The sequence below is a fragment of the Sus scrofa genome, chromosome X (assembly GCF_054392235.1).
Source record: "Sus scrofa isolate SSC_HxYL_T2T_F1_AM1 chromosome X, Sscrofa_HxYL_maternal_Yorkshire_Landrace_v2.0, whole genome shotgun sequence".
Lineage (NCBI taxonomy): Eukaryota > Metazoa > Chordata > Mammalia > Artiodactyla > Suidae > Sus > Sus scrofa.
In genome coordinates this window covers 101,538,254-102,648,083 of record NC_139401.1, presented here as the reverse complement: position 1 = coordinate 102,648,083, position 1,109,830 = coordinate 101,538,254, and the positions used below count along the sequence as shown (strand labels likewise).

Sequence of the window (1,109,830 nt, the reverse complement as noted above, 5' to 3'; positions counted from 1 at the left end):
TCCTTTAATCACTAGGCCACTGGACAACTCCTAAGTTGGTCTCTTTAGAAAAGGTAGTCAGATCAGGTTATCTTTCTTCTCAGGCTAGGAAACTTTCTGGAATTCTCTGGGATGGAATTTGTGAAAGTGATATAAGTGTTTATGTCATGGTATTGGCAGGAAATGGATGGCAGACTCAAGGAACTTAGCTAGATGGGATTAATGAAGGGACTATGGTGGTGTGGGTAGAATTCAGGGAATATACAGTGATGGTGAGGCATACAGAGACTATGAGTGGTGGGGAGCTATTATCTTCCCCAAAGACTGAAGGAGCAAGGGGAAGAAATCATGTTACTGGAACCCAGCAAGAACTGCAATGGTGCAACAGGGGCTGCCTAATAGGAGCTGTGTCTTTAGGTATCACACAGTGAACTCTACTTAAATGCATTGCAGATGGGAGGGAGACAGGCACATAAAATCTTTATCTTCCTCTTTTCCCACCCTTTGATCTCCTACCAGTGGCCATAAACCAGACCCCAGCAAGAGGCTAGCTGGCAAAAAAAGACTGTCGCCAGTTCCTTGGGTCAGCCTCCTTTGGCACAGGGTATAACAGAGAAAGGCAGAGAATGGACCTTGGGGGTGTGAGTGGCAAGTGGAAAAAAACAGCTCAGTGAGTTTTCTTATCTCCTGATGCTCTCATTCCCTTACACATTGCTTCCCAGGAAGTCAATGCTTTGCTGCCCTCTGTGGCCCAGATACCTTTAACACACTGTACTGTACTCACACCCTAGAGAGGAGACTGAGCAGCAAGGGGTTAATTCAAAAGAACCATTTGAAACGACTGTCACCTTGTATAAGGTATGAGTTAGTGGGAATGTTTTCTTTCCTTTACCAAGGAAAGGGGATAGGATTTAAAAGGGATTTTTTTCCTGTGAAGAAACCAGGCCCGCAGGGGCTTATATTCAAAGAGGGATCCAGCTCCTTGTTCAATTTGAATTTAAATTCCTCCCTGCCTATGTCTGGTTTCTTTCCTGCCAAGCCTTGTTTTTGCGTAGATGTCTGACTACTCTGTCCCCCACCCCCACCCCACCATGGCCTAGAGCAGACTCTTGGAAGCTAAGCCTGCCTGCCCTGGCTGCTGTTAAGCAGGGAGGAAGATGAGCCCGGGGGTCTGGGTCAGGCTCAGGGTTCAGGTGAAGGCTTGGAGGAGCGAAGTGAGGAGCTCAGGGACAGAGTGTTTTGCCCTACGCCTCGCTGGCTGGCATTCTCCCTGCCTGTGCACACAGATGAATGCCTAACCATGGGTCCTTTCTGACCCTTGGAACCACTAAGATCTTGTGTGTAGAGAGGGGTAAGAGGTGGGAGGATGTTCACATGGGCGAGCTCAAAACCAACAGAATATTTCTTGGGTCTACTTAGTAGGACATTCCTTTAGGAAAGAATGTAAGATGGAAGCAGCTGCCCAATTGACATGCCTCTATGTCTGTAGAGAGATGATTTCTCCACCTTGGGTGGCCCTTGGTATATCACAGATGTCAAGTCACTCAGGTCTGTCTTAAGTGATGCCTTCTCCATAAGGTCACCCTGCATTATCCCTCCTCCCAGGGCAGTGGCTGTCTCCACTGACTTCCAGATGCTGGTGACTTCCAGGCAGAGTTCCTGTAGGCAGAAACATGTGCTGTGAACCAAAATGGATGGGCTCTGGCCTCTGGGAAAGGGAGCTCTGGCTTCTGCAAGAGTAGGTGCTGATACGAGATTAGGGTTGGATGAGAAGCCCTGGGAGGATGAGGGGATGAGGAAGATGCTGGCAGGCAGAGGCTCTACAAACTGTCCAACAAGTTGCACTAAGAGGGAGGTCTGGCCTCTTCAAAGTGTGATAAGGACACTTCCTTCAAGTGGACATTCATTCTTGGTGGAAATACTAATGTGGAGAAGCTTCAGGATTGTATTCAGTCCCAAGGCAGCTTGATGGTGAGAAAAGATGGAAATTGAAAGAAAACCAGTATTGAATGCCTCTTGTAAAAGATGGAAGGCAACACACTTGGTGGCTTGGGGAGAAAGGGGTGCTATTTCTAGAGCTCGTGATCAATCTCCAACCAGACCTAGTAAAGCTTTTTCAGCAGATAGAAGGCAGGACCCTTACAAGAAGTGCTCTCTGCCCTGTGTCCTTGGTTTAGAAGCATTTTCTGAGCTGGATGGGGGCTGAAGTTGAAGGGTATGTATTACTGGCCTCACTTTCAGATAGAGAGAGAAGTACTTTTGGCTTCAATTTTCATTTCATCTACTTATGAGATTAGACCCTCCCAGTGTTGATCTCTTCTCTAAATGCATCGAACCCCCACTGAGTCCTCAAAGCTAACAGCAAACAAAGAGTTGCTATGTGTGCACACAAATGATTTAGCTTTTCATTATACAGAGCTATTGATATGCCAGGAGGCAGAAGTAGGGGGAGACAAAATGCTTGGTTTTGACTGCAGCACTGTCTCCTGCTTCTTCCTCCCTGTCCAGAAAAGAAGATCCAGAGAACAGTCCTTGGGTGAGGAGGGCATCAAGGCCAACTGGCATCCATGAGGGCAGCCCGAGATGTCAGCTCCCTTTCCTGTAGTGCCCCTACTTCCAGAAGAGGTAGTGGCAACTACAGAGAGGAAACAAAGCGGGTAGAAAGAGAAAGGGGAATAAAGAGGGATGGATGACAAGGTCAATATGGGAATCATTCCAGAGACACACTGCCTCCTCCCATGTGGCCTATTAGAATCTCATTTGGGAGAACTTTGCATTTTTTTCTGAGATATCTCTTTGTATAATCTGAGCTGAAATACTGCCCCCCCCTCCCCAGCCCCATGCCAGACAACAAGGTAAAGTGAAGACAGTTCAGGTTTTGGAGTCAGATAGATTGAGGTTTGAATCCCAATCCCAAACAGTTCTGAGCTGAATGTAACACCAGATCCTTAACCCACTGAGCAAGGCCAGGGATCGAACCTGCGTCCTCACGGATACTAGTCAGGTTCGTTAACGCTGAGCTGCAACAGAAACTCCTAGAAAACTTTCTAAGACAGCATCTCCTATCTGCTGTTAGCCTCCATACTCTGCAGGAGCTATAGAAGGCATTTATTATCCGATGGCCCCATACTTTTCAGTTTGCGCTGATTACCCTAACACAGTAATTTTGAATCCTGGATACCATTAGAATGCTCTGAGAAGTATTTAAAAAATTTTATGCTTATATCCTACCCCAGTCCCACTGAGTCAGAATCTCTGGGGGCCCCTGGACCGTAGTATCCCATCTTATTTAAAAAATTTTATGCTTATATCCTACCCCAGTCCCACCGAGTCAGAATCTCTGGGGGCCCCTGGACCGTAGTATCCCATCTTCATTTTTTTTTTTTGTCTTTTTGCTATTTCTTGGGCCATTCCTGTGGCATATGGAGGTTCCCAGGCTAGGGGTCCAATCGGAGCTGTAGCCACCAGCCTACACCAGAGCCACAGCAACGCGGGATCCGAGCCGCGTCTGCGACCTACACCACAGCTCACGTCAACGCCGGATCGTTAACCCACTGAGCAAGGGCAGGGACGGAACCCGCAACCTCATGGTTCCTAGTCGGATTCGTTAACCACTGCGCCACGATGGGAACTCCCCATCTTCATTTTTGATATAATCTGCTGACCTCCTCGTCATCTCTGCATTTATTGAAGACTTCAGGACCTGGGTCACTTTCTTTTCTCTATTCCTATTTCTGTCATCATTTTAGCACCTTTAACATCCACAAGAACCACTCTGCCACCTTCTTGACCTCTAAATTCTTTGACTTCCTTAACATCCAATGATATTTTTCTTCCATCCAAGCTCTGCTGCTCCCAGTCTTGGTATTGGCAATAAATGTGCCATCACCAAAATCCAGATTTCAAGCCTCCCATTCCTGGCCTTCACTTCTTATCCTTTCAGCTCGTGTTCTTTAATGTCCCTACTCCATTAGCTCTTTGATTCCATCCTAATTACCTAATCTAGAGCCCATTGTTCATCAATGTAGTCACCTCGAATAAATGTTCCCATCTTTTGCCCCCTCCTCACTTGTAATATATTTGACAAAATCTTAATCTTGCCTGGTTCCAACCAATGACAAAGAAAAACAATAACTGTTCTTGCCTTTTCTTTATCTATACCCACTCCATTGACGAGTTCATCCAATCTCATGGCTTTAAATACTATCTATATCCTTGCTACACAAAATGTGGGCTATAATCCAAAAGCATGGCAGTACATTAGAGATTTAGAATCTTGGGTCCCACCCCAGACCTACTGAATCTGCAGTTTAGCAAGATCCCCAGGTGATTCATATTCATTAAAATTTGAAAAGCATTGATCTATGCCAGTGGATCGCAGCTCTAATTGCAAATTGGAATCAGCTGGAGACTTAAAACTCTGCTAATACCTAGATCTACTTTCAGGGTCTCCTGAAGCTTGTGTTGGCCTGCTAATAGGCAGGGCCAGGGCCCAACTGGTCTGAGAGGGTCTGGCCTACTGGTAAGCAAGTTGGGTGCCCAGGCTGCAGGATTGAGGTTTTCCTACACCTGGTATTTGCTCTCTGGTGGATGAGGCTGGTCCAAAGGCTAGAGCAGCCTTCCTGGAGGGCAGGGCCAGTGCCAAGGGGAGTCTGGGGCTAGTGCCTGCTGACTGGTGGGTGGAGCTGGATCCTGGGCCCTCTGGTGGGCAGGACCACGTCCAGAGGCAGCTGTGGGCTCAGGGGTCCTTAAGGCAACTTGTCTGCTGCTGGGTGGGGCAGTGTCCCTGCCCAATTAGTTGGTTGGCCTGAGGCATCCCAGCACTGGCGCCTATGGGCTGTTGGTCCTGGAAGAGGTGGGCCCTGGGCTAATAAGCTAGAGGGAGGAGCCTCAGTATCCCTATGGTAGAAGGCACTCCCAATAATGACTGCTCCCAGTGTCTATGTGCCCAGGATGAGCTGCAGTTACCTCCTGCCTCTCCGGGAAGCTCTCCAAGACCAGCAGGTAAGTCTGACCCAGGCTCCTATCAAATTACTGATTTTGCCCTGGGTCCCAGAGTCTGTGAAATTTTTGTGTGCACCCTTTAAGAGTAAAGTCACTATTTCCCCCAGTATAATGCCACATTTCTGTCTCAGCTTCCTTGCCCCTGTCCCCAAATGTAAAGCCCTTTTTGGCTAAACTCTATATACTTCATCTCTCTTTTCTAGGTCAGACATGCTCTCATTATTTATACAAAATTCTGACCCAGTAGCATTCCAGAATCCTGAACCAAACTCTAAACTCTTTGGACTACAACTTGGGGAAAAGGACTTTTTCATTGTTATACAAGCTTTCCTCCTTTCTCTGACACTATACTTCCCAACAAATCTCTAAGCTCTTTCACAGTTCTGCTTTCTTAGCCAGGACCGGCACATCTCCACAACATACTTTTAGGCTGGAGTCAGCAGTAGTGTAGAACATTAACTCATTAACAGCAAAATTGCCTTTCCTTACTTTAGACTCTTGCCAGACTAAGATTGTTTTCAATTAGCAAATATGAAGAGAGATTTTTTCTTTTTTCTTTTTGCACAGCAATTATTTTTACAGGGTAGTAGGGAACTCAAAAGAATCCATGTAAATATACATGGTATATGTATGTATGATAGGTAATAAAGCATAACCCAGAGGGTGTAGATATCTATGAGGGTCATTCTCAGTAATATTATTGTTTCCTGGTCGCTTTTAGAAAGAAAAAGGCTAGAGTCCTATATACATTAAATTCCAAGGACTATTAGCGTTTGCATGACTGGTCTACTACCATTCAAACATAACCATTTTTCGGGAGTTCCCACTGTGGCTCAGCAGTAATGAACCCAACTAGTATCCATGAGGATGTGGGTTTGAACCCTGGACTCTCTCAGTGGGTTAAGGATTGCTTTGAGCTGTGGTGTAGGTTGAAGACAAGGCTCGGATCTGCCACTGCTGTGCCTGTGGCATAGTCTGGCAGCTGCAGCTCTGATTCGACCCCTAGCCTGGGAACTTCCATATGCCATGGGAGTGGCCCTAAAAAGACAAAATTCTGCAAACTTAATCATTTTTCTTTTCCATCTCTACTGGGTTCTGAAAAATACCACACATATCTTTACTTGTGTAAGTCACAGCAATGTGTGGGCAGTAGCCCTCTAGCCAAACTGATTCCCTGCTATACCCCCTGTTGTACCATAACTGTAACATATCCTGCTTTCAGGTCTTCACTTGCAATCTTCTCTTTGAGTTTGTATCAGACTATCAAATGTGACAATAGCCAGAAACCCATTTTCGTTTTTTTTTTTTTTTTTTTGTCTTTTTTTAGGGCCGCACCAGTGGCATGTGGAGGTTCCCAGGCTAGGGGTCTAATCAGAGCTGTAGCCATTGGCCTACACCACAGCCACAGCAATGCGGATCCAAGACGCATCTGTGACCTACACCACAGCTCACGGCAATGCCAGCTCCTTAACTGACATCCTCATGAATACTAGTTGGGTTTGTTAACCACTGTGGTACAACGGGAACTCCACCATTTCATTTCTAAATGATAGATCATGAGCATTTAGCTGAACTAAAGTGCTTTAAAAATCAGCAACACAAAGAGATTTGGGGTTTGGGGGAGCTCATGAAATATAAATGGCCACCACGCACTGCAACACACCGTTGAGCGCTCTTGTAAAACCAATGACAACAACAATGAAACAATCTTTTCTTCTGGCCAACCTTAAGGGAGAATGTGTTCTCAAGGTAGTGTTCTACCACAACTGTAAATTCACTCCTTTGTGGTTTAAACTCAAGGACTATGCTAGTATCCGAAATGATGGGAACAGTAGGATCTGTTATATTTCTAGAATCATGACAGAAAAAGGAGGAGGTGTTGGAGAAAATTCTGACTATTGCTAGATCCTGGAAGTGTATTGATTTATGGACTCAGGTTTGTAAACCTGTGAATAATGAAGAGGAGGGGAAAAGAGTATAAGTGGGTACACACACATATACGTGTTTCTTTTTATTACTTGTTGTAGGAATCATTCTAAAAATACATCCAGTTTGAACCTCCTAATATAACAAGCTATCATTCCTGGGATTAAATTGTTATATAGCACAGCTGACCTTTAGATGGGGCGATTAGCCCGCTGGGCTTAATCTACTCACACAAGCCCATATAAGCAGAAAACTTTTTCCAGCTGGGGCAGACAGAAAAGGCAGAAGGGGAAGCTGGAGAGATTTGAGGCAGGAGAAGGATGTGAAATGCTGTTGCCAGCTTGAATATGAAGGGGGCCACCTAAGAAAACATGCAGGAGGCCTCTGGGAGCCCAGTGGCCCCTGGCTGACAGTCAGCACGGAGATAGGGACCAAGGTCTTATAATTGCAAAGGATTAATTCTGCCACAACCCACACAAGCTTGGAAGAGAGCTCCGGGCTTCCAGATGAGAATGCAGCTCAGCTGACAACTTGTAATACCCTGAGCAGAAATTCCTGTCACACCACGCTGCACTTCTGACCTACGGAACTGTGAACTAATAAATGGGTATTATTTTAAGCCACAAGGTTTATGGTAATTTGTTAGGCAGCAATAAAAACTAATATACTACTGAATTAATTTTGTCCCGTGATCATGGAGCTCTTGAAGGTGTGGATCATGTCATCTTTATGTAAAACTCCCACTGTAACCTAATGTGAAGTAGAGTAAGTACTCCAAAACTGTGAACTGGTAACAAATCAGCTCCCTGGGCCAGGTGCAGTTGCTCAGTGTGCCTACTGAACTTTGAGTGTCATTGAGTTGCTTCTCTGGTTCACTGTTACTCTTCAGCAAAAGGCTCGAAAACAAGGTCCAGCCAGCCAAGGCGTTTAGCTTAGGTTCTCTCTTCCCCTACAACCCAAAGGAAGGGTCCCTCAGGCACACACGAGTTTTTAATAGCAATGTTGTGTGGTCTTAAATAAGCCAGGCTGGGCTCCCTCTGGGATAGTGGAGATGATATGGGATAAAAATAAACCACCAGGCACTTTGCTGCCCTCATTCTTGGGTTGATGAGGAACCAGGTGATGAAGTTACAGTTTTAACATAATCATGAGAATGGAAAAGGGCTCACTCCTCTTTCAGTTCTCATTAGGGTCTTGGTCCAGACAAAGGCTATATTTACAAATGCTTTGCAAAATATAGTCTCTTTTCTGTTCTTGGCAGCAGGGCAGCTGGGCAGAATGGCACTGTAATGTTGGCTTGGCTTTCCCTTCCACTTCCATTCCTTTCTTGTCTTCCTCCTTCCATCCTTTCCCTGCCTCCTACTCTTAATTTCATTTTTTTGCTATTGAGCTGTTTTGTTGGAAGAGTGAGAGCTCCAGAGCAGCAACAGCAGGAAAAAAAAAACAAAAAAAAAACAAAAAAAACCTTCAGCCTCTCAGAGTGAGATAAATGCCCTTTATTCTTATTTGAGTTTCTCACTGCCTAGAGTGTAAGGGTAGAAAATAGAACTGTCTAACAGAAGCAGAGAGCAAGACCTTTTCCATGGTGTTTGGAAAAGATTAAAAAAGGGAGCAGAAATAAGGATGTGGTGACCCTGTTCCTGTCCCTCGGTAGTCACTCAGTCAACATTTCTGGATGGCTCTGACATTTACTGTCATTTCATGTCATGTCATTAAATGGGGCATGATGTGGTTTTAGTACATGTGCCCCCTGTGTGCTCAGGCATTAGCTACCTGTTCTTGGGCTCCAAAAGAAACATGAGATTTCCCTGTTCTTTTGGAGTTCCCATCGTGGCTCAGCAGAAACGAATCTGACTAACATCCATGAGGACGCAGGTTTGATCCCTGGCCTTGCTCAGTGGGTTAAGGATCCAACATTGCCATGAGCTGTGGTGTGGGTCGCAGATGTGGCTGGGAGGTGGCAGGCACCTGCAGTTCCAATTCGACCCCTAGCCTGGGAACCTCTGTATGTTGCGGGTGCGGCCCTAAAAAGACACGCACACAAAAACAAAGGAAAAGAAACAGGAGATTTGAGCTATGCCTTTAAGGAACTAACAGGTTTTCTGGGGGAACATAGAACTCATATATGAAAAATACATGTGAAAGACAGACGCCACAGGCCAGGCAGAAGAACTGGGGACAGGATGTTTTGGGGCTGGAGAAGAGTGGAAGAGATGTGATTTGTGGAAGCAGCAGTGATGGTTCTTGCGGAGGAAGGACTTTGTGGCATGGGGTTGGGAAGAAATGTTGAAAAGTATCTTCATAGATGCAGGGTGACTGGGGATAAACATGCTTTGTACCCAGTTGTCACAGAGTTTTCATGTTGTTATGGAGTGAACTGTGTCTGCTCCCAATTCATATGTTGAAGCCCTAACTCCCAGTGTGTCTCTGTCTGGAACTAGAGACTTTAGCAAGCTAGAGCTCCAGTGGCACAATGGGTTAGCGTGCAGTACTTATATAGAGACTTTAGAGAGATAACTAAGGATAAATAAGGTCATGGGGTGGGGCCCTAATCAAATAGGACTAGTGTCCTTATAAAAAAGAGGAAGAGACACCAAGAAGCATGTACAAAAGAATAGGCCATGTGAGAACAGAGTGAGAAAGTGTCCATCTGCAAGCCAAAGGGAAGGGCCTCAGGAAAAAATCAATCTTGCTGATACCTTAATCTTGACTTCTAGACTCCATAAAAATGAGAAAATCAATTTCTATTGTTTAAGCCACCCAAGCTGTGGTATTTTGTTGTGGTAGCCTGAGCTGATGAATATGCATGTGAAGGAAGATTATTTTCAAGCCCTGATTCTCAGTGCTGGATGACAGTTGCTCTAAGTCATTTATTCTCATGGTCAAAGTGGGTTAAAGTGGGTTAACAGTGATGGGTATGTACACTTGAGGATACAGGCAGATTCTGGCATGACTCTCCGCTAGGTGGCCTTTTGTAGGTCATGTTACTTATCTGGGCCATTTTCGTCTCTTCAGTGAATTAGGAAATTAATAAGGGTAAGTTGCTATAATTGAATGGATATAAAATTCAAGGTGAGGATCATAACAACTTTGGTATTTTTTTTTTTATTTTCCCACTGTACAGCAAGGGGATCAAGTTATCCTTACAAGTATACATTTTTTTCCCCACCCTTTGTTCTGCTGCAACATGAGTATCTAGACAAAGTTCTCAATGCTATTCAGCAGGATCTCCTTGTAAATCTATGCTAAGTTGTGTCTGATAAGCCCAAGCTCCCGATCCCTCCCACTCCCTCCCCCTCCCATCAGGCAGCCACAAGTCTTTTCTCCAAGTCCATGATTTTCTTTTCTGAGGAGATGTTCATTTGTGCTGGATATTAGATTCCAGTTATAAGTGATATCATATGGTATTTGTCTTTGTCTTTCTGGCTTGGTATGTTTTTCATGATATTCATGCTCTACTGCTTTGTTCCCTCCTCTTAGAATCCCTGGTTTTGATATCACATGTCACTGAAGGTCAATAAGACCTGCAGTCTTACATACCCACACATCCCTAATTCTTGTTATTGATAAGTCTTCTACTCCTAAAAGGACCTGTATCTTCTGGCTTTTGGCTGGTAGAATCAAGTACTTAATCCATCCTATGGTACTACCATTAGGTGCTAAGGTGACAGGAAAATGCCTTTTCTGTGGTGAAAGTTGAGGGAAACCATGAGAATAGTGAGTCAGGACCTTGGGAACTCTCAGCTCTCAGATTGTTTGGTAAGTGGGATTCAGATTAGGAATCACCAATGCTTTCACCTCCTGCTTTATGCTCACTCTTAGAAAAGGTGCTCTCAGCTCTGGAAGAAGTGGTATGGAGTAGTGTGACTTCTCCTGGTCAGAGATGAACCCCCATCTTTAGCAACCTTGGCTTCTCACTAACCAGACACAGCTGTAGTTGTCATTCAGACCCCCTAAACACCAGTCTATTTGTAAAGACCAGGGCCCTGGGTACCAGAAGTTTGAGCTTCTTGTTCTCTTCTGCCATGAGCCTAATTATCTCTCCCACCCTGTTGGAACCTCCACTACTCAAACACACACACCTCCCATTTGGCCTGGGGAGGTCTAAAATCTCCTGAAGCCTGTACTAGAAATCCTGAGTACAGCTGAGTAAGTGGCAGAATGATTGAACATCTTTTCCTTCAGCTTAGATGAGCCTCTAACCTGGGAAGGAGATTTATTTCTGTTGTCAATGTTATTTCAGGACTCAGGAACTAGTCGTCTACCTGGCTCTTCAGCCAATCATAGGCAGTGGTAAAGAGGAGGCTGGGAAGCGACAAAGTCCACTGGGGATACTGCAGGTTATTTTGAGCTTATATTATTCTTAGCCAGCAGCCTGGGGCGTTGGTGTCTGCACATGATTCAGTTTTGCCTGGTGGTGGTGGCAGCAGGACACTTTGCTTCAGGTGCCTGGCATGCAGTATTACAGGAATGAATTATAGGAAAAACAGTTTCCTGATGCCAACTCAGTCTCCCAGTAGACCTTGAGGGTCAGGAGGAAGATTTCATGTAGACATCCTGCAATGTGAGCAGACGCAGAAATGCCAGTGCCCACAGGGGAGCCTGATGCTTTAAACAGAAAATAACTAGCTTGGCACCATAAGATGTCTGGCCTGATTCTGAGATGCAAGAAGCTAAGGCCCCCATCATTCTGATGTGGCAAGAATGGCAAGGAACCGGGCAGTGGGAGAAGGGCTGGTGAAATGCACTAGGGAAAGAATACACTACTCTTTTTGTGTTTCTCCCTCTGAGAGAACAGAGATGGACAGCCATCATCTATGCCTTCTTAGTACCTCAAACACTAGGTGATAAGTTAATCTGGTTCCCAGAAAGTCCTTCCCCATTGGCTCTATATTTCCAAATTCTTGGTGTGTATAATTCCTTAAAAATTCCAACCCTTTTCCAGTTGCACATAGGAATGCTTAGCACAGTGCTGGCCATATTGGCATTCATTCAATAAGTGTTAAATTAATGGATGGTCTATATCAGTAGGTTTTGTACTTAAAAAAATGGAACCTTTTTTTTCAAATATGATCTTAGTTTGAAACTCAATACATAGAATGGATAAAAGGAGAACCTCACTATGATACTGGCACTGGTGGGAGGGAGGCAGAGCTATGCTTCTGTCTTCCCTTCACTATTTACTATAGGAAAGAGTTAAGAATGCTAAGATTCCTGCAGCAAGGATTCATTAAGTATCTATGGCTTGCCCAGCCTCATACATATTCTGGAAGATCTAAAAAGAATAGGAAGTTTTATAATGGGTAGGGCAGATTTTAAGATGGATAATAAAGATATACATGAAAGGAGTTCCCATCGTGGCGCAGTGGTTAACGAATCCGACTAGAAACCATGAGGTTGCGGGTTCGATCCCTGGCCTTGCTCAGTGGGTTAAGGATCCTACGTTGCGTGAGCTGTGGTGTAGGTTGCAGACATGGCTTGGATCTGGCGTTGCTGTGGCTCTGGCGCAGGCCGGTGGCTGCGGCTCCAATTAGACCCCTAGCCTAGGAATCTCCATATGCCGCGGGAGTGGCCCTAGAAAAGGCAAAAAGACCAAAAAAAAAAAAAAAAAAAAGATATACATGAAAGATATATGAGAGAACTAGAGAACCATAAGGAAGGAAAATATCACAAGGGACTATATTTTACAGAAAAGGTTGGCTTTAACCTAGACCTTGAAGGAAATGCAAGATTTCAGTTTATTCAAAGAAAGGAAAGTGTTCCAGATTGAAGCTACAGATTGAAGGCATAGAAGTGGGAATGAGTATAGCAGTGACCCAAGGATGGAGGAAAGGGGCTGGTGGTGGAGCAGTGTGACTAGATAAGCAGAACAAGTCTGTGTGTGTGTGTGTGTGTGTTTTGGGGGGGTGGTTATCTGGTGAGAGGGGTAGGATTTACTAGACCATAAGGTGGAGTCAGATGATGGTGGTCTTGAAAAGCTGCCAGCGGAATTCAGGAGGTGGTAGGTTCTTGGGAAGCCACTAGAGGTTTTTAAGTATGCGAATAGCCTAGGGAGAAATTTCTCTAATAGTGACCTAGAGAACACATTCATGGAAGAAATGAGAGTCCATAAGTTCATATAAAAAGTTACCGCATCAACCCAGGTCAGAAGCATGTTTCTCTTCTTTTCTACCTGTGACTTAGTCTCTGAGCTGGGTTGGACCAACTGATTTAGGAAATGACTGTGCTCCATTGCAGGCTGTATGGCCTGCTAAACTGTTAGCAATTTTTAAAGCAAACAATATCCTTATTCTACAGTAACACCAGTCATCTGACTTTTCAGCTTGTTCAGTGTGTTTCTGATAAAGAGAAGAGCTCAGGGAAGTCACCTTCTAATGGTACTGTCATTGAGTACTGTCTTGAATGAACACGAGTCGTCTGCTTTGAAGAATTAACTTAATGTCACATCATGTTTGGTGGCACTCAGATTGCACATGCAGTAAGGATTTGTTTTAAAGTTTCTGAAGAAAATTACACTACAATTGGGTTACAAGGATCCTGGGAGCATTTACTAGAGTTACATGTTCTAGATAATAAATCTAAGCAGTGAGCTGGATTTGCCTTGAGGAGTGTGATAAAATCTGGCATTACTGCATTTATTCCATTTTGCCTCTCCAGGTAGACTATGCCAATTTTCAACATGACCATGACTCAGATACCCCCATGAGGAGTTCAATTTTATGAGTCCCCTCTATTGGGTACTAGGATAAAGAAGTGGGAGTGGTAGCAAGTAAAAAAGTCACAAGGCTTAGGCAAAGGAAGTTCATGGAGAAGAACATATTAGGATAAGCAAATATGACCAGATAATAACTCTCCCTGGAACTTGGAAATGTGATGACTATTATTATTATGAGTGAATATGACTTTATGAGAGAAACAAGAAAGAATAAAGAAACATACTGAATAGGAGAAGATATTTGAAAATCATATTTGATGAGGGGTTAATATCCAAAATATATAAAGAACTTGTACAAATCAACATCAACAAAAACCAACCAATTGAAAAATGGACTGAGAACTTGAATAAACATTTTTCCAAAGAGGATAAGTAGATAGCCAATAGGCACATGAAAAGATACTCAATATCACTAATTAATTATCATGGAAATGCAAATCAAAACCACAATGAGATATCACCTCACCCCTGTCAAAATGGTTATTATCAAAAAGAAAAGGAATAAAAAATGTTGGAGAGGTTGTGGGAAAAGGGGAAACTTGTGCACTGTTGGTGGGAATGTAAATTGCTCAAGCCACTGTGGAAAACAGTATGGATATTTCTCAAAAAATTAAGAATATAACTACCACATGACCCAGATATTCTACTTCTGGGTATTTACACAAAGAACACAAAAACAATAATTTGAAAAAATATGTAGCCTATGCTCATTACAGCATTATTCACAATAGCCAGTGTATGGAAACAACATAAGTGTCCAATGATGTATGAATGAATAAAGATGTGGTGTAATATACATAATGAAATACTACTCAGTTATAAAAAAATGAATTCCTGCCATTTTTGACAACATGGATGGATCTTGAAGGTATTATGCTAAGTGAAATGAGTCAGATGGAGAATGACAAATACTGTATGATTTCACTCATGTGGAATCTAAAACAAAAGGAATGAACAAATAAAACAAAAATTCATAGAGAAGAGATTAGTGTTTACCAGAGAAGAAGGGGGTTGGGGGTAAGAGAAATTGAGGTAGTGGGTCAACAATATGGTGATAGATGGTAACTAGACTTGTGGTGGTGATCACTTAGTAGTGTATACAGATGTCAAATTATAATGCTGTTACCTGCAACTTATATAGTTAAAAAAAGAAGTGGAAGAAACCAAGTATAGGAGGTTAGGGCCGGTCCATGTGCCATTTATTGAGAGGTGTTTAATGATAAACTTAAAATTGCTAATTCTACAGATTCAATGAATTTTTATAAGTGAACCATTATAGGGACTAAAGAATCACCAGTAAATAGAAATGCCTGTCCTCATGAAGTTTATATTCTAGTGTGGGACAGGAGCAGGTAAGAAACAAAATAAACAGACTCTTTTCCTAAGTGAGTTCATCCAGCTCCTTTGTTTTATTTACCATCTGTATTCTGACTTCTAAATTTACATATCTAGCCCTGCTCTCTCCTTGGGACTCCAGATTCATTTAGCAGATTGCCAATTCAATGTCTCCCTTTAGGTCTTCTGGGCCTCTCAAGTAGAACATGACCTAAATAGAACTCTTCTTGATACTTTCTCCGCAAATCTGTTACTCCAACAGCATACTCCATCTCAATAAATGGCCTCACAATTCTTACAATTGCTCAGACCAAGACCTAAGAATCTTTTTTTTTTTTTTTTTTTTTTTTTGCCATTCCTGGGCCAGGGATTAGGTCTGAGCCACAGTTGTGACCTATGCTGCAGCCTGGAAACACCAGATCCTTAACCCACTGTGCAAGGTCAGTGATCGAACCTGCATCCCAGCGCTCCAGAGATGCCACTGATACCTCTGTGCCACAGTGGGAACTCCTTGAGTCATTCTTGATTGCTGTATTTTCATCACCCTCCAATCCGTTGGCAAATTTCTAAGTCCTACCATGAAAATCCATGCTGAATCTGACCATCTCTCATCACTTCCATGATTATTGCCCAAAGCTAAGCTGTTATTTTCTATCACTAGAATAACTGCAAGTGACTACTAAGTAGTCACTCTGTGTCCACTTTTATCTTCACCTAATTAATTTTCCACACAATAGTCAAAATGATCCTGCATACTAATATTTACATCAGATCACTCTGGCACCTAAAAACTAATGACTTCTCATGAACCTAAAGTAAATAAAAATTCTTTTTCAAGACCACCAACAAAATCTGATACAAAGTCTGGTACCCTAGTCGCCTTTCTTTTTTTAAATATTGAAGTATAGTTGATTTACAATATTGTGAATTATAGTTGATTTATAATACAGGTCTATAGCAATAAATAAATATTTCAGATTATTTCCTATTATAGGTTGTTATAAGATATTGGATGTAGTAATTATTTGATGCTTATCTATTTTCTGTATAGTAGTTTGTATCTGTTAATCTCATATTCCTAATTTATCCCTCCCCCCATTCCCTTTCCCCTTTGGTAATCATAAGTTTGTTTTCTATGTCAGGGTCTGTTTCTGTTTTGTATATAGATTAATTTGTATTATTTTTTAGATTACACATATAAGTGATATAATATTTGTCTTTTTCTGTGTGACTGACTTCACACATACTGTTCTCTAGATTCATCCATGTTGCTATAAATGGCAATATTTCATTTTTATGACTAATATTCCATTGTATAATATATACCGCATCTTTTTTTTTTCTTTTTACAACTGTACCTACAGCATATGGAAGTTCCCAGGCCAGAGGATGAATCAGAACTGCAGCTGTGGCCTATGCCATAGCCATGGCAATATTCAGTATTTAACCCACTCACTGAGTTGAGGCCAGGGATCAAACCTGCATCCTCACAGACACAACATTGGGTCCTTAACCCACTGAGCCACAACAAGAACTCCATGTCTTCTTAATCCAATTGTCTATTGATAGATATTTAGGTTCCTTCAAGACACGATGCTTCCATGTCTTGGCTGTTGTAAATACTGCTGCTATGAACATCTGGGTATGTGCATCTTTTCAAGTAGATTTTTCATCTTTTCTGGATATATGCTCAGGAGTGGTATATCTGAATCATATGGTATCTCAATTTTTAGTTTTTTTTTGAAGGAAACCCTTGACTGTTTTCCACAGTGACTACACCAATTGACATTCCTACCAACAGTATAAGATGGTCTCTTTTTCTCCATACCCTCTCCAGTGTTTATTATTTGCAGACCTTTTGATGATGGCCATTCTGACTGGTGTGAGATGATACCTCATTGTGGTTATGATTTGCATTTCTCCAGTAATTAGTGATGTTGAACATGTTTTCATGTGCCTACTGGCCATCTCTATGTCTTCTTTGGAGAAATGTCTATTTAGGTCATCTGTACATATTTTTATTGGGTTGGGTTTATTTTTGATATTTTTATGAGCTGTTTGTATATTTTGGATATTAACCCCTTGTCAGATGCATTGTTTGCAAATGTTTTCTTCCATTCCATATGTTGTCTTTTTGCTTTGTTGATGATGAAAAACTAAGTTTGGTTAGGTCCCAATTGTTTATATTTGCTTTTATTTCTTTTGCCTTGGGACACTGATGTAAGAAAATACTGCTATGATTTACATCCCAAAATTTTTGCCTGTGTTCTTTTCTAAGAGTTTTATGGTATCATGTCTTATATTTCAGGCTTTAAACCAATTTGAGTTTATTTTTATATTTGGTGTGAGGGAATGTTCTAATTTCATGATTTACATGTAGCTGTCCAATATACTACTTGCCGATGAGACTGTCTTTTCTTCACTGTATATTCTTGCCTCATTTGCTGTAGATTGACTAGGTGTGTAGGTTTTTTTCCCTGGGTTCTCTATTCTGTTCCATTTGATCTATATGTCTATATCTGTGCCAACAACATGCAATTCCTATTACTATAGCTTTGTTGTATAGTTTGAAATCTGGGAGGGGGATACTTCCAGGTTTGTTCTTTTCTTTCAAGATTGCTTTGGCAATTCTTGGTCTTTTGTAGTTCCATATGAGTTTTGGATTATTTGTTTTGGTTCTAATTACAATGTAATGGGTATTTTAATAGGGATGACATTAACTCTATAGATTTCTTTGGGTAATATGACCATTTTAACAATATTCATTATTCCAATCCAAGAGTATGAGCTTTTTTCATTTCTTTGAGTCAGCTTCAGTTTTCTTTATCTGTTTTTTATAGGTTTAAGCATATAGGCCTTTCACTTCCTTGGTTAAGTTTATTCCTAGGTATTTTTTGTTTCACTTTTTTCTTTTTTTGGCTGCACCCACAGCACATGGAGTTTCCCAGGCCAGGGGCCAATTTCAAGCCACAGCTACAACTTACACCACAGCTGCAGCAATGCCAGATGCTTAGCCCACTGGCCTGGAACAGGGACCAAACTTACACTGCCACAGAGACAACACCAGGTCCTTAACCTGATGCACAGTGAGAACTTCTTGACTCAACTTTAAATGGGATGTTTTTTACTTTAACTTTCTGATATTTTAAAAATTATTTTATTGAAGTATAGTTGATATACCATATTGTATTAGTTTCAGGTGTACAACATAGTAATTTTTTTCATTTTTAAAAATTTTATTGTAGTTGATTTACAATGTTGTGATAATTTCTTCTGTACAGCAAAGTGATTCAGCTATACATATACACACAGCTATTCTTTTTCAGATTCTTTCCCCATATATTATCACACAATTTTGGTTGGAGTTTCCGTGATATTTCATTGCTAGTGTAAATAAATGCAACAGATTTTTTTATATTAACCTTGTATCATGCCATCTTGCTGAATTCATTTATTCTAATAATTTTTCTGTGGAGATTTTAGGGTTCTCTATATGGAGTCATCTGCAAATTGTGGCAGTTTAATGTCTTCTCTTCCAATTTGGATACCTTTCTTTTTCTTGTATGATTGCTGTGGCTAGGACTTCCAGTACTGTGTTGAATAGAAGTGATGGGAGTGGGCATCCTTGTCTTGTTCCTGAAAGGCTTTCAGCTTTTCACCATTGAGTATTATTTTGGCTATGGGTTTGTTGTAAATGGATTTTATTATGTTGAAATATATTCCTTCTATAGCCACTTTGGTGAGAGTTTTTTTTATCATAAATGGATATTGAATTTTGTCAAATGCTTTTTCTACATATTTTGAGATGACCCTGTGGTTTGTCTTTATTTTGTTAATGTGGTGTATCACATCTATTTGATTTCTTTGTATTGAAATATACTCATGACCCTGGAATAAATCCAACTTGATCGTGGTGTATCATTCTTTTTATATATTGTTGAATTTGGTTTGCTAATTTTTGTTGAGGGTTTTTGTGTCTATATTCATCAAAGATATTGGCTTGTAATTTATTTTTGTAGTGTCTTTTTTCTGGTGTAGATATCAAGGTGATGGTGGCTTTATAGAGTTAACTTGGCAGTGTTCTCTCCTCTTAAATCTTTTAGAATATTTTGAGAAGGATAGGTATAAGTTCTGTTTTGTGTGTTAGGTAAAATTCCCTAGTGAATCTGTCTGGTCCTGGACTTTTGTTTGTAGGGAGTCTTTTTTTTTTTTTTTTAATTTGTATTTATTTATTTATTTATTTATTTATTTGGTCTTTTTTTTGTCTTTGTTGTTGTTGTTGTTGCTATTTCTTGGGCCGCTCCCGCGGCATATGGAGGTTCCCAGGCTAGGGGTTGAATCGGAGCTGTAGCCACCGGCCTACGCCAGAGCCACAGCAACGCGGGATCCGAGCCGCGTCTGCAACCTACACCACAGTTCACGGCAACGCCGGATCGTTAACCCACTGAGCAAGGGCGGGGACCGAACCCGCAACCTCATGGTTCCTAGTCGGATTCGTTAACCACTGCGCCACGACGGGAACTCCGGGAGTCTTTTTTTAATTACAGATTTTATTTGACTTTTGATGACTGATCTGCTAAAATTACCTATTTATTCTTGACTCAATTTTGGCAGGATGTATGTTTCTAGAAACTTGTCTGTTTCTTCTAGGTCACCCAATTTGTTGGCATATAAATGTTCATAGTATTCTCTTGTGATTTATTTTTGTATTTCTGTGATATCAGTTATTTTCTTTCCTCTTTCATTTCTTATTTATTTGGGTCCTCTCTTTTTTCTTAGCCTGGCTGGAGGTTTGTCTATTTGTTTATTTTTTCAAAAAAATAAATATTGGTTTCATTGATCTTTCTATTGCTTTCTGATCTCTGTTTTATTTATTTCCTCTATGATCTTTATTATTTCTTTCCTTCTGCTGAGTTTATGGGGTTTTTTTAATTTAAAAAATTTTTTTATTTTTATTTTTTCAATATCACTGATAACTGGAATCGAACATACAGTACAAATGAACCTTTCCACAGAAAAGAAAATCATGGATTTGGAGAACAGACTTGTGGTTTGCCTAGGGGGAGGGGAGGTAGTGGGATGGATTGGGAGCTTGGGGTTAATGGATGCACACTATTGCTTTTGGAGTGGATTAGCAATGAGATCCTGTTGTTAAGCATTGAGAACTATGTCTAGTCACTTACGGCAGAGCATGACAATGAGAGAAAAAAGAATGTAAGCATGTATGTGTAACTGGGTCACTATACTGTACAGTAGGAAAAAAAATTGACTTCATGTTTTGTTTGTCCTTCTTGATTCCTTTTGGTGATAGGTTAGGTTGTTTGAGATTTAAACTTTTTTTGTGAAAGGTCTGTATTGCTATGAACTTCCCTCTTAGAAATGTTTTTGATGCATCCCATAGATTTTATAAGGTTGTATGTCTTTGCCATTTGTCTTAAGGTATTTTCTGATTTCTTCTTTGATTTTGTCGTTTCCCATTGCTTTCTTCATAGGATATTGATTAGTCTCCATGTGTTCTTTTCCTGTTTTTATTTCTGTGTTTGATTTCTAGTTTCATACTGTTGTTGTTAGAAAAGATGCTTGAAATAATCTACCCTCTTAAATTTGTTGGGGCTTGTTTTGTGACACAGTATATGGTCTATCCTAGAGAACATTCCATGTACACTTGAAAAGAATGTGTAGGAGTTCCCGTCGTGGCGCAGTGGTTAACGAATCCGACTAGGAACCATGAGGTTGCGGGTTCGGTCCCTGCCCTTGCTCAGTGGGTTAATGATCCAGCGTTGCCGTGAGCTGTGGTGTAGGTTGCAGACACGGCTCGGATCCCGCGTTGCTGTGGCTCTGGCGTAGGCTGGTGGCTACAGCTCCAATTCGACCCCTAGCCTGGGAACCTCCATATGCCGCGGGAGCGGCCCAAGAAATAGCAACAACAACAACAACAAAAGACAAAAAAAAAAAAAAAAAAGAAAGAAAAGAATGTGTAATCTGTTTTTTGTTGTTTTTTGGATATAGTGTCCTGCAGATGTAAATTAAATACAACTGGTCTGTTGTGTCATTTAGGACCTCTATTGCTTTATTGATTTTCTGTTTGGAGGATCTGTCCATTGCTATCAGTAAGGTGTTAAAATCTCCTACTATTTTTTTATTCCTGTCAGTTTCCTCCTTTATGTCCATTAATATTTGTTTTATATATTTAGATGCTCTTATGTTAGGTGTGTATGTTAACAAATGTAATATCCTTTTCTTGTATTGATCCCCCTTTTGTTATATAATGTCTTTTGTCTTTTATATGGACTTTATTTTAAAGTCCACTTGGTCTGATATGACTGTTTCTATCCCTGCTTTCTTGTAATTTCCACTTGCATGAAATATATTTTTCCAAACCCTCACTTTCAATCTCTGTGTGTCTTTGACCCTCAAGTGAGCTCTTGTAAGGCAGCATATTACAGGTTCTTGTTTGTTTTTTTTTTTAAATCACATCTGCTTGTGTAATTTGATCAGAGCATTTAGTCCATTGATGTTTAAAGTAGTTTTTGATAGGAATGTATTAGGATAGTATTTTGGGTAGATTTTCTTTGTTCCTTTCTTCTTTTTGTTTTTCCTTTTGTGGTTTGATGATTTTCTTTTGTAGCAAGCTGAGTTCCTTTCTTTTTGGTTTTCGTGAATCTATTGTGTCTTTTTGGTTTTTGGTTACCATGGAGTTCAAGTATGTTGATCCATAAGTATATCTATTTCCTTTAAACTGTTAGTCACTGAAATTCAAACATATTTAAAAGATTTTTAACGCTTCCCTCTCCTACATTTTGTGATTTTAATGTCCTATTTTACAACTTCATTCTTAATTGTTTTACTGTTTATTTTAGCTATAATAGCTTTTACAATTTTTAATTGTTTTTTAGTTTACGTACTGGCTTATTTAAGTGGCCTTCAATCCTTTTACTTATTTGCCTTTCCTATTGTGATTTTCCCTTTCCTATAGATTGTTGCTACCTTTCTATTTAAAGAGGACCCTTTATTGTTTCTTTAAGGGTGTGTTTAGTATTTATGAGTTCTTTTAGTTTTTGTCTAAGAAATTCTTTCTCCTTGTATTCTAAATGATAATCTTGCTGGGTAGAATATCATAGGTTGCATGTTTTTCCCTTTCAGGAATTTGATTATGCCACTCCCTTCTGGCCTGCAAAGTTTCTATAGAGGAATCAGCTGATAGCCTTTGGAGGGTTTTCTTGCAACTGACTCCACTTTTCTCTTGCATTCCTTAGAATCCTCTGTTTTAATTTTAACTTTTGCCATTTTAATTATGAAAGGTCTTCATGTGTGTCAGTTTGAATTCATCTTGTTTGGGACCCTCTGTGCTTCTTATACATGGATTATTTCCTTCTTTAGTTTTGTGATATTTTCAGCCATAATTTATTCAAATGCCACTTATTTGTTCTTGTATGTTATCTAGTATACTATTCATTTCTTCTAGATTGGTTTTTATCTCAGCAATTGAGTTGTCTAATTTTGATTAGGTCATCTTTTATCGTTTCCTTTCCTTCTTAGAGTGATCTGCATTTCTTTTTATAACTTTCTTAATTCCTTTCATATTTTTATTACCTCCTTTTTGAATTTGGATTCTAGTATACTGGTGAGGCCTGTTTTATTATTTGTTCTTTCGGGGGGTGGGGTTCTTCTGTTCTTTTAATTAGGAGTAGTTCTGCTTTTTTATTTTACTTAACTCTCCCTTACTTAACTCTCCCTGTCTCTGAATTTAGAAGAAATGGTTATCTACTGTGGTCTTAAAAGGGTATTTTTATGTGCGAGCATCTCTGTGTAGACTGTGTGAATCCAGTATTTTTGGTGCAAGGGCTGGTTTTGGTGTGGGTCCCAGCTTTGGTGTGGGTGCCAGCTTTGTCTTTCTTCAGAGTGTTCTGTCTGTATCCTCTTGTTAGGGGTTATGTTTGGTGTTGCAGTGTCCGGAGCCTGTGCTAGATGTTGGGTGGGGCCTCCTCTTTGCTTTGTGGCTGTCACAGGCCTGTCAGGGGCAGGGTCTGCTCCTCAGTTGTTGGAGTAAAATCTCTGAAGGTCATATTTTATCAGTCCCCATTACCCTCAAGTGCATGCTTTTCCCCAAAAGAGTTGACTGCTGAAGCAAGTGAAGCCTATGTGGTCACAGCAAAACTATTCACCACCCAAGAAGGCATCCATACTTCTACCAAGAAACAGCCCAAAGTCATATATCTTTCTCTGTCATTCATCCAAGACCTAGTGCGAGGTTGTGGTGTGGAGTGGGCTGATGTTGATGGATGGAGTACTGGCCTTAGGTATCAAGGTGTTTGTGCTGCTGCCTGGGACTTGGATGGCCTCTAGGCAGACTTCTCACAAGATTTGTCTGCCCCATATCCAGCTCCAAGCTGCAGTATAGGGTGAGCAGAGCCAAAGCTTTCCTGCCAAAAAATGAACCAGTATGTACTCTTCCCCAGGGGCTGTCTGCCTGGATGTATGTTTCTGTGGCACCACCAATGCATATGCCAAAATCCGCTACAACTAGACCTGTCCTTGCCATGCACTGGTTGACAGTGAACTGCATAGCCAGATCCACCTCCACCATGTGCAGGCTGACAAAAAGGGTTTTCTGGTTCTGCCCAGACCAAACTCCAGGTCCTCCATGCTGTTTCCATATAGCTAGATTAGTCCTCTTCTAGGGCCTGTCTGCCCAAGATTCAGTATTTAGCAGCTCTGCATATGTGTAGCCCTGCCTGGTGTGTACTTTGGACTGGGAGGTGTGGGGAGGTGGTAGCCAGTGCTGGGCTCTGTTTCCTGATTTTTAGCAAGCCAGCATGTGTACACTCCTCTTGAGTAGATGCTAAGCTTTTCTAGCCCCTCTGTCTGTTCCAGCATATTTCTTGGGAGTCAAGAGGGCTCCCCAGTGTGTGGGTCAGCCCATGTGGACTTTTTGCCCTTTGTATGTATGTTCCAGAGTTGCTGGTCCCATCAGGATGATTTTTTCCCCCATCCTACTTGGTTACATGGAGATCATTCATGCAGCTTTGATTGTATATGAATTCTTCTGTCAGTTTCTAGTTGATTTTCTATAAGAATTGTTCCATATGTAGATGTATTTTTGATGTGTTTTTGGGAAGAGGTAAGCTCCACATCCTCCTACTCCTCCATTTTGATTCCCCTCTCATTCTACTCCACACTGGTCTCCTTTCTATTGAATGAATTAACCAAGCCCTTTCCCTCCTGCCCTTTGACATTTCTCTTCCCTCTGTCTGCTGTACTCTTTCTCCAGCTTTTCACATGGCTTGTTCCTTTCTATCTTTCCAGCTGACCACCTCAGAGTGAATTTCCCTGATAATTTAAAATAAACCCAACTCTATTTTTCTCTGTCATGGCACCTGATTTGTTTCCTTCATCATACTTACCACATGTGTGAGTATATGTGCGTGTATGTATTGTTTGTGTTTCTGTCTCACCCATCAGGCTAAAAACTTCATAAATGTAAGGGTAATAGCCATCTAGTGTCCAGCTCAATAACAATGCTTTGAATAAACAAGTAGTTAGAGAAGGATTTGGGGACATAGGCATCATGAAGTTCTGAAAAAACTAAAGCTATGAATGTTCTGGGCTGTAGATCTTTACAATAAGAACTGTCAGGGTTAGGTGCAAACTTTTAGGGATAGAGTCAGAGCCAGAGATTATCATGGCCAGGGTGCATGATGTGGAGGTCAGAAGAGTAGTTGTATCTATACAAGTTCAATAAGAATATACTGACAAACAAATACTAACAAATTAAAGGGCAGCATGAAGGTAGCGCTCTGATAACCTATGCCCAGGGAATGCAAAATTTTGTTTCATCAGAAGTAGAATATTACTTAGAAGAAATAAATACTTTGGCATCAGACAGACATGGGATTGAACACTAGCTCGACCATTTATAAACTGGGTGAGTTTGGGCAATTTATTTAGTGTATCTAAGCATAATTTTTCTCATCTATAAAATGGATATGATAGGACAACTATTGCATAGAGTTATTGTAAGAACTAATGAGTTGAAAATGTAGAACAGAACCTAGCACATAATACAAACTAGCAATGAACAAAAATAAGAAAAAGAAGAAATGAGCTCTCATTATATAATCCTCAAATTCTCTATCATTGCTTTGGCCTGGGATCTCAGGAAGGTGATCATGATTACCTCGGCATAATTGCGTGGGTAACAATCTCAAGGTCATGATCATAGTTCCATGACCATACCAAAAACCAGTCAATTAATCAGGAAAAAATAGAATCATTCAAGCTAATTATATATTCCAGACCCCAGACCAACAATGGCTTACTAGTTTAGCAATTCCATGCTACCTGTATCCATGTAGGTCACTATAGACTAACTCCTCCTTGTAATTTGAGGTGGAGGTGTATTGATGTAGCATGGAGTCACAGATGGCCAGGAAACCAGGAAAGACTTCAATATGGCTTCCTTCAAAGAATGCTATAAATACAATATAATACAAGAGAAGTCACTTAGCTCCTGAATGAGGGCATAAATTCTGAGAAGTAATCATACCTGTAGTTGTACTTTTTTAATTACTTAATTTTATTACATTTATAGGTGTACAACAATCATCACAATCAAATTTTACAGCATAATTGTTCTTGATGCACAAAATAGAAGCAGTGGTAAATTATCAATCCTAAAATTAGAAAGGAATATTTTCTATGAATATTTGTAGTTCATTATTGACTTTTGAGGCTCATTATACAAGAGCTAAAATATGGAATTTTATGATTACTTTGTATAATTATGTATAGATGGAGAAAACCAAACTCCCTTTAAAGTCAGTGGGAGATATGCATAAAGAATGAGAGCTAAAATTGGCCCCTATGTATTTTTCAATTTTTCTGGATGTAGAATTCATATTTTAAAATGACAAAAGACTCATCTTGTTTTCAACTTGAGTATAAAGCACAATAACAATAATTTATTTACATAGTTATGTTCTTCTGGGAGCTCACAGCATTTTGCAGCTGTTCCCTTATTTTCGTAAAGGAAGGGGTAAGGTTTTAATCTCTGCTTTTTTCCAGCTATGGAAATTGAGTCACAGAGTGGCCAAGTCATTTAATAGTGATAGCACAATAGGTTGTTGATACTTTTAAATTGAGATTAACAATAATGCCTTTCCCATCTCATATTGTTGCTACAAGGGCATGCATAGGCTCTTTCTTGAGTGATTTCAAACCATCTTTACCTTCGACCTCCTACCACAGCCACTCCTGCATTATTTCCTCAAAGACTTCCAATCTGGCACTTCTATGTTGGACCCACTGCTGCTGTTTATTGCTCCCTACTCTGTGATTTTGAGGACATCCTAAGATTGAATGTTCTTGGGACCACCCTTGACCAATAGAAGCTAGAGCTTTTAGAAAAAAGTTTTCCACATTTTCCCCTGGGCTGGTTATTCTGAGATGCAATCTGTTAGTTTCCTCAGCTTCCCAACTATCCACAGAGATACCCAAGTCAAGAACGTATTGTCTTTCTCTCTTTTCTTGTTTCACTTCCCCACCTCTCTCTATCCTTCGAATTGCTTCTCTAATATCCCACCTGCACAAAAGCCTTTCCCTCAGTCTCTGCTTTCAGTGTAACTGTGGCCAGAGTGACATGAAATGGTAATATATATGAGAGAACTTGAAAACACCAAGATGCTGTGTAATATAATTATTACTATGACTTTTATAATGGTAGTAATATTTGTACCAATTATAACCATTATAACTAATTTTCAATTTGAAGCTATTGAAGTATTGAAGCAAAAATTGTCAGATCTTTGTTAAACCCTGGAATCACTGTAAATCAGCAGTATATCTTTGTCTAGAGGAACACAAATACTTCCCAAGGGATATTCAGGCAAAAAAGGAACAGAGTCAATTTTCAACATCATCCTAACTTCCATATAAATAATTCCTAAAATTGATCTGCCTAAGAATGTCCCTGAAGTTAAGGTGTCCTACCAGTTTTCTTTCTCACCTGTCCTTTCAAATTTGTCCTTCTACTACACACAAAAAAAGCAGAACATTCATCTGGAATCTTAACAATGATATAACTCATCCTCTGACTATTGTTTAAAAACAATAGCAACACCTTCCTGAGAAATAGTTCTGTGAGAGACAAGCAAAGAGAGAACTGGTATGAAGTAACTTTTGTGGGCTTCTTACTTCTTGATGGTACTATAGCTTTTCTTCTATGTGCTGTTAATTTCTACATATAGATTAAAAAATGCCATCATAAAAGCACATCTACCTACATCATACCTACATCATAAAAGAACATCTACCTATGTGCAAGAATAGGCCAAATGTTTCTAAAATACTTTCTAGAATGTGATGCCCAGAATTTTAGGAAACCAGATTCATTTAATTAGGGAAAAAATCTTTCTCCTCAGCTTATATGTTTTTCTAATTATGTCAAATACTTATAAGCAATCCTTTTCAACAAATTTAAATTACTAATCTATCTATATGTAAAATTCTCAAGTGTCTTTCTACCTAAATTTTTAAGGTACGTCTAGCAGATTTAGGGTACAAAACTAAAATACATCATAGAAAATGTGTATGTGTTTGTAGCCCAAAAGACAAATCTTAAAATACACAACTTCCAGTTTTTAAATTTATTTTTGACTTCTTATTTTGAAATAATGTTAGGTATTCCTTTTGTAATTAACTCCTATCTTGAGAGAGATACTTTGAGACTATGTGAATGTCCACAACCTCCTTAAACTTTTGCCCACTATTTTTAGCATCTATTGGTAGATGCTGTCTACCACAGTTAATATAGTGGCGTTTTAATGCTGATTTTTCTATTTCCCATGTTCCTTCTACATATATTACCTGAAATTCTTTTGTAAGGTATAGCTATCCCTTTTCCACTTATTTATTCATTTATTTATTAAATTCTGTATTATATCAATATGGGCTTATGGATATTTCTTATATTCGGTAGGATATAATCCTGTCCTATTATTTATTTTGTTTCTCAAATTGTTCCAGCTTGGGCTATTGGGATTTCCAGCAACTGGGAAAGAAATCCCTTTGCATATTAGATGGTTTTAATTATTTACTTTCAGCAAAATTAAAGGACTGGTCAAATTATCAGTTGCTTGATCATTAAAAGTAATGTTGATGATGGAACACTGTGAAACTTTTTAGTTTTTTTTACTTTACAATTTTTATTCAATTTTAAAGGTTACTTTTTTTCCCTTTTTTATTACTCAAATGAATTTATCACATCTGTAGTTGTATAATGATCATAACAATCTGATTTTCAGTTATTACAAAATATTGGCTATATTCCCTGTGTTCTACAACACATCCTTGAGCCTATCTTACACCCAATAGTTTGTACCTGCACTCCTTCACCCATATATTGCCCCTTCTCCTGCCCCCCCCCATGGTAACCACTAGTTGAACATGGTCAAAATTTTTACACACAATACAGAAGACTTTCAAACAATTAAGTGACATTGTAATAAGAAAACTTTCATTCCCATATGCCTATCATGTGGCCCTGCAGTTCCAGTCTTCAGTATTTATTCAAGAGAAATGAGCACATATGTTTATCCAAAGACTTGTGGCAAATGTTCATAGCTGTTCTATTCAGGACTCAAATGTGGAAACAATCCAAATATCCATGAATAATAGAATAGATAATGAAATTGTCATCTGTTCATAAGATAGAATACAATACTTTTTTTAAATTACAAAATGCTGATAGACCACAAAACATTGATGAATGCCAAAAACATTCTATTAAGTGAAAGAAGTCACACATTATACACTGATTCCATTTATATGAAATTCAAGAACATGTTGAATTCAATTTAGAGTGATATAATAAGAGCCATCTTAAGGGTAGTATTGTTTGGGAAAGGGCACAAGGGGAACTTCCTGTGTGCTGTGAATGTCTTATGTCTTGATCAGGGTGGGGGTTACATGAGTGCACACATTTGTCACAACTCATCTGAGGATCTATCCATTTTTTGGTATGTAAATTATGCCTCAAAAATAACAGAATGTATAAAATATCAACTGCAAAAACAAGAAAGTGGGTAAAAGATATAGGCAAGTTACCCAAAAGCAGTTGTATGTCATCAAAATGCCTATGAAAAAAAATCTACTAGTAATCAGATATGCAGAATAAAACACAAAACTACACACTACTTTTAACCCCAAACTGGTAACTTTGTTAGGAGGATAATGGAGGAATGCAAAGAAACTAACTCCCTGTCTCTCTCTTGGTGAGACTTATTACAATATCCCAAATAATACTTAAGGTAATAAGTACTTATTTGTACTTGGGATGAGCACTGTAATAAGTAATAATGGAATAGATAATGAAATTGTTTTGACCTAAGCATTAAGAGCTGTGATTGGGTCACAATTCTTGAATCCATCTACAACAAAAGACAGTGTGAGTTTTCTAAATCCAAACTTTTATTGGGCCTTTGACAGTGGGGTGGCTTCCATGTGTAGATTATACAGCTTTCCTGAAGATACCTGTACTGCCTTGGAGAGTAGGAAGACTACATGTGGACACCCAAGCCTTTTTGATAAAAGCTGGGTGGTGCAAGGTATAGCAGAAAGCCGAATTGGTTGGCCCCTAGGCTGCTAAATTTTGTTTGCTTAAAAATAGTGTACTGGTTTTAATTGAGGACAACACCTAAAGATTCAAGAATTTGGGAGTTCCCGTGGTGGCTCAATGGTTAACAAATCCAACTAGGAACCATAAGGTTGTGGGTTCGATCCCTGGCCTTGCTCAGTGGGTTAAGGATCCAGCATTGCCGTGAGCTGTGGTGTAGGTCGCAGATGTGGCTCAGATCTGGTGTTGCTGTGGCTCTGGCATACAGCTCCAATTGGACCCTTAGCCTGGGAACCTCCATATGCCGCAGGAGTGGCCCTAGAAAAGACAAAAAAAAAATATTCAAGAATTTCACAGGAAAATCATTCACATCTATCTAGATCATCTGGAGCTGTACAGCAGGAGACCCCACCCCCCTGCCCTGCACCTCCACTCCCAGTCAATGTGTTCTTCAGTTTGCCATAGTCCTCATAGCTTCCTTTTGTGCTCTGACACGGAGGCTCAGTAGCAGGTTTTCTGATGTCAGGCCTGTATTACTTGTTTATGTTACTCATCTTGTCCGTATACTTAATGGAATCTGTTACCTGATGTAAAGTACCATGGAAAAAGGACAACAGACTCTATTAAGGACTACCATTTACTAATAATATACATGAATGAATGGATGAATGGATGAATGAGAGAGAGAAGAATAAAAAAATAAAGTCCTCAGATGGACAGCTTTGCTTATTCTTCTCTTTAGTACCTTGAGTTTACCAATGTCTTCCTATACAACTTTACATAGAACAAATATGCAGAACTATATTTAGAAAATTTAACAAGCTGAAAGAGGTCCCTTTCCAATTCATTGTTATTCTTTGGTATCAGGGAATGGGAATATATTGTGACTTGGGGTTTTGGATAAGGTTTTCATGTAACATAGGGGAACTGTGGATGCCCATGACAGGGGAGGCGTGAATGCAATCTTTTTTAGATGAGATTGGGCTCATTCAGGGTGGTATGGCCATTGAGTGTTTTTTTTTTTGTTGTTGTTGTTTTTTTTTTTTTTTTTTTTTTTTTGTATTTTCTAGGGCCGCACCTGAGGCATATGGAGGTTTCCCAGGCTAGGGATTGAATCGGAGCTGTAGCCGCCGGCCTACACCACAGCCACAGCAACGCCGGATCCGAGCCGCGTCTGCAACCTACACCACAGCTCATGGCAACACCATATCCTTAACCCACTGAGCGAGGCCAGGGATCAAACCTGAAACCTCATGGTTCCTAGTGGAATTCGTAACCACTGCGCCATGACGGGAACTCCGGCCATAGAGTGTTTTTTAAAACGTCCATGGATTTTACTCTTGGGACTCACTGTCAAAGGATTTCATGCCTTTCTTGACCCAGTTAAAGATTGCTCACCTCCTCTGTCAGTAGTATGGCTGAGCTACCTCCCTTCTTAAAAGTGGAGCAGAGGTTCATTAGTTCAGTGCCCCTAAGGTACACAGATGGCCTGTTAAAGCCAAAATAGCTAGCCCCATCCCCAGAGCTTATATTCAGTAAGTCTGGGGTGGAGTCCAAGAATTTATATTTCTAACAAGTTCCCAAGCCATGCTGATGCAGCTGGTCAGGGAACCACACTTTGAGAATCCCTGGTGAAATCCTTCACCTCTGGTGAAGAGAGAGAACTCCTGGAACTCTGTATTAATGATTTATGCTCAGGAGGATTAGACATAAATGATAACCCAATAGATTTAATTGCATGTTCTTGATCCATGCTTCCTGTTACTAATTACTCTGATATTTTTTCTGTGACTAGTTCAGGAATTGAAAGTATTTAATTATGGCCTTTTTTTGGAGATATAAAAGTAATCAGTGGAGAACTGACTCAGTTGAACTTGAGATCTAAATCCTTCATTTCTCCCTGGGGTATCACTCCAGTAGGCAGCCATAAACACTCTTTGCCCTGTTGTTTTGTGGTTTTGTTGTTGAAACTTGTTGTTCTCATGATAGATCAGGAAGTACTGGGCTTGCATGGCATTGAAAGAGACCCCTGTTAAATAGCGAAATCAGGCATGCTCTAAAACTAGAATAGGCACACTGGGAATGTGACAAAAGGGATACTTTCTCTCCTTGAGAATTTAAAGGTAGGCTCTTCATGTTCCAAGCCTCTCCTCTAAGGCATGCTGTCTATCTCTGTCTCCTATCATTACTGCAGCCAACCATTCCAAAGGAACATATTGCTCTGTGTGTGTTCATGCAGAATCTGTATGGAATTTTAATTTACATAAATGTTGTTCTGAATTCCACTCAACTGTAATATTTTATGATTCATCTATGTTGACAGGTACACCTCTAACTTTATCAGGCTTCAAAATCATCAGGGGAAGTTGTTAAAATAGAGATTGCTGGGTTCTGCTACAAGAGATTCTTGTTCAGAAGGTTTTAGGTGATGCTTAGGAATCTGCATTTAAATGAATTTATTGGGGTATAATTTATAATACCGTGAAATCCACCTGTTTTATATATTGAATTTAAGGATTTTTAGTACATTTGTAGAGTTATATAATCATTGCACACAATCCAGTTAGAAATGTGCATTTTAAGAAGCTCCCCAGGGGCTTTTGATGCAGCAGGTCCTCTGAGTGAACTTTCAACATGGTAGAGATTAAGAATGGGTTTTCTGAGATTCCAACAGCTCTGTCACTTCCTGCTAGACCTTTTTCATGGCCCACCCTCTCTCATGCCCTTACCTGCCTCACTCCTCATGGCCCTTCATGCTTTCTTTTTATGTGACATGAGCTGTAGTCATGGCTCCCATTTTCATTTATCCTTGCTCCTGCCCCTCTCACACAAGCCAATATTTCCCTGTTTTTTGATCCCATCAAATGCCTATGCTAGCACAGGTAGCTGCCTACTCTCCCATTCCCATGGATCTTAGACCTCACTTTAAAAAATATTCTTTAAAAATAGGTAAATATCATATGGGTTTCATGTCGTAATAAGGCAGATTGATCAGCTACTAAAAAAAATTGTGTGGCTTAGCTGGTGAAGAAGATGTTTGTTCATGTAAGGTAAATAAGACTGACCCAAAGGAAGCCTTGACCAGAATCATTGCTGAGCATAGAGGCCAGCCATGGGTCCCGATCAGTACCCAACTGCTCTCAGGGATAAGAGAGCAGTAGGGTCAATAATTAGGATCTTGCAACTTCATAGGTAAAATGATACTTGTCAAGAGGGAAGAAACAGTACCTCAAGTTCTCCCTGGAGCCTGAATAGGAAACAAAACCCAAACATCACTTCTTTTGGCATTGAAATATATACGAAACATTACTCAGAGATATGTCATGCTCTGGGTCTATATGCAGAACCCAAATTCTACATGGCTATAAAATGTCAACCTAATAAACTATTGAAAATTATCTAGAGTTTTTCACTCAAGTAAAAATATTTATTGAGCAAGTATGATGCCCCAGGCACATTAGTTTCTGGGTCATTGGTGCACATAATTAAATTCACCAGTGAAGATGCAACAACAACAAAAATGCAGATATTCTGACCTTGGCCTTGAAGCTCTGATTCAGTAGGTTTGAGGTGAGACTGTAGGCATTGCTGAGGAGGAACAGTGTTGAAAATCATGACTATTGTGTTTTTTCAATGTCAAAACAGAAATGCTCATTGCTATTCACAGCTAATAAATACTAAGCTCACATTTGCTTAATAACCTAGGATGTCAATTTTTATACCTCTTTCTCTAAGATCCCTGTGATGGCATGACCACCAATTTTACTTCCTAGAAGTAGTTGCTGTATGATTAGAATTCAGTATTCTGACAAATATGAGGCCTCAGAGGCTCCCTGTAGGTTACATTGTTTTTTATTAAATTTTTTTTTTGGTTCTGTTGTTTGGGTTGTTGTGGCTACTCTGGTGCAATATCTCAATACAAAATTAAGAGCACCAGTATTTTTCAAAAAGATGATACAGATGCATTGTATGGTAGGCAGAATTCTGAGATGTCTCCTGTTATGAATGGAATTATGTTTCTCTAAAATTCATATGTTGAAGTTCCTCAACATACTGAGAATAAAACAATATTTGGAGATAAGTCCTTAAAGTGGTGATTAGATTAAAAATCATGACATTAGAGGGGGCCCTAATCCCATATGACTGGTGTCCTTATTAGAAGGGGAAGAAACACCAGGGATGGGTGCACACAGATTAAAGTCTATGTGAAAAGAAACCAAGAGGTCAGCCATGTGCACGCCAAGGAGAGAGGTCTCAGAGGACACTAAACCTGATGAAATCTTAATCTTCAATTTATAGCCTCCAGAACTGTGAGAAAATAAAATTTATGCTGTTTGAGACACCCATCTATGGTATTTTGTTATGCCAGCCCTAGAAAACTAATATAGCTCTCAATATTTCTATCCCCAGGTATAAAATACCTCCCAAATTATTCAGTCAAACAGAAATCTAGATATCACCATGATTTTGCAGATAAAATTAAAATCCTAAATCAGTTATCTTTAAGAAAGATTATTGGAGTTCCTTGGTGGCCTAGAAGTTAAGGATCTGGTTTTGTCACGGCTGTGGCTTGGGTCACTGTTGTGATGCAGGTTCAAGCTCTGGCCTGAAAACTTCTGCATGCCATGGGCATGGTAAAAAAAAAAATATATATATATATATGTTATTCTCGGTGAGCCTAACCTAATCAAGCGACCCCCTTAAAATGGACTGGGGTCTTCCTGGAAAAAGATAATTCAAGAGGAATTCAGCATGAGGGAGGTTCTCTGTTGCTGGAGCAGGTTATGTGGCCAGGAATGTGGGTGGCCTATAGCAGTTAAGAGCAGCCTCCAACTGACAGTCAGCAAGCAAATGGGAACCCCAGTCCTACAACCAGAAGAAATAAAATTCTGGCACAATCACACAAATTTGGAAGAGGACTGTGAGCTCCAGATGAGAAAGTAACCCAGCTAACACCTCGATTTTGCTTTTGGGAGACCTTGAGTAGAGAACTCAATCATAATATGCCTGGACTTTTGATCTACAGAAATGTGGGCTAATAAATGGATATTATTTTAAGCTTCTCAGTGTGTAATAACTTGTTATGCAGCAATAGAAAATAATTTTTTTTTAGAAAACAGTGTTTCTGAAACTCAATTATTTATCAGAATCTGCCTGGAAGGTGATATTTTTGGGCTCCACTCCAAAGAGTTTGATACAGTATGCCTGGCATGGGTCCCAGAAATCAGCCTATTCACCTGATACCTGGTTTTAACTTGCTTTCATTGGAGACGTGGGCTTGCTTGAGAGGACATTTTGAATTGTCACTTGCTATAGAGGTAGGTGGCCAAATGAGACAATGGGCAACATGAGTGTGAGTCCAGAGGCAGTGGCTTTAGCAAGAGTTAGCATGAAAGTTGGTCCTGAATCCAAGGTCTCTTACTTTACGTTTTACCAAAAGTCTACTTGGCTAAGTCAATGAACCAGCATTCCAACTCTGTCATCCAAGCTTTGACTGCCCTTTATTAGAGCTACCATGATAATAAGGCATGGTTCTATTAATTCTACACTTTCTCATCATTTTAACCTACAGATGATTTTCCCACTCTTTTCAGCTTTGTATGAACATTGTGTCTAGCTCAGGAATCAAAGGGCTAAGAATTGCAAGACACAGCTGGCCCTACTAACTTTATGCTAATTATTGGACCCATTAGAATCAAACACGTGTCTTAAGTATAATGGGGAAACAATGCAGTACAATTGGGAAAAGTACAGGTGTAGAAAACAGGAATCTCATTTCTGCCATTTATTATCTTCAGGAAAAAGAAACATGTTTGGCCTCAGTGTTCTCATCTTGTAAAAGGATCTAGTAGTACCCACTGTACCCACCTTATGAAATTCTTTTCAGTATCAATAGAGATAATCGGGAGTTCCCATTGTGGCTCAGCAATAGCGAAGCCAACTAGTATCCACAAGGATGCAGGTTCAATCCTTGGCCCCACTCAGTGGATTAAAGATCCGGCATTGCTGTGAGCTGTGGTGTAGGTCACAGACGCAACTGAGATCTGGCATTGCTGTGGCTGTGGTGTAGGCAGGCAGCAGCAGCAGCTCTGATTTGACCCCTAGCCTGGGAACCTCCATATGCTGCAGGTTCAACCCTAAAAATAAAAAAATTTAGAGATAATGGATGACAAAATCTACTGAAAATTATGAGCTATAAAATGCAAGGTATTTATCTTTAATGTAATGGACTTGATAGAATGACCATATAATTTATTCTCTAAATCAGGATAAATTTTGAAGTGAAACAATGAAGTTATTACTCTAAAACAGGCATAAAATGGTACTCTCATAGGCAGGTCCGGAATGTAAGCACTCTTACATTGACTTTTATTGCATTCCATCTATCCTTCCTACCTCTTCACTTGGCTCTTCTCCGTCACCTTCATTCTAAACCGCTCTGCTTTATCTTCTAGTGCAGGCATCCTGATTAGGGAGAGCAAGAAAATATATGTGTACAATTGTGTGTGTGTTCTTTGAAATATCTGACCTAGAAAAAAGTTGGGCCATGAATAAACATGTTGCTATTACCACCTAAAGATTCCCATATAAATAGCTGCAATGCTCAGCTTCATCTGATGATTGATTACTCAAATGGGCTCTTTGTTTCCTCCTCTCTAATACTACAGGGTTTTTTTGGGTTTTTTTGGGGGGGCGGGGTTGCCTCATACATGTTGATAAGTATAGTGCAAAGCACAACCACCAGGGCTGGTCTGGCCATCTTCCTCAGCTGAGCAACCAGAGATGATTGCCTGGGGCACATCTTGGTGGGTACTCAGTGGAGAAGCTGAGAAGTGGCCCGTTTTGATTCTTGCACAGAATAAGCAGGTGGCTGGATTTGCTCAGGTTCTTGACTTATAGGGTAAACTTGTCCTTTGCTTGATGGGGTTTATCTCAAAATTTCTGTACAGAACACAGGAAGGAGCTCACTTCTTGTTTGGAGATTGAAAAAGCTAACTTTCAAATAGGTGAGAAACGATAAAGCCAAAGGACAAGTAAGTAGCTGATGGAGTTTCTCCACTCTCCATTTTTCCTCATAATAGGAGCCATATACAGAAAGGCTTAGTGAGCATAATGAGGAAAATGTATTGGTAAAAGTTAAATAAGCTTTACAGCATCATTAATTTGATACATATTTAATGGTGAACAGTTATTATGCCACATATATATGGCCATTCACAGAAGTAAACACAAACATAATTGGAATTGCTTTTAGACAGTGAAACAAGTATTTCTGAGGTCAGCTATGGACATCTGTCTCTTATTTTCCTTTTTTAAAAAAGCCCAGACCATTTTGGTTTGGGTCCCATATTATGGCATTCCTAGGCTAGTATAACAACCACTTAGCTAGTCTACTTGACTCAGTTGTCCCCACCTTCCATGGTACCTAAATCCTAATGCACTTTTACTCAAAGACTGTGAATAGCTTCCCTTTGTCTTCTAAAACCTGACCCAAACTGATTTTTTTTCTGCCTGATCTCTTGTTATACCCCTATTGACACCCTTTCCTCTAGCCATACAGACAGATCATTATCTCACTAGCATATTTTTATTTTATACCAAATTTTGCATAGTGTATTTGTGCCTCCACCTTGAATGCCAAAGCACAGATACAAAACCCTACCTATAAAGTAGAAAGAATTCAGGAGATAGTAGGTCTGGACATTAGTTGTAGCACCGCCATTAACTTACTACATGACTGTAAGCAAGACAATTCATTTCTCTGTGCTTCATTCATCTTTATAGATCTCTAAGTTTCTTTCCAATTTGAAAATTTAGAGAAAGAAAGAAAAGAAATTAGAGACAAGAGAGAAAAGAAAGTAAGAAAAGAAAATCATTGGGTAAAAAAATATCCTACCTGTTTTCAAGGTCTAATTCAAGTACCATCCCAACCCAAAACTCATGACTTACAATGGGCTCTCCTGGTTCTGAGCTTCCATAGTGCTTCCTTGTCCTCATGATTTCAAGATGCCTGCTTTAGTTCTAGTCCCACCTACCCTGTCAAAGGAAGGAGAGATTAGTCTTTGTTTCAGTATTTCCAGTAAGTCCTGATATTTGTTCTGATTGTACCAACCACTGAATCAGTAATTGTGGTCATGGGAACGTGAAACACCGCTTGACTTTAGACCTGGTCACATATTTCATCCTCTAAGGCTAGTGTGAGCTAAAGCTGGGAAGGGAAATATCAGGACCATTGCCAGAAGAAGGGCAAATGAACCTTAGAGAAGTAAATCTCTACAATATTGTCACATTATATTTGTTCCACACTGCATTGTATAGTGGTTACTTATGTGTGTGGCTTATAATCTCATTTATTCACTGAATACATATTTTTGAGCCACTATTATATTCCAGGGATAGCACTGTTCATCAACAAGACTCTGTGCCTACCCTCATAATATTTACATTATGGTGGAGAAAACAAGAGAATAAATAAAACAGTTGTCATTGTAACAAGTTTTCTGAAGAAAACAAACACGATGCTGAGAAAAAGAATAAAGGGGAGAATTCCTTTAGGTAGAATGTTCAGAGATGGTCTTTCTGAACTGATGATAATGAAGAGGAGTCATGTAGGGAAAGATTGGAGTTAATGACTTTCCAGGCAAAAGAAAGAGAAAATACAAAGGCACAATAAAAAGAATAAACTTGTGTGCTGAGTGCATGGAAAGAAGATGGTAGTGTCTGGTGTACAATGAGAAGAGTAGTCCAAAATGAGTTGGGAAAAGAGGCCAGGTAATGCAAAGCCTTAGTGACCATGGGAAGTCCACTTGTCTACATACCTCTTGAAGGCAAGATGCTGTCTCCTTTTTGATGAGATTAACAGTAATTTTTTTTTTGTTAAAGTACAGTTGATTTACAATGTTCTGTCAATTTCTGCTGTACAGCAAAGTGACCCAGTCATACATAAATATACATTCTTTTTCTCATATCATCTTCCACCATGTTCTATCCCAAGTGATAGGATAGTGTTCCCTGTGCTGTACAATAAAACCTCATTGTTTATCCATTGTAAATGTAATAGTTTACAGCTACTAACTCCAAACTCCCAGTCCATCCCACTCCTTCCCCCTCCCCCTTGGTATTTCTGTAACTCACAGCTCCCACCCCACCTTTTTCTAAGTTTTTGGTATGTATAAGTGCTTCTTAAATGTTTACTGCAAAATGCAGTGAATATTGTCTGGGATTTTTTTCTGTGTTGTGTGGTTTGAAGTAGAGATGTTTATTTCTTATTATCCTCAAACAAGAAAGGCTTCCAGTCATTTATCTTGGCTACTGTCTAGAAAGAAGCTACTTTCCAGTCTACTCCTCTATCATGACCTTGGTTCTTTCAAAGATCTCTCCAGTGAAGATACTCAGTTTTGTAGCTAAAACCAGCCTCTGTACACTGGCACCACTTAAGTCTTAGAGACAGAGTTTTGGGTGAAGCAGGAAGAACAGATTTATAACTTTTCCAGGAAAAGGAGGGTATGGCAGGCTAACACCCTCAAAACTGTGTCCTCCCTTGAGAGGGGATAGCAAGGGGTTTTATAGATTTAACTCAGAAAAAAACAGGGATATTGATAAGGGTTAGGGTGCCTTCATCCTTCTCCCTCCATAGATCATTTTAAAGTCATCAAGGCTGGAGTCAGGTGGTCCAGTGACAGTTTCTGGTAGTCTTTGGGGTTATTGCACCTTGACCTTCTCTCTGTAGTGAAGGTTGCTCATAAAAGGAAGGGGGTTTTAGGGAATGTTTCAAAGGAAAACACCAGGTGTGATATAACTCTAACTAGAAAGTCATCATTAGTAAAATAGGGCAATTAAGCAAGGAAGAAATCATTTGTGAAAAGCCAGTTAGAGTAAATTTGTGGGCCAAGGCAGGACATAACATCATGGAGACTGTTTTAACCAGTTTAGCTGTAACACTATTTCCTGTTAACTCTTGAGTCAGCCTTTTGACACCTAGAGTAGGCCTGAGAGGCTAAAGGAAAATCTTTTATTTCCAAACAAGACTGAGGAACTTGTACAGGGTTCAGTTTCTTGGGGATTCTCTTTTGCTCTTGGTCTGAGGGTAAGATTTTAATTATAAAAGTCTTTGATAAAGGCAAAGTATCTTTGGCCTTTTGGTGTTAAGAAGTAGCCAGGGATACAATCAGATAAGAAATAATGTGATAATTTTTAAAATATCAGGGGAAGAATTTAAGTCAGAACATAAACTAGTGAGTAGGTTAGGGGACCTTGGGAAAACATGCTTGAGCAAATTCCCATTAGCTGGAATAACAAGGGTGGCATAAGTCTCTTTGTGCCTGTCCCTGTGAAAAGTGCACTAAATGCAGGTAAGATTCCAGAAATTATTCAGAAAAGGTAAAATTGTTCTCTCCTCAGGGAAGTTCAGCTCTGGTTAGGACACTTGGAAACAGTCATGGCAGCATGGCTCTTAGTTGGTGCCTAGGTGGAATTAGGAAATTGAATTCCATAATTTCTCAGGTACAACCTAACTCATGTTGTCTTCTATAACACTGTAGCTTTAACCGTCTTTTGCGTCACTGGCTAGGGGTATTTTCTAGTTCTTGTTTGGTGAAAAACACTGGATTTCCCCTTAGCCTGGAAATTAGATGCTGACACATTTCTCCATGTTGTCATTTACATAGGTCATTTCAAAAAGAAGCTCTTGTTTTAAAATTCAGGAGTCTCCCCAATTTACAAAGACCTTCACCTGAATTGCAATCTGTTACCTAAGCTCCCAAATTAGGAATTCAAAAATGTGGTATTTGTAGTTTGCAGGTCTGGGGGTATGTAGGTGTGAGGGAAAGGAGAAAGCTGGTATGAGGGAGTTCATAGAAGAAGGGTTTCTATCCTCTAGCCCCTACTATCACCTACATGTTCCTGAGAACATGGTGGTAGAGGTTCCTTCTGAATATTTCCTCTAATCATCAAATATTCATTGAGTGCCTACTATGGGGTATTCATCTGTAAAGACAGAGGGATTATCGGTAGAGGGAAACATTTTATCTACTGAGAGAGAAAAATATTGATGTCAAGCTCTTATTGTAGCTAAATAAAAAAATGACACCCAATTGGATTCTAGTTGAAAGGTTCCTGTTTGTGAAGTATGTTTGAAAAAGCATACTCTCAGCAGGTCAGTCTGGAGCTACTGTGAACCATATTTACCATGCATTCACCCAGCTAGATGTGGGGAATACACTGGAATGTTTCAGAAGGATTGCCAGTATAAATGGGCTTCCATACCAAACTTGACTCTAAAGGATTTTACCAAATGTGCATGTAATCATGGATTGATAGTTACTAAAGACCCAGATGAAGCCAGGAGGATAAAGCTCTATCCAAAGCTCTGGAAATAGAGTTCTCCCAAGGTTTGCAGTGTATCTGAGTGGTGACTGTAGTAAAAATGGACATGACCCTACCCAGCCACAGGATGGTGGCTGCTGAGCTATATTATCTTGTTCATTCATCCCACATTCATTGATCACCTGTTATATGCCAAGCACTGGGCTAGGTACTACAGATGCAGAGATGAATAAGACATGCTACCTTTGCAGACCTTGGATGCAAATTCTCCCAGATGCACTTGGGATAAATGGACACTTAAACACATCAGTGCAATGTAATACATCAAAGGTTCATAGTACGGTGGCAATAGGAATGGGGAAAAGTCATAAAGAAGAGATGTAAGGAAAACTGACAACATATGGTGGCAATTTGGCTCTGTGAGGAAAGAAAGGAGTCCAGTTTTGTTTTATTCACCACAGTACTTCTATCATTTTTTTAGGAATGGTGTTGGACTCTTCTGTAATTCATAATTCATAATTCATTCATTTGTCCATCTGTCCTGTTCTGTGCCAAACACTATGAAAGGTATGAACGAGTTAAGGATAAATAAAAAACAGTCTCTGCCTTTGAAGAATTCACAATATAATAAGAAAGAAAAACTAGTGAACAGATATTTAGACAGATTATTGAGGCAGTACTGTGGATAACAGACTACAGGAAGACCTTTGGAGATGATTGCAACAAATGAAATATGCTAATATCCTAAACTGAGGCAGTAACATTAAGAATGAGTGTAAGGGAAAGTTAAACAAGATACTTATATAATTGATGCAATGTTGCACATGATTGGAGTGAGGTTAGGGGATGATGAGAAGGGAAAATAAAAATCGAGGTTGAATGAACTCTAGGTTTCTAGCTTGGGTGAGGATACTGTCATTAATATAGAGAGAAAATTCAAAAGGAAAAACATATCTGGGGCAAGAGTTAGGAGAGAATATCAAGATAATTACAGAGCTGTTGAGTTTGATGTTTCTGTGGAATGGCTAGGCACAGATGTCCACCAAGCTTTTAGATATTTGATTCTTATTTTAAGAGAAATACATCTGAGATAGGGATAAAGATATAGGAATCTTTAGCCTACTTGTAATAGTTGAAGTTGTTGGAGTGAATGAGATCACTCAAGAAGATTATGTAGCCGGAGAAGAAAACCTGAGGAAATGGCAATACATAAATGCTGAGGGAAAGGGAGACACAGTAGAGGACACTAAGAAAATCTCCATATTCAATTCGCAAGATGTGGTATATGTACACGATGGAATACTACTCATCCATAAAAAAGAATGACATAATGCCATTTGCAGCAACATGGATGGAACTAGAGAATCTCATACTGAGTGAAATGAGCCAGAAAGACAAAGACAAATACCATATGATATCACTTATAACTGGAATCTAATATCCAGCACAAATGAACATCTCCTCAGAAAAGAAAATCATGGACTTGGAGAAAAGACTTGTGGTTGCCTGATGGGAGGGGGAGGGAGTGGGAGGGATCGGGAGCTTGGGCTTATCAGACACAACCTAGAATAGATATACAAGGAGATCCTGCTGAATAGCATTGAGAACTTTGTCTAGATACTCATGTTGCAACAGAAGAAAGGGTGGGGGAAAAATGTAATTGTAATGTATACATGTAAGGATAACCTGACCCCCTTGCTGTACAGTGGGAAAATAAAAAAAAAAAATCTCTATATTCAATACTCTTCTCAAAATGCTCTTTCACTCTGGAAAAACATAGGGTAGTAGCTAGTGGGAACCAGCGATTCTCTTAAAAAACCTGGGAATTCCACACTGCTATTAATGTATAATTAGTTCATGTCTCTGTGTATACTCTAGTACTTCAGTCCTACTTCATAGGTCTACCATTGATTGACTGATTCCCAGTATGTATGAATATTGTGGGGGGACTCCATTTCTGAGAATTGTTCTGATTGAAGGGTATTTTTTTTTTTTTCTGCCACAAAAGTTAGTTTCCTCCAGAAAATAAATCCTGAAAGTGAGATGATGAGAAGAGAAAACTATGACTGTAGTGGAAGAGGGATGGGGGTGGGTGAAAGGTGGGAGCCATCTGGATGTCTGAAAAAAAAAAAAATTCAATCATCCAAAGTCTGGATTACATAGGTTTTAGTTGCAAAACCTCTAGTGAACATGTAAACAATCAGACGTGATATAATCATTTCATGCATTAACATCCTCTCTCTGAATAATTGGTATCTCTTTAGCACACTTGGGCCTTACCCAAGTCAAATTTTTCTATTGGAATTTCAGAAGAATGTCATTGTGTTCAGATCCCGTTCTTCGTCAGAAGGTACTGTTGATGGAGATAAATCACTTGAGTGTAATTGTTTTAACTTATCAAGGTATAATGTGTACACAGTAAAATGCACAATCCTTAAGTGTCAGTTCAATGGGTTTTGACAATTGTATGTACCAAGGTCAGAGCAAGTTTATCACCTGCTCCCATTTCCCCTAGGTATCTTTGTGCAGGGCTTCCAGGACTATCCTCCACTGATTAGCTTCCCACTGATTCAAGTCTTTGTCTCAATTCTCCAAAATGGAGAGGTCAGGTTGTGCCTGCTCCTTGACCCATCCTCTCCTGGTCTACATGCCTGGATTACCTAATCTTGATGGGCTCAGTGGTGAGTCTTGTCCCACTGCAGCCTCTTCATTCTGCCCACAGCAACCAGAATGGTTTTTTAAGAAATTATATATGTGTCTTGTCTAATACTTCCATCATCATGCTTCTGTATAAAATAGATAACCCCTCCTTTTTCTCTTTCACAGCACCCTGGCTCTTTTCTTCATAGCATTTAACACCACCTATAATTATATTGTTTATCTTCGTATCTCTAACACCTAGCACAGTGGCTATCACACGGGAGTCTTTAAATAATTATTTGTTGACTGAACACATTAATTCAATAATTATTTCATTAACAAGTTGATCTGGATACGTCAACTCTTGCTCTCCTCCTATCCTGTATCAACCCTGCAGTCCGAGTAGTCTTTGAAAAATGTATAGTTTATCCTATTATTTTTCCTGTCAAAAACGCTTCAATGGTTTTATGGTTGAACAAACTTCAGAAACATTAATTAATGTTCTTGCTTTAGTCAGGATAGACTGTTGCTCTGTGGTAATAAATTAACCCTGAACTGTCAATGGTGACCTCTTTATTGATTAGTATGCATTTCCGGTGTAGATGTGGGAAAAGAGAAGGGGGCCTGTGTCACACCACGCAGTCATTCAGGGAGCCAGGAGGCTGGAGGTATCATCTTATAGTTGAACCATCTACAATACAAATTCATTATATTCAGTCATTTCATCTGTTTGTTCTCACAGATTGTTTCTCTACTACTAGCCTTTAGTAACCCTGAGAGAACTAAGCCCTAAAGCAATGGTTGAATACAGAATCCATTAACTTCTCTGCATCTATAATAGTATTTGTTATGCATCATTTTTGGGAGAATCAAAAAAATAGACCAATCTTTTTTCTGTGATCTGTGGTTCAGATGAGGAACATTGGTTAAGAAAAGCTGCAAGTTGAGGAGCATTCCTGGCACATAATATGTGGTGGATCTATGTTTTTGCCTTTTTAATTTAAAGGCACCTGTAAATGTTAGCTCTAGAAGAGATCTCGTAGCTCATCTAATCTAACAGTTCTTAACCATGGATATGCAACAGAATCACTTGAAGAAATTCTTAAAAAGTTAGATAGATGATTGGATTCGGAAGATGTGGTATATATACACAATGGAATACTACTCAGCCATAAAAAAGGATGACATAATGCCATTTGCAGCAACATGGATGGAACTAGAGAATCTCATACTGAGTGAAATGAGCCAGAAAGACAAAGGCAAATACCATATGATATCACTTATAACTGGAATCTAATATCCAGCACAAATGAACATCTCCTCAGAAAAGAAAATCATGGACTTGGAGAAGAGACTTGTGGCTGCCTGATGGGAGGGGGAGGGAGTGGGAGGGATCGGGAGCTTGGGCTTATCAGACACAACCTAGAATAGATTTACAAGGAGATCCTGCTGAATAGCATTGAGAACTATGTCTAGATACTCATGTCTCAACAGAAGAAAGGGTGGGGGAAAAAACTGTAACTGCAATGTATACATCTAAGGATAACCTGACCCCCTTTCTGTACAGTGGGAAAATAAAAAAAAAATATGTAATCAGTATAGAACAAAAAGGTAATACTCATAACAGGAACAATTTATTAAATCTAAAGTATTAGAACTTAAAAAAAAAAGTTAGATTCTTAAACTCTGTTTCTGGAGATTCTGATTTCATACATGGGAGTGGAAAAGGAAATGTGTATTTTTTAAAATTTAAAAAATTTTTTTATTACAGTAGAGTTGATCTACAATGTTCCTTCAATTTGGAAATGTGTATTTTTAAACAACACCCTCAGGTGATTTTGATGCAGCCATTTAATTAATGTTTTGGCTGAAGGGCAGACATTTAAGTATCACATTTCATTTTCACATCCTGGTAGCCTTTGTCCCTTAAATGCAGAACACAATCAGAGGAAGAAGTCAGTTAGTTAGCTGTGTTTTTTTTCCTTAATGTGCACTCTTTCCCTTTTGTCTTAAAAACAATTCCTACTGGGATTAAATTGAGTCATAACGAGGTTTGGTCTTCAGCTCTAATATTCTGGGAGATTTTACATTTAAATCAGAGTTTTACTTCCAAGTAAAGACAAGTGACAGGGAAATTGCTTTTAGGAATTAAACCATCCTTTCAAAAAGATGGGAGTAAAAGCAAGGATAAAGTTGCTGTGCTAGAAAACACTGTATTATGATTGTTTTCAATCTCAGATGGACCAAGAGTCCTGGAAAACTTACACAGAGGCCCTTCAGAAGTCTACTAAGACAACTTCTGCCTGCACTGGTCTCTGTAATCTGACAAAATCAGCTGTAAAGTTCTAGGGTTTTGAGACTACATTCTTTGGCCTAACACTGGTCTCTTATTTATGGTTACGTCTTTCAAAACACATCAAGTTCAGGACCTTAGCTGTGCTCTGAAGCTTCCTGAGCTATTTGGCTGAATAATGGAGCATAACCTATAATTGTTTAGGGGCTGCACACAGGGCTTAGAAAGCATGCTGGGGTAGATATCTGCCAGCTCAGTGGAGAGTTTAAGTGTTTGGCTCACTTTCCCAAACTTCATTCCACTCCATTTCACCAGTAGTTAGGGGAGAAGGTCTTTTCCTTGTTATTGGAAATCAAACATGAATTTCTAACACAGTTGCAATGTGCAATTGCTTCCACCAGTCCCAGAGTACCACAGTTAAGATAAGTTCTACATGTGTTTGTTGCAATCTTTTTCCTTCATGGTTTTTAGGACTGAAGACATATGTGTTCTTATAGTACGTTTATAAAGCACATTGTCTACAGTTCATAGACCAACATTTCCCACACTATATTCTGATGCACACTAGTTCCTCAAGATGCTCTGAGAAAAGTGGGTTCCATCATAAAATAAAATTGGTTAGGCTACATATTTTAAAACTTATCTTGCCTATTTACTTTGCATAGAATTTTACTTAAGGCTCTGAGAAGTCCTACAGTTATTAAACCTATTTAACTTTGTTAAACCCATCATATCCTTATCATATAATCATGGCATCTTTTCTTTAAAGAATATCTTATGATACACTGCCGATCACCATTTGCAAAATGCTTTCAAAGACTGAGACAGGAGTTCCCGTCGTGGCTCAATGGTTAACGAATTCGACAAGGACCCATGAGGTTGAGGGTTTGATCCCTGGCCTTGCTCAGTGGGTTAAGGATCTGGCGTTGTCATGAACTGTGGTATAGGTTGCAGACGAGCCTCGGATCCTGCGTTGCTGTGGCTCTGGCATAGGCCGGCGGCTATAGCTCCGATTAGACCCTTAGCCTGGGAACCTCCATATGCATCGGTTCAGGAACTTCTGGATGTCACCCAATGCAACACCAAACCTTCATTTAGGGCTTATTTTTATTGTATACATGTTTAACTATTTCTGCCATTCCTTAGGTCAGTAAGGAAAAGCAAACTTTTTATTATTGAAAGTGCCAGTATAGTTGTACAGGAATGAACACTGACATTTTTGTAAAACTTTCCTTTCAAGTTATTGCTAAAACAGCATGGAATTTTATTTTATTTTATTTGCTTTGCTTTGCTCTGTCTTTTGTCTTTTTAGGGCTGCACCCATGACGTGTGGAGATTTGTAGGCTAGGGGTCTAATTGGAGCTGTTGCTTCAGGCCTATACCACAGCCACAGCAATGCTGGATCCAAGCCGTGTCTGTGACCTACACCACAGCTCATGGCAACGTCAGATCTTTAACCCACTGAGCAAGGCCAGGGATCGAACCCTCAATCTCATGGTTCCTAGTCGGATTCGTTTCCGCTGAGCCATGACAGGAACTCCCTGGAATTATTTAATTTAACTTATTTATTTATTTATCTGTCTATTGTCTTTTTTTGAGAGTCGCACCTGTGGCACATGGAGGTTCCCAGGCTAGGGATCTAACTGGAGCTGTTGCTGCAGGCCTACAACACAGCCACAGCAACACCAGATCCCAGCTGCCTCTGTGACTTACACCATAGCTAATGGCAACTCTGGATCCTTAACCCACTGAGCAAGGCCAGGGATCAAACCCTCAACCTCATGGTTCCTAGTCAGATTCATTTCCACTGCACCACGATGGGAACTCCAGGAATAATTTTAAGGTAGTGGACTAGGAATCCAAAGAACTAACTTCTCTACCAACTCTGCCACTAACTAGCTATGTGCCATTATACCAGTTGATTAACTTTCCTATGTATTACTTTTTTCATCCATGCAGTTGGAATAACAATGCTTGTCTTAACCACCTCATAGAGTTGTGGTGAGGATCAAACAACCAAACATATTGGATAATTATTTCCTGGCATTGTGGAAGGACACAAATGACAGTGGGGGCAAGGCTACTAAGATGAGATGTAGGACCAAGAGAGAACTATCATTGTTATCGGGATCTGTGCTGATGTGTGTAAAGTACAAAGACATTGTTGCTCGAGAGAGACTTGAAGTCAAAAACAAGGATGCAGAAATGAATCATTTCAAGCTCAAGTTTTGAAAATCCCTTTCACCCTCCCCCTCTTTTGATCAGAATATCAGGACTGAGGGTAGCTAGAGCACGGGTAATAGAAGCATATGGATGATATCTTAGCTCTGATTTTCATCCTGTCTCACATCACCGCACAACACTTGTCGCAAAAAACAATGAAGCAGGCTCAACGACTATTTGTAGGTGACCCTTCTGCTCACCTTCCTCCTCAGGTTAATATTCCCCTTTCACCTTCCAGATGATTTCCTCTTCCCCTATCCCACCTAAGTCATCATTGTTCAAAGGGAGACTTGAAAAGGAGGTCACAGCAGAGAGTTCTGTCCCACCAGGCCTCTGGTAAAGATGTCTGGGGTGAATGGACCATGAGAGTGACCGAGGGTGTCAGTTCTTTTGGGCATCTGGCCTCTGGCCCTTAGTTAAAACTTCCTTCTCTGAGTCCTTGATTCTGCTGCTATTATGTGTCTTTGATAATAACAGGACAAGGGGCTTTTCTAGGATACTGTTTCTCAAATATTTCCTTCCCCTGCTGCCATGTGGTAATCAACACTATGATCTAATGTTTGCTGCCACTTTTATTATCAAAATGTTATAGTGACCATTTCCTCTTTTCCCTTTTGGAGCATGAGCTCAGAGGCTCCTTTTCCTGTTGTATTAGCTATCCATTGCTGCATGACAAATTATCCCAAATGTTAGCAGCTTACAGCATCACACATTTATTACCTCATAGAATCTGTAGGTCAGGAATATGTGAATGGCCTAACTTGGTTTTCTGGCTCAGAGTCTCTTAAAAGTCAGCAAACAAGGTGATGACCAAAGCCAAAGTCACCTCCAGGTTCTACTGGGACGAGATGTACTTCCAAGTTTACTCAGTGGTTGTAGGCAGGATTCAGCCCCTTGAGAGCTATTGGACTGAGGGCCTCAGTTCACCACTAGCTATTGCCCAGAGGATTCTCTCTCTTCCTTGCCACATGGGCCTCTCCATAGACCAGCTCATAATATGGAAGCTGACTTCATCAATGTGAGCAAGTGAAAGACAGGGAAGGAGATGGAGTGTGTAAACACGATGGAAGCTACTTTTATGACCTAATCTCAGAAGTAACATACCCTATTTTCTGTCATTTTCTATTAATTAGAAACAAATCACTAGACCCAGCCCACAAACTAGGGGACTGCACTATACAAAGGAAGGGAATTCTACAGGAGTATGAATACTGGAAGGTATCTCATTGGAGAGAGGTGGGGAATCTTACAAGGCTGCCTACCACAAGTGTCCTTGTGTATTAAGTATATGGAAAATTCTGGGATGTGGGCTCCTCTTCCTAGAACATCCCAATCCAGGGTAGTTTCTACTCATTGTCACTAATACTTCTAGTTTTTTCAACCAGCAATTTCCTCTTTAGGTCAATAATACAACAGTTCAATTCATCCCATCCCCAGATGTCCTAGGTCCTTAAATCTAGCAAGATTTTTTATCCTTCTCTCCACAACTTTTATTTTCCAGACTTCAATTCCCTCGCAGGATTTTTTATCCCCACTTTTGATCAGTTTCTCTCTGAGAATGTCCTAGTCCCTTTACTTTTCTTGCCACCTTTTAGTACTTCATCCCTGTATACCCTCTGCCTGTTCTTTGAAATAAGCCAGATTTCTGTTATTATTGTTTAACAATCAAAGAACATTGGATCTAAAGTTTCCTTCGTAACTTCTAATCCTTTTTTCTTTACTAAAGAGAAAACACCATCCATCAGTCATCTCGCTGAGGAGTTTTATGTCATTCATTCCAATTTCCTGTAATAGAGGTAGATACACTTTCTATTCTTTAATCATAACAGACTTTCTGTTCCACCAGGCAGTGAAAAACAGTCTCCAAAGGGAAACAAGCCCATTTGGCATGAGATAAGCTTAGCTTTGTCTTTAATGGAGCCAAATGAAATCTGTTTCTACAGGAGAGGGACCGTCTCCAGCTTTCTGCAGGATTGGTTTTCTATTCCTCATAAAGCAGGCAATCAACTAATATTTGTTAAGTATCTATAATGGGCCCAACACTATACTAGGTGCTTAGAGTATCCAGAGGAGAAACATAAGACTTGGGGATTGCCATAAACAACCTGATGTCTGTGGTTCCCCTCAGGTAGGTCTCATTTGCATTGAGATCAGACACATGACATGAATTTCAACAATATTGTGGAGACCTGTGGAACTGTGCCTTAGCATGGATGGAATGTCATAGGCAGAGGGAAAAAGGAGGGGAAAATAGCTTGAAAATATATGTGGAACTTAGCAAGGGGTGAGATGATATTTTCCTTTTCATTGTGGTTATCTTCAAGAATGGCTTTCCATTTAAAAAAATCTTCTCACTGGTAGGCCCCAGGAAAAGCTTGAGTTTTCTTGTGATTCTTACTGGGCAAGATCACTTTCAGCTCATATGCTGGCCAAACTGCAGTTTTCCCATTTTTCTGCTCTTTTACTTCTGTTTCCTCTAGTCTACAACTGCTTTTGTCTGCTTTGGGATTAACTGCTGATACTTGGTCCAGATTGAAGGTTGTCCTATAATTTCTTTTCTGTTGTTCATTGGTATATATTCCACTGGTACTTTTGTTTTTATAATTATTTATATAGTACTTACTGTAAACCAGGCCTTGTGCTAAGTGCTATAAGTAAATAACAGAGATGAACAAGACATAGCCCCTACCCCCAGGAGTTCATAGTCCAGTGGAATATGGGGACAGCTAAGAGACAACCAATGACTCTCAATCAAGGCAAACTGTTATACTTGGAATGGATGGGCAATAGGGTCCTACTCCACAGCACAGGGAACTGCGTGTGACTGGGTCACTTTGCTGTACAACAGAAATCGAAGAAACATTGTAAAGCAACTATACTTTAATAAAAAAATTAAAAAGAAAAAATCCAAATAAATTCAGGCTGAATGTACGTGCGCGCGCGTGTGCGCACACACACACACACACACACACACACACAAGACAAATTGGCCAGTGCCTTTGGGAATGCTAAAGCATAATACTATGAGGAATATGACTTCTGATTTCCTCAGTTGGGCATAAGGTTTTTCTTTTACCCTCTTCATTTTGTATACCTCAATTATGCCACTGGTTTTGAAATATAAGGCGTGTGTGTGTATGTGTGTGTATTTTCCCTGGATGGCTATTGTGTGGTGTCTGTTGTCTCCTACCAGCAGCTGATTCATCTCTGTAATGGCTGGAATGCCATTTCATAATAAGCTGAAGCTACGCATTCTAGTTTATTCTCAGTCAAAGGGCTTTGATGGTGCTGGGGGCCGGGGAGTGGGAGGAAGCTAAGACAAAGCTGTTTTTCATGGCCAGGGAGCATCCCTTTGACACTCCACTCGGGCTTTGTGGGAAGAAATAGCAAAGAACCTGAGTTGTTGGCACCAGTGTTCAGTCAGGCCTTGCCATGAAAAGGCATTCCTTTCATCTTTGCAGAACTGAGGAGAATTCATCTCATCAGAATAAGTAGTTTCTTAATCCATCCGAAAGTAGACTCTTCTGTGCTGACATTTGGGTCATAATGAAAATGTGATAAGATAGTAGACAGGAGGTAGAGTCTGGCTGTGCTGGGAAGATAACAGCCCCATGCCATGGCTGCTGTGTGGTTCTGGAAAACAAGACCTGTCAATACAGCACACATTTGACATGACGGAAGGAGGGGGTACTTTCAGAGTATATTCCTTTCAGGAAAACTGACATGGCTCTCTACCCAGTCTCCTCAAACTAGTGAGCGTCATTGTACATTAGTGCTTCCTAAGACCTTGGCAATAGCCATGATGAAAGGAAATAGCCACAAGGGTGTAGGAATTATAAAGTTGCTCTCCATCTGTACAAACAGAAGGAGGAGCCTATAGGGCAGGGCTGGGAAAAGACCAGCTGCGTTGTAGTGAAGAAACCCATTATCTGCTGAATCAAGGTAGAGATAAACAAGAGACAACAGGCACATTTATAATGCCCTGCCTTTCTGTTCTGTCTGCAATTTGAAACTCTGTGAAAATGGCTCCAAATAATGAGGGTGAGGGGGATTAGAATAAGCCACAGCAAAATATGCCATTTTGGCATAAAGATTACTTTGAGCAAGGGGCAGTTAAGAAGCAGCAAACACAGGAAGAGCTCTTTGCCCTCCCCCATTTGCCTAAAATAAGGACATAAAGTGTCCCTTTATGAAGGAGTATTTACTCCCCTCTTCCATACTAAGAGAACAGCTCTTATCACCAGAGATAGAAAGTCAGCATGGAGATGGGTCTGCAGAAAAAAAATGACTAAAATATCCCTTATCTTCCATTAGTTTCTTCCATGAACATACCTTCCCATAATTTCCCATGCCCAGAAGCCCAAGTCCTTTTCCTTTGTCTTTTTACTTCACAATTTGCAGGCCCCAGGTACAGAATCTAAAAGAGTAGAAGAAAAGGGCAGGAAATGCTATTGGATATACATTAGATGCTTTTTAAAAAAGTCATTCGGAGTTCCCATTGTGGTTTGGCAGAAACAAATCTGACTTGTATCCATGGGGATGTGGGTTCGATCCCTGGCCTTGGTCAGTGGGTCAGAGATCCAGCATTGCCGTGAGCTGTGGTGTAGGTCGTAGATATGTCTCAGATCTCTTGTTGCTGTGGCTGTGGTGTAGGCTGGGAGCTGTAGCTCTGATTCCACCCCTAGCTTGGGAATTTCCATAGGCAGAAGGTGTGGCCCTAGCAAAGCAAAAGATAAAAATAAAAAAAAAATTTAAAAAGTCATTCACCTCTGACTTCCCATATATTGCAAACATTTGCTCTAGGAAAAAAATCAGAACTTGGGGCCAATTTAAAGAGTTCTGGTTGGTGGAGTTCCCGTCGTGGCTCAGTGGTTAACAAATCTGACTAGGAACCATGAGGTTGCAGGTTCAGTCCCTGGCCTCGCTCAGCAGGTTAAGGATCTGGCGTTGTTGTGAGCTATGGTGTAGGTTGCAGACACGGCTCGGATCCCGTGTTGCTGTGGCTCTGGCGTAGGCCAGCAGCTACAGGTCTGATTTGACCCCTAGCCTGGGAACCTCCATATGCTGTGGGTGCAGCCCTTAAAAAAAAAAAAAAAGGACAAAAAAGACAAAAAAATAGGGTACATTGGAATTAAGTGCAATCTGCCACACAAAATACAGGATGCCCAGTTAAATTCAAATTTCAGATAAACAAGTAACTTTTAGTATAAACACATTGTTTGCAATATATGGGACATATTTGTAGTAAAAAATGATTTGTTGTTTAACTGAACTTCAAATTTAAGTGAACTTTTTGCATTTTTATTTTCTAGATCTGGTGATCTAACTTGGAGACTTTGTTAAAATGTAGATTTCTGAATCCAACTCCCAGAATTCTAAGTTGACATGTCTGTGGTAGAGAATTTTTTTTTTTTTTTTTTTGCTTTTTAGGGCCACACTCAAGGCATACAGAAGTTCCCAGGCTAGGGGTCGAATCGGAGCTGCAGCTTCCGGCCTACACCACAGCCACAGCAATGTGGGATCCGAGCCTCATCTGCAACCTACAGCACAGCTCACAGCAATGTCAGATCCCTGACCCACTGAGCAAGGCCAGGGACCGAACCTGCATCTCTCATGGATACTAGTCAGATTTGTTTCCATTGTGCCACAACAGGAACTCCCTGGGGTAGAGAATTTTTAAGAGGTACATTGAGAAAGGTGGCTAAAGGATAGGCTTTGTGAAATCCTAGCCGATACTACAGATCTGTTTTGCAGTCCCTGTTCCCTGGTAGTTCTGGATCCTGGAGTCTTTTCCCAGGACCTAGTTCTATATTTCAGTTCTGTATGCTCCAATTCCAGATAGCACAAGTGCCCATCATTTTTATGTCTATGCAAGGAAGTAAATCATTACAGAAACATTTCTTAAGGTACATGGCTCCAAGGAGAAGAGAGGAATGGTGAGAGTGATTCAAAATACTCTTTTTTTGTCTTTTGTCCTTTTTTTTTTTTTTTTTTTTTTAGGGCTGTGCCCACGGCATATGGAGGTTCCCAGGCTAGGGGTCTAATCAGAGCTGTTGCTGCCAGCCTACGCCAGAGCCACAGCAATGCTAGATCCAAATCTTGTCTGTGACCTACACCACAGCTCACAGCAATGCCGGATCCTTAACCCACTTAGTGAGGCCAGGGATCAAACCTGCAACCTCATGGTTCCTAGTTGGATTCATTTCCGCTGCGCCATGATGAGAACTCCCCTCAAAATACTCTTAATGTCAAATAATAATTATAAAAACAGTAACAACCATATATATCATTTATATAGCACCTACTATGTGCCAGACACTGTTTTAAGTGCTTTTACATATGTTAATTTCTTTAATCCCCAAAACAATCCAATAAGTACTATAATTATCCCCATTTTCAGAAGAAGAAACTGAAATACAGTGATGTTAAGTGATACACCCAAGATCACACAGCAAATAAGTGGCAGAAACAGGCAGATTGAGCTATTTGCAGTCACCTTAGATACAATCCTTGGAGGGAAGGGTCTAATGATGGCCCTGAAGAAAATTGTAAAGTCGGCAGTGTGTTTTCCTTACCACCCCCGCACCTCTCCACCATCTTGCCATCATTTTTTCTATATCCTCCAGTTTCCTCTTTGTGTCAAAAAACCTAACTCAGCTCTCCATTTTCCCCAAACCTCACTCAAATAACCCAGCACATAGTTTTTTAACAAGGCCCTTTTTGCTTTGAAAACTATTGCAATAAAAACTGCCTTCCTGAGCAAGAGATCTGAAGGTGGGGGAGAGGGAGTGACAGAAAGATACAGAGAGAAAGAGGGAGGGATGTGTCTGTGTTCAGGGCAGGGTGAGAGGTAGTACCCAAGTAAAACTTTCCAGGTAAATTCAGACAGCTTTAAGGAAAACTGATGATCAGCTATTACTGTCAGAGTGAAGTATATCTGACTGTTCTTGTAAGGAATAAACAGGATGCTTGTTCCCCTTAAAAAGGCAGACATAAATGTGCCTATTGACTGTAGAATCAAGCCGTGGTGCTATTAAATTGAACTGTATGCATCTTTTCTCTGGTTCCTGGAAACAGCCCCTGACTCAGAGAAAAACCTCCCCTGTTAGCTGCAGATCTCGGAATGGAATACTTCCTGTGTCCTAATTAATACCTCAGTTCTGCTGAGTATAATTGGCCTAGAATCTAGTGTTGTGCTCAGTGTCTCTTGGGCTGGTTGCACAATAAGGATTCAACCAAAGCTACAGAAGAATTGTCAGCAACAAGCTGAGAGCCTAGGAAATGAAGCTATTCATGAAAGGCAGGAGAGCAGTAGAGTACTTTTGGAAGAGACAGAAAAATTAATTTGGTGAAGCTAGGCAGGATTTTTTTGTCTCTTTCCATAAGAAAGAGTGTTAGAAAAGATTCATTCATGTATTCATCTACTTATTCAGCCATTCATTCAACAAATATTTAATATGGGTCTGCTCTGTGTCAAGCGCTATTTAAGGAACTACTGATACAAACACGAAAAGGAAAAATGTCTAGCTTTTATGGGGGCTTACATTCTAGTGAAGAAAGATCTAGTACTCCATCCTGTGGTTTGGAGCCAGTAAAATGGATCAAGACTATGGCCTATTGATCCATTGGGGTCACCACAAGCAATGAGCCTAGGGTCATTAGCAGCTGCAAGTCAAAACTAGGATGCTGAGCCAACTCTCACTATTTGGATGTCCTTCTCCTTCATTGCTTCTGGATCAAAATCTGCTTGTCCCTCAAGGTCTCCTTCTATTTGACTGCCTCTATAAAGCCTTCTGTAATGACAGCAGCCCACAATGAAGTCTCCCTCCCCTGCTTTCCAAGTCTGTGCTCTTGAACTTGATCACGCAAGGTCTCATTTCCTAGACATTATTTTTTTAATGGCCACACCTGCAGCATACGGACATTCCTAGGCGAGGGATCAAATCCCAGCCACAGCTGCTACCTACACCACAGCTGCAGCAATGCCAGATACCTAACCCACTACACTGGACCAGGCATCGAATCCATGCCTCCACAGTGACATGAGCCACTGCAGTAGCATTCTTAACCCACTGTGCCATAGCAGAAAATCCCCTAGCCATTTTTCCTGTCTGTTCTTACCTTGCTGGTGGTAGGGATAGGTTGAGGGGGTTGCACCTGATAAAAGAAAGACTGAATCTGATTATTCTCTACAGGGGTCCAGGTTCTGCAATATCTTCCTCTGTTAACTCCCCTGCAGATGCTAGCCCTATCCCAAGGATCAAATATGAGAGTGCAACAGTACTAAGGGAGTCATGAAGGCAATTCGCTTTTCCAAAGGACCCAGAAATTCCCTTTCCAATCTTGTTTCCTTTATGTCCAAATGGGAAATGCCAATCTACGCTGTCCTGGGAGCTGGAGTATATAGGAGTGGAAGCGATGCATATCAGTCAGGGTTCTTAGTTGTAAAGAAATAAAATCTAAACCTGACTAGTTTTGGCAGAAAACAAATTGAGGCTTGTTAGAAGCTTATACAATCTCTGAGAATGCCAGAGAACCAACTTGGAGGTGAGGGAGTCAAAAATAACACTCAAAAATCACAAGGCAAAAGTGGAGATGCCAGTGACATTGCTGCTGGGCACAAATACCACAGCTTGAGCTGTGAGAAAGCAAGAGGCTAGAGCCTGACACAAGGGAGGTGACCTGATGCTATCACTGAGGCCTCAGTGTTGCTAGGAGCTGGTCAGCCACTCACAGCTAGGTCTTGGTGTTCTCCTGTTAGACATAAGCAATTTCACAGAACTGTAGCATCAGGCAGGGTCACCCTGTGGTGGTGATGGATTAAGACACAGATTTAAACACTACCCAAATTACAAAAATGACCAGACATCCCCCAACCCTGGCCAATAGGAATTACTGTTGATTCTTTATCAACTGTAGCTTTAGCTTTGGGTTGGCAGTCCTTCCCCCTAGGTAAGATTTATTAAGATACCCAATCATGGAATTACCACTGGTTGCTAATACTATCCAATCCAGAACACAACACCTCTTCCTCAACCCCTCCCCACCAAATCACCTAACACAAATCCAAATCCTAAGTCCTAATACCCCAAAGGGTATGCATTTTACCCTTGCAGCAATGAGTGATAAACCCAACTTGTTAAACTGCAAGATGTGTTCCTAGTGGTCTTTATCTGGAGGACATTGACAACTGCCAATATCATTTACTGCGGGTAAAAGACACTACCCCTAGACCCTTTGAAACTTCTGGCTCTAAAAATTAAATGGAGCTGCCCCTGCCTTGGCCTGAATGCATCCCATATAATATCTGTTCCTCTGCATCACTAGTGTCCAATTCCTGGTCTGAGTAGGTACACGTCACTGAAAGAGCATAGGTCACATGCCTATACTCAAGCACTAAGGGGCCTTGGAAAGCAAATGTCTGGTTTCTTTGAGGAGTCTGGGACTTCTCAGGTCAGGACTTTCCAAACTGTAGGAAGCATGTTCAAAAGTGCTGACCAGTTGTAGCAGACACTGTAAATTTTCCATCTAGAACCCCAGGGATAACTTTTGGTGGTCTGCTTTGCACATCCCTCAGCTGCTGTGGGTGCTGCTGTTAAAAGTTCACATTTTTAATCTCTTTACGACTGCCATTGGGCAATTGAAATCACTTCATCTAGGAGTTATGGCTGTCTCTCAAGGCCGACCATAGCCAATGAATGATTGAGGTGATAGTACAAAGCCCCATCACTTTTGTCACAAGGTAGAATGGACTCTTTTAGAGCCATTTATATATACCCAGATGTACCTATGGGATCAGGGTAATGCTAGATCTCTGCCTGGCTTCTTCCCCTTCCTCGCTAGTTTCCCTCACAATTTATTTTTTCTTTTTGGCTGTGCCTGCAGCATGCGGAAGTTCCCAGACCAAGGATTGAACCTGCACCACAGAAGTGACAATGCTGGTTCCTTAACCTATTGCACCACAAGGGAACTCTGCCCCCACAAATTTTTCCTGAAAAACATTCTCTTAAAAAATTACTTGCACAGGAACCCCTTCTGAGGAACCAATCCTAAGATAATGTCTAATGTCCACAATTTTGTCCAACCAATATCAACCTATATCCTTTTTCATATAAAATCTTCACAATCACAAAGGCCTCCATATAATAGAGTGCAACTATTCCTGATATAAATAAAAATGTGTAAAAGAGTGGTATTTCAAATTCTGATTGGTTATTATACCCAGAACTCCATCCAGGGTCTTTGGGTGATGTGCATTTGTCATCTGGTTCCCTCACGATTCTATCTTGATATTCTATAAACTGGAGACTGTGTAAAGTGAACCACTGTATATAAAATAGTAGAATGGGGAGAGGAAATGAAATATGAAACAGCAAGGAAGAAACTATGGATAGATATTACGGTCTTCTTTCTGAAATTTTCTTGTGCTACTCAGTCTATATTTCTTTTTCCCTTTAATCAGCATCTAAGCTGATAAAGGTTCTTTACCTCAGGCATGACCTAAAACCTTCATTCCTGAGGTATCATGGCTTTTGGTGGTCCTGCCTGTATGTGGTTGTCCAGGTCTTCTCTTCTAGCTTTATCATTGGGATGGTAGCAGAAGGAAGTGACTTGAAGGATCTTCTGTGTCCCAAATATGGTCCTCCCCACCTTTACTCTACAGTGGCAACCCTATGTCACCATCTAGCTCTGAAAGTCCCATCTTGGGTATTGTTCTGGTAGCATCAACTACCCAAAATAGCCAGATTGCTGGCTCCTCTTCTAAGTAACAGACTTGCTGTTGTGTGTCTGTACAGAAGAAGCATGTCTTGTCTATGGCCATATCACTCTGAATGCACCTGATCTCAGAAGAAGAATAAATTCCTCGAGTACTGAAACCTCTAAACCAGCTGAACCATACAATTTTGTGTGCAGGTTAGTAGAAGTCATAGCGGGGAGAGCCACTCCTGCTTCCACCACTTGGTTCCTAGATTACAGGCTCTAACAGAAACAGCACTGTCTATTGGCCACTGATTCAGAACACATGCCATATCCTATAAGATAACATCTCCAGTTTGTGTATCTTGAGCCCCAGAGACCCTGTAATTGAGTGTTTAATAGACCATTGCACTGCTCTGGCACAATAACTGCTCCTGGATTATGATGTCTGTGGTAAGATCAGTGAGTCTTGTGAGTATTGGTCCATCACCTTCATTCTTGCTCTGTAAAATGGGTTTCTTGTGAGGGATACAATGACGGTGAAAAGGACATTCATTCACTCTATGCGTGGCAGTGCTGGCAGAAGCATTGCTGGCTAGAAAAGCAAATCCATGTCAAAGTATTATTTCCAGAAAGGACAAATGGCTTTCTCTTCCATAATGGAGGGCATCCAAAGTTACTGACCTGCTACCAGGTCTCTCAGCAGAATGGGGCCCAAGTGGGGGCTTAACACGGGCCTCCACTGTCGGCAATTTGGGGACCCAGCAGATACAGTAGCCAAATCAGCCTTGGTGAGGGGGAACCATGTGAATGATGCCAGGCATAACCTCTCTCTCTGCTGTCATAAAGCTCACCACTTGAGGTGTGAGCTCATTAAGTATGCACTTAGGGGATGGGGAAAAGAGGCTGACTGACATCCATGATTGAGACGTGTTCACTTGATTACTGATTTTCTAGAGTTGGTGGCACTTTGGTAAACAATCATATAGGACATAAATACTCTCATGAAGTGGAACCAATATTGGTCCTGTAAAGTTGAGATGATGTCAAGGGGTCAGGTAGCACAAAACAGTAAAGGAGCAACCTCCAAGTCAATCTTAAAATATGGTTCTGATATCTATACTCAACCCCCTGAAAATGGTTGAGTGGTGATTAAGGTCTGACACCTGATGGAGGACATCAGAGTTCTGAAGAGAGGCACGCTCTGAGAGGAGTTTCATTAACAAGAGAAATAGAAGGAGCTTAGGACCTAGAATCTGAAATCCTGAATCAGACTTTCAGCTCTGTTTCTTAAGCTATATGACCATGGGAAACACTTTGCCTCTCTTGGATTAAACTTCCTTGTCTATAAAACAGAGCTAATAATAGTTTCTTTGACAACTTCTTGGAATTTTCAGGTCTAAAGTGAGATAATGCATTTGGAAGCACCTAATAAACTATGACGTGCTATACAAATACAAAGTGAATTTTCGCCATAAAGGAAGGATTTCCATGAATTCTGCTTAACTTGGAGGAGAAAGAAAAAGGGCCAGGCCAGATACTATGACTTCTGTGGAGCATGGGTCAGGCTGATAATGATCCATAATTGCTATTCTGATTGGCCCCTAACTCCAATAAGCCTGTAGAGTTGGCAGAGGTACCATAATCTGGAAGAGTCCATCTGAGAGAAGTCTTTTTTTCTTTTTCATGCTTTTTAGGGCTGCACTCGCAGCATATGGAGGTTTCCAGGCTAGGAGTTGAATTGGAGCTACAGCTGCCTTCCTATGCCACAGCCACAGCAACAAGGTATCCAAGCTGCATCTGCAACCTACACCACAGCTCACAGCGATGCTGAATCCTAAACCCACTGAGCAAGGCCAGGGATTGAACCTGCATCTGCATAGATACTAGTCAGATTCTTTTCTGCTGAGCCATGACAGAAACTGCCTGAGAGAAGTCTTGAAGTCTATTTCCAGCTTTGTTTTTTGACTCTATCTCAGTAAACAGAGAAACCAACATGCATGCACATGTTTTAGATTATTAACTGCTCTGGTGAGTGGCTGTGAAAACCATGGGAACAGATAATGAGGAAGCTACAGAGTTTTTATTGGTTTGAGAGCCAAAGTAATTCCTTTTTTTTTTTAATGTGATCTTCTGAAACAAACCCCCTTCCTTCCTGCTTGAATCTTGGAATTTTTCTCCTGAGTACAGAATGAGAAGGGTAAATGATGAGTCGGCTTCCCTGGATTCAGTAGATGATCAATTTAGATAATCCACAAAATTAGTCCACTTTGAGGCTGTGTGTGTGCATGTATGTGTATGCTTGTAAGTAAGCCACACTCTGTGCACCCTCCCCCAAACAAAAACACACTGCTATACCCTTGTAGTATAACTCCAATTGTTAGATGAGAAAGCAGAAGACTCCAGGGAACAGTAGAAATAAATGATCCTTTAAAAGAAGGGAAGCTTGATTGGAGCTGCATAGACTATGGATGGGCGTGAGGAACAAAAATACCTTTGGCTAAGACTCTAGGGTTTGCTATTATGCTGGAGTTATAGGTGATTTTTCTAATTATGCAATGCTGCATTCTACACAACTACAAAATGTGAGGGGAAAACACTTGTTTTGGCACTTTATTGAGTGCTTCTGACATGCCTTTCTCAAGGTCTTGGCTCCCCAGCAGCTTACAGTGGGAGCAGCAGGTGACACTGTCACACATCTCAGATAACAAGGGGCAAAGCTGTAGGGGATATGGAGCCAAAGCCCTCTATGTTCCTAATATCAGCATCAGCTTTCTGATTCTTCGCTCCTTCTTTCCAAAAGAAAGGTCACATATTTATCAAGTGGAAGAGCCAGGATTCACACACAGGCTGTCTAGTTCCAGAACCTGAATTTAGATGATGACAGAGTCTCTGTTTGCTGGGATTGGTGACACTGTGGATTGGCAGCCTCCTTCATTTTGTAAATCTTTACCCAGGCTTAGTAAAAAGACTACAGTTTATTTTCCTGAAATAGACCACCCTCTATCATACTACCCCCCCCACCAATTCCTTCCCATCCCCTATACCTGAATCCTGAAGTGTTTCCATCACTTTTTAAACTTCTCTTGAAATTACATTTAAGAGAACCAGAAACATGGACATCCAGCTAAGGGTCAGTGGAGTCCAGACCTGCAGATTTTGTGTGCAGAAGATTGAATTCTCATTACATTCTTTCTGCTTCTGTGCCCTGCACACTGGAGAATCATGAAGCACAGGTCTGTGAAGCAAGCCAAAGAGCTCCTGGGGATTTGGTCATTAATTGTCAGGGCTGGAAGCTTTAATATCGCTCTCTGTAGAGCAATGAGGATGATGAGACACCAAGTTATTTTATTTTTTATGCATGTATTTTTTATTTTTAGCTTTAAAAAAATTATTGGAATTTGGTTGACTTACAATATTGTTTTAGTTTCATGTGTACAGTAAAGCCAATTTATATATATGTGTGTGTGTGTGTATATATATATATATATATTCTAAGATTCTTTCCCCATATAGGCTGTCACAGAGTATTGAGTTAATTTCCCCATGCTATACAGTAGGTTCTTGTTACTTATCAATTTTTTATATAGTAGTATAATATGCAAATCCCAACCTTCCAATTTATCCCTTCCCCCAACATTTCCCCTTCAGTAACATTTCCCCTTCAGTTTGTGCTCAAAGTCTGTGAGTCTGATTCTGTTTTGTGAATAAGTTTTTTTGTATGATTTAAAATTAAATTCCAGGAGTTCCCGTCGTGGCTCAACGGTTAATGAATCTGACTAGCATCCATGAGGACACAGGTTCGATCCCTGGCCTAGCTCAGTGGGTTAAGGACTTGGCGTTGCTGTGAGCTGTGGTGTAGGTCACAGATGCGGCTCAGATCCTGTGTTGCTGTGGCTGTGGCATAGGCCGGCAGCTATAGCTCCAAATTGACCCCTAGCCTGGGAACCTCCATATGCTGCAGGTGCGGCCCTAAAAAGCAAAATAAATAAATAAATAAAATAAAATTAGATTCCAGGTATTAGTGATCTCATATTTGTTTTTATCTGACATATTTCACTTAGTGTGGTAATCTCTCAGTGCATTCGTGTTGCTGCAAATGGCGTTATTTCGTTCTTTTTAATGGCTAATATTCCATTGTATATATGTACCACAACTTCTTTATACATTCATCTGTAGATGAAGATTTAGGGTGCTTCCATGTCTTGGCTATTATAAATAGTGATGCAAGGAATATTAGGGTGCATGTATCTTTTTGAATTATGGTTTTCTCCCAACATATGCCTAAGAGTGGGACTGCTGGATCATATGGTAGTTCCATATTTAGTTTTTTTAAGGAAACTCCATACTGTTCTCCATAGGGGTTGCACCAATTTACATTCCCACCAACAGCGTAGGAGGCTTTCCTTTTCTCCAATCAGCTTCAGCAGTTATTGTTTGTAGACTTTTTATGATGGCCATTCTGAATGGTATAAGGTGATACTTCATTATAGTTTTGATTTACATGTCTCTAATAATTAGTGGTATTGAGCATATTTTCATGTGTCTTTTGGCCATCTGTCTGTCGTCTTTGGAGAAATGTCTATATCTTCTGACCATTTTTTGATTGCTTTTTTTTGTATATATAAAGCTATATATGAGGCTTGTATATTTGGGAGATCAATCCCTTGTCTATTGCTTTGTTTGCAAAGATTTTCTCCCATTCTATAGGTTGTATTTTTTTAAGGTTTCCTTTGCTGTGTAAATCTTTTAATTAGGTTCCATTTGCTTATTTTTATTTTCATTATCCTAGGAGGTGGATCCAAAGAGATATTGCTGCGATTATGTCAAAGAATGTTTCACCTGTATTTTCCTCTAAGAGTTTTATAGTATCCAACCTTACCTTTAGGTCTTTAATCCTTTTTGAGTTTATTTATGTGTGTGGTGTTTGAGAATGTTCAAATTTCATTCTTTTACATGTAGCTGTCCAGTTTTCGCAGCACCACTTATTGAAGAGACTATCTTTTCTCCACTGAATGTTCTTGTCTCCTAGATTAATTGACCATATGTGCATGAGTTTGTTTCTGAGCTTTCTATCCTGTTCCACCTATCTGTATTTCTGTTTTTGTGTGAATACCATATTGTTTTGATGACTGTAGCTTCGTAGTACAGTCTGAAGTCAGGGAGCCTGATTTCTCCAGCTCCACATTTCTTTCTCAAGTTTGCTTTGGCTATTCAGGGTCTTTTTTGTTTCCATACAAATTTAATTTTTTTTATTCTAGTTCTGTGAAAAATACAATTGGCAATTTTAGGATTGCACTAATCTGTAGATTGCCTTGGTTGTTTAGTCATTTTGACAATGGTGATTCTTTCAATCCAAGAGCATGGTATTTCTTTCCAACTATTTGTGTCATCTTTGATTTCTTTCATCAGCATCTTACAGTTTTCAGAATACAGGTCGTTTGTCTCTTTAGGTAGGTTTATTCCTAGGTATTTTATTCTCTTCAATATGATGGTAAATGGAATTATTTCATTAATTTATCTTTCTAATATTTCATTGTTAGTGTATAGGAAAAGAAGATACTTCTGTGTATTAATTTTGTATCCTGCAAATTCATTAATGAGCTCTAGTAATTTTCTTAGAAGACCTTTAGGATTTTCTATGCATAGCATCATGTCATCTGAAAATGGTGAAGTTTATTTATTTTCCCATTTGCATTACTTTTATTTCTTTTTCTTCTCTGATTTCCATGCCCAGGACTTCTAAAACCATGTTGAATAAAAGTGGTGAGAGTGGCCATCCTTGTCTTTTGCCTGATCTTAGTGGAAATTCTTTCAGTTTTTCACCATTGAGACTGATGTTAGCTGTGGGTTTGTCATATATGGCTTTTATTATGTTGAGGTAGGTTCCCTTTATGCCCACTTTCTGGAGAGTTTTTAGCATGAATCAGTATTGAATTTTGTCAAAAGCTTTTTTTGCATCTATTGACATGATCACATGGTTTTTATTCTTTAGTTTGTTAATGTGTTGTATCACATTGATTTGTGTATATTGAAGAAGTCATCCATCCCTGGGATAAATCTAACTTGATCATGATGTATGATCTTTTTAATATATAGTTGGATTTGATTTGCTAATATTTTGTTGAGGATTTTTGTGTCTATATTCACCAACAATGTTAGTCTGTAATTTTCTTTTTTTGTGGTATCTTTGTCTGGTTTTGGTATCAGGATGATGGTGGCCTCATAGAATGAGCATGGGAATATTCCTCCCTCTGCACTTTTTGGGAAAAGTTTTATAAGGATGGGGGGTGGGTGTTTGCTCTTCTTTCAATGTTCAATAGAATTTGCCGGTGACACTATCTGGTCCTGGACTTTTGTTTGTTGAAAGTTTTTAAATCAGTTTTTCAATTTCAATACTTGTAATTGATCTATATATATTTTTTGTTTCTTCCTGCTTCAGTCTTGGAAGGTTGTATCTTTCTAAGAATATGTCTATTTCTTCTAGATTGTCCATTTTATTGGCATATTGTTGCTTGTAGTAGTCTCTTATGATCCTTTGTATTTCTGTGATGTCAGTTGTAATTTCTTCCTTTTCATTTCTAATTTTATTGATTTGAGCCTTCTCCTTTTTTTTCTCAAAGAGTCTTACTAACAGTCTATCAATTTTGTTGACCTTTTCAAAGAACCAGCTTTTAGTTTCCTTGATCTTTTCTATTGTTTTCTTCATCTCTATTTATTTCTGCTCTGATCTTTATAATTTCTGTCCTTCTACTCACTTTGGGTTTTGTTCTTTCTTTAGTTACTTTAGGTATAAGGTTAGGGTGTTTATTTGTGATTTTTCTTGTTTACTGAGGTGAGATTTTATTGCTATAAAGTTCCCTCTTAGAACTGCTTTTGCTGCATCCCATAGGTTTTGGATTATTGTATCTTTGTTGTCATTTGTCTCTAGGTATTTTTTTATTTCAGAACAAAGAGAGGCAAATAATAATATTTAATCTCAATAATACCACCTAGTATTTCATGGAGCACTAAACATGTGGCAGATATTTTCTAAGTACTTAAAAATATTAACACCTTTTTTATGGCCACATCCATGGCATATGGAAGTTCTTGGGCCAGGGATTGAATCCAAACCACAACTGTGACCTATGTCACAGCTGTGGCAGTGCCAGATCCTTTTAACCCATTGTGTCAGACCAGGGATCAAACCTGTGCCTCTGGAGAAATGCAAGCCACTGTAGTCAGGTTCTTAACCCACTGCACCACAGTGGGAACTCCCAGTATTAATGCTTCTAATCTCCCCAATGATTATATTGAGTTTGTACCAGCTTTACCTCAGTTTTAAAGATAAGGAAACTGAGGTACAGAGCAGTTGGGGAGCTTTCTCTTAGTCATAGAAAGTGAGTGAAAGCATTTGTATTTCAACCCAAGTGGTGTGGAACCATTGTTACCTAGTGCTCTATTCTGCCACCATTTTAGTGAATTCGTTGGAGTAGCCTTCATAAATGGTGTGGGACTATCTTCTGGCTCTAACGTCTACACTATAACAAGGCTCAAAGGATGGTGTAGGTTTGGAAGATCATGGAATATATTGCAGTTTTAAAATTACGCAATTATATTAATTATAATTAGCTCTCTTTTCATTGAGCACCTATTTGACAGTTTTCTTTTGCAATGAAATGGATCATTTGCATGATCAAAATCATATGGATATAGTGTGATATAATAAGAGGAACATGGGCTTTGGAGTCAGACAAACCTGGGACTGAGGCCTGCATCAGTCTGTACTAGCTCTGTGACTGTGGCTTAGCTTCTTAACCTCTCTGAAATAAATACAACATCACATTGCTTTTAACCAGCTCTCATTCATGGCACACTTCATAGGGGCTGTGAGCTTTTCCTTCATTACCTCATTTAATCCTCATGGCAACCCCATGAACTAGGAATTACTATCCTCATTTTACAGATGAAGAAGCAGTCCTATGTCAAATTATTAAGTAGTAAATATTCCAGTCCTGGGTTGTGATATGCTCCGCAACTGAAACTAATGCTGACTAGGCTATGATTTTAGCTAGATGGCCCAAGTTAAAACTCATTTTAAATGTGCAGAACATTGAAAAAAATATTCTTAGTTGGCCCCCAATACTTTGCCATTTATTGCAATTTTACACAAATTAAGAGATCAAGAACATTATTTTTATTAAAGGTTCTAAGTATTTAATATTAAATAAACTTATCATTTATTAATTGATAAGAATAAACAGGCAATAAGGGAAGAAGTGTAGTAAAAAGTGACCAGCTCTGCCAGATATTAAAACATGTATTACAAGGCGACAAGAGTTAAAACGTGGTATGTTAAGAGAATAAGCAAATCAATGGTAACAAAAATACGTAGCACTCAAATAGGTCCTTGTATAAAAATTACTAGATATATGATCAAAGAGGCATACTATAGATATTCAACAACTGTTTACTGAGTGAATGAAGCATTGCCAATTAGTGAGGAATGAAACGCTTATATGAAAACTTCCTTTTATGTGCTAAGCATCTTTGCACATATCGCCCATAAATTTTACAACAGCCCTGTGAAGTAGATGTCATTTTCATTGTGTGGATTGATAAACAGAAGCCAAGAGAGATCAAGAGGGTAGGCCAAATTCACACAGCCCATGAGTGACAAACCAGGACATGGACCCAAATTTATCCAACCCCACAGCCCATTTTTATCCTATTATATCACACTGTTTTGATATGATTGCAACTATACACAAAATCCACTGCACAGCAAAAGCAAGCTTTAGGGAGGGCCATAGCAAATAGTAATAGTGCTTGTGTAAGGGAGATTGCCTTATGGACTTTAATTTTGGCCTTTTTTCTATTATCTGTGTATATAATTAAAAACCCCTGTTGTATACAAAATAATAATGAGAGGGTGGGTAGAGAGGGTGGGAGGGAGCTATGGGAGGGATAGAGGGAGAGGGATAGAGGGAAAGAGAGAGAGGGAGAAAGGTAGAAAGGCTAAAAGCAAGGTGACAGAATGTTTTCCATACACATAAGGAAATTGCTCAAGGACTAGAGCCATACTTCATTAACCTAATAAGTTAACCTCGATTGTTGGAATCTCAACCTTAGGATAACAGAGCTTGAATTATGCTTAATTTTTGCAGAAAGAAATCTAGTGGGTTGTTAAGGGAGCCTAACCTCACTTGCCTGGGCCAGTTTGCCCTCTGCCTAGGCTAGAGTCTCAGGATTTTTCTTAGAGGCTGAAAGATGATGATGTCTACCACAGCTAGTAGCAGGGGCATCTGGGAGTTAGTGAAGCTATATTTTTCAATTATACTATCAAAAACAAATTTAATACTGCCCCTTGGCCATAATTCCTCAGAAGGGATACTGAAATATAGTTTATCCTATACACACACTTTAAAAAAAAAACAGCCCAACATTCAAATAGCCTCATTGTTCATGGTGGAAAAGTAGTCTAGTTGAAATGGCTGGTAATTTTCAGTATAAAGACTAATAGTGGGATGGATGGGGAGTTTGGGTTGGTGGATTCAAACTGTAACATTTGGAATAGATGGGCAATGGGCTCCTACTCTAGAGCACAGGGAAGTGCTTGTGATTGGATCACTTTGCTGTACAACAAAAATTGAAGAAACATTGTAAATCAACTATACTTTAAAAAAAGGGCTAAAACTTTCTTCAAAGTAAGTCATCTTAATATCATCATTAGTAACAGCAGCATCAATGTTTATTAAGTAGGTATTATGTGCCAGGACTTGTACTAATTGATTTACATGTTATTCAAGCCTTACAATAAATCTTATAAACTAGGTACTGTTATTATCATCCTCATTGTATAAAGGTGGAAATTGAAAGACTAAGGAACTTGCCAAGGGTTCACGACCTCTTCGTTAGCGTAGCAAAATTCCTACTTCTACCTTGAACACTGATAAAGGTTATTACCTAACTGCATCTGAATTAAACTTAGAAGAAGGATTTCCCTCCTCTTCACAGGTCTAAACCTATAGTATTGCATTTTGTCTGCAAAGAAATGTAGCGAAAGGCACAAGGATTTAAGATTTATGCTATGGAGTATTAGCTGGTCCTTCTTGTCTGATCCATGTCTGAATTGATAATACCTGCACACTTCCTGCCTGACTCTTGGAGAGATTTTTTCACAGATGGTTCTCTGCATATATCATGGTCTGTTGCATCTGTTGAAAAGATGAACCATCAATCATGATCGCTGCCCTTGAGATGCCTACCATCTAGACAAATGGTAATGTTGTGTATGGGTAGCATAACTGCCTGCATGGTTAAAAAATGTGAAAACGGCACACAGATGTAATCCTAAATCCTTTGCAGCAAAGAAAGAACAGTTTGTAAATGTTGAAAGCTTTGGGAGAATGAGTGTGAAAGGGGTTTATCTGCTTGGAAAGTACACAAGATTTTGCACTAACTTTTTTTTTTTTTTTTTTTTTTGTCTTTTTTTTTTGCTATTTCTTTGGGCCGCTCCCGTGGCACATGGAGGTTCCCAGGCTAGGGGTCTAATCGGAGCTGTAGCCACTGGCCCACGCCAGAGCCACAGCAACGCAGGATCCGAGCCGCGTCTGCAACCTACACCACAGCTCACGGCAACGCCAGATCGTTAACCCACTGAGCAAGGGCAGGGACCTAACCCGCAACCTCATGGTTCCTAGTCGGATTCGTTAACCACTGCGCCACGACGGGAACTCCTGCACTAACTTTTGACTGCATGCAGGAGCAATTTGAAAGGATGGAGTGAACATGGTGCATAAAATATGAGAGAAAATCTTGATATTGGGAATGTTGAGAGAAGGCTTGAAAGAAGAAATGGAAAGCCTGAATATGGGAGTATTCAGGGGAGAAAACTTATAGCTCTGAATTTGCTGGGTAAGCAAGAACCTGTGTTGATGTAAGAGAGAAGGCAGATAGAAAGAGAGAAAGAGTTAAAGTTCTCTTACTCAGGCTGGGAGGTAAATATGGATGTTGGATGTTTTAGAGTACAAGGAAATTTATGTGGCTCTCTGGACTGAACTGATCAGCTCTATTATTGCTTCTGAATTCTTCTTGCAGGTAAAGGCCAACTTCTTATACTGAAAATAACAAGCATTTATTGTCTACTTTTCATGTGCCATAATCTGGCTAAGCCCTTACATGTTTTATCTCATGTCATCCTCAAAACCACTCCACAAAGAACAATCCCTAACAGATGGGATCTTTAAAGCCTGTGGAGATTAAGTGACAAGTCCAAGTTCACACAGATTGTAAGTGGCTGAGCTCAGGGCTGTTTAACTCCAAAGCACACATGCTTTCCCAGAATCTCCATCTTGGGCAGTATACCAATCTTTCCATCCTTTGTAATATGGAACAGGGATCAAGAAACTACTATGGCTGGCAGGCTGACTAGTAGCTCTTTGATAAGTCTTCTTGGAAAGGACATATATAATCATTTATATTTCCACCTGCCTCTATTCAAACCCATTCATAATCCGAAGTAATAGTGTCATTCGCCTCTCTCCACTATTAAGCTTCTTACTAGGCTGATTCATAGGAAATAATACTGATTGATTTTTGCCCATCATTTCTCTTGGTGGATGAAGATCTGTGCAATAAATCAGTCAACACACAGAAAATAGGAATAAGGAGGGAGATAAGGAGGTCTTCTAGCTATCAAGGTTCTGCTAGGAAGTTAACACATGAATTTATCCCTTTAGCTACAGGAAAATATTAACATAGATCTAGAAAATTTAGGGTATCACTTCATTCCAGGTAACTTTAATAACATGGGATAAGACAATCGATTTTTCTTCTAAGAAACAAGGGGTTTTTAAATTTTATTTTTATTTTTTTATGATTTTTATTTTTCCATTATAGTTAGTTTACAGTGTTCTGTCAATTTCTGCTGTACAGCAAAGTGACCCAGTAACACACACACACACACACACACATACATGTATACACATTATTTTTCTCATATTATCCTCCATCATGCTCCATCATAAGTGACCAGATATAGTTCCCAGTGCTATACAGAAGGATCTCATTGCTTATCCATTCTAAAGGCAATAGTCTGCATCTATTAACCCCAGACTCCCAGTCTATCCCACTCCCTCCCCCTCAGCAACCACAAGTCTTTTCTCCAAGTCCATGAGTTTCTTTGCTGTGGAAAGGTTCATTTGTGCCCTATATTAGATTCTAGATATAAGTGATATCATATGGTTTTTTAATAAATATTTTTATAGGAATCTTTACTACAGTCAGAATTCCTAGGATTTCACATGCCTCAGATCCCTTATATGTTGTTTAATTGTGATGAAAACATAACATAAAATTAACCATCTTAACCATGTTAAGTGTACATTTCTGTAGTGTTAAGAATATTCACATTGTTGTGCATCAGATCTTCAGAATTTTTCATCTTGCAAAACTGAAATTCTATATGCACTAAACAATAATTCCCTATTTCCTCCTCACCCAGCTCCTAGTAATCGTCATTCTACTTTATGTCTCTATATATTTGACTAGTTAAGATACTTCCTATAAGTGGAACCATACAGTTTTTGTCTTTTTGTGACTGGTTTATGTCAGTTAGCATAATATATATTTATTATTATTATAATTATTATTTTGTCTTTTCTTTCTAGGGCTGCACCCACAGCATATGGAGGTTCCCAGGCTAGGGGTCGAATCGGAGCTACAGCTGCCGGCCTACACCACAGCCACAGCAACGCAGGATCTGAGCCACATCTGCAACATTCACCACAGCTCACAGCAACGTCAGATCCTTAACCCCCTGAGCGAGGACAGGGATCGTACCTGTGACCTTATGGTTCCTAGTCAGATTCATTTCCGCTGCGCCATGACAGGAACTCCTTATCATTATTTTTAAGCATAATATTTTCAAGGTCCATTTGGATCCTGTTTAAAAATCTCTTGAAGGCCCTCCCTGCATAAGTGGGCATCTGGACTTTTTTTTCATTGTACTTAAATACACATAAAATTTAACATAATGTACAATCACCACTACTATCTACTTCATCACCCCAGAATAAAACCCCATGCCCATTAAGCAGTCAGTCTCCATTCCTCCCTCATTCCAACTCCTGACAACCACTACTCAGCTTTCTGTCTCTATGGATTTAACGACACAGCATATTTTGTAGAAACAGAATCATATAATATGTGGCCTCTGAGGTGTGGCTTCTTTCACTTAGCATATTGTTTCCAAGTTTTAGCCATATTGTAGCATGTGTCAAAATTTCCTCTTTTTACAGCTAATTCCACTGTATGTATACATCACATTTTATTATCAGTTGATGGATGTTTGTGTTGTTTCCACCCTTTGGCTATTGTAAATAGTATTGTGAACATTTGTGTACAAGTTTGAACACCTTTTTTCAGTTCTTCATGGTATATATCTGACAGTGATGACATTTTATTAAGGAGTATTTTTCCTGAATGTCTTGCCTGGAAGCTGCATAGCTTTCTACATCCTTTCACTTTCAGGACAGTTACTACTATGTCCCCAATGGGATATTTTGGCACATGCTATTAAGAAGGTAATACGGGAGTTCCCGTCGTGGCGCAGTGGTTAACGAATCCGACTAGGAACCATGAGGTCGCGGGTTCGGTCCCTGCCCTTGCTCAGTGGGTTAAGGATCTGGTGGTGCCATGAGCTGTGGTGTAGGTCGCAGACGCGGCTCGGATCCCGCGTTGCTGTGGCTCTGGCGTAGGCCGGTGGCTACAGCTCCGATTCAACCCCTAGCCTGGGAACCTCCATATGCCGCGGGAGCGGCCCAAGAAATAGCAACAACAACAACAACAGACAAAAAGACAAAAGACAAAAAAAAAAAAAAAGAGAAGGTAATACTACAAGCCAATTTAGAGCAATACCAAAACAATGGTAATTAATACCCACCACCTTGTAAATACTATTCTAGTCTTACCAATGCCATGAATCCTCCTCCCATAGTACCAACATACACCCCACACATTCTTATCTCTAAGCATACTGTATCATATTTTTACTTAAATATATCATATGTAGATGCCTAGATTCTCAAACTAGAAGCCAATCACTTACTTCCATGGACAGAACCAATTCTCATCTCTCTTATGTCTTCAGATGCACATAGACTAGTTAGTATCTTGCTCAAAATATTGGGTATGAACATGAGTTTTTATCCCAATTTCATGACTCACCAGCTGTGTGACCCTGAACAAGTTTTTGCCTAACTCATCTGGGTCTTGGTTTTCTCTTTCATAAACTGAGGATAATAGTAGCATCTATATCATTGGGGTTTAGTGAGGACAAATGACTTAATGCATATGCTAAGTCCTTTAGAATAATGCCTGGGACATGGTAAGTGCTCAGAAAATATTAGGTATTATTACTAGTAGTAGTAATATTTAGGGCCAGGTAGAACTGGGTTCAAATCTCAGCTCTGTCAATGATTAAAACTGTGTATGGCTCCCACTTGCGTGCTCTGTTTTTGCATGCTTGTTGTTTACAGTACCCACATCTACACACGGATGCGGGCTTCTGTGTTATGTCTCTGTGACAGAGACGGGTTAATTTTTACCACAAACTATCATCTGTATTCTCTCCTTTGGGGCCCTATAAGACTGCATTGAAGTTAGGTAGGGCCGTGTGACTGAATTCTGGCCAATGGAATGTGGATGGAAGGGGTGCGCGTGATTTCCAGATTTGGCCCATAAAACCTCCCTTGAAGTCTTTCTCACATTCTTCTCCCTTCATCTCCTATCCATTCAGGTGTAAAATTCATTTCCAAGCTAGGAACTAAAAAAAAAAGATCCATCTAAGCAGGGCTAGGATGATCATTAAACAGGTGAGGTACCTAGGGCTCACACTTTAGGGAGGTACTCACTCCCAGCATTGTGTAAGTGCAAGGTCAGCACCTAAGAGTGATACTTCCCTAAACTTGGCACCCTAGGTGCCTCCCTTGCCTCACCTTAATCTTGATCCTGCATCCTAGTGTCCCTAGCAGTGATGTCACTCTATATTCTAACCCACTTCCTAATGCTGATTCTAAGTTGGGCACTTTCTTGAAAACTAATTTAGCCATTAATTCACTGTTACCAGAAGCAAGTTAATTGACTTCTCTGGGCCTCAATTTCCTCTTCTAAAAAAAGATGAGTCCCTGGCATATAGTGCACAATAAGTGTTGTAATTGATACTATTATTATTCTCAAAATTGCTGAGGAAAATGAGTGAATTCCTTTGCTAAGATATTCAATAATTTCCTGCTCCCACGACTGCGTCCCTCCAGTTCTTCTGGTCATCTCTTGGCATCCGTGTGTGCTAGGACACATATGCCCAAGGATTCCTTAAATAGGAGAGCTATGGCAACAAGCCCAAAGAAACTTCATTTGGAAACCCAAGTGATTTTCAGAACTAACCCTTATTTGCTAAGCAGACAAAAGGAGCCCACATGTACTCCCTCTCCACCAGCTGCTTTCCTTTGCTGAGCTGGCTGACCTTTCCTGACCTCTTCATAAATATGGTCTGCCATGATTTCTTTGGGGAATTCATTTACCCTTTGCTTTGGCTCACTGGCTGTCTCTATCTCAGGGACATCTGTTAAATGGCCACATTTGGTCCTGGAATGGACTCCAGAGCCAACATTGTGGGGCTGGTGATGAAGCAAACTTAGGGAGCTCTACCAGTTTAGCACTTTCCACCCACAACATGGCCCCAACACACACCCCTACATACAATGCTTTGTGTGCCTATCGCCAAAATATGCCTCCCTGAGGACTCCAGTAGAGGGACTTCCTAGACTGTTCTAACCCTCCTACCTCATTTAGTAGTCTAAGGGATTGGGCTCCCATTCATTTTAGGTTTGAGTGAGAGAAACTGGGGACTGGGAGGAGGAAAGGAAATGTAGAGGAGAGAGATGATCTGCAACTAAAAAGTAATGTTAATTACGAGAGAAAAAAAAAAAGACAAGAGTGGGAAGGGAAGGGAAAAGTAGAAACACTGTGATGCCAGAGGATGTGAAACCCCAGGTAGAAAGGCATGGGGTACACTACAGTGGATGAAAACAGAAATAGAAAAGGAAAAAGGAAAGAAAAAGCAAGGGAAAAATAGGAAAGCAAAACTTCAGGACACAAGAGGTAGGTAAAACATAAATAGAGATGTGAGAAGAAAAAACTTGGAGAAGTATTAGAGGGAGAATGAGAAGGTGACAACCCAGGAGCCACTGGGGGTGGTATGGGGAGTGGTGTCAGGGCTTGTGCCTCAAAGAGCTCTGGCAAGGCCAGGTAGTGCCAGAGGAGAAAGGCCAACCCTGCTGTGGCAAGCCTTAGGGAAGCCCAGTAGATTGTGGACCCGCTCTAAGTGGCATAGCTAAGGCTATACTGACCCACCTGGGACCATTTCTGGAGTGTTCTCGGATATCTTAGAGGCCCCATCACAAGCTCGCTGCAGCTTTACCTTACTTGCTGTCACTTATGGGTACTGGTTCAATTGAGGAAATAGGAAAAGTAACTGCCCTTGGCCAATGTCCTTTGCTTCAGAGTCCTAGATATTGGCTCTGCTCTCAGGACAATAATGAATGAAAGAAGGGAACTATGAAGGAAGTTAATAGGCATCAGAGAAGTCTGTTTCTGTTTTGTATATAGATTCATTTGTATTATTTTTTAGACTCCACATATAAGTGTCATCATATTTGTCTTTCTATGACTTAACTCAGTATGATATTCTCTGGGTCCATCCATATTGCTGCAAATGGCAATATTTTATTCTTTTTTATGGCTGAATAATATCCCTTTGTGTGTGTGTTCGTGTGTTTGTGAGTATGATACATCTTCTTAAGACAATCATCTGTTGATGGCCACTTGAGTTGTTACAGTATCTTGGCTATCGTAAATAGTGCTGCTATGAACATTGGGGTGCATATGTCTTTTTGAATTAGAGTTTTTATTTTTTCTGGATATATGCCCACGAGTGGGATAGCTGGATTGCATGGTAGCTCTATTTTTAGTTTTTAAAGGAACCTCCATAGTTTTTAAGGGAACTGTTTTACACAGTGGCTGCATCAATTTACATTCCCCCCAACAGTGTAGAAGGATTCCTTTTTCTCCACACCCTCTCCAGTATTTATTATTTGCAGACTTTTTGATGATGGCCATTCTGACCAATGTGGTGTGATAGCTATTGCAGTTTGACTTGCATTTCTCTAATAATTAGTGATGTTGAACATCTTTTTATGTGCCTGTTGGCCATTCGAATGTCTTCTTTGGTAAAATGTCTATTTAGGTTTTCTGCCTATTTTGGGGGGATTGTTTTTTATGTTGAGTTGTATGAGCTGTTTGTGTATTTTGGATATTAATCCCTAGTCAGCCACATTCTTTTCAAATATTTTTTTTCCATTCCATAGTTTGTCTTTTCATTTTGTTAATAGTTTCCTTTTCTGTGCAAAAGCTTTTAAGTTTGATTAGGCCCCATTTGTTTATTATTACTTTTATTTCTTTTGCCTTAGGAGACTGGTCTAAGAAAATATTGCTATGATTTATGTCTGAGAATGTTTTACTTATGCTCTCTTCTAGGTAACATAGATTATGGTGTCATGTCTTATAGCTGTCTTGTATTCTGTGTTTATTGTTTCTATGATTTTCATTTTCATAGAAAGAGTGAGAGAGAGAACAAGCATGGGCATGCGTGAGCTGTGTGACCTAAGGCAAGTTTTTCAATATCTTTAGGATCCGGTTTCCTCTTCCATAAAGTGATAGTAATAATAATACCTAAATCAGAAGGTTGTTGTGAGAAATCAGTGTCTCAATGCATAGAGAGCACCTAGAAAAGCACTTGGCATATGATTACGGGTGGTGGTGGTAGCAGCAGCAGCAGCAATAACCTGCTGTTGCTTAGACTGCCTTTTTCTTCCTTTGCTAGCTCATGTGCAACCTCCTCCAGGAATACTAACTCTATTTTCCTCAGTTGAAACCAGTTATTTTCTTCACATTCTCATGGTACCTATTCACACATTCATTCTGGCCCATGTTCTGTGCTAGTACCATCAATAAGTCTTTCCCCCCTTAAAGCATTGATTCTAATATTATCAGCACATTAAAATCGTCTGGGATCTTTTTTAAAGAGTCCTAATCTAACCCCTATGCCAGAGCAATTGAATGAGAATTTCCAGAGGTGAGACTCGGATAGCAGCATTTTTTTAAAGCTCTCCAGATGATTCCACCCTGTAGCCAAGGTTAAGTCCCATGACTTAGGGCAGGAGTTGGCAAACTGTGGCCCAAAGGTCAAATCCACATCACTGCCTGTTTCTGTAAATAAAGTTGTATTGGTCTATTTGTTCATGTATTATCTATAGCTAGTTTCGTACTACAATAGGAGAATTGAGTAGTTGCAACAGAGACAACATGGCCCTCAAGGCCCTCAAAGCCTAAATCAGTTAATGTCTGGATCATTGCAGAAAAAGTTTATTGATCCCTGCCTTAGAAAATTATCTCACTAGTATAGGGACTATGTCTTATTCATCTCTACTTTGTCTACCTATGCCTAGCAAAGTGCCTTGCCTATAGTTGCTTAATAAGTAGTTGTCCAAGCAACGGAGAGAAATAAGGGGGCAGGTCCTGCCTGCCAATTCAAGCCTGAACTTTATTTTTCTGGTAGCGTTGACATCTGCCTGTGCAGTCATCCCTCAGTATCAGCAGGGGATTGGTTCCAGGAGCCCCTGCATATATCAGAACCAAAGACACTCAAGGGCCATATCTGGTGCTCCACCTCCATGGTTCCACATTTACAGATTTCAACATGATGTAGTACTGGACATATTTATTGAAGAAAATCCACATATAAGTTTATCTGTGCATTTCAAACCTCTGTTGTTCAAAGGTCAACTGTATTTTGAAGTAGGCGAATTCCAGTCTCCTTTGTTGGTTTGGAGAAGATGACTGGAGAAAGCACTAGGAACAGGAAGTTAGGGAAGCTCACTTGCCTTGCTCTTTGCATGGATTCTCAGAGCATGGTGCTGGCTTCCTCGCCACTGCCATCCAGCCTCCTTCAGTTTTAGGATCTCTAATTGGCTTCAATCTCTCCCAAGTCCCTCCAGTTTGAGAAACACTTGAATTGGCTGACTTTTGGAGATCTCTTACAGATATGCCTTGTGGGCTGTCCTGTGGTTTAATTATGTCACAGTGGTGAAAAGTTGAGGCTTCAGAGTCAGGGTATAAAAAAAAGCCAGGTATGAATCTCGGCTGTGGAACACTGATCTCACTGCCTACTGGTTCTGAGCTTCTGTTTCTGCAACTGTAAAATGGGCATAGTTGTATATACCTCAAAGGGTTTTTAGAGTAATTGAGTTAATGCCTGTAAAACACTAAGTATATCACTGGGCAAATAAGCACTCAGTTAAAGGTAGCTATTTCCATTTCCATCACTGAACAGAGGTCTCATAGATCCTGCCATGTTCTAAGCCCTTTATAGGCAAGGGCCATATATTAGCCAGTTTTGCATTCCTGCCATGCCTTGTACATAGTAGGCTCTCAGTGTGCATCAATTGTTTGAGTTGTATTCTAACTATCACCCCCAAATAAAGCTTATGGCAATGATGTCAAGCTCATCCCTACCTCACACTCTCCACTGCCTGCATCCCTAGGCATCTGTGTATTAATCAAGGCCATATATCAAAAATAGGCACTGACTTATGTGGTAATTTGACCAGCCTTGGGCCATCAAAATTAATTTATCTATATTCTCCAAATGAACAGTAACTTTATTAAAATTCCCACCTATAAAAAATACACAGCACGTTATTTTTCCCTGATGAAAGGAACTGCCATTAGGGTGGTATTTTCAAAATACTTGTCTCAACAAGTCCTAATTTTTAACATAGTGTTGAGATTCAAAACTTGAGGATGTGTAAAAGGCCAGACTCTCAGTATTTGACAGGAAAGAAATAAATTAAAAAGCCTTTTAAAGCTGGCAACCATTTTTCCTGCTTCGATGCCGAATTGAGCTCAGGGACTGCTATGTTAGCCTGGGAATAATGTACTGTGTTTGGGAAATGTAATTATTTGTATTAATAAAATGCCACTGAACAGAGTCTCCTAAGCCAGCATGTCTGGACTTGGCCACTTCCACTGATTTATTTAACACTGTCCTCAGGAGGATAAATGGGCTAGACACCTCAGCCTGTGAGAGATTGCTGTGGGGCAGTGTCAAAACCCTGTCAGTTCAACAGCAAAACACATAAGATCTTGGGTCCTCATTAAAGGTCAGGCCTCTGGGTACTCAAGGCCAACAGCAAAACCCATGGAGGAAGAGGGGAGTTGACTTTTCCTACTCTGCCTCCTCTTTCTGCACCCTTTTTTGTCTGACTACCACCCCAATCCTGCATCGGGTGGTACATTTCTTGACACTCAGTCTAAATTAATGGCAACTCTTAATGGGGGCCCTTCCCAGGGGGGATTTGCATTTATATAGCGGTCACTGGATTCAAAATAAAAGAATGACAGGCTAGTAGTAAATAAACCTAAAGAGGTGCATGCCAAGACGCATCTTAGTCAAACTTTTGGAAACTAAAGACAGAAAAAAAATATTGAAAGAAATAAGAGGGAAATAATATCTTGCCTAGAGTGGAAAAACATAATTCAAATTACAGTGGATTTTTCATCAGAAACCATGGGGGACAGAAGGAAGTGGTGCAAGATTGTTAGAGTGTCAAAAGAAAGAATTGTCAACCATAAAGCCCACATCCAGAAAAAATAGCCCTTAGGAATTAAGGGACAATCAAGATATTCTTTTTTTTCTCTATGAGTGAGTTATTTTATTCATTTATTTTGGTTTTGAATTTTTAATTTTTCAAAAAAATTATTCTATTGAAGCATAGTCAATTTACAATGTTGTATTAGTTTCTGGTGTACATAAAAGTGAGTTATACATATATACATACATGTGTTCTTTTTCATATTATTTTATGATTTACTATAGGATTTTTTTAAAAAAATCTTTAAACTTTTAAAATAATTCGATGGATTTTAATATATTTATAGTTGTACAACCATCATCACAACCTAATTTTAGAACATTTCCATTCGAAACACCCAGTCCATCCCTCCCCCTGACCTGTCCCCTTTGGTAACCATAAGTTTTTCCAAGTCTGTTTCTGTTCTGAAAATAAGTTCATTTGTATCCTTTTTTTAAGATCCCACATATAAGTGATATCATATGATGTTTGTCCCTCTCTGACTAAATTCACTTAGTATGATAATTTCTAGGTCCATCCATGTTGCTGCAAATGCCATTATTTCATTATTACTCAACCATTAAAAAATAAAATTAAAAAAGAATGAAGTGATTTATTACAGGATATTGAATATAGTTCCCTGTGCTGTAAAGTAGGACCTTGTTGTTTATCTATTGTATATGTAATAGTTTGCATCTGTTAACCTCAAACCCCCAATCCATCCCTTCACCATCGCCCCCACCCCCAGGCAACCACAAGTCTGTTCTTTATGTCTGTGAGTCTGTTTCTGTTTTGTAGATAAGTTCATTTGTGTCTACCATATTTTAGATTCTGCATGTAGGTGATATCATATGGTATTTTTCTCTGACTTACTTCACTCAGTATGATAATCTCTAGGTCCATCCATGTTGCTGCAAATGGCATTATTTCATTCTTTTTTATGGCTGAGTCTGTGTGTGTATGTATACATATATATATATACACACATACATACACACTCATATATATACATACCACAGCTTATTTATCCGTTCATCTGTGGATGGACATTTAGGTTGTTTCCATGTCTTGACTATTGTAAATAGTGCTGCTATGAACATAGGGATGCATGTATTTTTTCGAATTATAGCTTTGTCCATATATACGCTCAGGAGTGGGATCATAGGATCATATGGCCACCAATCAAGACATTCTTCGATGAGGCAAACTAAGAACACTCATTGCCAGCAGACGTACCTTAAAAGATGGCTAAAAAAATTCTTGGAGGAGAAAGGAGATGATAAAAGACTCTTAGGCCACCGAGAAGAAAAAGTTCACAGCGCTTTCAACAGTAAAAAATGCCCTTGAGGATGACAGGGAGACAAGACAAAGCTGGCAAAAGTTTAAAAATTGGTGAATCTAGTTAAAGGGTTGTAGTAGTTTGAATGGACACCCCCCAAAAATATGTCCAAGTCCTAACTCCTAATACCTGTGAATGTTACCTTATTTTGAAAATAGTCTTCACAGATATAGTTAGGTCAAGGATCTCAAGATGATAATCATACTGGATTTAGCGTAGGCCCTAAACCCAATGATCAGTATCCTTATAAAGAGAGAAGACATGGGGGTACAAAGTATAATGCCCTATAAAGATGGAGGCAGACATTGGAGTTACCTCAAGCTAAGGAAGAATCACCAGGAGCCACTTGAAAGAATCTTCATAGAGGGTTCTCGGCCTAGCTGACACCTTGACTTCAGATTTTTAGCTTTTATTTTATTTTATTTTATTTTTTTTGTCTTTTTATCATTTTCTTGGGCTGCTCTCGCGGCATATGGAGTTCCCAGGCTAGGGGTCGAATCAGAGCTGTAGCCACCGGCCTGCACCAGAGCCACAGCAACGTGGGATCCGAGCCGCGTCTGCAACCTACACCACAGCTCACGGCAACGCCGGATCATTAACCCACTGAGCAAGGGCAGGGATCGAACCCGCAACCTTATGGTTCCTAGTCGGATTCGTTAACCACTGCGCCACGACAGGAACTCCAGATTTTTAGCTTTTAAAACTATGAGAGAATAAACTTGTGTTGTTTCAAGCCACCAAGTTTGTGATAATTTTTTGTAGCAGGCCCAGATAGTACGCATTTTGATAAAGGACCACCAATGAAGTATATGTAGACTACCAAAAACATCCTATGAAAGCCACTACAAAGTCCTAAGGTTTCATCATATAGATGAGACTAATTTAAGGCAAGAAACAAGAACTAGGGATAAATGAGTCTTTTGAAAGGAGACATATAAACAGTGAGATGCCTCAAGGGCTGGTTTGATTTAATGTTTTTAATATGTTTTAGATCAGGGGTCAGGAAACTTTCTGTAAAGGAACAGATAGTTAATATTTTTAGCTGCATGGGCCATGCATATCCTAGCATTAAAGTACCCATGGACAACATATAAATGAGTGGGTATGCCTAAGTTCTAATAAAATTTTATTTTTAAAAACAGGCAGTAGACTGGATTTGGCACACAGGTGGTAGTATGTTGAATTTGATTGTAGATGGATAGTAATGTACTATGTAGGAGTATGGGCTCTGCTGTTAGAGAAGTCTCTAGATTTGAGTCTTGCCGTTTACTTACTAGCTCTGTGTTCATGCATATTTTACTTAATTACTCTAAGCCTCAATTTCCTCATCTGCCTAATTAGGGATAATAATAATAATAATAATCTAATAACAGATGTCTAAGAGCATTGTTGTACAAGTTAAGAGAAAAGGCACATAAAGGACAATGCCTGACATATAGTATGTGGTCAGTACATGGTAGCTATTGTTATTATTAAAGCCAATGGGGAAAAACTACAGGAAAAACTTGTGGGAGAGGAAGATGAGCTTCAGTGTTGTTTTAAGGATATCCATTTATTAAAATATTCCAACTACATTTTTAGGGTAGAGGGATTTGGGTCATCAATTCCAACTCAGGAAAGAGAATAGTGACCTTCAGGGAAGGGTCTTTAATGACTCTTTCCTCAAGATACCAATGAATCCCCAAAAGGCCAAACATTACTGGATATATTTTTTTAAAAGTTTTAGTAACAAAAATGTTATTTTGTTCAAATTTATTGTGTCCACACCTGGAATTCTGGGTAAGTTGGGAATAATTATTTTTCACTAAAGACAGTGGCGATGGAGAAAGTTTGGAAAGGGTGTGCTGAAGAGATTACTGGCCTAGATGGGTGAGGGCTCGCATACAAGATTAAGACTTTCAGCCTGGAATGTTAATCTGAGAAGGAGAGGTAGGGTGGTGGTCAAGAACATGGTCTTTTTCTGTCAGAGAGACAGACCAGGAGATGAATGCTGGCTCCATAACTTATTAGCTTGAGTCCGTGGACAAATCACTTAAACCATATGAGTTTACTTATTTTTATCTAGTAATGCTATTGTGAGAATTATGCACATAAATCAGTCCTCCTTGGTACACAGTAAGCCCACAGTGACTATTATTATTATTGGCAGCCTCTAAAATCATGCGTGATGTGATCAGCATCAAGACAGACTATTTCATGTCCTATAACAATTGAATGGGGAGGGGGATGCCTTTAAATTATACATAGGTGAAGCTAATGTAAATAAGCAGCAGTTTGATTTAAGTGGAAGCTAGTAAGCCAGTGGTCTTCACTGTCCCCATGGAGTGTTACAGACTGAAAACATGGTTAATAAAAGACACATACACGATTGACTCATCATGGGTCACTAAGGAGCATGACGTTTGATAGCTGTTGCTAACCTCATGGTTAATGTAAAAGAGAACAGGGCTATTTTCCCACAAATGCCCCTTAGATTCAGACTGTTGGACTGGAAATTCCCTGAGGTTGATTTGGTGAGGATGGTACTCAAATTTAAATGGCTAACTAACTGGCTGTCAGAATTAATCACAAACTATTGTTTTAATCTTTATATTGCTATGGCAATGGCAGGTAACAACCATCAGAACTTCAAAGTCCTTGCTGTCACTTGGCATTGTGCAAACTCTGTAAACATCATTGAGCTATTATTCAAAAAGACTCAATAGCTTGAAATGACAAGCTAGAGAAATATGAAGGCTTTCTGATAGCCAAAAACTTTGTTAGAATCCTAAATCAATAAACAAGAGCCTACCCAGTCAGATCAAGCAGACACAGTGTATTTAGATTTGTCAAGGAATTTTCTACAACTGCTAGAAATACAAATGGAGTATCAAAGTCCTGGAAGGCACTGATTTGCTATGTGTTTCTTTTATAGACTGCTGTCTATGACATGTATTTCAACATGGCTATGTGGACACCAGTTCTGGGCTAAGTGGCTTGAGAGGTGTTTGTGGGTTCATTTAGGCTGATCAGGAGGGGTGTGACTTAGAGTGTTTCCCTCTTCTATCAGAGATCAAGCAGCTCTGGCATTACCAAGATAATGGTTTCAAATCCTAGCCCTGCCACTTAGCAGCTGTGTGAGCTGTGTGAATTTAGGGTAGGTAAGTTAACTGCTCCAAACCTTCATTTTATGATCTTTAAATTGAATTAATAAAATTTGTCTGAGAAATGTGTGGTAAGCATTAAATGACAGACATGGATATTCTATTCCTTAGCAATGTAAAATTAAATGAGTATCATTAACAAAGCACTGAGCATAGTTCCTAGCATAGAGTAACATATTAGTTCCCTTTCTCTAGATGCACACAAAGCCAGATTTTATGCCTAAAGGGATGAGTCTTCTATACATAGGGAAAACTGAAATTCAACATGGTATTTCATTGTAAAAGTAAATGGGGTTGGTGGAATACAATCACAATTGGCTTATCACTGATCTGGATATAAAAGAGAACCAGTGCCATGTAAAGTATGTACTAGAAATCAATGAACAGGAAGCAGCTTCAAATATGCTGCAGACTCAAACCAATACCAGAAAGTAATACCAATAATTTAGTGCATGAATGCTCAAAGTTATAGGTGCAGTCAATGACTGGAAAGTAGTCTGGATATCAGATTGTTCTACTGATTCTGCTAAATGGTGTAACTCACTTCCAGGACTTTGGTTTGTAAAATGTGGGCAATGACTCTTCATTGTAAAATGAAGGTGACATTGAAGATCTATGACACTATATTCCCTTGAATGTTTTTCCATTTTCCTGGCCAAGTGAGACCTGAAGCTTCTTCATAGGGAGGCAATAAATCATGTCCACCAGTGTAGAAGGCTCCACAGATATAACACAAGCTTCCAGAGCTCTCCCAAGGGGCATGAAGTGTTAGATTTTGCAAAGATGCTGGCATACCTTAAATGATCTAATTTGTTTCAGAGATGACTATTATAGTCATAGGTAAGATGGTGCTGGGGGGAAAAGATCTTTTTTTGGATCCAAAAAAAAGGCTGATATTTGTTTTAACCATCATAGAGGCAACGGTGGTAACAATATGGGTCTCATGTGTTGCCATCTAGACAGAATGGAGGTGGTGAGAATCAGATCATACACTCCTTTTTCTAAAGGTGCCTATCAGGGGCTCATATCTACCATCACGTGTTATGTCTTCATCCATAGCAGTATATTCTTTTTTTTTTTTTTGGTCTTTTTGTCTTTTGGGCTGCACCCATGGCACATGGAGGTTCCCAGGCTAGGGGTCCAAATGGAGCTGTAGCCACTGGCCTACGCCAGAGCCACAGCAATGCAGGATCCGAGCTGTGTCTGCGACCTACACCACAGCTCATGGCAACACCGGATCCTTAACCCACTGAGCGAAGCCAGGGATCAAATCTCCGTTCTCATGGATGCTAGTCAGGTTCATTAACCACGGAGCCACGATGGGAACTCCATGGCAGTATATTCTGATGGTTAGACTGAACTATGCAGTGTTGTAAGAAGCAATTACTTACGCCAGGTACCATGGTGCTGGGTGTGAGTGAAAGCGCAGGGAGTGAAAACCCATGGGGATTTAGAAATGTTATGATGGTTGTAGACAAATAAGAGAGAGAAAGAGGGATAGTGTTGAGGCAAGTCTCCCACGGAGGACAATCTTTAATGGTCTCACTGTGGTTCATGCTATGATGCTGACTTTGCATGGTGAGAATCTTGTTTCCAGTGTACTCAGAAATGATCAGGAGCTAGAGGAGTGAGGCTATTAAAACCACAAAAATTTATGTATAAGCCAAACACCAATTGATTTATTTATAACGATAATTAACTGCCAAGTAGGCTAGGACACTTCATGTCAGCTGGTTAGCAAATTTTCTCCCCATAACAAAGTTTATATGGGAAAATAATTAAAACAGATTACCTCTTAGAGCATAGAGTAAGAGCAAGGGGAGTTAGGTGGCAATCTTAATGGCCAATAACACAAATTTGGGTTTTGGCCTGGTGCCTCCACCCCACCGCAGCTAAACCGGCTGAATTGTCTGATGGTCAACATACCCTTTCTGACTCTAGAGATATTACTGACACTCTATGGTTCTTTAACTGCACCCCCTTTTTAGAGTACATGAACACCATTCCTTCTTCAAACTTATAAAATGATTAGATTGTCTCTTATTTGGCGGCATCAATCATGCAGCAGATCTGGCCGCCAAAACCACAATGTTGATTGGACCCAGGGATTCTCCAAGCTTTTGAAATAGCAGGCTACATCATTGAGTAAGGTACATCTCATTTGTTCTCTGTAGATTTTAATTCATTTCACTCTCAGAGAAATTCACCAAGATAGAAGTTCTGGGGACTCATCCAGGTAACTCTCTTTATGCTAAGTAATTAACTCATCCTAATTGAAGTGGATGATGTCACTATAACAAAATTTTGAAGTGGTAAACAAAGTGGTTGCTAGCCAGTAGGCAGTAAAGTATTATCCCAGCATCCTATTCATATGCTCGATCTGGCTTTTGGATTGTATCACACAGAGCACAAGAGGTCCTTCATTGAGAATTTATCAACAAGAGGCTTCTAGAAGAGGTGAGCTGAAGTTCATAGCTCAGGATTAATTATCTGTCCTGAGAGGCTACGAAATCTGAAGATTTCTTGAGGAAGAAGGTAATGTTGCTGCAGAGGTAACATTCTCTGGGTAAAATAAAGTGCCATATCTTTACACGTAAAAGGTACATATACATAGAGTACACAATGATAGGAGTCCCCTTCATGGCTCAGCAGTTAACAAACCCAACTAGGATCCATGACGATGTGGGTTTGATACCTCGACTCGCTCAGTGGGTTAAGGATCCAGTGTTTCCATGAGCTGTCCATAGGCCAGCAGCTGTAGCTCCTATTCGACCCCTAGCCTGGGAACTTCCATATGCCATGGGCAAAAAAAAAAAAAAAAAAAAAAAAAAGTGGTCCTAAGATAAAGACATGCTGGTGATTAAGCCAACTGCTCCTGTCAACATTCCAGGACCATACTGGGGTCAGTAAGGAAGTGACTGGGGGCCACTGGGTTAGTCCTTTATTACAGAATTGGTGCTGCTAGATCAGGATACCTGCAAGTAATACCAAAGTCACTTGAAGTTCAAACAGAGCTACCAGTTAGAGGATCTTATACAAACCCAGTACACTAGTGGGAATTTCTTGTTACAACTCGAATATGTGCATTCAGGTCTCCTTGTTATGAGAGCATATAGATTAAGGTGGATATGTAGCAAGCTGTTGATAAAGGAGACTCCTTGTGAATAAAATAAAAAATTGGCATAGTGGCAAGTTAGGCATTGATGGGTGAAAAGATCTGTTAGTGCTACAGGATGAGCCTAGTAAATAAGGTCCTAGCTGAGTTTAGGTACTATCAAAGTTAGCATAATTCTCCAGGAATAAGGCCAAACTACAGAGGCACTTCATGTTCTGAAGGGCTTTGATGGCTGCTAGGACATATGGAATTACTTATTTTACTTTAGGAGATCCATTATGGGGACATTTATCAACACCAAGAAGCAGGGAGCAAAGAACTGGTAATTACCAGAAAACATTACCAATTACCACTGAATATCCTTAATGTTTTAGGGATTTGTACCTTTTCAGCATAGCACTACTTTTGTTCAGAAAGTAGTCTGTCAGTAATTGCTCTTCAAGATTCTCAAACAAATGAGGGTCCCCAGACATGATTTATAAAGGTAGAGCTTGAAGTTCCTGTCATGGCTCAGTGGAAATGAATCTGACTAGCATCCATGAGGACGCAGATTCCACCCCTGGCCTCGTTCAGTGGGTTAAGGATCCAGCATTGTCGTGAGCTGTGGTGGAGGTCGCAGACGTGGCTCAGATCTGGTGTTGCTGTGACTGTGGCATAGACCAGCAGCTACAGCTGCAATTGGGCCCCTAGCCTGGGAACCTCCATATGCCGCAGGTGCAGCCCTAAAAAAAAAGAGTGGGGTGGGGTGGGGCTTAACGTCAATGGGCAGTGATCCTAGATGGTGACTATGCTAAAGTCACTAGAGTCAGAAACTACTGAAGCGCCTGATTCTCAGTCTTCAGAGGAGATTTATTTAGCCAGGTCCCCTGTCTAAGGCAGCAAGGACATTCTTAAGACACATTAATTATGCTGAGATATACTCCCCAACTTTCCCTAAATACTTGTCAGAGGTCATTATCCTAGAGCATTTTTACTTGGCCATAAGACTTGATAGAACATGAAGTAGGTTGTTGGAGAAAAGGGTAGTAAGTGAGGGCTTGGCTAAAAACCTGTACCTGCTTAAAGGGCTAACTCTCAAAGATGTGGACCAAAAGTTACAAGCCAAGTGCTCAAAAGGCCATACCATCTAGTGTGTCAATAGCCAAGAGATCCAAGCAGACGTCTTCAGATGATAACAAAATATGCAGCTGTATGAAAAGATGGCAGAGCTGTGTTTCCATGAAGGTTGGTGTGTATTAAGCTGGACTCTAGTTAATAGGTGGGACAGGATTCATCCTCTGGTCTGAAAATATTGGTAGGATATGGAAACACAATTGGGACTTCAGCCAAGAGTCCTAAACCAACAGGGAATTAGGAGACAGGCCAACTAGAATGAGTGAAAGTCTTGGGCCCAAATATAGGCACAGAAGACCTGGGCCAACAAAGTCAACCCAGGTATCTATCACCCACTGGTGGCAACGGAGATCCCAAAGTATTGCCAGAGTGGTTTCCATTGGGTGAGACTGGGCAGAGTTTTGCCTTCAGGCTTTCAGTGCTCTTGGAAAATTAGTCCCAACTGCAGAAAGTTCCTGAGGACTGTTTTCATCATTGTTGGATCAGGTTTGGTGATGGGTCACCAAAATGATCAAGATCTGGTTGTTTAAATTCTCAGAAGCATGTGAGTTCATGACTATAAAATGGTATCATAGTTCCCCATCTGTATTTTAAATGTTAATGCAGGATATAAATCAGTAAGGTGGAGGTGACATCCCTGGGCTCCTCTTACTGTTGAGATGAGTTATTTGTCCTTGTTGGGGCTCGAGAACGTTTGGCAAGGCAATCTTTTGTGAAATGACCAGACTGGCTGCAGTAGAGGCAAGAGTGTGTTTCTTGCTGGCGAGCTCGTTTGGCTGGAGTGAGAGGTGGCTGGCCTCCTCGCAGCTGTACAGGGTCTTCCTTAGGTGGTGGACCTGTGGTGCTGGAGAGAGTTTGGTGGTGGATCAGGGAAGCCAACACTGGGATCTGGGCCTCTGACTGTAGGAGCTCTGGCCTGTTACTACGTTTCTTGTCCACCTGAATACATTGAGTGATAAGGTCTGGGAGGTTGTCCATCATATCTGTGCCACTTACTTCAGCGTGAATGGGATCAGCAAATCCCTCTTGGAAGTGACAACTCTGATTGGTTTCATTATATCTCAGATTCTGAGCAAGGAGCTGGAAAGTTGTAGTATCCTGCTGGGAGAATTTGTCCCCTTTGTCAACCTTAGTCACCAGGGACTTCATTTCCTGTTTTGTGAGCTCACCAAATGACTGCTGGAACTCAAGAACAAAGTTCTCATGTTGCTTCAACAGAGCACTCTGGTCAGGCCCAGATATGACCCCACAGCTTTCCATCTGCTGAGATAGGTGGTCAAAAATGAACTTGACATGAGCATTATCTTCAGGATTGGGGATCTTCAAAGTTGTCAGGTAGGTAGTCATCTGAGCAAGAAACTCTGAGATATTGGTGGGGTCACCATGAAATTGGGAAAGATGCTCAAGTGAGCAGGGTACAGGCATCATTGGTGGGGTTAGGGCAGACATGACTTGGCCCCTTAGAGCAGGGTTCTCCTCAGTCACATGCTGCATTTGTGGCTGCAGAATCAGATTCTCTGCCTGAAGGGAAGAATGCTCTACCTGTAAGGTAGGTGGTGAGTCTATATAATTCTCCATTGGATCTTCTGGAATCAAGTTGGACTAAGCAGAATTGAGTACCAGTACCAGAGACCAACAGGCAGACAGTAGTTTAGCTCTATGATCAGAGATGCAGTGTCATGAGCAAGTAGCCAAAGGTGTTGGCTATAAAGAAGTCACAAGGGTATGCTGAGAACCAAGTGAAAGAAATGCAAAAAACTGCTGTCCACTACTCAATGTTGCCTCTTCTTCATGGAGAGAGCCAGTGTTCTGCACAGTCAGAAAAAATAAATTACCTTAGGACATACAGAAGATATGGGATGTGGAATTAAGATAAATAAAAAAAATACAGTATATTTCTCTCCCTGCTCCCCTTCTTGGTAATATAGGGACAATTTGCCTTCAGACAAAGCCTTTGGTTCTAAAGTATCTTTATCAGAGAATCAAAGAATTTTACCATCCGAAGTGATCTTAAAAATCACCTAAGCCAAATTTATAATTTCACAGATAAGCAAAGACCCAGATAAATAAAAATATTTGCCCAAGGTCACATAACTAGTTAATATAAGAGCTGGCATGTTCATCAGAACTGCTGTCTGAAACAGCACCTCTTCCAGGACTACATATGTGTTCATTTGCTTACATTACTTCGGCATGATGATGGTTCTTGGCCCTTGCTACTCAAAACCAACAGCTTTAGCATCACCAGCCAGGTTGTTGGAAATGGATATTCTCAGACCTACTGAATCAGTATTCCACTTTACAAGATTCTCCAGGTAATTGCATACTGAAGTTTGAGAAGTGCTGTTCTAGAGAGTACTTAGCCAAAATTGGAATACTCACAAGTTGGACTTGACCCTCAGTGCTCCAATCATAGCCTGCAGTGCTGTGGGGATCCAATTACTGTGGTGGTAGTTAGTCTATTTTTTTTCTAGCTTTCTAGTCCATGTCTGAGGTCATATTTGGTTGTCGTGGAGATGATTAAGACATCACAAGCAAGATGAAGAGATGAGGATCTAGCAAACAAGAACAGAATATTTTTAAAAGTATAAAGATCAAAACATTCAGCAGTCTTCTTGGCATTGATAAACAAGGATAAGGCAACCAGAAAAAGTTGAAAAAAAAAAAAACCAAACATAATGTGTATTGGTTGAACTATTCTGCAATGTAATTCTCTCATTGTTCTTTCCTTGTGCAATATAACATGTAAATGCATTTAAACTGACCAACAGTGGGCAAAAAAAAAAAAATGCGTATCATTGAATGCATGATTTTATTCCTTAGATTTTATTTGATGGTACTTCCTCTGTAGACCTATGGAAGATATTATTAGAAGAATGAAATAGTATAAGATTAGGGGCTAGAAACTTACCCAAGCATTATCAGTTGGATGACTTCGAATAACTCATTTTCTTCTCAATTTCCTCTTTTATCTAATGAGGGTGACTATTTTATCTACTTCAAAGGGTTCTTGTGAGTACCAACAAGACAATAGATAGGTACTCTGAGTGACAACAACAAATGAGAGACTTGCTTCTAAAATTGTTTGGGTGCAGCTGAACAATGCCAATGATGAGGCTCTACCCTTATCACATAACACTAAAGTAGGGAGGTACTGTCACACCACCATTCATTCTTCCTTTCCACATATCACCCATCTAGTCTCCTATTTACCTTTTGGACATCTTTCACTTTCCAGGTACCCATCCATGAATTTATTCCTGCCAACCCAGCTAGGTGTCAACTGATAGCTAAGATGTTAATTAATTATTGAGGACTAATGAATGGCCTTTCTCAAGGCATTCATTTTTTCCCTCAAACTTTAATGTGTATAAGAATTAGTTTGGTCCCAGCCTCCAGAAGTTCTGATTCAGTAAATCTGGAGTGGATGCCAGGAAGCTATATACATTTTCAAGCTGGCCAATAGATTTCTGATGCTCGTGGCCTTTGTGAGAAATGCCGTCCATACAAACAGCATGGAATAAAGCCATATTAGTAGCATCTCAGAGAAGTAGGGATGGCGAAAGAACATATGTGGAGGTTGGCCTTTAAATGACATAGGAGAGGTAGTAGCCTGTTCTAGCTCCATAAAGAGCCCACACTGTCCTTCACAACTGTTCGTCTCTCCCAGGTAGTAGAGTACAAGAGTTTAGCATGTAGGTTAGACTGACCTAGGTCCAAATCTTGGCTTGGCCAAAAGTACTGTCACTCTGGCCGAGTTATTTAACCTCTCTGGGAATCAGTCCAAAACTTTCAAATGGAAATTATTTTAATATGCCTCATGGTGTCACAAGGATTGAGATGAAAAGAGATTAGCATAGCTTCATGTGGATGATAAATGCTCCATAAATGTTAGCTATCATTATTCTAGGTCCACAGTCTGTTATCTATGTTTTAGAATTTAAATTATTTTCAGATTTTAGAAAGGTAACACAGAGTATGTACTGTTTTATTACATAATACTCCCAGTAGTGTCTGGGAAGGCATCCCATAATTAAGCCATTAACATTTCTGCAGGAAAAAATGTCTGAATATTCATACCAAAAGAGATAAAGACCAAGTTCATGTCAGTTCAGGTCAGGTTTTGCTGCCAAGTGAGTTTTGGCAGCAAATTAATGAAAAAAAGTTTCTGTTATTCAGAGCTTTTTGATTTCAGAATTAAAGATAAGGGATTATGGACATCTACCAAACTTTTTTGGGGGGTGCAATTATAACTTTTCCTTCTCTGTACCTCCTTTCTGCCCTTTTACTCTACTCCCAGAAGTTCCAGTATATCTGTATAGATCTCCTGTTTCTTTACAGAATTATGTATTCAAGGTGGCAGATCATTTAATTTTTCTAATTAGGTAGCACTGGTGAAACACTTGCTAAAATTATAAACATTAACCCAAATGTAAGTCATACAATGACACTGTAGTCAATGGCAATTGCTTAATCCCACAAGGAAAATCTACCTTGCCTTATCATTTTAGAAATTGCTCTCTTTTCAGAGGTCAATAGCTTTCTATTGGATTGTCCCAGCAGATCCTGGGGCAGAGCTGCCAGTCTAGAGGATTTCCAGACCACAGTCTTGGGGAGATGAAGCAGAGACAGAGCTTGTGCCTCAAATGCATAGGCTTGAGGGATAGGACTAGTGAGCTTAGACCAGATCTGACACAAAATGACATATGCTTAATGTTTTTCTTTATCCCTCTGAGTTTCAACTACAAAAACAACAGAAATAGGTTCAGTAAACTACTGCAGGCCATTTTATATTTGTGTTCCATTTGGCTCAAAGCCATGGTTAAGAGTTTCCCAAAATGTAAAACTACTCCACTCTGGAGCACCCTAAATTCCCATCTGGAGAAGAGTCTGCAGTACCCTGCTGCTTATAAGAGAGTTTTGTGACTTTACACTGCCTTATTTTTAAGGTATTCTACATAACCCATTGGAGGAGAAGCTTTGACCTAGGGTCACGCAACTATCTAGAGCAGTTGCATTCTTGCTCTTGAGCTCCAGATCTTCCAAGGGATACTGTGGCCACAGAAGCTGAACTGAAACATAACTCTCATTTGGTGACAACAGGGGCACACTGTTTAGACTTTGAAGATTTGGGTGTGACGCTAGCTCTGCCACTGTCTATACTGACAGCCTTGGGAAAGTCACTTCCTCTCTCAGGGTCAGTTCTTGTGTCTGTATAATGAAGGGATTGGGGGGATTGGGTTTCTCAAAGTTTATTAAGAAATTCTAATTTAGGAGTGTTAGCAGGAGACCTAGGAATCTGAATTTTTATAGGCCCCTCTAATGATTCTGTGGTAAGAGATCTTGAGATTCTACCTTGGGAATATTGGGAGGCTGCCCCCCTCCCCCTTCAAAAAATCCTACATTTGTCAGAGGTCATCAAATTTATGGATACATCAGAATCCCAAAGAATTTTAACACACAGATTCTTGGGCCTCACCCCTACACAGTGTGATTCAGTGGAACTGGGATGAGACCAGATAATCTGCATTTTAATTAAGCTCTGTAGATGATGCTGATGCAGAAATTTCCCAACAACACTTAAAAAAAAAAAAAACCTCTATGCTGAATAGTTTCAAAAGGCCCTTTTAGTTTTGGCACAATCCACATTTTTAAAAGAAAAGATTTGACTCCAAAAGTGGTCCCTGGAGTGTGTGATATGGGGATTGCTTGAGACTGCATGGTTACCTCTAAACTGTGGTCTAGTGCAGACCTGATTCAGGCATGTGACATGGAGCTGGCTTGGAGGCAAGAGGGAGGGTAGCAATGGAGTTGACCCTGCTCTCAGGACTGTGTGGTTCCTGAAGGGACTTATGCGCTGCTCTGCCCTACCCTGCCTATGAGTGAGGTGGAAAAGCCATCCTTGTAGCCCCATATCAGAACTAGAGCAACCCAGCTGGGATCAATTTGGCCATTGCTATAACTAAGACCTCATACTTTCCTTTAAGCTTCAACCTGCCCTCTGGCTCAGCTGGACCCATGTCCTAGCTGCTTATGAAGTTCAGTGCATCATGAACACTCTCTATGAATATTCCCTGTCAGTTTCCAAGTTTTGCTTTCTAATGTGCATCACTCTATGAAGGAGTCACCCTTGCTCCATAAGCCTTCCTGTTCCATGGGCCTATTTAACATTCCTCCTTAGGTCGTGTTTCCCAGTCTCCTCCTCCACCTACCTTCTCCCCTTTGCCTACTGTCTCTGCCGGCAGCCACATCACACATCTGAATGATTCTGCTCAGTCACCAGCCAGAATCATGGCTGATATCATCCCATCAATACACAGCACATTTGCACTATTCTTTTCTCTGAGTCCAACAAATAAGAAAGCCTTGAAGGAATGGAGTGAGTTTTTCCAGGCGGGCAAGGATCTGGACGCTGGATGGAAGGCAAAGTGATCTGCCATCAGGTAGACATCATATCATTAGGGTTGAACGTACAGCATTACATGGAGTTAAGGAAATACCCCCAAAAGACAGACTCTGTTGCTTCTTTGCTGTACTTAGCAATTTGATCCAGGCCCTGAGGGGTAACAACATTATATGGGTGGTGAAAGGAAAGCAAGACTTCTGGTAAGTCATTGACCAAGATACAGCAGGCCTCGTTTACCAATTTGAGGATTTAGCTTGGTTCCTCTGGCCATTCCCAATGCCACCATCATTTCAAACCGTATATGCTGTTTCAAGTAAACAATTAGAGGAAGAATGGAAAAATACTGATCTGCAGATCTCAAATAGTCGTAAAATTAGCCCTTTAAATTTGAAGTGAAAGGTCTTCTTCTGCATTCATGCTCCCTGCTGCCTCTTTCATCTTTAATTCATTAAGTGCAATTCACTTAGTGCTGAATACCACTTGCAACTGATGAGCTTACAGAACTTAGCCCACTTAAATTTTTTTTTTTTTTTTTTTTGCTTTGCCAGGTCCCTGTGTTGTGTGAGCAACCTGAAGCCCTGCTCAAGGTAGAGAAAACTTAATATAAGCAACTCAGTACATATCATGTTTTTCTATTATATGAAGTCTTCTAAAACCACAGATTAAAGAAAAGTTCCAGCCATGAGCTGTGGTGTAGGTTGCAGATGCGGCTCGGATCTCGCATTGCTGTGGCTCTGGCATAGGCTGGTGGCTACAGCTCCAATTAGACCCCTAGACTGGGAACCTCCATATGCCACGGGAACAGCCCTAGAAAAGACAAAAAAAAAAAAAAAAAAAAAGAAAAGTTCCAAATTTAGAGATGAAGAATTTAGGGCTCAGGAAGTGGGAAATTATTCAGGTTATGTTATGACTCTCTTTGCTAAGTTTGAATCCCAAACCCTTTCCAGTTAGCCTTTCTTTCCTCTCCCAGCCTTGACTATGACTGAATAAGCAATGCAGGGATTGCAGAGTATGGTGAAGAAGCAAACTTTTAATGTCATTCAATAATTGGTAACATCCCACACATATGCAGAGCATTTTATTTGATCTACATCTTCTCTTACTGTCTCATTTATCATTTTGATAAATGAAGTAGGGAAAGCATGTATTCAACACCCCCACCAACAGATAAAGAAAGAGTTGTCTAAGGACATACAACTATTCAGTATTAGATCTGGGACTAAAATCCTCAAAATTTTGCCCCTAACGTTATGTCCTGAAAGTAGTTTGAAACTGGAAAAATCATGGGTTTGAGAGTTAGACAGAATTTTGATTAAATCCCAATCTGAGGAGTTCCTGTCATGGCTCAGTGGTTAACAAATCTGACTAGGAACCATGAGGTTGCGGGTTTGATCCCTGGCCTTGCTCAGTGGGTCGAGGATCCGGCGTTGCCGTGAGCTGTGGTGTAGGACACAGACGCAGCTTGGATCCCGAGTTGCTGTGGCTGTGGAATAGGCCAGCAGCTACAGCTCTGATTAGAACCCTAGCGTGGGAACCTCCATATACCACAGTGCAGCCCTAAAAAAAAAAAAAAATCCCAATCTGAATTCAAAACCAAAGCTGTGAAGCCTTGGGCAAGTTACCTCTCTGAGCATTAGTTTTCACCTCTGTAAAATCTGTATTGCAAAGTAGCTGTGATGAGATACTATATGCAAAGTTTCTGGCATCCAGCAGACATCAATGCTAGAAGCCACTGATAGCGTCATATTTTCTGCAGACACTGGAAGGTGATTCTTGGTTTGGAACAAGTGGCTTAAACTGAGCCACTGAGTACAACCTGTCTTAGTTTCTCCTTTGCAACATTCTTATCACTTATAATTATTACATGCCTGTTTTCCCTACTAGACCATGAACCAATCAAGAGTCACCCAATTTTATTTCTGTATCCCTAGAGCCTAGCATACTTCTTTACACATAGAGGTGTTCAATAATTCTTTGTTGAATTTATAATGTCTGCCCATGGCAGACATAGTTAGAATTAGATAGTAGCAAAGGTGGTCTTACTGTTTCCCATTCCCTATTTATCTTTTTTGTTATTCTTCCCTGAAGTGAGTGAAAAAACTCTGGCCTTGCTCCTGTGTATATCAGCATGTTTTGGCATTGCAGATGCCTGAGTTAACCAGATAGAAATATAAACAAAGAATTGTGGCAGTAAGACTAATGGTCATGAGTCGGATGTCCTAGAACTGGACTTATGGTGATCTTAACCAGAGCAGGGAACACCCTCGAAGACCCCTAAGAATGCACTATGTTTGGAAGAATGGGCCATTTAGTTTGTGGATACTCTCCTCTTAGAAGAGTTTCAAATATGCCCAAGCTTATATATGTGTATGTGTGTGTGGATGTATATATACACATACATACCAGATTTCGGAAGCAAATGAGTGCAAAATAATCCCAACAGGAATTGTTTAAAGATATGGTATTTTCAACCTCCCTTAAGTGAAGACAGAAGAATTACTTACCTCTCACATGTTGTGCCTTGAGCTTCAGAATTGAAGTGATTCTGGAGGAGAGGGGACGGGAAAAGACCAAATGGGAAAGGGTGGGATTCTCTAGAATCTCAAGTTGCAGTAGCAAACTTAGTTCTGTATTAGTGCTGGAGTGCTCCATTTTCACTGGCTGGAATTCTCCAACACCCTGACACTGAGACAGATACTAGATATGAGGTGGAAGAACTTTTTCTTCTGCCAGTTGAGATCTGAGTAAACTCAGGTAAGTTAATATCTTTGAGTTTTTTTTTTTTTTTTTTGGATTTTTAGGGCTGCACCTATGGTGTATAGAAGTTCCCAGGCTAGAGGTGGAATCAGAGCTGTAGCTGCCAGCCTACACCACAGCCACAGCAATGTGGGATCCAAGCTGCATCTGTGACCTACACCACAGCTCATGTCAATGTTATATCTTTAACCCACTGAGCGAGGCTGGGGATCAAACCTGCATCCTCATGGATGCTAGTCAGGTTCATTACTGCTGAGCCACAATGGGAACTCCTTGAGCTTCATTTTTTTAATTCATAAAAACAGAGCTACTAATATCCACCACAGAGGGTTATTCGTTTATTCATGTACTAAATCTTGGCTGAATGTCCTTTATATGTCAGGCACTGGGAATTGGAAAATAGTAGTAAGCCCTTATGGAACACAGGAATTCTAGAATTAATGAATTAATGAAGTAATGTATGCAAACTGCTTGTTTTAGTATCTGACTCATAACGATCACTTAATCCATGAAAGCTATTATTTTAATAACTAAGACATAAGGATAATGTGGTTAAGATCCCAGGTCTGAAGTCAGATCTGGGTCGTAGTTCTATCAGTATATTAGCTCCACATATTAGTCATGAGAACTTGGGCACTTAAAAAAAAAATTAAATACCTCAATATCCTTCCCTATAAAATAACTAATAATGATCATGACTGTTTAATGAGCTTGGGAAGATTAATTAAGAATGAATGTATAATTCCAAGAAAGTCTTTTCCCTCTAAGGGCTAATGACTCAGGACTGACAGAGGTTTAGTTGGGTCAAAACTAAAAGAACTTTCAAAAGAAGAAGCCACAGTAAGTTGGTAGGAAGGGCACTTTCATGATATAATCAAATACCATACCTACCAGGTGGGTGACCCACAAACTGGAAAATAATTATATCACAGAGGTTCTCCCACAGGAATGAGAGTTCTGAGCCCAATGTCAGGCTCCTAAGCCTGAGATCCTGGCATCAAGAGGATGAGCCTCCAAAACATTTGGCCTTGAAGGCCAGGGGGGCTTGAGTGCAAGAGCTCCACAGGACTGGGGAAAGAGACCCCACTCTTGGAGGAAACACAAAGTTGCACATGCACTTGGACCCAGGGCAAAGCAGAGACTCCATAGGATCCTGGGCTAGACCTATCTCTGTGTCTTGGTGGTCTACCTTGAGAAGTTGTATCTCACTGTGGGGGCAAGGACACTGGTGACAGAGGCTCCAGGTAATAATCATCAGTGAGAGCTCTTCTGGAAATCGCCGTTTTGTTACTGAGAACTGGCCCCATCCAACAGCTTGCAGGGTCTAGTGCTGGGATGCCTCATGCCAAACAACCAACAGGGTGGGAACAGAGCCCCATCTATCAGCAGACAGTCTGCCAAAAGGAATTCTAAGCCCAGAGATACCTCTAAACACACCCCCTGATATGGCCCTGCCCACCAGGAGGAGACCCAGCTCCACCCATCAGTAGGCAGGCACCAGTCCCTCTCACTAGAAAACCTGTACAAGCTGCTGGACCAACCTCACCCACCAGGGAGCAAAAACTATAAGCAAGAGGAACTACAATCCTAATGTCTGCAGAACAGAAACCAAAACACAGAAAGCAAGACAAAGTGAGATGCAAAGAAATATGTTCCATTGTAGGAACAAGAATTCAGAGTAATGATAGTAAGGATGTTCCAAGATCTCTGAAAAAGAATGGAGACACAGACTGATATAAGAATTGTTTAACAAAGAACAAGAAGATTTAAAGAACAAACAGAGATGAACAATACAATAGCTGAAATGAAAAGTAAACGAGAAGGAATCAATCTCAAGGACAGATTATATGCTGGGCCACAAAGAAAGTCTCAGTAGGGAGTTCCCGTCATGGCGCAGTGGTTAACGAATCCGACTAGGAACCATGAGGTTGCGGGTTCGGTCCCTGCCCTTGCTCAGTGGGTTAACGATCCGGCGTTGCCGTGAGCTGTGGTGTAGGTTGCAGACGCGGCTCGGATCCCGTGTTGCTGTGGCTCTGGCGTAGGCCGGCGGCTACAGCTCCGATTCAGCCCCTAGCCTGGGAACCTCCATATGCCGTGGGAGCGGCCCAAGAAATGGCAACAACAACAACAAAAGACAAAAGACAAAAAAAAAAAAAAGAAAGTCTCAGTAAACATAAGAAAATTGAAATCATATCAAACATCATTTCTGACTACTATGAGATTAGAAATCAACTATAAGAAAAAAACGTAAAAAGCACAAACACATGGAGGCGAAATAATATTATACTAAACAACCAATAGATTACTGAAGAAATCAAAGAGGAAATCAAAAAATCCCTAGAGTGAAATGAAAACAAAAACATCAAGAAAAAAGAACATGTATATGTAACTGGGTCACCATGTCATATGGTAGAAAATTGAAAGAACACTGCAAACCAGCTATAATGGAAAAAAATAAAAATCATTATATATATAAAAAATTTAATAAAAAAACATTGGGATGCAAAAACATCCTTTGAGATGCAGCAAAAGCAGTTCTAAGAAGGAATTTTATAGCAATACAATCTTACCTCAGAAAACAAGAAAAATATCAAAAAAAACAACATAACCTTACAGCTAAAGCAACTATAGAAAGAAGAAAAAAAAAAAAAAAACAAACCCCAAAGTAAGTAGAAGGAAAGAAAACAAAGATCAGAGCAGAAATAAATAAAATAGAGACAAAGGAAAACAATAGAGAAGATCAATGAAACTACAAGCTGGTTCTTTGAAAAGGTCAACAAAGTTGATAAACCTTTAGCAAGACTTATCAAGAAAAAAAGGGAGAGGGCTCAAATCGATAAAATTTGAAATGAAAAAAGAAAAGTTACATCTGTCATCACAGAAATACAAAGGATCATAAGAGACTACTATAGGTAACTATATGTCAATAAAATGGGCAACCTGGAAGAAAAGGATAAATTCTTAGAAAGGTAAAACCTTCCAAAAGTGCACCAGGAAGAAATAGAAAATATAAATAGACTAATTATAAGTACTAAAATTGAAACTCTGATTTTAAAAATTCCAACAAACAAATGTCCAGGACCAGATGGCTTTATGGGTGAATGTTATCAAATACTTAGAGTTAACACCCATCCTTCTATAACAATTGGAAAAAAAAATGCAGAGGTAGGAATACTCTCATGCTATGAGGCCACCATCACCCTGATACCAAAGACACCACAAAAAAATTACAGACTAATATCACTGATGAACATAGATGCAAAAATTCTCATCACACTACTAGCAAACTGAATCCATTAATACATTAAAAGGATCATACACCATGATCAAGTAGGATTTACCTCAGTGATGCAAGGATTCTTCAATAAGTGGAAATCAATGTGATAGACCATATAAACAAACTGAAGGATAAAAACCACATGATCACATCAAGAGATGCAGAAAAAAGCTTTTGACAAAATTCAACACCCATTCATGATAAAAACTCTCCAGAAAGCAGAGAGGGAAACTGCCTCATCATAATAAAAGGCATATATGACAAACCCACAAATAACATCATACTCAGTGGTGAAAAGGTGAAAGCATTTCTGCTAAGATTAGAATGACAAGGATTTCCACTCTCATCACCTTTATTCAACATAGTTTTGGAAGTTCTAGCCATGGAAATCAGATAAGAAAAAGAAATAAAAGGAACTCAAATTGGAAAAAAAAAAGAAGTAAAATGTCTCTCTTTGCAGATGACATGATACTATTGCTAGAAAATCCTAAAGTTATTACTAGAAAACTATTAGATCTCATCAATGAATTCAGTAAAGTGGTAGGATACACTAGCAATGAAAGATCAGAAAGAGAAATTAAGGAAAAAAATCCCATTTAACATTACATCAGAAATAATAAAATACCTAGGAATAAACTTAATTAAGGAGGGAAAAGGCTTTACTTTGAAATCTATAACATTTTGATGAAAGAAATCACAGATGACAAAAACAGATGGAATGATACACTATGGTCTTAGATTGGAATAATCAATATTGTCAGAAATGACTATACTATCAAAGGTAAGCTACAGATTCAGTGTATTCTCTATTAAATTACCAATGGCATTTTTCACAGACTAGAACAAAAATTTTAAATTTGTATAGGAGTTCCCATCATAGCTCAATAGTAATGAAACTCTGACTAGTATCCATGAGGATGAAGGTTTGATCCCTGGCCTCACTCAGTAGGTTAAGGATCCAGTGTTGCCATGAGCTGTGGCATACGTCACAGACATCGCTCAGATCTGGCATTGCTGTGGCTGTGGTATAGGCCAGCAGATACAGTTCTGATTTGACTCCTAGCCTAGGAGTTTGCATATGCTCTGGGTGCAGCCCTAAAAAGACAAAAAAAAAAAAGTGGTATCAAAATACAAAAGACCCCAAAATAGCCAATGCAATCCTGAGAAAGAAAAACAGAGCTGGAGTTATCAGGATCCCTGACTTCAGACTATATTCGAAAACTACAGTAATCAAAAGAGTATGGTATTGGCACAGAAACCGAAATATAGATCATTGGAACAGGATAGAAAGCCCAGAAATAAACCCACACATATATGGTCAACCAATCTTTGACAAGGGAGGCAAGAATATACAATGGAGAAAAGATAGTCTCTTCAGTAAGTGGTGCTGGGAAAAATGACAGCTACATATAAAAGAATGAAATTAGAACACCCTCTAACACCATACACAAAAATAAACTCCAAATGGATTAAAGACCTAAATATAAAACCAGATACTATAAAACTTGTAGAGGAAAACATGGGCAGAACACTCTTTGACATGACGTACATTGCAGCAGTATCTTTTTGGATTCACCTCCTAGAGTAATAACAATAAAAAACAAAAATAAACAAGTGGCACCTATTTAAAATTAAAAGCTTCTGCACAACAAAGGAACTCATAAAAAAACACAAAAATACAGCCCACAGAATGGGGGGAAATCTTTACAAATGACAACACCAACAAAGGATTAATCTCTAAAATATACAAATAGCTCCTGCAGCTCAATAACAAAAAAACAAACAACCCAATCAAACACTAGGCAGAAAATCTAAATAGATATTTCTCCAAAGACAGACAGGCAGCCAAACAGCACATGAAAAAATGCTCAGCATCACTGATGATTAGAGAAATGCAAATCAAAACTACAATGAGGAATCACTTCACACCATTCAGAATGGCCATCATCAAAAAGTCTACAGTCTGACTAGGAACCATGAGGTTGTGGGTTCAATCCCTGACCTTGCTCAGTGGGTTAAGGATCTGGCGTTGCAATGAGCTGTGGTATAGGTCGCAGACATGGCTTGGATCCTGTGTTGCTGTGGCTGCAGCTGCAGTGTAGGCCGGTGGCTACAGCTCCGATTAAACCCCTAGCCTGGGAACCTCTATATGCCGTGGGTGCAGCCCTAAAAAAGACACACACACACACAAAAAGAGTCTACAAACAATAAATGCCAGAGAGGGTACAGATAAAAGGGAACCTTCCTACACTGTTGGTGGGAATGTAAATCGGTACAGCCACTATGGAGAACAGTATGGAGGTTCCTCAAATAACTAAAAATATAACTACCATATAATGCAGCAATCCACTCCTGGGCATATACAGGAGAAAACCATAATTTGAAAAGATACATGCATCCCAGCATTTATTACAGCACTATTTACAATAGCCAAGACATGGAAGCAACCTAAATGTCCATTGACAGAGGAATGGATAAAGAAGACATGGTAAATATACACAATGGAATACTACTCAGCCATAAAAAAGACCAAAATAATGCCATTCGCAGCAACATGGATGGACCTAGAGATTACCATATTAAGTCAGACTAAGAAAGACAAATACCATATGATATCACTTATATGTGGAACTTAAAACAACAATGATACAAATGAACTTATTTACACAACATAAACTCATGGACTTCAAATACAAACTTAGCATGAAAGGGAAAAGCTGGGGGGTAGGGAAAATTAGGAGATTGGATTAATATATACATACTACTATATATAAAATAGATAACCAACACAAGGACCTACTACATAGCACAGGGAACTCAGTATTCTGTAATAACCTATATGCAGAAAGAATCTGAAAAAGAATGGATATATATATGTGTGAATATATATATATTCATATATATATATATCTGAATCACATTACTGTACACCTGAAACTAACATTACATTGTAAATAAACTAAACTCCTATATAAAATAAAAATTAAAAAAACTAAGTGAAAAGTAAATGGAAGAACTACTGTTAGAAGGGCCGATAACTATGATGACATTCTAAGTACAAATAAGGCAAGGAAATGGAAGTACCTTATAGATGACAAGCAAAACAGCTCCCTTCTTCATATCCATCACAGGTAAGAAAATTCTGTCATTGTCTTTATGGCCTTTGCTTATAACAGACTAAAAATCCCCTTTTGCAAAGCCCTCCTCTCTTGAGCCTCAGATTTCAGTAAGGTCAGGTCTACCTTTCCATCATTTCTCATTGTATCATAATTCCTATAAGAGCTCTTTCCATCTACTTGTGTATCTATGTTCTTGGTGACATCTGTATTGAGGATCCTGCTGCCATTGGCACCTAGAATTCCCAAAGAGTAATTGGGGATGCAAAGGGATGAACAGTAATATGATTCTGCAGAAAGCCGGCCTCTGACTTTTAAATAATCCGAAAGTATATGGGGGTTACACTTCATACACAATAAATAATAATCTCTAGTGGTAGAATTTCAGGCAAAGCAACAGCCAGTAAGATATCTGGGCTAGAATTTCTTACCTGATACCACTCACATTAAACATAACACCTAAATCATCATCTATCTAGTCTACCTACTGGCTAATAATGTAGCCCTTGAAGGAAGGCAAAGAGAAAGAAAGCAGAGCTTCCAAATGTGATTTTTCAAAGCAGGGCAACAAATGAGGACTAACAAACTCCTCCTCAGCTTGGTTTTCACATCCACATAGACCTGACTATCAGAAATTGTCCATCTGCCAACTCTTTTTTTGTATCCAACACCCTCTAGCACTGATATGGTACTGTATGTTTTTTAGAATACTGCTTACATCGACTGTCAGCTATTTTTTACATATACCCATCAGGATGATGTATCTTTTATTCATCTTCACACTTTTAAGTGTCTGTCAGACTGTCAAGTTTTCCTGTCTTCTATAAGAATGTGTCATCATAAAGGAAACTGGTTGTGACCTGCCATCAGGGCTCAGGGATTCAGTCTGCAAGAAGACCCTGAAGAGCATTGCCAGAGTAAAATGTTCCCAAGCCACATGATCTCCTACTTCATAAAAAATAAACCAAAAAAGAAATAGGATGTAACTGTATCAAAGCAATATTAATTTAGATCTGGAAAGGAACTTGTATACATGAGTGAACAAAATATGGAAACAGCATCCTCAGAGATGGCTAAAGCACCAGCCAGGAAATGGATTTGGTTGACCTGTAGTGACTGCAGTGCACTGGCCTCAAGTGTATTTGTCACAAATAGTGGCAGATGTATTGAGAACGCTTGTTTTTTTTTTCCTCTTCCTTCCACCCTTTTTTCTACCCAGATGGCTTTTAATCATTCTCATATGCAAATATTGTTTATAACTGTATTGGTCTATTGGAAGTTTCCAGCATATGGCTAGTGTCGCCTTGAAACATGAAGTCCCCTGTTCTGGGTCATTTCAGGAAGATTAATTGAGACCCAGAGAGCAAGAATGATTGACTCTCAGTGATTCTAGAAGAAATGAGAGGCACTCTTAACTCTATCACTTCCAACCCCAAACCCCAAAGAGGACTGAAAGCCCAAATATCAACAGTGGTGGAAACAATCATTTTGATTAACTCAGTCAAGTTTAGCCATCATTGCAGAGGATAAAGGAATGCTGAAAAGTGAGGCCATTAACCTCACTATGGACATAGTGTTTTGGCAGAAAGACTGCACTTCAGATCCTGATACTCCTTACCTTTGATTTGCTGATGTAGGTAGGGGTTGAATAAATTTAAAGTCCTCATGACCCTACCAGTTTTGGCACAAAAACCAGTGTGAGTTGAGGCCTACTGCTAAAGTCTATAAGGAGATGGAGCTATGAGGAACTGGAAAAAGCTGACAGGTTTACTGCCCTGGTTCTGGGCTGTATATGGACATTGGCTCCCTCAGAATTCATCCATTTAAAGTTTAGTAGCTTCCATGATCTCCCAAGCAACTGAACTCTGCTCCTTTCTGTACCTATACTTTAACACTCCCTCTCACAGTTTGTACCACTTAAAGGGTGAGTGGTGTGAAACACAAGTTCTCTGTTCTGTTAACTGGACGGCTCCTCTGGCTTCATCAGCAGATTAGTTAGGAAGGAACTTTTGCTCAAAGTTCCGAGTAGTTAGTAATGACAACCATTTAATGAGGAGTTAAAAAATCTATTTATTGAACTCCTGGGAATTCTCTAGCATCCAGAGTAATAACCCAAAGTCAGCCTGTGTTCGTAAAGATGAGTAGAAGCTCTATCAAGCCAAAAATCTTCCTTGAAAAATGAAAAAAACCCCAGGTATTCAATTGCTGCAGACCCAGGCCTTTTTGTACCAGCTTACACAATATGCACTGAACCCGCCCTCAACAATAATGTTAAAAGAAACCAAACATCTAATATATATGGTTTCCAAAGAAAGGTAGCACATAACCGCCACCACCACAACTACCTCTTGCAGAGTATTTGTTTGAGGCTGGACACTCCATACCCCTTACATCATTAACTTCTCTTTTTTCTTTCTTTTTTTCTTTTTTTTTTTTTTTTTTTTTTTGATGGCCACACCTGCAGCATATGGAAGTTCTCAGGCCAGGGATTGAACCTGCATCTCTGCATAATCCGAGCCACTGCAATTAGATTCTTAACCCACTGCACCACAGCAGGAACTCTGGTAATTTCATTTAACCAGGAACATAAGCTAATAAAGCACTCTTAGCCTCATTTTACTGATGAAGAAACTGAACCTGAAAGAGTAGGTGACTTGCCCAAGACCCCACAGTGAATAAGGGGTAGAGCCAAGATGCAAACACAAGTCTGCTTGACACAAAGCCTATATTATTAACTAATTATGCTGAACTGCCTGGTAGAGATGACCTGGTAACAAGTATGTATGCTTGAGTTGAGTGAAGCATCAATTTCTTAATTGGTGGAAATACTTGAGTTCCTAAATTGTTACCTCTACGTCCCTCCATCCATTGTCTACCATTCCATTGTTTCCTAGTAATTTCCCCAGGGCAAAGATGTAGAAAACTGCTATGGCGGAGATAAGAAAGTAGGCAGAAGCCATAGTGTAACATAAATTTGGAGGATATTTTGTGGAATTTATTCATCTCCATGTGTTATAATTAATATGAGAAAGAAACTGATTGTTCCTGTTTTATAGATGGCAAATCCAAAGGATAGAGTATCCACTATGGGGCTCAAATACCCTCAACAAGCAGTCCAATGTTTCTTATTTACGAGGCTACTCTGTGACTGCCATTGGGGCTCCTGTGTGTTCCCTTCTCCTAAGTGGTGAAAAAATGGCCCGTGCAGAAGAATTAATGTCTGTGGCCTGTTTTGTACCTAGCACCCTAAAGGGACAGACTGAAAGTTATGCTGAACAACAGAGCTTAAGTTGTACTTCTTGCATCTGGGGTGCTAGAGAAGCCAGTGGAAATTTACTCTGGAAGTTCCACGATGAAAAATTCTTTATCCTTTCACAAGTGGAGGAAAAGTGATTTATCAGGGACTGCCAAAGAATTATCTGGTTGTTCCACATCTCTCATTGATTTCTATAAATGTACATATAGAACAGAACAACAAATCATATTTGCTTTCAGAAACACTGTTCTGTGTTCATGAGGAGGCTGGTAATTTTATGAGACCTATTGATTTTTCTTAAAATAACATGATTTACTTTTGAACACCCATGCTCACAGCTGAGGAGATGAGAGCCTGGCACTTTCAATTATCAGGAAAAATTTTTTTTCCATTGTGCGGTGGAGATTAAGGTTTTTTCAAATATCCTATTCTATCCCACCTTCATATTTCCTCATCAAACATCCCTAGCAAATCAACTTTGATACAGAGGAAATAAAGCAAAGTTCATTTAGAAGAAGGTGTTTATAATAAAATAACGTAAAAAATTTGAACATGATCATCTGATAGCTATCCTCCATAAAGAGGTAAAAGAAAGTATGTATGTTTGGATTTAATAAATAATTGAATTATCAAATTTTTAAGGCAAAAAGTCTTAAAAAGAAAATTTTAAACTCTTTGTTTATGTTTTGTCAATAATTCTCAAGATAAAATCCCTTGGCTCATTTTGGATTCTTTCTAGCCTCCTCCTCACACTGAGTTTTCCTTCAGCCTCCTCTCTGGCACCTCCTGAACCTTCTGCTTCCTTCCACCTCCATTACTCCTACCAAAAATTAGCTAGAATCCAAGGGAAGACAATTACCAAAGATGTGTCATGAGGGCATGGGGTTTTGTTAGCAATCAGCTCTTTCAAAATTGCTTCCTTTACAAAATATATTTTCCTGAAATGAAAAAATGCTCACAAAAGAATGTAATCCTATTTCATAAAACTCTTAAGGAGATAAAAGTAACAAGACAAAAGTTGTACCATAAATTACAATCACACAGAGTCTCCAAGCACATGTGACTGTTTCCTGAGAAAAAAGCAAATGGATACCTAGCTGATATTCAATCTGAATATATTTTGAAGAAGAACTCAAATATGTGCAAGGGATTATGAATATATTGGGATGCTTAGGAGTGGTGGTGGTGGGTGAGTATTGGTGTGGCTTTACCTAGGGATTCACTAAGATGATGCAGGAGATTCATGATGGATCTGGAAGGCCCAGAAGACAATAATTCTGTACCTAAAATTCTTAGCTTTACTTCTGGTTTCTAGTTTAGTATATAAAGAGCTTAGAACAACAACAAAAAAGCTGAATAAACAATAACTCTTCTTAGGTCTGACAAAGAAGTAAGGTCACATGGCAAACAACTGCCCCTTGAATTGGAGAGCTACATGTGGAATTAAGAGAATTATAATTTACCAGAGCAGAAACTCCAAGTAGAAACCTCCATGGGAACCAGTGCTGGGAAGAAAAACCTTAGCTATAATGAATGACAAATTTCTGGAGGCTCAATGTGGACAACTCAGTGGGGCCCAATGATAGGGGCAATAACTTTTTTTTAAGTTTTACTTCCAGGAGTTCAACTGGGTTTTTATAGTGAATATTAGAGAGAGAAAAAAAAATCCTTCATACTTCCAGGAAGAGGGAACCATTATGAAATATGTCAGAACATTCCATTCTTCTTAATAAGGCCTACCCTCAGGAGAAACTGTTTTACCAGAGCCTAACCTGTTGGAGTTTTCTCAGAGCTTATCCAGCCAGGAGGATTGAAACAACCAATGCCAACTCCCTCTAGTCTTCCACATGGGGGAAGGAAAATACGCAACTCTAGCTCCCTCTCACCACACCAATACTCACCCATCACCAACACTACTAAGCATCCAAAAAACAAAACTGAGAAGCACTGGTGAATTTCACAATCCAGAAACATAGGTTTTCAAAAGACTGAAACCTAACCATAGGACTATGGAATTCTCCCTCTCTCCCCACAGTTCACCACTATATTACTAAAAGCCTATTCACTGCAGTTCTTTTTACACAGCACATTATATCTGCCCTTCAACAAAAAAACTCAAGGCATGCTAAAAAGGCAAAAAACATAATTTGTATGTCTTTTTTGGTGAAATGTCTATTTAGGTCTTCTGCCCATTTTTTGATTGGGTTTGCTTTTTTGTTGTTGTTTGTATATTTTGGAGATTAAACCTTTGTTGGTTGCAAAGATTTTCTCTCATGCTATGGGTTGTCTTTTTATTTTATTAATGGTTTCCTTTGCTGTGCAGAAGCTTTTGAGTTTAATTAGATCCCATTGGTTTATTTGTGTCTTTATTGTCATTATTCTAGGAGGTGGATCAGACAAGATGTTGCTGTGATTTATGTCAAAGAGCATTCTGCCTATGTTTTCCTCTAGGAGTTGTATAGTATCTGGCCTTACTTTTAGGTCTTTAATCCGTTTTGAGTTTATTTTTGTGTCTGGTGTTAGAGAATATTCTAATTTCATTCTCTTACATGCAGTTGTCCAGTTTTCCCAGCACAACTTACTGAAGAGACTATCTTTCCTCCACTGTATGTTCTTGCCTCCTTTGCCATAGATTGACCATAGGTGTTTGAGTTTATTTCTGGGCTTTCTATCCTGTTCCACTGATTTACATTTCTGTTTTTGTGCCAGTACCATATTGTTTTGATGACTGTAGCTTTGTAATAAGAGTCTGAAGTTAGGGAGCCTGATTCCTCGAGTTCCATTTTTCTTTTCAATATAGCTTTAGCTATTCAGGGTCTTTCGTTTTTCATACAAATTTTAAAATATTTTTTTCTAGTCCTGTAAAGAATGTCCTTGGTAATTTTATAGGGATTACATTGAATCTGTAGATTGACTTGGGTAATACAGTCATTTTGACAATATTGATCCTTCCAATCCAAGAGCTTGGTATATCTTTCTATCTGTGTTATCTTTGATTTCTTTTTTTTTTTTTTTGGTCTTTTTGCTATTTCTTGGGCCGCTCTCGTGGCACATGGAGGTTCCCAGGCTAGGGGTCAAATTGGAGCTGTAGCCACTGGCCTATGCCAGAGCCACAGCAATGCAGGATCCGAGCCGTGTCCGCAACCCACACCACAGCTCACGGCAACGCCGGATCCTTAACCCACTGAGCAAGGGCAGGGACCGAACCCACAACCTCATGGTTCCTAGTCGGATTCGTCAACCACTGCGCCATGACAGGAACTCCTATCTTTGATTTCTTTCATCAGTATCTTATAATTTTTAGAGTACAGGTCTTTAATCTCCTTAGGTAGGTTTATTTCTAGTTATTTTATTCTTTTTGATGCAATGGTCAATGGGATGGTTTCCCTAATTTCTCTTTCTGATCTTTCATTGTTAGTGTATAGAAATGCAGTCGACTTTTTGTGTATTAATTTTGTATCCTGTGACTTTACCAAATTCATTGATGAGCTCTAACAGTTTTCTGGTAGTGTCTTTAGGATTTCTAGGTATAGCATCATGTCATTTGCAAACAGTGAGTTTTACTTCTTTTCCAATTTGGATTCCTTTTAATTGTTTTTCTTCTCTGATTGCCATGGCTAGGACTTCCAAAGCTATGTTGAATAACATTGGTGAGAGTTGACATTCTTGTCTTATTCCTGTTCTTAGCAGAAATGCTTTCAGTTTTTCACCATTGAGAATGACATTAGCTGTAGGTTTGTCATAAACAGCCTTTATTATGTTGAGATAGTTCCCCTCTATGCCTGCTCCCTGAAGAGTTTTTATCAAGAATGGGTGTTGAATTTTGTCAGAAGTTTTTCTCCATTTGTTCGGATGATCATATGGTTTTTATTTTTCAGTTTGTTGATGTGGTGTATCACACTGATAGATTTGCAGATATTGGAGAATCCTTGCATCCCTGGATTGATCAATCCTACTTGATCATGGTGTATGTTCTTTTTAATATATATTTTGATGTGGTTTGCCAATATTTTGTTAAGGATTTTTTCATCTATGTTTATCAGTGATATTCGCCTGTAATTTTCTTTTTGTGTGGTATATTTGTCTGGTTTTGGCATCAGGGTGATGGTGGGTTCACACAATGAGCTTAGGAGTGTTCCTTCCTCTGCAGTTTTTTGGAAGAGTTTCAGAAGAAGAGGTGTTAATTCTTCTCTAAATGTTTGATAGGATTCAGCTGCGAAGCCATCAAGTTCTGGACTTTTGTTTTTTGGAAGTTTGTAAATCCAATTTTCAGTTTCAGTGCTTGTGATTGGTCTATTCATATTTTCTATTTCCTCCTGGTTCAATCTTGGAAAGTTGTACCTTTGTAAGAATCTGTCCATTTCTTCTAGGTTGTCCATTTTATTGACATACAGTTGCTCATAGTAGTCTCTTATGATCCTTTGTATTCCTGTGGTGTCAGTTGTAAATTCTTCTTTTTCATTTCTAATTTTATTGATTTCAACCCTCTCCCTTTTTTTTCTTGATGAGTCTGGCTGAAGGTTTACCAATTTTGTTGATCTTTTCAAGAACCAACTTTTGGTTTCATTGATCTTCTCCATTGTCTTTGTCTCTATGTTATTAATTTCTGCTCTAGTCTTTATAATTTGTCTGTTCTTACTTCACTAGATGCTTAAGGTTTAAGGTTAGGTTGTTTATTTGAGGTTTTTTCTTCTTTCCTGAGATAAGATTGTATTGCTATAAACTTCCCTCTCAGAACTGGTTTTGCTGTGTCCCATAGGTTTTAGATTGTTGTATCTTCATTGTCATTTGTCTCTAAGTACCTTTTGATTTTCTCTTTTATGTCTTCAATGATCCATTGGTTTAGTATATATTGTAAGCTTCCAGGAGTTTGTGGGGTTTGCTGTTTTTTTTTTTTTTCTTGTAGTTGATTTCTAGTCTGATAGCATTGTGGCCAGAGAAAATGCTTGAAGTAATTTCAATTTTTTAAAATTTATCAAGGATTGATGTGTGGCCCAAGATGTGATCTATCCTGGAGAATGTTCTATGTGCACTTGAGAAGAAAGTATATTCTGCTGCTTTGGGGTGAAAAGTTCTATAGAAATCAGTTAAGTGTATTTTGTCTAGTGTATCGTTTAAGGCCTGTGTTTCCTTATTGATTTGCTTCTTGGATGATCTGTCCATTGCTGTAAGTGGGGTGTTAAAGTCCCCCACTATTATTCTGTTACTGTTGATTTCCCCTTTTATGGCTGTTAATAGTTGCCTTGTATATTGCAGTGCTCCTATGTTGGGTGCATATATATTTACAATTGTTATATCTTCTTGGATTTACCCTTTAGTCATTATGCCATGTTCTTCTTTGTCTCTTGTGACTTTATTTTAAAATATATTTTGTCTGATATGAGTATCACTACTCCTGTTTTTCTATAATTTCCATTTGCATGTCATATTTTCTTCTGTCCCTTCACTTTAAGTCTGTATGTGTCCTTAGATCTGAAGTGGGTCTCTTGTAAACAGTATATATATGGGTCTTGTTTTTGTATTCATTCAGCCAGTCTATGTCTTTTAGTTGGATCATTTAATCCATATACATTCAACATAATTATGGATAAATATGTACTTATTGTCATTTTCTTTTTTGGATTGTTATTTTGGGTCTTTTTTTTTCCCTTCCCTTCTTTTATTGTCTTCTCATGTGATTTGCTAACTATCTTTCATGTTGTGTTTGGCTTGCCTTTTCTTTTTTATGTCTGTTCATTTTGTGTGTGTGTGTCCACTATAGTTATTTGATTTGTTATTCCCATTACATTTTGATATAGCCATCTATATGTGTTCAGAATTGTTTTTGCTTGCTGGACTCTTAATTTCAAATTAATTTTCAATGTTCTGAATTTGATCTCTCCTCTTCTCATTCTTAATATCATATTTATCATCCTGTGGGTTTTAACAAATGTATAATGACATGTACCCACCTTTAGAGTATCATAAATAATGGTTTTACCACGCTAAAAATACACTGAACTCTGCTTATCATCTTTCCCTTCCCCAGCCCCTAACAATCACTAATCTCTTTACTGTCTTCATAGTTTTGTCTTTTCCTTATGGTTGGAGTCATACAATATGTAGCCTTTTCAGAATAGCTTTTTTCATTTAGTAATATGCATTTGTTTCATCCATATCTTTGGCTTGATGGCTCATTTCTTTTTAGTACTGAATGATAGTCCATTGTCTGAGTGTATCACAGCTTATTTATCTATTCACCTACTGAATACATCTTGGTTGCTTTTAAGTTTTGGCAGTTATTTTGGATAATAGTGCATCAGATTTGTGTTTTTCAGATTGTTTTCCCAGTCTAGGCTTGTATTCTCATTCTTTTAACATTGTCATTCACAGTAGCCAAGAAATGGAAACAACCCAATTGTCCATTGACAAATGAATGGGTAAAGATGATGTGGTATGTATATATATAATATATATATATATAATATATATAATACAATGGAATATTATTCAGCCATAAAAGGACAACATAATGCCAATTGCAGCAACATGGAGAGAAGTAGACGTTCTTATGCTAAGTGAAGTAAGTCAGAAAAAGAAAGATAAATACCATATGATATCACTTCCATTTGGAGTCTAAAATATGACATGGATGATCTATCTACAAAACAAACAGATCAAGAACATAGAGGGCAGATTTAGGGGGACAGATGGGGAGTTTGCGGTTGGTAGATTCAGTCTTTTACATTTGGAATGGATAGGTGATGGGGTCCTGCTGTACAGCACAGGGAACTGTGTCTAGTCTCTTGGGTTAGAACATGATGGAAAATGAAAAAAATGTGTGTAGGTGGCTGGGTCACGTTGCTGTACAGCTGAAATTAAAGAAACATTGTAAATATACTACACGTTAATAAACAATTAAAAAATATATAGAATGTATAATACCTGATGCAAAGTATGGACTTTGGGTGATAATGATGTATCAATGTATGTTCATCAATTTTAATGATATAAATACCAAATATGCCAGTCTGGTTTAGATGTTGTGTGTTGGGGGAGATAGAATATGGGAAATCTTTTTATGTTTCATTTAATTTTGCTGAGAACCTAAAGCTGCTCTAAAAATAGTTTATTAATTAAAATTCAGTTAAAAAAATTCTCAGCTTTATTATTTTGGCTACTTGCCCCATACAGGGGGAAGAAAAGAAAACCAAGGCCATTGAAAAGCCCTTTCCAAGGCAGGCATGATGACATTAATGCTTTTAGTCTGCTGCTCATATCAGGCTGATTTATTAAATTGTTACCCTGCTTGCTTCAGATTGGGTACAACCCTAGCAAAGCTGTGCACATGGAAGATCCATGTCCTGGGCATTGACCCAAAAGGGTCATTAACCACAACCCCTAGGTGTAGAAGTTGCCAAAAGATTTTTCAACCTCCTCTGTGTGGTAATCAACCTTTGTGTTTACAATGAGTGTTTTGCAGTGCCTGTTAACTTTTCTGTAACTCAAAGTCCAGAAGATTGAAAGGAGCTAGACCAAAGAGAACTTTTAATGGAAATAAAATCAAGCTCTCCAAAGATATTAACAAAGTTCATGTATCAGCTGCCTTGTAAATAATATATTAAAGATTTTTCATCAACACCCTCTATAGCATGTCCCAGGATTACTATAACTATCTTTGAGCTAATTTATGTATTTTAATTTATATTAAATCTAGAAGTATCAAGTCCCAACTGGCAAGAGCTCTCCTTTTGGATTTACATGGCTGATTCTCACTAATCCATGAGGGGACTTTGCAAAATCATCCTAGAGATTGTGTGCATGAACTAAAGACAGCTTTCACCAATGGGTACTGAGCATCCAGATTTAGAAAAGAAACCTGGGCAGAGAGAGAAAAGATAGGAAAGTCTAAGCCAAGTATGTAAAGGCCTGGTTCTGAGTTTGAGGACATTAGGTAAGGGGAGTATTAGATAAGCTTAGCCTGAGAGCCCGAGCAGGATCTCAATTAATGAATGTACTAGTTTGAATCAAAGAGAGATCTGAATCCAGAGAAGATAAGCCATGTACTGTATTTTTAAAACTTTGTATTCCTTCATTCATAGAAAGATAATTTTAAAAAGCATGTAAAGAAGCCTGTGATATCCCTGTGGAGCCCTTGGAAACTGAATATTACAGTTTGAAAACCAGTGGACTGGATGAAAAAGGCACTTTTGGAAGGTGGTGTTGACTAGTAGATTCTAAGAAATTCTGCTTCCTTTCAAATATTGACCACTAGTTTGAGCTAAGGACTTGGGCCAGTTAGTAATTTGCTTTGCTTTCATAAGTCTCTCCTTTACATCTTTTGACCAAGTCATGACCAAGCCAGAAACAGGGCTGTGTCAAGCATTTGCAATTTTTGAATAAGCATGAACCCATGCAAAAAGATCACATTAATAAGGCAATTTTACAGGAGAAGAGTCAAGCCACTCAGACTATTAGGATGGGTTGAAAACAGATCCTTTTTTTTTTTTTTTTATTTTCCCACTGTACAGCAAGGGGGTCAGGTTATCCTTACATGTATACATTACAATTAGTTTTCCCTCCACCCTTTCTTCTGTTGCAACATGAGTATCTAGACAAAGTTCTCAATGCTATTCAGCAGGATCTCCTTGTAAATCTATTCTAAATTGTGTCTGATAAGCCCAAGCTCCCAATCCCTCCCACTCCCTCCCCCTCCCATCAGGCAGCCACAAGTCTCTTCTCCAAGTCCATGATTTTCTTTTCTGAGGAGATGTTCATTTGTGCTGGATATTAGATTCCAGTTATAAGTGATATCATATGGTATTTGTCTTTGTCTTTCTGGCTCATTTCACTCAGGATGAGATTCTCTAGTTCCATCCATGTTGCTGCAAATGGCATTATGTCATCCTTTTTATGGCTGAGTAGTATTCCATTGTGTATATATACCACCTCTTCCGAATCCAATCATCTGTCGATGGACATTTGGATTGTTTCCATGTCCTGGCTATTGTGACTAGTGCTGCAATGAACATGCGGGTGCATGTGTCTCTTTTAAGTAGTTTTGTCCGGATAGATGCCCAAGAGTGGGATTGCTGGGTCATATGGAAGTTCTATGTATAGGTTTCTAAGGTATCTCCAAACTGTTCTCCATAGTGGCTGTACCAGTTTACATTCCCACCAGCAGTGCAGGAGGGTTCCCTTTTCTCCACAGCCCCTCCAGCACTTGTTATTTGTGGATTTATTAATGATGGCCATTCTGACTGGTGTGAGGTGATATCTCATGGTAGTTTTGATTTGCATTTCTCTTATAATCAGGGATGTTGAGCATTTTTTCATGTGTTTGTTGGCCATCTGTATATCTTCTTTGGAGAAATGTCTATTCAGGTCTTTTGCCCATTTTTCCATTGATTGATTGGTTTTTTTGCTGTTGGGTTGTATAAGTTGCTTATATATTCTAGAGATTAAGCCCTTGGCAGTTGCATCATTTGAAACTATTTTCACCCATTCTGTAAGTTGTCTTTTTTTTTCTTTTTGGTTTCCTTTGCTGTGCAAAAGCTTTTCATCTTGATGAGGTCCCATGGGTTTATTTTTGCTCTTATTTCTATTGCTTTGGGAGACTGATCTGAGAAAGTATTCATGATGTTGATGTCAGAGAGTGTTCTGCCTATGTTTTCTTCTAGGAGTTTGATGGTGTCCTGTCATAAATCTAAGTCTTTCAGCCATTTGGAGTTTATTTTTGTGCATGGTGTGAGGGTGTGTTCTAGTTTCATTGCTTTGCATGCAGCTGTCCAGGTTTCCCAGCAATGCTTGCTGAATAGACTTTCTTTTTCCCATTTTATGTTCTTGCCTCCCTTGTCAAAGATTAATTGACCATAGGTGTCAGGGTTTATTTCTGGGTTCTCTATTCTGTTCCATTGGTCTGTCTGTCTGTTTTGGTACCAGTACCACACTGTTTTGATGACTGTGGCTTTGTAGTATTTCTTGAAGTCTGGGAGAGTTATGCCTCCTGCTTGGTTTTTGTTTCTCAGGATTGCTTTGGCGATTCTGGGTCTTTTGTGGTTCCATATAAATGTTTGGATTGTTTGTTCTAGTTCTGTGAAAAATGTCATGGGTAATTGGATAGGGATTGCATTGAATCTGTAGATTGCTTTGGGTAGTATGGCCATTTTTACAATATTGATTTTCCCAATCCAGGAACATGGAATATCTTTCCATTTCTTTACATCTTCTTTGATTTCTTTGATTAAAGTTTTATAGTTCTCGGCATATAGGTCCTTTACCTCCTTGGTCAGGTGTATTCCGAGGTATTTGATTTTGTGAGGTGCAATTTTAAAAGGTATCGTATTTTTGTATTCCTTTTCTAATGTTTCATTGCTGGTATACAGAAATGCGACTGACTTCTGAATGTTAATCTTATATCCTGCTACTTTGCTGAATTGATTAATCAGTTCAAGGAGTTTTGGGGTTGAGTCCTTAGGGTTTTCTATGTATAGTATCATGTCATCTGCATACAGTGACAGTTTGATCTCTTCTCTTCCTATATGGATGCCTTTGATTTCTTTTGTTTGTCTAATTGCTGTGGCTAAGACTTCCAAAACTATGTTGAAGAGCAGTGGTGAGAGTGGGCATCCCTGTCTTGTTCCAGATTTGAGTGAGAAGGCTTTCAGTTTTTCCCCATTGAGGATTATATTTGCTGTGGGTTTATCATAAATGGCTTTGATTATATTCAGGAATGTTCCCTGTATACCCACTTTGGCGATCATGAATGGATGTTGGACTTTGTCTAATGCTTTTTCTGCGTCTATTGAGATGATCATATGATTTTTGACTTTTCTTTTGTTAATGTGGTGTATGATGCTGATTGATTTGTGTATGTTGAACCATCCTTGTGAACCTGGGATGAACCCAACCTGGTCATGGTGTATAATTTTTTTGGTATGTTGTTGGATTCGGTTGGCTAAGATTTTGTTGAGAATTTTTGCATCTATATTCATCAATGATATTGGGCATAGTTGAAAACAGATCCTTTAAGAAAGAGTTCTGGGTAATTACCTTAAAACGGCCCCTTTACCTCTAGGTAAAGATCTCACTGCAACGAGCCTACAAGTTTGTGCTCTATGAATCCCATACTGAACAACTCTAGTTTACTTTGCATATTGTGTTTTTTAATTTCTTATTTGGGCTTTTTAAAAAGTATTATTCTTATTATAGGGACCTGTGTTTTCTATAACGTTCTCTTCAGTTTCACACAAAGACCTAACCCCTCTCTGTGTATCATGATCATATGGAAAAAATACTTCCAGAGTGTAAAGCTGTTCCTTTGGATCCAATATGTCATTAAAACTGGATTAGTTTTTGTTAGCCAAGATATCATTCATTATTCTGGTTATTGTATTGTGTGTTGGCTAAGGTTTTTCTCTTCAAAAAATGTTTTCTAGATATGAGGCCAGAAAGAATCTTCCTAATCAGGTCTGTCTAGTTCCTCTCTTGCAGGTTTTGTTGACTCAGTCTTTTTGATAAAGAGACTTCTTCAAGCAGTTCCTAGCTATTTTCATTTGCGCAAATAAGTGTACTTAATCCTCAACTATTTAATCTATAAAATGGGAGTAATGACCATACCTCTTCCACAGGATTGTTGAAGGGATTAAATAAGAGAGTGTACGGAAAGCAGTTAGAATTATCTTTATTTTTAGTAGTTGTTCTATACATGTTAATTTTTGCTATTCCATTTCCTGGGAATAATTTTACCCTAATTAGTTTATACGACAGCTAAACACCTAAGTTCTATTTCTATTTAGGTTTTCTATATTGAAAGAAAGCATGTAGAAGAGCACTTCATAAATAAGAAAGCATTATAAAAATTCTACCAGTAATAACATTTTGGTATTATCAGTGCATTTGATAAAATTGGTTATGAGATCTATGTATTTAATGTTTTGCTGGGTCTAAAACTGCTTATTTATTGTATGTATTAACTTCTTTACATAGTTCCCTCAATTAAGTGAAATTCAGTCACTACTTACCAAGAGTTCCCAATGCTTTCCTCTTCCCACTGGTAACCACTAGTTCTCTGTGTTTGTGATTCTGCTTCTTTTTTGTTTTATTGGTTTGTTGTAATTTTTAGGTTCTACATATAAATGAAATGATACAGTATTTGTCTTTCTCTGTCTGACTGACTTATCTCACTTAGCATAATGACCTCCAAGTCTACCCATGTTGCTGCAAATGGCAAAATTTCATTCTTTTTTATGGCTAAATAGTATATATATATCTTCTTTATCCATTCATCTGTTGATGATGGACATTTAGGTTGCTTCTTATGTTGCCAATTGTAAATAATTCTCCTATGAACATATGGTGCGTGTATCTTTAATAATAACTACTTTTAATTTTAGCACATCCTATGTGCCGGAAAATGTGCCACATACTTTATGTAATCTCATTTTCTCCTCCTAAGGGCTGCTTAAGATCAGTATTGTTTTCATCCCATTTTATAATTAGCTGAGAATATAAGTGGCAGAGCCAGGATATTAGTCAGGTCTGTTTGATGCCATAGCCCATGCCCTTAACCACTCTGCAACACTACCTAACATACATTTTTCCCCTTTTGGCAGGACACCTCTCCCCTCCTGTCATGTTCCATGAATACTCCCACCTTATTCACTCTCTCCCAGCTCCCTCCTTTGACTCTTTAATATGAAAATATCTCTTTATTGGCATAACAAAATGAGTTAGAAGGAGTTGCTGGTGATTACTTCCCTACTCCACCAATTTCAACTGGAGGAAAATGTTGGGGAACATTAGAGATCAGCTTGTCCCTTAGGCCTTAGTACTCCCAGACCCTACCTGAGCTGAATGTGCTTGCCCTTGATTCATCAAGGTGACCTACCAACTGCTTCACTGGCAAAATGCTCCTGCTTATCCTACATCCACTGGATGACGTAACTGAAGTTATCTGGATAGCCCTGTATATAAGGGGAGATATAATAGTGTTGATCAATTTCTAAACCTTTCTTAGGATTTTATGGAAATTCATAAAGAACATCAGAAGATAAAATATCACAGCCACCTACCAGCTCTCCTAATGACAGCTTAGCTCTTCCCAGAGAAGAAATTTCCCATTTCTGAGTGTGAATGTAATTTTCTCTGCTTTGGAGCCCTACCCTGTAATCTAGGGAAGCTGACATTTTCCATTCTGTAATAGGGTGAAGACACTGGTTTGATGATTTTCTTTTGCCAGAAGCTCTTTTTCTTTCACAGCATATGGTAGCCTGGGCTACATCTGTTCTGAATGCCGAGAGCTTCACCATCCTCTGGAGAGTCTTTACAAAGACAATGGGTCTAGAACTATAAAACCATCCCCAAGCTCCTCCCATTATAAGAATCTCAATACTCTTAGACTTTCTCTGTGAATATACTTGTCACTTGATCGGGGTCACTGATTTATATACTTGAATAAACATACCTTATATGTAATTTTGTACCATTCCAAGTAGCTTTATGCTTCCTTTCTTTGTTGGTCTAAAAGATAAGCAGGGCAAATACCATTGTCCTTCAATATATGATGAAACTAAAGCATAGAAACATTTATAATTCTTTAAAGAATTCCAATTTGGAGTGGAGGCACAATCAGAATTCAGGTCTTCCTACTCTCAGCATTGTGGAAATTCTGTTACATCATATTGCCTGAAAAAGTCACAAACACCTCCCTAGACATTGCAGTATTAGTACGATTTTTTTTTTTTCTGTATTACTTAAGAGCCTCTGAAGCTCCTAGAGTTCTGGCTAATGTCCTATAGCCACCTAGAATCAACTGGATATTTGGAGAGGCCACAGGAAGAGCTGCTCCAGGGTTCAGGGTACTGGCTGGATACACAACGTAAGAGTTATTATTAGGTTAAGTGTTGTTAGGTTTCTTCTGTAGCCAACGATACCTTTATCCATTGCTTGCCATGTACCAGACAGAGTGCTATGTACTTTACAGGGATTACCTCATCTACTCCTCCTAAGAACCCCATGAGGTAGGTAGTAATTTTAATCCTTATTTTTCCATGCTCTTAATCATTAGAGCCTGCTGACACCCCAATATTACAATATTAGAGACTTCCTAAGACTTCGGTGACAAAGACTAGTATTGAGAAATTGATTCATTTGTGTTTTCCTCCTTAACTTTCGTCTGATTTCTATTTTTTAAACAGCTTTATTGATATCTAAGTCATACCATATTATTCAGCCATTTAGAGTATACAATTCAATGTTGCTGTTTTAATATATTCACAAAGTTGTCCCACTATCAATTTTAGAATACTTCCATCACCTCCAAAATAAATGATCTCTCAATTTGGGTGGTTTTATTTCATTATTATTATTATTAGCCATGCCTTTAGTATGTGGGAAGTTCTTAGGCCAAGGATCAAACCCATGCCGCAGCAGCAACCCAAGGGGCTGCACTGACAATGCAGCATCTGAAGCAACTGAGCCAAACGGGAACTCGATATTTTATTTTATTATTTTATTTTCTTTTTATTGAAGAGTTGGATGTGGCCTCATTCCAAATCTTACTCTGGACAAAGATCTAGAGCAGGGGTTTTAAACTCAAAAGCTTCAGGAACCAAGCAGACAACATAAAAAAGTGACCCAGCACCAACACTGGAGGCAGGACCTTGGTAAATCAGAAGGAGCCTGCCTTCTAAAAGGGAGCAGCTGCATCTGAGCCATGATGATGTGAACTCAACTGCGTTTCAAATATAAGCCAGAAATACAGAATTTTATATAAAATTCTCTGATTTTTTTTTTGCACAATAGCAACTGAAATTAAAAAAAAAAAAAAAAAAAAGGAGTTCCTGTCATGGCTCAGTGGTTAACAAATACAACTAGGAACCATGAGGTTGTGGGTTCAATCCCTGGCCTTGCTCAGTGGGTTAAGGATCCAGTGTTGCCATGAGCTGTGGTGTAGGTTGCAGACGCGGCTCAGATCCTGCGTTGCTGTGGTTCTGGTGTAGGCCGGCGGCTACAGCTCTGATTAGACCCCTAGCCTGGGAACCTCCATATGCTGCGGGAGCGGCCCTAGAAAAGGCACAATGACAAAAAACAAAAACAAAAACAAAACTAGGGAGTTCTCATCGTGATGCAGCAGAAACAAATCCATCTAGTATATATGAGGATGTGGGTTTGATCCCTGGCCTCGCTCAGTGGGTCGGGGATCTGACATTGGCCTTGAGCTGTGGTGTATGTCACGGACGTGGCTCAGATCTGGTGTTGCTGTGGTTGTGGTGTAGGCTGGCAGCTGTAGCTCCGATTTTGACCTCTGACCCTTCCATATGCCGCAAGTGTGGCCCTAAAAAAGAAAAAAAAAAAAAAAGCCCCAGAAAGCAAAAAACAAAACTATATAGGAAAAACAGTATCTGTGGGCCAGATTCAAATCCTGGGTTACTGGTGTGTGACCTCTGCATGTGAGAAACAAGGATATTCTCTAGTTTTGGTTTTCTTGACACCAACCTCTCCTACTGCGTACTGATGTATCAAACTGGAATTAGAGTTCTCTGGCCTTAGGGCTTTTACTTGGGTATGGCTTTGCCCTGTTGTAAGGATATGGACTCGATAGCTTCTTGGAGTGCCATAAAAATAACCCTTCCTTTATAAGAGTCCTTTGTAGATCTGTGCTCAACTCTCTGAAAAGAGACATACATGGTATATCCCTTGTGATTTTCAAGAGAGACTCCAAGAGATTTATCATTTTGGGGATCCTAAAGTGATGCCCAGACTCCAGATGTGCCTAGGAATGATTCTGAAGCAAAGTGCTTGTAGCTCCTGCAGCCTCTGATTGTGTCCCTAGCATCAGGACAATGTAATTTGTTACAGATATATGACCTCTCCTTGTGGATTGCACCATCAACCAGGTGCTATTGCCTGCCTTTCACCATCAGGGTTAATTCTAGGGGATGCACTTATGTAAATACCTGTCTTAAAGGTTGTGTTAAGAATTGGAAATAATGTGAGCCTAATTCCTAGGATAGTTTGTGGCCTTTGACAGGTAATCATTACAAAACACAAGTACCTGATTATGTTCCTGTCAAGGTTTGAGAGGAAACAGGGATTTCTGATGAGAGGAGAAAAAATGGCAGCTCTTGGACAGCCTGCACTGACAATAGGAGAAATGCAAAGTTTCTGAGATGCTGATGCCCATGCGAAGAAATAAGTACACAGGTATGGTTCTGCCTCAACCTGGGCCTCACCTGGCCCCTATATCCCTTTTTCCTAGTGCACACAAGAACACATGGCTCCAAATAGAAAACTAGCTAGTTTTATGGATGTTTATGTTTCTAAGCCCACCAGGTGGAAAGAATATTAGCCTGGCACTGAACTCAGCCCAGCCATTACATCCATCCTCCTAGCAAGTCTTATACAAATGCTATTCCTGCAGGTACATACCCCACAGGCATCAGCTCTGCAGTAATAAAAACTGTAATTTTAAACAATAACATGGTACCTTCTTATCCACTATGTTCAATGCTGAATTGATTGAAATAAGATAGGTAGAAAGGTGCTATGGGTTAATTTTTGTCCCCCCCAAGAGAAGAGTTGAAGTCCTAAGCCTTGGTACCTATGAACAAAATCTTATTTGGAAATAGGATCTTTGCAAATGTAATAAATTTAAAATGAGGTCATACTGGAGTATGGTGGGCCTTTAATCCACTATGACTGGTGTCCTTGTAAGAAAAGGAGAAAAGACACAAAGAGACATGCACAGATGGAAGACAGTCATGTGACTGTGAAACCAAGGACCACTGGTAACAACCAGAAGCTAGGGGAGAGGGCTTGGCACTGCCAACACCTTGACTTTGGATTTCCAGCCTCCAGGACTGTTAAAGAGTAAATTTCTACTGTTTTAAGGCATGTAGTTTGTGTTACCTTGTTACAACAGTCCTAGGAATCTAATACAGGAAGTACTGGGAACCATGCCCTTGAAAATCAGACAAATCAGTGATCAAATTCTGACTCTGCCATTTTCTAACTGTGGGTTTGGGCAGAATAATTTAACAAAACCTCTGTTTACTCACCAATAAAAAAGAATAATGCAACCTCATAGGGTTATTATGAAAATTAAATGAAATATTTAAAGTTGAAAGGGCATATCACTTAAGAGTAATTGTTTTCCATCATTATAAATACACATTTCTGGGAGCCCCATTGTGGCTCAGTGGGTTATGAACTCAACTAGTATCCATAAGGATGCAAGTTTGATCCCTGGCCTCGCTCAGTGGGTTAAGGATCCCGTGTTGCTGTGACTGTGGTGTAGGCCAGCAACTGCAGCTCTGATTTGACCCCTAGCCTGGGAACTTCTATATGCCACAGGTACAGCACTAAAAAGCTGTATACACACACACACACACATATTTCTGGAAATCAATTTGGTATAAAAGTACATAAAAGTTTCACATGTGAATACCCTACAATCCACTAATTTCTAAGGTATATACACCATAGTCATTTCTAATGTATATACCTACTCCTAAGTATAATATATCCAACAGAAATGTATACATTAAAGTGTTCATAGAAGCAACACTCATGACCAAATAAATAAATAAATAAATAAAGTCACATGCCATTAACAGTAAAGCAAATAAGTGAATTGTGGTATATTCATGCAATTAAATACTATATAGCAAATAAAAATCAAAAGCTCTATATCTATAAATATTACAAATATTTGAATGAAGGAAGTCCCCAGAATAACTACGTAAGCTATGATTCCAAACATATATAAAAATTTTAAATCTGGCAAAACAGCACTATAGATTGTTAGAAGTCTTGATAGTGCTTACTGTTGGGAGGAACTAGTGATTAAATGAGGTACAAGGGGGATTCCGAGGTGCTGGTAACATTCAGTTTCTAGATATGGTAGTTGGTTATATATGTGTGTTCACTTTGTGTTCAATTATGATTGACCCACGTAATAGATTAGGTGATCAAGAGTTTTATATCCAGTCCTTCAACAGGGAATTTTTACTTTTTAAAAACAACTATCATAGGCTGTTAGTTAGATAGGTGTAAACTCTTACTTTGTGCCTCCGTTTTTGTTTTTAATTTTAAGGAAAGTAAGTTGCCTAAGAAACGTGTCTCCCCAGGTCAACTTGTATTCAAATCAAAACTAGAAGAAAATTAAAGTGGAATGAATTAGGATTGGGCTACATACTATTTAGACTTGAAAAAAAGTAGAATATTCAGTCATCTAGGAGACAGCAATCATCCTAGCTTGCATAGAATAATCAGTAAATAGTGCTAGAATAAATGGCTAGCCATTTGGAAAAGAAATGCAAGTAGATCACTATTTTACTTCTTACACCAGAATAAAGTCCAGATAGACCAAAGAGGCTAAATATAAAAGCAGTAGAAGAGAACATGGAGGAATTTTAAAAAATAGTTTTGGGAGTTGTAGCTCAGCAGGTTAAGACCCCAACTAGTATCCATGAGGATGTGGGTTCAATCCCTGGCCTTGCCCTAGGTTGCAGACGCAGCTTGGATCTGGCATTGCTGTGGCTGTAGTACAGGCTGGCAGCTGCAGCTCCAATTCAGCCCTTGGCCCCAGAACTTCCATATGACACAGACATGGCCCTAAAAAGAAAAAAAAGAGTTTTGGAATGTAGAAGACCTCTCTAAGAAAGACTCTTTAAGGCAAAATAGTGATAAATTTGACTATAAATCATTTAAAATTTCTTCATGGAAAAATTAATACTATGAGAAAAATCCATAGACAAAGTAAAATCTGAGGGGAAAAAAGTTTTGAAAATATGGTGAAGGACAGATTATCTTAATAGATAAAGAGCTTTTACAAATCCAAAGAAAATACTACCCCCCAATTTCTAAAAATGGGAACAAGAAATGAGTGAGAAATTTACAGAAAAGTACAAATGACACATGAAGAAAAGCTAAACTTATATAGAATTTTATCATAGGCCATGTATGTTCTAAGTGATTTATACATTTGAGTCTCACAGCAACACTATAAAGTAGGAACTGACATGATTCTCCCAGCCAAGGAAATTGAGAACAGAGGTTAAGTGACCTGCCTAAGGTCATACAGTTGATAAATAATACTGCTGGAGCTTGAACTTATATTTCATTGTATATGACTTTTAACTGTTTGATTTTTTTTGCCATGTATATGCACATATCATTTTTCAATTAAAAATAATGCCAATAACAAAAATTATATGGATTATTCAATATGAGCTAATGATTGTGTCCAGATTCAGATTTAACTAATATATATTAGGACATACTATGAATGAGGTTTAATTCTAAGCACTATCATAAACATCTCTTCTATGAGCTGACGGAGTAAACTGGAAATGCAGAGACTCGATAAAGTATTTTTTTTCTGTCTTTTGTTCAACAACTATAGGAGAAAGCCTACACTTAACTTTCTTATTTGCTATTACATTGCAGAAGAGTAGGTGATATAGTTCTTTGTTGTTGATACAACTCCCTATTACATTATTTTTTCTTAATAAATTATAACATCTACCATTTATTAACTTCCTACTATGTGTCAAATACTGCAATTTATGATTCCTCTTTAATACCAATGACTTTATAAGGTGGACACTCTCATAACCTTTACTTGTAGAAGAGAAATCTAAGCCTCAGAGAAATTAAGTAATTTATTCAAGGTCACGGCCCAAGTACTTCTGTTTATAAACCCCTGTTAATAACTACTATATGATTTTACCTTCCTAATTTTAGGGAAAAGGAAATGACAGGTGCCATTTAATGGGAGTTTACTATCTTTGAATAGTACTAAACACTTTACATGAATTATTGCATTTAAGGTTCAAAATAACCCCATGAGGTAGCATAACAACTATTGTTATTCCTTTTTAGAGATGATAAACTAACTGAAGCAGAGGAGGTAAGTGAAATGTCTTAAGTTATTCAGCTAATAACTTAAATAGTCAGAGTTTGAGCAGGGTTATATGTATGGCTTAATAGCATGTATTATTTAGTCCTAATCATACAGCCTGATATAGTGGCTGAGTGAATTTAAAAAATAAATAAAAACAAAAAAACAGGACCAAACTATGCTTCCTACAAGGGACTCAATTCAGCTTCAAGAACACACACAGACTCAAAATAAAGGGATAGAAAAAAGGTATTCTACACAAATGGAAACTAAAAAAGAACAAGGGCAGCTATATTTACATCAGACAAAATAGAATTAAGTCCAAAACTTTAACAAGAGAAAAAGAAGGTCATTATATAATGATAAAGGGGTAAATTCACCAAGAAGGCATAACAATTATAAATATATATGCAACCAACATTGGAGAGGCTAAATATAATATGCAAATAATATCAGATCTGCAGGAACAAATAGACAATAATACAATAATAGTAGGGTATTTAAAAACCCATCTTTCAACAATAGGAATATCATATAAACAGAAAATCATTAAGAAAACACTGGATCTAAACATATTTAAACCAAATAGATCCAACAAAGGTATAGAGAACATTCCATCCAAAAGTAGCAGAATGCACATTCTTCTCCAAGAGTGCCTCTGAAACAGTCTCCAAGATAGATCATATGTTTGGTTACAAAACAAATCTTGGTAAACTTAAAAAGACTGAAATTATACTAAGTATCTTTTCAACTACAGTGTTATGAAACTAGAAATCAGTAACAGGAAGAAAACTTGAAAATTCACAATTACATGGAAATTAACACGCTCCTTAACAACCAAGAAATCAAAAAAGAAATCAAAAGATAAAGTTTTAAAATATATTGCAACAAATAAAAATGGAAGTACAACAAACTAAAACTTATGGGTTAAAGAAAAAACAGTGCTAAGGAGGAAGTTTAAGTGATAAACACCTATACTGAAAAAAAAAGATCCCAAACAAATAACCTAATTTTAAGCCTCAAGGAACCAAGAAAAATATAAGCCCAAAGTTAGGAGAAAGAAAGAGATAACTAACATCAGGCAGAAATAAATGAAATAGATAATAGAAAAACAATAGAAAATATCAATAAAACTAATACTTAGTTTTTTGAGAAGATAAAATTGAAAAGCCTTTAGCTAGACTTATCAATAAAAAAGAAGACTCAAATATTAAAAATTGTGAATGAAAAAGACATTACAACTGATAACCATAGAAATGCAAAGGATCATGAAAGATTACTATGAACAAATATATGCCAACAAATTAAGCAGTTTACAAGAAAGGGATATTCCTAGAAATATAAAACTTATGAAGTATGAATCATGAAGAAATAGAAAATCTGAACAAACCAATAACAAGGAGATTAAATCAGTAATCAAAAACCTCCCAACAAACATGTGGATCAAATGCTTCACAAGCAAATTCTATCAATCATTTAAAGAATTAATGTCAAATCTTTTGAAATTCTTCCAAAAAATTGATGTAGGGAAAATACTCTCAAATCTATTTTATGAGTTCAGCATTACCCTTATCGTTAATGATAAGGTTATTAAAAGAAAATAAAACTACAGGCCAATATCTGTAATAAATATAGATGCAAAAAATTATGAACAAGATGCCCACGAACCATATTTAACAGCACATTAAAAGGATCATGCACTATGATCGAGTGGAATTTACCCCTAGGATGCAAGGATGGATCAACCTATGCAAATCAATTAATGTGATACACCACATTAATGGAATAAAAGACAAAAATCATATGATCATCTCAATAGATGCTGAATAGGCATTTGATAAAATTCAGCATGCTTTCATGATAAAACTCGCAACAAATTTGATAAAGAAGGAACACATCTCGACATGATAAAGGCCATATATGACAATCCATGGCCGAAACCATACTCAAAAATAAAAGGTTGAAAGATTTTCCTCTAAAATAGGTAATAAGACAAGGGTGCTGCACTCACTTAATCCCATAAAGCACAGTAGTGGAAGCCCTAGCCACAGCAACTAGGCAAGTAAATAAATAAAAGGCATCCAAGTCAGAAAAGAGGAAATAAAATGATCTGTTTGCTGATAACATGATTTTGTATATAAAATGTCCTAAATAGTCCACTAAAAAAAAAAAAAAACAGTTAGACCTAATTAGCAAATTCAGTAAGGTTTCAGGATATAACAGCAATATACAAAATCGGTTGCATTTGTATACACTAATAATGAACTATTTAAAGAAAAAGCAATCCCATTTTACCATAGCATCAAAAATAATAAAATGCTTAGGAATAAATTTAACAAAAGAAATGAAACATCTATACATCAAAACCATAGACATTCATAAAAGAAAGGAGACACAAATGAAGTGAAAAGTGTGTTCACTAATCAGAAGAGCTGATATTGTTAAAATGTTCATCTTACCCAGAGCTATGTATAGGTTCAATATAATCAATATCAGAACTCCAGTAGTATTTTTCACAGAAGTGCAAAAAAAAAAAAAATCCTAAAGTTTATATAACCACAAGACCCTGAACAACTAAAGCAATCCCAACAAAGAACAAAGCTGAAGCCATCAAACTTCTCTGATTTCAAATTATATTACAAAGCTATAGTAATCAATACAGTGTATTACTAGCATAAAAACAGACATATAGACTAATGGAACAGAATCAAAATACACAAATTAACACATGCAGATGTGGTCAACTAACATTCAATGAGGGAGCCAAGAACATACAATGGGGAAGAGACAGTCTCTTTAATAAATGGTGTTGGGAAAAACTGGATATTTGCATACAAAATAATTAAATTGGACTCCATTTTATACCACTCATAAAACTCTACTTAAAATGGATGAAGGACTTAAATATAAGACCTGATATCATACAACTCCAAAAAGAAAACACAGGGAAAAATTCCTTTATAGGAGTTCCCTTCATGGATCAGGGGTTAATGAATCCGACTAGGAATCATGAGGTTGCGGGTTCGATCCCTGGCCTTGCCCAGTGGGTTAAGGATCTGGCTTTGCCATGAGCTGTGGTGTAGGTCGCAGACATGGCTCGGATCCTGCGTTGCTGTGGTTGTGGCATAGGCTGGCAGCTACAGCTCTGATTAGACCCCTAGCCTGCGAGCCTCCTTATACCACAGGAGTGGCCCTAGAAAAGGCAAAAAGACAAAAAAAATTCTTTTATATTAGTCCTGGCAGTGAATTTTTGGATATGACATCAAAAGCACAAGGAACAAAAGCAAAAATCAACAAGTGGGACTATATCAAACTAAAAAGTTTCTGCACAGCAAAAGAAACAAAGCAATGAAAAGGCAAATTAAGGAATGGAAGAAAATATTTGCAATTCCTATAACTGATAAGTGGTTAATACAAAAATAGAAAATCATACAGCTCAATAGCAAAACAAAAAATAATCAAATTTTAAAATGTACAAAGGATCTGAATAGATTTTTTTTTCCCAATGAAGATATTCAAATGGCCAACAGTTAACATGAAAAGGTGCTCCACATCACTAATCATCTGGGAAAGGTAAATCAAAATCACCTCACACTTGTTAGAATGGGTATTATCAAAAAGACAAGAGCTAAAAAGTGCTGGAAAGGATATGGAGAAAAGGGAACTTTGGTAGGAATGTAGATGATACAGTCACTTTGAAAAACAGTATGGAGGTTCTTCAAAAAATTAAAAATAGAACTATCATATTGATCCAGCAATCACACTTCTGAGTATATATACAAAGAAGATGAAATTACCATCTTTAAGCAACATCTGCACTCCCATGTTCATTACAGCATTAATCACAATTGTCTAAGACATGAAATCGACCTAGGGAGTTCTCTTGTGGTGCAGTGGGTTGGGGATCTGGCATTGTCACTGTAGCGGCTCTGGCAGCTGCTGTGGCACCGGTTCGATCCCCAGCCTGGGAATTTCCATATGCTGTGGCTGCAGTCAACAACAACAACAAAATAAAAGAAAGAAAATAATCTAAGTGTTCACTGGCAGATGAATGGATTTTTAAAAATGTGGTATATATACGCAATGAAATAATCTTCAGCCAGAAAACAGAAGGAAATTTCTGCCATTTACAACATGAACGGACCTTCAGGGCATTATGCTAAGAGAACTAAGTCAGAGAAAGGCAAATACTGTATGATCTCACTTATATGTGAAACTTAAAAACATAAAATTCATAGAAACAGAGACAAGACTGGTAGTCATCAGGGGCTGAGGGTGGGTATGGGGATATGTTGGTCAAAGCATACACACTTCCAAGTTCCTGGGATCTAATATAAAGCATGGTAACTATAATTAACAATACTGTATGTATACTTGAAAGTTGCTATGAGAGTAGACCTTAAATGTTCTCCCCATAACAATAATAAAATGGTAATTAAGAGGTAAAGAATGTGTTAACTAATTTTATTTTGCTAAGCATTTACAATATATGCATGTATCCAATCATCACATCATATACCTTAAACTTACACAATATTATTACATCTCAGTAAGTTGGAGAAAAATCATACAGTCTATATTGTTCAAGAAGAGGCCATTTCAAACCAAACAGTATTTTCAACATCAAGATCTTTCTCAGCCCTATGCTTTGGACCTATAGGGAACAGAAGAGAAGGATAAAATATGGACCTGTAATGTGGCAGGATCATCTCTCCACAACAAGGCAACATTAAACAGTGTGAACTGTATGTTTGACAGGACTGCAGGGAAGACAGGTAAGTGAGACCTGGAGTGATCACCAGTAGCTTTATAGAAGAGGTTACTTTCAAGTAGGAATGGAATTTGGTAGGTGGAAGAGAAAGGGAAAATAAAGCATTATGAATGGTAAGAACAAAGGCTGAAACGCAGGATTGGAAGAGGGTTTATGGCTGACATCCTCCCTAAACTGGGGGAATTATTTTCATCAATCCACAAAAGAGATTCTAGAAAGGCACAAGCTCACCCCAGCATTTTGCCCCTAGCCAAAGAGTGATGCAATCTATTCTTATCCTAGAGCAGTGGAGCAGAGAATTGTGTGAAAGGAATTTTTTGAAGAGAATGAGAAAGCTGGATCACATTCTAGCCCTGTCTAAGTCAGTTTGTCTTGTGGTGGATTCCTGGTGCATCCGGTAAACCCGCCTCTGATCTAATTACTGTAACCCAATCCAAAGCCATCGTGTGTGGAGTTCTGGATTATTCACTTCTTCAAGCATATACAAATATATGACCCCTCCCCTTTACTGCTATTCACATTAACACTTGAGTGAACTAGAAGGTTGATGTTCATATCAAGTGATATAGATAAAAGTATTTCATAAACCATAATGCCACATAGGAAGTGTACTGTTAATAAGTGACAAGGCTCCAAAAATGTTTGGATGTAAATCTTCATACTCTCGGAGCTTTTAGTGGGAAAAAAAGTCATGCTGGCTATCTCTTGAAAACGTAATGAAAGTAAAGTGATATTAGATAAAATGTTGGTGTGCTGACACAAAGGCAAACAGTAACAGCTCACATATGCATGGTATTTTTGCTGTTTTTTCAAAGCACCTTCTCATTCATTATCTCACTTGATCCACAAAACAACCTTATGAGCTAAGGAGGTATTAACCTCTGAAAGTATCACTTTCTTCTCTTTAAAAATGGTGATTAGCAACTCGCCTGAAGGAACACATTGTATGCGTAGCAGTCACAGATCTAAAACTTGGGAATCTAGACTCCTAAATCCAGCATATTGAATTAGAATTTCTGGGAGTTTTGCACTAACTTTCTGTTACTGATATAACAAATTATTACAACCCAGACTTAACACAAATTTATTATCCTACAGTTCTGGAGGTCAGAGGTGTGAAATGAGTCTCCATGGGCTAAAAACAAGGTGTCAGCAGGGCTATGTTCCTTCTGGAGGCTCTAGGGGAGAATCTGGTTCCTTGCCTTTTCCAGTTTAGGGAGGCTGCCTGCATTCCTGAGCTTATGGCCCCTTCCTCCATCACCAAAGCCAGTTCATAATTCTCATCTCTGATTCTGTCATCACATCTTCTTCTCTGATTCTGAGTCTCTTGCCTCCTTCTTTTACTTAAAAAGACCTTTGTTATGGCCCACCTGGATAATCTCCATCTCAAAGTTTTAACTTAATCATACCTGCAAAGCCCCTTTTGCCATATAAGGTAACACATTTACAAATTCTGCTGATTAGGATGTGGCCATCTTTGGGAGGGGGTGTATTATTCTGCCTACCACAGGTAAGTCCCAAGAATCTGCATTTTAAAATTCTCCAGGTTATTCTAATGTAGGAAAACAACAGTAGACCAGTGGTCTTTGAACTTCATGGATTGGTAAGTGTCCATATCTGAAAACAAATTTAGTACTAATTATATATAGATATAGAAAATATAGATACAATCTCTATCATATAAATAATCCATCTATCTACCTATCTATCTACAGAGAGAGAAGTGAAAAAGGATGAGCTAAAAAAATCAACAGAAGTTGTTTTAAAACTTTCTTTCCATATCCCAACTTATTATTTTATGTAGTCCTTGGGTTGGCCTTGACTTCGGAGAACGGTACTATAGACCAGGGTCAGAAAAATTTTGTGGAGTTCCCGTCATGGCGCAGCGGTTAACAAATCCGACTAGGAACCATAAGGTTACGGGTTCGATCCCTGGCCTTGCTCAGTGGGTTAGGGATCCGGCGTTGCTGTGAGCTGTGGTGTAGGTTGCAGACGTGGCTCGGATCCAGTGTTGCTGTGGCCCTGGCGTAGGCTGGCGGCTACAGCTCCTATTAGACCCCTAGCCTGGGAACCTCCATATGCTGGGAGAGAGAAAAAAAGAAAAAGAAAACTTTTTGTGTGAAGAGCTATATTTTATTATATATAGTCTTTATTACAAATACTTCGGTCTGCCATTGTACCGTAAAAGTAAATGAATGGGTACGGCTGCCATAAAAAAAACTTTATTTACAAAAATAAGCAGTAGGCTGGTTTTGCCTGCAGATCATAGTTTGCCATAGGCTATTAGCTATGCTATTCTTCTGTGTCTATACTTTTTTGCCCAGAGAATTCATTTCTATTATGACGCTTTACTATAGCGGGGGATGGAGTTACAGGGTGGGGACATAGTTTCCCAAGGCCATATCCACAAACATGACTATGAGTCTTAGGAAGTGGCAATTGAGACTTGGAATTGTAGTCCAACCCCTGATCTGAGCCCTCTGCCCATCCACCTTGTTTCCCCTTCCTGACATATCTCTTCCTGCTACAGCCTCTCCCAGAGGTTTGAATGCAAAGCCAGACATACCTAAAAGCTGGCTTAACTCTAGGAGTTATTTCTTGAGTTTGCGCTGAGGAAAAATAATGCTTTTCCATCCAAAGCTACTTATTGTTTCCTGTAGGTACACATGTAATTACAGAAGACAAGAGTCATCAGAGATGAAAGGACTGATCGAGTGTATAGTCACCATCTTTAGAACTTAGGAAAGCATTTCGTATTAGTGAGAATTAGTGAGAAGCTGTTCTCTCATTTTTAATTGAAGGCTTTGTTTGGAATGGCTTCACACCGAAGCAGGAGAAATTTAGTGCAGGCTTTGATACTGAGCAGGTACAATAGTAGCCTCTCTGGTGAGATTGGATCCTTTATGTTACTTTGGCCTGTTGGGATCCAGAGACTCTTGCCTTCAGAGTGGAATATAATCAAATCTCAGAGTCAAAGAAATTTTAGAATTCATCAAGATACTTTCTTCCCTGTTAGAGAGATCCCTTTGTCATCAGCCTTAATAGAAGTCTTTCATTATCTCTTGTAATGAAAGACTAAATATTTCGTTGAATAGCCCATACCACTCTTCTTGGAAGATTTCTTTTTGCTTACATTGAGCCAAAATATGCCTCCTATAACTTCCCTACTCTCTGCCTGTTGGCCCTGGTTGTTTCTCATGGAGCCTTTTCTTCAAGGTTAAAAAACCAAAAGTCTTTAAAAGATATATTCTCTCTTTCTTATTTTATTTCCTCCAGTGTAAAGATTCTATTTCTTCAGTCATTCCCAATCTGAAATGGTTTCCAGTGCTTTTCCAACCCTGGCTGTGTCCACATTTGTTATGTATTTGGTATGTTTTATTACAGATGAAATCAAATTACCAATAGGTGAATTTTTTTTTTTTTTTTTTTGCTTTTCAGGGCCATACCTGCGGTATATGGAGGTTTCCAGGCTAGGGGTCCAGTGAGAGATACAGCTGCCAAACTACCCACAGCCACAGCAACATCAGATCTAAGCCACGTCTGCAACCTACACCACAGCTCACAGCAACACCAGATCCTTAACCTGCTGAGCGAGGCCAGGGATTGAACCTGCAACCTCATGGTTCCTAGTCGGATTTGTTTCTGTTGTGCCACCATGGGAACTCCAATAGGTGATACTTTATGAATGTTACTATGTATCAGATATAGTGCTAAGCCGTATATATGCATTATTTGATTTAATCTTCTAGTCTTTCCATAAGAGAGGTGCTATTATTATCTAACTTTATACACGAAGAAAATGAGGCACGGAAGAAACGTGAATTACCTAAGGTCACACAGCTGGTAAATGTTAGAGCTTGGATGTGAACCAAGTTTGATTCCAAAGCCCATGCTCCACATTATTAATCTACATATACTGCAGTCAACAAGGAGTTTTACTCAGCTATGTACCATAGTTAGCCATATTAAGCTTGGAGGCAACTTAATACACAAAAAACAATGAAAGAAATCCAGAACTTTGTTCTACTGAACACTTTGCAAGCCAGTTCTTCCCCATCCTTTACTTGAGTAAATTATTTTGATGTAATTGTTCAACTTTATACTTGTCCTTGTTAAGCTTCATTTTATTAGTTCTGAACAATAAGTTTCACCTCTTATATTAGCACATTAGCTATTCCTTCTTTGTCACTTCCAGATTTGCCAAAATTTCTCAATGTCATCAAAGACATTTCTTAAAAATATTGGCAACAACAGGGCCCAGTAGATCTACAGTGGAAATGGCATGGAGCAGACATCAGGAGTGTTTGATTTTAGGACAGCACTTACCAGTTGGGGCCCATGTCCTCACAATTTAAACTCTCTGTGCCTGGTTTTGATTTTTCAAACAGTGGTAATATTCTTGGTCCTATTTATTTAATAGAATAATTGAGAGTATTAGATAAGAATGTATGTGATGATGTACTGTAAAGGATAAACAGCCATACAAATTAAAAGTGTGTGTTGTTGGGGGTGGGGGGGGGTTGAACGGAGGAGACTGTGATATTATCACATGCTTCTTGGCTGTTGCAAACAAAAATTTCACTCTCCTTTTAAATTTGGTAAAAGAACAACAGCAGTACAACTGTGATGAAAAATGGTAACTGACATTCACCCTCAATACTATAGGAAGTCAAGTGGGGGGGGTGCAGTAAACTGAAGAATCAATGCCCTACATAAAGAATCAACCAGCAATAGAAGGCATGATAATAAATGGCAATTACTTTTGGTCTCAGTGCCAGGGAGGCAAGGAGAAGAGGGAATGATAGGAGTGGTAAAATGGAAAGCCTGGCCTATAAGAGGGTGTCACTCTTTCACCCCTCTGGATGATCCTTAGTGGAAATAATGGCCTCTTGGTTCCTGATATTATGATTCTTTTAGAGAATCTGGAAATTTGGATATTTGTGTGAGATCCCTTGATTTTCAAATGCTGGTCAGCAAATTCAGTTGAACAAAAACCAATTTCTGAAAAGGAAAAATGTAAACTAAACACTGTGCTGGTCAAATAGAAATAATTATAAGCTGGATTGACCCTTGGGCTATTTGTGACCTCTGAATCAAGTTACATTTAACACATTTTTGGTTTTTACCCATCAAAAGAGATGGAACAAACAAACAAATAAGAGCCGGGGGGTGGGAGGTGGGGAAAGTAAGCATTGGTTTAGGAGGTGAGAAGAGAAAATATTTCTCAGAATCTAAGAATAGACAGAGCATCAAGGAAAATACCTATATCAGAAGTAGTATATCCAAGAAAGTAGTCGCAAATACATCAAGCATCACCCCTGAATGGTGCTTGAGAGATTGTATAGTTCGACCTCTTAATTTAACAGATGGCACACCTAAAACATATAGGTTAAGTGGGTTGCTTAAAGTCAAACAGCCAGTTAGTGCTATTTAGTCTCATGTTTCTCAGTGCAGTCCTCTTTCTACTAAACCATGCTTTCTCTGGAGGGTCAGTTCAGTGAACCTGTTAATAAACCAACCTTGGGAAAATAAATGTCTCCCAGAAATTCTACTGACATGTCTTTGCTTGTTTATATCCATGTAGATGGCTATGAAATACATGAATTTTTTTGTCTTATTGGGGCTGCACCTGCAGCATATGGAGGTTGCCAGACCATGAGTCGAATTGGAGCTATAGCCACTGGCCTACACTACAGCCATAGCAACATGAGATCTGAGCCGCGTCTGTGACTTACGCCACAGCTCATGGCAACGCCAGATCCCTAACCCACTGATTGAGGCCAGGGATCAAACCTGCATCCTAATAGATGCTAGTCAGATTTGTTTCCTCTGAGCCACGACAGAAACTCCCCAAAATACGTGATTTTGACTGAAACTTTGTGGCTCCCGTGCAAAAGAGACAGCTATATGGATTGTAGTGTATTTAATAAAGACAACTTGGAGGGGCAAGTAAATGAAAAAAAAAATCTACAAGACCAAAATTCTGAGCATTCAATTTTGGCAGAGAAAAGGATGATGGTTATAAACGGGGGAGGGGATGCATTTATTCCAAACCTATCTATATAAAACCAAAACTGAGTTGCTTCTACTTCACTACTTCAGAAGCTCCAGAATGAGTTCTGAGTTGAACAGGGCAAAGTGTGATTTCAAAAATCTTAAAATACTGTTCATGTCGCATACTGAGTTACTCAAAACAAATTCAAGACGTTTGCTTCTGTGAAATGCTTTCACAGCTCCCTGCTTCCTCTCCTTTATTTAGCACACTTTCATTTCCAAGAAAGCTTGCTGACAAAATTTTTTTTATCCACTCTTCCTTAAAGCTATCTCATTCTTCAGATCCTGACCATTATCTGATTGCTTATCCTAGAGGTACAATGATATAGTGATATCATGCCTCTCTCTTTTTTTGTTGTTGCTAATATTGGATACTTATTCTTTTTTTGGCCACACCCATGGCATATAGAATTTTCCAGGGACAGGGATTGAACCCGTGCCACAGCAGCAACTGGAACCACTGAAGTGACAGTGCAGGATCCTTAACCTGCAGTACCACCTGGGAACTCCTGGATATTTATTCTTAAGCCATCAAGGTCTAGAGTTTTGAGCTTTTCTCTCCCTCTCTGTCACAATGATTCACTCACAGATTTCCCAACAAAGAGCTGCCAAGTTCACTAAAGAATGGATGATGTGATGCAAGCATAGCTCCTGCCATCAAGACAGATCTGCATTCCAAAATCTCAGCGCAAACTCACTAATCAAGAACTTGCTTTTGAAAACTTAGAAATGGACAGTGGTCAGAAGGCATATACAAATGTCAGCATTTCATGAATAAACATGAATACAAACTATCTTAGGATAGTTTTCCACACACTGTTATACATACAGAACTTTTACACACACACGCACACACACACACATACAATGAAAATTCGGACAGGAGATAAGATAAACCTCAGTTGAATAACTTAATCAATCACTTCTTGATAAATACCATATGTTTGGAAGAAACCATACCAAGAGAAGAAGCTATGGTTTCTGTTTCTGAAGACCTTAAATTCTATATGAGGAGGCAAAAGATTACCGGGCATGAAATAATCAGATATTTAGCAATTAGACTATGAGGTATACTGAGGAAGTACAAAAGGAGCTTATAAGGTGAAGAGATCAGTGTGTTCTGAAGCAGTAGGCAAAGGCTTCATGGAGAAAGAGAGGCTTGACCTGGGCCTTGAGGGATAGTTAGGACTTAAATGGGTGGAAAAGAGGATACATTAAGCTAGGAGAACAGTAGGCATAGCAACAGGAACAGGAGGATGGAATATAGAGAAGAGATCATCCAGAATGAGGCTGAGAGTTCCATGTAGGTGAGTAGCAGGACATAAGAGTGCATAAAAAAGAATAAGTACCTCCAAAATCAGGCAGAAGATTATACTTAATGTCTCAGGCAAAAGAGTTATTGCAAGTTCTTACATAAAGTTACGAGTTCATAAGAGTATTTAAGGTATAGTACTTTTGGCTGCAGTGTCCAGCAGGGTTAGATGGAAGAAAGCAAGCTTCTTAGGAGGCTATGGTATTAATGAAGCTGGGAAGTGAAGGAAATTAGCTTTCAGAAAAGGAGGATAATGGAAATTTAACAGTTTTGAACAGAATTACCTAGAATAAAAGAATATTAAAACTAGAAAAAAATACTTTAGAAATCATCTAATCAAGTTTCTTCAGTTTATACATGGGAAAATTAAAGCTAAGAAAGTATAAGTGATTTCTCTAAGGTTACCTAGTCAGGTAGTGGTAAAGTATAGACTAGAATCCAGGCCCTTTGACATCTTAACAGGTGCACTTTATAAAACACCAAGCTTCTGAATTTTAAGTGAGAGCAAGATTTATAAGTGGTATTCCCTCTGGATAGCAGCAAGTATGATACAGACATTCAAGTAAATAAAACTTACGATGTTATCAGAAGAAATCCTACATGAACCCACAATGACAGATGAGTTCTGAGAGGGAGAATGTAAAGACAAGAACAGAGATATTCAAATTAAGGTGTGGGAGTTCCCATTGTGGCTCAGCGGGTTAAGAATTTGGCTAGTATCAATGAGGATACAGGTTTGATCTCTGGCCTCACTCAGTGGGTTAAGGGTCCGGTGTTGCTGTGAGCTGTGGTTTAGGTAACAGATATGGCTTGGATCTGGCATTGTTGTGGCTGTAGCATAGGCTCACAGCTGTAGCTCTGATTCAGCCCCTAGCCTGGGAACTTCCACATGCGTGGGTGCAGGCCTAAAAAGAAAAGAAAAAAAATTAAGGGGTGAGTGGAATGAGAGTGTGTACATGGGAGGGTAATCAAGAGGAAGTCGTGTCATAGGAGCCAAGATAAAGCAGATTTTTAAAAATAAAGAATAGGAAACTTTCACTTTAGGAAATGAAATAAAAGGGACTGAATTTACTCTTCTGACTGAAACAACTAAAGATATGTACAAAACATATGAAATAATCCTCAAGATATTAGACATCAGGGAATTAAATGCAGTGATCCCTGAGAGATGGAGGACAAACATGGGGAGCTCTATGATCACTCCAGTTTATTGCCTTTGTAGTATTTCCAAGTTCAATACAAGGAGAAAGAACCTAGTCAAAGTTTGAGTTTCCTTGATTTGAACAAAACTAGGGATCTGGGGATATCAAGGCAGCTTGGGTTTGCAGGATAGAGTAAAAAAGAAGAGACCTACACACAAAGAGAACCATGCAGATCTACAGATAGTCTCCTCAAGTATTCAGCTAAGTACTGATCAACATATGTGTGTGCTAAACCATCTGAAATAATTAGACATAAGAGTGCTCAGTTCTCAAACAGGCTGAGAATAGTGTCTGCTGCCACTAGTCAGAATGCAAAAAACTCAAGATTCACAGATCATTGAGTAGAATACACAGAAAAGTCTTAACTCAATAATGGAAATAATTAACCCTGGACCAAGCACTGCTGCAATCTCAACCACCAAATCAAAAACAAATCCAAAGGGATTATTCTGTTTCCAAAGTACATGTCCCAGAACAAAGCTCAGGAATATTTATAGGAATATAAAATTATCTAGTACCCCACAAAGTAAAATTCACAATGTTTGTCATCCAAATAAAAATTGCCAGGCATGCAAAGCAGAAGGTAAGTATAATTATTAAGAAGGGGAAGATTAATTAACAAAAATCAACACAGAAAGAATAGAAAATAGATGGAGGAATTAGTGGACAAGGATATTTAAAATGAACATAATTACATTTAATATGTTCAAAAATTAGGTGAAACATGTCAGAAAAATGGAATATAAGAAAGAACAAAATAAAGTTCTAGATATGAAAACTACACTAAGATTTTTAAAAACACGCTGGGTCAATGGAGGAGTAGACCTTACAAAAGAAGAATAAACTTGAATACATAGCAATAGAAATGATCAAACACACAACACAAATATAAAAAAAATACTGTGATAAAATAGAACACTAGAGAGAGCTATGGGACATCAACAACTGGTTTGATATAAGTATAATTGGGGTTCCTAAAGGAGAAGAGAAAGGGAATACACAGAAAATATATTTGAAGAAATCCTGGCCAATGTTTTTCAATGTTTGAAGAAAACCATAAGCCCACAGATCTAAGAAGCTCAAGCACTCTTAAATACAATAAATATGTAGATAATTCATATAGAGTTAACCTTCTTGAAACAAGTGATAAAAAAATCTTACAAGAAAAAAAAAAAGGACACATGACCTACAGAGGATCAAAGATAAGAACGACAGGAGACAGCTCCTCAAAACAAAAAGAACACAGTAGAGAAATATCTTTTTAGTATTAGAAGGAAAAAACTATCCACAGCAAATATAATACTCAATGGGGAAAAACTGAAAGCCTTCTCACTCAAATCTGGAACAAGACAGGGATGCCCACTCTCACCACTGCTCTTCAACATAGTTTTGGAAGTCCTAGCCACAGCAATTAGACAAACAAAAGAAATAAAAGGCATCCATATAGGAAGAGAAGAGATCAAACTGTCACTGTATGCAGACGACATGATACTATACATAGAAAACCCTAAGGACTCAACCCCAAAACTCCTTGAACTGATGAAGAAATTCAGCAAAGTAGCAGGCTATAAGATTAACATTCAGAAGTCAGTCGCATTTTTGTATACCAGCAATGAAATATTAGAAAAGGAATACAAAAATACGATACCTTTTAAAATTGCACCTCACAAAATCAAATACCTGGGAATACACCTGACCAAGGAGGTAAAGGACCTATATGCCGAGAACTATAAAACTTTAATCAAAGAAATCAAAGAAGATGTAAAGAAATGGAAAGATATTCCATGTTCCTGGATTGGGAAAATCAATATTGTAAAAATGGCCATACTACCCAAAGCAATCTACAGATTCAATGCAATCCCTATCCAATTACCCATGACATTTTTCACAGAACTAGAACAAACAATCCAAACATTTATATGGAACAACAAAAGACCCAGAATCGCCAAAGCAATCCTGAGAAACAAAAACCAAGCAGGAGGCATAACTCTCCCAGACTTCAAGAAATACTACAAAGCCACAGTCATCAAAACAGTGTGGTACTGGTATCAAAACAGACAGACAGACCAATGGAACAGAAGAGAGAACCCGGAAATAAACCCTGACACCTATGGTCAATTAATCTTTGACAAGGGAGGCAAGAACATCAAATGGGAAAAGGAAAGTCTATTCAGCAAGCATGGCTGGGAAACCTGGACAGCTGCATGCAAAGCAATGAAACTAGAACACACCCTCACACCATGCACAAAAATAAACTCAAAATGGCTGAAAGACTTAGATTTATGACAGGACACCATCAAATTCCTAGAAGAAAACATAGGCAGAACACTCTCTGACATCAACATCATGAATATTTTCTCAGGGCAGTCTCCCAAAGCAATAGAAACTAGAGCAAAAATAAACCCATGGGACCTCATCAAACTGAAAAGCTTTTGCACAGCAAAGGAAACCAAAAAGAAAACAAAAAGACAACTTTCAGAATGGGAGAAAATAGTTTCAAATGATACAACCGACAAGGGCTTAATCTCTAGAATATATAAACAACTTATACAACCCAACAGCAAAAAAGCCAATCAATCAATGGAAAAATGGGCAAAAGACCTGAATAGACTGTTCTCCAAAGAAGATATACAGATGGCCAACAAACACATGAAAAAATGCTCAACATCGCTGATTATAAGAGAAATGCAAATCAAAACTACCATGAGATACCACCTCACACCAGTCAGAATGGCCATCATTAATAAATCCACAAATAACAAGTGCTGGAGGGGCTGTGGAGCAAAGGGAACCCTCCTGCACTGTTGGTGGGAATGTAAACTGGTATAGCCACTATGGAGAACAGTTTGGAGATACCTTAGAAACCTATACATAGAACTTCCATATGACCCAGCAATCCCACTCTTAGGCATCTATCCAGACAAAGCTCTACTTAAAAGAGACCCATGCACCCGCATGTTCATTGCAGCACTAGTCACAATAGTCAGGACATGAAAACAACCCAAATGTCCATCGACAGATGATTGGATTCGGAAGAGGTGGTATATATACACAATGGAATACTACTCAGCCATAAAAAAGAATGACATAATGCCATTTGCAGCAACATGGATGGAACTAGAGAATCTCATCCTGAGTGAAATGAGCCAGAAAGACAAAGACAAATACCATATGATATCACATATAACTGGAATCTAATATCCAGCACAAATGAACATCTCCTCAGAAAAGAAAATCATGGACTCGGAGAAAAGACTTGGCGGCTGCTTGATGGGAGGGGGAGGGAGTGGGTGGGATCGGGAGCTTGGGCTTATCAGACACAACTTAGAATAGATATACAAGGAGATCCTGCTGAATAGCATTGAGAACTTTGTCTAGATACTCATGTTGCAACAGAACAAAGGGTGGGGGGAAAAATGTAATTGTATTGTATACATGTAAGGATAACCTGACCCCCTTGCTGTACAGTGGGAAAATAAAAATATTAAAATAAAATAAAATAAAAAAAGAAGGAAAAAACTGTCAAACTAGAATATTCAATAAGATTTCACCTTACATCTATCAGAATGGCTATCATCAAAAAGACCACAAATAATAAATATTAGCCAGGATGTGGAAAAAAGGCAACTCTAGTATGCTGTTGGTAGGAATGTAAACTGGTGCAGCCACTATGGAAAACGGTATGGAGGTTCCTAAAAAAATCTAAAACTAGAACTACCATATGACCCAAAATTTCTACTACTGAGTATATAGCCAAAGAAAATAAAAAGACTAATTTGAAAGGATAAATGTACCTCCATGTTCATATCAGCCTTATGTACAACAGCAAAGATGGAAGCAACCTAACTGTCCATCAACAAATGAATAAAGATGATATATGTATATCATATACCATAAATACACACATACAAAATGGAATATTAGTCATAAAAAATAATGAAATCATGCCATTTACAACACGGATGGACCTAGAGGGTATTATTCTTACTGAAAATATGTAAGACAGAGAAAGATAAGCATTGTCATCACTTATATATGGAACCTAAAAAATAAAATAAACAAATGAATATAATAACACAGAATAGACTCACAGGTATAGAGAACAAACTAGAGGTTAGCTGTGGGAAGAAGGATGGGGGAGGGGCAAGATAGGAGTAGGGGATTAAGAAGTACAAACTACTGTGCATAAAATAAATACTTAGTAGTTTGGGATTAATATACACACACTACTATATATAAAAATAGATAACCAACAAAGGCCTATGTATAGCAAAGCGAACTGTGCTTAATATTTTATAATAACCTGTAATGGAAAGGAATTTTTAAAAATAGATATATATGTATATATAATTGAATCATATGTATCTACAGCTGAAACTAATACAACATTGTAAATCTACTATACTTCAAGAAAAAATAAAATAAGCTGCAAGGGTGTATTGCAGAGCACAGGGAATATAGCCAATATTTTATAACTTTAAATGGAATATAATCTATAAAATATTGAATCATTATCTTGTACACCTGAAACTAATACAATATTGTAAATGAACTATACTTTTAAAAAAGACTGTGGGGTATTGTTAGAGGTTTAGACACAGAGATTAAATGAACACAATAGAGCATCTAGAAATATATGGTCGATCAATTTTTGACAAAATTTCAAAGGCAATTTAATGGAGAATAGATGGTTTTTGCAACAAATATTACTGAAACCACTGAATTCAAATCCTACAAAGTATGATTGCAAAAATATATATAATACACTTTTACAAATACTTTGAACCTTATAATCAACCCAAATAGATCTTAGGCCTAAATGTAAATCCTAAGCTATGAAAAAATTCTAAAAGTAAACAGACGATAAAATCCTTGGGATCATGTGTTGACAAAGATTTCTTTTTTTTTTTGTCCTTTTGCCTTTTCTAGGGCCACTCCCAAGGCATATGGGAGTTCCCAGGCTAGGAGTCTAATAGGAGCTGTAGCCGCTGGCCTACACCACAGCCACAGCAATGTGGGATCCAAGCTGCATCTTCGACCTACACCACAGCTCACGGCAACGCAAGATCCTTAACCCACTGAGCAAGGCCAGGGATCGAACCCACAACCTCATAGTTCCTAGTCGTATTCGTTAACCACTGAGCCATGACGGGAACTCCAGATTTCTTAAATATAACACCAAGTGCATGATTCTAAACAAGTGTTTAAACAATAAATTACACTTCATCAAAAATAAAATGTCTGCTCTGTGAAAGTCACCTTAAGAAATAAAGAGTTCTCCTGTGACACAGAGAGTTAAGGATCTGGCATTGTCACTGCAGCATGCAGCATGTATCGCTGCTGTGCCATGGATCCAACCCCCGGCCTGGGAACTTCCACATAGTGGGTTCCCCCCCGCCCCCCCAAAAAAAGAAAAGATGACATAGAGAAAAAAATCTGTAAATGCCTATCTGCATATCTGACAAAGCATTTTTGTTTCTAGAATAAAGAATTACCAAAACTCAGTAATAAGAAAATAAACAACACATAATACCAAATAAAAAACTGGTAAAATATTTGAACAGATACTTCACCAAATAAGATATATGAATGGTTGGAGTTCCTGTTGTAGCCCAGCAGTTAGCGAACCTGACTAGCATCCATAAGGATGCAGGTTCGATCCCTGACCTCACTCAGTGGGTTAAGGATCCAGTGTTGCTGTGAGCTGTGGTGTAGGTCGCAGACACGACTAGGATCCCGCTTTGCTATGGCTCTGGCATAGGCCGGTGGCTACATTTCCAATTGAAACCCTAGCCTGGGAACCTCCACATACTGCTAGTGTGGCCCTAAAAGACAAAAGGACCAAAATATATATATATATATATATATATATATATATATATATATATATATGAATGGCAGCTAAGCACATGAATAGACAATCATGTCATTAGGTCTGTAATGAGATACTACTATATCTTTAGAATGGCTAAAATAAAAAATACCAAAAATACCACTGCTGACAAAGATGCAGAACAACTAGAACTCTCGTCAGAACACTGATGGTTGGAATGCAAACTGTTTCAGTCACACTGGGTATTTCTTATAAAGTTTAGCATGCCTCTATCATAGGTCACAGCAATCTTAGATTATGGTAGAGTAATGAGACGTTCTAATAGATTAACTGGGTATCAAACATATTTTTCCCCACCTTCATTGTGTAACAGAAAGTCTGTCTCCTCCTCATGATCCAGGGTAAATTATCCTTGTCAAGATGGTGACTCCTTTCCTTGCCTACTTATTTATTAGAAGAAAAAGCCTGACAAACCTGAAGGGTACAGGGACTTTTGCTGTGTCCCGTAGTGGAAACAGTCCCTCTCTGAAAGCTAGGACCTCTAAACTTGCAGAGCCCAGATTTGTAGGGATAGGAAGTATACGTTTTCCAAATAGTAAGCAGAGGGACGCCATACTTTTTCCCTTGTTTCCCAGATACATATAATCTACCTAAGGACACAACATCATATAGTGTCCATTGATTTAAGGTGCACACTATATCATGAACAATGAGACTCCATTCTCATAGGCTCTCATCTTCAATCTGATGCTTTAGTTTCACTTTTTAAAAGTTGTCCTATTGCTCTATCATGCCAGCAACTTCTGGGTAATGTGGAGGTGATAGGACTAGCAGATTCCATGGTTGTGTGCCTGCTGCTGTACCTCCTTTGCTGTAAAGTATGTTTCTTGGTCTGATACAATGCCATGTGGGATCACATGTCATTGGATCAAATATTCAGTAACGCTCAGATAGTGGTAATGCCTGAGACTCTGACACAGAGTGTGTGTCAGTTTGGGTCAATATGAATGACTGCCCTTCCAAGGTGTATAGAGTCTCATGTAATCAAATTGCAACAAAGAGGTTGGCTGGTCTCTTTGAGGGATGGTGCTATTTGGAGATTTAGCTTCAGTCTCTGTTGCTGACAGGTTGGACTTTTGGCAGGGGCAGCAGTCTCTGTTGCTGACAGGTTGGAATTTTGGCAGGGGCAGGAGCAATACCAGCTTCGGTGAGTGGGACTTCATTCTATTTGGCACATACATAGCTTCCATCTCTGCCACCTTGGATATTCTATTTGTTTCCATTATGCCAACACTGGAGTTGTCAGTGACAGAGGCTAGGCAATGCAGACTGGCCAAATAATTCTATATACTTAGTTGTTAGTGCCTCTTCCATGGCAGATGATTCTCATGGGTTTTAAAGCATGTTTTGAAATTTTTCTCACCTGGTACCTACTCCTATAGGTTTATCCACACTTCCCTACGTCTATCATGCCTCGACCCTCTTGTCCTTGACATTTCCATCTTTCACTATCATAAGTTCTTAAATAATCTCAACTTAGGCAAATTCTTTTTTCATACAAAGTAAGTGGTCATTTGGTCTACCATCCAAAAATCTGCCCATTAAGCGAATTGGCCCTCAAATCTCTCTTTCAGATAGAGTGGGTGACTCTTGTGTGTTTAGGATTAGTGTCTTTCCAAGTGAGGCTGTAGTACACTAGAAGTCCATATTTGGCTTTGCACCTACATACTGAAATGATCAATTTGTGAACCAAGCTTGGTCTTTTTCCTTGTTTATCAGGCAGTCATAAAGGATACTACTACCACTGTTAGCACCACTATCACCAATGTGGCTGTCAGTGTGAGCTGAGGGAAAGGTGCAGATACAACAGTGATGGATGACATGGATATTTGGTCCATCTACTCATGTAGCTTACTTGTACCATTTGGCCCAGCTTACAATCAATCCCAGATGTATTACTTCATCTTACAATAAATTGCTGCCACGTTCATTATTATAACCCAGTCCAGAATCTCTTAGAGCCCAGCTCATGATGGACAGTCACTTGATGTTCCATGGTGAGACACTCTACTATGGTTCAACAGAATGTCACAGACTGATTTTCAAATGGCATGTAATTTTCCAGTGAAAGTGGTGTGGTTTTTCTCCAGAAGACATTGATATATACTGTGATTCTCCTATTGAAATTTGTGATAAACTCCACATAGCACATTTTCCCATCCCTGATACCTTGAATACCATAAAGTTTGTTGACTCATATGACCGAAGCAACAGGGCTACTTGTTTTATTTTTTATTTTTTAATTTTTTTTTGTCTTTTTGCCTTTTCTAGGGCCACACCTGCGGCACATGGGGGTTCCCAGGCTAGGGGTCTAATCTGAGCTGTAGCTGCCGGCCTATGCCACAGCAATGCAGGATCCGAGCCACGTCTGTGACCTACACCACAGCTCATGGCAATGCTGGATCCTTAACCCACTGAGCAAGGCCAGGGATGGAACCCGCAACCTCATGTTCCTAGGCGGATTCATTAACCACAACAGGGTTACTTGTATGGTCTTTTCCTGCTCAGGGTTCTACTCAAATATACTGAAGCAGTATTCTAAAATGTGGGATATATTAACTGTAGAATCTCTACCAGGTATTGTCTCTCTTCTTAGTGACAAGAAATATGATGAAATAAGTTATTCTTTATTTTGAAGGGGTTACCATGGCATACTGTAGACCACTCTCAAATCTTTAATAATGTAATAGGCCTCTGAATCTTTCATAGGTTTTATATTCATTTCTTTATTTTTATCTTTAGGGCCACATCCATGGCATATAGAAGTTCCCAGGCTAGGGGTTGAATCAGAGCTACAGCTGCTGGCCTACACCACAGCAACAATGGATCCAAGCCACGTCTGGAACCTACACCACAGTCCACAGCAATGCCGGATCCTTAACCCACTGAGTAAGGCCAGGGATCAAACCTGCATCCTCATGGATACTAGTCAGGTTCATTTCCACTGAGCTAAAATGAGAACTCCTGAATATTTTGTAGGTTTTATATCCTACTTTCTGGTGCTCATGTTGCTTACTACGGCCTTCAAATTACCTGCCACTTATTTTTCATCTTTGTTGATTCACACGACATCATTGACATAGTGTACCAATGTGATGCTATGTAGAATGTTCAGAAAATTCAGAATTCTTGGAATTATATTAAAGAGAATGGGTGAATTAATAGTACTGGTAGAAATAATATAAATGTAAGCTGTTATTTGCCCTAAGTAAATGCGAACTGCTTCTGATCCTCTTTCTTGATAGGGATGAAAAAGAATTCATTCACAAGATCAGTTACTACGTATCAAGTACCTAAGGCCTTATTAATCAGCTCTAGCAAAGATGCAAATTCTGGTGCAGCAGCTGCTATTGAGGCTTATTATTTGCTTGAACCCACTGCCACCCAGGAGTAAATGTCTGATTTTTCTAAAAACCAAATGGAGATATGATAGGGACCATTACCCTTAAGGTCTTTAAGGAGAGCACTAATCAATGCCATTTCACTTGGGTTGTAATTTTTTTTTAATCACTATCTTGGCCTGGAGTTTGGTGGAAGGGAGTTTTAGAGGCTTCCACTGGGCCTTCCCCTATTATGATAATTCTTGTCCTACAGGCCAGAGAACTAGAACAGGTTCCCGACAACCACCAAGTATATACATTCCAATCAGACATGTGAGTACTTGTGAAATAACTGCTGGCTTGAACTGTGGATCCTTTGTAAATTGATCTTGAGTTAAAACTCCATTTATCACCTGGCTCCCATATTTCCCCACTCAGATAAGGGGTGTTCAGTGATGGTTCCAATTCTTAAATATTAATGTTGACTCACACCCAAAAGCTATTGAAATATTTGGGTATTCTCCTTTCCCCAGTATACTGTTATGTGAGCAAATTACCTTACGTATTTTTTAGGGCAAATATTTCTTAGAATCAAAAAGGACTCAAAACTTTAACAATAAAAGAAATGATTAATTGGCCTAATTCATATTAGGAAAATATAATATTATATGCATCAAAAATGAACATTAAACTAATCAGCAATAAAAAGGAACAAACTACTGATACAACATCAGTGAATCTCAAAAACATTGTGTTGAGGGGAAAAAAGAAAACAAAATGTACTAAACAGTTCTTTTGGTAAAAAAACTCTATAAAAGATAAATCCAATGTATAGTGACTGGAAGTAGACAAATGATTGACTGGAATTAGGGGTAGGAGATGGGAGTAGAATGGCAAGAGGGAGAATATAACTTTTTAGAGTGATAGAAATGTTCTCTACCTTGATTGTGGTGATGTTTCCATTTGTCAGACTTACTGAACAATACATTTAAAACATGTACATTTGATTATATGTATTTTTTGTCTGTGCCCATGGCATGCAGAAGTTCCTAGGCCAGGGATTGAACCCGTGCCACAGCAGCAACTTGAGCCACAGCGCTGAAAACACCAGACCCTTAACCCACTAGGCCATCAGGGAACTCCTATTGTATGTATTATGTTATATTTGTTTATGTATATTATATTTCAGAAAATTTGTTTTTTAAAAAGGCACTATTAAGAGAGCAAAGAAGAAGCCCCAAAGTAAGAGACAATGTCTGAAACATATATGACTATAAGAGCTCATTTCCATGATGTATAAAACAGTCCCACAAATCAAAAAGGGCAAAAGAAATAAAATAGTTCAAATAAAAATACGCTCAACAGATAAATTCAATTAAACCACAATGAGTTACCATGATATGCCTTAAGAATGCCCAGAACAACAAGAATAAATGGTGATATCAGGTTTTGGCTAAAACTCCCATACACTGCTGATGGGATTCTAAATTGATAAAACACTTTGAAAGACTGGCAGTGTGTACTAAAGTTGAACATATACATGCATGACTCAACAATTCTATTTCTAGGTATATACCCAATAGAAGGTGTACACGAATACATCAAAGATATGTGTAGGAATGTTCATAGTAGCATTATTGGAGAATTCCACTTATGCTTGGAATGTAGAAAGCCACAAGACAAAGTTGCTCCCACCCTGACAGTGCAGAGAAGATGGATAATCTACAAAATAATGGTTTTGAGCCTGCCAGAGAGCTGAGGTATCAAAGCCACCAAATAAATATTCCAAAATGTGACAAGTGTCTCTAAGGGGAGATGCGACACAGAATTTTTCCACCTTTTGCAGAGCACAAGAGAAAAAATGGCCACCATACAAAAAGATGAAATCAGCTAGGATTTTATCAAATCCATGGGTTTTTTTGCTGTTATTTTTTGAATTTATTTTTTATTTCATATTAGAATATAGTTGATTTATAATGTTGTATGAATTTCAGGGGTACAGCAAAGTGATTCAGTTATACATATACCAATTCTTTTTGAGATTTTTTTTTCCCATGTAGGTTCCTAAAGGCAAGTATGGACAACAATCAGTTTGGACACAAGAAGAACTCACACTGACTGACAAGCTCACATCTATGGTAGTCTCCAGGTGTTTCTAAAGAAGACTAGAGTCAAGGCAGGGGATTGAAAAAGTCCCCCCATTCCACCCCTTGGTGGTGCAGTATGTGATTAGCTGCTGCTTGGCAGGTAGGCAAGATGCCCAGTTACTCCCCAGCATCCATGTTTCCTACAAAATGAAGGTCAAGATGTTGGTAGAAGGACAACAAACCCTTAAAGCTCAAGCAAAAATCCGTTGATTCTAGGACAGTAGAAGAAGAAATCCCTGTCTGTCTCTAGGGGAGGAGTAGAGAATCGTCTTACTCTCATAACATAAGAGTAGTAGCACTGTTTTTAATAGCTCCAAACTAGAAACAGTAGAAATGTTGACTGTCCTTCAACAGTTGAAACAATGAATACATTTTGTTGTATTCATTTAATAGAATATTATATAGCAATGTAAATAAATGGATACTGCCACACTAAATGACACAGATAAATATTTCAAATATAATGTTGAATAAAAGAAACCAGGCAAAATAGAATACATGCTATATAATTCAACTTAAAAAGTTTTGTTTTTTTTTTAAAGACAAATCTATGTTGTTAGAAGTAGGAAGAGTGGTTACCTATATGGAAAAAGAATGAGATCGTGATTGGCTTTCTGTACTGCTGAAAATGTTTTTAATTTTTGACTGGTTACACGGGTCTATTCACATTATGGTAACTTACAAAGATGTACATTTACTGTTGCACACTTTTCTGTATATATTTTATGAATCAACAAAAGCAATTTATTTATAAAAATAAAAACATTAGCATATATGTAACTCCTTCACTTAAAGGCACCTTATCTATGGAATTAGACCAAAGTAGAGAATAAAAAACTCATAAAATTTGAAAGAGTACATGTTTTTTCCCATAGGCTGTGAATTAAGAACTAAATATTTAATGTTAAATTTCAATTTCTAACACAGATGGTTTCAAAGTGCCTTTAAATGGTGTGACAGATGAATAGAGAGATGGATATTTGAGAATTATTATACATAGATAGGTCAAAAATTTTGTTTCATGGTTGAAAACAATTTGACAGAAATAGAACATATCTGAGATGAAGAAATTAACCCTAATGAAATGAACCTGATATTCTAAAGTTCGAGTCATTACATACTAGATTGTACATTTGGGGAACATTTTGTCCTACTTCTATATATAAGTAGATCTTATGCTTTTAAGACTTCAGTTTAATGTACTTTGTGGAAATTAACAGCAAGAAGAAGATAGGTTTTGGCTAATAGTAAATGCAGAACTTACAAATGGTATTTCTTACCAAGGCTCTCTGTTTACACTACTCTCACTGGACCCTCTGTCCAGAATATTGCAATCTTTAACAAAAGTCAGAGGATGGAACAGATCATAGTAATGGGAGATGGATGAGGGGTATGCCTTTCTTTTGTAGAGCAGAAGAATGACTTTGAAAGAAGAGGTACAAAAGGAGAACGAGCATGCCGCTCCAACTATACATCTATTTTAGGAAAAAGCACTTATGAGAATTAAGAATTTAGCAACTGATTTTATTAAAGTTGTATGTGTGTGTGTGTCACCTAGGAAGTCCTCATGTACCCCTAAGGGTATATACATCCCAGTATGAAAATTGTTATCTTAGACAGTATGTATACCCCGGTACCAAGAGCCTTGATGTGTGAATGACACTGTCACCAGAGCCATAGAACTTATAAATCAAGTTTGATTCACTCTGATTACAATGTGAAATATACCCAAATGGTTTCAAGGGAATAAGGACCAATGCTGGATGCAGTCCTGTCTGAGAGACAGAGCAGGGAACATGGTGACCTTTCAGTAACACCTCACCCCAGTATTTGCTGCCTCTCATTTTCTTGCTCCTCCTTTATAAGTCAATGTTTCCATCTCTATATCTGCACCCCAAGAGGAATTAAGATGAGTCCCCTCAAAGGAAGAGAAGTGTCCTTTGAAATGATGATAAATACTGAACATCGTTGGGAGTGGAGTTCCTACCTAAATTAACACCTACCAAATGAACTTTTCAGCCATAAACAATAAGCTGAAGATGCGTGGAGCAAGGCAAATGCTTGATTTTCTCAGAATTCAGGGACAATAGTGCCTTCCCTTCCTTTGCAAAAAGCAAACTGACAGGTGGCAGCTTGCATTTCAAACTGCTTTTCAAAATATTTGCATATGAATTATACAGAGGAAAAAAGTCTCCTCACCCTGGTAAGAATGGATTCTTATTCAGCTACGATTAATAATCATTATATTAGCCTGGAGGAAATGTTAAATATTTATAACCAAATAACCTCTTAAAGGTTCAAACATCACATGGAAGATTTAGCTATTGTTTCTGTGAGAGGAACGCACGATGGGACATAGTATAGAGAGCTAAGGTTCTAACGTTCCAAGTCTCTTTGTGGAAGCTGCCACGGGCAGGATGGCTGCTGTAATATTCACTCAACAAAAAGTAAGCAGAGTTACCCTAGGGTCAAATGACCAAAGGTTCATTAATGCTTGATCTTGATTCTTTTGTCTGTCTATACACCCTTCCTTGATAATCTCATCAAGTCTCATGGCTTTCATATCTTCATCTTACACATCTCTCCAAACTCCATGATATAACTAAGTGCCTTCTTGACATCTTTACTTAAATGTTTAATACATATCTCAAACTCACTAGCCCCAAATGGAATCTCAGAGTTCCCATTGTGGATCCAAGCTTAAGAACCTGACATAGTGTCTGTGAAGATGCGGGTTTGATCCCTAGCCTTGCTCAGTGAGTTAAGAATACAACATTGCCTCAAGCTGTGGTGTAAATGGCAGATGCGTCTCGGATCCGGTGTTGCTGTGCCTGTGGTGTAGGCTGGCAGCTGCAGTTCTGATTCCACCCCTAGCCTGCGAACTTCCATATGCTGCAGGTGGGGCCTTAAAAGAAAAAAAAAAAAAGGAATCTCAACTTATGCACAGTGTCCCTCATTGTAGTTGCTGGAAACTCCATACTTCCTATTGCTCAGGCTCAAAACCTTGGAGTCATCCTGGTGTCCCCTCTTCTCTTACAGCTACATCCAACCTGTCAGGAAGCCCTGTTGGTTCTACCTTCAAAATATATCCAGAATCTACCCATTCCTTACCTTGCTGGTTTTGACCACTATCATTACTTGCCTCTGATCACTGTAATAGACCCCTAGGTGGCCTTTTAGCTTCTAGATAAAAGTATTAAAGCCTAAGCCACTGTCTTAGTCTATTTGGGCTTCTGTGACAAAAGTACCATAGATTAGGTGGCTTATAAACAACAGAAATGTATTTCTCACAGTTCTGGACTCTAGGAAGTCCAAAATAAAGGTTCCAGCAAATCCAGTGTCTTGTGAGGGGCTACTTCCTGGTTCATAGAGGCTGACTTTTCACTGCATCTTCACATGGTGAAAGGGGTTGGGGAGCCTTCTGGGAGTCTTTTATAAGGTCACTAATTCCATTCATGAGGGCTGCACCCTCATGATCTAAGCACCTTCCAAAGGCTCCACTTCCTAACATCACATGGAGGATTAGGTTTCTATATATGAATTTTTTTCTTTTTTTGGAGGAAGGAGACACATATTCAGTCTATAGCAGTCAGATTTGAAAACAGCTAGGCACCTTGAACAGTGTTGCCACATGGTGGTGACTTGCTAAGTATCTACTAATAAAAGGTAGATTTGTCTTTCTCTTTTGTCCCTTTCAAGGAACTGAGAGGTTCCTCTTTGCCACCCAAAATGTAGACACTTTATTCACTCAACAAGCATTTCCCTCTCTCTCTTTCTCTCTTTTTTTAGGGCCACACCTGTGGCATATAGAAGTTATCAGGCTAGGGGTCAAATTGGAGTTGCAGCTGCCAACCTACACCAGAGCCACAACAACCCCAGATCTGAGCCACGTCTGTGACTGATACTGCAGCTTATGCAACTCTGGATCCTTAACTCACTGAGCGAGGCCAGGGACCATATCCACAACCTCACAAAGACAACATCAGGTCTTTAACCTGCTGAACCATGATGGGAACTCCATATATATCTATTTTTTGATGCTTACTATATGCTGTGAAGGCCTGAAATAAGGATCCTACTGCCTAGATGACTGTGGAACACTCTGAGTGAGAGCTCCATAACCTTACAGATGGCCTGAGTTTTATTCACTTTCCATGAGAAAGTCCTTAAGAGTGGGAGGCACATCTTCGGGAAGGGTGTTTCTTAATACAGAATGGAAAGGAGCACCTGCTATTAAAATTTAAGCTATACCCCAAAGCCAAAAGCTAATAAAATACCTTGGCTTGGAATAGACACTCTGAGGGGCTCTGTCTGTGACCCCATACACAGTGCTAAAGTATACACACAGGGCTTCTGATGTCAAGGGTAATTCCAGGAGATATGCAGCTCAGGCAGGAGCTACCACAGCCCTATCATTTCTTTCCTGTTCCTTTGCCCTACAGTGTAAATAGGCACATCACATTTTAGAAAAAGAACACAGACAGGAGACACTCTAGGTCTCTGGAATACCAGAATAAGTTTTCAGATACCCTCTAAGTGCCACCTGTACATATACTATAAATACCTGCAGCACGTGAATCACCCCAATACTCTTGAAAATTGGCTTAGGTTACTGCAATCACACACACAAAAGTTTGTTATTATCAGTCATATAATTCTAGTAATGCCTCATGTACCCATCTGTTCCATAGAAGAGAGTCTTCTAGGTCACTAAAGGTGATCCCTTAAAGTGTCAAAGTATACATAACCACTCTAACTTGTAAACTCATAGGCTTTGGCTAGACCTCTGAGGTTATTTAATCCAAATCCTTTATATTCACTAGCTTAGGGTTTTGCCATCTTGGCACTACTGGCATTTTTGGCCAAATAATTCTTAGTTGAAAGGAAAGGGCCCTCTGTGCACTGTAGGATCTTTAGCAGCATCTCTAGACTTTACCGACTCAATGCCAGTACACCTCTCCCCACCGAAAGTGACAGCTGAAATGTCTCCAGACATTGCCAAATGTATCCCGGGTGAGGGATAAACTCTCCCCAATTGAGAACCAACAATCTAGTCTAAATTCCTCCTTTTAAAAATGAGGAAGCTGAATTTGACTTCAAAGCTAGTAGGTAGCTATGTAGGGACTACTACAGAAAATGGCACTGCCACCATCTACCTGTTGCCCATGCGAAAAATTTGGATATTATCCTTGACTCTCTCTCTCACAATGCCCTACCAATACCATTTCTAAGTCTCCTTCAAATCTATCTTCTCTCCATTGATATGGGCACCATCTTAGACCAGGCTTCCGTTTTCTTTCACCCGGATCATTAAAGCAGCCCCCTCCCCCAATCGTATTACCCATTTCTGGTTTGCTCCCTCCAATCTAATATCCACACTATAGCCAGAGTAAACATTTAAAATTTTTTTTACTTAATGCACATTACTCAGTAACTTAAAACTCTTCCGTGGCTTCCCATTGTCTTTGTGAAAAGGGTCAAACATCCTCACTTATTATCTGGTACTTGCCCATATTTCCCTTCCCACTAAACCACTAGTATTTCCACAAACATGTCATAGTCTCTTTCATTTTCAGTCTACCATATATGATGTTGCCTCTGCACAGAACTATTCATCTCTACTTCTTTTTGGTTTGGCTAACTTCTTAACTTAAATTCATATCCTCCAGCAAACTTTCTCCTGAGGTTAAGTGTACCTCCCTGTGGTCTCTTAGCACCTTGTTAATGCCCTTCTCACCCTGCATATTCATCACCTGTTCCCCTGTCAGTCTCCCCACTAGAATGTAATCTTCAAGGTGGCATTGGCTATGTCTTGTTCACCCTTCTAACCCCGGTTCCTGGTACATGGCAGAGTGCTTAATTCATACTTCATGAATGAATCAATGGAAGAAATGATATTTTTCAATTTCAGTGTTTTTTTATTACAACATGCTAGCTTCCTTAAAAATCACACACAAATAGAGGTCTATGCTTATTTAAAGTGAGAAGATACCTAACATAATTTGTTCTTTTTTCCTTCCTGATGACTTAGTGACATCATTCAGCACAGTATGGTGCTTTCATGTAATGATGCCTTTAGGGACTGTGAAGACAGGTATCACTATTCTCCTTGGCATTCCAAGGTCCTCAACAATTGAAGTTTTCCGTTCTTGGCTCTTTTTTAGTTATCAGTTTCCACTCGTGTGTCATTTCTTACAGCTGTCAGCCTGACTGACACTAAAAAACCTAGCAATAGGAATGTGGGAGTCCTATGCTCTGTTCCCTTTCTATTTTGCTGCTTCTAATCTACTGTAGACAGAGAAAGAAAATGTCCAATTCTGCTAGAACTGTATACAGAGTGAAACTATATTGGCATCGGGTGAGAATGAAGGATTTTTCTTCCTGTATAGAGAATATGAGTGTTAGGGCATGTGGCAGGTGTTTTGACAATCAGTCACCCTTTGTACATCTTCCTTGCTTCTTCACTGTGATGTAGGCAGGACAAGTGGCCTGACGGGCAACTGTCTAATCATCTCCATTCCCCTCAGAGCTGGGAGCGCATACCCTATTTGTTGGAGGCAGAATAGGTTTCCTAGGATTCCATTTCAGGGCTGGCCAAAGCTTCCTTTGACCAGACTTCCAGCCTTGCCATTGGATACTTCAGACCCTCAACCAAGGAAGAAAGACTTATTTTTATTCTGCCCCTATCAAGTAGATATGGAAAAAAATTATCAGTACTATTTGTGAATGTTGCAAATTCAAACAGATTTGAAATTTGCACAAATTTATGGAGTATAGATACAAAAAAAAAAGGAGGGTTGCCTTCAAAAGAATGATTTGGCAGGCAGGAGCGCATGAAGAATGTGTGTCAGACAGCTTGGGAAGGCAGCCTGGCATATTGATGAAATAAGCCACTGAATAAACAGATACTTAACTCTGGAGAGCAGAACGGTTGTCCGGATGGAGAAGCTTAATTACTTGAGTGCACATCCCACTGTAAACTCCAGGATCACACCTCATCTTCTCCCCAGAGGCAGCCACCTGCCAATACATGTACCCGAGTGTGTGATCTGCGTTCCATGTCAGGTCTCTAGATCATGATGATGATGGTGGTGGTAATTATTACCTTAACTTTTCTGAACATTTTACTGTTCAGAATACTGCCCTACCCATTATTTCTTTTTCAAGAGGAAACCAAGACCCAGCAGAAATAAGTGACTTACTCAAGATCCCACAGCCAGGGCAGAGCAGAGCTGAACCAAGACTCATGTCTGCTGATGCTCATCGCTTTCTATTCAATTACATCACCTCAATGGTTATAACTTATTTAAATAAGATTATTTAATGGCCAAATGAAAGAAGCCTTTCTGGCTCCTCCAGAAAGTTGAAAATGCCTGTGGGTTACTTCCAGTCACAGCTGAGGGTGGAATCTAAGTTTCCAGGAAGATATCAGAAGCAAAGGAAAGAAGGAGGGTCTTTACTTCAGTAGGCGCCCTGCATCAGAGGAGACAGAAGCATCTTTTTCTTTTTTTTTTTTTTTGGTATTTCTTGGGCCGCTGCTGCGGCATATGGAGGTTCCCAGGCTAGGAGTCGAATCGGAGCTATAGCCACCGGCCTACGCCAGAGCCACAGCAACGTGGGATCCAAGCCACGTCTGCAACCTACACCACAGCTCACGGCAACGCCTGATCGTCAACCCACGGAGCAAGGGCAGGGACCAAACCCGCAACCTCATGGTTCCTAGTCGGATTCATCAACCACTGCGCCACGACAGGAACTCCCCCAGAAGCATCTTGAACAACAAGAGAAGCTTAACCAGGAGTTACAGACTAGAATCAGAAGAATCTTCTGGCTAGAATAAGCAGGGAAGAAGGACCTTAACTTGAGTTTAAAGATAGTCAAAATTGAGAGGAAAGAGTGAGTCCTTTTCCCACGCTGGAGGAAGCTGGGCCTATTGCCTATCCAGTTGTAGTCTGTACCTTCCTAATAGCCTTACACTTAGGCAGGTAGTCAGGCATGTCAGAGAGAGCATAGTGGTGAAAGGTAGATCTAGGCCAAAAATTATGGGCATTCAAGTCAAAAGGGACATCAGAGGTCAAATTGCCTTATTTGTGGGTCAAACAGATCACTGATATCAATATTAAGTCTTTCTACCTTGAGTCGGGTGACCTTCCCAGGGAGTCAATAAACATTTCATATTAATTTGAACAGTTATCAAAAAGCATTTCAGGGAGTTCCCGTCGAGGCGCAGTGGTTAACGAATCCGACTAGGAACCATGAGGTTGTGGGTTCGGTCCCTGCCCTTGTTCCGTGGGTTAACGATCCGGCGTTGCCGTGAGCTGTGGTGTAGGTTGCAGACGCGGCTTGGATCCCGCGTTGCTGTGGCTCTGGTGTAGGCCGGTGGCTACAGCTCCGATTTGACCCCTAGCCTGGGAACCTCCCTGTGCCGCGGGAGCGGCCCAAAGAAATAGCAAAAAAGACAAAAAAAAAAAAAAAAAAGCATTTCACATTGGTGGTTTGAAGACCTTAAGCCATCCTGGCTAAACCCCTACATAACTGTCTTCTAACTGACAGAAATAAGTTGGGAGGGTCCAACGCCAGTATATTGGCCTGGGAAGGCTGATATGAAATGAATGACTTCCTACCAGTCTTAAAATAAAGCATAAATCAGTTAACGTGGCTCTTTCATGATCTGACCCCAGCCTATTTCTTCAACCTAATTGCTTATCTCCCTCCACCTGCACTCTGTGTTCCAATAATACTACTAGTCTCAGTTCTTTGAAATACAAACCTCTCTTGGGAGTTCCCACTGTGGTTCAGCGGAAATGAATCTGAGTAGCACCCATGAGGATATAGGTTTGCCCTGGCCTCACTTAGTGGGTTAAAGATCCAGCATTGCTGTGAGCTGTGGTGTAGGTCACAGATGTGGCTCGGATCTGGCGTTGCTGTGGCTGTGGCATAGGCCAGTGACCACAGCTCTGATTCAACCCCCTAGCCTGGGAACCTCCATATGGCCCCAGTGTGGCCCTAAAGACAAAAAAGAAAAAAATACAAACCTCTCTTTTGTTTTTGGACTTGTGTGTGTGTGTGCTTGTTTTTCTACCTGGAAGTCTCTTCCCACCTCCACCATGTCCCTTGGCATACAGCTACTGATCCTTCAGGCATCAACTTAAAAGCATTTTCCTCTGAGAAGCTTTCCATGACTAGAAACCCAAGACTAGATTCTGCGCCTCCTCCATGTTCCTTTACACAATGACCTACCCACCACCTTATATTCCATACATGGATTGTAATTCCAGGTAACCTTTATCAGATTGGAACCTCCATGAGGCTCTCTGTCACTGATATATACCTAGCACAGGGCATGACATACAGCAAAATATGTAATAATTTTTTAGCTGAACTAATATCAACAATAATTTAGTCTCAGAAAATGTGTCATGTCCTAAAGCATTCATGGCAGTGGGATACTAGTCCATGCCAGTTAATCATCTAGACTTTATCTAAGCCAGTTCGTTCTCTTTTCCCTACCTGCTGGGTGTTTTATTATTTATATTTCTTTTTTTTTTTACTATTTCACTATTTTATTTTATTTATTTATTTTTGTCTTTTTGCCATTTCTTGGGCCGCTCCCGCAGCATATGGAGGTTCCCAGGCTAGGGGTCGAATCGGAGCTGCAGCCACAGGCCTATGCCAGAGCCACAGCAACGGGGATCCAAGCCGCGTCTGCAACCTACACCACAGCTCAGGGCAACGCTGGATCCTTAACCCATTGAGCAAGGCCAGGGATCGAACCTACAACCTCATGGTTCCTAGTCAGATTTGTTAACCACTGAGCCACGACAGGAACTCCTATTATTTATATTTCTTTTTCATGCTCTTGCCTCTCTATTTATATCACTTTCTATTCTTTACTGCTTCCCAACCTCTGGTCCCAGAGCTGTCTATTGATGCCACTGTTGTTCCTCCTGCCTTCCCCCACAATGACCCATGCTCTGAGATGGATCTTTACCCCTTGTACTCACACCACCATTGGCTCTCATCAAAAAAAGATCTATCTTCTGTCCCCAGATCTCAGACAGATTTATATCCAGATATTACACTGAAATGCAGTTCAAAGTTATAAAGCCATGACAAAGATGCTGATGTCCACCCCAACAACTGTTCTAAGTTTTAGGATTTCTAAAGTGATTATATATAAAGTGTCCACTTCTGAAGCCCCAATGCCATATTCCAGAGAAATAAATCTGTGATATTGGAATTTTGGTTGGGCCTCATGTTTGTGAATGGATGCTGGTGGGAGTGGTGGGTGTGTTGAAGAGGGGGTGCCATCCAAACTACGCAAAGACCGAAGCAATGGTCAACATGGTCTCACTGTGATTACAGTTTGGGGCTGGGAAAACCATGAAAGAGAAAATCCAAGGCAACCACATTTACTTCTTTGGGAGGAGCTTAGAACCGCTGCTAAAATTAGCTTTACAACTATTGGGTAAAGTGCATTTCCATTACCCATGTTCTTCCTGTTCCATTCAACTCAACAAGTTTTAGTGAGTGCCTGCTGGCACGCAATGTCCATGGTACTGAGGGAGTTAATCTAGTATTTCTAAAACAACAAATATTCGTAGTTCTTTAATGGCTAACTGAAGCAAAGCCCCTCAGTAGTCAGAAATGATTTTGCTCCCATCTCTCCTCAAGTACCTCCTCCCAAAATATCCCTCATCAGTGCCTCTGGCTCTCCATCTAGCTGCGTATCTCACTGTGGTCATCTCCTGAATGTCCTGCTTATGGGTCAGTCCTCGAACTGCTGAACAGTTTGTGTTTAATATGGAGAGTGCGTCATATTTATGTCAATGGTGCTGAAGGTTAATGGTGCTTCAGATAATGAGCTTTACTTTAAAAAAATACAGTAGCAAAAAAACAGGGGCATTTGAAATGAAAGGGCATTTCACAAAGAGCAAATGAACAGGGAGCAGGTATCTATTTTTGCAGTTAAATTGTGATTCAACTTCTATCTTTTGTTTATCTTCTGAATGATTATACTTAGGATGCAAATATCAGACGTTTGCTCCTGATTGGTCCTCCTCTGGCATAAGTGTGAGTATAGGGCTTCCTGCAACTGGAAGGTCAACTGGAAAACTGCTGTGGACACCTGGAGTTGACACCATAAGAAGCAGGGAGTTTATCTCACAGGTGACCCCACCATGTCCCAATTCATTCCCCTCTTGCCCTTGATTTAAAAGCGGTTGTCTTCTTGGGACTAATTTCAATGCATATAGCACCTTACCCTGGAGACCCTCCAAGTATTTAATAGGAAGAAATAATGATGTATTTCTTGGTTTCCCCTGCAGATAGGAAGGGTCACAGAATTTTGCAAAGCTGGTTCATTTCCAAGTCATGCTGGCATCAACTGGGCCTTTGCTGCCAATATGCAAGCCTTTCATTGTTTGCATTGACTTCTAAGTGTTCCCATCACAAAGTCTGGTCCAGTGGTGATCTCTCCTGAGATCTCAGAACTCACATCTCCCCCACCGTCACCCTTTCCCAAATAGACAACACTTCTCCTTCCTTGGGGAGAGAAAAATGGGAACTGAGGTTTGAGATAAAAGAAGGGAGGAATGATGGATGGCAGAGTATGCTTTGTGCTCTTGTCACGCCGCTTTGGGAGAGATACAGCTCAGGACTTGGGAAGATATGTCTGCGTGTTTGAGACAAGAGATTTGAGATGTAATAGGATGGCTGACCACCCTGATTTGCCTGAGACAAAGTTGTTTCCATGGACATGAACTTCCAGTGCTAAAGCCAGGATAGTCCCAGGAAAACCAGGATGTTTGGTTATCCTCTTAGATGTGGGTAAGAGGCTGAGAGAGCCTATTGTGGAGGGTACTATAAAAGCAACCTGGTCTTCCTGGACCCTTAGGCTATGTGTATTATAGTAAAGCTTATCCAAACCTTTCCTTAGCAGAAGCTTCCCTTGTCCCTCTCTGTGATCTCATTTCTTACCACCCTCCCCTTTGCTCATTCTGCTGCAACCACACCGACCTTCTTTCTGTTTCTCACACACCTCAAACTTAGCCCCTTCTGGGGACATCCTCTCTGCCTGAAAACAATCTTTCTCCAGATCTCCACATGGCTCATTCCTTCTCATCTTTCAGGCTTTGACTCAATTTTCACATCATCACTAAAAATTGCTCTCTACTCTGCCCAGGCTCTTGTAGGTTATCCCCTTTTATCTTCTTCTTAATGTTTAGCACTTCTGCATATAAGGTTGTTAATCGGTTCATTTATCTATTGTATGTCTCCACCACTAAATGAAGGCTCTATGATGGCAGGAACCATGGCCTTTCTTGTTCACTTTTCTATCACCATCATCCAGAAGAGCATCGAGAGCTCAATGTCTATCTCCTGAGTGAATGAACGAATCCAAGTGTTCGTGTATTGCAAGAACCACATCTCCAGTGGGGACATTACAGAAGTAAGATAGCATAGCTCTTACTGCATGGTCATGTATGAGTAAATTCTTGGAGGGACAGTTACACAAAGGGGGTCTGAATACATATGCATCTTCCAAACAGTCTCTGAATCTTTGATAGTAGGTATGGAGGATAAAAAAAAGAAGTCTATAGTTATTTGGGAGTGGCATATATTATTAGCAGATGATGGCTGTCAAAGCTAGAAAACAGAGAAAGAAAGAGAATTTAGCTTCCTTGGAGTGAAATGTTTCGGCGAAAAAGCTATAGCTTCTATTAGAATTAGTAGTTTCCATGAAGGAATGTAAATTTATCAGAATTAAAGATAGAACCCCCTGATACCAGAAATTTCAATTAACCAAAATGAGAATATAATTAAAGGAGAGAGAGCTCAAGAGAGGGAAATCAGGGATTCGATGGGAGTCTGAAGCACATGCATGAGGCCAAAACTCTCACCATGGAAGATATTCCATGAGGCTCCCCACATTTAGCAGAGGATCCTCTCCCCTGGATGGAGAAGGTAGAGCATAAAGGTTGGATTACAAGGTGGGGGAAGGAGGAAGCCAGTCATTGTGAAGTTGCTTAGAGAAAACTCTTGGAGTTGCCTCTAAAGAGGGCGCTATCCAATTGGAATAATAACACAGCCCAGAATATTCAGTAAAAAGAATATAAAGCAAAGTATAAAGTTGAAACCAACAAGTAAACTGTAAAACTTAGCCATCCCCATGGGTAAGATGGGAGCGGGGGACAGTAAGAGAGAAAGAAGCAGGGAATGGCTAAAAATAGAGACCCCAGAGATGAGAAGAGGAACGGGGAGACTGTTAATGGATCTTCTAAAGCTATAAACTGAACTGGTTGCTAATTGCGTGTGTGTGTGTGTGTGTGTGTGTGTGTGTGTGTGTGTGTGTGTGTGTACCAGGTCTTATTTTTTTCCAACTGAAACAGCAACTTTATCTGGGGGAAAAATTTTTGTCCCTAGAAAAAGACATAGCTATGCAATTGGGAAATAAGCTCTCAGGCAAATTTTGGAGTGAGTTTTTATCTCAAATTATATACGTGTATGTGTTTAAGTGTTGGTTAAGTGTCAGGAATATTTTCTGCCTTTTTTATGTGCTCAATAATTCAAAGTTAATTTGATTTAAAACAACTAAAGGTTTTCTTTCTCTCTCTTTTTTGTTTCTCCTCTGGAATACAGAAAGTACTCTGCCTCCCGAGGCCATAAATAACTCCAGGGACATTGGAATAAGACATACTATTATGAATTGGGTTTCGTAACTATCTTAAATGACTCATCATGCCTATCAGATTTAATGAAATGCTTCTTCTCCATTTTTTTTTATAAGCATAGAGTAGGAAAAATGCCACCAAATTACCAAGAGAGGAATGGAATGAGGAAACTCACTTACCATAATATTCTTGTGAATAAAAGACCAAAGACAAGTGTTGAAAGGAATTTAGGGAAGTCAGAGATATATATATATATATATATATATATATATATATATATATATATATAGTAATATAGTGTGAGGATGGAGGAAGGAAGACAAAAAGTTCAAAGACCTGTCAAATGAATATTTAAAAAAAAAGAGTCAAAGTAAAAACTTAAAATCGGGTATTTTATGCTCTGAAAGGTTTCTTCTTAGAACTATTCTGATCTAGGTCCTTTAGTAAAAACAAAACAAAACAAAAAAACCCCACAAAAACAATGGTTGACTGGAGTCTGTGTTGCTGTAGGGTTTCTAAAGTTTCTTCTTTGTGTTCCACAATCTTATACTTTAAACCCAAAAGAACATGCCTTTTGTGTGAATCCTTATACTGTGGATTTGGGTCTTGATACTGGGTCTATAAATGAAATTTAGCACTAGAAACCTGAGGCAGAGAAGAATACCGGGTCTGAAACTTAAGAACACCTTGTGTTAACAACCCACAACTGGATTAAAATGGGCATGGAAGTGGATAGGTTGAAGTCAGTATTGAACAAATTAAAAAAATAAAGATATTTCATAACAGAACTATATTTGCAAAAGGATTAACGGTGAGTAAGGAATGGGAAATATGAAAGAAGAGGGAATGAAATTTAGAGAGTGAGGTTTAGACAGAAGAGGCTTAATGTATACAACTGAAGTGAAAAAGGGCTAAAACGGGATACTTACATAACAAATATTTCTCTCTCTTGAAATTGCTATTATGATTATTCTGCATTAAGTGTGCGTAAGAGCCTCTGGGCTTTTTCATGTTCCTGTAAGAACTTCACTCTGATTTAGTAAATTACTGCTCCCATTTGAAAAATTGTAGCTTTCAAACTGTGCCTTAGTTCTGGTCAAGGCGAGCACACATTGCCTGCATCAGGAAACTATGCAATGTTATAGCATGTAGCAAAGTAGCTCCAGAGAACCCAAAAACATGCTTCATTATAGAGACTGGATTTCAAAGCCTGTCACACTGGCCAGCCAGTGTTAGTCAAGAGAGAACTGTCAGAAGACTTCCTTATTCTTCTTTAGTCCCAATCAATTGGAAGATGAAAGAAAAGGAGTATAAAAGCCATTAAGAACAGAAAATAGAGATTACCACCCTACTTCCCCCTCCCCGCCACTTCCTAACTGTAGATCCTTGAGCTAAGGAGAGGGAGAACACAGGAAATTTAAATTTTATTTTACATTGGCTAGATTTTTATTAACTAAACAACTCTTAATGTTCAAAATGAAGTTGTCCATATAGCTGAAAGTGCCTGAAAAGCTATATTATATACTCTTCCCAGGGGTCGTTGTGGGGCAAGAAAAGGAGTCTCAATAGCGTAATTTAAGATAATAAGGAGTAAAGAAATAAAGCTATTTCCTGTTCAGACTTCTTCAAGTCCTGGTAATTGTTAATTAATAAGCTGCTTATAGAATTGAATTATCTTCATAGAAAAATAAGTTATTTCTAATATTTAACCAAAAGGTATATTTTTTTTAGGTTTGAGATATTATAGACCTACTAGTTTCATTAGCTAAAGATAGGCATTTGTTTCATCTCCAGTTGCCATATTCCATTCTTCCAGCAGTGATGCACTGATTGCCCTTTGATGAATTCACTCCTACCTGACTTTCAGTTAATATAGCTTAGATAGTGTTGATTCTACCCCTAAAACCAGAGGTGGGCACTGATTGGTCTAAACAAATGAGTAAATCTAATCCTTTTGGCCAAAGTGATTCATTTAAAGATGAGTACTTAATTCATGACAATTATGGAGAATGAATAGGACTAGCACAGAAACTACTGGAAGAAATTCTGTCTTCCCACTATGTAGTACAAGGAGAGTGAGAAGTCTGCAATTGTAGCAGTCATTTTGCTACCGTGAGGCAGGAGAGGTTAGAACTGCCAAATATCTGCCAAGTAGAATATGAGGATGAATCCAGTACTATAGAAATCAGAGTAGAAAACTGTAAGGACTCTGTCAGTGACATTGCTTGAGCTATTCAATTAAACTTTGTTTACCTCTGGAATTTTAAGTTATATGAGTCCCCTACACATATTCCCTTTATTATGTAAATTACTTAGAGTTGAGATTTGGCCATTTAAAACATTAAGAGTTCTAATGGATACATTAATTTTGTCTTCATTTCTACAAAATAGGCCAGATGGCTTTGACCATGTTATATGTGCCATGTATGAGTGATCAGCTGATTATTCAGAGATGTATCCTAGAACTGGATGCAAGTGAGTTTGGATGAGTCTATGGAAACCCATTTCTGTAACTACAAAGAAAAATTTAAAACACAAGGCCTTTGTTCAAGACATATGAATGCTATTGATAGTATAACCAAAAATCTAATTACTTTCTATTATTTTGGAGCCCTGGACATAAGGATCAGTTCATGTTTAAATGCATGTCTAAGAGTCTTCCTGGTGATTGCTGTCTAAGCATCTGAAGTTAAGTTGTATGTCAGTGTTTGAAAGGTCCTTAGTAAGCTTGTCTAGTACAATCACTTTAATTTGTACATGGGTAAACTGAAGTCCAGAGAGAAAATGATTATCCCACAGAGTTAACAGCTAAACACCACACCCTGATTATATCAGTCTTGTTACATCAACTTAAACCTCAGTGTTATTTCTATAGCCACATATAAGCTCCTTGCATATATAAATTGTTTACTAGGAAATTTGCCATCCATGCAACATACTTGACATTTTAACCTATGTGCTGCCCTTGAAGCTAGGTGGCTACTGATTTGAGCAGAGTACAGATGAGGTTAGGTTTCAATCCTATATGTGCCAATGAGGTAGGCATCAGTTATTTTTACTTGCCCAACATCTTTATTTTTTTCTGACTAAAGTGTCTATCTCTTTCTTTTGACTTAATAACCCCTCTCAAGTCCAGAAATGGTCAAATGACATGGGATTAGCCAATAAATGACAATATCCTACTCAGTATTCTGTGATAATCTATGTGGGAAAAGAATCAGAGAGAATGGATATGTGTACATCTATGACAGGGCCACTTTGTTGTACAGCAGAAATGATTACAACCTTGTAAATTAACTACACTTCAATAAAAACTTTAAAATGAGGAAAACATCCTCCTGGCCACAGTGATTGGCTTAGAAGTGAGTGGATATTCAAACTAGTTGAGTTAGAAAGGTTTGGGACATTTGCAGAAATTATTCGAGATGAGGAGCTTATTGTTTTGTTTGGTTTTGCTGAAGTTATGCTAGTAGAATGTAAATTTAGAGATGCTGAAGCTCTTCTTTATCACTTTGTTGGGAATAGCTTTCAGCACAAGGATAGTAGAGCTGAGAGATGAAGAGATTTCTAAAGATGTCATTTGAATTCTCTGCTCTAGTCAGAAAACTAGGAAAAACTTTTAGATATGTAACCTTATGGATCCCCCTTTCTTGATTAAACTAGTTTGAACTGTGCTTTCTGTGACCAAAAAGCCCTGAATAATGCAGACATTATTATTATTATTATTATCTTTCTCACATCCACAGATGGCACATATAGTAAATATGGGGTCACCTAGCCAAAGCCTCCTTCTTTGAAACTGTCTTAGTCCCTGGTAAAAGGTCAAGTTTTAGGACTGGGGTGAACACCTGACCCAGGAGTTATCAATTCATAAGTGATACTGAGACAATCATTTGGACACAGTGACTGAATTAGCTAAGGTCATCTTGAGTTGGGCCAGAGTTGCTGCAATGTAAAACAAAGTACCTTACAAGCCATAGTTATAGGAAAACGCAGAAGCCATGAATCAATAGAGAAAGCTAATCTGTTAAGAGAAAACAGCAGAATAGAACAATTATATACAAAGAGGAGACCATTTAGCACAAAGAAAAAAAAAAAGGAAGATAGAGCATCCTGATGATTTTCCACAAATGACATGATGTTTCCTTCAAGCCACTCCTTCCAGAACCTAGCCCCACATGTACCCTTCTAATAAAATGTCCCTTTGTGATTTAAACTAGCCTGAGTGGGCTTCTATTCTACACAACCAACTGCCCCCCCCCTTTTGCCTTTTTGTCCTTTTAGGGCTGCATATGGAGGTTCCCAGGCTAGGGGTCAAATCAAAGCTGTACCTGCCAGCCTACACCAGAGCCACAGCAACGCCACGCCAGATCCTTAACCCACTAAGCAAGGCCAGGGATCGAACCCGCAAACTCATGGTTCCTAATCGGATTTGTTTCTGCTGCGCCACGATGGGAACTCCAACCAACTGGCCCTTTCAACCACAGATCCCAACACTCTGCCAAAGGATGAGGGAAAGTTCACTATAGACATACCTGGACTAGAGGAATTATAGCTATAAGCAGAAGTCGATGGTTTGGTCTGAAGCATGAATTTTGAACATAAAGAAGACCGTCTGCTAGTCCTCAATTCCCTGCCTCTCAATTTAAAACCTAAAATCTGTGGACTGGCTTCCTTGTGCGTGGAGTTAGGGAAGATCTCCCCCACAAGTGTTTATAACAATGTTTAAATTATCATCTCAATGACTCTCTGTGTACACATCAATGAACACTCTGCATATCAATAAATGAACTCTGTGTGTATTCAGAAGTCTACTGTGGTAACAGCACCATTGAGATCCAGTTCTCATTTGATGGGCACATTCCCAGCCAGTTTTAAAAGGCTTAGGGGATTATGTTGGAGATTTAAGAGAGAATAGATGATTCTCTTTGTCCTGCATGAGGTAAATTTAAACAATCTGAAAATGAATGCCCTAATACGTGGTATTACTCTGGTCTTGTTCTATTCTCAGCTGTACAGAATATAAGCAGACCAAAATGCTCTGGGAAGAGAAAAATACCCAGAGATACCTGGCAGGATGGGATGAAGTCTTTGGCAAAGCAGGCAGTCACCTTCTATGGAATTCAGGTTCCCTAACTCATTCAAGGTCATCCTCCAGTCTGCCCCGCAAGCAACTACCATACTGGGGTAGAATAATTCCACCCAAGTGCAGAAAAAACCTAAATATAATGGGGTTCTGGCCACATCTTGCCCACTGTCTCTTTTAAATTATTTTCTCAAGTGAGAGGTTGTTTGGTAATAATGAGAGGGTTTAGTGTTAAAAAACAAAATTCAACTGAGTACATTTTAAAGTTGTTATTGGTTTTATTCAATTATTCATGAATTGGGAAGTATCCCATCTAGCAGACAGAAAGGACCTCCAAAGAGCTGTGCAAAATGAAAGACTTTTACAGGCAGAAGGGGACAGGACAAGGGAGTTACACTAGCAAAGAGCTGATTATTTGTGGCAAGGTCACCTTGGTTTAGGGGACAGCAGGGATCTATTAGGTAGATTTCCTTGCTAGCACTTACTAGGTAATTCCAGATTGACTGGTTTAAGATCCATTCCATTCCTAGGGGAGGCTGAAGCCGTAATTGAGTTAGGTATTAAGTCTCAGTTGGTGATGTGGGACTTAGCACAAGTGACTCCATTTTGGGCCTGTTGTCTCTCTATTTTTTTAAATTATTTTATTTATGTATTTGGTTTTTTTTGGCTGTGCCTGAGCATGCACAAGTTCCCAGGCCAGGGATGGAACCCAAGCTGTAGCAGTAACCTGAGCCACAGCAGTGACAACTCTGAGTCCTTAATAGCTAGATCACCAAAGAACCCCCTGTTGTCTCTTTGAATCTTGGTGTATACAGGATTCCCCAGAAGCTCAGAGCTCAGTTCTTAGAGAAATAGCAAGGATCTTAAAAGGGCAAGGATCTGAAAAGGGTGACTTGGGTTGGCATAAAAGAAAGATCTTTTTCTTTGACTTGAGAACTTCATCAATTTCTTCTCTCTCTTTCTCTGTCCCTAACTCAAAATGAGAGAAAATGAGAGAGAGAGAGAGAGAAGGAGAGAAAGTATAGATATCCTATATACTGGTGATATTATTTTCTAGCCTGTAAATTTAATCATTTGGGTGCAGAGTTGTCTTTCCCTCTTCACCACTCCTTCCTCCCTCCTTTCCTTTTGTTGTCTCCCTCCTTTGAGCATCTCTTCCTTTGCTTTGAGGAGGATGCTTTTTCTTGTATCATTAAAATGAGCTTGTTTTCACTAAAAATGCCTACTTTAGCAAGGTTATGTAAGGAATTAATAATAATTCAAAGTGCTTTTAAAACAACTTAGAAGCAGAGAAGGCGGAAGTGAATATTTCCCCCTCATTTTCAGAAAAATAAAACCCAACTTGATTTCCTCTTGTGAAGTCTTAGTTGTTTCCTCCTAGCTGAAGAAAAGGAACAAACTGGTTCTCAGAGACACAATAGCAAAAGCCGTAGCACCAAGGAACATTTACATGAAATCATGCATGTGACGCGTTAGCACAGTTCCTGGCACATTGCGAGGACTTGTTGATGTAAAAGTAATCAGTTGATCTGAGAAAGGAATGGAAAATTTTCCTTTTGCCAAATTTGAGGATTATAACCTGGAAGAGCATCTCAGAAAACTCTGATAACTGCTCTGCCCATTAGAAGTCAAGACACAAATATAAGTTTTCTGAGACAGAGAGCTATACATTAAATGACATACTCTTGACAGTTTACACAATCCATATTTCACCATCATTGTAGCCCCTTACAAGATCAAGAAGGAATATTATCTTTTAAGAAGTTGTCCTGTTGGTGCTAGGAGGATGTTGTTCTTTATGCTTGAGCAGGTATTTCTGCCAATGGGGGAGTTTTGGTCACTGCATAATGCAGGTACACAATGCACAATGTGGGGAGAGAGGAGGCTAAAGAGCAGAAAAAAATTATATTTAATTTTTCTTATCTTGCTCTAAAATATGAATTTTATTTCACAGGACTCAGTAAGTGTTCATTATTTGTATTATTGTTATTATTAATATTATTGCTAGTCTGAAGTGTTCAAATCATAATTCTGGACAAGATACCCTTGAAAACTCGTCAGCTCAAAGAGGCTGTAGTACAGAATCTCAGGCCCTCTTAACTAGTTAAAGTGCTTTCTCATTTATTATCTCACTTCTGTTCTGACACAAGTTTGGATTTGTAACCGGAAGTTTAAAACAAAAGAAAGTTTTCTAGCTAGAACAGTTACCAAAGTAAAATGCTATTGTAGTCTAGTCATCAATTACCAGTGCAGAAAGAAAATGCAGAGAAATGGAGGTTTCCCTCTTTAAAAGCACTAAACAGCTTCATTTGCAATGTTGAAAGAGACACAAGGATTTTCACTTTTACTAGTGAATAAAGACAACTCTAATTACCAAACAAAAACTGAATAATAAGCAAATATAGAAACCAACTTTATAAGGCCCTATTTCTATTTTAATAAACACTCACATGGCACTAATCACATGTCAGGCATATAAACATTTTACAAATATTAATCCATTTATCTTCAAAACCACTCACTAGGTTAGGAACCATTATGTGGCCATTGCCATTTTACTGGTGAGAAACTCAAGGCAAAACCACAAAGCCACCAGGTAGTGAAGTCTGGATTCAAACCTAAGCAACTTGGCTCCAGTATAAGCTCCAGACCTTAATGCTATGCTGCCTCCCCCATGGGATTGCATCCTCTTGAGAGGCTAGGGGCCAGCACTTTCTCAAGTAACTCCCCTCTCAGTGCCACCTTCTCAGCATCTGTAGACTTCTAGAAAGAAACCTTCAGGTAGCAAACAATGTATTCTCTAGTCTATTACCCTATCTAGGAGATTAAACTCCTGGCCCAAGAGAGGCATGGAACAATTCCACAGTTGCCCAGGGTGCTGCAAAGGTAGTAGGCAGTACCATAGAAACAACTCTAAGGCACTTCTTCTGTCCCTCTAACTAACGATTTTTTTTTGTGTGTGTGTGTCTTTTTGGGGCCGCACCTGCAGCATATGGAGGTTTCCAGGCTAGGGGTTGAATCAGAGCTATAGCTGCCAACCTACACCACGGCCACAGCAATACAGATCTGAGCCGTGTCTGTGACCTACACAACAACTCATGGCAATGCCAGATCCTTAGCCCACTGAGCGAGGCCAGGGATCGAACCTGCAACCTCATGGTTCCTAGTTGGATTCGTTTCCACTGTGCCACAATGGGAACTCCATAAATTTTTTTTAAGTCACTTGTCTTCTCTTCCCTGGACATCTACTCCACGAGACACCAAGCCTGTCCTTGATTACCCAATTACTTTCTTTGTTTGAATTAAACAAAAGAAAATAAAGAGCTCTTTATTTTTAAAGACTTCAAGCTCCATTTTTAACAGGGTAGGACAGCTCATTATGTATCCTAAAGCAGAAAGAGGGCATCCCTATGAAGTCAGAGAGCAGCTAGAGTGATGTCAGACACACAGAACCAATAAAGTCACACATCTTCTCTAGAGAAGCAATACTCCAAGTTGATATTAGAACCCATTATACATCCTTTGCAGTTCATTGTATGTAAATGTTTAAACTGAATGTAATTTCTTGAAAAAATTAGTGTAGTATTTAAGCACATGGACTCTGGAGCCTGGCTTCCTGTGTTCAAATCTAATGCCTTCAATTAATCAATGTTGCTCAGCTGTTACCTTGAGCCAGTCACCCAACCACCTTATGCCTCGGTCTCCTCATTTCTAAAAATGGGGATAATAATAGTACTTACTAATAGGATTGTTGTGAGGATTAAACAAGTAAATACATTTAAAGTTGTTATAAAAGTGTCTGGCAGTAATAAGCATTATACGTATTAGATATTAATAATGATAGCATTGAAAAATAACACAGGGAGTTCTTATCTGCCCTTCTATTCCCAAACTCTCCACCATATTATTTATTCAGGACACTAACTATACTTCTAATTGCCTTTAACCACTTGATCCTTGGTTTCTGTCCTTGATGAAACAGGAAAAAAAATGCAAAAGCTCACACAGTCAGATTTTGGCACATGCGCAGACAGGATTTTGCCATATGGGACTTTAAGACACAGTCTCTAGGAACAGAGTACATTCAAATTCTGGGTCTGCCTGAAGAGTGGAAAAATACCACTTTCTAATGGCAACACTCCAGTCATGGTAGGTTTACTTTACTATCAAGAAAGAGAAAGTTAGATGGTCTGTTCTTTTTCTGTGTCTTTTTGGTTGCCTGTTTCTTTGTTGATTTTTGCTTTTTGACTTGTGGAAAAAAGAGAAAAAGAGACTAAAGAAAAGCAGAGACTACCTTACCGATCTGGAACACTAAAACCACCGTCTAAAGTCATCCCTTTAAGTAATTTTAACAATCAAAGCGTGATGATTATTTTACTCATCAAGGACCAAGGGAAAGAAGTTCTAAAGAAATTGATCAGGAGTCAACCTAACAAAATCCTAGCACCTGAACTAATTGTAGAACCATGTCCAATCAGAAATAGAGAATTTTAATAAAAACATAAGACCTGGACTTGAAAAAAGGTTAATCTCAACCAGTTAGAGACATACCAAAGTGTTCCTAGGTATCAGTTATTTACACCTGCTCTGTAAGACTGTATTTAGAATGCAAGTAAATTACATATTCATGAAAAAGTAAAGGTCTCAAAACATTTCCTGGTTCCTATCTGTATATCATACAAAATATTTGGTTTATAATTTAGTTCATGAGACCATATGAATCAAGGAGCATGCTGTAAAATTTCCCCCAACTACAGAGGAATAGTTAGGGGAGAAAAGAATCTTAATAAACTCAAAAGTATAAAATCATGATAAATATTATAGCCACAGTTTGCATTTGAGGAAATGGTTTGGAGGTTGGCTAAGGAGCTGTCCAATAGTCTCACAACTGGTTATCAGCAAAGCTAAGAGTTAGATCAGCCCTGTGACCCCACCACTCCATTTGGTTGAAAACATCTCAATGGAGGTCAGATTCTATGGCTTTTTATTTGTTAGGTAATAAGCCACTCAGTTACATAGCACAGAATTTTACTTTCATTCCTGCCTAAATAGTCCAATTTGCCCTAGATATAATTTCCAGTCAAAGGAATAGAAGGTCTCAGAGTTTCCATTCTGCATCTAACCTCAGCTAGAAATTTGCATAGGATTGTGTCTTAACTGTATCTAGGTCTATCAGGACTTTGTGGTCTGCTTTTCTCCAAGCTCAGACCTTGGAACAATTAGGGAATGGGTGAAGTTTGACTTCCACACTCTTTTTGTACAACTTCTCTAATCCCTGTCTAGTCAAACCTTTCTTATATTTTCAAGGTTCAGTTCAAGTTGTATCTTCCAGGTGAAGGGTTCCTTGACCATTCTGGAAAGAAGTAGTCTTTCACCCCTACCGGTGCCTACAGCATACAGTATCTTTGCCAACCTTTTAACATTTACCATATACCTTGATGATGGTGGTTGTGGTAGTGGCTAAAACGTGTTGAGTGCTTCTTTGTACTAAAATCTTTTCATGAATTTGCTCACTCCTAAATGACACCCTATGATATAGGTTCTAGTTATCTGTGTTTGAAGATAAAAAGAAACAGGCTCAGAATTTTAAGGTAACTTGCATATGGTCACACAGCTAGTAAATGGCAGAGCCACAATTCAAACAAGTTTTCTCCCCCTGCCTCCAGCTTCCAGGCTTTTGATCGCTTTCTCAAAGTGCAGTCCAAAGACAACAGGCATCAAAATAACCTAAACACAGGTTGCTAGGTTCTACCTTAAATCTTCTGAGGGATCATTTCTGAGAAGGAAGTCTGGGAACCTGAATGTTTTCTAGCCCCCTGGAGGTTCAGATGCCCAATGAAATTTGTGAGAACTACTGCACTAAAAACCCTACTGGTAGCAAATCCCTTGAGTTTATACAGGTTTTCATGCTCACCAAGCTCCTTAATATCCATTATTTTTTACCAGCTATTTCCTATATGTGGCCCCTAATATGGGTTTATGTCTTGTGTCTCCTGACTGTAGTTTAAAAGACATGGTTTCACTCTGCATGATCTGCTCACTGCATATCAGTATTTTGTACCCATTCATAGTTTTCAGTAAGCCTGCTCTTCCACTGTGATTGCCAAATGGTCCCTGCTGCTTCACAGAAGTTATCAATCTATGTTTCATACTAAAAGGGGTATTTTCACCCCCTGAATCCCTCCACAGTAACCAGGAAGAGTGGTTCAAATTTCAAGCACTCTTATGTCATGCCCATTCCACTAAAAAGAGGGCATCACAATGGTGTGACCTTTCTGTCTTCACAGGAAAAAGGGCATTTGAGTCCATTGCTAAGATTTCCTTTCATTTCCTGGATGACCTTCCCACATCATTGGCTCCTTGCTGCCATCTCCCAGGGAGAAATGTGCTTATAGAAAAAGATGACGATAGTAGTGGCCTGATATATGCTGGGCCACCCAAGGAATACCCTGTGAGATTACAGATAGGAGGACTATGCCTTTGGCCACAGTGATCCAACATTGAAATGATAGCTAGTTTGAACTCTTTTGTTAGAAAATTTTGTTTAAAATATTTTTTCAAGTACAAAAATTTAAAATAGGGAGTATTGTGTCTCAGTGGGTTAAGAACTTGACATATCAGAGTTTCCATTGCAGCTCAATGGAAACAAATCTGACTAGCATCTATGAGGATTCAGGTTCAATCCCTGGCCTTGATCAGTGATCCAACATTGCCATGAGCTGTGGCACAGGTCACAGATGCGGCTCAGATCTGGCATTGCTGTGGCTGTGGCATAGGCCAGTGGCTACAGCTCCAATTCAACCCCTAGCCTGGGAACCTCTGTATGCCATGGGTGCTGCCCTTAAAAGACAAAAAAAAAAACAAAAAAACAAAACTTGACATAGTATCTGTAAGGATGCAGGTTCGATCCTTGGACTTGCTCAATGGGTTAAAAATCCGGCATTGCTGCAAGCTGCAGTGTAGGTCATAGATGTGGCTTGGATCTGGTGTTGCTGTGACTGTGATGTAGGCCTATGGGTGCAGTTCCAATTTGAACTGTGGCCAGGGAACTTTCATATGCCACAGATGCAGCCGTAGAAAGAAAAAAGAATTCTCATTATCAATTACTTGAAAATAGAGAAAAAAAACCAGAAATATGTAATGGTTATTCTTTCAAATAAAACGAGTGTCAACATTTTTATTTACAGTCTTTCAGTCTTTTTTATGCAAGTGTGTGTGTGTGTGTGTGTGAGAGAGAGAGAGAGAGAGAGAGCGAGAGAGACATGAATTTTTTTACAAAATGGAATGATGCTATATACAAGGTTTTACATTGTGGCTTTCATAATATCAAGAATATATTATGAACATTTTTCCTATTTCATCAAATATCCTTAATATAAAATATGTTGGAAAACTTTATAAAGCAGTTAAATTATCATCTTGCTTTTCAAAAAAGTCTAATGACTTCCATGCCTAGGTCAAGGATTGTTGAAAAATAACACAAAGAAGAATTAGGACTAGGGGGTCAAGTTGGACTTCTGGGCCTGTGGCTAACAGTCTGACTAGAGGCCCACTGGGGACTAGGTCCACACATCAAAGTAAATCCTAAGGATGGAAGCTGGGAATAGTATCCAGGGGATCAGAAGAAACAGAAAGAGCATGTGCAAAGTTCCAAATTACAGTATGTGGGTTGACAGGGATGATCAGAGAGATTCAGATTAGTTGGAGGGCCAGCATAGATAAGAGTCAGTCAGAGATGCCCAAAAGGCTAAATATAAGCAGGAGAGCAGCATAGGGCCCGAGTGTACAAAGATAGGTCTGGGTTGGGGATTCAAGAAAGAGATGAACAAAGAGTTGAGGGACAGAGAGGAACTGAGCAGAGGAACTCAGGAGCTGGGTCGGAAGCAGATCAACACAAGAGTGTAACAACCAGGCCTTGGAGAGGGGCCATCTGTCTGGATAGTAGCAGTCTTGGTGAGGGCAAATAAGAGTGTAGTAAGAACTCAACACAGTCCAGGGTGTCCTTAGAGCTGTAACACTGACTGACATAGAAGCTCAACTTGTTGATTGAGGGTGAGAGGATTCTGGTAATCACCAGGACCATCAGCAGTCATTAATCAGCAATGGACAGAAGAGAAGGGTAGGAGGCTGGGCTGAGAATTCAAGATACTTTTGCATGGTTACTTAAAAATTACAAAAATGGAAATTTCAATTTTTGTGATCAAAAAGTCATCAAAGAGTGCTTTTGTACAGTTCAAGTCATATAAATCCTTGGTATAAGAGGTGGGTGTTGGGGGGAGGGGAGATGGGGTTGGTGGAGTGGTGGAATGTGGATTAATTGAGTTTGGTTGTGTAGATGACAACGAAGGGTGGTTCTACCGTTGAAAATTAAAAAAAAAAAAAACTTTCAAGGCTGGCATATAGTAGATGCTCAGTAAATATTAGTTTAATTAATTTAAAAACTGTTAAGGCCAGCACTGGGCTAGTCACAGTGGAACATACAAAAGAACATGTGCCACCGTCCTCTAAAAGAGGTTTTTTTTGGGGGGGGAGGGGAGAAAAACGAAACAGAGGGGAAAAGATTCTCATTTTCCTAGTACTTAGGATTAGATTGCCATAGTCAGTAAGCCAGTAGGAGTTCAAGGAAGGAAAACTATACATCAGTACTGGCTAGAGGAGCTAAAAAAGTTTCCAGGTAGAAGGAAAAATTAAAAATAGAAAGGAAAAAAAAAAAAAAAAAAAAAAAAAAGGGAGTTCCCGTCGTGGCGCAGTGGTTAACGAATCCGACTAGGAACCATGAGGTTGTGAGTTCGGTCCCTGCCCTTGCTCACTGGGTTAACGATCCGGCGTTGCCATGAGCTGTGGTATAGGTTGCAGACGTGGCTCGGATCCCGCATTGCTGTGGCTCTGGTGTAGGCCGGTGGCTACAGCTCCGATTCGATCCCTAGCCTGGGAACCTCCATATGCCTCAGGAGCGGTCCAAGAAATAGCAAAAAGACAAAAAAAAAAAAAAAAAAAAAAAAAAAGTGAAAGGATATGGTACAAAACATAAGAAACAAGGTACCTCTCATCACCAAGTTTCCTACCATTTGTGACCACACTTTCCAAACTAGTACTCCTCAGCCTAGATTACAATGACAATCAGTTCATCCATCCCAAAGAGTGTTCTATATATAATACACTAGTCCTGAGACGCTTCATTTTAAAAGATTCTCATGGTCAAGTGGGAAGTACTACAATTTCTTCTTGGAGATTCACAATACATGTGAGCATAATAAATTCTCTGAAGAGCCCTGCAACAAAGAAACCAGTTCTGGACTTCCCATCGTGGCTCAGGGGAAATGAACCTGTATTCATGATGCAGGTTTGATCCCTGGCCTTGCTGAGTGGGTTAAGGATCCAGCATTGCCCTGAGCTGTGGTATAGGTCGCAGATGCAGCTTGGATCTGGTGTTGCTGTGGGTATGGTGTAGGCTGGTGACTATTGTTCTGATTTGACTCCTAGCCTGGGAACCTCCATATGTCAAGGGTTCGGCCCTAAAAAGACAAAAAAAAAAAAAAAAGATCAGTTCTAACTTTGTTGAAGTCAGTATTTCTTAAAGCAGTTTGGTTACGGAAACTTTTGTTTCAATAAATGCTTGTGAACATTCTATGGTGCAGTGTGCCACAGAAAGTAACACTTTAACATCTTAATCAAAATATTTAAAAACAAGGGATGATAACAAAACAGGGTAAGGGTATTAAGAGTTATGCACCAATTGCTGTCATTAAAGAGGGGAAGGGAGAAGAAATGGGCACCAAGCATTTTATTTTATCTGGCCACACCCACATCTGCAGCATTCAGAAGTTCCCAGCCCAGGGATTGAACCCATGCCACAGCAGTGACAACCAGATTCTTAACCACCAGGCCAGCAAGGAACTCCCACATTTAAAAGATGGTTTATCTACGGATGATTTGGAAGACACTATTCTAAGCCACTACTCATTTCTAATCCCTTTAGCCCTAGCTAAGATGCATGACATTTGAGTTTGTTAGGTCAGATGAACAAATAACCATTACAGCTGCAGGCTGAAAATAGGCAGACATGAAAGTACATTTTTTTTTTTATTGGACCTGCTGATGTTAAAGTTTTCGCTCTCTCTTTCTGGTAACTGTGCTTTTTTTGTGGGATTAGTTCTGAGTGTGTATGAGTCCTGGTTATTAAGGATTGGGGTATGTCATTGGTCTTAGAAAAGAAAGAAATTCTTGGAGTTCCTGCTGTGGCACAATGGGATCCGGGGCATCTCTGGAGAACTGGGATACAGGTTGGCTCCCTAGCCTGGGATAGTGGGTTAAGGATCCAGCATTGCTATAGCTGCAGCTCAGATTCCATCCTTGGCCCGGGCAGCCAAAAAACAAAAGAGAAACATTTCTATTTTTCATTTTTTTTTGTCTTTTTTTTGGGCAATCTACTTGCGTTATCTCATAGAATTCTATTTGTTTTTGTTTTTTGTCTTGTCTTTGGGCCCCACCCACGGCATATGGAGGTCCCCAGCTAGGTGTCAAATCAGAGCTGTACCTGCCTGCCTACGCCACAGCCACAGCAACACCAGATCCAAGCCGCGTCTGCAACCTACACCAAGCTCACAGCAACGACGGATCCCTAACCCACGGAGTGAGGCCAGGGATTGAATCTGTGTCTTCACGGATGCTAGTCAGATTAGTTTCTGCTGAGCCATGATGTGAACTCCAAAAAAACAGACATTTCTGTAGTTTCTCTTGCTTCCTAGAAGGGTATCTTTGACTGTAGCAGATGAGGAAATCATGTTCAGAGATGGGGAATGTTCTGGAGGAATTCTTTCCCTGGAGATGTGTACATAGAAGTTAGTAGTCATTTGACATGATTGTCAAGAGGTAGAGATGGGTCTTTATGACTTATAAGGGCTCTTCCAAACCTAATTAACAGTGTAGGATTAGGTAGATGGTTTTTAAATTCTCTTTGTACTAAGAATCTTCTATGGAGTTTTTTTGAAAATGCCAATGGCTAGGCTTCACTCTTCACTAAAATCACAATCTGTGGACAAGGGCTCTGGGCGTCTTATTGTTTAAAGGCCCCAAAATGATGCTAAAATGCACCTAGGATGAGAACAGCTGGATTAGATGTTTCTAAGCCTTCATTAAAAGTTGCTGATTCTGGAGTTCCTGTCGTGGCGCAGCAGAAATGAATCTGACTAGGAACCATGAGGTTGCAGGTCCAATCCCTGGTCTTGCTCAGTGGGTTAAGGATCCAGCATTTCTGTGGCTGTGGGTCAGCAGCTGTAGCTCCAATTAGACCCCTAGCTTGGGAATCCCCATATGTCATGGGTGCAGCCCTAAAAAGCAAAAAAAAAAAAAAAAAAAAAAAAAAAGTTGCTGATTCTAGTAGGGTAGATCTTATGATTCCATTATTCTTTGCTGAATTTACATTCAATAGAGTAGGTGTCTGCCGATGTGGGAGGATTAGAGGGGTACAGGGAAGGTAGATTTATCCCTCTTGAGTCTCCAGATTCCCTTCTGGCTAACCAGTGTGCTAGAAAATTTTCCTATTAGAGATGTGTTCTTTTATATTAGGCCTCCAGAGTCCCCTCTTAAAATGCAAATACCCTCTGGAGAAGGAGTACATTAAAGCTATTATTAGTCACTGGCATCATGTCATTTAATGGATCAGCTTGTCACCTAACAAGGCCAGGAGGGAGTAGGGAGGGTACAGGAAGAGAAACATTACTTACTCAGAGATTGTGCCAAAAAGTGTATCAAAGGTTTACTGTCTTCCTTCCTTGTACTCCTCCATTGCTCTCCCTTTTCAGTTTAAAGATTACTCATCTGACCCTCTACATTTGCAGCCTGTGATTTTTTTGCAGTCTAGTCATTTTATCCATTTTGTCCCTGTTGATGATAGCATATTTGGTATCTTATAAGGAACTGGTATAAGGGAGCTATTTTTTAAATGTTAACAATTCCTTCCAGTCTTCTCTTCCTATAAACATTGCAGTCAGAATAGCAAATAATGCTGGTTGGGCCCATACAGGCCACCAAATTACCCAATTAGCAAGATGATTGTTATCAGCCAATTTTCTGAAATCAGCCTGGTGAATTTAAGCCAAAACAAAAAGCATTGCAATTTCATCCTCCAGCCCCACTCACAAAAGGACCAGCAATTTGAGAGACTTGACCAAACTGATCAGAAAAATGTCGACACTTTTGTCAAACTTTTGCTTGACCACTAACTAAAGCACTGGGTAGGGATTTGATATTTTAACTTCTCCATGGGCAGTTTTAGGTTTCCAGGGGCTATAGGCTGGATAGAGGTGATAAATAAACTCCTTTTATTGCCAGAGTCTACTGTGTCACCCCATTCTCCTACCCCTATCAGCTACTTGGCTGTCATTGGAAAACTGCATGTTTTTTGGGGCACACAATTACAACGCAATGACAGTATCTCATTCTGCTCTCTAAATACCTCCATCTGCCCACATCCAGTATTTAAAAAATTCAGTGTGTTCTTGATTTCAATTCATATAACACAATGCTCAATTAGTACCATTTAAAAGGCTCTTATTTGCTCCTTTACTAATATCCTAAAGGTTTTTTGTCCCCCTCAATATTGCATTACTATTCCCCTGAGTCTGTTTCAAAGGTGCTTTAGCTTCTCAGCTCTTTTATCCACCTTCTCTAGCTAATTTTTGGTACTTGATAATCACTCAACATATTGATTCATTTGGTTTGTAGTTATCTCTTCATAATTTTCACTGGATTCATAATACAGTTTAGTAAAAATTTTAGTTAAACTGCTGATATGGCATCTGTTTAAGTGATTGAGTTATTGGTTGCTTTGGTTGCTTTTATTCATTCAATCCCTTTAGTATGTGTGTAGGTACATGTTCTCTGAAGGTTAGGACTATGTTCATGGACAGAAAGCAAAAGGGAGAAGCAATCTGGATAATACAGGTAAAAATATTTTATCCATAATTATTTGGCTCTTTCAGACTGCTAAAGATTGATTTTTACCTAAATAATCTGGACAACTATACCTATTTAATAATTTTCATATGTGTATATATATATATATATATGAAAACACACACACACACACAATTTTTGATTCTTACTATTACAAACCTAGCCCAAGCTAAGGGCCTGAAATACTGCAAGTTTCATTTAACCAGTCTCTTTACCTGTAGTTCAGAGATGGGCAAACTATGGCCCACAGGCCAAATCCATCCTGCCGTGTCTGTAAATAGTTTTATTCACACACAGCCACACTTATTTGTTTACATATTAACTAATGCTGATTTCTGACTACAATGGTAGAGTTGAATAGCTGCAACAGAGACCATATGATCTGAAATATACACTTCCTGGCTGTTCAGAAAACACATTTGCTGGCCCCTGCTTTCTTCCTTATTGATCCTATACATCACTGTCACATTCTTTTTTCTAAGATACCAATTTCATCATGTCACTCTCTTGCCCACAAATCTTGAATGCACAATTGATATTCAGCTTATATGCACTGTTGAGGCCTTAACTCTTCTCATTGTTAGGGTCCATACCATGCTGATTGTTAAATATTTTGAAAATCACCTTTGCTTAAATGGTTCTTATTTTGATGATATGCAATCAAGCTCCTTAGCCTAGAATTCAAGGCCCGTTTCAATTTTCTTTCTTAAGTGTGCCCTGTATGAATATTTTTTTTTTATCTAGAACATACCTGATTCATCCTTATTTGTCTTTTCCTTTAAATTACCCCCTTCATTAGATTGCCCTAAACCTGCCTTTCTCTGTTTATAAATATGAAGATTATTTGTCCACATTTACCTGAGACAATTCCAGTTTACATGTATTGTCCAGGTATAACATTTAAAGGTTGAGAGTAAAGGCTTTTACTCTCAAACTGTTCTGGTTTGCACAACAAATTATATAGTTACCCTAGCTATAAAATTATACTGTTTCTTCAAGGATGACTTCAAACACTATTGCTCCCATGAAGCCTTTGATGTCTTCAACCCATGAGCTCTTTCCCTCTTTCAAGATCTCTTAGTATCTAGAACACTCATGTGTTACTTACAGTTTGGAGTCTTATACTAGATATAGTTTTACTTTTGTAATATTTACCCTCAATTCTAATATAAGCTTTTAAGATAAGAGCCATGCCATTTTTTTTGTCCTATTACACACATATTTATGGAATGCTTTCTATGTATCCACAGGTGGGAACTTCTTCTAGGGAAATGTGGGGATTGAATCCCATTTACGCATTTGACAGGCATTTGTTGAGCAGTCTACTCTGTTCCTATCACTGGGGCTGTATAGATAAACCAGCCCTGCCCCAAAGAGTCAGGAAGATAAGGTAAATACACAACCCCACAGCTGATGGGAAAGTCAGTGATAAGCCATGTGGTACAGCAGAAAATCTCACTGCTTATTTCCAGAGGAGGCAAATCAGAGAGAGCTTCCTGGAGGAAGGGACAGCTGGGCACTGATTCAGATTTTTTGTGCACCCCCCCCACCTCCACCAGCATTTTATCCCTTTGCCTCATCGTGGTTGTTCAGCCACCTGGTGGTTATGTTATATATTTTGGACCTGTTCAGCTCCTAGACTGTCTCTCATATATATAAACTGGTTTATATTTATGTGTTGATTTATAGAAAATTATCTATAATCATGACATGGGAAATACCTTGGAAGAAAAAGCTAAGGTTCTTGTTCTTTTATTGTTATTTCCCCCAACACAATTTTTTCCCCACTGTACAGCATGGGGACCCAGTTACACATACATGTATACGTAATTTTTTCTCCCATTGTCATGCTGTTGTAAGTATCTAGACATAAAATGATAATAGTATAGACAATCCTATTAGCCCTTCCTTGACATTACCAGAATCACTCTATTGACAAATCTTTAATTTTAAAATGATGTTGAGGCTTACTCATTCAGCTATAGTGGCTGGACAGTTTTCATCCTCAGAGGAATACTATATAAAGGACATTAACAATGAGAACTGAGGGATTGAGGTTTCTATTCTTGGCTCCATCACAGTAACTTAAACCCTTCAGGTCTCAGTTTTCTCATTTGCCAAATAAATAAGATTGGACTAGATGACTTCTAAGAGCTAACATTCTATTATATTCAAAAAATTAATTAATAAAATTAACATGATTTTTACAATGTGAATTAGGATAAGCTAAATAATATATTTCATAGAACATCTGAATTCATCTTCAGTTATCACCATAAATTGACTTTATGTTAGCCATGTTTAGTTTAATTACTTCAAATTGTGTTCCTGAGACAGAGAAAATTTCATTTAGAGTGTATGTAGCTGTGGTATAATAAAACACATATGCTCTGATAATGAACTGATGTGCTTAATTAATTAGAAGAAGGAGATTCTGTAAACAGGGGAAACTGAATATGTAGAACCTTACCCCTCAGTTCCTAACTACAAGCTATTTGCTTCTTCTGAGCAAAATAGGTACTGTATGGGTATTGAGCAAAATGAGTACCATGGGTAGCTGGGTATTAACAAGAACTTGTTAGGTTCTAGTGAGAAAACTCCATACAGGACTTTCTCTCTCCCCTGAATATGGTATAAGTGTATGAAGACCAGCATCATGGATCCTTGAGGTGATCACTGTAACCTGCTTGATCTTGACTTTTGCAGAGCTATGAATCCTTGTGGAGAGAGTTGATACTGGTCTTACATGAGATTGGCAGGTCACCCTGCCTCCTAAAAATCCAAGAAGAAACTGAAGAAATGATCCAAATCCTTTCTGAGTCTAAGAGAATATGAGAAAGATAAGAGAGCAAAGAGAAATCTTCCAAGTGCTTCTGTAGGCACTTGTGTATTCTCTACCTACTTCTCTATTCCTGACGTACAGGGGTAGAGAGCATTTCGCATTCACGGGGCAGGACTACTGACACATAGGACGTGCTGCCTACAAGAATCCCCAAAAAATGACAGTGGAAAGTAACAACCTCATCTCAGGGTACCCAGCAGCTAGAGAGAGGAAGATCAAGCGGAACAAAGCTGAATATATGCTCAGTGAAATAGAGTTGCTGGAAGGGACAGATGAAAACTTAAATAAAAAATAAGAGCACTGAAGGATGTTTAAGTGCAGTACAGAAAACATTTTCTGGAATAAAAAGAATAATTTTCCATCTATCCAGTTCTATAAATAGACTGCAATAGAAGATGGTCCCTATTAAGAGATGAACTGGTATACATACATTAGGATAGATAGCCTGGGAATGTTAACAATGTTTAATAAAGAGTCAATAGAAATTGACATAACATTGTAAATCAACTATAATAAAACATTTTTTTACAAAGACTCAACCTAAAAGGGACAGGCTCTTAGAGAAATTCTGTAAGTGTAGAGCAAGGGCTGGCAAACTACAGCCCACACATTAAATCTGACCTTCCACCTATTTTTGTATGGCCTGTGAGCTAAGAATGTTTTTCACATTCTTAAATTTTGGAAGAATATCAAAAGAAGAATATTTTATGACATATGAAAATTATAGGAATTAAGTTTTAGTATCCATAAATAAGGTTTAATTGGAACAGAGCCATACCCATTCGTTTATGTATTATATCTGATTTACATGAAAAGCAGAGCTAGAGAGCTGCAATAAAGACAACAAGGCCTTCCAAGACTAACAGGTTTGCTATCTTGCCGTTTACAGAAAGTTTGCCAATGCCTGGTCTAGCGGAGTGCTATCGAATAGAACTTCTTCTGATGATAGAAATGTTTCATATATGTGCTGTTCCATATAGTAGACACTAGCCACACGTGGCTATTGAGCACTTCATATATGGCTAGAACAGCTGAGTTACTGAATTTTTATTTGATTTACTATTATGTTAAATTTAAATAGTTAGATGCAGCTGGTGGCTAGTGGCTACTATATTGCACAACACAAGTTTAGAACAAAAATCACTAAATAATTTAAGCAAAATCTAGGCATTACGGTGGTAGGGGTAGTAGAGATAAAATGAAAAAGCAGAACTGGTAATCAGGATATCAAAGTGGATGTAAGGTTTAATGAATAAAACAGAATAAGAGGGACATTAAAGTAATGCTAAAAATCACATGTATATACAAAACTACATAAAACAAAAACTATTATAAATAAAAGGAAAACTTTATAAAATAAAATTATAGTTGGAGATCATATATACTTTTTTTAGAGTGATCTAGTAAACAAAAAAATAATATAGAGGAATAGAAGAAAAGAATCAAACTTGATGGACCAACTATATATAGGAACCTACATTCCTCAAACAGAGGAAATACATTCTTTGTTCTGTCCATGGAACATTAACAAAATTAATCAGGTACATGGCCACAAGGAAAACCATAAAACAATGAAAAAAGTATTTTGCTGGTTGAATCTTTGGACATAATCCAAAAATATTAGAGATAAAAAAATGGATATAAAAATCTTAATGACTTTGAAACTAAATTAAGAAACATTCCTAGATAACCCTTGGATCAAAGATGACATAAAAGGAAATTATAAAATATCTAGAAGTCATGAAAAGGAGAACACTTAATACTAAATTCTATAAGACATTTAAAACTGTAGTCAGAGAAAAATATGTAGCATTAAATAGCTTCATAAAGAAGATAAAGAAATTTGCTTATGTTTATGGCAACGTTACCTACAATAGCCAAGATATGGAAACAACATAAGTGCCAACCAACAAATGAATGGATAAAGAAGATGTAAATTTTATATATACACATACTTACAATGGTATATTATTTAGCCGTGAGAAAGAAAGAAATCCTATCATTTGTGACAACATAGATGGACCCTGAGGGTGTTATGCTAAGTGAAATAAACCAGATAGAGAAAGAAAAATACTGCATTGTATCACTTAGATGTAGAATCTTAAAAAAAAAAAAAGTCAAACTCATAGAAACAGAGTAGAAAAGTGGTTGCCAGGGACAAAGGTAGGGACAACTCAATAATAAAAAGACAACAGAATTAAAAATGGTCAAAGGATTTGAATAGATATTTATCCAGAGAAGATATAGAAACGGCCAAAAAACACATGAAAAGATGCTAAACATCATTTGTCAAATCAAAATCACAATGAGATACCTACCACTTCACCAGCACTAGGTACGCTTGTTAAAAAGACAGACAATAACAAGTGTTGACAAAGATGTAAAGAAACTGGAACCCTTATAAAACACTGCTGGTGGGTAGTAATATATGCCCCGCTGCTTTTGAAAATAGTTTTGCAATTCTTTTTTTAAAAATTAAAAAAAAGATTTAGCTACACCCATGGCATGCGGAAGTTCCGGGGCCAGGGATTAAACCTGTGCCACAGCTATAAGCAGAGCCACAGCAGTTTCAATGCCAGATCCTTAACCTGTTGAGCCACCAGAGAATTAGCAGTTTTGCAATTCTTTGAAACATTACCACATGACCCAACAATTCTACTTCTAGGTATATGCTCAAGAGAATTGAAAACATTTGCAGAAAAATTGTATATTAACAAAATCTATGCAATGGAATACTAATTCAGCCATAAAAAGGAGTGAAGTACTGATATAGGCTATAATATCGATGAAGTTTGAAAATATTTTATAAATACAGTTAATAAGGATTTTATGATACACAGATTATATCTTACTAAAACATTAATAATAACAATAATACAATCAAAATTTTGTGAGAAATCTAGCATCTTACAGGTTATAATCTAGAGACTACATGAGAAATCTGGAAAGCTAAAATCTTTAGAGCGAAAGATCATTTAAAATTAAAAAACTTTTATGTAGTAAAATATAAACAAAAATACCATAAACTAAAATGTGTAACTGATGAAAGACATAAGATCACTATCCATAAACAGAATTCTTTTAAATTGGAAGAAAAATGACATATAACTCAATAGAAAAATGGGCAAAATAATGAATGATCACCTCATAGAAGAGTAAGGACAAAAAAAAGTTTACCACTAGTCAGGGAAATGCAAAATAAAGTGCAAATGAGGTAATACTTTAAATCCATCATATGGGAGGTCAATGATACAATAATAATATAGTATTGCTGCTGGAAATGTGAAGTGTTACAAATATTTTGGAAAGCAATCTGGAAACATCTATTGAAATACAACATTAGTTTACTCCTTAACTCAGCAGTCCCATTCCTTATAGCATATTCCGCTGTAATAAAAGCATATGTAAAAGCATGTTTAGTGCAGCATTATTCATACTGATGAAACAAAAACAAATCAGAGGAGTTCCCATTGTGGCTAAGTGGGTTAAGAGGCTGACTAGTATCCATGAGGATGTGGGTTTGATCACTGGCCTCACTCAGTGCATTAAGGATCCAGTGTTGCCACAAGCTGCAGCATAGGTCACAGATGTGTCTCAGATCCTATATTGCTATGGCTGTGGCATAGGCTGGCACCTGCAGCACCAATGCAACCCCTAGCCTGGGAACATCTATATGCCACAGGTGAGGGCCTAAAAAGAAAATAAATAAATAAACCAACCAAAACCAAAACCCAATTAAAATAACAACAGAAAAAAAATTAAAGAATGCCCCCTAATATAGGGCAGGCTAAATAAGTTATCACATATCCATTCCATAGAAAATTATAGGGAAATTAAAACTAATGCTATCCCAGATGACTAGGAGAGTGTTCCAAAAAGTATCCTTGATTTAGAAAGGTAAGATGCAAAGAAGTGTGTACAATATCATCCCATTAAATAATGACTAAGTCCTATATGTGTGTGTGTATATGTATGAGCACGAGAAAATATGAAATGATATATCCTAAGGGTAACATGAGTTACCTGATGGAAAGGAAAAAAGAAGAAAAGGCAAAGCTAAGCAAAAAGGGAAAAATACACTTGCAGGTTTTGATCACATCTACATAAAATTAGATATTGCATTTATATGCATAACATAAAATTAGATAAAGACATTCACAAATCAAAAGTTAATTTTGAGAATCAAATTGGGCAATAAGAAAATCTTTGTTTTCAATATTTGTCAGTAAAAATATAACTAAAATGTTGAAATATACCCTTCTGTCTTAGCAAGCATTCAGTGTGTGAGGGGTATAGCCGCAGATGCTGGTTAAAAGTTTGGGTGCTATAATCAGTCTCCCTGGGTTGAAAATCAAGCACTGCTACTCTTGTGCTATGTGATCATAATTAAGTTACTTGTCCTTTCTGTGCCTAACCTATAAAACAAAGAAGATGAAAATACTCACCTCATATAATTGTTTTGAGGAGTGAGTCAGATATCACATATAAATTGCTAAGAAAATAGTGCCAAACTTGTAGTGAGCCCTCAATACATCAGCTATCATTATCTGTAGAGTCTTATTTTCTGATATTTGATAGGAGAACTAGATTAAGAGACTAGGAATCAGGAGACTTGACTGCTACCTTGGACAAATCACCTATTCACCACAGCTGGCTTAAGGGTCAACTGAGAAAGCTGATGTGAATGTGCTTTGCTTTGTGAATGGAAAAGATCATAAAAATTTAAAAAGTTCTACAAGACTAGAAGACTCCAGTAGTAGGAAATGGGAATACATATATAATCACTCTAAAAAACCTCCTACAACAAAAAACTGAAAACAGCTTAATTTGAGTGAAGTCATTAGTGAAAATGTTATGTCCTTTTTTTTACTTTGATGTATGACATTGAAATTGGTTGAGGAAGAATGATTTTGATTAGGTGGGATTATAAGCACATTAAGAAGCTTCATATAGAACTCACCTAGCAAATTTAGACTTATTAGTCACTGTAAATGCCACAAAGCTATTAGATGGAAAAAGCTACCCTTTCAAGATCTTTTGATTTCAGATTACTAGGCAGTCCCTTGGAATCTTGCATATGCCCATAAAATTAAGGGTTGGAAGAAATATTATAGTCTAAGCTGAGGAAAAAACATCATTGGATTAAATAGTTATTGATAACTTAATGACACATTTTCTGATTGTGGCTGGGAGTCTTTATTCATTTAAATAATTTTTTAAAGTTCAATTTTATTGAAGCATATGCTTAGCAAGGGAGTGTATAGGAAAGAGGATGTGTGGGATTTAGACTCAAAAGACCTGGGGTCACTCCCAATTCTGACTTATTACCTACATGTTTGACTTCAAGCAACTTACTAATGTCTCATCCTATGAGTTTCCTCATCCCCAAATGGGCCTAATAGTATCTTCTAGAATTAGTGGAGAATTAAATGAGGCATATATATATAGGTAGTTAGCCCAATACCTTTCTCTTTGTAGGCATTCAGTAAATATTAGTTTCCTTTAATATTTTAAGATAAATGCTATAATGGAGGCAAGAGGTTGAGAAGAAAGAGATAAGGGCAAAGGACACTAATCATATTTATTTGTTTCATTATACAAAACATATATATTTGTTGCATTTATTTGTTTCATTATTATGGAAGCTTCTAGTCCATAACCCCAGAAAATACCATCCAGCAAATGGTAATCCTGCTACATAGAGAGAGAAAAAAATAGCTCCTTGAAACTAGGTCTTAACGGACACAAAACTTTGAACCTGGACAATGAGGTGGATTTTTGTTTTGATAGCAGCCTCAGTCTTCTTCTAGTGTTTACCATATCTATTAACCATTATCTTTCCTGGGCTGCACTCATGCCATTTACTACCCACCATCTTTTAGAAACAATGGTAAACTCTCTACTATGCAATTAAGTATTTGCAGTAAGTATTTGGGGATGTTTAAGACAAGTACTTGTGAGAAGATTGGATTTTCATTTGATACTAGTTCAGGAGATGGGTAGGAAAACTGGAATTTAAGACAACTGTGTTAATGTGAGCTTGATGGCATAAACTGAAGCTTACATTTAATAAGTTTATTAGCTATAGAGTCAAAAAGATAATTACCTTGAACATTAATTCCATTTATAATCTAACAACTTTTGGTGGCTTCTACTCTAATCACCTATTTCTTTTTCTCTACCTTCATCATTTAATCACTCCTGCTCTTTATCTTTCTAAGATACCATCTTGTTCCCCCAGAAAGAGGACTCCTTAATGTTTTCTCTAAAGTTTTGCTGTAAAACCTATCTATTGCCATGGAGAATATTCTACACGTGAAGGAAAGGGCACGGTGTATAGCTACATCAGTATGTCCATTACCCTGTCTATGCTATTGAAATTTTGAATGTTCTTTCAATTGAAGAGGAAGAAAAGTAAAAGAAAAAGCAAGTGAGAGAGGGAAGAAGGAAATCCATTATCTGACCGAACAGTAGGTACTTGATCATGTATGAAGAAGGCAGAGGACCAGAATTTACGAAGTGTAGGACCTTCACTATTCTTCACTATTTATGGGGCCAGAAGAGGCATTCAAATATTAGGTATCCTTACAGATGTGATAAATTTATTTGAGTAATAAAAAAAATATTAGGTATCCTTAAAATAAACTTTTAGACTGTGAAGATTGGATCTGGCTGCAAAACTTGACTTTTAGATCTTCGCCCTCACAACAAAAGCCCTACACATAGGTCCCGGATGTGCCTAGCTCAGTCAGTCCAAGCCTGCAGTAGCTCTTTCCTGAGCTCCCATGTAGGAAATTTCATTGTTGGTCCACAGTGCTGACCTTCGGAAGAACCAAGAAGTCTAGAATCTTCTCTCCCTCTCCTCTCATTTTTTGCTCTTTGGATGATTATAAGTATATTAAGTTCATTCAGTTCCCTATTTATAGGTTGTTATGAAATTTGGCTGTCACTAATCAATAACCCAGGGCTTGAAAGTTTCTGAAAGAGAAGTATCTTTTGTAGATATTAAAAGGTGAGCTTTTTATAACAAGTAATTAAGGTAACATTGTCTGAAATGAGTGGGGGGGGGAATGTTGAGATCCCATCATCTATAATGAGTACACCATGTAATTCAAGTGTCTTACTTAGAAAAGCTGGTAAATGAGAAGCCATATAAAGAATAAGTAGAAACTAGAGAATAGGTATTTCAGTAAGGAAAAAATAGCTCTTAACAAAAGTGATTTGACATTATTATTACTAATATTATATAACAACCCAATCATACATATTTTTGTTTCACTCATCAAAATGATGATGGCATAATGAACATAGGTACATGTAATCTCCTTCAACCGTGAAAATTATTTGTTCATTCATTCAACAAATACTGAACACCTACTCTGTGCCAGGGATTGTGCTAGATGGCTGGAAGTACATGTTAAACAAAATAGAAACTGTACAAATCTGATGATGATAAATGTGAAGAAAAACAAAGACAGATAGGAGATAGGAAGTGACAGGGACTTCTATGCTGGATCAGGTGCTCTTTCAGAGAGAGGAAGAGCAAGTTCTGAGACTCTGAGATACAGGATTGAGAAAGACTGTGCTAGGTTCTGGTATACATGGCAGAAAGCAACCTGGGGGACAGGGGCAAAGTGAAACTCAAGTCCAAAGTTGCTTGTAGAAGCATTGGTGGTAGTGTTTTGCTTGCCATACACAGGTGCTCAATAAAAATTTGTAAGGTAAGTGCTGCTTGCAATTACAAAGAGCACCAATGGTTAGCTGATTCAGGTACAAGAGTTTTGCCCTTTTGCAACTTATGTCCTTGTTGAAGTATTATTCACAAATAAAGCTGTGGAGTTCCTGTCGGAGCTCAGTGGTTGGTGAACCCGACTAGCATCCATGAGGATGTCTGTTTGATTCCTGGCCTCATTCAGTGGGTTAAGGATCCGGTGTCGCTGTGAGCTGTGGTGTAGGCTGCAGACTTGCCTCAGATCCAGCATTGCTGTGGCTGTGGTGTAGGCCAGTGGCTGCAGCTCCGATTCCACCCCTAGCCTGAGAATCTCCATGCGCCACTGGTGTAGCCCTAAAAGATAAAAAGGCAAACAAACAAACAAATAAAGCTGTTAGAAATTATTTAAGACCATGAAAATAGAATAAAACTTCAGAAAGAGCACAAGCTTAGGAGTCAGATGAATCTGAGTTTGAGAATCAACTGTCCTACTTAGCAGCCATGTGATCTTTACCAAGTTATTTAACCTCTGTGCCTGAGCCTCCTCATCTATGTGATGGATATGAAAATGATTTTCTCAGTTATAGGCATTTTTTCTTTTTCATATTCTTTTTCATTGTAGATTATTACAAGATATTGAATATAGTTCCCTGTGCTATACAGAAGGTCCTTGTTTATCTATTTTACATATAGTAGTGTGGATCTGTTCATGCCAAACTTCTAATTTAGCCCTCTCCCCCAAACCTGTCATCTCCTTTGATAACTGCTAAGTTTGCTGTATACCTGAAACTAACATAACACTGTAAATCAACTATACTTCATTTTTTTAAATGGCTATAAAAAATTATTTTCTCAGGTATTTGTGAAGATGAGAATAGATGGCATATGGGAAACGCTGAGCCACCTGTCTGACATCTGACACATACTTAATAAATAGTAGCTCCTCCCCATTCCTTACATATGCCTGCTGCTTTAAAACTAGATAAACAAATTTACCTGACACCACCACATTTGATTCATACAACAGTCCTGGGGGCAGGATTACAGTGAGTGTCATAGACTGTGAACACAACATATTCTCAGAAAGGGAGAGCCCATGGTCAAGTTAACTGGATGAAGGCTGATTTGTCTTCTCTGCAGTCATTCAACATCAAGAAAGCAACAGTTTGCTTGGTTTATGTCCTGTGTACCAGGCAAGGAATCTACATCCATCTTTTTTGGAAAGGGATAAGAGGGGTATTAATGAAGTCATTGATAATGACCTTTCTGGAATTTTTAAGAGATTTTTGACTATGCCACACCAACTAGGCTGAGCCATTAGAACTTGCTGATATTTAACTGGTTTTTACCCACGAGAAGTACAATTTCACATGGTTCAACCTAATACTTCATTACTGTGTTTTAAGAGCCTATTAAGTTTTTTTGGTTTATTTTCCTTCCTAAAGGATCAATCAGAGAAAGCTTGGAAATTACTTGTTCCTTCTCACCCCCTCGCAAAATAGGGGCACAAATAGCATTTATTTTGTGCCAGGAATGATGAGTACCGTGTGATTGTTGGACTATAATGTCATATTATTAGCCCCCTTTGCATTTCATATTTACAGCAGCATGTGGCTGAGCTCAAGCCTGTCTTTTCATCTTCCCCTTGTTCTGATTGAGGGCAGCCAAGTTTGATAGGTCTGCAATTTGGGCAAATGCTGTGCAGGAGACTAAAGAACAGCAGGAACAAATTGGTGTCTTTCTGTTCACATACTAGCGAGAGAGTGTAAAGGAGCAGTTTACTTCCCTGGTTGGGAGAAGTGGGAGGGAAAGAGGTGGACTGTTAGTAGAGAGCAAATTGCCACTACACAGAAAAATGAACTGAATGGATTTTTTTTTTTTTTTAGTTGAGGGAGCATTTAATTCCAAAGGGGTAATGTAAGGTTTGATGGTTCAAGATGACATCATCTGAATCACAAAATGTTAGACCTTGAAGGGGGTCTGTGAGATTATCTAGTAAAATTTTCCTTTATAAAGGAGCAAATGGAGATCCAGAGAAGGAAAGCAACTTTCCCAAGATAGCGCAACTGGTAACTTACCCCCCTAAAGGATAGTTGCCTAACCCAGGGAGCAGATCCAGGTGTGTGAGGGGAACTTGAAACAAAAGGATTAACTTGATCCTTCTTGATTTTTGGTGTGGCAACTTTATGATGGGTCGGTCATTTAATACAAACCTGAATCATTCATAATTGGAAACATGCAAATTAGAATAATCACTGGACTATCACTACACACCATTCAGGCTGACAAAAACCAGAAATTTGGATGCTGCTAAGGGTTGGATAGAATGAGGAAAAAGAAGAACAAACTCTCCTCCGCTGCTGGTGGGAGTCAAAGCTGGTGCAGCCATTCGGGAGCACGATCTAGCACAAGTTAGTCTAAAGAAGAAAATGCATGTTCTATGGGCCAGCAGTTCTCTTCTTGGTATATACACCAAATACGTTTTCATATGGGTCCATATGGGGACATGTACAAAGATCTTCCCTGCATCTCTGCCCAGGGAGGTAGGGAGTAGGCACGTATCTGAGTGTCCATCTCTGGGAAAGCAGACAGGTAAAATGTGGTGGATACACACATTGGAGTGCAATGCCTCAGTGAGTAGGGTCAGGTTAGATGTACACAAAGAGTACAGATGGCTCTTACACAATGCTGAGAAATAAAAATGTAAGAACTGAAAGAAGATTTATAATCAATCCTCTTTGCATAAATTAAAATGCATGCACATAAACAATACACTCTGGAATACTTCAAATCAAGAGACACCCCAAAACACAGGAGCCCGGTTGCCTATGTTGGGGGAAGGAGATAGGAAGGGGAGTAGGAGGCTAAAGGGGAATAAAAGTACAGTGAAATAAATAAAGAGATAAGAGTGCCAGATTCACATAACATTTTAAAAGAAATAGTAGATTTCAAATAAATGTTCTATGTAAGACTGGCCTTGGACTCTGTCCCCAGTCTTGTAGCATGTGGTGGGGGCTGGGGGGCAGTTGCTGGTTCTGCCCTTAGGGTACTTTGGTGGAAGAATCTGAGAGGCCCTGAACCGCTCAGGGTAACTAACCATGGGCTTCATTTATGGGTCAAACTGCTCCACCTTGGCTCCTTTGCTAAGAACCTTCTCTTCAGCACTCTCTGAAGAGATATCTAAGTCAAAGAAGCCTGCTGGACCTACTTTGTACTTTTTGCAACTCCTACTCAATTGGTTCCTGAAGGAAGAGCTCTCTGCCTTGATCGCTTCTGCTCCCACCCCTGCCCCAACTTTTGGAGCTTTCTCACCTCAGCAGAAGGAAGGCTTCTTTTGCTTTCCTGCTGGCTTCTCCCAGGAGGGTTTGTTGTAAAGGGCTGCTGCTCCATATTTACTTTCCAGGCAACAGGCAAACATTTATTATAGCCAATGAGAGTCCACGATTATTTTACAACTTCCACGTTTCACAATAAAAAGAAATGTTCTTAAAGCTGCAGTGCCCAGAATCTTGGGGGCATGGAATGAAGAGTCTGCAGGAAGGTACAAGGAAAATAGAAGAAACAAGGAGTCCTCTCCTTCAAGATCACCCTAAGGAGCTTGGTCAGAAATGGAGTATGCATGGAATAGGAGAAAAACTTGGGAAGGCCTGAAAATTTGTAGGGGAGTGTGAGAAAAACTGGGCTGGTGAAACAGGTTTCTCAGTAATAATGTCTTATGTCTATAAAGAGCACATTGATGAGGAAAACAAAAGAACAATTTGTGAGGCGCCACTGAAAGAGCAGAGGTGGAAGTAATATAAAGGTTTAAACTAAGTATTATTTAAGTGTTTTCATATTTAAAATCTGTCCAGTTGCCAAAACTCATAAAATTTAAAGCTCATAAAATTTCCCACATACATGGCCTATCAATTTCTCACTAACACAATAATCTCCAAAGTCCTTAATATACCCTTCACCTACATCACCTTCCTCATCACTACTTTGTCCCTTCTATCCACTTCATAGGTGTCAGCATCTCTGTTGTTCCCCAGTCTTTATCCTAACCTCCAACAAAACAGTAGCGGGAGATGATTCAACCATAACCAAAAAGTCCCTATTACTAGGACTCCACGTGGTGTTAAGGATTTGTCTGTAACTTCAGGAAAATTAGCACTGGGAACTGTTTGATCAGTTTTATTTTCTCTATTTCGAAACTTCCCAGTGAGGTGTTGGAAAGTGGGTTTTAGCACCAGTAAGACCTGGATTCAAGGCTCTACCATGGAGTAACAATTTATCTAATCTCTTCAAATCACAGTTTTTTTTACACTAGCCAGTGTTTGCATTCGTATGACTGGAGAATTGAATGCAGTCTGTAAAATGATGATGAATTTCTTTCTCACAGAATTGTTATCAGATAAGCAATATGTAGATAAGCTACTCGTATAATGTGAGCTTTACTTACAGTGCTTGGTGTGTGGAAGGCATTCAAAATTTGCCCACTTTCCTTTGGATGTCTTTTTCTAAATTCCATGCTGAGGGAGTGTGGCACAGCGGATTAAGGATCCCGTATTGTCTCTGCAGCAGCCGGGCTCACTGCTGAGGCAGGGGCTTGCTCCCAACCCACTGCAGTGGGTTAAGGATCCGGCATTGCGGCAGATGTGGCTTGGATTCGACCCCTGGCCCAGGAACTTCCATGTGCCACAGATGTGGCTAAAAATAAATAAATAAATAAATAAATAAATTCCTTGTAAGAATATTCACCTAGTCAGCCTCTCTGCCTTTTCTGTTTGGTATTCTCAAATTTCCCATTGGCATTCATCTTTTGGCGGGGGCGGGAGAATGACAACAAAGACAAATTCAGCAGAGTGTTTGTTCCTGAAATGGCAGCAGGGTCACACAGGGACTTCAAATGTATTGTTAATGTTTAACTTCTCACACTAGGTGGTGGATACACAAATGATTGTTACTGCGGCATCCATCTTTATGACTTTGTCATTCAGATGACCTTTGCTAGTTTCTATGTATCTTAATCAATCTCCTCTTCCTCCAGTTCTTGCCAGACTTATGCCATCTGCACGCTCTGTGACTAGGTTTGGCCTTTATATCACCATACCTATTTTCAGTCTACTCCTCTGAAACTAGATATGCATTTCTATTGGGGGAGGCTTTGAGAGAAAGAGAAAGTGGGGGTGATGGGATGGAGTAGGAGAGTTACACAGGTAGTTGTAGAAATCCTGATAAGGGACCAAAGATAAAGAGGGAAAGCTAGGGGACTTTGGGGAATCGCTGTAAGTTAATAATTGCCCAAGAGGGCCATCAGACCTAGGGAGGCTTGCTGGACTAGTGGAGGTGCGAGATACGCCTCAGGGCATTGAGTGGGGGATGGGGTGAGGCCTGCATTCAGGTTCAGACCAAGGGCAGGAATTTAAGGAACACCCTTCTGCTGACTTGACTAAGCACCAGGACAGTCCTAGTCTGACCTTATAGGGTCATATACTCTCTTACCTGATACCAAGGAGGAGCTACTACTAAAGCGGAAAAGGCTGTCTTTTCCCGCCCCTATTTCCCTTGAGTTATAAAACTGGAGCCCACCTAATCCTTAGGGCAGAGCCTCCTTGTCTGCCCGCTTGCATCTCTTGCAAGTGTCTTATTTTAATACATTTATCTCTTGCCTATCACTTTGTCTCTTGCTGAATTCCTTCTGTACTGAGGTACAAAGAACCTGAACCACAGTAAGTCCAGACACCGGGTAAGTGATTCTAATTTAAAAACCGTGGGTTCAAGACCCAATCTGGGTTTAGGCTGGGTTTGAGTCCTGGCATGTGGGTTCAAGTTCCAGCTTGGTTCTGGCCGGGTTCAAGTCATAAGTGCTGCCAGTATCAGGGCTGTGGTAGAGGAACTATATGGACAACTTTTCTTTATTCCTCTTGTCACTTTGGAGTCATACAGCTCTGGGATCAAGCCCCACCTCATGGCTTATAAAGTAAGTGACATTAGGCAACACACTTCATTTCCATAAGTCTCAGTTTTCTCATTTGCAGAATGGAGACAACTGCTACCTCACAGGCTCAATGTGTATGGTGAGAAGCACCAAGTTAGAGGTTTCTGAACTTTTCACCACTCAAAGCCCATCTTATGATCTTCCCCAATCACAACTGGGTTTTTGAGATTTTATTTTTTACTAAAATATATACAACTGTTCTTTTCTAAAAAACAGAAATAGCCACTAATCAGAAGAGACCCAAAGGTTGGTGTTACATCTGTGAATTGCTAAAGCCCTCTCCCAATGAAGTACTTTTTAGTCTAAGGAACCATATCTTAAGTAGTAAGTGTAAAATTTCAATTGAGTTTAACTGTTCCAAATCTTTTTTTAAATTTTTTTTTCATTTTTTTTTCTTTTTAGGGCCTCCCCTCAGCATATGGAGGTTCCCAGGTTAGGGGTCAAATCTGAGCAGTAGCCACTGGCCTATGCCACAGCTACAGCAACTCCAGATCTGAGCCACATCTGTGACCTACACCATAGCTCATGGCAACGCCAGATCCTTAACCCATTGAGCGAGGCCAGGGATCGAAACTGAGTCCTCACAGATGCTAGTCAGATTTGTTTCTGCTGAGCCACAACAGGAACTCCCAATTGCTCCAAATCTAGAAGCCAATAAATAAGTGTTTGCAATCTACCGTCCAATCTACACACACCCCCTCACCCATCCCACATGAATTCACACTCCCTGGAAGTGTCAGGATATTAAGCACATCTTCTTAGTTCCTGCTCTCCCTCTCTTAAAGTTCTGGAGGCCAGGGATCAACCCTGAGCCATAGCAGTGAAGAAGCCGAGCACTTAACCTACCAGGGAACTCCAATAGCTCTCCTTTTTGATGTAGATACTAGGTAAGTGCAACTACAAAATTAAGAGCTGGTCTAGGAAAGAGGGGTGGGGAGGAAAGATATGTCTCCTTGGGCTCCATTTGTAAGAAAAGTTTAGGGAGAGAGAGCCAAAGAGAAATGGGACCTGAAGGCAGCTGTGGTGTGTGAAAAATATTGAGAGTAGAGGAAATGGCAAAGGGGATTCTGAAGAACTCTTTCTCTTCCTTATGAATGTATTTTGTCTTTGGCACTTTAGAAAGAGCTTGCTATAAAGATTTTAACTGCACTTGGATTAGTTTGGATGTGGGTCTTGTTTTCCTTTGATTGTAACACTGTCACAGATGGAACAATGACACAACTGGGCTTTATTCAAATGAAACAGCAAGACCTCAAAACAAGTCAAATTGTTTTCTAAACCTAGTGCTTCATTCCTTAAGGGAAAGGAAATAGCCTTTAACTGGGAAATCTTTCCAAAGTTCTCCCAGGAGTCCTGAGGTATTTTCTCCAAAATATATTAACTTCTTTAATAGCTGGAAGTCAAGCTCTGCTCCTTATTTGGCAGAATCTGTATCATTTCCAATCTGAATCTCAGATTTTTAATGACAAGCTGTCATTTATTGAATACTTACTCTGTTAGCACTTTACAGATACCATCTCATTTAGTTCTTATAATAACTCTCTTACATGGAATTACTGTTCCTTTTTTTATAGATAAAGAAACAGATCAAGACAGATGAAGTGACTTTTCCAAAGTCACCCCGCAGAACCATAATTCAAACCCAAATCTATCCAATGCCATGACCTGTGCTTTCAATGACAACACTATGCTGTCTGGAAAGAGGCTAATGGGTTACGTATCCCAAGAATATAAACATTTTATTTTATTTTATTGTCTTTTAGGGCCACACCCATGGCATATGGAGGTTCCCAGGCTAGGGATCAAATCAGAGCTATAGCTGTCAGCCTACACCACAGCCACAGCAACATGGGATCCAAGCTGCATCTGTGACCTACACTACAGCTCACGGCAATGCCAGATACTTAACCCACTGAGCGAGGCCAGGGATTGAACCTGAGTCCTCATGGATGCTAGTCAGATTCATTTCCATTGAGTCACAATGGGGAACTCCCTAAACATTTTAATTACATACCTAAGGAATGGCTCTGTTAGCAGCAGAGATATTTTTGAGTAGGGGACTATTTGTAGTAGAAACCTTGGGCAAGTCTTTTCTTCTCTGAGCCTAAGTTTCCTCAACTCTAAAATCAGAATACTGGAGTTCCCATCATGGCACAGCGGAAATGAACCTGACTAGCCTCCATGAGGATGCTCAGATCTGGCATGGCTGTGGCGCAGGCCAGCAGCCGTAGTTCTGATTGGACCCCTAGCCTGGGAACCTCCATATGCCAAGGTGTTGAGGCCCTAAAAAAAAAAAGCAAAATAAATAAATAAAATTAGAATACATAAGATTGTTTCTAAGCTTAAATACGGAAAGAAGTAGAACACTACAAGTGCTCATCAAATGGTGGCTGTCGTTGCTCTTGTCAATATTACCCCCAAGATAATGAATGGATTTTTATGAAAGAAATAATTCACTCAAGTGAACTTAAGTAGCCTTGGTTGTGGACAGGATACCATATGGCTAGCATCAATTAAAGTTAGTGAATGAAATTAACAAGAAATTGTGGCTTAGCTTGAGAAAGTCAAACTCTCTGAGGTGAGCATAAGGCCTAGGGGCACGGGGCTACCTCAGGGAAAGTGTCTGTGAACATAGAGAAAAAGGGTAAAGGGATGGAAAAAAAGTCAATGTGAAAACTAGGCAGATCAAGGAAGTAGCATGAATTAGGAGGCAGGCCAGAGCATGTACAAGGAAGATTTTTAAAGCAGAGTTCAAGAAATCCTAAAACACACTAATGGCTGGAGGATACCATTTAAGTTCCATTTAATTCTGACTTACAGGGTGTAAAGGAAGGAATGTGGACTCATTGGCTATTGCTTTCTGAATCTGAGGCCGGGATGGGGGTGAAGAAAAAAGTCTGTGACCTTGGCCATGTGCACTCTATACAGAGTTTAAATAAAAGAGTATTGCGTCAGGAATATTTTCCAATACCATCTCATTCTCAGCCCCAGAAACCTAACTTGTTGGGATTGTTTCCCCTAGGATTCTTCTGAGGACGATCTTAGAAGCACAGCTGATGGCCTATGAAATTATCAAGGAATTAGATTGGAAAGAGGTCCCCAGAAGGCCAGTCCGCTCCCTAACAACCTGAAACTGGGGAAGAAAATGATCGAGAGCCCCAGCTTCTCAGCTCTTCCCCTGCTCTCTCAGTGCTCTCCTGTTCTCAGCCTTATCACATCCACTTCTACTCACAGTCACCAAAATTTCCTCTGAGATATTTCATTCACATCCAGGTATGATCTACTCCTAAGAGTTTCACAGGGCTTAAGGCTTCTTCAGGGTACAACTCCAAGTGGAACCATTCATACTGATGCAGCTTATGCAACCTTGACAGTTCTTAAACTTCACCTCAAGCACCCCTAGACAGAGGAGAAGGAAATAATATCCCACAGGACATCACAGGTATAGCCAAAAGTGATTTGTTGCAAGACTGGAATTATTTTGCTGTCTCCTGGTTATTGTCAAACAAAAGAAAAAGACATCAATTTTACAGTCAAGTCTACCAGATATTGCTATGGACTAAACTGTGACTCCCAATTCATAAGTTGAAGCCCTAACTCCCAATGTGGTGGTATTTGGACAATGGGTTGGATAAGTTCATGAGGGTGGGGCCCTCATGATGGGATTAGTGTCCTTTTAAGAGAGCTTGCTTCCCATCTCTGCCATGTGAGGACACAGAGAGAAGGTGGCCATCTGTGAGCCTGGAAGAGTCCTCAATGGGGAGCCAAACTGGCCAGCACATTGATCTTGGACTTCTCAGCTTCCATAGATGTAAGAAAGAAAGTTCTGTTGCTTAAGCCACTTGGTCTATGGTATTTCATTATGGCAGACCAAGTTCAACAATATAGAAACTAATGCTTGCTTCAATAAACACTGGTTTAAATAATCTAAAGTTATTTAGCTTCCTTTTCCTCAAATCTTGGAGTAAAAATTGACACGCCAGGAAGATGTGCCTATTTAGCCTATTGCTTTGAGTGGCCCCTGCTTCTGAGGCCAACCTGAGTAGCACAGGCAGGGAAGGCTCTCATGCCCAAACTTTGCATCCTCTGGGAGTGTTTGCATTTCAACAGGAAGTAACGTCCTTATTTGAAAGGTACTGAGAAATAGAAGGAAGTTTTATTTTTGGTTTATTAGAATCATCCTAACCTGGATTTCCCATCATGGCTCAGTGGAAACGAATCTGACTAGTATCCATGAGGATGCAGGTTAGATCCCTGGCCTCGCTCAGTGGGTTAAGGATCTAGCATTGCCATGAGCTGTGGTGTAGGTCGCAGATGTGGCTCAGATTTGGCATTGCTGTGGCTGTGGCACAGGCTGGTGGCTACAGCTCTGATTCAACCGCTTGCCTAGGAACCTCATATGCCACAGGTGTGGCTCTGAAAGGACAAAGAAAAAAGTAATTATCCTAAACCCCTGCTTTTCCATACTATGTAAAGTGACTTACTCCATCTAGAGTTTGGGCCATATTGGCTCTATGTTGTCCCTGATAAGAACAGCATAGGCTAGCATACTGAATGATTGTCCAGGACAAGCAATCAATACACAATAGCTGCCCAAATCCACCTAGACAGCCATCATTTATTAAACCTCTGCCATCTGCTGAACAATAGGCCAGGTACTGAAAATATGGGCAGAATTCTAACAAAGTCTTAAATGCAGAAATCTGACTAGGAAGGTGTGTCTGGTATCTAGGAGAAAAAGATGCTCTTTTTCCCCTAAGCCCAAACTATCCTTAAATTTCCTACTTACTAGCCCTTTTGCCATATGGAGAACTGAAATTGCTACTTGATGCTAAGTACTGAGAAAAAGTTAGAGCCCTTCCCAAAACAGGTCATTCTTCACAGCACCAAGTTCTGTATATTGTTAGCCATGTATTTTCCTTTAATATTTGCATTCGTTAGGGTATTAGGATGATTGAGCCCAGAAATAAGAAGATCATTTTCTTTAAAAGCTACTAAGTCTCATCCCGGCTTTGGCTCAGAGTGGCAGGTGATTTACTTCACTGTATTTGCTTGATGCCTAAAGTATCACACTCATCTTCTCCTAGTTGAATAGAAAATCTGAGGCTCGTTAGAGGCCTCTAACTCGGCTTATTCCATTCTAGTTCTGGTGCTTTAGCAAAAAACACCCAGAAAATGGTGTGATTTTTAAGTCGAAATTATATTTTAGAAGCCCCCACATATCTCAGGCACTCTTAAAACCTACTTTTGCTTGTAGCTATTAGCACTAGGGAAGACCTTCCAATTGGAGCAGAGACTGTGTGATCCCTTGCAAGTCCCTTAAGTCAGTTGAGCTTCAGTTTTCTCATCTATCAAATGGGCTCAATAAAAATGGTGCTGCCCAACTTGCAAGGATAACATGACAGCAAATGAGTCCATCCTGTGAGCGAGTGGTGACGAGGAAGAAGAGAAGCCAGTAAGATAATGGTGAGGGCAGATGCCAGGCCATTCTTGCTGAGAGAGAAAAAAATATTAAAGAGCAAAAGAAAGAATATCAGGGCAAGATTAAGAAAATTTAGCAGGACTCAAAGTTTGAATTAACCAAGCTAGGCACAGTGAGCATCATATGTGAAGGTAAACTCTGGAGGCAACTAGGAAAATGTGCTAAATTTGTATGAGATGAGTAGAAGGAAGGAATGGAGAAAAGATGAGAGAGGGTCTTTTTTTTATTAAAGTATAGTGGATTTACAGTGTTGTGCCAATTTCTGCTGTACAGCATAGTGACCCAGTCATACACACACACACACACACACACACACACACACACATTCTTTTTCTCATACTATATTCCATCACGTTCTAGCCCAAGAGATAATACATAGTTTCCTGTACTATACAGTAGGACCTTGTTGTTTATCCATTCTAAATGTAATAGTTTGCATCCACGAACCCCAAACGCCTAATCCATCCCACTCCCTCCCCCTTGGCAACCGCAAGCCTGTTCTCTATGTCTGTCTGTTTCTGTTTTGCATATAGGTTCATTTTCACCATATTTTAGATTCCACATACAAGTAATCTCATATAGTATTTGTCTTTCACTTTCTGATTTACTTCACTTATTATGATAATCTATAGTTGCATCCATGTTGCTGCAAATGGCATTCTTTAATTCTATTGTATGGCCGGGTAGTATTCCACTGTGTATATGTACCACATCTTAATCTGTTCATCTGTTGATGGACATTTAGGTTGTTTCCACGTCTTGGCTATTGTGAATAGGGCTGCAATGCACATAGGGGCATCATGTATTTCTTGAATTATAGTTCTGTCCAGATACTTTTTAAAAAACCTGAAGAATCTTATCATGTGTACCTTGTATAGGAAAGTAACATCCAACCATAAGTGATCGCTATGGTTATTTGACTGCCACATGGGGATCCTGGTTATTGACATAGTGTTTGTGAGGTAATATAGACTACTAGAGAAGGACACGAGCATAAGTTTTGGTATTAGAAAGACCTGGGTATGAGTCCTTCTCCACCATTTGCTGATTGGTTGACCTTGGACAAGTTAACCACTCTGAACTTGAGTGACTTCCACTGTCAAATGGACACAATAAGAGTGCCTGCCCATAGGACCATAAGAATTAAATGGGATGCTGCTTGTAAATGGTGGCAACAGAGCCCTACACATAAAAAATGATCAATAAATGTTAGCAACTGCTATTGTTATATTTTTCAGTGATAGAAGTAGGATTTTAAATGGAGGAATTAGGATGGAAAGATCTGGAGCACTGGAAACTACTGAGGATGGCAGGTTGATGGGCTGAGTGTCAGCATGAAGGGACAGAGAGGGACAAGGGTCCTGAAAGGAGGATAGGAAGTGCCTCATCTTCCAGGGTTTAGCTCTTGGCCAGTCATGCGTACAGGCAGCACAGGAATAAGCTTCCTGATGTGGCCATAGCAGAAGCCCTTCCCCTTTGCTCCCACCAGCCTCCCAGAGAATAGAATTTTCAAAAGGTGGCAGAGCGTGACAAAAGCTGTGCGGGGGACCCTGGTCTCTGCTGCATCCGATGCTTCTACATACAACCAGCACATGACAGAGAACGTCTGCCAAGCCCATGGCTCACTCAGCCTGGGCAAGGGGCTCTGTTTCCTTCCTTCCATCCCTCCCCTCTCCATAACTGATTCCTTTCCAGAGCACCTATTTTATCCAATTAAAAGAGAAGCATGCTCATCAAGAGCTCTGGAGTCAGCCTGACTAGGTTTGAAAGCTGACTCCTCCAGTCACCAATGTGACCTTGGGCAGGTCAGGGAAATTCTCCAAGCCTTGACTGTCTTACTTGTAAAATGGGGATAATTCGAACTGACCTTCCTTCTAGGACTATTGTGAGGCTTAGTGAGATGCTGCTCATTAAGTTCTCCTGGAGCCCTGCCTGTATCTGGATTCTAGATAAGTGATCGCTATGGTTATTTGACTGCCACATGTTGTTCTCTTGTGATTATGGTATCTCCCGTGCCAGGTAAGTATCACACGTTGTCCTCTTGACCAGCATACCAAGGCTTACTCCCAGGATGTAAATGGCATCAGAACAAATGTGCTTTAATTTCGAATACTGATTATGTAGAGAAATGCTGGTGTTTGGGGAGGGGGGCCAAGGTATGGAAATGGACACACAAATGCCTACTCACAATCAGCTGCCACCAACAAACGTCAGTCCCCACCTCCCTACAAGTGACATTTGGCAAGGGGTTTTTAAGAAGGTTTTGAGGGCAAATATCTCCTCTGCAGCTCCCACCTCACCTCACTCCAAGCCACCTCAACTAAGAGCAGCAATCCCATCAGACAAATCACAGAATTTCAGATCAGGAAGGGGAGAGCCACTCCAGGTCATCTAAGGAACCCTCCTCTGAGGCCCAGAGAGGCCAAGTGGCTTGCTCAAGGTCCCATGGCAAATCCACGGCTGAGCTGGCAGTAGACACCAAACCTCCTAATTCTTGTGCAGCCTCCCAAGGGAGGCAGCACATGACAAACTCTGAAAATTGCACAATGTCCCTCTGAGAGTACAGCACTGGCTGTACAACGGCATATATTATACAGGGAAGAACAATTGTGCTTCTCCTCTCCCTGCTGAGCTGTGTTTGGCAAGTTGTTGGTACTGAAAAAGGTGTAGCTGTAATTCACTATGGTGACCCCCCATCCCCCTCCAGGAACAGGCCGTGTGTTCAGCCATTTGCTTGCATGTAGATTACTTATGTTATCAGGAATCTGCATATTCACCCAGCCCAGATCTCAGAGCTCCTGACAGCTCCTGAGGGGCAGAAGCGGAGTATTTTTCTTTCACCTTTTGACACAGCCCGGGGCATTGTTTCAATGCAAAGGGGACTGTTGAAATGCTTTCAGTGATGGGCAAATCTCTTCATGATATGTCAATAAATGTGAATGGGAAGAAAGGAGAGATAGGGAAGGAGAGATGAAAGAGTGGCGGTGGGAGGAGAGAAGCACAAAGTAAGAGGGGCAGGACAGAGGAGGAGGACGATGGTGGGGTCAGGAAGTTTATTAGTATTGTACCTCCTTCTACAATATGTAAAAGTGTCTCTCAAAACATGTCCTGTGGCATAGTGTTTGGTGGGCTGCCACACAGAAAAGATTTCTGTGAGCCAGAAAAATAAGTGTGGGAAAATTCTGGTATGCAGAGTAATCAAGTTTCTTTACTATAGGACTATTTGGAGTCTTTTATACGGTGACTTCATCCCTAGGAGATACTGAGTCTAAGAAGTGTTCCCCCGACTTCTTAGACTAGAAAACATGACCTTGAGCTTTTGACCAGGAACACGCCATTTTAAAACATTTTTTTTTTTGGTCATGCCCACTACATGTGAAAGTTCCCAGGCCAGGGATCAAATCTACACCACGGCAGTGACCTGAGCCACAGTAGTGAATATGCTGGATCCTTAACCACTGCGCCTCAGGAGAATTCCTTTTTTTCTTTTTTTTCTTTTTTGTTTTTTTTCTGAAAACATGACAAAAATTTATTATAATTGATTGACAATGTTCTGTCAATTTCTGCTGTACAGTAAAGTGACCCAGTTATTCAGATATATATACGTTCTTTTTCTCGTATTATCTTCCATCATGTTCCATCACAAGTGACTGGATATAGTTCCCTGTGCTATACAACAGGACCTCATTGCTTATCCAATCCAAATTCAATAGTTGAAAACATTTTTAATCAGGAGTTCCCTGGTGGTCTAATGGTTAAGGATCTGGTGTTGTCACTGCTGTGGCTTGGGGTAACATTTTTAATTGGTAATAAAATTAGACTTCCATTCTATAACTATCCATTTGGGCACTTATCAATACCTGCCCAAACAACTATGTGCCTTTGCAATACCCTAGGGGACAACACGCTTAGCACACACACACACACACACACCGCAGGCAGTAGCTTGGTGCCTTGGAAAAGGTCATCTAGGCCACCTTTTCATGTGAAGTTTCCTTTCTCGATGCGAATATGCTTGGCTCTGAGGATCACTATCTTCCTGGCTTGGCCTCAATGTCACAAAAAAATGTGACTGGGTTGGACATTTTATCCGTAGGCAGCCTTCCTTGGACATCAGCCGGAGCAAAGTCAAAAAGTTTCTCGTCTTTTACCTTGAGGTCTAGGGCCCAACCCCAACCACATGACCACATGACTCAAATACAGAAGAGCAAGAGAGCAACATTAGCTTCTGCAAAGATTGGAAATATAATGCTGGGGTCAATAGTTGGTAGAAGTTAGTAGGTGGCAATTTTTAGTTCACAAGCACTAGATAGTGGGTGGAAGTAATGTCATAGCAGTGGTTCTATTAAAATATAAAATATTAGGCACCACTGCATATTAAAATATAAAATATTACTGAGACCATGTTATATAGTGAATTATCATAATGTAGAACCCTATATTCCATTATTTTGAATGGGAAAATAATAATATTTTCCTAGTTCAACCAAAAGCTCCAAATTTTCCTAATTATTGCTAAAACTCTCTCAAACAACTACATACATCAATCTACAAAGTATTTATTAATAATATAAACCACTGAACATGTCAATATCTAATTATTTAACACAAAGCAACTCATCAATAGGTATTCTATGTTTGGTGTACAATAATTCACAAGCTCAGAAACAAATTATATTTCCTTCCTAAACTGCAGCGAACATATACTGTAATATAAATAAATAAGGAAATAATAAGTTAGAGAGTCTCAAGATGTGGTCCACATGGACCTTGGTTGATAGTGCCCCCAGGCACTTGTAATAAGAAAATACTAGGACTCATGAAAAGCTAAACTCTTAGGGAAAGTGTGAGGGAGATGATAGTGATGATATTCAATGATTTTAATTGGTTGGAACTCAAGATGCTATCCTATCCAGAGAAGGGTACATTCTATGTCTCTGGATGGGACTCCCATGCAACTCAAATGCTTTCATCTGAGAACTTTCAATTTGAATAATGACTTGGGATAAACATTTTTTTGGCCCTGCCTGCAGCATGTGGAAGTTCCTAGGCCAATGAATGAATCCGCACTACAGTAGTGACTCCATCCACAGCAGTGACAAATGCCAGATCCTTAACCTCTAGGCCACCACGTAACTCCAGGGATAAGCATTTCTAAGTGGTTATAGTGGATATCTAGATAGTGAGACTTGGGACGGTGAGGGATACCTGTATAGCAGTACTGGCAGTTCGCATTCACTGAAAACTTTACATTAGAGCAAGGTCCCCATTTGCCTCATTCACTGATGTATTCCCAGTGCCTAAGCACAAAGCTCAGCACATCATTAGTGCTCAATAAACATTTGTTCAGTGAATGAACTGAGCATACACTGAGCACCAGGCACTAAGCAATCTACCTGTGTTATCTCATAGAATTCTTTTTTTTTTTTCTTGGCTTTTTAGGGCCGCCCCCATGGCATATGTATATTCCCAGGCTAGGGGGTCAAATCGGAGCTGTAGCCGCTGGCCTACGCCACAGCTATAGCCATGCCAGATCAGAGGTGCACCTCTGATCTACACCACAGCTCATGTCCTTAACCCACTGAGTGAGGCCAGAGATCGAACCTGTGTCCTCATGGATACTAGTCAGATTCGTTTCCTCTGACCCATGACAGGAACTCCTCTCAGAATTCTAATACTGACATCCTTATGCGGTAGGTAGTGTCATTACTCCCATTTTTTAGATGAGGAAACTGAGCCCTAGAATTCAAGAGGAACTTAAGCAACATGACACAGTGCATGTGTCAGAGCCAGAAACTTGTACCTCTGACTTCCTGGGCCCAAGGTCAATGTTTTTTAACCACTATCCCATATATGATTTTGTTCTCTCACTTAGAAATTCAGATACCTGTTTGGGTTCTATAGGCTATAGAATCTTCCGACACCTGATATCAGAGACCTTGGGAAAAAGACAGCTACTTCTAAGAATTATGAATCACCTGTACATTATTTCATTACTACTATTAAGTCAAATTTTTAAATACTGTGACATATATTGTTTCCTTTGTTAGAATTAATAATAATTACAGCTACCATATGTTAGGTCTTTACTATGTGCCATTCAGCACTGTGCTATGTAGTACTATATCTGTTATTTCCTTAATCTTTACAGTAACCTGATGAGGTAGGTACTATTATAATTCCCATTTTATAGACAAGGAAACCAGGGGTTGAAAAAGTAACTTCCCTACACAAATACCCAGTAAATTACAGAGCTGAAATTTGAACTCACATGTGTCAGATTATAAAACAAAAGATCTTAGTCACTTACCACACCTCTTTGGTGACCAGTAGACAAATCAGCTGATTTGACAAAACAGCAGACCTTACTGCTACTGCCTTATTAACTATTGTCAGGGCCTGAAAGACTCTAACCATCCTCCTTTTGGCCTTTGAAAATCCTACTGTTCTTCCAGTTTCCACTGGGAAGCCTTCCCTGAATGCTATTCTTCAAGGATCGATTCCTCTGCTTGGTCCTCCTCAGCACTCCATATGTGAGCCTCAAAGACTCGTCAATTCGCACATCTCCACACTGTGTAGCTGTCTTCCCTGCTTTTGCTGGTTGGACTGGGAGCTCACATAGTGCAAGATCCAGGTTCATTGTGAAGAAGAACAGAATATATCACCTGAAACGTGCCTCTTTGGCTTGAACTGATTATATTTAGGAAAGAGCAGGCACAGGAAAAGCTTTGAAAATGAAGTAGAAGTTACCCTTTCTAGGAGACATTTATATATTTTAAATAAAGTATAGTTGACTTACCATGTCGTGTTAGTTTTAGGCATATAGCACAGCAATTTGGAGACACACACTCTCATATACATATATATATATATATATATGTTTTTTTTTCAGAATCTTTCACCTTATAGGTTATTGCAAAATATCAAGTAGTTTCCTGTGCTATACAGTAGGTCCTTATTGTTTATTTTATATGTAGTAGTGTGTATGTTAATTCCAAACTCATAATTTACCCGTCCCCCCTTTCCCTTTGGTAACCACAAGTTTGTTTCTGTCTGTGAGTCTCTCTCTGTTTTAGAAATAAGTTCATTTGTATCATTTTTCCAGATTCCACATATAAGTGATATCATATGATATTTGTCTTTGTCTGACTTCTTTCACTTAGTATGATAATTTCTAAGTCCATCCATGTTGCTACAAATGCTATTATTTCATTCTTTTTTATGGTTGAGTAATATTCCATTGTATATGTCATTTATAAAGGATATCTCCCTCTCTGCACCAGGAAGAGGAGGATGACCAAATCTCTAGAAATTCTTATCCATAAAGAAGGCAATGACAGCTGGAGACACTATTTAAAGAGATGGTTTAGGCCATTTTGGAGAGTTTCTCAGTTTTTCCTGGGTTTCTCCCATATATACAGGAAGTATACATGTTATTAAACTGTGGTTTGTTTTTCTATTAATATCTTTTGTTACAGGAGGGATCTCAGCCAAGAACCTAGAAGGTCCTTGGAGGCCCTGCCTGGCTGGACGCTCAGTATGAGAAGTGGGCTGCTGATGACGATATGTGCAGCTCTGCATCTGCATCCCACCCCATCTGCAACACATCTGCAACACATCTTCCCAGAACAGTAGAGGGAAAATTTTTCTTCCTCCTACAGCTGGTTCTGGCTGCCTATTTCCTCACTATAAGTAGGGTGCCATGAGCATAGTAGGGACAGGAGAGTGCGGCTTCCATACCACAGAGTGCATGTGAATTCATTTTAAAATAATTAACCTTTACTGCATTATTTCTCTTATTACTAACACAATATACATTTACTTTGGAGAACGTAGAAAATATACATAAGCAAGATGGATAGAAAGACTTAAAACTCTATTAATTCAACCACCTAGAGAGAACCTTTGTTAACAGTTTAACCGTTTGGTGCACATCCTTTCATACTTGTTTCATGCATGCCTGCTCCTTTTTTTTTTTTTTTTAACCCATCAGGACTCAACTACTTAAACGAATTTGTAAACTGTTTTTCCTGTTAAAAAAAAATCAAACTATGTCTAGATACTCATGTTGCAACAGAAGAAAGGGTGGGGGAAAAAACTGTAACTGCAATGTATACATCTAAGGATAACCTGACCCCCTTGCTGTACAGTGGGAAAAAAAAAATCATAGGGAACACTTTGCTATAGCTTTGACTGTACTTTTATATCATTTTTATTTTTTTAATTTTTTAATGATTTTTAATTTTTCCATCATAGCTAGTTTACAGTGTTCTGTCAATTTTCTACTGTACGGCAAGGTGACCCAGTCGCACATACCTATATACATTCTTTTTCTCACATTATCATGCTCCATCATAAGTGACTAGATATAGTTCCCAGTGCTAGACAGCAGGATCTCATTGCTTATCATTCAAAAGGCAATAGTTTTCCTCTATTAACCCCAGTTTCCCAGTCCATCCCACTCCCTTTCCCTCCCCCTTGGCAACCACAAGCCTGTTCTCCAAGTCCATGAGTTTCTTTTCTGTAGAAAAGTTCATTTGTGCCCTATACTAGATTCCAGATATAATTGATATCATATGGTATTTGTCTTTCTCTTTCTGACTTACTTCACTTAGTATGAGAGTCTCTACTTTCATCCATGTTGCTGCGAATGGCATTATTTTGTTCTTTTTATGGCTGAGTAGTATTCCATTGTATATATGTACACCACATCTTCTTAATCCATTCATCTGTCAATGGACATTCAGGTTGTTTCCATGTCTTGACTATTGTGAATAGTGTTGCAATGACCATGTGGGTGCATGTGTCTTTTTCAAGGAAAGTTTTGTCTGGATATATGCCCAAGAATGGGATTGCTGGCTCACAGACTATACCATAATATAGCACACACCAGAGCTGATTTAATAAAGTCCTTAATATGAAAATTTAAATTGTTTCAAATTCTTTGCTTTTCAGATACACCTGAAGCAACCTAAATACTATCACTAGAGGAGCAATTAAAGTATGGTACAACTATTCAATGTAATATTATGCAGCTGTTTTAAAGCTTGATGTGGAATGCTAAGTGATAATATGGAGTGATTACCAAGATATGTTATTAAGTGAAAAGAGAAAAGTGCAAAATTATACTTTTAAAATGGCCTGTATATATTATAGATAGCTAACTTTATGTGCAAAGATTTTCCTCAAAGGATATACAGATGGAAAAAATATAAAATTTGCTCAACATCAGTAATCATCAGAGAAATGCAAAGCAAAACCATTACGACGTATCGCTTCACACTTATCAGAATGGCTATTATCAAAAAGATCACAATTAATGAATATTGGCGAGGATGTGGAGAAAAGGGAACCCCTGTACACTGTTGGTGGGAATGTAAATTGGTGCAAGCACTATGGAAAAAAGTATGGAGCTTCCTCAAAAAAACTAAAAATAGAACTACCATGGAGTTCCCGTCGTGGCTCAGTGGTTAAAGAATCCAGCTAGGAACCATGAAGTTGTGGGTTCAATCCCTGGCCTTGTTCAGTGGGTTAAGGATCCGGCGTTGCCATGAGCTGTGGTGTAGGTCGCGGACGCATCTCGTATCCCTAGTTGCTGTGGCTCAGGTGTAGGCCGGTGGCTACAGCTCTGATTAGACCCCTAGCCTGGGAATCTCCATATGCCAAAGGAGTGGCCCTAGAAAAGGCAAAAAAAGGACAAAAAAAAAATAGAACTACCATATGATCGAGCAATTCCAGTCCCAGTTGCATATTCAAAGAAAATGAAAATATAAAAGCTCGAAAAGATATATGCACCTAAATGTTCATAGCTGCATTAATTACAATAGCTAAGATGTGGAAGCAACCTAAGTGCCCACTGACAGAGGAATGGATAAAAAAGATACGGTACACATATACAATGGAACATTACTCAGCCATAGAAAAGAATGACTTTTTGCCATTTTGCAACAACGTAGGTAGAACTGGAGGGTATCATGTTTAGGGAAAGATGTCAGAGAATAGTATCACTGTACACTATCACTTGTATGTGGAATCTAAAAAATAAAACAAACAAAAATATATAGCATAACAGAAACAGACTCACAGATATAGAGAACAAACTAGTGGTTACCAGTGGGGAGAGGGAAGGGAGAGGGGCAAGATGGGGGGGTAGGGAATTAAGAGATACAAACTACTACATATAAAATCAATAAGGTACAAAGATATATGGTACAGCACAGGGAATAACCTTAAATGGAGTATAATCTATAAAAATTTTGAATTAGTATGTTGTACACCTGCAAGTAATTAATAGTGTAAATCAACTATACCTCAATTAAAAAATACAAAACTATCAGCAATGGTTTTACCTGGGGAGGTGTGGGACTAGAAGTGGGCAGGAAGAGCTTTTCTTTTTATTTTATATCCTTCAAAAGGACTATATATTTTTTCTTGGGTGATGCATATCCATATACAGAGTACGTGATGAAAAACTGACTCAATAAGTATTTATATATGTTGATGATGGATGATTTTTTCAGTGTGCTGGGAAAGGGAAAGGCAGGGACAAGTTATATTGGCACTGAGTGCCTGAGGAGTTTACTGGAGGACACACCATCAGGAAGAGTCAACATGTCCCATGGGAAGGCCGAGGAGGTCCTCTACCCTACTGCAGTAGCTGAAGCAGCTTCCACAAAGCCATGCATTACTGCACACACCAGAGCCCAAGGGAAAGTGAGGCTTCCAATTCCTGCTCTGAAGCAGTACTTTCTCAGCTGTGTTGCCTGAAGCCCTCAGAGTCCGCTGAGAGGGATGCCAAGATTCCAGGGCCTCACTGCCGTTTCACTTAAAGCAGATTGATTTTTGAAAACAATTTAAATAGTAGTAAAATACACATGTTCTAAAATGTATTTACCATCTTAAACATTTTAACGCATGCAGTTCAATGGTTTTAAGAAAGCAGATTCAGGAGTTCCCGTCATGGCGCAGTGGTTAACAAATCCGACTAGGAACCATGAGGTTGCGGGTTCGGTCCCTGCCCTTGCTCAGTGGGTTAACGATCCGGTGTTGCCGTGAGCTGTGGTGTAGGTCGCAGACCCGGCTCGGATCCCGCGTTGCTGTGGCTCTGGTGTAGGCCGGTGGTTACAGCTCCGATTGGACCCCTAGCCTGGGAATCTCCATATGCCGCAGGAGCGGCCCAAGAAATAGCAAAAAGACAAAAAAAAAAAAAAAAAAGAAAGCAGATTCACTTTTAACCTGATTCACATATGGTGGCTCCATGGTTAAAAGACATTGGATAATGAATGCTCTAAGCATAGTACTTCTTGATTTTTCCAGGACACAGCATAGGTGAAAAACGACAATGTTTATACGGCACGTCAAAGTGGAATGACAAGTTTACTCATGGCTAGAGGCAAAACCTGACCACGGACTCTGGCTACTTCATCATCTACCAGACGACCTGGAAGGATCAAGAGTTCAGTACAACTGTAAGTCACTCAGGGCACATAAGTGCATCTCGACTTACCAGTTAGCGTCACGCAAAGGACTGAGAGAACCAACTCACCAAATTCAGAATGAAATTTAAAGGCCAGTGTTGAATGGCCTTTGCCAAGAGCAGCCTGCCAAGAGGAAAAGGACACAAAGGGTCTTGGGAACTAACTGGCTCCAAGATAGCTGAGCCCATTTACATGACTCAGTCAGAATAGAGTGCCAGGGGCATCAGTCAATTTTACAGAGCATTGGTTAACCTAGCAAGTCAGCTCAAATAAAGGTCAAAGAGCTTCCTCTCTCACTGGTTCCATGCACCTGAGCAAAAGTGAAAGGTCACCTTGCTTCTGGGATCTAGCACAGAAATGTGTCCACAAAGAACCTCAATCTCCCAGAAGAGAGTTCTACACTTAGTCACTGGGGCCACAATGGCTGGACTCATCCAAGTCAGGCCAAGTCTGGGGTCAGGAACACTAAACCAACCATTAAGCAGAGGAGAAATTATTAAGATCCAGACCATACATCCTTCTGTCTCAACAACGGCTAAAGCTCCTGGGATCTAAAGAATATAGGGAGACGCTGCAGAAAGAAAACCCAAGACTAGGAATCTAAGGCCTGTGTTTTGGCAGTAGAAATTCATAGCTATACCCACAGTTTCTCTTTTCATAATAACTAACATTTATGAGCATTTACTATACGCTACACAGTTTATGTGATTTATTTCATTTGATCCTCACACAGAGGTTTAAATCAGTTAATCCATATAAAGAAGTGATGACAATGTTTAGCATATAATAGGCACTCAATACATCTGAAATCTAAATCTAAAACAAGTGCTCTGAGGTGGATATATTATCTGTGCTTAATGTTTAGGACAACTCACACCCAGAGAGATAAGATAACTTGCCTAAGGTCAAGTCAAAAGTAAATGGCAAATCTAGGATGCAGACATTCTCATTCTAAACTACTACACTATGTTATCCCACCTACTCAACCAGCCAACCACCAACCAACCAACCTGTTTCTAGATACCTACTCAATCTCAGGTACTCTGGATAAAGACTTAGGCCCAGGCCTAATCCTAAAGAAATCCTAAGTTAATATAGCTGTTCTCATCCAGGTCTCCATTGTGAGGAGAGCCAGTTACACCTAGAGCTTCCCTGATAGGAGTAGCCCAGAACCCACAGCCTATCTTTTCTATATCATCCAGGTTGAGTAGGCCCATGAGGAATCTAGGGTAAATGAACATATGTGTCACAATTTTTAAAGTTGGTATTCACTGGCTAATCATTGCATAGCACAGTGAACTCTACCCATTAGTCTGTAGTCTGTGATAGTCTATATGGGAAAAGAATCTGAAAGAGAAAGGATGTGTGTACATATATAACTGATCCCTTTGGTGTACAGCAGAAATGATCAAAACCTTATAAATCAACTCGACTTCAATAAAACTTTAAAACAATGAAGAAATAAGTTGGTATCCACTATCTTGTGGGGAGACAGACCTAAAACCCAGGAATTGCAATATGACCTCCATACCATGCTGGAAGTACACACAGGAGGGAAGCATTAATTCCACTTAGGGCTGAGAAAAGATAGAAAGTGGGGATAGATAGCATGGAGAGCATTACCTTCTCTTCTAGAATCTTACAGTAGGTGAGATAGAGCTCACTGGAACACAGAAAAAGGCAGTCAGCCATGGAAAGGGGACATAATTGGTCTTCCCATTTCTCTTAACTCTTATCTTTTAGACCTAAGAAAAACAACTTAGGGAGAAAAAAGGCCAAGAGAGAGATGGCAATGAAAAGGGATTCTCAAGAGAGAAAAACAGAACAGAAGGAAAATAAGAGACAGAGGCAGGATACCCTGAAATCATACTGAGAGTTGGTGAAAGGGGGGTTCTGGGAGGAGGTCACAGTATCTCTATGACTTTGGAGGAGGAAGTGAAGGGCAGAGGGTAGTAAAGCTAAAGGGGACATATTGATTCTGCCATAACTCCTAAGATGCACCCAGGAATTCTAGAATGGAACCACTGTTTGGGTTGAGTCTCAAAAGATCCGTAGGAATTAGCCAGGTAAAGTGGGGTGGGGGAAGGGGACAATAGCATGAACTAAGACACTAAGACCACCCAGGGAATAATGGGGTTGGTGAAGTTCAGGTCTTTTGTGTGGCCAGAGTTCTAGGGTTCATGCAGAAGTGATAAAAGATAAATCTGGCTAGAGAAGAAGGCCCAAGGACAAGAGATAAAGGGTCTTATGTACCTTACAGTTGACCCTGGCTTCTCTGGAGGGAAACCACGGTTGATCCTTCTACCTTTCTGTAGTGTGGTAAAGGACACGCAAAGTGATGGTCGGAGTTCATTTCAGCATAGAGGACTATATTCCAGCTATATATTCAGTAGTTCCACCGCATAAAATACAACTGATTATTGTCACTTATCTGATTTTGGAAGTGGGACATTTGTGTACAATCTTGATGTACTTCAATATAAAAACATGCTATACACTTTGCACGGTAATTCCAATGGAGAAAAAGAAATGCAAACTTAATGAGCTGTACTCAGAGTGTTGAATGAAGTTGGCATTATAGATGATGAGGGCAGAAATAGAAATAGACCGCTTGAGCGCACTTCTTTTCTGGGATCCCTCCCATTAGCTACAGCTAAAAATGATTGGTCATAACATCCCAGAAGCTTAAGGTACTGAATTTGGCTGTGAGGCTTAGAGTAAACAGAAGAGCAACAGGAGAAGGGAAGACGGCCCTGGTATGTGCCATTCGCATAGCCCATGTGTGGATTGTTCCTGCAGCCCCCTGATTTGCATTGGCAAGCAGGATCCTGCAGTGAGAACTAGTGATGCACTTGGTTTGGCTCTTTGGGTTTATTTTGTTTTGTTTTTGGTTTGGTTTGGTTTTGGCCATGCCTATGGCATGAGGAAATTCCCGAGCCAGGGATCAAACCTGTGCCACGGCAATGACAACACTGAATCCTTAACTGCTAAGCCACCAGAGAACTCCAGTTTTGCCCTTTGTGGATGAAGGCTTACTGGAATCACTTGAGCGCAACAAGTGAAGAGAAGCGAAGCAGCAGAATTTCTTCATTTAAAGAGGGCATGAAGAAAGGAAGTTTGTGCAAAATACCAAAAAGCACATTGTCCTGGAAGCCAGGGAGAAAGGGAGATGGAGAAGACAATATCAAATGGAGAGCAGAAGGTCTCAGAGTCAGGGACTATGAGAAGTTAGATGAAAGTACACATCAAGTCTTGCCTGGAGAGGTTTAATTCAAAGTCTCTTTGAGACCAAAAACTATTTTTGATGCACTTAGAAGTAATAAAAAGTCATATTCACAAAGCAAGTAGCTCTTATGTTCTTTCCATAAAACCTTCTAAAGTGAAGCATAAAAACATACTGAAACTCATGGACATACTATGATTCTAAAACTCTTAACTTTAGGGGGCAACCCTTGGAAAGTTAAATTATAAAAAAGCATATTTATAGCAATATCTAATTACAGTAGACAAACCAAGGCCTGCTCAGAGATTGGTCTTTCCTGTCCTTGGGCTGGTACACTGATGGGTATATTACAATGTATACAGAGCAGTAAAAGAGGCCATCTATTATTCAGTAGTCAGATTAGGTATTGAGCTTGCTAATTGCTAATGAAATGAACTTCCTAGGATGTCAGCCATGTAAAAAACACCAGAGATGTTACAAAGAACAGGCTGTCTTCCCCAAAGACTAAGGCTGAATCCAAGTACTGGGGTTAAAAGTTGTGTGAGGAGTTCCTGTCATGGCGCAGCAGAATCAAATCCAACTAGGAACCATGAGGTTGCAGGTTTGATCCCTGGCCTCACTCAGTGGGTTAAGGATCCAGCGTTGCCATGAGTTGTGGTATAGGTCGCAGACGTGGCTCGAATCCTGCATTGCTGTGGCTGTGGGGTAGGCCGGCAACAACAGCTCCAATTCAACCCCTAGCCTGGGAACCTCCATATGCCGCAGGTGCAGCCCTAAAAAGACAAAAAAAAAAAAAAAAAAGAAAAGTGGTGTGAGATGTCAAACAGTGTAGCAGATACAGAGAAGTTCTGAGGGACAAATAGTTATTATTTGCGAGCAGACCTAAGACGCACTACCTTCATTGACCAAAGTTCTGCCTGTGTTGTCGGTCCCAAGGCTGCTTAGGCTTACCAACTCAGTGATTAGTGTAAGATTTACCTAGACCAGAATTTGTAAGATCAGTGTATATCCCGTAATTATCTACAAAATATGAGCATACAAGTATTTCTCTGGAGAGAATAAAAATAGCTTTCATCTGATTTTCAAAGTGCTCAAAGACCCCCAGAAAAGAATAATCACTTCTAGAAAAGTTTGATTTCTAAGAAACAGTCTCCATAAGTTTTCCTGAGTATCAGCACTTGCTATTTTATACCTGCCAATCAGTTCGAGACACTAGCCAATCAAGTAACATGTCTGCAAACCTACTTTAGAATATGAAAACCCTCCAAACTGCTCAAACTGGTAGAGTTAGGGAATTGGGCCAAGTCTCAATTTTGTTTGCTGTCTAATATTCTGGACAACCACCAACTTCACTGTGGGTACTATGTCCATGTCCCCGAACTGGGAGACTATTTTGTAAACAGTGTAACTTTAGCAACAGTTTAGTGAACATGAAATATTATATTGTATATATACATATGTAGTATATATACATATATAATACAATAGCTATTATATTTTTAGCTAAAATTAATCTTAACCAAGAACCATCTCAACTCCCTTTTTTCTGTCCCAAGATTGACATAATTCCACCTGACACCCTGCTGTTCAGGTGAATGCATGGAAACTATTATCCACTTATTGATTATCAAAGTTATCAACAGATAATCTTCAAGTAATGTCAGCAGAAACATCATAGCATTCCAAAAATCTCACTGGAAGTATATGATTCATTTAAAAAACTGAACGGATTATAGATACTGTGTTCTACATAGAGTTGGCAGCTAAAGGGCAAGAATAACTCAAAAGCAAAGAATGGGGGAAGATGTGTCTATAATATGGGATGCAGGCTTTCAGGATTGGGTATATGTCTATAGATGGGGCACTTAATAGAGGCCCTCCCTGACTCAGCCAGCCACAGCTCAGCCATCTTGCCTACACGGAAAATAATGACCGTTCCCGGTATTACCTTTGAGTTACAGAGAACGAGTCATAAGAAGAAAAAAATCAAAGAGTGGCTGGAGATCCAGAGAGGCTTGTCCTTTGATTCTCTACAGGCTGCCTGTTTTGCCATTAGCAATTCTGAGGATGGAAGCTTTCAAAGCACAGTAGGAAGGGCAAAGGTGCCCTCTTTACCCAGTAGATATGTTCTTGGGAAGTGAGGTGTAATTTGAAGACTGAAAGTTGGTCAAGGAACACTTGGTTTCATAAAAAGAACGTTTCAATTTTCTAGTATGGCCCTTACTAAAAAACATACACACACACACGGAGGCAAACACATATATAACATAACATATATTTATGTATTTTTCTTTATTTAGGCCAGTTCATGGTCACATTAAAAAAAAAATCCTGAGGTGCAATAAGGTTTTGAGTTTAGCAAGCCAGCATTTTCTAAAATTTTCAGTTCCTGGAGTTTTTGTTGTTGTTGTTGTTATTTAATTGATTTTGTAAACTAGATCCTACATTAAATGCCTATTTAAAGAAAACCTCAGGGCAGCGAATCCTCTTTTGACAATTGTAATGCTAAAAACTCCAATTTCATGGTACTGCATAGTCGGCTTTTTTTGGGGGGGGGCTGCCTATTTTTGTTTATTTCTTTTAAGACCACCTCCTTGCAATTTCCAGAGAGAAAATACAAAACAAGAAACAGACTTGGTTCCAAGTACATAAACAGTGTGATGGAATTGAAAGCATTACTGACAACATTGTTACAGAGGAATGTCAGCTTACTCCAGGGTACTTCAGTATTCCTGACGAATAAAAGGGATTTCTCTTTCCCTCCTACCGGGACATTGGGGGGGGGGGGGGCAGGAGTCACTGTTCCTGCTCTTTGACGTGTTTTCTATGTAGTAGATACAGAGCCTGGAAATCATGCTGACAGTTGGAGTAGGCCATTCCCAATCCCATTCCAGAACCCAAGGCCAGTGGCCACATTCGTCTTTTAAAGAAGGAAGTGAGAAAACAGGTCCTAATCCCAAACCAGTACCTATCTTCACGACCTCATCTTCCAAGCACCGGTCCCACTTCCTACTGGTCCCACTTCCTACTGAGATCTGAATCCGACATGTTCCCCACCTGCAGCTCCAGCTTTCTGGTAGGTCGGGTGCCGTGCTCAGATGTATATTCAGCTTTTAGCTTATCAGGTGCTCTTGGGAATTGAAGCACAAGGGTACTCAGCGTGGGGAACAGGATTCAGAGGCCCTTGCTTTGCTAGTCATCTCTAGTAGCACTGTCAGTTCTCCTAATTTGGGGAGAGGGGGTTACAGGGAGATACCTAACCACAGTTAGTTCATTTTAAGTAGCAAAGAACAGGGAAAAAAAAGAAAAGGACAAATAAAGGTCTTCTATCTTCTATCTCCTTTCTTGGCCAAGAAAATAATTCCGGTCTGGGCTCCCGGCTGGCTCCCAGCTCTGGAGGGGGGACATGGGGGTGGCGGTGAGAGCATCAGAAGTGGCAAACCTATTTGGATGTTTTCAGAGGCTTGAACCAAGGCAAAAGACATGGAGAATATAGAAAATGCACATTCACTCCAGAGGTTATTGACAAGATTAATTGCCTCATAACTGCTTTAATAAAATGACTTCAAGCATATTGCAACTATAATTATCCATAAAATCCTAATGAATTCAATTTCTCCAGAAATCACCATGCTGCAACTAGTGAGTGTAGGAGAAGTAGGGGGAGGAGGCAATTCAGCTCTTAGGGAGGGAAAGAGATGGGGAGATAGTTGATGGGACTAGATGGTATCTAATTAGGTCAAGTACACAGGGGCGAATGGTGTTTATTCTGGCTTTTGCCTTGTGATGTTTCATACTGATCTATGGATCCCATTTTTAGATGCCCATGTTTCTGTCGCAAACAATCTCAAGTAGCACCCTTTCCCTTTCCTCTCACCACCCCATCACTGTGTGCATGTGTGCACGTGCTCACACATGTGGATATGTACACACAGATCTATATTCATGAAATACTCATCCGGGTCAAACTGGTCCTGGTCAAACTGACAGGTAGGAAATGCTGGTCTGTGCTGGGCTCCACATTTTCTGCATCCTGCTAACTATTTGGGTAACTTATCCCACCCCCGGGGCCTTCATGCTGCCTTTGGGCTACACGGGGCTCTTTTCTAATCCCCTTCTCCACGCAAGGACCTGGTGGACTTGGTCCTGCCTCTCTTTTTCTTACACAAAATGTCTCTATCTTGGATCCTGCTCCCACAAAACTGTGCTGTCCCCTAGCTGTCTTACTGTACATGTAATGACAAAGGGATGCAGTTTAGACTAGAAGCCAGAACAACCCTATACCATTGAATGACCATGTACTTTAGGGGGCAAAGCACTTGATGTCTCTAAACCTCGGTTTCTCTTAATCTCAGTCTCTTTCTCTGAAACAAACAAACAAAAAGCTCAGTTATGAAACTTGCACTATCCACTTCAGAAGAGGATACAATGAGATGTAGGAAAAAAAAAAGAGACATTTACAGAATCTCTTAACTATTTCCATAGCTACTATATCATTTATTTCCTAAAACAACAACTCTATGCTAAATATCAAATTCTTATACTCACATTATAAACAAAGAAATTGAGAATTAGCAAATGTCAGCTCACCAGAGTTCCCGTCATGGCACAGCAGAAATGAATCCAACTAGTAACCATGAGGTTGCAGGTTTGATCCCTAGCCTTGCTCAGTGGGTTAAGGATCCGGTGTTGCCATGAGCTGTGCTGTAGGTCACAGACACAGCTCGGATCCTACGTTGCTATGGCTGTGGTGTAGGCTGGAAGCTACAGCTCTGATTAGACCCTTAGCTTGGGAACCTCCATATGCCATGGGTGTGGCCCTAAAAAGCAACAAACAAACAAAAACACAGGCAAAAAAACAAGAAAATGTCAGCTCTATGCCCAATGTTATCCAGCTACCACGTGACAGCAGTGGTGTATAGGTCCACAGGCCCCATTAGTGCTCCTTCTACTACACAGGACTGATCTGTACAAAGGGAAATGGGTGATATTCAGGAAAAGTATTAATGCAGCTGTCCTTATCTTATTACTGTGTTATCAGCTTGTATCATGATTCCTTAAGATGACCTTCTTCGGTTGGGACAGTCTTATTGGGCATCACCTCTCTGCATGCCATGCCTTGGCTCATTTTTCTGTGTGAAAATTTTATTTTATTTTATTTTATTGCTTTTTAGGGCCACACCTGCGGCATATGGAAGTTCCTAGGCCAAGGGTCTGATCAGAACTTCAGCTGCCAGCAGCCACAGCAACCCAGCAGCCAAGCTGCATCTGTGACCTACCCCACAGCTCATGGCAACACTGGATCCTTACCCCACTAAGCATGGCCAGGGATCAAACCCACATTCTCATGGATACTAGTTGTATTCATTACCACTATGCCACAACGGGAACTCCTCTATGTGAAAATTTTAAATCATCAGATTCTGCCTCTTTCATGAAGCTGTCCCTCATTATTTCACCCTGATTCAACAGCTTCCTTCTTTGAAGAGTGACAAACCTTCACATCTCTACCAAGAAATACAGCCCTTGTTTAGGAATAGTCTCAAGTCATTCTGTAGTTACTCATTACAATTAATAATAGCTACCAGTTTTTTAGTCTTGATTGTCTCCCAAGACAATAATTTCAAAAGTCAAAGTTTTTGTGGAGTCTACAACTCCACAATATTACTTTGACCTACTTCCCGCTCTCTAGCCTACTGCTCCTTGACATATACACATAGGCCATATATGGTCTTATGGTCTTTGTGTTGTCTGCATGTTCATGCTTACTTCCTTCACAGCATTGTGATTAAGCCTACAGCCACTAGGATCAGGCTGTTTGATTTCACAAGTCAGCTCTCACTTACCAGCTATGTACCGTGGGTAAGCTACCTATTCTCTCGGCCCCTCAAGCTTTCTCATTTATAAAATAGGGATAATAATATTATCTAACTGACCTACCTCATAGAATTCTGGTAAAGATTAAAGGAATGTGTGTGCTCCCCCCACCCCATCCCACATAAACACACACGCACATATTGCCTTGGAATCCACACTGAACACATACACACAGAGAACTTAGAATTGTATAATCACAGAGTAAGTGTTCAGCAAATAATAGCCATCCTTTTTTTGCCTGCTCACTATGTGCTAGGCTTGTAACAACGTACATTATCTTATTTAATACGCACAATGACACTGCGACATACACTGTTATTAGCCCCATTTCACAGGTGAGTAAAATAAGACTCAGGAAGGTTCAAACATGTTTCCAAAATCATGTAAAACAAAGTGATAGATCCAGGATTCAAATCCAGACTGATCTTGCTCCAAGTCAATGTTCTTTCCATTAAACAGTGCTTATTCAAGTTTTATTATTATTATTATATATGCCTTGCCTTCCCAATAGGACTATGAACATCCAAGGGCAGCATCTGCATCTTATAATATTTATAGATAGATCCCCTTGTCTCTCCACTGTAATCCCCAATTTTTGTTTGCCATGAAGTTGGCTTTTAATAAACATTCACTGACTTGGAAAACATTTTTTGAGACAAGTCCAGAAACTATAATCCCTCAGCCACAGTGTATTGCTTCTCTTTGTGTAGAATTCATGAAAAGTGTTTCCTGCCTAGGACTTATCATTACCTACCAAACCAGTCTGTAAGTTTCTTATACCTCTCTCCCTTTGCACTTATCAGGCTGGATAATCCCTACTTCACGAGATGAAATGAGGGGATGCTAGAGACTTGAAGGCTTTTGCACATTCAGGTTGAAGTTCCATTTATTCATTCAGCAAATCATATGGAGCACCAACTATGTGCCAGCTTCCTTTCTAGGTACCAGGGCTACAGACAAAACTGTCCAGACCAGAAATATTCACTAACATGAGAATCATCTTACCTGTGGAAGGATAATGCTTCCCACCCCTTTGAAGTTAGGGCATGGCCATTTGTTTTGTTTTGTTTTCTTTTCTTTTTAGGGCCACTCTTGCAGCATATGGAGGTTCCCAGGCTAGGGGTCAAATTAGAGCTACATCTGCTGGCCACAGCCATGGGGGATCCAATCTGTGTCTGTGACCTACACCACAGCTTACCACAATACCAGATCCTTAACCCACTGAGCAAGGCCAGGGATCGAACCCACATCCTCATGGATATTAGTTGGATTCCTTTCTGCTGCATCACAACAGGAACTCCCAGGGCCTGCCATTTGACTTGTTTAGGTCAATGTAATGAAACACATGTCACTTCTGGGCCATAGCTTTGACAATGCATGCTTGGTTACCTGCAATTTTCCCTCTATAGCAATGAGCAATAGTACTACAGATGGTGACTATTCCATTAGTCTGGGTACCAGAATAAAGATGACAAGAGCCCCAACCAATCCATAAGGGGAATGAAAAATAAACTTCTGTCAATTCAAGCCACTGTCATTTTTCAGGTTATTTCTTACTGCAGAGTCATCTAGGATACCATGATTGATACAGAGTAAAAGGAAGAAAATAAAGAAAACAGCATCCCAGTTTCCTTTGCAGCAGTTGCAATGGATTGACTAATAGCTGTCTAATTGACAAATGCTGTTTAGAAGGATGAATATGAACATAGCTGAGGGGGGAAAATGCTATAAATCGGTCATGGCTATGGCAGTATCCTCACCAAAGCAGTCAGCACCTTCCTTATAGAGTGTTAATGAAAATAAACACCAGTACAATGAAACTGTATACATATATCTGCATGGAGCTGGTAAACATATAAACCAGGAGAGCTAAGCTTTAACACTTTTCTCACTAGCGATATGGTAAATAATTTCTTAGCTTGTATTATTTCTTTTGGTTGTTTTCTATAAAAGTGGACTTCTAACGTTCTCCCTTGTAAACTGTTCACAGTACATTCTCTAAGGTAAGCATCTTTGGTTTGTACAAGTCATCACAATTCCATAATGGGCTGCAGTGGCCATGAGAATGAGTCTTACATACCCCTTAACTATAATGAGCATATCTGACCAAGGGCTCCAGCTGCTGCACTCTGAAATCCATCACAGCATTTTCTCCTAAATCACACTCCCTGCAGGTGACTCCCAACTAAATACAGCAGAGAAATGAAGGAAGCCCCAGGCCTGGAAGACAAGGGCTTTTCTGATGGTGGACTCCCCCTTGGGCCTCATCAAACCTTCTTTAGACTGCTCCAAAGTCTAGGACACATCACTGGACTTTCCTTCCCTCTCTCCTTCACTCATGGGCCGACCACTTAAATTGTGGTCTGACAGCTCTCTGAGCCTTTACTGGCTCTCCATTTTCTTTTACAGGTGTCTCCACTAATAAAATCTGTGAACATTAAATTCCATCTTGGTATCTCTTTTTCAGAGGACCTTGATAACCATATGGTCCAATTTGTTGATATCCCTTAAGATGTCACACTTGGAGCCTAGACCTGAAATCAGGAAATCATATTTGCTTATACCACACCTATCCGTCGAATGGAATGTCTTTACTAGTATACCGACCCCTTGAGAGAAGGGAATGCGAATTGATGTTGAGTGCACAATGCCCAGCCCAGTGCTTCGTACAGAGTAGGTAGTCAATGTACTTTTGTCAAATCAATAAGTCAATGAATGCACCATAGTGCTTGTCAATTCTACTTCTCAAAATCCTATAATTCTCAAAGGGGATTTAGAGACCATTCAGTCCATGTGGAAACAAATCTCTTTTATATCCAGTACTTGGAAGTCTCTTGTTTGCTGAATATAGAAAATGAGATGCTATTACTCTTAGGCTCATTCCAGGATTTAAAAATATCTTGGTCAAGATGTCTTTTTCTCATGTCTAATCTCATTCTTTGTCAGTGCCCTAAATCACTTGTATAAGATGGTCAGCATTCTCTTTATAATAACTTTTTATGTTCATATTCATTCACTCAGTTATGCTTTCATCAAATATTGAGTACATTGTACAAATCAAATACTGGGCTAGGCACTAGAGATACAAAGAGAAGTAAGATTTGGTACCATGCTGTACAGTAGAAAAAAAAACTGTATTGGGAAAATAATTTAAAAATTAAAAAATAAAAATAAAAAAAACCCCAAAAACAAATTAAGGGTATATCTGCACTGGAATTTTCCTGGCATATCTTTCTGCACTTGTAGAAAAAGTACCTGGCCTATATCACATAGGGAAGTTCGTATTTAAGATTTTAAGTCTGGGAAAGATCCAGATCCCAGTTAAAAAAAAAAAAAAGATTTGGTACCAGCACTGTCCTCAGCTTTCAGCCTAGGGAGATAAACATTAAATAAATAATCAAATGAATAAATATGTACCCACATCTCATGATAAGGACCATGAAGGAAAATAATAAGGAACTGTGGGAGCATGAATCAGGGTTAACATAATTTAGGTTGAGGGAGGAGCCAGACAAGGTTATTCCATGTAGTGATATTTAATCTCGGATGCTATTTCGTCAATTCATTTCCTTGAGAAATAATCTGTATTAAAATACCTATTTTATTTCATCTCACATGCCTCTCTTTCCGCCAGAAATGCTCTTCTGACAGTTATTCTCCAGTCTTTACCCAAGGAGAAGAAATAGACTCTAGCAATGGATTATAGGTAGGGGTGATGTAAAAAAAACAAGAGTGAAGAATGACTCGTAGGTTTCTGGATTGCAGACTAGCTGGTGGTGGTGTCATTCCTTTAGATATATAAATCCATTGGCTTTACCTACAAAACACATAGTGCATCTAAACACATCATAGTATGGCCATCACTATCACTCGAGTCCACCTATCATCTTCTCTCCCTTGGACTTCGCAATAGCATCCTGACAAGTCGCTCCGCCTCTACTTGTGTCCCCTGTGGTCTACTCTAATCACAACAACCAGAGAGCTTTCTAATATCTAAATCAAATTATACTACTTCTCTCTGAAAAACCTTATAATGGCTTTTTTTTCCCACACTTGGAACAAAAATCAAATTCTCCTTATCATGGCCTACAAGCAGATAAATGACCTGGCTCCTGGCTATTTCTCTGACCTCATTTCCTAAAACTTTTTTTTTCCACTTACTACTCTCCAGCCATTATGCTTTTCCTTAAACACATCAAGCAGATTCCCACCTCAGGGCGTTTGCGCTTCTGTTGCCACTATGTGAAATGTTCCCCCCAGATATTTGAACGACATATTACTTATTTTCTGTTCAGGCTTTCCTTAATTACTGTCTTCTCAGACAAAGCTTCTTTAACCTGCTTAGTCTAGGAGTTCCCATTGTGGCACAGTGGAAAGGAATCCAACTAGTAACAATGAGGTTGTGGGTTCGATCCCTGGCCTTGCTCAGTGGGTTAAGGATCCATCATTGCCGTGAGCTGTGGTATAGGCACAGATATGGCTTGGACCTGCATTGCTGTGGCTATGGCATAGGCTGGCAGCTGCAGCTCTGATTCTACCCCTAGCCTGAGAACTTCCATATGCAGTGGATGAGGCCCTAAAAAGACAAAACACACACACAAAATCTGCTTAGTCTACTATGCTTCAGTATATGTATATATATATATATACTGAATATGTGTATATATATATATATATATATATTCAGTATATACATATATTCAGTATTCTATATAAGTATACCCAATAAGTATACCCAGTATATATATATATGTATATATATATATATACTGAATATGTGTATATATATATATATATTCAGTATATACATATATTCAGTATTCTATATAAGTATACCCAATATTTATTATTAACTTATTTGGTTTTTATTATTACCCTCTACCAATAAATGTAAACTCTGGAAGTCAGAAACCTATTTACTGCTCTATCTCTAGTACCTAAACTTGCATTTGCTACCTACTAGGTAGGAGTAGTGGTAGGAGAAGACAGTGAGTTTCATCTGGATGTTAGTTTGGAGATGAATTGGGGATATCCAAGCTGGGATGTCCAGTAGGCAGTTAGTTACACAGTGGACTTTGGAGATCAGATCAAGTTGGAGAGAGATATTTGAGGGATGTAAGCATAGAGATGGTATTTAAAGCCATGAGACTGGATGAGGATGAGAAAAACTGGAAAGGGGTATAGAGTGAAAAGAGGAGAGGACCCAGGAATGGGCCATGGCAATCAACAATAGTAAAGGCCAGTATGATAAACATAATTCTTCCTTATTTTTTTTTCCTTCAGCCTCTCTCAATTATCCCTTGTCTTTTAAATTTCCAACAGGTTTATCCTGATTTCACAAGATGCTGGGTTAAAAAGAGGCTAATACTCCTACTTATACAAAATAAAATCCTCTCTCAGGAGTATTTTTCTGGCTCTTCTAAGGGATGAGCCATATTTAGGAAGGATCTATCCACTGAAAATATGTTTATTATGATTCATGATCTAGAGTTTCTTAAGAAATCTATTGACAACTGTTACTAAAATCGCATTAATATTAAAACTCAGGCATATGTTACTATAACTACTAGATCATCCTTGGCTTTCATTTAGTTCACTTGCTGTGCTTGTCCCTGCTTCCTTTTAACGACAGCACAGTTAAAACACTTTAGGAGAAGCTGAACCAATTCTCATTCTTCAGTGCAGGAACCCAGCTGGAGGCCAGTCCAAAGACACAAGCTCCCCAAAATGGATTTTCGGATTTGATAAGCAAATACATTCTGATCACCTTGCAAGCACACTGAGACATTGTTTTTTAGAGGAATTGGAGCATCAATATTGGTCATTTAGCTTGTTTGGCTTAGATTGCAGGAGAAATGAAAAGTCAGGAGTCTTCAACTCTGTTGGATGCTTTGAGAAAATGTCCTTTAAATTATTCAGGGTCCATTTGTCTCCATCTAAGAGTGTACAAAGTGTCAGACTAATTTTCAACAGTTAAGAATTAAGGTTCTGGAGTGGCTCTGTGATCAGAGTGGGCAACTGAAACATGTTAAATTGATGATGCCTGGGACAATATGCCTCCTTTGTGTCAGAGGCACAATGAGCTGTCAGGAATTAAGCAGTGTGAGGAATCATGAGGCCTGGATGCCAGGTGCTTGTGAGTCATGCCCTACAGGAAAGAAGGAAGGGGGCACCTTCTCATTAAATGATGATTACAGCCTGACCCAGACAAAGATTCTTTTGGGCCACACAGAACCACCCAAGGCCATGGAATTGTACTTCAGCTTTTCATAGTTTAAAGAACCTGGCCCTGGCCCATTGACCCCTAATTTAGTATGCGCGGAGGACAGAAGGTTTTTAGAATGGTTATAACCACCTGAGGTTTTGGAATGAGAAGGCTTAGAGAGAATGCAAAAACAATATTCTCTTGCCTTTGGGTTCTGCTTTTTCATGACCCATAGTATGTTGCAGTTGATAAAACCAAGACTCAGAGAGGACTAAGGAACTCACCCATAGTCATACAACCACAACCAGCAAGTGAAAAAACCTGGAATTTGAATCCAAGTAATATTTTTCACATATATCACCTAGGCACTTTTCAAATTTAAAAATAATTTTTTTTGAAGACAAACACTTCTTCCAAAATTTTACCCAAAAGCCATATACATATGTATATATATACAGAGAGAGAGAGAGACAGAGACAGAGACAGAGAGAGATGATCTCATTAAAAGTGAAGGGTGTCTGGAGCTCTATGAACTAGGCCTCAAAATCCTGCCCCTAACCCCCACAGCAGCCACCTTTTGAATCCAGAGATATCACTATGAACCTAGGAGTTTCAAATATATAGAAAACAAAACAAAACCAAATGTGGAATTGTTTCATTTGAGGATTTGTTCACCGTCTTAAGGTATGTACTAGTCTGATAGAGTATTAAGATTAGAAATGATGGCCAAGTTCTATGGCTTTCACAAGGCAGGATGATGAAAGAGTTGTCAGAGCAGGGTTGGCATAACAAGAAAAGAAATTGCATTCCAGGACAAAAATCCAGTAGGAGAAAGGCACAGAGAAGGCACATACTCACAAAACAACTTATTAATTAGATGTAAAGCAAAGGAAACATGTTATTTACTCAATTTGGAGACAGTTGTGGTCTGGAGGGGCCTACCACTGAGTAGAGCCTATGTAATCTAAAAGGGCAGTAGGCTTGCTCTAGGAGCTTTGTGTCTTGTTAACAGTTATATTCTTACCTATGCAAGAAGCTTCTGATCTGCTGGGAATACTACATCCCTGAGGGTGAGTTTAAGTCTCCTCTGTAGGATGAAGGTTCCATTCCAACTCAAAATGGGCTATCTGCTGATATTCTTTTTCTTTTTTTAATTTTTATGGCCACACCTGCACATATGGAAGTTCCTGGGCTAAGTGTTGAAGTGGAGCTGCAGCTGCAGGTCTATGCCACAACCTCAGCAACCAGCAACACAAAATCTGAACCGTATCCATGACCTATGCTGCAACTGGCGGCAACACCGGATCCTTAACTCACTGAGCGAGGCCAGGGATAAAACCCACATCCTCATGGATACTAGTCAGGTTCTTAACCCACCAAGTCACAATGGGAACTCTCCCATGGGTATTCTTTGTTTCCCCTTCATCAGTCTTTTTCTCTAAGAGTTCTAAATCCCTCTGACATAGAGATCAGGGTTCTAGAAGACAGAATCATTAACCCACTGCATGATAGTAGACATAAATTCTCTTACTATATCCATTTGACAATCGATGTCCAAAAAAGGTGAAAGACTTGTTCAATGTAACAACAAACACTAGAATTAAAATCTCAGTGAAAGAATAGATACTTGAATTAAAATCTCCTTATTCTTAAGTACTCATTACCTAAGGAAACACTGCCTCAAAACAATTTCCATTTTGTTCATACATGGTAAAAATATACTTAAGCATTTTAGAAGCCAAAATAGGTTATATGAAAATCCTTTATACACTGTTCTTTTGAATGAAGTCCATGAGCCAGAATCTTTTATCAAAGTATGAATTTCAACCTGAACCAAGTACTTAATTTTCCAAACTCTAGTATAGTTTCCTGAGCCATGACCCAAACAAAATGATTATTTATTTCTTTTCATTTTTTTATAAAAGTAACACATGCGCTTATTATAATAAGTCAAATAATTCTACAAAGTTTGTTAGGGCAAACAACAGTCCCTATTCCTCTTCCCTCACTCCATTTTTCCTTCCCATTAGGAAACTACTTCAAATATTTTCATTGATTCTTTTGCTGCATATCTCAATACCTCTCAATTTCCATGCTTGTAGTGTCGGTTCATGAATTTTCCATTTTAGGTGTATCTATTGATATGCCTGTTTGGAAGATGAAGATTTGGTACTCTTTCCTACCAACATCAGCATTCCCCAGATTTCCAAATTCCCAATATAATTATATTCAGTTTAGATCAGTGTTTACATTATTATAACAATATAGTAATAATTTACTATTTTTATTTCTAGAACCCGGAATTAATAATTGCATGGTTTTTCTAAGTTAAAAATATTTTTTTCCTCAGGTTTTTGAAAGCACGGCTCTAATTATCTTCTGGTTTCCTATTTTACTGTTAGAAAGTCCAAAATCATTCTTGATATTTTGTTACTGATTTTACCGCATCCCCCAAACTTGTAGAATCTTCTCTCTGTCCCTAGTAGTCTGAAATTTCATAATAATATGCCTTGCTGTGGCTCATTTTCATTGTCGGTGCTGAGCACTAATTGGGCCCTTTACATATAGAAATTCATAGACTTCAGTATAGATTTTTTTTCTTATATTATTTCATTGATGATTCCTTATTGCACATATTCTCTACTTGTCACACCTCTTTCTGCATTTTCTGTTATTTAGATGTTGGGCCTTCTTTATTGGGCCATTAATTGTCTTAACTTTTCTTTCTTATTTTCTACCTTCTGTCTTTTTACTCTCTGTGGGATTTCCATACTTTATCTTCCATCCCTTTCACTCATTTTTTTTCATTTTTGCTATTATGTTTCTAATCATTAATTTTCAAAGTTGTCTGTGTGTGTGTATGTGTATGTTTGCTCTGAATCATTTTTATATCATCATCCTGCTTTCATTTAATTAATTCAATACAAACTGTAACTCTCTGATAATACCTACAGTAGTATTTTCTGAGGAGATTTTATTCCCCCTGTATAGTCTATGTTCCTTCCATGTTGTCTTTAACTATTTCTTTGTTGCGATCTCAATCTTTCAAGTTAAAGTCTTTCATTAAATTTTTGTAATGTTGGCTCTCTGCTCATTTATTGGAAGACTAAAGGATACAAGTGAACATATTTTCATAAAAGAAACAGACTCAGACTTTGAAAAACTTATGGTTACCAAAGGCGACAGGTGTGTGGGGAAGGATGGCTAGGGGTTTGGGACTGGCATATTCACACTGAGGTATATGGACTGATTGGCCAATGGGGACCTGCTGTATAATACAGAGGATTCTACCAAATATTCTGTGATAATCTATGTGGGAAAAGAATCTGAAAAAGAATGAATGTGTGTACATACATAACTGAATCCCTTTGTTTTACAGCAGATAATATCATTACATTGTAAATCAACTATACATCAATAAAACTTTAAAAAAATGGAAAAAAAGGAAAATTCTGAGAATGGAATTGTTTACTGGGAGCTTCACTATAGGCAGTATGGTCATATATTATGGTATTACTAGGATACTCCCAGGTTATTATGCCTGTTGCCTCAGCATAACCATTAATAAAGCCTCCTTGACAAGAATATACAATGAATAAAAGGCAGGCTCTTCAGCAAATGGTATCAGAAAAGCTGGAGAGGAGTTCCCGTCGTGGCGCAGTGGTTAGCGAATCCGACTAGGAACCATGAGGTTGCAGGTTCGGTCCCTGCCTTTGCTCAGTGGGTTAACGATCCGGCGTTGCCATGAGCTGTGGTGTAGGTTGCAGACACGGCTCGGATCCCGCGTTGCTGTGGCTCTGGTGTAGGCCGGTGGCTACAGCTCCTATTCAACCCCTAGCCTGGGAACCTCCATATGCCGCGGGAGTGGCCCAAGAAATAGCAACAACAACAACAACAACAACAACAACAACAACAAAAAAAAGACAAAAGACAAAAAAAAAAAAAGAAAAGAAAAAAAAGAAAAGCTGGAGAGCCACATGTAAAAATCAATACAGTTAGAACACTCCCTCATATCACATACAAAAACAAGATCAAAATGGCTTAAAGACTTAAATATGACATGACAGCATAAAACTCATAGAAGAGAACATAGGCAAAACATTCTCTGACAAAACTTGTATCAATGTTTTCTTAGGTCAGTCTCCCAAGGCAAATAAATAAAAGCAAAAATAAACAAATTAGACCTAATCAAAGTTACAAGCTTTTGCATAGCAAAGGAAATCATCAACAAAATGAAAAGACAACCTACAGACTAGGATAAAATATTTGCAAATGATGCAACTTACAAGAGCTTAATTACCAAAATATAAGAACAGCTCATACAATGAAACACAATAAAAAAAAAATAATCCAATCCAAAAAATGAGCAGAAGACTGAAACAGACATTTATCCAAAGAAGATATACAGATAGTGAACAGGCATATGAAAAGATTCTCAACATTGCTAATTATTAGAGAAATGCAAATCAAAACTACAATGAGGTACCACCTTATACCAGCCAGAATGGCCATCATCAAAAAGTCTGCAAACAATAAATGCTGGAGAGGGTACAGAGAAAATGGAATCCTCCTACACTGTTCGTAGGAATGTAATAGGTACAACCACTACGGAAAATAGTATGGAGATTCCTGAGGAAACTAAATATAGAACTACCATATGATTCAGCAATCCCACTCCTGGGCATATATACAGATAGAACTATAACTTAAAAAGATACATACACCCTTATGTTCATAACGGCACTATTCACAATAGCCAAGACATGGAAACAACCTTCCATCTACAGATGAATGGCTTAAGAAGATGTGTTACATATATAAAATGGAATACTACTCAGCCATAAAAAAGAATGAAATAATGCCATTTGAGGCAACATGGATGGACCACTTAGGATTAGCATATTAAGTGGAGTAAGAAAGATAAAGACAAATACTCTATATAAATTATATGTGGAATCTAAAATGGGGCACAAATGAACCTATCTGCAAAACAGAAACAGACTCACAGACATAGAGAACAGACTTGTAGTTGCCAAGGGGGAGGCAGATGGGAGGGGCAAAGGGAGGGATGGATTGGGAGTCTGGTATTAGCATATGCAAAGTATTATATAGAGAATGGATAAATAATAAGGTCATGCTGTATAGCATAGAAAACTATATTCAATATCATATAATAAGCCATGATGGAAATGAATATTAAAAAGAAAGTATGGGAGTTCCCGTAGTGGCTCAGTGGTTAATGAATCTGACTAGGAACCATGAGGTTGCAGGTTCGATCCCTGGCCTTGTTCAGTGGGTTAAGGATCCAGCGTTGCTGTGAGCTGTGGTGTAGGCCGGAGGCTACAGCTCTGATTAGACCCCTAGCCTGGGAACCTCCATATGCCGCAGAAGCGGCCCTAGAAATGCCAAAAAGACAAAAAAAAAAAAAAAAAGGTATGATATATATATATATATATATATAAAACTGAATCACTTTACTATATACCAGAAACTAAAACATTGTAAATCAACCATACTTCAATAAAAAAATATTAAAAAAATAAAGCCTCTTCTTACTCTGAAAAATATTCTATTTTGTATTATAAAATATTTGGTCATCCTAAACACAGGGTGGTCTGCCTGGGTCATTTGCTAGGAAACTAGATGTCAGTATCTTTAAATTTTTCCTCTTTGGCTAGTCAAATTTCCCAGGGAATCTTCTTTTATTTTCCTGCCTAGAGGTGAAGGTCTGCCTGCCAACATTTGACAAACTGCCAAAATAAAATGTTGAAAAAATTAAAAACATGACTCTCATACAAACCTAGGGTCAAGCAGATTCAAAGAACATTTTGAGGAACCAGGCATTACTTACAGCATTTAAAGAAGGAATTTCAGAATAGGATTGCTAGGTTAGATATGCAACTGGTTAACATCCAACAAGGCAATAAAAACCATAATTTTGAAGCTATCTTTTCTTCTGGACAAAAATTATTTATACCTCTTCTGGGTAAAATCTGCAAGTTAACATATAACTTCACAGGGTCTGAGCCCTTAATATAAATAGCAAAGTCAAATATAGGTATACTATGTCCCTAGATAATTAAAACATCATTAGGTGGGCTTGTTAAACTATGTTCCACACAACATCAAAAGAACATGCTGTGTGCTTTTACCCTTATTTCCAACTTTTGGATAATTTTTCTGAACAGACATAGAGGGAGGAAAAGCCTGGGGTTTCAGCATTCAGGATTCATTTCACATAATCCCATGTTACTTAGGATATTCAAGCTGTCAGCTGTTCATGGTATCCCACAGTCCAGAGACCAAATGTTTTACCATCTCTAGAGAAAAATATCTCTAGTTTTCTGCTGAGGGAGACGAGGGGCACTGACCTAGGAATGTGGAGTTGAGGGAATGGGTCTACGGATTCGTCTCTTAAACAGCTTTCTATCAATCCTTCTTTAAATAGTTTCTACTTTTTGCCCAGTTCCAGAGGTATGTGGTGCCTCCAACTGTCATCCTTGTGATGACTCTGCAGAGTAAACCGAGTTGACTCTCAGATTTCTGCATTGCCAATCTGGAATTCATATTTCTAAGATTTGCTAATTCAGTTAACCTTAATCCACTTATTTTCCAAAATATGATTGTCTTCCTTCTATTTCTCTGTGAGCTTTATGCCTCTAAAAAAATAATTCTTTTATTATAATTTAGAGGCATTTCAGGAGGTTTGATAAACTCTCCAATGTCAGTATCTTTGGGTCTTTCTTCCTAAACGGGTAATATTTCCCAGTGAATATGATTCTAATCTCCTGTCTGCAGGCTAAAGCTCTGACTGCTAACATTCTAAGAATTGAGTAGGGAAAGAAGGCAGGTGGTTTCTGACTTCAGTATGCATAATTCACTCAGTTCCCCTGGTTTTGCTACAGCACCCTCACCCTTGCCCTTGTCTAAGTTACACCAGAAGCTCTCACTGGGCCCAAGAAATGGAACGAAATTAAATGTATGTGTTCAATCCACCAGTAGCTTGACACCCAAAGTCTGTTTATTTATTTCCTTTTTATTGAAAACTATAGGGATGATTATAAATAAGAAAATTCAAGTGCTCTAATTGTTGACTTAGGACAAAACCAAATGACTATATTGTGACCTGAACATTTTATTAATTTCCTCGCCGCAAAATATGCAAAACTAAGGCTGTGTTAAGTATGTATACAAACCATAGTATAGTGCCTAGAACTCAATGAGTGTCAACTATTTGCGAGTGGTACCTGAAAATAACTAGTCTAATAAGCAAATTTTAGTGAACTGATTTAGCTGTACCATCAGTGCCATGTCTTGTGTATTAAGACATCCATCTATTTTCCTTTGCTTTTCACAGAACATCTTAACTTAATAAATTATTAACTTAATAAATTATTAACTTATCAAGTGTCTTAATTCAGTCTGTGAGCCCTTCTGCTCTGTGACCTCTAGGATAGCCTGCCTACTAGTATCCTTGGAGATGACCATTGCATCGAGGTAATCTTCCACTCTGAGAGGTTCTGAGGTCAAATTAATTTGTAAGTGTTGGATAAGACCAAGTTAAAAGATTTCATTACTTCAAAAGTATCTAGAGCTTTTAATAGATTAGTGTGGAGTATGGCTTTCTAAGGAGGAGTTATACTATGCTCTATTTCCGAAACTTTTTGACAAGGTAACCCTTTTTTTTTTAATTCCCCCAGGAGCATTTCATGAAACTAATGTTCCACAGACCATACTTTGGAAAAGGTTTCATTAAGAAAATAGGTACTGCCATCTTGGTGCCTTTTCAACATCAATCTCTTGTTCATATTTCCTTTCACTTCTGCCCCTGAACAAAACGATTGGATTTGCTGACACATTTTAGCAAAGAATATGGTCGAGGCTGTCAAAAGGTTGACTGGTTTGAATAAATGTCCTCTTCCTCTAAATTGAAAGCCAAATGTAGGGGAAAGAAAATCCATGGAGACTAATGAATGAAGACCTCAGAGACCTTCAGAAAGATGGCCAGAAAAAGCAAAAGCGGCTGGTGAGTCGGGCTCAAAAATGAACTACTGAGGCTCCCAATATCTCCCCAGAGGGAATAACAACCAAATGAACTGAGTGCTTACTCTCTTTTTTTTTTTTTCCAAACTTCGATCATTTCATTTCTCCTTCCAACAATCCTGTGAGTGTGGTATTAGTTTTCTCCTTATTTTACCAGTGTTATGGATGCACAGAAAACTCAAGTAATGTACACAAACTCACATGGTTAGCAAATTTCAAAGCTTGCATTTGAACCCCAATTTGGATGCCTCTATGGGTGGTCCTTTTAAACACCACGTTGAATTCTCTCACTGAAGAATCTATTCAAAGAGTCTATCCTGACAATTCCAGGGCAAGGACCACAATTCACTTTAAGGCTAGTCCAAGGCTGGTCTAACTGGCTCACTCCCATTTTTAACCACAACACATCTTTCTCTGGGGGAAGCCCCAGAACTTTACTCAGCTCTGTGGCTGGTTCCCATATGTGAATTTGGTGACTTTATAATTTTTCCTACCTAGCTCTCAGACAGTGATTACATTGGGAAAAAAAAAAAAAACAGAAAAACAAGGTCAAACCAACATGTTAGTAGCAAATAATGGCCCAATGAAGCAGTATAAAGTGATGCATAACATGCAGATGCTGATGCCAAAATACTCAGGTTTGAATCCTGGCTCTGTGATTTATCAGCTGTTTGATTTTCATAAATTCCTTAATTTCTCTATGCCTCAGTTTTCTCATCTATGGAATGGGAATAAACATAGGCTTTCTCACAAGATTGTTGTAAAGATTAAATGAGTTAATATATGTGAAGTACTTAGGGTCTGGCTCATGATACATGCTGTATTAGTTTTAGTTATGATTGTTATTCCACTCTTGGTGCTATTATAATTTGTTTATGAGAAAGTTACAGAGCTAAAGAAATGAATCTCAAAAAGTAGAAGTTCAGATTGCAAGTACTCTAAAAGAAAGCAGAAAAACAGAAATTATAAGTAAAGACCATGTGGAAAGGGAAACCCTAAGAACTGCCAAGTGGCTAAGACTCTAGAATCTTTCCTTCCTGTTTGTGCCCCTTGCCCCTTGAGTCCTACTCTGCAGCCGTGGATGTGACTGACTTATGAGATTTTCCCAATTCTACCCGCCTCCGCTCTTTTGCATTCTTAACCTTGTTCCCTGTTTGATTCTTAATATCGTATTCATTTGGCATAATTGGCTTTTTTCTCAGTCAGGAGGTTGGCTCTTCACTTTACAACTACTCCGTATTGGCTTTTTGCCCTCTGAAGTAAAAGTTTGCGCTATTGCTATTTTAAAATACTGCCCGAGTTGTCTAATTAAGCACCACAAATCTGAAGTGTACAGAGCGTGGACTCAGAGCAGACCACTTACTTCTAAAGGGGATGTAACTTTCTACAGAAAATAGCAAGGAATCCCCCTCTAGCCTTGCAAATTCAATGAACCTCATGTCAAATTTGCCTTCCCTTCCAGACCAGTTGCTCTCCTTTCCCACTGGCCCCTGGTATAGCACATCTGAAATGCTCCTGCAAAAAGCAAGCCTTGCTATGGGGCAGTGATTAAGAGGCTTAGAGGGCTTTAGAGTCAGATAGACCTAGGTTTGAGTTATGTGCTAGCAGTGTAGCCTTACACCCATTATGAACTAGAATTCATCTGAGCCTCAATTTCCTTTTCTGTGAAATGGGGATAATAATATCTACCTCCTCATAGGGCATCTGAGGATTAAATGAGATAAAGCATGTAAAACCTCTAGCATAGTGCTTGGCACATAATTACTATTATGCTAACATTTATTAAGGTGTGCTCTGTGGAACTTCTAGCACATTTTACATGTATTTACTTATTTAGCACTCCTAATTCTATGCCATAGTTATTATTATCCTCATTTTGCAGATGAGACTATTTGGGCATGGAAAGTTTAAGTTACTTGCACAAGGTCACAGAGCAGAAATATTGTTCAAGTCGAGGCAGCTTAGCTCCAAAAGTCACGCTCTTATCTTGACCACCTTAATCTTCCACCTTCCATGCTCTATGCACTCAAAACTCTCAGCACCACTTTCAACAAACGATGGCACTGAGTGAATGCTACATGCCAGAGACTCTGGTGCTGAAAGCTTTGCATGCATGGTGTTAAAAGTGCTAAACTCCTTGAGGTACAAAGGTTTGTTTCCATTCTCTTGATGAAGAAACTGGGGCTCAGAGAGGTGAAAAAACTTACTTAAAGTGACCCAGGCAGGAAGTGACAGAATCAGATTCCAATCCCAGATCAATGTGACTTTAAAAACTTGTGCTCAAAGAAAAAAAAAAAAAAAAACTTGTGCTCCTTGGCACTCACCTTCCTGAAATCCCTTTTCTCATGTGATAGAAGGAAAAGTGTTCCTGTTTTTAAGGTTATTATACAGTTTGTTGTAACCAGATGGTGATTGTCCATAGATGTTGAAAATGGTTTCATTAAATGGAAGGATTCTTTTGTCATGAGATTTCACCAGGGTATAGAAATGCCAGAATGGCACACTCGGGTCTGGGGAGTGTCATACCTAATGCCTTCAATTGCGAATATTAATTTTAGGCTCTAAATGGCTACATGGATCCTGGAAGACAAAAGTCCATAATACCTTATGCTTACTTGTTTCAGCTTAAAGAGGAGACTTTTCAAAGACTATATGGTGTGTGAAATAGACATGTCATACCGATTAAGTGACCAAAGAAGGAATTGACCCATTCTTCTACTCAAAAGTCCTATAGAATTCAAATCAATACATTCAGGTTGACATTCAAGAGCCTTCACACTAACAGCCCAACTAACCTCCCCAAGGTGAAACCTAGATTCCAATCAAACCTTTCTATTTACTGCCACCAAGTGCACCTTTGCAATTCCTGCATCCAGATCTGCGCCTATTGCTTTCCCCTGGTCCACAGCCGTCCTTCCAGGCCCAGCTTAACATCAATGGCCCAGATGAACCCCAACTCATGATGACCCCTTTGCTTCTAAATTTACAACTCAAGAGTCAATTTCTATTGTGTTAGACACGATCATTCATTCAGGGCCAGTGTACTAAAAGAACTATTTAACTCATGAATTTTTGAATTTCTTGACTTCTTTCAAGAACATTTCTGCATCACCGTGATTTGTAAATTGTTTTATGATTGAAAATCTTGCCCCCTCCCAAATATCATAGACTTCTCTATGATATGTCATAGACATATGTGGGCAGGAAACACCTGTGTCTTCAATTCTTTTTTAATTTTTTTGGCTGCACCCACAGCACACAAAAATTCTGAGGTTAGGGATCAAACCTGCGCCACAGCAGTGACCCGAGCCACTGCAGTGACAGTGCTTGATCCTTAACCCACTGCATCACAAGACAACTCCTCAATTCTTTTTTTTTTTAAATGCTCATAGCTTCTACCTTAATTCTAGGTACACAAGAGGTTTTTACCAAATGCTTAATAAGTGAGAGAAGCAGAGTAGTGTTATGTGCAAACATCTAAAAAGCACAGTCAAAAGCAATTAATTGTATAGATGAGTAGTCACAGAACAAAGTAAATTAAGCATTTGGCTTGGGGCAATTTGGTCTATACCAATTCCTGCCAAACCTTCAAACTGTTCAAACTTTCAAGGATTTGTTTTCTTATCTTGCTCCTTTCAAAAGATTGATCTCAAAACAGCTCAGGCTTCTGATAATTTTTTAGTCATTTTTAATCTCATGCTCTGTCTTCGATATGAATCACTCAATGCTCCCACTTTATCTCTAAATGCCCTGTTTGTTCTTAATCCCATCAGAGAATATCAAGTTAGTTCCCATTGTGCAGTTCTTATCTCTTTTCTGCAAACCCTAACTGATATGGACTGTGGTTGTTCCAGTCTGGGTTTGGCTCTTTCCAGGACCAAATCCTTCACAGCAGTTCCACAGCTTAAAGTGGGTGCCTCATTGATTCTTGACTGTACTTTACCCCTGAGGAACTCTAAGCACTGATAGGCACAGCTAGCCTCTGCATCAGTTAGCTCCATGTTACTGAAGGGTCTTTTTTAAAAGCTCAATGCCCTTCAAATGCTCCTGCTTTACAGCCTGAGATACAGCAAAGATGTAGCATTTCACATTACTCACTTTTCTAGGTTAAGGCTCCAGAGAGCCCCATTCCCTTTGGATATGGCCTCTTGCCTCCAAGCAGAACTCCTTTTCCCTTCCAGGCACCAAACATCATCTTGCCATCTCCTAATTGCCAATCCATTTCCCCTTCAATGAATGGCATAGACCTGTCTGCTAGCTGTCTGGATAAGAAGCAAAGACAGGAAAAAAAAATGTAGTAATAGCCTATTTCAGTTACAGCAATTGGAACCATTGCCCAAACTCTAATTCTTGCCAGACTCTCTTCTTCCTATCCAAATTCACGTGTTCTATGTCTTCTTCCCTAGGAATCCTGCTGGATATTGTCATAAAAATTATCTGTGCAAAGGCACTAATGATTAAAATTATCTTAAAGTACTAGTTCCTGATTATTTTTTGTTTTATGGCTGCACCTGCAGCATATGGAAATTCCCAGACCAGAATTAAATTTGAGCTGCATATGCAACCTACACCACAGAAGTGGCAATTCCAGATCCTTTAACCCACTGAACTGGGCCAGGGATAAGACCCGTGCCTCTACAGTTATCTGAGCAGATTCTTAACCCATTGCATCAAAGCAGGAAGTCCACTCCTACTTACATTAATCAAAATGGTTATTTTTGGAGTTCCTGTCCAGGCTCAGCAGAAACGAATCTGACTAGTATCATGAGGACTCAGGTTCAATCCCTGGCTTTGCTCAGTGGTTTAAGGATCTGGAGTTGCCATGAGCTGTGGTATAGGTCGCAGATGTGGCTCGGATCTGGTGTTGCTGTGGCTGTGGCATAGGCCTGTGGCTACAGCTCCAATTTGACCCCTAGCCTGGGAATCTCCATATGCCTCTGGTGCAGCTGTTAAAAAAAAATAAATAAAATAAAAGACAAAAAGGTCATTTTTTTCCCCAATAAAATTGAAAAAAAAGAACTCCAGATATGTAACTACCCTTTTAAACTAGTAAATCGTTTATAATTTTGCAGTGTTGGAGAAGGTTTGGTTCATCATTGGTAATTTAAAAAAAAATCATTCAAACCAGTCATGGCACCTTAGCAGATTCCAAAGTGCCTAGCAAACAGTTTGATTCTTTCACCTTCCAACTGGTAGATGTGATCCCAATGGATATGCTTACATTTTCTCATCTTAAAGGTGCACTTTCCCAACAAAGTTCTTCCAGAGTGTCAGAAAAAGGGGACTCAACTAGAGCAAAAGAGGGAAGAGAGTGGGTCCTCTTTAAGGATGATGCCAGTAATTTGATTTGAATGATGTTATAAATGATCCCACCTAGCATTCTAATTATCTTTCTCCATAATTAATCCTGCTCATGCCACAAAGCTAAGAACAATTATGTTTTTCCCTGGAGGAACACCATGCTTCAAGATTACTGCAATATGTGGCTAGAAGCGAATTGGATGATAAGAGGAAGAGAAAAGTGAGCTCTGGAGTTCAAATGATTATAAATGATGCTTAAATGATTGGTTCAGTGCACTTGGTTTGAAAATAAATTGTCTTGCAGCTTGGAATTAAAGTAAGGCAACTAAGTGAAAAATCACAGGAGCAAATTTTATGTCTATATCTAGAAGACAGTCTCTCAAGGCAAAGATACTAGGGGTGAAACCCTGATCCTAAAATTTTTATTGAGCTTGGTTGAATCTGTTTTTTCAATTGAAAAAGAGGCATAAATATACCTACCCTATAGAGTTATCAAGTATCAGTGAGTATTAAATTGTACAATGGATATAACAAGTCTGGTACATAGGGGAGGTATTTAATAAGTATCAATTATCCTCCTTTTTCCCTGATATGAAGTGTGTGTTTGGAGCAAAAGACTTGGAAACTTGGGCCATTAGAGCAAGGGGAAATTGAGAGTTCATCTTGTTTAAATACATCATTTTTACAGATGAGAAAACAGAAATTCAGAAAATTTTAGTGTGTTTTATTGGGTTGTATTAAAAATTAGGAATGGGGTTACAAATTTCTACCTTCATATTCTAAGAGGAAGTCTATAATCTATTCTATATTCCCATTTGCAATCCAGATCAGGAACATGGAAAAGAGGTACTCTTCACCAATCTTTTCTTAGATTTTCTACTTAAGCCAGATTTATAGCTTAAATGGATAATTATCCATCTGTAGCCCACAACTTCCATAGCTATTTGCTGGGTGAATTTCCTAAATAGCTCTCAGAATTACTTAGGGCAGGGTTATAGTCAAGTGGATACAATGAGGTGTCAGAATTCCAGAAACAAGAAATGGAACTGACAGAACCTGAAACTCTGCCTTCAAGTAGCAGAAGGTAGTGAGAGAAAGATGTCTGAGGTTTGGAGCTTAAATGACTGGGAAAATGATGATGCTACTAACAGACATTTGGAAGTCAAGAACAGGAGTGTATTCATAGAGGAGACAGAGAAGATGAATTCATTTTTGAACATGTTGTTTTCGAGGGGGCCAATGGAACATTCAAGCAGTAATGACTGGGAGGTAGAGTTATAGCTAGTCTTTTTGGAGCTTTTGTGGGACTATTTAACAAGGTGATCTCCCAAGGTAGACAGTTCTGAGTACAAGACTTGGTCAGTGCACAGTTAGGACCATCATGGGAAAAAAAGCACCTATTTATTCAGTCTAATGCAGCCTGGTACAGGACTTGGTAAGCAGAGCACCAGTGAGATTATGACCCCCACTTCCTCTAGAACCATTTGCAATTGTTCTGCCAGTAGCCAGCTAAAGATGTGGGTCTGGAGGTCAGGGGAAATATCTGGGCTGGATATAGAGATTTGGGAGTCCTGACTTTATAGGTTAGAGTTAAAACTGCTCAAAGAGAGTATATAAAAAGAGAAATATGAATGGCCTTATGGGCTTGGGTGTTTGAAAGTTTCAGAAGATTATTTATAATTCACTAATTGTTTTGGTTTTCTCATTCATGGACAGAACAATCCACGTAGATACATGGGGAAAATCCTTCCAGGCAGAAATAACAACAAGGAACAAGACTAGTAAGCAAGAATATGACTGGCATTTTCTAGAAAGATCCAGAATACTATGTGGCTAGAGCAAAGTACATTAAAGGGGAGAGTGGTTGGAGACAAGAGTATGTAAGGGATGGGAATCACTGCTATATTAGGGTATTACGGGCCATTGTAAGAACTTTGCTTTTCCTTTAAGTGAAAATGGGAACCATTGGAGGACTTTGAATGAAGGAGTGACATGATTTGACTTAGGTTTCAAAAGGTTCACTTGTAATTCTGTGTGAAAAATAAAATGTAGGGGTATAGCAGAAGCAGGGAATCTAGTTGGAGGAGGTTTCTGTAATGATCCAGACTTGAAATCATGTTGCCTGGACCAGAATGGTAATGGAAATGGTGAGAAGTGGTTGAACTCTGAATATATTTTGAAAGTAATGACAACAGGGTCTCCTCTAGTATTGGATGTAGAGGTAGAACAAGAGAGTGATGGAATTCAAGGATGGAGTTGACATTGACTGAGGTGGGGAAAGACTATGGAAGAAACAGATTTGGACGTGAAGATCAGGAATTCTGTTTTGGAAGTCTGAGTTTTCAAGTTAGAGAAGAGGTATGGGCTGGGGATATCAACTTGGGGATCGTCAATTTATACCTGGTATTTAAAGCCATGAACCTGGATGAGATTGCCAAGAAAGTGAGTAGAGATAGAAAACCTAGTTACAACAGAGATTAGAGAAAACCGAGAGGAAGAACAATCAGTAAAGGAGACTGAGAAGGAGCAGCCAGTGAGATAGGAGGAGAACTAGAGAGTGCCAAGTCCTGGAAGTCAAGTAAAGAAAGTATTTCAAGGAACTAGAGAAAGAAGAATAAACAAAAAAACCAAAGTTAGTAGGAGGAAAGAAATCATAAAGATCAGATCATAAATAAACGAAATAGAGACTTAAAAATACAAAAAAAAATCAATGAAACAAAAAGCTGGTTCTTCAAAAAGATAACAAAAAATAAGCAAAATTGATAAATATTTAGCCAAACTCATCAAGAAAAAAAGGGAGAGGGCCCAAATCAGTAAAATCAGAAATGAAAAAGAAGTTATAATTGACACCACAGAAATACAAAGGATAAGAGACTACTATGAGTAACTACATGCCAATAACATGGAAAACTTAGAAGAAATGGACAAATTCTAATACATGTACAATCTTCCAAGACTGAACCAAAAAGAAATAGAAAATATGAACAGACCAATCACAAGTACTGAAATTGAATCAGTAATTTAAAAACTCCCAATAAACAATAGTCCAGGATCAGATGGCTTCATAGGTGAATTCTACCAAACATTTAGAGAAGAGTTAACACTTACTTACTCTTTTGAAACTATCCTGAAAAATTGCAGAGGAAGAACTGCAGAGGAACACTTCCAAATTCATTCTTTGAGACCACCATCACCCTGATAGCAAAACCAGACAAAGAGGGGAGTTCCTGTTGTGGCTCAGAAATAACAAACCCATCTAGGATCCATGAGGATATGGGTTTGATCCCTGGCCTCAGGTGAGTTAAGGATCCGGTGTTGCAGTGAACTGTGGTGTAGGCTGGCAGCTATAGCTCCGATTTGACCCTTAGCCTGGGAACTTCCATATGCTGCAGGTGTGGCCCTAAAAAGCCAAAAAAAAAAAAAAAAAAAAAAGACAAAGATACAACAAAAAATATTATAGGCCAGTATCACTGATGAACATAGATGCAAAAATCTTCAGCAAAATACAAGAAAACCAAATCCAACAATACATTAAAAGGATCATACACCATGATCCCTTTATCCCAGGGATGCAAGGATTTTTCAATATCTGCAAATCAATTACTGTGATATACAACACTAACAAGTTGAAGATTAAAAACCATATGATCATCTCGATAGATACTTTTTGATTCAATTCAATATCTGTTTATGATAAAAACATTCAGAAAGTAGGCATAGAGGGAACATATCTCAATGTAACAAATGGTGAGAAGTTGAAAGCATTTCTTCTAAGATCAGAGACAAGACAAGGACGCCCACTCTTGTCACTTATATTCAACATAGTATTCAAAATCCTAGCCACAGCAGTCAGACAAGAAAAATAAATAAAAAGAATCCAAATTTGAAAGAAGTAAAACTGTCAGCGTTTACAGATGATATGGTACCATACATACAAAATCCTAAAAGCACCACCAGACTACTAGAGTTCATCAAAGAATTCAGTAAATTTGTAGGATACAAAATTAATATACAGAAATCTCTTGCATTTCTATATACTAAAATGAACCATCAGAAAGAGAAATTAAGGAAACAATTTCATTTACCATCACATCAAAAAGAAAAAAATACCTAGAAATAAAACCACCTAAGGAAGTAAAAGACCTGTACTCTGAAAACTATAGGACACTGATGAAAGAAATTAGCAATTAAAAAAGCTAATATCGGAGTTCCCGTCGTGGCGCAGTGGTTAACGAATCCGAATAGGAACCATGAGGTTGCGGGTTCGGTCCCTGCCCTCGCTCAGTGGGTTAACGATCTGGCGTTGCCGTGGGCTGTGGTGTAGGTCGCAGACCCGGCTCAGATCCCGCGTTGCTGTGGCTCTGGCGTAGGCCGGTGGCTACAGCTCCGATTCAACCCCTAGCCTGGGAACCTCCATATGCCGTGGGAGCGGCCCAAGAAATAGCAACAACAACAACAAAAAGACAAAAGACAAAAAAAAAAAAGCTAATATCTAAAATAATTCCTTTTTTGGGGGGGGGGTACTTCTTTTTAGGGCCACACCTGCAGCATAGAGAAGTTCCCAGGCTAGTGGTTAAATTGAACTGTAGCTGCCAGCCTACACCACAACCACAGCAACATGGGATCCAAGCCATGTCTGCAACCTACACCACAACTCACAGCAATGCCTTATGCTTAACCCACTGAGTGAGGCCAGAGATTGAACCCTCATCGTCATGGATCCTCGTTGGGTTCATTACCACTGAGCCACGATGGGAACTCCCTAAAACAATTAGTGAGATGGAATAACAGAGCTATAGGAATCACATTCCCAGACTTCAGCCTATGCTACAAAACTACAATAATGAAAACAGTATGGTACTGGCACAAAACAGACACATAGATCAATGGAACAGAATAAAGAGCCTGGAGAGCCCAAAAATAAATTCATGTACTTATGGCCAATTCATCTATGACAAAGGAGGCAATAATATGTAATGGAGAAAAGAAAGTTTCTTCAATAAGTGGTGCTGGGAAATCCAGACAGCTACATGTAAAAGAATGAAATTAGAATATTTTCCAACATTATACACAAAAATAAACTCAAAGCGGATAAAAGACCTAAATGTAAGGCTGCAAATCATAAAATTCTTCTAGGAAAACACAGGCAGAACACTTGTTGACATACACCGTAGCAATATTTTCTTAGATAAGTCTCCCAAGGCAAAATAAATAAAAGCAAACTACTATAATCAAAAGGGACTTGATAAAACTTAAAAAAGTTTTACACAGTGGAGAAAACAATTGGCAAAACATAAAGACAACCTACTGAGTGGGAGAAAATATTTGCAAGTGATATGACCCATCAGGGGCTAATATCTAAAATATATAAACATTGCATACAAATTAATATCAAAAAGAAAACCTGATTTAAAAATGGGCAGAGGATATGAATTGACATTTTTCCAAAGAGGACATTCAGATGGCCAATAAGCACATGAAAAGATACTCAACATTACTAATTATTAGGGAAATGCAAATCAAAACCAAAATGAGATCTCACATCACATTAGTCAAAATAGCTATTATAAAGAACACAAATAACAAATGTTGGTGGGGATGTGGTGAAAAGGGAACACTTGTACACTATTGGTGGGAATGTAAATTGGTGCAGCCACTGTGGAAAACAGTATGGAGCTTCCTCAAAAACCTAAAAATAGAACCATCACATAACCCAGCAATTCTACTCCTGGGTACATATCAAATAAACATTAATTCAAAAAGACACATGTACTGCAATGTTCATAGCAGCATTACTTAAAAATTTATGAGAAAATGGGAGCAACATAAATGTCCACCAACAAATGAGTGAATAAAGAAGATGTGGTGCGCGCGTGCACACACACACACACACACATACGCACACGCACAATGGAATATTACTACTCAGCCACAAAAAGAATGAAATGCTGCCATTTGAAATAGCATGCATGGACTTGGAGAGTATTATGCTAAGTGAGCTAAGTCGGACAAAGACAAATACTTTATAATAGAACTCATATGTGGAGTCTAAAAAATACAACAAACAAATGTATATAGCAAAACAGAAACAGACTCACAGATGTAGAGAACTAGTGGTTAAGAGTGGGAAAGGGAAGTGGGGGCAAAATAGGGGTAGGAGAGTAAGAGGTATAAACTATTAGGTATAAAATAAGCTATAAGGATATATTATACAACACAAGGAATATAGCCAATACTTTATGATAACCTTTAAAAATCATGAATCACTATCTTGTACACTTATAACATATAATACTGTATATTACCTATACTTCAATAAAAATACATACATTAAAAAATAAATACATCAACTATGCTTCAATTAAAAAAATAAAGCATTTCAGGAAGTATGTTTATTGTATTAATTGCTGCTGATATGTCCAGCAAGGTAAGGAATAAGAACTATCATTTATCTAACAAAGTAGAGGATTGGTGACTTTTACAAATAACAATTTTGGTGGAGTGATGGAGGCAAAAGCCTGTTTGGAGTGAGCTCTAAAGAGAATCTGGGACATTGAAAAACAGCAATTTTTTGAGGAGTTTTGCTAAATAGGTGAGCTGAGAAATGAGGCCATAGATATAGAAGCAGGTGGAGTCCAGAGGAGGTTTTTTTTTTTTTCCTTTTTAAGATTTGAGCAGTAACAGTATGTCTATACAGTAGTAGGAATGAACCAGTAGAGAGTGAAAGCAACTAATGCAAAAGATCAAGGGGAGAAGTGCTGGAGCAATAGCCTTGAGGCACTTAGAGGTGTTGGGATGTAGTGCAGAAATGGAGGAGTTGGTCTTAGGGGCAGCGATGGTTCTCCAATATTAACAGAGAAAAGAAAGAATATGGGCATATTCACAGGTAGGTAGGTCATTGTGGGAGTCTCGGAGTTCTCTTCTGACTGCTTCATGAAGGTCAGCTGTTGTGAGGGCGCTTGAGGAAAGAAACAAACACCGGAGATTTGAGGAAGAAGGAAAAACATAAACAGTGAGAGAGCGAATGAAGCAAGGAAATGTTTAAGAGTGGCAGTTAGCACCAAGGGCTCAGCTGAGATGAACAGTTGTGAATATGAAGTGGAATCTTAACACAAAGCTTCATCTGTATTCCAGCCAGCTCTCTAGCCTGCATCCTTCTTCCTTTCTCCTTAATCTCTCAAGAGAGGGGCCTGGATTGTATCCTCAAATCCGAACCATTTCCCTTTCTGCCTCTTAAATTAATCTCTTCCGAATAGCTCAAGCTGAAGTAGAAGCAGCAGGTATGAAGTGGGAAGTTCGATTTTGGAGAGGATGAATTTGCGGCACCCATAGGACATCCAAGTGGTTTCCGCTCTAGAGCTTGGGTCAGAGCCCTGGGCTTGCAGGTGCAGATTTGGGAAGTTGTACTCAAGGACAAGAGAATGGATGATGTCATGCAAGGGAAGAAGGAGGATAAAGGAAGGGGAGAGGGTTCAGAGTAGAGCTGTGGGGCCCGACCACATTTCGAGAGCAGGCAGGGGCAAGGGGAGGAAGATTTACTAGGGAAGTGAACAGAGGACAAGCTTCCTGCCTTTCACCTGAATGCTGTTAGCCAGGCAATGTTTGAAGAAACACAAGTAGAACCCCACCATATTTCATCTGTTTCTCATCCTGCCATGAGCTGGTAGCTGCCTCACTACTTTGCAAATTCTCCTCTCCGTGAGGATTTCAAGGACAGAGGGTTCCACATGCAGTACCAGCTTGCATCACAGATGTTGGTTAAAGAGGAGAAAAACAAATTAAAGGCCCCATATGTCCAGGTTACAGAGGGACTCTCCCTTCTTGTCTTCTTCTGAGTCAAGGTCTGGTCCTGGGAATTAATATCCCTTTACATATGTGGGCTTTTCACTTTGCAAAGAGCTTTCATGATTGTCATCCAAACTGGATCCTTAGAGAATCTCCGTGAAGCAGGCAGAGCAAAACTTATGATGGACCTCCAATCCACAGGTAAGGATGCCAAGTAAGCAGGGCGATTGGCATGGGGTCATCTGGCTGGATGGAGGCAGGGCTGCATCCAGGATGCTGTTCCTCGGCCACCTGGCCAGGTGCTCTGACCCCAGTAGCATGCCATCAAAAGGGCTGCTACTGGGCGGTTCCAGATGCTACTCTTTGGTCTTGAGAACCTGTGAGCAGTGGCTAGAGGAATTTCCTCAGCAATTGTTGGAAGCTAGGACCTCAGAAACTGAGCCCAGACTAAGGGGTTATTTAGGGCCTGCTGTGCGCCCATCAGGGAGCATCTGGTAGCCTCAAACTGGGGTCCAGCAGAGCCCCTATTCTCAAAGAAATGACAATCCAAATGCAGAGACTAAGCTTAGACACCAAGTCCAAAGGCAATCCCAAAGGCTTCCCTTTCTTCCACTAATCAGTCTGTTACCAGGGACCGTGATGCAGAGACCTCTTTTCTCCTGCCTCAGCCCAGGGGCTGATGTGTAGTGAGGGCTAAGGATGAAGAATGGGAAGATGGGGGAAGAAAGGAAAAACTAGAGCTCCCGCTAGAGGTCAAGCACAGTGTAGAGTATATACGTTATATATATGTCATCTAATATATATGTTGTCTATACTATATATTCATATACACACACAAACACATGCATACATAATCACTTTCCATGGATTAACTCATCTATTTAACTGGCTCTCATCCATGTAAAGAGCATAAAACAGTATCTGGCACTTAGGAAATATTGGATAAATGTTACCTCTTCTTCCTCTTCCTCATTATTATCTTCAGGCATATTTCAAAGTTTTAGGACCTGTAGTGTGTATAGAGCTGTTTATAGAGGAAGATAGGAAGGCTCCAAGCATGAATATGACCTACCTCAATAACCAAGTTGGGACCTGGAGCTAAAGAAATAGCTAAGCTTTGCTTGGTGATAGTGCATCACTCTATCCACTAGCTTAATATCCTAAACTGTTAGTGTTGCTGAATTTCCAAATACATAGTAGTTGTAATAGTAGTAGTTATTATTTTCCCCCATACTTTCGCCTGGACATGACCCCATAGTTTTAGCCAGACACCTGATAGTCACAAATCTTACTCTACCACCTCACCCATCACCATCTCCAGGTGCTCGGGCTTCTTGCGTCATTGAGAAAATCAAGGCCATCAGGGGAGACTTTACTATCCAGCAACCACCCGCACTGCTGACTCCTTTCTTCTAGTTCCAAAGAGTGAGCTGTCACTCTTCCTGCCTGAGGCCAACCCATCCACTCGGTTCTTCTGGCTTCCTCTTCTTAGAGACATTGCTGTTTAAGGCATCCCTTCCCTCTCTTTATCCTCAACCTCACTTTCTCCTGCTGATTCTTTTTCCAAAGCATAGGAACATGCTCAAGGGTCTCCCACACTAAACAAAATTTAAAACACTCCTTAATTGTTAAGGATCTGGTGTTGTTATTGTCCTGGCTCTCATTAGAGTTGTGGCAGAGGGTCTATCTCCCCAGCCCAGGAACTTCGACATGCCGTGGGGCACGGGAAAAAAAAAAAAAAATACTCCTTAACTTGCAATCCCTTCCAGCTGACATTTTCTTATTCTCCTTTCCTTCCCAGCTAAGTTCTTTGAAAGGACAGCCTACACCTACCATTTCAAAATATCTCTGATCTGTCATTAATACCTTCCTGCAAATGGTCTTCATTTCTCATAATTCCACCAAAAGTGCTCTCCCTAAAGGCACCAATGCTTAGTAATTCCAAATTCAATGGATACACTTATATCATTTTCTTAAATGGATCTCTCTGTTCTCTTTGATGTTATTGCCTACTCATTAAACTTCTCTTTTTTTGACTTCTTTGAAATTCTATCCCCATTTCTCTCCTTTTCTGGTCTCCTAATCTGGAATCTCTTTCTCCATCCAAACCTCAAATATTGTTGCACTCCAAGTTTTCACTTTACACCTCCCTGGGTTGTCATCTCTGAACCCAAGGCCTCAGAGCCCTATGCTTCTCTCTACCACTGCATCAGCCCCATTTTCCTTTTCATCTGCAGTCTTCTTGAAAGCAGAATCCATGCCCTGTTCATTCTTGTATCCTCAGTGCTTTGCACAGCACCTGATATGTTATGGACATTCCATTCATATTTATTTCATAAATGAATTAAAGGTAAGGTTTGACCTTAGTTGTACCTTATCAAATTGTAAGTCTCCAGGGATCAGTTGCCAGGGTTACAATTTATACCTTCGATCAGGTAACCATTCAATATTCTGGATGAGGTTATATAAGCCCATAAGCCTGTCCATGCCCCAAAGCAGAGTTGCTTATCTAAAAGTAGATGTTCCTGGGGTTCTTTGTGCTTCTAAGACCCAAATCTGAAAAAGCTTTCTCATACTGTGCTTAGATTCAGTACAATGTAAGATTATGTATATGGATAGCCGAATTGAGCTGAGAAAGATAGGAGAGGCCTTATGTATATATGCTTATTTCCTTCAAGCTTGCGGAGAGTCATTTGGCTGGATATATAAAGCTAGGGACACTGATGACAGGATTTAAGAAGGATAGTGATTGTGTTAATTTGGCTATTAGTGTATTCAAGTTTGACATTAAGGAAATTTGCCTTTATTTATTTATTTTTTTAATTTTTTTAATTTTTTTTCTCTTTTTGCCATTTCTTGGGCCGCTCCTGCGGCATATGGAGGTTCCCAGGCTAGGGGTCTAATCGGAGCTGTAGCCACCGGCCTACGCCAGAGCCACAGCAATGCGGGATCCGAGCCGCGTCTGCAACCTACACCACAGCTCACGGCAACACCGGATCATTAACCCACTGAGCAAGGGCAGGGACCGAACCCGCAACCTCATGGTTCCTAGTCAGATTCATTAACCACTGCGCCACGACGGGAACTCCGAAATTTGCCTTTAGAAGACCAAACTTTCCCTTTCAGAACCCCTATCAACACCCTGTGGTAACACTTTCCCAGTATTTAATGTTAGGGTTAGGGTTAGGGTTAGGGTTTTCTCCAAAAAGACATTAAGATATTCCCCTTCTCCAGACATTCAAGGCCTTCCTCATATTAAAAGTTAGCCAGTCAACACCAAGCTTTTCCTTTTGAATTAATTGCACATTATTGCAATCTTTTTTTCCTGGGGCTGATTTCTCAATTGCAGAATAAAAGGCCTCTATGATCCAACAGAAAAGGATTCCAAAGGGCACTGGGCCCTGCTTGGAACCCCAAGATCACAAAACATGTACCAGTCTTAAAAGCTATACTTGCTTTCAAGACCCAGATCTGTTTCCTTTAAGGGGCTTCTATGAATTTAAATGTGATCCAAATGAAAATACCAACAGGAATTTTTTTGAGTTAGATATGAAGATATTAAGTTTATGTGAAAAAAAAAACAGGTAAGAATAACCAGAAAAGTATTGAAAAAATAATATAGGAATTCCTGTTGTGACACAGTGAGTTAAGAATCCAAGGAGTTCCCGTTATGGCTCAGTGGTTAACGAATCCGACTAGGAGCCATGAGGTTGAGGGTTCGATCCCTGGCCTTGCTCAGTGGGTTAAGGATCCGGTATTGCCATGAGCTGTGGTGTAGGTTGCAGACGCAATTCGGATCCTATGTTGCTGTGGCTGTGGTGTAGGCCAGCAGCTATAGCTCCGATTAGACCCCTGGCCTGGGAACCTCCATGTGCCACAGGAGTGGCCCTAGAAAAGACAAAAATACAAAAAAAAAAAAAAAAGAAAGAAAAAACCAACGTTAATGTCCGTGAGGATGAGTGTTTGATCCCTGGCTTCCCTCAGTGGGTTAAGGATCCGGCATTGCCACAAACTACAGCGCAGGCTGCAGATGCATCTGGGATCTGGCAACTTCTATGTGCCACAGGGGCGGCCATAAAAAGAAAATATATATATTTCAGCAACAATCCAGGCCTGGCTAAATAGGAAAACAAACTCGGCAATGTAACAGAACGAAGTGTCCAGAAAGAGCACCTATACACCTAGGAGTTTTACACTGTATAGATTGTACTTAAAACCTATCAGCAAATGAATTATTCAATAACTGGTGTTTTTATTTTTTGTCTTTTGTCTTTTTGGGGCCGCACCCACAGCATGTGGAGGTTCCCAGACTAGGGGTCTAATCAGAGCTGTAGCTGCCGGCCTACACCACAACTACAGCAATGCCAGATCTGAGCTGCATCTGCAACCTACACCACAGCTCATGGTAATGCCAGATCCTTAACCCACTGAGCAAGGCCTGGGATCAAACCCGCAACCTCATAGTTCCTAGTCAGATTCGTTTCCACTGCGCCATGTGGGAACTCCATAACTGGTGTTATTGAATCAATAACTGATTGATAACTCATGTTGTCAATTGTTATTAAATTGGCTTTCCCTAACATTTCAGATAGTTAAATATTTAAATATAAAAAAATAATTAATAAATGAAAATATGCAGAGTATTTATAAAATAATCTAATATTGAGGAAGGCCTTTCTAAGGAATATGCAAAAACTAGGAGTCATGCAGGAAAAGACATATTTGAATACAGAAAAATCTTAAATTTCTGATAGCAAAAAAACTATCCTAAACATCAAAAGAAAAATGAGATCACATTTACGACATAAGGCAAAAACCTAATTCCATTCATATATAAAGAGTTCTAAGCAGTCTGTCAGAAAACACAAATAACTCCATTAAAAATGGACAAATAACACAGACATGCAGTTCACAGAAATAGTTTCAAGTGGCTTTAAAAGATATGAATGCTTAACTTCACCCGTAATTAAATGTGTAGCATACCTTAGTTTTCAGAGCAGTTTTAGGATCACAGCAAAATCAAGGGTACAGAAAGTTCCCATATACTCCCTTCCTCCCCATACCTAGAGCCTCCCCTACTGCTGACATCCTCCATCAGAGGAACACATTTGTTATAGTCAATGAGACTACACTGGGGCCTCAATAATCACTCAAAATCCATAGTTTACATCAGGGGTCAATCCTCCTGTTGTACAATCTGTGAGCTTGTTAAAATGTATAATAACATGTATCCATCATTATAGTATCATAGAAGGTATTTTCACTGCCTTAAAAAGCCTCTCTGCTCCCCTGTACATCCTTCCTCCCCATACTTCCCCCCTCCCCCCCCACCAACCCCTGGTACCCACTGATCTTTTTACTGTCTCCAAAGCTTGGCTTTTTTCATTATACATTATGCCTTTGCATCATACAGATGTTTAAAGACATGTACCCACCATTGCAATTAAACACATTTTTAAGTGAAAATATTTTTAACTATCAAAAGAGACGACTATGAAGAGCTTCATGCTAATAAAATTAAACTTGGGAAAATTCCCTTCAAACCGACCCATAGACAGAAAACCTGACAAGCCCTACCTTTGTTGTTTAAAACTTGAATAAATTGTTAAAAATCCACCCCTTCAACCAAATTTCACAAAAACAAACTTTCAAAGAACATATAATCTCTCATTTACATAAACATTCCAGAAAAACTATTCAATTTTCTAATGAGCCTAGTTTAGCTTTGACATCAAAAGCAGAGGAGAATGAAAATGAACAATTATAAGCCAAACTGAATTATGAACATAGACACATAAACATAATAAACAAACTACATAAAATATTACAAAACAATCCATCCATGTATTATATCATGACCAAGTGTGGTACATCTGAAGACTACAAGAATGGTTTAGCATTCAAGAAAAAAAGGTATTTAATGCCTTTTAATGTTAAAATATCAAACAGAAAAATAATTTGATGTGATGAAGGAAAAGCTTTGGATAAAAATCAACACCCATTCGGCATAAAAACTCTCAGAAAATTGAAAATAAAAATTAATTTCCTCCAAGGCAAAAGGATGGAGATGAAAAGATCAGTGGTTGCCAGTGGGGGGTGGGGTGGGGATGAATAGGCAGAGCACAGAGCATTTTAAAGGCAGTGAAAATGCTCTGTATGATACTATAATGATAGATATATGTCACTATGCATTTGTCCAAACCCATAGAATGTGCAACATCAAGAGTGAATCCTCAAGTCAACTACAGACTTTGGGTGATTATGCCATGTCAATGTAAGCCCATCCTTCATAACAAAATGTACCATTTTGATGACTAACATTGATAATGGGAGGGGCTATACATGTGTGGGGGCAGGGGGTATATCTCTGTATCTTCCTCTCAATTTTGCTTTTAAATTTAAAACTGCTCTAGAAAAATAAAGTCTTTAAAAAAAGTTAATTTGGGAGTTCCCGTCGTGGCGCAGTGGTTAACGAATCCGACTAGGAACCATGAGGTTGCGGGTTCGGTCCCTGCCCTTGCTCAGTGGGTTAATGATCCGGCGTTGCCGTGAGCTGTGGTGTAGGTTGCAGACGCGGCTCGGATCCCGCGTTGCTGTGGCTCTAGCGTAGGCCGGTGGCTACAGCTCCGATTCAACCCCTAGCCTGGGAACCTCCATATGCTGCGGGAGCGGCCCAAGAAATAGCAACAACAACAACAACAACAACAACAACAACAAAAAAACAAAAACAAAAAAAAGTTAATTTGCTCAGCTTGATAAAGGTTAACTATTGGAAAATGTGTAACAACTATAATTGGTGATACCTTTGAAATAGTTGCCTTAAAAAGAATGCCTGCTACCACTGTTTTAATGTAATATTATCTTGGGAGACCTGGCCAGTACAACTATGCAAGGGAAAAAAACCCAATATGTCAGTATAGGGAAATGAAAAATAAATCTGGCATTATCTGGAGATAATATGATTGTCTACACAGAAAACTCAAGAAAAAGCTACAAGATTTTAAAACTAAATTATTGCTGGGTATACAATTAATGTACAAAGATTATGCTTTTATATATCAGCAATAAATAATTGGAAAGTAAAATAACAAGTGTAGATACTATTTACAATAGAAAAAGAGTATCATAAGAATTAATAAATCTGCCAACAGAAGTGTAAGACTTTTATGGCAAAAATGATAAAATATTATTAAAAGCATAACAAATACATAAGTAGATGGAGAACTGTCAGTGTTCCTGTGCGATATTCCTGGATGGCAAAATCAATACCTCAAAGATTATAAGTTCCTCCAAGTTAATCTATAAATCCAAAACATATTTCCAACAAAATTTTTCTTTCCAAGGCTTGTCCTAAAAATTTGCATTAAAGAATAAAAGTCCAAGAACAGTCAGGATAATACTTAATGATGATGATGATGATAATTGGAGGATTTACCTGATCAAGATTTATTATAAATTAGGGTTTTGTGCAGTAGTCTCCCTTTCTCTGTGGGACATATGTTCCAAAGCCCTCAGTGAATGCAGGAAAGTGCAGAAAATACCAAACTCTATGTACAGTGTTTTTTCCTATACATACATTAAAGTTTATTTATAAATTAGGAATTGCAAGAGATTAACAATAACAACATAATAAAATAGAACAATTATACCAAAAAAAGCTATATTTTTTTTGCTTTTCAGGGCCGCAGCTGTGTCTATGACCTACAACATGGGATCAGAGCCACTTCTGCAACCTACACCACAGCTCACATTAACGCCAGATCCCTGACCCACGGAGCGAGGCCAGGGATCGAACCCACATCCTCATAGTTACTAGTTGGATTAGTTTCCACTGAGCCACAATGGCAACTCCAAAAAAAAAAGCTATAATTTTTAAAGTGTAGTGTTGGTATAAGGATAGACTAATCAAATGTAACAAAAAAACCCAGAAACAGATTCACTTTACATATCTGGCTTTCTCTGTGAATAGATTCTACTATAAATCAATTAAGACAAAAATGGGATAAACTATTCAATAAATTTTATTGGGCAATTAGCTATCTATATGGAAAAAAGACAAAATAGATTCCGACTTCACCCTGCTGATTTAAATATGAAAAGCAAAACTTTAAAACTTTCACAAGGAAACAGGGGATAAGAGCTTTGATAGTAGGGTAGAGAAAATGTTTTAAATAAAACACACTGAAGGCACAGATTATAAATGAATAATTTGATGAATCTGACTACATTAAGATTGTATTATAAAAATTGGAGTTCCTGTCGTGGTGCAGTGGTTAACAAATCCGACCAAGAACCATGAGGTTGCGGGTTCGATCCCTGGCCTTGCTCAGTGGGTTAAGGATCCGGCGTTGCTGTGAGTTGTGGTGTAGGTTACAGACGCGGCTCAGATCCCACATTGCTGTGGCTCTGGCGTAGGCTGGCAGCTACAGCTCCGATTAGACCCCTAGCCTGGGAACCTCCACATGCCATGGGTGTGGCCCTAGAAAAGGGAGGGGAAAAAAAAAAGATTGTATTATAAAAATTGTGTTATAAATTTCTATATGACTAAAAAACACCATAAACCAAATGAAGCAGCTAAGTACAGATTGAGAAAAGATGTTTGTGATGCATATAGCCAACAAAGTTTTTTTTAATGCAATATATATCCTATAAATTAATGAAGAAAGAGAAGGCAAACTACCCAACAGAAAAATGATTAAAAGCTATGTACAGGTGCTTCATAGAAGAAACCTAGATGGTTAATAAACATAGACAAACATACTTGAGCTCACTAATACTCAGGCAGTTGCAAGTTAGGATCATGAAGGGCCATTTTGTACCCATCAGAATAGCAAAAAGGAATAAATTTAACTAACGTTGAGAGAGGTGGCACTAGAGTGAGCTAAGTGAAGCACTCTCTCCTCAGGCATAAAATGTAAGGGAGCACCAAAATCTCATCAGTCAAGATAAACACAATTTTGATGCAATAGTCTCACAACTCAAAATTTATGCCTCCCCCAAAATCATGATAAACAAAGAATCAAACTTTCAAGCAAAGACAGAATCTCACCGTGTGCCCACATGACTCATCTTATTTGCCTTAACTCTATCCCTGGTCTGTGGATCAAAGGACTGGTGCGGATTTGGGGAAATTGGATCTTTTATGCATTTCTGGTAAAAATATAAAAATTTGTACAACTAATTTGGAGAGTCATTTAATAATACTGAAGATGCCATATCTTAAACCACAATAATTCCAGTCCTGAGATTCTGTCCTAAAGAAACTCTCACACTAGAGCACGAGTATATAAGAGTGTGCGTTGCAGCAGTCTTATAGCAAAAAAGGAGACAATCATTGACAAAGATTCTGTTCTTGACCAAACTCTATCCAGGCTCCTCTGAGCGCTTTCTTGACTAGACCTCAACCTTGGTCTGTAAACACCTGAAGAAAACATTAACATTGTTTCTAACAGCTCAAAGCCACATCCCTACTAGTATCCATGAGGACAAGGGTTCCACCACTGGCCTCACTCAGCAGATTAAGGATTGGGCGCTGCTGTGAGCTGTGGTGTAGGTAGCAGATGCAGCTTGGATCCTGCATGGCTGTGGCTGTGGCTGTGGATGGAAGCTGCAGCTCCAATTCAACCCCTAGCCTGGGAACTTCCATATGCCACAGGTGCAGCCCCAAAAAAGAGCCAAAAAAAAAAAAAAAGAGAGAGAAGCACCTGCATGAGGAAACTCAAGTCTGCCATAAGGTCGAGCCAGTTTGTTCCAGCCAACATCTGAGGATAGGGCCCCTGTCTCTCAGTCTCTGCGGAAGGATAGGAACTGAACTTCAAATAAGGGCCAGTTAGCAAATCCAGATAGGTTTCACGTGGACCAAGATCTTTTTCCCACTTTTTGTAGTTTTTCACTTTCCTGACTCTATTCACATCCCTGCATTCTCTCATTCTTCCTTTGAATCTCTCACTCACCTCTGTACAAATAGAAGTTGAGTTCAGTTCATGCTGTGATATTATATTAATAAAGTCTGCCTTTACCACTTTAATTTGTGACCAGCTTTGTTAATCTTGGACATCTTCTGTCTCAGAGGAGGGGAATGGATAATTAAACTGTGGTTTCTTTGTATAATGAAATACTACATAATAGCTAAAATGAATGAACTAGATCTACATCTATCTACATAAATCTCAAACATAATTTTGAATAAATAAAAATTGTATAAAACTCAAAAATAATTTTGAACTAAAAAAGCAAGTTGTAAAAAGACAAAAAGATGGCTCAGAGTATTCTGACTAAAGACTGGTCAAGGAGAGAATCTTTGTCAAGAGGTAGGTTGTAATAGATAATCTCTATGGTTCTTTCCAAATCTATGGTCATTGAAATGTAATATATTAGAGCCAAGACCTGCATCATACATCTATGAATACTTCAAGAGAAAGGGAGCCTAGGATAAAATGAGCTCTACCTTTGTGCATCACCCACAGGCCCCTGATACCAGCCCATTTGGCCTTTTTGGTTTTGGTATATTAAATTCCAAGTAGAATCTAGGAAGCAAAGCATAAAGATGGCTTTGATTTCTAGAGTGTTCCTGGATGGCCTCCCACCATGAAATTCTTAGGGAACAGCCCCATGCATTTTTAATTGCATCTGCTTCTTTCTATTTATATGGCCAAGGCATGTCAGCGACTTGAAAGAGAGACTGGAAATGAGCTCAAGGGAATGGTGAAAGCAACTTGCAATAGACTCATCTCTTCCCCAAGAGCCATTTCTTTGACATCAATCAGAGAAGGTACCAAAGGCCCTTCCTATGACAAACAGCACAGAAGCACCCAGCTAGGATGATGTGCTCACCTAGCACAGGGACCTGTGTTTTGCACCTTAGGAGACAGGAGCCGAATCAGCAGCAGAAAAGAGAGAAAGGCTTCCCATCGAAAGCCTCAGAATGGCTCAAGACCTTTTCTTATCTATTGCTCCACACCAGCCATAGAGTAATTTCACCAGTGGAGTCAATCATTTAAGCTGAAGCATTAACTCCAGAAGCTTATATTTAAAATAAGGCATGGGAAGGGTACCCTGTTGGCCTTCAAGAACCAGCTGTATGACTTTGGTTGAGGTAAATTCCATCCCTGGGCTCCAGGATCACCAAGGTAAAAATGAGGGGTTTAGTTCAAGTCCCTGATTTTCTATATTTCTGATTTTCTATATTTCTATATTTCTTCAGCTCAGAATGGTACTCATTATCAGCTAGTAAGTGCTACCTAATCAGCGAGGTTCAGAATAGACGAATTGTGATAAGAGGAACAGGGAGAGGGAAATGTACAAGGCAGGAGGCACTGCCTGGGGCCAAGTCTGGTAGGAGCAACAGAGCCAGAGGGAAAGTTAGGATACCCACAGTTGTTGGAGCACAGAGTATACTAAATGACAAAATGTCTTCATAAATTTTCAGTGCTCAGGCCCAGTTCTCCATTTTCACTCACAGACCCATGCATACACACATTCTCTCTCATAGTCCCTCTTTCTCTCACATACACTCTGTCTCTCCAAAGACAGTAGGTCACAATAGATTCTACCTTTTATTTCAATAAGCAACCTGGCATTGGAGGTTATAAAACATCACTTCCCAAGTTCATGTTATCATAGCAGTACTTGTTAAGAGATTGAGTTTAGAGGAAAAAAAATGAGCTCATAGCTTAGGGTAAGGGTTTTTCTAATTGCTTCGTTTTACTTAATAATGTGACTTCTAATAAGACAACAGAAACCACTGGGGCCAGGTAAGAAGGTATGAAGCAGTTGACTTTAAACTCAGTTTATTTTAGGTCAATTTCATTGCACCTGGAGATGCTGTTTATTTATCTTTTCCAACAAAGAGGGCAGCAGCTGATAGTATGGGATAAGTTCCACTGAAATCACCTCCCAGAGCTTAGATGGCAGAGAGCTCAGAGATTGTTCTTTCTCTCTGGGTGCCCTTTGGTTTAAATTCACTTTCCATGCTTTGGTGTATCTCAGTTTCATAAGGTTCAAAGACACCTTTTTTTATTTTAAAATGCTTACAACTTCACCAAGTCCTTTGAAATTGAAGTGCACCTATTTTTCTCTTAGGCATCAGGACAATTTTTTTTTAAATAAAGCTGTATATCTGCTTTAAATTGAAAAGCTATTTCATCCTGGCTTATCATCACCAGGTATTTGAGGATAGGGACTAGGAGTTATTACTGTAAATCTTTTATAAGTGGAGTGCCAGCCTGCAAGGTCAATATGGAATCATTTCTAATCCTTTATCTTCAATTCTTTTTTTTTTTTTTTTGTCTTTTTGCTATTTCTTGGGCCGCTCCTGCGGCATATGGAGGTTCCCAGGCTAGGGGTCTAATCGGCGCTGTTGCCACTGGCCTACGCCAGAGCCACAGCAACGCGGGATCCGAGCCGCGTCTGCAACCTACACCTCAGCTCAGGGCAACGCCGGATCATTAACCCACTGAGCAAGGGCAGGGACCGAACCCGCAACCTCATGGTTCCTAGTTGGATTCGTTAACCACGACAGGAACTCCTATCTTCAATTCTAATACATACACCCCCCCACACATTATATATTGTCTAAGTGTGAGAAATAGTCAAAACTAATCTGATATATAACTTGAGTGTATCAAGACTTTATTTACTCTAAACACTATGAACATTGAAAAATCCCCTTAGTAATCCAGTTTTCAAATGGCCTAATATGCAGTGTTATGTTTTGTAGGATTTGAATAGGGCTCACGCAACAAACAACATTTTTCATCTTTCTACAGATGGCCACTGGAGGAAGGAAGAAGAGGAGGACGAAAGGAAAGTAAGGAATGAACAGAGAGGGGAGGAGGCAAGAACAGAAAAGACAGTAAGAGTTTGATGTTGATCAAAGCACCAAGAAACAAAGATCTAATACACTGGCTTTTTTAAAGAAAATAATACAATCTTTTGTACTTTAACAGTAATTAAAAATTGAAAAGAATTTAATTTCTATTTAAAGTTTATCAGTGAACAAAGTTTAGAACACTTCTAAAACATTTCCTTTTTCTTATTTTAAGGAGCATCTGTAGCTTAAAGTAGTCTTTTTAAGGATTAAATGGGTTGTTATATGTAAAGCACTTAAAACAGTGTCAAGTACTTATAGTAAATACATAAAACATGTAGCTACTATCATCATCATCATCATCATAGTCAACATTACAGCCATCATTATCTTGGCAAAAATGTAAGGACAGAGATCTTGCATGGAAAACCATTCCTCTCTCTCTTTCTGTATTTTTTTAAATATATCCACAAAATACTTTAAATGTCATGTTTATGTTCCCAACTTCATACATAAATGGGATCATCTCCTAAAATCTGGCCTACGGGCTAAATCAAATTATGCTACACATCTGATTTTGCCCCTCTGAGGGCTGAATGCTCCCCACGCCTTAAAACAACCAGACATTTTGAAGAGCAATTATAGTTTTCATCTGTGATTTTTGTTTTGCCACATAGATATAACAGTGTTTCTGGTTAGTCTTCTTTCTCCTAAGAAATTCACCATACAGAGGGCAAATTATCAATTATTATAATAATCAAATAACTCCAATGAAGACTTCATTGGCATGTGGAACTACTCTAGACACTGTACACACAATACGGCAATGCAATCTCTGCCCTGTGAGCACTTAGAGAAGTGGCATGCCCAGACATAAGTGATATACAGTCTGGGTCTTCTTGTTGGCCAGTCTGTTGGCCAGTCAATTCAGTCAGAAGAGCTGATTATAATCCTTCAGAGTTAAAGCTATAGACAACACTGAATGAATCAACAACCACGCAACTTTGTTGCCAATCTCATTTTTAAGTCTATACATGGGTCTTTGTGATTATATGGAAGAAGATGGTTGTGAGTTTAAGCAGAAGAGAATTATTTCTTCTTCCTACAAGAACAGTGAAAGGACATTCCTCTGTTATCCCCAAAAGGGTCACTTGTGGGAAAATTGGACTCATTATATGTGAAGCCAGGGGCGAGCAATGGGAATTCTGGTATTCTATTAATGTTAACAGAACCAATAGTGTGTGTGTGTGTGTGGGGTGGGTGTGGGTGTGTGGAGAGAGAGAGAGAGAGACTGATTGACTGACTGGCTGACTGACTGATTATAAGAAATTTGTTCATACCATTATGGAAGCTGAGAAATCTAGGGCTGGGAAAGCCAGGTGTGAAGACAGGAGGACCAACGTTTAGCTTGATGACAAATGAGGCAGAAAGTATTCTTTCTTACTTAAACAACCTACATTGGGAAGGACAGTCTGCTTTACTCAGTTTCCCAGTTCAAATGTTCTTCTCATCCAAAACACCTTCATAGACAATCAGAAACAATGGGCACCCCAGGGGCTAGTCAAGTTGACACAAAAATTATTTGTCACTGGATCGAAGGATTGATCAAGATGGCCAGATGAAAGAGTAAACTGCTCACATGCTCACATACTCACCTCCATTCCCATCTCATCAAATATTTATTTACTGGCATCAGTATAACTCAAGGTTTGCCAGCTATCAGCATTTTCTGTTTCCCCCAGCAGGTTTCCGTAAAAAGATTATTCAAGGTTAAGAGGGTGAAAAGCCTGTTTCCTTAACCCACTCCTCACCTCACTCTGACTGGCTGCATTGAAAGCTACTGAATATCCCAACTTCATTTCTCTTCCTAGCCACTTGATAATGCTGGGTTCTTATTAAGTCCTGAAAGACAGATAGCATTTCAGCCTAGAAGGGATGCTCCCAGGACTTTAAAAATAAGCCTGTGCCAGCAATAGGCTATCAGGCAGGATAAAGTGAGACTGCCTTTATCTCATTTTCCAGTACCATTCTATTGCTTCCTTTACAGCTAACCTAGGTTCTTATTTATGACTCCATCTCTGATGTTAACTCTACATAGCTGAAAATACACTCCTGACCTGCAAGTGATAGCTTTGAAGAGCAGATAAAATAAAGTACCCAATAAGCACTCATTGGTGGTTGGCCTTTAAACTCTCTGCTTGATTTGGATCTGGCTTTGACTACACCATAATCCATTGTTAACTCGGCATCACCCTCCATACTGAAAGAATTGACTACCATGGGATGGTTATCCCTCTACAGCAGAGAAGCTTTATGGAAATATATTGCAGACCCTGGTTCCACCTTTTCTCCTTTTTCCCTTTCCAAATGCCAGGATTTCTTCTCCAAAAAGCCTGGCTCCTCTAGGAGCTCTAAGAATGCTAGGATGTATGAGACACTGTGTTCAAAATAGGCACTCTCCTAACAGATGGTACAGAATGGTGAGTTGAAGGGAGAATGCCATTGTTAGGCAACATTTCAAACAACAAAAATAAGTTGTGGGGGCTTGGGGAGGAAATTGTGTTTTGGTTCAAAGCAGCAAATTACCTGGATGGCTTACAGTATCTGACAATCTAAGAATATCAAATCATCCACTGAAAATCTGGCTACCTAAGCTGCTTTTCCCAACTGCACATTATTTGCTCAACAAATTTTCTGCTCGCAAGTCTCTGAGGAAATTTCGAAATGCTCTTTTCACCACTAAAGAAAAATAGATGTATTTTTAAAGTGACTACGGAAAGGATCTACAGAATGAAATACCAAATCTCCCTGAAACTTGCAAGTTTCTCTTGGAAATACAGTTATCTGCATCAAACAATGTCTTCTACTCATATTGATTAAGCATGATAACCTAGATAAATCACTGCCAACTATAGAATAAAGCAAATATATACTCTTTCATCTAAAATCCCAAAGGTTTAAAGACGCTTAACCCTTTGTAATAAATATGACAAAGAATATTGGCCAAATCTGTTTCCATGCAATGGAATTGGTCACAAATGAAAGATGTGAGAGGCCCAGTTCTTCAAGACCTTCTTTCACGGCTGGAGGGAACTGGTTTGTCCTGTTCTCTAGGGCACCAAATCAAGTCAAGGCCAACAGAGTCCTAAAGTGTTACTGTTATGGTCAAACCATAATAATCACTGGTCATCAAGCAGATTCCAAGTTGTCTTCTGATACAGAACCACCTTATCTTCGACAGTGAAATGGCAGTGGACATGGGCTTTGGCATCAGACCTGGGTTTAAATTCTGGTTTGGCCATTTACTAGCTCTGGGACACTGAGCAAATTATTTAACCTTTTTGAATTTCATGTCTCTCATATAAAAGATAATATTTATCTTCAAAGGATTGTTTTGAAGAGCAAAGAAAATAAATCACTCAATGAGCCTGGAACACTGTTATGTGTCCAACAACTGATAACTTAAAAAATGAGGGGGCATGCTACAACATGGATGAAACTTGAAAACATAATGTTAAATGAAAGAAGCCAATAACAAAGGATCATATGTTATATGATTACATTTGTGTGAAATTACCAAAATAGGCAAATCTATAGAGACAAAAACTCAGTTGGTAGTTACCTAGGGCTAGTGATGGGAAGGAGGGAAATAGGAAATGACTATTAATGGGTACAGGTTTCTTTTTGAGGTGATGAAAATCTCAGTCTTTTAAATGCTATACTTAGACAATTTATATTTAAAGTAATCATTCATACGTAGGGCTTATGTCTTCTATTGTATTATTCATTTTCTATTTGTTTGTTCTATTTCTCATCCCTCTTTTCCCATTCCAGGCCTTTTTGGGGTCACTTGAACATTTATCAGAATTCCATTTTGATTTATACCTAATGTATTTGAATTTTCTAATTTATAACATATTTGTGTAGGTTTTTTAGTGGTTGTTCTAACATTACAGTATATATGCTGAATATATCAGAGTCTACTTGTACCAGTGCTTTGCCATTTTAACTGAAGTGCAGAAACTTTATATACATTAAGTCCCTTTATTCTCCCCACTTATCATTTTAATATTAAAATATTAATATCTGAGGTATCTTCTTTACATATGTTGAGCACAACGATCAGATAATATTATAAACTTTGCTTCAACCATCGAACAATTAAAAACCTGATGATGAGATATGTCTATTATATTTACCCCTATTTTAACCCATTTCTTGTTTTATTCCTTTCTAGAGTTCCAATCTTCTTTTATTATCATTTTATTTCTGTTTAGAAAACTTCCTTTAGCCATTCTTTAACAGTAGGTATGCTGGATATGTGTATACGTACAACTGTGCCACTTTGCTGTATACCTGAAACTAATAAAACTTTGTTAAGTCAACTACACTCCAATTAAATTTATGTTTTAAAAAAAAGAATAGGAATGCTTGTAACAAATTCTTAGTTTTTCTTACTTTGAGACTGTTTTACTTTCCCTTTTATTCCAGAAGGGTATTTTTGCTGCTTATAGAATTTGGTGTTGACAGTTTCTTCAGTGCAACTTCCTTCTGGCTTCCATGGCTTCAGATGCTGAATCTGCTGACATTGGTCCACTACAGGTAATTTGCTGTTTCTTTCCAGACCTCTTTCAAGATGTTTTTCTGGTCTTCACTTGTCAGAATTCTGATTATCATGAAAATGGAATGGGTTTCTTTGGGTTTATCCTGTTTGTGATTCACTTAGCTTCTTAAATCTATAGATTTATGTCTTTTGCCAAATTTGTGAAGTTTTTAGCCACTATGTCTTCAAATATTTATTCAGTCCTCACTATTTTTCCCATTTCCAGAACTCTGAAATCACAAATGTTTAATCTTTTGTTATTGTTTGTTGTCCCTAAAGCTCTACTTATTATTTTGTCAGCCTGCCTTCTCTTTATTGTTCAGATTAGATAATTTCCATTGATCTGCCTTCAAGTTCACTGATTCTTTCCTCTGTCATCTGTAATCTACTATTGAGCCTGTGAAGGAAGTTTTTATTTTTAATTTCAGTTATTATATTTTTCAGTTCTATTATATTCCTTTGATTCTTTATATTTTTCTATTTCTTTACTGAGATATTTAATTTTTTATTTGTTTTAAAAGTGTTATTGCTCAACCAGGCATTTTTATGATTGCAGACTTTGAAAAACTTATGGTTACCAAAGGGGACAGGTTTGGGGGGAGGGAGGGATGAACTGGGGGTTTGGGATTGGCATATGTACACAGAGGTATATGGAATGATTGGCCAAAGAAAACCTTCTCTATAGCACAGAGAACTCTACCCAATACTCTGTGATAAATTATGTGGAGAAAGAATGTGAAAGGGAATGGATGTATGTACATGCATAACTGAATCTCTGTTGTACAGCAGAAATTATCACAACCCTGTAAATCAACTACACCTCAATAAAACTTAAAAAAAAAAACAAGAAAAGTGGGCAAAAGATGTGAACACAATTCTCAGAATAAAACCTGCAAATGTCTCTAAAACATATGAAAAAATGCTCAACCTTGCTCACAGCATGAAAAATGAAAATTAAAACTATACCGAGTAGTTAAATGATAAATAAATGAACCCTTGGAATGTAGTATACAGCATTGGGATGATATTTAATAATACTATTTTGTACATTTGAAATCTGCTAAGAGAGTAGACCTTTAATATTCTCATCACAAGAAAAAAATTGTAACTTTGTGAGGCTATGGATGTTAACTAGAAATATTGTGGCAATTGTTTTGCAATATGTACAAACTGTTGTGTGCTGAAACCAATATAATGTTATGTGTCAGTTACGTTTCACGTTTCATTATTTAGTGTAAAAATTTTAACGTCAGATAAATTCAAAATCTGAGTCATCTCATTGTTGAGGTCTGTTACATTTTCTTATTCAGGTTTCGGTTTTCCTGATTCTTGGGATAACAAGTCATTTTCTTTTTTTTTTTTTTTTTTTTTTTTTTTAAATTTTATTTTTTTATTTTCCCACTGTACAGCAAGGGGGTCAGGTTATCCTTACATGTATACATTACAATTACAGTTTTTCCCCCACCATTTCTTCTGTTGCAACATGAGTATCTAGACATAGTTCTCAATGCTATTCAGCGGGATCTCCTTGTAAATCTATTCTAGGTTGTGACTGATAAGCCCAAGCTCCCGATCCCTCCCACTCCCTCCCCCTCCCATCAGGCAACCACAAGTCTCTTCTCCAAGTCCATGATTTTCTTTTCTGAGGAGATGTTCATTTGTGCTGGATATTAGATTCCAGTTATAAGTGATATCATATGGTATTTGTCTTTGTCTTTCTGGCTCATTTCACTCAGTATGAGATTCTCTAGTTCCATCCATGTTGCTGCAAATGGCATGATGTCATCCTTTTTTATGGCTGAGTAGTATTCCATCGTGTATATATACCACATCTTCCGAATCCAATCCTCTGTCGATGGACATTTGGATTGTTTCCATGTCCTGGCTATTGTGAATAGTGCTGCAATGAACATGCGGGTGCATGTGTCTCTTTTAAGTAGAGCTTTGTCCGGATAGATGCCCAGGAGTGGGATTGCAGGGTCATATGGAAGGTCTATGTATAGATTTCTAAGGTATCTCCAAACTGTTCTCCATAGTGGCTGTACCAGTTTACATTCCCACCAACAGTGCAGGAGGGTTCCCTTTTCTCCACAGCCCCTCCAGCACTTGTTATTTGTGGATTTATTAATGATAGCCATTCTGACTGGTGTGAGGTGGTATCTCATGGTAGTTTTGATTTGCATTTCTCTTATAATCAGCGATGTGGAGCATTTTTTCATGTGTTTGTTGGCCATCTGTATATCTTCCTTGGAGAAATGTCTATTCAGGTCTTTTGCCCATTTTTCCATTGATTGATTGGTTTTTTTGCTGTTGAGTTGTATAAGTTGCTTATATATTCTAGAGATTAAGCCCTTGTCAGTTGCATCATTTGAAACTATTTTCTCCCATTCTGTAAGTTGTCTTTTTGTTTTCTTTTGGGTTTCCTTTGCTGTGCAAAAGCTTTTCAGTTTGATGAGGTCCCATGGGTTTATTTTTGCTCTAATTTCTATTGCTTTGGGAGACGGACCTGAGAAAATAGTCATGATGTTGATGTCAGAGAGTGTTTTGCCTATGTTTTCTTCTAGGAGTTTGATGGTGTCCTGTCGTATATTTAAGTCTTTCAGCCATTTGGAGTTTATTTTTGTGCATGGTGTGAGGGTGTGTTCTAGTTTCATTGCTTTGCATGCAGCTGTCCAGGTTTCCCAGCAATGCTTGCTGAATAGACTTTCTTTTTCCCATTTTATGTTCTTGCCTCCCTTGTCAAAGATTAATTGACCATAGGTGTCAGGGTTAATTTCCGGATTCTCTATTCTGTTCCATTGGTCTGTCTGTCTGTTTTGATACCAGTACCACACTGTTTTGATGACTGTGGCTTTGTAGTATTTCTTGAAGTCTGGGAGAGTTATGCCTCCTGCTTGGTTTTTGTTTCTCAGGATTGCTTTGGCGATTCTGGGTCTTTTGTTGTTCCATATAAATGTTTGGATTGTTTGTTCTAGTTCTGTGAAAAATGTCATGGGTAATTTGATAGGGATTGCATTGAATCTGTAGATTGCTTTGGGTAGGATGGCCATTTTCACAATATTGATTTTTCCAATCCAGGAACATGGAATATCTTTCCATTTCTTTACATCTTCTTTGGTTTCTTTGATTAAGGTTTTATAGTTCTCGGCATATAGGTCCTTTACCTCTTTGGTCAGGTGTATTCCGAGGTATTTGATTTTGTGTGGTACAATTTTAAAAGGTATCGTATTTTTGTATTCCTTTTCTAATGTTTCATTGCTGGTATACAGAAATGCAACTGACTTCTGAATGTTAATCTTATATCCTGCCACTTTGCTGAATTTATTAATCAGTTCAAGGAGTTTTGGGGTTGAGTCCTTAGGGTTTTCTAGGTATAGAATCATGTCATCTGCATACAGTGACAGTTTGATCTCTTCTCTTCCTATATGGATGCCTTTGATTTCTTTTGTTTGTCTAATTGCTGTGGCTAAGACTTCCAAAACGATGTTGAAGAGCAGTGGTGAGAGTGGGCATCCCTGTCTTGTTCCAGATTTGAGTGAGAAGGCTTTCAGTTTTTCCCCATTGAGGATTATATTTGCTGTGGGTTTATCATAAATGGCTTTGATTATATTCAGGAATGTTCCCTCTATACCCACTTTGGCGAGGGTCTTGATCATGAATGGATGTTGAACTTTGTCAAATGCTTTTTCTGCATCTATTGAGATGATCATATGATTTTTGACTTTTTTTTTGTTAATGTGGTGTATGATGTTGATTGATTTGCGTATGTTGAACCATCCTTGTGAACCTGGGATGAACCCAACCTGGTCATGGTGTATAATTTTTTTGATATGTTGTTGGATTCGGTTGGCTAAGATTTTGTTGAGAATTTTTGCATCTATATTCATCAATGATATTGGGCGATAGTTTTCTTTTTTGGTGGTATCTCTGCCTGGTTTTGGAATGAGGGTGATGGTGGCCTCATAGAATGTCTTTGGGAGTATTCCTTCTTCTTCAACCTTTTGAAAGAGTTTAAGGAGGATGGGCACCAATTCCTCTTTATATGTTTGATAGAATTCACCTGTGAAGCCATCTGGTCCTGGACTTTTATTTGTAGGGAGTGATTTTATGACCTCTTCAATTTCATTTCTAGTGATCGGTCTGTTCAGTTGGTCTGTTTCTGCTTGATTCAGTTTTGGCAGGCTGTAAGATTCTAGAAAATTGTCCATTTCTTCCAGATTGTCAAACTTATTGCCATATAGTTGTTCATAGTATTCTCTTATGGTTTTTTGTATTTCTGCTGTATCCGTTGTGATTTCTCCTTTTTCATTTATAATTTTGGTGATTTGGGTTCTTTCTCTCCTCTTTTTAGTGAGTCTGGCCAGGGGTTTATCAATTTTGTTCACCTTTTCAAAGAACCAGCTCTTGGTTTTATTAATTTTCTCTATGGTTTTTTGAGTCTCTATTTTATTGATTTCTTCTTTGATCTTTATAATTTCCTTCCTTCTGCTGACTTTAGGACTTTTTGTTCTTCTTTTTCTAATTCGTTTAGGTGGAAGGTTAAGTTGTCAATTTGGGATCTTTCTTCTTTTTTGAGAAAGGCCTGTATTGCTATAAATTTCCCTCTGAGCACTGCTTTCGCAGCATCCCATAGATTTTGAGAGGTTGTGTCTTCATTATCATTTGTTTCAAGGTAGTTTTTAATTTCCTTCTTGATTTCCTCATTGACCCATTGGTTTTTTAGTAGCATGTTGTTTAGTCTCCATGGAGTAGGTTTTTTCTCTTTGCTTTTCCCATGGTTGATTTCTAATTTCATGGCATTGTGGTCAGAGAAGATACTTGAGATAATTTCTATGCTCCTAAATTTATTGAGATTCGCTTTGTGTCCCAATATGTGGTCGATTCTTGAGAATGTTCCATGAGCATTTGAGAAGAATGTGTATTCTGCTTTTTTTGGATGTAGTGTCCTGAAGATATCAATTAAGTCTAACTTTTCTATTGTTTCCTTTAGGATCTCTGTTGCTTTATTGGTTTTCTGTCTGGAGGATCTGTCCATTGATGTGAGGGGGGTATTTAGGTCTCCTACTATGATTGTATTCTCATCAATATCTCCCTTTATGTCTGTTAATATTTGTTGTATGTATCTGGGTGCTCCTATGTTTGGGGCATATATGTTGATGATAGTAACATCCTCTCCTTGGATGGATCCCTTAATCATTAAATAGTGTCCTTCTTTGTCTTTCTTTATGTCTTTTGTTTTAAAGTCTATTTTGTCTGATATGAGCGTTGCAACTCCTGCTTTTCTGTCATGTCTATTGGCATGAAATACTTTTCCCCAGCCTTTCACTTTCAATCTATAGGTATCTTTTGTCCTAAGGTGAGTTTCTTGTAGGCAGCATATTGAAGGTTTTTGCCTTTTTATCCACTCAGCCACTCTGTGTCTTTTGATTGGGGCATTCAGTCCATTGACATTTAAGGTGATAATTGATAGATGATTATTTATTGCCATTTGATCCTCGTGTTCCAGTTGATTCTATGGTTCTCCATTCTTCTTTTTTTTTTTTTTTTTTTTTTTTTGGTTGGATGGTCTCCTGTTATTATCAGCTTGAGTGTATTTTTTTTTTTCATTTTTTGCAAATGCATTATTTGGTTTTGGCTTGTGGTTGCCCTGTTTTTTAAGTATGCTAACTCCTTCCCATAATTGTGTGTTTTAGCCTGATGGTCCTGTAAGTTCAAACACTTCATTATTATATTAAAATTAAGAAGAGAGACATACATACAAACAAAAAGGATTATTTACCTCCTAACATCCCTTGCCCACATTTTATGGTTTTGATGACTCTTTTATTTTTTTCTTTTTAATTTTATTTTGTTTGAAGCATGTTCATGATTAAATCTGTATGCTGGCTTATTTGAGTGACTGCTCTCTGATTACGGTTTCCTCAGTCCTAGTTCTTCCTCTTCTTCTTCTTCTTTTTTTTTTTTTTTCTTTTCTTTTTTCTTCCCTTTCCTTCCTTTCTTTTTGGTTTAGAGAAGCCCTTTCAATATTTCCTTGAACCTGGGTTTTGTGTTGCTGTATTCTTTAAGTTTTTGTTTGTTGGGAAAAATTTTTATTTCCCCTTCTATTTTAAATGATATTCTTGCTGGATAAAGTATTCTAGGTTGCATATTTTTTCCTTTTAGCACTTTAAATATCTCTTGCCATTCCCTCCTGGCCTGTAGTGTTTCTGTAGAGAAATCAGCTGATATTCTTATGGGGGTTCCCTTGTAGGTAACATTCTGTTTTTCTCTTGCTGCCTTTAGGATCCTCTCTTTATCACTAACTTTTGCCATTTTTATTATGATGTGTCTTGGTGTGGGTCTGTTTGGGTTCAGTTTGTTTGGGGCCCTCTGTGCTTCTTGTATCTTGAACCCAGTATCCTTTAGATTTGGGAAGTTTCCAGCGATAATTTCTTCAAATATATTTTCCATTCCCTTATCTTTTTCTACTCCTTCTGGAATTCCTATTATGCGTAGATTGGCCCGCTTTATATTATCCCATAGGTCTCTTATATTGCTTTCCAGTTTTTTGATTCGGTTTTCTGTCTGTTGACCAGATTGAGTGATTTCCATTATTCTATCTTCCACATCACTGATTCGTTCTTCTGAATTATTCATTCTGGTTTTTACTGCCCCTAGTTCAGTTTGCATCTCTGCAAATGAATGTTCTAGTTTTTCTTGGCTCCTCCTTATATTTTCTAGCTCCTTTCTGAGGGTATCTGCATTACTGTTCATATCTTCTCTTAATTCCTTCAGTATTTTCAGTATTTCTCTTTTGAATTCTAGGTCTGTCAGACTGCCGAGATCTGTTTCATTGTTGACTGTTTTAGGTGAGTTCTCCTGTTGGTTTGACTGGGGGTGGTTTCTCAGCTTCTTCATCTTGCTTGTTGTCTTCTTTCTCCTGAGGGAGTTGTACTCTCCGTTATCGGGTAGTGTTTGCCTTGTCACTGCCGTGGAATATTTCCTGAGGGCTGTCGTTGTTGGTCAATCTTTTTTGAGGCAGTGTGGCTTTTCTGGAGTGTTGATGGAACTAACAGTGTTTCTTTGAAGCAAAGGAGGACTTCCTGAGGGCAGACAGGACTGGGAGGTCCACCCCACGATGGTAGCAGATTTCACTTGGTTCTCAGCACCCCCTGGGGTCTTGGGCAGGTAGCAGGGCCCTTGGAGACTCAAGAGGCTCCTCCCCAGGGCAGCCCGACTCAGAAAGACCGTCTGAGATCTTTTCCCGACTCGGCCAGGCTTGTTGCAGCTTTTCTGGGCTGCAGGGGGTCCTGCCTGGAGCTGGCAGTCCTATGCAGCTGGTCCACTAGGTCTCAGCACCCCTTGGGGTCTTGGGCGGGTAGCAGGGCCCTTGGAGACTCAAGAGGCTCCTCCCCAGGGCAGCCCGACTCAGAAAGACCGTCTGAGATCTTTTCCCAAGTCGGCCAGGCTTGTTGCAGCTTTTCTGGGCTGCAGGGGGTCCTGCCTGGAGCTGGCAGTCCTATGCAGCTGGTCCACTAGGTCTCAGCACCCCTTGGGGTCTTGGGCGGGTAGCAGGGCCCTTGGAGACTCAAGAGGCTCCTCCCCAGGGCAGCCCGACTCAGAAAGACCGTCTGAGATCTTTTCCCAAGTCGGCCAGGCTTGTTGCAGCTTTTCTGGGCTGCAGGGGGTCCTGCCTGGAGCTGGCAGTCCTATGCAGCTGGTCCACTAGGTCTCAGCACCCCTTGGGGTCTTGGGCGGGTAGCAGGGCCCTTGGAGACTCAAGAGGCTCCTCCCCAGGGCAGCCCGACTCAGAAAGACCGTCTGAGATCTTTTCCCAAGTCGGCCAGGCTTGTTGCAGCTTTTCTGGGCTGCAGGGGGTCCTGCCTGGAGCTGGCAGTCCTATGCAGCTGGTCCACTAGGTCTCAGCACCCCTTGGGGTCTTGGGCGGGTAGCAGGGCCCTTGGAGACTCAAGAGGCTCCTCCCCAGGGCAGCCCGACTCAGAAAGACCGTCGGAGATCTTTTCCTAAGTCGGCCAGGCTTGTTGCAGCTTTTCTGGGCTGCAGGGGGTCCTGCCTGGAGCTGGCAGTCCTATGCAGCTGGTCCACTAGGTCTTAGCACCCCCTGGGGTCTTGGGCGGGTAGCAAGGCCCTTGGAGACCCAAGAGGCTCCTCCCCGGGGGAGCCCGTCTCAGAAAAACCGTCGGAGAATTAGGTCGATCTATTCACGGCCTGGCTAGGCTTGTTCTAGCTTTTCTGGGCTGCAGGCCTTTTCTAGGGGGCTGGTGGTGTTTGGTGCTGCTCTGTGGAAGTGTAGCCCCTCCAAAGGGCAAGCAGGCCTGTGCAGGGAGAGCCCCTGCGGTGGTAGGCTTCAGGCAATTGTTGAGGCCAGCCCTCCTGGATGGCAGGCAGCCCCAGGTTCCGCGAGAGCGTAGGGGGTGGCGGGGGTGGGGGGAGGGAATGCACTGGGAAGCACAGCTTTCTGCTAGCTAGCGGGCCTGTAAGCTTGCTGTGGCGTGGGGGGTATTCTATGGGGACCCACCCCTTCTTCTCTCCCCTCCCCATCTCGGGCGCAGACCAGGCTCTTCTCCCAGGTTCCCTCTGAGGCGGCTTTCCACTTCCCCGCCCCTAGAGTATTGCTCCCTTCCTCTGCGACAGCTTTGTTTTCTAGTCTCCCAGGCAGTCTCTGCCCGTCAAATGGTTTAGAGACCTCCCAAGCAGTTTCCGCTCTTCCCCGCCCCCCTAGCCCGGGGACTAATCTCTGGAGCCGAGGTCTCGGTGCCCAGCCCCCACCCAGGCGTCCCCCGGCCCTTTCTTGGGGACTAACCTTTGGAGGCGAGGTCTCGGTGCCCAGCCCCCACCCAGGCGTCCCCCGGCCCCCTCTCGGGGACCAACCTTCAGAGGCGAGGTCTCGGTGCCCAGCCCCCACCCAGGCGTCCCCCGGCCCTTTCCCGGGGACTAACCTCTGGAGCCGAGGATTCGGTGCCCAGCCCCCACCCAGGCGTCTCAATTTTTGGTGACTGTGCCCGTAGTTCAGATGGTCCGTTGGGTTCTTGATCCGTTTTTCCGTACTCCGACTTACTGCTACACTCTTCTCTGCATCTGGGGATTCCTCCGGTTCATTTGATCTTTCGCCCGGTAGGAGACTTTCCAGGGTGCAGGATCTCTTTCTCCTCCGCAGTTCCCTTTCGGGAGCGCCCGTCCCGCTCGGATTCACCTTCTCTCACTCTCCTCTTTTCTCCCGTTCTGCCCAATAATGTCACGAATTTCTTGCCGTTATTGGAGTTTAGGTTCCTCTGCCAGCGATTGGTTGTTGTTCTGTGCGAGTCATTTCTTCTGTAGATGTGCTTTTTTTGTTGTGTTTGTGGGAGAGGGCGAGCGTGTCCCCCTACTCCTCCGCCATCTTGTCCTCTCCTCATCAACAAGTCATTTTCAATTGTATTCTCAAAATTTGGGGCATCATGTTATGAGTCTCTGGATCCTACTTAACTTTTTTTTACAGCAGGCAGTCACTATGTTTAATCATAATGTGCAGCATGGGTGGAAGTGGACGTTCAGCTTCTGCCTTGGCCTGTTAATACCACCTCAGCAAAAATGGAGGATAAATCACACTGCCCCATTGCAGATGGTAGGGTGGAAGTCCAGTTCCCTTCTTCATGTCACTGATACCCTCTCAGTGAATATGGGGCACTAACTCACACTGAAAGCAGAATGTTCATTTGCCCTGCTGTATGCTCTGCCCTTTAGTCTCATTGCTGCTGAGTGGGGATGGAAACTCAGTTCCCTGCTGGTCTCCCTTTTGGGCCCTGCTCACATGGGAGTGGGGGGGGGTCAGTGCCCACCCTAGTGCCTACCCTACTATCCCCACCTTTCTCTTCTTCATCCTACCTTGTTGATGTTGTGCAGTGGAAGTCTACCTCCTCACTGGGCCCCACTAATACTCAGAGCAAGGACTCTAAGTATCAGAGCTTCTGTCAAGGCAGGGGGTGGATGGAACATCAGACCCTACTGCTCAAAACTTCCAACACCACCCCAGGGAGGGAATCAGAATATCACCTACTTCCATAGAGCAGGAGGTAATAGGGTGAAGAAGTAAGAGAGTGGAAGTTCAGCTCCCTACTCAGCCTATCAACACCACCTGGGTGAGGTACTCAAGAGTACTACCTTCTGTTTTCAATAGGTAGAGACAGTATGGAAGATCAGCTTCCCAGTGGGGGGATTGGCGTACAGTCACCTATTTCTGGAGGGTGAGATAGAAATGATACAGTTTTTCCATTGGTGTTTAGTTGCAGTAGGGCAGGTATTGCCAAAAGAGTTTCTTATTGTTAGGTCACTCTTTTCACTCTGCTTTGCCTAGGAGTAACAGGCTTTTATTGGAGCTTTTTTGGCTATACTTATTGATTCTAGGTTGGAGGCTAGTAGAGTATCCTGTCTGGGAATAAATGGGAGGTAAAAAAGAAAGCCCAGCAGAATTACTGCTGTGTTGTTCCTCAAATCCAGAGGTCTCTAAGGCAGTCTGGGTTCTCATTTCAGCTTTTTAAATACTTCTTGTTTGTTTGATGTGTTAAAACCATGTTTTTTTATCTGTAAGAGGGAGAACATGGGAGGAATGAGCCTTCTTCGTCTTGTCTGCAAAAAGAAAGACATTCCAGTGCTCTTTCTAATAGCAGTAAGAGTGAATTAAGGAAGAAAATAGAAGGAAATAAGACAAAATACTAATGGTTAATTATAGGACCAAGGTGGGGGATATGGGTGTTATTTTTCTTTGCACTTTTTGCATTTTCAATATGCCTCAATGGAAGGCAAATGCACATTTACTTTATTGTAGGAGCCATGTTAGGGAAATAGGAATTTCTCTGAAGTGGTCATTATGTAGTCTGTAGTGGACCACCTTCCTAACTCTAGAAAAGCATGACATACACCTCTAATAGATCATGGCTTTTAGCCTTTCTCATGGCCCAAGCTCACTGAGACCAACTCAGCATCATGTGACTTTCAGAACAAACTGCTCCACATTCATTCAAATAATGTTAAGTGCCTCCCTTTATGCTAAGTGCTGAGCATATACTGGTGACTAAGACACAGCAAGTGTTTAGTAATATATTACACAGGAGCTATAATAGAAATAGATTATATACCTCTATAGAAATATATAACACTGTTATAGCAATGCTCAGACTAATTTTCCCTTAGATTTTTATAAGATATAATAATTGAGTTTTAAAGACTTGGAATGAGGAAAAATCTGTTTTCCTTCCCTTACCTTGTACTTAAACTAGTATAATGTAGAAGCTAATCTCTAGATAATTTGCCAGTTAGCAAACAGTAGCCATCCATCCCGCTGCTGGCTACAATTATTCCCCTGTGAACTTGCCCTTTGGATGCCCTTTGGAAGACAAGGGAGATAAAGTTGAAGGTCACTACCTTGATCATCATGGAATTTCCAGGGCAAAAGTTTAACCCTGTGAATTATATGAGTTGAATATTTATGTGCTAAAGTATTCTATGCCCATAGTCTGTGCTACTTCCTCAATGAACCACACGAGTGTTCCTTCCCTGATTCTAATGTGATTTTTATGAGCAAGGTTGCCCTCTTTGATGTTCCTGAAATAAAACCATCTTGGCAGCTGACCTCACACTACAGAATTTTAGTCCCGATCAAGAGAAGGGGATACTGTCCTGAAATCTGGGATTATTATCTAGAGACTGCTTAATTCTGAGCCTCTTTGGTTCCCTTCTGGAGGATCTAGGGGAGAATCTCTTTCCTGATTCTTCCACCTTCTAGGGGATGCCCACTTCTTTTGGATCATTATCCTCTTCCATTTCAAAGCCAGCAATGTCATCACTCCAACCTCTGCTTCTGTCATTATATCGCCTTCTTCTGCCTTTGATCCTCTCTCTCTCTCTCTGCTGAGCCTGTGGCATGTGGAAGTTCCCAGGCCAAGGATCAAACCCACCACAGCAGTGACCTGGGCCACTGTAGTGACAACAGTGGATCTTTAAGTGCTCCATGACAAGGAAACTCCTGGCTCTCCCTTCAAAGAACACTTGTAATGATATTGGCCCAACCCAGATAATCCAGGATAATCTCTCCATTTCAAGATCCTTAATTTATTCACATGTGTACATCCCCTTTTGTCATGCAGGGTAACATATTTAAGGATTCCAGGGATTAAGATGTGAATATCTTTGGCTGGGGTGGGGCATTCATTCTGATTTGCTTTTTTATCCATCTCATGGTCTGGATGAGATGGATAAAGTACTAACCCTGGTATTGACCTTGGTTTGAGCCTGGACAGTGTGAATTTCTCTATCTTGTGTTTATTCTAAAAGGATAATATATATAAGCATGTACCTGGGAGAGAAGGAGCAGGCAGTATACTATAAAGAGGGGGAAGGAAGGATATTTAATCCTCACAGTAAACTTATAAGGTAGATACTATTATCCACATTTTACAAATGAGGAAATAATCTCATGGAGGTATCTCACCTATTTAGATCACACAGGGAGTGGCAAACCATAGTTGAGAGAATGCCATTGTGACACTGGTTTCCCTGAACCAATTCATCGAAATTGGGCAAAAATAGGTGAACTTCTAGGTTCATTCAAACCATTCTCTTCCCTTCCATGGCACTTGGGCCAGCTTTGCAGTCTAAGCTATTTCACACTTTCTTCTCTTCTCTTCATCTCCTTACCACGCCGCCTCCAAAGCAATAGCTTTCTCCATTGCCAAAAACATTTGGTACAGCCTGGGATGCGTGACTCTATATGAGTACTATTTCCACAAACATTTATAGCTCTAAAATGGATCATTTCCTCAGTCTTACTCATGAGTAGACTCTCAGGAGCTGAGATTTCCCAATGTGCTCCTGCTCATATTTCCCAGATTTAAACAGCCAAGGACAGAGTGGGAGCAAGTCGGAATTCTCACCTTGGGAATGGCTCCTTCCTTGATACATTAAGAAAGCTGGTCTGTTGACCTTCTGGGAAGGGTGCCAGGCCCAACTTTTCAGTGAGACCTTGGCTAGAGCTGATAGAATCCTGAATTGGCTTGGCATTTTTATTGGATACAACTAATATTTATACCTTTGCTAAAGTCACAACTAAAAAGGTATTGCCCACTAATTTGAGAAGAAATATTTTAGAGCTCTGGGATTCAATTCTACAACAGGCTGTATGGCCAAACCCTGTCCTCACAAAAGACACAGTCAAGTGCACAATATGCATTTAAGGCAGACAACAGTCCTGACAGTGAAGCCAATTACAGGGGTTGCTTTGAGTCAACAGCAGTTGGGAAGAACTAAGTCACTCTGGGAACTTAGCAGAGGTATCCTCGAACTTCAGACCTAGATACTGAAATCCACTTTCCTTTATTGAGTAGGCTGCAGGCTCAGGTTTGACTCACATTTGACATGTAGTTATATCACTTGTTGCTAAGAAGACTATATTCTGGCCTAGGGTAGCTATTTGTCATCTGTCCTGGGCCGAGTCCACTGACAGAACTTGGCTGAGGAGGGGCAAGTGGTTGTTTTTAAAGAAGCCCAAACTGAACATATATTCATTCCAGTTTGGTACCATCTGTGGCAAATAATTCTATAAGCTGATCTTGATAATATTCCTCAGTTTTGCTGCCAGAAACAACTTGGAGTAGAAAAGGGGAAGGGAAGGTAACTGGATCCTGAAAACAGGCAAGTCTGAATTATAAGCTCCAAAAGTAGAAGCCCTGAACACATCTAAGAAGCCAAGCTTACCCTCCCATTTGGTAGTACCAACCGAACTCAAGGCCAGGGTGAATATAACTAGTCACCAGACCAGAATCATAAAACTCTACTGAGTACTACCCCCTTTTTTGCTCCATTAAGCATAAAGTTATCATAATGAAATTGTTTGAGAGAGAGAAGTCAAGGTATCCAAGCTTTTGTTTTACTGGGGGGAGTGATGTTGATTCTAGCTGCCTGATGTAGAGATTCAAAATTAGATTTTCTGAAAGTACAAAAAGGAGCCCATCAACCTGGCTTCTCTCCAGCAAATCATTCGCTCTGGCAATTGTGGAGGAAAAGGAGGAGTGAGTACAGGTGAGTGGGTGGGTGGGATTCAAGGATGACTCATGGCTTGTAGCCCTTGCCCCAAGTACAGCCTGTGGAAATCACAAACCCTGGCAAGTTGACCACTAGTTCTGGAACTGACCTTAACCATGGAGATAGCACTCCTATATTTAGATCAAAACCCCAGGGGCTCCCAGTCCCTAGAACATGTGGTGACACTGAAGTGGAGGATCCCAGGAAAACCAACTGCTACATGAACCCAGGTTAGGTTTTCAGAGTTACTGGTTTCTCTTTTCCATGGCTATGTCCTACTTGTACAGGGCTGTTGACCTAACAGAAAGAACAAAGGAATAAGTATATATAACACGACACCGTGGCCCTTAAGTTCTGAAAGATAAAGAATTTATTGGTTAACAAACTAACCACTTACTATTTGTTGCAGAAAGTTTTTGTCTTGCCAAATAGTGCCAAAACAATGAGGGCCATGGAATTGGTACTTGTTACGTGTCTACTATGTGACAGGGTACTGTGTTGGCTGCTTTACCTATGGTGTCTTACTTAATCCTCACCACCTATCTGTGAGGAGAGCATTTTTTGTGTTTTAGGTGGGGAAAAAACACTACCGCTCAGAAAGATTAGGTGAATTGCTCAAAGTCATGCAGCAAAGTTTTAAATGACTCCAAAGTCAAAATCAATGAATCACTATGACTATTGAGAAAAATGCACCCGCATGTTCATTGCAGCACTATTCACAATAGCCAGGACATGGAAACAATCCAAATGTCCATCGACAGAGGATTGGATTCGGAAGATGTGGTATATATACACGATGGAATACTACTCAGCCATTAAAAAGGATGACATCATGCCATTTGCAGCAACATGGATGGAACTAGAGAATCTCATACTGAGTGAAATGAGCCAGAAAGACAAAGACAAATACCATATGACATCACTTATAACTGGAATCTAATATCCAGCACAAATGAACATCTCCTCAGAAAAGAAAATCAATCATGGACTTGGAGAAGAGACTTGTGGTTGCCTGATGGGAGGGGGAGGGAGTGGGAGGGATCGGGAGCTTGGGCTTATCAGTCACAACGTAGAATAGATTTACAAGGAGATCCCGCTGAATAGCATTGAGAACTATGTCTAGATACTCATGTTGCAACAGAAGAAATGGTGGGGGGAAAAACTGTAATTGTAATGTATACATGTAAGGATAACCTGACCCCCTTGCTGTACAGTGGGAAAATAAAATAAAATTTAATATAAAAAAAAAAAAAAAAAAAAAAAAAAAAAATGTGGCTTTGGGCCCTTTAGAATGGTACTCTAACCAACTCAGGTAAGAAGCTTGAAATAAATTTATCAAGCACAAAAAAAAAAAAAAAAAAAAAAAAAAAAAAAAAAAAAAAATATTCCGATAAATAAAATCAAAGTTCTAGAGTGACAACAGAGAGATTTTGGAGGTCCAGCAACAGTCTTTTTGCTGCTATTCCTTCTGTAAGAAACAGCTGACTCCCTATGAAGCTTCTAAGAGCTCAGTCATGCCCAGACTGAGAGTCAAAGATCCTCTCTGCCTCAAAGGCTATATAGTAGAGCTCAGCTCCAAAATCAGTTGACTCTGGGCAACAGCCTTGTGTTTCAGCTTCTTCTGAGCTCTCTCCAGCATGACAAAGCCATAGCCCAAAAGACATGTTCAACTCAGTTATAAGCACAGAATAAATCCACTAACCAATTTGAAGGAGATGGACGTTGTGGGCTGTTTTCTTGAGTTTCCTTTTGCCACATGTTCTGCTATGCTTACTGTGACTTTTCTGTAAACTGACACTCTGTTGGCAGGTACATGGTTGGTGAGTGACTGAGATGACCAGTGAGAGGAAGGAGTAAAACCTGTACTCCCCTCCCTGCCCACCAAGATGCATGAATGTTTTTTGAATCAAAATGGGTGATTCAATCCTACTTCACTATTACTATTTCTTGGTCCCAAAGAAGCTGAGGATTATATGACTGGCTGAGCATCCTTCCTACTGCCTTATGAGTAGCAGTGGTGATGGCTGTAATAACACCCACAACTCCCTCTCCTGGGAATCAGGTCCAAAATAAGGTAAGGATTTTAGCCCTTAGCTCAGTTCCTCTCAGGGAGTAGGGAAAGTGGGGATGAGTGTGGGGGGCTAAGCCATTGGGAAGGGTCTTAGTCTATTAAAATCTGTAACCTGGATGGAAAGGCAAGAAAATCCCAGCTAATGACTCAAGAAACAAAGGAAAGGAGGAATTTTCTGTCAAATTCAGGAAGGCCCACTCCATTGTCCTCTGCTTTAACCAAATGAGCAAGTTGAAAAACTAAAGAGTCAATAGTAAGTGGCTGGAAATCACCTTGAGCCTGTGCTGAGATTATTCAGCATGAGATCCCAGGGATACACCTGTAGAATAAGAGTTGAATTTCATTTCTAAATATGTCTAAAGGCAACTGGTAGGTTCATTTGGATCAGTTAATCACCAAAAATCAAACAAATTCAGGTGGTACCTACATGATGCAAAAACAAATAAAAACGAGTCTAATTACTCAAAAAAATTTAATAGAAATGAAGACATTTGAAGTCTTTGCTGTCTATTATTTTCTTTTATCCTCACAATATCCCTGTAAGATAGACAGAAGAGTAACTCAAATTGGATTTTTTGATGGAAAAACTGAGGCTCAAGGAGATCTAACTTGCACACTATCACCCAGGGAGATGATGGTAGGGCTCAGACTAGGACCCAAATTTCCTGACTTCTGTGAAGATACTGGACGTGACCCTTTGCTGGGTGCATTTGTGCTACTACCTGCCTTAGCTGGCATTTCTGGGCTTAATCTCCTATTCCTGAATCTAAGTTACCTATTTTCTGCTCCTTGTAATATTGCTGGTATTCCATTTGCTCCACCTGAATTACAACACCCGCCAATTCCAAGTTGATCTCCTGGGCTTCTAGTTCTAGTTTTCCCTGTCTTGTTGCCACTGATATGTCTTCTTGACCTGTTTACCCCCATGTAGTCATTAGAGATTGCTTTCGAGGAGGCAATGGAACATAAAAGTTAAGTGCATGTGCTTTTATTTTTAAAATTTATTTATTTTATTATTATTATTATTATTATTTTTGCTTTTCAGGGCCACACCTGCAGCATGTGGAGGTTCCCAGGCTAGGAGTCAAATCGGAGCTGTAGCCACCGGCCTGTACCAGAGCCACAGCAACGTCAAATCCAAGCCACATCTGTAACCTACACCACAGGTCATGGCAACACCAGATCCTTAACCCACTGAATGAGGCCAGGGATCGATCCTGCAACCTCATGGTTACTAGTTAGATTTGTTTCCGCTGTGCCACAATGGGAACTCCCTGCATGTGCTTGTAAGGCTGACTACCAAGGCTTAAATCTTGGCTCTACCACTAATTCCCCAAGACCTCAGGCAAGTCACATAACCCCTCTCAGTCTCCTCATCTGTAAAATGGGAATAATAACAATACTTAAAGGCTTTTCGTACGTATCACTTGAGATAAGGCAAAGATCTTAACACAGTAATATACATGATACAGAATAAAAGCTTTGACTCTTGAATCAGAGAAAATTAGGTTTAAGTTTTATTTCTGCCACTTGTGACCATGAACAAGTTGCTTAACCTTTCTGTGAGATCGGTTTGCTCATCTGTAAAATGGGAATAATAATAGTATCTATCTACATAGAGTAACTGGGAGGATTTAAGAGAAAATACATCTAAAACATCGAGTTCATATTCGGTCCTCAGTAAACGGAAATTATTGTAATTACTTATATTTTCAGCCTCACTATCTGGCATGGTGCCTGATACATAATAGACACTCAGTAAATATTTATGGAGTGGAAATGAACAGCAACAGGAGGGACAAAACAAGCAAACCCTTGAGAGACTGAATGAGAGTGGACAAGATAACGAGTTGAGCTGAATGAGGATTAATGATGCTGAATCCTGGTGGAGGTACTTTTTCCCCGAGAGGAGACCTTTTTTGGCATAAATGTCAAGCTTCACTCATGTCATAGAGGGTTTGGGTGTCTGGTATTTTGTCTTTATTAAGAAGTCAATGAGGGAAGACTGGGTGTGGTTTCTTGGTTTTAGTAAATTGATCTGAAATTTTCTTCTGAGATAGCTCCCGACTAATCAGATCTTGTAGAGACAAAATGACAATTACATGGAGGAAAAAACCCATGTCCCTCACAGACTTCACTGTGTTACAACTAAAATGAAAATAGTTCCTTTGAACTTGTGGGTCAGAAGTCAAACCACAGCCAATCGTGATCCTGGGCACTTGTCCTCACCAGCTACCACTCTCCTCCACTAGGCCTCTTTCAAGAAAGGTGGTGTGGGATCTCCTGTCGTGGCGCAGTGGTTAACGAATCCGACTAGGAACCATGAGGTTGCGGGTTCGGTCCCTGCCCTTGCTCAGTGGGTTAAGGATCCGGCGTTGCCGTGAGCTGTGGTGTAGGTTGCAGACGAGGCTCGGATCCCGCGTTGCTGTGGCTCTGGTGTAGGCCGGTGGCTACAGCTCCAATTCGACCCCTAGCCTGGGAACCTCCATATGCCACGGGAGCGACCCAAGAAATAGCAAAAAAAAAAAAAAAAAAAAAAAAGAAAGGTGGTGTGGACAGACTTCCCTCAGCGTTATTCAAATCCTTATTTCCGACTCAGTGAGATCCCCCAGGATCCCTGCATCCACAGGTAGGGAGAGTGAGCAGTGAAAAAGGCTGTGGAAATGCATCTCTGCCACCCTCCAGTCCCAGAGCTGTCAGCAAGTGCACACAAGTATGTCTAACTGTTGTCATAGCATTATCTGCTGTTTCTCAGCGCGGGCCAACAGCAAGTGAAGTCACTCGCTGCTTGGCAATTCAGGGAGCTACTCTAAGCCTGGGACAGAGAATCAGCCTGAGGCAAGACGGCAAAATCTGGCAAGTTTGTCTCCTGAGCCACAGAACTCCCATGTCTGAGTGGCCAAGTTGAATTTCGAAATGACTCCAATATTCTCCCTCCTCTCACCAAACTATTAACCCCTCTCACATTAACCCCTCTGTTAACCCCTGCCCAGTTCTGATAGCAAATCAGCCCATCCTGGTCACAAATTAATTAATTTATTTATTTATTATTTTGTCTTTTCAGGGCCACACCTGCGGCATATAGAAGTTCCCAGGCTAGGGGTCGAATTGAAGCTGCAGCTGCCGGCCTGTACCACAGTCACAGCAACACTGGATCTGAGCCACATCTGTAACCTATACCACAGCTTGTGGCAAACGCCTGGTCCTTAACCCACTAGGCGAGGCCAGGGATCAAACCCATACCCTCATGGATACTAGTTGGGTTCTTAACCCACTGAGCCACAATGGAAGTCCACTGCCCACACACTTGTCTGACTCTCACTCAGCATTACTGAATGACCAAGCTGAGAAACTGATTTCTACATAGGTATCAAGAGTAATAGTGGCCCCACTCATGACTATCACGCTTTGAAAGCAGCCTTCAATGATGCCTTTAGTTTAAAGAAGAGCATTTCAGAAAGTCTTCAGACAGTACAGAGTTTTGTAGCATTGGACATTCTCCAGCCCCCCAGCCTGGCGGCAATCATCTTATAGGATCCAGGACTAGACTTGTGAACTCCAGACATATCTGTTCTCTCCTGCCTGTAGGCCAAGACTGAGTTGATAGATTGGTATTGCCTGTTTCTTTGACAACCACTTCATCACTTCATCAGCCCGGTGAGCCTGGCTGCCACTCAAGCAGACTGCAGTGCATGGAGAGTGAGTTTTGATGCACTGGTACAATAGCATGTGGGCCTCATCTCAACCCAGCTCTATCCCTCCTGACTTACTCATAACCCTGAAAGTGAGACGGGAGGGGACAAGTGGATATCAGCAAGCCAGTCATTTACAGCTTAGGAGAGTACAGATGACTAAGGACATAGCTCCCGTATGGGTTGGCAGCCCTGACCAAAAGCTCAGGGTGAGGCTGAGAGTCACTACAGACAATTTCAAATGCTGCTCTTTTTGCCCGGTGAGTCAGTCGGGGATTGATATTGCCAGTTGATAAAGAGAAAGCTACAGTGTAGGCTGTGCCTTTGATATCAAATAATTGAAGAAGCAAAGTCAGGAGTAGCATTTGCTGGTATAGGGCAAATGCATGAATAATAATAGTCACAATTTATAAGAGCTCCCCATGAATTATTACCAATATTTACAATGATCCTGCATCATTGTACATCATTTTTTCCCATTTTACATCTATGGAAACTGAGGCTTAGAGAAGTGAGTAAAATTGACTTTTTTTTTTTTTTGGAAGTTCCCAGGCCAAGGATTGAAAACCTGTGCCACAGAAGTGACCTGAGCCACTGCAATGACAATGCCAGATCCTTAACTTGCTGCACCACAAGAGAACTCCTTGCTTTGATTTTTTTGAGGAGGGGGGTGGTGAGAGGTGACTAATACTGGAGCTAGGGTTTGAGTACATGTATGTCTGGCTCCACAGCGCTCTTGTCCTTATGGTCCATCGCTACTCTGTTTAATCAGAGTGGATCTGCTGAAAGAGCATGCTTCTACTAAAGACGTCTCTCCATTACCCATCCCATAGCAATGGAGGGAACACATCTGTTGGGAGTGCGGAAATTATACAGGAAAGGCTTAAGGAAGAGGATGCAGCTGAGCTTGGCCATGAGGATGGGTGGGATTTTCAGAGACAGAGCTGGAGGGAAAGAATATTCCTGTAAACTGGTTATGCTGTGCACAAAGGCATAGAAAATGGATGGATTAAAGGCATGGATATTGGAGTGAGAAAGAGCTGGGTTTAAATAAGCTCTGCCATGTACTAGCTCCATTTAATACCCTTCACCTTCCTATGTTACTGCCAACTTCCTACTTACACCCTCTCTCACATTCACCCATCCAATGTGCAGGTGCCAGCTTGCACTGGCTTGTAAGAACCAATCGTGCACATCTTCCCAACTCAGAGTTCAGTGACCTCACATATCTATCTGGAAATACATCATGGTGGGAATATTTACACCATGGAAATTGGCAAATGCTATAAATCAGATTTTTTTTTCTTTTAGAGAGATGGTTGCTAAACATTAACCAGCACACCACTGCATAAACTCTCTAGGGGTGGAGCCAGGGTATCTGCATTTTTTTCAAAAGTTCCACATTAATTCTGCAGCCTGGCCATTCACAAAGCTCCTTGGGGTAATGCATCTCCAACTTAGGTATGTATCAGAATCACTGAAGCAGGGGGCTTGCTATTATGTGTGCTAATGTGTGCTATTACAGGATTTCCTTCCTAAAATTCTAATTCAGTGGGTCACGAATGAAGCTCAGGAATCCATACTTTTACAAGATCTCCCACTCCCCACGATTCTGTTGGAGGAGAGGTGATCGAGAGTATTTTGTTTCATGTCAAGTTTACAGGCACTGCATGCAATAGAGAAAGAGCAAAATGCAAGCTCTCAGCCTGTGCCAGTCACAGACATCTGAGAAATGAAGAGAATAGCCCAAATTTCTCACCAGGTTTTCTTTCTTTCTTTCTTTTTTTTTTTTTTTTTTTTTTAACCATTGAGAAAGCAATTGATTAAGCAGCTGGATAGAAAACTATCATCATAATGAAGGTGGCAAAAAAAGCTCAAGAACAAAATGCACAAAGTAAAAGAGAGCTTACCACTTAGGCACAGGTATTTCTCTCAACCATCTCTGCCCCCAAATCATGCACTATGTACATACATTCTCTATCCGAGAAAATTTACCGGAAAACAAGAGTTTAGGAGAGACCAAATCTCATCTTGGAAAAGAGATGAGACTTGGAGGTTAGAAAGGAGAAGAACGCCAAAAAGGCAGAGAGAGATAGTAGGTAAGCAGGCAGGTTCTGGAATCAAACTCCCTGGGTTTTAAATCTCTGCCCCGCCACCAATTCATGGTGTGACCTCAAGTTATTTACTAATTCTTTGCCACACATTGGTTATCTGTCGAATAAGGCTACTGTTAGCCTTCTGGGATTTTCATGAAGATGACATGAATTGATATTTATAAAGTGCTTAGAACACTGCCTGGCACATAAGACACACGGTATGTATCTTAAACAAACCAATGGCCAGTCAGAAAGGAACACATTCCTGAGGACTATGAGCCAGACATTGTTTTCCTGGCTGAAGCAGAATCTGCCCACCCGTTTAATGAAAATACAATGGGTGAGAAGTGCAACGTTGATCCCCTCCACTAAACTCTCACCTGCCTGGGGATGGAAACCACTGGGATTGTTTTACACAAGCAGTGTGAGAGCTTGCGTGGTGTTGAGGAGACCTATGAGTGAGTGAGAAACACAAACATCTCTGCTGTGGATGGCTAAACTATTTCTTTTTCTAAAAGAATCTGGAAGATATGTAGTTATTTTCATTATTCATCATATTAAAAAATACAGTTCTCCAAACTCATTTGGCATTACCTAAAACACAAAGTTGCATGATTTCACTTTGTGGGTCATGAGTCTACTGGCATAACTATTATTATTATTATTTTTAGGGCCATGGGTGTGGCATATGGAAGTTCCCAGGCTAAGGAACTAGGGGTCGAATCGAAACTGCAGCTGCAGGTCACAGCCACAGCCACAGCCTCAGCAATGCAAGATCAAAGGCATGTCTGTGACCCATATTGCAGCTCACGCAACGCCAGATCCTTAACCCACTAAGCGAGGCCAGGGATCGAACGCACATCCTCATGGTTCCTAGTAGGGTGCATTACCACTGAGCCACTGAATGTGATTCTTAGACTGTTTGTCCCTGACTGCCCACCAGTCCCAGTCTATCCCTATTCCAGCTGTAACAAGAGAGACCAGTTCTGGACTCCACAATTTCTGCACATGTGGAGAATCAGTTGAGGGCCAAGGAGAGCAGATAGCTCATCAACAGATATTCAAAACTGAGACCTAAAAGAAAAATAAAGGAAAAGGAACAATCTCACTGGGGAAGACCAAAGAGTGATTTGATTGTGGTTTCTAGGAACTGTAAGGCATTGCTACATGAATAGATAGTATTATAAATCTGCATTAGAGAAAAATGAGCAATAAGTTACGCAGACAGTAACTTAGATCATATGTAAAGAACCTCCTGAGGGAAAAGGGTAATGGACTCTGCTGTGGATTGTTGGGTAGGACGGAGAAGGGCTGAAGGACCTCGCTCAGTTTTTAGCTGGGTCTGTTGGAACAGTCCCAACACAGTGCCTCCTGGAAGAAGGAAAATGAACTCAATGTTCTCTCAAGATCTCTTCCTATGAGTATAATAACTAGAAATGTCTATGGGAATATCCTGAAGGTAGCACAGATGTTCCTAGGGCCATGAAGCTGCAGAACTGGGGGCTACGGCCTCCTTATTGACACAGATGACGCAGAAGATGCTGTCTCACAGGGGAGGCAAAGAAAGCAAGCACCTTAGCCCAGCCCCAGCTTATCCCTTTGTCTTTTAACTATCTGTCTCATTTAAGAGAGTCAGGTCCAAGTTAGATTAGATTACAGCGAGGAAATAGGATTCTTTTAAGTAGATAATATAAAACATGTCTAAGGAAACTCAATGATAATTGCATTATCTCTGGCACGCTGTCAGGGAATTATCTGTATTGTATTAGGTGGTAGAAGGATGCCAAAAAGCTATTTAAAATGCAAACTCAGTTGTGCTAGTCAATCAGTCATTGGTTACAAATGAATTAAAAGTTGGAAGATTTTATATTCATAATTCCAGTCGCCCTCCTTTACCAACAGTGACGAGAGCTGAATACAATTAACAAGTGACAGTTTGAACAGGAAGAAAAAAAATTCTTGTGCCGATAATCTCATCTCCTGACCCTTCTTCCTCTTTCTCCCACCCTGTTCAGGCTGTTTGCAAAATGTCAGCCAAAGGAGCAGTGTTCAGCATCCCGTGCATGCTTCAGTCACTGCTGAGAATTGTCAATAATTCTGTTTTCATGACACATTAACACTTGTATCATAATATGTTCAGTCTGGACTAAATGAGGGTGAAAACATTGGTAATGATTTCCCTCCCCCAATCCTCACTTCTTTTACTGGTGACTAGCTGGAAAGCCCAAGACAGTTGTCGGCAGCACACCAGGGCCAGGGGACCTTCTTGTCAATTACATGGCATCAGCCCCATTCAGCATTCCTTTGACTGGATTCTAATGAATGACAGGAACATCTTGACTATTAAAGATGAGACAAAACAAAAACAAAAACACTGGCTGTGGCTATTAAAGCTGGTCCTATTTCTGCAGTCCGAGCTGACCTCCCAGACTTTAGAATGTATTTTTCATCCCCAGTTGTAAGAGAACCCACTGTAAATGGCTGGGGTGGGAGGAGAGATGAGGAATTTTTGGAGAGATGGTAAAAATAATATTTTTTTTGTCTCCAAGACAACACAGGGAGAGTATTGTCTTCCCATCATTTTTTTTTTTCTGGTCATGACTACAGATCTCATAGGTCTGATGAGCCTCCACATCTTCAAGAAAAAGAATATTAAGTCCTTGACTCTTTAGGATACTATACAGTTGCCACAGTGATATCTTAGAACTCACCCTCCATTCTGGGAAATGAGCTCTTTCCTTTAACATTTATCTTGTAAAGAGTAAGTGAATGAGGAACACAGAATGAACACAAGCTCAAGATGTTTTATTGTTTTCCACTCATTGTTTCTGTTGTGTGGAACACAATGGAAGCAAGAAGAGCAAGTCTCTATTTTCAACAAAAGCTCAGAATTTCACAGGAAATGACCATCTAAACAATAAAAGCAATTGACCAACCCCAGAGGAGTCCCATTCAGCCCAAGAGATGCCATAACAAGAAAGTTAAAACTTTGTTTGTGATAGTCCACCGCTCCTTCCTTTGGTAATGCCCCAAATCTCCTTTGCACAACAACTTCCCACTCACAGTTCATGTGGCTGACTTCACAGAAAAGCAGATGACCTGGTCCTGGCCTATAAGAGTGAACCTCAAGATATTAACTGAAATTATTGGAAAAGAGCATTTTCCTGCTAGGACTGCTAAACTAGGAGGATGTAAGTCTAGAGCTGTCAGCATGCATCTTGGCTGAGAATAACATCAACCTAGAGAAAAGGAGAAACAAGAGATAGAAACAGATGCCTCATGACCCAGCTACAATACTTGGATGCAGGCAGGCCTTTCTGGACTGTTTAGTTACTTGAGTCAATTTTTCTTCCCAAACCACTTTTAGTTATTTTTTTTAATCTCACACACAACTGAAAAAAGGCCTAATTCATATACAATCAAACATTGACATCTGTTATTTGGGGAGCACCTTGGAGTCCTTGGGAATCCAATTAATTGAGTGATTAGTGGCTTTACTGTTGAGTGTCACTATTCCCTCAATTGTGCCATTGTATGAACTTGACTAGAGTCCTTTTTTAAAAAAAATTATACAGCAAGCCCACAAGAACAAATATCTGTTGAAGATCCTGCTGTGGCTCAGCATTAACAAACACAACTAGTATCCATGAGGATGCAGGTTTGATCCCTGGCCGGGCTCAGTGGGTTAAGGATCTGGCATTGGAATGAGCTGTAGTGTAGGTCACAGATGCGGCTCAGATCCTGCATTGCTGTGGCTATGGTGTAGGCCAGCAGCTACAGCTCCAATTCGACCCCTAGCCTGGGAACCTCCATATGCCGTGGTGGGCCCTAAAAAGACAAAAAAGAAAAAAAAAAAAGAACAAAGTGTCTTTCTACTCAGTAAATACAATCTAGACTAGAAAAACAACTTGACCTTATTCTTAGTCTAAGAAGTCACTATTTTATAGGATTATTTAAAAATCCGATTATGTTCTATGAAAGGGGGGGCAGAGTCTCTTTGAAGAGAAATACTGGTGTCAAGAGCCAGGTTATAAATCTGCTATGAGAAGTTCTTAATGAGTAAACATAACTGATTATATAGAGAGGGAATTACTGATTTGACACTGCAGGTGGAGGTAGGAATAGGAATATTGGAGTAATTTAGATTTAAGGAAGTGGGGAAACAACCAGAGAGGGAGAAGGTAGGGTAAAGGCTAAGGAACAGGGAGTTCCCGTCGTGGTGCAGTGGTTAGCGAATCCGACTAGGAACCATGAGGTTGCGGGTTCGGTCCCTGGCCTTGCTCAGTGGGTTAATGATCCGGCGTTGCCGTGAGCTGTGGTGTAGGTTGCAGAAGCAGCTCGGATCCTGCGTTGCTGTGGCTCTGGTGTAGGCTGGCGGCTACAGCTCCGATTCGACCCCTAGCCTGGGAACCTCCATATGCCGCGAGAGCGACCCAAAGAAATAGCAAAAAGACAAAAAAAAAAAAAAAAAAAAAGGCTAAGGAACAGAGGGAGTGAAGGTGTGGAGGAATAAGGACTTTTTTCTTCCTAAGCAATCCTTAGGATAAGTTACCAATAGTCTAACCAGAGCATAAGGGCAGAGATCATATACCATATTACACAAAAATTTGCATATGATCTGTTGTGATTCACTAATATTTCAAGGCAAAAATATACACTCAGGATGATATATGATCATTAATAATGATGGCTATAAATATATTTTTAATAGTCTTGTCAATAATTTTGATTTCTTCTGCTTTTGGAAAACTGTTTTTCTAAACTAACTAGATCACTGCTGTTTTTACCTGATAATTCAATAGCTGATGAATAGCTCATACCACAAAATAGGACAGGTGCCAACTCTGCCATCTTATTGTTGTTCATTTGTGCTTATATGATAAGTATGATCGTCAATCCATGGTTGCTTTGAAGAAATATTTATTAAGCCACATATTCATTTTGTGAGAGTTTATTTAATTAAAATCAGATAATATGACTCATAAATTCACTGATTTGGAATACATAAACTGCAACGTATTGCCTGTTCTGAAGGCAGGTAAAGTTTCTAGTTGTGAAATTCTTACCCTTCCCTCAGGATACCTTGTAAATGTTACATGGCATGAGAGCCTCTAACACAGATTAAATAAGGGTACAAATGTCAATCTGAATCTCAAATATAAGTACACTCTATTTCCTTTCAAATATTGAAATTTAAGATAACACCGGTAGTTAAAAATTTTCTTCCAACATGCCATTTTGGAGACCACCATGCTAGAACCCTCTTAACACAAAACAAAGACACACATCATCATAAAAGGCCTAGGTCATGTTTCATTTATTATCCACTGGATGGGTCTTATGCAGTATCAGAAGCTACCCTCCCTGCATCTTAGGGCCAAAATCACCCTTTAGTCTTTGTGACTCCCAAGATAAATTTGAAAAAGCAGACTGATTTTCTTTTCTTATTTGTTGATAAAGAACTTAAAATGCAAATGCTAGTAGAAGCTAATTAAATTTCAGACACTCTCAACCATTGTCAACCCTGACCATGGCAATTTCCAAGCGTTCGGGTCTTCATACCATAGCTGACAGCCAAGCAGCACTAATGTCTAAACAAGTAGTAGCTACTTAAATTGCAGGTAGACTATCTAATCAAAAACCAATAGCCCTGAGGACTTTTTATTACAAACCAAGAACTAGAAAGTGCTAATCATACCACACCCAGAGTTGGGTAGGAGAGTGTGCTGAGGTCTTAAATGGCTTAAATTACTTGATCTTCATCTGAAGGGTGCTGAATTGGGTGCAGAGGGAATACCAGTTGCCAGAAGAAAACTGGGAAAAGAGTAAAGGACGGTGAAAAACTGGGCAAGAAGTAAAGAACAACAACATTTCCAGAGAGATACCCTATGCAGTGAGGCCCTCAGGCAGCTTGATCATGGATTGGCTCTTAGGCTTCACAATGTGGTCCTGGGACAACTACCTCCTTCTTTGCCCAGAGGGAGAAATAAGAAATGGAGCTTGTCTTTGGTACCAGCTAGCAACACATAGCCTGTTTAGTTGGCACCTTGGTAGATGCCTGATGCAGACAAGCATTACAGAGAGAGGGAAACTGAGACACTGAGAGGTTAGTTCATCTCAGCCAAGAAAGAGACACAGAGTCAGAGATTGTATCCCTTGCTCACATAGAGTTTGTTGTTCAGTTTTATCCCTACTTTGTTAAGTATCATTGATGAACTCCTGGGCAAATTATATCATTGGTAATACTGGGTTTTAGAACCCACCCACCCCCATATCCTTTTAGTTTCTCTTGCCCTTTTTTTCATATTCTTGATTCCTCCTACATTTAACCAGATGTTGTTTTCAAAAAGCTAGTTTGGGTTGGCTGTCAATGAACTCTCAATAAGAACTGTTGATTAATTGATGAATTGTCTAGTAGTGGCTTACAGTATTCCTTTTCACAGAGATTTTTTTTCCAGTTTTGCAAGGCATTCCTAAAGATTAGAAAGTCTCCCATAGACAAGGAAACTAAATCTTAAATGAAATTTCAGATGCCATGATAGAGAATGAAGGAAATATTTAAGGTAGGGGACTCAACAATTTTTAATCATACCACCTAGATTCCTTTAAGGCCAACTCTGTGTTAAGCAGAGAAATTAGATATTTATTGTGTTTATAGTATTGGCAGGAAAGAATGTGGGCAGAAAATAATACTGGCATGGTCTTTTCCCTTCAGCCAACATTTGGTTGGTTGTTATGTGCATTATCACATTTAATACTCAAAACAATCATATGTGGCCTGTGCTGTTATGACCTCCCCCACTAATAGATGAGTAAATTAAAATGTGATGAGGTTAAGGAATTAGATGAAAGCATATAGATAGTAAAGGGCAGAGCTGACATTGAATCCCAGGTGGTCTCTAGAGTTGGTATTCTTAAAACTACATTCTACTGACTATTGAGAATTAGAAATGAAAAAGAGTAAATGTTGTTTTGGGGTTTTTTTCGGTCTTTTTTTTTTTTTGTCCTTTTTTTAGGGCCACACCTGCAGCATATGGAGGTTCTCAGGCTAGGGGTCTAATCAGAGCTGTAGCCCCCGGCCTACCCCACAGCCACAGCCACACCAGATCTGAGCCACATCTGCAACCTACACCACAGCTCACGGCAACGCCGGATCCTTAACCCACTGAGCAAGGCCAGGGATTGAATCCGTAACCTCATGGTTCCTAGTTGGATTCGTTTCCGCTGCGCCACGGTAGGAATTCCAAAGAGTCGATGTTGTTGACATCAAGCAACTTATCATGGAAAAGGCAGGGTCCTTCTTGGGTCTGTGAAGTAATATGGTCACTATATCCATGGACCGAGGGCATCCTATATCTTCCTAAGAACATTCAGGACATTGCCTATATTGCCTCTGTGTCAGACCCCAGAGGACAGGAGGGATCTGCAGTGTTAGTGCACGCAATGCCCAGCTTCCCTGGGATCACAAGCCATGAGAATTTTGTATCAATTCTCCTCTCTCACCCTATCTCGTTCTCTAATCTCCTTTCACCTGTGGTAGCATTGACCCGTGCTGACCTCTGGCCAAAGAATGTCAATTTTTTTAATGCTTTGCAAAAAATCGATTGATTTTTTTTGCTCATAAAGTTCTGCAAGATCCACGTTGTCAAGAATGGATCATTAACTCTTCACAAATCTAGTGAAAGTCTGCTAGATTAAATTCCTCATTAAGGCGTTCCCATCGTGGCTCAGTGGTTAACACACCCGACGAGTAACATGAGGTCGTGGGTTTGCTCCCTGCCCTTGCTCAGTGGGTTAAGGATCTGGCGGTGCCATGAGCTGTGGTGTAGGTTGCAGACGCGGCTCGGATCCCGTGTTGCTGTGGCTCTGGTGTAGGCCGGTGGCTACAGCTCCGATTAGATCCCTAGCCTGGGAACCTCCATGTGCTGTGGGAGCAGCCCTAAAAAAGGCAAAAAGACCAAAAACAAAAAACAAAAAACAAAAAAAAGAAAGAAAAAACTTCTCATTAAGTATGCAGAGGCCAAAGACTGGAATAAGCAAAAAGATGCCCTCGATTTATGGGTAGATGTTAATGGCTGTTCCATTGCCACTTGGGGGCATGGACCAATTTCTCATCCTACAGATGCTAGAGAGGATTTCATATTCCCTTTGTACTAAAATAAACATACTTGAAAAATTCTGTCCCAAAGCCCTCTAAGCCAATCATACTTCCCATCTTTACAAGTCCATTAAAAATAGAGGCCATCTGTCATTTTAGCAAAGCTCTTCATGGAGAAGCAAAAGTAGGGGAAATGGAGAATACAGACCTCAAATTTAACTCAGACTTTTCAGACAGGTTTCATATAAGCTCTACAACCAGAACTTATAGACCAAATAAGTAATGGGCTAAGGCAGGCAAAATATTCCTCCGATGCCCAGGTACTAACACTAAAAACTGTTCCTTTAGCGATAGATTCATTATTGGGGGTTTAAGGTTATAGTTATTTATACGGTGATTATAAAGCCATGATGTTCTAAAGCATTCATGGAAATGACTCTTGATGCTTAACTGCAGTGTTTAATATGGTGGAATATTTGATTTTGGTAAGTGCAAAAAAGCCTTCTATTCCAAACTTTCACTCAGCTCACCAATCTCCTTTACAATGTCCCTGACAGATAGGGCTCTAAGAGATGACTGGAAACTCTCGATTTTCCAAAGCAGCCCTCTTTGAGTACTTTAAATTGAGTCCAGATTGACTTCCCTAGAACCTCTACTCTTTAGCTTTAGAGCTGTCCCCTAGACCCTCAATCTGGAATTAAAGCAAATAACACTCATTCTCCCTAGCCCCCGACACAAAGGAAAACAAGGTTGACAGACGTGATTTTTATGTGTCGGCAACTAATTTAAAAGCCTCCAAAACTACTCAGTGGAGAGAAATTGGAAGCTTTATACATCACTGGTAGGGGTGTAAAATGGTACAGCCACTGTGGAAAACTGCAGGGCAATTCCTCAAATAATTTGGCATAGAATTACCATATGAGCCAGCAATTTCACCTCTGAGTGTACACCCAAAAGAATCTAATAGACAAAATGTGGAAACAACCAAAATGTCCATCAACAGATGAGTGGATAAACAAAATATGATATATCCATACAATGGAATATTAATCAGCCTTAAAAAAAAAAAAAAAGGAAATTCTGGAGCTCCTGTCGGGCTCAGTGATTAATGAACCCGACTAGCATCCATGAGGATGCAGGTTCAATCCCTGGCCTCACTCATTGGGTTAAGCTTTTGGCGTTGCTGTGAGCTGTGATGTAGGTCATAGACACAGCTCAGATCTGGTGTTGTGGCTGTGGTGTACGCCAGCAGTTACAGCTCTGATTGGACTCCTAGCCTGGGAACCTCCAAATGCCACCAGTGAGGCCCTAAAAAGACAAAAAAACAAAAAAAAAAATAGGAAAGAAATTCTAACACATGCTACACCATAGATGAACTTTGAAAACATCAAGCTAATGAACTATACCAGACGCAACAAAAGGACAAATATTTTATTCTATCACTTATATGAGATACCTAGAGTAATCAAATTTATAGATACAGAAAGCAGAATGGTGGTTACCAGGGGCTGTAGGGAGCGGGGAATGAGGGATTATATTTTTTTTGTCTTTTTTTTTTTTTTTAACCACACAGGTGGAACATGGAGGTTCCCAGGCTAGGGGTGGAACCAGAGCTATAGCTGCAGGCCTACACCACAGCCACAGCAATGCTGGATCCTTAACCCACTGAGCAAGGCCAGGGATGGAACCAATATCCTCATGGATACTATTCGTGTTCGTCAACCGCTGAGCCACGATGGGAACTCTATTTTTTTTTTTCCTTTTTTTGACTGCACCCACAGCATATGGAAGTCCCCAGGCTAGGGATCAAATCAGAGCTGCAGTTGCCAGCCTACACCACAGCCACAGCAACTCCAGATCCAAGCCACATCTGCAACCTACACTACAACTTATGACAACATTGGATTCTTAATCTACTGAGCCAGGCCAGGGATCAAACCCATGTCCTCACAGAGACAATATTGGATCCTTAGGGTCCTTAACCTAATGAGCCATAATGGGAACTCCAGGGAATTATTTCTTTAATGGGTACAGAGTTTCAGTTTTCAAAGACGAGAAATTTCTAGAGATGAATGGCGGTAATGGTTGCCCAACAATGTGAATATCCTAATGTTACTAAAGTGTAAACTTAATAAATGTTTAAAATGGTAAACTTTATCTTATGTATGTTTTACCACTTTAAAAAAATGGTGAAATCTGGACAAAATATGGAGCTTAATTAGTAGTAAAAAAAAAATTCTCAGTGATATAAATAAAACATGCTTACATCGCCAAGAAATGGACTCAAGTGTTTTAACTGTGGTCTGTCCAGCACCAAGGAAAATAGACTTTATCACCTCCCTTGATCTAGATCCAAGATTTTAATAAGCACAGACTTATACTAATCACATGACACTTTCTTAATGTTTACACCATGGCTCAGTGGTTAACGAAACTAACTAGTATCCATGAGAATGCGGGTTCAATCCCTGGCCTCGCTTAGTAGGTTAAGGATCTGGCATTGCCGTGAACTGTGGTGTAGGTCACAGATGTGGCTCAGATCCTGTGTTGTTGTGGCTGTGGAGTAGGCTGGCAGCTACGGCTCCAATTAGACCCCTAGCTTGGGAACCTCCATATGCCATGAGTGCAGCCCTAAAAAGAAAAAAGACAAAAAAAAAATGCTTACACTATGAAAGGAATTGCTCCAAGCACCATTCATTTACCAACTCATTTAATCCTCCCTACAATCCTGTGAAGTAATTGCTATTAGTCTTACTTTACCAAGGAAAAACCTGAATCATGTCAACAGCATTATGTGGATTCTAAACCATTTAATACATAGTAAGATTGCAGTCCACTACAAATTTCCAGATTTTTTTTTCCTTTCCATGTAGTTCTGCCCAGTCAGTTCTCTCCCGTTGCCATGATTATTTTGTCTTCTATTTTACTGGCTATTCCTTCCAATTTGGAATAAAGACATAGCAGTGAGCTGATCAAGTTTTCCTAAAGAACAAACATACTCACACAGCTAATACATCCCTTCTGGGGTCATTTGGCACCTAAAGCCAACATTGGGGGTAGGATGGGGTTAGCCCATTTAAACCAACATTGTAAGCCAGTTTAGTCATTCATACATCACTGTAATTAAATGCAGCAGCTCCTATGCAAATAGGTTTCAGTAGGGAGAGATAATTTTAGTTGAACTTGGAAAGGAAAACACTCACTGATCAAATGAGGGACGCTGAAAGGTGAGTAGGGAAAACACTGAACACTGAGTATCTCACTAGTTATTCTGCCTCAGACCTGCCCCCACCCCCACAGACCTTTGCCAATATGTTTGCAGTTCAACTTTGCCACTAGCAACCCTCAGAACCTCAGCTGAGTCCTCTCCAAGTGCTAGCTTATCAGATTATGGAGACAGTGCTCAAACACCAGCTTGGGTGTCTGGAAAGAAGACCAAAACAGCAAGAGATCAGGAAATTACTTTAGGAAAAGAATGGCCAAAGGACCTGGGATGTTAGTTTAGAGAAGGTTTAGTGTCATTAGGCCTTGTTGATCATAGAATAGCAGTAGCAATGGTTGTACTCAATGCCAATAATTGACCTAAGCATTATCTATGCATTACTTCTTTTTTTTTAGGGCTGCATGTGTGGCATATGGAAGTTCCCAGACTGGGGGTCGAATCAGAGCTGCAACTGTCAGCCTATGCCACAGCCACAGCCATGCAGGATCTGAGCTGCAGCTGCAACCTACACCACAGCTCATGGCAACGCCAGGTCCTTAACCCACTGAGCAAGGCCAGGGATCAAACCCGCATCCTCGTGGATACCAGTTGGGTTTGTTACTGCTGAGCCACAAGGGGAACTCCTACATTATCTCTTCTAATTTTCACCAAAACCCTATAAAAAAGGAATTATTGTTATCCCTAGTTGAAAAGTGAGATCATTTTAGATTAAGAGAAGGTAAGTTTTCACAGTGAGTAGGTGGTAGACTTTATCACAATACCTCATTAACTTCATGATATACTTCCCTTTACCCCATCACCAAATTTTGTTTCTTCCACAGTAATTCTTACAGTTAGTATTTTTGTTGTTGTTGTTCGTTCCCTAGCTAGACAATAAACTTGAAATGGACAAGAACCGTATTTAGTATTCTTCCACATTATATCCCCACTGGGGAGCATGGTGCCTGCCTATTACTTAGCACTCAACAAACAGTTATGGCAGGGACGGAAGCAAAGAAGGAGGAAACTAAAACCCAGGTAGATTTAACTCCAGAGCCTGTGCTCTTAAATTCTAAATTACACTGCTGAATTGTTGTAGGCTGCCAGCACCACATTTTGGCCAATACTCTGGTTGAGTCATCTGCAAAGTTTACAGCAAACCCAGATCCATGTGCTGTACCAAAGCAGCCAAATCAACAGCAGGCACAGCTCCTAAGACAGTCTATTAAATGCTGTCTTACTCTGCTTGCCACTCTCATGGTCCAATTCCAGGCAGCACTGTTCTAACTGGGATACACATTCTAACAAAGCACCCTGCCACGTCGGGCTGACCTGGGTCATGGTTTGCACGAACAGGTCCACAATTTTCTTGAGAAGCGAATATACCCATGCACTTTTCCTGTATTGCAGTAGCCTCGGTACAAGAATCATCTACTTCACCCTCTGTCCCCCTGTTTTAATTAGTCCTCTTTCTAAGTTCCTCCGTGGCTTTGCTATGAAAAACCGTTAAAATTAAAAGAACGTTTTCCTGATTAAATCCCCTCCCTGCACTTCCAAACCTTCGGTTGTCTATTTATGACTGTGAGCTTCATTTTACCAAGTTCTATTTCTAGGCCACTAATATCATCTCATGCAGAGAGAAAGATGTATTCAGCATTCCACGTGGTGTCATTTTCTGAAAGGGGTGAAGTCTCGTCTCCAATGCCTTCCTATTTTTTTCTTGTTTTAACAGAGTTTTAGAATACATAAACCAACTGTTTTGAAGAAATAACTCCCTTATGCCCTTATCATTCCTATTACCGGATTCTAATGGTAAAAAGTGAATGCATATCCGGTGATATAGTGAAGACAGTTCTCAAGGAAAAATAACTCTCCTCTGGGAAAACTTGCTGTTCCTTAGGACTTGGTGAAATCCAAGATAAAATGTAAAAAAAAAAAAAATGTTTTTCTCAAGTTCTCACAGGAGCTGAAAAAAAAATCTAAGACCTCCTTGTTTTCCTCCTGGACTCACCTGAAAATAACTGAGATGTCAGCAAATGCAAATCAACTGTCTAGGCGACTGGTTTGTGTGGCTCTCTTTGTGGAATCCCGACTGGTTTAGGCCTCAGTTGAATCTGGGAAGAGAGGATACAGTGATTTTAGATCTGTAGGAAAGCAGTCAACATGAATTTTTGACGGGATATATTGAAAATGCAGGAATGTACAAGAAACTAAAATATGATCTCTGTAGCTATCTTCAATGTTCTTGTTATCGCGGAACTAACGCATACAGAATCTGTCATAACTGCATGTTTGTAACACAGTCTAAGTTATATTCTGTAGCTTAGACATAATACAAGCAATAGTTAAATAAGCACTTAATATACGTCAGGCACTTTGCCTTGCGTTTTCCTGTATTCAATTATTCAATCTCCAGAACAACTATACAACACAGGTACTATTACCATTCTCATTTTATACATGGGGAAGCTGAGGCACAGAGAAGTAAATAACCTGCCCTATGATGACAGAGCTCCTAATTGACAGAGCTGAGATTACAACACAGGTCTGTCTTTCACTCCTTTAGCCACTATCCTATAGTGCCTCTTCGATAAGACAAAGAGTAAAGGTTTAAGAGGGCTTGGTGGAAAAAAAATAGCATGAAATGATCATGATGGAGCTGTTTGTACAGTAAAAAATTAAATAAAAGTAAAAACAGGAGTTCCCATTGTGGCTCAGCAGAAATGAATCTGACTAGTATCCATTAGGACTCAGGTTTGATCCCTGGCCTCGCTCAGTGGGTTAACAATCCAGCATTGCCGTGAGCTGTGGTGTAGGCCACAGACACAGCTTGGATCTGGCGATGCTGTGGCTGTGGCATAGGCCAGAGACTATTGCTCCAATTTGACCCCAGCCTGGGAATCTCTATATGCCATATGTGTGGCCCTAAAAAGACAAAAATAAATAAATAAACAAACAAACAACTCTAAGAATCTACTTATTCTAAGCCAATTTGGAAAGAAAACTGAAAATTATCCTAACATCTAGGAAAAGGCCTTTGAAAAAAGTAAAGCAGTTAACAAAATAAGAACTTGCAGGACAGGCAAGTCCAGAGAGAAGCAGTTGGGGCTCAGGTAATGGGGAGTAACTGCTAACGAGTGTGGGGTTTCTTTTCAGGGAGATGAAAATGTTCTGGAATTAGACAGTGGTGATGATTGCACAACTCTGTGAATATACTAAGTTCACTGACCTGTATGCTTTAAAAGGGCAAATTTTATGGTGTGTGAACAATATCTCAATAAAGCTGTTATTTAAAAAAAAAACAAGTTAGATTAGAATGCAGTCAGAAGGTTTAAGAGCATGATGGAAAAAAGTTACTTCAGAAATAGACATTTTAAAAGGCTGGAATTTCAAGGTCATTTGTGATCTACTTCTCTGGAGACAGCAGAGGCCCTATTCCCAACCTTGCCAGGATCCCTAGGCTACTTGCCACATTACAGTGCCTCCTTCTGGGCATGTGTGTATGGTGGTAGGAGTGGTTGGGGAAAGGGTACACAATACATTGAATCGTCTTTCTTTAGGTGTATTTTGGTAAATGGGTTGATCCTATTTCTAACCCAGTCCTGTTGGGTTTGAACAGGGTTGGGTTAGAGAGTTGATTGGTATACCAATCTGAAAGGTTATGTTTTCATCACTAGGAACCAAAGAAAAGTGTCCTGTGAACTGCTAACAGAAGGATTTGGGACCTAGATAAATCACAATACAGTCCTCCTTCTGTCATATCAAATTGGGGCTTGGCTACATATCATACATGGAAGGTTCTCGAAAGAGGCTAAAAAAATAGCTCTTTCTCCCCAGAACTTGCAGAGGCAGTTGGACTATGCTCCTTAGGTCAGTTTCTGGCCTAAAATAGGATAGAGCATCTACGGTTGTGTCTTCTTTGGTTGTGTCTCCACATACACACCTGGCGTCTCTGATCATTTAACCTGGTTTTAAGCAGCTTAAAAGGTTTCCTTGTCTAGTAAGACAGATATTGAAACTGACTTTTTCCCTTAATTAAAATGACAGCTTAATTGGGCCATATGTCGATGATAGCTATATTGACTTTCTTAGTCTCTCCTAATGGCTCTTGCTATTGGATATCATCCTAGTTCCTGGAAATAATCTTAGTGAAGAGTGTAACAATCTTACTTTTTGAATCAATCGTCAAAAGAATAGATAAACTCTTGCCAAGTCACCAATTAGTCACTTAGTCACAGAACTACTCACTCTTATAGGACATGGTCCTGCAGGTGGAACAGTATTTGGGTTTGATTAATCATGATGAGGACTCTCAAATCAAGCATGTCTCCTGAACTGGCCACTCCCATGAGGTCCTATTTCCCAACACTATAGAAGTCGTAATTTGTAACAGCACCAATGATTTATAAAGAAACAAGAGAAACATGAACATCTTCTCTACTCAAAAAAACTCAGTGACCTTCTCAGCTGAACTCCTCTTCAACTAATAGCAGTTTAGAAACACCCATTCATCTCAAGGGTAATTTCCTCTGGCATTGCACTAGGTGCTTTGATTTAATCTTTGACTTTGGTGCCACAAGTCCCTGTTCTTAGAAAACTAACAATGCCCTGGGCTAATATCTGTTTAAACAGGACATATTCTTAGGCCATGAACTTAATGGGGTCAATGTATGTAGGGCTTTTGATTTCCATAACTACTTCTAAATATACTTAGCATATCTACATAAGCTAGAGGAGTAGGGCTAACTCTTGGAATCCTGCATTGCATTCTATCAAGTTTCTAAATCAATGGTTCAATCCCTGTTTTAGAGCCCCAGGATTCCTTGGTGGGTAATAGGGGCCTCTAGAGAAGCTTCAAGAGGCAAGACTGACAGGCTCAGTATCCCAAATTATCCCCTGCTTAACTAAGCAATTCCATTTTTTTTTCTTTTTAGGGCTGCCCCTGCAGCCTATGAAGGTTCCCAGGCTAGGGGTCAAATCAGAGCCACATCAACATGGAATCTGAGCCGCATCCGCAACCTACAACACAGCTCATGGCAATGCCGGATCCTTAACCCACTAAGCTGGGCCAGGGTCCAAACATACATTCTCATGAATGCCAGTCAGATTTGTTTCTGCTGAGCCACAACAGGAACTCCAAGAAATTCCATTTTTATCTGTTTGATTTATTGGGGTTCCACAGAAGATTTCATTTGAAAAAAGTGATGTCACTGGAAAATTAATATATATATGTATTAATTTTATAAGCCATTACTGCAATCGATCCTGATATGATTGACTGTGAACATGAATGTAGTCTTCGAGTAGTGAAATTGGAATTCAAGAAAAGCTTCTTGTTCAAAACTAAGTGGTTAAGTTCACCATTCATTATAACACATTCATTTTTGAAGCAAATTTCAGCCTAAGGCACAAAGTACTTTCAGATAGTCATAAGTACAAAGATAAAAAATAAAACAGGGTAAGGGGATAGCAGAATGGTAGATGAAGGAACTGTATTAGATAGGATGAGGGTCAGGGAAGACCTCCAGGAAGTGACTTTTAGGATATGGTGATTTGGAGAGAAAAATGATTCAGCTGGAACTTAGTGAATCAGTGCATTATATGTAGAAATATGTCTCAAGTTGATATCAGAGAGGTAGTTCAAGTTGAGATCAGAGAGGTAGTTCATGCAGCTACAAAAAGTTTAAGCATGGGTCGACTAACATTTGCAAAAGATTAGTCCTGAGGGTGGTTGTGCAAGAGGGCAAGAAACAAATAGGGAAAAGCGTTAAAGAATCTATTATAGTAGTTCAGCTGAATGATTATGGTGACTAACTAGATTGCTAACTGGGTAGAATAAGAAATATATATATTTCCTAAATTAGAAATGGAACCTGATGATATGTCGAAATTGCTACAATCTCATGATAAGACTTCAATAGATGAGGAGTTGCCTGAGATGGAATCTACATATATATATATATATGTACCTTTCAGAGGTAAAGTTTAGAGCATGTGATGATGAACTGGAAGTGAGTTATCAGAGAAAAGGAGAAATTAAGGATGATTCTTGTGTTTTTAGGGTTAGACATTTTGGTGAATTGCAACACCATTAAGTGAGATGAAAAATACTATGTAATCAAAAGATAGGTTTGACCAGGGCAGAGGAGGGGTCTAGGGGAAAGAATCAATTGAATTATGTTTTGAGCGTATTATGCTTGCTCTCTATATATTGGACACCCAAGAGATACCAAGAAGCCAATTGAAGATACGTGTCTGAACTATGAGGGAGTTATAAGTTTGGGAGTCATCAACACAGGGACTATATAAAAGCCATAAAACTAAATGAGATAACCTACTTAATGAATATAGGAAAGAGAGGGTAGGACACAATTAAATGATGAAGAACCCCGAATTTTAGAAGACAGAGAAAGGGGAGCCATCCAAGCAACAGAAAAAGCACTCTGTTAGGTAGGAGAAAAACCAGGAGAGTGTGGTGTCATGAGAGTCATGACGAAAGAGGGTTTCTAAAAGGAAGGTGTGCTTACCTGTGTCAAAAGGGATAGAGTAAGATAAAGACAGAGAAGTAATGGTGCAATTTCAGGCTTTGGCCCATGAATAGAAAGAATTGAAGAGGAGCAAGTCATTGCAGTTTTCCCTCTTTATCCAAAATACTGTCACTTGGGCTAGCTGTCTACTTTGTAGAGGTATAAGAACAGCTGTGAGCCGTGATAGCATAAAAGAACTAGAGAGGAAGTTATCAAGAGAAACCACTGTAAACAAACATTTTCTTCCCAATTGTTGCTTAAACTGTTGCTGGGAATGTGATCTGGTCCAGTAAAATTTAATAGATCAAGTATTTGATTTGGCGGAAGGGGGATGGGGTGAGTAAAGGCAATAACATGACCATAGATGTGCCTAGAGAAAGATACACTTTCTCTACTACCCCAGGAGAATACCAAGAGTCAATAAAGAGCGATTGAAACCATGCACAGGGAAACTGTCAACATTCACCCTGTGCAAACAACATTGAAATCATTTCAGCAGAAAGATGCATAGGTAATTGAAAACCACTCTCTATATTTAAGAAGATATCCTACAAGTCCCAGTCACATGCAACATAAAAGTGCAAGGTGACACAGCAAGTGCTGATATAGAAGCTACAGCAAGTTACTAGAAAATCTAGCTAAGGAAATGTATAAAGATGTCTACACCAAACAACAGGTTATCAATATAGACGAAGCAGCCTAATATTGGAGAAGGATGCCATCTAAGACTTTCATAGCTAGAGAGAAGAAGTCAATGCCTGGCTTCCAATTTTCAAAGGACAGGCTAATGCAGCCGGGGACTTAAAAGTTGAGAAGTCAATAGTTATTTACCATGCTGAAAATCCTAGGGTGCTTAAAAAATATGCTAAATCTACTCTGCCTGTGCTGTAAAATTGGAACAACAAAGCCTGGATGACAGTATATCTGTTTATAATATGGTTTATCAAATATTTTAAGCCCACTGTTGGGAACTGCTGCTCAGAAAGATTCTTTTCAAAATACTGATGCTTATTGACAATGCCCCTGGTCACCCAAGAGTTTTTCATGGAGGTGTACAATGAGATTAATGTTGTTTTCATTCCTGCTAACACAACATCCACTCTGCAACCCACGGATCAAGGAGTCATTTCGACTTTCAAGTTTTATTATTCGAGAACTGCATTTCACATGGCTATAGCTGCCATAGATAGTTATTCCTCTGACAGATCTGGGCAAAATAAATTGAAACTTTCTGAAAAGGATTCAGCATTCTAGATGCCATTAAGAACTTTGGTGATTCATGGAAAGAGGTCAAAATGTCAACATCAACAGGAGTTTGGAAGAAGCTGATTCCAACCCTCATGAATGACTTTGAGGGATTCAAGACTTCTGTGGAGGAAGTCACCATAGATGTGGTGGAAATAACAAATGAATTCAAATTAGAAATGGAACCTGATGATATGTTGAAATTGCTGCAATATCATGATAAAACTTCAATAGATGAGGAGTTGCCTGAGATGGAATCTAATTCTGGAGAAGGTGCTGAGAAGACAACTGAAATGACAGTAAAGGGTTTAGATTATTACTTAAACTTGTTGATAAAGCCGCAGCAGTGTTTGAGAGGACTGACTCTAATTTTGAAAGAAGTTTTATGTGGGTAAAATGCTATCAAACAGCATTGCACGACACAGAGAAATTCTTCATGAAAAGAAGTCAAGCAATGTGGCCAAATTCATTGCTGTCCTGTTTTAAGAAATTGCCACAGCCAACCCAATCGTTAGCAACTACCACCCCGATCAGTTAGCAGGCAAGACACTCCACCAGCAAAAAGACTCTTGAAGGCTCAGAAGATGGCTAGCATTTTTAGCAATAAATTATTTTAAAATTAAGGTATGTACATTGTTTTTTTAGACAATGTTATTGCACACACAATGGACTATAGTGTAAACATAACTTTTCTATGCACTGGGAAACCACAAAGTTATTTGACTTGCTTTATTTTGATATTTGCTCAATTGTGGTGATCTAGAATCAAACCTGCAGTATCTCTAAGATATGTCCATATTCAGCATCATTAACAGTAAGAGAGAAGCAAATTAAAACCACAATGTATATTACTACACATATATTAGAAATGCTAAAATGAAGTGGCGTTCTCATTGTGGTGCAGCAGTAACCAGTCTGACTACTATCTGTGAGGATGCGGGTTCAATCGCTGGCCTTGCTCAGTGGGTTAAGGATCCAGTGATCCTGTGAGCTGTGGTGTAGGTCACAGATGTAGCTCAGATCTGGCATTGCTGTGGCTGTGGTGTAGGCTGGCGGCAGCAGCTCCAATTTGACCCCTAGCCTGGGAACTTCCATACACCACAGGTGCAGCCATAAAAAGAAAAAAAAAAGTGACAACACCAAATACTGGAGAGTATGCAGAGGAATCAGATCATTCATATATTGTCACTAGGAATTTAAATGGTATAGCCACTCTGGAAAAAAGTTTGTCAATTTCTTATAAAACTAAACATGCGACTATCATATGACACAGCAGTTGCACACTTGAGCATTTATTCCAGAGCACTAATACTTCATGTGTACACAAAAACATGTACACAGTTATCAATAGCAGCTTTATTTGCAGTTGCCAAAAACTGAATTCAACCCAGAGGTGCTTGAACAGTAAATGATTAAATGATTAAAATACATCATATTACATCCACACCATGGAAAGCTACTCAGTGGTCAAAAGGAACAAACCATTACTAGGAGCAATGACTTGGATGAGTTCTGGGAAATGATTCTGAGTGGGGAAAAAAAGCCAATCACAAAAGGTTAGCATACTGTATGATTCCATTTCTCTAACTTTTAAAAATGACAAAATCACAGAAATGAAGAATAGATTTGTGGAGTTCCCGTCGTGGCGCAGTGGTTAACGAATCCAACTAGGAACCATGGGATTGCGGGTTCGATCCCTGCCCTTGCTCAGTGGGTTGACGATCCAGTGTTGCCGTGAGCTGTGGTGTAGGTTGCAGACGCACCTCGGATCCTGTGTTGCTATGGCTCTGGCGTGGGCTGATGGCTACAGCTCCGATTAGACCCCTAGCCTGGGAACCTCCATATGCCGCTGGAACGGCCCAAGAAATGCCAAAAAGACAAAAAAAAAAAAAAAAAAAGAATATATTTGTGATTGCCCGTGATTAAGGATAGGTTTGGGGGATGCTGTAAGGAGGTGAGTTTGGTTATAAAAGGGCAACAGAGTAACCCTTGTGGTTACTGAAATGTTCTGTATCTTGGCTGCAGTTGTGGTAACACAAATCTGCTCAGGTGATAACATATAAGTAAGCACACACAGACACACACACACAACAATTAAAATTGGGGAGATCTGAATGCAATAATAGGGTTGTATCAATATTAATTTCCAGGTGTGGTATCTTCTGTAGTTATACAAAATGTCATCACTCGAAGAACCTAGGTAAAGCATACTTAGGATATCTCTGTGTTATTTCATACAACTGTAGGTAACAAAACTACCTTAAAATAAAATGTTTTAAAAGTCAGTGCACATTTTAAAAAGCAAATAGATAATGCAAAATCAATGTCTTAAAATAAATGCATTTCTCACACAGAAGGAGGCTCTCCCGCAGCCTCTTGTTTCAACCTAATTTGATTTTTTTCAGAGGCTCTTTTTCTCTGTATTACTCAACTGTGTTCCTGATGCGTTAGGTGCTTTTCAGTCTCCTCTCCTTTCTGTGTATTCCTTGTATTTCTCTGGTCCTTGACATGTTTCAAGTGCACCATAACTGCTGATGAAAGGCACTTATTCTCTTAAAGATGCTTTGGGGATGCAGGTGAGTGGAGAATTCCTTTTGAGGAATCTAAGACTGTATACAAGTGATTTATACAATAAAGTAAAAATAGTACAATGGTGTAACAAGGAGGGGGTGAGACTCAAATAATAATAATTGAAGTGAGCCCTCCTCATTATGCCTTTCCCTTCCCTTGCTTTGTGCACTCTCTCTATTCCACCACCCTTGATTCTCCATGCTGGTCCTGACAAATGCAGAAGGTTACCTTTAAGTTGGGCAGTTTGTTGGGGGATTAGACATCAGGCTTTCAAAGGGAGCATGTGTTCCAACCACCAGAGACAAACAGAATGACTGCAGACTCATAAATGGTGTTCCTACTCCACTTCCGGTTTGTTGGCTTCTGACTCAGAATCACCCCCATACCCCAACTTGAGTCCTCAAATTAGTCCCACTCAGGTCTGGATGCAGTTAAGAACTGAGTCCAATATCCGAGCTTGCCCTTCCCTCTAATTCCTAATTCATTAACTGGATTCTGAGGTCTATCTTTTGACTTCTGCCCTTTCTGACTCCTTTGTATTTTGGTACCAGCAGCTCATGTTGGCTTAACTCATCGCATAGTTAAAGAGTTGAATGCCCAGTCCCTGGAGTTTGATTGCTGATGTTTGAATTATTAACTCCCCGCCTTGAATAGCAAATACACTCGTCTAGTTTTAAGTTTCACCTGTAAAATAGGTATAACAACTGTTCTTACTTCTAGGTTGTGGTGAGGATTCAATGAGTTATGTAAAACACTTAGAATAGTGGCTGGCACATAGTAAACTAAACAATACATAGAAAGTCATTACTAAGGTGTCTGCCACTAGTAAATGCTCCATATATTTTTAACTATTAAAACTATTACTATACTACTCATCTTATAAGAAAGGAAATTTTTTTAAAAATCTGAGGAAAGATGATCTGAAGTAGAACTTTTCTATGCAATGTGATTAGCAGCACCTTTTAGGAAATACATAGCATTTATTTTTAAATGAACAAATTTGGGGTATAAAATTTGATGAGCCTAAGGGCTCTTCTGGGAAGTTAGATTCATCCAAATGGCCTTATGAGAAATGACCTACACAGTAGTCAGTCTCCTGAGAAGCCTAACAATTTTAACTAGATATTCCTTTCTCAATTCTGACCTAATGATGTTATTTACTACTTTTTCATGCTGTAAAAAGTCTCCAAGAAATAGAAATGCAGAAAGGGGAGCTAAAAGTAGCCTCCCCTATCCACCATTCCATCCATTCTCCCTCAAGGAGCTGAAAGGAAGACAAGATGTACACATAGCTGGTCTCTTAGCACTCTATTAAGCACTTAGATGCACCTGTCTGCTTCTTTGATTTTATCTCATACCCACACTGCCCTTAGCTCACTAAACTCCCCCATGAACAGTTTTCTTTCCTTTACACAGTAAAGCTCTTTGCTGTCTCAGGGCCTTTGTATCTATTTTTCCTTCTGCTGGTCATGTTTTACCCACTTCTGCCCCTCACTGCTCCCACCTAGATTCAACACAGAGCCCTACCTAGACCTTTAGCTTTGAGGTTATACCTAGTTATACACTCCATGGTACTCCACAGTTATCCATAGTAACACTGCACAGCTTTAATCATCTGCTTTACCTCTGACACAAATGCTTATATATCCTGAGGACCTTGTTACATAGTCAGTATTCCAAAAATGTTGGGGAGTTCCTGCTGTGGTGAAATGGGATCGGTAGCATCTGCAGTGCCAGGATGCAGGTTCAATCCCCAGCCCAGCACAGTGGCCTGGCATAGGTCGCAACTGCAGCCCAGATCTGATCGCTAGCCTGGGAATTCCATATGCCACAGGGTGGCCAAAAATGGAAAAAAAAAAAAACATGTTGGTTGGATGGATGGTTGGATAGATGGAAGAATGGAAGGAGAAATGGATGAATGAATGAATGGATAAGTTCGTGGATGAATGGATATCATAGATAGGTTACATAAAAAAATGTAAACATTCATAGAACTACTGAATAATAGAGCACAAAAGAACCTGAATGACCTTTTAGTGCAATCCTCATCTTCCATAAATCTAGACACTCAGCCCAGACAAAAAGGATCATGGCCGGATTAAGATCTCTAGTTAGTGGCCAGAATCTAGGTCTCTCAAATCCAAGTTATTCATTTACTCATACAATGTGTGGAAAGTCATTACTAATGTGTCTGCCACGAGTAAATACTCCATAAATTTTTAACTATTACAACTACTACTATTCTACTCTTATAAGAAAGGGAATTTTTTAAAAATCTGAGGAAAGATGATCTGAAGTAGAACTTTTCTGTGCAATGTGATTTGTGTAACTGGGTCACCTTGCTGTACAGTAGAAAATTGACAGAATACGGTAAACCAGCTATAATGGAAAAAACAAAAATCATTATAAATGGAAAAATTGTTAATTCTTAATTAATTAACAATTAAAAATAGTTCAACAATGATCTATTGAGAGCCAGTATATGGTAGACACAAACGTAGGCTCCAGAGATACATTAGTAAACAAATCAGACAAAAATTCCTACCATCTTGGAGGTTATATATTAGCTGGGAGAGAGAGAGACAATAAATAAGGTTAGTAAGTAAATTATGTGTTAGTAGCATATTCATATCTGTTCCTGAGATACACACCAAGCTTATTCTTGATTCATTTGCTATTATTTAAGATTTTTTAAAAGAAAGCATAACCAAGGTTCTTTCCTTCTGCCCCATTTATCCACATTTACAAACATATGTATATTTTTTGTCCTTTGTCTTTTTAAGGCCACACCCTTGGCATATGGAGGTTCCCAGGCTAGGGATCGAAATGGAGCTACAGCTGGCAGCCTACACCAGAGCCACAGCAACGCCAGTTCCAAGCTGCATCTGTGATCTATACCACAGCTCACAGCAATGCTGGATCCTTAACCCTCTGAGCGAGGCCAGGGATCGAACCTGCATCCTCATGGATACTAGTCGGGTTCATTAACCACTGAGCCATGATGGGAACTCCACAAATATTTTCTTCAGAGCATGTTCCCCTCCCTGTGGGCCATCACAACTCTAGATCTCTTTAGTACTCCATTTTCTGACAAGCCACAATTTTTTTTTTTTTGGCTGAGTCCTAATCCCCCACCAGATACTCAACATCAGACCCTCAGATAACGTCCTCTCCTCTGAAATTCTCCTCTTCTGCTTCTCTGTACCATGGAAGAGCAGTCAGGGGTTAGCTATTTGTGAGGCTGTGGAGAGAAATCATAAAAGTGACATTTACAGAAACTAATTTGGGACTTCTGCTTCTAGGAATATGTGGCAGACATACTTCTCCCTATTTTTCCCACTAAGGACAACTAAAGTCCTGAAAATTACATAAAAAACAAACAGAAGGAGTTCCCATCATGGTGCAGTGGTTAACAAATCCAACTAGGAACCATGAGTTTGTGGGTTCGAACCCAGGCCTTTCTCAGTGGTTAAGTATCCGGTTTTGTGGTGAGCTGTGGTGTAGGTCACAGTCGCGGCTCAGATCCCACGTTGCTGTGGCTCTGGTGTAGGCCGGTGGCCACAGCTCCAATTAGACCCCTAGCCTGGGAACCTCCATATGCCACAGAAGCAGCCCTAGAAAAGGCACAAACAAACAAAAAACAGAAGAAGATCCTGAAGGATCAAGAGCAAAAAGCACACCAGCTAGGGACTTCAGGACCCAGGAAACAATGCGGAGGTGAGGTTCCTGTGCTTTTGTTTTGCATCTCATAACTTGGACTTGTAGCTGAAGAAGCTGATAACCTAGTCACGTCAATAGGTATAGACAAAAAGGCCTCAGCAAAAGCCTGTCCTCTCTAGCCAGAGGATTAGTAAACAAGAAGCCTAACAAGAGAGAAAACTTTAAAACAATACTGAAATACAATACTGCAAGCCTGCTGTACTCTACCCATATACCACAGGGGAAAAAAATGCAGCCCTGTCCCCATCAGTAAAACCAGAGTGGACAGCTTTGAATTCCATACTCACAAAGTTGTAATGAGGCAGCCTAACCTCCATGCTAGGCTAGGGCTAGATAAGGTCAAGCAAGAAGATTTTGTCACTGTATGACCAAGAACGAGCTTACCCTTCTACAATGTCAGTGGAAGCCAGGCAGGGAACCTGGATTTCCACTTCCCCCAGTATTAATAGGGACCCAGCCCTGCTCCCACTCCAACTAAAAACTGCAGAAAACACATTCATTCCAAGTATCCATGTACACAGACCACATCCTGAGTTATAAAACAAACCTCAATAAGGATAAAACAATTGAAATCACACATAGTGTATTCTCAGATCACAAGGTGAGAAATCAGTAACAGAAGGATAAAAGGTAAATACCTAAGCATCTTGGTAAAAAAAGAATAACAAATTTATAAATAATCCATAGCTGAAAGAACATGTCCCAAAGAAAAAAATTTAAAAATACGTGAAAATGAATTAAAAAGAAAAAAAAATTGTAGGACACAGCTAAAGCTATGCTGGGATAAAATTTTATAGCAATAATGGAAACATAAGAAAAGAGGAAAGCCTCAGAGTTCGCTTTGTGGCTTAGTAGTTAATGAACATGACTAGGATCTATGAGGATGTGGGTTCGATCCCTGGCCTCGCTCAGTGGGTTAAGGATTTGGTGTTGCCATGAGCTGTGGTGTAGGTAGCACATGTGGCTTAGATCTCATGTTACTGTGGGTGCAGCGCTAAAATAGGAAAAAAAAAAAAAAAAGGAAAGCCTCAAAGCAATAATATAAGCAATCACCTCAAAAGCTGAAAAAATAAAAGAGCAAAATAAATCCCAAGTAAGTAGAAGGAATGACATCATAAAAATAAGAACAGAGATCAATAAAATTAAAAACAGAGAAACAATAGATAAAAATCGATAAAACAAAGAACTAATTCTTTGGAGAAAAATAATCAGTGAAATTGACCACCTAAAAACCTGAGGAGGAAAAAGAGAGAGACATCACAAATTACCACAGCAGATGAAAACAAGGTTTATCACTATAGACAGTGCAGATATTACCAGGATAACAAGGGAATGCTATGAAAAACTATAGATATGTAAATTTGAGAACTTAGGTGAAATGCACCAGTTCCTCAAAAAATAAAATCTACTATAATTTAATCAATATGAAATAGATAATATGGACACATACAGACCTATTAAAGAGAATGAATTTGTAATTTTAAAAGTGCCAAAAAAGAAACCTTCAAGCCCAGATGGAGAATTTTCCCCATTTAAAGAATTTACACCAATTTTTTACACACTCTCTCCCAGGAAATACAAGAGGAAATAATACTTCTCAATTCATTTTATGAAGTTAGTATTAACCTGATACCAAACCCAAAGACAGCACAAAAAAGAGAATATTTCATACCAATATTCCTCATGAACATAGACACAATAATCCTTCACAACATATTAGCAATTGGAATTCAGCAATACATGAATTATAAATGATGACTCAGTAGGGTTTATTCCAGGGATTCAAAACTGATTCAATATTCAAAAATCATTCAATATAATCCACAACATTAGCAGGATAATGAAATCAGATAATCATATCAATGATTCAGAAAAGGCATTTGAAAAAATTCAACACTTGTTCACAACAAAAATCTCTCAGAAAAATAGGAATAGAAAGGAACTCCCTCAATTTGAAAAAGGGAATCTATAAAACACTTACAGTTAAAGTATAACAGTGAAAGACTGAAAGTTTTATTTCCAAGACTGAGAACAAGCCAAGGATTTATGCTCACACTAACTTTTAAAACATTTTTTAATTGAAATATAGTTAATATACAATGTTGTATTAGTTTTATATGTGATTCAGGCATATGTGTGTGTGTGTCACATATACTTTTTTTCTTTTTCAGATTCTTTTCCATTTTAGATTATTACAAGATATTGAATATGGTTCCCTGTGCTATACATTAGGTCATTAGGTCCTTGTTTATTATCTATAAAGTATATAGTAATGTATATGTTAATCCCAAACTCCTAATTTATTTCTCTCTCATCCCTGCTATCACCTTTGGTATCCATAAGTTTGTTTTCTATGTCTGAGCGTCTATTTCTGTTTTGTAAATAAGTTCATTTGTACCATTTTTCTAGATTCCATATGTATGGACCTAGAAATTATCATATTAAGTGAAGTAAGTCAGACAAAACAAATATCATATGATATCACTTACATATGCTCACACTACTTCTTTTATTCAACACAGTTCTAGAAGTTCTAGCCAGTGCAAAATAGCCAAAAAAAGTAAATAAAAGGCATACAAATGGCTAAGAAAGAAATACAACTGTCCTTACTTACAAATGACAAGACTGTCCATGTAGAAAATCCCAAGGAACCTTCAAAATCTATAAAGGATTGTCTAGCACTAGTAAGTGAGTTCAGCAAGACTGCAGGATATGGGATAAGTGTTTCTTTATACTGGAGATGAAATGCAGATGATAAATTAAAAATTTGTGCCATTTCCATCGTTGCTCAGTGGATTAAGAAACTGACTAGTATCCATGAGGATGTGGGTTCAATCCCTGGCCTCACTCAGTGTGTTAAGGATCCGGCATTGCCACAAGATGAAGCATAGTTCACAGATGAGGCTGAGATCTGGTGTTGCTGTGGTTGTGGCATAGGCCAGCAGCTGCACTACTGATTTGATCACTAGCCTGGGAACTTCCATATGCCACAGGTGCAGCCCTAAAAAGAAAAATATAAAAAGTTTTACAAAATAAAAGCACAATTTATGCAAAATATGAATTACTTAGGTTTAATCTAACAAACCATGTGCAAGACTTCTATGTTGAAAATTATATAACTGATGAAGGAAGTCCAACAACATCAAAATAAGTAGAGAGATATATACCACATTTATGGATTGGAAGAACAATAGCTTGGCTTAGTAAAAAGATAGCAGTTCTTCCCAATTTGACATAGGGGTTTAATATCTATCAAACTCTTAACAAAGCGTCAGCAAGACATCTTATAGATATGGACAGATTATTCAAAATTTTTATGGACAGGCAAAGGAACTAGAGTAGCTAAAGCAATTTTAAAAATCAAAAGCAAAGTTATAAGAATCAGAGAAAAGTGGTAGTAATTGGTCTATCTGATATCAATAATTACTACATAGCTTTAATAAAGACATCATTGTATTAGCAGAGAGTTACACATAAATCAATGGAACATAATAATGAATCCAGAAATAGACCCCAAATATGCCCAAATGTTTTTTTTTTTTTTTTTTACAAAAAGCAGAAGAATTCAGTGGAGGAAAAATAGCTTTTGCAGCAAATGGTGGTGGAAAAATGATAGGCAAAAAACAACTTGACTTAAATCTTATACACAGCTTACATCAAAAAAAAAAAGAAAGAAAATCACAAAAATGGATCACTGATTTCAATATAAAATCTAAAATGATATAGAAAAAAAAGAAACTTCAGGATTTCAGAGTAGGCAGAAAGTTATTAGACTTAATAATAAAAGCATAAAAGGAAATATCTTAATATGAACCCATCAAAATTAAAACTTCTGCTCTGTTAAAGACTGTTAAGAGAATGAAAAGACAAGCTACACATGGAGATAAAATACTTGAAACATACATATCTGATAAAGGACTAGTATCTAGAATATATAAAGAAACCCCAAAATTCAATAGTAAAAAGTAAAGAAACAAGACAATTAGAACATGGACAAATGATATGAAGACATACTTCACCGAAGAAGATATACAGATGGCAATTAAGCTTATAAAGCAATCAATCATAAATTTATGTCGATGAGGACATAAATGTTTAAAGATGTAATTTGTGACGGTACCAGCATGACAGAGGGGGGAACAAAGCTATGGAGAAACAAAAATTTGTATACTATTGAAATTAACTTGGTATTAATCTGAAATAGATTGTTACCACTAAAGTGTTAATGGTTGTTCCCAAGTCGACCACTAAGAAAATAACACAAAAATATGCAGCAATAGAAATGACAAAGAATGAAAACGGTACATGAGACAATATCTACTAAACACAAAGAAGTCAGTATTGGAGGAAGTGAAGAATAAAAAACACATAATATACATAGAAAACAAAGAGCAAAATATCAGACATAAATCTACTGTATCAATAATTACATTAAATATAAATCAAGCCAGAACCATCTAATTGGTGATGGATAGCCTATTTAAAAAATGTTGCTGGGACTGCCAGACATCCACATAAAAAGAAAGATACGATTTATAAAAATTAACTCAAAGTGGGTCAATGCCTAAATATAAGAGCTAAAACCACAAAATAATTAGAAGAAAATGTAGGTATAAATATTTGTGATCTTGCATAGCTATGGTTTCTTAGATATGACATCAAAGCATAAGTAATCAAAGAAAAAATAAACTGTACTTCATAAAAATTTAACTTTTGTGTTTCAGATAACACTATAAAGAAAGTTTAAAAAAATGGAAAGAATGGGAGAAGATATTTGCAAATCATGTACCTTAATAAAGGCCTGCCATCTAGAATACATAAAGTACACACATTATGTACTTTAAGTTTACACACATTAAAAAGAGAACTTAATTTAAAAAATGGGCAAAGGATTTGAATAGATATTTCCTCTAATAATATAAACAAATGGCTATACATAAAAATATGCTCAACGTTATTAGTCATTACAGAAATGCAAATCAAACCGCAATGAGATGCCACTGCAAAAATCACCAGGCACACTATAATCTAAAAGATGGACAATAACAAATCTTGGTGAGGATGTAGAAAAATTAGAACCCTCGTACATTATTGGGAGGGGAATGTAAAATGTTGCAACCATTATGGAAAACAGTTGTTGCTCACAAAATTAAACATGAAATTATCATGAGACTCATCAACTTCACTCCTAAGTAAATACCGAAAAGAAGTAAACATAGGTATTCAAACACATGCAGGTACATGAATGTTCATAGTGGGACTAATCACAATAGCCAAGAGATAAAAACAACCCAAATATCCATCAAATAATGGACAGATAAACAAAATGTGGAGTATTACTTAACCATGAAAATAAATGAACTAGTGATGCATGCCACTACATGGATGAACTTTGAAAATGTTATGCTAAATGAAAGAAGTCAGACACAAAAGGCACATATTGTATGATTCCATTTACATGAAACATTAAAAATAGATTAACTCATAAAAGGACTAGGGGCTAAGATCAAGATGGTAGAGTAGGAGGACATGGAGCTCACCTTCCCCCCAAACATATTAAAAATACATCTACATGTGGAGTAAAGCTCATGGACAACTAACTGGAAACTGGCCAAAGAACTCCTATACAACCAAAATTGCAAGGAAGATCTCCATGTAACAAGGTATGATGGGGAAAAAAAAAAGGTTTGGGTCAAGATTTGCATCTCTGGAAGGGATCTGTAAGAAAGAGAATGTCTCCATGGGTAGACCCTTGCGCTGGGGAGTAAACAAGTTGAAACAATCTGGGAATCCTAGTCCAGGGGTCCTGTGCAGAAGAAACAAGCCCTCCTGCCTTCTGGGAAATCTATTAGATGCATAACAGGGATAGAGAACCTAGACTCTTCTTGCAAGGAGTATGCATGTGCTGGCTTGCCAACAATCAGGGTTGAGGGAGCCATACACTGGGGGTTACCCACGTGGCAAACACCCTGGCCCTGTTCACACCACACCACAGCCTGGCATGAGACCTGGACCAATATAGCTCTAGGAAGACTCAGTTTAGTGATGCAGACAAATCAGTGTATCCAGAGTTTGATCCAGGTAGAGCTGTGACAGCCCCTGTCAGTGAACATAGAGGGTTTTAGAGCCACAGTGGCCATTGTCAGCATTCACATGGGGCAGGGATACAAGAACACACCTTGGCTAAGCGCTGAATCTCAAGCAGTTAGGCACTAGGAGAGGATTCAATCTAGCCACTGCAGACATAATACAGAGGGCCTGAGGCATTATCTGAGTTGGGCTACAAGAGCCCATGGTCAGTTAGCACATAGGGCAGCAGTTAGGGCAACTGTGGCCACCGTCAGCATTCTCAGGAGTAAGCAGCAGGACATATCCCAGCAAGAACACCCCAGTTATGCCCACATCACACCACAGCTTAGCATAGATCTGGGGCAGACAGGTCTCGGAAGAAGCCTTCCTCAGAGGCAACCCAGGTTCCAAGCAGCATCACAGCCAGCCCAATTCCTGTAGCCACAAAACACTGACCCTCAGCCCCAGCATACTCCACACCACAGCTTTTCACTGGATATGGGATGAAAATAACAGGGAAAGGGATGTAACCTTGGACTGATTCTGAGAGGAACCTAGGCAGGTAGCCTGTAACTACACAGACCTTCAATGTATGAGCAATCACCCCCTTTGGGGCAGGGCATACATTCAAGAGGCTCAGAGCCTGATTAAATCCAACCCTCAGGGATTTTACTCCAGTAACTGGGGAGAAAACTCTGCCCTGACAGGGCCATGACATGCATGGAAAGGAAGACTTGCCTCACACACTACACAGGCTTTAAATCCCCTAACATCAATCACACCCCCTATCAAGGGGCTAATGGCCAGCACACCCTGAGGAAAGGCATGGCAGGTGTCAATACCAAAACCAGCTCCACACCAAAAGCACAGGACACACACAGTCTACAAAGGGATCCGCCAACATAAAAACACACTTCTAAGACCACAGTAGATAACTGTTCCTCCTAAATTCATAGAGATGGAGAAAGTTAAGTGAACTGAAAAGAAGACCTATTCTCAGTTAAAGTACAAGAGAAATCTCCTGAAAGAACAAATAATGAAACAGAGCTTACCAGTGTACTAGAACCTGAGTTCAAAAAGGTGGTAATAAAAATGCCAACTAAATTAAGAAAGATTATCCATAGAAATGCATATAACTGTAACAAGGAACTAGAAACTATAAAGATGAAGCAACCAAAATTGATGATTCAAATGCTGACATAAAAACAAACCTAGAAGCAATGAATAGCTAACTAAATGACGCAGAATGAATAAGTGATCCAGAAGACAGAATAACAGAAATGACTCAATCATAACAGCAGATAGAAAAATGAAAAAAAAAAAACAATTAGGAGTTCTCATTGTGGCTCAGCAGGTTAAGAACCTGACTAGCATCCATGAGGATGTGGGATCAATCCCTGGCCTCACTCAGTGAGTTAAGGATCTGGTATTTCCGAGAGCTGTGGCGTAGATCACAGACATGGCTTGGACCTGGCGTTGCTGTGGCTGTAGTGTAGGCTGGTAGCTGTAGCTCTGATTCATCCCCTAGCCCAGGAACTTCTATGTACCATAGGTATGGCCCTAAAAAGAAAAAAATTAAAGCAACATAATTATGGCATAATAGAAAAAGTGCTAAGCTATCCATAATAGGGGTCCATAAGAAGAAGAGAGAGAAGGGGATCAAAACTATATTTGAAAAAATCATGGCAGAAAACTCCCTAATTCTAAAGAATAAAACAGATATACAGGTGCAGGAATCACAATGGCTCCCAAACAAGATGGACCAAAACAGAACCACAAGAAGATATAGGATAATTAAATGGAAAAAGTTAAAGAGAGCATTCTAAAGGCAGCAAGAGAAAAACAGAGTCAGTTACAAGTGAACCTCTATACAGATATCAGCTCATTTATCTGCAGAAACTTGGTAGGCTTAACATGAGTGGCATGATAAATTCAAAGCCCTGAAAGGGAAAAACTTAAAAGCTAGGATACCCTTCCTGGCAAGATTATCATTTAGAATAGAAGGCGAGATTAAAGAATTTCTCAGACAAGCAAAAAATAAAAGAATTCAGCAATACTAAACCTACTTTAAAATAAATATTGACAGATCTTCTCTAGATTAAAAAAAGAAACAAGAATCTACAGGAAAGAATTTCAGATGCAGCTTGGATCCCAATTTGCTGTGCCTGTGGCATAGGCTGGCAGCTGTAGCTCCAATTTGATCCCTAGCCTGGGAACCTCCCTATGCTGCAGGTATGGCCCTAAAAAGACCAAAAAAAAAGTGCTTTATAAAAATAAATTAATTAATTAAAATAAAATCATGTTAGTAAAATACCTAGGAATAGACTTAACCAAGGAAGTGAAAGACCTGTATGCTGATAACTATAGAACATTGATAAAGGAGGTGTTTCCTGGTGGCCTAGTAGTTAAGGATTCAGCATGGTCACTGCTGTGGGTCATGTTCAATCCCTAGCCTGGGAACTTCTGTATGCTGTGATCATGGCCAAAAAAAAAAAAAAAAAAAGATGATTGAAAGAAATAGAAAGAAGATACCCTGCATTCTTAGACTGGAAGAATTAATATTGTTAAAATGCCCATACTACCCAAAGCAATCTACAGATTTAATGCAATCCCTATCAAATTACCTAAGACATTTTTCAAAGAACTATACCAAATAATTCTAAAATTTATATGGAACCACAAAAAAAAAAAAAAACCAGAATTTCTAGAGCAATCCTGAGGCGGGTGGTGGGAGGTAGAAAAAGACCTCAGACTGTACTACAAAGCTACAGTAATCAAAACAGCATGGTACTGGCACAAAAATAGACACACAGATAAATGGAACAGATTAGAATCCAGAAATAAACTCCACACATCTATGGTCAGTTAATCTATGTCACAGGAAGCTAAAATATACAACGGAGAAAAGCCAGTCTCTTAAGCAAATGGTATTGGGAAACTGGGCAGCTACACATAAATCAATGTAATTATAACACTCCCTTCATATCACATACAAAAATAAACTTAAAACTGTTTAAAAACCTAAATATAAAACATGATACCATAAAAACTCCTAGAAGAAAATATAGGCAAAACAGTCTCTGACTTAAATGGTAGCAATATTTTCTTAGATCAGTCTCCCAAGGCGAAAGAAGTAAAAGCAAAAATAAACAAATGGAACCTAATCAAACTTTAAAGCTTTCACAGCAAAGGACATCATCAACAAAATGAAAAGACAACCTACAGAATGGGACAAAATATTTATAAAGGATGCCAACGACAAGGGGTTAATATCCGAAAAATACAAACAACTCCGACAACTCAAAATCAAAAAAACAACCCCATCAAAAAATTGGTAGCAGACCTAAATAGACTTCTAAATCTTCCAAAGAAGACATACAGATGGTCAATAGGCACCTGAAAAGAGCCTCAAAATAGCTAAGTATTAGAAAAATGCATATCAAAGCTGTAATGTAGTTATCGTCTCACACTGGTCAGAATGGCTATCATCAAAAAGAACACAAATAATAAATGCTGGAGAGCATATGCAGAAAAGGGAATCTTCATACATTGTTGGTTGGAATGTAAATTGGTATAGCCACTGTGAAAAATAGTTCCTTAAGAAACTGAAAATAGAGCTTCCATATAACCCAGCAATTTCACTCCTAGTTATATATCCAGAACAAATAAAAACTCTAATTCAAAAAGATACAAAAATGCTAACGTTTACAGTAGCACTATTTATAACAGGCAAGACATAGGAACAACCCAAGTGCCCATCAACAGATGACTAGTTTAGGATGTGAGACACACACACACACACACACACACACACACACACACACACACACAAAATGAAGTATTACTCAGTCATAAAAGAGGATGAAATACTGTCAATGGCAGCAACATGGATGGACTTAGGGAATCTCGTACTTAATGAAGTAAGTCAGACAAAGACAAATACTATATGTTATCATTTATATGTGGAATCTAAAAAATAATACAAATGAGTCTATATACAAAGCAGAAAATAGAAACAGACATAGAAAACAAACTTATGGTTAGCAAAGGGAAGAGGGAAGGGGGAGGGACAAATTAGGAATATGTGACTAACAAATATAAACTACTATGTATAAAATGGATAAGCAGCAAGAATTAATTGTATAGCACAGGGACCTATATTTAATACCCTGTAATAACCTATAGTGGAATCTAATCAGAAAAAAATAACTAAATCACTATGCTGTACATCTGAAACTAACACAATATTGTAAATCAACCATCCTTCAATAATTTTTTTTAGAAAGCAGATTATAGGTTGCTAGGGCCTGGTGGTAGAGGAGAATGGGAAATGACTGCATAAATGGGTATGAGATTTATTTGGGGGTTAATGAATATATTGCGGAGTTAGATAATTGTGATGGTTGCACAACATTTTGAATGTACAGAAAGGCACTGAGGTGTACACCTTATAATGGTGAAATTTGTTGAATGTGTGTGAATTGTGAATTACATGTGAATTAGAAAAGAATCCAAATTCCTTTATTTAGTGGCTTTATGATCTTTGACAAATTATTTAAATTCCTTCTGTGTCTAGTTTGTTTCCACAAGCATAAAATAGTAGTAGATACCTCATAGGGTTGTTTTTAGGAATACATGAGAATGAAAATAATATAATTCTCTTAAAATAGCACCTGATTTATAGTGGTCATCCAATGTGCTAATTGATAAGGACTATTGTCATTGTCATTATAATAATTATTGTTTGCTAATGGAATAAATTATACCTTCTCAAGTTTAAGATGTTGTGCAGTTGGCCTATGTTGATGAGTATTTCCTCTCTTCTTTTTGTCCCTGAAGGGTATGTTTCTAACTTTCTAATGCTCTGAATTTCCTTATGTATGGATGTTTCTGCTCACCAACAATCCGCTTCCTCATTTTTCTTCCACTGTTTGATTGGTAAGATGAGTGCCATTTTGAGTTCTTATTAATTTGTGTGCAATATTTGAGAAGACACTCATGAAACTAAACAATATCTTCAGTACCAAAATCTTTGGAACACTCAGCACCTCCTGAGACTTTCAGTGCAATGAGAGAGAGGTGGCTCTATGCCACAAGATGCCAAAAATCATTCAAAAATCACTTCAACAGGAGTTCCTGTTGTGGCGCAGTAGAAACAAATCCGACTAGGAACCATGAGATTGCGGGTTCAATCCTTGCCTTGCTCAGTGGGTTAAGGATTCGGAGTTGCCATGAGCTGTGGTGTAGGTCACAGACGCACCTCAGATCTGGCATTGCTGTGGCTGTGGTGTAGGTCGGCGGCAACAGCACCGATTGGACCCCTAGCCTGGGAACCTCCACATGCCACAGATGTGGCCCTAAAAAGACAAAAGACAAAATAATCACTTCATCAGATTACTGAGAATAGTATGTCTGAATTGGAGGTGAAGGTCTCATTTGAAAGTTAACTCCTCCTACTGGTCTTTCAAAAAAATGACTATGCCTTTTTTTCTTTGTTGACAAGAGAAAAGAGCCGAATTGGAAGGGGAGCCTGAAAATCTTAAACAGTGGTGGAGAAAGGAAGATTAACTTGATAAAATGCAGCCAAAGAGTTGCACTTTGATTTGTGCTTAAGATACCATGATGCTTAATCCCATGGTGGCAGTGTGCATAAAATCAATGTTTCTAAAATTCTTTCAAGCAAAACGGGTCGAGGTTTTTCTCTATGAATCCCTAGAATTCCAGGAGAGCCACAGATTTTAGGAATTGAGAGAGAAAGGCGAGAGAACGGAAGGCAAGAAAGGGGTTCCTAGTAGCCATATAATTTACCAGTTTTTAAAGTTAATGAAGAATTTAGATGTGCTGAATCCAAGTCCATTGCTCGTTCCACACATTCATATACCTTCTCATGTGAATATGTCAGCGATCAAGCCTATTTTGTTGGGAAAGAAGTATTAGGAAAGGACACATGCAATCTTCTAATAGAACAAGCCAACATGCGGCACTTGGAGATTAAGTGGAGGTTACATGGAGGCAGAAACAGCAATCCGTAGGGCATAAAGGCCACGCTTCACTTATTTTTTTGCAATTTTTCTACTCACTAGTTCATCTTCATGTACTCTCCCTACCTTCCAAGACACCCCTCTTTCTTGCCCAATTGAAGGTCTAGGCATTATATTTTGCTTACCCTGCTCCAGGTGGTCTTACGGGCACATTCTTAGAGCATGGGGGGAAGGGATTTTCCTACTTTGGTGGAAGGTGAGTTGTAACCCTCTAGTTTAGGAGTGTGGCCTGAAAATTGATGCATGGACATTATAGCCATAGTGCTAAGTTACCCATCATCAATGACCATGTCAAAGGGACTAACCACATGCAGAAAGTTGACCTCAAAAAGGCAAAAGAGGTCCTCCCATAAGACACAGTTAGTTCATTTCCAATACCTCTGGCAATGCTTCTAAATGATTCTCAGACTTATTAGACCCAGGAAGAGAGAAAAGCACTGATAGCATATCTAATTATGGATCTTGATAAGAAAAGACAGAGAAATGAGTTGTAAAGTCTTAATAACATTCATGAATTTCCCACGTGAAGGGAAAAATAAGGAGGGGCTCCTGTGGCATATAATCTATGAGAATGAGTCTCCAATGAGACTTTACCAACTCTTAGCTCTAAAAGAAAAAAAAAACAGGAAATCAGGCTGTTAGGAAGTTTATTTCCTGAGGCATTTTTATAAGGATTAGGATTAGACAATGTCCTTTGGGGAGCTGGGCCTGTTTGATAGATCTTTTGCTAAGTGAAAAGATTGAACTGGCCTTTCCATTGAATCAAGATGAAATTAAAATGGGAAATGTGGTTTCAAATTGACCCAACCCAGAGTTTCTGTTATGGCTCAGCGGTAAGGAACCCCACTAGCAACCATGAGGATGCAGATACAATCCATGGCCTCACTCAGTGGCTTAAGTATCCAGCATTGCCATGAGCTGTGGGGTAGGTCGCAGATGCGGCTTAGATCCTGCATCGCCGTGGATATGACGTAGGTCGCTGGCTGCAGCTCCAATTCGACCCCTAGCCTGGGAAATTCCCGGAAATTCCACATGCTGCAGGTATGGCCCTTAAAAAATAAAAGTCACCCAACGCCCCAAACTTGCAAGGGATCTGTGTTGCTCTAAATATGGTCAACTGAAGAAAAAAAAGTTTAATCAACAAACATTCACAAAGAACCCACTGTATGCCAAGTACCTTTAAGCATTTCACAAGCATACGAAAGAAATATAGAATGGTTAATCTCTTCAGGAGCTTACATACTAGCTGTAAAAAATCAAGCGTAAATACATAGTAAAAAGAATCAAAAAGGGGCAACTGACACAGAGGCCAGGCACGTGGGCTCTATTCCTGGCTCTAACATTAATTTACCATGTGGCCATGGGTGAGTCCTTTCTGCTCTATGGGCCTCAGTCTTCACACCTGCAAGCTGAAGAGGCTGGACTATATCCTCAAATGCCTTTCTAAGTAGACATTTAATTAAAAATAACAAGTGAGTATATGAAAGTGGGGAGAAAATAACTCAACACCCCATGCTAACAAGGGTTTAGATTTCTGAAAATGAGTTTCTCTTCTATTCCAAAGGCATGAAGTATCTTCTCAGAGCTTTGGAGTCACTGTTAGCTAAAGTCTATAAATGTCCAAGGCCAGGGCTGGAAAACATTTTACTGATCCTTAAGGATCAGTAAATGCATTCGGGAAAATTGGTGACTCATTCTAAGATCTCCACAGGGAAAGAGTAGAGGGCAACTCCAAAGTCATCTTCCAAGTTTCCAGACTCTCCTTTCTCATCATTTGCTATCCAAGTGTAGGAGGATTGGACAGAGATTTCTATCGGGGCCATTACTTTGGCAGAGATCCCAGTATCTGCCTGAGAATGAAGGCAGTTATTTGGTGATTAGGAATGAAGCTGGTAAATTGGTATCCTTTGTAATATTGCTGAGGGGACAATGCCAACTTCAAGATCAAAAGGCCATGGGTAGAATAGAGAGGGGGAGAAGACAATGGAATGGAAAATGGAGATGATCTATTATAGATGTTTCTTGTAACATCATAATACTTGCTGGTGGATTGTTTTGCAAGTGTTATGGTTTCTCCAAATTGTTTTCTGTCTTTCTATCATTCAACAAATATTTCATGAGTTCCTACCATATATCAGCCACTATGCTTGCAGTAAAACACAATGGTACACAAAAACATACATGTTCTTTCCTCTCACGGTGCTTGCAATCTTGAGAATAACACTAATCAAAGAACCACACTAACAAGTATAAGAGCTAATGTCTGTTAAGTGCTTGTAATATACCAGGCACTTCACGGTGGCTTTGTATTCTGTCAAATTAGTTATAATCTAGAGTTATCCTTCCCAAAATTACTTTTCTGTATGGTTCCAATTTAGGGTTGGCCCTAAGAAGAATTTTCACATGATTTCTGAAAGGTGAAAGTGAAGACATTTCCAACACTCTTGAGGTCTTTGTGGGGCCAGGCACTGTTTCAGTTCGTGATCATGGTTGCTAATCTACCAGCCCATCTCATTGGCATGGATTGGGAAGGAGACTTGCAGCTCCCCTAGCTCCTGTAGGATGTCTTCCTTCAGCTCTTCTGAATTCTGGGCCAGGTACATGTGCAGCTCCATGGTGAAGAGAACCAGCTTCTCCTGCAGGTCACTCACATCACCAAGGCTGGAAGTGATGAAAGATAGGCCCAAGTTCTAGACTGTCCTTGTGGGATCAACTATGTCCCTCTTAGGTTCCCATTTGTCTTTGTTCTCCCACTTCCCCTGTTGACTTTGGGCTCAACGTCAAATGCTGAAATGAGCTTTATGGAAACTAACCAGCTCTCATAATTCTGTCAGGTCTAATCCTTATAATAAAATCCCTTATTCTCTGTCAGTTCTAGTGGTTCGGCCACTCTGATTGAACCTTTATTGAGACTGAGATGGGTACCATTGTTCTATTTTAAAGATGAGGATACTGAAGCATGAAGAGAATGAGCATCTTTCTCAAAGTTAAACAGTTAACACATGGGGGGAGCCAAGTTTTGAACCCAAGCAGTTTGACTGAAGAGTGTGTATGTGATTAACCACAATGCTATTTGCCTCTCAAACCTCAGTTCGAAATTCTGCACGCTGAGCTAAATAAGTACTGTGATAAAAAGAACACGAGTTGATAACAGCACATAACAAAGGAGCCTGAATGAGACTATATATCTCTCTGTTTACTTATCAATCTTAGCTATACATATATTTAACAAAATAGCTGATACAGAAGGAAAGGCCTAACCTGACTAATTTTGGGCAAAGGTGAAGAAAAGGCAGGAGCATTTTCCTTCTCCTAACACTACCATTGTGATACAGTGACTGTTCCACAACAGAGAAACCAGCCTGCTAGGAGCACAACCATGCAGAAGATGTATACAGTGTTGAACTAGTGTATAAAGTGCACTAGATCAAGAATCAGGAAAATTGCCTTATGATCCCAGCTCTACCAACTGATTTGTTGTATAACTCTGTGCAGGTGACTTCCCTGCTCTGAGGCTCAGTTTCCCCTTTCGAAGAAAGATGGTAAGGGTTGGACTTTAGAATCTCTAAGATTCCTTCTAGTTCTAAGATTTGAAAACCATTAGCCAATGAAATTAAGAGTCTGTCCAAGTTTTCAGCACAGTTAAGAAAGCACTTGGGTAATAAGCTTGGGATTCCTGGCTAGCTATTTTGCAGGCTGTTAATTGAAAACAAGGTACTTAACATTTATAGTTTTACTGGAGCTCCTGAAGAGAAAGAAGGGATGGTTGGATCAGTTTATCCAGTCATAAACCAGTCTAACAGTCACTGGCTATAGGCTATAAGCCATTTTTCTCCCCAAGATCTCAAATGAATTCTTGTACTGCAATAAAAAAGACGAACACATTCATTCTGGTGAGGTGATCTCTTGATCCAAAAAGTCTCCAGGGAAACTTTTATCAAATAGCTGAATGTGAACGCAAAGCATGATTCAAGAAAACCACATGACCTTCTGCCCAGAGAATGATGAATACTTTCTGCCTTGGCCAGGAAGGAAAACATGAACTAGAATTGATTTGCTCTCTTCTCTTGGGAGAAAGTGGGAGTGAGGGCATTAGAGATTCTATTTTCAAGAGTCTGGATTCAAATCTTTGTATTTTCTTGACATGTGGGAGTTAAGAGAGATAAAATACTTGTCCTGTTCAATCATGTTTGTTGTTCTGCAATTTGAAACGAATACACTTTTTTTCTGATTAAATTTTAAAATGATAATGTTTTAAAGTAAATGAGTAGTTCAAATACCATGACTAAGATTATAATTTAAGCAGTCATGTCTTAAATGAAGAAAGATTAACAGCTACACATTTAATATTATATTTTGAGGCATCTGAATCAGAAAACGGAACTGAACTGAAAAACTGGAAGTGGGGGCTGGGGAAAATCTTCTTCATCTTTAAAGAGAATGAGGTGATTTAAAGAGATTGCGCTTAGATCCATGAATACCAAGGTCCTGAAATTATGTGGATGCAACAAGATCACAGTGTTTTGACCTATATGTCCATAAGGCACATTAACTAGTTTTTTAAGTAAGAGAAATGAACTGACCTCATTTAATTAGCATGGAGTGGTTTTTAAGGAAAAAAAAGTAGTTTCATTAACTGCTTATAAATGGCCCTTTTTCAAAAGATACAAATCCACAGTGAGAATTTATGTTTGGAGAAAGACTATCTCCTATTACAGGAAGCCATTTTTTTTTTATCATTTTGCTTCTAGTTTCTCCTTTTGTTGTGGAATTTGTTCAATTCATTCACTCATACACTCAAATATTTACTAAGCATAGATTTGACATCAAGTACTATGTCAGGTATTGTCATATTTCTTGGGCTTTTAAGAACTAATTAGATGTTAAGCCTCCAGGGCTGAGATTTCAAGCCCAATGTTAAGATTTTCCACTTTGCTTTGGAATTTCCTCCCTTTCTGGTTTTATTCCAACCCACCCCTTTAATCCAAGTTGTAGGCTATCAGGAAAGTGAAAAGTGGGTGTGGCATGCAAGATAGCATAAGTGTAAACCACAGTTGGCAAATAAAGGAATGTTTCCAAAGGTTAAGACATTTTAATGACTCTACCCCACCCTCAATCAGAGGTAAGATATGGCCCTGTTCTTTAAACTCCTTTAGAATTCTGATCAATACTTCTGGACTGATGTCTGCCACATCCAACAAGGGATAAACCAAAGTAGAGAACAAATACTTCTGCCAGAGCACGAGCATTTGTCTCTAGCAACGTCTTATTCACTAGCGCTGGCTTGCTGCTACATTGGATTTTTCACCTTCTGAAAATCCACCCAATTCTGGGACCGCACTCCCACCTTTCATCGTCACTATTGCCTTGTCTTGACTTCTTTAAAAAATTTCATAGCACTTACTATCTCCTAACATACCATATATTTGTTTAAAATCTGTATAAGCTATAAGAAAACAGTGAATTTTGTCTATTTGTTTGCTCAGCACCTAGAATAGCAGTTGGTTCAATAGTTGAACACTCCAAAAAATGTACTTAAGTAACTAACAAATGAGTGATACTCGCCTGTTCCTTTTGCCTTAGTTGACTCTTTGGGCCTCAATCTCCATGACTCAGGTCTTCCAAATCAGCCTCAGTTTCTTGTTCCTAGGGCATGAATCCTTTACCTGCCCTTCCTGACACATAGAGGGTGAACTGGACCTACATTTAACCCAGAAGAAAATAGCCAAATCGAAGCATTTTGGCATATAAAAGGGCCCAACCACAAAACTATTCATTTATTCATTTTTCCTTAAAGCAAGTTTTTATGTTACTGTATATGTGAGTACTTAAAATAGTTTTGACCAAAACATATGAAGCAGAAACGTTACTACCCACCACAGCTCCCCTGCAGGTCCTCATACTTCATTCAGGCTCTGTTTAGCTTTATTTGACTTACACTCCTCCAAGGCAATATTTGCATTTTAATAGGGAACACTTTAAAGCCCTTGGCCTAGCTCACAGGAGTGAAGAACTCTGGGCCAGGAATTAGGGGGCCAGAGAAACTGGGGACCTTCTTAACCTCCTGTCAAGTCACTCTATCTGGCCACCTCTTCTACCAGCACATTGGACAGGCAATCCTTGAAAAAGAATTTAGAAAACGTTGAATACTGGGAATCTGTTCTCCAAAGAGGAATCAATTCAACCAACTGCTGTTTTTCTTTGCTAACTAACTGTTATAGCTTATGTCCTCAAGGCCAAGAACCCAAAAGGATTTTTTTTTCCCATTGACAGTTCAAGAGAGTCGTCACCATCTCTTTGTTCTCACTGTGTGTTAAAAATCTATTTTGGAAGAAGTATGTAGCCAGAGGAAGGAAATAGGATAGAATTGCATTCCCATCTACTCCAGAAGCATCCTTGGTATATCATTCCAGGAAAGTAATGTGGGGGTTGTGGTTGGGTTCAGGGGAGCGGCACTTGCCTATCACAGATGAGACTGTCACAACACCTAGCAATGAAGTAGGAGGGTGAGGGTAAGAGATCACTTAAGCAGGCAGTTTAAAACAATAAAAGTAAACTATGTATTTTGGAATAATTTTCAATTCGTAGAACAGTTGCAGACATAGTACAGCATATTCGCATATACTCTTCCCTCAGCTTCCCCTAATGTCAACATCTTGTATAACCACAGTACCTTTATCAAAAGTAAGAAATTAACATTGGTGTATTCCTATTCCCTAAACTACTAGATTTCATCAGTTTTTCCATGCGTGTCCTTTTACCGTTTCAGGGTCCAGCCTAGGATTCCACATTTCACGGAACAGATGGTTTTTTTGGTACAATGTGAGAAGATCTAATCAGGAGGCCAAGCCTAGCCCAAGCTCATTATGGGAAAACTGCTCACACGGGGCTTTCTTTTTCTGACTGCAATTCCTGGTCAGCCTGCATCGCACGGTACAGTCAAGGGGAGCTTGGCTAAACAGCAAAATCAAAAAAGATGTTGCAAGGGGAAGGGCATCTTTCAGATAATGGAAAAGCATGAAGGAAAAGAAAACAACGTCAGGTGCCAAGTAGAGATTAGGCGGACAAAAAGAAATTTGATGGACATTTTCCCAGAGACTCCCAAGTCACTAATCAGAGCTTCTGAAAATGCAGCAAGGAGAAGAAACCACCAAAGAAATCAGCAGGACTCCATAATGAACAGATTGGCAGGGGTCTGCTCAGGAGTAAAAGGCATTATGTTTAGGCATTCGGCTGACACACTGAATAAATTCCCTGCTTCTGACTCTATTAAGAATGGCAAAACTGGGAGATCCCGTTGAAGCTCAGCGGAAATGAATCTGACTAGTGTCCATGAGACGCAGGTTCAATCCCTGGCCTCGCTCAGTGGGTTAAGGATCCAGCATTGCAAGGAGCTGTGGTGTAGGTCACAGATGTGTCTCAGATCCCACGTGGCTGTGGCATAGGCCAGCGGTTATGGCTACCGCTCCATTTTGACCCCTGGCTTGGGAACCTCCATATGCTGTGGGTGTGGCCCTAAAAAGACAAAAAAAAAAAAGGCAAAACTGTGTGATCAAGTAGCCATGGCAGGGTTACTAAATCAAAGTGGGTCGAACACACAGAATGTTCCAGACATTGCAAACTATAGCTCTGCAGGCCAAATCTGCTGCCTGCTTTTTGTAAATAAAGTTTTATCAGAACGTTTAGCTACTTCTCTTTGTTTAAGTATGGTCTGTGTTTGCTTTTTGCACTGCAAAGACAGAGTTGATTAGCTAAAACAGAGATTCTTTGGCCCACAAAGCCTAAAATAATTACTAGCTGGCTCTACATAGAAAAGAAAGAGTGGTCTAGATTTAATCAGCAGATAGAGAAATCAGAGCCTGGATGGTCTCTACCAAGTAGAAGCTGTAGCCATACAGCGGTATGTATTGTACATATTGTTTGTAGCTGTAGCTATTAGCCATAATGTACAACCTATATCAGAAGCCTAGTGCATGGTCAAGGGCATATTCAGCAATGAGTGAGGCTTCCAAGGATGTTCTGGGAACATCAGACTGCTGAGCCTGGCTTTTACTCCAGGCCCCAGCTGCTGGACACTCTAATTAAGTATAGATCACAACCACAGAAAGGCCGGAACATCATGGTTGTATGAAGGGGGACTCGCTCCTGCCAATGCTCTGAGTGATCTTGAGAAACAGCAATAAAGGAAACTCTTTTTTTTATTATTATTTTTAGGGCCACACCGGCAGCATATGGAAGTTTCCAGTCTAGGGGTCAAATCCAAGCTGCGGCTGCCAGCCACAGCCACAGCCACAGCCATGCCAGATCTGAGCCGCATCTGTGACCTACCACAGCTTGCAGCAGTGCCAGATCCTTAATCCACTGAGTGAGGCCAGGGATCAAACCTGCATCCTCACAGACACTATGTCGGGTTCTTAACCCACTGAACCACACTGGGAACTCCAGTAAGGGAAACGCTTGAGTAGAATCTATTTAAATATTTTAATGGTTTCCTTTGACAAAGTTGTATCTTCAGGATGACTTTACAACATCAGGTTGCCATCAGAGAAGAGAATATTTTTATCACTTAAGTCTTTATTGAATACTTGCTGCAAGACCCTGTGAAATTACAAAGAAGAGTTATCCTCTTATGATTCTAGTGAGGAAGAAAAGGCATACACAAACCACCTATAACAAAAGTACAATAGAGATAGAATCAAAATGTCTAAATGCCCTCATTTAGTCCCAATCTCTTCTCACTTCTAGGACTGCTCTGTAGCCCCTTTCCCTGTATCGTTCTTTCACCCTTTTCTATTGTGCCCTCTGGGACCAGCCCTTCAAGACAAGCAAACTCTCCAACATGCCCAACTTCTTCACAGAACATCTCTTACTTTAGCTGAAATCTGACTCTACTGCAAGCCTCCTGCTTCCCCTCAAGCTCGCTGAATCATCAGGATGCTCATTCCTCTACACCTCAGAAATCCTACAACCCTAATTGCTTTTATTGTCTTTCATTTTCAAGATGAGCAAACTGAAGCCAAGTTACTTGCCCGAGGTCACACAGCCGGTAAGTGGCAGAGCTGGGATCAGAACCCAGGTTGAAATGATTGGAGGGAATTCTCATTGTGGCTCAGGGGTAAGGAATCTGACTAGCATCCATGAGGATGCAGATTCCATCCCTGGCCTCACTTAGGGGGTCGGGGATCCAGCATTGCTATGGCTGTGGTATAGGCTGGCAGCTGGCAGCTCTGATTAGCCCTCTAGCCTGGGAACTTCCATATGCCACATGTGTGGCCCTAAAAAAGAAAGAAATGATTGGAGCACCATACCCTTTAGCAAGACACCAGGCAGTCTTTCAGATTCTCTTTAATCCTCCTTCAGTGCTTGTTGTTAAAAGTGAAGCAATGGAAAAACCATAGACTTTTAAAAATTACTTCTGGAGCAGGTGCTTTCCTCGAGTCCCTGGTGTCTTGCCTGATGTTTCTGCAGGGGCAGCGGGAATTTCACAGGCTCAATTTATGTTCCCGCAACCTGTTACCCACCTACTCTTCTTTCTTGGAGCTAAAGCATTGTCACCAGGAATCTAATTATAGTCTGTAGGCCAATTCCTATCTGACAGAACATTTGCCAGAAGCCATGAGGATGTTGGAACCAGGAGAGGTCAAAGAGATATAATCAAGAGAACTGTGCCAGGAGAGGTAGGGAGAATGGAGTTAACTAGCAGTGCTTCCTAAGCAGTCTGCCCCAGCGCTCTGGTGTGCTGCAAATGAGGTATAGGTCTGTTTGTGCACTGATGACATATTTCCCCTCAGTCTCAGGATCCCAATGCTAGCTGCTTCTGGGAGTTCCAAGTCTCATCTTTTTACACCGGGATTTCACAGTGCGGGGGTTTGGAAAGCAATGACTACAAAGATGACCAAAATCGACATTCTTGGGCCACTGCCGAGGCATATGGAGGTTCCCAGGCTAGGGGTCTAATCGGAGCCATGGCCATTGGCCTACGCCAGAGCCACAGCAACGCGGGATCCGAGCTGCGTCTGCAACCTACACCACAGCTCACGGCAATGCCGGATCCTTAACCCACTAAGCAGGGCCAGGGATCAAACCCGCAACCTCATGGTTCCTAGTCGGATTCGTTAACCACTGTGCCTTAAACCCAGTGCTATGATGTCAGAGAGATGCGGTGCCTTTCAGAGGGCTTGGGACAGTTGGTTATGAGAGGAAGTGTGGGAGAGAAGCAAAGGCCTCCCACAGTGAGGGGCACTCAGGGCATTCAAGGTAAACGGGTACCTGGCCTTTAGGAACAATTCCAACTCTCTCCATAAATCTTTTGCTTAGCATGCAAGATAGATGCACATGCAGAAATGGGCCTATGGACAGAATAGGTGAACCTTTTTGCAATATCTGTGTCACTCAGCATAGCCCTGATTAGATATGGACTGGTATCTTGGGGAGTCCCCAAATATAAATGAAGTCATAGAGAAATGGATATATACACTTATATGTGGAATCTAAAATGTGATACAAATGAACTTATTTACAAAACATAAATAGACTCACAGACATAGAAAACAAATGTATGGCTACCAAAGGAGAAGTGGGAGGAGGGCTAAATTAGGAGTTTGGGATTAGCAGATACGAACCACTATATATGAAATAAATAAACCAAAAAGGTCTACTATATAGCACAAAGACTTATGTTCATTATCTCATATTAAAACATAATGGAAAAGAAAAAAAAGAAGAAATAGGTATGTAGACAAAGGGAAACAGTCTTGGAAGGCTATACACCAAAATGTTGATAGTGGGGTTTTTTTTTTTTCATTCCTTTAGTCCTTTCTGTATATTCTTATTTATTTTAATACTGTGTATACATTTTTCATGCAAGAAAAAAATAAGAGCAATAAAGCTATTGGTAGAAAAATGCCACCACAACAAATAAAACATGACCTTGGATACACCCAAGCTTGGCTTAAACTCAGTTCCCCCCTAAAACAAGGATAATAGCAGTGTGTTACAAGTTGTTACAATGATCAAAAGGAAAAGTAGCAGACATGTAACAGGAACTCAGTATTTAAAAAAAAAAAAAAAAAAAAAAAAAAAGCCCGAAAGGAGGGTGTCAGTGATATAAATATGAGGTAAATTCTTCAAAACCACAATCAACAGAAGCCTTTGAATTCAGGGTCAGCCTGCTTAGTTGTTGTGCCTCTAGAGGTCAGGAAAAAGCAACAGATGAAGCAAGTTAAGTAGAAAGAGAAACCTTATTCCCAAAGAGGAAACTTACCCAAACTCTAACACACTTTACTCTTCACTCTGATCTTGCTTTAACTCCTCTATTTTCCCTTTCCCTGGTGATATGAAAGATGGAGTGAAGTTAATAAAGGGTACCTAAGCATGTCACTGGATGAAGATTCATCTTGTTAGATGGAAATCTAACACACAGATGGAAATCTGCTCTTTGTGTCACTGACCATAATGATCTGAGACTTTTTTTTTTTTTTCTCTTTAGGGCTGTACTTGCAGCATATGGAAGTTTGCAGGGCAGGAGTGGAATTGGAGCTGCAGCTGCTGACCTATGCCACAGCCACAGCAATGCCGGATCTGAATCCATCTGCAACCTACACTGCAGCTAGTGGCAACACCAGATACTTAACCCACTGAGTGAGGCCAGGAGTCAAACACGCATCCTCGCGGACACTAACCCCCTAAGCCACGAGAACTCCATGAAACTTTCTAAATGGACACAGGATTTGCCTCAAGCCAATCTGTGAATTCATAGTCTGTGGTATATGCATATATTTGCTCTAAGGAAGCTTTTGTTTCATCTCAGGTACACACATCTACCTTTATTTATTTATTTATTTATTTATTTTGTCTTTTTGCCATTTCTTGGGCCGTTGCAGCGGCATATGGAGGTTCCCAGGCCAGGGGTCGAATCGGAGCTGTAGCTGCTGGCCTACGCCAGAGCCACAGCAACGCAAGATCCGAGCCGCCTCTGCAACCTACACCACAGCTCATGGCAATGCCAGATCGTTAACCCACTGAGCAAGGGCAGGGATCGAACCTGCAACCTCACAGTTCCTAGTCGGATTCGTTAACCACTGAGCCACGACGGGAACTCCTTTCTACCTCTAAATAGAAGAACTCAAGTAAGAGAATAGAGTAGGGAATGCCTGCCAAGCCTAAAGCTGAAGATGGGCAGCTGTAGCAGAAGGGGTATGGACTCAGAAATTTGTCCTAAGCCAAAAAATCATATTCAAAATTATTTATATAATACTGTGCATCAGGCCCTGTTCTTAATACTTCACACACAAGAACTCATTGCATCTTTACACAACCTCATGAGGTAGGTAATTTTATTATCTCATTTTACAGATAAAGAAACTGAAGCTCGGACTCGCTCAGGTAATCCAGCTCTAAGTGGTAGAACCAGCCCAACCCCCAGGTCTATGCTTGCAAACACAGTCCCAGGTTGTCACTCTAGGAAACAAAGTACTTGCAAGCACAGGCTGCAATTCACCTGAGGAAAAGAGAAACCCCCTAGATATTCCTCCTCAGTTTATCCAGGCAGTTTTTCTTTTCTGACATCCATTTTTATCCCTACTTACTCAGCCCCTCTAGCCTATGGTCATTGTCACCCACACTTACTAATGCTTGAGATCTTCAAAGAGGCACTTCAGCAGGACACTGTCTTTAGCAGGTCCCGAAGACTAAATCCCTTACCTCTTCACTGCCTTTTTTTTTTTTTTTTTTTTTTTTTTGTCTTTTTCTTGAGCCGCTCCTGAGGCATATGGAAGTCCCCAGGCTAGAGGTCTAATTGGAGCTGTAACCAATGGCCCATGCCAGAGCCACAGCAATGCAGGGTCCACGCCGTGTCTGCGACCTACACCACAGCTCACGGCAACACCGGATCCTTAACCCACTGAGTGAGGCCAGGGATCGAACCTACAACTTCATGGTTTCTGGTCGGATTCATTAACCACTGTGCCACGACAGGAGCTCCACCTCTTCCCTGCCTTTTCACTCATCTGAGCTCACTGGATCTCGTCTGCTTGGAAGCTGCCAATGGATAAAATATGATCGTCTACTGCATACTTACTACACTTACTACTCTCCCTCCTGCCAATTCAGCTCATTCAAGAACATGGTCTTTTACAGGAAATGAAAAAGAGACTCAAAGAATTAAATGCCCAAAGAATCTACTGCAACCTATTTTCATATTCCCAATTAGTGGACCCTGCAGTCACACTGGCACATGGAATGTTTTCGTTGGACAAAGCCTCTGAAAGTCATTGCTGAATAATATGGATCTGTAAGCCATTGCTAATCAGCACTTTTGTCAAGAACAGCATATTAATTTCTCTTTAGAGCTTTTAAGAAAGGGCTGATCCTTTGGATGAAGGCAATTTCAACAAGTCAATTATTCCTTAGATTGCAAGTATGCTTAATCTCCTTCTTCCTGAAGAGTGCTGTATTTTTCTATATTAACTGATTTTAATGAACATATGTTCTATTTCTAAAGAACATACTCTCCAATAATGGCATTTGAGTGGAAAGCAAAGCACTACAATACTGGCCAGGATGGAGCTCTTAGGAGGTCCCTAATAATATACCTGTAGGACCCGGCCATCTTGGGGCTGGAAGGGCAGCTAAAGGCCTAGAGAGGAAATAGTTATAGTGACAGCTCATTAGTAGTCCTCTCTGAAAGGCCTTTCTTGTCTGTTACCTGACTGATAGAGGAGTGACATGAACACAAAGCCAAAGTAATGAAACAGAAAACAGAGTTAATAAATATTAAAGATGAAAGAGACTAGATTTAAGCCAATGAGCTTTGTCTGCAGGGAATAAGATTTCATACTGGTCTTGGCCCAGGAGGAGATAATTCAAGTTGATTGGACTCAATCAATCCAGTTCACCAAGGATTTGGTGAAGACCTGCTATATGCCTAGATTTGTGCTCAGAGCCAGGGCAGGAGGGAAGAGTGGAGGTGGATCTGGTGGGAGGATTAAAAAATAAGAAGACATAAGAAGCCCTTCCCTCCAATGGATGGACCACTTAGTTGGGGAGACAAGACACGTTGACAGGAGTCTTCATTCCATCTGTAAGCAAGTGTTGGATAAGATGGCACAGGGGCCATATTTTCTCAAGATTAAGAGTGTATATTTCTTTTGGCATTTTCATGGTTCTGAAGATGAAAGCTATCCTACAGTTGCTGTGTACATTTCATATAGTGCTTCACTGTTTTGGTTTCTTTTCTGAGAAGCTGGTTTTAAAAAATCAGTGGTGCATCTTAGACTGATGGAAATATGCTCAATGGGCTCTGACTGTCTGAAATGGGAACAGTCTCTGTGATCCCAGTGTGTAGGATGGTCACTATCCATGAGGCAATATCTGATCAGGGAACTGAACGATGAGGGCAATGGAATTAGAAAGGCAGAGAGAAGGCCCTCCTGATGTGGGTGATGGAAAGGAACAGAGAAACACTATGAACAATCCCAGGTACAGTAATGAATGTGACCAGGAAATAGAGGAGCCTGGCTCAAGCTAAAGTTGTTTGCAAGACTAATAGAAGATTAGACAGGAGAAATAGGTAGTCTTACACTTTGGGGGAAGCCTACAGTATGAGGTGTCCTATACCCCAGGAATCATGGTCAGGAAATAATGACCAGATCTTCCTGATTGAGGAAGACACCCTGAGGTGAGTCACAAAGGTGAGCTTTTGAGGGGCAGCTGTAAGGAAACAAAGAAGAAGCAAGGAAATGGGCTGGAAACCACGTTGAGGAGTTCTACACCAATAAGAAAGGGCAGGCTAGAAGCTGATCACAGAGGTTCTTGAATTTGGATAGGTAAAGATAATGAGACTTGGTTACCCCTAGACAATAGACAGATTCTTGCATTTGGATGAAGATAATGAAACTCAGTCTCCCCTGAGCCACAGACACAGCCAGCAGCACTGCTACAGTGACATGTTCTCTCCATGCCCTATTGAGTCATCTATGAGCAGTCAAAGGCTGGCCAATGTGACGGGAAGCCCAAGAGAAAGAGGACTTGCCAATTATCCCATTCCCCCATGATTTTAACAACTGACCAGAGCAGAGAGATTGGACTTACCCAATACTTTATTCCAGGGAAGATGTCTTATCCTCAGCTAAAAGCTCAGCAGCCACTGGGAGCTTCAGCGGGATGGTTATAGAAGGAAGGGCAGTTAAAGTGAAACTACCATTTTCAAGAAGCACATTCATTAGAGAACAGAGCTGGACATCAGGTGCTGGGATGCCCACAGGGAGGGTCTACCATGTCCCCTTTGCCCCGTCACCTGCCACAAGAAGCATCATGAGATCAGCTTTGTGCAGTTGCTTGGCATCAGTGGAAATCGCACAGGCTTTGGGGCTAAACTGCCTACATTGAGTCCCAGCTCCACCACTTGCTAATTGGCTCACATGGACAACCTACTTCCCCTCCTGTGGACCTGATATTCCTTGATTACAAAATTAGCCCAATTTTACTGATGAGGTATATCTGAGGTTTCAAAAGGATGTATGTCATTGGTTTTGTCCTTCAACAAATGATCTCCCTCTTTGATTATAAAGGAGAAGACTAGTTGCCACATTCCCAAAGGGTCATGCAATTCTTGCTAGCCTTAAGGTAACAGATCAAAACCTGAGAATGGGAAAGACTTGCAGACACCCACCCTACTCCCCTGTTTTCAAAAGGAACTACCATTTAATTAATCTACTATCTGCTAGGTATTTTGCAGACTTCATCTCATTCAAAGCTTCGAGCAACCTTATGAAAGTAGGTACTATTCATCTCCATTTTACAGTTGAAGAAATGGAGGCTCAGAGAAGTTATGCATCTTTTCCAAGATCACACAGTTAGTAACTGGATGGATCCAACTCCAAAGTTCATGCACACACATTCCATTCCACATGTGACCACCCTTTGAAGCAAAACTCTATGGAATGAAAATAAAAGAAATGTAGGCCTCAAGGGCTCCAAGGTAGAAGTACTGGGAGGCACTTCGGGAAGCAAGAAGGATACTGTCCAGTACAGCTATAGTAAGGGCCGTCCTTGACCTTCAGCACACAGAGACACACATGCCACACCTTGAAGAACTCTAGCCCAAGCAATAATACATGAGAACCTCATGTCAACCCTCTAAGTACAGTAATACAAGATAGCTATTACTGTTCCCATTTTATTTTTTTATTTTTTTTTATTTTTTGTATTTTTGCTATTTCTTAGGCCGCTCCCGTGGCATATGGAGGTTCCCAGGCTAGGGGTCTAATCGGAGCTGTAGCCGCCAGCCAACACCAGAGCCACAGCAACGCGGGACCTGAGCCGCGTCTGCAACCTACTCCACAGCTCATGGCAACGCCGGATCCTTAACCCACCGAGCAAGGGCAGGGGCCGAACCCGCAACCCCATGGTTCCTAGTCGGATTCGTTAACCACTGTGCCACGACGGGAACTCCTGTTCCCATTTTAGAGTTAAGAACAGTGACTCTCAGGAGAGTTAAGTAATTTGCCCAAGGTCACAAAGCTAGGAGCTTCACAGAGCTAACATGCAGATGCAGGATTGCTGGCTGGATTGTACATACTTACATTCTTTCTACAATCCCATGCAGTTCCCCACACGGTATGGATGCTCAACAAATAAACAATGACATCTACCGCCTGGCTTCCAACCAAGAGTAGAACTCAGTGAAAATACGCTCCATGCGTCTCAAAGTACCAGAATATAAAGAACAGATAAATGAAGACAAGTGCAAAGTGTGTGCCAGGTGCTTAGTATTCATCATTTAGCATCAGCAGCAGGCGTCAACGTTGAGGCAATTCTATTTTCAGACGCTGCTAAATAAATTCATCTCCTTTCCCTGGTATGACAATAATAGTAATAAATTCTCCTGACTTTTCAAGATGAGACTTTATTGCCTTAGGATCCTCCAGAGCAGAAAACACTGAGCGATATTGGAGAAAACAAATCAGCAGTAGGAATTCCTGAATAAACAATATTTAGGGGAGGTCTGTCTACTTTAGATAGCAAAGGAGATGAAATGAGCCCACGAATTTCTGAAATGGGGTCAATGACAATTAACTGTAATAAAAGGTTTCCCAGTGGCTTAGTCCTAAAGTCAATTTTTGCCCTGAAGTTCACCCTCTCCCATATAATTTTATCTGAAGAACTATTTCAGTTTGATCAGGGCAGGGCAGGTCTGCTAGGAAATATAGCTTAGTAGAAAATACCATGGGCGGGAGGTTCTAAACCAAATTCTATCACTAATGATGTCAGGCATCATTTCCCATTTGCTTAATGGGAAAATGTGCAGAGCTAATATCTTCTCAACTGGAAAAGGATATCTCAGTTTTTGTTAGTTTTATAACCAACCACACAAACACTGCTCCTCCAACATCCCTACGAGAAACCAATCTACCAATGAGAAAAGGGAGTTTTTCTAGATGTTAGGAGAAAATGTGTCACCTTGGGGGCTAGTCTTTTACTCACAAAGATTTTCTTCAGTCAGTACTGAGTCAAAATGCAACAAATGTTTCATGCGGTTTTACTGTTGTTTTTTGTTATTATTATTGTTAAATCAGATGAATTTGGTTAACCATGGACCACATACTGACACTCCTCATGATACAACGGTCTAAAGTTCCTTTCCCAAACTCTCTTTTGTAAACAGATGTAATTATGTTTAATTAGGAGAAATATAAATTATGTCTAAAAATCCATCCTGTTGAAGCTGATAAAAGTTGCTGGTTATGGGAGTTCCTATTGTGGTGCAGTGGAAACAAGTCTGACTAGGATCCATGAGGATGCGGGTTTGATCACTGGCCTCACTCAGTGGGTTAAGGTTCTGGTGTTGCCATGAGCTATGGTGCAGTTTGCAGATGCAGCTCAGATCCTGCATTGCTGTGGCTGTAGTGTAGGCCGGCAGCTGCAGCTCCGATTCGACCCCCGGCCTGGGAACTTCCATATGCCTCAGGTGTGGCCCTAAAAGCAAAAACAAAAAAAAATGTGCTGGTTATAAGGGCATAACTCTAGCAAGTCATAGTTTGCATGTGGAGAAAAGGTCGTATTGATCAGAAAGGCAAGGCGACATTAGAATAAATTTTCTTCCCCTCAAAATAAAAAATAAGAGCAACCTAGCAGATTAGTCCTGGCGAGCGCAATGCATGATGGTATGCTGAGCCTCACCAACTAGGCTCTTCCTCACTTTGCCTTCTTCCAGCCATAAGGAGAGAAATGAAAGGTGAAATGTACAGTGAATACATTCAACAAGCTACATAATGATTCCTTAGGCTGAAGTACTCTGGTTGGCAACTGCAAAGCTCTAAAATGGTTTTTGAAACTCAGCTGTTTTAAGTTCCCAGCACTTATGTTCCAACAATCCTTCATGTGAATTCACTTGAAAATAGGACTCAGGATAGCTTCTAAATCTAGTCAAGGTCTGGGGAAAATTTCAGGGTAAACTGTAACTAATTATGGTTAAGGATTAAAGAGAAAGGTGCCATTTTTTACCTACATGGTTATTTCCTTCAAAGCTTGCTCTGAAAAAAAAAATCCACTCTTTTGCTTTATGTTTGGTTATTGTAAGACCCACAGGTACAGATAAGACACAAAGATATTGTAGAAGAAATCTACAACAGTAGCTGTAATTGGACCTCAGAGAACACACGACTGTTGTTCAAAGACTTTAGACCAATGATTCAAGATATATATTAACTAGCTAATGTCTGAGTATCTGAGTTTCAGGGTCAGTTTTAGAGAGATGGATAACTTTTTAATATTAAAATTTTCAAGCTTTAGATGACAACAGAACTGTCACCCTCAAATTTGTATTTAACTCTCTAAAACATAAAAATCAACTGAAATGATTAAAGGGTTGTATTGTAAACTATTCACAAAATTTTAAATGATTAACAGTGAGGAGCTTGTCTTCTGCTTATTTTGTTTTGCCCAGTAGTGACTAACATGATGCTGAGCTCATAGTAGATATCAATTATAGATATCTATTATGTATTAGTAAGTGATACTATTAGTACTATAGTGATACTATCTTACTATAGTACGTACCATAGTGATACTATCACTATTAGTAAGTGATACTAATAGTATCACTACTATTAGTAAGTGATTGGATGCAGTAGAGGGAAGTGTCAGATTTGCTGCTTGGCTGACACCTGTCTTCTCCTTAAGACCTTTCTCTCTCCATGAAAACTATTAGGTGGACATTAAGAGGAGACCAGGAATTTGCAATTGAGAGTAGAGAGGCGTCAGGGATGAGGCATGGCAAGTGAATCAAGAATGTGAATTTTAGTTTCTGTTGGGACTTACATAAGGCAAATCAGAGAGTGGAGGGTTATCTTTGGCTCTTGGGTTCAGTCAAACACTGGGCATATCTCACTGCCACCTCAAACTCATGGTATGAAGTCACCAAAACCTTCTGCCACCACACAAAATCACCTTTTCTTAGGTGTCTCTGGCATTGTACTCCATTATCCTGGTTCTCTTGGCTCAAAATGATGGTGACCAAAATCAGGATACTTGAGAATGAAAGGAGAGCTATTAAAAATTATGCCAGTATAACTGATTTAAACCAGAACAGCTGGTCACCCGTGTCTGACACACATGAGTCTTTCTTGTCCTTATCCAGTTAGTAAATCGTGTCACTTTTTTTCTTCCACAGTTGTTAGAACTATTACCTGTCTCTAGGCCAATCCAACCCTAACTCATTGTGCCATCCTGATATTCCATAAGACACTGTTTTAGGATGTTATTTCTCTATGAAAGTCATCACGGTATAACACATTTACTGCCAGGAACATCAAGTCTACATGCCTCTGCATGGTTTTCAATAGCCTTCACTATTTTGCTCCTCTTTATTTTCCCAACCATGCTGCCTGCCACTCTACACATAGGTAACTACCATTCTCATTCTTGAAGAACTTCCCAGTGCCTGAATACACCAGACTTTCTCCTTTCCATTCTTCTCACGATAATCTCTGCAGAGCACCCCTTTCCCCCACAATCAATCTACTCTTTCCCACAACTCCAATCCCCCATGACCTCTGTCCTATTTTCCTAGAAAAGGAAGGTAAAATAGGTTGCATCTTGCACCTCAACACTAATTAGTTTTGATTGACTAGAGATCTGTGTTGAGAAGGATTCTGCATCTTAGCCCAGGCTTAATGGGAATGAATGAAGTGTCAGTCTACTGATAGCTAGTGATGGGCGTAAGAGAATAGCGTGGAGACACACAAGCCACATATACAACCTCTCTGTCCTAGAGTCTTTCTACTATTTCATGTGGATTGGTCTTATCTCTATTAGACCATAAATTTCTACAGTCTAGCGCTGTTTTGGAACCTAGGGGAAGGTCAGAAAGTACTTGGTGATGAAAAGTTCCCCATAATAAATGACTACCATTTCAATTTGACATCTCTTTCAGAGAAAAGTCTTTGGGGGATATAATGTTGCTGTTGTTAATGCTATTGTTGCCGAAAACAAGTTTCAAAGTCAGGCAGTTCTGGTTTCAAGCCAGGGAGCTGCTTGGCCCCTTGGTAGCCATGTGCCCTGAGCAAGTGACTCAACTTTTCTATGTGCCTGATTTTCTTTTTTTTTTTGTCTTTTTAGGGCCGCACCAGCAGCATATGGAGGTTTCCCAGGCTAGGGGGTCTAATCGGAGTGGTAGCTGCCAGCCTACACCACAGCCACAGCAACGCCAGATCAGAGCTGCGTCTGCAACCTATACCACAGCTCACGGCAACGCCGGATCCTTAACCCACTGAGCAAGACTAGGGATCGAACCCACAACCTCATGGTTCCTAGTCAGATTCGTTTCCGCTGCGCCACAACGGGAACTCCTGTGCCTAACTTTCTTCACCTGTAAAATGAGAATAGTACTCATATTCACTTTGCACAGTATGTTTGTGTGTGTGTGTGTGTGTGTGTGTGAGGTTTTAAAGATAAAATATATACACTTAGCACAGTTCCTGGCACAGAGTAGGTGCTCAACAAATTCAAGTGGCTGTGGTTCCAGCATGTGTTTTTGAGCTGCAGCCTGTCCATTTCTAATTTTAATGGCAGGCATAGTTCTATATTCTCTGCCCTCCAGGTGTCTCTCCCTTCATGCTGTTCTCTGCCGTCCCAACCCCCAAGAAATAACAGAAATAAAAATCACATTCACCCTGAAGGGTGAGGGGCTTCACGTGTTTACTCTCCCAGAGCTTTTCGCATTTTGTAGGGGGGATGACAGAGAAAGGAGGGTGTTTTTCCCTAAGGAATGAATCCCTGGTGTTGACTTGTTAAGAACTGACATGCTGAACAATAAAGGAGATTTTTGAGCTGGGGATAGGGACCACATGTTCTCTACTTAAGCAACAGCAAGGACAGCACAACTGCAAGATCTTACAGTTTATCAAGCTCCTTTACATACACACACTGTTGAGGCACTTATAAGGGGCAGATCCCCCTGTACTGAAATTTCTTCAAGTGAACACGCCTTCTTAGTCACTCCTACTTATTAGTTCCCTTCTCCCTCCACACAGTTAACATTGCAAACTTTTGTCTCTTTCCCCAAATTCCTTAGCATGGCATTTGAAGCCCTATGTAACCCATTCCTTAACCTAACTCTCAGAGCTCTCCCTCATCCTCACCTTCTCCAAACGTGCATCACAAAAGACCCCTGGGCTCCTGCAACATATTCTGAAAAGTCATGCTTTTCTCTCTCTTTACTCCGTAAATCAGTAACCAAGTTGTCTGGTTGAAGCATCAGCCTTCTTCTAAGCCCTCCCTTAAATTCCCTGCCTCCATGCCCCACCCCTTCCGAAGCTGAAAGCATTTACATAGTGCTTGCCACCTAGGAAGCCCAGAAGTGTGACTTTCTCTCCCATTCCAGTTCCCATAGCACTTTAACTACAGCACTTCTCGCACTGAGTTATAAGGAATTGTGGACCTCTATGCTTTGGGAGGCAGACTGACGTCATTCATCTCTACGTATCCAGCACCAAGCACACTGACTGCTGCAGAGACAAATGCTTGTGGAATGAATGAATGAGATGATTATGTGACACTCCCAATGTAAACCATTAAGCTGTTGGCAGAGCAAGGTTTAGAATCTCGGTCTATCCCAATGGACTGGGACTTCCTCAAAGGCACAAACCCTTGCCCATAGCCAAGGAGAGGCACACACTAAGTGCTTAACGTAGGTTTTAATAAAAAGGTCAGTTTCACAAATACCAATTAGCACTTACGGATTTATAAGCCTCTGCTCCAAATCTGTCCCACACACTGCCCGAAGATATGGACCTTCTGCCTGGGGGACAGGAGACAAAACCACATGTAGGTTTAAGAGAGAGGACAGTACAGGAAAGACTATGGTAAATCAACAGAGTATGTGGTCAGGCTTTAAGATACATGAGAAGGAAACCAATATATACATAAAAGCTGAGATGGGAAGGCTCCATGGAAGTGATTATCTGGACTCCGGAGGACAGGATGTGTTTACATGGGTGCATGAGAGGGGAGGAGTTCCCGTTGTGGTACACTTGGGTTAAGAACCTGATGTTGCTGCAGCTATGGTGTAGGGTGCAGCTGTGGTTCAGATTCTGTCCCTGGTTCAAGAACTTCCATAGGCCATAAGTGTAGCCAAAAGGAAAAAAAAAAAAAAAAAAAGGAAGAGCAGAGCAGATGTAGAGAAGAGTGGTATCACCGATTGCTACGGAGAATGGCACATGTGGGATCACTGAGGAGACCAGTCTGAACAAAGTGTATTTCGAGAGAGACAAGGGCACGGAGCTGTGTGGAAGCAGATTACAAAGGGTCTCAGATGCCAAGACGGGGAGTCTGGATGTGTCTAGAGACAATGGAGAGTCATGAGAGGTTTGTGTGCTGAGGAACAAAGTGATAAAATTAATGCAGTGATAAAACGTTTGCCTTACCTTGCCCAGTCAATTATTAAATAGCTTGCGTAAAACTGAGCTTCTGGATTTATTTGAATCCAAGCACATTGGCATCAAGAGAGGTATTTCCTCTCTGGATGGTCTTTGGAACTGGGGATCAGTAACAACATGACAGTCTTTGGAAAGTTGGGCGTCATAGCTAAGATCAGCCACTGAACTTTACAGTGATGCTCTGGGACTTGCTTTTGTGCTTCTACTTTCATGCTCCCAAATATATCTATTCTGTCTCTGGGCTCCACTTCTGACTTACGATGATGCTGAAATAACAAATGAGCAAAACATTCTATTCCTGCTGATAACTAAAAGTGCCCATGATGCTTGTAGTGAAGCCACTTCATAACTTTGCTTTAAAATAAGGTCATGGAGTTCCCATTGTGGCTCAGTGGTTAACGAATCCAACTAGGAACCATGAGGTTGCGGGTTCAATCCCTGCCCTTGCTCAGTGGGTTAAGGATCCGGCGTTGCCATGAGCTGTGGTATAGGTTGCAGACGCGGCTCGGATCCCGAGTTGCTGTGGCTCTGGTGTAGGCGGGTGGCTACAGCTCCGATTAGACCCCTAGCCTGGGAACCTCCATATGCCACGGGAGCGGCCCTAGAAATGGCAAAAAGACAAAAAATAATGATGATAATAAATAAATAAAATAATGTCATTAGAAGATGTTACAGATCGATGTGACAAAAATACTAATAGAAACATGAGCAGAGGACAGAAAAAGGCCAATTCACAGAAAAAGAAATGCAAGTGGCCAAGAAGCATATGGTAAAATAAAAATCTCAATAGTAATCAAATAATGGAAATTAAAGAAAAATGAAATAGTAATTATTTTCTAACAAACTGCTAGAGATTTAATAGATAATACCAGTGTGACAAGCATTCCAGAAATAGACTTTCTCTTAAATGATGGTTGGAATGTATATTTGTGCATACTTTCTGAAAGCCAGCTAGACTATACATTTTAAAAGCCTTCAAAAAAACATTCTCTTTGACCCAATGCCTTCATTTCTAGGAAATGATCTCCAGGAAAATTAGGTAATGACATAAAGATTTAGGCATAAAGAGATTATTTACATTATTTATAACAGTAAAAACAACTGCAAATAAGGAGTTTCTGCTGTGGCACAGTGGGTTATAAATCTGACTGCAATGGTTTGAGTCACTGTGGAGGTGTGGTTCAGTCCCTGGTCTGGGGAATTTCTATATGCCATGGGTGCAGCCACCGAAATTAAAAAATAATAACTACAAACAACCTCTATACCTAACAATCAAAGAGTGGTTAAAGTATATCTTAGTACATCCATAACATATACCTATGCAGCCATTGAAAATGTTGTAGAGGACACAAATGCTGGAGAGGGTGTGGAGAAAAGGGACCCCTCCTATGCTGTTGGTGGGAATGTAAATTGGTACAACTACTATGGAAAACAGTATGGAGGTTCCTCAAAAAACAAAATGTAGAACTATCATATGATCTAGCAACCCCACTCTAGGGCATATATCTAGACAGAACTATAATTCAAAAAAATACATGCACCCCTATGTTCATTGCAGCACTATTCACAATAGCCAAGACAAGGAAACAATCTAAATGTCCATCGACAGATGAGTGGATCCAGAAGATGTGGTGTATATACGCAATGGAATACAACTTAGCCATTAAAAAAAGAACAAGATAATACAGCAACATGGATGCAACTAGAGATTCTCATATTAAGTGAAGTAAGTCAGAAAGAAAAACACAAATACCTTATGGTATTACTTATTTGTGGAATCTAAAATATGGCACAAACGAACATATCCACAGAACAGAAACAGGCTCACGGACATGGAGAACAGACTTGTGGTTGCCAAGGGAGAGGGGAGAGAGTGGGATGGACTGGGAGTTTGGGGTTAGTAGATGCAAACTATTCCATTTAGAATGGATATGCAATGAGGTCCTACTGTACAGCACAGGAGACTAGATCTAATCTCTCGGGATAGAACATGGTGGAAGATAATATAAGAAAGGAAATGTGTGTGTGTGTGTGTATATATATACATATATGCACATATATATGCATATGACTGGGCCACTCTGCTGTACAGCAGAAATTGGCACATTTGATGTAAATCAACTATATAAATTAGCACAGATGATGTAAATCAACCATATAAATTTTTTTTGAAAATGTTGTAGAAGAATATATAATGACGTGGAAAGGTGGTGATCATATATCATTAAATGGGAAAACATATAATACGATCATGTTTTGTAAAAAAAGTTCCAGTTCTATATTTATGGACGTTTATGCATGTGTATATATGCATAAATGTGTACACACACATATACAATGACTGATTCTCATATAAATATGAGAGAGAAGACCAAAAACGATATGCACCAACATGTCAGTAGGTAGCTCTCATTGGTGGAACTGTATTTTTTTTTTTCTAACCTTCTTTTTCCTTGTCTATTTTACATTTTATATAAGAAACATTAATTTTATATTTTAAAAGAATTATTTTAAATAATCACATTATGTGCCTATTAAGTATTTATAAAAAATGATTTATTCTTTAAAAGATATCCGTTTGTTTAGAATTTCTGGTCTAGGCTGAGACTGCCATGAAGCCTTGTTTTATCAAAAGCAGGCAGGCAGTCTCCATTCAGCTTTGGAGGCTGGAGCCAAATGATATTCAAATTGCCCTTCAAGGCTGCTGCCCAGGAAGCAGTGGGTCAGGACAGGTAGGGCCGGGCCAGTGAGATAAAGGCAAGAGATGTCACAGGAGCGGTAGGGTCACAGAGAGGCTAGGGCAGGGTCCATGGCTGTCATTGGGATCTCACAGATCCAGAGGGAACAGGCTTAAAGGCAAGACTTCAGCAGGGGAGCCTGGCAAAGGTCAGTTTTTACAGCGCCAGAATAAGTTGAAGTGCAGAGGTAGGAGCAGGGTCTGAATTTTATAGGAGGACCAGGGCCAAAGTAGCAAATCAGTCAAAAAGGAGTGATTGAAGAGCAGGGACGAGTCAGAGAACAGGGACAGCAGCTCAGGAAGCAACCTGGGAGGTGCGTGAGTATTGAGACTTTCTATGCTGCATTTGAGCAGCCCTCCTTGCATCCACAGAAAAAGATGGCCAGACGTGCTCTGCTTGTGTAAGGGCTGCGGCCCTCACTGCATATGCATGTAAGGTCATCGCTGCCTAAGCAAATACTTGGCACCTGTCTACCATCAGAACAGCTAAGGTACTGATCAAACAGAAGGTGGAGAGGGAAAATGAAAGAAGAGCAGAACAGCTGAAAAGCCTAGGGTGGCGTGCGGGAGAGTGTAGGTTTTCCCAAAAATCATAGGTCTTAGGCGGCTGCTGTATAACTTTTCCCTTTCTTTCACTATCTGCCTTACGAGAAATATCCCCATGTCACAGAACATCAGAGCAAGAACTACAGAGAACTACACTTGGTCATCATTTAGCCCAACCTCCTTTGATTTTAAATGAGGAAATTCAGGCCCAGAAAAAGAAAGGGATATGCTTTAGGCTTCACCTTAAAAACAAAACAAAACAGGGAGTTCCACTGTGGCTCAGCAGAAACGAATCTGATTAGTATTCAGGAGGACACGAGTTTGATCCCTGGCCTCACTCAGTGGGTTAAGGATTCAGCTCAGTGGGTTAGGGATCCAGCATTGCTGTGGCTGGTTTGTAGGCCGGCAGCTGCAGCTCCAATTAGACCCCTAGCCTGGGAATTTCCATATACCATGTGTGCGGCCCTCAAAAGAAAAACACAACAAAAACAAACCACAAAACAGGGAGAAAATAATCAAGGTCATTCAATAGCTCCATGTTCTGCACGCAGAGTTAAAAGATATTTTTCGGTATTTTCAGTGAGAAATTGAGGTCAGTATATTAAGCTAATAGTCTGGGATATCTTTTTTGTTATTAATTACTGCATAGAGAAAAGTACACAAGACAATATAACAGAGAGCCGTATACCCATCACCCAGTTTTGACAAATTTCAATACCCTGGCAGCTTTGCTCTGGATCTTTTTAAGAAACACAACTTTACAAAGACAGTTGAAATTGTTTGTATCCTTCCCCAATCTCACTTCACTCCTCTGTGACCCAATAAGTGGTGACAATGCTCTTAAATTGGTATGAGCATGCAAAAGATTTCTTTGTACTTTTCTCCTTCCTATGTGTTTGTACCATATATGGTATCATTATATGTTCTAAACATTTTTGTAAATGGTCTCACATAGTACACATCATCCTATGTAAACTTATTGTTTTCACTATGCATGTTTTGTGACATTTGATATATGCAGGTTTACTTCATTACATTTATCCTTTCTTCTGTGGAAAGAAATTTAGGTGGCCTCTCATTTCACGCTTTTTTTTTTTTTTTTTTTTTTTGTCTTTTTAGGGCCACACCCATGGCATATGGAGGTTCCCAGGCTAGGGGTTGAATCGGAGTTATAGCTGCCAGTCGACGCCACAGCCATAGCAACATAGGTTCCGAGCCACGGCTACAAGCTACACCACAGCTCACAGCAATGCCGGATCCTTAACCCATGAGCGAGACCAGGGATGGAACATGTGTCCTCGTGGATACTAGTCAGATTTGCTTCCGCTGAGCCACAACAGGCCTCCTCACTCTTTTTTTTAATTTTATTTTTTTTTTACAGCCACACCTGCAGCATATGGCAGCTCCCAGGTGAGGGGTCAATTTGGAGGTGCAGCTGCAGGCCTACACCACAGCCACAGCAACACCAGATCCAAGCTGCATCTGTGACCCACACCAATGCTGGATCCTTGACCTACTGAGCAAGGCCAAGGATAGAACCTGCATCTTCACAGAGACAACGTCAGGTTCTTAACCCACTAAGCCACAGCAAGAACGCCTCATATTTCACTCTTACAAACAAAGCTGCCATAAATACTCTTGTAAATATCCCCTTGTGTACACATATGATGGCTTCTCTAGTGTACATACATAAAAGTAGAATGATGAGTGTTGGGATTTGCGGAGATGCCAAGAAATAGCATCTCTCTTCCTCATACAGGTTATCAATTGAGAAGCTTGGCTTCTTAAAATGAATTTTAAAAAAAAGCCAAGCTTCTCAATTGATAACCTGGAATTCTGTGAATTGCCTGTTATACTTTTATAACTTTCCTAATTGGGCTGTGGGTCTCTTCCTTATGTATGTGTATATGTTGCTAATATATTCTGGATTGTTTGCCAGCTGAATGCATTACAAGCATCTTATTCTCAGCACTGTCTTGATGCACATATTTCATTTTAATGCATTTTTCAATAGTTTCCTTTATGGTTTGTTCTTCTGATGTCATATTTTTGAAATCCTCCCCTGCTCTGAGGTTATATATCCACCTATACGGAAACTAGAATTTTGCCATTTAAATTTTTATATGATGGCAAGTCTTCTGGTTATAAAAATAGTATATCCATGTCCTTAAGAATTATTTTTATTTCCTTCATTAAAGTTTTTATAATCTTATAGTTTCTGAAACTTTTATGAGTGGATTTTTCCCACCATATTTTTTCTAAATTTAACTGCTGTTGTGGAAGCATGCCCCCAATTTTTAATATAATTATCTTATTTCTAGATAATTTGCTGAACTCTCTTATTAGTAATAATAATTTACCTATAAACTATATTGTTCCTTTTATTACTAGGTAGTATCATTTTTTTATCACCATGAATGCTATTTGGCTTAAGTTCTACTTTTGTCCGATATTAATTTTTCCACACCAGCTTTTCTTTTCCTAATATTTGCCTCATTCATTTTTCTTTCTCTATTTTCATTCTCTGTGTTTTTGTTTTAGATGTGTCTCATAATGTAGATTCACTTGTATTTTGTTATGTTTAATTCAACCTGATGGGTCCTATCTTAGAAAAAGTTTAATTTCTATCAATTATGATTTCTTTTCACCTAATCCTGCCTTTTTTTTAAATTTTACTAAACTTTTTAATTCAGCTTTTTTTTTTTCCATTCCTATTTTTTGTTGAGTTGACAAAGTTTCCTTTATTCCATTTTCCCCCTGCTGGCTGGAAATTATAAGTCTTGTTTATTTTTTTGGTATCTTTAAAATTTTTAATGATTTTTATTTTTTCCATTATAGTTGGTTTACGGTGTTTTGTCAATTTTCTACTGTACAGCAAGCTATTTTTAAATTTTTAACCAGCATTAACTATATAGACTTCTCTAACAAAGTCTGAAGTTATCCAGGACCTCTATCTTCCTCTCAAACAAGGCAAAGATCTTACCATACTCGGTAACATTGAATATCTACATACCAAGGAATTCAATTGCTGGATCATGTGGTAAGAGTATGTTTAGTTTTGCAAGAAATCACCCAATTGTCTACCAAAGTGGCTATACCATTTTGCATGCCCACAAGTAGTAAATGAGAATTCCTGTTGCTCCACATCCTCACCAGCATTTTGTGTTGTCAGTATTCTGGATTTTGGTCATTCTAATCAGTTAGTAGTGATATTTCATTGATTTGTTTTTGGTTTTATTGTTGTTATTGTCATTGGGGGGGGAGGGTTGCCCACACCCATGGCATATGGAAATTATGGGCCAAGGATCAAATCCTTGCCACAGCAATGACCTTTAACCCATTAGGCCACCAGGGAACTCCGGGTGTTTTAGTTGAATATTTTACATAATTCCATTCCGTCTCCTTCCTTAACATATCAATTACAGTTCTTTTTCTTTTTCAGTGTTTACTCTAGAGTCTGCAATATACAGTTGTAACTAATCCAAATCCATTTCTAAATAACTCTGAATTACTTCACTGTCAATGTGAATACTTTATAATAACAAAGTAATACTAATTTCTCCCTCGCTTCCCTTGTATTATAGCTGTCATTCACTTCATCTATATAGATGCACACAAGCATATATACATATATGCAGATATACTCATAAGCATATGTAATCACATACTTTGTTGCTTTTATTATTCTGAAATATGGAGTTGCCATTGTGGCTCAGAGGAAACGAGTCCAACTAGTATCCATAAGGATGTGTGTTCAATTCCTGGCCTCACTCATTGGATCGGGGATCCAGAATTGCCATGAGCTGTGGTGTACGTTGCAGATATTGCTCAGATCCTGAGTTGCTATGGCTGTGGCTGTGCCCAGCGCCTACAGCTCTGATTCAACCCCTAGCCTGGGAACTTCAATATGCCATGAGTGCAGTCCTAAAAAAAAAAAAAAAAAAAAAAAAGACAAAAGAAAAAAAAATTTTAGATTAAGAATGAAAAAACTAAAAAGATTTTTATTTTACTTTCACTTACAGCTTCTTCAGTATTTTTCCTTTCCTTACGTAGATCTGAGTTTTGACCTACACTATTTTCTTCTTTCTAAAGAAATTCTTTTAACATTTCTTGCAAGGTAATGCTACTGGCTCCAAATTCCCCCAATTTTTGGATTCAGAGATAATATTTTTTCTTTACTTTCGAAGGATAATTTTGCAGACTACAGAATTCTAAGTTATTGGGTTTTTTTCTCCAACAGTTTAAATATTTCACTCCACTCATGCTTGTATGGTTTGTGTAGTTTTTAGAAAGATGTTTTATAAGTGGTAAATTCTCTTAGTCTTTTTACACCATAAAAAATATCTTCATTTGTCCCTCACTCATGAATGGTAGTTTATCTGGTTATAGACCTACACCACAGCTCACAGCAATGACGGATTCTCAACCCACTGAGTGAGGCCAGGGATGGAACCTGCATCCTCATGGATACTAGTCAGGCTTGTTTCCGCTGAGCCACAACAGGAACCCTATATTTGAGACTTTTAAACAAACATTTTAATATCATTTTCTGTTTACTGTTATTTTCATTTGTTCTGCATTCAATTTATTTTCTGATCTTTATTGGTTACCTTCTTTACACTTATTTTTCCTTGGTAGTTTGTAGGCTCAACTTGAATGAGACCAACATTTCTCTTTCATCAATTCACTCTGTCTAGTACATTTTCAGTTGCCCCTGTTCACCAGAAAACCCACCTTCACCCTATAGTTCAGAACCATGCAAACCCCCATCCTGATATGATTGATATTGGTGATACTGTAGATCTAACTGTTGAGCTAACTATGGCTTTCACTCAAGTCCTAAATGCTAAGATGTATCTGCTTCCTCCCATTTCCTTGATATACAGCTTTACACAAGTCATAAACTCTAGCTGTTTTCAACCCTCTTTCCATGCAGAAAATTCTAACCTCCATCCCCAGTGCAGAAAAGACTATTCCAGTCCCTGATTCTGAGTAACAAGCATAGTTCTAGTTCTTCATCCTCCAGTGGTGCACTTTTAGTCTCTGCTACTCAAAAATAGTTGAACACCCACCCATCTCTGCCTACATCTAAATCAGGAGTGCAATATACATGATACTAACCATGTTTTCAGTATTTTTGAGTTTCTGTCCATTTTCTCATCCATGAAGATGTTTATCTTATTTTGAGTATAGCTGTGTATTCTACATTTCCTATGTGTGTGTGTATGTATATATATATATACATTTTAATGGCCGTACTCACAGCATATGCAATTTCCTGGGCTAGGGACTGAATCTGAGCCACAGATGAAACATATTCCACAGGTACAGCAATGTCAAATACTTTAAACCCAGTGCACTAGGCCAGGGATCGAACCCGCACCCCCACAGCAACCTGAGCCACTGCAGTAGGCTTCTTAACCCACTGTGCCACAGTGGGAACCCCTCCATCTATATTTTATTTATCATTGCTATGTGTTAGGTAAGGAAGGATTCTCCAAGCATGAACTAACCATGCCATTTTAATTGAAAGACTCTTGAAGTGTCTTTCATTTACTTTTATTTATGTTACTTGATTTTTTTTTAATAATTTAGCTCTTTGACTTGCAAGTCACAGGTGATATATGCAATGACTCAAAGGAAAAAAATTCTCTTGGAGGGTTTTCAGCGAGGGTGACGTTGCTCTCTACATTCAGGAAAAACTAAACAAATTGAAAAGAAAGCCTCACAACAAGGAAGCTTAGGGAGTTCCCATCATGGCGCAGTGATTAATGAATCCAACTAGGAACCATGAGGTTGCGGGTTCGGTCCCTGCCCTTGCTCAGTGGGTTAAGGATCCAGTGTTGTGGTGAGCTGTGGCATAGGTTGCAGATGCGGCTCAGATCCCGCATTGCTGTGCCTCTGGCATAGGCTGGCAGCTACAGCTCCGATTGGATCCCTAGCCTGGGAATCTCCATATGCCGCGGGAGCAGCCCAAGAAATGGCAAAAAAAAAAAAAAAAAAGGAAGCTTAAACCACTGAGAAATTATTTCAGAATAGGCTTTAAAGGAGGACAATAGCCAAATTTTTTAAACTGAAATACAATAGCCAACCCAATGACCAAAAGCCACTAAATCCTGTACGTAAAATGAGATGCTGAAATGAGGAAATTTGGAATAAAACTCCCAGAGCCATCCAGAATAAATCAGAAGATGCATTTTGCTGAAGTCTGAACTTAAAACTATAGATATATTAACCAAATATTCATAACAGGATTAGTCATTATGGTCCCTAGGGGAATGATGTCAGTAAGAATGTGGAGTAAGGACCTCCGGAAAACTACTCCTCCATAAAACCAGTGAGAACAATGGCAAAAAATGGCAAAATCAACTTTTTGAGAGCTCTGGAAATTAATCACAGGCTTACCACAACTTGACCAACATTTATTCAACAAAAAATGGTTGAATCTTGGAAAGAACAGTGAGCCTTGTGCTGTTTCACTTGCCCTGTTTCAAACCCCCACCTCCCAGCTCCACAGTAACCTTAAAAACCAACAGCCCCACAATCATGGTGAAAACCAGCAGCCTACTAGCCATTCTTCAAGGCAGAATGGTTTTGAAGCTACCCAAAACTACTATTTGCAAAACTGTCATTATTTAACCTGTCTTGCAGTTCCATTAAAACTGCAGTTCAGGAGTTCCCATCATGGTTCAGTGGTAACAAGCCCAACTAGTATCCATGAAAACGCTAGTTCAATCCCTGGCCTTGCTCAGTAAGTTAAGGATCTGGCATTGCTGTGAGCTCTGGTGTAGGCCGCAGATGTGACCTGGATCCGGTACTGCTGTGGCTCTGGCTGTGGCTCTGGCCAGGAGCTACAGCTCCAATTCGACCCCTAGCCTGGGAACTTCCATATGCCACAGGTGCAACTCTAACAAGCAGGAAAAAAAAAAACTCAGACATTTCTCAGTCTGAACAGGCTTTTCCTTGGAGATCTGAAAATGATCAGTGACAACTGTTTAACATCTTATCTGCCTAAGACAGCAATAAAACTTGGAGCAAATAAGAAGATAACCAAAAAACTCACAAGGAAACACTAGAGAATAGGATGTACATAGTGGGGTTTACAAAGATCCAATATATTTCTAGGGATCTAAAAAGTCATGCAAATGGGTAGAACTGTGCACTTGCCCAGGAAATACTTAGGAAGACTCTACTCACTCACCTCTAGATGACCTTGAGGCTCTGAATTTTCAAACAGGAGGTAAAGGGTAAGGCAGAGTTATAAACTTTTGGAGGGAAGAAAGCATGCCCCAACAATGACACAGAGACCTTCTGCAAAGGCTGAAAGACTTTTTGGTTCAAATCATTTAAGGAAATCTTTGTCCAATAATTAGCTGACCACTAAAATAACCAAGCAGAGACTTCAGTGACAATCATAACAAATAATACAGACTTTACACAGTTAATCCAGGAAAATCATTAAATAAGCAAACAAAAACAAATGGCAACAATAAACCCTGGGCAGTGGGAATCTGATAGCCAAATCTGACATATTATTTTGAATGTCCAGTTTTCAACAAAAATTTACAATACATGAAAAGAAATGAGAAATTATAACCAATCCATAGGAAAAGAAATAATTACTAAAAACTACCACTGAGGAAGCCAGGTGTTAGATTTACTAGACAATGATTTTAAATCCGCTATTTTAAATATTTTTAAAAAAATAAAGAAAACTATGTCTAGAGGACTAAAGGAAATTATGAGAATGATGTCCCATCAAAGAGAAAACAGCAATAAAGACCTAGAAATTATAAAAATAACCAAATAGAAATTCTGGAATTTAAAAGTACAATATTTTAAATGAGACATTCACTAGAAGGATTCAACATCAGATATGAGAAGGCAGAAAGAATCAGCTAGGCAGATCAGTTGAGATTATCCAGTCTGAGGAACAGACAGAGAAGAAAGAAAAGTGAACAGAGCCTCAGAGACCTGTGGACATCATTAAATATTCCAAAATATACCTAATAGGAGTTCTAGGAGAGGAGAGAAAGAAAAGGGGGCAGAAAAAAATATTTGAAGAAGTAATGGCTAAAACTTTGCTAATTTGATGAAAAAAACCTTCATCTACACAAACAAAAAGCTCAATGAATTGTAGGTAGGATAAACTTAAAGAGATCCATAGACACTGTTAATATTAAATAAAAAAATGGAGATCAAACTTGAAAGTTCCCAGAATAGACAAAACCATTTAAGCAAAACTTAACTTGGGCCACTTGTCATAAACACCTCTGATAATCATACAAGGAAGTTAAGTATCTTCCTAAAAATGGTATAAGATTATCACTTTTAATCAGTCTCTTACCATCTGGAAACCTCCACTGGAATAACCAATCATTACAAAGGTGAAAAAAGCTGTCATGGAAAAAAAAATCATTATATTTAAAAAAAAAAAAAAAAAACCTGTCACTTTCACTTTATAAGCCATACCGTAACATCTGCCCCTGACCTTAATATCAGTCTTTGAATTTGAAAGCTCCCAGTTTGTAAACTGTTCCTATGCACAATAAACACTAAATACTACTTATTGATTAGTTTTAATTTTGATATTTATGGATTTGTTACAACACATCATAATCTGTTAGAAAGTAAAAAAAAAATCCTGAAAGTATGGTACCTAATTATCTCTTTTTCTAAAATGTATGCTTTATGACTATCTATGTCACCCTATATTCAAGCAGTCAAAAATACCCATTAGGGCTTCATTTTTATGGAAATAAATACTTATATGGGAAATTATACAATTTTTCTGTTATTATATTAGTTTATAAAAAGCCTGATTGTTTGGATCTAGGATCCATAATCAAAATACTTTCAGGCAAATTATCTCAGAGGAAAAAAATCCTTGATTATTAAATAAATCAACATATAAAAACCATTGCAGAAATATATCAACAATCAACTTTCATTTATTCGGTTTGATTGGAGAAATGGCATATTTCTTAATTGATCAATCTGGTCAACTAAAAGTTGTCAGCCCTTTTTACTTTACATAAATTTCTATTTTTCCAATAATCAGGATATAATAACACAAAAAAGAGAAAATCTACTCTAGTAAGAACAACCATTTTTTCTTCAGTGATTGAACCTTGTTTACAGCTTTAATGTCTCCATGGAGAATAAGATTTCTCATCACCCAGTGCTACAGATATAACTGGTCTTAGAAACTTGGGCTGAATATGCATTATGTCCTAACTAGCCCTTGTATGTTGCTTTAAAAAGAAAATCAATTTGTTATGTTGGTTTGCTTACTCTTTCTCATCAAAGCAGTGGGCAGAAAATGGCAAAGAAATCTGTTTATTTGACATTTTCTATGGTCTGGACTTCAGATACATAAACAATTTTTGTACCTGACTGTAAATTAAGTACTCTGGAAGCTACTGAATGCTTTTGGAAGACCGGCACAATGTTTGCTAGGCTTTTTCATAGGATCTTTAAGGATCTCTAAAGATATGAATAAGTTAATCCATTCCTAAGGTATCTTTCTTAAAGCCAGTAAGACTTGGATGTAACAGAAGAATCTGCCTTAAAAAATAAAAATCATTTAAAAAAGAGCCTCTCCCTCAAACAGTTTGAAAGGACTATGAATTTTATTGAAGATAAATACGACAAAGAACCAAAGTCTTGTTTTCATTGACTCTAACTCTCCAGTGGAGCTAGGAGTAGTATAAACCTGTTGGGAAAAGATTTCAGAAAGTTTATAGGACATGGAAGCCGGCAGAGGCTACTTCTTCCAATCTCCTTTACCAAGCCTGCCACCAAAGTGGGTTAATCTACAGAGCAAGAGTTTTCTTCCCTATATGACTGTGTGGCTGTGCAGGAAAGGAGATTAAAGTCAAGGTGCTACCAGGGCAGTAAGTCATTCACTCAACAAACATGTCATAGAAAGCTATCATGGACCAGGCATTGTACTAGGCCCTGGGGATACAACAGTGAACATAAAAAGACACAGTTCCCACTCTCACAGTTGTCACAGTCAGGTGAGGAATAATTTTTCTTCCTCAAGTTCCCAATTATACAAACTCCCATTAAGAGTTCCTAAATGGGCGTGCCCATTGTGGCCCAGCAGTAACAAACCCACTAGTATCCATGAAGATGCTGGTTTGATCCCTGGACTCATTCAGTGGGTGAAGGATCCGGCGTTGCCATGAGCTGTAGTATAGGTCTCAGATGCAGCTCAGATTCCGCGTTGCTGTGGCTGTGGCTGTGGCTGTGGCATAGGCTGGTAGCTACAGCTCTGATTCAACCCCTAGCCTGGCAACTTCCATATGCCTCAGATGTGGCCCCCCCCAAAAAAAAACCACGCAAATATCCTAAATGCCTTTCAAAGTCAGCACCCCAACTTCATGTTAGCTATCAATCAGTAAAACTTGAAGCCAAGGAGTTCCTGTCGTGGCTCAGCAGAAATGAATCCGACTAGGAACCATAAGTTTGCGGGTTCGATCCCTGGCCTCACCCAGTGGGTTATGGATCCAGTGTTGCCGTTGCCATGCACTGTGGTGTAGGTGGCAGATGCGGCTCGAATCCTCCATTGCTACAGCTCTGATTCGACCCCTCGCCTGGGAACATCCATGAAAACTTGAAGCCAAGAATGAAGTGATTTTTTTTTTTCAGCATGTTCCAAATTGCAGAACATTGGGCAAAATTTAGAAAACACTACCCCTACCCACGCCCCATTTATGACCCCAAAGACCACAGTACTCAATCCTACAAAGGTGTTAGGGGCAACTGCAGTCTTTTCTGTTGTGTTTGTTCTTCTTAGGCCCAGTCTGAAGATACCATTCTCATTCTGACTAAAGAGCAAAGTGCTGCTCTAAGCCAGATGCTATAACCGCATCCCCTTGTTTCTGACTAGGCCTTGGAAGCCTAGCAGTCTGACAGGAAGAACAACGCCCTCCCAGATGGTGTTTTGTTTTAGGGATTTAGTCAAATGCTCAACAAGCACATTAAAAATTGTGTTGACCCACGGGGTCTACTTCCTCTCCTTTGTTTCCCGCCAGCAGTTTTCCATTTGTAAACCTGCGTGGAGGTTAAGATGGAGATTTTGTGATTAGAGGAGCTATGGGGTCCGGGCTTGGAACAGAATTGCTGCAAAATAGTTTGATTAGTCATTGCTCTGAATGGATTAAAGCAGCATGAACACCTGCCTTGCCGGGGGAGACAAAAGGTGAGACGGTAGAAATGAATTAAACCCATTGTGCTTCCAGCGGACCGTAGAGGGCATACTGAACACTATCAAGTCCCCTTCTTCCTCCTCCCAGCGGCTGATAACTGGAAATAGTGAAAAGACATTTAGCATTGGCATGAAATCATCAGACTTCGAACTAACTTCAGTGCTGGAGAAGTAGCGTTAAGTGGCTTCATTACTGATATTTCTCTATATAATGTCAAAGTGATAAAGGCGAATTTTGGTGATGGGCCAAGATAAACTGAACAGACAGTCCACATCAGGTTGCGGGGTGGGGTTGGAGAGAGTGGTGAAGAAGAAAGGAAAACATGCATCTCCAAATAATTACCACTTGTCAGTCTCCAACTCTATAAGTGCTTCATAATTGCCTTTGGCGCAGCCCTGAGCTTTTTCCATTGAATATTTGCTGAGAGGCTTAAAAATCATGCACATAAAAAAAGGAAGCTTCCAGACAAAGAAAAATATCCCCAATGGGACAAACCTCTGTGAGGCCACGCACTGACAACACCATTCACAGCCAGCCTGGGGCTGTCTCGTGTGCTTAAACCTGGTTGAAAATGACATTCTTCCTCTTGGAAGAACTAAACATGAAAGGCGATGTGGACCCCTTAATGCACCCCGACTGCTCCTCTTCCTCCTGACTTGATGTCAGACAATGTGGCCGGAACCCTTTCCCATGGGAGGGTGAGAATGCAGAGGGATACCCACAAGTCCCTGCGTGATGTCCCTCTGAATCCCTTGTGTAAACCAGATGTTCAGCACTGAGAGAAGCAGAAACAAAGAGTGCTTTTCAGAGTCCAGCGGAGATGGGTAGGTGGGAAAATAACCTCAATTAATGCTATCAGAGTAATGGTTCTCGATTATTTCCTCTCACAATCCTCCGTGTCCCACATTTGCCTTTATTAAAGCAAAAGCTGTGCTTGATCTCTTAGCACAGAGTTATTTAACCTGAATTCCACGTTTCCCTAGAGCATCCAGGGGTGGTTATTAGGGGGCCCATAGGCCTATGGAAATAGGCAAAAATTCACATTTGTGTGGCTGTAGAACTTTGGGAAAAGATATTTCATAGCTTTTATCAGATTCTCATGGGATCTTTTACTCTAAAAAGGCTAACCATCACTGTTTCGGAGGCTGCCACTACTAAACAGGTGTGTGTCTTCCCTCTTGGATTTCAACAGATTCAAAGGGAAGAGGGAGGTGAAAGGAAAGTGGCTCTGTCTGTGCAGGTGGCAGGGAGCGGGGCGCGGTTGGGGGGCAACTCATGTCAGTCAGGACCAACTGGTCAGAAGAGCTAAAAGGAGGTCCAGTGACTTGGTCTCTGCCCATGTCCTTTAATCTCTTCAAAAATGATACCCACCTTTTCCATTCCATCTGCTCCTTCAACAAGGGAAGAAACCCCAAAGTCCAATTTGAAAAATGCTACCTGATTAATTAATAAATCTATTCAAGAACTTTATCCTTACCCCCAAGTTTTTGTTTTTTTTTTCCTCGAACCAAGATACTATCCACACTTGGAATTCTTCCCATCTCATAATCATTATATTCTTCTTCATGTACCAAAGTGGAATTTCCATTTCTAAGAAAAGCTACCCATCTACATTCTGACAGCTTCTAAAATGTGGATGACTTGGTGCTGGCCTAACATCCTCCTAGCTTCCCAGGCAGTGCACAGTCCCTTGGCTTCACAGAGACAGTAGAATGGTCCTGTTAAGTTTTAGAGATAGGATTTTCTTAAAGGATCGCCATCATTTCTTTCAAGCAGATAAATAAAAACCAAGTTCCTAGCAATGGACCGTAAGGTTTACATGATTGCATCCACCTGCCCCAACCACTCCACCATCAACCTCACTGCTTTTCTGACCTCATTTGCTGCCATCCTCCCCCCTCTCTCATGCTGCTCCAGCCACACTGGCCTCCTCAAAGTTCCTCAAACACACAAGTACACCCCAGCCTAATATCCTGTGTACTGGTTGTTCCTTCTACCTAGAAAGGATCTTCAACTAGAAACTGCCAGAACTGGCTCCTTCGCTTTCTTCAGGTCTCTGCTCCAGTATCACCTTACTTAACGAACCCCTCGCTTCATCTTTCTCTTTCCCCTTTATTCTGTTTTTGTTTTGTTTTGTTTGGCTGCACCCAGGGCATGCAGAAGTTCCCAGGCCAGGGATCGAATCCAGACTGCAGAAGTAACTAGAGCCACAGTTGTGACAATGCTGGATCCTGAACATGCTGACCCACCAGGGAACTCCCCACTTTACTGTTTTCCTTTTCTTAGTGCATCTCGCCATGTAACGTGTATTTATTTTCTCTCCCCATTAGACTGGAACCTCCATGAAGGCAAGAACTCCATCTACCTTGTTGCCTATACCTTATCCCAGCATCTAGCACAATGCCTAGCACACAGTAGGAACTCGATAAATATTTGTTGAGTGAACAATGAGCAGAGAATGATGAGCAGAGAGCTGAGTATCAAAGCTCCCATATTAAGTTTCTCATTGGCAATTTAAGTAAAAAAAAAAATCTATATTAACCATGTACTTCATTTCTATTCCAAAATCAGGTGAGACCTTGAAGTATAAATTTCACTGCCAAGCACTTCAATCTAAATTAAAATGCCCATTATTCTTTGTCAAAGCTCCCTGCCCTTTTCTTTCACAGCACTTTTCAACATGGGTAATGATCATGTATTTATTTTTTAAAAGATGTTTAACATCTGCCCCCTGCCATTAGAATAAAGGCCGATGAGGGGCCGGGCACCTGGTCTGTCTTGTTCGCTTCTTGTATTGCTAGCACCCAAGTGCACTGATGGGGACCCAGTAGACTCTTAAAACATGAGTTGAATGAGTAAACAAGCAAATGAGAAGACCTTTATGGAGGTTCAATCCTCTTTTGTCTTAGCTACACTATCCCAGTGCCAATGCAAGGGATGCAGTTTGAAAAATGGTTAACTCCCTCAAAACCACTGTTTGAGGATTTGAAGTAGAAGTGGGGACATAGAGGAAAGTGAACCCCCAGATAACACGGATATTTTACTTTTCATTTTTGACATTGTGCAGTCACTATTCATACTATGTCTCACCAGAGAGTTTGGACAAAGGAGGAAAGTGAGAGAAGGAAGCTTTCTCCGATTTGGTTTGGTACAGGAGAAGAAGAGATAAGTACCATCTAAAATTGCTTTTCTAGGAGTTCCGTCGTGGCACAGTGGTTAACGAATCCGACTAGGAACCATGAGGTTGCGTGTTCAGTCCCTGCCCTTGCTCAGTGGGTTAACGATCTGGCATTGCCGTGAGCTGTGGTGTAGGTTGCAGATGCGGCTCGGATCCTGCGTTGCTGTGGCTCTGGCGTAGGCCGGTGGCTACAGCTCCGATTCGACCCCTAGCCTGGGAACCTCCATATGCCGCAGGAGCGGCCCAAGAAATAGCAACAACGACAACAAAAAACAAACAAAAAAAAATAGTAATAAAATAAAATTGCTGTTCTAGTCTCCAAATCTTTGAAAGAAGCAGACATGTAGTATTATAGTCTCACATTTGTTTTGGATTTGATAATTTCGCTGAATGACTTGGCTCTTCAAATCACTCAAGGCTCATTGAAACTTTATTTTCATATACAGAGCAGATGCATGAGAACAAGCATAAAACTTGCTCTGTTTTCCTGAGTTTCCTTTGGCGCCATCATCAAACAAAACCTAAGAGAGTTAGCCACCATTCAGCATTTTTACCTATATGAATTATTTCATTTACTGCTCACTACTCTGGGAGATGGGTACTATTAATATCATCCTTTTCCACATGAGTAAACTATGACCTAGAGCAAAGCAATGGCATTTCCCAGGTTACACAGCTGGTTGGTACCTAACAAAGGGTTTTAAGCTTGATTTTTAGCTTCAAGTCCAGTGCTCCTTCCATTCCATCCTTCTGTTTCCATATTTTGACCCAAGGAAAGCTTGGTTGTCCAGGGTGACAAACTTGTCCTGGTTTTCCTAGGTCTCTCCTGGTTTTGGCATTCAAAGTCCCATGTCCTAGGAACCCTCTCCGTCCCAGGTAAACCAGGATGGCTCATCACCCTAGTATCACACAGACCTTATCTTCTTCCAATTCACCCTTCTTTCTTTGCTGTAGTATGCACACTTCAACCGAAATTTAAGATCATCAAATTTGACATTTGTTCTATCCCTGTGCTCTTATTTGTCATATGTTCCCCCTTGCATATAGAGAACAAAGACTTAGAGAAAACAGGTCTATGTACTTTTTGGTTCATGCCTAATACAGCATTCAGTATAAATAGGCACTTTGAAAAGTCCAGTTAATTGGAGTTCCCTGATGGCTTAGTGGTTGAGGATTCGGCATAGTTACTGCTGCGGCACAGGTTCGATCCCTGCCCCAGGAACTTCCGCATGCTATGAGTGCGGCCAAAAAAAAAAAAAAAAAAAAAAGTCTAATTAATAATTCGTGACAGGCAGTGTGATTCATGTTTAGGAAGGAGAAATAAAGACCAGATTCAACTGCTCTCTGGTTACAGGCAAGAGCCTTTTCCTCTTCTGGAACTCAATTTCCTCTCCCTGAAAATAGGCATAATAATCCCTGCCCTGCCCATCCCATTATGATGAAATGAGATAATATGTGGACATAACCTGAATAGGGCTAAGGATTATTAGCAACATTGTATTAGAAAAGCTGGAGGCAAAAGATGAGGCTAGTATCATGGCAGTGTGTGGTGAAACAGCCTGATTCATGTGAGCTGTTTTTGTACTTGGCACTGCGCTGGGAGGCAAACAGTGGATCATTAAAGCAGTGGAAATCAACAGATTAACTCTGCCACAATCACATCACCCGGCCTTAGTTTTTCCCTCATTATGGCCACCGATGGCTAAGAACAATGCCCTCTCTCTCATCCTTCTTAGAACCTATTTACTTATTTGCTAAATTGGCCAAATGTGTTCCCTGCCTCTGGGTTCAATTAGCCATAGGCAGGATGTGACATTCTGCCATTAGTACCTAGACCACTTCTTGGATGACAGGAAACTTAGAAATAGCCCTGTGCTCATATTTCTAGATATTCCAAATAAATGTAATTTAAGAAAACGGACAATATGAAAGCCTTGAACCTTGGAGAGCATGTGATCCCTGATTTCCTCATCCACAGAGAACACAATATATGTAACAAATTTCCCAGATCTCTCAGACACCCGGTTGTTTACACTAAGGAACCTGGTGATGAGTGTAAAGCAAAAGCCTAAGATTAAATCTGAGAGAGAAAAAAAAAAAAAAAACATGATGAAAAAGAGACATACCAAGGAAGAGGCATTTGCAGTTTAGCATTTCGCCATGCATTTGGGCCTTTTTCCAGAGCCAGAGTGAGACCCAAGATGAGGCTGTTGTCACGGTGACCATGACAGCTGAGCTGAGGCAATGCCTTGAGGTCAGTGAGACCTCCCCACATGCTGCAGCCAGGAAAACCAGATAACAGAAAAATTGTTAAATCAGTTGGGGTTTTGATACATATCTACCCTTCTTTTTAAAGCTCTGCAGCTACATCCTCAAGCAGTGACCGTTTCAGATGGACTGACAGGCCAGGAGCCTCCTCTCAAAACAACTATCTTTTCTTTTTACCACCTTCTTTGCTGCTGATGATAGCACAAGCTCATGTGCTCAACGCACGGTGAGGCCGAACCAAAACATCAGAGTTTGGAGCACAGAAAGGTTCATTGCAGGGCCAGGCAAGGAGATGGGGGGCCTATGCCCCCCAAAAAGCCTGAACTCCCCAAACCAAAATCGTAAAGTGTTTTGTTTTGTTTTGTTTCTTTTTAGGGCTGCAGCCATAGCACGGGAAGTTCCCAGGCTAGAGGTCGAATTGGAGCTACAGTTGCTGGCCTATGCCACAGCCACAGGCACGCCAGATCCTAAACCCAATGAGCAAGGCCAGACATCAAACCCACATCCCCATGGATACTGGTTGGGTTCTTAACCCACTGAGACACAACAGGAACTCCATAAAGCATTTTTTTTTTCTTTTTAAGGCCACATCTGCAGCATATGGAGGCTCCCAGGCTAGGGGTCGAATCGGAGCTGTAGCTGCCGGCCTACACCAGAGCCACAGCAACATGGGATCTGAGCCATGTCTTCGACCTACACCACTTCTCATGGCAACGCCAGATCCTTAACCCACTGAGCAAGGCCAAGGATTGAACTTGCATCCTCATGAAGGCTAGTCAGATTTCTTTCCACTGAGCCAGGACAAGAACTCTCATAAAGCATTTTTAAAAGCCAGGTGAGGAAGGGTGGTCGCAGGGTAAGTCTTCAGCTTGTGCACAGTTCTCTGATTGGGTGATGGTGAGGTAACAGGGCGGAGTCACAGGTTCACAGGATCAGTCCTTAGGCTCTAGGAGCCTGAGAACTATGTGGTCACGGTCATCAAGTAGTCAGCATCTTCCGTTTGCCAGGGGAGGGGGATTTTCACACTTGTAAAACAGCTCAGAAGTGCATCAGATACTCTCATCTAGGTCCTTCCAAGAGGTGCTAAAGCAGAGGATATGGGGGAAGGCCCTGCCCAGGGAAGGCCCATAGGGTCTTGTTCTGTTACAAAGACAGTGGGTAAAATGGGCAATAACCTCCCAAACTGATATCCTGCCCCCACGTTTGCCCCCTCACAGAAGTCTAGTCCTCCCACAGTCACCAGAGGGATCCTTCTAAATTCTCCGTAGCTGCCCATCTCATACTGAGGAAAAGGCAAAACACGAAGGGTCTCACCATCCGCCCTCCCACTGCCCTGTTACCTCTTAGGCCTCATTTCCTGCTACTGTGCTTCTTGGTCCCTAGACTCCTGCCACTCGGGCCCCTTTGCTACTCTGTGTACACATCAGCCATTCCCCTCCTTGAGGGCCTTTGTACTGGTCCTGTACCCTCTGCCTAGAATGCCCTTCCCCAGACAGTAGTGTTCTTTCAGCCCTTTACACAATGTCACCTTCTCAGTGATCCTTTCCCTGGTTTCTCAGTCTAGAACTGAAACTCTGTCACTAGGATACCATTGATACTTAGCACTTTTCTTCCTGCTTCTTAGCACTATTTAATACACGGTGACACACTTTACTTATATTTTTTATTGTCTATCTCCCTCAAAAAGATTGAAAACTCTATGAAGGGGAAGCTTTCATCTGTCTTACATCCCTAGCCCCTAGAAAAGCACCTCACTCCTAGCAGGCACTTATTAAATATCTGTTAAAGAATTAATAAGTGAGTGAGTGTGAATGAAAAAGGTTAATCTTTTCGGGTAAATATTATAGGGTAATCATCGGTTGAGGGTTTTTTTTTTCTTTTTAGTTCCAGAAGGGAAAAAAAAAAAAAGACTGGATGGCTTAAACAATGAAAATACCTATGTCTCCATTTGCAGACAGATGCAGGAGATACTGATATACTTAAGGGCAGGGAGACTGCCTTGCCTTCATGCTTTCATGCCCTTGTAACCGAGCAGGGCCCTGTGGGGGTCCTGGGCACAAAAGCCTTTGTGTGTCCCCCATTTCTTGTTCTTAGGAAATAGGCCTCCTTCAGCCTCCACGGCCTTCCCTGAGTTCCTAGGGGCAGGTTCAGACAGTTGCTGATCAGGGAAGGAAAGGGATGCAAACACACGGAGGAACAGTCAAGAAACCAAAGTACAGCTTTGGGGCAGGATCTCTGTTCCCTCTCAAGGGATACACATCATGATATAGCCATCTTATACCCCTAAGAGAAAAGTTATATTCCTTATGTCCTTTTAGAAATGAGTACATTAAAACTCAACAGCTTAGGAGTTCCCGTCATGGCTCAGTGGAAACGAATCTGCCTAGCATTCATGAGAATGCAAGTTCGATCCTTGGCCTTGCTCAGTGGGTTAAGGATCTGGCGTTGCCGTGAGCTGTGGTGTAGGTTGCAGATGCAGCTCAAATCTGCCATTTCTGTGGCTCTGCCATAGGCTGGCAGCTACAGCTCCGATTGGACCCTTAGCCTGGGAACCTCCCCATATGCTGCAGGTGCGGCCCTTGAAAGACAAAAAATAAACAAATAAAAATAAAAAATTTAAAAAAATTAAAATAAAGTGAGCAGCTTCGAGTCCTTCCTTGTCCTTCCCCCTGGCTTCATTGTACCCTAAACCCAAGTACCCATAAGGTAAAGATTAGGCACCCTGAGCATAATTGCCTGTGGGTTTAAGATTATTAGCACACATAATGGTTTTCAGGAACTTTCCTAGTTTGTTCTAATCTCTGATCACTATGCCCTTTTCACAAGTACTGTTATTCTAGGCAATAACCCAGAAGACCACCGTCAGGATCATGCCAAGATCTCCTGACTCCACCTTTGATGACTAAGATTCTCCCCGCCCCCCAAAAAAGAAGAATGCATGTCTGCCCCAGTCCTGATTCCTAGCTGAAAACCTGTTAGTCTCCTTTCTACTATAAAACTCCCCACAGTTCTTCCCAATGGAGGGCACAGCCTTTAAGGCATTAGCCTGCTGAGGTCTCCTTTGCCTGGCAGAGCAATAAAAGATATCTTTTCTTCCTTCACCCAAAACTCTGTCTCCGAGTGTCTATTCAACACCAGTAGACAGAGGCTGAGTGTCGACAACAGCCTCAGAGGTGCCATCATCCTCCAGTCGCTACCTGAGGTGCTTAGCAGAGAAGACATATCAACAGGATGAGATTCAAGGACAATTTCCGGCACAGGTAAAGCTAGTTTAATTTTTTAAGCTACTGTATATTGAGAATGTCCTCTGTGCCAGACTCTTTATCTAACCACCTAAAATCTTCACACAAACTTATCAAAGTTCACATCATTATCCATTTTTTAGAGAAGAGGAAGCTGAGAGAAATTGAGCAATTTGCCAGAAGTCACATGACCTGAAATATACAGAACTGGTTCTAAGACCCAGGTCAATAGCACTCAGAGACTGTTATGTAGGCACTGCCAAAGTTGAGGGGAAGGAAGACACCCTCATCCCCAGTTTTCCTTCTGACAGGTCAGAACCCTCAGACTTGGAGTTACTTGGCATTTGCAGTGAGTATTTTCCAATTCCTGGTTACAAAAGGCCTCTGCACAGATAGGAATGAAATCACTGCCCTGTCCCATCCCCTGCAGCACATCACAACAAATATCAGTCTTTTCCCTTGCAGGCCGTATTGACCGTATTTGCCTGTATTTCTCTGACTACATTTCATTTCCATTAGCAGACCTAGAGCTAGAAGCCCCAAACCAGAACTGGGCACTGTGTCACAGAGCAGTCTGATCACATTGGGAGAAGTGGAACATGTGACATCCTCCTGGTTTCTGGCATGCTAACAGGCTCTAAAGAATTCCAAGCCTCTATCACTGGACAGAGCAAGTTCCCAAAGGCAAAACTTTCCCCAGAACCCTGGATGAGCAGGAGGCACCAGGCTCTTCTGCCAAACAATTTTTTTCCCTTTCTTAGGGCCCTCCACTTCCCCCAAAGGAGAGGCTTTTATTCATTCAATGTACATTGGATGAGCAGAGGGGCCAGGCCCTGTGCTAGGTGCCAAAGACAGGAAGGTGATTCCATCTAGTAGGGGAGAGAGAGATGTGATCAGATGACAAATGACCACCTGATGTGGCAAAGTCTATACTGGGGGGTAGGAAAGGGGTGTGGGAAACACAGAGGGAGGAGGAAGACTGAATTTTACTGGAGGATGTAGAGAAAGGTTTTCCTAAAGAGATAACAAAGAACCACTTGATTAGTTCTTTTTAAACCAACCACTTACGGAACAACACGTTTTTTCAAGGTATGATGCCAGGACTTAGCCATCCAGATCTTTACTTCACGATGGAGGCAGTGAGGTTTCATCATGGCCAGTTCACTGAAGTGCAAGGGGTCATGACTTCATCCCACATGTACTGATGGCTCCATGGTATATGGGCCAGAGCCACAGAAGACATTTCCTAACAGTGACCACAAGACTTGTAATGCCAGCCCTTGGTCACAAGGGGGACAGGTCAGAATCTGAATTCTGGAGTTTTAAAAGCCAAAGGACATAGAGACTCCATCCACTTAAGTGGTTTGTAAAACCACAGGGTGTAGAGTGGGGGGGGCTATATCCAAGCTTGAAACAATGCAACTCGTTTTCATATATTCAGTGTCTGCTTTTCTTTGAGATGAGGGTCCTATTACTGAAAAGCATTTAAACTGATCCACTCACTTTACAGACAAAGGAAACTGAGCTTCAAAGAAGGAAAAGAGGAGTTCCCATTGTGGCTCTGCAGGTTAAGAACCTGACACAGTGTCCATGAGGATGCGGATTCGATCCCTGGGCTCCCTCAGGGGGTTAAGGATCTGGCATTGCCACAAGCTGCCATGTAGGTCACAGATGCAGCTGGGATCTGGCATTGCTGTGACGGTGGCTTAGGCCTACAGCTGCAGCTCCAATTTGAGCCCTAGCCCAGGAAATTCCCTATGTCGTGGGTGTAGCCATAAAAGAAGAAGGAAAATAATTTACCTCATATGACACTGAGCATAGGATTTAACTTCTATGAGCCTCAGTTCCTCCATCCGTGACATGGGAATGATAATAGGTTATACCTATGTGTTGCTTTGAGGATTGAGATAACACATTCAAATAATTAGGCCAATACCCGAAACATACTAGATATTGGAAAAATACTGATTACTACTATTATAATGAGGATAATGATGCAGCCAGTTCTAGTTCTTTCTTCCTTTTTTTTTTTTTTTTTTAAGGGCCGCATGGGTGGCATATGGAAGTTCCCAGGCTAGGAGCTGCAGCCAGCAACCTCAGCTCCCAGCATGCCGAATCCTTAACCCACTGAGCAAGGCAGGAATCAAACCTCCATCCTCATGGTACTAGTCGGGTTTGTTACCGCTGAGCCACAGAAACCGCCCCCCACCCCCAGTTCCAGTTACTTCTTAAAACTGAAATATCGCCCTTCGCAACACAGCGTTCTGTTCTCTACATCATGCTGGCTCAGGACAGGCACTGGCCAGTGTGACCTGACAAAGCTGACCACTCCTCCCTCCTGGATTCACTTATTCTCATTTGGGTTTCTGCAAAAGGTGCTCACCCATTGGGTTTGCCCTCCTACCTCACTAGCTACTCCCTCCTCACGTCCTTGACCTTGAGCCTTTAGATTTGCCTCAGTGCTCAAGCTTTAAATATCTTCTTTTCTCTCATCTACACTCATTCCCTAGGGCACCTTATTCCCTCTGTATGTTAATGACTCACAAATGTCCAGCTCATTCTCTCCCCCCTGGGCTCCAAGACCTGAAACCCACCCAGTATTTCCATTTCAATACAGATATCTCAAAATAATTATTTCCCAAATAGAATTCTTGATTTTCCTCCCAGATTTGCTCCTCCCCCCACTCTTTCCCATTTCAAAGAATGCCCCCAACCTCCTCCCAGCTGTTCAAACCAAAAAACCCAGGTACCTTCTCTCTTTGCCTCCCATGCCATTATCTAATCCACCAGCACATCCTGTTGGCTATGCCTCTCAAATTCATGAGATTTCACAAATTCACCTACTTCTCAACCCTGCATTGCTAAAACCTCAGGCTAAACTCCCATTATCTTTGGCCTACATTACCTCAAAGGCCTCCAATCTCATCTCCCTGCATTCACTTTTGCCACCTTCTAGACAGTTCTCCATGCAGGAGCCAGAGTGATCATTTTAAAATCATTATTCAGATGATGTGATTCCTGTGCTTAAAATTTCCTGTGATAACTTCTCATTGGACATCCCCAGGTCAAGCAGCATAGCCCTGCCCTCATTCCCAGTACATTTTTCCATCCCACTATCCCACATCTTTCCTTCATAGCACTTAAAGCCATTTGAAATTGTAGGTGCATATATGTAACATTTTTATTTCTTTGCATTTTTATTTATTTATTTATTTATTTATTTTTTGTCTTTTGTCTTTTTTTGTCTTTTGTTGTTGTTGTTGTTGCTATTTCTTGGGCCGCTCCCGCAGCATATGGTGGTTCCCAGGCTAGGGGTTGAATCGGAGCTGTAGCCACCGGCCTACGCCAGAGCCACAGCAACGCAGGATCCGAGCCGCGTCTGCAACCTACACCACAGCTCACGGCAACGCCGGATCCTTAACCCACTGAGCAAGGGCAGGGATCGAACCCGCAACCTCATGGTTCCTAGTCGGATTCGTTAACCACTGCGTCTTTGCATTTTTAAATGTCTTAAACATACACACACTAGCTCATGCAATGTCATGAGGCAGGAACTTTGTCTGTTGCTCTATCCCCAACACTGAAAAGAGCGCCTGTCACAGCAGGCCCCCAGCAAATATTTGTTGACTACATGAATGAAAACAGAAATCTGAGACTCGTCTTGACTGGGTCCCAACATCCCCTGCCTGTCTCTGTGAAATCCCCCTCCCAAAGGAAGTCCAGATTCTAGAAAAGACCATAGGGAGTCTGAGAAGAAACTACTTTTCACCCACACATCGAGCCTGACAGGTAAATTAAGCATCAATAGAAACTCTCTGATAGTCTTATTTTCATGGCAAAACTGCAATTTTTCCAGTCCACAATATTTTAATGAGAAAGGATCCGTCATGATCAAAAGCATTGTTCCTAACTAAGGTCATGATGAATGTACAATAATTAAGATATTTCAACTAGTGTCACTTGCTCAACACATTCCAATTAAGGAGGATGCTATAAATAAAGAGGTTAGAAACACCAGCTATTGCAAACATTCTATAAGAGAAGTGCTCTTGCACCGAACCCTTCAAGATAAGAGTTCTGATGATGAATGGCTTACTGCTACAGAAACGTACTGACTCGTAGAACCATAGACACAGGGACAGAGGGGGAGAGCATACTGATGTGCAAAGGCATTCCAAGCCAGCATCAGGACCCTGGACAACAGTCAAAGTTGGGGGGTTAAAATCAGGATTGACCTTGGATAACATTGTACAATAAGAGAAGTGGGCCAACAGAGGAAGTAGTGAGTGCAAGGGGTTTTCACTATCTCCACTCACTTCAGCTACATGGGAGACAAAGTGGAGGAATAGAAGGGAATTTGGTCTGTAGCTTATAGTGCAGGGGTGGAAGGTTGGGGTGGTCGGGAAAGCTCTGAAACCAAGCAGGACCCTGTGGGCTCCTGGGCGCACAAGTCTTTCTGCGTCCCCGATTTCTTGTTTTTAGGGAATGAACTTCAGCCTTCATGACCTTCCCTGAGTTCCAAAGGGCAGGTTCAAACAGTTGCTAACTGGGGAAGGGAGGGGATGCAGAGACGAGAGAAACAATCAAGAAACAGTAGTGCAGGGGGTTCCTCATTGTGGCTCAGTGGAAATGAACCTGCCTAGTATCCATGAGGATATGAGTTCCTTCCCTGGCCTCACTCAGTGGGTTAAGGATATGGCGTTGCCATGAGCTGTGGTGTAGGTCCCAGATGTGGCTCAGATCCCGCATCACTGTGGCTGTTGTGTAGCTCCAGCTCCGATTAGACCCCTAGCCTGGGGACTTTCAACTTTCATATGCCACGGGTGTGGCCCTAAAAAAAGGGGGGGGATAAAACCAATAATGCAACTTTGGGGGCAGGGTCCTGGTTCCTCCTCAAGGAATACACATAACAGTAGCTTTTGAGTTCTTCTACAGAACCAAACCCCCAACAAATGGAAGATGTTGATGAATCATTCTTTATTCTGGAAAGAAGACCACCAGCCCACTGAACACCAGCTTTGAAAACAATGTCATCTTCTGTCTACCCTGATCCTTATCTGCAGCCCTATTTTTCACTCCAAAAATTATAAAACCACCTCCCAATCTCTCCTAAGGGGGGGGCACAGTCTTTGAGGTATGAGCCTGCTGTGACACTCCTTTGCCTGGCAAAGCAATAAAGCTATTTTTTCTCCTTCGCCCCAAACTCTGTCTCCGTGTTTCTATTCGGCACCGGTGAGCAGAGGCTGAGTTCCGGCAACAGCGCCAACACTGAATTCATGTTAGAATAACCTGTGAATCTTGACATGCCTAGGCGTCACTCCCAGTGATTCTGAATTAATTAATCTGGAGGAATTTCCAGGCACTAATATGTTGTTTAAGCTTCCCAGGTGATTCCAATGTGCAGGCAATTTTGAAAACCATTTTTAGGTGATCCAAATCTTAGGAAGGCTGCCTTTTTTTTCTTTTTTTAAATTCAGTGGTTCTCAAAGTGTGATTACTGGACCTAAAGCAACAGTATCCCCTAGGAACCTGTTAGAAATGCAAATTATGGGGCTCCACCTCGGATATATGGAAATCAGAAATTCGGGGGGTTGGGCACAGTGGTTTAACAAGCCATCCAAGTGACATATAAAGGAACTGAATATACCCCCTCTGAGTTTAATAGAGTTAAACAGCTGGAGCTACAAGAAGCAACCAGGTGTACTTTATATCCAAAATGAACTGAAGCACTAATGCTGGAACTTTTTGTAGACTCTCCTCTCACCTCAAGAGAAGATGTTAGTGAAGTTAAACAAGAACACTGAACCAAAGTGCAAATATAAGATTAAATCCAAGGTTAGAAGATTCTATATCTAGAAACATTTAAGGATTAACAATAAAGATACTGTTTATACTTAAGAGTCTTTCCTTTAAATAACATTAGTTCTGTAGAAGCACTTTTAAAACATTATTAATGTGCCTCTGGGAAGCTTGTTAAAAATGCATATTCCTGGCCCTACACCCAGAGATTCTGATTTAGTAAGTATGGATTGAGGCTCATAAGTTCATGTTTTGGAGTTCCTGTTGTGGCACAGCAGTGGAAACCAATCCAACTAGGAAACATGAGGTTGCGGGTTCGATTCCTGGCCTTGCTCAGTGGGTTAAGGATCCAGCGTTGCCATATGTGGTGTAGGTCACAGACATGGCTTGGATCTGGTGTTGCTGTGGCTGTGGCATAGGATGGCAGCTGTAGCTCCTATTCAACCCTTAGCCTGAGAACCTCCATATGCCACAGGTATGGCCCTAAAAAGACCAAAAAAAAAAAAAAAAAAGGGAAAGAAAAATAAACAAATTCGCCTTTTGTTTTGGTTTTGTTTTTTTGTTTGGCTGTGCCCCAAGCATGTAGAAGTTCCCAGGCCAGAGTCAAACTCACACCATGGCAGTGACCCAAGCCATGCTGGATCCTTAACTTGTGCACTACAGGGGAACTTCTTAAATTTACAACTTCAATAAGCTTTTTAAGTAATTCTGTAGCTGACAGGAGACAATAGCCTCTTGAGTGCTGAATCCATAAAACAGAATCAGAGAGTAAGAACAATAATGGCAAAAGCAAGACCCATAAAGTAGACATGTGGAAGCTGAAACTGCAGCTTGTTTTATATGTTCTACTTAATTCTTGTTTGGGACCTATTTATTTTAAATCTATAAACAAATTGCCCAAGTTTCTCAGAATAATTTTGGGGTATCTCTAAATACAAAATTTGGCATGTAAAGTCATAGAGAGTTCACAAATATCATCATTTATATGTGGATCTTTAAAAAATGATACAAATGACTTCCATATGACCCCGCAATCCCACTCTTGGGCATCTATCCGGACAAAACTCTATTTACAAGAGACACATGCACCCACATGTTCATTGCAGCACTATTCACAATAGCCAGGACATGGAAACAACCCAAATGTCCATCAACAGAGGATTGGATGAGGAAGCTGTGGTATATATACACAATGGAATACTACTCAGCCATAAAAAAGAATGACATAATGCCATTTGCAGCAACATGGATGGAACTAGAGATTCTCATCCTGAGTGAAATGAGCCAGAAAGACAAAGACAAATACCATATGATATCACTTATAACTGGAATCTAATATCCAGCACAAATGAACATCTCCTCAGAAAAGAAAATCATGGACTTGGAAAATAGACTTGTGGGTGCCTGATGGGAGAGGGAGGGAGTGGGAGGGATCAGGAGCTTGGGCCTATCAGACACAATTTAGAATAGATTTACAAGGAGATCCTGCTGAGTAGCACTGAGAACTATGTCTAGATACTCATGTTGCAACAGAACAAAGGGTGGGGGAAAAAAATGTATACATGTAAGGATAACTTGATCCCCATGCTGTACAATGGGAAAAAAAATAAATTACAAAAATGATACAAATGAACTTACTTATGAAACACAAACACAGACATAGAGAACAGACTTGTGATCGCCGAAGGAGAAGGTGGGGAGGGAAAAATGAGTTCGGGATTTACATGCGCACACTACTATATCTAAACAGGTAACTAACAAGGACCTCCTGTGTAGCACAGGGAACTGTATTCAATACTTCCAATAACCAATAATGGAAAAGAATATGAAAAATGTATATATTATATATATAAGTATATATAAACATATATTTTATATATATATATATATATATCACTGTCGTGTACCTGATCTAACACATTGTGAATAAACTACATTCAATAAAATTTTTTAAGTCAAAAAAGACCCAAACTTGAAATCTTTTTTAAAAAAGAAAATAAAAAGCACCAAAATAGTGCACATACGAGTAACTATAAAAGAATTTTCTCCTACTCTTTTAATACTTTAAAAGAGAATTAATAGCTTAAACCAAAAAAAATAACAATTTATTGTGAAATTTGTTACATGTGTAATAAAAGTAAGATGAATGACAACAATAGCACAAAGGCTTGGAGGAGAGAAATGGAAGTAAACTGTTTAAGGCTCATACTACACAGCAAGTAGTAAATTACCACTTGAAAATAGACTGTGGATAAAGATATAGTCTATAAACCCCAAAGAAACTAACAAAATGATAAAACAAATGTTCAAATTAATAAGCCAATTAGAGATTAAATTAAATTTTAAAATTTCAAGTAATTCAAAAGAAAGGCAAAAAAAAAGACAAGGGAACAAAGTATACAGTTGATAAATGAAAAACAAATAGTAAGAGGAGCAGTTTAAAACTAACCATATCAATCATCACATTAAATGTAGATGTCTAAACATCCCAATTAAAAGGCAGAGATTGTCAGATCGCCTATTGTAACAAGACCTAACTGTATACTGTCTTCAAAAAACATTCTTCAAATTAAAAAAAATAAAATAAATAAGCTAAAAGTAAAATTATAGGAAAAGACACACCTTGTTAGCGAGAGTCAAAGTTGGAGTGGTTGTATTTTATCAGACAAATCAAAAAAGTAAAACCATGTGATCATCCTAATGCAAAAAAAAAAAAAAAAGAAAAAGAAAAAGAAAAAGGGAGTTCCCATTGTGGCCCAGTGGAAATGAATCCGACCATGAAGTTGCATGTTCAATCCCTGGCCTTGCTCAGTGGGTTAAGGATCTGGGTGTTGCTATGAGCTGTGGTGTAGGTCGCCGACGGATCTGGCATTGCTATTGTGGCTGTGGCGTAGGCCAGAAGCTGTAGTTCTGATTCTGCCCCTAGCCTGGGAACCACCATATGCCACGGGTGTGGCCCTAAAAAGCAAAAATAAATAAATAAATATATAAAATAATTACAAAATTTCAACATCTATTACTGAGGAAAAGTCTCAACAAGTTCAGAATAAAAGGTAAACTTCCCCAACTCCTCAACCTGATAAGGACATCATTGTAAAACTTACAACTAACCTATTTAATGGTGAAGACTGATGCTTTTCCCCTGAGATCAGGAATAAGAAAAGCATATTCACATTCATATTATTATTTTAAACAATATTCTGGAGGTTTTATTAACTACAATTACAAAGGGAAATGCAATAAAATTTATCAAAATTGGAAAGATACAAAACGATCTTTTGTGAATGACATGATTATCTACGTAGAAATTTCAACCGAATCTATAAAAAACTAGAACCAATGCATGGGCTTAGTAAGTTTACAAATAAAATAAAGTAATGACTGTCCTTTTATAGATTAATAATGAACACTCAGAAATTGAAATAGGAGTTCCCGTCGTGGTGCAGCGGTTAACGAATCTGACTAGGAACCATGAGGTTGCGGTTTCGATCCCTGCCCTTGCTCAGTGGGTTAAGGATCCGGCATTGCCATGAGCTGTGGTGTAGGTTGCAGACGCAGCTCGGATACCACGTTGCTGTGGCTCTGGCGTAGGCTGGCAGCTACAGCTCCGATTCGACTCCTAGCCTGGGAACCTCCATATGCTGCGGGAGTGGCCCAAGAAATGGCAAAAAAAAAAAAAAAAAAAAAGAAAGAAAAGAAAAAGAAATTGAAATAATAGAAATACCACTTGCAAAAGCATCGAAACATATAAAACATTTAGGGATAAATCTGACAATATATTTGTAAGGGTTTTACACTGAAAACTGCATAACACCACTGAGAGAAAAACAAAGAAGACCTAAATAAATAGAAATTTATACCATGTAGATGAGTTAGAAGATTCAATATTTAGATGTTGATTCTCCCTCAGTTGATCTATAGAACATATGCAATCATAATCAAAACCCCCGTATGAGACTGGAGGTATAGAGAAGGAATTTACTACAAAGAAAAAATACTCTGCCTCGACTGTTCTGTATCATACACCACATGGATACCTAACAATGCATTTGTCAAACTTCATACAACTGTATACCACAAAGGAATTTTACCACATGCAAATTTTTTAAAATGCATTATTCTGCAGACACACATTCCCTAGCTCTGTTTGCTCAGAGGAACTAGAAGCAAGGAAACTTAGCAATGAGCACATCTAGAGCCCATGTATTCATTTCCAATATTCTCTAAAAAAACCAGGGTTCCTTGGAGAAGTGTTTGATTTTAGGGCTGGAACAGGGAAAACACCAGGTACCTGGATCATTTTACAGTGCTAAAAAAGTAAAGAAATGATTAGGGGATAGGATAATGGGATAGGGGAATGTCAAAAGGAAACAGGAGCTGACAAGAGCGAGCTTCCAATGGCCAAAATTTGGACAATTTGGGCAACACGTTAAGGAATGATAATGTTGGATTATAATCCAGAGAATAAAATAAATATCTATGAGATAAATAAATGACTGAATAGAAGTATCAGCTCTCCCTTACTGAATAATTTAAATTAATAAATGCAGAAGAGATGGGGGAAATAGAAAGTAACTATTATAAACATCACAGTAACACTTTCTGCAGACAAAATCCACTGGTAAATGTTAAAATTAGTGGGTAACTCTTTAAGGAGAAACAGTATATTTGCATATCCTCCGAGTATGTTTGCCAAACTATTTCTTAGTTACTGTGTTGTTTTTAACACATACCCACAGGTTTTTGATACTCCTCCCTTCTGGAGATGGAAGGCGCTTAGTTCTTATTCCCTTGAGTATTGGCTGAACTTAATGGCTTTCTTTTAGTGAACAAAGTATGGAAACTGAAAAAAAAAGCACTTTTCAGTGAAGAAATCTATCAGACATTACCTTACCCAAGTGACCAAAGTTAGCATTACCAATGGTAAGTCATTTTGATATCAAGCAACCCTTGATACTGTGTGATGAGAAAAGCACTTCACCTCTGTGGTATTCTTTCCCTCAATCTATTACCTTGGTCTGATAATGAGAAAATATACAAATCCAAATTGAGGGGTATTCAACAAAATACTTAGAGAAGCACTCTTCAAAAGTATGAAGCCCATAAGAGAATTTTTTGGAATGAAAAGTAAATGCAACGTGACATCCTGGTTTGGATTCTGAAACAATAAGTAGACATTAGTAGAAAATAGGATAAATCCAAGTAAAGTCTTTAGTTAATAGTATTGTAGTCATGTTAATTTCTTAGTTTTGACCATTGTATAATGGTTATGTAAGTTATTAACATTAGGAGAACCTGGGAAAAGTATAAATGGATAGATTATGAGCTATTTTTGCAACACTTTTTACTAAGGTTAGAAGTATTTTATAACAGAAAATTCTTGCAATACTTATTGCAGACAGAGCTGTTTCTAAAGTTAACTTACAAATGAAAATAACCTAGAACAACAAAAGAATTTTGGAAAAAAAAAAGAACAAAATTGGAGGACAAACACTGTGTAACTAAGAATTTTTATAAAATAATCAAGATGATGTGGTATCATAAAAATGCAATAGGTCAATGGGGCCAAATAGAGAACCAAGAAATAGACACACATGTATGTTCAATTGATATTTGACAAAATTTCAAGAGGAATTCAATAGAGAAATGATATTGTTTTCAGTAAATGGTGCTCAAATAAACGGATGTCTATTTGCCAAAAAAAGGAATATCAATCTTTATTCTACACCATATACAAAAATTAACTCAAAATGAATCATAGAATTAAATGTAAAAATACTTAAAAAAACTTTTAGAAAAAAATATGTAGGAAAATATTTTTGTGACCATGGATTAGGCAAAGATTTCTTGGATATAATACCAGTACACACAAAAAAAGGTGATAAATTGGATTTCATCCAAATTCTAATTCCCCTTCTTTAAAAGATACTGGTAAGGGAATAAAAAGAGAAGATATAGAATGGCAGAAAATCACTGTACAGCATATTTGATAAATAATCCTCAAAACTCAATAATAAGGGAAACATTAACTCAATGTTTTGAATGGACAAAAAAATTGAACAGCATTTCAACAAAGAAAATATACAAATGACCAATAGGCACATGAAACGATGCTCGACATTATTAATCACTAGAGAAGTCCAGTTTAAAATCGTAAGATACAATTACACATATATTAGAATGTTTAAAATTAAAAAGGTTGACTGTATTAAGTGTTGGTGAGGATATCAAACACCTGGAACTCAATGTGCTGGAAATTTAGTGTTAAGACCACTTTTGAAGATACTTTGGTAATTTCTTAAAATGTTAAAAAGTTAAATGTACAACTATGATATGATTCAACCATTTTACTCCAAGGTATTTATCCAAGAGAAATGAAAGCATGTGTCCATACAAAAACTTGTATATAAATTCCCATAACAACTTTATTTGTAATGGTTAAGTAGTGGAAATGGCTCAAGTGTCCATCCACATATAAATGGATCCATACAATGGAATGTTGCTCATAAATAAAAAGCAGTACATTGATGATACACACAATACACCATTTAGACGTATCTCAAAATAATGATATTGAGTTAATGAATCCAGACCCCTCCTCAAAAAAAGAGTATATATTGTATAATTTCATTTATATAAAATTTAGGATATAATGTATATGGATCAAAAGCCATTTTCAGGAGCTGGGGTGGCATTCCAAAGGGACCCAATGAAACTTTGGGTCATGATGGAGAGAGATGTTCACTATCTTTATAGCAGGTGTGATTTCACGGATGTAGACACGGGAAAACATTAAATTGTACGCTTTTAATATGTACAGTTTATTTTATGCCACTTATACCTCCACAAACCTGTTTTTTTTTTTTTAAGTACCATGGGAGTTCAGAGTAGATACATTCAAGATGGATCACAGTAGTAGGACAGGGAGCCCTGACTTTATCATCCAGTGGGTGTAATAATGATCTGTATTGGTGAGATAGCCCTGTCTCTGATATGTACTTTCTTTGAAATGATGGGAGCATGAAAAATCTCAAATTATATGTCCAACTCTAAAAGAAATTAGTTCCATTGAATCTAAGATTTGGAAGTGTCCTAAAGGTCCAGTAGTTTTTAAACATTGCCCCACAGGACTTTGTAGTTCCTCTGAGTGCTCCACAGTGTGTATGAGGTGGGTGGTGCTGTCCAGGTTGAGAAGACATAGGAGGAAGTGTTGGTTCTTCCATTCTGCTTCAATTACAGTGGCTCCACTCTTATCTGCTATATACTGAATTTCAGAGTAATTTGAAAAAGTAAAAGCATTCCATAACTAAACAGAAAAAAAGGAAAATCCCAGGTCTAGCTCAGTCTGCTATGAGACTAATTTTTCACTACATCCATTTATGACAGCTATTATAGTGTAGCTAAAACAGAGAGATTGGGAAGCCCTGCTTACTAATCTAATTACTTCAGCTCTAACACGGAATAGGAAGAAAGGAGTTATTCAACAAGAGAACAGAATGGGAAAGTTGGATGACCTAATTTTTCGTGAAGCATGCCTTTCTTTAAAATCACATAGGAGTTCCAGTCATGGCGCAGTGGTTAACGAATCCGACTGGGAACCATGAGGTTGCGGGTTTGATCCCTGGTCTCGCTCCATGGGTTAAGGATCCAGTGTTGCCATGAGCTGTGGTATAGGTTGCAGATGTGGCTCGGATCCTGAGTTGCTGTGGCTGTGGCGCAGGCCTGTGGCTACAATTCTGACTAGACCCCTAGCCTGAGAATCTCCATATGCCACAGGAAGCGGCCCTAGAAAAGGCAAAAAAAAGACAATAAATAAATAAATAAATAATATAATATAGATCAATAATAGTGATGAAAGCAAACATTTATTGAGCACTTACCATATGCCAGGAACTGGACTCATCACTTTACATGTATTAACTCATTAAATTTTCACAGCCAAGCTATGGGATAAGAGCTATTTATCATCCTCACTTGTCAGACGTGGAAACTGGGGCAAAGAGAGGTTAAGGGTTTGCCCAAGGGCACAAAGCTAGTAAGTTGTGAAGTCCATATTAAAACCCACATATGCTTGACTCCAGAGCATATGCTCTTGATTACTACATGCTGTTGCTCTCTAGATCAATCATTTTCAATCTATACGCTATGGAAGTGTTTCTTAGATGTGTTGGTGGAGTGGAGGGAGGCTGAAAAGGTGGGAGGGAGTCTGGCTTCTTATCATCACTACCCTCACTCTTTTAATCACAGCAACTCTGCTTTTATTTGTTTATATATCCACACTATGTATGTGATTTCAACAGGAAAAGTTTTCACTGCTAAAAAAACCTAAAAGGCTTGAAAAGTTCTGATAATAGTAGAATCCCTTCATATTACAGATGTAAATACTGAGGATACAAAGGGAATATGCTCTACCTTCAGTAACAAAAATACAGTAAGTTTTGGCCCTAGAAAAAAAGGCAAAAAAAAAAAAATACAGTAAGTTGGTGGCAGGTCCTGACTCTCTCTAGTACTCTTTCCTATATGCCACTATTTCACCATCAGACCCAAATAGGTCTCATCAAAGTTTTAGTGTCATACACAAGTTTTGTAAAATCAAAATTGAAAGTAAGCAATGTCTAGAGAGAAGACCCTATTCTGAAATTCAGAGGGAGCTATCCTCCTCCAGGAAGTAACAGCCATCTCCAACAGTCAAATATTCAAGACAAGATATTTTTCTTTGACCACCAGTGGGCATTGGAGTGTACAAAAAAATTCAGTGCTATTACGGAACTTAGCATCTTTCTTAGGTGCACATCAGGTAGGAGGCTAGGAAGGAATTTAAGTTTAAGCTCTTTGCATTACACTTTTCATAGGGAATATGCTTTAAAATGGAAGAGAAGACAACCACAGGCAACTCTGCATTTCAAAAGGACTTATCTAAATTCTGTCAGAGCCAGGGTGCTAGGCAATCCTCAGAACTTTAAAGGGTTTATGAAACTCTTCAATTGTTATGTAATATTTATATGTATGTGCATATATCTGGAGAGTGAGTCTAGCCGTCTTCAGAATCTCAAAGGAGCTCGAAACCCCTAAAAGGTTAGGAAACTCTGATTTGGAACAAGGTTTTGTGACTGAATTGGGCATTAAGCCCTTTGTCAGATCAGAGGGAGGTAAGCTGTCTGCTACGTCTAAAGGCTCTAATATAAGTGAAAACTGAGGCTAGGGCTTTATTTTTCTGCCTGCTTATCTACCAGCTTATCTCATAGATAGCATGAGGAAAGGTAATGAAGAGAAAAAAATTAGGTATATTGGGCTGTGTGATCTGATATATGATGCCAAATAACCCACTGAGTGTAAGCTTTTGCCTTTTAACCTGTTTGAATATCATACAGGTAGCCTGATACAGCGGAAATAGTATTGGTTCTAGAGATAAACAGACCTGGATTCAAATCCAGGTTCTTCCACTCTGGGGCAAGTTATTTAACTTCTTCAAGCTTTTCTTACCTCATTTATACAATGGGAATAATAGGAGCTACTTTATAATACTGTTGTATAGTTTAAATGGTATAAGGTAAGGTATCTGGTAACTGGAAAGGGCATAATAAATAGTAGAAATTCTTGTTCGGATTTACTATTACCATCATAAACATTCTTCCTACTACTGTTTTTTTAAAATTCCCTCTAATTATTTTCCTGTCCTGTTATATCTTTTACTTTTCTGATTGTCCCCTTCCTTCTCTCTCGTCCCCCTCTTTGTCAATTTCTTCCTATTTTTTTCTCTCTTTAATCTCCCTTTTTATCTCACTCTATGTCTGTCTTCACTGCTATCCACCTGTCAGAAAGCTGGGAAACATGAACCAACTTGAAAAACTACTAAGATATGAATAGTCAATGGAAAACAAAAGGCATTTATTAAGTCGAATTTCAAAACATACCAGATCTCATTATTGAGTTACTGTGTCTTCACCTGAAATCTCACTAAATATGCAATTACCTCTAAATGAACCTTAGCCTTTTAAATAGCTCGATCTCAGCCCAAAATCAATGTCAGATTTCCTGTTGTACTCAGAGCTACAAAAAAAGTCCCTGGGTGCCATGGAGATTTGAAGTTCTCCCCCAAAGTCTTGAGCTTTTACTTAAATGAAAAGCCAAATATCCAAGCAATATTTACCCAAGGACTTGTCTGCTACATTAATTAACCAAAATACGAAATAAACCTTCCAACCAACAATGCAATAGAGACAAATGGTCAACTAATTTTATTTTTTGTTCCTTTTTTTGGGGGGCGGGGGCACACCCATGGCATATGAAAGTTCCCAGACTAGGGGCAGGATGGGAGCTATAGCTGCTGACCTACGCCGTGGCCACAGCCACAGCAATGCAGAATCTAAGCCGCATCTGCAACCTACACCACAGCTCATGGCAATGCCAGACCCTCTAACCCACTGAGCGGGACTGGAAATGGAACCCACATCCTCATGGATACTCGTTGGATTCATTACTGCCAAACCATGACATGAACTCGTGGTTGACTAATTTTAAATTTTCCTTTAGGAGTTCCCGTTGTGGCTCAGTGGTAACAAACCAACAAATATCCTTAAGGATACTCCTTAAAAAAAAAAAATTTCCTTTATAGCAGAAATTAAAAAAATTTTATGTATACCTTGGCTATCTTAAATAAACATACATTTATTTTCTAATATTTTGATGTAGGATCAAAGCCTACATTATAATTTTTTCTCTTATAAAACTTACCTGTGGAAGTCCCCATCATGGCTCAGCGGAAACGAATCTAACTAGCATCCATGAGGACACAGGTTTGATCCCTGGCCTTGCTCAGTGGATTAAGGATCTGGCATTGTCCTGAGCTGTGGTATAGGTTGCAGACATGGCTCAGATCTGGCATGGCTGTGGCTGTGGCATAGGCCAGCAGCTATAGCTCCTATTGGACCCCTAGCCTGGGAACCTCCATATGCTGCAGGTGTGGCCCTAAAAAGACAAAAATAAATAAATAAAAAATAAAAATAAATAAATAAAATTTACCCATAAGTATTACAAATGATTTTTAGCTTCAGTTCCATTAAAATAGAGTAAGTACCAATAGCAAATTAAAAAGCACATTAAGTAAAGAATCCTTCCAGACTTTATGATTTAATTCCCAATCATTTATACTTGTCATAACCCCATTTGGGTTGACAGAAACATTTCTAGTGACATGGCTTTACTGAGTTTTTCCAAATCACTTCAGTATTCTTAACTTTTATTATTAAATGTATCATACGAACATTATATGTAATGTATATGTATGATAGATATAAAGGATGAACATTAAATGAGCATCCAGTTTAAGAAATATATCTTTACAAATAACTTTGAAAGCAAGAACTGTGAAATGTCTGAGATTTTACCCTACTTGCAAGCTGACAAGTTGGCCTGCCATAGTTTTCTGGATGCTGACAAAAATCAATCTAGTTATCTATCTTTATGCCAATACCACACTGTTTTGATCACTATAACATTCTAACAAGACTTGAAAATCAGCTAGTGCAAGTCCTCCAATTTTGTTCTTTTTTGAACTTGTTTTGGCTAATCTTGGTTCTTTATATTTCCATCTTAATTTGAGAAATGGTTTGTTAATTTCCAAAAAAAAGCATACCAGTATTTTGATTGGGATTGCCGTGAATCTGTAGATAAATGTGTGGACAGAAGGGATCAACATAGTAAGTAGTAGGACACTGAGTTCAACTCCCCCCAAGAACACATCAAAAATATATCCATACGTGGTGCAAGTCTACTGAGAGCAAACTGGAAAACTGTCAGAAACAACTCTTACACAACCAAAGATGTAAAGAAAGATACACATAGAGTTAGGTAGGAAGGGAAGAGAACCGATAAAACCAGGACCTGTGCTCACAGGCAGAGACACAGAAGACAAGGAGGGTTACATAAGCTTCGAGATCCTCCCTGGGGAGTAAGCATTTCACCACATACTGGGTACCTCAGCCCTGGGTTTTGACCCTGGGAAGATAAGTCCTCTTGGTTGATTTAAAAGCCAGTGGGATGTACAGGATAATTGAAAGAAATCTAGACTCCATCTGTGAAGATTGCACACATGCTTACTAATTCTTGGGAACAAGGAGGGGGAGGCATATAAAAACTGCTCAGGCCTCTGGCCAGTTGACCACGACAATCTTAGAACATGGCCCAACCCTTGCCCAGTGCCCAATTCAGCACCTCAAGCTGCGAAGAAGCTCCACATATAGAAAAGATTGCCACTGCAGAGGAAAATGTGTGCTTGGGGCTGGGAGACAGAGTCAGTTCTGACCCACTATGGCATCCCAAAAGGGGTGAAGGCAGCTGTTAATAGTGTTCATGGAGGTGACAGATGGGGTATAGTCTGGAACTCTGCCTGCTGTGCTGGGATCACCCACCCCAACCCATGCCCCAGCCTATGCCAGGTGGCTACTCTGGCCCTCTCTTGCTCCAGTGCTGCTCCCTTCTGGGGTAAAGATGCTGTTGCTAGGAGAGTAGAGGTGATAGACTACACTTAGAGGAAATGGAGCAAGCTCAAACAGAATCTCAGGGATTTTTCTCCAGCATCTTGAGACCCAAATTCATCCAATAGGGCAGAGACAGCCACTAAGCATAGTAGAAACCCCAGCTCACACCTGGCTCTGGCAATGTTTCTGGCCCCTACATCTCCAGACCCACCACTAACCAAGATAACAGAGGTCAGCACACGCCTGGGAAAATGCAAACCATGCTCACTTCAGATCCAGCTCTCCCACTGAAGACAATGGACACATGTAGACTGGAGGGAGATGCTCTCACACAAGGACATCCCTTCAAAACTGGGATAGGTAACCATTTCACCTGATGTGATCATGGAAGAGAAAGTTAAGCATAATGAGAAGACAAAGGAATTTGTTCCAAACTAAAGAACAAGAAAAAAAACCTTGCCAAAAACAACTAATGGAACAGAGATAAATAATTTACAAAATAATGAGTTCAGAGCATTAGAAATGAGAATGATAACTGAACTTGGGAAAAGAATAGGTGAGCACAGTGAAAATTTTAACAATTAAATTTAACAAATTTAATTTTAAATGATATAAAAAAGAACAGGTCAGAGCTGAAGAACACAATAGCTGAACTAAAAAACAAACTAGTAAGAATTAACAGCAGGATAGATGATACAGAAGAATGCATTAAGTGACCTGGAAGATAGATAGACTAACAGAAATAACCCAATCACAAGAACAAAAAGAACAACCAAATTTTTTTCTTTTAAATGATAATAGTTTAAGGGACTTTGGAGACAACATTAAGCATACTAACATTTGCATTATAGAAGTCCTAGAATGAGAAGAGAGAGATAAAGAGGCAGAAAGTGAGCTTGATGAAATTAAGGCTGAAAACATCCTGAACCTAAAGAAGGAAAGAAATACCCAGGTATAGGAATCACAGAGTCCCAAAGATGAACCCAAAGAGATCTAGATATATCACAATTAAAATAGCAAAAGGTAAAGGTAAAGAGAGAAATCTAATGGAAGCAAAAAAAAAAAAAAATCAAAAAACAAAAAATACAATGAAGACTCAGATACAAGGGAACTCCAATAAAGCTATCAGCTGAATTTTTTGCAGAAACTTTGCAAACAAGAAGGGAGTGGCATTATATATTTAAAATTCTGAATGTGGAAAAGCTATAACCTAGAATGTTTTACATAGCAAGATTATAATTTAAAATAGGAGAGAGAAGAATTTATCAGACAGGCCAAAATTAAAACCTATCTGAAAAGAAATAGTGAAAGATAGTCTCTAAATATTAAAAAAGCACAAATCTATAGGAAAGGGAAAATCATAACAGGAAAGGCAAATAGATAAAAGGATTGTGCCATGATCATATAGTGGTTAGTACTCTGCATTGTGGAAAAATCAATATAGTTAAAATGGCCATATTACCCAAAGCAATCTACAGATTTAATGTGATCCTTATCAAACTTCCTATGCCACTTTTCATGGACCTAGAGCAAATAATCCTAAAATTTACATGGAACCACAAAAGATCCAGAGTTGACAAAGAAATCCTGATGCAAAAGAACAAAGCTGAATGTCTAACTCTTCTACACTTCAGAAAATACTACGAAGATATACAAATCAAAATGGCATCCTATTGGTACAAGAACATATAGATCAATAGAAGAGAACTGAGAGTCCATAAATAATTTTGCACCTGTAGTCAACTACTCTTCATCAAATAAAGTAACACTATATAACTGAGAAAAGTTAATCTCTTTAGCAAGTGATACTGGGAAAGTTGGACAGCCACATGTAAATCAATGAAATTAGAATACCCCCTCAAACTATATACAAAAATAAACTCAAAATGGCTTAAAGAATTAAACATAAGCCATGACACCATAAAACCAGAAGAGAATATACACAAATATTCTTGGACATATATCATGGCAATGTTTTCTTAGGTAAGTCTTTGAAAGCAAAAAAATAAAAGCAAAAAGAAACGAATGGGACCTAATCAAACTTACAAGCTTTTGCACAGCAGAAGAAACCATAAATAAAATGAAAAGACAACCTATGGAATGGGAGAAAATATTTGCAGACAATGTGACAAACAAGAGCTTTATTTCAAAAATATGCAAATCACTCATACAACTAAAAAAACAAACAAAAACAAAAAACAACCCAATGAAAAAATGGGTAGAAGACCTAAGTAGAAATTTCCCTGAGACAAACAGACAGATGGCCAAAAATCACATGAAAAGATGTTTGCCCTAATTATTAGAGAAATGAAAATCAAAGCTACAAGGAGGTATCACTTCACACCATTCAAGATGGTCATCATCAAAAAGTCTATAAATAATAAATGCTGGAGAGGGCTTGGAGGAAAGGGAAGCCTCCTACACTGTTGGTAAGAATGTAAATTGGTGCAGCCACTACTGAAAACAGTATGGAGGTTTTTACAAAACTAAAAATAGAGTTACCATGTGATCCAGCAATTGATGTATTCAATATATTGATCCAATATATTATTGGATATATACCAATAATCTTTGGTATATATCCAGAGAACACCATAATTTGTAAAGATACATGCACTATCATAGCAGCAGTATTTACAATAGCCAAAACATGAAAGCAACCTAAGTGTCCATCAACAGATGAATGAATAAAGAAGATGGGATACACACACACACACACAATGGAATATTGCTCAGCCATAAAAAAAGAATGAATTTTTTCCATTTGCAGCAACATGGATGGACCTAGAGATTATCATACTAAGTAAGTAACAAAGACAAATATCATATGATATCATTTATATGTGGAATCTACAAAAATGATACAAATGAACTTGTTTACAAAACAGAAATAGACTCACAGGCATAAAAAACCTTATGATTATCAAAGGGGAAGGGTGAGGGAATGATAAATTATAATTATAGTTGTAATACAGTATTAATCTATTTATAAAATAAACAAAAAGTCTTTACTGTATAGCACAGGAAACTATATTACATTTCTTGTAATAACCTATAATAGAAAAGAATTATATCACTTTGTTGTATACCAGAAACTAACATAATTGTAAATCAACCATACTTCAGTAAAAACAAAACAAACAAAAAAGAATACCTTGGCATAAACTTAACCAAGGAAATAAAAGACATATACTCTAAAAATTGTAAGACATTAATGAAGTAAATTGAAGATGATACAAAAAAATGGAAAGACAACCCCTGTTCACAGATCGGAAGAATTAATACTAATAAAATATCCACATTACTCTAAGCAACCTACAGACTAAATGCAATCCCTGTCAGAATACCCATGTCGATTTTCAAAGAACTAAAACAAATAATCCTAAATTTTGTACAGAACCACCACAGACCAAGAATAGCCAAAGCAATCCTCAGAGGGGAAAAAAAAACTGGAGGTATCAGGCTCCCTGGCTTCAGACTACACTATAAAGCCATAGTAATCCAAACAGTATGGTACCAGTACAAAAACAGACACATAGATAATAAACAAAAGCCCGGAAATAAACCCACGTTATGTGTGGTCAATTATACTAGAGCAAAGGAGTCAAGAATATACTATGAGGAAAAGGCAGTCTCTTCAAAAGTGGTGCTGGGAAAACAAGACAGCTACATGTTAAAGAACGAAATTAGAACATTTTCTTATACCATATACAAAAATAAAATAAAATTTATTAAAGACCGAAATGTAAGTCCAGAAAACATAAAGCTCCTAGAAGATAACATAGACAGAACACTTGACATACATTTTAGCAAGTCTATCTCCTAAGGCAAAGGAAAGAAAAAAATCCCTTTGCATAGGAGAGGAAATCATCATCCAAACAAAACAAACACAAAAAACAGCTCACTGAATGGGAAAATATATTCACAAATGATATAATCGATAAGGTGTTAACATCCGAAATATAGATATAGCTCATACAACTCAATAACGAAAAATCAAACATCTCAATTTTTAAAGTGGATGGAAGACCTGAACAGACCTTTTTCCAAAAAACATATACCAATGGCCAACAGACACATGAAAAGATGCTCTGCATCACTAATCATCAGGGAAATGCAAATCAAAACCACAATGAGATATCACCTCATACCAGTCAAAATGGCTATCATCAAAAAGACTACAAATAAATACTGGCAAGGATGTGGAGAAATTAGATGCCTTGTATTTTGCTGGTGGGAATGTAAATTGGTATGGCTATTATGGAAAATACTATGGAGTGTTCTCAAAAAACTAAAAATAGAACTACCACATGATCCAGCAATTCTACACTTGGGTACACATCTGGAAAAATGAAAACACCAATTTGAAAAGATATATGCATCCCAGTGTTCATAGCAGCATTATTTACAGCAGTCAAAACAGGGAAGCAACCTAAGTGTCCAGCAAGAGACAAATGGATTTAAAAATATAAAAGGTATACACACAAATGAATATTACTCAGCCGTAAAAAAGAATGAAGTTAATCAGATAAAGACACATACTGTATGTTATTACTTATTTGTGGAGTCTGAAAAATAAGCAAATGAATGACAAAACAGAAACAAACTGATAAGTAGAGTGAATAAAGTAGTGGTTACCTGTGGGAGAAGAAAGGAGGGAGGGACAAGTAGGAATAGGGATTTAAGATATACAAACTATTATGTATAAAATAAGCTACAAGGATATATACAGCACAAGGAATATAGCCAATATTTCATAATAACTTTATATGGAGTATCATCTGTAAAATTATTGAATCACTATGTTGTATACCTAAAACTAATACAATACTGTTTTGTTTTGTTTTTTTTCCTGCTTTTTAGGGCCGTACTCACAGTATATGGAGGTTCCCAGGCTAGGGGTCTAATTGGAGCCACAGCAACGTCAGATCCAATACACGTTTGCAACCTACGCCACAGCTCACAGCAATACCGGATCCTTAATCCACTGAGCGAGGCCAGGGATTGAACCTGCAATCTCGTTGTTCCTAGTCAGATTTGTTTTCCACTGTGCCACGACAGGAGCTCCTAATACAATATCGCAAATCAACTATGATTCAATAAAAATTGTGGATAATTAATGTCTTAATATCAAATCTTCCTTCTGATTCATGAGATTAATATATCTCTAAGTATTCAGGTCTCCTTTAAATTTTCTCAGTGATGCTTTCTAGATTTCATTGTATAGATCTGGCACATTTTTGACAGATTAATCCCTAAGTGTTTAACATATATTCATAGCACTGTTAATGGCATTGTTTTTTCATTGTAATTTCGGACTGTTTTTAAAATATAAAAATAACAACTGATTCTTTATGTTGATATTCTATCCTGAATATCTGCTAAATCCAATTATTACTTTTAGTAGCTTTTTGGTAGATTCCATCAGATCTTCTACATAGAAGATCATATAGTCTTAAAATAATGACAGTTCTAGTTTTAGTTTTTCTTTTTCTACCTGGATTCCTCATAATGGTGGACAGAGCTGTCAGTCTACTGTTGAATATGAGTGGTAAATAATGGCATACTTATATTTTTCATGCTCTCAGGGCAAGAACATTGATTCTTTCACCTTTACATATGACAGTAACTGTAATTATTTTTGCTCGTATGTTGTGTCAGGCTAAGAAAATTTCCTTCTATTCCTTGATTGCTGAGAATTTTTATCAGGAATGGACAGTGGAATTTTTCAAATGCTTGACCTGTGTCAATTATTCATAATATGGTTGTTTTAGTATCTCTTAATATGGTGAATTACATTCATAGACATAATGTTAAGTTAGTCTTTAATTTGTTTTGTCATGATTTATTATCATTTTTTAAAACCTCTTAGAGACAATTCACTAAAATTTTGTTCAGAAGTTCTTGTATATATTTTCATGAAGAATATCTCTCTATAGTTTTTTTGTGATGTCTTTGCCTGGTTTTGGTATCAGAGTAATGCCATCCTTAGAATGAACTGGGAAGCATTTCTTCCTCTTCAGTTTCCTGTAAGAGATTATTTAGGACTGGTTTTATTTCTTCAATAAATATTTGGTAAAAACCGGTGAAACCAATTGACCAATTTTCTTTGTAGGAACATTTTAACTAAAAATTCTATTTTTTTAAATATGTATAGTGTTAACCGTTATACTTATTTTTGAGTAAGTTTCGGTAGTTTATCAAGTAATTTATCTACTACATCTAAGTCGATGAACTTATTTGTGTAAGTTGTACTAATATTCCAGTGTTATTTTAATATCTGCAGAAACTCATAGTGTTGCTGCCTATCTCATTTCTGATATTGTTAATGTCTCCTTTTTATTTTCTTCACCAATCTGGTTAGAATTTTATCACATTTTAAAAATATTTTCAAATAACTACATTTTGGTTTCATTGATTTCTCTATTGTTTTCCATTTTCTCCACTGATTTCTGCTCTGATATTTATTACTTTGTTTCTTCTGCTTACTTTGGATTTCGTTAGCTTTTTTTCTACTTTTCTTAAGACAGAATCTGAGGTCATTGATTTGAGATCCTTCTTCTTTTCTAATTTTGGCATTTAATGTTATAAACTTTCCTCTAAGTACTGCTTTAGGCCCATCCTACAAATTGTGATACTTTGTGTTTTCCTTTTCACTAAATTCAAAACAGTTTCAAATTTCCTTTAATTTCTTCTTTGGGACATAGATCACTTGAAAATGTATTTTGTTTCCAAACAATTGGAGACTTTCTCAGTATTATTCTGTTATTGATTACTAATATAATTCCATTGCAGTCAGATTACAAGCATTGTATGACTTGACTTTTATTTCAATGTAGAGAGAACTTTCATGGCCCAGAACATACTCTACCTTGGTAAATGTTCAATGCCTACTTGAGAAGGATATGTATTCTGATCTTCTTAGATGGAATAGTCTATAAAGGTCAATTAGGACAAGTTGTTGATAGTGTTCAAGTCTTCTACATGTTTATAATTGTTCTATATACATGTCCTATCAAATATAGAGAGAGGAATGTTGAATTGCTGAATATAATCCTGGATTGATTTATTTATCCTTGCAGTTTATCAATATTTGCACCATCTAATTTGAAGCTCTGTGTCTTAATCCATTTCGGCAGCTATAACAAAAATACCACAGATTGGGCAACTGAACAAATATTCATTTCCCACAGTTCCGTAGGCTGTGAAGTTCAAGATCAAATTCTTAGCAGATTAAGTATCTGTCACTTTCTGGGTCTAAGACAGTCAACTTCTTGTCGTGTCCTCACATGATAGAAGAGAGTGAGAGAGCTCTCTGGGTCTCTCTTTTTTTTTTTTTTTTTTTTTGTCTTTTTACTATTTCTTCGGCCGCTCTCACGGCATATGGAGGTTCCCAGTCTAGGGGTCTAATTGGAGCCGTAGCCACCGGCCTACACCAGAGCCACAGCAACGCGGGATCCGAGCCGCATCTGCAACCTACACCACAGCTCAGGGCAACACCGGATCGTTAACCCACTGAGCAAGGGCAGGGACTGAACCCGCAACCTTATGGTTCCTAGTCGGATTCATTAACCACTGCGCTACGACGGGAACTCCTGGGTCTCTCTTAAAAAGGCATTAATTCCATTCATAAGGGCTCCACCCCTGACATAATCACCTCCTAAAGGCCCCAACTCTGTATACCATCATCTTTGAGGTTAGAGTTACAAAATAAGAATGGGGGGAGGGCAAAAATATTCAATCAATGACACTCTCTCATTTGGTATATAAACATTTAGGTTTATATTCCCCTGATGAGTTGACACCATTATCTTCATAAAATTACTTTCCCGATAATAAAATTTGCTCTAAAATCTACTTGAATGTTATTAATACAGCCAGTCTTTTCTTTTGAGTAGTGTTAACGCAGTATTTGGGTTTTTTACACTCTTGAAAATATGTGTGTCTTTATATTAAGGTAGGCTTTTTGGAGGCAGTATATATTTGGGTCTTGCTTTTTTATCCAAGCTGATGATCTCTCCCTTTTAATTGTGATGTTGAGATAATTTACATTTAATGTGATATTGTACATTAGAGGATTCCAAGTTCGTATTTTTTGTGTTTTTTCAGTACTTCAAGGATTTTGTTCTACTGTCTGAATTTTTTCTGATGAGAACATTTTGTCATCCTTTCTTTGTTCTCTGTAAATGTCTCTTTTTTAAAATTTTTTATTACTCAATGAATTTTATTACATTTATAGTTGTACACGAACATCACAACCAAATTTTATAGCATTTCCATCCCAAACCTCAATGTTTTTTTCTATTCCTACATTTCAGATGTTCTCTTTATCATATCACTGGTTAAAATAATTAATTATAATATGCTTTCGAGTATTACTTATTATTGCATAAAAAATTATCTCCCAAACTCAGGAGCTAAATAAAATATCATTTTTATGTTTTTATGCCCGAACTGGCAGCATATGGCAATGCCCAGCCCAGGGACTGAATCCAAACCACAGCTGTGAGCTATACTGCTGCTATGGCAATGTCAGATCCTTTTGCCCACTGTGCCAGGCCAGGGATCAAACCTGAGTCTCCACAGCAACCTGAGCTGCTGCAGTTGAATTATTAACCCACTGTGCCTCAGCAGGAAATCTAAGACATCATTTATTATCTCATGCTTTCTGTGCACCAGGAATTTGGATGTGGCTTGCCTCAATCTGTGTCTAAGAGTCTCCCACCAAACTATAATCAAGCTGTTGGCTGGGCCACAATCATCTCAAGGTTCAGGTGGGCTAAGTTCTGATTCCAAGACCACTTAGTAATTCTTGGCAGGATTCATGTCTTTGTGGGTTTTTAGGCTGAGGACTTCAGTTCCTTGTCACATGGGTATCTCTAGACGGCAGTTCACAGCATTGCAGCTGGATTCATCAATGTGAGCAAGAGAATGCCAGCAAGATGTAAATCATGGTCATTTCTAACTAAATGTAAGAAAAGACACCCTGCCTGTTAGGTACCACCTTAAATAACATTCAATTCTTGAAGATATTTGTCCAACCAGGTGATAAATTTCAACTGCAAATGTGTATGAGGGCCAGCTTGTGCTAACAATTTCTTAGGGACTAGTCCTCTTATCCTTATATTTTGTTCAGTGCCAGGCCAACTCTAATGCACTTCTTCTGAGTGGGTGCAATTGATGGGATTTACTTCTGACTGACCCTAAGTCAAGAGTATAGTCCTTTGGAGTCCCCATCATGGCTCAACAGGTTAAGAACCTGACACGGTGTCTATGAAGATGTGGGTTCAATCCCTGGCCTCAATCAGTGGGTTAAGGATCTGGCATTACTGCAAGCTGCAACATGGGTCACAGATGTGGCTCGGATCCCTACGTTGCTGTGGCTATGGCATAGGCCAGCAGCTGCAGCTCCAATTCGACCCCTAACCTGGGAACTTCTATACACTACAGGTGCAGCCTTAAAAACAACAGCAACAAACAGAATGGTCTTTTGAGGTTTACTTCTACAGAAGTTTCCTAGTAGTCTTAGGACTACTTAGGCAGGCCCTGGATAGTAACTTCTGTCTCACCTGCTACCTTGAGAATGGCCCTGATCTGGACAAATTCCTAAGGGATATAAAGTGGCTTTGGGGAGCTCAGCTTCTACCTCAACCTTTCCCACAATCATCTTAGGTTTTGGCCTGTAATTTGTTAATATCTAGAAATCTCTTGCTTGCCTTGAAGAAAATTTAAAATACTGTTTTATTCATAATTGTTAATTCTTTGAATGGGGGGGGTTGTTTCAAATAAATTAACCCTTCCAATTCCCAGATATAAAAGTGTCATATAATAATACACAGGCATATAATCTGAGAAAAGTGACACAAAGTCATAACATCTTAGAAAAAAATTATAGTTTGTTTCTTCCATTTAAATCCTTATAATTTCCGTTTCTTTATCTCATCTATGTCTTCTGGTTTAGTTATTCTATAAACTGAATAGAAATGGTGTTCACAGGGATGCTTTTGAAATTTCAACCTTAAATACGATGTTTGCATTGGGGGCTATTTTAGGCCTCCTTTATCAAATTAATTTCCTTCTAGGCCTGATTTGCTAAGTGTTTAATTTTTTAAAAAAATCTTATTTTTTTTGTCTTTTTGTCTTTTTAGGGCTGCACCTATGGCATATGGAGGTTCCCAGGGCAGGGGTCTAATCAGAGCTATAGCTGCCAGCCTATGCCACAGCCACGCCAGATCCGAGGCGCGTCTGCAATCTACACCACAGCTCATGACAACACCAGATCCTTAACCCACTGAGCAAGGCCAGGGATCGAACCCACAACCTCATGATTCCTAGTTGGATTCACTTCTACTGCACCACGACGGGAACTCCTGAGTGTATTTTTATCATGAATATATGTCAAATTTTTATCAAATGCTTTTCATATATCTACTGAGTTGATATGTTAATGTGGTGAATTATATTGGTAGATTTTCTAATCTATTATTACACAAGAATTCTCACAGAGGAAGCTAAAGTTTATTTTCATAGCATCTCTGAAATAAACTCTGGTATGTCTGAAATAAATCCATCTGGATCTTAATGAATTATATTATTACATATTTCTAGAATCAACTTTAAAACATTTTCACTAAAATGTTTTATCTATATTCATGAGTGAATCTGACATATTATTTGCCTTCCACATACTGTCCTTCTCTAGTTTGGTATCATAGTTATATATTCACCAGATAAAATGATTTAGGGGTTGTTTCCTCTTTTTCTCTCCCCTAAAATACTTTGCGTAAGATGGTAAAACTATCTGGGTCTGGTGTTTTCCTCATTGGGAGATTTTCAACTAGCGAGTAAGTTCCTTGAATATATGATAGTTAAGACATTTCTTTTGTTTTACTGAGTCACCTTAAGTAATTTATTTATTTCTCAAAAAATCTATTCATTTCATCTAATTCTTCAGCAGTATTAACACCAAGTACTTTATAATATTCTTATTAATCTGTTATAGCTCTATCTCTATTTGAGTCCCTTGCTTCATTCCTAATATTGTTCAGTCAACTTGGTTTTCACAGAAACAATGTATTTATTTTTGTAGTCATGTTCTATTGGTAGTCATAATATTCAAATTAAATTATGGCATTACAATAGCAAGTTCAATTGGCCTAAACAGATTTGAAAACAAATACAACCCTATCTTGACTCTTCTACCTCTCAACTTGTGGCAGCAAGAGTATTCTGACTTAATAGATAGGAGTCCATTAGCTGCAAGCATTCAATGAGTCCCAGGTATCACCAACAGCTTTTACCAAGAGACTGGAAAGTGCATATGCAATTGTTAGTATCAATATCAAATTCTCTATATGTAGGATTAAAAGAGTTACATTTCAATTTGCTGGGAAGTGTTTTTTACTGTGCCCCTGTGCTCAGGCACATAGTATTTTTTGTGTGTTCTCCGGTAACGCTCTAGGTTTTATGTACATATGGGTAAAATCTTGACCTATGTAATAGAGTCTTTTCTACCTAAAAATAATTCATTTTACCTACATAAAACTTCCTTGCAAATATCCTATCTTGATGGCTGTGGACATTTCAAAAGAAGACCACAATTTTGTTTTTGGATCAGCCCATAAGTTAGGGACTGAAAATTGCCATCCTAAAACTCAAGTTAGCTACAACATGGAATTTCTATAAACATAATTCAACAAAACCCACTTAATAAGTAGTAAGGGGAAATGCTATGAAAATATCGTATAGGAGTTCCCGTCGTGGCGCAGTGGTTAACGAATCCGACTAGGAACCATGAGGTTGCGGGTTCGGTCCCTGCCCTTGCTCAGTGGGTTAATGATCCGGCGTTGCCGTGAGCTGTGGTGTAGGTTGCAGACGCGGCTCGGATCCCGCGTCGCTGTGGCTCTGGTGTAGGCCAGTGGCTACAGCTCCGATTGGACCCCTAGCCTGGGAACCTCCATATGCCGCAGGAGCGGCCCAAGAAATGGCAAAAAGACAAAAAAAAAAAATATCGTATATAAACTCATTCTTTTTATATATTTTCATTTTATAGTCACTCCTATGGCATATGAAGTTCCTGGGCTAGGGGTTGAATTGGAGCTGCAGCTACAGGCCTATGCCACAATCATGCCAACACCATATCTGAGCCACATCTGTGACCTACACGGCAGCTTGCAGATCCTTAACCCACTGAGTGAGGCCAGGGATCCAATCTGCATTCTCACAGACACTATGTTGGGTCTTTAACCAACTGAGCCATGACAGGAACTCCAATTTATTATTTTTAAAGAGGTATAAACTATGTCAGAGGCTGGCCAATAACATGTGTGACATAAGAAGAAATATATATTTGGTCTTTTCCCCCTGTTTCTAACATAGAGCTCCTGAAACTTGTAATTTTCTGACTGAAGAAAATGATATGATCATCTTACAAATAGCTCCTAAATCCCTTGGAATTTCCTGGGTGATGGGAACATTTTTTGTTCTAATGAGGAGATTCTTCATGAGTTCCCAAATAGTTTCAGGATGGGGACTGGTCACCAGAAAGACTATGCCATGATTAGAAACTTGGAACTTTCAGGTCTATCCTCATCCTCTTGGAAGGGGAGAGGGAGTGGAGATTTGAGTTCAAAATTGATCATACCTACATGATGAAGCCTCCATAAAAATCCATCAATTATGGAGTTTGGAGAGCTTCCAGGTTAGTGAACATCCTCATGCCGGGAATATGGTGAACTCTTCTGGAGACAGAAGCTCCCATACTCAAGACCCTTCTAGACCTTGACCTACATACTTCTTAATCTGGCTGGCCATCTATATCCTTTATGATGAATCAGTAAATGTAAATAAATTTTCCTGAGTTTTGTGAACGATCCCAGCAAATTATGAAATCTGAGGATGACTGTATGGGAACCCCCAACTTTGTAGCCAAGTCAAACAGAAGTATGGGTACCAGAGGGGCCAATGGCATCTCTAGGGAGAGCATTCTTATGGAACTGAACTTTTAAACATATGAAGTCTGACACTAACTCTGGGTAATTAGAATTGATTAATTTAATTCAGAATTGAGTTAAATTGTATAACATCCACTTAGTGTCCAGAGAGCTGGAAAATTGGTTTATGTCAGAGAAAAAGCCATATATTTGCGGCCAGTGGTATTGTGAGTAAATAAACACTTTAACATGAAAGGCAGCAAGTATTTTAATGTTCAACAGATGAACATTATTACAGATTAGAGCTGGTAATGCCATTCTTTGTGTTTAAAGATGACACAAGAGACCACAGATTTTATCATCTGGGCTCTCAAGCTCTCTCCTCAATACTTTCCCTTGGTTGGCGTGTTCCCATTCCAAGCAGTAGATATTTTACTTTATTTATTTTTTTATTTTAGGGCCACACCTGTGGCATATGGAGTTTCCCAGGCTAGGGGTGGAATTGGAGCTGCAGCCACCGGCCTACACCACAATCACAGCCAACACGGGATTTGAGCCATGTCTGCAACCTACACCACAGCTCATGGCAACACCAGATCCTTAACTCACTGAGCGAGGCCAAGGATCAAACCTGTGTCCTCATGGATACTAGTCAGATTCATTTCCACTGAGCCACCAAGGGGACTCCCCAAACAATAGATATTTTAAACTTGCACAACCCTCTCCAGGCCTTTTACCCTATCATGTCAGACTCAGCCGAATGCCTTGTGTCTTTATCAGAGGAATAAAAGGTACCATTAAGTGTGAACTCAACAGAATTTCCTGCCTTAATACTCTAATTAATTTAAAATAATGGCACCTATCTTTTTCTCCTCTCATATTTTAGAGGTCGACATTTCCCCACTCCAACTCAAGGTTAACTGTTCTTAGAAGAAGCTAAGGCCAACTACTTCACATATCTCACTTCCATTATCATTCACTGGGATTATGAAAATGACCTCCACCTCTACACTTCCATGCATTCCCTTCCACATCCACTAAGTTTCATCAATAGTCCCTTCTCTCTCCTGTGCCTCTGACCTTGACCTCTCCTCCACATTCTTCCTCTCAGTCTACAAACATGTTTTACTATTTAAAAAAAAAAAACCCTCCTCCAGAGTTCCCATTGTGGCTCAGAGCATTAAGAATGCAACTAGTATCCACGAGGATTCAGGTTGGATCCGCTAGGGAATTTCCATATGCCTCAGGTGTGGCCCTAAAAGAAAAACAAAAACACTCCTCAACTATGCCTATTCACTTTTATCTCTCTATCCTGCTTTGACTACCAAATTTGTTGAAGGAATAGTCTATTCACATTTTATTTCCTCATCTCCCATTCATTCCTTTAATAAAATAAATTGATAGTTTTCTGATTTTATCAAACATCAGGAATTAAGTTCCCTATAAAAATTATAAAATAGATTAAAAAAAGAAAAATATGTTTTTAAAATACCCATAATATCACCACCCACAGATAAACATTTTTGGTACCTTAATGTATACATTTTTCCACTGCATCTTCCTATCCACAGATATATGTATATTTGTTGTCAGAGCCAGCCTCCAAGATTGTCCCCAATGATTCCCACCTCCTGGTGTTCACAGCCTTGTGTAGTTCCTTCCCACACGAACAGAGCTGGTCTGTGTGACAAATATCAGACGACAGAAGTGATGGTATGACATTTCTGAGATTAGGTTCAGAAGACTGTGGCTTCCTTCTTGGTTTCTGTCTCTACTCTCATCTGAATCACTTGCTCTAGGAGAGGCCAGCTGTCATGTCATGAGGACACTCGGGCAGCCAATTGCCTTGCTCCTATGATAAAGAGAAGAAGCCTCTGGCCAACTCCCTGGAGGAACTGAGGTGTGCCAAGAAGCATGTGAATGAGTTCTTCAACCCCTGTCTAGCCTTGATAAGACTTCATCCCTGGCCAACAGCTTGTCAACAAATACACAAGGGACCTTGACTCAAAACCATCCAGGTAAGCTACCCCCAGGTTCCTGACTCTCAAAAACTGTATAACAAATATCTGTTGTTTGAAACTGCTAGATTTTTGTGTAGTTTGTTACATAGCAATAGATAATATAATAGTGTTCTGGAATGAGCGTCTCTCAGGAATATACATTGACCCTTGAACAATTGTGAGTTTGAACTGTGTAGGTCCACTTATATCTAGACATTTCTTTCTCTCTCTTTTTATTTTTGGCTGTGCCCAAGGTATACAGAAGTTCCCAGGTCAGGGAATGAACCAGCGCCACAGCAGTGACAACACCAGATCCTTAACCCACTAGGCCACCAGGGAACTCCTGGACATTTTTCAATAGTAAGTACTACAGTACTACACAGTCTAAGATTGGTTGAATCCACAGATGCAGAGGAACCATAGATACCAAGAGCCAATTATAAATTATTCAGGGCTTAACCTCTGTGTTGTTCAAGGGTTGATTGCATTTCTATATATGACAAGACTACAGCTAACATTATATTGAATGGTGAAAAGCAGAAAGCTTTTTGTATAGGATCTGAAAGAAGACAAAGATGCCTACTTTCACCACTCTTATTCAACATAGTATTGGAAGTCCTAGCTAGAGCGAGTAGGTAATAAAAAGAACTAAAATGCATCCAAATAAGAAAATAAAGAAGTTATCTCAGTATAGAGTGACATCATTTTCTATATAGAAAACCTAAAGACTCCATCAAAAAACTGTTAGAACTAATAAATGAATTTGATAAAGTTGTAGGTGGAGAAAAAGGAACCCTAGTACACTGTTGGTGGGTTTGTAAATTGGTGCAACTACTGTGGAAAGCAGTATGGAGATTCCTCAGAAAACTAAACATAGAACTACCATTTGATCCAGCAATCCCACTCCTGGGCATCTATCCAGAGAAAACCATGACTTGCAAAGACACATGTACTCCAATGTTCATTGCAGCACTATTTACAATAGCCAAGACATGGAAACAACCTAAATGTCCATCGACGGAGGAGTGGATCCAGAAGAGGTGGTACATATACACAATGGAATATTACTCAGCCATCAAAAAGAACAAAATACCAGCATTTTTAGCAACATGGATGGACCTAAAAACTATCATGCTAAGTGAAGTCAGCCATACAATGAGACACCAACATCCAATGCTTTCACTGACATGTGGAATCTGAAAAAAGGACAGACTGAACTTCTTTGCAGAACAGATGCTGACTCACAGACATTGAAAAACTTATGGTCTCCGGAGAAGACAGTTTGGGGGGTGGGGGGATCTGCTTGGGCTGTGAGATGGAAATCCTGTGAAATCAGATTGTTATTATGATCATTATACAACTACTGATGTGATAAATTCATTCGAGTAATAAAAAAAAATGAAAAAAATAAAGTTGTAGGTTACAAAATCAGTATACAAAAATTAGTTGTGTTTCTAACAATGAACTATCTAAAAATATGTTAAGAAAATAATTCTGGGAGTTCCCGTCATGGCGCAGTGGTTAACGAATCCGACTAGGAACCATGAGGTCGCGGGTTCGGTCCTTGCCCTTGCTCAGTGGGTTAACGATCCGGCGTTGCCGTGAGCTGTGGTGTAGGTTGCAGACGCGGCTCGGATCCTGCGTTGCTGTGGCTCTGGCGTAGGCCAGTGGCTACAGCTCCGATTCAACCCCTAGCCTGGGAACCTCCATATGCCGCGGAAGTGGCCCAAGAAATAGCAACAACAACAACAACAAACAACAACAACAAAAAAAAAGACAAAAAAAAAAAAAGAAAATAATTCTATTTATAACAGCATAAAAATATTAAAATATTCATGTATAAATTTAATCAAATAAGTGAAAGAGCTATACATGAAAACTAAGATAGTGATGCAAAAGTTGCAGAAGGTAAAAATAAAGGGAAAGATATTCAGTGTTCATGGATAGAAAGAATTAACATTGTGAAAATATCCATACTACCCTAACATATATACAGATTCAACACAATCCCTATCAAAATTTCAATGCCATTTTTCACACACACAAAAAACTGATTCTTATAGAATCACAAAAATCCTGGAACAGCCAAAGAAATCTTGAGAAAGAAGCATAAAGTGGGAAGTACCACACTTCCTGATTTCAAACTATATTACAAAGTTATAATAAGCAAAATAGTATGGCACTGACATAAAAACAGACACATACCAATGGTACAGAATAGAGACTCCAGAAATAAACTGAGATATATATGATCAATTAATCTGTGACAAGGCTGCCAAGAACACACAATGGGGAAAGTATAGTTTCCTCAATAAAAAGTACTGAGAAAACTAAATATCCACATGTAGAGGAATGAAATGTGACCTTATCTTATACCATACACAAAAATTAACTTGACATGTATTAAAGAGATAAATTTAAGACCTGAAACCATAAAATCCCTATAAGAAAGAAAAATTAGAGAAAATCTTTTTGCTATTGTTCTTGACAGTTATATTTTGGATACGGCACAAAAGCATAGGCAACAAAAGAAAAAATCAATAAGCAGAACTACATCAAACTAAAAAGTTTCTGTACAGTAAAGGAAACAATAAACAGAATGAAATGGCAGCCTGCAGAATGGGAGAAAGCATTTGCAAATCTTATATCTAATAATGGTTAATATCCAAAATATATAAGGAACTTATACAATAGCAAAAAAAAAAAAGTAACCTGACTATAAAATGGGCAAATAACCTGAATAGACAATTTTCCAAAGAAGACATACAAATACCAACAGATACATAAAATGGTACTCAACATCACTAATTGTCAGGGAAATGCAATCAAAGTTGCAATGGAATGTGACCTCACACTTGTTAGGATGACTACCATCAAAATATAAGCAATAAATGTTGGCAAGGGTGTGGAGAAAAGAACCCTTGTATATTACTGATAAGAATGTAAATTTGTACAATCATGGAAAAGAGTATGGAGTTTCCTTTAAAATTTAAGAATAGAACTAAGATATGATCCCGCAATCCCACTTCTGGATATATATCCAAAGATGAAATCACTGTCTTTAGAGATAACTGACTCCCTTGTTCATTGTAGCATTATGCACAATAGCCATGATATGGAAGTAACCTAAATATCTGTCAATGGATTAATTAACAAAGAAAATGCAACCTGTGTATACAAAATGTAGTATTATTCAGTCCTAAACAAAGAAGGAAACCCTTGTATTTGGAAAAACATGGTTGAGTCAACATTATACTAAGTAAAATAAGCCAGACACAGAAAGACAAATACTGTAGGTCTCACTTATATATGGAATTTTAAAAAGTCAAACTCATAAAACCGGGAATAGAATGCTGATTTTCAAGGACTCTGGAGAGGGGTTGGGGAAGGGTTAATGTTGGTCAAAAGATACAAACTTTCAATTATAAGATGAATAAGTTCTAGGTATCTAATGTACATCATAGCAAGTATGGTTAATAATACAGTACTCTTGAAATTTGCTAAGAGCAAATCTTAATTTGTTCTCCCCCCCCAACAAAAATGTAACTGTGAAATGATGGATATGTTAATTAACTTGATCATGGTTGCTCATTTTACAATGTAGACATATATTAAATCATCACATCATACACATTAAAATAATCATGTTGTACAACCTAAATATATATCATTTTTATGTGCTGATCATACCTCAGAAAAGATGGGGACTTTTTTTTTTTTTGTCTTTTGTTGTTGTTGTTGTTGTTGCTATTTCTTGGGCCGCTCCCGCGGCATATGGAGGTTCCCAGGCTAGGGGTTGAATCGGAGCTGTGGCCACCGGCCTACGCCAGAGCCGCAGCAACGCGGGATCCGAGCCGCGTCTGCAACCTACACCACAGCTCACGGCAACGCCGGATCGTTAACCCACTGAGCAAGGGCGGGGACCGAACCCGCAACCTCATGGTTCCTAGTCAGATTCGTTAACCACTGCGCCACGACGGGAACTCCCGGGGACATTTTTTTAAAGAACATATTTCCATGTCCATACTGTAAGCCCTACATTATTATTCTCTGTAACTGTGCTATATTGTATTTTAAAGATAAACTATAATTTGCCTACTTACTTCTCTACTATTATACACTTAGGTTGTTTCCAAATTACAGGCAATATTATGATCAGAATTGATGTACCTATACATTAAACATTGTAAACTTACAGCATTATTTCCTTGGAATAAATTACTAGAAGTAGAATTTCTAATTTAAAGCCTATAAATATTTAAAAAATTTTAAAATACAGAGTCAAATTGCCTTCCACAAGTCTTTTCTTCGATGGTTGAAAGAACTCACCTATGGAACTCTGTGTGGTATTATTTCTGTTTTTTTGTTTATTTTGTTTTGTTGTCTGATTTGTGGTGGAAAAATTGATAGTCACTTGATATTTTCCATTGTTATTAATTTTCTACTCTTCCTGGGTTGATTTTTGTAATTTCTCCCAGAATTTTAAATACATAATTCTCTCTCATTCCCTCCCTATCTCTTTCAACCTCCTCGTCCTCTTCTCTTCCTCTCCCTCCTTCCTTCCCTCCCACTCCTTCTTTCTCTTCCTTCCCTCTCTCTCTTTCAACCCACTATGTCTATACCATGTCGAAGAAAAATGTAATTGTACTGATTTAGACCACAGGTTCTGAAATTTCTCTATCTAGATTTTAATACCTTGGGCAAATTACTAAAACCCTCAGTATTTTCATTTGTAGAACAGCACCTACTTCAGTATCTTCACTAGGTGTTGTATGGATGAAATTAGTTAAAGGGTGCAAAAGTGTAAAACAGTACAGTCACTATAATCTACTTAGCTCTCAAATTTTAAGCCTTTCTGCATATTATTTTCCTAGGGTTGCCATAACAAACTATCACAAACTCACTCGGTGGCTTAAAACAATTGAAAGGTATTCTCTCATGGTTTTGAAAGCCAGATTCTAAAATCAAGATATCTCCAGGGTGCTTGTCTCTCCAAAGTTTCTAAGGGGAGACTCCTTCCTTGCCTCTTCTTCTAGCTTCTGGAAGCTCCTGGTACTCCTTGGCCTTGTGTGAGCATTGCTCCATCTTCACATGCATGGCCTGCCTTTCTCTGTTTTTCTGTGTGCTTCCCAGTCACTGTGTGGGGCAGTGTGTGTGCATTCACCAGTCGCTGAATTTAAGATGAACACAAATCCAGTGTAACTTCATCTTTATTACATCTGAAAAGATCCTGTATCCACTAAGGTCACATTTTGATGTTCTGGATGGACATGAATTGGGGGGGGGTGGCATTCTTCAACCTATTACATGACATTTCTAAAGTTGTGCTTTCTTTTTCCTTACTCTTTTTTTCCTCTTATATTTTTGATTATTCTTGCCAAGGAGTCATCATGTGTCATTTCAAAATCTGGTTCTTAGATTTACTTATCAGCTTTCCTGGGTCCCTGTTTTATGTCTTGTTTCTTCTTTCAGTTGTAATTATAAATTACTCATGCTTTTGTAATTTACTTTTATTTTCCTTTTCTGCTTCATGATTTATTTTTATTATTTCTTATTTAACAAAAAATTATGTGGACTTTCCTTTGAATAAAGTGTTAAGTGTGTTCTGTAAGTTGTTAGCTATATTACATTCATCATTATTATATAAATAATATGTAATGGAAGTTTTGATTTGATCTAAAAATTATTACAGTAAGTTTTTTGCATTTTTTAATAATGGTTTTTATTTTTTTCCCATTATAGCTGGTTTACATTGTTCTGTCATTTTTCTACTGCACAGCAAGGTGACCCAGTCACACATACATATATACATTCTTTTTTCTCACATTATCATGCTCCATCATAAGTGACTAGATACAGTTCCAGTGCTAGACAGCAGGATCTCATTGCTTATCCATTGCAAAGGCAATACTTTGCATTAACCCCAAATTCCCAGACCATCCCACTCCCTCCCTCTCCCCCTTGGCAACCACAAGTCTGTTCTCCATGTGCATGAGTTTCTTTTCTGTGGAAAGGTTCATTTGTGCCATATATTAGATTCCAGATATAAGTGATATCATATGGTATTTGTCTTTCTCTTTCTGACTTACTTCACTCAGTATGAGTCTCTAGTTCCATGCATGTTCCTGCAAATGGCATTATTTTGTTCTTTTTTATGGCTGAATAGTATTCCATTGTGTATGTATAACACATCTTCTTAATCCATTCATCTGTCAATGGACATTTAGGTTGTTTCCATTTCTTGACTATTGTGAATAGTGCTGAAATGAACATACAGCTGCATGTGTCTTTTTCAAAGAAAGTTTTGTCCAGATATATGCCCAAGAGTGGTATTGCTGGGTCATATGGTAGTTCAATGTATAGTTTTCTAAGGTAGCTCCATACTGTTTTCCACAGTGGTTGTACCAGTTTACATTCCCACCAACCATGCAGGAAGGTTCCCTTTTCTCCACAGCCTCTCCAGCATTTGTTCTTTGTGGACTTATTAATGATGGCCATTCTGACTAGTGTGAGGTGGTATCTCATGGTAGTTTTGATTTGCATTTCTCTAATAATCAGGGATGTTGTGCATTTTTTCATGTGCTTGTTGGCCATCTGTATATCTTCCTTGGAGAAATGTCTATTCGGGTCTTTTGCCCATTTTTCCATTTGCTTGTTGGCTTTTTTGCTGTTGAGTTGTATAAATTGTTTATTTTAGAGATTAAGCCCTTGTCAGTTGCATCATTTGAAACTATTTTCTCCCATTCTGTAAGCTGTCTTTTTGTTTTCTTTTTGGTTTCCTTTGCTGTGCAAAAGCTTGTCAGTTTGATTAGGTCCCATTGGTTTATTTTTGCTTTTATTTCTGTTGCCTTGGGAGACTGACCTGAGAAAACATTTGTTAAGTTGATGTCAGAGAATGTTTTGCTTATGTTCTTTTCTAGGAGTTGGATGGTGTTGTCTGACATTTAAGCCTTTCAGCCATTTTGAGTTTATTTTTGTGCATGGTGTGAGGGTGTGTTCCAGTTTCATTGATTTACATGCGGCTGTCCAGTTTTCCCAGCACCACATGCTGAAAAGACTGTCTTTTCCCCATTTTATATTCTTGCCTCCTTTGTCAAAGATTAATTGACCATAGGTGTCTGGGTTTCAGTAAGTTTTTTTTAATACTCTATTATTTTGATTTTATTTGTTTACCTTTGGTTTTTAATATCTAAGTAGATTGAGTTCTGATCAGAATATGAAATTATGGACTAAACTATTCTCGCTTTTTGTAATAAAGATGTTTTCTTGTGGTCTTAAAAATGAAAATATTTTTTGTAAATGTTTCATGAGCATGTAGTAAAAATATGTGCTCTGTATTGGGCACAAAGGTATAGATACAAATATATGTCAATCTTACTGATTATATCATTTAATTTGTTGGTTCTCTTTCCTTTCTGTCTCTTTGACCTGTCAAAGACTAAGAAGGTTACAATACAGAGGCTACTACTTGCCAACTCAATATCCATTTCTTCCTTTCTACTTGGTAGCAGAGGTCTACCTGACTTTTAGCTGGGCAAATTGCCACTCAAAATAGAAGAACACATTTTCTAGCCTCCCTCACAATAGCCGTTTAAGTTCTGGCTACTGTCATATATGTGATATAAGTGTGTGTTTTTGGGGGGGAAGCTCCTCTTCTTCTCCCATCTTCCTATATAGAATGTAGATACGACAGCTGGAGTTTAAGGAGCCATTTTTGGAGTTCCCGTTGTGGCTCAGGGGTAATGAAGCCAACTAGTATCATGAGGACGCAGGTGTGATACCTGGCCTCACTCAGTGGGTTAAAGGATCTGGGATTGCTGTGAGCTGTGGTGTAGGTTAGGAATGTGGCTCAGATCTCGCGTTGCTGTGGCTATGGCATAAGCTGGCCACTCCAGCTCCAATTCAGCCCCTAGCTTGGGAACTCCCATATGCTACAAGTGTGGACCTCCCCCCCCAAAAAAAAAGAAGCCATTTGGGACTATAAGGCAATACACAAATGATGAGAGAATAGTAACATATAAGCCCTGGAATAACTACATTCTACATCCAGACTTCTTTTCTAGAAAGAATAAATAAGCCTCTACTGGGTGTAAGCCCTTGCTATTCTAAGTTTTACCTTGCATGCAGCCAAAACTAATTCTATCTAATACAGATATGTTAATGCCTCCCACTAGGATTACAATTTTGTCAATTTCTCCTTGTAATAGTCTTTGTTTTGTAAACTGCCATGCTGCATTACTTGGTGTATAAAAGTTCATGACTCATATGTTTATTGTAAATTATCATTTTTGTCAATAAAGAACATGTTCTTTTTCCCTAATTTATACTGTATGCCTTGCTTTTTATTTTAATTCATATGATATTAATTTTACTCTTTTTTTTGTTCTTTGACAATTTCTTTGTTCATAACTTTTCTCATTTAAACTTCAGAACTTATTTTGACTCCCTTCACGACACTAAAACCACTCGTTAGGGTCCCTTTATTGCCAAATTCCTGTGGTCTGTTTTTATATAATTTATCTTTTTGTTATTTTTGAATTTTTTAAAATTTTAGTTACTGCACAGTATTATATAAGTTATAGGTGTACAATATAGTGATTCAAAAATGTTAAAGGTCATACCCCATTTATACTTATTATAAAATATTGGCTATGTTCTGTGTCTTGTACAATATGTCCTCAGTTTTTTTCTGCAATTTGTTTTTTTAATTTTTTAAAATTATAGTTGATTGAATATCTCATGCCAATTTCTGCTGTACAGTAAAGTGACCCAGCTTGTGGCTTATTCTGTACATAGCAGTTTGTATCTCTTAATCCTCTACCCCTATCTTGCCCCCCATCTTCCCTCTCCCCAACTGGTAGCCACTAGTTTGTCATCTGAAAGACTGCTCTTTTTATCTTATTTTATTTTTGTCTTTTTAGGGCCACGCTTCTGGCATATGGAAGTTCCCAGGGTAGGAGTCGAATCAGAGCTGCAGCTGCCAGCCTACACCACAGCCACAGCAATGCAGGATCCAAGCCATGTCTGAGATCTACACCGCAGCTCACAATGCCAGATCCTTAACTCACTGAGCAAGGCCAGGGATTGAACCCACATCTTCCTAGTTACTAGTCAGGATCGTTACCACTGAACCACAACAGGAACTCCTGCTTCTTTTTGTTATATTCACTCCTTTGTTGTATTTTTTAGATTCTCTGTGGCCTATTTTCAATCTTTACCATACATTATCTTTTTGGAAAATTTCACTTTTGTTTTTCAGGATACTGTTTTCTTCTGATTTTCTTCCTGAACCTCAGAGCCATATTTCTGACTACCTTGCTGAATGTCCCACAGTCATATCAAAACTGAATTAATCTTTTTTCCCCTTAAGCCTGCTTCCTTCAGTATACCTCATTTTGGTGAATATCTACACAACCTTAATATGATCCTTTATTCTTCTTTCTGCCTCGCTGTGTTTTTCCAATTAGTTACCAAATACTGTCAGTCTTACTTCAAAAATCTCTCTTCAATCCTTTCTATCATAGACACTGCTTTAGTTCAGATATACATTGTCTCTTGACTGGACTATTTCCACACCTTCCTAGCTCCACACCCCTCTAGTCTCCCCCTCACCCCCCATAAAGCTACCAATTTCATTCTCTGAAAAATAAAACAAACATATTTGAACATATATTCACTTTGCTTTTAAAAATCTCTATTGATTCTCCACTGCCAACTCTTTACTACAGTGTAAAACTCCCTTGGCAATCTGACACACTCCCTCTTCTACTTACTTCGTCTCCTGCCACACCTTCTCCATATGCTTTCTATCCTCTAGCTATAGTAGAGTTCTCACACCACTAGAAGAAAGGTTTTTAGTAAATCCTTTTATGGATCCATATCTTGGCACATGTTTTTCTCTCTGCATGAAATATCTTCTCTTCTTCTTCTCCAGCACACTCATTCATCCTTCAAGTCCCAATTAAAACATTACCTCTTCCATGAAGTCTTCTCTGAGTCCAACGGAAAGAGCTAGATCTAGCTCTTTCTCCTCTAGATCCCCATATTGCCCACACCACTGATACAAAACTAATGCTGTGATTATGTTTTACAGTGCCTGTTTCCCTTCTACAGATCTTGAACTCTTGAAACCAGAAACTGTCCTATTCAGATTAAGGATATAGCACAGTGTATGGCTCAAAAAAGGGACCAATAGTCAGGGCCAGATTGAAGAGAAGGTTCCCAGTCCTCCAAATACCTACCCACTCCCAGCTCACTAACTCCAAAATTCCACCTTTATACCTTTGACTTCTGGTGCTTACCATTGTTAAATGTGTCTTTGGGAAAGGCTGTAGGTACTCAATCACTTTATCAGATCTTTTTTGAAGAATATATTTTGATAGAAGGGGTATTTAAAAAGTGTATTTTCAATACTAGGCACTTATTGGGGAAATGGGGGGGAAAAACATGCAGAAACCATCCGTCCTCTTACCTCCTTACTCAATATTCCTTCTTTGCTATGCACTGCAAGGTTCTCATGCTATGGGGCTGAGCTGTAGTTTCCAAATGGGAAAATAGATATTGGGAATAGTTACACCACATTGTTTAATGTGACTCTAAAAGTGCTGATAAAGCTCCTGCCAGGTCACTTTGTTTATAGTAAGTCTAATGTCACTCATTCCTGATACAGCCTTTGAGGATACTGCTGATATATGTCCTGTCCATCTCCATCTCAATAAACTGGGCTTCAGGAGGTATGCTTTTGTTGCTGATGACCTGGCTGAATCTGAGAACCTCACTACTGATGTACTCAGCATAGCCGTGCTAAGAATATGTCACAGATGAAAGGAATAAAACCCTTCAGGCTGACAAATTCGATGTCTATATTTGGTTGAGATCTTATTTCTGAATATAATCAGAGATGGGCACCCAGACTTCTGTAAAGAAGGATACTACTTCTGTAAAGGAGTTCCCATTGTGGCTCAGTGGTAATGAACCCAACTGGTATACATGGGGACGTGGGTTCAATCCCTGGCCTTGCTCAGTGGGTTAAGGATCTGGCGTTGCCGTGAGCTGTGGTGTAGGTTGCAGACATGGCTCATATCCCGAGTTGCTGTGACACAGGCCTGTGGCTACAGCTCCAACTGGACCCCTACCTAGGAACCTCCATGTGCTGTGGGTGTGGCTCTAAAAAGACCAAAAAAATGACACTTCCTAGCAATTACTATGGACCAGGTACTGTTCTAAATATTCTTTAGCTATTATTTGATCTTCTTAACCTATGAGGTAGGTACTACTATCATACCCATTTCACAGATAAAAATGGAGGCATAGAGGTTAAGTAACTTCACAGTTGTCACTCTGTGTTGGAATCTGAATTCAAGCTCAGACAGTCTGGTTCCTGATTCTGCACAACCCCTGCTACTTTAAAGCTCACAGTTTAGCTAAATAGACTTCTAACCATATTATCATACAAAAACTTCCTAGTCACAAGGAATCCATGACTATGTCATTAACTCCACTTGTCACTTTTTATCCTCAGCAGCATCAAGTAATAGTAATGTTGATTAACACCTCTTGAAATATTTATCCCTTGGCTACCACTCTCAACTGTTTCAAATATCGCATTGTTCTTATTCTCCTCCTTTTTCTCTAGTACTTACTGTCTTTGATGGCCTTTATTTCACTTTCTGATGTATAAATTTTGGAGGACTCCACAGCTCAGCCCTCTCCCCCTTCTATTTACACTCTCTCCCTACGTGAGATCATTCAATCACATTTTTAAATACCATCTAAATGCTGACAACTTCCAAATCTTGTCACGAACCTTGAGCTCTCTTTTGATCTCCAGATTTATATGACCAATTCTAACATGTCCCCTTAGATGTCTCACAGCATCTTCTACTCCTGCTATCCTACAGGAACTCATATTCTTCCCCTCAAATATGCATAATCTTTACTTTCCCCATTTCAGTAAACTTGTTACTGAAATTCACCACAGGTTCAAGCCAGAAACCTAGAAGTTATCTTCGACACATCTCTCTTTCTCATCAACCAGATAATCAATCCATCACTAACTCTTATTAATTATATTTCTTAACTACTTCATCATCCTATCCTCTTTTCTACATCCTGCCTGTGGCTATCTTATTCTAGGCCACCATTACTTCTTTCCTATATTATTTCAATACCATCCTAGCTCATGTGCCTACTTCTAGACTTCCTCCCATCTAACCCATTCTCCAGAGACACAGTGATCCTTCTAACATAGATTGCTGGTCATGCAACTTCCATTCTTCAATGGCTTCTCGTTTTTCACAGGATGAAATTCAAACTCCCTAGCATGGCAAGTCTTTACACGATTTCATGTAATTGCATAAAGTAGTCCCTGACTATACTCGCCACTCTCTCCTTGCAATCTATATGACAGTTGCTTTTATTTTCTTTCACTTCTTAGAATATATCATGCTTTTGCCTAGGAGTCTTCACATACTATTAGCTTTTTCCTAAATTTTGCCCTCAAAATCTCCCAAATTCAAGTGACAAGGAGAAACTGCCAAAAGACTTCAGTGATTTTATGGAAGTGGGGGACTAAGGGAGAGAGAAGAAGCCAAGACAACCTTAAGTATAGGGGACTGGGATAATAAAAATTCTGATTATATTTTCCTTATTAAAACAAAATGGGGAGTTCCTGTTGTGGCTCAGTGGTTAACAAATCCGACTAGGAACCATGAGTTTGCGGGTTCGATCCCTGGCCTTGCTCGGTGGGTTGAGGAGCCGGCATTGCCATGAGCTGTGGTGTAGGTCGCAGATGCAGCTCAGATCCCACGTTGCTGTGGCTGTGGTGTAGGCTGGCAGCTACAGCTCCAGTTAGACCCCTAGCCTGGAAACCTCCATATGCCGAGGGAGCGGCCCTATAAAAGGCAAAATGACAAAAAAAAAAAAAAAAAAAAAAAAAAGGGAGTTCCTGCTGTGGCACAGTGGTTTAAGAACCTGACTGCAGCAACTTGGGTCATTGTGGAGGCAAGTGTTCAATCCCTGGCCTGGCACAGGGGGTTAAAGGATCTGGTGTTGTCATAGTTGCAGCTCAGATTCAATCCCTAGCTATGCCACAGGTGTGGCCATAAAAAAAAATCTTGGATTTTCTGGGAAGAGGTAGTCAACTTCAGAACTACTGAATTTGAACTGATAGTTGAATATTTAAGTGGATAGGTATGGGAGTGAGAAGTAGGGACCAGTGAGGCTCATTTGTATGCCTATGAGAAAAGATGAAAATGTTGCCATAGAGGGAGATAAGACTGTTCTAATTCACTGCTATTGCACAAGTGTATGAAGAACAGATTTATAGTTTTCCCATACTGGCCCTTTACCAGGGAGAATCACAAAACTGAAGGGGGCATCAGTCAAACACAAAAGAAGGTAGAAATTGAGAAATTGGGGGGAAAAAAAAAGATATGATACATAGGAAAAGAAGAGGAACATGGCAGAAATAAGTTCTTATAAGTAATTGTTTTAAATGCAAATGATTAAAATTTCTAATTAAAGAGAGTTTGGCAAAATAGATTTAACAAAAAGCCTGATACAAGGATATGCTGTCTACAACAGACTCACTTTAGACTCAAATATACAAACAGGTTGAATGTAAAAGGACAGGAAAGATATTTGATGCAAATAGCTACCAAAAGAGAGCTGGGATGAATAAAATAATACCAGACAAAAAAGACCTTAAGCCAAAAATTGTTATAAGGGAAAAAGAAGGATATTATATACTGAGAAAAGGGCTAATTTGTCAAGAAGATATAATAATATAAACATATATACCCTAAACAACAGAGACCCAAAATATAAGATCAAAAATTGAAGGGAGAAATAAATAGTTCTATAATAATAGTTGGAGGCTTCGATATCCCATTTTCAATAATCGCTAGAACAATGAGACAGAAAAAGTTAATGAAATGGAGAGTTTGAATAACACTATAAGCCAACTAGATATAACCGATATATATAGAACACTCCACCATGAAACAGTAGAATAAACATTTTTCTCAAGAACACACAGAACCTTCTTCAAAACAGACCATAGTTTAGACCACAAAACAATTCTCAGTAAATTTTAAAATATTAAAATCATACAAAGTAGCTTCACCAATCACAATGGAGAGGAGCTAGTAATAGATATCAGTAACAGAAGGGAAACAGGAAATTTGGTAAACAGAAACTAAACAGCAAATTCTTAAACAATAAGTCTCAAAGAAGAAATCATAAGAGAAAATTCTAAAATATTTTGAGAAAAATGAACATGCAACATACCAAAACACCTATGTTAAAAAAAAGAACTCAGATCAACAACCTAACTTTGTATTTTGAAGAACTATAAATAGTACTAAACCCAAATCTAGCAAGAGGAAAGAAATAATAAAGATTAGAAAAGAGATAAATCAGAGAATAGAAAAATAATAGAGGAAATCAACCAAAAAAAGTTATCTGTTTGAAAAGATCAACCAACAAAGTTACCAACATTTACACTGATTAAGAAAAAAAAATGAAAACTCAAATTACTAAAATCAGAAATGAAAGTGGGGATATCACTATCAACCTCACAGAAATAAAAATGTTTAAAAGAATAAATAAACAGTTATATACCAAGAAATTAGAAAACTGAGATGAAACAGAAAAATTCCTAGAACATATAAACTATTAAAACTGACTCAAGAAGAAGTAGAAATTTTGAACATATCTATAAAAAGTAAAGGGATTGAATCAGTAATCAAAAAGGTCTCACAAACGAACTCTCTATCAGTTGACTTACTGGTGAAATCTATGAACATTTAAAGAAGAATGAAAACCTATCCTTGTTATAGTCTTCCAAAAAACTGAAGAGGAAAGAATATTTCCTAATGCATTTTATGAAGCCAGTATTACTCTGATACCAAAGCCAGATTAAGACATTATAAAGAAGACAAAGCTACAGATCAGTATCCTTTTTGAATACAGATGCAAAAATCCTCAGCAATATATTCAACAAACTGAATCCAGTAGGATATTAAAGGAACATACACCGTGACTAAGTAGAATTTATCCTAGGAATGTTAGGTTGGTTCAAGAAAATTAATCAACATAATACATCAAATTAACAGAATGAAGGAAAAACTATGTGATTACCTCTATTAGTGAAGAAAAAGATCATTGGATAAATCACAACACTTTCATGATAAAAACTCTCAACAAACTAGGAATAGCAAGGAATTTCATCAACCTGAGAAAGTACACTTATGAAATATCCACAGATAACATTATACTCAATTGTGAAAAGCTAAAAGCTTTCCTCCTAAGATCAGAAACAAGAAAAAGATGCCATTTTTTTCACTCTTCAACATTGGAATAAAAGTTCTAGCCAGAGAAATTAGGCAAGAAAAACAAATAAAAAGCATCCATAATTGATAAGGAAGAAGTAAAACTATCTCTATTTGCAGATAACATGATCTTATATACAGAAAAATTCTAAAGAATACACAAAACAACTATTAGGGCCAGCTGATAAATTTAACAAGTTGTAGATTGTTCAAGATCAACATGCAAAAAACATTTGCATTTCTATACATTAGGCATGAGTAATTCAAAAATAATAATTTTCAATAATGTCAAAAAGATTAAAATACTTAGGAGTAAATTTAACCAAGGAGGTATAAGTCTTATACAATGAAAACTATAAAACACCACTGCAGGAAATTTAAAAAAATCTAAATGAAAAGAAAGACATTATGTGTCATAGTTCGGAAGATAATATTAAGATGGAAATACTCCCCAAAGTGATTTAGGAATTCAATATCATCACTATCAAAATCCTAACAGCCTTTTTTAAGAAATGGAAATGCTGGCCTTTTTTGAATAAATAGAAATGCAAATTTACATGGAATCAGGGGACCACGAATGGCCAAATCAATCTTGAAAAAGAAGAACAATGTTGGAGGCCTCACACTTTCCTATTCCACAACTTAATACAAAGCTACAGTAATCAAGAGTGTGGTACTGGTACATAGGCAAATTATACCAATGGGACAGAATCGAGTATCCAGAAATAAACACATACATCTATGGTAAATTGATTTTTGACAATGTGCTAAGAATAGTCTCTTCAAGTAGTGGTTCTTACTACATATCCACATGCAAAACAGTGAATTTGCACCCCGATCTTACATAGTAAATAAAAAAGAATAACACAAAATGAATCAAAGATCTAAACATATGAGCTAAAAGCATAAACTGTCTAGAAGAAAACATAGGGGCAATATTTACGACCTTGAATTATGTGAAGGTTTCTTAAATATGACACCAAAAGCACAAGTAACAACAACAGAAGATAAATTGGATTCCCTCAAAATTAAAACCTTTTGTGCATCAGAGGATAGTAACAAGAAAGTAAAAAAGACAATCTACAGAATAACATTTTCAAATCACATATTTGATAAGGGTCTATTATCCAGAATATATAAAGAAACCTTACAAGTCACCAAATAACATAAAATTGACTCAATTTAAAAATGGGCAAAGGACTTAAATAGACATTTCTCCAAAAAACATATACACTGGCCAACAAGCACATGAAAAGATGTTCAACATCACTAATCATTAGGGAAATTCAAATCAAAATCCAAATAATCATATCCACTAGGATGGTTGCAATGCAAAAAAAAAAAAAGAAAGAAAAGAAAAGAAAATAATAAGTGTTGGCAATGATGTGGAGAAATTACAATCATTGTATGCTATTGGTGGGAATGTAAAATGGTGCAGCCACTGTAGAAAACAGTTTGGTGGTTCCTCACAATTAAACATATAATTACTGTATGCCCTAGCAATTCCACTCCTAAGGATATACCCAAAATAACTGAAGACAGGTATTCAAATACTTGCACACAATAGTTTGGAGCAGCATTATTCGTAATAGCCAAAAGTTGGAAAAAGCTAAATGTCCATTACTTGATGATTGGATAAAACAAAGTTGGTTTTGATGGACTGAATTTTCTATTCGCCAAAATTCATCCTCAGTGTGATGGTATTTGGAGGTAGAGCCTTTGGGAGATGATTAGGTTTAGATAAGGTCATGAGAGTAGAGCCTCCACCAAGAGATTAATGTCTTCTAAGAAGAAACCAGAGAGCTCTCTCCCTCTCCCTCCCTCCCTCTTCTCTCTCCCTCCCTCCCTTCCTCCTCTCTCTCCCTCCCCTCTTCCACTGCCCTCTGTTTGCCACCTGACGACACAGCAAGAAGGCAGCCATCTCCAAACCAGGAAGAGGGTTCTCACCACACATAGAATCTGCTGGTATCTTGACTTAAAAGTCCTAACCTCGACACTATGACAAATAAACAATTATCGTTTAAGCCAGACAGTCTATGGTATTCTATTATAACAGCCTGAACTAAGATGGTAATGTATCCAAAAAAATGGAGTATTATTCAGTCATAAAAGGTGTCATGTACCTGTATATGCTAGACTATGGATAAACCTTGAAAACATTGTGCTAAGTGAATAAGCCAGACACAAAAGGTTACATATTGTATGATTCCATTTATATGAAATATCTAGAATACCTGAATCCATAGAAATAGAAAGCAAATTAGGTATTGTCAGTGGCTAGAGGAAGGAGGAATGGGGGAATGTCTGATTAATGGGTACAGGGTTTCCTTTTGGGGTGACGATAATGCTCTGGAACTAGATTAAGATAGAGGTTACACAACCTATGAATGCACTAAAGGCCACTGAATTATACAGTTTCAGATGGTTAATTTTATGTTAGTGTCACCTCAATACAAAAAGAGGCAGAAAGGGAGAAGAAAGGAAATTACCAATTGTTGATCTAATAGGCTCTGGACTGAGCTTATGTATTATCCAATTAAATCTACTACAACTCTGCATCATTATTCCCATGTTACAGATGCACAAACCGAGATCTCCTAACTTAATTTCCACAACCAATAATATATGGAGCTGGAATTCAAACCCACGCCTGTCTGACTCCAAAGCCTATGCTCTCTAGCACAAAACCCACTCTTCAAGAACTTTCCATAGCTAGTCCCTCATTACTCTGTCCATAAGGACCTGTGTCATTGATCAAGAATAAAGCACAGCTTGCTAGATACTCCTTTGCATCACTAAAACCTCCAGAAAAAAAATACTCAAAATAAAATTTTATTTTTGTACTAAGCCCTCCCTGAAATTAAAAAAAAAAAAAAAAAAAAAGGCCATTCTTGAAAAGACAGGCAAAACAGCCTCCATAGATTTATAAAGCCTAACCTGCAACTAGGGATGATTTCAAGGGACTCAGGAAATCTTTATCCTATAGAAATATCTATCCCTTCATGCTTTAACTGTCTTTACTAAGGAGACAGTACCCTTGACTCACAACTGGAAAAAAGGCTGAAGACAGAGCTACTCATGGGAGAGGGAGCACTCTGGTATTTTGATCAGGGTAGATCTTATTCCATGAGACAGATTTTAATAAACTGAGGAGGGAGTAGACAGAATACAGACTAAAGCTTCTCTTTCTGAGGCCACACAGAGTCTGTCACAAAGTAGCAAGCCTTGTCTCTGCTGCTAATTATCACGGAACCTCAGGCAAGGCCCTTCTCACTGGCCCAAAGTTCTCCAGAGTGTTCAAGGATTCTGAAATCCCACTGAATCAATTTGCCCAGGGCCAACTCCATTTGTATTCCTATTAGTGGTAAGTACAACAAAGTCCTTAGCTAATCCATGATGTGCAACTCTGTTTACACTTCCTTTATTAAGATTAATCACTATTTAAGGCTTCATGCCTTGATTACAGAGATCTTGTTGTGATATAAGAATTTAAACATGCTTTTGAAATGTGAAACATGTTTGCAATTATAGCCACTCATGGTTCCAATTCAGACAAAACTCTTATTTAAATAAATAATTAGCCTTGGCAAGAGAAGCCTAAGTTGCAAATATACAAAGATTGAATGTACGAATTGTTGGTCGCTGAATTGGTCTTCATAGGTGGCATGCTGCTATGTATATATGAGCATGGTATTGGGTTAGGAGTTATTCAAACTAAGTCACACTGACCTAAGTCTGGCTCACTGGAAACTTATTTTCTAAGTAAGAACTTGGCTGTTTACAAACAGTTATTCCATGCTTCTTCCTGCATTTTCCTTTGCTGAATTCCTGGTCAGGGTCCCACAACTCACATTAGTGTTATTTGACTTCCTAAGGCAGAGATACTGCTGAGGGTTAAAATCCACAATTTTCAACACTCTACAGTATTTTCCAAATCATCCCTTCTTTCATCCCATTCCCTTCTTTCATCCCATTGTTGAGTATTTTTCTGAAGTGCTGGCGAACAGAAGTCCCTTCCTTTGTACAGTTAATGAAAAATGTTGCCTGCCATATTAGCAAACAAAGGATGCTTATCAAGCCATCAGCCACTAGCACAGCCCCAGTGGTGAACTCTGAGGGAACTCAGGATGGAAACAAATGGGCTGCCCTCTGCCTAGCCCTCAGCTACTGCAGCCACCCCCAACAGTGCACCCTGAGGGGACCCAGGTTGTGAAAGAACAGGAGATTGGCCCTAGATAGCTAAGGTGCTTATCAAAGGAATGACGTCTAGGAGCCCAGACTCTTGGATCTTCCCAGACAGCCGAAAGTGCTAAACTAAGTTGAGGTATCTGGTTTACTTTAATTAACAGTAAACTTTTGATGTTCTGACTACTTGGTCTTTGTTTCCTATATAATCTGGCTCCTCCTTGACTTCTTTGGAGGAGTCCCTCAGAGCTACCTGAGAAGCTGCCTCCTGGGCTTGAGTTCTCAGAAAGCCCATCAATTAAAACATAATTCTCAACTTTCAGGTTGTGCCTTTATTATTATTATTATTAATTATTCCTTTTGTCTTTTCAGGGCCACACCCATAGCATATGGAGGTTCCCAGGCTAGAGGTCTAATTGGAGCTGTAGCCACCGGCCTACACCAGAGTCACAGCAACGTAGGATCCTTAACCCACTCAGCGAGGCCACGGATCGAACATGCAACTTCATGGCTCCTAGTTGGATTCGTTTCCGCTGCACCACGATGGGAACTCCAGATTGTGTTTTTTTTTTCCTGGTCGACGGTAAATAAAAACCTGCCTTCAAACGGTTCGATTTGTTCAAGGGTTTGTGATGTTGTGGGATCATTTCCATGGTGGATACATTGTTTGGGCATAAAGGCCTTACATGGGGAAATCGCAGAAAAAAATTCAACATTTAGCCACGGTAATTAGCAAGACAAAGAGCAACACTGTAAATCAATCAACTACACTTCAATGAAATTTTTACAAATGAAAAAAAGAGCAGTCTCCTTAAGGCAGAACCGTAAAGAATAAGTCACTATTTGGGGACCAAAGGGAAGTAAAAGAGGTAGAAAGCCAGGGGGGATTCAGTCCAAATGCTGGTTTTCTATGAAAATCTGCAAACCTCCCTTTCGGGGGATGAAAAAGGTAATAGTTTCTGAGTGTATCGAAGGCTGGGATTAAGGTTTTCAGATCTTTGCTATACTCAACACCCTACTCATAGTGGGTGCCCCACAAAAGTTAGTTGGTGATGGGGAGGTGGCAATGATTATGAAAATGAAATCGAGCACTTATCAAAATGTATGAATATGTGAGGACTCCTTTTCATGTCACCTCCTCACAAAATATTCGATATTTTCCAAGATTTTGTTCCATACAAGATCTGGACGAGCTCATTGGGGGTAAAATTAAGATGAAATCCTGTCTTTGAAATGTGACACTACCTTAAATGGCAGTGGTTCTCAATGAGGAGGGTGATTTTGCACTGTAAGCGACATTTGACAGTGTTGAGAGGCATTTTCGATTGTCACAAGATGGGGTGACACTGAGCAGGACCCTGTGGGGCCCACCAGGGTACAAATCCTTTCCTTATTGGTTTTCTGATTGGTAAGAAAAAGGCTTCAGCCTCCTGACCTTCTCTGAGTAACAAAGGGCTGGTTCAAACAGTTGCTAATTAGGGAAGGAAATGTAGAAACAAAGGAGGAGCAATCTAGAAATAACAGCAGCAATTAAAGCAGGGTCCTGGTTCTTCCCCAAAAGATGTACATAATAACATCTTTGAGTCCTTCAGGGGGATCTGAGGCCCCCAGGCAGGCGGAGGATGGTGACTCCAGGCTGAGCACCCAATTCCCCAAGCATCAGTCCTCTTACCTCACCACCAGCCAATCAATCAGAAGAAAGGCACATGGCTTGCAGCCCTCACCTCCAAATTCTGCCTATAAAACTTCTCTCCCAAAACCACTGGGGAGTTGGAGGTTTTTGAGCATGAGCCACCCATTTGTTCTCCTTGCTTAGCCCGGAAATAAACCTTTCTCTGCTTCAAACTCAGACATTTCAGTTTGGCCTTATTGTGAATCAGGCATACAAACTTGCGTTTGGTAAGAGGAGGCTGTTGTTGGCATCTAGTGAATAGAGGCCAGTGATGCTATTAAACATCCTACAATGCACAGGACAGCCCCTTACAAGAGAGTCATCTGTCCCAAAATGTCCATAGTGCCCAGAGGCTGAGAACCCTTGCCTAATGGGGAAAAGAAAATGCCTTTACTCTCAGGGTTGCTCAAATCAGTTCTTTTTTTGCCTATTACACTCAACTCCGATCCATACATCCCACTTACTACTCTAGTTAAGGCTGTAAGAAGAGAAGGGGAAAGAAAGGGCCCCTGAATATTTCAGTCTCAACCATTTTGAACGTCATATCTAGATGGTGTTTGGATAGGCCAGGCCATGTGAGTAAAGCCTGCCTAGAAACCAGATAGATCTGGACTTAAATTATCCATAGTCACTTCCATTTTTGGCTTTGAATCACTTCTGCAGATGTGGCCTCTGGTTGCAATCTGTCCTGGGAGAGTTCAAACAAACATACACTCAGCCACCAAAGAGAGAAAACCTGAATATTTGGATAGCCACAGAAAAGATGAATCCCCTAGCCCCCAAGGCTGACCAAAAACCCAGGCAATCTTAGGATGCCATCCATGTCAGTTGCTTAATGGCACTAGGAGATCCACCATAGTAGGTTTGTCCTGGAATTCATTTAATAATGCCTGACACTTGCATGGTGCATTTAACTTTGGAAAGGGTTTTCCATTGTGTATCCTTGATCTCTTGGACAAGTTAATAGGGTAGGGCAGGAACAGGTAGAAAAAAAAAAAAGGTATTCATCCACAATCCACTAGGAAAGCACCTGAATTCAAAAATACCTAAAATCAGAATTCCCATTGTGGCTCAGCAGTAATGAACCGAATTAGCATCCATTAGGATAGGGGTTCAATCCCTGGCCTCACCCAGTGGGTTAAAGGATCCAGCATGCCATGAGCTGTGGCATAGGTTGCAGACGTGGCTTGGATCTGGCGTTGCTGTGGCTATGGCTCCAATTCCATCCCTAGCCTGAAAACTTCCATATGCTGTGGGTACAGCCTTAAAAAGGCAGGGGAAAAAAAAGCCACCTAAAACCACCCTGTGTTAAAGTCCACTGTACTGCATATGTAGGACCTTTGAAGGAGACAGCATACAAGAATAGGGCTTTCCTTCCTTCTTCCTGGGCACTGCTCCTGAATGCATCCTAGGCTTGACGTAGAAGCCTCAACTGACCTATAGTTTGGTCAGAGAAAGGTTGATGCCCTGAAGTCTTGTCCAGAGCCACTTTTCATGCTAAAGAAGGGACCAGCTTAATCACAACATAGACCTCTTTTGTTTGGGAGGCTGTACATCCCAGGGGGCTGGCCACAGCAAAACTGGCTTGAATGGGGAAAAGGGAGCAAGGCTCCAGAATCAAGTAATTCTTTTTTAGTCTACATCTTTGGCCAATCTTTAGAAACACTTCTTGAACTTGTTTAAAGAGTATGGAAGGGGAAGATCCCCACCCTCACCCCCAACCCCAACACACAGGCAAAACAAACTCATCATCCCCCAAAGCAATACTTTTCTCCAATGCTTTGCTCCCAAACAAAAGCTTAATACTCTCCAGAATATTGGGACACCTCGTGGCTAAGGGAACCGAATGGAGGACGAGAGAAAAACTTGTCGTCTTGATTGGTACCCGGAGAGACTTTCTCAGGGTAGCTTACAGGAGTTGCTAGGGCTCCCACTAAACATAACAATGGCAGGTTTACCAGCACAGCAATGGGAACACTCAGCCATTTAGGCAAGGCAGAGGGTTCATTCTGGAGCTCGATTCAAGCTAGCAGTGTGCACTTAGGGAGTTGGGGCAACAGCAGGAAGCACAGCAGAGCTTTCTCTGAATTCTGGGCTGTTCTGAGAATGGGCAGGGAAAAGGGTTTCCGGTACCTGCGGGGGAGGGGGGGGGCAGAAATCCAGAGCCTCAAACCTGCGTTTCTGGGGAAAGGTAGCAAGGGAGGTAAAAGACAAAGATACAGCTTTAGGGCTGTGGAGCCGGGTCAGGAGATGCTGCCAGCTAGCGGACCTCAGCGCCTGCAGGTTGCAGGTAAAAGTCTCAGGCTCGTGGTGGGGGTGGGGCCATTTAGTCCGTTCCTGGCGGGTCCAGAGGGTCGGGTGAGAGTAGGGGAAGTGCCTCGCTGGACCCGAAGGTGCAAAGATCAAAGAGTAGCCGAAGTGTCCATAACACTGATCCCGCCCACCCCTCCAAACACAGAGACAGCACTGCCACCACTAAGCAACTTATTCCATCAGCCTACAATACCACTCTCCATCCCCAGTCCCCTTCGGTCCAGGTTAGATCTTGAAGACCGACCTCTAAGGGAGAGGGGGGTCAAGGATGGGAGAATTGGACTGCACTCGAGGGCTGCCTGCACTCGGTTACAGTGGTCAGGGATTGACGACCGCCAAGTCAGCCCGTGGGGGCTCTGAGGTCCTGAGGTTGGTCCTGCCATCCGGCTACCGCCGGCCGCCTGCCTGCGCTTTCGCAGGCTCAACTTCCCTTCCCCTGGGATGACGAGCGGCTGCCTGCGCAGCCTCGCCGCCACCACACAGTCAGCTCAGAGCCCGGGGCTGAGAGGGGTGGGTGGTGGTCAGAGTCCAAAGCAGGGGCACTCAGCACAAGGGGCAAAGAGAGATTCTGCAAACCGGGCGCTCCAAGCTGCGCCGGTCCCCTCTACCCGAAACCACGCTCAGCGCCACCACCCCAGTCTCTACCACCACCCAGGGGAGGGGGAGGTCCCGGGAGAGCAAACGAACCAAAGAGAAAATTCCGTACCGAGGGGAGAGAGATGAGACGGTGGGACAGGGCAGCAGGGGCTGACTTGGGGTTTCGGCTGCGGCTTCCTTCCACCCCTGGCCACCGAGCTGCAGAGAAGGCAAGAGCTGCTGCCCCTTCGGGCTGCCCCAGCCTCCCTCTCCCCCCCACTCCCTCCCTCTCCCCCGCCCCGCCCCACCCGCCCCTGCCAGGAGCTCGGGGAGTGTGAGGCACCGGCGCTGGGCTGGGGGAGGTGAGAGGTGCTTTCACCAACCACGGCAGCGGTCTCTTCCCCACCACACACACACACACACACACACACACACACACACACTCACACGCCACAACCGCGACGGGTTCTCCCAGCTCGCAGCCACCCAAAGGAGAGGAGAAAGAGAAAAGGCGCAGAGGAAAGCCGGGAACAGATAGAAGGGAAAAGGAAGAGCTCAGGGTTGGACATTTTTGGAACTAGGGGTGGGGAGGAGAAAGGGAACGTGCCTCCTTGATTTTCCCCTCCCCACCCCTCTTTGCTTTTCTCTCCCGGTGGTTGTATAGCATTTTCCAGAAGCGGCAGCAGAAGGGGACGGAAACCTCCAGTCTAGAAAGATTTGGAGGGGTGGCCGGGGCTCCCGCCAGCCACCACCTAGCAGCTGCAGCTTGAGTGTGCGATTGTGCGTGGAAGAGTGCGAATGCGGGTCTGGTCTGCTCTCCTCCTGGGTCTTCTCTCTCCCGCACACTCCCGTGTCAGTTGTCAGCCAGCTCTGTCGCTTTCCCCGCGTCAGTTTCTTCCCTTGCTTGCATTGTGTGGCAGGCTGCGCGAAGGGGGTGCGTGCGTTTTGAAGGGGCCCAGGTTGGGTCAGGGCCAGGAGAAGCAAGTGAGCCCAAGGCAGGGGCAGCCAGCGGAGCGGGCAGAGCAAAGAGTTTCGGGGGGCGCTGACCGAGGCGAAAGGTGAGGAGAGCCGGCCAGCCCCGGGGAAGTTTGGGAATAACCGGGAGGCGAAGGGAGAAGCAAAGGTAGGAGCTGGCACTAGCGCTTCTTGCCACACCCCGCCCCTTTCCCCCGTGCTCTGCCGCCCACCAGCCAGGCAGCCTCGAGGCCCCGGCCGGGCTGTCCCAGGCAGCTGCTGTTAGCGCGCCCGCCCGGGGGAGAACCAGTGAGGCGACCGCACCGCTCTCCTTGGCTCGCGGAGGCCAGACGACGCCGATCCGAACAAACCACTTGGCCTGGGGTAAGTGGACCGGCAGCCCGGAGCCCTATGCTTTGCTGCCGGAGTGCTGCCAAGGGGCAGGGAGGTGCGGACTGAGCGAAGGTGTTGGGATGCTGAGGGCTGGGAGGCGCTGGCTGGCTGTGGGCTAGGGTGGTGGGGAGCAGAGGGAAGCCAGCAACAGATTGTTTCTGGACACTGGGAGAGAGATGTGGTGGGACTCTAGAGGTGTTAAGACAAGGTGGCTCTTGGCAATGACCAAAAACATCTTTTTTTTTTTTTTTTTTTTTTTCCACTCGGGATGTTCTAAACCAGAGCTTTGCCCTACCCCTGGACAGTGATCTGAGATCTGCAATCCAGACCGGCCTGGAAGATGGGCATGGAATAAGGACACTGGCCCTTTTGCCAAAAGCCACTTTAAGATGCCGAGAGAGCCAGGGGTGAGCTCAGGAGGGCTTAGGCACCAGAGCCCCCATTCACTTTCTTTCTGTTTTGTATCCTTCAAAGTTAGGAAATGGCCAGATTCATTTCCCTGGCTTTCTTAAAGGAACTAGGAAATACAAATGGGGAGAATCAGTCAGATCTCAGCTCCAAAGTAGACATCCCTTCTCTCCCAAAACACACACACTGACTTGGACACAGTCATGATCGTACTGCTCCCCCCGCCCCCCACTGGCACACACACAGAGTACTGAGCTGTATTCACAAATCCTGATCTTTCTCTATGGTCTCTAAGAATTAAACTGGGAGAAGGGCTTTTTCCCCTTTGCCAACCTGGGGTCTTCCGACCATAGTTGGGTATGTGGCAATGGCTACCAAGGTTGTTACTCCCTCATGAAAAGCCTGGACCTGGGAAACCAGTCTGGAAAATAGGATCTCTGAACTTTACCTGAGTTTATTGCATGCGTAGAAGAGACACAGACTAATCAATAATGCTCCCTTTAGAGATTGTACATGTCAGCCCTGGCTTCAAATGAGAAATATTTACTACACTGACGTAGCACCCAGACCCACTTGTCTGTTGCTATATATCTTTCTGGCATTTAGCAAAAATGGCAAGTTTATATATCAGCATTCTTAATTCTCTATTGTCGGTCTCAGGCATTTGTTTTTCCTTTTAGTGTTCTACAGATGCTGGTGTTTGGTTATATCATGTCTTATTATAGAATCTTAAAAAGCTGAGATAAATAATGTCAAATGGTATCTTTTACCCAGTCTTTAATAGCTCCTTATTCTAAATCAAAGGGCATGGAAATACATTCACAATAGTACCAAGTTGGTTTCAAAGCAAATGTTTATCCTTTTGGAAACCCACAGGGTCAGTCTCTATTTGCAAGGTTGAGACTGAAAGAAAAACTGAATGCCACTCGAAATCTGTGTCATTGTCCCTGGAAGATGCTGCTTTTGTGAAGTTTTGTGACCAATAGATAGATACACAGATAGTGTGTATGTGCATGTGTGTGTGTGTGTGTGTGTGTGTGTGTTTGTAACGCTGCTTTCATAAAGTTGTAATATATATGGTGTGTGTGTATTTTTTTTTTCAAGGACTCAGATAAACCCCATACAATCTGGGCTCTGTGCTGTAGCCAGGGGCGGGGGAGGGGGGGACATTTGAATTTGTACTTCCAAAGCACCCAGGCTCTTCTCTGAAACTTTCTATTTATTATTATGTTACCGGAATACAATGAATTACCTCTCTCCAACTCAGCAAATGAGAGAAACAGATTTTGCATTAAGTGGAACTGTTTATGTTACATCAGGCAATTTGTTCTAATGTTCACTGCTGAGAGACAGAACAGAACAAGGATTACTCAAGTACCATCTGAAAAGGTGCCCATTCTGTTGCTTTTTGAGGCAATCATAAGCAAATATCTTCTTAGGTTAAAATTACACTTTCCCATAAATAGCAAATAGCAGGTTTTAGACAGGTAGGAAAGAACCAGCAGCTTCATACTAGGGAAGAACTGAAAGTGTCAACTGGGATGAAGCCTAATGTATAGGTCTTCGCTTTTTTCTTGATGTGAGTATCTGGCTGCCACAGTGGGTCCTAATCCATGGTTCCTCAGGGGACAAGGAGGTGGGCAGGGACCCAGAACCCATGCACTTCACTGAGCTGACACAAGTTCACCTGTCTTTCATGTATGTTCCAACATAGAGACCTGGACATTTCTACCAGTTATAAGAGCTATCGTCCTATGATTCCATTCTTTCTAGAATTAATAACCAAAACCTGACCGGCACACAGAACAACAGTGCTTAAAGAAGGCCAGGCTAGAAAATTAGAGATGCAATGGAGAAGAAGAGGAAAAGAATAGGGCGAGAACCCAAAGATGTTTTGAAACACGGAAAGAAGTCTGTCCAGGTGTTTGCTTTCTTTCCCTTTGGCTTGGGGATAGAATGAGTCCAGGAAATTGATTAAGAAGTGAAGCACCTTAAAATTCCCTGTGATTTGCCTTGGAAACACTGTGTTAACAGTGAGAGAATTCCTTAGAACCGGAGAATGGGGAGTGGTAGAGTACATTTTCACTTTTGCCATCTCATTGCACTCCCCAGCATATTAAATTCCAATTGACAAGCCATTCAGGTGCTTAATTATCAAATGGATATTTCAAATATGTCATGCTATTTGCCCTCCAGCTGCTTCCAAATATTCTAGTGTGTCTTTTGCCATAGCTCCATCCCTGAAAGAGAGGGACTAAAGCATTTCTGCCTGCTTTACTTCTGCCAAAGATTCTCCTTTTTAGCCAAGTACACAAAGCCATTTAGAAGCGTCCTGTGAGTTAGTGGGGAAGAGGAGGGGTAGGATCTTTCTCCCCAGAGTGCCTCATGCCTCAAGCATGTCACCAGCCCCATGTCACAAGCCTGATCTGGCCTGGTTAGTTTCTAGGTTTTCAGGGTGGGGATATGGCAAAGTTTTCTGCTTACAGAGAAATGATGCCTCATTCTAGGCAGAAGTTGTAATTAATTAACTCCAGACCAGGGCTACACTGGGACTAGCCACAAAGTCCTGTCATTAGTAGCTGAGGTTTCCCTAGTGTTATCCTTTCTAAAATCACATAGCTTTCCTTCTGTTGATGGGTCTCTCAAACTCTTTGTCCAGTGAGACCAACCAGTCCATCCCAATAGCAAGGAATGAGTTCTGAGTGACTCAGCTGTGGTCTCATAAACAAACATGTACACCATACTGAACTGAGCAAGAACAGATGATTTTTTTTAAAAAGCTGGTGGAGCGAAGCAAAAATTGCAGTTCACTAGGTCAGGGAGCTTTGCCAAGTACCCTAGGTTTGATTGCCCATCACTCACTGTGGAGTTGATGCTGGTAACCCATGCAATTGCCCCAGCCTCTTGCCTTAGCAAAGGCAAAGAAAGAGCTGATGGTAGCAAACAAGCAGTGTTCTTGGCAGGGTCCAATCCCCTCATTTCTCCTATAAAGAAATTGAGGCCCAGAGAGTAGAAATGACTTCCCCAAGTCATCTAACCAGCTAGTGATAGAACCAAAACCAGAACCCAGGAGTGCCTGCTAGTGTTGAATACATTTCCTAAAGCTCTCTGGAGATCTTTCCAAGAGATGAAGAGGAAACAAAAGCCAAGTTTATCAAGATCACAGCCCTCTACTTCCATCCCATATGTATATGTTTATTTATTTGTTTTTTTTTAAGAGCCACACCCAAGGCATATAGAAGTTCCGAGGCTAGGAGTCGAATCAGAGCTGTAGCCACCAGCCTCTGCCACAACCACAGTAACACCAGATCTGAGCTTCGTCTGTGACCTCTACCACACACAGCTCACGGCAACGCCGGATCCTTAACCCACTGAGCGAGGCCAGGGATTGAACCTGTGTCCTCACGGATACTAGTCAGATTAGTTTTCTCTGAGCCATGATGGGAACTCCTCTATGTTTATATATATATTATTTATTGCCATACCTTTGCAACTTGCCTTCTCACCCACCACCTTTCCCTAACACACACACACACACACACACACACACACACACACACACACACTCTCTCTCTCTCTCTCTCTCTCTCTCTCTCTCTTCTATCTTGCTAGCTAAGGAAACATGGCATATGCCTACAGCCAATATGTTCAGGTGGAGGGCAGAATTAAACATGACAAAGATTTACCTGCTCACAATTACCTGCTTATCTACTTGATTTGGCTCACACCATCAACAGCAAGGCATCTAAAAAACTCACTCTCTGCTGCCCCCAATTAGTTTTGAGGAGTGAAAGCTGGTGCAATCCAGTAACTATGGTTCAGGCTTCATATACTCAGAATCGGTACCCATAAGTGTGCATGCATACACAGACACATACACACACACACATTCTTCCTGAAAAATTAAAACAAAGGAAGTAGAAAAGACAAGGCAGATGGTTTTTATAGTAGACTATGAGAAGGAAGGTTGGTCTTCAGGGAAGGCATTGTTTCCTGCCTCCATTCTTTAGCCCTGATGCCTGGTTTCCATTAATCCCAGTTTTTTTTTTAGGATTTGAGAAAATATGCCAGTGCAGACATGTCTACTCCAGCCAATGAGGATGATATGAATAACTTCCACATTAGAGAAGGAATATCACAAGGTTAGGAAAGAGAGGCTAGGATGGAGTGAGTTAAGGCCTTGCTAGTTCAGGTACAGTCCCCTCACCATCCCCTGGGAGCTGTTCATAAATACCGAATGTTAGACCCTTCCTTAGACCTACTGAATTAGAGACTGGTCTTGGAGTTCCCATCATGGCGCAGTGGAAATGAATCTGCCTAAGAACCATGAGGTTGTGGGTTCAATCCCTGGCCTCACTCAGTGGGTTAAGGATTTGGCGTTGCTGTGAGGTATGGTGTAGGTTGCAGACACAACTCAGATCCTGCATTGCTGTGGCTGTGGCATGGGCTGACTGCTGTAGCTCCTATTGGACCCCTAGCCTGGGAACCTCCATATGCCGTGGGTGCAGCCCTAAAAAGCAAAAAGAAAGAAACTGAACTTTAAGAATATCCCCCAGAGATTTTTTTTTTCACATGCTAAAATTTGAGAGGCATTGGCTAGAGCTTATCCCTAAAGCATTGGAAAGTCATTTGAAGATAAACAGTTACCTATTGGCCATTAGGGACAATTCATGCAGCTTCTAATTTTACAAAATAAAAATATAAACTTTCTCCAGGTCCACTTCTCTCTGTATTCAGTATGAACACCTTACGTATGAGCAAAAGAGTTGACTAAAAGGAGCAGTAACTGTTTACACGGGTTTGAGGACTCATATAGCCTGAATTCAAATTCTGGTCCTGCCCACAAATAAATAGCTGTGAACTTGTACCAGGCACTTTGTCCCTGGGCCTCAGATTCCCTCAGATCAGTATAAAGGGATTGGTAGCAATACCCACTGACATCGAGTTGCTATGAAGACCAAATGAAACACTATAAAATAGTGGCATATTGTGATCAATCAATATGTTGAAGATATTACAATTAATAAAATTTGGCCAATAATTTCAGTTTCCTAGAAAACTAGCCACTGAAGGTGACGTCTTGAGACACCTAGCATCTACTTCTCTCTCTTTTTTCTTTTTTTTTTTTGAGGGCCACACCCACAGCATATGGAGGGTCCCAGGTTAGGGGTTGAATTGGAGCTGTAGCTGCCAGCCAACACCACAGCCATATCAACGCCGGATCCAAGCCACATCTGCGACCTACACCACAGCTCACGGCAATGCTGGATCCTTAACCCACTGAGCAAGGCCAGGGATCGAACCCAAGTCCTCATGGATATTAGTTGGGTTTGTTAACCACTGAGCCGTGACGAGAATTCCACCTTGATTTCTAATTGGTGCAAATCACATTGGGTTTTCCACAGATAGAACACTGGGAAAGACACATAAAGTAAAATGTATTTAAACAGAATCGAGACCCCCAGACAAAAAGTATTCAGCAAGAATTACAAGAGTCCCTGGTGAAATCACATCACAGAATAAGACTCAAGTCAGAAGCAGCCTTATCCTACATGGCACATCTCAAAATTAACAAGTTAGAAGTTAGTAGGCTCCTTTTGCATTTTTGCACATCATTCAGTGGATAAACACATGCACACATGCATGCGTGCATGCACGCACACACACACATCCTTTAATGGAGCAACTGTGAAAAAAATTTAGGTTCAAATAGCTTTCTCAGAGAAGAACTAAGTATTAGATTTCTGGCCTGATGAAAATCTATAAAATGGGTGAATAATAACCGACACTTCATAGGATAGATGTGAGATGATTTGGGTAAAAGAAATGATGCAGGTAAAGGCATAGCAGAGAAACTCAATAAAATTTTTTAATCTGGGACTACAAAAGGGACAAAAGTATTATATATAATCTTTAGCTAAGCTACCATATTTTTCCCCCAAAAGTAATTACTTGGTGTTAAATAATACTTTACCTTATCAATAGATCTTACAAAGATCAGCTCAACAACAACAGTTCACACTTAGAGGGGGCTTAGTTATGTGCCAGGCGATTTACACCAAGCATCTCATTTAAATACTCACAACAACTCCATGAAAAGGTACATTATCAGCTTTGTTTTGCAGATGAAAACTAAAGCTCAAAGGAATTAATTAACTTGGTCCCTTTATAATTGGATGACTTAGGTAAACACTATACCTATCCCTACTTTACAGGCAAAAAAAATTGAGCAACCCCTACCTCTTCCCGCCCCATGGTGCTCTCTACCTGCTTAACTTTCTCACCTACAAAATATGATAGGTGATATAAACTCTAAGCATTCTGTAAGTTCCAATAAATTTTAGAAATTCCAATAAAATCACTATGCACTTGATTCTATAAAAATTTAATGGCTGGTCAGCTGGACTGCAGACACAGAGACAGACATCACAACTTCTGGGCCCCAGTCCTTTGGTGTGAGACCTCCAGCTTCTCTTGGAACTGAGGTTGCTCAACATCTAGTGACATTCAGGAGGATCAGATTAGTATGGCATCATTAATAGGTCATTAATTTCTAAGATTTCTGTGATCACCCTAAATGAACAATAGCAATTGCTTTCAATTCCTGAAAAAATATTTTCTTAGTTCTCTCTGGTGGCCATAACAACCCCAAATTTAACTGTTTAAAACAACACAATTTATTATGTTATCATCCTATAGGTCAGAAGTCTGATAGGGAATCACTGGGCTAATAGCAAGGTGTCAGAAGGACTGCATTCTCTTCTGGAGGGTCTATGGGAGAATCTATTCCCCTGCCCATTCAGGTTGTTGGCATAATTCACTTCCTTGTGGTTGTAGGACTCAAGTCCTAATTTCTTTGGTGGCTGTCAATTGAAAGCCATTCTTAGCTTCTAGAGGCCCCCACATTCCTTGGTCTGCGGCCCCATTTCTCCAAATTCAAAGCCAATCTGTGCAGGTTGAATCCTCACAATCTGAATCTCTCCTCTCTTCTTTCTTTGCATCTCTATTCTGCCTCGCTCTTCTGCTTTTTAGAGCCCATGTGATCACATTGGGCTTACCTGGATCATCCAGGGTAATCTCCCTATTTTAAGGTCATCCAATTAGCAACGTGAATTCCATCTGAAAAATCCCTTTTGCTTCATAACCTAACACATACATATGTTCTGGGGATGTGCTGATATATTTATAGGGCCATTATCTTGCCTACTATAATCTTCTATGTGTTGAGTGCTGCAAATATATGATCTTAAGTAATCTTCATTATAGTCTCTAAAGGATAGGTATTATTATTCCCATTTAGCATATGAAGGAACAAGATCAGGCAAGTTAAGTGGTATGCCTGATGTCATACAGCTAGTAAATTGTGACGGCAGAATGGGAACATGGGTGTCTACTCCTCTGAACCTTGCATTTTCCCCTTAATTTCTATTGCTTTCTCATTGTCAGAAAGCTCTTGGTTGTTTTCGTTGGTCTTGCTTGCTGGGTTTTTTTTGTTTGTTCATTTTATTTTGTGTTTTCTCTTTTTTCTTTAAATTTTTGAATAGGTAATTTATACCCATTGTTCAAAAATCAAAAAAAAAAAAAAAAAAAAAGAAGAAGAAGAAAAGAAAGAAAGAAAGAAAAAGGAATTCCCATCATGGCCCAGTAGAAATAAATCTGACTGGTATCCATGAGGATGCACGTTCAATCCCCAGCCTCATTCAGTAGGTTAAGGATCTGGCGTTGCTGTGAGCTGTGGTGTAGGTCGCAGATGCAGCTCAGATCCTGCGTTGCTGTAGCTGTGGTGTACGCCAGCAACCACAGCTCTGATTTGACCCCTAGTCTGGGAACTTCCATATGCCTCCGGTATGGCCTTCAAAAGACAAAAATAAAAAAATAAAAATATATAAAAGGGTATTCAGTGAAAAGCCTTGTTTCCACTGTTTCCCATCTACTTGGTTGCCACCCCCCCATTTTATTTTTTTGCCTCTAGAATTTCTGAATGAAAAAACAAGAAACTGTGAATTGATGTCCAGAAAGATTTTTACATCATAACAAAAATCTCTCAAGCTACAGTTCAAATCCATTTTGTCCTCTTGCTGCATTCCCAGTACAATACACCTTTGTAAGAACTAACACCTGTGTTAAGGGACAAATCTTTGGGCCAGTTATCCAAACAATTGGTGACCACATCCACTTTCTAAAATGGCCTTTGGTCTCACAGTGCTCACCTGAATACTCTGTACATCTCATAACTCTAATACCTCCATACTGTCATATATCCCACTAATTTTATGTGAACATTACAGAATCCTTGAATTCCAGGAAGCACAAACACAAGAGGGGAGGGAGAGAAGGAGAAAAATGTCCACAGTGTACACTGGGGAAAAGACACTAGAAATTCATGAAATGGTTATTATTATCCCATATGGTAACAAGGTGATTACGTTTTAGTATAAATAAGCCTAAGATCTCATTTATAAATAATCTTTTTAAATTGACACAGCTTTCCATCAAATTTGCAAAAGAATGTGAAACTCTTACATAATTGTAAACACTGAAATAGACTCCCATATAATTAGGTAGCATGTAATATATTAACAGGCACAGAAAACAAGATGACAAGCTTGATTTCAACAAAGAATTGAGTAACACTGATAACAAAATCAATACACCAGAGTTGATTATTTCTGTTATCCCTGCTACGGACATTGTAACTGAAGAAGTGCTTTTTCCCAGCATATCAGTTGCATGCTATATATACTTGCCTTCTAGTAGCACAAAACAGAACATCTTATCATCCTTTTTAGTTAGTTTGTTTCCATCCTTTAATTCAGTGTTTTTCAAAATGGGGCAATGACTCATTAAAGTATTGTGAAATCAATTTAGTAGTTCATCACTACTAATTTTTAATGAAATAGAAAAATGTCAATCACATGTAGTGAGAATAAACACTATTTCATGAAAATTGTTCAGTCAAGTATGTGTGTGTCCATGGGTGAGAGTGTGTGGTGAATGTTTGCGTGTGTGTGCAGGTATACATGATTGTATGTATATTGGGTCCAATGTAATTGTTTTGCTGTGGGTCATTGTTAAAAATTGCTAAATCTTGATTTGAATAACTGGAACTGACTAGATGTTTGAAATAACCTTTATAATTAAATGCATATCTGCCTAAACACAAAAACCTCAATCTTCCTGAACTATTAGGAAATTCCATGCTCTCCTTTGGCATTGTGGTACCTAATCTATGCCAATGCCCAGAAAGCAGCAAGGACCCAAAGGAAAACTGAAAAATCCAATAAAAATGGGAATGCTTTGTCTCTGTGATGTAAGAACATCTGGAGATTTAAGACATCTGGATTTGGAACTGGGCTTCCCTGTTGTCACCCCCGTTGCCATTTCTTGGATAGAGTGGCTGAGGGGCACTGGTCAGTGCTGAACATAGCCTGGAAGTCTGCTGCTCACATGAAATATACTACCCTCAAGAGCCACCAGAGAACTTTGTGCTGTAGACTGTGCTTTTACTTTCACACAGTGGTCATCCCCAGAAACTTTTCCTAGATCAGTCGTGTTTAGTTTAATAAATACCGAGCAATAAGAAAGATTGATAGCAAGTATGTTTGCGGATACATCAAGGAAAGAGCTGATGAAGTGGGGATGTATAAGTAAAGGTTTTTCTAGGATTGCGGAAAAGAGGATTTTTACATTTGTTGAATGCCAAGGAAGAGACAAATGAGAGGACCAATGGGAAGGAAAGAAAGAGGAGAGTCTTACATAGTAATTAAACAATCTAATCCTCCAAGTGTTAACTAAGCCCCTATGTATCAATCACTTGACAGATACTCACTGAGGGTAGACTAGGTAGAAGGCACTGTGGGGTACAAACATGCATGCCCACCCTTTCTCTCTAGGAGCTCACAGCATGATCAGTGAGTCGGGGGAAGTGGAATTGTGGTATGGCAAAGTAGGGCACTGTGGCTTAATCCACTCCTGGGAATACATGCAGGTACATCTAAGAGAAAGAATTGGGAAATTAGGTTGTGGTAAGATTACAGAGGGTTAGGATGTGGCTAGATGTAATTTAATGGATGAAAGGGAGATAGCAGTGGATTTTGAGATAAGAAGTGAAATGATAACAGTGTTTGGGGATGGTTATTCTGGAAATGGTATGCGGGAAAGATTGATGGAGGAGCAAGCGATGGCAGGCATTACCAGTTAGAAAGTGATTATAAAAATCTAGGCACGAGGAATAAGTGGCACTATGGTTAAGTACGGAATCTCGGTCCAAACCCATTTGGTGTGAATCTAGCTCTGCCACACTGAGCCTTAGTTTTCTCACCTATGAAAAAAGGACACTAAGTATACCTACCTCATGGGAATCCTATGAGAATGAAATGAGTTACTATATATAAAGCAACTTAGCCCAGGACCTGGCCATAGCAAGCACTCAATCCATGTTAACAGTTATAGTTAACCATTATTGTTACTGTAGCCGTTATTGTACAGTTATTGTTGTTGTTACCGTAGAAGTGGGCCTGGAAAGAATGAGAAGTGAAAGACACCATAAAGGAACCGGCGGTTCATTATGGTGAATCATTGGATATATGTGATGAAGGTAGTCAAAGGCAATGGCAAGTTTTATCCAGGTAACAGAGAATGATGATGCCATGAGGAAATGTGAAGGTGAGATGAGATGGTTAGAGGATAAGCTAAGATTTTGATACAGAATTAAGTTTGAAGTAAGGCATCCTTGTGAAAATGCCCATGAAGAATTTTAGATGTGGGACTAGAGGGCAAAAAGAGAGGTTAGGGAATGAGATGAAAATCTGGGAAGTCATAAATATACATATACAAAATTTTGCCTCTAAAACATAGATTTAAAATCTCTAAGGAAGAAAGTCAGAAGAGGCAGAAAAGCAAAGTAGAACCTTGTGGCCCATGTTTATGGGAGAGAGAGGAGGCCAGAGAAAGAGTGATGGAAGGCAAAAGGAGAACTGTGCAGAGCACCACATTCTATGCTCTGTGAATTTAAGATGCTTATAATCTAGGTGAAACAATATGACTTTTGAGACTTGTGAAATAGGAGTTCCTGTCAGGGCTCAGTGGAAATGAATCTGACTAGCATCCATGAGGACACAGGTTCGATCCCTGGCCTCGCTCAGTGGGTTAAGGATCTGGTGTTGCCGTGAACTGTGGTGTAGGTCACAGACGAGGTTCGGATCCGGCATTGTTGTGGCTGTTGCGGAGGCCGGCAGCCACAGCTGCGATTCAACCCCTAGCCTGGGAACCTCCATATGTCATGGGTGTGGCCCTAAAAGACAAAAGACCAAAAAAAATAACATGTGAATATGTAATAATGATGTTCAATTTAAAAATGTAAGCTCTTGGTTCCAAAATATGCGTTACTTTGTTGACTAGAGAGGTCAAGAAGGTTTCAGGTATGTTTTAGCCCTTGGATGATGGATGATATTTGGAGATATATGGGAGGTGCATTTTAAATGCGAGGAATCAGGTGATCAAAGGTGAGGAGTTAGAAATGGGCACATCAAGTTTAAGGGAGGGAGAGGAGATAAATAAATCTGACAGGAGTGAGGGGGAGATTAGGAAAGGGAAGAAAGGAATTTTTTTTTCACATCAACCACATAGTTAATCTGTAGTCCCAAGTGAGGAGGGATTTAAAATGTTCAGTCTCATCTTCATTTTAAAGCTGGATGTTTCATGTCACTTTTTCTAACATTAAACTGGACTTCCAGTTTTCTCAGTTAAATGAGTGAACAGTGTTGCTGTTAAGAATAAGGAATGATGGAGGGAAAAGAGCACATTAGGGTGAGGGATATGGGGGTGGGAGAGAGATGATGAGTTAGGTTTGAGACAGGTTGAGGTCAAGGTGCTTGTGGACACCCAAGTACAGATGTTAAACAGACTCAAAATAGAAGTCCGGGCTGGAGGTGTAGATTAGGAAACCAACATCCCGTAATAGTAGCACAATAACAACAATGATGATGACAACTATTTTATTAAATATCTACCACATTAAAGGCATGGTTGCGAAAGTTTTCCACATAATAAATCACTTAACCTTCACCATAACCCCATGAGGTCACACCAGTAGTAGCTATTGGAGGCAGGATTTAAACCCAGGCAGGTAAGACTTTCCAAAGCCCATGCTCTGAGCTACTACATTGACGGCAGGTATTGGTTGTGAAAGTAGAATCAATTACTCTAGCAGAGTAGCATAAACAAATAAGTTAACTACTGATCCTTGGAAATGCCAACACTTGACAGGTTAGGTGGGAGAAAGGAAGCTTCCAAAAGAGGCTAAGAGATCATACAGGCAGAAGGAAAACTGAAAGTGAGTGTTGCCTTCAAGATGATTGTGGGAGAAAGAAAGGGGGTGTGCATTATCACCGCTCAGAGCTGCAGCCATTGGATTTTACAGTTTGAGGAGCCCTGAATATTGTAATGGCTAGAGCAGAGGTCAGCAAACCACAACCATGGGCCATATCTGACCTACCACCTGTTTTTGTATGGATTGCAAGCTAACGATGGCCTCCACTTTTCTAAATTCCTGGGAAAAAGTCAAAAGAAGAAGGTTATTTCATGACATGTGAAGATTATACGAAACTCAATTTCTGCGTCCATAAATAAAATTTTATTGGAATGTAGTCACTCTCATTCACTTATCTATCTTCTGGGGCTGCTTTCAGACCACAATGGCAAAGCTGAGCAATCGCACCAGAGACTGCATGGCACACAAAGCCAAAATCCTTTACTCTCTAGGCCTTTACAGAACAACTTTGTGGGCCCCTGTATTAGAGTATGGCCTCTAATGTCAACATACCTCCATTTAAATCCCAGCTCTACCACTCCCTTGGCCATGTGACCTTGAACAAACTCTAGCCCCCATCGTCTGTAAAATGGAGATTATAATAGTATTTACCTCAGAAAATGCTTGAGTTCATATTAAGAATTTAATAAATGTTAGCCTCTGTTAATGTTCTGACATGGTGGAAAGGCATCATGGAGACAGGAGCCAAACTGCAATAGGTGGCAAAAAGGACTGGAGGAGTTCCCGTCATGGCGCAGGGGAAATGAATCCGCCTAGAAACCATGAGGTTGCGGATTCGATCCCTGGCCTCGCTCAGTGGGTTAAGGACCCAGCGTTGCCTTGAGCTGTGCTGTAGGTCACAGACATGCCTTGGATCCCGCCTTGCTGTGATTGTGGCTGTGGCTGTGGCATAGGCCGGCAGCTATAGCTCTGATTCAACCCCTGGCCTGGGATCCTCCATATGCTGCAGGTGCCGCCCTAAAAAGACAAAAAAAAAAAAAAAAGGGGGGGGGGTCTGGAGATGACAACAACGAAACAAATGGAAACTATGCTTTTGAGTATTTTCACAGTAGAGTTGAGAATAGGAAAGGAAGTAGCTTGAGGGGACAGCTTTTTTATTTTTGATAGACAAGTACATTCAAGGGCTGAGAGCGGGGGGATTGAATAAAGATTAAGCATCTGAGAGAGAAGAAATGAAATGACACCCTAAGGAGGCAGGAGGTGGAGAAGCAAGAGCAGAGGTTGAGAGATAAGCCTTAGAAATGAGTAGGAATAAAGCTGGACACAAATATATGATTTGCCATGGATTGGAGGTCACATCTCAAAGAGCCTTTCTTCTCTGAAGTAGGAGACAAGCTCTTCTGATGTGGGGCAGGGGCACAGGATGTATCCTTGTCTGTGAGACTTTGAAAAGAAAGGAGACCCAGGAGATTCAAAAGTGAGGTGTGTATGGAGTGGCCCTGGGAGCTTGGCAGAGCTTGGAAACTTAGAACCTGGTGGCACCACCCATGCTCCGTCATGTAACTTTCCCTAAAGGTACTCGAAAGCCTGGGAGAAGAAATCAAGAAAAGGGAGGGTTGAGTTGAGTCAGGACTTGCAGACGGGTTGAAAGACTTGGAAATTTGACGTGGCCACTGGCAACCACTTGATGTCATACCAGCCTGTCCTTGGAACCACTATCTTGTCAGCAGGCCCTGCAGCTTGCTCCTCTTTATCCCACCTGGTGTGGTACATCGAATTTGCATGTTAGCACAGCCTCTCCAGACATTTCTAGATTTCCTCCCCTGAAATCTCTTTGCAGCATGATAACAGACGGATGGGATAACTGAGCAGAAGCGTAAACTGTGACTTTATGGAGAAAGAATGACACCACTAAAGAGCTGGGGCTAGTGCTAGAGATGCTTGCTTACCTATCAAGATGCCATGAGCCCAGCAATAGCATCCCTTTTAATTTGTGATAGGCTGGATGCAAGCTTTATGGTGTCCTGGCAGAGACCCAAATAAAATGCTACAACAGATAACTATGTTAGGTTTGCTTCCCTCAAGACTTCAGATGTAAAGTGACCGGGCTAGCAGGCCAACTCCTATCTGGACAAATGAAAGACAGGGCAGGGGGAGGGGCAGGGGATATGGGTCCCTAGTGGCCTGAGGAGGCCAGACATGCAGGGAACAAATTATTTGTCTAGGAGCTGAGGTGTCAAAAAAAAAAATGGAACAACACATGCTCCCAAGCAGGTGCCCCCTTAAGCCGCCTTGAGACGTGCAGCTCAGCCGACCCTACAACAGGGTGAGATTCTGCACCACACTACCTTCAGAGAGTTTGAGTCTCCTGCTGGAGAAAGTGGGTCTCCTAGAGGCGTTTTCCCAGCCTGCCCTGCCCTTCTGGCCCGGGGCCCAGACAAGTATGTCTTCCCCTTAGAGGCTGCCAGGCACAGTAGTGGTTCTGATCAAATGATGGAAAGGGCCCATTTGCCTTCCGATGGCAGCATGCTCTTCCAAGGCACTTTCTCATCTAGCCTTTTAAGGAGACCACTGCAGTGTCAACAGCACTACCCCAGGAGCAAGAAGTCCTAGATGTCGGCACTAGCTCTGCTACTTACCGGAAGTGGGACCTTAAGAAAGACACTTAACCACTCTGAGCCTCGGCTTTTCGCATTTGTAAAATGAGAATAAAAATAGTACTGTTCTAACAGAGTTGTTGTAAGGATTAAATAACAGTGCTTTGCACAGAGCCTGGCTTCTGATAAGCATTCATTATCTGCCTTCTTTCTCCTTCTTCTCCTTCTCCTCCTCCCCCTTCATCACTATCATCCTCATCATCGCCATCCCATCCCGTCCCCTTTTGACTTGTAAAGATCTTGAAGTGTGACTTCCAACAAAATCAAGCCTGACTCTTGGCTCTTCGACTCACTAGTCATTAGGCCTTGGGCAAGTCCCATACCTCCCTGAGCCTGCTTCCTCAATCTCAGTTTAAAGCAGACTTGCTGATCAAACAAGATACCGTGTGTGAAAAGTATAGAGTACTATCCAGAGGCTCATTTTACACTTGAAAAAGTGTTGCCTGCTTTTTGCCGACAGGAAAAGAGACCTGAGAGGTGAAGGTATTTACCCAATGAAGCAACAGCAAACCAGGGGTGAGAACCCAGGACCCTCTCTCTACTCCCAGCCCAGGGCTCTTCCCACTTACATTCTCAGTGAGCAGTTGGTCTTCCTGGAGTAGAGGGTCCCATCTGGTCCCAGCAGTGGAGACTCTGCTGATGTGTGCACCTCCCGGCTGCTCACCAGAAAGGCAGTGGCCCTGACAGAGCCCCTTCAGGCAGATGTCAGAAGCGAGAACCTGACACCCTTCTCCCAGCTCCTATAGCGACTGAGTGGTATTCGAAAACAGAGGGCTCTAACTCTCTTTACACTCGAAACACGTTCCACTCTCCATTACCAGCTGGCCTTGACATATGAACCTCAATCAGGTGAACACTGTTCCTTCAAGCCTCAGTCCTTATTCAAAAGATGAGATCCTCAGGGCCTGCATATGAAGCCCGCTACCAAGGATCAGGCATCAGCTCAATACTAGGAATCAGATTCTTCAGTTCTTTGACTCTCCGAGAGGGGAATGAAGGGAGGTTTAAAGTAAAGGATGCTGGGAGTTCCCATTGTGGCTCAGAGGATACTAGTATCCCTGAGGATGCGGGTTCGATCCCTGGCCTCGCTCAGTCGGTTAAGGATCCAGTGTTGCCGTGAGCTGTGGTGTAGGTCAAAGACATAGCTCCGATCTGGTATTGCTGTGGCTGTGGTGTAGGCTGGCAGCTGCGGTTCCCATTTGACCCCTAGCCTGGGAACTTCCATGTGCCGCAGGTGCAGCCCTAAAAAAGCAAAATAAGATAAAAATTACTTTAAAAAATTTTAAAAAATAAAGTAGAGGATACTGCTCAGGCCTCCTGGATAGCTAGAGGACACTGGAAACAGCAGGAAGACATCAACAGTGAGGGGCACAAAAAGGGTAAGCTGATGAAGCAGCTCCTCTGTACCCTTTCTGGGCATGGAGCGACAGGGAGGACTGAGAAGACATCCCTGGAAGGTTAAAAAGAGCGTGGACTTGAATGCAAAGGTCAGGGTTCCCATACTACGAGCAAATTTCCTAACCTCTCTAAGTCTCAGTGTTTTCACTTGTAAAATGGGATGATAATACCATCTACCCCACCAGATTGTTTTATGAGTATGAAGGAAAAGTGTGTATGTGAACATGCTTATAAATCTCTGACCAGATATGAGGGATTATTAGGACTCCAGCAACTAAAGGTACCCAGTGAACATCCCCAGGGAGGCTCAGGGCACAGTGACCTTGACAGCTCACAACCAGGTGAGATGCACCCAACATTCCTCCCAACCCCTGTGCTGTTCCACCCCCCTCCCCACCCTCCAGCCATACCTGTAGCATATGGAAGTTTCTGGGCCAGGGATCAAATTAGTGCTGCAAGTGCAGGACAACACTGCAGCCACAGCAATGCCAGATCTAAGCTGAGTCTGCAACCTGAGTCGCAGCCCATAACAACACCAGATCCTTAACCCACTGAGCGAGGCCAGGGATCAAACCTGCATTCTCAGGCATACAATGTTGGGTTCTTAACCCCTCTGCTATTAAGTGGAGCATATCATGCATCCACCATGCTTCATCTCTCAGTCCATCTCCCTCCCCATCTCTGGCAAAAGGGAAGAGTTTACCAGCTCTCCCTGGGGCCAGAAGTAGGTCTTTAAGAGCTCTGATCACAGAGCAGAGGAGGTGGGCAATGGGTGAAGGGCAAGGTGCTTGAGTTGAGATTGCATGTCTTTCCCCCCAGCAGCCACAAGCTCCAGACAGATGTAACACCACTTACAAGTTGAGGAGGCAGAAACAACTAGGATGACCTCTCAGGGACATGGTTTTGGAGTCGTTAAAGCCGTGACATAATTGGCCTGCCAAATCCAAGAGCAGACACACACACACACACACGCACACATTCCAGCAATATGGCAAAATGGTTGTCTCAGGAAACAAATAAAGCAATATGTAAATACTTACTGAAGCTATTTGCTATTTTTTTCTCTCTCTCCCTTCCCCATCCCTGACGCTACTGGGATCAGAGACCCCACAAAGGCAGCAGCCAGAGGAAGAGAGGTGACAAGGGAAGGAAGAGCTGGGGCTAAGGACCCCATCTGGCCAGAGGTTGTTGAGGGCCCTGCAAAAATGTCTACCTGCAAGTCCCAAGGGGCCCCACAGTCTTCTCTGTGAGGAGAACAGGCAAGAATGGGCTAAGATCAACTCCCAGTGAGGGATAGAAGAGAGGTAAGGCTGGTGATAGGACAGAGAAGTACCGAGGCCCATTTGTCAGGGTCCCATGACTCAGCCCCAGCCACACAGAGATGATGGGCCCTGAGCAAGGCTCAGCTTCTGGTGTGTGAGGTCGGGAAGTAGAGAGCATGGCAGAATGCTGGGATCTGCCGTGAACCCTGTGGGGGCATTCCTAACATAGCTTCCCCTTTCTCTTCCCAAATAAGTCCTGCACCTAAAGTGACAGGAATGGGGAATTCTATTAAACAGAGGGCTAATCAGAGTTGATAAGGAAGGAACAAGGCCAGACACATTATCCCTCAAACCAAGCAACTCAAGCTTCTTTGTACTCTCTACTAGATGTTCTTTATTTTATTAAACACTTGCTATACACCAGATACGAAGTGTTCTACAAATACTACTTCATATAATCTTCATAACAGCCCAATAATTTAAAGACGAGACTAATCCCCCTTTTACAGATGAAGAAGGCAGGGCTTAGGAACATTAGATAAATTGCCCAAAGTAATGGTGAAATCAGGATTGGAATCCAGATCAGCCAATTCCAGAAAAGGAGACCATGCTCTAAACCTCCATTATGCTTCCTGACAGCTGAGATTCAAACTGTACACCTGTTTTATTTTATTGGAATTCTACAGTTATTTGTGGGCACCATGAGGGCCAGGCTTTGCTGGGGCACTGTCAAATTCCCAGGGCCGAACATAGGGGCTGAATGCTTAAATAAAGTTACTTGGGAAATACAGGTTCAATGAGTATTGGCTGAAAACAAACTAAGCACCAAATACCATGCAAATGTTTAGGATGGGGGAGAGGTGGACAAGACTTATCTCCTTAACCCCCCAAGCTGCTTCTATTTGTGCAAAACAAATAATTGCAATACCTTGAGATAGGAGCTATTTTCAGTAAGTGGACAGGATTATAGACAGCTCTTGGACCAGGGAAGCACAGAAGCAGGAGTGTTTGGTTCTGCCTGGAGAAGTCGGGAGAGCTACCAAGAGGGATGGTGACATTTGAGCTGTGACTTGAAGGAGAAATAGGAATCATGAGCAGAGAACAGGCATCAGGTGGAAGCATCCCAGGCAAAGAGAAAAGCATGAGAAAGTCAGAAGTATGTTGGGAACAGGTCGTCTGGTGTGGCTGGAGGCTAGGATATGTGAGTGGGAGTAGCAGAAGATACCTTTGGATAACTAGGTAGGGGCCTACCCATCAGTTCAAACTTGTAGCCAAAAGTAAAACCATCAGCAAACTGTTAAGTAGGGGAAATACATGATCAGATTTACATCATGGAAATCTCATCATCACTCAGTGAAGGCAGGTAGATCACACAATAGGAGGTCACAATAATCCAACAGAGTGATGGCGACACCCCAGACCCAGACAACAGCTATAGGAAAAGAAAGAAAGGAATGAAGGTGAGAGACGTTTTAGAGGCTGTATTGATACAGCTTGGTGATGAGGCGTGAGAAAGTGATGGAAAAGGGGGATTCAAGGATGACTCCCACTTTCCTGGCCTGGGAAACTGGAGCGATGCTGTTGCCAAAGACAAATACAACTTATGCATGGTATGGAGTTCTCTTGTAGCATAGCATTGTCACTGCCGCAGCTTGGGTCACTGCCGTGGCGCAGGTTTGATTCCTGGCCTGGAAATTTCCATATGCCACAAGTGCGGCCAAAAAAAAAAAAAAATACACGTGGTAGATTAAGATGGGAGTGATGATGAATTTGGTGTTAGATCTGCTAAGTGTGAGGTCTATGTAGAGGGATTACATACCAATGGTGAGGCCCAGTGGGCACTTTGACACATACATTCCAGAGAGGGAGGTACAAGGAGATTAGATTTGTTGTTCATTGCTATACAGATTAGTCATTGAAACTATGTGAGTGTGATAGATTTTTTTTTTTGGTCTTTTTTAGGGGCTCACCCTCAACACATGGAAGTTCCCAGGCTAGGGGCTGAATCAGAGCTGTAGCCACCAGCTTATACCACAGCAACACAGGATCCGAGCCGTGTCTTGCGACCTACACCACAGCTCACGGCAAAGCTGGATCCTTAACCCACTGAGCAAGGCCAGGGATCAAACACGGATCCTTGTCGGGTTCATTACCACTGAGCCACAACAGGAACTGCTTACTGATCTTTTTTTAAAATGACACAGACCCTGACTTCATCCATCCCATGTTGCAAGGGAACTCTATAGGTCTTCAAATAAAGAGATGGCTTGCCTTTTAATGACCCCATTACCTATACTTTTCAGTAAGGGAATTGCTCCATGCAATATTTTTAGATGCTTAAGGAAAACCAATTACTGACATGAACAAGGCAGAGGGTTGGCTCCCATTCTGTGAGGACTGAACCAGAGACCCTGGGCGCTCCCTTCCCATTTCCAAAGCTAGCTGTCTGAGGTACATGGGCTGCCACAATGGGCAGCAGCTCCATGGTCTCTACATCACCCAAGGGACTTCATCTTTCTTCCAGTTGTCCCCTGCTCCTGATGAGTCATTGACTAGAGGCTCAGAGCAAATCCCAGCAATAGCCTTTCTCTTCAGAGGAAAATAAAGAAGAAGGAAAAGAAAGGGCATTGAGGCTCAATTGCTTGGTGACTTTGAGTGAGTAATTTATCCTCTCTGTTGCTTGGGAAATAATGATATTTAGCTGATCTACCTCACAAGAAAGCTTTCAGAATCAAATGAACTAAGGAGTACAAAAATGGCTTTTAAAATATATTGTTAAGTGAAATATATCATAATTTCAAGCACTAAGATCATTGGACTCTACTTTCTAATCTATCATTGTTCCAATTGAAAGTGTTATTTTACTCTGCCTCCATTTCCTTTCCTACATATGAAAGATGTGACCATAGAACTTTGTTATGTTGGAGTGTTGGTGTGTTTGGGGAGGGGTGGGGAGTATGCTGGCTTGTAGACAAATTTTTATAAATTTTAAATTTAAAATTTTTATAAATGCCTTTGGCATAAGTAAGCACTTAAAATGCAAAGTATATTTTTATATACTACCTGACATTATTCTTTTAATCTTTCATATATCTTTCTCCAGCATCTCTTCTGCTTCAAAGAATTCATTCAAGCATACATTACTGAACCCAAACCCCTGTAAGGAAAGGGGGAAAGAATCTTCCTGGGCCTTCGTGCCTGCTCTACAGGCAGAAGGGCTTCTTTATTTAAACTAATAAAATTAAAATCAAGGCATCATTAGTTTTCTAGGGCTGGTGCCCTCCATTGCATAAAAAAGCAGCAAGCATCAATCCCTGAGATGCTTGTAGTTCTCAAAAGCCAGAAATGAGCATGAAGACATGTGCTAATATCTAGCAGACGGTGCTGCACAGGTGAGGAAGGAGGAAGACGTGCCAGTGAATAAGAGCTATTCAGCCTCTAAGTGGATTGCCCATAAAAGGTAAGCCTGTATAGAACCAGCAGGCTTGCGTTCTGAGTGAAAGAGCAAGAGAGGTGAATCAGGACACAGTGGAATTAATCCATCCTAATTTGGGTGGGTCCTGCCTACAGTCTAGAGTGCAGACATGCCAGTCAAGAATCTCTAGATCTCTTGAAGCTTCAGAGTCCCAGGATATAACAAGATGAAATGGACATAAACGGCTGAGGTTTGTCCTTTTGCAAACTAGCCTAAGATATTAGCAAACAACTTCTAAGCAGGGAAAATATTTCTGGTAGTGCCAGCACCATGCTTCAGTCTCATGGACCAACAGCCTGAGTCATCTGATCTTCCACCTTTCCCTGACCCCATATAATGAAATCAAGTCACTAAGTCCTATTCATTTATCTTCTATGTGTTGCTACTGCACACCTTACTGCATCTTCCCACTGCTATTACTGCTCTTATCACTGCTTATCCACACCATCACAGTAGCCTCCTGGCTGGTCCAGCTGCCTCTAGTCTCTAGTCTCTCTCCTTCAATCCATCCTGCACACTCTCACCAGATTTATCCTCCCTTGACATTATCCTTTGTGCAAAGCCTCCAGTGGCTCCCCACTACCTATAGGATAAAGCTCAAATGCTTTCACAATGCAGCTCAGGTCTTCCATTGGCTCTAGCCATGTTTTTAGTGTTCTCTCCTTCCATAAGCCCTTTGCTCTAGAAAAACTGCTACCTGCACATCCTATGCTTCTCCACGTCTACCTGTACCATGTATTCAATCAAGAATATAGTTCCTGGAGTTCCCCTTGTGGCTCAGTGGAAGCATATCTGACTAGCATCCATGAGGATACAGGTTTGATCCTTGCCCTTGCTCAGTGGGTTAGGGATCTGGCGTTGCCATGAGCTGTGGTGTAGCTTGCAGACATGGCTCAGATCTGGCGTTGCTGTGGCTGTGGCATAGGCCAGCAGCTACAGCTCGAAATTGACTCCTAGCCTGGGAACCTCCAAATACAGCAGGTGCAGCCCTAAAGAGACAAAAGACAAAAAAGAGAGAGAGAGCGAAAGACAGTATAGTTCCTGCTCTAAACTACCTCTCTGAATAATCACCCATCCTTCGTGACCTAGCTCAAATTCTATCTTACCCAACAAATATATATTGTATGTCCAGTATATTTGAGATATATCAAAGCTTTTGTCAGCCTTCCTTCCTTTGATGATTGCTCCCTCCTTTCATAGGGTAGTGTCTAAATGTCACAACCGCACTTCTAGGTGATTCCCTTGGTTATCATTAGCTATAGTTTTCTGTCGATACATGTTCTCTTCCCAAGTAGACTAAGCTCCTTGAGAGTAAGGATTGGTTCTATATTTCTCTTTTCCAACCCTCACTCCACACCCTGCAGACACATTGCCTTGCATATGATAGGAAGGCAATAAATATTTTTTCAATTATTTTTATAACCACATATTTACAATCAGAAATCTTATTGCTGTGGGAGAGAGTTACTGTCAGGCAGCATCGAAGTAGTCGATGCTTTTAAATGAAGCAGGACACGAGTAAAATAAGTTGGTTATCTCAGGGACAATACAATTGAATTCCAAGTCTAGAAGAAAAATAAATCTTGCTGATTAAATGGAATGGCCTAGAGATATGAAGAATGCCCCTATCAGACAAGAGAAAGATGACTATAACTTGTAAAGGAAAATCAAACCATTATATCATTGGAATAAACGGTTCCTGGTTTTCGTGAGGAGAACTCATTCAAAATTCCCAGTAACTTCCACTTAGGTGTTCGTTTTAGGCTTCCTCACAGATTGCAGATTAGTGTAAAGAAAGAGTAAAGAGGAGTTCCCGTCATGGCTCAGTGGAAAGGAATCCGAATAGGAACCATGAGGTTGAGGGTTCAATTCCTGGCCTCACTTAGTGGGTTAAGGATCCAGCATTGCTGTGAGCTGTGGTGTTGGTCGCAGATGCTGCTTGGATCTGGCGTTGCTGTGGCTGTGGTGTAGCCCGGCGGCTACAGCTCCCATTAGACCCCTAGCCTGGGAACCTCCACATGCTGTGGGTATGGCCCAAAAAAGACAAAAGACAAAAAAAAAAAAAAAAAAGAGAGAAAAAAGAAAAGGAAAGCAAAGAGGTGAGCTGGCACTGGAAAAGCCTTCTTTTGGACTTTGGCCTTAACTCTCTCTTTCCCTCCCTCCCCCACTATTTTCTCCCGCCTGGGTTCCCAGCCACTAGAGCCCCTATGCATATACACATGCATCACACATACACACACACCCCACACTCAGGTTCTGAATATTAGAGCGTTGGTGTGTGTGCATGCAAGGGGGCGGGGAGAGGAAAGGGGGCAGGGCGTGGGGAGAGGGAAGGGGGAGAGAGAGAGTGCACTAGCCATTCATTAGCTGCCTTGGTAAAGGCTTCTCTTCCCTAGCCTCCATGCAAGACTCAGATCAAGTTGGTGAGCGTGGGATCACAGTCCTAACACCAAACCGAATGCCAGAGACTCCCAGGAGCTTGCTTCCTAAAGTGCTCTGCCTTTCTCAGCTCCTCTTGGCTTCAGCTCTGATTTCAGGCTCCACATTCATCTCAGCTCTGAAGACTAACCTGATCCTCAGGTTCGCCCCCTCAGCACTCCTCCACAGACATGCTTGTGCATTCACTCTTGCTCTCACCTTGAGCCTGGCCCCTCAATGAAATAAGCCTACATTATTATCCACGGACTATCCCTAAGTATTCCCTCGGGGCTTATATGCCACCAGGAATCTGACAGAGTTGAGTTCTGGTGTTCAGTAGGAGAGGAAGATACCTTCTGTCAACTCTCTTGTTTTTCTACCTGCCCTGTAGCCTTCAGCACAGATTTGATCAAAATTGAACTTGGCCATAGTACTTGAAATTGCCTGGTACAGGCCAAAAACCCGGTGGGTGCTTAATTAATAAACAGGTGTAGAGCAGCTTTGACAGCTTACAGGCTAAATCAGACACAAACCAGAATAGAGCCTACCCAGGAAGTGTTTTCCTCACCAATGGAAGGAAGTTTCTAAAGTTAGAAACAGAACGTTAAGGTCTGGGAGATGGTCAATATTTCAAGAGTCCAGGGGAAACTAAGATTAAGTCATCAGGCATTTTCATCTGACTCTACAAAATAAGAAAATCAACAAGACAGGGTTTATCTTCCCCACTTCACGAGGGAACCATAGAGGCATGAGTTTAAAGAGACAGCAAATTGCAGCTAACAAACTCACTCTTTCTTGGGAAGACTTTCACAATAGGCCCTGCCAGTGATTCCCAACCATTTTTTCTTACCCCTACACCTTTCACACAAACAACATCCTCCAATCAGTAACACATCTCACTGCACAGAGTAATTTCCCAGGGGAAGTTCTGGTATGTTCACAGGCTTCCCCAGTGGAGAACCACTGAACTATATCCTAGTGTGATCCATTTACCTAAACCCAGGAATCAGAAAGCTCCAAGATCTTTGACATGGGGCCTCAGATAAGGGTCTTTATTGCAAATGTATTCATATCCAAGCAATTTATTATGCCAACTATATTACACTGATAGACACTCCCTCAGTGTATCAACATTGGAAAATGTTAGCTCTTAAATCCTTGCTTGAATTTGTGAGAGTAATACCTTTTATTCCTCTTTGCTTCAAATTCTGAACAGTTGTGTATGGCTCTGGGTGGACACCCCTCCCTATACAGTATAATTTCATCACTCTAAAGTAGTTTGGCAAGGGCTGTAAATTTAAATATCTTCGCAGCCAGAGGCAGATAGCATAAACGTGTGGAATGGTTGGATACAAGACAACGGGGGAGTAGTGAGAACTGCAGAGATCGGGAGAGGATGCGCTCAACCAAAGGACTTAAATTCAAAAATTTTCAAAACCACATCCTGGCCAAACAGAGGTTTCTAAGTTTTGGAATCACATTTTTGGTACCTCGTTTTTTGCCTCTTGTTAGAACTAGAAGGGAACTGGAATGGGCGTGATGAGCCCTTAATGTCTTTCAAATAGAATACTTGCTCATATTGCACTTAACATTGCAAATCATCCAGAATGCCTTAAGAAGAATCAGATTCTAAATGAGCTTCAGTAAACATCAATTTTTTTCACCCCTTAATACCACTCCTTTTATTCTGCCTTCCAGAATAAAATTTCTGCCTGGTTCTCCTTTGACGGAAACATCTCCATAACCTTTCTTTCATTCACCATCAACATTGTCACTCGCTCTTCTCTGTAAGAACTACTCTGGCCTTTGGCAGAGTATTGAGCTGGTGCCCTAGCTTGGCCCTGTTCTGAGATGGACACAGGTGAAAACTTTGAAAAACATATTTTATGCAGAGTTTCTGAGGGTAGGGATGGGTTGTGGAGTTTCTGAGTTAGCAGAAAAATCACTGGCTTGGTTGTTGGGCTCTCTTTTTCTAACCTTCTTAAACTTTCATCCCTTAAAGTGCAGCATGAGGTAACTCAGAAGCTCCCAATAGCTACCTTGTCCACTGAATGCATAGACTGAACCAGCAGTCTTGAAATGGGTTCTACATCATTGATTTCAATAGTTCTAGAAATGGAGCTGCATCATGTGGCAGAGACTGTAGCGACTAAAATAATAGTACCCAATGAGAAGCTGTTCTGCCTGTGGCAGCTGCAGAGATGCTTTAGACGCAAAGTTTCTTAGAGGGCAGAGATCATTCCAGGTGTTGTGCCGCAAGTGGTATCAAATGCATTTTAGTAATGCTAAATAACCACCCAGAAAGGCAAAATGGGTCTGCGAGATGATGGAGTCCATGAGTAGTAATGCAAGGTGTTGTTGGTGAGTTGGGGTTCTCATTTCACCATGGTTAGAATTCCTCAAATAGTGGTAATTCAGTGTTGCTGCAATCTGAACCCAACGTGGGTTTTGAGCAAGGAAGTAACAGGATGGAGAGAGTTTGATTATGATTATTTTGGTTATCCTACCCCTTGTGTTTGAGAGGCAAGATGTGTACTCATAGGCTGTGGTGTCAGACTCTCTGGGTTCTAATCCCAGCTTTAAGGCTATCTGTGAAGCTTTGGGCAATGTGCTTAATTTCTCTGTGTCCAGTTGCTTTATCTATAAAATGGGGATGGTAATAATAACATCTCCCCTCTAGTGTTGCTGTGGGGATCGAATAGGAAGCATATAGAACATGTGATGAATACTCAAATAGATTAGCTATTATTAAATATGATTTCCTCTTAAAAACTATTAAGAATTGAAATAAATGCTGAATATTTAAAGTTTTAAAGAGATCTTTGAAGTCATGGCTGCTCTCGAGATCTTAGTTGACTCATCTATAAAATTGGGTTGTGAGACTACATCATAGATTTTTCAAGCATTTTTTTGGTAGCACACATTTTATTCAAAATCAGTTGATGCTTCTTTTTACCTAAATCTTGGTATAAGAGAATGATATCCTACCTATGCCTTAGATCCTCTCAGTCCCCAAGACTCCAAGTGGTCTTTTCCATGAGACCCGAATTGTGCAAAGGCTCCTGCCCCCAGCTCATCTGCTCACACCAGCTGCTCGAGGATGGCAGAGATCATTCTTTAGCAATAAAAGCTGCAGCAGGCATCTGAGGGCAATGCGTTATTTATCAGCGGTTGCATTTTGTTCCCTATCCAACCTAACACTAGTCAAGGGAATTGCCCAGACCAGCTAGTAGGTAAAAGGACTCAGATTACTGTGTTGGCTTGCTGTCCATCCTGGACCGTTACTGTGCTGAATGGCAGAGTAAGACTGCTCTAACAAGTCCAGCCTAGGAGATCATCTCCAAGCTGGGAGAGGAAAATCCAATATTGTTCCCTCTCCACTGAGTGGAAGCTCTGGAAAAGTCACTTCACCTTTCTGAACCTGAAGAAAATAGTTAGCAATCACTGTCCCTCCTTCTCTCACAAAGACACTGCAAGGAGGGCAGAAACAAGATGAGCCAGGGGCTAGAGAAATGGCAAGCAGGGACTGCCATTAGGCAATGGCCTCTCTCCACCACTGTCTTTTTTTTTTTTTTTTTTTTTTTTTTTGTATTTTTCTAGGGCCGCTCCCACAGTATATGGAGGTTCCCAGGCTAGGTGTCCAAATGGAGCTGTAGCTGCTAGCCTATGCCAGAGCCACAGCAACACGGGATCCGAGCCGAGTCTGCAACCTACACCACAGCTCACGGCAATGCCGGATCCTTAACTCACTGAGCAAGGCCAGGGATTGAACCCGCAACCACATAGTTCCTAGTCAGATTCGTTAACCACCGAGCCACAATGGGAACTCCCACTGCCATCTTTCAAGCAAAGTGTTTCTCCAGTTTTGGACCACTGGTCACTTGTAAAAGTGCTTGTTAAAATACTGGGTTTGCAGGCGCTACCCAAACCCAGTGGATCTCAATCTGTGGTTGTGGAGCCCAGGAATTTGAATTTTTAATAAGCTCCCCCAAGTGATTCATTTGTCCATTAAGAAACTTGCTTAACAACCACTGGTCTAATCAATAACTAGCTCCCTGAATCCAACTTGAAAGGCTGGTTAGCTATTTGGGGGGTTTCAATTACGGACAAGTTAGTTATGAACTAGAAATGGGCATTGATTGTGGCTAGAGAGAATTGAATTTCTGCAAGGTGGTTAGGCAGATAGGAATGTGGAACCAATAAAAACTATGAAACTCTTATCACATATTTCTGTTTTTAAAATAAGGTGACTAGGTTTGGTAGTTAAGGGAAAATCTTGAACTACATGAAGCCTGAACTACCTGAAGGGAGAAAATATTCTAGTTTTGTTCTGTACCTTTCTTGAGCTCCTTGAACCCAAATGAACTTATTTTACTACCAAGGAAACTGAGGCTTAGAGAGTGGAAGTCTTTTGTCCAAAACTGCATAGCTAGTTAATTGGTAATAAGTCTCTATTAAATCAGGCATTGATGGGAAGACCAATCGTCTTTGGTTTGTTTGCCTATCTGCCCACATTTTCCTCGCTTCCTCCAATTTTGAAAAGAAAACACCATTTCTCCCACTATATTTTTGCCTTCCAAGTAGGATTTATTGCTCGTCAGCTAAAGCAGAAACTCTTCTGATGGTTTGGGCTGAGCATCTAAAAGGGGATCTAATGATACTTTGTGACTAAGTGAAAAGACTCTAAAACCACTGTTCACAAATCTTTAGTGGCTCTGATCAAGCCTTCAAATTGTTGAAACTAGACCTTTGGTTTCACAGTTAGCTAACGGAGCAGCCATGAAAGAAAAGATTTTGAATGATTTACAAGATTTATGAGTAAATACGGTAGTCAGTTAAGCATATAGTTAGAAGAAGGATAATGAAACAACTGTAGTTGCTACCCTGGTTGGCTGTAAATGCTGCCTGTACTGCAACCCCACTTTAGAGATGCCTGCTAGACACTGGCAAGAGGAATACAGTGCAGTTAATGGTAAAAATGGCCCCTCTCTAGAAACAGAGTTAGAATGAACATATGCCTTCAACCCTCTCAGGAGAATGAGTCAAAACCAGCCAGTAAAATGTAGCTGCAGAGGCTGCCTGGCAGAAAATTTTCATACATTGATAAGCAGCAATCTGCATTGAACATAGGGTGCTATGATTGGAAAGGAACTTATAGATCATCTAGTTCAACTCCATTCATTTTATTACTGATGAAACTGGGGCTCTGAGTAGGAAAGTGATTCAACCAGGGTGACACAGTTAAGACTATCAGTCATAAACATTCCCTAAATCAAACTCAGTTATGGGAAGGCAAGTTTTGTGAGACATCAGAATTATAGACCAGTTTTTAAAATACATTGTTCTTAAGAATTCTACACAGTTTATAGAATAAGTAAGTTAACATAGTATTATGTAGGCTAGTGGTTCATAACTTTGGTCATCAGAATCACTTGGGAAGGCTTCTGAAGTGAATCTGTCACTATTTATTTTCATGCAGGGCTGCTGTATACAGTTGTGTAGGTTCTGTACTGCACAAGTGCTTACCGATGAGGGTGAATGGGGGCTCAACTTGAGATAGTGCATAGACTTACTGAGCTATGGACCCTGGTGTGGGGCTGCATCTGCTTGGAGTAAGGTGTATGTTTTCCTAAAATTTATACAAGTTTATATTTAACTTATACGGATATATAATATTTAAATATCAATATTACATACATATTAATATAGTATATTTAAATATATTCTGTATTTATATTATAATTATATATTATAGACTTAGATTTTTATATATTATATTTATGTATTAATTGCTATTTATTTCATTTATATGGACATACATATTATTTAATTTATATGGATTAGTATCGGCCCATCTCCATGGATCCTGTCTCTCGTAGGTATCAATACATTGCTACTCCTCACCCCTCCTCTATACCCCAATATTCTTCGAACCCTCTCTCAAACCTAAAATAGGCTCAATTTGGTGATTGCCTCTTCTGTGTCTCTGGGCAGAAAAAGCCCTTTTAGTGGGTAGCACCCTTTCCCCTTCTTCTTCACTGCAAATATGTAGTTGCTTAATACAGTGGTTTACAAGTTATATTAATAATTAAATGTACTATTGGACTAATGCATTAAATATATTAGAAAACAAATACAAAATAGAAATCTGAACGTGTGCAAATAAATGAAATTAACCATGTTTTAAAATAATTTATAAATACACACCAAAATCTTTTTGCTTTCACTAAAAAAAAGTAATAATAAAATCATATCTTTAGAGAGAGTAATGTGATTTAATGAACTTTCTTTGTTAAATTTAGTGTAATTCTTCCTTCTACAGCAATCTGAAGTTCTAATTCTAGGTTCAATAGTTTCAATTCTTGGCATTAATGGCTGTCATAACCCCCCAAAAAGGTATTTCACAAAGACTTTTGGCAATTTTTTTTTTTGCCCACTTCTTATCAGTTCATTAGATTGTTACTGTTTTGATTTGGTGATGTCACTGACAACAACTTTATTCTAGGAGAAGGACCTTCTAGGAGCAGAATGGCATTGGTTGTGCCATTTTCTTTTCTTTTCTTTTTTTTTTGTGTGTCTTTTTGCCATTTCTTTGGGCCACTCCTGTGGCATATGGAGGTTCCCAGGCTAGGGGTCGAATCAGAGCTGTAGCCACCGGCCTACGCCAGAGCCACGGCAACACGGGATCCTAGCCGCGTCTGCAACCTACACCACAGCTCACGGCAACGCCGGATCCTTAACCCACTGAGCAAGGGCAGGGACTGAACCCGCAACCTCATGGTTCCTAGTCAGATTCACTAACCACTGCGCCACCACGGGAACTCCAGTTGTGCCATTTTCTTATTGTTCTCTTGTGTATACAGTAGGTTTCTCCTCAATACCTGTTTTGTTTGCAGGAAAAAAATGTTTAGCTATTTGCTCTTTTAGTATTAGGTTAATTATAACTAGACAGCATGATCTGTAATTCCACATAAGCAGGTACACGCAAACTCCAGTATGTTCCAATAATGCAAAGAATAAATGAAGGATTGAGGATGACATCATCAACCTCTTCTTGTTCAGTAACTTCCACCCTGCCCTTCGGATCCTTCCCTTATTATTCCTGATCTGTGACTAGCTCAATTCCTCCCATTCCCTTCTGGAATCTAGTCCTACGGTCTCTTCATATCCTATCTCACAGTAACCACAAGAGAGGTAACAGCAGTTGGCAGGGAGATGTGGACCAGGGAGAGCTTCTCAGGGGAAGCTACATATGAACTAGGCCTTGAATAATGGGCAGAATTTCCAAGGAGATGGAGAGAAAAGTCATTCCAGGAAGAGGTGGCAATATGAGAACTGTCAAAAAGAGTGGTGGTTGTGCACGTAGACTTTGGAAACAAGCAAGTTTCTGGGTTTCGATCCCTAATTCTGGCCATGATCTTCACTTGGCTCACAGGTCACCACTGACTCCCTCTGCTCACCTGTCTCCTAGCCACCCCCTGAATCAGAATCTTTGGAGATGCCACCTGAGCACATGCATTTTTCAAGCTAGGTTTGGGAGTCACCAAAGTAAAATATAGCCATGACCAGGGTATATGGTATTTTTACCCACATCTTGTCATTCCCTATTGCAGTATCGCATAGTGGCTCCCTACTGCCTACTGAGTTAAATCCATGCACCTTAGCCAGCCTCTAGCACTTTCACCTCATCTTGGTGTGCTGTTATTTTTTGAGCTTGTCAACTGGAACACATCCACCATTATCAATATTCAACATGACATTCCTCTCCCTTGATGATTCATCCCCCATCACTCACTTCAAGGCCCAGCTCAATACACTGCCTCCAGGAGGTATTCCCCATAGTCTTCCCCACCCTGCTTACTTTATAGTTCCCCATCACCTCAAGCTGTTGGCAGGTTTTTGCACCACAGTCAAACCTCACCTATTTTTGATCAGCTGAGCATTCCAATGACATAGAGTATTACCAAATGGCAGCCAGGCCAGGTCTGCTTTATTAAGGTTTGTGTAAAATTGTAGCTAATAAAACAATGGGATACATGTAAGCTAATATAATCCATGTGAACTGACAGGTTACTTAAAAACAGTTTTATTAAGTACATTAGGTACTCTCATATATGGAAAGACACATACCTCACGCCATGTCCCCTCCCCTGCCCTCTCCCTTTTCCAGTGCCAGGGAAAGTTCTCCCCATTTTCCTCCACTTAGTCACACCAGAAAATTCTCTCTCTCTCTCTCTCTCTCTCTCTCTCTCTCTCTCTCACACACACACACACACACACACACACACACACATTTTTTCTACCCCTTCCTATATCTCCCCTCTAGGCCAGCTCTTGGTCTGTTATACCAGAAGAAAAAAAAAAAACTCTCTACCACTTACTCTTATACCTCTAACTAGTCATTTTTCTAATAACTTTAAATAATGGGATCAGGGGATGGTGCTATTGATACACGAGCATCAGAAGTGGTGCCATTAACCTCTCAAGCCCTTTAACAGTGTTTTTATTAAGTGCCCACCATGGACCAAGTACTGTGATAACTGCTAAACATACAGAATTTCATTTAATCCTCACCACGTCCCCTGCTATTACCATTTTATAGATGAGGAAGTTGAAACTCAAAGAATCTAAGGCATACACACTATAAAGAAGCAGACTTATCTGACCTCAGAGTCCTTCCCTTATGACTGCACCAGTCTGGGAAGGTCCCTTCAGACTCCCCAAGTCTTCACCAATCTCCTCTTTGATCCCTGAACTAAATTTGTTTTTACTTCAGGACTAGCCTTCAAAATATATCAAACAAAATATCATCTCCATTCACTGTCTTTCAAAGAATAAAATGTATGATTGGGTCACTACACTGTAGGGCACAAAATGACACAACACTGCAAATCTACTGTGATAAAAAATAAAATATTGGTTAAAAATTAGTCATAAAGAATTTATGTGTTCTGAAGCTATATGATCTCTATGTTAGATTACTCCGTGATACAATTTGCTTCCCACAATATCTAAATAAAACTATGTATAAACCCACAGAAGAAGAATAAAATGGCATTCCAGCCTACAATATTTTTCATTACTAATAGGTGCTATTTCAAACATATCCTGGGTTAAATTGTCTTTTATGATCTGGCTTTAGAAGGAAGGTACCATATATGCCTTCTTTCTACAGAAAAATACAAACCAAGTTTCTGAAGTTAATTTAAATGCCAGCCTCTGGAATTTGAACCAGTAAAGGATTTGTACCTTTGTAAAGTTGCCCATTCTGTTTCCCCAGCTAGACTGCTTTCTCCTTGAGTACACTACGGTTAATGTCACCATTAGCTGACAAGATTTCTTCATATTGCCTAGAATTTCCATTTGATTCCTCCCCTGACTCTGTTGCTGCAACCCCACTCCTCAGCCCAGTGGGTGAGGGGAGCCACCGCCATACTAAAAGAAAATTATTTAGATCTATCCATAAAAGTTTCCCTGACACATAAAGAAAGACAAGAACCAACTGAATAGAGATCCCAGAAATAAACCTTCATATATATGCTCAAATGATTTTTGACAAGGCTGTCAAGACCATTCATTGTGCAGAGGACAGTCTTGCAACAAGTGGTGCTGGGAAAACTCGATACCTACATATTAAAAAATGAAATTGAAACCTTGCCTTATTCTCTATATAGAAATTAACTCAAAATGGATCAGAGAGGAGTTCCCATCATGGCTCAGCAGAAATGAATCTGACTAGTATCTATGAGGACTCAGGTTCGATTCCTGGCCTTGCTGAGGGTGTTAAGGATCTGTCGTTGCCATTAGCTGTGGTGTAGGTCACAGATGTGGCTCGGATCTGGCATTGCTGTGGCTGTAGTATAGGCCAGCAGCTGTAACTCCAGTTTGACCCCTAGCCTGGGAAACTCCATATGCCATGGGTATGGCCTTAAAAAGACAAAAAAAAAAAAATCAAAGATCTAAACATGTAAGAGTTAAAACTATAAAAGTCTTAAAAGAAAATATGGAAAACTTCACGACATTGGATTTGGCAATGATTTCTTGGATATGACACCAAGAACACAGTCATCAAAAGTAAAAAGATGTGTATATACATATATGTACAACTCAAATACTTTGTTGTACAGCAGAAATTATCACAACATTGTAAATCAACTATATTTCAATACAACTTTTAAAAATGAAAAATGATAAACACGTAATTATCAAAATTGAAAACTTCTATACATCTAAAAGACATCATCAACAGTGAAAATGCAACCTACAGAATGGGAGAAAATATTTGTAAGTCATATATCTGGTAAAGGATTAATACACAGAATAAATATAGAACTCTTATAACTCAATGACAAAAACAAGCAAACCTATTAAAAACTGGGCAAAGAACTTGAATAGACATTTCACCAAAGATAAACCAATGATGAACAAGTACATGAAAAGATGCTTAACATCACTGATTACTAGAGAAATGTTAATCAAAAGCACCATGAGTTACCATCACATACCCACTAGGATGGCTGTTATCAAGTAAATAAAGATATATGTATAAAGCAAGTATGGGAAAGATGTGGAGAAAATGGAATCTTTGTGCAATGTTTATGGGAATGTAAAGTGGTACAGCCATTATGGAAAACAATATATAGGTTCCTCAAAAAAAATTAAATATAAAATAGAATTACCATATGAACCAGCAATTCCACTTCTGGGTATAAACCCAAAAGAATTGAAAGCAGGGTATGGAAAAGAAATTTGTTTATCCATGTTTATAGCAACATTGCTCATAAGAGTCAAAAGGTAGAAACAACCCAAATGCCCACCAACAGATAAATGTGATATACATACATAACGGAATATTATTCAGCCTTAAAAAGGAAGGAAATAATGACACACACCACAACATGGCAGAACCTTGAGGACATTATGCTAAGTGAAATGAGCCATACACAAAAAAGATAATGGTATGATTCCAGTTACCTGACCACTAGAATGGTCAAATTCACGGAGACAGAAAGTAAAATGGTTTCCAGGGGTTGGGGGAGGGCAAAAATGAGGAGTTGTTTAGTGGGTATAGAGTGTAATTTTGCAAAATGAAAATAATTCTTTTCAATTCAAGGTGAATGTACTTAACACTAATAAACTATACACCTAAAAATGGTTAATGTGGAAATTTTTATGTTACATCTATTTTACCACAATTAAAAAAAAAATAGTTCCCAGGCAAAACTGGCTCCCAGATCAAATGGAACAGTGCAAAAGCATACTTTCTCATGAGGGTTCAGTTTCTGTGTCTATTTCTATCAATTTTGGAGCAGATGAACACTGCTATGGAAAGTATCTCTAATCCATGCTCCCATATTACTGAGGCAGAAGGTGGAGGGGAAAAGCAGTGTATGTTGAGCTGATAGGACTCTCTATCAGGCAGGGGCTCAGCAAGAAACAGAATTCACCCCAGATATTTAAAGACATTCTAATCGAATAGACAAAAGGATGGTGAGGGACCCAGACTAGCAACACCCGGACTCCACTGTCACCTCTAGCAGTGAGGTAATAAGAGGAGGAAATAGTGAGGGAGCTACCTGGCAGAAGCTGGAGTCATGGCACCAAGTAAAATGGCACCAAAGTAGAGAAGAGGCAGAGAAGGGATATCCTGAGCTCTATGTCTTCCCACCCTTCAGTATTCTGCGGGAGTCTCCTATTGGATAATCCCGACTAGAAACTAGCCAACAAAGGACCTCGACTATGCTATTCTGCAGGCACAGAGCAGGACGGAGAACAGATAGGAGGTGTTTGTGTTGGGCTGGCATAGAGAATAAGCAGCACACTTCGGTTCTGTACTTAGGCCTGCTACTAACTATGGGATTTTAGGCAGGTTGGTTAACTTATTCTGATTTCTGACCCACTTAGGAATTTGTATATAGTAACCCCTGTCCTGTTCCCTGACAGGGGCTCTATGAGACTCAAATAAAATAACAAGTGACAAACTCCTTTTTACCCTACAAAGTGCTGTTAAACATGGAAAAATAATGTTCCTTCCACTCTTTCTATAACCCTTTTCTCCTTATCTCTTCTATAACCCAGGAATACCAGAAAACAACACTGCATACTAGGAAAAACTAAACGGGTAGGCAGTAGGTGGGACATGCTGGTCTCAAGCAAGTGACTTTTTCTTTTCCTCTCAGAGCCTCAGTTTTCCCATGTTTAAATATCTGAACTAGATGTTCTTGTCTGTGCCCCTTTCAATTCCAGAGATTTTTCAGTAAGATGTACAAATACACACATATGGCCCTTCTTTTCCCTCTGCTTCAAGTCACACACATATATTTGCTCAGACACAGTTATTTGTTTTTGCCTTCATCAAATAAATACTGCCATCTATGAGAGTGGGAACCACGGCATTAGTTATTTGTCTTACATCATATCATAATGGGAGACCAGCCATCCCTGGGATAATTACCTAAGGCAATAGTGCCCTGTATGTATTCATCCAGAATGTTAATAATTGTTACAAGGGGCAGGGGAGTCAAATCTATCTGGAAAATGCTGTGATAAACAAAGGCACCTTTACTGCAGGACTTCTCATAGCCTTTAATGGTCTAACATTTGTTGTGAATTTCAGAGTACTCTGAAATACATGTGGTATTCTCCTTTGTTTCCTTTTGTTAAGTTTATTTGACTAGAACACCCCCTCCATTGTGTCCACAGCACTTCAAGTTCTTTGGAATGACTGGAATGATCGGAATTGCTAAGCCAAGTCATGCATCCAGACAGCCTCCCTATACATTCATACTTCAGCTGCAAATGTGCTACATTCACAAGTCATAAAAATATATTTTAGCCCATAACATATGCTTCCTCCTCTTCCCCCTCTCCTCTACCCCTTCTTGCTCTGGTGAACCCTGCAGTTGGCTGTGTTTCCAGATGGATTTTGGTGGAGCACACGGACGGGGTGCAGTAAAAGGCATGATTTTTTTTTTTTTTTTTTTTTTTTGCTTTTTCAAGATTCCTTGTGTTTTATTCTTTTTTTTTTTTTTTTAACTTTGTTGAAGTATAGTTGACTTAGAATATTATGTTAGTTCTGGGTGTACAACATAGTGATTTGCTATTTTTATAGATTACACACCATACAGGCAAAGGCATAATTTCTAACCCAAATAAGAAAAAAAGGCACTCCAGAATGACATTAATACAAGGCGGTCCCTTGGTACTTGGCATTTTGAGGGAAAGATGAAATGTGGCTGCTGCATGTGCACTAATAATAACAATTCACATTCGAAGAGCCGTTTACAGTTGCAAAAAGCTTTCACGTGCACCATGACATTTTACACACGGAAAACAGCAAGATTATGTGTATCTTCCAAGGTTACTCAGCAGCGCCAGAACTCAAAAGCAGGTCGAGACATTTCAAATCAAGTGCTTCTTTTAATGCACCAAGGCTGGAGGCAGAAAGAGTCCCTCAACTTAGTAATGACCCTAACTCATCAGGCACTTGGTGCTAAGCATTCCACTGCCAGGACAGGAGGCAGGGGTGAGGGTACCCTCTTGCCTCTGGTTAATCTCCAAGGATGGAAGCAGAGTGTCTTTAAAAGAGACTTCCTTTTATTGCAAAATAAATTATGGTCATTACAGAAAGGTCAGAAACTGCAAATTAGCAAAAAGAAGAAGATATCAAAATACCAATAACTACCTATCCAAAAGAGAACTGCTGTTGATACTTTGGTGTATAATGTTCCAGACCCCCTTTTCTATGCATGTTAGGTGGGTTTTTTTGTTTGTTTGTTTTGGTTGCACCTGTGGCATATGAACGTTCCCGGGCCAGGGACTAAATCTGAGCCACAGCTTCGACCTACAGCACAGCTGTGGCAATGCCAGATCTTTAACCCACTGTGCCCAGCTAGGGATCAATCCTGTGCCTCCACAGAGACAGCACTGAATCCTTAACCTGCTGAGCCACAGTGGGAACTCTGCATAATAGATTCTATGATGCCTTTTCTTTCATATGCTAGTGTTTCCAGAATTGGTCCATGTCTTCCAATAGATGTTCACAGTTGATGTGGGAGTGCTTCCCTCGCAGATATGGTTAGGGCTGTCATATAGATGATGTGCCTTAAAATCATGGCATTTTAGCATCAATGAGAAATGTTTCCAAAAATTATGCCAATGTGCTGTTTTGAAACCTGCTTTTATCATCCCCCATATTTCTTGGCATCATTTTATGTCAATAGATATATTTCTACCATATATTTAGTGGATTCCAAACAGTCCACTAACTGGATATACCTTATTTTTTTAAGCCAAATACCCATGGCTGACCATTTAATTTGCTTACAACTTTTCTTAACTACAAACAGCAGTGGGCAACAGATACTGAGGAACTGAGGTCCTACCAGGTGCCAGACAGAGTGCTAGGTGCTAGAGATAGAGCAATGAACAAAATAGATATGGACCCAACCCTCCGGGGGTTGATAGTATGTATAGTAGGGACAACAAGCATTAAGCCAGTAAAAACATAACTATTTATAGGAATCTATAAAATATCAAGTACTATGAAGGGAAAGAAAAATCTTTCTTTGGATTAGGCCAAACATGGAACACTTCTCTAAGGAAGGAGCAATCCAGCTGAGATCTGAAGGATAAGAAGGACAATAGCCAGGGAGCAGAAGGCTGCACCAAAGTAGACTCTCACAAGTATGAAATAGCCACTCTCTTGCTTGTATGGAGTAGTCTCTCAATCTGCTGGGGAGAGGGGGTTCATTATGTTTTTTTAATTAGCATTTAAAAATTATTTCTAAGGTTGAACATTTATTTTTACTTCAGACCATTTCCTCTCTACCAGAAGAGTTAATCAGTAGCTCTGTGTTCTCAGCTGTGACCAGCCACACATAACCACAGCATCAACCTAGGGCAGTGGTTCTCAAAGTACGGGACCTCCAGAAACTTTAGAGTACACCAGTGTCACCCGGGAACTTGTTAGAAATGTAAATTCTCAAGCCCCACCCAAGACCAACCAGTTCAGAAACTCTGGGGCTGGGACCCCACTATCTGTGTTTTGAACAAACCCTCCACCTGACTCTGATGTATGATTAAGTTTACAAACCACTTGCAAGGGGATAATCAACAGATATTTGCGAATGGATATAGATCGTCTGACCAATCACTCCAGAGAATATGGGCCTCAGTTGCAGGAAAAAAAACAAAAACAAACAAAAAAAACCACACACACACTTGAGAGGAGAGTTCATTCATCCATTTATCTAACAAATATTCTTTTTTATTGCCTACTATGTACCAGACACCATACTAGGTATGGAAAATGTCAGGTATGGAAAATGTCAGTAAAGAAGACAAGGGTCCCTGCCCTCACAAAGCTAATTGTCTAGTGGAGCAATTCCTTGTCAAAGTGGATTAGATAACCAAGGAAAGACCTAGCATGCACTTTTTTTTGACTCTTGAAAGTTATGGAAAAATGGAGCAAAGATAAATACATTCTGGTGAGGATAGGGAAGATAAAAGTGGAAAAAGAAGTGGAGACAGTTGGTCCATGCAACCTGGTCCTGCAGAAACTCCTTTACAGTGCACTCTACAACAGAGGTAAATTCCAGATGGGAGAGATGTCAAGGTTTTACACGGTTCTCATTATCCACATTATTTCTCTAAATTGCATGCATCTTTTCCCCTTACTAGGCAGTATAGCCACGACTTCCTTGGATTCCTGAAGTGTGTCTAAGGATTTGCAGTTCTATGTTAATGTGATACATAAAATAGAGTCACCTTGACTTGCATTCATCTGGCTTATGTAAGCTCTAACCTTTTACTGCAGTGCAACAGAAACGCCAGATCCATTTTGTCTAGGCACATAAACATTCTGATTCTAAATAATATATGGGGGGCCCTGGTGACTGTGAGAGCCTGATCACCTGCAGGGATTCAGGAGAGAATTAAGCTACTGATCCAAGCCCCAGCCTGGAGGCAAACACTGGGCTCTGGCTCAGCTCCTCTTCCCGGGAGTACTGCTCATTGCAGTAAGGGCTTTGCAAAGAGCTCCCCAACTTTTCCTGCCACTGTCTAGAAACCCATGAAACCATCCCAAGAAGGGATCTGATGAGCTCATTAGCCCACCAAGTCCCACAGCCTTTAAACAAACTCTTTTAAAAGCCTCTTTTCTCATCTAGAAGAAGTAAATCAAAAAAGAGAGGGAACGAGTTAGGCTACTAACAGATTTCTCTCCCCCAGAGCAGGATTTCTCAACCTCATCACACTCTTGATGTTTTAGGCCAGATAGGCGTTGTGGGGCCATCCCCACATTTAAAGATGTTCAGCAGTATCCCTGGTCTCTACCCACTAGATGCCAGCAGCTTCCCCTACAGAAATTGTGATAACCCAAAATATATTGAGATATCACCAATATTCCCCGGGGGTGGGGTGGGGTCAGGGGGTTGCAAAACCACCTCCAATTGAGAACCACTGTCCCAGAAATAAGGGCAGTTAGAGATCCTGGGCATCAACCCTTAGGAAACCATACAGACTATATTTTCTAAGCCTAATGGATCAAAACAGTCTAAATACAGAAGACATGCCTCCAGGGTTCACATCAATAATTTGGACAGTTAACTCCCCCCTACTTAGATTTTCTCAGTTGCCTCCATTGACTTTAAACAATCCAACATCATTGGAGCAATATTTTCACTCACTAAAGATGAATTTCCAAGGGCTAACAATTAAGAGCCCCAAAGTCAAATTATCATGGCTCTTCCTTACAAATGTATGGCACTTCATATTTTCCACATCTGTCACTTTGACTTCAGATCAACATTTGTTGGTTATTTTCTCTGCACCAGGAGTTTTTCATCTTCATATTGCCTGTATTAGTTTACTGTGGTTGCTATAACAAATTACCACCTACTTGGTGGTTGAGAACAACAGAAATTTATTCTCTCACAGTTTTGGAGACCAGAAGCCTGAAATCAACATCATTGGGCAGAAACCCAATGCTCCCACCTGAGGGTTTTAGGAAAGAATCTTTTATTCCTCATCTCTCCCAGCTTTTGGTGGCCGACAGAGTCCCTTGACCTACAATCACATAACTCCAGTCTCTGCCTCTGTGGTCATATTACCTCTTCTTTTTCAGTGTGTTACTGTCTCCCTCTTTCTTTTATAAGGATACTATGATCACCTTTAGGGCCGACCAGGTAATTCACTATAATTTCCCCATTTAAAAATCCTTAATGTGATTACATCTGGAAGCCATTTTTTTTCTTTTGCCATATAAGGTAACATTCACAGGTTCCAGAGATTAGGATAATGGATTTTTTGGGAGGGGGTGCTATTATCTGCCTACCACATCACTCTTGTGATATAGGTCAAGACTATTATTTCCATTTTATAGATGAGGAAATACTGGCATAAGGAAGTTAAATCACTTGTAAGAAGTTGCATAGCGAGAGACTGGCAGAGGTAGGGCAAGAATCCAAGGCTCTTAACTCTCTTTTCAATTAACTATAGCCCAGAGGATAGAGACCTATTTCTTCTTCCTCCAGAAAACATAGTGAAAAGCACTGTATAATCATGTGGGATTAGGAGGTGGAGTTGCTAGGCAGGGAGGATTCTGGAAAAATCTATCATTCTGAGGAGTTTGGAGGTAGGGGAACACATAGAATATCCCAAAATATTGGACTAGCACTAGGGAAACAAAAGGAGACTTAACAAAAGGAAGCAAACTGTAGCCTTTTATTATTCATTGAGCCCATGACAACATTGTTTCACCTGCTATTCATCATCTCAGGCAGCACTGAGCAGGCATGTGCTATATGCAACTTTACAAAACTTTTTCACCCAAGAGTCTCCAGTTGGATTCTCACAGTGCCTCTGTATGGAAGTTTAGTCATTATCATCATTTCATTTTATAGATGAGGAAACTGAGGGGTTTTTCTCAAGCTGGATAAAATCTAGGCCTTCTTCCTCTTATAATTGTCTCTTCAAATATTACCTCATTTAATAACTACATATCCAGATGTCTCATAAATTTATGACCCATAGTTACTGAGATGCCAATATAGATGCCAAATGTCACTTGACATGTTTAGTTATGTACTTCAACCCTCAAGAGCCTCAAATACCCTTCAGGCACTTTTCATGTAATTCAGATACTTGAACAACAGGTGGCAGTAGGTCCCTTGAGTGAGTGGTTTGAATGATCAAATTTGAACTGCTGGTGTGTTTACTTTAGACAGTAACACAAATTATGGATTCTCTGGACTTTACATTTTAGAAAGAATATTACACTTTGAGGGGGGTGCTATTATCAGTCTACCTAATATGTTAGTCTATATCATTTTAAGTAATATATTCAGATATGCTTAAGATCAGGCACACAAAATCATTTAAAGAAAATGAAATATATATATATATATATATGCATACACATACATATGCACACACATATATATGTGTGTGTATATATATATATATAAAGCTTGGTATCTTTCAAAATAACCCGTTATCAACTACAGCTCGGTCTGATTCTCAGACATAATTAGAACTCTCCATTCTACTTCACTCTAAATCTTTGTTTTTAAATTAAATTTCCTTCCCGACTAGTACATGGCTTTAGGATTTCTCTTTGCCTTGCCAATAAAAGTGACATGGGCTCTTTTTCTCAGGTGGCAAAAAGTTTTTTTCTTCCCCAGTTTCTAAGATGTCAGGGAAAGGACTTTTCAAGTGAGAAAAGAGTAGTCAAGATTGCTTTTCCTTTTAAGTTTCTTATCTCTATCTTTTCTGCTTCTTCCCAGCAGAAAATAAAACAGCCACAGTGTGTTATTACTGAAAGCACAGAGCTTCATAGCTTTTCTTGCTATAAGAATGAGGTAAATTTTCATTCTACTCCTATACTTAGTCTGTTAGGGCTGCTGTAACAAAATACCATAAATGGGTGGCTTATAAACAACAAACATGTGTTTTTCACAGTTCTGTAGGCTGGGAAGTCCAAGATCAAGACATCAGCAGATTCAGTGTCTGGTAAAAACCCACTTCCTGGTTCATAGCCATCTAACACAACATCCACACACATTAGGCTGTACCCTCACATGGCAGAAGGTGCCAGGGAGCTCTCTGGGGTCTCTTTTTTAAGAACACTGATCCCATTCAAGAGGGCTTCAGTGTCATGACTTACTGACCTCCCAAACTCCCCACCTCCTAATACTGTCACATTGGGCATTAGATTTCAATATTTAGGGAGGGGACATGAATATTCAGTATATGGAAGACAGCAACATCCTTCCTCCTAACAGATATTTCCAATGATTACTAACTGATGGTTCAGTGGAACTTAAAATTTACATGTGATGAGTTTCCTTAGCAAATCCCTAAATATCTACCACATTCACATAGTACCTTTTCTCCAAGCTAAATGATAGAAACTCAAGCTCACACCAAAACAGCAAATCCCAAAACTCACACATTTAAGTATTTTTTATAAAGACATATTCAATGGTTGCATCACAGACACACTAGTACACTGTAGTTAACAAGGTCCAGGTTGTCACCAACCTTATTAAAGATGAGACTTTCTAGACTTTTCACTCTACTGGGAACTGTGGGCACTCAGGAGAAATATAAGGCATGGTCTCTGTCTCAAAAAATTTACAATTCAGTTGAGATTCCTAAATGAAGTGTATCTATAATATAATATATCCATAGGTACCTATTCAAAAAAGTGATTGCAGATAGTACGAAGTACAGTCGACCATGGTAGACAGGGAGGTTTCATATGGAGAATTTAAAGAATGGATGAGTGTTTGTACAAGAAACAAGAATAGTTCAGGTGGGAGGAATAGGGCTCACAAAGGCAGAGAGGTGAGAACCTGGTAGGACTGCAGATCAGAATAGGAACTTGCCTGGATGGAGTAGAAATTAGGATGGGGCGATACAGCCAAGTTATATTATGTCTGGTCTTAAAAACAGAGTTTGGAAAATATGCTTGGCTCACAATACTTTCTGCTGTCGCAATATACAGGCTGGTTCTTGCAGTAAGAATGAAGGCTTACATCAGAGAAGGTCTGCAGTTAGGATTCGTTATAGAGGAGAAGCCAAGTGTGGGAAACTGAAGGTCTATCCATGAGAAGAAGAGAAAGGGGAAGAACCATGACCTTGAGGAGGTAGGCCAAGGAGACAGAACAAAAAGCCATCAGCACTAACAGCAGCCCAAAAAGAGTTTGAGAAGGATGGTGGGTTCTGTTTGGTATGGTTAGTCTTGGAGGGTGATAGAAACATACACAGAAAAGACAATTGAACATGCGGTCTCAGGTGGGGAAGAAAGATAAAGGAAAGGTATTCTTGCCTCTTGGAGCAACTAAGCACAGCCTATCAGTAACTTCGGAATACCCAGGTCCAATGTGGCATCTTCTATTTTTCCTCCAAATGTTCAATGGCATTTATCTTCCCTCCCCATGGAACATGCACTTAGTGGCTATCACCTCATTTGAGAAACTTGATCGCGACACTGTCATTTCATGGGCACCAGTAAGAAAACTTACACCAAAGTCCTTGGAGAAGACAGTTTTAAGATAAGATATGCACTTGTCATATCTTCAGTGAGCATCTGTCAGCTTTATCATAAGCTGCACATAAAAAATTATCTTCCAATCCTTAACACTCTGGTTTTGTCATGCTGCTTCTCCTGAGTGGATAGAGACATGCAAATTAAGCCTAGTTTATTTGATTGCATTTGAGTAATCACCCCACTGTCCATAAAGTCACAGGTCAAACAAAAAAATATTTCCCAAATTGTCCAACTTGTCTAAGACCACTGAGAATGAGAGAAAGAGCCGAGCCATGAAATATTTTCTCACTATAAGGAGAGCCATGTTCATAAAACATGTTGATTTCTTTCCCACTATAGAACTATATGCAATATAACCTGTAAAAAATAGATCAGAGATCCCTGTCATTTTCAAGGCAGTGTTCCAGAAACCAGCAAACAAAACCTCAGCCAGATATCTTAAATCCTCTTAACCAAGCAGTTGGTTACACATGAAAAATTAAAGAAACAGCATCTTCAAGGTCACCAAATAGGCTGCTCTGCCCTTTATCCCAAGGATTGTAGGTAGGAAGAATATAGTGGTTTTTAAGAGTATAGACTTCATAGTCTGACTGCCAGGGTTCAAATCCCAGGTCTACAATTTAATACCTCTGCGAGGGCCTCACTGGACACAGCACAGTCATGTCAGCTGTCTGAACTTCAGTCTTATACTGTAGAGATAATACTTAGTTCATAAAGAGGATTAAATGAATCAACATATTTAAAAACACATATCATGGTATCTGACACATTGTAAGTATTCAGTAGATGACATAATTATTTCTGTTTCTTTCCAGCAATATGGTTTTTTATCATCAGTTGCATGAGTATTAGTAGGTAACTTAATTCTAAGGCTTATAATCATCAAGAAATTTTATTTATACAGAATCCATTCATTTATACTCTTGTATCAAATGCTGCAGATGCTATCATGCCCATATCCCTTTACTCTTACCACTTCATAGCCCCAACTCCCCCCTGCCAGCATCTATATTTCTTTCACTGAGGATTTTCTCTGGACACTGAAGCCCATTTTGCCAACCTGTATGTCAGGTTTGATGTGCTGAGGTATAAACAGTCCTTAACCAAAGACTGACAGAGTTGGTGTCGCCTTACCCCTCAAGATGGGTTAACTGGAGTTCCCGTCATGGTTCAGCAGAAACGAATCTGACTAGTATCCATGAGGACTCAGGTTTGATCCCTGGCCTTGCTCAGTGGGTTAAGGATCTGGTGTTGCTGTGGCTGTGGTGTAGGCCGGCAGCTACAGCTCTGATTTGACCCCTAACCTGGGAACTTCATATGCTGCAGGTGCGGCCCTAAAAAGACAAAAAAGATGGGTTAACCCTGAAGGTGTCTGACATAGCCTCCCAGATTTTCCCTCAAGGCTGAAGCTCCAGTCACCCTATAGCACTTTACAGTAGCTAGTTTGATAATGCTGCCTTTAACTCTTGCTTTCTACCCTTTCCTTGTTGCACTATTCCATTCTTCTCTCAACAAACTACCTCTACCTGGATTTTCCTTTAGCTAAGAAATCCCAAACTAAGATCTTCTCATGAACCTGTGAAATAGCTAAGGGTAGACATCATAATTTTGCAATAAGTAAACCAAGTTATGGGTCATGTAGGTATTGAATGGAAGAGCTAGGCCTGGAACTCAAGTCTTTTATTATCATATATTTTTTTCTCTTACCAGATTGTATATCATAGCTTTTTCCAGTTGTGTACAAACAGACCAGAAATGTCAGTAATTCCCCATTATCCTCCTCCTCATAGGTTATCAGTTGATCTCCCATATTTATGTCTGGACAAGGCAAGAAGGGGTCACATTCCAACTGACTGATATCATTGAACTTTTCCATGTGTGACATGCATATTTATCAGTTTGTTCTTTAACTGTGTGATCTTAACTTAGCCATCTACCTAATGAAAATGGAATTATCTGTCAGAGTCCAGAAATGGATTGCTCTAGTTCAGAGTCTAGCTAATAAAGAAGTTCTGAATTAGCTTAAACTGAATAACATTTAGCACACTGGTTAAACTGAATACAAATTAAGCTTCCTTTCATGATTTGGTAGGAAACTGGGGAACCAAAGGGCCTCAGGGTCATGTGTGTACATACCAACACATATCAATTCTCATTACATTGGAAGACATACAAGAGATGCTGATGGCTCCTCAGTTGATGCACTATTGCATCAGTAAGGTTTTATCTATGTGATGTGCCATCTTTTCTGGGCTACCTTTATGTTCTGTATCTCCTACTCAAAAGGGAAGTACCCTATAACCCTGGATACCATAACAGAGGCTAGTTCAACTGATCATCTGCTAGTTAGACTGATCATCTGTAGAATACAAGAAGGTTCTGTATATCGGGGTTTCTTATTTGAAGATCCTCCTCAATTAATGGGCATCTGGTCCCCCATGAAGGACTGTAATTAGGGGAAGCAGTGTATGAGCAGAAATATCACTGAAAAACTTGCCTGTGCTTGCTTTCCCTCCAAGACACTCAATACTCAGGTGAATGCCAAGGTCACATTGGGCTATTTTTATTTTTCATAAAAAATGATTTGGGTCTAGAGGTTGGGATAAAATAAATCACTGATTGAATTAAGTGGCAGACACAGGACTTGCTAACATCTGAATGCTCCTTACCAAATGTGATTCAGCACAGATCTGCTGTTTTCATTGTCCCTGTTTTTTCCAGTGGATTTTAGGCTCTGCATGACAGTAATAGAGGTGCCCTGCAGCTTCAAGATAGATAAAAGAACTGAACAAGCCCCTTGGCTTTGTCAAAAGGATCTGCACATGTCTTTTTCACTACAAACATAAATGAAAACTCCTATCATGGTTATTCCTTAAGAGAATAATAAAAGGAGTATTCTTCATCCAAGCTTGCAAAGAGGATTTGCTGAGTTAGAAATCATCTCTATTGCAATGTTCAAACTTAGGGATGAGATCAAACCAGAAGTTTCTCTTCTCATGCTAAAGGAAAAATAAACAATCAAAGGGGCTCTGTCCTGATCCTTGCTGTCTACGTTAACTCCTCCATCTGCAGGACCTATAGGTGAAAGCCTTCAGAGTCCTGGGCATTAGGTATAAGGTGCTCACGAGATCGGAAAATGAGGTTGCAGGGATGAGGTACAAATAAGCAAATGATATGCTTTAATTATGGACCTCAGATATGGCTTTAATATATTCCTCTGAAAGGTACAATAATAGCGGTATCATTTTAGAACAGTAGCATGCAACAGGAAGCACACTGTCAACTACCTCCTGGCTTTGTGGTAACTTGAATGTTACTGCAAAAAGTGACCCTTCACCTTTCAACCTCAGCAACATTACTTGCCTATAACATAGCTAAGGATTAGAAACAAAGCAAAGAGAATATCTGAGCAACATATCCATGTATTTAATGCATGTGCTTTCCTCAAGGTGAGCCTAGATAGGACCTGATTCAGAATCTATACACTTGTATTTTACACTTAATTCTATTGGAATTTGGATATCTCCAATCCTATCAAAGATTAGGAACATTGTGTCAAATGCTCGATAGTGGATGTTCAAACAAAGAGCATCCTTAGAGCAAGAGGAGAGAGAGAAAAACACTAGGAAAAAGCTGACAAAATAACTCTATAGTCTGGGAACAGTTAGTGTTGGAGCAGATATTCTTATAGACTGTAATAGGCCCTGAGGGCATCACTGGATACAGCACAGTGGAAGATGAAAATCATAGCATGGACCCTGAGTCATCGAGAAAAGATGAAATTATGTTCAATATATTCTACTTAAGGAGGCAAGGAAGTGTGCGTGCGATACATGATAGAAAATGTCTTATCCAAACTGATTAAATTAAAAATGATTGAAATGCAAAGAGGTAAATTTGAACTCTAGAAAATTATGATTATCCAGAAAGATTCCTTTTTTTAAAAGTGCCTCATGTGTTGTTGTGGTTTCACTCTACATCATTCTGACCTCATATTTTACAGCCTTGGTCACCTCTTGATGGCAGAAAATTATTTTGCATCTTATACTTTTTTTGCAGTGGAAAAATACATGTTTCCAGTTATGCCAAGTTTTTCAATTCTTGGAAGAAAGGGGGATCTTTATTTTTAATTGAATATTTTGTATCCTTCTAAGGGGTCATAAAGTGTCCTCATTCTTATATTAGCAGTGAATTTCCAGTAAAAAATCTGGTGCAAATACAGAGCCCTCCCCCCAAAGTAAAAGAAAATTACCCACAATGTACCTTTTCAGTAGACTGTTCATCCAATTAGATTATGAAGCAATTAGTGTGATTTCTCATCTGTATACCCAGTACTTTGTCTCCATTTTACCCGCAGCAACTGAAGCTTTGACAATTTATCTGATAGGTCCACAACCTACATTTTCTGAAAATGCCAAAGAAACAGAAGCTACTTATGTTTACAAGGTGTAGTTCAGATTTTGGAAAAGGGTAAGAATAATGACCCTGGAGCAGAGGAAGGGAGAATTGAGATGAAGAGTAAATTGTATGGTTTGGTTCTAAGAGCTACTTTAAAGACTCAAAAAGTACCTCTAAGGGAGGGCAATGCTGCACGAAAGATTTGCCGGGGGGGGGGGGGGGTTGAAGATAAGGTCAAGATGGCAAAAGAAAATTGGCATGAGTTTCCCAATAAGTAAAATGGTCAGTTTCCAGAGGAAGTAGCCAGTGCAAGCCAGGTACAGCAAATCTGATTAACTTTATTGCTTATCCTTTTGTGGTAGAGGTGCGGAGGGGAATTAGAGAAGCAACGGGAGTAGCCATTGAGTGGATCTGGGCCTTTAATGTTAAGGAGTCCAGACTAGGAAAGGCAGGTGAACTCAAACAGTGATAAGTATGGACTGAGAGAAGAGCACTGATAAGGTAAACCTAGATATCAGAGGTATTACCTAGCATGATGAGAATCTTTTCATGGTGGGAATTTTTTCATCAACATTCAAATGCCCATGGGTATCCACTAGGCCTAAGTCTGAGCAAAGACTCCTATGTGGGGAAGACCTATGGAGACCAGGGTTCTTTTAAGGGTCTCTGGAGAAAAGTGTCTATGTTGGGCAGAAGTCACAGCCTTCTAAGCCAAGCTTCCAGAACAAACCCCGATTCCAGTGGCCCAGTTAGAACTTGGTTGGTAAGAGTGACATCAGCAAAATGTCAGGGTAAGCAGATCCAAACTCCTATCTCAGAAACATTGAAAGTATTCTAAGCTGTCTAGGGGCCCTCTGAAGTGACTGGTGCAAGGCACTTGTCCCTGTTTCACCTAACTTGGAAATTATGCAGGGTAGTAAAATGGCGAATTTTGCTCAAAAACATTGTAAAGCAAATGAAAAACCTGTATCCACTTGAAGCAAAGGATTGTGGTTGTACCAATAAATTGCCTAAAGCTTGAAAGGATATTTGGGGAGAGAGAGTTGTTGTTGTTGTTTTTTTAAACTACAATATTCAAAAGCACCCATATATACTGGGGAATTTAGAAAGTAATACACTTTTCCAGGGCAGGACACATGTTCAGAAAATACCTAAGAAGACCCCAAGCTTTTACCCTAAGCTTTTACCTCTAGCTGATCTCTGAGCTCAGTGTAAGTAGGAAGTGAAGGCTAAGCAGATTTATAAATACTCTAGCTAAATTTTGAAGGAGTTTTCCCCAATATCGAACCAATCTGAAAAGACTGGGAAAGGTGGATTTTGGCTTTCTAAAATATTGGAGTGTGCATGTGTGTTCTGGAGTTTAAGGAAATCCCTGTCAAAATATTGATCGAACACTAGCTAAAGAAACAGAGACTTCACTGAACACACATGGCAAGGAATACAGTCTTTGCAAAGGTAGATTGGAAAAGTCATTAAACAAATGGACAACTGTAGCCTTCCACAATCAAAAATATCGAATCTTGGAGAAGGGGAATAATTTGATTTCCAGAGATACATAATATTGAAATATTCTATATCTGATTTTTAACAAAAAGTCACAAGGCATACAAAGATAAACAGGGAAGTATGGCCCATTCACAGGAGAAATGAAATAGACAGTAACCACCTCTGAGGGAGTTCATTTTTAAGAGATAAATTCATAGTTGTAAACTCCTACATTAAAAAAAGACAACAATCTCAAATCCGTAACATGACTTTATGCCTTAAAGAACAAAAAAAAAAAAAAAAAATTAAAGCAAAATAAATGCATATCTGACAGAGAAAAGGAAATAATGATTAGAGATAAATAGAAAAATAAGAACCCAAAAGTTGGTTCTTTGAAAGAGATCAACAATATTGACAAATCTTTTGGTACCTTCTCAGAAAAAAATGAGAGAAAATACAAAGAACTAAAATCAGAAATGAAAATGGGGACATTACTTACAATCTTACAGAAATAACAAAGATTATTAGAGAATGCCGTGAACAACTATGCACAGCAAATTAGATGACACATGTGAAATAGACGACTTAATAAAAACCTTACAAATTACCAAAACTGACTGGAGAAGGAACAGAAATTCTGAACAACAAATACATTGAATTTTTAATAAAACAAAATAAGAGAAAACATCTCAGCCAAGTAGAATTCAAGACCTGATGGTTTCACTGGTGAATTCTACCAAACATTTAGAGAGTTATTAACACTAATTCAAGCTTCCTTGAAAAAAGAAAAAAAAAGGAAAAGTCTCCCTAACTCATTGTATGAAGCTAGCATTACTCTGATAAAGACATCACAAGAAAACTAGAGAACAATATATCTTATGAATATACATGCAAAAATCCTCAACAAAATACTAGCAAATTGAATACAACACCATATGAAAAGGATTATATATCATGACCAGATGGGATTTATCCCAGAAATGCAAGAATGGTTCAATTAAAATAAAAACTATCGATGCAAAACATGACATTAAAAGAAGGAAGAAAAACATCATCTCAATTTATGCAGAAAAAGCTAATAAGAAATTCAGCAAGATTTCAGGATGCATAATCAATATACAAAAATTGGTTGTGTTTCTATATACCAGCAATGAAAATCCAAAAAGGAAATTATTAAAATAATTCCATTTACCATAGTGGTCAAAAGAGTAAAATATCCAGGAATAAATTTACCTAGGGAGGCAAAAGATGTACTGAAATCTTTTTTTTAAAAATGCTGAAAGCTAAGTCAGAGAAAGACAAACATCATATGATTTCACTTATAAGTGGAATCTAATAAAAATGATACAAAAGAATGTACTTATAAAACAGAAACAGAAACAAACTCAGAGAGATTGAAATAAAACTTTTGGTTACCATAGGGGAAACCATGGGGGAAGATGAGTATAATACAAATATACACTACTGCACATAAAATAGAGAATTAGGAATTCCCCTTGTAGTTCAGTGGAAATGAATCCAACTAGTATCCATGAGGATGTGGGTTCCATCCTTGGCCTTGCTCAGTGGGTTAAGGATCCACCATTGCCATGAGCTGTGGTATAGGTCTCAGATGCATCTTGGATCTTGCATTGCTGTGGCTGTGGCATAGGCTGACAGTTGCAGCTCTGATTCAATGCCTAGCCTGGGAATTTCAATATACTGCAGGTGTGGCCCTAAAAAAAAAAAAAATTAACAAAGACCTACTGTATAGCACAGGGAAATCTACTCAATAGTCTATAATAACCTGTATGGGAAAAGGGAATGAAGTATTTTGCCATACAACAACATTGTTAAGTCAACCATACTCCAATAATACAACAATGTAAGTTAAGTATAATGCAATAAATTAAAAAAAAATAATAATAAAATGCTGAAAGAAATGAAAGGACCTGGATTTAAGAAGAAAATTACTTTTTTGTATAACATAGTAATAAAGAGTAAGGATTCTGGAGCCAGACTACTTGGGTTCAGATCCATCTGACATCATTGACATAATTGTTATTGGGGTCCAGTAACCTCCTTAAGTGTGAAATAAGTTGAGATAAAAGAAATAGAACCTTCTTTATGGTATTGTGAGGACTGAATGAGTAAATGCATTTAAAGCATATAGAATATTGGCTTGAGAACAATGGGTTTGAAGAGGAATGTGATATGTTTTCTATCTTTGCAAGCTACCTGTAACTCATCAATAAAGTATAAAACAGTGCAAGTTAAATGCTCTAATGGACAAAGGAGAGTGTAGATAGATGGGAATAAGTAGCGTGAGCATCGAGGGTTCTTTTCAATAAATGAAGAAATAGAGACTTAAAAATAATTAAAAGAAACCCCAATAAATGGAAAGACATTCTATACATTCTGTGTTCATGGATTACAAGATATAATATTAAGATGTCTATACTGCCTTAAAGGTATATGCAAATTCAATGCAGTATCTATCAAAATTCCAACAGCCTTTTTTAAAAACAGAAATGGAAAAGCCATTTCTCAAATTCATAGGTATTTCTCAAATTCATAGGTGAGGGGTCCCGAATAGCAAAAACCATCTTGAAAAGGAAAAACAAAAGCTAGAGGACTCACACATCCTGAATTCAATACTTAACTACAAAGCTACAGTAATTAATACAGTATGTTAGTGGCATAATAACTAACATATAAATCAATGGAATAGGATTAGAATCCATAGGAGACCATATAGACTTCAAAATCAAGATGGAAGAATAGTAGAATTGTGGGCTCACCTCCTGTCATGAACACATGAAAATTACAACTACATATAGAATAGTTGTATAGTAGTAGTAGTTGAAATAGACCCGTGTGCTAGTAGGATGGCTTTTCTAAAACCAAGGCTGTAAAGAAAGATCAACATGGAGCCTGGTAGGAAGGGAAGAGAAGCAAACTGGTCAGAGTCCACACCCCTACTGGGGGACCCAGAAGAGGAAGGGATTATCACAGACTCAAGGATCCTCCCTGGGGAGTGAGAGGTTCAAATTAGGCACTCTAGTCCTGAGGTCCAACACTGGCAAGACAAGACCCTTTATCTGGTTTGAAAACCACTGGAGCTTACTGGAGGGTTTTAAGAAACTGAAACCTACACTCTTGAGTACATGCACAACTTGCTTACTGCCAGTCACAGCACAAAACCAGCAAATTAAAAATGCCTGAGGTTCTGGTCAGCTTGCCAGGACTGCTCAGCACACCAACAGTCTGCACCAGATGCATGCTCTTGCCCCTCTTGCTCTGGCACTTCTCCCCACGAGGGAGGAGGCTGTTGTTTCCAATGGGAGTGTGCACACTTGGAGGAAAGAGACCTGGCTAGGATCCTAGCCCTGCCTCTGACCAGGGTGAAGGAAGCCATTGCCAGCATGTGCATCAGTGCATACTTGGACAGAGTGAAACTAGCTCCAGGGCGAAGACCACCACTTCCAGAGCACAAGACCCTGCACATACTCAGAAGGAATCAAAACTAGCTCAATAGCAGGGCACCAACCCCTCTAATCTATCATCTAAAGGAATTAGGAGAAGAAAAAATAGGAAAAGAAAAAAAAGTTCAAAGTTAGCAAGAAGAAAATAAATATAAGTAGAGACCAAAAAATATTAAAGATCAATGAAACCAAGAGCTGGGTTTTTGAAAAGATAAACAAAATTGATGAGTCTTTAACCATGCTCATTAAGAGGAACAAGAGAGGGGAGTTCCCGTCGTGGCTCAGTGGTTAATGAATCTGACTGGGAACCATGAAGTGGCAGGTTCAATTCCTGGCCTCGCTCAGTGGTTTAAGGATCCGGCATTGCTGTGAGCTGTGGTGTAGTTCTCAGACACAGCTCAGATCCTGCATTGCTGTGGCTCTAGCATAGGCCAGCAGCTACAGCCCCAATTAGACCCCTAGCCTGGGAACCTCCATATGCTGCAGAAGCTGCCCTAGAAAAGGCAAAAATACAAAAAACAACAACAAGAGAGGACCCTGATAATAGAGATGAAAGAAGAGGAGTAAACCGGCCACTTCAGAGATGCAAAAAATCATATGACACTACTAGGAATAGTTATATGCCAAGAAACTGAACAATCTAGAAAAAAATGGATAAATTCCTAGAAACATATAACCTTCCATGACTGAATCACGGAGAAATCTGAACAGATCAATCACTAGTAGTGAAATTTAACCAGTAATCAAAAAACTCCCATTGGAGAAAATTCTAGGATTGACTGTCTTCACAGGGGAATTCTACCAAAAATACAAAGAAGGGTTAATACCTATCCTCCTCAAACTGTTCAAAAAATTGAAGAGGAGGGAACACTCCCAAATTCATTCTGTAATGCCACCATTATCCCGATACCAAAACCAGACAAAAACACTACAAAATAAATAAATAAATAACAAGCCAATATCTTTGGTGATTATAGCTGTAAAAATCCTGAACAAAATATTAGTAAACCATATTCAACAATATATAAAAAGGATCATACACCATGATTAAGTGGGACTTATTCCAGGGATGCAAGGATGGTTCAATATCCACAAATCAGTGTGATGACACCATGTAAACAAACAAATAAAAGTCACATGATTATATCAATAGATGCAGGAAAAGTACTTGAGAAAAATCACCACCTATTCATAATAAAAACTTTCAACGAAGGGAGTGTAGAGAAAACATATCAACATAAGAAAGACCATTTATGACAAAGCACAGTTAACATCATAGTGATGAAAAATTGAACATTTTCCTCTAAAATCAGGAACAAGACAAGGATGTACACTCTCGCCATTTCTATCTCACATGGTATTAGAATTCCTAGTTGTAGCAATCAGACAAGAAAAAAAAGGCATCCAAGTTGGAAGGAAGAAACAAAACCGTCACTATTTGCAGATGACATGATACTATATAAACTACATAAAATCTCCACCAAAAACCAGTAGAATAAATGGATTCAGTAAAATTGCAGGATACAAGGTTACCCAGAAATCTGTTGCTTTTCTATACACTAATAATAAACTATCATCAAGAGAAAGCAAGAAAACAATCCCATTTGTACTTCCATCAAAATATATATATATATAATACATAGGAATAAACTCAACCAAGGAGGCGAAAGACCAATTCCCCCAAGACATTGTTGATGGGAGTTCCCATCATGGTTCAGTGGAAACGAATCTGACTAGGAACCACGAGGTTGCAGTTTCAATCCCTGGCCTCGCTCTCAGTGGGTTACGAATCCGGCATTGCCGTGAGCTGTGGTGTAGATTGCAGATGCAGCTTGGATCTGGCATTGCTGCGGCTCTGGCATAGGCTGGTAGCTGTAGCTCCAATTAGACCCCTAGCCTGGGAACCTCCAAATGCTGCGGGTGCAGCCCTAAAAAGACAAAAGACAAAAGAAAAAAAAAAAGACGTTGTTGAAGGAAATGGAAGATGATACATATAAATGGAAGGATATTCATGGGTTGAAAGAATTAATACTGTTAAAAATATCTATACTACCCAAAGCAATCTACAAATGTAATGCCACCTCTATTGAAACACCCATTACATTTTTTCCAGAACTAAAAGAAACAATCCTAAAATTTACATAGCCAAAGAAGAATGAGAATAGTCAAAGCAATTTTGAGAAAAAACTGAACAAACTGGAGATATCATGCTCCCTGACTTCAGGCAATAATACAAGGCTACAGTAGTCAAAACTGTGGTACTGGCACAAAAACAGACACACAGATCAAGAAACAAAAGAGACCCCAGAAGTAAATCCCCTAACATATGATCAATTAACCTATGACAAAGGATGCAAAAATATACAATGAGGAAAAGACAGTCTCTTCAATATATGGTGTTGAGAAAACTGGAAAGCCACATGTAAAAGAATGCAATGAGAACATTTTCTCACACTATACACAGAAATAAACTCATAATGAATTAAAGACCTAAATATAAGACTGGAAAGTATAAAATTCCTTGAAGAAAACATAGGCAGTACATTTTTAACGTAAGTCTTATCAATATTTTTGCATCTATTTCCTAAGGCAAGGGAAACAAAAGCAAAAATAAACAAATGGAACCTAATTCGACTTTAAAACTTTGCACAGTGAAGGAAACCATCAACAAGAGAAAAGATAAACTTTCTGTATAGCACAGGGAACTATATTTGATATCCTGTGAGAAACCATAATGGAAAAGAACATGAAAAAGAAGGTATATATGTATAACAATCATTTTGCTATACAACAAATTAACACATTGTAAATCAACTATATTTCAATAAAATTTAAAAGAATTTAAAGTAGATAAATAAAAAACAACCTGAATGAACAAGAGAAGGTATTTCCAAATGATATAGCTGATGAGTTAATGTGCAAAATATATAAAGAACTTCTGCAGCACAATATCAAATAAATCTGGATTAAAAAAATGAACAAAAGATATGAATAGACATTTTTCCAAAGAAGACATACAGCTAGCCAAAAGGCACATGAAAAGATGCACAACATCACTAATCATCAGTGAAAGGCACATCAAAAGCAGAATGAGATATCACCTTACACCTTTCAGAATGGCTATTATCACAAAAGACAATAAATATAATAAATATTGGCAAGGATGTGGAGAAAAGGGAACCTTAGGTCACTGTTAATATGACTGTAAATCGGTACAGCCAACATTATGCTAAGTGAAAGAAGACAGACAAAAATAAGGTCACATATTGTATGATATGCAGAAGACATAAATCCATTGAGATAGAATGCAAATTGGTATTTGTCAAGGGCTGGGATGGAGTTGGGGGAGTGTGAAAGAAGAGAAATTGCTTCATGGATTAGGGGTTTTACTCAGTAGTGAAGGAAGTATTTTAGAACTATATAGAGGTATTAGTTGCCCAATATTGTGAACGTTAAATGCCCTGGAACTGCTCGCTTTAAAATGGTTAATTTTATGTTAAGTGAATTTTATCACAAAAATTGTTTTTAAAAACTTTCTTAGTACTTAGTACATGTTTTAAATGTTAATCTTCATAAGTGGTTTACCCCTATTAACATAATGAAGAATATACAAGATTCAGCAAGCTGAAAACAAAATTAGCCCATTAGCAGGTGCAAGAATTGGAAACAGAATTTTGGAGGAAATGCTCAAAGTTAAGATGACAATTAAAAAAAAAACCCACCCAACAGTTGCTTGTCCTTGATTTTACTAGAGGCAGGAGGGGGATATTCATCCAAGGCAAGGACAAGAAGAAACAGGAAATAATCCTTCAAGTCCATGTCTCAGGGAGCTGTACTTTCTTCACTTTTTCTTTCTGGAAAAGATGGTAGATTGTGTTCCTTCTACTGTAGGGAAAACTTTGGAGAAGGGGAGCCAGGATTGAGAGATACTTGAACAAGACTGAGATTTCTCAGCTTGTCTAGACACTTGTAGACAGAAAGAACTGTGTTTTAAAGGAACATTGAGTATTATAGTAGAATACACCTCGGATTTTAGAGTAAAATAGACCTGAGTTCAAATCTCAGTTCTGCCCCTTAATGGCCATGTTCCCTCTTTATTTGTTTAGCCATTTCAAACCTCAGTTTCTCCTTCTCTTAAATGTGAATATATAACTCTGAAAGACTGTTGTGAAGATTAAGTGAGACAGATGCAAAATACCAAGCACATGCCTGGCACATGGTAAATACCTAATGCTAGTTATTTTTCCTCAGTCAAATTACAGATTCCTTTTCCCTCCCACTTCACTTCCCCTCAAAAAAAAAAAAGTAATTAGATTTGGCTAGTGAAGAAGGATAATAAACCAAAACTTCAATTACAAAAGACATCAAAACAATTTTATTAGGTGATGAAGGTGAGAATTCAAAGCAGTGCCTTTTCACCTAGTAAAACATCCTACATGAGGAGGGATAAAAGTAGATTCCTCAAGGAGAGATCAGCAGAATGACAGAAAGAGGATGCTGGACAGTTTCATCCCATGAGCAAAGGGAAGCTCAGCTAATGGGTGAATGACAATGAAATCATTTGAACAAAAAGAGTAATAGTTTTCTCATCCTCCGTAGGAGGCTCCAGGACTCAGAATACTATGACTAGCAAGAATGTGGGTATAGATCCATACAGGTGTTGGTTTAACTCTTAGATTTCCCACTCATTAGCTCTGGACCTCGGGCAAGTCACTTTCCCTCTCTGAGGCTTGGAGTTTTTATTTATAATGAATAATACTTACCCTGTAGGGCTGTTATATGTATTACACAAGATAATGCAGGTAAAGTGCTTAACATAATGCTGAGCACATAGTCAACAACCCATAAATGTTCATCCCCTCTTTCAAAAAAAAAAAAAAAATTGGATGTGCCTGCAACAGTGGAAGTTCCTGGGCCAGGCCCTGAACCCATGCCAAAGTGGTGGCTCAAGCCACAGAAGTCACAACACCAGGTCTTTAATCACTAGGCAAACAGAGAATTCTCCCTGTTTCCTCTTATTACATAACTTCTAACTGATTTTACAAGAGGCTTTCTTTTAAAGAGGAGGCTGTCGTGAGAATGAATCATTATTTCTATCTTTTTTTTTTCATTCAAATTATCATTTAAGGGTTCCCTACATTAGGTTATGTAAGTAACTATCAATCTGGCTCAATTTAAAAACTAAGAAGCAAGAAGCTTTTGTCAGTGGAAAATACAACAAATTAAAATGTTAAAAGCACTTAGTTCATCCCTAGCTTTTCCATTAACTAGCACACCATCTTTCTGGGCCTGTTTCCATGTAGTGAATGAGGAGTGTGAACTCAAGTATTACTTCCAGTTTCAAATGTACATGAACCTAATCACTAAAGTTTAAGGACAAGTCATGACCTTTGCTAGTAAGAAGAATCATGGACATGTGGCTATTTGAGAGACTTCAGGAGGTCAACTGATGTATTTAATGTTAGAGTGACATAAGCCCAGCACCTAGGATGGAGATCACATAAGCTTCCTTGTTGGCCTTTTGTAAGGTTTATTCTCTCTGAAAGTAAGCCTTTGTAATTTACATGAACAGAATAGACAGAGTATGCAAATAACATGGGTATATAATAGTCACTATGTTAATGTAATAAATCAACCTATATTCAGAAGTATGATGATGAATTCTTTGGTATGGAATATTTTTAAGTAATCATAGAAGGGGACCTAAAAAAGAGAATTTTGTTATGTGGTCTGAAATATCAACATAGTCTACTTTCAGGGCTGAGGGCACTTTCTCCTATTTTCAAAGCTACTTGGTGAAACTTTGACCCCTGTGCTTTGAAAGATGAAACATAACAGGACTTACAAAACTTCACAGACATTAGGCATGTGTGCACATGTGCACAAACACACACACACCTCTTCTCCTAAAGCAGAAAATGTCCATAGAGCTCTCAAACTATTAACAGTTAGATGCGATTCCAAGGAGACTTGAATCATCTTTACCTAGTAAACCAAGCAAATCTGCTATTACTACCATGGGTAGACATTCTGGGAGGCCAAAACTTAGGCAAGTTTACTTAATGGGAAAATTCGAAGTCTCAAGGTAAAGGACAGAATGTGGTAACGTGTTGCCTCCCTCTCCCAGGTCCAGGAAATAGGCAAAAACTTCCTCAGACTATTGAACAGAAAATGAAATGCCTCCAGGGGAGCTCATCCTCCTCCTTGGCCCACATACCTTGTCTCCACAGGCAATAAGAAATTTAGAAATCCAATGTCATTTATGACCACTTCCCTTAAGACACTTACAATCCAGGCAAGGTGCCACACATAGACATAGAATCATAGACTATAGAGGATGGCAAGTGTCTTTAGAGATCATCCAGCCCAGTTGTTTTCATACTCTTTCATAGCGCTTTCAGAGTTCCACATAAGGACCTCAAACTGACATTAAGAAGGGGCCTAGGGAGATTTTTGGCACTCAGAAGGCTCTTGATCCGCAGCTTTTTTTTTTTTTCTTAAGAAACTCCCTTTTTTGTCTCAATTTTATGTATTGGGGTTCTACAGATTTTGTTGGTGGTAGAAGGGGTTCCATAACTAAAGAAGGACTGAAAACCACAGCTCAGATTCAAATTTTTCACTTCAAAAATGAAGAAATGAAGGTCCAGATACATCTAGTAAGCCATATAAAGTTTTGCTGCAAATATTTAGCCCAGTCGTGAGTGTTGAAGAGAGGAAAATATTATTGCCTTGTGATATTTCTGCTGCTGCCAAATGCCAAATAAGTGCTGGAGGCAAATGATATGGGTGTTCTTTGATGGATAGGGGCTGCTTCCTGGGGGATGTTGGACTTAAACTGGATTATGGCTGGTGAAGAGGGTTCCAAGAGTTGGAAAGAGTAGTGTGTCCTGTCAGAAGTACAGACTGAGTCAGGGTACAGGGGCATTGATGCAATCAAGAATGCTTTTCCAGCCATTCCTTGTGGACTTATCACTCCTGCTCACAAACTTTTCGATTCTCATTATGATCACATCTTTTCTTACTGACCCTTTCATAATGATATCAATACTGGAGGATTCTAGGACTCAGCTTTGTTATGAGCCCTAATAAACTTCAATTTCAAAAACTGGCATGATAAAGTAATTCTTGCTTTTATTTACAATAGCAAGTTTGGAATTAAAATGTCAGTTCTTATCCCATATGTTGAAATACTGTAATGTATAGGCCTTTGTGATTATGTGTGGCTTGACTTTTTTCATAATATCTGGATACCCATTTCCTGTACATAATTCTGTTGAATTGTCATGACCACCAAAACCATCCTTCCTGGAAGACATTGTATCTCTATTGCTATTTAAAAGACACAAAAGAAAGCAAGACATTCATGTTTCCTTTGGTATAATTAGCATCAGAGAAGGTTATAATAAATTGCTCTTGGTTAAAAGTAAAAAAAAAAAATGGTGGGAGTTGATATTACTGCTCATTAACAATGATGGAGTTGACTTTTTATAGCATAACCATGGCATACGATGTGAGCATTCATTCCAACAACCTATGATATAGGTATAAGGTGAGTATTCATTATAATAGTTTCTCTCACTATAAAATGGGAGTAATGCAGGGCAGATGACTTATTGAAAGTCATGCCACAAATCATTGAGTCAGGATTAGAACTCTGGTCTCTTAATTCTTAACAATGCTTCCTTTCTCCAAAGTCACTGCAATTTGAAGTATTTTATCAAGTATAATAACATTACTTGAAACTTTCCTCCATCTTTTCTTTTGCCCTTCTTGGATCAGCCAATTTGAAAGGGCAAATATATTAAGAGTTCTCCAGAAAAACAAAAACAGTAAGATAACAGCATGTCTGTGGGCACACACACATGAATAGGGAAGAAAGACTGAGATTGATTATAAGGAATTGGCTCACAAAATTATGGAGGCTGACAAATCTCAAGATCTACAGGGTGAGTCAGCAAGCTGGAAATCTAGGAGAGCCAATGGTGTAATTCCGGTCCAAATCCAAAGGCCTAAGAACCAGAAGAGCCAATGATAGAAATTCTAGTCCAAAACCTGGACAATCTTGCGACACAAGAAAAGCCAATGTTTTAGCTTAAGTCTACAGGTAGGTCAAGACTTATATTCAGCTCAAGTAGTTGAGCAGGAAGGGTTTTCTCTTATTCAGGGGAGGATCAGCCTTTTTATTCTATTCAAGCTTTCAACAGATTGGATGAGGGGGTCACTCATGTTAGGGAGGGCAATCTGCTTTACTCAGTCTACCAATTCAAATGTTAGTCTCATTCAAAAATACCCTCATAGACATATTCAGAATAATATTGAATTATTATTCAATTATCTGCGGTACCCATGGCCCAGGAAAGTTGACACAAAATTAACCAGGAGTTCCCATCATGACTCAGTGGAAACGAATCTGACTAGCATCCATGAAGACACAGGTTTGATCCCTGGCCTCACTCAGTGGGTTAGGATCCAGCATTGCCACGAGCTGTGGTGTAGGTCTCAGACGTCGCTTAGATTTGGTGTTTCTGTGGCTATGGTGTAGGCCGGTGGCTACAGCTCTGATTCGACCCTTAGCTTGGGAACATCCATATGCCATGGGCATGGCCCTTAAAAGACAAAAAAAAAAAAAAAATTAACCACCACAAGTCAGGAGAAATAGGATTTGATGAATCATTAGTTCTCTCTCTTTCTGCTCAGAGATGGACCGGGATCTCCAAGAAATTTTATTGGAGATATATTTTATTGGAGAAAATTTATGTCCAAGGTTTATTTTGAAGATTTCTAGACTGAATGAAGCTCTCAAGATGAGAATTGCTATGGAAGAAATTTCTAGGGATTGAAGAAACTACATCCCTAAATAAGGGAAAGATGTAAAATTACTAGTTAGAACTGCCCTCTTTCCTTTTGCAAATTGTTTTTGATTTGTACTGGTCCTACCTTGCATTTTCCCCTCTGTTGGAGCTTAGGCAGGGTCTGGAGCATCAAAGGATATCAGGCAAATGAGTCATGACCTACAGAAAAACATGGAACTATAGCTGTAGATAAAGGGACACATCAAGAAAATAGTCCAGTTCCAGGGAATTCATGGAAACTGAAGCTCAGAATAAAATAACAGATAAGAGCCAGGCAAGTGATCAATAGAAGACTCTAGAAGCTACATGGCAAGGCAGGTCCAAGGAAAGAGTCAGAATAGCAGAGGCTGACACAAGGATCCAGAGAAAAGGAGAAAACCAGACAACCTGTCTCTGAAAGGAAGCCTCTGAGACTTTTTTTTTTTTCTTTTTGCTATTTCTTGGGCCGCTCCTCGCAGCATGTGGAGATTCCCAAGCTAGGGGTCAAATCGGAGCTGTAGCCACCAGCCTACACCAGAGCCACAGCAACTCGGGATCCGAGCCGCATCTGCAACCCACACCACAGCTCACGGCAATGCCGGATCGTCAACCCACTGAGCAAGGGCAGGGACCGAACCTGCAACCTCATGGTTCCTAGTCGGATTCGTTAACCACTGCGCCAAGACGGGAACTCCCTCTGAGACTTTTTGACAGGACCCTAGAACCTGCTCACCAGGCCAATCTGGCCATTCTAGTAGTACATGGCTGCATGGCACAAAATCAGGATCTTTGGCAGAGAAAGATTTGCCAAGGACTGTGAAAAACCCACCAGAGGCTGAAGTTTGGAAACAGATTTCAGTGGCAGGAAGGAAAATTGCAAAGACAATACCAAGAAGAATGGAGCCAGTAAAGAATTTTAAAGTCAAGTCCTCTTTGTAACCAATCTTTCTCAACCCCCAAGGATGGGTCTAATAGAGGGCTTCACTGTATTGGAATCAGAGTACACAAATGTTATACAATAAAAAGGTATAAAATGGTAGTCTTACTGTTGGTAAATTTCATAGTTCATGTTGCTCCAGTGACATATTACATACAGTAAATTCCATGGAAATTAACATTTTTTTTCTTTTCCTGAAAATTTGAACCAATTTTAGAAGGCCCTACCAATCTAATTTTCTTTTTGTAATTTGGGGAATAAGGTAAGCTCTTTCTCTCATCCCAGGGCCTTGGCTAGATTCCGCACTTGCCTCCATTACAATTACAATACAAAACAATATATAAGTATTGGTTATAATGTCCTATCTTGGATGATGAATGAGAGTCCTTATTCATTCAACACATGTATTGAGTTCCTACTATGTGCCAGGTATTTTTCTAGGCACTAGAAATACGGTAGTGGGAAAACTACACAAAAGTCCCCTCTCTCATAAAGCTTGTGTTCCTAATATGTTATTTGGAGGGCCTGGTAACTAGGACTTTTGATCTTTCCTCATACATACATGAAGAATCATCTTCTCACTGTAACCAGAAGCTCTTTCTTCCCTGCCTGTACTGTAATGGTTTAATGGAGTATCCGAGTCCTAGAAAAGCATTTCTATTTTCCATCAAATATGACAGAGGATTGGGATAAATGGAAATCTGAGTGTGGTTTAGAACATTTTGTTCTTACAGTATAAATACGATATCTTCCCTAATTCCTTGGATTTCTATCTACTCCAAAATGTATACCTAAGTTCTACTCATCAAGCTTCTGGGCCTCTTGAAGCTAGACCCCTTAGGTCCATCATTCAGAATCTACAAACATTTATTGAATACCCATTAAGTTCCAGGCATGCTCACATAATTATTTCACTTATTTCTCAAACAACCCTGTAGGAAATACAGAATAGGTATCCCAACCTTCCTGGATTTCTTTTTTCCCAGCAAGATGTGTCAATGACTTATGGAAAGTCAATAATTAATAAGTAGTTCTTTAAAATACAAAAATCATTCTTTTGACTCTATGGCCCTTGTCCCCTGTTATGCTTATGGGGGACTATTTTACTTTATTAATCATCTTATGTGCATGAAACAGTCACAAACACAGCATATACAGTAGCCTTAGTCCTTGGAGCAGGTATATTCAATCATATTGACTGTTCGATAGCTCTTATTCTCTTTATATTCTATATTGCATGGAGACACCAAGAGTGGACAGGAGGATAGTAGTAGTAGTGAAGGATTCATTTACTAGAATGTAACTGAGGGTCTGCACTTCTGTCCCTATTCAGTTTGGAATTAGGAAATCTGAGGTCTGGGCAGTTTCACAATACAGATTGATACGAAAACAAAAGAGCAGTCTCACATATCTGGATGATGGTGAAATTTGTGAATATTCTCCTTTACCATTGCTTGGTGGAAAAAAAAAAAAACCTTCAGTTCTGACTTGGCTATAAGGAGTTAATTAGATAGACGCACCTGTACCGATCATCTGGAGGCTTTTCATTGTTGTTTTCTGTTTCCTCCTTGTTTTTTGTTACCTGCCTATCCCATTTACTGTGTGGGCTGGTACACTGGACACCATTTAATATTTCAAATCCAAAGGGTTTCCTGGACCACCAAATCAGTTCTCAATTTTATACAGGGATGGGGCAAAGAGGAGAATCAAGGAAAGAGAGAAGTGACAGATAATTCCCCACAGACCGCTAGAATCAATAGTTTGTTTCTATCCCAACTCCTGCCAGTCCTTTCCTTAAATCTTCAAACAAAAAGAAAATAAACTGATTTTTCTGCCACTTCTTTGTATCCTCTTGTGACCTTGTGGAGGTGGTGGTAATAAGAAGGATAAAGACCCCAAAGGCAAGCAGCAAATGGAAGTCATCAAGCAAGTGGCCCGAAGCATCAGGCAACTAGATAAACATCCCCAGAAGAGTTGAGAATTGACTGCTATTAGAAGTGGGAAAAGTCAGCTGCAGTCAGGTTATTGATTGTCTTGAAGTAGAAAAATTATCCTTAGTGCCTGAACCCCTGGAAACATGAACAATGAGAAGAAAATATTTTCAATAAATAACCTAGGTTGATTTGACAGAGATCTGAATCAGGCTCCAGCCCAAATCCGAAGGTAAGAAATAAAAGAGGCAGCTATAACTTTAAATCCAGTCACTGAGAAAGGCACCAGAGACTCCATTTTTATTTTTTTCTGCCTCTACAAAAATAATACTTGCTCATCTCATCACATTGATAATGTACCGTCAGCACTGGAGAAACAAACTCTATGTGTGCATTTTTTAAAGTTTGGGTCTGAGAACATCACTCAGGTAATGGTCCTTTGAGATCCCGGGCTGTTACATTCCCTTCTGTGTTCCTCACCTCGACAGAGGACTTTGAGGCTCCAAGGTTACTTCCAACCAAAGCAATCAAGATTCTGGCCCTCAATGGCCCAGACCCTCTAAATCCCTCCTCTTAAAAATCTCTTCTCAATTAATGCCATCACTGTACTTTGAAATAGTTACTTCTTTGCCTAAGTTGCTCATCTCTTAAACAATTGATTTAAAGAAAAATCACAGAATTCAGCACAATTCATAATGTAACAACTGGTACATTCAGTGTTAGGTGTGAATGAGAGGAAGACTTCATTGTTATGTACAAAACCAACTTATTTTTTAAAACCCAAAGAATAAAAATGTTTTTAGGCTACAGAATACAAGTAGCCATGGGAAAAGTGAGAAAGTTAGTTTGAACGAGAGGTTTTAATCTTAACAGATTTCAAATGTTCCATCTGCCAGCCCTCCCGAGAGTCAACGGATTCTACAGAGGGAACATGAGGTAGCTGCAGGAACCACTCCCAGAAGGCATCCCCTCTCTGGGCCTCTGAATCCTCAACTCCAAAACAGAAGGGTGATTTTATATCTTTTTTAACTCACCTTCCAAGGCCAACATTTCCTTATTTCTGAGTCCCTTCCACAGGTCCTGTGGCCACTTCTTAAATAGCCCTCCAGCTCTAAAGATATTAGCTCCTTCTATATAGACTCAGAGGTTCTACTCATAATTTCATTATCACGGAAACAATGGAGGACCTTCGCTGAGGTTTTTGTGGCAGGCAGAATTCTAAGAGGGGGCTCCCAAGCTGCCCAGGCACTGGTTTATACACACCTTCTCCCAATTACTCAATAAAACGCTAATCTAGGTACCACTATGAAGTTAATTGCAGATGCAGTTAAGGACCCTAATCAGCTGACCTTAAGATAGGATGATTTTACCTGTGTGATGCTAACTTAACTGCATGAGCCCTTTAAAAGCATCCAGTATTTGGAGTGGATAAGTAACGAGATCCTGCTGTGTAGCACAGGGAACTATATCTAATCACTTGTGATAGAACCTAATGGAGGATAATGTGAGAAAAAGAATATATATACATGTATAACTGGGTGCTGTACAGCAGAAATTGACAGAACATTGTGAATCAACTATAATAAAATTTTTTTAAGTGAGAGCAAAAAATAAAAAAAGCAGGGAGTGTTCTCTGGCTGATGAGAAATCAGAGAGATATGCTCCAGCTGGTTTGGAAGAACATAAACATTCATCTTGTGAACTGCCTTTGTGGGCCACGTGGCGAGAACTGTGGGTAGCTTCTAGGAACTGGGAGCAGTCCCCAGCCAACAACAACTAGAAGAAAACCAAATCCTTCCAACAACCTGAATGAAATACGAAGAGGCCCTGGGCCCAGATGAGAAATGCAGCCCTGAGCGAAACGCCTTGATTTCAGTGCAGTCAGACCCTGAGCAGAGAATCCAGGCTTTTGACTCCACCCCCATACACACACAAAAAAAATGGGACTTGGTGGAGTTCCTGTTGTGGCTCAGTGGTTAAAAACCCAACCAGTAACTATGAGGATGTGGGTTCAATTACTGGCCTCGCTTAGTGGGTCAAGGATCTGGTATGGCTGTGGCATAGGCTAGCAGCTCTGATTCAACCCCTAACCCAAGAACTTCCATATGCCACAGGAGTGGCCCTAAAAAAAAAAAAAAGTGACATGATAAATTTATGTTGTTTTAAGCCATTAAGTTTATAGTAATTTTTAATACAGCAATACAACACAAATAAAGTCCTTTTAGCCACATAGTCTTGGCTTCTGTTGACCTCTCTACTTAGTTTTTTGCTTTAATTTTTCTTAGCTTGTGAATTATTTCCTCTTCTTCACATTACTTCTCTGAACAGACATGAGGATTTACAGATAATAAATCTGTAAGTGGAACAACATTACATCACTTAGTCACAGCTACAACTTCCTGTCATTAGTGAAATTAAAGACATGAAATCCAGTAATGTGAATTAAATACCCAGTCACCCAGAGGAATGGAAATATAAATCCAAGACGATTCCATGTACCCTCTAGCCAAGGCTCCAGGGTTCAATGCAAATCCAGATACAAGATCAATTCCTTCATTTTATTTAGAAACATTTAGGGAGAAATACTTTATGGCAGGCGGAGAGGATACCATGGGGGTACCAGCAAAACAGACACGCTATCTGCCCCCACAGACATGACATTTGTCATCTTAAATTTTCTAGTCTGCACCTTTAGAAAAGCAAATGAAAAAACAGATGAAATTAATGTTTTATTTCACCCCATGTATCCAAAATATGATTTCAAAATGTAATCAATGTATAGAATTATGAATGATTTGTATTTTACTCTTGAAACATATTTCAGACTAGCCACATTTCAGATGCTCAGTAAGCACAAGTGGCTCATGGCTGTTGTACTGGACAGCATGTCTGCTTGATACTGTGATGTACTCTGGTAATTTATAAGGCTGTGGAAACACGAAGGCAAGGAGTTGAACTTAGCTTGGGGAAGGGGGGAAAACAAAGAAGGCTTAATAGTGTTAACCAGGACTTCCCATTGTGGTTCAGCGGAAACGAATCTGATGAGCACCCAACAGGTTTGATCCCTGGCCTCGCTCAGAGGGTTAAGGATCCAATGTTGCTGTGAGCTGTGGTGAAGGCTGGCAGCTACAGCTCCAATTTGACCCCTAGCCTGGGAACTTCCATATGCTGTGGATGTAGCCCTAAAAATAAATAAATAAATAACAATGTTAACCAGGCGCGTGGTGGTTAAAAGGGTATTCCAGGATTAGGGAATAGCATGAGCAAAGAACCGGCAGTGAGAGAAGGATGAGTATACCCACAAGGCCAGAGAGAGGAAAGGGGACTGTTCCCAGAGAACTTCAGGTACTTCAGACTCACTGCTGGAGTATGGACGGGGAAGGAAGAAGAAAGGCCCCATGCCCTTTCCCTGCCCATGGAATTAGGCTCACTGCCTACTGACCCACTCTGGCCGCTCTGCCTCTTCCTACCTAGAGTCACTCATAAGCACATCCTGCCCCGCCCTTTCTCTGCTTGGAAACCTTGCTCTCTCAACCCCTTTCCCCCAAATCTCACACTTTAGAGTCTGTTAAATGGAATAATTTGGCCACAGTATTAATGACAATCCCCCAAGGAAAAGGCTATCCCGAGGGGCCAGAATAGGTATTTGACAGTTCCCCAGGCATTTAGGCTATGTTGCCAGCCACTGTGAGCTTCTCTGCTTGCCCCAGAAGTCTCTCTTTTCTTCCATGAAATAACGATAGCTACAGCTGACATGTATTAAGTCCTTATGCTGTGCCAAGCTGCGTGCTTTACATGAATTATTTCTGTATTCTCTTTTAACAACCCTCTATATGAAGCTCTTTTTGTTATCCTTTGCTTATGGGCAAGAACGGAGGCTTAAGTGTGGTGATTTGTTCAAGATAATATAGCTAATGGAGTGTTGAGTTGGGATTGAAATCCAAGGGTCTGAATTTGGATGGTCAGCAAGCTGTAGGACATCTTCACCTCCCTCTCCACACAGAGAGACACGCGTGCACCTGCACACACAGCCAGAGCTTAGCCCTGAGTCAAACATGGTTAGGACCAAGCTCTTAAGAAGATGAGCTGGTGGTTCTTCTGAGGGAAGGGACCTGAGAGGATAGAGAGCATCCTGTTGCTCATGGTACTGGGATGTGGGGCCAGGAAGAAAAAAGGTATCAGGACTGACCTAGCAACCCTGACTTCTGAGTACCCCTAACTAGGCCAGCATTTATGCCAGCTCATCCCTGTCCCAGGCTGTACAAGACGAAAATTAGTAAGAAAGACTAAATAGCTAATAAAGTTATTGTCAGGACACACACACACACACACACACACACACACACACACTTCAAGCTCCTGGAGGAGCTTCCCTGCCAGGTATAATGCAATTGGTGTCTCAGGTCTGCTGGACTAATTTATCACCTCTGCTCTTGTCTTTGATCCAGGAGAGAAGAGGGAATGGATGGTGAATGTGGGAGCGAGCGGGCATTGCCAGTCATTCTGAGCCAACAGAATGACTAACCAATTCCCTCCCAACTTCATCATCCCCCTCTGGCTACCCCTGCCCCCACCTCTGTGGCGAATAACTCAGCTTGCAAGCACCAGGCAGTGTTAGCTAAAACTGTGACGTACAAAAACGGCCCCAAACACTCTTCATTCTGGTCTGCTGCCCTGGATTAGGAATGGCTTATGGTTTGTTTTGCTCTGCTTTCCCAGTGCCTGTGATCTCTAATTTGCCCTTGCACTTCAGCAATGAACCTGTTTCTCTTTAAATGGTAGAAGACAGTCCTAACCATGGCAGGTGGAGATGAAGGCAAAGATACCCAAGCCCTACAGGGATGGAATCAAGATAAACAACCTAATGATTTAACTCTTTCCTCAGCTGCTGGCTGCCTCCAATTACCCAGAAGAACATTTGCTTAGTTGCCTTAATGTAATCCATTTGTCTTTCGCTTGTCTTTGCAAATGGACACTTGGTAACTTTGATACTGCTCTCCCCAGCACAGCTGTGTGAGTGCACACACCCTTACTGTGCTGGAAAATCATCATGGAGATTGAGGGTAAAAAAAAATAATCACACATCACAACTGTCTTAGAGGGGATTCTAGTTGAAGGGAGCGGGGTCCCTACCCAGAACAGCAGTGGTTTGCAAAGTGATGGCCCTGATCCGGCAGCATCTACACCAACTGGGAACTTAAAAATCCAGTTGCTTGGGCCCCACTCCAGTGCTACAGAATGAAACTGGGAGTGAGGACAGACCTCTGTGCAATTCAGGTGATTCTGATGCTTCCTCGTGTTTCAGAATCACTGCTTCACTGAATCGCTTCTGAAGTAAAGCCTATAGTTAAAAAGGCAAGAAGACAGAGTAAAGGAACAAGTGGCTTTGGTTTTAACAGAGGTTCTCAGCCTTGGATGCACATTAGAATCATCTGGAGAGCTCTAAAAACATCGATGCCTGAGCCCTTCCTGCAGCAGTTCGAGCTCAGATAGAATGACACAGAGCCCAGGCAATACAATGTTTTAAATGCTACCCAGGAGTTTCCATTGCGGTGCAGCAGAAACAAATCTGACTAGATTCCATGAGGATACAGGTTCGATCCCTGGCCTTGCTTAACGGGTCAGGGATCCCGCGTTGCTGTGAACTGTGGTGTCAACTGCAGACGCGGCTGTGGCGTAGGCCAGCCGCTGTAGCCCCAATTTGACCCCTAGCCTGGGAACTTCCATATGCCGCAGATGCAGCCCTAAAAAGCAAAAAGAAAAGAAAGGTTACCCAGGTGATTCTAATGTGTAAACAGGGATGAGAACCACCACTTTAAGAAGTATATGGTTGGATGTCATCTGGAGGGTTTCTCCCTTTTCAGTTATCTCCTGGGAAATGTCCTGGTTTGGAGCTGGGGAATGCCAGGACGGCTCATGTGTAGTGGGGAGGTATTACCAGTTTGTAGGCAAGGAAGCTAATGCCCACTGAGTGCTGCTGTGTGCCAGGCACTACGCTAGGCGCTAGAAACACATAGCCCTGAGAGGGTGAGTTTCCTGGAAGTAACCACTGGAGAGAATGAAGATAAAGAGATGATTAGTTCACAGGACCAAACAAAAGGTGCTTATCATAATCCTTCAAGGAATAAATGAACCGAAGAAGTGGGAGGAGTCAAGCGTAGATTTGGATTGGGTTAGCCACATCCCAGCTTAGATGCAGAGGCTAAATGAACTCATAGTCCTTCCAAATTTCTTCTAGCCTGAAATCTAGCAAATTTCTTCAGATATGATTTAGAAGCTGTTTCCACACATTCAGAATGATGGAGAAAACCGAGGGACCATGTCCAAAACCACTCTCACCTAAAACTTTGAGATGATTCAGGCAACCTTAGGGAGGAATGAAGTCAAGTATTATCATACCTCTCTCATAGACTAGAACAGTGATTCTCAGTCTGTGGTCCCTAAAACCTGTTAAAAATGTAATTCTCAGGCCTCTACCCCAGTCCTACTGAAGCAGAAACTCTGAAGGTGGAGCCCTACAGTTTGTTTTATCATGCTCTCCAGGTGTCTAATGAGTTCATTCAGCTGATCATGAAAGGAAGAGTTGATTTTCCCTTTTTTTTCACATCAGTAAGTATTCACCGAGGAGCCTGCCTATTCAGCCCTGGATCACACACACCCTTCTCAGAACTGCACTGGAAAATGCTGAGGTGCAGGGCTGCATAAGAGCTGGCAGTGTGGCTGGGAGGAAACGCTGGAGATTAGTCCCCTCAACTCTGACATGGGCTTGCAGCTGACACCACAGGTGCTCAATCAATATTTATCTGGGTCAGAGTCCCCATCATGGCGCAGTGGAGGCAGGTCCGACTAGGAACCATGAGGTTGCAGGTTCGATCCCTGGCCTTGCTCAGTGGGTTAAAGATCTGGCATTGCCATGAGCTGTGGTGTAGGTCAAAGACTTGGCTCGGATCTGGCGTTGCTGTGGCTGTGGCGTAGGCCAGGAGCTACATCTCTGATTTGACCCCTGGCATGGGAACCTCCATATGCCACAAGTGTGGCCCTAAAAAAACCAAAAAGACAAAAAAAAATATTTATCTGTACCTGGCAGCCCAAGGAGACTGGTGTTAAAGGAGGCAGGGTATTATTATGTAGGGAGCAGAACGCAGATATATTTGAGTTTGGGTCCCAGCTCTGCCTTGAAACTAGCCTCTTGACCTGGAGCAAAGAATTTCCCACTTCAGCCTCAGTTTTCCCAGCTCCGAAATGGAGGAGAGGGGTTCTGATGATAAGCTCTCCAAGGGCTCTGTTGACATCTCAATTATTTTGTTTAAAGATCTGCCCTTCGATACTGAGAGGGTTTAGTGACTGAGATAGTTGCTATAAAGATATGGCCATATAAACAAAATCTTCTACCAATGAACCTATCCACAAAGCAGAAACAGTCTCCCAGACATAGAGAACAGACTTATGGTTGCCGAGGGGGAGGAGGAGGGGGAGGAAGAGGGATGGACTGGGAGTTTGGGATTAGTAGGTGCAAACTATTACATTTAGAATGGATAAGCCATAAGGTCCTGCCATGCAACACAGGGAACTCTATCCAGTCTCTAGGGAGAGACCATGATGGAAGAAAGTATGAGAAAAAGAATGTATATATATGTATGACTGGGTCACTATGCTGGACAGCAGGAATTGGCACAACACTGGAAATCAACTATCCTTCAACTATCCTTTAATCAAAACAAAAATGAAACCTTCTGGAGCCTCTATATCCTGATCAATTTCCAGTACCCAGTAAATGACTACGTCTACTTAGTACTACTAATACTACCACTGCTACTAGAGAAGGTGGTTTACTCATTAATGTGTGGCAAGCAACCTCCCAATTAAACATTGTCCTGATTCATGGAGAGCTTTTCATGGTCTGAACAGTACACAGTGGTCTCTCTTTGTGGCAGGAAGCTGTTGGGAGTAGCTGGGAGACATTAGACACTAGTGATTGGGGTAAACTGCTGTGCTCATTCAGACTCCAGGGCTGGGTAAACCTCTCAATGGCCCATAAGCATTAGAAGGTGAAAAATATAACAAAGGGTCAGAAAAACAGATCATCGGTCAGGAAGGAAAATAGTGGAAAGAGCTAAGGCAGTGGGAAGAGGCAGGCCCTGGATGCAAATCCCTGCTTCAAGCTGTGTGAACTTAGGCCATTTAACATCTCTGAGCCATAGACTCATCCATGAAAAGGAGATAAGAACACTTACTTCATAAGGTCGTTCTCTGGATTAAATAGATTAAATACGACAGGTGTCCCATTTAGAACCCAGCACAATCTTAAGTGCTCAATCCACGAGACGGGATATTATTATCCTGAATTATCTTTGCATGGGAAAGTCAAGGGAATTGTGAGAACCTGGCTGCCTGCAACTTAACAACAACAACAACAAAAAAAAAAAAAAAAAAAAAAAAAAGCGAAAGAGGGTTTGACAAGTACCCGCTATATACAGACCTCTGCATAAGGGACTGTGAGGCATAGCCAAGAAATGACAGGCAGAATCACACAAAATTGCAACATCACCAATAAACTCACCCAACTTCTCCGATTCAACCTAATATGTGAGCCCGTGCCTTATTTCATGAACCGTCTGATACTGTGGAGAAACAATTGATTTGCACAGGAAAACAATAGCGATTCCCCCAATGTTTAACCAACTGCTAAATTGGATACAGCAAAATGTGCGGGGCAGGGAAGCAGAGTCGGTGGCCCTGGACGGAGCCAATGAGCACTCTTTCTTTGGCTGAGTGACCTCCTGAGATCCCCACAACTTACTGAATTGTTTTTTCAAAATGCCATCCACCTGATGCCCCTCCCGTCCTTCCTGCCAGCTCATGGATGGCTGCGTGGAGGAGCTCCCCTCTTCCAGGCAGAGGAGCTCAGCACAGCCAAAATGAGAATGACGCGGGTAACCAACTGGGCTCCTTGAGATGCCAGGAGCCTCCGATGGACGGGAACAGGCTGTTTCCCAGAGCCCATCTCAGCGGAGAAGAGGCAGCAGCAACAGCTGGCTCTTTCCAAGTCACAGTCTTCATGATGCCTTTTCATTAAAGAAATACACGCGTATCCTTGAGTGGTGGCTGGGTTTCACCCCCCGCCCTCGATTAGATACATTCTGACTTGTTCAGACACCAGGTCCCTTGGTCCTGGAAGCCACAAAATAAGCAAAGGGGCTGCAAAATCTAAGCAAAAATTGGAGTCGCTTTCCCAGTTAGAGGTTTCCCGAAGGCAGCTGCATCTCAGCTGAGGATAGAATCAAACTCCTCGTTTTCCCCAGATTTCTCCTTAGAGCCTTCTCAAATTGGGGAGGGTGGCCCATCCCTGCTGTAGAGGACTAAGACCCCTCCATTTTCAGCCTGGATACTCCCCATGCTCTCCCCGGAGGGAAGTGGGTGGCTGCTGGGCTCGCCCTCTCCCAGGCAGGAAGTTTGGCTGCCAGAAATCTCTGGCTCCATGTTTATTTCACAAACATTTATGTAACACCCATGTACCAGGTGCTCTTCTAGGTCCTACCTACATGGAAATTCATCTATTATTCCCAGGACAACCCTGTGCAATATGTATAGTTAGGAAACCCATTTTATAGATGGGGAACCTGAGGCACAGAGGGGATGATATAATCCACCCAAGGTCACAGAGCTGGTGAGTAAGAGAGCTGAGACTTAACCAGGCAGTCTGGCTCCTGAACCTATTCTCTGGACTACAAGATCATGCCTCTCGAAGTAAGGCCTTTCTAAGGGGTAAACTGAGGGCAGAGGGAAGGCCAGAGGTCTTACGCAGAGGCACAGCCACTTGTACTAGGGCTTGAATTGGGGGGCCCTAAAGATGTCTGCTCTCAAACGTCTCGCCCTTGCCCTGCTGAGTCAGAGTTCATACTCTGCTCCCTCTTCTGAGGCATCCAAGGCCCTTCCTGAGTTGTGAATCAAACTTGGGCAGGGGTAATACAATCATCATGGGTCACGAACACCCAGGCGACGCGCATTATCATAGTCAAAGCAGAGTCCCGAGAGTTTGACTTCCTGAACAGGCAAGTTGTGAAGATGAGGAAGGGAGTTTAGGAAATGTCAATGGCCAACAGAGTTGCCCAGGAGAGACAGGCCTGAGGATGACCATGAGGAGGATCCCTAAGTAGCTGGGGATTTCATGCAAAAATACTGGGTACCCGGGGAACAAAGCTGCACCAGGGCAAATAAGACTACATTGAAGACAGCTGTTACCCCCTCCCTGGTTTGGCCCCCGGATCCAACCCCCAAAACTGACCCCCAAGTCAAGCCTGAGGGGCAGCAGCCAGGTCCTCTTCTGCAAGAGCAGAGACTCCTACATTAATGACTGAGGCCCCTGGAGAGTGGTTGTCCAAACTCAATGTTGCCCCGATCGTACCTATCACGCCTGTCAGCGAGGTCTGTCCCCAGCTCACCCACCTTGTGGCATCACTTGAGAGAACCAGGTGACAGCGAAGCATCCAGATCAGAAGGAACGAGAAAGCCCTTTAATGGTCTGAATGAGCCAGGGTTATTGAGTCATAACCTTGACTGACTGTGGCAGTCCCAGGCAGATCCCCTGGGATGGCTTACAACTCAGACTCAGCTTGTGGTGGCTACACAGCCCACACACCCTAACCACTCAGCTTCTATCATTAGGATTATGATGAATCACCCCTTGATCAAACATCTGATATGCACCAGACACTGTTATAAGTGCTTGACATGTACTTTTTTTTTTTTTTGTCTTTATAGGGCCACACCTGCAGCATATGGAAATTCCCAGGCTAGGGGTCAAATGGGAGCTATAGCAGCCGGTCTGTGCCACAGCCACAGTAATACCAGATCCAAGCCACATCTGTGACCTATACCACAGCTCATGGCAATGCCTCATCCTTAGCCCACTGAGCAAGGCCAGGGATCAAATCCGTGTCCTCATGGATGCTCGTCAGGTTCATTACCACTGAGCCACGACGGGAACTCCTGTTTGACATGAATTAACTCATTTAATCTTCACAGTAACTTTTCTAAGTAGTTATTATTATGAATAAGAAAACTGAGGCTCCAAGAAGTTAAGTGGTTAAAAGTCACACCAAGTCATTACTAAGTCACTACTAAGTGGCAAATGGGGGACTTTCGGTCTATCTCCAAAGCTACCTTGTCTGTTTCTAAAATACAATGGGGTCCATGCAAAAGGATGCAACTTCTGTGTGAGTCTCCATCAGTCTTTTCTCTCTCATTTGGAAGGATGTATAAAGGATTCTGAATTCTTTGCAAGGCCAAGGATCCAGCAGGTTGAGCATCAGGAATGAGGTGGGCCACTGCCACTCACATCATCCATCAAGGCACCCATCTCCCCAGTTATGTCCAACCCAGGCCATTTTCACTAGAGTAACTCATATATGGATGTGCGCTTGGTGGGTTTCACCTTGGATGGAGTAGAGAGCCTACTTCTTTGTAGGGTGCCACTTGCTGGACGCTTCATGAGACGAGAGATAGCTAAGGAATGAACAGTGGGACATGGAGTGGCTATTTGATGAAATTTTTATCCCCTTAGGTCTCCCCACCACCCAGACAGTTAGGCTATGTTGAGTGGGCACCTCTATTCTGGTTCTTTAATATGGAGCTTCCCAAGCACTGATTGACAAGTAGACCTGCCAAGGTACACTGCGGTTGAAAACCTCTCTCATTTCTGTGGGTCTGAACTGTCCCTGTGTCAGAGTGACATGGTTGGAAAGCAAGGCTACATGCTATGGACCCATTCAAAGGCTTCCATCTTGGACCAGGGTCACCTAGAGGGCTCTGTGTCCTAAGGGGGCAGATTAGGGGGAACAGGGCCAAGGAAGTGCTGAGAATATAGGGGATGCTGTACAGCAGGGTCAGGAATCTGTTACCAGATCTCATTTCCTTGTACCTGGAATGAACTCCGGGGTACACACAGATTGTTAAGCCTGGAAGGAGGGGCAAGTTATTGCTCTGTACCTTCTAACTCAGGGAGGAACTCCCTTTCTAGTCCCAAGAAAGCAAACAGGAGGAAAGTTTACTTTGCCCACCCCTAGCTCCCAGGAACAAACTAAATCTCTCTCAGGAGGGAAGTAGGACATAGCTTTATGGCTAAGCAAGAAACCAAGTCCCTTACAGTACAGCCTCTAATGTCAATTAAGAACATTCATACTCATCTAAACACCAAGCACTCAGGTGGAACTGTGTAAGTTTCCAAAGAAAGTTTACCAATTTCTCCCTCAAATTCGGTCCCCTTGCTGATCCTTCCATTCAGTCATCCAGACCCAATGTCAGAGTTGTCACCGAACACAGGAGGTGAGAGAGGGACATTCATGAAATCATGTTGCTTCTCCTTCCCAATGAGGCTTGTACCCATCCTTTTCTTTCTAGCCCCACCACTGCCACCCTAGTCCCTTACTTTATCCCAACCCCCATCCCTGCCACTCACTACCTTCTTGACTATCTTCCTGTCTCCCGGGCTGGCCTCATGCATGCTACCTGTGCACTTTCACAGGGGGTCACACTTGGTTTAACATTCTGCTGTCACCATCTTGAAAGTTATAATATTTTTTGAACCAAGAACCCTGCATTTTCACTGTACGGTGGGCCCGCAAATTATGAAGTCAGTCCAGCCTGTCTCTCCCCATCTAGACAAGTCTTAAATATAATATTTATTGCCAGAGCTTTTTTGCTAATATCAATAATAGTTCCCTAATGGCTCTCCAGTGCCTCTAGACTCAGATTCCAACTCCTCAGCCTGGCTTTACCATTAACTAACTATAGCAGAATGGTTAACAGCTCACATTTTGGAGTCAGGAAGACCTGACTTAGGGTCCTAGTTCTGTATTTACTGGGTGTGTGACTTCTTTGAGCAAATGTCTTAACCTCTCTGAATCTCAGTATCCTCATCTGTAAAGAGGGAATATCAACAGTGCTTGTCTCATAAGGTTGGTGTAAGAATTAAATGAGATAATAGAAACAAATCTTCAAGTACAGTGCTTGGCCCCTAATAAACTCTCAATTAGTACTAGCCACTAATATTGGCATTTGGTGTAATTATCACAGAACTGAGGGGTTCTAGAAGCCCCCATGCCTTTGTTCCAGTCTAGTCAGTCACATCGCTGGCTGGATTTCAGGGATCTCATGTGATCTGCCATGTTCTTCTTCCCTCTGATGTATGCACCTCAACTACCCTCCTCAGGTGGTAGATCATCATAATTTGCATGCTGCTGAGCTTCTGCTTCTCCCTCTGCCAGTGTGGGAACCACCTGATGGGCCAGCAGAGGCCAACATGGAGGGGAAGCAGCCCACTTGCCAGGGAAGCCTCCTGGAAACTGGTATTGAGGCTTTGAACACCCACTCCTTCCAGCAGTGAGGATAGTTTCCAGCAGTGCCCCTCCCTCTTCCTTCCCATTCTCTTGTGGATGTGCTTTATCCTCCTCTTAGAATGGCTCCTCAACCCTGGATGTGCTTGAGAATCACCTATGGAGCTTCTGCAATATACTGACATTGGGCCACCCTCAAGACCAATTGAATCATTGAAACTGCAGGTCTGGGAGAGGGGCCCGGGCATTGGTCATGTTGACAAGTTCCCCAGGTGATTCAAATGTGAAGCCCGTGCTGAGAACCACTGCACTGGATGAGAAGAGGAGCCTCTTAACCAATCTCCTGGGTCCCACGCCTTTTTCCTCCTTGAACACCTCAATATCACCTCCTGATTGAAATACAAAGTCTAAGAGCCCCCCAGTATGACCCCTAGTCCATTTCCTGCCACCCCAAGTCATGCATCCAGCCATATCCAGTTCTTTAGTCAACAGAGGCACCACCTAGATTAATCCCATTGAAATTTTGAAATTTTGTTCACCGTGTTTCTTTGACCTAGAATGCCTCCCCTTCCTTACCTAAAGCAGTGGTTCTCAAATGCAAGGGTTTATTACATCACAAATTGAGGGCTCCACCCCAGTGCTACTGATTCAGTAGGTGCACAGTGGGCCTAAGGTTTGAATGGCTAACAAGTTCCCAAGTGATGCTGATGCTGCTGGTTTCTCAAGACTGCATGTTGAGAAACATTGGCCTAGAAAAATCTTATCTTTTAGGCCTGGCCGGCTCAAATGCTGCCTTTACTACAAAGCCTTCCCTTACTCTGTCTTCGAAGTGAAAGCCAGCATATCTGCTCTGCACTCCCATGGTGTTTTATCTCTGCCTTTGTTGATTATACTAGGTTGCACTTCTGTGTCCCCCAGTAGACTATAAAGCCACTGAAGATGGGTTTCTATTGCAGTCATGTGGGTTTCCCCTGCAATGCTTAGTGCTGCATTTCATACTGAAAGAGCCCAGTAAATATGACTTGAATGAAGCTATTTACTCTAACATGTAAAGGAAGCCTGGATGTGTGGGCAGCTTCTGCAAACCGAATTTGAGTCACATAGGATAGCACCATTCTTCTTTGAATGCATAGTATAAGTCCCAAATGCTTCAGCTTTAACTTAGGACTCAGGAGCGGCATCTCTCTCCTTAAATTTCCTAAAGGCCTCTTTCAAATGGACTGTGTGGTTCTAGGTAGAAATGACACTCACAGGATCTGACCTTGGCAAACATTAAGGGAATGGGTTTGTCTTTAGCATCTTTCCACTTCTCTTCAGGGTCTTCTGATTCCCACCCTCTTATCCCAAAAGCACAGGTTTTTCACACTGATCATTAGCTCTTCAAAGCACTCCACAGCAAAGGTTTTTGTGTCCAGCCAGACTTTTCTGCCCTCCTCACATGCCCTTTGGTCTCTGTACTCTGCTAAGATGCTTCATTGATAATGTGACATCCAGATATAACATGGAGATTAAGGGCATGGCTCTGGGGTCAAACAGGTCTTATGGGCTCCTGGATCCACCATTTATCTGGGAAAGTCACTAAAGTTCTCCGATGCTATGTTTTGTTCTCATCTTTAATATAGGGATATCGGATTTATTACAAAGAATAAAATAATGTATGTAAATCATATACCAAACACCTGGCATATATTAAGTACTCAATAAAATAGTTGCTATTACGAACGCATTAAAACTTTGCTATTACTATCTGGTGATATTCTTGCACAGCAAAGGAAACCATAAAACAAAAAGACAACCTACAGAACAGGAGAAAATATTTTCAAATGATGAGATACACAAGAAATTAATCTCCAAATAACCACTCATATAGCTCAATATCAGAAAAACAACCCAATAAAAAATAAGAAAAAGATCTAAATAGACATTTCTCCAAAAAAAGACATACAGATGGCCCAAAAGCACATGAAAAGATGCTAATTATTAGACAAATGCAAATCAAAACCACAATGAGATAGAATGATCAGAATGGCCATCATCAAAAATCTACAAACAATAAATGCTGAGAGGGTATGGAGAAAAGGGAACCCTCCTACACTGTTGGTGGGAATGTAAATTGGTACAACCACTATGGAAAACAGTATGGAGGCTCCTCAGAAAACTAAATTTAGAACTACCATATGATCCAGCAATCTCACTCCTAAGCATACATCCATGCAAAACTACAATTTGAAAAGATAGAAGCACTGTATGTTCATAACAGTACTATTTACAATAGCCCAGACATGGAAACAACCTCAAATTGACAGATGAATGGATTAAGAAGATGTGGTACATAAACACAATGGAATACCACTCAGCCATAAAAAAGAATGACATAATGCCATTTGCATCAACATGGATGCAACTAGAGATTCTCATATTAAATGAAGTAAGTCAGAAAAGACAAATACCATATGACATCACCCATATGTGGAATCTAAAATATGGCACAAATGAACTACTGATCTACCAAAAAGAAACAGACTCACAGACATGGAGAACAGACTTGTAATTGCCAACGGGGAGGGAGGAGGGAGTGGGATGGACTGGGAGTTTGGGGTTAGTAGATGTAAACTATTACATTTACGATGGATAAACTATGAGGTCTTACTCTATAGCACAGGGAACTGTATCCAATCACTTGGAATAGAGCATGATGGAAGATAGCAGGAGTAAGGGAATATATTTTTATGTATGACTGGTTCACTTTGTTGTACAGCAGAAACTGGCACAACAATGTAAATCAACTATCCTCTAAAACTTTTTTTCAAAAGAAAATTTTGTATAGTAATACATAATGACATGGAAGGATGACCATCATATATCATTAAATGGGAAAACATAATCTGATCATGCTTTGTAAAATAAGTTCTAATTCTGTGCTTATGGATGTATATGCATGTGTACATATTTTCATATTTATATGAGTCAATCATTATATATGTATAATATGTATATATGTATATGTATGAGAGTCAATCATATATGTATAATATGTATATATGTATAATATGTATATATGTATATATAATGATTGATTCTCATATAAATATGAAAAGAGAGAGAAGACCAAAAAGATATGCACCAACATGTCAGTAGTTACCTCTCACTGGTGAAACTGCAAGTATTTCTTTTATTACCTTCTTTTTGCTTGTCTGTATTCTATATTAAAAAAAAAAAAGTGGTGAGATCTTGCCCAATTTTCCACTCTACCACCCACCCCAGGCAGCCTTTGCATTCTATCAACAACCTTATCAGGGAGGGTCTCTGGAGAAACCCTTCATTTTTTTGCACTGCAGCAGGAATAATCTTTTTTTTTTCTTCTTTGAAGGGACTGACTTTCTCCTCTTTAATTCTAAGAGTATATCTGAATCAGATCTTCATGATCTACCTTCAGTATTGTGACAGTGATACTTCTGGGCTCCCTTTGCTTTTTCAAAAGAATAGACTTGATTTTTTTTTTTTTTGGTCTTTTATCATTTTAGGGACACACCTGCAGCATTTGGAGGTTCCTAGGCTAGGGGTCGAATCAGAGCTGTAGCCCCTGACCTATGCCACAGCCACAGCAATGCGGGATCCGAGCCATGTCTGCAGCCTATACCACAGCTCACAGCAATGCTGGCTCCTTAGCCCACTGAGCAAGTCCAGGGATCAAACCTGCATCCTCATGGATACTAGTCGGGTTTGTTAACCACTGAGCCAGAAGGGCAAGTCTTAGACTTGATTTTTTCGAGCAGTTTTAGGTTCACAGAAAAACTTAGTGGAGAATACACAGATTTCCCATATATCCCCACCCATGGACAGCCCCCACCCCATTAACAACATCCTCCACCAGAGTGGTATATTTGTTACAGTTGATGAGCCTACAGTGACACATCATAACCACCCGAAGTCCATAGCTTATATTAGGGTTTACTCTTGGTATTGTATAAATCTGGGCAAATGTATAATAACATGTATCTTCCATTATATTATCATACAGAGTAGTTTCACTGCCAACAAATCTCTATGTTCTATTGATTCATCTCTCCCTCCCCACTAACCTCTGGCAATCACTGACCTTTTTACTGTCTCTAAAGTTTTGTCTTTCCCAGAATGTTATATAGTTGGAATTACACAGTATGTAGCCTTTTCAGATTGACTTCTTTCACTTAGTAATATGCATTTACAGAGTGATCTTTTCACAATATGAATTGGAACGCTTTCATTTTTTCCTCTACTTAAACTGTTTCCCACTGTTTCCTCCTTGCATGTGGGACAAAACCTTAAATCCTTAAATGATCGAGAAGGCCTTGCATTCAGTGGTTCTAAACTAGGGGAAGGATGTCTGGAAATTTAGGGAATTAGGGGTTGTCATAAATACCAAGGGGATAGTTTGGCATTTAGTAGGCAGAGACTGGTGAAGCTAACCTTCCTGCAACCTTGCATATGCAAACTAGCACCTCCCACCCCCATGTAGAATTGTCCTGCCCCAAAGCTGATGGCACCTCCATTGAGAAACACTCCCCTGGAAAATCTGCAGCTTCCTTTCCCACCACTTCCTTAACACCTGGACTCCAGCCACCCTGGCTTTGTTTCTAGTCCTCCACAGCTCCTTGGGCCTGCTATTCTTTCTATTGGAATACATTTTTTTTCTGGATCATTCACTTAACTCCTAATGACCCTTCAAATCTCAGTAGAAGCACTATATCCTCAAGGGGGACCTCATTTAACTCCCTGTTATAGCGTACATTTCCTTAGAACTGTGTTTCTTTCCTTTAGAATATTTATCTCAGTTTATAATTATATATTGATGTAATGATTTGATTAATGTCCACCTCACCATGAGATCAGAAGCTCTAAGAAAGCAGGTGTCACATCTGGTTTTGCTCATCTTGTATACCCAGCACCTGGCCCAGTGCTTGCTTGACTAGTAGTAGGCACTCACACACTCTCTGAAATGAATACCCGAGTAATTAGTTCTTAGTCTTACTCACATCCTAAGGGAGAGGGACCAGCAGTCAACATCCTCTGCTTTCAGAGATCTTAAAACAATGGACTACCACTGAACTGGTTGGGGTAGGAGGAGGAACCAGAAATAGTAGAAAGGTCCTTCTCTTTCATTATTCTGCTTATGAGAATGGAATCACAATGGTTATGTTTCCAATTTCTTCTTGCTTCCAAATGCTACACATGGACATTCTGATTGCTTGCCAGCTCCCAAACCTAATAATATTAAAACAAATTAAGGAGTGTTTAAAGCATGTTGTCTATTCACCTTTTTGAAGTTTTCAAGAGGTGAAGAGTACTTGCTCCATTTGGGGAATTTTTGTTTTGTCTTGTTTTTCTGTTTTTAGAGCCACACCTGCAGCATATGGAAGTTCCCAGGCTAGGGGTCGAATCAGAGCTACAGCTGCTGGCCTACAGCACAGCCACAGCCACAGCCATGTGGGATCGGAGCCATGTCTGTAACCTACACCACAACTCACGGCAACACTGGATCCCTGACCCACTGAGCGAGGCCAGGGATCGAACCCGTGTCCTCATGGATACTAGTCTATTGGGGGAAATTTTGAAAAAAAAAAAACACCCTGTAAAGAGTCTAAGAGTCTTGAAACATGGTACTATAAGTAGTGGAGGCACTTACACTCAACTCTTTAGTGAGCTTGGCATCAAAACTCAAAATAGGCAGTCTCAAATCTAAGTGATTTGGTTTAGTTTGTTTACCTTTTATTCATTTGTTTATTTTTTTGGCCGTGTCTGTGGTGTATGGAAATGCCCAGGACAGGGATTAGACCTGAACCACACCAGTGACCCAACCCACAGTAGTAGCGATGTCGGAGCCTTAACCTCTAGGCCACCAGGGAACTCAGGTTGTTTGTCTTTTTAATTCTATAGGCAATCAGAAAGAAAGAGCAGGGGGTCTGTACAGGTGTACAATGGGAAAGAAGTTGCTGAAAAGTGCAGAAACACACTTTATAGGTGCTGGGCCAAAGGAATAGTGTTGACAATCAGTGGAGGAAGTGGTGACACAAGGCACAGAGGGTCTCACCATGACAGTCTTGCTGGGTGCAAGGGAAGCTGCATCTGCATGCTGGCATCACTACTGGGATGTCTACTCTAAGGCATTTCCTGGACATCTAGGAAGCAGCATTCAGTTGAGGTCGGGTTTAGAAAACAGTTGGCTCTACTTGCTTTCCCCATCTTTGTCCTTAAGACTGAGTTTTGGGCATCGCCTTGTCCCTCCCCTGTAGTAGTTACAATTTGGGTCAAAAGCAAAGAAGCTGATAGAGTTCCCACTGTGGTGCAGCAGGTTAAGAACCCAACTGCAGCAGCTCAGGTTGCTGTGGAGGCACGAGTTCCATCCCTGGCCCAAGCAGCAGTGTAAAGGAGCCAGTGTTGCACATACAGCTGTGGCTCATGTAGAATCCCTGTCCTGGGAACTTCCATATGCTGCAAGTGCAGCCAAAAAAAAAAAAAAAAAAAAGCAAAGAAGGTGAAGCCTCTGCCCTGTATCTTTCACTCTGCCAGCTTAGTGCTGCTCCCTGACTATTAGCCACTGTGTGCAAAACCCCGAAAAGCAGTTTAGAGCGTTTGGTGGACTTATGCTTTATAAAAGTAAAGAGCTTCCCCTCCCCTCCCCCCAAACCCACTGTGACTCATCTGAATATATGGTTTAACACTGATGGGACACCAGAGTCTTTCTAATTTTAAAATCTCCTCCCCTCTAGACCATAAATTCACAGCCCCAAGCAAAGATCTGTGAAACAAACATTTTATTTGTAGCTGCAATAAACTTAAACAATCCAAAGCTTCAATAAACTCGTCAATAGCTTTTAGGTGTTTTTTAAATTTTCCTACCACTTGTCCACTATAAAGTTCTTTTACAAGTTAGAACATAATCAATAGGAAGAGTTGTCATTAATTGTTCTTTTCCAAGGTTTCATCCCAAAAGGAAAAAGTCAGAATAGAGAAGACATTCCTATTTATTTTTTAATGATTTTTATTTTTTCAATTATAGTTGGTTTACAGTGTTCTGTTGATTTCTACTGTTACAGCAAAGTGACTCAGTCACACATTCATATACACTTTCTTTTTCTCATGTTATCCTCCATCATGCTCCATCATAAGTGACTAAATATAGTTCCCAGTTCTGGACAGCAGGATCTCATTGCTTATCCATTCCAAAGGCAATAGTCTGTATCTATTAACCCCAAGCTCCCAATCCATCCCACTCCCTCCCCCTTGGCAACCACATGTCTATTCTCCAAGTCCATGATTTTCTTTTCTGTAGAAAGTTTCCTTTGTGCCATATATTAGATTCCAGATATAAGTGATATCATATGGTATTTGTCTTTTTCTTTCTGATTTACTTCACTTAGTATGAGAGTCTCTAGTTCCATCCATGTTGCTGCAAATAGTATTATTTTGTTCTTTTCATGGCTGATTAGTATTCTGTTGTGTATATATACCACATCTTAATCCATTCATCTGGCAATGGACATTGAAGTCATTTCCATGCCTTGGCTATTGTGAATAGTGCTTCAATGAACATACAGGCACATGCATATTTTTCAAGGTAAGTTTGGTCCAGATATATGCCCAAGAGTGAGATTGCTGGGTCATATCGTAGTTCTATATTGAGTTTTCTGAGGAACCTCCATACTGTTTTCCATAGTAGTTATACCAATTTACATTCCCCTCAGCAGTGTAGGAGGGTTCCTTTTTCTCCACACCCTCTCTAGTATGTATTATTTGTAGACCTTTTGATGATGGCCATTCTGACTGGTGTGAGGTGGTATCTCATAGTAGTTTTGATTTGCATTTCTCTAATAATCAGAGAAGACATTCTTATTTAAAAAGATAATTCTTGGGAGTTTTTCTTGTGGCTTAGCGAGTTAAGAACCTGACTAGTAACCATGAGGATGTGGGTTCAATCCCTGGCTTCACTCAGTGGGTTACAGATCTGGGGTTGCTGTGAGCTATGGTGTAGGTCACAGATGCAGCTCGGATCTGGCGTGGCTATGGCTGTGGTGTAGGCCAACAGCTGTAGCTCCAATTCAACCCCTAGCCTGGGAACTTCCATGTGCCATGGGTTTGGCCCTAAAAAGAAAAAAAAGATAATTCTTGCTCTATGTAAAAAATACATAAGACAAAGTTATATAAAAGTGTCCTTTTCCCTTCCCTTGCTCCTATCCTCCTTTGACCAAAAAAAATATATATATTTTTTTTTCCAGAAAACACGGTTAACAGTGTGAGCCTTTTGAAAGATGTTATTTTATAAAAATTATAGAACAGCCTCTTCAGAATGATTTTTAAATGCAGCCAAAGGGAGTTGACCCTCCATTCTTATATGGCCTCATCCTGGCAAGACTTTAACCAGACCCGTAGCATGGAGGAGTGATGCCACAATAGGACCACTGATCCTCCAAATTTTCATCCCCATAATAAAAATGTCAGATGATGAGAGATGCTACAGAGAAAACTAAATCCACGTGAGGTGGTTAGGGCCTGCTAGGGATTGGGATGCTGTTTTATAGAGGATGGTCAGAAAGGGCCTCTCTAGGGGCAGTATTTAAGCAGAGAGTTGAAGGAAGTGAGGAAGTGAACCAAGGGCATATCTAGGAAGAGCATTCCTGGCAGAAGGAATAGCAAGTACCAGGATGCTGAGGAGTATGTTCCCGGTGTGTTAGAGAAATTTGATTCTGTTCCAATGCAGCTGGAATACAACAAACAAAGGGGGAAGTAGTAGATGAGAACAGAGGGGTAGGTAAGAGAAGATCAGGTAAAAATGTTGCCCTTTGCTGGGAATGAGTGGGAGTTATGGGACAGTTTTGCATAGAGGAGCAGCAGGATCTTACTTAGGTTTTAAAAAGATCACGTTTATTGCCCTTTGAAGAAAAGATTCTGGGCAGGGAATAAGGAGGCAGGTTTTCAGGGGTAGGGGGAAGAAACAGTGAGGCCACTTAGAATGCTGTATGATCATTCAGGTGAAAGGAGATGGAGGATATTGACCAGGTGGTAGCAGAGAAGGCAGGGAAAACTGGTCAGATTGTAGATTTTTTTGGGGGGAGGGGGGTTGTTCTTTTTAGTGCCACACTCTTGGCATATGGAAGTTCCCAGCCTAGGGGTCGAATTGGAGCTGCAGCTGCCAGCCTACACCACAGCCACGGCAACAGGGATCTGGGCTGCCTCTGTGACCTACACCACAGCTCACAGCAACACTGGATCCTTAACCCACTAAGCAAGGCCAGGGATCAAACCCACATCCTCGTGGATACCAGTCAGGTTCGTTTCCACCGAGCCACAACAGGATCTCCTGTAGATATGTTCTGAAAGTAGAACTTTTGGATTGACTGTGAGGTATGAAAAAAGAACTGAATTAAAGATTCATTCATTTATTCAACAAATATCTACTGAGCATCTTCTATGTACCAGGTGCTGTTCTGTGTGCTTGAGACATGGCCATGAACAAAGCAAAGAAAAATCCCAACCTTCATAGAGGTGATTTTCTAGTGGATACGAATAGCTAACATTTATGAAGCATTTTCTATGTTCTAAGCTCTTCGCATTCTTAACTATATTGAATCCTCACCACAAAACAATAAGGTATGTGTGAATGGACTTTATCTCCATTCTGCAGATGAGGAAACTAAGTCCCAGAGAAGATAATTAGGTTCTCTGAAGTCTCACAGCTGATCCGTAGCAAAGCTGTGTTTCAAACTCAAGAAGTTCTGCTCAAGAGTCTGAGTTCCAACCACTCCACTCCACAGCCTTTCTATCAGGCCAGTATTTCCACGCTGAGAGTCAAAGCTGGACCACTTGGATACAAACCAGGAATCCTAACTGCGAGATGACTCAAAAGTTTTTGGCCTGAAAAACCAAGATCGCTCTTTCCATTTACTTGATTTTGAACATGGATTCGTAACCTGGTGCTATCAACTGAATTATGTTTCCTCCCCCCTAAATTCATATATTGAAGCCCTAACCTCCAATGTGGTGATATTTGAAGACAAGGCCTTTGGGAGGTGATTAGTATTAGGTGAGGTCATGAAGGACCAGTGTCCTTATAGGAGAAGATACTGGAGAGCTTGCTTCCTCTCTCCATCATCTGAGGACCCAGTGAGAAAGTGGCTGCCTAGAAACCAAGGAGAGAGTCCCCACCGAGAACTGAATCAACCATCACCTTCATCTTAGACTTCCAGCCTCTAGAAATGTGAGAGAATAAATGTCTGTTGTTTAAGCCACCCGGTCTGTGGAATTTTGTTATGGCAGCCCACGCTGACTAATACACCTGGGCACAGCAAGATTTGAGGCAATGAGTACTCTCAACAAATGTCCTGTATTGTCTGACACAAAATATCATGTCGTAGCACCATGTAAGTGTTAGCTCTAATTACCCACTAGAATGGTTAAACGGAATTCAAAAGGGCAGAAATCATCTGGACTGCTGAGAAGCTGACACACTGCCAGCCAAATCAGGAGGGTTTGGGTTAGTGAAACCACCCAGGATTCTTCTGCGGCAATCTCCCATCAATAGGGTAGAAAGACATGTGGGCGAGCAAAAGTGAAAAGGAACCCTGAGATTTGGAGACAGAATGGTAGAACTTGCTCACATTTTTGTTGAATGCTTATGTATTGCAGGCTCGGTGCCAAGTGCTAAAAATGCATTACTTTACCTTCACAACAACCCCCATAGTATCTCCATGCAGGAAACAGTTTATAAAGGCTCAATGACACTCAGGCTCTCCCAGCTAAGTGGTTAGGGTGGGACTCAAACTCCCATCTGTTTGACTGCAAAGCTCACACTGTTCCTCAGTAAGGTGAACTCTTCTATCCTCCCCAGCAAGCCCTGCCCAGATCTTCCACTCACTAATAATTGCATTGGGTCTACTACTTAAAGCAGAACTTCTTCTTCTTCTTCTTCTTTTTTTTTTTTTTTTTTTTTTAAGAGCCACACTCGTGGCATATGGAAGTTTTCAGGCTAGGGCTTGAATCAGAGCTGCAGCCTATACCACAGCCACAGCAATGCGGGATCTGAGACACATCTGTGACCTACACCACAGATCACAGCAACGCCAGATTCTTAACCCACTGAGCAAGGCCAGGGATCAAACCCGTGTCCTCATGGTTTGTTATCAGTGAGTCACAATGGGAACTCCTACAGCAAGACTTGGTTTTATATTTCTCTGAATGCTTTGGTACGATCTCATTCAAATTCATACTGCATCTCTCCCATTCATTTTGTCAGCTCACTGAAGTCGAGGGGCTCTGATTTGCTTACCTTTTTACTTCCCAGCACTTTCAGTTAGGTGTGTCTGCCCACGAGTTAGTATCTAATAAAGGTAGCTGATTGATTAACTGCAAACAGTAAACTACTTTAGGAATCTGCTGGTGATTTTGTATACTCTTACCCAAGACAAGCTAGTACCTTTACAGGTAAAATAATAGTTGCCATTTCTTTAAGGCTTACAGTGCTCAATACTGTACTGTTTTCCATGAATTATCTCATTTAATCCTAAAAGTATGAATTAAGTGCTTTCATTACAATCTGTATTTTTCAGATGGGAAACCAAGACTCAAAAAGGTTTAAAAAAAACCTCCCCATTAGTTCGAATGGTAGCACAGTGGTAACGGACCCAACTAATATCCATGAGGATGAGGGTTCGATCCCTGGCCTCGCTCAGTGGGTTAAGGATCTAGCATTTCCATAAGCTGTGGTGTAGATTGCAGACATGGCTTGGATCCCACTTTGCTGTGGCTGTGGCATAGGCTTGTGGCTACAGCTCCGATTCAACCCCTAGCCTGGGGAACTTCCATGTGCCATGAGTGTGGTGCTTAAAAAAAACCCAAAACCTCCCCAAAGTCACTTAGCTAGTAAATGACAAAATAGCAGGTCTCTCCAACTCTGAAGCCAGTTTTATTAATCATAGGGGTTAAGGTAGAAATTATACCCTATGAGAATTTGTCTCAATGTAATTTTTTTAATTTATATATTCAAATTATTTTAACAGCTTTATTGAAGTATAATTGAAATAAAATAAACTCTGCATATTTAAACCTGATTAGTTTTGACATTAACACAATCAAGATAATGAAGATATCCATCGCCTCCTAAATATTCCATGCCTTTCTGTAAACCCTCATTCCAACTTCTATCTGACTCCCTCACCATCCCCAAGCACAACTTATTTTTTGAATGCTCAAGGCAGTAATTTAGGAAAGGTTCTGTTTACCCCATGATCATACTATCACCATCCCTAATATACTGGGTTCATTTGATTAGTTCTACAATTTGCTGATCTGTGACTTAGGATTCTCAATGCTCAACTTCAACTCAGGCTGACATCCAGGATAACTATACTAAGAAGAGTGGTGATAAATTCTCTGTGTTAGAAAGCGAATCTAAGAAATCAGCTGAGCTGACTTATTTCTTCTTTTCTAGACACAAAGGATGCAGATGATTCATCAGATAGACCGAAACCTTAGGTATTCTTTGGGCTTCTGTGTATTAGGAAAAATAAGTTTGGCATTTATAAGCTTTTGAAAAATCTATAATGTATCCAGTAGAGAAATTCTCAGGCAATGACAAAGGTATCAGAACCAGTCAGCAGCTAAATTCATTTTTTAATAAAACCTACCCAACCTATTTATTTGATGCATGGATCTAGAAATGATAGATTGCCACCAAGTTCTTAGAAAATGATGCATAGGAGCCCTAAAGGGCTTTTCTTTATCAAATTGATTTATCTATAAACTTTGCTCCTTTGCTCATGTGTGTCCTCCACTCACACATTAACCTAACATTTTCACTCTAAATGGAGAGAGAAAACTGGGAGTAATAAAGGATCGTGTGAACATCTGGGCCCTAAGAGACCACTGCCCTTGGCCACTATCTCCCATCCTTCCAACTCCTAGCCCTGTTTGTAAAATGAGATGATGAGGAAAGAAGATTCAATTGTTTGAATGGTGGGATAATTCAAAACAATGTAACATAAGGGTTAAGCTATATGGTACAGCTAACATGCCCTAAGAGTACAGAGAAAAGCGGTCACTGTGCACTGACATGGTCAGGAAATGTTTTTTTTTTTATTAGAGTATAGTTGATTTACAGTCTTGTGTCAATTTCTGCTGTACAGCAAAGTGACCCAGTCACACACACATACACATTCTTTTTCTCATAATATTCTCCATCATGTTTTATCCCAAGAGATCAGATATAGTTCTGGGTGCTATACAGTAGGAAGGAAAGGCTTTTTGAAGGAGTAACTGGGCATAGGCCCAGAGAAGAAGGAAGTTTTCCAAATGCATCTAGTCACTAGGATGACTGCTGGGTTTGGAGCACGAATGAGTGCAGCAAATTCAGTGCATATAGAGAGAAAGAGAGTACCCCCAGTGTTCAGGGTTGAAGATATCTAAAGGCCCTGTATTGTTGACCTAAAAGAGATAGAGACACAAGAAAGGAAAGAGAGAAAAAAATAGACAGCTGCTGGGGGTGAGAAAGTAGTTGCCAATTAGTTCTTCTGTCTTCTTATCATAATAAGTGACAATCAGATGTCTGGGTCTTTTAATTTCAGACAAGCCCTTGCCTAGTCATCAAAGATGAAGAAAAATTCTGCTTCAAGCAGCTTCTATTAGCAGCAACAGATCGTGCAAAAGAAAAAGTAAGCAAGGAAAGGAAATTTGGAAGGGAAAACCTTTTCCTTTGATTTTCTTGTCAAAAGACTGAAGTATTCCATGGTAGGAAATATCCAAGACAACTTGACCTCTCTAGAGCAGGCCATCTGGTAGACAAGCACTTCTGATTCTCAACTCCTACATTAAAGGCAAGACATAGTTTATGCCAGAGTCCAGAAAGCAGTGAATCATTTGAGAAATCTGAGTTCATCTTCAGTTGTTTTCACTCAGTGTAGGAATAGATCTTAAAGGTGGTTTGCTCTGATCTCCCAGGGGAAAATTTAGCCAAAGTGGGATTCTGGAGACCATACTGTCTTAGGGCCATTTTAACATAAACCATTTATCCCAGAGAGACGAGTTAAAGCCCCATCCCAAGAAAATTTTTAGTGTTGTGACCTTCCAACAGGTCACTAAATTCTTCTTTTTGTCTTAGAGCCATAGGATTTTAGACCTCAAATAGACCTGACAGACTAGCAGGTCTAACCCTCTACATTTAAAAAAGGAATATTTTTATTTCAAAAAATTATTTAGCAAATATAAACAATTAGAAATTAAAATTAAAAAAAGATCCCAACTTTGCAGATAAAGCTGATGACCTCTCAGTCTGGGACACTTCCCTGTGCCCTTCCTTTCCCCACAGAGGTATAAGAACTAGTATTAGTTTGCTGATTTCCCTTTCAGACCATGTTTGATACCTCTACATACATAAGAACACATAGTATTCTTGTCATGTGTTTTAATTTGTTTAAAAGGTGTCGTACAGTATGCATCTGGCTTTCTTCATTCAGCATTGTTTTGAGAGCCACATCATTCCACTGAACTGCAGTTCAGTATTCCATTGTGTGAAGGTACCTCATTTTCCTTATTTCCCTCTTAATGGACATTTACAAGTCTTTATAGAAAGAGAACTGAAGTTACAGGATTGGCCCAAGGTATGTTTTTACACAAGTGGAACCAGAATCCACATCTTAGGTGAAAGGTAGATGAAGTTTCTCAACAGTTGGGTTGTCCAGGTTCACTGATGAAAGTCTTAGTTTGGATGTTTTATTGCTGTGCATTCAAGTTAACTAATGTTTTCTTCTTCATCATCTAATCTCTTCTTCATTTATCTCTTACAGTGTAGTACTCACCTAAGATACTGTACTTTTCATCTCTAGAAGTTCAGTTTGTGTCTTTTCTATATCTTCAATGTCTATACTCAACTCGTATCTTTAAATAGCTTTATTGAGGATTTCCCTTGTGGCTCAGTGGGTTAAGGATCCGGCGCTGTCACTGCTATGGCTCTGGTTAGAGCTGTGGCGCATGTTCGATCCCTGGCCTGAGAACGTCCACATGCCGCAGGTGTGGCCAAAATTAAAAAAAGAGAGAGAAATAAAATAAAATAGCTTTCTTGAGATATAATTCATATCTGTTATACATACAAATCACCAACATAAAGTACCCAATTCACTTTTTTAATATAGTCACGAAAATGTGCAGCCATCACTACAGTAAATCTTAGAACATCTTCTTCACTTCGAAAAACAAACACATACAATTAAGCTACCGTTTGTCAAGTCCTGCATCTCTCTCAGCCCTAAGTAATTATTAGTCCACTTTCTGGCTGTATAGATTTGCCTCTTCTGAACATTTCATAAAGATGGCACCATATATTATGTGGTATTTTTGACTGATTTCTTTCACTTGGAATAACGTTTTCAAGGTTCACCCATGTTGTTGTATGTATCAGTACTTCATTCCTTTTATGGCCAAATAATATTTTATAGTGTGGATATAACCATATTTTGTTTATCCACTCACTAGTTGATGGACATGGACGTGGTATCCACATTTCAGCTATGATGAATAATACTGCTATGAACATTTGTGTACAAGTTTTTGTGTGAACATATGTTTTCATTTCTCTTGAGTATACACCTAGGAGTAAAATATCTGGATCATATGGTAACTCTATTTTTAACCATTTGAGGAACTGTCAGAGGGTTTTCCAAAGTGGCTGCTCCATTTTACATTCCCAACAGTAGTGTATGAAGGTTCTGATTTTTCCACATCCTCATCAACACTTGTTATTATCTTACTTTCTGATTATAGCCATCATAGGGTGGGAAGTAGTAGTATCTCGTTGTTGTTGGGTTTTTTTTTTTTTTTTTCGTCCACACCTGTGGCACGTGGAAGTCCCCAACCATGGATTGAACCCGTGCCACAGCAGTAATCAGAACCACAGCAGTGATAATACTGGATCCTTAACCCACTGAGCCACTAGGCCACTCCTCTTGTTGTTGTTTTGATTTGCACTTCCTGATGACCAATGATGTTGAGCATCTATTCATGTGTTTATTGGCCATTTGTATATCCTCTTTGGAGAAATGTCTATTTAAATCTCTTGCCCATTTTTTTTCTTTTTATAGCTGCACCTGCAGCATATGGAAGTTCCAAGGCCAGGGGTTGAATCGAAGCTGCAGCTGGGGCCCACGCCAGCCATGGCAACACCAGATCTGAGCTGCATCTGTGACCTACACCACAGCTTATGGCAATACCCGATCCTTAACCCAATGAGCAAGGCCAGGTATCAAACCTGCATCCTCACAGAGCTAACATTGGGTCCTTAACCTGCTGAGTCACAACAGGAACTTTGTTTTTGTGAATTTTTTAAATGGGTTATTTGTCTTTTTTTATTGGTGAGTTTTAAGTTCTATATATTCTAGATACAAATCCTTTTTTAGATAATGATTTGCAAGTATTTTCTCCCATTTTAAGGGTTATCTTTTCACTTTCTTAATAGTAGCCTTTGAAGTATAGACGTTCTCAACTTTGACAAAGTCTAAATTTATCTATTTTTCCTGCTGTCACCTGTTCAGCAATCCTTTACCAAAAAGATGTGGATTAGTAGCAACTTAATTTCAATAGTAATTCAAACTTTTTTCCAATATACTTCTATTCCATCCACTCTCCTTTTGGCTATTATTGTCAAACAAATTACATATGTATATGTTACCAGCCCATGAACACATTTTTTTAAATTATTGATTTAAGAACTTCTGTTTTAAATCAAAAAGAAGAAAAAGGGTGATGGTGGCCTCACAGAATGAGTTTGGGAGTGTCCCTTCCTCTGCAATTTTTTGGAATAGTTTCAGAAGGATAGGTGTTAATTCTTCCCTAAAAACAGAACTACCATTTGATCCAGCAATCCCACTCCTGGGCATCTATCCAGAGAAAACCATGACTCAAAAAGACACATGTACTCCAATGTTGATTGCAGCACTATATACAATAGCCAAGACATGGAAACAACCTAAATGTCCATCAACAGAGGAGTGGATCAATAAGATGTGGTACATACACACAATGGAATATTACTCAGCCATTAAAATGAACGAAATAATGGCATTTTTAGCAACAGGGATGGACCTAGGAAATTATCATGCTAAGTGAAGGTAGTCAGACAATGAGACACCAACATCAAATGCTTTCACTGACATGTGGAATCTGAAAAAAGGACACAATGAACTTCTTTGCAGAACAGATAGTGACTCACAGACTTTGAAAAACTTATGGCTTCCAAAGGAGAGAGGTTGAGGGGTAGGGGGATGCACTGGGGGTGTGGAATGGAAATACTATAAAACTGGATTGTGGTGATCATTGTACAACTATAAATGTAATAAATTCATTAATTTAAAAAAAAAGAAAACAGTTACAACCAACATATATTTATGCTATATTTTAAATTTATCTATATAGTTCCTTTACTGGTGGCCTTGATTTTTTGATAAGCATTCTACTTACTATCTAGTATCCTTTTATTTCAGCCTGAAAGAATCCCTTTATTATTTCTTGTAGGGCAATTCTAATCAGTCTTTGTTCATCTGGCAATGTCTTCATATCTCCTTCATTTTTGAAGGACATTTTTGCTGGATATAGAATTCTTTGCTGCCCGTCTTTTTCATCCAGCACCTTGATCATATCTCCCACTACCTCGTGGCCTCAACTATTTCTGATGAAAATTCAGTTGTTAATCCTATTGCGGAAACTTTATGTAATGGATTACTTCTCTCTTGCAGCTTTCAAGATTCTCTCTCTCTCTCTCTCTCTCTCGATGCTTTGACTATGGTGTGTCTAGGTTCTTTGAATTTATTCTGTGTGAATTTTGTTGAGCTACTTGGATGTGTAGATAATATTTTCCCATAAATTTGGGGAAATTTTTGGTCATTATTTTAAAATATTCCTTCTGCCCCTTTCTCTCTTTAAGACTATGATTATGTATATATTGGTACACTTGATGTTGTCCCACAAGTGGCTGAGGTTCTGTTCACTTTTCCACATTAAAAAAATATATTTTTTTTTCTGTTCTTCATACTGGATGATTTCAATTGACCTGTCTTCAAGTTCACTGATTCTTGTTTTGACAGCTCAAAAGTTAAGCCCCTCTAGTGGACTTTTCATTTTAGTTATTGTACTTTTCAACTTCAAAATTTCCTATGTGTTTTTTTAAATAATTTCTCTTTAGTGATATTCACTGTTTGATAAGATGGTATTCTCATATTTTAATTCTTTAGACATGGTTTCCTTTAGTTTATTTAACATATTTATAATTGCCAAATTAAGTCTTTGTTTAGGAGTCCAGTTATGAGGCTTCTTTGGGGACATTTTCTATTGACTACTTTTTTTTCCTGTATATGGCCATACTGTCCTGTTCCTGTGTGTGTCTAGAAATTGTTGAAAACAGGGCATTTCAAATAATATTTTGTGGCAACTGTGAAAATTATATTATTCCCCTATCCAGTGTTTGATGCTGTTTTTGTTTGTTGTTGTTTTTGTTGCTGCTGTTTGTTTAGTGAATTTCCTGGACTAATTCTGCAAAGTCTGTATTTTATGTTATGTGTGGCCACTGAAATCTATGCTCAGTTAGCTTAGTGGTCAGTTAATAATTAGAAGTTTTGGACTTCCCATGTGGCTCGCAGCATAACTACTCAGCATTGCTTCTACAGTGGCCGTGGCTCAACCCCTGGCTCAGGAACTTCCATATGCCGCAGGTGCAGCCACTTGTTTAAAAAAAATAAAAAATAAAATAAATAATTAGAAGTTTCATTAAATGCTTTGAACTACTAATTCTCCCATCTTTTGCCAAGGGTCTGTGCGTGTTGGAGCAAGTCTTCAGTGCTATGAGAGGCAGTTAACAATTAAGCTTTAACCTTTACTTTCTGATTGTTCAGATCCTCAAGGTCAATTTTTATGTGAGATACTACGCTTCTCTCTTTTTTAGGAATACGCACAGCACTGAATGTGTGCATTGCCTTTTAGATTCCGAGGAAATTTTCAGAGATCTTCAGAGCCTACTATGGACATCTCACTCTCCATATTTTCCTTTTGAGTTTTTGGTCAGCCTTTTGTTGCCCTAACTACCTCAGGGAACTATAGTGTTAAACAATTGCAGCTGATTTTTTTTTAACAGCCTGGGTATAGGGCTTTACTCAGTGAAAGTGCTGAAGTAAGGTCAGATAAAGACAAACCCTGAGAATGGAGCTTTCCCAGAGATTTTCCAGACAGACCAAACAGTGACAATTCTCTGAGAATGGGCATTTGGTGAGTTCCAAACCCATTATGTCATCTGTAATGGCTACTAGGCTGCTGACTTTTAGCTGCTGTGATTCTGAGGTTGCAGGTTTTCAAGGCTATTGTAAATCTGGATAGTAGGCAGTGAAACTAGAGCAAGTAAAATGCTCTGTGTTCCTATCAAGATTTAGTTGTTTTTCTGGAATAAATGCTCCTAAAATTCATCATAATGCAAGGCTTTGATTAATTTCCAGAGCTTTGAAAATGTCACTTTTAACATTGTTTTGCCTGTGTTATCACTGATTTTATGGAGGATCATATTTTCAGAAGTTCTTACATCATCATGCCAGAAGTACTTCTCCCATGCTAGGTATTTTCATATTCTTATAAATTTCTTCAGCTTTTATAGGGACATAGGTAGGTTACTCAGAAATAGAATGACTCTTTCCAGTCTTGCTTTTTAAATTTGTTATGTAGTAACAGAGATTTATTTAGTCTAGGGTTAATTATTTCTCACTACCAAGGCAAGACCTTTCTCCCCAGTGCCCCATAATATATGAAGATTTCCATTCTGGCTAGTAGCAATAGGATCTATTCCCCTTTCTGTGTCAGTAATAGGTAAAGCTCCATCAACCTTTTGGGTGCTTCTTTCTCCAGCCTTGAATTCTCCCTCTCCCTCTCCCTCTCTCTCAGTGTTCTTAATACCTATGGGGGACCCTATGCAGATACTTGGAGTTCTCTTTCTCTATGGAACACTCTCTCTGGAACTCTCTCTCTCTGGAACACTCTCTCTCTCTTGCTCCCTCTCAGGAACTACCCCTGATTTATAGGGTTTTACCAATTTATGTGGTAATGCAAATACTGTTAGTATGGTCAATTTTAAGATACTCACATGTGTGGTATTTCCACCATAGAGATAAAATAGATATAAACATCCTCAAGAGTAGAGATTATAGTAAAATATATTAAAATAATTAGGAAGTTGGTGAGTTTTAAGTATCATTTTTTGTTTTTTTTTTTTTTTTGCTTTATAGGGCCTCATGTGCAACATATGGAAGTTGCCAGGCTAGGGGGTCGAATCAAAGCTGCAGCTGCCAGCCTATACCACAGCCACAGCAACACAGGATCCAAGCCATGTCTGTGACCTACACCACAGCTCGTGGCAATGCCAGATACTTAACCCACGGAGCGAGGCCAGGGATGAAACCCACATCCTCATGGATACTCGTCGGGTTCGTTACTGCTGAGCCGCAATGGGAACTCCCAGTATTACTTTGTTTTAAACATAACTTATTTAACTGTAAGTTGATAGAACTTAACTTTTAATAATAACTGTATTTAAAAACCAGCGTTAAAATCCTGAAAATTTAACATCAGCTCTAGTGAGATAGAATGAGCCATCTGCAGCATACTACTGCCTCTGTCTCTGGAGATTAGAATTACTGTGAAAGCATCACTATAAAGCAAGATGCAAGGAGAATTCATCTACCTAGGGACAGTTATGCAAACTCCCTGCTCACCAACAGTGTTAGGGCACCCTAACAAACACATAAAGCAAGGATTTGACTACCCTTTTCTTTTCAAGAACAAAAATAGCTATCCTCAAAATTACACCATTAAACATTCATTAGTATGTACCTTGAGGTCTTTTCAATTTCTAAGAATCTCCTTTTAAAATGGCAAGGTATTTCCTGTTAGTGGTAATACTTTAAGCCTTTTAGTCAGTCAACACCTTTATGGATGTCAGGCAACTAAGTGAGAAAAAGGCCCACTGTCATTGGCCCATAGGCTCTAACTGCTTGGCACAGGTAGTAGGTGTAGATATGGTAGGAAAATAAAAAAGGGAAAGTACAATACACTCCCTCAAAACTGCCTTTTTCAGTTTTTCAGAAGGTCAGCTCCAGTGCATATGGGGCTGCATTTTTAAATACTAAGACACTAGGTAGTGACTTCAATCTTGGACTGACTACCAACTTGCAGGGAAAACTATATGAGTGACTGACCATTCTGTATTGCCCATTACCTCAAGAACATTCTTATACTGAGGAAAAAATTAGAAGAAAATGACAACAAAACCATCCATAAACGTCTAAGGTTTAAAATATCTTTACAAAACAAAATACTCTTATAATAGTAGCCATGCCATAATATATAAAAAGCTGGGAATGTTCAGCAGTTCATGAAAGCGGAGAAAGGGAATACTATAATTAGAAACCAGAGAAAATTGAGAAAGAAGAATTTGCTATCAAAAACCAGGTTTGGGAGTTTCCGTCGTGGCGCAGTGGTTAACGAATCCGACTAGGAACCATGAGGTTGCGGGTTCGATCCCTGCCCTTGCTCAGTGGGTTAAGGATCCAGCATTGCCGTGAGCTGTGGTGTAGGTTGCAGACGTGGCTCGGATCCCGCGTTGCTGTGGCTCTGGCGTAGGCCGGTGGCTAAGCTCCGATTCGACCCCTAGCCTGGGAACCTCCATATGCCGCGGGAGCGGCCCAAGAAATAGCAACAACAACAACAACAACAACAACAACAAAAAAAAAACCAGGTTTGTCATGAAATTATCATTTTTTATTTGGGTTTAAGATAATATTTTTGCTCAGGATTAAAAGATGAAATTATAAATGATTGATTAAAATAGCCCATTAATGAGTACGTAGAATGTATGTAATCTTTTTAACACTTTGAGGAAGGAAAGTACTGACAGTGAGCAATCGATCAAGATGAAAGTGTAAGAAGATGTAGAGCTCATCTCCCCCCATGAACACATCAAAAATACATCTACATGTAGAACAGTTCTCACTGAAAACTAACTGGAAACTGGCAGAAACACTCCAGTACAAACAAGCCTGTAGTATCCGCAGGTAACTGGGTAGGAAGGGAAGAAGAGTGATAGAGTCAGGACCTGTGCCCTGGGAGAGGACTCAGAAGAAAAGGGAGAATTTGCAGGAGAATATCCACCCTAGAAATGAGCATTGAAATCCACAGATTGGGCATCCCAGTCCTGGGGTCCTGCGCTGGGGAGATGAGCCCCTTAAGCTAGTCGGAGGACCACGGGGACTAAGAGAAGGGCTGTAGGACAGTTGGATTCTGCTCATGAGAAATGCGAACACTGATTTGCCCAAGGCAAAGCAGAGAGGGTGAAGAGGGGATTGCTCTGGTGACTGCTAGGTTTCCCACAACTGCTTTAGCACACACCCCAGCCTAAGCCAAGTTAACACTACAGCTCTGCTTACTCCATACCACAGCGTGACACTGGATTGAGGGCTGCCACAACTGGTGAGAAAACTAGGTCACAGACATAGGGAAGACCCATTCCCCAGGTGGAACATGGGGGGGTATGGTAGCAGCCATTATGGAACTTACTCAAGGGGCACTTCAGAAGCAGCCTGGAATGCTAATGGTGGCCCTCCATTACAGCTCACTCTTTGATATTCACAAAGAGTCCACACAGGCCCCACTTGCCCTGCAGCATAGCTCAACAACAGGGCAGGGGCAGCAAAGCCTGAGGGCAGTGATCAGCTATGAAGAACAAAGGGGATTTGTACCCAAGGCTGCATCTGAACAGAACAAGGGGAAAAAGCAGGGATCCTTGCATAGATGGTACACCAGAGACAGCTCAGATCTCTGTCTACAGCCAGCATGAGCTGAGTACCCACACGGGTACCCCATGTTTCAGGACTTCTCCTTCTAGGGCAAAGATCCCAGTGCTGGGAGAAGGGAAAACGTATAATTAAAGGGAACAGAGATAGCTTGGGCCTTACCCTCAGGGCTTCTGTTCCAACAACTTGATATCAGACCCTGCCCCTGCCTTCAATATAGCAGTGACAACCACTGAACAGAGGGTAATCCTGCCTCACATCCAGCTCCAGCTCTGGCCCCTCCATCTCTAGTCTTCAATCTACCAAGGTGATAGCTACCAGCAAACCCTGAGGAAAGATGTAACTTGCATTTGCATCAAATCCAGCACTCCCACCAAAGGCATTAGGCACATGGAGTCTGAATAGGGGCACTTGCACATAAGAACACCCCTTTGGGACCATAATAGGTAACTGTTTTACCTAAATTCATAGGGCAGAGAAAGTTAAGCAAAATAAAAAGACTGTAGAACTGTTCCTTATTGAAAGAGCAAGAGAAAAAAAAAACCCCAAGAAATAAATAATGAAACAATTTACCTGAAAACGAATTCAAAGCACTGGTAATATGAATGTTAACTGAGTTAGGAAAAAGAATATATGAATACAGAATTTTACCAAGGAACTATAAAATATAAAATTAGAAGGAATGAATAGCAAGCTAAGTAATACAGAAGAATGCATCAGTGATCTGGAAGAAAGAATGATGGAAATCACCCAAACAGAACAGCAAAAAAAAAAAAAAAAAAAAAAAAAAAAAAATTTAAAAAACGAAAACAGTTTAAGAGATTTCTAGGGGAAAATCAAGTGTCCTGACATTCACATTATCAGTGTCCCAAAGGAGAAGAGAGAAGGGGATCAAGATGACTCAAACAGACCCACACCAAGACATATTATAATTAAAATGGCAAAATTAAAGATGGAGGGTTCTAAAGGCAGCAAGAGGAAAAGAGAGTCATATACAAGGGAACACCCAAAAGGCTATCAGCTGATTTTTGTGTCGAAGCTTTGCAGGCCAGAAGGGAGTAACATGGTATATTTAAAGTGTTGAAAGGGAAAAACCTGCAACATAGGAATCTCTACGCAGAATGATTATATTTTAGAATTGAGAGATAAAGAACTGCTCATATATAAGCAAAAACTAAGAGCGTATCAGTATTAATCTACCCTGAAAGAAATGTTAGAGTCTTTACTACATGAAACAGGAAAGGCTATAATAAGAAGTAAGATTCTATAGGAAAGGAAAAATCCCTTCATAAAGACAAATATAAAGGCTGAGAATGAACAACTTAAATATGGTAGTATGGAGAAAGAACAAAGCAGGAGGCATAACCCTTCCAGACTTAAGGCAATACTACAAAGCTATGGTAATTAAAGCAGTATGGTTTTGGCACAAAAGCAGACATATAGATCAACAGAATAGAATAGAGAGCCCAGAAATAAACCTACACACCTATGGTTAATTAATCTTTAACAAAAGAGGCAAGAATATACAATGGGGAAAAGACAGGCTCTTCAGCAAGGGGTGTTGGGAAAGCTGGACAACCACATGCAAATTAATGAGGTTTGAACACACCCTCACACCATATATAAAAATAAATTGGGAGTTCCCGTCGTGGCGCAGTGGTTAACGAATCCGACTAGGAACCATGAGGTTGCGGGTTCGGTCCCTGCCCTTGCTCAGTGGGTTAACGATCCGGCGTTGCCGTGAGCTGTGGTGTAGGTCGCAGACGCGGCTCGGATCCCGCGTTGCTGTGGCTCTGGCGTAGGCCGGTGGCTACAGCTCCGATTCAACCCCTAGCCTGGGAACCTCCATATGCCGCGGGAGCGGCCCAAGAAATAGCAACAACAACAACAAAAAAGACAAAAGACAAAAAGACAAAAATAAATAAATAAATAAATAAATAAATAAATTGAAAATGTCCCAAAGGGAGTTCCCATCATGGCTCAGCAGAAACAAATCTGACTAGTATCCATGAGGTCACAGGTTCAATCCCTGGCCTTGCTCAGTGGGTTAAGGATCCAGCATTGCTAAGAGATGTGGTGTAGGTCGCAGACGCGGCTCAAATCTGGCATTGCTGTGGCTATGGTGTAGGCCAGCGACTACAGCTCTGATTTGACCCCTAGCCTGGGAACCTCCATATGCCACAGGTGTGGCCCTAAAAAGACAAAAAAAAAATGGCCCAAAGATTTGAATATAAGACATGACATAATATAACTCCTAGAAGAGAACATAGGCAAAACATTCTCTAACAAAAGTCATACCAATGTTTTCTTAGGTCAGTCTCCTAAGGAAAAGAAATGAAAGCAAAATTAAACAAATGAGACCTAATCAAAGTTACAAGTTTTTGAAAAGCAAAGGAAACCATCAACAAAACAAAAAGACAACCTACAGACTGGGAAGTTGCAAATGATGCAACTGACAAGGGCTTAATTTCCCAAATATACAAACAGCTCATAAAAACAACCCAATCAACAACAAACAACCCTAAATAGACATTTCTCCAAAGACATACAGACGACCAACTGGCACATGAAAGGATGCCCAACATTGCTAATTACTGGAGAAATGCAAAACAAAACTACAATGAGGTACCATCTCACACTGGTCAGAATGAGCATCATTAAAATGTCTACAAATAACAAATGTTGGAGGGGGTAAAGAAAAAAGGGAACCCTCCTACACTGTTGGTAGGAATGTAAATTGGTACGGCCACCTGTAAAACAGTATGGAGGTTCCTCAAAAAGACTAAAAATAGAACGAAGGTATGATCCAGCAGTTCTTCCACCGCTGGTTATATAGCCAAAGAAAACAAAAACATTAATTTGAAAAGATATATAGTACTCCAATGTTCATAGCAGTACTATTTACAATAGCCAAGATATGGAAGCAGTCCAGGTGCCTATCAATCTATGAATGGATAAAGAATATGTGGTATATAAACAATAGAAGTGGTATATATACAATGGAATATTATTCAACCATAAAATATAATGAAATTATGCCATTTGTAGCACCATGAATGGACCTAGAGAATATAATGCTTAGTAAAATAAGTTAAAGACAAATACCATAGGATATCACTTATATTACAGGATCTAAAAAATAAAACAAACAAACATATATAGCAAAACAAAACAGACTTACAGATATAGAAAACAAACTACAGGTTTCCATCAGAGAGGCGCAAAATAGTAGTGTGGGATTAAGAGATACACTGCTATGTATAAATTAAATAAATATCCAAGATCCAGCACAGGGAATTATAGCCACTATTTTGTAAGAATAACCTTTTTTTGTGTGTCTTTTTAGGGACACACTCACAGCATATGGAAGTTCCCAGGCTAGAGGTCAAATCGGAGCTGTTGCTTCCAGCCTACACCAAGCCACATCAATGCCAGATCTGAGCTGCGTCTGTGACCTACACCACAGCTCACAGCAATACCAGATCCTTAACCCACTGAGCAAGGCTAGGGATCGAACCCATGTCCTCATGGATACTAGTCAGATTCATTACCACTGAACCACAATGGGAATTCCTATAATAATAACTTTAATGGCGTATATCTTCTTATCAGGTCCCCATCTTCATGACCTCTTTTAACTTTAATTCCTTCCTCACTCCAAATACAGTTGCCTTTGGGGGTTAGGGCTTCAACATATGAATGTGGAGGGACATAATTCAGTCCATAGCAATGAGGAAGGTTTCTGTCACTTAAAAGTATTATAAGCATGGTCCACCTTGATAAAGGGCCCAAGGGCAGAATCTTCTCTGGAGCCCAGGTGAAACATGGTGGCTCTGTTTTCAAATACGATGTGAAGTACAGCCCTGGGAAGGCTGCAGAGGTAAAATTCACATGAAGCTTTTGCTTTAATTAGTGTATTTCATAGAGTATTCCTTTACTTCTCCATTTTACACTGAATGGACCAAAAAGTGGAAGAAGCATGGAACATGGAGTCAGAAGACTTGGGTTATAATCCAGACTTTGCCTTAGGTCTTGGAGCAAATTATTAATTTCTGTGAAGCTGGAAAATATTCATCTACTTAAAAACATAAATAATAACAGCTCTGTGAGATAGGCAAGCGTAAGTGAAAGAATTGAATGAGATGATGTATGTAAAAGAACTTTGTAATCATAAAGCCCTAGATAGATGTCAGGAACCATTAAACTAAAGGGAGAACTTAAAAGCCTTCTGACTGAGAGACACATTTCATCGGGGAGAGACAATGGCCAAGAGGGACCTTTTTCATCAGGGTCCTATTAGAGGAAATTTAAGGATAAATAACAGTCCCACACTGCACATTAAGTTGTAAATATAACTTACAGAACTGCTTACTCTAAGAAGTAGCACAGGATGAATAGTTATATAAATAACATTGAAAAAGTGTTCTGATCAACTGATATCCATCACACTATGGTTCCACAAATCACAGATATTCCTTAGTTTGCACCAAGGTGTTCTGCTGCCAAAATCAATCTGTGGCCGTCATTTATTGAGCAGAAACAATTCAATTCGTGGGGAGAAGTTTCTCCATTTCAGGTTTTGCAGTCACAAATTCTTCTTCAATCCTTTAGTGACTACTGGCAGACAGAAAAAAAATGAACCTGTAGCAAAAGAACACCTAGGAAAAGACTATCAGGTGTCACCAATGGCTTGCTTTTTACCATTCGTGGTCTGCACTTTAAACTGCTAGTCAAAATTCCCTGTAGTCAAATGATGATATGAAACACTCAGTCCCACCTATAAGAGGCACTTTCCCACTAGGGAAAATAGTGGGGGAAAGGGCAGGAGATGCAAGACATGGCAATTGTAACCAGAGGCAGTCTTGGAGGCAGAAAATTCTGAAGAGAGGCCAAAATTTGCAGCCAAAAAAGAACACAGTTCACATTATCATTTAATCGAGAGAGCAAGGTGTGGATAGGATGGGTAGCTAAGAGAAAGCATGAGAGAACAGGGCTTGAGTTAAATCAGGAGATGAAAGATTTACTGACCTGAGCTTTTGCATGTGTTAGCATGCCCCTCTATTCACATGGTGCTCAGAGCTTATTGAGATAATGGATGCACGTGATTAAAGACATTAGATTGAATTTATAGCAATATTTTATAGGGTTCATAAAGAGTCTTCTGACTTCCAAGTGATCTGTTATCCAGATCTGAGGAGCACTAAGGTGAAGCTGTAGATGACAGAGTCCTAGGGGATCATTTATAGGCAATAGAGATACTCTGGCAATAGTCTAAATTATTGGAAGGAGAACAATGGAGGAAAACCCTCTTCTAACAATATATTCCTCAGAGTCTCCATTAGAAGAAAGATCTTGGGCTGGTTCCCCTTATGATGGAAATCACGAGGATTCATTAAGATAGCTCTGAGCAGTATGACTGCTCTTTCTGGGAATCAGCACTCAAGAGGCTGTGGGCATAGACATCAGAAAATAAGAGCAGGAGTTCCCGTTGTGGCTCAGTGGTTAAAGAATCCGACTAGGAACCATGTGGTTGCGGGTTCGGTCCCTGCCCTTGCTCAGTGGGTTGACGATCCGGCGTTGCCGTGAGCTGTGGTATAGGTTGCAGACGCGGCTCGGATCCCACATTGCTGTGGCTCTGGTGTAGGCCGGCGGCTACAGCTCCGATTCGACCCCTAGCCTGGGAACCTCCATATGCCGCGGGAGCGGCCCGAAGAAATAGCAAACAAAAGACAAGGGGAAAAAAAAGAAAAAAGAAAGAAAATAAGAGTAACCTCATCTTTGTGTCCTACTCTATTCTACCTTAGGCATTCTGACATATAATGTTGGACTGACCCCAGTGTCAAAGGGAGAGGTGATTCAATTGGGATTATCTAGTTTATTGAATCTATAAAAATAGCCCAAGCCAGTAACTTTCTCAGACTCCATTTCTTTGAGCCTGAGTCATCCTCCCGTCCTAACTTTATGGGGTAAAAGCATGGCTAACTGATAAATATGTCCCTGATTTGATGCTATATCTACCCCAGTGGTACCTAAGTATCATAAATGTTGCTAATACTATGTAATCATTTATTGTTTTAATACATAGTTGATTTTAGGGCTGGCATTGATTTTAGCAGTCATCTTTATTTTGTCATCCTCATTTCACAGAACGGGAAACAGACACAAAGAAGAAGTAATGTGACTTGTTCAAGTTCATACTTCACATTAGTGGAAGAGCTGAGATTAGACTCCGTCCAGGTCTCCTAATTCCCAGAACACTATTCTTTAAACTGCACCATTGTACACATAGAGGTATGTACATTATTTCCAGGTAAGTCCCCTGACAGATTTTATCTTTTATTTTAAATTGTACTGCAGTAGCATTTGAAGTCCTAGTCTTATATGTTGGGACAGGCAGGGAAGTAGAGAATTAGCCAATTTTGCAGGAAGCAGATCCTGTACAAAAGTAAAATCATCTCAGTAACAAGGGTGACCTGGTTTTAGCCATCCCAATATGCAGAAGGAGAAAGTTACAAAACAGTCACACTACAGGAGATTGCATTATAAGGGAATACTCAGCAGAATGTCTTGAGTGCATTTAAGCATTTAAGATCATTACTTGGTAGAACCTCTGGGACAGAGAAACAAAGTTAAAATGTTAACAGTCAGGAGTTCCTGTCGTGGCTCAGTGGTTAACAAACCTGACTAGTATCCATGAGGATGCAGGTTAGATCCCTGGCCTTGCCCAGTGGGATAAGGATCCACCATTGCTGTGAGCTGTGGCAGAGGTTGCAGACTCAGCCTGGATCCCAAGTTTCTGTGGTTGTGGTGTAGGCCAGCAGCCACAGCTCCAATTCAACCCCTAGCCTAGGAAACTCCATATGCCATGGGTGCAGCCCTAAAAAGACAAAAAGACAAAAAAAGAAAAAGCTAAGAGCCAGTGCCAGATGAAGACCAAGAATGCAAAATAAGTATCTTTGAGATAAAATGGAAATCATGAAGAAATAGAATCTGATAGGACCTCAGTTCACCGTGAAAATACCATGCCCCTAGTAACCAGCCTAGTGAAGAGCATTCCTCAATCACATGGATAACATCTCTACCATTTTTCTAGTAAATTGGGCTTAAATTTAGATATTATCTCAAGGTTCTTCCTATACCTTATCTCCTATCGTTTACCCATTACTGAGTCTTGTTTTTCTTCCTTTAAAATAACTCTAAAATTCTTCTCTTCTCCATTTGACTGCCAGCACTCTACATGGGACACCATTATTTTAAGGGAAATAGTCCTATTCTCTTCTACTCTAGTTTATCATTTGTATAGCCATAGGTGTCATCTTATAATATACATCTATGCATTCTTGATCACATCCTGTTTAAGAATCTAGAGTGGCTCTCCAATGCCTATAAGATCAAGTTCTAGCCTCTCAACCATATGTTCAATAGCCTCCAACAAATAGGTCCAGTTTACCTACTCCTGCATACTTCCTTTTTTTCCCAAACACTGCGATACCCAAGATAGTGCCAATGCCCACCCTTGGCTTCTAACGTCACCCCATGTATAGGAGAGATACTCTTCCAACTCCCACATCTGCCTACCTAAGCCCCACCTAGCCTTTAAGATCCAGCTCAGGTTCTACCTCTTCTATATACCTTTCTTAATCATCTCACAATAATTCCAGCTAATCTTGATCTTTGCAATTTTAATTAGTGCCAGCGATACTCAAAGCACTGATCTCCTCACTTCCTTAGAAATGGAAAAAATGAACAAGTAAAATTTGAACCCATTTAATAATGTCCTGCTCTGAAACAGAGAGATGGACAAATGTGCATATAGCCTTTGATGTCTGTTACTATGAAGAATGCCAAACCATCACTTGAAGGACTCCTCAAACTTTCCTCCTCCCAAGATGAAAGTAACATCTGTTGGAACATACACAGTATACTTCATTCATGACACATTTCCCATTTGTTACAATATGTATAAATTTTAGAATATGTAAGAGGTAAAGGACTTTGGATCATCAATTATACATTATACATGAGAAAATCCAGGTCCTTTTCTGTTTCCTGAGCTTTCTAGTATTTTCTTACCCTTTAGAAAGCCACTGCTGATAAATTAATAAAACAATTGTAGAAAGAAGTTCAACAATATGTATCTTTAAAAATGCTCCTAAAAGGGGGCGGGGGGGGAGTTCCCATTGTGGTGCAGCAGAAACAGATCTGACTAGGAACCATGAGGTTGCGGGTTTGATCCCTGTACTCACTCAGTGGGTTAAGGATCCAGCGTTGCCATGAGCTGTGGTGTAGGTCACACACATGGCTTGGATCTGGCATTGCTGTGGCTTTGGCATAGGCCAGCAGCTATAGCTCCATTTAGACCCCTACCCTGAGAACTTCCATATGCCGCAGGTGTGGCCCTAAAAAGACCCAAAAAAATGCTCCTGTTTTTTGTCCCAATAATTTGACTTCTGAGAAGCTGAGCAAGTAACCCTTGAATATATACAAAACTACTTATGTACAAAAATATCTATCACGGCTTTATTTATAACAGTGGAGATAAACTGAAGAAAGCCTAAATATCCCCAAACTTGGAGACTAGTTAAGCACATTATGGTATACCTGATCTGACCCAGTGAAATATTATGTAGCCATTGAACATGATATTTTAGCATATGATTGCATGAAATATACTTTCTCAGTTTCACCTAGCAGAGCCATTTCCCTACAAGGTAAATTGGTGCTGGAAAGAACAAGAGATTTAAAAAGTGTTATTACAGATAATGATATATGGGAAATTCTTACAAAATATTAACTGAAGAAAACTAGATAGAACATGTAGTATAAAAGATGAACTCATTTAAAATGCATAAGGGGGGAGTTCCCGTCGTGGCGCAGTGGTTAACGAATCCGACTAGGAACCATGAGGTTGCGGGTTCGGTCCCTGCCCTTGCTCAGTGGGTTAACGATCCGGCGTTGCCGTGAGCTGTGGTGTAGGTTGCAGACGCGGCTCGGATCCCGCGTTGCTGTGGCTCTGATGTAGACCGGTGGCTACAGCTCCGATTCAACCCCTAGCCTGGGAACCTCCATATGCCGCGGGAGCGGCCCAAGAAATAGCAACAACAACAATAACAAAAAAAAAAAAAAAAAAAAAAAAAAAAAAAGACAAAAAAAATGCATAAGGGGGAAAACTGGATTTTTTTTTCTTTTTTTAAGCCACATCGTTTGATTTTTTTTGTGAGAATTCATGACTTGCTAGTTTAAGGAAACTTTTTGCAATTTTTGTTTTAAAATAGGAGTTCCCATCATGGCTCAGCGGAAACGAATCCAACAAGGAACCATGAGGTCGCAGGTTCGATCCCTGGCCTCACTCAGTGGGTTAAGGATCTGGTGTTGCCATGAGCTGTGGTGTAGGTCACAGACATGGCTCAGATGTGGTGTTGCTGTGGCTGTGGTGTAGGCTGGCAGCTGTAGCTCTGATTCAACCCCTAGCCTGGGAACCTCCCTGTGCCGTGGATGTGGCCCTAAAAAAAGACAATAAAATAAAATAAAATAAAATAAAATAAAATAAAATAAAATAAAATAAAATAAAATAATTGCAGACACATATAAAAGTTGAAAGAATAGTACAAAGAACTCCTGTGTACTATTCACCCAGATTCCCTAATTGTCAGCATAAAAAAAACTTAAAGTCCCTCTGCCTCATTTAAGGAGGGTTTGGTCAATAAGCTCCTATATGAACCTTGTCACTTTAAATGCCAAAGTGAAGGGGTAACAGAGAGGGGAAAGACATTCATCTTGCATAGCCTGTGGGATCTGGGATGAAAGCCAAACCCAAGACTAATAATCAGATGCAAGACTTAACCAATTACACTGCGTATTCTTTGCTGTAACCAGTGTCATCCTATTCTGCCTTTCCCTTGACTACTTCAAGGAACATCATGCAGACAATGTGATAATGAGTGTCGAGCAACAGATTTAAACTCCCCCATGCAGCTGAGTGACTTGAGGGAGACAAATATATATTTTTTCACTCATGTCTTCACTCTCGAGAAAATGAAAAGCATTGATTTAATCCAGCTGCCAGCGGTTCCACATAACTTGCCTGGACTTCAAAGAGAAATGAAGAAGAGTTGAAGACCTTACAAAAATAAAAACACCATGTTTCCATAGCTATGAAAATGCATTATGCAAATGAAAATACCCATATTTTAACATAGATACTGTATATTTCTATCCTGAATTTGAAAGAATTCTCCATATTACAAACATTTTGGAGGTGGTAGAGACATTTGGGTCATCCAGCACTGTCCAATAGAACTTTCTGTAATGATGAAAATGTTCTATCATCTGTGCTGTCCAATACGGTAGCCCTGAGTCACCTGTGGTAATTAAGTGCTTGACATGTGCTTGATGCAACTGCAGAACTGAACTTTTATTTTATTCCATTTGAATTCATTTAAATTTAAAGAGCCAAATGTGGCTAGCATCTACTGTACTGGACAGTGAAGATCTAGACACTTTATCACTCCATGTAGTTCCCTTCATCTCTCTGCACTCTTCCTGATAATCACATCCACTCCTAACCGCTCCAGTTACCACTTAAAATGATGATACTCAATTTTGGTTGCATGTTATATTCACCTGAGGAGATATTTTTAAATGTCAGTGTGTGCATGTGGGGATGGGGAGTTACTGTGACCCAAGGATGAGTGGTTTTTAAAAGCTCCTCAAGTGATTCTAATGTACAGCCGGGACTGAGAACCTTCGGTCAATATGCTGAAAACTCCCAATTCTGTATCACTGGGTTTCAATGCTGTGCTCCACCTGCTGACTGGAACTCTCCTTCCTAATGTCTGGAAAAAAATTAAAACCTCAAACACCAACATATCAAAATGAGATATCATTATCTCCATGGCCCTTACCCAAATCCTTCAATCTATAATAATAATTTGACTTACTTCTGCCACTTTGCTATTTGTTTTCTATATGTCATATTATTTTGTTCCTCAATTCCTTCATTATGGCCCTCTTTTGTGTTTTTTTCTCTTGGTGGTGTATTTTTTGATTAACTTCTCATTTCTTATTGTATATATGTTTTTAGTTATTTTCTTAGTGCTTACCCTGGGGATTACAATTAACATCCACTGTTCTAGCAAGCTAACTCAAATTAATAATAACTTACTTTAATAGTATAAAAAATCATTTTCCTATGCAACTCCATCCCTCTCCCTCTATGTTGTCATAGATTATAACCCTATATATTGTGTGTCCATTAGCAAAGAATTATAATTTTTGTTCTATGCATTCGTATTCAAAATCATATAGAAAAAAAACTTGCAAACCAAAATACAATAACAGTGGCTTTTATTATTAACTCTGTAGTTATCTTTACCTGTGTTCTTTATTTCTTCATATGACTCTGAATTACTATCTAGCCTGAAGGACTCCCTTTAGGATTTCTTGTAGGGCAGGTTTACTGCCAATGAACTCCCTCAGCTTTTGTTTGTCTGGGAATGTCTTGAGTTCGCCTTAATTTTTAAAGGGTAGTTCGCAGGATATCAAACTTGGATTGAGAGTTTTTTTTTTTTTTTTCTTTCAGCACTTTAAATATATCACCCCATTGCCTTCTAGCCTCTCTGGTTTCTGAAGAGAAATTGGCTGTTAATTTTTATTGAGGATTCCTTGTCTCTGACAAGTTACTTCTCTCTCTGCTTTTCAGATTCCCTCTTTCTCTGTCTTTTGATAGTTTCATTATAAAGTGTCTCAGTGTGGAATATCTTTGAGTCTAGCTTTCTTAGAGTTTGTTGACTTTCTTGGATATGTAGATTCATGTATCTCCTCAAATTTTGGAAGTATTTGGCCATTAATTCCGCAAATACACTTTCTGCCGCTTTTTCTTTCTTCTTTCCTTCTGGGATCCCCATTATGCATCTGTTGGTACACTTGATAGTGTCTCACGTACCTCTGATGTACTCTTCATATCATGTCATTCTTTTTTATTTTCTCTCCCTCAGTCTAGATAATTTCAATTAATACATCTTCAGTTTCACTAATACTTTCTTCTACCTTCTCAAATCTGCTTTTTAGCATTTGGCAAACACTGTTGGGAAGGCTGATCCAACTCGGAGAATATTCTTCTTTTTCATGCAGCAATTCAATGCCTATGTATTGACCGGGTAAAACATGCAATCACAATTCTTTGAGCACAAAATCCATATATCCCCCTCTCCCAGCACCAGCAAGCCACACTAAGAATATGAGCCACTGTCCCCATGGCTATCAACAAGCTAAGGAGTGGGACATGGTAAGGAGTTCAGTAAAAATGCTACAAAACCCTCGTACCAAAATTTAGTAGCTTCTTTCTTTGTTAAGCACTACTGTGATTATTGTAAGAGTTTATTAGATTCCAGAGTTCAGAAAAGGTTGATTTGAACTGATGGGTTTGCTAGGTTAATTGTTACATTAGTGAAGAAATGGGTTTTTGAAGTTCCCTACTCTGCCAATTTTTGCAGTGTCCTTTATTACTTAATCAAAGTTCTTGTGGAATTTTTTTACACATTTATCCTTTCATTTAACTTTTTTTCCTGGGCTCATATAAAATCCAAATTGGATACTTTTTGTAATTTATGTCATAATATGGGAAGAAATTATATTTTTATTAGGTTGACTCTATTCAGCAACAGAGTATTTCTCTGTTCTCTTTGGTCTTATTTTTATCCCCTTCAATAACTTCTTTTACATGGATCTTGTTCCTTTCTAAGTAAATTCATTTCTGGATATTTTAAGATGTTATCACTATTGCACATTGAATGTTTCCTTTTAAATTTTGGACCGATGATTATTATTACTGACATACACTTTTAAAACTATTGGTATTTATATATTTTTCTTGCATTCTATCACCTTATTGAAGTCTCTTGTTAACTCTAACAGATTTTTGTGAAGTTTCTTGGGTGTTCTATTATACAATTATATTATCTGCATATAAAGGTAATTTTGTCTCCCCTGTTAAATACTTATAATATTTTCACATTCTCTCTTATTACATTAGTTGGAACCTTAAAATTGAACAATAGTGCTGATAATGGCATTCCTGTCTTATTCTTGATTTTAATGGCAATGGGTCCACTTTTTCACAATTTATTATGATATTTACTATTGATTTGAGTAAACAGTATTTTATGTAGAGATAGTTTACTTCTGTTCCAGTTTTCTTGGTTTTTTTTTTTAATAAATAGCTGCTGAGTTATACCTGTTTTTTCATCTATTGATACAATCATGTTTTCTATTCTTTAAGTGGTTGACTTATTTACTAATTGTATTGAAAATTTTCCTCATGTTGAACCCCGCTTGCACTTTTTGGATAAGTTTCACTTGGTCATAATTTATTATTCTTCAAATTCACTTCTGGTTTTTATTTGATAATATTTTATTTAGAATTTTTAGAATTATTTTCATGGTCAAAATTTGTCTGTGGTTTTCATTTTGGAGTATCATTATCCAGCATTGGAATCAAGATTATGCTAGCTAGCTCTGTAGAATTATTTGAAACATGTTCTTCTTTTTTTCTATATTCTGAAAATAGTTTAGCATCAAGATAATGACCTGCATTTTTAAAGTTCTCTATATGTGAAACTACTTGAACTGAACGATTTTTAATGGGTAGGTTTTTCTAACTTTTTTAATTTCCTCTATGATTGTTAATCTCTTCAGGTTTTCTATTTGTTTGTGGTTTAATTTTTGTAATTTTCCAGAAAATGCTATCACTTAGGATGTCTTCAGCTTCTTGTAACTGAAAAGCAAGCCTTAAAATAAGCTAACAAAAAGAGAGTTTTCATCTCACACAACTAGAAGTCTAGAAATTGATCGGTTCCAGATTGGTTCATTCAATTGGCCAAAGACATAAAGGTAGCAATGTATGCCCTCCTCAACTTGGAGGCTACATCTTTTAGGTTGGCTCTCTACATAGTCCCAAGATGGCTACCGAAGTCTTTTTGTTACATGCAAATGACAACATTCAAAGGCAAAAAGGAAAAATATTTCTTTTTTTACATCACTTTTTAAGAACAAAGAAACTTTTCCCAGAATCCATCTAGCACATCTCATTGGGAAGAAGTGAATCAAATCCCCAAGTCTAGGCCACTCACTGCCCAAAGAAATGGAATTGCCAATATTGACTTAGACTAATTTGGACTCTTTCTTTGAAGTGAAGGAGGGGCTTCCTGCCTAGGCACTTGGCTGCAAGGAGAGGAGGAGGTTAAACATACGAGAAAAGCAGAGCTCTACTGACAGCATTCCCCTAACTCTCTCCCTACCACTACTTCATGTAGTAATTTAATACATACCTATTGAGAGCCTACTATGTGCCAGGCTCTGAATATAGAGTAGTAAATATGATGGATAAGGTTCTTGCTATTACGGAGTTTACATTTTGTTTGAGAGAGCTAAATGTTAAAATAATAAATAAAAATATGAGCATTTCAAATAGAGATAAGTTCCTCAAGAAAATCAAGTATGGATAATGAGATAGAAGGTGACATGAAGGGGCTTGCTCCATCAGAAAATGTGTTCTTGGGAGGCTTTCTGAAGAGATGACATTTGATCTGAAATCTACATAGTAAGAAGGAAACTGAAGGTCTAGTAGAAGAGGACTGTAGGCAATGAACCACATATGCAAAGACCCCGAGATGGTCATGTGCTCGAGAGATTTGGAGAATAGAAAGAAAGCCAAAGTTCTCTTAAAATACTATTGTGTTTTATATACCCACACCTGAGCACACCTGCTGTGTCCCTCATCTAGAATGGCCATCCCTACATTGCTATCTAGCAAACTCTCACCAGCTCTCTAAGACATAGCTTAAATATTACTTTCTCTTCAAGTACCTCCCCAAGTAGGATTGAATACTTCCTCTTTTGTGTCCCTACTATATATTAGACGCTGTATCAAACTGTAGTACATTTAATCTACTTTCATTTTTCTCTCTCCCTTTGGACTTAGAAATATTTAAAGGCAAGGGCTATGTCATTTATATATGTATATTTGTATTCCCTACTGCCAAGTGTTCTGGGCATGACAAATACTAGGTGCATAACAAATACTGAATTGAAACACTGAGTTTTTGCTGTTGTTGTTGTTACTTTTTAGGGCTACACCCACAGCACATGGAGGTTCCCAGGGTAGGGGTTGAATCAGAACTACAACTGCCGGCCTATGCCACAGCCACAGCAACACCAGATCAGAGCTGCATCTGCAACCTACACCACAGCTCATGGCAACACTGGATCCTTAAACCACTGAGCGAGGTCAGGGATCGAACCCTCAACCTCATGGTTCCTCCTCGGATTCGTTTCTGCTGTGCCGTGATGGGAACTCCTGAAACAATGAATATCAACTATTCCTAGCCCTAGTAAAACATTGTGAAGCATACAAAAGAATCTACATTCATTGAAGTAGTTCAGAATGTAGTCTCTAGAGTCAGAAGCTTGGCTCTTATCCCACTCCCAGCACATACTAGCTGTGTGAACTTAAGCAAATTACTCAACTCTCTGTGCCTCAGGCTCCTTATTTCTGAGGTGGGAAATTATAATGATAACTACCTGAAAGTGAGGAATAATTTAAATAATATATGTGAAATGTTTAGCATGCATAGTATCTGGCATAAGTGCTTAATGTTAATTTATTATTGTTTATAAATTAATGAAATTATTGGACATGATTTACACTCATGAAAAGCATAGTACTACAAATACACTACTCACACAGGGTTCTCTAAAGTGTCACCTGAAACAAGATGTTATTGTGTCTTGACCTCAGCCAAGCATTGCTAAATGAGAAATGAAGAAAAAGGTAGCTGCAGTGTAATAGATGCTGGCCTGGCCATTCTAGAGAACTGTGTTCATTTCTGAGCAACATACCTTAAGAAAAACAAAGTATAGTATAACTAGAAGCAGACCACTAACATGCTCATAATTCTAGAGAAGGAGAGACTCCTTGGGGTAGAGACAGACATGAGTGCTGAAGTCAAACACGTGAAGGATTTCCATGCAAGGAAAGAAGAGCTTTGCTCGATACTGCTCTAGAGAGCAAAGCTAGTGCCATGGAAGAGAAGTTGTAGGCAGGTGATTCCAGATGAATGTAGAGAAGCATTTGTCGCCTGTCAGCCATCACCATGAAGGTGAGAAGATGGTGAGCATCTCATCAGTGAAGGTGCTCATTAACTGAACAGTCACTTAACAAGGATATTGTCGAGGGGGCTTTTGCGCTAGGCAAGGAAGGGATTGTTCTAGATGACCCTTGAGGTCACTTGTGGGAGGTTCAAGATCTGGATTTTTTTCTGGGAAAGATTAGCATTTCTGCATTAAAATTAGGAAGTTCACACATGCACACACACAGGCTTTCCCTGACCAGCCCACTCCTGTGCCTACATACATGAAATTTCCGCTGTAGTCACTCATCAGATTTGGCATTTAAGGTCCCCGTTCAAATGTAATTTCTTCCTAGATGAGGTCTGGCTTTAACACTCAGGTGTTATCATCAGCTTCTATCCCAGTGTCTGGTACATATTCATTGAATATATTTATTTTCCACCATTCATACTCAAGTTCATCAAATTAAACCTACTTTCCTTAAAGGCTCTGAAGAGACGGACAAGTAGATAAGTTTGGATAAGAGGAAGCGGTCACAAGGGTTTCACCATTCAAGCTCAATCTTCATGGCACAGAAAGAAAGCCACGCATAGATACCATGTCCTTCCAAAGGCAGTATTCTTTTTTTTTTTTTTTTTTTTTTTTTGAGTTAGGTGGAAAGCCAGGCTTTCTTCCTCACAGACAAAGTCCTGAGCTGGGCAATGATCTGGGCTGGGATTTGGCGAGACCATTTTGCATCCTGGCCTTCTGCCCAGCCCATTGATTTAGCTCTTTAAATCACATCATTTAAACCCACAAATGTCATAGATCCCATTAGACAAACTCCTTTTTTTGCAAATGCAATATTTGGTTTTGGCTTGTGGTTGCCCTGTTTTTTAAGTATGCTAACCCCTTCCCATAATTGTGTGTTTTAGCCTGATGGTCCTGTAAGTTCAAACACTTCATTATTATATTAAAATTAAGAAGAGAGACATACATACAAACAAAAAGGATTATTTACCTCCTAACATCCCTTGCCCACATTTTATGGTTTTGATGACTCTTTTATTTTTTTCTTTTTAATTTTATTTTGTTTGAAGCATGTTCATGATTAAATCTGTATGCTGGCTTATTTGAGTGACTGCTCTCTGATTGTATCTTCCTCAGTCCTAGTTCTTCCTCTTCTTCTTCTTCTTCTTTTTTTTTTTTTTCTTTTCTTTTTTCTTCCCTTTCCTTCCTTTCTTTTTGGTTTAGAGAAGCCCTTTCAATATTTCCTTTAACCTGGGTTTTGTGTTGCTGTATTCTTTAAGTTTTTGTTTGTTGGGAAAAATTTTTATTTCCCCTTCTATTTTAAATGATATTCTTGCTGGATAAAGTATTCTAGGTTGCATATTTTTTCCTTTGAGCACTTTAAATATCTCTTGCCATTCCCTCCTGGCCTGTAGTGTTTCTGTAGAGAAATCAGCTGATATTCTTATGGGGGTTCCCTTGTAGGTAACATTCTGTTTTTCTCTTGCTGCCTTTAGGATCCTCTCTTTATCACTAACTTTTGCCATTTTTATTATGATGTGTCTTGGTGTGGGTCTGTTTGGGTTCAGTTTGTTTGGGGCCCTCTGTGCTTCTTGTATCTTGAATCCAGTATCCTTTAGATTTGGGAAGTTTCCAGCGATAATTTCTTCAAATATATTTTCCATTCCTTTATCTTTTTCTACTCCTTCTGGAATTCCTATTATGCGTAGATTGGCCCGTTTTATATTATCCCATAGGTCTCTTATATTGCTTTCCAGTTTTTTGATTCGGTTTTCTGTCTGTTGACCAGATTGAGTGATTTCCATTATTCTATCTTCCATATCACTGATTCGTTCTTCTGCATTATTCATTCTGGTTTTTACTGCCCCTAGTTCAGTTTGCATCTCTGCAAATGAATGTTCTAGTTTTTCTTGGCTCCTCCTTATATTTTCTAGCTCCTTTCTGAGGGTATCTGCATTGCTGTTCATATCTTCTCTTAATTCCTTCAGTATTTTCACTATTTCTCTTTTGAACTCCAGGTCTGTCAGACTGCAGAGATCAGTTTCATTGTTGACTGTTTTAGGTGAGTTCTCCTGTTGGTTTGACTGGGGGTGGTTTCTCAGCTTCTTCATCTTGCTTGTTGTCTTCTTTCTCCTGAGGGAGTTGTACTCTCCGTTATCGGGTAGTGTTTGCCTTGTCACTGCCCTGGAATATTTCCTGAGGGCTGTCGTTGTTGGTCAATCTTTTTTTGAGGCAGTGTGGCTTTTCTGGAGTGTTGATGGGGCTAACAGTGTTTCTTTGAAGCAAAGGAGGACTTCCTGAGGGCAGACAGGACTGGGAGGTCCACCCCACGATGGTAGCAGATTTCACTTGGTTCTCAGCACCCCCTGGGATCTTGGGCGGGTAGCAGGGCCCTTGGAGACTCAAGAGGTTCCTCCCCAGGGCAGCCCGACTCAGAAAGACCGTCTGAGATCTTTTCCCGATTCGGCCAGGCTTGTTGCAGCTTTTCTGGGCTGCAGGGGGTCCTGCCTGGAGCTGGCAGTCCTATGCAGCTGGTCCACTAGGTCTCAGCACCCCTTGGGGTCTTGGGCGGGGGCAGGGCCTTTGGAGACTCAAGAGGCTCCTCCCCAGAACAGCCCGACTCAGAAAGACCGTCTGAGATCTTTTCCCGATTCGGCCAGGCTTGTTGCAGCTTTTCTGGGCTGCAGGGGGTCCTGCCTGGAGCTGGCAGTCCTATGCAGCTGGTCCACTGGGTCTCAGCACCCCCTGGGGTCTTGGGCGGGTAGCAGGGCCCTTGGAGGCTCAAGAGGCTCCTCCCCAGGACAGCCCGACTCAGAAAGACCGTCTGAGATCTTTTCCCAAGTCGGCCAGGCTTGTTGCAGCTTTTCTGGGCTGCAGGGGGTCCTGCCTGGAGCTGGCAGTCCTATGCAGCTGGTCCACTAGGTCTCAGCACCCCTTGGGGTCTTGGGCGGGTAGCAGGGCCCTTGGAGACTCAAGAGGCTCCTCCCCAGGGCAGCCCGATTCAGAAAGACCGTTTGAGATCTTTTCCCGATTCGGCCAGGCTTGTTGCAGCTTTTCTGGGCGCAGGGGGTCCTGCCTGGAGCTGGCAGTCCTATGCAGCTGGTCCACTAGGTCTCAGCACCCCCTGGGGTCTTGGGCGGGTAGCAGGGCCCTTGGAGGCTCAAGAGGCTCCTCCCCAGGACAGCCCGACTCAGAAAGACCGTCTGAGATCTTTTCCCGATTCGGCCAGGCTTGTTGCAGCTTTTCTGGGCTGCAGGGGGTCCTGCCTGGAGCTGGCAGTCCTATGCAGCTGGTCCACTAGGTCTCAGCACCCCTTGGGGTCTTGGGCGGGTAGCAGGGCCCTTGGAGACTCAAGAGGCTCCTCCCCAGGACAGCCCGACTCAGAAAGACCGTCTGAGATCTTTTCCCAAGTCGGCCAGGCTTGTTGCAGCTTTTCTGGGCTGCAGGGGGTCCTGCCTGGAGCTGGCAGTCCTATGCAGCTGGTCCACTAGGTCTTAGCACCCCCTGGGGTCTTGGGCGTGTAGCAAGGCCCTTGGAGACTCAAGAGGCTCCTCCCCGGGGGAGCCCGTCTCAGAAAAACCTTTGGAGAATTAGGTCGATCTATTCACGGCCTGGCTAGGCTTGTTCTAGCTTTTCTGGGCTGCAGGCCTTTTCTAGGGGGCTGGTGGTGTTTGGTGCTGCTCTGTGGAAGTGTAGCCCCTCCAAAGGGCAAGCAGGCCTGTGCAGGGAGAGCCCCTGCGGTGGTAGGCTTCAGGCAATTGTTGAGGCCAGCCCTCCTGGATGGCAGGCAGCCCCAGGTTCCGCGAGAGCGTAGGGAGTGGCGGGGGTGGGGGGAGGGAATGCACTGGGAAGCACAGCTTTCTGCTAGCTAGCGGGCCTGTAAGCTTGCTGTGGCGTGGGGGGTATTCTATGGGGACCCACCCCTTCTTCTCTCCGCTCCCCAGCACGGGCGCAGACCAGGCTCTTCTCCCAGGTTCCCTCTGAGGCGGCTTTCCACTTCCCCGCCCCTAGAGTATTGCTCCCTTCCTCTGCCGACAGCTTTGTTTTCTAGTCTCCCAGGCAGTCTCTGCCCCGTCAAATGGTTTAGAGACCTCCCAAGCAGTTTCCGCTCTTCCCCGCCCCCCTAGCCCGGGGACTAATCTCTGGAGCCGAGGTCTCGGTACCCAGCCCCCCCCCCCCCAGGCGTCCCCCGGCCCTTTCTTGGGGACTAACCTTCGGAGGCGAGGTCTCGGTGCCCAGCCCCAACCCAGGCGTCCCCCGGCCCCCTCTCGGGGACCAACCTTCAGAGCTGAGGTCTCGGTGCCCAGCCCCCACCCAGGCGTCCCCCGGCCCTTTCCCGGGGACTAACCTCTGGAGCCGAGGATTCGGTGCCCAGCCCCCACCCAGGCGTCTCAATTTTTGGTGACTGTGCCCGTAGTTCAGATGGTCCGTTGGGTTCTTGATCGTTTTTCCGTACTCCGACTTACTGCTACACTCTTCTCTGCATCTGGAGATTCCTCCGGTTCGTTTGATCTTTCCCCCGGTAGGAGACTTTCCAGGGTGCGGGATCCCTTTCTCCTCCGCAGTTCCCTTTCGGGAGCGCCCGTCCCGCTCGGATTCACCTTCTCTCACTCTCCTCTTTTCTCCCGTTCTGCCCAATAATGTCACGAACTTCTTGCCGTTATTGGAGTTTAGGTTCCTCTGCCAGCAATTGGTTGTTGTTCTGTGTGAGTCATTTCTTCTGTAGATGTGCTTTTTTTGTTGTGTTTGTGGGAGAGGGCGAGCGTGTCCCCCTACTCCTCCGCCATCTTGTCCTCTCCTGCCCATTAGACAAACTCCTCTGGCTAGTAGCACAGATAAAAAAAGGGGGGAACATGATAAACCCCCTGAGGCAGCCTGATAGACCATTCCTAATCTTTCATGCTTGGGGAACTACACTGGGAGTGGGGTTTACTCGTAAAATGGCATGAAGTGCTGGTTGGTTTCATTTCATACAGTTAAGAATACACCTCAAGGCAAGTGCACCATGATGAGAAAGCCAACCTCATCTCCTGGCTTAGGTTAATGGCAGATGAGTGCAATCTGCCAAGTATAATGAGTGCCAAGTATAACGGTAAAGGGTGATGAAAAGGAAACTTCCCAATAATCCATCCTCAGAGATGCCAGAAATTCCATCGTTAGTTACTAATTCCCCAAATAATGGCAGACTAGGACTAAGAGTAAGCATATGGAGAAAGGTTTGGGTCTCAGCACTTGGAGTGAGACTGAGGCTAAAACCGTGAAGGTCAGATGGTGCCAGCTGTGGGGACTGGCTGAGAGCAGGGCACTAGGCAAGTCAGTAGGCATCTAAATAAGCCTACACACAAGCAAACAATATAGGGAACCCATTTTTTTTTTTTTGTCTTTTGTCTTTTTCGTTGTTGTTGTTGTTGCTGCTATTTCTTGGGCCGCTCCCGCGGCATATGGAGATTCCCAGGCTAGGGGTTGAATCGGAGCTGTAGCCACCGGCCTACGCCAGAGCCACAGCAACGCGGGATCCGAGCCGCGTCTGCAACCTACACCACAGCTCACGGCAACGCCGGATCGTTAACCCACTGAGCAAGGGCAGGGACTGAACCCGCAACCTCATGGTTCCTAGTCGGATTCGTTAACCACTGCGCCACGACGGGAACTCCGGGAACCCATTTTACATCAGCCTCTGTGTGTAGTGTAGAGCCAGGCATGGATCCAGAAAAGAGATTTCCAAGGCTGACAGCAGGCCTCTCCTTTCCCCTCCATCATATCTTCCATGTCCTTCTAAACATACATCTCTTTACTCCCCAGGCCACAGCAACTTTCCTAAACAGGAAATTCACATTAAGGTGTTCCTGGCTGTTGGCCACATGATTTGTTATTCTTTCCAGGGGTAGTTTTAGAGATGTAGGGCCTTAAAGCAAAGGAGTGACTCTCTACGAGTACAATCTCAGGCAAACCTCTGGAGGAGATATTTTCTCCTTCACGGCAGAAAACCACGAGGCTTCTCATGACACAGCCCACTGGGAACACACTAGACCAGATTAATTTCAATGCAAGACAAGTAACGCTAGACTCTGAGTTGACGCCATCTATATCATTCAATTACACTTCTTTCAAGTCTCAAATTTACCGTGATTTTACTGTCCCCTCTCTTTGCTGCTATAACCCAGATATCTGGCCCATAGTGAGAATTCAATGAATGGTACTGCTTTTTGCTTTCATTATTATTACTCTTAGAAGCTGTAGTAGTATTAGGGCCACGCCAGTACCTGGCGGAGTGCCTGGGACATATTAATTATCCAAAACTATAATAATCATTTTATTGCACTGGCTCCTGGCATAATGCCTGGCACACAATAAGGCACTGATTGAGCTAGTTCCCTTTGTTCTCATCTTTCCCTGAGCTACATTTCTCATCTGTCTCTCCTTTCGCAGCTGCGCCTTGCTAAAGTGGGCACAAACCTCCTTGTAGCAATAATGCTTAACCCAGCACCATCAGTGACACCATCTGAAAAGACATCTAGCCTTTTCTTCCAGGGTAGCCCCTTAAATGGCACACGGAAAGCAAATATTTAAGATCACTTTTTTCAATGGGGAAACTGAGGTTTTGAGCTATTGCCTTGTAATTTTAGTTTGCCTCTAATTCCCATATCCTATTATAGTCTTAAAATATGTCTCCCACCATTGTCTCCCCACGAAGCCCTGACCAATCTCACCACCTTTGCTCTTGCACTGGGAGGGACCTGAACTACCCTCACGTTTTCACACTAAATTCATCCTCCAAGGACTGATGAAGAGCTACCTTCTCCATGAAACCTTCTTTGAGACTTTCAACCTCACAGAGCCCTTCCTGAAATCCCAAAGCATCAAATCAGTCTCACATAAATTAGCACTTCATTCTGTGACGGTGCCAACCTCCTCAGCTAGATCATATTGGCTCATTAAGCATCCATTTGTTGAGCACCCATCAGCTCCAGACCCTGTGTAAGTGCTGGGAAGGCAGGAATCAAGGTACTCCTGCCCCAACAGCAGGAAGGCAAACATGCAGTGGAGCAACATTGGAAAATGTGATCTAAATGCCAGTGGGGAAGTCAGAGGGAGATTGGCTAACTTGCTTAAGGTACTGGGGGGAAGGCTTCACAGCAAAGGGGACCTAGGAGCAAGAGGCTGAAGCAGAGAGAAGAGTTTGTTAAGTGGAGCAAGTGGGATGAAGCCATGTGCAAATGCATGGTTGTGAAAGGGCAATTCAGAGAATCTGGCCCAGTACGGCTAGAACTTGGGGGTGAGATGGAGAGAGATGAGAAAATATCATGGAAGCTTTACTCATTTCATTCATCAAATACATACCAAGCAGCCAGGGTGTGCCAGGAACTTGGCTGGGTTCAAGTGCTAGAAAAACAGGACAGATGTAATCCTTTGAGCTTCACGACAAATTAGACAGAACCGATGATCACCCAGGAAGACAAAGTGATATGTAACTAGATTTTTTTTTTCTTTTTCGGCCATACCCGAGGCATATGGAAGTTCCTGAGCCAGGGACCAAACCTGAGCCATATCTACAACCTACCCCACAGCTGTGGCAGTGCCAGATCCTTCTTAACCCACTGTTTTGGGCCAAGGATCAAACTGGTGCCTCCACACAGACTAGCCAGATCATTAACCCACTGCACCACAGCAGGAACTCCATAACTAGAAATTCTGATGAACATTAGAAAGGAAGAGAAAAGGATACAATGGAGAGATGAATATGAAGGAACTACTTTATAGAGGGTGGTTAGTGAGGGCTTCTCTGTAGAGGTGACATTTTGTTGAGGCTTGAAAGATGAAAAGAGCTGGAGAAGAATGTTCCAGGTGATCAAACGTCTTAAGATGGGTGAAAGCTTGGCACATTGGAAGAAATCAAAAGAAGCTCCACATGGCTAAAGAATACTGGATGAGGGTGAGAGAGGCTTAAGATGACATAAGTCAAGTAGACACAGGCCCAAATCTAGTAGCTCTCAGAAAGGAGGGTTGATTTTTATCAGAAGAGCAGCAGGAAAGTAACCAAAGAGAGAGAGAGATAAGATCAGATTTGTGTGGCACCGGCTAACTTGGGGGTGGCGTGGAAGACAATCTGGAAGGGGACAGGATGGAGTCAAGATGAGTCGTTATAAGGGTGTGGAATAGTGCAGGTGAAAGGTAATGAAGGCAGGGACCTTTCCTTCTGTTCCAGATGTGACAAGCATAGGGCTAGGCACACGGAAGGCTTCCATTGCATTTGTATTGATTAATTAAATAAATGTAAACTGAATTGGGCCGTTGAGTCTCTTTGCAGGAAATCACACTGTCTCTTCTTCTCTCCCCCCTTTTTTTCTTTATAATGGAGACAGGGAGGCAGGGAGGGCTGCTACAATTAGTATTATTAAAGTCGTTTGCTGTTTAGTAACAAATACTTCCTCTAAATGCCGCTTTGCTTTAGTCACCGCTGAGTTACTTGAAAGAAGCAGCAGTGTCTCTCAAGACAGCCAAGCAGCCCTCAGCTCTCCTGAGATTTGGATGCAGAGAGAAATTTGTCATTTGGGCCTGTTCAGGGCACGAGGCAGCACTAACCTTCAAATACTAACTTCCCAGAAGATCACGAGCACATGAATTGCAAATACCACTTGGTGTAATATATGCTCCTCACTCTGCCAGAGCAGAGATGTAATTACCTGGAAGAGTAAGGCAAATGTTTGTGGAAGCCACATGTCTTCATCATCTCTTACATCCAGGAGATGAGACAAGAGGCCCTTTATCACATTTCCATTTCTTTTTGCTGGCAAAACAGTTCGATAATGAAAGACACTTCAATGGGTTCATCCCAACTCAGCCTCCAGAGGGTCCTGGAGGTCCCAGGGATGATAGGGAATGGGGAAGCAGTCACCTAATGGGTCTGAGCCTCATCCTCTTCCCCTAGGAGGATAACCATTCCTATGGCATAGGGCTACTACTGGGGCTCCATGAGGAATGTGTATGAATTTAATCTGTAAACTACAACACAAAAGCTCTGTACTGTGATTCATCCTCTGCCATGAAAGGCAGAGGCTGTCTTTTATTCTTGGCCTTGCAGAGAAAGTTAAACATACTGTAGGAACTCAACAATAAGTTTTGCTTTGAAATCACTTCTATTAATATCCGGCTTTAGATGTGGTGCATGTAAAACAGACCATTCACGTCTCAGGACTGAATCAAGAGGATTCTCGGATCTGTCAGCTCCACAGTTTGGGGATGGTGGAGGAAAAAGTTGTGAGTGGGTGGAGGTACATGGCTGTAGTCTGGAGGAGTCAATACCCCTGCCCCAGTGTTCAGCAGGAAGAAGAGGGTTCCCGTTAGCACTGAAGCAGGATTTCAATCCAGAACCTGCATGTGGGGCAGCAGCAAATGAAATCCTACAAATTAGCACAGACCCCGGGTCCAAAGGAAATTGGCCAAAGATGAGTTCCAGCTTTGTATCATCAATCAGAAGTATTAACCGTGAATATTTTCAGGCGATAGAAGGGAAGAGTGAAACTAACTGGTGCCATGTCTCTGGAGGTTTTTGCTCTTTGCCAGTTGCTTTGATCAGTCATTATCTCATGTAATACTCACAATAGTATTATGAAGTAGGAATTCATCTTCAGCACAGTGCCTGTTATCCAGTAAGCACTCACTAAACCATGACTCCATTAATGTTCCTAATATTGAGAAGCTTAATAACTGAAGTACCGTGAGCTTGAGTAACTTGTCTAAGGTCACAGAGCTCATAAAGCCAGGATTTGAACCCAGGTCTTTCTGACCCCAAAGCCTGGGCTTTTTCCGCTCTACCCCTTTGCAAGAGGAGAAAGACTGTGGCTTGAAGATAGCTTAGGATTCTCCAAGTCCGTAACAAGGCTGCCCCATAACTGGCCACTTGAGACCTTCTGGTATCTAAGAATATCCTTGGTCTTCCTCTCTCTTCATTCAGGTTTCTAAACTGCTATGAACCATGGCCCAACTGTACTACAAAAAGGTCAACTACTCACCATACAGAGACCGCATCCCCCTGCAAATTGTGAGGGCTGAGACGGAGCTCTCTGCAGAGGAAAAGGCCTTCCTCAATGCTGTGGAAAAGGGGGACTACGCCACCGTGAAGCAGGCCCTCCAGGAGGCCGAGATCTATTACAATGTCAACATCAACTGCATGGATCCACTGGGCCGGAGCGCCCTGCTCATCGCCATTGAGAATGAGAACTTGGAGATCATGGAGCTACTGCTGAACCACAGCGTGTATGTGGGGGATGCACTGCTCTACGCCATCCGCAAGGAAGTTGTGGGCGCTGTGGAGCTTCTGCTCAGTTACAGGAGGCCCAGTGGAGAGAAGCAGGTGAGAAGTCCCTACAGCCAGGGGAGCAGCCAGGGACAACAGAGCACTGGGGTCAGGAGCCTTGAAACTAAGCAAGCTTAGGGAGGCTGGAGTTGCAAAGCCCTGTCACGGCAACCCTCTGCTCTCAAAAGTAGCATTGGTGATCTCGGGGGTATCCTCCAGCTACCCTGCTTGGCCTGCAGTGTTTTACTCATTTGCTTTTCCTTATTAGGATTTGCTTAGAGAAATTCAATATTTAACCTCAAAGTGTGCTCTCCATTTCCAGAATGTTCAAGCTCCTTCGACCCTCCTTACCCCACCCCCCACTCTATATCTTCATTTCCTTCCTCTACTCAAGGGTTACATTCTAGAGAAGGAGAAACCTAACACAGAGCTGAGCTTTCTCCTTTTCACCCACTCCCTCCTGAAGGACTGGAGGGCCAAGGTGCAGATGCAGATGGAAACAGGGCCTTACATATCGCTCCAGTTCTGCTCATGCGACTGCCTTCTAACCCTAGATATTGGGGAGTTTGGCCTCTGTGATTCTCCTATCCTCCAAGGCACCTAGGTTTAATATTCTGGAACCATCTTTGAGTTCTTCCTCTCCCTTGTCTCCACGTTCGATCCCCAAGCGCTGTGAGTTCTTCCTTCCCAAAATCTTTTAAATAGAGTCTTTGTTCTCTAGCCTAGCTCCCACCACTGGGCCTCTAGTTCTCATCATTGCTCCCCTAGACGAGTGCTTCTCAAACTATGGTTCCTAGATCTGCAGCATTAGCATCACCAGGGGGATTTGTCAGAAAATGCAGATGCAGAAGTCTCAGGCCTCACCAAAGACCGACTGATCAGACAGTCTGCGGGTGGACCCCGCAGGCTGTATCTTAGCAAGCCCTCCAGGGGATTCTGATGCCCACTCAGGTTTGAGAATCCCTGTCCTGGGTCAACGTGAAAACATCTGTCTGGACTCCCCACCTCTAGTTTCTTTCTTTCTCTCAAGCCATCCTGAACGGTGGCACTGGCTTGTTCTTCCCCACATAGCATAACAATCCTGTCATTCCTGTCCCTCCTCTCGGTGACTCCAGTGTCTCCTCATTAGAAGAGAAACCAGACCATGAAGCCTAACACTCAACAGCCTTTGCTGATGGTCTTTTCTAGACCTGTCTCCCCCTAGTCCATTCTAAACCCCTCAAGTCAGACAGGCCTCTTCACTCTCTCTCTTCCTTTGTAGCATAGTAGGGGCAGGTAATAGAAACAAACAAACAAAAATTACAGAGTCATCCAACACAGAATACCACAATATATTAAAAAGTAGAAATAGTACAAATCAAAACCAATATTGCAAAGTGCTTAGAAAATACCGATAAGGAAAACACTCAACATGCAAACCTTATGGGACGTGACCAAAGCTGGGTTTAAAGGGAATTCACGGCTTTAATACTTGCCTAGTTAAACAAAAAGGAATGAAAATAAGTTAACTGATAACTCGCACACTAGGAATTGGAATTGATAGAGCAGAAAGGAAGATACTTGATTAAAGGTTTCTTGGGCAAAGGGCCTGAATCAGCATTTAACACAGTGCCAAGAGAGAAGGGACCTTATCTCTTTTTCGCTGCTATCTCCCAGCACTGGGAAAGTGGCTGCAATGTCACAGCCGCTCAATAAATATTTGTTTTCTGAATGAACAGTATGCATTCATTCAAATGTGCAAAGCATCGTACATGATTTAACCCTCCCAGCTGCTGGGTTAGGCAGATACTATCATTACTGCCCCCATTCTACCCATGGACAAATTGAGTCACAGGATGGTTAAGTCAGTTGTTGGAGATCACAGTAAATAATCAGAGCCAGGATTCAAACCCCAGCAGCCCAGCTCCTAAATCCACCCTCTGAACCACAGGGCTATACTGCTCCCTTGGCAGGCTGAGTTAGGTCTTAGAAGTCCCAGCACAGGGGCGTTCTGAGACAGGGTAGGTCAATGGAGGACAGAGGGGCCCTGGAAAGGGCAGGCCTATAGGATGGGGATACAGAGCAAAGCAGAGCGGTGTGAGCATGTTCCCTAACTAGTCACCACCCCCATCATGATTGATTTATTCTGGGGCCCTTTTCCCTAGAGCCCTGCTAAGGATCTGAGTGATTCGATGTGCTAATGTCGGCTAAGGCTTACACAGCTACTCTGCTCCGTGATGATCCTGCCCATCTCTGGGATTATGCAGCCATTGGCTCTACCTTTCAGTTGACACCAATGGCACACTACCATGTACTGTTGGTCAGCCTTGCTTGTGTAAATGTCTAATCTCTGTAACTAGATTGTTTCTTAAATGTGAGGCATAATCTAATGGCCACCTGTTTCTGTGCCTTCCCCATGAGCACCTAACCCTGTGCCTCATATATAATGGGTGATAGAGAAATGCATGCCAATGAACATGAAGGAGTTAAGGGTATTCCCCAGAAAAGCACATGGCTGGCCGATGGAACAAGACACCTTGGACTTTTATATTCAATCCCATTTAGCTTCATAACTGATTTGAAAGAGGGGAGAGCACCAAAGGGTTTCCAAAGAGGGGCCGAGCAACAGCAGCCCTACCTGAGCTTTGAAAGTAGGACAAGCCCTTATTTGGTGGCCCCATCTTTCCCCATGGCTCTGTCAAACCCTGAGGCAAAAGACACCAGGTAAACTCCCTCTGACGTACAATCTGTGGCAGGACCTCCCCTGGACAAAAGCAGTGTTTAATTCACAGGAATGTGGCACTAACGGTGGAATGCCAGGCAAATAGAACCCGGGTGAAGCTATCTGGGACCGGCTGTCTGTATCAAGATCCTTGATCCTGTCATGAAGACACATGGTCAATATAAGACCTCCTTGGTCCACACTCAAATATAATATCACATGTACAAAGACACAAAGCCATCAGCTCCATCACCAAGTCTCTTTAGCAGCCTTCTCTTCGCTTTCTCCTTTCTCTTCCAACCCCCACCACCTGCCACTACTAAATTTCATTTTCTTCCCCTGATCTGACAATTGTGGTGATAAGTCACCTATCAGTAACTATAACAACAGGCTGCTACAGTGCTGGAGCTCTGCCTTTCTGGGAGAGAGAAACAGGATTTGTTTACCTGGGAGCAGTCAGGGATATGAGCAAACACAGGACTCCTGAAGGACCCTGGGTCCCAGAGCTGGGCAAGCTACTCACAGGAAGGCACTCTTCCCACACGTAGACTCCAGACACCTGTCTTTTTTCATGGAGGCCCTCCCCCATCTCGCCAAAGGATTGGGCACAGCTGGCCTCTATAAATCTTGAATGGATAAAATAGTCCCTGCCATGGCTTTACTGAGTAGGGAGTTTGGCTTCAGACTGGCAGCAAGACCCCCTCTGCTCCACCCTCACCCTAGCCCACCATGCTCTTCTCCCTCTACTAGCCTGTTAAGACCACTCTCAGAAAAAGACTGGAGGCTGGGCGCAAATGGCTGACACTGGCCCCAAGGGTCAGCATTCACTTGGAGACCTGCATTTTTAATAGGGACCAAATCAGAGTAAAAATGGTGATGCTCTATCAGATAGTATTTACTACACCAGACAAGTAGACCATGTGTGTGTGTGTGCGCACGTGCACACACACGCGCATGCATGCATGCATATGTGTGCATGTGTGGTTATTCTGTTGTCTTCTTGCATGTGTGTTATTCTGTGGTCTTCTTGCTACTAACCACTGCAGCCTATTTCCTTAGGGATAGATTTTGGTGACCTTGGGGATTTGTGGTTCCTCAGGGTAAACACTCTTAAATGATTCTCAGAATTCAAAATTTTTGGACTACAGGAGGTTTAATATCAACCTATTTCTTATCCATCAAACCTACTCCCTTGGGCCCATGGATTCTTGGGACCACTAGAGGAGCAAGGTCAGCAGGGAGAGCAAATCCAGCTACCATGCAGAGAGGAGTCTTACATCTGTCTAGGGTCAAAACCGGCTCAAAGATCAAGCTTTCTGCACATGGAGAACTTGTCCAAATGCAGATTTCTGACCCTCGCTGCATAGCTACAGAATCACAGTCTTGGGCCTTGGGCCTGGAATCAGCATTCTAATAAACCTACCTCCACCCATTTCTAGGTAAGAGGTCTCTGGGCCTCTCTTTATTGGTTTCCTAGGGCTTCCATAACAAATTAACACAAACTGGGTGGCTTAAAATAAAAGGAATGTATTCTCTCATGGTTCAAAAAGCTAGATGTCCAAAATGCAGGTTTTGGAAGGCCTGGTTCCTTCTGGAAGCTCTAAGAGAGGATCTGTTCCATGCCTTGGCTTGTAGCTGTGACACTCCAATCGCTGCCTCTGTCATTACATGGAGTTCACCTCTGTGTCTTTCTTCTGTGTGGCTCTGTCCACATCTGTATATCTCCTCTCTCTTATAAAAACACCAGTCATTTGATAGAGGGCCCACCCTAATCCAGGATTACCTTATTTTAACTTGATTACATCTGCAAAGACCCTTTTTCCAAATAAGGTCACATTCACAGGTACTGGGTCTTAAGACTTGAACATATCTTTTGAGGGGATACATTCAACCTACTGTACTCTCTATGGGAAATACTAGTCTAGGCAAGTGGTTTTGAAACAATTTCAGTATCAGAGCCTTTCATTAAATGAAATCCTGCCCAGAATTAAGACAAACAGATCCAAGCGGAGCTGCCCAAGTTTAAGTGCAGGTCAGGTCCCAACGCTCCATTTGTTCACACACACATACACACTCACACACATGCACACACACCTCCTTGGCCCTGAGAAGCAAGTATAACTGTAAAACCACTGGTCTAGAAAACAGAATGACAGCCTAATTCAGAGTTTGAGGTACTGGCCAGCTTGTAGCTAACTGGGCAACCTTGGTCTTTTACACACGTCCAGTTATAGAATCACCCTATAGCCCGATTTCCTCATCCATAAAATGAAGCTAACAATACCCACCCTTACCTAATATAGGGACCTTATTTCTTCACATATAAGATAAAGATATGTTAAAGTCTTGCAAAAATGTAATATTAGACAGAAGTGAATGACGATTATTTTCCGCTTCACGCCATTGATTTGACTTAGCCTGTTATAATGTGTAGAGGGACCAGCTGGCAAGTGGCACTCACCATGAGGCACCGCCAGGACAGTGAAAGAGGCTGGTGAGTGAGCTGGCCCAGTTCACAGATTACCTCCTTCTGCCTGGCCTTGATGACAATGGGCTCCCTTCTGGTGCCAGGCAGGCAGCATGACCTCAAAGTCATCCCTCCTCATTCACAGGACTCTAAGGATTTGAGCAACAGGGAGGTAGAGCTGCTGGCCTCGGCATCAACAGCCCACCCAAGTAATTTTCTTTCTTGGTCACTTGCGTCAATGCAGGCAGGCGGAAAGAGGCTAAGCCAACCTTCTCCCCATGGCCCGCCCCTCTGGGTTCTGCCATAATTACTCATTTGTCTGTGGCAGATGGCTCCAAATTAAAATTGGTCTCACAGATGAGCTAGCAAGATTAAGTCTCAACAACACTGATAAGTGTTTGTGTTGAGATTGTAGAAAATCAGCAACAAGGAACTCCATTTACCTCTTCCCTATCTGACCGCTGGTCTCAGGGAGAGTTCGTGCAGTGTAGAGGGGGACACTGGAGACCTAGGAAAAGGTGGCTGATGCACAGACAAGGGCCCAATGGGTCTATCCATCTCAAACACTCACTATGAGAGCAGAAAGTAAAGGAGAGAAAGGCAAAAGTCACCCTGCTACTTATAGGCAGTCTGGAGTCGTAGAAAGAACAGAGGCTTTAGAGTCTTAGTAGTTTTAGTAGATGGGCTTCCTTGGACAAGTCATTTAATCTCTCTCCAAACTTCAGTTTCTTCATCTGTAACTGGGAGCAATAACAGAGCCTACTTCATAGAGTTATAGTAAAAATTAAATGAAATAATCCATGTATATTACTTAGAACACATGTGAATACTCAATACATGGGAGCTAATACTACACCTGCTCCTACTAGTTGGAGCCATGCCAATTATCTCCAGTGGGCTAATCTCATTTATAAATATGTATTAAGCATCTACTAGCACATAGGAGCTAAAAGTTCAGATTGCATGATCTTGGGAAAGCTGTTCACCCTGACTGAGCCTTCATTTCCTTATCTGTATAATAGGGTTAATGCTACCTACATCATAAGTTATTATGAGATTTAAATATGGATCATTTTTAACATCTGACACAATGTGTGGCACCTAGCATTCAATGATGATATTCATCATTAGAATTCATACAAAATATTTTAACTCTTTCTTAACCGAATTGCCTGGTATAACAGTAGGTATTTATCTCTATAATAATCTGAGTAACAGCTTTAAATCTATGATTCTCATTCCAAAGTCAAAGTTCTGGGCCAAAAACATGGGCTGTGTCAATCAAGTCCACAAAATAATTCAGCTACGTCATTGGAAGAAAAGGTCAGAATGACTGCCTGGCATCATATTAGCCAAACTGTTGAAGTAAATTCTCTCCTCTCATGTATCGGTGCTGACTTTCAGTAGACACGGCCTACCTCACTCACAGAGCAGAATCACAAACTTTAGAGATCCTTGGTCTGAAATGACACTTTCAGCTTCACCTAGCTGGGCCCAAACCGGCACAAAGGCTTCCTGTCTCCCAGGCCACTATTTCTACTACCCACTCCCAACTCTGCCTCCAAGGAATCATCAGAAGCAGTAACATTGACAACACAGCTGAAAATAAACAAAGCAGCTACAAGTGGTGTCTATCTAAAACAACGCATTCATGACAAAATTCCAGCAAATGATTCGTTCTCTTTAGTTCTATTCAATTTTCTAAGTGTTTATGAGTACTAATCATATGCTTCATGATAAAATCAAAAGATACAATGAGTGCCCTCGAGAAATTTATAGTGTCATGGGGAGAGCAGACAAGCACATGCTGTCCAACCAAGTCCCCCCCTCTCAGTGGGCCTGGCCTTCTGTGTTCCAAGGGACACAAAAGACTTAAGATGGTGATGTTGGCCTTTCAGAAAGAAAACTGTAATTATTTAAACTTGGTCTCAAACCGACCAAGGGAGCAGCTGCATGATACTTCATATGGATGAGATTATGAAATAATCTCAGAAGCAAGTCACTAAATAAAACTACATGAGGTTTTTAAGCCATGACTGACACCTTACCCCCTCCCCCTTTCAGGGTTACCACCATCTCAGAGCTTCCTTTCTGTAGGCTCATGTTCATGGTTGTATATAGCCTTAACCCACATACACATATCCAGTTAGCCGGTTTCCTGCTCCCCTCTCTCCCTGAGCAGGTGTGTCTCATCCATATATAATAGCACCCCCTCCTTCATCTCACATGCACAGTTATCTAGAGGACAGCCATCTTGATCTCCTTTTCACCCCAGGCTGCTCATTGTTAGTGGTGTTTTTCAACTTTGAGTTCTTGTCACCAACTCAGTTCAAGTGTGAAATACCAGTGCAAAACTCAGCCCCCTCCTTCCATCGCTCCTCCCAGCTGTCCTATTCTAGAACACCCACCACTACCTTGGACTGGTTCCTTTCCAGATGCCAACCACAAACATGGGATGGAAATTGAACACTGCAAGGGAATGCATGTTACATTATCCAGAGGGTGTGATGCGAGCAATATAGAAGGCCTACTCTGGATACGAGTAGACAAAGAGGTTTCAAGGGAGGAACATTTCAGAAAAGAAATAGGTTCTGAGCTGGAAAGGAAGAAAGAAGGGGATGGCACACTTGACAGAAGGAAGTGAACGAGCAATGACACAGGTACTGGGAATGGTGGCAGCCTGTTCGCAGTGGGAGTTGGAGTAAAGGGTTGGTGATGAAAGCAGTGTCTCGGACTCTTGTGACCCTCATGAGGTTAACCTCACAGAGGAAGGCCCCAGATAACTCACTCAGATTCAGGACACTGGGCCAGGTGGGCCCTGAGTCTTATCAAAAACCGTAGGTCTTGAGTGCCTTCCCTCTTCATCCTCTGATCCTAGTTGTAGTAAAAAGAATGGGTCTAGGGCCACTGGCTGAGCTGCTCCCTAGTTAGGATCTTGGTGAACCATCTCCACTATATCAGCTGGTTGTTGCTGGTCCTCCAATTGGAAGTTAGGGCAGGGAGGACTGAAGTGGGATTAAGAAAGAAGCTGGACCCACTGATCAGCCAGGGGTCTTTTGGACAGGGCTGCCCCTCAGCAAATATTTGTGAGGAACTAGCCACACTGACCTTTGACTCTCTCTCCTTTTATCTATCTTCTTCCCCAAACGACACTCTCTCCTTCCTCTCTTCCAACCCCTCCCCATCCTTACCGGGCCAATGTCTGTGTCCCATTTTATTCACATGGATTGACAGTTCTCTTGGTTACCATGATATCATGCCTAACTGATACCTCCTCCCTCTCTGGCTACTGTCTCTTAGTCTCTTTTACAAAATCCTTATCTTTTTCTCCCTTCAATATCGATGCTGTCCAGAGTTCTGTTACTTTCTCTTTGTAGCCCAATATCTATCATGAGATCCATAATTTATCGTCCAAATTTCAGAATACGTGTTAAATGTACCTCAAACATTTAAATTCCATATGTCAAATAATAAAAAATAAAATAAACAGAACACTGTAAACCAGCTATAATGGAAAAAAATAAAAATCATTAAAAAAAACACTAATTTAGCACATACTATGTGCCAGGCACCATTCTAAGTACATAACATACATTACCTTATATGATGCTCACAACCATCCTGCAACGCATGATAGTACTATTATCCATTCTTATAAATGGGGACGTCAAAGCACAAAGAGGTTAAATGACTTTCCCAAGCTCATATGGCTAGTAAGAGGAAAAACTGGGACTCAAACCCAGGCAGTCTGGCAGCAGCATCTGGGTTCTTAGTCCCTGTGCCAGCCTCATGTTGCCCTACGGCCTCGTTTGTACCCTTTCTCAGTGATGGCACCGTTACCCTCCCATTTATCCTTTCAATTATTGAGGTTTATACCTTTGCAGATGTCTTCATCTTCACTGTCTCTTTCAGCCACCCACACCTAGCTGTTTACCAAGTCCCTTTGAATAACTTACTTGAAGAGGAGGCAAATATAAACAATGAGTCAAAATATGGAGTTCCTGTGGTGGTGCAGTGGTTAACGAATCCAGCTAGGAACCATGAGGTTGCGGGTTCGATCCCTGGCCTTGCTCAGTGGGTTGAGGATCCGGCATTGCTGTGAGCTGTGGTTGTAGGTTGCAGATGCGGCTCGGATCTGGTGTTGCTGTGGCTCTAGGATAGGTCGGTGGCTACAGCTCTGATTGGACCCCTAGCCTGGGAACCCCCATGTGCTGTGGAAAGCGGCCCTAGAAAAGGCAAAAAGACAATATATATATATATATATGCTGTGAGAGATAAGAAAGTGCTGTATATGCGGGAGCATCTGTAGCTGGTAATGTCACCCAAATGACCAGAGTTGGTCCTTATTTCCTATAAAGTTCAAAATACAGGCACAGAGTTGACAGTTTGAGGAAAGAGGGCTGGCTGAGGATCCTTCAGACTATGCAGAATTGTCACTAATACATCCAGACCTAGGTTTGGAGGGATAGTGAATCCGACAGACAAGACAGGACAGGGGAAGTGATTTCTTATCTCAGCAGAAAGTCTCTGGTGTCAGGAGATCCATCTTAGTGAGGATCGCCCTGATTCAAGGACCTGCTGATAAATGCACATGTTGTTACACCTGGCAGGATTCAGTGACACCAATACAACAGCTAGTCTCTATTCTAAGAAGTATGTCAGCCCTCTAAAGTTCTTGGTAGAGGGAAGGTAATCAGCACATGATTATCAGGAGCTGGAATGAGGGAAATCTTCCTGGTTCACCTTGCTGTTAAGTAGATTGCTATTGCCTGTCCATTAGTAAAGGAGGCTGTGAGTCAGAAAAGAAAAAGGCATTGAAAGAACCTTCCAAAGGAAGTCAAATTAGAGAAGGAAAAGAAGCTGGTCCCATGACAAATCTCCGGCAAGTCTACCATCTTTGCCTCCTCCCCCAAGGAAAGTGGGGTGACAGCCCCCTTTGAACACTGGAGAGTGTCATTTCTAAATCCCCCTCTGCTCTTCAAGGGCAACCTGGAGTGATTTGATATCTGTAACCACCATTAGCTCCATTATCCATATCAGAATAGTGGATAGAACTTTGGAGCTTACAATGACCTCTAGAGATCCTTCCATCCAGCCTGTTGTCATACAACAGGCAGATTGTTGTCTGCCCACCTTTCAGTGGTCCTGCCTGGGAGAGGCTTCCATCTCCGCTGCAACAGCCAGTGTTTAAGATGGTTTGGGCTTTGTCTACCCAAATAACATGGATATTTGTCATGTTGACGTTCTTAACTCAAACTGAGGAATGAAATTATTCAAGTATCAGGGTCTTAGGTCACCACCAACCTTCTCCACAGACATTTTATTTTGGAGTTTTGTTTATAAAGGTAATACTAGAAGAATTAAAATAGTATAGGAGTTCCTGTTGTGGCTCAGCAGATTATGAACCTGACTAATATCCATGAGGATATGGATTCGATCCCTGGCTTCACACAGTGGGTTAAGGACCCAGCGTTGCTGTGAGCTCTGGCATAGGTCACAGCCGCAGCTTGGATCTGGCATTGCTGTGGCTGTGATATAGACTGGAAGCTGCAGCTCTGATTCAACCCCTAGGCTGGGAACTTCCATGTGCTGCAGGTGTTGCCCTAAAAAAAAAAAAAAAAAAAAACAAACAAACAAACAAAAAAAAACAAAAACACTATAAAAGCATGGGAATGAAAACATCCCATTTCCCACTTTCAAAAGTCATGACTATGAACAATCTAAGTGTGTCCTCCTAGGTATTTTCTATGCATACACACACTGAGACTTCTTTTCACAAATGTTTTGCAACTTGTTTCTTTTTCCTTAACCAGACACTGCAGATATCTTTCCATGTGAGAATATTTATCTTTATAGTATTCATTTTAATGACAATATTATATCACACAAACGTGCCTTATTTATTTAACCAGCCCTCTGTTAACAAACATTTAAATTATTTCAAGAATATTTAGGTCTTGGGTTTTGCTTTTCTATTTTTTTTTTTTTGTCTTTTCATCTTTTCTAGGGCCACTCCCACGGCATATGGAGGTTCCCAGGCTAGGGGTCTAATCGGAGCCAGAGCTGCCGGCCTACACCAAAGCCATAGCAACGTGGGATCCGAGCCTCATCTGCGACCTACACCAGAGCTCACAGCAACGGCAGATCCTTAACCCACTGAGCGAGGCCAGGGATTGAACCTGCAACCTCATGGTTCCTAGTCAGATTCGTTAACCACTGAGCCACGACGGGAACTCTAGGTTTTGCTTTTCTAAACAATGCTGTGATGAATATCCTTGTATATGTGTCTTTTAACACTTGTGTAATTACATCTGTTAACTAATTACCTAGTAATGAGATTATGGAACCACAGGGCATGTGCATTATTTAATTTTGAATTTCTACATTTGAATTTCTTTTATTATAAGCATTCACATCTTTTTCATATGTAAGACATTTGTTTTATTCTCTTATGAATCAACTGTTAATTTTAAACCACTTTCCTACAAGAGTCTTCATTTTTTTCTGTTTTATCTAAATTGTTCATATATTAAGGTCATTAGCACTGTATTCATTCTCAAAAATGTTCACCCTGGAGTTCCCATTGTGTCTCAGCAGTAACAAACCTGACTAGTATTCATGAGGATGCAGGTTTGATCCCTGTGGCTTTTCTCAGTGGGTTAAGGATCTGGCATTGCCATGAGCTGTGGTGTAGGTTGCAGATGTGGCTTGGATCCCACATTGCTGTGGCTGTGGCATAGGCCTACAGCTGCAGCTCCAATTCGACCCCTGGCCCGGGAACTTCCATATGCCACAGGTGTGGCCCTAAAAAGCAAAAAAACAAGTTCACTCTGATTTATTTTAAAAAGATGATTTACCCTGAGTTTTACAGCAAGTCTGGAGCAAAAAGCAAAGCTAATTTGTTTCCTAAATCTTTTAACTTTCCTTTGCTTAAGAGTATAGGGTTGTTTTTAGTGATGCTCAAAATGTCGTCATATCTCTGATGCAACAGAGCCTGGAGAAAAGCGTATCCATGCTTCATCATTCTAAGTTTCCAGTTTAGTGCTTAAGTATCTTCTTCCAAAGGAAAGAAGGAAAATCTATATGGCTGTTTTGGCTAGAGTTTGGCAGGTTGAAGGCACAGGAGAAAACCAGACGGGCCTACACTTTAAGTGTTAGAGAAACAGAAAGAAGACAGAAACAGGAAGAAGGGCTGGTTTTTAGCAGAGGAATGAGTTCTAACACCAAGGCAATGGCAGAAATCCATGTACTCCATTCTTTGCCCTGGCTTTGTTGGCAGCAGAGTTGTTTCTTCAGAAAATATGGCAAGTATCAAATTAGATGGGAAAACATTTTCCTAGATTTCTTTAGGAGGGAGGGAACATATAAGAGGGACGAAATGTGACATGACAAGTCTGTATAAACTCTCTGATCTAAGCTCCCCAGATCGTCTACACTGATCTGATACATAGGATATTTTCCAAACTCTTACTTTATCTGATGCCAAGCTGTCATAATCATTGAGATGGAGAATGTGTTCAGGACACAGAGAGTAGACCAATATCAGTGTCAAGTAGGATGATCAGGCAGCCCTGATTGATGGGCCAGAAAGATTCTTGATAATGTGGAGGCTTTTAGTGCTTTCGTGTGCAGCAGTCAATAAAATGTCACTTAGCCTTAGAAGAGAGCAACGTTAACAAGCTAAGAGGAGAAGCCGTCTCTAGATGGCTTCCAACAACCTCAATGGTCTGTTACTCGGGTTATTTTTTCCTACTTCGATTTGAGGAGGGCTCATAATTTGAGGAATTCGCAAAAAGGATAAATTAAGCTTTCCTGTGTTGGAGGTATGTAAGCTTCAATCATAGACTCATAATGTCTAAAATGAATAGAAACATACAATGTCTAACATAAATATAAATATATAAATACAAAGAATAGAGGGAATCATGAGATATCCCTGACAAGAGGCTTCAAACCTTGAATCATTCCAGGCCACCCTACAATTGGACCACTTCTCACCACCAAAACCCACTCACCCTACTCAAAGCCACCCTTACCTCTTACCTTGATGATTGTAGCAGCTCGCTAACTATTCTCCCTGCTCGCCCTCTCAGCCCCACATAATCTAGTCTTTTCCCAGCAGCCTGAGTCACCCTTTTAAAACATAGTCAGAACATGTCTCTCTGCTCAAAGCCCTCCAAAGCCTTTTCCAGTGCCTACCAGGCCTCCTGCTCTTTGTTCTCACCTCCTTGTACTTTCCCCTCACTCACTTGCTCCAGCCAGGAGTCATCTAGCCTCAGTGTCTTTGCCTGCAGTGTTCCTCATCTGAGTAGCTGCATGGCTCACTCCCTTCCTTCCTTTAGATATCTGCTCCAATGCTGCCTTATCTGGCAGGTTTTCTTTTTCAAGAGAAAAACAGTGCCTCCCTCCCCCATTGCTCCCTACCCCTTGCCCTGTTTAAGATTCTTCATCGCACTTTGCACCACCTGACACATATGTTTATTGCCTATGTCACCTCTCTAGAGACTTTCCCTAGTTTGTTCACTTTTGAATCCTCAGAATAGCTTTTGGAACATGGCAGGTACCCCATGCTTTTTGAGACATAATTGACTTATAACAGTGTATTAGTTTCAGGTGCACAAGATACTTGTATATATTGTGAAATGATCACCACAGTTAGTCAATATCCATCACCACACATAGTTACAATTGTGTTTTTTCTTGTGATGAAAACTTTTAAGATCTACTCTCTTAACAGCTTTCAAGTGTTCAATACAATATTACTAACTAAATAATCCCAAGGCTATACATTCACATCCCAAGAACTTATTTATTTTATACCTGAAAGTTTGTACCCTTTGACTCCCTTCACTTATTTCCCTTACCCCCCTTCCCCTACCTTTGGCAACTACCATTCTATTCTCTGTATTATGAGTTTGGGTTTATTTTTTTCCCCAGATTCTAATAAGTGAGATCATGTGGTACTTGCAGTTTTCTGACTTATTTCACTTAGCATAATGCCCTCGAGGTCCAGCCATGTTGTCACACATAAATGGTGTTTTGAATAAGTACAGTTCATAGAATGTCAGACCTGGAAAGAGCATCTAGTTCATCTCCTCCCCCATGTTATAGATGGTGACAGTGAGACTCACAGAGAAGGTGATTTTCTCAGGCTCAATGGAGTGACTTTTATAGCCGGGCCAACTTCTGACTTTCAGTTGTCACTTCCACTACATTAAAATTAAGTTCTTCTGTCTTGAAAGCCAGTCAGAATGAATTCTATGACATCCTATAATCACCCATTCTGAACTGCATTCCTTGAATCTAACCTAAATCTTACATCTTATAGGCTAAATAATTTCCTCTACTTCAACTCTTAGTAGAGATGAAAGACATTCCAAAGATAAGCAAACCCTCTTTCAACCAAATGTTTTTTGTTTTAAGGAGCTAATATTTGCTGTAAACAAAAGCCAAGGCAGATTTCTGATCCAAGGTGCCCCAAAAGATTTACTTCAACCCCATGAAGCAAGAGTCTTTTGTTAGATGGCAGGGATTTAGAGACCCCAGGTAGGAAGGCCACATGAGTGTCTAAGTGACAATATTTTTGTCTCCCGATTAAACTCTAGTAAAAGCAGGAGAGCATTAAAATATTTCCTGCAAAAACAAAACACATTTGTATCTAAAAAGCCAACCTGTTTAGTTTGTAACCAACAGTCCGTGGTTGTTATTATGCAATCATACTTCACAGCTTTTGCTAGCCAAATAGACTTTACTCAGACTACTGGGGAGGTACACAGTGGTGAGCCCTGGCTTGGTGTTGGTGTCATTATTTTCCTGCCTTCTTTTTTGGGAACCTGATTTCTTTCTTCCAGTGTTAAAGTCTCCATCATTTTAATCAGAGGCTGCTATGATTTCTAAATTAGCTGGTTCCAATTTATAAACCAAGAAGCCAAACAAGGTGGGCTTGCACATTTTGCTGTCGGTGCTAAGCTTTTCTGGGTATTGCTTGTCTGATTAGAATGGATAATATTCTCCAGATCCTGGAATTTAAATTGGGGGAAAATGCCATAGATCTTATTGGGTCGGGAGGGAACTACTCAAATAACCTAAACTATCTTTAACTAGAAAGCGTCCTTTGGTTATAAACACTGCTTTTTTTTCATTTAAATTACTTATTAGGATTACTTGAATCAATTACTTGAGTTAATAAATTCAAGTAAACAGTAATAAACAATACATTATTCATTAATTATTAAAATTAGTAAATGTATGTTAATAAATTAATAAACATTAATTAATTAATTAACAGTTCAGGTGGTAGTATCATGTCCATGCCCCTTGGTCTTCAGGATGGGAGAACCCAACCCCCAGCCAGATATAAGAGTATGATCTAATAAGAACACTAAACTAGGAGTTCCCATCATGGCACAGCAGAAACGAATCTGATGAGGAACCATGAGGTTACAGGTTCGATCCCTGGCCTCGCTCAGTGGGTTAAGGATCCGGCATTGCCGTGAGCTGTGGTGCAGGTGGCAGACATGGCTTGGATCTGACGTTGCTGTAGCTGTGGCGTAGGCCAGCAGCTGTAGCTCCGATTGGACCCCTAGACTGGGGACCACCGTATGCTGCAGGTGCGGCCCTAAAAAGCAAATTAAAAAAAAAAAAAAAAACAAAACACTGAACTAGCATTCTCAATCCTGACTGCTTCTTTAGAACCAGATTGAAAGACCCTTGAGCCTCGCATCCATAAGTTGGTCAGATAAGTGAGGAGCCCCCTTGTACCTAGATGGAATGAACTGTAAGATAGGAAAGCATTTTTTTTTTGAACAGATGAAGTGACTTCATTAGGAAAATAAACAGTATCACAAAGGATTTAAGATTTAGCATTGACATCATTCTTCTTGCCAAAGGTGGGTACAATGTTGATGAAGCAACAGTTGTACTACATCTGCCACTTGATCGAGCCCATCATCATCTCTTCCTCCTCTCATTACCCCTCTTTTTCATACTTTTTGGCCACTTTGAGAGTCTGACATCTCACTTTCCCAGTGCAAGTCAGGGTACAATGGACTTTACCTTCAAGTATGTGGCCAGCTTGAGTAATCAAGAGTAATCAAGGTCTCTACTCCACACTGGCCAAGGGGAGCCTCCAGAGATGTGCTTGCCTGGAGCACCACTTGATTTTCTGGAGCCATGCCCTCCAGTGAGGCTTCATGAGCCTCGATCTGGGCAACTTCTGTCTCCTGGCCATTCAGCTCTAGGATGTGCAGCTCCTAGACACTGCTCATTGGCTACTGAATTAACTGCAGCCTCCAAAGATGGAGTCAAGAAATAGGAATGAGTGCATCTTCATAGCCTGCTGGTTGCCACATCACTACTTAGAAAAGCATTTCTTTCTCTCTTTCTCTCTCTTTTTTTTTTTTTGCCACATCCATGGCATGTGGAAGTTACCAGGCCAGAGATGGAATCCATGCCACAATAGTAACCCAAGCCACAGTAGTGACAACACCAGACTCTTAACTGCTAGGCTACTGGGGGACCCATTAAATAGGTATAGGGCCTGACACATAATTCGCTTAGTAGAGAGGCAAGAATACAAAGCTCCAGTATTTGTAAAAACCACAGGAAGTTCACTAATAACCACACAGGTGGTGATGCCATTGATGTATCCCTAGAATTAAACCTCTGGAGTTCTGGCGGATATCTGCTTGGCTGTGGTCCACTTAATCATAGAATCATCAGGATTAAATGAAATGTAGTGGCAATCTAGTCTATTCTGCTGTCACTGCAACCAATCCAAGTGTATTGACCTCTAGCCTCTGAAAGAGTTCAACACCTCCATGTTATTTTGATGGAACAGAACCTTAGCAAGGTATGAAAGAAGTCCCCAAACAATTCTGTGTAAGTTTCAGTTGCCCCAGATTCTCAAATGTGTGTCTTGGGCCTCCAGGGAGTCTCGAGTTTATGAATAAATGGTATTATGAGACCACAGATGAAGAAGAGTTTGCTGGAAGCTAAGCTTCCTCCTTGCATGCCCTCATGACCTTTGCTGCTCTTTTCCGATAGTAGACAAATAATTCCATATCTATGGAGCCCTCTAAGAGCTGGGTGCTGTTCCCTCCACCTGTAGAAATTGGGGGTAGAATAACCAAGCATCTGGAAGCCTCAATAACTACCACTCCTGCAACTTTTCATCACTCGTTGAGATTCTTATCCTGTCTTGATTGAATATGAAAGAGAAAATTAAGCAGTAGTGAATTTCATTTGGAACTCTGTCCCTTCCGAGGCCTCCCTTCCATTAGCCCTGGCCTGTATTTCTGAAAAGGTGCTGCAGAATGAAAGACTTCATTGAAGCTATATAGTGTCTGGTTACATGTGCTTTTCAGAGAGAGGGAAATGTTTTGCAAGTGATTAAAAGGTCATTCTTACATTGCAAATATCTTTACCTTTCCAAGTTGCAGATTTGGGGCATGTTTGACTTCAGGGAAATAAGGACAAGACAGCTGATGTTTTCCCAAATCTGCAATGATCAGCACCTAGCTTACCATTCTCTAGAGAAGACAGCAGCCCACACTCAGCCTGGGAGCATAGTGGGAGAAAGAGAGGCAAGAATCAGTAGCAGTAGGATTAGAAACCCAAAGCAGCTCTCCCTTCTCCCACCTCCAAGCAAAGGCAACCAAGTTCCTGCTCCTTTCCTTTAACACTTGGTTTGTTCTGCCAGGAACAAAAGGCATTCGACTTGAGAAGGCACTCTTTTCAATGCAGCTGCCAGTTCAGAGCAATACAATGAAAACTAAGGTCTGAAAGAGGAAAACATTATGGTGGGGGGAGGCATTTTTTCTTAATTTTTTTTCTCTCAAAATGTAATAGAGGAAAAACATCTGAGTAAATGCACTACATTATATTAGTCAACTTCATTTGTCAAAGACTGTTTGGAAAAAAACTTGCTGGCAGTGGACAATGTCAACATGATAGGCATAAGTTCAATCACAAAATGATTTAAGCTACTTTTCCCATCTATCAGAAGTTACTTATTTTTTAAAATATGACCCATTTATTATTATGACCCCTTACTCTAATCCTGGCCACTGAATACCAAAAAATCAACTGCTCATCATGATGTATTCTGTCATGGTACCTGTTGTTCTGCTAAAGAATAGAGTCCTGCTGAGATGTCGTGCTAATTTTTTTTTTTGCCTGAATTCTTATGATTTTTATTTTTTCCATTATACTTGGTTTACAGTGTTCTGTCCATTTCTACTGTACAGCAAAAGTGACCCAGTCATACACACACACAGACACACACACACATATATATATATAATTTTTCTCACACATATATATATATAATTTTTCTCACATTATCTTCAATCATGTTCCATCACAAGTGACTAGACATAGTTCCTGTGCTATACAGCAGGACCTCATTGCTTATCCATTGCAAAGGCAATAGTTTGCATCTATTAACCCCAGACTCCCAGTCCATCCCACTCCCTCCCTCTCCCCCTTGGTAACCACAAGTCTGTTCTCCAAGTCCATGAGTTTCTTTTCTGTGGAAAGGTTCATTTGTGCCACATATTAGATTCCAGACATATGTGATATCATATGGTATTTGGCTTTCTCTTTATCTGTGCTAATTGAACTTAAGCTTTTTAACACTGTTCAGGCTCAAGCTTCTTTTCTCAAAAGCTTCGCAACACTAGCCAAGCCTCGCTACAGAGTGAGGGGCTCCTTGTTGCATGGGTGTTTCTGAGAGAAGCCACTCAGAAATTCTGGAGAGTACAAGAAGAAAGAACCTAAATACAAAATTGCCCCAAGGTGGCTACAGCAGTACTAGCCAATAAAACATGTTTCCTGGAGTTCCCACTTGGTGTAGTGGATTTAGGATTTAGCATTGTCTCTGCAGTAGCTTGGGTTGCTGCTGAGGTGTGGGTTCCATCCCCAGCCCCACTCAGTGGGTTAAGGATCCAATGCTGCCACAGCTGTGGTTTGGATTCCATCCCTGCCCCAGGAACTTCCACATGCCATGGGTGTGGCCAAAAAAACCCCCATGTTTCCTGCCATGAATGAACATTGTAGGTTTGTCTCCTGTTTGCCTAGAACATCCATAACTCAGGGAGTTTCCATTCTGATGATAAACAAGGGACCGAGCTGTGTTATTTCCGTGAGAGGCCTTTGCCTTGACTCCTTTTCAGTGGGGCTGAAGATAAGAGAGTAATAGCACCATGCTATGGAAAGGTCATCTCCATAATGACCTACCCAGTTCCCTACCACTGTAGCCCTTCACTACCACGACACCTGGATGAAGACCCTTCATTCCAATGGGGTGACTCTCTAGTACAAGCTCTGGGATTAATCTTGTTCCTAGTCATGGGAACTGTTAGAATTGGAGTCCAGCAGCTCAACACCTCAGTATCCAATCAGCCAAGCTGCTGGTTCCCTCTGAATCTGGTATTTTGGTGGCTATGCCTGAGTCCTTGCCTTGTTGCCATGTCACCAAGCCTCTACTTTACATTCTACTTTAATGGTTCTAAATTGCTGGCAATTTTGTCCAGGGGGACCATTTGGCAATGTCTAGAGATATTTTTGGCTGTTATACTTCTGGAAGGGGTACTCCTTATATTAAGCAGGTAGAGACCAGAAATAATGATAAACATCGTACAGTGAACAGGACAGTCCCCCACAACAAAAAACCATGTGGGCTAAAATGTCAAGAGTACCATGGTTGAGCTACCCTGGTCTCATTCCAGCAACTGATTTCCTGTCTTATATTCTGCCCAGTAGCCCCATTCAATTTGCCAGACCTCTACCAACCACCTGCTTGTATACACCTCTGTATACATCCCCACTTTCCAGATACTGTGTTCCACCCACATATTGAGAAACTTCTCTCTTATCCACTGAGTTGCTTCTGATGCCAGAAAACTACCTGACCACCTTGCTGTGCAGAAACTTTTAAGTTATTAAGTCCCATTTGTTTATTTTTGTTTTTATTGTCATTACTCTAAGAGGTGGATCTGAGAAGATGTTTCTGTTGTTTATGTCAAAGAGTGGCCTATGTTTTCCTCTAAGAGTTTTATAGTATCTGGTCTTAGATCTAGGTCTTTTATCCATTTTGAATTTATTTTTGTGTATGGTGTTAGGAAGTGTTTTTTGTTTTTTGTTTTTTTGTTTTTTTTTTTTTACTTTTCTAGGGCCGCACCCACAGCATATGGAGGTTCCCAGGCTAGGGGTCTAATCGGAGCTGTAGACACTGGCCTACACTAGAGCCACAGCGACACGGGATCTGAGCTGTTGTCAGTCTGCAACCTACACTACAGCTCACAGCAAGGCTGGATCCTTAACCCACTGAGGAAGGCCAGGGATCAAGCCCGCAACCTCGTGATTCCTAGGCGGATTCGTTAACCACTGAGCCATAACGGGAACTCCAGAAGTGTTCTAATTTCATTCTTTTACATGTGGCTGTCCAGTTTTCCCAGCACCACTTATTGAACAGGCTGTCTTTTCTCCATTGTATATTCTTGCCTCCTTTGTCATAGATTAGTTGACTGTAGATGTGTGGTTTAATTCTGGGCTTTCTATCCTGTTTCACTGATATATATTTCTGTCTTTGTGCCAGTACCATACAGTTTTAATGACTGTTGCTTTGTAGTATAGTCTGAAGTCAGGGAGCCTGATTCCTCCAGCTCCATTTTTCTTTTTCAGGATGTCTTTGGCTATTCTGGGTCTTTGGTGCTTCAAAACAAACTAAAATATTTTGTTCGAGTTCTGTGAAAAATGTCCTTGGTAATTTGATAGGGATTGCATTGAATCTGTAGATTGCCTTGGGTAGTATAGTCATTTTGATAATATTGACTCTTCTAATCCAGGAGCATGGAATCTGTCCTAGTTGGCCACTGGACTGGTGGGTGTGTGTCACAACCTTCAGGTAGCTTTGGATAAAAGCCAAGCCTAAGACTGGCATGACTAATTCCAGCTAGTTCTACCTCTCCTTGCTCCAATATGTCCACTGCCAAACAAGCCTCATACTCTAGAGCAGGGTTTCCCAACTGGGGCAGTTTTGCCCCCAAAGGACACTTGGAAGTGTCCAAAGATACTTTTGGTTGTGAAAACTCAGAGAAGGGAAAGCTGAGACTGGTATCTAGTGGATAGAGATGAGGGGTGCTGCTAAACATCCTACAATGCACAGGACAGCTCTCCCACGACCACACACATACAACAAAGAATTATCTGGATCTGAATGTTGAGAAACTCTGCCCTGGAGAGATTCTTAAACAATCTCAGACAGGGAAGCATCTATTCTGCTCTTACAAGCCTCCAAACACAGAGGGTCTCTAACCTCCCTGAAGAATTCAGTGCAAGGTTTACAATTACTGCCCAGTTTACTTCCTTCAAACTACCTGGAAGGAAATTGTTTCTTTCCATATTAGGGACAGAGTTTTCCAAAACAACAATTCTTCAATCTGGGGGGAAAAAATGTAAAGAAGAGAAATCTCTAAGATGATGGAGGCTATACAGAAGGAGAACTAGCTCTAGTTCACCAATTGTTAGGATACCAGAAGGAAGAGAGCCTCTGAACCTGCCAGTTTTAGTATGAGTGATAGATTATGATTTCCACAGAGTCTAAAATCATCACACAGCCACCTCATTATCCCAAAAGGTGATACAGTATAAAGAGTAAAGGCATTCTCAGATGGGATTGAATTTGAATATGTTTGCAGCTTCTGAAATCATAACGGACTATTTAGAGGCACCAGAAATAGTAGGGTCATACTTCTTTAAAATTGAAAGCATGGAAGAATTCATGCTCTCCCACAGCACCTTCTCCTATGCCTCAAAGACAGAAATCTCAGCTATAAGGCCATGGGTCTGAGCCAGTCATTGGGCTAGAGCTTATATTTTAGTTCTCCTGAATTTCTCCATACTGCAGTTTAGGTGCATTTTCTCATGTGTTGTCTTCAGGAGAAAAGTTGAAAATCCACTATGTTCATTCCAGAACGCCAAACTGGAAGATCCAGATCTTAAGCCAATTTTTCCTCTCCTAATTCTGAGCTTGGGAAACTCTAAATAGCCTACATAATGGTCCCCTACTTTTCACTGCACTTGGCCTAACTTCACACCAACTGCCTCTATGTAGCAGCCATCAGCAGGGCTAGATACACAAAATTCAACCTTGCTTTATCCCTATCTAGAGATGTGGAAAACGGAAGATAGTTGATGACCTTATAATGTGTCCTTTGCTAAAAAGATCAAGGATAGTCATGTAAAAAAAAAAATTAACTTCCTCCGTCCTCGGGGACTATGCCCACATTTTAAATAGCTACTGAGCAGTTGTATTCTACTTCTGGAAGCCAGTGCCACCTGTCTGATTTGCCTTGGGTGTGGATAACTGAGAGAAGCAGGAAGCTGGGGCTCAATAATCATTTCATGAATGTGACACAATTTCCTCTCCCAAGCCTTACCCCCTCCCCAATCATATAACCCTTTAGTCTGATGTCTATGAACTAAGCACTTTAACATGAAACATCATTTGGCATGTGCATGGAACATGAAAAGAAAATCATGATCGGCAAAGGGAATACTCTTGACATTATTTAACATGAATTCTGCTTCCTGATTTCTGGTTTGCTTTTCGTTATTCCTTTTTAAAAGATCTCTTACCTACCACTAGCTGACTTTGGGTCATTTTCTTTGTTCAGGCTTATCCCACGCAGCTTTTGAGAATAATGGAGAGAATTACCCTTTTATAACTTTCCTTTACACCCTGAGAACCAACTGAGCTTAATTTTTATCACTCAAACTCTTCTAGACCTAAACCAGGACTCTTGGTAATACCTAACAATTTTCAGTTTATGGCAATGAATATACATTTCAATTGCTTGGCTATGAACTACTTAAAACAAAATAGGGTGTTTTGCATGAAACACCCTCTTTTTGTTCACTCTGACTTTGTTTTGCTAGCAAATATGATCCTATTAAGATCATTACCCACTGGAAAAATTATACAATAATAAACCTTTCTGTAATCCTATGATATATTTGATGTCAATCTCGTTACCCTGGCTCTCACATGGTCCTGTGCCCTAGTTGGATCACCAAGGTTTCTGCATCTGCGTTCTCAGACCTTTCCAGAAATCTTTTTTTTCCATTTTTATTTTCTTTTTAAATTTTTTATTTTGATTTTTATTTCTTCCATTATAGTTGATTTACAATGTTCTGTCAATTTCTACTGTACAGCAAAGTGATCCAGTCATATATATACATTCTTTTTCTCACATTATCCTCCATCATGTTCCATCACAAGTGACTAGATATCATGCCCTGTGCTATACAGCAGGATCTCATTGCTTATCCACTCCAAATGTAATAGTTTGCATCTATTAACCCAAAACTCCCAGTCCATCCTGCCTTTTCCAGAAATCTTTATCAAACTCTCACTAGTCACATGATAAGCAATGACATGGAAAACTCTAAATCAGCTTGGTCACATCCTCTTTCCAGTAAAGCAATCTATAATAGAAATTTAACTTAAAAATTACATGATGACCTATAAAAAAAAATGAATCAAGAACAATGGCTTTCCTAAACAGCTATATTTTTCAAGCTTCACCAGAGGTCTACATGCAAAGTTAACTACACTCCCACTAGCACATTGGGGCTCCATTCCACCGTGCAGACACAATGACCAAAACTTCACCTTTGACATTTTCCCCATTTCCATAATAACCCATATCCTCTGGTTTACTTGATTTTCAACTCACTGCATCATTTTCAGAATTTCCTGGGAAACATAACAACAAACAATGTCTTCACAGAGGGCTGGCTCCTTAAAAGCCATCCATGATGTATTTATTCCCTTCCTATCTGGGTTTCTTTTACCTCTTCCATTTTTTCTATTATCCATTCAAATGCTCACCTTACTTTTAAAGTTGACAGCCCTGCCATTCATTATAACCAATATTTTGCAAAAGAAAATGCACATAACGGTTCATTTAATTCTTTGTGAAAGTCTAGATTTGAGAAAAATGCTTTTCTAGGTTTCCTACAACTAGAACTCTGAAATGATAAACTCTCACAACTTACAGAGTTAGCCATGTGTTATTTTCTCATAGACTTAGTGCCTGTCTTTTGAAAAATTAAGAGCCTCCATCTCATAAGAAATCAAGAATAACTGTGTGGGCTCCCAAACCTGAGAAATACTATATAATATTTATCTGAGTTTAAGGTAGAACATTAGTTGATGAGGTTAATATGCAATAAAACTGCAACTTGATATCTCTGCATATTCAATGTTGGGACTGTAGATTTGTTTATTGATGTGTTATTCAAATGATTGGCCTTTTGCTGGTGAGTGGGTAAAGGAGTATAGTGGCTAACAGTACAGGCTTTGCAGCCAAACTGCCTGGGTTCAAGTTCTGGCCACCCTACTTCCTAGCTAGCGACCTTGATCAAGGCACTTAGCTTCTCTATGGGTGAATTTCCTTGGGTGCAAAATGAGGATGATCATTGTGTATGCCTATAGCATACAGCCATGGTGAGGACTACATGAAATACTCCAGCATGGTGCCTAGCATATGGAAAATGCTCAAGAACCAGTAGCCATTAGTATTATATTTATCCCTGCTAATCAGGCTAATGCTAGGCATTGTTGCATATATCATTTATTTTTACATATAAATTTTGATTGTTTCTACAACATCAGGTAGGCTCTGTGACATTGTCCCTAAATAAGTTTTGTCCATTTTAGTCTTCCAATATAAATTACATACACTTTGTCCTTGAAATCAGCTCAGATGATCCAGCAAATTCCAATTATAATGGTTTTGTTTTTACCGGAGCCTGGGAAGCAAATTATTTCCCATCTGACACCAATGGCTGCTCCAAAGTAGCTCATATATCACCACTACTAGCTAACTGACCTTGTAGGTATGGCAGAGTGGGCAGCTGGTAATGTGACGTGATTAGATGCTAGTGTTCTTCATTTCTAAGTAATACAGAGAAATGAAATACATTTCCAACAGTCCCTTGCACTGCTGAAAAAGATTGAACATTGATTTTTATCTGGCACGTTAGGGTGGGGAGGAGGAGATGAAGCAGGTGGAAAAGAGGTATTGCAATTTCACTAAATCCTGGCACAAGATGGGAGATTCATTTCCAACACGATGTCATCAGGCCAGCTGTGTGAGGAAGTGCCAATCTGAGAGGTTCAGCCTATGACCAGACGGCATTGTTGGTTTGAATGAGGTGGCGCCTGATAAGTGTCTGCCCATTAATTACAAATGGGGGGTTTAATTTCAGAAGCCTGTGATAAACTCCAACAAGGGTGCCTGCCTAAAGCTGGTAACAACAGGCTTCAGAAAAATTCCAATTAGCAGATTGTGTCCAGTGATGAGGTTAATGGAAATGAATGTATCGTTTGGACCCCTTGAGAACAATAATCCTGCAAAAGCCCTAGCCAGCCCTGAAAATGGGGAACGTGGAGCATCATTTGTTCCCTGTTGTGTCCTCTCGCAATGGAATTTAGCTGAAAATACGAAGAAGCTGACTTTAGCTCACTCTGTTCACTATACTGCAGGTGTTTCATTTGATGAGCTTTGAGCCGAGTGAGTCTGTCCCTTGCTCATTAATCCAGAAGGATCCTAGAATATAATGCCAGCTTTTCAACAGGGAGACCTAGGGCAGACCCAGGAGCAAACTCATTAGGGCCTGAATGCAAAGCCCTAGGGAGAGGCAGGCAATGTAACTTCTTTAGTGGCTATGCCCTAAGCCCACATTATTGCAAATTTAAAAATTCAATCAAGTCAGTTCATGCCCCAGGTTTCTTTAGAAGTACAGTTGTAGATAATATGAACCAAATCTAATTTCTTGGTATGTTGATTTCCCCCCCCCCCACCTTTTTTACCTTTTAAAAAATGTGATTTTTAATGGAAAGCTCAAGATCACTCAGTATAATTTTGGAGTTCAAAGCGAAAGCAAAACTCAATAAGAAAAGAATAAAATTCAGTTTTCTACCTGACCTCAATCTGAACACAAAATGGCTATTAAAGGGTAATTTAAAAAATAAAAGACATTAAATCATGACCGTCATACAAATTTAAAGTTAACACAAGTGGACACATTTTCCAAGATTTTATTTAATGCATTAATTAGTGAGGAAACTAGGAGGCCAGAAGTCTGCAAACTCTGGCCTGCAAGCCAAATCAAGTCTGTCACCTGTTTTTGTGAATAATTTTTATGGCATACAGCCACACCCATTCATTTGAATTCATTGCCTTTGGCTGCTTTCTTGCTACAGGAGCAGCGTTGTAAGGTCCACAAAGTCTAATGTATTTACCATCTGGCCTTTTACTGAAAAAGTTTGCTAATCCCTGATACAGGCCATCAGGAATGTTGAAAGAAGTTTACAAATAGATGCGAAGAAATTTGCATATAGATGCACAAATCAATTGTGTTTCACAGGGCAAGAAATATTTTCATTACAATTTGCAGAGTTGTAAATTAACTCAAAGACAAAGGCACAAATAATTCAGAAAATATAGGCTATTAGGCTGGTTATATGAACAGAAACTCAAGATAGGGATTCAGGAAGAAATCTTTTTTTAGGAGTGAATGAAGGTACAGGTAGGGAAGAAGCTGGGATTCAGAAACAGAACAAGGAGAGTGTCTGAATGCAGAGTCTCAGAGATCAGAATTTGGAATAGAGGAGGTGGAGGCCAGCTACTTGGGTGCTTCCTACCTCAAGCCTCAGTTGCTCTGGAAACTGGGGCGGGGCTGAGTCCTTGGGGTAGATCAAAGGGCCCAGCTAGGGGGGAACCAAGGTGGGCAGAGGCTGACCCCATACCCTCTCTCGGTTGCAACTACTATTATAGGCTGAAGATTTTCACACCTACATTTTATAGCCCTGACCTTTTTCCTTCAACATTCATGCTAGAGTTACACAATCTCCTGCTACTGTCTCAATAGGTACTTCAAACTCAACATGTCCAAAATTGAACTTTCTTTAAACCCTAAACCTGCTCTTCCTCCTGTATTCACTATCTTTCTTTTAAATTTTTTAAAGTTTTATTAAAGTATCATTGATTTACAATGCTGTGATGATTTCTGTTGTACAACAAAGTGATTCAGTTATATACACATATCCATTCTTTTTCAGATTCTTTTCCCATATAGATTATCACAGAATATTGGGTAGAGTTTCCTGTTGCTATACAGCAGGTCACTGTTGGCCAGTCATTCCATGTACCTCAGTGTGCCAGACCCAAACCCCCAGTCCATCCCTCCCCCTGACACCTGCTCCTTTGGTAACCAAAAGTTTTCCAAAGTCTGCGAGTCTGTTTCTGTTCTGCAAATAAGCTCATTTGTATCCTTTTTTGAGATTCCACATATAAGTGATATTATATGATGTTTGTCTTTTACATCTGACTAACTTCACTTAATGTGATAATCTCTAGGTCTATCCATGTTACTGCAAATGGCAGTATTTCATGCTTTTTTATGGCTGAGTAATAGTCCATTGTATATATGTACCACATCTTCTTTATCCACCCCTCTGTTGATGGACATTTAGGTTTCTTCCACATCTTGGCTATTGTAAATAGTGCTGGAATGAATATTGGGGTGCATGTATCTTCTCAAATTATGGTTTTCTCCAGATAGATGCTCAGAGTAGGATTGCTAGATCATATGGTCTTAATTAGTGACACCACCTTTCAGTCAGGCATTGCAATACAGAAACCCGACAACCTTGATTTCTTTTCCCTTTGGTACTAACTGACATAGCCCATGAATGTCTGAAATCTACTCTTTTCTATCTCTAGAATCATTGTCTAGTTTAAGATTTTGCCTTAATTTCACCTGGACTATTGATATCTTTTATCCATCTTATCTTTCTGAAACTCATACAATGGTATGCTAGAGCTGGCTTACACCAGCTGGCAAGAAATGGTTGTGTGCATCTCTTCCCAACTCTGTGTTCCATGATGTCATATTGGCAGCTTGAAACTGGCAACAGTGGGCATATTTACACCACAGAAATTGGCAAAAATTACAAATCAAGAATTTTTTTTTAATGGAAAGCTACTTGTTAAACACTTATCAGCACATTTACCACTGCCAATTCTCCACACTTTGGCCAAATTGATCTTTATCAAACACTTGTTCAACCATGCCATTCTCCTGATTAAAACTTTTCAGGGGCTCCCCATGGCCAATAGATAACATCAAGTTCCTTTTCATGGCATACAAGGCTTTTTATTATCTGGCCACTGCTTAAAATGTCCAGCTTCCTCTCCCATTCCTTCTTAGTCTCACAACTTCTTTGCTAGCTCAAAGGTCACAGACTGGCTCATTCAAGCCTAAATTGCCTTATATATGTATTTTGTTTGGCCTGTACACTAACTTTTTGGAATCAACATGTAAGATTTTAAGAAATCCTACTCCCGAATCCATATTTCTGACTTCTTTTGAAAAATTACAACACTGAGCCCTCCTTCATGCATATAATAACAATTTTACAACAAAAATGAGCTGAGCAGGAGATGACCCCCTTTGAGAGTTTATGTGCTCAGCAGCTCACCAGTTCCTACCATTCACTCATCCAAATTATGCACATGCACCCGCACTTAGCTTTTATTTCTGTTACCTGTTATCTGTTTGGCTCCTGTTATAGACCATATCACAAAGTCCTAATTATCATCAGAAACTGCTGACCCTCATTATAGAGTCTTTTTTTTTTTTTTGGCCACATCTGCAGCATGCAGAAGTTCCTAGGCCAGGGTCGAACCCCCACCACAACTGTAACCAGAGCCACAGTAGTGATAACACCAGATCCTTAACCTGATGAGCCACAAGTAAGCTCCCAGTATCTCTCTTTCTTTACTATGGCTGTCCTGATGATAGTCCAGACAGTCTAGGAAGGGAAGAACAACAGGATGAGGAGAGGAAAAAACAGAGGGGGGAAGAAGAGTAGAAATCTGTAGCCTTTGGGTCAGGGTCTCCATTTTGAAGCAACAGAATGGTGGAAATGACAAACAGGGACTGTCCTCGGTTCTTGTGACTTCAGGGTACTCCCTAGAGAGCCCATCTGCTAACCTTCCTGGGAGTCTTAGAATGTCTACCTTCTCAAGTAGACATGGAAAGTAAGACCCAAGAACACCAGCTCACATTGACTCTAACTGTGGGATCCAGGTTTGTAAACAGGAATCAATTTCTTTAATTTGAGAATAGGAAACAGTTCCTTTTTGTTGAGCACCTTCTGTGTGTCTAGCACTGTGCTAGATGCTGCGAGGAAAAGACAGCTGTGCCTTCAAAGAGCTCAAAACCTTATTAAGGAAGCAAGAGACACACAAGTGAAATAATTAGAGAATAATATAAGATCTTGAGTGCAACCCAGTGCCCACAACATCTGGCTGGTCAGTAAGGAATGAGATGAAGTTAAGAGGAGGGGCTATGGAAGAGGTCAGGGCATACTATGGCCCTTCACTGGTAGAGAAATGGGGACAGACTATTCCATACAGGGGATCCCACAGGGATATATATCTGAAGAGCAATGAATGAGGTGGGTGTGGCAACCAGTGAAGGGTAAGGCTGATAGGAAAAGACAAGGCAATCTGGGTTGGGGCGGGGGGACATGGTTGGTCACTGAAGATCAGCTTCTTTTGAAAAGATGTACTCTCTAATGTCATGTCCCCAGAAAGCCAAAAGGAGAATCCCAGGCTCCTTGTTGAGCACCAAGTCAAAGAGAGCAGAACTTGATGGCAGAGACAGCAACTTTTCAGCTCCATGACTCAAGTGGGGCTCAGCAAGAGTCACATGTACATCATGTATCTTGGAGAGGCCTGTCAGCATTGATGTAGAGGGCAAGAAAGAAGAAAGAAAAAGAGCAAGAAAAGGAGAAAGAAAGAGCAAAGAAGTGGGAAGAGAGAGTAGACAGGAAAAGCACTGTGGTGGCGAGCAGACATGCACCTCCAGTCTAACCCAGGGAACCCTGTGCAGCAAGCCATCCTCCCTCCAGTCCTCACCTCCTACCTCTAGATCATGACAGAGATTGAGAAGTGCCCATGCCCACCAAGAGGGGGCAGACCCCCAGTTCAGGGCTGCTTTATTCCCAAGCAGACTGTGACACATTGCTCACTTGCCATCTCTCCCAACTCTAGGCTTTATGCCCGTTGTTGTGTTTATGTTCATTACCAGGCCCACTCAGACCTACTTCTTCCTTAGCCTGCAGGCTTATGTTAATTTCTGAGATTATTCTTTCCTGTGTCCAATTTACTTTATGAGCCAGTTGCTCACTTCCTGCTGTCTTCTTTGTAGCTGCTCCCTCTAAATGTTTAACAATGTTTACTCGCTGCTCCATCCAAGCAATTGATGACCAACGTACAGCTGGCTCTCAACTATTCAGAGGCTAGTGCAAGCACCCCGTGAAGGAAACAGATTTCTTGCCAACCCCTCCACCTTATTCTCCCCCACCTTGCTCCCAATCCTTGGTTTTTAGTCACTCCCCTGTTTGGGAACTCTTCACCCAAGGTGGGATGGAGGCAAAGATGATGAAAACTGTAACGCATCCTTTTGTCAGTTTTCCAGCAACTGTGGGTTTTCAAAACAATTTTTTTAAGAGTAAAAAGAACCTAGAAGTTGGAGTTCCCATCGTGGCTCAGTGGTTAACGTATCCGACTAGGAACCATGAAGTTGCGGGTTCGATCCCTGGCCTTGCTCAGTGGGTTAAGGATCCGGCGTTGCCGTGAGCTGTGGTGTAGGTGCAGACGTGGCTCGGATCCCACGTTGCTGTGGCTCTGGTGTAGGCCGGTGGCTACAGCTCTGATTGGACCCCTGGCCTGGGAACCTCCATATGCCATGAGAGTGGCCCAAGAAATGGCAAAAAAAGACAAAAAAAAAAAAAAAAAAGGAACCTAGCAGTTAAAACAATACTTGTCTATTCTATGAGAATCTCTATTATTCATGTTCTGTTCTCCCTAGTTAAAATGAGTATTTGGAACTTTTAAAAAATGTATTAAGGAGTTCCCATCATGGCTCAGAGGAAACGAATCCAACTAGCATCCATGAGGATGCAGGTTTGATCCCTGATCTCGCTCAGTGGGTTAAGGATCCGGCCTTGCTGTGAGCTGTGGTGCAGGTCACAGACACGGCACAGCTCAGACCCCATGTTGCTGTGACTGTTGCATGGGCCAGCAGCTGCAGCTCTGATTTGACCCATAGCCTGGGAACCTCCATATGCCATGGGTGTGGCCCCCCAAAAAAAGACAAATAAAATAAAACAATATTAAAAATGTATTAAGTTCAATATTTCAGGGAGCTCCCTGGTGGTCTAGTGGTTAGGACTCAATGCTTTCACCGAGGCAGCTAGAGTTCAATCCCTGGCCTAGGAACTGAGATCCCACATCAGGCCACTGCATGCAGTGGCCAAAAAAAGATCAATATTTCACAATCTCCTGGAATCCTCTGCGTGCTTTGTATCCTCAGCCCCACCCTCCGTGAAGCGTCCTCATACTATTCCAGTCCTCATTGTCTAGCTCCAGATTCTATCACACTGAGACTCTTCTGTCGGGTGTAGTGTGGGACTCAGTATTCCTCTTAGACTAAGAACAGACTAGGTCCCCAAAGACACATTTTAAAGTCAAAAGATTTTTTTTTAATTCATTGATCAGATTCTGCATGCTGCTCACCCAGAAGTATTATGTTCCTGAACTGGCAGAGAACCTCATATATTTCACCTACAGCTGCTATTTACACCAAGCACCCTATTATGAACATACCAATTTGGTCAAAGATCTTTTTGCTATTGGTAACCCCTCCCTAAAACCTAGAGGTCCTCAGTGACCAAGTAATTCTTCCTGACAATATCAGATTCTCTCTACCTTGCTGGGGTCTATAGGAAGTTGGAGGAACACTGTCTGGTCTTGGTCTTTGGTCCCCTGAAGTTACAAAGTCATTGTAACTATATGGGGGTGTCTTCAGTCCTCAGGCCTTGATTCAGTGGCATGTTCTTTAAGATTACTGGTTATCTTTAGCCTCTCAAACAAATATTTTTGCAGTCTCTACAGCTCATTTGGAACTGAACACATACTACTGTGTACTCTTACTTACCAATTAATGCAAGTTTGATCGACCTAACCAAGCTCCGGAGGGTCAGAAAAAGAGTCCTTTACTTCTCTGTACTCCCTCCTTGTGCCTCAGACAGAATTGGCCATGTTTTGTTTGTGTTATTTAAGAGCCAAGTGCTAGAGTTGTATTGTCTGAGTTTGAATCTTGGCTCTGCAGCTAAAGCTGAGTCACTTTGGGTATGGTCTTTAACCTCTATGTGCCTCAACTGCTTAATTTGGGGAGAATATTTACATCACAAGGTCGCTATGGGGATTAAATGAGTAAATACATGTAAAGTGCTATATGCCTGGCATACAGTAAGCATTTCACAAGTAGCTATTATGATAAGGAAGTGAACTGACAAAAAATTGATGACTCCAGTTCCTGAATCATTAACATCTGATGGGCCCTATGCTCCCTCTCTTTCTGAGCCTTAATCCTGCCATTTTATGTTTGGTTCTTCATTTTCTTATACCTAGGTCCCCACTCTGATGATGGACACCCAGTTCTCGGAGTTCACACCAGATATTACTCCCATCATGCTGGCTGCCCACACCAACAACTACGAAATCATAAAATTGCTCGTCCAGAAACGGGTCACCATCCCACGGCCCCACCAGATCCGCTGCAACTGTGTGGAGTGTGTGTCCAGTTCAGAGGTAGACAGCTTGCGCCACTCCCGCTCCCGGCTGAACATCTATAAAGCTCTGGCAAGCCCCTCCCTCATTGCCTTATCAAGCGAAGACCCCATCCTAACCGCCTTCCGCCTGGGCTGGGAGCTCAAGGAGCTGAGCAAGGTGGAAAATGAGTTCAAGGCTGAGTATGAGGAGCTCTCTCAGCAGTGCAAGCTCTTTGCTAAAGACCTGCTGGACCAGGCTCGGAGTTCCCGGGAACTGGAGATCATCCTCAACCATCGAGATGACCACAGCGAGGAACTTGACCCTCAAAAGTACCATGACCTGGCCAAGCTGAAGGTGGCAATCAAATACCACCAGAAAGAGGTAAGCTGAGCCCTTCTCTGATTTCGGGAAGCTTAAGCTCTCCAGAGTCCAGAGTGGCAGGGCAAGAGTCAGCATTTTCCTGCCACTTAGGCCTCCACCAAACAAATATCTAGACAGGCTTCAAAACCAGTCAGGGTAACCGCGAAGGGGATAAAATATGACAAAAGAGCAGCATGGAGATTGAAAGGGCTGTGTTAGGGGAGGTAGTAAATGGACAGACCCACCCCGCCGAGTCTCCTTATCCTGTTTTTGCAACTACTTGGTCTTTAAGATAACAGTGTGACAAGGGGTAAAGAGTTCGGTGGTTTTCCTTACCTTGCTCAAAGGCAGTTTTATTCCTCAGAGCTATTAATGGAGATCACCTTCAAAGACTCTTTATTACCTTGAAGAGATGTGACATTTGAGACCACTGGATAGTTGTATCTGTCAATACAAATAACTATCAAATAACTTCAGCAACTAGAGGTTATTTTTTTTTCTTTTTAGGGTTTTTTGGTTGGTGGTGGTGGTGGTGATGGTTGGTTGGTTGGTTGGTTGGTGAGCTAAGGGTTATATAGTCAGAAGAAAAACAAGTTTTAAATATGGCCTGGAGGAGTAGAGTCCTTGAAAAAATGAGAAGTATTTCCTAGAGGAAATGGTTAAATACACCTAGTTTATTAAGATATGACTGTCAAAAAAAGAACACAATAGTCAGCTTCGACATGAGATACAAATCTAGTTGGATAATAGTGGGTTAATAATGTGCAGAGTTGCATAACCCCCTTGGGAACCTATCCCACTTAAATAGAATATAATTCACTATTTTTTGAAAGGATACTTTTTCTTTTTTTTCTCATTACCATTCCTGTAGAACTGAGGAATCTCCTCTAAATAATTTAACTCGGTTAAAGAAAAAGCTCAAAAGAATGAAACAAAAACTGATTCCAACTATAAGTTTGAATCAGTTGAATGGAGAAAAAATAAGGAAACTCTATAATCTCTTAGAAACCAGATATAAAACTATTGGATAATATTCACATAGACCTTCAGGTATTTTCATATAGATGTTTTTCAGATATTCCTAAAAAGTCCTGATTTCATGTATTCCTTCCCATTGTCAGATATAGCAACCAAAGCTTTGAAAACCGTTTCATTTTATTTGTTCCTCATTACCATTAAAGGCAGGCAGAAAACTTACTATCATTTTAGATATAAGAAAGGACTATATTTCAGAGATTTGTTCAGGATTATCTATCTGACAAAGCCAGAAGAATTTCAGATTCCTGGTACAATAATTTCTCTGAGTATACTCTAACTTCTGTTGAGTGGAGTTCTTTTGTGCTGGTTTGGTAGCCTCCAATTCACCAGGTAATTTAGCATGACCACAGGTTCTTTGATTTGTGAATGGAAGTTTATTAGTTAAAGTTTGCTCAACACATAACAATAAAATGGCGTAAATCAATAGCTAATAAGGACTACAATCAATTATAATCTAATAACTGGCAGTAATATTTACACATAAGAATGCAACTGTGTAGTCACAACTTCCTACACGTTTAGCCAAAGCACACAGGAAAGAAGAATTAGATGCTTCCTAATTCATTGCAATCTACCAGTCTATCTCCCAAAGTTTTCACACCTTAAAGTTTATCTTAGAATGGTGAGTCTCTCCGCTGCCCGCCCCCCCCTTGCCATACTTTGGTGTTGTTCTCAGGAAAACCTAGAAAAGGGATAGTTTGGACAAAAATCCTGCCAGAGGAGACAGGAAGGATTCCAATCAGAGGTATCCTATCATTGGACTGCCAAGTTAGTTAATCCATCTCCCATTTCTAATTGGGCTTCTAAATTCATGACTTGTGTCAATTGCTAACCAATTATTTCTATCAATATTAACAACTTAGTGTTGGCTAATACGCATATGACAAAAACAAGGCTTGGTTCATAAATGTGCTTAGGAACTAACTCTATACCATGGCTTTCCACTATAAATAGCTGCATAACTCTTGACGACTTGCTACTTTTCTTCTCTCTCCTGAAAATACCTTCTCTACTAGCTCTTATTCCTAAGTATTTTCTTACTTCCTACACTTATTTCTTACCACTATTAACTTTATTTCTAATTCTGTTCCATAGAGCAACATACTTAATACAACAATCCATTGCTTGGATTAGGGTTACATCTTTAACAATTCATAAATGTGTGTAATCACACAATCAAAGCCAACAGGGCACTGTATCTTATTTAATCCCGAGGTGCCATTATAGTCCAATCTTTCCAGGTGACCCATCTAGCCAAGAGGCCAGACAGTTCCACATATTACAAAGTTGTAACATCTTCCTGTTTGACACCTGAGGACCACATTGACCCTTATTTGTTCTGTAGGCTGGCTCAAGCTTTATCTCGTTTCAGTGTCTGGAGTAATCTCATAGATTTCTCTTGGTTGAGTAAATATGGTTGATTATGTTCTCTCATTACTGGTAACAGTTTAAACAATCTCACACTAATCTGTTGTGGAATTGTTATAGAGTCCATATTCCTTAAGTATCTGTTATATTTGAAAAGCACCAGATCTGTCAACTTACCATTAAATTGCTCACCAAGTATAATCTGTAGCAGATTGATTGTTTCTCCTTGGATATGTTTCTTGATCTTGCCCTAGTATTTATGCTTTGAGTTGTATTTTGACATAAAATTATAGCCCAATTTTCTAAAGTCCAAATCTCTAGTGGAGAGTATATATCTTCCATGACTATTTCTAAATCTTTAATTAAAGCATAGATTCTATCTTTTAACTTTTATCCAGTTCCTCTTTTTATTTTGCTTGGTTGCTACATAAATAGATTTCCTCATTTCAGTTTAATCACTAATTTTCCTTATAAAACTGCTCCTATTGGAATGGCAGGATAAATGGTTCCCTCTTACTTTCCCACCGCTCTATTTAGGTTAATTTGACATAGTTCCTTTGCACTGCATATACATGTATTTGTCTTTTTAGGGCCACACCCGAACCATATGGAAGTTCCCAGGCTAGGGGTTGAATTGGAGCTACAGATGCTGGCCTACACCATCACCACAGTAATGCCACATCTGTGACCTACAACCACAGCTCACAGCAACTCCAGATCCTTAACTCACTGAGTGAGGCCAGGGATCAAACCCACATCCTCATGAATACTAGTCAGGTTGGTTACCGCTGAGCCATGACAGGAACTCCCTGCACTGCATATATTATTTACCACTTTGGACACAGTGCATATATAGCTGCGCCTACCCTGGGCAAGTAAAGCTCAGTTTGTCCAGTTAGTGCAGCAGCAAAGTCCCTCAATCTGCTGCTGTCTGGTCTGGATTGTAAGTATCCACAATAGTTGCTCCCAATGTAACTTCTCTTTCTCCTCTATGTGCCTTTGTTCAGCCCTCTAAGTTTCCTGGATCCTCATCTACTCTGTCAATCTTTCTACATAGCAATCTATTGTGAAACTTTCTCATACAAATATCTTTCAGTAGCTCCATAAGCCCTTCTGATTTTCAAAAGGGTCTCTTAAAAAATACAACAAACTAATGAATAAAAACAGACTCACAGTTATAGAGAACAAACTATTGGTTACCAGTGGGGAGAAGGAAGAGGGCAGGGGCAAGATAGGGGTAGAGGGGTAAAAAGTACAAACTATTAGGTATAAAATAAGCTTCTAAGCAATTTGGATATATATAATATCTTGGGATAGAACATGATGGAAGATAATATGAGAAAACGAATGTATATATATATATATATATATGCATATATATGCATATACATAACTGGGTCACTTTTCTGTGCAGCAAAAATTGAGAGAACGTTGTAAATCAACTATAATAAACAATTTTTAAAATAAGCTTCCAGGATATACTGTGCAACACGGGGTATATAGCTAATATTTTGTAATAACTTTGAATGGTGTATAACCTTTAAATATTGTGAATCACTGTATTGTATACCTGTAATTTATATAATATTTTACATCACAATACTTCAATTTTTAAAAAAAATTTTAAGAGTCTTCATAACTTTTCTTGATACAGCAGTATCTTTTTTATATTTTGGGGTTTTTTGTTTGTTTGTTTTTAGGGCCGCCCCTGCAGCATATGGAGGTTCCCAGGCCAGGGGTCTAATTGGACCTGTAGCCATCAGCCCACGCCAGAGCCACAGCAACGCGGGATCTGAGCCATGTCTGCAATCTACACCACAGCTCAGGGCAACGCCAGATCCTTAACCCACTGAGTGAGGCCAGGGATCAAACCACAACCTCATGGTTCCTAGTCGGATTCGTTAACCACTGAGCCACAACGGGAACTCCTGATTATCAATTCTATATATAGTAGTTTGTATCTGCTAATCCCAAACTCCTGATTTACACCCCCCCTTTCCCCTTTGGGAACCATAAGTTTGTTTTCTATGTCTGTGAGTCCGTTTCTGTTTCATAAATAAGTTCACTTGTATCATATTTTAGACTCCACTTATGATATCATATGATATTTGTCTTTCTCTTTCTGATTTATTTAACTTAGTGTGATAATCTCTAGGTCCATCCATGTTGCTGCAAATGGCATTATTTCATTCTTTTTTCATGGCTGAGTAATAGTCCATTGTATATATGTACCACATCTTTATCCATTCACCTTTCAATGGACATTTAGGTTGCTTCAATGTTTTTGGCTATTAGCAGTCTCTTTATCAAATTTGTTAAATAAACTTATCCTGAAAATCAGTGGCAAAAGTGATTTATGCTTCTCCTGCTACTGCTCATCCAAATAAGACCTGGTTATATAGTTTGTAACTTTCCCCATTTACCTTTAATGCTAGCTAATTATTAGTGTATGCAGAGCTTACTTAGTATTAGATGCAGCATCTGGCATATTGGTTAGATCTGATGCCATCTGTATTAAAAGGCTTTTTAATCCCTTTGACTATAATATGCTTTGGGAGTCTATGAATTGGTATAATCTGGTTTCTGCCAGTGTAGATTGACTTCTACATGTCATTTCTGCACAATTTTCATTTACTACATTGTCTAATGGTATACTTTTATGTCTTTACCTAGTTGTTGCCCATGTTGTAAGATGAAAAGGCCATTCTCTAGGAAGAAGGACGATAGTGTCCATGGGCTTGTCTGAAGGGTAGCTATTCTTCCAAATGGAAGTGAGGATACTGTATGACATGTAATTAGTATGACCAGTGAATTTCTTGAACAGGTATTTGGTCCCTCTCTGTTTTGATACAGGGGTCCTCCAACTATTGCATTTTACCCCTCTGGCAGCTGTAGAATTATTGTGGTTATAACCAGCCCACATTTTGTTTAAACTCATTATTGCTCCCATTTATAAGGAGTTAGGATTTCTATATCAAGGTTGAAGTAGTTTCCCTTAGAATAAACCTATTAGTTATTCTTTATAAATGTAGTTAATACCCAAAAAGGTGTACTTTATCCAATTTTACTTGTGGATTATAATCTCTGAGCCTATGCCATGACTTTCCACAGGTGAATAGTCCTTGTTAGGGCTTTGTCTAGCTCTTCTAGTATTCATACTTCTCTCTTGTTATTTGCTGTAACTTGCCATTTCCACTTGGAGAACAATATTGCAGAGTAGCTATGGTGTGTATCTGTATTTGAGGGAACAGTCCTGCACTGGAACTTCTTGGCCTCAGCTTTTTCAAAGGTTTCTGCCTTTTAAGAGTTATCTGTAAACCTTTCTACAACTGTATTATTTGGTAGATGCTGCTTTTTCAGAATTATTTCCCCTAGTCTGCTATAGCATACTTTGGATGACACATTCTGTCTGAAAGGCCTAGTAAGTAGTTATATCTTTTCAAGCAAAAATGCCCCCAATATTGTCCTATTAATGTGAATGTATTCACTATAATGCCACCCCGAGGGATACTCCCCTTTTAGTTTCCATTCATTGTAAAACAGTGAACTCGGGTCCCAAGATGTGAGAGAGTTCATCAGGTCTTCACTCCATTGTGAGGCAAGGAGTTTCTTTTCTTTGCTATTGTTTGCTCCTATTATCAGGAATCCTAGCAGAAGAACAAGTACAGGTAAAGAAATAACCATATAGCTAAAGTCAGAGCTTTTCAAATAAATACAAAGAAGAAAAGAGACCAGCCTCTGCCAGAGTAAGTCAAATATTACTTGTTCTATAAGAGATTAGTAATGAAACTATGCAGAACTAGGAGAAACACTCTTATTACCAACATTCAGAAAAATCAGAATACATTTGAAACAGAGAAATGATCAGTTCTCACACGCTGGTGGGGGCAAATAAGGTCTTACCCACTTCTTAAGTCATCGTTTATACCAGAGAGTACATTTTCATGTAACTCATCTATGTCTAACACAGCTTGATCTATATCAAAGATTAATTCTTCATCTTCCCTTGGTGTAAGTATTGATTCTAAGTCTGAGAGATCAGCGAGGTCCGGTAGTGAAGCTTCCTCAGGAGATGCATCTGTTTCTCTCTGTTCAGCTCTATCATCTTGCTCTACATAAGGAACTTGTTCTTGTGAAATCAGCTATAAAAGCTCTTCAGCTATTCTTATTAACTGGGCTACACAATCAACAAGTCTACCAACTAGTATGGGGATTGACACAGACTCCATCCCTCTCTGCTTTACTCAGTAGATAAAATATTACTAAAAGCTATAGCAAATGGGCTTTTTGTGACAATGGATCCTGAGGGGTTGGCAATGGTTATGTGGTTGGTTTGGTTGAGAAATGAGGCCACTGATATGGTTATGATGATGATCAAGTACAGAATGAAGCCAGTAATCCCATCATACTTTTTGATACCTTTAGTGAACCTCCCACAAAAGTTACATATCATACTCTTATTTGTATTGGTGGTGAACTGCTATGATAATGACCATCAGACAGACTGTCATAGCCAAGAGAAAACAGCAAAGCAGATCTAATAATAGAAAAGAGAAATATAAAGTTAGCATCCTTGAGTCTTTGTCCATCCTATAGGTTTTGGCTATAGGAGAAGGCAACATTCTTTGTTTAAAAATCTAGAGAATGGCCCAATATAATCTACCTACCACATTTGTCAGGTTTGCACCCACCCTGTTCCCCTTAAAAATGAGTTTGTTGAGGATGCAAACTTTTAGTAATTTGACATATCTCATATTGCTGACTCATTTGTTTGATTCATAGCTTTTTTTTTCACTCTTTCTCCTCTGCTTACCTAGAATATTCACGTCCACATGCCCTAAGGTTTCATATGCCCAACCTGCAACCTTAAATTGAACTGACAAGGGAACTAAGTTGAGACTTAGAATTTCCAAGACTGCAGAGTCTGTATTGGTTAGGGGGTGGGGAGGTGTCAGATTGTCTTCGCTCTTGTTCTAAATAGATTATTCTGCCTTTCCATTCCGATGAGCTGGTACATGTCCTACATGAATTGTTAAATTCCTCTCGTTGATTTCTTCTTATATCTCCCTTCACCAGATTGTTTTTCCTGCAATAGCCCAGTCGATAATCTTCCATTTATTAGAACATATATCTCCAGTCCACAGCTGATCAGTATAGCTATGTACTTTTGGCCAGTTGCTTTCTTGGGCATATATACACATTAAATTCTTAGCTACCAGTCCTACATATCAATCCAGTCTCCTCTCATCAGCCTTAGTCAAGATTTTCCTAGTGGAGAGTGTTAGGAAGTAAGCATCCATCTCACTCTTTTAGGATACTGCCTGTCTTTGCCTTGCTTTGCTTTGCTTCCAGCAGTTCTGATCAGAGTGGGGCCCAGAAAGCCACAGGCTTTACCTCAGCTATTTGTACTCGTTAGACCTTTATTGGAATGCAGCAAAATCATCAGCCAGATGATCTGTGATTTTTCACATGGAGCTTGCTGGTCTCCACAGGGCGTGGTTTGACCCACTTAGTTATACACTGTCTTTACTTAGCATAAGTCCTGTCAGAACCACACGTTTTTGTGTGTGTCCAAAATCCTGTCAGTAGACAAAGAGTTTGCCCTGGTGATAAAGTCATAACCATCATAACCAGGAGGCATGATTTTGGTTGGAGGCAACTTTCCATCTGAAATATGGGAGTATGGGTACTAGACGCATCACAGTTTATTTTATTAACTCACAGGATCTCTGCTTTTTGATAAGAGAAAAAGCAGTCTCGTGGAAGGAGCAAGCAGAATTCTCACACATTGTTTGTAAGAGTATAAAATGACACAACCTCTTTGACAACATCTGGCATTTTCTTATAAAACTAGGCAAGCACCTATCTAGTCCCAGCAATTCCACTTGGAGGTATTTACCCAAGAGAAACAAAAGTTCACAAAAAGACTTTTACAAGAGTGGTTATAGCCACTGTATGCATAATAGCCAAAAAAAAAAAAAGAAAAAAAAATGGAAGGAGCCCAGGTGTCAATCAAAAAAAAAGAAGGGATAAATAAGCTGTGATATATTCATATAAAAGTGATGCTAATCAGCAATAATAAGAAAGCCACTACCGACAGGGATACCAATGTGGATAGATATCAAAAACATTATACCTAATGAAAGAAGCCAGACATAAAAGAATACCTATTGTAAGATTCCATTCATATGCCATTCTAGAAAATGCAAAATGACCTGCGGTGGAAAAATCAAAATAGCAGTTGCGTCCAGGGGAGTGGAAACTGACTAGAAGAAGCTAAGAGAACTTTTTGAGGTGATGGTAATAATCATGTTTTAGAGTTTTGGGTTACACAAGATTATGAGTTCATCAAAACTCATTGAATGGTATTTTTCAGTATTTGTGCATCCCACTGTATGTACATTTTATTCCTCCCAACAGAATAACCAAGCATAATCCCCAGCTTCAAAAGCTTTCTATCAGATGAGATGATATGCTCATAAATATCCTAGTAGATGTCCACATTTATTGAAGACATATTATACTTTGGGTACTTTTATTTGTATGTTTAAACCTCTCAATAACCCTGTGAAGTTACAGATGGAAAAACTGAAGAACAGAGAAATCAAGTAACTTGCCCACAGTCACATGGTAAGTAAAGATACAGAGCTGGAAGTCAGCCCAGGTCTGATTCCTAAAGTATTGTGCCAGAGGGCACAAATTCAGGTGTCAGATGAGCAAACTTTGCCTCATTCAGGCCAGAGCTAACATCTCATTCTAAGCAGGAATAAAACTGAGAATGTTAATCTCATTTCCCATCCCTGGAGACTGGCTGAATTCCAATTTAACTCTCAGTCCTAAAGCAGAGGGATGGAAAGAGCCAGATGAGTCCCCTCAACAGTCCCCATCATCTGTGACGGGAGTGTTGTGTCCATTTGACCTGCCCTTCCACTAACCTACTGAATTGGCCTACTCATAAACTTCTCACCTGTAATATATCCAAGATGGATGAGAGGGTCAAGGTTATGCCTATCAAACGTTTTCTGGGCTTTCACTTTCAAATAAGATGTCATTGCTCCTGTCACAACTAAAATGCAACGAAAAAAATTGATAAACTGCAAAATCGATAGGTTTAAAGATATCCACAAACTATGGAAACAAGGACAAAATGAACTAAAATTTCAGAGCATCCTTCCTAAGTGAGCTGATACTTAAGGTCTTTTTTTCTTCACGGAGACGAGCTGATTCCGGGCACAAGTTGAAGATGAGGTTTGGTACTAAGGCAAAGGGATTCTACCGAGGAAAATGAGCAGCCTACATAAAGTTTGAGGCTAGCATCATGTATTGGAAATTTGAGAAGCCTGAAATGCAGGGCTAATTTTCCTCACCTCAAGTTAGTTGAGTTTTAGGCTGACGCCTGAGCAAGGAAGTCTGAGCGCAGTTTCCCATATCTCGCGATACTTTGGAGACACAGTCTCACTCGAGGGAGGGAGATTGCCACAAATATACTACTGGTCTACCCCGCAGTTACCTCAATTTTGAAGTTGAGAGGGCGTGTGGAGGCTAATGAGTTAATAAGCACAAAACCATCCTCAAAGGGCACTTTAGACCAAGTGCTTCTAAATCATATATAAAGTGCTGAATATAGCCAAAACATCTTAAAGAACAAAATTGGAAGACATAGAATACCAGATATCAAGGGTAGATGTACAGCTACGGTTATATGACAGCACGGTACTTGCACAAAAAAATAAATCAATCAGTGGAACCATGACCCTTACCTCACACTGGATATAATAACAATAATAATTATTATTTTATTTTATTTTATTTATTTATTTTTTGTCTTTTTGCCATTTCTTGGGCCGCTCCCGCGTCCTATGGAGGTTTCCAGGCTAGGGGTCGAATCGGAGCTATAGCTGCCAGCCTACGCCAGAGCCACAGCAACACGGGATCCGAGCCGCGTCTGCAACCTACACCACAGCTCACGGCAATGCTGGATCCTTAACCCACTGAGCCAGGCCAGGGATCGAACCCGCAACCTCATGGTTCCTAGTTGGATTCATTAACCACTGCGCCACGACGGGAACTCCCAATAATAGTAATAATTTTAAATGGACCATAGGCGTAAATATGAAAGGTAAAATAGTAAATCTTCCAGATCAAACCATTGGCAAATATCTTTATGACCTTCAGTAGTCAAAGATTTCTTATTCAACACAAAAGCATTAACAATGAAAGAAGACTGATCAATTAGATTTCATTAAAATTAAGAACCTGCATTTATCCAATGACACCTTAGGAGGGTGAAAAGACCAACCACAGACTTGGAGAAAACATTCATAATATAACAAAAGACTTGCATGGAGTATGTACACATATTTTAAATTCCTTCAAATCAATAAGAAAATATAGACAATCCAATTTTTTAAAATAGAACAAAGAATTAAATGGCATTTCACAGATGAGAACTTCCAAATGACCTACAATCATATGAGTAGATTTTCATCATTATTGTTCATCAGGAAAATGCAAATTAAAACTACAATGAGATACACAAAACCCCACCAATATAGCTAAAATTGAAAAAACTGACAATACCCAAGCATGGAGAAGAACAGGAAGAAACTAGGACTCTCATGTATTGTTGATGAAAGTGTTAACTGGTACAATTACCTTGGAACTGTTAGGTAGTATCTACTAAAATTGAACAAACCTCTGCTGAACGACCTTGTCATTCTATTCCTAGGTATATAAAAGCTTACAAAGATCCACAAAAATACATGTACATGAATGTTGAAAGAAACCAGATGCCTAAAAGTATGTAGCATATAATTCCATTTATATGAAATTTAAGAACGGGCAAACAAATGTAGCACAAAAGTGAATGCAGTGGTCCCTCAGAGTAGGGGGTTATTGACTGGAAGAAATGTGAGGAAGCTTTCTGGGATACTGAAAACGTTCTGCCTGGATAGGATTCCGTATGTTTTTTTAAGCATTCAGCTGTACCTTTAAAATTGATGTGCTTCACCGTACGTATGCTATATCTCAAAAAACTGTTTTATTTTTTAATTTGGATTTCCTTCCTGTAGAACCAGCAAGGACAGTGATGACAGTCTTGCCAGGGTTCAGCGAGCTAGCCACCACAGCCAGTGGAAATGGAATGAAGTCTGAAAATACAGAGAAGGGTCCCTTGGCCTACTTCATGGCAAGGCTAAGTAAAACAAGAGACCCTTATGGCTAGATGGAGTTGTAAATTGCAAGAAGATGAGATGACCCCTGTCATAAGAGTAGTGCAGAAAGATAGCTGGGGCAGAGGCCACACTCTCCGTCTGATAGCTAGAATCTTTAACACCATATATTTGCATTCGTCACACTCTTAAAACATTTTTGGCAACACAACTAATCAAAAGCCACCATGTTTCTTTTAGCCTATAGTCCTACCCTGCTATTTAGTGATGCTCGTAGTTGGCAAACTGGCAATAAGTGTCTAATAGCGGGATGGAAAAGGAGGAAAGGATTCCAAACCCTCTGGGTCCATGTTTAGAGCTGATATGTTTCTCTGCATCAGGCAAGGTTGGAAATTAGTTCCTATCCAAAGGGAACAGAGGCAGTTCTGTGATAGAGGTTAAAATATGCCTTTGGTGAGTATAGGTGCCAGTTTCCTATTTACAAACAGTAAATTTTTTTAAAAAATAATGCTCCCCTTTCTAATGTTACAGTACATTTGCAGACATGCATTCAACTTAGAGATTAAAGAAAAAATTCCCAGACACCACTTCCCATTGCCCTCTCCACCTCTGAGGAAAACATCAAGAGGTCTTTGTCCCCAAAGGGCAAATTTTATCATTTTGACATAGCAAGAGATCTGCGGGGCAGGGTGTGTGTGGGGGGGGGGGAGCTTTAATGAACAAAGCAAGAGGATCTGCCCTTTAAACTCTTTTATTTAAAAAAAAATTAAAAAGCTACAAACCTTTGGGTTAAAAAGAAAAAAAAAAACTGTGGAATGAGCCATTTGCCTGTTATAGGATCTGACATTTAAAATCCTCATGAACCATCTTTAATTTATCAAGAAGAAAAGGAAAGAATTGTGTGGCTGAGGAGCTAAACATGGCCCCTTCTTGAAAATATGAAAAATTCACAACAGAAACTGAAAAAATGGAGGGTAGGAAATGTCCTTATGGTCAATTAAACTAAATTCTACTGAATTCCTTTCCTCCTCCTCCAAATTTGCTCACTGCTGCAAAGAGAATCACAGATTCTTGCTTACCCTTCAGGAAAACAACTTAGTCACTGGAGAAAAACAATCACTTTTGAAAATATACCTTTTGGTTATTTTCCTAGACAGACAAAGAGTTTCTCAAAACACTATTCAAACATGAGGACAGTGACCCCATCTTGACTTGGTGGGACTCTGCACAAGCTTGTCCCTGAATCTTGGCTGTTGTAAGAAGCCCGCAGGCCCCCAGAGAGCCTGCAAAGAGCTGTCATACTTCTAGAAAGATTCTTGGCTTTTAAATATTACCACTGCAGAGGATGAGGTCTAAAAAAAAGGGGAAATACATATAGAAGTTGGAGGTAATAGGAAAAAGAATTCTATTCCCAAGTCTTCCCTCAACTTTCTTTTTGTAAAAAAAATAATTTAATGAATTTTATTTTATAGTCGTACAACCATCATCACAAGCTAATTTTAGAACATTTCCTGGAGTTCCTGTCATGGCGCAGCAGAAATGAATCCAACTATGAACCATGAGGTTGTGGGTTCTATCCCTGGCCTCACTCAGTGGGTTAAGGATCCAACGTTGCTATGGCTGTGGTGTAGGCCAGCAGCTGTAGCTCCGATTAGATCCCTAGCCTGGGAACCTCCATATACCGCAGGTGCACCCCTGAAAAGACAGAAGAAAAAAAAAGAACATTTCCATACCCAACCCCCATTCCCACCCCATCTGTCCCCTTTGGTGACCATAAGTTTTCCAAAGTCTACGAGTCTGTTTCTGTCCTGCACATAAATTCATAAGCTCATTTGTATCCTTTTTTGTAGATTCCACATATAAATGATATCATGTTTGTCTCTCTCTAACGTCACTTAGTATGATAGTTTTACCGTGGAATACTACTCAGCCACCAAAAAAGAATGAAATAATGGCATTTGCAGCAACATTGATGGACCTAGAAATTCCCTCAGCTTTCTGAAAGGGGAAGAAAAGAAAATTGTTTTTGTTTGTGTATTTTCTTTGAGAGAGTAAAAACGATGTAATAGTAGGATCTATATCAAACAGGTCTATATTTGAATTTTGATTTTTTCACTTACTAACTGGAAGGTTGTTAAACTACTTCAGTTTCCCCATCTGCAAAATGTAGATAATAACAGTTGTGAGAAATGGCATGCATTAGCACATGCAACAAGTTTAGAATAGTGTCTGGTATATAGTAAGCTAATGTAATCATTTGGAGAACTTCTAGGATCCAGGAAATAGTATTAATGCATTCTCAGCACTGACTAGTGATCCCTGGAAGGTAAGGGGGAAGACAGCTGCAGGCATTACAAAAGCTGGACGAAAGTACCGGTGATACAATTCATCTCATAGTTAGAACCAACATGACTTTGAACTTGGACAAAGATGTGAGGAGTAGGACTGTCTTGTGGCCCTAGTTCGCGCATAACTTTTTTGGAAGACCTAAGACCAGTCACGTAGGGAATCCTCAAGGATTAGTGGATCTTCCTGGCCAAATTCAGTCTCTTGTTTAAAGCATCTGTGGCTCTGAGCTTGGCAGCTGCCCATTGGTAATTCTTTCAACACCTTGCAAGCTGTGGGAAGAAGACTGTCCACTTGGTATTATGGCAATGATTATTTTAGAGCATTACCTAGAGATTCCTTGGAAATATCTACAGTGGATTCTTGAACAACATGGAGTTAACCCACTTATAATTTATAGGGTGCCCTCCATATCCATGGTTCCTCCACATATGTGGATTCAACTAACCACAGACCATGTAGACTATATACAAGTAGACTGCACAGTTCAAAAGCACCTTGTTCAAGGGTCAGCTCTACCTGGCAGAGTCATTGAGGTGAGATAATGAAGCCTATTACCCTGTGCCTAGAATGACTTCACCTGGGGAGTTCCCTGGTGGTCTTGTGGTTATGAATTATTGTGGCTATTGAATCTGCTGTGGCCCAGATTCAATCCCTGGTCTGGGAACTGAGATCCCACATCAAGCCGCTGTAAGCCATGGTCGAAAAAAAAAAAAAATAGAATGACTTCACCTGAACCAGCCTAGATTCTCAGATCTTCCTATGTGAATCATTTGGGTAAGAAAGGGATCATCATACAAATATCTTTGTATACTTTTCATCCCTTACCATCCTAGCCCAGATTTAGTACTGAGCTTTGAGCATACCTTTCAGAAATTTGACAAGATCAAGACAAAGCACAGTAGTGCTTTAGTACCACTACTAAAGCCTCCTGCTCCTGTGGCAAATGCCAGCTTTCCAGGAGAGACCCGGTTCATTTATTTTACTACCTAGAAAGAAGATCAGAAGTCGCAGAGTGCTTCCTTCTCCCTGCAGATGTACTTACTGCTTATACACCAAAGGAAAACTGCTTCTATTTTAATGGTCTCAAAAGAAGATTCCATGCCCTCCCTTGGTAACTCATTCCAGGGTTTTATAGTTTCCTCCTTCTACTGATTATATCCTCAAGTACATTCACGTGCATTAACCTCTTTAATCCTGTAACAATTGTGCACCCCAAGGATTATTCCTATTTTACAACTGAAGACCCAAAAGGATAAGTGACATGCTGAGAGTACACACACCTGGTTAGTAGCAGAGCAAGAGTAAGACGCTGCTTCTTTGGTCTCTCGGCCCTCTATGCTGCCCCTTACACTGGGCTCTGCCCAGTGATGTTCAGGGAAAGCTCCAAATCACCAGCAGAATAAGCAGCAGCGTTAAGATGTCAATGAGAACATGACATAGCTATGGTGTGTGTCTTACCAAGTGGCTCATAGGCCACCAGTTACCTTGAGGAGAACCATTCCATCATCTTCATCCCTATAAATTATTGGTCTCAGCATCCACCTATAGCTAGAACATCCTAGTAAAAAGGAAAGATAGCCAAACCATGAATGAACATTAAAGTCACCCTAAGACCATAGGCTGACCTATGAAAACTAAAAAATAGGACAAGAGTCTTTAGTCTCCTGTTGTCTAACGTCTCCATTTTTGGACCTCTGAGATAAATATCATTGGAATAAATTGGAGGAAGTGAGAGAGAACAAAATCTTTCCTACGATCCTATAAAGAAAAATCCATGAATGTTTGTTTCCTTTCCCTCTAAACACTTCATTCCTTTACCTCTCAAGGTTGATAAAGGGGCTAAAGGTTAGCATTTTCAGCATGTGGGTAAACAGCGAATGCCATCACCTGCATGCTTGGCACCCAGAAAAGCACACCAGGGCCAGAGCCCTCCCAATACCATACCAGCACGCAGCTCAAGCAAAAGACTAGAAGGAGTTGTCCTGATAGGATTCCTTTAGGGATTTCCTTTTTGACATTAGCAGGAGGCAGGGGAGTCTGGGGGCAGCTTTGTTCAACAAGAACCAAGTCTCATCTCTTGTGACTGATATTACCAGGTAACATATTTGTGCTCTAAAACACACTTTTTAAAAATTTATTTTTATTAGAGTATAGTTGGTTTGCAGTGTTGTGTCAATTTCTGCTGTACAGCATAGTGATACATATACACATTCTTTTTCTCATACTATCCTCCATCACGATCTATCCCAAGATTGGATATAGTTCCCTGTGCTGTACAGTAGGACCTCATTGCTTCACAATGTAATAGTTTGCATCTACCAAACTCCCAGTCCATCCCACTTTGTCCCCCAACTCCCTTGGCAAGCACAATTTTTTTTTTCACACTTTGCCACTAAGTGGTGGCCTGGCAAGCACAATTCTGTTCTCTATGTCCATGAGTCTGTTTCTGCTAAAACACACTTTTAGTTAAATGTAATTGCCACTCTACCTAATTACCCTCGTCAAAGTCGCCAGTGGCTTCCCCCACCTACTAAATTCACTGGTCAATGCCCAGACCTCATCTTACTTGTCCTATAAGCAGCATCTGACAAGATCAATCACTCTCTCAGTCCTCTTCTTCTTCATCTATAGTCACTTCCTTGGTGATCTCATATAGGCTGCAAATAACATCTATGTACTGATGAATCCCAAATTTATTTAGCTAACTCAGACCTTTCCACAGAAGCCCTCATTTGCATGTCTGAGCGCCTTCACATTGATTTCTGATACCCGAAACTCAATATATCCAAAACTTGATCCCCCCAAAACCTACTCCACCTACAGCCTTCTCCCCTCAACTCTGAGGTAGATAGCAACCCTTTTCTTCTATCCACTCAGGCTAAAAAATCTTGAGTTTCTCTTTGACTCCTCCCCACAATCTATCAGGATATCCTATTGGCTTTGCCTCCAAAATATCCAAAATCTAGGAGCTCCCATGCAGCTCAGAAGGTTAAGGATCCAGAGTTGTCACTGCAGCAGCTCAGGTTGCTGCTGTGGTGCGAGTTCATTCCCTGGCCCGGGAACTTTCATATGCACCAGGTGCAGCTAGAAATATCCAAAACCTAATAACTTGTCCTTGTGAACCACCAACATCTACCTCTCACCTGGATTATTTCAACAGCCTCCAAACAGGATCCCCTTTGCCTCACTCCAGCCTGTTCTCAACCTATCAGCCAGCGTGATCCCTTTGGACCATAAGTCAGATCATGTCACTCTTTCAATGGCCCTGCATTGCCTTCAGTGTACAACCTAGAGCCTAATAATGGCCCACAAAGCCCCCATGATATAATCTACAACTTCATCTTGTACTTCTCTCCCCCTCATTGTCCCAGCCACTCTGGCCTCTTTGTCATGCCCCAGACTCACCAGGTACATTTCCTCTGTAGGTGCTTTGCACTGGCTATTCCTTCTGCCTGGAATATTCTTTACTCAGACATCTGAATGACTAAATCCCTCATCTCCTTCAAACCTTTTCAGTGTCTCTTTTTCTTTTCTTTCTTTCTTTCTTTCTTTTTTTTTTTTTTTGTCTTTTTGTCTTTTTCTAGGGCTGTACCCACGGCATATGGAGGTTCCCAGGCTAGGGGTCTAATCGGAGCCATAGCCGCCCACCTACGACCTACACCACAGCTCACAGCAATGCCGGATCCTTAACCCACTGAGCAAGGCCAAGGATTGAACCTGCAACCTCATGGTTTCTAGTCGGATTTGTTATCCACTACGCCACAACGGGAACTCCCAATGTCACCTTTTCAATGAGAGCTACATTTTACCCTTTTAAAGGTTGAACCTGCCCCTTCCAACCTGACACACCTAGGTCTTCCTTATTCTGCTCTACTTTTCCAATTTTCTTAGAACTTATCACCATCTATACATATTATATAGTTTATTTGTTGATCATGACTGTGATTTATTTTATGGCTCCCCACTCTAGAAGGTAAGCTGCACCAAGACAGTGATCTCTTTTTCGTTCAAGTGTAAGAACAGTGTCTGTCGTGTAGTAGGTGCTCAATAAATATGTGTTGAATGACTAGCAGGACTAGTAACTCCTCACATTTTCTATAGTGCTTTATACTTCCCTGTTTTCACATTGTATCTCATCCGATCTTCGCAATTACCACATAACGTGGGCAGGGCAAACCCAGAGCTTGTCTCCATTTTACACTTTTAGGAAAATCGACATCTAGAGAAACAAAAATATCTACCCCAAGTCACGCGGCTGGAATGTGGTACAACCAGGAACCTAGGTCTGTGTGTTCTTCCCAGAGCCTCCCACATTATACCGCAAAGTCCGCAGTCCTTGCGGAAAGGCCTTCCACATTTTTTTGGTTAGGACAGAGACACGCCCTGCTTATGCCATTAACCCAGTGCCTTGAAGCTGAATGTGTTGCAGCCGCTCGTGTGAATACAAACACGTGAAGTTATCTAAAGACCCGAGATTATGTGGGGAATGTGAATGTCAGAGAAAATGATTCCATTCCCAAATGGTGCTCTCTCCAAGAAAGCAAGCAACATTTGACTATACCAGCTGCTCAGTGGAATAAATCATTTGTTTCTTGCTAACCAGCTCTGCCTTCCTCTTGCATTACACATTAAACCAAACAGTTCTCCAGAGCAACGGGGTGGGGGGTACTTGCAGTCTAAGAAGGCATCTGCTATAGAAATCTGCTAGTGGCCTCTTCCACTGCACCACCATCTAAGCTGCTGACTGCCCATGCTGCAAGCTCCCCCGGGCTGCCACTGTCACACAAGAAGAGTGGAGGCTGTCCCTTTAAATGCACCGCCGAGAGGAAGCTGGTGTTTACTTGGCAGGAGAGGAACAGGATACTTCATGCTTGGCATACTGCTACCATTGGCATCCAATCCAGAAGCTGCTACATTCTGCAGGGGTGGCAACTATTTTGTCCTCAGGATAACATAGTGGAAGATATAGCTATATTTACGTACAGGCTTTTTAGCAGAGATGCCTGTCACCCCTGGTAAGCTCACAGGAGGCAACAGAAATGGCACAGCCAGGAAAAGGCAAGCCAAGTCCTCAGTGCCTTCTGGCAGCTGAATACACAGTACCAGAGAGGGAGGCCTGGTCCCCAGAATGCCATTATGACAGGGACGTATGTATCCTCTAACCCTCCCAAGTGGCCTTTCCTTTGATCACAGCTAATAAAGAGGTTGAGGTTTGACCCTACTGCCAAGTCAGCTTTGCTGCCTGGCTCAGAAAAACATACCCTAATATTGGGAACAGCAAGCATCCGTGTATAAACCTCGGGCTGAAAACAGAAGCATCCCATACTACATGGACCCCAGCATCACTGAAACATGAAGACATGCAACAGCCTCAGTCACACAGCCACGTACTGACACATTTGACACTGGGGAAATAGGAAGGATGGAGGAAAGAGATGATTTTTAGGGGGAAAAATGTGAGATTTGAAGGCAGAGAAACCCGGGTCCAAGTCTAAAATGTTCTTACCTTGGGCAGGTCACTTAAGCTGTGACTCGCTTTCCTGATCTGCAAACAGGATAACGAGAGCATCTTAAGCAAGTATTGCTTTTCTGATTTACACAGTGTTTAATTATAGGAAGATGACTGTTGAGTTTAAAAAATAAGAGCGCTTACGACTTCAAACACAGATGCAAACTCTCCCTCTGACACGAACTATATATACGTCATCAAGGAAGGCACTTATTCTCTCAAAATCTGAGTTTATTCATCTACATATTGGGGATGCTGATGGCACCTATCTCAAATGGTAGGTGTGTATAATAATCAAAGGAAATAAGGTTGACATGGTGTTTTATAAACTATAAACTCCAAGGCAAAGAAAAGTTTTCTTTAAAAGTGACCAACCAATATGGTTTGCCAAGGGCCAAGGGATTTTCCAGTTCCCAGCGCTTTCAGCACTAAATTTGGCAAGTCTTGGGCAAACTAGAACGAGTTGGCTACCCTAGTCTCAATTAGTCCTTAACAAAGTCAAGGGCCTGAATAGGTCTTAACTGGGAAGACTAAGCCTTAACTAGACTTGGACCCTAGCTTAGTCTGAACTATACTCTGACTAGGCATTCTCTAGGCTTAAGCTCTGGTTAAGCCTTAACTATACTCTGACTAGGACCTAACTAAGTTTAGCCATTATGGGACTTAGCTGGGCTTTAAAAAGACTTTTAAAAATCTCAATCTTGCGAGTTCCCGTCATGGCGCAGCGGAAACGAATCCTAGGAACCATGAGGTTGCGGGTTCAATCCCTGGCCTTGCTCAGTGGGTTAAGGATCTGGCATTGCCGTGAGCTGTGGTGTAGGTCACAGACGTGGCTCGGGTCTGGCATTGCTGTGGCTGTCGTGTAGGCCAGCAGCTGTAGCTCCAATTTGACCCCTAGCCTGGGAACCTACATACGCCATGGGTGCAGCCCTAAAAAGATAAAAGACAAAACAAAATAAAATAAAATGCTTAGGTCTTGGATTCTGAATAAACATAAGCTAGGTTAGGGCCATAGCCTCTAACATACTCTGAGGTGATTTTAACCATGCTGGATAGTTTAACTGGGCTTAGGGTCTGGCTATACCCTAATAAGACTCTGGCTAAGCCTTAACTATGCTCTGACTAGGCTTTAATAAGCTTAGGCTCTGGATTCTACCTCAGCTAGTTCCTGACTAAAATGTAAGTAGATTTAGGTCCTATCTGGGTTCTTTCTTTCTTTCTTTTTTTTGGGGGGGGGCATACCCACAGCATAATGAAGTTCCCAAGCTAGGGGTTGAATAGGAGCTACAGCTGCAGGCCACAGTCATAGAAATGCAAGATCTGAGCCATGTCTGTGACTTACACCACAGCTCATGGTAATGCTGGATCCTTAACCCACCCAGCAGGGCCAGGGATCAAACTTGTGTCTTCATGAATACTAGTTAGTTTTGTTACCACTGAGCCACAACGGGAACTCCCCTAACTGGGTTCTGACTAAACATAAACTAGGCTTAGGCCATGACTAGGCATTAACTGAGTTCTAACATTTATCTAGGCTGAGTTTCTACCTTGACCTTAACTGGGCTTTGATTACATTTTAACTAAGCTTAGGCCCTGGTTATATCTTAACTAAGCTCTGACTAGGACTAAACTTTGTTTATCCTCTTCTTAGGACATCACTAGACTATAACTGGGACTTAAGTAGGCTTAGGCCCTATCTAGGGCCTGACATGTCCTAAACTAGGCTATGGCATTGGCTATATTTTACAACTCTGATGAGGGCTTAACCAAGTTAACTAGCTTTTAACTAGGCTTAGGTCATGGCTACACCTTAATAAGGTTCTAACAGGTCTTAACTATGCTTAGGCTCTAGCTAGACCTAACTATGTTCTCACCAGTATTTAATTACACCTCAACTAGACTCTGACTAGACCTTAACATGTTTCAGCCCTGGGTAGGCCTTAACTGGGTTATCTAGACTTTAACTGGGCAAGTAGGCCATAAGTAGGCTGTGTCCCTGGCTGCATCTTAACTGGGCTTACTAGTCCTTAGCTAGGTTGATTTAAGTCTTAACTAGGCTTTGAACCTGACTACACTCTGGTTAGGTCTAACTAGACCAATGGTATGGCTAGACCTTCACTGGGCTTAACCCCAGCTAGGCCTTATCTCACCTGAGGTCCTGGAGAGACCCTGGCCTTGTTGAGGCCTTGGCTAAATCTCAGTTACTCTTTACTATGAGTAAGCTCAATCACATACTCCCTTTTGGCCTTTACCTCCTTTAGTCTGCATCTGCCATTACCTCAGTTTTCCTGTAGTTTCAGGCTGCCCTCTGAGTCATAAAAAGGAAATTGACATGACCCCACCATACCCTCACTACAACAGGAAATAGACTACTTCTAGCTTCATTGCAGCCAGATGTATTTATAGTGTAACACAGGAAGCAACCACTGAATTGAGACTGGCCCCTGCCCCAAGAAACCAGGGGATACTCTTTTAGGTAACACTCCACCAGGAAGTACATTTCCTTTTCACCCAGTCAAGATGGTCTATATAACTACTGCCAGGAAACCTACATCTTGCAACAAGCTTTTAACAGATAGAGAAAAGTATTCCCAAGTCCAGGAGCTGTTTCTACAGCTTTTGCCTATAGTGTGCAATTGGCAGTTAAGAAAAGAGATAGCTGACACACTATCAGTAAAAGGACTGTAAGCTTCACAAGGCCGAACTCTGAGCATTTGTAGACCCTGTGAACTCTCCACAGTCGGCTTATCAAGCCTAATGTGAAGAAGCGGCCGGTTTGATGTATGCTGGCTTAGACTATTAAAGGATACTGAAGTCCTTAGCTGACAACTTAAGAACAAGATGATGAATGCAGCTCAGAGCATGAACCATGAATTCCTGTCTAATGGTTTCATCAATACCCTAGCGATGAGAGACCGGTAATTGGTTCCAAAACCCTGCTATGTTATTTGGTTTGGGAGTATATATTTATATAATTCAATTTTTAGTAAAATACAGTTGATTCTTTCTTTGTTGGGAGGTCACTTCAGCTCAACTAATCATTCTTGTCATCCTTATCAAGTTCTAAGTTAAACTTAAATATGCCTGTGTAGTTCTATAAACCCCTTCAGTACAGGGTGACTCAGTATCAGCCCTGGATGAACTACCTAAAATGTGTAGGTATTATCCAGGGCAAAGTGAGTAAGTAGCCCTGCTCAGGGAATAGTGCCTCAACAAAGCCAGTTCCTGTAGGATATAACCACTCCTTACATCAGTGGGTCAATGGGACTAATCATGGCACCAGGATCAGGGAGTTTATGCATTCATTCATTCATCTCACAAATTTTACTTATCATCTACTATGTACCAGATATGGTCCCAGGTACTGGGAGTGTGATGGTAAGCACAAATAAGCACAGCCCTTGCCCTCAGGGAGTTTTCATTCCACAAACAAATTCAAGAGAGGGTCTGCACAGTTATGAATTGAAGCCTGGATGACAACAATCTGTACCCTGTGGATATCACAGGGCAAAGTCAAATATGATGGGCAAAGCTCAAAATGACAGAAGAGCTTAGGAATGATGGGGAAAGAACTAGGCAGAATGCCATGAGGTCAGAAAAATAGAAGCAACAAGTGAGTTATTATCCTCACTTTATAAATATGGAAACAGAGTTGCTGCAGATCATCTGGCTAGTAAGTGGCAAGGATTCTAACCCAGAACTGACTGACCCAGAACCCACATGCTTTCCAGCATGACCACACTACAGGACTGATTTCTGGACCTAAAAGACTCAGGAAACAAAGCAAAGAGCTCCAAGGATCTTCGGATTCCTTTACTGAAACCACTCATCATCAGCTCAGTCCTTATTCCTCAGTTCTGCCCGATTTTCAACAATGGGGTGGACATACAGTTTTGACGGCAAGGGAGGCATGAAAATCTAGTGACAGGCCTCCAGGAGTGTGGCATGGGCAATGGCTGAAAAGACAGAGATGGTTACCACTGCATAAAACCTTTGCGTTATGACCACTTTTGTGGGAAAACAAACAAATAAAAAGGGCTACTCCATGAAGATTCTTTTATAGTACATGATTGAGAGAAGGTTTATGACTTATCCAATGTAACAAAATACTCTGAGGATTTACAGTCATCCCTGGGATGGTAAGGAATGCTAATGCTTAATAGTCAGCAGTTTGCCAACAAAACAGTGAATTCTTGCATGCAAATACACAGTCTATATCAAGCAAAAGTAAAATTTAGTCTCTTGCAAGCAAGAAATTAGCTCCATCCCTCTGATTAGTCACCTTGATCCGATGATGGGAGGGGGTTGATTGTACAGAGGTAAATAGGGGAAGTCCAGTTGAAAAGAGCAAACCAGCCTGCTTTCAAGGCCAAGGAACTCCCAAGGCTATTCAGGACTGCCAACCATCACTCAGTTAAACCTTAGAAAATGCCAACTGGTTCTACCTATCATCTCAAACTCCTCCCCACAGTGTCTCAGAAGCAAGTTGGTAATGCTATATTGTTGTGACTGCTAGATTCTCTAGCCCAGTTCCCTGGTCAGAGTGAGAATATTCTTTGGTCTCTTCAATCTCCCTGGAAGAGCCCATAGGGATGCAATGTACTTGTCACTCAAAGCCTTCTGGCAGGCCAAGTACAGCTAATGACGTCCGGTGTCCATTGGGAAAGAAAATGGCTCCATCGTTTGATTCGTCAGTGCCACAGAATTCAGAAATTCAGTATCACACAATTCATGACAGACTGCCTTTTCTAGTTCTTCAATTACTTGCCAGAATGAGAGGGGTCTTATGTTCTGAACTAGAAAGAATGTGGTAGGTAGAAAAAACATGCACAGTATAAGACAGAAAATGTATTTTCTAGCTTCTCTTTCTGCTCCTTGCCCCTACCATCACCACTACCACCACCACCACCACCACACCATCCTAGGCAAGTCATCTGTACTTTCTGGTCCTCAATTCTTCCTTCTATGAAATGGAATAGATGGCCCACTTGAAAAAAATAGAGGGAAAGTGGACAAGATGAACAAATCATAGCAGCAGAATGGATTGGAGTGCAAGCTTTGGAGTTATACAGATCAGGGTTTGAATCACAGCTCTGTCACCTTGTAGCTATAAGCCCTTGGCATGTGACTTTACCCTGCTGAGCCTCACATTTCCTTCTCTGTGAAAAGAGGGTGGATACTAATAATACCTATGTCACAGGGCTGTTGTAGGGCCCCAAACCAAGAATACTTGGAAAATTAGTTCAATTAATAAGCATGCCCCCTGTGCAACCTCACTCCTCTTATTGGCATCACTTTTGGGGTGTCTAAACAGTATTTATCAGACACTTGATTAAAATGCACTGACTGGTTTGTTAGACCTGCTCATAGAGCAGCAGAGAGATTCAGAGGTTGCTACCAAGGAAACTAAGAAGCCTGGAACATGGTGGTAGAACAGGGCAAGATAGTAGAGTTTTTCTTTATCCTCACCTCCAGTCAATTCAACCTGTATCTATTAATTTCCTTTTAACCATAACAAAGAAGTATCTTCCTGGAACCATTGTGATGGTACATAAAAGTGTCAGAGACTTTTGGGGCTTAACCTTAAAGAACAAGGGCCAAGGACTCTTGGGTTCTCTGCTCTGCTTGGGCACCAAACTCTCCTGTACTTTTATTTTATACATTCCTTCTTTCTTGGATTTCCCCAACCTCGGGCCAATCTCTGAGGAAGCTAAAGGCAGTTACAATACAATATTTGAAAGATACATTGAAAAGAAAAAGTATTATTAACTATGAGTTGCACTTGCAAACAACTTAATCAAGGCTTCCCTTAACAGTTGCAGAAGCATTACAAACCACTGGTGTAATTAGATCTCTCTCCAGTTTTGCTTTGCTATTCAGGATCATGAGGCAAGTATGTTGGCACTGTTTCTACACTGTGTTTAAGTTCAAGTACTGAGCCATTCATTCAGTCCAGGGAAGAAACAGAGAAAAGAATGAGTTTAAGGGTCTCAGAACTGAAAGCAAATAACCAAGGAAGGTTATCAAGGAAGGTTATTCTGGAGGCTGTGAACTGGACCCCAGTGTTTCTCAATGGGAGATGGCTTTGGATTTCTCCTGTGGAAATATAAGGGAAATAAATAAGCTAGGCCCACCTCACCTAGAGCCGGGGGTTTCAACTGAGTCAGTTTCTCCTCTCCACCCCTCAAGGACGTTTGGTACTATCTGGAAATTCTTTTGGTCGTCACAACTATGGGAGGCGGGGAGAGAGGTGCCACTGGTAATTCGTAGGTATAAGCCAGGAAACTACTAATCATCCTGCAATGCACAGGATGATCTTCTAGAATAGACTTACCCAGCCCAAAATGTATGAAATGTCTGTCGAGATTGAGAAAACCTGATCTAGAGAATTTTTTTTTTTGACCTTGCCCTTGGCATGTGGAAGTTCCCAGCCTAGGGATCAAACCTGCGCCACAGCAGTGATAATGCCAGATCCTTCACTGCTAGGCCACGAGGGAACACCTTAGAGAATCTTTCTATCCTGCCCATCGTAACAGCTAGAGAATATTCTTGAAAGCCTTTCTTGTGGGCAATGTGGGAGATACAACCATGGTGTCTGCCTTAAGGAAGCTTAGAGTCCAATAGGGAAACCAACCAAGCACAATGAAGCTACCAGACAACAGCTGTTTTCTTTCCTACATAGTATGGTCTAGCCCCTGGGTGCTACAGCGACTTTGAGGCAGAAAACAGAAGGCATGCCAATCGTTCAGGAAAACTTAAGAAGAGTTGACTCTTGAGTTGGTGTTTGATGGGGAAAATGACTCTTTCCCTTCCCCTCACTGTGAGGAGAAAGACGAATCTCTGCTCACTGTCCAGACTTCCTTTCTTCCCATTCTGTTTAACCAGCGTCTTGCAATCTGATTTCTGCACTCTGCAGACTCTAGGAGTCCACAGAAAATGTCCCCTTGTAGGTGATCAGTGACATGTGAATCACTAATCACCTGTCCTCAATATTAATCTCCCTGAACCCTTTTTTAAAATTCTCTTTCTCTCAGAGTTACCATCATGGCTCAGTGGAAATGAATCTGAATAGCAGGTTTGATCCCTGCTCTCGCTCAGTGGGTCAAGGATCCAGTGTTGCCGTGAGCTGTGGTGTAGGTCACAGATGTGGCTCAGATCCCATGTTGCTGTGGCTGCAATGTAGGCTGGCAGCTACAGCTCCCATTCAACCCCTAGCCTGGGAACCTCCATATGCCATGGGAGCGGCCCTAGAAAAGACCAAAAAAAAAATTCTCTTTCTCCTTGGCTTTTATGAAAATATCATCTGTTCTGGTTCCCTTTATATCTCTTGGGGCTCAGACTTTCTTTCTACAGCCACCATATATAGGTAAGAGGGCCTCAAACTCCAGCTTGCTGTCTTTTTCTCACTTGCTTTTTCCTCTTAGTTAATTATTTTATTCATTCATTTATTTCCATCAGTGTGTGTACATATATCTATATCTGTATATATGAATACACACGCATATACACACACAAATGCCACAAGGGATTTGAGGTAGTTATATCATGTTATGTAGTCTCCTTTAATTCTCAAACCCACTCCTATGGTTTTACCCATCATCTCTCTATAGGCAACTCTCCAAACTACACTTCTGACTTTGATGTCCTTTCTATACACTACTGCTATGTATCCAACCACCTGCCGGACAATGTCTGCAGACTCCTCAAATCCAACATATCCTAAATTTAGAGAAACCAACTCATCCTGGTTTGCCCAGGACTTTCCCAGCGTTAGCACTGAAATCAACACGTCCTGAGAATTCCCTCAACAGCAGACAAATGAGGACATATCTGAAATGAATTCGCTGCTGTCTGTCACAAACCCAGTCTTCCTCCTGATCTCCTGATTCCCCTCGACCATTTAATAGCAGAGATATCCGCAACTCCTCTTTACCTTCCACTCCTTCATTAAATTGATTACCAAATATTGTCAATTTAACCTCCAAAATATCTCCATTACCATCACCTCCTTTCAACTCTCACTGCTCTAATTCCAGCCGTCATCACCTCTCACCTGGAAAGTGACAATAGACTCCTAATCAGTCCCCTGCCTCTACTCTGTCACTCTACTCTCATCTTCCATACAGCCAAGGCTGATCATTCTGAAACACAAATCTGATCATGCATACATAATCATCTCATCAACACAGGGGTCTTTCAGCCTGAACCCCAAGAACAGTATTAAACCTACCAATATTCAATATTCAAGCATGATGGCCACACAGGATAATACCTAAGAAATGGTGCCTTGACTAACTAAAATGCACCAGTTAACAATATGAGCTGTAAGTGAAAAGCAAAACAAAACATCACCAACCACCATACTTTTGAGAGGCCAGGAATTTTGAGTCCTCCCACTACAGTTTGCCATCGTCTCACTTTTTCAGAGGAGTATATGATCACCACAGTTAAGGTAAGTCAGGATTGCCAAGGAACTTGAGGTAGACTATTTACGGCCTTGATATTCATCCGAAATAGAATCAACTGCAAGTCACAATCTGCAGAAACTAAGATAGTTTGAGAGAGAACACACTTGCTCCCTCAGGCAAGTTAATTTGTCTTAACTTGTTGGTGGCCCAACTCTCAAATCACCCCAATGCAAAAGCCATAGGCTTTCCATCCAGGCTAGCGAGAAAAGGGAGAATTTGCTTGAGTGATGTTTATATCTGTGACAGGAAATATGGATCCCATTTGAATAATGGTGGGTGGCGGGGGAACCAAATTTAGATTATGAGAGGTAAAAACTGCCAGGTGAAGGAGAAGCCAAAGGTCTTCCGCAGGTGGGAAGAGAGCTCGTCCCTCCCTTCCTCAGCAAAACCTAACTGTCCTCTATTGCCTCTTTGACACTGGCAAGTGATAAATTGTTTATGATAGAATTCACCTTGGGAGTGAAAAGCTGACTTTCAAAAAGGCATTAGAAAAAGATGGCAGGGAGTTCCCATTGTGGCACAGCAGAAACAATCCAACTAGTATCCATGAGGATGCAGGTTCGATCCCTGGCCCTGCTCAGTGGGTCGGGGATCCAGTGTTGCCGTGAGCTGTGGTGTAGGTCACAGATGTGGCTTGGATCCCATGTTGCCGTGGCTGTGATGTAGGCCAGCAGCTGTAGCTCCGGTTCAACTCCTAGCCTGGGATCTTCCATATGCCACGTGTGAGACCCTAAAAAGACAGAAGAAAGGAAGGAAGGAAGGAAGGAAGGAAGGAAGGAAGAAGGAAGGAAGGAAGGAAGAAGGAAGGAAGGAAGGAAGGAAGGAAGGAAGGAAGGAAGGAAGGAAGAAGGAAGGAAGGAAGGAAGGAAGGAAGGAAAGAAAGAAAGAAAGAAAGAAAGAAAGAAAGAAAGAGAAAGAAAGGCATACCTCTAATATAGGAATTTCCACCACATTGTAGGTAAATTCTTCTTCCTTCTAGGTAAGTAAGAGATGTAGCCGCCCCACAGAAGAAGGCTCCCCCAGCTAGGATCCTGCCTGTCTTATTTTTTGGCCACATTAGTTTTCCTAGTTTCTCTGTCACTTAAGAGCACATTGAAACATTGAAACATTTCCTGTATCTCCCAAAGACCTTGCTTCTGAAATTCATAATCCCTTCTCCATCAGGGACCTACCTAGTCAGAAACACACACATACACACCACGAAAAAATATATATATCCCTTCATTGTTTAACAGCAGCAACACCCAACTTCTCATCCTGGGAGATAGAAGCCATGATCCCTGCCCTACAGGAATTTAGAGTCTAATTAGGGAGAGCAATAGGCACAATTGAGAATCAGGAAGTATCGCGTATCTCACATAGTGACTTTTTTCTATGGTTGCTATAGGAACGTGGAGAATGGGGAGGTCAGCACACACTGACATCTTTAAGAAAACTTCAGAAAATAAAGGGGCGTGAGGGGACAATTTAGGGTGACAAAAATGAACTCATTAAACTACGGTCCTTCATCTGTACACTTACAATAGCTGCTTTTTTACTGTAAATTATACCTCAATAAAGTTGGTTTTTCAAGTGCAAAAAAGAGACGTTTTCAAAATTTTTCAAAGAATGGAATCAGTTCATTCAGGTGTAACAAAGGGAGAGGGATTTTGAGGATACAAGGGAAAAAAACCCCACAGAATTGGGGGCATTTTCTCTCTCTCTCTCTCACACACACACACAGAATTGGGGGCATTTTTCTCTCTCTCTCTCTCTCTCTCACACACACACACACACACACACACACACACACACACACACCCCTACCTTACTTTGGTCATATAACATGGTTCCAGCTTATTTAGGCTTAAAGCATTAAACAGCTTGTTCTAGAGTAAATCCTCTGCTGTCAACTTGCCTCTAGGCCAAAACCACTATGTTCACTGTCTTGCTGATCCCCATACCTCTAGCTCCAGCCCTAAGCTTCAGTCCTTTCTTCAGCACCTCACAGTCCTAGAAAATTAGAAGACAAATATGACTATTTGGTATTTAAGCGAACACTATGTGCCAGGCACAGAGCTGCTTTCTGTCTATCTGTAGGCATTAATACTCCAAATAATAATCCAGCTACCATTTTTTAAGAGTATGCTATGTGCAAGGCATCCAGACATTGTGCTGAGAACTTTCTGTGTGTAGTATCTCATTTAACCCTCACAGTAATCCTAGGAGATAGACAATATTATTATTCCCCTTTGTCAAATGACAAAGTTGAGAATGTTAAGGACTTGTCCAAGGGCACACTGTTAATAAATGTCCAAGCTCTAACTCCAAAGTCTACATACCAGAGACTGTGTTGCATAGTGGTTGGAGCCACACGTCAGCAACCTTTTTCTGTAATGGGCCAGATAGCAAATATTGTACCCGTCTTTTTTTTTTTTAATTATTATTTTTTAGGGCCGCACTGGCAGCATATGGAGTTTCCCAGGCTAGGAGTCAAATCGGAGCTGCAGCTGCTGGCCTAAGCCATAGCAACAGCAACGCCAGATCCAAGCCATGTCTGCGACCTACACCACAGCTCACAGCAATGCTGGATCCTTAACCTACTGATGAGCAAGGCCAGGGATCGAACCCGGGTCCTCATGGGTACTAGTCAGATTTGTTCCTGCTGAGCCACGATGGGAATTCTAGATAGCAAATATTTTAGGCATCATATGCCATAGGTCTCTGCTGTAATTACTCAACTCCAGAATGTGAAAAAAAAAAATGAATGTGGCTATATTCCCATAAAATTCTATTTACGCAAACAGATAACAGGCTGCATTTGGCCCCCAGGCCATAGTTTGACAACCTCTGAGTCCGAGCATCAGTGCTGTTCACAGACAGACCTAGGTTCAAGAGACGAAGGACAAAGCTTTTAGTCTCTCTGTATCTCAGTTTCTTTTTTTTTTTTTTTTTTTTTTAATTTTATTTTCCCACTGTACAGCAAGGGGGTCAGGTTATCCTTACATGTATACATTACAATTACAGTTTTTCCCCCACCATTTCTTCTGTTGCAACATGAGTATCTAGACATAGTTCTCAATGCTACTCAGCAGGATCTCCTTGTAAATCTATTCTACGTTGTGACTGATAAGCCCAAGCTCCCGACCCCTCCCACTCCCTCCCCCTCCCATCAGGCAACCACAAGTCTCTTCTCCAAGTCCATGATTGATTTTCTTTTCTGAGGAGATGTTCATTTGTGCTGGAGAATAGTAATACCTCCCTCATAGAGCCAACATGAGGAATAAGGACTAAAGGAATGAATAAACACAAAGTACCTGGCACATAGTAGATTTCTTGGTAGGTTTTTTGTTTGTTTGTTTGTTTGTTTGTTTTTAGGCCCACACCCATGGCTTATGGAAGTTCCCAGGCTAGGGGTCAAATCTGAGCTGCAGCTGCTGGCTTACACCACAGCTCATGGCAACGTCAGATTCTTAACCCACCAAGCCAGGCCAGGGATCGAACCCACATCCTCATGGATGCTATATCGGTTTCGGAACCTGCTGAGCCACAACGGGAACTCCCAGTAAATTATTATTAAAAGCCCACCACGGCACTGACTTCTAGAAGGAAGGAGAAAGGAAATGGGTTAGAATTGGTACCCCCTCTTTAAACTCAAGCCATCAGGCTCCAATAGTCTTGACATTCAGCAGCAATAATCATCCCCTAAGGATGCCAGCTACTTTTATTTCCCCTTCAGCTATACAAACCTTGTTCTTTTGTGAGTGGATATTCCTGTTCTAGTCATTAGTGAGAGAGTCTCCTGGTTTCAAGGGAGGGCAGGAATATGATTTTGTCATTATTTGTTAGGAGGTTCCTTCAGGAATGAGATTCTGGCTACTGGAGTCAAGTCTGTGTACACGTACCTGGCAGAGGGCCTGGCGCAGAGAAGATGCTCAGTAAATGCTGCGGGGTTGATTCATCTGGTTTCGGAGTGGTCCTGCCTAGAAGAAGGAAAGGGACTTCTTAAAAGGCCTCAGAGCACTTCTTTGTGTGCTCTTGGAGAGAGGGGGTGGGGATGGGTGGGATGAACATCCTCTTCCTCGGCTACATTAAGCACCATTCCTGAATCATCACCCAATGAAAGCCACACAGAGCAAGTTTTTTGGTTGTTGTTGTTATTTTGGGTTTTGGGGTTTTTCGGGTTTTTTTTGTTTTGTTTTGTTTTGTTTTGTTTTTGTTTTTGTTTTTTTTTTTTTTTTTTTGGTGTTTTGGGTTTTTTTGCCTTGAGCCAAAACCATACTCATGGAATCGCCCACCTTGGCTTTAAAGAACCCCCTGAGGCATCTTAGCTTGTCCGCCAGCCCTGAAAAAGCCATCCTTCTTGCAATCCTGACTTGCCAGTCTTTCTCAATGAAAATTTCTTTTCCTTATCTACCAAGTTGTCTCTCTTTCTATAAAATGTGTCACGCATAATAATCCAGTTTTTCATTCTGGAATTTGTTAAGAGTTATTTATAGGATCTGACTATACAATGAGAACTGTCCTGACTCCAATTGGATGTGCTTCTCCAATGCACTCTTCCTCCCCACCTCCCCATCACTAACCCTGCTACCACTGCCATCAGTCTCCTTTCCAGGATTCCAAGTCTGCAAGTAGCACGACAGAACACACCCTTAGAACATTCAGAGGAACTGATCCTGGAGGCAGTGCTGATGTGTGCAAACTGCCTAAGCAACGACTGTGTCAGGTCACATGTATAGTCACTTTAAGACTATCCATCCAAAAAGCAACAATTCTCCATCTTATAATAATAACAGTAGCCATAATGTTGAAGATAGCTCACATTTCTTGAATGCTTCCTCATCTAATTCTCACAACAACCCATGATGAAAAATGACCATGATATTTGTTTTCTTGTTGCCAGACACTGAATTAACTCTCTTATTGTTCAAAATGACCCTGTGACATGGATTACTATTATAATCTCATTTTTCAAATGGGAAAACTGAGGGCCAGAGAGATTAAGTAATTTGCCCAAGATCTTCCAGCCAGGAAGTGGTGGACCTAGAATTTGAACCATAGGCCTGTCTGTCTGACTATGAAGACTATGCTATTACTCAATCTTATTAGAAATATCTTTGTGTATATAGCCTACATCCTACCATTAAGCTAACAAAGATGTATGAGTGCCATCTTCTATTTGTTTGGTGCCAAGAACTTTTCAAAGCACTTTTCCACTCATCATTCATTTGATTATCAGGGCAGCCCTATGAAGCAGGCAGGATGGGTGGTGGGACCACCATTACACAGATAAAGACCCAAACACAAAGACTTGTCCCAAGTCCCACCACAAATCAGAGGCCAAACCAGTTATAGTTCACTATGTGTGTTTTCAAAATGTGCACTTTATTATATCTAGGGGTTAATTTTCCTCCACCTCCTTTATGCTGATTTCATGCTGAAGATTTGAAAGGAAGTGGGCAGCCCATAGCATGTCATGAACCCTCCAGGCAAGCCTGCTTATAAATGTGAAAACTACTTGGGCATACTTGACTCGGTCTCCCATTCACCCTAATCTTTCAGCATCTGTTATATCTAAACACATCTTGTGACCTGAAAAAAAAAAAAAAAGAGGGACCTTGGTCCTTAAGAACTAGATGTACATATCTCACCATTCATCTCTCCATTGTTTTATTTTATTTATTGAACAATGCCAGGTCCACAATTCCAAAGTCTGACAAGTTCTAAAAACTAAAAGAAAAAAAAAAGTTTATAAATTTCCTATTAAAACTCATATGGTGGAAAAACCTGAGATGAACTGATATAAGGCAATTTATGGTCTTTATCACATTGAGTTTAAGCATTCATGGGTCTCAATACCAAAATATTAATGTGTTTGATTATAGTAATGTTGGCAGATAAAATACAGTTTATCTGTATTTAAATGTAACATCCAGTTACATTTAAACTTCAGATAAACAATGAATAATGTCCTAAAGGGACATATTTATACTAAAACATTATTGTTTATCTGAAATTCCAGTGTAACTGAATGTCTTGTATTTTTAGCGGATAAATTTAGCAACCATAATTTTGGGTGCTTCCTCAAACTCCACTGGGATTGTTACCTAATATATGGCACAGAAAGCATGTTACTGTTCTAAAATCTGATAAATTTAGAATTCCAAAACACATCTGACCTCAAGGTTTGGGAATAGACAGTGTGGATCTGTGGCGTCTTCCTGGCACTGGGCTTGGCACTACCAGGGCACTCAGCTCTCAAAGGCTCATGCTATCAGAATTGGTTTCCCCTTTGGCTCTCAGTTATACTCTCTACAACCCCAACCCCTCTCTGTTCCATGTGTCATTAGTTTATCAATAGTTTATTTCGGAGTTCCCATAGTGGCTCAGCAGTTAACAAACCCCAACTAGCATCCATGAGGACGAGGCTTTGATCCCTGGCCTCGCTCAGTGGGTTAAAGGATCTGGTGGTGCCTCAAGCTGTAGTGTAGGTTGCAGACGCGGTTTGGATCCAGTGTTGCTGTGGTTCTGGTGTAGGCCAGTGGCTACAGCTCGGACTGGACCCCTAGCCCGGGAACCTCTATATGCCATGGGTGTGGTCCTAAAAGACAAAAGACAAAAAAAAAAATTTATTGCTCTCTGCTTTGATATTTTATTCCTCAACACATTTCCCCTTCCAGCCTCTTGATTGAAACAAGTAGGATCACAACTCCCAGCTGACCTAACTACACCCTGTCTGACTTCTTTGGTTTTAGTGGGTTTCTAGGCTCTCCTCTTCAATTGCCCCGACATGCTAGGTCACTCGCTCCCTCTCTGGTGAGTTTTCCAATGCAGGCTCCCCTTCTAGAACTTCCCTCTCTGGAGTAGGAAGTGAGTTCCCATCACCCTCTGCTGCCATCTCATGGCTGGAATAAGCCATTACATTGGACTGCATTCCACAGCTGTAGATGCTTTTCCAAGGCCATTACCTCTAACACAGGAGAATTATAGCATCTGCCAGGAAACCTCATTTAGCTAATTCTGACGGCTGTGTATACTTGCAAATGGAAAATTACATATTTTTAAAATATGTGTTCCAAAGCAGAGTTTTCAGCATCTCGCTTCACTTTCCTCCATTTAGTTCAAATTAGTGAAACTTAGCTCTAGTTTGAAATTAGAGGTATGACTGCCAGTTGACTTATTCTGAGTCTGCACATGTGTTGCCATTGCTTTGGATAGCCCAGGTCGGGAACCAAGGTGGCCAGCTAAGCACAACGATGGCCAACTGGGTCCCAAACGTCTCAGTACTCCCTGGGTTAGCACGCCTCCCCCCCCCCCTTTTTTTTTTTCAGAAAAATGCAGATAAATATCAAGTTTGGTAGACAGACACTAACTACATGTAAAATGTAGTCACTACTTCCCACGCAGAGCATCACAGAATATTGGTTGTGGTTGAATGTGCGTATATGTATAAATGAATCACTTTATCGGCAGAAATTATCACAACATTGTAAATCAACTGTACTTTGATAAAACTTTAAAAAATGAAAAAAAAATGTAGGGGCTACTTCCCATCATAATCTGAGTCTACAGTGCTTGCCAAAACCTATTTCTTCATCTCAAATTTCTACTGCAGTGATAAAAAGCAGAACCACTGAATGAAAGTAGCTCCCGCAATGGTGAGTGAAGGGAGGGGTTTTGAAGCGTATCTCCCTCTTTGGGAAATCTTGCATTGCCACCCATTTCCTTTTTGAGCATTTTTCTCCTCCTCAGAACCCAGCTTGATTAGCAAGTACAAAACAAACCAACAAAACTCATTCTCTCTCCAGTCATTTAATGCTGGCTGGCTTTTTAAATACACTTTTATACACAACTAGCCAATTTTCTGAAGAACCGACATCTGATGCAATCGAAGTGGGGTCTATTCCATTGTGCAACCATTCACTGAGGGAGCAGAAGAAGGTTCTTGAAGATCTGTAGACATTTTCAAACTACCAAGATAGGCCCTTTATCTCAGATCCTGCCTTAGCCAGGAAATGATTTTTCTTCCCAAGCCGCCCTCGGGTGGGGCTGGGGGTGGGGCAGCCACCCATTCTCACCTTTCAGATTTTCTTTTCCTCCAAAGGAACTAAAGGAAGACGTGTTTGCAGCCGTAAATCCCCCAGCTTGAAGTCAGCTCATCTCTTTTAGGAAACACAAAGAAAACTCACTGTCCATAACTTCCGAGAACAGGCCCGTGCTGCCTCACCAAGCTCTGAATGTTCGCATGTCAAGGTGACCTTCCTTCCAGTCTCATCTCTTGCACTTTTGTACGCACCCAACAATTTCACATCATCTGAAAATAACCAGTTAGGTGACTCAGTGTGGGACTGACTTCTCTGATCTCAATCTAACTGTTTTCGTACTGACAGCCTCCATAGCAGCAAACAGGGTACAAGGTGGGAGTTAAGAAAAACTTTGCTCCTCTGACCTTTGCTATTCCGAATGGAGCCACTAAAAGCTCACTGCTACTGGCTTTTTGCTCTGCCTCATAGCCTGGCTTACTTCTCAAGAGCTCACCCACCCCCATCCCCCATCCTCTTCTCCTGCCGGGGAACTTTCCCTCATTTTCCATTACCTCCTCAGTGTGGGGACTCAATAACCAGAGTTATAGCCTGTCCCTAGCACACTACTCTTTTGTTTGTTTGGTTTGGGGTTTTTTTGCCATTTCTTGGGCTGCTCCTGTGGCATATGGAGGTTCCCAGACTAGGGGTGAAATCGGAGCTGTAGCCGCCGGCCTACTCCACAGCCACAGCAATGCGGGATCCAAGCCGAGTCTGCGACCTACACCACAGCTCACGGCAATGCCGGATCCTTAACCCACTGAGCAAGGCCAGGGATCGAACCCACAACCTCATGGTTCCTAGTCGGATTCGTTAACCACTGAGCCATGATGGGAACTCCCCTAGCACACTACTCTTAAATGAGCACTAACTACAGTGCTTGACACACAGTACATACTCAGGTGTACATTGCTGTTGTTATTATGACTATCTAACCTAACTGACCCTCAGTTTTCTCCTTTTAAAATGGGTATATATACCATACCAACCCCCCAGTGTAGTCATACTTCTAAAAGTATGTGAAACAGGGAGTTCCCGTTGTGGTGCAGCAGAAATGAATTCTACTAATATCCATGAGGACTCAGGTTCGAAGCCTGGCCTTGCTCAGTAGGTTGGGGATGTGGCATTGCCGTGAGCTGTGGTGCAGGTCACAGATGAGGCTCAGATCTTGCATTGCTGTGGCTGTGGAATAGGCCAGCAGATGTAGCTCCGATTCGACCCCTAGCCTGGGAACTTCCATTTGCCTCAGCCCTAAAAAGAAACAAAAAAAAAAATGACGTGAAACACAGAAAGTTCTGTGTACAACCCATCTCTGACTGTTATAACTACTACTAGAAAAATGCCTTGAGAGAACACAGAATATGAGGTGAAAAGAGAAACGTGTGCATGTGTGTGTTTGGGGATATTGGGGGGGGTGCTTTTGGGGCTATTTTGGGGGAAAAGAGTTCTGACTGGGTAATGCATTCGGAATGCCTACGGGGCAGTCGAATATTTAGGTCTGAGGTTTAGCAGGGAGGCAGAGAGGAAATTTTCTCATTTTAACAAATACAGTAAATGCCTGCAAAGCCCCCTGAGATGTGAAATGTTATACAACACACACAATTGTTCCTCCCCTTCAGAAGCTTACCCTTGTAAGAAGGTCGAGTCAAAGGGTCTTCGGACAAGTGTAGCAGGAGGGAAGCTCTAAGCAGTACCATAAGGAAGAAGCAAAGGGAACTGGGCCCGAGGAGGAGGGATTTCCTCTGGCTGGGGCAATCAAGGAAGGCTTCCAAAAACAAGCAAGGTTCTCTGATTGAATAATTCTCTGCAGCCTTTCCTTATGACTCTAAGTGCCTGCTGATTTGTCCCATCTCTGAATGCCCTAAGTTCCTACATTGCGATGCCTCATGACAAAGTAGTGAGCTTTTCCAAATGCTGAATGGATCCAATCTGAATGGCTAGATCTCAATCTGATCTTTCTTTTTTTATAAAATGGTGCTAACAGGAGATCGAAGTGGCATGTGTTTTGTTTTTTTTTCCCCCCATGTGCTTACTTGGCAAAATGATCTCCTGATATGGAAGGGCCTTCACTGGTCTGTTGAGAGCCAACCATCTGGGAACCTAACACTTTTACCATCTGTACCACTTGCACGGGCATCTGAACACAAACACTATGGTCCTGTTACTTGTTTCACGTGAGTTTGGCTGGCCTCTCAGTGAGATCCCGCAGGTGGAATTGCTGGCAGTTTCTTTTGTCAGGGCCCTCTCCCCAAGCCTGTCACACAGAACTGGGCACAGCACGTGCACAGAGACACTTGTTGAAATGCCTGAACTGAATCACATGGACCTTGCACGCCCTTGGCAATGAGCAAGTCAAATTCTGTTCTGAGGCTTTGCAACAGAGGAGTATTTATTCAAGAAAAGCAGCTGAATTTCAGTAAGAACAGCTAGTTTTGTAGTAATTTAAGTTGCCCTATTCAAATCTTCCTTTACCCAGCTCCACAGAAACCTTGAAAACAGTCTTGAAACGCCAGTAACTGTGAAAAGGAGCAGTTCGGCACCCACTGAAGGCGAAAAAGACTGAGTGTGGGGTGCCCTGAAATGACCCATTCCCAGAGAATTGAGATTTCTGCGACCTGTCTGGCAACCCTCTAGAAAAGCTCCATTTATGGGGCTTGTCTTTGTGTGATCTGACTCCGGACCAAAAGATCTTTCCCTGGGGGCGGGGCACTTGTTGAAAAAAAATCAGCAGCAATTGTTTAACATCAAGGCTACCTTGAGGTAGTGGATAACAGTTGAGACAAACAATAGGCTTAACAAAAAGCAATCTGCTTCTAGCCATTAAAAAATTATATGCTGCGAATTTCTAACTGAAGTGTAAGAGTGGTTCAACATAACAAAATCAATGTAATATATTACATTAACAGAGGGAAGAAAAAAAACACATGATCATCTCAATTAACAAGAAAAAGTATTTGACAAAATCCAACACCCTTTTTTAATCATAAGAAAACACTCAGAAAACTCATAGTAGAAATTCCTCAACCTGAAGGAGGTTGAAAAACTCATAGATAATACCACAACTTAATGAAAAATGACTGAGAGCTTTCCCCCTAAAATCAGGAACAAGACAAGGATGTGCAGTCTCACCACTTGTATTCATTATTGTACTGGAGATTCTAGCCGTGTCAATTAGGTAAGAAAAAGAAGTAAAGAGCAACTAGTTTGGAAAGGCAGAAGTAAAACCTTATTTATTCACTGATGACATGGTCTTCTATATAGAAAATCATAAGGAGTCAACAAAAAAGCTATTAGGGCTAATAAATGAGTTTAGCCATATTAGAGGATACAACGTTTATATACAAAAGCATTTTTTTTAAAGACTAGAAATGAACAACCCAAAAATAAAACTAAGAAAATAATTCCATTTACAACAGCATCAAAAAGAATATACTAAGGAGTAAACTTATTAAAAGAAGTATAAGACTTGTACACTTAAAACTACAGAGCACTGTTGAAAGAAACTAAAGATCTCAACAAATGGAAAGACGTTTCAAGTTCATGAATTGGAAGATTTAATTTTATTAAGATGACAAAACTTCCCAAATCCCCAAATAGTTCTATAGGTTCAAACCACTCCCTATTAAAAAAAACCCAGGTTCTTTTTTTTTTTTTTTTTGCATAATTTGACGAGATCATAAAATCCACATGTAATGCAATGGAGACAGAATAGTGAAAACAACTTTGAAAAAGAACAGAGAATTTATTTTTTTTGAAAATTTAATTAGAATATATTGTATAGAGTTGAAAACAGAAAGTTGTAAACATTAAAATGGGTGAGGGAGAGAGACAATCCAGCCCTAAATTTTCTTATTTGATGGCTACAGTCATTCTAGTAATCTGGCATTTTTCTTCACACTCAAGGTTACTTGTTTACTTTTAGTAACATGGTGTGAAATGACTAAATGATTAATTCCAAGTTAAATAACCATCATCTTAGTGGCAAATTATCTGCCCACCACTTACTAAAATCATTGTTTACTTATACTTTATTAGTATTCGACAAGTCATATTTTTCTTTATATTAACAAACATATAAAATATTTTGTAGCACTACAATGGACACTTAATATATGAAGATCTGAAGGTATGATGACTCTTTATAGTTACTACTCTGGACAGGAGACGTGTCTGAATTATTGCAGAAAGAACAGAGAATTTAAAAACTTACTAAAATTTCAAAACTTACTACAGAGTGACTGTAATCAAGACAGTATGGCACTGGCATAAGGATATACTTATTGATAAATGGAATAGACTTAAGAATCTAAAAATAAACCCTTATATTTATGGTTAGTTGATTTTCAACAAGGGTACCAAAACAATTTAATGGAGAAACAGTAGTCTTTTCAAAAAATGGTGCTGAGACAAGTGAATGTCCTTATGCAAATAAATGCAGTTGGACCCCTCCCTCACACAATATGCAAAAACTTAAAGTGAATCAAAGACCTATGTATAAGAGCTAAAGCTATCAAACTCAGAGATGGACATATAGGTGTAAATCTTTGTGACCTTGGATAGAGTGATGGTTTCTTAGATACGGCAGCAACAGCACAAGCAACAACAACAACAAATATAAAATGGACTCCATCGAAATTAAAAACGACTACTCTAGGCTCTGTACAATTTGGCCTTTAGTGCAATCAAGCACACAACACATCCATACTGCTCTTTTTCCTGCAATCCTTCTTTCTGAGGCATCCTTGAATGCAACTAGAGATCGACTGTCAGTTGGAACTTCAATATGCAAGCAGGAATTAGGACTGCGCTTTCAAAGCTCACAGGTGTTTTAGGATTAGATATTACATGGTAGCTTAAGACAAGTTTGTTTTATAATATTCTAATTGCAGTTTGTTCTGCCAGAGCCCACACTACCCTATACTACTCTTGTCAGATCTAAAAATAGAAAATAAAAATCTGTCCAACTTTAAAATGATCATCTTCAGCCAAATTTAAAACCAGAGCAGAGGCATTGAAAATTAAGGTTGGATGGTCACATCCACTATTAAAAGACGCTTCATATCTGCATTTTTGCTTTAGGGGAGAGTGATTTTTGGGGTCAGAGTTCTTGGGGAGATGCAAGGGGAAGTCCTAGGAGATCATAAAGACTATGGTGAAGTGGTCTGAATATCTGGTTCTGGCAGCAGCAGGAGGCAATACTGTAGAACAGCGAACTACAACCTGCTGCTTCTTTTTGTGAATAAAGTTTTACTGGCACACAGCTACACCCATTCATTGGCGTACTACCTATCGCTGAGTTGAGTTATTGCAAAAGGGACGATATAGTTTGCGAAGTCCCAAATATTTACCATTTGGCCCATTACAGAAAAGGTTTGCTGACCCCCGCTGTGTCACATCAGTGATTCAGTCTGCATATCTCCATTTAGATGTCCCACAGACAAATCTAACCCAGCAGTTATAAAAAATGCATTCATCTCCATAAAATTGTTCAGCTTCAGTGTTCCCACTCTTAGTTAATGGCACCCCAAAGAGAAACCTCCCTCCCTTTTACCTTCTTCACCCTATATATTACTTCACTTCCCATTCATCGCTACATTGTGCCAATTCCACCTCCTCACTGTTTTGAATCTGAGCACATCACTTCATTTCCACTCCCATTACCTTAGGCTGAGTCATGATCATTTTGTTCAAGATTGATAACAGCTTTCTAACTGATCTTCCTGCCTCTAATTTTGCCCACCTTCTTCCCCCAATCCATTTTCTACTCAATAACTAGAAGGATCCTTCTAATATCTCAATCTGATTCTGGCACATGGATAATAATACGATTTAATGAGAGTAAGTTCTCTCCCTTACCATGTGCTAGACATAGTTAAGTGCTTCATGTGTCGTAACTGATCTTAATCATCACATGAATCATATGTGATAGATGCGGTTGCTAACGCCATTCTTTTGATGAAGAGTTTGAAGAGCAGAGAGAACCAATGCAATCTAGCTCAAATGTCTATGGCCTTAACTATCTACTGCTCTACACACACACACACACACACACACACCCCCACACCCCTATCATTTGTGGCTTCCCACTGCTCTTAAAGTGGGTCATACTAGTCATAATGGCCAAAGACTACATTTTGATCTTCTGTAACCCTGCCTAACTCCCCAGCCATTCCCAGACTGGCAGCTCAAGCTGCAGCCATTCCAGACTACTCTAGCTCCCATACCAGTCATGCTCTGTTTCACCTCCATACCTTTAGTCGAGTTATCCCCTCTGCTTTGGCTGTCTCCTCCCTTCCCCTCTCCTTCCCTACACCTAACCAGTTTCTACACATCTTTTAATGCTCCACCCAAGTATCACCTCCTCCGAGAAGCCTTTGCTGAGCAGTCCAGTTTTGCCCTTCCTTTGGTCTCCCATTATGCCTTATTTTCCTATCTATTTCCATGCCTTTACTACTTTATAACTGCCTTTTTATATAGCTGTCTCCCTCAGTAGGCCATGTTTTCCGAGTGCTTTTTCCTATTGCACCCAAATATTTTGTTTTACCCTTCTACTTTTCCGTACTTTTTTCAAGGACTTTTTCATCCCAGCCTTTGGCTTAGGTTATAATGCCAAAAAGAGTAGAAAGGGACCGTGCAGGCTTTTGTCATTTTGTGTGAATGTGTGAAAAGGAAATGTGAGGACAAAAGGAGGATCATGAACATCTTTGGAGAAAATGAGCTCACACGATAAAAAGACTTTCAAGCTTCTTTTTTATCATTTTATAAGAGTAAACTGCTTTAGGGTAGGCTAGACCCCAAAATGGATAATGGCTCAAACACAATAGAATTATTTTAGTCATGTAACTGTCCAAGATGGGTCTTCTTGGTCAGCAAGACAGTTCTCCTCCACATGCTCCTTGAAGGACAGAGAGTGATAGAAGCTCCTTAGTCCATCCTGAGTTACCACAGCCAGTCAGCAAGAAGGGGAAAGAATATGGAGGAGCACACATCCAGGACTTATATAGGCCAGACCTAGAGGCGCCATTCATCATTTCTCATCACGTTCCATTGTTGAGAACTTGGTCATGTCGTCAAGCCTCACTGCAAGGGAGACTGGGACATGGAGTCCAGCCATGCGCTCGAAAAAGAGAAGAATGGTTTTGGTGGGAAGCTAGTGACCTTCACAGATACAATGCCACTAAAACTGACTTAGTTTGCCTTGGGTGTTAAGTAAATGATGGAAGAATTTTATTCTCTTGTACTAGTAAGCTCCATGGTGCAGCTCTGTTTAACTCTTCCCACAGGAAGCTGGAGTAATCAAATAGAGGCGATATTTAAAATCATTGCTGACAGTTGAGCTCCCTATTGAGTTGCTTACCAGGAAGTAGCAGCTGGAAAGTGATTTGCAAATGCTGGCGATCTCTTAACTATTAATTACTGACACTTTGTAGATTGCCTTTAAGTAAAATCCCAGCTGAGTTAGATACTGTCTTATGATATTGGCCCCCAAATAGGTTTTCCTCCCTTTTTTTTGTTTTTTAGGACCACACCCGTGGTATATGGAGGTTCCCAGGCTAGGGGTCAAATTGGCGCCGTAGCTGCTGGCCTACGCCACAGCCACAGCAATGCTGGATCCGAGCCACATCTGTGACCTACACCACAGCTCACAGCAAAGATGGATCCCTAACCCACTGAGCGAGGCCAGGGATTGAACCTGCATCACCATGGATGCTAGTCAGATTCGTTTCAGCTGAGCCACGATGGGAACTCCTAGATTTTCCTCCTTTGCATGGCTAGACGAGAGAGGGAGTTAAAGAGATGACAGAGTAGCTAGCTCTTTGCTAGCCAACCAAGAGGTGCTCAGAACCAAAAGGGGAAAAAAGAAACAATCCAAAAGGAAGTCATTTCCACTGCAAACCATAGCCACAGGCATGAGTTTATTTGCTGCCCGTTTGTGTTTGCCCAAAGTACACATTGGTCAATGACCTTATGTAAGCTAGGGGAATGAGTAAAAGTAAATCGATTTGAAAGGAAATGTCCCCACAGTTCTCTGCTATAAGACATGCACGTTCCTAGGAGAACTTTGTAAAACAGCTGCCCAGGCTCTACTCCCCAGGAAGACTCATTTAGTCAGTCTGTGGTGTGACTTGGGAATTGGGATTTTTTTTTTTTTTCATGTTCCCTGGATGATCGTGATGCAGAGCCAGGTTTGGGGAAGCATCTCTCTAACACAATGGGAGAGGGAATGGGGAGGCATGCCAAGGCTCAAACCAGAGCCATTCTATTTAATGTCTGAAACTAATAATAAACCCTAAGGAAGAGGTGGTCTCCTAGCTTGACATGTAGAGCTCTTGCTGGGCTTAGACCCGCTCATGGGGACCTAGAAATCAGGCCTCCTCTAGGGATTGGCCACGCAGCCGGCTGTAAACTAGGAGAGCTATTATGAATGGAGACTTCCTCCTAGACATCCCAGATGATGCTTAACTTGTTCTCTTCTTTTCCCAGTTTGTGGCCCAGCCCAATTGCCAACAGTTGCTTGCCACTCTCTGGTACGACGGCTTCCCTGGATGGCGGCGGAAACACTGGGTAGTCAAGCTTCTGACCTGCATGACCATTGGGTTCCTGTTTCCCATGCTGTCTATCGCTTATCTGATCTCACCCAGGAGCAACCTTGGGCTGTTCATCAAGAAACCCTTTATCAAGTTTATCTGCCACACAGCATCATACCTGACCTTCCTCTTCATGCTTCTCCTGGCTTCTCAGCACATCGTCAGGACAGACCTCCATGTACAGGGGCCTCCCCCAACTGTTGTGGAATGGATGATATTGCCTTGGGTTCTTGGTGAGTCAAAGGGAGCAGGAGCTATGGCCAACTGCCTTCTGGCCCTGTCTAAAGAAACTACTTCTATAGGCAGTTGGGCTAGCCATGAACTAGGGCACCTTCCCTCTGTGCAGTGGGAGAGTCCTTTGTTGGGAGTCTCAGAGATACGTTTCCTTCATCCCTAGGCCCTGGTCACTCAGTATCACAGTCTTCACGGTGAGATCGGCAATGTATCCAGGGCTCGTTTCTACCAACCTAACATCATCCAGGACAAGGAAACTGTCTGGCAGTTGGTTTAGAAGGAAAGCCAAGTGTCAGTCAGGACAGGTTTCAGGCAAGCTCTCAGGGCAAGTGCTGATCAGTCTATTCACAGCCATCTTTACCATAACTGCGGTTTTCTCATGGCTGCTCTGCACAATCCCAGTACTTATTCAGGGTCCACATCCTATTGGGAAACTGATTTCACAACCAGGAGGGGAACCTGGAAAGTTCACACAATTCATGGTAAAAGCAGTCTTATCAGAAGTCTTCCAGGTATAATTAGATGGCATTGCACTCCCAGTGCATTGCCATCCTCCAAGTCCTTGCTACTCAAACTGTGGTCCCCAAACCAGCAATGTCAGCATCACCTGGGAACTTGTTAGCCACGCAGGATCTCAAGTCTCACCCTAGGTCAATGGAATCAGAATCTGCATTTTAACATGATCCCCAGGTGACTCACATATATTTTAAGGTCTGAAACGCCCTGCCTTAGACCACAGCCACACCTTTTACTGCTTTCCACATTCTAAGGCCAAAGAAACATCTAGGTCATCAGGCCAAATTTCGTGAAACTCACACACAATAAGAGAAGATAGAAGAAAAGAGGATAAATTTTTCTGGGCCCCATTGCCCAGCTTCAGCCCCAACATAATTTGGATCATGGCCAGCTCGTTCACCTCAAAACTCATTGAGAAGTTTTCCCTCTAGCACATAGTGGAAACTAAGGACTATGGGATAATGGTGACCTAATTAATTTATGAATGAAATTACCCCCACTCTAAAATGAAAAGAGGGTAGAATAGGGCGCCCTAAATTGCAAGAACATTTCAGTACTATAGGAACAATGTAAAAGTGAGTAGTGTCTAGAAAAATATAACATATGGGCATCATTAGGTAAAACCTATTAGGTTTGGCAAGTTTAAGGCAAGGAGGTGAGGGATCAAGGAAAGAAGAAAGTTACTACTATTCTAGGGGCTCCACTGACCCCCAATTCAGTCATAGATTTCCTCTTTCTTCATTTGGGGGGCTTCTACTATGATGATTCTTCTGACCTGTGAAGAAATAAACCTTTTGCCTCCATTCTTCAGGTTTCATTTGGGGGGAGATTAAGGAAATGTGGGATGGTGGATTTACTGAATACATCCATGATTGGTGGAACCTGATGGATTTTGCAATGAACTCACTCTACCTGGCAACTATTTCCTTGAAGATTGTGGCCTATGTCAAGGTAACTTGGAATGTTTGTCATTTAAAAAAAAAAATGATGATTTTGGTTACCTTAAACTTTAGTACTGGGAGCATAAAGAATTTAAGGGAAAAGTGCTCATGACAGTCCAATCCATGTGGGAAAGTACCATATAAAGAGATATTCTTTCAATGATTTGGAAGCTGTGTCCACCTAAACCAAAGAAAGTGGAGAATGGAGCAATTAGCTAATGAATCCTTAGCTTCTTAAACTCTGAGAGTAAAAGGTTCTTCAGCCACCAACCCATCCAGTCAGTGTTTAAATCCTCTCTACAACATGCTCACCAAGAAGATGGCCCACTGATGCTTGCATAAGGGCAGAGACAGGAAATTCACTGAATTTCCAAATGCCTCTCTCAACTCTTGTCACTTCATTAAAAAGCGCTAGTTTGCTTTTTCTAATATTTTTCTCCCCGTGACACATCCATTAGTAATTCTTCCTCCCTGTGAGGTCAAACAGAACAAGGCTGTTCCTTCTCCATAAAGTGCTTCGGATGAGAAGTCATCTCTCCTTAACCCGCTGAGTTTTCTCTCCTCAAAGCTAAATATTCACACTTCCCTCAAGTGTTCTTCATATGACAGGTAGCAAGACCCTAGAAACTTCACTGCAGGAGACATAGATTTTTTTTTTTTTAGCTCTCTGCTGTATCTTTTTAAAAAAATTTTTATTAGAATGTAGTTGACTTACAAAGTTGTGTTAATTTCAGGTATACAGCAAAGTAAATCAGTTTTACATATACATATATCCATTCCTTTTCAGATTTTTTTCCCATATAGGTTACCACACAGTACTGAGTACATTTCCCTGTGCTATACAGTAGGTCCCCATTACCTGTCTATTCTATATTTTTAATTGTCTTTGCCTCCCACATCACTTCCACCACGAGGGCAATCATTCGACCTGTTATGAATCCAGCTTTTTCAGTATCACCCAACCTACATCGTTCTAACAATCCAGATAACACACACACACACACACACACACACACAGTATACAACCTTGATGCTTTCAGCCTGCACAATGTACAGCCTGAATTATCCTGAAAAGTAGCTTCATGGCCAACACCTCACATTGGGTAGTCACAGGCTCTTCGTTCAGATTTGCTGCCATTAGATAATGGAATGGTTGTGCTCCTTCTACCCTGAATTGAACTCCTCCAGCATGAGGAAAAGCTGACAATTCTGTCTCCAAGATTGTCTAGTCAGTCATGCTTTTTGGCACTAAATCCCACAGTAAGGAGTTTTAGAATGGGAATATGGCTGTCCCCCAAATTGCCAACAACTTAGTTTATTTTTATATCCCTAATATGCATATTGCATAAATTTTAAGACTGTGGTATCTAGTTATGTGGAGCATGAATATTGAATGCAGTCATGAAACATTTTTGAAAGAAGCTTAAGAGTATGCTTATACTTGTGGTGATCGTTTAACACATACTTACAACTTCCTTACAAGAAAAAGCTGGTAAAGGAAAATGTTTGAATCTCAAGTTAATGTGCTTGGATGAAATCCATGTCATTCTGGCACTGCCTTGACTAAGTAACACTGCCTGCCTAAAAAAAAAAAAATCTTCCTTTGGAAGTGGTATTTATACGCTGAAAGGACAATAAATTACGGATCTAGACATTGGTGGATTCTACTTAGGAAAGTTTAGAATAAATGCTCAAAAGGATTAACCCTTGGAGATGTGAAATGTGTTAACAGATACCCATTAGTTAATCACATAACCTATCCAACTTCACTGGCAAGGCTTCCAAGACACTTCCCCACCAGAGAGTTTATGGATAAATCAGCTCTACCAAGCTGCGTAAATGCCCCTCAACTAACAAACACTTAACTCAGAAAAAGACATTTGCCAAGAAGTTGGAATCCTTCTTTAAAAAGGAGAATTTACAAAGCAAGACATGCTGCATGCAGACTGGATTTGAAATGAGAAATGGTAAATGGACAGTCTGTTCCACTTGTCCACAGAGGTACACCAGTTTGAAATGAACTTCTTCAAGTAGCCAAGCCAACCTCTAGAGGTAAAGACACAGGGCTGGTGCCCAAATTCTTTGAAAAAATTTAGATCACCATTGTACTGAGGCAGGGCAGAAGCACCATGGCATAAACCAGCCTTAAGAAAATCCTTTATCAGAGTAAAAAACTAGTCATATATATATATATATATATATATATATATATATTCCACTTCACATGGCCAACAAGAGGAAGCACAAGCCACACGCCAAAGTACTCAAAAGGAACAAACACATAAGATCAGCCCTTGATGCCCCCAAGATAACCCTATAAATGAAGAATAATTGTCCTTTTGTCTTCTCGATTTATCCTACCACCACTTTCAACCATATGTACAGACTAAATCTGAACTTTTTTTTTTTTTTTTGTCTTTTTGTCTTTTGTTGTTGTTGTTGTTGTTGCTATTTCTTGGGCTGCTCCCACGGCATATGGAGGTTCCCAGGCTAGGGGTCCAATCGGAGCTGTAGCCGCCGGCCTACGCCAGAGCCACAGCAACACGGGATCCGAGCCGTGTCTGCAACCTACACCACAGCTCACGGCAACGCCGGATCGTTAACCCACTGAGCAAGGGCAGGGACCGAACCCGCAACCTCATGGTTCCTAGTCGGATTCGTTAACCACTGCGCCATGACGGGAACTCCTAAATCTGAACTTTTATACCCACTGAGTTGTGATCCTTTCTTCAGCCAGAACTTGGATGAAGACACAACTCCCACCATCTTTATTACTACTGAATATTGACATTTAGCCAACCCTCCTCAGAGTGTGCTTTTCATTCAATGGAGTGTAATTCACACCCCCTTTGAAAGGTACAGAGGCCAATTTTCAAGCTGTGTTCCATAAGAAAAATCACCTGCTTACCAATATCACTAACTGAAGAGTCAAGAAACCTAAATTTAATCCCTGCTCTGATATCTATGAGCTGCAAAAGCATTTGACAAAGTTCAACATCCATTCATGATCAAAACTCTTACCAAAGTGGGTATAGAGGAAACATACCTTAACATAATAAAGCCATTTATGACAAATCCACAGCCAATATAGTACTCAACGGAGAAAAGCTGAAAGCCTTTCCACTAAAATCAGGAACAAGATAAGGATGCCCCTTCTCACCACTGTTATTCAACATAGTACTGGATGTCCTAGCCACAGCAATCAGACAAACAAAAGAAATAAAAGGCATCCAAACAGGAAGAGAAGAGGTAAAACTGTCACTGTATGCAGATGACATGATACTATATATAGAAAACCCTAAGGACTCAACCCCAAAACTACTTGAACTGATCAACAAATTCAGCAAAGGAGCAGGATATAAGATTCACCTTCAGAAACCAGTCGCATTTCTACATACTAACAATGAAATATTAGAAAAGGAATATAAAAACACAATACCTTTTAAAATTGCACCTCCAAAAATCAAATACCTGGGAATACACCTGACCAAGGAAGTAAAAGACTTAAATGCTGAGAATTATAAAACATTAATCAAGGAACTAAAAGAAGATGTAAAGAAATGGAAAGATACTCCATGCTCCTGGGTTGGAAAAATTAATATTGTAAAAATGGCCATACCTCCCAAAGCAATCTACAGATTCAATGCAATCCCTATCAAATTACCCATGACATTTTTCACAGAAGTAGAGCAAATAATCCGAAAATTTATATGGAACCACAAAAGACCCAGAATTGCCAAAGCAATTCTGAGGAACAAAAGCCAAGCAGGAAGCATAACTCTCCCAGACTTCAGGAACCACATCTTGAAGTTAAAACTTATGCAGAGTTTCAATATATTAAGGAGCTCAAAGGAATGAATTTAGATTGAGAAATGAATCTTCCAAGCCTCCTCTTTGGTTTCCACAGAGGCCACCAAATGCTTCCATTGAACCCTCATGCTTTAAGAAATACAATTTGTGGAGTTCCCGTCATTGCTCAGCAGAAACGAATCCGACTAGTATCCATGAGGATGCAGATTCGATCCCTGGCCTCACTTAGTGGGTTAAGGATCCAGCATTGTTGTGAGCTGTGGTGTAGGTCACAGATGTGGTTTGGATCCCGTGTTGCTGTGGCTGTGACGTAGGCAGGCAGCTAGAGCTCCGATTAGACCCCTAGCCTGGGAACCTCCATATGCCGCGGGTACAGCCCTAAAAAGACAAAAAAAAAAAAAAAGAAAAATACAATTTGTAAAGCACTTGTATTCAATCGGGGGTCAGCAAACGATGATCTGCAGGTCAAACTTGGGCCGCTGCCATATCCATTTGTTTACAAATTGCCTGTTAGTTAGAAGGAAAGCCCACGTAGCCCACAAAGCCAAAAATATATACTATCTGGCCCTTGACAGAAAAAGTTTGCTGCCCTCTATGCTAAATCAGCTCCAAATTTACTCCCTGCTATCATGTTCTACAATATCTTTCTCCAAAAAAGGATTTGCAAAGCATAGATTTTCCAGGAGACTCATCTTTCACATGTTTGACTATAAATCCAGACTCACCACTCCACAGGCATCCGACTTCCCTGTGGTTACAGTTGTGCCTGTGGAGAGAGAAAACCCTAAATTATCAGCTATGCCTGTTCCAGTTGATAATTCCTAGTTCCAAAATATAGGTCTGTTTTGTTATCAGCAAAGAATCTCCATCTTTCACATAGACCTCAAAACCTGTAAAGGCCTTTCTAACATATGTGCTGTGATAGCAACTATTATATAAGTAGCATTTAATAGAAATAGTGCTAGACTGTTTAGAGATCTGAGTTTTAGTCCCAACTCTGCCACCAACTTGCTGTGTGACCTTAAGCAATTCACTCTGCCTCTCTGGATTTCAGTTCCTCCCCTTGAAAATAGGCATAACACTGCCCACACCTCACAACGATGCAGCAAATGTTTTCTTTGGCAAGGAAAATGGAGAGATACAAGATTTGGCCAAGAGTGTATAAAACCAATTGGCCACCTCAAGCCTATTGGAAACAGAAGCACAATTGTGGCAAGTTTTCTCCAAACTCTTCTGACAGTGAGGAATATTGGATACACATAAATGATTTGAACAACACCAGTTTCCTCAGTTGTTGGAAGTGAAGCACATTTTAGAAATGCTAACAAAGTATTTTGGCGTCCGATGCAACATTTTCTCGGGAAAGTTGTTTACGTTTAGTCCTGAGAATTGTGATATTTAGATGAGAACTCAAGGCAATATGCTTCAGATTGAATTCCAGGCAAAAATCTACTTCTGTCTTGGGGAAGGTAAAAAGCAATTTCTTGTATTTCCATAACATCTCCCCTTATGGAATACACAGACTTTCACATATGGGTACATAATCACAAACACGTGCAGTGGATCTAAGTATAATCTTCATTCTAGATGAAGTTGAGAGATAGAGGTAGTTTTAAGAGACAAAGCCTAAATTGGAGCTCAGGTCTCACAACGAAGCCATTTTTCCACAAGGCATCCACCAATATTCCCAGAGCCGAAAGTCTGAGAAAGACTGAGACATGGGCAGCCAACCCAAGAAATACTAGCTCTTCCCCTTCTTCAACCCCAGGGTCCTTCATTTGTGCTAGAGGGTCAATCCAACTTGTCAGAATGTCAAAGAAACAATAAAATCCATCCATACACCACTCTGTGAGCAGTACTAAATCCACTACCTGGGACAGTCGACATGCCATTTGCAATATTATGGAAGAAAAGAGGGTCGGCGGAAAACTCTAAGTAATGACCCTTTAAAGATGCTCTGTCAGCCCCAAACTGCAGTTGGCAGGGCAGTCAAGATGAACACTGCGCACTGGGGAGGCTGAACCCATCCCTTGCCCTTCATTACCTACATGTTGTTCACGGTGCTCAGAACAAAACGGAGGACTGGGCAGTAAATCTGATGTGAAATCTCATTAGGAGGCAGGGTAAGTTGGCCCTACTCCTTTGGACATACCAGTGGCTCTTTTCCAGTGACGCTCCCCAACAATCTGGTCAACTCACGGTGTGAAAATATCTGTTGATAAACCACAGGTGGTTGCTCCAGATGATGGCTCTGAAATTCATTTTCTATGTATATGTGCTGTGTGTATATTTGGATGGGAGTAGGAGGAAGAGAGTTATTAGCATCATGTATTGATTGGGTGGGGGAAAAAGACAAAAGAGCGCCAGTCACAGGGCCCTGTGGTAGCAGTGAATGCTTGATGCTTACTTTGGTGGCTTTGAGGGGGGAGGGGTACAGAAGAGAGGAAAGGAGGGGAAGTTTTGCAAATGCTCACTGTGCCTCTCATCTTGTTCACTTGTTTCTTTCAGTATAATGGTTCTCGTCCAAGGGAAGAATGGGAAATGTGGCACCCGACTCTGATTGCGGAAGCGCTCTTTGCCATATCCAACATTTTAAGTTCGCTGCGCCTCATATCCCTGTTCACAGCCAACTCCCACTTAGGGCCTCTGCAGATCTCTCTGGGACGCATGTTGCTTGATATCCTCAAATTCCTCTTTATCTACTGCCTGGTACTGCTGGCTTTTGCTAACGGATTGAACCAGCTTTACTTTTATTATGAGACCAGAGCTATCGATGAGCCAAACAACTGCAAGGGGATCCGCTGCGAGAAGCAGAACAATGCCTTCTCCACGTAAGACTTCCCCTCTCCTCTGCCTTTTGTCTGCTTTCTCCTTCTTGGCCCTATTTTCAGTCCATGGCTTCATCACTACCCCCTTGACACTGCATGCAGGGCTCACTTATGGATCATCCCGAAGGGGCTGAAGTGGAGGAAGATTCTTCCCTCACTGCAGGGGACTAGGACAGGAAGTAGACGTAGGTGAGGGAGGAAAGAGACAAACACCATAGGCTCCCAGGAACTCATCTAAAGAGTTCATTCTGAACTGTTCTGGCAGCATCCCATATTGCCAGGAATTCGTGGCAAGGGGGTAAATAGTTCCTCACTCAAAAAAAAGCATCACTAGCCAAGGAAATGAAACAGCAATACTATACCTCTCCACAAGTGATCACGAGAGCTAACGCAACTATGCTGAATTAAGAAAGAAAAGAAGAGGGAGTTCCCTTATGGCACAGTGAGTTAAGCATCTCAGGTTGCTGCTATGGCATGGGTTTGATCCCTGGCCTGGGAACTTCCACATGCCAAGAGTGCGGCCAAAAAAAAAGGGTGCAAAATTATCTTAATGTACCTTGTGATATGGTGATTTATAATAAGACATATGTATTTGCTCTTAGTTCCCATTTCTGGCACAGAGCTCCTAAAAGTCTTGGAACTTCATAAGTGATGAGAATAGTAAAGGTGTCCTTTGTTAATGAGGTGACTTTTAGGCCTTGCCTAAGGATGGGGGTGATATGCCCCATGTGATTAGAGGGTTGAAATTTTCAGGGGAAGAGAAAGGGACTGGACGTTAAGTTCAATCACCAGTGGCCAATGATTTAATTGACTGTGACTATGTGATGAACTCTCCATAAAAACCCAAAAGGGCAGGATTCAGAGACCTTCCAGGTTGGTGAACATGTAGATTTGAGGAGAGTGGGTGATCAGAGAGGGTGTGGAAGCTCTGGAGACCCCACCCCACATAACCTTGCCCTATGCATCTTCTATCTGACTGTTCCTGATTTATATCCTTCTATAATAAACCAATACTCTAGCCATTTAAATGTTTCTCTGAGTTTTGTGAAGCACTCTAGCAAATTAATCAAAGCCAAGGAGAAGGTCATGGGAACCTCCAATCTATAGTTAGCTGCTCAGAAGCACAGGTGACCAGCTGAATGTATAATTAGGGTCAGGGAGTGGGGGAGGGGGAAGCAGCCTTGTAGGACTGAGCTTTTAATCCTTGGAATCCGATGTTGTCACCGCGTAGTGTCAGAACTGAAGGGGTAGGACACCCAACTGGTATCGGAGAATTGGTGGCGTAGGAGAAAAATAGCTCCCTATACCCACAGGTTGGAATTGATTTAAGAACCCCTTACATGGTGTCAGAGAAATGGGATTTGCTAGGACAGCCCTGGATCATGATAGCATATGGTTTGGGAAGAGAAAAAATAAAAAAGGGGGAATGACGAACCTTTGATCCTTGGCTGGCTATCTAGTAACCCACGGTATGAAACTGCAGTTGCATTGCCACTGATAGGTAAAAGTTACCAATGGAATTAATAACAGTAGTAAACCCAACTCCCAAGGAGTCATTAGTTATATAAGGAAATGCAAAATAATAAGAATCATGAGAAGCATATAATCCCTAGGTTATTGTCATCTATAAGAGCTAAAATTAAAGAAAGTGCTGAATTAGGCCTTGATGCTAGGCCAAGCTCAGATTTGGGTGGGTCTGAGCTTGGGCTTCTGGCCACAGAACACCCTCTCCCCCACCCCCAATTTGAGGTAAAAATTGTGCAGAGACAACAGATAGTACCTCTAAGATCTCTGGTTACCAAGAAGTGAGTTAGCATGGGAAGAGGGTAGAACTAAGAAACTCCTGAAAGCAGGGAGTATAGTGTGAAGGAGTTGTTTCCATTTGTGGATGAATATTATCAGCTTCCTGAAGAACCTTTACCAAAATGGATCATGAGAGTGACTAATGTAGGAGCTGTGTCTTTGGCTTTGGTGGAAGACCATGTTTGGGTTGATGCAGGACCTAGAGCTCACCACTGAACCATCACAGATGGCTATATGTGGTCCAGACACAAAGCAGGTTATTCCCAAGGGAACAGCCAGCCTGGTGGGCTGGATAAACGCCACTGTGAGGTCTGTTTACCCTGAAAAGAGAGGCTGTCTGTCTCCCCTGATGAATGCCAAGTAGAGCACCCCAGATGAATCAGCTGATGCTTGATGTGAGCCATGTGGGACTGGCTTTGTGATGACTAAGATATTCACCCACTGAATATACTGGTTACCTAGCTCATGGTAAATGCTGTGGCTAAGGGGGGCCCCTTTTACATGGGCACCCCATATAACCTCACTGCTGAAAAACCAAGGGAAAGTTCTGGAAGCCTTATCCAATTTGCTGTCTCAGCTTTCCCTCAGGGGTCTTACATATGATGATAAAAAAAATTAGGTTAGTCAATGAGGAAATGGGGAGAGCCAAAAAGGTAGAAAATTTTAACCAGTTATTAAGAAGTAAGATGAATAAAGCAAATATTGATAGAAGTTAAATAAAGAGGAAACAGAGGGGAAAGTCACAGGACTCGTCTCAGCAGGGTGGAAATATTTAGATGGTTATTAAGAAACAGAATAAATAAGATGGACATTGATGGCATTAAAACAAAGGTTTTAATATAGTGCTACCAAAGGTTGGGTGGGACAAAGGGACCTTGTTCTGATCTCCCAACATTAAAGGGCAGCAAACAAGTCCACTCTATTTATCCCAATTTGGAGAGATTTAAAAAGCCAGAAGGCAGCGATTACAAGGAGTCTAGGAAGTGCTTGTGGGAGTTCCCATTGTGGCTCAGTGATAAAGAACCTGACCAGCATCCATGAGAACATGTCTTGAACCCTGGGTTCGTTCAGTGGCTTAAGGATCCGGTGTTGCCATGAGCTGTGGTGTAGGTCGCAGATGTGATCTGGCATTGCTGTGGCTGTGGTATAGGCTGGCAGCTACAGCTCTGATTTGACCCTTAGCCTGGGAACTTCCCTATATCATGGGTGTGGCCCTTAAAAAAAAGACAAAAAGAAAGTGCTTGTGGCAGTGTTTAGTCAAGTTAAAGACTGATAAAATGGCCAGGGTCCCTTGGCTTAATCCCTGGATGGGGACACAAAGCTTTTTGCACAAAAGTGGGTAAAATGGTCAGAAGGTGGAAAAGGAAGTCTCCTGTCTATATCAAGGAGTTCCATGAAACATGGTACCAAAACCCATTGGTCAAGCCCTGACTCAGGCTACAAGGAGTTTGAAAGAACATAAGAATGTGAGGGTTGGAGTCCCCATTGTGGCTCAGCGGGTTACAAACCCAACTAATATCCATGAAGTTGCGGGTTCGATCCCTGGCTTTGCTCAGTGGGTTAAGGATCTGGTGTTGCTGTGAGCTGTGGTGTAGGTCACAGATGCAGCTCTGATCCAGTGTTGCTGTAGCTGTGGTATAGGCCGGCAGCTGCAGCTCCAATTCAATCCCTAGCCTGGGAACTTCCATATATGGCACATGTGGCCCTAAAAAGAAAAAAAAAAAAAGGCAAGGATTGATAGGATCATGAAAACTTGGAATGCTTGAGCAGGCTTTAGGTAGAGAAGTTGTGTCTTGGAATTCCTGCTGTGGTGCAGTGGGTTAAGTAATTCAACTGCAGCAGGTCTGGTCTCTGTGGAGACTCGAGTTCAATCCCTGGCCCAGTGCAATGGATTGAAGGATCCAGCACTGCCACAGCCGTGGCTCAGATTCAATCCATGTCCCAGGAATTTCCATATGCCATAGGTGCAGACATAAAAAATAGAAAGAATTAAACTAACAGAGTTCCCATCATGGCTCAGCAGAAACAAGTCTGCCTAGTATACATGAGGATGCAGGTTTGATCCTTGACCTTGGTCAGTGGGTTGGGGATCTGGTGTTGCCGTGAGCTGTGGTATAGGTCACAGCTGTGGTTCACATCTGGGGTTGCTGTGGCTGTGGCGGAGGCCATTGACTACAGCTCCAATTCAACCCCTAGCCTGGGAACCTCCATATGCTGCAGGTGTGGCCCTAAAAAAATAAATAAATAAACTAACACATTTGAAAAGAATTTTAAAAAAGAAGTTGTGCCTTTTTTACCTGAACAGTTTTTGACAATGGATATTCGGTCTTTCTGGAGAATACTTCTTGTACCTAGTATTATAAAACTAAAACCTGTTAATGAAGTCCTAGCAGTAACGACAGGTAGGAACATTAAGAGTTGATGGAATTAGGAGTTCCCATCGTGGTGCGGTGGAAATAATCTGATTAGGAACCATGAGGTTGCTGATTCAATCTGTGGCCTTGCCCAGTGGGTTAAGGATCCAGCGTTGCCGTGAGCTGTGATATATGTCATAGATGTGGCTTGGATCCCTTATGGCTGTGGTGTAGGCCCCTGGCTTCAGCTCCATTTGGACCCCTAGCCTGGGAACCTCCATATGCTGCTGGTGTGGCCCTAAAAAGACGAAAAACAAAACAAACAAACAAAAAAGAGTTGATGGAATTAGGGTAAAAGTTGGTAGGGGAATTGGTCGGTTTAAGCAGGCTTCTCTATTTTACCTGATTGTATCGTGGGACTGGGACACTGTGTATGTTTCCCCCACCTGGCACTGGAAAACCGAAGGCATATCAAGCTGCCCTTTCAAGCAACGTTCATTGGACGTGCTAACTGGGAACCAGTAAGACTGCCTGAGCCCACCCAGTGAGGAATAGAAGCTGGAATGCTAGCAGGGACACGTTCTCTGTGCCGTAGCCCTGCGTGGAGTGGAGAGTGGGGCTTATGGCAAAAGCCTGTGAGCACCTCCCAGTGTTGACTGCACCCCTTTCACAGACATAAGCTGGAGAGGGGCTAAGCTAAAAGTCAGATTAGCGTCAGCTCAACTTCTGGCATTAATTTAAGATTTCAGGTGGGCCACCAGTCACCCAGCAGTGATTGGCAATGTCTCTATTCCCACTTAGGACACAGGAGATGGGTCCTGACCCTCTGCCCATGAGTCCACTATGGCTGGACATGGGGAACCCCTGTGCCTTTTCTTCTTAAACTCAACACCTACTTCTCTAGGACCTTCAAGCCTCCAGAGTGGCTTTTATTTTCTGATTGATCACTGCTAGGGGAAGCAGACAAGACACAGAAAATATGCAGATGTCAGAAAAGCATGTTGGGTTCCAGAAGGGGTCCTGAGCTCACCCCAGACTCAGGGTCCTATACCTTGTCCATCTCCAGCCCCAGTTCTCGAGAGTGTCCATTATCCAGTAATCACAGCGATGATCCAAGGTCATGACAGAGTCCTAGTCATTAAATTAAGACACAATTTCCCCCTTAACTTTAATAAACTAAGGCAGTTCTGTGGACTCAGACTTCCTAGAAACGTGTTAAATAACAGAGTCCAGGGAAAGAAAGGAGGTTTCTGCTTGACCGCAAGTAGCACCACCAATAGAGAGGGGAAAAAACAATGCTAGGTAGCCTACCCTTATTGGATGCTTCTAGCAGCATGTCCTAAAATGGATTAAAAATAACCACAGTCCAAGGGGATATGAAGAGACATGAAAACAAGGTCTCTAATCAAGTGAGTTTGGGAAATGCTAGGACGGATTTAAGACTTCTTCACTGCAGGGCTTTTCAGAGGCTTTCCATTGTGAGTCTATAATAAAGGGAGAGGTTTTCCGAAATGTATTGGTCAGGATGATGTTCCAGTGAACAAAGTCTGGAACATGTTGGCTCACCCCATCGCCCGCTTTGCAACACCCACCCTCCACACCACCATCCTCCCTGCCTCTCCTCCCAGAACTCGGGGCAAAATCTTAGATGCAGAAACCAGACTTACATGAGAGGGGGAAAAGGAGCCAGAAAGGGTTAACAAGGAGATAGCGCTGCTTAGGTTAAGCCAACCAGGAGCATACGACAGCAACGGGTCACCTTGTTAGTTAGTGCCTCTTAACTAGGAACTGCTTCCTTTCCTGCATTACTCAAGGGACAGAACGCACATCAGCCTGTTTCCAATACAAAGAGCAATTCTGTAGTAGCTTGAGCAGCAGGAGACTGTATTTGTTCCCATCAAAGCATTTGACAGAATTGAACACCTGAATGCAAGGTGCCTTTCAGGACACCAGGTCCCTGCCAATTACCCTTTCCTGTGACTTCTGCTGAGGAAGTTTAGGAAATGCCTCCTTGTAAGTTTGCAGTGATTATTAACACCCCTGTTGCCAACTGACATTTTGCTCCCATCACTTGCCCAGCAGGGACAATTGACAAGAATGGGCACCTGTCGTCCATAAAATTCTATCTTGGGGTGTCAGGCTTGAAGAAGCATTGTCATGCTGGGGCCAATTCAGCGGTAATGTTACTGCAACTTCCCTTCTAGGTGTTGTTTTTTTTCCTCCATAGAGATCTGACTCAGAACTATGTTTTCCTTTAAACGCTTCAACTCGGGCATTTATAATACCTGCTAAAATACACGCAACTAGAGCGTCAGAAAGACTCTGTTTTTAGAGAAGGGGAGAAGGGAGCTTGTTAACAGACCTGACGTAAACTATAGCATCTGCTTGTTGTCACCCTTTTCCTTTGATGCTCCAGAAATGTCATTGCTATTCTTCAACTTAGAAAAAGAATTTTTTTTCCTGGGCACACAATTCAAGGGGACCTTGTTGTCCTTGCTAACAACCACATGACAGTATTCTTGGTGGTCTGGGTTCAGTATTCCAATCCTGGGAGAACCTGGCCTTCATCCACTGTCAAGAGCAACTGAAAAGTCATCCTTTTTGGTTTTTTTCTTTCCAATGGCTGCACCAGCAACATATGGAAGCTCCCAGGCTAGGGATTGACGCCAAGCTGCAGCTGCAACCACTGCAGCTGTGGCAAGGCCAGATCTTTTAACCCACTGCACCAGGCCAGGAATTGAACCCACACCTCTGCAACAACCCCAGCTGCTGCAGTCAGATCCTTTACCCACTGCACCAGGCTGGGAATTGAACCCACACCTCCGCAGAGACCCAAGTTGCTGTAGTCAGGTTCTTAACCCATTGTGCCACAGCGGGAACTCCTAGAAAGGCTTCCTTCTGAGGGCCCAGGACTTGTGAGAGAAACATGGTAGAACTGGCAAGATGCTCACTGGCAGGTTCTGCTTCTCCTTCAGAGGTCTTGACCTTCAAGTCCAGCTGCCTCCTGAACACCCCTGGCTGTGCCACATGCCTCTCAAACACAATGTCCACAACTATACTCCTCATGTCTCTATCCCCACCCCAAACCTATCTCCCTTTTAATTCCTCCATGAAATGATAGGAGGCAGACTCCTAGGAGTCATCTGGAACTCCCACCCTGTCTCTCAAGCAACACATCCTGTCTCTCACTCAGCACTGTCAGTTCTTCTTCCTAAATATCTCATCCATTCATCTTCTGTGTACACACGCAGGTGCATGCACTCACACAGATGCTCACACCTGTGTGCGCTTGTGCCACTGTCTCAGTTCAGGCCCAAATCATCTCTCCCCAAAACTGCTGTGCACTCACCTAGCCTCCCTACCTCCAGTCTTGTCTCCCCTCAAAACAATTTCCCACTTGGTAAATACCTCTCTTGTCTTGAAGACCATGGGTCTCATGCCTGCCTGGCATCTGGATCTTCTCCAACGTAAAATTCACTTCTTTCCTGGAGGGCACAGGGCCTGAGAATCTGGATGCCACCTCTCCAGGCTCCCTCTCTTCCATAGTTAACATCTTGCTCTTCCCAGTGATGGAAGAGCCTCTCAGCCCTCTAGGCCTATGTACATCCCATGCCACTCCCTCTGCCTGGGCCACCCATCCCCAACTGGCCAGCCTGGACAACTCTTACCCAGGCTTCAAGCATCTGCCAAAGCCTTACCTGCTCTATTGGGCCTTTTCTTACCCACTCATACCCCACTCTCAGTTACAGGCTCCTTCTGCTTCCCATGGCATTCTAAGTGCATCTCCATTACAGTAGGTGACCTAAACTAATAAAGGTAATAGTAATAATAATAATAATGTAATAGATCATCTTATTTTAGTCACTTGCTGTCTCTCTCTCTCACCCCGCAGACCGAGACCCCACTATACTAGAAAGCCTTGCTCCTACCACAGAGGAGCCTAAGACAGAAAGAGCTTCAACATGCCTAGTGAACAATTAAGGGAAGTCAAACAAGAGCCGGGCAGAGGGGACAGGACAGAAGTGGAAGCTAAAGGTTGGGAGCTTTCCAATCAGAGTTAGAAGCTTGGCAAAAGCAGGCTGAAATGAGAAAACACAGGTCCAGGGACATGCAAAATGGGTAGAGAGCACCAAAGAGATGGTCATGTCTTTGCTCCACGGCACATGTCTTTGCTCCTTTATTGGCACATCTTGTGAAGGACAGGATGATGGCTCTGCTTTCTCCTAAGAAGCCTTTCTTTTCTGGAGGAGTGAACATCCTCCAGTTCTTCACTGGTCAGAATGAAGTCTAGACGGGCAAACCTTCCTCATACTGCTTCTACTTTTGAAAGATGAATGCCTCATCCCAAAGATGAGACTTAACAGCAAGTATTGTAAGGACTATAGTTCCCATCTCTATTCTCCTGAGCCCCTTGTAGCTTTACAATCTCTATGGATGGCTCCCAACATACACAAATCCCCCCCCCCCTTAACCAGCTGGTGGGGATTTGTCTTCCAAACAGTTAATATCAAGCCTTCTTGAATCTTGGTATCTTCACTTTGTGCTCCTTCTTGAGCTAGCAAGTGCCATATGTTTGTTGACTGTCTGCTAAATAAAAAAAAAAAAAAAAAAATGGACTGAGGAGTTCCCGTCATGGCTCAGAGGAAACAAATCTGACTAGTATCCATGAGGATGCAGGTTCCATCCCTGGCCTCACTCACTGGGTTAAGGATCCGGCGTTGCTGTGAGCTGTGGTGTAGGTCGCAGACACGGCCCGGATCCCATGTTGCTGTGGCTGTGGCGTGGGCTAGCAGCTACAGCTCTGATTCAACCCCTAGCCTGGAAACCCCCATATGCCTCGGGGGCTGCCCTAAAAAGCCGAAAAAAAAAAAAGAACTGAATGTTTTCTCTAAAGTCATCTCCTTTAAAATCAAAATAACATGCCTTTGACATTAGGATTCTGGGGTTTGGACATCAAGATTTTTTTCATCCCTGTACCCCTAGGTAGTGGCCCTCTTCCTGTGAATTCAACTGAGTCTAAAAGCCACAGAGCTTCCTACAGATATCTTTCCAGCATGCACTTATCTAGCCCTAATGTCAGCCCCTCATTTTACTTAGGCACGCCCTGCAATAAACCTGCAATTCTCCTAATGCCCAGACCACATTGTGGCATTTGGTGCCCTGTGTTGAAGGCATTCTCACTATCAGCCACCAAAGTTTGGGGGCATATTTTTTCCTTTTCTTATCTCTTGTACAATTATGCCCATAGGGTCTCCTTGACTAGAATATCACCACAGTTGAGTGCAGATTTTAAATGCCTAGACTTTAGCTTTTAAGAAATTTGTGTATCCGCCATTGTAATGGCTAGTAAACTCTACACTCAAGCATGATTTTTTTTAAATGTTTTAATTTTTTTTTTCTTTTTAGGGCCGCACCCATGGCATACGGAAGTTCCCAGGCTAAGGGTCAAATTGGAGCTGTAGCTGCCAGCCTACACCACAGCCACAGCAACTCGGGATCCCACCTGCATCTGCAAACTATGCCACAGCTCAAGGCAATGCTGGATCCTTAACCCACTGAGCAAAGCCTGTGATCAAACCCACATCCTCATGGATACTGCTCGGGTTTGTAACCTTCTGAGCCACAATAGGAACTTCTCAAGCATTATTTTTCATTGTCATGGGGCTGGGTGTGAAGGAGTAGAACATCATCCATTCTGGCAAAGCAGCCAATGAAGTAAGTCCCTGCCAGCATATTGATGACATACTTGACCTGGCGTGTCGGCTTTGTTGTCTGTCATGCAATCAACAAACCCTTAATGAGTGCTCTCTATATTCAAGGACATTACTTCCAGAGACTCTGATTCTTCATTGTCATTCCTATTTGCTGCAGCTGCTTTCTATTTTTCTGAACCCTATATTCCCTAGCTTTTGTTATCCAGCTGCTGGGTTAGCTGCTTGAACCATTGCTAGTGCCTTGCCTGCCTTGAGTCCAAGTGGACACTGCCAGGTTCTAGATAGGCCTTCCTAGCAGAACCAGCCTCCTGAACCCCATAGCTCTCCCACTTCTGACACTCTGCCTGGCTCCATGAGGCCTTGTATGGCCTGGTCCGACGTGTGAGCCTCCAGGAAATTCAGATCCTGTGATAGGTCTGACTTGCCATATTCTGGTTCTTGTTTTCTGGCCCCTAAAGTCCAGACTCTCATCTTACTGTTGATTCTCAAATGCTTCACCATCTGGCACTTACTTTCATCAAACAAAAAACAGACTTCTTCTTCCTTGGCTAGTTCTCAAGTAATGTGATGCTGAAAGGATAGTAGAAGCTATCCACAATGATTAGAGAAGAGCCATTTAACAGGCTGAAAACAGCCATGTGCCTGTTTCCCAGCCAGCCCCAAAGGAGGCCCCCTAAGAATCAGGGCAATGCAGACCTCGATCTTCATCCACATAAACTAACCCCCACTGCGCAGCCTACTGAATGTGCAATTGTCAAAAGGATTGGAATCTTGTAGACCTTAATCCACTAGTAATAGTAACAGTGATATGTCTTCATTTTTCAACAAATATTATTGAGTGCCTATTATATGCTGGGTACATAGTAGCTGTGTGTGTCTCTTCATTCATAGAGCTTACATTCTAGTGGGGATGAACAGAAAATAAACATTCAAATAAAAAAATTACCTAATAATATAATTTTAGGGAGTTTTAAAAGCTACCAAAAACTTAAGACAACAGGATAGAAAATAACTGCTGGAGCTCCTTTAGGTAGAGTGACCCAGGGGAGCCTGAGGAAGTGACATTTGAGCTGAGACCTCAGTGATAATGAGACACCATGCAAAGATGGGAGGGAAGACCACTTTAAAGACAGAGGAAACCTTTAAACCATTTCCCGTACATACCCGCAAAATGAACCCAAGAACCGATCCTTAAGCCTCTCAAAATACAAGACCAAAATAGATGAGATCATCAGTCTACCTGCCTTTGGGATGCAAATCGGGCAGCCTCCTTATTGATTAAGCAGATCACCTCACGTTTTGCTCTTTTCCTGCTCTTCGTAGAGAATTAACTAACCTACTCTTTGATCTCTTTCAGGCTCTTTGAAACCCTTCAGTCACTCTTCTGGTCCGTATTCGGCCTTTTAAATCTCTACGTCACCAATGTGAAGGCCAGACATGAGTTCACGGAGTTTGTGGGAGCGACCATGTTTGGGACATACAATGTCATCTCCCTGGTAGTGCTGCTAAACATGCTGATCGCCATGATGAACAACTCCTACCAGCTTATTGCCGTGAGTAGCTTTGCTTTACAAGGGTGTTTACCTTGGTTTCATGAGCACTCACAGTGGTCTGGAGGCCATTGGAAACCCAACAAAACAGTGCATCTGCCTTGGTTATTTTTCATTAGCTTTTCCAGTTGAATCATTTCTTTCCAAGGCCAACTCAGTTTGGACTCTTAGTCCACTGAACCTTGGTAATCTAGAAGATGTCATAGTTAGTAAGACTTTCTGGTTACCTGTCAAAATTATATCTAAATCTGTGTTGCCTTAGTAAGACGAGCCCAGGAGGTATGAGCAGCTTGGCTACAACATGTCACCTCACTAATCTCTAGGGTTGATTGAACTGATCCATCCTCGCTGCAGACATCTCCCTCCCAAAACTGAGCCATCCATTGCCAAGGGCTTTCAGAGAGTGGCTATTTTTTTTTTAATCAACAATATATGAGTAACTGCAGTCCGCTGTGAGATGCTCTTAAGTAGAGTCTATTGCTGAATCTTTTTTGACCACTATGTTGTCATTTGGATCAGTAGCATTTATTGCTCTAAACTAGAAATGGTGAAGGTATAAGATACGGGATCAGTTCAAGCCCTGTCCTGGTTTCTGATGTCAAAATAAATAGCTAACCTTAGCTTATTTTCTTATGATCTACCTCTCATTTCTAGAAACAAAATAAATATTAGCAAAGGAATTCTGGCTGAGGTCCTATTTAGTTGAATATCAGTAAACTTGGATGTTTAGTTGTGTGTATATATATATATCTATAGACAGATAGATAGAGACCACATCTTCTTTATCCATCCATCCACTGATATACACTTAGGTTTTTCCATATCTTGGCTATTGTGAATAGTGCTGCAGTGAACATGTGGGTGCAGATATCTCTTCAAGATACTGATTTCACTTCCTTCAGATAAACACCAGAAGTACAATTTCTGGCTCATATGGTAATCCTACTTTTAATTTTTGAGGACCCTCCATGCTGTTTTCCATAATGGCTGCACCAGTTTACATTCCCACCAACAGAACAATAGGGTCTCCTTTCCTCTACTCCCCCCCACCACTTGTTATCATTTATTTTTGGATGAGAGCCATTCTAACAGGTATGAGGTGATATTGTGGGTTTGGTTTATATTTCCCTGATGATGAGTGATGTTGAGCACATTTTCATGTATCTATTGCCCTTGTATGATCTTTAATATCCCTGTCTGCTCTGATATCCTTTGAGTCTGAGTGTCTGTAGAGGAACCATATAGGCTTTCAAGGTCCCTTCCTAGCTTAAAATTCTGTCCATATGTTGCTTTTGAAATGTAATATAGTTCAATCTCAGTCTCTCTCCCTCTCCCACCCACCTCCCGCCCCCCACCCCGGCTCCTTCTCTCTCTCTCTCTTCCCTCAAACCCACCTAGCCCAAAACTCTGAAACCATCTATGCTAACTCCTAGCCTGTCTCTATAAGGGGGAAGACATAGAATCTCAGTGGTTTATTTTTCCACCAGTATACCTATTATCCAAAGCACCTACCCCTACCAAAGATGGCAGTATTCACACTGAGGTATTTGTCATTTTCTCCCTGGATGTCTTGCAACTGATTGTTCCAAATGGCAGTGGAAAGGGAGATATTTTCCTGTCACCTAATGTAGGGCTGTGGTGTCTCCCACTGAGCTCAGTGACATTTTGCTAGGAAGGACAGAAATCTTCAACTCCAGCTCTCTTGTCACCACCTGCTGGTTGTAAGCTGTGCTTTAATGCCACCTACTGCTGCACTTGAGAGAAAGCTGGAGAGTGGGGTTTGCAGGAAGATGGCCTCAAGAGGGTCTGTACTATCTCATGCATCTAGAGTCATGGCCAACCATTCTGAATAGTACCTGCTGCTTTGGGATCCTCTGTTAACATGTCTTTAGCATTTGGAACTGGCTCCAGTGGGATCCTGATATGGGGGAGCCTGAGTCCAAATATATCTGGTTCTTTTTGCATAGCAAAGACCAAGTAGATTTGAATCCACTTGCAGCATCTCCACTTGAGTAGTGAATGCAGTTTTAAGACACATATGGGAGAAAGATTACAGGAAGGGAAGCCACTGAAGACAAACCTCTCCTACCTCAAAAAATATTGCAGGCTAACTCGGTCTAAGTAGAAATTCAGTTGTTGACATGCTTCATTGTGAATGTGTTCAGTGTATCTTCTAGGACAGGGCTCAAGAACACCAAGTAATGCCATCCCATGAAGGGGATGTTCTCAATGTTCTGTGCAAGATGCAGGCTACTGGTGAAGTGCATATATGGCTCTGTGGCAGTTCATGTTTCTGCATCAGAGGAGGTTCCACTGCAGTAGTGAATAGTCAGCCTCAAGATATGGGGAAGTAGGGGTCACCCCAGGCCTGCACTCTGTGGTCCCACTCAACATCAACAGGTGAAGCTGGTCATACTATATATCGTTATTAGCGTCGTTTGCAATTAGCTGTGATATATTCTTCCCATTTATCCTTAGTCTCCCTCAAGCTACTTATTTTCCTCTGTGGCACTTCTTTCAACACATCTACCTGGTCATGGCTATTCTTGATGTGCATGCTCCCAGTTCCACCAACTGAAGCTGCCCTTGATAGCATTTTCATCAAATGCACCCATATAAAAATATTAGGTGGGAGAAACAGACCAGTCCCACAAATGTCATTTAACTTAGACCCTATCCCTGCCCCAACTCACCCACAAGGGGCATCTCTGTTGCCTGAGATGGGTCCTCAAAAAACTTGAGGCTCATGACAATCTGTGATAGAGCTTCACTCAGCAAGTTAATAAGAACCCTCAGTTTCTTTGGCTGCTCTGAAGAGCCCATGCCAATGCTGAGAGCAAGTAAACAGCGCTTGCCTCACCGAGCCCCATCTGCTGGATGGCTTGGGAAGAGGCCGCATGCATAGGGCTGGTTGTCTCCCTTGGGGTGGCAGCATTTGCAGGCTCAGATGATAGATGGGCTCTCCCACCACATAAGACAGCCAGACAGTGAAAACATTCATCAGAAGAAACCTGGCGCCGCAAAAACAGCGGGCAAGGCTGGAAGGGGGCCACACTGCGCAAGTGCCAAGGAAGGCAGGCAGTCTCCCCACCTTCCCCCAGTCATCTGGGACCAACCTCAGACTCTCCAAGCTCAGAGAAGAGCTCATACACTACACCGTGATCTGTAACCCTCTCACCAAGCAGATAACCAACTTCTATGCACAGATGTGGCACCCAGTGGCTAAAATATTAAAATATTTCCATACCAACAGCCACTCCAGCTGTTTCCTCTGGGACCTCCAGGCCACCCCACAATCCAGCAAGTAAAGGGTGACAGCCCAAGCAGCCAGTATTCTTCACACGCCTGCTCAAGTGCTATTGTTGGCACATGTTCTGATTGGTCAGCTTCTCAAAGGGTCTGAATATTATTGTGGTAGGCACAATGCTCAAATGCTCCCCCAGGATTTCCCACCATAATCATTCAGACTGTGAATATGATGTGATAGCCCACTTTTTTTTTTTTTTTTTTTAGTCTTTTTAGGGCCACACCTGCAGCATATGGAAATTCTCAGGCTAGGGGTCAAATCGGAGCTGTAGCCACCAGCCTACGCCACAGACACACCAGATCTGAGCCACATCTGGAACCTACACCACAGCTCACAAACCCACTGGGCGAAGCCAGGGATTGAACCCACACCCTCATGGATACTAGTCGGGTTCGTTGCTGCTGAGCCACAACAGGAACTCCCAGCACACTTGTGATTATGTTCCATTACATGGCAAAGGGATTCTGCAGATGTAATTAAGGTTAATGCAGAGGGAGATTATCCAGGTAGGCCTAATCTAATCACATGAGTCTTCTAAAAGCGGAGTTTTCACCAGCTGGTAGCAAAAGAGGATGTCAGAGATTTGAAGCACATGGTGGATTTGATATGTCATTGCTGGCGTGAAGATGGGGTGAGCCATGAGGTAAAACATATGGGTGGCCTCCTACCAGTTCCAGTGCCTATAGATTTCATTTAGATAGGAGATATGGACACTTCATCCACAGAACTGTGTTCTGTGCTCATCTCTTAGTACCCAAGAACTCTTTCTTAGGAAAACAAAATAGGGAGTTCCCACTGTGGCACAGCAGGGTAAAGAGCCAGTGATGCCGAAGCTGTGGCAAAGGTCACAGCTGCAGCTCGGATTCGATCCCTGGTCTGGGAACTTCCATATGTCTCAGGTGCAGCCTCCCCCCTCCCCCCAAAAAAACCAAACAAAAAAATAGAATAAAGCATAAACCCTGCTCCTGCCAACTAAGGCATCTACGGGATCAAAGAACTCTTCAGTTCAAGTTGTAGAAACTATGACATTGGAGCAAAGCCATTTCAAATTTTAATAACTGTCTCTTTCCTTTGGGATGGCCTCAAGCAATCTAGACCCTGGTTTTTCTCATTGCAATTTAGACTTTTCCCTGTTGCCAAACCGTTGTCTGGGATCTGATCAGAAATTGCTACATTTCACTAACAAGAAAACATTCAGCTGAGGACATTTTAATAGTGCTCTCCACCCACCCAACCTGGGTGATGTGGAACCTATGAACACCTGCTGATAATCCCGTTTTAGTCAACAATCTACATTTTCTGGTAGGTTCTGAAAAATCCTCCGCAAAGGCTAGGTGCTATCAATGATATAAAGGTAGACACAGTAGATGCCTTTCAGGGAGCTTAAAATCTAGAGGGTAGAGCTCCCGTCATGGCGCAGTGGAAACCAATGAGGTTGTGGGTTCGATCCCTGGCCCTGCTCAGTGGATTAAGGATCCAGCGTTGCCATGAGCTGTGGTATAGGCTGAAGACATGGCTCCAAACTGGCATTGCTGTAGCTCTGGCATAGGGCAGTAGCTGTAGCTCCAATTAGACCCCTAGCCTGGGAACCTCCATATGCCTCGGGTGCAGCCCTCAAAAAGACAAAAAAAAAGACAAAAAAAAAATCTAGAGGGAAAAGTCTGACTTGAGTAAAATAACAATAGTGCTACTACCATGAGTATCTGATAGCAGTGATTATGGGGAGCACGGGCTCAGGACTAGTTTGAAACCTGGGCTGCCACTTAGTGTAGTCGGGGCAACTTAACCTCTTTGGCCTCATTTGACTTCTCTGTAAAATGGGGGTGAATAATTAGGCTTTTCATCTGCTGCTTACTCTCAGATCCATTCCCTGTTCATTTCCTGCTCTGTTCTGTATCAAGGAACTACATTCCCCTGCAGTCCCTTGACATTTGCCTCCGGGTGAGTTTGACCAACCGGAAGGTGTAGGAAGAAGAGAGGAACTAGTCTATTTCTTCTCCATCCCCAATCTCACTTCTTGTGGCACTTCCAGCAGCAGCTGTGTTTCACATGGGGTTCATTTCCATCTACCACCAGGCATCCCCTCCCTCCTCCGCCCCAGCTTCTGCAGGGTAGCCCCATCTTGGCTCTAGCTCCCACCAGACAGCCCCAGTTCCTGCATTCTGGTGACACCACTCACCTCTTCTGGTTGCCCCTTCAACTCTGCAGATAAGAAGGGCTTCCTGTAATCGCTGATCACTGAGTTGCCTCATTGCGCCGTTTGATAGCTCAGGTCTTCCATCACCTGTGAGTAATCTCTGTGTTAAATCTCCCATGTTTCAAAGGCTTAAAGTGATTTCTGGAGTGCCCATTGTGGCTCAGTGGTAACAAACCTGGCTAGTATCCATGAGGACACAGGCTTGATCCCCAGCCTCACTCAGTAGGTTAAGGATCCAGCATTGCCATGAGCTGTGGTGTAGGTCGCAAACGTGGCTCAGATCCCGATTGCTGTGGCTGTGGTGTAGGCCGGCAACTACAGCTCCGATTCGACCTCTAACCTGGGAACTTCCATATGCTGCATGTGTGGCCCTAAAAAGACAAAAAAAAAACAAATGTGATTCCTGTTTTTCTGGCTACCCCCTAGCCAGTACCTATCTGACTGGGTTGTTGCAAAGTTGATTTAGGAAGTACAAATTGAGCTGAGCCTCAGAGGTCAAATCTAGAAAGACAGAAAAGTGAGGGTGGCTCTCTGATCTCATTTCTGGCAGGGAAATAGTTTGCACACCAGCAAGGATTGCCCCGGTGTTTACTGGGGGCAGTAAGAGTGTAGGAGCTGGCTTCACTCCTTTCTGCTTCCTATTCTTTGATTCCCCACTAAAACATCTTCGAATGGGAAGGAAGTCTTCCTTATGCCAACTGGGAATATGTCCCAGCAAGGGGGAGAAGCATGCAGACAAGCTGGATGACAAAGTTTAGAGCCTGCCTTTAGAAGAATAATTTTAAAAGATGATGTCTGCTTCTGTCGCTTGCCACAGCCCCATTCTGAGCCCTCATGCTGCTGTCTACCTGGCTTGGCAGCCCAGGTTAACTGCCTTACCTTACCTGGACAAGCCCCTGGCCTCCACCTCTGGTCCCAAGCTGAGGTCTTTCTCAGTTTCCAAAGGCTTGGAGAAATCAGTAGTAAGAATACAGTGACTATCTGGCATGGAGACAAGCCTTTATTAAATCCCAGGTACTTTCTAGCTAGTATCATTATAACTATCAATAATAACCACCATTTATTGAGCACTTATAATGTGCCAGACACTCTACAAATCACATTTCATGTATATTTTCTCATCAAGTCCTTACAACAGCTACCTGAGGTAGATACTATTATCAATTCAGTTTTATAGGTGAGGAAACTGCAGCAGAGAGATCAAAGTAATTGACTGGCCCAAGGGCACTGGCAGATCTGTCTGACTCAAAGTAATAACGAAACCATAGTTCTTCCTTTCCTGCCAGTATCCCAACCCCCCAGGCCCTGGGGCACACCCTCCACCCCACCCCCACCCAACCTCAAACTCCCCCCAGCTTCACCCTTCCTGGGTGACTCACTGACCATCCCCTGGGTTCTAACCAGAGGGGGATCTATCTCTCTCTCTCTCTCTCTTTTTTTTTTTTAGGGGCGCACCTGCAGCACATGGAGGTTCCCAGGCTAGGGGTTGAATCGGAGCTGCAGCTGCTGGCCTATGCCACAGCCACAGCCATGTGGGATCCAAGCCGCATCTGCGACCTACACCACAGCTCATAGCAACGTGGGTTCCTTAACCCACTGAGCAAGGCTAGGGATCAAACCCACATCCTCATGGATCCTAGTCGGGTTTGTTAACCGCTGAGCCACGAAGGGAACTCCAGAGGGATCTTCTAAGGAGTCTTTTCCTTGGTTCTGGAGACTGACTTATTCTGTTTCTCTAAGCTATTTCCTGTCCCCACCCACCCCCAACCTTCCAACACACACACACACACACACACACACACTAGCTCCCCTTTTTCCTTTTCCTTTTTTTTTGCCACCAGACTTTAAACGTCCGGTTTCTTCTTCATTCTGCCCCTAATACTCCCAGCCTCCCCAAACGAGCAATCAGACAACCCACCTGAAATCCTCACACCCACGGAGGGTAAAAAATGTTCAGAGCTACCAAGCTTATTTGCATGACAAGAACTCCTCCTCGTTCAACCTACACATCCTGCCTTGGGACCTCTCAGCCCCGTTCCTTCCCAAACAGCTCCTGGATGTTTGAAGGCCTCTCCTAAAATTAAATCCTCACCAGCAAAGGGACCAACTATCCACCCTCCAGCTTCAGGGGAGGAAAGGGGAGCATGCTCCGCAAATACTGCAGGGGGCGCCAAAAGCTGGCTTTTCAGACGTCCTGTCCTGCCTGGGCCCGGCTCTCCCCCTGGTGGTCTACCACAGAAACGGATTCCTCGGTCTTCAGGCATCAATGCTCACTCATGGTTTTATCAGCAAGCTGTCAGAGAGCCCGCTTCTGCTGGGGATGCGAGCGCTTTGCCTCAAAATGCTGAGGGTTATACGTTAGCAGGTGTCTGCCGAGCAGTAGCCTCTGTTTCTAACAGCAGCAGCCGCCTTTGATTGCTGGCTGCTGCCTGGTAATGATTTTGGTGACTGACAAAGATACAAGCAGAAATGGGAAGAAGACAAATGAAGGGAAGTGCTAAAGGGCAACCAGACAGGGCAGATGCCTGGGCTGCTTCTCTGCATCCCAGATTCACCTGTCCTGGATGCTCATCAGGGACATCAGCTGTTGTCATGGAGACTCTATCCATGGAGACTCAACTCTGTGAGTGAGGGGAAGAGCCCAATGCTCAAAGATACCTCTGCCCTCTGATGTCATTTACTCTTCCATCCTTTCTCTTAACAACAAATATCTCTTGGATGGATAAATGAATTTAACACATGTTTATTGAGAGACTACTATGTACTATGCTATGTTCTTGGCCCTGGGGATATAGTAGGTGAGAGGTGAGCAAACAAGATATGCTCCCTGTTTTTGTAGGGTCTACCATTAAGGAACTACAGTTTCAAGTTCACTATTTGCATTTCATTTCTTTCCTTTAAGACAGCCCTTTACCTTTTTCAGGTCATGGGTTGCTTTGATAATCTGGTGAAGCAAACATGCATACAATTTAGCATAAAACCTCAGAGGACTCATAGACTTCCTCCCACTGTCCTGCTGAAACCCCTCACCTTAAAGCCTTGTCTCCAGCTATAATGCAAATATGTTTTAAGCTGCTAGTAGGTTACTTATGACTCAGTGTAAATGAGTTCAATCTCTTGCTGAGACCAGGTTTGCATGTAGAGCCAAGTGAGTGAGGGGAATGTACCTGTAGAAGACTGGGGAGAGGACACCAATAAGAGAAAGACATTGGAGGCACTGAAGGAAAATGTCACCATCATCACAGTTTTGCAGATGGGGTCTGTGGCAACAGTCCCCAAGCCAAAGGTGCCTTCAGCCACTACATAAAATAACTACTACTGATGAACAATTTGGAGCCAAACTGAGGCTCAAGAAGAGCTGTTCTCCATAGAAGACCTGGCCTTCCTATAGATTGGTCTCTGAATGTTCTCTTCATAGGCTATAAATAATGGATGGATAAGTCAAATGCCAATGACCCAAAGGGCATGGTTGAGAAATGTGTTATTCCTTGGCTTGCCTTTGGGGTCACCAGATCCCTGGGTTGTAGCCCAGGCTCAGTGTGAGAGACAGCCTGGGCCAGGAGGTGGCCTTAACTACAATACAGAAGGCAAAACACCCTGAAGGAGCATCAGTGGTTACAAGCTACTGCAATACTCTGCTTTTTATTTGGGACCTGACAGCAAAGTTACATTAGCCATTAGCTGTCAAGGTAAATCTGTTTTTGTCTAAAAGAGAAAAATAGAGGAGATCTAAGAGTAAATATGGGGGTGGGTTACTGTATTTCTTTCTTTTTTATTCTCCTTTCTTCCATCATAGGATTTTGCCTTTTTTTTTTTCTGTCCCTTTCCCAATGTCCCCCTGTGTGTTCAAAGTACCTGGGCCTATAAAATTGTGAACTAACCAAAAGACTTGATAAAAAAAATATATTTATCTCAAAGCTGCTCCGAATAAATGCATCATATCAGGAATTACTCAGAGTGAAAAGAAAGTATGATAAGCTTTCTCATTCATTGGAAAATCAGCACCAGTTATTAAAGAAGGCTTGGATGACTGGAATTAGAATCTGCTCACTGACCCCATCAAAGTTTCCATTGACCTAGTCCTCAAGAATTCTGGAGATACAGAGAATTTTCCATCATTGGATGAATCCTCTAGGAGGTTAATGCCACAGGATTTTTCTCTTGAAAAACCAGTATAGAGACTTAGACTAAAATCCCTCCGTCCTGAACCAGGGTCTGCTGTCTGACACACAGTAGGCTCTCACTTAATATCTATTGAATAAATGAACAAATGAATGAATTTTAATGAATATGACTTTCCAGACTATTTTAAAGTGTGACAACACAGCAAGGGGGTTGACATTTTTTCTCTAAAGGGGCAGACAGTGAGTATTTTAGGCTTTGTGGACTTTAAGAGCTCTGTCACTACTATACAGTTCTGTTCTTACAATGCAGAAGAAGCCATAGAAAATACAAAAGCAAGTGGGCATGCCTCTGTGCCAATAAAACTTTATTTTTGGGCCCCTGAATATGGAAATTCATATAATTTTTGTCTTAAAGAATATTAATCTAATTTTTTATCTTTTTCAACCATTTAAAATTGAACCACCATGCCTCATTCATGGGCTATACAAAACCAAGTGGCAATAATATGTCAAAATATGTCTCTTTTCTACCTTTGGAGACTGAAGCTCCATGAATACAGGAGCACTACTCTAGGTTTTCTTTACATTCCCCAGATGTCTAGTAAAACGTGATACTCAACACATTCTTTTTCACTGATTGATGGGGAGAAGCTGGAGACACTCTCATCTATAGCTTGTCAACCATGTTTTAAAAAAGGCATAGGGAGTTCCCATTATGAGATGGTGGAAATGAATCTGACTAGTATCCATGAGGATGCGGGTTCGATCTCTGGCCTCGCTCAGTGGGTTAAGGATCTGGCATTGCTGTGAGCTGTGGCATAGGCCGGCAGCTGTAGCTCCATTTCAACTCCTAGCCTGGCAACTTCCATATGCCACAGGTGCATCCCTAAAAAAACGCAAAAAAAAAAATGCATAATGTGGATTTATATCCATGCAAGTGTTTAGTGTTTGGAGATGAATATACTGTGTAGCAATGGGTAGGAGCATCATCTAAGTAAAAGGAAATCTGCCTAGATGATGGATTTCATAATTACCATTAATACATACTTTATATTTTATAAAGCACTTTTGAATATATTGTCTTATTTGATCCTCACAATAACTCTGTGAGTGTAGGTACTACTATCTGCATGTTACAGATGAGGAAACAGTTTTCCAAAGATTGAGACTTGCCCAGGGTTACTTGGCAAGCTTGCTCATTCATTCATTCATTCTTCCTACAAGGACTTGAGCATCTGCTTTGTATAAGGAATTAGGTCAAGGTGAACTCAGTGATTCCCCAGGAGGTGATATTCGAAAGCAATCTAAAAAACTGAAGTAAGAGTTCCCGTCATGGCTCAGTGGTTAACGAATCCAACTAGGAACCATGAGGTTGCAGGTTCGATCCTTGGCCTTCCTCAGTGGGTTAAGGATCTGGCGTTGCCATGAGCTGTGGCGTAGCTTGCAGACGCAGCTTGGATCCTGTGTTGCTGTAGCTCTGGCACATGCCAGCGGCTACAGCTCCGATTAGATCCCTAGCCTAGGAACCTCCATATGCTGGGGGAGTGGCCCTTAAAAAAAAAAAAAGACAAAAAATAATAAAATAAAATAAATAAAAATAAAAAGCTGAAGCATGTCCTGGGAGATTAAAAGGAAGCTCTGGATAAGTGAGGCAGGAAGTTAGATGGCACATGCTAAGACAATCTGAGTCATGAAACTGGTAATAATCCCACATGGGGACAGACCTGTAGCCTTTCCCACAACCAGGTACTTCTTCCCAGGTTCAGAAATGGAAGCCCTGATAAGTAAGTGAGCTTAGGCTCACTTATTCCTGAAAACTGCAGGGTGAGCTCAGCGACCCCTACTCTCACTGCCATCTGATTGCCTCCTGAAGGAAAAGTGTCCTCAGTCCCCAAATGAAAGGTGGAGGCAGAAGAGTCTGTGCTTGCTTGGCTGAAGGGCTCAGTTTACATTTCTGGAGCCCCCCAGAAAAAGCGACAAGCAGTTCAGTGGGCTTCAGGTCTTCCACATCTGCTGTGAATGGTGCTCCCAGAGCTGTGCAGTGTGTGACCTGTATCATTTCAGGCAAGAGCCCTGCAAAGGTCACTTCTGCAGCAGAGAACGTTGAAGGAAACAAGCAGGAGAGAAATCCAGGCAGACAGAAGCCTGGCCAAGTGTATATAGAGGAATCTGTTTATCAAAATCTCAGAACCCTGATCAGGCTTTGTTTGTGCACCTTTTTTTTTTTTTCCGCTGTACAGCATGGGGACCAAGTTACACATACATGTATACATTCTTTTTCCTCCCATTGTTGTGTAAGTATCTAGACATAGTTCTCAATGCTACACAGCAGGATCTCATTGTAAATCCATTCCAAGAGCAAGAGTTTGCATCTGATAACCCCAAGCTCCCAATCCCTCCCACTCCCTCCCTCCCCCCCCCCCCCCCGGGCAGCCACAAGTCTATTCTCCAAGTTCATGATTTTCTTTTTTTTTAATTTTTTTATTATTTATTTATTTTATTTATTTATTTTTTGTTTGTGCACCTTTTGCAGGTGCCTTTCTGGACATGTAAGAGGGAATATTGGCTTGTTGTGAAATCCCCACTCAGCTCACTTCCCAAAAAGACAGTGTACCTTAGCGCTTAAAAGCTACAGTTCTAGAGTTAACTCAATCCACCAGTTGAACTCAACTCACCAACTGAATTGCAGGCTACCAGTTTCCAGCTATGAGTCCTTAGACAACTGTCTTCACTCTGGTGAGGCTTACTTATTAATGGAATTATTAATTATTAATGGAAATAGTAATAGAACCTACCTCAGCAGGCTGTCATAACGATTAGACAAGATATGCTTGAAATATGATACATAACATTACCGATTCTCCCTTCGCTTCCATACCTGTCTTTGGATATTCAATTCCTTTCTCCTACAAAAATCTATGATACACCTGCTCTTCGCCAGGCTTTAGGACTGGGCTCTGGGACTGCAGTAGTAAAGAAGACAGAGTCCCCAACACCAGTGGACTTCCTTCCAGTGGGGAGCCTAAAAATAAGCAAAGAGGGGGAATCCATCAGGGTAGTTTGTGGCATGAGAGAACAGTATGGGGTGCTGTGAGATGGAGTCACGAAGGAGCCTGCTCTAAATTGGTTGCTCAGGGAAGGTCTCTTTGAAGAGGCGATATTTGAGCTGAGAACTGAGAGCTGAGAATAAGCCAGCTCTCTTGACCACCTAGGAAAAAAAATAACAGTTGTAATACACAAGGAAAAAAAATGTCCCCCAACTCCTCATTTTGCCTTCGGTCATTCTAGCGAAGCTCTTGCAGGAGTGAAGCTTTGAGTTGCAATTTAACGGGAGATGGCAGAGAGGGCACAAGGAGCCTTTGTTCAGTGGGTACTGGTGAGCCCAGACCAAGGCTCAGGAGGCCTGGCAGGGGAGCGAGAGGCAGACACTGGGGTTTGGATGAGGACAGGAGGTCAGGCTCCCTGAGGCTCCTGATGGGGCATGGCATGTGGCAGGATGCCAAAGAGAGCTTGAGATTTCCAAGCATGATCCCACTGGATCTCATGAAGGATGCTTCTGTATGAGTACTAGCCCCATAGGTAGTAAGAAAAGCCTACGAGTAGAAGCAAGGGTCAGAAGATACGGGTTCTAGAGCCACTTTACCATTAACTAGATGTCTGACCCTCAAGAAGTAATTTCTCTCCAGAGTTCTGTTGCCACATCTATGCAAGATAATAATCGGTGTCCTGACAACTCCCCAGGGTGGGTGTGAGAATCATCTAAGAGAAAGTGCATTAAAGCGCTTGAAAAAGCATAAAGCTCTAGATCAATATAAAGTACTAACTGTCTGATGTCCTATTTTCCCAGGGGCAAGCTAAGAGGTTCAACAGTTGGCATTTCATTTTCTGGTCCATTATGTTTGAAACTGGCCAGAAAGCACTTATGTAGAGAAGACGGGAGCTCCAGAAAGTATTAGAGAGTCCCCGCCCCATCATGGCCAGCACTCTGTGACAGGATGTAAGGAGCACAATTCTTCCATGTAAGCTCCCTGTGCTTAAGAGTTTATTTCCTTTGAGAAGTACTGAGACATCACAGGAGTATTTCTTAGCAGTGATAGGGTGGAAGTCTGGAGAAAGAAACACGGTTTATTTCCAAGTCTGAACTATAATATACATATTTTATCTTTTTTTTTTCTTTTTAGGGCCGCACCTGCAGCATATGGAGGTGCCCAGGCTAAGGGTCGAATTGGAGCTGTAGCTGCTGGCCTATGCCACAGCCACAGCAACGCCAGATCTGAGCCACGTGTGCAACCAATACCACAGCTCAGGCAATGCCAGATCCTTAACCCACTGAGCAAGGCCAGGAATTGAACCTGCAACCTCATGGTTCCTAGTCAGATTTGTTTCCGCTGCACCACGATGGGAACTCCAATGATATACATGTTTTATGTTACCCAGAATCTTCTACAGTGCTGTTCTTTCTGACCTTACATAGGCTAGGGCATCCTGCTCCCAACTTCTCTCTTCATCCTATTTCTAAATCAAAAGTAACCCATAATGTGGGAGTTCCCTCTGTGGTGCAGCAGGATTGATGGCTTCTCTGAATCAATGGAATGCAGATTCAATCTCTGGCCCAGAACAGGAGGCTAGGGATTGAGTATTACCACAGCTGCGGTGTAGTTCACAACTACAGTTCGGATCTGATCCCTGGCCCTGGAACTCCATATGCCACGGGGATGGGCAAAAGAGAAAAAAAAAGGGCAAGGGGTGGGGGGAGTTACCCATACTGAGTTCCACTCCACTGATGCTCCACCTTCCTCATAAAACACTGGAGAGTGCTGGTGTCTACTGGGAGAGAACCACAATTTTAACTTTATAGCATCCAATTTCCCTGAGGTTATTTTTTTTCCTTCCCTTCACCTCCCCACCCCACCTTCGGGTAAGACAGGGAGACAAGAAGAGGAGCAAAACTGAAGGTGTCCAGATGACAGCAGAGGAGGTGGTGGGGTACCGAAGAAGCACCGTGACCCTGCTGATTGATTTCATGAGAGATTATGAATTTAAAACTGCCCAAATTCCACTCTGACTCTCAGAAAGTAGATGATTTATTTGAAGGTAACAGAGTGGGTCAGAGGCGGAGCGTGGGGCTGGGAATCCTGGGGACCCAGTGCCCTCACTGATTTGTTTGCCACTCTTCTGCCACATCCTTTGGAATTGGAGAAGGAAAGACAGTTAAGCTCCATTGTTGATGACCTGTGTTGTTTCTATGAGTGCATTTGTGTTCCATGTACTAAATGGTCTCTAAATAAAACCCAGTCTGCCTGTGAGGACCTCACAGGACCATTTTAGAAGATGGGAGGCAGATCCCTCTTTGACTCAGGGACCTACAGCACTGAATCAATTTGCACCTGTCTTTTGTTGCACCACTTTTATTGTCCTCAGTGCAAGACAGCCTGCTGCCTTCTCATTAGAAAGACAACATACACAGCCCTCGAGGCTGTTATACTAAGTCAGGGAAAGACAAATACTGAATGATTGCACTTATATGTGGAGTCTAATAAAAACCTCACAGTTCCTATTGTGGTGCAACAGAAGCAAATCTGTATCCATGAGGATGCCGGTTCGATCCCTGGCCTCCCTCAGTGGGTGGGGGATCCGGCGTTGCCATGAGCTGTGGTGTAGGTCACAGACAGCTGGGATTTGGCATTGCCATGGCTGTGGCATAAGCCGGAAGCTGCAGCTTCAATTTGACCCCTAGCCTGGGAACGTCCATATGTCACAGGTGTGGCCCTAAAAAGCAATCAATCAATCAATCAGTAAAATAAAAATAAACTCATAGAAAAAGAGATCTGATTTGTGGTTACCAGAGGCAAGGGGTTGTGGGGGTGGGGGAATTGGATGAAGGTGATCAAAAGGTACAAACTTTCAATTATAAGATAAATAAGTCCTGGAGATGGATTGGCAGTCTGGGGTTAGTAGATGCAAACTATTGCCTTTGGAATGGATAAGCAATGAGATCCTGCTGTACAGCACAGGGAATTATATCGAATCACTTGTGATGGAACATGATGGTGGGTAATGTGAAAAAAAGAATGTGTATATTTGTATAACTGGGTCACTTTGCTGTACAGCAGAAATCAACAGAACACTGTAAATCAACTACAATAATAAGAAAAGAACATGACGACCATAGTTAACACCCCTGTATGGTATGTTTGAGAACTGCTAAGAGAGTAGATTCTAAAAAATTCTCATCACAAGGACAAAAAATATTTTTCTTTTTTGATATCTATATGAGTCGATGGATGTTAACTAAACTTACCATAGTAACCACAGTGTATGTGAGGCATTACGCCGTACACCTTAAATTTATGCAGTGCCATATGTCAATTATATCTCACTTATACTGAATGAAAAAAAAATAATAAATTCTGCAGAGACAGTTAAATAAACATGATCAGCACCCCCTCCCAAACAAAGACCAGAGAGTGCCAAGCCTGAATAACTATCACATATCCTTTTTCTCCCTGTCCCCACTACTTTCTGCCCATTCACTTGAAAGATCTTCTCTTTGGCTGTATTGTGCACACATTAGGAAAACCTGAGGAAACTATCAGCTACTAATTCTGCCCTTGTTCCTTCTCCCCACCCCCACCCCATCTTCTCTCCATAGTAGCTCAATAAGCAGTTTTTTCCATATTGCTGGGGGGCCTGGTAACACTATCTTTGGGGGTGCACCAGTTATACCTACTACCCTGCTTCCATTCCATCAAGAGAGGGATAGAAGGGAGTGGCCAGGGGAAGACAAGACAGGTATAAAGGAGGAAGGGCTCCTGTTCTGCTGCTTTGGCCTGCTGAATACATCTGGACCAGCAGGAACAACCCCAGAAGTAGTGCTTCTGAAAGGATGGTTGACAACCACCTGTGTCAAAATCACCCAAAGAAGCTTGTTAAAGAATGTAGATTCTCAAGCCCCCCATCACCCCCAGCATCAGTTTTTGCAGTTCTGAAGGAAGACACAGGCATCTGCATTTTGGCAAGACTCCCGCCCCCAGGCAAGTCTAAGAGCCCTGGAAGTTTGAGAGCTGCTGATGGAAACAAATCTTTAGTTCATTCAACTTCAATGGCCGTGCTCAACCATTCTACTCTTGCTGACTTTTCATACTGCTGCCTCTTTCTGGAAAGATTTTTTTTCCCCTCCATCTCTGCTTGGAGAAATCCTGCCAATCTCTCAAGGCCCAGTTCAAATACAACCTCTTCGGTCTTGCCTTCCCTGTTTTCTGGTCCCCATCTGCAAACAGCTGTGATTGCTCTTGAAAGAAAAAGACAGGGCACTGGTTGGTATCAGTAACAGAATGTGAGGGGGGTTGAAAGCCTGAGGATGGGAGCGCTGGAGGCCTGTGGTCTGAGCTTTGCCAGGGTGCAGCGGGGAGGGGGGAGCTTAGCACCTGAATTTGTGCAGTGGAGCTGAGGTTGTTACAAGGGCTGGAAACATGGTAACCAGTAAAAAATAAAAAGTAACACTCACCAAATTCTTGCGAGGTCAGAGCTGCAGTTTCAACCACCTAGAAACATAATTCAGGGAGGGATTCGTGGCTGTTTTATGACTAGGGCTGGGGGTGGGGGAGGGGCACACATAATGGCTGCTCTCAGGACAACTCCAAGTGTTCAGTAGGAAGGAGGACCTGTTTGTAACCCACTGAGGGGGCTCTTGCCATCTGGGGATATTGGGGGGTATCAGTACTGGGGTTCAAGGGAGTGTTGGGGGCAATGGATGGGCAGGGAGCTGAGGCTGGAGGGAGGGATCTCATTTTGGCCTTGATGTTTGACAGCTGAATTTCTGTACGTGGATTGAAATTACTACAAGGGCTTTAAACTAGATAAACCACGATCAAAGTCATTCCCAGCAGGCCTCCAGAATGATGAAAACAGGAAATTCTAACCACCTAGCGACCATGGGGAGGAGAGAGGCAGGTTGCTGACTATTTAGCGGCAGGGAATCGGCTCCCCTCTAGACCACTGCCCATGTGAACCAAGTTTAGGAGGTGAGGGCCTGGGGGAGGGGGATGGTAATACTCACTGAGGGCAATTTGTCTACTTCAGGGCCTCCAAGAAGTTGTGGGAGGCCTGGACTATTTCCATATTTTGAAGATTCCTCTGTATTTTTTAAATGAATGAAAACAAAAATGGAGTTATAAAACTAATGATATATTTTAAGTGCTTACATCTTTTTTAAATTGCGCTGAGGCAAAAACCACCATGCAGTATATAACATCTGGTGAGATCCAGAAATTTGCATTTTTTTTGGCCCCACCCATGGCATGTAGAAGTTCCCAGGCCAGGGATCGAACCCCTGCCACAGCAGCAACCCAAGCACTGCAGTGACAATGGTAGATCCTTTACCTCCTGTGCCACAAGGGAACTCCAGAAATCAATATTTTTAACAAAATGATTGATTCTGATGCACACCGACATCTGAGAAGCATGCCTTGAAATCTGCCAGAAGAAAGTAGTCCAAAGTGAGGTAGACTTCCATTGAGATGCCAGGGAAACGAACTCAGCATGGAGTGGGTATGTCATGGCAATTTGTACTGCTTGCCCAGAGCTAGCCTTATGTCCAAATGCAGTAAGCAGCTACTAGTTAATGGGAAGATATCCTCCTCCTCAATCTATGCCTCCAACCAGCCTGCCATCGGCTTTTCTCCTTATAGGTTATGATTAGCTCTGCTCTGCTGCATCTGCGCCTGTCACTCTCCCTTTGCATTATGTTAGAAAGCTTTCCAATTTTTGAGGGCAAGATGGTTGTTGGCAGGAGGTCTGAGAAAGTGCATAAGAATTTATCAAAAACTGGTAAGAAACTGGTCTTGGTTGCAAGAAAAATAACCCCAAGCTCAGATTTGTTGAGAAATGTGAAATTGAACAGACATGTTCATTTGACCCAGCTATGGCCATGTGTTCAGAATCTAAGCAAGTCAACAACATCTGAGGGTATGTACTACAGTCACAGTACATTACACTGGCACTGTGAAAGGAGCTAAATAGAAGCCCTTGCCTTCTCTACAGGATCTGACAAAAGGCATTGCAGGGCATAGACATGTGTCTGGCTATGTGTCATTAAGGTCACATTATGGTAGCACCAAAGTCCTGAAACTTTTAGAAATTTGGAAGAAAAAGGACCACAGCATACGACTATGTGTGTTCTGTCTCATACAAAAGCACCCAGCCAGGTGCTGATCTTAGAGAATGTTCAAAAATCGTGGTTGGGTAGCGAGGGTAGGGCAAAGTATGGAAAAAGCTATCATCACTGAACACTGAAAATTTTAAAAAGCTGGTGTCTGACTTATCTATCATCCTCCATGAGAATGAATGAAAATCTCCTGGGCATTGTACATTTAGGGAAGTTTTAGATAAATTGGACTACAAAAACCACAGTCATAATCTTGCAATTCACAGTAGATTGAGGGTTGAAAATGATTTCTACATGCCAGATTATAATGTTGTCCATGTTTTTCTCAGCTAAAATCCCAACACTTTGCATCTAGCCAGCACTCAGTATATACTGGTTGAATGAATGAATGTCTGAATGAATAACTACTTTACTCATCACTTTACAGCTCACATTGTTTAACCAATCCTATCAGGTGGGCTATTATTTCCCAATCTTCAGGATTCGAGTTCTAACTCTCTATTCTAATTGTCTTCTGTGTGGCATTCCCCCCACCATTAGCGGACATCTCTCTATACCCAGCATCTAGCAGATACCTAGAATATGTTATTTGTTCAACATAAGAATTAAAAAATGAATGGTGGGAATGTAAACTGGTACAGCTATTATGGAAAACAGTAAGGAGTTTCCTTAAAAAAAAAACAAAAACTAAAAATAGGAGTTCCTGTCATGGTGCAGTGGAAACGAATCCAACTAGGAACCACGAAGTGGTGGGTTTGATCCTTGGCCCCTCTCAGTGGGTTAAGGATCTGGCGTTGCCATGAGCTATGGTGTAGTTCGCAGATGTGGCTGGTATCCTGTGTTGCTGTGGCTGTGGTGTAGGCCAGCGGTTGAAGCTCTGGTTCGACCCTTGGCCTGGGAACCTCCATATGCCGTGGGTGTGGCCCTAAAAAGACAAAAGACAATAAAAAAAAAAACTAAAAATAGACTTACCATATCCAGAAATCCTACTCCTGGGCATATATCTGGAAAAGAAGAAAACTCTAATTAGCAAAGATACATGCACACCCAATGTTCTTAGCACTATTTATAACATCCAAGACAAGGAAGAAACCTAAGTGTCCATCAACATATATTCAAAAATATATATACACACACACACATATACACACAATGGAATATTACTCAGCTATAAAAAGTAATGAAATAATGCCATTTGCAGCAACATGGATGGTCCTAGAAATTATCATACTAAGTAAAGTAAGTCAGACAGACCAATACTACATATGTATTATCACTTATATGTGGAACCTAAAAAATAGTACAAATGAACTTATTTACAAAACAGAAACAAACTCACAGACATAAAAAACAAACTTATGCTTACCAAAGGGGTAAGGGGCGAGGAATAAATTGGGATTTTGAGATTAACAGACATATACTACTGTATATAAAATAGATAAAACAACAAAGATTTGCTGTATAGCACAGGGAACTATATTCAATATCTTGTAATAAACTATAATGAAAAGAATCAAAAAAGAATATAGATCTAAATCACTTTGCTGTACGCCTGAAACTAACATAGTATTGTAAATCAACTATACTTCAATAAAAGTAAAAATAAAACATTTTTTAAAAATGGATAGGTAGACAATGAACTAACATATGACAAATGAGTGGAAACATACTATTGAGCAGATAATTTGCAGTAACTTCTCTGCTAAATTTTTACATAGTTAAGTCCCAATCCAAGGTCACCTGAGCACAAGGAGGATGAAATGGTATTAACTGGGGCCTTCGAGCTGTTTTCAAATTATATTCTCACCTGATTGGGCTAGATGCAATGAGTGGTCACCAGAAAGCATCTTAAGCTTAAAAAAATATGCCTACACTTTATAACTTGGCCTATTGCATGTTTCTATTATTTGTCAAAATTATTAGAAGTTTAGAAAACTACTTTTCAAAGGACATAATTGCTTGTTGCTTAAAGCACACACAAACAAACAAAAAGCTAAACTCACACAGTTATTTTTAAAATATACAGTTAAGACCATTTCTAGAAACCAGGACTTCCAGCCCAGTTTTTTAGAAAATAGCCAAATATGCATAGGAGCTCTATCATTGTTCTCCCTTTTTCATACTTTACCCAGAGATGACAATCACAGAATCTAGAGCTCTTGTGTTTAAAAATGTGACTCCATTTTAAGAAATAATTTTTTTTGTCTTTTTCTAGGGCCACATATGCAGCATATGGAGGTTCCCAGGCTAGGGGTTGAATCAGAGCTGTAGCCACCAGTCTACACCAGAGGCACAGCAACGCAGCATCCGAGCCACGTCTGCAGCCTACACCACAGCTCACGGCAACGCCAGATCCTTAACCCACTGAGCAAGGCCAGGGATCGAACCCGCCACCTCATGGTTCCTAGTCAGATTCGTTAACCACTGAGCCACGACGGGAACTCTAAGAAATAATTACTGAATACCTTCTTCATCTTAAGAACTTCATCTTAAGAGCTAGATGAAAGACTGGCTCTTCTGGGCCATCAAAGGGTAAAATGACAATTCAAGGTTTTCTTTCTGGTATTATAAGCTCAGAAATGTAGAAGGCATAAACAGTCCTATTGCTCTAACTGTATACCAGGCAGTAGCCTAGGCATTCTACATTGACTTCAGCATGGTAGAGATTTTCCTCTGTTTTAATAGTTGAGGAAACCATGACTCTGAGATTTGGATTGACTGCTCCGAGGTCACACATCTAATAAGTAGCAAAGCAGTATTTCAAACCCTGTTTTGTTTGACTGCATAACCCCTGCTCTTTCCACACTGGTAGGCTGCACCTCACTATTTCACATTGCCCTTGCCAATGTGAGGTGATTTCTGAAATACGGTAAATAACGACATTGAAAACAAACTATCCAATTACTCATTTAAATGTATCCCATTGGGATACATTCCATAGTGGTTTGTTACTCATAACCATGTATTTAAATAGTAAGTGGCTAAATTCTTCTTTAAGGGCAGAGAGTTTACATCATTCCTTTCTCTCCTTGAACTCTTATTTCCATTCCACACCCCCACAGGATTTTTATCCTAACATTATACATTTTTTGTGTTTTAAAGTCCTTTTACATTATTGATCATATTATCATATTTCTTCACAACAAAAGTATAAACTGAATTTTACTTTTTAATTTTCTGTGGCCAGGAGGTAATAAATATTGAAATGTTTCTTCTGAATATAGTTATTATTCAATTATTAGCAGTATAAAACTGCTGAAAAGAACACAAATATAATACAAATTTTGATAAATAACAATTGGACATTAAAAACATTTTTATTGTAAATGCAATTCTTAAAGATGTGAAAGGAGCTTTTTCTTCCAAGTTGTTATTATATCCACAGAATACTGAGTAATATTCAGGAACAAGATCTCACAGCAATTATATATTTAGTTTCCATTTTTATGAAAGTGCTAAAAAACCTTTCTAATATCAGTAAGCATGGGAATGAATAGAGTTTCATTATGCCATTGTCACTCAATTTTCTTGAACTCTGAGTTAGTGCCAAAAAGTCATACGACGATTTTTCACAAAATTTCATCTGAAAACCACATGACTTAGAAAAGGACTTTTACCCAAAATTACAGTCATTAAGTTTCTTGATTTCTGGAAAGTAATACTGTGGTAGGAAGTTTCTAAGATGGCCTCCACTACCTATTGTTTGAGTCCTTATGCAGTCTTTCCCCTTGAGTGTGGGCTGGACCTTGGGACTCTCTTCTAATGAACAGATTGTAGCAAAAGTGATGTCACTTCAGAGACTGGGTTATAAAAAGGCTTTTTTCTCTTGCGCCCTCTGAGGGAAGGCTGATGCCATTTTATGAGCTTTCTGATGGAGAAGCCCACTCTGGAAAGAACTGTAAGTGCTCCCTAGCCAATAGCCAGCGAGGGACTAAGATCCTCAGTCCAACAGCCCACAAGGAACTAAATTCTGTCAACAATCATAAAACCATGTGGGTGAGCTTGGGAGGGGATGCTCCTTCAGTTTAGGCTTCATATAAGAACCTACTTCTGGCCAAAAACTGCATTATACCATTGTAAGAGATCTGGACCCAGAGGCACACAATTTGCCACACCCAGATTCCTGACACACAGAAAGTGTAAGATAATAAATATTTGCTGTTTTCAGGTGCTAAAGGTAAGGATAAAACCAAAAAGGCTTTACTAAGACTTGTCAAATAACTATTAAATATACTAGTTACTGTTTTACTTAGAGGCACTTTGTTTAACCCAACATACTAAATGAAGACCATGAAATGGAAAATATAAATTGTATTAATTATAATACATCTTAACCAACAGCATATTCTTTACAAAATGCTTTTTCTCATCACATGTTTTAAATATAATTTTACCAAAATTTTGGAGCTTCAGATTTAGCAATTCATAAAAAATATCTATCATATAGCCTAAATGGCAAAGCCACTTCCAAATTGACTTGCTGAATCATATTTCTTTTGTCTCAGAAAGGATGGTTTCATTTTTCAATTCAGTAAGTATGACAATACGTATCCCTATGATGATCATTTCACTTGTAAATTCTAATTCTAGGATGGACAGATTAAAAGATAGATGATGGATAGATGATAGCTATAGCATGCAGGCTTGCTATGAGTTTGTCATATGAATTAATAAAGTGGGTTCAATGTTTCTTTTAGTGCTATCTTTTTGCTTTACTTTCACAGAATTCTTTCTGAGTGATTTTTTTTTATAACCATTTGGCAATGGAGAGGTGAGGTTGTTAAAATTGTCTCAAATTATAAATTATCTCAAAACCCCAACATCAGCCAAAACACCCAGTTTCTAATGCCAAGCTTCACCCTTAATTCTTAAATAGGCAAAATATATGAATCAACATTTCTCCAAATAAGGTATACAAGTGTCTGATGAGTACATGATAACATGCTCAAGGTCATCCGGCATTAAGGAAATATAAACAAAAAGCAGAATGGGATACCACTTCACGGCCACTAGAATGGGTGTAATAAAAAAAAACATGGACCGTGACAAGTTTTTGGTGAGGATATGGAGAAATCAGAACTCTTATGCATTGCTGATGGGAATGTAAAGTGGTGCAGCCACTTTAAAAAACAGGATGGCAATTTCTCATAAAGTTAAACTTGGAATTTCTATATAACTGAGAAATTCCACTCCTAGGTATGTCTGCAAGAGAATTAAAGATATATGTCACACAAAAATATTCATAGACGTATTATTCATAACAGCAGAGTGGAAACAACCCAAATGACCATCAACGGATGAATAAACAAGATATATGTCCATCAATGAAATATAATTCACCCATAGGAAAGAGTCAAGTATTGATAGATGCTACAACGTGGATGAACCATGGAAACAGGCTAAGTGGAAGAAGCTACACACAAAGAACCAATATTATATAATTCATTTATATGAAATGTTCAAAATAGACAAATCCATAGAAATAAAAGTAGATTCATAACCATAAAATTCATTTTTAGGAGTTCCTGTCGTGGCTCAGTGGTTAATGAACCCAACTAGGATCTATGAGGATATGGATTCGATCCCTGGCCTCCCTCAGTGGGTTAAGGATCCGGCGTTGCTGTGAGCTGTGGTGTAGGTTGCAGATGTGGCTTGGATCCCGAATTGCTGCGGCTGTGGCATAGGCCAGCAGCTGTAGCTCCAATTCCACCCCTAGCCTGGGAACCTCCATATGCCTCAAGTGCAGCCCTAAAAAGCAAAAGAAAAAAAAATCATTTTTAAAGTTGTACAATTCATGCTGTTTAAGGGTACAGACTTGTAATTAGTAGTAAGTCTTAGAGACTAGAAACAATACTATTGTATTATAATCATCAAAAATTTTAAGAGTAGATCTTAATTATTCCAACCACTAAAAAAGAATAATTATGTGATGCAATAGAGCTAATTATCACTACAATGGCAGTCATATCACAATACATAAATGTAGCAAATCAACAATGCTGCAAATCTTAATATTATATGTCAAATACATTTACATTTTTTAAAAGATTGGAATAGCAAAAGCAGATTGTAAAAATGAAAAAAACTACATAAATTTGGCTACATGAAAACAAAATATATGTAATTGCCATAGAAATAAATTATATCACAATACAGTTATCAAAATCTAAGAAAAAAACATGATAATATATATGCTTCTTTATTAACTCATGAAATAACAAAATCTAACAGTGGTCCTAACAAGTACCTTAAATTCAATCTAGAGCTTTGTTTCCCTTTTGAATCTATTGCTCACTTAACCTAAAGCCATTTAGTCCCTCCTAGAGGACACAGAGTTATCCTTGATTTATCCGTTATCAGCTCGCTGGTTAGCAGCTGTTGAGAAACAGGCAGTAGGTTTCTCAGAAATCAACACAATCCTCTACTTCAGTGGTTCCTAAGCATTTAGAGAAGGAAAGACTCCTTTGAGAATATGATGAAAGCTCAGAAAAATGCAAAACACCCAATATTTTACATATAATTTTAATAGATTCATTGACTCCATTAACTTCATTCATAGAATCAGGTTTAAAAATCCCTATTCTCTTGATACCATTTTTTACTTCAATCTGCTAATCCTTTAAAATCATAGCTAAGCACTGCTACCTTGGAGAGCAAAATGAAAGCCTTCACGAAATATCTGAAAAGTCAAGGAGCAAACTCTAGGATTCATTAACAGTCTGAATGTTCACTCAAAAACCACCCTAATACACTATAAGGTATAGCTCTCCTTTTTAAGATCTCATTTGCTAATAAAGAAAGATTTTTATTTTCTCTCTTACACTATACACTTTTGACAGCAGAGACTATATTGTTTTCATATCCCAGAACACATTTTTCTCTGGAGTATCTGTAACAATGTTTCTAGAAAAAATGTTGGCTTTGCAGATACATTCAATTTCTTTTTGTTGAGACACTAAAACCTAATAACTGATTTAAGTTATTTCCTTTTTTATTAACTGCCAAGAAATTTTGGGCCAAATTTAGTGACCAGTAACATTTACTACTTCTAACTCCTAAAAATATTCTCTCTTCTTCTATACTTAACTGTGCTAGTTCCCTATTGCTACTATAGCAAATTACCACAAACTTGCTGCCTTGAAACAACACAAATTTATTATTTTACAGTTTTGGAGGTCAGAAGTCTGAAATATGGGTCTCAGTGGGCTAGAATCAAGGTTTCAGCCCTCTTTTCTGGAAGCACTAGTGGAGAGGCCACTTTCTTGCCTCTTTCAGCATCTGGAGGTTGTCTTGGTTCATGGCCCCTTTCCATCTTCAAAGCCATGAATGGCCAGTTGAGTCTTTCTCACATTTATGTCACTCTGACCCTGACTCTCCTTTCTCCCTCTTTCAATTATAAGTACCCTTGTGCTTACATTAGGCCCACCTATATAATCCAGGATAATTTCACATCAATATCAGCTAATTAAAAACCTATAATTCCACATGCAACCTTAATTCCCCCTTCACATGTAACACAACATATTAACAATGCTCATAGATTAGGATGAAGACATCTTTAGAGGCTACCCTTGCCTACCACACTGACCATCTTATTTGGCATTGCTTTAAGTTAAAAGCTTGTGGATATAAGTCACAAGTTAACATGGCCTCTGAAACAAAGCTCTCACCACCACATACATATGGTAGGGCCAAGGACATTTAAAAATATTTTTGAAAGTAAATTACAAATATCATGACATTCATTCCAAATATTGTCATATATATTCAACTACATTATCACAATACCATATCTCACTCAAGAAATTTAACATTAATACACTATAATTACTAATTTGGAGTCCATGTTTAAATTTCCCTTATTGTCTCAAACACATAATTTATTGACGATAAACTGCAAGAACATTGAAAACGTGTCACTATGCACACATAGAGCCACTAGCAAAGAATGAGATATTTACTGATTCAAGGCATTTAATGAAATCTTTGTGCAGTCATTATCTGACTGTCAGGCTAACTGAACAGAGACTTCGATGGGTGCACATGACAGAGAGTACAGGTTTTACAAAGAATACAGATTTTAAAGAATTAGTCAAGGAACATCACTAAACAAATACAAAAAATCAAACCCTGGAAGAAGGGGATCAGATTTCCAGAGTAATCATATTACATTGTTTAAAATATCTAGTTTCAGCAAAAAATCACAACACACACACACAAGGCAAGTATGGAAAAAAAAGTCTGTGCAAAGGAAAAAAAGATGTCATAAAAACTGTGCCCTAGATGTTGACTTTACCAAAGATGAAACCAGCTATTTTAAATATCTTCAAAGAACTAAAGGAAACTAAAGAGGAAAGTATTAGAGGAAAGTATAAGAATAACGTCTCACCAAATATAGAATATTAATAAAGTGATAGAAATTATAAAAAAGATTGAATTTATGGATTTGAAAAGTGCTATAACAAATGAAAAATTCATAAAAGACCTCAATAGTAGATTTGAGCTGACAAAAAAAGAAATTGGAAAACTCGAAGATAATTCAATTATCATTTTCTAGTCTGAGGATCATAAAGAAAAACAGGATGAAGAAAAATGAACAGAGCTTCAGAGACCCATGAGACACCATTAAATAGCCAAAATGCTCATAATGGGAGTCTCAGGAAAAAAGAAGAAAAAAGAGCAGAAAGAATATTTGAAGAAATAGTGAATAAAGACCTCTCAAAATAGTCTACACATCCAAAAGCTCAAATATTTCCTAGTAGGATAACACCCCCAAAAATCCACCTCATAGTTAAACTGTCAAAGATAAAGAAAAAATCTTGAAATAAGGAAAATAAGAAGATAACTGGTTTCCCATAAGGAACAATGAGCACTAGAAGTCAGTCTGATGACATATACAAAATATTCAAAGCAATACACTGCCAACCAAGAATTCTGTATCCAGCAAAAATATCCTTAAATGAGGAGGAAATGAAGACATTCCCAAGAACACAAAGACTGACAGAATTAATGGCCAGAAGACCTGTCCTACAAGAAATGCTAAAAAAAAAGAGTCCTTCAGGATGAAATGAAAGGACAACAACAGCAAGAACAACAACAAAAATAAAACCCATGCAAAGATATAAAGAGCACCAGAAAGGGTATAGGTAAATATAAAAGACAATACAAATTTACCGGGGAGGAATTTTTTCCCAACATAAAAATAGCTGCAAAATTCAATAATTATACAACTGTGTTGATGGGTTTATAATATATAAATGTATAATCTATAAAGGAATAGTTTGTATTTCAGTAATAGCACAAAGGAGGAGAGAAGAAATGAAGCTGTATTGTACCAAAGTTTTTACATATGATTGAAATTGGGTTGCTATTAATCCAAAATAGATTGTATTAAATTAAGATGTTAATTGTAATCCCTGGGGTAAACACAAAGAAAATAATTTTTAATATAGTAAAAGAAACAAGGGAATTAAAAGATATGTTAGAAAATATCCATGTAAAACAAAAGAAATCAAAAATAAAGGAATAGAGAAAAAAAGACATGTAACATAGATAATGGCTAAATGGTAGATATAAATCATACTTTTTAAGTAGTTACTTTAAATGTAAATACACATTTAACTAGGTTACACAAGGCAGAGACTGCCAGGCTGTATAATAAACACACATGATCCAAATATATGCTGTCTACAAGAGACAAACTTTATAAAGAGACAAGTAGATAAGTAAAAGAGTGGGAAAAGATATATGATGCAAACAGAACCAAAAGAGAGCTAAGTGCCTATACTAATTATCAGACAAAAATAATTTAAGACAAAATGTGTTACTAGAGAAAACAAAGGACATTTTATAACAGTGAATTTGTGAATCCACAATGAAGATTTAACAGTTATAAACATATTTCCGATCCTGCTGTGTAGCACTGGGAACTATATCTAGTCACTTAGGATGGAGCATGATAATGTGAGAAAATAGAATGTATACATGTATGTGTAACTGGGTCACCATGCCGTACAGTAGAAAATTGACAGAACACTGTAATTCAGCTATAATGGAAAAAAATAAAAATCATTATATTAAAAATGAATAAATAAACATATTTCCATCTAACTACAGAGCCAAAAAATACATGAAGCAAAAATCAACAGAACTGAAGGGAGAAATAGAAATTAAACAATAACAAGTTGGAGAATTTATTACCTCACTTTCAGTAACAGGCAGAACAAGACAGATGACCAAAAAGGAAATAGAATACTTGAACAAGGGTATAAACCAACTAGATCTAATGGACATCTATCTATAGAACACATCGCACAACAATAGCAGAATATATGTTCTTCTGAACTGCACATGGAATATTCTCCAAAAGAGATTATATATTAGTCCATAAAATAAGCTTCACTAAATCTCTTGAAGGATTAAAATAATAAAAAGTATGTTCTGTAAACATACTTGGAATATAATAGAATCAGAAATCAATAACAGAATAAAATTTTGGAAATTCACACAAAATGGATAGTAGAGAAGATACTGCAAAATAACCACTGATTCAAAGAAGAAATTACCAAGGAAATTAGAAAATACTTTGAGACGAATGAAAGGAAGAATAAAATATATACCAAATTTTCTCAAAAAGAAATTTATAACTGTAAATACTTATATTAAAAAGAAAGATTTCAGATTAATAACCTGAATTACCACCTTAATGAAACTAGAAAAAGAACAGCAAACTAAGCCCAAAGCAAGAAAAAAAGAAAAATACTAGTAGATTGTTTATTAATAAAATATTTAGATTTCCATTTTTATAAGTTATTATTCATTTTGAGTTAATTGTTGTATGTGGTATGAAGTAAGGATCAAGGTTTTTTTTTTTTGTAGAAGTCCAACTATTCCAAGACAATTTGTTGAAAAGATTATCCTTTCCAAGTTGAATTGCCTTGACACCTTTCTTGAAAGTCAGTTTCATATATGCATGTAATTATGCATATGCATGCATTTATTTTTGGACTTTCTTGTTTTGTTCCATTGATCTTCATGCCAATTTGTTCTTTTTCAAAATTAACCATTTTATATTTTTGTATTTATATATAAATTTGAGAAGCAGTTTGTCAGTTTCTTCAAAAATGTTAACTGAGATTTGACTGAAATTGTAACAAATCTATAAATCAATTTGGAGTTGATATCCTAACTACAGTTAGTTTTCCAATTCATGAATATGAAAGACATTTATTTGTCTTCTTTAATTTATCTCAGTAATCTTCATAGTTTTCAGTGTAATTAACATATATATTTTTGTCATATTCCTAAGTATTTTATATTTTATTTATTTATTTTTTTTTGTCTTTTTGCTATTTCTTTGGGCCGCTCCCGCGGCATATGGAGGTTCCCAGGCTAGGGGTCAAATCGGAGCTGTAGCCACTGGCCTACACCAGAGCCACAGCAACGCGGGATCCGAGCCGCGTCTGCAACCTACACCACAGCTCACGGCAACGCCGGATCCTTAACCCACTGAGCAAGGGCAGGGACCGAACCCGCAACCTCATGGTTCCTAGTCGGATTCGTTAACCACTGCGCCACGACAGGAACTCCCCAGTATTTTATACTTTAAATGACACTTTTTAAAATTTTTATTTCCTCATTGTTCATTGCTACTGTATAGACATACAACTGATTTGTATCTGGTTCTGTTTGACAGATCTTTTTCTCCTCATTACATGTCATATTTTCCCACTTTTTGGCATTTTTCATACATTTTTATTGGATGCAAGACATTGTGAATTTTACCTTGCTGAGTGCTGGATATTTTGTATGGTTATAAATTTCCTTGAGCTTTATTCTGAAAATAGTTTGATCCCATTGAGGCTTGCTTTTAATCTTTGTTAAGCAGGACCCAAAACACTTTTAGTCTAGGGCAGTTCTGTACAATGAAAATTTTATGCAAGTCACAAATATGTGCCACATATGTTACATTTTCTAGTAGTCACATTAAAATATAGTGAAAAGAAATTGGTAAAATCAAATTTAGTTATATATAAATATATTACATATGTAATGTATTATATTGGTACCCCAAAACAAGAAAAAACAGTTCAGAAAATTAAAAACTATAGACCAATACTATGGAAATCCTCAACAAAGTATTAGCTTATTGAAACCAGTAATGTATGAAAAAAACACACTATAACCAAATGGGACTTATTCCAGAAATGCAAAGTAATCTATCATATGAATAGTCTAAACAAGAAAAAACCCATGATCATATCATTGATGCAGAAAAAGTATTTGACAAACTTCAACATGCATTTTTGATTAAAAAAAAAATGTCTTGGCGGAGTTCCCGTCGTGACGCAGTGGTTAATGAATCCAACTAGGAACCATAAGGTTGAGGGTTTGACCCCTGGCTTTGCTCAGTGGGTTAAGGATCCAGCGTTGCCATGAGCTGTGGTGTAGGTCGCAGACATGGCTTGGATCCCTCGTTGCTGTGGCTCTGGCGTAGGCCAGTGGCTACAGCTCTGATTAGACCCCTAGCCTGGGAATCTCCATATGCTGTGAGAGTGGCCCTAGAAAAGGCAAAAAGCCAAAAATAAATAAATAAATAAATAAATAAATAAATGTATGTCTTGGCAAACTTGAATTAGAATGTAACATCCACAACTTAAACCATAAAACCTACAGCTAACTCAGTAGTGAAAGACTGAATATTTTCTAACATCAATAACAAAGTATACCTGCTTTCAGTACTTCTATTCCAGATTGTATTGGAGATCCTAGACAGTGCAATAAGGAAGGAAAAACATTAAAGACATAGAGATTGGAAAGGAAGAAATGAAACTATCTTATGAATCTGTATAAAGAAAATTCTAAAGAATCTATTTAAAAACTTAGAATAAAAAATGAATTTCAGAAGGCCATATGCTAGCAATAAGCAATTGAAAACTGAAATTTTAAAAGACAGTACCATTGTAAATTGTTGCAAAGAAAATTAAGTACTTAGGTATAAGCTTTAAAAAAAAACATGTATAGGACTTATACACTGAAAACTACAAAACATGGATGTAAGAAATGACATACTGTGTTTGTGGATTGGAGGACTCGGAATAAATATACTTTCACTTAGCATAAGGTTTTCAAGCTTCCTCCATGTTGTAGCATGTGTCAATATTTCATTCCTTTCTAAGACTGGACAATATAATAACATACCACATTTTGTTTATCCATTTATCAGTTGATGAATATTTGGATTTTTTTCCCACTCCTTGTCTATTATGAATAATGCTGCTGAACATTTGTGTACAAGTTTTTAGGTAGAATATGTTTTCATTTCTCTTGGGTATTTAGCTAGGAGTGAAATTGCTGGGTCATGTGGTAACTTTATGTTTAATTATTTGAGAAACTGATGTACTATTTTCCAAAGTAGCTGTACAATTTCACACTCCTGCCAGCAGTGTGTGAGGGTGCGATTTCTCCAGATCATCGTCTTCACTGGTTATTATTTGTCTTATTTTAAATTATAACTATCCTAGTGGGTATAAAGTGGTATCTCATTTTGGTTTTGATTTGAATATCCCTGATGACCAGTGAGGTTGGGCATCTCATCATGTGCTTGTTTGTTGTTACTTCTTCTTTCGGGAAATTTCTATTCAAGTGCTTTGCCCATTTTTAAATTGGTTATTTGTATTTTTATCGTTGAATTGTAATTGTTCTTTATATAGTCTGGGTACAAGTCCCATATCAGACATATGATATTTAATTACTTTCTCCCATTCTGTGGGTGGTCTTTTCATTTACTTTATGGTGTTCTTTGAGGAACAAAGTTTTCAACTTTAAGTCCAATTTACTTTTTATTCTTTTGTTGCTTGGCTTTTGGTGTTATCTCTAAGAAACCATTGTTTTATCCAAGGTCATGAAGATTTACTCCTAAATTTTCTTCTTTGAGTTTTATAGTTTTTAATCTATTAAATTTAGTTCTGTGATTCATTTTGAGTTGAATTTTGTATGTGGTGTGAGGTAGGAGTCCAACTTCATTCTTTTTTTAATTTTTTAAAGTTTTATTGAATAGTTTATTTACAAGCTTGTGATAATCCTGCTGTACAACAAAGTGATTCAGTTATATATATACATACATACAGCACTCTATCCAACGTCATTCTTTTGATTGTGGATAGCCAGTAGTCCTAGCATTCCCAACTGATTGCCAAAGGTGCAAAAGCAATTTAGTAGAACAACAGCTTTTTTAGTAACCGGTAAATGGTCATCCACAGGTGAAATAAATACAGACCCTCAATGTAAATTTCACCTCTTGAGCAAAAATGAAGCAAAGTGGATCACAGAGCTAAATGCAAATCTTACAAGTATAAAATTTGCAGAGGAAAACATAAGAGAAAGTCTTCATGACCTTGGGTTAGATAGAGTTCCTAGGCATAATACCAAGCGCATAACCCATTAAAAATTTGATAAATTTGACTTCATTGAAATTAAAACACTTCCCTCTATGAAAGATATCATTAAGTAAATGAAAAGATAACACACAATCTGAGAGAACACATTTGCAAGTTACATTCCTGAAAAAGAGCTAGTATCCAGAATATATTTTCAAAACTATCTAAATCCACCTATAAGCAAGCAATCAGCCAGATAAAAATGGGCAAAAGATCTGAACAGACACTTCACCACAGAGGATATCTAGATAGTAAATAAGTATATGAAGAGGCCCAACTTCATTAGCAATTTGGAAAAATGCAAATTAAAACCATAATGAGATACCACCATTTAATCTGTTGGAATAGCTAAACTCTAAAAACTTAAATGCTAAGGAGGATACAGAACAAGTGGTGAGAATGAAAGATGATATGGTCAGTGTGGAAAATAGTTTGGCAGTTTATTATAAAGTTAAATACACACCTGCCTCATGATCCAGCAATATCACTCCTAAATATTTAAGCAGCTTTATTCATAATTACTAGAAACTGGAAACAACTGCAATGTTCTCAAAGGGTGAATGAATAAACAACTATGGTATATCCATACAACATAAAACTATTCAGCAATAAAATGGAATGGGTTATTGATGGATACAAAAAATCTCAAAGATGTTAATGCTGAGTAAAATAAGCCAGTCTCAAAAGATTATCTACTGGAGTTTCTTTCATGGCTCAGCAGTAAACGAATGCAACTAGGATCCATGAAGATGCAAGTTTGATCCCTGGCCTCACTCAGTGGATTAAGGATCTGGCATTTCCGGCACTGCTGTTTAGTGAGCTGTGGTGTAGGTCGCAAACATGGCTTGGATCCCACATTGCTGTGGCTGTGGCTGTGGCCGGCAGCTACAGCTCCTATTTGACCCCTAGCCTGGGAACTTCCATATGCCACAGGTGCAGCCCTAAAAGCAAAAAATTTAAAAAAAAAAGATTATCTACGGTATGTTTTCATTTATAAGACATTTTGGAAAAGGTAAACTAAAGGAACGAAAAATGGAGAAGTGGTTGCCAGGGGTTAGGGTTGGGGAGAGTTTGATTATAAAGGGGCGACACTAGGGGATTTGGGGCTTGTTGGAACTGTTGTGTATCCTGGTTGTGGCAGTGGTTACATCAGTCCATCCAGGTCTGTGTGTCTTGATTATGATGGTGCTTAAACAGGTCTATACACTCATCAAAATTTTACTCTGTGTGAATCATACCTCAATAATACTGATTTGTTTAAAAAATATAAATTTCTCCACAGAAATACTTCTCCTTAAAAAATAACTACTATTGACAGTTTAGTATGTACCTGTCTATAACATGTAAGCATGTAACATAAATATTTTTTCAGTTGTACAAAGGGGATCATTTCACACAACATATATTGTTCTTTATGTTTCTTTTTTCACTTAAAAGTCTTAAAAATATATGGACAAATGCTTATATACAAAATGTATTTCTAACTATAAAGTGATAATAGACCTGTATTTTTAATAGTTTGGTTATAAACCGTTTTGTGGATGTGACATCATTTACTTAACCAGCCTCACACTGCACACTGTCGGATATTTAGGTTGTTGCCAGTTGTTTTGCTGTCAAGCTGCAGTGCTATAGTGAACAGCCCTGCATACATATCTTTTTGCAAGTATATTAAGATAAATTTCTTTTCTTTTTTTTTTTAGGGTCGCACCTGCGGCATATGGAGGTTCCCAGGCTAGGGGTTGAATCAAAGATAAATTTCTTTTAAATTTTTTTATTAAAGCATAGTCGATGTACAATGTTCTGTCAAGTTCTAATGCACAGCAAAGTGGCCCAGTCATACATACATATATATATATATATATATATTCCTTTTCTCATATTATCTTCCATCACATTCTACCACAAGTGATTGGATATAGTTCCCTGTGCTATACAGCAGGACCTCCTTGCTTATCCATTCTAAATGTAATGGATTTATTACTGCAATCCCAAACTCCCAGTCCATCCCACTCCCTCCCCTTCCCCCTTGGCAACCATAAGTCTGTTCTCTATGTCTGTGAGTCTGTTTCTGTTTTGTAGATAGGTCCATTTGTGTCATATTTATTTTTTTATTTTTATTTTTTTTGTCTTTTTACCATTTCTTGGGCCGCTCCCGCGGCATATGGAGGTTCCCAGGCTAGGGGTCTAATTGGAGCTGTAGCCACTTGCCTACGCCAGAGCCACAGCAACATGGGATCCGAGCTGCGTCTGCAACCTACACCACAGCTCACGGCAATGCCAGATCCCTAACCCACTGAGCAAGGGCAGGGACCGAACCCGCAACCTCATGGTTCCTAGTCAGATTTGTTAACCACTGCGCCACAACAGGAACTCCTGTGTCATATTTTAGATTCCACATATAAGTGATACCATATGGTAGTTGTCTTTTTCTTTCTGATTTACTTCACTTAGTATGAGAGTTTCTAGTTGCGCCCATGATTCTGCAAATGGCATTATTTTGTTCTTTTTAATGGCTGAGTAGTATTCCATTATGTATATGTACATCTTCTTAATCCAGTCATCTGTCAATGGACATTTAGGTTGTTTCTATGTCTTGGCTATTGTAAATTGTGCTGTGATGAACATAGGGGTACATGTATCTTTTTTTTAATGTTTTTATTAGAGTTGATGTACAGTGTTCAGTTACTGCTATACAGCAAAGTGGCCCTGTTATACATATATATATATACTTTTTTTCTCATAATATCTTCCATCATGTTCCATCAAAGGTAATTGGATACAGTTCCCTGTGCTATACAGCAGGACACCATTGCTTATCCACTCCAAATGCAATAGTTTACATATACCAATCCCAAACTCCCTGTCCATCCCACTCCCTCCCCCTCCCCCTTGGCAACCACAAGTCTGTTTTCCATGTCCATGAGTTTGCTTCTGTTCTGTAGAAAGGTTCATTTGTGCCATATTTTAGATTCCACATATGAGTGACACCATATGGTAGTTGTCTTTCTGATTTACTTCACTTAGTATGAGAATCTCTAGTTTCATCCATGTTGCTGCAAATTGCATTATTTTGTTCTTTTTTATGGCTGAGTAGTATTCCATTGTGTATATATACACCACATCTTCCTAATCCAATCATCTGTCAATGGACATTTGGGTTGTTTCCATGTCTTGGCTATTGTGAATAGTGCTGTGATGAACATGGGGGTGCATTTATCTTTTTGAATGAATATATTGTCCAGATATATGCCCAGGAGTGGGATTGCTGGATCATATGGTAATTCTATATTTAGTTTTCTGAGGAACCTCCATACTGTTTTCCATAGTGGTTGTACCAATTTACATTCCCACCAACAGTGTAGGAGGGTTCCTTTTTCTCTACCCTCTCCAGCATTTGTTATTTGTAAACTTATTAATGATAGCCATTCTGACTGGTATGAGGTGGTACCTCATAGTTTCGATTTGCATTTCTCTAATAATTAGTGATATTTAGCACTTTTTCACATGCCTGCTGGCCATTCATGTCTTCTTTGGAGAAATGTCTATTTAGGTCTTCTGCCCATTTTTCAATTGAGTTATTTGGTTTTTTTGCTCTTGAGTTGTATGAGTTGTTCGTATGTTTTGGAGATTAAGCCCTTGTTGGTTTCATCTTTTGAAACTATTTTCTCCCATTCTCTAGGTTGTATTTTCATTTTTTTATGGCTTCCTTTGCTATGCAAAAGCTTGTAAGTTCGATTAGGTCCCATTGGTTTATTTTTGTTTCTAAAGAAAAATTTCTAATTGTATGATTACTGGGTCGTAAGGTAAGTGTAATTTGAATTTTTATAGCTACTGACAGATTGCCCTCTATAGAAACAAGCAGAAGTTTTAGAATGAGTCATGGGTGCATTCTGCATTTTCCCATCCCAAATCCTTGAACTTCTCTCTTTCATAGGATCATGCCGATATTGAGTGGAAATTTGCAAGGACAAAGCTCTGGATGAGTTACTTTGACGAAGGTGGCACCTTGCCACCTCCTTTCAACATCATCCCCAGCCCCAAGTCATTTCTATACCTTGGTAACTGGTTCAACAATACCTTCTGCCCCAAAAGAGACCCTGATGGTAGACGGAGAAGGCACAACTTGAGAAGCTTCACAGTAAGACTTTTAAAAATTGTTTCCTTTTTAAAAAAAATTTTTTTTTGTCTTTCCAGGCCCGCACCTCCGGCGTATGGAGGTTCCCAGGCTAGGGGTCTAATCAGAGCTGTAGCCGCCGGCCTATGCCAGAGCCACAGCAACGTGGGATCCGAGCTGTGTCTGTGATCTACACCACAGCTCACAGCAATGCCGGATCCTTAACCCCCTGAGCAAGGCCAGGGATCAAACCCGCAACCTCATGGTTCCTAGTCAGATTCATTTCTGCTGCACCATGATGGGAATTCCATGTTTCTTTTTAAACACAACTGTTTTCTCCTTTCTCTCTTTTGTGACATTCCCTTTCTTAAACATTATAATACTACTCCAACCTACAGATGCTTTGGGGGTTCGTCAGGCAGCAGCTCCTATGTCGTGTTCCAGTCCTAATATTTAGAAATATATTCAAATATGTGGGCTGCTGGGAGACTGCTGATGTAACCTCTGTCCATTTTCAATTACAGGAACGCCATGCTGACAGCCTGATACAGAATCAACATTACCAGGTAAAGCTTCTTCATAGGGACTAAGCACAATCAATAGTTTTTGGTCAGTTGTGTGACCTTGGACAAGTCACTTACCTTCACTTAGCCTGTTTCTTCATCTGTAAAATAAGGATGATAAAACTTAAAGTATAGATGTGAGCAATGAGTGGTGAGTGTTTATGTATGACTGTTGTGTGTCCTGGCACAGTGTCTGACATATTGCACTATGTGGTCACTATCATTATCGCCGTTACTAACACAAAGCATGGTGACCCCGTGAATACCATTCCCAGGAGGCTAAGTAAAAAGATGCCATCCGTGTAAAGGAGAAGTATAGATTGACTCGAAGAAAACGTATCTTGATTACATAACTAGTGGACATGGAAATAAGCAGACTTTGTTACACTGAAGAATGACTTTCTCAACTTTATACAAGAAAAACTCATTTTGCTAGGAGGGTCAGAGTTTAATCCAGCCTGAAAGGAGAGGATATTAACTGTGACCATTCAAGCATTATTCTGTTCTCGATATTCTATGAATGTAAATTCACATTCATGTTAATGCTTAGGTGGAAAATTTTCCTTTCAGGGGAATTTGATTTTACTATCCCACTCTGCCACCAAATTGGGCCACATAATAAGTCTTCATGTAGCCAATGGTCTTACCTGGGGAGTTTTGTAGAAAATGGCTGGATTCTGTGAGGATTTTCCATGGCAGATAGTCTAAGCACGTTTTATTTTCAGTGTATGTTTCTTATTTTACTGAGAGCCCATAAAGGAAACTGAATGCTTCTTTATGTTTGTGTTTAAATTCCAGGAAGTTATCAGGAATTTAGTCAAAAGATATGTGGCAGCTATGATAAGAAATTCCAAAACAAATGAAGGACTAACAGAAGAAAATTTTAAGGTAATTTAGTCATAAAGTGGTTAAATTTCTCATTTCACATTTCTTAAGCATCATTTAATCTTCACAGGGTTTGAGGTTTCTGGTGGTGGAATTTCAACTGTCTATAATACAGTAAAACCAGCTACAACTCGTATTCTTTTTCTTAGAATAGTCTGTCATCCAGTAGGTCGAGAGATTTTACCAATTATCAGTCATACAACAATAAGCTTTATGAATAATAAAAATATGCATTCTTTTAATGTTCTGGGTTTTTCTCAGTTTTGGAATTGAATGCTTTAAATGATGTGGCAAGGATGTGTGATAAGAGGAAAGATAGCAAAGGGAAGATGCCTGGAGATGAACAGCCTTCTATAATTAGAGATGCAAGACAAAAAAAATCTACTGTTAAATCTCAGATTTATGAAATACTACCATTACACATTTTTGGTTGTCACACTGAGATGTGTGTGCTATTGGCATCTAGTGGGCAGAGACCAATGTTGTTGCTAAAAATCCTACAATCCACAGGACAATCCCCCACAACAAAAAATGACCCAGCTCAACATGTCAATTGGTTGAGAAACCCTATCCTAGCGCACATATGTATTTTCTAAGGAATATAAGAAGGCTCTTATCTTAACCTACAGACATAACTTACCTATTGAGGGCTTGCTATGTGCCAAGCATTCTGCTAGGTGCTGGGGCACAGTCATGAGCAAGATATCACCAGCACCTACTCCCTCATGGAGTGACACACAGTAATAATAAAGGGTGACGAATGACTGAGTATTCTAATAGGATCAACACAAGGTGCTGTGAGACATAGAGATGGGGGTGCCAGGGAGATACTCAACTGGGACTTGGGGATTTGGGGCAGGCTTTCCAGAGGAAGCAATGTTTAAGCTGAGGTTTGAAGGAGGAGCCAGATAAAGGAGATCTAGGGAGAAGAATTCCAGACAGAGAGAATAGCACATGCAAAGGCCCAGAGGCAAGAGAGGGAATGTCCATACAAGTGGAGAGTAACAAGAGTCTGGGAAAAGAGTAGAAAGAAATGAAATGGGAGAGATCGACGTGGACCAGGCCTTGAAAAACCTTATAATCTGTGGTATGACATTTTTCCTTTTTCCTAAAGTGGGTGGCAAGTTACTAAAAGGTGTTAAGCAAGGGAACAACATGATCAGATTTAAGCTTTTCAAAGATGGCTTTTAAAAGAGCAATCTAGTATCTAGGCAGTCAGTTAGAAGGCATTTCATAAGGACTAGAATAAACAGGGTCCCCTGTCCCAAAACACCATCTCATCACCTGACTAATTTTATTCCTGAGAGTCCTAAAAGCTTTTTCCTCTTTAGTAGCACTTTGATATGCACGTGCCTATGACAGCCCATACCCTAATCTAATACAGTAATTGCTAGGGAACACTTTAGTCTGTTGGCATGCTCCTGATAGCAAGTTTCTGAAACTCACTTGACCAGTCGCACACTTTCCCCAATGGCTAGCCCTGCCCACAGAATTTAATGTTTTCCTTGTGCTGGAATAATGTGAGAGTGTTCTGGTAGTTTGTGTACTTTGTGATTTGCTATGAGGCAAAACCTGGAACATTTCAAAGGATACCTAGTGTGCCAATTTTGAACTAAAGACCAAGCTTTTTAACATAATGTCTTCTCCCCTGCCTCAGGAATTGAAACAGGACATCTCCAGCTTTCGATATGAAGTGCTTGACCTCTTGGGAAATAGGAAGCACCCAAGGAGAAGCTTTTCCACTAGCAGCACTGAACTCTCTCAGAGGGATGATACCAATGATGGCAGTGGTGGGGCCCGGGCCAAATCCAAGAGTGTCTCTTTCAATTTAGGCTGCAAGAAAAAAGCCTGCCACGGGCCACCTCTCATCAGGACCACACCAAGAGTCAGTGGTGCCCAAGGGAAGTCAAAAGCAGAGTCATCAAGCAAACGCTCCTTCATGGGTCCCTCTCTCAAGAAACTGGGTCTCCTATTCTCCAAGTTTAACGGTCATATGTCTGAACCCAGTTCAGAGCCAATGTACACAATTTCTGATGGAATCGTTCAGCAGCACTATATGTGGCAGGACGTCAGATATTCTCAGATGGAGAAAGGGAAAGCAGAGGCCTGTTCTCAAAGTGAAATTAACCTCAGTGAGGTAGAATTAGGTGAAGCCAGGGGCGCTGCTCAGAGCAGTGAATGCCCTCTAGCCTGTTCCAGCTCTCTTCACTGCGCATCCAGTATTTGCTCCTCAAATTCTAAACTTTTAGACTCCTCAGAGGACGTATTTGAAACTTGGGGAGAGGCTTGTGACTTACTCATGCACAAATGGGGTGATGGACAGGAAGAACAAGTTACAACTCGGCTCTAAGTCAAGCCGTTATCACCCATTCTGGAACTCAGAAAATTTCTAATTTTGTTCCTCTCAGAGGTGACATAGAATATGGTTCCCTCACTGCCCCCCACTAGAAAGGAGAGTGAAACTCCTATTATTTGCATTGTCTTTTATAGCCACATTCTTCAGTTTTTTGTTCTTCTTATTACTATTATTTGCCTTTTTATACCTATAAACACTAAGTCCATTTCACAACCAACTGACGGGGTGTTTGCCCCTAAACAGCAGAGGTGCAGTCGGGTGCTTAACCCTTTGGCTTTGCTTTTCTTACCCTTGCTTCCTTGAAGCTCCAGGTGCCACTTTGCTACTGTTGCTGCCGCATAGATTCCTGACCTTCCTCAGGATCTCACACCATTTCCCCACAGAGCTGAGGGATGTGCTCAGCAGTCCCCACCAGCTATCAGATAAGGCAAACTAACCTGCCTATCTTTGTTGCCCTTCAATGCTCCACGCCGCCCATCCTGGTTCAATGAACAGCATCAAAGGGAGATTGAATAGACTCCAAGGAATTGTCAGCTTGTGGTTTCTAGGTATAACTGGCCTTTGTGTTGTTTTTGTTTTTAAACACTACAACTTCTCCTTAACGTGGGGGCTGTTGAATTTGTTTCTTAAAGATTTGTTAGTTTCCTAACGTGTGCCAGTGAACACTTACCCCGTAGTATATGTCATATCTAGTAGGTTAGTGGATTCCTTTCCTATGTTTGTGTATTTCAGTTAGCTTACTGCATTTTAAAATTTGATAGCATCCAGATTAGTATGTAGGATGTATACTGTTTTTTAAAAACTTCTACTGCACTCTAACCAATAGTCACTACATCTCATACACTGGCAAGAAAAAATAATTAGCTGGTATATTTATAGGGTCCTATTTACTGTTGATAGTTTTAATCATTGTTGCTATCAAAGGCATTTCTAAGATAAAAGCCTGGATTTGAAAATTTTTTTTATCAGACAAATGACATCTTGTTGAGGTGTCAGAATCTGAAAACTTCATCTTCATTGTAATCAACTGCTTTCTGATAAAACAACAACAAAACAATTTTAGGTCTAGATAATCTGATTCAAGTTGCAGTATTAATGTTCATTGGGGACAGTGGAATTGCATGTGTAAACTTATGTTAAATATATAACGTAACAACCCTAGTGAATTCATGGAACTACAAACATGATCCAGATTATACTGTCTTCAAAGAAAACTGCATTTATACATCCAAACAAATTATTTTCCACAGCTTAGGAATACCTCATCAGAATACATAGGTTAAAGTTAAAAAATGAAGCCCATGATGCATATGGTCATCATATTAGACCTGTTAACCATTGAGAGATTACCTGCTAATCAAGGTGGTTTTTTACCAATATTAGCACAAAGGTATCCCCAACATACACCCTAACATATGACCTGAAAGAGCCCGAGGTCTGGGTCTGGATGACTAAATTAATGTATAGCTCAAAAAGTAAGAGATATAATTAGTTGTTACCCTGTTCTTAGAAATGTCAACAGCAATAGGAAACCAGCTACATTCATATGGATACTTTCTGGAAAAATTAAGTGAAATGAAGCATTTTCAAACAATGCATATATAATATGCCTCCAAAATAGTTTTTGACAATGTAGTTTGTTATTTGAATTGATTCCCATTCCAGCCCTAGCTTTAGTGACTGACAAAATACTCTACATGAAGGACACACACTGGGGATGAGGGAGCAACAAGAGAAGGTGATGAAGAACAAAGGTCAGATCCAGGGGAAAGTGATCAAGAGGACAAGCTACATCAAGATTCTTTTGTTTTTTCGGGTTTTTTTTTTTTTTTTTTTGGTCTTTTTGCTATTTCTTGGGCCGCTCCCACGGCATATGGAGGTTCCCAGGCTAGGGGTCGAATCGGAGCTGTAGCCACCGGCCTATGCCAGAGCCACAGCAACACGGGAACCGAGCCGCTTCTGCAACCTGCACCGCACGCAGCTCACGGCAATGCCGGATCGTTAACCCACTGAGCAAGGCCAGGGATCGAACCCGCAACCTCATGGTTCCTAGTCGGATTCGTTAACCACTGCGCCACGCCGGGAACTCCTCAAGATTCTTTTGGAAACAGATGATCACAAAGTAATTCCTTGGTCATACCTAAAGTGATCATTTACTCAAATCCAACTTCTCTCCTGCTTTGCTAAGTGGGACTATCATAGAATGGCCCTAACATCAATTACAAGTTACTTTCCAGAAGGAAGGTTTCTAAAGTTGCAGATTCAACTTTCCCAATTGTCAAGCTCACTTTAAGTAATAAATAGCACCTGGGCTACATTCATTTGCTGGCACCAAAAAACTAATACATGGCCACATTTCATCAAAAGAAAAAGATGTCTTTCTCACAGATGCATGTACTTGTGATGACCTAGGTCTAATTGTTCTGGCAGTTACTTTATCAATTTATCAGAAAACAAGAGTAGCCAGACATAGAGCCATGCTCCAAAATACAGTCTTCTCTCAGTTATGTTCTAAGGAGAGAATATGTATAAATCATAGTAGCCAACCCCTACTATTTAAAGAAACCAGAGTCATATTTCATGGGAAGTATATTCCTTTTTAAATCTTCTCAGGGTCATTGCCTTTATCACTTGGGCTTAAGACTTCACTAGTTGTGCTGAGGCCCAGCTATGTTAGGGACTGAGCCAGTTAGCTGTTAAAGCTAGCCAGCTATTGCCCTAACCTCCATGATGGTGACACCAACATTTTTATTACCTTTAACTCTAGCAGAAAGTAGGAAGGGAAAAAGATTTGTGTTCACCTCTTTGGCCTCTGGATCAGCTACTACCGAGAAAAGATATTTCAAATCAAATGTTTAAGTATGCCCAGAGAAGGCAGAAGCCAACTTGAGAGTAAATTTATAAACATAAAAGTTAGAGCTAAAAGAGAACCTTAGTGAATGAGCATCTACTCAATTCTAACCTCTTATTTTACAAACAGAAAAAAAAAAAAAAAAGAGGCCCGGAAAAGGATAATGACTTGCTCAAGGTCACAGAGCCAGTCAATAAACCCAAATCTTCTAGATTACAGAAACAAGACATTCATCATTAAGCATATGTTATACACAGGAGATGTGGAAATGGATTGGCCATTATAGGTAACTTTCTGTTCATTTGTCCAAAATGGTGTGAACTCCACAGATGTCAGACTGACATGTTTAAATGTAAAGGTATAATTATAAATAGTACAAGAATCATTTACTTTTTGTCTAAGCATCTCTACCATGGTTCACCTCCACCAGGGTGACTTCCTTATCACTTCTGGACACCTGTATGTGTTTGACTCCATCATAATTACATTAAAGTTCCTCTGATAATTGGTAAGGGTGAAATATTACAAATAAAATATCTGAATTATATTAGAAAATGGCCATTATTGAAGTAGGACCTCCAACTCTAGCTTTAAATCCAGTGGAGTACAAAGAAAACATTCCAAATTCAAAATCACCATTATTGAAAGACGCCAAATTTTATAGATGTAAATCTCCAAGTTATATTTCTGTCCACTTACATGGGAATATGGGAAATTTTCTGGTTCTTTCTGCCTCTCATTGACATTTTTCATACCTCTCTGACATAATCTAGGGTATTTTAGCTAAGTCCAAAACCTCCAAACATTTGCCCACAATTTGATTAAAGATTTTAAAAAATGGGAAAAGAATCTGAAAAATAACAAAATAAAAACATAAAAAACCTTACGGCCTCTACTTTTTTCAATGACTTGCAAATTTCATTGAAAAATATGAGTTCATACCTTAGCAAGAAAATATGACCATTTGACATTCCTATTGCCTTTTAGGTGAGACTCAAATGGTGTTTTAACTAACAGTTTAAGTGGCCCAGACCTTGGTTTGTTAAATCATCAGGTAAAAAGACGTGAAGTTAGGCAGACATTCTTTCCTGTTTATAAAAGTACACAAGAAAAATTGATCATATTATTTTGGTAATTTAATTTTCAAAACAGTGTTAATAAACAGATTGCTTGTAGAGACAGAGCCAATGTAAGTCGACATAATTGTTTGGATCATTTAAATAACCTCTTTATATGTACTTGTCAGCTCCCTCCAACCCCAAACACTGCAGCTTTGACTTAAATCTATGGGTATTTTAGACTGTTTCTTTGGCTTGCTTTATCTAGATAATTGTTCCAAATATCCACTTTGTTGGTGTAGAACTAGCCATTGGGAACCAAGTAACCCAATTCAGTGTGAGCATTACTTTAGTCTAGGGAAATGCTACTTCTACTGTATTTCCAATGACCTTTTCCATCACTTTTTCCAACAGATGTGGGGTTTGGCTTGCATTGTTTGGAGGGGAATGTTTGTAAAAGTGAAAACCTTGTCTGTGCACACGCACATATGTGTAATGCAACTTAGTAGCATTTGATTGCTCTGGCCTGGCCCTCATCCCTTTTGGTAATTACTAAATCATTTTGAAGGGAGGGGGAACAGGAATAACTTCAATGGAAAGAAACTTCCTGAGATATAGTAAGGAATTGCTGAAATGAACTGCTAAGGCAGCATCTGCTGTTGTACAACTGTTAATATTGAGAGCTCTCAGGATTTGGGGTTTCTGGGTTGAAGGAAAGATAAAGCCTGTAGGTCAGAAGAAAGAACCTAACTGTAAAAATAAGAATATATGTCTTTAGTGAATTAAGTAAGTCTGCATAGTTCAGAATTAGGGCACACTTGAGACATAACTATTCATATATTGATATGTGGCCTAGGTTCTCCATCCATATGCTGCATGGTAGTCCAGAGAAGGAGGTGCTGATAGGCAGTTTTGAGAGTTTTACTTTAAGAAACAAAGGAGTTAATTGCTGGAATGATACAGGCAGCTGGCCAGGGTGCTCTAGCATTTTTAAGCTCAGTGTTTGTTTTATTCCCACTCTAGAGTGGATTTGTATCTTATACTTGTCAGTTTATTGGATCTGAGTTGTGGTCTTTTTCTAAAGATAGACCACTGGTGTTTGTGGTATTTGAGAGACATGTACATATTAAGAATTGCTGATGTTTAAATATAAAATTAAGTGGAATGGCCTTATGCCAAAAGCTTATTAATGTGAAAGTTTCAAAAGCTCTGTAGAAACATCCTGTTACTACACAAATGAAAGGCAATTTCTACAGTAAAATAAAAGTGTGATTTTTGATCACCATAATTGACTTTCATAAATCCATAACTATAACACATCTGCCCTAACTCTCAAAAAGAAAAGCTTTCTTTACAACTCCAAATGACTTGATAGAACCAAAAAAGACTAAATGAAGAAGGGCCTGCAATGTGAATGCCATTTTCAGTAATGTGCAGAGAATTATGCCCTTTGGCTTTCTTTACGTCTGAGCAGGTTACAGGGTAATCTAACATCCCAGGAGATGCACTTCACCACATGCCCACACACATACTAATAAGATATCACTCTTGTGCTTTTTATTTTAGCCTAAGGTAGCCAACGCATCTGCAAGTATAGTTAAGCTGGGCTTGGCCATTTTGTCCTTTTCACAAAGTTCAATATATCCCACAATACTCATTGAGACCCATTGCCTTCCAACCTAGAAACCCTCTCGACAGTTCTCCAGTCTAATACAATCTTTAAAACTGAATCTTGGATGACAAGAAAAAAAAAGAGTAAAACAGGGCTAAATTACATTGTCAAACTTTTTAGCTAACCAAAGTGAGGTGGAATTCCCTGATTTTAAAAAAATGTAGTTTATGTTTTAAAACACTAACATCATCATTTTCTCACTCAACGAAATCCAGAAGTGTAACAGTATATGAAAAATAGCTCTGAACAAACTAAATCATTTTTCAAAGGTTGAGTTATATATAGGTTGAATTTCAGATCATAGCATATTCTTACCTTGTGATCACTGTATTCCTAAATTCAACATATCGGACTCATAATAAGGTTACATTTTAAATTATGCAGTATCACTTTTATAAATCTGCACATATTACAATTACTGGAAGGATTGCTTTCTCCAAATTTTATCTAAGAAATAAAACGAATTTGCCAAAACTCTATAGAAAAGAAAAACAAAAGGTAAAAGTGAGAGAGAGTAGTATGGAAGAGAGCTAGATTCTTTTTCCGGTGTTATACTTTGGCCTCATAAATACACATAATACACAATGTAACTTCTGAATATCCTCAATGGTAGAAAATAATAATCCTATAAGATTAAATTCTTAGAACAGTCAAAACTAACTTTGGATCCATCTTTGGTAAAAGGTTGGGCGATCAAGCTGAGTTCTATTCTTTGATACTTTGATAGACACAAGTATAAAATAACAAGACAGTTTCTTGTAGGCTTTATAAAGTGGCCTGAAGCTGCTCCTTGGAATCTAGTTCTTTCCTTATCAACTTTGAGAAATAATTTGTGTACAATTACCTGCATCCATTTAAATTGATGAGTGGAGTTCCCATCATGGCTCAGTGGTAATGAACCTGACTAGTATCCATGAGGATGCGGGTTCAATCCCTGGCCTCGCTCAGGGGATTAAGGATCTGGTGTTGCCATGAGCTGTGGTGTAGGTCGCAGATGCAGCTTAGATCGAGCGTTGCTGTGGCTGTGGTGTAGTCTGGGAACTTCCACAGGCCACAGGTGTGGCCCTAAAAAGAAAAAAAAAGTTTACAATTTAGTGAGTTTTCACAGTTGTATACACCCCTAGAGCCATTATCAAAATCAAGATACAAAAATTTCCATCCCTCCCAAGAGAGGCCTTTTTCCTCTTTGCAGTCTGGAAATCTAGTTTAAAACATGCTTGAAACAGTGGTAGCCTTACTAGAATAAGTTTATGTCCTCCCAAGGAAGAAACATTAAAGAACACTGTATTTAGATATAGAAACTCCAGTGATTTGTGAACAACCATAATGACTTAACTCTTGAAATATTTGTGTCTCAACAGTAAAACAGACACACACACAAAACAGTAAAACACATTCCAACTTCCAATGGCTTATGTTGTAAATAAACTCAGAATTGGCTTCCCAAACCTTATTTGATCCACAAGAAATGACATTTTATAAAGCAGAGGCTCTGACAACTAGGCTATTAGGAAGAAAGGACAGTAGGGAAAAGCCCCAGCATTCCCAGAAAATTGAGGGGAGGATTTTGGACTCAGAATGAGCTCTGGTAAGAGAAGTAGGAGGTGGCTCTAATGGGAGGATGGCAGCAGCTGGATGAATTTTCAAGTCATTTGAAAATCACATGTTCACATTATGTATTTCCTGTGTAAGATCTAATCACATTATTTAAAGTACAGATGCATCTATTTGTGGTCACATCCTGTAGGACTTACTTTTACAGCATATATTAAGGATCGCTTTGACTAACCAAAGCAATGTAGCGTATAGTCTGATAAGTAGTGATAACTGCTTAGTATACTTGGGCAGGAGAAGCAGTCAGAATTCTAGAGTCTAAGAGGATCCACTGGAACCAATGGCACTGAATGGAATTTTGTGTGAGCTCATGAGGAAGCCTCTAAACTCTAGGGGTTAACACGTTAATTAGTCTGCAGTTTTTTTAATGTTAAAGGTAACCCAATTTGTTAACTTATTAACTTGAAAATTTTAACTGTTCAAATTACTCCTCTAACATAGTAAAGGTAAACCCATATGTTCTTTTATTTTAAATATAAAAACAAAGACCTTCTCAAGGACATCTCAATTCAGATAAACATCTTTCTCAAGTGAAATCATTTTAATTTGTCTATTTCTTATCATACAGAACACATACCAGCCATAGGGTTCAAGAAAGTATCACTATTAAACTCTTCATAGGATTCTATTTCAAGATTTCTCAAAAACGAGTTGAAATATAGGATGAGGAGTTTCTTCCTATTCAAAACAATGAATGTAGCTTGGAGCCGACATTTGGTAGAAGATAAAGAATACTTTTAGAAAACACAGGAAGTGTTTAATTCACTTCCTTAGCCTAGTTGGAGGCCCCAATCACACATCACCATCCAGAAAACATATGCATCAAACTTAAGGTTAAAATTGTATCTCCTGAGCTTAATCACGAAAAGGGAAAATTCCAAATGTGTTTGTGTACATGGCATTTTGGCTTTGCGGACTATTTCATGAGCTAAAAACTTCCTTGAGTAACTATTACTTTTATTTAAATATTTTCTGTAAGAAGTGCAAAGTTACTGTCATCCTTAAACATTAAAAAGAACCTTGTACAATAAAATGATTTTGTGTATTTTTAGCTTCAGTATAAACAAAAATAAAGCATTTACTTTTGTCTCCCAAAATGTATGGCTGCTCAAATTTAAGGTGTTTTGTTCCTTCCTTTTCCAACATAATCATTTATAGCCACCTATTATTAATAAACATCTATGAACAATGACGGATTTTACGCTACAATTTAACCCGCAGATACACTTAAGGGAGACCTCCACAGTCTAATATATTTTGAAATATAGATGGTTGAGAACATTAATATCATTATATTTCCCATTAAACAAGACTATATTAAATATTCAGAAAATTGGATAAGTATTCATAAAGAAACTTTGAGATGATGACATGAAGGGACTAATACAGCTACTCACACATATGCACTGACAAACCTTATGGGCCTTATCCTGAAAACTTCTGAGTATCCAAAATATGATACATGTCGTACAGAGCAGTTTGAATCTGTGGGTCAGTGGGAAGACACGTAAGTTGAGGTTAAACTGGTCATTAAATTCATGTAATATGAGTGCATTTGGGTAATATTTTTTCAGGTATTGGTTGATGTTTCTTTTAAAATTTTTTGTAGTCATGAATTTTTCAGCAACTGGTTTTCCCCTTAATTCAGATTTTTGAAGTCTTGTCTTTCATTTTACTAATTAGCATTAACTTTTAGAGCACTGGTTAGCATACCAGAACAGTTTTACTTTCAGCCAAATAACTCACTTGCAAGTGTTGGCCTAATTATTTTAGGTGTGATTGGGTACATAACATTTACATATTGGTTAAATAAGACAACTAAAAAGGCAGTAATATACTTGAAAAAGATGTGCAACCAGCATAAGCAAATAACTCTGACAAATCAATAATAAATACACAACCTGAACAACTAGCAAATAAGCACATGAAATGGTATTCAACATAATCAGGGAAATGCAAATTAAAACCACAATGATAGCACTTACCACCAAACCCACCAAGACGGCTAAAATCAAAGACTGACACCACCAAATGTTAACAGGATGAAAAGCAACTGGAACTCTCATACATTGCTGATGGGAGTATAAAATGATATAGCTACTTTGGAAAAATGTCCTGTATTTTCATAGTCAATATATACCTAACATATGACCCAGGAGGAATGAAAACAAATGCTCACAAAAAGACTTCGATAGAAATGTTCATAGCAGCTTTATTCATATCTAAAAAACTAAAAATAGCCCAGGTGTCCATCAACAGGAGAATGGACAAAACAATGGCAGATTCATACAAAGGAAATGCTACTCAGCAATAAAAAGAACAATTGACACACATCACATGGTGTAAAAAAGCCTTACGCAAAGGAGCATGTACTCTGATTCATTTAAATAGTTTGAAAATGATGGGGGAAAATCAGAAGAAACAGTGGTTGCCTAGGGGATGGGCTTGGGGAAGCAGAGATTGACTGGGAAGGAATATGAGGGGATTTTATGGAGTGATGACAGTGTTATCTTAATAAAGCCTGGAGTTTCAGATGTGTGACTTGCCAAAATTCATTGCATCGAACACTAAAGATTTGTGCACTTCATCACATGTAAACTTTACCTTAAAAAGAAAAGCACCTTAAAAAAAAAACTTTAACAAATACTGAACTCTAGTCAACAGTATGTATGCTGCAATGCCTTGGGTAAAGTTTAAGTTTGCAATTTTATTTGTAATCATCAAAAAAATAGGATTTATAGATGGATATGTGAAAAGATAAGTATAGTAAAATGTTAACTATAGAATTTAGGTGGTGGATATACAGATGTTCTTTGCACAATTATTTCAATTTCTTTATGGCTGCACCTGCAGCATATGGAGGTTCCTCGGGCTAGGGGTCAAAACCAGAGCTGAGTATGTTTTGTAGGTTAGATAACAGTATTTTTTTTTCTTTTTTGGCTGCACCCACGACATATGGAAGTTCCTGAGACAGGGACTGAATCCAAGTCGCAGCTGTGACCTATGCCACAACTGTGGCAACACAGGATCCTTTAACCCACTGTGCCGGGCCAAGGATCAAACCCACGCCTCTGCAGTGACCTGAGCCACTAGTCAGATTCTTAACCTATTGTGCCACAGTGTGAACCCCAATTTCAACCTTTATGTTTAAACTTTTTCATAATAAAATGTTGGGAAAAAATAAGCAGTGAGTGAAAGAAAATAACTATGTTAACAAAAACCAAATCTATACTATGCTTCAAAACAACTAGGAGGAAGAAAACTTCTTGTGGTTGAAGCTATTTCGGCAGACCTAAAAGAATGAAAAGAAAAATAAAGTTCGACTGCTGAAGCAAGCAAAACAACTGAATATAAAAGAGGGAGTTCCTGTCATGGTACAGTGGTTAACGAATCCGACTAGGAACCAGAAGGTTTCAGGTTTGATCCCTGGCCTTGCTCAGTGGGTTAAGGATCTGGCGTTGCCGTGAGCTGTGGTGTAGGTCGCAGACGCGGCTCGGATCCCGCGTTGCTGTGGCTCTGGCGTAGGCCGGTGGCTACAGCTCCGATTCAACCCCTAGCCTGGGAACCTCCATATGCCGCAAGAGCGGCCCAAGAGATGGTAAAAAAAAGACTCTTCATCCAGGAGTTCCCTGATGGCCTAGTGGTTAAGTATCTGGCACTGTCACTGCTATGGCTCAGGTCACTGCAGTCATGTGAGCCAGATCCCTGGCCCAGGAACTTCCGTATGCTGCAGACCAAAAAAAAAAAAAAAAAAAAACCAAAAAGAGTATTTTTTTGTAGGGCTGTACATGTTGTAGAACTTTGATTTCTTTTAATTCTGGTAAGAACACTTACCCTGAGACCACTGTCTTAACAGATTTTTAACTGTAAAATACAGTATTGTTATCTATAGGCACAATGTTGTATAGCAGATCTCTGGAATTTCTCTTGCATAACTGAAATTTATCAAGACAAAAAAGTGTTACTTTGATCTGGTTAATACACCAGCAAGGGAATAAAAGAGGTTTTTGTTGTTGTTCTTTTAGTTTAGTTTTGTTTTTTAGGGCTGCACCCGCAGCATACGGAAGTTCCCAGGCTAGGGGTTGAATCAGAGCTGCAGCTGCCAGCATATGCCACAGCCATGGCAATGTGGGATCCAAGCTGCATCTGCAACCTACAACACAGCTCATAGGTATGCTGGATCCTTAACCCACTGAGTGAGGCCAGGGATCGAACCCGAGTCCTCATGGATATTATTCGGGTTCTGATGAGCCACAATGGGAACTCTAAGTTTTTTTTTTTTTAAGTCAAGAACTTTACGGGAGCTCCCTCAGATTTAAAAATTGCCCCAAACGGGAGTTCCAATCATGGCTCAGCAGAAATTATTCTGACTAGGATCCATGAGGATGTGGGTTCCATCCTGGCCTCGCTTAGTGGGTTAACAATCTGGTGTTGCTGTGAGCTGTGTGGTAGGTCACAGACGTGGCCTGGATCCAGTGTTGCTATGGCTGTGGCATAGGCTGGCAGCTGCAGCTCTGATTCAACCCCTAGCCTTGGAACTTCCATATTCTGCAGGTTTGGCCCTAAAAAGCAATAAATAAATAAGTGAAAAAAAATTTTTAAATAAATAAAACAAATCAAGATCAAGAACTTTAGAGCTCTAGGAGTTCCCGTCGTGGCGCAGTGGTTAACGAATCCGACTAGGAACCATGAGGTTGCGGGTTCGGTCCCTGCCCTTGCTCAGTGGGTTAAGGATCTGGCGTTGCCGTGAGCTGTGGTGTAGGTTGCAGACGCGGCTCGGATCCCGCGTTGCTGTGGCTCTGGCGTAGGCCGGTGGCTACAGCTCCGATTCAACCCCTAGCCTGGGAATCTCCATATGCCGCGGGAGCGGCCCAAAGAAATAGCAACAACAACAAAAGACAAAAAAAAAAAAAAAAAAAAGAACTTTAGAGCTCTAGTACTAGGGTAGAATATTTTTTCTACAATTTTGTAAATGATTTGAAAAATCTCTACCACATAGTTTATGAAAAATCATAAGATCTGCAAGAAAATATTTGCTGATTAAGTGGACTGATAACCTATATAACACCAATAAATGAATGTTATTATTAATGTTCAGTGAAAATAGATCTTCGTATTTTATTCATTACCTGGCCTGAATTCATAAGAATTAATTCAGTTTAACCTCAGTTCTATGGAGTCACTCCCCAACCCTCTCACAAAAGGTTTAGCCACTGGCCTGAGTCACTTAACAGGAAAAAAAAATAGCTCTTCAACACTAAAGGATTTCCTGGTTTCTAGGCTCCCCTCTGGCAGCTGTAGGAGAAAAGTGAACTCAAAACTGTTATTATTAGGAAAACAGTGAAGCAGTAAAACCTGAAGTGGTTCACTCGCCTCGAATAGTTTCAACTACAAATAAACATCATGGTTTAATATAGTTTTGCATGTAGCAAGTGAATATTCTTGAAATTCCATTGCCTATACTATATGCTTTCTCCAACCTCTAGATAGCTTACTTAACAAAGGTACCTATGAACTTTATGCGAAAGCATCTCTAAAATCTTGTTTCAGAGCTCCCGCTGTGGCACAAAAGGATCGCTGGTGTTTCTGGAGTGCTGGGACACAGGTTCAGTCCCTGGCCTGTCACAGTGGGTTAAAGATCCCATGCTGTCATAGCTGCCACAGCACATGTCACAACTGCAACTTGGATCTATCTGATCCCTGGCCCAGGAACTCCATATGCTGCTGGGTGGCCATAAAAGAAAAAATAAATAAATATTAAATAAAATGTTTCTTTTCACCATTCAAGGAAAAATGTTTAATATCCTGAACTCTTACTAATTTTATAAACACTCTCTCCAGACAGCCCCCAAGGTGATTTTTAACTATTATGAAAAATTTCAAACACAAAAGTAGAGGGAATAGCACAATCAACTCAAACTTCAACAGTTATTATTTAACAGTTATGAACCAGCAGCTAATCTGTCATCTATAAACCCCAGAGCATTTTTAGGTTATGCCCAAATTTATCACTCTAAAGCAGTTCCAGTCACGCAGTAGTTAGTTACCTAAACTCAGGTCCATCCTTTCTTGAAGCTACACCTCCCCACACATCTCTGAAATTCTTTTTCATAAAACTGAGGCAGGGGAGAAGTGTTCTAAACCAAGTTGCTTCAACTGAAATTTAACATTCTAGATAAAACAAGGAAACAAGAGGTTGCTTTTTGCTGTATTAGTTCTCCTGAATTCTTATTATAATTATAAATGGCTTTAAAGAGGTTTCATACAAAATGGACTAAATTTGTCCCAGATTTTAAAAAGTCTAGACTAAGCTCATGCACCACCCTCCGCCAGAGAACTATTTCATTTTTCATGGAGATTTATGTCTGAATTAAGTTCTGAATGTGTGGTGTTCACATAAAAAAAATCATGATTTGTTTGTTTATAGTTTTATTTCCAAAGCTAATTAAAAGGTTACACCTTGATGAGAGGCTCTAAGGAAATGAAAGATGTTTTAAATTCCTAAGTCTTGAATTTCAACAGTAAAACAGATTCAATATTTTCATCTGCTCTTAATCAAGAGCAACCAAAATTAGTTTTGAGAATACACAGCATAAAAATGAATTCTAAATGTTTTTCCTCACTATGGAAATGATCCAATTTTCTATCTTTGGTATAACCAGATTTATCTTAGGAAGGGGGTGAAAGTAAAGGGTCCAGGACAAACCACAGTGCCTTTATAGCCTTCTTCCCCCAATAATTCTAAATGGATGAAATTTGGGTATAGCAGCAGAGGAAAGACAAGATGTCCTTTTTAACATCAACAGCAGCTAAAGAAGTGACATTACTATATTCACACTATAGGTTGATTAAACACAGTTTTTTTGTTTTTTACCAGAAAGACCACTTCCCTTTTACCTGGAAGCTGCCTTCAAAAACCACTGCAGACTTCTGCAGCAGTAGAGGTTACTGTCACCTTTCCAACTCCGAAAGTAGGAGGGTCAGGGCACACTCCTTGATTATTTCTTAGAGAAGTCTGATTGTAAAACATAAATAAATGGACTATACTTGTATGATTTAAACAGACCATATGTACTACTGATTTCACCACTGGTAATAATCAGGTTGATTTTGGGCTTTTAAGTCAATTACAAGCATCTCATTAAACTGCACTAATTAGTAATGGAAATCAAAGCAAAGCAGCAACCCATAAGTTTAAAATATAAAGACATCAACTGGAAGTCTAACACAAATGTGCTTATCTCAAAAACCATAGTTTCCAGACCCATGTTCTCAAGATAGACTACAACCTTCTAAAACACTGCTTAGAAGCTAATTAGCAAACCACTGACAGTTGAAGATACAGGACAATCACCTGCTGTGAGTTATGTATATTTCAGAAATGCTGGCATATTCGAAACATGTTGGAGAGGGGTTGTTCCATGTTTCAAGCTTGACTAAAATAAACCTTTACAAAGCAATTTGTAGGCTGCACAAATTAAAAACCCAGGAGGTTAGCAGAGAAAAAGCTAAAACATGAATACATAGAGTTAGGTTCTTATATAGATCAGTGTACTGTTGTCCATCTTTCTTTTTTTTTTTTTTTGTCTTTTTGTCTTTTGTTGTTGTTGTTGCTATTTCTTGGGCCGCTCCCGCGGCATATGGAGGTTCCCAGGCTAGGGGTTGAATCGGAGCTGTAGCCACCGGCCTACGCCAGAGCCACAGCAACGCGGGATCCGAGCCGCGTCTGCAACCTACACCACAGCTCACGGCAACGCCGGATCGTTAACCCACTGAGCAAGGGCAGGGACCGAACCCGCAACCTCATGGTTCCTAGTCGGATTCGTTAACCACTGCGCCACGACGGGAACTCCCCATCTTTCTTTACTAAGGTTGCCAGATGTCAACCTGTAGAGCAAGGACTTCTTAAGATTAAGGATGCAAAACCAAAACACTACCAGTAACATGTCTACTATGAAGCAGAAACCTTAACTACTACACTGATTTGTAACTCATGATTATCAATCATCTTGAGAACAGTATATTGAACATAAGACAGCTTCTTTGCAATGGATTCCACTCTAGTTCTTTCAACTGTTCAAGCACCTTGAGCCCTAGGTCTGAAACGGTTGTTTTTACCTGGGATATAGCTGAAGGTGGGAAAGAACAGAATGAGTCACAAGCATTTTTAAAGGAGGCAATATAAATAGGTTTTGTGACAACCAGAGAACACTTTTAAAATAGCTGTTTGTGGGTGAGAGCAAAGCATTCATGAATTACCCTCAGAGGATAACTAATGAATACAGAAAACCTTGTGGGTTTTGGGCAGATACCCAAAGAGAGAGAAGAGAGACGCTGACTGATAAAATATGTCTCACAGAAAGCTGAAGACAAGGCCAGCCTGGAGAGATACAAAATAAATCTAAACAAAAATTTAGAGATTCAACAACTGTTACAAGCATAGGACAATGAGAAAGTAAGTCTAGATTAAAATTCCACAAGGGAGTTAATAGATTTTTAAAAAAGAACAGAAGACAACTTAAAAGGAGCATTCTCAAAGGAAAAGAGCTAGATATGGTAGTATGTGCTGCAATGTCTTAAGATTAAATAACATTTCAACCGAGCCCCCACCACCAGTTCATGCTATAGATTCACATTTTGTGCAACCAAAATACCAGGGAGAAAACATATTGGAATAATCAAATGTCTGGTACCCTTTGCTGCCATGAAAAAGCAAAAAAGAAGGAAATCTCACTCATTTTAGCAATTTTAAATGCTAATTTTTATTTACTGCTAACTGTGCAAAGGACATCAATTCAATACTGTGCAGTAAAACAGTTACAGAAATCCAATATTAAACAATAGCATATGGGATAAATCTAAAGCAGAGCACCATGTGCCTTCGAAACTGATTAATATCATAGAACACAACTCAGTTCAGACAATTCTTAAGAAGCCTGAAGAGCTCTCGCATTTAATACTAAGTTTGTTACCCAGAAGCAAATGCTCTTGATTTTGTTGTTTTATTTTCTAGAAACAAGTAGAAGTTTTTTTCCAGTTTTGCACGGCTTAATATGCTATGTGACATCTGAACCAAGGAAATAGCTCGTATGATTTATTCCTTTTATCAATTGGTACCATCAGCTAATATAAAGTTGACAAGCTGGCTGACAGGAAAATAGCTGAATACAATGAAAAATGCTCAAATATGGGGCTAGTTGTACATCCATCTCAATTTCCTTATTCACAACCCAAAGTAATATTTAAAGTACTATTTTAAACCAAAAGATAAAATAATCTTAAAGACAGATACAATAGTAACCACTCTAATCATCCTAAATCACTTAAACACTAACATAAAACACTTTTTAAAAACCAAAACATCAAGGAAAATGGCAGTGCAAGAATACTTTGTACTGCTGAATCTCACATATTCTGAGGTACATAATGAGAAGCTGAGGGAGATGAAGCAACATAGCCAAGTGGCCCAGGAGTCATAGCACCATGAATTTGAGGAGAACCACCATATGCTGCACCAACTGGATGCCAGGGGGCAACATAGGGATAATCTGGTACAACAGGAAGGCAGGAATCAAAACCTGGCAAAGGTGGCTGCCCATAGGGATCTGACATTACTGGATAATAGACTGCTCCATGAGGGACAGAGGCAGGGTCAGCATTTGGAAAAGGACCTGAAACAAAGAGAGCATACAGAATACTTCATATACAAAGGTCCACTAAATGTCAATATAAATGGCTATTGACAGGTAAAAATGAAATTTAGCATTAACTATAAAAAAGATCATAGAAATTGCAGCAGAGCACTTTAGATATGAACATCAGTGACTAAAACAGGCTACTAAAAGATAGTAAGAAAATTTCCTAATTAAAAAATTACGTATGTGTGTACAATGTGTCACATGTGTCCTACCTAGAGAAAGCCATCTTTCTGGGATGATTTAGGTACCAAAACACTAAATACATAAAGATTTTGGAATGGACAAGCCATGAGATCCTGCTGTATAGCACTGGGAACTATATCTAGTCACTTATGATGGAGCATGATGGAGGATGAGAAAAAGAATGTATATGTGTATGTGTGACTAGGTCTTTTTGCTATACTGTAGAAAATTGACAGAACACTGTAGACCAGCTATAATGGAAAAATAAAAGTCATTAAAAAATAAATACATTAAGAAATATTCCCTAGAGTAATTCTAGTCGATTAAGTTCTTATAAGAGTTGGTCACAATTAAGTTTACAAATAGTTTTCCAGTATAACACCCACCATCCAAATAAACATTTTATATTACTTTAGCAACTAAAAACTCAAGTGTTTTAACAGTCTAGTCTATACTTTTTTACAGTCTAGTTTTTACAGTCTAGTCTATACTAAGTTCTGAAGAGCATCCCAAAGACCAAACATTTTAAGTGTGATCTTTTGAATGTCATTAAGATCCTAGCATCATTTTAATTTTACAGCACTTTTGCTACCGTGAATCAATTTCAGTGGAAATAGATTCTGCTGTGACCTTAATTATAGTGACTATATAAATTTTTTTAAAAGGAGTCTTTGATTACTTGGGATAACTTACGATGAGTTCATTTTGTGAAATTAAGACTGCCACTGTCTCATTTTACTACAATTAAAAATAGCTCTATAAAAGGTACATGAAACAAAAATGTAATTAAGGTTGATGCTTTAATTTTTATTACCATGGGCCACCACATGATGGGTAAGATTCTACAGTGCTAATATTACAAAACTACTAATATGCTTTAAGAAAATCAAGGAGAAAAAGGAAATTCATTCTTCACATGCACCAGGCATAGTATACTAATACATATGAAGTCTCATCTAGTTCTTAACAACAATCCTGACAAGTCATAAAACACACTATTTCCCATTTTACAGAAAAATCAACCTTGGGGAGGTTAAGTGACTTAGCTGAAATCACAACCATCAAGTAGTAGTTGCTACTTCCTGTGGATCTGTTTTAAGAACAGTCCAAAGATCCTATCTAAACCTTCGAAATGCCTCAAAATTGTGAGACCAGTGGCACTGTTTCACACTTGCATAACCTCTAATGTATGGCTTAATAGAAGACAGCTGGATTCTCATATCTGCTTCTGTATTTTGTCTATTATGATATGTTGTTTTAGTTGAAATATGTAAAGAAAATCTGGCCTCATACAGATGTGTAGCTGGAAAAGAGAGGTCTTAATAACTAGCCTTTTCAGATAATTGTAGATATCCTTTGATGCTACACCATTAACTAGGTAAGTGGTAATTTCTTAAAGGTCATTAGTAAGGTGGACTTTTATACTTTGTTAACATTAAAATCCATTATTTTACCTTGCATTCTGATTAGATCTTTACAAAATCACGCACTAGTAAGAGTATACACTGGTAACTGGGAAAATATTATTTCACTAAGTTATACAGATCTCCCAAATGTTGACACATTTCATTACACAATGTAAAAAACCACATTCATTAATACCCCCCCTACCATCTATCTTATTAGAAGAGTTAATTAAGTATTCGGAAGCTGTCAAGTTCATGGTGGCAGATAAAAATTAGATTTGGGGGGGAGTTCTCTTTTGGCACAGTGGGTTAAGGATCCAGGATTGTCACTGTGGTGGCTTAGGTTGATGCTGTGGATACAGTTCAACTCCTGGCCTGTGAACATCCACATGCCAAGAGTGGTTGAGGATAAATTTTTTTTTAATTTTTAAAAAACTAGAATTTTGGGGGAGTTCCCGTCATGGCGCAGTGGTTAACGAATCCGACTAGGAACCATGAGGTTGCGGGTTCGGTCCCTGCCCTTGCTCAGTGGGTTAACGATCCGGCGTTGCCGTGAGCTGTGGTGTAGGTTGCAGACGCGGCTCGGATCCCGCGTTGCTGTGGCTCTGGCGTAGGCCGGTGGCTACAGCTCCGATTCAACCCCTAGCCTGGGAACCTCCATATGCCGCGGGAGCGGCCCAAGAAATAGCAACAACGACAACAACAACAATAACAACAACAACAACAACAAAAAAAAAAAACTAGAATTTTGGAAAACCTGTATTTGAAAGCTGGAATTTTTATCTTTGACAAAAAGAACTATCAGTTGCTATTCCTCAAGTAATAGGCTTACACTGTTCATTTGAAAAAACGTTTGCCGTATCGCCAAGTCTGAATAACCATGGTTTGTCTATCATTCCTTCAAGTAAAAACAGTGTTCCAAAAGTCAGCTAGTTAAGCTTGAAACTCAAGCTCACAAATCTTTTTCTTTAAAGTTATTCATCCTACTTCAGTATGCAGAGTACTTTATGAATACTTCCTATTTTGCCATATAGAATATTAAGTACAATTTTTCAAAGATAAAAATTTAGTAAAATAAGAACATCTTTGATCAAACAAAAAAAAAATAAAACTGGCATGTTTGTATCATGAGCATGTGGCAATGATGAAGATACTAATTATTAGCACAGTTTGGTGCCCCTACTTTGATATGTGCTTAGATGCCAGCAATTCTACCCACTACTGATTTGTGTACCCTTAATGCAAATGTAACACAGCGGAAGAGATAAAAATCTGTGTACTATGAATTCTTTTACCCTCATGGATCCCTTGAAAGGGTCTCAGAGACCCCAAGAGGTCCAAGTACCATGCTTTAAGAAATGCTGGTCTAGTATATGGACCTTATGATACATGTGAAGGCTATTATTAAATTACACACAATAAAATTCAACTGTCTTTCTGGCAGAGAATCTCATTACATACTCACAATTTGCTGATACTTCTGCTTGTGTGCCATCTTGTCTCCCCACCTCACTGTATAATGGAGGAATGGTTTGATCTACCAGAGGATGTGGCTCAGTATAGACTGGATAATTCTCTACATGAAGCTGCTGCTGCTGCATCTGTGGCACATAGACCATGGAGTGCCAGTAGCTGTGATGATAACACTTGGGCAAAAAAAGGGAAAAAACAAACACTTTACTGTTCCTTTTCTTAAGTAGTACTATTCTTCACTGAAAAAAAAAAAAAGTTGGGCCATGATTTTCAAGTGGGATAACGATGACTTTTGAACTAAATGATATGACATTTAGAATATCCATTCTCTGTAACAACTTCAAGATCTTTCACAGCCTCTGTATCTCATATTTGGACCTAGGAATTCTTTTAGGACAGCATCCCAAGGAAATCATAGACATACACAATGATCTGTATACAAAGATGTCTATTATTGCATTATTTTTAAAGGTGAAAAACATTTAACAACCTAGATATTCAACAATAGGAAGCTAGATGAATGAATTAGGATACATCCATAATGGTATATAATACAGGCAATAAGAAAAACACGCTGTTAAATATTTAAGGAAAAATGTTCATATTGTTAAAGTTTACAAAATTACATGGCACAGTCCATATTTTATAAAATAAATAAGCTATAAGGAAATATATCAAAATATAGTGGTTATATAGGTGACTTTGGTTTTCTTTATACATTAGTATTTTCCACATGTACAATAATGAATGCTATTACTTTTAAAATCAGAAAGTATTAAAATACCAAATCTACATTTCCTTGTATTCCTGATATAAAATGCATAACACGGGAAATATAGCCAATATTTTATAATAACCATAAATGAGGTATAACTTTTAAATATTGTAAATCAGTATACTGTACACCTGTAACGGGATATAATATTGTACAACTATAATTAAATTTCTAAGAAAACAAAAAACAATCCAAAATACTAAAAATAAATAAAATGCCTCGGCCTTGTTTCTGTAGGTGACTTTAATAAACAAACATAACTGAAGGGGCATAACTGAACTTTATTTTTTTAATTCTTGAAACTGCATTTGGGAAACATAGTCTTAAAGAACAAAAACTCAATTACTTTTCAATTATAAATGTGCAACAGTTGAGGAAGACAGTTTTCTGGAAATGTAATGCCCAAGGTTTTAGGGAAACCAGTGTCTTGGAAAATATGAACTTATCTGAGTATTGTCTAAGGAGACTACCTGGTTCACTATCATCTGCCAACTCTTAAGACGCATCATTCCTTTTCAGAAAATATGCCATCTTGTTATATCAGAAGTGCATTTCAAAGGGAAAATGATCCCGGAAAGGATAAAGTAAAAGAGGTTTTACCCGAAATCAGAGACACCTTTCAGTGATATTAAGATATCTGTTGGAAGTTCCTGTTGCGGCTCAGCAGTAACGAGCCTGACTAGTATCCATGAGGATGTGGGTTCTATCTCTGGCCTCGCTCAGTGGGTTAAGCCATGAACTGCAGTGTAGGTCACAGACCCAGCTTGGATCCCCCATTGCTGTGGCTGTGGAATAGGCTGGCGGCTATAGCTCTGATTTGACCCCTAGCCTGGGAACCTCCATATGCCACATGTGCAGCTCTAAAAAAAAAAAAAAAAAAAAAGATGTTTGTCAATACTCCCCCTTCTACAACTCAGGGAAGTGGTGAAAAACAGTTTTTGGCAAATATCTATGAACACATGAGTGCTTTAAAAATAATACAGTTCTTTAAATGTCTCTGAATTAGTCTGATTACTTTACACATAAAATGCAGAAATAGTCACAAAAATGTTTTATGTAAACAGGATATATAATCCATTTGTTATTTTGAGAGACAAAGACATACTGAAGGGTTGGCATATGATGTTAAATATGGAGGTCCATATATGATAAAGTTATACTGTGTAGAACTCCCACTCATGACAACTTAATGACGATTTTATAAGAGAAGCTGAAGCACTGGGAGGCTAATGAGGAAAACTATCCTGTGTTACCTTCAGAGATATCTTATAAAAATAGAAATAAACCTTTTAGGCCCCTGTTTTTGGGTTTTAAAGTTCAAGAGTCTGATTATCAAAACAGCTTACATTTTTAAGATAGAGTTTGGCAAAGCAATTTTAACAGGACTCTTACCTGCAATCCCAGATTGAAATAATACTGCAAAACTTTTGTATCTAAAAATAAAATTTAAATTTTAGTGACTAGATGACATAAGCAATTAAAACTTACCACTTAGAAGCTTTTCTCTTTGAGAATTAAGGTAGATAAAACAAATGTAGTCTCCCCATATCAATACTACCTTCAATTCTACCTTACTGTAAACGACCATTTACCTACTACTATAGCTAACATCATTCTCGGACCCAAGATTTAATCACTAAATACATATTTTACTTCTAGATGTTACAGGAATGCTACTCTGCCAATATTTACAGAGAATCTAGTTAAGGCATTTTCTTGCTTGTGTAAGACTACAAATCTACTACATAAACAATCTTACTGGAGTTCAGTTAATGAGGCTAATATATAGTACAAACTAAGGCTCTACAAATGACAAGATTAATGATGCTTAATAAAATAACTAGCATCATTTGAAATAATGTTGTTTTTATTTAACATGATTTATGTACCACCACTAGAAAAGAGGCAATGAGCAATGTAACACGAAATAAGTTATATCCTACGGTGACAAAATTTCTCCAGACATAGAAATCAACATATCTTACAAATGAACAAAAACTATATGTATGAGAGAAGAGGGAAGAGTCTTAGCATTCCACTTATATCTCTAAATGTATTTTTACTAAATGACCTGGAATCCAGGTATATTCTCACAAATAAGATTAATAATAATTTGAGTTCCACTAACAAATGAACTCTCAGAAAACCCCTCTTTTTAAAGTTGGAGACTCTCAATCCATACAAAGGTATTTACTGCCAATTTAAAAGAATCAGCTTGTATTTTGACTATAATGTGGGAGTAAAATATAAAGCCTAATGTTCAAGCTAAAGAATATGAAAAGATAATAGTAGGAAGTACATCCACAAATGTCATGGAATCCCAACCCTTGGTATATACATACATCCAAACAAAACTTGTACACAAACAATACATAGCAGTATTATTCATAATAGCAAAAATGTGGAAATAATCCAAATGTCCATCGACTAATAGATAATAAAATATGGTATATCTATACAATGGAATATTATTCAGCCAAAAACAAAAAGAATGAAATACTGATACAGGTTACAGCATGGATGAACTCTGAAACACTATGCTAAGTGAAAGAGGCCAGCCTATAAAAGACCACATATTGCATGATTCCATCTACATGAAATGTTCAGAAACAGGCAAATCTATAGAGCAGAATAGTGGCTGCCAGGGCCATCTAGGGTGAATAAGGAGTAACTCCTAATGGACACAGGGTTTCTTTTTGGGGTGATAAAAATGTTCTGAAATTAAGATAGTGGTGATGGTTGTGCAAATTGATGAATATACTAAAAAGTACTGAATTATACAGTTTACATGGGTGACTTGTATGGTATGTGAATTGTATCTCAAGCTGTTTTTTCAAAAAATGACAGGTAAGGACTATAAGAACTCAGGTACATCTTTGAAATGTAACTGAGGATGAGATCATTTTCATGATCGGATTTAAATAGGAAGTTAGATGTAACAATAGGGGGGAGAGAATTTGAGTAGAATCACCATGTTATCAAAGGCTTAGAAGTAGAAAACAGGCAGAGAGTTCTTATGAAAGTAGGAGGTAAGGTACAACTTTGGAAAAATGACCAGTAGTTTCTTATAAAACTAAACACATACCGCTCTATTATCCATCAATTCCACTACTAGGTATTTGCCCAAAGGAAATGAAAACATGTGTTCATGAAGACGTTTACAAGAGTACTCATAGCAGCCTTATTCATAACAGACCCAAACTAGAGATAGGCCAGGTGCCCCCCAACAGGAGAATGGACAAACCATGTAATACCTGTACAATGAAATACTACTCAAGTAATAAAAGCAAATAGATTACTGATATATGCAGCAACATGGATAAATCTCGAAAACATTACATTGAGTTTAAGAAGGCTTACATTACATATACATGAATTTCTAAAACAGGTGAAAAATAAGGCAGAAAAAATCAGAATAGTGGTTGTCTCTACGGGGAAGTAGAGATGGGGTGGGAAAAGACTGGGAAGTGGGGTGAAGGACCTTTGTGGGATAATGGTAATTGTCCCTTGATAGGGATTTGGGTTATACAGGTGCATGTAATCACTTGTCAAAACCCAGCAAGTGAACATTTCAGATTTGTCCATTTCATTATACATTACCTTCACAGTAAAAGAAAAAAACAAATACCAAACTCTAGTTAATGATATGTACGCTGAAGTTTTTTTTATAGGAAAGAATGATGATGTCTACAATATACTTTGAAATGCATCAAAAAGATGGATTAACTGATGGACAGAGAGATAGATGGAGAAATATGTGATAATGCAAGTATAGTTAGATGTTGATAGAATTAGGTGGTATATATATGAATATTCATTTCAAAATTCAAATTTAATTTATGTGTAAATATTTTCATAATAAAATGCTGGAAAATGCAAAATCAGCATTATGTGCCAAGAAGATCTTAGGCAGGGGTAGGTAGGTAAGGGGAGAAGAGTAAAGGGATCAGAGTTTAGATACTGGGTAAATTAGGTAGAAATGATACATTATTAACAAAATAGAAAATCATGGAGAAGAGTCAATGTTTTACATGGCCTAAAGAGAGAAAAGAAGGGAGGGGAGATAAAGATGAGGAATTCCACTACAGGCAAACTGAATCAGAAATGAAAGTACGAAAGCCAAGTGAAAATGTCTAGCAAGTAGGTGGAGGTCAAGGCCAGACTGACTTAGGAATAATGTACATAAAAGTTAATAATCAAGTTTTAAGGAAGGGAAAAAGAACAGAATGGAGTTGAAGATCTTGGTGACTACCTAACGGGCTGAAAAAGGACAAACTAGAGAAGCAGCTAGAAAAATCAAGGGAAGGAGTTGCTGTCGTGGCTCTGCAGAAATGAATCTGAGTAACATCCATGAGCAACCAGGTTTGATTTCTGGCCTGGCTCAGTGAGTTAAGGATCCGGCGTTGCCGTGAGCTGTGGTATAGGTCAAAGATGTGGCTTGGATCTGGCATCGCTGTGGCTGTGGCACAGGCCGGCGGCTACAGCTCCGATTTGACTCCTAGCCTAGGAACCTCCATATGCCGTGAGTGCAGCCCTAAAAAGACAAAAGGCAAAAAAAAAAAAAAAAAATAGTTGAGAGCAAGATATCCAGTTGAGAATCCTCTTCAGATAGACATGTAGCTACCTTAAACAGGCTGCATGAGTCAGCTTGATCATCCACTGCTTGACTATGCAGAAGATATTCTCAGCTTTCAGAGGCTCCTCTCCTTAGTCACTTGCCTAGCCTTATGCTCTCAATTCAATTTCCATTTGGTCCTCCACCCTATTTGCACTGATCAAGCACAGAGAGATATGCTCTAAAATTAAACAGAGAAGCTCAGGCCTAAATAACCCTCACCCAAGCTCAAAATCTACTTACCTTGAGGCAGATCACTGCCACTTGGATCACACGAATAAGGTGGAGGTGGGGGTGGTAAGTTTGAAGCCTCTCCCACCTCAAGAGGAGGAGGAGGTGGTGGTGGAGGAGGTGGAGGTGGTGGAGGTGGTGGTAGAGAGGCAGCAGCAGCAGGAACAGGAGCAGATAGGTATGGATAGGATGGTGAAGCAATCACTAAAAAAAGAAACAAAATAAAGTAGCAATGCACAACTGTAACACCTTATAAGCAGTAGCTCATCTTCTATTCATTTGTGTTGCTAATATGGTTAAGCAACTCTTAAGTTTCATGGTTTGACATAAAGACAAAAGCATAGAAGGTAAATTGCCCATATTCTCTTAGACATGCCAGTAGAAAACTAGAAATCCATCACAGCTTATTTTGAGTTAAGGAAATGACTTGACATTAAAAGTAAAAAAAAAAAAAAAAAAAAAACTTGGAATCTGTAGAGCTTTGACTATCAAGATTTTTGAACATCTCTAACAGGTACATAAATAAATACCATTAAAGTAAAATGTTTACTTAGCTTAACACAAAGTTAAGGATGTTTTCAGCCATCTGCCAAATCACAAGATGTAGAAGCTAATAAGATAAACTAAATTGCACAGACTACAGATTTAAGCAATCCTCAAAGGTTCCTACTTGAAAATATTAGAGGAATACAGAGAACTCTAAATCATGACAATTTCTATGGACCTACAGAATCTAAAACAGATAGGCTGGATAATCTAAACTATCTTAGTCCTTTAACTTTTTGGAACTGTTACTATAGTTTAAAAATAATCCTCATTTAGGAGTTGCCCAGTTTTTGACATAAGAAATTCAAATACGATTATGTTTAAATATCAGTATGTTCCTCTATTATGATAAACGATGTTGTTCCAACTTGGTGAAAATAATTTATCTCCATGTATACATACTATATTAAATAAATTTGCTAAAATTTTTAAAGATTAATGATACAACTTTTCAAGTTTAATTGTACATTTTAGCTGACTTAGAAAGTACTACATTTTATCATTTTGTTAGCTGAATTGTAATTTTAACCCTGAGAAGTATAGAAAGTTTAAGTATCATTGTTTAATAAAGGTTTAAATCAGAGTTTTAGAACACTGAGTTTAGTACAGGTAGAGTGCACACAAGCTAAACTTGTTATTGTGGTAATTTAGCACCAGATTTTGTTTTTTGTTTGTTTTTTGGTGAAGCTGTGGAACGTGAAAATTCTAGGGCCAGGGATCAAATTTGCACCAAAGCAGTGACAATGTCAGATCCTTAACCCAGAGCTACCAGGGAACTCCCTAAAAAGAGGAATTTAAGGCTTCATATTAGAAGTAATCCACATTGCTTTCATTCACCAACATAAATACTAATAATACATTTATCTATACCTTATATCTAGCTACAGGCTAACAGTAATAGGAGATCTAAGTCTTAGGATGATTTAAAACTTGATAAACAACTCTTTTGTGGTGATGAAAACTGTTCTCCCTTGATTTTGGTGGTGGTTACACGATGCTATACATTGTTAAAATTCATAGAATAGGGAATCAAAAAATGAATTATACTGTATCTAAAGTAAACAGTAAATTTTTAAAATTTGCTCAAATAACTTGAGTTTTGGAGTCCTGTCATACATGTAGAAACCTCCACTTTTACTGTTTTAGAAAAAGAATTTAACTTAGAATATCTCCAAATGCTATAAAGACTTTACGGATTTGTTTTCTATAAAATAATGGTTTCAACAAAGCCCCTTCTTATTCCTTATAAACTAGTACTCAAATCACACCATTTTTATAAAAGCAACTGGAATAAGTTCAATAAGTTAAAGATAGTAGCATATGGTTATGATTGCAAGGTAAAAACTAACTACTACACATAGAGGTAGCTAAATATGTTCTTATGGGCCTGAGAGAATCAAGGGCAGAATATGGAGGTTACTTTGTCTGAAATCACCTTTTAAAATGTATATTGCAATAAGCTCCATAAGAAAAAGCTTTCAAAACTGCCATTTTCTCTAAAGATATATGAACATTTAATTCACAGATTTAACAGGGCTCTATAGACTTAACAAGTATAGTTCAAGGGATGGACCCAGAACAATGGAAGCAAACTTTTCTAAAATATGAATGGAAACTAATGAAATGCAGTGAAAAAGCTTATTTACCTGTCCATGTAGCTATAGTCTGCTTCAGGACATTTCAGAAGAGAACATGAATATACACAGGAAGACCTGGCTTCTCTAGAGATCAAAGGTCAGGGTCAGGACTAAAGTGCAGTGAGGTGCAAAATTTAAAGGGCCACCATATTAAAGGGAAAAAAATCCACGATAAAATATCCAAACTCTAAAAGACAGGATCCAAGCCTGCACTTATATAACCTCAAGAGTGAGTGCCCTACTCACCCCACACTAAGCCTGGGCCACAGTTCCTGTCTTTTAAAAATAATCTTGATACCTTACTTATCATGGAATTTTTTTGGCTTAATCTTGTTTTTTAAAAAATAGTGCATTAAAGTATTATTTATCTTGATAACTGTGGGTTATTTCTTTTTGACACTCTCAAATTCTGCATTCAGAGCAATTGAGTCATTAGTTCTGGTCCTGGCAAAAGCCTTGGAAAGAGTTACCAAAAACTCAGTTAACAAGATTTAATGCCTCTAAGAACATGCCATAATAGAAGCAATCATGGCATCTAGTTACCTAGCAGATAGGAAGTGACTTAAGGAGTATGGGATGGGACTGTCAGACAGACACATGAATAACAATGGGAAACATGAGTTTCATCTAGAGGACTGAGAGGAATGATAAAGAGTAACTAAAAAGTAGCCATAACCTATTAGAGTTATAGTTGAAGTTCACAAGTGACTCAATAAAAAGTAAAATGAAGGCAGTATACATTTTTAGAAATATCTACCAAAGCCCCCCACAAATCTGGCATTCAAAGGGTAAGCTTTCAATGATTCTATATAAATGTGATATTACAATACTTGATTCACCTGTCATTTGTTTATGCTCAGATATCTGCTAGAGGCAGCCAGCCAACACCCGTCCTTACAATTAGCACAAAGTAGTAAAATCAGGGTGTACATACATTAACATTTCCAATAAAAAATTTCCATGATCATTAATGAACATATTTGCATGTTTTGTTCCAGGCACTATGGCTAAGCAATTAATTTTTAAACTATAAATAAAAAATGCATACAGAAGAAAAAAATCAAAGTATTTTCAGGTGGACACTATCCACACTTTGACAGCCATTTCAGAAAACTTCCACATGCCCCATCGCAATCGCCACCTTTCTCCTCCCACCATAATTAACCATTATCTTGACTTTCAGAGTAATCACTTCTTAGTATTTTTAAGAGTTTTGTCACCCAAATATGCATCCCTAGACTGTTTTTTTAAAGCTGATATCATGAATATCTTTTAATCTATTGGTCCTTTTTCCACCCCTGTCATTTCCTTTCATTTTTTCTTTTCAAGAATCTGTACCCTTTTCAAGAATCTGTGGAGTTTCCCCATCTGGATTTTGCTGATTACATACTCATAGTGCATTTCAACATGTTCTTGTATTTCCTGCAAATAGGCAGCTAGATCCAGAAAATTGGATCAGACTCAGGATTGATTCCTTTGGTACGTCTACAGGTAATGTCTGTCTTTGCAATCTTAGCAGCTATTGCTGTTTAATACCCATCCACTCAGTAAGGACTGCAAAATGATTATATCCTGCCACTTCTTTTTCACTGATTAGAATAATACACAGAAATATTTCACTTCCTCTACTACTTAGTTACCCAGTAAGATAGTTCATAGAAGAAAGGCAGGATAAATACTTGACTCCTTCAGCTTACTTTCCAGTTTTCAAGAAAGTAAACTGGTTCCCTATCACTCTCTTAAGGGAACCAATTTTTTTTTCCCAGTTATGCATCTTTTTCAGATTCTTTTCCATTATTGGTTATTACAAGATATTCTCTGTGCTATATATAGTAGGTCCTTGTTGTTTATCTATTTTATGTAGAGTTCATATGTTAATCCCAAGGGAATAAATTTTAAAAATATCATTAATAACTTGTAAACATATTTGATATGTGCCAATTGACTGAATTATCATCCATCTTTGGCCAGTGGGAACCTCTTCAAGATGGCTCTTGAGTCCTTTTGACATGACTCCAGTACTCTTTGATAGCTTCCTTTCTATATAGCATGACAAGATGATCCAGGTTCATCTTACATTTCCTGCCCAGACCTAGAACCAGAAATTTCTCTACAAAGCTGTTTGGTTTTAAGTGAGAAATGGTATTTCAATACCACAAACTGAGTGCTAAGGACACTCATTGTTTCTAGTCTTTTCAATGGACAGAGCCAGGAAACACACAAATTTAAAGATAAAATATCTCAAGTTCATACTGATATTTTCAATTCAAATGTGAGATCATAAAAGCTTTTCCTTGGCCTCTTTTAGTATATCTGCATTATCTTTCTCCCATACTGAGATCCTAGTTTACAAGGACATGGGATAAAATTAGTATATCCCATACTCATTTGTTTTAGCTGACTAGACTCAGAATAACGATCTGAGTATACAGATAGAAGAACCTGATGTGATTATTGAAAGCATTAAAAAATGCTCGGTACATGGTCTCTCAATTCTGTTTTTAAAAATAGCTGTAGTATGTCTACATTGTTCAAACATAAGGCTTTTACTAGTATATTATCAACCTCTCAGCCCTTGTTTTGTGTAACTATATATTTAATGCTTATAATCAGGTCTTAAGTTGATGTCTCATTGTTTTGGTGGTCTGAAAGCCAAAATTATCTCTAATACAATGTTGTCCATCCAATACAGCTTTCTGTGATGGTAGAAATATTCTGTATCTGTGCTGTCCAATATAGTAGCTACCAGCCACATGTGGCTTTGAGCACTTGGCATGTGTTTAGCATGACTGAGCAACTGAAATTTTATTTTACTTAAATGAAATTTAAAGTGTCATATGTGGCTAGTGATTACCTTGCTTGACAACATATCTTTAGTAGATTCTTCAAAAAGGGCTCATATGAATTTAATACTCTGAATCCTTATACACTTTCTGTTAAGCTTGAAAATGTTTGGTTGCATATAAAATCTTTGGTTCACACATTCTTTCATTATCTTAAATGTTAGTCCATTTTCTTCTAGCACAAAGTACTGCTGTCAATCTAGGTAATCAAAGGACTTTTTCTTTAAAGTACAGTCGTTTTATTAGAATATCCTAGTGTTGGTTGTTCTGGCTCAATATTCTCAGGTATGCAGGGTGATGTTTCAGTATGTAGTTTTAAAGTTGTTTGTTATTAATTTCAGGAAAATTTTCTGAATTACAGCTTTTAGTATTTATTCTTTCCCCTTACTTTGGTTTTTTCCTTCAAGAACTTCTATCAGTGTTAGATATCCTTTGCCTAACTTCAACGTCACTTTTAAATGTTTTTGTTTTTGTTTTTTCATTTTAGATTTTCTCCCTTACATTTTTCTCTTAAAGGATTATCTGTGGCACATATTTGGTCATACTCTAATTTAGTCTTCATTACTGGAATGACTTTCTTCCATGTCTAACGCCTTCTTGAGTTCTGTCAGCTCATCTGAGTTTTTCTAATTTGGACTTGCTATTTTTTAATTTATTGTTGTATTAATGTCTTCATTTTAAAATAATTGGTTTAGTTTAAGTTCTGTTTAGTGTGTACATTTCTGACATGTTTTCTACTGTCTACAGGGATATTATTCTACTTTTTTCCCTTTAAAACATCTTTGTATACAACCTTAATGCTTTTCTTTCCTTCATTGTTATGTGAAATTATTTTTCATCAATTCTAGAGTGGGGTGGAATACAAGAAAGCTTTTCTAACTTCATAGGGCTCTCTATTATTTTTGTGTCGTGTTTAATGATTGGTTTCTAGGATTCCTTGGTTCTGTTCTCAACTGGACCTGCTCTTTTCTCTATCCTCAATTCTGAGTCCACTCTCAGCAGTTTCTCCCCAGTGAGGAAAACTATCCAAAGAGGTAGCTCTGGCAGGTCAGTTTTGAGAGTTCTTGGGGGCCAAACTGCTCCAAGCCCTTCAGTCCCTTTACCATGTACCCAAAGCACTCACCTAGTATTGGAGAGGTCAAATCCCTTCCCAGTCTTAGCTGCTCCTTCCAAATTGGCTGCCCCACTTTCCAGTGAATTCTTATTAGCTCTTTTGGGGCTCTTCTGTTCTCAGGTCCATCAGACAACATCCCCGATGCTTGCGTCTTCTTGCTCCCACATAGACCCTGATAGCATGCAGGTCTTGTGACTGGTGGTTTGTCCCTACCTGCTTAAATTTTGGGGTTTATGGGGATACCTTGTCACCTAGTTTTGTTGTAAGCATTGTCCCATGGGTTTTAGTTCTGCTATTTCCATTTTGATTTGGGGATACAGACTGAAAAGCTATGCTGTTGTTGCTACCACTTTCCCAGAATTCTGCTGAGAATTTTAAATTATATTAACTCAATAGAATTTCACAACCACTTCAAAAATTGGTACTACAGTACCTCCAAGCTCATAGATAAGAAAGGTTCAATAACTTGTCCAAAATTACATAGCCAATATGTTGTAAAACCAAGATTCTAACCTAGACCTCAAATTCTAGAGCCAAATTTTTCAGGAATTGTGTGAAGTGTGAAATACCTCTACCTTATCTTCTGTATTATAAAACTTAACTCAAAGTTTGAGAAACTAGTACAAGTCCTCTGATTTTCAATGGAGTAGCAAAACAATAGCTATGAAATCATATCGAAGCCAAATTTGCAAGAAAAACAACTGAAACCCTGGCTCTCAAATCTCATGGATCCCTCAACTATAGAACATGGTATATTAAGTAGGTTAAATTTAATAGGAGATTAAAGTAATCTTATCTAATCACTAGAACTGTTGTATGTGCATGTTCATGAATAGAAAAAGAGGCTTCCAAAGTAAGCAACCGCTAATAACCTACCTGGCCTGCCTTGTGTAGGTGGAGATACAAATAGAGGCTGTATAGCATTCTGTGAGGAAATTGAAGTGGTACTACTAGCTTGATTAGCTGCTGCACAGTTAGATAAGACTGGAGCTGGAACATTATTGGCACAGGAAGCTGCAATTGCTGCAGAATTTACCATCACCTATAAGTGTGGAAGAAAGTTTAGAAATTTGGTCTCTCAAACAATATTAGTCTCTTCTTACCTGATCCTAAATTTTAGGAAATAATATTCTAGTGACTAAAACACTGAGAAGTCAATCTTCATATAAACCCAATATAGGCAAGTTAGGTTATTTCTTTTAGAAGACCTCAGATTACTTTGAGAGTTTTACTTTTTTGCTATTTTTCTGAAAAGGTAATAATACATTAATATAATTGAAAAACCAAGTATAAAATGAAAAATTTCCCTCCAACCCCTGTCTTCCATCTGCCTAGTTCTTCTCTCCCCAAACTGGTAACCTCTGGCTTTCCTGCATATTACATTATATATTTATTTTTACATGCATAAAATTTTCCCACACAAACACACATTTAAAAAAACAGAAAAGGCTCTTTTTTTTTTTAACTCCATGAGAATGTAATTTGTTTTTCTGATTAGGCCATAGCACCCAATTCAGAGTTGCGCATAGAGAGGTGTTCAGTAAATGGTAACAATTCTTGCTCATGAACACACCGTGCTCACTGCAGTCTCCATTTCTCCATTTTCTTATTACCCACTGCAATGTGGCTGCTACCACCTTTGATTCTCAGAAAAAAATGTATTCAAAGTCACAGTGGTCTCCAGGCATCATAATAGACTCTTGTTAGTCCTTATGTTGCTTGGCCACTTGGCAGCAACAGCCACTGAACTACTGCTTGAAACATCCTCTTCCTGGGGCTTCCATAATAATACACTCTCCTGCTTTCCTTCCCTGACCATTCTTCTCTACTCATTTTTTTAAATTTGGTGAGGCACAGGATGTTCTAGATGTTCTTCTCAATCTCTTCCTTTTCCCAGGATGGTCTTCTTCAGTCCTAGGTTCAGCTACCTTTTTGATACCAGCTCCTCATTCTATAGGATAGTTTTACATTAAAGTTTCAGTAAATGACAAACTTGACAGGTTATTTACATTAACTCACTCATTATATAAGAGGTTCAGAATAGATGCACTACAAGTATTCTAACATTGGCACAAGAGAATAGTCTGGAACACAGTAGATGCTCAATCGATTTGTTCATGACTTACTGATTACCGTGTCAGGCACCAGAAAGTACAATAATATTTAAGAATACAAGCAGCTTCTTTTAAGTATGATATACGGCAAAGACAACAAAAAGAAAATTCCTTTTCCTTTGTTTAGACCACTGCAACTGACTGCTAAATAAAACCATAAAGATTACCTTCTGGGGGTAGCTGTATGAGGTAATTGGGTCCTGAGGAGACATAGAACATGGCCTTCTATCCTGAAGAGACTTTAATGAATACAGAAATGTAAGTAAGGGGAAATCAAGAAACCAAACAACATATCAATAAAAGATCTGCTTTTGTTTCAACATCTAAAATTAAGTGAAACTGATCTATCCTGAAAATATTCAAATGTGGATGTGACTACTAGGATTACACTCCAAAAGTTATTTACTCTAGTGCCTGACTTAGTTTGCCATTCTCTTTTATAGCTACAGAAATTCTGATCCTATCCAACACTAGCCCCAATGCAGATACTAAATGTAATGAAGGACTGATTGTAATTTAAACACTTTCTTGGTGTCTTTTGCCTTAAAAACCTCCAAATCAGTAGGGCCAGCAACAGTGTTACTAAAAGATAGCATTCCACCTAAAGATGCAGCTTGGGACAAGAGTGGATAACTGGATGGTCAGCTGAATACTACATAATCAGGATGTAGCATAATCTAAACACTACTCCTCTTTGGCGCAAGACCTTGTCTTTGTGACAGTAAAAATGATTTTAAAAGGCTCAGAATTATGCATGACAGATTGTCATGACAGAAAAATAAACTAGCAGCAGAAATTGGAAGTACTAAAACAAGAACATAGAGGAAATCGGGAGAAAGTAATCACAAGAAATAAAAGGAACCACACTGTGACAAGCACAAGCCCAACTTAACATGGACCTGAAAGTTTGTGTTCAAGTACAACCAAAGTACCTGACAAAAACGGAACATTAGCCCTGGCTCAGAAGGTCCAGTATGAACGCTAAATAATAATTCCAGAGAAGGATTTAGCTGAGAGTCAGGCATACAAATTTGAAAAACAAACATTCATGGTTTCTTTCTTAGAAGTATCTGTGCCTGTGGAGTTCCCATTGTGGCGCAGTGGTTAATGAACCCAACTAGGAACCATGAGGTTGTGGGTTTGATCCCTGGCCTTGCTCAGTGGGTTAAGGATCGGCATTGCTGTGAGCTTTGGTGTAGGTCGCAGATGCAGCTCAGATCTGGCGTTGTTGTGGCTGTGGTGTAGGCCGGCGGCTACAGCTCCAATTAGACCCCTTGCCTGGGAACCTCCATATGCCCTGAGTACAGTTCTAAAAAAGCAAAAAGAATAAAAATTTAAAAAATAATAAAAAAAAAAGAAGTTTCTGGGCCTGGAAATCTATTTCCTGCATTGAGTCCTCTCCCCTCAAAATGCTGTGGAAAAATGATTAGGGAGTGGAGCACACCGGGAAGAGACTGAAACATATTGGGGATGTACGATAAGTTCAGAACAAAAAGGAATATGTGATAAGTAAAATTAAAGGAACAGAAACAAAGTGTCTACTCTTGTCATCCCTGGAGGTGAGATTTTTACTTGCTTTTCAGTGTGGGTGGCTATTTCAAGAAATGGTGTAAAAAGCATGTGATATGCAAATAACGACTGAATGAGGGAAAAAACTATTTCTCTAGCAGGAGCAAAAGAAGGGAATGAGAAATAAGGGGAAGAGTTACGTATCACAGTTTTCTTCACCTTCCCAGGACGTAATGCCTAAACAATAAGAATAAAAATTTAGTATATGAAGCTACTATCAAAGTTAAGATGAATCAGAGAGAATAGAAGGTAGTCATTCAACTTCTTCACAAATATTCCATTTGGGTCATGGTAGGTTGCTCTTCCTGGCCACATCTAAAGTTAGATTTGGCCATGTGACTTGTCTGGACAATGAGATATGAGCAGAAATACTGACAGCCAGTGTTTAATTTCACTATCGTCAGCTCTGCCAAGGTGAATGTGAAAGCACATGTCCATCAGCCTGGGTCCTTGAGTGACTTGGATGAACAAAGGCCTGCTACCAACCTGCACTGGACCTATAACATTAATAAGAACAACCACCCTGTGTTAAGCCATTGATTATTTGGGGGAATTGTTGCTACAGCATAACCTAGCTTGATCAAAACAGTAATTGGTTAAAAGGAGGGTGATATTGTAACAAAAACCTAACTTGAGAAGGAGATTATAAACTTGTACCTCTTAAGGGAAGAGGTTTATAAAACAGAATGTTAGTTTTGTGCTTTGATTACTAGCTGGCAGAGTTTACCAAGGTATTTTAAGACAGATGTGTATAGAAAAGTAGTTTGTAGGCAGGAATGAAAGGGAATAGTCTTTGAATACTGCAACTTGTAGAGTTTGGAGAGGCAACTGATTCAACTCAAAACTGTAAGAGATAAAACTGATGAATGCTCTGAACAACAAAGAGAAGTTTAAACTCAGCCTCAAAGGAAGAATCAAATCACTGTTAAAATATGACTGCACTAAGTTATCTCAAAGCAAGAGTACAATTAAAGATATGACATCCAGTGAGTGAATCCTTGCACTTGGACAAAATGGCTCGTGGAAAAATATTGAAAGGTATGGTTCTTCCATCAATGCCTGACAACCCTCAAGGTATTTGCACTCAAGTAGGGAGATGTGTGATAAGAGTCCAAAGAATTATAGCAAATCTTAATGTATTCATAAAAAAGAATTGCTAGGATGGCTACTGGCACATGAAACTAATAGGAATCAGAGCTGCGGCACAATAAATTAATCACACATCCAAAAAAAAAAAAACCATGAGCATAACTAAAACCATCCAATTGAGACACAATAATCCTTGGGTCCTCAATTTTCTACGAGTAAGAAGTAGTGTAAGAAAAGTGCTCAGTTTCCAAGAAGGATTATTCTCCAATACCACTTCAAACATGGCCAAGGAAGGAAGGGCCTTAGCATAATCAAGAGCCCTAGAAAACAATGAACCAGGGAGACTTTCAGGGAACAGTTCCCATGCCAAAGATGGGGGCGCTCACAATGTCTGTCCAACATGATGTCAAAATTGCCATAGCCTATGTTTTTCCTATTTTCCCTGGATCTGAATGAGAATGTCCCTGCTGCATGTATGCAAGGGATAAATAACTGTGTCTTTGGTTTTAGTCCTCTTGATCAAGAGGAACCACACACGGACCCAATACATAGTACTATACATTTCCCAGAAACCTTGGGCTTTGAGTTTAATCACACTGAAGGGGATTTTGGGGTTGCCTCCCTTGATGTGGAAGGAAGTATTCTGCCTGTGGAAGGGAGTTTCCGTTGAATGCTGTAGTCCTTAGTGCTGTTAAAATATTTCCAACTTTTTGACTTCCAGGCACAGAGAAGTTAAGAGTCTTCAAGTGGAACATGCTCTGGCCGATGAAAAAGAAATGAAGAGAAAGTGATATGTGTCATCTCCACGTAGAAGCTATAAGAGCTAGTGCACCATTCATTACCTTTTGTGCCCTGCCTTAGCAATCATGGATGATGCTTCCATAAACCTAAGTCCCTAAGCAGAGCCCTCTTGTAGACTTCCACTAGGCATGTGGCATAACCAAGAAAACTTTTGTTATATTAAATATCTGAGATTTATGGCCCATCCTCACTGTTAGAAGATCATGATAAAATCCTCTTAAAAAATCTTCACTGCCAATGTTCAAATCTCCTCTTGTATCAACACATATTAGGAATAACTCTAGGTTAATTTCCAGGAAGGGGTATGATCTTAGATGAGTTAATTTCTGGGTCCCAACTTCTTCGTCTACAAAATGGGAATGATATCCTAATTACCTCATAAGATTGTTCTGATTTAAATACATCTATACATATAGCTCTTAGAACAGTGCTCTAGTACATGGGAGTAGTATGTGTTTACCATTATTATTCAATACCTACCAAGTTTGCTGTAGATTCAGTTGTGCTATAAACACCTGAAGTTTCATAGTCTGGTTCTAGAGAATATAGCCAAAGTAAAAATAATGAGTATTTTATTGTATAGTTTGAAATTTTATAAATGATGAATATCAGATTGTATCTTGATCTCACTGACCTGAAGGATAAATATATTCTTCATGATACCCCCCTAGAAAAAAAAAGACAGAAGTATATTTATATATGGCTTTTTGCTCAGCAGGGCCAAATGACCAGACCTTGTTTTTTTCTTAAGTTTTATGATATATATTCAAAACTAAAATGTATACATCCTTGAAACAGGTGATATGAGCTTTCATACTAGTCAACAGATATTAAAACCAGAGGCTGGCTGTAAACTGTGCAAATTTCTCCCCTGAAAATTCCCTTAGTTCTCAGATTTCAGGCAGAAGTGAAAAACCTAGCTATGTCTAACTTTATCAGTCACACAGTAGAGTATGATGATTAAGTTCACTAGCTCTGGAGTTAGGACCATCTAGCCTGGGAACCTCCATATGCTGCAGGTGTGGTCCTAGAAAAGACAAAAAAAAAGAAAAAAAAAAAAGAAAACTGCTATACCAATGAAATGCAGAGAAAGCCAATCTCCCATTGGGTAGTTTTCTATCAAATAAAACCCTAAAGGTCAAAACTGAGTTTGATTCTTAAATGTGTCACTCATCAAACACACATGCTGGTAAACCCCTCCAGACAGCAGGATTTAAGGTGAGAACAAAGATTTGGTTACACTCAATATACCACTACAGGTGAACAGTATATCTGGAGGTATTCACTGTGCTAAAAGGAAAAGACAAAGGGTCATGCTGAGTAAGAGCAGAGAGTATACATATTTAAGCACACACATGTACAAATTCTTCACAGATAATTCTTGTGCTAGATATTTTATCCTCATTCAATTCTTAGAAATATCTATTTTCTTTTACATCAGTAGCAGAAAGAACATCACAAGAAAATAAGTTGACCAGTAAGTCAGATCACTCAGGCTACCTCATACCTCCTTATAATCCACCCAATTCCTCCAGAACTGTTTCAGTAGGCATATATCATTTTATAGAAAAATGGTAAAAATAAGCATACTCCATGATGAGAGGCACTTTAACAACTATTAAAGGCATATACATATGCTTTAGAGTCAAATAAACCCAAATTCAAAACTCTGCTAGTCACAAAGGACCATATATCACATGATTCTTTTTATACAAAATGTCTAGAATAGGCAAATCCACTAAGACAGAAAGCAGACTGGTGGTGGGGGGAGGGGATGTTGGGGAGATAAAGGGGAAAGAACACTAATAGGTACAGGGCTTCTTTTTCTGAAATTGATTGTGGTGATAATATGCAACTCTGTGACTATAACTAAAAACCATTAAATTGTACTTTCAACATTGAATTGTACACTTTAGGTGAATTGTATCGTATGTAAATTATATCTAACTAAAGCTGTTATAAAAAAAATTAAATCTCTGCCACTTACCAAGGGTATGATTTTGGCCATGTCATTTACCCTTTAAACCTCAATTTCCTCATATATAAAATAAAGATACTACATTCCTCAGAAGGATAAAGTATTAAATTATAAACCTAATGTCTTAGTATAGTATATGGCCACTAGAGTTCAATGAATAATAATGTTTATAGATCAAGTAGATTTTTTTGGACACAGAAATTATTTCATAGCAGTCTTGTACAGTAACAGTCACGTGAAAAGCATAAAGTAGGTATACAAATGGTGAGGACAGTATGGTAAGGGCTTAGAGTGCCTTACCAATAAGGAATATATATTTTCCATACTTAAATCTCATCAAATCAAAACTCACTGAAGACCTGAGAGAGCTGAAAGTTGTAACAATTAGTGGCCTATGGAAATAGATGTCTGTCCTGAAAAGTACTAAGATATCTTCAAAAACCTAGCAAGCTCTGACACAAGAACTGATAACTCTTTCAAAATGAGCTACCAGAACACAGTGAGAACTCCCAAACTAAAATGTTAGTCCTACTGCTAATGCCACAAGAATCATCTTTTCAAAAAATACTTAACTGTAACTGACTCACCATTGTCACTTCGGCCATCACCTTCCTCTGAATTCAAAGTCTGTTTGCCTGAACTATGTCCTCGCCTTGCAACACAGTATCTCGAAGTAGCAGGAACCATTGTAGAGGGCCCTCCATGATTCTGTACCAAAGAGACACACACATACATACGCAGTTCTCCCTATATAGAGAAAAAGCTATAAATATTTTAAATGTACTTTAAAATTAAAAATATGTGAGGAAATAATAATCAAGAAAACAGAAAATTCTAGCCTATACTATAGAGAAAAGGCTATTTGTTCACGTCTACCTCTCTTCTCTAAGAACAGTTTTTTAAAAAAGTTTTCCAATTTTTAAAAGCTCTAAGATGAAAACTTAGAAGGGCTAAGTAATATTTTCCAGGAAGGGCTTTATTTGGTTGTTTTTTTTAAAAAAAGGCTAAACTTTATCCACATTACCTTTACTTAAAAAATTACAAGAGAAAAGTAAATAGCTTTTTGAGTAAAACTCTGACCTACTTACAGGTAAACTTGGATAAGCAGTCTCATCTCCTTCTTCGACTTCATAAAAAGTAATGGTTTCTTCCAAGCCCCTGGGCATCTGTCCATTCTCTGGAGCAAAGCTATATTGGCACTCCTTATTCATACAATGCATCTGGCGGTGACTACGTCTAAAGGAACTTAAGTAGTTTGTAGAATGAGAAGGGAAAAAAGATAAAATATGGTAGTAACTCGTTTCTAATTTCTAAGTAACAGTTCAAACATTTCAATGTTGACATTTAAAAAAAATTTAGTCCACATACTTGCTGCACAGCAATAAAGCCAGACTTACTCATTTTCTGTAACTCTCGACACTTAAAATTCGCTTACCGAGATCTATAGGAGAAGTTATCATAACTCTGGCAGCACCTTTTACCTGGGCCAGGGTAAAAAGCAACTTTAGGACCCGCCATGTTATGCCTGTTTATAAAGCGAGATGAATCCCTAAGAATAAAGGGGAAAAAAACCAGAACTCTTTATTTACTAGTGCTTGAGTAGGCAGTCTTTGTAGTTAAATAGAATTAACACATCTTTCTAAAAAAGACCAAATACAAAGAGTTTTGCTTTCCTTACTACTGACATTAGGCCTATCCATTATTAATGGATACCATACCATATACATGGCACTCAGCTTAATGGCATTCTATCTTCTAGCATCTCTTCAACCGCTCCATATTTCCCCAGACTGTGAGAATATAAATCTTCAATAAATTTGACAAGAATTTAAGTATAAATCAATTCCATCCTCTTTGCTTCCACTTCAGGCAGATTATAAAAGAAATCTAGCAGTTCCCTGGTAGCCTGGTAGTTAAGGGTCTGGCACTGTCACTGTTATGGCTCAGGTCACTGCTGTGGTACGGGTCTGATCCTTGGCTCAGGAATTTCCGCAAGCCATGGGTATTGCCACAAAAAGACAAAAAAGAAATCTAAACTCAGGATATTTCCACATTCTACCGTAATTTTGCCTAGGAATGATTTCCAATGTCTAATCAGAGTACTTTATCTTCAAAGTCAGTTAAGACCTACCTGGGCATCCCATATCCCCGACCTTGTCTCTGAGATGAATGTTGAGGATGAAAATGTTCATTAGACATAACATTGTCAGCTGTCTGTGAGTAATGCATTGGAGGGTCATGCCCATAATGCATACTGTGCTGAAGCCTGGGTGGGAGGAGGGGTTCTCCCCTGCTGTAGGCCATAGTCATATAAACCTCTTTCCCTCTCACTTTCTTGAACATCTTCTTGCGTTGCTTCATGTCCATCTCTGACATAGCTTTCAAGCAAACAAAGAATAAGCTTCATAACCAAAGCAAAAGATTCAATGTCTCATACACATGTCTAAAACTCTAGGATATCTTTGGAAAACCAAATGAATACAGGGAAGGAATGTCTGTATTTTCAAAGGATGTACTAGGTATTCCATTTGGAAGGGCAAAACCAGCAAGTAACTTCTGTATCAATGGACATCTCAGCACTCCCTTTAGTACAGGCAGCTTTGGTAATCAAAACATACAGTCAGTCATCCAATGCCCTATTTTACTATTATCAAAGAAGTTATGCCTATTAATATTTCTGGCTGCTTGCATGAGGTATCTCTGTAGTTCTTTGAGAAATCTTTTCCCTTCAAGTTTTAGAGTTTAAAATCCACTCCAGCTTAAGCTTATACAAAGTCACCTCAATGGTAGTTCTCAGCCAGGGACAATTTTGACCCTCTCCTCTTTGAGGAACATTTGGCAATGTCTAGAGACATTTTTGGTTGTCATAACTTGAGAGAGGATGCTTCTGGCATCTCATCTAGTAGACAAGAGGCCAGGGCTGTTGCTAAGCATCTTACAATGCACAGGACAGCTCCCCGCAATGACGTATTATCCAGCCCAAAATGCCAGTAATGCCAAAATTGAGAAACTCTACCTCAGAGTAACACTTACATTATACCGTTTTTAAAAAGTGCAATGCAGGTAAGTATAAGAAGAGGAAAACAATAAAACTTTCAGCATACAAACCCATTTCTGGAACATAGCCCCCGGAAAATTTCTGGTAACCTCTTCCTTTCCTACTAGGCAAGGCATTCCAGGCAGGAACAGGTGTCACTTGGGTAACTGGTTTTAAGTTAGCCAGTGGAACAACATGCCTTAAAGTTAAAGATATCACCATGAAGCCATTGTATCATAGACTTAATTCTCATTTGATACACATATTCAACCCCTCCTGCTAAATTTTCAAGTATTTTCGACTTCAATCTGTTTACACTAGCTTCCCCATTAAGGTTTTCTTTTTAGGTTACAAAACCTAAGAGTATGTACAACTTCACAGCTGTTTGTAGCACCTATCATGTTCAGGAGGAAAAGACTGTAGAAAACTAGTTTACAAATACTTGTTAACACTCCTTGGAGAAGGATTATATTTTCTCACCCCACTGACTTCAGGCTTAGTTATGTAACGTACTTCGGCCAATAAAATGTGAGCAGATGCTTTAGGAACCAGCACATGGTTTGTCATGTTTTCATTTTTCCCCTGCCTGTGATCATAATAGCATATGTCTAGATAGAGCCTTTGCTAACCCACTCTGAACATGCCAAATGAGCAAGAAATTAGCTTTGTTCTAAGCTGCTGAGATTTTTTTGGTTGTTAGGACAGCATAACCTAGTTTAAGGGTTCTTGACCAACAGCATTGGTATCATCTGGAAATTTGTTAGAAGTTCAAATTCTTGGGACCCAGCACAAACTTACTAAATCAAACTTTGGTGATGGAGCTTATCAATCTGTATTTTAACGAGCTCTTCAGGCAATTCTGGGGTATATTAAGGTTTGAAAACAATTGGACTAGCCTGTCTTGATGTTGGCAGAGGCTCAGTTAGCAAACCAGCTTTCCAATTAGTATAAACAAGTATTTTATCAGAATTCTATTGTACTTTTTTTTGTCCTTTTAGGGCCACACTCGTGGCACATGGAGGTTCCCAGGCTAGGAGTCAAATTGGAGCTGTAGCTGCTAGCCTACACCACAGCCACAGCAACGCCAGATCTGAGCTGCGTCTGTGACCTACACCACAGCTCACAGCAATGCCGGATCCTTAACCCACTGAGCAAGGCCAGGGATCAAATCCGCATCCTCATGGATCCTAGTCTGGTTAGTTAACCACTGAGCCACGATAGGAACTCCAGAATTCTGTTGTACTTAATATTCCTAATAAGGTTGCTAGTACCTAAGATTTCAAAACTTATGCATAGTATACAATTACGCACTGAGATTTTATACTCTGGCATATGATTTGACAATTCAAGATAATTCATCTTAGGCCAGTACCAGACAGAACTTTGGTTCTTTTACTAGCATCCTGGTAATTTTCAATTCAATATTACAAAAAGGCATGAAGAGCCCAAGAGTTTAGTAATTTAACAAACTATTTTCTTCTTACTTTTCTGCCAGTTCTTCAATGAAAACTGTTACTGAATTGTTTTCATTTCCAACTTCCTGAATATGAGCATTATAATATCTTCCACCTGATTCTAAGCGAACCTGAAAGAGAGTAAGAGACAGTAAGAATACATCTAGTCTCAAATCTACTGGAAGATCTGGCTTCTACAAAACAAAAATACCACTTCTCCCCAGGTGGAATTCAGTATCTACTTATTAAAGCAGCTGATAATCAACAGTGACAGTGTGGATCAATAGAGGCAGCACATGCTGAAAGAGCTTTACATCTAATCACAAGCTGTAATTAAAATTTAACGCAAACATTAAAAAAAATTCCTAGCATTTTGTCAATTAGTTTTTTTTTAATTCATATTAATGCCTAAAACCACAATCTCAGAAAAATAAACTGATTTTTTAAAGGAACTAACCTGACACTTGTCTCCCAGATAGTACTGTCTCCCAGCATACTCCATATAATCAGATTTTTGAAGTTCTATTAAAAGAAATGAAGATTCAAGCTCAAGTGAACTGGTTCCCTTCCTGTTTTATATCACTTAATTTTCTAATTTATTTTTACCACAGTGTTTTTGACAGTGCTACCATTATAAGGTAAAATCTGGAGGAAAATGCCTGAAGGGTCATTCTATCACTCTTGATGGGTTACCTCTGTGGTCAATTTAGGGAGACCTGCCAGAACAGTCTTGTGCTATATAAAGCACAAGTAGGTAGAAATTGGGAGGTTGTAATTTTAGTTAGTCAAACACCAATAAGGTATGATTTGAAAGTACTATACCTCAATTTTTTAAAAAAAGGGGAAAAAATGAGAACACTATGCAGCTTCTTCAAAGCAATAGTTTACACCCAAACGATGTGGGTTTGAACCGCGTGGATCTACTCACATGTGAATTTTTTTCGATAGTACTACAAGTTCCGAGGTTGGTTAAATTTGAGGATACGGAACTGCAGATACAGAGAACTGTGAATACTAAGGGCCAACAACAAATTATATCTGGATTTTCAACTATTTGGAGGGTCAGCAGTCCTACCCCCATGCTGTTCAAGGGTCAACTGTGTTTTTAACAATTTATTGTGCTCCACATGATATTAACCTCATTCTAGATTGTTAACTATACCTAGCTTTACCAAAGTTCAAGGAATTGAATATGACACATTAAAGGCTACCTTGAAGGCAGAACTTTTAAGACCTACTTTGATCAACTTAGTTATCTTACAAGGGGAGAAAAACAATCACCTCTTTCAAGGGTTGGCAAACTTTCTCTGTAAAGAGTTGAATAGTAAATAAACTTTGTGGACCATACAGACTCTGTTGCAACTATTCAGCTGTGTCATAAAACTTTGTGGACACTGAAAATTGAATCTTACATAATTTTCATGTGTCACAATACACTGTCCTTTTAATGTTTTCCTGCCACTTAAAAATATAAAAACCACTTTTAGCTCATGGACTATACAAAAACAGGTGGCAGATTGGATCTGATTCACAGGTCATAGTTTGCCAACACCTGATTTATCAATGAGGGCAGTCTTCACACATTTAAGATGAATTTACTTCCACTTACAAGTTTCTGGTACTCTTAAAGTTATCTAAAGACATAATTCTTTGCAAAGTTGAACTCCCAGATGAACATCAGATTCTAAAAGATCCTTCTCCACTTCTAAACCTATTTGTTTCCTCCTTAGGATTTAAATCATGTATTGAGTAGGCTAAAAATATCATATAATCATATGTAATAAGTGTTTTTTACAATGATAGTTTGAAAGTATCTCTTATCCTAAAAAATCTGCAAAATTATTCTCCTAGATCTCCCAGGATTCAAAAACATCCTATTAATATTTCATTACCTTTTCTGCTGTCCAACCAAACATCAAATTCTACATTACGATAGATTTCTGGATCCAGGGCTTTGAGCACCTTATAGGGGAAGAGCATCTTTGACGGATTTTCTGAAGACTAAAACAAAAACAATCATGCTACAAACTCACCATCCTTAGCTTTGGTCTTCTTTCTATGAAGAAGAAATAAGGTTCTTTTCTTCCTTTTTAAAAACTATGTAAATAAAGGCCTTCCTTTTAAAGAAATAAATGCCACAGTAAATCCTACTGTGTATTTTAAAAATCAGGAGTCTAAAAGAAGTAATATTGCATACTTCTAAATGGTTTTAGATGGCAGAAAGGAAATATTGTCTAAAGCAACCAATAACTCAGGAGACATATATAAAGCAACACGACACAGATCAAGATTAAAGATTCAGTCAGAACTATTCAACAAGTCTCATCTTGATATTCATATAGACATTCAGTGTTTCTGTATCCTAAAGTCACCTGGACAAACCTGAAGTTCACTTCATTTTGGTGAAAATGCTAAAATTTCCAAAAGAATTACCTTTTTCTTCTGCTTTCCTAGAATTTCATCATATTCCATACTGTTCTCAAATTACAAGCACTTGGGGCACACACAGAGATTGTTCTAGTAGTATTTTCCCAATTTAGCTAGCCTCAAACTGAAGGTCTGGCTTGATTTTAGACCTATATAGATGGTAAAAACTCCTCCTGTTTCTCCAACCAGGATTATTACCTATTTTCTTTGAGTAGAATAGAAGTGAGCATTATACGCTTGAGTGACAAAAAGAAACCTTAGCATCAGAAGATTGATTACAAACTAAATATCTATTGGGTTTCTATTATTACTTTAACTAGAAAACAACAGCTTTTGGAGTTCCCGTCGTGGCGCAGTGGTTAACGAATCCGACTAGGAACCATGAGGTTGCGGGTTCGGTCCCTGCCCTTGCTCAGTGGGTTAATGATCCGGCGTTGCCGTGAGCTGTGGTGTAGGTTGCAGACGCGGCTCAGATCCCGCGTTGCTGTGCCTCTGGCGTAGGCCGGTGGCTACAGTTCCGATTCAACCCCTAGCCTGGGAACCTCCATATGCCTCGGGCGCGGCCCAAGAAATAGCAACAACAACAACAACGACAAAAGACAAAAAGACAAAGGCAAAAATAAATAAATAAATAAATAAATATTAAAAAAAAAAAAAAAAAAAAAAAAAAAAAAAAAAAAAAAAAAGAAAACAACAGCTTTTGAAATTTGAGTGTTCAGAGTTAGCTTTGAAAAAATTTACAATTCCATAAGAATAAAAATTCAGATAACATTAAGCATACATTTTACATTTTCAGAATAAGACTTCCACGAAGGAAAACATCAGCTCCTCCCCCACCCCATAAAACTAAAATGGACCATCTAACCTTAACTAGTTTAAGTTATGACACTACAAGCCAAGATTATGCAAATTTTTTGCCCTAGAAAATCTCAAACCTTTGCTTCTTCTGTTCCTTGATTGTACCCCTCTGGTATATTTTCAACATTGCAGCAGGCACCCCACTCTTCAGTCCTAATTGAAAAGATTTAGAACAAAGAGCTTTATATAAATGCAGTAGCTAAGAAGTCTTAAGTCTAACGATTATGCCGCCATCTAGTGGTAAAGTGGCTCAGTTCTAAGAATGAGGCAAATACTTTTCCATCCCAACATTTACATTTATGCTTCCTTTTCATAAAAGTATGTGCTACATATACCTCCTATATTTCCTATCTCCTGTGAGGACACAATTTTAAGATGGTCCCTATGATCCCCACCTCCTGGTGTTCATATACTTGTAGGATTCCTCTCTCCTTGTTTGCTCCTAGCCAATAGACAGGATGTATATCATTACATTGCATAAGAATGCAGTGCCTGTCTTGCTGATCTCTCTCTCATACTGACTATAAAGAAGCAAGCTGGGAGGTGGGGGGATGCACTGGGGGTTTGGGATGGAAATGCTATAAAATTGGGTTGTGGTGATTGATGTACAACTAACTATAAATGTAATAAAATTCATTGAGTAATTTAAAAAAACTGTACTTAGGCCAGAAGTGGTGATCATTAAGCTAAAAATTCTAATTTCTTTAATCCTTACCGTTAAGCAATTGAGATCTAATTAAAAACCTTTTTTTTTTTTTTTTGGTCTTTTTGCCTTTTCTAGGGCCACTCCCATGGCATATGGAGGTTCCCAGGCTAGGGGTCTAATCGGAGCTGTAGCTGCTGGCCTACGCCAGAGCGACAGCAACACAGGATCCGAGCCGTGTCTGCAACCTACACCACAGCTCACAGCAACGCCAGATCCTTAACCCACTGAGCAAGGCCAGGGATTGAACCCGCAAACTCATGATTCATAGTCGGATTCATTAACCACTACGCCATGACGGGAACTCCTAAAAACCTTCTCTAAAAAAAAAAAAAAAAAAAAAAAAAGCAGCAGTAACCAACCATGTTCACCAACCACATATGTCAAGGAGCTGAGGATTACCTCTGGCTGACAGCCAGCAAAAAGTTGAAGTTTTCAGTCCTACAGCTGCAAAAAATTGAATACTACAAAGAACATGTGGTTCCTCATCCTTCCCCAGTCAAAACTCCAGAATCAATCTTGCCCGACAAAATCCTCATTACGTTCTTAGGAAGGCCTAAGCAGAAGACCTCACTAAGCTGTGTCCGGATTTCTAACCCACATAAATTATGAAGTAAGAGTATTGTTTTAAGCTGCCAAGTTTGTGGAAATATTGTTATGCAGCAATAGATAGCTAATAGACTTTGCCTTCCTACTACTATTGTTTCTGTTAAGCCTCAAGTTCTTAAGACAAATGATCAGTGAAGAATGAAGCAAATTCTACCCTGATATACGGTTGCCACCCTCTGTATTCCTCAATATAGTCATCCCTTGGTATTCACAGGGTTTGGGTCCAGAACCCCTGGGAGATATCAAAAACCTCAAAATTCTCAAGTCTCTCATGGTTAGCCTTCCATATCCACAGGTTCCACATCTGGACTGGGAGGGCTGATTGTAAGCTTTTTAAGACCCTCTTTATCAAAACAAACAAAAAACACAAGCATGAAACATCCAAGAAATAGAACTGCAACATGAAAAGACAAGGTGACACCTAACTAGAATTCAGCCTATCTGAATTTCCAGAGAGAAGAATGTGGAAGAAACAGAAGAAAATACCTACTTTATTACCTCCAAGTTTTTGACTAAATCTGTTTCTAATAATAACTGCTTCCTCAGTGTGCACTCCTAGTGAGTACCAAAAGCAGACACATAAAAGCTGCTAAAAGTTACCTTTAGCCTGAGACATCCTTTTCTACTAGCTGTATGTATGTGTCAAGTAACCATTTTGAATCTCAGTTACCATCTAAACAATGGTGCTGGTTTAGTCATTTTTTTTTTCCCTCTTAAGTGTGGTCCAGGGCCTACCTGTATCAGAATACTTGGATATACTTGTTTAAAAAATACATTCCTAGCCCCATTCTGACCTCCAGTTTTTTGAAAGGAGGCCTCCAAATCTGCCTTTCTAACAAGCATCTTAAGTAATTCATATATAAGTTTGAGAATCATGGGATTAGACAGTTTGAAAGTCTCTCCCAGCAATTAAAAAACTGATCCTGGAGTCAGACTTGAGATGTATGTCAGGAAAGAGAAATTTCTGCCTCTACCCCTCTTGAGTTCCTGTGGCTCCACTAATGATAAAATTGACACAAGACAGGAGTTCTCTTGTGGTGCAGTGGATTTAGGATCAGGCGCTGTCAGTGCAGGGGCTTGGGTCACTGTTGTGGCATAGGTTTGATACCTGACGTGGGATGTTCCACATGCCATGGGTGCAGCCAAAAAAATTAAAAGAAAAAGAACAAAGAAAATTGACACAAAACAGATCGACAGGATAAAAAGAAAAGAAAAAAAAAATGGGCTGACCTTCCAAAGCCTGAGCATTTCACAATGCAACATGTCTTTTCAGTAAAACGTCTCTTCCCCAATTAAAAAAATGTATATCCTATACTTACATCCACACATGTGTGTATATTGTCGGCCCCTTCATTTTAGCACATTCCACACCCATGGATTCAACAAACTACAGACGGTACTAGTTGAATCTGTGGACGTAGAACCCATGGATATGGAGAGCTGACTGCACATACTATACCATTTTATATAAGGGACCTAAGCATTGAGGATTTTGGCATTTTCAGGGGTCCTGGAACAAATCTTCCACAAATGTCAAGAGAAGACTGTACATAAACAGTCAAGTCATAAGTTTGGCAGGTCCCTTTCACTTTCAAATGATGCACTGAAACATCCCCTACCACTTTATTACCTGTCCTGAGTTGAACTCTTGTAGTCAATATGGACATCCTCGCTGCCAGTCACAGCATTGTTCCTGTTCTTCTTGGAACCACTTCGAAACAATTCAACTGCAGTCTTCAACTCTTCTTCATCCACAACAAACACATCTTTATAGAGAATTTCATACAATACAGCTAAAGGAAAAAATGGCCAAAACTCCAATTGTCAAAATAAGACTTTTTGTAACAATGTAAAAATAGCTATAACCCAATATACAAATTCAATAGGTACCAATAAAGTTTTAAAAGAGCTATTTAGCTATTTATGGTGGGTCCCTCAATTAAAGATTGGAATCAAATCATCTGAAAGCACACCCAAGCATTTATAAAGCCTTTACATACCCTGACAAACAGCTGCACTTGACTGAAATTGTTTTGAGTACACTGAATCATAATGACCATTACTTGAATAGCAGAGTAGAATCTGAACAGAAAAAACACATAGAACAATCAACTGAATGTTAGACATCTTACATAACCATGAAATACTTGAAATTAAGTTGGCAATCAGAAACTGATAAACTAAATGAATCTGCTTTTTTTAAAAAGTGACTTGGGAGTTCCCATTGTGGCACAGCAGAAATGAATCTGACTAGGAACCATGAGGTTGCAGGTTCGATCCCTGGCCTTGCTCAGTGGGTCAAGGATCCGGCGTTGCTGTGAGCTGTGGTGTAGGTCACAGACATGGCTCGGACCCTGCAAGCTGCTGTGACACAGACCAGCTGTTGTAGCTCCAATTCGACACCTAGCCTGGGAACTTCCATATGCCACAAATGCGGCCCAAAAAAGCAAAAAATAAAAAAATAATAAAAAGTGACTTTTAGATTCCATGTATAAGTGATATACATTGTCTTTCTCTTACTTTACTTAGCATAACAGGTCAATTATATCTCAATAAAGCTAGGGAAAAAGTGATTTTTATTTTTAGGGCCACATGTGTAGCATATGGAAGTTCCCAGGCTAGGGGTCTAATCAGAGCTGTTGCTGCTGGCCTGAACCAGAGCCACATCAACACCAGATCCGAGCTGCGTCTGCGACCTCCACTACAGCTCACGGCAACGCCAGATCCTTGACCCACTGAGCAAGGCCAGGGATCGAACCCGCAACCTTATGGTTCCTAGTCAGATTCGTTAACCACTGAGCCACGATGGGAACTCCTCCAAAATCTTCTTGAATTTTTCTTGAAACACCCCTGTCTTGTGTAAGGGATATAATCCATAATGATTAAGTCTATTTCATTTTGAAGCTGTTTCTGACATCAGCAAGCTGAAGTACCAAAGACACCTTCTCTGTATGTATAATAAGATGGTGCCACAAGTTTCCTTTGCAGGAAATTATCCTAAGTACTCTTTTTCTACTTTCCTATACTACACTTTTCCCAATAAACAAGTTCTTTGACCCCAAGTCTATTATTCTTCCCTAGTCTTTTGTTGAAATCACAATGCCAACTCTATCAGTATAATCCATTCCAAAGCACAGAGAGTAAGTGTCCAGCTAAGGTTACCCATAATAAAGTTTAAGTTGTAAAGCTTTACCCACCCCAAGAGGTATTTGTATTTAAGAGGAGTTTATTAATCCAAAAGAAGAGTGGGCAGATTTTGAGCGAGAAGCCCTTCGTACTATGGACTAGAAGAACTGAGAACTCCAACAAAGGAAGGTTAATAACCAGAGGCAGTTATTAAGGATTAGTTAAAGGAACCCAGCTAACCAGAAGTGATAAATAAGCAGGAAAGAAAACAAAGATGAACATACAATTTATCTATTCAAGCGGCAAGAAGTTCCATTCTGATGGAAGAGGCAAAACAAGGCATGATGGCTTTTATGGTCCTGGCGGTATCTCAACATAAAATAATAATTCTCTCCTACATACTTGGAGGGGGGGTGTTTACTGGGGTGGGCGGGGGGGATGTAACATCAGTAAACTAGTTTTAAAAAGGAGAGAGATCTATATTAACATATGAGGATAGATATCTGAAAACTAACAGAATGTTAAGTATGAGCCCATCTACATAAAAAATACAAAGAGAATGATATGGCATACCAACCCAAACTTAATAGTTGTTACTTTGAAGCACATGAGATTGAAGAACATGAAGAGTAAAGTGACTTTTTACTCTACATTTCCAGATATAAATTTTATTTCATTTAAAATATGTCTTTCTATTCTTTCTAGATAGAGCAAATGAGCTGTATGAAGATGGCTAGCTTCTAGTAGCATTCATTTTGACACCAGGTAACTATGTAAAATGCAGTTAAGTCAGCTAAAGAGGTGAAAAATACCAAGGTGAATATTTGGGATTTATTTCTTTGAAAAATTGATCCAAAATATATTTTATAGAAAGTTCATTAATAATATTCACTGCTTTTGGGGTTACTGCTGTGGCACAGTGGGTTAATGGTCTAGTTTGTCTCTATGGCATTGCCAGTTCAATCCCCAGCCCTGTGTCATGGGTTAAGAATCCAGCATTGCTGCAGCTTTGGCATGGGTTGCAGATGTGGCTGAGAGTCAATCTCTGGCCTGGGAACTTACACTATGCCGTGGGTGCAGCCAAAAACGGGAAAAAACTTAATGTTCACTGTTTTTTATAAAGTTATTTTTGAAAACCCAAACAATTAAAATATAAATCTTATGAGCCTAAACTGATACAGCAACTAAGTTTTAGGCAAAGCAAGGTGTCACACAACAAAAGTACCCTGCTGCCACTTCCATACTTAAATTTCAGTATAAACAAACATTCACTTTGTACATTTCCGAATCAGACATATATATATATATATATATACACATACATACATATACATATATACATATATATATACATGCAATGCAAATACCCAACTCCTGATTAAGTATTAGCTCTGTATGTATGGATGAAACTTTTACACAATATTCTTCAGTTGCACACACTCAAAATGTCTTAAATTTTTGTATTCTTATGCTTCCAATGCGTGATCTTTCCCCCTTAATTAGCTCAATAATAGCTCTGTAAAATGCACAAAACTTATTTTAAAATTGAGCTGTGAATTATGGGAACTAGGTGGTGGGTATATGGACATTCACTACACAAGACATAACTTTTGATATGAAAAATTTCAGAATAAAATGTCTGAGAAAAAAAATTAACCACAGGTTTAAATGTTCCTGGTAAAGATCTAAATGTCTAAATCTCATCTCAGACAATGCTATGCACAACTGCAAAGATACAATAGCTAACATTACGCTTCCTCAAATGATTCTGATTCTGTCAACCCTTTGTTTAAAAACTTTGAGTGTTTAGAGAAAATTATATCATCTGAATTTACTTTGAAATAAATCAAAAATTAAGATGGATTGATGAATGAATTGGGGGTGATTATATACATGAGAAAACAAGGATATTTAATGTTGGCAGCAGACTCTTAAGTGGTGAGTTTATGGATGCCTCCTGTAAAATTCTTTTAGCTTTTACGTATGTCTGAAAACCTTCATAATAAAATATTGGAAAAAAGCTTCGATTGAGTATTTTGTATAAGGAAAAGACAAATTCTTGACATGGTCTACTATAGCCCTCTAGCCTATCTTTCCAGCACTGCTCTCCCCACATCCAACTACTTGAATCCCAAATGGTCTCTTGCTTCCATCCTTTGCATATATTTCCTCTAAAGATATTGCCCTTCATACTTGTTGGATTCATTTTTTTTTTCACACTACACTCAAATGTCACAACCACCATGAAACTTTCTAAATTCCCTCAAATAGACTGAAAGGTTTTTCTTCTATGGTCTTTAATATATACTTCTATTATAAAACATACCACTTCACTGAAATCACTATTTTACATGCCCGTCTTAATCACTATTTTACATGCCTCTTAAGCCCTTGAAAGCCAAAGATTCTGCTATATTGATTTTGGGATTCCCAAAGCTCAGTAATCTGCATGGTATGCTACAGGAGCTTAATGTTTACTGAACAAATTAGATGGCAGTGTTGCTGGTAAAATAATTAACATGACTAAGTTATCTCTTGCACCCTATTCTGTCCTCTCTATTCCTAATGCCACTTACCTAGTTTAGATGTTTTGTCTAGATTACTGTCAACAGCGTAACAGTTCTCCAAGTGTCTAATCTTGTCTTACTATTGAAATGCTGCCTGAACTTTGCTCCATGATGCAAAACAAGACAAAACTCAAAATATTCTGTAGTCTATATTTATTAATCAAATCATCAGGATAGAAGGCTTTTCTTAAAAACTTTTTGGAAGAAAAACTATGCTGAAGAACAATTTGTTTACCTGCTGAGAGTTGTCAACCAACAAAACAACCACCTGCTATTTTCCAAGCGCCTTACTAGACAGTAGTAGCACAAGGTCCCTGCCCTTAGAAGAAACCTTCAAACTAATGAGAGAAACAGACATGAAAACAAATACAATGTGATAAGCACAATTACTTGAGTAATGCTAGGGGAACAAAAAGGGAGGAAATAACTCCAGGGGAGTTGGTAAAGTTTCAAAGAAATTGATATTTGAGATAGGAAGGAAATGAAACATAAGAAAGTCTAAATACCTGGAAACATGATATACTAAGGTTGAAGGACAACGAAAGCTGGAAGGCTTGGGACCTTTTAGGGCACTGAATGCCTAGCCTCAGAGTTTGATCCTTATCTTCTAGTCAATGAAGAGCCAATTAGGGTTTTGGGTAGTTTTTCCTATTACAGAGGAGTGACAGATCAGATTTGCTTAGAAGGATAGCTAACAATGCTGACGGGCTGACTAAATGGAGAGGAAAAGGCTGGTTATAGAGAAACTTGGCTTTTATTTATTTTTTCTTTTTATGACCGCACCTGTGGCATATGGCAGTTCCTGGGCCAGGGGTCGAATCAGACCTGCAGCTGAGGCCTAAAGCATAGCTATGGGAACACCAGACCTGAGCTGCACCTGTGATCTATGCTGCAGCTTGTGGCAACCCCGGATCCTTTACCCACTGAGTGAGGCCAGGGATCACACCCACATCCTTGTGGACACTATGTCAGGTTCTTAACTACTGAGCCACAACAGGAACTCCTCGGCTTTTTGAATGCCTATTTTTTCATTAATTAGGTAAAAAAGGATGATTTCTTTATATCCTGATAAGCCAGGAGCATCACTCGATTTTTTATTTTAGTAAACATCTACTATCTTCTTACCTTGTCTTCATAGCCATTATCTGTGACATAAGTTGGAGGCTTTCCAGGGTAGCGATAAAGAATGAAATCTCGGCTACATGGGTAAAAGACAAAGATGGATGAGAAGAGATAATTCAGTCTGTGTAGGAAATAGTTATAAGAACAAATATTTGTGCTTTTAAACTGCCTACCTTATTCATATAAAATAACTGTTTAAGAGATTAAATAGTAGTTCAACATAGACAGCTAACTATCCCTAAAATCCTAGATATTTTTAAATGTATCTTAATTTGAGGAAAGGAGGAGTAAATAAGGTGGAATTGCCAGTTGTATGTATGTTTGTGAGTTTCAGAAGTTCTCATTTATTTAAAGCAGGAGTTGGCAAATTTTTCTTCATAAAAGACCAGATAATAAACACTTCAGCTTTTACAGGGTATATGGTTTACTCAACTTTGACTTTGTAGTCTGAAAACAGCCACAGACAATGCATAAACCAACATATAAACAAAATGTACACGACTATGTTCCAAAAAGCTTTATTTATGGACGCTGAAATTCCAATTTTATATAATTTTCATACACCATGAAAAAATATTTTTCTTTTTGATTTTTAACCATTTAAAAATGGCTTCTTAGCCAAGAGCCACACAGAAACAAAAAGCAGGCCAATTCAAAAGCAGCCTCATGATTTAAAAGCAACAACAGATTAGCTGTCTGCTCAATGCCTCTTTTATATTACTTCTTGCTGGATTTAGTGAGAAATAAGCAGTCTGCAAAACACTAACTTGAACAAGTCCCCATATAAGGGGGTTCTGATGCTATCAAGGCATATGCCACCTCACCCATCCTAAGAATTGTGAAGGAGTCTTATACAGATCCAACTCCTTAAATAAACAAAATTCCCACTAGATTCCAAACTACATTTTATAGCTATTTTTCAACACCCTACAGCTTTTGGAGTTCCTGTCATGGCTCAGTGGTTAACGAACCCAACTAGCATCCATGAGGAGGTGGGTTCGATCCCTGGCCTCGCTCAGTGGGTTAACAATCCTCAGTGAGTTAACAATCCGGCATTGCTGTGAGCTGTGGTGTAGGTCGCAGACGCGGCTTAGATCTGGCGTGGCTGTGGCGTAGACCAATGGCTACAGCTCCGACTGGACCCCTAGCCTTGGAACCTCCATATGCCAGGGGTGTGGCCCTAAAAAGACCAAAAAAAAAAAGAAAGAAAAAAAAGAAAAAAGAAGTGCCACTTTCGCAATTTTAAAGACCACAACAGAACTTCCAAAGCAACAGAGCAATGTTTCTCAAATTTTTCTACCATTATTGCCTCCCTAAAGAGCCTTTTTATTTTTTAGGGTTTTTTTTCTTTTTACAGCTGCACCTGTGGCATATGGAGGCTCCCAGGCTATAGGTCAAATCAGAGCTGCAGCTGCAGCCTAGGTCACAACCCAGGGCAACACCAGATCCCAACCACTTCTGTGACTACACCACAGCTTGTGGCAACACAGGATCCTTAACCCACTGAGCAAGGCCAAGGGTTCAACCTGAATCCTCACAGAGACAACATCGGATCCTTAACCCACTGAGCCACAACAGGAACTTCCTAAGAAGCCTTTTTAAGGACTTTTCTTAATTTCCTTAATAAAATTAAGGACTATACTTAATTTTAATAGTACAGATATAATGTGTATCTGTTCATGTACTGTGACCCTTTGAAGGATCATAAACCAACGTATTTATTTTTGGTCCTCAGGAACCAATTTCTACCCTCTTGGAAGTGACATTGCCCCAATGAGTATGCATGCACAAAAGGCAGAAAATTAAATATACAAAAAAATGCTAAGATATTCTGATTTTTTATAGGAATAATACTAGCAGTTCTTTAAAAAAAAACTTTTATTCTCCCATTCAAATGCACATAAATGTAGAAGTTCTTCACCCCAAAATTATACCACTGACTTTGCTTAGACCTCATTTAAGTATCAATATATAAAATCTCAAATATTCCCAATCCTAAAGGGATTTTATTAGAAACCTTACACATTCTTCCTCCCTCTCTCTCTCAAAAAAAAAAAAAAAAAAAAAAAGGCTCTACTTACTTGTAAATTAGAGAAAGGGCTCTTATTTCCAGCTGGCCAGCACTTTCCTAAACATAAATAGTGCATAATGTTTTTAAAAACATTCTGTACCTAGGAGGTAGAAGTTTCTGCAAGTTCAACAACTTTTTTTAGATGCTTAGGACTGTTTTTTGTAGAACACACTATAACTTGCTTTGAGGCTTGGGATACTGTGATAGTTACTTATTAATATCAACTTATTCTGAAAAAAAAAATGGACCTGAAGATTTTAGCTGTTACATAACAAGGACAGTGATATGGGAGATTTAAAAGGCACAATAAAAATGTAATTAGTGTAAGAATATGTAATTAGCAGGGTATTTAATAGATGTATTATGCCAAGAAGTATAGAATTTAATCAAAATTATTTTTAATTAGATATGATTATGGATCTTACTCCCACATAAAAGGGTAACTACAAATCAGGGGAATTGTTTAATTAAAAAAATAACGGCCTTCTAGTAATATTCATTACCACCCCCTCCCCCATTACAGTGAAAAGGCTTAAGCTTGTCCAGTTTCCAAGCCGTATGTACTCTTTCACCAATCTATGGGTGATAAAATTGTTAACACACAATTCTCAATATTCAACACAAAACAAAAGGTCAGTTGCCAGCCTCTAAACTTTTTGGAAAAACTATTTGATTCAACACAGCTGGCCACTTAAGAAAATAGGTTGAGTCTAGCTAAAGCAACACAGCTGAATGATATTTAGGTTACTATTCCAAATACTCTGAAAAGATTAAACCCCCATATTTGATCTTACCTTGGGATCTCCCAACCGTTCCAGGTATTTCTCAAAAGATCCCTCCACATACTTCAAAAATAAAACAAACTTGACTTAACCAAATACACAGCATTACTGAAATCTGATTATATTCTGCAATATAATCCTCCAATGAGTTTTTAAGCTGAACAATTATGGTATTAAATTACTACTTTGCACAGCACCTCAAGAAGATTTGCACATACACAGAAGTTCTGAGTGGGGAAAGGCTAGTCTATAAAAGTGTTTTAGGAAATGGTCCTGACTTACCCACATACCAGAGCATTTCATCAAACAGTATGCCTTTGAGTTTCTTTTGAAATGCCCACTTAACTTGACAATTTTCATAAATCAAGCAAGCACAATAATTATAAGGATTTCGAATTTGACAGCAGACATATACAAAGTTAAACTGAGAAACTTTAAAGGAATTTCATTAGTTTTAAAAAAGCACAGGGCACAAAGGAACTTCTTGGGATGATGGAAATATTCTGTATCTTGACTTCAGTGGCAGTTGCATGACTGTATATTGCCAAAATTTAAAATGCTAAACTTAAAATGGTGAATTTTATGGTACGTAAAATGTACCTCAATGAAAATAAAATTAAACTCAGGGAATATATGTCTGAGTCCATGCATGTTTATCACTCAACTTAAAAAAATTTTAATTTTTCTCAGTACTTTTAAAAACTGTTTTAAGGTATAGCTGATATACAATAAACTGCACATATTTAAATGGCATAATCAAGTAAGCTGAAGTAGGTATGCACCCATGAAGCAAACCATCATGACAACTGTGATAGTATATATATATCGATCACCCCCATAAGCGTCCTTGAGCCCCTCTATAACTTCACTAAACCCCAAGCAACCACTAATCTGTTTTCTGTCATTATAGATTGGTTTGTATATTCCAGAGTTTCATGTAAAGGAAATCATACAGGATGTACTTTTTGGAAGGCCTGACTTCTTTCACTCTGAATAATTAATCTGAGATTCATCCATCTGGTTTTAAAATTTTACACACATCTTTGTTACTCAAAATGTGGTCCATGAACAGTAGCAAGTATCGCTCAGCAATGTGTTAACTGCAGAAATCTTGGGCCCTAGTTCAGATCTACTGAACCAGAATTTGTTTTTTAACAAGATCCCCAGGTGATCTGTATGCACAAAAATACTTGAGATGCACTGCTTTACACTATGGCCTTGCACTTGAAGTAATTTCATGATAATCCTTTCCCCAGGTGTGGTGAAGACTAACTTCAAAGTAACGAGCTTTAAAATCAAGAAGGCTTCATGTAGTTTTAAGATTCACTGAAACCATTTGGAGAAAATTAAGAGTAAACCTCAAACAGCAGGTAAATACCCATAATATAGTCAGGAGAACAAAAAGTACTGGAAGGGCTAGGATTGTTTAAAAAACAACAACAACAACAACAACAAAAAAAAAAACAGCCACACAAAAGGGCACACTTCATATCAGACCTGGATAAAACCTCATTTTGTTAACAAGAATTCAAATACTTCAACATATACGAAGAAGTCTTCTAAAAAGTTGTTCAAAGTCAATAATGGCAGAGCTCCAATTACCAGTTTGTCACATGAAAAGATACATGTTTGGGACTAATTTGTTTTGTGCAGTTAAGTTTCGCAAGATTCTTCAAGTTGACTGGCTGAAGACCATGGTACACAGAATTAAGAGCAGAAGAGGTTCGTTTATGCATATTTAAAAATATAAACATACCCAAACATTTTGTGAACTATGATTACTTGTTTAGGAAAACACTGATGTGGATAATACAGTCAAAATGTAACTTTTGGGGTTTTGGTATGGGGGGATAAAATAGTGGGAAGGATACAAATTAACTCTTTCTTAATTTTGAATTAGAGTACAAAACCAATCTGATTCTGGGAGGAGATCCAGAAGCACACTAACTAGGAGGAAGGAAGCCAGCTGAAAATTAAATATTTGCTATTGAAAGGAGACTAAATGATATAGTATTCATACATAGGTGCTCAAAATTCATTTCCTACCTGCTACATACACTACAAACAACTCTCCCTTGGGGATGCTTTCTACTTACAGACTCAAAAGTTTGTTGATTTTCTCTCATATACGAGACACAAGCCTTCCTGATTTCCAAGTGATGGACCTGGCTGCAAAACAACTAAAAAGAGAAAGACCAGCGCACTGTCAGCAGTCATTTGAAATACAAGCTTCTAAATTAAAGCTGAACTGGACACTCAAGTCTCCCCTTATTCAGGACATTTGTAGGAAAGTAGGAAATTAAATCCTGATCTTACTAAAATCCGTTTTTGTCATCTTCAGTGAGACTGGGGAGGTATGATTCTGTCATGCACCCCACACACACACTACTTACAGGCACAACATATAAATTTTTCCTTAGGCATAAAATTTAGAGGAAGAAGGGTCTGCTTATAAAGTATCAAGATACATTTCAAAGTTTTCTTTAACTCCATTATCTCTTACATTCCAAAGTGGCATTTAAAAAACAGAAAAGAGAGCAAAGGCACAGCAATATATTTGTACTAATCAGCAAAGGCACGCACCAAGCTAGTAAGTAGCAGAGAGGCCCAGATGTTCTAAATAAGGAAAAGAAAAGGGAAGGGTTTTTTTTGTTTTGGTGGGCTATATAGGTCTTCTAGCTACAGTACTGTGCCATGTCTCAAACTCTGAAAACTCAGTATAGGAAAGATATATTTGTTTTCCTTTTACCTGCTCCGAAATAGCCCGAAAGAGGCAAGAGGCATCCTTGGCAGTCAGCTTTCGAAACAGCCCTAAGCTGCCTAAATATTCATCCATTGATGCCTCATTCAGAGACCTCTGGCCGCAGTACTTTTTCCATCCTTTATGCATTGTGCACAGGGGGTGGAGGTGGGGAAGGGGAGAAAGGAACACAAATGTGGCAAGAAGGAAAAAGCAGGGTGCAGGTAGGAATGGGTAGCAGTGACAAGGGCTTGCTTATGCAGGTATCCGGAAAGCAGCCCAAAGTCTAGGCATGAGAAGGCAGTTGGAGTCAGCGCTGCAGAATCTTGGCACTTCTCAGGAGCAGAAGCAAAGGGCTGGCTTGCCCAGGACAAGTCGGGACCCTGTGAAAAGAAGAGGAAGAGCCGATGCTCCTAGGAGTAGAGAACTTGACTTGAGAAGGAGACATGGGAGGGAGAAGGTACTTGCAGAGCTACCTTGTAGGGGAAGGGTGGGATTAACCCAACCAGCCCAAGGTTGAGAGAAATATGCACAAGCAGCTGAGCTTTGGAACCAAAAGGAAGCCGAGTTTGCAGCTTAACTCATGGCAACTGCTGCACGAGGTTGCAAAGGGACTGTAATAAGGCTCAGGTGTGTATGATGCAGCCCAAGCCCACACTGCACTGCTTTAAGATCTCTGCCCAAATTTTCAAGCAGTCTCTGCCCAAGTTCCCTGCTCCCTTTATAGTTTCATGGAGATGAGAGGCAGAAAAAATCTGAATGTAATTAAGTAAGCTTTTGTATTAAGACTATCTTAAGCCATAAAAATGGGGGAAGGGGGAACTCCCTTGATCTAAAGGGGCAGAGGTCACAATTCAAGGAAAGTGCCAAAGCAGTTATCTGGATATTTCAAACATGAGGTTTTAAAATAATCTTTTCATTTAGTTCTCCTAAATAATAATAATCCTCTGCCAGGATCACATAAATCCATTAATTATGCCAGGAAACAATGATACAATTCTTGACTAATGTCTCCGAACTATTGTACAGCATTAACAGAAAGAGAAATTGCAAAAAGTGTATTCCTCTGAAAGTGCAAACAATGAAAATTTAAAAATGAAGCAAAATGAAAGAAACATCTTAGCCACAAACTTACTAATAGGCTACATTTAGAGGCAATGAACATGAGAAGTGTATTTCAATGCTTAGGGCACTTTTCTGGAAAAAATTCACTGAATTTTGTGAAAACCAAAATAAACAACTGGACTTTGTAAAGTTCAAAAACAGTACTGGTTACCTATATTACTTGATTCCAATGTCAAGTGTTATTTAAAAGCCAAAACCCAATTCCCTTTTTTTTCTAATTGTCTAAAAAAATAAAGCTGGCTTTGGAGTCGTTGCAAAATTAAGCTGCTTTCAAAATTATTTTTCTGTTATCTGTGGACCCAATGGTAATCATGACTGCCCCCTATAGGAAAAGCACCAATAACCAGTTTTATAATTTAGGAATAAAATAAATGCATAGTAGATAAAATAAAATCTTGATTTCCTTTAGCATGCCAATTTGAAATTACCTTGACTAATTTCTTTTTTAATGAAACTAAAACACTGGGGAAATTATTTCTTTTACAAAAGTTCTGAAATATGGTTTGGGAAGAGGGATCATCACCTTTCTTAAGACCACAAATTCACTGAGAAAAATGAAGTTATAATGAAAAAGTTAATTCATTTTTGGCATTTTTCACTCATAGAGAAAAATATAAACTCCTCATATTTACTGCTAGTTAAGCTAAAAATAAGGTATATAAAATGTTAATCAATATTAACCCATACAGTTCATTTTGAGAAAGGAAATACAGGAAGGGAAAACTCAGAGAGGAGGAGAGAGAATCAGAGAACAGGAAAAAGAGCAGGAAACAAAAAGAAAAATTAGAGACAGAAAGAGAGATAGAGGGAGAGGAAAGTAACACGCACAGAAAACACAGAAAGAGACCTACACAAATATGGTCAACTGATTTTTGGCAAAGGTGTAAAAGCAGCTCAAGAGAGAAAAAGTATTTCTATCAAGTATCACTGGAATACTTGACATCCATGTCTGACAAAAAAAGCTTTGTATCAAAAATATGTAAAAGAACTCAAAAGTCAACATTAAGAAAACAAGACAATTTCAAAATGGGCAAAGATCTGACCCACATATTTCACGAAAGATAAAGAAATGGCTGATAAGCACATATGATGTTTAACATCATTAGTCATTTGGAAAGTGCAGATTAAAGCCACAGTGAGACATCACTACACACCTACTATGGTGGCTATGATAAACACAAACAATAACAAGTGGATAAACTAGATCCTAAGTAAGAGAATCCAGATGTAAAGGGGCACGATTTCAGAAGATACGATTCCATCTATATGAAATGTACTTTTGGCATAGATTCTGACAAATCTATAGAGAGAAAAAGCAAGTTAGTGGTTGCATGGGGTCAGGGTAGGAATAGGTATTAACTGCGAATAGGCACAAAGGATCTTTTTGGTGGATAGAATGTTCTAAAACTGTTTTGCGGTGATGTCAGCACAACTGCATATTTACTAAAAATTACTGAATCATACACTTAAAACTGGTGATTTTTAATAGCTTTATAATTCACATACCATACAGTTCCCTTGAAGGGTACATTTCAATGGTTTTTCAATATATCTGCAAAGTTGTACATCCATCACCATCACAATTGATCTTAGAACATTCTTAGTACCCCCAAACAAAATCCCACATCCCACAACCATCAACGTCTAATCCTCATATCCCCACCAGCTCCAGGCAACCACTAATTTACTTTTCTGTAAATTACAACCACTAGTCTGCCTAGTCTGGGCCTTTTAAATAAATGGAATACAAAATACGGTCCTGTGTAACTGGCTTCTTAGTATATTTTCAGGGTGCACCTTATGTATCAGAATTTCAATCCGTTGTATTTTAAAGTATATTTTATGTATTCATTTATCAGTTGACAGACATTTGGGTTTTCCACTTTTTGACTATTATGACTAATGTTGTTTATAAACTATTCATGTCCAAGTTTTTGTTTGGACATTTCTATTCTCTTGGGTAATACCTAGGAACTGAGTTGCAGGATCATATGGTAACACTATGTTTAATCATATGAGGAACTGTCAGTTTTCCACAGCATCGGCACCACTTTTATTCTCATCAGTAGCGTATGAGGTTCCTGATTCACATCCTATCAACACTTACTGTCCATCTCTTGGATTATAGCCACCCTACTTGGGTATAAAGTGGTATCTCATTGTGGTTTTGTCCTGCATTTCTTTGATGGCTAATGGTGTTCGACATCTCTTCATGCGCCTATGGCCATTATATACCTTTAATGAGATACCACTACATACAGTTAGACTGACTAAAATAAATTTTTTTAAATGATGATACCAAGTATTGACAAAGATGCAGAGCAACTGGAACTCTCATATGTTGCTGGTAGTAGGAATATAAGATAGTACAGCAACCCTGGAAAAATATTTTAGCAGAATCTTATAAAGTTAAATATAGAGCTGCCATATGACCCAGCAACCACACACTTCTAGGTAACTACCCAAGAGAAATGAAAACTTAAGTTCACGCAAAAACCTGTATGTGAATATTTACAGCAGCTTTATTCATAATTATGATTCCTCCCAAACTGGAAATAATCCATACATCCTTCAACTGGTGAAAAGACAAACTGTAGTACATCTGTACAATAGAATACTCCTCAACAGAGCATGGATGAATCACAAATGCACTGTGCTAAGCAAAAGAGAGATTCAAAAGGCTACATACTGTATGACTGCATTTATATGACATACTCGAAAAGACAAAACTTTAAGAGGGTTAACAGATCAGTTGCTGCCAGTAGTCAGAATTGTAGGGAAGGGCTGACCACAAAAGAATGGCAGGAAGGGATTTATGGATGGGGTGGAAGTGTTCTGTATCTTGACCTTGGTGGGGTTACATGATTATGCATTTGTCAAGATTTACAGAACTGTATCTAAATTTAAAAATAAAACAGGAAGGAATAGGATTTACAACTGAGGAGCTCACAAAACAGACAGAAATTGGAGAGGGGAAAAAAAAAAAAACAAGAAAATTAGAGGATCGATTCAGGAAAGCCAATACTAACTAACAGCAGTCCAAAAATGAGATGAAGAAAGTGGAGGGGAAGAAATGATGATGAGATAAAGAAAACTCCAGCACTGCAGAATATGAGTGTCTATATTTAGACTGAACGGGTCCATGAAGTAGCCAGAACAATGAAAGAAAAAAGACAATCCCCAATGCATGTAACAACATCTGAAGTCAGGGGTAAACATTCTAAAGCTTTCTGAGGAGAAAAACAGGTCAAATACAAAAGATCATACATGAACAGCAATCAACTTCTCAAGAGAAGAACTAAAAGCTAGAAAACAATGAAGTTCAATATTTTAGGAGAAATTATTTCCAACCTTGAATTCTATACCAAGCTATCAATCAAATGGGAAGTAGAAGGCATTTTCAAACTTGATAAGGATGAACGGGAAATCCCAGGAGGACAGATGTTTAAGCAAGACTAAATAGAGAATAAACTAGTTCAAGTACAAGGTAAGAGAACTCCAGCACACATTTTTAAAAAATAAATAATAATAAAAGTCATAGATAACCTAGCATGTTCAAATATACTAGGAAAGATGTCCATCCCCATTGGAAAGTTTGGAAATAACTCTAAATATCATAAAGCAAATGAAATAAAAAAAAATGAGGTAAAAACGTTTTATAGACATGTAATTGATTAACACTACATGGCTCATATGAGAATATTGTACTTAAGGAATCATAATAAGGCAACACTGAAAACAGATCTCACCAGAACTGATAAATTTGCTTTTGCTTTTCAAATTTAAATATCATCTATAGATTTCCCACTGTGGAAGAAAGGGAAGGAGATAAATAGATGATATTTAAATTCAACAGGAACAAGTTTGAAAATATCACTTACTAAACATAAAATAATGTATGGTCACCTATAGGAAGCAGGATCAGAGATGGGGAGGAATGGAACATAGAACTGCTGTTTCTTGTTATAAGCCTTGTACAACTAATTAATATTTTATATATTTCCATCTATTTCCCTAAGAAATAAGAAAACTTTCAATAAAAAAATCTCAAGTGGAATTCCCTTGTAGTGCTGCAAGTTAAGGATCTGGCATCGTCGCTGCAGCAGCTGAGCTTGCTGCTGTGGTTTGGGTTTGATCCCTGGCCCAGGAACTTCCACACATCCTGGACACGGCTGAATAAAAAAAAAAAAAAAGATATATATATACATACACATATTTTTAAAAGCCCTCAGATAACAAAAAAAGATGAAGTAGTTGACAACTAAAAGTAATAATAAAACTTAAAAATTCAATAAAGTAAGCAAGAAATACAATAGCATAATAAACTGGGAAAGTAAGTAGAACGTTACAGCTAAAAGGGGTCTCATTTTACAGATGAAGAAATGGGTTCCAAATAATTATAAGACTTGTCCAAATTTTCACACCCTATTAGCAATAGTACTAGGACTAGAACTATATACTGTCTTCCAATTCTTGCACAATTATTATAAAGATGAATTGAACACCAAAGAAAATAGGAACAAAGACTCAGAGATGGTTAACATGTTCACCAAATTAGTACAATTTTTAGGACTTAAAAAAAGACCTGTAGGACAACACTAGAATTCTTCCTGTACATAACAAAAGCCGTTTCATAGAGTTTAATATTGTCCTTTGAAATAGCTATTGCACTTGAAATCCCAATTAGCTGACTACTCTTCAACAGCAAATCCAATCCTACAAACCTCTAGGACAGTGCTTCTTGAAAAGAGATTGCTCCAAGCCCAGAAATTCTTACTCAGCCAGGTCTGGGGTGGGTCCCAAGAATTTGCATTTCTAACAAGTTTTTAGGTGATGGTGATGCTGCTAGCCCAAGGCCATACTTTGGGAACAATGTGTTCCACAGGTTATTAATAAGTGTTCCTGAGAATTTCAAGGCCAAAATTTCAGGACACACTGCATGTTACAATGCTATCTTTGAAGTTCACATGTTCATTAGCAGTATTAAATGCACCAAGGAGTGCTAAAGTTACCTGTGTAACTTTGACCTGGTCTTTCCCATAGGAAAAAAGTTTTGGGAAAAGGCTAACTACCAACTGAAGTTAGTAATGGTTTTTATGCACAATAGCTACTGCTTTCAAATTCTCAAGGTTTGAGAAATGTCTCTAGGAATTTTTCTGTGATCTAAATCTAAGGTTGTTGGAACACTTACATAAGACACTGCATGTCAAGTGCTCAGCACATAAGTGCTTAATTAAGGATTGGCTACAGTTAGGAGCTACCTGCCAAATTAAGTGGCTCACTAAGAAATTATTCTTTGGTCAAAAAAAAAAGTTAAGACCCAGAACAACTGCACCTAAAGTCTACTGGAAATCAAGCCAAAATTCAAATATAGCTCCTCTTGCTGTACAGTAGAAACTGACAAACACTGTAAATCAATTACAATGGAAAAAATAAAAATCTTAAAGAAAAAAACAATATAGCATGTCAGAAGGGCTTTCCCCAGCCCTGATGGATTTCCTCCCTTTGACATCTGAAAATAATGGGAAGAAAAATTACTGCCTTAAGGACCTTTTAGGCACTGCAGTGTGGATACAGATTAAAATAAAACAAATTAACTAAAAATATCTTAAAACAACATATCATTTGGCCTGTCATAAAATTGATATGCTTTAATTCTAAAACTACTTTTCAGCTTGAAAATGTTATTTGTTCTAATTGGAATTGTCTATTTCTTCTTTCACTAATGAAATAGGGAAATTCTTTGTTGTACAATATATAAATACTAACAATATTTAGAATTCTAATGTTTTTTTAAAATTCTAAGACAACACTCCTTCATGTTTCAACCAAATTAAAGGAGTTATATGCCTGGAATTTTTTTATTTTATTTTATTTTTTATTTTTTGGTCTTTTTTTTGCTATTTCTTTGGGCCGCTCCCACGGCATATGGAGGTTCCCAGGCTAGGGGTTGAATCGGAGCTGTAGCTTCCAGCCTACGGCAGAGCCACAGCAACACAGGATCCGAGCCGCATCTGCAACCTACACCACAGCTCAGGGCAACGCCAGATCGTTTACCCACTGAGCAAGGGCAGGGACCGAACCCGCAACCTCATGGTTCCTAGTTGGATTTGTTAACCACTGCGCCACGACGGGAACTCCTGGAATTTTTTAAAAAAGCATACATTATCTGTGACATATATGGTATAGTTGCAAATGTACAAAAATGCTTTTGAGTTGTTTTAATTTCTGAAACAATATATGAAAAGATAATGAACTTGATTATGCCACTTTAATCTCTCTGAATCAGCTTTCTTATCTATAAAATAAAGGAGATGGACTGTATGATCTCTAAGCTGTCTTTCAGGTCTAAGAAACTGATTCTCTGCAATTCGATGGTGGCTAATAGATTTGCCCTCCCTTTAGATGACCAAATTTGTGATCAACATTAACCATAAGAGTTCCCTGGTGGCCTAGAGGTTGGGGGCTTGGTGTTGTCACTGCTGTGGCTCGGGTTCGATCCCCAGCCTAGAGATTTTCACATGCTGAAGCACAGCCAAAAAATTTTTTTTTAATTTTTTAAAATTAAAAAAAAATTAACCATAAAAATAGCTTGTAGGGGAATTAACATTATCCTGGAAAATTGTGGGGCTGAATGGCCCACATTAAAATGAATGATAAATTTCACATTATCAAAGAAAATAAACAGATCTAAATTTTTAAAGATAAGATTTGTAACTATATGTGGTGGTGGATATTCACCAAACAGTGGTAATCATTTTTCACTATATACATATATCAAATCACTGTTATACATCTTAATGTTATTTGTCAATTATATCCCAAAACTGAAAAAAATAATAAACACATGTACATAATAACTTGAGACAGCCTGCTGAAAAGATAATTACTACTAAAAAAAAATTAATACTAACCCATTTATTTCAATTATTTTTAGTACCAAACAACATGGAGCCAATTAGGGGAAACTGTTCTGCAAATCTATAGAACCTTTTTTAACCTCTTCCATTAATGAAAAATGTGGCGGTAACTTTTTTTAAAAAATATTTTTTAACAGCACCCTGAAACTAGAAACTGTCACTTCTTTTCAAGGTGAACACTTAAAAAGAATTAGCAAAGGAAGATTTAGGAGGATAGGAAACAAAATGCCTCTAGAATTAATTTTGGTCATATGGCCCTATTCAACCTCCTCAAGTTTTAAAAAGACAAATAAAAAAAAGAATTGATTTCTCAGAGTGGTGATCCTGACAGAGAGGCAAAATGGAAGAAACAGTACCAAGAGCCATTTGCTTTCATTTCCTTCTCTTCCCTACTTCCAACTGCAGCATTCTAACATGTTAGAAAAAAAAAGGAAAATAGTACTGTTTAAAGTTGTATCACACTGATGTAGAAAAACTGAAAGTTGTTTTTTATTGTTGTTTTTTAAGCTACTTGCAGTGTCCAATCAATTTACAGACAGACAGGGGACTGAAGAAAGGGAGAATAAAGACTAGAACATTCTTTTCTTTGTTTTGATGCACTGAACAGACCCATTCATTTAAACCTCTAAGTAAACTCTTAATTCTCTACAACTTCGGCTAGAGACTAAATATGAATTTAAATATGAAATTCAATGAAGATTTTGCTTTCTGTACCATTTAGGACTATATACTGTGAATTCTAGGAAAATATCTCTAAGCCTATTCCTATTTCTTAAAACAAAAACTCTAATCGAGAGAAAATGTATTATTTCAACATTTTTATTTTCAAACATGCCGCACAATTGTTTTTATGTCTTAGAAATCACCTATGAGGGACGTTAGTTTTACTAGTTCACAAATGGAAAAACTGAGATCCAGAAAATAACTCAGGCTGAAAATTTAGGAATGTTTTTCACTCCTAAATTTAAGGAGTGTATTATCTACCCACTTAATACTAGTAGTGGAGAAACAACCAATATGTTCTGTACAAAAGGGGAAATAAAACAGTAAAAAATATGCAATATATAACCTTTCACAGACATGATTCCAACAGTGACTATCAGTTCAGCAAGTACTTGAGAAGCACACTTGACAATAAATTACAACACTGTATTGCTTTACCAAACAGCCCAATGTAATCTATCCTAAAATACTACACAAATGAAAGGAAAATTCATATAGTTCCTTTTATCAATTAGAAACAGTGCTACACAACACATTATGGGTTATAGATACTAAGTTAAAATACTACGGTTTCCAAGTGTATTGTTTGACATGTTTTAAGCAATGAGAAAAATTTATAATTTGTGTTATATTATAAAAACTGGAAATTACTAAACTTGAAAGTATTTAATCAGAGGGCTTAATTACAAAGGAGTCTAAGAGGTATCACCAAAATATTAATAAACAATGACCAAAGAATGAAGTTACGGAAGCTGGCCTCCATCTAGGGATTCTCCACCTAGGGCAGCCTCATGGTACCTGTAAATTCTCTGAAATTCATGGCAAAATGTGTAAATGTGAGTAGAGAGAGAAGTATTTAAAACTACCTCGAACAACTTAAGAACTATTGTCTTAGAGAGCAGGACAGTAGCCGTCAAAAGAAAATAAGATAGAGTGTCAATCACAATAAATTCAGCCAGGATGTAGTAAAAATTCATAGACAATAAAGATCTAGAAGTGAAATACCAAAATAGATAGTACATGATGGTAGAAAAGCCCCTTGAAATATTTTCAAAGAATCAATATCAAGAAATATATTTTTTACATTTCCCGTTTGAAGCTAATTTTTTTGCTTACCTTTTATCTAGCCACCTACAATAATCATAAGAATTCAAAGAACTCTATAAGATTGTGCTAGAATATTCATGTAAAGAACTGACCATTTAACAAAGAATCAAGTATCATTTGGTGGTTATCCTAAACCTTTCTCTACATAATCTACTACTGGAAAATACTATAGCTACTGCTTTTTATACACTTCATGTTTTTCCAAAGATCCCCAATAGGTACCATTACTTGACAGACCTTTATATACCAGTAAGATATTACAGAAGATCAGCACTGCTATGTTTGAGATGTCACTCCTGTAAATGCTTGATCCTACAAACTTCACCATATGTGATGGTCACATCTTTCCTCTCAACAGAGAGACATACTTTGGAATCAAGTCAAGGACAGTATGAAATGCATGTGTACAAGATGACAGTGTTTAGCATTTCCTAAAGCCAATATCTAATTTTAAGATGAGAAAAGAATACTGTTACAGAAGTGTATTTATCATTTACGGAAAGCCTACTGTTTTTCAGGCAGAGGACTCAAGAATGAATACAGTTCCTCCTTAACTATATTTTAAGAGTTCCTCCAGAGCAGCAATCATATCTTAAGTTCTGCTGATACAAAAAGTAGATTCTTATTAGGCATTCATCTATTAAGTCCTGCTGATATAAAGAGTAGATTCCTATTATGCATTTACATTTAAAAAAAAAACCCTAAGAGACCAATTAAATAAATGGGCTTGAGACATTTAGGAAGTAAAGCTATGAGTACCTGGTATCCAATCATATATAAAGGGTTGGAGATGTAAGAGTTAAAGCCTGGGGGACTGACTAAATGGTGACACCATTCATTAATGGTGATAAGGATCTCAGAGGCATGAAAAGAAGAAATATGATTTTAGTTTGAGGCACATGAAGTTTAGGGTGCTTAAGAGAATTAAGAGACTGACGTGACTAATAAGCAACTGGAAATACCATCCAGGAGCTCAAATTGGAGTTGGGGGATATAGATAGGGGAGTCAATAGCAGAAACTCTGGTAGTTGATGAAAATACCAAGAAAAAATATATAAAGAGGACCAAAAATACAGCCTAAACCACAAACATTTAAAGAGAAAACAAAAGAGCCAGTAAATAAGTTGCAACCAGACAAACCAACTGGGAGCTTTTCCACATGGATTTTATGAGTAGAAATCAGTATGTTTTTAAATAGCAACGTGGAAACTGAAATAAGCTACATACTTATGGCTATCATACGCTCTAAACTTCTTGCAATAGTCCCAATTTCAAATATATAGTCCCCCTGACCCCATAAATGATAGAAATATCAGAATTCAGCCTTCCAATTACAATTCCTAAACCATCTTTTGGACATTTAAGTAGCATAAAAGTCCCCATATTATGTTCTGAGCTCAGCTTCCTCATTTGCAAAATGAAATAGTAACTATTCCATAGGGTTACATTGTAAAGATTAAATGAGTTCATTTGTATAAAATGCTTTAAACAGTACCTGATACATATTAAGCAAAAGGTGTTAACTGTTAATTGTTACTTTTCATTCCCCACTCCCCCATAAAAATATGGTACCAACTGTTCAGCAGAAAACTGATTACCACATAACTATCAGTACCATCTAATTCAAATCTTTCCCCAAAACCAATTTCAAATAATCTGCCCATACATTTCTCAGACCATACACAGATTTTTGGTCATCTCTGGTAATTTTATATTTTTAACAAATCAGGGAGATTCGTGCTAAAAGGGTTGAAAAACGCATTACCACCAGTTATTTCTGACACTGTTTCTTTGTCTTGGAAAACTCTTCCTCAAACAAAATGGTACACATTTGCGTATTGTCCTTTGTCTACACGACTTGCCTTTAAAAGCAGACAAAGCAATGCTCTAAGGTGTCTAGAATCAGACTGGATAGTACTTTAAGATGACTCTACTTTTAAATGTTACAGAAGCTCCCATCAATTTCATCAGTTGTACTATCCTTCCTACCATCAATCCCTTCCAGCTTTCTTTCCTTCCAAATTATAAGCACATAGTCATCTAAAATCCTTACTTGCCAAGGATCCTATAACTCCACATCACTTTTTATTTACTGGAACATCAATCAATCAATTCTAGTTACCTGTACATCTCTGAACCTATCCATGAATTTTTGAAAATTAAAACTTTCTCTTTTACTTCCTTATCCCTGGAAATCTAAATACCTTTCAATAGAAAAATGCTAAATAAACTGCACTTATGCATTGATTTCAAGAAACTGAAATCCTGTCAAATAATGAACTAATTTTATTTTATTGAGCAAATACTTCAAATGGAATTTTGATTACCATTATTTTTTTTCACAGGAACCAATAAGACATAAACTTGGCAACTAATTTACCCTAGCCTCTTCTGTCATCTGTAAAATGAGTTGTTTGTACTAGACATTTTAAAAGTTCTCTATCTATTCCAAAAATCTACAATTCTTTGTCTTAAAGTCATTATCTGTTCAATCTAGTATCAATCCTACCTGCAGGATTTTGCTTATTGCAAAAACTCAGGAATCACAGGTTTCTAAAAATCCAAGGTAAGGTTGTCATCCACCAAAGGAAAACCCAATTAAGTGAACTGTAAAATTCCTACAACAACTGAATTTCTGGAAGTAAAGAAAACCTTCCTAGCAAGAGATTAAAGTAACCAAAGAAAATGCTAGGAAAGTAAAATATAATGAAAAAAACTTACAACATATATTATGATATGGTAGAAAGAGCACAGGATGGACAGTCAAGGAATTGCTTCTAGTGGCAGCTCTGCCAAAGGCTGTTATTTTAGACAAGGTATAAGCCTCTAGCCTTCTTCCTCATCTGAGAAACGATGGGATTGGACTACATGAACATGAGGATTCCTAACAAAATAATTCCAAGACATCTTTCTGATTTTTAAACCTTGCAACTTATATAAAATTTCACAAAGACATAGTCAAGAGTTGTCACTACACACAATTGACAACACTGGCTTAAGCCTCTGCTAAATGAAATGAATGGAATCCGGGTTACATAGTCTTGTGAGAAAGCAGCAAAGGATTTCGGGTCTTATATTGCTTTTTAGTTGTCTAGTGTTTGAGACATTTTGTTTCTGATTCTCCAAGGTTAGTCGTTCTAGTCCCTCATGAAATAAGAAAACTAAAGACTGAGTGGTCAACATAAATTTTTAGCCATTTTTTTCCTCAAACTGGAGGAACACATTTAAGGTAGAGTCCAGGAAGGTCAAATTCTCTCTATGGATTTGAACAGGGCCTTTCCTACGGAATTAGTTTAGCGTTAACACAATTGCTTACGGTGCTGCAAGTTCTCAACTATGTAGATGTAGATTACTCACTTTTTAGATTATTCTCAGCAAAATTTTAATCCAAGTTGGCATCCTCCTGATACCCAGAGTAGTTCTCAGCCACCACCTTCTACCATTAGTAAGAATTTATTTTAATATTAGCCTAAGTAAAACACAATCAGGAAAATAAATCTACAAAAACATTACATAACGTATCCCAAGTAAAATGTTTAAATATTCAACATTTTGGGATAATACAACAGGATATACATCTTGAGAGTGAATGTTCTATTTTTATGGATGAACTATATCTCAAATATCAGAAAACTATGAATACTTACAGATAATCTAGTTTATTTTATAGGTCTTTAGACCACTTACCCTAGTCTGAATTTCATAATGTATCTATTTTGAATTATGTGAATTTTAAAACCATCTATTTAGGCCATTATACACATCAGATCATTTATTCACTTGTAAAACTAATTTTATAAATACAAAAATCCCTTTAAGATGCTACAGTAAATGTTTTGATACCACTGTGAATGAGGCTCCTTAATAATAGCAAGTTCTATAGATATAAGTGCTTTTTGATTTACTCTTCTCAAAACAGTAAAGCTCTGACAATGGGCAAAATTATTTTGTCACTTTCTACTTAAATTTTAGAGGAAAAAAAGGAACACATCCACTCCACTCTATTCTTCAGGATAATAGTTTCTTGAAGTACAATAAATCAACTGACTTGATAGTCAATCTTGTTAATCTTTTAAGGTAATTATGAGCTTTTTACCTTTTTACTTCACGGAACACAACTCATCATTTTTGCTGGTCTTTTTTTTTTTTTTTTGGCCACACCCATAGCACATGAAGTTCCCAGGCTAGGGATAGAACCCGTGCCATAGCAGCAACCTGAGCTTCTGCTGTGACAATGCCAGAGTCTCAACCCAATGCACCACAAGGGAACTCCAGGTCTTTTTTTTTTTTTTTTTTTCTTCTTTTTTCCAATTTTGTTCCTTGGATTATGAAGCTAGAGATGCTGACTCAAAATTTTTTTGACAGGCCTCTGTTTCATTTTTTTAATCTAAGGAATATCAAACTAACTATACTTGAGGTTTCTGTCAAAGTGTTCATATTTAATTCATTTTTTTCATGATTCCAAATCCATCTTGGATTCTAGGATAAAACATGTAACTACTCACTACATATTCCCTTTACTAGAAGATTAGGGAAAAGTCTAATAAATTTATGAAACTGCAGCTAGAATTTGGACCCAAATGCTAACATTCACACTATAAAATTTTCTATACATTCTATAGATATAGGCTTATTAATTTATATTATTCTGCAAATATATACTATATATTTAATTTGATTTAACCACATTCCATAGGTTGAATTTGAGGGGTGTTTTTTAAAGTGTTGAGAGTTTAGTGTTTATTTTTGTAATCCAACAACTTTATCCAAAAATGCAGAAAATTTTTCTGGCTGGCCAGGAGGAAAACATTTCAGTGTTGATAAGTCCATTGACTGTAACAGCCCAGGAAGCGTGCTAAAACAAAAGAAGAAAAATATTAGGTAACAGGGGAGAAAATTCCATAATTCACTTGCTGCCCACTTGATGACTGAATCTAACTTCCAAGAATACTGTGATGATTCTCAAACTGTATATGATTCTCAAACTGTGGATTTTAATGTATTTTAATATTATACATATACACCCTAAAAATAAAATACAAAGAACACTACATGTCAATATCAATTCAACGATACTTCATCTTTTATATCAACTGAAATAGTTCAGAAATGTTATTTCATGAAAGATGTAGTCACACTGCCTTAGAACACTTGTCAGGACTGGGCAGATATAACTTGAAGCAAAATTAATTTATGACAACAGAATAAATGAAACCCAAAGTAACAACTGCAAAACAAGAACAACAAGCTAAGGAGACTACTAAACCCATACATGAAGATTGTAAAATAACTTTTTTGCTAGTAATTTATGATCATAAGTCCATATTATAATTAAGTAATATACAATCACCATGCATGTGGGAAATAAGGTTCCAAACCACAATACAGAACTATTACTCAGAAATTTAATTAAACCAGCCACTTAAATTAGAACAGACATACAATCACCCAGCCTAGATTTTGGGCACATAAACAATATACCTAAAATGAAAATATAACCAATTATTGATTCTTATGTATTCATGTATGTGACATTTTTGAAATACAAGAAAAAAGATCTAAAGCTGAAAAAAAATTAATAAATTGGAGACTTGGAGTGCTTCCTTTTTAGCCTGAGAGTCAGGATGTGCTTATGAAATCGATGTTTCCCCCTTTTTAATGTACTGACATAAAAATCAAAGCTGATTTAATATTTAGAATGAAAATACTCATCACAAGTGCCTGGAGAAATTGACTTGCATAAACCAAGGAAGACAAGCATTTATTCCTCTTCGAAAATGGTGTGTCATCCCCTAACAATCTCAACTACCCAAAGACAGATATATTCATTACCTAAGCCCCTATAATTTTGGTTATCTAGCTTCTCCTCTGACTCACAATATTTTCAAAGAGTATTACAAGGCCACCCTGACATCTCCTCTCCTCAATCGTTATAAGGAATAGGGCACCAACAATTGCTCCTGGAACAATAAATGAATCTGTCTCAATAATAACAGGAATCTTTATCTGTTTTGCTCATTGATACACGCCAAGTGCCAAGAATAATGCCTGGTATACAGTATGTGCTCAATAAATAATGAATGAACAAGTATTTACTGAGAACCTAAGAAAAAGAAGCAGTCAAATTAAAAGAAAAGCTTATGTTCTAGCCAGTTTTGCCTAAGGTTTATTTCAAAACTAATTTCAATTCATTATAACATCAAAATATATATTTTGTAATATTTCTATGAGGTCTTTTCCTTTAAAACATCAAGTAAGAATAGCTTTTAAAGTCAAACAATTGGGAATTACTGACCTGACCCTTTGGCAAGCTTCTACTGTCTCAAGAAGAATTAATACAGAGACAAACCAGCAATTTTCTTCATCCTTCTATTGTGATGTTGATCAGTTCTTGCTGAATTCTAATATACTTCTAGAAAATAATATGCCTCACCATAAAGCAATTCCTCTGCTTAAAATACCCCAATGGCTTCTCATTAAACATAGGATAAAATCCGAACTCTTATATGAGCTATCCCCACCCAGCTTCATCTTCATACTGCATTCTCCCTTGCTTACGATACTCCTGTCACACTAACCTTCCCTCTGTTCTTCAAACACACCAAACTCAAAGCTCATTCCCAACTTCGGGCCTTTGCAATTGCTGCTGTTCCTCTGCTTCTAGAGCTTCACACTATTGGCTCTTCCTGGTCATTCAGGTCTCAGCTTAAATGTCATATACCTAGTCATGCCTTCCCTAACCACTCTAATTAGTCTTCATCTCAGCTATCACATCACCCTGCGCTAGTTTCTTTGTAACACATTTCACCACATAAAATTACCTCAATTGCTTATTTATGAACTGTTTACTGTCTATCTCTCACCACCACTAGAACCTAAGCACCATGAGAGCAGGGACATTATCTCAGGTTTACCACTGTATCCACAGCACCTAAAACAATACCTGCCACATATTAAGTGTAATTTAATCAAGAAATGAGCAAATTTAATTTAAGGATTCCAGTGGATTTGCTGAAGGAAAAAGCCTTAATTAAGGATAATCAATGCCTTCCTTAAATGAAAAATGAGCTCAGAAGTTATATTCTCAGACCTGCACACCCAGATGAAGATACACAGACACATGCACACACACATTCAGATACTCACATGCAATGAAGTAAGCATAGACAGTAAAAGAAATACAAGAGTTCACAAAGTGGAAGACAAACAAATGAGCAGGTTTTACAAGTGAGAAAATCAAAATGTTTGACAAATGGGAGAAAGTAAGAGGTCAAAGATAGAGGTGGGTAGATAGGAGGGTAAGACCAGCTAGGGAGGAATTAAGGCAAGAAGTCAATCAGTCTCTAGTATACCTGCAGGTACAATAGAAGAGATGCCCGTCTTTGTGTAGCTGCTTTGCCAATTCCAGCTGATGATTGTTCATCAACTTTTCATTTATAACCACTACAAGTGGCTTTCTTTTTTCCAGCGTCTCTAAACAGCTTCCTGCACCTACAAATATACATCGAATTTGTTAATAATTTAAAAAGTTAAGGTGCTTCACCAAGCTTTGTGACTAGAACTCAAAAGATAGTTGGCAATACCACAAATCAAGCCTTTTAATTATACATTGAAAATGACTGATAAACAGTTCTCAGATGCTTTCTATTAAGTGTTATAAATCCGACTTGAAAAATTCTTTAAGTCAATGCCAACAATATTATGACCTATGATTCAGTGCTTTGCAACATGCCCTCCAGTAGTAGGCCCTGGGCATGGGCCTTGAATCCAAATAAGATTCATGGTCAACATACTGTACATGAAACCATACCACACTTCTATTCAAACACCAGTAGAAAAAGCAAGCCTTCAATAGTGACAGGTGCCAATAAAGAAAAACTCTGACCACTCCTTATGAGTCCGCCTGTGAAGTATGATCCCAAAAATAGTCAAGGGTAAATCTCCATGAACATGCATATATACAATATTTGGGTCAATTCGACTTTGAAATCTAAAATCATATACATAGTTTAAATGGGAGAGAGGAGATTAATAAGTGAGCAGACAAATCCCTTTTGGGTAGCCGATGCCAGTGCCAGAGTGTTATCTGTGTACCAGTACTGACTGGACAGGTTACTTCACCTTTTAATAGAAACGTAAAAAATTTCTCAAAGCCAATTTCTTAATAACCAATCCAACAAATTAGCTGCCTGAACATTCCTGCAGATCTAAGCCCAAATACTAATTTCAACTGACAACTCTTTACACATGTCATTGCACAAATTATTTCGCCTCTCTGTGTTTAGAGTTTGACTGTAAACCTGGGCTTCAGTGATTGATTTCCCATCCCGCAATCACTCAGAAACGATAAATTCTCTCCACGAATGAATGTTCTCAGTTGTTAGACTGAAATCGGTGTTACACTCAGAAGGACTAAAGTGAGTTTCACTAGTGATTTTATTTTACGTCACAAAGGTTCAAATCGCTGTTCTTAGTTATTTTCTATCAAAAACCAAACCGGGCGATTCTAAGGCCCTTTACCTGCGTGGCTAATAACAAGATCTGCTTTCTGAAGGTCTTCTTTCAATGAATCCTTGTACCTGTAAACATCCAGAGTAAATGACTCAGTACTGAATGGTTCAGGTACCACCTTTCCTCTACCTATTTGTAGGACAAGTCGGTTGTAACCAAGGCTCTTGATTATCTGAAACGGGAAAAAAGAAAAAGGGACCCTTTTAAAACAGGCGACTGTAAAAACAGCAACTATGGCAACCAACTCCAAAATCGGAGCACGGGCGGCCAAAGAGTCGAACTGGAGCCGAAGTGTTAGTTTTCCTTCTTCCCCGATTCCGGGCCCGACAGGGCACCTCGCTAGCCCTGAGGGATCTAGACGCCCCAGCTCACCACATCGTGAGAGAAATGGGCCCGCAAGAACTAAGAGACCAGGCAAAGGCTCTGAAAAAGGTGTCGCGAGCTAGGGGGAGACCAAGGAACAGCTTCGTCGTGGTCCCACAGATGGAACTGCGCGAACCTCACGCCCTGAGAGGGCGCGCTGCGGGGATACCGGTCGCGAGGGCGCCTTAGGGAAGGAAAGGCGCCAGGGCCCGAACGCGGCGGGGCCGGACGAGGGCAGGACGGGGGCGGCGCGCCAGGCTGAACTGGTCGGGCCGGGCCTGACGGAGCGCGTCGACCGCGCGGCCCCGAGCGGCCCTGAGGAGCGGCCGGCGAGGCGGGCAAGGGCCCGAGAGGCGGGTCGGAGCCCCGGCTCGGAGAGGCGGAGCCGCTAGAAGGAGGGGCGAAGCCGGAGGACGGAGAGGCGGAGGCGGAGAATCGGAGGGGAAAAGCCGGGGAAAAGGAGGAGCCGGAGAAAGGACGGGGAGGAGCGGCCCGGGAAGGCGGCGGGGAACGGGGAGAGGAGGCGGAGGACCCTGAGGAGCGGGGGAGTGGGAGGAGGGCCCAGCTGGGCGCGGGGAGGAGCCGGCCGAGGGGCGTCGGCACCTGAGGTCGAGCGGCTGGGGGTTCTTCCCGAGGACCGCGGTCAGGCAAGGTTACCGAGGTTAGCGGTCAGGCTGGCGGCGGCGGGCGGCGAGCAGCGAGCGGCGAGCGCAGCGCGGCGAGCCCAACCGCCGCCCGCCTGCCTCCCCCACTCACTTGCAGACTGTCGTGCGCCGATACACACGCAATCAGGTCGTCAAAGCTGGTGGTCCCTACAGTAACAAACACGCACTTCATCGCGCGGGTTCCGCAACCCCGAATCGCAAGGGCCGGATGTGACGTAGCAGAGCCACGCGGGCTGCCGCGGCAGCGCTGGGTGTGGGAGGCGGAAGTCGGCCCCAGCCGCCAGGGGGCAACGGGAACCCGGCCTGTGTTGCCGGGAATGGGAGGGGGCCAAAGACTGCTAATGGCCTACGTGCAGGCTACTGTTGTAAGCCCTTTGCGTGTAGAAGCTCACGGGACCCTCACAGTAAGGAGGTGGGCAATTGACAAATGTATTGTTTTTCAAAAGTGGGGGTTAAAACAAATAGTAGTGAAGCCTTACACCTTTGTGTTTGCATCCTTGCTCGAGTACCACAGATCTTTTAATGGTAGAGAAGTTTGGGATTCTTTTTTGGCTACCGTGTTTTGCCAAGATAACGTTTTACTTCAAGTCTGTGAAGGGCATCGGGAAAAAAAGAAGTGCCTTTTCAAAATCGCTCATTAGCCTAGGCTCTTCTTCAACAGCAGTTTTCGAGAAACCACAGCCCTACAAAGTCTCTTGGAAACTGCAGAGAAACCGTAATTTCCATTTGCAAGCATTGTTTGTAAAATAGAGGCGTTAAGCCCTGAAGCCCACATTTGTGTCGTTGAACCAATCCATTTAACCATTTAAATAATAAAATTACCATAAATTTACATTCTAATGAATGTAAAATTATATATTAGCATGACTGAATACCTCATATACTTAGGTTTATGAAGTGAAATACAGGAGAGTTGATTTCTGAAGGCTCCCCTTCTTTCTCCTTGCACCATTGCTAAGATCATTGCCTGCTTTAGCTCATTCTAATGGTTTGTGTATTTCCTACTTAAAATCTCAGTTTAGCTAATATTTATGCTTTGCCCTGACTGGTTATACATGGAAGGGAAACTATGAGAAGAAATTCTTTTCAACACAGAGGATTGGTAGTGAGTTAGGCCTACAACATAGGCTAAAAAAAAGAACAAATTATTAGTCATATTTCTAATGGGACTGTTAAATCTTGCATTTTGACTAATTGTCTTTTTGAGGGGTGGTATACTGCTGCCTCTTTCTTGATACCAAATTTCATGAATTAATGAAACTACAGTTTCATAATAACAACATAGATCATGGTTAAATAATAAAGCAAACATAATCATATTTTCTGCCCCAAAATAAGAGGAATAAAGAATGTTTATTGGAATATAAAGACAAAAATACTCAGTAATTTAGAAAGACTGCATCTGATATCTTTTCCCATATCTGAAAGATGTAAATTAAAGGAGCACTGTTCTGATTAGCTCAGAGAAAATAAGCACATATATAAATTGAATATTCTTAAATTCCCAGAAAATAAGAAAACTGAATTTCTGATGAACCAAGCCCCCCCTAAAATTGAGCTTCCTTACCAATTTAATGATTTATCTCTCCTTCCCTGAAACTATTCCCTTGCTTGTCTCCTCTGATCTCAATTCCTTTCTTGTCCCCTCTGACCTCAATCCTGTTCTAGCTGAACCCTAATCAGCCAGAGTCAGACGACTAAAATTGCTATTGTTGATATCATCATTAAGGTAAAAACTCAGGTAGTTTCTCCAAGGCAAGATGAGCTCACAGGCCTCCGAGCCATAGACCACCTGGCCAGAGAATCCTAAACCAGAGACCTCTTGACTCCTGAAATCACGATAAAGGAATGTCACAAGACAATGATTAATTCCAGCTTCTTCTTCCCCTTTAAAACATCCCTAACTAAAAGACCAAGAAGGAGTGGATCTGAGACCTGTATTCCTCTCCTTTGCTTGGTGCCTTGCAAATGAACATTTACTTTGCTGCAAATACCCTCTGCCAGAGTTTGGCTTTCTATGCCTCAAGCAGAGGAGCCCCTGCTTAGTTACATTGATACATTTAAAGTGCTAGACTTTAATAAAACATCTTGCAGAAACATTTTAAGAACCCAAGATGACATAATTGATGGAAAATTCTGGCGATTAAGTCTTTTCTCTGTTTGGCAGTGTTAAATATAATACAAGCATGCACAATCATGTATCATTTTCCTAAACTTATACAGCCTTACTAGTTAAATAAATTAATGTTACTTCTAAAAAAAGGTTTTTTTAAGGCCACACCTGCAGCTTATGGACGTGCCCAGGCTAAGGGTCAAATCGGAGCTGCAGCTGCCGACCTTCACCACAGCCACAGCAACACCAAATTCAAACCTTGTCTGCAAGCTACACCACAGCTGGGGGCAATGCCAGATCCTTAACCCACTGAGTGAGGCCAGGGACTGAGGGCAGGAATCGAACTGGCATCTTCATGGATACTAGTCAGGTTCTTAACCCAATGAGCCACAATGGGAACTCCTAAAAATGTTTTTGATTATGAAAATGTAAATTTCTTTTAAAGTCATGTTGAATCAGCATTCTGACAAACTTTGTTTCAATAGTAACTATGTTTTATAGTAAGCCAGCTTGAAGATAATTTCCAAGATCTTTTAAGCACCTTTAAAAAGATTGTGTATTGGCATTTAATTGAGTTAATTAATGTGTAATTGTTGCACAGCTACTTTTTAAGTAAAATAGAATATTGAAACATTAGTTTAAGCATAATTATTTTTTAATCAATATAAATTTTTTTATTTTATGATTTTTATTTTTTCACTATAGTTTATTTACAGTGTTCTGCCAGTTTCTACTGTACAGCAGAGAGACCCAGTCATATATATGTATGTATATATTATTTTTCTCACATTATCCTCCATCATGTTCCATCATAAGTGTCTAGATATAATTCCCTGTGCTATACAGCAGGATCTCATTGCTTATCCACTCCAAATGCAATAGTTTACACCTATTAACCCTAGACTCCCAGTCCATCCCACTCCCTCCCCCTCCCCCTTGGCAACCACAAGTCTCTCCTCTAAGTCCATGAGTTTCTTTTCTGTGGAAAGTTTTATTTGTGCCATATATTAGAATCCAGATATAAGTGATATCATATGGTATTTGGCTTTCTGTTTCTGACTTAACTTCACTTAGTATGAAAGTCTCTAGTTCCATCCATGTTGCTGCAAATGGCATTATTTTGTTCTTTTTTATGGCTGAGTAGTATTCCATTGTGTATATATACCACATCTTAATCCATTCATCTATCGATGGACATTTAGGTTGTTTCCATGTCTTGGCTATTGTGAATAGTGCTGCAATGAACATATAGGTGAATGTATCTTTTTCAAGGAAAGTTTTATCTGGATATATGTCCAAGAGTGGGATGCTGGGTCCTATGGTAGTTCTATATTTAGTTTTCTGAGGAACCTCCATACCATTTTCCATGTGGTTGTACCAACTTACATTCACCTCAGCAATGTAGGAGAGTTCCCTTTTCTTCATACCCTCTCCAGTGTTTGTTATTTGTTGGCTTGTTAATGTTGGCTATTCTGACAGGTGTAAGGTGGTACCTCATAGTAGTTTTGATTTGCATTTCTCTAATAATTGGTGATATTGAGTATTTTTTCATGTGCCTATTGGCCATCTGTATATCTTTTTTGGAGAAATGTCTATTCAGGTCTTCTGCCCATTTTTCAATTGGGTTGGTTTTTTTGCTGTTGAGTTGTATAAGTTGTTTGTGTATTTTAGAGATTAAAACTAATCATAATTCTAAGTTTACATATTTTTACTCCTTATTTGAAATGCTATAGAGAAGCTATGTCTTGGAGTTGTGTAATGAATTTGTACATTTTTGCCACTTTAGCTAGTTATAAAAAGGATTTGTGTGGCTATGGAAAGTTTTGTCATGTATGTTCTTAAATTCTGCTAGTCTGTTAACATGCTTATATATGCAGGACAGTTCTCAATAATATCCAGACTGCACTTTTCTTTGAAAATAAAAATTAGTCACTTTAGTTTAAAGTTACAGTTAGTATGGGTGCCTGAAGGTCTTGAAGGAGTAATAGTGACAGAGAATTACAACAATGTATGTGCTTTAGTTTTTCAAGGGAAAAGAATAGTTTTTATTTTCTAAAGCAGCTTTTTTGTTTCCAGAACTCTTTATGCTCCTAAAACTTATTGAGACCCTTACAGAGATTTTATGTGGATTATAATGTTAGTTATAACTATTGATATTTACTATAGTAAAAACTAAAGATGAGAAAATTTAAAAATATTTATTGATTCTTTGGAAAGTAGCAATGATAAGTGTGATGCATGTTGACACAAATGACCTGTTTCTTATGAAATATAACTATATTTTTCAAAACAAAAATTTTCCTGAAAAATAGCATGTTTCACATTTTGGCCAATCTCTTTTACTATCTGGGCCTAATAGAAGAAAGCTGGGTCCTTGTATCTGCTCCAGCATTTAATCCATTGCATTATCACACATCACATAGCCTCTGAAAAACTCCATGAATTTGAGAGGATAAGAATCAAAAAAACACATTAATATCTTAATATTATTATGAAAAATATTTTGACCTCACAGGTCCTGTAAAAGAATATGAGAGAGTATTAAAAAAGACAAAACTTAGAAAAGTAAAATTTATTTGCCTTGGTTTTTAATACCTGAGCCCGAAGAGAAGATATAAAATATATTAAAATATTTAGAGTTCTCCACCAGTTTAGATGGATTTGCTTCCTTTATTTAGTAATTAATGCTTCCATCTAGGATATGAAAGATCATTCTTTCCTTTTGTGTAATCTGCCTAAATAGCAGAGATTCTTTGTCCTACAAGAATAATTTTCTATCGTTTAAGTTGCCTTTATTATGTACTTGATTATTTAAGAGGAAAATACCCATAGCACTTGTCTCTTCACTTAAAATAGTGTTCCACTGTATTTTTTTGTTGTTGTTGTCTTTTTAGGGCTGCACCTGCAGCATATGGAGGTTCCCAGGCTAGGGGTCTAATTGGAGCTAAGCTGCCAGCCTACACCACAGCTACAGCCACACCTGATCTGAGCTGCATCTGCGACCTACACCACAGCTCGTGGCAACACAGGATCCTTAACCCACCTAGCGAGGCCAGGGATCAAACCTGTGTCCTCATGGATACTAGTCAGATTCGTTTCTGCTGAGCCATGACGGGAACTCCCCATTGTATTTTTTTATATATGTAATGATTTTTATTTTCTTTCATTATAGCTGGTTTACAGTGTAGTGTCAAATTTCTACTGTACAGTATTGCCCGTTGTATTTTTTGATGCGTTATTTGTAGTTTGATTAAATAGGAAGGTAAACATTGTTTCTCTGCCACTCATGAGTCTAAGTGCACAAATCTCTTCTAACAACTCTTATTTTTGTCTTCCTAAAATCAGTTCCTAAATGTAGAACAAACGCAATTTTAAAATTTCTGGATATATTACATACCTAAAACTAAATCTTTTATACGTGAAAATCACTATGATTTCTCAGAGGGCCTCTGAAATCCCAAGGATTTGCTCCGTCACCTTATAAAAAAAGATAGTGGAAATAATTAGGCTTGTCTAATATTTTACTATAGTAAAGTTACATGGGAAAAGTTGTCAGGTCAGAAGGGACATTCAGGGTTTCCTAAATTAAGTTCATGTTGGTAAAATATCAATATAAACATTTCAGAAATTGCATGCTATAGGAAGTCCTTGGCAATTTGTCAGTGCCCTCCCTCCCAGACAAATGTGCCTTCCATAACACTGTTTTACCTTCAGGAATAACCCTTATCAAAACTCTTACAAAATAGATATACTATACTCCAATACAGAATTTGAATCATCTCTGTAACAATAGAATTGGCAATAGTAATAAATTAACCACAGCCATTAAATCTCTTAATGTTCTTCTTTTACTCTAATGCTTACCTGAAGATTCTACTTCAGGAAAAAATTTATATCTTTAACAAAGAATTACCATCTCAGAGCCTCAGGGAAAAGGACTATACCAAGAACTTCACATGCTTGCCACTTTAAAAATAGGCTTCTGAGCTGACATCACGTAGATAAATTTCAGACTGCACCACTGGACTGAGGCAAGATGTCTGGAACTCTTTTTAATCCAATGTAAGGCTCAGACTACTATAGAGTCAGATAACCAGGAAGGATGTACTAGATAATGTCAAGCTTTCAGTATGATATCCAGTAATCCTTTTTTTTCCCTTTTAAAAATTTTCACAGTTTTTCATGACGTATGAAACCCAGGTTTTCTGACATGCATTTTAGAAAAAATATCATACATACTTGCCCAGATAAAAATAAACATGGAGCTATTGCTGAGAAACTAAAGGAAATATGGAGAATAAGGTAGCATTAGTTGTCCTGATAATAAGGGTGGTTTCATATTGGTTTTATGTAACTAAGGATCTATTTTATTTTTATTTATTTATTTATTTTTTGGCTGTTTCTAGGGCCGCACCTGTGGCATATGGAGGTTCCCAGGCTAGGGATCTAATCGGAGCTGTAGCTGCCAGCCTACACCAGAGCCACGGCAACATGGGATCTGATCCATGTCTGCGACCTACACCACAGCTCACAGCAACACCGGATCCTTAACCCACTGAGCGAGGCCAGGGATCAGACCCGCAACCCCATGGTTCCTAGTCGGATTCGTTAACCACTGAGCCAGGATGGGAACTCCTATTTTATTTTTAAACAATTCAGAAGGAAATCGTGATAATACATGCCATACTAATTTATTCATGTTCTTTTTATATTTATTTTGTTTCTGCTCTAGCTATTTCCTCTGCCTCCCCATCAGTATGGTTAGCCAATCCTTCAAGATTCAGCAGAGGTTCAGTTTTCTTCAGGAAGCCCTTCTCTGACCCTTGTAAGGTATGTCCATTATGAGCAAATAAGGCTCTTTACTTACCTCTGTCATAATTATTGATGTTTAAATTACCTATACTTTTTTCTTCCTCTGAACTGTAAAACCCTAAAAGAGTAGATATCTAAGTCATCTCTGAATTCCTAGCATTTAGTGCTGTCCCTGGAACCTGCAAGATACTCAATAAATGTTTATTGAACTCAATAAATGATAAAAGATACTCAAATGTTTATTGAAGAGTTAAATTATTAGGTACCATGCTAGACACTATGGCGAATACAAAGATGAATAAAACATAGTGCCTTTTCTATGTCAACAGTAGGTGGTTTTGTTCATAGGCTGATTAGAGGTTTGTGGACTTTTAGAATTAAGAAGCCATCAAATCTATTCTTTTTATTTGATGGATGTGAAACATTTCAATAGATTGTGATTTTTTTTCTCAAGATTATAATAGCAGAGCTAGTAATAATAGCAGAGCTAAGAGTTGAATCCAACCCTCCAGATACTTGTCAAGGTATACTGTGCTGACTCATCCTTTAATGATGAGCCTACAGTAATGATATCTGTATTATATATACAGGAATATATTAAGGAATAACAGCACTATAACTTTAAAAGGCCGATAAGCCAGAAATGTTTCTTCTTAATCTTTTAAACATAGCACATTATAGAATCCTTAAGCTGCCTAACTATTGCGTTTAAATTTATTTCTTTTTCATCATTCATCAAAAGTTTCTGTATATCCTTTATTAATATATTAAATGACTTGTATCAAAGCTGAGAAGTTATGTGTTGTAAAACATTTGTTTTTAACCTCTACTTTGTGGATCCATTGTGTTTTTGAACAATTGCCAAAACCTAACTCTCCCTTTCCTCCTCCCCATTCCAAATTTTTTTTTTTCTTTTTGTCTTTTTGCTATTTCTTTGGGCCGCTCCCACGGCATATGGAGGTTCCCAGGCTAGGGGTCCAATCGGAGCTGTAGCCACTGGCCTACGCCAGAGCCACAGCATCGCGGGATCCGAGCCGCGTCTGCAACCTACAGCACAGCTCATGGCAACGCCGGATCATTAACCCACTGAGCAAGGGCAGGGACCGAACCCGCAACCTCATGGTTCCTAGTCGGATTCGTTAACCACTGCGCCACGACGGGAACTCCCCAAATATTACTGATGGTAATTGTCTTACTTTTAGGGACACAAAAATAATGATTTCTTGCCTACATTGGTCAAACTTAGGCTAAAATCATATTGTAATAGTCAGTTTTTGGAGAACCATAAAGAAAATGGTTTAATTTTTAAAAGTAGCAGAATATATGGCACTTTGGCGTAAGAATTATTTTCAGCTCAAGACATTTGAAAAGAAATGGATATGAGAGAAACTATGCTCTACTCTTATTTGCCTAAAAGTAGTTATAAGGGAATTCCTCTAGCCCAGTACTTCTGGAAGGACAGAAGTTAAACACCAGAGAAAACTCTACACCCTTATCAGCCTGCAGTCAGCAAGAGAGAAATCTGTATAACAAACTTTACTAACTAGACCTTAGGTTCCTTTGCCCATATATTTACCTTCTACCACTTTGCCACCCAAGAAACTCAAAGTCCTTTTATCTTGTCACTTCTCTGAGAACTCTTTTTTTTAGTTGAAGCTGCTATATGAGGTCAGATTCCACCCCTTTCAGTTACTCATCACTGAGTACATTGGGTGGGTGTCTGATGCACTTATTAATAAACTTCTGTTTGTTGTTCTCTTGTTAATCTGTCTTTTGTCAGTCTAATTTACAAGGCCCCAGCTGGAGATGTTTTCCTCCTCTACGGTTTATTAATAGATATTTTTATTTCAACCATGTTTTAAAAATTCAGACTAGGTTTCCTAGTTTCTTCAAGATCCTACTGAGTAAAATGAAGAACTTCATTTACCCAAGCGTATACAAGAGAGTGGATAAAATAAGATTCAAAAGGTTACAGAAGAAAATACGAAGGAGCAGAAACAATGAGTTCAAATAAATCACATCAAAGTCTTAGGCTTAGGTTAAAAAAAAACCCCACTATACAAGTATAAAATTGAGGTTTTAATTAACTGTAATGAATGAGAGTTGGCTGTACCACTGAATTATCATAGGCAAGGGAAAAAAACTAATTTTTATAGAGCACTTCTAATGTGCCAAACAATGTGGTAGACGAATTATAAGCCTGATCTCTTTTTATCAGACTTAAATTGTAAGAATTTTACAAATCCCATCTGTACATGAAATTGCTGCTTAGAAAAAAAGTTACAAATCATATCAAAGCTACAATATTACTCTATAATATAAATAATTAAAATGAACCTTTGTGGTTTTTACTTCACATTCCTTCCTAGGCTACAAAGACAAAGATCAAAAACTATGAAATGCTTTCTTTATGTAAAATCCAATTGAGTATGGAACAAGTCACCTAAAGGAAGCATTTAATTCTATTATTGTGGCTATAAGACTGTTGTAGATCCTATTATCAAGTATTTTTGGAAGAAGGAAAAGACATTTATGGGATCCTGATTATATGAGTAGGTGCCTCCTGTACGGATTAGTGATGTGGTTAATTAACCCCCTGTTGTATAAAATTATCATAATCAGCTTAACTACAAATGATAAAATATTTGAGTAAAGGAAACTATACTGGATAAAACATAATTCCAGACAATGCTTAGAATCAGTTGTATGATAGAGGGCTAGTGCTTAGATTATACAAAAGATGTTAAGACTTGGATTTTTTTGTTTGTTTGTTTGTTTTCTAATTTATTTTATTGAAGTATAGTTGACTTACAATTATCCTTGTGTTAGTTTCTGCTATTCAGCAAAGTGACTCATATATATATTATATATATATTCTTTTTCATATTATTTTCCATTTATGGTTTATTACTGGATATTGACAATAGTTCCCTGTGCTATACAGTAGGACCGTTGTGTTTATTCTATATATAATAGTTTGCATCTGCTAATCCCAAACTCCCAATCCATCCCTCCCGCACACCCCTCCCCCTTGGCAACCAAGTCTGTTCTCTATGCCTCTGAGTCTGTTTCTGTTTTGTAAGTAAATTCATTTGTGTCATATTTTAGATTCCACATATAAGTCATATAATATGGTATTTATCTTTCTCTTTCTGACGTATCTTACTTAATATAATTTCTAGGACTATCCGTGTTGCTGCATATGGCATTATTTCATTCTTTTTTATGCCTGATTAGTATTCCAGTGTATGTGTGTGTGTGTTTGTGTATATATTCTCATATCTTTACCCATTCACCTGTTGATGGACATTTAGGTTGTTTACATGTCTTGGTTATCATAAATAGTGCTGCCGCTATGAACATGGGGGTGCATGTATCTTTTCAAATTATAGTTTTGTTCCAGATATATGCCCAGGGGTGGCATTGGTGGATCATAGGGCAACTCTACTGTTTTTTGATGATCCTCCATATTGTTCTCCATAGCTGCTGCATCAGCTTACATTCCCATCAACAGTATCGTTTCTTTTTCTCCACACCCTCTCCAGCATTTATTGTTTGTGAATTTTTTTTTTTTTTTTGCTTTTTAGGGCCGCACTTGAGGCATATGGAAGTTCCCAGGCTAGGGGGTTGAATCGGAGCTACAGCTGCCAGCCTATACCACAGCCACAGCAATGCCAGCTCCGAGCCACATGTGCTACCTACACCACAGCTCATGGCAACACTGGATACTCAACCCACTGAGTGAGGCCAGGGATTGAACCTGCGTCCTCATGGATGCTCGTCAGATTCATTCTGCTGAGCCACTATGGGAACTCCTGTTTGTGAACTTTTCAATGATGGCCATTCTGACTGGTGTGAGATGGTACCTCACTGTAGTTTTGATTTGCATTTGTCTAATAATTAGCAATGTTGAGCATCTTTTCATGGCTATTCACCATCTGTACAAGACTTGAATGCCTTTCAAAAACTCAAGTTTTCAAAAAGGTCAGAATTGTTTTATTTTGTTTTACTTAATTCTCTTTAATTTTTGCTAACTTTAGCAAAAACTACAGAATATCACATGGCATTTTTTTAATAAATATCAGAGTCATGGATAGATCACTTAGTAAAAACAAATTCATTCAAAATATTCATTGAGTATTACTATGTACACATCCCTCTGCTACACACAGATACACTAGACATTTTAGAGTCTAGTGAAAACACACAAACATGTATGCAAATATGTTTTAACAAATTGTGATAAAGTGCAATAAAAAACTGAGCAATGCAAGGGAGAATAATAGGAAGGGTGAGGTGGGGTGGGGACCTACTTTAGACTCAATAGTCAGAGAAGGTTTCTCTGCAGAAGTGAATTTAAGCTAAGGTATCAACCAGGAGAAGACTGAGGGAATAGCCTTCTAAGCAAAGTGACCAAACTGTGGGCAGGTCATCGAGAAAGATGCTTTGCTTGTTTGAACAGAGAAATGAAAAAGGACAGTGTAAGTAGAGCATAACAAGCTCCAGTAAACACAGACACACAGACACATACACACACAAACAACAGGAAACAAACAAAAAAATACCCTCGTATTATTGGGCTGTATTAAAAATATATTTGGTAGGTGCTCTCATCCCTACAACAACCCAGTACTATCCCTATAGTATCATTTCCCTCACTTCTTTTCCTTACAGCTGAGGAATGAGTCTTTGAAACAAAGTTACAAAGGAAAAATAAAAATAGCCGAGATAGGATTTTAATCCAGATCCAACTCCAAAGCCCATATTCTTTGTTTACCTATTCTCCTTTATGATCAATACACAAAATGTAGTTGAAAGATGGCTGGCTAATGGCCATGAGGGAGAATTCAGTTAACTAACTAGCCTATGTGTAAAAATGGAGCAAGTAACTATGGTTTCATAGCACATTGTTTTCAGAGACTGTCATGCCTTCTAAGGGGTAGATGTCATGTTTCAGTACATAGGAAATTACATTTGGAGAGCTCCATCAGGGAAAAGAAAGAGAGAAGGGTAAAACTAGAAAAGTTGGGTGGTGATACCTTAATCAACAGTCATTTTGTATTAGAGTAAGTTAGAGGGGGAACCATTTATGCTTCTGGCATGTATCTGCCTTTGAATCCCCATGGTAAAGCTGTTAGGTAAAGATTAATATCAGAAGTCACTTTAACTTTTAAAACAGAACCCATGCGATGTCATAGATTTTACTTTTAGACATTTTTGATGTTAACACAACAAAATTTTGTTTAGCAAGAACTTGCTAAATAAAAAGTCACTTTTATTACCTTTTGAGTTGGCTTTTTTTCCTTGATTAGCCTAGTTAAAGATTTGTAACTTTTGTTTATCTTTTCAAAAAACCAACTCTTAGGTTCATTGATTTTTTTTTTATATTATCATTCTAGTCTCTATTTTATTTACTCATGCCCTAATTTTATTATTTCCTTACTTCTACTAACTTTGGGCTAAGTTTGTTCTTCTTTTTCTAATTTACTTGAGGTATAAAGTTAGGGTGTATACTTGAGAGCTTTCTTTTTTCTTAATGTAGGCATTTATTGTTTTAAACTTTCCTCTTAGAACTGCTTTTGCTACATCCCATAAATTTTGGTATGTTGTGGCTTTGTTTTTGTTTGTCTGAAGATACTTTCTGATTTCCCCTCTGATTCATTGGTTGTTCATGAGAATGTTATTTAATATCCTCTTATTTGTGAATATTTTGGCTATATTCCTGTTGTTGATTTCTCATTTTATACCTTAGTGATTGCAAAAGATACTTGATAAGATTTTAGTCTTCTTAAATTTGCTAAGGCTTGCTTTGTGGCCCAACACATGATGTATCCTGAAGAATGTTCCATGTGTGCCTGAGAAGAATGTGTCTTCTGGTACTGTTGGGGAGAATGTTTTGTGTATGTCTATTAGGTCCATTTGGTCTGTAGTGTTATTCAGGTCCACTCTTCCGTTATTAATTTCCTGTCTAGATGATCTAGGCAGTGTTGGAAGTGGAGCATTTAAGTCCCCTACTATTGTATTGGTATTTTGGAACTGACCCGTATATCACTATATAATGACCTTCTTGTAGCTTGTGATGGACTTGGACTGAAAGTCTATTTTATCTGCTATAAGTATAGCCACCCCTGCTCTCTTTTGCTTACTATTTGCATGGAATACCCTTTTCCATCCCACATTTTTCACCTTTTAAATCTGAAGTTTTTGTATACTTGCTTTCCTGGTATTTTTTCCTCATATTTAAGTTATAAAAAACAGACATCCATTAAGTGCAAATCACAAAATGGATACTTAATCAATCTTAAAAGAAACCAGATGTTTTCTAAAAGTGGCAGCTTTTGCCCACCTAGAAAAGGATTACTCTGCTTATACCTATAAATGTTGTTAGCTTTTAGTTAGAGAAAATCCACCAGATGGCAACCTCATCTGCATGTGAAACGTGATGTGCAATCCTCTGCAACCCATTATAGGTCCCTGGAGCCAAATGCTCCCTGATTAATGGCTGATGTCTATACCGATCCTAGTAGATGGATACTAGGTAGTCACTTGGCAGTGATTGTAGGAAGGTGGGGGATGTGCAAAGTTGAAATTTATTTAGTATCAAGTATGAAATATATTTTAGTAACATTCTTATAAAATGAATATTGAAAAGGGAAATAATAGTATCTATTTCCATGTTGCCCTCTACACATGTTTCTTATTTGAAGCTAAAGGGAAACATTCATTTCTCCAGTGTATAGAGCTGCAGACAGTATTATCTCCCCATGAATCATAAGTTATTCTAGTTGGATCCTTGTACCTAATGGCAATCTGATAGCTAGCTGGTTTATTGCTTGAAATGCAAACTATCTTCTTTATTTCTAAACCTGATAGTATGCAGAGAGTACTGCTGGGGATATTTAACATGTCCCTTATTGTTTTCTGTTTATAAACAACTTGCCCTGAGGTACTAATTAGGTGGAAGATATTGCTTATACTTAGCAAATACTGTTGTGTTTTTCCATGCAAATATAGCTGTGGTCAAGGCAAAAGCCATTGATGTGTTGATTAGGAGAGATGCAAATTTCTGAAAATATCTATGATAGTAGAAGTTCCAGAAAAAGAAAAAAAAAAAAGGATTCGTTGAAAATTTTATTCCTGAATAGCTAGAATTCTAATTGTATCTTAAATTTAAGTAATAAATTTATTTCTAAAGTGGAGTATTTCACCTATGTTAAAATGCAGCTGTTTAAGACATTTGTTAGAATTATATATCTATAATACCTAATAGACTGCCTTTTCCTATGACTCTAATTGACTTTATTTTGCATCTGTATATTTCTCAAAATCCATGTTTGAAAAATATGTTTTTTTCCAGTGTCCTGTGTATTTTAAACATTATTGGGGTTTATTTTACATATCATATAATTCACCCATTTCAAGTACAATTCAATGATTTTTAGCAAATTTAGGTCTCCTGAGTATTTTTTAAATGATATAGATGTACCTAGATCCTGTTCCTCATTACATGATAAATACTGAGCATTTTGGCAACTCATCTATCCTTGGCTTCTAACATGCCTAGTTTTAGATGTTGTTTACATGTAATGGTCAAAAAATCTGACTCTTATATGTTTGAAATTGTGTTAGTGTCAGTGTCTCAGTGCCTCATCTTCTAGCTTGAGGAAGACACACTCACATTACATTACAGAGTTGGAATTTTGGCTTCATTGTCATGTAATACTAACAAATCTAGCCTTCAGTACTACCCAGACCATTGGAGCTAGTGAATATTATTTTAATTTAACACATGTGCAGTACTGACAGTACATTAAAGCATTTTAGAACACATGACAGACTGTTTTTGCTTTTGAAGGATTTACGAAATAATTGGAAAATTGATCTGGGTGTACAAAGCCCTTCAGAAAGATCATTAGACTCCTTTCATACTCTCCTTTCTCTCTTTCTTTCCTAATTTCTCTTCCTCATCCCCCAAACATATCACCTTGCATTTGCCTTTTCTGCCATCTAGATTTGCTCACATGGCTCCAAGTTCAAATCACATCAGCAAAATGTACACCAAAACTGATGTACATTTTCTATTAAATTGGTCCCCTTCTTCATCTTTGTATGAAAGGTTGTATTGTAAAACAGAAGAAAAATATCCAGGTCAGTATGACCATTGATAGTTATCAGGGACTCGTGTCTCCCTCAGTTGGAAGAGTTTCTTTGACCTTGAGAAGGAAATCTACCTGTATTTGAGCAAATAAATTCCTGAGTTTAGTTTATTTATGTCTTATGTACCTAGCAACCAAAAAGTTGAACAAATTGTCAAAAACAACAATTTCAACACTCTGGAAATTGATCCAAGGATATAATAAACTGAGAAATTCTGAACTTTGGGTAAGAACAGAGCAAGTCTATGGTGTACTTACTTAAGTGTGATGGTTAGTTTTCTGTGTCAACTTGATTGCACTAAAGGGTATACAGATAGCTGATAAAACATTTCTGAATGTATCTGTGAGGGTGTTTCTGGGAGAGATTAGCATTAGAATCAGTAGAATGAGTAAAGAAGATCTACTCCACCAGTATGCGTGAACACCATCTAATCCACTGAGAGCCCAAAAAGCGGAGTAAGGGCAAATTTGCACAGCTTGAGTCCCATCTTCTCCTGCCCTCCGATATTGATGCTTCTGGTTCTTGGACCTAAGACTCAGACTGGAACTTATTCCATTGGTTCCCTTTGTCCCTGGTGGTTCAACCAAAGTGAGGCAGACTGTAATATAAAAACTAGCAGCTTTGCTGCTGCTGCTGCTGCTGCTACTGCTACTGCTGCTGCTGTTGCTGCTGCTACTGCTGCTGCTGCTGCTGTTGCTGCTGCTGCTGTTGCTGTGGAAAGGAACTCACTTAATTTAGAACATTGTCAGATCTCAGTGGGAAGCAGATAAGAAGGACTGCTAGCTTAAGGTTGCAGGACTGTTTGGGGCAGGCAGTGGACCAGCAACTGGCAGGGGATGTAACAATGAATTCCAGGAAGGGAGACAGCCATAGTGGACTTGACAGGTAATCCACATATCCTGTGTACATACTCACACATCCCTGACCTACATGCCTATGAGAAGCAAGAGAGTCCAGCAGAAAGTAAAAGCTGGAACAGATTTCAAGGCAATTTGAAGTTTGCATGTGTTCCCCAGACCATACACAGATTTGTCAGCAGATGTTAAACATCTTCTGGTTGAAGGTGTTTGAGCAAAACCTTAACATTAAGCTATGCAGATACAGGAGCAACCCTGAGGAAGCTAGTCTTTAAAAATAAAAGCAAGGGGGAAAAATCTTAGCAGAGCTATCAGCAGCCACACATTGTAGTGGAGACAGAGATCATAAACTTAGTTTAGGCAAGTTAGTAAACAACCAAGAAAATAATGACAGCAACCATCAGGAGGCAAAATTAGAATTCAGAGTTGTTATGACATACAGCTGACCCTTGATCGCAGTGAAGACATTACCATAAGACTCCTTCATTGATATCATACCACTCTCCTCTCCTTCTACCCCTAATACCTGGCAACCATGAATCTCTTCTCCATCTATGTAATTATGTTATTTCATGAATGTTACAAAAGCTCAGTATATGAGCTTTTTTGCCTTTTTTTTTCACTTAGATAATGCCCTTGAGATCCATCCAAGTTTTTACAGGTATCAATAACTTTTTTTTTAAACTGCTGTACAATAGTTTAACCATGCATCCATTGAAAGGCACATGGGTAGTTTCCAGGTTTTGACTATTAACAAATAAAACTGCTATGAACATTCACGTACAAGTTCCTGCATGAAAATAAATCTTCATTTCTCTGGGATGAATATCAAGAGTACAATTGCTGGATCATATATTAAGTCCATTTTTAGATTTGAGAGGGACTGCCAAACTGTTTTCCATAGTATCTGTACTGTTTTACATTCCTACCAGCAATGTATAAGTGATCTAGCTTCTCTATATCCTTACCAACATTTGATGTTATTACTGTGTTTTGTTTTAGCCTTTCTGATAAGTGTGTAGTGATATCTCATTGTACTTTTAATTCACATTTCTCTAATGACTGATGATATTGAACATCTTTTCATGTGTTTATTTGCCGTATGTATATCCTTTTGGGTGAAATGTCTGTGCACGCCATTTGTCCGCTTTCTAGTTGGATTGTTTATTGTAGTGCTCAGTTTTGAGAGATCTTTATATACTTTAGATGCAAGATCTATATATATCTTGAGTATGTAATTGCACATATTTTCCCTCAGACTGGAATTTGTCTTTTCTTCTCTTAAATAGAATCTTTCACAAAGCAAAAGCTTTTCGTTTTGATGAGGTCCAATTTATCAGTTTTTCATTTTATCAGTTGTGCCATTTGATGTCAAGTCTAAGAACTTTGCCTAATCCCACCTAAGCCTCAAAGATTTTTCCCCATGTTCTTTTCTATAAGTTTTATAGTTTTATATTTTGCATTTATGCCCATTATCTATCTGAGTTAATTTTCATATAAAGTTTAGGTCAAGGTTCTTTTTTTTTTTTTTTTTTTGCCAATGGCTATCCAGTTTCTCCAGCATCATTTATTGAAAAGGCTATTCTTCCTCCATTGAATTGCTTCTGTTCCTTTGTCAAAAATTATTGGATGTATCTGTGGGGATCCATTCCTATGTACTGTATTCTGTTCCATTGATCTATGTGTCTCTCTCTGCAGTTTATCGTTTTAATAGAAATAAAGTCAAGTTATAGTTTTTCCTTACTATAATTTTGCCAGTAAAATTTCACACTCTTTTTTCTTATGAAAAAAAAGCCCATCATAACTGGAGCAAACCTTGGCAAAATTTTAACACATTTTACTTGCTTCTTTTTAGATTAAGATAAACCAAGGCAAAAGAAAATTCCCTTTCTGAAAATCTTCTACAATGTCATCTATCGCTGTTCCCTTTTATTTCAGAAAGACTGAAATAATCAGATGCTTTAAAGAAAAACTAATCTCTTTTTACCTTGATTTAAAAAAGAATCACAGGAGTTCCCATCATGGTGCAGAGGAAACGAAACTGACTAGGAACCATGAGGTTGCGCTTTTGATCCCTGGCCTCACTCAGTGGGTCAGAGATAGGGGTTGCCATGAGCTGTGGTATAGGTCGCAGACGCAGCTCAGATCTGGCATTGCTGTGGCTCTGGCGCAGGCCGGTGGCTACAGCTCTGATTAGACCCCTAGCCTTGTCTGGGAACCTCCATATGCCGTGGGTGCGGTGCTAAAAAGACAAAAAGACAGGAAAAAAAAAAAAAGAACCACAAACTGTAAACCAAGTATAATGGAAAAAATAAAAATCATTTAAAAAATAAAAATAAAAAAATAAAAAACCCTACAGGCATTACCTTATATACCCAGGTTTATTTCTCTGTTACTGTCGTTACTAGTATATTTATATTAATTATAACTTCAAAAAAAGTAACTAACTTCCATTTCACAGAAAAAAACTGAGGTAAGGAATTGAGAACTGTTGTACACAAAAATGAAGCAGAATAGCAAAATTTATGAGTACATAACTTTCTACAGCTCTGCATATCTCTTTTACATCTTAAAGTGTCAAAAATTGGAGTTCCCATTCACGGCTCAGTGGTTAACAAATCCAACTAGGATCCATGAGGTTGCGTGTTCGATCCCTGGCCTCACTCAGTGGGTGAAGGGTCCGGTGTTGCTGTGAGCTGTGGTATAGGTTGAAGACGCGGCTCAGATCTGGCATTGCCGTGGCTCTGGTGTAGGCTGGTGGCTACAGCTCTGATTCGACCCCTAGCCTGGGAACCTCCATATGCCATGAGTGTGGCCCCAGAAAAGACGAAAAGCCAAAAAAAAAAAAAAGTGTCAAAAATTAACATATCATTAACGTGGCCAAAGGCATATCTATTCTGTCGCATATAAAAAATAAGCAAATGTGGGAGTTCCTGCTGTAGCACAACTGGATTGGCAGCATCTTTGCAGCACCAGGGTTCGGGTTCCATCCCCTGCCCTACATAGTGAGTCAAAGGATCCAGGATCCAGGATTGCTGCAGCTGTGGCATAGTTTGCAGCTGCAACTAAGATCTGATACCTGACCTGGGAACTCCATGTGCTGTGGGGGCCACCAAAAAAGAGAGAAAAAGAGCAAATGTGGACTTCCCTTGTAGTACAGTTGGTTAAGGATCTGGAGTTGTCACTGCAGCAGTGCTGGTTGTTACTGTGGTACAGGTTCGATCCCTGGCCCAGGAACTTCGACACATGCCATGGGCACAGCCGGAAAAAATAAGCAAATGTATGGTAGTTTGAAATTAGGCTTGGTAATCATTTTTTTGGTATTCCATTTCACTCAGAAATTATCTAACAGTCAAAGATTATTCATTAATTAGCTTAGTTTGATAATAATCCAAGTGTTGAATGTAGCTAAAAATCTTGAAAATTATGTTCTAGCGACAAAACACAATTGCAGTTTATGTAAAAAGTTTGCCCAAATAATGATGAAATTTAGTACAAGACAAATTTACATTTTTTCAATCTTAAAAATTATATAAAAATTATATTAACTTATTTGGTAAGTAAATTAAAATAAGGAGTTTAAGAAATTCACAGTAAGTAGTCTTTTCCTAAGACAAAATTTTATAAAAATAAAATGTATATTTTATTACACTTAATATACATTTGAGAAAGAGATGTAGAGCTAAAACTTAAACTATCAAACAAATCTAAACTGTCCAAGGATTCTTAATTATGTAAACATAAATTCTCAAAATGTTTCTGAGTTAGCTATTTCTGTAAGGTTTTTATAAATATATAGCCATTTAACATATTAGAAGTTCATTTAAAATTTTGTCATTTATAGGAATATTAGATTTATATGTCCTTATATATTTATAAATAAATTATAATTGATCTCCTTAAAGAGACAATATGATGTAATTTATTATTACTCTTCATAGATAGGAAACTATTGCATGTTCACATGAATAGGTCTTTGTATTCTAGAAACACAGATATATGGAAAGCTAATACCTTCAATTCTACCACTTCTGCAACAGGTAAACACAAACACAAAAACTCTTAGGACTAGATATGAAAGAGCTGTTTTCCCTCACAATGGACAAAAAGTTCTTAATAGATTTGAGTTCATAAATAGACAAAAAGCCTGTGCAGGCCATATTCTCTGTTTCTCATCCAGCAGAGAATAACTTTCCGCCATTCATCCAATAGAAATCACCAAGCAGTCAGACAATAAAAAATAAATTCCCAATCATTACTGCCATAAGTGGGAATAATTTTGTCATGTGCAAACAAGAAGCAAAAACAGAAAAACCACTAGAGAAGAGAAAATAAAACCCATAAAAAACAGAATAAGGAGTTCCCTTCACGGCTCAGTGGTTAACTAACCCAACTAGGATCTATGAGGACTCAGGTTTGATCCCTGGCCTCGCTCAGTGGGTTAAGGATCCGGTGTTGCCATGAGCTGTGGTGTGGGTTGCAGATATGGCTCAGATCTGGTGTTGCTGTGGCTGTGGTATAGGCTGGCAGTTGTAGATTCGATTCGACCCCTAGTCTGGGAACCTCTATATGACGCAGGTGTGGCCCTAAAAAGCAAAACAACAACAACAACAACAACAAAAAACAGAATAAGCAAAGTTCAACTTATATTGCTGCTTGAGATTCACTCTGACAGCCAAGAAAAATGAATTTGGGCTTAAATAGACTATGAGGCACATTTCTCCCACAATGCAGTTTTTGGTCTCCGTCAAGTAAGTCAACTTTGGCATCTCTATGGAATCTCCAAAACTGTCAAAGCATAATTTTCCAACAAGTAAAATGATAATACACTGACAAATATACAATGAATACATGTCAAAGATTTTATTTAACTCATTAATTAATGAAGGAACCATTCAGGTGTCATGCCTGGCTCAAAGACCATTTTAAAAGCAGAGTATTGATAGGAATAGAAGATTACTAGATTAGACTACAAAATTTGTCTACAGACAGAAATTATTTGCATTTAGCCAAGACAAAAATCTACACATTAACATACAACATCACTAAATCTGGAACCTTAAATAAATAGAAAACAGTGAGTTGGACAAGTTGGACAATTATCCTGGTCTCCCAGATCATGTGTTGGCAAATTATAGCCTGTGAGTTAAATCTGGTTACTCATTTGTTTACGTGTGGTGTATGGCTGCTTTCATGTTACAGTGGCAGAGTACAGTACTTGTGAGACTACATGGCCCACAAAACTGGAAATATTTACTATCTGGATATTTGCAGAAACCATTTTCTGGTCATCGCTCTAATAATCCTTGGATGACCTTTCTTAAGATAGTGAAAATAAGCGGCCTGATCTTTTTGCATTATTTCTAAGTTTCAGATACTTTTTCTAATACTGTTCTGCTTCTGCTGTGGTGAAAATGATTTCTTCCTCTTTGATGTTCACAAATTTATTTGTATCTTTCTTATAATATTATTATGGAGTTGTGATCTTCTCTTTAATTGATTTAAGCTTATTGAGAATATCTCATTCACCTTTGTATCTGCACTTTAGCACAGTGCTTTGCAAACAGTAGATATTCAATAAATCTTCATTGAAATTAGAATAAAGACTGAAAATGTGAATATGAAAACTCAGGAAAGCCTAGAGGTTGAAATTGCTTAGGGAGGATTGCAGGGATGGGCAGCAGAGAGGTAAATGATGTCCTATGTAAAATGATATAAATGTGAAATATTATAAATTCTTCTGCTAAATTTTATTATTTCCAAGGACCCAATCATATATCTATAATGTACCATAGTTTCATTGTCTCTATGATATGAATAGTATTTGCCATTTACTGAGCTATTTGGAATGTCTCAGACCTAGAATAAATAACTTGCATTTTTATTAGCTCTAGTTCTTACTAGGAATTAACACACTTGGTCAATAAAACTTTATCCAGTATTGACAGTGGCAAAACCATTGAAAACCATACTTTTATATAATAAACATGCTATGACAAAAGGGTTTTTTTTTTTGGTTACTTTTCATGTGTAACATATAGTTTAGAAGATATAGTTTGAATGATGAAGTTTTGGGTTTTCCAGAACATTTGAATGATTTATGTAGAAAAGCAGACTGAATGGTACTTTGACTTCCCTAATAATTCCAGGTACCATGCAAATTATACTCAGTAAATATCATCTGAATTAATTTGAAATGTGGTTTTATTCTATCATGGAGTATTAGGAGATGGCTAGGCAGCACATGCTATTATTTTTATCTTATAAATGAGAAGTTCAGGTATAATCATCATTGACATTAACAGGCCTTGATCCTGGCTCATCTGACATTAAGGTAAATCTTTCTGCTAAGAAAACTTCAAAATAGGAAAAGTTTTTTCATCGTGAGATATTTGTAAAATGTCTGATTTTCTAAAACAGAGTAACTTTAAGTATACGTAAAATATTCTACTGCCTCTCCAAGTTTACCTGAGCCTATATTATCATCTGAAGGGTTTTAAAAATTTTTTGTCTTAAAGGATTGTTCAGTTAGCATCAGATGACTAGCTCTTTTTGAAAAAGTAATTAAATGGACCAGTTATTTCAGATATGTAAGTGAGAATGTGATTTAGTTGATTTCACAGTTAACATTTTAACTTCAATAAAAAGCAATTCCTAGTTTTCTCCTTGGGCTTATCTAACACAAATGAATACCAATTAAAGTACAATCTTTCCACTGGGTTTAGATCATCATTTTTCTAATTATGGTATAAATCTCTCAATGGAAAAAAAACCCTTCATCTGTAAAGAAGCAATTCCCAACAGAAATCTCATATATTATAGAATATCAATTATTATTCATTTCTCAATACCTTTGCCAAAGGAGGCATGCACCAGTCAGTGCATTAAAATGATGGAGTTTAAGGGAAAGGTAAGTACATGGGGAACAAGTAAAAATATTGAGTATATAAAACAACTCATTTGACTTTTTATAATCTTGATTTTCCTTCACTGAATTTGGAGTGTTTTTAAATCTGTTTTTCTGCTATTGGGTAAAATCAAATATTTTCTCTATTCCATGAAGAATAATGTACTCTTGCTCTCCTTTAGTTTGCTGTCTGTATAAAATGATTTTATTGCCCACGATATAATTTGGGTGGCAGTATAATCTAAGCCCCTAAGAGTATTGGCTAAGCTTACATGTTATGATTTAACCAGACACTGATAAAGAAATTTAATTCATACTGATCATAATAGCTTAATTATTTCTGTGGTGATTTTTAAACATTAGTCAGTTGGCTGAAATGCATTGATCTTCATGTTGCATCTATTGTTCTCATTCATTTAGATACGGAGTATGAGTTCCTCATTAGAAGGGAAGTATGTAACATTTATTTTATGGAATCTACTTTGAATAAGTACAAACATAATTTGTATTATAAATATAAAATCATATTCTATAATATAAACAAAGTTTATTGACTATAATATAAATAATGATTATCACTCCAAAAATAGTGATTATCATATATCTCTTGGTGATGGTTGACATGTCACCATCATAGACAGTGATTAATTCCACTTATACATGTCACTGTACTGGATATTATTCATAGGCAGTAAAACAAAAGGGTAATTGTCCCTAGACGTTTATTAGTTGTGAAATCACAACTAATAAACAGACCTGAATGCTTCTCTACATCAAAATGATGTAACATCAGAATTGGAAAGGGGGGTCATCTAGTCTAATTTCCTGCTCATTGCAGAAATCTCACCTGTAATTTAACTGATAGGCAGTGTCACGTAGAAAACAATGGGCTTTGAGGTCAGGCTTGAATTCGAATTCTAATTTAACCATTCATGAGCTGTATGACCTTGTCCATGTTACTTAACTTGGCTCTTCATCTCCTAATCTGTGGAATCAAAATGATAGTGATGTCTACCTTGGCTGATATTTACTGGAGCAGTCATTATGTAGTTGCACTTACATTTTAGACACCCTTCCTCATCTCTCATATTTAGAGTTTCCTAAGCTATAAGTGTTAATTATCTAGCATAACCTAAATTACTTTGTATTTACCAAGCACAGTTCAATAGAACAGTGATTAAAAGATGTAAGAGTTGATATAGCACACTCAGCTTCCCCTTCTTGCAAATAGCAAACCAGTGGGAGCAAAGACTAGTTTTGATCCAAAGAAGTACTCTATAGACTTTTTATTGTAAGACCCTAACTGTAAAAAATACTTGGCATACACTCTCCCAGATTCAGTTATAAATAATATACAGTTACTGTACTATTGTGTTTACTATAAAACATATTAACATATTAGAAATTATAAAATAAGATACAAATAAATATAAATATAGGGTATCCAGAGTATATAGAGAACTCTTACAATGCAGCAATACAAAGACAAATTACGGAGTTTCCATCATGGCTCAGTGGTTAACAAACCTGACTAGCATCCATGAGGGTGCGAGTTTCATCTCTGGCCTCCCTCAGTGTGTTGGGGATCCGTCCTTGCCAGGAGTTGTGGTGTAGGTTGTAGACATGGCTGTGGCTGTGGCTGACAGCTACAGCTCCAGTTTGACCCCTAGCCTGGGAACTTCCACATCTCCAGCTTTGTTCTTTCTCAAGATTGTTTTGGCTATTCAAAGTCTTTTGTGTTTCCCTACAAATTTTAGAATTATTTGTCCTAGTTCTGTGCAATATACTATTGGTATTTTGATAGGAATTGTGTTTAATTTACGGAGTGCCTTGAGAAGTATGGTCTTTTTACTAAGTTAATTACTCCAATCCATGAACATGGTACGTCTTTCCATTTTTGTGTGTGTTGTCTTCAGTTTCTTTCATCAGCATCTTACAGATTTCTGAGTACAGGTCTTTCACCTCCTTAGGTAGGTTTGTTCCTAGGTACTTTATTCTTTTTGATGCAATTGTAAATGAGATTATTTCCTTAATTTCTCTTTCTGATAGGATAGTTCATTGTTAGTGTATAAAAACACAACAGATTTCCGTGTATTAATTTTATATCCTGCATGTTTATTTAATTCATTGATGGGTTCTAGTAGTTTTCTGGTGGCATCTTTAGAATTTTCTATGTATAGTATCATGTAATCTACAAATAACAACAGTTTTACTTCTTCCTTTCAAATTTGGAGGTTTTTAATTTCCTTTTATTTTTTTTGTGTGGGGGGGTGCCTGTCACATGCAGACATTCCTGGGCCAGGAATCAAACCTGAGCCATGGCAAAGACAACACCAGATCCTTTACTGCTAGGCCACCAGGGAACTCCTAATTCTTTTTCTTATCTGATTGCTGTGACTAGCACCTCCAGTAGTATGCTAAATAAAAGTTTTGAGAGTGGGCATCTTTGTCTTGTTCCTAATCTTAGAGGAGATACTTTGAGTTTTCACCATTGAGTATGATGTTAGCTGTGGACTTATTATGTTAAGGTATGTTCCCTCCATATGCACTCTTTTTTATCACAAATGGATTTTGAATTTTTGTCAAAGCTTTTTCTGTATTTATTCATTTATTTATTTTTGTCTTTTTGCCATTTCTTGAGCCGCTCCCACAGCATATGGAGGTTCCCAGGCTAGGGGTCAAATCGGAGCTGTGGCTGCTGGCCTACACCAGAGCCACAGTAACGCAGGATCCGAGCCGCGTCTGCAACCTACACCACAGCTCACAGCAACGCCGGATCGTTAACCCACTGAGCAAGGCCAGGGATCGAACCTGCAACCTCATGGTTCCTGGTCGGTTTCATTAACCACTGAGCCACGACGGGAACTCCTGAAGCTTTTTCTGTATTTATTGAGTTGATCATGTGGTTTGTATTTTTCTTCAATGTGTATTTATTCTTCAATATACAATATGGTGTGTAACATTGATTGAATTGTGGATATTAAAGATCCTTGTGTATCTGACATGAATCCCACTTGATCATGGTATATGACTCTTCTAATGTATTGTTGGATTTGGTTGCTAATATTTTGTGGAGGACTTTTGCCTCTATGTTCATTAATGATATTGGCCTATAATTTTATTTTTTGTGTATGATATCTTTGGTTTTGGTAGTATGGTGATGCCAGCCTCATAGAATGAGTTTGGAAGTGTTCCTTCCTCAGCAATTTTTTGGAATAGTTTGAGAAGGATAGATTTAACTCTTCTCTAAATGTTTGGTAGAATTCACCTGTGAAGCCATCTGGTCCTGAATTTTTATTTGTTGGGTGTTATTTATTACTGATTCAATTTTATTATTGGAAATTAGTCTGTTCATATTTTCTATTTCTTCCTGGTTCAGTCTTGTGAGATCGTACATATCTAGGTATTTGTCAATTGTGTCTAGGTTTTCCATTTTATTGACATATAGTTGTTCATGTAGTCTCTTATGATCCTTTGTATTTTGGTGGTGTCAGTTGTAACTTCTCTTTTCTCATTTATGATTTTATTGATTTGGGCTCTCTTTTGAGTCTGGCTAAATATTTATCAATTTTGTTTACCCTTTGAAAAAAAACAGCTCTTAGTTTCATTGATCTTTTCTACTAGTTTTTTTTTTGTGTGTGTCTATTTCATTTATTTATTCTCCAATCTTTATGATTTCTTTTCTTCTACTAACTTTGGGTTTTGTTATTCTCTTTCTAGTTCTTTTAGGTGTAAGGTTAGGTTGTTAGATTTTTCTTTTTTCCTGAGATAAGCTTGTTTTGCTATAAACTTCCCTCTTAGCACTGCTTTTGCTGTGTCCCATAGATTTTGGAACATTGTACTTTCATTTTCATTTGTTTCCAGGTTTGTTTTGATTTCCTTCTCAATTTGTTCAGTGATCCATTGGTTGTTTAGTAGTATGTTGTTTTTCCTCCATGTGTTTGTGTTTTTTGCAGTTTTCTTCTTGTAGTTGATTTCTAGTGGTCAGAAAAGATACTTGGTATGGTTTCAATTTTCTTTTTTCGTTTTTTGATTTTTAGGACCACACCCACAGCATATGGAGGTTCCCAGGCGAGGGGTCCAATCCTAATCAGAGCTACAGCTTCTGGCCTATACCACAGCCATAGCAACATCAGATCCAAGCTGTGTCTGTGACCTACACCACAGCTCACTGCAATGATGGATCCTTAACTCACTGAGTGAGGTCAGGGATCAAACCTCATGGTTACTAGTCAGATTCATTTCTGCTGCACCACAGTGGGAACTCCTGGTTTCAATTTTCTTAAATTTACTTAGGCTTGTTTTTTTGGCTTACCATGTGATATAACCTGGAGAATGTTCCATGTGCACTTGAAAAGCATGGGTATTCTGCTGCTTTCAGATGGAATGTCATATATATGTGTGTGTGTGTTAAGTCCATCTGATCTAATGTGTAATTTAAAGTCAGTGTTTCCTTTTGGTTTTCTGTCTGGATCATCTATCCATTGATGTAAGCATGGTGTTGAAGTCCTCTACTAATATTGTTACTGTCAATTTCTCCCTTTATGTCTGTTAATATTGGCTTTATGTATTTAGGTGCTCCTATGTTGGGTGCATATATATTTACAATTGTTATATCTTTTTGGAATTATCTGGTGATTATTTTGTAATGACTTTCTTAGTCTCTTGTACAGTCCTTGTTTTAAAGTCTATTTTTTCTGATATAAGTATTGCTATGCAATACTTTAGATTTCCATTTGCATGGGATATCTTTTTTATTTCTTTTCATTTTCATTTGCATGGGATATCTTTTTCCATCTCTTCATTTTCAGTCTGTGTGTGCCTTTAAATCTTAAGTGAGTCCCATGTATATGTATCTTATTTTTGTATCTATTCATCCACTTATATCTTTCAATTGGAGCATTTAGTCCATTTACATTTGTGGTAATTATTGATATGTATATTCTTAGTGCCATTTCATTGTTTTTAACTTATTCATGTAGTTCTGTTTTGTTCCTTTCTTCTTTTGTTCTCTTCTTTTGTGATTTGATTACTATCTTTAGTGTTATGTTTTGATACCTTTCTCTCTTTGTGTGTGTGTGTATCTATTACAGATTTTGGGTTTTGGCCACCATGGGGTTTATATATAGGTAAAATCATAATTTATACAGATATAAAATAAACCACACATCAAAGCTTGTATTTCACTTGCATTACTCATTGGATAAGTAAGATGTTAATACTGATTCAAGGGAGAGTCCAAAGAATAGGCACATATAATCAGATGAATCAGATGAATTTCCTAATAGGTGCAAAATTGAGCAATACTCACAGAGAAATAAAATGTAATGTGTGGAGTCATCTCTTCTTGAATCAATTGCATCCTCGCCACAAAAAAATTCATTTTCATCTCTATGGTTAAAAAATATTTTTGCATTATTATAAGTTTTCTACAATATAAAGAATTATAAAATAGCCCAAAGTGATTGCAAGGCATAGATCTTAATAGAATCAGATAATTCCTAAAGGTCTGCTAGACAACATCTAGCATTCCACTGAAAGGACAACTACTAATCTTGTGTGCTTTTTTTTGTTAGTATTTCACAATTTTTACAGAACAGTCTGTTGATCAGGCAGTGCTAAGTCTATTAAACTTACTGCAGTATGAGAGAAAACTTCCATCGCTGTTCCAAAATGGAGACATTAAGGAAGGGTGTTTATAGGGATTTAGGGGTTTGATGCTTGGAGTTGGTGATTTTAAGGTGATTTTTAAGATAGGAATCTCCTATAGATTGGGCAGAGATTATGAGAATGTTGCTTGGGATTGGTGGTGCAGCAAGGATGAGGATCTTGAATTGATTCTTGACAATTAACTATTTTAGTTGGCTCATCTTGTAATAGCAAGTATTTTCTGCAGTGAGTAGCTAAATTTTTTTTTTTTTTTGTCTTTTTGCTATTTCTTGGGCCGCTCCCGCGGCATATGGAGGTTCCCAGGCTAGGGGTCCAATCTGAGCTGTAGCCACTGGCCTACGCCAGAGCCACAGCAACGCAGGATCCGAGCCGCGTCTGCAACCTACACCACAGCTCACGGCAATGCCGGATCATTAACCCACTGAGCAAGGGCAGGGACCGAACCCGCAACCTCATGGTTCCTAGTCGGATTCGTTAACCACTGCACCACGACGGGAACTCCATCTGCAGTGAGTAGCTAAATTTTTATGCCTGGTCCCATTTTAGGACATGAAAGCATTCCTGGTGTCAGTATTATTTAACAGAGAGACAGGAAAACATGCATGTTCTCATACTTAAGGTAGAGATAGGAAATTACATTGTTTCAGTCCTCCCTAGTATCTGATACCCAATGTGCCTTGCCCAGTTATGTGTATACACACCTTTGCTCTATTTGTCTAGTTTAGAGCAAAAATGACGGAGTTCCCGTCGTGGCGCAGTGGTTAACGAATCCGACTAGGAACCATGAGGTTGCGGGTTCGGTCCCTGCCCTTGCTCAGTGGGTTAAGGATCCGGTGTTGCCGTGAGCTGTGGTGTAGGTTGCAGACACGGCTCGGATCCTGCGTTGCTGTGGCTCTGGCGTAGGCTGGTGGCTACAGCTCCGATTAGACCCCTAGCCTGGGAACCTCCATATGCCGTGGGAGCGGCCCAAGAAATAGCAACAACAACAACAACAACAAAAAAATGTCTGCTCTGGCTTTTAATAGTTGAACACACTCCATTCTAAAAAGGTTTCTGGCTTTGTGTGGAGACACACTTGGGACCCCATAGTTGGTACAGAGTTTGTTTTTAAGCTGAAGATACTTGAGATTCAAAGATGCAGAAAGAAACCATCTCATAATTTCCCATATCTGACTAAAATCAGAAACTTTTGAGAAATGAAGACTGCCATAAATTCCCTCTTAGGTGTGGCTTCTACTCCCAGGACAGAGACCAAGAGTAAACCTATTATAAATCTCCCTGGGGGAGTTTCATGGCCATGAAGAAGACAGAAAGACCACTCAAACTGCATAAACAAAATTATCACAAAATTTCTATCTCTTGTTTGTTCTTCTAGAAACTCATTTGTCTTTCCTAAAGAAACCTATTTATTCTTTCCATGGAAGGCTTTTCCCCCCTTCCTTTCCCCTACTAAGGTATGTAAGCCCCAAATTCTAACTACATCACCAAACACTCCCTTGTATATGCACATTGCACATGTAAAATTAGTTTAAACTTTTTCATTTACCCTCTCTCATACCTATAGCTATATCTATAGGTAAACTTGTCTACAAATTTTCTTAGGCAATTAAATTTGCAATTGTTTCTCATTTCTGTGGTGCTGTAGGAAACAAGTCTATCTTAGCTGCACTTTTAGGCTAAGTTCTCTAAAAGCAGCAATATCTAAGCATCACCTGAAGAATTTATATAAAGTGCAAACTCCTCTGTTGAATCTCCCATCTCCATATATTCTGATTCACTAAGTTGGAGTCCAAGGGTTTGTAATAAGACCCCAGGTATGAAATTTAAGCATGCTGCACTTTAGAAGGGAAGGGCTACCCTGAAAACCAAAATTAATTAGACCAATTCTATCTAGACAAGACATTTGGAAAAAAAGTTATCTTTTTGTATCTCATTTGAGGTCCTTTTAAAATACTGAGGCAATTTGTAATATGGTTGTCATCTTGGGAATAAAAATTAATTTTTAGAACATGATGGAGGATATTGTGAGAAAAAGAATGTATATATATATGTATAACTGGGTCACTTTGCTGTACAGCAGAAATTGACCAAACATTGAAAATCAATTATAATAATTTTTTTTTGCTTTCTAGGGCCTCACCCACAGCATATGGAAGTTCTCAGGCTAGGGGTTGAATCAGAGTTACAGCTGTCAGCCATGCCACAGCCACAGCAACATGGGATCCAAGCCACGTCTGCAACCTACACCATAGCTCACGGCAATGCCAGATCCTTAACCCACTGAGCAAGGCCAGGGATCGAACCCACATCCTCATGGATCCTAATCAGGTTCATTAACCACTGAGCCACAAAGGGAACTCCCTATAATAAAAATTTTTTTTAAATAAAAATAAAACAAAATTATTTGATTTGATTTGATTTTTGACTTTTAAGGGCCACATCTGCAGTATATGGAAGTTCCCAGGCTAGGGGTCTAATCAGAGCTGTAGTGGCCAGCCTACACCACAGCTGCAGCAATGCAAGATCTTAGCCCACTGAGCAGGGTCAGGGATTGAACCTGCATGCTCATGGGTCCTAGTTAGGTTTGTTACCACTGAGCCATGACAGGATTTCCAAAAAATTATTTGTTAAATCAATACTTGCTATGTTAATGTTAACATCTTTTTAAAATATTAAAGTGCTTATAGCTAGTTTGGGTTTGGAATATATACCTATTTGATTTTATATTTATGACATAAAACCATCTTGCTTACAGACCTGCAAAGTGTTACTTTATATCAAGATGCCAAAGAAAGCATGTATTTTTTGCAATGCCAGTGAAAGAAAATGTACAGTTTTTGTAATGTAAAAGTTGGTGTACATTTCACTAAACTTGTTCTTTCTGACAATAATGCCCCTTGCCTTTCCTCTGCTTGGTAGTTCTTGTCAGATCCTCTTCAAAAGTCTCCTCCTGTGACACTCTTCTTCCATTTTCATTATTTCTTTCTTTGTTTCATCATAATCACTTCTTTCTTTACACTTTTCCATAACAGTTTTTATTTGTCTGCATTATGTATTTTATATTGTAATTAATTTGCTATATAACTGTCTTCCCTGCTAGACTGTAAACGTCTCCGGGGTAGAAATCATGGTATAATTATTTTTATGACCTCAATCCCTAACTACTCCTCCATTTGGTATTTATATACATAAGCATCTCTGTCTATAGGACGCTAAACACGTTTTGTGAATATAATCTAAGACTTCATCAGGTATCTTCCACTAACAATGATAAACTAAAGATGTATGCATCATAATAATTTCTGTTGATGAATGGGTAAGTGGCGGTTTTCACAGCATGGCTAGACTTTGAAAATGGATAAAATCTAAGAGATAATTAAATTCCTGTTTTCAGATTTTAAGGTACTAATGAAGAAAGACAAAAAATATATATATAACAACTACCTAGGACAAAGGGATTATTGGATGAATTTTTTGTTTTCTTAGTCCTAATAAGATGGTGTTCAACAATATGGTGTTTCTATTAGCTTAAATTTTCTTAAGGCTTCTTTGTCTAATTCTGTTGGCTAATGTTATTATTCATAAATCAGGCAAAGGTATTGTTGCTAGAGAACATGGTAACCTTCTATTACTCCCATCAGTTTTGAAAAAATAATCCAATATTAAGTTTTATTTGTGAGTGCATGTTCTACACATTTCAAACTGAATAAAATAAATACTCTATAGAACTTTATGATTGTGACTAGCATATGTCAGGGTATGTGAGTCTGTATTACTCAGATGCCACTCCAATTTACTGCTACATTATGCTATGGGAGAGGTCAGCCAGGAAATGGGCTAAGGCTTTTAAAAAATCCAGTGTTCAGCCAGTTCTATTAGTTCCAAGTGCTTTGCTCTTTTCCTCTGTGAGGATACATCAGCTTAGCATAATAGGTCCAATTTTCGAAAAGCTGCATTTGATTTATTTCTTTTGGAAATTCAGCTTTCAGCCTGAAAAAAATATATATAAAGCAATGTGCTTGTAGTTAAGTAGCCAGATTCCCCACACCAAACTGGTAGGTGAAATTATGGAATCAGAAAAAAACTTCTCTTAGAGACTGATCACTGAAGTATTTTAAATAATGAATTATGAAGGGGAAATAACATTTTCTTCCCATCATCCTGGTGTTAGGAAGTAAGGGTACAGAATCTTAGTCAGGGGACCAAATCGTCTGATTTCTTGAAAGCCTGCCTTAGAGACTTTAATGCAGTCATTACTTCACAAACGTGACTTCACTTCAAGAATACATGATTTGAAAATTTAAAAAAGGAATAGGCAGTTTTTCAAATGTATCAAGCAAGGAAGTAACAAAATACTTGTCACTAAGCAGATATAATCAGCATTGCAAAAAATTGGCTCATGTCATGCACAGAAATCCTATTCTATGGCTGGATATTATCATTGCCCAAACTGAACCGACTAGCATTTTAAACAATTATTTGTAATTTGAAAGATAGTGTTAAAGAAAGTTTTTTTAAGGTAAAAATCATGACTGTCATTCAAATGTAAAATTAACATACATCAGAGATTTCATTTAACTCATTAACTAATGAAAGAGTCAGAAAGATGTTCTTGGTCCAAGGCAAATTCAAAGAACAGAAATAGCTTATAAAATGAAATTACAAATAGATTGAAAACTGGCTTTTTCCACAAGGAGAGAGAAATCAATTGTCTGTCTTCTGGACAGAATTCATTTGCATATGGAAAATCATTTGCAGTGTTTTCCATTATCTAAAACTTAGAATTGTAAAATAATTGAAAGAGAGTGAAAAGTAGAGATAACCTTGATGGTTAAATTCAACAGGGCACCCACAAATTTAAAATGGTTTTGTCCATTCTAATCTCTCATAATATTTCCTGAGAATAAAATTTATATATGCAAGAAATGGTTAATATAACTAAGGCGATCCAAGGCTTCCTTTCTTTAAACATAGTCTTTTATATTCATAGTTTTATAGTTAATTTTGTATATGTGGTTAATTTACCAATTGTGCTCCAGTTCTTCCTGTGAGAGAATTGAAGGATAACTAGGAGTGTTTCTTATAATCCTTTAAAGAAGAACCCTTTTGTGGTAAGCGGAATTCTAAGGTGGCCCTCAAGAATAACACCCTATGGTGTACACCACCTGTATAATAACCTCCCCTTGATTGTGGATGGGCTCTGTGAATATGATGGCAAAGTGATTTTGTAGATGTTGCTTTTGAGTTGATCAAAATGAAAATTATTCTAAGTAGCCCTCACCTAATCATGTTAGCCTTAAAGGAGATAAGAAGCAACAGAACAAAGTTCTTGTTGTAGCTCAGTGGGTTAAGCACCCTGGATAGTGTCCATGAGGATGTGAGTTCAATCCCTGGCCTCTCTCAGGGTTAGGGCTCTGGTGTTGCCACACGTTACAACATAGTTTACAGATATGGCTTGGATCCAGTGTTGCTGTGGCTGTGGTGTAGGCCTGAAGCTGCAGCTCTGATTTAGTCCCTAGCCTGGGAACTTCCATATGGCACAGAGTTCAACAGATGCAAGGAAATTAAGTCTTCTAGCACTACATGATCTTGGAAGAGAGCCTGGAGCCTTGGGTAAGACCTTAGCCTTGGCCAACACCTTGAGTTTCGTCTAATGAGATGAGGGAGAAACCAGCTAATCCATGCCTGGACTCCTGATCCATGGAAATCAGTGGGTGTTTTCTTAAAGCTGTTAAGTTTGTGGAATTTTGCAAGAAGTAATAGTAAACTAATACACTTCCCCTTTCCTCTAAGAAGATTTGCCTGTTCCCCAGATAAATAGATAAACAAGAAGACAAACAAATAAGGAAAAACACACAGGAATAATTTGAGAACTTGGTTAAGATAACTACATGTTTTGAGTAAGAGTTGCCCCTCCTCCAATCAAATAGAGATAAATAAGAATCTCTGGAAAAAAAGATATATGTGTTATTCTTTTTATTTCTGATGATAATAAAAGGAATGCTTGTTCATTTTTAAAAATTTCAAAGCTACAGAATGGCACACGATTAACATTTTGGAGGATTTCATATCAGATTTGTTTCTATGCATATTTTTCATATATTATGATCATCCATGCCCACCATTGATCCCTAGTTCCTGGAATAGTGCCTGATACATAGTGGATGGTAAGATAGTATTTACTGAGTATAGACAAGATAGAATGATAGATAAACAAGTTGGTTTTTCATTTTTATTTAGAGATATTTTATAATCTTGATTTTTGTGACTCTCTCTACATCAAATTTGGTTAATGTAATCCTGAACAGTACATTATGTGCAGTGGAATACTTAAGAGCAATTCACACAAGCCTGTGCCTTTGGCTTCCTGCTCATTGCTATTTCTTTCCTTTCCCTTTCCAATGAACAGACTTTTTATGTGCTATATCTTTTTAAAAATTGCTTTATTGAGATACAATCCATATATCATACAATTCACCAATGTAAAGTTGCAATTTAGCAGCTTTTTAAAAGCTTTTTAAAAATTTGTTCTTTAATAAATTTTATTGGAGTATAGTGGACTCACAATGTTGTGTTAGTTTCAGCTATGCAGCAAAATATCAGCTATGCATATACATACATATTCATTATTTTTCAGATTCGTTCCCCATATAGGCTATCACAGAATATTGAATTGATTTCCCCCTGCTATATAGTAGGCTCTTGTTACCCATCGATTTTGTATATACTAATGTGTATATACCGATCCCAACCTCCCAGTCCATCCCTTCCCTCAATGTTTCACCTTTGGTCACCGTAAGTTTGGTTTCAAAATCTTTGAGTCTGTTTCTATTTCGTGAATAAGTTCTTTTGTATCATTTTTATTAGATTTCACATATTAGTGATCTCATATGATATTTGTCTTTGTCTGACATATTATGGTAATCTTTGGGCCCATCTATGTTGCTGCAAATGGCATTATTTTGTTCTTTTTATGGCCAAATAATATTCCTTTGTATATATGTACCACATGTTCTTTATCCAATCATCTGTTGATGAACATTTAGGTTACTTTGGGTCCATCTATGTTGCTGCAAATGGCATTATTTTGTTCTTTTTATGGCCAAATAATATTCCTTTGTATATATGTACCACATGTTCTTTATCCAATCATCTGTTGATGAACATTTAGGTTACTTCCATATCTTGGCCATTGTAAATAATGCTGCAGTGAACATTGGAGTGCATGTATCTTTTCAAATTATGGTTTTCTCCAGGTATATACCCAGGAGTGGGATTGCTAGGTCATATGGTAGTTCTATATTTGGTTTTTTAAGGAACCTCCATACTGTTCTCTATAATGGTTGCACAGATTTACGTTTGTACCAAGAGTGTAGGAGAGTCCTCTTTTCTCTACACCCTCTCCAGCATTCATTGTTTGCAGACTTTTTGATGGCTCTTCTGACTGGTGTGGGGTGATACCTCATTTTAGTTTTGATTTGCACTTCTTTAATAATTAGTGATGATGAGCGTCTTTTCATGTGCTTTTGGCCATTTGTCTGTCTTCTTTGGAGAAATATCTATTTGGATCTTCTGCCCATTTTTTTTTTCTTTTTTGGCTGCCCTGCAGCATATGGAGTTCTTGGGCCAGGGGTCAGATATAAGATACAGTTGCAACCCAAGCTGCAGCTGCAGCAATGCCAGATCCTTAACCCGCTGTGCTGGGCCAGGGATCGAACCTGCATCCCAGCACTCCCAGGACAGTGCCAGTCCCATTGTGCCACAGTAGGAACTCCTGCCCGTTTTTAATTAGGTTATTTGTTTTATTTTATATAGAGGTGCATGAGATGTTTTTATATTTCAGAGATTAATCCCCTGTCAGTCACTTTGTTTGCAAAGATTTTCTCCCATTTTGTGGGTTGTCTCTGTTTTTTATGCTTTCCTTTGCTGTGCAAATGCTTTTAAGTTTAATTAGTCCTATTTGTTTATTTTTGTTTTTATTTTCATTACTCTGGGAGGTTGATCCAAAAAGATATTGCTGCAATTTATGCCAAAGTGTTTTACCTATGTTTTCCTTTAAGAGTTTTATAGTATCCAGCCTTATGTTTATGTCTTTAATCCATTTTGAGTTTATTTTTGTGCATGATATAAGAGAATGTTCTAAGTTCATTCTTTTATTTTATTTTTTATTTATATAATGTTTTTTTATTATAGCTGGTTTACAGTGTTCTGTCAATTTTCTACTGTACAGCATGGTGACCCAGTTACACATACATTTATAGATTCTTTTTTCTCACATTATCATGTTCCATCATAGTTCCCAGTGCTAATTTCATTCTTTTACATGTAGCTGTCCAGTATTCCTAGCACTACTTATTGAAGAGGCTATCTTTTTTCTCCATTGTATATTCTTTCCTCCTATGTTGTAGATTTACTGACCATAGGTGTGTTTTTATTTTTGGGCTTTCTGTCCTATTCCACTGATCTATATTTCTGATTTTGTTCCAGTACCATAATATTTTGATGACTGTAGCTTTCTATACCATTTGCCATTACATCAAAGAGCATAAAATACCTAGTAATAAACCTACTTAAAGAAGCAAAAGACCTGTACTCTGAAAACTATAAGATGCTGATGAGGGAAATCAAAGATGATACAAACAGATGAAAGAAATACCATGTTCTTGGATTAGAACACTCAACATTGTCAAAATGACTATACTACCAAGGCAATCTACAGATTCACTGCAATCCCTAGCAAACTCCAAATTGCATGTTCCACAGAACTAGAACAAAAAATTTTGAAATGTGTATGGGAACACAAAAGACCCTAAAGAATCAAAGTAATTTTGAGAAAGAAAAATGGAGCTGGAGGAATTAGGCTTCCTGACTTCAGACTGTACTACAAAGATATGGTCATAATCGGACTTCCCGTGCAGCTCACAACAAAGATACAGTCATCACTATGGCTTTTAGTATATTCACAGACTTGTACAACCATCACTATAATCTCTGCTACATTTTTCTGCTATATTTTGTAATTAAAAAAATACATTTTATTCACCATTGTTAATGCGATTAGGCTCCTAGTATACTTGTCAGCCCACTATTTTTACTTAAAACTGATGATTTCTGGGGAGTTCCCGTCATGGCACAGCAGAAACGAATCCTACTAGGAACCATGAGGTTGCGGGTTCGATCCCTGGCCTCGCTCAGTGGGTTGAGGATCTGGTGTTGCTGTGAGCTGTGGTATAGGCCGGCAGCTACAGCTCTGATTCGACCCCTAGCCTGGGAACCGCCATATGCCTTGGGTGTGGCCCTAAAAAACCAAAAAAAAAAAAAAAACCTGAGGATTTCTTTTTATTAAAAAATTAAGCTTTTTCTATAGCATTGGTGTATCAAATGTAAGTTGAAAGTGTTTTCCTTAAAATGTATATGGTCTTTATAATAGAATAAGATTAGGCAATAGAAGGGAATGTAGTACTGATACATGTTACAACATGGATGCATCTTGAAAACAACATTCTAAGTGAAACAAACCAGCCACAATAAGCCATGTATATAATTCCACTTATTCATTTATATGAAATGTCCAGATAGGCGAATCCATAGAAATAGAAAGTAGATTATTGGTTGCCAGGAATTAAGCAGAGATAAATGTGGAATGACTGCTAATGGATACAGGGTTTCTTCTGAGGGTTATGAAAATGTTGTAAAATTAGATTGTGGTGATGATTGCTCAGCTCTGTGAATAAATTAAAGGACACTGAATTATATAATTTCAATGGGTGTATTTTATACCATGTAATTAAATATATATATATAATATCTCAATCAAGTTGTTATAAATCTATGGAGGTATATAGGAACTCTTTCTATCCAATTAAACACAGTGAAAACTAATGATCCTGAAAGATAAATTTTAGAAAATTTATAGCTATATTTAAACATTAACCACATTTTTAAAAGGACTTTTTGTTTGTTTATTATATTTGTTTATTTAAAACTTTTATATAAAAATGTGATTATTGGTGAATTCCATCAAACATTTAAGCAAGAAATAATATGAATTCCACAAAAACTCTTCCAAAAAGTGGAGGGGAGGGACTTCTTTCCAATTCATTCCATGAGGCCAGCATTACTCTGATACCAAAACCAGGCAAAGACATTACCAAAAAAGGAAACTACTGACCAATATCCCTCACACACCTAGAGGTAAAAATTTTAAACAAAACTTCACCAAATTCAACCCAACAATATATAAAAAAGATAATGCATCACAACAAAGTCAGGCTTATCCCAGGAATACAGAGTTGATTTAACATTCAAAAGAAGAGTTCCTGTCGTGGCGCAGTGGTTAACGAATCCAACTAGGAACCATGAGGTTGCAGGTTCGGTCCCTGCCCTTGCTCAGTGGGTTAAGGATCCAGCGTTGCCGTGAGCTGTGGTGTAGGTTGCAGACGCGGCTCGGATCCCGCGTTGCTGTGGCTCTGGCCTAGGCCAGTGGCTACAGCTCCGATTAGACCCCTAGCCTGGGAACCTCCATATGCCATGGGAGCGGCCCAAAGAAATAGCAAAAAGACAAAAAAAAAAAAAAACATTCAAAAGAAATCAATGTAACACATCATACGAACAATTTTGTGTGTGTGTGTGTCTTTTTGCCATTTCTTGGCCCGCTCTCACGGCATATGGAGGTTCCCAGGCTACAGGTCGAATCAGAGCCATAGCGGCCAGCCTGCGCCAGAGCCATAGCAATGCGGGATCCGAGCTGCGTCTGCAACCTACACCACAGCTCATGGCAACGCCAGATCCTTAACCCACTGAACAAGGCCAGGGATCGAACCCGCAACCTCATGGTTCCTAGTTGGATTCGTTAACCACTGAGCCACATGGGAACTCCCATACGAACAATTTAATACACACTCAAACATATTATGATCTCAACAGATCCAGAAAAGTCATTTGACACAATTCAACATCCATTCCTTATTAAAACTCTTAGCAAAGCAGGAATCAATGGAAACTTTCTCATGAAGAGCAACAAAAAACATATAGATAGCATGATATTTAATTGCAAAAGACTGGATGATTTTTCCCCTTAGATCAAGAATAAGACAAAGGAGGAGCTCCCGTATGGCTCAAGGGGTTAAGGATCTGGCATTGTCACTGCAGTGTCTTGGGTAACTGCTGTGGCGCAGGTTCGATCCCTGGCCTTGGAACTTCCACATGCTGCATGTGCGGCCAAAAAAGGAAAAAGGGGGACCATACAGGAGCTGTTAACATGAAGAATAAGACAAAAGTGTTCATTCTCATTATTTCTTTTCAACATTGTACTGGAGATTCTGGCCTGTGCAGTCAGGCAAAAAATAAGAAGAAAGAAGGGAGGGAGGGAGGAAGGGAGGAGGGAAGGAAGAAGTAAAAGGCATCCATATTGGAAATAAAGAGGGAGAAGTGTCTTTATTTGTGGACAACATGGAAATCTGGGTAGAAAATCTGATGAATTCCCTAAGAAAGCATGAGTTTATCAGATTGAAGGCTACAAGATCAATATACAAAAACCAATTGTATTTGTATATATTAGCAATGAACAATAAAAAATTGAAATTTAAAGAGCAATGCCATTTTTGATAGCACTTAGGGATAAATCCTCTTCAAAAGAAACTGTTATGGGACTGAAAAGTCAAGCTATAAACTTGGAGAAAATATTTGCAAAATATATTTCTTAAAGGAGACATATCCAGGATACAAAGAGAACACTCACACCTTAATAATAAACAAACAGCCCAATTAAAAAAGCAAAAGATTTGAGCAGACATTTCACCAAGGAAAATACATGGATCCCAGATAATCACATGAAAATATGGTCAATGTCAGTAATCATTAAGAGTATTGCAAGTCAAAACCACAATGAAATACCATATGCATTTATTAAAATGACATGTCTTGACAAGGGTATGAAGGAACTGGAACTCTCATAACCCTGATGGAGGAAATGTAAAATGGTACAGTCACTTTGGAAACAAGTTTGGCAGTTTCTTTAAAAGTTCAATGCACACATGCTATATGATCTAGCTATTCCATCTCTAGATATTTACCTAAGAAAAAAGAAAGCATGCTCCCATACAAAAATTTGTACATGAATGTTTATAGCAACTTTATGTGTAGTAGCCCCCAAAATGGAAACAACCCAGATATCCATCAACAAGGTGAATGGATAAACAGATAAGTATTTATCTATACCATGGAATGCTACTCATTAATAAAAAGAAATGAACTACTGATATGACAACATGAATCAATCTCTAATTTTCCTGGGTGAAAGGAGCCGTTCCCAAAAGAGCACATGCTCATGATTCCATTTACACAAATCTTAATAAAATACAAACTAATTTATATTGACAGAAAGCAGATCAGTAGTTGCTCGAGGAAGGGGAGAGTAGAGAGGGATAGAAGGGAGAGATTAACATGGGGCAAGAGAAAATTTGGGGGGATTATAGTATGTTCACCATTCTGATTGAGGGGATGGTTTCACATGCGTGTGTGTGTGTGTGTGTGTGTGTGTGTGTGTGTGCGCATGCCAACATTTGACAAATCATATGCTTTAAAGATACACAGCATATTTTATGTCATTTTTCTTCAATAAAGCTTTTCAAAAAAACATCATTGAGCAAAAAAAAAAAAAGTGTAATTATCTTCACCAGCCTTGTTGGCATCTATAGTAATAAAAATCTTATTTTAAAATGATTAGTTGATCACAAGACAAATTGGTTTTTTTCTTCTTCTTTGAAATAGCTGAACATATAGAAGAATCAGTAAATCAGGAAATTTAAACATAGAACCACATGCCTTAAAGAATTTTTTTGGCTGCACCTGCTGCAGGCAGAAGTTCCCAGACCAAGGGTCAAACCTGCCTCATAGCAGTGACCTGAACCACAGCAGTGACAACACTTGATCCTTAATCTGCTGAGCTACCAGGGAACTCCAAGGCCTTAAAGCATTTTAAGCTAGAATATTCCATGTGTTTGTTTTGATGTTAATGCAGTTAAATTGAACAAAACATTCCTAATCCTAAAAGCTTATATTGAATTGCAAATTCAAAGAAGCAGCTTCAATTAGGGTTCTTATCAGAATACGCATACATGATGTCAATGCAAATCCTTCACCCATTTATGAAGTCATTTGTACATATACCAATCTCTTTCTATTGAGTCATTTTAAGTAGGGCCCTCTTTCTCTGAGGTAAAGGGAAGCTGTTCCATGACTAGATTTTCTACTAGCAAAGAAAAGAATTGTGACAACAAATGGATAGTTCAAGAAAATATATTTTATTCAATAAATGAATATCAGATTAGTAGGTCTTAATGTGCATGTTTATCTTTGACTTTTATACTTTTTGGTTCTAACATTCTCAGTATAAGGTTTAGCATTTTAGTCATGATTCTACTTTCAGCTAATTATCTAGGCTATAGAGTTCATGATTGATCATTCTATTCAATTATTGTATAGTGCTACAGTATTGTATATTGCAAAAGCAATCAATCACACAGTTCTTGTGGTATCCAATAACTTTCAAAGGATGGCTTCCTAATTTCTTAGGTGGGGAATATTTATGAGCAATTTTCTCTGGGAGCCCTGAAATATTGTACTTTGGAAAGGTGGGGAGAAGTGGTCTCAAATTTAGATTTATGTTTTCCCATATATTTAAGGGTTATATGAATAAATCACACATGTTTAAAATCCAGAAAAGATGAGGCAAACATAGTTGATGTGAATACATACTTAGGAATTTATCAATACTTTTTCTCTTTTTTGTTTTTTCTTCCAGTTTTATTGAGATATGAGTACCATATAGCACAGCATAAGTTTAAAGTGTACAGCATAATGATTTGACTTACATGCATCATGAAATGATTACCACAGTAAATTTAGGAAACATCCGTCATCTCATACAGATACAAAATTAAAGAAATAGAAAAAATTTTTTTCTTATAATTAGAACTCTTAGGATTTACTTTTTTAGTAACTTTCATATATAACATACAAAATATTAATTATATTTATCATATTGTTCATAGTACTTATTTATCTTACATCTGGAAGTTTGTACCTTTTGACTGCCTTCATCCAATTCCCACCCCTCACCACCACTCCCTTCTGTCTCTGGTAACTGCAAATCTCATCTCTTTTTCTTTAAGTTTGTTTGTTTTTGAAATATAATTGACCTACAGCACTATATTAGTTCCTCTTACATGATATAGTGATTTGATATTTCTGTGTAAAATGATCACCATGATAAGTCTAGTTACCACTGTGGTGAACTTTTCGTTCCCAGATATATTCACTGAAACGTTTGTTTTTAAAAAACCCGAAAACTTGGGCCAAGACAGAAGGAAAGGTTTCCTTGCATAATTCCCCAGTGACACTTTGTATCCTTTAAGCATAAAATTTATGAGGGACTCTTACTTTGTTGTTAAATATAAACATCAAGTTTATGCACTGATAAATCAAGAAAACTCCTATTTTTTTCTGCACTCTATGACTTATTCAGGCAAAATCAAAGCTTTCTCTTCATTCGGATTTTTGAGAAAAATTTGCCTGTCCAGACCTGTCCAGATTGTTGTAGGTTGAAGAGTTAATATAGATTGTTTTATCTATAAATTTGATGTTGTTGAAGTAAAGGAGAAAGAGAAAATAAGCACCTTGATAAGAAGGTACAGATGAGGAAAGATTTGGGATAGAAAGAAAGCGGACAGTTGAGGGGAGATTTGGGATAGAAAGAAAGCAGATGGTTAAGGGGAGATTGAAAATAGATTGAGCAACAGCTCTGGAGCCAGGTCCTGAAAAATTCAAGAAGATTCTTACTTTGAAAAGAAGAAGAAACACCTCTTCCTCTGAAACAAGAGGGAAAGATCGTTATGACAGATAGTGTAGATTGGTTCACTCAACACCCATCCAACACTTTTCCTGCTAAAATCTTTATTTCCCATCCTTGGAACTAGGGTTCTGTACATAATGAGACCTAGAAGGAAGTGAGCAATATGTGACAATGGCCACATGTAGCGAGACTGGATTACTGGCAAATACACTGGCAGAGGAATTTCATTCTCCTGGGTTCAGCCATGCAGACAGCTATCTCGAAATTATGGAAAGTAGCAGCATAGTTCGGGGGTCTGGGATTAATAGCAGCTCCCTTCATAAGCCAGTTCTATAGTTAGATGAAGGGAATTTTTCTAGAAATGTAGTCTGAATTTTGTTCCTTCTGGTCTCCTAATGATTCTGAGGATCTTCTAATATCCTTTAATAAACTCAGTGAGTTTAATTATTAAACTAGTTAGAAAGAAATCTTTTATCTATTTCTATGAATACTTACCTATACAGTAATTGGTATCAGAATGGTCCTGCACGTAATAGTATCTAACTGTTATGTATCGGCTGAATTGAGACAACAGGGAAATAAATATTAAAGATGCACCCATTTCACTTTAGAAAGCTTGTGACTGTGGTTAACCTCTTGCCTGCTAGTTCTTAGAGTATAAACCAAGTAAGTATCAACCAAGTCTGTAGGATTAAAAAAAAAAATAGTAGGGAGTTCCCATCGTGGAGCAGTGGTTAACAAATCCGACTAGGAACCATGAGGTTGCAGGTTCGGTCCCTGCCCTTGCTCAGTGGGTTGACGATCCGGCGTTGCCGTGAGCTGTGGTGTAGGTTGCAGACGCGGCTCGGATCCCGCGTTGCTGTGGCTCTGGCGTAGGCCTGTGGCTACAGCTCCGATTCGACCCCTAGCCTGGGAACCTCCACATGCCGCAGGGGCGGCCCTAGAAATAGCAAAAAAAAAAAAAAAATGGTAGGAAATTTCAGAGGTTGCCATGTACCAGCTCCATCCTATGGTTTTTAGAAAATCTCCAGAAAAAAGTGATGAACTCAGGCTGCAGAAATGGAAAGAAAAATAAATGTACTAAGAGGGGTGCTTTTAACCTTTGGCCTGCAATTTAAGTTTACTGAGTTTCCTGTAATTTAGAGCCTTGCAGGGTTGAAAAAGCTGAAGGCTTCAGTACTTCAAAGGAAGCCATCAACAGTGGTGAGAACGAATCTGCAGCCTTAGCAGTAAATAAAATTGATGCTCTGCTGGGCAAATTCTCTGATCAAATTAATAGGGTTTTCTTCTCAACAAAGCTTATTGTTTCACATGTCCTAAAGGTAGAGGCCAGTAAGTTAAAGAAGAGGAAAATGGATAGAGTGCAAAGATAAGCAGCTAAACGCCCCAAATTCTCAGACTTAAAAAGTTTGTCTAGACCAGTGCTACTCCAAGTGTGGTCCACTGACTAGCTGTCAGTTCACGAATTTTTGGTACTGGTCTGCGAGGAGTTAAGGAACTTGAACCAGAATGTAAGTAAACTTTGACAGTAAGATCACTGTTAGTTCAGCCAACTTTCTAACGTCAAGATTTTCTCAGTGAAATAAGCAGTGTGTTAATTCTGGTGTAAGTCCCTTACCTTGTCACAATCTGGAACTCTGAGAAGAACTAGTCTAGAAAAGATCCTTGGCTAAGGATCTTTTCACATATGGATTGATTAGAAATAAATATCCTAGAAATCTACAAAATCATGAGGGAGTATATTGCCAAAAAAATATACCAAACCTGAAGGGAACAGTCTAGGACTGTTAAACCCCACAACAATCCCCAGGGTCCTGAACCTGCACCAACAAGAAGCAAGCTTCCCAAAGCTCTGCGGCTTCCAGAAAGGACATCCTTGACAAAGCCCAACTCAGATATAACCAGGAAGACAATGTACAAGGAAGAACTATGAGAAGGAATAAGGGAAAACAAAGGGCAGTGGAATAGGAAAATTTTCCAAGACAACTTTCAAGTCTTCAAGGGCTGCCAGATGGGATAATTGAGGAATTTATTCTACTGCTGAATTTATTCTACTTCACTATTCCTGTTCAGAATGACTTAATAATTGTTAGTATTTGAGTTTTGCCTTCTTTTTCTGATGGGAATTTTTGCTTTGGTATCCTCTGCCGCGTTCCTGATGGAGAGGACTTCACATTGCCCAGAAATCCTGAGTGTGTTACCGGGTCTAGTAATTAGATGAGATTACTACCTTTCTTGGGAGAAGAGTGTGTTCCATAAGTGAGAAGAAGGATGTACATAGATGCTTGGTAGTTTGAGGAATGGACTAGAGCAGGGAAGACAAGTTCCTTGCCCAATATTCCTTTCTTTTCTTTCTTAATTTTTTTTTTTAACCTAAGAGAGCCCCAACCTGCCAACTTTTAGGAAACATTTCCCAACCTCCCTGACAGATAGGCATGACTATATTTCTACTTCTTTGTCAAAGGTATGAAGGAGAAGGTGTTGGTTACAACTTCTGAGGATGTTTCTTAAAGAGAGGATGAGCTGACAATACAGCCATACCCTAAGGATGGTGGTGAGCCATGCCAGTCCTGGACTGCCCACTTCTGGGCTTCTATATGAGAAAATAAGCCCACAATTTGTTTGAGCTACTGTTTTCCACTTTCTGTAACTACCAGGCAAATATAAATTTTTAATTGGTACAATAGAGAAGATGTAAGTAACTGTGTTCTCTATTAATGAATTTAGTGACCTGTGTTTACTACTTACTCAGTGAAGTAGACAGAAGTCGTCCAGAGCTGCCTGTTTAAAATTACATTATTTGAATCAATACAATAAGATTTTTAGGAGTTCCTGTCATGGCTCAGCAGAAATGAATCTGACTAGCATCCATGAGGATGCAGGTTCGATCCCTGGCCTCGCTCAGCGGGTTAAGGATCTGGCGTTGCTGTGAGCTGTGGTATAGGTCACAGATGCATCTCAGATCTGGTACTGCTCAGAGCTGTGGCCGTGGCATAGGCTGGCGGCTACAGCTCCGATTCAACCCCTAGCCTGGGAACCTCCATATGCTGCGGGTTCGGTCCTAAAAGACATAAATAAATAAATAAATAAATAAATAAATAAATAAATACAGTAAGATTTCTAGTGAATGCCTATTGTGTGCTTGGCATTAATTTTTATTGAAAGTAATCTTTACCGACTATACCATAATTCTTACATTGTAGTTCCTCTTTTCGGCACAGTTTTTAAGGTGTGCACTCTGGAATTCATCTCCTTTCCTGCTCTTCCCACTGGGCTGTATCTTGAAGGAAATTTTATGGCTGCAGACTGAAAACTTGCTAGGGTGACATCATGTATTCTGCATTTTTATACCTAAAAATTGAAGACTTTACACCCCCCCCAAGACAACATATTACATTTAACTTGCATCACATATAGTCCTATACTCAAAATACAGTGTGTTTTTCATTATGTTTTTCATTATGAATGAGATTTGTTTCATTAGTTGTCCACATTTATTTGCTGTCGTGGATATTCATTGGTTGCCTACTCAGCTTCCATTTCCCTCTTCATTCTTTCTTTCTTTCTCTCTTTTTTTTTTTTTTCTTTTTACGGCCACACTTGTGGCATATGGAAGGTCTCAGGCTAGGGGTCTAGGGGTCCAGTTGGAGCTGCAGATGTGGCCATAGCCTCAGCAACACAGGGTCCAAGCCACGTCTGCGACACCACAGCTCATGGGAACTCGGATTCTTAACCCACTAAGCGAGGCCAGGGATTGAACCCTCATATTCATGGATACTAATCGGGTTCATTACTGCTGAGTCACAATGGGAACTCCATCCTCTTCTTTCCTAAGGGACCCACATTTTTGATCAGGTTTCTATTCCTCTTCCATGCAGGTTATCTATACATACACAAATTCACACATATATGCACACATTTATGCTTTCTGTTGTGTATGAGTGAATATCTGTGAAATGATTTTTCTCTTCATACGACCACAAGGTGCTTACAGATAGTAAATAAAGAGGTTGCTTTTGGGAGAGAGTTTGTATGGAAAACAGATGAATAACAGAGTGATAAGAAAGAGTGCTGGTGGGTAATAGCATACCTCCCACCAAATGATAATTATCTGGGTGTTGACTTCTCTGAGACCAGAGATGTACAAAAGGGCAGGTCCCAAGAGTGCTTGGCTCTACTTACCAGGACTGATTGTGGCAGGCAGTTAATGAGAAAGCATCCTGAGTCCTAGCCAGAAAGGTTGGATTCCCAGGTAATTATTCTGAGCAACCTGAAGCAGAAGAGGAGAGCAGGGGTCCAGGAGACAAAGCGGGCCTGATGCTAAAGAAGCAGTAACACCAAGGCAACAAAGAAATGAACTAGAGTTAGTAAAAGGCTCCAAATATCAAGGAGAACATCAGACAACAGAACTAGCTGGAATGGAGTTTGATGTTTGGTGGATAGGGTAGTTCAGAAGATATCTTGAAGAAGTGAGAGTGTAGTTTCAAGCCCCTCTCATGATGTTTTGATTGCTCCCACCAACAGAGGTCTTAATGTGACACACTACAACCAGATAGTCTTTCATTACAAATGAGTATCATGGCAGAATGGATTACTCACACTTTGTTTTTAATTCCATGACCTTATCACATAGCATTAGGGTTAGCGTATGGTAGATCAACACTTGAAATTCCCTGCACAATTCATGATCTGATGCAGGATGCTCTGAGAAACTCTGAAGAAGCTTTGAACTACTTCTCACAAAGTTTAAGGGTTTTTCATTTCTATGTTTTCCAATCTTTTCAAAATTTTGAAAAGTTAAAATGTTTATTACAACACCAACTAATGGTGATTATTCCATAGACAATACCATTTTAGGTGCCTTATAGGTCAAGTCTTTCAAAGTGAGGAATAAGGTAACTTCAGTTACAGTTTGTGGTGGCATAATGAGAACTCAGTAGTGAAGTGGTGAGTACTTGTGTTTCAGCCACCTGCTACTTGGCCAGCTTCAATTTGAAGCAAAAGGGGAAATAAAACAGAATTAGAAAAAGACATACTTTCCCCATTATTGGGTATCCTGAAAATTACTACCTGTCAACCTCTAAGTACACTTTTTTTTTACCTAAATACTTTTATCATTCTCTTAATAGAGAATTGACTGGTGTTAATGACAATAATACTAAAAATAATAGCAAATACTTATATACAACAAGTATCATTTTGCTTAGCCCTCACAATGACTAATATCCCCATTTTACAGATGAAGAAACTGAGTGATAGGTTAACCAGAGTCATATGGCTAATAACTGGGGGACCTGGGATTATGAACTCAGGCAGACTGGTTCCAACGTACACACTTTTAACCACACTTCTAAGAGGACAATTCGGTCAGAAGTCAATAATGAAGAAAAATAAGAACATTTGATAAAATAATGGTCTAAAGTCTGGAAAAGATTCAGACTTATAAAACAGTTCAGATATAGATTCATGCAAAGAAAGAGCAAGATTACAGAATCTTCAGAGGGAAAAAAAAAACTCTAGACAAAGAGTAGACTAGATTAGGGCACTGAGTGAAGAAACTCACTCTACATGGGTTTTTTCCTTTTTTTTTTTCCCCCACAGCATGTGGAGTTCCTAGGCCAGGAATGAGATCCAAGCCACAGTTGCAACCTTAAACCGTACCTGCAGCAAAGCTGGACACTGCTGATCCCATTGCGCCACAGCAGGAATCCTGCATTGTCTTTTAAACTGAACAAGATTTAACTTTGTATCTCTTCTATTGACCTGTACCTATTAACTGATTGATTAATTGTCTTTTTAGGGCTGCACCCACAGCTATGGAAGTTCCCAGGCTAGGGATCTAATGGGAGCTGCAGCTGCCAGCCACAACCACAGCCACAGCAACTCGGGATCCAAGCTGCATCTGTTACCTGCACTGGGACGCAGGTTTGATCCCCATCCCAGCACAGTGGGTTAAGGATCTGACATTGCCACAGCTGCAGTGTAGGTCGCAACTGCAGCTCAAATCTGATCCCTAGCCTGGGAACTCCATATGCCATGGAGTGGCTAAAAAAAAAAAAAAAAAAGTAGAGAGAGAGAAAGTGAAGGCAACCTATAAATGGGAGAAAATATTTTCAAACCACACATCTGATAAGGGGTTAATATCTAGAATATATAAAGAACTCCTACAATTCAACTTCAAAAACAACAAACAAATAACCTAATTTTTTAAGTGAGCAAAGGATTTAAATAAACATTTCTCCACAGAATATACACAAATGGCAAACAAACATGAAAAGATGCACAACTTCACTAATGATCAAGAAAATACAAATCAAAACCACAATGTATTATCTCATACCCATAAGGATTGCTATTATCAAAAATAAAAATAAAGCCGAAAATAACATGTGTTGGTGAAGATGTGGAGAAACTGGAACCCTCCTGCTCTGTTGGTGGGAATGTAAGATGTTGTAGTCCTATGGAAAACAGTATGGAGTTTCCTCAAAAGAATAAAAACTGAATTAGCACATGATCCAGCGATTCCACTTCTGAGTATATATCCAAAAGAATTGAAAGCTGGATCTCAAAATTATATTGATTGTACACCTGTGATCATTACATTATTCTCAATAACCAAGAAATGGAAGCAGCCTGAACGTCCATCGGAAGAAGAATGGATTAAAAAAAGACAGTCTTGGTGTTCCTGCTGTGGTGCAGCACATTAAGAATCCGACTGCAGCTGCTCAGGTAACTGCAGAGGTATAAGATTGATTGCTGGCCCAGTGCAGTGGGTTAAAGGAACCAATGTTGCTTAGCTGTGGCATAGGTCATAGCAGCAGCTTGGATTCAGTCTCTGGCCTGGGAACTTCCATATGCTGTGGATGCAGACATAAAATTAAAAAGAAAGAAAGAAAAGAAGGAAAGAAAGAAAGAGAATGCAATCTATAGAATATTATTTAGCCTTTAAAAAGAAGAAAATCCTGTCACATACTGCAACAAATGAGAACATTATGCTCAGTCACAAAAAGACAAACCAGTCACAAAAAGACAAATACTGCATGATTCCACTGTGGTATACGGTATCTAAAATATTCAAGTTCATAGAAACAGAAAGTAGAATGATGGTTTCCAGGGGCTGGTGGGGGATTGTGTAATGGGGAATTATTATTTAATAGGTAGAGAGATTCAATTTAGCTAGATGAAAAGTTCTAGAGATCTGTCACATGATAATATGCATATAGTTTAATACTAATGTACTATTTACCTAAAAATGGTTAAGATAGTAAATATAAAAACATATTGATCATGACCTGCTAAATTAATTTTATGAATCACTAATGGGTCACAACTTGATTTTGAAAAATTCTAGCTTAGAATAATTAGTATTGAAAGTCTGTGATGTGGCCTACCTTGGGGTACGAGCATTTTTCTTGTATTTGAGCAAAACCAGGGCTCTGTTAGCAGGCAAAAGTTAGCAGGGAGAGGGAATATTATTTGGCAATACAAAGGAATGAAGCACTGATACATACTACAACATGGTTGGACCTTGAAAACGTTAGGCTAAGAAGCCAGCCACAAAGAATCACATATTGTACTATTCTTTATGAAAAGTCCAGAACAAGCAAATCCATAGAGACAGAAAGTAGATTAGTGGCTGCTTAGGGCTGGGGTGAGGGGTTGGGGGATATGGGGAGTGACTGCTAATGAGTACAGGGTTTCTTTTTGGGAGGACAGACATGTTCTGAAAGTAGATTGTGACGATGGTTGCATAACCCTCTAAATATACCAAAAAAAATTGAATTGTACATATTAAACGGCTAAAATGCATAGTATATGGGTTATATTCCAAGTAAGCCATTTAAAACTAGGGAACAAAGTAGCAAATAGAGTTTATGTCTAATGAAATAAAGACAATAAATCAGCACATGGAAAAATGTATAAATACAAATGTAGACCACTTTCACTCAATATATCTGTCTATGTAAACAATTTCAAAATAAGAAAATCAACATCAGAATTATATGGAAATAGGAAGAACTATGCCATGGTGATATTGTAAATTAATTATATAATGGCAATATGTAGCAAGATATACTTAGTTTTGAACTAGTGAAAGAAAAGGCAGGAAGAAAAGCTGATGAGTTAGCAAACAACAGTGTCTACACAGGAGATATATATTCAGTTTAGTCTTAGAGCATAACCCATCCTAGTCCAAGTATTTTTCTACTTGATTCAGAGAAGTCTGAATTCTCTTCCATGAATACTATGGTTCTACCATTAAGCCCTGTTTGAACTCAGTCTTTTCAGTTCACTTTTTGCTGATTTTGTCATACTTACGTCTTCCCCTGTTAGATTATGAGTTTCTTGAGTTAGAGCGTTATTTCCACGAGTGACGTTATATTAGGAAATTAACATGAGGAGGGGGAAGTATCACCAAGATTTGACTACTGTCGCTTAATCAGCTGTGTGACCTTAACTGCTCTGAAACTCGGTTTCTTTATCTGTAAAATGGGACTCAATCTATTTCAAGGTGTTATAAGAAATAAACAGTATGAAGTTAAATGAAATAGCTAGCACGGAACCTGGTAATGACAGATTCTCAATAAACATTAGTTTCTTTCACTTTCTCTCTGTGGTCCTTTGTTCTTTTGTCCCAGTTCAGGTGAAATGGTCTGTTTGCCCTAATTCTTCTCATTCTTTAAGTCCAAAGGCACTACTGACTTTAAAACTTACAGGGCTTCTGACTTTTACTTCCCTCATGGTCCTTACTATTCCTTTCATTTTGTTCAGTTTTTTCCATCCTTTGGGTACTGTTGGGGACCAAAATAGGCTGCCCCCAAATGTGCCTCAATAGCATATTGATTATTTTGAATTAACTTATTCAAAATTGTTTTGAATTACTTAAGAAACAGCCAACTCAAGAGGGACATTCTGACTCTCCTTTCAGTCTCCCTGAAATCAGGAAATACTTCTCTCATGTGAAAGGTGCCCTCCCTACATCTGGGGACAGAAGGATATCCTTATCACCAGAGATAGGGAATTCAGACTGAGAAACCTGTATAAACAAATCTGGAGACTTCTTTAATCTACTGCCCTAATCCCAAATTCTGTTTAGATTCTGCACTAATTGAGCACCCAAAACCTGTTTCTCTGTCTTGCCAATTTCTCACAAATTTATTTTTTCTTTGTCTGAAAAGTATGAAAGCTGCCTGCTCTAGCCACTTCTTAGGTCTCAATTCCGTGAACCCTCCACGTGCATGGATTAAAATGTGTTTCTTTTTCTCCTGTTAATCTGCCTCATGTTAATTTTATTATTAGTTCAGCCACAAGAACTCAAGAAGGGTAGCAGGGGAAATTTTCCCTGCCTGGACAGTATGCAAAGATCTGTTTTGATTGTGTAATTTCCTCCATGTCTCAGTAAGTAGTGGATATGATGACACTTTCACACTAACAATGACATTTGCATAGAACGTGTCACAAAAGATTTCTTGACAAACTGAAAAAAGGGGATTTATGTATTACAAATACTGTGGAGAAGTTCCCATCGTGGCTCAGTGGAAACAAATCCGACTAGGAACCATGAGGATGCGGATTCGGTCCCTGGCCTCGCTCAGTGGGTTAAAGATGCATCGTTGCCATGAGCTGTGATGTAGGTCGCAGATGTGGCTTAGATCTGGCATTGCTGTGGCTTTGGCATAGGCCGGGGGCTACAGCTCCGATTAGACCCCTACCCTGGGAACCTCCATATGCTGTGGGTGCGGCCCTCAAAAGACAAAAAGACAAAAAAAAAAATATATATATATATATATATACAAATACTGTGGAAAAGAGCTATTAATCAGAAACTACTGCTCAAATTGAGAAAACAATAGTTATGGCTTTAAACCTAATTGTTAAGGTATGGAGTTACCCATCTTGTGCCGCCTTCTTAATCAGTAACCCAGGCATCAGTCTATTTATGTAAGCAAAGAATTAGGAAGCTACAGCAGAGTTCAAGGAAGCTTTTGAGTACCTTCTCTACAGATTAAATAACATATCTTAAACATATTTAGATTACATTCAATAAGTAGTTTTAAAAAGTGTGTGCTGAGGAAGAGGAACTTATATTGAAAGACCAAAATGGAGGTGGTTTTGGTTTTATTCAGACCTTGGAATTGATACTGCATAATTAGTTATGTCAATGCCCTCCAGCCAAAGGCCACTGGGGACACCCTTGTAATTGGTTTTGTTGCTTGTTGCAGGGAGGGACAATGCATGTCGTGGGGATCCATGGGGCACTTCATTAAAAGAGAGCAGAAAACATAGTATATAGGATTGGGGTTCATGTTAGGTGATTTGGGGAAGGATTCAAGGAAGAGCTCTTTTCTCTGGATATAGATGCTATCAGGAAGCAGGGGTAATTTCGTGATTGGATATCTCAATAAATCTTACCCAGAAGAAGGGAAGACTAGCCGGAGGATAAAGCAGTAATTGGTACAGAAGCAGCAGGCACTAATATCAGCTAGAATAGGGGACTAGTTAGTCATTTTGGTGGCTTGGACCATGTTCACATTTTGTCTATGTTCGAACATTATTATAAAATGTTTGGTTTTGTTAGTGTTGATACATTATATTTAGGTGGTCTTATATGACGTTCATGATGTGTAAAAGTTTATGTTTTGTAGGAGAATACCAAGATCTAGTTGTGAATGCTGGGCCAGCTCCTGCATGTCAGGACCTGCTTTTCTCTTTCTCAGAAATATTGTCTGCTCCTACTCCATTTTCTCTCTGTTTTCCTCTTCGGTACTTGTCATAAAATCAGGCATTTTCTAATTATTGTTATAAGAGGGAAGAGAAGAGAAACTATCATTTATTGAGAACATATCTTAGACATTGTTGTATATACAGTGATACATAATATCATTTAAAAATAATAATAACCCTAGAGTTCCCATCGTGGTGCAGCGGAATGAATCTGGCTTGGAACCAGTAGGTTGCGGGTTTGATCCCTGGTCTCACTCAGTGTGTTAAGGATCTGGCGTTGCCATGAGCTGTGGTGTATGTAGGTCGTAGACACGGCTCGGATCTTGCGTTGTTGTGGCTGTGGTGTAGGCTGGCAGCTGTAGCTCCAATTAGACCCCTAGCCTGGGAACCTCAATATGCCATGAGAGTGACCCTAAATAATAATAATAATAATAATAACCCTGAGGCAGATAGTATCTACATTTTATAGAGGAAGCAACTAGGGCTCAGAGAGAATACATAACTTGCTCAAAGTCACACAGCTGGCAAATAGAGGCTGATTTTGAATCCACATCTGTCTCCAAAGCCCTGTGGAGTTTCTGTTCTACCATGTTGCCTCGCCGGAAACACAGGAATACAGCCTATTCTTTATGTCTGTACTATTTATTCAAGAAAATATATTCAGAGTTGAAATGAAGAACAGTTCCTTGAATTCACAATTTTAGTGAATATTTTTGGGTTAGATTATATATGTAAGTTGGCAGAACCAATATAGGAAGCACATGATATTATAGTCCCATTTTATCAGACATTAAATACACAGAGAGAACAAAGTGAGAAGGAAGTAAAGTGTTGGGGGCCACAGGTGTAGATTCTCTGCCCTAGGAGAAATTTAGGAACTGGTCATTTAAAGAAAGTGTCTCCTAGACATGAGCTTCTAAGGTATAAGGATCAGTTCTGTTTTAGTTCCTACAGCTTCTGCCACTTGGCGAAGACACACAGGCTCAGCCTTGCTCATCTCTAGGAGCCATCTGACTGTCAGGCAGGGGGCACATAAAGAACCCTGGCTTCACAGCTCAGTTGTTCAACAAAAGTCAGCCTTCCTACTGGTCCCTTTCTGACTTAATATTCTAGTCTAATAAATGAGCTATTACCTGGTTTCTTATGACTAAGTTTCTACTTTATAATCCAGTTTAAGTAACTAAATCCTCCTCCTAAGGAGTTCTCACAATAGTTCTTTTTTTCCATGACCCTGGGTTGTGGGCAAAGAATGTCACTAGCCACTTCAATAAGCCAAGGATGTTGCAGCCATAAAGCCATTAGTCACTGCAGCCCCCAACCAGTGTGCCTAACTATAAAAAGAGGATATGTCTGTTGAAACTTTCTTTCTTACAGTTAGTTAAATTGCTTCAAGGATTTACATCTAAGTGACTGACCCCCCCCCCTTATGGACTTCTATAAATGTTCAAACCTGAGCGTTCAAATCTTGGAATCAGATAGACATAGTTTGAACCCCATCTCCTGTATTAAACGACTTTGGCCAAAACACTTAACCACTCAACTTCAGATTGCTTATCCTGAAAATGGAGATAATAATGTTTATCTCACAGAGTTGTTGGGAGGGTGAGATGTGAAGGCCACATAAAGTGCCTGAAGCAAATGTTCAAGAAATGGTAGCTTGTATTTTAAAATTCAGGCAACATTCACATAAGATTAACCATTTAAAATGTATGATTCAGTGATATTTACTACATTCACAGTGTTGTGCAGCCATCACTTCTATCTAATTCCAAAACATTTTCATCATGGCCAAAAGAGACCCAGGGTGGTTGCTCCTTTATAGCTCAAGAAATGTTTTGCACCCAGTGGGTGGTAAGGCCAATGGCATCATAGTGAGAACATTAAGATCACAATCTAAGGCTGATTAAGTACAACACTCCATTCATTGTTCTCTGGTCTCTGGTATGATGCTATCTGTAAAATTCAACAAAATACAGGTATAATTCCTAGCCTACTTGCTTTAAGGGTCACTTTCAGGAGTTTTCATCTCACAAGGTCAGCCTGCAGGGTTTTTGTATAGCTCGGTGGCCCTTTTCAACCACCATTGTACTGTAAAGTTTCACTTAAGTGCATTACTCAGCAAGGTTCTATGCCAACTTCTTGTAACACAATTTATCATCGACCCAAACTAGGTATTTGCTAATTCACTCAGAATTAATTGTGCACTTTAATCATTTTCATTGAATCAGTTCCCATATCTATAGCTTTTATAACCACAAGTACTAGCTGCATACTGATTAAAAATTTCCCATCAGTTAAATACGTGGTACGACTATAAATTTTCTTTTTAATTTTCCTTCTATGACTCATAAACTGGCTTAGGGGCAATTCTGAAAAAGAGTAAAAGGTTTGCAAGTGATAGTGGTGTTTGTGGAATAAATGTTATTTTTCTCTCAGGAGAATACTCAGATGAATGTACATTCTGATTTGTTAAAATGGTCTTGTTATATTACGGTCACAATTAATACGCTCCATTTCAACATCACTCTTAGAATCTTCATTTTCTATGAGAATTTTCAGCACTTTTTTTGATTTTTAGAGTGTGATAAGATATAAGCTTTTTTACATTCAGCTTTTTAAAAAATTAATTTTTAATGATGCAGTGTTACATTGGGTAAAATAATCTTTTATTTTTTTGGCTTTTTAGGGCTGCACCTGTGGCATATGGAAGTTCCCTGGCTAGGTGTTGAATCGGAGCTGAAACTGCCGGCCTACGCCAGAGCCACAACAACGCCATATCCAAGCCACTTCTACAGTCTACACCACAGCTCATGGCAAAGCCAGATCCTGAACCCACTGAGCGAGTCCAAGGATCGAACCCGCATCCCCATGGATGCTAGTCAGGTTCGTTACCACTGAGCCACAGTGGGAACTCCTGGGTAAAATAACCTCCACGGGTAGATAGTGAGAAGAGCCATTAGTACCATTAATAATCTGTGTTAATCGCTCATTTTGGCATAGTGCTAGAATGAGTGAACACAAGACTAGAATCTGTTAGGAAACCTGGATCCTAGTCCTCATCCTGCAACTAAATAGCTCTGTAATTTGGGACATATCACAGCTTCATACAGGACCACAGTTTAATTATCTGTCACATCATTATGTCTTCTGTGTACTTCATTAGGATGCTGCAAAGACAAACACGACATGTTCCAAGTTTTCTCTTTACAAAATGTCTGCACACTGCTATTTGTTCTCTCTCAGTTCTGGATTTTGTCCCGGAGCACCATTCTCCCTGCCCCTTGCCTTGAGACTTCCTCACCTGTTTTAGTAATCTTTTTTTTTTCATATAAAAAGATGATCATCATGAATTTCTACATTTGAATCTAACATTTGAGCTTACCCATGACACACGGAGGTTGCTATAACATAAATTAAGACTAAAGATGGAATTGGAAAGAAATATTGTATTCTTATTGATAGGTTTGATTTTGCAGGTGGTATGAATTAGAAATTCTGCAACTAAGATATGTATTCTGAGATTGAGCAACTAAGTAAGTATGTTGTCCATAATGAGAGCTAGATTTCTCACTGTTGGAGAAGGGAACTACAAATAAGGAAAGAGGGACGCCTAGGACAAACCATGCAGTGTCAGATTTGAATTAGAGGTATCGGTGTTAACTCATAGTTTTTGAAAGATAGATTGGATAGATACAGAAATATGGGTATGTGTATGTGTGTATGTATACATCCATGTATATCCTAGTTTTGTCCACTGACGAAAGCAAATGACATTCTGGCACCAATGAACACACCTTGAATCCCAGATCTTGATTTCTAAATATGATTCTACAATATAGGAACAAGGGCTCCTTAAAGAAATTACTGATTGCAGTGCTAGGGCGGGTAAAATATAAGCCGATTCTGGAACATCTTGTAGTATTAGGAAGTAAAGAAGGTTTCAAAATAATCATGGGGAAGATAAGTTACAGACAGACTGCTCTTTTTAACAACAGTACAATTGTCAATCAATGGTATATTATTATCTCAATGCAGACCTTATCCGAATTTCACCGTTTGTCCCAAAAAGGTGGTCTTTTGTAAGACTGTGTAAGAGCATCCTGTCTGCAGCTTACTCTGACACATTTCCAGGAGAAGTGGTTTAAATGTTAACGTTTGGGAAATCTGGGTGAATGCTATACCAGAATTAACTAGTTTTGGAACTTTGTATAATATTCAAATTATTTCATAATTAAAATTTTAAAAAAATTTTCATTCACAGGGTCTTCTCTCAAAAGAGTAATTTAAACTATTAATATTTATTGTAATTACTGGTACATTTTTCCTTATACTGCTATCCTATTTTATGTTTTCTATTTGTCATTTTTCTTTTTTTTTTTTTTTTTTTTTTGTCTTTTGTCTTCTTCGGGCCGCCTCTGCGGCATATGGAGGTTCCCAGGCTAGGGGTTGAATCAGAGCTGTAGCTGCTGGCCTACACCACAGCCACAGCAACACCAGATCTGAGCCGCATCTGTGACCTACACCACAGCTCACGGCAACGCTGGATCCTTAACCCACTGAGCGAGGCCAGGGATGAAAACCACAACCTCATGCATGGTTCCTAGTTGGATTCATTTCCGCTGCGCCACGACAGGAACTCCAATTTGTCATTTTTCTTATTTCATTTTTATTTTCATACTGTTAGCTGTATTGATGATTTGATTTATTTTTTTTCTTGTAGTTTCAAAGGTGAATGTATTCTTTCTATTGTTCTGGTTGTTTCTCAATACATACACATTAATGTTCTTTTTTGTAAATCAAAATCTAAATTTCATTAGAATCTCTTTATTTCCCTTTATCCAACAACAACCTTTGCAACTTTACAATTTCTTTCCTGTTGTATCCTAAGTTGAGATGTCCTGAGATTTTAGTTCTAAATAATTATAAAAAAATATTTTGACCTTATGTATCTACATTTATTTAGATTTAACTACAAACTAGACTCATTTTTGTTGATTTTTTTCTTTTTCATGGAAGCTTTTGGGATTTCTTTTAAATCTTTTTTTTTTTTTTTTAACTGGCTGCACTTTTGGCATATGGAATTTCCCAGGCTAGGTCAAGTCAGAGCTGCAGCTGCTGGCTTATGCCACAGCACCAGATCCCAGCCACATCTGCGACTTATACTACAGCTTGTGGCAATGCTGAATCCTTAACTCACTGAGTGAGGCCAAGGATTGAAGCCACATCCTCACGGACACTTGTCAGGTTCTTAACCCCCTGAGCCACACAGGAACTCCTAAAAATCCTTATTTTAATTCTTGGTGTTCAGAAATGTCACCACAATGCATTTTATATATGTCTTCTTTATTTACCTTGTTTAGTACTTCTCTTTCCATCTTTTATCATTTGGGGGGAATTATCTTCTGTTATTGACTTATTAACTTCCTCTTCTCTGTACCTTCTGTTCTTTTGGAATTCCTGCTGCATGGATGTTGAACTCCTGGGTCTAATCTCTATGCATATTATTGTTTTATCAAAAGTTGTATTTCGTTTTCATTTTGCAATGTTCTCTGAGAATTTTTTAGTTTGATGTTACAACATTTTTTTCTCTTCTGCTGTTCCTCAATGATATTACAGATATCCATTGCATTCTTTATTTTGATTCCCTTTATTTATGTAGTTTCCAGTATTTATTATTGGTTTTGTTTTACATCAGCATTTTCTTGTTTATGGGTTTGATAGCTTTTCTTATTCTTCTGAAAACATTACTTATAGTTATTTTTAAAATCTGTTTTATTTGCTATTATTTATCCTGTTTCTTCCAGTGTTAGTTTTTCTGTTTATTAATTCTGGTTTCTTACATGATGTCTGTTGTTCAAATATTAATTGATGTTTCTTGTGCACTTCTCTCAGTTTTTGAGATTCCTTACTAGACTGTCTATAGATGTTGTTTTTGTAAAAGTAAATCCTGCTGCTAATTGTGGGGAAGAATCATAACAAGCTCTAGATGGAGTGTGCCAGTGGTTTATTTTTTAGGTGTGGCAGCTAACTACTATTTATACTTATTCAGAGCAAAAAGCAATAGCAGAATTTGTCGCTAGACTAAAGCATTGTATAAGAACTGACCCCCAGAGGCACAGTTATCCAAAATGCTTTGAATATAGCTCTTCATTAATTATGCTGAAATTCCCAAAGGCTCCTTTTTGCTCTTTACATCATTGATGCTGGTTTTGAAGATCTCTAAATTACTCTTGTTTACACAGTGGTCTTCACTTATATTTTGGGCTGTGGTTTATTCTAGTTTTATTTTTCTAACTGGAATGGATATGATTCTCAATCAAAAACTCATTTGTGCTGGAACTATCACATACTTTATTTCCTATATATCAACTACCTAATTTTCTGAACCCTATACTCCCTTGGTAATTATAGTGTGTGTGTGTGTGTGTGTGTGTGTGTGTGTGTGTGTGTGAAAGAGAGAGAGAGACAGAGACAGGGATGGAGACAGAGAGAGACGAGAGAGATAATATATCTCTCATCAGTACCAACACATAAGAGTTTCCAAGATCCTAGCAAGGGTCATTATATATAATCAGGGTTTCCTAATTTACCTATTTGTAAAACCTGCAGCCAGAGGAGCATGTAAGATTAGCGTAAGAAGTTTGCGTGGTTCGTATGTATGTAAAACCTATGCAAGAAGTATGGGAATAACAGAGCTAGTTGTGCTCTCAATCAGCATCCTGAGACAAATATATTAAGGTTTTATAGGTATAAGAACCCTGAGGGTGCATAGCCTTATGGTTCTTGTTCCCACTGCAGGACTATATGCAGCCCCTCTAGTCTTCTAAGTCTTGAATCTTGTCTTTGGCTGTAGACTTTTTTTTTGGTAACACTATATATGTTTCATGTGTACAACATTATATTTCAATTTCTGCATACACTATAGCATGCTCAACACCAAAAGTTTAGTTTCTATCTGTCACGATAAAGTTGACCCCCTTTACTCATTTCACCTTCCTCCTTTTCCCTCTGGTAACCACTGCTCTGTTCTCTTTATCTATGCATTTGTTTTTGTTTGGTTTGGCTTTTTAATGTTTTTTGTTAATTTTTTTTTGTATTTTACACGAGTGAAATTGTATCATATTTATCTTTCTCCATCTGACTTATTTCACTTAGCAAAATATCCTTAGGGTCAAATCATGTTGTCCCAAATGGTGAGATTTCTTCTTTTTTAATGGCTGAATAGTACTCCATTGTACATATATACCCCATCTTCTTTACCCATTCACCTGTCAATGGGCACTTGGGTAATTTCTCTATCTTGGCTATTGTAAATAATGTTGTGATGAATATAGGGGTGCCTATCTCTTCAAATTAGTGTTTTTGTATTCCTTGGAGAAATACCCAGAAGTGGAATAGCTGGATGGTATGGTAATTCTAGTCTTATTTTTTTTTTTTTGAGGACTCTCTATTTTCTGTAGTGGCTGCATCAAGTTGCATTCCCACCAACAGTATATGAAGGTTCCCTATAGGGGAGCAAAACATGCCACACCAAAATGTCTCTTTGGCGTGCAGAGTATTTCAGGATGAAAACAATCAAGGCCCCAAAGACTCAGGAAGAACCTTTGACCTTCCCCCTAAATGCCTAAAGAATGCAGACAGAGGACCTGTTCCAGGAAAGCAGCCCTCGCCATAGACAACTATAGTAGAACTAGGTGTGTAGACAGGGAGGAACCCTGCAAAGTCTGTTTGTTAAAATTCCTCTCTGTCTCCCACTGTCTCTGTATAGTCCAGCAAACATTTGTTTGCCATACATTTGCTTTTCCATCTCCATGTGAATTGCCTTCCTCCCCTTTGAAATCTTAAACCCCACCCCCAATATCCTCTTCTGGCTAAAGATTGGTAAGGGTTTCAGCCATTTAACAAGTTACTCAGTTCTCTTGGGTCTCTCCCATGTATAACTGTTACTGAACTTTGTTAGATTTTCTCTTATTAACCTGTCTCATGTGAATTTAATTCTTATACCAGCCAGAAGAACCTAGAAGGGTAGAGAAAAATTTCTTCTCCCCTAACATCCCTTTTCTCCACATCCTCTCCAATATTTGATATTTCTTGCCTATTTTTATAGTCTGCCTGAAGACACTTTTCTTTGAAAAGAGCCTTTGTACCAGAGCTCATCCACAGTAATGACTTAAATAATCATCAGAGAAGAAGAGCCACTCATACCTGCAAAGCAACTAATCGACCATTGCAGGTACCCCCCTAAAGGTTAATTTACTGTGGCCTTTTTCCTCTACCCCTAAGATATATATACCCGATTGTGATGTATATTAATAGGAAGATTGATTTAGATTGGAATTTGTATTGGAAAATCTTTTGTTAAGTTTAGTAATTCCATAGTAAATGTAAGTCATTTGAAAAAGCTACTGCTATTTAGTTTCCCCTTCGTTATTGTCAAAGATAGTGGATAAATTTAACAGGGTCCACCGTGGGTCTTAGACATGCCGTCCTCCAGCTGTGACAGTTTTGCTTTGTGCCCTTATTATTTAACTAATTGATAGGTTTGTGAATTATTAAGAGCATGGGTTTTGGAGCCAAATAACTTGAGTCCTGATGTTATCTCTGCCACTTAGTAACTGTGTGACCTTGAGCAAATTATTTTTTAAATTTTCTTTTCCTCTCTTGGGCACACCCATGGCACACAGAAGTTCCTGGGCTGAGGACCGAATCTGAGCCAGAGATGCAGCAACACCGGATCCTTAATCCACTGCGCTGGGCCAGGGATCGAACCAGCAATGCCACAGAGACAAGCCGAATCACTAACCCACTGCACCACAGCAGGAATGCCATTGAGCAAATTACTTAACCTCTCTTTTAAAACTCTCTATTTCTTAGTTTTTTTATTTGGATAATGCAGAAGATAATTGTACCTAGCCCATAGAGTTGTCATGAGGATTGAAGAAACTGTTATATGTAAAGCACTTAGAACAGTACCTAGCAATACAACCTCTCAGTAAACGGTATCTAATGTGGTTATTATTTGATCTTTGTTTCACATCAGCCTTCCCTCTAGGGCTGCCAGGTCCAATACAGTAGTCAATAGCCACATGTGGCTATTTTGAATTTAAATTGATTTATATTAAATAAAATTAAAAATTCAGTCCCTTAGCCAACAACTGCAGCTGAATTTCAAATGCTCAGTAGCCACATACCACTAGTCATCCCTTATAGTCACGAGAGATTGGCTCCAGGATCCCTGTGGATACCCAAATCTGTAAATACTCAAGTCCCTTTTATAAAATGAGATAGTACTGTCAGCCTCCTCTATCCAAGGTCTCCATATCTGTGGAGAGGGAGGACCAACACCATAGAATATCTTGATCATTGCAGAAAGCTCTATTTGACAGCACCGCCTAGAACAGTGTTTCTCAGTTTTGCCTTCACATTAGTCAACTGGGAAGTTTTTAAAAATCCTGCAGCTCTGGCCATACGACATATCAGTTAAGTCAGAATCTCGGCTTGGGACCCATGCATCTGTAATTTCTTAAAGCCTCCCAAAGTGATTCCAGTGCTCAGCCAAAGTTGAGAATTATAGCTCTAGACCAAGGAATGGCAAACTTTTCCTGTAAAGGACCAGATAGTAAATATTTTAGGCCTTGTAGGCATATCTTTTTTCATTGTATATTCTCGTTTGTGCTACAAGCCTTTATTTTATATATATTTTTTGTCTTTTTAGGGCCACATCTGCGGCATATGGAAGTTTCCCAAGCTAGAGGTCGAATAGGAGCTGCAGCTGCCGGCCAACGCCACAGCTACAGCAACTCCAGGTCCGAGCTGCAGCTTGTGGCAACACCAGATCCTTAACACACTGAGCAAGCCCAGGGATCAAACCTGTAACCTCATGGATACAAGTCGGGTTCTTAACCTGCTGAGCCACATTGGGAACTCACAAGCCTTTAAAAATGTAAAAATCATTCTTAGTTCACAGGCCATATCTGCTCTAGACTATCAGTTCCCAGAAAGCCACAACCATGTCAGAATTGTTTGCTATTACATTCTGGATTCTAGCACTATATTTGCCATAGAATCAATACTTAATACATATTTGTTGAGTTGGCTGAACTCTTTTAGGGAAACTTCCCTGACTCCCAATACCACTGCAAATAGAATTATTTCCTCAGTGTTCTGATAGCATCCTGTATATTGCTTCTTTCTAATACATACAATATGTTGTAGGTTAAGTACTGAATGTGTCAGGGATACCGTTTTAATCATCCTTGAGTCCTGGGGATCAGAGTGCCTGATATATATTAGCTCTCTGATATCTTATTGAATTAAATGCTAGGTTGAGTCTCCAGGTAAAATAAAAAGTGCTTTGAAAAAGATTAAAATGCTCAATAAATATGATTTAATGATTTAACCATACGTAGTCATAAAAGTACCATTGTTTTGAGTACTTGGTTATATTTGATGTGTTCTTTAAAAGTTATGCTGTTACCTTGGATTAAAGCAATGATTTCTTAGTTATGACACCAAAAAAGCATAAAGTGACAAAAGGAAAACAGATAAATTAGACTGAATTTAGACAAAATTGGAAACTTTTGTGTTACAAATGATACCATCAAATAAGTGAAAAGACAACCCATAGAATGGGAGAAAACATTTTCAAATTACATGTACAATAAGGTGCTTGTACCTAGAATATACAGGAGTTCTTTAGTACTCTTACAACTCAATAATAAAAAGAAAAATTATCCAATTGAAAATGGGCAAAGGATATAAAAAGACATTTTTGCAAAGAAGATATACAAATGACCAATTAAATAACCACAAATGGCAGATTAAAGGATCCGGCATTGCCACAGCTATGGTTCAGATTCAGTCCCTGGCCCAAGAACTTACATATGCCACAGGTGAGGTCATAAAAAAAAAAGATGTTCGCTATCATTAAGTAAATATAGATCAAAACCACAGTGAGTGTTGTATGAAAGGAGAGAAGGTTAGCATTCCCCTTGACAAAGATAGAAGAGGTCCTCAGGCCTTGACAACATACATATGGTTAAGGCATTGCCACCTACTAGGTGGAATCTAACCATCAGTTTTTACACACACTACTGTGTAATTAACAAGAACCTACTGTATAGCATAGGAAAGTCTACTCAATAGTTCGTAAAAATCTATTTGGGAAAAAAGAATGGATATATATATAACTGATTCACTTTGTCATATACCTGAAACTAATACAACATTGTAAGTCAGCTATATTCCAATAAAATTAAAAAGAAAAAAACACAGTGAATTATAGCTTCATAGGAACAAGGATTGCTATAATGTAAAAACAAGTGTTGGTAAGATGGTGGAGAAATTAGAACCTTGGAATACTGCTGGTAGAAATGTAAAATGGTACAGCCATTATAGAAAATAATATGGCAACTCCTCAAAAAGTTAGATATAAAGTTACTATATAATCCAGCAATTGTACTCTGTGGTATATCCCCAAGAACTGAAAATGTATGTCCACACAAAAATTCGTACGTAAATGTTCGTGGCGGCATCATTCATGTTGATAAGTTGCTGAAAAAATGTGGTATGTGTGTGTGCGTGCATGTGTGTGCATGTGCATTGGAATATTATTTAGCTATGAAAAATAGTGAACTACTGATACATTCTAGATATGAATGGACCTTAAAGACATTACTCTAAGTGAAGGAAGCCAAAAACAAAAGATGATATATGTGATTTAACTGATAGGAAATATCCTGAATAAGAAAATCCACAGAGACAGAAAGTAGATTAGTACTTGTTTAAGGCTGGGAGGGGTCTTTTGAAGAGAAATGGGGAATGATTGCTAAGGAGAATGGGATTTCAGGAAGGTTGAATTCTGGAATTAGATAGTGGTGATGGTTGTACAAATTATCAAATATATTAAAAAACATTGAATTATACACTTTAAAAGGTGAACTTGATATGTGAATTACATCTCAAGAAAGTTATTTGAAAATTATGGTGTTTATTAAAGCTCATACTTCCCCTATGATAATTCATTGTTCATATTTTTCTTTTTAAAGATCCTGTGAGCTAACAAACTAACCAAATAATCATATAAAACCTATCTTACTTTTTTAAATGAAATACTGTAGCTGGTTTATAGTTTTTCAAAATGGTTCCCATATGAAAATGATTCTATTGTGGTTTAAAAATGATTTTACTGTTGGTTAAACTTGTTAATTAAACTGGGAAGGTGGTCAAGTTCACCATTTCTCCATTATTTTTAGGGCACTTTTCTATTACACTGCACTCTGATGGTTGATATTCTTATCTCTCCCTTTCCTACTGGGTTATGAGCTCCTTTAGGAGATTGATCCACTCTCACTATTTTTATATCCTTAGGGCCTAGCTCAATGCCTGAAGCATTATAGCCATTCATTAAATACCTGTCAAATGATCTAATGAATAAATAATCAATTACCAGCTCTATCGCAAAGAGTGAAAATTTGCAAATTTATCAGTTCTCTTTTCTTTTTCAAGAATAGTAATCATTGATACTTCTTGATTCATAAGAGCATCCAAGTCATCCAAAAGTCATAGCAACATAAAGGTAGGCAATTTTTTCAGAAAATCATCAATTAGAATATATATAAGACTGCCTAAATGCCCTAAAATTACAACTAGGAAATATTAGTCCTCCAAATACCTGAAAATAAAATTTCTCTTTCTTCCCCTTTCAAAATACACACCTAATCTCATGCCAAGTGGTAAGCTATTAAAGTTACTAAATGAACAAGCTGAGAAAGAGGGGTCATAGCACATGTATGGTAAGAAACACTGCATCCCACTGGTATACTAATTTTAACCTGTGGTGATTTAGTTTGGGGTTAGACTTCCTGGTTCTTTTTAATATGACCGTTGACAAGCCATGGTCTGTGCCCTAAATGGGTTTACAATCTCATCAATTGGACAGAACTCATTCGTCACTGTTTAGTGAGTCCTTACTCTGTGCTAGGCTCTGGGGATATAGTAGTGAACAGAAATAGCCAAAAAGTCTCTGCCTCACAGAACTTTCATACCTGACTACATCTCATGGTTTGCCTCTTTCATCTAGCACACATTAAATTTTTTTTAAAAAAATTGTCTTTTTAGGGCCACACCTGCGGCATATAGAGGTTCCCAAGCTAGGGGTCCAATTGGAGCTGTAGCCACTGGATACACCACAGTCACAGCAACACCAGATCTGAGCCTCGTCTGTGACCTACACCACAGCTCACAGCAATGCCAGATCCTTAACCCACTGAGCGAGGCCTAAGCCACTGAGCGAGGCCAGGGATCGAACCTGTGTCCTCTTGGATACTAGTCAGATTTGTTTCCACTGAGCCACGATGGGAACTCCCTCATTAAATTCTTTTTCTTCCTTTTCAGCCAGTCTGCTTCCAAGCAGGGCCCTGAATATTAATTCCTTTGGTGATTAAGAATTAGTAATACTATTTCCTTTTTGAGAAAAAGTCTCCCTTTTCTCATAAAGGTATGAACATAAAATTGAATAAGTTGGCACTAAATAAAAGTATTTGTTTTAGGGAGCTCCCACTGTGGGGCAAGAGGATCAGTGGCATCTTGGGAGCGCTGGGACTTGGGGTTCAATCCCCAGCCCAGCACAGTGAGTTGGGGATCCAGTATTTGCCACAGTTGTGGCTTAGGTCATGACTGCAGCTTGGATCTGATCCCTGGCCTGCAAGCTCCATATGCCATGGGATGGCCAAAAATGGGGAAAAAAAGTATTTGTTTCAGGAACATTTTCTTTCTCTTCTAAGAAATATGGTCCATCTGTAATCCATATAGATGGTGAACTCAGCCATTGTTCTGGGTTGATGGCCTGACAACTATATCATTGGAATCATTTTCATAAAGATTGATGATATGGAGCTTAAAGCACAGTTTTTTCCAGTTGTTCTTATAGCTGCTCTCCCAACAGCAGGGGAATGAGTATAAATGGAGATGATGAAGCAATAACATCTTTACTCTCCCTTCCAGGCTAACATACTAAATTTGAATCTGTGGAAAATGTATTGCAGGTACTGCAGGTAACATGCACACACACACATGCACGCACACACAACTGTCTTTTAATTAATTATAATGAAATTAAATTATAATCCTGTTGTCATTAATTACACAGAACTGAGGATTTTTGTTATTCCAATATTCTATTACTAAAATGTTTAAAAATACAGAAAAGGAGAAAGAATTTTACAGTGAATACCCATATTCTCACAATCTATATTCTATAATTAACATTTTATTTAGCTTATTTATTTATCACATATTCCTCTATCCAGCCATCAATCTAGAATTGAGGATATAAAGTACTTTTTCCCGGGTTTAGTCAAAGGATCAAGTGTACAAATAGACCTCCTGATTGCTATACCCTGCCCTATGCTCTGCCTTGAGTTTAATCTCTTTCATTTGTCAAATTGATTTTAGTTTTCAAATACTGATAGCTCTGTAAAGACTAATCTTTTCCATTAAGCTCTCACCTAATTAAAGGGGATTAACTTGGGTAGAAGACTTCTGATGATTTATTTATTTAAACATTCTTGTAATTGCTCAGTATGTGCTCAGAAACTCAGATAAAATGTGAATTTCATTCATCTTAATAAGTTATGCTTATAATAATAATTCTATTAAATGTCATTTCTAATCCCCGGATTCTCTTGATCTAAACCAGGAAGATTATATTGCTGCCAGCTTCTTTTTGTGGACTGTACATGTTAAATTAATTATAAGATTTAAAACATGATTATCTCTATTTGTACTTGACTTGATCTTTGTCTTTTTCACCCTTTCAATTTTCTTTTGTACAGTCAGTTCTTATTCACTTCAGTGATATCATTGAGTATGAGAGGCATAACAGAAAGGATTAAACATGGAAAATTTTTTAAAAGGTTATCAACTTCACATCCTAAAACATACTTATGATTTTTAACACATGAAACTTAACATTTATGTGTAAAAGTAGTCAAGGAAATTGTATGGGCTTAGAGCATCTCTTGATCCCTTAAATAATTAAAGGGAGCTTTAAAAAAAAGCAAAATAAATGAGCAAATGTATTGAGCCAAAGACTTTTCCCAGGGTAATTTAAACCTTTAATTGTGGGGTATTTTGTTCCCTGTTGTAATAAAACCATAATATCTCTATAGCAGAGCCAAGTGTTCAGTTGTGTCAGAAAAATAATAAAAAGCCATCTCGGTGAAAGTATCTCAGAACTTCCCAAAGTGCTCTTTGAGAGCAAGAACTGCATCTTGTTCACTATTGTGCACTTGGCACCTAGCACATGCAGGCATATCATGGGTACTTAGTAAATATTGTTTGGATATTTTTGAAAAAACAGAAAGATGTGAATCCTTCATATTCCTGTTTTTGCATGTGAAACAAATTCAGGCACAATGACTCTACATAATGAGCCTGGAAACTGGCCCATGGGTTAAATCTGGCCCAGCATTTGTTTCTGTAAATAAAGTTTTATTGTAACATAGACATGCTCATCTTTCTACATCTTACCTATGGCTGCTTTGATTCTACAACAGCAGAATTTAATCATTGTGAAAAAGACTTTATGTCTTGTGAAGTCTAAGATATTTACTATCTGTCCATTTACAGAAAGTGTTTTCCAGGAGTTCCCTGGTGGCTCAGTGGGTTAATGACCCAGTGTCATCACTGCTGTGGCTCTAGTTACTGCTATGGTGCAGGTTTGATCGCTGGTCTAGGAGTTTCCTCATGCTGCAGGCATGGCCAAAATAAATAAATAAATAAATAAATAAATAAATAAAATATAAAAGAGTGTTTTCCACATCTGCTCCAGGGGTATGTTTAGGCAAAACTAAAGTGGGGGCATTCAAAAAATGAAAACCAAAACTACAGTGAGATACCACTTCACACCTTCCAGGATGCTATAATTTTTTAATGAAAATAAGTTTTGAGAAGAATGTGGAGAAATTGGAACCTTAGTGCACTTCTGGTAGGAATGTAAAATGGCACAAGTGCTATGGGAAACAGTTTGGTGGTGGTACCTCTAAAAGCTACACATAGAATTACTTTGTAACGCAGCAATTCCACTCCTAGGTATATACCCAAAGGAATTGAAAGCAGAGACTCAAACAGATATTTCTATGCCATTGTTCACTGTAGCATTATTTACAATACCCAAAAGATTTAAACAACCCAAGTGTCTGTAAACAAATGAATGAATAAATAGAATATGGTATATACATACAATGGAGTATTATTCAGTCATAAAAAGAAGAAGTACTGACACATGCTAGAACATGGACCTTGAAAACATTATGCTAAGTGAAAGAAGTCAGACCCAAAAGGACAAATGTTGTATGCTTCCATTTATATGAAATATCTAGATTAGGCAAATTCATAGAAAAAAAGTAGATTAAAGGTTATAGTGACTGGGGGCAGAAGGAATGATGAGTTGTTGCTTAATGGTTATAGAGTTTCTTTGGGGTGTGGTTAAAAAGTTTTCAAAGTAGTGATGGTTGGATAACATGAATGTCATTAATGCCACTAAATAGTACAATTAAAACGGTTAAAATGGCAAAAGTTATGTTTTATATATGTTTTACAATTAAAAACAGCATAGTATACCAATAAACAATGAACTGTACATTTTATATGGCTGAATTGTAAGATATGTGAACTATATCTCAATAAGGCTATTAAAAAAAACCCCTAAAGCATGGGGGGAATAATGAGCGAGCTCCTAGAAACTCAGATAAGTCCCAGATTACTCAAATCATATGATGTAGTAAATCAATTCAATATTTACAGTAGGAAATTAGACTCAGTATGTTAACACACTTAGGATAGGATGCCAGCAGGCTGAACCACACCTGGGTCCTGTTTCTCTTGTGCACATTAGCCTTTTCCACTGACGGTGTGGTTAGGACGACCAGAGATGAGGTTTGAGCAAAGGGCCTTTGTGGATGAAAGAAACCTGAAGCCAATTACACACACATACTTTATTGGAGAGTTATAGGGACAAGTACACCTGTCCACAGCTGAAGCTTGCCATAGCCCAATGAGCAGCTAGGGATTTTTATTTTTCATTTTCTGGCCAGAGGATACATGGGCCCAGAACACACGACACTCATGGGTGGCTGATTTAGGTCCTCATGAATACTGAGTGCCTCATATATTTACTGTACCATGAATATTTGGTGCCTCAGGGGCTTGATGTATATTTGCTATATCATGAATATCAGGTATCTCTTGTGCCTCATGAATATTTAGTGCCTACTTGGTTCTTCTATCCCTTCTGATTTACGTTCTTCACAGATATATCTATTTTATGTCTAAAATGTCTCATGGGTTACTAGTCTACTTGTCTCTGCTTAACATATATATGAATTTCATCTCTCCCACTTTTTTTTTCTCCCACTTTTCTTGTTTCCCATGGTAAAATTGAATATTCTCAGTCAATACAGCAAATGCAGATTACGAATAATTTGGAACATCCCCATTTTACAAATGAGGAAATTACACAGAGGAGCTAAGCAACTTGTAAGGGCTTGCAAAGGTCGCAGGTGGAATCAGGACTCAAATTCTGGCAGCGTGACTCCAGAGCTCATGTGCTTTTAACTGCTATCCTCTACTGCCTCAGAGGATCAGCAAGAGGAAAGGGACTGTAAGAGTATGTGGTGGGTATCATATGAGAAGTTTTAAGATCTATGGAAGCTCACTGGGGTTTTATAGAAAGACTTTATGGAAATATCCTCTGAGATGACCTGGGAAGAATAAAAGGATAGTTATAAGCATAAATGAGAGCATAGGTATTAGGTTATTTATCATTTAAAACACATTAGCATAGACAATGTGACATTGTTTGTGCATCTGTATTAGCTGAAGTTACAACCCAGGCTCAACTAGTATTTCACTTGTTGTCGAACCCAAGTTTTTTTTTTTTTTTTTTTTTTTTTTTTTGCCTTTTAGGGCCACACCTGCAGCATATGGAAGTTCCCAAACTAGGGGTCAAATCAGAGCTACAGCTGCCTGCCTAGACCACAGCCACACCCATGTGGGATCCGCACCATGTCTGCGACCTACACCACAGCTCACAGCAATGCCGGATCCTTAACCACTGAGCGAGGCCAGGGATCAAACCTGCATCCTCATGGATACTAGTCAGGTTCATTACCACTGAGCCATGATGGGAGCTCCTGTCAAACCCAAGTTTGTGTGCCTGATGCACAAAGATGCCAAACTGAAATGTCAGGAGTTAGAGAAGAAAGGTTTATTGCAAGGGCCATGCAAGGAGAATGGGCAGCTTGTGCTCAAGTGACCTGAACTCCCTGATGGGTTTCAGTGAAGAGTTTTTAAAGGCAAATCTGGGGAGAGGGCTGCAGTGTGTGGGACTTTCTTCTGATTAGTTGGTGGTGAGGTCACAGGGTGGTGTTCTAGGAATCTCAGTCATCAGCCTCTGGTTCCAACCAGTCTGGGGTCCATGTGCTTTTGCTCAGCTTGAAGGTGCCATCATCCACCTGGGTGGGGGACTTAGTTCCTATAGAAGACCTCAGAGATGTGTACCAGATTGTTATGTATATTCCTCGAGGAGGAAACTGGACCCTGTTCCTTTGCTGCACTATTGTTTCTTGACTGCCTTTCCTTTGTTTCTGCATTCCCTCACTCCAATTAGTAAATGTCTGAATATGCCCTTTGGAACTCAGGGAAGGTCTAGAAGGCTGAAAGCCTTTTTCCTACAAACATAAACAGAGGACCTGGAAAGGCACGCCTGGGAGAGATCCACGGGGTCCTGCTCAATGGCTTCATGCTTAGGAGTTCACATTCCAGACAGCCAACTGTTATTTTAATTAAGAGGCATCTACCCATGAAGTGGCTACTATAAGTGCTTTCATTATTTATAGCTACACTATCTATAACAATATCATGTGCTTTATTAGTTCACATTGTGAATGTCAGAAGTTGGTTTTTATTGGTGAACTTTGTGGCTTGTTAATTACCACAATGAACATTAGAAATGAGTTTTCATTACTGACAAATGACATTAAAAGTATTGAAAATATGTGATGGACTAAAATACTTCGAATACACACCTCATTCTTATATGAGTAGGGCAAAAATATCTAGAGAAGCCCATGGCCTTTACCATCAGGAATACCAGAACTCAAAGCTAAATGGGGTGTAGTGTCAAGCCTTTGGTTTGGAGACTTTCTACTTGCCTAATGCAGACTAAAGGCTAACAGATTTCTGCCCCTGGAAGGTAATCACATCTTATATTTTTAGTAGATTTTATTGATTGAGAAAACATTTATATGTATTGGATTTCAGAAACCCAGTAAACTCATAGGGTCCCCAGGGTCCATAGTCTGCAGTCGGAAAATCACTGTTGTATATATGAGGAGAAGGGAGGTTTTACATCACTGGAACTTTGGAATGTAGAATGAATTGAATAGGGGAAAGAATACTACAGAGGAAAAGTAGTAAAAGCATGGTATCTGTGAGAATGGAGTAAAGAGGTTGAATTGGAGAGGCATGGTAGAGAAAGAATATGCATGGCTCAAAAACTAATAAATGTAGTAGGGAGCAAAGGGAGGAGGAATGATACTTATAACAATCATGTATTTAGAGATTATTATGTGCCAGGCATATTCTGAGTATTTTGGATATATTGTCATTAATTCCTCACAGAAACCTTATGAGCTAGATGTTCTACAGGTGAAGAAACTGAAATACTGAGAGTATAAGCACCATGCCAAAGGTCAGAGAGTTGGGATTTTAAACCCAGTCAATATGGCTACAAAATCCTAACTATTCAACCATATTGCTTCAAAGAATTAAATATAAGCCCAAACTTTTGAGCCCCTGTGGTTAAGAGAATGACGAGGTCATTAACTGAGATACAGAAATCAGCAGAAGTATTTGGGGGAAGGAAAGAAAACATATATATGATGGTGTGTTGGTCAGACATTTCACTTTGTTTCTCTGTTCTTTAAGTCTTATTGAGATATAATTGTAATATAGCACTGTATAAGTTTAGGGTATATATCACAATGACTTGACATGCATATATTGTTAAATATTGTTAAATGATTACCACAATAAGTTTAGTTAACATCCATCATCTCATATAGTTACAGAAATTTTTTTCTTGTGATGAGAATTGACTTACTCTCTTAACAACTTCCGAATGTACCATAGACAGTGTTAATTGTAGTCATCATGTACCCTTTGACCGCCTTTATCCAAACCCTCTACCCCTACCTCTGTAATTGCAAATCTGATATCTTTTTCTATGAGATATTTTTTTTGATTCAACATAAAAATGTGATCATGCAGTATTTGTCTTCCTCTGTCTGACTTATTTCACTTAGGATAATTAAGGCCCTTAAGGTCCATCCATGCTATCATGGATGGAACATTTTCCTTCTTTTTAATTACTGAATAGTAATCCACGGGATATATACATATAGATCCCACATTTTCTTTATCCATTCAGGTCAGACATTCTGGTGTAGTATAACTAAAAACTCCGAAATTCAAAAGTGCCAAGAGTGGATAATACTTTTAAGCTTCTATTAATTCATACAATGCATACCTTAAATGAGCCATTCTAGTGCAAGCTGTGACAGCACTCAGGGGATGACAGAATGTTGAAGGAAACCACTTAACTACCACTCTAAAATATATCTCTTGAACATAAAAATTATTTTGAGCTGAAGGCATTTAAGAAGCAGTAAACTCTAAAAAAGCTCCTCTTTTCTGCCTAAGTACAGGAAATAAATTCTCCTTTTACTGAAGACAGATTCTAATCTTCCCAGAGATGGCACCAGAGAAATCTGCATAAACAAACCTTGTTAAACTAACCCTTATCGTCCCATTTACTGCTTCAACGTTAACTACCTTTGCCCAAATCCTTTTGTCAATTCTTCACAAATTTATTATTTGTCTGAAAGGTATAAAGCCTTTCTGCTCTGGTCACTTCTTCAAGTCTTTATTTTCTTCATTAAATGTAAAAATTTAATTAAACTTGTATGCTTTTTCCCTGTTAATCTGTCTTTGTCAGTTTAATTTTCAGATCCAGCCAGAGACCCTATGAGAGTTGAGGGAAACTTTTTCTTCTCCTGCATATCATCACACAAGCTAATAAATGAAGGAAAACATAGCCCTGATGTTCCTATAGCCTCGTTGGCTCCCTTTTATATATCTTATCACTCTGTATCTTAATTATGTTGGCTTTTTCTCTGGTATATCATCTTCTCCCCCTACCCCCCAAGTAGGTTGTGAGTTTCTTGAGGGAAAGGACCTTGTCTTGCTCATTTCTTACCTCACAGCACACATATATTTCATGATGCTCAGAGGTGTTGCTTACATGATTTTTGAACTGAAAAGCACTTAAATGAGAAGAAATTATATAAATCAATACATCAAATCCTATTTCTCCTAGGCTAAACTTATGCTACTATTTGAAAGGACTTAGTTACCATATATTAATATGATAATGATGGTACTAAAATTGGAAATATTATCTTTGCCACTCTGACTACTTTCTAACTATAGTGATAAATTAATAAAAGAAGAGTTTAATTCTTATCAAATCAGTGCTTTCTCCCTCATTTACAGATATTTAAACAATTAGGTCAACCATAGTTGCATAACTCCAGGAAGCAGCATTCATATGGACCAAGATTTGGCAATTTTTCTTTGTAAATATTTTTGGCTTTTCTGATTGGGTCTCTATTGCAACTAACAAATAATGCCATTATAGTGTGGAGAGTAGCACAGACAATATGTAAATGAATAAGCATGCCAGTGTTCCAGTAAAACTTTATTTACAAAAACAGGCTGGAGTGTGGATTTTGCCCTCAGGCTGTCATTTTCTAAACCCTGACACAGAATGCAGTGTGAATGGTACCTCTTGAAGTTGTGCAGTGTGGTAGTCATGTACACAATCATATAGACTAAATAAACTCAAGAAATTTTCCTCTTTCTAGAAAAATCCTTAGGGACTCTCTGCTTCCTACTCATTTTACAGATAAGGAAACTAAGACTCTGAGAGGTTGAGATATGCTTAAAGTAATATAGCTCACTTGTGTCAAAACTAGCTATGAAACACAGGTATCCTGACTCCTAGTCCAGTGCTCCTTCCATTGTATCAGTCCATCAGGAATGAATATTAAATTACTTCTCATATATGTATAGTTTAAAGTATACTTTATTATACTCTAATTCTTTACAAATTGATATGTCTATGTTAGAGACAAATAGTTATTCATACCACAGAGCAATTACTATAAAACAATAAAGTAAGAATATATACAGCTGGGAGGAATCCCTTGCCCTGATGTTGTCTTATAATATATTAGCAATAGCCAAGACTGTATGGTACTGGCAGAAGGATAGATACATCAGTCAATAGAACAGAATAAAAACCCTGAAATAGATCTACACAAATATATCCAATAAATTTTTGACAAAGAAATAAAATCAATCCAATGGAGAAGAATAGCCTTCTCTCCACTTATGCTGCCGAAGCAATTAGACATCTATAAGCAAAAAAGAAGAAAATGATCCTTCACCTAAATTTCACATCATATAAAAAATTAAGTCAAAATGGATCACAAATTTAAATGTAAAACTATAAAACTTTTAGAAGAATACATGATAGAAAATCTTTGGGGACAAGCACTAGGCAAATAGTCCTCAGACTTGATACCAAAAGCATGATCCATAAAAGGACCAAAAAACTGATATATCAGCCCATCAACATTTAAAAACTTTAGCTCTGTGAAAGACTGTTAAAAGCAATGAAAAGATAAACTACAGAGTGGAAGAAAATACTTGCAAACTACATATCTGATAAAGAACTAGTATATTGAATATACAAAGAACTTTCAAAAATCAACAATTGGGAGTTCCCTGGTGGCCTAGTGAGTTAAGGATCTGGCATTGTCACTGCTATGGCTCGGGTCATTGCTGTGGCACAGGTTTGCCAAGTTCCCCTGGACCAGGAACTTGCACGTGCCGCAAGTGCAACAAAAACAAACAAATAGAAAACCTCAGCAGTTAAAAAATGAGCAAAATGCATGAAGAGACAGTTCACTGAAGAAGATATATGGATGGCAAGTAAGTACATGAAAATATGTTTAATATTAGCCATCAGAGAAATGCAAATTAGATCTACAGTGAGATATCACTACATGCTTATCAGAATGACTGAATGGAAATAACATTGATAGCACCAAATGCTGATGAGGGTGCAGAGAAATTGGACCTCATGCCAGTGGGAAGGTAAAATGTTGCAGCCATTCTGGAAAACGGTTTGGCAGTTTCTTACAGAACTAAGCATAGAACATAAATCCTGGGCATTTATCCCAGACAGATAAAGACATGTTCACATAAAAACTTTTACATTAAGGCTCATAACAGTTTTATTCATAATAACAAAAAACTCAAAACAGCCTAAATGTCCTTCAAAGGGTGAATAGTTAACAAACTGTGGTACATACATACCATGGAATACTACTCAGCAATAAAAAGTTTGGATTATTAAGGTACACAGTACTTTCAGAGTTCCCACTGTGGCTCAACAGTAATGAACCCGACTAGTATTCATGAAGACACAGGTTGATCCCTGGCCTCACTCAGTGGATTAAGTGTCTGGGGTTGCTGTGAACTGTGGTGTAGGTCGCAGACACGGCTTGGATCCCGCTTTGCTCTGGCTGTGGTATAGGCCAGCTACAGCTCTGATTGGACCCCTAGCCTGGGAACTTCCATATGCCACAAGTGTGGCCCTAAAAAATAAATTAATAAATAAATAAAGTACACAGCGATTTAAATGAACCTCAAGGATATTACGTTTAGTGGAAAAAGATAGTCACAAAAAGATACTGCATGATTTCGTTTATGTAACATTCATGAAAACAAACTGATGGTTGGTTGCCAAGTGTTAGGGATAGGAAGGAGGGGAACAAATGGGCCTATAGAGGGGTAACATAAGAGAGTCTTGTGGTGATTATACAGTTTAATATCTTGAGTGTGATGGTGGTTACACAAGGCTACACAGGTGATAATATTTCATAGAGGCCCCTCCCATACACAAATTAGTTCATGTATAACCATTGAAATTTGAATAAACTCTATGGTTTGTGCCAAGGTCATCTTCCCGATTTTGATTGTGTATTATAGTGGTACAAGAGGTTGACATTGGAGTAGGCTGAGGGAAGGGTATATGGGGCCTCCCTGTACATTTCTTTTGCAACCTCTTGTGAATCCATAATTATTTCAAAATAAGAAGTACATATATTAAAATATAAAATATATTTTATTCAAAGTTATATGTGTGTGTGTGCGTGTGTGTGTGTGTGTGTGAGAGAGAGAGAGAGAGAGAGAGAGAGAAAGATAAATAAATGTTATCTTCAGTGTAACATTTATTGCATGCATTCCATGGCCAAGATTCTGGTTAATGCAAGTTGAATAAATACATTTTCGAAGGTCATCCATTCCATTAAAGAGAGTCTTCTTGAGAAGTTCCAATCAAAATGTCTTTAATCCTTCAAAGTGAAACTCATCAGCCAGTAACATAAGGTAATTGAAATCTATTGGCTTCCTTTGAAATCAATTAATTATGAGGACTACATAATTTATTCTTCCTTCCACCACTCTTCTAAATTATTTTTGCTAAAACCACCAAGGATGTCCTAATTTGCCAAATGCAAGCCCTAATTGTCTTCTCTGCAACATTTGTCCTTGTTAACCAATTTTTCATTTTTTTCTTTTTTTAAATTGAGGTAACATTGGCTTATTCTTGAGGGATTATACTAACTTAAGTAAATCAGATGGAGAAAGACAAATACCATATGACTTCACTCATATGCGGAATATTAAAAAAATTCTTTTCCTTTTTAAAAGTATTCTACTTTAACCTTTGTGATAGCACTTTTTTTCCTAGTTCTCCTCCTGTCTCTCCAGGCATTTTTATTTAGTTTTTTTTCTCTTGTTCTGTGTGTTCTCCCATAGCTTTAGTGATAAACTCCGTGCCAATCATTCTCACATCTCTTTTTTCCAATACCAACTTCTTTCTTCAATTTCAGACCCATATTATCAACTACTCATTAATTGTTCTATTTGACTGTCCTCCAGTAACCTTCTGTTTAACTTAACCACTGTCCATTCTTCCACCATACATGTGCTCTGCACATAGTAGCTGCTCAATAAATGTCTGAATTAAATTGGAAATATTCTTGATATTTTGAACAATACATAATTCTGTAATTCTTGAAAATTAGAAACCTCAGTACAATTCTTAGCTTTTCCTCATTACTCTTAAATCTAGTTAATCACAAAATGCTATTGATTTTGCATCAGTGTTTTTTAAATTCAGGCTCTCCCCATTCTTAGAGCAACTACTTTAGTCACAGTCCTCATCATCTCTCACCTGGACTATTGACATGGGCTCCAAACTGGTCCTCAGATTTGTGTCTACAAGTGAATTTTTAGAGATGGGTATGTGTTTGATAGAGATGTGTGAAAAGTTAACTATCCCCACTTAAGCAGCTTAAGTTACCAATAAAAACTTTGAAGGGATATTTCTTGGTTGCAGAACCAAAGACCCTGTGAGAAATATCAAGCTAAGAGAAATGAGCTTATAAATCATTCTATGAAAGTTCTAATTTTAAATGCTGACTCCTCAAACATCACCAAAACAATTTGAGACAAAGCTGTGCTTATTTTCTCCAAGTAAAGGGGAGCACTATCTTAACAGAGACTTAGTATCAACTATAAGTAAAGAGGGTGAAGTTGAATATTTATGAAATTTTAAAGTCTTGATTTAAGGTGGCCCTTTCAATTGGGAAAGGGGCTTGGTTATGATGGGTAAAGATCATGACACAACAGTTTAAGATTTGTAGACCCAGCAGGCCACCACCAATGGACTTTCAGGATTCTCCTGATGATTCCTTCAGGAAGTTTCTGGAATGTACAATAAGTTTATTTGCAACTTTTATCTTTCTGGGGAACAGTTTCCTAGAATAGTAAAATTATTCTGATAAAGGCAATGGAAAAGTAAAGTCATGTAGGCAGAAAACTGTGTGGGTGTAGATGGTCTCAGTTTTCACATAAAGATAATAAAAAGAAATTAGGAAAGGGATTAAAAGATACTTGTACGTTAAATTAATAACAGTGAATATTGGAGTTCCTGCTGTGGCACAGCAGGTTAAGGATCCAGTGTTGTCTTTGCAGAGGCTCAGGTTGCTGTGGAGGCAGGGGTTCAATTGCTGGCCTGGCATAGTGGATTAAGGATGCAGCATTGCTACAGCTGTGATGTATGTTGCAGCTGCAGCTCAGATTTGAGCCATTGCCTGGGAACTTCCATATGCTGAGGGTGTGGCCAAAAAATAATAATAATATTGAATATTGAACAATTATTTTCCATTTATTATCCTATCTTCATTGTAATCTGACTTAAACCAATTTGGCCTTCACAGGTATTAGGTTTGAATTAAATTGAAGACTATATATAGACCTTCGAATGCACAACTTTGCTGCTGCTTGGCATATTACAACAAATGGAAGTCTAAAACTGAATTATCCCACACATACAGTTATTAGTAAACAGGGGCAAGAAAGTCTTACACCCTGTTACAGTAAGCTTGGAAAAGTCACTGCTCCATCTTTTTGAGCACTTTAACAAGCATCTTGCATGGAAGTTTCACTCCAAACCAAATGTTCTGACAGAAGGCTTAGCTGATCTATTTGGATTATGGAACAAAATTCTTTTTTTTTTTTTGAGTGTGTGTGTGTGTGTGTGTGTGTGTGTGTGTGTGTGTGGTGGGTGGATGGGTGAGGGTACAGAAAAGAAAGGAATTCCAAGTGTAACCGGCAAAAGACAAAATGTACCATACAATTAAAGATTGTTTTATTCAGGCTGTCGCAATTGGGAGAATGTTCATTAGTGAGGAACATCTCAAAGAAAAGGAAGGGAGCTTGAAGTTTTATAGAGGCAGGTAAACAAGGGGGTTATCCATGAAGCATATGGGAATCATAAAGAAGGATGAAGATGGGTCTTGTCTGGGAAGATATGAGAACAGAATGGTCCTTTGAGGTTAGCCAGAGTATAAAGGAGTGGGAAGAATTCTTAACTGTTGCTAATGATGAGTTTCAGAACACATTACCCCCCAAACATGGTGCCTTGGCATATTGAATATTTTGAGCTGAAGGAGTTTAAAAAATGATAGCTACAGGAAAAACTCTCTGACCTTTCCCTGAAGCAGATCATAAGACCACAGATAAAAGGTCCCTACCCTATACCCAAAGGAAAGGAGTATCCTTGTCTCTGAAGAGAGAGAGAATTTGACAAACCTTGCTGAGTTTCCCTGTTTATTATCTTTAGCTCATACCCTTTCGTCCTATCTCATTTTCCTGTGACTTTTTTCTCTTCATCCAACCTTTCATAAAAATACTCAGGCTTAACTGTTTCTTTGGGGTCTTCCTTTCCTTATGAAGGCTCCTGTGTCAGCTAAAACTTAAGTAAACATGTATGCTTTTCTCTTGTTAATCTGTCCTTTGTTACAGAGACTCAGCCAAGAACCTAGAAGGGTTGAAAGAAAAAGATATTTTTCCTCCCTTATACTGCCTTCCAGGAGCTCAGGGCTCAGATAAAATTCAGCGTTGTCATAGATATTCCTTAGAAGGTGTTAGGCTGCTGGGCTCCTCTGGTTCTTATATCCATTTTTGAACAAAGGTGGACCTGCCTATAGAATATTTCTAGTCCATTCATGTTTTGTGAGCATCACCGATTAGAACCAACTGTTTTGAGAAGAGTATTTTAGGATGACCAGGTAAGTCCTGTCTGAGAAAGTAATTTTGGAACAGAGACCTGAATTCATTAAGTCGGCAAGCCCTGCAAAGCAGAAAGGTGTTCCAGGCAGAAGGAACTGAAACTGCCAAGACCTTGAGGTACAAATGAGTATGTAGAAATAAATGAGACCACCCAAATGAGATCAAGCCATGGGCTATTTATTCAGAGTTTGTTATAGCAAAGGAGTCAGGCACCATTACTTGCATTTGGCAGACTCAAAGGCAGGTGAGTAGGGAAGCTTCATCATGGAAAAAAGGGATAGCTTTAAATATGCCTTGATTGAAGACTGTTAGCTGGGGAAACTATAGGCAGGCTAACAGGAAGCAGGGCATCCTATCTGATTGGTCCACATTTGGCTTTCTCTGGTCCTAAGTTGGGAGCTGGAACAAAAAAAATTAGGGAAGCTGTCAGTTATTCATTAAGTCCTGGATGTTTGGGCTGATTGTTACAGGGATTATTGTTTGACTTCCTACATTGGTTACTAGAGGTAGTAGTCTGACTTTCTACAAGTTTGACTTGTTGGTTTCTTGAGCTGATTTGTGTATATATTTTTATATATGGTCCGGCCATTTTCTGTTTGCGTATTCGGTTTCCCAAGGATGCATGTTTGAAGAACACCAGGAAGGCTAGTGTGGCTTCGGTGGAGGGAAGAAGCAGAAAGTGTCAGGAGATGAGGTTAGACATATTGGTGGGGAATAGGTCTGGTAGGGCCTCGAAAATCCCTGGTGATGCATTTGATTTTACTCCATTGTGATAGGAACCCTTTGGAGTATTCTCAATTAAGGGAGTGAAGTGAGCTGATTTATAGTTTCAAAAGGTTGCTTTGGCTGTTACATGGACTAGAGAGACTATAGAGAGACAAGAGTAGAATCAGAGAGGTCACCAAGGGGGCTATTGCCACAGTTTAGGTAAGAGAAGTGAAGGAGTTCAGAAGATGCCTCACAAAATATACCACTTTAGCATATTCAACTATTCTGAGTTAAAGGCACTTGGAAAAAACAACAGATTAAAAGGACACTCTGACCTTTAAAAGAAAGAAGACAGGAGATGAACTTCCCATGCAAGAGGTGCTGTAGGGGAGCAAATTTTGTCACCCCAAAATGTGACTCTTTGGCATGAGGATTAATTTAGGGTGATTATTTTTAAACAACAGAAGACTTGAGAGGTTTTTCTTGTTGCCTCCCCTTCAACTGCCTGAAAGAATTTAGATAAAGGGCCTGGAACAGAACTATCACCAGAAATATCTGAAGGGTATGGGCCAGGTATAGTGGCACAAACTTGTCAAGGCCTAGAGATCAGCTTTCATTCTGTGTCCATAATCTCTGCTTGGCCCAGCAAACATTTGTTTACCAAACATTTGCTTTTGCATCCCCATGTGTATTGCCTTCCTCCCCTTTGAAGCCCCAAGCCCATACCCCCAACATCTTCTTTCGTCTTTAGCTGAAGATGGTATTTAAGGTGAGGGCTTTAGCCACTTTGGTGAGTTACTCAGTTCTCCTGGGTTTCTCCCGTGAGTACATGTTATTAAATTTGGTTTGATTTTTCTCCTGTTAATATGTTTCATGTCAATTTAATTCTGAGACCAGCCAGAAGAACCTAGAAGGGTAGAGGAAAATTTCTTCCTCCCTGACACTGTCCTCCCTATTACAGAAGGGAAGAGAATTCTGCCTGCAAGGATGGGGAGTTGAGGCTAAGAGAAATATATACAAAATATAATGTTCATTGTCCTAGTCACTTTTTTTGGGGGGGGGTGTGGTTAGGGCCGCACCCAGGGCATATAGAAGTTTCTAGGCTAGGGGTCTCATAGGAGCTACAGCTGCCAGCCTACACCACAGAACCACAGTAATGCCAGATCTGAACCACATCTGTGACCTATATTGAAGCTCATGGCTATGCCAGATCCTTAACCCACTGGGCAGGGCCAGGGATCAAACCCGCATCCTCTTGGATACTAGTCAGGTTCGTTACCACTGAGCCACAACAGGAACTCCCCATCCTAGTCACTTCTTCACCCAATTAAATACCCTGATCCCAAGCCCATTTGCCTTGTCACAGTTTCATAGTTTACTACTCTTTGTCCAATTCAGTCCATAAGTGTTCAACTCTAACTGCTTCTTTGGGTCTTCGTTTTTTCCATTAGGACTCCCATGTACATGTTAAAAAAAAAAAGTAAAACTTGAATGTTTTTCTTCTGTTAGGCTGTTTTGCATCAGTTTAATTCTTAGGCCCAGCTGGAGACTCTAAGAGGACAAATTTTTCCTTCCCTACAGATGATAGTGTTCAGACCCACCGTAGTAGCTGTGGAGGTGGTAAGAAGTGGTGGATTCTGGACATGTTTGGAAAGTCCAGCCAACTTTGGGTTGCATGTGGAGTGAGCAAGTAATCAAGAATACAGTATCTCTAATGTCTTTGACATGGTGCTGCCATTAGTAAGATGAGGAAAGCCTTTGTGAATGCCTTATGCTTCTTCATTAAATCTTAACTACTTATCCAGATGACACACATATGCTACTTGAGGCTAAAGATGGAGCCTTGTCAAGTTTTCCTTCCACTATGCTTATTAGAGAATTATATACCCAGGACATACTAAAGTGAATATTTCTGATTGATTCTGCTAAATAAGTTGAAAAAATTGTTTTTGATGCTAGGCCAACAGGCAGTTCCTAATTAGGGTGCCTCTATTCTATTCCTTTCCCCACCCTCTTGAGACTTAAGTAAAAGAAATGCAGAACATTTTGAAAATCTACATTTTTCTTCAGGAGATAAATTGACCTGCTTACTGAGGTAGTCATTCTAGGCACAGTGGCTAGATGCTTTAACAGGATCTGAAAGAATTCAGATAGTTGCATTCATTTGAATCCAGAGTTAAAAAAAAATTATTTTGTGTATTTTGCTCCTGGAGAAAAGGAGGCAGATCAGTAACCACCAGAGAATTATAGCTAAACTGTAGATTAGATACAAATCTGTTAGTTGCATTCTCATGCTAAACTATTTAAGTGCCCAGGTAAGGAAGGTCTTATCCTGTGATTTAAATCTGGATTTTTTTTTTTTTTTACTTCTCGTAAATTTGCAAATGCAACATGAAGACCATTTCTCCCCTTATTCTATCATGATACTCCTATTAGCTACAGTGTTATATAGAAATATAAGGGAACAGTAATGCTCTCTTAGTAATGGAATTTACATATGAAAAGCAAGTGATGCATATTCAGTTGCCCCTGTTTCAGAATTTCATCATTATCATGTTAGTCATTACTGTGTAACTGCTTTGTTTTGATTGACTGTATACGTGAATCCAGTATAAATGAGTGTGGCTATCATGAAAATTTTCTTTCCATTAAATTCTAAAGATAGTCCCCAGTATGTTAAAATTTTGCTTTTAAAAAACTTCATATTGTTCTTTAATTATCATATATATTTGAATGGAGGCAAGAGTCTTATTATCTACATTTTCATTTTTTTCTCCCTTCAAAATGATGCTACAGTGCTGAGTTTGTGACATCACCACTATTCCCAAAACAACCAATTCTGATAGTAATAGCAAATATACAGTTTAATAAATGATCAAGCAAAATGAAAACCTAAGAATAAATGGAAGCACTCAAACCTAAATTCCTACTAGCTAATGAAAGAGATCACAAAGTGCTGCTAAGAGCATATGCTAGAAGAAAACATTAGTTTTATTCCAAAATTATTATGTTTATCTGTTTTCCTCATGTAAAGTAAAACCCCACTAATTTGGGCTCTACTAAATCAGAAATTTTCAGAATTCAACATGTGAAGAATACTGAGGAAAAGGTTTGATAAGTAAATGGATATATATAAAGAACAATATTAGTATCATATTCAGGCTATGTAAGTAAATAACCTGTTTACTAAAAGCAACCTCCCAACTATTAATCTGGCCTAGACTCTTTTTCAGTAATGACAAAGAAAATGTCCACAGTATCTATAGTCTTTCATATATTTCAGTACCCAGTTAGGAGTAAACAGCATCTGGTTGGAACAGAGTACGTGGGCCAGGTCATGGAATTAGATTTTTCCACTGAGCAAATTCAGCTATAGGCACCAAAGGAAATGCAGTGTGAGTCACAATACGATATTTAGCTGTGTAGTCAGTCATTCAGTATTGTTGAACTTACTACTATGTGCCAGTTTCTGTGCTAGTCATTAAGGATGTAAAGATAAATATCTTCCCTCGAAAGACTCACATATATGCAAATGAATGAATTGTATCTCTGTTTCTTTACATACCTGGCAATCTTTGATTGGATGCCAGAGATTATGAAATTTGCCTTGACAGGTGCTGGATATACTTGTATTCCTATAAATATTTGTGAATTTTGTTCTTAGATGCAGCTAAGTTACGTGGAAACAATTTGAACCTTTCAGGTCTCATTTTTATGGTTAGCTGAGTCCAGTGAAGAGCTCAGTTTAGGGCTAATTTTTCCCACCACTGAAGCCAGACCTTCCTAGGTACCCTACCCAATGTCTTGTGAATTATGAGTTTTCCCAGTCTGACTGGTGGAAATAGGTACTATTTCTGGCTCTCTGTGTCAGGTACCATTCCTTTTGATCTGATCCTTTCTTATTGTTCTTTCCCTGGCCTCAGGTAGATTTTTCACACATGCACACTGGTAGTTACACTGCTGAATACTTGAGATGAAATCTCTGCAAGTCTCTGGAGTTCTGTTTCTGTCTCATTAACTCTAGCTGCATTGGTCTCCCCAGACTTTAGGCTCCATAACATCAACAGAGAGAATCCACTGGCCTTTACCTGAAGACCTCCTCCCTATGCCATGGCCTGGAAGAGCTCTTTTAGCTAGGGCAATCATAGGGGTCACCTCATTTGTTTCTCATATCTACAAATTATAGTGTCCTTTATTGCCTTTGTTAAACAGTGTCTTTAAAGCCATTGTTTCATGTACTTAACTTTTAAAATTATTTACATGTATAATTTTATTCATCATTCATAATGGACATTTTCAAACATAAAAAAATCAAAAGCATTGTACAGTGTACAATTGTATGTATACCCACCTCCTAGATTCTACAATTAACAGTTTATAATATTTGTATTATCATATATCTATTTATTCATACCTTTACTCACCCATCAAACATAATAATTTTAATGCATTTCAAAATAAATTGAAAATATCAATATAATTCACTCTAAACCCTTCAGCATGCATATGATTAATTAGAACATAACATTCAGAATTTTGACAAATTAATAATCTGTGTAATGCTAACCTCCATCAAGTCATAAAACATAGTTATCACCACAGGAAGTTTCTTCCTGACTTTTCCAGTCAGTCTCCACTCTCATCTCTCTAAAGGAAACCACAGTTTAGATTTTTTCACTACAGATAAGTTTTGCTTTTTCTGGAATAGCACTACTAAATAGAAATGTAATGTGAATTAAAAATTGAGCCACATGTGTAATTTAAAATTTTACATTAGCCATTTACAAAAAGTGAAAAGAGGTGATTAATTTAAATAATATATTTTATTTAATATGTCCACAATATTATCATTTTCACCATGTAATCAGTATAAAATTATGAATGAGATATTTTACTTTTTTTCATAGTATGCCTTTGAAATCTAGTGTGCAATTTATACTTATCGTAAATCTTAATTTGGACTAATCCTATATCAGGTGCTTAGTAGCTATTTGTAGTTAGTAGTTACCATATTGGACATATGTATACATACATATATGTAGTTACCATATTGGACAGTGTAGTTCTAGCATTTAATATGTGATCACAAAATAAGTTCCCTTTGTCTTAAGACTTTTTTACTCAGCATGATATTTTCAAAATTTTAAGATCAGTTCATGCATTGTTTTAATAAAAACAAAATTAAAACTAAAACAAAATGGAAATAAATGCTCAACAAGAGTAATATAGAGGATGAGGGGAAATAAATTGCCCATAATTCTACGTTTCAGTCCTTGTATTATGAAAGGGAAGACTAGATATGCTGATGAACTTTATCCTTTACTCTAAATATCTTAAAATATCTTAATATTTTAAGGTTAATAGCTAAAAGAATAGAAGTAGAATACCTAATTTCCAAATCAGTAGATGAAATAAAAGGGAATTTTTTAAAAAATTAAGCAACTGAATGAAACATAGGAAAGGAGAAAAAAGCAAACAAAAACTAAGAGAAATAACAAAATAAGATGATAGTAATAAGTTCAAATATATTGGTAATCCCAGTGACTGTAAATGGGCTGAACATACCAATTAAAACTTACAGATTTAATTTTTGTCAAATTTTATAACTTGTTATTCAAAGTTTTAGAATTGTGTAAAAGCTTTTTTTTTAATTAAAGTGTAGTTGATTTACAGTGTTGTGCCAATTTCTACTGTATAGCAGTGTGACTCCATCATACATACATATATGAACACATTCTTTTTTAATGTTATCTTCCATCATGGCCTATCCCAGGAGATTGGATATAGTTCCCTGTGCCATACAGTAGGACCTCATTTGCTTATCCATTCTAAATGTAATGGTTTATATCTACTAACCCCAAACTCCCAGTCCATCCTACTCCCTCCTCTCTCCCCCTTGGGAACCACAAGTCTCTTCTCTATGTGAATTTGTTTCTGTTTTATAGATAGGTTCATGTGTGCCATATTTTACATTCCACATATAAGTGATATTATATGGTATTTGTCCTCTTTCCGACTTACTTCACTTAGTGTGAGAATCTCTAGTTGTATCCATGTTGCTGCAAATGGCATTATTTCATTTTTTTCTGTCTGAGTAGTAATCTACTATATATATGTACCACATATTCTTAATCCATTCATCTGTGGATGGACATTTAGGTTGTTTCCATGTCTTGGCTGTTGTGAATAGTGCTGCTTAAGCTGCTATAAACAAGGGGTTCATGTATCTTTTTGAATTATAAAAACATACAGATAATAAATTCAATAAAAATGCTAAATCCAACTAATATTGTACTTCTAAGATACATATCTAAAATATAAATATGATGTGTAATAGTGTTCTGCAATGCATGCTTCTAAACTTAGTATAACTATAGTTTCAGATTTTCCATGAAAAAAAATCTGAACTAAGATTAGAAGCATGCATTTCAAAATAATATTATGTATCATCGTATATACATATATATGTAGTGAAACAAATTAAATCATATATTGTAATGATAAATACCAAGTTGCGAACGGTAATGTTGAATGCTGGTTCCTTATATATCACCGACACAACTTGAGTTTATTTACTTATCATGAAAAGGGAAAAAAGCACCTCCCCAAACCTTTGGCAATATCATTTGGTATTGAGATCAGAGAGCTGAAGGTGGCCAGAATTTATTGAGAATTGGGAGTTCCCCTTGTGGCTTAGTGGTAACGAACCCAACTAGTATCCATGAGGATGTGAGTTTGATACCTGGTCTCATTCATTGGGTTAAAGATCCGGCATTGCTGTGAGCTTTGGTACAGGTCACAGACCTGGCTGGAAACTGGCATTGCTGTGGCTGTGGCTTAGGCCAGCAGTTGTAGCTCTGATTTGACCTCTAGCCTGGGAACTTCCAATATGCAAAAAAAAAAAAAAAAAAAAAAAAGAAAGAAAAATATTGAGAATTGGAAGTTTGGTTAACTTTCAATTTATGTGGGGACTTATTTAGAATTGGATGGGGTAATGATATAGTGATCCAGAATTGGTGGAAACAGCAATTGCAGGATTTTGAAGAGAGGTATTCAGTCTTAGGGCACAAACATTAACATTTTCCATTGAAAAGCTGAAGAATCTTTCAGGAAGTTCCTATAATGAACAGTCAAGCCATTCACTTGGATAAGAATCTACTGGAAGAGTAGTCATATTAACATAGAGAATAAGGTATATATGATGGAGGGTAGGTAATTTCAGTCCTTGGTGTCCAAACTGATAGTAGGGGTTGATGGTTTTAGTAGTTTACTCTAGGGCAGAGGAATAGAATCAAGGAGAAATACACAGGGGCTTCAACTCTGCCTATAATGTTTTATTTCTCTTAAAAAAAATTCTAAAGCTAGGAGTTCCCGCTGTGGCACAGTGGGTTAAAGGGTCTGGTGTTACCACAGCTACAGCTCAGATTCAATCCCTGGCCAGAACTTCCATATGCCACAGATGCAGCCATGAAAAAGAAAATCTGAAGCTAATATATGGGAAAATGTTAAGCTTGGTAATAGATTTATAGGTAAAATGATTTACCTTTCCTAATATTTCTTTTCACTTTTCTGTAGGCTTAAAATATTTAATAATTTTTTTTAAATAGCACTGTTGCTTTATAAGCAATGACTGATTCTTTGTCTCCATTTTTTTCAGATGCCAGGTAGACCTCGGTTTTTCTAATTCACTATCACAGATGGTCCAGTTAAATTACAATTGAGGTGACTGATGTTTCATTACATGCTAGTCATAGTTTCCAGGTTATCTCCCTTGTCAACTTCATAGAATATGGTCACTTCCCATGTCTTGTCAACCAAAATTTTACAGACCACCTCTCAGTTTATATCGATTTCAAGTTGTATTGATTTTTTTTCTATAGAGGGGGCATCTTTTACTCATCTTTTTCATGGATTAAAGAATTCTTTGCCTAGTGTTCTAGGTATTAAGATGTATGTATGTGTGTGTATATATATGTATGTATGTATACATATATATATATATTCTCCACTACCCTCCACACACATGTATATACATAAATACATACACAGAGATCATATATTATATATATATATATTTATATACATACACATATAGAACCTTAGAATTAGAAGCTCCCCAGGTCACCTTCCTAGCCAATATATGGATTACTTTTATAGCATTACATAGGCAGTAGATCATAATGGTAGCATATGGGTTCTGGAGTCAGTTAACTTTGTTTTAGAATCCCAGTTCTGTGTCACTTATTAGCTGTGTAACTTTGGGCAAGTTATTTAACCTTTCTAAGCCTCAATATTGTAGGTAAAATGAGGATAATAGTAACACCTACTTTGTAGGATTTTAAGTTTAAATAAGAATACATGTAGATATACACACTACTGTATAAAATAGATGATTTATTAAGAATCTGCTGTATGGCTCAGGGAAATCTACCCAATAATTGGTAATAACCTATCTGGGAAAAAATGAAAATATATATATATATGTGTGTGTGTGTGTGCGTGTGTGTGTGGTGTGTAACCAATTTAAAAAAAAGAATACATATAGAATATTAAGTATAGAGCTTAACACATAAGTCTTCAAAATATGCTAGTGATTATTATTATCATTATCTCTGATAGATATGGTTATCAGCCCCTGCTTGAATTGTTTCAACAGTATTCTACTGTATGAGAAAACCTGCTCTATTTGGGAGAATCTCTGTTAGTAGAAACACAAGGTGTCAAAGTTATTTTCCTATAAACCCTACTCTCTTTAAATGCTATTTGTTGATCTGAGTTCTGTCTTTTCAAAGTACACAGATTAAGTCTCTACCACTTCAGTGTGGAAATTCTTCAAAAGTTAGAAATCGGTGTTTCTTATTCCCCAGAACATTCTCTAGCCACAAGTCAGAACTCTAGGGTATAAACCATGTTAGAATAAACTAGCAGATTTCAACATCACCTACAAATATGTATTAGATTGGTGAATAAGTATTGGATACTCCATTTGTTTGAAATGTTAAACTTTGAAGGGTTTGATTTAGATGTGAAAATTAGTGGGTCTCCAGGCATCTGATGAGTTACAGTATCTAAGGTTTGGGGTAAGGGAAAGCCTTATACTTCTGTTTACCTTTGGATCCAAGTTCCTGTTTTTACCAACTTTACCATCTTTGCTCTATGTTTTGCCCTCTGTGAAGTCTCTTTGTTGCACCATGCCATCATGCAAGCCACCATCACAGTCCCTTTATTTACCAAAGTACTGATATATCCAGACTACATGGGTTGTCTAGAACATTAACTACTGCTTTTCTCCAAAGTTCTTCTGAGAGAAAAATCTTCACTGGTTATGTCTTCTGCTTAGCCTCTAGCCTCCTTCCATGTGGCTAGGTCCTCTGTCTACTTTTTATTCCTTACCTTCCATCTGTAGTTCATACCCAGCAACCCTTCAAATATATGTTAACTTCTTATGATACAGTTTATCCATCTTTTGCTTGCTTCCAGCCTAGCTATAATCTGAGGATTTCCACAATTAAAATGGACTATGGGTATTTTGCCATTTTTCTTCCTAAGAGAAATTCTGTCCCCAGCTAGATCTTACCCTAACACTTTATATCTTCATGCTACACAGTCATGAAATAAATAGTCTATGTTGATGATGAAAGATATGTGGCATGTATGCCTCCATTACCCTCTTCACCATAAAAGACATTGTTAATCAATCACAGCATGCTCTACTAAAAAAGGGCTCAAAAATCTTTCTTTTCCATGGCTGTAGCTCCTACCAGAGAGCCCTTTCTGTTAAGGTCCCAGAGTCCATCAGGTAGCCCCTTCTGTGGTCTCATCAGCTAGGAGGCCCCTCCGTGATTCTATGACCAAAGAGGGTCCCTGCTTCTGGGTTCTGTTAATATTACCTCTTCCCATTGTTTCTCAAGCCCTAGGATTAGTGGTAGTTTTCTGCTTCTGCTAATCTCAAGGTTGTTTCACTGACCCCATTGGTCTTCTATTACATGCATAATCAGTTCCTTTTTTAAAATTTCCTCTATTTGAAATAGCTAGGGTGCTTTTTTTTCCTTTTTTTTTTTGCCACTCTCATGGACCCACACCACAGCTGTAACCAGAGCCACAGTGGTGACAATGCTGGGTCCTTTAACTGCTAGGCCACCAGGGAACTCTGAAAATCTGTAGTATGTTTTATCTTTTCTATAGTAAAATCATATTCAGTAAACCTCAAATTGGATCTTTAAGCCATCCCAATATGCCAACTTATTTCTGTGCTGTATATTCTCTGTCTTCTCCAGATTCAATTTCACAAACCTTCTCCACCCTGCTTTTTGCTTTAAGAAACTGGCCTTTTTTTTTTTTTTAATAAACTGCATCACCTGACTAGCTTGCCCTCTGGCTTCCAGGTGGATTCAATATTCATCAGTAGACATGGTGCAGGAGAAAGTGGAGTATCTAATCTTCTAGCCTCCTAGGCTTTGCTTATTTACCTAGTCGTAGATTGTTAGTTTCTTTCTCAAGGCTGCAAGGGCATGCCAGGTTCCGAAAACAGTTCGCTCCCCTTCGCCTTTCAAACCTAAGAGTGGTTGTAGCTTCCTGCAGCTGAGTACTTTGTCATCTCCTTTGACTTCTAAACCCACCCACCCTTTAGTAAATAGTCCTTTCATTAAAGTTTCTTTACTCACCCTTTTTGAGAATGCTATCTGTTTCCTGCCAGGGACATGATGAGTACAGTCATATACCTGTGATTGACAGCCCACCCCTGTTCATTGCAAACTCTCAGGACCCTATTTGTACTGACCAACACTGTTGCATTAGTTCCTGGCTTCAAACTATTGGTTCTATTTTCCTCTTATTTATGGTCCTGCTCCTAACCTTTGTACTCAGTGTTTGTTTTTTGGTCTCCTCAGGTTGGAGTCTTCCCTCTCCAGAGGACTTTGTTTCTGACTCACTCTTCTCCTGTTACCAAGTATCTCCAGGCAATCTGCCTCAGTTTGAGGATCCTTAAGCCTAATCTTCTTTCCCAACCTGCTTGGCAAGTGACTAGCCTTCCAAAAACAGGGAGAAACATATTTGGGCAGATTCTATGTTACATTATTGTCATTCTTTCTTCAGTCTACAACCCCTCCCTGGACAGTTGCATCCACTAACGCCTCTTAAATTTCTGTTTCCAGCCCTAAGCTCCCTTGTGAGTTCCAGATCTGTATATTCAACTGCCTCTTCAGCATATGCACTTGGATGTCTCAAAGGGACATCAAGTTAAACATGTCCAAAACGAAATTCATCTCCCCCTTGATCTGATTTTCCTCCAGTGATTTTTGTCTCAGTGGATGGAGCCACTAGACCCTAGTAACTCATTCTAGAGCCTTCCTTCTTACTTACCCCACTTATCCAAGTCATCAGGTAATGCTAATTTTATCTACTAAATCTACCACTCGATGGGATGGTGCTAAGTCTAAGGTAAGTCATCTTTCTCCTGAACAACTGCCATAGCCTGGTCTCCCTGCATCCACTCTTGCCCCTCTTCAGTCCATCCTCCACACTGCTGCCAGAGTTCTCCTCTTCTCTGTGCTTAAGATAAAGTTAAGGATCCACAATATTGCCCACAAGGCCCTGCATGTTCTTGTCCTTGTCAACCTTTCCAGCATTCTGGAGACTTCTCTTCACTCACTGTGCTTCTTTAAGTGTGCCAAGTTTATTTGACCTCAGAATCTTTGCACGTGCTGTTCTGTCTATGGAATGCTTGCTCTGTTCTCTCCTTTTATGCATCCATTAGATTTTAGCTTAGACATCATCTCAGTGAAATCTTCCTTGACACTCTAGGCCAGGTAGTCAGCATCCCCTCCACTTTATGTACCCAAGTACCCTATACTTCTCTTTTGTAATGCAGTATTCTTGCAATTATATGATCAGAGATATCCATCCCAGTAGGTTATAACTTTCACCAGGGCATAGTGTCCTGTTTTCACTGCTAGCATATACAGTATGTGCTGAATAAATATTAAATGCATGCATGCATGAATGAATTTAGGTACTTATCGTCTTTGCCAGATTGTAAACTTTATGATTGCAAACTTTAGGTCCCCACAAAGTCTAGCTCAGTACTCTATGTAATCTCTGTCTTATTCTCCACCATGTGTGTATGATCTAATCAATAAATACTTATGAAAAATGAATTGAAATTCTTTGAGTTACTCAAGTTATTCTTCAAAACCTCCTCATCTGTATTTATTATGTGCATTTCCTTTTCCTACTCTATGTGTATTTCACATTTTTTGTCTCCTCTTTCTACAGGTACAGCAATTCATTTTTTGTGTGGCTAGAGGAAGCTTCTCTAGGCAGTAATTCTCTTTTAATGCCATTGTAATTATTAAAGAGCACAAATGATATAGCTGTGTACACTTAGAACACTGTACAATTTTAAATAAGAACACTATTTTTACATAAGAGGAGGTGTTCTCATTTCTAGGAGGGGAAAGATCATAATCCTATATATGAAGAACTGGCATCGACTGTGAATATTAAGTCAAATTATCAGAGGATTGGGATTTGCATTGTGGGTTGATAATCCATCCATATTTCTGCCTCTTTTCTTCCATGTAGATTAAAGCTGTAGGATCTGCCTTTGTGTAAACTTCCCTATAGTGTGTTAAATGTGTGTTGCCATAGCTAAAGAAATGATTTTAAGAGATAGCATAATTCTGCTTATTTGTTCTGAATTTGGGCACAGGGAGTTAATCACCTATGGAACTCAGTAATTTTTGCAGAACTTGGGGTGTTATGGAATGGATAGCTTTGGAATATCTATTCAGTGCTCAGAAAGCAAAGCACTTTTTGAGATGAGTACTAAACTAGGAGTCCAAAGACTGGCAGTGTGCTCTTGACTTGGCCTCTGTATAACCATGAATGTCTCACCAATCTCTCTGTGCTAACGTCCTCTTTTGTAAAACAGACTTCATAATACCTCCATTCATTACTCACAGGGTTGCTGTGAGGGTCACATGAAGAAAGTACAAAGTGGGAAATAAAAATATCCCACAAGTTGGGGAATGTTGAAAGATATTGGGGAATTCCCATAGTGGCTCAGTGGTAATGAACCTTAGCATCCATGAGGACGTGGGTTCGATCCCTGGCCTCACTCAGTGGGTTAAGGATCTGGCATTGCCGTGAGCTGTGGTGTAGGTTGCAGACACAGCTCAAATCTTGAGTTGCTGTGGCTGTGGCCTAGGCCAGCAGCTACAACTCAGATTCAGCCCCTAGCCTGGGCATTTCCATATGCCGATGGTGCAGCCCTAAAAATACAAAAAGAAAGGTATCGGTACTTTAGATACCTTATCTTGCTCTCACCTCAGATCACTTTCATTGGCAACTGGTAGTCATTACCTGTTTTTCACATCTTACTACTAAAGAAACAAACACACCAATAAGGTTACAAATGGGGAGAAAATAAAATTTGGGTAATCAGGGAATAAGAAGGAATAATGACACCTCAAAATTATAAATCCCACAAATTTGTAATCATTACAATTTATATTGAAATTAAGAGACTAATGCTCTTTATATTTTTCAGAGAATAGATATTTGATACCAGCAAACCAAACCAAACCAAACAGAATTTATTTCCCAGGGATCAAAAATGACATGCTATATATATATGTATGTGTGACTGGGTCACCTCTCTGTACAGTAGAAAACAGACAGAACACTGTAAACCAGCTATAATGGAAAAAAATCATTTTAAAAAATGACATGCTAAATATTAATTCAAATATTATATTTCTGTTTATACGATCTATTTCAAATATTAATGATTTTATACAAAAGAAATCCAATGTTTTCTTCCACATAATTCTTCATTTTGTTGGAAAAAAAAAGGAGCTTCCTTTGTACAAATGCGGGTGAATAAGATGTATTATTAAATATAACCAGTTAGTTGCATTAAATGGACCCCTCTTACCTACTTAGTAAGTTTGATGGGGTCTGTAGTGGTCAAACTGAGCTATGAGTCCAAAGCTTCAGATTTGGCATAGATGGAAATGTTAGGCTGGATGAACCCGTCTTTACTTGATTAACCTTTAATATTTCCTGCCTAATACATAATACATAACACAAAAGTCTTTTACAATAAACCTTGTTTTATACAACCCATGATCCTGAAATGTATGCCAAGTACATTTTTAGAAATTAAGTTATTTTAAACATATTAGGAGAATTTACTATTTAAAGAATTCATGTGGTGAGTATTTGGTTGAATTATATGAAATTGCTGATATTTTGGCATTTTTTACCTACAGAAATGGCAATTTCATGTGATTCAGTGTAATAGAAAGTGAAGACGCAGTCTTTTACTTTAAAAGAAAGTACATCTAGGAAGTTCCCTTGTGGTGCAGTGGGTTAAGGATCTGGCACTGCCGCAGCTGTGGCGCGGGTCCCAATTGCGTAGGTTCAATCCCTGGCACAGGAATTTCCACATGCCACAGGTGTGGCCAAAAGAAAATACATTTATGTATAAATAACCTACATGTTTATATACATTTTAGGCTAACATGCAATTTTTTGGAGAGTAGGAGTGAGGGAGGGAATTGTCAAGTCAGCATTTTGGATAGGTGGATAAGTTCAAATTATGCCCATTGATTGCTCTAGCTGCCTCTTTGAGCAGTAATATGTGTTAATTAATACATTGGGGGATATAATAAATTTAATATAAATGTAAAAGTTGTTTTCTTTATAGTAGGTTTGCTATGATGAAAACATTCAGTTTATTTTCCTGAAGATTAAATACCATGTGAGTCACCATAATGACACATCTGCTTACATGCATCTCCATTTATGTTATCACTGGAAATTGTGAGGGGTTATGCTGCTATTTTAGTGCAATCTGTGCTGTGTATTTTGGTTAATGCTCAGTGAAGGTCCAGATCCCATGGGGTAATTGTGATGAAAGAGAGTCGTTGTTTTCCAGGTGAGTAACCTAATCATACATTAGGAATCTTCATCCAAGTCAGTTATTAAAGAGCAGTTTTAAACTCCTGAAATCTGGGTTGGGGACGTCAGGTGGGCAAGGAATAGATTCACAGTCTGTCTCTTCATCAGATTCAGCAACAAGGCAGTGGGTATCTTGCTATTCACTGTTGTTCAAAGTGTAATCAGTTCCTTCATTTATCCAGCCACTGACTTCTTAACTGTACAGTTCATTCAAATACTGTGAGCACAAAAAGCAAAGCCCGGAGTGAGGGGAGATGTGTGTCCTGAAGAAGTTCTGGGTTAGCAGCCTTTGATGAAGTTCATGTGTGACTGCCAAGAACTGACATTTTAAAGGGTACATGGAGTTGGGGTGTTGAATAAAGACATAACTTAAACCACTAAATGTAATAATATGAATCACTTTGCATGCTGGAAAATACAATGCCGAAAGGATAGGCACATACCCTCTCCGAGTCTTAGCCTACCTGCTGATGCTGATCTCTTCTGAATGGTGCAGAATGCAGTTGCCATCTCTTACGGTGCGCTATTGTAACAGGTGTGCCAGAGTCAGCCTTGCTAAGTTTAGCTCTGCATGTGGGGATTTCACACTTTTCAGCCCCTTGGAGAGGGGAGTCTTGGCAAATGACTGTGTATAAAAGTAGAACGCACTTGGGAATTTCACCTCCATCCTAGATTTAGACCAGAGTAAAGGGGCCAATCTAAATTGGTAACAAACTAGAGAGATCTGCATGTCTGGTAGAGATTTCATTAACCTAATATCCATTCCACTTCTCTCTCACTGCCACTGCACTTCTTGAGGGAACACCTGGTTGAAACTTGATGACCACTTTTTAGGTGCAAGAGAGAACTAATTTCTTAAGCAGGCAGAATTTAACATAGGTGTTAGTTCTTTGGTGGCAAGAGTATGACTAGCCTTTTAATTTCTAATTTGTAAACAGTAATCATTTTCTTTGGTTCCCTTTTGGAATGTTAATATTTAAAGAATCCAATTTTTCCTCCACTACTCTCATACTAGGGCTACCTATGAGAATGGAATTTTTAAAATATATTTCTCTTATAGGTAATAAGTGAAACACTTCATCTTTTGGCAGGGAGCAGGGAGAGAGGGGCATTTTCTGGAAAAGACAAATGTGACATCTGAGGACATTGATCTCAATAAAGATTTGTTGGAGGGTGTTGTTTAGTCCTTTTCTCCTCTGTCTCTTTGGGTTTTTTTACACTCTAAAAGGAGTCTAGTGATGACTAAATAGCTCTCAGATCATTTTTCAGAAAGAAAAACCTGGCACCCAGAGGCTCGAATGTTTTGTCCAAAGCCACAATCATTCAACGACAGAATACCAAGATTATTTCATTTCTGCTTTAAAGTGCAGTTGAGTCTTCTTTGCCAAGGCCGTCTTTAAACAAAGCTTATATTTGAGTGCCATTCAATCCTGGAACATGATGAAGAGGGAGAAAAAGGCAAAGAGGCTGCATGTATAATATAAGGTTCATTGTTACCAGTACATTTTGACTTAATTTTCCCTTGGTTTGGGTGGAGCTCATTGTTCCAGATTTTTGTAATACATCTGCCATTATCTGGGTTTTTAAAAGTCCAGTAATAGTAATAACACAGGTATAGAATGCACATTTTCCTTCTCTAGATGAATTTGTTGACTAGAAACTTCTTTACACTGAAGCAGTTTCTTTCAAAATTCTTCTTTCATTTGGGACAGACCTGATGGCCATAGATGATAAAATCACTGCTCCTTTGGGAAAGGGCTCGTGGTCCCTTTCATTAATCTCTGACATTATTTAGCTTCACTTTACACAGAGGTGATTCTTCAGGGTCCAAATGCTAAATTAAAACTTGTTCCTGTCTTGGGGTACCCTCTTTGAATAATCAGCCCTTTTGAAGGCAAATTCTCCTTGTTCTTGGAGCTTCCAGGGATCCTGTGTTTTTTACAACAGCTGCATATGAATTTCTGTGGTCTGAGGTTTGCTCAAATTCCAGGCACTCTTTGGTTACTATGGAAACCTGCCCTCCCAACCAGCTGCCATTTTCTATATTCCTGGCAAAGATATCCCACAAGCAGAATCAAGATAAAGAATAACACAAAGAGAACATAACCAACTTGTTAAATGAGCAACTTGTTGATTCCTACATGGGAAGCTACGTGCAACACAGTCAGCTTTCCTGAACATCAACATTCAAGGGTTCACTGAGATCCATTAAAATACACTTTCATCCTAACTTTAAGGAGTGGGGATTCGACTCTGCATCTCTACATCTGTGAACTGAGGAACACTTTCTGTGCTCTCAGAGGTGATGGGTGAGATGACATGTTTGAGCCGGAGGAGCATCGTGAAGAGCAGGATGAGGAGAATGGCCAGGAGGCTCAGGAATAAGCCCACATACATATATAGGTTGGAATACTTATCTGAAGTAGTGTCAACCTCAGTTGCCAGGGTGGGGAAATGGGCCCGCCCAGTGAGATTTCCATGGTACTTGAAATGCACCTCCGTCATCACTCAAGACTTGAGTTGGTCCCTGTTTCTATTTGATTGCTATTGCCCTTGAGGCATTCCACAGTCACTTAGACTGTCTCTGAATATGATGGAGGTGTTCTAACAATGTCATACGGAGCAGTCACAACCAGAGCCAAGTCAGTAGTGCACAAGTAAGAAAATGGTGATGTTCTAATTTGGCAATTGCCACACCCTCTCTGTCCTCCAGCACACTGTGTCCTTCCCAAATAATTTTTTTTATCAGAACTTTTTAATCGTTTTTTAAAAATGTAAATAAAATATTTTCTTTTCCCCAGTCCTACTCATATACTGATTAAAATATGGTGAAACTGCTTTATAATACTGGTATGTAGATAAGAATGTCTCAGAGTATTAAATTGGACTTTTACTGTCTTCGTAGAGGGTGGAAGGGCTCTATTTTATCTATAGCTCATTTAATGTGTGCATTAATTATATGAATCTAATTGGGCTCTTCTGTGAGGAGACTTTCTAAAAGCTTTTGTTTATTTCAGGCTCAGCATATCTGAGTTTTTACCCTTCTTGTCTTTCTGAATCTCCCGTAAGGATGGAGCTTGCAGGGTTTCTTCCCAGCTGCCACAGCTTGAGGGTTGGAAGTCTAGAGGATGTGACTTTTCTACAGTTTTGTTGACATCCCTCACTGTAGGCTGGAGGGAACGTGTTGTCAGACCTGGTAATTCTCAGATGGAGTAGGTCTCAGAGATGCTGACAGCAGCAGGTGTAGGCTCAGAAGATTTGACTCTTAAAATTCCTCAACAGATTTATTTTCCTGAAAATCAAAAACAAAAAATTTGGGTATCTAAGAAAAACAGATGGCAATTTCTTTTGAAATAAAAATTAACTGATATATTGCAGAATGGTTTGCTCTGGGAAAATTAGTTTGAAAATGGTATGCCCGATTTTCATCACTTTGAATGCTTTTTTTTTTCCCCCGTAAGTGATAAATACCTGTTACAAGGTTAAAAAAAAAATTCAGTTCACAAAACTGCAGCTAATAACTAGGCTAGATTAGAACACTGTTTTCCAAACTAACTGGTCATAAAATTTACCAGAGGTACTTATTAAAATACAGACCCTGGGCCCCAATCTAGACATTTGTGAATCATAATCTTCACAGTAGGGACCTTGTTACCACTCTAGAGAGTCAGATTTTATTGGTCTGTGGTGGGGTCCAGGGCCTGTTATTTTTAAAAAGCTCCCCAAATGACCCTAAAGTGCAGCCAGGACTGAGAACCACTGCTAGTTTAACCAGGAAAGCCTAACACTGAAATAAAGACCTAAATCTAAGGATTTGTTTTTTTTTTTTTTTTTTTCAAACCCAGATCCCAGTGCCACGGGTCACTTTAACAGATCATGGAATTTTCAGGAATACAGGCTTCCTCCAATTTTCTTTTTGTGTTCTATCTCTCTCATTTAGGTCTGTGGGGTGAGAATATACTCCCCCTCACTCAGAAGTAATTGAAAGAGTATATTTGTTGTGAGCAAATAACTGCATATTTCATTATTGGTAAAGACAGAATCTTGGCTTCATTGGCAAAACATTCCAGGATGTAAATAGGGTCAACTATTTGCTGTTGAAGGCTTCCAAAATGATTTAGCTTGTTTTTTTGAACATGAATTTTGAATATGGGTGACTAAAATAAACAATATAAGCTACCATCACCTGTCAAACTTCTATGTGTTAATAGTGGCAGAGAGCTGACAATGTAGCCTAGTTCTGTCGCTTGTTAACACGCCCAAGGAGAGTTAATAGAAATAGCTCCAACGATCACATTACTCTTCTATAATCTTGAATTTTGCCAGCCTGGGAGCACTTCAGCTTAAAGTTTATATTCCCTAGCTCATGGCACTATACTTTCTGTAATCTGTATGATTCTTAGCCTACCTACCTCTGCCTTTGCCACCCATGCAGAGCCAACTGGTTCCTAAGAAACAAGCAAAGAGACAGGGCTATCTTTCGACTTTCTTTGGAGCTACGGTCTAGGAAATGTTTTTGCAGTACTTAAAGGTACATCTGTTTTGATTTCTGATTAACAAACAAGTGGAAAAGATAATCACAGTAGGTTTACTTTTGTTCCCTATGAATACCAGCCCCCAAAGCAATGATTCACCTGAGTGGCTTGTTACAAATGCAGATTTCAAGGTCGGCTCTTGGGAGCTCCTTCTCCCCCGACAACTCAGCTCTTGGCCTTGCTTGTGCTCCCAAGTCCAGTTTTTCTCAAGGGTGTGATGCATGGACCTTCTACATCATTTAAAATGTAGATTCCTAGGCCCTTCCACAGGCTGAATGTACTCTCCTAGCTTGGCTCAAAGCCCAGGAATATGTATTCTAAGCACAAGATTTTCAGGTGATTCTTTGCATATTGAGCTTTGATTAAGTATTAGTTTTTCTATCTAGATAACCCAGGTAAAGAACATAGCTAATCTGTCTTATTAGTTGTTTGGGGACCCCACTTTAAAAAACTATTTAAAAGAGTGCTATAGGTTGAATTATGTCCCCCCCCAAAAAATATATGTTGAAATCTTAACACCCAGTACCTGTAAATGTAATCTTATTTGGAAAAGGGGTCTTTGCAGATGTAATCAAGTTAAAATGAGGTCATTAAGTTGGCCCTAATCCAGTATGACTGGTGTCCTTATGAGAAGGGGGAAGACAGAGGCAGAGATTGGAGTGAGGCATCTACAAACCAAGGGGTGCTGAGCACTGCCAATAAACACCAGAAGCTAGAAGAGCCAAGGAAGGATTTTACCCTGTAGATTGCAAAGGGAGCATGGCCCTGCTGAAGGCTGGATTTCAGACTTCCAGCCTCCAGACCTAAGAGAATACATTTCTGTTGTTCTAAGCTACCCAGTTTGTGGTACTTTGTTTATGGCAGCCCTAGGAAACGAATGCATAGAGTAATCACCCTGGGTCCCTAGTGTTTTGGAACCTTTGGGGCAATGTTTCTCAAGGAAGCCCTTGCCTCAGAATCACCTGGAAGATTTGTATTACACATGCAGATTTCTGGGCTTTTCCCCTTGCTCCCTAGATCAGAATCTCTTGGGATAGGACCCTGAAATCTACATTTGTGACAAGCTTACCCAACTAGAGTTTCTAAGTACACTCTGCAAGGAATGGTTCCCAGTCTCTTCTGCCCTCAAGATCACTTATTAAACTTCTAGAAAATATCTATACCTGAGTTCTTCTTTCCGAAGTTCTGATTCAGTAGGTTTGTGTGGGACACGAACAGCAGTAGTGCCTAAAGCCCCACAGGTGATTTTTATATGCAGCCAGGGCTGGAAGCACCGCTCTACCGAGGAACAGAATGCTTGAGATACAGGTCTCTGACAGTCCAGGGCAGCCCAAACGGACGCATTACTTTTTCACCTGGCCTCCAAGAGACAGGTAGGAGGAAAATAAACACTCCCTGCTAGTGCAATCCAAGTGGGGAAAGCCTTGACAATATTAGGGTGTATTTTAGTCTCCTGTGGACCTCCAAACGCATGGATTTGGATCAGTCATACTCCTTGGTTTGGCACATTGTCATCACCTGTGTATCCAGGGTATCTTATTTATTTACTAACACCCATGGACAAACACCTGTGAACAAGCACCTACCAACTTTAGGATTGAGAATAATTAATAATTACATGACATCTACCTATGCTCCTCCCTATCTCATCCTGCTCCCCAGAAATTATCAATATTCTGAATTCTGCTAAGCATTACCTTGCTTTTATTTACACACATAACACCCTTATTCTGAACACTATGTTGTTTAGTTTTATTTGGAAATTTATGGGAAAAAAGCATCAAGCTATAGGTCATATTTTTTATTTGCTCCTTTACCTTCCATTACTATATAATTCATTCATAACTACTCTTATAGGATGAAAAACGAATAAATATTTGGTAGCCCACGTATTGCCTTTGAGGATCTTTGTTGCCTTTGGACTATTCCATTCTCGACTTAGCTTGGCATTCAAGACTGTCAATGCCCTGGTCCTGGCTGAGTTTAATTTCTTCCACCATCCTCCTTTCCAATCAAGCTGTAATGCTAACATCACATACTTCCCTACCTCCGTGTTTTTGTTTGATCAATTTCTTTCATCTTCGCACATCCTGCTTGGGGAAATTCTACCACTCTTCATAGTTCAGCTCATGAAACTGACCTTGATTTCCCATCAAATTCCTGATTCCCACAGGCTTTGTATCTCTCCTGGAGAAGTTACATTCCCTAATCTTTGAAGTATCTATTGCTGTGTTTTCCCCAAAATTGTAATTTATAAACCCTCTGAGAATCTTTTTCAACCTTCTATCCTGTATTCAGTGCTTGCAGTACCTGCTCAATAATTGTTGAATAAATGCCTGGGTATGACTGAAGAAGTGCATTTAGCACTGACAACTGGAGAGAAGCACAGTGTTATCTTTGTTCTGATAGCTAGATCACTTTCAGAAACTCCCTTGTATTTTTATTACCCTCCCCCTCTCCCCATGTCTTATTGTGCAAAGGACACTAAATTCCTGCTTATAATCTGGAATTAAGGAATAATCACTTTTTAGAAACTTGCTTTTGAATTCCCATTTCAGCTACATGATTTTAAAGGAAAACTACATGGAATGGGGTTTACAGCCTTAAGTTTTAGAAAGTTCATATGTGTCTACAGATGCTTTTTGGTAACAGTTGATAATACTGCCTCCAGCACAGGTGACCCTGAATCTTCCTTAGGTCTAAATACTTATTGAAAATTTATTAGAATTCTGTGAAGCTTAGAGAAGCTGGACAGAGAACAGTGATCTCATGTACAGTTTTCAGTTTCTTTAAACATTTCATTTGAGCATTTGGAAAACTAATCATATATTTCTTAAAATCTCTATAGCCTGCAGAATACCAAATGTTCTGGTCATTTCAGATAGGTCTATCGATTTAACTCCTTAAATCCATTAAGGACTTTGAAATGAGTAAACAAAAAGTTAGGTATTGGAGGGTCCTCTTTGTTACTCTATTCCTGTATCTGTGACAACTGTCTTATAAAAGCTTTCCAAACAGAATTTATTGCCATAGCTTTCTCTGCTAACTAATTAATGAATTGCACAGATAATGATTGCACCATTAAAAACTCTGGACCATATGGAAGGGAAAATAACCATACAATTTCAAAAGAAATCAAAATTCTATTAATTCTAAAGAATCTGGTTTTTATGGAAAGACCTTTATAGGATTTAAGTATCCTTCAGTCTTCTCTGGAAAGCAAAGTTCATAAAGTGAAAATCAGTCTGTAGTCTTTGTAAAAGTGACGGAAAGCTGTTGAGGAATAAGGAGGAGAGTGAGGGATAGGAAAAAGGGTAAAGATTTAGGAAAAGAAAGGAAGGAAGATGGAGGGAAGAGAAGATGAGGGAAGGAAGGAAATGTGAGAAGCAAGGTGATGAGCAATGTGGGCAGTGGCTAAGAGGTAGAGGTGAAGACAGAGAGGTAGGAAAACACTGAAAAAGAGAGGAAGAAAGGAAAGAGTGAGGAAAATTTGAGGGAAGTGAAAATGGCCATGGTCTAACATTAGCCTGAGCATCCGCTTTCCTTCAATTCTAATGTAAATCAAAACACCTACAAGCAAGCCATGTGAATGGGCCTCTGATTTTTCTGATTGCATGTTTTATCATTAACTTCATAAATAAAACTCTTGGTTAAAAAAAAATCTGTATTTTTGGTATGAACATTGAAATGCCAAGTCTTTGGTAATGTTCAATATCAGCATACTACATGTATAATTTCACAGAAGCAAAATAACACACACGCCCAGATCATGAATTTTGCTCCTTAAAATGAGAAAGGAATGTAGAGCTTTCTCCATCCATCAACCCTGAGAGGGGTTCCTAGGGTGAAACGTGTGTTTAGTAAGAGAAGCAAAGTTCTGTGTGAACTTGCAAAATCAGATTGACAGTTTATTCAGCAAAGCTCTGAGTGCCAACCAAGTACCAGACACTCTGCCAGGTGCTGAGGAGATAGAGATAAATGTAACCTGATTCTTGTTTTGGTCCTCAAGGAGCTCCCCAAAGTAGTTACATTTGCTTTTTCTTTAACATGATAAAGTTCTGAAAACAATTCACTGATAATTCTACACTTTTCGGAGTGACACCTGCCTACATAATTTCAGAGATGAAATCCCATGACATAGTTAAGGAAAATGATCAGTGAAACAATTCAGAGGAGACAGTCAAAACTATCAATTGCAGCTGCCTTCAGGAGTTTACTCATTCTCTTTGTATTTATCTGCCCAGTGTAGGTGGGGAGAAAAGTAAGGGGAAGTGGGAGCTGTTAGAGTATCTAGTTCTATAGCACCCTGTGAAAAAACAATTCCAGTAGCAAGTGCTTCTTCAATGGCTGAAGCCATTAAGTAATACGCTTCTCAAGTGGGAGTTGCTTTATCTTCTGCGGCAGATGGTGCCTATTTGTCACACCTGCCGATAAATAAAATAATACCACTCATTTCACTGTAAATAACATCATAATATTTCCAAATCTCTCTTACCTTTCCTGGCTCACAGGATGCACGGGGTTGGCCATTTAAATACCCCTTTTGAAGCTTGCACCGACAGGCAACTTGTTCAAGAACATCTCTGGAATATCTGGAAGATAGAATGAAAGCCTTGTTTTTCCAGAGAAGCAAGACTATATTCATGCAAAGTATGCTTTCTCTTTCATCTTCCTAAAGAGTCAGACTTTTCCAGCGCAAAATCGAAAAGCACCCTCTATTAGTTATTAAAATGCCAGTTGCCACTTACAGCTTCAGATTGCAGTTTCAGATGCCTGCTCCTTATATACTCCAAAGAGCCAAGAGAAGTGTCCGTTTGGATGTGTATCTACCGTCTGGAACACTTGAATGGAAGCAGCCTGAATAGTTAAGTCTCCAGTTCCTCTTTCTCACAGGCAACAGTTGAGAGTGTGCGGGAAAGGTAGTGATTCAGCTCGGCTTTGCTTTAGCGGTGTGGAGTGTGCAGCCAGAGAGGGAGGAGATAAGAGAGAAGCTGAGAAGCAAAGTTTGTATAAGCCTTCCACTTTAACCCCTTCAAGGCTTCTTCATGAATCTGAAGGATTAGGGTAGGCTCCCAGTTTTTGTAAAAGCCTCTTAATTTGACATTTAAGATCTCCTGTTCAATTCAAGAGGTTTTTTTAATCCTAGGTTTTATAGTAATATACACTTAGAATTGAAACCAAACATACCGGAATGTAGAGGTGTTTAAATAATTTCATCTTTATGACCAGAATGTGTGCATATGTATGTTCCCAGGTTTGAGAAACTTTTTTTTTTAAGGCACCAACTGAATACTTTCATTTTGAATTTTTTGTGGAGATTTAACATCAGTCTTGGAATCTAGGTCTGTATTTCTGGTTGGGGAGGGGTCTAAGCTTTAAGTATAATATCGTTAAAGAAGGTATATCTATCCAGGTTACATGTTCCATGATAAATGATTCATCCCAACTGTAGTTTAAATGCCCTTACTGTGTTTTGTATATTGTGGCAAGAAGGAGATGAAGAGTTTTGGATTGCCTACTCTGTGTCAAGCATTTAATGTAGAGAATTTCATTTAATCCTCACAACAACCCTGGGATTTGGATATTATTGTCCTCATTTTACAAATAAGGAAACAAAGGCTCAGAGATAAAGTAAATCATGTAGTTTATTAAGCTTGTAGCCAGTATTTGAAAAAAAAAAAAAGGCAGTGTGATCTCAAAGTCTCTGCTCTCTTCTCTGTTGCAGTCATTCTTAACGTTTTGTGGGTCTTGGATTCCTTTGAGAATTTAATGAAAGCTATGGACCGTCCTCTTCATCAGAAATAGGCATCTAGTTTCTGTGTTCCATGGCTTCTAGGTTAAAAACAGCTGAATGTCCTCATGTTACTTTTCCAATATTATAACATCATTGGTGCATTGTTTGTCCAAAAACTCATGGTCACAATTTTTATTGTGGAATTAATAATAATAGTAGTATATAATATAATAGTGTAATAATAAGTGTTATACCAATCTTTATGAAATTACTGCAGTGCTTTTTCCTTTATCACCAAATTCTCCTTAACAAGTCTTGCATTCTTTTTTTTACAAAATTTTTTGCCCCACTCGTAGCATACGCAAGTTCCCAGGCCAGGGATCAAACCCAAGCCACAGCAGTTACAACACCAAATCCTTAACCACTAGGCCACCAGGGAACTCCACAAGTCTTGAATCTTTTATCTTTTCATTTCCCTCATTCTAGTGGGTACAATGGATTGAGGCTTTCCTTGAAATTGTTAATATCTCACCAGCATAGTCTAATACCTTGTGGAGTATGCTGGGATTTCTCAAACTGGAGTAATATGCTCAAGATTCATGAAACTACAGGGTAAAGATAGTACATTTTTCTAGAGGATCAATTTTACTTGAAATTTCAGATAGGGAGAACATAGGCAATTTGAGTGATAATTTTTAACATAGTTTATATGACAGTAAACACATATTGTAGAATAAAATGCAAATTGTGTACGTACTTTGACAATCAACCATGAGACTTCAGAGAAATGTCGCACTTGTGGTGGTGCCTCTTTGGGCTACCCAGCCTTTTTCAGGGATATATGTTCGCTCTATTCTGTCATTTGGGATATTTTGGTGGAAAAGTCTGAAGATCATGTTGTAACAGAAAGCCATGGATTTTGCAATCAGCTAGACCTGGGTTTCAGCCTCAACTTTGATCGACATTTTCTGGGTTACTTGAGGAAATCAATTAATTTCTCAGTTTTATCATCTGCAAAAGAGAGGAAAAACTCTCTTCATGAGGATCATAGAAGAAAACACCCCTAAAGCATACACTACATGTTAATGTTGTCATCTCAATTTTTTAAATGTCAAAAGAGAATGAGGCTACTTGAATGAAACTGGAGATTTCACTAGGAGTAGCCTAACATTTCCCACCTAATTAGAAATAAAAGTCTTAGGTAATATGATATTAAAATTCAAGTTTCCAGAAAGACATAATAGATGCCCTACAGTAGATGGGCAATTCCCAAGCCAGATCCTGATACACAGAATTTACAAAGGAAATGCTCCAGAAGAACTTCCAAGAAATAAGCCAGATTGTGAAGGAGAGTGGAGAGGAAGATTTGTGAAAACATTTCTTTGCAGAGATCTTTTGCCAGGCTAAGACTCCACTCTACCTTCTACAGGAGTGCTGGAGAGGTAGGGGTATTACCTCCTTCACCTCACCCCTAGTGACAGGGGTTTCACCAGACCACTCAGAGAGCTTGACATTTGTTCCTTGCAGTAGGGGCAGAGAACTGGAGCTGCATTTTCATTCCGAGAAAGCTAACATGGCCCTTGGCAGGAGGACAAGGTTGACTGTGTTGGGATTGGCCAGCATTCCCAGAATTTATCAGGCAAGGGATATTTGAGTGTTTCCTGAGAATCAAAAGGGTGCCATGAAAGACAGCCAAGGTAGGGTCACACTGGACCCTGTCCAATAGAGCCACCTCGATGAGTATAGAGACCCCAGCAAAACAAAACAAAACAAAACTGGGTATAACTGTTAGATTCCTAGAAGTTGATTAAGGAAAGAGTTGTAGGCTACCAACCTGAATATAAATTATAAACTCATGTCTCCCAAATTGCCGGAGACAGGCTCTCAGTGATGGAGACATTTAAAAAACCCAGAAAAGAGCCAAGAAACCAAAAGAACGGGAAGCCCTTCATTCTACCAAGGGAGAACTGACCAATCCCTTTACCTTTCTTTCCTGCTCCTGCTTCTATCCGGGTGAGGGTCCAAATAGGAGCAGGCAAGTGGGGAAAGAAAGAAGAAAACCTTTATCCCCCACTTCTCTAAGGCAGATGGCCACCACCCATAGGCCTCAGCATGGAGTGGGAGGAGGACCTTATTTCTCAGTAAAGCCTGAAGAATTTGATTAATATCGTCAACTGGAAATGTTTTGATTACTGAATCAAGACTATGTTTTGTGACTTTGAGTAATTTTAGGACTGTGAGTAATTTTAGGACTTTTTTGTTTGTTTGTTTGTTTGCTTGTTAGAACTGCACCTGTGGCATATGGAAATTCCCAGGCTAGGGGTCAAATCAGAACTGCAGCTTCCAGCCTATAGCACAGCTCATAGCAGCAACAGATCCTTAACCCACTGAGCAAGGCCAGGGGTCGAATCTGCATCCTTATGGATACTAGTTGGCTTTGTTACCGCTGAGCCACAATGGGAACTCCCAGGACTGTTTATTCTTGAAGGAATGAACAGAAAAGTTATGTGAAGTCATGTGATTTGTCTAAGTTTCCATTCAAGGTTAGAGAAATTTTACCCCAAAGGAGTATGTTTTATTTGCAAATTGGGAGACAGAACTGTGTTTTGATTCTATTATAAACTATACTTGAGAAAATACTGGTTATAAATATCAATTCATTCCTTCATTCAACGAATATCTGAGTGCCTGTTATGTGCTAGGCATTGTGCTAGGAATAGGATATACAATGAAATGAAAAATAGTCCTTGTCCTCAGATTTCTTATGGTCTATGGTAGGGTTCAGCAAAGGCTGATCTTTTTCTGTAAGGGGCCAGATAGTAAACATTTTAGGATTTGAGGGACACTTAAGATCTCTGTTGCATATTCTTTTTTTAAAACAATTTATATAAAAAGGCAAAACATTCCTGAAGACTGTACAAAAAGAGTTCATGGGTCAGATTTAGCCTATAGACCCTAGTTTGCTGGTGCCTAATGTGTGAAAGGAGCAAGTTTAAAAAAAATATTACCAATTACCATACCTTTATTATGATTGAAGATGTGTTGAGAACACTTTGGGAGGAGACACAGAAGAGCATTACCTAACTGGGGAATTGTGGCTTCCAGGAATTGACAATGTTGATTTGAGACCTGAAAGATAAGTAAGAGTTGGTCAGGGTTAAATGAGGTGAGTGGTATTCAAGGCAGAGGGAGCTGCCTATACAGAGGCACCAAAGCTTGACAGAGCTTGATTCACTTTAGAAACTACAGAAGGAGAAACTGAACTTTACAGAGATCAAATAGTTTGCTCGAGGTCACACAACCAGTAAGAGATGGAACCTAAAATCTTCACCCAGGTGTGCCTGAGTGTAAACCTATGCCCTTAGCCACTGTCTCATACTCCTGCCCTGGTACTAAAGCTGTGTCTAAGATAGGCTTCTTACTTAATTTTGTAAATCAGCAGCTCTGTATGCCTCACTTCTAATTCCTCTAGGGATGAAAATGTAAAAGTTCTAGAGGGCTTGCAAGACCTTAAAAATAAGACAGTGAATCAATAATGTTGGATTTTCATGATTAGAACTCCATTTCTCCCTTTTTTTCTTTTTTCTTTTTTGACCATACCCATGGAATATGGAAGCTCCCAGGCCAGGGATCAAACCCACCCCACAGTAGCAGCCTGAGCTGCTACAGTGACAAGGCCAGATCCTTATCCCACTGCACCACAAGAGAAATAGCTCTCCCTTTAAAAAATAACCCTTCCACCCAATGAAGCCTAGCACACATTGCTCAAATTCAGAATTTGCTTATTTCATCCTTACAAGAAGGATTCCCCTCCCTCCTGTTTGCTAAGCTCTTGCACTGTGATAATGTAATTTCTTACCTTCTTGTTATAGATTTATAATAAGATAATTGTACCCTCTGGCTTGGACTAGATATACTGATTGGTCCAAGTACTGTTCCTATCTATACCACTCACATTGATGACCTTGGTCAAATGAGTTTACTCAGCACAGATTAAATCCGTCAATTTTTTATTGATTGCTTGGGTGAATTTTTATTGAGGTAGCATGATTTGGAAAGCTAGGTTAGTCATGCAGCAACTACCTCCTGAAAATACCTTAAAGCCTGCCATGCACTTGGAGAAAGCAAGAATAAAGATTTAAATGAGGTCATTCCCTTCATGGCTGAGGGGTTAACTAACCCAACTGGGATCCATGAGGATGTGGGTTTGATCCCTGGCCTTGCTCAGTGGGATAAGGATCTGGCATTGCTGTGAGCTGTGGTATGGTTTGCAGACACAGCTCAGATTCTGCATTGCTGTGGCTGTGGCGTAGACTGGCAGCTGTAGCTCTGATTTGATTGTTGACCCCTAGCCTGGGAACTTCCATATGCCATGGCTGTGGCCCTGAAAAAAAAATTGAAATGAGGAGGAAAAGGGAGTGGGAATGGTCCAGACTTACTAATGCTGGCCTTCTACTAGTTCTTAACCAGACTATGCTTTGTCACCCAGGGAACTCTTTAAAAATACAGAATCTTGGCCCTATCCCAGACCTTCTTCAAGGCTAGGAGCTGAGACTATGTATTTTTAACAAGCTCCCCAGATTACGAACCACTGCCTTAGGGGAGCAGACAGATAGGTGTCTAATGAATTGATTGTCCCAAAAAATATATCAGACATTCTTGGTCTATGCATAGAAATTCCGCTTATTTTTTTTTACAGAACTAGAAAAAGCAATCATAAAATTCATATGGAACCACAAAAGACCCCAAATAGCCAAAGCAATCTTGAGAAAAAAGAGCAAAGCTGGAGGCACCATGCTCCCTGATTTCAAACTATATTACAAAGATACAGTAATCAAAACAGTATGATATTGGCATAAAAACAGACACATAGACCAATGGAGCAGAATCAAAAGCCCAGAACTAAACCCATACATATATGATGAAGTAATAGTTGACAAAGGAGCCATTGATGCTCAATGGAGAAAACAGATTCTTTTTCAATAGGGGAAAACTGGATATTCACATGCAAAAGATTTAAACTGGACCCCTATTATATACCAGTCACAAAAATTAATTGGAAACAGCTTAAACACTTAAATGTAAAACCTGAAACCATGAAACTCCTAGAAGACAACATAGGGAAAAATTTCCTTGATACTGGTCTTGGCAATGACTTTTCGGATATGACACCCAAAGCACAAGCAACTGCGTAAAAAATTTTCAAGTGGAACTACATCAAACTAAAGAGCTCTGTATGGCAAAACAAATGATCAATAAAATGAAAAGTCAATCTATGGAATGGAAGAAAATATTTTCAAACCATCTATTGGATAAGGGGTTAATATCTAAAATATATAAGGTACTTATACAACTCAATAGCAAAATCATCATTACATCATAATTATCCAATTAAAAATGGGCAAAGGACCTGAATATACATTTTTCCAAAGAAGCTATACAAGTGCCAAAAACCACATGAAAGAGTGTTCAGCATCACTCATCATCAGTTAAATGTAGATCACCACCTCACACCTGTCAGTTTGGCTATTATCAAAAAGGCAAGAGTTAAGCACTAGCAATGATGTGGAGAAAATGGAACACTTGTGCACTGTTGTAGGGAATGTAAATTAGTATAATAACTATGGAGAATATTATAGCAATTTCTCAAAAAAAAAAAAAATAGAACCACCACATGATCCAGCAATCTCTGCTTCTGGGTATATATCCAAAGGAAAAGAAATTACTGTCTTGATTTGTGCTCCCATGCTCATTGAAGCATTATTTACAATAACAAAGACATGGAAACAACTTAAGTATCCATATGGATGAATGGAAATATACATTATATATATATATATATATATATATATATATATATATATATATATATACATATGGAATATTACTCATTCATATAAAGAAGGAAACCCTGTCATTTGCGATGACATAGATGAATCTTGAGGGCATTACATTAAGTGAAATAAGTCAGTTAGAGAAAGACAAGTGCTGATGATATTACTTATGTGTAGAATCTAAAAAAAACCTGAACTCATAGAAACAGAGTATAGAATGGTGGTTGTCAGTGTGTGGAGGTGGGTGGGGGGAGGGGAGGGAAGTCCGTGCAAGTGGGTGGTCAAAGGGTACAAGCTTCCAGTTATAAGCTGAATAAGTCCTGGAGATGTAATGTGCCACATTATGTGTATAGTTAATAACACTGTGTCTGTATACTTGAAAGTTGCTAACAGAGTAGATCTTAAAAGTTCCCACCACACAAGAGTTCCCTTGTGGCACAGTGGGTTAAGGATTCAACATTGTCACTGCATTGGCTTGGGTTGCTGCTGTGGCACAGGTTCATTCCCTGGCCTGGGAACTTCCTCAGATGCGGCCAAAAAAAAGTTCTCACCACAAAAAGAAAAGTAACTACATGAGGTAGCAACTATATAAAGTCATGGATGTGTTAACTAACCCTATAGTGGTAATCATTTGTATCACATTGTATACCTTAAACTTACACATGTTATATGTCAATTATGTCTTAATAAAGCTAAAAAATGGAAGAAAATTCTGTTTAAGAAGGGAGTATATTGAAGTTTACTGTTATAATTTTTCAGTACCCTGTAAAATGGGGTTTTGTTACTAAATTAGTTGGATGTAATTACAGCAATGAGTATGATGCTCTTTAGTGCTATACTTTCAGAAGAAATGAAACTAATAGCAAAGTGAGAGCTCAAACTGTAATCAAAACAGGTTTATGTATTTCATTAAGTTAAAGACAGCAGACAGATTACACGATATATTACCTCCAGATGGAAGTGTAGTAACTGATAAAGTAGTTATAGTCTTGCAGAGGGGTGATACACTATAAGAGAAAGTTATCCTTCCCTGCGTGAGTGAGATGTAAGACGTAATGGGGGTGGAGATAAAGTAAGTCATTTTTACAGAGTTGATTCCCCCATTATCCCCTCCCCCAGTCTGGTGGACGGAATGCCTTGTAGTCAGACATATCCTCCATGAGCTCCGAAAAACTGGAGTGTTATTCTTTAAAGAGATTGAGAGGTCCAAGAGAAAAAGCCTCCACATTTTTGCATTTAGGAAATCCCTTAACAAAATGGCTAGCTCCCCATTCATGTATATGAAGATCCCAATCATTTTACTACTGCCTCATTCTTCCATGTGAACAAAACAATCAATGATCAACAAATATTTGAGGGAAAACTTTCAACATGAAAGAATGATGAAAAAAAAATTTTTTTAAAAATCAAGGACCCTTGAGAGAGAGAAAAAAAAGAGAAGGGAGGCAAAACTTCCTAATTAGTATACTCAGAGAGGTTCAAGAAAACATTGCATTTATATAACAGGAATAGGATATTTGAAAATAAATAATAAGACAAGAAAGATATTTTGAAATAGTAAATGTGATTGCTAAGATAAAATTCTAGGTAAGAGTTGGAAGGTAGAGTTGAGGAAATATCAAAGAAAGTATCACAAAAAGACTAAAAGAAGGAAATTGAGACAGGAAAAAAATGATACATAGAAGGAAAACTCAGGAGATCCCAGTATTTGACTAATGGAAATTCAAGAAAAAGCAAAGTAGAGAGAATTAGCAAAGAAATAATACGAGAATTTGTCAGAGTATATTCTTGTGAAATTTCAAAATACAAAGTATAAAGATATCCTCAAAGCCTCCAGAGAGTAAAACAGGTAATCTACAAAGAAATGAGAATGGTATTGACATTGGACTTCTTATCAGCAATCTCACATGTGAGACAATATTGGAGCAATGCTTTCAGAGTTCTGAAGGAAAGTGACTTTCTTCAACACAGCATGCTATAACCAGTTAAATTACCATTCAAGTGTGAGAATAGAATAAAAGTATTTTCAGATATGAGGTAACTTTAAAATTAATTTGCATCAAATACATTCAAAGGAAGTTGAGGATTTAGTCCAACAAAGTAGAGGAAATAAACCAAGAAAGATGAAGACATGAATCCTTGAGAAGCGTGGACCCAACCCAGGGAAGCAGTGAAGTTCCAGGATCATAGCTGTGGAGTAAATCTAGAGAGAAATTGGCCTGCAGTGGAGCTTGAGGTTGTAGGAAAGTCTATAGAAAAAGTTACCATTCATCAGTTATGATGGAGACACTAAAAAGAAACCAACCAATAAACTAAGAATATGGTACAGACAAATAATACAAGATGGGGAAAAAAGTTCACTCCAGGAAAAAAATTTTAAATCTGAACAATAAGTATGGTTTAATTCTTGGCCCTGAAATTAATGCTATGTACAAAGTCACAACAATCTAAACACTGGTGACTGGAGTTCCTGTCATGGCTCGGTGGAAATGAACCCAACTAGTATCCATGAGGACACAGGTTCCATCCCTGGCCTCGCTCAGTGGGTTAGGGATCTGATGTTGCTGTAAACTGTGGTGTAGGTCGCAGACCTGGCTCCAATCCCATGTTTCTGTGGCATAGGCCAGCAGCTACAGCTCTGATTCGACCCCTAGCCTGGGAACCTCCGTGTGCCATGGGTGCAGCTCTAAAAAGACAAAAACAAAACAAAACAGTGGTGACTGATTTTGTTTTTTTAATTATTATTATTATTTTTGTCTTTTTAAGGCCACACCCATAGCATATGAAGGTTCCAGGGTAGGGGTCTAATCGAAGCTATAGCTGCTGGTCTACAGCAGAGTCACAGCAACGCCAGATCCGAGCCGCATCTGCAACCTACACCACAGCTCATGGCAACGCCGGATCCTTAACCCACTGAGCAAGGCCAGGGATAGAACCTGCAACCTCATGGTTCCTAGTTGGATTCGTTTCTGCTACGCCACGATGGGAACTCCTATTTTTTAAATTTTTAAAAATTTTATTGGAAGATAGTTGACTTACAAAGTTGTGTTAATTTCAGGTGTGCAGCAAAGTAAATCATTTATGTATATATATATTCATATATCCATTTCTTTTCAGATTCTTTTCCTATATATGTTTATTACACACTATTGAGTAAATTTCCCTGTGCTATGCAGTAGGTCCTTGTTACCCATCTATTTTATATATAGCAGTGTATATATATTATCAATCCCAACTTCCTGATTTATCCCTCCCCCCCATTTCCCCTTTGGTAAACGTAAGTTTGGTTTCAAAATCTTTGAGTCTGTTTCTGTTTGCTAAGTTATATTGTATCATTTTTATTAGATGAATAGTATGTAGGTTCCTTAAAAAATTAAGTAGAGAACTAACATATGATCCAGTAGTCCCACTCCTGGGCATATATCTGGAGAAAACCATAATTTAAGAAGATACATGCACCCCAATGTTCATTACCACGCTATTTACAATAAGCAAGATATGGAAGCAACCTAAATGTCCATCAACAGAGGATTAGATAAAGAAGATGTGGTATGTATATACAATGGAGTATTACTCAGCCATTAAAAAGAATGAAATAATGCCATTGGCAGCAACATAGATGGATCTATACATTAGCATACTAAGTGAAGCAAGTCAGGCATGGAAAGACAAATGTCATATGAGATTACTAATAACTGGTGACAGATTTTTGAATTTAACTTACAAAGTGCAGAAGACTTAATTACGATTATGTAATGAATGCAAAACAAATGTACAGATGATAACATTTGGGAAGTAAAAGGAACAGCAGTTGAAGGGACATGTAATAAAAGTACTACACCCATAATATATAAAATCAAGGTAATTGATAGAGGAATCAAAATTGTTATGTAATTATAGAGAATGAAAATCATAGTAAAGTGCTGAACTGTTAGTATGCTAAACTATGCCCACTAAAAAATATGGCAGCAGGAAGATGAAGTCAATTTGGATTGAAATTAGGGAGGCCTTTGGGTAGAGCTGGGGCTTGTTTCTGGCTTTAAATGATGGAAAAGATAGGAACAGGCCTAGAAGGTAAGGGCCTCGGAGGAAAGAATGGCAACATGAGCAATGGCCTGGTGAAGATTTTTTTTTCTACTTTGTTATGTAGGTAGAAAATTTTATCCTCTCTAATATCACTAATATGTTCTTTCTCTTTAAATCTCCCTAATATAACAACTTTCTGAGTGGATTTTTTTTTCTTGCTGACAGTGCAGTAAATTTTCTGTCGCTTTGCAGAAAGGGAACTGCCATTTACTAAATGAGCTTTTCTCTATTCTGTGCTCCTTTGGTGCCAAGTCTTAATAAAGACAGATGGGTTTCCCCCATCATGCTGCTGCTTCTCATCTCAGACTGATGAATATGAGACTGAGAGCCTGACCCCGTCATTGTCAAGTAATATAAAAGGCTTCATCCTTATTTATTGCCATAGTTTAATTACTGGGGGAAAAGTATCAATTATGAAACAAAGGATTTAAAATCCTTTCAACAAAACCAGGATGTCTGAGCAAATTAAAACTGGTTTTTTTTCCTTTCCCATTTTTTCCTGCTTGCTGGGGGAGAGTGAAGGTAGTAGGGTGATTAGTGATGTTTAGTTTAAATTTAATTAATAGGAACTCACAGTATAATGTTCCGTGAAAAATGTAGATGTCAAAAACTATGTTGTAATAGGGCTATCAATTCAAATATTTAGGTTCAATTCAATGGAAAATTTAGCCAAGTTATTAGACTCTACTGGTCATCCTGGAAGCCCTTTGTAGACCTGGGTGGAGTCGGAAAAGACTTTAGACTGGTTTCCTGGTACTAGCCCTAAAGATAAATTTTGTAATATGGTCTTTGACTCCCTAAACCCTTTAGGAGAATATATGTTAGTTGCTCCCTGTTGTTAGGATGTAATGTGGAAACACTAGGAGCATCCCTTGCCCTCAGTTCAACCAAAACTATTCCCTATTTCTTTCTACTGTGACAAATCTAAAACGCCATTCACTCATTCATTCATTCCTTGGTGGTAGGATTTTTCATCTCTAGAGACCCTCAGCTAAATTGCATCTGCCTCCTCAGGTCAGATTTTTATGGTTTCAATCAACTTCTAACACTTTAATGTGAATGAGTTTATCCGATTGCTTGTGTATGAGTGTGCATGCATGCACACACGTACACCTATAAGGAATAGGGTTACAAATATATTGTTCTGCAGTTTGTTTTCATTCAACCACATACTATGGGACAACAAAACCAGGATGTCTGAGCAAATTAAAACCATGTCATTTGTTGCATTTTTATCTATTCTTTTAAATGTCTTCCCTTTATTCCTTAGTATGTATATAGCTTAAATTGTTTAAACAATATCCTTTTGATAAGCACTGGGTTATTCACTTTTGCTATTATAACACCACAATGATTGTCCTTATATATACAATTCCTGCATAGAAAAGAGAAATTGCTAGAGTGAAGATATTCAATCTTAAATATTTTGTTGATACAGCTAATTACCTTCCAAAGTGGGGCCACCAATTTACTATCAGGGAGGAAAAAATTTTTCTCTATACTTCTAGGTTCTTCTGGCTGGTCTGAGAATTCAGTTGACATGAGACAAATAGGAGAAAATCAAGCAAAAACTTAATAACATGTACACATAAGAGAGACCCAAGAAAACTGAGTAACTCACCAAAGTGGCTAAAGCCGTCACCTTAAATACCATCTTCAGCTAAAGACAAAAGAAGATGTTGGCGGTAGGGGTTTGGGGCCTCAAGGGGGAAGAAGGCAATTCACATGGAGTTGGAAAAGCAAATGTTTGTGTCCCATTGTCTCACTGGGCCAAGCAGAGACAATGGGACACAGAGAGGAATTTTAACAGACTTTGAGGGGTTCCTCTCTGTCTAAACACCTAATTTACTAAAATTATCTATGGTGAGGGCTCCCTTCCTGGAACAGGTCCTCTGTCTACATTCTTTAGGCATTTGGGGGGAAAGTCAAAGGTTCTTCCTGAGTTTTTTGTGCCTTGACTATTTTCAGCTCAAAATAATCTACATGCCAAAGAGACATTTTGGGGTGGCATGTTTTGTTTCCCTACATTACAATCCTACCAACATTTCATTGGCACAGTCCTTTTCCTCATGCTCCTTCCAGTGATGGATAGGAGCTAATAATAAATGGGTTCTCTTTCCGATTTTAAAATGACTACATATCATTTGCAGGTAAAGTTGGAAAACCCGAGCTCCTGCTGTGGTGCAACAGTATCGTGATGTCTTGGGAGCGCCAGGACGCAGGTTTGATCCCCTGCCTAGCACAGTGGGGTAAGGATCTGGCATTGCTGCTGCTGCAGCTTAGGTCTTGACTGTGGCTTGGATCTGATCCTTGGCCCAGGCGTTCCATATGCCGAGGGGTGGCCAAAAAAGAAAAAAAAAAAAAAACAGTTGGAAAACATAGAAGAGTATTAAGAAAAATTTAAAATATTCTGTATTTATATTAATCAGTAAGAATCATCATTACCTATTTGGTGTAGTTAATTTATACTCTTCTTTCTTTTCGTATGTTAATGACCACTGACACTCAAGGGAAATATGTCCTCAGACATTGACAACTCCCCAGTCTTGAATACCTCTATAACATATTTCACTCACAAAACAGAATTTTTGTAGTGATTGTAGTCCACTCACTGAAACAGTTTTCTAATCACTTTTATCTTCATATATATTATATAGTGAATTTGTTCTTCTCAAACAAAGATCTATGCCACATGAAAATAAAACAGCTCTAAGCAGTTATTTATTTAGAATTTCTGTAGTTCCCACTGTGGAACAAAGGGATCAATGGTGTTTATGCAGCAGCAGGGATATGGGTTTGCTCCCCGGTCTGGCTCAGTGGGTTAAGGATCCCTGGCCCGGGAACCCCCATATTCTATGGGGCAGAAAAAAAGAAAAAAATAATTCTGTTTACTAGCTAAGCATTATCTTATATGTTTATACTCCTTCTCTCCACTTCCATTACTAGTAATTTCATTTGGCTTTTCCTTTTAGGCCATTTTTTTAAAAATTGAAAATAATCTCTGTTTGCTTTCATTCTATTACTTTTTTCTATTTCTTTTTGAACATTCATGTTTTCTGGTATGATGAAATTATTTCAGATTTCTTTATTCTTTCATGTATTTAGGACGCATTTTTCAAAATTCCTAGGCCTGGGGTAATAACGACTATTAATTATTGCCCAAATGACCTTTCCAAAAATATGGATCATCACTATGTTATCCAGTACAAAATTGGGTTTTTAAATGCCAAGTTATTTTTTTTCCTCATTTTTAGGGCTGGGTCTAATATGCAAATCTGATCATGTCCCTTTTCTACTTTAGTTGTGTTTTTCATCTTTTTTTTTTTTTGAGATCTAACTCATATACAGTGCTGTATAAGTTTGAGGTGTACAACGTAATGATTTGACTTACCATATACCATGAAATGATTATCATAGTAGGTTTAGTGAACATCCATCATCTCATGTAGATACAACATTAAAGAAATAGAAAAAAACATTTCCTTGTGATAAGAACTCCCAGGATTAACTCTCTTAACTTTCATTTATAATATACAGCAGTGTTAATTGTCCTTATCATGTTGTACATTGTATCCTTAGTATTTATCTTATTACTGGAAATTTGTTCCTTTTGCTTGCCTTCATCCAATTCCCCTTCCTCTCACTGCCTGCCTCTGGTAGCCAAAATCTGATCTCTTTTTCTCTGAGTTTGCTTGCATGTTTGTTTGTTTGTTTTTGAAGTATAATTGACCTATAACACTATCCTAGTTCCTGGTACACGACATAGTGATTCAATATTTCTATATATTTCAAAAGGATCGTTTGATAAGTCTAATTGTCATGTGTCACCTTACAAAGATATTGCATATTTTGTATTTATTCTCCAAAGTTTATTTATGAATTCTCAAGTAAAAAAAGATATTACATAATTAATGACTATGTTCCCCACAATGCACACTTCATTCCCTTAACTCATTTATTTTACAACTGAAAATTTGTGCTTCTTAATCTCCCTCACCTATTTCTCTCCTCCCTTCAACCCCCTCCCTTTTGGCAACCACGTGTTTGTTCTTTGTATCTATGACTCTCTTTCCATTTGCTTATGTTTGTTCATTTGTTTTTTAGATTCCACAAATAAGTGAAATCATACAGTATTTGTCTTTCTCTGTCTGACTTATTTCACTTAGAATAACCTCTAGGTCCATCCATGTTGTCATAAATGGCAAGATTTCATTCATTTTTATGGCTGAATAAAATTCCATTGTGTGTATATGTGTATATATGTGTGTGTGTGTGTGTGTGCGCGCGCGTGCGCATGTATCACATCTTCATCCATTTATCTATTGATGGGTGCTTAGGTTGCTTCCATATATTGGCTATTGTAAATAATGCTGCAGTAAACATAGGGGTGCATATATCATTTTGAATTTGTGTTCTCATTTTCTTTGGATAAATACCTAGGAGTGGAATTGCTAGATCCTGTGGTGTTTCTGTTTTTAATTTTTCAAGAAATCCCCATACTGTTTTCCTTAGGGGCTTCACTAACTTACAGTCCCACCAACAATGCTCAAGGACTCCCTTTTCTCCACATCCTTGCTGATGCTTGTATTTGTTTTCTTTTTGATGATAACCATTCTGACAGGTGTATGGTGCTATCTTATGGTTGTTTTGATTCACAGTTCACAGATTAGTGATATTGAGTATCTTTTCATGTGCCTCTTGACCATGTGTCTAGCTTCTTTGGAAAATTGTCTATGTAGGTCCTCTGGCCATTTTTTAAGTGGGTTGTTTCATTTTTGATGTTAAGTTGTATAGTTCTTTGTATTATTTTAGATATTAACCCCTTGTTGGATATATCATTTGCAAATATCTTCTCCTATTCAGTAGGTAGCCTTTTCATTTTGTTGATAGTTTTTTTTTTTCACTGTACAAAAGCTTTTTAGTTTATATAGTCTCATTTGGTTTGGGGTTTGTTTGTTTGTTTGTTTGTTTTGGGCTGCACCTGTGACATGTGGAAGTTCCTGGGCCAGGGATCAAATCTGCACCACAGCAGCAACCTGGGCCACTGCAGTGGCAATGCTAGATCCTTAAACCACTGTACCACAAGGGAACTCTGCATTTGTTTATTTTTGCTTTTGTTTCCCTTGCTTGAGAAGACATATTAAAAACCTGAGACTGATGTCAAGGAGTGTATTGCCTATGTTTTGTTCTAGAAGTTTTATAGTTTCAGGTCTTACATTTAAGTCTTTAATCCATTTTGAGTTTATTTGTGTATGGTGTGGGATAGTAGTCCATTTTGATTCTTTTGCATGTAGCTTTTCAGCTTTCCCAGCACCATTTATTGAAGAGGCTCTTTTCTCCAGTGTATATTCTTGCATCCTTTGCTGTAGATTAAGTGCCCACATAAGTGTGGGTTCCTTTCTGGGCTCTTTATTATGTTCCATTGATCTATGTATCAAGCTTTGGTACTGTTATCATACTGTTTTGATCATTGTACCTTTGTAGCATAGTTTGAAATCAGGGCACATGATACCTCCTATTTTGTTCTTCTTTCTTAAGATTGTTTTGGTTTTTCTGGGTCTTTTCTGTTTCCATATAAATTTTAGAATTATTTGTTCTGGTTCTCTGAAAAATGCCATTGGTGCCCTTTGGATTCCACTGGATCTGTAAATTGCCTTGGGTAGTATGGTGATTTAACAATATTAATTCTTGCTCTATTCTTTGATGTGTTTAGGATACATTTTTCAAAATTCCTAGGCCTTGAGGTAATAATGACTATTAATAATTGCCCTAGGGGCACTCCCACTGTGGTGCAATGGCGTTGGCAGCATCTCTGGAGTGCCGAAATGCAGATTTGATCCCTGGCCTGGCACAGTGGGTTAAGGATCCAGTGTTGCTACAGCTGAGGCATCGGTCGCAACTGTGCCTCAGATCTAAGCCATGGCTTGGGAACTCCATATGCCGCCAGGCAGCCAAAAAAAAAAGAATTGCCTTAAGGACCTTTTCAAATGTGTGGATCTTCTCTGTGTTACCCAGTACAAAATTGGATTTTTAAATACCAACTTATTTTCTTTTCATTATTACGATTGGATCTAACATGCAAAGCTGGACATGTCACTTTTGTATGTTAGCTGCCTTTAAAAAAACTTTCAAAAAATTGTATCATGCACACATATGATTGTATACTTTGATCTTTAATGATTATTTGTAGTAATCTTTTCTATTCAATACATAGAGATTTAGCCTCATTTCAATAGCTGGGTAATATTCTACAAAATGACATCCCTTAATTTACTCAACCATTACCCTACTGATGAACATTTAGAGTTATTTTAATTGTTTGATTACTATACATGATGTTCCTTGGGACAACAACTTGTTTCAGTCCCCCTGGGACTTTACTGGGTTTAGCACTGGTGTCCCATGTCCCAGGAGACTCCTCAGTAATGGGCAAACTGGAACAATTGGTGACCCCACTCTTTTATCTTCCTACATCTATTCTTAACCTATTGGCACTTTGTGTCACATACCTTCCCAGAACTGGGGTTTTGAGGCCATATGATTGCTTTTATACATTACACTTTGTAGGAAATCCTATTAGATGGGACTCAAGTAATTTTTCAAGTGGGGAATGTGGAGAACAAGTCATAGAGTAGGGCTTTGGTCCATATTAGAAGCCATAATAAAAGTCTTTTAGCAGTAGGACATTTGAGTGGGAGGAAGAGAGAATCACAGAAAGGGCATGAAGATTGCTGAGTGGATAAAGAAAAATGCAGAAGGATCCCCAAACCAAATTTTACCCTCATATTTTTGCCTAAAATGAGTACAGCTATGTGGAACCTCTAGTTTAAGGACATAGAAATGAATTAAGAATCTGAAGAACTGTCTTGTTTAATCTTTGTGTCAATACTTTTATTCAAATAGGAAGAACTAAACATTCAACTTTTTCTTATATCCTAGAGGTATTAGAAGGCTAAATTCCAATGTTTATAAAAGTACCTTGAGCTACTTAAGCTATTAAAAATGTTATAAAAATATGAAATAATTGTCCTGGTAATCCACAGATGTCCTCTTGGCTCATTCACAGATGCTGGGTTATATTAGCATTTCTTAATTAATATTGAGCAAACCCAGGTTTCAGTAGGCCTATTAAATAGGTACATGTACAGTTTCTTTTGCCACAGGAGGTAGTGCATTTCAGACATAAGATTCTCAATATTATTTTCCTTATGCTTTTAGTCAGGCAGCAATTACGGAAGCAAGAACATGTGCCTTCCAGGACCTTACACTCATCTGTCACTTCTAAAATAGTTTCAAGGCAATTGGTTAGGTAGCACTGGTTGAATGATTGGTTTTCCTGTGATAATTGCCAGTGTGTTTCCTGTAAGGCCTGAAGAGGGAGAGGCAGCCTGTTAGGAAAGAACATTTTAGGGCTATTCTTCATAATCTTCTTAGATCAACTCTTTAGGAATTTTCAGCTTTAGAACACCGGAAAAGAACAGCAAGTAATCTACCAAACTGTTGTAGAATAACCAAAGCCTAAGATGCTGCCTTTGAGCTACCTATTTAGCAGAGGCAGAATTGTGAAAGGCCTTGTGAACTAAATCCCAAGCCATAAAATAGTCTCTATGGGAAGTGGTCAGATAGCTTCATAAAAGCAAAGATTCAGAGACCTTGGATTTAGGATCTGTTTCTGTTAAGTGGCTGTGAGACCTCAGGCACTGGACACCAGTTTCTCATCTGCTACTTGTGGTTAGTAAATACCCGTTTTACCTGGAGAGGTAGTATAAGGTATTTGTTAAGAGTATAAGACACGAATCTAAATAATAATCAAGAAATGAATGAATGCAACAAAACAAAAACAGACTCATAGATAGCAAGAAAAACTAATGGTTACCAGTGAGGAGAGGGGTGGGAGGAGGGTTAAGATAAGGGAAGGGGATTAAGAAGTACAAACTACTAGGTATAAAATAAGATAAAAGGATGTAATGTACAGCACAGGAAATACAGCCAATATTTTATAAAACTTTAAATGGAGTATAATCTGTAAAAATATTGAATCACTGTATTGTACACCTGAAGCTAATATAATATTGTAAATCAACTATACTTCAACAACAACAACAAAAGAATGCAGACCACAGAACATAAGTGCTTAGGTTGGAACCTTGACTTATTTGTCACTTATATGACCTTGGGCAAGAAACTTAACTCCAAACCACAGATACTTATTCTGTTAAATGGGGATAACAATGACATTGGCTCCCAAGGGTTGTTGTAAGATTATTATGAGATAATTAATATGAAGTGCTTAGAACTATGCCTCACACATTTTACCATCAACACTTACAAAATGCCTGCTGCTATCATATGTGATGCTTAAAATCACAGGCTCAACTCAAGATCTGGCCAGCCTGCACCCAAATCCTAGCCCTACTAATAAAAAATCTTGCAGAATTACTTTAACCTCTCAGAACCTCATTGTTTTCATATGCCAAATTTCAGAGGACTATTGCAAGTATTAACATAAAGCATTCCAGTTATATAGTTAGTAGTCAATAATTAACTATTATTTTTCTCCAAGAGTCTTGACATAGGCCAAGTTTATTATATTCAGGGCTTTCCTATACTGGCTCTACCCATCCCTATCCTTTGGTGTTAGCCATCCTCTAAGGTCCAGTATCTTCATCACTGTTTTTTTCTCTTTTTCTTTATCAAAACCTTCTTTCAGGTCCTTTTTAAATGCCGCATGTAAGTTTAGTTGCCCTTGAGGCTTTGCAGTTTAGCAGAAGTATAAGCTGGAACTGAAGGGAATTTCAGATTTCAGACTGAGTATGAATGAAGACCATGGGCCTTTTGGGGAGGAAGTCAACCTGACATGTCTTATTTAGTATTCTATAGTTATTGTGAGAAAAAAGTGGGCTATTAGGATGCAAAAATCCGAAAATATTGTGCACATACCAAATGCCCAATAGAGGGGACTGCCTGTTACCCTCCAGCTTTTGTTGACAACTAACAACACAGATTATAAATGCTATTAAACGAGTGCTTCCTATGTGCTGAGCCCTACATTAGCTCAGTTATGCATTACACCAATCCTATGTGGGAGGCATTTACTCTATTTTACATTTTTTCTTTTTTTTGGCCACACTTACGTCATATGGAAGTTCCCAGGCCAGGGATCGAATACTAGCCACAGCTGCAACCCAAGCCACTGCAGAGACAACACTGGCTTCTTAACCTGTGTGCCACAGCAGGAACGCCTATTTTACATTCTTAAAAAATAGGTATATACTTTAAGAAGTTTAGTTGATTTATCCCAAGTCCACATAGCTCATAAATGACGGATCCAAAATTTAAGCTCAAGTTTAGCTAATTTCAAATCTCCTGATCTTTCTGTTCTACCACATTTAAAGAGTTTTTGTTCTCAGAACACAGTGTCACTGATTACAAATCACTTTGGGGATTTAGAGGCCTGTCTGGTAGCCTGGCTGAAGAAGCAGAGAGACTATTGAGCATTTTTCTTATTACTACGCCTCCCTGGCCCATCTCTTGCCCTATTCAGCCAAAAGGACTGTAGTGGTAAATACCCTGATATTCATTTTGAAATGTATGTTCCCAGAGTCCCATCTGGGCCCCAACAGTAGGCTAAACACTGATTCAAACTGCTGATTTTAGAGGTTTGGTATTTGCACAGATGTATCTGCAAAAATGAAAGAAGGAAACCTAATTGATGACTGGGTTGATTGTTCCTCCCTTTGGTCCTGTGAGACCAGAAGAAGTGCCAAATCAACATAGTGTTCCTCCTGACAACTGTGTGTTGGAAATATGTGACTATATATCTAACTTCACCTCTGTGATTGAGGCTAGACACCAGTTGATTGTGAAATTAGCTGATAAGATGGGGAAAATTATGCTCTATACATTAAAAAGTATTCCTTTCTATGGAGACACTAAGAACAGATTTGAGAAGTGGGTAATAGACATAGACATAGATTTTACTGGTGGTTGGCTCATGTTTTCCAATGAGTACAGTGAAGACTTTCCATAATACTTTCAACAGGTTGGATTTTAGAGGTGTATCTTAAGGAAGGCTTGCTGTTCTTACAATATAAACCTTCCTTGGGATGGAGTTTAAGATGGTCTTTGGTTAAATATAATACTGGCTTATAGTGTATTATGTTTTGGGAGGACTTTGTGATTTCATTCCAATGCATGCTTTATCAGTGATGAATAAAAAAAAAAGAATGACTATTTACCTTTTCCCCAAATAATATCATGGATGAGGAACACTTTGAACCAAAAGCTACAGGGACTGAGAGGCTCCACATCATGAACAAAGATGAACTAACATTTGCTCCCAGATCACTAGTCAAAGAGACAAACATGTCAGTTTGTTTAAGACAAAGCAGAGTAAAGTGCATGCTAGACAGACTTATCAGTAAAGTGGTTTGAAACTATGAAAGAAAATTTAGTTTCTGCCTAAGGACACTGGGAAGGCCTCACAGGAGAGTTAGCCCTTGACTTGGGCCCTGAAAAATGAATTGAGATTTGATAAAGAAGATGTAAGGAAGGATATTCCTGGCTGAAGGAATCTCATGATCAAAGACACAAATAAGTGGAAGGTAATGCCATTTTAATTTTTTCCCTTGGCATTCGATAGCTAAATAGCTGTGTAGTGTGTGCAGCCACCTGTGGGGGTAGATGTGTCTGGGTCTGGAAGTGGGGGCCAAGCACTGAACTTCAGTAATACTTACCTCTCTATTCCTGGAATTTATTTTGGAGGTTAATGGGGTAGTACATGATGGAGTAGTTGGCAGCCCTTCTGTTATGGACTGAATGTTTGTGTGCCCCCAAAATTTATAACCCCTCAATGTGATGGTTATTGGAGGTGGGGCCTTCAGGAGATAATTAGATCAAGAGGGTGGAGCCCTCATGAATGTGACTAGTGAGTGTCCTTATAAAAAGAAACACAAGAGAGTATTCTTCCTGTCTCTGCTCTCCGCCATGTGAGGATACAATGAAAATTCGTTTTTTGTTATAGCAGCCAGAAATGGCTTCTATTCCCAGAAATGCTCTTACCCTTGTAAAAGTTGAGGATTAGGGAGCCGGCAGGCATCCTATGGAACATATTCAGTTTTGCCATAGGATAAACTCTTGATTATGTAGGAAATCACTAGTAAATTGAATATTTTAAATGGCTCTAAAGGTAAATATTATCTCATTATCTCAAACTCTTTCCTTACTTGACTCTTTGTTGTAACTGCTTAGAAGAAAAATACATTGTTTTTTGTTTTTTGTTTACACTGCATCCTCCTACACCTTTCAAGTGAAGGTAAAAGGATCAATTGGTGGCTCGGAGGAAAAACAAAGATTCTGGGAACTCACAAAATGTATATGATGGTTTGCCCATGCATCAAAGGGGATAGATGTAGCATGCAACACACACCTGTATCAGACCAGAAGTGTGGCTCAATAGTGTATTTCTCATCACCCTCCAAAGAGTTTAGAAAACATTTTGATTTTACCTGCACTTGGATTATTTGCAAGATCCTTTAAATATGGATTCTTGATATAAAAATAAAAATCAATGTTAGATTTGTCAATAAAGCTAAAGTGTTCTTTAGGAAGATTGAGTGCATTCATTAGTGCCAACTATTAATACTTAAGTATTATAGAATATTGCTTATCAAGTGAGTATTTGAATGAAGGGGCTCTTATTCAGCAATGTAGTAGTTTGGATTAATGTATATCAAATTTATAGACAGATTGTATATTTTGAACATGGTGATATAATTTGACAGATTCTTTATGATCAGAAAAGTTATGAATGGAGTTCCCTTCGTGGCTCAGTGGTTAACAAACCCAACTAGGAACCATGAGGATGAGGGTTTGATCCCTGGCCTCGCTTGGTGGGTTAAGGATCTGGCATTGCCGTGAGCTGTGGTATAGGTCACAGATGCGGCTTGGATCCCACATTGCTGTGGCCATGGTGTAGTCTGAGAACTTCCACATGCCAGAGGTGTGGCCCTAAAAAGCAGAAAAAAAAAGTTACGAATGAGAGTTTAGACAGTTTCCCATGAAAATAGTCACAATGGAGTTCTCCTTACTCAGGAGTTGGATTCTTAATTCGGTAGATAAAGCAGAAATCACTGTGGCACTGTTAATTACCACCCAATGTGAACTTGATGGCTAGAGCTCTAATAGCCATTTTGGATTATTAAGTAACTTTAAGGATGGAAGTCAACACTAAGGATGGTGGAGCAGAAAGATAGGAGCCTTAGTGCCTGATGATACTTAAGGTCATTATATCATCTCTACACTGCCTATCTCTAGACTACCTTCATATGAGGGGTGTAATTTCTTATTTTTAAAGTGCTATATTTAAGTCTCCATTATTAGTAGTTGAATCCACTTCCTGATACAGTTCTGTATAATCAAAATTACCTTAAAAAAAAAACCTGGAAAGGTATCATGTTAGAGACCAACATATCTTCCAACAAGCCAGTCTTGCCTCCAGCATTATTATTCCTATGGTTGAGCACTGGATTTACACATAATGCTGTGAAATTATCACTCTATAAAAGTCAAATGATATTTGAAAAGAAATGAGAATCACATTTTCCATATGCCAGTCAATCTGGGTGCAGGCTCATTGAATAAGGTAGGATAGGTTGTCAGAATTAGCAAATAAAACAAATAGAAGCCAAGTTAAATTTGAGTATTAGATAAACAACCAATATATTTTAGCATAAGTATGTTCTATATAATAATTATACTACAACTGTATGATAGAAAAAGAAAAGGAAAAAGAAAGAACAGAAATAGGGAAAGAAGTATGTTCATTTAAATAGTTTTAGTAATTCTGTCTCACACCTAGAGTTGTTAAATAAAATACAGGACACCAAGTAAAATTTGAATTTCAGATAATGAACAAAAGTTTGTAGTATAATTATATACTCAATGAAAATGAAAGTTTTTAATTATATTTATTACCATTTAATGTTGAAATCAAACTTTTGTTTTCTGATTTAGGTGTGTTTGCCAAATTTCAGATGCACCAGTTCTATAAGTTGATGTTCTTATTTTATATAAAGCATAGATATGAATCACCTAACTGTGCCTTATATTTTAACACATAATAGCTGTGTGACAGGTACCAACTGGATAGATGCCATTTGTTAAGTGGCTGTGATATATATCAATCTCTGCTGCTAAATCAGAGGTGGCCTTTGCAAAATTGCATTTGGACCGTTCAGCCTTGAAGTTGGCCCTAAGGCTCAGGCTCCTACGGAAGTAATATGTCAAACTTCAGAGATTACATCACATTTTGGGGAAAATATAAACATTGTCCAAGAGACAGCCCTAGTAGATGAAGTCCTTGACTTGATTTTTAGTAGAATCAGATACAGTGCCATTTGCTTTGTGCTGAGGAGTCCAGAAGCATACCCTAGGAGCATAATAATGATAAATAAATATATTTTCTATATGGGCAGATCACTTGTCAGTTCTAAACCCTAGTTTCCACTTCAGTAAATATAAAGTGTTTAGCTAAGTGATGCTAGCATATTTTGATTGTGTAGTTTATTTTTTAAATTTTCATTTATTTATTTTTTTTTATTTTCCCACTGTACAGCAAGGGGATCAAGTTATCCTTACATGTATACATTACAATTACATTTTTTTTCCCACCCTTTGTTCTGTTGCAACATGAGTATCTAGACAAAGTTCTCAATGCTATTCAGCAGGATCTCCTTGTAAATCTATTCTAAGTTGTGTCTGATAAGCCCAAGCTCCCGATCCCGCCCACTCCCTCCCCCTCCCATCAGGCAGCCACAAGTCTTTTCTCCAAGTCCATGATTTTCTTTTCTGAGGAGATGCTCATTTGTGCTGGATATTAGATTCCAGTTATAAGTGATATCATATGGTGTTTGTCTTTGTCTTTCTGGCTCATTTCACTCAGTATGAGATTCTCTAGTTCCATCCATGTTGCTGCAAATGGCATTATGTCATTCTTTTTTATGGCTGAGTAGTATTCCATTGTGTATGCATTACTCCATTTGATTTTTTAACAACTTTCTGGGGTAGTTAAGGCAACATATTGCTATTCTCAGTTTAAAGGTGAGGGAACTAAAGCACACAATTCCAAGGCATGGACTCCAAGGCTTGCTGTTCAGTTCAAGCAAACTGACCAGTAGGATAGACTAGAGATCTCAGACACAGACCAACACTTATGTTGAAAGTGTTATAGACACAGACCAACACTTATAGTGAAAGTGTTACAGAACGCTACAACAGAAGTAGCATTACAAAATAGTGTGGAAAGCTTGGGCTATTTAAGAAATAGTGCTGAAACAAATAATTACCCACATGGGAAAAATGAAATTGGATCTCTACTTCACACTATATACAACAATTAACTCTAGATCCTTTAGGGGCTTAAGTAAAAGACAAAATTTCAGAATAAAATATAGAGGAATATTTTTGTGATCTTGTGGAAGGGAAGGATTTCTTCAACAGGACAAGTTTACACCATGAAAAGGAAAATATTAAGTTTGATGGCATTAAAATATAATAATAAAATAAAAACCAAGTAGATGGATTAAGAAATGAAGATGAGTATTTATCATTTGAATTTTAAATTTCATTTATAAAAAAGCTAAAATGAAAGACTATAACAAAAATTTCAAGGTAGAGAGAAGAAGTAGGATTAATGAATTGGGGTCTTGGTTTTCTCAAGAGAGAAGACAAAGGAGCCTAATTCATCATCTTACCTCATGGTTAGTCTCAATGGATACAGATTAAAGTTGATAAACCAAGAACTAGAAGAATGGAATTAACCTCAAAAGTCCCAAACACAGGAAAGTCAAAGGTCTGAAGGAATGTGTCTGGGAGCAAGGGACAGAGAGGGAACATTTTACTTTTTATTTTGTACCATTCTGAACTGCTTAAATTTTTATTTTATGTTTATATACCTCCTATATAATAAAAAAAAACTTAATTAAATGAACAGGACAAATATAGCTAGGTTGGAGGCTTTGACCTCATATTCTAACCAGAACTTTCTATGTTATACAAGATGATCAAGTTGGCAGGTCAAATATTAAGCATTGCATCTGTTAAGTCTCTGGACAGTTGATTGCTTTTTTGAAATAAGGCAGAGCCAGGTTGGAAAGTGTTTAAATCCTTCTCTCAAGTCTTCTCTGTTTACATGATTCATAGGGAACAGATGGCCCAGCTGTCTCTATTTAAGAGAAGGGGGTGGTTCCTGGTTTGCAATCAATGAAGCAATAATTACAACAATTTTAAGTAAACTGGACCCCATAAAATGTTGTTTTAATTTGTGAATGAGATAGAGGCACAAAGAGAAGGTAGGCTGATTGGAGTCTAATCTGCAACATATTCAGGAAAGGGTCTTGAAAACTGAAGCAGCTAAAAACCTCACAAACTCTTCCTCTCCAATATGCTGGGGAAATGAACTTTGTCCTTGAGTGCTCTCAGACAAAACAACATAACCAATAGAATAGTGTGGCTGTCATTTTGTTCAAAATCCTCATATTCCCTTCTCATCAAGTCCAGGAAACATTACTGTTGTTTAGAGTTGGCTGACCTTGAGAGCTGAGGAGAAGAGAGAGATCTTTCCTTCTACCTTCTGATACCTGTAGAATATTGAAATGTTATTATTTGAACACGGCTAACCCACTCCCTCCTGAGAATGCCTCTTCCTGCTTGTTCTAAAATGAGTGTTGAATAAATGTGAAAAAGGACAGACCTGCAAGGATTAAAAGCAATGATGAAAATAAATCTTGATCACTTTGTGGGGCTTTGGAACATATACATTCACACCATTCTTAAGGTGCCTTTTGTTTATTGAGTATTTTAAATGTCTTATCAACATGTTAATAGCAGTTTTAAAGGGCAGCTTCCCAGCCAGTAATGGTAATGTATGTTTAATGAGGCTGCTTGTTCAATATGGAGCTCCAGGAGTTCCCAATGTGGCTCAGTGGTAACGAACCTGACTAGTATGCATGAGGATGCGGGTTCGATCCCTAGCCTTGCTCAGGGGGTTAAGGATCTGGCGTTGCCATGACCTGTGATGTAGATCACAGAAGCTGCTTGGATTCTACATTGCTGTGACTGTGGCATAGGCCAGCAGGGGTCCAATTTGACCCCTAGCCTGGGAACTTCCATATGCCAGAGGTGTGGCCCTGAAAAGCAAAACAAACAAACAAACAAAAATGGATCTGCATATTTCAGCTGTGTCTATATGATTGTAGTAGATTTGTTCAATTAACCATGACTTGGTAGGATGGTCAACATTCTTCTCAATGGGCCATGGCCAAGAATGGAATTATGAAAGTCATCTACTTGTTCTGGGCTTTCTGCCTTAAACTGACATTGGGATATTGCAGAAAGGCCTCCTTCAAAGGGAGGGAGCAGGTCTTCCCAATGGGAAAGATCTTAGTCCTTGAACTACAGATGTGGAGGAGGCTTGACTGCTAGATAACATTTAAGCTTCCTAGCCTGATACTTCCTGCTGCTTTTTCTATATACCCTGTACTCGAGCCACTGGATTATCAGTGGCTCTCAGTAAGCCTGTTATCACCTTCTTAGGGTGTGTTTGGAAATGTGTAGTAGTGATTTGGATTGTCATAGAGCCTGGAGGACCCGACTAGAATTTATGGGTCGGGACTGGAGAGGTTAAACATCTGGTAATGTATAACATAGAATTGTACCACAGTGGACACACTGGACCAGTTCCCAAGAAGGAAGGTAACATTAAGAAAAAATAACTGTATTCATCATAGTTTTAGAAGTCCTAGCCATGGCAATCAGATAAGATAAAGAAAAGGAATCTGGAGTTCCCGTCGTGGTGCAGTGGTTAATGAATCCGACTAGGAACCGTGAGGTTGCGGGTTCGGTCCCTGCCCTTGCTCAGTGGGTTAAGAGATCTGGCGTTGCCGTGAGCTGTGGTGTAGGTTGCAGACGTGGCTCGGATCCCGCGTTGCTGTGGCTCTGGCGTAGGCCGGCGGCTACAGCTCCGATTAGACCCCTAGCCTGGGAACCTCTATATGCCGCGGGAGCGGCCCAAGAAATAGCAAAAAAAAGACCAAAAAAAAAAAAAAAAAAAAAGAAAGAAAAGGAATCCAAATTGAAAAAGAAGTAAAACTGTCATTGTTTTCAGATGACATGATACTATACATAGAAAATCCTGAAGATGCTACCAGAAAATACTAGACCTCATCAATGAATTCAGTAAAGTTGCAGGATACAAAATTAATACATGGAAATCTCTTACGTTCTTATACACTAACAATGAAAGATAAGAAATATGTAGGGGAGGGATAAATTAGGAGTTTGGTGTTAACATATATACACTACTGTATATGAAATAGATAACTAACAAGGACCTATTCTATAGCACGGGGAAATATACTCAATATTCTGTAGTAACCTATATAGAAAAAGAACCTGAAAAAGAATGGAGATATATAGATTTATAGATTTTATATATATATAAAATCTATCTATCTATCTATATCTATATCTGACTCACTTTGCTGTACACCTGAAACTAAAACAACATTTTAAGTCAACTATATTCCAAATTTTGAAAAAAGAAAAAAAGCTTTACTCACATGTAATTCATACACTATGTAATTCACACTTTTTTTTTTTTTTTGTCTTTTTTCTATTTATTTGGGCTGCTTCTGTGGCATATGGAGGTTCCCGGGCTAGGGGTTGAATCGGAGCTGTAGCCGCTGGCCTTTAGCAGAGACCTTGCTTTTTATACCTCCATACCTCTGCTCAACTTCCACCTGTGATCGCTGCCTAAAATCTCCTTTCTTTTCCACCTGAAAATGTAACAGTAATTCTAAAAGTTCCAGCTTAAATGATATCTCTTTGATGCTTTTTCAAGTTACTAAAAAAAGACATTTTCTCTAAGGTGAGAGTTGGCAAACTTTTTCTGTAAAGGGCCAGGTAGTAAATATTTTCAGCTTTGCAGGCCATGGTCTCTATTACAACAAATCTGCCATTATGGCACAAAAGTATTCATAAACAATAAGTAAATGAAAGGATGTATCTGCATGCCAATAAAACTTTATTCACAAAAAACTGATGGTGAATCGTTTGCAAACCTCTGCATCAAATCACTTTGTTCATACTTTGATTACATCACCCAACATACTGTAATGCATTTAGTAATATATACATTTGCCTCCTCCATGAGACATGAATATCCTTTTTATCGTGGTAGCCACAATGATTAACACAGTGCCAGAAACATATTATGTGGTCAATCCAAGCTGGTTCATTGGATGAATGTTGGTACAGAAAGCACTGAGAGCAGTATTTCTAACTTGCTATCAAAATAACCACAACTTTTGGTTCTGGCAAATGCAATTCATCTTGTATAAAACTTACTCATTATAGCAAATCCTGGGTTTTGACACCAAATCTTAAGTCCCTGGATTTAACCAGTTCTGGGGAAACTTTATACTACTAGCTCATTTAAACAAATTCCAATCAGAATACTTACTGCCTTGACAGACACCTAGAAGCCATTCAATAAAAGTATATACAATTGGATTTCAGTAACAGAAATAATTCTTGTTGAAACCTTTTCTTTGGATGAATAAAATATATAACAAGCTAGGTTTAACTATCTTCCCATCTTCTCCTTCCCACTGCTTCTGAAACAAACGAAAGAGAGAAAGAAAAAGAGAGGAAGGGAGGGAAGGAAGAAAAAGGGAGGGGAGGTAGGGGAGAAGGAAGGAAGGAAGGAGGGAAGGAGGTAGGAAGAATGAAAGACTCTGGGCTAGGAAATGACTTTTTTTTAGCATAATAAGGCAGGGGTACTTTTTCACAAGAAATAGTACTAGTTATGTTAAGGAGGAAAGTGAATTTCTCAGAACCAGAGAAGGGTCTGTTTAATCACAGACATTTTTGGGGGATGGAGGTGAACAAGACCATAGACATGAGTAAAAAATCATTAGTGTACCCCATCCTTTTTGTGACCAATGTTCACCTCTGAGACAGCCTTCCCTGACCTCTGCAGACCGGCAGGAATTGACAAAAGGAAAAAATATATTGACATTCAGTGGACCCCTGAGGTTGCAAAATTTGCAAGTCAGAGGAAAAGTTGAGGCTTGATTATGCTGTGGGAAGAAATGACTGAGAGAAGGGCTAAGTGATATAGAAGAGGGAAACAGTTGAGGGCTGTGGAAAGGGAGAAGGAAGGGGGTGCTAAAGAATGAAGTAAATTCATATGGGAAAACTCTCCAAAGTCCCAGGGATCTTCCAGTTGGGCCCATTTCCCAGGCCTTGACAATAAGATGCATCCCTTGTGTGATATGAAACTCACAATGTCCAATTTCATCAAACCAATTTCAGATGACTTTGGACCAAGAACTTCTTAAACTGTCCCTGGGATTCAGAAATTAATTACTCAAGGGGAGGGCAGGGAAGGTAGGATCTCCCTCCTTCATGGCCAAATATGGTAGTAGGAACTGCCTCTTTGTGGGCAATTGGACAGAGAAGAGTTATCTGTACCCAGACAATAATTAGCTGAAGAACATCACTAGCTGTGGGACAAGAAATCCAACAACCTATCACAAGAGTTTCAATGGTATTTTGATAGATTCCTAAAAATACAACAATCACTAGAACAACATCCTTGCCTTAGAGGAGCTCATAGTATGATAAGGGAAATTGACCTGCACAGAGGATGTTCCATTACAGAGTGGTAGGCATGATAATAGAAGTGTACTTCAAAGGGTGGTGGAGTAGGTGACATTTAAGCAGGATCTTGAAGGATGGAGAATTAACTCTCTGGAAAGAGAGGTAAAAGGAACAAAAAGGCACAAAAGTACAAAGGGTTAATTTGAGCCCTTCCAATAACATGTGGCTGGAGCATGGAGTAGTAGAGAAAAGGAGGAAGGAGGAAAAAAGCAGGAGAGGAACCAGGAGATAAGACTGGGATCAGGTAATCATATAGAGCCTTGCTAAGTGGTTTGGCTTTTCTCCTATAGAGGAGGCATGGAAAAAAGCAGCCTGATTATTTGTTCTATAAGCATGCTGAGGGGTTTTTTTGGTTTCTTGGTTGTTTTTTTTTTGTTGTTCAGTTTTTGTTTTTGTTTTTGTTTGCTTTTTGGGGTCACCCCCATGGCATATGGATGTTCCCACGGTAGGAGTCAAATCAGAGCTACAGCTGCCGGCCTACACCACAGCCTCAGCAACACCGGATTGGAGCTACATCTGAGACCTACCCCACAGTTCACGCCAATGCCAGACCCTTAACCCACTGATCAAGGCCAGGGATCAAACCTGCATCCTCATGGATACTAGTCAGATTCATTTCTGCTGTGCCACAACAGGAACTCCCATGCTGGGTTTTTTTTAAATTCAAATTTGAATGTCTTTAAGCAGGGCTCACACTCTTCAACTGACTGCTGAACCCACCACTCGAAATTGTCTTGTATTTCACAATTTCACATTTTTCTAATGAGCTGTCTTGCCATTAGCGGCCATTTTCAGAGACTCTGGAGGTGGAACTGGGTCATCTATATGTTTAAAAACATTCCTTTCCTAATTCTGGTATACAGTCATGATTGAGAACTACTTGGTAGGTTTTCTGGGCAGGTTGAAGAGCAGGGTAGGTGTCAATGAAGAGGTAAAAATATCAACTATTTATAAACAATAGACATCACTGATTAATATCTGTTAAAGATATTAAACAGCTAAATCCATCAGCATTAAAGAGCTTTTCAATGTTTTCAGGCAGCCTGCTTTGGAAGTTTTGCAATATTTCAGCTCATTAACTTTCCCTTTCTCTTGGGTCTTGTTTGGCTGTTCTGTCATTCAGAGTGATGGTGACACTTAACAGTAAGTATAGTTTCCCATCCCTGAAAATGGCAGTGTCTTTGTGTGTGAGTAGGAGGGTGGTGCCTATGATGATATGGAACCCAACTGGATGATCCTTGGGACTTTGGAGAGTTCTCTGTATGAATTTACCTAGGAACCCTAAGTGGAAAAGCTTAGAATAAGGAATGTGTTTCCAACAGCTCAAGCAGAGCCATGCATCTGCAAATCAGTTACAGGCCAGCCAGGTGGAACCTAACTGCAGAATCTATCACCTGTTTTGTGTAGTGGGTTTGCTTGTGGATCAATGCATGCCCATCTCACAATGGTGTATTGGCCCAATGCTGAATTTCACCAACTATCAAATTGAGAGGGCAAGAAAAACACCATTTAGCCACTTGGCTGAGGCTGACCCATACACCAATGGGATCTCTCTCTTTCTCCATTAATTAGTTTAGAGCATCCCAAATTTTAAACTTCATCTTGATACTTATCTTCTCATTCAACTTTTTTTTCTGGCTGTACCCAAGGTGTATGGAAGTTCCTAGGCCAGGGATCAAATCTGAGCCACAATTGTAATGCTGGATCCTTAACCCACTGTACCACAGCAGGAACTCCTCACTCAAATTTTACCTACTGTTCTCTTGGCAAAGAAACATCAAGACAGGACAATCATTAGTCCTGGTCAGACTGCTCTGTAGATATAACAGAGAGAGAGGGGGCGTCCTCCAGGGAGATACCAACTAGGAAGTCTTACAGAGACTCACTCAACAACTTCCTAAGCTCTGATTCTCACTTTCATTTAAAAGTTAATGCTTCAAGGCTTTATACTTCTGAGTGGGTGGGCTTTTTGAGGTTGTGACAATATTCCTTGTCATGGATGACTTTGCACTTAAAATGTAGCCAAAACAGTAAGGGCAAAGTAGTGTGTGATGTGAAGGGCACCAAAAAGCTCCTCTTTCCGCCTAAACCTCTCAAAAAAAGAGAAAATTATCACATCACTTAGTTTAAAATTTTTCCACGATCAGAAATTAATTTAAATGAATCCTGTCTTCTTTTAAAATGCAGAGTCCTGATATCATTCAAGAGCATTCAGTCATCCTTAACTTAGCTCAAACTAGTTCAATCAGATTAATTTCCACCTTGTATTTAGTTGGATTTGTACTATAAAAACCAGGAATTTTAAGGGTGAGCAGAGAGAATTTGTAAACATGAGGGATGGAGCCAACTAGAGAAGAGAATTTAGGAGAGGAGAACAAGGAAGTTAAATGCACAATCCTGGCTTTTAAAAGAAAAAAATACATTCTTTTCAGGTTTACCAGTATTTACCAGCTTTTGACTCCATAAATTATTTTGTCAGCAACAAACAGAGGAAATCATTTTCATCAGAATGTCTCAAATATTCATAATAGCATCGGAGCCTTCCTTTAACATTGGACATAAGGCTCCTGCTAGTTTTCCATGCCTTTGACTTACTCTACTGCTTCCATATAGCTGTCCCCACATCCAATACCCAGGTTACTCTGCTAAGCAACACTTGGCCGGCACAAGGGATCTGTTGCTATTTGGCTTTTTCTCCCCCGCCCTTTTGTGTCTTATGTTTTCCATGCTGGGGAACAAGGGATTTGAGGAGGGAAGAGTTCCCATTTAGGACTTTATCTCCTAAACTTCATTTAAATGCTCAAATGTCCTAAAGTCCATACTCCTTGAATTAAGAAATGGACTAAAGAGCAGAGAGTGCAGGGATAGGGGGGCTACACACCAGTTTTTTTTTTAAATGGTTTCACCATGGGTCCTCCTAGGGGCTGAGGAATGAATGAGGATGGCCTGTTGAGGGCCCCACTGTGCTTGATCCTTTGGTTCCAGGAGAAATTGCTGTTTCCTTTTCAGGCTGTCACTATGAGATTGGATGCCCTGATTCCCAATCTGCTCCTAACTGCAGCAGCTTCAGTAATGATTTCCCTGAGCTCAAGCTTCGAGAAGACTGACAGCAGGCAGAGTGCTTTACTAGCAATCAATCCAAAACAACCTTCCTAGAACCAGATGCCATCAGGGAACAGACTATGTCTGAGGGGACTGGAAACAGGCACAGCATGGATGTGCATATACAGCTCTAACTCCCTCCCCTAGATGTTTCTAATAAGCTAAACCTAGGAGCAGAGAGAAATAAACTCCTAAGGAAAAAAAAAATGATGCAATGTCATTGCACTGGTTTCCCACTAAATCATTATCCCAAGCAATCTCCATGTTTTCTGTTTAATTAACTAAGAAGGGCTTTACATTTCACAATGTCAAATGCATTTTAAAAGCAATTATTTATTCATATATTCACTCAGGAAATTGTAGGCTCCAAATTATTATGTGAGAATTTCCATTGCAGTCTGCTTTATGGAGAATACTCACTCCAGCTACAAGTGAATGTTGGACTTTCTCAAATCATGCAAACCAAGGCTCTGGAGGCAATGTCATAAGTATTTCATTATAAATGCCACTGGAAGTAGAGCCCTGAAGTACTTCTATGTGATGGTATAATGATAGTTGACATTTATTGAATGCTCTGTGCCAGGCATATTTCCAAGCTCTTTATATGAATTAATTTATTCAGTCTTTACAAGAACCCTATGAACTGGGTATTATCATTATCCTCATTTGACAAATGAGAAGACTGAATGACCATGAGGCAAGTAACTTGTCTAAGGTCAAATGGGGTAGTAGAGCTGGGAATTGAAAATAGTCTGTTTCTAGAGCTGCATTTTTAATACTACGTCATAGAGCCGATTATGACACCAGCCACACAATAGGCACTTTTGAAAAAGAAAATGTGGCTGTAAAGAAACTAAACTTTTTTTTTTTTTTTGGCCTTTTTGCCTTTTCTAGGGCCGCTCCCGGGGCATATGGAGGTTCCCAGGCTAGGGGTCTAATCAGAGCTGTAGCCGCCGGCCTACACCACAGCCATAGCAACGCAGGATCTGAGCCGCGTCTGCGATCCATGCCACAGCTCACAGCAATGCCTAATCCCTAACCCACTGAGCAAGGCCAAGGATTGAACCTGCAACCTCATGGTTCCTAGTCGGATTCGTTAACCACTTAGCCACGACAGGAACTCCTAAACTGGTTTTAAGATGAACATGAACTGATATTTTTAGTGTTCCTCTGAGTTATCACCTCAAGAGGCTATAGTGATTCCTATAATGCTGTCATAAATAATCCCTTTGAGAAGAATTTTCTCATGCAATCTTCACAACAACCCTGTGAGATAGATAGAATGGCTATTATTATTCCCATTTGAGAAATAAAGCAGATGAGGCTCAAGAAGTTTAAATGGCTTGCCCCAGCATCCCACATTCATGGATTAGAAAACTTAGTATGGTTAAGATGGCAATACACCCCAAATTGATCTACAGATTTAACATAAACCCTATCAGAATCCCAGTTGTCTTTCTTTTTTTTATTCTTTTTCTTTGGTAGTCATTGAGAAGCTGATCACAAAAGTCTTAAGGAAATACAAGGAAACCAGAATAGTAAAATTGTCTTGAAAAAAAAAAGAACAAAGCTGGAAAACTCATTTCTTTATTTCAAAACTAACCACAAAGTTAACAGTAATCAAGACAGTATGGTCTGGCATAGAATATGGATTTATGGAACAGAATTGAGAATCTAGAAATAAAACCTTGCATTTATGGCTAATTGAATTTTGTAAAGGATGCCAAGACAATTCAGTGGGGAAAGAATAGTCTTTTCAACAAAGATTCTGAGACAATTGGATATCCACATGCAAAAGAATGAAGTTGTACCCTCACCTCTCAGCATATTAAAATTAACTCAAAATGGTTCACAGAACTAAATGTAAGGGCTAAAACTATTAAACTCTTAGAAGAAAACAGCGATGCAAACCTTAGTAAACTTTGGATTAGAAATTTTTTAGATATGACACCAAAAGCACAAGAAACCAAAGGAAAAAAAATAGATAAATTGTACTTCACCAAAATTAAAAAAAAAAATTGTTCCTCAAAGGACATCATGAAGAAAGTGAAAATACAACCCACAGGATGGGAGAAAACATTTGCAAATCACTTATCTGATATGGGACCTGTATCCAAAATATATAAAGAACAATTACAACTAAACAATAAAAAGTCAAATAATCTAATTTTAAAATAGGCAAATGATCTGAATAGATAGTTGACCAAAGAAGTTATATAGCCATTAAGCACATGAAAAGGTGCTCAACAATATTAGTCGTTAGGGAAATGCAAATCAAAGCCACAGGATACCATTTCACACCCACTAGGGTAGCTATAATTTTTCAAAAAGATAGAAAATAACAAGTGGTGGTGGTGAGAACTTGGAGAAATTTGAAACTTCACACACTGCTGATGGGAATTGTAAAGCAGCCCATCAGTTCCTCAAAAAAATTAAACATATGACCCAGCAATTCCACTCTGAGGTATTTTCCCAGGAGAATTGAAAACATATGTTCACAAAAATACTTGTACATGAATACTCATAGCAACATTATTCATACTAGTCAAAAAATGGGAAAAATCAAAATGCCCACCCACTGATGAATGGATAAACAAAATAAGCATATCCATTTCATTCAATGGAATATTATTCAGCAATAAAAACAAATGAAATACTGATAGATGCCACAACATGGACAAGCCTTGAAAACACTGTGCTAAGTGAAAGAGGCCAGTCACAAAGGAATGCATATTGTATGAAATTTATATGAACTGGCCAGAACAGACAAAGTCACAGAGACAGAATGTAGATTTGTGGTTGCCACAGGCTGGCAAGTTTGTGGAAAAATGGGGAGCGACTGCTAGTGAGTATGGAGTTTCTTTTCAGAGTAATGAAAATATTCTGAAACTAGAGAGTGGTAGTGGTTGAATGACATTCTGAATATATTGTGAAATGTTGAGTTTTTCGCTTTAAAAAGATGATTTCGTGGAATGCAAATTATACTTTAGTAAGGCTGTTATTAAGGGAGTGACTTGCCCAATCACAGAGCAAACGTATAACCAAGCTGAGCCTTTCACCCAGCACTGCTCTCCTTTAACCTGTATTTTGAATCTGCATTAGTTACCCAAAAAACACAACTTTTGTGATGGTCATCCTCTGATCAAAATCCTCCTGGGGCTTCCTCATCAAATAGAAACTCCTCATCATAACATCAGCTTTGTTTTTACCTTGCAATCTTTACTTCCACCAATAATGCATTCCTTACACTTACACTGAATCGCTGCTATAGACACCTCCACTTAGTAGGATTGAGAGTAGAAAGTTTGGGTACCTGTCCTCAAGGATTTAAAGTCGTAGTTCGGATGATAACCCCCGTAACTATAATATAGGCTGCAATTAGTGTTGTGGTAACTCAGAAGAAGGAGAGAACTTTTGGCTGGTGTTTGAGTGAATTTGTAGTTGAAGCAAGTAGAAGGGAAGGCTTTGTTGAAGTAGTAGTTGAGTTGGCCCCTTACAAGGAATGGACTCACCACCCCGTAATCCAGGGCAGGTTTGGGAAACAGCAAGTAGTCTGATTAGGTGGAAGAGAGTGGATATAAAGAGGAGTGGTGTGGGAGAGGATAGGAAAGTAAAATGGAGCCAGATCATGGAAGATCTTCATTGCCAACACAATGTGTTTGGGCTACACTAGGATGTGATATGGGATGAAAAAGATGATGGTCTTTGGAAACCTGAACTCAAATCTTGGCTGCCTCACTGATCAGGCTGGTGACTTTCAGTAAATGATTGTTCCTAATTTTCAAAAAGGGAATAAGGATATCTACCTCATGTTGGTTGTGAAAACTAAATGTAGTAAGAGTAGTTATTATGTGTTAGGAGAACCATTGGTAGATTTGGCGGGGAGGGATAGAGGAGGTGATTAAAGCTATGAAAAGGGAAGAGGGAGGAGCTGGGTAATGAAAGTAGTCAGGAGGCTTCTGCTATAGTTCAAGTGAGAGATCACATATATTGAGTCCCAAACTGCCTGTCAAAGGATGTCTTACACTGATGAGATCCCAGACAAGGATGGTGATAACCAAAGACTTTCCAGAGTGGATTCAACAAGATATTTGATGGATGAGGAAAAAAGGTGTCAAAGAGGTGTCAAAGAAGACTCTATTCAGTTGAACGTAACTGAATAGGAATTTTATTGCTATTGACAGAGCCTAGAAGGTCAGGAGGCAGAACAGGTTTGGCACGGGGATGGATGAGCTGAATTTTGGACTTCTGTGAGGAAATAGTAATTTTATGGAGAGTGAGAGAGAATAAGAGATTTGGAAGTCAGAGGGGACTGGAGGTGATAAGGTAATTTAGGGAGCTGTCAAGTTGGAGCTTTGCACAGCCTAAAAGGCTCGAGAGCCCTGCCTGGGAAAGGTGCCAAAAAGAGGGTGGGTGTTTTTCAGAAACAATTCGGCATGTTTGAAAATTTGCCTCAAGCAAGCCAGGACTATTCCCAAGAGAGGAGTAAAGGTTGTAGAATTTTCTTCCTCTTTCTTCTCCTTTTCCTCTTTACTTCTATGTTACATGCCTCTCAGCAACTAATATAGAATAAAAATATAGCATTCCAATTACTACTCTAGTATTATAACTCAGGTATGCTGGAGGATTAATAGGTTTTTTAATGGGATGGATGAGAACCTAAGAATTAATGTATAACATTAATTCTATAGGAAAAATGTGTTTTGAGTTCCAAGCCATTAAACCTTTGGAATACATTTCATTTGTATGCTGGGGACTGCCTGTGTTAAAATCAGAGTTATAATCACGTTTCACTGCATTCAGCCATTCTAGAAAGCCTGGTGGTATTTAAAGCATATAAAGAAAAAAAATCTGTTCTCCATGTGGAGGCTTCAGTATCAGTTTAATCAGATGGTTGGCTGCTAGTCCATCTGCTCTTGATTAAGGGCCCTGGTCATCCACAGCTCTTGAAGAGATCATGCCTGTTCGGCTTATTTATTTATTTTTAAAAATTTTTTATTACGGTTGATTTACAATGTTCTGTCAATTTCTGCTGCACAGCAAAGTGACGCACTTTAAAACAGGTGTTAGCTGCTTCAGTCATAGCCCCTAGGCTCCCATCTAGAAGGAGGCCTGTGCGTTAATAATTACCTGTCTTACCCTGGGTCTCTAGCTACTGCCTTCTCCTAGGAAGAGTCACTTGGTAGAGGGCTGCTTTGGTTTGGTTGCCATGCTGCCGGCCTGGGAACATACTGGGCATTTAGTACACATTTAGGACCCCTCTGTGATGTATGAAATACCTTTGTAATGTCCTCTTACTGGCAACCCACAGTTTTCTATAGTCCTGCCTTGTCAGTTAGCCACCTGGCAAAGGGCTCTGGTCTCTCCATGCCCTTCCTTCTGAACAGTAGCTTTTTGTGCCACCTGAGGGGCTCATTGATAGTTAACCAGCGATGGAAATCACACTAATGCCGAAGGAGGAAGCAACATTTGGTCCCCAGGCAGCTAAACCAGGGCCTTATTCTTATAGCCATTCTCTTTCGGATGAGGGTGAGTCAGAAAGGAAATAGAGGATGCAGAGTATTTCTCAGAAATGTAAAAATGACTCATTCTGTCTAGAGATATTTGTATCTAGTTTGCATTTTCTTCTGCTAGTTCCACATTCCAAAATACATTCCTGGGGAGGCAAAATAGTGCCAAGTCAAGTTGACTATAGGTATGAAAATTTCAATGGCAACAATAAAAATCACACTAAAACTAAAATGATGTATTTAAGAAGACAGATACCAACTAATCAAGAATCACTGGGAGGAGTTCTCACTGTGGCTCAGCAGGTTACAAACCCAATTAGTATCCATGAAGATGCAGATTCGATCCCTGGCCTTGCTCAGTAGGTTAAGGATCCGGTGTTGCTATGGCTGTGGTGTATACCACAGGTGAGGTCCTAAAAAACAAAAACAAAAACAAAAATCATTGGGACTTTTGAGATTGTTATGCTTTAGAAGCAGTAAACAAGAAACATATGGACCAGCTCCAAGCAGAATCAATTGCTCCTTCCTCCATCAACCCAGAGTAATTTGCAGCATTGAATTATAGTCATTATGTGACCACATATTCTGTAACCAATCTACTAGATTATGATTTTGATAATTCATTCAATAATTCTTCCTGAACTGTCAGCATCAATTACAAGTATGAGCACAACAAAGTACTCAGTTCTGTCCAACAGTATACCTACCATATAGTAGATGCTCTACTGCACACTGGGAATGAATTAGACATAATCCCTGTCCTCAGAATGCTTAAGGCTTAGTGGCAGAAGCAGCAACAAAAGTAGATTTCAATATAATATGTTAGAAACACACATGAGGTGCCACAGGAGCACATTAGAGGTGTGCTTAGCCCAACCTAGGGATTCAAGGAAGACTGCCTGAAGGACATGACACATGAACTGAACCTTAAAGGCATGCTTAGGATTAAGAAGAGGGGAGAGGTGAGAGAAGCTTTCTAGGCAGAGGGAACAATGTAATCAATGGTATTAAGTAGCATGAAATGTGCAAGTGACTAGAACAGTCTGAATTACCAGTATACAATTCCAGACATGAGCATCAAAAGATTAAACTTCAAAGGTCTGCTAAAGAATTGGAGCTTTATCCTATAGTTGTGGGGGAGTTATTTAAGAATTGAAAGTCACGGAGTACTCATTTGGTATTCAGAGTCTAAATACAACTTTGATAGAAAATTATCCAGAGATCTCATCTGAAAGTCTGAATGACAGACTTTCCTAATCATAGGTATTAGGAAATCAGATATATTTATACACACACACACACATATTTATATGTATAATTCTGCTTTTCGAAAAGATCAGGAATGTGATCAGAGATTTATGTATATTAATATTGATATAGCATTATGTATAAATGACAAGAAATTATAAACCATTTAAATGCCCAGTGGTAGGGGAATCATTAAATGAGCCAAGGTACATCCATGAGGTAGAGAATTAAGTTGTCATTAAAAAGTCATATTTTGGAAGAGTGAATAATGATAAGGAAAATGCCCATGAACTACACCTTTAACAAAGCAAGACACAAAACATCAAATATAGTATGATCCCAATTTGAGAAAATACACCCCCCACCCCACACACACACAGGAAATCTTAACCCTGGGGCTAGGTGGTCAGATGACAGGAGTACTTTTTTTTTTTTTTTTTGTCTTTTTGCTATTTCTTGCTATTTCTTGGGCCGCTCCCGTGGCATATGAAGGTTCCCAGGCTAGGGGTCGAATCGGAGCTGCAGCTGCCAGCCTACGCCAGAGCCACAGCGACGCGGGATCCGAGCTGCGTCTGCAACCTACACCACAGCTCACGGCAACGCCGGATCGTTAACCCACTGAGCAAGGCCAGGGACCGAACCCGCAACCTCATGGTTCCTAGTCGGATTCGTTAACCACTGCACCACGACGGAACTCCAGAAGTTCTTTTTTCCTTATTTTTATTCTTCTTTGTTGCTTTTAAGTTTTCTACTGTGGACATATATTGTATAAAAATAGCACTTAGTAATATTTGAAGCATCAATGATATAAATAACAGAAAAGGGGAAAAATGCCCTTTAGTTGCACTTTTTCTCATCTTTTCTGAATTTTCTTTCTTTTTTGTTGTTGGTCATATTCACTCAATCCGTGAAAGACAAAAATGATTTGGAGAGGCTTTTATGAAGATTAACAGAGTCAGTTAAAGGCCTGGCACATGGGGCTTGTTGGGGATGTTTAAATGAACAAGCACTGTGGGGGAGAAAACCCATGGTGATGGAATATGACCATTTAGAAACTGGAAGACATTCAATGGGAAGACTAAAGACTACAGAACAGAAGGTTAAAGTGCAGCTGGAGGGATTTAGGATAGAGATATTGCCCACACTATTGGTAGTCCACATTGTCAAACTCTGAAGAGGGCCACCAAGAAATGATTAGATACTCAGCTATGTGGGGTGATTTTAAGTCTAGATTTCTTTAAAGGTAGGGAGATAGACAAAATGACCTCGTGCCATCTTTTTCAGCCAAAAAATCCTACCATCTCACGTTTGAACAGGATATAAAGATTGATGGTAACATCTCTTTAAAGGGAGAATGGAAATTAGAAGTGAATGGGAGCTGGTACCATTTATATTTTCGTCCCAATCTTCTGCCTTGTCCGCTAGTAGGAGATTTGGATATAATCAGGGCACAATCAAGTGTTACCTATTATCAGCATGTAATGATGGTAAGTGGAGGTTTGTTTTTTGGTTTTTGTGGGGGTTTTTTGCCATAGCGCAGTGAATAATCCTCCAAAGTTTCTTTTCAGAATAGTCCTTTACTAGCTCTTAAAATATGCCATCCCCAAGGACTTCTAAGTGACAAGATCTTGCCAGTGGTGAGTCTTGGAGCTGGAGCCCTGGGAGGTTGGCTCAGGCCCAGGGACCCATTTAGCTGATGCTATGTTCTGAAATCACCCTGATTATGAAGCAGAGCTTCTGAGTGCCAAGTCCTATGCCAACCCAATGACTTGATTCTGAAAAGTTAACAGGAACCCAGGAAGCCTATTGCAGCACTGAGTTATTGCTGTTGTTCAGCTAGGGAATTGTTACTGTGAGTTACGGGTCTCTATGCCCCAGACAAAAACACTGAGCCCAAAGGGAGTGCTGATCTTTGAGCAGGAAAAAAGGGCATGTACCCCCAAAGCACTTGAGAATAAGAAACCTTCTAGGTGTAACGTCAGGAGCAGTGAGAAAGCCCCCCCCCCCTTACTTCAGAGGGATTTCTGGTAAGGACTATGGGTAAAGATTTACTGCAGATCCCTTTAATGTGAAAAAGGGCATTCGTTAATTCTACAGTCAGAGCTAAAGGTTGCTATGTAAACGCTCTTGGGAGAAGGAATACCACGCTGAGGTGAATGTGCAGGAGGGGGGCTCAAATGGGTAAGTACCTGAGATGGAGGCTATATTCTCTCTTTAGTGATGGGGGTTCAACACAGAAGAACGGAGAGGCATTGGTGGGTCTGACGGACCTACCCCCCTTTGACCTTGGCCCCCAGGGCAGCATATCAGAGTCTGAGTGCACATGGTTACATGCATGGGGGCTCCTGTGTGAGTGCACATGGGCACAGGCTCATTATATTTTAAGACTGTGAAGAAATATTAACAAACACTTGGTGAGCACCAAGCATGCCGGACACTGTGCACATGTACTCCCACCTAGTCTTTACGAAGTAGTTAGTGTTCCTATCGTCAGAAAACCAGTGCAGAAAGAGGAAATGACTTGTTCACGGTTTTAGAATGGAGTCCAGAAATAAAACCAGGTTGGGGTGGGGTTTGGCCTAGGTTTCCAACTTATATTTACAGCATCTCCAAATGAGATAATAGAATTGCAATCCCGGAGTCCCTGTTGTGGCTCAGTGGGTTAAAAACCCGACTAGGATCCATGAGGATGCAGGTTCGATCCCTGGCCTCACTCAGTGAGTTAAGGATCCAGCATTGCTGCAAGCTGTGGTGTAGGGTGCACTTGTGGCTCAGATCCGGTGTTGCTATAGCTGTGGAATAGGCCCACAGTTGCAGCTCTGATTTGACCCCTAGCTTGGGAACTTCCATATGCTGCGGGTACAGCCCTAAAAAGATAAATAAATAAATAAATAAATAAATAAATAAATAAATAGGATTCCAATCCAGTTTGTGTGTGTGTATGAGTTTAAAATGTTAATTTGTTAAATAATCATTTATAATAGTACACACTTTTTGTGACTTCTGCCATTTCTGTTGCCTTTATTATACTAAGAGCCTTAGTAAAATGGAACTGGACTGAGCCTCCCTGGACCTCTGTGAGGCCCTACCTCTGCCACTTCAGAGTAATCACTACCTGGCTAATGTATGATCTCTCTAGAACACATATCTGACCTTATCATTCACTTATTTAAACTGCTTCAGTGGTTTCCATTGTCTTCCATTTAAAGGACAAATTCCTTAGCTTTGTCTTTAGTAATCTGGCCCCACCTGACCAGCCCGATCACACCCCTGGCTACTTTACTTCATACACCCTCTGAGAGCCCTGCCAAACTTCTGACTGGCATTTCACCAAATGTGTCATGTTCTTTAGTAACTTCGTTATTTGACAGTTTGGTCCCTCTGCCTGGAATCTCTCTTCCTGCTTTTCCATCTGGATAACTGCCACTCCTCTTCAGGAACAGTTTAAGTAAGGTACTAGGATGGGGTATGCATAAGGATGTGGGATTCAGGTTAAGGGCAGCAATATAAGGTTTAACTACATATAGTGAAAACTACCCTTGAAAATGTACTAGACCATCCCAAAGCACATCATACAAGGTTTTGTTTATACAACCTTGTACATAAATATATATGTGAAAAAATATGTTACAATTAAACACTAGAATCACATCCAGAGCAGCAGAATAAAATGTGGAAGCTATGAGACGTGGGGAACTGATATGCCGTGAAGGAATCACAGATGTGCATCTGTCTTGTCATGCTCACCTAAATCTGGAACTCACCGAGTCTTCCTGGTACCCTGAATTATTAAAATTATTACTCCTCTCCCTCTCCCTCTCTTTCTCTCTCTCTCTCTCCATTGTAATGCACCCCTGCAATGCTGTCTCCCTATAGCCAAATATTTTGTGCATCTTGCCCTGACTCACTTAGGCAGTATCAACCTCAAAAATTATATTCCTATCTCTGCTTTAGCACCTATTAAGTCTTTTCATAATTATTTGAGTATCTGTTCTCCTAAACAGACTGTGAACACCTCCAGAGTTACTCTATCCACAGCACCTAAGATAGTTCTTCCCAAAGATAGGACCAGTGCTTCTCAAAACATATTCCACAGATCAGCATCAGAATTACCTACAGCATCTCTTAAAATGCAGATTCATGAAAGAGAAATAATTTAAATTTGATTTTTATTTAAGGTTCTGATTCAGGACTTCTTGGGTTGGGTCAGGAATCCCTAATTTTCAGGCATCTCCTATGTAAAAATGATATAAATGTAAATATGGACTCTTTCTGATACCTTCTCCATCTACTCCCTGGTCCGCCATAGATGTGACCTCTCCTATTGCTATAGGCTGAAATATGGGGAGGCATTAGAACTGAGATGCAGGGGAGTGTTGCTGCACTGGGAGGGGACATCTGGGAAGGAGCTGGGAAGATGGCTGGAGTTTTGCCCAGAGGTTGTGCACCCAAGTCTGTGTACTTGAGTTGAGGTTGCTACAAAATTTGTCAAGTAGCAACAGTTATCATTTTGGTTGACTCCTTAGGAACCATTCTATTGCTAGTGTATTAATTGTAACAAGGCAAGTTGGGAAATTGATCTCAGCTCAAGGGATAAGCCTGATTGGTCTGAGGATAAACCCATCCCTTTCACCAGTTATGGCTCAGACACCCAAGCTGCCTAAAATTCAGGTAAAGATTTATTGGAGTCTTTTGAAAAACCTTATCCTTGTTTTTAAGTGATAGACTCTTCCCTTGGTTGTGAACAAGAAAGCATGTTGTTCTGATTGCTGTTACCAAATTTCTCATGACTGTGAGAAAACTCTATCTAGCCTTAGACAGTAGCTGACCTCTGAGTAACAGTGTACGGTGATTGAAAGAATCTGGGTCCTTGGTGACTTTTTTTTTAAAGTGTGATAAAATATTCAGAACATAAAGTTTACCATCTTAACCACTTTTAAGTGTACAGTTGAGAGGCATTAAATATATTCATATTATTGCACAACCATCCTCACCATCTATCTCCACAATTTTTATACCTTCCTCAAGTGAAACTCTGTACACATTAAACACTAACTCTCCAATTTTCTCTCTCTCTCTCTGGCCCCTGGCAACCATCATTCTACTTTCTGTCTCTATGAATTTGATTACTCTAGAAACATAATATAAGAAGAAGCATAAATATTTGTCCCTTTATGACTGGCTTATTCATGTAGCATAATGTCTTCAAGGTTCATCCATGTTGTAGCATGTGTAAACATTTCCTTCCTTTTAAAATGCTGAATAAAGGAGTTCCCCTTGTGGCTCAGCAGGTTATAAACCTGACTAGTATCCATGAAGATGTGGGTTCAATCCCTGGCCTCACTCAGTGGGTTAAGGATCCGGCGTTGCTGTGAGCTGTGGCATAGGTTGCAGATGATGCAGCTCAGGTCCCATGTTGCTGTGGCTGTGGTGTAGGCCAGCAGCTGTAGTTCCAATTTGACCCCTAGCCTGGGAACTCCCGTTTGCCACAGGTGTAGCCCTAAAGAGCCAAAAAAAAAAAAAAAAAAAAAAAAAAGGCTGAATAATATCCACTCTATATAGATACCACATTTTGTGGACAATTGGGTTTTTTCCACTTTCTGACTATTGTGAATAAAGTAGTCATTAGCATGAGTGCACAAGTCCTTGCTTGCAATTCTTTTTTTTTGGCCTCTGACATGTGGAAGTTCCCAGGCCAGGGACTGAACCTGCACCACAGCTGTAAATGGAGTCACAGCAAGTGACAATCCCGGATCTTTAACCCACAGAGCCTTCAGGGAACTCCCATCCCTTCTTTCAATTCTTTTGGGTATATATCCAGAAGTGGAATTACTGGATCATATGGTAATTATATGTTTAATTTTTGGAGGCATCGCTATACTGTTTTCCAGAGCAACTGCACCATTTTACGTTCCCACCAGCAATGTACAATGGTTCCAGTTTCTCCACATCTTTGCCAGTGCTGGTTATTTTGTGTTTTCTTATTGTTGTTTTTGTTTTTATTTTAATAATAACCATCCTAATTGATGTGGAGTGGTATCTCATTGTGTTTTTGATTTACATATCCCTAATGACTAGTGATGTTGAACACTTTTTCATGTGCTTATTGGCCAATTGTATCTTATTTGGATAAAGGTCTATTCAAGTCCTTTGTCCCTTTTTAAATCAGGTAGTTTTTTATTATTGAGTTGTACTTGATGACACTTTTAAATTATCGAAGCAACCCACTCTGAAGCTGGCTCTGACTTTGTACTCCCAGTTATGCAATCCAGTAAACTACCCGTGGCAGACAGAATAATGGCCCATCAAAGATATCCATGTTCTAATCCCTAAAATTTGTTAAAATGTCCCCTTACATGGCAAAAGATACTTTGTAGATGTGATTAAGTTAAGAAGCTCGAAATAGGAAGATTATCATGAATTATCAGAGTAAGCTCAGTGTAATCACAAGGATCCTTATGAGAAGGAGGCATCAGGGTCAGAGTCAGAGAAAGAGATGTAACAATGCAAGTGAAGGTTAGAATGATGTGGGACCAGGAGCCAAGGAATGTGGGCTGCCTCTGGAAGCAGAAAAAGGGAAGGAATGGATTTCTCCATAGATCCTCCAGAAGAAATGCAGCTCTGCTCATCCCTTGATTTTAGTTTTATGAGGCCCATTACAGTCTTCTGATCTCCAGAACTGACTGTAAGATAATAAATTTGTGTTGTTTTAAGCCTCTATGTATGTGGTAATTAGTTACAGCAGCAATGGGAAACTCATACACTATGTTATTGTTTAAGTCAGAGCAGGCTTCAGGGTTGGTTGATTCAGCAGATTAAAAGTGTTACCAAGTACATCTCAACAATAGAAAGCCAAATCACCCAATTAGAAAAGAAGCAAAGTTTTTCCATTATTTATATTCAAGTGCATCTTAATTTATACACCAGGTAAACCAAAAGTAAAATAGCCAATTCCAGACTCTCAGTGAATTCAAACGACCAGCAGCCATGTGTTGTTGATAATGGGCAGCCATTGCATGACATGGGGCAGACTAGGAAAAGAAATTCTGATGTACATTATAGTTGAAGAAAACTGAAATCATACTCACATGTTTGATTAACAAATGAATAAGGTTATTTTTGTTTAATTTGATTACCGGTGTTTATAGTCTCCTCCTTGGTTTAATGATTCTGCTTTACTGACCTGCAGGGGCTGTGTATTCCTCAGCAGACCCTGGCTTAGCATGTGGGTGTGATGGCAAATATGCACAGGAGTTGATTGTTGCCCCAGAGGATTGTCTTAGAAACTCAGACTCTTTTGCAAACTCTATCTTACCTCCCTCAGGGACCTTTTCATTCTCTATTATTTGTTGTTAAATCACTAGGCTGAGCTAAGTACCCAAACAACATATCTTTCTCATCAGGTCCCAGTAGACAGAGACCTAGTCTGCTTTCCTTGGACCCCAAGTCCCCAAATCACTAATGAAGCATATAATGTGTGAGTTTCTTGGGCCCAGGTCCTGAGTCCAACTTGGAATGTCAGAAGTTGTTGCCTTAACAAATAAACAAAAACCCCCAAACAAACAATAATAACAAAAAACAAACAGGCTTGTTTCCCTTCCTTTCCTGATGTCTAGAGTTCATGACAAAACTGGGTTTCCTATCTTCACTCTCAGAGGAGAATATGGTGAATTACAGAGCTATGCTAAAAAAAAAGACTCTGCAGATTTCCTTTAAGAGAGAAGAACATTTCTCGAAAGCATATAAGCAATCCTTGTGCCTAGAAGTGAAGCTGTTTCATGGAATAAAATTTTCCATTAATTGGGAATCTGTCCCCCCATGATGAGCTCCAAACAACTGGAGCTATGATCATTTTTCTGGCCTAGCAAATGATCTAAGTTGTGGATTTTTCAGATACTTGGCTTCTCTCAGGTGTCCTCATGCTGCTGGGTTTTTGGACTTTTTTACAGCAGATCAGCAGCCCCACTAAAGCTAAACTATCATCTTTGACAACTGCTGTTCAAATTTCAGGAATTGTAAGAAATTTGGTATTTCTGTGAAAACAGGTCTCCAATGAACTGCTCAACTCCAAGCTTCAGGGGTGAAGAGGTAAATCAGCTTGTGTAGGTAGATCTGCCCCATCTCATGTCCTCCACAAGTTAACTTCAAGTGCCAACTCAACTTTCAGCTTGTGCTTTGGAGGAAGACAGGCTTGTCTTGACTTGCTCCCGATACTAGCTGGAGATAACTTTGAGGTTGTTTAACCATTCCAAGCCTTGCTTTCATTAGCTGTGAGTTGGGGATAATAGCATTTTCCTCACAGGGTTGTTGTGAACATTAAAGGAGATCATATGTGTGCAAATGCTCAGTAAATGTTGAGGGAATTGGAAAATGTTTGTTGTGGCTATTTGAAGGCCAAGTTCCTGTCCTGTGATTCTCTAGACTTGGTTTATAAATCATAATTCCTGACTGGGATCTTACAATAAACTCTTGATAAACTGCTCTGGAATTGGAATTTTAAATCTGTAACCCGAGAGCACAAATCTGCTCTATGGTATTTCACTGTCTCAATTTTTTAAAAAATTATGCTAATTATGACTAAAATAGATTATTGTGACAGCAAGCGGCTTCTCTGCAGCAAAGTAAATATTGTGTCTAACAGGTAACAGGTTACTATTTAATGCAGGGAATCACTAATCCCACTGCCCAGTCAAACAGACATTCCATTCCAATTGTGTTACCTCTTACCCAGTGGACTCCAAGGGCAGACTTGACCCGGCTATCTGAACAGGTGGCCCCTTCTCCCCCCACTCTGAGTGTTATGTCATATCACCTTCTTCTCATGGGAATAGGAAAGCTCAAGAGGAATATTAATCTGTGCCTACTTGCACTACAGACTATAGAAAGTAAGGTCAAGGTCTGTTCCATTCCATTTCCAGGGTAGCACATTAATATCTGTTTCCTAATCTAAAAGAGGTATATGGGGTCATCTCAATGATCAGCACAACCTCTAAGAGTGTCTAATGTACACCTCAGAAATGACATTGAGTGGAAAAAGAATCGGCTCCCTGTGATCCAACAACTAAAGGGATAAGGTCAGCTCAGCAAGGAGCTCCAGGGCCAAGCCATTGTTCATGCTAATTGTCTACTGAAGGCTAATACAGATGATAACCTACCTTGACTCTCAACCCTCCACTAAAGGTGAAAGGATGCTCTATCGAGAAGTTAACTCCAGATTTTCCGGTTGCTTTGATTATGCACAACAGAGACCTAGTACTAGCCGACAGCCCACAGACCTGGTCATGGCTGACACTGTGTCTTGGTCTCTCTATCTCTAAAAGGTGTTAGATTCTTTTTGTAATTAAGTCAGGAAGTTGACAAGGAAAGGAACCAGTGACGTCATTAATCAGATCTAAAGCTATAACAATTAGAAATGACATCCTGGCCCTAGTCAAAGGGAAATTTAAGAGCAACCATTCCAATAAAGGGAACCAGAGGAATTGAAGAATGAAGTTTAAAAAGACAGGGTCTGGGCTAGTGCTGGCAAAAAGAAGAGAGACAGTCTCCTGCATGAAAATATAATGAACAAGAGAGTAAGGCTAGATGGAGTCTGCAAGCAGCAATACTGGTATCTTAAAAGACAGAATTACAAATGAGTATATTCCCCTCATCCAGGCAGAAAGAGGCCTGCTGATTGGCCTCCTCTCTGTTATTTCCCAGAGGAATACCAAACACACAGTATGTGTGGAGACTCAGAATAATGTCATAAAGCTAATCATGCCCCAATGCGCTCTTTGCCCCATCAATATTCAGTCTGCCTTCACATTCCTAAGGAAACACAATAAGAAAACCAGGCTCAGGCAAGTTCCTTCCCTCCCTGAACCTTGATTTTCATCTGTAAAACAAGGATAATTCTATCTACCTGTCATGATGTTTGTGAGGTTTAAATGAGAAAATGCACCTATGTATCCTGTGGCCTTGGTAAATGGTAGGTGCTCAGAAATTTTCAGTTTCCTATTCCGCAGTTCCTGGGTGTTTCTAGGTCCCTGGTTATTACTAATAGGTATTTAAGCTCAGCACAGACCGCCTACCTGATTTTTCATTCTGAGTCTTTCTAAAAGGCAACATTAAAACTCACGAAGTGTCTAGAGTTCCCTGGTGGCACAGCAGGTTAAAGATTTGTCGTTGTCACTGCTGTGGCTTGGATTTGATCCCTTGCCTGGGAACTTCCAGATGCCACAGGCATGGCCAAAAATAAATGAAATAAAAGAAAAAGAAAAGAAAAGAAAGGGTGCGGATTTTTGAAGAATGAGATTTTTTTAAATTAGCAAAGCATCTGCCCTATAAATCCCAACCTTGGATCCACCCTCTCTACTCCTTCCCGAGGACTGCAGAGCTCTGTAGATAACCACACCAGCATGCTCATTAGTGCCACATGATCTACAAGCTCACCTGAATCCTAGAAGGGAACCACTCTTGGATCTGTCCCTCCTTCTCAGCAGTCTTTCATTCTCCATACCCTTTCAACCTTTGTTTAGTCTCTACCTCACTGCCAGCCTCTCTCCATCACAGACCACCTCTTTTCTGAGTCACTAAGAAAGCAGATAGTATCTGTGTATCTGCACTCTTCCTTTATTCTCTTCTTTGCATTTGGATTTGGCAGAAGAAGAGTTTTGCCTCTTGCCCAAACTTAATCATCCCACCTCTGCGTGGATCCCATCCTTTTCACACTCTGAGGACAATGCCCATCTGTTATCCCTTCTCTCATATTTTCAGCCACTCCCTCTCTACTGGCTCCTTTTCATTCTCATCAGCATTTTAGACGTGTTGACATATCTACTATATTTTTAAAAAATCAAGAAACAAATGACATAGACCATTATATGAGTTTCAGGTATGCAACATAATGATGTAATATCTGTATATATTGTGAAATGGTCACCATAGTAAGTTAGTTAACACCCATCACAATACCTAGTTACAATCTTTTTTTGTGTGATGAGAACTTCTATCATCTACTATCTTAGCAACTTTCAAATAATATGACTTCATTCACTAGAGTCACCATGCTGTACATCATACCCCTAGGACTTATTTTATAACTGGGATTTGTACCTTTTGACTCCTTTTACCTATTCACCCACCCCTGACTCTGGCAGCCACCAATCTGTTCTCTGTATCTATGAGGTCAATTTGTGTGTGTTTTTTTTATTCCACATATAAATGAGATCATACAGTATTTGTCTTTGTCTGACTTATTTCACTTAGCATAATGGACCTTGAGTCATCAGAAATGACAAGCTTTCCTTCTTTTCTACTATCTTTTTTAAAAATTTCACAGTTGACATTTTGTTCTACTCTAGCCCTGCCTTTTCTTTTCTGCACAGATAAGCTTCCTGAAAGAATATCTCATATTTCCATCAGTCATTTTCTCTTCCGCTCCCCACATTCCATTTCCCAAAGTCACCAATGGCTTCCTTGTGTTGGATCCAAGGGAAATTTTTATTTTTTCATTATAGATGCTCTTATAATCCTTACTTTATGGATGAGAATATTAAGGTTTAGCAAGGTTAAGAAACTTACCCAGGGTCTAGTGGGTATTCCAGGTAATACCAGGCTTTGAATTTAGATCTAGCTCCTGGTTTTCCTATACATCACAGATTACCATTTCTCAGTCTCCTTTGCAAGTTTCTCTTCATCAGTGGAATGTCCCAGACCTCAATCCTCATACCTTATAACTATCTGTATTCACTCTCTTAATGACCTATTTCAGTCTCGTGGCTATAAATATTGTGGTACATTATCTACAGAAATGGCCAATAATCCTTTCCATTGCTATGTGTGTACCTTGTTCTTCCTATGAGGAGGTGAAATCAATTTTTACTCCTCCTTGAATCTGGGCTGGCCTTGTAACTTGGTCTGACCCATACAGTGAGTGAAATTAGAATGCGACAGGAGTTCCCATTGTGGCTCAGCGGTAATGAACCTGACTAGTATTCATGAGGATACGGGTTTGATCGCTGGCACTGCTTAGTGGATTAAGGATCTGACATAGCCATGAGCTTCAGTATAGGTCACAGATATGGCTCAGATCTGGCATTGCTGAGGCTTTGGCATAGGCTGGCAGCTGCATCTGCAATTTGACTCCTAGCCTGGGAACTTACACAGGTGTGGCCCTAAAAATATTAAAAAAAAAAATAGAAAAAGAATGTGACAACTAAGGTCTGGCCTGTAATAGACCTCATAGCTTCTGCTTTTGCTTTCTTGGAAGCCAGCTCTCATGTATGAAACTTATGCTACATGAGTAAATGATAAGGGGCCATGTGGGGAGAGAAAGGCTACATAGAAAAGAACTAAGGTGCCCCAGATGACAGTTATCACCAAGGCCCCAGACGTGGATGTACCAGCTGCAGCTGAGCTCCCAGATAATTGCAGCCATGAGTCATGAGAAACCCACAGAATCATGAGAAATAATAATTCATCATTGCTTTAAGCTCCTAAATTTTGGGGTGTCTTTAAACACAGCAATAGATAACAAAACAAATGCCATCAACATGCTGATGGCTCCTAAATTTATATCTCCAGCTCTAACCTCTTTCCCCTGAACTTTAGATTCATGTATCTGTTCTCTGGCTAGTTAAGAGGCATCTTACAGATCTAACACAGAATTTTTCTTTTTCCTTTTTTGGTAGCATGTTTAATACTATCTCTTTTCATATCATTCGTATACCATAATTCATTCATATACCATACAATTCACCCATTCATATCATTCACATACCATACAATTCACCCACTTATGTACAATTAAATCGTTTTTAAAATATTCATGGTGATGTGGTACAGAACTTTGATTTCCACCTTACTACCGAAAAATCTTTCTCTCTTATGATCTCACCAAGAGTTTTTAAGCCCCAAGCCTAGGACTCATCATGGGCTCCTCTCTTTATCTCTTACTCCTCATCAGATCCATCAGCAAGTATCTTTAAAACATATCACAAATCTTACTGCTTCCTTTCACTTCCACCACTCCCATCCTAGTCAAGCCATCTCTTCTGCCAGGTCTGTTGTAACAGCCTCCCAACTGGTCTCCCTAACTCCCCTCCCAACTGGTTAGCCACTCATATGACCTGCAGTCAGTTCTCTACAAAGCAGAGTGGTGATTAAAAATCATAGATCATGCTACTCTCCTGCCTCAAACCCTTTGATGACTTCCCATCTTAGAATAAAAGCCAAAGTACTTACCATAGCCTACAAGGCCCCTATTTATATCTGACCATATGTCCCACCATTCCCCCCCTTACTCACTCTGCTCTACACACATTGGCTTTCTTTTTGTTCCTGCAAACCACTGAACTCATTCCTGTCTCAGGGCCTCTTCACTACCTACTCATTCCACCTGGAATGCTCTTTTATCAAACTTTCACGTGGTTTACTTCCTTCTTTAATTACGCTCCTACTCAAATGTCACTACATCAGAGAGGCCTTCTGTGACCATGTTATCTAAAATAGGGGCTACCCTGCCCCTTCCAAGCAAAAGTCACATTTTATGGCCTTACTCTGATTTTTATTTGCTTTATGGCGCTTATCACTGCTTGATATTATATTCTACATCTAGTTGTCTATGTGTTTGTTGTTTCCCCATAGCAGCAGCCATGTAAATCCTCTCCTCAGATATTCTTCAAGAGAACCTCTTGTAGGAAGTATAATTGACAGCTCCAGTTAACATGCCTCTGGATACACCATTGCAATGGCACAAAATCCACATTTCTCCCAAGTTGCTTCTAGCCAATGAGCATTACAGGTATACTAGAGCTGGCCCAGTCCTGAGGGTTGTAGGACCTCTCTACTGAGTAACTTTGGCTTAGAGATTCCCTATTGACCTGAATGAATCTTTCTTGAATGGTGCTACAGTCTGAAAGTCTTTCTACCCAAGCCTCCTTTCCCTCTCTCTGTCTACAAAGGTCAAACCTGCATTGAGGCCTGAAGACCCTCCCTGATCATTTTTGCTTCCTCCCTTTTATCCCTCATAGGCATTGCCCCCAATAAATATTTTATACAACTAAACCCACCTTGGCTTCTACTCTTTGAAGGACCCAAACTGACCACCTATCCTGTGCCTCAGTGAAGGGTGATGGAGATACAGATAGGACCACTGGACCAGCAGAGGCTCAAAAGTTGGACAAGGCTACTGAAGGTGGGACCTCAGTGTCTAGCCACAATAGTATAATAAGGCAGCAACAGTGGATGCTATTTCATGTCAAAAACGCAAATGGAACCACTTGCATGAAATATATACCAGGTCAGAAACCATATCGGACCAGCCATCCTGTAGCAAATTCCAGCAGAAGCAAGCAGAGAGGGATGGCACTGAGAATTGGCTACCTATCCTCCAATTTTTAAGAGGACGTGTAAACTTTCTTCTATGGTACCTCATTCCATTAGGGTGGAGGGCTCTTGAACAAGATTAGACCAGTTACAGTAAATAAAGAAGCCATATTTTTGTATACCTGTGTATAATAGGTAAATCATTAACCACACAGAAGAGAGAACATTAACATCTTTCGTTTTAACTAGAGCATTCCAACCCTCTTCCTGTTCTTTGAGTCAACTATTGAGCCAGTGAATTGAAACAAATGAGTTGGAAGATCTTGCTTTAGTCCTGCCTTTCCTTTTTCCTAGCTTTATGGGCCAAGACAACTTACTAGCCTCTCGAAGCTTGTTTCCTTATCCATAAAATAGGATAATCTATTTCCAGTGCAGATCACATGATTATGGTAAGGACAAGTCACATATTTAAAAACCCATATGTGATTTTATTTTGTTAATTTTACAAAATACTATACAATTATAGGGTTGTTTACAAAGATCTGTTAGAGCCAGAAAATGCTGATCCATTCTTCAGACTGCTTTTTTTATTCTGTGTACCTTTTATATAATGATGCCCTCTGCTGTTCTCTTGTATATCTTTGCTTCAGACCATAAAAGAGACAAAGTATAAATCATCATTCTATCCAAGACTATTAGAGTGGGAATGATACATGGAGATCAGTTTGTTTCATTTTAAAGATGAGAGCAAAGCATAGAAATAATGGTGAGGTACCTACAATCAGTCAAACCAGAACTAGAACCCAGGCTTCTACATTCCAAGTTCAGTGCTCTTTAGTCAGAATGGCAATGTAGAAGTATAAAAACACTACAGAGTTTGAATTCAATGTCCAAATAGACTTTATTATCTTGCCCTAGCATTTTTTCTTCCTCCTAAATTCATTATCAACATTAAAAGAGCTATTGTGGCATCTATCCAGTCACCCAAGGCAGAAACCTCAAAGTTAATTTTAATTCTGCCTTCTCACTTAACCTACCACATAAAATATGTTATGTAGTTTCATTAATTCTACCTTCCAAATGTATTCATCCTCTTATCCATTTAGACTGCCTTCATTTAAGCATTTATCTTTTACCTTGTGTTATTTCAATAGCTTCCTAAAGTTTTAGCAGCCTACAGTTTCACTTACTTTTCATTCATTCATTCTTTCATTCAGTAAAATTCTTGGGTAAATCCTTACAATATTCCAGGCAGTATGCTAGATATGGAGAATTCAAAAAGAAGCAGACATAGTCTGTGCTTTCAAGGAACCTAACATTTAGTAGAGAGAGATAAATATGTAAACAAATGTGGGATTCTGGTTCCTCCCAAATATCACCAAAACAACCTATTGATGGGACAAAGCTGAGTTTATTCTCTCTGTGTAAGGGGGAGTACTAGCTTAGCAGAGACTTAGTAGCACCTGTATATGGTGAGGGTGAAGCCAGGATATTTTTGAGATTATGAAGTCTTGTTTAAGGTGGATCTTTCAATAGGGAAGGGACTTGATTATGATTAGTTCAGGATCACAATGCATAAGATTGGTGGACCTAGCAGATGAGGATTTTGAGGAGAGGGGTTCAAAAAGTTTGGGGTTGTAAACTATTGATTAATGATTTCTGTTGAAGAGTTGATGATTCTCTCGGTAAGTTCCTGGAATATTCAGTAAAGTTTATTTGCAATTTTCATCTTTCTAGGCAAGGATTTCCTAGAATAGTAGAGTTATGATGAAGACAGTAAAATAGTAAAGACGGGTGGTGTAGATTGGATTATCTGTCTTTATTTTTTTTATTTTATTTTCCCACTGTACAGCAAGGGGATCAAGTTATCCTTACATGTATACATTACAATTACATTTTTTCCCCTCCCTTTTTCTGTTGCAACTTGAGTATCTAGACAAAGTTCTCAATGCTACTCAGCAGGATCTCCTGGTAAATCTATTCTAACTTGTGTCTGATAAGCCCAAGCTCCTGATCCCTCCCACTCCCTCCCCCTCCCATCAGGCAACCACAAGTCTATTTTCCAAGTCCATGATTTTCTTTTCTGTGGAGTTGTTCATTTGTGCTGGATATTAGATTCCAGTTATAAGTGATATCATATGGTATTTGTCTTTGTCTTTCTGACTCATTTCACTCAGTATAAGATTCTCTAGTTCCATCCATGTTGCTGCAAATGGCATTATGTCATTCTTTTTTATGGCTGAGTAGTATTCCATTGTGTATATATACCACCTCTTCCGAATCCAATCATCTGTTGATGGACATTTGGATTGTTTCCATGTCCTGGCTATTGTGAAGAGTGCTGCAATGAACATGCGGGTGCATGTGTCTCTTTTAAGTAGAGTTTTGTCTGGATAGATGCCCAAGAGTGGGATTGCAGGGTCATATGGAAGTTCTATGTATAGATTTCTAAGGTATCTCCAAACTGTTCTCCATAGTGGCTGTACCAGTTTACATTCCCACCAAGGATTGTCTGTCTTTAAAGCGTTATGTTTTAAAAATTGATTACTCTGGATATTTGTCTTTTCACTTTCTTGGTGGTATATTTTGAAGCACAAGGGTTTAATTTTTTATTGAATTGAAAGTCACATAAAATAAAATTAACCATTGTGCACAATTCAGTGATGTTTAGTGCATTTAAAATGTTGTGCAACCACAAACTTTATCTAGTTTCAAAACATTTTCATCATCCCCCCCACCAAAACTCCTGTACCTATTAAGCAGTCATTCCTAATTCTTCCTTCCCTCTAGCCACTGGCAACCACCAAACTATGTTCCATCTCCATGGATTTACCTGTTCTGACTTTTCAATATAAATGGAATCATGCATTATATGATCATTTGTGTCTGGCCTCTTTCACTTACTATGTGTTCGAGGTTCTTCCATGTTGTAGCATGTATCAGTACTTCATTCCTTTAAAACAGCTGAATGCATTGGGGAGTGTGATGTCCTCCAACTTTGTTCTTTTTCAAGATTATTTTGGCTATTCAGGGCCCCTTGCAATTCCATAAAAATTTGAAAATTTGCTTTTCCATTGCTACAAAAAAGGCCATTGAAATTTTGATAGGGATTGCATTGCATCTGTAGATTATTTTGGTGGTATTATCATCTTAACAATTTTGTCTTCTAATCCATGCAAACAAGATATGTTTCCATTTGGTCAGGTCTTCTTCACCATCTTCCAGTAGTGTTTTGTAGTTCTCAGTGTAGAAGACTTTTACTTCCTTGGTTAAATTTACTCCTAAGTATTTTATTCTTTTGGATGTTATTATAAATAGAATTGTTTTTCTTTTTTTTAATTTTTTAATTTTTTTATTTTCCCACTGTACAGCAAGGGGATCAAGTTATCCTTACATGTATACATTGCAATTACAGTTTTTTCCCCCACCCTTTCTTCTGTTGCAACATGAGTATCTAGACATAGTTCTCAATGCTATTCAGCAGGATCTCCTTGTAAATCTATTCTAAGTTGTGTCTGGTAAGCCCAAGCTCCCGATCCCTCCCACTCCCTCCCCCTCCCATCAGGCAACCACAAGTCTATTTTCCAAGTCCATGATTTTCTTTTCTGAGGAGATGTTCATTTGTGCTGGATATTAGATTCCAGTTATAAGTGATATCATATGGTATTTGCCTTTGTCTTTCTGGCTCATTTCACTCAATATGAGATTCTCTAGTTCCATCCATGTTGCTGCAAATGGCATTATGTCATCCTTTTTTATGGCTGAGTAGTATTCCAGAATTGTTTTTCTTAACTTGCTTTTTACATTTTTCATCACTGGTATGTAGAAATGCAACTAATTTTTGGTTGTTGTTTTTGTACTCTGTAACTTTGGTGAATATATTTATTGCCTTTAATTGTGTGTGTGTGTGTGTGTGTGTGTGTGTGGTGTATTCTTTTGAATGTTATATAAAACATAATATATTGTTATCTGCATGGAGATACTTTTACTTTTTCCTTTCCAATTTGGATGCCTTTTATTTCTTTTATAATAGCCTAATCGATCTGACTATAATTTCTAGTATATTCAACATTTTAAATGGCAATAGTGAAAGCAGTTATCTTTGTATTGTTTCTAATCTTAGAGGAAATTTTTCAGTCTTTCCTCATTGACTATAATACGAGCAATGGTTTTTCATAAATGTTCATTATCATGCTAAGTTCCCTTCTAATTTTATTGAAAGTTTTGATCAAGAAAAGGTGGTTGTATTCTATCAATTACTTTTTTCTGATTTAAAATTATGTGGCTTTATTTCTCTCTTCTATTAATGTGAGGTATTACATTGATTAATATTCTTATGTAAACCACCCTCACATTCCTGGGATAAATCTCTCTTTTTCTGGTCATTTTAATATGCTAATATATTCAGTTTTCAAGTATTTTGTTGAGAATGTTTGAATCCATGTATTCATATGGCATATTTGTCTATAGTTCTCTTGTGATAATAGAAGATATGGGGATGGAAATGTTCTAAAATTAGGTTGTGATGATGGTTGTACAATTATAAATATAATACAATTTATTGAATTATTATTTTTTTTAAAAAAAGAGGGGATGGAGAGGAGCTGCCGCTGTGGTGCAATGGGTTAAGAATCCAACTGCAGTGGCTTGGGTTGCTACAGAGCTGTAGGTTGGATCCCTAGCCTGATACAGTGGGTTAGAGGACCCAGTGTTGCCACAGCTGCAGTGTAGATTGCAGCTGCGGCTCGGATTCAGTCCCTGCCCTGAGCATTTTCATATGCCACAGGTGTGGCCATAAATTAAAAAAAAGAAGAAGAGATGGGAAGAAATAAGATGGACTTGGTGGGAAATGAGGAGGAGGGAGGAATAGGGGAACTAGGGCAACTAGAAAGTAGCTGGGAATGAGTAAGAAGGGCATCCAGAAACCCTGCAGTGAGGCTTTAGCTTTTGCAGAGCAGAGGGACAGAGGAACAGAAGAACTTCAATGGTGCAACAGCTGGCCCTGACACGACAACATTCAAACTGGAGAGAAGTCAGAGGGGTAGGGCAAAGAAGAGAGAACACTCAGATAGTTTAATAGAAAGGAATCAAACAGACAAAGCAGTTCCCATTTCCCTGTAGAGGAAATTCAAGAAGTATGAACATAGGTGAGAAATATTGCTCACACTCTCTTGGTGCCAAACCTCTCTCTCTCTCTTGCGCCCACCAGAAGACTAAAGCCACTCTGATACTCTCAGTTCAGTGTAATGGCTGAAATCTGTGGAATTTCCCCCTGCCTGGAGAACATGTGCAGGTTATTAGGAACTGTGACAGGCCTGTGGAGAAGATAATTGGAAAAAGAGGATGCATTTCAATTGCATTATTGAAATTGCACTCTGGGGGGCAGTGTGGTAGAGTTTAAAGATCACAAGACAGGAGAGTCTAAATCTTGGCTCTGCCGCTTTACTCATTGTGTGCCTTTAGACAGGTTGCTTAACCTCTCTGAGCCTTGATTTTTCTCTCTCCAAAATGCAGGTGATAGGTACCTCTTAGGGTTTTTGTAAGAATTAAATGATAGACTGTAAGCAAGCACCTAGCATAATGTCTGACACATGTACTCAGTGTGAGCCAGTTCCTTATCACTGCATTCTTGGCACAAACTTATCTCCTGTTGCTAAAGGCTTTGGCCCAATAATCTTACTTCTGATGTTTTATTACAAGGACACTCCCCTGAAGAACAGAAAACATTTTATGGTCAAGGATGTTCATTGTGTTTGTTAATAGTAAAAAACAAAACAAAGAAAAAAACAAAGCAAAAAAAAAACAAAAAATGCCTCAGATGTCTAACAGTAAAAGAATGCCGTTTATTAAAAATTATATCCCTGAAGACTTTTTTCTTTCTTTTTTTTTGCTCTATTTTAGGGCCGCACCTGTGGCATATAGAGGTTCCCAGGTTAGGGGTCGAATCGGAGCTGTAGCTGCCAGCCTACGCCACGGCCACAGCAACACAGGATCCAAGCTGCATCTGTGACCTATACCACAGCTAATGGCAACGCTGGATCCTTAACACCCTAAGGGAGGCTAGGGATCAAACCTGCATCCTCATGGGTCCTAGTCAGGTTTGTTAACTGCTGAGCCATGAAGGGAACTCCGATATCCGTGAAGACTTTTAACAACATAGTGAAGTTTTTACATTGCAATACTAAGGTAATAAAATTTATATATGTGGTTCTATATACAACTGTATTAAATATGGTTGAAATATATGTATGGAAACAATACTGAAATGAAATGTACCAAAATGCTAATGATGGTTGCCTTTGAGTGGAGAGTAATGAATAACTTTAAAAAAAACTATGATGTGAAAAATTACCTTGATACTAAAAAAAATAACATTTAACTTAATTAGAGAATAATTTTTTTTTGTCTTTTTGCTATTTCTTTGGGCTGCTCCTGCGGCATATGGAGGTTCCCAGGCTAGGGGTCGAATCGGAGCTGTAGCCGCCAGCCTACGCCAGAGCCACAGCAATGTGGGATCCGAGCCGCGTCTGCAACCTACACCACAGCTCACGGCAACGCCAGATCCTTAACCCACTGAGCAAGGGCAGGGACCGAACCCACAACCTCATGGTTCCTAGTCGGGTTCGTTAACCACTGCGCCACGACGGGAACTCCGAGAATAATTTTTAAGGGGCTCTTGAGGAATGCTATACAGCAACAAGAACAATCTACTACTACATGCAACAATATGGATAAATTTCATGAGCATAATGTTGAGCAAAGGGAGCCAGATGCAAAAGAGTACCTAGTGCATAGTTCAATTTTTTAAGTACAAAATCATACAAAGCTAATCTTTTCTGTTAGTAATCAGGATAGTAGTATCCCTTGGAGGGAGAGCAGGTAGTAACTTATGTATCTGGTTCCTTTTGCTCAATATTACATTTGTGAAATTTATTATGTCTCTCTCTCTCTCTCTGTGTGTGTGTGTGTGTGTGTGTGTGTGTGTGTGTGTGGAGAGGAGAGGAGGGGATGGTTAGTGATTGGAAAGTGGCACACAAGGGAGCTTCGGGGATCTGAATGTTTTCTTTCATGATCGGGATGCTATATGTTCTCAGTTCATCAAAATTGATCGCACTTGTGAATAGCATTATCCTTTAATAGAAAATAAAAAATAGACTGGATGGATGAATAGATAGGTATGTAGGTGGATAGATAGGTAGAAAATGTACTGAGTGAATGTAAATCATCATTCGTGCCCCATCTGAAGAACAAAGTCATCTTTAGAACAAAAAGAAAACCTTCTTTTTGCCACAAGATGGCAGCATTAGTTGCCTGGAAATAAAATTCCCAGGCTCTCTTCAGCACATTTTAAGAACCAAATATTTGGTGTATTGTTTTAGAAGATGAGAACTTAGAGATTTTACAGTCTAACTTTCTCTAATTTTCCACATAAGAGAAATAGTCCCATAGAAACATAATTTTTTCAAGATCACACTGTTGATTAGAAGACCTAGGCTGAAAACCCAGGTTTCTGGCCTATCAGCTTGCTTTGTCACACTAAAAATGCATAGTTGCAGCTCTGGTTCCTTCCTATAATGCTCTGGAATAAGATGATTATCAATAAGTGCATCTCCTTTTATAACACCAGAGAACAGAAGTCTCAAATGTAATGGAAAATTCATGACTAGAATTGGCAGTCTTGACAGGCTGCGGTGTAAAATTTCCTTATATGGATATTTTATTTTATTTTTATTTTTATTTTTTGGTTGTACCCACAACATATGGAAGTTCCCGGGCCAGGGAGCAAATCTGAGCCACAGCTGTGACCTATGCCACAGCTGTAGAAATGCCAGATCCTTAACCCACTGCACCACTGTGGGAACTCCCATATGGATATTTTAAAACATCATATGGCCAAGTCGGCCTGAGCTGGCTTAGGTTTGCACTTCCTTAGTTGTAAAGGATAAACCAGACACTCTCTCTGTCTTTTTTCTTCTCTCTCTCTCCTTGGTTCTTTGTTCACCCCCTTCCTTCCTCCCTCCCTCCTTCCCTCCCTTCTCCTTCCCTACTTGTTTCCGTCTTTCCTGTGTCTTGTCTCTGTTTGAAATACGGGAGCCCCCAATGCCTCTCAGAACCAAAAACTCAAAATCAAATGCAATGGCTTTCTAGAACAGACCAACCTCAGTCCTATGTCAAGATTCATTTGTCATTGTTACAAAGGACTTGCAGAGGAGAGCCCATGTGGCAGATGAAAGCATCAAGATAAGAAGAAAGATTTCTGTCCTTACAACCTAGGCTTTTGGTAACGCTCTCTGATGGATGAGAACATCGGCAAGCAGAAGAAGATGAGCATCAGCAGATTTGAAGATATGCACAGAAATCTGCTTTGATAATCTCTCATTGAAAAGTGAGCTTTTTTTTTTTTTTTGGCTGCACCTGCAGCATAAGTAAATTCCTGGGCCAGGGATCAAATCCAAGCCACAACGGCACCAACGCCAGACCCTTAACCCAGGGATTAAACTGGTGCTGCCACAGAGACATTGCCTGATCATTAACCCATGGTACCACAGTGGGAACTCAAAAGGTGGGCTTTTTATACAGGGGCCAGATGGATTGAAATGGGGGTGGTAGATTTGTCCTCCAGGGAACATGTGGCGCTGTCTGGAGACATTTTTGGCTGTCACACTGGGAGGAAGGTACTGCTGGATTCTAGTGGGTGCAAGCCAAGGATGCTGCTAACATCCTGCAATGCACAGGAGAGCCTGCATGGCAAAGAATCACCCAACTCCAAGTGTCAATAATGCCGAGGTTGAGAAACCCTGCTTTCTATAAAATTAGATCCTAGTGAAATAATGTCGCACCTTAGAAGGTCTTTCTGATTTGTCATGCAAGTCATATACAAAACAAAAACAAACCATCAGAGAAACACAAATAAATCAGTGTATAACTCTAGGCTGAGGACCCATAGAGAAATGATGTGGTTCCACTTTAGCTAATCCCTATCTTATTCTTTTGCTTTATAATTTCTTCTGAGGCCAGAAGCATTCAAATCAGTTCTTAAAACAATGAGTGCTTGTGTGTATTAGGAAGTCTCATACTACCTTACCCAGGGAACTGCCCAAGTCTAAGTTACAGGATAAGGGAGTCAACCTTAGCCTGATATGTCCTTCTCTGCTCTCTTTCTAAAATGGTAATGAAGGAATTTGAATCTGAATCTCCTTTAAAAGAACTGCTAAACATTTCCTGGCATCACTCACATTTCATATATGACCAAGTTCATTCCTGACACCTCTCAAGAAAACAAGATTGTCAGAGTTCCTGTCATGGCGCAGTGGTTAACGAATCCGACTAGGAACCGTGAGGTTGCGGGTTCGATCCCTGCCCTTGCTCAGTGGGTTAAGGATCCGGCGTTGCTGTGAGCTGTGGTGTAGGTTGCAGATGCGGCTTGGATCCCGCATTGCTGTGGCTCTGGTGTAGGCTGGCGGCTACAGCTCTGATTAGACCCCTAGCCTGGGAACCTCCACATGCCGCGGGAGCAGTCCAAGAAAAGGCAAAAAGACAAAAAAAAAAAAAAAAAAAAGAAAAAAGAAAACATGATTGTCATCTTGCCCTATGGCCCACTGAATCCAGACTCCAGCTGCTCCCAGTCCTACCCCTAGTCCTGCTTATTGTCACCAACAAGCATAAAGGACACAAGCAGAAAAACACATCAGAGGGAGGCCTCAGGTTTCCAGACCTTTTTTTTTTTTTTTTCTGGATGTCTGAGAGAAGCATTCTGGTTTATTTATTTTTCTGAGTAACTCAAGCATAAACAGAAAGTCATTGTTTCAATTCTTGCGACTGAAAATCTTTCTAATGTGTGTGTCTCTTTTCTAGGAAGTTAGGAAGTGAGAGAACCTGGAGGACAAGGTTGAAGCAGATGTTTTCATAGCCTTAGTCATTGTCTTGCTCATCAGTGACCACTATCTAGGTCTGAAGATGGTTTAATTGGAATATTAAAACTTTAGAAATAGTCCAGTCCCTCATTTTACAGATGAGGCAACTGACTTCCAGAGAGGAAAGCGGACTATTTATGATCACAGTGGTCACAGAGCTGGAAAGGCTTAGAACCAGCTTAAGTGTGAGCATATATTTTCTAAAATTGGGAAGGGAAATAATCTTGCTTAAGTTAAAGGTCCTCTCTCACATAAATAGAAGGCATAAGTTTCCGTTCTTCATCCACTTCTTCTGTAAGTACCAGCCAGAATTCTATGAACAAAGTAAAGGATTGAAGCAATTTTCTGAATCATTTGGACTGAAACCCCATTGCATAGCTATAGCCTTTAAATATATGTGGTGCGGCTGTAAAGCAATGTGACCAATTTCCACAAACCACACAAGAAAACTGGGCACACTGTTATATATTCATACTGCATGCTCTGGATTTTCCATGAATACAGGGGACAGGAAATCCAGAAATAACCCCCAAACTTGTTGTGGAGCCAATTTCTACCTCTACCTTCAACAGACCTTTTGCAAAAAGCCACTAAGGAGAAGCAAAATGGACTTAGCCATTCCATCACATTTCTTCTTATCTTTTCTCTTGTGCATGTTAATTCCATCATCTTCTGGTGCTAATACCAAGGCAAGTGGCAAAAGGTTCAAAAGGAAGAGGGAATATAAGGAGATGGCAAATGAAAAATAGTCATAGGTTAAAAGACACAAATGACAGAACACTGATTGTGATGTTTATACTTCAAGAAAAAGAGGATTTGTTGGCTTCTCTCACTAATTATGCCCAGTAGCCTTTCTACTCAAAGTGTGGTCCAAGGACCAGCACCATTGGTACCAACTGAGAGATCATTATATATGCAGAATCTCAGACACTCATGGCATATCTCAAGTTAAACAAGATCTCTAAGTGATTTGTGTGCACGTGAAAGTTTGTGAGACATTGATGTAGAGTATGGTGAGAATAACTGTGGATTGGGACTTGAAAAACCAGGTTTTTCATCCTACTTCTGCCACTCATTGTTTTAAAAATTTATCCAAATCACTTGCCCTTTCTGAGCTTCATTTTTCTCATGGGTGCAATTGAGGGAATTGAAGACCTCTGAGGGTCTTTTTTGTTGTTGTTGTTGTTGCTATTTCTTGGGCCACTCCCGTGGCATATGGAGGTTCCCAGGCTAGGGGTTGAATCGGGGCTGTAGCCACCAGCCTACGCCAGAGCCACAGCAATGCGGGATCCAAGCCGCATCTGCAACCTACACCACAGCTCACGGCAACGCCGGATCGTTAACCCACTGAGCAAGGGCAGGGACCGAACCCGCAACCTCATGGTTCCTAGTCGGATTCGTTAACCACTGCGCCACGACGGGAACTCCCCTCTGAGGGTCTTTATGCTTCCAAATTCTAGGACTCTGATTAACAGTAGACATCTGACCTTGGATGCGTCCTCGTAAACACCTTGACTTCCATCAGATCAGCAAAGTTTATGATCGAAAACCCAAGTGGTAAGACGTTGGCTTCCTTGGCTGTTTCCAACTTCTGCTTTCAGTTTGCCCAAACCTCACTGGCCCATCCAAGGACTTCTTAGATGAGAGGGTCATGATTATCACCATTCTCAGTTTTTCAGAATGAGTCCACATGAAGCAACAGGAGAGGGCAACTCTGCTGATGGTGGAGGGAACTAACATTTGTGGCTATTCCCCTGGAGCTGGAGCAGACAGAGGTAAATTCTCAGGATAAAGAGAGCTAGGGACAGTTTCAGAAGCTGATCCCAGTCCTTCTTTATCACAAAATCATGTAAGAAAAACTAATTTTACCCCCAATGTTTCTTCTTCTTCTTCTTCTTTTTTTTTTTTCTGCTCATCCATTTCTTGGATCAGGTCAAGTTTGCTCTATCACCAGTTAGTGTTTGGCCATGGACTTATTTTCTTTAATGAGCTAAAATGAGTGCAAGAGAAGCATCACCACAAACCTAAGATCATGGCGTATGGCAAGCGAAAGATCTGGGTGGGGTGTCCTGGGTCCCTCAATCTTCAATTAGCCATCTTCACATCTTAACTAAGTATTTGTTTCAGTAATGATTGCTACATAATAAACCATCCTAAGCTAAGGGGCACAACAAAAGTTTTATTATGCTCATGGATTCTGTGGTTCAGAAATTTGTGAAGAACCTTACTGGGTGACTCCTTTTCTCCTTGTGATGTTAGTTGAGATTGTTGCCTGGAAGGTTTACATGTGGCTTCTCCAGCATGGCAATCTCAGGGTTATTTAACTTCTTAAGGGGCACCTGGCTTCCTCAGAGAGATTATCCTAAAAAACACATGTGGAAGCTGCATGGCTTTTTAATAACCTAATGTCAGAAATAATATAGTATTACTTGTAGCTGTGAAGTGGTAAGTTACAAGGCCACCTTGATTCAAGGAGAGGGGACAGAGACTCCATATCTTGATGGGAGGAATTTCACTGAATTTGTGGCCATTTAAAAAAAAACCCTATAGTACTCAGGAAATACATAGCACTGGGGAATACTCTTTATCCAGTCCTGGATTAGACCTTGTATGCTGCCAAAGACTCCCTTTTCACATGCTGCATGGGCCCAGTATGAGACCATAGGAGAGGTCAAGCTTAGCAGGATGCTGAGAATGCTCTTTGGTCCTTCTCTCCAGGGCCCACACCATGTCTTCCATTACTGGATCTTAGGACCTGGCCCAAAATGAGGAAGTAAGTGAGGCCATGGGGAAAAGCATTCTGCCCTTCCCTCTCTAACACCCCTCTCTATTTTATAAGCCCTAGATGGGCTATGCCACCTACTCTCTGTCTCCTTTCCCCTGGGCCGCCCACTGGTCCTGCTCAAATTTCCAAAAGCTGGGGGATGGTGTCTTACTGCCCCAGCCCTCTAGGATCAGAAAGAATAAAAAGAGCAAACTATGCAGAAAAGAAGGGCTCCAAGAGAGCCAAAAGAAAGCAAGGGTTTGTTTGCCTTAAGCCAGTTCTATTTATATTTCCTATACTCCACCCTAACAGGGTGGTCTAATTGTGTGGCACTGTGGACTCCAGAACTCCATTTTACTCTTGATCCACGCCAGAGCTCTTACTCTGAGTGGGAGGAAGGAGTCTCAGTCTCTGACTTTTCTCCCTCCCAAAAGTTACAGCGTGTGCCTCTTAGCTATTGCCCATCACTTACTGTGTGCAAGTCACTGTTCTACTTTATACTCATCTCTTTTAGGCCTCACGACAGCCCTATGAGTTGTATAAACTTATCCTTGAGTCATAGGTGAGAAAACCCAAGGATCAGCTGAGCTGAAATAACTTGTTTCAGCTCACACTGTTAGTATAAAGTGGAACTTAAATTGGAACCAAGGCAATCTGACCCCAAAGCCTGCAAGTGGCAATCTCTCGGTGTTTCTCTCAGTGAGCAACAGGGACAGTAGCAGTTATCATAAAGCTATAAAAACATTATATTTATAGTCAATTGTTCACAGTCTATATGCAACTAACTCACCAATTGTTTAGGAAAGGCCAAGTAATAATAATAATGATATCTTCTAAACAAAAGCATACAATGAGCAAGGAAGTAATGAAACTTTTTACCTACTTTAATTTGTGAATTACAACATCCTGAGCAGTAGATACTGTTATTATCACATTTTATAATTGAGTAAAGTAAGGCATAGAGAAGGTAACTGGTATAACAAAGATTTAAACACAGTCAGCCTGACTCAAGAGTGTGCTCTTAACCATTGTGCTATGCTGTCTCTCTTGATCGTATCTACCCAAGAAAATTGAAATCATAGATGTTATTCATCTTTCTAGGAAGATCAAGGTATGTAGCCTACCCTACCAGTATACAGTATTAAACATATAAGAGTTACTTTGGTTAAGGTCTCGCATCATCCCTGAAGAATGGTGGGGTTTTTTGTTTGTTCGGGGGGGGGTTATTTGTTTGTCTTTTGTTTTGACTAGCTCAGTAGAAGTGCTTTTGACATAGCAGATGCTCAATAAATATTTTCATGATGGACTTATTTTATCCTACTCCAGAAGCTTTGTAGGAACCAGCAAGGTAAATAAAAACAATTTTTTTTCTGCTCAAATTTGTTGAACATCATCAGTGCATGAAGCTGCATGCTAAGCATTTAGGGGAACACAAGATATGAAATAAGACATTGACAGCTTCCCCCAAATTCCTGGCTTTGGGTGGATCATTATATATATAATAGACCTTATCTTACTATTTCTTTTATCTTTGCATCACTACCTTTTTCCTCTAGAAAGATTATTTTTCTATATCTGATTCCTTAATCCTGGAGCTCTTTGGTTGCCATCAGTCTTGTTTCAGACTCCTACTACTTCTGTAGGTATGGTCCCTCACAAAGAGATGTCTCTCTGCTTCACCGTTGTCACCCACTGTGTCTAGAGGGTTGCAGCTGCCAACACGCAAAAATCCAACATGGCTGCACCTTGGCTTTTTAAAAAATTTTATTGCAGTGTAGTTGATTTACAATGTTGGGATAATTTCTGCTGTACAAAAAAGTGATTCAGTTATACATACACACACATCCATTCTTTTTCAATATAGGTTATCACAGAATATTGGTAGAGTTCTCTGTGCTATGCATCAGGTCCCCACTGGCTAGTCATTCCATATATCTCAGTGTGCATATGCCAATCCCAAACCCCTAGTCCATCCTTCCCACTACCCCACCTGTCCCCCTTGGTAACCAGAAGTTTGTTTTCCAAATCCGTGAGTCTGTTTCTCTCATGTGGTCCCTTCAATAAGTGCTGACCCATCAACTTACCATAACAAGTACAAAAAACTTTTCTCTGATTCTCCAAGTCTATATCTGGCCCCACCTTAATCCACCAACTCTCTCTCCCTGTTCCTTTGTAAAGATCTTCTGTCAGACAGGCCTTGGTCCCCAGGAATAATATTATACTCATTCTCGCCTCCTTCTGTTTATTCACTGAATCCCCCCCTTCCTCCTGCTACCACTAGGGCTTGTACCAGCCAAGCTAACATTTAGTGGAATTCTTGTAACAGGCACCCATTATTTCATGTATCAATTTTGACTTCTGAACTTTACAGTGCTATTTTGGTTTATAATAAGAAATATGTATTTGATCTTCAACCCTGCTTCTTGCACGAGGTTCTAAAACCCTTGGAATTTCCTAAGGGAGGAAAATGATAAAAGATGCCTTTTATTATGTTAATGAGGTGACTTTTAGACACCCCCCCACACACCTAAGAATGGGGGCTGGTTGCCAGGAAAACTGGATTAGAGAGTTGGAACTTTTAACCCCACTCGCTGACCTTTAGGGAGGGGAGAGGGGCTGGAGAGTACATCAACCGCCAATGGCCAGTGGTTTTATCAATCATGACTATGTAATAAAGCCTCCATAAAAATCCACAAGATGCAGTTCAGAGAGCTTCTGGGTTGGTGAACATGTGTGGATTTGGGGAAATGGTGCACTTGGAGAGAGCACAGATACCTGCACCCTTTTCCCTACCTTGCACTATGCATCTCTTTTATCTGGATATTCCTGGGCTGTATCCTTTTGTAATAAACCAGTGATCCAGTAAGTGAAATGTTTCTCTGAGTTCTGTGAGCCACTTTAGCAAATTAATTGAACCTAAGGAGGGGGTTGTCAAAACCTCTGATCTAGGGCTCATTGATCAGAAGCACAGGTGACAACCTGGACTTGCTATTGGCATCTGAAGGGTTGGGGGGGGGGCAGTCTTGCAAGACTGAGCTCTTAATCTATGGGATTTGCTGCTCACTCTGGTAAATAAGTCAGAATTGAGTTGAATTATAGGGCACCCTGCTGGTGTCCAAGAATTGTGTGGTGTTTTGTTCACCACTTTGGAGTTGGTGAACAAAACACCCTATTAATTGTTGGTATCTTTAAAGCTCATGCCACCCTGCAGTAGCACCCTTTATTCTTTTAGGGTGTTGACATCTTCCACTTTCTTTCTGACCCTACCTTTCCATCAAAATAGTATGATGTCTTTTTTCAAAATACAGATTTATGGGGTTTAAACCCAGACCCACCAAGTCAGAATCTCGGGGTAGGGGAGTAGAGGAGAGTCCAGCTGGATTCACAGTTTTCATTTTTAGAAAGTTCTATGGACTAAATTGTATCCCCTCAAAGTTCATATGTTAATGCCCTAACCTCCAAATATGACTATATTTGGAGATAGAGCTCTTAGAAGGAAGAGAGCACCCATCTACAAGCCAGGAAGAGAGTTCTCATCAGAAACCTGTCATGTTGCTCTTAGGCTACCAGCCTCCAGAATTGTGAGAAAACAAATTTCTATTGTTTAAGCCACCCAGCCTATGGTATTTTGTTACAGCAACTGAAGCAGACTAAGACAGCAAGGCTCTGAGAGGATTCTCATGTGGCTTATTTCGGCCTGCCTCCTTTCACCCTTTTATCCAGATAACCCCCATTCATCTTTAAAGATTTGGCTTAGTGTGATCTTCTATAGTTTGCCCTTCCCTGAAACTCAGGCAGCACCTGGGCCAATGCAACCTCCTTGAATTAGCACTGGACTTACCATAGGCCTGTGCTCACAGTCTTTCTGTATCTGATTGCTCTGGACTATGCCCTGGACCAGTGTTAGTTCCAGAATAGTTTATTGTTAGAGGCTTAGGGGCAGCAATCTGAGTGCAAGGGACAGTGCCTATCAGGGGGATTGTCTGTGGTACACTCAGTATAAAAAGATTGAGAAAAAGTAAATTCTTATCAAAGGAGGACTACCTTTGGCATTATCACTTAAACATCACGTCTCTCTTCCTATCTTTGTATCTACCTTGATTATTCCCTGTCCTTTCTAAAAAAAAATTCATTCTGTGTCCCATCCCCACAGAGCTTGATCAATTTGGGGGCAGTGATAATGCGAATAACTACTCTTGGATTCGTTCAGTTTATACAAACACACAGATGCAAATAGATCAAGCTGTGTTTCTTTCCCTCTTTGGTTCACAGTCAAGGAAACAAAGTATGATCTCTTACTTCTTCAGTTCTGTGGTCCTTGCATGAAATAACACTGGCTATCACACTGGAGGACGGAAAGAGTCTAGAGCAGTGTAAACATAAATTAGGTCCAGGGAGATGGAGTAGACATATTTTTTTTCCTATTACTCTCACTAAGTACTGTTAAGAACCCTGGACATTGTATATAAATCAAGCATACAAAATTTCTAAAAGGTTGAGAAAAGAATGTAGACTGGTTAGGGACCTCAGGACCTGAAGAATGATACACTGGTGAGTTCCCTGAGTTGTCTATCTTATATTTCTCAGACTTGAAGATAAAGAAGCCAGCAACCCAGGAACACCAATGCATAGAGGGGAGAAAAAGCCCAACAAAACCCTGGTTTCTCTAGGCAAAGGACCAGGAGAGGGACAGTTTAGCAAGATAGAAAACATTCATAAAATAATTGTTCTACTCTTCAAACACCAAAAAAAAAACCCCATGACCTCAATCCATGTCCACCAGCAAAGGCCAAGTGGGACGTACAGACTTTCACCTTGAAAAGCTGAAATGAACATCCCCTACAGATTAGGTCAAAGTAGAGACCTGAGACTTTCATTCCCACCAGGCAGTAATGAGCCCTCTTTCCACTATGATGTCAGGGAGACCACCTGGAGGGCTTGGACCTCCATGCCCACATGCAGTAGCAAGGTGTCCCTCACATTCTCTACTTGGGTGGTGTCAGAGGAGGCCTAAAGGAGAGTAATGAAACACGTCTAACATTATGTCACTTGAAGCCGGATGAAGAGCCAGAACTCCCACCCCCACACTAGCAAAATGAAGAGCACTCCCCTAACTTGAATGTCAACAGAGGCCAAGTGGGAAACTTGGATTTCTATATCCACTAATGAGGTGGCATTCTCTCCTTCCATCACTGGAATAGGGTCGAATAATGTCAACTTAAACAGAAGGTTTGAATAAGATCCAGAGACTCAGAACATAGTATGAAAATGTCCAGATTTCAATAGAAAGTCACTCATAATAACAAGAACCGGGAATATGTCAAACTGAGTGAAAAAGGACAATCAATTGATGTCAACACTGAGAAGACAGAAATGTTAGGATTATTTGACAAAGGTTTTAAAGCAGCTATTATAGAATCACTCTAAAACGTAATTATGAACATTCTCAAATCAAATAACTTTATTTTTTTATTTTTATTTTTTTTTCTTTTTAGGGCCATACCCATGGCATATGGAAGTTCCCAGGCTAGGGGTCAAATTGAAAATGCATCTACCAGCCTACATCGCCCCACAGCAATGCAGGATACGAGTTGTGTTTGCAACCCACACCACAGCTCATGGCAATGCCAAATCCTTGACCCACTGAGTGAAGCCAGAGATCAAAAACATGTCCTCATGAATACTAGTTGGGTTTGTTTTTTCTGTGCCACAACGGGAACTCCTCGAATTTTAAAGAGGGAAACCCTCAGCCAAGAAACAAAATCTCAGCAAATAAATAAAAGATATAAAGACCAACCAAGTGAATAATTTGGAATTGAAAAATATAGTAACTGGGAGTTTCTGTCGTGGCACAGTGGTTAACGAATCTGACTAGGAACCATGAGGTTGCAGGTTCAATCCCTGGCCTCGCTCAGTGGGTAAGGGATCTGGCGTTGCTGTGAGCTGTGGTGTAGGTCGCAGACGCAGCTTGGATCCTGTGTTGCTGTGGCTCTGGTGTAGGCTGGCAGCTGTAGCTCCGATTAGACCCCTAGCCTGGGAACCTCCATATGCCACTGATGCGGCCCTAGAAAAGACAGAAAGACAAAACAAACAAACAAACAAACAAACAAATACTGGAAGCCAGATTGAAGTGCCACAATATTTTTGAGGAACTGAAAGAAAAAATCTGTCAAACTCAAATCCTATGTATTGCAAAAATATCCTTCAAGAATGAAGGAGAAATAAAAAAACATTTTCAGATGGAGGAAAATGAAGAGGATACCAGTAGCAGATGTTCTCTTGAAAAGTGGCTAAAGGAAGATTTCTGAGAAAAGGAATGCCAGGAGGAAAGAAAGAAAATGATAATTAAAATTGTTAGTAAATACACTAAGCTTTCCTTGTCCTCTAGAGTTTTCTATATTATGTTTGATAATTGAGGTCAAAATATAACACTTTCTAATGTGCTTCCAAATGTATGTAGATGAAATATTTAGGACAATTATTTTATAAAAAAGAGATTAAAGGGAGGAAAGGGACATTAGTTTTCTATACCTTACATAAACTAGTAAAATGATGATACCATAAGTTATGTATATATAACAGAATCTAGAGCAACCAATAAAAAGGTATATAAAGAGATACTTTCAAAAACACCATAAAAAAATCAAAATGGAATTTTAAGAAACGTTCCAGTAGACTAGGATGCAGGAACAAGAAAACAAACAAAAATAATAAGAAAAAATAAATAAATAAAATGATATACTTAAGCCCTAACATGCCAATAATTACATTAAATGTGATTGGTCTGAATAAGCCAATTAAAAGACAGAGTTTGGCAGAGTTGACTTTTCTTAAAGTGACCAAGCTATATTCTTCCTGCGGGAAGTTCAGTTCAAACAGAACAGAACAGGAAGATTGAAAGTAAAAGAAAGGGTAAAGATACATCAATGCAAACATTAATCAAAAGAAAGTATCAGATAAAGTAGACTTCATAGCAAAAAGAACAAGAGACAGAAGGGCAAATTATATATTAGTAAAGGGATTATTTTATCGAGAAGACATAGTAATTCTAAATGCATATATTCCAACCCAAAGAGCCACAGAATTCATGAAGCAAAAACTGGTGTAACTAAAATGAAAAATAGACAAAATCACAGTTATAGTTGGAGACTTCAAAAATCCTCTCTCAATAATCGATAAAACAATTAGACAGGAGTTGCCTAGTGGCCTAGCAGTTAAGGATTCAACATTGTCACTGCCGTGGCTCAGGTTCAATCCCTGGCCTGGGAACTTCTTTTTTTTTTTAACTCAGTGAATTTTATTACATTTATAGTTGTACAATGATAATCACAACCCAATTTTATAGCATTTCCATCCCAACGCCTGGCCTGGTAACTTCTGCATGCCATTGGTGAGGCCAAAAACAAAAACAGAAACACCCCCCCAAAAATAAAACAATTAGGAAATCAGTAAACATGTAGAAGAACTCAAAAAAAAATATATGTGTATAGAAGACAAAGCAAAATGGCAGAAGCCTTTCCTTATCAGTAATTACTTTAAATGGTAAGGGATTAAACTCTACAATTAAAACATTAAATAGTCAGAATAAATTTTTTAAAAAAATGATCCAACTATATACTTCTACAAGTGACTTGTTTTAGATCCAGAGACTTTTGAAACACACAACCTGAATGAATCTCCAGCAACTTATGCTGAGAGGAAAAAAAGCCAGTCCCAAAGGTTACATACTATATGCTTCATTTATATAACAGTCTTGAAATAACAAAATCATAGAAATGGAGAATAGATTAATGATTGCCAGAGGTTGAGTGGGTGGATATATGAAGGAAATGAATGAGTCTATAAATGAGCACCATGAGGGATTTTTGCAGGGATGGAACTGTTCTGTATCTTGATTGTATCAGTGCCAATATCCTGGTGCTGAGATTGTACTACACTTTTGCAAGATGTTACCATTGGGGAAACTGGGTAATGGTTACATGAGATCTCTCAGGATTTTTTTTTTTTTTACTACTGTATACGAATCTACAATTATCTCAGAATAAAAAAGAATAAAATAAAAAATCAGAATACATAGAAAGAAAAAAATTCTGGATGCTAATATACTATCCCTGGATGACTATTATTGCTGGCTTTATTTTTCCTTTGGGCTTTAAACAATTTTTGAATTCGTCTAATAGGAACTGCATTAATCGTATATTTATTTGGATTATTTGTGCAGATGTATGGGGATCATCCAAGTGGTTTTCCTTCCTCTGTCTTCTCCTCCTTCCCACAAGATTCCCAAGTTATCTAAGCAGCCTCCCTACCAGACTCATATCCCACCCCACCGCACCACACCCCTATATCTGCATTTAGATCTTGCATTTACACTATAGAGTCTTTTCTGCACCCAGCCGGGATCAAAGCCTTACCTTTAGGCTAGGGTCTGTGAATGAATTTCAGGTTTCAATATGTGGAAAAGGACAGGGGTAGAATTTGGAAGATTCAGAGAGGGAACATGAGGCCCTTTGCTCCATCCCTGATAAATTACATAGTACATAACCTAGAAAATGAGAGAAAAGCTCCTGTGATATGGTTGTGCTTGTTTTCTTTTTTTCTTTCTTTTCTTTTCTTTTTTTTCTTCACTCTCCCACACAGCTCTACAAATGAATCCAGAAACAGTCACCTGGCTCCCTTTTCTCCTCTAAAAATGTTGTTTCTTGTCTTGTGAGGAATGAATGCCTACCGCCTTCCTAAACAATATATCAAAGCCCTGAAAATCACTTCTGAGACACCAAGTTTTTGCCCTTAATTAATTTCTTATTTCACCTTGTTCTTACTTAATGCTGAAAGCATGTGGTTTGTTTTAGTTTTAACTGAGAGCTGCTGGCTTAGATTCCTGAAGGATATTTTTTTTTTTAAAGGGACGACTCCAGCTAAATTTTTTTCCAGCATTTTATTATGAAACTTTCAAAGACTCAGACAAGTTGAAGGAATTTTTCAGTGAACGCTTGTATGCCCATCCTATAGTCTACAATTTACATTTTATTGAACTTGCTTTGTAATATACTTTCCCATCTAGCCACTCTACAGATTCATCAATCTGTTGTATTGTCAATGTGAAGCATTTCAAAGCAAGTTGTTGACTTTTGTATACTTCCCCCTAAACATTTCAGTATGCATATCATTAGCTAGAGTTCAGTAATTTTTTTAAATGTAAAATTTGCATACAACAAAAAGTGGTATATGGGCTGAGTTTTGACATAACACGTGCAAGCATGTAATCCAAATTTCTGTCCAGATACAGAAGAGGATCATCAGAAACTTCCCTCATGCCCCTTCCCACAACACCCTTCAGAGGTAACCAGTGTTCTGACATTTTTGTGTTGTAGCTTAGTTCTTCCTCTTCTAGAACTTCATTGAGTTTCCATTATAATGGAACCACAATGTACTCTTTATAGAAAACTTCTTTCACTCAGCATAATGAATTTGAGAGTCATTCTTATTGTTATATATCAGTAGTTCATTCCCTTTTATTACTGAGTAGTATTTCTTTGTTTGAGTACACTACAGTTTATCCATTCTTCTATTAATGGACACTTGCCCTCTTTCTAGTTTTTATGCTGTTATGCATAAAGCTGCTATCATTGTTTTTTGTGTGTGTGTTAATAAATGTTTCCCATTTGAGAAAGTGCCCTAGGGTATTTTAGTTGCAGGAATTGGGGTGGGGAATGTGATGGTCTCACATGGTGGTTGGCTGGTGAACTGGACCTTAGCTTAGTCCCCAGAGATGACATTGGGCTCTAGCCTTCCCTCCACCCTGAAAAAAGGAATATCTATGTCCTTGACTGCACTTCCTCTCAACTCATAGATTACTCTCTTGGAGCAGGCTTAACTGTATTAAAATTTTCTTTTGATGTGTGATTTAACCCTCATAAATCAGTCAGTTTTTCTCATTGTCCACGGGCTCCACCTTAACACCGGTTTCCACTGTGTTTGGTATAGACAATGGCAACAGGGCTCCTTCCGGGTGTTCCAGTTCCATTCTGGTCATCTATTATCAGCAAGTCACTGTGTAATAATTCTAATTAAAATTTTTAAAATTAACATAAAGTAAAATTGACTTGGAAAGTGTACAGTTCTATGAGCTGTAACACACTGTAGAAAAAAACTTTGTCCTTTAATGGAAAACTATGTATTATCTATAGCACACTCTTCCAGGCTTTCTGATTTAGGACTGTTCATTGTCTTTGAGGAATTTTGCAAAAAGCAAAATGATTTTGTAAATTGTAGGTGACTGATAGATATTCAAACTCTGTTTTATCCAGTAGGGTTTTGATTGACTTCCCTCCTTTCTGTGGAAAAACCAGTTTTACCCTTATTTGCAATTCAATTCCTTCTTATAAATGTGTGCTTCTTTCACTATTCCTTTTAAACTGGTTGTAACATCTGCCTATGTCCCTCATAAAAAAAATAAATATTTTACACATATTCATTTTTATATTTGTCTGAGAGCTGTGAATTTACCTTTTTCTGAAAATTATGTTTCTCCCATTTTAATTAAAATATTGTTTACATACCATAAAATTCACCCTTTTTAAAGAATGGAAGGCAGTGTTTTCTTAATATTTTAGTGTATTTACAAAACACAGAAACCATCACTAATTCCAGAACATTTAACATACCTTTGAGATTCATCCAAGTTGTTGTTGTATCAGTAGTTCCTTCCTTTCTATCGCTGAGCAATATTCCACTATATAGGTGTACCCCAGTTCATTTATCCATCACTTATTGAAGGATATTTGTTTTTCCAGTTTTTGGAGGTTATGAATAGAGCTGCTATAAATATTTATGCACAGGTTTTTCATGTATTGTTATTTAATGTTCAATTTCTCTTTTATTTTTAACATCCCAAATTATTTGTTATTGTCATCATTGGATTTTTTTAATCAATGGCTATTAGATGAATTTATTTGTTCAGTGTGGTAGATTATACTCTTCAAACCATATATCCTATCCTACCTGCTCTTTTGCAGTATGGCCTTGACATTCCCCCTTCAATAGGTAGAGTTTAATATTTTTCCCCTCGAATCTGGCATTGGCCTTAGTGTCTCTTAGTAATCAATAAAATATGGATGAAGTGACACTGTATGACTTCTGAGGCTAGATCAGAGAAGGCCACACAGCGTCCACCTGGTTCTTTCAGAACACTCACTCTCTGGACCTCCCATGCAGAGGCCAATTGTAGGTGCTATACTTAACTGCAGTTTCCACTAAGCAGCCTTTGAGTTATCCCAGTTCACATGTCAGGCATGTGGGTGAAGAAGCCACTAGATGCTTCCAGCCCTCTGCCTTCTGAGTCATCCCTAGCCATTTAAGACTTTCCAAACGGTGAGGCCCCAGACATCATAAGGCAGAGACAAACCACTCTTGCTGCATGCATAAATTTTTCAGCGAACAGTTTTCATTTCTCTAGGATAAATACCTAGGAGTGAGTCATGTGGTAAATGAATGTTTAACTTTATACGAAACTACCAAACTATTTTCTAGAGTGGCTGAACTCTTTTGCATTCTCACTAGTAATATATGAGAGTTCCCATTGTTTGCAGTCTTCACCAATACTTGGGGTTGTCATCATTTTTTAAAAAAAATCTGTGGCTGCACCCGTAGCATATGGAATTCAATTCCTGGCCCAGGGATTGAATCTGAACTGCAGCTGCAAGGCAGGATCCTTTCACCCATTGTGCCGTGCAGGAGATCGAACCCATGCCTCTTCAGTGACCCAAGCCACTGCAGTTGGGTTCTTAACCGACTGTACCACAGCAGGAACTCCTCATCATTTCTTAATTTTTGCCTTTCTAGTACATGTACAATGATATCTTGTGGTTTTAAATTTCTTTCTTTCTTTCTTTCTTTCTTTCTTTCTTTCTTTCTTTCTTTCTTTCTTTCTTTCTTTCTTTCTTTCCTTCCTTCCTTCCGTCCTTCCTTCTTTTTTTTTTTCTTCAAAGTCTGTGGCATATGAAAGTTCCTGAGCCAGGGATTGAACCAGTGCCATAGCAGTGAGCCAAGCTGCTACAGTGACAAATCTGGATCCTTAACCTGCTGTGCCACAGGAGATCTCCCTAATTTGCATTTTTTCTGATGGAAAATAATGCAGAACATTTTTTTCATGTGCTCTTTTGCATATCCTTTAGTAAAATGTCTATTCAAGATTTCTGCCATTTTTAAATCAGTTGCTTTAGAGTGACATTTAACAAAATTTAATCTGATAATATCCCACATCTCCCATTCCCTCCAACATGACACTTGTCTCTCATTTTATTTTCCATTCAGTTTTTCTTTGTGATGTACATTCACTGTTTTGAAAAATGCATGTACCTCTGGAAACTAAACCCCTATGAAGTGATAAAACAGTCATCACTTCAGAAAGTTCCCTTGTGTCCCTTGCAGTTATTCCTTGACCCAATTTCCCCCCTAAAGTAATCAATATTCTGATTTTTTTCCACCATAGATTTTGTCTGATATAAATAAAATCATACAAAATGTAGTCTTTTGTGTAAGACTTTCTAATTTAGCACATTTTTGAAATTCATCCATTTTGCGTGTATCAGGAGTTCCTTCCTTTTAATTGCTGAGTAGTATTTCATTTTATGAATAGGTCACAGTGGACTGATCCATTCTTCTATTGATGAACACCTGTTCTGTTTCCAGTTTAGGCTATTATGAATAAAGCTTCTATGAACAATCATATACAAATCTTTTTCTGGATATATGTTTTTATTCTTCTTGGATACATACCTAATAGTGGAATTACTATAAGATTATATATATATATATATATATATAATATATATGAAAATGCCATATCTTTTTCCAAATGTGAAGAAATACTTCTTTCATCCAAGATGACTTAGGCATCTCTGACTCATGGGTTTCCCAGGAATAGAAGTGCCCTTTGTTGTGGAAATTGTGGAGGTGGAATGATTCCCACCCCCTTCCTGGATCAGAATTGATTCAAGAATATAAGTGCCTCTCCTAGCAGCTCTGCTCTCACAGCTGTCAGCCTTGGTCAGGGGGAGGCGGGGAGGTTTAATTATAATGCTTCTGACAGTTTCTGAGCACAGAGCCCAGTGCCTGCTGCACCAACAGCTGAGCTCAGCCTGAAGCTGCCATGCTGAAAACTCACCTCTCAGTATCTGGTTCTTCTTCAGTAGGCCTGCTTAATGGTCCAAGAATTTCACATTTCCGCATGATCAGTGCTAGTCAGGTGCAGGTTGCAGGCACATTCCAGCTTAAGAGGCTTGCAGTGCTTTCCTCAACTTACCTTTGGGTTAGGGTTAGGGTGCAGGATACAATGTAGCAGAGCCCAAACCAGGGGAGAATGAAATCTTTAACACAATCTATATTCTCACAATTCATCATATTTGTATATATATGTCCACTGACAGACTCTGCTCATGTCCCTCTGGGATCCTTTTTTATGTCTTCTTTCTCCCTTGACTGATAAGGAGAGCAGGGTCACCAAGATGCACTGAGAGGTAAGACACTCTTGCTCCCCCCCTTTCCAAGTGCTCTTTACTTCCTCCCATAGCACTTCAGTGGTGCCTCTTTTATGGCACTGAACACATTCTTCCCTGTATCATCACTGTTTAAAGTTACTTGTTTACTTAATACTCCACCTCGTTCCAGAGAGTATTTGAAGTGATTTGTGAGAATAATCGAATACAAAAAATGGAATGAAAGAAAAACAAAGATGGGGACATAAAATGGAGTCAGGAATGCAATTTTTGTGCATTTTTAAGCCCTTCTGATAAATGTAAGTGCTATAAGGAAAGACTTGTTTTATTCATCTTGTATTTCTTTTTTTTTTTTTTTTTTTTTTTTTTTTGTCTTCTTAGGGCTGCACCCGTGGCATATGGAAGTTCCCAGGCTAGGGGTCAAATCAGAGTTATACCCGCTGGCCTACACCACAGCCACAGCTACGTGGGATCCGAGCCACATCTGCAACCTACACCACAGCTCACAGCAACGCCGGATCTTTAACCCACTGAGCGAGGCCAGGGATTGAACCTGCATCCTCATGGATGCTAGTCAGATTCGTTTCCGCTGAGCCTCGATGGGAACTCCTCATCTTGTATTTCTAACAAATCTTGGTCTATTATTTTTTAAAAAATAGTTTTATTGAAATATAATTCACATACCATAAAATTTACCTATTTAATTGTAATATTCAATGTTTTTAAGTATATTTACAGAGTTGTATAATCATCAAAACTAATTTTAGAACATTTTCATCACCCTGTGAAGGAACTCCATACGCATTAGCAGTTAAATCTCATTTTCCCCTACCCTCACCTCTGGCAACCATTAATCTGTTTTCTGTCTCTATGGATTTGCCTCTTCTGGATATTTCATGTAAATGGATATATATATATTTCATATAAATAGATAAATATTTCATATGAATGGATATATATATATAGCCTTTTGTATTTGGTTTTCTTCACTTACAGTATTTTCATAGTTCATCCAAATTGTTACATGTATCAGTATTAGACTTCTTTTAGGGCTGTGTAATATTCCATTACATGGATGTAACACATTTTGTTTATCCATTCATTTATTGATGGGCATTTATGATATCTCCACTTTTTGGCTATTTTTAATAATTCTGTTATGAACACTTGTGTACAGGTTTTTCTGTATGTGTATGTTTTCATTTCTCTTGGGTATATACCTAGGAGTGAAACTGCTGGATCATATATTAACTCTGTTTAATCACTTGAGGAATTGTCAGACTGTTTTCCATAATGGATACACCAATTTACATTCCTACCAGTGCATAGTGGCTCCAATTTCACTACATTCTTTTCAAAAAAATTGTATTGAAGTGTAGTTGATTTACAATGTTGTGTTAGTTTCAGGTGTACAGCAAAGTGATTCATATATATATATATATATATATAGAGAGAGAGAGAGAGAGAGAGAGAGAGAGAGATTCTTTTCTATTATAGGTTATTTTTTTGTTGTTGTTGTTGTTGTTGTTGTTGTTGTTGTTGCTATTTCTTGGGCCGCTCCGGCGGCATATGGAGGTTCCCAGGCTAGGGGTCGAATCGGAGCTGTAGCCACCGGCCTACACCAGAGCCACAGCAACGCGGGATCCGAGCCGCGTCTGCAACCTACACCACAGCTCACGGCAACGCCGGATCGTTAACCCACTGAGCAAGGGCAGGGACCGAACCCGCAACCTCATGGTTCCTAGTCGGATTCGTTAACCACTGCGCCACGACGGGAACTCCTATTATAGGTTATTAATTTCTCTACATTCCTGCCAGTATTTTTCACTATCCACCTTTATGACTCTTCCTTCTTAGTAGGTGTGAAGTAGGATCTCATTTGGTTTTGATTTGCATTTCCCTGATAACTAATGATGTTAAACATCTTTTCATGTGCTTATTGGCCTTTTTTGTATCTTATTTGGAGATATGTCTCACATATCCTTTTCTCATATTTTATTGGGTTATTTGTTTATTTTTGAGTTGCAAGAGTTCTTTATATATTCTACATATAAATTCTTTGTCGGCTATATGATTTGCCAAATATTTTCTCCTATTCTGTGGGTTGTCTCTTTATTTTCTTGATGATATCATCTGAAGCACCAATGTTTTTAATTTTGATGAAATCCAAAGTATCTAATTTTTGGTCAGTTCTGTTTTTGCTGTTGTATGTAAAAAGGTTTGGCTTAACCCAAGGTCAGAGAGATTTTTTAACTCTTTCTTGCACATACTGGACGTGCACATGTTTAACAACAAGAGCCACCATTTGTTGAACACTTGCTTTGAGCTTGACATTATGCCATGCACTGTCAAGAGGGTCTCAATGTCAGTAACAGCAACAATAATAGCTAACTTTATTGAGTTCTTATGTGAATGATTTCATTTAATCCTCACAACAAATCTTTGAGGTAAATATGAATATATCTATTTTACAAATAGAGAAACTGAAAATCAGAAACATTATCTGCATGTGATGCCTAAAATTGCTGTAGCCATCAGCCGGCCATGAAATGAGGCACTGATGTCAAACTGTGGGGAACATAAGGGAAATATGGAAAGAACCGGCTATGGATGAGATAACAAATTGAAAGGCAAATAACGATGTCAACCAAAACATTATTAGCTGACATTTCTTGAACACTGAACAAAAGTTATCTCATTTAATAATCAAAATAGTTCTTGGAGGAAAAATACATGATAAGGATCCCACTATGAGGTTCAGAAATGTTAAGTACTGTAGCAAACCTTATTGGTACTTTCCACTTCTTCCTCAATAATGGAACCCAATTGTTTTTACCTTCCTCTGGGTGGTCATAATGGGGGGGGGGCGACTGAATTTTTTCCCATCCAGAGGAGGTGAATCATGATTAATGAAGCCAGTCAGTGGTCTCATTCCCCTTGTCAGTAATAAGTTTTAACATTGAAATGGGACTCATACTGGCCAGTGGGACCTGAAGGGAAGTCTGCTAAGGGGCTTCTAGGCAAGATTTTCATTGAAAATAAAAAAAGAAGAATCTTTCACTTCCTCTTTTTCTTTTCATCGTTGTACCCATCAGCACCTAGTACAAAGCCAGGTGTGTAGAAGAAACTCAGAAAATATTTTGTGGAACGAAATATCTTGAGTGCATTATTACATAGGTCAGTTTTCTTTGTTCTTTTGCTTTGATCCATACAAGAATATTTTAGATCAGGAATGATCCCTGAGACTGGCTGTCAGCAAGTACTTTCTAGAAGTTATTTCCTGGGACTTAAATTAGGCCAGTGACCACAGGCATCACTCATGCTCTTCTAACCTTGTGGAAAAACTACATAAGGATTCACATTCTTTTTGTAATATAGAATGAAATACAATGTTTTGCTTGGCTTAGGCAAAATTTACAGAAAACACCTTTCACTGACATTATACCTGCCAAACTTTCTCCAAGATGGCACTAGATTTAAATCTTATTTTTTTAGTAAATTTTAATTATACAAATAATACATAAATGATTAAGCCTTATTTCTGTAATGTCATTACCTTATACAAATTATTTTTCTTTTTGTTGATGTATATTCTCTAATAATTCTTTCTGAGGGTTTCTTTGGGTGGTAAGTTTTCTGGGTTAGTATATGCCCAGAACACCTTTATTTCTCCCTCCCACTCATATAATAGTTTGGCTTGGTATTAAATCTGAGGTTCAACACTATTTTCACTCAACAATTGGAAGATATTACTCCATTGCTTTCCTACATCTGATGTTGCCAATGGAAAGTCTGATGTCAAACTTATTTGTTTATTGTACATGGTCTTTATTCTATCTTTGAAAGATTTTAATATTTTCATGTTTCCTTGATGCTCTAAAATCTCATTGTGGTGTGTCTAGGTTTAGAGGTTCTTAAGGAATTACTATTTTTTTTTAAAAAAAAAAGTTATCCTTCTTGGCACTTACAGGGCCCTTTCAAGCTTGAGGATTTGAGACTTCAGTTCTAGGGAGTAGTTTTTTTCTTTGTTTGTTTTGCCATTAATTCCTCAAATATTGATTCGCATCCATTCTCTCTATTTTTACTCAATGGAACTCCCTTTAGACAAATGTAGAAATTTCTTGATTTGTCTATTTTTCATGCCTCTCACCTTTTCTTTTCTTTTTACTTTTTGGCCACACCTACATGCCAAAGTTCCAGGTTACTTTCCATCCCTTTGTCCCTTATACTATGCCCTGGGAGAATGCTTCAGCCTAAATTGTCAAGCTCTCTGATTTAATCTCTGTTTGCATCCATCACAAGTCTTAGTTTAGTTCATCTATTGACATTTTAACTTTACCTATGTTACTTATTTTTTTAAAATCTCTTATTTTTCATATTTACCTATTATTGTTCCATAATTACTTGTTCTTTCATAGATGTGATTTCTTAGCATTGTGAGGTTATTATTACTTTGTATTCATGTTCTGAGGATTCTGTTTACCTATAAAATGAAAGTCCTTTCATTTGTTGAGTTTATTGTCTCTATTTCACAGCATCTGCTTTGTTTCAAATGTTTGGTGATTCTTTTATTATATGCTTCTCTCCATAGTTGAGAGTTTTTTAGACTGTCTGCTCCTTCTGTTTATGCAGCCTATTTCAGAGAATAGAGGGAATATATATAGGGGCTGTTTTCAATCAGAGTGGACAAGATGGAGAACATGCCTTAAGAAGGCTACCTAAATGGATCAGTGTGCCCCTCTATTTCTTTTTTCTTTTTCTTTTTTTTTTTTTTTTTTTTTTTTTTTGCTTTATAGGGCCGTACCAATGACATATGGAGGTTCCCAGGCTAGGGGTCAAATCAGAACTAAGTCGCCAGCCTACACCACAGTAATACAAGTCCCAAGCCGCATCTGCAACCTACACCACAGCTCATGGCAACACCAGATCCTTAACCCACTGAGCGAGGCCAGGGATAAAACTTGCAACATCATGGTTCCTAGTTGGATTGTTTCCACTGTGCCATGACAGGAACTCCGCCCCTCTATTTCTTATTAATACTTTCATCAATTTGGCCATTGGTCATCACCCATGATACTAGACTCTCATTATCTTAGCTCCCATACTCATTGCTTTCACTTGAAGACAGATTCCCTCTGTTACTACTTGCTGGTCCATGTGGTGGGGAAAGGCACAGAGAGAAGTTGAGTTTTCTGGCTTTTCTTCCTGTCGTAATGAGTAGTTGCCTCTAATATGAATAGTAGCCTCTAAGACCACTCCTTTGTGGTAGTTTTTACCTTTTGGTATGGAGAACTCCTGGGGTACTCTTATTAGCTACAAGAATACTCTCCCATGCATGTCCTGGGCTGTGGTTTCCCTTTTTAGTTAAACAAATAAACTTCTCATCTTTTAAGGAATCCTCTCAGTATTGGGCCCACCAAGAATGATTTCAAGTGGGACCATGTATTGAATCATTTTTCTGTTGTGTCAGGTAGAATAGAGCAAGTGAAAAATCTGTAAATAACACTGGCTCAAGGAAAGTTTAAGCTTATTTCTCTTTTACATAAGCAAATTTTGTAAGTAAGTTTCCCAGGACTGATATACCATCTATCTATCTATCTATCTATCTATCTATCTATCTATCTATCTATCTATATAGTTTACTACATAATCACCAGTCTCCAGTCTATTTTGTTGTTCTGCCATTCTCAATACCTGGCTTCCACTTTCTGTTGCAAGATGGTTGCTTGAACACAAAGCACGTCATCACAATTCAGCCAGTAGGAAGGAAAAAAGGGCAAAAAAAAAAAGTGTGTGGTCTCTCCTTCTATGGATATTTCCCATAAGTTGTACATGATACTTCTATATTCTGGGGGTCTGGTAAATGTAGTTTTATACACACCATGCATACTATTAGGAGCTTTCATATCATGTGTGATTTATTCCTCAAAACAACTCTTATATTATTCCTATTTTATAAATAAACTCTACTAACTTACCCAAGGTTATGCAAGTAATAAGCTGTGGAACTGGAATCTAAACTCAGATCTGACTCCAAAGTCTACCCTATTCATTTTTTCCACTATACGTGGTTCTCAACCTTGGATATACATTAGAATCACCAGTGTAGCTTTAAAAAATACTAACGCTTAGGAACCACACCAGATCAATTAAATCAGTCAAGAGTATTTATTAAAGCTTCTGGTTCAATTGTAAAGCCAGAGTTGAGTACTAATGCCCTTCTTAACTTGTTTCTTTTTTTTTTTTTTTTGCCTATATATGCTATGTGTCCCTCTGTCAAATATTTTCCTAATTACCTGATTGTTAACACTCTGCTTAAGTTTTTATTTGTCTGTGTAATTTTTAAAATTATTTTGAAAGAATACAGAAATACCTTATTTCATATTTTATTCAGATTTTTAAAAATCATTAAGAAATGTATCAGACATGCAAAATTTTACAGATTCTGAAAATCTGTAACCAAACATATTAACAGACTACAGAAGAAAAATCACACAATCACATCAATAGATGCAGAAAAACCATTTGACAAAATCCAACACCCGTCCGTGATTAAAAAAAAAAAAAAAAACAAAACCTCGGAAAAACTCTAGGAACAGAACTTGCATAACTTGATACAGTACATCTACCAAAAAAGAAACAAAAAAATTCTTAAATTAATATCATACTTGATACTTAATATCATTGATATTAACACTTAAATTAATATCATACTTAATGAAAGGCCAAATGCTTTCCAGTTAAGATCAGGAACAAGTCAAGAATGTCCATTCTTACCATTGCTATTCAATATAGAACTAGAAGTTTTGCCCAGTGCAATGAGGCAAAATGCAGAAATAAAAGGCATTCTGATTGGAAAGGTATAAAGCCATCTCTGTTTGCAAATGTCATGATGATCTATGTAGACAATCCCAAGATAATTACAAAAGAAAAAATTCTGGAACTAGTAAGTGAATTCAGCATGGTTGCAAAAATAAGATTCATATTAAAAAGTCAATTGCATTTCTATGTACTAACAATGAACATGTGGAAAGCAAAATTTTAAATACAGTACCATTTACAATCCTTAAGAGAAATACTTAGATATAAACTCAATAGAAAATGTATAGGACATGTATGCTGAAAATTACTAAATGCTAAGGAAATAAATCAAAGAAGATCTAAATAAGTGGAGAGATATACCATGTACATGGATTAGAAGGCTCAATATATTAAACATATCAATTCTCTTCAAATTGGTATATAGATTTAACACAATCCCTATCAAAAATCTCAGCAAGAATTTTCCTACATACAGGCAAGATTATTGTAACATTTTTATGGGAAAAAAAAAAGGATGTAGAGTAGCCAGAACAATTTTGAGAAAGAAGAATAAAATGGGAAGAATCGGTCTCCCTGATTTTAAGACCTTTTTTAATAACTACAATAATCAAGAATGTTTGATATTGGAGGAGGGATAGATACATAAATCCACAGGCTAGAATAGAGAATGCAGTAATAGACTTACAAAAATATACTCAGTTGACTTTTGACAAAGGTGAAAAAAGCAATTCAATGGAGGATCTTTTCAACAAATTGTGCTGGAGCAGTTATATATCCATAGACAAAAAATATGAACTATCATCTAAAACTCACATCTGATACAAAAATTAACTCAATGTACATAATAGATTTAAATGTAAAATATACATATATGAAATTTTTAGAATATAAATGTGTAAATATACATATATGAAATTTTTAGAATATAAAAACTTCAGGACCTAGGCTTCATGGAGAGTTCTTAGACATGACATCAAAAGCACAAACTATAAAAAATGGATAAATTAAAAACTTGTGTTCTATGAAAGACCATGTTAAGAGAATGAAAAGACAAACTACAGAGTGAGAGAACATATTCGCTAACCCTTATATCTGACAAAGGACTCAGATCTAGAATATACAATGAATTCTCAAAACTCAATATTAAAAAAACAAGCAATCCAATTACAAAATGGGCAAAAGGCACAAAGAGGCATATTACTGAAGAAGATATACAGTTATAGCAAATGAGCACATGAAAAGATGTTCAACACCATTACACATTAGGGAAATGCAAATTTAAACCACAAAGGGATATCATTACACATCTATTAGAATGGCTAAAATAAAAATACCAAATACTGGTGAGAATGCAAAGCAACTGGATCTCTCATACATTGCTGGTGGGAATATAAAATATTAAGCCATACTGGAAAACAGTTTGGCAGTTTCTTATAAAACAGAATATACAATTATCACATGACTCAGCAGTTGCACTTCCAGGCATTTAGTTTCCAGAGAAATGAAAACTTACAGCTGCAAAGAAACCTGTGCACCACCACTTACACTTAGCACTCATTTATTCCATTTCACTGTGTGTAACATCCCATGTAAGAATAACCACTAATTAAATTAGTATTCTGTTGATAGACACTTGAGTTATTCTAACATTTCAACATTTCAATAATGCTTTTATGAATATCCTTGTAACTGTCTCCTTGAACACATGTGTCAGAATTTCCCTAGGATGGAATCTAGAAATGGAATTTCTGGGTCATAGGTCGATACACATTCTCAATTATACTACTACCAAAAACTACTCCAAAATTGTACTAACTTATATTTCTTCCAACAGTGTATGAGAGTCCCTGATGCTTTTTGTCTTCATCTATACTTGATATGTCATACTTTAAAAATTTCCACCAATCTAATGGTTGTAAAAATGCACTTTGTTTTAACTCGAATTTCTCTAGTTATGTGTGAGGTTTAGCATATTTTTACCTATTTATTGGCCATTAGGCTTTCCTATTTTATGAACAACCTGGGCATATCCTTTGTTCATTTTTTTTTCTATTGGAATTTTTCCTTTTTCTTACTGACATGGCATAATTGTGTGTGTGTGTGTGTGTGTATACACATACACATATGTATATATGAATGATCATGACATTAAACTATGTCAGTTATATAAGATTCAAATATCTTTTTCCCAGTCTGCTATTTATCTTTTAATGTTCTAATGCTCTTTTGCATTCAGAACCTTTAAATTTTCATGTAATCAAATTTACAGTCTTTTCCTATAAGATTTCTGCTTTTTGCATACTGGTTAAGAAAATCTTTTTGCTACAAGGAATTGGAGAATCACCTACATTTTAATTCTAAAAATTTCCAAGTCCTGTTCTTTATATTTAAGTCTTTAAAACAGCTGGAGTTTATTTTTATGTACAGTGTGAAGTGGGGATCTAATTCAGTTTGTTTACTGTATGAAAGTTAACTGTCCCAATATCGTCTATTGAATAGTCCAATGCTTTCTTTAATCTATCCAATTAAAGAAATACTCAAACTGGGAGTTCTCATCGTGGCTTAGCAGTAAGGAACCCAACCAGTATCCATGAGGACTCAGGTTCAATCCCTGGCCCTGCTCAGTGGGTTAAGGATCCGGCGTTGCCATGAGCTGCAGTGTAGGTCACAGATGTGGCTCAGATCCCACGTTGCTGTGGCTGTGGCACAGGCTGGTAGCTACAGCTCTGATTCGACCCCTAGCTTGGGAACTTCCATATGCCACAGGTGCAGCCCTAAAAAGACAAAAAAAAAAAAAAAAAAAAAGAAAAAGGAAAGAAAGAAAAGAAATACTCAGACCTACTATGTGCTAGACATTGTTCTAGGCACTTTGCATATAGTATTAAAAACAAACAAAATGTGGATTTCCCTGGTGTCCTCAGCGGGTTTAAGAATCCAGCGTTGTCATTGCAGTGGCTTGAGTTGCTGCTGTGGCACAGGTTCCATCCTTGGCCTGGGAACTTTTTGGCACAGCCAAAAAGACAAAACAAACAAACAAAATGTTACTATTGGAATTATGGATTCTATTTCATTAAATATGTTACAATATCACTTCTTTTATGGAGCTTATATTCTACTTTGGGTAGATATGTAATCATATAATAAATTGGTATATTAGATAGCATGTTAGAAGATGATACGTGTTACAGAAAAATGGAGCAGGGTAAAGGAAATTGGAGTGCTGGGTTGGGAAGGAAGGCTATAACTTTAAATAGGATGGTCTGGTTTGGTCTTGTTGAAAAGCTATTTGGGCAAAGACCTAAGAGAAGTGAGGGAGGTGGCCTGTGAATATTTGCAGGATAATAACATTATATTTAATTGATATTTGTGAATTTCATAAAAATTCCTGTTGGATTTTTTTTACTGGATTTTTTCATATATATGTATATATATGTGTGTGTATATATATATATATATATATATATATATATGTATGTGTGTGTGTATATATATATGTATATACATATACACTAATTTATATACTAATTACTTTAGGGAGGGTTGATGCCCTTACAAAATTGCGTCTTGCCATTTATGAGCCTGGTCTGGCTCCACATTTATTCACAGCCTCTGTTATGTATTCTTTAATAGTTTTATGGTTTTATCAATAAAGGTCATACACATATTTGTTGGCTTTATTACTATGTACTCTATAGTTTTTTTGGTCCCCATATACTGTTTGTGTATATTTCCAACCCTACTTCCTGTCTGCTTATCCCACTCCCCCCCCCGATTCTACTCCCGGTTTCTGATAGGTGATGATCGTATGTGTGTGTATGCATATATGTGTGGAGCGGGGGTGGTGTGAGATATGGATGAGGGTCTTGTTTCCTGACCCTTATCCTAAAGCTGAGTTTGATTAACCCACACCACAACCTTTCTTTTTCATGATTTTTGCAAAATATATATTCTTGTCCTGTCTCCTCAGTGAATCTTCAAGTCCCTCAGGAGGAGTGACTGATGTCTTCTACTCTGCATTTTGCCTGTAGTACTGGGCACATTGTAATTACTCAAAAGGTCTTACTGGTACATTTCCCACAATGGGATTGCTGTACTTTTCCTTCAATCTCTTCACTCCATTGACCCCTCAATCATGACTTTCCCTTGACCTTCAAAGTTGACTTCCAAACAGAAAGATGCATTTTCCCTCTGGACTTGTACCTGGGACCTTTACTTCTGCCAGTGATCCTTCTCCTTTGAGGAAGTCAGAGAGAGAAAATGTCTTGATTAGTAGCTGAGAATTCTTTAAGAAGAATTACGTTGGTGAGATAAACCAGACCAGTTTTTGTAAAAAGTTTTCCCAGAAAGCATATGTCTATGAGATGCTTGGGGGAAAGAAAAGATCCTGAGTTAAAAGAAAAAGGAGGATGCTCTTTATATTAAATTGTTCTCTTGGAGAATTTCACCATATTCTAAGTATATTAAAGGCCCTGAGAAGTTTATGATAAATAAAATTAATTTTGTTTAGGCCATCACTTTTTCAACATATTTGAGCACAGAACCTTTTTTTTCCTGTTTTAAAAAAATACCTATTAACATCCACATACCTCACATTGGGAAACTGATTTTGTTCACTCTCTGTTTTCTGGTATATATAAAGCAAACAAAGCCATCTATCCTAGATTGTCTTCTAAAGACATTTTGCCTGTAGTAGTGTTGCAAAGCCTAGATCAGGAGGAAATTTCTCTTAAGATCTATTATAAATCCTTTCTGGACAAGGGAGTTGCATCCATTCATTTGGAATTTCCATATTTCTCTGCTTCTATTCCTTCATATTTCTTATTTCTCTGCCCTTGACCTGAATAACCTTGCATTTTCAAGAGGTGGCCACAAGGTAGGGCAGAAACAAATGAAGAAGATGGGGCAGGCACATGTTGTCCCCTGAGGTACTCATTTAGAAACCGTGAGAGCAGCAAAATGTTGGGAGAACTTGACTTCGCAGGTTGCACACTTGACACTGACCACCCCAGTAACATAGATAGCTTAGACTTTGCTAAGCCATCACCTTCCAGAGGAAAAAAAATCATGTTTTTATCCTACTTTGAGGCAGCTTACAGTAAAACATGAGCATAGCGAGTGCTTAACTATAAATCATCTAGCATTATATCTAAAAAGGAGGGTTAATTATACTAGGAATCGGATAGAAGATAATTCATGTTCATGCTATTAGCTTTGAGCTTCCTGAAAGCCAAGCAAAAATGGCACCATGATAGTTCAAAGTTGCTACATATTAATGCATGTAGCCTCAGTTGTGAAGATGGTAGCCACCCCCACAGGAGTTTCTCAACCTTTTCTTTTGTCTTATAGTTTGGCCTGCTTTCTTGAATTCAATATGGTTGCCTCCTTTATAACATATTTGATATAAAGAAGCCAATTAGTAACAAATAGGCAGTTTGAGTTGATAGCTGTTAATGTCTGTTTTGTAGCCATCACATGGAAATGTCTCTAGGTTAGATCTGAACTCTTCGACTCTTGAAGGTAAATGCTGCAGATCCCACTGACAAAATTACTACACCAAGCTAAGAGATCTTTGGGATCCTTCTTCAACATCATCTTCCATGAAATTCTGGAACGATTTTCCCTTGTCTCTTTCCTACTCCCTCTTAGTCTACTCCACTAACCTTATTTCACAAGAACCAGTTGTTGAATGCATGAACTAAAACGCCCTAAAGAATTTGCATATTTGGTCGTTCTTCTCTCAAGAAGGTGAAAGGAAGAGAGCTACCATTGCTAAGAAGCCTGGTTCGAGTGTCTGAGTCTAGCCCCCAGGCAGATGAAGCCAAGGTTTTGGCCAAGTGAAATTGCCAATTCCCTAAAAGAAAAGGCTAGTACATTGCTGGTTGTAGCATTCTGAACTTGCCTGTGCAATCTTTTTGCTACCCTGCAATTTCCTGTTGGTTATAAATGAAACCTTTCTAGCTATTAATGCAGCCTGTGAATTGAAAGAAAAGCATGTAATTAATCAAAGGAGGTTGGGGGGATTCACTAAGCCTGAGTTATAGGGGAGAAGCTGGACAAGGCACTAGGACCTAGAAGGCATCTATCCACCCTGGCAGGAATTTCTTGCTTGGAGCTCAGACAACAAAGGCATAGAGAGATTGGTTTTCTTTCTCTCAGCATCTCCACCCAACCAGCAGAAAACCGGTGAGTGGGGCTTTCGAGTGATTTTCAGGCAGAATGTAACAGATGTCAAACGGGAAAGCACAAGGCAAAGCACTCTCTCTCCTTCTCTCTGTGTGTTCTCTCTCCCTCTCTCTCTCTCTCCCCACCCCCCAACCCTTTTTCCCCCCTTATTCTATCGGAGTTTTTCCCTAAGCCTCTACCTGGGATTTTGCTTTGGAAAAGTGAGTTTGATGTTCCTTTGTTTTCACTGTGATGTCGATTTAGAATAATACAACCCCAGATTCTAAAGCAGAGCCCAGCGTTGCTCGCTCGTCCGGGGAAATGCTTGCTACTTGTCTTGAGGAGGTGGGGTCTTTTACGCTGCAGGTTGTCTGACAGAGACAATGCTGAGCTCAGCACAGGTCATGGTGACATTGGAAGATTAGAGGGACCGAGCCTGGTAAATCTACTAGGCACCAGTCCTCCTTTATCTCCTGTCCTCCTGGTCCCTTGCAAATATCTCAATGTGGCAGTGTGTAGCAGCTGAGCCCTGCTTGCTTTGTGAGTCCTTTTATCCCCATCTGTGTGATGCATGTTAATAGTTTGTTTCCGAGGCTGTCACTACCTTGGCTAGCCTTTGGGGCTTCTGTTGTATTTGGTTTCATAGTGTGATCTATCTATCTACCTTTTCTTTCTTTCTTTCTTTCTTTCTTTCTTTCTTTCTTTCTTTCTTTCTTTCTTTCTTTCTTTCTTTTCTTTTCTTTTCTTTTCTTTCTTCCTTTCCTTTCCTTTCCTTTCCTTTCCTTTCCTTTCCTTTCCTTTCCTTTCCCTCCTTCATTCCTTCCTTCCTTCTTTCTTTCTTTCTGCAAAAAGGGGGAAATCAAATCTGATAGACAACCATCTTTTGCCTCAGTAACACACCTGGGAAATAGACAAATTTGGGGTGAATTTCCTGCTGTGAGGGCAAAATGACCCTTCATTCAGGATAGAAACCCAGAACAATGAAAGGTGTGCTTGCTTCTAAAGGTCCCATATGCTGTCCAGGGACTCATTTGGGAATCTTTCAACAATTAAATTATTCCATTAAGAGGTGGGGCTGCATCATTGTGGAAGTGGCGGCGGGGGGGGGGGAGGTAGACCACCTAGGAAAAGGTGGGGGAGGGAGATTTTGTGACCAAATGGTACCAGGGGTGAAGCAGAACTAATAATTTGCTAAATAACTGATTTTTCTAATCCTTTTTTTCCAGCTTATTTCTTATGAATGTTGGATAGCTGCACCAGCTTGGTGGGGAAAGGGTTGATGAATAGCACAAAGACTCTGGCTATTCCCTAGAGGCTGTCCCTTTAAAAGAGAATCCCAGTTTATTCTGGGGGGAGGGGATGCACACATTAGAGCAGGAGAGAGGGTTTGGATTAAAATTAAAACATTCCCCTTCCTAGTCATTTTACTGAGGTGCAAAGATTGCTTCCCCAGCCAGAGATGCTAACCTTGGCTAGGTCCTTCTGTTCTCTTCAAGGAGAATTTTGTCAGGCTATGGATTCATTTACAACTGTTAGTCATGTGGGCATGTGTGAAGAAACAGATGCCAGTTTTAATGTATTTAGCCTGAAGTTACAATTTGATAGGAGCCACTGTCAGTAGGATTTTAAGCTATTTCAAAATCCCTCCCTCGCCTCTGTTTGGAACAGCGCCCAAAGTGCCTCCCTCCCTATTGCTCACCCCAACCCCCCAGCCACCAGCACCCCCAGCCCCTCCTTCTTCTCTATTAAGATCAATATTCCTGCAGGTCAGGGGCAAGCAGCAGATGGGTCACGGGCTTTTTTCAACCAGTTCTTTTCACAAGCAGCAGATTGCAGATCTGGATCTGGCTAATATTTGAATTCCTTTCTCCCTCCCCCCTCCACTCCTCACCCCTTTTTCTTTGCTTTTTTTCATCCCCACCCTTTTCTCCAACACTCAGGTCTCTGAGGTTCCACCAAAATATGGAACTTGATTTTGGACATTTTGACGAAAGAGATAAGACATCCAGGAACATGCGAGGCTCACGGATGAATGGGCTGCCCAGCCCCACTCACAGCGCCCATTGTAGCTTCTACCGAACCCGAACCTTGCAGGCACTGAGCAACGAGAAGAAAGCCAAGAAGGTACGTTTCTACCGCAATGGGGACCGCTACTTCAAGGGCATTGTGTACGCTGTGTCCTCTGACCGTTTTCGCAGCTTTGACGCCTTGCTGGCTGACCTGACACGATCTCTGTCCGACAACATCAACCTGCCTCAGGGAGTGCGTTACATTTACACCATTGATGGATCCAGGAAAATCGGAAGCATGGATGAACTGGAGGAAGGTAATTCAAGGAGTGGGTGGTGGCCCTTGGTGGGAGGTGGCATCATTAGTTACGGTTGCATTTATTTTATTCAAAGAAATGGGGAAATATATTTGTTAAACCATGAGGCTGATGCTGAGACTTCTGAATCATTAGCCATTACCCTTCGTGGTCTTTAGTCTCCGCTGGGGTTGAAGCGTGGCTGGTGATGAGAATGCTTTGTGTTTATCTCCCAGGGTATACAAAGGAAAATCTGAATTGCGCCTTTACTCTTGATTTTATTCATAATTCATGCTAAATAGCACTATAGAGGCAGACCATGAAATCATTAGAGATCTAAAATGAGGAAGGAAGTTTGGTTCAGTTAACAGAAAATATTATACCCTAATATCTTTTGAACTGCTGAGAGACTATTTGTGAATTGCCACTCATGGAAATATGCACCCTAAAAGCAGGACTTCCTGGACGTAGTCACAAAGGATTATACTTTTAGGTAAGTGGTCACTGCTCAGCTGTTGCTTCTAAAAAGCCCACTTCAGGGTGTGTCCCTAAAGCTGAGGTCATTGAGAGAAATACCAAAGAAAGCTGTAGGTATGTCTGGTATTTTAATAAAGACTCTTCCTATTAGAATAGGAACTGACTCACTGTACCTACATCTGTTTAAATCCTTTCTAGATTTTGGTTTTGCAATTGAATTTTATGACAAGAGTGCTGAAAATCCTGACAACCTGTGCACCCAACTCGAAAATAGGGAACATCCCAGCTGTTAACAAAACTTACTCAGCCATGGAGTCTTTTTTGTGGTCCTTTAGAAAATAGATCTTGGAAATTTAATGTTAATGTCTTAATATTTTGCTTTATCAAATCAAGTATATTGAGGATGCCTCCCTACCCCACTTTTAAATTGGTAGAACCTATGTGATCCGTTTAACCTGACAATGCTTTAAAGGACAGCCCTGAGGAGTGGTGATAATGAAAATGTTCTCCCCCAGACCTCTTCCCATTCCCCAGACGTCCCTCCTCGTTCTTTCCATTCCTTGAGCAAAGGTGAGTTTAGAGCAGGCAGATCTCTAGGGAAACCAAATTCTGAAACAGCCGGCAAGGAAGGAGGAACAGCACATTCAATGACTTGGTGTGGGAGTGCCCCGCCTCTGCATCACTGCTTCTAGGTTTCTTGTGTTCCTAGACAAAGGAGCATGAGGGCTTCCCTTGTACAAGACCACATTCTCACAAGTAGCTGCCGTTTCTCAAGTCAGGTCAAAGGATCTGGGGCCAGTTGCTAATAAGAGACAGCATCCATATGGCTATTGGATCTGGGTCTCAGGGTTCAAGTCTGAGGCTTTTTCTCCAAGCTGACCTTGAAAAACAGTGCTGAGGAGGCTTAGATTATTTGATCATGTGCTGGATGGCCAGGCAGAGGTTAATCCCAGGCTTCTTCTGAACATTTAAGGATTGGCCATACTGGCGAATATTTTAAAATAAAGGAGAGTCAGGGCAAACTTCAAGGACTTGAAGCTGGGTAGAGGGAGCTGTCCAACAGAGTAATCGTTAGGGTGTGTGTCATTTGTCACTGTAAAAGCCATATCTCTGTCTAATTTGAGGGGTTTCTCAGTAATAATTTTCACAAACAAAGCACCCTGAATCACCCAATATGTCCTCATTTCCACTAGCTGTGATCTTTTGAAGACCGTGAGAGATGCTTGGGCAAAATTCTGAATCAAGTGACATTGTATTTGGAGCAAGGATTAGCACGTTCTTGTGTCTGATATAAGAGCAGTATCATGCACAGATCCCCCCAGCCAATCCATTTTGTAACATGTCTTGTTCAAGGACAAGCCCTTGATATGGACTTTTTTTTCACCCTGGATGTTTGTGTGTGTGTGTGTGTGTGTGTGTGTGTGTGTGTGTAGGTGTGTGTCCTGTGTTAATCTTAGTTCAGTATAGGTAACAAATACAATTTTGAAGACTGCAACTTTCTTTCTTCTTGATCCTTTTGAGTCCTGCTAGATTGGACTTCTCTCATCTACCACTCCTGGGTGCAATAGTAAGTACTTCCTGGTGAATTTCTGGACCTTGCAGAGTGTGAATAAGGCTCAGTTGCATTTATTCATATGTCATCCACAACCACAAACTGCAGTGGCCCTCAATACCCTCTCAGTCCTGAGCACTGCCCGTTGTTCAGTCAAGGAAATCCTAGGATATCTCTCAAATAACACCAAGAAATGTGATCAGTTTTTCCACTACCAGAGAGCCAGCTGGGAAAAGGCACAGATATGAAGAGGATAAAGAAAAAGGGTCTTTTTCTCTCCTATTTTTGTGTCTTGCAACCACTCATGTAGGAATGGAGGACAGAAGTCCCTTACTTTGTTAACATTTGAAAGAGGTTGAATGAAAGATTAAAAAAAATAATAATTCAAACATGTTGCTTCCCAAGAGACTTCCAACTGAAAAAGTTTGGAAAGATCCCTGGGTGAAGAGTCAAAGGCACTGGGTTCTTGTCTTAAAGTCAGAAGATTATAATAGGAAAAGAAGTCTTTGGAATCAGATTTGGTTCAAATCCAAGATCTGCCACCTGCTAGCTTGTGTGAACTTGGGGAAAACCATTTAGACTCCCTGAGCCTCAGTTGTTCATCTGTAGAGTGGGAATAACTGCTCTGAGGATTAAATAAAACAATGGATATGACATGTTTAGTATTCTGCCTGGCACATAGAAAAGCACTCAGTAAAGGTTAGCTGTTACTATTTGAGCCATCCCAGTTTATAGCCGGCTTAGCTACATGGCTATAGCTTTGTCTTTATCGTCATTGTGACTAATTGTTTCTCTTTTTAAAATAACTTTAAAAAAACTTTATTAGGGTATAACCTGCATACTGTAAAGTTCACCAACTTAAGTGCAAAATTCAATGATTTTTAGAGAATTTACCAAGTAGTGAAACCATTATTATAAACTAATTTTATAATATTTTCATCACTCCCAATAGGAACTCTGTACCAAATAGCTGTCACTACCCATTTCCCCCATTCTATCCAGCCTTAGACAACAACTTATCTACTTTATGTCTCTACAGATTTGCCTATTCTGGACATTTTATAGAAATCGAATCACACACTGTGTTGTCTTTTGTGACTGGCCAAACTTAGGAAATGTTTTCAAGGTTTGTCCATGATATCCCAAGTATCAGCACTTCATTCCTTTTTTGAAGAATAATATTTCATTGTATAGATCACATCTGTGTATCTATTGTAATATTATTATCTGTAAAATGAGGCTAGTAACACCTGCCTTCTTTATCTATTAGAGTGATTGTGAGGATAAAATTAGATAATAGATATGGAAACACATCAATGAGGTAAAACTATAGCTACAGAGAACTATTATTGTTCATGATGTAATAAGGATGATGCTCATGAGAGGTTGGAATAGCCAGTAGCTCCCAAACCTGGCTGCCTTTCAGAATCTTTTAGAGCTTTAGAAAAATATTGGTTCCTGAGCCACACCCCAAATTTGCTGAATCAGAATCTTCAAAGCTAGGGCTCTAGAATCTGTTTTTACAGACTTCCCCAGGTGAGTCTTATGAGCACTTGAAGTTGGGAAGTACTAGATTAAGTGATCCTGATGGACTCCATTCAGTTAACTGTAGTGGTAGGAATTCCTAGGAATAGAGAAATCTTTGTTTTGTTTTGTTTTGTTTCTTTTTAGTTTGTAGATCTTGAATGAATAATGGGGCTTAGAAATACTATGTTTCCGATATGAGTATTGCTACTCTGCTTTCAAATGGATACATTATTCAATAGTTAGCCTAAAATAAAATGAAATAGCAATTGGCTAGAAATCACTCTGGCCTTGCGACACTCCTTTGTCTAATGTCTCTAGTCTACTCTCTACTGCTAGATGCTGAAAACAGCAAGGGGACCATTTTGGGTCAAAGTCAGGTTGTTGATGTCAGCTTTCCCACAACTCCCCGGGTATACAAACGGTTTTCATGAAGCCATACGGAATGTGGCCATAAATGTATTAGCTGTCTTCCCAGTGGGTCAGTGATTGAAATCCACCAGTGACTTCCCTTTTTGTCTTGTTTAGTCCTTCATTGTAGAATTGTTCCTTCCCTTCACATCCTAATTATTTCCCCGCTTCCTTGTATGTAAGTACCCTGAACACTCTTAGGGATATCATTTTGAGCATTATTATTTATGTAGACCACGGGACAGAACATTTACAACTGGGACCCTCTCGTTGGAAAATCTGAGCTGTGTGATGGCACTAGCTATGATCACCTTTCTTTGCCATAGCTCATTTGTTCCAATGAGATGAAACCACCTTCTCACGAATTTATCCTCTAACTACGAAAGCAAGCACATAGTCAAGGAGGAGGATTTTAAGATACCTGAGAGAGTGCTACATCACCAATAGATCTGATAATACAATAAAGTACCATTTAATATTTTCTTTCTTGAGTGAGGAAGCCCGGGAAAAGGAGCAAGCCCAGTCAGAAATGCTTTTGCACTGAGAAACTATAAACATGTTGAATGTTTTTGAAAATGGAGCCCTCCTGAAAGGGAAGTGAGGTAGACATTAGATCATCTTGAGCCCACAGCTTGTTCCCTTCCTGCCTTTTCAGCTGGCCTTCCATGATTTCATTTCCTTACCCCCTTGCCCTGAAGCACATTGTCGATTCCAGCAAATTGTCACCTTGCTTGGCTCTGAAGCCAGCTTTCCTTCTAGGCTTCCAATGAGTGGGAAATGGCCCCTGGAAGCTGTGGCAGGATGGGAACCCAGCTGTGTAAAGGTGCAACGCACTTCACGTGGCTCCAAGTGCCAAGCAGCTGGATGTGCAGGAAGCACTGAGCTCTGGCAGCACATGTTGCAGATGCTTGCAACATCAGAATAAGGAAACCTTGGTCTAGAGAAGCAGCACATCTGAGGTCGGCTTCCATGGGCTCGTATTTGTCCACAGTAGTACAAGTGGAGAGTTCTCCATAGTGGGCGCCTATTTCTTTAACATGTAGTTACCATAACAACTTTATCTACTAGAGCCTGTTTGGAATTGAAAAGGAAGAACATTCCTTCCTATAGACCTTTAGGCTTGAAGGGACTTAGCTGTCACCTAGTGCAATACCTTCTGTTTCTAGACAGAAAAGCTGAGGCTCAGAGATGAAATGATTTGCCTGAGGTCACGTAGCTCATAAATGCCTGGTTGGGATTTGAATCCAGGTCTGACTCCCCAAGTGTAGCTCGCACCCACCATAAATATCCTGCCCGTTGGTGGAGGTTGCAGATGGGAGGCTCTGTACTGTAGGGGCAGAGGGCATATGGAAAATCTCTGTACCTCCCCCTTAGTTTTCATGTGAACCTAGAACTGCTTTAAAAAAAAAATTTGTCTTGGAGTTCCCGTCATGGCTCAGTGGTTAACGAATCCGACTAGGAACCATGAGGTTGTGGGTTCGATCCCTGGCCTTCCTCAGTGGGTTAGGGATCCGGCATTGCCGTGAGCTCTGGTGTAGGTCGCAGACACAGCTCGGATCCTGCGTTGCTGTGGCTCTGGTGTAGGCTGGTGGCTACAGCCTGGATTAGACCCCTAGCCTGGGAACCTCCATATGCTGCAGGTGTGGCCCTAGAAAAGGCAAAAAAAAAAAAAAGACAAAAAAAATTATCTTAAAAAAAATATCCTGCCCTCAGTGTGCATCAGCAGCCACAGCATGTGGCTTTGCTAGGTGTTAGCTATAAAGCTACTACATTTGACATTTGAAGCAACTGGACGCTTCTTCTCAACTAACAGGAAACACTCATTTTGAAGCAGTATGTCCCGGGCAGCTCTCATATTATATAATAATTATAGCTCAGTTCCAAGATGGCTGTCCTTGCTTCTTTTTTCTTTTCTTTTCCTCAGCTTCTCCTCCTCCTTTTTCATCTCCTTTCTCTCAACCCTTTCTTCCTCATTTCCCTCTTTGCTCGTTACTTCTGGTTCTCTGTCTGTTCCTCCAGATTAGGGCCTTAACAATAACAATATCTACATATATCAAGTGTTTACTATGAGCCAGGCTCTGGACTCAACCCCGTATATCATATATCACCTGCTTGGAGCCTCACAACAACCTTGTAAGGTAGCTATCGTTATCATCATTCCCACTTTGCAGACAAATAACTGAAGCCCAGGGAAGTTTGCCCCAGGGCATACAACGAGGAAATATTGGGGAACCCCATTCTGACTGACATCACCTCAGCTGCTCTTTTTCCATTACTCCATGTTGGGGCCAAAAAGGAAAGAGAGTGGAGAGACTAAAATGTACTGTTGGAAAGTGTTCAACATAGATTTGGCTGAGAGCTGGGCCTTCTGAAAAGTTCTTGGGTGCCATATGATACCATAGCCGTCTGCCATCATGTTCATTTTCATGAGGTGTTTAATCATACTCATAGTTCAGAGGCTTAAGAGGTTTAAGAGATGGGAGCAAAAAAAAAGTCCGGAGTCCTAATAGGGCTACACAGCTGACTCTCCTGAGGAGACTGTAGATGAGTGAAATCATAAATATATAGCCTCATACATTTGCACACCACCAGTTGTCTGACAGAGTTTTAAAGTACATGACAAGTGATGGAAAACATCTGACTCAAAGGCAGTGACCTCTTGGAAGGTGCCCGTGCATCTGGTAGAGTGCTAAGGCAAGAGGCCTTTTCTAGGGTTTGAGGAATATTGACTGTGCATACATGGGGGAATTGAAAGGACCCTTTCACCCTTTAAGTCACAAATTAAAGACCACACCCTCTAATCACTTGGGTTGGATTGGATTAGCCAGCGGGAACCGGAGAAATGAGGGTTTCTTTTGACCGAGGTCTTAGAGCGCCCCATCCTGGCTGTGTGTGTGTGTGTGTGTGTGTGTGTGTGTGTGTGTGCGTGTGCACCAAGTGCAAGAGGGTGCCTGTGCTCACCTACAAACCATCCCTTGGGCCTCTTGTCAAGACACAACACTAGCAGCTTCCAGAACAGTGTTGGAAGCCACTTTGCATACCTTGTATAACCACTTACCTTCCCCCGCCACACATATAAATGCCCTCAAAGGTGCCCTAGAGAATCCTACTGAATCTTCTCTCAGTGCTAACAGAGAAATTTATTAATTAACATGACTTAAAGGATTTGGTGCTACAGCCAAGCAATCAATATTTGCAGAGGGAGTGAATTATCAGCCGAGCGCCCCTGAATGTCTCTGCGCCGTTGTCCTGCTGAGACCAAAGGAAGTAGAGCCATCAGATTATAATTGTGTTTAATGCTTTCTTTGCACTGGCTAGGGTTGATTTATTTATTTATTTAGCATTATTACTGATGAGTTAAGCCTGATTAAATCACTCTGGTTTTCTGCAGCTTGACCTCTGGATGAACTTTGTATACCTTGAGGCTAATGTGTTTTCCTCAACAAATTCAACCTTTTCCAATAGTCTCTCCCCCAGACTGAGCCTACCTCTTTTCCTCTTTTCTCCAGCTTCTAGTCCCAGGTGTCTAATCCCCTCCTTTTGCCCCTGGCCCCTGTGTTTCTTCCTTCCGCTGTATTAGTCATTTCCTCTAGCCCATAGTAAATGTGAAAATTACACTAGATCCCTCCAATCCATAAATCAGACTGTATGATGTATTCTCACATCTCCACCTCATTACTTATGGCAGCCAAGGGTGAGCACTGGTGAAGACGGCCCTGAATACACCGAGCTAGTGTGTAGCATTCAAGAAAATGGAAAGGTGAGGGGTGGGTGGTGGAAATAGGGGAGAGCATGTCTCAAGCAAGAGCTAGACTTGCAAACCCGCGGAATTGTGTGTGTGTGTGCGTATGTGTGTGTGTGTGTGTGTGTGTGTATACAGCTTGTTATTTAGACAGTTTTTCCACCTGGGTATGGGGGTGAGCAGTAGAAGACAAAATTATATACACATACGTGTATTCACCCCTCCACACACGCGCGCACACACACACACACACACACACACACTTCACATTTCAGTATTCCACTGCTTAGCCATATACTCTGTGCAAAGTACAATCTGCCTTCTTGGCAAGTATAGACTGTATGCCCAATAGGCAAGGTTACTTTGGTCACTTTAGCTTGGGATTAAAATATGTTCATTTTGAAAATTTGCCTCAGTTCATAATATAACGATGGAATGGGGCTATGAATCCAGAAATAGGATGGAAATATTAAGAAATAGAGGCATGTTAAAAATACTCCCAGTAATGCTCCTAGACATAAACACACATCCTAGAAATTAATATAAACGTTTCAATTCCAATAAAACCACATCAAGGTTGAGAACCTCACTTGTTAGATTATGATTAGGTATGTTCATTGTCCATGGGAACCTTAGCTTTGTAGGATTTTTCAGCTAAGAACGCCATCATGATGAAGACTATTTTGCTGATTACTTGCCCTTGAATTGAATGAGCCAAGTTGTTAGAGAGCCTAATTAGGAATGCACTTGAAGTTAGCCATTATTACCATTTCTCCAAAAGTCCTACTCCAAGGTCAGTGTGTATTCGTCTGGTTAGAAGAGCCCATATACTTGCTATTAAACTAATCATCTCTTATTTCTTCCCTTAGGGGAAAGCTATGTTTGCTCCTCAGACAACTTCTTTAAAAAGGTGGAGTACACCAAGAATGTCAATCCCAACTGGTCTGTCAATGTGAAGACATCTGCCAATATGAAAGCTCCTCAGTCCCTGGCTAGCAGCAACAGTGCCCAGGCCAGAGAGAACAAGGACTTTGTGCGCCCCAAGCTGGTGACCATCATCCGCAGTGGGGTGAAGCCTCGGAAGGCTGTGCGTGTGCTTCTGAATAAGAAGACGGCCCACTCTTTTGAGCAAGTCCTTACTGATATCACTGAAGCCATCAAACTAGAGACCGGGGTTGTCAAAAAACTGTACACTCTGGATGGAAAACAGGTGGGTGCTTTTTTCCCAAATTAGTTTTCTCATTTGTTCTCAATCCTTGGATGACCATCAGAAATGACCTCAGGCATCATTTCTGGTTGGGAGACTTTTCCTCCATTTCTCATCATCCCTTCCTGATATATTATGTCTTACTTGAAAGAAGGGTCTTTTCAGCAAAGTAATGGACCAGGAATCTGAGGCTTTGAAATTCAATTTGCTTCTGACTTACTAAGTACAATGGTCATTTATTAACTTCCTTATCTGCTAAGAAAAGATGTGTTAGAACTTAGATCCTATACATTCTTTTGAATGTGAATTTAGCTATTGCATGATGCAACCTTGGTTGTTCAATGTATGTGACTGGAAATGAGATTTGCCCCCTCATTTCTTCTTAGATACTCTCACAGTGGTATGCAGCATCCATTCTGGTGAAAAGAGGTTGAAGTGACCCTCATCTTCTATGAAAGGAGTCATAGATGGGGGGAGCACTGAGGTTTCTGGTTCATTCTCTTTGCCTCACCCTAGACCACATTTTTTTTCTCTCTCCCTTTTCCATGTGACATAGCTGTCTTAATTTGGTTCCACTGATGGTTTGTGTGAGAAATGGACTATTTCAGGATCCTAAAATTATCCCAGGAAAGATGCTGCCATCTGTTCCTCTCCAAATCAGGTTCTTCATGTCATTGGTTATGCTGCTAAAGTGCCACCTATATTAATATCTGGGAAAGAATGCAGCCAGGCGTCTCCATCAGACAGATGCACCATTCTCTTGAGCATAGAGAGCTGTAAATATATGACAAAAAAACGTTCCAAGGGAATTGGAACAGTGGCTGGTTCCTTTGGCTCTAAAGAGAATCCTGGTCCCTCGTCAGACTAGACAAGTGCGGAATATTATCAGTCCATACTTTCTACCTCTTAAAATACCTTTGGTGCTTTAACGACTATATAGATTCTAAAAAAAAAAATGGATTCACTATATCAGAATGATGAGTGTTCAAATGCAGCACTGTGCCTCCTCCCATAATTTCTGTGTATACTGTGTGCTATAAGAGTTTAAGTTTCTGGAGTTCCTGTTGTGGCACAGTGGTTAACAAATCTAACTAGGAACCATGAGGTTTCGGGTTCGATCCCTGGTCTCACTCGGTGGGTTAAGGATCCGGCATTGCCGTGAGCTGCGGTGTAGGTCGCAGACACGGCTTGGATCTCACATTGCTGTGGTTCTGGCGTAGGCCGGTGGCTACAGCTCCGATTAGACCCCTAGCCTAGGAACCTCCATAAGCCAGAGGTGCGGCCCTAGAAAAAGGCAAAAAAAAAAAAATAATAATAATAATAATAAAATTAAAAATAAGATTTTAAGTTTCTGGGAAAATGCAAACTCATATGCATGGTAGTTTGGATAAATGTGTGGCTTCTATCTGTTACCCATCATTTTGTGATTGGAGAGAAACCTGGAGGTATTAGTTGTATGTGAGTTGTGTTTGTTGTACCAAAGCAATGGGGTTATCTGCGATGGAAAATGTTCTAACTCCCGAGCATTCCTCTAAGAATATGTCTTTTCTGAGGACCAAGTATATAATGAACAGAAGCTGTCTGGAAACAGCATTAATCATCAGAAACCTCACCTTAGAGATGTAGGACCAAGGAATTTTACAATCAGTGGATCTTAGAGTTGAGGGTGACCTTAGAAGCCATGACATTTAATGTCTCACATATGGCAAGGATATACTCTACAACCACTTCAGTTTCATAGAACAGCCTAATCTGTTGAATAGCAGTGATCGTTAGAAAGATTTTTCTTACATTGGGCATAATTCTGTTTCCTTGTACCTTCAGCCTCTTGAAGAAATACAGAACAAGTACAAATCAAGGACATAAGCCTGGGATTCAGACCTAGTTTCTAATCTGAATATTGCAACTTACTATGTGACCTTAGGCTAATCATTTAACTATCCTGAGGCTCACAGTTCTCCTCTGTGCAAAGGGGCTAATCACACCTGCCCTACTCATGGTCATGGGATTCTCATGAAAAGCAAATGGAATAATTGATATGAAAACACTCTGTAAATCAAAACACAAAATGTAAATATGTATGCATGCAATTCACTGTTAAATGAGATAAAATATATAAATGTCCAGATAATTTACGTATTTATTAACGCATGTTAGCACTCCTCCCCCTACATTACCTTCATCATTCTTGTCATGAATTTCCAATATTTTGTGGGGATATACCATACCTCGGCATTCTGTGATTGCTCTTAATAAAAAAGGGACATCTCCACCTCTTAGGTAAGCAGGCTCCAGGTCAGTGATGGGTGGGTTTTCACACTACAGCAAGCTTTCCAACTCCTTCAAACATTGGTTCTCATGTCTTTGGGGAACACATTACAAAATGTTAGTGTATGGTATGGTGCATATACAGAAACTCAAGGAGGAATATGCGAGGGAGCAGGACAGTGCCTTGGCAGGCATCAGCACCTCTGTACAAACTGTTTCTTCCCTTTAAAATGTCTCTCTCTCCTTGCTCTGACCCCAGGGAGGGTCATCTTTTAAGGCCTGGTTCAAATATCATGTTATTTCCAAAAACTTCTTTGTCTTCACCGTGCCAGGTTAAAGTAATTTTTTTTTAAATAGGTTTTCTTTTGTTTGTTTGTGGGTTTTTTTTGTTTGTCTTTTTTTGTCTTTTCTAGGGCCGCACCTGCGGCATATGGAGGTTCCCAGGCTAGGGGTTGAATTGGAGCTGTAGCCACTGGCCTACACCACAGCCACAGCAATGCAGGATCCGAGCCATGTCTGCAACCTACACCACAGCTCACAGCAACGCCGAATCCTTAACCCACTAAGAGAGGCCAGGAATGGAACCCACAACCTCATGGTTCCTAGCCGGATTCGTTAACCACTGAGCCACAATGGGAACTCCAGTTAAAGTAATCTTAACCTTTTTTTTTTTTTAATGCTTAGTTCCTAATACATTGTGGATGTTCTATAAATGTTTATTGATTGAGTAGACTGACATAAGGGGATTCTCACATGGCTTAGGTAGATGTTCTGAGATACTTTGAGAAGCCCCCTGCTTTCGATGCCCTTTAGGTCTATCAGAAGAGATAGGGGACCTCCAAAGGCATGAATATTCCATCGGGCAGCTCCTATCTATTACTTATTTGGAAGTCATTGAGGGCAGATTTAAAACAATTTTTTCCCAAGGTATATGCTAAGAACTGTCCTTGTCTCCCCACTTCCAGAAGCTCCTCATAATAGGGTTTTGGGGTCAAATTATATACCTTTCTTAGAGTTTCACATTGCTCACCGGCACATTAAATGTTCTGAGAAGTCCTGCAGAAAGGAAGCTCTTTTAATATATAATTTCTCAATCTTATTTAACCAGAAACACATTATATGGAATACACAAGTACACACACACATACACACACACACCCTCTTGGGAACACACTAGAAAATGCTGTTTGCCTGCTGAATGATTAGGACTAACTACTCTAACCTCACTGGTAAGATTGGTATGCATGGAGTAATCCACAAATCAAACATTGTTGTGTGGTTATAGTAAAGACATTAAATAACAAAGGTTATAGTAAAGACATTAAATAACAAAATTTGGGGGTGCAGTAACAAAACCTACCAATTATAAAATAGGTCCTGAGTATACTGAAAGTTGGTGCCAAACTCAACATTTTGGAGCCCAGCCCATTTCCCAATGCTAGTGATGACAGCCCTAATGTTAACACCTGTCAGTCACTTTGATTACTGGTGGGTATTCTTATTGCTTGGGAATATGATCTTCCTCTGTGCATGCTGAAGGCACATGTGTTGCAATATCTTGGACTTGCTTGGATGAGATCCCATGCCTGTCTTTGGCTAAATGTGGCACCATGCAGAAAGGACAAAGTATGGTCAAGGCTATTTGTTATGGAACATTTTAAACATGAAGTCAAGGCCATCACTTGGTTTCAGTCTTGCTCTAACTGGATCCCCAGTAGACCAGATCAAGTTGTTTTCTCCCACTCTGTTTAAATAATGATCAGTTAAAACAGCCAAGTTGATTGTACCAGATTTATTGTTGCTTCTGTTCTCATGTGTACCATTTGATGACTGATTGGCTTATGCTGATTGACAAGCAATCTGTGGACGTGGCTCTCATCTCTTTCTGTTTTTATTTTGTTTGGATGTGCTTCTGGAGCCTTTGATCTTTTTAGGGCTTATGTTTTGCTGGTATAGAAGACCGGTTTCCTCTGAGATATTTGTCGTTCTGTGTAGACAGGGAAGCTAGCCATCACTAGTAGGATGAGGTCCCAATTTATTCCTCACCTCAGTAAGAAACTGCTAATGGGATAAGGAATACTTGGTAGGGCACTGGCTACTCCCATGGGCTGTAATGGAATTGTAGGAGATCAGGGAAAACACAACGAAGGGTTGAATGATGATGCATTTTAGTTCACTCTCAGGTGAGGGTGTTCTTTGGATTCCTTGGCAGCTGAAACAGTTGCAGTGTGTTGAAAAAATTATCCAACTATTAATTTCTGTAATCAAGCCACACATTGACCTTTCTGCTTAAAAGTCATGGATGCATAAAAACTGGAACCCAAAATTCTGGTTCACTTTGTCATAGTGGCTCACTAGGTACATGTTCTAGCCTTAAATTCATTTCTGTAAAGCACAGGGCATGGTGCTTCAATTAGAGGTGCAGAGGTTTAATAATAGACTTTCAGCTTTTTGGCATCTTATACAGGGGTGCAGCTGGTCCTCATATCATCCACTTTTTGGCCATGCCCACGGCATGCGGAAGTTCCCAGGCCAGGGATCAAATCTGTGCCACAGCAGTGACCTGAGCCACAGCAATCACAATGCCAGATCCTTAGCCATTAGGTCACTGGGGAACTCCATTTTCATGCTATGTGTATTGGCATCCCTAGTCTCAGTTTTGTCCACATCCAGGTTCTGTGCAAAGATTCACTATTGCCTCAAGATCTACGCCTAAGGGATAAGTATAGCCTTTACTATTTGTGTTAGCTTTGTTAGGTCAGTTTTCAATTAGATGAATTTATTTTGTATTTCTGTTTGTATCTTCCTAGTACCAACTACTTGAACATGGAACTTTAGGTCTCAGAATAATAGAAAAGAGGTTTAAGCTAATTCCAAGATTGCCCTTAGCCTTAGAAGCTAGAACAGGAATTGTAAGAAATGTTTTGAACCATAAGAGGTTGGAATAGGGAAATAAGAGCACAAAGGGTGTTTGAACTACTACTAAATATTCCAAGAAAGACCTGCCCCTTCCATCTTGCTATGCTACATAACTGGGTGCTACAAGCACAGCGGTAATTACAAGAAACGCAGGAAGACAAGTTGGATTTAACCTTGGAAATATTGAGTGCATTTCCCAAGGTGGATGTCTCTTTATTTTACTTGTGTAGCCATTTTTTCTCCATGCCCACTTCCCACCTCTGCTCCTTCCAGCCACATCTGGTCTTACTTATACTCCTTGGCCTCCAGGTCTCCCAAAGCCAACCTCTCTCTCTCCTCCTAGTGCTATGTCCTGTCAGTCAGTGTTGGCTCAACAGAAAAGGCCACATGGACATAAATTATGCCCCCAAAGGTCATTTATCATTGACCTTCACTTGAGAAAACCAAGTCTGGAAAGGTAATGCTTGTATTATCAAAAGTTCCCCCTCCCCACCCTTCCACAGATTTGATTCCTGGAGACAGGCTTTGAAATGGATTGGCTTGAACATGAAGTTGAAAATAGCAAAGAAAGGAAACCAGGCGGGGCTCTTCAAAAGGAGATAACTTGCAAACCACCATGACATATATAGTATATACTTCAAGATGTCTCACATTGAGGTAGATTTTGTACTTTAAAGGAAGGCTTATGATGGAAGTGGTCAAACATCAAATATACAGTTCTTCTGGAAAGAAAAGACCAAGTGTAATCTGGTAATTGGTTATTTCTTTGATAATTAATCATCTTAGAGTTTTATTGTTGATGAGATGGTCTTGGTTTTGAGCAGTGATAGAGCTGAGGCTTGATCATTTCAATCAAAAGCTTTGGCATAGTATTCCAGTCTCCCACACTGACTAGTCTGTCGATATCCAACATTCAGCATATGGAAAGAACCCTAAACTGAGGTTCAAAGACCTGAGTTCTAGTTTTCACTCCATTCTCCACTAGCTATGTATTATGGGGCCAATCATGTCTCTTCTTTGGGCCTTAGTTTGAGATACATGACCTTTAAAAGGACTTCTAGCTCCACGATAACAGGGTACTTATCTCACAGTGTTGCTTCTGTTTAGATATTTTTTGCCAAGCTGCTGTTCTTCTCAATCCCCCCCACCTCTCTATGCTCCTAGGATCTCCAACCTGATATAGTACTCACCTTGGTGGATACATTGTTTCCTAGGATGGTCCCTAAAGGTAGTTGCATAGTTCTTATATTCAGATTTTTCTTGACACCTATGATAGAATGACCAAAGAATATTTTCGAACTTGCAATTTTGATTTGACATCCTTTTCTTTCCAATTGTGGATGATACGAGGAGCAGAAGATGGAGGAATCACAAAACAAAGCAAGATAAAAGCCAGCCTGCTAATTGTCTCAAGCATTTGACAGTGCCATTTTTAAAGTGTCTTCACCACAGTGATGCTATTTTCAGTCCTGGGAAGGATCATTGCCAATAGGAGAGGTTAGCATCAGAGTGATGTCTTGAGTAAACTGAAGAGGATCATCAAGTGGGGAGAGATCCAGGGATGCAGGCTGTTCCATTAGCAAGCATTGAAATAACTGGTCTCTTGTTATTAGTTCTTTATTTTTATCTTTCCTATTATTGTTATTCCCTCAAAGTGGAGGAAAAAGCATTGTCTCCAATACAGTTTTAAAGATAGCTTTATTGAGCTATAACCCCCTTACCATACAATTCATCCATTTTACGTGTACAATCCAAAGATATTTAGTATTTTCACAGAGTTATGCATCTATCACCATGATCAGTTTTAGAAAATTTTTCATCATCATGGAAAGAAACCCTACACCCTTTGGACATCATGCTCCAATCCTCCAACTCTCCCATCGCTTATCTAAGGCAATCACTTATCTACTTTCTGTCTTGACCAATTTGCCCATTCTGGACTTAATATGATGAAATCATGCCATATGAGATTCATTGTAGCTGGCTTCTTTACTCAGCATGTTTTCAGGGTTCATCATGTTGTAACATACAACTGCTTCATTTCTCTTCATGGCTGAATAATATTACATTGTATGGATATACCACATTTTATTTATTCATCATTTGATGGACATTTGTGTTGTTCCCATCTTTTGGCTATTATGACTAAAGCTGCTATGAATATTCATGTTCAGATTTTTATGTGAACATATATATTCATTTATCTTGGGTACCTAGTAGTAATATTTCTGGATTGTATAGTATGTGCATACTTAAAATTTGAAGAAATCGCCAGATGGTTTTCTAAAGTGGTTGCACCATTTTTACATTCCAAATAGCAATGTTTGAGGATTCTAGTTTCTTCACATCTTGTCAATACTTGTTATTGTTTATCTTTTGATTAGAGTCATCCTGGTGGGTATACAGTGGTATCCCATTGTGGGCTTTCTTTTTTTTTCTGTCTTTTTAGGGCTGCACCTGTGGCATATGGAAGTTCCCAAGCTAAGGGTCAAATTGCAGCTGCAGCTGCTGGGCTACACCATAACCACAGAAACATGGGGTCTGAGCCACATCTGCAACCTACACCACAGCTTATGGCATTGCCAGATCCCCGACCCACTGAGCAAGGCCAGGGACCAAACCCGAAACCTCATGGATACTAGTCAGATTAATTTCCACCGCACTATGATAGGAACTCCCTATTGTGTTTTTTTGTTTTTTTTTTTTTGATGTGCATTTCCCTAGAACTAATGATGTCAAATATATTTTCACATGCTTATTGGGCATTTGTATATCTTCTTTGTTAAAATGTCTATTTAGATTTTTGCCATTTAAAAAACTGAATTGCCTCCTTATTATTGAATGTCCTCCTTATTATTAATGTCTCCTTATTGAATCTTTATATATTTTAGATACAAGTTCTTTATCACTTATGTAATTTGCAAATATTTTCTCCCAGTCTGTAGTATTTGTTTTCATCTTTTTAATGGCTGTCTTAATTTTTCAAGAGCAAAAATTTTTTTCATTGTGGTGAACTCCAGTTTATTAATTTTTGTGTATGGTGTGAGGTAAGGGTCAAGTTTGATTGTTTGTTTCTTTATTTCTGCAAATGTGTATCCAATTTTTCCAGCACCATTTGTTGAAAAGATGACAAGTTTTTTAAAAATTTGAATTTAAGCTGACAGAAATAGCAGTGACCTATATCCTCATATCCAGCTGGTACTCTGGAATCAAAAGTTAACAGCCAAATTCTCTGCAGTTTTTTAGAACTTCCAAGAACTGTGATGTGAACTAACAGCACAGAAATTTCTCCTATATAGATGCTCTGGAATAGTATCTCAATCCAAGTCTACAACAGTGAGATTGGCTAAGCCTTATTAAGTAGAAAAAAACAAGAGGACTTAAGAGAAGTCAAAAGGACCTATCGTTCCATGGAAGTGTCCCCCATGCTCTAGGCTCTTGAAGGTCTCACTCCAGACCCATTCAAACTTGCTTGTTCTGTGTCCTATTCCTTCACGGTGGTGTTAAGCATGATTGGGGCATAGGAGTAGGGGGATGCCAATAATTGCTTGCATTACTTTTTTTTCGTAAAACTTGAGATATAATCCACATACAATATATTTCACCCATTCAAAGTATACAGTTCAATAATTTTTTAGTATATCCATAGGTATACCATAGCCAATTTTTAAACATTTTATCACCTCAAAAAGAGACCTTATACCTTTTATCTGTCACTCCCCTATCCCCCATTTCCCCTTGCCCTAAGCAACCACTATGCTACTCTCTGTATCTGTAGATTTGCCTTTTCTGGACATTCTATGTAAATGAATCATACAATATTTGGTCTTTTGCAACTGGTTTCTTTCACTTTGCATAATGTTTCAAGGCTTATCTATGTTGTGGTATGTATTTGGACTTCATTCCTTTTTATAGATGATAGTATTCCATCATATGCATGTATCACATTTTATTTATCCATTCATTGGTTGTTGAGTGTTTGAATTGTTTTCACCTTTTGGCTATTATTAATAATGAACATATGTATATAGGTTTTTGTGTGAACATGTATTTTTATTTCTCTTGAGTATATACCTAGTACTAGAATTGTTGGGTGCTGGGGTTTCTCCTGTCTCGTAACCACCAAATTCATATTCCTAAAGCATGTACCCAAAAGTATGCTCCAAACAAACAAATTCATACTCTTTTTTCTTTGGAGAGATTTAGCCCAGAGTTCTTACCTAAATGATATGCTAAAAGGAAACATGAAGGTCCTTTTAACAACTTTTCGTAAAGCTAAAGCAAATGAAAAGAATCCATTCCCCTCATCTTTTTATATTAGTTCTACCCTGGCCCTTCTAACTCTCCAGAGTCAAAGATTCTTTCTCAAAAGAAGGAACTTGGGAGTTCCCGTCGTGGTTCAGTGGTTAACGAATCCGACTAGGAACCATGAGGTTGCGGGTTCGATCCCTGCCCTTGCTCAGTGGGTTAAGGATCTGGTGTTGCCATGAGCTGTGGTGTAGGTTGCAGGCGCGGCTCGGATCCCGCGTTGCTGTGGCTCTGGCGTAGGCCGGTGGCTACAGCTCCGATTCAACCCCTAGCCTGGGAACCTCCATATGCCACAGAAGCAGCCCAAGAAAATGGCAAAAAGACAAAATAAATAAATAAATTAAATAAATTAAAAAAATAAAAGGAAGGAACTTCCAGTACAAAGAGTTATAGGCTCCTCCCAAACCACCAGTTTCTTAACTTTAAAAAGGTATATATAAAGGGATTTCCAGAACCCCAGTCCATCTATTTTTCCAAGATTCAGAATACTTTTATTCTTAATACCACAGACTCTACCCTCTCCAGGTCTTATGACGTTAGCTCCTGAGGGAAAAAAAAAAAAAGCTAGGGTGTAGAGATCCACAGAAGGTTTGTATTATTAGCTCAGTGATCTTTATCCATGGCAATTTTGCCCCCCAAGGGGGCATTTGGAAATACCTAGAGACATTGTTGATTGTCACAAATGGGAGTGAGGTACTACTAACAGTAGAGGACTGGGGTGCTGCAAAACATCCTACAATGCACAGAACAACAATAAAAAATTATCAGACCCAAAATGTCAGTAGTGCTGTGGTTGGGAAACTGCCTCACAAGAAAAAGTACAGGATAAATATGGCAGAAGATGAAGCCGAGAAGAAGTCAAGGAATAACCTTGTAAACTACATTAAAGAGTTTGGATGTTATTCTGTAGGGATAGAAGCCACTGAAGGCTTTTAAGCAGAGGAACACATGATCAGATTTGCAATTTGAGTAAGTCACTCCGTTTTGGATATTTTGTGTGACAGTAGAACTTATTACATCAATGTATTTGTTTTAGATAAGATAAAATGCCACAGTAAATACAGTATTTAAAAAAAATACACAAGGCAAGAATGAGTAATTTTATTTATGCTTATAAAAGTATCACAACTGTGATAAGTTCTTTCATTCAGTATGTTTCTTCTAAATATGTTTATATGACAGATTCAAGAAAGTTGTTTTCTTCCCCTAAAGTATTGAATTTTCTTTTTAAAATTCTATTTTATAGTTTAACCGAAACTAGTGTGTCTTTCTAAAATATGTTTCCTGGATGTTGACAATAATTGGAACAAATAAGGTGTCAGCTGTGGTATTATATGAAATATAGTCTTATTTACTTAAGTTTCCTAAAATAGATCTTTAGAAAATAACAGTGTGGAAAATACTCTGTAGTGTACTGTTTTAAAAATTGAAGTGTCATTGATTTACAATGCTGTTTGGCTCAGGTGTACAGCAAAGTGATTCAGTTACACATAATACACATTTATATATATCCTTTTTTCAGATTCTTTTCCATTATAGGTTGTTACAAGATATTCAGTACAGTTCCCTGTGCTATACAGTAGGTCCTTGTTGGTTATCTATTTTATATATAGTAGTATGTATATGTTAATCTCAAACTCCTAATTCATCCCTCCCCTCCTTCCCCTTAGGTAAGCATAAGTTTGTTTTCTACATCTGTGAGTCTATTTCTGTTTGTAAATAAGTTCTTTTGTATCATCTTTTAGATTCTACATATAAATGATATGATATAATATTTGTCTTTCTCTGACTTACTTCACATAGCCTGATAATCTCTAGGTCCATCCATGGTGCTGCAAATGACATTATTTTATTCTTTTTAATGGCTGAGTACTATTTCATTGTATATATAAATCACATCTTCTTTATCCATTTCTCTTCAGTGGACATTTAGTTTGCTTCCATGTCTTGGCTATTGTAATAGTTCTGCTGTGAACATTAGGGTGTATGTATCCTTTTCAATTATAGTTTTCTCCAAATGTATGCCCAGGAGTGGGATTGCTGGATCATATGGAAACTCTATTTTTATTTTTTAAAGGAACCTCCACACTGTTCTCCATAGTGGTTGTAATGATGTGTAGGAGGGTTCCTTTTTCTCCACACCCTCTCTAGCATTTATTATTTGTAAAATTTCTCATTATGGCCATTCTGACTGATGTGAGGTGATACCTCATTGTAGTTTTGATTTGCATTTCTCTAATAATTAGTGATGCTGAGCATCTTTCCATGCTTGTTTGCCATCTGTATGTCTTCTTTGAAGAAAAGTCTATTTAGGTCTTCTGCCCATTTTTTTTATTGTACTGTTCCTTTTTTTTTGATATTGAGCTATATGAGCTGTTAGTATATTTTGGAAATTAATCCCTTGTTGGTTGCATCATTTGCAAAGGTTTTTTTTCCCATTACATAGGTCGTCTTTTCTTTTGTTTATCATTTCCTTTGCTATGCAAAAGCTTCTAAGTTTAATCAGACCACATTTGTTTATTTTTGTTTTTATTTCCATCACTTTAGGAGATAGATACAAAAAAAGTATTGCTGTGATTTACAAAGAGTGTTCTCCCTCTGTTTTCCTCTATGAGTTTTATATCATCTGGTCTTATACCTAGGTCTTTAATCCATTTGAGTTTATTTTTGTATATGGTGTCAGAAAACATTCTAATTTCATTCTACATGTAGCTGTACAGTTTTCCTAGCACTGCTTATTGAAGAGACTGCCTTTTCTCCATTATTATATTCTTGCCTCCTTTGTTGCAGATTAATTGCCCATAAGAGCATGGGCTTATTTCTGGGCTTTCTATCCTGTTCCATTGATCTGTATGTGTGTTTTTGTGCCAGTATCATACTGTTTTGATGACTGTGTCTTTGTAGTATAGTCTCAAGTAAGGGAGCCTGATTTCTCCAGCTCTGTTCTTTTTTCTCAAAATTGCATTGGCTATTTGAGGTCTTTTGTGTTTCCATACAAATTTTTTAAAAGTTATTTCTAGTTCTGTGAAAAATGCCATTAGTAATTTGACAGAGATTGCAATCAATCTGTAGATTGCCTTGAGAAGTATGGTCATTTTAACAGTATTTATTCATCCAATCCAAGAACATGGTATATCTTTCCATCTGTTTGTGTTGTCTTCAACTTCCTTCATCAGCATCTTATACTTTTCAGGATACATGTCTTTTACCTCCTTAGGTAGATTTATTCCTAGGAATTTTATTCTTTTTGATGTGATGGTAAATGGAATTGTTTCCTTAATTTCTCTTCCTGCTATTTCGTTGTTAGTGTATAGAAATGCAACCGATTTCTGTGTATTAATTTGTATCCTGCAACATTACAAAATTCGCCAATGAAGTCTAGTGGATTTCTGGTAGCATCTTTAGGATTTCCTATGTATAGCATCATGTCATCTTCAAACAGTGACAGTTTTACTTTTTCTTTTCCAATTTGGATTCTTTTTATTTCTTTTTCTTCTTTGATTGCTTTGGCTAGGACTTCCAATAATATGTTGAGTCAAAATGGTGAAAGTGGGCATTCCTGATCTTTGAGGAAATGCTTTCAGCTTTACACCATTGAGTATGATGTTAGCTGTGGATTTGTCATATATGGCCTTTATTATGTTGAGGTAGGTTCCCTCTATGCTCACATTCTGGAGAGGTTTTTTTTTTTTTTTTTTTTTTTTTTTTTTATCAAGAATAGATGTTGAGGAGTTCCCGTCATGGCTCAGTGGTTAATGAATCCAACTAGGAACCATGAGGTTGTGGGTTCAATCCCTGGCCTTGCTCAGTTGGGTTGAGGATCCGGCATTGCCGTGAGCTGTGGTGTAGGTTGCAGACGTGGCTTGGATCCTACGTTGCTGTGGCTCTGGTATAGGCCAGCAGTTACAGCTCTGATTCAACCCCTAGCCTGGTAACCTCCATATGCCATGGGAGCAGCCCCAAAAAAGACAAAAAAAAAAAAAAAAGAATTGATGTTTAATTTATCAAACACTTTTTCTGCATCTATTGAGGTGATCATGTGGTTTTTATTCTTTAATTTGTTAATGTGGTATAGCACACTGATTTATTTGCAGATATTGAAAAATCCTTGCATCCCCAGGATAAATCCCACTTGGTCATGATGTATAATCCTTTTAATATATGACTGGACTCAATTTGCTAGTATTTTGTTGAGGATTTTTACATCTATGTTCATTAGTGATAGTGGCCTATAATTTTCTGTGATTGTCTGATCTAGGTGTTGAGAGCCTTATAGAATGAGTTTGGAGGTATTCCTTCCTCTGCAAATTTTTATAATAGTTTCAAAAAAACATATGTCAACACTTCTCTAAATATTTGGTAGAATTTGCCTGTGAAGCCATCTGGTCCTGGACATTTGCTTGTTGGGAGGTTTTTTGTTTTTTGTTTTGGCTGTGCCTGCATCATATGGAAGTTCCCAAGCCACTTTAGTAACAACATTAGATCCTTAATTAGATCCTTAACCTGCTGTGCCGCAAGAAAACTCCACTTATTGGGAGTTTTAAAATTACTGATTCAGTTTCAATACTGGTAATTGGTCTGTTCATATTTTGTGTTTCTTCATGGTTCATTCTTGTCCATTTCTTCTGGGTTATCCATTTTATTGGCCAGTAGTTGCTCAGAGTAGTCTCTTATTATCCTTTCTATTTCTGTGGTATCAATTGTAACTTCTCCTTTTATGTTTTTGATTTTATTAATTTAGGCCTTCTCCCTCATTTCCTTGATGAGTCTGGCTAAAAGCTTGTCAATTTTGTTTATCTTTTCAAAGAACCAGCTTTTAGTTTCATTGATCTTTTCAATTTTTTTAGTCTCTATTTCATTTATATCTGCTCTGATCTTTATGTTTTTTTTTCCTTCTACCACCTTTGGCTTTTGTTTGTTCTTTCTCTGGATGCTTTAGGCATAAGATTATGTTGTTTATTTGAGATTTTTCTTATTTCCTGAGGTAAACTTGTATCATTATAAACTTCTCTCTTAGTACTGCTTTTTCTGTGTCCCATAGGTTGTGGATCATCATGTTTTCATTTTCATTTGTCTCTAGGTATTTTTTTAATTTCCTCTTTGATTTCTTCAGTGATTCATTGGTTGTTTGGTAGCATATTGTTTAATCTCCACGGGTTCGTGTTATTTCAAGTCTTTTTTCTTTTAGTTGATTTCTAATCTCATAGTGTTGTTGCTGGAAAAGATACTTGATTTGATTTCGGTTTTCTTACTTTTACTGAGCCTTTCTCTGTGGCCCAGCATGTGATCTATCCTGGAGAATGTTCTATGTGCACTTGAGAAGAATGTGTATTCTGCTGCTTTTGAAAGGAATGCTCTGTAAATATCAATTAAGTTTATTTGCTCTAATGTATCACTTAAGGCCTATGTTTTCTTATTGATTTTCTGTTTGAATGATCTGTCCATTGATATAAGTGGGTTATCAAAGTGTCCCACTATTATTGTGTTATTGTGATTTTCTCCTCTTATGGCTGTTAGCAGTTGCCTTATATATTGAGGTGCTCCTATGTTGGGTGCATATATTTACAATTGTTATATCTTCTTCTTGAGTTGATCCTTCGATCATTATGTACTGTTCTTCTTTGTCTGTTATAACAGTCTTTAAAGTCTATTTTTTCTAGTGCTACTCCAGCTTTCTTTCGATTTCCATTTGCATGGAATATCTTTTCCCATCTTCTCACTTTCAGTCTGTATGTATCTCTAGATCCGAATTGGGTCTCTTGTACACAGCATACATATAGGTCTTTGTATACATTCAGCCAATCTCCAGCTTTTGGTTGGAGCATTTAATCCATTTACATGTAAAGTAATTTTATCAATATGTATGTTCTTATTGCCATATCATTAATTGTTTAGGATTTGTTCCTTAAGGCATTCTTTGCCTTTCTTCTTTTTTTCTCTTCTCATGATTTGGAGCTCTTGTGATTTTTTAGTGTTATGCTTGGATCCCTTTTTCTTTTTTGTGTGTATATCCATTATAGATTTTGTGCATGTATGGTTGTCATGAACTTTTGTATAGTGGTCTATATATACAAGATTGTTTTAGGTTGCTGACCTCTTACTTTCAAGTGCATTTTTTGTTTGTTTGTTTTTTTAGGACTGTGTCCTCAGCATGTGGAAGTTCCCAGGCTAGGGGTCAAATTGGAGCTATAGCTGCCAACCTATGCCACAGCCACAGCAATGCCAGATCCAAGTCATGTCTGTGACCTACACCACAGCTCTCGGCAATGCCAGATCCTTAACCCACTGAGCAGGGCCAGGGATCAAACCCACATCCTCATGGATACTAGTCAGGTTTGTTAATGCTGAGCTACAACAGAAACTCCTCAAGTGCATTTAAATACCCTGCATTTGTACTCTCCTCCCCTCACAATTACTAGTTTCAGTATCATATTTTACATCTAATTGTTTCATGTATCCTTAACTATTTATTGTGAATACAGATAATTTTTACTGCTTTTGTCTTTTAACTACCCTACTAGTTCATGCGTAGATGATTTCCTACCTTCACTGTATGTTTGCCTTTACCAGTGAACTTTTCCATTTTATAATTTTCTTGTTTCTAGATGTGGCCTTTTCTGCCTAAAGAAATTCTTCTAGCATTTATTGTAAAGCTGGTTTCATGGTGCTGAAATCCTTTAGCTTTTGCCTGTCTGTAAGCTTTTGATTTCTCTGTCAAATCTGAACAAGAGACTTGCTGGGTAAAGTACTCTTGGTTGTAGGTTTTTCTCTTTCATCATTTTAAATATATCACGCCACTTCCTTCCGGCCTGCAGAGTTTCTATTGAAAAATTAGCTGATAACCTTATGGAAGTTCCCTTGTTATGTGTTGCTTTTCCCTTGTTACTCTTAATATTTTCTCTTTCTCTTTAATTTCTGTCAATTTGATTGCTCTGTGCCTTGCTGTGTTCTTTAGGTTAATCCTCTATGGGACTCTGTGAGCTTTTGGGGTTTGGGTGACTATTTTCTGTCCCAGGATAGGGAAGTTTTCAGCTATTATCTCTTCAAATATTATCTCAGACCTTGTCTCTATCTCTTCTCCTTCTGGCACCCTTATAATGCTAGTGTTAGTGTACTTGATGTTGTTCCAGAGGTCTCTTAAACCTTTCTCATTACTTTTCATACTTTTTTCTGCTCTGTGGCAATGATTTCCACTATTCTGTCTTCTAGCTCACTGACCCTTTCTTCTGCTTTTGATTCCTTCTACTATTGATTCCTTCTAGTGTATTTTTCATTCAGTTTTTGTATTCAACTCTGTTTGGGTGTTCCTTAATATTTCCTAATCTTTGTTAAAAACTTATAACTTCTCACTCTGTGCATCTCTGCTCCCCCCCCCCCCCCGAGTTCTTGGATCATCTTTATAATCATTACTCTGAGATATTTCTTAGATAGATTGCCTGCCTCCACTTCACTTAGTTCTTCTGGGCTTGATCCTTCATCTGGAACATATTCCTCTGCCTTCTCATTTTGTCTAAATTCTTTATTTTATTTTTATGTATGTGGTGGGTTAGTTACATTTCTTAACCTTGGAGAAGTGGCCCTTTGTAAGGGATGGCTTGTGTATCCTAGCAGTACACTCCCCTCTTGTTGTCCAGGGGCCAGGGGCCAGATGGTCTCAGGATAGGGTCTGGTCTGCATTTGTGGACTCAGTTCCATAGGCTACAGGATCATAATTTTCTTGCTTCTAGTTTCTGCCCCCCTTGGTGGGTGAAGCTGGTCTAGAGGCTTTTGCAAGCTTCCTGGCAAGCTTCCTGGCCTACTCACTGGTATGTAAAGCTGGGTCTTGGTCCTCTGGTGGGCAGGGCCATGTGTAGAATTGTGACTAGAGGCAGTGGTGGGCTCAGGAAGTGATGGGTGGGTCTGTGTTTCCACCAAGTTAGTTGTTTGGCCTAAGGTGTCCCATCACTGAAGCCTACAGGATGTTGGGTGAGGCTAGATCTTGGTGCTAGTGTCCCAGGAAAGATGTCTGCCTCCATGAGAGGCAGATGAATAGTCCCTGATATGTCTGCCACCAGCTTTTATGTTCCCAGAGTGAGCCATAGGCTCCCCCCACCCTCGTCCCTCCAGGAGACCCTCCAATACCAGCATGTAGGTCTGGCCCAGGCTCCTATGAAGTTCCTGCTTTTGGCCTTGGTCCTGGTGTGCATGGGATTATATGTTCACCCTGAAAGAATACAGTCTCGGTTTCCCCACATCCTGAGGAATTAAATCCTGCTGGCCTTCAAAGCCAGATTCTCTCAGGGCTCCTTTTCCTGATGCCAGACTTCCAGGCCTGGGAGCCTGATGTTGTGCTCAGAATTCTTAATCCTATGGGAGAGCCTCTGTGATATAATTATTCTCTGATTTTGGGGTTACCCACCTGGAAGATATGGGATTTAATTATATCACCAGTTTGCCCCACCTACCATTCTTGTTGTGATTTCTCTTTATGTCTTTAGCTGCAGAAGAACTTTTTTGGTAGGTTCTAGTCTTTTATATTTATGGTTTCTGCAGTTATTTGTGATTTTAGTGTGTTTGTGAGAGGAGGTGAGCTCAAGTCCTTCTCCTCCACCATCTTGTACTAATCCTCTATTGTTCTGAATTTAAGGAAGACAGAAATGGCAGGGAGACCAGGTAGGAGGTTGTGTGGTAGTATGGGAAGGAGGATAATAGAAGGATATAAACCCATGTGGTGGTAGTGGACATAGAAAAGGAGAAAAGGGGAGTTCCCATCATGGCTCAGTGGTGACTAACCCGACTGCTATCCATGAGAATGAGAGTTCGATCCCTGGCCTTGCTCAGTGGGTTGAGGGATCCAGAATTGCCGTGGGCTGTGGTGTGGGTCACAGATGTGGCTTGGATCCCACATTGCTGTGGCTGTGGTGCAGGCTTGCACCTGCAGCTCCAATTCAACCCTAGCTTGGGAACTTCCATGCGCCGCAGGTGTGGACCTAAAAAGACAAAAAAAGAAGAAGAAGAAAAAGAAAAAAAGAATGAAAGAAAGAAAAGGAGAAAGAGATTCAAGAATATTTGGGAAGTAAAAAATGGAGAGCTCAGTGATTAACTGAATTTGGGGATTAATCGAGTGTTAGTTTTCTACTGCTGTGTAATAAATTACTATAAATGTAAGAGCTTAGGGCAACAGTCAGTTATTATCTCACGGTTCTCAAGGTCAGAGTTAAAGCAGATTTGACTGGATTTTCTGTTTAGGGTCTCTCAAGGCTAAAGTCACAGTGTCAAAAGGGCTCAGCTCTTATTGAGAGGCTCTGAGGATGAATCCAGGTCCAAACTCATCCAGGTTTTTGGCAGAACTCAGTTCCTTGAACCTGTAAGTCTGAGGTCCCCATTTTCTTGCTGATTGTCAGCTGGTAGCCATTTTTAACTTCTGGAGTCTACCAACACCCTTCTCACATGGTTCTCTCCATCAAGCCAACATAGGCATATCAAATCCTGAAGTTCCCTTGTGGTACAGTGGGTTGAGGATCTGGCATTGTCATCACAGTGGTTTGTGTCACTGCTGTGGCACAGATTCAGTCTCTGGCCCAGAAACTTTTGCATGCCATGAGTGTGGCCAAAAAAAAAAAAAAAAGGTAAAAAAGGTATATCAAATCCTTCTCATGCTGCCACCAGTCAGAACAAGCTCTCTGCTTTTAAAGAGGTCATGTAATGTTTTGCTCCTACCTGGATAATCTTCCCCTTGATTAACCCGAAGTCAACTGATTATTAACCCTAATTACATATGAAAATCTCCCTTTTGCCATGTAACATAACATAATCATAGAAACAACATATCATATTCATAGGTTCCTACTATACTCAAGGGAAGGAGATTATACAAGGGCAAGGATCATTCCTAGGTAAGGGAGGAAGAGGATTCATGTGACTCTGAAGTTTATGTCTGAGGTCTCTGGGTAGAGCCATTCACTAAAGTGGGGAAATTCAGGGCAAGAAGCAAAGCTTAGCTATAGTGAATTTGGAATGCCTGCTACATATAAATGAAGTCTCCAGAATGTAGTGGTATGTATGGATCTGGAATCAGGAGAGAGGTCTGGGTTGGAGATACAGATTTGGGAATAATCTGCAAACAGTGGTAGCTAAAATCAGGCAAGTAGATGAGATCACCAAGGGTTCATGGGGGAAGTTGCTCCAGGAGAAGACCATGGGGGATATTTGCATTAAAGGGATAGATAGAATGAAGAACCCAGAAATTGTTAAAGAAAGCCATGGAGAACTAGATGATGTGTCCAGAGAGGCCAAGAGAAAAGCTTTGAGACAGGAGTGTGCAGCTATGTGAAATGTGATAGAAAAATGTCTGTTTCAAATGAGATTTAGGTTATTAAACTAGTCAAATTCAGGTTATTTGAACAGTCATTATTGCTGAGAAGAGGAGGCAAATTTTTCCAATAGATCAGAGGCAGGGGCTGGCTCAGGAAGGCCTTTGAGGCACTTAGGCAGATGGGGTCATGAGTGGGTTAGGCTATGGGATTTGATGTTTTTTGGCAGTTCCCCATGCTCCAGATCTATCATAACTTATCTGTCCAATGTTTCATTTTCCTAAGGCTTTACTCTCTGCCAGCTCCTGGGTTATACATAGTTATGAAAATGCCCTTCTGATATAACATGCCATGTATGCACTTTAATATGCAGAGCTAGCCCTTTCTCCAATGTGTTCCGTCCTATCTTATAACTTAAAGCCCTCTTCCCAGATAAGTCAGACCTTTTTAAATCTTATTTTCTCAGAGCCTTCATCTCAGCTTACAGATTCAGTTGGTAAGGCTCTACGAATCAATCCTCAGTATAATGATAGCGCACATTTCAAAATTATATTGTATATAATACAAGTCCAATCAAATGTTATTTGATTAAATAAGTGTAATAACATTGCATAGTATATTGTCCTCTTGGAAAAAACTCCAATAAGCACTCTCAAGAGAAACCTCCTTGATTTTGTTTAGGCCACGTGTTCCTCAAATTTGTTTGAACACCAAACCTATGTTAAAAAAAAAAAAATGATGACCTTATGGTGGAATGCACTTTGGGAATCATTGGCCTCTGCCTCAGGTATTTATTTGCATTTTAATTAGAGAATCTTCAGAAGGAAAAAAAAAAAAACCTCTGAGGCCCAAAGGAATAATTAAATGGAAAGAAAACAGGCACCATTACATTTTGACAGGGGAGATAAACTGGGGTATGAGGACCTTTGTAGATAGAGTGTTGACAGTCACTACGAAGGTAACAGCTATTTACCCATGTTCAGAGTAAGGCTTGAGAGCACTTATCGCTGATATAGACTTTAGAGGGAAAAGAAAAAACTGGTCAAAAGAGGAGGTTTGTTGATATGTTTCAAGAGGCCCCCAAAGTTGTTGAGAGATTAGGAGAATCATTTTGGTTATAGGCATTCAAGTTTGGCTTCTCTAACCACGGTGGTAAGGAAGCAGCAACATCAATTCCATTGCCAGGTTTAGAACCTTCACAGTAGATTTAGTCCTATATAAAAGCAGCACTCCTTCCACTACTCCACGCTGCAGAGTCTCACTCGACGAATCAGGTAGGTTTACTGATTAGACTTAACTGCTATAAGTAGGGCTTGCCATTTATGTAGGCTGCACACTTTCTATTGCACCAAGTCCGTGCTTCTCCAGCTGGCAACAATTTGGCAGACCCTACGAGTCTAAATGGCTCACCCAGCACGATAATATCCCTTAAAAGAGGTTTGGGGCCAGAGACAGTACCTCCTGAAGTCTCTTTATGCCTGCATATGCATGCCCCTGTTTCTTTTAAGTTCTGGCTGTCTCATCTGATGAAGTCGTATATAAATATTTATATGTCAGGACATTTCTGGTCTTACTCACCAGAGACATTACAGCCTTGATAAAAAGTTTCCCTCTGGCAATCTTTGCCTCCACAGTTTATTTAATATGGCAGTTGATGGTGAACTTCCTCTTGCTGTTTGCAAAGAGGATGGAGTTTGCCTTGCTTGCTTGGAGTTTTAAGTATTCATCTTGTCGCCTGCTGGGAATTGATGTTTGTGCATTCCTAGGGATTCCTCTGACTAAAAGAAGTGTGGGATCTCTAGTGGGCCATCCTACCCTTTAGATTTCAGATCTTCAGTAATAGTTGATATACTTACAGATGCATTATGACTTTTGTGGGCCCTAGGCAAGTTTTGCCTCTGTGGACCCCTTGCTCCACTCAAAAAATAATTACCATATTATTGGTATGAACATATTAATATTATGTATTTAACCAGTTTCTTTAACCTAAAAGTTATTTTTTTCGATTTTAAGAGGAAATAAATAAGGTTCATGGGTCCATAAAAGTATGGTCGACCCTAGGCACTATGCCTACTGTACCTAATAGATAAATCAGCCCTAGATATAATGGGCTGTTTCCTGGGCCGGTATTGTGAGCTCACATGCGCTAAGCAGTGAATAAGAATGCTATGACTAAGGATTCAATCCAAGAGAGCAGTAGCTTCTTAGACCTCCCAAGTAATGATTGAGAAGTACCAAGTAGGACCTTTCTCCTAGTTGGGTCCTATCACATTTTCCCCACTATGATAAAATGCTGTCGATAGCATTTTCTCTGGCTTGGTGGACTCAGAGATGGGAATAAGAATCTGCCTCCTCAGCATCTTCAAGGAGAGGCTTCTGGGATTGATAAATGGCATCATTCATTTCCAGGCTGGAATTGCATCTGTCATTTAGCCTGCGGCACTGCAGAAGGCAACTGAGTGAAAGTGGGTGTGGAAGTTGATTAGCAATGAGATAGATTACTGCAGCTCATCCAGAGAAGACAGCATTGGGGCTGGCTTTAATCCAAGTCTATTTTTTTTTTTTTTAGTGGTAATCAATGTAGACACCTCTATCTCAACTCCATAATCTTCCTTAGCAACAGCCCTCCCACCCTGGAATGAGGTTCTGAATGCAACCACTGCTGTTATGTTGGCAGCTAAAGAGTTTGTTGGCTAAAGGTTTACCAATAAGCCCCACCTGGAAGGTGATGGTGGCTGGGATTGGGGAGAACTGATGTAGAAAATAAGAAGTTAGAGTGCTCCCCGCCATGGGGTTTATTTTACATAGTCACCCTTACTTTCAGATTTCTCTCTCAGACTAAGGCTAGGACTTAGATTCCAGAGGAAATAGTTGTTACTGGGCAGGCTAAACATTCTTAGCACCCCCACTTGGCTTAACAGTTCTGGCTCTGGTTCAGTTGACTGAGTGGTAAGGAGTTGGGCTACTCCACAGGGACCTTGCCAAGACCTTGAGTTCAGGTTGAGCAATCTCTCTCCCTGCCTTCTTGTAAAGCAAAAATTCTGTTTAAAATCAGTATGTTTCCATCCCCTTAGCTGAATGTGGCTTTCAAGGATGACAGCATCTGTTCCCTAGTGGCCTTGCCCTTGTCAAGTCCTGGCCTGAAGTAGAACAGAATGGTGTGGGGTAGCTGGGTTTGCGCATGGAACACATACAGCATAAATGCAAAAATACAGACCCTGGAATTCTTCACACAAAAGACAGAACAAGCGGGGATGCAAAGCAGGAGTAATGAGTGAAATATAATTAGAAAGAATTAAGGTTGATCAAAGTTTGCAGTCTCTAGGAAACTTCTCTTTGTACGACAAAGGAGAACTTGATTTTCCATTACTCACAATACAATAGATCAAGGGTCAGCAATCTATAGGTTTAAAAATTAAAAGGAAGAAAAATATTCAACAGAGACCGGTTGGAGTTGTAAAGCCTAACATATTTATTATATGGCCTGTGCTAGTCAGAGTTCTTCAGAGAAGCAGAATATATATCAGAATCTCTCTCTCTCTGTTTTTGTTTGTTTGTTTGTTTTTGGCTTTTGTCCTTTTAGGGCCACACCCGCGGCATGTGGAGGTTCCCAGGCTAGAGGTCTAATTGCAGTTGTTGCTGCCGGCCTATGCCACAGCCACAGCAATGCCAAATCTGAGCCACATCTGCGACCTATACCACAGCTCACAGCAACACTGGATCCTTAACCCACTGAGTGAGGCCAGGGATTGAACCTGCAACCCCATGGTTCCTAGTCGGATTCGTTTCCTCTGTGCCACGACGGGAACTCCTCTCTCTCTCTCTATTGATGTTGATGTTGCAATCTGGAGTCTGATGCTGATGGCCCTTTACAGAAAACATTTGTGAACCCATGAAATAGAAAAAGGAGTAATGGGAAGGTGCCTTGGGCAAGGGACCCAGAGACTCACCCTGCAACTAAAACCTGGGTAATCTGGAGTAAACCACTGCTCCTCACTAGATCTCAGTTTCTATTTTGTAGACTAGATTACCCCAAAAGTTCCCTCTGCAAAGCAAACATTCTATGCACTTTAGACCTTTCTATACTTAAAATTCTATGATTCTATAACTCAAACTTTAAATATCCCAAATAGACAAGCTTAAGCTGCTTCCTGTTGATGTCTAGAAATTACTCCACACTGGCAAGAATCTCAGACATCAGTAAATTTTAGTTTTCTATAACACAGAGAATAAAAAAAAATACTTGATCTTTCCAATTTATTGGTTGTTTTCTTTTCTTTTTTTTTTTTTTTTTTTTTTTTTTTCATTTTTGACTGCCCTGCAGCATATGGAGCTCCTAGGCCAGTGATCAGATCAAAGTCACAGTTGCAACCTAGGCTGTAGCCGTGGCAACACCAGATCCCTAACCCACTGTGCCAGGCCGGGGAAGAAACCCGAGTCCCAGCAGCTCCCAAGACTCTGCTGATCTCGTTGCACCATAGCGGGAGCTCCTGGTTTTTTTTTTTTTTTTTTTTTTTTTTTTGGTCTTTTTGGCATTTCTTGGGCCGCTCTCGCGGTATATGGAGGTTCCCAGGCTAGGGGTTGAATCGGAGCTGTAGCCACAGGCCTACGCCAGAGCCACAGCAACGCGGGATCCGAGCCGCGCCTGCAACCTACACCACAGCTCACGGCAACGCCGGATCGTTAACCCACTGAGCAAGGGCAGGGACCGAACCCGCAACCTCATGGTTCCTAGTTGGATTCATTAACTACTGCGCCACGACGGGAACTCCGCTCCTGGTTTTCTTAATAGTAGATTCTGTCAAGGATAACTATTATGACAGTCCTCTATAATTAAAGAAGAGACACATCTGTTATTTGTAGAGTATTGTACAAGGTACTTTGAAGTACTCTATGCAAGTACTCGAAAACGGAGTATCTAGTCTTGAGGTGCTTACAATCTAGCTAGGCAGTCATGCTCCATACCTAGAATAAAATCTTAAATTTTATAGAATAAAATACAAGCAACTCTTCTGGGCATGGACATTGTCTTGTTCATAGAGATATCCTCAGGACCTAGAACAGTGCCTAGACCATGGTATATGCTCAATATATATGTTGAATGAATGAAAGAGTAGAAGATGACTTAGTGAGTAGTAAGGACTAAAGAAATGCATGCACACTTAGATGAGGGCCAAGTGGAACCAAATTTGGGAAGGCCTTCTAGTGGAGGAGAATGTATAATGAACTCAACAGAGGAAGCCAATAGCCCAAGGGTGATATTTCTGTAATGCTGGATTTCTATACACAAAGATACACAGGGGCAATTTAAGGACATTTGGACATTAGGTGAACTTAAAGGCAGCCTGAAACAGAGGTCTAAGTTTTGAAGTAGAAAGAAATAGGTTCTATCTTCCACCTTAGAATTGACTTAATTTTTAATTATTGGCAGTCATTTAACTTCTCTGCCTCATCCATATAGTGCAAATGACATCCAGACTCAGACTGTGTGAGATGGAAGAAACCTTAGACCTCATCTAGTCCAGGAGGTTTTAGTCCTTGGCTGCTCATTAGAAACACTTCAAGAACTTTTAGAAAGCCCAGTGCTCAGGCTGGGCCCCACACCCATTACATCAGAATCTTTGGAAGCAGGCCCAGGTATCAGTATCAGTATTTTTAAATCTCCCCAGGCAAGTCAATGTTCAGCCAAGATTGAAAACCATCGTTCTAGTCCAACACTCTCATTTTATAGATGAATAAACTAAGGCCCAAAGCAAGCTAGGAATCTTGTTCAACCTACTTCACAGGGCCATTAGAAGGATAATATTAGATCATAAAACTACAGAGGTAAAAGGGACCTTAGATATTAAAATTGCCACAAAAGTGCTCTGAATAACGTAACACATTATTCATTTGTAAGAGATTATCATACCAACAGAATCAGGAAATATCATTTGGCAAAACATCCCCTCTGTCATTAAATTACACTAGAAGAACATTCTTTTTTATTTTCCAGGTCTCCCTGAGTTTGCACATGAGTAAATGTTCCGTTCCCCAAACTAGAATATTGATTATTAGATTGAATTATTAGTAAATAAAGATGGCATACATTGCCCTGAAAATGCACAGTTTTTCAAGAAGAAACATAGCATAGTATAAATGCAGGAGAAAGTGGATCCATAGCAGGGGAGCTGTTTAGCCTAGTTCTAGCATATTTCTAGCCTACATCATGGTCATGCCTAGAGGCAGAGGAATGAGGTTTGGACATTTTAGCTCCTGGCTTGAGAGACTTCAGTTTGCGTTGAGCTTGAAGATACTTTGCTTTGCACAGGATTAAAAAGTCAGGGTAATTTCCTTTCAAGATATATTTCTCCATTCCCACCCTTTCCTTAGTTAATCAGATCCACTCTTTGTAATTTATCTGAAACAAGAGTGTGAGGTTGGGTGTTAAGTGCATTTTCTATTTCCCCTATTTAGCTCCAGGTTTTTGAGTTATATTTATTCTTTGAGAGACTATTTGTTGAATGATTTCCTAAGGAGGAAAAAAGCAATACAAATGTAAGATAAACTTTTATGCAGTCCCACTACCCACCTCCTTTGTGAAGCTTTCTTGACTACTCCAATTCATATATCTTGTTTCAATATAAATCATACTGAGAATGCCAGGGAGTTTGTCATTTATTCCTTTGTAATTATTTTAATGTATGCTAGGTCTGTCTCCGCAGCAGATCCTGGCTTATACTTGCTTTATCTCCGAGCATACTCTAGTATTTAGAATATTGTTTTTGCAAAAATCAGTGGTTAGGCCACTTATCTGGGCAACTGCCAGTTGCTACAGGCCTTCCAGGACCTCAGTAAAATGCTTCTCTGCTGGACTCATTTACTGGCTCATTTTGCTGAGAGGAGAAAATGTGGGGATGGGGATGGGAAGAGTGGGGGAGTTGTGATTAAAACTATGTTGATATACCATTTGCCTAGAGCAGTGTTTCCCCAAAGTGGCTGCACATCAGAATCACCTGGGAACAGGAATTACCAGGGAGGGTAATTAATATACATATCTTCTATATATCTTGAAGCTCCCCCCCCAAACGATTCTGATGTGCAGCCAGAACTGAACTCATTGTTCTCTAGTGCTTCTCAAACTCTAATTTATACACAAGATTTTGCATTTCTGACAACTTCCCAGGTGGTGTTAATGCTGCTGTTCAGAAGACTGGACAAGTCTATCAGGTAGTGGTTCTCGGCATGTGGTCCCTGGACCAGCAACAGCGCATTATATGGGAACTTGTTAGAAAATAATAAGATTCCCACTCCGAATCTACTAAACCCAAAACTCTGGGGTGAGGCCTAGCAGTCTGAGTTCCAGCAATTTTTATGGGGGATTCTGATCCTCACCAAAGTCTGAGAACTCCTATTATAAATAGTACTAGTAGTGAGGCACAGGGGAGAGGTGCAGTGTATTTGAAAACCTGAGTTCAAATCTCATCCCTGTCCCTACTCTCCCTGGTCCTTAGTTTGCTCATCTATAAAGTGGGGATAGAAATAATATACATTAATTCAACATTTATTTTGCCAGGCATTCCAATAGGTGTTGGGGATATATTAAGATGAATAAGATAAATTCTCTGCCTTTGAGGGATTCACTGTTGTCTTGACTAATAAATAAGGTTATCGTGGATCTTAAATGAGATTAGTGTATGTGAAAGTTCTCTGTGAACTATATAAGGGATTTTGCAAATTTAATTATGATTCTGATCAAATCCTCCTCCCTTTTCTAACATCTTGCATTCTGAAGTAGTTCTCTAAAGGCCTTAAGCTTTAGCAGACATTCCACTGATAAAAGTTGAAAGACACGAATTAAGTAGTAATAAAAATATTTTGCACATCTTATACTTCATACTTTTAGAAGTTCTTTCACTTCTATTATCTGTTTAATTTTCGCAACAACTCTATGTGGCTCTGATTATCTCCATATGATAGATGCAGGATCTGATATTTAGTGAAGAGAAGGGGCTCAGCCAAGGTCATAGAATTGATCAATGTCAGAGCCAAAACTAGAATGCAGACCTCTTGACTCCCAGGTCAGTGCTCTTTCCCCCATACCATGCTGACTAATCGAGTAAAAGTCATTTCAGATATTCACACCATGCTAATTAGGTTACTGCAAACACAGATGTGAAACAAGCTGAAGCCTTCTTTAAAAATCTTAAACCTGTCCAGCTTTTATTCATCTGCTTGAATTAAAGCACACAGCAACTGTCAGAGAAACATAGCTAAACTCCTCTGTTTTGAATTTCTGTATATCAGAAGCCTTATCAACTGCTGGCAGGCAGTTGGATTACATGTACATTTCAAGAATCAAAGGCTTGCATAAGATTATCTACATTGGGAAACCAGAATGATATTCTTGCATCATCGAATGGATTATAAATAAGAACTTATATCCTTTAATACAAGCTGAAACTGGAGGCCTCTTCTCCTCTGTTGATTTTCTTTTTTTGACACATAGCCTAATTTTCAGAGTAAGTGGGTATTGAAGAGCTTCAGCTTTGGACAACCAGTTACTGGGACTTATATCTCAACGCAGACATTTCCTATTTGCAAGTAAATGCTAGAGAATGAAATATTTTTGCTCGAATAGACAAAACTGAGGAGTAAAATACGCTTGTTTTCTAAAGAGGATGGCTCAGTGGTTAACAAACCCGCTTCCTCATGGTTGCCAGTCAGGTTTGTTAACCACTGAGCCACAAGGGGAACTCCCAAGAGGATGTTTTTGAGATAAGTTCTGGACAGAGTTGTTTTCTCTGCATAACAGGCAGAATAAATGACTGCCTGCTTGGATCTTGAGAGCAATTCTGTGTTCTTCCATGCCAGCTTCCTCACTTGTTCACACAAGAACCTTACACCATACACTACACACAGATAATTATCCACCACCCTAGGATATATCCCTTTGGGGTTCCCTGTGTCATGAACTGTGTTTCACCAGTACTTTCATTCAACACTGTCTCCTGACCAATGCCTTGCACTATATTTTGGATTCTACAGATATCTTTTGATCCAGGAAGCAAATGCTACACAAATATTTCAAACCTGATACATTCGGCTATAATAAATATGTAACTGAAGGGAGTTCCCATTGTGGATCAGTGGTTAACAACCACGACTAGTATCCATGAGGATGTGGGTTCGATCCCTGGCCTTGTTCAGTGGGTTAAGGATCCAGCGTTGCCGTGAGCTGTGGTGTAGATTGCGACTCAGATCCCTCATTGCTATGGCTGTGGCATGGACCAGCTACTGTTCCGATTCAACCCCTCGCCTAGGAATTTCCATATGCCATGGGTGTGGCCCCCCAAAAACAAAACGACAATAAATAAAGAAAGAAAGAAATATGTAGCTGAAAATATGAGGACATCAAAATTGGCACAGTAGAAAGTTCTTATTTTTAATAGAGTTTGGACAAGGAAAGAGGGAAAAAAGAATTTGTTCCAAGCAGAAAGCTAACATAATTATTTCAACAACATCATTTATGCCCTTTAAAAAAATTTAAAAAGGAAAGGAAGAGAGTGTGTTCTGGTAAAATCATCTTTAGGAGTCAGAGGAAAATCTGGATTGCAGTAGTAGCTCTATCATTAGATTGCTGTTCAAGCCTTAAGTCAGTCACTTAACCTCTCAGGATAAGAGTTTCCACATCTATGAAATGGAGGAAATATTTTTGCTGTAAATATTTTTGTTGTAATCACAAGTGTTAAAAGATATTTTTCAAAAAAGGGTAAAGTCAGGACTCTTGCACAGATAAAGAAAGGAACATGTGTTAAATGTTTTATTTATTTAACCCATAATCAATGAGGAACCAGATGTTATAAACCAGTCCAGAAGAAAAAGAGAACACATAATATTGTTAAGATAACAATAATCCCTAAATTGAACTACAGATTCAGTAAAATATCTATCAAAATCCTAGCTGGCTTCTTTGCAGAAATTAATAAGCTAATACTAAAATTCATTTGGAAATTCAAGGGATCCAGTGTAGCCAAAACAACCTTGAAAAAAGAAGAGCTCACACTTCCTAATTTCAAAACCTAGCTCAAAATTACAGTAATCAAAACAGTGTGGGAGTTCCTGTCATGGCTCAGTGGTTAACGAATCCAACTAGGAACCATGAGGTTTGATCCCTGGCCTCACTCAGTGGGTTAAGGCTCTGGAATTGCTGTGAGTTGTGGTGCAGGTCACAGACACGGCTTGGATCTTGCATTGCTGTGGCTGTGGCATAGGCCAGAGGCTACAGCTCTGATTTGACCCCTAGCCTGGGAACCTCCATGTACTATGGGTGCGGCCCTAGAAAAAGACAAAACAAGACAAGACAAAACAGTGTGGTACTGGCATAAATACAGACATATAGATCAATGGAATAGAACTGAGAGTCGAGAAATAAACCCTCACAATTACAGTCAATTGTTTTCAAAACAAGCACCAAGAGAATTCAATGAGGAAAGAATACTCTTTTCAGCAAATGATGCTGGGACAACTGGATATCCATGTGCAAAAATTAAAAATATAAAGAGACCCCTACCCAACACCATATGCAAAAAAATTAACTCAAAATGAATCAAAGACCCAATTGTAAGAGCAAAAATTATTAAACTTTTAGAGTAAAATATATATGTAAATCTTGAATTTAGATAAGGCAATAGTTTCTTAGCTATGACACCGAAAGTACAAGCAACCAAAGAAAAATAGACAAATTGGACTTCTTCAAAATTAAAAACTTGTATTATAACTGATCCCATAAAGAAAGTGGGAAAACAACTCATAAAATGGAAAAAATATTTAGAAAGCATATATTTGATTAGGGACTTGCATCTAGAATATATATAAAGAAGTCTTACAAATCAGTGTTAAAAAGAGATAAATAATCTGATTAAAAATATGTTAAGTATTTGAATAGACATTTCTCCAAAGAAGATATACAAATGACCAATAAGCCTATGCAAAGATGCTCAACATCCTTAGCCATCAGGGAAATGCAAATTAAAACCACAAAGAAATAGCACTTTATACCCATTAGGATGGCAATAATCAAAATGACAGATAATAAAAAGTTCTGGCAAGGATACAGAGAAATCAGAACCTTCACAAACTGCTTGTGGGAATGTAAAATGATGCATCCACTTTGGAAACAGTCTGGAACCATAGAGACATAGAATTACCATATGACCCAGCCATTCTACTCTGAGATGAATACCTCAGATAAATAAAAATATGTGCCTACAGAAAAACACAAATGTTCATAGCATCATTATTCATAATAGTCAAAGGGTGGAAACAACCCAAATGCCCATCAATTGTCGAACAGATAAACAAATGTGCTATATTCATGAAGTGTACTATTATTTAGTCATACAAAGGAATTAAATACTGATGCATACTACAATATGAATGAACTCTGAAAATACTATGGTAAGTTAAGGAAGCTGGGCACAAAACTGTATGATTCCATTTATATAAAATGTCCAGAATAGACAAATTCATAGTGACAGGAAGGAAATTAGTGGTTGCCTAGGGTTGGAGGTTTGGTGGGAAATGTGGAGGGACTCATAACAGATATGGGGTTATTTTGGGGGGTAATGAGAATATTCTAATGGTGGTAGTTGCACAACTCTGAATATACTAAAAACCAGTCAATGATTTTTAAAACCACTTTAAATGCGTGAATTGTATGGTATGTAAACTATCTCTTTAAAGCTGTTACTTTTAAAAATAAATTTTTATTTTAAAAATATTCAAGTTCAGTAATGTAGTTCATGTACAAATTATAATGTACACTTATCAACTAAAAATATTACATATCACAGTTCTCAATGCTTCACTGTTTTAAGTTTGAAACATAAAATCTCCTAGTGGTCACATAGAATGACAGAATTGAAGTAAAAATATTAAAGAGGGCCTGGAGGTCATAGGAGAAGTCAGAAAGCTTTTCCTTTGCTTGTTAAGAAGTAAACCATTCTCTTGTGAGAGTGCCTGTTGAGCAGGTGGCTTTTAGGAGCTGAGATTGGCCCCTCACTGAAGTCAGCAAGAAAAGGAGGACCTCAGTCCTACAATTACAGCAACTAAACTCTGATGATTGCCTGAATGAGCTTGGAAGATAACCAGCAGCCCAGGTGAGAATTGCAACAACTGAGAGCTTGATCGCAGCCTTGTGAAACTCTTGAGGACAGGTCCCAGTTAAGCTGTGTAGGGACTCTAGATCCATGGAAAATGAGAGATAAAGAATAGTTGTTGTTTTAAGCCGCTAAACTTGTTATACAGCAGTAGAAAACTACTACACAAACATCTGAGAATGGGATGGTGCAGCTCAGATGGAGTTAACACGTGGGGTATATGTTTTGCATCTGAATTTGTGCGTTTGCTGTTGCTAAAGGTCTGTGAGCTGAATAATCCAACAAAAATGTAACCATCATGAAGTTTCTGAATGGGCAGAGCAGTCAATTCCAACCTTGATCCAAATCAGTGGACTTAGAGACAGAGACAAAATGGATGCTTAGAGAGAGACAGCTGTAGGTATACTAGTTAGGGCAAGCTAGTAATGCCCCCTAAAGAGGCTCTCCATGCTCAGAGACAGAAACTGGCCCATTACTTAATTGGACATATGAATTTGGAAGATGGTTATTTATTAGGGGAGATGGTTGTATGAAGAATATTATTTGAATACCTAAAATTAAAGAAAAACTTTTATGTCAAAGGACACCATAAACCAGTGTTTTGTGATGCATAGACCCAATCCATGTGGGGAACTTGTTAAAAATGCAGATTTTCTGGGCTCCACACAAAACCTACTAAATCAGATTTGCTAGGGGGTGAGGCTCAGAACTCTACATTTTAAGGTACTAGCCAGGTGACTCACATAAGTTCTCTGAACTAATCCTTCACTTTCTGCAGTTGTACAATATATGGATGGAGTACCCTTCCATTTGTATTTTAAAAAGGGAGAGAAAGAGGGAGGGAAGGAAGGAGAGAGAAGGAGGAGGAAGAGGAGGAGGAAAAGAGGAGAAGTAGGAAGGAGAAGAGGAAGGAGAAGGAGAAAAAGAAGGGGAAGGGAAAGAAGAGGGAGGGGGGAAGAAAGAGGGAAGGGGAGTAGAGCAATGCCCAATTATTGAAGATGTGTATTGAAGACTGAAGATGTGCTCCACTGTCAAAGAGTAAAAGCCACGTGTACCACACAAAATATCTGACACCTCTGGGAAGCATCTTCATTCCCACTCCTTGCCCAACCCTACCATTTTCATACCCAGGGATGACTGCTAGAGCAGGTGGAGGTAATGGGAAGCTGAGCGCAAGCAGCCTGATTTAGCAAATGAATCACAACAGGAAGGGGCTTTGATTCCTGCTTATCTTCTCTTACTGGAATATGGTATTAGACCCTAAGACAAAGCTCAGATTGATACAGTCCCCACCCCACCCTGCTTCTCCTGGCTTCTTTTCTATAAGTCATGCTTTCAGTGTTTGGAGTCTGGCAGCTGCAAGGCCTGGTTGCTAGGTAACAATTTCCCAGCACAAAGAACCCTCAGCTGGGAAGGTTAGGTCTGTCAGTGTGAAACAGCTGTACAGAATTTTTATTTGTCTTCCTCTTGTTTTGGTTAATCATAGGGCATGAAACTAGAATCAAACTTTTCATAGAAATGAAAAATGCTGGAGGAGACCAGTTCAGCTGCTGCTGCTTTTTTCCTGTTCTTCAAATCACAGCCTTTCTACTCAGGCTCAATAGAGCCCCAACCAGCTCAGCAGGCTGCAGGTGGAGGCAGGAGGTAGAAAGGTCAGGTGTTCCTTATCCTTTTAGCTTCTGGAGTGGGGAGGCATAGCTAAACCATGAGCTGATGAAATCTCTCCTTTTTTCAAATTGACCAGAAGTTTCCTAGGGGTAAAATTTTCCAGAATAAATACAGGACACCCAGTTAAAATGTGATTTCCAGATAAACGATGAGAAATTCAAATTTAGCTGTATTTTTATTTGCTAAATCTGGCAAGCCTATATAGTAATCAATTTGGTCTGAATTTTGCATGGGATTGATACCAAAAGAGTAATAGAATTATAGATAGGCCCATTCTCATGCTGTTATGAAGGGTCAACCTCAGCCCTGGCTTGGTAGCACTTTGACCACTATGTTAGAAGCTCAAGTCAGAGGGAGTTTTATATAGAGTCACACAAAGAAAAGGCCAAATCCATTTTTATTACTGTCACCTTCCCTTATAGTTTTCTATCAATTGCTATTATAGTGACTAAATCTGATTGTGGCACTCTGGGATAAAAACACATGATTATAAATCAGGAGACCTGGGTTATGGAACTTGATGGATGGACTTAACCAACTGTGTCATCTTGGACAAGTCACTGCTCTTTTAGGGCCTCAGTTGCCTTTCATATACTCTAAAAGGCAGTGGACTAGAGCATGGTTTTCAGTGTGCCCTCTCCTCCATCTGTAACATCAGCATCACTTGGGAATTTTTTAGAAGTGCAGATTACCAGATTACACGACACCTTCTGAATGAGAAACTCTGGGAGTAGGGCCCTCAATTCGGTTTAACGAGCCCTACAGGTGATTCTGGTGTAAGCTCACATTTGAGAACCACAGAGCTAGTGCATTTGTAAGGGCCCTTTCACCTCTCACTTTCATTGGTTCTGTTTACTGTTTGGAAAGTCCCAGTGGCTAGCTGGTTATTTGAAATGGCATGTTCTTCTCATTCCATTTATTCCTCCTTAGGGATTTATTCCAAATTAGTTTGCTTGAGCTCTACTTCATAGCACAGAAGTCTCTGTTATATAGTTCCACTTTTATTTGTCCTTGTAGCCTCTCTTATTTTCATACATTCCTTCTCCTCTTTAGACAACTTTGGCAAGGACTTCTAAGGACCATTTTGCCAGGAGGCCAATGTCAAGGTGAAAGTTTTTGCAAGGGTCAGCAAGGCTTCCAACTGCTGCTTGTATGCTCCATCTCATCACTAGACTAAAGGCTCTGTCTATGGGAGTATTGGTATGCAGAAATAACTGGCTAAGGACACATTTCAGTCAACTTGTTTTGAACCATGGCTGCCTTCAATTCTGAGTTTTCCTCAAAACCCTGTTTCATAAAGCCGCACCTCCCCATTCCTGGTTCTTCCTATAGAACGGTACAGAACCCCCCCCCCAACATACACACTGTCTTCATAAATACCTGATTACTAAGGGAGGGAAGGAGAATCAAGAAGAGAAACTCAGGAAACTAAATGTGCCCCATAGCCTGTTTCTCATAAAAAAAACCAAGCATCCAGTGGTATTGTCCATGGTGCTGAATTGTGTTGTGGATCCTAACTTTGGAAATCTTTGTGGAAAGTGTAGGCAAAGGAGGGTAAGTTGGATTGTTGTAGTAGTCTATCCTTTATTTGTTTCATTTCCCACTGGAGATAACTTAACGAATTTGGTAATCACATCATACCACTTAGTCAAGATGACCAAGGCAGTTATATTGTTTTATAGGCCAGTGTCTTTCCCTGAGGCTTTTCTAGAGGAGTAGCAGAGAAAGGTGCTCCTAGCTTGGGCAACTATATTTTATTCTGACAGAGAGGACTCTATGTAAAGTGTGTGTTTACTTAAGAGCAATGGATCATTCCCCAAGTGTTGAACTGTAAATATGAGTGGGGAGAACACTAAGATATGAAGTTAGCAATCAAGAGTAGGGCTCACAAGAGAAAGAAAGAAAAAGTATCCAAATTGGAAGGAAAGAGGTAAAATTGTCACTATATGCAGATGACATGACTATATGTAGAAAACCCTAAGGACTCCACACAAAAGCTACTCAAACTGATAAACAAATTTAGCAAAGTAGCAGGATACAAGATTAACATTCGGAAATTGCTTGCATTTTTGTATACTAACAATGAAATATCAGGAAAGGAATGTAAAAAATACCTTTTAAAATCACACCAAAAAAAGTTACCTAGGAATAAACCTGACCAAGGAGGTAAAAGACTTATACACCGAGAACTATCAAACATTAATAAGGGAAATTAAAGAAGATTCAAAGAAATGAAAAGATACCCCATGCTCTGTATTGGAAGGATTAATATTGTTAAAATGGTCATAATCCCAAAAGTAATCTACAGATTTAATGCAATCCCTATCAAATTACTCATGACATTTTTCATAGAACTAGAACAAATAATCCAAAAATGTATATGGAACCACAAAAGACCCAGAATTGCCAAAGCAATCCTGAGGAAAAAACACAAGGCAGGAGGCATAACTTTCCAAGACTTTGGACGAACCCTGTTTCTTAAAGCTACAGTAATCAAAACAATGTGGTATTGGTACAGAAACAGACATATGGATCAATGGAACAGAATTCAAAGCCCAGAATTAAACCCAGATACCTATGGTTGATTAATCTTTGACAAATGAGGCAAGAATATAAAATGGGAAAAGACAGTCTCTTCAGCAAGTGGTGCTGGGAAAATTGGACAGCTGCATTTAAATCAATGAAATTAGAACACACTCTCATATCATGCACAAAAATAAACTCAAAATGGCTTAAGGACTTAAGCATAAGACATGACAATGTAAAACTCCTAGAAAAGAACATAGGCAAAACATTCTGTGACATAAATCATGCAAATGTTTTCTTAGGTCAGTCTCCAAAGGCAGTAGAAATAAAAACAAAAATAAAAGGGACCTAATCAAACTTATAGGCTTTTGCACAATAAAGGAGACCATAAAACAATGAAAAGTCAACCTACAGAATGGATGAAAATATTTGCAAATGATGCAGAAAATATTTGCAATGATAATTAAGAGCTTAATTTCCAAAACATGCAGACTCTTACAACTCAATAATAACAAAAAGAAAAAAAGACAACCCAGTTGAAAAATGGTCGAAGACCTAAATAGACATTTTTCCAAAGAAGACATATGGATAGTCAGTAGGCACATGAAAAGATGCTCAGCATCACTAATTATTAGAGAAATGCAAATCAAAACTACAATGAGGTACCACCTCACACCAGTCAGAATGGCTGTCATTAATAAATCTACAAATAACAAATGATGGAGAGGGTGTGGAGAAAAGGGAACCCTCCTATACCCCTGGTGGGAATGTAAAATGGTTTAACCACTAATGGAAAACAGTATGGAAGTTCCTCAGAAAACTAAATTATAGAACTGCCTTATGATCCAGCAATCCCATTCCTGGGCATATATCTGGACAAAACTATAATTCAAAAATTTATATGCACCCCTGTATTCATAGCAGCACTATTCACAATAGCCAAGACATGGAAACAACCTAAATGCCCATTGACAGATGAATGGATTAAGAAGATATGATACATATACACAATGGAATACTACTCAGCCATGAAAAAGAATGAAATAATGCCATTTGCAGCAACATAGATCCAACTATGGATTATCATACTAAGTGAAGTAAGTCAGAAAGAGAAGGACAAATACCACATGATATCACATATATGAAATCTAAAATATGGCACAAATGAACCTATCTACAAAACAGAAACAGACTCATAGACATAGAGAACAACTTGTGGTTGCCAGGGGTGAGAGAGGAGGAAGTGGAGTGGATGGGGAATTGGGGGATAGTAGATGCAAACTATTATATTTCGAATGGATAAACAACGAGGTCCTACTATATAGCACAGGGAACTATATTCACTCTCCTGGAATAGACCATGATTATAATATAAAAAAAGAATGTATATATCATGTATGACTGAGTCACTTTTCTGTACAGCAGAAATTTGCACAACATTGTAAATCCATTCTATTTTAATTAAAAAATAAATAAGAGTAGGACATAAATCATCTTCACCATCAATTAAACTGGAGGTTAAGGAAATTCAAGGATGTTGCTTTAGTGCTGCATAGTCTATTCACCAAAAGCTTCTTAAATCTACTCTGGGCTATACTTGAATGGGTAGATAGTGGGACCCAGATAATTAGAAGAGATTAGCCTAACCCTAACACTCCTTCCAGCCCTGGCAATAGGCCTTGGTTTTCTTGACCTCCTTTAAGGTTCTCATTATGGCATTGGCTCTATGGTAACGGATCACTTTGGAAGCAAACTCCTTTGTGTCCACAAGTGGTGGTGTATCCCACATAGACACCTACTCTCAAATTTCAGTGTAATTTTATGGACTATACAGTCACTTAGGGGATTGAAGTAGGAAAAAGACAGATGCAAGGAGCCCATAGTTATTGCTATAGGGTTTGTCTAGAAGAGAACAAGGCAGAAGGTATGTAATTCCAAATCTCTCCTTTAACATGTCACATTCAGTTATAGCTTGTCACCCTAAATAAGTTACTATGCCTCTTTTGAACCTCAGTTTTATCATCTGTAAAATGGGTACAATGATACTTAGTAGGCAGTATTTGCTGAGTAGTTACAATATGTCAGACATTATCCCTACTTCATAAGGCTCTTGTGATAATGAGATATAGCTTGTACAGAGGCAGAGTGGTCACTCAAAATAGCATCTATTAATATTATTATTGGTTTTAAAAATTCACTTTACATCTGAGAGGACTTGGATTTAGTTGGGCTATGCATGGTGTATCAGACTCTTTTTGGCCAGGAGTTGATGCCGCCTAATGTCAGCACTGAGCAGGTTAGGCAGATATGTCCCAGAAACTGTAATTACTTCTAGAAACAAGAGTAAATACAATCAATGCTTCCCATTTCTTGGCTCAGCAAACACCATTTTTGTGTACTAATAACCCTGAATGAGGACCAGAGTAATCCCTAAGATATTTGACTCCTTAGGTTGAGAGTCAAAATATCCACGCAAGCAAAATCTCCTAAAGGACTGAGTCAATCATTGTTGGTCAATATTCACACAAATATCTTGTCTGCCTTCTATGGAATCAGGAACCAGGAAAGGTATTTCTGGTGCCTTGAACTTGCTTCCTGGGTTCCTTCAGCCCTATATCCAAATGGAATGCTCAGCCACTTTGGGACTAGAAGAATGATAGAGAATGACTAGAAAGGCCAGCCTTGATGTGTTTTGGCCACAGGTCCAGTAACTGATAGTATCAAATCATACTACTGATTACTCTGGAGACATTAATCCCATGAGTGTTATGATAATGGAACATTGACCTTCCAAACAGAGAACCTCATTTCATTGTATTGTATTGGAAAGAGTCTCTTGATTGCTGACTTCATCATAACCCCAGGCACTCGTTTAGCTAAATTGCCAGCTATTTCCCTTCCCTGGCAGAAGGGTCCCTAATAGCCCTCATATGATTAAAAGAAGCCTGGCAAGCTGCGATTCCAAAGGAGCTACTGAGGTTGAAGTCTCAGCACCCCTCCTCGCCTTCTTTCCACTCTCTTTGCTGCCTGCCTGCTGAACAGAGCTTCCAAAGCTTTGAAATGGATTTACCAGCCATTCATAGGTTTGCCGCTGATGATAAAAGAAGTACTGTTCTGTTTTCAGCTGTCACCACTCTTCCTCTTAAGGCTCAGCTACAGAGTTTACTAGTAGACACCCATCTGCTACCCTGCCCAGAGCATGCCACTCTCTTCCCTTTGCCAACCAACTAGCATCATCTAGACTGTTAGAAATGAGTAGCCCAATAAGGGAGACTGAGGGGTAAGATGGCTCTGTGTGAAGCTGCCTTGCTTAGGAAGAAAATGGGCTCTGACGCACATAAAAAGCCACCTTGAATGGGTGTGGATAATTGTCCAATTTAATGGGATTTTCATTAGGAGGAAGAGTAGCATAATGTAGCATGAGTGAGCCCTGCCTGTTCACTGGTTCTGTGGAGATGTTAATCGCGCAGCTCCTGGCAAATCTGTCAGAGCCGAAGCGGATGATGTAACTGATTTTCCCTTTGTCTGAGTGACTGCAGCACAGCTGCGGAACGGAGCGCCAGGGAGCTGAATGTGTTAATGGGAAAAAAGCTCTTCCCCTCGTGTTCTTCCAGAGGGATCTTGTCACTGGGATCTTTGTTTGTTGGTCAGTACAGTTGCTGGTCTTGGTGTTTCTCAAAGTCATGACGGAAAGGGCATTAATAAGAGCACAATAGATAAAGATGCTCTTGGCAAGGTATAGAGCCCAGCAACTTGGGCTACTGAGATATTTAAGCTTTTTCTATGTTTGGGTCAAAGGTCCCATGACTTCACTTGGACTCTGTAACTGAGTAAATTATAAATAATAGGTAATTACATATACATATAATAATACAATGTGTATGTACTAAATATATGGCATTTTGAGCTCTTACTGTGTGTGTTAGGCCTAGAGAAGGAAGTGTGGTGGTTAACAGTGCGGGAATGTGGTCCTTAAAATCAGAGCACTTTGGGATTATATTCTAACTCTTCCAATTATTAACTGAATGATTCTGGGCAAGGCACTTACCCCTCCTAAGCCTCTTTACCTATCTGTCGTGGGGATCCTAACAGTAGAGAGGATTAGATGAGATAATCCATGCAGTGAGCTTAGTGCCTAGCCTGTTGTAAGCTCGTTAACTTAATAAATGTTAAGGTTGTTACTAATTTATTTATGTTATCTTATTTAAGTCTCCCAGTCAACCTGGTGTGTTAGCTCCTATTATGATCCCTATTTTATTGGTGAAGAAATGGATTTATAGAAGTTAACTTGCCTAAAATCTCACAGATAGCAATTGGTTGAGCTGGTCTTGGCCTCAAGCTAGCTAATTCCAGCGCTGTTAACCAACAAGTTCTACTGCCTCAATTACGAAGGGCTGGGTAGCTGGAATTTGTCTCTCTTTAAGCTGAAAATTGAAATCATCTGGAAATAAAATCAGGAACAGAACAGTGATTGCCCCTCAGAGGTGGGGGTAAGTATTTACTGGGAAGATGCACGAGGGGATTTTTCTATACCTTGGTAAGGGTTTGTGTTACACAGGTGTATGCATTTGTCAAACATCATCAAAAGGTATATTTACAATTTATAGTCACTGTATGTAAATGTGATCTAATGAAAAGAAACCTGAAACAAATTTTGAACTCTAATTAATGATGTCTGCAGAAGTGTTTAAGTGTGAAGATGTCTACAACCTATTTTGAAATGTATCAAAAATGAGATGGGCTGATAGAAGGATAGGTATGTTATGAGCAATATAGCAAATGCTGATTGTAGAATCTAGAAGAAATGGACGGTATTGTATGTTTGAATATGTTCATAATAAAATGTTGGAAAAATAAATTAGAATCACTTGGGGCGCTTTTTAAAAAACTAATGTATATGATCCCCTCAGAGTTTCAGAAATAAATTAGAGTAGGGGGCCCAGGTGTGGATTTTTTTTTACAAAAAAAAAACTCTCAAGATGAAATTAAAGGGCGTTGAAAACAAACACTGTGTACTCTGGGGTCTCAAAACCAATTCACAGTAAGTGTCCCTGGGTCCAAAACTGAAAATGTCCTGAGATGACATGTCAGTCAGTGATAGCCCATCCCTCCTTCTCACTTTTATATCTCCACTCCCAAGCTTCAAACATTTCCTCTAACCGAAAGCAGCTCTGGGAAGAATTGTAATGAACAGTGTCAGCTAAATTATAGGTGGAAGCCACCTCTGTCACCCACTCCCATCTACTAGATCATTGCCCCAGGTTCTGCCACCTATAGGCCTCTACTTTGCAGCTGCCAATCTTCTGGCTAGACCAGACAGCTGGAAGACAGCTAGAGTGGGACACAGAGTGTGGGACCATGGAAGAAAGAGTTCAAGGTTGCCTGGATTTTTAGTTTTGTCTTGTTGCTTCTTGTATATAAGGAGCTGGTCTGGGATTGTGTTATCAAACAAGCATTATTTAGGTTTCTTCCAAAGGAGTAGAAGCCCCAGGATCCCAGAGTTTCAGTCTGTGGGCTCTCCTAAGTGCCATATATTTTCCTGTCATGTATTTTCTGCTAACCCTACTCAGGATCTCTCTCTCTCTCTCTCTTCCTCTCCCTGTTTCTCTGCATGTAGGAAGGAACTCATGTTGTAAATGACCCATAAGTTAAAGTCACATAAAAATACCTCCTTCAGCAATCGGTGTGCCAGGGGTCACAGGCTACTGATTCAGCTGAGAAGCAGTGAGCTGAGTCTTTTTATCATTGATGAAACTCATGGAGGGGATTGTTTCTCCCCTGCCAGGAGAAGCGGGGACTCCTTAATTAGACTGATATATGGCCAGAGAAGGGTTATGTGAAATTTGTGTCAGACTGCAGTGTAATCATTTTGGGAACCAGTGCAGTCACCAGTAGTTCTGAGGGAAAAGAAATTAGAGCCAGACGCTAGACCAAGTCAAAATGACTACTCCTGGAGTCTCCAAAATGTAGGTAGGTGTGGTATTCCAATATCTAAACCTACTTACTTGGCCTGACCAGAAACAAAGTTGAATAGAGAAATAAATTTGCTTTTAATGGTTCCTCTCTACTTCAAAGCACCACGTATCCCGCTAACATTCCTGGCAACACAGATTCTCCCAATGCCTTGGGCCTGCCCTGCTCCAGAACTATACCCTGGGCCCGAGTTTTCTAAAATATGGTAGACATTCCACCAGTGGTGCACGATATTTTTATGGGTTTCCTAGAAATGCATTTCAAATTTTAATAGTTATATTTGGCTTTAAATGTATTAGGGAAAAAATGACACATCAATCCTATTATTTTATCAGTATTACTGCTTAAGATAAGGCTAATTTCTATAGACAAAAATAGTCATTTAAAAAAGTATATGTGGAGATGGTTAAAAATTATAAAGGTGGGAGTTCCTGTCATGGCTCAGTGGTTGACGAACCCGACTAGGAACCATGAGGTTGTGGATTTGATCCCTGGCCTCGCTCAGTGGGTTGGGGATCTGGTATTGCTGTGAGCTGTGGTGTAGATCACAGATGTGGCTCAGATCCCAAGTTGCTGTGGCTCTGGTGCAGGCCGGCGGCTACAGCCTGGATTAGACCCCTAGCCTGGGAACCTCCATACGCCGAGGGAGCAACCCTAGAGAAGGCAAAAAGACAAAAAAGAAAAAATTATAAAGGTGATTCTCAAATGACTGAAAATTAGTGAAGGCTGCTGTAGACCAGTGGTTTTCAATCTGGGATGATTCCCCCCATCACCCATGAGATATTTGGCAATTTGGGGGGATGTTTTTGGTTATCACATCTTGAGCGGGGAGTGGTCCTACTGGCATCCAGTAAGTATAGACTGGGAATACTAATAAACATACTACAATGCCTAGGACAGTTTCCCTACCTCCCACAAGAAAGAATTATCTGATCCTAAATATCAGTAATGCTAAAGTGGAGAAACGTTAGACCAGAAACTCTACATCAGTGCTTCTCAGAAGTGCATATGAGTCACCTAAGAATCTTCTTAAAGTGCAGCTTCTGATTCTGGAAGTCTGAGGTGAGATCTGAGACTCTGCACATCTGACAAGACCTTAGGTGATACCTGTGCTGCTGGTCCATGGACCACACATTGAGTAACAAAAACCCATAACTTCCCTCTTTATCCCTCTACCAGACCCTGCCTGTCTATAGCGTTCCATCCTCTCAAGGCTCTGCTCAGGCTTCAGGTATACTGAGAAACTACTATGGAATAATGACTGAAAAGAGATGAATGTGTTTCTTGCAATTAACAGAGCCATCAAAGCCTTAAACCAAAGATTAACTTGGATGGTATTTTCAGGAACTAAGCGTAGCCAAAAAGGGAAGTGCATTTTGTTCTGGGATACCTTTTGAAAAATAGATAGAATTTTCAATAGAAACCAGGTGCACCCAGGCTGGGTTGCTAGAAGCTCTATTATTGATTTTCGTATGTTTTGTACCTAATACAGTGCCATACTCAAAGCAGATACTCAAAATGTGTTTCTTGAACAGATTGACAAGTTATCTATACATATCTACAAATACAGACACAAATACAGAGAGCTATCTGTAGATAGCTGCTAGAGCCACAAAGGAAGGTGTCTACTCAGGCGGACCACTGTTGTGAACCCCTTCAAGGCCAGAAAAGAATGCCCTTCAGCATCTTTCTATTCGAATGGGTAGCCCTAAATTGGACGCATCCTCCCAGAATACATCTTCTTACCCTCTGGATGGCAGCAAGATCACTTAAAAAGTTTCTCGTTCTTACTCTCCTTTGTTGTAAGTTAGAAATCTATAGTGCAGGGTGAGTGTGGTATGTGGGGAGGGGTGGGGCACTTTACCTGTTCCTTTGTTAGAAAGGAAGCTTTATGGTAAGGATTGAAGACCCAGGACCTAGGAGATGCAACAGGGCCAAAGAGGGGAATCATCCAGCTGGGCTGGCTTAATCTGTCAGTGTACCTCTTCCCACTACCTTGGACTCTTGGAAATGTGTGCCAATTGATTGTGATTTGAGGTGAGCCAGCCATAGGGCCACCACTGATCCACATGCTCCCTTTCAAGGGCCTGCCACATACATGAAAGCACCCCTTTGGGGACCATCTCCTTGGATAATGCAGGTTTTCTAGAGCTTCTTGTTTAAAATATATGGAACTGTATATATAGACAGTACATCGGTTGGTTGCTTAGGGCTGGGGAGTTTGGAGGGAAACAAGGTGATTGCTAATAGGTACAAAGTTTCTCTTTTGGAGCGATGAGAGTGTCCTAAAATGGATTATGGTCATGATTGCACAACCCTGTGAATACACTAAAGCCATTGAATTGTCTACTTAAAATAGGCAATTGTATGGCATATAAATTATGTCTTAAACTGTTATAAAATATATAAATATGTAGATTAAATTAGGAGACAGATTAATCTAAGAGATAACGGGGGGAGCCATGGAGAACCACATGAGAGGGGAGAAGGGATGGTTCCATCAACAGGGAAGGAAACACTGAAACAAGAGATACAGGATAGGAATTCGGATTCTTCAGTTTTCAACTCTCCATGAACCCATTTCTACCCTTTTGAATCCAATTGCCAATAATCCCAACCATTATCAAGTTGTTCAACATTAGATTCATAGCTTGGAACAACAGCCAGGAAATATTTGAATGCAGTCAACAAAGAGAGCCAGGTCCCCTAAGATAACATAATCATGGCATAATGAATAAAGCATAGGGTTTGGCACTGTCCTATGGTTCTGGAAGCTCTTTAAATTAGATCAAGCCCCTTAGACCACTGTTGCTTTCTGCAGAGAGCTACAGGACCTGAGGCCTGAGAAAAATGGACTTTTTTTCATTGAAATGGAGACTATGGTTTTGGAAGAGGTGAGGTTAAAACCACAATTATCTCCTATAGCCTTGTGGCCAAAGGCTCCAAAACCACAGAGGGAGATCCCCTGTCTCTCCACATGTGGCTTTCCATGAACCCACTGTAATTTGAATAGTTTGGCATGGCACAATGGTAGCATAAATAGCAGGGCCACTTCAATAAATCTGTTTGAAAAAACAGAAATGGCAGGGCCTGGTACCTTGAACCCCCATTCCTAGGGCTAAGCTCAGGCTAGTCGAACACACAAGTAGTATGGTTTTAAATGTAGTAAAGAGCTCTTCTCCCACCCCCCACTGCCTTGGAAGGAAAAATAGCACACTTAGCTATTATTAATGTTTACATCTTGCTATGAAAAAGTCTTGGAAGTGGGGCATGATGGTTTGGCCAACTCAAAAAAAAAAAAAAATGCCCCCTCCCGGGGGGACGGGGGGAAGGAAATGACAATTAGGAATTTGGGGACTAACAAAACAAACTGGTGTTTTTCTCAATTTTGCTCTAGGCTTCCCCTGTCTGTGACTGTGACCAGCAATTTTTAGACTTTGAAATATAAATTGAGAAAGGGGCTCTTACTGGGACCCAGGACTGTGAATCTGCCTCCAGCAGCCACTGGGCACTGGGCACTGGCCACACGGCACATTGTTATTTGTCACTCCCTTAGGCCCCATTAGTGCCAAAGAAACCTAGGACAAAGGAAAGACTCCAAGAAGACAAAGGGAAAAGGCATTTACTAGAGTTATTAAATATGTATTTCGGAGTTCCTGTCGTGGCTCAGTGGTTAACAAACCCAACTAGTATCCATGAGGCCACGGGTTCGATCCCTGGCCTCGCTCAGTGGGTTAAGGATCTGGCATTGCCCTGAGCTGTGGTGTAGGTCACAGATCAGCTTGGGTCCCATGTTGCTGTGGCTGTGGTGTAGGCTGGCAGCTGCAGCCCTGATTAGACCCCCAGCCTAGGAACCTCCATAAGCCACAAGTGCAGCCCTTAAAAATAAAAGACATAAATATGTATTTCACATCCAAGGATGATCTCTATGGGACATCAACTAGAGGTAGTCCAGCATTTGCCCTGTGACTGACCCTGGGTACAATAAAAGCCTGATTTTTAAGAAAGCATTGTGGAAACTCCTCTGATGGAACTCATCTTGCTTTTTAGAGGAGAGTGGGTTATTTACAAGGCCTAATGATATCCTGTGATGTTCCCTTTCCTGCTAAGAAGAGATTTTTATCATCTCTCCAGATTTCACACCAGGGTCAGCCTCACTTGGCTCTATTTTCTTTGTGTCTGCAGATCTCAAACTGTCAGGGAACATCTTGTCAGGAAAAGTCCAGATGGACAGGCAGGGAAGTGATCCAGCCTCCAAGGAAATAAAATGCTCAACCTATCTCCACTCCCTCCGGGCACTGGGGCCAGGAGCCAGACAGACAGTGATGCAGGACAGGGTACCTCCGACTTAGCTCGGAGCTCCAGGAACCTGGGCCCCACGAGCATTTCTGGAGTTTGGGGAGCAGGAAATTCACATATCCATGTTGTAAGCTAGCATGATGAAATCTGATACCACCCTCTCCATGCTCTGGAAATGAACTCAGTCCTCTCTCTGAATTGGGGTCTCAGGGCCTCAGAGCCTCATGATGCAATTTTCACTCCCATACCCTGTAGGAGGTAAAGTGAAATACTGAGGGTCTAGGCATGGCTGGCATGATATGTGGTCTAAGGGCTCAGACTGAGAGGAGTTCTGACTATTTTCACATTTTGATTCCTGAGAGATGTTTTTCTCTGGCGATTTTGCAATAGATTTTAGACTGAATCATTCCAGAGTCATCTTGGCATCCTCAGCACCTCGTCGTGTTTGATATGTGGTGCTCAGTAAATGTCTTTAAAGAATAACCCTGACTGCTGGCACTAACCGCTCCTTGTGGCTTTGGAATATTAAGCATAAGGGTCTCTGTCTCCTGACCTCATCAGGCAGATGCCATCCCTTCCAAGGCCTTTATCTGCCCTTTGAATTGATTATGCCCTGGGAGCCTGGATAATGTCTATATAATAAACAGACAGGAAGAGAAAAGCATTGTTAGCCAAGCAACCATGATTTTAATTGTTCTGCGAGCTGATTCTGGGGTGAGATCTCCTTGGCTTCCTCTTCTCGGCCTTGGCCCTTAGCCTGGTGGTTTTGACCCACAGCTGTGTCTCTGGACTGATTGCTTGCTACAGTCTTATTGAGTTTCCTGATTACTACCCTGTTCCCTGACCCATGAGCTGAACATGAGTCCACAGATGTTGGGGAAAGAGGCTTGGCTTTTACTGTCTAATTGCTTTCGTGGTGAAAAGTCAGAGTATGGTTCTGGCTTAAGGAATCCCAAGTCAACTTACCTAGAACAAGAGCCGTCAGAAGGCAAGGTCAGGTTATCAAGGCCAGGACTGAGACCCACAGGCCAGGATCTGAGAGTAGAATACAGGCAGCACGTTGGCATTAAGTTTGGAAGCACAGGATAAGTGATGAAGATTCATATCATAATATTATGCTAATGATGTAGTCAGTCAGTGGCTCTCAACCATTTTGCCAGGGGCCAGTTAATAATGTCCAGACATATTTTTGATTGTCACAACTGTGGGAGTGCTACTGTCGTTTAGTGGGTAGTAGCCTGGAATGCTGCTCAATGCCCCACAACTTGTGGCAGTGCCAGATCCTTAACCCACTGAGGGAGGTCAGGTATCAAACCCACATCCCCACGGACACTGTGTTGGGTTCTTAGCCCACTGAGAAACTCCTAATTTTTAATTACATAAATAATACGTGAACAAATTCTCCTGGTAAAATATTACAGTATTTGACTAACCTGGTGTCTTCTACTTCAGCCTTCTTCCCAGAGATAATCAGTTTTGTGGATATGACTTTTCAGAGCTTTAGTTACACATGTATAAACATGTGTTATATGAAACTATGGAAATAAATATACTATCTCATTGTTCTTTACAGTTTCATGGTATTCTGTAGTTTATCTATTTCCCTACTGATGAACATTCAGTTTACTTCCTGTTTGGGGCTATTATGACAAATGCTGCATCACACCTGCCTCCTTGAACATGCTTGCCGGGGTTTCCAAAAGTGGGTAAGGGGATGAAAATTGCTGAGTTATGAAAAGCACACATTTAAAATTTGATCATCTACTACCAATTGCCTTCCATAGGGTCCACAAATTTAATTTCCTGAAAACCTCATCGACATTGGATATTTACTTTGTTTTTCATTTTGCCAATCAGGTGGTTGGGAAATAGTATCTTGCTTTTGTTTCAATTTACGTTTCCCTTGTTACTGATAAGATTACGCACCTCTCCATGTATCTGTTGAACCTGTCATATATTCTCTTCAGTGGTATTCGCATCCATTGCTCACTTTTGTATTATGAGGTTTTTCCAGTAGTTAAAAAAAAAATGGAAAAGAGTAGGAGCAGGTTGTATAAAAACACAGAAGTCAGTCTACCCAGTGTCTTGTCTATCCTTCCTAACAGATCCTGAGTTCCACCTACACCAAAATGACCCTATCTTGCTGTTATTGAGAACCCAAGAAAGCAACTATATTAGGAAATGAATTAGTGAAGCCCATTCTTACTACTGTTCCCTGGACTGTGAGCCTTTGCTATGCCAGCATCTTGACACTGAATAGCCAGCAGGTACTGCCAGTCAGATTCACTCCAGTCAAATACAAATCTGATATGTGATGAAGCATAAAGGACCATGAAAGGCAGTATGTGAACTGAATGGTATCTGCAGCCCGTGCAAATGGCAATTAGGACCATTAAATATCAGTTAATCTTCATTAAGAACATCTGTTGTCTAGCCTACATGAGAAAACCAAAGATGGGGTTGGGTGATTGTGACTACTACAAATAAGTAGTTGTATCAACTAGTTTCCTGCCCCCCAGGCATAAACTGAAAGAGATGTGGGAAGGAAAAATATAACCTGTGATATTTAATGGCTAAGGAATAAAACTAGAGGTAAGGCTTTTTCAAGGCTCTTAGGCATTTTTTGGAAACCAGAGCACATGTAAACCATGGCCCTTTGTGATGAAGAAGATGATTGATTTAGTCCTGTTAATTTCAAGATCACAAAAAAGGGATTCCAAAGACTCAATCAAAACTGGCCCTTGGCCTTTCTGGTCTCCTTGGGCTCTTTTGTTGCCACATCCCATACACTGGCCCACTCTGCCCCCTGGGGCCCTGATCTCTGTTGGAGGACTGTGAATGTAAAATATTTCAAATTACTGCTACCAACATGTTGCTTGACTGCCATCCTTCTGCCTCAGGGGATGAGAATAGCTTGGGGACTGTATTTCCATTAAATCTGAAACAAGAACATGCTGATATACTTGTATCATAATTGCTCCTGGAATCTGCCAATCTATCACTCACTGCCTCTCAAAGAGGATTGACATGGAAGGAGAAAAGGATGAAGGGTGGTGCAAAGATGCTGGCAATGGAATAAATATGGCATTTTGAACAAACTTTGACTCAAACTTTGATTCTAGAGAATTCTTATGAACTGAAGCAGTGATGCTTTCACCACCTCTTCTCAACCATCCCATTATACCTCTTAAAACCCTACTCTTTTCCCACAATCCTTCTCTTGACCTCTTACCTATCATCCTGAATTCCTGCAAGGCCTTTGTTATATTTCTGCCCATCGACAGCAAAAATAAGATTTTAGCAGAATCCCCAGTCTCTCCCATATGACCCAGGATCCTGACACAGAAATGAAGAGCAAACTGAAAGCATGATTGCTTTTACCACATCGGCTCCACAGTTGCTACTAACTGGAATAACTCTTATTCATTAAACTCAGATTTCCAGAGAGACCATTGCTAATCCCATAAACTCAAGATGAAGATAAAGCAGTTGGCTTGGGTATCGCTAATTTCATTTTCATGCTTATGTTTGCCATCATTCACTGAGGGACAAAAACAAGTCAGCTATGATAAGGGTAAACCCTGGATTAGCATTGTGTATTGTAGCTGTAAATTTTACTGTAAATGAAATGTACGGGTGATTTGAGTTCAGTTATAGAGGAAACAAGCTACGAATGAGCCTTTGATGGAAAATAACTAAGTTATTTCCTTAGATGGGTATTTGGGATTGGTTTATTTTTCACATTTTATAAGGGGATAGTTCCCAATAGGCTTGAAGACTGGATTTATAATAACAGTTTAGGAGCTTAGGTGAAATTAATAAAACCGAACTTCGAAATGTATTGAAATGAAAGTAAGAATTTGAAGTCTAGCTATTTTAAAGATACTGACAATTTCCCCTCTTAGAAGCATGAAACTTTCTAGGACCAAAGAGTAAACCTTATGGAATCACCCAGTCTCATCTCCCATGCAAAATAAAAACTCTTCTTCCTTATGACCTTTTAAACTCTGAACACCTCTGGAGTAGGAAACTCATTGCTTTGTGTTGTTTTTTAAAAATACACACACATAATATATCAGTCCATTATCATTTTTAGGTGGTTCAGTCAACCTAAAAGCATATAGAGAATACATGAAAGTCCTCTTCTCCCCTTCTCCATACCCTCCTTCTCTCTTCAGAGGTAACGATTGTTAGCTATTCAATGTGTAGCCTTCTAGCCCTTTCTCATATTTACACATTTATATCAGTGGTTCTCAACTAGAGCGATGTTGCTCCCTAGGGGACATTTGGCAGTGTTTGGAGACATTTATGGTTTAAACAGCTGGGGGTAAGATGCTACTGGCACCTAGTGGGTAGAAGCCAGGGATGCTGCTCAACATCCCACAATGCACAGGGCAGCACCTCACAAAACAAAAATGATCTGGCTCCAAAAGTCAATAGTGCTAAGGTTGAGAAAACCTGAGTTATACATAAAGATGGAGGTGGAGATTATAAATATAACTTTTTCTCTTAAAGAAGTAGGACTTCATAATCTCCATTTTTCTTTGACCTGATTTTGCACTATTTGGAGCTCTTTCTATGTGAGTATGTATGTTTCCAATGCATTCCTTTTAACAGCTGCATGGTATTCTCTAGTATGGATATATTGTAGTTTATTAAACAATCCCACTATTGGTGGTTATTTAGTCTGGTTCCAATTTTTGTGATTGCAGACAGTACTGCAGTAAGCATCTTTGTATATATACCATCTGTTAGATAGATTCCTAGAAGAATTACCAGATCAAAGATTGCATGTATTTTCTGTTCTGATAATTCTGCCAAATTTCCCTCTGCAAAGGCTTTATAAATATATACTCCCATCAACAGCATTTAAGAATGCTGTTTTTTGGGTTTTTCTTTTTTAGGGCCGTACCCGCGGCACATGGAGGTTCCCAGGCCAGGGGTCAAATCGGAGCTACAGCTGCTGGCCTATGCCACAGCCGCAGCAAAGCAGGATCTGAGCCACATCTGCGACCTACACCAAAGCTCACGGCAACACCGGATCTTTAACCCACTGAGTGAGGCCAGGGATCGAACCTGCAACTTTATGGTTTCTAATCAGATTCGTTTCTGCTGCGCCACAACGGGGAACTCCACATGTATACATTATTTTTTCTCCCATTATAATGCTTCATCATAAGTGACTAGACATTGCTCTCAGTGCTACAGGGCAGGATCTCATTGCTAATCCATTTTTCCATTGGATTATTTAGGATTGTTTGTTTTTCTTCCCTTTTTTTTTTTTTTCTTTTTTGCTTTTTAGGACCACAAATGGTTTTTTTGTTCTTTTTCTGAAATGTTCTGAGTAGACAATCATACATTATGAAAATAGTGATAATTTTGCTTTTATTTTCCAAAATGTATACCTCATTTTCTACTCGTACTGTAATCTCACTTTTTGTAAGCTACATGTTTAAAAGTTGCTTCTTATGAGTCAAAATCTCTTCTGAAGTTTTTTTCTCCAGTAGTTCCAATTCAGTTTTTAGAGCTAAACAGAATAAGATAAATCCTTCTTCTCCAGGATAACCCTTCAAATATTTAAATATGTTTATCATGCTCCCCACATCTGTTTTCCAAGATAAGCAACTCTACTATCTTCAGTATATAGGCCTCTCCCACTCTGAGTCATCTTTCCTGAAATGCACTCCATTTTTTTTAAATGTATCTCTTAAATCATGGCATCCAGAGTAGAAGAGAGTTCAGATATTGTCTGACCATTGCAGGACATAGAGAAACTATATATTGCAATGTTAGAGCTGAATGGTTTTAAAATGTTTTTTTTTGTGTGTGTGTGTGATGGAATCCTTTTATAAAAGAAATCTTAGCCAGAACTCTAAGCCTTAAAACAGTTAAGAGTGAAGTTTCTTTTGTTCAAATGAAAGGAGGGTGAGAGGTTATAGAACATTTATCATTTCAATTTTCTTCTTGTCTCCAAGGTAGCCCAAGGAAAATCCTGACGATCTGAAGAATATAGTTTGAAAACCACGACTTGAGTCAAACTCCTTCAGAAACAATGTGGCTCAGAAAGGAGAAATGACTTGCTGAGGTCTCACAGTTACTTAGCAAAACTGATAGAACTAAACTTGGGTCTTCTAACTTCCATTCCAGAGATCTTTTCACTGTTTCATAGCATTCCTCTCTATTAACCCTCCACTTTAATGACGCATATTAACCTTGGGATCAACTAAAATCCTAAGGCCACTGTTAATATCCCTTTTGTTCAATCTTATACAGTTGAATTTTGTCTTTTGTTGTTGTTGTTGTCTTTTAGGACCACACCCGCGGCATATGGAGGTTCCCAGGCTAGGGGTCCATTTGGAGCTATAGCTGCCAGCCTACTCCAAAGCACAGCAACGCAGGATCTGAGCCATGTCTGTGACCTACACCATAGCTCATGGCAACACCAGATCCTTAACCCACTGAGCAACGTCAGGGATGGAACCCCTGTCCCCACGGATGCTAGTCCGTTAACCGCTGAGCCATGATGGGAACTCCATTTTTTGGTCTTTTTTTTTGTGAATTTTGGAGATCTAAATGTGGAACTTTATATTTACTGGGTTTTTTTTTATTTATTTTTTTATCTTTTTGCCATTTTCTTGGGCCACTCCCGCGGCATATGGAGGTTCCCAGGCTAGGGGTCTAATCCAAGCTGAAGCCACCGGCCTACACCACAGCCACAGCAATGTGGGATCTGAGCCACATCTGCAACCTACACCACAGCTCACGGCAACGCTGGATCCTTAACCCACTGAGCGAGGCCAGGGATCGAACCTGCAACCTCATGGTTCCTAGTCGGATTCGTTAACCACTGAGCCACCACGGGAACTCCAACTTTATATTTATTAAATGTATTAAATATAATCTCCCCTAGGACTCAAAGGAACATTAAAAATCTTTTGTTTTGGCCCATCAGTCCTGCCTTTTAAAAACTTTCTAAATCTTTCTGTTGTCCAACATCAATGAATTTATTTTATCAGGGTTTTTCAAGTAAGACTCATTGTACTGACATTCAACCCCCAGTCCTTCAATTTGCCAACAAATCTATAACCAAGACCTAACTTCACAAACTTCTGACTCATATATTGTTTTCATGGCATTTCCCCTCCTATACCTGGAGAATTCCTACTCATCTACTGAGACCCATTTCAAATGTCACCTCCTCTGTGAAGTGTCACTGGGTCCCCATTCCTCATCCTTGAAACAGTATTGACAGTTTCCATTTCTATACAATAGAATTGTAATATCTAACATACTTCCTCTGCTATTTTATGAATTCCTTCAAGGTCTTATATGTTCCTTGAATCCCTAGGACCTGAGCCTAGGATGGCAGGTGGACTACAGGGACTATCTCCTGTGGAGGGCTGTGAGGTCAGATAGGAACTCAGGGGCAAAGATCATTATGAGCTAATGATTTCTGCCATGAGCTCAGGAGCCAAGTATTTCATTAATCCTGGCCCGGCGCATAGTCAGTACACAAAATATGTTTTTAAATGTATTTTCGCACCTCCACCCTGAGATGTCAAGTAGCTTTATGAAAGGAAAAGTAAGCTGCGATGGTTGATGTCAACCCTTGTTTGTGTCTACTGATCATAATTTCTCTTGAAAGTTCACAAACAATGTTTTAATAACCCTTTTTGGATATTTTTTCTGGGTATCAGCATCAACTTAATTCTCAGTTTATATTTTCTGAGATATACCTCTTCCCCTTTTCAAAAAGTAGGACAACATTTCCTTGTCTTTAGCCTTCTGGCGCCTCTTCCATTTTCCAAGAACTTTCCAGGTGGTGGTGACTCATTTGGAGAAAATGGCCCCTTTCACTCGGACCTTTCAACAGCATTGTTTGTAATGGTCAGGGGCCATGACTAGGAGAGCTGTTTCTTGGAAAAAGTCTATTTGAATTGGGCAAATCAGAGGCTGAAGTCAGGATGGCCAATAAATGTGTTATTGACAGAGGCCTGGCCTAGAAAGACAGCCAAGTCTAAGGAGGCAGTTTTCTCTGAACCATGGCCCAGCAAGCATTTCAGATGGCTCTTCCTGTCTCTCTTCCCTTCGCCTTCTCTTGGCTCCATGTTCTCCTCTTGCTCTAGCTTGTCTCCTCTGAGCTGAATTTGGATGGCTAAAGTGTAACCTCAGCATAAAAATGACCAGAAGAATGCACATCTGCCCTTGAGTTCCTGATGAGGACCTAGGTCAGTGACTGCTAGTGACAGAGATAATAAACAAAACAGGAAACAATTTCAAGAAACTGCAGCTACTAGGTTAATAACAGATACATTGCAGCTGTGTATATGTATGGAGACACATAAAGAATACAGTAAAACGACGATTCATTAGAATACTAAAGGCAACAAATTTTTTTGTGAACCTACCATGTGCCCAGTCCCATGCTAAACACTGAGAGGATGCAAAGACATGATCCTAAAGATGTTGCAATAATTTTTAAAACCTTCAACTTTAATGAGAGAATGATAAATAGCCAAAATCTGGTGTTCAGACTTTTTTTGGGGAAAAAAAAAAAAGCCTTTTCTTTAACAAGATTGGAACCAAAATGTAAGTGAATTTTTAAAAAGGCTAACCTTTAATAACCGGAAAATGAAATTCATCTAAACTCTCTGTTCCAACTATGCATTAGTTAAATGACCGTTGATCTACTGTACATGCAAAGAAAATGAGATGGATTTGACTGCAGCTTGTAACCCCACCCAGTGCCATGGGTTGCTTCGTAGAAGCTGCAGCAAGCCTGGTTTTTATTGGGACTGGGGAATCTCATCATGCAGATCCATTCTGCCTCAGGTTCTTGCCCCTTCAGTGTGGATCTTACCACTTATTTGGTCAGAGGTACAGTGAGAAGTGGGCCTTCAGCCCTCCAAGGGGTTGTGTCCTGTTGCTATAAACCATTGAAAGCCTGACTCCTGATCCAGCAGCCCATGCAAGGGATAAATGTAAACAGGAGCTGCTTTGCTCTCAGTGGAAAGGTTTGAGTTGAGTTCTTTCCAGGCGATCACACTGGCTGCCATTTTATACAGTCTATTTCTGTCTTCCTGTACACATCCCTCAATTTGCATTCCTGCTTAAACTTGCCACTAGTCCTGCCTCACTGTGTGGGAGGTGGATTGGATTTGAAAAGCGGGAAAGAAAGGCCTTTTTGTGAGGAGGGGGAGAATACAGGACTTTCACTAGCTATTCCTCCTGGATATCTTCAGAGAAGCATTTTGTCCCCTGGCCTCCTTGAGGGTTGTCAAAGAAGCTCTCCTTTAGCACAGACATCAGTTTTACTTCCTTGTGTAGCTGACTTTTAGCTGAATTTGAACCAATGTGGCTCATTTAAAAAAATAGTGATTGGCATAATGGGAAGGTGAATGGCAAGAAGAAAGAGGAAACAGAACTTTAAAGATGGTTTACATGAAGAGAGTGATTTGAAGGGGCCATCAAAAACCTTTAACTATCTTTCACCAAATTGTAAGGGACATGAGATGTCCACTATTAGAGCTTTATTTCTTAGGGTTCAGTTATGGTCATCTCTAGGCATTACCTCCAACCCTGGGTGGGATGCAGATTAAACTATGAGCACTCTAGCATGATTTAGCTTATCAGAAATTTGCAGTCAACTGATCCTTTCCCAGCAACCAGTTGGCGTTGCCTGCCAATACATTTGACTTGGATCATTTCCCCCATTCTTAAGGGAAGCTAATTTAATTGTGTAAGTTCGCAATCTTAACAGGCTCAAAAAGCAACTGGTATGAGTCAAACCTTGGAAAGGCTAAGCAGTTTAGATGATTGTATAAACAAGGTCCAAAAGTCAAATTTTCAGACTATTTAATGTAGGTCAGATGCAAGAAGAGAATTAAATTGTGACAGACGGGACTCAACCAAGAAAAGTCCACCGAACTAGCAGCTCCTTTGAGGATGGGAGCTGTGTCTTATTCTTTCTATATAGCTAACCGTTACCATGGTAGCTGACTTCTCAGGAGTACTCAGGGAAAGCTATTCAATAAGTAAATTCAGAACAATTTCTTGACTAAAAGATGGATTCTGGAGTACATTACCAAATAATGTTGGGGGGGGGAGGTTTAGGAAGTAAAGTAGATACTACTATGCCCAGGATGTGGAAGTACAGGGGCGGAGAAGGACTACGGGTTTTCCTTCTACTCCTTGGGGGCTTTGAAACAGGATGAAGATTATTCAGATGTCTTATATTAAGTTCTCTGTCTCTGTCTCTCTCTTTCTCCCTTTGTCTCTGTGTGTGTGTGTGTGTGTGTTTCTCTCTGTGTCTCTCTTTCTCCTTTTGTCTCTCACTCTGTGTGTGTGTGTGTGTGTGTGTGTGTGTGTGTGTGTGTGTGTGTGTGTTTCTCTCTCTGTCTCTGTGTCTTTTTCTTTGCCAAAACATGATTTACTTTACCAACTTTTCTTGGTCCCACCTTATCCACCTCATTCTCCCTTAGGTCACACTGCTTTTGCAAAGTAATTATAATAATTTGCATTCAAACGGCACTAATGCTTTTCAAGGCTCTTTCATATGCACTATCTTTTTTTGTTCCAAATTGGAAAAAAAAAGCCATGATGAGGCAATCATAGTAGTAGTGGTTCCACTTTTTCAGATGAGGAACCAGAGGTGTAGAATGTTTAAGTAACTCGCTCAGGACCACATAGCGATGTGGAACTGAACCAGAACCAGAAGTCAATCCCTTGGCATAATATCACCCCAGTCTCAAAATTCAGGAAGAGAGGTTTGTTAGGAAAACAATTAGTCCTACTGCCTTCATGGTTATAATCCTCATACTTTTTATGTTGTTTCGAATTCCTTCTTTATATTCTTTTCTAGGCGTATGAGGCAGACACTTGAGAAATGGCCAGATCAGACATTATCTTAACTGTGGGGTCTCAGTTTATCCTCATCTTTTTTCCTTCAAATATGAAGTGCAAGCTTAACTAAATTTAAAACAACTTTGGGTAGGACATCTTTCTGTCTCTGCTTAAGCCAGCTGATCCAGAAGTCTTCTGAAATGTATTGCCCCAGAATGCATCTTCTCTTCCTCTTATAGCTTTCTCTGACAGTCACAGCACGAGGACCTCTTGTATGGGCTGTTACTTCATTGAGTCCTTTCCTTCCTGCAGCTGGCGACTTTCTCACACAGATTCAAGAGGCAGCAGGTCTAGTGTAATTACCAACCCAAACCCTATTTGGTGTCCCAGAATGGAATGAGTAAGGCAGAGTTGTGCTGAAACCATGGATGAAGTTGGACCTCAGAGCCTGGGAAGGATGCCAGGACTGGAAGAGCCAAGGGCTTTGCAAAAACCAGAGGTCTAAGCAGGCTATGAGTCATTAACCAACAAAGCAGTTAGGAACTAGGAAATAAGCTTCTTACTCAAGGCCAAGGGTCAAAAACTAAATAGCAATGGATAATAGTAACAACAATGATACCACCCTGGAAAATGAGATAAATTCTGTTTTTGCCCAGAAGCCTGCTGAAGTGGAGCTAATAATTCTAGGGAGTGGCCAACCCGAGATCCCTAGGTGGGAGTAAGGAAACCATCTTTACAGGTCGGGAGTGGAGAGTGTGGTGGCCACAGCAAAGGTGTTATCTTGACAGTCGAGAAATATCCCTGAGCAGAGTTTCTCAACCCTGGCACTATTGATATATTGGTCCAATTCTTTGTTGTGTGACACTGTTCTGTGCATTGCAGGACATTTAACAGCATCTCTGGCCTCTACCCACTAGATGTCAGTAGCACCTATCCAAGTTGTCACAACCAAAAATGTCTCCAGATAATGGCCAATGTCCCTTGGGGAATTAGGGGAAGGTAAAATGGCCTTGGGTTGAGAACCATTGCTCTAAAAGCTATAGATTGTGAAAGCTTGTTATTCTTGAGCCTTCTGAGATGCATGAACTTCTAAATTACCTTGACAGCAGGGCATCTAAAGTAGCAGTTATAGGCATCTGTTGGGAGGGTAATCCCATCCTTCCCAAATGTTCTTTTACATCCAGTGCCTGGTTCATCTCTCCCATTAGGCACTATTACGGTTCCTAAAAACATTGATCCCTTGGAATTTTCCTCAATTCCTACTTAATTGCAAACCAAACGGGAAGATCTCCTTATGGTTTTCATTCTTGGTTTACATGCAAATTGGGACAAATGTGAAAATACTTTTTACTTTTTGCAATTGAGTTCTAAAAAACATGCTAAGTTTCTGTTTTCTTTTTACCTTGAATTTTATATTTTTCACTTCCATTTCTTTTCTACTTTCATTCAACCATGTCCTTTACAATATTGATTGTACTGATGAGGTGGGGCACCCAGAGGCCAGGAGCAAAGAAGAAGAAGGAAAGATAGAGAACTTTGACTAGGGCCATTTGGCAAGAACTTAGTCTAAGAACTTCTGCTCTCGGGAAATGCTTGCAAAGAATATTGTACCCACTTACCCCTCTTCCAACTCAGCCTGTTTTCTTAGCACCCGTCATATTGACCCTTTCTTTAAAATGTGAGGAAGAAGTTTATGTACTCTTTTTCATCACTGTTGCTCTTGCGGTGGATTTTTATGACTGTCAGAAGTAGGAGTCCTCCGAAGGCCTGTCAGAACAGTTTTGTGGACTGAAACACGACAGAGCAAAGATAGGATATAATGGACATGGCCTTGGACCAGGAATTCTAGTCTCTCCCTCTTTATAGACATTTGATCTTGCAAATCACCTTACCTTGGCTGAACCTCAGTTTCCTCATGTGTAAAATAGAACTACCTGTTTGCCTCCATTGTGACTATATGTCCAAAAGAGACAAGGGGGTAAAAGCAGCATGAAACAATGTAAAGGCTTTTTACAAATACAGAATAATATTGTTATTATTATTGCTTAATTGCAGTTCACACCTCTTCAATTACTCTTGACCAAGTGTCACAATGTCCACTGGATAGATGGCATATTCAAGGCCACAATGACCGTTCCTTTCTCTTGCCTCCAGTGATAAACCTACCAGGCCTTCCTCTCCAGATCGATTCTCTGCTTTCTCCCCTATTCCACCCTGCTCTGTGTGCTGGGAGGCTGATTCCTATCATCAGGCTCCTTTGTCTACCAGTTGTTTTTGGCACTAGCAGAGAGAAGAAGCATGAGTTTAGGCTATTTATTCCCTGCAACCCTGTCTGCAAGGTTGCTGGGCATCCCTTCACCAAAGATCACAGCTCCTATCAGGGAGCTCTCTTCATATAATTTTCATGTTCTCTCCTCCCTCTGCTACCTCTCCTCCCTCTTTCAGGCCTAAGGGTGGTAATGGACCCTGTTATTACTAGTCCTGGGATACTTCAGTATTTCCTGTGGTTTCTTTATACCCTGCCCATGGTTTTTTAATCAGCTGTCTTTATAAAACTCTACTCAATTAATCCACTCTAAGTATGTCACATGTTTTCACTAGCATCCTGAATGATGTACCTATTAAATCTCTTTCTTTTCTTCTCCTTTGACCTTTTTATTGCAGTAAAATATATATTTATAAAGGAGGGGACATTGTGTAAGGAAATGTAGTAAGTTAGGGCCATTAGTATTCTGTCTAGTCATGCTGAGAATTAGTTCCATGTCACCACCTCTGCACATCTATGATCAAGCTGTATATTCCTTACCAATTGGGTAGTCCATTCTCTTTGTCCTATCTCCAACCAACCATTGAGGAACATTTAGAGGCCAGGACTCTCATGCCTGCTCTCTCCCACAAAGTTTGTATCCTTGCTAAATTCCAGCAACCTGGGAGGCAACTGTCTGATGCACACTCCAGTCTCTGGTTTGCTGTAAATCAGTTTGCACCCCTTTGCTTCCCTTGGACTAAGTTTGCAGAGAATGAGCTTACATCCTTTTGCTTCCCTTGGACTAGAGTCTCAGGAAGCCTGGGAAGGGGGGTACAGTTAAGCCTCTGGGATTCCATGACAGCTGCCAGCATTCTGGCCCGGGTGTCTCTGCTTGTTAACTGTGTCCAACCTGGAATGTTTTATAGACTGTCAGAGCTAGAAGATACCTCAGAAATCAGCTAGTCCAGAGGTTCTTAACTTAAGATCTATAGAGGGGCTTCAGGGAAGTCCTTAAACTCTCTATATTACATGGAAAATTAGCTATCTATGTGCACATATGCATTTTTCTAGGAAGAAGATCCATAGCTTTCATTAAATTCTCAAAAGGGTTTCTAACACAAAGGAGACGTAGACCCTCAATGGCTCTAGGACAGCACCCTTACCTTACAGCAGAGGAAACTGAGGCCCAGAGAGAGCAGCTTATCCAAGTTTCACAGTATGGCAATGGCAGGGTTTAACCTAGAACAAAGGTAAAGGGTAACTCCCCTGCTTTTTTAAACAAATCTTTCCTTCCACTACCTTCTTCTGAATCCCAAAACCATAGTCCTACTATATATACTTTGTGCACAGTAGATACAAGATGACTGTTAAATGCAATCGATAACTGCAGTGGGCCCTATAGGCACACTTGCTTATTTTAATTGACCCTACTAAATAGAATCTGGAGCTGTGTGGGGCTCAGGGCCAACCTTAGAGCTCAGTGGTGCCAAGGGATCAAGCAGGCTTTTTCCACCCCAGTTCTCTCTGATGAATGGAGTTCTGTCTCGTCCCTGTTTCTCTGAGCCAACTTGTCCACAGGGCCCTGTGGAGGGGCAGGTGTCGGTCCTGGGCATGGACTCAGCAGCCCAACTCCAGCGCCTCTGCAGCTGTTCTCATCCCTGTGAGGCCTCCAGTGGGAGCTGACACAGAGACTCTTGGAAAATGGCAAAGAAAAGCTAAGGAAAAACACCCTTGAGCACTGAGGGGTTGCCAGGCTTCCAGGGAAGCTGGTGCAGCCTCACTCATGTTATGAAATCACACTAGCTCCTGGTAAAATAGGGTAGAAAGTCTTATTCCTTCCCATCCCCCTTTCTATGCCTCTCTTTCCCAGGTCACAGGTATTTTCATACTACCCAGAATCCCCTACTGTATTTCCTTACCTGAGTCTCCCCATCTAGGAAATGAGTGCCTTTGCTGTATAGCTTCACTACCCAATGTGGCAGATTGAAAGAAGCAGGCTTGAGTTCTAGCATCAGCTCTGTAACTAACTAGCAATGTGATCTTGTACAAGTCACTTAATCTTGATAAGCTTTCATGCTTCATTAATAAAAAAAATAGGGCTAATGAACCAAATGAGATAATGGAGGTGAGATCATTTGACAAATGCAAAACAACAAAAGCTATGTGGGGTCGTTATGACCTTTCACCACTGTCTTTATTTCCTAAAATAATAAGAAAAAATTATTTTAAATGTTGAAAAAAATAACCTTGAGAGCCAATAGCCCAGCTGCAATCTGGCTGCCTAGATTTCCATCTAACTGCATTTTCTAGGGGAAATTCTAGAATGAAGTGGGAAGGAAAGTCACCATTGGCTTTGAGACTAAGAAGACCGGTGGAGTATGCATATATCAATCCCAATCCCCTAATTTATCCCTCCCCCACCATGTTTCCTCTTTGGTAAACCTAAGTTTGGTTTTGAAATCTTTGAGTCTATTTCTGTTTTATAAGCTCCATTGTATTATTTTTATTAGAATCAACATGTTAGTGATCTCATATGATATTTTTCTTTGACTTAACTTCACATAGTATGTTAATTTCTAGGTTCATCCATGTTGCTGCAAATGACATTAATTCATGCCTTTTATGGCTGAGTAATATTCCATTATATATATGTACCACATCTTCTTTATCCAATCCTTCATTGATGGACATTTAGGTTGCTTCCATGTCTTGGCTATTGTAAATAGTGCTGCAATGAACATCAGGGTGCATATGTCTTTTCTAATTCTGGTTTTCTCCAGATATATGCTCAGGAATGGGATTGCTGGATCATATGATAGGTCTATATTTAGTTTTTTAAGGAACCTCCATACTGTTCTCCATAGTGATTGCACACAATTTACATTCCCACCAACAATGTAGAAGGGTTTCCTTTTCTCCACACCCTCTTCAGCATTTATTGTTTGTAGACTTTTTGATGATGGTTCTTCTGACTGGTGTGAGGTGAAACCTCATTGTAGTTTTGATTTGCATAAAATAGTCGGGTGATAAAGACCTACTATATAGCACAGGGTAATTTACTCAGTACTGTGTAAAAACCCTATGGGAAAAGCATCTGAAAAGGAGCGGATATATGTATATGTATTACTAATTTACTTTGCTGTATGCCTGAAATTAATACAACTTTGTAAGCCAACTATATTCCAAATGGCATTTTACATCCTAGACATCTATGAGAAGAACTTATAAGGACTAGTCACTCTTCACCAGACAAAGAAAAAAAGAGACACAATCAGTTCTAGTACTAGAGGATTAGAGGGAGTCAGCCTCTACATGACTTGCCATAGGAATAAACTAGCCTTCAGAGTAGCCAAGAATTTCCAGAGGGTGGCGCAAGGTAGTGGGAAGAGACTATCAATCCCTCCCAGTGCTATCAGCCAGTCAACTCTGTTTCCTAAAGTCCTGGGACCTTTCCTAAGGCACCAGGAGGCAAATCAAGGTCAGTGCTTTGAAGAAATGCATACTCTGATGGATGAAAGAGAGAGAGAAGACAAAACCCATAGGGTGACCAATGTGTTTAAAGAAATTGTCTTTAGTGGAGGAGGGGTTGCCAATGCGCTTTTTAATAAGCATATAATTAGAAAACAAAAAGATCCAGAGTTTAGTAACAAGTTAGTTTTTATCTCTTATGACTTTCTCTAATATGTGGCACAGTGACAATGATCACTAGTGGTGTAAAGTAACTTATTATAATGTAACATCCTTAATTATGAAACCAAGATTTAATTATTATGGTTCTTAGACTCTTCCTACTCTTGTCGTAACTGATGATAATAATATTTTTAAATTATTTGACTTTTTACACTTAAATTTAGTGGAGATACAATGGTGAACAAGACAGATGAGAACTCTGCTCTCTTGGATCTTATATGGTGATGGTGGTGGTGATGGTTCTAGTTTAGATTGGGAGATAAGGAAGACCTCACTGAATAGGTGAAATTTTACTTCTGCTTCTGCAATATGGCAAACTAAGTTTTCTAAAATGTCTTCCTCATACAATACAAGTAAATCCTGGATAAATTATAGCAATATTTTTCTTTACATTTCTCTTTTTAAAACAGCTTTATGTTGGGAGTTCCCGTCGTGGCGCAGTGGTTAACGAATCCGACTAGGAACCATGAGGTTGCGGGTTCAGTCCCTGCCCTTGCTCAGTGGGTTAATGATCCGGCATTGCCGTGAGCTGTGGTGTAGGTTGCAGACGCGGCTCGGATCCCGCGTTGCTGTGGCTCTGGCGTAGGCCGGTGGCTACAGCTCCGATTCGACCCCTAGCCTGGGAACCTCCGTATGCCGCAGGAGCAGCCCAAGAAATAGCAAAAAGACAAAAAAAAAAAAGCTTTATTGATATGTAATCCACATAAACATACAATTCATCCATTTAAAGTGAAATTCAGTGGTTTTCCATATATTCCATTACTAAATGTTTTTAATTATGGTAAAATATATATGACAAAAGTTGTCATTTTAACCATTTTGTGTGTGCAATTCAGTGGCATTAATTATATTTACAATGATCAACCATCACTACCATCTAGTACAAGAAATTTTTCAGAGTTCCTGTCATGGCTTAGCAGCAACAAACCTGACTAGTATCCATGAGGATGCAGGTTTGATCCCTGGCCTTGCTCAGTGGGCTAAGGATCTGGCATTGCCCATTAGCTGTGGTGTAGGTCTCAAACATGGCTTGGATCCCACATTGCTGTGGCTGTGGTGTAGATGGCAGCTATAGCTCCGATTTGACCCCGAGCCTGGGAACTTCCATATGCCACCACTGTGGCCCTAAAAAGACCCCCAAAAAGTTTTTTTCATCATCCTACATAGAAACTCTGTAACCTTCAAGCAATAACTCCCCAGCTCCCTTTCTCCTAGCCTCTGGTAACCTCTAATCTACTTTGTGTCTCAATATGTTGTCTATTCTAGATATTTCACCTAAGTAGAATCATACAATGTTTGTCATTTTGTGTCTGGTTTACTTCACTTGGCATGTTTTCAAGGTCCAATTTGCCTGTATCAAAAATGCATTCTTTTTGTGGCTGAATTTTATGAATACAATGAATACATGAATACAATGCAACTCCATTGTATGTATAATCACATTTTGTTTATACATTCATCTGTTGGTAGACACTTGAATTGTTTCTACCTTTTAGCTATTGTGAATAATGCGGTAGTGGATATTGCATATAAGTATCTATTTGAATCACTACTTTTAATTTTTTGGTGTATACATATATATATATGTATATGGAAGTAGAATTGCTGGGTCTTATGATGTGGTATTGTGATTTGTTATAAAAAATATATACTTGGTCTTTGTCCCTGTTTCTTGCAGAGAACTCCAAAAACTCTTGAAATTTTCTAAGTGATGAGTGATAACGGTGTTTATTATGTCAATGAGGGACTTTTGGAAAGCACCTAATGAGGCAGGCTGCTTGCCAGGGGAATCAATCATGTGATTAGATGATTGGAATTTTCAGTCCAACACCTGGCCCTCTTGTGAGGGGACAGGAGCTGGAGATGGAATGGATCGCCAATGGCCAATGATTTAATTAATCATGCCTCTATACTCAAGCCCCATGAAAACCGAAAGGAGAGGGCTTGGAAAGCTTTCAGATTGGTGGACACATGGACAACAAGGGAGATCAACCCATTCAGGAGAAAAAAAATGGTTGCTCCATGCCCTTTCCCCATACCTTGCCCTAAGCATCTCTTCTATCTGGCTGTCCCTGACTTATTTCCTTTTATAATAAACTGGTAATCTAGTGAGTAAATGGGTTTCTTGAGTTCTCTCAGCCACTCCAGCAAATGAATCAAACTCAAGGAAGGACAATCAAAAGTGAAAGTAAAAACCTGTACTTGTAATTGGCATCTGAAATGGAGGGACGGGGGGCAGTCTTGGGGGACCCAGCGCTTAACTTCTGGGATCTGACACTATGTCTAGGTAGGTAGTATCACAATTTAGTTAAATTGTAGGACACTGAGTTGCTGTCCAAGAATTGTTTTTCGGTGTGAAGAACCACCCCCTACCCTCCCCCCAACACACAGGCAGACACACACACACACACACACACACACACACACTCACTCACTCACTCACTCACATTGAAATTGATGACTGGTGTCAATGAAGTGGGATTTGTTAGAATAGTCCTGGTTCATGGAAACGTGTGGTTTGGAGAGAAAAAGGATGAAAGGACCTTTGATTCCTGGGTTGGTCGCCCATGATAGGGAACAGCAGCTGTGCTGCCTTCACTTACTAAAGGTAAAAGTTACCAAGGAAGTTAGAGGTGGATCTAACTCCTGGAGAGTTAGTTCACTGGATGCATAAGGAAATGTAAGCTAATAGGAGAGAGGCAAAATATTCACTCCTTTGGTTATTGTGATCTACAATAGATAAACTAAAAGTAAAAAAGAATAATGTGTCAGATCTTGGTGCTGGACCAAAAGCAGATTTCAGTGGTTCAGAGTGCAAGGACAACAGAAAGTACCTCTAAGATCTCTGGTTACAAAGAAATTAACATGGGAAGAGGGTAGAACTAAGAAACTCCTGAAAGCAGGGAGTATAGTGTGAAGGAGTTGTTTCCGTTTGTGGATGAATATCATCAGCTTCCTGAAGAACCTTTACCAAAATGGATCATGAGAGTGACTAATGTAGGAGCTGTGTCTTTGGCTTTGGTGGAAGACCATGTTTGGGTTGATGCAGGACCTAGAGCTCACCACTGAACCATCACAGATGGCTATATGTGATCCAGACACAAAGCAGGTTATTCCCGAGGGAACAGCCAGCCTGGTGGGCTGGATAAACGCCACTGTGAGGTCTGTTTACCCTGAAAAGAGAGGCTGTCTGTCTCCCCTGATGAATGCCAAGTAGAGCACCCCAGATGAAGCAGCTGATGCTTGATGTGAGCCATGTGGGACTGGCTTTGTGATGACTAAGATATTCACCCACTGAATATACCGGTTACCTAGCTCGTGGTAAATGCTGTGGCTAAGGAGGGCCCCTTTCACATGGGCACCCCATGTAATTTTATTGTTGCAAAACATAAAAATGGTTCTGGAAGACTTATTGAACTTGCTATCTTAGCTTCCTCTCAGGGGTCTCATAGATGCTAATAAAACATTAGTTTAATTAACAAGGGAATAGGGAGGGGCCAAGGGGGAGAGCAGAAGGACTTTTTCCAACAAGATGAAATTTTGAGATGGTTATTGAGAAATAAGATGAATAAAGAAAATATTGATAGGAGTGAAACAAAGAGGAGACAGAGAGGGAAGAATTGCAGGACTCATCCCAGCAAGGTGGAAATATTTAGATGGTTATTAAGAAATGGGGTTAGACATTGATGGGGTTAAAATAAAGGTTTTAATACAGCACTACCAAAGGTTGGATGGTACAAAATGTCCTCCTTCTGGTCCCCCAACATTAAAGGACCCAAAACAAGTCTGTTCTATTTACTGCAATTTGGAGAAATTTAACCTCTGACTTACAGCCAGTTGGCCAAAAGTGCAGTTAACAACAACCTAGGCTTGTGACTGACCTCTGAAAGGTGAAGGGCAGTCTTGTGGGACTGAACCTTTAGCCCAGGGAATCTGATTCGATCTCCAGATAGATAGTGTCAGAATTGAGTTGAATTGTGGGATACCCTGCTAGTACCCAAGCTTTGTTTACTGGAGGTGTGAAGAAACCACACACTCTCACATGTTGAAATTGTGTCTGGGAATTCAGTTATATGGTAATTCTATGTGTAGTGTTTTGAAAAAGTTACAACAAACATTTTAAAATGTTTTTCTAAGCTTTCAGAAAAGAAAGGCAGTATGGGGGGATAAGGAACCAGAAGTTGGAACTGGAGCAGCAGGCAATATGTAAAAGTTTGAGCTTCCCTGAGGGCAAAACCCCATAATGAGAGCCTGGTGCTTTGTATATTATCAGAAATGCAGAGCATGCAAGTGCCAATTAAAGAATGTCAGTCATCACCCAGCTCTACAAGGATTGAGTCATTAGCCATTTCAGTTGTTGACCTTCAACCCACCCTGAAAGGAGTTCATGACAGAGATCAAGAATGAGGCACTCAGTGCTCTGGGAAAACTGGCAGAACAGGCCTTCATATAGATATTTTCAGGAGAAATTTTTTATGAACCTGGATTCTTGCATCTTCCCATATCTAGAAAAGCACTAAAACCATTAACTTAGATATCTGTTCCTTGTGACTAGCAGCAACTAGCTACCAAGATGTGTACTTAGTATGCAATTAAGTACCTCCTTCACCAAAATTACATATATATCGACCTCCCACTTTACTTCTTCAAAGCAGTTGCTCAGAGCTGTCTGAGAGGCTGTCTCCTGGGCTGTAGTCCTTAGTAAGACACTGAATAAACTTGATTCAAGCTTTTACATTGTGCAAGGTTTTTTTTTTTTCCTTCAGTTGACACAGGATCTTTGAAAAGTAAGGGAGCTAGAGTTCCTATTGTTGCTCAGTAGGTTAAGAACCCAACTAGTATCCATGAGGCTGCAGGTTTGATACCTGACCTCCCTGTGAGTTAAGGGTCTGGCGTTGCCATGAGCTGTGGTACAGGTCACAGACTTGGCTCAGATCCTGCATTGCTGTGGCTGTGGTGTAGGCCAGCAGCTGCAGCTCCGATTCAACCCCCTAGCCTGGGAACATGCATATGCCTTGGGTGCTGCCCTAAAAAGACAAAAGACAAAAAAAAAATATGAGGGAGCTGAAGCTGCAACCTCTGTATTAAGCCAGGACTCTTAAAAGGAAATACACCAAAAACCTACCTGTAAACTTGTTTGTCTCTGTCATGACCTCCAAGGAGGAAACAAATTAAACAAGAGCACTACTCTTACTGCTGCTGTGGCTGGTGCTACTACAAGTATTCCTTTGAGAGTTTGCAACCCAGAGCTTGTTCTAACATAGGTCTGGAATTCGAATTTATATCGCTCATGTCACAAGGGAAACCATAGCTGAAAAAAGGTGCCTCCCACTTTGTTAGTTCCCCCAGCACCTGGAAGAAACAAACACATCTTTCTCAGAGGAAAGCATCTACAACCTAGACCTCTCAGGATTCCCAAAGATTTAGTTTAATCAAATATGAACTCATAATTTTAAAAATTATCAAACACACAAGGAAACAAATCACCATGAGGAAGAGTTAGCAGAAACAACAGATTCGGATTCTCAAGGATATAAGATATTAGAATGATCAAATACAGGACCTAAAACAACTTAATATGGATTGTTTAAATAAACAAAACATGTAATCAAAGTGGGATAAGTAAAAGAGACTATCAGCTATGACCAGGCAAATTCAGATAAAAAAATGAAATAGGGAGTTCCCTTTGTGGCTCAGTGGTTAAGAACCCGACTAGGATCCATGAAGAGATGGGACTGACCCCTGACCTTGCTCCATGGGTTAAGGATCTGCCATTGCCATGAGCTGTGGTGTAGTCCAGTGGCTGTAGCTCCCCTAGCCCTGGATGCCTAGTCTGGGAACTTCCATATGCCATAAGTGCGGCCCTAAAAAGCCAAAAAAAAAAAAAAAAGAAGACGAAGAAATAGAATTCCTAAAAATCAAAATTATAATTGCTGAAATTTAAAGCTCTTTGGGTTAAACAGCAAATTAAATACATTTGAAGAAAAAGCACATTGGCAGGTTTAAAGATATTCTCCAGAATGTAGCACTAAGAGATAAGAAGATGGAAAATATGAAGGCAAGATTGATATATGAAAGATAAAGAAGGCCAAACATGTGTTAATTTTAAAATGACCCCAACTATATCTAGTCACTTATGAGGGAGCATGATAATATGAGAAATATAATGTATGTATGTATGTGTGACTGGGTCATCTTGCTGTACAATAGAAAATTGACAGAACACTGTAAACCAGCTATAATGGAAAAAAATAAAAATCATTAAAAAACAAAAAGAAGATTAGAAAAAGAAGATGTGGTATATATAGTATATCACATATCCATAGTAGTGGAACACTACTCAGCCATAAAAAAAATGAGATTTTGCCATTTGCAACAGATTCAAGATGCCCAAGAGCTGTTAAGCTGGTAGTTGAGTATGTGAGTCTGAAGATAAGAAACAGCATCTTCGCTCACCTCACCAACCCTGTGCCAGCCTCTGAATGGCACCCATCCAGGGCAATCAGGCAGGAAATATTCCAGAATGAGAGTAGCCATACTTTGAGAAAAAGCCTCTTCCATAATGTTCTTGAATCTTTCATTCACTCCTTTTACAAAGCTTGCCAGCTGCACTCCATAGGCAGGGCACACCGTGGGCAAGGCTGGGAAATCAGTGTGGTTTGTCTTCTTTGCCACAGGGTTCCCTCTTCACCACTGGGGCCACTCCTCTCCTCAAAGACACACTCTACCCTTCTCTTCACCCTGAATTCCACCACTAGGCACCTGTATGTTTTGTACTCTTTTGTTTTTTTGGCTGTGCCCATGGCAAGTGGAAATTCCAAGCCCAGGGATCCAACCCACACCCATAGCACCGACCTGAGCAGCTGCAGTGACAACACTGAATCCTTAACCTGCTGTGCCACAAGGGAACTCCCGGCACCTGTATGTTTTGTCTGTGCAGAAGGCTGGCAGATGGGTCCAAGCAATTGTGCTATGGAAGAGTAAAAACCTCTGTAACTGTAGTCGACAAGATGCAGTTCTTTTTTCAGGGCTATTAAGAAAAAGGCGCTTTCCCTGCTTCTCTGCCTTTAATTATGCAATTACCTGGAATACATTTTATTGCTATCTCCATCATCCTATATCCCACAGGTCTGTCAAGAGGCAGATTTTGTGTCATCTTCTCTGTGCAGCCTCCCCAGTTCTCCTGATTAGAATTGTTCTTTGTCTCCTGTGCTCCTCTGGCTCTTTGTGCCTCTGTAATAGTCCTAACAACAGTCTGCCTTGTAGTCCAATTATTTGTGTAGTTCTGACTTCCTTATTATGCTGTCAACTCTGAAGACAGGGGCCTTTTATTGTACATTTCTGTATCCCTCACATAGTTCCTTTGCCGTAGTAAGTGCTTTATGAATGAATATTAGTGGAACTGAACTCTCAATGAAAATATTTTGCACATTGAAGGTGAGTCTCAGAGGTATATAAGCAAGATCTCACTTCCTGAGGTAACATTTCTTTCTGAACAGATCGTGAACATGGAATCTACCAGCCGCAGGCACGTATGAGAACTGCCAGCATCTGTAATATGTGGCTGCAGAGTCTAATCAAGCTTAAATCAAGTCAGAGAGTGAATTTGCCATTTGCAGTTAATGGACTCAAACTGCCTGCACACAGTGATCGGTTGTCTCCATTTTCCCATTTGTACTTTGACATTTAAGCCATTGGATGGTCCATATAATCTATTGCTCCTGCTAAGGCGCAACCAAGCTACCTTCCCTTCCCCCAACTCATGCTGTGTTTTTTTTTTTAAAGGAAGACCATTGAGTTAATGGTTCAATGTTAATGTGAGTTGATTGATTTTATTGATTTTGTGCCGGCAGTTGATTAATTACAAAGACAGGTGTCATGCTTTTGTGTTCTCTCCTCTGACATCAGCTCAAACAAAGGCTGATGTCAGCAAGACCCTTGATTGCTGAGGATGCTGTAAGTGGTATCTTAATGATTATTAATTTTACCACTTTCGTTGCCACCTCCCGATACACATTTTATCTCAAAAAAGCGATTTGAAAAATTATACATTGCAACATAACCTAAGGTGGGCTTTGTATCATGTTAACCGAATGGAATTTTAAAAAGCAGATGTGAGTGTGAGTTTCATTGGGGAATTGTTTTTTTTTTTTATACTTCTTTCTTCTCCTTCCTCTTTTCCTTCTTCTTTTTTCTTCTTTTCCTCCTCCTTATCCACATCCTTCTCCTCATCCTCTTTCTCCACTGCATACTTAGTTACCAGTTACAGGAATGAATAGGAGATTTCCATAGATTGAAATAGTGATCCATAAAAGTGTTTTCTTTTTCCAGTCCAGTAAAATTCTCTAATGCCTATCGGCCATCAATGAGGACACATGGTGACTCTCCTGCCTAAGCTACATACAAGCCTTTGAAGTCAGGGCTTAAGAAGGCATGTTCTCTTAGGCAATTGAATTGTTCTGTCCTGAATTGAATCAGGACACCTGAGCCCTAGTCTCAACTCTGCCATAATCTGTCTGTGTATCCTTCGGCCACTTTGACACTCTGGGTTTTGGGTTCCTCGTGTTTAAGATGGAGGTCTTTCTATTTTCCCAACTCTGGAACTAAGCAGGGGCGGGCTGTTGTGTCTCAATATCCAAGGCATTTGGGAAAGCTGGGTATCCACATGCACAATGTGAATTTGTCTACATTTGGGAGCCAGTAAAATGTGGGGTGGGCTCATACAAGAAACCTGATGCTGAACAGCTGGATTGCACAATGAATGTATTTGAAGCCAGCCACACCATTGTGAGTTTGGCAGAAGCATAGGGGCTTTGCCTTTCTTAGAAGCTCCCCAGAGAAGGGGTTATCCAAAGGCTTTTCCCAAAGCCTGGGTGGGGGCAGAGAGGCCTGGAGTTGGAGGAGGGTGGGTCATTGTAACAGCAGCCCCCAGAGCAATCTGTGAAGGCTTTGTTGTCCTACAATAGGGCAGCATGGCACATCACTGCGGTGGCTGCTTTTGAGCTTGTGGGTTTTCTTCTTGGGAAGTGATTTCCACAAATACCTCTGAAATGAATGGTTTGGTACCTTGGGGGGAAGTATTGCTGTTTGAAGTATTTACTAAATTCTTTTTATGGCCAGTAGCTGGTTAAGGTTTTCTATTTCTTTTTTGAGCTAATTTCTTTATTTAGATTTTTCTTAAAAAACGACCCATTTCATCTGTTTTCAAACTAATTGGCATAGTTATGCAAAGAATAACTTCTCAATTCACAGTCATTCCTCCCATCTTGTTCCTAAATGTATGTATTTGTGCTATCTTTCAAAAATCCTCGAATGCTAGGTCTTATGGTCTGCCGCCATTGATTTCTTCTTTCTTGTTTCTACTTTTCTGCCTTTGTATACCCTTACAAAGCCTCCTTCTTATTTTCTTCACTGTCAGTTGATGCAAAAACAGCCCTGGCTGTGATTAACCACTCTACCAGGAACCATGGGGAGATATAGAGGGAGGGAGAAACTTGGTTTTTACATTCAGGAAACTTGTGATTTAATGGGGAGGACTCAGTGAGTACTCATGAAAATACAGGCAGGTTTTGAAATGAAGTGCTAAATGCTAGAGACCACTAGTGGAGGGATGTCCAAGGCAGAGGCTACCCTCACTCATGACCAAAACTAAATGAAGCCAGTTAGGGTCAGGAGTGACTCCTGACACAGAGCATGGCAGAGATCTTCAGGGTCAAGACGTCACAGGGAACAGGAGTTCCCATTGTGCCTCAGCAGGTTAAGAACCTGACTAGTATCCATGAGGATGTGGGTTCGATCCCTGGCCTCGCTCAGTGGGTTAAGGAACCAGCACTGCCATGAGCTATGGTGTAGGTCGCAGACGGGGCTCAGATCCCACATTGCTGTGGCTGTGGTGTAGCCCGGCAGGTGCAGCTTCAATTCAACCCCAGCCTGGGAACTTCCATATGCTGCAGGTGCGGCCCTAAAAGAGAAAAAAAAAAAAAAAAAAGAAGCCAGGGAATAAACAATTCAGAGACACGCAACCTATCAAATTTAGGGGCTCTACATTTATTGGTCTGAGATATCAGTGGGAGTCTACAGCAGGGATCGAAGCCATGTATGTAGCCTCTATCATTGGATCCACTATCAGGGCAGTATCCAGGATGCTTATTGAACTAACAGTGCCAGTTAGTGACCAGGTCACTTGGATGTGGTACTAAATAGCTCCCATGGCACCTACAGATACTCCTAGCATTCATGACATAACATTGAAATGCGCTGTTTCAATGTATCTCACTCCATCAGATTATGAGCTCCAAGGAGTCATGGCCTTGGCCTTATTTATTTTGTTTCCCTAGTGCCTGAACCATTTGTAAGTGCTTTGTATTCCTGAGTGGCTAAAAGTACAGGCTTTGGAGTAATATAGATCTCCATTTATTTGGCTTCATGACTTTAAACCTGAGTAATCAGCTTATCGTCTCTGGACCTCAGTTTTCTCATCTGTAAAATCGTGATGACAATAATGCCGACTTCTAGGATTTGTTGAGAGAGTAAAATGGGATGACAGATTTGGAAGTACTTAGTGGAAGTGCCTGTTCAGAGTAAGCATTCAATTAGTGGTAGCTCTGTTTGTCATTACATGATTGTGGAATGAATGGGTGAGGACAAGTGGGCTGAAGAAGGATGGTGGCCTATTTGTTGAGGTCAGGACCCAGGGCTGGGAAGAGGTTTAATAGGAGTGAACCTGGCAGCCCTCCAAGTCTCCCCCCCTTCTCTTGGCATCCTTTGGGTGATTGGGAGGCTGAGACAATGGGGATAATCTTTAAGCATCTCTCGCTTTGTGTAAGACTTGCAATCATATTGGCTGGGGGAACAGGGATGGAATAGACCCAAGGGGGTGGGATGATGTTATTAATATAAACATTTTTCAAATGTAACATATTGCTCTCTGCACCCAGCAAGCTGTTCTTAGTTTGTGAGCACTGTGCCTTTGGAAAGCCATTGCTGGCAGCTTGAATGGGTAGCTTAGAACAATTAGAAGCTCTGAACACTTTCAAGTTAAGGATTGGGATAAGAATGTTTTGACTCTGTGATTTCTCCTGGGGTTTCCATGGAGTGCTGGACTAATTAACAGCTGTAATTAGGAAAGCTGAGAAGTGGGGAGACCGCGGGGAGTAGCATACTTTCCCAGGGACCCTTGTTTCTTTGTGCAGAAAAGGGGTTGGGGAGACTGTCTCTCTATTATGGAGAAGCAGCAATGCATAGGGCACTAGAGGGCGGGAAGGATCCTGGGAACATGGCTTTACCAGCAGAACCTCAAGCCTTTGGGGACCCCTTGCTCTTGATTAAATTTTAAGTGGTCAGGACAGTTTTCCCCTGCTTTTTCTTCGGGGAGGAATGGTATTCTGGGCCATTACCAGGTTTTTGGTCCATTTCTAGCAAAAAGTCCAATTTTTGTGGATCCAAAGCAGTTAAGAACCGGTGTCCTTCCTTTAAAAGTCATGAAGATGAAGAGGGGGACTTCTACATCTTGGTCAGCCATAGACTGTCCACCTCAGACTGCAGAAGACCTTACCTTCCTTGGCCTACGCCCTTGCTAGCCCAGAGTTAGGCTAGCAGTACTCTTGTCTTTGAGGCTCTGGGGAAAGGCAACATTTAGAGGGCTATCTGCTTGCTGACTTTTACTCAGAGGGGAACATTCCATTTGGACATGATCTTAAAGTTACTCTTGGTGAAATGGAAACAAGAAACCATATATACAACGTGGAAAGAAAAAGGCACTCCGTGTATCTTCACTCACTAGGGGCTGTGGTACAGACTATAAGCCTGGTATTTTGAGAACAAAGAGATCCCTGGGGGCTAAAACTGATGGTCCAGATGTGAAGCTCTTCCCCCCTGCCAGCATGGCATGAAGTTCATTGTCATAAGACCGTCGAATATCAATCCAGTGTTTCTGCTTTCTCCATAGGTAACCTGTCTTCATGATTTTTTTGGTGACGACGATGTGTTTATTGCCTGTGGTCCTGAAAAATTTCGCTATGCTCAGGATGACTTTTCTCTGGATGAAAATGGTAAGGACAAACACTGGATTTTATTGTTTCATTATTCTCCTTCCTTCTCTTCCTTAGGATTTCCATGAGTTTGTATGGCCTAGAGAACATCCAAGCAGGCTCCCTTTCTCCTGTATATTTGGATACAGGCATCACTAAGTGAAGGTTGACTGCATATCTCAGATGCTCAGCCTCCAAACTCAATAAAACTCATTACCTGTCCCAAAAGTGACCTTATTTCTTGAACTGTGCATTATGTCACATGGGCCAATAGGCTCAATCAGACTAGAGGAAGGAACACTTGGAGTCAGAACTTAGATATTGTATGCATAGATATATTTTTTCTAGTCAATATCCTTCAGCTATTTGGCCCATGTTGATGGTTCCATTTTAGAACGATTTTCCACTGTGTTCTTTAGTGTCAAACATGTTCCTTTTTCCCACCTTCTGGCTTGCTGCCCCCGGCTTTGTAGCTCAAGATTCCAGAAGATTGTTAATCTCAGGAAGGAGGTGAACATCTGCCCATCTCCCTTTGCTTGAGTCCAAGCTCCACGTGTAAGTTCATGGTGAATTAGCTCACATAGCCAGAGGGTTGGGATGTGATCCTGACACATTCAAAACATATTTCCCAATCATGAGGGGTAAAGTGTGGGGAAGAAACAAATCAAGTAGTACCAGTATAGGCTTTTACAAACAACTCAAGTGACAAGGACCCTGCGAGAGGTGGCATTTCTGCCGTGTTCATTTTGAGAAGAGGTAAATGACCATAAAGTAATGAAACAAATCCCAGGCTGTGTCCAGTTCTCTGTATCTTCTACATCTCCAGCTCTGGACAGTGATCACTACAGTTCGTTTCACCACAGTAAGAGGTAAAACAAACAAAAAGGAGCTTTCTGCTTAACTCAGTTTCCTAGAAAATTTAGTTTTCCACAAAAGAGCCCCTGATCTTTCTGGGTAACTGATATTTTCAGTGTATCTTTAAGTAAAAGATGACAAGGAGGTGTCCAGTGAAGGGACTACCCTCTGCCTAGCTGTTTGATTCCACTTTGAGCGTGACAGCATAGGGTTGGGAAAAGTATAGTGGAAAGAGCTCTAGAGTGGGACTCAGGAGACTTGGCCACTCATTCTTATGCTGGCATTTTCTTGCTTTGCGGCCCTAAGTAAGAAACTTAAGCACTTTGTATTCTCATCAGCAAAATGAGTGTAATAATCTTCCTAATACATCAGCACAATCAGTGCCCCAGATTACCATGGTAGAGATGCTCAGTGACCTGCATAGAAGAGGTGCTCTGAGCATGGCAGACTGGGGTTGAAGAAGTAGCAGAATATTTGACAGACTCTACTACACACCCATGAGCTTTCTGTAAGTCCTCTGTAGCATAGTCACTGCTGGTCCACTTATTCATTAAACCAGCATAGAGGATCATGATAACATACATTGCAAATTGAAAGAGCTCTATAAATGCAAGATGGTGCTGGTAGTCGCAGTGCTTATTTATAAAGTGACGTGACATCCCTAATATGCCCATTACAATACAGGTCACGTGCTGAATAATACAGAGTAGCTCTCTCCCCCTCCTTTAAATTACCCATGAATGTTTCATCTGTGTGGCTGCAACCTCTGAGCTGTCAATCTCTTCTCCAAGGAAATTAATTATGTCAACAGGTGCTATTCTGAGACATGACTGGGTTAGTCCAAAAAGTGATTGAGTCGACTTTTTAATTACCTGCCCGAACTGCTTTTCTACTCCTTCCCTTGTTCCCATAATCCAGGAATTTAAACACCTGGCTTAGCCCAGGTGACTTTTGAAAGTTTCTCCCATGGCTCCCTCTCCAGTGCCATCATTCCTTCAAATGGTGAAGACCACCCTGTCGTCCTGAGCCATAAGATGCTTTGGCATGTAGTGGTTACTGCAGTTTGCAGAAGGTGGTGATATGCTGAGTCTTGGTTCTCCCCAGCTCTCCTCAGCTATGTCCTTTTCCACCAGAATGCCGAGTCATGAAGGGAAACCCGTCGGCCGCAGCTGGCCCAAAGGCATCCCCCACACCTCAGAAGAGTTCAGCCAAGAGCCCTGGCCCCATGCGCCGGAGCAAGTCTCCAGCTGACTCAGGTAACGACCAAGACGGTGAGTGCTCTTCTCCTAACTGTGCACGCTGACTTCATTCACGGAGACCAGTACCCTCTGCATGCAGAGGAATGAGTTCCTCATGAACGCCAATGTGTCTCCATGACACCACTTCTCTCCATTCAGATACTAACTGGTTAAATTTGTTTGGAGTCATGGAGACACAGCTACAACCCTGATTCTACTCAAGTGGTTGCTGATCATAAATGTGGCCCATCTGTCATGCTGGCTGTAATGATTATTGTCATGGTCGTCGTCATTGCCATCATTCTCGACATCATCCAGCAAATGCATACTCAGTGAAAAAATCTAGCCAAGCATAAATTTGAAATGGAAAATCAGAATAAAAAGTCAGAAGGTTAAAAAAAAGGGAGTTCCCATTGTGGCCCACCTGGTTATGAACCCAACTAGTATCTATGAGGACATGGGTTCGATCCTTGGCCTCGCTCAGTGGGTCAAGGATTCGGCATTGCCATGAGCTGTGGTGTAGGTCACAGATGTGGCTTGGATCTAATGTGGCTGTGGCATAGGCTGGCAGGTGCAGCTCCGATTCCACCCCTAGCCTGGGAACTTCCATATCCCGCAGGTGCGGCCCTAAAAAGACAAAGAAAAAAACACCAGTTCGTACTCTAAGGTGTCAAAACAGTGGATGACCCTGAGCTTCAAATTTGACTCTGAAATTTTTAGAAGTCAAAACAAAAAAGAGGAACAAAATAAATTGTATCATTCTCACAAAGAAAAGGAAGTATAGGTCAGGGTCTAAAAGAAAGAAATTGGTCATATAGGATTTTATTTAGTGGATAGTTAGCTAGCAATCTAAAAAATGTGGTCTAGGGATCACTACTGACCCATGAACTATTTATCAGTCTGTGATGAGATTAGGAGCTTGCGCCAAGAGGTAAATCATGTCACTGAGCAAACCATTTACTTCAGCCGACTTTTTTCATAGCACGATGTTGATAAAGGCAGCAGTGTGTCGGTTTATGTTCTGGTGCAAGGCCTTGCACCCGCAGTTTTAGTGTCACTGATCTAAAGGACAAAAGGCCCCAGATGTCCAAATTTAGAAGTTTTGGAGACTCATGCACAGACCATTTGAGTTCTTCATGGTAAAGAAATTATATGATTCTGAAAACATACACATTTGTCCCCCCAAGGCTCAGGATTCACCATGAGAATTCTTTTAGCCTGAGAGCCTTGGGGGCAGAGAGCACAAACACTCTTATCGCTTCTTCAATTTGAGGCAGCTTGACCGGCTTGTTGGCTTTGACATGCCTGTGGCCTGGAAAAACAGCTAGTCCTGCTGGCCTCATACTACCGTGTGCTTCACTGGCCATCTCTTTATTCTCAGGCAGAAGGAACTCAACTGTGAAGAAGAGGGAGCTCAGGCTTTTCATACATCCATGTCTCTGCATACTCTGTTCTCCTGCACCTGGAATGCCGCCCCCCAAACCTACCACTCTTCTTTGCTTGAAAACTCCTATTCATCCGTCAATACCTCAGATAGAAATAGTTGTTCCATTCTCCACAATATCATAGCATGTTATTCATATCTCTGGGGTAATATTCACCACAGCTGTGTTGTAAAGTATGTATTTACTCTATGTATTTACTTCCTCAACTAAATACTGGGTCCCTCAAGGGCAAGGTGTCATGTTCATTTTTGAATCCTCAGTGCTAAGCAGAGTGCTCAGGTCCCAGTAGATGCTCAAATAGTGCTTGTGAATGAATAGATGCATAAGAGCACCTATTTCATCCAGAATGGTACTAGAGACCCACCAAGCACATAGGTAATATTTGCTGAAGGAATAAAAATGCATGCATTTGGCAATATTTTGGTTAAGTATACAAAACAGCACATCAATCTATCTAAGCAAATGTATATTGCTCAAACTACAAAGACCTAGGTTTTAACACTTGGACTGAGAATGAAATTGTTTGTACAGGTTCTAAGCAGGGCCTTACCAAAAAAATGGGCTTTAAACACTTGATCAAGATTCATAGTCTGGCAATAATGGATTAGCTGGTCATTGTTCAGAAGTATCACTGGCTACTTCTGGGATTTCTAACCTGTATTACATATCTTTTGCTATAAAACAAATTACCCTAAACATAGTAGCTTAAAGTAACAAACATTTATTATCTCATAGGTCCTGTGGATCAGGAATTCTGGGGTGGTTTAGCTGGGTGGTTCTGTCTGGCTCAAGATCTCTCATGTAGTTGAGGTCAAGGTATTAGATAGGGCTGCAGTCAACTGGGCTCAACTGGGACTAAATGATCCACTTCCGAGATGGCTGTTGGCAGATCTTCTTTCACAATTCAAGAGAGCGAATAAATAAGAAGATGTAGTGCCTTTAATAACCTACTCTCCAAAGCCACACACAGTTACTTTGGTTTTAGTCTATTCATTAGAAGCAGTCACTAAGGCCAGCCCACATTCAAGGGGAGGGGAATGAATCAGGTTCCATTTCCTGAAGGGAGGAGTATCAAAGAATTTGTGGACCTGTTTTTCAACCACCATATAACCCATTCGTTAGATATGCTGGGGTGGCAGCAGTCTGAAGTAAATAGATCCTCTTTGCAGACTCTCGCCAACTGGGTTACCCAGCACACATGAATACAACTACCTGTAATTAAACACAGTTTTAGCATATGTCAAATAATTGATCTCCAGCATGCCACCTATGGAATTTCCCTTCTAAAATATATGCACTTCACTGATTCTAAGATGTTAGAAACAGAGAAGGAATGCATTTGAACTCAATGAATATTGGTCAAATTGAAAGGAGTTATAATAGATCCCATTCTAGGCTTAGACAGGTAAGATCCACTCTTGTTCCTTCAGAACTCCCTTGCTAATGAGAAGGAATGAGGATGTATTCACACACACAAGATAAACACAGTAACCAATTTAAGGTAGGAAAATGAGATTTTAATTGGCAGATCAAGGCAAATCCCCTGTTCCCTACTAGTAAATAAATCTAAGTCGAGAGAATTTGTATTTTCATTTCAGATAGTTCAGGAACATAAACAAAGTCAAACTCTAGTCTAGCTAGACTTCATGACAAGTTCTAAAACATTTGAGCTGATCTTAGATGAGGTGTCTAGAGCCCCCACGTGGTTTCAGCCCCAAAGGGTAAAAGAATTCATGAAACACAACCTTGCCCATTACATGGCAGTTTAGGGCCAAGTCTAGGGCATCCATTCAGTGAACATTCCACAGGGACAAAGCTGATCTCAGGCAAAACAGTACTTTAGGTAAGCTTTGGATTTGACATACCCATTTCCTTTTTCCACCCCCACCTCACTCTTGACCTTTCCAAGCTGAAATGTGTAGAGGGATATGATATAGAAGAGGAAATAGAAAGACATCTCTCTAGGAAACCCAACTATCCCACTTTCCAGCTTTGTGACTTGGGACAAGTCTCTTACCTTCTCTAAGTCTTGGTTTCCATTTTGGATAAGACCAAATTTGTATGTCTAGACAAAAATCATTTTCCATTGTTATCACTTATTTCCAGCATTGTATAATAGCTCCACAAAATCAGAATCAGATCACCAAAAGGATGAGCCACAGACAATGCACAGTTTTGCATTAGCATAAATTTCACCTTACAAACATGGAGAAAAAATTATTTCACAAAATGTCAAAGTTTTCCAAGCTATTAACAAGGGACATGTACAGGTTAATATGCATTTAGCCAAAGAATAATGGCATTGGAATTCCCTAGTGGCTCAAAGAGTTAAGGAGACATCATTGTCACTGCTATGGCTTGGGTTACTGCTGCAGTATGGGTTCAATTCCTGGCCCCAAAACTTCCACATGCTTTGGTCACGGCCAAAAAGAAAAAGAATAATGGCATTTGAGGAGGGTTGAAATTCTTTGTTCTTTTCTGGTATACAATAGTACTACCCTGTTTTCATTCTGTGTATATCTGTCTTGGGTCTAATACTTGTGGATGGATCCATATTTCTTCATTCAACCTGAGTAACTAAAGGTTGTGGAAGATAGGCCATTTCCAGGGAATTTTAACTACCTTCCTTTGATGGTAAAGCCAGAAATGTTAATCTTTAGCCAGAATTCAAACCAAATGAAACATTGGCTCAGTTCAGGTTCAGTTAAAGGAATGTTTTGATGTTCAATTCATTAGAAAATATATAGGTTTGATTCTGGTTTGAAAAAGTTTGTTAGATTTTCATATATATATATATTTGGTCCAATTCATGGTTCAGTTAATATCTGGGTTCAGCTTGACTTGAGGTTTAGTAAATTGATGCTATTTGGTCTGTAATTTGCGTCATAATTTGATTTCTTGTTCCTTAGTCCTTAAGTTGTCTCTTTCCTGTTCTGCCCATGAATAAATCAAAATCCCCTGCTTTATTCCCTTGGATTTCAATCGCCACTCCTGCCAATACTGAGTTTGCCCCAAATGGAATGTCTGTTGCTAAGCCCCCAACTTAAGGAAGAATTTGATTGTCTACATAATATTGCTATATGGGGCTCTCATTTTCACTGTGCCGAGCTGATGGACTCTTGGAATCCAAGTCCCATTAGCCAAGTTTGTCTTTAAAGTAGGACAAGCAACTGTGTGGTAAACAGATGAAACCTGAGCCCAGAAACATTATGGAATGTTTGAAGAAAGTTTGTGCAGTGCTCCATTTTGATTAACCCAGGACTTGCCACTTTGATGGGCAAAGATAAGCCTGGCTTCAGAACTAAAGGAAGACATTTCTGTGTCTCTATTTCCATTTCAGCCATTAATGTGTTAATTTTTCTCTTTATGCAACTACCCAATTGAATTGAATTGAATTGAATTAAAAGGACAAAGTCAGCTAGCTGCTGGGAAGGAATCTTTTTTTTTTCCCCTTTTTTTTAAGGAGTCTCCAAGGAAGCTAATTACCCACCCTGGTAGGCTGAGAGGATTGTAATGTGATAATTAGTTTGCTATTCTTCAACAGTAAGTCTTTGTTGTTGTAGCAACCCAAAGTTGCCCACACTCCTTCTCCCAACCTCTGTGCACCTATTCCTGACAGTCAGATCTTCTCTGTTCCCAAACTCCCAAGAACAAATATCTTCTCTATCAAAATATACAGCTTTTGAAAAAGGAGGTCAAGGGCCACACAACAGCCGGGTCGGGGGTGTCCATGGGAGAATTGTATCTGGGAGTTGTTCTCTTCTGAAACAAACAGGCTGCTTTGGATTGCCCGAGGTGGAGGGACCTGGCTGTTCTGACCTTCCTAAATATGACTGTCTAGACAAGCTCTGGCCAATAAAAATATAATGCAAGCCCACAAGTGCAAGCCTTGTATGCAATTTTTAAATTTTCTGGTAGCCACAGTTAAGTTCAAAGAAACAGGTGAAATTGGTTTTGATAATATATTTTATCTTAGTAAATATATCCAAAATATTATCATTTCAACATGTAATCAATATAAGAAATGATTAATGAGATATTTCACATTCCTTGAAATTGGGTTGTATTTTACACTTATATCTCAGTTCTGGTTGGCCACACTTCAAATGCTCAATAACCATATGTGACTAGTGGCTATTGTATTAGACAGTACAATACCCTTCTGCATCTGAGAGACATTCAAGATAATGATCTTTTACATGAATTAAATGATCTTTACTTTGCAGAATATTTCCAAATCCATCATCTCAGTTGTCACTCGTAAGAGCACCATGAACTAAGTTGGGAAAGGAAAGTTATCCAGTTGGTTTTGCTTTTTGTTTGGGGTTTTTTTGTTTGTTTGTTTTAGATTAGAGAACTAAGATGTAACGTTGCAGTCTTTCCAATGTCTATTTAGTACTCGAGAACCAGGGCCCAGATGTACTGACTTCCAGGCAGGCAATCCTTGCCTTGTCCTTGTGGCAGGATGTGGAAGCTCCAGAATAGTGAATAGACGGTTTCTGTTGGAGGATCCTTGCTTCTCTGCTTCCTTCCATCTTCTCCCACAAGGGGAATGTTGGGAGGCAGGGCGGTGGGGCAGTAATTGTCATTCTGTTTGTGCTTCATAGAGCACAGCCATGAGTAATTAAGCACCTTTGTTTCTAGTGTCCAGTCCTAGCCACTCTATCTGCTCCCCTACTGTCAATCCAAGGGGAAGTGGTGCCCTTGGTGAATCTATGGGAAGAGAAAAACTTCTTGTCTCCTCCCCAATTCTGATTCTTTCTAAGACCACAGATTATGTCTAGTTTAAGTGGAAGAACTGTCCTATAACTAAGGCAACTTTTCCATTTTCCTTGACGAGCTGCTTAGGAAATGGTTGGAGCAAGCAGTATACTAACACTCCATAGGGTGTGGGATGTGGTGGTAGTGCTGACTCATCGCCTGCAATAGAAGGGCTAGCAACCTTCTATAGCCTGGGACTTATGCTTAAAATACAACTGATTCTCCAAGGTTTTGGTGGGGTACCTAGTAATGCTAGGTGGTATGAGGAAAAAGAATAAGATGAATTCCCTGTCACCAAGAAGCTTGTGATTTATTTAGGGAACCAGTATGCATGTAAGTTTAACATAAAATTTTATTTACAATTATGTAAAGACAGTTCTTACATAACAAGCAACCATTCTAACACTTTACATGCATTAAGTATTTTAATCTTTACAATAACCTTATGAGGTAGGTACTGTTAGCCCCATTTTGCAAATGAAGAAACCAGGGCATATGAAAGTTACGTGATCTGCCCGAGATCACACAGCTAGGAAGTGGCAGAGCTGGGATTTGAACCCAGGCAATCTGACTCCACAGTCCACAATTTAACCATTGCACTGTGGTGCTAAATAAGAGTTAATGATAATGGTTTGTTTAAATCCAAGTGCATGAGAGATACAGGCAGTAAGTGCTCTTAGAAGTTTTAGAGTTCATGGGAGAGTTCATCAGAGGGTAAGACAGTAGGGGAAGGCTTCCTGGAAGAACTGGGGCTTGAAGGAGGATTAGATTTCAACTGATAAGGAAATGGATATTTGTGGCAACAGAGAAAGCATGAACAAAAGAGCAGAGGTGGTGATGAATATAGTATATCAGGGTGCAGAGGTAAATCTACATCTCCAGCCCCAACCTTCTCTCTGGATGTCAGCGCCATGAGTGCTTACCAGACAATTCTGTTTATATGTGCCCACTGCAGTGTGTCTAAAGATCAAAAATGTTTCCTCCTTCCAACTCCCTGACATCAGGATTGATTCTGTTCTATTCCCCAGGCCCGACACCTTGGCATTATCTTTGACTCTTCCCACTGTTTAATTTCCATCCACCATTTACTGTGGTTGTTGTTGAACCTTTGCAACATCTTCACATTTCTCACACAGAAGTCTCTTCCTTTCTTTTATCGCCTGGTGCCTGGATGACTGAACACACTCCTACGTAGTATCTCTGCTTCAAATCTCTATCCACTTAATACATCTGGTGCCATTGAGTTATTTTCCTGCTCCCAAACTGTCAATGGTTCCACACTGAGTTCATTGATTGCCCCTGCCCCCATGGTAATGCTGAGAGAAGAGCAGAGAACCAAGGGCACTGTTTTGGGGGGCATGGCAATAACATGCCAAAACCAGGAGTCATGGGCTTCACTCAGGAAAACTTCAATCTTCTACTGCCTGACCTCAGCCTGTGTGGGTTGATAAATTATCCCTTGTGGAAGGGGATTTTCTAACTCATTGCTTCAGTTCCTTCCATTTCTAGTAATGGCATTAGTAATAGCAAAGAAGATGTCATTACTAGCCCGCCCTATGTGCTAAGGCACTTGGCTAAGCATTGTGTATCTAGTCTGTCACGTAATCCTCAAAACAACAACAGTTGACACATGCATTGTTTTTATTCAAATGTTACAGATGAGGAAACAAACACAGAGGGTAGATTCCACCGGAGGTCACACATCTAGGAAATGGCTAAGCCAGGGTTTAAAACCCTGACTGCTCCAGAGCATATGTTCTTTCCACAAATTCAGAGCCATGGCATTTGTTCTAGTTCCTGCCCCATAAAACTGGTAGCGAGGGTTGACAACAGGCTTACTCCACCAGAAACATGTTCTCCACAGAACCACCGTCAAACTGGAGATAAATGTGGTCAGCATTATAAAGCCTGAGAAAACAATCCTGGCACATCCCTCCACCTTCTTACAGATGTCCTCCTCTTGAGGGAAATTGATCCGTGTCAAAATATTGCAGAAATGGGTACACATATTTGTTTGGCAACAGGGAAGACTCTTACTTTTCTCTTTTCTTTAAAAGATTCACCACTACATGCTGTCCAAGACTCTGTAGGGAATAGATTTAAAATTCAAATTCCAACTTCTGAAGTTACAATATCTCACAGCCTATGATTGCATTTGGCCTGAGAGCCAGCCCTATGATCAAATCAGTGAAGAACTGTTCTTAAACCCTTAGTTCTTGCTTCCCTATTAGATGGCTCTGCGGTGAAGGACAAAAGCTTTTCCACTGAGCAGAAACAATTAGCCAAACCAATCCACACACTCCGCCCAAGGGCTCTTTGGAATGAATGTGTGAAAACCACAGGCCCTGTCTCTTGGCCTTGTTCTGAAGTAAGTTGAAACCACCTTGGTTCTACTTGGATGGGCTTCCAGAAAAACTCCCTGTGTAAGTAAGGAGAAAACAGGGTGTCTTTGGACTGGAATGAAGGAACACTGAGAGCATCTCAGTGTGAGAAAAAATAAGAAAGTTGCTGAATTGTGTATTGAGATCCCCCTCAGCAAGGCATTACGGAATTAGAAAAGACAAGACAGAGAACGAACCGCTAAAAGTCACAGTGGAAGGTATGAGATATGCTAATTTTGAGGAAATTTTGAAATGAATCTGTGAGCAAATCCTCAAGTCCACAGAGTCCTGCTCTCTCTGAGCCTCTATATCCTTGTGATCAGAAGGAGACCATTAGGAGTTCTCGTCGTAGCACAGTGGAAATGAACCTGGCTAGGAACCATGAGCTTTCGGGTTTGATCCCTGGCCTCTCTCAGCGGGTTACAGATCCGGCATTGCCATGAGCCATGGTGTAGATCACAGACTTGGCTCAGATCTGGTGTTGCTGTGGCTGTGGTGTAGGCCGGCAGCTGTAGCTCCAATTTGACCCCTAGCCTGGGAATCTCCATATGCAGCGGGTACAGTCCAAAAAAGACCATTAATTCTTGGCTATCATCTCTTGGGGTTATCAGGAGAATCATGTGAATTCATATATGGCAAATGCTTTTAAAAAATAGTAGAAATATAGCTGCAGTTATTAAGGTGGTTTTGAAATTATTGCCATGGCTTTTTTTGGTAGATGGGCTTATTTATTTTCAGTGAGCAATATTTCAAAGTAGACATCAAACCGAAACCAGTAGACTTTATTTAAGTTGAGCTCAAGTGTTGGAATTAGAAGGAAGGGAAAAGCCAGAGCTAAGTGAATGACTACTAAATCAGTTTGGTCTCCAGTCAAAGGTCTGGTGAAAAGTATGTCTTCCTCTGCCATGTGAACTTGAACCTGGAAAGTATAATGCCTTGTCTAAGACAGTTCAATTGCTTTCCTTGTGGCTACTTACACCCACCTTACACACAGTTGCATCTTGATTTCCAGGATCAGTCCAGTCTCCAGACAAGGGAATTTTATCATCTAAATGCTCAGCATCACCTCTGCCAGGCTGGTGACCATACTCTGCTCTTGACCACACATGCCAGAAATTGGACTCTTTTCTTGTTCTTGGGGAGCTGACTCCCTCCATCTTATTCCTCACTCTTGGGAACCCCTATTTCCCCATATATGGAAAATTTTATAAATCTACTTAAGTCAACCTAGTTAACGTACCAGCCATCTTTTGTTTGGGCTTGTCCTGTTCCATGATGATAGAGCCAAGGATTTAAAGACAAGCTCTGGGGAATGGGCAGGCAAAAGTATTCAGAGAAGCCTGTAAGCCAAGACTGTGCCAGGCCAAGCTTGGCAATCATGCTGCATAGCTGAGGGGAGTGACAGACAGGGCACAGATACCATCTTCCCAGAGGGCTCAGTGGCATGAAGGTAGTTACAAGCTTGGCTGGCTTCTCTGTCTGCTGTTGTCTCATGACATCATCTATGAAACCCAGTTGATTGTGTGAATGAAAGATAGCTCTTGCTAATCACTTTCTAATCTAAACCAGATCAAGCAAGATAAAAGCCTAGAAGATGGGCTCTGGTGTCTGCTTCTACCTGCTCCCCTGTCTTCCTTTTTCTTCTCCAACTCTTCTCTCTCCTTCCCTCCTTCCTACCCTCCTCAGAAAGTTGTCATAGGAAAGAGTCCCAGAAGCAGATCATGTAAAATAGGAAGAGCAAGCCTAGGTGGATGTTTATCAAAACCTGATAAACATCCACCTAGGCTTGGGGATCAGAGAGACCTGTGTTCAAATCCTGACTTTGCTACCTCTGACTGGAGCAAGGCTGTTTTCCCATCAGAAAGAATACAATTAAATAAGGCTGTGTGTGTGTGTGTGTGTGTGTGTGTGTGTAAGAGAGAGAGAGAAAGAGAGAGAGAGAGAGAACATGGAAAGAGAGAAAAGAGTGCCTAGCTTATCTCAGACGCTCAGATCTCATTAGCCTGGTTTTTATTGATAAGATTGATAAGGTGGCCTAGGAGATTAGAAAGTTTCTGATGTACCTTGTTGTGTGTCTGTGGCAGGGTGGGGGGTGGGGGGACTGAACTGTGCAATGAGAAGACAGGAATACAAGGATAAGAGTAAACAAAAGGTGACAACAGTGAGACAGTGCTGTGGTTCTCAGAAGGGAATGAGAAAGAGAGACAAGTAAAACAGGGCAAAGATTCTCCCAATACGTTCTCAAATTACAGTTGAGAAATGGAAACTCACAGACAGGAGCTAAAGATGTAAAGCAGAATAAAGGAAAATGAGGACTATCAAACTGGTGTTATTTTTTAAAGCCACTCACAAAATGAACTGTGACAGTTGTCCATGTGGATTTGCCAATCCAAGACTTTGCAGTTCGTCAGACCCTATTTTCATCCTTTCCTGCTACTTCTTTTGCTTGACATTTATGCGAATTGGCTTTAGAATCCATATCAAATGGCACCCTCCCAGATTTTTTTTTCTCACAGAACCCATAGAAGAAATGCATATATGACTATATTTTTATCTAGCCTGTAAACGTAGGCGCTCCCTCAGCTTGTAAGGAATTGACATTTGCGTGTACATGTCTACATTTTCTCGTTTCTCTATGTCCGTCTTTGGGTTTGATTCCATCAAGGAAGTCTGGGAAAGTGTCTGCATGTTTTCAACAATGCAGTGAGTGGTAGTTCAATGGTTAAAAACTGATTTTCAAAATGCTTATTGAATGTTGATGACAACATTAAATCTTATTTACAGGTAGCTTAATATTGCTTAGCTAGGGGAGTGGCAGTGACATATATGTAAACATACGTGCACATACGGAGAATATGGAGAGGTACAGATGGCATATGTATTTGTGCATTACCCCTAAAGTTTGGGAGTAAGAGAGGTACAGAGAATATTGAGAAAGGAACTGGAAATTGCAAACGAAACTTGTATACGCAGATCTATGGCCAAGGGGTGGAAACTGACTCACATACAGGCATGCTGTGGTTAACGATTTTCCACATTTTGGCAAGACCAGTGGGCTCATTCTCAGTCTGATAAGAAGCTAGATGAGAGGGTAGGTGAAAAACAGTTTTCACGTTGGAAGTATAGTAGCCATCCCTTTGTTAGCATGGCTGACAAAGGCTGGGAAACTAGAATCTGTTGTTGCCGAAGGATACAGCGACCGCGTGGAACAAAATGCCAGAATGTACCTGGGGATGCCCGCCATCTGTTAGACTTCCTGGCTGAGGTCAGGGCTTTTTGGAAGACTTGCATTTTGTCGTCGGCTCACACTGATCACCCAGATTGCTCTCTGTCTGGAATACGAGGGGCCAGGTCCTGCTTGGATACCCTCAGGCACTGTGGGTGGTCCAGTAATTCCTTCCTTTTCCGGCAGAGCAATTGACTACTTTGCCTCACTGTGGCTCCACAGACTCTCGACTTTTCCAAAGTGCCTCCTTTATTCACCAGAAACCCTGGCGCCCTGGCAAAGCCGAGCTCCCACAGTCTCTGTGCTGTTTGGCACAGGTCATGTTCCTCTTTGGGTGGCTTACGTGGTATGTGCACAGAACATCCTAAGCTTGTCTGGCCTCCAGGTCCCTATCTTCTACCTATGCCTTCTTCTCTCCCTAGTGTTTTCATTGAAGCCATCACCACCTCTCACCTGGACCAATCTCTTTGCTTCTACCCTTACCCCCTCCCACCCCACCCCACCCCACCTCAGCCTGCCCACAGCAACTGGAGTAATCGTTTTTAAATGCAAATTTGATGGTAGCAGTCCCAGATTTCTTTCACAAATCAAAGCCAAACTTCACAAAAGGCCCACAAAGTCACCCCCCCATCCTCCGCGTCTGGTCTTTATCCCCCATCTCCAGTCTCACGTCTTAGAACTCACGGCTGGCATCCTATGCTTGAGCCTTTTGGAACTGTTTGCACTTCTGTAAACATACTGTGTTCTTTCACACTTCCATGTCTTTGCCCCTGCTGGTGTAATTCCAAAATCTCAAAGACACTTTCTACCTCCTCTGCCCAACTCGCTCCATTCATCTTTTTTTAAATGTCTTTATTGAGAATAATTCACATAACAAAAAATTCACTCATTTAAAATGTACAGATCACTGGATTTTAGTTTAGTCATACAGTTGTGCAGCAATCCCCGCTATTTAACAGCAGAGCATCTTTATCCACCCCCCGCCCAAGAAACTCTGTACCTCTTAGCAGACCCTCTCTGTTTCCCCCCACCAACTCCTCCCTGCCCCCTGCTGGCCAGCCCCTGTCTCTATAGATTTGGCTATTCCTTAGTCATTGTTCAAGATTTTTTTTCAGGTGTTACCTCCTCTTGTTTGCCCCCACCCCCACCCCGCTCCTGATTTCAAAGCCTCTCCACTGGGCTCCAGTAGCACCCCTTGTATGGCTCTGTCATCACACTTTTCCTGGCATATTCTTACCTGCCTCCCCACTGGAAGTGACTTATCTCTGAAACCTCAATGTCTTGTACTTAGCCTAGCTTAGAGAAAATACTCTGTAACTACTGATTAGATGAATGAGTGACTTCAGGAGGTGATGACAGGGAGAAAGGCCTCTCCGCGAGTGGCTTAGAGATGAGTGAATACACAAAGCCAGAAGGTGGATGCCTAAGTGCCCATTTTTCAGCTCACTTGCACTTGGATAAACTCGGCAACCACCATAGTGATGTTTCTTTCATCTCTACAGTTGATATACAGGCTCAGAACCTAGGAAAACATTACCTTGTAAGTGGTACAGGGAAAACATATCCTCAGGAAATATTCATGATATACCAGTTTAAGCTTTACCTGTGGGACTAACAGCAACACACTCAGGCCATCTTCCTGCTTAACTTTTTCAGTTTTCTATTCTCTCTCTCTCTCTTCCTCCCTCCTCTCAGTCTTACTGTCTTCTCTTCCTTCTTCTTGCCTCCTCCCTCCCTCCTTCATGCCTCCTCCCTCCCTCCCTCTCTCTCTCTCTCCCCTTCCACAGCCTTGGGCTATTTGCCTTTATTTTTCAAGCACATTTCAGAAAATCTGATGAACAATATAGATCCTTAGATTTTAAAAGAAATTAACTCTAGCATGAGATGTCTGAACGTGAATCCCCTTTGAAAGCTGTTTAATTGTTCCACATCAGTGCACCTCATTTCTTTTTACATGATTGGGTCTTTAAAAAAATCTGTCAGCCAGGGAATATAAGACAATTTGCAAACACAGTGGACTATGAAGATGTTAAATACGAAAGCATCTCATTTTCAGAATTTTACTGACTAGAGACAAGTGGAAGTGTACTCTGACCCTGGCCACTGTCATTATTTCTCTTTCTCTCTGCCTTTTTCTGGATTTTTCAAACTTCGTCCTTCTCTTCCCGAGAATCTCATCTCCTCTCTCCTCCACTCCTGATCTCTTTCTCTCCCTCTTTTTTGATTCTCTCCTCTGCCCATTTTGCTGTCTGAGCCTCTCTTTGTGTTTCATACAGTTTCTCCTCCACTTTCTCTTTCATTCTTCTTCCTAATGAGCTCCCTTGCTCTTTCTTTCCTTCTGTTCTTTTCACCAAGAATGAGGTAGGGAAGGGGCGGGGGACGTGGAGATAGACAATGGTGCTGGCTATCCTGCAGCTGCCACATCATCTGCCACCACGGGGGATGTGCCCTGGTCCAAATCACCCGTATTTCTTCCCCTTTAAGGTAAGGCACAGAACCTCTTTGTGCCTCACTTTTGTCTCACTTATAAAATTGAAACAAAGTGATATGTGCCCAGACTACCTCCCAGAGATGTTGCTAGGGTCAAACTTGGGAATGAATATGAAAAGGGTTTGAAAAGAACCAGACCTCTGTAATTGGAAGCACTCCGGCGAAAAGGGTGGGTGGATTACCGCCTTGCACTGCGAGGGGATCTAATTAACTGAGGATTGCTGTTCTTGCCTTTCTGAGGAATGTGTTTCTTTTCACCTTTGTTCTACTCATCAAATCGCTTGGTTGTCCGTGTACCTCGTGTGAATGTTCTTAGTGGCTTCGGAGGGGAAGGCTAACGTGTTCCTTTGTATGCTGTTGATTTTTATCCCTTCCTTTTCTCTTGCCTCGGGCTAGCAAACGGAACCTCCAGCAGCCAGCTCTCTACCCCCAAGTCTAAGCAGTCTCCCATCTCTACGCCCACCAGTCCTGGCAGCCTCCGGAAGCACAAGGTATTATGTCTCTTATACCTTACTAAACCCCTTTGCACTCGGACTTTTTGGAATGGCTGGTGAGGGTTTTCTCTTCCGTCTCCCTCAGCAGCACATCAAGGCCAGAATGTCCCTTCATTCAGTCCCTTAGCTTGACACCCTGGGAATCCCAGCAGGGGCCGAGCTTCCAGTCCCTTTTATTTATTCTTCTGCCCCCAGGTTTCTGTACTTCTGGTGATATGAAACCCAAAGGAGGGGGTACAAAGGCCCAAATACCCATGGTGAGCTAATAGCATCACCCAGGGATGGTTCAGGGCATGAGTTGAGCACTCGTCCCTCCAGTTCAGAGGCATGACGGCAAAGAGCCGAGGGCAACTTATGTCCCCAGGCTCCAGTAAGTGACATAAAGTTAGCCCGAAGTTGCTCCCTTTAAGTCTGCGGGACATCAAAATGTGAACAGCCCCTAGTTTCATTGTGTAGTCTTCATTACCAGGCAGAGTCTGAAGGTCCGGTGTCAGAAGGGAGGGCATGCAGAGGGCATATAGACATTGCATGGGCCCTGGGCACGTTTACATCTCTAAGTCATCCCAAGTCAATATATCACTAAAATAATGGAAGGGCGTAAACTCTCTACCCCGCTTTCCAAACTGATTCCCACCCAGAAGTCTCTTCCCTGTCAAAAAGCTGGAGTGCCCACTGCCTCTAACCGCATCTCTGAGGTGATATGAATGTGGTTTCTGCTCTGATTACCACACCCTAGAGCAGCTTCCTCTCTGAGCCTCCTGTTTTTGCCCGGCTCATGAGACTTACCACGGGAAGGAAAAAGGCAAAAAGCCACCAGTGTGGCCAGGGATGGTGAAAGCTAGAAGAGATCTTAGCTGGAGATAAAGTAGCTTTGTTTGATTCGCTCAATAATCCTGTGAGATTGATATTTTACAGGTGAGGAAATTGAGACCCAGAAGGGTGAAATTACCTACTAGGGTGACACAGCTAGGTAGTAGCAGGTATAAGACTGGCACCCAGGTTACGACCAGCTGTCTGCTGGAGCCAGTTCACCCTGGCTCATGAGAGCTGATTGTGTTACGTGGCTTCCCAACCCTGCGTTTAATGACATCGCATTGGCAACTAGAACTCATGGTGAGGGGAATATGCACACCATGGAATTCAGCACATTCTACAAATCGAGGTTGTTGTTTTCTCCCTGAGAAAGTCAGTCGTTACACATTTAAGGGCACACTGCTGTCTGCCACGCATTTTCATTTCCTTTTCTCTACATGAGGATTTTAATTTTCTGGTTAACCTGACCACTACCTGCCCCATCAGTCTTTTTTTTTTTCTCCCCACTTTATTTTATTTATTTATTTACTTATTTTCCCGCTGTACAGCGTGCCCCATCATTCTTAATGCCCATTCCACTCCTTTAATGACTCCTTCAACTTCCGGTACCGACCCTGAGCAGAACCTTCGAATTGTTCTGTTGCACTGTTTGGTTTCCCCAAAGGAGGGTCTGCTCAACGGACTGTGTAACCAACATTACCCAGAGACTGTGAGATGGATGCAAATCGCTTTTGCAATCAGCTTTCAGTGATTCTTCTGAGCAGCAAAGCTTGCTAATGTGGACCTTCGAAGACAGGAATAGCCTACTTCTGTTGCTCTACTCTCCACACAGAACCTCATATGGAGGCTACGCTGTTTCTTCCTGTGGCTTGGCCCTGTGCCTTTTTGCCCTGAGTTTCCTTCTGGGCAGTGTGACCTACCCTGGTGCCTTCCCCCAGGGGGCCGGGGGCAGCCTGGGCGTGTATTTAGCCTGCACACTTGAGTCATTCCACTTTTCAGTGGACATAGTTCATTTAGGTTGAGGCCCCACCATCCATAAGCCCATCCAGATGAGAGCTGGCACTGGGTTTGCAGGCTTTTTTGGGGGGAGGTTGGTTTGGTTTGGTTTGGCTTTAGACTCAATTCGACTGGGTCACCATGTTGTACAGTAGAAAAAAAAAATTGTGCTGGGGAAATAACAATACAAAAAATTTTTAAAAATAAAATAAAACACAGATTTAACCACTGAAGGACTAGAACAAGCTACAGGTGGCAGCGTTGTCAGAGCTTCACTCTTTTAACTGTGGAGTTTGGGGTGTATCATTTTATCTTTCAAATTACCCTTTTTACGACAGTTAAGCAAACAAACATTAAGGAATAAATTATACAATTTTCTGGAGCAAACTTTAAAAATATTTAGGCTCAGTGGTTAACGAACCCAACTAGGATCCATGAGGATGTGGGTTCGATCCCTGGCCTCACTCTGGATTAAGGATCCGTTGTCACTGTGAGCTGTGGTGTAGGTTGCAGACGCAGCTCGGATCCCGTGTTGCTGTGGCTGTGGTGTAGACTGGCAACTACAGCTCCAATTCAACCCCTGGGAACCTCCATATGCTGTGGGTGTGGCCCTAAAATAGCAAAAAAGTAAAAATAAAATAAATAAAAATTTTAAAAATAAAAATATTGAGATTTTTGGTATAATTCTCATTAATTTTTAACTTTTAACTGTGCTGTTTCGATTTTAGAGTTGCAAGAATAATACAAAGAATTTCTGTATACTTTTTATAAAGATTGACCAGCTGCTTATATTTTCCCCATTTATTTTTGAGCTCTCTCGCTCTCGCGCTCTCTCTCGCTCTCTCGCTCTCTCTCGCTCTCTCTTGCGTGCACACACACACACACACACACGTTACTAAAATTTGTTTAACCATTTGAAATTAAGCTGCAGACACCATGCTCTTTTACCTCTAAATACTTCAGTATGTATTCCCTGAGAATAAGGACAGTTTCTTTCGTAACCAAAGTACAATGACAAAATCAGGACGTTTGTACTGATTCAATACTATTATACACTCTGCTGTCTATATTCAAATTTTATCAGTTGCCCTAAAAGCATTCTTTTTTCTGGTCCAGGATCCATTCTAGGGTCATACATTGCCTTCAGTGGTCCTATCTTTTTAGTCTTCTCTCATCTGGAAAAGTTCTCGAGTCTTTTTTTATCTTTTAGAACAATGTATTGTAGAAATGAAGAGCACAGGCTAGTTATTTGGTAAAATATCCTTCTATTTAAGTTTGATGTCTCCTTGTGGTTAAATTCAGATCATGCATCTGGGACAGAAGTATCAGAGAAATGATGTTGCGTCTCTCCTAGTGCATCCCATTAGGAGGCAGTAGCCTCATGCTGACACCGCCAATGATGGAGGATGAACTGGCTTTCCTGAATAAGCTAGAAAGTGTGTTGTGACCTTGGCTCAGTCCCCTAGGGGCTCAGGCTCCACTTCTTGCTTCTCCCTTCACACAGTTACCTGAGCCTTAGCACAATCAAGGTCCTTGGGCAGTGGGCCTAAGCACATCTCAGCTGAACTCCCATCCAAGTGGACCTGAAAGGTGTGAGTCATGGTGGAGACAGGAAGCAGGTGGCCAAGGCCATGACTTTCCTCCTGCGCAATTGGAAACAAACTTGAAGTCCCAGCATCCCTTTGGTAACTTTTGATGGCTGTGGCAGGGCCCTAGGCTGTAATCAGCCTCTTGGCTTCTTCTCTTAAGCAACTCATGGAGAATCCTTTTTAATGCAGCTGCAACGAGGTTAGCCAAAGTCCGCATACTCAAGTGCTACAATATGGACACGAAGTAAATCCTTGTATAGTTAATGAAAACAACATTTTGCACTTCCGTACTGCTTTATCTTTTTGCATAGCCATTTTCCCATTTCCCCTTGTGATAACCCTGTGAAAGAGACAGGACAGGCTAATGTTTCCATTTTACAGATGAGAAAAAGGAGGTGCTGAGGTTAAAGACCCCAGTATGATTCAACGATTTGGAGAATGTACTGTATTAAAGATGTTCAAGATGCCTAGAAACACAGGGAAATTTCTGATTTATTTAATTTTTTTCCAGATTAGTGATTACCCTCATGGCTTTAAGCGTGGAGGCGTTTTGCTTGCAAAGTTGCTTGGAGATTGAAGGAAAATATATTTGACATATTATTTGAAAACATACCTAACATTATTGAAATAGACATTTTCCTCTGGGTTTCCAGACTTTTTTTTCTGCCCTCCTATAAGTGCTTAGAGAGGTAGTTTCATGAACAAAGCAGGGTCCTGATCCTTAAATCACAGGCACCCGTCTAAGTGGATTTTGGTAGAGTAATCAAGAGCGAACAAAAGAACTGTAGGAGCACAGAGAGGGTGGAAAAGACATCTGACTGAGGGAGGGGGGGAGATGGGGAACAATTTACAGACTAGGTGACATTTAAGTGGGACTTTCAAGCCTGGGTAGGCTCTTGATGGCTGGTGAAGAGAACAGGCGTTCCAGCTTTTTTAAAAAAAAAAAAAAAAATCTGCAAGAACAAAGCCACACCATCAGAAAAGCACAGGGCACATTTGGGAAAAAGCAAACCCAAACTAGAAGCCAGGTTTCTCAAAATTTCTCTCTGACTTCCTTTGGACTATAAGCTTCTTGGACCAGAGACCAAGTTTTTGTTTTCTCTAACGCAATAGTATCGCCAGCACAGCTGTATCTGTTACAAACATTTTGTTCTGTAAGGCTCCAGGGGACGAAGCAAATGAATTTCAGGTGCAAATTATTTGTATTGTTAAGCAATATGTGTGTTTCTGTATTTCTACATATCAATCAACAAAAACAGAATGTTGAGAGAATTCCTTTTCCTGAACATTGTGGTACCCATACAAGAAAATAGCTTTTGAATACTAAGTTAATGGAGGGCAGACGTACAGAAGTTCATACCTAGGGGCCTAGTTCTCTGGATTCTCTCCTTAGCCTGTGTCTCATCCAACCCATTCCAAGTCAAAGCAGCTGCAAGTGAAGTCTCCTCCCACTTCTATCCCTAGGCCTGTCCCCTCTTCCTCTGAGATAACAGTCTTCTCTGATAATTATCTCCACTAACCAATGAATTGCACTGAAGGGTCTGTTACACGAATGACTAAGACCAGAGTGGGAGCTCCCACTGTGGCTTAGCAGGTTAAGGACCCAACATAGTGTCCATGAGGATGCAGGTTTGATCCCTGGCCTCTCTCAGTGGATTAGGGATCCGGTGTTGTGACAAGCTGTGGTGCAGGTTGCGGATGCTGCTCGGATCCTACATTCCTGGGGCTGTCGCATAGGCCAGCAACTGAGATCCAGCTGCAATTTTCGACCCCTAGTCCAGGAACTTCCATATGCTGCAGGTGCTGCCATAAAAAGAAAAAAAAAAAAAAAAGGACCAAGGGTGAATCCTGAAGGCCAATGGTTTGCTGTGGTTAGACTCAAAGTAGCTTCGGTAATGAAAAGGGCCTTGTGTGCTGCTTGAAAAATGCCCAGGGAATTCACTGACTGGGCAATGCCTGCCTTCTTTCCTTTGCTTTGGTGTAAGGAGAAAGAACAAAATGCAATGATCCAAGTTATCTTTAATAGAATTTTAGAGCTAGAAGGAACCTTAAAGATATTATAGTCTACATCTTCCTCAATTTTCAGATATAGAAGCAAAAACCCTGAAAGGGGAAGTTAGGTTTAGGACCTGTGTCTCCTGACTCTTAATCCTGTGCTCTTTCTACTACAGTGGATTTGCATTATGTGTAAATTGAACTTACGGAATTCATCAATGGTCATGATCTAGTCATAAAACTACTACAAAACTATCTCTTACATTTGTGCACATCATTACATACTATTACTGTGTACACTATACACTGATACAGGCATATTGCTGTGTAGGGTTACCAGCTCAGGAATCATTATAAACAGTATTCAGTTGTCAATATAAAGGATTTTCAAAGGTACTGTTTTTAAAAATAACATCTTATTGAAATAAAATTCACCTTTTCAGAGAGTACAGTTTAGTGGTTTTTAGAATAATCACAAAGATGTGCAAGAAGGTATTCAACACCTTTAAAAGAAATCCTCTGCCCATTAGTAGTCACAGCCCCTTCCCTGTCCACCCCACCCCCTGGCAACTACTAATCTACTCTCTGTTTCTATGAGTTTACATAGTCTGAACATTTCATATAAATTTTCCTCTAAGTACTGCTTTAGCTGCATCCCATAACTTTTGGTATATTGTTATTTCATTTTCCTTTATCTCAAAGTATTTTCTAATTTCCGTGGTGATTTTCTTCTTTAACTCATTGACTATTTAGCAGTATGTTGTTTGATTTCCACATGTTTGTGAATTTCCCAAATATCTTTAGGTTATTGCTTTCTAATTTAATTCTACTGTAGTTAAAGAATGTACTTTGTATGATTTCAGTACTTTTAGATTTATTGAGACTAATGTTATGGCCTAACATATGAACTGTCATGCAGAGCATAACATAGGACCTTGAGAAGAATATTTATTCTGCTATTGTTGGATGCAGTAGATTAGATGTGTAATTATTTTTGTGTCTGACATTCTCTTTCCTGCTTGGTCTTCTGCCTATTCTATCCATTACAGAAGGTGGGGAATTGAAGTTATCAACTATTATGGTTCAATTGTTTATTCCTCTCTTCAATTTAATCATTTCTTGCGTCATGTATTTTTGGTGCTCTGTTGTCAAGGCATATATGTATATACATATATATAATATTTTATCATTATAAAATCTCTCTTTGTATCTAGTAACAAGTTTTGTCTTAAAGTCTAATTTTTCTGATATTAGTATAGCCATGCCATCTCTCTTTTTTGGTTGCTAACTGCATGGTAAATCTTTTTCATACTTTTACTTTAAACCTATTTGCATCTCTGAATCTAAATTATGTCTCTTCTAAACTGCATATTGCTGATTCATGTATTTTTTTTAAAAAATCCACTTTGCCAATCTTTGCCTTTTCATTTGAGTACTTAATCTACTTATGTTTAATGTAATTATTGGTAAGGTAGGAATTAGATCTACCATTTGATGTTTTCTGTATGTTGTGTCTTTTTCGTCCCTTGATGCCTGGACTTCTGCCTTTTTTGCCTAAAATAGATATTTTTCTAGTGTACCATTTTAGTATTTTTACTAATTTTATTTTGATTTATTTTCTTAGTGGTTGCCCTAGGGATTACAATTAACATCTTAACAAAAACTACTTTTTAAAATTTATTTGATTATTTACTGAAGTATAGTTAATTTACAATGTGTTACTTTCAAGTATACAGCAAAGTGATTCAGATATATATATATATTCTTTTCCAGATTCTTTTCCATTATAGGTTATTACAAGATTTTAAATATAGTTCCCTGTGTTTTACAGTAGCTATTTCTGGTTTACCTGTTTTATATATAGTAGTGTGTATATGTTAATCCCAAATTCCTAATTTATCTCCCAACCCTTCCCTCTCCCCTTTGGTAACAATAAGTTTATTTCTATGTGAGTTTATTTCTGTTTTGTAAATAAGTTCATTTGTATCATTTTTTATATTCCGCATATAAGTGAAATCCTATATTTGTCTTTGTCTGACTTACTTCACTTAGCATGATAATCTCTAGGTTCATCCATGTTGCTGCAAATGGCATTATTTCATTCCTTTTATGGCTGAGTAATATTCCATTGTATTAATATATATTGACTGTAGCTTTGTAGTATAGTCTGAAGTCAGGGGCCTGGATTCCTCCGGCTCTGTTCTTCTTTCTCAAGATTGCTTTGGCTACTTAGGGTCTTTTGCGTTTCCATACATATTAAAATTTTTTTGTACTACTTCTGCAAAAAATGCCGTTGGTAATTTGATAGGGATTGCAATGAATCTGTAGATTGCCTTAGGTAGTATGGCCATTTTTGCAATATTTATTCTTCCAATCCAAGAACACAGTATATCTTTTCATCTGTCTGTATCATCTTTAATTTCTTTCATCAATGTCATAGTTTTCATAGTACAGATCTTTTGCTTCCTTAGGTAAATTTATTCCTTAGGAATTTTATTCTTTTTGATGTGAGGGTAAATGGGATTGTTTCCTTAATTTCCATTTTTATCTTTCATGTTTAGTGTATAGATTTGCAATAGATTTCTGGGTATTAATTTCATATCCTGTAACTTTACCAAATTCATTAATGAGATCTAATAGTTTTCTGGCAGCATCTTTAGGATTTTCTATGTATGATATCATGTCATCTGCAAAGAGTGACAGTTTTACCTCTTCTTTTCCAACTTGGTTCCCTTTTATTACTTTTTCTTCTCTGCTGTGGCAAGGATTTCCAAAAGTATGTTGAATAAAAGTGATGAGAGAGGACATCCTTGTCTTGATCCTGATCTTGGAGGAAAGGCTTTCAGCTTTTCACCATTGAGTATGATGTTAGCTATGGGTTTGTCATATATGGTCTTCATCATGTTGAGGTAGGTTCCTTCTATGCCCACTTCCTAGAGAGTTTTTATCGTAAAGGGGTGTTGGATTTTATCAAAAACTTTGCCTGCATCTATTGATATGATCACATGGTTTTTATTCTTCATTTTGTTAATGTGGTGTATCACACTGATATGCAGATATTGAAAAATTTTTGCATCCCTGAAATAAATCCCATTTGATCATGGTGTATGATCCTTTTAAAGTATTGTTAGAGTCAGCATGCTAATATTTTGTTGAGGATTTTTGCATCTATGTTCATCAGTGATATTGACCTGTAATTTTCTTTTTTTTTTTGTGATTCCTTCATCTGGTTTTGGTATCAGGGTGATGGTGGACTCATAAAATGAGTTTGTAAGTGTTCCTTCCTCTGAAATTTTTTGAAATAGTTTCAGAAGGATAAGTGTTAATTCTTCTCTAAATGTTTGATAGAATTCACCTGTGAAGCCTTCTGGTCTTGGACTTTTGCTTGTTGGGAGTTTTTAAATTACTGATTCAATTTCAGTACTGGTAATCGGTCTGTTCATATTTTCCATTTCTTCTTGGTTCAGTCTTGGGGGATTGTACCTTTCTAACAATTTGTCCATTTCTTCTAGGTAGTCCATTTCATCAATGTATAGTTACTCATAGTAGTCTCTTATGATCCTTTGTATTTCTGCAGTGTAGGTTGTAACTTCTTTTTCTTTTCTGATTTTATTGATTTGGGCCCTCTCTCTTTTTATCTTGATGAATCTGACTAAAGTTTTATCAATTTTGTTTATCTTTTCAAAGAACCAGGTTTAGTTTCATTGATTTTTCTGTTATTTTTTAGTCTCTATTTCATTTATTTCTGCTCTGATCTTTTATTTCTGTCCATCTACAACCTTTGGATTTTGTTTGTTCTTATTTCTTTAGTTATTTTAGGCATAAGGTTAGGTTGTTTATTTGATATTTTTCTTGTATCACTCTAATCTTCCCTCTTAGAATGCTTTTGCTGCATCTATAGGTTTTGGGTCATCATGTTTTCATTTTCATTTGTTTCTAGGTATTTTTTAATTTCCTCTGACTTCTTCAGTTGTTCCTTGGTTCTCTAGTGGCGTATTGTTTAGCCTCCACTAGTTTTTGAGGGGTTTTTGAAATTTTTTTTCTTACAGTTGATTTCTGGCCTCATAGCATTGTGGTCAGAAAGGATGCTTGATTTGATTTCAGTTTTCTTAATTATCCTGAGTCTTGCTTTTTCGCCCAAGATGAGTTCTATCCTGGAGAATGTTCCATGTGCACTTGAAAAGAATGTGTGTTCTGCTGCTTTGGGATGGAATGTTCTATCAATATTAATGAAGTCCATCTGATCTAATGTATCATTTGAGACCACTGTTGCCTTATTAATTTTCTGTCTGGATGATCTGCCCATTGATATAAGTGGAGTGTTAAAGTCCCCCACCATTGTTGTGTACTGTCAACTTCTCCTTTTATGTCTGTTAACATTTGCCTTATAAATTGAGGTGCTCCTATGTTGAGTACAGATATATTAATATCTTCTTCTTGGATTGATCCTTTGATCATCGTGTTGTATCTTTCTTGATCTTTTTATTTTAAAGTCTATTTTGTCTGATATAAGTATTGTAACTCTTGATTTACATTTGCTTGAATACCTTTTTCTATTCCCTCAATTTCAGTCTGTATGTGTCTGTAGATCTGAAGGGACTCTCTTGTAGATAGCAAATATACAGATCTCATTTTGTATCCATTCAGCCAGTCTATATCTTTTGGTTGGAACATTTAGTCCATTTACATGTAAGGTGATGATTGATAGGTATGTTCTTATTGCCATTTTGATAATTGTTTTGGATTTGTTTTTGTAGGTCTGTTTTCCTCCTTTCGTTTTCTTCTCATGATTCAATGACTATCTTTAGTGTTATGTTTGGTTTCCTTTTTCTTTTTTGTGTGTATATCTATTATAAACTTTTGTTTTGCTGTTACCATGAGTCTGTAATTACATGTGCTTATTTTAAGTTACTGATCTCTTTTCAAATCAGTTTTCTAAGAAATTTTGTTTGGTTGTATAGAGTTACAGTTCCAAATCCTGTGTATGGCCTGGTTGTTTTGGACAGCCACCCAATGTAAAAAAAAAAAAATGTTTCCTTAAACTCATGGATTTCGAAATTAAACTTATGGTTACCAATGGGGAAACTGTGGGGGCAAGGGATAAATTGGGAGGATGGGATTAACACATATCCACTACTATGTATACAATAGATAACTAACAAGGGCCTACTGTTATGGCATAGAGAGGTCTACTCAATGTTCTCTAATAACCTATATGGGAAAAAAGAATGGGTATATGTATAACTGAGTCACTTTACTCGACACCTGAAAGTAATACAACATTATAAATCATCTATAATAAAAATTTTAAAAATAAAGATTGAAAAATGTTTCTTACATTTTTAAAGGATTGTAAAAGAAACAAAACCCAAATAAATAAACTGTGTAACAAAGAAAATATGTGTCCATCAAAGGGAACCTAAAATATTTACTGTGTAGCTCCTTACAGAAAGTTTGCCAATGCCTGATTTACAGTGTAGGGATGGTAGGTTGGTGAGAAGTGAGTCTATTTGCTATAGTTACTTTGTTGTGGTTTTTAATGATTCAGTCTTTCTTTGAGCATCCTCAGAGCTGGTAGACCTTATAGATTGTACATTCTGCATTTTCTTGATGAGAAAACCAAGACTCAAAGACTCGTGCAATGTGCCAGTACCACTTAACCAGGACTAAAACCTCGGGTTTCTGAATATATGTTGCTCTTCTTTCCATTCTAAATGGCCTAACATAGTTCCTGCTCCTTCCTCATTTTCACTTCGAGCTCTACTTCAGGGAGAAGCTGCATTCTCTAATTTTCATGGACAATCCTCTACTGAAGTTCTCTGTTTCCATGATTCTAAAGAGAGTCTCTTAAATATCCACAGATTTGACCCTAAGTTTTCCAGTTTCCTTTAGTGTCTTGCTGATAATGTGAATGAAAACAGTGATTTCAAACTCTGCTTCATTTGCAGATGAGTGAGATTCTGCCTCCCCCATGTCTGGTTCATTCAAAACAGCTGCACTTTTTTTTTTTTTCTTTATTTCATGTATTTGGCTTCCAAGCGAATGGAGAATTTTTTTTAAATTTATTTATTTTTCCACTGTACAGCATGGGGACCAAGTTATACATACGTGTATACATACTTTTTCCTCCCATTGTTGTGTTGCGATGTAAGTATCTAGACGTAGTTCTCAATGCTACACAGCAGGATCTCATTGTAAATCCATTCCAAGAGCAATAGATTGCATCCGCTAACCCCAAGCTCCTGATCCTTCCCACTCCCTCCCTCTCCCCCCAGGCAGCCACAAGTCTATTCTCCAAGTCTATGATTTTCTTTTCTGTGGAAATATTCATTTGTACTGTGTATTAGATTCCAGTTATAAGTGAAATCATATGGTGTTTGTCTTTCTCTTTCTGACTTATTTCACTCAGTATGAGAGTCTCTAGTTCCATCCATGTTGCTGCAAATGGCATTATGTCTGTCTTTTTTATGGTTGAGTAGTATTCCATTGTGTATATATACCACGTATTCCTAATCCAATCATCTGTTTATGGACATTTGGGTTGTTTCCATGTCTTGGCTATTGTGGATAGTGCTGCAATGAACATGCGGGTGCATGTGTCTTTTTTAGGGAAAGTTTTGTCTGGATGTATGCCCAAGAGTGGGACTGCTGGGTCATATGGTAGTTCTATGTATAGATTTCTAAGGTACCTCCTGAATGGAGAATTTTAAAGAGAAGCAAGAGAGAAATTGAGAGAGATATTTGAAAAGTACTTATTTAGACAATGGGTGAAGTAAATCCAAGAGTAATCATAAGGATCTCCAAATAGAGCTGTGGGAACAGTGGGAAAAAACCAATGCCATACCATCTCATCTCCTCCCGACATAGACAAGGCTTGGGGCAGTATTGGACGCATTAATCCTAATTCCTGGTGGAATATGGAAGCATCAGGAAATAAATTGGAATTAGATAATGGGGTACAGTTTCTGGGTTAGCTATTTATTCAGGGCCTGGCAGCAGTCTGGGAGCCTGAAATGAACCCACATATGTATATCCACAACTTATTTTTTTATTTTATTTATTTATTTATTTATTTTTGCTTTTTAGGGCCATACTCTCATGGCATATGGAGGCTCCCAGGCTAGGGGTCAAATTGGAGATGTAGCCACTGGCCTATGCTACAGCCACAGCAACGCCAGATCTGAGCCACATCTGCGACCTACACCACAGCTCACAGCAATGCCAGATCCTTAGCCCACTGGGTGAGGCCAGGGATCAGACCCGCAACCTCATGGTTCCTCGTTGGATTCATTTCCATTGTGCCACAATGGGAACTCCCACAACTGATTTTTTGATAAAGGTACAAAAGTCCGTCTATTGAAGAAAGACAGCTTTTTCAAAAAATGGTGCTGGAGCAATTGGATATCCCTAGGCAAAAAAAAAAAAAAAAAAAAAAGACCCCTAACCTAATCTTCGTATCGTACATAAAAATAACTCAAAAATGGATTGCAGGTGTAAATGTAAAACATTTAAGAAAGGAAACATAGGAGATAATCTTCTGATCTTTGGCTAGGTCAGGAGTTCTTAGATTTGACAACAAAAATGCAATCTGTAAAAGAAAAAAAAATGATATACTGGATAAATTGGACCTCATCAAAATTAAAAACTTTTGCTCTGTCAAAGACCATGCAAAGGTTATGAAAAGACAAGCTACAGACTGCAAGTCACATATCTAAGCAATACCATTTATAGAATGTAAAAATAACTGTTAAAACTCAACAATAAGAAAAATCCAATTAGAAAATGGACAAAAAACATGAAGGAATATTACTGAGGAATCTTCTTCAATTGAACGTGAGAGAAATTATGGATGTCAACTATGCATGTGAAAAGATGTTTAATGTCATTAGTCATCAAGGAAATACAAATTAAAACCGCAATGGGATATCACTACAAACCAACAAGACTGACTAAAATTGAAAGTAGCGAAAACACCAAATACTGGTGAGGATATAAAGAAACTGGATCACTAATAATTCTCTGGTGTGAATGTAAATGACACAGTCATTCTGGAAAACAATATGGCCATCCTTATAAAACTAAACATGCCATTAATATACAACTTAGAAGTTATACTCTTGAGCGTTTATCCCAGAGAAATGACAACTCTGTTCATACCGAAACCTGTACGTGGATGTTTCTAACTGCATTATTTGTAATAGCCTAAAACTGAAATAATCCCACCTGCCCTTCACGCAATGAATGGTTAAACTGGGGTACAACCACGCTATGGAATGTTGCTCAGCAATATGAAGGAGTGAACTACTGATATAGGCAACAACATGGTGGATCTCCAGGGAAGTATGCTGATGGGAAAGGGCAATCACAAAAGGTGATTGCATACTGTATGCTTCCATTTATACAACATTCCTGAAATGACAAAACTGTAGAGGTGGGAAACAGAACATTGGTTGTCAAGGCCTAGGGAATGGGGGAGGGGTGGGTGTAACTACAAAGGGGGAGCACGAGGGAGCCCTTTGGTGAGCCTATAGTTCTGTAACGTGACAGTGATGATGGTCACACAAATATAGACATATGGTTAAAATTGCATAGGACTGTACTACACACTCACACACACACAAGTGTTGGAAAAACTAAGATGTTACCATTGGGGGAAGCTGAAGGAAGGGTACATTTCACCATGTACTTCAACTTCCTGTGAGTGTATCATTATTTCAAAATAAAAATTAGAGAAAATATTAGTTTAAAAGTTAAAAAATAGCAATCATATAGTCTTGCCCATTTCAGAACCCAAGATGTAAAGAGAGTAGGGAGTTCCCATTGTAGCTCAGTGGTTAGCCAATCCGACTAGGAACCATGAGGTGGCGGGTTCCGTCCCTGGCCTCGCTCAGTGGGTTAAGGATCCGGCGTTGCCGTGAGCTGTGGTGTAGGTCGAAGATGCAGATCTGGTGTTGCTGGGGCTGTGGTGTAGGCCGGCGGCTACAGCCCCCATTAGACCCCTAGTCTGGGAACCTCCATATGCTGCGGGAGCGGCCCTAGAAAAGACATACATACACACACACACAAAAAAAAAAAAAAAAAAAAAAAGAAAAGAAAGAAAAGAAAAGGAGAGTTAACTTTATCCCTTATTTTCTTACAGGACCTGTACCTGCCTCTGTCCTTGGATGACTCAGACTCACTTGGAGATTCCATGTGAAGGAGGATAGTGTTCAGAGTCCAGAGTACAAATCCAAGCTTACCATTACAATAGGGTACTTCTGCTCAAGTGTCCAACAGGGCTATTGGTGCTTTCAAGTTTTTATTTTGTTGTTGTTGTTGTTGTTATTTTTTAAAACACACTGTAATAGGTTGGGTTTATTTTCCTGTGATATCTCCTCTGGGCCACTGATCCACAGTTACCAATTAGAAGAGATAGATTGATAACCATCCTTTGGGGTAACTTTTCCAGGGATGCAAACTATGCTAGTCCATGACCTTTCTATTGAATGCTTAGGCACCTGCTTTATTTTTCCCACCTCGCTTTGCTCTCGACAGTCTTCCTTCTGTAGAGGGTTGTTTCTATACATAGCACTTAAGATACGTGTGTGGAAAAAAAAACTCATTGGCAAATCCAAAAGTGACAAACACAAGTGTCCCTTGCCTCCCCATCTCAAGAATGCTGGAGGATGCTGAGAGGATGGCAAGGCATCTCCCCAGCCTGGCTCTTCACTCCTGATTGAGCCCCCAGTTTGTTGTCTAGCACCAATTCTGGCTGTCAAGGGGGAGAAACACCAGCAACTTGTCATTCTGACACCAGATGCTTAGGACCTCGGTGCAGGGCTAACTGAAAGAGCCTGGGCAAAATTGGAAAACACTGTAGACATTTCAGTAGTGTTTATAAAGCACAGTGAATTCCTTGTCAGCATCTCCACTGGGGCAATTTAGAATCAATAAGCAATTAATAAGAGCTGGAGGTGAGGGACTTTTCATATGCCTAATTCCTCTAGGAGGCTGTCTCACATAGCGAGTTACGACACAAACTGTACGGTATCCATCTATCTCTGTTCTATTGAATGCCTTGTAAACAGCCAACACTGAAAACACTGTGAGAATTTGTTTTCAGGTCTGACACCTTTCGGTCGCTTTTTATAGCAAGAAACCAATATCCTTTTTATAAAACCTCGTGTCTGTATTTCAGGAGCATACTCTTCAGGCTCCTTTTTTATAAACTGGTGACTTTTCTTTTGTCTAAAAAACACATGCAGAAAATTTACCAAAAAAAATGCAGAAGAATAACGTAGTTTAGAAATCATGCTGTCACTGCCAAACAGAAACCTCCAGAAAAATCAAAATGAATAGCAGAGGCCAATTCAATAGAATCAGACTTTTGATAACTTTTTAACAGCTATGCTTACATTAATAATTTCAGTGTGGACCAGACATTCTAATTATATTTTAAATGAAATGTTATGGCATATTTTAAGCAGCTCTTTTTTATCTATAATCCTGATATTTCATACTGAAGACACAGAGTCCTTTCACTTGTCTTTAACACTAGAAAGGATTTCTCTTTGCTAAGGACTGATGATTTGAAGTAGTTCTCAGTCTTTGAGGTACAGGTTTATAACACTGCTTTTTGTCTCTAATCATAGCCCATAATGGCAAATACAACTAAATTTAAGTGAAAGCCATGCATGCCAATTCCGTGTTTACTTTTAGCAGATAAAATGAAGATGTCCTTATTTCTTTGTAATTTTTCAAATAGTTGGAGCAGTGCAACATTCGCAGCCAAGCTTCTGTTTGGCTATTGAATGACTTGCATTTGTTCTTCCACTTTAACTGGAATGAGCTTGCCCTGTGTGTGTGCGTGTGCATGCGTGCGTGCGTGCACTTGTGTGTGTGTGTGTGTGTGTATGTGTGTGTGTGTGCATCTGCTTCATAATTAGGAGATATTACAGGACACCCCCAATATAGATCAGTGGCAACTTGGCATTGCTGATGTGTACTGTGTAGGAGGAAACTCAGTGGTGGAAGGGGAGACCAGATGCCCCTAGACAAGCTTCAGAGATGCTTAGCTACAAGAAACATTTTTTGGTTCAAGGAAAGTTTAGTTGATGGTAGTACTGATTCCTGGTAAAACTGGTCATTGAAGAACCCTAAATTGTGAGAAGCTCCTTTTGCCCCTCTCCATTATTTGTAGGCTATTAGAAACCATTGAGAAGTCCATTTTATGTCCCCCTATTTCCTAGAAGCTCAAGATTTGCTTAGTGCCTCCCAGATCAATTTTTAGTTAATTGGGAAAAAGTGGTACTTGGGATGAAGGATGTACAGAGTAGTAGGAAGTCTAGAAACAGACTTCAGGCCAGATCCCCAGAGATTTCGCCCATTGTCTTTCTCTAGATCTCATTTAGTCTAATTCCTTCTATTTAAGATGAAACTGAAGCTGAGGCAGCCAAATGACCTGCTGATCAAGACCAGGACCAGTGCAGGAACTCAGATTTCCTTATGTCTAGGCCCTATGCTACCACTCTGAGCATTTCCTTGCTTGTGGAATATATACCATTAGAAAATACTCAGTGGGAGTTCCCGTCATGGAGCAGTGGTTAATGAATCTGACTAGGAACCACGAGGGTGCAGGTTCGTTCCCTCGCCTCTTTCAGTGGGTTAAGGATCCGGCGTCACCGTGAGCTGTGGTGTAGGTCACAGACGTGGCGCGGACCCTGCGTTGCTGTGGCTCTGGCATAGGCTTGCGGCTACAGCTCCAATTAGACCCTTAGCCTGGGAACCTCCATATGCCACCACTGCAGCCCTAGAAAAAAAAGCAAAAAGACAAAAAAAAAAAAAAATCCCCAAAAAACCAGGAAAATATTCAGTGGACATATTTTTTTTAGAATGATCCTTCAACCAACAATCTTCTATAATGATAATAGGATTTCCACCTTCTTAAAAAAATTGATTATAAGGAACTGTTTCTTCTTCAGAGGGACAGTCCCGCTTCAGAGGGACTCGGTATAGTTCAAAATTCAAGCCTTTAATGATTACATTTTAAATTGGCCCATTTTCAAGGCAAAAAAAATAATAATAATAAGTTCGTTTGAAACTGAGCACCTTCGGCCCCATCCTTCGTTCCCAATCTTACCCAATCCAGTTTTACCACAAAAGTCCCATTATGTTCCTCCTACATAGTCAGCAATGCGCGAGCCATTCAGCAAGTTTTTACTGTTAATCTCCCCATTTTCCCTCCCTCTTTCACACACACACACACACACACACACACACACACACACACATGAGAGAGAGACACACACACACGGAGACACACACACACACACACACACCATCCATCTGTTGCTTGTTCCTACCTCCTGATTTTTCTCCCTTACAGAAATAGAAATAGGGACAAAGAAGGGGAAAATGTATATATGGGGGCTGGGCTGAACAACTTCATAAGTAGTGTTAACTAGGGGTAAATTGAGAGAAAAGTTCCTTTTCTCTTCACTGTTTTGGAAAGGATAGCCATTAGCATGACTGCTTTGTGTCCTTACGGATTTTAGTATTAGCCTAGATTGAATCATAGAGTTTTCTAGTTGGAAGGAACCTTAAGATCATATCATCTACTCCACATTCCTCATTTTCAGGCCAGGAACGGAGATGCAGAGGTAAAGTAATTTCCCCAAGGTCACACAGCTGGCTAGGGGCAGGGCTGGGATTAGAACCCACAGCTCCTGGCTCTTATTCCAAAGCCTTTTCCCACTGAACTGTATTGCCTTCCACCAGGCTCCTGAGAATTCTTTCCCAGGGTCATGTTGCATCTTGGAGCCATATGCTGCTGCCCTGATGTCAGCGGGAAATCCACCGAGCAACCTAATACGGCTCTTTCTCCCTCTGTTCACATGGTTCCCGTTCACATGGACTGCAGATGTCCCCAGAGAAATGGAGGCACTGAGGACCTACTGGAACAAGGGGGTCACTGACCTTGTCCATACAACACAGGGGATCACTGCCCCACCTTGAGGCGCCCTCAGAGCAGAGCCCCCTGTGTTGCTACCTTGTCCGAATGGGATGGGGAAGACTGCTTTCCCCTGTCAGCTCACCTCATCTCATGCTGGTTGGTCTTTGTAGGCTGAAGGAAAGGTTTCTTATTCCCAGAGCAGGGAAAGGCAGGGAGGCAGGGAAGAAGGAGGGAAGGAAGGAGGGAAGGAAGGAAGGAAGGAAGGAAGGAAAGAAGGAAGGAAGGAAGGAAGGAGGGAAACAGTAGCTTTGTTCATCCAGACTTTCTGAGATGACTTTTCAGTAGTTTTTAAACGAGTGTGCCTACCATTCCGCTGGCAGTGATTTCTTTTAAAATATGGGAGTGAGACTAGCTAGAGAAAATAACCTGGTCTTACTGTGGTTGCCCTCATCCGCAATGTGTCCATAGTCGTCCCGCCCTAATGGGAACAATTTCCAGGTATAAGCAAGGGGCTTTGTGACTCAAATGTTCCCTGCCTGATGTTAAACATTGGCTCCTTGAGTTTGCACTAAAATAGTAAGCTACGTGCTGTACACACCATGTCCGTCTTCTTGTGTACACGGCTCCCGGGGCCCTTCCAGGGCAGAAACAGGGCAACAAGTTTTCTTCCTGGGAACCAGTATTCATTAGTTCAGTTCCAAAAGACCTCCTCTGGGCTTACCCCACTCCTCAGGAAATTCGCTCTCCCTCCTCCTTCTCCTCCTCAATCAGAAGTAACCAAGGAACCTTCAAGGGGATGTGTTGTATCTGAAGAAGGCAAGAAGAAGGGGTCTGAGCCTCTAGAGCCTTCACTGAATCACCCAACCCAAGTCAGACCAGCAGTCCAGTGCTTGCCTTGGCCAACACTCTGTTTACTTCTTAGAACTTTTGGTACTTTGGATGGACCTGTCCCTAGTCCCCCTCAGATTTGTTTCTAAAGAGCTTATTTAAAAAAAAAATACATCTCCCTTGGACAAGGGAGCAAGCATGCCCATATCTCCAAAACAAGCTCCAGCCCACTGATGAGAATGTTCCCAAAGAGCAGTGTACCTCAAACACATCTATGCCAAGAGACCTCCCCAGACAGAGGCACTGAGACAATGGGGTTTGAACGACTTCCTTCACTGTCCAGTTTGCTATGGAAATAAAAAGCATTGGCAATTTCTTTAAAAGAAAAAAAAGGCCATTGGATCCTGTCCTTGGCCACATGGGGCCACTTGGATCTCCAAGACTAGGCCTCACTCGTATATTGCCTTTACTGCATGAAAGGATTTGGCTTCTAGGCCTAGGCTGGCTTCCTAAGTAAACCGTCGGCATTTTGAAGCTTATCTGGGACTGAAGAGGGGTTAGCATTCTCTATTTTGGAACCAGGAACCTAGAGAGGATAAAGGCCTAGCCATAGATATGCCAAAAGTGATCCGGGACCTCTTGTCTGGAGCTTTGCCATTGCTGGGCTTCCTGGGTCTCTCTCCAGGTGTGGAAGTTCAAGGCTGTCACACTCCTGCCTCCACCTAAGAAGGGGACCCCATATGTTGCCTTATCCACTCTTTTATGATTCCATCCGGGGTTTCCATTTTCTTGCAGGTGTGACCACCTGGAGCAAGCAGACTGCATCGATTCCTCTTGCGTACCTTTTGGCTGGAGGTACACCATGCCAACAGGTTCTCTGACTTTTGGTGGCCCAGATCCAGTCCAGTGCCATGAGCACTCAATGGATTGCCTTGGCCCTGAACACTGTAATCATAGACCAAGACAACATGAATCACTTCTTAAAAATAAATTCCTGATTTTATTTTTCCTCTGGCTAGCAAAACTCACTTCCCTAGCAGGGAAAAGGCTGGAGGTTCTTGCCACACAGCAGCCAAAATATATATTCAGGGAGGACAATGCATTTCTAAACCCACAGAGCCCTGGCTCCAATGGGCAAGCTACTGTGGGCTCAGACTTAGCAGATTCTTCTAGCCCTTCCACTTTTTCTTTCCAGAGACAAGGAAGCTCCTTCTCCATCATCCTGTCTTTCAGTATGTCTGGTTAGAGAATTTTCTCCTTCTATCTTTTCAGGAAAGGGTGACTTCCTCCTCTGTCTCTCCCACCCTGGTCCCCAAGCTTGTCTCCATCCCCAAAAGACCTGGGGTGGTCTTTATACCCAGCCTCCTGGTGTTGCTTCCTGCTTTCTGTTAAGAAGCCATGTAGGCCTCCCATCTGGCCTAGGCAGTGAGATGCTTGTTGTCATAGGACAAGGCTCTAGGACCTCCCCTTCTAACTGCCCAACTTTTTATTCCTTAGCTCATAGGCTTCACCATCTTCTGGAATCAGAAGCAGTCTTGTCTTACCTTGGATACCTGAAGCTAGGGGAGTATAGAATTCTCATTGGGAATTAAGGCATCTTCTTTTCCTGATTAGTAGGACAGGCTAGTTGGGAGAGATCAGTGGCACAACAGAAGTCAGAGCAGACATCCTGTGAACTAAGGCAAAGACTGGGAGGCATTGGAACTTTTCGTTCAGGGGTTAACAACGAGGAAATCCACGGCTTTCTGCCACTCTCTTCCTTACCTCCCCTTGTATCTCTTGTCTTTTCTTTCTCTCTCCAGTTCACCATATTTGCTCTCTGTTTTATCCCTCTCTCTTTCTGCAGTACAAACCTCTCTCCTCTGTCCTCTGCAATCCTTCTCTCTCTCTCTCTCTCTTTTTTTCTCTCCCTTTTAATGTTTTACCTTCCTCCTTATTGAGGTGTTGGGCCTATGCCTCTTCTTAGCCCCTTGACCTTGCCTTGGTCATGAGGAGTTGTTTCCAGACTCAGCAAGCCCTGAGCCTGCCCAAGTCCAGTCAGAAGTGTGTTCGTGGGGATCAATCCGATCCTGGCCCTTTCTTCCACATTTTCAGTTGTAATTCCCCAAAGCAGATCCTCCCAAGCAGGTTCCTTATTGCTCACGTATCTTTGGGTCATCGCCTTCCAAGTATTGTACAGAATACCTTGTGGAGCAGTGAAACGTGCTCAGAGAAGTAATCAGCTGAACTGGAAGATCCACCTAGGGATTCATATCAGCTAAATACTAGTGGTTGATTTTGTTTAATTTGCTCATAATTTTAAAAGCTGCAATATAATATAAGGAGAGACCAGAGGTAATTTCTCCTGTCATTTGGTTTAGCTGGGGGTGGGGTGGGGGGACAGTTTCTTTAAAGTTTGACCATTATACCATAAGCCCTCTATAGTATGTTTGGGGCTTGCCGAGTGTTGACTTTTTCAAGCTGAACTGATAGGCAATTGGGGTTGCTTTAAATGTTCAGTGTATTTAGCAACTCCATAAAAAGAAACGTTCACTTAATTGACTTGTGCTTTTCCTTCTGTTACTAAATTCAGCTAAACATTTCCTATTGACACCAACTGTTCATGATCCTGTGCACGTGGTCCATATAAGAGTAATACTAGACCTAAAGAAGCTATCCTGCAGGTGCTAATTTATTCATCAGGGTGCACAGCCCTTGGGAATGTCACTGCTTAGCAATAGCATATGGAATGCCCTTTCCATTGCCATTTCTTTGTAAGTTCTCTTAAAGGGATCTGAGCAAGCAAGAGGTTTTACCTACATGTCTCCAGTCTATGGTCCTGTAATATATTGCAGCTTGAAGCCAATGATCCCTTATGACTTGTATACAACTAATGCATGTTTTAATTGAATTTTGCATTTCTCATGTGTGGTAAGTTCTTTAAAACGTTTTCGCTCACCTTTTGGTGCCATTAAACTTGTACAGAAAACGCTTTTATGGCCATTTTCAAAGGGAGAAAGTTTAAAATGGAAACAGCCCACCCTTTCTGCCCTATAGCTGTAGTTAGAACTCAGTAACTGTAGCAAAACAGCTGTAATTGGTGGTTGTAGTGTTAGAGGCGTTAGCTTGCTAGTGACTAGCTTTGGAGAGTAAATGCATGGTATTGTACATCACATTTCTTAAATAACTCATTCTAACCTCTGAAAAGAATATATTCTTCCTTGTGGTCCCTCTTCCCTCCCTCGCCTTCTCCCTCCCCCTGCTCCCTGGTGTCTTGCAGTTGTAAATAACTGATTTAGGGGCCAATAATTTTTGCCAAGTAAAGTCAGCAAAGAACAAACAAACCAAAAAGGGGGGGAGGCATTTCTCAACAGCCTCTTAGCAGTTATTAACCATTTCTCAAGGAATGGCATTGTGATCAAAGACTCAGTTCCCCTTTGCATAAAAATCAGGGGCAGGTTGGGCGCCTCTTGGGCTATTTGATGGCCTTGCAGAATTAAATCATTCTCAGGATCACACCTAATCGAAAATCAGTGGACAAAGATGTCCCTTAGCCCTGCAACAGTTTTGAGATATTCAGGGGCCCGCAGAAGGCTCTGCTTGATCAATGATGGATAATTATTTTTAAAAAAGAAAAGAAAAACAGAGCAAGACAACTGATATTTTAGGGATTTGTAGTTGCCCCTTTAGGATAGTTATGGCCAGAAAAGACAAGGACATGGGTTTATATGTATTGCTGTCGGCTTCCCAGGCAGTGCCTCGCCTGCTCTTAGGCTGTGATTCAAAAGCAAGAAGGCGGCCTCCTTTTTGGTTTGCTGTTCCCACTTGGACTGATAGGTTTGGTGAGGCCCACGTAAACCAGCTGGAGCAGACCCTTTTCATCTCCTGTGCCTGTTAATATCCCTCTTCCTCCCTTCACAATTTGATGAGGGCTTTCTTTGGTCAGAGGACTTCAAAGTCTAGAGAAGTTCCCCATGTGTATAGCGTGTTGTGAACTGTGAACGCTGCGGATTCACAGCGTTCGATACCGGGCAGCCACGGAGCTGCTCTTGCAATCATTTTGGCTCTCAAGCTCTGCTCTTCATCTCATTCTCATTTATGTGTACATTTGCAAGATGTGTGTAATGTCATTTTCCAAAAATAAAATTTGATTTCAATATTTCTGGCTGACATTCTCCTTTTTTTTTTTTAAAAGCATCGAACCAATGATCATACAACCACAAAATGTCCGAGTTGGCAGAAAAACGTAGACGTTATTTTGTCCAACCCCTTAATTTTATAGATGAGGAAGCTGAGGATCCATGTGTGATGGAAACGCCATAATCAACAATACGGCACATTTGCAAGATCTCAGCACTCCCTTCCAGAGTTGAGCAGGAATCAAATGGCCACTTTATGCTTATGATGCTTTGGCCAAGGTCAGTCTGTGCCATCAGAAGAGGTGGTCACTTCTAGTACTATGACTTCCGAGGCCCAAGAAAGACTCCATGTGGGTTCCTTGAAAATACCTCTACCCACCGCCTGCAATTCCTTTGACGGTGTAGCTCCTCTCCCTCCATAGGTTGATGGCACAGCTACTCTCTGGAAGAGGGAACACCTAAATCTCTTATGCACCCTCAGGCATAAGTGTCATCAGATAAGGTTTTATTAACAGACAACAAGGTACATGGGCATGTGATGAAGTTGATGGAGAGGGAGGGAGGAAAGGGCACTGAAAGAGGAGGCTGAGATCCTGGAAGAGTTTGACCCACCTCATAATGAGGGTCAACCCTGCAGCTCCCACCTGACCTGTGTTTGGAGAAGCAA

The 1,109,830-nt window shown here is 39.6% G+C and overlaps 7 protein-coding genes and 2 non-coding genes across 68 annotated transcripts; 3 read left to right on the top strand and 6 right to left on the bottom strand.

The window, feature by feature from the left end:
• Nucleotides 1–85,617: 85,617 nt before the first annotated feature.
• Nucleotides 85,618–89,895, bottom strand: LOC146394749 (retrotransposon Gag like 4). Its single transcript, XM_085008230.1, has one exon. It carries the CDS (start codon nucleotides 89,770–89,772, stop codon nucleotides 88,843–88,845), a length of 930 nt encoding a protein of 309 aa, XP_084864356.1. The 5' UTR covers nucleotides 89,773–89,895; the 3' UTR covers nucleotides 85,618–88,842.
• A 149,211-nt stretch (nucleotides 89,896–239,106) lies between these two features.
• RTL4 (retrotransposon Gag like 4) lies at nucleotides 239,107–501,510 on the bottom strand. Its single transcript, XR_014835540.1, has 4 exons — nucleotides 501,313–501,510; nucleotides 408,895–409,044; nucleotides 305,869–305,971; nucleotides 239,107–244,408 (listed from the first exon to the last, which is right to left on the bottom strand). It is a non-coding gene; the product is annotated as a retrotransposon Gag like 4 (transcript).
• On the top strand, nucleotides 433,560–703,941 carry TRPC5 (transient receptor potential cation channel subfamily C member 5). Of its 9 annotated transcripts, none has more exons than XM_085006064.1 (14): nucleotides 433,560–433,672; nucleotides 434,633–434,780; nucleotides 435,072–435,196; nucleotides 542,601–542,744; nucleotides 562,546–562,944; nucleotides 595,613–596,134; nucleotides 640,563–640,899; nucleotides 642,228–642,367; nucleotides 648,676–648,998; nucleotides 660,224–660,419; nucleotides 697,586–697,789; nucleotides 698,290–698,331; nucleotides 699,127–699,216; nucleotides 700,871–703,941. In XM_085006064.1, exons 5-14 carry the CDS (start codon nucleotides 562,567–562,569, stop codon nucleotides 701,561–701,563), a joined length of 2,925 nt encoding a protein of 974 aa, XP_084862190.1. In that variant the 5' UTR covers nucleotides 433,560–433,672; nucleotides 434,633–434,780; nucleotides 435,072–435,196; nucleotides 542,601–542,744; nucleotides 562,546–562,566; the 3' UTR covers nucleotides 701,564–703,941.
• On the bottom strand, nucleotides 602,419–602,748 carry TRPC5OS (TRPC5 opposite strand). The gene is given in 1 exon segment (XM_005674484.3): nucleotides 602,419–602,748. A coding segment is annotated over 1 exon segment (330 nt).
• A 13,560-nt stretch (nucleotides 703,942–717,501) lies between the features above and the next one.
• ALG13 (ALG13 UDP-N-acetylglucosaminyltransferase subunit) lies at nucleotides 717,502–781,916 on the bottom strand. Of its 18 annotated transcripts, none has more exons than XM_085008179.1 (27): nucleotides 781,685–781,916; nucleotides 780,728–780,890; nucleotides 779,560–779,698; nucleotides 762,342–762,715; nucleotides 761,689–761,772; nucleotides 759,605–759,655; nucleotides 758,821–758,867; nucleotides 756,743–756,815; nucleotides 751,925–752,006; nucleotides 751,555–751,717; nucleotides 748,690–748,765; nucleotides 747,220–747,328; nucleotides 745,785–745,849; nucleotides 745,358–745,458; nucleotides 743,945–744,072; nucleotides 742,968–743,214; nucleotides 742,272–742,385; nucleotides 741,925–742,081; nucleotides 741,424–741,544; nucleotides 739,493–739,525; nucleotides 739,339–739,394; nucleotides 735,567–735,638; nucleotides 734,162–734,327; nucleotides 727,158–727,349; nucleotides 723,692–723,732; nucleotides 721,517–721,697; nucleotides 717,502–718,435 (listed from the first exon to the last, which is right to left on the bottom strand). In XM_085008179.1, the coding sequence occupies exons 4-27, from the start codon at nucleotides 762,480–762,482 to the stop codon at nucleotides 718,170–718,172; spliced, it is 2,766 nt and encodes a 921-aa protein (XP_084864305.1). In that variant the 5' UTR covers nucleotides 762,483–762,715; nucleotides 779,560–779,698; nucleotides 780,728–780,890; nucleotides 781,685–781,916; the 3' UTR covers nucleotides 717,502–718,169. The 18 variants fall into 18 exon arrangements, with proteins under 18 accessions (XP_084864305.1, XP_084864307.1, XP_084864306.1 ...); XM_085008181.1 differs by having other exon boundaries at nucleotides 780,728–780,786; XM_085008180.1 differs by having other exon boundaries at nucleotides 781,739–781,916.
• Nucleotides 775,645–781,958, bottom strand: LOC146394748 (UDP-N-acetylglucosamine transferase subunit ALG13). Its single transcript, XM_085008229.1, has 4 exons — nucleotides 781,838–781,958; nucleotides 780,728–780,890; nucleotides 779,560–779,698; nucleotides 775,645–777,062 (listed from the first exon to the last, which is right to left on the bottom strand). Exons 1-4 carry the CDS (start codon nucleotides 781,916–781,918, stop codon nucleotides 776,948–776,950), a joined length of 498 nt encoding a protein of 165 aa, XP_084864355.1. The 5' UTR covers nucleotides 781,919–781,958; the 3' UTR covers nucleotides 775,645–776,947.
• A 50-nt stretch (nucleotides 781,959–782,008) lies between these two features.
• On the top strand, nucleotides 782,009–1,109,183 carry DCX (doublecortin). Of its 35 annotated transcripts, none has more exons than XM_085008220.1 (10): nucleotides 782,009–782,158; nucleotides 784,565–784,623; nucleotides 788,592–788,689; nucleotides 901,684–901,782; nucleotides 984,524–984,909; nucleotides 993,464–993,804; nucleotides 1,068,922–1,069,024; nucleotides 1,070,992–1,071,114; nucleotides 1,085,796–1,085,890; nucleotides 1,100,426–1,109,183. In XM_085008220.1, the coding sequence occupies exons 5-10, from the start codon at nucleotides 984,546–984,548 to the stop codon at nucleotides 1,100,480–1,100,482; spliced, it is 1,083 nt and encodes a 360-aa protein (XP_084864346.1). In that variant the 5' UTR covers nucleotides 782,009–782,158; nucleotides 784,565–784,623; nucleotides 788,592–788,689; nucleotides 901,684–901,782; nucleotides 984,524–984,545; the 3' UTR covers nucleotides 1,100,483–1,109,183. The 35 variants fall into 35 exon arrangements, 34 of the variants coding, with proteins under 34 accessions (XP_084864346.1, XP_084864332.1, XP_084864344.1 ...); XM_085008206.1 differs by having other exon boundaries at nucleotides 1,070,992–1,071,129; nucleotides 1,085,796–1,085,893; nucleotides 1,100,426–1,102,827; XM_085008218.1 differs by lacking the exon at nucleotides 784,565–784,623.
• Nucleotides 846,798–846,924, top strand: LOC146394747 (U6atac minor spliceosomal RNA). Its single transcript, XR_014835946.1, has one exon. It is a non-coding gene; the product is annotated as a U6atac minor spliceosomal RNA (small nuclear RNA).
• SERTM2 (serine rich and transmembrane domain containing 2) lies at nucleotides 877,859–888,832 on the bottom strand. Its single transcript, NM_001354500.1, is given in 3 exon segments — nucleotides 877,859–882,636; nucleotides 888,375–888,471; nucleotides 888,628–888,832. A coding segment is annotated over 1 exon segment (273 nt). The 5' UTR covers nucleotides 881,850–882,636; nucleotides 888,375–888,471; nucleotides 888,628–888,832; the 3' UTR covers nucleotides 877,859–881,576.
• Nucleotides 1,109,184–1,109,830: the final 647 nt, after the last annotated feature.

Bases quoted from the DNA above. Each gene is read 5' to 3' on its own strand.
- LOC146394749 (XM_085008230.1), bottom strand. From the start codon at position 89,772: ATGGAGAATTATATAGACTCACCACCTACCTTACAGGTAGAGCATTCT.
- TRPC5 (XM_085006063.1), top strand. From the start codon at position 562,567: ATGGCCCAACTGTACTACAAAAAGGTCAACTACTCACCATACAGAGAC. The intron at 640,900-642,227 runs GTGAGTCAAAGG...TCCATTCTTCAG, and splicing joins GATATTGCCTTGGGTTCTTG to GTTTCATTTGGGGGGAGATT. The intron at 642,368-648,675 runs GTAACTTGGAAT...TGTTTCTTTCAG, and splicing joins AGATTGTGGCCTATGTCAAG to TATAATGGTTCTCGTCCAAG.
- ALG13 (XM_085008173.1), bottom strand. From the start codon at position 762,482: ATGCATAAAGGATGGAAAAAGTACTGCGGCCAGAGGTCTCTGAATGAG. The intron at 734,328-735,566 runs GTAATCTTTATG...CCACACTTATAG, and splicing joins CATACAGCTACCCCCAGAAG to GTGATGGTAAATTCTGCAGC. The intron at 723,733-727,157 runs GTAAGTAGATTT...TTTTATTTTTAG, and splicing joins TGGCAGTGATCTGCCTCAAG to ATACAAAAGTTTTGCAGTAT.
- LOC146394748 (XM_085008229.1), bottom strand. From the start codon at position 781,918: ATGAAGTGCGTGTTTGTTACTGTAGGGACCACCAGCTTTGACGACCTG. The intron at 780,891-781,837 runs GTGAGTGGGGGA...TTCCCGTTTCAG, and splicing joins CGGCGCACGACAGTCTGCAA to ATAATCAAGAGCCTTGGTTA. The intron at 779,699-780,727 runs GTAAAGGGCCTT...GTATATTTGTAG, and splicing joins TCTTGTTATTAGCCACGCAG to GTGCAGGAAGCTGTTTAGAG.
- DCX (XM_013986332.3), top strand. From the start codon at position 984,546: ATGGAACTTGATTTTGGACATTTTGACGAAAGAGATAAGACATCCAGG. The intron at 1,069,025-1,070,991 runs GTAAGGACAAAC...CTTTTCCACCAG, and splicing joins CTTTTCTCTGGATGAAAATG to AATGCCGAGTCATGAAGGGA. The intron at 1,071,130-1,085,795 runs GTGAGTGCTCTT...GCCTCGGGCTAG, and splicing joins CTCAGGTAACGACCAAGACG to CAAACGGAACCTCCAGCAGC.